Here is a 1,153,433-nt window from a genome sequence, read left to right as displayed (position 1 = left end):
TGGCAGTGACAGAAGTCTTTTGAATCCAACCCAGTCCCTGAGGACCACGGGACACCCTGATGCCCGAAAGATCCAGGGCGAGACTTACCCTGGGATTTTCCTCATCGGGTGGGGGAGCTTTTGGCCCAGCTGGTGCCCTCTGCTGCTTCTTGAGGGTCTGGGCTCTCATGAGTCTGTTTGCCCCTCTCTTGGGGTCACGGTGTGCCATCGTCTTCACCTCCTGGGGGTTTGATGTCCGCCTTTTTCAGGGTCGACCGTCGGGTCACCTGAATCACGCACAAACACACAGAAATCCACGGTTAAGCACACTGGATATTCACACACCCACAAGCCCTCACCTAATTCCTTGCCGGTGTGGTCATGAGGAGACCTGCCCAGCAGTTGGTCCAGTCTGTGGATCACAGTGTGATGTGCATGCTCAGATTACCAGATGTTCCTCTGCCGGGATTGCCTGGTCCAAGAGGAATCCTCGCCTGCCACGGGTCCCGTGGCCTCTGTATGGCGAGCTGAGATTTCAACCCCCAAAAACTGACTCTGGAGACTGGACTTAGGTCTATCACGATTCAGCCTACTGGGAACGACAGTGATTCTATCTCCCTTGACCCTCACAACAATCGAAACTACAGGGCCTGGTCTATGGGCCCCTTTGGCAGGTCGATTTTAAATCAGGGAAAACAGATGCTTCCTATCACAACTTGATTCACTCCTCTGGAATTTGTTTTGGCAGCTGCCAAATAGAAACTCCTAAAAAGAAATCATTGTCCTCTCTATCACCCTTGCTGGTTATGCTGTTTCCTGTTCCATCTTTTTGGCTGTGCTCCAGCCCCAGCCCCTGTTTTTATTTTTCTGGTATTTTATAGTGGCCATAAGAACTATGGAAACAAAGGGTTATCTAAGGCCATATCAATTTCTTAGGTGACTACAAGACAGACAACTGTGGTTCCAAAATTCTTTTTCCATTAACCCAGCAATTCGGCACGATGGAGAGCATTTCTGCTCCCATTTCCATCTCGATCTTCTTTTCAGGGATGGAAAGAAGATGGAAATAGGTTCTCAGTGCCTGCTCCAGGAAATGCTAGAACAAGAACACACATCTTACCCTATCATGTAGTCATTACCCCAATGTGATCTGTTCCTTTCACTCTTCTCTGTCTCTTTTCCTCCCAACCCTTCAGGGATGATATGAGACAAACAATTTTTCAGTGAAACTAACCTGAAATGGCAGGTCTGCTATGGTTCCTCGGCTGGCGCTCAGATGGGCAGGTATTGCAGCAGCCCTGCTGGAAGTGATGCTGCCTTCAGGAAGCCAGAGGAAGGGGCGGAGAGGGAGCCTGGCTCTGCAGGCTGCCTTTTATACTGCACCTGGAGACGCCCATCCGGAAAGGTACCCTCACCTAATCAACTTAATCCAATTACATGACCGGGAAATGTCTGTCTACAAAGCCCACTCCGAGATGATGTTCACTACTGACAAACATTCTGAAACCCATATGTATGCCAGCAAGCTTTGAAGACTCCGTGTCTCCCGTCAGAACGATTCCATTAGCTCATTAGCTGTGTCTCATTTTACATGGTGTTTTTTAGAAGGTGGGGAAATAGACACAGTTGAACTGGGCAATTTCCCATGGGATTCTTCACTTTACCTGTTGAAACTTGATTCTCCTTTAATTTGCATTTTATTAATTATTCATGATTCAGATTGGAACACCTGCTTACCAACCCCCACCCCCATTTCCAATACCCCACCCCGTGTTCTTCCTCTGAGCTGTCTGATTACATTGTTTCCTACCAGCCTCTTCGGTCGTTTTCCTCATGGTCCTTTTTACTCTCAGTGGAGCAGAGAGTTTATCTTACTGATTCTGGATACCATACTTTCCACGTGTTGTTAGATAATGAAGATACTGACCCTCGATAGCAACGCAAAGGGAGCAGCCATTGGTTCTTTTTCAGAAAATTTCTCTCATTTCAGGGGCCTCCTGGTGTGGAATCCTGGTCAGAGTTTTCCCAGGTCAGAGGAAGGAGACAGCCTGTGCGTGGTGGGATATCCTTGCCTCGTTCTTCCAGTGATCCTCAACTTCACCCACTCTTAGGATCATGTGGGGAATGATGGAAAGGTCCAGAGCTCGGGCATCTGAAAAGAAGACGGGATGAATCTTTGACCTCAGAAGTGCACCCCAGATCAGGGAATGTACCTCAGCTTTGCTGGGTTCTATTTGGCAAATGAAACTGCGCCTAGTTTTCGTGTGCACACGCAGAAGCGGCTTCATGGGGACCGTCACAATCTTCACCACATTTGGCATTGCTGTGAGTCAACTGGGGACTCGTGGGTGCTAGCAATGCTCAGCATGTCTGCAACCTGCCTGAGATTCACTTGGCAGAATTTGACTAGGTGCGTGTGTTGGTAGAGTGGGGCGAAGATTTTCCAGCTTCTGTGGAAGAGAAAATGGAGGAGGAGGACGAAGAGATGGAGGAGAGGAGAAGGAGAAGGGGGAGAAGAAGAAGGAAGAAGAGGAGGAGGAGGAGGAGAAGGAGGAGGAGGAAAAGGAGGAAGTGAACCTGGAGCTTCTGCCTAAAGGAAGAGAAAATGGAGAAGGAGGAGGGGGATGGGAGGGAGAGGGTAAGGGGGAGGAGAGGGGGAGGGGGAGGAAAGAGTAAGAGGAGGAGGAGGAGGAGGAGGAGGAAGAGGAGGAAGTGGACTTGTCAGAAGGTAGCATTTGTTTCATAAATACATGGATAATAAACCCAAACAATGGACAACAAAACTAAACAAAGGCAAATGTCAATGGAAACAGGACAAGCGAGAGCAGAAGAGTGTCTCAGCTGGAAGCAAACACGGCAGTCACCACCATCATTCAATAACATCAATATTTATTCAAAAGCATAGCCTGGGAATTGGGGGAACCTGGACTAAGACAAGGAATGGAGCGCTTGTGCACCTCTGCCACCTCACATGCAGGAGTCAGGGATTCAGCTGAGTGTGGTTGGATTCACGCAGTTAAATAGGGAAGAGAAATTCTAAGGGACAGTGTGTGTGAAGTGAAATGCGATCATTTTATTTGAACTCCCTGCAGTGCTCCCCGTCCCTGCAGCACTGGGGACCCTCTGCTACTGAAGACAGTGGATGATGGGAAGCAGCAAAGGGGAAGCAAGAGGTCCCTGGAATTACTCTCTCCACATACAGGGAATGCACCGACTGAGGACTTGGACAATCTCTGACCTGTCAATGCGACGGGGGGTTCTTGGGTTAAATCACTCCCTGAAGAGACATCTTCGTACTCTGCTAGGAGGCCTATGGTGAATCCTGTGATAGGTCTGGGGACAAGGACTTGGTGAAGGGGGCATAGGTCTGAGGGAGGAGGTGCACCAGAGCTCCATACCATGCAGGCTGAAAATGTAGTCGTCTGGTTTAATGCGTCGCACTGGACTAGGTGTGGGTGGTAGAGGGTAGCGTCGGGGGAAGGCTGCCAGACAGCGTGGAATGCACAGTGGGGTTACTGGGAGAGAAGGGCTGATCCCAGCCATGTGGTTTGCTGGGGGCATCATCAAGGGCTGTTGATGTAGGGGTGCTGCCTCCCCATCTTCTGCAGGTGAAAGAGGCACATTCTCTCTTCTCATGTCTGAGATGTCTCCATCTTCATCATGGAACTCCAGGGTGAAGCCATCCACAGCGGGCAGGATGTACTGGATCTGCACAGGGGACTGCAGGCCATGTGGTGACCTCAGGTCGTGCTCAGGGACAATTACAAGGACTGTGTTATCCAGGGTCATCTGTAGGGCTGTCTCTGGGGCCAGGATGAGGATGCCCTCTTCCAGGCTCAGCGTCACTTCTGTCTCTTCTTCCAGGATCACGATGAACTCTGTGCTGGAATCCTGCTGCTCCTGTGGAAAGACAGCCCTCAGCATTCTCCCCTCAAAAAGGCTGCACATGAGGCTCATGGGAAGGGAGATGCCAGGAGCTTCCCCCTCCACAACTTAAAAATACAAACTCCCTCTCAGTCTGACCCACCTAAATGTACATCCCCTGGATGTCCCTTGAGCCTGAAGATTGTGCAGCACTGTACAAGGTTTGCCATGCAGGGACATAGGAACTTACCTGGGAAGGTTCTAGGGACTGGCATGAATCCTGGTGTGGAGCTCCTGGAATTGAGGGTGTTTTTGTACCTGTAGAGAGACCACGGTGAGGGACGTTGAGGCTCTCTTCCAGCAAAAGTCTCTTGGATTTGAGAATATGACCTTCAGAAATCCACCACCCAGCACAGGCCAGCCTCAGGACACCAGCCCCCAACAACCCACTCATCCTGCAGAAACACCCTCTCCATTTATGATATTATGAGACATGACGCTGACTTCCAGGCATGGGGATCTTAAGAAATATCAGGGAGAGTGCCTTACCTGTGCTGGGACCCTGCTCCACTTTGCGACGTTTGGGTGGATTCATTTGTGTGGTAGCCAAGCTTTGGGACAGAAAGGGACATATCAGTCTTCCACACAGTGACACAGAGTCCATTCTCACAAGCCAAAAACTCCATTTATCATCTGGCACACATTTTTTCCTGTGGCGCTAGGTCAAGTGCACTTGTGCTCAACCCCAAATTGTAGCTGCACCCTGTAAGTACTAACACTCATCTCTCGCCCTCACCTTTTCCAAAGCCTTCTCCTGTTGGCGCATGTATGTGATCAAGAATGGTGACCACAGCAAACAGTATGCTTTCTCAGGAGCTCATCCACATGAGAAGGGGGGGCATCTAATTTGGTCTGAGGACTTTAGGAGAAGATGTTGGTATTTCAGGTATCTGACCCCTGTGTCTATGCAGTTACAGTGTGAATGGAGTGAGAGGTGATGGGAAATGTTTCATTTTCTAGTGAACACAAGGAATAAATTTAGATCATGCCCACAGTTTACGTGTCTCCACACGCAAGGCGACTTTCATTTACAGAGGCATAGATCGACAGTGGAGGAATCCTGAGAGGAGCCCCCTAACAGGTTCCAGAAACCCCCCATGCTGGCTACGTCCTGTGGGCTTCCACTGTGGGACGTCTATCTTCCCTACGTGTTCTAAGTTTCTAAAATTCAATGCCTTCTATGCCCTAGTTTGGCCCTTTAGCACACATTCACACACAGACACACACACACACAAGCACACACACACCTACACAGTCACACGTCAACCTCCTGGCAACCTGAGGTGGACACACATCCCAACATACCTGCTCTCTCCTTGATTGTCACTTTGCAATTCTGTTCAGAAATCACTGGGGCTTCTTGGGCACCGGTAACCACACATAGTAAAGGTTCTCTAGATTTGCTTGTATCAGAAAATCTCAATCTTTGATTTACGTTCTGTAAATCTATACAGTCTATGACTTGATCTTTTCCTTTACCCGAAGAAGATGATCAGCTCAGCACAGCCAGACCATGGGAGAGTGTGCCCTGGCCTGGGACAGGTCGAATGATGCTTTGGTAGAATGATATCTTGGGGAAATTCCAAGAGGCTTATAAGAGATAGAGCCATGGGATTTGTCAAAATGGATGAATGTGATTGGCTAGTGCTGCTGATTAAATCATAGGAGGGACCCGCATGGGAGTACTTTTATCAAAACTCAATCGATGTGGGCGTGCCCCTGTCATAATTAGCTTAATCTAATCAAAGTCAATCTGATGTAACGTCTACTCTGATTCACCATATAATTGTGATATAAAATATCAGTATTTTAAAACAGTGCTGTTTACATTCTATTGTACTTTGTTCGTTAATTAGGAAAGACAATTATTTTTTGAAAGGTTCATGTGTATAGTCATTTCTGGGTAAACATAAAGGATTGGTGCTAGGAAACTCAAGTCCCTTAAATAAAGCGGTATAGAATTTAGATGTAATGTATTCATATTAATTCATTTAGTTTAAATTATCTCTAGATTACTTACAGTACCTAATATGATGCCGAGACCTCACATCATTTATGTGTTCTCAATAAGGAATTTGGTGTATGGAAAATTCAAATTTTGGGTGGGCGGGGGAGGGAAACTTGTGTAAATATTTTCTGATTATTTTCTATTCAAGATTAGTTGAATTCATAGAGGTGTAACCCATGGATGTGGAGGGCTGACAGTATGGTTTTTTTTTTTTTTTTTTTTAATTGATACAGAGTCTCACTCTGTTACCCAGGCTGAAGTGCAGTGGTGCAATCTTGGCTCTCTGCAACCTCCCCATTTCCCCAGGTTCAAGCAATTCTCTTGCCTCAGAGTCCCAAGTAGCCAGGATTACAGGGGTGTGCGACCCTGCCCAGCTAATTTTTGAATTTTTAGTACAGACAGGGTTTCACCATAACATGAGCCACCATTCCAAGCAACAGTATTTTTAAATAATAAAATACTATGTATTTTAAGTGAATTAAGTTTTAAAATGAATCTCCTGGTGAAAGTTATCCAAACCTAATAGGCTCATAAGACAAGCTGAGGAAAATACAAAAAGGACCTTTATTTAATTTCGAATATATCACTATGTGCTAATCTGTCTGTTAACTTATTTCTTGCCTGTATCCCCCACTGGACTGATTTCCGAATTGTAATGCAAGTTACCCCTTCAACGTTACTTATTAATTAAAAATTCATGATTTCCATAGACAAAGTCACTCGAACTTTCAGGTGACCAGACACCAAATGCCCGAACTCAGAATTAACCTTTTTATGATTAAAAATTATTTGACAACATAAAAAAGGTTAGATGGTATTGGGGGAGAAAAGGGTAACCAGTAAATACAAGAATTGAACTAGATGGAAAATCTGTGAGGCTGCACCTTCACTGGGTATGCTGCCATTAACAGGCCCTTGAGCTCAGGGCGTCATTCTCTCCCTAGATCTTGTATAAATTTGTTTGTAGATTCTCTTTTCATTTAGCTGATACCCTGATCAGTTTTATTAGGTGAAGTATAGACCCCGTTTCCCTTGGATGTTTATAAAAATAAATCTAATTACAAAATGTCTTTTTCCGAGAAGCCTTCCTCTCTAGTAAGAAGTCATTTAGATGAGGCTACGCATGGTGACTCATGCCTGTTATCCCAGCACTTTGGGAGGTCAAGGTGGGTGGATCACCTGAGGTCAGGAGTTCAAGACCAGCCTGGGCAACATGGTGAAACCTCATCTCCACTAAGAATACAAAATTAGCCAGGAGTGGTGGCACTCGCCTGTGATTCCAGCTACTCAGGAGGCTGAGGCAGGAGAATCGCTTGAACCCGGGAGGCAGAGGTTGTGGTGAGCCGAGATCTCGCCATTGCACTCCAGGCTGGGCAACGAGAGCAAAATTCCATCTCAAAAAAAAAAAAAAGATAAAAAAATCATTTAGATGAATAAGAGAAAAACAGGATAATTCACTTAATTTTGCTAATGTCATAAAAGCATCCAAGGCAGATCTTAGTGCCTCTATTCAGAGGTCTCTCTGCTTCGTGGATTTTGGTCTTTTCTGAGGAGAACAGCAGATACTTGCGGAAGACCAGATGTAGTTTTATTTACTTATTTGTTTCTTTTTGAGGCAGAGTCTCACTTTGTCTCCCAGGCTCTAGTTCAGTGGTGCAAGCCAGTTCACTGCAACCTCCGCTTCCCAGTTTCAAGCAATTCTCCAATCTCAGCCTCTGAAGTAGCTGGGATTACAGGTGTGCACCATTACGCCCGGCTAATTTTTGTATTTTGGGTAGAGACAGGGTTTCACCATATTGGCCAGGCTGATCTGAAACTCCTGCCCTCAAGTCATCCGCCCATCTCAGCCTCGAAAAGTGTTGGGATTACTGGCATGAGTCACGGTTCCCCGCCAGATGTATGTTTTTGTTTTGACACAGTTTTGCTCTGTCACCCAGGCTGGAGTGCAATGGTGTGATCTCAGCTCACTGCAACCTCCACCCCACGCCGCCCAGTTAAAGTGATTCTCGTCCCTCAGCCTCCTGAGTAACTGGGATTACAGGCATGCACCACCATGCCTGGCAAATTTTTGTATTGTTAGTAGAAACAGGGTTTCAGCATGTTGGCCAGGCTGGTTTTGAACTCCTGACCTCAGGGTTCTGCCCACCTCGGCCTCCAAAAGTGCTGGGAATTATAGGCGTGAGCCACCACACTTGGCCCCCAGACATAGTTTTGAAATTGGGTTACTTGGCCAGCACGTTGGCTCACACCTGTAATCCCAGAATTTGGAGAGGCAGAGGTGGATGGAACACGAGGTCAGGAGTTTGAGACCAGGCTGACCAACAGAGTGAAACCATGTCTCTACTACGAATACAAAAAATTAGCCAGGAGTGGTAACTGGCACCTGTAATCCCAGCTACTTGGGAGGATAAGGTAGGAGAATTGCCTGAACCTGGGAGGTGGAGGTTGCAGTGAGCCGAGATCACGCCATTGCACTTTACCCCAGGCAACAGTTGGAGACTCCGTCTCAAAAGAAAAAAATTGGATTACTTGCCTACATTCTCTCTGGTTGTAGGGTTCAGGTTGAGATATTCAAGAAACAGCCTATGTTGAGTGTTCCGGAGTGTGCATATTTTACAGTCAAGGAAGAGAAAGACCCCTCATTGTGAGTTTCTTGTGTCAATTCTAGCTGAAAACCAAAGGGTGGCAAACTAGTAGAAGGATAAAAATATGAGGGGCTTGCCAAATAAATATTTTAGCATTATACTCGCTTTGACTATAAACAAAATGTTTTTACCCATTTATAGGTTAAAATCTCAGGATATATACTGAAACACGGAATAATAACTTATTTTTGAAGAAATATTTAACGATATAGTTTCATTCGGGGTCCAAACTGTTGTTCACAAGTGTACCTCTTCCCCTTGCCTTTGTAATGGAAATCATTTTCAAAATCTGCAGTGCTGTGATGAAAAGAAAGATGTGGTTCTTAATGCTTTAGTGTCAACAACTGAATGTTGAATTAATGTCCCTCTCTTTCATTGTCTATTTTCCAGTGGCTTTAGCACTGCAAGAAAGATGAGCCCCTCACAATGTGGAAATGCACGGATGCAAAGCTTCGGGTTTCTCCGCAGGAGCCCCTATCCTTCGGGCTGCACTGAGACTGCCGGCCCTGCCCTGGTCCGACACTTCTTCATCTGCAGGGTCCCTGCATTCTGTAGATTTTCCTCACAATTCTTGTGTTTCTCCTCACAATCCATCCTGAAAGAGGTCACAGGGAGGACATATTACAGCCTGCTTCGATTAACCATCAAAAAGTCCACCCCCACCCCAAATTTATGCATTTGTAAAATAATGCTAAAATATATGCCAACAAGAAGTACAGAACAAAACACGTGGGAACAGCCCAGAAAATTAAGTCTTTATTGCTGTTTCAGAGAAATACCCAGGAGATTGCAGTCAATCTCCCTTCTCAGCAGCTGGGGCTGCCGACAGGAAGTTTTCCTCGTGGTGGACATCGCTTGAGTTGCCCCAAAGCCTTGGCTCCCATGCTCCCTGGAGACCCAGCCCCGCCCCGCGGGGCCGGAAGGCGGATTCCAGCGCCCTCTTCCGGCCATAGTGTTGCAGCGCAGGAGCCTTGGCCTTTTCTGCTTAGCGGTGGATCTGAGTCTGAAGAGCTGAAATTCTCGTTTATATGTTCAGTACTTTTCTTTTGGAAGATCAAATGAAAATAGAGCACGGTACGATTTGCTTTGACGAAAGAGAATTGAAGCAAAGAAGCAACGCCCAAGGACAATATACAAAATGCGATTGATTCCCTGTATGCGAAGGAAGAGGAGCTTGAATAAAAGAACCTGCCGCTATGCATTTGTCAAATCCCACACAATTTACCACATAAATAGTACATCTTATTGTGACTCAGGACTACGGCTTATGTCATATACAATTTTGGGGAAAATGACACTCCCTGGTATAAGGACAGAACACTGACTCAAGGATGTAGCCCATACACAACATGCGTAAAGTTTCTCTCCATTGTTACCTTTCTCAGGACTAAGGGCAGAGCATTGACTGAAGGAGAACTCAGTGGAGAAAACTCACTGGACAGAAACCATATATATGTTGGAATAATCAAAACCCCTGACGTGGCAAGTGGTTCTAGTACGACCGCGCCGCACCGGGAGCTGCCGAAGGATGCAGGGCGCCCGCGCCCGCCGCCGCCGTGCTGTTCTCCAACAGCCACAACACGCCGAAGCTGCGCTTCCAGGCTGAGGACTGGTTCCCCGACCTGAGCAGCCACAGCCACCATATGGCCAAGGTGCAGACCCCGAGCTGAACGCGGAGCTGCCCGCCAAGAACACGGCGAGAGGCTTCACGCTGGACGACGTCATCCAGACAGGTGTGGACAACCCGGGCCACCCATGCGTCATGACCGTGGGCTGCGTGGCGGGCGACGAGGAGTCCTAGGAAACCTTCAAGGATCTCTTCGACTCCATCTTGGAGGACCGGCGTGGCGGCTACAGGCCCAGCGACAAGCACTAGACCGACCTCAACGCCGGCAACCCGCAGGACGGCGACGACCTGGATCCCAACTACGCTCTGAGCTCGTGGGTGCGCACGGGGAGCGCCGCGCCATGGAGAAGCTCGCGGTGGAAGCCCTGGCCAGCCTGGCCGGCGAGCTGGCGGGCGGGTACTGTGTGCTCAAGAGCATGACCCAGGCGGAGCTGCAGCAGCTCATCGCCGACCACTTCCTCTTTGACAAGCCTGTGTCACGCCTGCTGCTGGCCTCGGGCATGGCCCTCCACTGGCCTGACGCCCGTGCCCGCGGTATCTGGCACAATGGCAGTAAGACCTTCCTAGTGTGGGTCAACGAGGAGGACCGCCTTCGGGTCATCTAGACGCCTGGAGCACCTCTGACTGCAGTTCATCTAAGTCAGCCTTTACTCGGCCTGCTCTGTGGTTCACGGTCAGAAGAGCTCGGGCAGCGATTAGAGGACAACCGTTCTCTCCATCAGTTTTCATGCTTTCTCATACAGCCCCTTCTCCATATATAGATACTGGAGATTTTGCCCAGTGGATTCCCTCAAGGTCTCAATTTTATTAAACTTGTCAAGGCTTCCACAGATTGTTTTTCCACTTAGTGAGACTTGTTTCAAAAAATAAATAAATAAATAAATGGGGAAAGAAAGTTAAGTGGCAAATGAGAATGCAAATAGTCCTCCCAGGTGAAGGTGTCCATAGAGACAGGAGATAGGTAGCCTCATTTTGGTCAGTAGCTCACCTGGGACAGTGGAATGTCTTTGTTTGGATAAAAAGGACCTTTCTATACTATGGAGACCTTTCTTTCTTTTTCTTTTCTTTTTTTTTTTTTTGAGACGGAGTTTCGCTCTTGTTATCCAGGCTGGAGTGCAATGGCGCGATCTCGGCTCACCGCAACCTCCACCTCCCGGGTTCAGGCAATTCTCCTGCCTCAGCCTCCCGAGTAGCTGGGATTACAGGCACGCGCCACCACGCCCAGCTAATTTTTGTATTTTTAGTAGAGACAGGGTTTCACCATGTTGACCAGGATGGTCTCAATCTCCTGACCTCGTGATCCACCCGCCTCGGCCTCCCAAAGTGCTGGGATTACAGGCTTGAGCCACCGCGCCCGGCCCTATGGAGACCTTTCTATATAGACAACCAGGAACAGAAGCACACCATATGAGCAGAAGGGCTTTCATAAGAGAACAGAGAGTCCTTAACATTTTCAGTTGAGTTCCCCTGAAGAATGAGAGTGAGCAGTTTAGAATAGAAATAATTATCAAATGAGAACATAAACTACGAATCTATTGGCAACAAAGGAAGTTTAGCAACAACACTCCTTTAGTTTCAGTTAAAGTGATTTATGCTAAACGATAAACCAGTTGGTTTAAATGGTCACAGGGCATTTTGTCTGTGAAACCTCCCTGGACCCCAGTGACTCGTCATAATTAATCAAACCGCACATGTTCTAAACTCACAGGAGCTGTAAAACTTACCGCATGGAGTGTTCGTTTGCTGGACATGTGTCTGTCTATCCACTAAAGTTTGAGCTCCTGTTCCTGGGGTTGAGCAAGGTGAGCCACTTGGTCGTGCCTTCTCCACACCTGGAAAGGTTCAACACAGTAATATGCCACGGACATGAAGGCAGGAAGCCTGGATCTGAGCCTGGATCTCTATTTCTGCAACTAACAGGCGATGTAGGACAGAGATCAATGGGTCTCAGATGCTTCTGTGTTCAGTGATCAACAGTTCTCAAATGTCACCGTGCAGGAGACTTAATTGGAAACGTCATTTTACAAATTTAGATTCTTAGCTTAAGAGATCCCAATTTGAAAGTATTTAAGTGGGGTATGGAGCTCTAATTATTTCAGGCTAGTTACACTGATATTAATTAACCAATATAGTTCTGGAAACAGGGTCTTAAGTGATTTCTAAGGCTGCTTCTAGTTCTAATATTTGAGTGTTCTAAGGATTTGTGGACAGCTGAATATAAATCTTAGACTAATTTTTATGGTTTGACAATTCACAGGGGTGTGTGTGCTCATGTGTGTGCTCACACATCATGAAAAAGTAGAACTATTCCTTTATGCAAAGTTCAATCCGCAAATTGTAATTTTAGATAACTGGTAGTGAGGATCGATTCGTTAACACCAAGTTTGACAGTAAGAGTAGAGGCTGAAGATAGTAAGGCACTGATGTAGAACAACAACAGTGAGGAAAAAGAGGGAAGGGAAATAATTGCATTAAGATTTATAGGGATTAATGAGCAATTTATGCAGATTAATGTCATGAGTGAATTGTGTGACTTATGCAGAAAAGTAAGCATTCCTCAGTAACCCCCTACTTTTAAACTCAATGCCAAGTAAAAGATAACAATATTTTTTCTTTTTTTGAGATGGAGTTTTGCTCTTGTTGCCCAGGCTGGATTGCAATGGTGCAATCTTGGCTCAGTGCAACCTCTGCTTCCCAGGTTCAAGTGATTCTCCTACCCCAGCCTCCTGAGTAGCTGGAATTACAGGCTTGCTACTTGTATATTTAGTAGATATTTTTGTAATTTTTATGTATTTAGTAGAGATGGCATTTCATCATGTTGGTCAGGCTGGTCTCGAACTCCTGACCTCAGGTGATCTACATGCCTCGACTTCCCAAAGTGCTGGAATTACAGGCTTGAGCCACCGTGCCTGGCCAACGATAACAGTATTTTCTAAGATTCAGAATATTAAATGAAGACCAGATTTGGAAACAAACCAATAAATTGCAATAAAGACATTGCCTTTGAAGTGCCTACCAGTCATCCACTTAGTTAAGACCAGCAGCTCATTCAACTTAAACTAGATGCATAAGTAATGGAAGGTTGAAAAGGCACAGAAATAATCACACAAAAGAGATATCACCTTTAAACATATAGGAACAAACGGAGAAAGGTACTCTTGGGCTAGTGCTCAAAATTCTGTTACTCATATGCAGCGAGAGCTTGAACCTATGAGGAGGGGACACAGTACCAATTGCCTGGGTCTCTTAGTGGGGTACACCACGTAAGTCATGCTTAAAATGTTAAGGGAGCAGTGCTTAATAACTGGGGCACAGGCAAGTGAGGCAGAGGCACTTGATCACCAGTGTTCAGACTTCTGAGGAGGAGACATGGCCCAACAGGTGCTTGGATAGACAGGGTGCATAGAAAAGCAGATCGTAGCTCAGGTGGTCCTCTTACAAGCAAGGAAATAAAGCTGGGGTGCTGCTGGTCTTTTTCTGGCATCTTTGTAAGGCTGCTGAGAACGTGGAAAGAATATAAAGCCTGAAGCCTGGAGCCAACCACCTGCCGCTATTGGAATGTTGCTGACAAAAAACGACACGGGAACAAGTGCCTTCATTCCTTGTCTTGTTTTCCACTCTGTTGCTAATGCCTTTCATTAAGGGTGCTAACAAGAAGCACACTGGCCAGGAAGTCTGGCAAATGCAGTTTTCAGAGTCCCAGCACAGCACCACAGAGTAGAGTGAAGCATAAGTCCCAGCACAGCACCCAGAGTAGAGTGAAGCATAAGTCCCAGCACAGCACCCAGAGTAGAGTGAAGCATAAGTCACAAAAGCTGGTAAAGAAGTAGCAGCATGTCATTAGCCCGTAAAGATTGGGAACCGTGAGAATGGAGGAGACGGTTTGGAGGTGACACATATAAGCAGAAGAGAGTGAAACACAGCAATCCCAGCAAAGAGAATTTACAGATTAGGAGTCAGCAAAGAAGATTGAGAATGTGTGCAGAAGACAAGGAGAAATGCCCAGCGCACACATCCTCACGGGCAGATGAGAGAGAAATTAAGATGCAGGAGACTGATCACTTCATAAAATGTTTCAGAAAGGGCCTCAAAGATCAACACTGGTCAGAGGTCACTGGAGTCGGCCCTGGTAATTTATTAAGAGAACAGCTGCTATTAAGTGACTAAGGAGGTACCTGGTACCTTTATACAGAGAAAGTCTAGTAGTATAAGAGCTAAAATCTAAAATCCTCCCCCCTTCTTTCTTCTCCTCATCCTCCTCTCTAAAATCCTCCCTCTCCTCCTCCTCCTCTCCCCACCTCCTCCCTCTTCCCCAATTATCCTTCTCCCTCCTCCTCTCCTCTTCCTCCTCCTCCCCCTCCTCTTCCTCCTTCTCCTCCTCCTCCTCCTTCCTTCTTCCTTCTTCTTTTGAAACAGGGCCTCACTCTGTCATCCAGGCTGGAGTGCAGTGGCACAAGCTTACTGCAGCCTCAACTTCCGGGGCTCAACCCCCCAAGTAACTGGGACTACAGGTGTGAGCCACCACACCTAATTTTTTAGAAATTTTTTTATAGAGATCTGCGGTGGCGGGGGGGGGCGCGGAGGGGGTCTCCCTATGTTGACCAGGCTGGTCTCGAACTCCTGGGCTCTTGGCCTCCCAAAGTGCTGAAATTGCATGAGCCTTTATACCTGGCTTTTAAAGACATTCTACAGGTTGAGAAGGATACCAGCTATGAAAACAGTGGAGACAGGACATGTATATTGCATTTCAAGTCACTTGACGCTGACAGGGAAAAAAGAAGAAACGAGAATGCCTAAATACGCTTAGGTTCTCAAAGCCTGTTTGTTTCATCTCAGACAATGGATAAGGAATTTCTAGGAAATATGCAGAAACTGAGAAAGTTCCTCTGATTGAAACAGATGACTTTACATATTTTCCTCCAGCATAGTTTTCAGAATGAGAAAATTAGCACCATAAGGACAAGTACCAATACCAGAAGATCTCTTGAAAACACGTTTTATTCCTTATTTTAAAACATTTTACAAATTGTCTTGTTCCAGACTTTTTTCTCTTTTATTTACATCTCTACAGGAAGCCAGCTTGATTGATTAGAGAAGGAAATTTTCCTGAGCATTGCGGAGGGGTTTTGCTGCCTCTGTTCTGGGAGGGTGTGCTCTACGTCTTCTATGATGAAATGGTCTGTGATACATACTTTCCTCTGCTCAAAAGCTGGGACTCCAAATTTTGGCAAATCAGGGAAAATCAAGCCTCAGTTTGCCATTGTTATGGCTCTGAAAGGGCCGGGATCGCAGGATCACAACAGAGATTTTAGAAAGTGTCCATTTTTTTTCTTTCTAGTTTTTTTTTTTCCCCCAGTTTGTTTCAGTCTCTTCCTCCGTCTATTTATTCACCTGAACCGCTGAGAAACGTTCCATCTTTGGGGTTGCCTTTTGCTGTTCTGTTCTCTTCCAGCATGCTATTTTGTGAACATGCTAAGGCGACAAGTCCAGCAAGCCCAAAGTCTGAATATAAATGTGACGAAGTCAGTAACTGTGTAATCTTCTTGAGTCTCAGCCTCTTCCTTTGAAATAAGGGTGTTGAGTTAGATGACCTTTGGGGAACTTGCAGCTTCAGTAAACCATGCTTGACTAATTCTCACTGCAAACAGCTAGAATGCAGACGTTGCTCAGTCTACAGCCAACTTGAATTTTGATTTAGGTACATTTCTTTCTAAAACTTGATGTTTTAGATCCAACAAGTAAATGGAAAACACTAAACAATTCCTAACTTACTAAAGAGGGAAAGGAGTACATGACAGTGATAACGCTGAAGCAGCCACAGTGAGCGTCTAGCAGGAATTCCATTTACTGCGAGGTTCGAGCTGCTCACCTTATAGATATCAGAATCTTGGCACAGAGGACCCAATGTCCCACATCTGTTTAAAGACAGAGTTACAACTTTAAACCTCAATTCACCTGAGTGCCAGTCCAACCATTCCACTCCATCTGTTTTATCTATTTTTTCAGTGGCTTTTTTATAAAGTGAAAAAAATGATTAATAGCCCCCGTGTCAGGAACTGAGAGTACAAAGGTCAACAGATAAAGTGCCTGCCTGGAAGAAGTTCACAGCCTAGGAAGGGTGTCTCCCTGTAGCACTGGAACCTGGACTGACACGGCTTCAGATAATCCAAACATTGCAGATCAAAGAGAGACGGTCCAGAGAGATTTGTCCTACTGATATTGCAGCCAGAGAATCTTTACCTCTTTCATTCTTTCAGCTGGTGCTTAGTTTTTAATGCTTCTTTCTGTTTTTGCAGCAAAACGGTGTCAATTCAGCTCTACAGCCCCCAATCTTTACTTCAAAACTAAGACATTCAGCTTCACAGTGACCTTCCAGTCTCTTACAAATCAGTGCTCTATGAATTGCTGTCCTGGCTAAGTAAAGAAAGCAATTTGTGTTTAGTTATCTAGTAATTAGTAACTGGAACATAAAATTACATTGCCTAGGCCAAATTCAGACTTCCTTGTTACTGGCACTCCTAGAAACACTGACTATAAACCTAGAAATTAGAAAAATCAGATGTTATCTGAACAGTTCTATCTGAGCTCAGAACTCTGATACAATATAATCAATGTCTGTATTACGTCAATTAGAAAAAAACAGAAAAGATTTTTACATGTCAAAATCATATCTAGCTTGTACAGAAACAGAATGTTTCTTCCAAGGAAGGTGACGATATACTTTCTGATTTCAATAAACAGTCCTTACCAATGGATTTTTTTCCCATGTCTCCAAATAGTCTTTGATTTATAGAAAAAGTTAAAGATTGTTACATTATAGGCAGACCAATAATAGATTATATGCCTTGGCATATGGTTTTGGAGTCTCACAGTTTTAGGTAGAAAGATAAAAAAAAAACAAACGATGATACGCATCCTTCTCAATTTACCGTGCAAAGAACACCAACAGAATTGTGTATTTAGCTCTGGCAAGCAAATGAGACATAGGCAATGTCCCTTACTCATAACAGAGATTAGGTTGGAGAGAGAAAAAATATGTCAAAACAGGAATCTCTTTCAATTGGTAAGATATATTCTTAGGAAAAAATAGTGGAAGAAGTTGCAGTTAGTCTTAAAAGAAGCAATGTTTATTCTTGGAAATAACAGCTTTTGGGAAGAAACAGGACATATCAGCTGCCATAGATCTGAAATACTATCATGTGGAAGGTATTTTGTTAGTTCCAAGTTAAGGCAAAGACTAATGGAAAGAAATTGCAGGGACTTATACTTGTGCTCAAATTAAGGAGAAACTGTGAAATAGTCCAAAGTTGAACTCAGGATACTGTGAGTTTCAGATCGCTGAAATTTATCAGGCATCTGGACAATCAGCTGACATATATATAAAAATAAACATGTATAGGGTATTCAATACTGAATCAGGGCAGAGAGCAAAAGAAAATATGTAGAAGAACAAATGACAATTAAACAATAGTAAACTCTAACATAGCATAGAGTATGTGCCCAGCACTGCCCAGTTATATTGAAAGATTGTCAAACTGTCCCAAAGCAGTTATTTTTGCCTTCAGACTTTTAGCCACAGAGCCCTTGGGTTACCTGGACACATGAATACTCAGCTAATGCCATCAGCTCCTAGCTTCCTATTTCTATATGTCCACATGAACAAATTTGGAGAAATGAAAAAGGAATGGAATGATGTGAGCTGCTTCTATGTAATCTTGATCATGTTCTGTATTGTCTAACCCTGTCTGTTAGAACATCCTTGGGACCAAATAAAAGGGTCACCTGTTTAGGATGGCAGGGTTGACCTTCAGGCCAAGTCACAACATAACTTGGTGAAAACAAACCCTCTACCCTCACCTAGTCAACTTAGCTATTTTTGGACTTTTACATGAAAAAGAAATAAGGTTTTATATTTTTTCAGTCACTCTATTATTAAGTTTCTTTATTATAATAAGTTAGTTTCTAATTAATGTAAAGTTCATTCATCTTCAAAACAATGCTGTTATTATTATTATTTATAGAAAGGAAAGTAAAACACAGAGTATATAGAGCTTATAAAGATTGTCACTGATATCCAAACTCATACACTTTGGCCTAATAACCTATGTTTATTGCCTTTTATATTGATCTTTAAATTCACTTCTAACTCTGAGATTCTGTGCGATTATGGCGATGGTGGTGGTCCTAATTTGTGCCGAAACTATGCTTATTATTGTAAATCAAATATGTCTGAGATGAGTGTTGTGGACAGGGAGCTATTAGGCATCTACATTTATAGATGGATCTGAATACATTGGAGTACTGATTAAAGTGGATGGAGAAGACAATTTAAAATGCGTTTATCTATCCTGGAGCATTGTCTGACATCTATGAGAAGATACTGAAGGCAGAAAATAGGGACTGATTTTACAACTGAGACTTTCATGGGGTCACTGAAACAATGGGGTCACTCAAACTTTTATAGGGACACTGTTCCTTGGCTCTGATCTTTAGTTCTAGTCTTGCCTGTTTCCAAAGGTGCAATGCGAATGCTACTTCCCAGGAAGCCTTTCGGCATTTCCTAGCTAGAACCAAGTTTCCAGATCTACGGCTTCTCTTTATACTTTGCATTTTTTATGGCACTTGTGAAAACTGTTTCATATTGAAGTTATTAGTGTATCTTCCTGTCTCATTGATATACTTACTCATACATGTTAAATTTATTAAATGTCTATTTACCATTACAGGCAATCTATTTTTAACAACACAGAAATAACTGACTAATAACTTCAAGCAAATTCGGGTCAATATCCATGCTTTAATTATATTTTTGCCTCTTCACTTTACCTACCTTTATTGTAGCGGACAGAACAATTTCTTATAATTGGTTAGCACACATTCAACATCTGTTGGTTTGGTAGGACTACTGAGGACAGAATGTGTAATAAAGAAATATAGAAATTCAGGAGCCATGAAGGAGCAGATAGGGGCTTCATGATGCATGGAGAACCTCTAACAGGAAAGCTTCATAACCGAAGGAACAAGGGGTACTTGAGGAGGCATGGACAAAAACGTTTCTTAGGAACAGAATCATGGTAGGTATTAAGCAAAGAGAGACTCAAAGACTTAAGAGAATAGTGAGATGTTAGTTTAGTGGTTTTAATGGTATAATTTTCAACCAGTGTGTGAAAACCAGAGAGCCTAAAATAATCTATGCATAAGAGATTCGGACCAACAACGCAGACGTGAAAAAAATTAGCTAAGAATATATTAACATAACTTTAATTTAGACTACACAGGCTGTACTTGCCTAAATTAACAAATATGTTTGGCATTTGCCTTGGAATTTTCTTTTTTCATTTTAAAGCAATCACTTTGGAAGATGCTGAAGCTGCATTGCAGATTATAAGAGGAGGAAAGCGATCTAAAGGTCCAAAGCAGTCTGAACTCCTGGGCAGAGCTGTTGGGGAAGTTGACCGGATACTGTTATGGTTGGAGTTGGTCTGGGTCCGTGAGGTCCCACTGTTTTGTGCCTGAGCTCAGGAAAAGATTTTCAGTGACCGGTTTGCCTTGGAAATTTCAACATTGTAAAAGCTGAGCTTTCTTCTCAAAAGACAGATCCTGAGCAGACTGTCATCTCTATCTCTAAAAGAACTTCCCTCTTACCTGGGAAAATGTGAGCAAGAAGAATGAGAGCAGCAAAAATAAAGAAAAATATTCTCATGGCTCCAGGCATCATTGGAGAGCTGATGAAGGAAGTGCAGTAGCTGGAATCAAGCTCTTATCAAGAGGCATTGATTAAAATATGTTCCTCTGCTCTAAAAGGGCTGGAAGTCAACCTCGGTTTGTAATGTTCATTGGGAACATACTGTTTTCCATGCTCCACTGATTAACATGTGGGCTGATGGAGCAGATTTGAACTAAATCACATTTATGGAAGAGAAAGGCAGAGAACTCTGCCTTTCTACCTGGAATATTTTATTCTATGTCTCTGCTTAGATTTCTCTCATTTTTCCTTCAAGTCTTATCTCAAGTATTATCATGTTCATAAGATACATAGCTACCCACATTTTCCTCGTACATGATTTTACATAAAACCTACTTCGTAAAAAAAAAAAATAAACAAAAACCTTCAATTTTACATTCAGGAGTACGTGTGCAGGTTGTTTGTGTTTTGAGACAGGGTCTCGCTCTATTGCATGGAGTGGTGCTGCTTAAAAGGAAAAGGGTTAATCCTCCAAAAATACATAAAAATCATGAGCATGGTTTTATATTACTTAATTGAAAGGAGAAATAGACACTTCTATATTCATAGTAGAAAATGTTTACGCCACTCTCTTGGCAACTGATAGAACACAGAAAAACTAGCAAAGTCATGCATGATCTGAACCATACCCCCATTCCATTGACTAAATCGCTGTTTATAGAACACATCATAACCCAATTGCAAAATACCCATTTTTAAGTACCTATGATGCAGTCATAAAAATAAACCATATGCTAGGCCACAAAACAAATATTCATGTGTTTAAAAACATTTAAATTCTTCAGCGTATATTTCTCACCACAAGGGGATTATACTGGAAATCTATAAAATAAGCTATTTAGGATATTTCCAAGTATGTGGAAATAAAGCAACATAATTCTAGGTTGTGTATGCATCAGAGAATAATGAGAATAATTGGAAAGCATTTCTATATGTCAAATTTTGTGGAACAAGACAAAACACTCACTTAGAAAGCAATTTAGATCCAAATACTTATTGTAGAAAAGAAGAAATGTTTAAATCTATGACTTAAAATTATGTTCGAAGAACCTTAGAAAACAATGTAAGCCCAAGTATACAGAATAAATGAAATAGAGGTTATCAGTACAGATCCAAGAAACATTAAATAACATAAAACTTTTGACGACATGTATATGACAAAGCATTTCACGAGTTAAATAAACTGGAAAAATTCTCCCAAAAATTTAACATACCAACATTGACACAAGAATTAGCAGAAAATATAAATATTTCTGTTCTCCTAAATGAATTAAATATGTTATTAAAAGAAAGATGGCTTCTGCTTAAGATGTAGAAATATGCCAAGAAAATTATCCCAGCTGGGCATGGTGGCTCATGCCTATAATCCTGGCACTTTGGGAGGCCAAGGTGGGTGAATCACCTGAGGTCAGGAGTTCACGACCAGCCTGGCTAACAGGTGAAACCTTTCTCTACTAAAAATACAAAAATTAGCTGGGCATGGTGGCAGGAACCTGTAATCCTAGCTCCTTGGGAGGCTGAGGCAGGAGAATCACTTGAACTCAGGAGGTAGAGGTTCCAGTGAGCCGAGATGGCACCACTACACTCCAGCTTGGGCAACAAGAGTGAAACTCCGTCTCAAAAAAAATTTTTTTTGACCTTTATTTTGTGAAGCTGGATTTTATTTCACAAGGCAAAAGTTGTACAGTCAGCCATTTATGTACCTTTTGTGCTGAACATTTTAAGTTAATCTCTAAGCATTTTCTTTCACAGGTAAATATATCATAAGTACTAGAATCAATGAATGACAATATTTAGGCAAAGCAAGAAATAATGTGAACATAAAAATAATGTATTTGATAGAGTTATTACTTTATTAACATAGACGTGAATGCCACTTCCATTTCTCTATTAATTCTGTGAGAGTTAGTACATACAGATGGATACACAGAACACAGAACAGTTAACGGATCCTAGCTATGGCTCTGAGGAAATAACAGCCTCTTGGGCCTCAATATTTTCAAATATAAATGGGAGCAATAAAATCTCATAAGGTAGTCATGAGTCAGATGAGAGAAGTATGGAAAATATTTCATAAATTATAAGGTACTCCACAAATATATAGTAGTGGTATCTGACTGAGTAGCTACTAACTACACACTCAGGTTTTGATTTTTGTTTTAAAAGGTTATCTCGCCCGGTGCAGTGGCTCACGCCTGTAATCCCAGCACTTTGGGAGGCCGAGGTGGGCAGAGTGCCTGAGCTTAGGAGATCAAGACCAGCCTTGCCAACACAGTGAAACCCCGTCTCTATCAAAAGTACAAAAATTAGCCAGGCATGGTGGCATGTGTATTCCTAGATACTTGGGAGGCTGAAGCAAGAGAATCATTCAACCCGGGTGGTGGACGTTGCAGTGAGCCGAGATCGTGCAGCTGCACTCCAGCCTGGGTGACAGAGCGAGATTCCATCTCAAAAAAAAAAAAGTCATCTTAAAAAATATAAGCAATAAAACAAAAAAGAAGGAAAGAAATGAGAATGATTCTGAGACTCACCGTGTGACTTGGATAAGCCACATAATTTCTCTTGAACGTCTTCCTTGAATACACTTCTAAGGCCAGAAGGGTGCTGGACCACTTTGCCAGATCCTCTGTGGGCAGCAGAGAGAGTTCAGCCCGCAGCTTCCGACGGCCTTCTCAGACTCCAAGCACCCTTTCCCGCATTTTCCCTGACTGAGCTTGCACGACTCACAGACAGCAAACTCACCTGTGCCAAGAAAGAGCTGCTGAGGTCTTTCAGGAACTGTCTAGAAATGGCAAACATGCCAAAATCCACCAAAAAAAGGGGAGAGTTTCTATGTATGATTACAAAGAATATTTTCAAGAACCAGCCCAGATTTTTCAATAAGAGCTCCTGCTTTCTGCAGGAGGGAGTTGGGGAGACTGAATTTTTAAGCAACAGATCATCACAATTCCTACTTTCCAAGTGTTTATAATCTTGCAGGGATCAAAAGTAAACCACAGGCAGACAAAGAGACATACCTACTATAGAACTACAAAAATACATACCTGATACTACTGTGAAGTTTGCTACACAAAAATGGGAGGGGCATATTGTGGTTTTGGAAAGATCCTTGAGGATGGAGTTAAGAAGCTTAGGTTCGAGTCTTGTTTGGGCCTAGTAATTGCCAGGGATCCTCAGCGAGTTCTTAAGATCGGCGTTCTCACTTGTCCAGTGGCCATTCCAGAAGCACCTGACTACATTTTTAAATCAGCTTAGGGATCAAATGGAATGTTATATGCAAATATTTTGGTTATAATAGTAACTACCACATAGGAGTGTTTTGGAGATTACATGACAAAATCCATGTAAAGTTTTTCATAGGATGCCTGGTACACAGGAACCACTCAAGGACTGGTAGCAACCTCATATTTCTCACTTTGAAATTCTTTCTAAACCCTTTTCAACTTTGTTTACAATATTTCTTTCATTTTTGTTTATAATGTGCTTTCTTTCTGTATAAGATGACTTCAAAAAAAAGGGAAGAGATCTGCGGGCTCTTCATTATGAGAAGCTTTCATGCAATGGTGCTGAATTTTCATTGAACTAACCTCACTCTTTAATTTGAGCTTCCTTCAACCAACCTCATGCATGTGTGATGTATGTTACTACCGGACTTAGCAGCAGAGCTTGCAAGAGATGGGCAGGCATGTTCTCAGAGCACTGCTAATTGGCTGGTACAAGACTAAATCTATGACCTCAGTTTAGTGAGCATCAACAGCTAATGGGAAAAGCCACTGAGTCCAATTCTGTATCGCCAAATTACAGTCCAGCCACAAAGATATTTTTCTGTGAAATCAAAAATATCCAAATATTATACTTGGAGCAAGAGAAAGAGAAGAAGATAAGTTAGTGAACTAGTACTTCAGACAATTCTATTTCCACCACTATCTTTGTCCCCTTTTTGTCTCTGGAGATCCAAGAGAACCAACAGAGTCAGAGTTCCTAAGGGAAAATTCATTATACACAAGAGATTTTACTTACCTGATGAAAGGCTGGGAAAAATCAAGTCCTGCCTGGCTCCCTAAATTCAAAACAAAATATGTTTTGAAAATTAACATCAACCCAGGAATTAACACTGTATAAAACATTATTCCCACCTCCATGTGTGACTTGGCGTATGAGAAGACAGGAGATTGCAGAGTTGCAATCTGTATTCTATTTCTCAAGGTCAGCACTCCAGGTAACCAGAAAAACAAATTACAAACAAACAAAAAAATACACTATATGCAGTTTGCTCTTAGAACACGTCGCTGTATACCTAAGAAATTCCCATGACAGGCACCATGGGGTGTTGGCCATTACTTTCCTTTTCAAGGTCAAACATAGAAGAATCAGCAGGGTTTATAATCTGCCCCATCAAAATCCCATCCATTTTTATTTGCCAGATGGCCGTTGAGCCAAAATGAAGAACACGGCAAATACAAAGAAAGACCAGGGGTCATGCAAGGTTCTGCCATAGGCATCCAGGGACCAGAAGCTAGTGACCCCTTTCATCTCTTCCAGCTCCTGTTTTCTGGGAGAAAATAAGAATTCACTCACAAATTCTGCCTCCTTCTCAAGGTTTTGTAGGGATCTAGTATGATTATAATGCAAAAGTGTTCTGGACATGTGGAATGCTTAGAATGAGGCCTGGTACCCTGTAAGAGCTCAGTAAATGTGGACTCTCACTTTCCTAGCTTTCATTTTTATTGTCTACAAGAATTACAGGGAGAAAAGGAGGGGCCGTAATCATTTTGTCAACTTAGCTCTGAGTCCCCTTTCCTGTAAGATATCACGTCACAGACGAAAGTCATAATTACTGCATATTTTAAGTTCATTAAGGACATAGGTATTGACCCAGATGCGTGGCTTATGTCTATGATCACAGCTTTTTGGGAGGCCAAGGCAGGTGGATTGTTTGAGCCCAAGAATTCCAAGATCAGCCTGAGACCTCGTCTCTACAAAATAATTAAAAAAAAAAATCGCTGGACATGGTAGCATGTACTCCCAGCTACTCGGGAGGCTGATGTGGAAGGATGGGCTGAGCCAGGAGTTTAAGGCGGCGGTGAGCCATGAGCATGCCACTGCACTCCAGCCTGGGCAACAGAGCGAGATCCTGTCTTAAAACACAAGACAAAACATGGGTATGAAAAGCAATATTGATACCACTATCTTCCCCTCAAACAAGTCCTGCTTATTCCTTCCCTGTTGCCTGTATTTTTATATGATGTTCTGTCCTTCATTTCTGTAATGTAAAGTAGAAAAATTTTAAAATGTAGACTACGAAGCATATGACCTCGGATAGGTTACTCAATTTGTTGAACCTCAGTTTCCTAACCCTTACAATAAAGGTGTAATTACGGTACTTAGCCACAGAGTATTTGAGAGGATTGACTGAGATAAGGTATATAAAGTGCTTAGCAGAGTTCCTGGCTACTACCACTAGTCCTAACGCACCTTTCTCTCTATTCAGCCTTGAGCCCAAGTTTTCTGTAAACTCTTTTTCAAGTCCACAAATTCATCATGAACCTTTTCTGGCCCATGCAGGAAGGCACACGGTTTTAGGTTGCTGCTGTGGCTTGCAAAGAATTCAGATTCAGAATCCAAGCTAATGCCTTTTTATATAGGGGATAGGGCTGAGCCTCCAGACTTTCAGCTTTTAGGTATTTTATATAGCCTGCATCAGGGCCTGCCTCCTGGGCAGATGGCCAATGCAGTCACAGCTCCCTGCCTCAGTTTGGGGTTTCATGCTCTGCAGTCACTGTGTTGAAAGTCGTAGTAACTTTACCTCTGAATAGATGCATTGTAAATCAAGTCTGATGGGACAGTGGAGCATGCTCTGGGACTTTGTAAGCACGGCTTATGTGCACTCCAGACTCCCTTCCCCTCTTAACCTTCCTGGGAGGATTCTTAGCCACCTATTCCCCACTTTTGGTACCCTGGGCCCCACTTGGCCTCCCCCTTGATAACCCCTTGCAGCAGCCATCCACCCCACAGGGACCTAGGTGTGAATATGCAGAAGTGGGGAGGTGAGTGTCTAAGCCTTGAGTGTCTAGGGCGAGGCATGATGGTTACCAGCCCCTTGCTGTGCCAACAGTGCCGTGGTACAGGTGGGCAGCATGGCAGGACCAAGCAAGAAAAGCACGCAATATACAGCAAGAGTCACGTTTTTAAACAAATATATGCTTAGGTCAAGCCTTTTGCCAAGTTTACAAAGCTCAAAAAGATCGAATCTGGAATTCAGATTCCACCTCACTGTGGTGCATCAGCTCTTAACTGAAGCATTGAGACATCCTATGATTACTCTCATTTTACATATGGGTAAACCAAAGCTATTCAGGAGCACAGTCAGGATTAGAAACCAAACTGCCAGACTCCAGATTTTTAAATGTTTTCTGTGTCTGCCCTACTCTGTCCTCCCTTCATCCCCACGTTCCTTCTTGAAAACTTTCCAGAGTCAGAAAAACGATGAGCTGTCAGCTGAGTGACACCCACTGAGGGTGGCTGGGCTCTGTGCAGCAGAGCATGGAAATCCTCTCGTCTCTGATAAGCCTCACTGATCGAGATGCTACTGGTCTGGAGAAATCTATCAATGTGGGTGTTTGCTGCTCTCCCAGTCATGAGGAAATTCCTCTTTCTCTTTGCTGTGTTCTTCTTTCTGACCCCAGGTAAAATTCGCATCTTTACAGGGAAGGTGATCAGAGCTGATGTCCCAGAGAAAGGGTACCCTTCAGTGAATGCCTGGGCATGATCAACCCATGTGCTACAAGAGGTGATATCCCCCTCAGGCCTCTTCTGTAATTGCTTTGCATTTCACGCTGTTACCGAGGAAGGGCTGGCACAGCTTGGAAAGAATAAAGGAAGGCCGGGAAACATGCCTTCTGGCATCCAATCTCATGCTCAATAACAAAAACAAAAATGGAAAAAAATTAAAAACAAGGATGGCAGTCTACGAACCTTTTAAAATGTAGCTTTGGTAGAGCTTGAGACAGGTAAGGAGGAGGGACAGGTAAGGACTGGAGCTTAGAGACACCTCTGCGTTCATGCCAGTCATGGCAACAGGTAAAGTAGCATAAGTCGGACTGTCATTTCCTAATCACATATCACCAAGCCACGTGCTGTGATGAGACGTTCAGAAAATGCATCCAGTCTTCCAGTGCCAGCGCCTTTAAGAAAAACTCTGTCCTGCTTCTAATTTAATGGTAGTTAGAAAAAATCTTTGTGGTTTTGGAGGTCCGTTTTACAAATATTATTACAGATGCAGAAATTGTGCCTCAGATGGGCTAAGTGCTTCTCAGAGTCATACAGGTAACCAAAACAAAGTCAGGGGAGGAGCCCAGCAGTGAGAGGCCTTCAAGATGCCCTTCCCATACCAAAACTCTCTGGACTTGCTCCTGCTCCCGCAAACTTCCAATTGCTGCAGTTGTATCCTCTCCAAAAGTAAGGCATCCTACTAGGTTCATGACAGCCTTAGAGAGCTGAAGAAAGGGGTTCTCAGAGCCCACAGTAAGCCCCAACTTGTGCCAGATGCCAGTGATATGTGATCCCATGTGTAATGTGCCAATTTTCACATCCGCTGTTCATAGCTCTGGTCTGTTTTATGACAAGCCTGTAGAGTAGATTCTGTGTCAGGACACGAGGATCTAGGACTCAAAGTGACTCATTCTGTATTCAGGCCACTGGCTTTGATGTGCACACTGGGAATTGGCCAGAGGTATCTTTGTCAGATGACTCATTCTTATTACATAGTTAGTCAAAACAATAGTTGTTTATACACTATAAAATTATCTATTAGATAATGCTATGTTATACAATTATAGATAATTTACTATATTCAATTATAGATCATTATTAGCTATAATAACATAATTATTAATCTAATAATTATCTATTAGATATACTGCCATATAATACTACACTATGATAGTATTTAGAGAAAATCTTTGTGGTTTAGTATGGAATTATAGTATAGCATAATATATACTATAATAATACACTAGAATTATACTCATTATCTATTAGATAATACTATCATTGTACAATTATAATTATTTACTATAACTATATAATAGATAATTATCTATAATTTATAATTAGATAATCCAATACTTATCTATTAGATATACTGTAGTATAATACTATACTATGATAGTATTTAGAGGAAATCTTTTTGGCTTAGAAGAGTATTATAGTATAGCATAGTATATACTATAATAATACATATATGCTAGCATTATACTAATTATTAGATAAAACTATAATTATACAATTATAATTTACTATAATTATATTATAATTGTATAATTAGATAATCTAATAATTATCTATTAGATATACTGTAGTATAATACTATACTATGATAGTATTTAGAGGAAATCTTTTTGGCTTAGTAGAGTATTATAGTATAGCATAGTATGTACTATAATAATATACCAGTATATTGTAATATACTATACTATATTATACTAGTATGTTATTAACACTAGCATAATATAGTCGAGGAGGGGCTGTCACAGGTTTGAAAGAATAAAGGAAGGCCAGGAAACATGCCTTTTGGTATCATGCTAACAAAAACAAAAATTGGAAAAAAATTAATAAAGGAAGTATTATTATATACTAGTACATAGTACGCATAATACACACTGTAATACTAGTACCTGATCATGATAGTATAGTAATATAGTATATACTAGAATACTAGTATTTTTATAGTGTACATATGCTATACTGTAATGCTATACTAAATTAAAAGGAGCTTCTGTGAGTCCTATACTATAGTCCATGGTACAGTATTGTATTAGTATCTGCCCAGGGCAGAGAGAACATAGACCCCCACCAGTGAAAGCCAGAGTTCATCGAACTTTGAAATAGTGGAGTATTTTCACTTATGAACTGATGTGCTGATCCTGGATAATGATTAGTGTATATGCTGGCACTAATCCATCTGGCTATACGTTTTATGTAGATGTGAATTTTATGTTTACATTTATGTTAACATTAAATGCAATCTCTGTACATCTGATGCATTCATTATGTGTACCCAAATTGGGCTACTCTAAAATGTTGATCCTGTTAAGATGCACTATCTGTCCTTAACTTGAAGCAGGCTGCTCTTGGGACTGCTACTGATAAAGCCCTGAGATGGGAAGTGGAATTCTATGCCAACTGACCTGAGAAAGTCTTAGAAAAACATTCCCAACATGCTACACCCTCCTGCTCTAAAGCTCGAGCTTTCCACAGTCCATGCTTTGGTGGAGTATGGAGGAGAAATCAGGGTGAGCCTTCCAAGCAAGTCTCTATCTACCAGAGTAAGCTTGTTTTCTTTTTATACTTTTATCCCTTCCTTTGCTCTGGTCTGGAGCCATCTCCTCAGTCTCAGCTCTTGCTCTGCTCTCACCAAGTAGCAACCTCTGACAGTGCATCGGGGAAATTAGTAGCCTCTGGGGGTGTTTATGGGAACAAGCTGATAATTACCCCCAACAGATTTTGATCAAACAACCCTAGCTTCTGTTTCCCAAAGCTCCTACGCAGCTTGGTCTCAAATGCTGGAACACAAATCTATTCCTTCTGGTATTTCATCCTGTGTGACCAGAAGACAGAAATATCAGATAAAAAACAGGTTCCCTGCCATCTCTTCTACTGGTAGGGTATGGCACTATGACCGCTTGTGAAGAAATCTTCACCAACTAGTCATACAACTGTATCCGGTAAACAGATATGTCTGAAAAGTGAATTAATCCAAATGGCTCCTTCCCTTGTGTAACCAAGAATGCAGTTTTTGATGAGAGATGCCATAGACTTAAAGGGACATGCGTGGGTTATTGTAAGAAAAATGAAGAAATTATCGCCCTCTGCCAGAAGTCTCTGAAATGCTGTCTGACCATCCAGCCATGTGGGAAGATTAGAGAAGATTAATTCAGAAGATTTAGGTTTCCAGAGAAGCACACATGATCTACCTCCTTTTTATTCTTGCTTCTGCTGTAAGCAGACACTTTAATAAAAATAAATGACTGTCTTTGCTCAGTTTGTTAAGTGTTTCATTTAGAAAGGAGAACATGACTACCTGACCTTGATGGTCCCTCCATCCTGGCTTATTTTTCTATAATTCTGTGGAAAAGAAATTGTCCCAAAGCCATCTGAAATTTTTCTTAAAAGGGAAGTAGACGAGACTAGAAGTCAACAAATCTCTAGCTTGTACTCAGTCACTTGGCCTTTGCTAACCAATTGAGATGAAAGAAGTAAGCAAAATGTAAGAAAGAAAGGGAGGTAGAAAGATGAATAGATAGAGAAACGAACATACTTCTTTTAAAGGTTTTACCATTATGCCATCTGTCCATGTAAATGAGCATGCATTTAGATGAATAGTTAAGTTAATGACAAATTGATGGATAGGCAGTCCATTTATCAAGGCCTTTTATGTGTCACACACATACCCCCGTATAAATTAATCATCATTACTCCATGTTTTTAAGTGGAGCTAGTTAAATATTTCTGAAGGACTCATTCTCTACATATAAGCCTGAGATAAAACCTACTAATGGGCAAGGGGATCATAAATATGACTCTCAGTAACTCCAGTGACCTAGATTCTGTTTCTAAAATCACTGCCTACTATTTTCCTGGGAACGGGCTAACTGACAAGTTACCTTCTGTTCCAAGCCTCAAAATTACTGTTATGGTGGGAATGTGTTCTTCCAAAACGAATGCTGAAGCCTAATCCCCACTGGGATTAGAGGTGATTAACAGGTGAGGCCTTTGGGGAGGTGATTAAGTCTTGAGGGCACCGCCCTCATGAATGGAAATGGCACCCTTAGGAAAGAGGTTGAAGGAAGCTGACTTGCTCTTCTACCACGTGAGGACTCAGTGCCTGTCTCTTCTGCCACGTGAAGGCTGAGCAACAGCTGCTATCTTGGAAGCAGAAACTGGGCCCTCAAATATAACAAATCTTCAGGGGCTTTCCAGCCCCTAAAACTGTAAGTAATAAATGTCTGTTGGTTGCAAATCACCCAGTATAAGATATTTAATTATAGCAGCATACGTGGACTGAGACAATTACTTAGTTTAAGTAAGAATTTCCTGTCGTGTTCCCAATGCTTAAGACTCAGTTTTGGTTTCCTGCTGTGTCCGAAATCTTGCCTTACCTCCCATTAAATTTTTCAAAGTCGACAGATTTAATTCTATTAGAATCAATAATCCTTTTATGACAAGGATGTTTTAGTTATACCTTCTGTTTTGAGATAATTGTAGATTTCTATACCATTGCAAAAAATGATAAAAATACAGAGAGATACCCAGATCTTTTACTCTGTTTTCCTCAATAGTGACATCTTTGTAAAACCACATGTCACAACCAGGATACTGACACTGGCACATCACATTCCCATCAGCAGGACGACGTCTCCTGTTACCCTTTCAGAGCCAGTCCCTCTTCCCCACAACCTCCACCTCCTTCCTAACTCCTGTATAAGCGATTTGTTCTCCATTTCTACAATTTTGTCCTTTTAGGGATGCCATATAAATGGAATGTATGTAACCTTATTAGATTGGCTTTTTTTTCAGTCAGTATAACTTTCTGGGGATTCCCTCCAAGTTGTTGCATGTCTCAATAGCTCTTTCTTATTGCTGGGCAGTATTCCATGATATGGATGAACCACAGTTTGTTTAATCACTACCCAGTCGTAGGGCATCTCTCTTTCTCTCTCTCTCTCTCTCTCTCTCTTTCTCTCTCTCTCTCCGTCCCTCCCTCCCCTACTTCATCACCTCCCGTTCTCCTCTCTCCCTCTCCTCCACTTTCTCTTTTTCATAGGGGTGTCTATTTGTTCAAGCACCATTTATTGAGAAGACCGTCCTTTCTCCGTTACGTTACCTTTGCTTCCTTAATAGACAACAGTTGCTTTGGTCTTTTCTGAGCTCTCCATTCTGTTCCATTGACCTATTTGATCTGTCTGTTTATTGCCTCACCGCTCCCTCACTGCCTTCATCATTGCAGTTTCATAGTGAGTCTTGATTTAAGGTAGTGTAAGTTCACTGTATTAATCCATTTTCACACTGCTATAAAGAAGTATCCAAGATGGAGTAATTTATAAAGAAAAAGAGGTTTAATGGACTTATGGTTCCACATGGCTGGGGAGGCCTCACAATCGTGGCAGAAGTTGAAAAGGAGCAAAGTTTTGTCTTACATGGTGACAGACAAGACAGCATGTAGAGGGGAACTGCCCTTTATAAAAGCATCAGATCTTCTGAGGCTTATTCATTATCCTGAGACCAGCACAGAGAAAACCCACCCCCATGATTCAATTACCTCCCACTGGGTTCCTCCCATGACATGTGGGGATTATGGGAGCAAAATCCAAGATGAGATTTGGGTGAGGACACAACCAAACCATATCATCCACCAACATTGTTCTTTTCAGTACTGTGTTGACAATCCTAGGTCTTTTGAATCGATTTGGAAATATCGACAACATAGCTTTTTTAAAGTTTGATTGAGATAATATTTAATCTATAGATCAAGTTATAGATAATTGACATGTTAATGTTAAATTCTGCAATATATAAACACAGAATATTTCTCTTGTTAAAATAATTAAACAAGACACCATTAGACTGAGAGAGCTTCAGTGCCCTTGGTTTTTACATAAGCAAACTGAAACCCAACTTAGTTTGAATGGTAAAAGAAAACTATAACCAATCAGAAACCACCAATGAAACTCTAACAAGGGATTGTCCATTGGAATGATTTGAATAAGGCTCCTACTCCCCTGTAACCAATTAGATGTTCTGTTTGCCCTGCTTCCATTTTCACCTTATAAAAGCCTTTTTCTCCTGCCTCTTTGCCTGAGCCCCAATACACTTGTCATTTGGAGCCTGCCCGATTCTTAAATTGATATCTGCTCAAAATAAAACTTTAAGATTCTTATGCATGTAAGTTTTTTTGTGTGTGTGTTTTTTAATAGTTCTGGTGTCAGAAGAGGGATCCAAAGAAGCCCTGATGATGGTTCCTGGGACAATGAGAACCAGGTGTAGTTACTAGCTGAGCCCATTATACTCACTGCTTTCTCTTTGTGTCTGGATCCAACAGAAATTGGACTGGGTCCAACAGTAGATCTTAAGTAGGCAAGGTTCGGGGAAGACAAAGAATCATGAGCTCATCTGTATTCAAGTAGTCGGAAACCTCTCCCTCTGGGACTGTAGCTACGTTAGGATTTCTTTTGAAGTTTTGTTATTCAGTCCCTGTATGTGAATTCCTTTTTCTCTGAAGAGCTGCTGAATGTTTATTATCATCAGAATTTTTCAATTTTCTTCAGAATGCTGAGCACAGAGATTACCTTGAATATCGGCTGACATTTTTTTCCCTTGAGGCTCATCATCAAAAATTACTAAAGTCTAAAATGTGGCAGGCTAGGAGAGTCCCACAGGTCCTGCACATTGGTGAGGAGAGATTCCAACAGCCTCCACCTGCTGCACATTTGCAACCTGCAGGAGGATTGCCATGGCCACCGCTCTCATCCTGGCTGCTTCCAGTCGGTGAATGAGCACAATGTGGACTAGAGCTGGGCCATGTCTGCCAGTGGAGGACAGTCTTTGTGCTGGGGTCCCCCACTGGCAATGCTGACATTTTCTGCACTGCAGTCTGAGGCTACCCTCACTCCAAACCTTTTCACAGGTGTCAACTGGCATCACAGTTGAAGACTTTCCCTACTCAATCTTGTTCAGTCTCCCCTGCATATTTTTTTTTGTTTTTCAGAGACAGGGTCTTGCTCAGTTACCTGCACTGGAGTGCAGTAGTGCCACTGTGGCTCACTGCAACCTCAAATTCCTGAGCTCACAAGACCCTCTTGCCTCAGCCTTCCAAGTAGCTGGGACTACAGGGACACACCACCATTCCTTGCTAATTTTCTTTTTCTTTAGAGATGGGAGTCTCTCTATGTTGCGCATGATGGACTCAAACCCCTGAGCTAAAATGATCCCCCTCCCAAGGTGCTGGGATTACAGGTGTGAGCCACTGCACTGGGCCTTGCTTTATCCTTCACAGGCATTTCCCAATAAATTTATTTCCTTTCTAAAGCCCACTGATACATGGCCCATGGAGCGCCCAAACTGGCACATTTTGTGACTTCTGATCTTCTATTCTGTTACTGTATCAGGAGCCCTGGTTTTCCATCACATTCTCCCCTAAGTGAGAGCTCCGGGGAAGACACACTGACTGTGGATTTTGCTTAGGATGTGCGAGCAAAGTGTGTCTGTCAGGCTTTGTCTAACCTGTGTTCTAAAATAAGGGGAGCTTATTCCAGAATGTCAACTTCCAAGATTGGACATTTTTGCTTTCTCTAAAATACTTCACTTTAGAGAAATGAAGAACATTTTTCTTAAAATAAAATTATCTGGTGTTTTCTCTATGAGTGAATGCCAGGAGTGTATGCTCTGTATGTTTTGCTGGGGATGGGGTTGGTGTTAAATCCAGGGAGCATATACCCTGGGGTGAGGGCAGGGCGTGTGCTCTCTGGAAAGGTAAAGAGGAAGGTTATGTTTCATTTGGAGCCATTGTTAGGAATGCAGCATTCCCACAAATCCTCTCCTTTTAACCTCTCTTCTCACTCTTGCCCTCCTTTTCACCTGAGCCCCAAGTCAGCCTGACGCTTTGTGGTGACACATCCCACCCCTGGACAAGGCCCACCATCAAGTATTCCTTAGTGTCATCCTCATCCTACACCCTATCACAGAAATGTGCTGGTGACCCCCCTACCCCAGGCATTTATGACCTCCCCACGCCCCACGCAGTTCTTCTCTTCTACACTGTATAGTTCTTTCTATATATTGACTTCAGAGTGGTCTTGGGGGTGACGGACTTCAATTCCATTTCCCATGCCACCATTTCAACAAGAATCTCCTGACTCAAACTTACCTACAGCAATTCAATGCCAGTTTAACTGAAACGGAACAGAAAGTCCTCTCACCAGAATCAAGGAATGTCAAGGCTGGAAGGTATCTTAGAGATCATCTGATCCAATTCTTGCTTCAGAAATGGTTCAGGGAAGCAAGTGAAGTGACTGGGGCTTCACCTATGATAATCCTCTCTCCCCACCCTCAACATTGCCCTGCTGGCATCTCTGTTGCCCAACACCTCCCCCGACACACACTGTGTCTTGGCGAGTGTCCACCAGGGAAGGCTGCCTTTTGATAAGCCTCAGTAATCAGGAGCAGCCTCTGCCCGTAAATACACCTGCCCCGCTCCTGCCTGGGGTGATTCCCTCGCCTTGCATCTGCTTCTCACTGGCAGCCCTGGCATTATGCAGAGACTTATACTGCTGCTCTTAACCATTTCCCTTCTACTAGATCGAGATCTTCCAGGTAAAGAGAGACTCTCAGCTGGAAATATATACAGTTTCTGGGGATGACAGGTAGCCAAAAACAAAAAACAAAAAAACGTTTGATTTAGAAAATTCCTGAAGGACAGAGTAACCTCCAATCTCAGGCTTTTTCTCTTGCTCTCATTGGGTCTGTTAGTAAAATGCAGTACGTGGCAGTCCTTATATGCACCTTATGGAAAGCAGGCTTACTAGCTCAAGGAGAAAAAAAAAAATGTAGGAATCAGGAGTCCTAGATATCACTGACCCCCAGGCCATATGCGGTGACAATTGCTCTTGGAATCCGGGGAGATGAGGACTCGCTAGCCATGCTGATGCATTGCAGGGCAGCGGCAGCGGTTCACTGCTGGTTTTGTAGAATGAGATGCTGTCCTCCATCCTCCTCTTCTGAACAGCCTTACTCTGCACAGAAAGGGCGCCTACTCCTCCTCCTCAATTTTGCAACTTTTCATATCACGTCAGATGATTAGGATTCAAAGGGATGCAGTGATTTCAGTAGGCAAGAACATTATTGACAACACGAATAGCAGGTGCCTTTGAACTCTGCTGAGGAAATTTTGAAGTTAGACTGAGAGGTCAGCAATCTTCTGACTCCTGTGTTATTCTCTATCCCTAGAAGCATATGTTTCTTAATATATTTGGAATGGACAGGAGAGAGCGCCTAATCTACTTTCCTTCTTTTACAAGCTGACCATCATCCTCCACAGTATAGTGAGAGAAAGTAAGAGTTTTAGAGTTGCTTCACAAGTCTAGCAGAGCTGGGATGAAATCAATTGTTTTGACTCATAGAAGCTGTCGGATCTTCTTTTCCAAGCTGCTCAGTTGATTTTCTGGGGTTTTGACAGATGCCCAGCACCCACCTTTTTCCTCTTCCAGGCTGTGTCTCTGCTGTGATTCAGAAAGGTTGTTTTGTTTTTTCCAGAGGGTACCTGTTTAGCTTAACTCTTCCTTGTTCTTTCTTCCCGTCTCATTTCCCAAAGACTCTTCTATGAAATTCTCCTATCAGCATGTTCCAGGTCTGTCAAAACATGACAGCAATCAAAGAACAGGTTTTCTTCAACCTATGATCCCAGGACAAAGAACTTGTTGGGATGGAAATCCTTGGTAAGGGAACCCTCCAGATCCCGGAGAATGTACCACAGAGCTGGCTGCCGTTACCCGCACTTGGCTGCTGAGGTCAGACTGGCCTCCTTAGTTGAATTCTGAGAAAGTTCCTTAGCAGGAAGAGGATTTTGGGAGGGAAGTGGCAGAAGCGGGTGAGGCTGAATGGCATGCACTGGCCACCTCATCTCCTGCCACCCCTGCTTCGGGCAAGTCTGGCTGTCATACACTGTCAGCCGCTCAGATACCCACGGGGCTGGGGATGCGTGCTGTAAAACAAAAATAAAACTCTAAGCCCCTCCCCAACCATCTACATAGACTCCTTCCTCAACCAGGGCTCTTTTTTTTGAGACGAAGTTTCACTCTTGTTACCCAGGCTGGAGTGCAATGGCGCGATCTCGGCTCACCGCAACCTCCGCCTCCTGGGTTCAGGCAATTCTCCTGCCTCAGCCTCCTGAGTAGCTGGGATTACAGGCACGCACCACCATGCCCAGCTAATTTTTTGTATTTTTAGTAGAGACGGGGTTTCACCATGTTGACCAGGATGGTCTTGATCTCTTGACCTTGTGATCCACCCGCCTGGGCCTCCCAAAGTGCTGGGATTACAGGCGTGAGCCACCGCTCCCAGCCTTAACCAGGGCTCTTAAAATATAATCGGAAAGACTGGTTCAGGCCATGAAAGGAAGGGGGACGGACATGCCTCGGTACCCTCTCCAGCATAACATCAACACAAAGTCTGATAAGAAATATTTTACAGCCTGTTCTCTCTGAAACCTGCCAGCCTAAAGCTTCAACTGCATGACACAACTTTGGTCTCCATAGCACAACCTGTTATTACAACCCAAACATTCCTTTCTATTGATCCTAGGTCCTAAGATAAACTCAAGTTAGAGTTGTCCCACCTTTCTGGACCAAACCACTGTAAACTGTCCAGGTGCGGTGGGTCCCACCTGTAATCTCAGCATTTTGGGAGGCTGAGGCTAGTGGATCACTTGAGGTCAGGAGTTTGAAACTGGCTGGCCAACAATCTCTAAGCCAACGAAAAATACAAAAATTAGCTGGGTGTGTTGGCAGGCATCTGTAATTCCAGCTACTTGGGAGGCTGAGGCAGGAGAATCGCTTAAACCTGAGGTAGAGGTTGCAGTGAACCTAGATCACACCACTGCCCTGCAGCCTGAGCAAAAAAGGGAGATTCTGTCTCAAAAAAAAAAAAGTAAACCTTACATGTATTGATTGATGTTTACGTCTCCCTAAAATGTATAAAAGCAAGCAAGCTGTACCCCAACCACCTTGGGCGCATGAACTCAGGACCTCCTGAGGTTGTGTCTCAGGCACATCCTCAACTTTGGCAAAATAAACTTTCTAAATTAACTAATACCTGAGACCTGGGTCTACAGATCAGAGGAGGCGAATTGCTTATGAAAGAAAGAAACTAGTGTAATTTAGTCTACCCTGGAAGGTATTTATTGCTCAGGATGTATTTATTATTCAGCCTCCGTGTATAGATTGTATTCTCCCTTTTGCATTCTGCTTACTCAGACTATAAGGCATACCAACTAGGTGTTTATTTCAGCTTTGACAGTTAAGTTGCTGTGTGACCTCAGGTTAGTCACTTTCCTTCTCTGAGCCTTAACTCTCATCTCTGAAGAGATGGCCTGTGAGGGCTTGCTTGAAACTGACAGTCTAACATTTTAAAGTTTGTATTCTCTTCCTGGACTATTCTACTTCTTCCCTAAGCTAAGCTTCATTTTCCCTGAGCTAGCACGGCACCCTCCTTTTCCTCCTCTGACTCCAGGTTGTAAAGTGGCCTGCCACAGACATGTCAGAAGCCACGTGTCCGCTACCTGACCTCCACATACTCGCTTAGTGTGACCGACATTGCAGCTCGCCTCACTCCTTTCCTCATTGCCTTGTACTGTGACCACAAGGGCTTGCTTTTGAATGAAGGTTACAGCAAAACAGGCTTTCCTCATCACCCACTGTGGGGCCATTCCAAACACAAACCTCTTCAATATCCTATCAAGCCCATGAATTGGTCAAACTGCCTTTTAGTCCTCACCTGCATCCAGGACAAAGAACCCTGACACCTAAGCATCCGAAATAGGAGGCTTCTCTTTACCAGAACGAAGGAAAGACGTAAAACCCTGGTGCAAGAATTAGCAGCCTGTTTCCGTTCCCCTGCCCTTCTGCTTTGTGGAAAATGAACAAATGCGACAGGGGAGAAGGACTCAGGGCTGAGGTGAAATTAGGACCTTGGGCCCCGACCTCTGCAAAGAGGACCACTTGCAGTCCTGACTCTCCTCTTCCCACTATTCCCCGGATACAGTCCCCCAAGCCTGGCTCCTGCTGAGTTTGCTAGAGAACCTCACACAAAGCTCTCTCCAGCGGGGCTCTCTCAGTCCACCTAATACTCTCCTCCCTAATATATAGGGCCTTGCTTCTGGGCCTTCCTGGTATCTCTGTCAGAGGCTACCAGCATGACATGTGAGATACTGAGCTTTACAAAGCTGCTTTCAGCCTCAGAGAGCACACTCTGAGACTGAGAAAACAAATCAATGTCTCCTGAAAACTGCTCTGGGCCAAGGGCCAAACAACCAGGATTCTGCTTCTTTCTTATTTCCTCTGCTCTGCTTGCAACCACTCTAGTTTATTCTGGTCTAGTCTATCCAATCATTTACTCACCAGGTCCTTACTGGGCACAGGCTATGTTCCAGGTACAAGTTACACAATGGTGAGCAACATGACGTCGGCCTGAGGGTCAATAGCAAATTTCTCTCTCTCTCTCTCTCTATATATATATATATACACACACACACACACACACCCACACACACACATACATATCAATATCTACATATCTCTCTCTATTATATATAGTAGAGTGTGTATATATATATACACACAAATACTAGTATCTCTCTATCTCTCTCAGTATATATACTCTATATAGTAATATATATTACACAGTGTCATATCCTGCTATCTAGTGAGAAGTGAACCGGACAGAATGTATATATATATATATATATATATATATATATAGAGAGAGAGAGAGAGAGAGAGAGAGAGAGTACATTCAGAGTATCTCTCTCTATGTAGTTATATATATGTATATAAATAAAACTACAACTTGGGATAGGTGGTATAAAAGAGTAACAAATGCATAGGGAGAAAAAATAGTTTTGGGGCATTTAAATACATGAAGAGGACAGAGAAAGGTTTGACCTTAAGGTTGAGATGTAAAAGTTCAAAGAATCCACTCACGGGAGGGAAGAAAAACCTTCCGGGCAGAGGGACAGTGCACGTGAAGGTACCAGGATAGCAAAGAGTAAGCTCACAGGGAACAGAAGGGAGGCCGGCAAGGTACAGAGTGAGAGCCACAGTGGAACAGCATGAGTTTGAAAAAAGTGGCACAAGATCAGATCAAGATTGCTTTGGAGACCCAGTAAGGGGCTTGGTTAGATTTCATCAAAAAGCGATAGTAAACTATTGCGGGGATTTTGAAAACAGGTGTGACATGGACTGATGTATATTTTCAAATAAAATCCATGCTGGTTGGGAACCAAGGGTCAAGTCAATCGTCTAGGAAAGTGGAGGACGGGGGTGCATGCACTAGCATTCTCTGTCTCCCTCTGAAAACACCTTCTGCCAAAGCCTTGCCTCTTGGTGCCAGTACACAATTAATCACAGTGCTGTATCCTGTTATCTAGTGAGAAGTGAGTTTGAACTGGACAGAGTATGTGGTTATGGGACTGCCCGCTGCCGGAAGAAATGTCAAAACCAAGAATACAAAATTGGAAGATGCCTCAACACCTATGCATGCTGTTTGAAGAAATGGGACGAGAGCTTACTGAATTTTACCAAACACTGAAGCGCAGTAGTGCTGGTCCCTAGAGTCACTGGAAGCAGGACCTCGGTGACTTTTCTTCCCGAGGCTTCGCGGCACCCAGTGCAACCACGGATCCTTATGAAACGAGGTTTGCTGAGCTTCCCCTCAATGCGAAGCCAAGCCTGTATCGAAGAATACAGGCTGGAAAGCCACCTCTGGTTGTGATAATGGAGGACAGCAATGCAGATTAAGCATGAGTTTCAGTGCTTTACCAGTTGAACAAAAAAATACGTCTACCTAATCAGCTGTAAACCTAAGAAAAACATCATTTTTATCCTAATACTGGCTTTCTTTTCCGATCAAAAGTTTTACTCAACAGTTACGTATGTCTTTTTTAAATTAAAATGGAAATTAAATCAATGTTTAGTGTGTCGTGTTTGGAATACACTGTGTTTACAAACATCGACCTCTGTGGAGAAAAACAAGAGGTGATGTGTGATGACAAGCTTGGGAACCCATTGGAACCTAAGGGGTTGATCAAGTGGGTGTCTGTGGAGACTCCCATCCAGCAGAGGGCAGCAGAGAGCAGCCCGGCGCCGAGCTGTGGCTTCTTCATCCTGAAAACTGGGGCATGGGAGTGACAGCAACATTTGACCTGCCCGCCTTTCTTGTCCAAACCAGATTTTAAGGTAGTCAAAGGCTTCTCTCCTCAAAAGTAGCGCAGCTAATAAATGAGGAGTGTCGCCATTTTGCAAACAGGTAGGGAAACAGGGATCTAGCCAAGGAATGTCAACAGTGATTAAAATAAGCCCGAAACCTGCTATAGAAGCACATAACGCCACACATGAGCTTCTAGTCCTGGTGAGCGGCATCATCCTCCCCTTTTCAGGGTAAAACGGAGACTGCATTGTGCCCTTTCTGCCAAAACAAAGTAATGGCCCTTCGCGTAGCCATCACCTGGCCCCGACATGGGGTTAGTCTTGTTTCATCCCTTGGTGAGAACCTCTCCCAGATTATCTCAAATAAAAAATAAATTATTTCAAAGATGCTCATTTGAAAAGACTTCAATCAGGAGGAAAACAACTCATTTTGTAAAACAGAACCGCAATACTATTTTATCACCCCTGGAAAAAAAATCAGCCCTCGTTCCTTAATACAGTTTAACAGCCAATCTGTATTCAAATGACCCTGAGTATTTTTTTTTTTTTTTTTGACACAGAGTTTCGCTGTTACCCAGACTGGAGTGCAATGGCACGATCTCGGCTCACCACAACCTCTGCCTTCTGGGTTCAGGCAATTCTCCTGCCTCAGCCTCCCAAGTAGCTGGGACTACAGGCACGCGCCACCATGCCCAGCTAATTTTTGTATTTTTAGTAGAGACGGGGTTTCACCTTGTTGACCAGGATGGTCTCGATCTCTTGACCTGCCTCGGCCTCCCAAAGTGCTGGGATTATAGGGACCCTGAGCATTTTACAAGTGCCTTTTTAAGAGTTGCTTTATTAGAATCTGGATCCTGGAAGGTCCACACACTGCCTTAGGCTGTTTGCCTCCAAGGCCTCTTGCGTAGCTGGTGATGTGCATTTGCTATTCCACCTATAACATATTGTAGTGACAGTTGAGTGCATATCCGGGCAAGCCCCTAGGTCTCATCACTGCAATTGCAGGAAAAGAGGAAACTGTCAAACCCCCCCCAAGGATGCCACATGCATTTGCAGTCTCCAAATGCAAGACACAGAACACGCTATAGGACAATGTGACATTTATTCTTACATTGTTTTAGACCCTTTTCATTCTTATATTCTCATATTTCATTATTCAGACCCTTTTTGTTATTCTCCAATTTTCTGTTTTATAACCTACTTTTAATACATAATCTCCTGTGATCCTCACCATAAACTCCTGAATTAAGCATTGTAAGTCTCATTAGCCTCACCTTTTAGGCATTGTTACTGAGGTTCAGAGGGACTAGTGGTTTTTCTAATATCAGTCAGGATATTAGGCAAGACCAGGCCTAGACTCCACATCTCAAGTGCAATTCAGAGGCAGCTGAGCATGCTATACAAACATACAAAGCCCTGAATCCCAGCCCTCCTGCCCAGCGGGTGACCTTGGGAAGGTGACTGATCTGACGTGTGCCTTGATTTCCCCTCCTGCCGTATGGGCATTCTGATAAACAACACTAAACACAGACTCAACTGTTGACCCTGTGCTAAAATTATTTTTGTCTCCTTTTAAAATGTGATGCCTTGCCAAGAAAGGCCATCTTGTACTTGCCCATATAAATATAGGGCAAAGCAAGGGACTTCTACAGACTTTAATCAGCTCCACAGCAGTCATGGCCAGAGAGACCATAATAAGCAGAAAGCAAAGCTACCTCATCGTCAGATAACATTGAATGGCCTTGTATCGTGGTCTTCTCTGAAGAGCCCTGCGTTTGGCTTGCTGTCCTGCTGTTCTATTCTTCTGCTTTCTAAAGAGGCTGGATTCTGAAATAGCATCCCCCACCCCCAGGTGTAATTCACATAGTCCTATTAATGAACTGCTATTCTCAGCACTTAAAGAAATCACAAAGTCACCCTTCTCTAATTTCAGGTCTTAATGGTAAAGGAACAAAGATATATTTTTCTATTTTATTGCTTCCAGAACTGGCAGGCAATATTTAATAATTTGCACTTGATGCACCACAAACACAACCAGAATAACACTCCTGCTCATCTTCTATCTCCAAAGGATGATCTGAAGTCTGCTGTTCACAATGAACCATCAGTAACTCTTTGAAATGTGCCTAATGAAAATCAACAGAAAGAAGGATTGTTTGAACACTTTTCACTTTATAATGTATGCATTTTTTATTATTTGAAGTTGAGAGAGAGAGATTGACAGAGAAATCTCTGGGTGAGCAGATCCACCACGCAGGTCCTTACTGAAATATCCAAAAGTGCAGAACTTGACATTTTCAAGGGAGTAAAGATTTTCAACACTGGCACATTCTATTTCTTGTCTCTCAAGAGACATCCCATTAAAGCCTGGAAAATATGTCTGTGAAAAGAGGAAACCTATTGTAGCCAGGTCTGTGCTCAGAAGTTGCTGTATAATCAACCTTGAACTCTTCTCTTACATTACCACATGACCCAAAGATAATTAGCCTTGGGGAGTCTCACAGATGATTGAAGTAGAGATTCCTACGTAGATTTTCTTATTCCTGAATTTTAGGTTGTGATATGTTGACTCATCCACAATAACTTCAGGGACCTCATTTTCATAGGCACAGAGGGCCCTGTGGGTAAAAGGAGGTGGGGTCCCGAGGTTTCCCAACATGACAAAGTCAGAAGCAGACACATGGTGAGTGGTAGAGCTGCCTTTGCGGCTGAATCCGAGAGAAAAAAATGGTCCTCCTCTGAGGACTAGGAAGGGGCTGAAACTTTCCAGTTATGAGAAACTACACACATACAAAAATAAAAGCATCAGGGAGAAAACAACAAAAGCATCACCATTCCTGTGAAACACTGTATTTCTTCTTATGTCTATGACCACCATGAATTCCTGCCCTTTCCCAAACGAATTTGCTGCCTTTCCCTTTAACACTGAGCACCCCTTTATTTATTTACGTGGACCCCATTCAGCTAATTATCTTAGTGTCTGCAGAGCACAGCCCGGTCCAGATCTTTAGTCTTTAATTCACACGTACAGATACATCGCTTTTTCATTCATTTTCCATTTCCTCTTCTTAAAATATTGGTTAGATCTCTAATACAGTTTTCAGTTCTAAATGTTGTGATAGTTTCATCAGAATTGGCAACCTCAGCTGGGTGCAGTGGCTCATGCCTGTAATCCCAGCCCTTTGGGAGGCTGAGGCAGGCAGATGACTTGAGGTTAGGAGTTCAAGAGCAGCCTGGCCAACTTGGTGAAACCCTGATCTCTACTAAAAATACAAAAATTAGCTGGGCGTGGTGGTGGGTGCCTGTAATCGCACCTACTTGGGAGGCTGAGACAGGAGAGTCACTTGAACCCGGGAGGCAGAGGTTGCAGTGAGCCAAGACGAAACCACTGCACTCCAGCCTGGGTGACAGAGTGAGACTCTGTCTCAAAAAAAAAAAAAAAAAAATCTTAGCTTCACTCGTCTGTGAGTCCCCTCCAGGGAAAGTTTCACTGGGTCATTTAATAATGCAAAAGAAGAGTCTAAATTTGATTCTGCAGAAAACTTCTGATTCCAAACTGGGCTACAATATGTTTTCCTTCTTGCATTCATATTTTCCAGGATTTAACAGAATGCTACTTGGGAGGCAAGAAGGAAGATGTGCCAGTGTGGAAAATGTTGTTCCCGGCATGTGCGCATTTTCCAGTAAGATCCTTCAGGAATATGGATTTGTAGAACACCTTCTTCGACAACGAAATCTTGATCATTTTACTTTAGCCCACCTACTTAGTACAAATGAGTCAAGATGCCACATACTGAGCAGCTTAAAAACAAACAAACAAAGAATACTACTTATTAGTTGCAGGTACCAAAAAAAAACGTCTTGAAACAATTATCAGAATTTTTTTTTTTGAGACGGAGTTTCGCTCTTGTTACCCAGGCTGGAGTGCAATGGCGCGATCTCGGCTCACTGCAACCTCCGCCTCCTGGGTTCAAGCAATTCTCCTGCCTCAGCCTCCTGAGTAGCTGGGATTACAGGCGCGCACCACCATGCCCAGCTAATTTTTGTATTTTTAGTAGAGACAGGGTTTCACCATGTTGACCAGGATGGTCTCGATGTGTTGACCTCGTGATCCACCCGCCTCAGCCTCCCAAAGTGCTGGGATTACAGGCTTGAGCCACTGCGCCCGGCCATCAGAATATTCTATAATGGGTTCTGCCATCCTCCCCTCTTCAGGATGGATGTGGTTTTTAGCAAGAGAATTGTTCACATATTTTTTTAGGACACAGAAAGCTGGGAGAAGAGGACAGGAGCTGAGAACACGGTTGAGTTAGGACAGATGTAACATGAGTTACTTTTATTATGACGCCACCAGCTTTTGTCTCTCAGATGGCAGAACTATGTTTTCTGCGGATGATCTAACTATTTTTGGCTGCTCTCCCTGACCAGCACCTAGTGCTCTGAGGTTATTCTTTTCAGAAGTGTGGGAGAGTGGGCTTATTTTAATCTTAAGATCTAGACAAAGGAAGTGAGCTCTAACTATTTTTGGCTCGGTTTCTTCATTTAAATCAGATCAAATAATTTTAATGACTTAGAGAAAAATTCCTTTACCTGGGTAGAAATTGCTCAAATGCTGTTATATTATCAGTCATGAATCTGATTAATGATTCATTACTATTAATATGTGACTAGTGGAATACATGTTTTTTCTTTCCTTTTATAGAGAAGATAAAAATATATAGAAACAAGTTACCAATATACTCCCAAATTTCTGTCACTTTTATAAAAGACCCCCATTCCGAATTTAAATAATTACAAATACAACTGTAAGAAATCACTATTGAACTAAAATGCAAAAATTATGTAGAGTATGTAGGCAAGCGAATACATTTTCACGCAGGCTGAGGTAGCAGCCGCTGTCTACCTCCTTTCTTGACAATCTATGTTCCTCCAACATCCAGTTGCCAAACTTTGGTGCAATAAATGATTAAAGAAACTTATCACGGGCCAGTTGCCACTTACCTCCACGGCGTCCCCCGTGCTCCCGGAGTTGGAAGATTTCCTAATTCCTGAAAGTGAAAGGATGAGAATGATGCTCCTGCTCTCCCTGACCAGCACCTAGTGCTCTGAGACCTATAAGATAGTGGCCGCCGCACTGTGCTGCTGGGACCGCTGCTGTGCTCACTTGTCCACAGCTGCAAACCTTCTGTCCTTCCTTGTTGCTTCCTCAGATGCCCAGGTCTCTAGCGTCACTGCTGTCTCTTTATCTGCTCCCAGCTTTCTCCAGGTAGAGAATAAGGATTTTCTTTCTCTCTTGCTCTCTTTTTTTTTGAGACGAAGTTTCGCTCTTGTTACCCAGGCTGGAGTGCAATGGTGCCATCTCGGCTCACCGCGATCTCTGCCTCCTGGGTTCAGGCAATTCTCCTGCCTCAACCTCCTGAGTAGCTGGGATTACAGGCACGTGCCACCGTGCTCGGCTAATTTTTTGTATTTTTAGTAGAGACGGGGTTTCACCATGTTGACCAGGATGGTCTCAATCTCTTGACCTCGTGATCCACCCGCCTCAGCCTCCCAAAGTGCTGGGATTACAGGCGTGAGCCACCGCGCCCAGCCTCTTTTTTTTGAGATGGAGTTTTACTCTTTTTGCCCAGGCTGAAGTGCAGTGGCACGATCTTGGCTTACCTCCACCTCCACCTCACAGGTTCAAGCAATTCTCCTGCCTCAACCTCCTGAGTAGCTGGGATTACAGGCACGTGCCACCACACTCGGCTAAATTTGTGTTTTTAGTAGGGACGGGGTTTCATTGGTCAGGCTGGTCTAGAACTCCTGACCTCAGGTAATCTCCCAAAGTGCTGAGATTATAGGCATGAGCCACTGCACCCGACTGAGTATAAGTGTTTTCATTTACACAAATGATCCAAGATGTTTTCTCTGTCTGATTCCAAATGTACATGCAAATGAAACATATGAGATAAGCACTATCTTTTCCAGAAGTCGCTGATGTTACATTGGATGTTATGTGATTACAAAACTCTTCAACCGAAGCCGTCATCACTTAAGTCTAGAGCAGCCTGCCTGGGTTACATGCATGCCCGAGCTAAGGCAGCCAAACAAGAAACACACACTTGGTTCACATTTTTAAAAAGAGGAAGGAAAAGGGAAGACAAGCCTTCTGCTTGGATATCAGTACAGGAGAAAACCCAGACTCAATCACACATTATTCTTTCTTTTCTGAAAGAACTCAATTGGACTCAGTGACATCAACAGGAGGTGTCTTGGGGAAAAGAAAATAAAATGGAGAGAGAAAAAGAAAGACAAGGCACACAAATTAAAATAGAAAGCCAGGGAGTCCAAAGAGGTGGAGGAGAAGTGGAGGGGACCAGGAAACAGGGAGAGAGGCTCGGGGAGAAGAAAAAGTAAATAAGGTTTTGAGCAGCCTTAGAACTCTGCGTATAACTTTAGGAAGTGACAGTTTGCATGACCACGTCCCACCTGTTATGTTGTGTCTTATGCATAATTTTTTAACACTAAAATAAACAATAAACACATTCAGCAGGCAGGATAGAATCAACATGGCAGTTTATTTATGTCACTGTTCTCATGAACATCAGGGGACTTTTGAGAAGCATTTAAAGACATTGGCAACTTGATGATAATTCATGTTTGTTCTGCCCCTCCCTTTCATCTGTCTGCTACTCTCTGATCTTCCTTATTCACCAAACCCAACCAAGGCATTCAGGCATATTGTCTGCTTCCTGAAATACGTGGCTCAAGTGTTTGTTCCACCAGCAGCAGGATAGGAGCGCATCCACATGTGTCCTCTGAGAATGGGAAGTCATTCTGGAACACAGCTCTTCCCACGCTCCGGGCCCACACACCCAGCTCCACTCCGTAAAAGGAGCCCTGCTGCCTGCCCACCCACCCTGGGTGCTTTCTGTCCCCTTGGCAGACATGAGGCAACGATTGCTCCTGTCCTTTGCCAGCCTTCTCCTTGTGGCCCTACTGTTTCCAGGTAAAATGGAAAGGTGACCCGACCTGGGTGCCAGAATCTCAATGCAATGGTCATCTGGGGTATGGGAGTCCAGGCTGGGCGGGAGACACAAGGTTCTGGGAGCAGGTATTCCTGGTGGAGCTTTGGGTATGAGTCTCTAAGCTGGGTTCGTGAATGGCATTCTGAATTGAGTGATGACACTTGCTTCCCAGGGGAGAGGGTCCTGCCCCACTCCATTTTCTTATTCTTTTGACACTCCCCTCACCCTTACAGAGAAGGACATTACGTTTTAGGGAATCTCAACACTGCATTAGTGACACCTGAAAGAAATTCTCTGGCTGTGTTGGCTTCAAGGAGGTGCTCGGTCTCACTGTTCATGGCACACGTTTCTTACACATCATTCACCCTTCTCTCTCTCTCTACACACAGGTGCATACACTTGTGCACAAATGTACGCACACACACAGGACACCAGAACCCCTCCCAACTCCCCACCCAATAACCCACACTCACTCACCTGGTGGAGTGTGGGCACCTCATGCCGACGGGTCTGCTGGGCGGAGGCCTTGGCGCATCCTCTGCTGTGTGTTTCTACTGCCACAGGATCGTCCCAAGCCAGATATGTTAACCGCTCAGCCATGGCGGCTCCCAGAGAACTCGGGGAGGGAGCCCCCGGGCAAGGCACAAACGGGTCTCAGCTGTCACACCACCCAGTGAAACGCGACCTCTTACCACCGCGCACCCCACCTTACCAAGGTGAGTCAGGGTTCAACACGTGTAACAAGTACATCCACTGGGAGATGGAGAGGGAATGAACAGATGGGAGGGTGTCTGTGCTGGTCTGAGTGGGTGAACAGTCATGGTTTGGGGAAGACATGGTGTGGGTGCACTGGGCTGCCCTGCCTGGCAGGGAGGCCACGAGGTCTCACAGTTTCCCCTGGGGCTGGATCACTGAGGGCCTAGTGGAACGTGTGAGTATTGAGGAGCCAAAAGACTAATTATCTGAGGCTACGTCTGTAATCGCTGACTTCCTCCAAGCACAGGAGCCAGAGGAAACACTGGTGGAAACGTCCCCTCCCGCCAGGTCGCAGCCCCATGCCCTTAGCTTTGGAGGTCATTCCCCCCACAGGAATTTACCTGCTAAGTGCCAGGCATCAAATGAGGTCCGGGAAATGCTTCACAAGGCTGGGGGCAGAGAACAGACTGTACTGTCAGTCTACTGAGGCAAGGAGGCAGCAGGGAATGGCAAGGGACAATTGAGCCCACAGCCACTCTTCTGGACTCTTCTAGAAGGGCTAGCCTTCTGGTCAGCCCCCAAACCCCTGGGCAGGACCAGCTTCAAATCCAGAAGGGCCTGGGGGAGCCTGCACTTTCCAAGATGTTTCTTTAATCCCAAGCTCATTGCTGAATCTAAGACAGGGAGAACTAGGCTAGCAGCTCAGTGGGCAAGAACAAGAAAGACAGGAGGCTGTTGGAAAACTGCTGTGACATCCAGCAAATGATGTCCTTCCAAATTTGACCCCTGCAGCATCCCAGCCAACCTCCTAGCCCCTTCTAATTGGCCCTCAGTTCCAAAGGACTCATTCATTTGGATCTCCTTCCAAGGAAAGAAAAAAGGAAACTCAGTTACTGCGCTACAGACATAAACAGGTGCCATAGTTGGATAACAGCATTCCTGGGCCGGGCGCAGTGGCTCAAGCCTGTAATCCCAGCACTTTGGGAGGCCAAGGCGGGTGGATCATGAGGTCAACAGATCGAGACCATCTTGGTCAACATGGTGAAACCCCGTCTCTACTAAAAATACAAAAGGATTAGCTGGGCATGGTGGCGCGTGCCTGTAATCCCAGCTACTCGGGAGGCTGAGGCAGGAGAATTGCCTGAACCCAGGAGGCGGAGGTTGCGGTGAGCGGAGATCGCACCATTGCACTCCAGCCTGGGTAACAACAGTGAAACTCCGTCTCAAAAAAAAGAAAAAGATAAAACAAAACAAAACAGCATTCCCACGTGAAAGGATTACTACTTCCTTCCGCTAGAGGAGATTGAGCAGGGCAGAGCTGTAGATCTGGAGGTGATGTTTCAGTTTAGAACCTGAAGCTGTTAACAACGGAAAGCTGTTTCATACCCACCCCACCCCACCATCTCTCGGAGCTAAAATGACCACCGTTTGATTCTGCACATGGTCTTAAGAAGCTAACGTTGGATTTTTTTTTTTAATGTAGAACCTCCATCAGATTTAAAAGTTGTTGACTGCAGGAGAAGTGAAGGCTTCTGTCAAGAATACTGTAATTACATGGAGACACAGGTAGGCTACTGCTCTAGGAAGAAAGACGCCTGCTGTTTACATCCGAACTGATGTCGCTGACATAGAAGCCAAGCTCTGCCACTTACCCGTTCGGGGCCATGATGTCCAGTCCGGGGCAGGTTTTTTGCAGAGGTGTCTGAGCAGCAGGGAGCAGAGGTATTGTCACTTGTGCTAGACAGTTCAAATGTTTTATTGTGGCAAAATAAATGACAAAAATGCTACCCGTGATCTTACAGAAGATGACTTAGCTGGAGATGAACAGAATCTTCAAAATCACACAATTTGTGCTAGTAAATGTGGATATAATAAACTTTCATTGGAAGGAATTCAAATAATTCGTTCTTTTATTTAAAAAGTGTTTTTTGAGTACCTACGTCTCTTCTAGGTACTGTGAAATGGTATATTCTGAGCACTGTGAAATGTAGTCAGGATGTTAGGTGTGCGGTCAAACCCATTCTGCACCAGCCCCATCAGCTCCTTCATGAAGGTTGGTTAAAAGCCCTGTTCTCCAGCCCCGGCTGAGAGAGTGTGCAGGCAAATGCCTTCTGGGGAGAGACTGGGAGCTGGGAGTTGCTGCCTGTTCTCTCTGGGCTAAACCTGAAGGAATACGCACTGGAAGTGCTCTCGTGCCCCTTTAAAACTACCTATTTGTTCTCAGTGGCCTTAGAAGACTCACAAAATGCAGAGCCCCATCTGTGACCCGAAGGTGCTGTGCAGTTCCAGGCTTTCGGTGTTCTGAACAAAAGGGGCATTACGCAGTTCTGCTGCTCTCTTTGCTAGTTGATGTGACACTCAACTAGCAAAGAGAGCAGCAGAAGTGTGTGACACACAGCATCACACTCCCGGAGCAGGGAGAGTGGGCTGATTCTGCATTACTTCAGTGTACTTCCGGTCTTTTAAGGTTGCTGTTTCTTTTCCTTCTTCCCTTCCCAAGGCTGCCTAATCTTTAGCTGGTGTCTGGCTTTTGATTGACAGGTGCGTTGCTTACTTTAGCCTCTGCGGGCTTACATGTTGCCTCCAGCCCATAATTTTAAGTGTATGCATGATATGCAGTCCATACGCGTGCGCTTTAGTGAGCGGATTATCATACGGGGTCACGTTCAGGATACTTTTTCTCTTTAATGCGCAAGCCTATCCCTGAAGAGCTGCCCTTACCGGGTTGATCTGGATCTTGATGGCCATGGGGTCCTTGCTCTCTTCTTTTATCTTTTTGTTTTGGCTGCTTAACTTCTGCCTCTTATCCTGCTTCTTGTTCACCCGCCCCTTCTCCTTGCTTCTGTTTCTGTTTTTATTCATTCTGCCCTTTATCCAACTTCCAACTCCCTCTGCGTTTCTCCTGCCTCATATTCACTTCCAGAGATCAGTGGTGTAGGAGGCAGTCCCTCAGGTGGCAGATATAAAAGTATGCTTGATGTATTCTCCTTCTAGGAAGAAGGTGGAGACCTTGATTTTGGTGGAGCTAGCTGAGAGGAGCCGGCACAGCACCCACCTACACTCCTGTTCAGGCTCCCACAGGGTGAGCTCCTGCTCATCCTGCCCTTTTGGCTCCCAGATGCAGACTCAGAAGTCAAGCCTCAGGCAGCAGATGGGAAAACTCCTTGTAGGTAGAAACCAGGAGGTCGGCATTTGCCTGCCTGCTCTGACCTGAGCCCAGGGAAACAGCTGCCAAAAGTGATTGCAAATCTGTGTCAAACCATCTCTTTGGTCTCTGTGGTTTAGGGAGACCTGCAGATGGTAACAAACCCCTGGGTGGGAATCACAAAGAGTAGGGTACTATGTGTAGTCCGAACCCTTCACTCCTCAGGGAGAAGCCAGGACTTGGGAATTCTTACCAATTATAAGGTGCTACCCCTGGGATAAGGACTGAGGTGGGAGCATGTTTCAGCTCTTCCCACGTTATCATGTGAATCTTTTCTCAGTGGCTTGATGTGTAGTAGTCTTTCGACTAGTCTTTGGCTTCCTCTCAGAAAGAACAAATCTGCGTGTTGATATTTCTTTGGTACATCTGTGGAAGAAAGGAAAGGCTGAAGCCTCTTACTCCACCATCTTATAGATGTCAATCTGGCACACCTCGATTACTGCGGAGTGGAGCATTTTTTCATTTGTTTATTGAACTTTTTTTTCTCTTCTGTAAAATGTAATCGTTTTATCGGCTTACTACATTATTCTTGTCCATGTATCTGTGCTCCGTTTATGTCTAACCTTGTATTTTCTTTCCTCTATCAATTATCTGCCCTTTCTCTGGAATGCCTCCTGCTTAAACCCCAGTTATCCTTGAAATAGCCTCTCATTATCTTTCAATTACAATTTTCCTGCTTTTCCCTTTTGCTCTCTACTTTGCAGATATTTATTTTTATATCATCAGTTTCTCTTTCTGTAGAGCCCTTCTATTTTTCACTATATTTGGATTTTCAAGTTCAGTTATTAGACTCTTATTTTTAAATAGTCTTACACTTGCAAATAGTCTTTTTCTTTCTTGAAGCGTGACTTTCTCATGGGACCTAATTCTCATTTTGCTGACCATAGTTTCTCAAATCTCATTAGAAATAAGTACGTATTGATTTTCCTAAAAAAATGCATTTTCCCATTGAAACAGCATGTATTCCAGTCCATTTAAGCTCACTTTTACTTTTTAAAGGTGCTGACTTTTCTTCTAATAGTTTTATACTGACTACTAAGATCTACTTTCTCATGCAGACCAGCTGTGGAGGATTTCTTTGGTAGGGTAAGTGAGTGAGTGAGAGGTGGCAAAGAATGAATGGGGGTAGAATCTGCTGTTTGTCTTATAATTTTCTGTAGAGTATCTCTACTTGAAAGAAGTTTCATGGAGAGTGTTAATAAATAAATAGTGAAGAAATAATCTTTGCCTCACCTGTCCATGAAATCTTTATAAGTGGTAATTATTTTAGGATCAAGTTAATAAATCATAAACTGCACATCACAAAACTTTGAGCCCATTATTCTCTTTGCAGCTTTCTTTATTCCTCTAAATCAAAAATTTCTGCAAATATTGTTATGTATTAGGTTGGTACAAAAGTAATTGCAGTTTTTGCCATTGAAAATAATGGTCAAACCCGCAATTACTTTGGCACCAGCTTAAATATAAGTGTCTGAGTAACAATCAGCATCCCAGGGCCCAGCATAAGAAAAAAACTAGGTACGCAGGGCCCTTTACAGAGAACCGCCTTTCCAGACTCTTTTTCCCAACAAAGATGTCCCTTCATCAGCTTGCCCGCAGGCGCACGCACGTGGGGCTGACGCCCAGGGACAATGAAGGTATATGAAACTAGTACTTCCATACAAAACCAGAAGCACCGGCAATTTATATAACCTCTCTGCAAAACAATCTTAATACGTGTGTAAGACATAAAATACCTGTTCTCATTGTTTCAGTTATTCTGCTCAGAAATTATACCAGGAAATAAAAACTATTTTGAGAAACCTAAAAAAAAATCTAAAATGTTCAAAATAGACCACTATATTAGCAAACGGTAATACATCTAGTCAGAGATATGACAAATTCCTTAGGTATAATAAATGTAACACAGTGAAAAACCATTTAAATGCATATTTTCAAAATACTTACCTGTCTTAAAAATTATGATACCAATGTTCACATATTTGATATAAAATTAACTGTGAAAAGTATGTTCAAAAACAATAAAGTTTCTAATGTTAAAATTGTTGGTGATTTTTAGGTATTTGTACCTTTACCATCAAGTTATTGCATTACTCTTAAATTTTAAATGCACATTTGTAAGAGCAAAATTAATGTGCCATATACACGCAGGGCTTTAAACCTAGAAAATTAATGTGCCATGTGTATGTATATACACACACACACACATATATATATATACATATATACACACACACACACAAAGATATCACTTAGTCATAGGCAAAGATATTGTGTTGTAGACTTAAGTTGCACCCAGAAACTCACAGATTTCACATAAGAAAGCATTTCCTGGCCGTTAAGACAAGACTCCTTGTTTGTATAGTGGTGAATGAAAAAAAAAATAAAAATTTTTATCATAAGATGATATGACATTAAAGCATGTGACCCGGGAGATTTTGGAGCCTACCTGGGATTCATAAGGAATAGGTAAAAACTGATTTTTTTCCTCTCATTCTTTGGCATTATAATATTTGCAGTGCTCGGTGGGAGGCAAGCGGAGGGAGAGCATGAGGACAGACACCTAAGGCACACAGGGCTTTAAACCTAGATGACGGGGTGATGGGTGCAGCAAACCACCATGGCACATGTACACCTACGTAACAAACCTGCACGTTCTGCACATGTATCCCAGAACTTACAGTAAAATAAAATGAAAATAAAAATCATGGACATTAAGAAGAAATTTTGAGACAACTGAATAAGTATAACGGGTTCTCAAGGTCAGTACTGAACCAGCAATCACATTAGTAATGCGTTCTTTGTTCTTCTCACAGCAGCTCTTTAGTACAGGCCCCTAAGCGCCGATGAGGTTTTATGGCCACCAGCTGTACCACAGTGGGAAGAGGTCCTCAGACAGGAGCTGTCTGGATGCTGTTTCAGAACCCACTAAAGCACACCTGACTGCTTTGCATTCGGCTCTGCACGCCCACTTCCGCCCTCAGTGTCCTTCCCTCCGGCTCTGCACGCCCACTTCCGCCCTCAGTGTCCTTCCCTCCGGCTCTGCACGCCCACTTCCGCCCTCAGTGTCCTTCCCTCCGGCTCTGCACGCCCACTTCCGCCCTCAGTGTCCTTCCCTCCGGCTCTGCACGCCCACTTCCGCCCTCAGTGTCCTTCCCTCCGGCTCTGCACGCCCACTTCCGCCCTCAGTGTCCTTCCCTCGTCTGCACCCCGACAACTTTTCCTGAGATTTGATCCTTCTGACTCATCCCTTGCCCAGATGGTCCCTGTCATGAGGAAGCCTTTCTCTTCCTCAGTGCCTGAGGTCTGTGGGACAAGTCAATTCTACCCCCATTGCACCTCGTGTGACTTAAATAATGGCCACATCCAATCTTTTCTTCCTGTCCCTGCATGTGGTCACCACCGCAGACCTGCAGGCTTGGCCTGCTTTCACCTGGCTTATTCTTACCACTTTGGGTTGTGGGAGATGACCTCACTGCACCCAGGGAATCTTCCTTAGTAATAAGAACAAAATGGAATGTTAGTATGTCTTCATAAAGAGAGATTAAAGTCATTAACGCAAAATCTGCCTCTTTTTTGAAAGACCAAAAAGTAAAATAAAATCTCTGGAGCAAGAGGAATAACATCAGCATTGTCCATGAGGACAAAAAAGTGGAGAAAACCCCCAGCTGATTTTTTCATCATCCGGAAAGGAGACACCAGTGAGCAGCAGCCACTGGATTTGCCAGCTGAGCACATTTCGTATAGATGAGATCACACAATATGTGGTATTCTGTGCCTGGCTTATATTACTTAATTGGAGTTTTTCAAGGTTCCTCCATGTTGTAGAACATGGCAGTACTTCTTTTTGTGTGTGATGGACTGTGAATTGTATGGATGTGCCACAGTTTGCTCAGACATTCATCAACGATGCACATTTGCATTGCTTCCGTTGACTGCTGTGGCTAATGCTGCTGCGAACACTACACTCAGGTACGAGTTGTTTGAACACCCATGTTCACCGCCTATATGTATATACCTAGGAGTCACATTGCCAGGCTGTATTGGTAACTATGTTTAACTTCCAGAGGAACTGCCAGACTTTTCCACAGCAGCTTAACCACTGTACACTCCCACCAGCAGCCTGTGAGGGTGACAGCTTGTCCACATCCTCACCAGCCTGTGAGGGTTACAGCTTGTCCACATCCTCACCAGCCTGTGAGGGTTACAGCTTGTCCACATCCTCACCAGCCTGTGAAGGTGACAGCTTGTCCACATCCTCACCAGCCTGTGAAGGTGACAGCTTGTCCACATCCTCACCAGCCTGTGAAGGTGACAGCTTGTCCACATCCTCACCAGCCTGTGAAGGTGACAGCTTGTCCACATCCTCACCAGCCTGTGAGGGTGACAGCTTCTCCACATCCTCACCAGCCTGTGAGGGTTACAGCTTGTCCACATCCTCACCAGCCTGTGAGGGTGACAGCTTGTCCACATCCTCACCAGCCTGTGAGGGTTACAGCTTGTCCACGTCCTCACCAGCCTGTGAAGGTGACAGCTTGTCCACATCCTCACCAGCCTGTGAGGGTGACAGCTTGTCCACATCCTCACCAGCCTGTGAGGGTGACAGCTTGTCCACATCCTCACCAGCCTGTGAAGGTGACAGCTTGTCCACATCCTCACCAGCCTGTGAAGGTGACAGTTTGTCCACATCCTCACCAGCCTGTGAGGGTGACAGCTTGTCCACATCCTCACCAGCCTGTGAGGGTGACAGCTTGTCCACATCCTCACCAGCCTGTGAAGGTGACAGCTTGTCCACATCCTCACCAGCCTGTGAAGGTGACAGCTTGTCCACATCCTCACCAGCCTGTGAGGGTGACAGCTTGTCCACATCCTCACCAGCCTGTGAGGGTGACAGCTTGTCCACATCCTCACCAGCCTGTGAAGGTGACAGCTTCTCCACATCCTCACCAGCCTGTGAGGGTGACAGCTTGTCCACATCCTCACCAGCCTGTGAGGGTGACAGCTTGTCCACATCCTCACCAGCCTGTGAGGGTGACAGCTTGTCCACATCCTCACCAGCCTGTGAAGGTGACAGCTTCTCCACATCCTCACCAGCCTGTGAAGGTGACAGCTTGTCCACATCCTCACCAGCCTGTGAGGGTGACAGCTTGTCCACATCCTCACCAGCCTGTGAGGGTGACAGCTTCTCCACATCCTCACCAGCCTGTGAAGGTGACAGCTTGTCCACATCCTCACCAGCCTGTGAAGGTGACAGCTTCTCCACATCCTCACCAGCCTGTGAGGGTTACAGCTTGTCCACATCCTCACCAGCCTGTGAGGGTGACAGCTTGTCCACATCCTCACCAGCCTGTGAGGGTGACAGCTTCTCCACATCCTCACCAGCCTGTGAAGGTGACAGCTTGTCCACATCCTCACCAGCCTGTGAAGGTGACAGCTTGTCCACATCCTCACCAGCCTGTGAGGGTGACAGCTTGTCCACATCCTCACCATCCTGTGAAGGTGACAGCTTCTCCACATCCTCACCAACACTTGCTGTTTTCTGAAGCTTTATTTTTTGATGAGCATCCTCGTAGATGTGAAGTGATATCTCATTGTGGTTTTCATTTGCATTTTTCTCATGACTGATGACACTGGTCATCTTTCGTGTGCTTGCTGGCCATTTGAATTTCTTCTTTGGAAAAATCTATTTAAGTCCTTTGTCCATTTTTAAATTGTGTTTTCTTTTTGCTGTTGAATTGTATGAAGGTTTTTTTTTTAATAAACAATTTTTCTAGTATCAAATGCTTGCAAACCCAAATGTATCTTTTCTCTCTCCTCCTTACTCTCTTCTTTTCCATTTGTATGATGCATATCAGAAGAATGACCTTTTGTGTTGAGACAAACTGAACTCTATTTCCTTTTAACTCTGCAATTAGATGAACCTATCAACCTACGATCAAATATTAACAAAATTAGCCAATAAACTTGATTTTCTAGTTTGATTTCTTTGAAATGATGTGTCTTATTCTTCAGAATTATCCATGAAATTCTTCCTTGGGGATTGCTTTTTGGGTCTGTGATTTGGAAATGGATTCCAGTCTGGAGGAGAAGATGTGTGATAAAATTTGATACTATTAATATTTCTCCCTCAAATGAGTTTATTTTCCAACATAGTTTATTGTTTCCAAACTATTCAGAAATTTTCTAAACTATCATTTCATAACAATTTGATTGGTGACTGTGCTGCTAGAAAAAAATATGCCATCCACGTTTCCCTTGGATCCTTCCAAAGAAGGTGTAGTATAGAAAGAATAAATATGAAGTACAAAATATGCATTTTATTGTCTTATCTATGAGTCTTCTTAGTGACTTTTTTAAATGACTCAAACTTTTGAATATACACACTGTTTTTATCAAACAATTATTCATGTATGTATCATACAGCCACCCTTTGTCTATGCATGGGATACATTCAGAATTATCATTATTCCTTGGGACTCTTGAAGTGAAGGTATTATCTTGGTGGAGAAGACAGTTTTCCTAAGAGTCAAATGAAACTGCTTTCCCCTTTTTTAAAATGAGAGATTTCAGAGATGTCTCCAAACAAATGCTCCATAGAGAAAGAAGTTCACATTTTTAATGTGCTGAGTTGGACCCGCACAGATCTTTGTCCCTATCTTACAATTACTCAGTCCATGGCTAACATTTAAGGTAATCTTTTTTTTTTTTTTTTTGGCAGAGAGACAAAAGCAGCTTGGAGTGCCCACTTTCCCCTAAAGTCCTAACTTCAAAGGTGCTTTTACAAGGTACAGAAAGGTCTGTGAATCAGAGTCTCTGCCAGCGCCCAGTCTCCTGCATCCTCTCTCCAGACGCGGGAAGTTCAGAATCACCACCTAGCCCTTTCCTCTTCAGATGCTCACGCTGTTTACCCATGCAGAAAGTCCAAAGCCACGGTTTAATGTCTCCTTTTCAAAATGCATTTCTAGGTAAGAGTCACGGTTAGATATGGTTGCTGTAGACAGGTTAAATAAGGCGGAAGACAGCTTGCAGAAAATATGATGAAGCTGCTTAGAAGAATAATGAAGCTCTGCAAGATACACCAATTAACATAGGCAAATTCAGAATAATATCTAGAGCCTGCTATTGTTTATATGAAAATGGGGTATGGATTCATCTCTGCTTCCATATACACGGGACACTTCTGGAAGGATTAATAAGATGCTAATGTCAATTACTATGAAATCCCTGGGGGGGGGGCCGGGTGCGGTGGCTCAAGCCTGTAATCCCAGCACTTTGGGAGGCCGAGGCGGGTGGATCATGAGGTCAAGAGATCGAGACCATCCTGGTCAACATGGTGAAACCCCGTCTTTACTAAAAATACAAAAAATTAGCTGGGCACGGTGGCGAGTGCCTGTAATCCCGGCTACTCAGGAGGCTGAGGCAGGAGAATTGCCTGAACCCAGGAGGCGGAGGTTGCGGTGAGCCGAGATAGCGCCATTGCACTCCAGCATGGGTAATAAGAGGGAAACTCCGCACCCCCGCCACCCCCCAAAAAAAAGCAAACCCAGCGGATAGGAGAGAAGAAGACACATCCTTTTCACTTTCCACTTTTGCTTAAGATAATTTCAAGAGAAATAAATCTAAATGACCCTGGGACTAAAATCCAATAGGGGCAAAATGTGCAGCGTTATCGATTGTACGTTTTAATACCACACATGATATACACCCACACAGCAGAATCGTGTCCTGGCAGCCTCTGCTTGTCTCCCACTCTCAAGTGGGTCTCCACGCAGCACCCAGAGCCCAGAAAGCTCCCTCCAGCCCAGGATGACACAGCCCTACGGTCCCAGTCCCTGGGGGCTCTCTGCATCCCTCACTAGACTGTCACCTCCAACCGGGTACAACTCCCTCAAAGGAGAGAAGAGCCTGTCCTCTTCCCGCAAAGTAGACAACATCCTGACTTTTCATAAATGCATTCATTTTGCCAATTTTTTGGAATAATGTGGTGTGTTTTCTCTGTTTCTCTCTTTTCTTTCAGCATGGTGTTGGTGAGGCTCGCCCACGTTGTACGCATCTCGCTGTTCTATTCTTGTTGCTGTGTGGGAATACACTGTGTGTTTTATTGCTGTCATAATTCACTATTCTGTTGTATTCTCTTGGCTGCAAGGAACTGTGCTACAGTGAACGCTCGTGCTCATGTCTCCTAACGCACTTGGGGTTATGTTTCTGTCGGTAGGTGGGAGTGATGGTGCTGGGAGATGAACTATTTATCTGCACGACTGTGGTGGACACCACGGCTTTCTGAGGGCAGAAAACCTATCTTTACACAGCTACGTCTCTATCACCTAGCACAGCACTTGGCACTAAATAGCCACATCCAAATCAACACTGGTTCACTTTCCTCTTCAATCTATATCTATGGAACTATTGGTCGATCTCTGCTTCTCTGAATACCAGGAAGCCAGTCTATTCTTAGGTAGAAAGAGAAGAGTAGGCAGTACCTTCTGCCCACAGCCTTACTCAGTAGGGCAGATAAATATGCTCACCCTGATCAGCATTCTCAAAAACCTATAAATGTCCCCTTTTGTGTCTTCTCCACTCCATTTAGTCCCATCATTCATCATATTTGCTCTCCTTCACAGGAGAGTTTCAAGGGACCTTAAGACATGAAGCTCCTCTCATTTGCTGTTCTCTTCTGTTTGGTTCAAATGAACTCAGGCAAATGTCTCCTGGTTAGCCTTGGGGAAGGTTAGCCCTGGGGAAGGTAGGGCAGAAATTCCATTTGTGTGTGTCTATGTGGACAGTGTGTAGGTGTGTCTGTGTGTTGTTAGTGGGTACAGGTGGGCCAAGTTGGGGCTCAGCCTTGGACAATCCTGATCTCCCCTTTGAAGTGTTTTAAAAGCTAAATACATGGTATAAAGGTCTTGACATAAGACAAAAGAGTATATTTGCTCTGATACAAACGGGAAGTACTCACTGCAGTCTCAGAAACGTTTTCAGAAGGAAGTTATAGTCTTAGGAATGCCAGGGCTGGAAGGGAGTCACACATTGTCTATTGCAGCCCCATCCTCCACAAAAAGAAAACCAAAGTCCAGAGAAAGTATGAACTCGCCACTGTGCAGTGAATAATTATGGCCGTAGTAGGTCTTCGCACTTACAACATTCCCCCTGCTTGCACATATAACACACTTTACAGATGGGCAAGCTGAAGTGTAACCAGTTAAATGACTTTTCTAAGGAGACATGACGAGAAATGGGAAGAAGACAGACCACTATCAGGTCTCCAGGCTTCCATGCTGGGGGCTGTTCTGTCTTGTCTAAAGGTGGACCCCCCTTCTTCACTTTGCTGCCCCCTCAAGCTGTGGCAGGGTTGAGATGATGCAGAATCGGAGAGTAAACCCCGTCTGGAGCTTGGATGTTGGATGCAAGTGTTTTCACCATCAGGCAAGACCAACACTGTGTCGCTTTGTTGCTGCTGTTGTTTAAAGTCATTGTATGTGGCATTTGCAGATCTGACGTACGTGAGATCTTTCTTTCAACTATCTCTCACCCAATATCCTGTTGTTATAAAAAAATTTAGGTGGTCTTTTGTGACTTAAAAGCCTACAGGTACTGGTGAGGACAGAGGTTTTATTTTCTCCTTTTCATTGTGGTACATAAAAGTAATATTGGGCCATAAGCTGAGAATTGGTTAATATTTCTAATTTTCTTAGAGACAACGACCCATCCCATCTGGACAACTTCTGTTTTCCGAAGCTCCCTCTGCTTCCTCCTAGCACACACCTCTTTCCAGGAAGCTTGAGGACCCTGATTTAAGAGTGGCATGGGCTTTTGAGGGCCTACCTGGGCCAGATGAGCATGCACACAACACACCCGATCATCCTCCTGGCAAGATTTCAGATGTAAATGATCGTTCCTGTTTTAAAGCTAAGAAGCCAAAGCTCAGTGAAATCGGGACCTGTCCGAAAGTGCTTAGCACTGTCAGAATACAGTTACCCTCGGCTGTGGGCTGGGGTCATCTGCTAGTCTCTGAACTATGGGAATTAAATGTCAACTCTCTTCGGTTGTCTCCACAGGGGTGTTCCACCTGGAATTAGAAATACCATCTGCCTTATGCAGCAAGGGACCTGCAGACGTTTTTCTGCCATTCTGGTGAGAGAAAGCGTGACACTTGCTCTGATCCCTGGAATAGGTGTTGTGTATCAAATACAGAGGAAGAAGAAAAAGAGAAACCAGAGAAGGATGGCCGATCTGGGATCTAAAATATAAGCTCCTGGAAGACAGGGATCTTGAAGTATCCGAAAGGCTTAAAGGACTGTGTGGCTTATAGTCGGTGTTCAATAAATATTTGTTGAATGAATTTAGCACCAAAGGTGAAGAGTTGATAAAAAATTTTTCTTAACTTCCTGACTTCTCCATGTACTGCTTTTTTAAAGGGGTCTCAGAATTTTGATATTCCACTTGCCTTTCATAGTCCAGGGAATATCTCTCAAGTACCTGGAGATGGTAATAGTCTAGAAACCAAGCTCCACACTGATTTCCAGAGGGACATAAATGCAACCAATCTGCTGCTCTGCTTTCCATCTGATGGCATCTTTCTTATCACACCCAGCATCAGTTTTCTGCTTATACACCCAGATTCTAATGCTCCTTTTCCCTTTTCCCTTTATACCTCCTCAAGCAATAACACCAAGAGGTCACATTTCAGTCGGATAGAATTGTTCTCAAGCATTTACTCTTAGGCTATTTCAATGAATTAATGCAACAGTCTGATAGTATGTATAATAAGGTGCAAGCAGGTCCATTTCGGGAATGAAAGAGAAATGAAAATCATAAGGTTAAGCACATTTCCCCAGGCTAGCAACTCATAAAGGGCATTCTCGGTATGCCTGTCAGTCATACCTTCTAAAAAACCTATTTCTGAGCAATTGAAGCAGGGCAGGGCCCCTGTTCACGAAGGTTCCTTGATGCTTAGCTGTCTTTTGCCTCTCTCTGGCTCCTGCTTGAATTTGTTGAATACTCATTTCAAGACTAGTGAATACTAATTACAGGTGAGGAATGTAAGAAATAATAAAAACAAAGGTGCTGAGTGGTAGACACCACATGCCAAGCTTTTCCCAACTCAGATGACCTGGGAAGATACCGTGTGTCTCCGTTTCTGTTGCTGCCTGGGTCCAGTGTGCTCCTGAATGAGCTGAGCTACTTCACAAGCCCCCCTAGAATGTACACTTCGGGGCTCCAGTCTCAATTCCCAGCTCAAGTTGCCATAAATACTTGGCATAGTGCCTTTAGCCTCTCGCAGCCTCTTCTAAACTCACTCTTGGTTCTTTTTTGTTTTCTAAATACAATCAGACAGACCCCAGGAGCACACAGCATAAGCCTCTTTTCGGCACAGGCATCTCTGCAGGGCCCTCAGTCGTGCCTTCAGAGGGGAGAGCCATTGTTCCGTCCCTGAAGGGAATGACTTCCTGAAGGGCATTGGCCCCAGTTAGCCTCGGCTCAGAGTGAAACACAGCAAACATCCATGCCTCAGATCTGGCAGATGCATTCTCAGCCGGGAGTGGCACCAGGCCACACCAGTAGGTCTGTGCACCAGAAACACAGAACAACATGAAGGAGCCCTGGGGGGCTGAAGCCTGGTTCCACAAGGACGGGAATTCTGGGCAGGTGCCATTACACAGCAGCCCCTTCTCTCGGTCACATGTTCCTCGGAAATGAAATGAAGGAGTTGGGCTCCATCTCAGACCCCATCAGAGCACAGCAGCCTGGGGGTGTGTAAGCACAGCCTCACCCAGGGACTTAGGGGGTCTCCACCCGGCAAGGTGGGGAGGCTGGGAGCCCCATCCCTCCCTGTCAGGGTGGTGCAGGTGAGAACCACTAGGGAGCCCTTGCAGAGTCCAGGGCTGGCCAGAAGGGTGCTCTCATGGGCCCTCTGCTGTATTATTTAGTATTTTTAAGGTAGACCCTGGGCCTCAGCTGGTCTCTACTGTGGAAAACATTATCTCCCCCTCATGTAAAATTTCTTCAAAGGAAGTATTTGTCCACCTGTCGGGCATGGTAAAAACTGGTACCTATGGCATTACCCAGCACAAAACAGGCCTGAGAGTGTTTGCTGAGGCTTCCGGGAAGTGAATACTAAGGCGAGGGGAGGGGAGGGGAGGGGAGGGGAGGGGAGGGGAGGGGAGGGGAGGGGAGCCAGCCCAGGCTCATAGGGTCCTCAGTGGTCGGCTCTGGAGTTGCTCTGCTCCCTTAAATTTTTGTTTGTTTATTTGTTTACTTTTTGGCTGTTTTTCTTTTTCTTTTCTTCAATGTAAAGTGTCTCTGTGAGGCCTGAGAATGAATCTGACTGGATTAGCCCAGAGACCAAATGAGCCCCCAAAACTGGAGCTTACATTTTCGTTCCGCCCCTCCGGGATATTGGGCAGATCTCTATAGCATCCCTGTCACTGTCTGTAAAGTGACAGGACTGAACTTAGTCCTAAAAAGTCCTGGCGTTGTTCTAAGACAGAATCCCCAAAAGGCTCTTTTACAAAGCCTGGAACGCCTGGGCCAAGCAGGCACCCCGGCAATACCAAGACCTACCACGCGGGGGCGCACTGCCGCTCTAACGCAAGTTGCAGATGGGCTTTTTTGACCACCTGTTCTGAAGCTGGGCACCGGGCTGAGGAAGGAGCAGCTGGGGTCACAGCAGCGGACAGCCAGGGGGCCCGGCTTACCAACGCTTCTGGTCTGAATGTCAGTGGCACTGACTACAGTGCCTCATTCCTCTGTGCCCTGCACAGGGTACCATTCACGCCAGGTGTGTGGACATGAGTTCAGACTGAAACTGCTGGGATATTTACTGAGGCATTGTGGTGCATCTGCTCTTTTTTTGGGAAAGAGTAGAGCCCCCCTGTTCCAGCCTCCTGTCTTCTGGAGTCATGACTGCAGGGTGGCCCAAGCAGATGGGCCTCAGGGCCCAGCAGGCAGCTCTCTGCAGCGGGAGAGCCAGGGCCTCACCACAGGGTCCAGGGTTCTAAGCCTGGGCTGCCTCCCCCGGGCTCCATGTAAGAGACTGGAATATGATCCTAAGTTTGAGGATAAATAGAAAGTAGTGATTGCATCCACCCCATCCTGCCCTCAGTTCCCATCTGTTTTCAACCTGAGGATTCATCTTCCTTGTCTTTGCTAAGACACCTTCAGCCTGTGTTCAGGGGAAGCTGGGAAGAGGTGCTGGGAGACCCAGGACATGGCAAGTTGCTTCTCTGCCTGGCACTCGGAAGTGTGTGAACCCTTTGCTGACTCCAGGAGAGGCAGGAGGGTACCTGGTGGTGGGCTGGGGCTCCAGCCAGCAGGCCGGGGCAGAACAACCAGGCCTGGTCCAGTGGGGGCCCAGTATGTTATTCCTGGCAAATCTTCATACTTTCCACATAGCTCTTTCTTCTGAGAGAAGTATGATCGTCTCCACAGTATCTGTAAAAAATCGGCTTCCTGAGATGCCACGGGAACCAGCAATGACAGAGCTGTTCCCTCCTCATACTCAAATTGACTCGAATTTCAACTCCACTCTGAAGCCTTCCTGGCCCTCTCCCTGCTTTCCTGCCTGGCATTGCCCACTGCTCTGCGTCTCTGCCCCTCAGACACTTTGGCACATCCTATCATAGGGTCTTGTCACTCTGTTGCCATTATTCATTTACATATTTGTAGTCCTCCCTCTAGACCTTGAGCTTCTCAAGGACAGAGCCTGGAACTCATAAATACTCATATTTACCCTTTCAGTAACCAGTGAAGGCCAGTAAATATGAAAAAGAGGAAGGAATGAGTAAACTAATCTAAGCCTCAAACCGGGTCTTCTTCAGTGCACCACTGCTGTCCTTTTTAATCCAAGTGCTGGCGCAGGTTTCACTAGGGGATGCAGGGAAACCCCATGGTGGCTGCAGCCCGCAGCCTGCATCCCTGTCTTCTCTCTCACAGCCCCTGGATTTCACCACCTTCTTCCTTGTCTATTCCAGCCTCTCCCGCTCCCATTGGGGTTCTCTTCTCTAAAACCCAGTCAGCAGGTGGGGTGAGGCCTTTATTACAGAGCCTTACAACAGAGCTGTGACCCCTTCATTTTCAGGGGCTTAACTCTTACCCCATGGGAGGAGGGAGGCTGGAGCAAGGGCTAGAGAAGTGAAGAGCCCCCTGGCCCCCGAGTCTCCACCCTGAGCATCTGCCCCGACAGTGTGACATGTGCACCCTGCCGAGACCAGCTCGGTGGTAGAGACCCCAACCCAGGCGGTGCTGAAGGAATTAAGAAACAGAAACAAAGATAGAGTGAAAAAGTGGGATCAGAGCGGGACGTCAGGGGTCTGCCAGCATTTCCCAGTGACAGCCCAGAGCAGACTCTGACCCACGTATGCATTCTTTGTGGACAAGTGATTATTTTTAATAAGCAGGTGCTCAGTGTTTCTTCATAGACTAAAGACACACTAAACAGGCAGATAGTGAATGTTCTCCACTAAAATAGAATCAAGCCAGAAAGCACTCTGCGAGCCAGCAACGGGGACAAGGTCAGGTACCCTGTGTTTTGGGAACTGGTTTAACTCGTGCTGACTGGTACATACTGCTTGCTTATTCTAGCAGTTTCCTGCTGGGGATGGCTCGGCGTTCTTTGCCATTGCCTCTCAGCAAACATGTACTCAATCACACACGTCAATACCTCCTCCCAACAGCACCCTCTGTCCCACCCTCATGGAATCACAGACAGAAAAGGGGCCCAGGATGCCGTTTAACAAGGCCATGCCCTGATGGGCCGCATGGCATCCTGGAGAAGCCCTGGACTGGGAATCAAACTGCCTGCATCCTCGTCCTGTGTCTGCCATCCTTGACCTCACTGAGCGTCGGCCCTTCCTTGATAATCTGAACACATGTGTGTGCTCTCTGATTTTGAAAACAAAGGATACATGAAATTCTTTGTGAACCATACAGGATTGGGACTATAGAGGTGATTCATTTTATTATCTAATATTTGAATCTTCTCGATTCAAATTAGGCAGCAAATGCGATTGGAGATTATTGTCAACCTCAAAAGGGTACCTATTGCATTTTAACATCACACAGGTGGGGTAATTTAGTGACTAAAATATACCCATGCATATACATGTATACATTTACACTTGGTGTCTCGTTATGCAATTATAGCCAGAATGGATTTTTTTTTTTTTTTTTGAGACTGAGTCTCACTCTGTCACCCAGGCTGGAGTGCAGGGTAAAATCTTGGCTCACTGCAACCTCCGCCTCCCAGGTTTAAGCAATTCTTCTGCCTCGGCCTTCCCAAGTAGCTGGAATTACAGGCATCTGTCACTGCAACTGGCTAACTTTTGTATTTTCAGCAGGCACAGGGTTTTGCCATGCTGGCGAGCTGGTCTTGAACTCCTGACCTCAGGCGATCCACCCTCTTTGGCCCCCCAGAGTGCTGGGATTATAGGCGTTTGCCCCCGCGCCTGGCCCAGAATGGTTTTTTAAGTCATCCATGTGTGAGCCAATCTCCCAGGTAAGCTCCACGTCTAAACCTTTTCGATTTCATCTGGGCTCTTCAGATCGAGGCAGCCAAGCCTGTCCTGCCAACTCTTGGAATCCTTGAAGGTGAATAATTGTCACAGAAAGGTGAGGCTCTTGTCCTGCCACCATGTCAGAAGGTGACTTATTACCACCAAGTCCCACCCCTATGACAATCCTGTGCTGGGGGAGATGAGCAGGTCCCTCCCGCCGGAAACTCCTCCAAACCCCTTTCCTTGTTCACACGAGGCAGAGGTGGGCAGCACAGCTCTCCCATCAACTACCTGAAAATCCCTCTCAATAAAGGGATAAGATGCGTTTTAAACAAAAGAAACCAGAGACCTTTCAACGTGCTACTCTCGCAGGCCGATAGGCTATGTGCTTCAATAATAACACTGCGATAGCTCAGATTCCTCTTTTGGAGCTGCCTTCCGCATCCCCCTCTATGCACAAATAATGTCATCTGTGGGCCGGGCACGGTGGCTCAAGCCTGTAATCCCAGCACTTTGGGAGGCTGAGGTGGGTGGATCACGAGGTCAAGAGATTGAGACCATCCTGGTCAACATGGTGAAACCCCGTCTCTACTAAAAATACAAAAAATTAGTTGGGCATGGTGGCGCATGCCTGTAATCCCAGCTACTCAGGAGGCTGAGGCAGGAGAATTGCCTGAACCCAGGAGGAGGAGGTTGTGGTGAGCCGAGATTGCACCATTGCACTCCAGCCTGGGTAACAAGAGCGAAACTCTGTCTCAAAAAAAAAAATGTCATCTGCGTGGAATGAACCTAGTCTACCATGAACATTTATTTCTCAGCTAAGGACACCTGGACATTAAGAAATTCACCCAAGGCCTTCGGCTTCCTCCCTCACTCTGGGGAGGAGCAAGTGTCCGCTACACTCGGAAGACCATAAAGGGCATCTCTAAACTCCTGATGGGCCTTGGGATGGCAAGTTGCCAGATGTTCAAGCTGTTTCCAGGATTCCTCCCCATGGGATGCCACGTGTGTTAGGTCATCTGCAGGCTGCTCCACAGGTGACCCCACTGGAGGCTTAGTCACAGGTCTCACCTGCAGGGAAGATGTACCTGTACTGCCTAAATCTGAGAATGTGCACAGAGGAGCAGCCCACCCCAAAGACAGGCCAGCAAGGGCTTGGTGGTCACTGCGGGGGAGGCACCTGGGATGGGACACGAGCACCAGCACAGACAAGGCCGAGGTGGAGGCAGAGCTCAGAACAGATCTACCTGCATACAGGTGTAGAAGAATTCTGGTGCTAAACTCTCAGGGGCCCGAGCACCTACCGCAGGTGTACCTAGTAACGCCACCTCTCCCAGCCCCTTGGAGATTACTGAACGCTTTCTCCACTCCAGCTCCTGTGCTGAGCACAGCTCACGCATTAATCCCAGGCCACCTATGGAGTGGCATGAATATGTCTGCACTACAGATGAGACACCTAAGCCTCAGAGATGTGAAGTCCCTCACCCACAGCCACACGGCCAGGAGCCCACAGACTTTGTAGGTTCCAGAGGCATGTCTGCAAGGAGCAAGTCAAGGTGGACCCAGATGGGCCCCCGACCTGGCCCACATTCCCTGATGCCACATGGTTCCTATACCATAAAATATCGGAGACATGCTGTTCGCCCACAATGTCACTTCTAGCTCTCCCTTCCTTAATAAATAGTGCCGTGACAATCACTGTGGTTGTAACAAGGTTAACGGAAGTCCATGCGTTATGAATCGCTTTTCACATTATACACTCGATCTGCGGTAGGTGGCCACTATTACCCAGCCGTGAAGAAATGGAAACTCACCCAAGTTAAGAAGCGTGCTCAAGAGCACACAGCTAGTAAAGCAGAAGAAAGGGTGAGCCTCCTGTTCTGGCTTTGGTGGGGACGTGTGCAAGGGGCTTGGACTTTCTGCCAAGTCCTGTATTCCTGGGTTTGGGCAAAGCGGAATATGACTTGTGGGCTTTGTGCCATGCCGCTCTGGGAAGCCACCTCAATTTCAGAGCTCACTTCAAGATGAGGGGATAAGGGACCCCTGCCCTGTGTCAGAAGAAAGGAGGCAGACAGGAGCCCGGCAAGATGGTCCTGGAAAGAGGGGGATTTGTGTCTGTCTGAGCTGTGGGTATTGGGAGAAGCTGGTGAATGGTTCTGCACTCAGGAGTCTCCCTCCCTTTTATCCATGTTAGCATCACAGGGTTCTCCTCTGCCATTTAAACTTCCAAGGAGAAGTTTGAATCCATTGTTCATATTTCCTACTCAAAAAATAAACAAACAAACAAATGGAACTAGAGGCACAGACACTGGCTTTGCCTGCTGTCAAGGCCTAGAATCGCCACCTTCTCATATCCCAGGACTGCAGTGCAGGGACACAGAGAGAGAGAAGGGTCAGGCTCACACGTGAGACCCAGCACTACAGCAGGCTCCCCTGGCCCCCGAATTGGGTCTGCACAGTGCAGAAAAGAGAGAAGCATAAACTTGACATAGCAGAGTGAGCTGGCTCGGCCCGGCTGAACCCGGCTTGCTACAGTGGGATCCTGGGTATTGCATGGAAGCTAAAAATGACAAGTGGGAAAGAATCAATGAGCAAGCACAGGGAGGCCAGTGGAGAGCAAAGCAGGTCCCAGGCCCTGGGCATGGATTCAGTAGGGAGGCCAGCAGAGAGCAAAGCAGGTCCCAGGCAGCGGGCATGCATTTGGTAGGGAGGTCAGCAGAGAGCAAAGCAGGTCCCAGGCCCTGGGCATGGATTCAGTAGGGAGGTCAGCAGAGAGCAAAGCAGGTCCCAGGCCCTGGGCATGCATTCAGTAGGGAGGTCAGCAGAGAGCAAAGCAGGTCCCAGGCCCTGGGCATGCATTCAGTAGGGAGGCCAGCAGAGAGCAAAGCAGGTCCCAGGCGGTGGGCATGCATTCAGTAGGGAGGTCAGCAGAGAGCAAAGCAGGTCCCAGGCCCTGGGCATGGATTCAGTAGGGAGGCCAGCAGAGAGCAAAGCAGGTCCCAGGCGGTGGGCATGCATTTGGTAGGGAGGTCAGCAGAGAGCAAAGCAGGTCCCAGGCCCTGGGCATGCATTCAGTAGGGAGGTCAGCAGAGAGCAAAGCAGGTCCCAGGCCCTGGGCATGCATTCAGTAGGGAGGTCAGCAGAGAGCAAAGCAGGTCCCAGGCCCTGGGCATGCATTCAGTAGGGAGGTCAGCAGAGAGCAAAGCAGGTCCCAGGCCCTGGGCATGCATTCAGTAGGGAGGTCAGCAGAGAGCAAAGCAGGTCCCAGGCCCTGGGCATGCATTCAGTAGGGAGGCCAGCAGAGAGCAAAGCAGGTCCCAGGCGGTGGGCATGCATTCAGTAGGGAGGTCAGCAGAGAGCAAAGCAGGTCCCAGGCCCTGGGCATGGATTCAGTAGGGAGGCCAGCAGAGAGCAAAGCAGGTCCCAGGCGGTGGGCATGCATTTGGTAGGGAGGTCAGCAGAGAGCAAAGCAGGTCCCAGGCGGTGGGCATGGATTCAGTAGGGAGGTCAGCAGAGAGCAAAGCAGGTCCCAGGCCCTGGGCATGGATTCAGTAGGGAGGTCAGCAGAGAGCAAAGCAGGTCCCAGGCCCTGGGCATGGATTCAGTAGGGAGGCCAGCAGAGAGCAAAGCAGGTCCCAGGCCCTGGGCATGCATTCAGTAGGGAGGCCAGCAGAGAGCAAAGCAGGTCCCAGGCCCTGGGCATGCATTCAGTAGGGAGGTCAGCAGAGAGCAAAGCAGGTCCCAGGCCCTGGGCATGCATTCAGTAGGGAGGCCAGCAGAGAGCAAAGCAGGTCCCAGGCCCTGGGCATGCATTCAGTAGGGAGGCCAGCAAAGAGCAAAGCAGGTCCCAGGCGGTGGGCATGCATTCAGTAGGGAGGCCAGCAGAGAGCAAAGCAGGTCCCAGGCCCTGGGCATGCATTCAGTAGGGAGGTCAGCAGAGAGCAAAGCAGGTCCCAGGCGGTGGGCATGCATTCAGTAGGGAGGCCAGCAGAGAGCAAAGCAGGTCCCAGGCGGTGGGCATGCATTCAGTAGGGAGGTCAGCAGAGAGCAAAGCAGGTCCCAGGCCCTGGGCAGATTCAAGAACTGGTTTTGTTCTAAGAGCAAGACAGAGACATCAAAACCAAGGGCAGGGGCGATGAGCACCAGGTAGGAAGGAGCTCAGGAGCCTCCCCGATGCTGGACTGGTGCTCCCCCGCCTCCCTCGGTACCAGGCTGAATGTCCTGATATTTAGTCTGACTCTGCATGGACTGCCTAAACCTCATCAGAAACCGCTCACTGTCCTCCTGGTTAGCCCCAAACTTCCCAACAGGGTCCCCAGGACCCCATGAACAGAAGCCCTTGCTAAACTCCCCAGCCAGCACCTGTACCTTTTTCATCTCCAGCCAGCCCAAGGTCTTTGTTTGTTTGAGACAGGGTCTCACTCCGTCGCCCAGGCTGGAGTGTAGTGGCACTATTGTGGCTCACTGCAGCCTCCACCTCCTGGACTCAAGCGATCCTCCTACCTCAGCCTCCCAAATACCTGGGAGCACAGGCATGCACCATTGCACACTGCTAATTATTTTAGGCGGTGAGCCACCACTTCCAGCCCCACTGTATTTTAAACTTCCGAACTCACAAGTTTTTTTATTTTCCAGTTTTGTACCCTCTGGTTCCTACACCTGGGGCGTTGCTCACATTTTCCTTTATTCACCCTTTAGATCACAGCTCTGGCTACCTTTTCTCTGAGAAACTGACGCTCAGGCCGAGTGTGGCGGGTGCCCCTCCTGTTGACTCCTCCACTGCCAGGCCCTCCCGGAGCTGGAGTCTGTCACCTTGAACTGCCTCCCATGTCTGCTGTGCTCTACAGACTCCCGTGCACCCCAGCACCTGTGACCTGTGCAGCATTTATTTTCCTGAATATTTAGCTCGATGCCTATGTTTGTGGAAAGAAGGAAGAAAGGCAGGGAGGAAGGAAGGAAGGAATGAAGGAAAGAAGTGAAGTGGCTGGCACCAGGAAGAGTGACAGATCAGACCCACCAGAATGTGGGGAGAGCCAAAGGGACTCTGTCCTCCCTCCTGCCTTCCAGTTGACTCAGTGCCTGGATCCTGGGTGGGGGCACCCATGGAGGGAAGCATCAGCTGCAGGGCCAGGTGGAGGGGCAGCAATGGGGGACCCGGTAACAAGGAGACTCTCGGCCTCTCTATGGGATTGACCACGCATGTGCTGGTGCCTGGAAGTGGGGAAAGTTGCTAGAGCTGAAGAAGTCTTGGATGGCAGCATTTAGGCATCGTGGTGCTTCTGCATCCTTCTTCCTCTAAAGAGGGGTGTCTATCCAATTCCTTCTGCAAGACTCACATGTCCTCCTCCAGGTGAGGAAAGCCCAGCAGACTCTAGCATGACTGGGTAAAGGTGACCGAGCAACCTCAGCACCAGGAATGCACATTCATGCCACGAGACCGAGCAGGGGCTGGGTCCGTTCCCAGCAAGGGGATGCACCAGCCTCGGGCTTCCCGGAATTCACATCTGCCTGAGCACCTGATAGCAGAGAGTCATGGTGACTCACGGGACTGAATATTCAGCTGCGATGTTTGGTGCTAGGTGTGGTGCACGTCACAGGTGAGCATAACCAAAGGAACTGGAAAAGCTTCACATCTGACTTTATTGCTGTCACTGTGTTGTTGTTACAGGGAGGAGCCTGAGGTGCAGACGGGATACAGTACAGTTGTGTCTCTAAGCCAGATGAGTGTCCTCATCTTTAAGGAGTCATCTCCCTCTAATCCTGTGGTTCTCAGTCCCATCGTGGCAGCTTTTGAAAATTAAGTATTATGCTGAAGCACCTTCTGCAGTGTCCTGACTTCCTTGCCTGGGGTGGACCCTTGACTGCTTTTAATCAGATACTTTGTTGTGCTTATTCTGGGTCCAGAGCTCAGAACCATTGCTTGAAGCAGAGTCATGGCTCTTCCTGAACAAATGTTTCTGGGTCCTCCTCCGTGTGGTGAGCGTTCCCCAGAACCGAGGCCCTGCCGTGGGTCATGGTCCTCTGCCATCATCGATACCTTCTCTCCAGGCACACACAGGAGGCAGCAATGGGCCACAGTGACCCTCCCCGACCACAAGCTCCCTCACACTTTTTTACCAGACCTATGCCACACAAACAGAACATTTTACTGAAGTTTCTGCAGATTTCACCAAAGAAGAGCAACACATTAAAATCTGGAAAATGTATGCTTTTCCCAGATTCCAAGAGGGAAGTTTCTTTGCTTCGGTCCTTTAAAAGGCCAGTGGGCTCTGACGTGTTCCAGCTTCAGTCTCTTGACCCCAAATTGTCCTCCTCCTTTGTTTACCCTCCCTTCTCTCCTTCACTGCTTGGGATACCTCCCTCCCACCTACCAGCAGTGAGGACACCACTTAATTGTCCCAGCATCTCTTTCCATTCGCTTGAACAGGCTGGAGCAGTCACTGAGAGCAGCAGCAGATCATGGGTGTCTAATGACACCCAAGTTCCAAGAGCGCAAGCCTGGAGGGGCTGAGCCCTCCAAGGCACCTTGTCTACTGGGCACTGTTCCAACCCTCAGGCTTTCTTCTTGCCTGTCTGCCAGGGTGAGTGCAGACAAGCTTATTTCTTAGCTTACGAACCTGTTAGCTAGACTATCTGTACAACTCTCCAGGACAAATGTTAGGTTTTGAGGACTATGCATTCTTAACCCACAGTGAAGAAAGAAATATTTCCCTGATGAATGAGATGCTTCTCACTTCCGCAAGAGTTAGAACCTCGTTGTTCAGCAAAGGAGCATTTGATTTCTTTCCTGCTCCATCTCATGCCTGCCTGGAGGCTTAAGGCACACTGTCACCCTCTTTTTGTATCTCAGGAGGTGTTGAGCCTGGATTTTCAAGTTAGGATCTAATTAAATATATTTTTTTTTCTTCCTGGAAAAAGCAAAAAGGAGTTGGAACCTTGAAAAAAGAGCAAATAGACTGCAGGGTAGGAAAATAAACAGCTATCTCATGTATGTGGCTGAGTAGCCTGTATGGAAATAAAAATAGACTTCCTTTTCAAAGGGGCTCTCCCCAGAAAATGGAGAAATGCCAGTAACCCCCCACGAGGTGGGTGGAGATGGTTCTGGGATGATTCAAGTGCATTCCATTTATTTTGCACTTTATTTCTATTATCACATTGTAACATACAATGAAATAATTATATAACTCATCACAATGCAGAAACGGTGGGATCCCTGAGGTGGCTTTCCTGCAACTAAAGAGTTCCATCTGGGGGTGACGGGAGACAGTGACAGATCATCAGGCATTAGATTCTCATAAGAAACATGCAACCTGGATCCCTTGCACGCAAGTTCACGATAAGTTTGCACTCCCGTGAGAATCTCATGCTGTTGCTTATCTGACAGGAGGCGGAGCTCAGGTGGTCATACGAGTGATGAGGAGCAGCTGTGAATACAGATGAGGCTTTGCTCACTTGCGTGCTGCTCACCTCGGACTGTGTGGCCCGGTTCCTAACAGTCCATGGACTGGTAATGGTCCATGGCCCAGGGGCTGGAAATCCCCGATGCAATGGGACAAGAGATTTTTGGATCCATCTTAGTGTCACATGTAGAAATTGAACCCTGGTGGCTTAATCATTGAATTTTTCTGAAAAATCCAGAAAGCTGGATTTTTATACAAAATTTTTAGTTTTTTAAATGTTGACATTGAAACTAATATTCAAAATATGTTGGTGGACCCTATTTTACCCATGGGTTTCCAAAACTCATGACTGATTTAGATGCAGGAATCAGCTTGACCCAACTCAATGGACCATGAAGACTTAGACCTGTAATGACCTCAGAGATCTGTGATTCCTTTCCCTTCTGCAGGCAGAATCAAAAGATGCAAAGACCAGACTTGGTCAACAGTTAGCCCAAATTTACACGGTGTGTTTGTCAAAAACCTGGAACGGGAACACAGGTCTCCGAATCTCTTCCATTCTTTACACTATACCTCAGTATATTAGTTATCCATTGCTACATAACATATCTGAAAACTTGGTGGATGAAAACAGCAAACACTGCTCATCTCATGCGTTCTGTGGGTTGTAGAAACTACGCATGACCCAGCTGGGTGCTTCTGGATCAAGCTTGGTCATGAAGTTGCAGTTTAGCTGTCAGCCAGGGCTGCAGTTTTTTTCTGAAGCCTACACAGGGAAGGATCTACTTCCCTGAACTCACTCACATGGTTATTGGTGGGAGCTGGTATACCACATGGGCTCGTATCTCAAGAGCCTGAGTGCCTCCCTGGCTGGTGGCCAGATAACCCCCTCAGTTCATTGCCTTGTAGGTCTCTCCATGGGGCAGCTCCAAACATGGCAGCTGGCTCCCATAAGGGCAAGAAGAGTGAGAAGCCGCCCAAAACTGAATCCACAGCCTTTTCCTAGCCTACTCTTACCACTTCTGAGATTACGGTATAATCTAATGATTCATAGACTTAAAATCTATTTATTAGAAATGAGTGAACGAGGTAAGCTCATAATCAAAAGGAGTGGTTTACACCAGAGCATGAATACCAGCATTTCACAAAGACAGGGGTCACTGGCGGCCATCACAGAAGCTGCCTGCCACACTCAGGGTCTCACAGATTTATACCAGGGGTTAGAAAACTACAGGCTACTGGCTAAATCCGGTTACCACCCAGTTTTACAAATAAATTTTTATTGGAACAAAGTCATAGCCATTTGTCTACATATCGTTTATGACTGATTCTGCATTACACCTGCAGAATTAAGTAGTTGCAACAGAAGCCACATGGCCAGCAGTGCCTACAAATATTTACTGTCTAGCTCTTTACAGAGAAGGTCTGCTAGTCCCTAATACATGCAATCATACAACCTCCTGAAAAGCATGGAAGAGAAGTTGAGACAGAGATGTCAAATTCATCATTTTGCTGAATTTTTCTTGGTGCTCTAGGACCATAAATACCGTGCTATATGATTTCATACGGCAATTAGCTGGAAATTCCCAAAACCGGAGTAGTCCTGTGGTCTGGGCCAAGTGGGTGAGTGGTGGCTTCCATTCCCCAAGCCCTCTCATTTATTCTTCATCACATATAATCATTCACTTTTCCACTGGGAAACACTGCACCAAAAGCCTTTGACAAAAACATGGATATAAAACATAACTACAATCATCTGAATAATAAGCAAGTGGTTAGCATAATCTGTGCACCTGAGGTCCTGGGTTCTTTCATTTGCCTTAACCTTAGTTTCCGTTTTTTTTCTTTTTTTTTTTTGTGGAAACGGAGTGTCACTGTCGCCCAGGCTGGAGTGCAGTGATGCGATGCCACTGCTCACTGCAACCTCTACCTCCCAGGTTCAAGCAATTTTTCTGCCTCAGCCTCCCAAGTAGCTGGGATTAGGGGTGCCCACCACCACTTCTAGCTACTTTTTGTATTTTTAGTGAAGACGGGGTTTTACCATGTTGGCCAGGCTGGTTTTGAACTCCTGACCTCAGGTGATCCACCTACCTTAACCTCCCAAAGTGCCGGGATTACAGGCATGAGCCACTGTTCTGCCTCCTTATCCTTAAGTAAAAACTATGATACCTACTTTATGTTTTTGTCAGAGAAATGCATTAAAGCACCAACTGCAGTGCCAGGTATGTAATAACAGTTTCATAGATGCCAGCCACTATGTGCCAATCATTTCATAGTCATCCATTGCCTATCACCACATCAGTTAATAGGCTCATTTCAATGACCAGTTCTGATGAAAGGATAGTGGCAGATGATCTATTTAAACAAAAAAGTCCCCTGGGTCACACCTTTTGCCCTTGGATGCATCACCTCAGCTGCCAGCCCATTGATGAGATGGCCTCATGATTGTTTTGTAAGAGCCACCTGTCCCCTAAAAGTCCTGCCTGAGGAAGCAGCCAGCACAACTGTGTAGGCTGGTGGCAACAGGTACTATAGAGTGAGTTTTCACTGGGACGCGGCGTGATTAAATAGAAAGGACCTGGTTGGAATATAATAGTGTAAACAGAAGGTGAGGCACTCTTATGCACTTCCTTTTATTTGTGGTGGAAATATTGCCGCCAAATGGGTTAAGAAAACGTCTTTAGGGTAGCTTTATATGAATTTCTCATAGACTTATCTCCTCGTTGATTCTGCCCATAGGAGTCAGGAGAGTCAGCCCCTGTCTTGCCAGGCAAGATTTCAGGAACTCTGGGAAAGGCATGCAACCCACATCACTGCTAAGCCTATAAATTCCTAAACTAGTTTGAGCCTGTTTAAAAATAATGTCATTTGTTAAGCCTGGCTCTCTCTCCAGAACATGTCTCCCACAGTGCCTGCTGGTATCACCACCTTAATTCTAATTATTGGGACCGCCATCGACCCTGTTCCCTGAACAGTCTCCGTAGCCTGCCTCCTCTCTCAATTCCTTCTCTCATACTCAACTGCTAAATGTACTCTGGATTCCTTCTTTTAGATGGTTCTAGCACTCAGGTCTGCCCCCTTCTCCCACTGGCATCCGAAACATAGCAGGCCTGAGTTCCGCTCTTGGGCTTCTGGCCTTTAGTCTTATAAGCCACTGCTCCATGCTGCATATCGTGTCTGCACCAAAGCATGATGCCAGCATTCCCCAAAGGCAGGGGTTACTGGAGTCATTGCAGTGGCTGCCTGCCACACTCAGTATCACGCAAAGGTATGTAGCGTCAAACCCTAGTGTGTTCAGATTGTTCTCGTGTTGTAAATCATTCGTTGTCTTTGCATTAGGTGCTGGTGTTCTCTCCCTGTTGTCTTCGCAATATGCATCCTGAGCATCCTAGGGCATACTCTGGGATTTGAAAATAATTCTTATTATCCAAAGGGTGAAAGCAACATAGGACTTGAGGATGCACTTTCTCACTAACATAAGGACATAAATGAAAGGACATCGCTTATTAAAGATAGTAAGAACTGTTCACAAATAGTATGTGGCATTCATCATGAAACTTGACAGAAACTCCAAGTGTTGTGCAAAGTGAGCTCTTCAGAACTGCAGAGCAGGGAGGGATCACTTTCAACCGGGGTGACTGGGATCACAAGGAGCTGGTATTTGGGTTGGGCCCTGAAGATTGTGCAAACCATTTTGTAGAAAGGATTGGCAGATACCTGGACCAGGCATGGTGACTCATGTCTGTAAACCCAGCACTTTGGGAGCCTGAGGAGAGCAGGTCACTTGAGGTCAGGAGTTCAAGACCAGTCTGGCCAACATGGTAAAACCCCGTCTTTACTAAAAACACAAAAATTAGCTGGGCATGGTGGCACATGCCTGCAGTCCCAGCTATTCAGGAGGCTGGGGTGGGAGAATCACTTGAACCTGTGAGGCAGAGGTTGCAGTGAGCCAAGATTGCACCACTGCACTCCAGCCTGGGAGACAAAGTGAAACTCTGTCTCAAAAAATGAAAAAAAAAAAAAAAAAAAAAAGAAATGCCACAAGTGATGGTGTTTGAGCAATAGGGAGAGAAGAGTCAGAAAGAATCTAATTTCCAGCCCCTGTCACCAAGCAATTTGGGGAGTAAAGTTGATATTTACAAAAAGAGGGAAGAGATACAAGGTATCAACATTATCAAGATGACAGTGATCTTCAAGTGATGTAAAGATTGGTTGAAAACATTGGGGAAATGGCCCAGACCAGAGATGAAGAGGGAAGGTCGCTGCATGCAGGCATAGGTAACCACATCCCAGACTATGAAGCCAGGAGAGGCCCGTGAGTAAGCATCTGGAATAGTTAGAAGCATGCAAGCACCACCTCACCTTCTAGGTCTCAGTTTCCCCATTTGTGAAATGCAGATAAGTGCATCAACATTATCAAATTACTGTATGACTCCAATGAAATAAATGCAAGTAAATTGCTTAGCACAGTGTCTGGAATATAATATGTGCTCGACAGATCTCAGTCATGATGACGTGACAATGACGAACAGGAGAATCGTCACCATCATCAATCATCACCATCATCGCCGTAAAAATGTTAAATTCTTGAAGATGCTCCCTTTTGGGGACTTCAGAGTCAGGAGGATAGGAAGAGAAAACAGAAAGTGGATGTCTGCTACATTGTGTTACTACGTCAGTGTGTATCTTTCTCCATTAGACTAAGAAATAGTGAAAATTACAGAGCATAGAGAGTAAATATTGTTTATTTTTCTATCCCGCACAGCACCAGGTCCTAAGACCCTGACACAGAGCAGAAGTCCAGGAAGTTCTCTGGGTGTTGAATTGAAGCAGAGGGATAGGTTTCTTAAAGTGGTCTTACAAGGCACAGATTGCAATGGGGTCAAGTCAGGAGATCACAGACAGCAAAGCCACTGAGCTGGGGATGTGAAAGGCTTGGCTGAACTTAGGGAGAGCAGTTTGGACAGCAGCTTGGACAGATGTCTTGAGGGGCCAGGAGGGAATGGGTTAGGGACAATGGGGTGATGGAGAAGGGTACACACCTGAGCAGAGGTCGCCACACATGAGTGTAGACCACTCATTTGAGAACTTCGAGAATGAATGAAAGAAAACCATGAGTAACCGTGTGAGGAGAAAAAAAGGATCACAGACAGGTTATTTTTTATTTAAATAATCTAATTTGGTTGTGGGTTGCAGTGAAGGAGCCTGTGGAGAAAGTCAGGGAGAGAGTGCTCTAAGAGAACAGAGAGCTAAGCATGCTGCACGGTATAAACAGGTGGGCTCCCAAGTAGAAGGGTCTTAGAAAAAAGAACTCCCCCTAAAACAAGAAGGAAAGAAGCAGGAACTGGGGAAAATATAACACTTAGAGGGAGAGACTGGAACATGGAGACCTGGTTGGAAGAGAATTGGTCCCTGGTTCCTTCTATTCTGGTTAAGGTAAAACACTCAGTGAGGGAAGGCATTGGGAGAGGCAGTTCCATCCACTGTGCCACGTAAAAGTGAGCCTGGAGCCTGGACCACTTCCCTAAGGGGAGACAGAGAGCCATGCAGCCTGTGCAGAGCACATCTCTTTGGGTGGGAAGATCTTTCTCTGTTTGCTCTCAATAAGCTGCTGTATTTTGCTTCAGGGCTTGCCTCCATGACTCCCAGCCTTCCGTATGTCACACCCCACTCCAGCTCCTTCCATTGCAGCGCAAAGTGCGAGCTCAAAACAACATCACAAGCATGGGCCGCAGGGATTTGCTAGCCACAGGGGATAGACTCTGTGCAAAGAGGGCTCCCGTGCTCTCTCTGTCTCTTCTCTTGCTGTAAGTAAAGGCAGCACCCACCACTACAGCCTGGAGTGTTTGCTGCCTCTTTTCAGCAACCTCGAATCACGACGCTTATCTGCCTTTCAATCTTGGGCACTCAGCCTGGCCTTCCTTCCAGTGAACGTGAAACAAAGGATTATGTTTAGAGCCTCGTACAAGTCTTTTCCATTTTTTAAAAAATTATATTCTGTAAGCCATCTGTTTTTCACTTGAAAAGGATAAACCATCTGTTTTTTACTTGAAAAGAATAATATCAAGATGCCTGAGTTACAAAGAAATATAGGCATAGCCACACACACACGCACACACACACATGTGCATGCACACACACATGTGCACACACATGTGCATGCACACACACACACACCCCAACTGCATTAACTAAGAGAACACTTTTTTCCCCCGAAGGAATTGACTCCATTGTATCCATAAGGAGAGTCTATCCTTGAAGTCACAGACTGAATATAATTTTATATATTATATAATCTGTGATACATACCATATATTGTATAGTATATATGTATATGATATATAATATAATGTTATGTATATGTACTATGTATATATACACATGATATATGTAACATTATATATTTATAATATAACACATATCTCTTCCCTTTCTTCTAGCACTGCGTCCATAGACACTGCCTAACGGCTCACCCGTGGAGAAAACACAGTCCTCTAGGCTCTGCTCTCCTGGAATCCTCAGAAATTCCATGACACCATGCAACTTCTCTCCATTTTTTGTGTTCTTCTCGTAATCCTGTCCCAGGCAATATCAAGTAAGCATGGCACCCCCCGAGGGAAAGTCAAGGAGAGTAATTTGGGGGATCTGGACTTGTGATCTGATTACGAACCCAGAGGAGCTCTCTGTGGACATTGATGCAGAACGTGGATGTGGAATCACTTTCTCAATTTATTCTTCCTTTGTCAAAGCTGAGCAGGGTCTGGATCTGCTAAACCAATGGGTAGGATCCTGGGGGATGGCCCATCATCAGTGGCGGTGGTGGGGAGAGAGCCTGGCTGGATTGGAGTGTTCCAATTTTAGAACTTTGGACGATGTGTCTATGAAAGTAGGAAATGATGGGTCTGGAGAACCTTAGAAAGCAGCCTTACTGATTTAGCCAAAAAAGATCTCAAACACCATCTCTTCCAATTAATTTATCTTTCCTGATAAGTAAAGAGAAAGAGAAATGCATTCGAGATGGCTTTAGGATTTGGCCGACACTCAGCCTCAGTAACTCTCCGTGTGGGACCACTGAGAAGAGATGCCCACCTACTCTCCCAACAGTCCTTGAATCAGGATTTTGGCACAGCCCCTGGTTAAGGAAAACACACCATCCCTTCAGTTGAGAGCCTCTTCTCTCTGGACTGTTGAGTTGCTTTAAGAGCCAGAGTAGCACAGAATGGCTGGGAGCAGGTGGACACTCCTGGGCATCACAGCCTATCCCACAGTGGTCAAGCTCCCAGAGTCACTGACCGGCAACCTTGGCAAACAGATTATGTAAGTGGTCTTTAAAACACACAGATTTTTCAAAGCACGACTGCCAGGCTCATCGGACATACATCTCTCCCAGCACCTCTTCAGTCTGAAGGAATTATTGGTGGGCTCAAACATTGAGATCATTTAAATGTGAGGTCTAGTTTTTCATGCATTCATGGTATGACCTCCATGTATCTACCAAGTCGAATGCAAACTTGCCCACCACCTTTCCCATCAGACTTTGGCCAGTGTAGATTGTTCCCTATTCCCCACACTGGCCCTGTGCCTTCCCACCTCTGCTCCTGCTCTCAGAGAGGGCACTTCTGACCGTCTGTCCCACCGGAGCTGCCAGATCCGGAGTCTGTGCCTCAGGATGAGCAGGTTTCCTTCATGCCCAGCCATTGTCCCTTCTCTGCACACCCTCTTCTTGTCTTCGTATTACATTTCCTCTCTCTCCTCTTTCTTTCTGCACAGTGGAGCGCAGTATCCAACAGAGTGTTTATAATTTAACGGCATTTTCAGGAACCCAAAGAGCCTCCACTGTGTGTACCTATCTGCAAGACGCAAAAATAACAAGAAAATTCGCTGCCTCAAGTCAGCATAAAGTATCAGTCCACACCCAGAAGGTTTGGTGGAGACAGGCAACTCCATTACTCAGTGTAAAATAAAGTCTGTGCATTTCCTGGGCCAATCCCTCGTGCTGTGAAGTGGCTCTTTCTGATGTGGGTTTACAGGGAAGACAATGCCTATGAGATCTGGAGTCATAGCTCTGGTGCCATCAAGAGATCCGCACCAAACAGGGAAAATAACACAAACAAACTGAGTTGAGTTTTATACCTCCATGGAGGCCTAATACGATGGCAAAACATAACACTTCCATAGACACTTTCTTTTTTTTGAGATGGAGTCTCACCCTGTCACCCAGGCTGAAGCGCAGTGACAGAATTTTGGCTCACTACAGTCTCCGCCTCCCAGGTTCAAGTGATTCTCCCACCTCAGCCTCCTGAGTAGCTAAGACTACAGGCACCTGCCACTATGCCCGGCTAAGTTTTGTATTTTTAGTAGAGACAGGGTTTTGCCATGTTGGCTAGGCTGGTCTGGAACTCCTGGCCTCAAGTGATCTGCCCTCCTTGGCCTCCCAAAGTGCTGGGATTACAGGCCTGAGCCACTGAGCCCAGCCCATAGATACTTTCTGACTAAAGGCCTAGAGTTTTCCCTCTTCCAGAAGAAAAGGTAGTCTGCAGTGACATAGTTGAGAATCTTTGTTCTTCCCATTTCCTTGTTTACCTTCTTTTGGGGATAAATAATTAAGCAAAAATAACGGTGATAAAGATGAAGGATGAAGCAACCTTCTATTAAAATCAGCGCGCTAGAAATGGCCTCACATATGTACCTACACAACTGTGAGAAGGTGTCAAGCAGCCACAATAAAGGGCTAGTGGATGGCAGCTCTGCAATATGCCAAGGTCCCACACTGGGCTAAATCATAAGGTGCTGATAAAATATACCAGAAGCACTATCTTCGCTGATGAAGCGTGGTACCGTCAGCACAGTGGGAGGAAGAAACGACTTCACTAAGTGTCTGATTAGAGTGAGCGCCTTGCAGACAGTCAGAGCCCAGTGAGAGAAACAAGTGAATTTAGAGATCTCACACTGGTTAAATTTAACTTGGAAAATTGATTATAGCGGTGATAGGAGAACTAAAAGCCAAAATGTATGGTAAGTCACTGCAGAACTTGGACAAGCAGAGAGGCACACCCATTCCTAGGGCCAGAGGGACGAGGCGGGAAGGAGGTAATAGTCTCACAACTTGTATATGGACTACCCAGGAGGTGCTGGAGTTGCTCAGACCTGCCTGTGTAAGCTGCGACCGTGGATGAAGCAACCTTCTATTAATAACAGGAATCAGAGCCACAGAGGTGACGCCTCCTGAAGTATAGGAAGAGAATTTCCTTTGCTTCTCACCAGCTCCTGCCCTTCACCTTCTGTCAGTGCCTCCCTTTGGCCAGTCTATATGATTCCGGAAGGCGGGTTGCTAGGAAGCGCCAGTCACTTCCTAAGGCACAGGGCACGGCACCAGCAGGCAGGGGATGGCTCTGAGCACGGCACCAGCAGGCAGGGGATGGCTCTGAGCACGGCACCAGCAGGCAGGGGATGGCTCTGAGCACGGCACCAGCAGGCAGGGGATGGCTCTGAGCACGGCACCAGCAGGCAGGGGATGGCTCTGAGCACGGCACCAGCAGGCAGGGGATGGCTCTGAGCACGGCACCAGCAGGCAGGGGATGGCTCTGAGCACGGCACCAGCAGGCAGGGGATGGCTCTGAGCACGGCACCAGCAGGCAGGGGATGGCTCTGAGCACGGCACCAGCAGGCAGGGGATGGCTCTGAGCACGGCACCAGCAGGCAGGGGATGGCTCTGAGCACGGCACCAGCAGGCAGGGGATGGCTCTGAGCACGGCACCAGCAGGCAGGGGATGGCTCTGAGCACGGCACCAGCAGGCAGGGGATGGCTCTGAGCACGGCACCAGCAGGCAGGGGATGGCTCTGAGCACAGCGGAGTGACTGGCCATGCTGGCTTCACGTCACGATGCTACCTTTCTGAGCCTCAGTGTCCTCATCTATAACATTGGGACAATGTCTGCCTTTATCTCTGTAACTTATATAATGGTGGTTGTGACGAGATCAATGGCTGCAAAGGAGAATGGCCGAGCCACCCTTCATCTTAGACTATGTCAGGATGAAGAAGAGTTGACACCCTGGATGCCCATGCTGGAGTCTTAATATTGTTAACCGAGGGTCACATGGCTGATACATGGGTCACATGGTAATTTGCAATGTACAAGTCAATTTCACATCATTAACTCATATGGCTTTCACTGTGACCTAAACAGGAAACGTACTGCTCTCTGTGCTTTGCTGCCGAGTGACAGATGCCCACAGAGCTTAGGTAATTTATTCAGGTAAACTCACGCCGTACATGATAGGGCTGAGCAATAACCTGTTGATGCCTCACTTCAGACCTGATGATTGTCTCCCACATAACTCTGCCCTTAAGCCAAAAACTTGGACCAATCACATCTTGGCTCCACATTTTAAGAACAGAATTAAAAAAAAATAATCAAAGAAAAGTGTGACATGAACAAAGATGATAAATAACTAAGGTCTGTCTTCGTTGCTCAACCCAATCAAGACTGTAGACATGCTGGCTGTGAGAGCAGCAGGGAGGACACGCACAAGGAACACAACCTTTTGCAGGATCTGCAGTTCCAAGTGCTGTGACTCAGAGCCCAGGGGCAGGGAGGGAGAAGACCCAGCTCTCGGTAGTGTCGTAAGGCTTCACACGCACGGAATTATTCACCCAACTATTAGTGCATGTGTAATTGTGATCATTTGAGAGGCTAAAAGCATTTATGACATAAAAAGGATTATAAGCCAACAAGAGGGCAATCAGTTACAAGTGGTTCCCTGCAGTAGAGAAGCAAATTACAGTCTCTCTATTGTTTGAAATTTTACCATAAAAATGTATTACTTTTATGATTTTCTTAAAACATGTAAGTTTCCCTCAAAACTTATTTTAGGAGCGAAGAGTGTGCCCAAACTTGAAAACGTTGATTGTCACAACCCAGTCTCCAATTCCAAGCTTCCAAATGAGTTGACAAGAAAAAGTGGCACTCTTTTCTCCCCAAGGAGACTTTATGAAATAGTGGTGTTGCCATAAAGAGGCCTCCAAGTCTCTGAAGAAACAGATCGGACCAGGGGTTCACCTGTAGATGTCTAGTCTCCATGGGGAAAAGCAAGTCATCACCAGCGTCTGACTATCTGCACCCCAGGCTGAGAGCTGGTGCAAATCCTCTACAATACCCAATGCCATCATTATCTCTGAAATAGACTGTGAAGTCAGCACCCATCCCGCCCCACACTCACCTCCTTCCTCCACTTACAAATATCTCCAACTGCTTTGTCTCAACTCATGAACTTAAGAGGAAAGTTAGATTTTAAAAAGAAGCATCCACAAATCTGAAGTCTTACATCTGCTGTTGAGCTCCACTGAGCATGAATTACCTTCTCCATTTCTGCAGCCCTGTGCTTCAGCTTTTCCTATGACTCCCATTAGAATCCATCCTAAAGATATTATTTGACTGTCTGCTCATCTACCTGGCCCTACATGGAGCTTCTGGAGAGAAAGATCCAAGGCGGGTCCCTGTTTGTATCTCACCCATTCAACCCTCACCTACACTGAAAACATGACACTTGTCCCTTCCTGCAGTATGTGTTCGGAGTTTGCTTACTGTATCTGACAGGTGTGGTGCACCAAATTCTCAACACACGCTGCCAGAACTAACACCCCCTGGATCCCTAGGGGATCCGTTATAATTGCATTTGCACGAAGCAGCAGCCAGGAGACATCATGGCGACTTCAGCTCCCAGTTGAGTAGTCACTGACTTACTTAGCTCCCAATTGAATAGTAAACCAAATACAACCCATCGTTTGGAATTCTTAACATTTAAGTCTAACAGTTGTCTTTTTTTTCTTTTTAGCATTTTTCCCTCTAAACATTGAATCTATATCCAGGGGTTATTATCTGGCCCCTGGACTGCCCTGAATGCTCCAGAGTCAAGAGTAACTTGAGGTCTTAAATGTCTATTCCGAAGCTCCTCTTTGTACAGGGATAGGCGTTGACTAGGAGGAGATGCCACTCTATGAAATCTATCATCCCAGGTCTCTGATGAAGTAAAATTAAACACCTTCTTTACTCATAAATTTGTTAGTTTTTAGACAAGGGTGAAGAATCAGACATAGGCCACACACAGTGGCTCACTTCAGTAAGCCCAGCAATTTAGGAAGCTGACGTGGGAGGACTGCTTGAGCTCAGGAGTTCACATCTGGGCCCAAAACCAATCTGGGAGGCATAGTGAGACCCCACTTTATTTTCTACAGAAAATTTAAAATTTAGGCAGGTGTGGAGGTGTGTGTTTGTGGTCCTGGCTACTCTGGGGGCTGAAGTGGGAGGACCTCCTGAGCCTGAGAGGTCAAGTTTCTATGAGCTATAATCATGCCACTGCACTCCAGCCTGTGCAACAAAGTGAGACTCTGTCTCTCAAAATTAAAACAAATGAAAGAATCAGACATGTTTCACTCAACTGATAGCACACTATCATAGGCCAAGGGCCAGAGGGTCAGGGAACCTTGAATGAAGTCCATTTTGCTACCTTGCCTCACTACCAAAAATCCAGTCCTATTGCTAGATACTGAATATGTCCAGAACTGGATTTATTTGGTTCCCAGGAGGATCTTAGACTCTTGCAACATTTTAAAAAGAGGAAAAAAGCTCCAAAGTAACACCTTTTAGGCAAGTCAGCCCCAGCCACGTGCTCTGAGACTACTCCCCAAAGGGGGCATTCTTGCCCACAGCATCCCTAGCTGTGCCCACAACCCGATCCGACCCACACCCAGACAAGCCTCTCGAGTCCAGAGAGCAGCGGGACAGCCACATTTTCATAGGGAGCTCTGCCTCACCACTGGGTTCCCAATTATGTCTGGGTACATGGGTGTGTTCTGCATGGTGAGAGGCACTGGTATGACACACCAGGAAACATGTCATAATGTCATCATTGTAACATGACAAGAATTGCAGCTATGGCTGGAACCTTTATAAAGTGACCAAGCACACTTTTAGATCCAGTCTCAGCCTGGAGTGAAGCCTGGCAGCTATGAGGATCCATTATCTTCTGTTCGCTTTGCTCTTCCTGTTTTTGGTGCCTGTTCCAGGTAAGGTGGGCTGGGAAATCCAAGGGTTGAACTAACTGGGAGCATATATTCAGAGTCAGTCTCTCTCCATCCTTCAGAGCACTTTAGACCAAGCAGGTTCATTGTATGGGAACCAGGCATCACTATGCTTTTCTTTCAGACAAGAATCATTACGAACCTTACATCAGGTTTCTCAGTCTTTGCTGATCCACTCCTAAGAAACTAACTAGCTCCTAAAAGCTATCTCTCTCCCCGAGAAGATTCCTATGCCTGCTGATGAGACATGAAATGGACACAATAGTTTAATACAGCAGGGAAGACTGATTTACTCTGACAACAGAAGCACAGGCTCCTGTTTTACTAAGTGCAGTGGTTGAGGCAGAGTGTTTGGGCTGCCTCTGAGGACACCACAGCCCCAGCACCCACACTGTTCCTGCGGCGGTCACAGGGTCACACCACTTCCCCAGTGCCACTGTGGGTCCACGGCTGGGCCGCAGCTGTAGAAACATCGCCTGTGGGTTGCTTAGTCCTCCCTTTACCTCCTGATTTTATAGAAAAAGGAAAAAGGAGCAAAAGAATACAAGAAAAGCAACGGATGCGTTATTTGAGGAATTCCGGAAGCCTTGAATGTGTACCAAAAGTCTTCCTAAAATCTTTCCACGTGTGCTGTTTTGTCATTGCAGGTCACGGAGGAATCATAAACACATTACAGAAATATTATTGCCGAGTCAGAGGCGGCCGGTGTGCTGTGCTCAGCTGCCTTCCAAAGGAGGAACAGATTGGCAAGTGCTCGACACGTGGCCGAAAATGCTGCCGAAGAAAGAAATAAAAAAATGCAGAAACACAACGAGAATGTTGGCAAGCGTGGAAATGCCTCCATAATGTTTATAAAAGTAAAATATATTTTTTAAAAAAATTAGAAGCTTCATTTTTTTTTTAAATTCTGGTTATTTGGGTAGTTGTTTCCAAAAATGCAATTTAGAAAGTCTTCAGGACTCACTTTTCATTCAAAGAGGGTAGAATCTCTGGAGAAATCTACAAGGGAACCTGACCACATTATTAAGGGTCACCAGGTTCTATGCCTCCTTTCTGAACGTCATGCCCCAGTGAAGGTGGACTCTTCAGTCTCCCGAGACGCGCCCTTTGCTTTTGTATCACACAAGCCTTGGATCTTTCAGTCCCTCCACCCCAGATGGCATCTCTCCACCAGATCTACTTCTCAGGTGTTCATACATCCCTCAGGGGTCATCCCAATTCCTTCCAAAACCGCTGTCTTCAGAGAAATAGGGAACCTGGCTCTTCCTCAAATACTTGCTTTGCTTTCTCTCACCCATGCCTCTGCTCTGGTTGGCCTCCTGTCTGATGTATAATCGCTCCTCCAACTTCATCTCTAAATTTAACCCGTCCTTCAGGGACTGTCTCACATTTTATCTCCATCTTAAAAACACAGCTGATTTCCCAAATGCTTACAGTCTTTCCTGTAATTCACCACAGGGTTCTAACTTGAGTCCTTCAATCGTTCGAATGATACGGAGGCACTGCGGTTTCACTGTGTAGTGCTCTCTTAATGTTGATGTGGAGGGATTCCAGCAAGTGGAGTGTGTCGTCCTTCATACCTGACACCAGACCCCAGTCAAGGTGTTACGTATGGAAAAAAGACAATACAAGGAGGCTCTTAGGAAGAAAGGCTCAAGGACTCAAAAGAGATGAGCCTCTTTCTCATTTTCCATCCAAAATGGACTCACTGCTATGGGAATCTCCCTCTGACAGTAGACAAGAGGGAACCTGTGCAGGTGTGAGATAGCTGTGTCCAGACACTGGGTAATAAGTAGTACAACAGACAATTGAAATGAGATTTCCGAATGCCCCAGCTCACTACAGCCACAGGGTCCAGACCACAGCTCACAGAGGTCACACGAAGACCAGCAATTCTGAGGCACTGAAGAGACTGAGGTAAAAGTTCACAAAGCACAAAACACCCCCATCTCCGGGGCAAAATAGCACAGAGAGGGTATCCAGAAGGAAACAAGGCCCACAAGTGTTGGCGGTGGGGGCAGGGGCACATGGTATGTCTTCAGTCTTGGGCTATATTTTCATCTGAGCATACTTGGGTAAGACCTCACAAGGCCAGAGGCAAACAAAAGCATGCAAAATGGATTGGATAACAATTTCAGGAGCACTAAAGGCTGGTGCTCCTTTCCACCAGCAAAGTGGAGAGGCTGCAGAGTCCTCAGAAAACTAACACATTAGTAGTGGTGCTGTTTGGCTCTAGATTAAACCTTTCTTGAAAGACTTGTCTATAAGAAACTTAAATGTGGGCCAGAATAAAGTCTAGCATTCTTCAAAGAAAAACAACTAAATCTATCACTCAACAATTTGTGCTTTATAATGCACTGAATCTTATCAAAAATTAGCAGGCATGCAGGAAAATATGGCCATAACAAAGAGAAAAGTCATTCAGTAAAAACAGATCCAGAGATGACAAGGATACTAAGATTGGCAAAAAGGGATATAAAAGACCTGTGATAAATGTGTCCAAGGTTGAAGAGAAAAACTTCATGATGAGGAGAGATGTAAAGAAACAAATGGAATTTCCAGAGATTAAAAATCAACATCTGAGTAAAAAATATTATGAGTTGGATTGTAGCATATATTCCAAAGTAAAGATCAGCAAACCTGAGTTTATATTACTACAAATGAATGAAGAAATAAAGCAAAGGGAGGGAAAAGGGGCTGGAAAATGATAAACAGTGACCTGCGTGGAAACATCAAGCAATCTAGCGCCTGTGTGTGTTTAGAGGCAAAAAGAAGTCTTGGGAGAGAGGATAGAGCTAAGGAAAGAATGGCCTATTGTTTTCCAAATTTGGTGAGAATATAAATGCACAAATTTACCACATGAAGACATCCAAGCTGAACAAACATGAAGAAAACCACGTGAAGCATATCATGATCAAATTATGTTAAATCAGTAATAAAAAAATATATATATATATTTTGAGACGGAGTTTCGCTCTTGTTACCCAGGCTGGAGTGCAATGGCGCGACCTCGGCTCACCGCAACCTCCGCCTCCTGGGTTCAGACAATTCTCCTGCCTCAGCCTCCTGAGTAGCTGGGATTACAGGCATGCACCACCATGCCCAGCTAATTTTTTGCATTTTTTAGTAGAGACAGGATTTCACCATGTTGACCAGGATGGTCTTGATCTCTTGACCTTGTGAGCCACCCACCTCAGCCTCCCAAAGTGCTGGGATTACAGGCTTGAGCCACCGCGCCCAGCCCAAAAATAAAATTTTAAAAGCAGCCTGAGGCTGGGCACAGTGGCTCACCCCTGTAATTCCAGCATATTAGGAGGGCAAGGCGGGAAGATCACTTGAGGTCAGGAGTTTGAGACCTGGCTGGTCAGCATGGTGAAACCCCATCTCTACTAAAAAAGAAAAATACAAAAATTAGCTGGGCATGGTGGCACACATATGTAATCCTAGCTACTCAGGAGGCTGAGGCAGGAGAATCTCTTGAAGGCAGAGATGGCAGTGAGCTGAGATCATGCCACTGCACTCCAGCCTGGGCAACACAGCGAGACTCCGTCTCAAAACAAAACAAAACTTATTACTTATAGAAGAACAAAATATAAAATATCTTCAACTGCCAAAAGAAAAAAAAAGTCATCTTAGAATTCCATCTCAGCAAAAATATATTTCTAAGAAAAGGTAAACACATAATCAAATAATAAGCAAAGGGCCAGTAACAACAATCAAAGCTAAGAGAATTCCTCACCAGCAAGTCTGTACCATAAAATGCAAAAATAATTTTTTTGACAGACAGGGAAGATGCCAGGTAGAAATTTGGTTCCATATGATGAAAAGAGTGTGCTTCAAACATTCTGGAAGTTCCTTAAAGAGAGAGAGATTGCCAGTTCAGTAGAAAACAAGACCCAACTGCATGCTGTCTATGAAAACCCACTTTATATATAAACTGTAAGAACAGTTCAGAGTAAAAGAAGGATGGAAGGAGATGTAATATAAAAACAAACATTAGTATAAAGGAAACAGAGTTGGCCATATCGGCTCATTGGCCTAAATTGGGGTAGATTTTAAAGGAAGGGGTATTATCAGGAATAATGAGGGATATTTTTCCTCATGACAAAGCAGTTGCATCACCAAGAACAGATATCAATATTAAATCAGTGTGCACCTAATAACAGAATTCTTAAAGAAAAATCAATAGACATTAAATAGACAAATTAACGATTACAATTAGACAATTCAACCCTTCTCTTCTTGTAATAGATTTTTTTAAGGAAGACGAAATATTAGTAAAGATTGAGAAAACTTAAAAACAGTATCATTCAGCACAACCTACTTGAGATTTGTAGGACACTCAACCAAATAACAACAGAATCCTTTCAAATATTACCCAATAGAACCCATACTAACCTATGAAATGTCTCAAAAAATCAGCATTGTTTAAAATTATACAAAATACAGTGTCGATCTATCGTGGAATTTACAAAGCCATCACTAACAAACAGAAAGGCATGTGGAGAAATTCCCACACACTGGAACATCAGTGAACGTGTTTCTCAATGGTCAAAGGAGAAATCACAAGATACATTAGAAAATATGTTGAACTGATAGAAAACGAAACCATAACATGCCAAGATCTGTGGAACTGCTGCTAAAGCAGCTCTTGGAGACAATTTTATAATTAAACCTTATTATAATAGAAAGCAGAAAGGCTCACAAACAATTTAAGCTTCCACTGTAAGAAACGGAAAGGGAAAAGGAAACAAATTAAACCCAAAGTAAATAAAAGGAGTGAATAAAAAGCAACTGGACAGAAAAGAAAACATTAAACATAAATAAGTAAAAGTGGATTCCTTAAGAGGATCCATAAAACTGTGAGAACTCTCATTAGGCTCATTAAGGGGAAACGTAAATCACAGGAAGTCTCAGGTGCACACCCAGGCTTCAGGCAGGCAGGAAACTGAGATTAGATCTGCGTTTTAGGGTGATGTAAAAGAGCCACCACGAGGTGGCGGTAACTGCATTCACATTCTCTCACCTCCTGCAAGGCCAGGCCAGGCTCTGGACTCACCACTCAGCTCAGGAGCTGGGAGAGGAGACAGTAGCTCCGTGGACTCTGGCCTCAGGCAGAGCATTACTGTAGCTCTGGGACTGTAGGAGGATGAAGAGGGAGGTGATCAGGACACCATCGTGATTGTGTGGGAGTAGTTAAGAACACGGGCTTTGAAGAGAGGGGGATTTTATTTCAAATTGCATCTCTGCCACTTAGGACATACGTGACCTTCAACCTGTCCTCTAACCTTTCTTAAGTCCCCTGTAAACTTGGGTAATACCAGGCTGGCAGGTTTGCTTCTGAGGATTCAATGAGGTAACTTGCATAAAAATGGCCATGGTGGGGCTGGCTACAAAATTCCCACGGCTCAGTGCAAAATGGAAATGCAGGGTACCTTGTTCAAGATGCAGGAGAAGAAAGTGCCATGAAAGGCAGGAGGACATTCAGCTTTCTGAAACCAATATTTTTTACTGTTTTAAAAATGTAAGAGAGATAATAGTTATACAGGAGGGATGACAGAATCATGCAAATGTCCCCCCAAAATGAGTGTCATGATTATAACAGAATCATAGCATCTTATTAATGGGATATATGGGTGAATTAAACAATTTTTCAGGTCCACTCATCTGTCAATTAATTTGGTCATCAAACTTTATACCTGGTGCAACTTCATTTTTTCTTTTGAGAAGAATCTGCTGAAACAAATGTTTCTGCAATATTTTCTGAGCTGTGACAATATGGGGTTGAATTATTTTGATATACTAAAAAATTTTAGTGTATCTGGAGCTGGTGATTTTTTCTAAATGGTTTTTATAAATGAGACAGCTCCTTAAGCAAACCATTTTCATGTAAGTTAGAACTGAATTTGACATGTGAATTTATCCCATGGAATTTTGACGCCTCTAACTGATATTTCCTGTAATTTGCAGGGGCCTGCAGCAGAAGCAAAGTGCTATTGTAAACTGGAGTTTATTGAAAATACCTGCTTATGCATTCACTTCTGTATCTTTAATAATAAGAAGAACTATTTAAAAGCTGCCCTCCTTTAAGGTGTCATTCATCTGAAAGTTTATATAAAGGTAGCACTCCTCTCTATATAATGCATAGCATAGAATTATCTTACAAATGCAATTTCCATTTTTGAGGCCACGATAACTCCTTGCATAATTCTAAACTCCCCGAAGAACTCTAATCAACTCCCTGGCCGACTTTATTACAATGTCCGTGTGCACACTTTGGTCTCACAATCAATTACTGAAAATTTGCTGCCTGAGCACCTGCGGTTCCTGTCCCAGTGCTCAGGCCAGAAGGTTCATATTTCGCAGAAGCTCCAAGAAGAGTGACTCCAGGGATGAACAGGCACAAAGTGTCAGTGCTACCACCTACAGAGGCCCTCCCTTCACCCCAGGGCTGAGGACTGGCACTGCCGCCATAGGTAGAGTCCTGTGACACAGAGGGGCATGTGGAAACCAGGACTTTTTCTTTTTTTAAATTTTTTATTGCATTTTGGGTTTTGGGGTAATGTGCAGAACATGCAAGACAGTTGCATAGGTACACACATGGCAGTGTGTTTTGCTTCTTTTCTCCCCTTCACCCACACTTGGCGTTTCTCCCCAGGCTATCCCTCCCCACCTCCCCCTCCCACTGGCCCTCCCCTTTTCCCCCCAATAGACCCCAGTGTTTAGTACTCCCCTTTCTGTGTCCATGTGTTCTCATTTTTCATCACCCGCCTATGAGTGAGAATATGCGGTGTTTCATTTTCTGTTCTTGTGTCAGTTTGCTGAGAATGATGTTCTCCAGATTCATCCATGTCCCTACAAACGACACAAATTCATCATTTCTGATTGCTGCATAATATTCCATGGTGTATATGTGCCACATTTTCCCAATCCAGGAGTTTCACTCTTATTGCCCAGGCTGAAGTGCAATGGCACGATCTTGGCTCACCACAACCTCTACCTCCTGGGTTCAAGTGATTCTCTTGCCTCAGCCTCCTGAGTAGCTGGGATTACAGGCATGTGCCACCATGCCCAGCCCCAGGTGTCTGGGCTGCTCCAGAGATGTGAGTGCTGAGGGCAGCTAGACCAACTATGACCAATCACATGGCCACGGTGCCAGGGCTGGGCCTGTCCACCTCATATCTGTGCGTGTCCACTCTGCCCACGCGCATGTGCCCCTCACAGGACTCTACTTACAAAACATAAGTTCAAAGAGAAAATTACTCAGAATGTCAAAAGGGTGGCATTCTTAACCAGGACTGGGACTGCCCTGCCCTCAAGCCCGTGAAGCTGGCCATTCCACAGAAAGAGAAATGGATAAGACTGCTTGTTACTTAACACTGAGGACTTACTGCTGAGAAACTTTGTTTTCTAAAATCACAGACATGAGCGACCTTGCTTTCTGGGATCCTATCTATAGGAAGGAGGCTTCCCTCTCTTGCCTGGGGAACTGAACCACAATGCCACAAAGAAACAGCCTGGAAGTTCCTCCTCAGTTACAGGAAAGAGGTTTGGGGACAGAGCATGGATGCTTATGTTCCATTAAAAACAGGCCATGTGTCTCTGAGTCAGGCATGATGGCTCCCCTTTTACATGGCTTTGCTTTGAGCTCATAAAAATGAATTCAATTATATTTGACTTAAGCCTGGCTTGCCCTCAGATCCTATAATAGCTACGTTTCTAGTTTTGGTGAAGAACCCCATGTCTGTGCTGGTGGATGGTCTTCCTTGCTGAAGCTGATAACTACCTTTGAAAGCAAAGGTGATACTCTAATGGTGCTTATCAGACAAGCCTTATCACCAGGATGCACACGGCTGTGAAGGAGTCCCGTTGGGCTGTACCAGGAGAAAAGCAGCAGCTGCAACCACAGGGACTTTCCTGGGAAGAGTCAGCCCAGCTGTCCCTGAGCAACAGGCCCATGTCACCTCAGCCTTGGTGGCTTCTTCCCCGGGGACACGGGGGTGCTGCACTTCTCAGTGACTTTCAGAGCAATTTCACCTCCTTCTCTAAGAAGGCCTCGCAAATGGAGTGAGATCTAGAGAGAACAGAAAGTGTAAAACTGCAATGATGTTGGCGGTTCCTGGGCTTGGCACAGGAGCGTAGGAGAGATTCACACTCTGCTATGGGTGAGTTTTTAAATGCGAGTGTGTCACTTTTATAAAACAGTGTTGAGCTTAGGAGTCATTTAAGAACGTATCAATCGGGAGTGACGCCGCCCATGAAGAAGTTGGGAACCAGTGTCTTGACTCAGACTCTAAGCCCCAGTAAAGCCCCTTGCCAAGTACCACAGCATTTCCTTAAGGAGAGTTACTCAACAAAGAGAGAGACGTGACAACCTAATTCAAGGTGTGACTCTAGACAGAGCTCGTACCCAGAAAAATCAACAGCCAGGAAGCTTTTCTTGGAGCGGGTGCAATGTCCACGGGCGCGCTTTTGCTCTGCAATAATTTACGGAGAGTTTGCTTCCTGAGCACCTATGGCTCCCGTCCCAGTGTTCAGGCCACGGGGCTGCTCTTGTTAATTGGTGCAAATGGCACTGGGATGGAGGCGAGAATTTTCCCTCAATTTCAAGAGATCCATGCTGAGATAATTAAGGTGAAGCATCATGATGTTTGCCTTTTTCTAAAGGTGAAAGACATACATATATTTTAAAACATCGTTAACTTAGACGAAGCACATAAAAGCCTTACTTCACATTTGTTTCTCTGCATGCTTTCTTCACCAGGAGGAAATAGTTTCAGTGTCAGGAATGAATGAATCAGCCCCTCAATTCCAGCCTGCTGGACACACAGGGAAGCAGAGTCCTGTCGCAGCTGCAGCCCTGGATGCAAATGTCTTCAACGGATCTGACAGCACCCGGCCCAGCCCTCTCTTTGCATATCCCATCGGGAACACCCTCTGTCGGAAAAAGCCATTGAGGATCCTGACCAGGCAGTGTCCTCACCAGCTTCCTTTAAATCCACCTCTGGCCTCCCAGGAACCAGAAATCTTAAGAATGTGACATTTTAAAAGAAGAGGTCAGGCAGGCCATGAGTAAAGGCTGATTGTCCCCATGGCTGTGTCACTGCTGCACCCCGAGACAGCACAGACATGGACACTGGGGCCTGCTCGTCTCTCAAACGTCCCTTGGATCCAAAGAGGGAGGAACCAGGAAGAAGGCCAGTTATTCTCCCAAGAAAAGCCCCATCCCTGAGCCCCTGGCATGGGCTCTATTCATTGTTCATGACCGCCGATGACTTCACTGGGTTATGGAGGAAGGACAGGGTCCTGAGAGACCCATCACCCACAGGGAGACCATGTGGAGGCCTTGTAGCCCCACTGCGTGCTTTTCCACCAATCCCCGACAGCAGTGAGCTCCCCTAGCGCTGGGTCTGTGGAAGGCAGAGGAATCGCTGGCTCCCAAAGCCTGGAAGTCCTGTGGAGCTGACGCTCCCTGAGTGACTGTGTGAACGGAAGGAACTCCAGTGTGGGCTGTAGGCCACCTCCTGGCCCAGGCCTGGGTGGATTCTGAGGGGACACGTGAAATCCAATCACATGCTCCCATTCTCCTTCTCAGAGGAAGGAAACAGGCACCCACCTGTCTCATCTCTGTCCCGTGGGGATGATGGGGTGTTTCAGGGGACTTTCACATGAATTTCACCAGCTCGGACCTCCTGGGAGGACTGGGCCCACCACGCTGCTGGTGCTGCCAGAGCTGTGAGCCCCTCCAGGGTCCCTGGGTTTCAGCCAGCCCTGCTTCATCTCTAGGAGCTGAATGGCCCAGCAATGGATGGAATTAGATGGAACCAGCTCCCATCTTGGCCTGAGACCGTCCCCAGATAGGAAAAACAGGACGACCCACAGAGCGGGTGGCAGGTGAGCTCCACGCCACAGGCCCAGAGTTTGAGTTTCTTTCTCTGTGAGACAGGCCCAGCCCGTCACTCCAGCCACACACCAGGTTTTAAATGATGCAAGACATGAGGGATTTTCTGGTCCCAAGAGCAGGAGAAGGGGATTATCTGGGGTTTCCCGAGTCCAAATTTGCATAGAATCTCCTGAGTGTGCACTGAGGACCATTCTGTGACTCACCACATGGGTGGCTGAATTCTACTCTTTGCAATGAGCATTGCAGCCAGTACCAGGTCTGAATTCTACCTGGTGACCAGAGGCCAGGACCTTTATAAGGTGGAAGGCTCAGTGCCCTTCCCAGACTCAGCTCCTATGCAGCTCCCAAGTGCCCTTCCCAGCCTCAGCTCCCGGTGAAGCTCCCAGCCGTCAGCCATGAGGGTCCTGTACCTTCTCCTCTCGTTCCTCTTCGTATTCCTGATGCCTCTTCCAGGTGAGATGGCCCAGGGAAATAGGAGGTTGGACAAATGAAAGAATGGGGCAGAGGCTGTCTGTGTCTGCCTCCTAATTTCCCCTAACCCTGCCTCTGTTTCTCGCTTTCTACCTCCTCTCTCTCCTCTGTCTCTTCTGTCTCTCTCCCTCCATCTCTCTCTCCTGCCCCTCACTGTTTCTCTCCTGCCTCTCTCTGGCCTGCCTCTCTCTCTCCCTCCCTCCTCTGTCTCTCCTTTCTCTCCCTCCTGCCCCTTGCTCTTTCCCTCCTGCCCCTAGCTCTCTCCCTCTATCTTGTCTATCTCCCTCTCCTGTCTCTCTCTCCCTCCCTCCCTCTCTCTATTTCCTGCCTCTCCCTCTCTCCCTCCCTCTCTCTCTCCTGCCCCTCACTGTCTCTATCAGTTCTGTATCTCTCTCACCTATCTTTGTCTGTCTTCCGCTCTCCTTCTCCTGATCCTTGCTCTTTCCCCCTCTCTCTTCCCCTCCTCATTCTCTCTCTCCCTATATCTCTCTGTCCTGCTCCTCTCCTTCCCTCTCTCCCTCCTCCTGTCTCTTTCTGTTTCTCTCTCTCCCTCTCTCCCCCAGAGCTTGTCTTTCTCTTTCTTCTACACACACCTTTAGGCTGAGTAGACCACATGCCTTGTTTAATCGAACCAAGCATTGGTTCAATAAAGAAGGAGCTTGAGAACCCACTGGACACCCCAATCTCTCTTTTAGGCTGATATGAAGGGGCCCAGTAGCTTTTTTAACTCATCCCCTCACTGCTTTCCACGCTGTGACTGCTAAGACTGTGGTTGAAACCCGTTAGGTGACTTTTTAAAAACAAAATCAGAAATGTTATTTTATCTAAAGAAAGGAGGACAGAATGTCACTTTCTAAGGGTTTACACTTCAAGGGTAGACACTGCAACCTGGAGAACTCCAGAGACTCTGAAGGCCCCGCCCATCCTCTGGGAACTGCTGCTACACACACTCTGCCCCTGGGTCTGTTCTGAATGGAGGCCCTGAGATCGCTTCCCTCCCACGAGGCCACTGCAGCTTCACAGGACAGGGACAGCCCATTGAAAGCAACTTTGAAACCTGGAAGCCGAACCTTCATTTTCTCCTTGATATTATGGAAATAAAATAGAAAGCATGAAAGGGTAAAAGAGGGAGAGTGGAAGGGAATGATGGAGAGAAGGAGAAAGAAAATTTGAGACCAAAACCTAAAGTAACTGATGAGATATTATGTTTCCAAAGCCTCATTTTATCTATTTTGTTTAGGGGTGCTGAATTACAAGAGAACTATGGGGCTCTGAGAGGCGCCAGAGACCTCAATATTTTCCAACACGTAGCACAGTACCAGGAACAACGGAAGGAAGGAAGGGAGGGAGCGAGGGAGAGAGGGAGGGAGAGAAGGAGGGAGGGAAGGAGGGAAGGAGAGAGGGAGGGAGGGAGGGAAGGAGGAAGGGAAGGAGAGAGGGAGGGAAGGAAGGAGAGAGGGAGAGAAGAAGGGAGGGAGAGGGAAGGAACGAGTGAGGGAGGGAAAGAGGGAGGGATAGAGGGAGGGAGGGAGGAATGAAGGCAGGGAGGGAAAGAGGAAGGGAGGGAAGGAAAGAGGGAGGGAGAGAGGAAAGAAGGGAGGGAGGGAAAGAAGGAGGGAGGGAGGGAAGGAATGAGGGAGGGAGGGAGAGAAGGAGGGAGGGAAGGAAGGAGGAAAGAAGGGAGGAAGGGAGGGAAGGAGGGAGGGAAGGAAGGAGGGAGGGAGGGAGGGAGGGAAGGATAAAAAAAGAAGGGTGACACTGGAACCAGGACTTAGATGTAAGAAACAAGCCATAACAAAAGCTATTACTACAGTGAATTGTGGTTTTCAACTGTAAGTTACTCCATGTTAAGTTCATATTTGAAAATTCCAGCCCAGCGAGATGCATGTTTTGATTCCATCTCAGGTCTGATACTTAACAGACTAAATGATTTGGAAGCAAAGGTTACTGGCCTGTATGTTAAAATGGAGGTAGGGTGGCTTTGAGGTTATCTTCTCGTGGTGGAGCTGGAATTCACAAGACATCCTCCATGAGGTCCTGCCTGACCCCACCTGGATGCCCCCGTCACTCAGGAGAGATCAGAGTCTTTCACATTCAGGTTCTACAAAAATAAGCATCCCCCAAAGCACAGCAGTGCCTGTCTCCATGTCAGAAACTTAGATCCCAGTGACTGGCTCACGTCTCATTATCATGATGGAACAGCCCAGGCTTGGGAAAGACGCCCCCTGCTGGTTTACTCAAGGCGACCCTGACACAGGGTTTGTGGCTTTGCAACATGGGTTTTGAATTCTAACGTGCTGTTTGCTTTTTCTGTGTTTTTTTCCCTGTTAGGTGTTTTTGGTGATATAAATAATCCCGTTAGCTGCATAAGGAGTGGTGCCATATGCCATCCGGCGTTTTGCCCTAAAAAATTTAAACAAGTCGGCACCTGTGGTCTCCCTGGAACAAAGTGCTGCAAGAAGAAATGAGGAGGTCGAGAAGCTTCTGTGGCTGATGTGGCTTCAGAAAGGGCTCCCTCAGCAGAGACGTGTGACATGTAAACCAAATTAAACTAGTGCTCAAAGACACAGAGTCTGGATGCTGGTAACTGCAGCAAGTTCGTGGTGTTGGTTTGGGCAGGCCACTGTCTGATGTGCCGGGAATGTCCTTCTCTGCTCTGCAGACCAGTGCAGTGATCAGGGACACCACGGTGGCGCTTGGAGTGCTTTCCAGGGTGACCATCATCTGTCCAATGTGTCCCCTGACCTCCCCCAGTTGCTCCCAGCACTTTTCTAGAACGGGTGCTTCCCTCCTCCTGCATCCTCCCCTTGCATGCCCTCACCTACCCTCACCTTCCCTAAAAAAGCAAGCCCAATTCAAAGACCACTTCCCTCAGGGAATCTTGGCAGATCTGCCAAGGGAGGGGATGCCCAGCCCTCTGTTCTCCACAAGCGCTCCCTTCTTCTGGCTTATGTTTCTTATGCAATTATGCTTCCTACAGAGATGCATGAGTTTTTAATTCTCCATTTAGCTATGAAATTTTTACTAGTGTGGAATTTGTCTTATTCATTACATAATTTGGATGGCAAAATGGAGTTGTACAAAGGTTTCCTTACACACAAACATAATAGGATCCACGTAAATCCTGTTAGAAACAAGTCCTTTTTGAGAGCACCGTTAAATGAGGACAACGTAGCATGGGACACACGGAGAGCGGAGCAAACCTCGAGAAAAAAGACAGCATCGACTCTAAGGGAAGTATTAAGATCACTCCCGGTCCCTGCTCTCTCTCCTTGGCAGGGTTTGGTCCTTAAATCATGAATTCTGTGGGTGTATCCTACATGTATAAGCAGCTTTCTAGCTCTTCACATTAACTCTGCACTAAATGTGCTTTTCATCTACCTCTGCGAAAATGAAACTCAGTTGTAAAATACTCCATTGTTTTTCCTAGTCTCAAGATTGAAAAAAGTAATCAGACCTCATTAGAGTAAATGCATTTTTATCTGGATACAGATTTTATCTAGACTTGATGACAGAGCCAGGACTAGGATGAAGCGAGGGTGGCACTGGCCTCAGGTACACAATGTAAGCGCCAAGATATTCCATTCTTAAGAGAGATGATTTCAGAAAGCAGTAATTTTAAGAATAATAATATTCATTGAAAAGTCACCATAATCAACAAAATATCCAAAATTTAAATCAAGATAGGGTCTAATCCAACTCAGTCTGACTCACCTAACCTTGAGCCCAGGACAGTCAGACCCTGCCTTTATGTAGTCATTGCCTATTCAACACGTACACGTTTTTATTTGGGATAAATTAGTTGATTTCCTAGTTCCTAGAGGAATATATCATTTGATTGCATGAAAGACATGAAGCTTCACTCAAAAAAATTAAAAAGTCACCATAACAGTGACATTCATTCCTATGTTCTAAGGGAAACAGCACTGAAAGATAGGTCACCTGACTGCATCTGTAAGATAGAGATAAAGTCCAGTAAGAGCTAAATCATTCTACATTTCTAAAAATCAAATGCCTTTTTAGTTTTTCACTTGGAATGAGAGCTAAAGGTTTCTTGGATCTCAGAGATTAACAACAAGAAAAGGAGTTCTGGGTTCCAGAAGAAACAGGTAGAGATTATTACCAAGAATGCACTTTAGCTAGAATGCCCTCTGATTTCTAATTTCATTTTTAACAGTTCTGTGCAGTAACTAGTCATCATTATCCTCATGCATTTTCAAAACTGTGTCTCAATCAGTGGCTTCGTATTTGTAAAATCCTAGAAATGGGGGAAAGCCTCAGTCATTCATAGTGCAAAGCTACAAAGAAAATGGGAAGTTAGTTGCAGGAGTGAAGTAGAGGTGGCCACAGAATGTCACACAGAAGCCAGAAGTAGGAATTTGCACAAGACATTAGGAGCATAAGCACCAATGGGAGTTCTGAGAAACATTCGACCGTCTATACCCATAAGGAATGGGAGCCGCAGCTGTTTAATTTGGATGTGGAAAAAAACAGAATAATTCCAGAAGTTTAGAAAATTTGCTGAATCCATTCCAACCAAGAGAACTTGTATGTCATAATCTAAATCTCTGGACCTGTGAGTTCATGACATAACAGAATAAAACTGTTCCCATTTCATGTGCCTGAAGAATCATAAGAAAAAATATTCAACACTGCATCTAATTCATTATTGAATTCACCTGGTTATGAATGTGGCACCTGATCTTGTTTCAACTATATTGAAAGCAGATGAGGAAACTGCAAAGGGCAGGGTTCGTATGTGACTAGTCTAGACAGGTTTACTTTGCACACATCCTCTTTGTGTTTTCCAGAACTTTTTGGATATGTGGAATAATTTCATTGGTTTGAACAGATTTTCAGCCATTAGTTCTTCAGTTATTGCTGCTGTCTCTCTTTCCTTTCTCTTCCTGGGAATAGAATTGTAGCTAGAGTTGGTACACAGTAATTGTGGGTTTTTCCTTTAAAGCTAATGGCAAAAGCCACAATTACTTTTGCACCAACCGTGTATTTACATATATGTACATACACACACACAATGCGTATTGCATATATATTCAATACAAACACACACACACACACACACACAAAGCACCTTTCACTGTGTCTTCACCTATATGTTTACGTGTTGTTTGTATTTTCCATTATTTTATATGCCTGCACTTCAACCTAACAATTTTCCACTGACTTGTATTTTTTTTTTGAGATGGAGTCTCATTCTGTCATCATTAAACAACAGCCATAGTGCAGTGCTGTGATCTCTGCTGTAGTGCAGTGGTGTGATCCCTGCTGTAGTGCAGTGGTGTGATCCCTGCTGTAGTGCAGTGCTGTGATCTCTGCTGCAGTGAAGTGGTGTGATCCCTGCTGTAATGCAGTGCTGTGATCCCTGCTGTAGTGCAGTGCTGTGATCTCTGCTGCAGTGAAGTGGTGTGATCCCTGCTGTAGTGCAGCGCTGTGATCCCTGCTGTAGTGCAGCGGTGTGATCCCTGCTGTAGTGCAGCGGTGTGATCCCTGCTGTAGTGCAGTGCTGTGATCTCTGCTGTAGTGCAGTGGTGTGATCCCTGCTGTAGTGCAGTGCTGTGATCCCTGCTGTAGTGCAGTGCTGTGATCTCTGCTGTAGTGCAGTGGTGTGATCCCTGCTGTAGTGCAGTGGTGTGATCCCTGCTGTAGTGCAGTGCTGTGATCTCTGCTGTAGTGCAGTGCTGTGATCCCTGCTGTAGTGCAGTGGTGTGATCCCTGCTGTAGTGCAGTGCTGTGATCTCTGCTGTAGTGCAGTGGTGTGATCCCTGCTGTAGTGCAGTGCTGTGATCTCTGCTGTAGTGCAGTGGTGTGATCCCTGCTGTAGTGCAGTGGTGTGATCCCTGCTGTAGTGCAGTGGTGTGATCCCTGCTGTAGTGCAGTGCTGTGATCTCTGCTGTAGTGCAGTGCTGTGATCCCTGCTGTAGTGCAGTGGTGTGATCCCTGCTGTAGTGCAGTGCTGTGATCCCTGCTGTAGTGCAGTGGTGTGATCTCTGCTGTAGTGCAGTGGTGTGATCTCTGCTGTAGTGCAGTGGTGTGATCCCCGCTGTAGTGCAGTGGTGTGATCCCCGCTGTAGTGCAGTGGTGTGATCTCTGCTGTAGTGCAGTGGTGTGATCCCTGCTGTAGCGCAGTGGTGTGATCCCTGCTGTAGTGCAGTGGTGTGATCCCTGCTGTAGTGCAGTGCTGTGATCCCTGCTGTAGTGCAGTGCTGTGATCCCTGCTGTAGTGCAGTGCTGTGATCCCTGCTGTAGTGCAGTGGTGTGATCCCTGCTGTAGTGCAGTGGTGTGATCTCTGCTGTAGTGCAGTGGTGTGATCTCTGCTGTAGTGCAGTGGTGTGATCCCTGCTGTAGTGCAGTGGTGTGATCTCTGCTGTAGTGCAGTGGTGTGATCCCTGCTGTAGTGCAGTGGTGTGATCTCTGCTGTAGTGCAGTGGTGTGATCCCTGCTGTAGTGCAGTGCTGTGATCCCTGCTGTAGTGCAGTGCTGTGATCTCTGCTGTAGTGCAGTGGTGTGATCCCTGCTGTAGTGCAGTGGTGTGATCCCTGCTGTAGTGCAGTGCTGTGATCTCTGCTGTAGTGCAGTGCTGTGATCTCTGCTGTAGTGCAGTGGTGTGATCCCTGCTGTAGTGCAGTGGTGTGATCCCTGCTGTAGTGCAGTGCTGTGATCTCTGCTGTAGTGCAGTGGTGTGATCCCTGCTGTAGTGCAGTGGTGTGATCTCTTCTGTAGTGCAGTGGTGTGATCTCTGCTGTAGTGCAGTGCTGTGATCCCTGCTGTAGTGCAGTGCTGTGATCTCTGCTGTAGTGCAGTGGTGTGATCCCTGCTGTAGTGCAGTGCTGTGATCCCTGCTGTAGTGCATTGGCATCATCTCTGCTGTAATGCAGTGGCATCATCTGTACTCACTGCAACTTCTGCCTCCCAGATTCAAGCTGTTCTCCTGCCTCAGCCTTCTGAGTAGCTTGGATTACAGGCACCCTCCACCACAACCAGTTAATTGTTTGTGTGTTTTTAGTAGTGATAGAGTTTCACCATGTTGACCATCCCGGTCTTGAATTCCTGACCTCAAGTGATTTGCCTGCCTTGGCATTCCAAAAGGTTGGGGTTACAGGTGTGGACCTGGCCTACTGACTTGTGTTCTTGATTTTGGATCCTCTACTCTGCTATGGCCAATGTGCTAACAGTCCCATCTATTGTGATATTGACTTCACATATGGTATCAAGTGCTAGAATTCAATTATTTAATATTTTTGCATAAGACAGGATAGTCTATACAATAATGAATATGGTCAGACATTTTATAGATGCCCCAGCCTTCTTGGGATATAGGCTTTTTCATGCTGACACCTGTATCTTAATAAATCCAAAAGGGAACAGCAGTTTCTTTTAAAAGAATACATTTAGGTGAAGGTCTTAATCAAGGAGAGATGATTTTTACAAAACACTAAAGAAATACCAAAAAGATTTAATTATAGGCTATCTGGAGGATGATAACACATCCAGGAACCTTTTCCTAAGAGACCTGTGATAGAACTTTGAATGTACTTTTCTTTGTTTTGCTCTCACATATGAACGACTTAGAATAAAGATGTATTTGTTTTTATTAATCCTAAATGACTAGGGTGGACAGATTTAGCAAATATAGGAAAGCCAGTTAAATGTGAGTTTTAGATAAACAGCAACCAGATTATGATGGCATTATATGTCTCATTCTATTTGGGATGTAAATACACTAAAAACTTATGGTTCATCTGAAAGCCAAATTGAATTGGGCCTCCTATATTCATCTGATAACACTATGAATCACTGAAAAAAAATTTCTTTAAAGATATTTCTCTTGATGAGACTATTTATTACCCCACAGAGTTTTGTTTTACTGGTATAGTAGGCACAATAACAGCATCCCAAAGATGCCCATGTTCTAATCCCTAGAACCTGGAATTATGTTACACTTTATGGCAAATAAGAATTAAGGCAGGAGAAAAAATAGTAGGCTATTAAGCTTACTTTAAAACAGGGAGATTGGCTGGGTGCAGTGGCTCAAGCCTGTAATCCCAGCACTTTGGGAGTCCAAGGCGGGTGGATCACGAGGTCAAGAGATCGAGACCATCCTGGCCAACATGGTGAAACCCCGTCTCTACTAAAAATACAAAAAAAAAAAAAAAATAGCTGGGCATGGTGGTACATGCCTGTAGTCCCAGCTACCCGGGAGGCTGAGGCAGAAGAATTGCTTGAACCCGGAAGGCAGAGGTTGCAGTGAGCCGAGATCGCGCCTCTGCACTCCAGCCTGGTGTCTGGCGACAGAGCAAGACTCTGTCTCAAAAAAAAAGAAAAGAAAAAAAAACCAAACAAACAGGGAGATTAACTTAGATCATGTAAATGAGACTGATGTAATCCAAGGATCCTTAAATATGGAAAAGGAAAGCCAAATACTTAGTGTCTGGGTGATGAGATGTGGAACGACTTGGCAGCCGCTGCTGGATTTGAAGATGAAGGAAGGGTCCACAAACCAAAGAACATGGGCAGCCTCTAAGATTTGAAAAGGCAAAGAAAAGAAAACTCAGCTTCTTAGAGCCTCTGGAAAGGAACAAGATCCTGTGGACACTTTGATTTTGCATATTTGATCCCCAAAACTGCAAGATTATTTGTGTTGGTTTAGGTCACTAAGCTTATGACAATTTGTTACTTCAGCAACAGAAAATAATACAATTGTCCCTCAGTATCCGTGGAGAATTGGTTCCAGGACCCCCTGTCTATACCCCAAATGCCTCAGATGCTCAAGTCCCTGACAATTTCACGCAGTCTTCACACCTCCTTGCATATACTTTAAATCATTCCTAGATTTCTTGTAACACCGAACACAATGTAAATGCTAAGTACATAGGTGTGATACTGTATTTCTTAGAAAAATAATGGCGAGAGAAGAAATGTGTGCACACTCAATTCAGAAACAGTGTTTTGTCGAATATTTCCTGAATTGGAACTCAACAGGAAGGGCCAACTATATAATGTTTCAAATTATAAACTGAACATAAAATTAGTGACACAAAAGAGCGAAGGCTACATTTGTTTAATGGAGAACAAAGATGAAAACCTATCAACATTTTACTGAAGCTTATGTATATTTTTGTCAAATTCTGAAGGCTTATATGAAAAGACAAAGAGACTCTCAGGAAGAAAGAACAAAGACGGTTAAAGTTGAGCCCATTCCTCAGTTTCCATCCAAATGGACTCACTGATATGGGAACTGCCCTCCTAGAGTAGACAAGAAGGAACCCGTTGGCAGGTGTAAGACAGCCGTGGGCAGATACTGGATTATAGGCAGTGCAACAAACAAATGAAGTGGGACTTCTTACTGCCCCCAGTTTGCCACAGGGGCAGGTTACAGGTCACAGCACTGGGAGGAAGATTCACATGGAGACCAGCATCCTGTGGAATTGAGGAGACTGAGGTCAAATCTCACGTAGCACAAGACGCCCTGTGTTAGTCTGTGTGCACTGCTCTAAAGGAATACCTGCGGTGGGATAATACATAAGGAAAAGAAGTTATTTTGACTCACTATTCTGCATGCCCTATGAGAAGCATGAGGCCTGCATTTGCTCCTTGTTAGGCTTCAATAAGCCTTCAATCATAGTGGAAAGTGAAGAGGGAGCAGGAGTATCACATGTTGACAGCAGAGCAAGAGAGTGAAAGGAGGTCCCAAACTCTTTTAAACAACTGCATGTGGCATGAACTGGAAGCAAGAACTCACTCACTCTTGTGAGGAAAGCACTTAGTCATTCATTAGGGATTCACTCCCACAACCCAAACACTTCCCACCAGAATCCACTTCCAACACTGAGGATTAGATTTCAGCATGAGGTTTCCAGGACAAACATCTGAAAAATATTCTTCTTCCCCGGACCCTCAAATCTCAAGTCTTTCTCACATTGCAAAATACAATCGTCCCTTCCCAGTCGCTCCCAAAAGTCTTACCTCCTTCCAGCATTAACTTAATCAAAAGTCCAAAGTCTCATCCCCTGAGACTCAAGTTCCTTCTACCTACGAGCCTGTACTATCAAAAACAAGTTATTTCAAGTTGCAATGATGGTACAGGCACTGGCTAGACACTTCCATTCCAAAAGGCAGAAATAGCTCAGTAAAAGGGATTGTAGGCCCTACACAAGTCAGAAACTCAGCAGGGCAGCTATTAAACCTCAAAGCTCCAAAATAATTCTCGATTCCATGTCCTATACTCTGGTGGGAGGGTGGGCTCTGAAGATCTTGGGCAGCTCTGCCCCTGTGGCTTTACAGGGTGCAGTCCATGTGACTGCTGCCACAGGTTAGAATCTGATGCCTGTGGTTCCTCCATGCTGAGGGTACAAGCTGTAAACGGTGCTACTGTTCTCAGGTCTGGAGGGCAGTGTTCCCCTTCCCTCAGCACCGCTAGGGAAATACCCCATTGGGGACACTGTGTGGGGAATCCAACTGCACATTTCCCCTTAGCACTGCCCTGGTAGAGTTTTTCTGTTGGTACTCTCCCTCTGCCGCAGTTTTCCACCTGGACAACAAGGCTTTGCCACACATCCTCTGAAATCCAGGAAGCATGGCTCGGAGGGCTCAAGAATCTCACAATCATGATGGAAGGTGAAGAGGAAGCAAGCAAGTCTTCCATGGTGTCGGGAAGGAGGGAGAAACTGCCGTTTAGAAAATGAGCACATCTCTTAAGAATTCACTTACTATCAGCAGAACAGCATTGCAGAAACCACTCCTATGATCCAATCACCTCCCACCAGGTCCTGCCCCCCTCCCTGGGGATTATGGGATTACATTTTCAGATGAGATTTGAGTGGGGACACAGAGCCAAACCATATCAATAATCAAAGTGTTTTCAATAAAAAATAATGAGAAAATCTTAAAAGCATGCCGAGAGAAGACACTGCTTACACAAGTGCAAAAAACAAAGGGACATATTTAAATACCTAAAGAAGAAATATATGTCAACATAGGACCCTTACAAGCAAAAATACTTTCTAGATTAATGCTAAACACATATTCCAATAATAAGAAAACTAAGAGAATTCCTCACTGGCAAACCTGTAGCATAAAACCTAAGTACTGAACTACTTTGCCACAAATAACAGTCTCTGGTTTCGGGAAGGACCCCATGTCTGTGCTGCTGGTCCTCCTTGCTGAAGCAAGATCATAACCTACCTTTAAGACAACAGTGCTCCTCCCTTGATCTTTATGAAACACACTTAATCACCAGGATGCACACGGCTGTGAAGGAGTCTTGTTGGGCTGTGCCAGGAGAAAAGCAGCAGCTGCAACCACAGGGATTTTCCTGGGAAGAGTCAGCCCAGCTGTCCCTGAGCAACAGGCCCATGTCACCTCAGCCTTGGTGGCTTCTTCCCCTGGGACACGGAGGTGCTGCACTTTTCAGTGACTTTCCTATTTCAGAGCAACTTCACCTTCTTCTCTAACAAGGCCTCACAAATGGAGTGAGATCTACAGAGGACAGAAACAGTAAAACCACAATGCCATGGGTGGTTCCCGAGCTTGGAACAGGATTACAGCAGAAACTCAACACTCTTCTACGGGTGAGTTTTTAAATGTGAGTGTATAACACTGCTAAGCATAGGAGTCATTAAGAACATATCAATCAGGAGTGCTGCCGCCCATGAAAAAGATGGGAAGCCTCCTCTTAACTCAAACTCTAAACCCCAGTAAGGCCCCTTGCCAAGTACCATGGGATTTTCTTAAGAATATTTACTCAACAAAGAAGAGACATGACAACCTAATTCAGGTGCAAATCTCGATTGAACATGTACCCAGAAAAATCAACAGCCATGAAACTATTCTTGGAACAATTTCCATGTCTATGTGTACAGTTCTGCTTGGCAGTCTTTTGCTGGCACTCTGCTTCCTGAGAGTATGGCTCCTGTCCCCATGTTCAGGCCAGGGAGTTATTCTTGTTAATGTGCATAAATGGTATTGTGACTGATGCAGGGATTTTTTCTTATTTATAAGAGATCCATGATGAGATAATCAGGGTAAATTGTCATGATTTTTGCCTCTTACTTTCAAAAGGTGAAGATATAGAAAGTGTATTTTAAAAATTACTAATTTAGACAGAGCACATAAATGCTTTTTTCCACATTCAGGATTTCTGTTTAGCTTCCTTGGCCAGAATAGTTTTAACATCAGGCATGAAGAAGACTTTTCCTCAACTCCAGCCTGCTCAGCACAGAGGAAAACCAGGTTGTGACAAACTGAGTGACTCCCGGCTGACTGAGCTGCAGCCCTGGATGCAAATTCCTTTAGGAGTTGTGATAGCCCCTGACCCAGCCCTCTCTTTGCATACCCCACGAGAAACTCTCCTTCATAATAAGAAACACATTGAAGATCCTGTTCATACAATGCATTGCAGCTTTAAAAACACCTCTGGCCTGCCTCAAACTGTGAGTTCTTAAAGTGTGACATTTTAAATGTAGACCATGGCTCCAGGCTCATTATCCTCATGGCTGTGTCACTGCTGTACCTCTCGAGATAGCACAGACACGGACACTGGGGCCTGCTTGTCTCTCAAACTTCCCTTAGATCCAAAGAGGGAGGAACCAGGATGAGGGCCACTTATTCTCCCCAGAAAAGCCTGCCCCTGAGCACCTGGCATCAGAGGTTGTGTCTGTTGCCTGTAGCCACCAGACCCTGTCCTTCCTCCATAACCCAGAGTGGCAATCTAGGTTATGGAGGAAGGAGAGGATCTGGAGAGGGTCCTGAGAGGCCCCAGAGACCTTCCACAGCCCTGAAAACACGGGGCTCCTTCAGAAGTCTGTCCCATCACCCACAGGGAGACCATGTGGAGGCCTTGTAGCCCCACTGCGTGCTTCTCCACCAAACCCCGACAGCAGTGAGCTCCCTTAGCGCTGAGTCTGTGGAAGGCAGAGGAAGCCCTGGCTCCCAAAGCCCGGATGTCCTGTGGAGCTGACGCTCCCTGAGTGACTGTGTGAACTGAAGGAACTCCAGTGTGGGCCGTAGGCTACCTCCTGGCCCGGGCCTGGGTGGACTCTGAGGGGACACGTGAAGTTCAATCACATCCTCCCACTCTGCTTCTCAGAGGAAGGAAACGGGCACCCACCTGTCTCATCTCTGTCCCGTGGGGATGATGGGGTGTTTCAAGGGACTTTTCACATGAATTTCACCAGCTCGGACCTTCTGGGAGGACTGGGCCCACCACGCTGCTGGTGCTGCCAGAGCCGTGAGCCCCTCCAGGGTCCCTGGGTTTCAGCCAGCCCTGCTTCATCCCCAGGAGCTGAATGTTCCAGCAATGAATGGAATTAGATGGAACCAGCTCCCAGTGTGGCCTGAGACTGTCCCCAGGTATTCAGGCAAAACAGAACATACCACAGAGCAGGCAGGTGAGCCCCCGTTCACAGGCCCTGAGTCTGTTCTCTGTAAAAAAGGCCTAGCCCCTCACTCCATTCACACCCCAGGTCCCAGATGACACAAAACAGAATAAAACGCTGGTCCTATGAGCAGAACAAGGTGATTTTCTAGGGTTTCTTGTGTCCAAATTTGCATAAGAGCTCCTGGGTGTTCTTTGCTGTCAGAGGGCCATTTCTCTGTTACAGCCGGAAAGGAGTTGTTTCAATCACTGTAATTACTAACATGGAAGTCATTACCTGTTGTGAATTCTGCCCAGTGACTGGGGCCAAGACCTGTTTAGGCGGAAGGCTCAGTGTCCTTCGCAGATTCAGCTCGCGGTGAAGCTCCCGACCATCAGCCACGAGGGACCTATATCTCCTTCTCTTGTTCCTCTTCGTATTTCTGACGCCTCTTCCAGGTGAAATGGGTCAGGGAAATAATAGGAGGCTTGGATAAGCGGAAGAATGTGGTAGAGGCTCTGTCTTGCCTCTCTCTGACCTCTTTCTCATCCAAGTACTAATTAGGCCCACCCCTCCTTAGCTTCCAAGATCGGAGGAGATGGAGCATGTTCAGGTGGTAGGGCCGCATCTCTCCCTTGTCGCTTTCTTCTTTCTCTGCCTCTTGTTTCTCTGTCTCAGCGCACTCTCTCTCTCCCTGTCTCCCCACAGCTTGACTCCCTTTCTCACACTCTTTCTGCTGTGCTCACTTCTAGACTGAGCAGATTGCATGCCTGCCTTTACTGAACCAAACCCCATTGCCTTCCATGTGAAAGGAGTTTAAGAGCCTCATGGCAGCCTCACCCCCTCCTCTAAGCCTGAGGGGCCCAATAGCTTGTCAATCTCGTCTCCTCCCGGATCTTCACTCTATGACTACTAACACTATGGTTGAAACCTGTGGGGTGACTTTTATTTTTCAATAAAAGTGAGAAATTTTGATTTTATCCAAAGAAGAACAGAATGGCATTTTTCTAAATGTTTATATTTGAAGTATAGATTTGAGTGACCTAGAGAACTTGGAGGAATGATGAGGTGCAGCCTGCACTTCGGGAGCTTGTGTTTGGGGCCCTGGTCCTCAGTCTTCTCCAGTCGAAGGCCCTGGAGAACACTGCTCCTCTGCAGGCTGCTCTAGGTTCACAGCACGAAAAAAGCTTATTGAAAGCCACTTTTAAAACTGAATTCCCAATTTCATTTTCTCCTTGATATTATAAGAATACAATAAAAGGGGGAAGGAAGAAAAGAAGAGTGGAAGGGAGGAATGGAAAGAGAAAGGTAATTTGAGCCTAAGACCTGAGATATCTAATCAGATAGAAATTACGTTGAAAAAGCCTCATTTTATCAATTATCTTTATGGGTTCTGGGTTACAGAGGAGCAGAAGGGTTCTTGGAGGCACCAGACACTTGGTGACTTTCCACCACTTAGGAGAGTAGGAAAGAAGAGAAAGAAAGGGAGGAGGAAGGAAGGGAAGAAGGAAAGGAGGGAAAATGGAAGGGTGATTGAAACAGGATTTACAGATTAGAAAGAATTCATTACAAAGATTTACTTCTGCTGTTAATTATTGTTTTAAATTGTAAGCCACTTTCTTTCTTCTTTTTTTTCTTGAGATGGAGTCTCACTCTGTCACCCAGGCTGGAGTGCAATGGCATGATCTCGGCTCACTGCAACCTCTGCCTCCTGGGTTCAAGTGATTCTCCTGCCTCAGCCTCCTGCATAGCTGGGATTACAGGTGCTCACCACCATGCCCAGCTAAGTTTTGTATTTTTAGTAGAGACAAGGTTTCAGCAGGTTGGCCAGGCTGGTCTCAAAGTCCTGACCTCAGGTGATCCATCAGCCTCGGCCTCCCAAAGTGCTGGGATTACAGGCATGAGCCACTGCACCTGCCCCAAAGCTACTTTCAGATTAAAATCACATTAAGCAATGCCTACCCTTTGAGCCACATCTTCTTTTTCCAGTTCAAATACTTAATGGACTTCATGATTTGGAAAGCAGAGGTTACTGGCCAGTGTGTGTGTAAAATGGAGGTAGGGTAGGTTTAGGTAATTTTTTGTGGTGGAACTGAATTGTCAAGGAGCCTTTGTTGAGCTCCTACCGGACCCCATCTGGGGGCCCTGGTCACTGAGCAGAGATCAGTCTTTCCATTCTGGTCACAGGAACTAAGCATCCCCAAAGCACAGCACGCCAGCTTCCTTGTGAGAAACTTAGGTTCACATAATCATTTACGTAGGTCTCATGATCACGATGGAAAGGCCCCATCTTGGAAAAGAAACTTGCCACAGATTTACTCAAGATACTGACAAGGCTTTGTGTCTTTCTGACATGGAGCCTTGAGTTCCAATGCCCTGTCACTCCTATTGTCCTTCATTTGCTTATTGTTTATTATCTTCTTTTTCCCCTTTCTTTAGGTTTTTCTAAAGATATAAGAAATCCTGCTAGCTGCCGCAGCAATAAAGGTGTGTGTGTTCTGAATATTTGCTCTAGAAGCTCGAAACAGATAGGCACCTATGGCCATAATAGAATAAAATGCCGCAAAAAGGAATGTGGATTCAGAAAGGGCTCATTCAGCAGAGACATGCACCATGTAAACCAAATCAAGCTAGGCTGTTCAAAGATGCAGAATCTTGATCCTGGTCATCGTAATGGTGATTGTGTGGTGTTGGTTTCAGACAAGCCCATCTCTGACATCCTTGGAATGTTCTTCCCAGCTCTCTAGACCAGGGGTCAGGGATGGCACAGGAGGAGTTTTGTGGGTTGCCTCCTGTAACCCCAAACCAACAGGAGCGATGGGACATTAGAATACAAAACCCCATGTCAGAAAGACACAGAGTCTGTGTCAGTATCTTCTTGAATAAATCCACGCTGAGTTTCTTTTCCAAGCCTGAGCCTTTCCATCATGATTTTGAGATGTGAGCGAATGATTGTGAAATGGGAGTTTCTGACGAGGAGACTGGTACTGCTGCAGTTAGGGCGAGGTTTAGTTCCCAGAACCTGGAATGCTTTCCGGTTCATTGACATGTGTTCCCTTCAGGTCCCTTGACCTTCCCCAGTTATTCCCATTGTTTTCCTATAAACCGTGCTTTGCTCCTCCTACTTCCTCTCCTTGCATGCCCTCACCTACCCCACAACGTCCCTAAAGACTATGCCGTATTATTTTCTCAACTCAAAGACCTCTTTCCTCATGGAATCAGGGTGGATCCACCAAGCGGGGAACGCCCTGCCCTCCTGTGCTTCCCAAGTGCTCCCTTCTTTCTGGTTTAGGCTGTTTATGCAATTGTGCCTCCTGCTCTGGGGATAAATTTTTACCTCTCCATTAGACTATGAGCTCTCTACAGGCAGGAGAGAGAGAGAAGAGAGAAGCACCATTTAAAAACCATCAGATCTCAGGCAGATTCACTCACTATCATGAAAACAGCGTCGGAAAAACTGCCTATCACCTCCCACCAGCTCCCTCCCTTGACACTTGGGGATTACAATTGGAGATGAGATTTGGGTGGGGACACAGAGACAAACCATAATAGGACTCCAACAATTCTTTCTCTCACCTGTTCTATCTCTTATTCTCTCTACTGAATCTATACCAACTAAAAGAAAAACACCTCTTGGACACACAAGAGCTGTTATCTTTTGTCCTTGCCCAGCTTTTCAGGAAAACCCTATGAAAGGGGTGCCTACATAGTCCCCACATCCCATCACCCGTCTTTCCCTCACTGCCACTTAAGCCTGACTTCTGGCAAGAGGGTCACAATGCCTCCTGCATGACCTCACTCAGCCCTGCCTCTATCCATTGATCTGACCCCTAATTATGTGGTCACTGGCAGCTGCTCTCAGGTGTCCTTGCTCAAGGGAACACACAGCACACAGCCTGTGGAGGGTGGAGGAACCAACTGCAAGGTGGGTTTCCAGTGGGGTCATCTGGGGTTAAAGAAGGGGGTGAGAGGTAACAAAGAGGATTGCTTTCAGGGTGCGAGTGTAGGAGACAGCAGTGTGGACAACAGCTCTCAGCCTCCGCTTTACTTTCTAGAGGTATTATTATTATTATCGGTATTAACATCACCATTATTATTTGCTGTGGTTTGAGTGTTTGTGTCTTTCCCCCAAAATTCATGCTGAAATCCAGTCCCCAATGCAATAGTATTAAGAAGTGGAACCTAGGCCCTCACAAATAGGACCCTTATAAAAGAGGTCCTAGAGAGCTCCCTTTCCCTTTCTACCTGTGAGGGTCCAGTTAGAAGCCACCCTCTATAAAGAATGGGCTCTTACCAGACACCAAGTCTGCCAGGGCCTTGATGTGGGACTTCCCAGCCTCTGTGAGCAATGTGTTTCGATTGTTTATAAATGACTCATTCTAAGATATTTTGTTATAGCATCTCAAATGGACCAAGGCATTGTCATCATCATCATCACCATCATCATTACTATCACAAAAGTACTATTGCTGAGGCCAAGGGAACAAAACCCTCACAGCCTCTGTGATACATGTGCTTCTAAAACATTATTTTACCAGAAACATTTTCCTATTTCAGGTCAAGATCACTAAACTAGATCTCTATGTAGCAAGAGATTCAAATACTGTTTGAAAGTTTCAAAGTTAAGACATTTAATCTTTAAGTTGCTCCTAGACCAAAAGAAAATGTCAGAAACATACTTAGTCCATCTACTGAGAGCATCATGGAGTTGTCTAAAGACAGAGGTAAATGAGGAGCAAGAACGAAGACTTGATCTATGGCAGGCTGAGGAGGGGCCTGGAGGAGGCCACATGTGTGCAGAGACGCTGAGATTAGGCAGATCAGTGCATCCTCACCAGACCCTCTCCCAACCCAGGAGGTGATACGTGGGTCAGCATATTAAAGAAGTCATTCACTGATGCCCTAACCTTGTTCCAAAAATATTTGACATTATCCTCACGTGATTTTCTAAGAGGTGACGGATAAAGTGTACATGCCCCCAAGAATGAGTAACCAGGACAACCCTCCCTCTCAGCATCTCCTCCTGGATGAATGCTTACCTGTGACAATGCTGTCTCTTTTAGGATGTGATTGTGGATGGTCTGTAGTTAGAAGTACAAGTGTGTTCAACCTCAGCATAAAATCAGAAATGCACACTGATGGAGTTGCTCACATGACTTCCCAGTGGAAGGAGGTAGTACTCTTTCTCAAGTCTTTTCCCACCATAATATTTGGGCTGAGAGAGAAAACTGGGACGAGCTAGAAAGATAGGCCAGTACCACCAATGATTGCTGTGTCCTGGGAGACCCCTGCGATTGGTCAATGTGTTGTTGACCATTTCCAGGGTGGTGATTAGGAGGACAATGGAGAGAGACGTTGATCAACTCCAAGGCTCTAACTAAACCTGCTGCAGAGAAATCTGTGCTTATTAACAAAGGAGTTTCCAAAAAAACAGGGTAGCAACACACCCAGATTGTCTGGGGCAGTCCCAGTTTATGTCTGTTGTCCCAACTATCAATAGTAGGCTCCTAAAAAGTTTTTCTGTTTGGGTTATAAATTATTTGGTGAGCTTGCGTAGGGAGCACTGGCCTTTCCCACCTGACCCACCATGACCCACCTGAGGCAGACTTTCTCCCTGTGTGAGGAAAGTGCAGCTCAGACAGCCTTTTATGCCCGACCCTGCTCGTTCTCTAAACCTCAAGCTCTTTTGCTGTCAAACACACATAACTAGTTTATCTCACTAGAAATCTGTTCCTTTATTTAAAAAAAGTTATCTTTCTTCGTTTAGCAAGAAAGACTGTAGAATAAGCAAAAGTTTTGATTGTTGGTAGAGTTCAAATCCCAACTCAATCACTAGTTGTAGCTAACTTGTTAGAGAAAACGCCTATCTCATGTAAAAGTTAAGTCAACTAAGATACCGCTTCAAGATTCATGGTATGTGGTAGGTGTCCCAGAGATCCATGGTATGTGACAGGTGTCCCAGAGATCCATGGTATGTGACAGGTGTCCCAGAGCATTCATTTTCCCTGGAGTGACGGAGGAGTTTCAATATGATTTCATTAAATTATGTAAACTTAAGTTGTGGTAACATTAAATATGTGAAATTCAGTGCAGAATTATGTGTGTGTTCCTACAATTTAGCTCCCACTTATAAGTGAGTAATATTTGGTTTTCTGTTCCTCTGCTAGTTTCCGGACTGAATTTAAACTCATTCCCAGACCACTTGTCCCTGTCAAGTGATGTACACTGAAGAAAGAGCCTCCTTCAGGCTGTGAGGTCTTCCTGTCATCCTGACCAATCATTTCCCACCATGAGACTGCTGTACCTTCTCTTTCTCTTTCTTGGATATCTGATACAAACAGCCTCAGGTAAGCTACGAGCCCACCTGGAGGATGACGAGGTAGATACCCTTGGAGCTGACGCAGGCCAAACTGATTCACAAGCCAAGGAGGCACTGAAATAGGGGATAACTGAACAGCCACAGGGCTGAGCAAAAGCACAGCATGTACAAGAAATGCATTTTACAAATCAGGAGAGAGAAGCTTAAAGAAATTTAAAAATTTTTTTCCAAGATTACCTTTATCTAGTTGTTGCAAAAGATACCAGACATGATTGTGATAGATGACATTAACAGTAGCCATCAAAGCCTCCAAACCGTTTCCATGACGTTCAAAACAATGGCAACAGCCACACTAATACTAACAGCAAATAATGCCGACCGCTTTCTCTTTACCGGACGTCAAAGCAAATATGTGTTGTGTTTTAACATGTTACCTCCCATGTACTCCTCATAAGAATATTTATGGGGCAGGTATTTTTAACCCTGTCTTACATATGAGACTAAGGAATGGCATCACTTGTCCAAAGTCACAAGGATTGTAAGTGGTGAAGCCTAGATTCAGACTCAAGTTGGTTTGGTTCCAAAGATTATGCTGTTACTAAATACTCAACAATACCTGAAAATAAAAATGAACAGTTTTAAGTACAGGTATGTCCCATGCAACACTTGGGACAAGCTTATACTACAAGAAGATTCGTTGTTTATCTGATATTCAAATTTAACTAGAGGTCTCACATTTTCCTGGCAACCTCCTGTATATGTCACATGGACCAGGTTACGCTGTGGTGAAAACAACATTCAAATCCTGGCATCCTAAAAAGAGCAAAGGTTTAACTCCCACTTCTGGTACAAATGCTTTGTGGCCGTAGGGCTGCTCTGCCCACTGCGGCTGCTCCACCCCACTGGTGGAGTGGCCACAACCGTGACTACTGCTGGCCGCTGCAAAGGAAGGGGCGCTGAGGTTCTCACACTCGCAGGTAAGGGCTTCAGCCCTGCAAGGACACATCACTTCTGCTCAAAATTTATTAACCAAGCAAGTCTCATTGGCCCTTCCTAACAAAAGGTAGGGGAGGCAATCCTACTTCATGGCAAGAAAATAGCCAGATCTATTTGTGATATAGATATACCACTATATATTTGTGATATAGATATATAGCCCCCTAATTGTGATAGATAGATGATTGATGATAGATCAGATAGATAGATAGAATATAGATGATAGAGAATAGATGATAGAATAGCTATAGATATGGATGTGGTTGCAGATATGAACATATATCTGTATCTATATATGTATCCTCTTCTCATGAGAGATTAGGAGCCTCTGTGACTGACAAAGGAAAACACGGTTGCCCATAACTATAGTTGTGGTGGAGCAGGAATTAGAAACCAAGTTTCCTAATCTTAGTTGAGTACACTTCCCATCACAATGCCATGCCTTTTTTTTTTTTTTTTTTTTTTTTTGAAACAGAGTTTCGCTCATTACCCAGGCTGGAGTGCAATGGCGCGATCTCGGCTCACCGCAACTTCCGCCTCCTGGGTTCAGGCAGTTCTCCTGCCTCAGCCTCCCGAGTAGCTGGGATTACAGGCACACGCCACCATGCTCAGCTAATTTTTTGTATTTTTAGTAGAGATGGGGTTTCACCATGTTGACCAGGATGGTCTCGATCTCTTGACCTCGTGATCCACCTGCCTTGCCCTCCCAAAGTGCTGGGATTACAGGCGTGAGCCACTGCGCCCGGCCCTGCCATGCCTTTAAAAGACATAAACTCTAATGGAAATGCTTCACACTCACTGTTTCCTTGTGGTTGTTGGTCATTCTCTCTGGCTCTTTAGACCTGCTCTCTTACGACTAAGGTCAACCTCCTTGATGCGGTGCCATTTGCTTTCCAGCCTAGCTCCCTGAGCATAGGAAGGCAGTGCCTACTCCATGCCTCAGCTTTGACATTAAAAGAATCAAAATTTATGAAAAACTCACACTTCACAGAACATGGGAGGCACCACATTCAGGAATCCGAATACTCAGGACCCCACTTTAGTTATCTATTCATTCAATACTTAGTGACTAATCTGCACTCAGTAAATTAGTAACTTGTAAAGTTTTGCGCTGTCTAGAAGAAGGAAGGCACTTGAGAAAGCTTTTATGGCAAGCATGTGGAGGGAAGTAAATCTTATAGTCTGGCCTTGCAGCACAGTCAGAAGAGACTCCTACAGCAGTCAGCGAGCTTTTCCTGTAAAGGGCTGGGTAATGAATACTTTGGGCTCTGTGGACCATGTGATCTCTGCCTGTGTCGGATGAAAGCCACAGATGATGTGTAAATAAATGAGCGTGGCTGTGGTCCTCTAAAACTTTATTTATGGACACTGAAATTAGAGTTTCATGTAATTTTCACGTATCACCAAATTTTGTTTTGAATTTTTAAAAATAAAGATTTAAGAACTATCCTAGGTTCACATATCATATCAAAAGAAGCAGAGTTACTTTTGCCCTGTGGCCTACAGTGTGCTAAACAAGATGAATGCTAGTAACTTTTTTAAAACAGGATTTTACTTTTTTGTTACTTTTCCCCTTCTTCCCTTATAGGATATGAGAGAAAGGATATATTCCTTGAATGTAAACACATGGGTGGTGTCTGCAGGCACCAAAAAACCCACGGATGCTCTATCCTGCCTGCACTGTGCAAAAGCCGGTACAAACACTGCTGTAGGCTGTAGCTGCAACAGCCATAGGGGCCTCAGGGTAGCCCAGAAGAACTACAGCCCCTGACTTCTGCTGAATAAAGCCATCACCACCCATGGGACCCTGTTGCTGAGAGCATGCTTAACTTACAGACTGTTGGACCAGAGGCGGGAGAACTTAGAATCTGGGTTTGGTCACACCACTAACTCCCTGATTAATTTTGCATAAGGCCTTTCTTTTCCTAGGTTTCAGTTTCTGCACCTCTGACCACTGAAATAGGTATTTTCTAAGACACCTATATGCTGTTTATATGTCTGTGACTCTACGGATTTTTGGATGAGGGCTGTGTGTGTGCATGCATGTGTGTGTGTTGGTTATAAGTTAAAAAGTCACAGAGGTTTATTTTTGTTTTCCTTTTCAAGATAGGGTCTTATGCTATCTCCCAGGCTGGAGTTCAGCGGTGCAATTGTGGCTCATTGCAACCTCAAACTCCTGTGCTCAAGCAATCCTCCCACCTCAACCTCCCTAGGAGCTGGGACAACAGGCATGAGCCACCAAGCCTGAATAATTTTTTAAAAAATTTTTGTAGAGACAGGATCTTGCTAGGTTGCCAGACTGACCTCAAGCAATTCTCCCATCCAAAGTGCTGGGATTGCATGAGTCAGTTACCACACTCAGCTCTCACAGATATTGTATTCTCACTTGTCTGTATCCTTCCCCCTAAACGACTCTTGGGTATCCAGCAATGGAGCCCAGTTGATTATTACACAGCTAGGAAAATAAATTGGCCTTCTACCTAAATATTTAACTTGGCACTTAGGCATTAACACATAGAGTCAGAACTCAGATATTGCTGAAATCAACTCATTGATTTATAGAGGATCGAGATTTAGAGAGACAGTGATGATTTTCTCTCCAAAGGCACCTTTTCAAATATCGATACTTCTTTAAAATCATTTTCTTAGAACCCAAGGAACTGTTTTCAGCATAGATCAAATTGTACAGAGGAAAACCTGCTGATTAGACTGGAAATGTTTCCCATTTTGAAATGCTCCAGAAACAATTTCGGAATCACCTTTTCTTTCATCAGCTTCCTTTATTCAACTAAACAGAACTCTCACACACCAATAGGAATGCAAAACAGTACGGCTAATCTGGAAGACAGTTTGGGAGTTCCTTGTAAAGTAAAATATACACTTACCTAATGACCCAATAATCCCCCACACGGATATTTATCATGGAGAAATGAAATGTATGTTCAAACTGAAAACATGTATGCAAATGTTTATAGCAGTTCTATCAATAATTGCCCCAAACTGTAAGAAAGACAGCTGCCTTTGACCAGTGAACTGACCGTGGTACGTCACGTAATGAAAGACCACACAGCAACAATAAATGATAACATGGATGAATCTCAAAGCCCTGTTGACTTAAGAGAGCCAGACATAAAGGCTACAGATTGCACGACTCCATTTACACGACACTGAAGGCCAAACGGTAGGCTCAGAAACCAGATCAGTGACTGGCGGGGTTTCAGAGTCACAGGAGGGGTTTGTCTATAAAGGGTAATATGTTTTGGCTGTGTCCCCACCCATGTCTCACCTTGAATTCCCACATGTTATGGGAGGGACCCAGTAGGAGGTAACTGAATCATGGGGGCAGGTCTTTCCCGTGTTGTTCACCTGACAGTGAATAAGTCTCATGAGATCTGATGGCTTTAAAAAGGGGAGTTTCCCTGCAAAAGCTCTCTTCTCTTGTCTGTTGCCATGTAAGACATGCCTTTCACCTTCCACCGTGAGTGTGAGGCCTCTCCAGCCACATGGAACCATAAGTCCAATAAACTTCTTTCTTTTGTAAATTGCCCAGTCTCGTATGTCTTTATCAGCAGTGTGAAAATGGACTAATACAAAGAAACTGGGGGTGAAGGCCATACAGAAGTGTGGCAGTGAACACAGGGCTTTGCATTTCCAAATCCCTCACCACCACAAACTTTGAATTTTACTATGTATAAAGTAACCTGATGGGAAGAAAAATGGAATGCAGATTGTGACAAATAAGTCTAACTGTATTAAACATTTTGCACATAAAATAATGTATTAAATATATTACTCATTTCTAGTGTTTATTTTCTATCTCCCTATTATGTAAACACTACGAAGGTAGGAATTTTTCTATTGCTTTGTTCACTGCTAGGTAAATGTTTGTTGACAAAAATGAATGAATGAAAGTTAACATAATTGGTAATTTTCTCTGAGTAGTCAAGCAATGTGGTGAGGCAAATCAGAATTCTACCTCACTCTACTGATTGACTGTGAACATTATCACAAATTTGACAATACACATGTGTAACATTTATATCTGGTGTTCCCAGCCTCTCCTCTTTCTTCATCCATGACTAAGTGTTCCCACTACGTTTTTCCCACTAGGGTTCTTTCCTTACCCTCCCCTCCTTCCTGAGGTTTGTTCTACTATTACTGGACCAATCCTGTGTGCTTGAATCAAGAAGAAAAAGGAAGGAAGAAAAGGAAATAGAAACAGAGGGCTAGAGCTGGGGTTAAAAAAAAAATTGGAGAGAGACGATGCTGAATCTGTGACTAATGAGAAAAATATATGGGAGAACCAAGAAGGTTTTCACTTCATGGTGAAGAAATACAAGTAAGAGACTGCGTTATTTCTAAATTACTAGCTGATTTCCAAGCTCTTCTGGTAATAGTAGACTATGTTCCTGATGGACAGATAAACTGTTCTGACAGAGTATGCTGTGAACCAAGTTCATAGGCACCCAAAATATTCAAAATCTAGTAATAATCCCTGTAAACAGATGGTATAGGAAGCCAGTGCCAATAAAAAAACAACTGGAGAAGTTAATATTTGTATCTTTATTTGGATATCTTTACTCATCGTTTCTTCATCTGCAAACCTGTGCTGAATTTTCTGTAGTTACTCATTGATTGGGACCTGGTCATGGTTCTGTTTGCCACTCATCACAGTGCCAGCCAAACTCTTCTTTTCCATGTGATTGTTTAGGTTTTGGCAGCATGTTTTATGTTTGTGTGTCTCATCTTTCTCCTTGTCGTTTGCCTCCCCGGGCACTTTGCAGGGGGTGCTGTCTCCATCCTCCCACCCCAAACTTGCATTGTAAATTACAGAAAGCAGTGGTTATCTCTAAGCTAACTCCCTCACCAGAGCAGATCACAGATGCTCATAGTGGAGGGAAGACTTGCTCAGGACACTACAGCTGATGCTGAGACCTGGACAAGCATCAGCTTGGTCATCAGCTTCCCTTTGACCAAGGAAGACACAAAATAATCACACTTATCCCAGGACTCCAGCCTTACAGCATAAGCCTCTGACATGCAACTGGAATTCCTACCTCTCAACTGGCTTCTGCCTGCATCTCCATGTGGGACTGACTACTTTGGGTAGTCTCTCTGGACAGGTGTGTCTCCCTCCTACCCATCCCAACACCCCAATGCTCCCAGGACTGTACACCCTCAGTAGGTTCCTCCTGCTCAACCCAACACCCACCGCAGGGGTATCCTGAGACCAGCCCTGTCCTCACATCTCCTCTCCCAACTGTAGTAAATTCTTTCATATCCAGTCTCTCTTCCACGCACACAAAGTGTTGCAAATCACTGAAGGAAAGGTTTTTAGACTGTGTGATCTTGGGCAAGTTATTTAACCTAAAAAATGCCTACCCCATCATGGGAAACATATCTTCCTTTAATCAATCCTAATGATTGTAATCAATTATCTGGGCTTGAGTGAGGTTTGCTCTCATTCGAACTAAAGGAGCCATACTCCAGATCCTGTGCCTGCGTTCCTTGTCGGGCTCCTCCATTAGCTTCTCCTTATTTTACAGCAAACGGTGAAAACTCTGCAGGGTCCTCTGAAAGGCTCACAATCTGGTGTTCCTTGCTTCAGGCAGATTCCACCTCTAAGGTAGCAGGGTCTTTCAAAATTAAGTGCCCTAGTGATGCCTGAAAAATGGAAAGATGTGTGTATGAAGCCAACAGTCTGAGGAGGAAAGCAGGAGAGTTCACCATGCAGATGGAATCCCAACCTTTACCAGCTAAACACCGAAAGCAAGTGGCTTTGATTTCAAGGCCTCGGCCTCTTCTCCCTTCACCCTCTCAAGTTGCCATAAGATCCCACTGTTGTTGATATAACTACTGACCAAATCATCTTTCCACCCTCTGGAATAAACAGGAGTTGGTTCATGTGTCAGGGATGGAGTATGATCAATACCTTTCACCTGGTCCATCTCTCAAGTCACCCCTGATCCCCTACCTCATGTGCCCTGGCCCATCTCTCACAGTCTCTTAAGATGGAAGCCCTGTCCAGGCAAACTCAAGTCACCACTGTGATGAGTGGCACGAGGTCTCTGGTCAGGGCAAATACAAAGAGTCTTTGTCTCCACCCCAGTTTATACTGATCACGTGAGTCAATAGATTTGGTCCTCAAATCAGCCAATTCACCGGGGAAAAGTGGAGGAGTTGAAGATAGTGACCTAACAGGACTTTTAGCATCATAACTTTTAGCCAGTCGCAGAGGACTTTTTTAGCTTTTCAGTAAGTTATTTTGGGGGTGTAGCGATGACCTCTGAGTACCCCCTAATCCTTAACCTTCCAACTGTTGTTGGGGAGAGGAAAAAATGAAACAATGATAAGAAAGGGTCATGATGTTGGTATTTACCGGGCAGTAGCTGGAAGATGGCAAAAAGAGCAGTGAGGAAAAAGTGGAGTCTCATCGTTACAGAGCTGAGGTTCTCAAAGACCTGATGGGAAGAAACAAGAAGACAAAGTCAGACAGCTGAGGTTCTGTCAGAGGGACTTGCAGTGGTGCGATTAGCACAGAGATCGGCATCTCACTACTCCCGGATCCTGCTCCTCCATCACAGCAGCGTCCGTCTCTCCTGCTCCCTAGTCTCCAGCTGACACTTGCCCTGGTTTTCCTCAATGCCTGGGTATGACGCTCTCCTCTAACCACCTCATAGAATGGTGTCAAGGTGACATAAAGGCCTGCAGGCACATAGTGGGGGCGAGAGTCTAGCTTTCCTAACAATAGAATAAAGAGGGTCCTTCACAGGTGAGGAAAGTAACTGGAAAAGATGTTGAGGCAAGTTAACTAGATGTTTCACGCTCCTTAAAAGGATGATCTGGTATAGCAGTTGGTTAGTTACAACCTCCCTGGAGAATCTTCGTTAAAGGAAGAAAGAGTTCATGTTGGTTAAAAGTTAGTGGAAAAATAAACTCAGGTCAGTCCTAGAATTTGAATTTCATGATTTGCTTGCACTCAAATCTATTATTCTTCTAATTTTTAAAAATAATACATATTACAAAATTCCAAATAATAGAGATATGTAAAAAAAAAAAATGAAGGTAGAAAACCCCCATAGCTTCTCTCTTCAACTATACCCACCATTTACCATTCAAAGCATTTTAATTTATTTCCTTTGCAAACAAACTGTGTAAATATCTGTCTTAAATTTCAAATGCAGGATCATACTTCATAGCCAGCTCCATTGCGCATTTTTCATATTTAAATATTGTCTCAGAGGTTAATATTTGTATATATATATGCCTCACATATTTATATATATATAACTATACATATATCTTTTAAAATGTATATGCCTTTTACTTTGTAAAAATTCCTAGAAATGGAATGTCAACAGCTATGCATATTTCAAGATTTATTTATTTATTTATTTAAAGCTGGAGTCCCACTCTGTCACCCAGGCTGGAGTGCAGTGGGACTATCTCAGCTTACTGCAACTCCGCCTCCTGGGTTCCAGCAGTTCTCTTGTCTCGGCCTCTTGAGTAGCTGGGATTACAGCCACATGCCACCATGCCCAGCTAATTTTTGTATTTTTAGTAGAGACAGGGTTTCACTATGTTGGCCAGGCTTGTCTCAAACTCCTTACATCGTGACCTGCCCTCCTCGGCCTCCCAAAGTGCTGGGATTACAGATGTGAGCCACTGCGCCAGGACAACTGCCCACCTTAGAAGCTGCTGACCCACTTTTTTCCTCTTACTGAAATGTATGGAAGTATTTTTCAACTATCAGTATTCTTACCAATGCTAATTATTATCAATTGTGTTAATCTTTGTCAATCATGTCAGTGAATATAATATTCCTGCTTATCTCACTATACTTTTAAAAAATTATTTCTGAGAATAAGCTTTTTTTTAATGTTCACTGGTTATTTTTGTTTCTTGTTATCTATTTTTCTGCTGAGTCACTCATCCGTACTTACTATTTCTAACACTCTGCATATTTAATGTCCTTTATCATAGAGATTGCGAGAATCGTTCTGGCTTGCTTTTTACTTTGTGTTTGCTCATCTAGTAGCCAAAATATGCACGGTGATCATCTTTTATGTAGTTTGTTTGATCTCCCTAAAAGACATGTGTTTTGTGCCTTTACCTAATTATTTCTGTGTTCCTGTTAGTTTTTCAGCCGTGGGATAAAGGCTGTTCTGAGAAGTCATGGCAGACTTGTCTTCCCAGCAATGACATGGAAACTGTTTCTTGCTGCATCCAGAAGTACAAATTTCCTGAACCTGCAGATATGTTAACACTCGCCATATGTTATCTCATACAAAAGGCAGATGTCTGGGTTCATATCACTGTTCTCTTAGAAAACTGAGGCCGTGCAATGAAGAAACAAAATTACGCAGGATTCTAAGGAATTTAAAGTGTGAGGTTCCTGTTGATGCCGGGGTACGGCAGAACATCCCACAGAGAACACAGCACATTTTGCACACTCACCGTAGAGTAAATACCAATCTTGCCGACTATCAAATGCCCAGGCATTCCTAGCTCACCCAGTGGAGTCTATGCTCCCTTACTCTTCTGTCTCTTCCTGTGCTGGTACCATGAGATTTGAATGAATGTAGCCTCCACCAGTCTTTAACAGAATTCATGGCTACCCTCTATGACTCACTCTTAGAAAATAACTTTTAAATTACTTTATCAAGTTAAAATAATTTCATTGCTTTTTTAACTAATATGAAATTGAAACTACAAGTTTTATTTAAGAAAAAAATGATATGTGGGCTATTGAGCTTTCCTAAGAAAAGAATTTTACTTCAAATATTTTTGTCTCATTTTAATATATCTTTTTGGTACTCTTCAAGAAGTTTCTTTATAACAATCCAAAACACTTTGTAACTTAATTATAAAAATAACTATAATTATTTTTGAGTCATAGTCTTCTTTCATTGTATTTTGTAATTGGCTACTGTTTGCATACAGAAAGCCATTGATTTTGTATATTGAATTTATCACTAGCCCACAGGTTAAACTCTTACTGGTTTTGATTTTTTTGTGATTACTTCTCCACAGGTTTTCAATCATAAAATCATAAATTTGTTAATAATTAGCATTTTGACTCCTTATCTAAGTGCCTTGATTAACAATTGCTAGAGCCTTCAGGGATCATCTAACCCAAACTACCCACTTTTCAAACGAAGAAAGCATGGCCACATGAGAAATGTTGAAACAGCATTACCAAGTAAGCCTGTGGTTGACGTCCCTACATGCAGAACCCTCTCGCAGTCACCACGGTGCAAAAATCGACTCCTTCTCCCCAACTTATTCCACCTCTTCCTTCTTGTCTCCCTAATTCTTCCCTTCTCATGTCAAAGACCAACTTCCTTAATATTAAAACAAGCTATTTAGTTTCTTTAAAAAGCAGATGTTTCAGTAGTTTCTCAGTTCATGTGATTTCTTCTGTAAACGCCTTTGATTTTTCTTCCAGAACTTGATTACAAATTTTAACTCATGCCTCAAGCACAAGCTGTAGTTTCAGCCCAATTGTCCTTGGGGATCAGAAATGAGTTTGTCTATGATGAAGGAACTGAGAGGATTTTAACGACAGCACATACACGAAAAAAAAACAAGCAAACCAAAACCTCAGTTCCTCTGAGGTCCTTGCACTAAGTTACCCCTTTTAGGGGTCAAAATTGGGGTGATTTAGTTCAAGTCATGATTTTCACTTAACAAGTTAGAGACAGAGAAAATGTACTTGGAACCTAGGAATATTTAGGGCCACTACTGTTTGTAAACCCTGACGGAAATCACTGGAGGACATAGGGAAAGCAAGAAAAATTAAGTTCAACATAATGATGGTTGATATTTGAAGGAAAGAAAAATAGAAATGAAGAAAGGTGTAGAAAAGGGAGAGAAAAAGGAAAAGAAAGAAGAGAAAGAGGAAGAGAAGAAGAAGACAGAGAGTGAGGTTGTTTATTTTTTGTTTTTTTGGGTTTTTGTTGTTGTTGTTGTTTTTGAGATGGAGCCTTGCTCTGTCACCCAGGCTGGAGTGCAGTGGCATGATCTTGGCTCACAGCAACCTCTGCCTCCCAGGTTCAGGCAATTCTCCTGCCTCCGCCTCCTGAGTAGCTGGGATTACAGGCATGCGCCACCACGCCCGGCTAATTTTTGTATTTTTAGTAGAGGCGGGATTTCACCATGCTGGCCAAGATGGTCTAGAACTTGTGACATTGTGATCCGCCCACTTTAGCCTCCCAAAATACTGGGATTACAGGCATGAGCCACAGCACTCAGCCCAGAGTGAGATTTTATATGAATCTCTTGCAAAATTCTTCCACACCTTGGGGCAGTCAAAGCCCCCGAGTCTGCTTCCCATCAGGGTACACTCTAGAAAAGAAGGTCACTATGCAGACGAGCTTGGGGTTAGAGCACTGCTATTCTCTTACCTGTGGTGCGAAAATGAAATGCCAGCTGTTCTCTCCTTTCCCCAACTCTCTGGCCCACGGAAGTCCGAGCTCATCAGCACTCTCCTTGACACAACAGGCCCTACCGAATCTACCTTCTCTCACTAGAAAAAGAATGTTGTCTCCTTATCACCATGAGCCTGTGGGATCCTCCATATTTGTTAACCTATTATTTGTTGAGATGATGAGTTGTTAACCCCAGGCTGGGTTTGCTCACTCTTTGTGTTGTTGGCATTGAGCTCCTCAGATTGAACCAGAGACAAAGAATAACCGTCACCTAAAAGAATAAAACACCTTTTGCGAAACTGTAGAAATGCAGAGCTCCATCTCCCTTCGCTGTCTCTGGAGACACCAGCCACGCTCTCCTGAGCATTTTCCTCCTTGTTCTGAAGAGCCCCAGAACTCACAGCTGCTCCCCAGACAAAGTTTTCTCAATCCCTCACCAGCCTCTTTGTCCACTTCAAGGTCATTTCCAACTCGCCCATGTCCTCCTTAAAATGAGAACACAAGAAAGTCTATTTCACTGTAAGTCAACGAAAATGAACTACATCACCCTACATATGTAGAAACGGGGCTTCTGGTCTTCTCTAAGGTGGGAATGAGCATCCAAGTGCGACGTTTTGCTCATCGTCAGGCTTGATGCCTGGTATGTAAAAGCTCTAACAGTGAGCAAAGGATTGGGCTAAGTGTTCCACACGCTCGTCTCACTTAATCCTCAGAACAGTCTTCAGAGGTCCTAAGAATGACTGTTCTGGAGCTGAAGCAACAAGACCTCGTCTCTAGTGAGGTTGAGCAGAAATTCAACTCAAGGTCATGGTAACCTACTCTCAAAACGGACACACGGCATCACTTTCTGTAGCCTCAACTCTTCCACAGGAAAAGCTTCAGGGATCCTGACAACACTATGCAGTGAACGTACAAAATGCATTAAGATTTGGGGTTCCTGGGTCCTGGCTCTGACTCTGCTTCTGGTTTACAGGTCATATCACCTCTCTGTGCCTCGGGTCCCTCCTCTGTGAATGACAAAACAACCTCATCTGTGATGGGGTTAGATGATCTCCCAAAGTCACTCCTCAGTTCTGAAATCTGTGGATCTACAAGCTTCTAAGAGTTGGGTATGTGCCACAGGGTAGAGACAGAGAGATAGGAGTGAGAATGAAACGTTCCACTTGGTTCAGTGACATTCCTGCTTGAGAACGTAGTATTAAAAACAGCTGGTCTGGAGCATTCAGCCTACTACCAAATCCTCCCCAGTCTGCAAACCATCAAGCACTCAGTCACCTCCTCTCCCACCTGTGGACAGGAGCAGGTCCACCTGGACCTCTTCCTCACTCTTGAATGATTATTTCTGAATGTGCCGCTACTAGCCTGAGCATGTTCTGACTACACTGGGATTGGTGAACCAGAGCCACTGAGCCAGCAATTTGCAGACTAGCCTCATGTGCCTGCACTGGCCCAAGCACAAGCATTAGGTACGCCATTAGCATTTGTCAATGTGTGTTTTTTTTTCCTGCAGTGGACTTGGATAATAAGCAAAAGTTTTAGGAAACAGGAGCCTTCTAACATGCTGGAGGGCTCAGGATAGCCACTGCTTCTCAGGAAGGTCACTAGGAAGCTGCTTTACCATCAGGAGCTAAGCAGGCACTCAGATATACAAGCAATGTGAAGGGTGTCAGACAACCACAGCTCTGACTCTGGACAAGAGGTTACACAAGCGATGGGAAGGTGTCAAACACCCAAAGCACTGCCTCTGTGCGAAACCTCAGACGACAGCTGGGCCAGCTCTTCACACTGCAAGTGGAAAAGCTGAGACTATGGCAACTGGAGGACATAGAAAAGATGAGAAGAACAGGAAAGAAAATTTCCATGAAATTATGGAACTTCCTTAGGGTTAAGATGGTAAATAAATGGAGGCCGTAAGATCTCTGAGTGGAAGCGTAAGTCAAAAGGAAAGAGTATAAAATTATGGAAGAAAATCTAATAATAAGCAACAGGTGCTGCTTAAAATGTAGTCTGGTGGAGGCAGACCTTGAAACAAAGTGTTTGAATATAACCGGACCCAGGTGTTAAGCACTGAATGAACAGTGGAGTAAGAGGGCATTGTAGAGCGATGTAATTAATTTTTCTGAGAAGAGGCAAAGAGTTTTGATGCCTTCAGTGCTTAGGACGGTACCTAGAGGAGATTTTATAAAAGTGCATTTGGAATACATGGACAAAAAATGTTTTTGTTTGGAAAACACATCTTTAATTTAGTGTGACTCCAGTGACAATACTTGCCTGCAAATTTTTGAGCAAGTTACTTCTTATTCCTGGAGCTTAATTTCCTCATCTGGAAAATAACAAGCCTAGATTAGATGATCTCTAAGATTCTCTCAACTTCTGGGGACACTAAGCACCCATGAATTAGTTCTCAACAGAAAGCTGCCTTCAATACTAAATAAAAGCCAAATTATCTACTTCTCAAAGCAATTTTCCTTTTTTATCCCTCGTGTTAATAACAAGAAGTGAACTATTCAAAATGTAGAATTATCTGCCTTAAGTTGAGGTGGAAACCAATTTAACATCCTGGCCAGAAAAATAATTAAAAGAAGGGTAATGAGATTTTCCATAATGTATTTTAAAATGGTAGCCAAAGCACAAAAGTTAAAGAATGAGGAATAAGCAGGATAGACGTATTAGTTACAAAGAGAAAAATAGAAATGTAACTATGTATGTGAGAGTTCAGTATTTTAAACAATGGAGAAATCTTGGATATTTTAATCACCAGCATAAGAAAACTACATCTTTGACAGACAAAAACAAAACTTGATTCCTAACTTACTTCTTGCATCAAAAGACACTCGAATGATAGCAAAAGTTCAAATGTAAAAATAACTTGTCAATTAGAATATCTTTATAATCTTGATATAGGGAAGAAAAGAACGTCACATAATCCACAAAATACTGATGGAGTAGACAACATAAAACTTCACAAATTTCTTTATAAAACACAGACATACACACAAATTAGAATTGTAAATGACACTAAGAAAAGGAAATTTGCAATTTATATTATCAGAAAGAGGATGATATCACTTGTTCTTTATCAGGAGGAAATTACAAATCCATAAGAAAAAGAGGAAGATGACGAAAGTAGACAAAGAAATGCAGAGATACGGCAGGCACAGCAGGTCCCGCGCACATCGCACCCTGCTGCCCGTCTCTTTCCTTCCCCTCCCTGACCTGCCCGAGAAGGCAAAACAGGCTGCTCTCAAAAACTCTCCGGTGTGAAGCAGCCAGATTATCACTGTGTGTTTTAGAAATGAATAAAAACGTGAATAAATAACGAAGCCAACCATTCAAGGTATTTTCTCACAGTTTAGATCAGTCAATGAAAATACCTGGCACAGGCTTTCTCTGAAAGCCTTCCAGCAGGCGCATGGTCCAGAGAGCTGACTTCTAGTTGCTGTCAGATCTCAGGCAAGTCACTTCAGCTCTCTGAACTTGTTTCCTCCTCTGTACAAGGGTGAAAGCATCTGTTACGGTGTTTTTCAATGATGAAGGGAAATAAGAGACATGATCATGCTTTATAATATCTCCGGGTGATTCACGTGGAATTTGGTGCAGGTGCCTGGAAAGGCATAGAAGAAAAGCAAGCTGGTAAATGTATGTGCCAGCTCGGCCAACAGAGGCCTAAAAACGGCCTTTACAATAATTTTAAGATGTGGATTAATCTTCTCAAGTCAGATTTTCAGTAACAGTTTTAAGGAGATGTTCATCTGCTCTGCTTGAGGCAGGTGAAGTTTATAAGCCTGATCATGAGAAAAGAAATAGAAAAAAATGCAGAACGGATGTGAGAGTTCAAAAGGGTAAACATTATGAGACTATTTAAAACTACATAGCACTGTGTACCAACAGAACAATTATGTAAAATTATAAAGAATTATTTAACTGTGCAAGAAAAAGTTGAATTCACTTGTAATGGCATCTGTTTAAGAAGAAATTGAAATAAAATTATTAATCCATCCAGGAAAGTTTTCCAAAAAGTTTCAAATAAATTGAAATTAGATTCTTAGACCTTCTTCTATTCAAAAAGTTCCAATATCCTGAATGATTTATTTCTTAAGGTTTTTAGAGAGTAAAGGTGTTAATGCAAATACCAAATAAATCAAAAGCAGAGACAATATGTTCCTTTTCTGTTGCATCCCATTTTTTTCTTTGTTCTTTTTTCTTTTTTAGAAAGAGCCTTGCTGTCTTGTCCAGGCTGTAGTGCAGTGGTATGATCTCACATCACTGCAATCTCTGCCTCCTGGGTTCAAGCGATTCTCCTGCCTTAGCCTCGCTATTCGCTGGGACTACAGGTGCATGCCACCACACCCAGCTAATTTTTGTATTTTTAGTAGAGACAGTGTTTTACCATGTTGACCAGGCTGGTCTCAATCTCTTGACCTCATGATCTGCCTGCCTCAACCTCCCAAAGTGCTACGATTACAGGCATGAGCCACCACGCCCTGCCAGCATCATTCTTAATGCAACTGAGAACTATGATATTTTATTCATAATAAAGATGTGCTAAAGTTATGTGAACTACATGAACTCCTCCAACCCCAAGTCAAAATCTTAGAGTCCATGCTAGGCTTCTACTCACATCTCTTCCTTCCACTACCGATAGTCACACCATAAAGTGACCAAGTAAACTGTTATTTACACAATCTAGAATATCAGCACTCACACCTGCCTCAGACAGCTTACCACCATTACACAACTCCAGTGAGTCCTGCCCTCGGACGTTAGATCTAAACAAGACTAACACAGGAACCAGCTCAGCCGTCTGCCTAGGCAGCCATAAGCAGTTGATGTGCATATGAACACTGGGCTTGAACTGAAAAGACCTCAGGGGCCACTCAAAACAACACACTGCTTGGCTGCCATGTGTGCCAAGAACAGAGCTAAGAATTTCACTGCTCTCACCCTTTTTTTGCTTCAGACAATCCTGTGAGGTGGGTGCTATTGTTATATAATAACTGTTACCCTTATCCCTCTTTAGAGAAGGTGGAAACTGAAGCACATGGCAGTGCTGGGATCTACCGCAATTCTCCACCGCGTCCCTCCCATGCCTCTCTTCCTAGGAACTGCATGCTGTCAGGTCAGCCCACTTTTCTGAGCCTCTGAGCCTCAGGAAACTTGCATGGGTTAACCCCTGAGGTCTTCTAAATTCTTCGTGAGTAGGTTGACACCCTGCTCTGGCAACTTCCCTTAGAGGCCTAGTGAGGAGCTCAGATCCCTTGTGGAGCTTGAGCTGGCAAGAAGTCTAGGGCACCAGGGTGTAGCTCCTGCTATTTCACTGTCCCTCCCTGATCACCTCCACCCAGTTTGCATAACAGCAAAACAGTGTTCTGATCCACTCAGGGACAGGACACTTACCTCCCTGCTGTATCCTTCCTTAAAGACAACAGGAGGCTGTCACACAAAGCTACAGACTGGAAAAACCGGAAAAATAGCCTCCTCTCTGCCTTCTAGGGAGTCGGTTTCCATGATCTAACTTAGCCTCACCCGGAAGGGTTAATTTGCAAAGGATTCTAGGAGTTAGAGTCCTGACACTGGCTTCCTAAGAAAAGACTTTGCTGGGGACAGTGCGGAGTAGTGCAGAGATGAAGGCCTTGAGAGATGTGCATGTGTGCAGTTGATCCACAGGCACAGGTAGATAGGCAGGCAACAAATAATGGCCATCTAAGGCTTTCTCAGCTGCTGCTTTTAGAAACAGCCTGTCAACATTTCTCCAGGTTCTACATTGTCTTTGAATATTGAATTTTTAACCCCAAAGTCCACGTAATTCATTCAGGCAATTGCTCAATATTATTCCAATTTCATGTAATTCATTCAGGCAATCACCCTGTATTATTTAAATTTTAGCCCTCTTTTAGAATACCCATTCTCCATGTCATCTTTTCCAAACCTATAGCACTAAATGCCGTCAATTTCAGAAGGACTCCTCGTTTATATGTTAGCTCCAACCACCCAGCTGAATTCTAGACTCCAGAACACATTTTCCTGGCACGTCCACTGGCGTCTCTGGCAGGTATCTTGCCCCTAGTGTCCGAAACGAAGCTTTTCATTATACATCTCCCCAGCTTGCAGGCACCACACATACAAACAGGTGCTGTCATCTCAGAAAATGGGACCACTGTCTCTGTAGTTGCTCAGGGTCAAAAATAAAAATAGTTTTCAGATATCCTATTCCATATTCTTACATCAACATCTGCTGTTGCCACTGTACCTTCAAAATAAATTCCAAATGGAGCCATTTCTTACCCCCTGCACTGCCAGCCCCTGGTGCAAACCACATTGTCCTCTCACCTGGCCTTCCACAGCCCCCTTGTAACTGGGCTCCTGCTGATATTTTAGTCCACTGTAGTCTATTTCCCACTTAAAATCTCAAGTTCTTATCAGGGTTTGCAGGTATGAAATCTGGATTTGGCCACCTCCGTCCTCAACTTCCCCCAAGGTTTACACCAGCCACTGGGCTTTTTTCAGAGGGTGCTGTTAGGGGCTGAACTGTGTTACCCCCAGATTCACATGTTGAAGACTTAACCCTCAGTATCTCAGAATGAGGAGAGTCTGTTATTTACACAATATAGAATATCAGCACTCCTACCTGCCACAGACAGCTCACCACCATTAGACATCTCCAGGGAGTCCTGCCCATGCCAATAACAGAATTTGGAGTGTCTTTGAAGAAGTATTTAAGTTAAAATGAGGAAATGAGAGGGGGCACTAAACCCAATCCTACTGGCATTCTTATAAGAAGTTAGGACACAGCCACACGCAGGCAGACCACGTGAGGATGCGGGGAGAAGACGGCTGTCTAAAAGCCAAGGAGAGAGGCTTCAGAAGATGCCAGCCCTGCTAATACCTTCAGAGTTCCAGTCTCCAGCACTGTGGGCATGTACATTCCTGTTGTTTTAGCCCCCGGTCTGTGGAAATTTGTTGTGGTATCCCGAGCTGACTCATCCAGGTGCCAACATACAGGGTTTCCATGGCTCACCAGCTCAGAGCACCGGCAGAATCTTGGACAAGAGAAAATTCTCTGGTGAGAACTCCTTATCCGACAGTCTCTGATGTTGAGAATCACTTGGGGTGGTTGGCAAAATATTATAAACAGTATTAAAGACATATTAGGGAAAGTTATAGATTAGTCTCAGACCATTTGGAAGGCCGAAGGCAGCCAGCTTGTCCATTATGTTAAGTTAGAAAGAGACAGAGACTGACCAAAGGCCTTGGCCCACACGCATTTGTCTCCAGTCTAACTGTTGACTCATGCTAATTTTGTGCCGGGTGGTCTCTCCGGGGAAGATGAAAGGGAAATTACCTGTTAATAGCATTTACTCTGGGCCCCAGAACCTAAAGCTTTTACCAGTCTTAAAATCATTCTCTCAACCATGTTAATTATCCACAAGTGTATTAACTTAGAACCTCCGTTGTAAAATCTTAAGGGAATAAATGTGTGGACAGACAGATTGGTTGCCTTTCGTCCACTGACAGCAGCCAATGGCCATCCCTAGCCCACTTGTATCACTGTAATGGTGTGACAGTATATTCATTCATGTCGCTGAGTCAGGGTCTGCAGGTCAGACTTCCACAGATGTGTCCCACATCTCACTCTGATGGGAAGGGGTGCTGTTCAAACATGGCCTCTTCCCAGGGGTCCTGAGGCACGCCACTGCCAGCACCACAACCTCTCCTTCATGAAGTCCTCACGCAATTGCGGTCTGACATCCATGCCCTTCAAATGAGGCATTAAGTATGAATAGTGAGGGATGAACATTATTCAAGTCTGTTCTCCAGATTCGGCTCAGAGCTAGTGCACAAAGCACAATGGTTCCCACAAAACAAACTCTTCCAAACTGTGTCAATGTCTGGAGCCCCAGAGGGCAGTCACACTTCACCAACGTGGTGAATTACTCTTCTACAAAAACTCTGGCTTCCTCAGCCTGACACCCTCTCTGACTAAGTGGGCACCCACCTTCTCCCCCACCCCATCCAGGGCCCCTGCCTCCCGGGAAGGACGGTAGCCTGCTGATGCGTGGTCCAGATGATGCATCTCTCCCGCGTCATTATGTGACATGTCAGAGGCTGGGTTTCATTTTCATGTCTGCATTGATAGACCCTCCCATATGAGCAGTTTCCCAGAGAATGTCCACTTTCCTCACAGCCAGAACAAGATGACAGCTCTGCGTTAAAGCGTTCATCAGTACTGCCTCTGGGCACCCCTCTGGGCACCCCTTTACTGACCGGAGCTGGTCAGTATCCCTGGTCTAGCCAGGCTCTTTCCTAGCCATTTTCAAGATGCAACTCCTGGGTACTGAGTCCTGACGGGCACTAATCTCCACGGTTCTCCAGGAATGAACAAACAAGGGAATTAGCACATGTAACCCATGCATCCACAAAAGCAGTGCCTCTTTAAGAAAGGGCAGTGAGCTACCCATCCTCTTTGAGAAAGAGGCACTACTTTTGTGGATACACGGGATGTCCCCACAGCTATGCTTTTGCGATTGGTGTCCAGCAGCCTTCAAACGAGTGAGGAAGGTGCATTCCATAGTGCAAAACTGGGCTGTAGGTGCCCAGCAGGGGGAGCTGGAGGTCCTCGTGTTCACGAAGGCCCCTGTCTCTCTCCCTGTCTCCCTCTGCTTGACTGTTACCAGCAATAAACATGATCATGTCTAAGCATCATTCGTCCCCTGGAATATCCTGGAATTTAAAACCTCTATTGTAAAACCAGATTCTGTAGGTATCCTAAGTATTTTCTTCCAGGCCAGTTCCCTTACCCTCTACTTTTTGGCACAGTTAATTCCTATGTTAAATGACTAAAGCATTGATGCCTTCTAACAGTGAATGTCTACATTGTGGATGGAAATCCTGGGTTTGTCCTGGCCTTGAACAGACCTGGACGAGTAGACCTTTCTACCCCGAGGTCCAGCTCCTCAGGTGGAACGTGCAGCACGGACCTCTCTGAAAATGACCAAGACAACAGGAACAAAAGACTAAGAAAAGAAATTGGGGAAAGAAATGTGTACTACATAGTTCGAATACATCGAGCTTACTGTGAAAACTCATTTTTTGGAGATAGAGAGAAGATAAGGTGCCAGGTAGAGACTAAATTGTTCATCTCCAGGTTTTCAAATGGAATCTTGACCAGATTTGGGTCTCAGTTAACAAAGCTCAGGACAGCTGAGCCCATAGCAGGTGTTACTGAGGATACTTAGTGGCAAAAGGAGGGTCTGCAGCTGCAGGTCCCTCTCACCTGGTGACCTTGAGGAAGGTGAAGCAGCATACTGGGCACAGTGCTGGGTTTGGGGGTGCAGGAAATCAGATCAGAGCTGCCCAGAGGAGGACTGCGTCTGCTCACAGAAACATATCTCACAGGCCCTGTTAGAGCAGAATAAAGAGATCATAAGTGACCACCTACCGGCCATTCAAGATCTGGTTCTTCCTTTCCTGCTTTCTGTCATTTATATCACACAATACCCCCTCCCTGCACACAAGCTTTCAGACACGGAGACATGCATATGCACACGTGCAGCACATACATCCTCAGTTTCCACCTCACAACACACCCCTCTCACTACACATGCGTGCACATGCTTCCACACATATAAACATACAAACATACACACAGGTACATGCATGCACACACACACACTCTGAAGTGCAGACTCCAAACTCTAAGAGACCTGGTTTAGTCTCTGAGGCTAAAGCTGCTCAGATTGACATGCCCAGGCCATGGAACCAAATTTTTGCACAAGGCCCGCTTGGAGAGGCTCTATTGCCCCCAATTTACAGTTGAAAGACAGAGACCATGATAGGTGAAGTCATTCACTAATGATCCCACAGCTTGTTGGTGGCACCATTGAGACTGCAGCTTCCAGCAGAGAGCACGTTGGCCTGCTCTATTACCCGAAGCCCATAATGCAGAGTTTCATCCCTGCAAAGGGGACAGCTACATCTGGGTCCTATGTCCCAGGTTGCTCCAAGGCTAGGACCTGTTGAGCTTTCTCCAAAAGGGTCCAGAGAAGGATAAGGCTCCTCAGGGCTGTGAGTCTCCTGGAGGTCAATGTCCCTCAAGGGACCAAAGGAGTCTGAGTAGCTAGGGGAGTGAAAAGATCCCAGCTCTGTGCTACCTGGAGAAAGCAACATCCCAGGGCAGTGAGCTATCCCAAACCTGTGTGGCTGTGAAATAGAGGCATCCTTTGGGTTGATACTTCAGACCTTTGACAATTCTCCAATCCAGCGGCTGCACTGAAACACCTGTTCTCTGTGTTCATGAAGGCCCCTATCTCTCTCCCAGTCTCCCATCTGCTTGACTGTTACCAGTAATAAACATGGTCACGTCTAAGCATTATTTGTCCCCTAGAATATCCCGGAATACAAAACCTCTATTATAAAACCAGGTTCTGTAGGTATCTTAAGTATTTTCTTTCAGATCAATTCCCATGCCCCCTACTTTTTAGCACAGTCAAGTTAATTCCTGTGTTAATTAAATCATCAGTCAGGGGAGTACCTGCCTTCTAAGAGTGAATGTCCACATTATGGATGGAAATCCTGTTTTTGTCCTGTCCTGAGTATAGAACAGGACTCAGAGGAAAGGACAAGAAAAATAGTTCTTCAGTTCTTCAGGCTTTATTTTAAATGACAGCAGGTCTTTGAAGTCAAGAGGACAATAGATAATGGGCACCTTGCTGCGGTTAAAGGAAAAAAAAGGAACGGGAAAGGTATTTTCTTCTAAATGATTATTTACAAGCACATTAATAAACTGAAATTATTTTCTATAATGTCAGTGAAGTTTTCTTTCTTTCCTTTTTTTTCTTTTTTTGAGACTGAGTCTCACTCTGTTGCCCAGGCTAGAGTGCAGTGGCATGATCTTGGCTCACTGCAACCTCTGCTGTCTGGGTTCAAGTGATTCTTGTGTCTCAGCCTCCTAAGTAGCTGAGACTACCGGCACCTGCTGCCACATTCGGCTAATTTTCGTGCTTTTAGTACAGAAGGAGTTTCACCATGTTGGCCAGGCTGGGCTTGACCTCCTAACCTGAAATGATCTGCCCACCTCAGCTTCCCAAAGTGCTGGGATCACAGGCGTGAGCCACCATGCCCAGCCCAGTGGAGTTCTCTAGAAATACTCTGCCAGAAATAAGTGAGAAACATGGTGATTGGCAGCAGAGTTTGTCCAAGGCTGAGCAATGGGCTGCCGACAGGTCCTGAAAGATGGACCACCAGGCATCTTCCAGCCGGGGCAGTGCTCAGCTTTGCCTGTCACGCCACAGGGCCTGGACAGTGGCTTTTAAACCACCCATTTCTTTTTTCAGATTTTTTGCTCACTCAATTAATTTTGGAGTCAGAAAAGGAAGAAGAGAGACTGACAATATCAATTTCTCTAATTGATGAGGACTCTGGGTGATCAAACACATGACAGAATTCATGGAGAATGGTTAGAACTGGAATGAAAATGTCCCAAATTGTTTCTTGAATCATTCAGAGAGACAATGCCAGAGAGATGTAGGCTGGGAAGCAATCGTGGAATGCTATCTGCAAACTCAGCAATGTCCAGTGAGAAATAGAGAAGCGGGATGAATGCAGATGGTTTAACACCTGGTGCTAAATGGCCACCAGGGCAAAACACGGACCATGACAGGTGGACTCACTGATGCAGGAAGTTCAGTGCCTCCCAGTCTCCCTGTTAATTCACTAAGCCAAATAAATATTATAGATGCTACAGATCTGCTTGAGATCCTCTCCTTTTCGTAAGGCAGCGTAAGTGAGAGATACACTATATTCGTTTCTCTGCAAGGAAAGAAGAAACTGATATGCATATCAAATACCTCAACCTCTTCACTGTATTCTAAGGGTCTGGTTTTTATTCTACTCTCTCAAAGCAATAGCATGACTTGCTGCTCTATAATTTTGTAGGAGTCATAAAAAATAAAGACAGGAGTTTGGACTGGCACAAAGAGTTCAGAAGCCCACACAATCCCATTTATAATAGCACTCAAAAATAAAATTCTTGGAAGTAAATTTAACCACAAAGGTGAAAGAGCTGTACACTGAAAACTATAAATATTGATGAATAAAACAGAAGAAGACACAAATAAATGGAAAGGTATCTTGAGTTCATGGATTCAAATAATGAATATTATTAAAATGTCTATACTACCCAAATTGATCTGTAGATTTCCCATCAAAATTCCAATGCAATTTTTCATGGAAATTAAGACTACTAAAATCCTTATGAAATCAGAATTGGCTCCAACTCACTAAAGCAGTCTTGAGCAAAACTAACAAAGCTAGAGGCATCATGCTCTCTGATTTTAAAATGTATTATAAAGTTATTGTAAGCAAAACAGCATGGTCTGGCATAAAAAGACACAATAACCAAAGGAAAGGAGTAGAAAGCCCAAAATGAAACCCAGGTATTTATGGTCATTTGATCTTCAACACAGATGCCATGAACACACAATGAAGAAAGGACTTTCTCTTCAATGAAAGGTGTAAGGAAAACTAGATATCCACTAGCAGAAGAATGAAATTGGACACTTATCCCACACTGTACACAAAAATCAACTCAAAACGGATTTAAAATTTACATAAAAGACCTGAAATTGTAAATTTACTGGAAGAAAACATGAGGGAAAATCTTTATGACATTTTTCTGAGCAATTATTTCTAGGACAGGACTCCAAAAGCACAGACAACAAAAGCAAAAATAGACAAAGGAGGTTACATCAACTAAAAAACTTCTGCACAAAAAGGAAACAAAGTGCAGAGATGGCCCAGGGTCTAGGAGAAAGTATTTGCAAACCATATATCTGACAAGGGGCTGATAACTCAAATATATAAGGAACTCAGACTACTCAATAAGAAGTAAACAGTGTCTCAGTTTAAAAATGGTCAATGCATCTGGCCTACAGATATATGAAAACATACTCAACATCACTAATTACCAGAGAAACGCAAATTAATGTATGCTGTGGTAATCATCTGTCAGAATGGCTTTTAACAAATGACAAATAACACTTGTTGGTGAGGATATAAAGAGAAAGGAACCCTTGTACACCATTGGTGGGAATGTAAATTTGTACAGCCATTTTGCAAAATAATATGGAGGTTCCTCAAAGCACTAAAAATAGAATTACCATATGACCTAGCAATCCCACTTCTGGGTATGTCTCCAAAGAAACTGAAATCATTGGCCTAATGCAGTGGCTCAAGCCTGTAATCCCAGCACTTTGGGAGGCCAAGGCAGGTGGATCACGAGGTCAAGAGATCGAGACCATCCAGGTCAACATGGTGAAACTCCGTCTCTACTAAAAATATAAAAAATTAGCTGGGCATGGTGGCACGTGCCTGTAATCCCAGCTACTCAGGAGGCTGAGGCAGGAGAACTGCCTGAACCCAGGAGGCGGAGGTTGCGGTGAGCCGAGATCGGGCCATTGCACTCCAGCCTGGGTAACAAGAGCGAAACTCCATCTCAAAATAAATAAATAAATAAATAAACAAATAAATAATTAAGTTGAGGCTGGGCATGGTGGCTGATGACTGTAATCCCAGCACTTTGGGAAGCTGAGGCAGGCAGATCACAAGGTCAGGAGTTTGAGACCAGCCTGGCCAACGCAGTGAAACCCCGTCTCTACTAAAAATACAAAACTTAGCCAGGCATGGTGGTATATGCCTGTAGCCCCAGCCTCAGGAGGCTGAGGCAGGAGAATCACTTGAACCCAGGGGGCAGAGGTTGCAGTGACCTGAGAACATGCCATTGCACCTCAGCCTGGGTGACAGAGCAAGACTCTGTCTCAAAAAAAGAAAAAAAAATTAAATAGGTTAAGTTGGTGAGGTGATGGCTATCTTAATTAGCTTGATCAGGTGTTTCTACCATCTAAACATCACATCATATACTATAAATATATACAAAATTATTTTCAATTAAAAATAAATTTGAAAAAAAATAAATGAAAATTCAAATGTAGAGGCTACCCAAGGGCCCACTGAGCACCAAAGGATTTGGATCAATTGTGGTAATATTTGATCCAATACATAGAAGTATGTAGTAATATCTTCAAAATGTGTAAGATAGCATCTCTTTTTTTTTAAGAGAAAGGGGTCTCACTATGATGTCAGGCTGGTATCGAACTCCTGGGCTGAGATGATCCTCCCACTTCAGCCCCTCAAGTAGCTAGAACTGCCATCCTGGCTTAAGATGCATTCTTTGACACAGCAATTCTAGTTCTGTATACCTTATCCATATAGGTAAGAGGACATACATTAAGATACTCACTGGAACTTTACTTGTTACTGTAAAAGTTAAAGAATAACCAAATTGTAACCATTTTGTAATATTTCATCAGTAGAAAAAAATAAGTGATGGCATATTCAAACCCTGGGATAGTATAAGGCTGTTAAAAATTATAATAGCATTCCATGCATTTTGATGTACAAAGTGCCCATGATACAGGCAAAAAAAGTGTATAACTGTTAATAGTGATGGTTTCCTGGGTCAGAGCTGAAGGCCTGGGGGTAGGAATGGGAGCTCATTACTTCTTCTACCATTTGAATGTTGTTCCTTGTTCATGATTTAAAATCTTCTATAACTAAAGAAAAATGAAAGCTCTCAGAAGGCGGCTTTAGGTGTCTAAATTACTTTGGTATTCCGCAAAGGGGAGAGAAGTACCTGGTACACAATTTGCAGAATGCATTCAGATCACACTGACTTCTTGAAATAAATCTGAATTTGGATTTTAATCCGATCAACACAGCCTACTATTCTCCTGAACTCATTTCCCCCATAGCCTGATAAGGTTGTTGTCCTCTCCACATTGGCCCCAGCAGGAGACTACTCACCTCAAGATCTCCAAAGCCTGCTACATGAGGTTAGCAACATCTTCGAATCCTGCAATGAATTAACTCTCTACTCCACTGGGACCCGGGTCTGACCCCAGAGAGTCAGCCAGAGAGTACCAGGGACGGCGTTCAGAAAACGAGAGGCATTTAATCACCAAACTTACTGAATGAAAGCACTGTTGTTTTTCTTTTTTGAACATATAAAGTAAATACTCAAGCAGATGGGAAACAGAACATGATAGTAGTGTCCTTATCATCATTAACAACTTGGATCAAGAACAGGCGCTAAGCACAGACTCAAGCAGTGATGAAAGCTGGGACAAAGAAGGGCATCAAAGGGATCTTGAGGGCGAAGGTGGCCCTTCCCCTCCTAATCACATGCCCATCTCCTCTGACTGCAGCTTCTGTCTCAGCCCTTCTCCCAGCAGAGCTATAAATTCTGGTCAACTCCTCAATCCCCACACATCCACTCCTGCTCTCCCTCCTCCAGGTGACCCCAGCCATGAGGACCCTTGCCATCCTTGCTGCCATTCTCCTGGTGGCCCTGCAGGTCCAGGCTGAGTCACTCCAGACCAGCTCTGAAGAGGCTGTAACCCAGTACCAGCCTGAGGCAGACGACAAGGACGTTACAGTCTCCTTTGCAGGAAATGGACTCTCTGCTTTCATGGCCTCGGGTAGGAGACATCAATCTTGCAGATTTTCAGAATCTAGAAAGAAAGGACTGGAGGAGACGGGTGCTGGGGTCAAGTGTGGAAAGGTCTACCTCGCCGGAGCGACTTGACTTAATATTCCTGGACCTCGATTTTCTCATCTATAAATTAAATAATGAAAACCAAATACATTTAAAAGACTTTCTTTCTTCAAAGACGTAGTTCCAAGATATTTCTGTGACATTTGCTACTTTTAGGATAGAAAGAGCTACACTGACTAGCTCTTTGTGGGTCTAAATGGGTAGACTTGGTTATAGAGAGAATATTTTATTTCATCCATTGGAGAAGACTTTAGAACCTAGAGAGGAACCTATGGGTGTGTTTTGATGTAGGCCAATAAGATCGATTAAATCCTTCTACAATACATACTTAGATCCAAACATCGTGTCTCATACACATACACAATTATTATTTGTCAATTAAGTAAATAAGTAAAATGTTAATAAAAAAAGAGAATGAGGAATTTGAACTTGGAAGGTCTTCAAAGACTCCTGGAGCACCGAAGTATTTGAGCCCATGACATGAGCATGCACAATACAGCATCTCAGAGACTGACCCAGTTGCATCAGGGGTCCTATTAGGCCATGGAGGTCACACATGGGGGTCAAGATGAGAGGTATGGATGAGGCAGAAGGAAGAGTAGGTAACCCCGAGGTTGAGAGGTAGATTGTTGGATCAGAGAGCAGGTAATAAACACGTACTGGATAGAGTCAGATGGGGAAAAACTATGATCTTGCATGACTAACACATAGCTAGTAAGATTTCTTGTCATTTACGTCAAAGACATGAATTTTTCTCCATCCTCACACGACAGGTTCTGTCTCTGATTTAGACTATAGCAGTTAGTCTGGCTCTGCCTGTCCTTTCTCCCCCGCCCCTCACTGTGCTGACCCTCTCTTCTTTCCACAGGTTCTCAGGCGAGAGCCGTCTGCTATTGCCGAACTGGCTGTTGTGATTACCCCGAGTCCCACATCGGGAGGTGCACCCAGGGTGGCCGCAGCTACAGGCTCTGCTGTCGCTGAGCTTCCTAGATAGAAACCAAAGCAGTGCAAGACTCCATCCAAGGTCCTGGAAAAGAAAAACATTTCACTCTGTGTACCTTGTGTCTTTCTAAATTTCTCACTCCAAAATAAAGTTCAAGCATTAAACTTAGTGTGTTTGACCTTTTTAATTTTCTTTCCTTTTTCTTCTTGCTTTTTATATGGTGGTTTGTATGGTTTCTTTGTATAGAGAATTCTGAGCCACATCAAGTTAACTGGCCTTTGCACTCCAATGACGCACAATTTGAGCGTCACAGAGCAATAACAAAATAGCAGAAATGAATATAATTGGGTTTGTTGTTTGAGACAGTGTCTCACGGTGCCACCGAAGCTGGAATACAGTGGTGCAATCTCGGGTCACTGCAGTCTTCACCTCCTGTGTTCAAGTTAACCTCCAACCTCAGCCTCTTGAGTAGCTGGGACTACAGGCATGTGCCACCACACCCTGCTAACGTTTTGTATTTTTTGTAGAGTCAGGGTTTCACCACGTTGCCAGGTTGGTAGTGAACTCCTGAGCTTAAGGGATATGCCCTCCTCAAAGTGCTCGGATTTCATGCTTGAGCCACTGTGCCTAGCAAGATAGTGTTAATTGGAATAGTTTGAACTTTAAAAATTCAGTGCATTCCTAATGATACCCCAGAAATAGATGTTACTATGATGAGAGGCAAAAAGTGGTTGTTGGCTCAACAGAAAGATAGATATAATGGGCTAGGTTTACTTGTCCTTTAATTTAAAAAAGTGATCTAGATCTCCTGACCTCATGATTCGCCCGCCTTGGCCTCCGAAAGTGCTGGGATTACAAGCATGAGCCACCGCGTCGGGCCATGTTCATCTATTCTTTAAGGTGTTAGATGTGTTTAGAAACAATCAGGCATGATAAATGTATTGCATCAATGTAGATGAAGATAATTCAAATAACTACCTTTGTATCCACATTTAATACTCAAGAACTGGTTTAAACTTAGTGTAAATAGAGGTGATATTTTTCTCTGTGCACAGAAGTCCTTCCAGTATTAAAGAACCTACCAAGCTAGTGCAGGCTGGTGCTGCCTTTCCCTGCCTGATGGTCCTTGGTAAGAGCTCTCCATGTCACTGGGAGACAGATGGTAGGGGCTGGTTCTCTGCCTCGGCACCCCTTCTGAGCAGACTCTCTTCCACTCTTGCCGTCACACCTGGTCCTGGAACTGTAGGGCCAGCAAGAGAGTATGATAGAGGAGGGCAAGCATTCTCACGCACCACCCAAGAGACGAGGCGTCCTGGGAGCAGGAGCCAGAATGGGGAGTGGAGAGACCACAGATGCTATATTTAAATCTGTCTTTTGGGAAGATACTGTCACTGTACAAAGTTTGTGAACTTAGGTCAGGTTGGCGTGTAGGGTGAAAGGGAAGGATTTTCCAAGTCCCACCCGGTTGCCTAAAAGTCATTGTGATGTTCCTCTATTTAAATGCTTTACTCACAGCCAAAATTGACTAATTGTTTGGTCTCTGTGCTTTCTTTTTGATGTGTTCTGTGTGTGTGCGTGTGTGTGTGTCTTTGACACGGAGTCTTCCTCTGTCCTCCTGGCTAGAGTGTAGTGGCACAATCTTGGCTCACTGCAACCTCTGCCTCCCAGGTTCAAGTGATTCTCCTCCCTCAGCCTACCGAGTAGCTAGGATTACAGGCACTTCCCACTGTGCCTGGCTAATTTTTGTATTTTTAGTAGAGATGGGGTTTCACCATGTTGGCCCAGGCTAGTCTTGAACTCCTAACCTCAAAACATCTGCCCATCTTGGCCTCCCAATGTACTGGGATTACAGGCATGAGCACCTGGCCAATGGGTTCTATTTTTACAAGAATTTTAAAGGGTATCTCCTGTTTCCCATCAGCCTTTACGTAAATATCAACTACAATGTGGGCATTTGTTAGGGGCTCTGCCACTCGGTCCAGAACAGCTACAGTATAAACAACTCTAAGCTTCCCAGGCACACCTCTTCAATATCCCGTTTTCCCTTGAAGCTAAGACCCTGGTCTTATATTAGTGATCAGGGGATATGAATAACTTCCATGGAGTAGGATTTTAAGGTCATGGGGGAGAATACCCACTCTCTACTATCCTAGGCAAAACTTGCGATAAGAAACAAACTTAATGTTTCCTCAGGCCCAAAGCTATTAAATGGAACATCAAGTCTCTGGTCGAGAGGACAGCAGGTTACACAAACCAAGACAGACAGAAGATGTTCTTCTCCCTTCCTTCAGGCAATAGGAAGCTTTTATAACTGTTAATATAAGTTCTTGGCTCAGCATGGACCTAACCAAAAAAGTCTGATAAAAGGCACTTCATTTTCATTTTATGCATGTCTTGCATGTATCTTTCCATCCCACACATCTTCCTTCTTATGTCCCAACTCCAGCCAGTCTAACTGCACATCTTCCTGTTCTTTGCAGCAGAAAATTCAGATGACCGCACAAATCAAGTGTCTACCTAAACTGTATCTCTTAGTCAGTGTTCTCCAGAGAAACAGAACCAAAAGAATGTGTTTGTATAGAGGATTTGTTTTAAGTAAGTGCCTCATGTGACTAGGGAGCTTGCAAGTCAAAAATCTGCAGGATGGACTGGCAAGCGGAAGGCCCAGGGAAGAGTCAAAGTTGAAGTTTAAGTCCGAAGCCTGTCTGCTGGCAGAATTCCTTCTTGCTCCGGGAAGGTCAACCACTGCCTTAGGCAAGCCTTCAGCTGATTGGATGAGGACCACCTATATTATGCAGGACAATGTACTTCATGAAAGTCTACCAACTGAAATGTTAATCACGTCCAATCATACACCCTTACATAAATATCCAGAATAATGTTTGACCAAATCTCTGGGACACTGCAGACCAGCCAAGCTGACACATAAAATTAACCATCACACTGGACCTTCGGTTTTACTGAACAGTCTTCTAAGTCTCTGTATTTCAATCCTGTTCGAGTTCTTTAGAAGGACTTTAATAAAATCATTCTATCATATTCTATATCGTGTTTTTCACAGATGAAATGCTTGAAACTGTTTTATTTTAAGACAGAGTCTCACTCTGTCACCCAGGCTGGAGTACAGTGGTGTGATCTCAGCTGACTGCAACCTCCACCTCTCAGGTTCAAGTGATTCTGATACCTCAGCCTCCCAAGTCACTGGGACTACAGGCATATGCAACTATGCCCAGCTAACTTTTAGTATTTTTAGTAGTTACCATGTTGGCCAAGCTAGTATTGAATTCCCTACCTCAGGTGAGCCACCTGCCTTGGCCTCCCAAATTGCTGGGATTACAGGTTTGAGCCACCATGCCCAGCTTTGCTTCTGAAACTTTTGATACATCTTACATCTATGTGTAAATATAATCTGATAGTGGTCTTGCTTTATTTTGATAAACTTCTATAATTGTGTAATTGGCATTAGTATAACATGAGTATATCCTCCAAAAGTTTATGTTGAAACTTAATCCTCAATATTATACTATTAAAAGGTGGGGTCTTTAAGAGGTGATGGGGTCTTGAGGATGGTATGCCCCTGAATGGATTAACCCATTCATGAATTAATATGTTAATAGATTGTCACAAGAGTGAGTATGCTGTGAGTCTGTTGTAAAAGCCAGGTTTGCTGTCATGTGTCTATCCCATCATGTGATGCCCTGCACCACTGAGGACTGCAGAGATTTCTTTAGCAAGAAGGGCCTCATCAGATGCAGTCTCTAAACCTTGGTTTTCCCAGCCTTCACAATTGTAAGAAATACCTTTTTTTAATAAGTTACCCAGTCTTACATATTCAGTTATAGAAACAAAAAATAATAAGTCAGCTACCATCTTAGATCAAGGAAACATGGCAATACTGGTTAATATCCATTCATTGGCTCCATTGTATTAGGCACATACCACTTGCTTTCCCTACCACACATGAGGTACGAGAGAGGCAACTGTCTAGATTTGAGAGAGGAGGAAGTGGAGGCCTGGTACATCGTAACCTTTCCTTCAGTCTTAGGTGTACCTAGTGCTGCAGAGGAGACAAGAGCAAACGGAAAATGATGACCTTCTCAACATGCAAAGGAGCCAGTGACCAACCCTAAAAAGATGTCAGTGTTCCAGAATTCAAAACAGCAGTTTTTAGGAAATTCAGCAAACTCTGAGACGACACAGAAAAGTAATTCAGAAATTTATCATAAAAATTTAGTGAGGAGACCAAAATAGTTTTTAAAAAATCAAACAGAAATCCTGGAGCTGAGAAATACATTGCTTGGCAGAAAACTTTATCAGACTCTCAATAACAGAATAGATCAAGAAGAAAAAAGAATCAGTAAGCTCAAATGCAGGCGATTTGAAAATACAAAATCAGAGGAGAAAAAAGTGAAAAGGAAATGAAAAGAATGAAGAATACGTATCAGATATAGAAAAGACCCTGAAAGAGCAAATCTAAAAGTCACTGGCCTTCAAAAGGAGATGAGAGAGGGCAAGGGCTACAAAGTTTCAATAAATAACAATAGAAAGCTTTCCAAATATAAACAAAGTTATAAATATCTAGGTATAGGAAGGTCAAAGATTGTCAAACAGATTCAACACAAATAAGACTACCACAAGGCATACTGCAATCAAACTCTCAAAGACAAAGAGAGGATTCTGAAAGCAGTGAGAAGAAAGAAGGAAATAGCACATAAAGGGGCTCTAATTCCTCTGGCTACAAACTTCTCAGTGGAAATCCTACAGGCAAAGAAGGAGAGAGATGATATGCTCAAGGTGCTGCAGGCAGGGTGGGTTGTTGGGGGGACCTTCTCACCAAGATTACTATACCCAGCAAAGCTATCTTTCATATACTGAGTAGAGATAAAGGTCATCCCTGACAAACAAAAATGGAAAATTAATTACCAGGCTTGTATGTCTTATTACAAAATTATAAAAGGAAATTCTTCAGTCTGAAATAAAAGGAGGCCAACATGTGACAAGAAAACATCTGAAGTTACAAAACTAACAGGAAAAAGTGAGTATACAGATAATTTTAGAATATGCTAATACCATAATTGTGGTATGTAGATCTCTCACATCTCTAGTATGAAGACTTAAAGGCAAATTTGTTGAAAATAATAACTAAAACAATTTGTTAAGAGATAGGAAATACAAAAAGATGTACATTGAGACCAAAAAAGTCTAAATGTTGGGGAAGGGAGTTAAAGTAGAGAGTTTTAAAAGTTTTTCTCTCTTTGTTAGTTTCTTCTACTTCCTTTGTGGTCCACGTTAACGTGTCATTTGTTCAAAATAACTTCTCATAAAAATGTTGTAATCTTCATACTAACCACACAGCACAATCCTATAATGCATACACTTTTTTAAAAACAAAGAATTAAAGCACTACCAGAGAAAACCATTTAGCCACAAAGGAGGCAAGTAATAAAAGAAAGAAACAGAAGAGAGGAGTTATAAAACCACCAGAAAACAAATAATAAAACAGCGATAGTAAGTTCTTACCTAGTGATAATAACATCAAATATAAACTCAGTTCTTCAATGTATAGACATACAGTGCTGAATAGATTGAAAAACGAGATCCAGCTATATGCTCCCCACAATAAAATCACTTCATTTATAAAGACACATGTAGTTTGAAAGTGAAGGGATGAAGAAGGATATTCCATGAGAGCAACAGTAGCCATATTTATGTCAGACGAAATAGAATTCAAGCCAAAATTTAAAAAAGACGCAAAGAAGGTCATTATATAATGATAGTGGTAAATTTAGCCAAAGGATATAAAAATCCAAAGAGCATTCAAATGCAAATATTAAATGGATCTGAAGGGATAAGCTGCAACAAAATAATAGTAGAAAACATCAACACCTCACTTTCAGTGAAGAACAGAACATTCAAACAGAAAATTTAACAAAAACAAAAACATCCATCAGAGTTAAACTATACTCTGGCCCAAAGGGACCTAACTGACATTTACAGAATATTTCATCCAACTGATGCAGAATACACATTCTTCTTAGCACATGGAACATTCTCCAGAACAGATCATATGTTAGTCCACAAAACAACTCTCAACAAATTTTTAAGTCAAAATTAGATCAAGTGTGTCAAAATTATGTCAAGTATTATTCTGACCACAGTGGAATAAAATTTGAAATCGATAATAAGAGGAACCTTGGAAACTGTACAGACACATGGAATTAAACAACATGCTCCTGAATTACCAATGGGTCAATAAAAAAAAAATGAGAAGAAAATTTAAGGATTGCTTGAAAGAAATGAAATTAGAAACACAACATACCAAAACATATATTCGAGCCATAGCTACACTGGTAAAATGTTCCCAGGAGTTTGAGTGTGACAGAGATTGCAGCCTTCAAAGAAAGGAACAGCATTTCAAGTGGGTTATTCGTCATTCTTGACTAAAATATCTCAAGGGCCAGACACAGCTGTGACCACCAACAGCAACCACAAATGCCAGAGCCCAGGAGAAGGTAGCAGGTGTTCCCCATGTCCACCCCATGAGATTCTGAGGAGGTCTTAGCCCCAGACTGAGGCTCTGCCTGGAAGAGGCTCAGGGGTCTAGGCACCCCACTGAGAGACTGTGTGGCTGGGGAATGCAGTCCAGATCCCAGGAGGACATTGTGGGTCTGACAGAGACATGATCCCACCCCTCCCCTTGTTTAGATGGTGAAGGACACACAAAGGACTTCATATTGTGAAGACTAGAAGTCTTCCTTGGTTTCCAGTAACTGCCATTGCTTCAAAGTCCTGTGGTCCCTGAACTAACTTTCCATATATTTCCAAACTGTGGGCTGGGCCAGGCTGACTTCAGTCCGAGGCATCTGCATTTGGGAAGTACACCTGGCTCATTTCCCAGACCTGGGGTCGCCGCTAAAATTTCACTTTGTCACTGAGGTCTTCCCTCATTTCTCAATTCTAAACTGCAGGGGGTTTCCTGGGCAATCTCTGTCCCACTCGTTCTCTTTATTGCTAACTGTGGAACTGTAACCATCTCACATTGTGTACACTTCGCTCACTCTCTGTAACATTTCTCTCCCTACTCTAGAAGGGAAGTTGCATGTTCTGTGCATTGTTACACCACAGTGTCAAGATGACTGGCTGCCACATAGTAGGAGATCAATAAATTAATTATGATAAAATTAATTAATTACATCCAATATTACATAATGATATAAAATTGGGTTATTACTAAAATGTATAGGAAAAAATGAAACCTACAGAGGCAAAGCAGTCCATATATCAAGTTCCTGGGACAGTATTAAAAAAAAGCCAATTTAAAACATTGAAGGCTAAAATATAGAAAAATATCCTTGGGAAAATGTGGTTTCATGAAGCAACAGGAGTTTAGAAGACAGACACCATTTTGACTTTGAGCCAAGAAAAGACTTCACAGTGAAACATAGAGGTATTTTAGACATGGGTAGATTAAAGGAAGGGGTAGAGTCGACTGCTTGATGGAGAGAATAATTTCAGGGCAAGAAATATGCAGGGTCAGGTCGACCTCCGCTGAATTTAGAGGAATGGACATTGCCAGAGAGAAGGATGGAGTCGAATTCAGGCTGATGTGCTGAGAAGCATCCATCAGTCCAAGGGAAAGAAGCTGACGAGGATGGAGCATCCCTGCTCTGCTGTGTGGAAAAAGGCACACTGGGAGCACCACCTGTGGCTTCTGCTACTGCAGTCCGGGGTGGGGAACGATGCTGCAAACTCTAGGGACAGAGAAAGCAGGGAGAGGTGTGAGGGTCTCCAGACAACCAGGGTAACCTGCTCGCCTCAAGTGAGGCCCAGAACTGTTCGCAAACACTCAATGTTCACTGAGGACATACAAGAGATTTTCTACCTCGAACCACTCGTGTGGTGGAATCATAAATAAGGAATAAGTCAGACGCCTCATTCCTATAAATGCGATTGCCCAAGAGGACAGCAGCCCTGTCTCTGTGGGAGGGGAGGAGCCTAACTCCAACAAGCACAAATTAGCAAACACAGATGGCCCAATCACACTGGCCAGCTTCCCTCCTAAGGACCTCCACAACTATCCTGCCAGTTCCCCCAGGGCTTACATTCTCCTGCCTTTGGCCTGAGGAAAGTTGAGTCCAACGGCTCTTCCTATTACAGCGTTTTGACTCCTATTGCAACAGTCTTCAATAAACGCTTCCTTGACATTTCTTAAAAGTCTTGGTGAAATTTTTGTTTTACAAGAACAGTATAACCTTGTTTTTCTGTTTGTTCTGAAACCTGCTTACAAACAACAGCAGCGTGTAAGGGATTAGAAAAGTACTTGTTTCCTTTTCTGAAGTTCTGTATTTCTTCATTTGCCACTAAAAGCCAGATAACTCATAAAGAAACTGAGGGAAAGAGTTCGCTCTAATATTTCCTGGCAGACCACCCTCCCAACCTCTCAGTGCTTTCTGGATGATAGTGACACCCCCTCTCCTTTGCCCCAGCCCTCCACCCAATGGCCATCCACTAAATCCTTCCACCACCTGGAATTCCTCCAGCTTCTGAACATCAGCTATGAAGCTCCCCATGCCTGACCTCACCGGCTGTCCCTCCTTCCCTGTTGGTCAGTGAGAGCCCGATGCCCAGCCCGCACCCGGGACACCTGTCCTCTGCTCTCATACCCTGCCTCACGTCACCGTCCCTCCTTCTGGTTGGTCAGTGAGAGCCCGATGCCCACCCTGCACCTGGGACACCTGTCCTCCGCTCTCATACCCTGCCCTTGTGCCCTGCACCATCTTTGCCTCGGGTTCTCTGAGTTTGGTGTTTTTGACGTTTTTCAGGCATCTTAGTGGGGTCTTGAATTCAAATGTCAAACCATAACAAGCTGAGTTAACATTCTGACTCCTATATCTTGGAAATGAGGAAGAATTCTGGCTTCAGGAAATACTTGTTCCAAGGACTCAAAGCATGCATTACACGGCTGTCTTCACCTTTTCCACCCCCTCTTTCTTTCTCTTGATTTTACTTTCGGCTGCCTCCCCAGGTGACAGCCATGTGAATTGTGGTCATCTCTCTATGACCATTGTGGCTAATCTCCTGGAGAAAGTCCCTACTCGTTTCCCTGTTGTTCCAGCCAACCCTGAGTCCCATGCCCTCCTCTGAGTCTGTCACTGAGGGCAGAGGTTGGCACCACGCCTGGGTCCCATACTACCCCTGCTCTCCAAGGAAGAATTTAACCTGACAACAGTTGACAGGGGTCACTTGGTCCCTGGAAAAAGTCCACAAACCCATTCACCCACCACGATGGATTCTGTGTTACAGTTTGGAAATAAAGTGAGAAGATCCATCAATATTTTAGAGAGGCAAAAGTTTACATACAATAAGTGCACAAATCCAACTTCTCTCCCTGTTCCCCTGCTGCTTTGTAAAAGAACACCACAAAATTTAGAGGACTGAAACAGCACAATAAGGTCTGCACTAATACATTTGCAATGGGCCCCGGCTCCCTCCAGGGGTATCAGAGATGTTCTGCTGGTAGCTAAAGACCTCACGGCAGAGACCCTGGTGCACAGGTGGCAGGTGGCGCTGGCTCAGCTGGGAGCTCCAGCAAGACTGAAGGAAGGGACTGTATGACCTGCTGGGGTTGGATCCTGCTGCTTCATGAGAGAGGTGTTTTTTTTTTTTTTTTTGTGAGATAATTGTTAAACGATCCATAGCTAGAAGAATTTTAAGAACAGAAATTTTAAAACACTGCAAATCAGAATTTCTTCCCCTAGAAACCTGGTTGCTTTGCATTCTCCAGCGGGTCCTCGCAGGTGGGCTCAGTTCCTCTCCCTGTGCAACACTTGGGCTTCCTCCAAGCACGGCGCCTGGGGCTCCAAAGTCACCAGCGCTCTTAGTCTGTTTCAGCTGCTAGCGAAATAATGTCATAAACCGAGTCGCTCATAAAAACAGAAATGTGTTTCTCACTGACTGAGAAGTCCAAATCAAGGTGCCAGGAGATTTGGGCACTTTCTGACTCACAGATGGCAACTTCTCACCGTATTCTCATCTGGTGAGAGGGGAGAGGGAGCTCTTTGGGGCATCTTCTATAGGGACACTAACGCTACTCCTAAAGCCTGGGTCCTCCTGACCTTCTCACTTCCCAAAAGCTCTCACCTCTTAATACTATCAACTAACGGTTTAGGATTTCAACATATGAATTTCAGAGGGACAAAAATATTCAGGCTGTAGCACCATCCAATAGAGAGGAAGTGAAAGACACCAGTTCACTGGCCCGATCCCAGAAAAACAGCATGGCACTAAGCCAGGTGAATTCAACTGGTCCAGACGTTACCTGGTCTCAGTTCAACAGCAGACAAGTAAACCTCCTTTTTTGTGTAAGAGTCAATGATTTAGGGACATATTTTAAACAGCTCAAGGGAGTTATTCCCTCATAGTTTTTTGGTAAAATTGCTGCAGATGCCAACACCAGGCACATGAACAGCCTGTGAGAGGTGGCTGGGAAGGGTAGACAAAGGAGTTCCTGCCTCTCCCAGCTGGATCTGCAGGCCCGGGAGTCTCTGTGTGGCACAGGCAGCACCAGGACCCTCCCTGCAGGATGGTGGACAAAGGGCTGAGGGGAGGGACAGGGCGCTGCACTCTGAGGAGCTGGGAGGTGGGCAGCCCTCGTTAGAGCTCACCCCAATGCAGTCCCCGCCCTACCCCACGGTAACACACACGCTGTGTTCCATGACCTACCCTTCCCTACCAGGTCAAGACCATGTTGTCCCCAGGGCCCTGCCCAGGGTCCACACACCCTGCATCTGCTGGGGCCACCAGACACCTTCCGCATGTGTGACAACATCCTTGCTGCTCCTGGAAGCCTCTCTCCTCTCACACCCACACCTGCACCCCCACCCACAGCTTCTCCAGAATATTTCCTCCAGCCTGATGGTGTCAAGGCTCTTACTGAGAGTCAGCTCCAACGCAGCGCAGGCTTGCCTCAATATTCTCTGGAAATGCAAATGCACGTGTATGTGAGAAGTTTCAACCATGTCTACACTGGAAGTCTACACTTGCAGAAATCCATGGAAAACAGATTGGGGTCAGGGGTCATGGATGGCCACAGCCTCAGAACACAGTAGCCCAACCCAAGGGTTGTCAAGAAAAACAACAGCCTCACCAGAACCAGGGGACTCCAAGGAATCTGACCTTGACGGCGAGGTCACCACTAAGGCAGCGTCTCCTTACTGCGACAGGGTAGCAAGCTGGTCATCCCCAGGACACGGTGCTGGCCACTTCCAGTACCTGGGCCCCTGCATTGCTGCTCTCTTGGCCCATGCTTTGTTGAGTACCCTGCAGGTGACTTCATAGAAAGGTATTTTTCTGGGAACAACATTTGTGTTCGTGTAACTCCATTATACCCTCTAATGCAAGGAAGCCATAGGGCCTCAGTCACACCACGAGGCTGCCCTATAAGTTATGCAAAAATAATGGACTTGGGAGACCTGTGCGTAACGCCACCACACCCAAATCCAAACAGCTCTCTCAATAATAGCTCTCTCCCGTGTCACAGAGCAAATGCCTATGGATTGGAGTGTGTTGTGTGTGTAGGAAGCTGGTCCAGCTGTAACTTCTGCAGGATACTGATGTTCCCACAACCACCAGACCTTCCCCACATGCACACACACCCTCCAATTTTGCCTCTACATCCATATCCTCTGGGCCCTGCAGGCACCTGCTAATGTCCTAGAATCTAAAACCATCATCTGGGGCCCAGTTCCTCAAACAGCCGTAATTTCTTTCTATGCTGGGATGAGCCTAGTGCCGCCTTCCCCCAACAGTGAAATTGCTGGGCCTCCCACAGATGGAAGGGAGGGGAGAGCTACTGTAGTGCTGCCGGCCCAACTTTGTAAGGGGGGAGGGTTCTCCTTTCCCGGAATACTGCGTGAGCACTGCTAGGTCACCCTCTGATGACTGAGGACATCTCGAGGTGAAAACATACTGGAGCTACTGAGGAGCAAAAGAGAAACAGCCCTTGGCACAAACAGATTGCTCTTCAGTGAAAATGCTCTGGCCTCGATGGGGGGTAGTGTGGGATGAACCAGAGAAGGGCGGTGGGCAGAGATAAGATCCTCGGGACCACGGGTCATCACAGGTGATGGCTGTTACTTCTCACGAAGCTGCACGAGCCTGAGGGCTAATGAGGGGTAAATATACCCATCCTGTGTTGCAATTATTCACTGAAAGCTCATGCAGGAGTAACAGCCTTTATGGAATAGGGCTTGGACTTCAGCATTTGTGCTTAAATGAGTATGGGGGCTGGGGGGAGAGGGGAGAGAGGGAAGCAAACCATCTGAAGCTCCCTTATTGTCTTCCTATTCCTTTGATGACCTTCCTATTCCAGCTCTGCCACATATTGACTTGGTGCCTTGATGACTTCACGGGTCGTGTTACGGAACCCGATAAGGTTCCCTGTTTCTGGTCTGTCTATGTTTACCAATAACGGCGTGGACTAGCCTGTGTTATTTTCTATTCCATTTAGAGTAAGCTGGGACCACCTCTTATTTCCAAAGGTAGATCATACATTCCAGAATTTTCCTTTAGGAGAAGATTAGGAAATCAAGACCACTTATGCTTAGGAGAACCCTGTCCTCTTAGATAGATGAGGGTAGCTAAGTAATAGCTCCTGCATGGGGGTTCCAGGTGATAGAGTAATTTTTGTCTTCCCTTGAAAATGTGAGGAAAGCAGTGTGGGCAACTTTAATTCTTAATAAAGAAGCACAATTTGGTGATGGGCTGGGCCTGGTGGCTGACACCTGTAAACCCAGCACTTTGGGAGGCTGAGGCAGGTGGATCAGTTGACATGTGAGACCAGCCTGGCCAACGTTGTGAAACTCTGTCTCTACTAAAAATGCAAAAATTAGCCAAATGTGGTGTTGTGCACCTGCAATCCCCACTACTTGGGAGGCTGAGGCATGAGAATCACTGGAACCCAGGAAGCAGAGGCTGCAGTGAGCCGAGATCATGCTATTGCACTCCAGCCTGGGTGACAGAGTGAGACTGCCTCAAAAAAAAGTGGGGTGAAGAAGGCAGGTTTAATTGGAAAGCTGGGCCATGGTTCAAAGTTGATAAATGGATGCCAGGTTCAAGTTAATATAAACCAAATGTATTTACACACAAAATTCACACCTCTGGAAATGGCTGAAACATTTCAGATTTCTTTCACTCTGCACAGCCCTTAGCAATAGGGTTTAACAGAAAGCATTTATGTCCATTGGTTTTCCTAAGGAACTGGGCGAAGGAATCTCTATCCTGAGTAATGATGGTCCATGAGCAGTAAACCTCTCCCAGGTGAGCAGCGGTCTCAGTAAAACACAGTTGCTGGGACCCACCCCACAGAATTTCTCATTCAGGAGGCCTGGGGTGGGGTCCAGGAGTTTGTATTTTTCCCACGTTCCCAGGTGATGCGGGTGTTTCTGGTTCAGAGATCTGGGTTCGAGAACACCTGCTGTGGTGTGGGAAACGCACGTGGCTCCCAACGATACACCTCAGGATTCCCTGAGGAATAAGTTTCAGAAACCTTCCTCAGACTCTGTTTTATTCACCCACTCCACAGCCATAACGTCCACTTCTCATCACTTGGAGATACTCTCATCTTAAAAATGCAGATTCCAGCATCCCACCCGACTGGCCCTCACGCCTCAGTCTTTCTGACTCAGCTGCTCCTGCGTTGTCACCCAATTGCATCAACACCTGCATTCTCTACGAACAGTGCTATTTCCCAATCAGTTATTCACACTCTTTTCATTCTTTCACATCCAGCCCTGGTCTATGTTCCATCACTTAATCCTACTGAATGAGAACCTCGTTCCTTTTCCCCCTACTCTCTCATCTGTCTGAGCAAATGTCAAATGCTAAGCCCACATCAATCTTACATCGTTCTCACTTTCACCGTGATGCTGAGAAAAAGTCCCAATCATGTAAATTCAGTTAAAGCACAACCAAGTTCTCTGCCCTGCCTACAAATCTTCTTAAAACGCTTACTTTTTGAGTCTCAGAAGAGAACGAAATCATATAACATATCCTCTATTCTAGACAAATCTTTTTTTTTTTAAAAAAACCTTTTCATTCTTATGAAATGTGAAATGGGGGAGGCGTTTTATAATTAATGATCACATTGAACTGTGACAATGTACACAACAAAAATGAATAATAGGCCGGGTGCAGTGGCTCATACCTGTAATCCCAGCACTTTGGGAGGCTGAGGCGAGCAGATCACCTGAAGTCAAGAATTCAAGACCAGCCTGGCCACGGTAGTGAAACCTCATCTCTACTCAAAATACAAAAATTAGCAGGGCATGGTGGCACATGCTTGTAATCCCAGCTACTTGGGAGGCTGAGGCAGAATTGCTTGAACCTGGGAGGCAGAGGTTGCAGTGAGCCGCGATCACACCATTGCACTCCAGCCGGGGTGGCAGAGCAAAACTTTGTCTCCTAACAAACAAACAAAAAATAATACTGTCATATAGCATAAAATGTCGAACATTTTAGTTGTCCTCAAAGAGCTTTTTGAACAATACATCTTACAGAGAACTTGGGAGTGAAGAACAGCAGTAATAACTGCCTCCACGTTTGAATAAATAGGGTTTGCTTGGAAAAACTTAAGGACAAATATCTCCCAGATGACACTAATGCAGGTCACATAATAACCACATTTAATGTGGCAATATAACACAATTTCCATCATGCCAAGCACATTTCATTTTATATTTGGCCCCAAACCTCTAGTGCACCATATATAGAGAAGGGAAATGCATTTGGTAACTTCTTAAAAAGTTGGTTATGCCAGTTTTTTGTGTTATTTTGTTTTTTTTTAAGCTACATTATTGAGATATAATTCACATGCTGTACAGTGCACACATTTAAAGTGCAGGATTCAGTGGTGTTTAGTATATTCGCAGATATGTGCAACAGTAACCACAAATTACTTTTCATCACTTCATAAAGAGCACAAGGTCTTTCCATTCCTCCCTTCCTCTATTTCCATCCCTCTACCTCTGAGCAACCACTAAGCTATTTTCTGTCTCCATAGATATGCCTATTCTGGGGGACCCAGCTCAGTGGCTCACACCTGTAATCCCAGCACTTTGGGAAACCGAGATGGGTGAATTACGAGGTCAGGAGTTCAAGACCAGCCTGGCCAAGATGGTGAAACCCTGTCTCTATAAAAATACAAAAATTAGCCAGGCAGAGAATTGCTTGAACCCAGGAGGCAGAGGTTGCAGCAGTGAGACAAGATCGCACCATTCTGGCCTGGGCAACAGAGCAAGACTCTGTCTCCAAAAAAAAAAAAAAAAAAAAAAAGAAGAGCTAGAGGATATGCCTATTCTGGATATTTTGTATAAACAGAACCACGTAACACATGGTCTCTTGTGTCCGACTTCTACTTTCCCACCAGTGTCTGTGTGGACATACTTTTTTTATATCTTGGGTATATACCTAGGAGAGGAATTCCTAGCTCACAGGGTAATTCTATGTTTAACTTATTAAGGAATCTCCAAAACTGTTTCCCTCAGGAACTGTCTCATTTTACACCCCCATCAGCAGTAAATTTCTCCACATCCTCGAGAGCTTTCATCTATTATCTGCCTTTTTGATTCTAAGAAACGATGGTGGATACAAAGTTGTCTTTCACTATGGTTTGATTCGAATTTCCCTAATAAATAATGATGTCAATAATTTTTTCATGTGCTTATTGACCATCTGTATATCTTCCTTAGAGAAGTGTCGATAGAGATCCTTTGCCGTTTTTAAATTTATTTAGTTTTAAGTGTTTAGTCATCAGAAGTCCGCAAATTTTCTGGATCCATGTCTTTCATGAGCTGAGGATCTGTAAGTATTTTCTCTCATTCTGTGAGTTGCGTTATCACTTTGTTAGTGTCACGTGAAACACAGAAGATTTTAATTGTGATAATATCCAATTAACTTGTTTTTTCTTTTGTTGCTCATGCTTTTGATAGTATATCTAAGAATCCATTGCCAAACAGGGGTTATGAAGGCTTGCACCTATGTTTCCTTATAAAAGTTTTATGCTTTTAGATTTTACATTTAGATTTCTAACCCACTTTGAATTACCTTTCAAATATAGTGTGGGATACGGTCGAACTCATTCTGATGCATGTGGCCATTTAGTTTGCCCACCATTTGTTGAAAAGAATTTTCTTTCCTCCATTGAGTGGTCTTGGCGCCATTGCAGAAAATCAGTTAATAACCACAGACATATTTTCATTTCTGGACTCTCAATTCTCTTCCACTGATCTATGCCTAGCTTTACAGCAGTGCCACCCTGTCACGATTCCCATTTCTTCCTATGATCTTTTGAAAACAGGAAGCTTTTCTTCTTTTTCAAGAGTATTTATCTATTCTGGGATCCTTGCTATTCCACATAAACTTTAGAATCACCTAGTCAGTTTCTACAAAGAGGTCACCAGGGATTCTGAAACAGACTGAGCTGAATCTGCGGACCAGTTTGGAGAGGACTGACATCTCACACTAACTCTTACAACCCATGAGCACATGATCTTTTCCCAGTTATTTAGATATTCTTAAAAACTTTTTTCAACTCTGTGGTTTTGGGAGTGTAAGTTTTGCACGTTTTTGTTAATTCTACAACTAGGTATTGTCTTTTTGATGCTATTTTAAAAGCAGTTTTTAAGCTTCGTTTTTGAAAAGTTTGTTGTGAAAGAAAAAATGCAATTGATTTTTGTGCGCTGGTCTTCTATTTTTCAACCATGCTAAACTCGTTTATTAACTCGAGTAGTTTTTAATAAATTGTTCTGGATTTTTCTATATAAAAGATCCTGTCTTTGCACACAGAGATTATTTTATTTCTTATTTTCTGACCTGGATGCCATTTATTTTTTTCTTCTTGCCTTACTGCCCAAGAACCTCCAGTATAATGTTGAGTAGAAATGGTGAGTTCAGACATCATTGGCTCGTTTCTGAGCTTAGTAGGAAAGCATCCCACTTTTTTTTTAAACCATCGAGTATATTTGTTGTGGGTTTGTCACAGATGCCCCTAGTGCCAAAAAAGTTGGGGACTGCTGCCTTAACAGATTGAGAGGGTTCCCCTCAAGCCCAGTGAGTGTTTTCATGCCTAATGGTATCTCATATTTCTCTATCTGTATTCGTATGTCTTTGTTCTTTTTTCTCTGTTCTCTGGACTGTATAATCTCTTATCAATCTATATATACATTTCCTAATTCTTGGTTCCACTAGTTCAAGGGTACTATTGAGCAGCCATTAATAAAATTTGCACTTCAGTTATTGTGCTTCTTAATTCCCAAATGTCACGTTTTTCTTCATAACTTCACGGTATTATATTCTGCATTTGAAAAGGTATGGTCATCACAGTTTCCTTTAATTATGCAACGATGGTTTCTCTTAGTTCTTTTTCTCTTAGTCATACTTATCATTCATACTTATTTTTTCTATGAAGTTTTTATATATTTAGATTTTTGCTTTTATTCCATGTATCATTTACAAATATTTTCTCTCTCTTGCTAGGTTGCATTTTTGCTCAGTTAATTGTTTCTTTTGCTATGCGGATGTTTCACAGTTAAATGAAATCTGATTTGTTTATTTTTGCTTTTGTCCCCTCTTCCTTTAATGCAATATCCAGGAAATAATCTTCCAGTTCAGTGATAGGAAGCTTTATCCCTATGTGTTCTTCTAGTAAGCTTTATGATTTCTAGGTGTATATTTAGGTCTTTGATTCATTCAGAGTTGATTTTTATATACAGCATGAGGTAAGGGCACAAATACATACATACATCAAGTTATCGGTAGTGTACTTTCAACAGATACACTTTCTTTCTTTCTTTCTTTTTTTGAGACGGAGTTTCACTCTTGTTGCCCAGGCTGGAGTGCAATGGCGCGATCTCGGCTCACCGCAACCTCCGCCTCCTGGGTTCAGGCAATTCTCCTGCCTCAGCCTTCTGAGTAGCTGGGATAACAGGCACGCGCCACCATGCCCAGCTAATTGTTTGTATTTTTAGTAGAGACGGGGTTTCACCATGTTGACCAGGATGGTCTCAATCTCTTGACCTTGTGATCCACCCGCCTTGGCCTCCCAAAGTGCTGGGATTACAGGTGTGAGCCACAGCACCCGGCCCAGATACACTTTCTAATTGTCACTCCTCTCAATACAGCTGGAAATAAAAAGAAACACATTTTTAACCTTATTCAGATCAAGTCTTTACCTAGTACCACACTGAGCTTCTTTCACTGATACCCTGCTGAGGTCATTGTCCTCTCCACACTTGCAGCGGCAGGAGACTATTCTTCCCAGAACCTCAAAAGCCTCCCTCAAGAGGGTGAAAATGCCCCAAAATCCTGCAATAAATTACTCTCCACTGCACTGGGGTCCAGGTCTGGCCTCAGGGTCTAGACCATCAGAGAACAGCAGGGCTCCTCTTTAGAAAATAAGAGCCACTTACTGCCCAAACTTATTAAATAAGAGGACTGCTTCTTTTCTTTTTTGAACATTAAGAAGTAAATGTTCCCGCAGATGAGACAAAGGAAACTATAGCAAGGTCCTTATTATCACTATTAGCTTGGACCCAGAACAGACACTCAATAAACAGACCCGTGCTATGATGAAAACTGGGAGAACAGAGGAGCATCAAGGGGATCTTGAGGGCAAAGGCAGCCCTTCCCTTCTCCAATCACATGCCCCAGTTCCTGTCACTGCAGCATTGCAGAGTTAGGAGCCTGAAGAAGAAAAACCGGGCACCTCTAGAATCAGATCCAACAGCTGGCTTTTTCTTTTATGTGATCCCCTCCCCAGGCCTCAATTTCCTCAAGTATAGACCGAAAAGATAGAATCAGATGATATTCGATGGACATTGATCCTCCAAAGATATGTGATTCTGTGAAGTCAGTGAAATTCAGTCATCTTATGCTATGTGGGAACATACTGGGGAGTCTCTCTGGCATCGAGGATGAGAACCCACTTGGAAAGAAGCATCTTTCCCTTTATTAGAGGAGCTTCACAAATGGGAATGGACCTGACAGTGTGTTCAAATGTGTGTGTGATGAAACAGCATCACAAAAAAGGTGAGCAAATGAGAACAGACCTCTCATCCTGCCTGAGGCCAGCACTGCGATGTGCATTGATTCCTCCTATTGGTCGGGCTGATCTTGCTGCTGCTGTGATGTGGCCATCATGATGAATGCAATCAGCCCTTTAAGTAATTGCACGGGGATTCTCCTTACCCCCTGCGCCTGACCCCCATCCTAATGCCTGATGCTTTCTCTGTGTCTCCAGGCTCAATGAGGGGCTTGGTCTGTATTACAGAATATCAGGCTGTCATTTTTCCAAACACTGCTATGGGACTTGCACCAGTAGTGGGATCTGATAATTTTTCTGCTGCCTCTGAACATGGAGCACAGAGGAAAATGAGCTCATAATTTGCTTTGAGATCTAGAGGAGAACTGTTACTACTACTTTACCTTGTCTTCAATTTTCTTATTCCAAATGAAGTCTTTGTAGCAAGTTCTCTGTGCTTGTACCTGTTTGATGTTTAATGCATCTCTTAGTCAATATTCTTTAGGATGCAAGTACCAGAATTCTAAGTGAGGTTTTAAAACAAAATACAATTCCAAATTCTAGGAATACCAAGTACAAACATTGGCTTCAGACACAAATTGCTTTACAAGCACAAACAATGCTGCCAATCTCTCCTATTTCTCTGTCTTCTCACTCTGCCTCACTTTGACTGGATTCACTCAAGGGTAACTCCCATGTGTTAGAAAAAACAATCATTGTCAGCTTCCAGTTTACACGATCGTAACATCCCTACATCTTAGGAAAAAGCACTATGTTCTTTCCTGAAGTGTTGGCGTTTCATTGAACAGACCCAGATCAAAAATCTGCCTTTGAAGACCTGGGGTCATCACAGCTCTATTGAGACAACTTTAATTGAGATTGGAATGAACAGTTAAGAAAGCTGTAATGGGCCAGGTGTGGTGGCTCAGGCCTGTAAGCCCAGCACTTTGGGAGGCCGAGGCAGGTGGATCACCTGAGGTCAGGCGTTTGAGACCAGCCTGGCCAACATGGTGAAACCCTGTCTCTACTAAAAATACAAAAATTAGCCTGTAATCCCAGATACTTGGGAGGCCGAGGCAAGAAAATCACTTGAACCTGGGAGGCAGAGGTTGCAGTGAGCCAAGATCGTGCAATTGTACTCCAGTCTGGGTGACAAGGGTGAAACTCCGTCTCAAATATAAAGCTGTAATAAGAACAGTAAAGAGCATAGGAGCACCACACTGCAGCAGACTCGTCATCGGTATTTTCCACCTTTACCAGGGAAAAATCTTGATTTCATGTTCATAAAGTTGTCTTCACACAAACAAAATGCAGATTCCTCAACTGTATCTGCAAAATGCACCTTTGAGACAGAGGAAGAGGGATGTAGGGTAATCAAGGGTTAAGGCAGAAGCAAAAGAACAGCAGGTGCAGCCAGTTCCAGGCAAGATTAGGCAGCACACCAAATTCTTTTAGCTTAATAAAGGCCCTAACTGGGGGGCTCTTGAGCCACTTGCTTGAACCGGCTCCCACTCAGTGGAGTGTTAATAAATCTGTACTCTCGTGACTGCGTTCTATGTTGCTTTGTTTTTCTTTCATTGCTTCGTTCTTTTGTTGCTTTGTTTGTGCGTTTTGTTGACTTATTTATTCAACGCACTAAGAATCTGGACGATTCACAGTCAAGAGCTTCCATCTGGTAACACTCTCTTGGGTTCCTTCAAAACTGCAGAGGACCTGATTCTACCTGAAAATGCAAGTTTAACGGGGCACCGGGAAAACAGAAGTGAGGGAAAAGTTCTCCAAGTACTCTACGTCCCTGTTAGGGCTGCAGGGCGCTGAGGTTCTGATACCCAGAACGTCCTGCACATCAGTGGGTGAGCAGGAAACCAGGTCTGGGGAAAGGGAATCTTAATAGGAGCTCAGCGCCCTCCGAGATGCTCACAGCATTTGCCGGGAAGGCCACAGCGCCCCCTGCTGTTCTCCCTCCAACTGCAGCCTCCCCACCAGGCACCGCACACGCGGGGTCTGCACCTTCCAGAGCCCTGAACAGTAGTTCAACATATCCCGCAAATAGCCTCTGAGGACATGACCGCAAAGCCCCGGGAAGAATTCCAGCATGAGCCCCAGAGTCTTTACTTCACTGTAATAGTAGTGCCAGTTTGTGATTCCACAGTACATTTTTTGGAATAAAAATACGTCTGTTCAAGCCGTGGCTACTCTTACTGGGTGGTACTGGTAAAATGCCCCCAAGAACTCTAACAGTGACAGAGAGATTAGTTTCCAAATAAAGAAATAGTGTTTCAAGTGGATTATTCACCATTCTTGAATAAAGCAATCTAATGAGTCCAGACACAGCTGTGACCACCAAAACCAACTGCAAATGTCCACCGCTGAGAAGGAAGCAGGTGCTGTCCACGTCCAGCCCATGCAGATTCCAAGCGGGTCTCAGCCCAGACTGAGGCCCTGCCTGTCTAAAGAGACAGCTCAGGGGTCCAGGCACCCCGCTGAGACATTGCACAGCTGGGGAACCTAGTACAGACCTCAAGGAGGACACAGTGGGTTCCCAGATCTTCCCCCTTGTATAGACAGTGAAGGACACATATTAGGATTCAGGGGGTGAAAGCCAAGCAACCCTCCTTGGATTCCTATAACTGCCTTGGAGTTGGAGTTATGTGGTCCTTGAACTAACTCTGCAAATTATTCTTAACTGTCCACTGGGCCAGGATCACTTCATCTGGGGGCACTTGCTCTTCACCCAGAAGTCTGCCCGGCTCACTCTGCCAGCCCCTGGGGTCTCAGCTAAAACATCACTTTGTCACTGAAATCTTTCTTGATTTCTCAATTTCAAATTGCAACAAGTTCTCCTGGAGACCTGCATCCTCCTTGTTCTCTTTATTTCTAACTGTAGAATTTCAAACCATTTCACATCCTATACATTGAACGTACTCTCAGTAACATTTGACTCCCTATGCTAGAAAGGAAGCCGCATGTTTTGCTCATTGTTGTACCTCAGTGCCCAGATGACTGGGGTCAACAAATTAATTTTGATTAATTAGTTTTCCCTGACATCATGTAATATTACAAAATTTCATTATTATTACTCAACTTCATAGAAAACAGCTGAAACCTATAGAGGACGCAATTCCATGTGTCCAGTTCTTGTGATACCAGACCTTTCAAAAACTAAAATCATTTAAGAATGCAATATAGGAGACTATCATGGGTAAAATTGTGGCTTTCTGTAAACATTAGGGCTTTAGAAAGAAGAGATTATTTTGGCTTGGAGTGGCAAGGATAGGTTTTGTGGTGATTCTTACACTGAAACGTAAAGATGTTTTCAAGTGAATAGATTAAAAGAAGGGTGAGAGAAGAATATTTGCTGGAGAGAATGGTATCAGGGACAGAGAGAGGTCAGGGTCTAAATCACTGGATTTGGAGGAATTGATGTTGCAGGAGGAAAGAACGAACTAGTAATTCGAGCTCACGTTCTCAGAGGCATTCATCAATTCCAGGGAACGGGGTAGACGAGGGCAGAGCATCCCGCTCCTCTGTATGGATAAAGGCACACTTCGAGAGCCACGTGAGGCTTCTGCTTCTGCAGTCTAGGGTGGGCAATGACAGCTGCAAACACTCAGGACGAAGAATTCAGGGAGAGGGGTGAGAGCTTCAAATAGCCAGGGAAACTTGCTCAGCCTCAAACAAAACGCAAACCTCATTATTGGAAGGCACATACACAGGACGCTTATGGAAGGCCTACAAGCTATTTCCACCTTAAATAAGCCACTCTTGTGGTAGGATAAGAAAATAAAGGGTAAGTCAGGTATGAAGCTAACCCTTTGAAACGTTATTTTTCCGAGAAGAAAGCACCCATTTCTCTGTGGAGGATAGGAGCCTAACTTCCATAAACGCACATTGGGAAACACAGATGGCCCAATCAGGCTGCTCAACCTCCCCACCACCAACTTCCAGTACTTTCCCACCAGCTCACCCCAGGGCTTAAACTCTCCTGCCTTTGGCCTCAAGAGAGTGGAGTTCAAACCGCTCTCCCTATTGCAGAGTTAACACCGTTTGCAACATTCCTCAATAACCAATTCCTTGGCATTTCAAAAAAGTATCTGGTGCAATTTTTCTTTTAAACAAAGGATATTGGCTCGTTATTATTGCCGTCGATATTCTGTGCTTGTTTATGTGACATTGTGAACTCTGTTTACAACGAGAAAAGAATGTAAGGGATGAGAAAAGGACTTGTTCCCTCTTCTGAACTTTGGCATATTTTTTCTTTTGCTGCAGAAGCCCCACAGCTCACAAAGAAACCTAAGGTTATGAGAAATTGTTTTTCACTCTAATATTTCCCAGGTCACCCTCACTACCTCTCAAAGCTTTGAGATCCTGGACCACACTGAATTCCCCTCCTCTTTGCCCCAGCCCCACCCCAGGACCACCCATACCTCCTGCCAGCACCTGGAATCCCTCCAGCGCTGAACATCAGCTATGAAGCTCCCGTCAGGACCTCACCCGCTATCCTTTCAGCATCTCATGTAGCCGTCCTCCTTCCCTGCTGATCAGCTTCTATAAGGCTGTTCTCCCGGGGGCTGTGCGTAAGAACCAGCAGGGAGCCTGATGCCCAGGCTGCACGCGGGACACGTGTCCTCTGCTCTCATCTCCTGTCCTTGTGCCCTGCACCATCTTTGCCTCACATTCTCCAAGTTTGGTATTTTTTATCTTTTTCAGTCATGTTAGTGGAGTCTTGAATTCAAATGTCAGAAACCACGACGAGCTGAATTAACATTTTGACTGCCACCTGATGATCAAGAAAGAATTCTGCCTTCATAAAATGCCTGATACAAGAACTCAAAGCATGAGTTACCTTGTCTTTACCTTTTTTTCCTCGATCTTAACTTGGGCTCTCTCCCCAGGTGACAGCCGTGTGAATCGTGGTCCTCTCCCTGCGGCCTTCATAGCTAATCTCTTGGAGAAAATCCCCGCTTCTTTCCCTGTGGTTCCAGAAAACCCCCAAGTCCCATGCCCTCTTCTGAGTCTGTCACGTGGGAGAGGTTGAGACTCCACCTGGCTCCCACACCACCCCTGCTCCGAGCCAGAAGAATTTAAACTAAGAATGGGCGAGAGGGGACTCTTCAGTCACTCGAGTCCACAATTCATGCTGCCATTGCGGTGGGCTCTTTGTGACACTTTGGGAATAAGGTGAGAAGGTTCGGTCCTACTTCATCAGTATTACAGAGAAGCTAAGTTTTACACACACACAGAAATGCACACATTCGACTTCTCGCCAAGACTCGGAAAATGTTCTCTGTTCATTTAGGACGGTGTGAAAAGACATCACAGAAACTAGTGGATTGAAACAGCATGATCAGGTCTTCACTCACACATGTGCAACCGAGGTTTGGATCCTTCCACGGGCATAAGAGGGGAGGCTCTGCTGGGATCTGAAACCTCAGGGCCGGGACACTCGCACGCACATGGCAGGCAGTGCTGGCTCAGCTGGGAGCACTGAGAAAGCTGACGGATAAGACCCTGTAAAGTGCTGCGGCTGGATCAGGCCAGCTCAGGAGAAAGCAGCTTTTGTGTGATAATTCTCGAACTGTGTATAACTGGGAGCATTAACCACAGAAGTTTACAAACACTGAGTTTTGTTTTCTCCTAGGAAGCTGCTTGCTCTGTGTTCGCCAGCCCGTCCTTGCAGGGGAGCTCAGTTCTTCTCTCCGTGTGACACTCAGGCTTTCTCCAAGCATTGTATCTGGGCTCCAAAGGCACCAGTCCTCTCAGCACATGTGGACTGCTAAAAAAATTTAAATGCCATGAACCAAGTTACTCTAACACTGCCTAGAAGGTCGCCCTCACTACCTCTCAGTGCTGTGTCCTCCTGGACAACAGGGACCCTTCAACCCTCCACCCCATGGCCACACCCTAATTCCTGCCACCACTTAGAAGCCCCCCTAGAGGTTGAGAAGTCAAATCAAGGTGGCAGCAGACTCGGCGTCTGGGGAGGACCAGCTTCGTGGTTCAGACACAGCAGCTTCTCACTGGTCCTCGCCTGGTAGAAGGAATGCAGGAGCTCTCTGGGACCTCTCCTAGAGGGACACTAGTCCTACTCATGGGGACTCCACCATGCTCACTTCCAGAAAGGCCCCTTCTCCTAATGCTATCATCTTAGGGTCTGAGATTTCAATACACGAATTTCAGAGGGAGAAAGTGTCAGGCCCCAGCACCATCCAATGCAGAGGAAGTGAAAGACACCAGTTCATTAGGGCCTGATCCCAGAAAACAGCGTGGCATTTAGTCGTATGTAGTCTGTTGGTCAAAATATCACCCGTCCCAGACCTAAGAGGGGGGAACAGAAACCTCCGTTTCTATAAAAAGGAGTGAAAGAATTTCGGAGCCATGTTTTAAAAAATCTCAATGAAGCTGCTGCCTTGTGGTTTATTGTAAAATAAGCCTGCTGCAGACATCTGCCGCACACGTCAACACCAGACACAGAGACGGCTTGTGAGGCGCTGGGAAAGGCAGACCAAAGGCAGGGACTTGGGGTCCTTGCCTGTCCCAGCTGGATCTGCAGGTCTGGGAGTTGCTGTGTGACACAGGCAGCACCAGGACCCTCCCTGCAGGACGGTGGACAAAGGGCTGAGGGGAGGGACAGGGCTGTGTTGAGTCGAGACTCGCTTCAATATTCCCTAAAATCGAAATGCATGTGCCTGAAAAAAACAGGTTCAGCTGTGTCTACACATAATGTCTACAGTGTAGACACTGATGGTCTACACTGCCACAGTCAGTGGAAAGATCAGGCTGGGGTTCGGGGCTGTGGATCCACATGGACGTGGGAGCCCTGTGAAAAATGTTCAGATGTAACACCTTTTTTGCTTAAACTGCAGAATTCTGCCAAGGTTCTGGTGCAGCCAAAAAAGAAAAGTGAAAAGGACCACAGAGAAGAATCTCTGCTGTAATTTGAGTTTTAGAGTTTGAGAGTCACCTGGGGGAAGGATGGAGACAATGACAAAGACATTCTGTCTTTGGAGACAGCTATACCCCACTTGTCCATTCGGCTGGGGCCCACCTATGGAGGGGGCTAGGGTGGGAGCATGGCCTTGAGGCAGACATAGAGCAACGTCCCCGGCAGATGGCTCCCAGTCCTGCAGCCAAGCGTGGGAGGGAAGGACAGCGCACACCGCGTTAGGGGCAGGGAAGGCCACCTTTTCTGGGACAGCAGCCACCAGTGACTCCGAGCCAGCTGGAGGGTCTCTGTTCTTCCTGAGCTCCCCAAATCGCTCTGAGCGCTGCATGTAAAGCTGCCGCCTGGGCCACACTTCTGTGGCAGGGCTGCTGCACCTGCTGTCCCTCTTCCTGGACAGTGGCCAGGTTTCTGCAGGCCTCACTCATGGCCGCTCCGGCACTGTTGTAAAGATTCCGGGCATCAGTTGGTCCTCACTGAGCTGACGAAGTCCCCTTGCAGTTAAAACCAAATCCTCCCACTAGTGTGCCAGCCACTTTGTGGCAGGCCCGACATGTACTGGGACAGCCTGTCTTTGGAGACAGCTAAATCCCACTTGTCCATTCTGCTGAGACCCACCGATGCCATCACCCAGAAGCCCTTCACATCCCATTGGGGCCGAAGCAGGATACAGCATGCAGTTGGCCCAGCAGGTGGTCTCTCCAGGCCATGCCCAGGTACCGGGTTCTGAGTCTCATGGGGAGGCCCTCACTACCACCAATCGCAACTCTCAGAGCCTCTGGACAAAACACACCTGTCCTGACTATGGGCTTCTGCACCTGCAGTCCTCCAGAGACCAGAGCTCCTTATGTCCTGGGTGGAGCAGCTGTTCTCTTTTAGTGGCATTCTTTGCTTCCTCCTGTAGAACCACACCTATCACTGACTCAGATTCAGACTCCCACTTTAGGGCATAGCATCGCCAGGGTTAAGGGAGTCTCATTAAGCCCATCGTCCCCAAGCCACAAGCCTCTTCAGGCGGCCCAGTGGCCTCCTAAAGTCATTGTTATTAATGTCTCTGGATGTGCCATGGACACCCGAGGCACCAAGGTCCTTCCTAGGGCCGTCACTTTTTTAACTCTCAACCTTATGGCCACTATCACCTCATCACAGTTGGGCTAGAGCCACGGTGCTGCCCACCGTGATCACAGAAGAGTCAGGTTCTTTTCCCTTGGAGCTCACATCATTTACACGTCCTCCAATAATGAGACCTCCCCATACCACCACCCACATCCACCATCAAACATTTACTGAACAATGGATTGTGGATGGATGGTAAAATATGATCTTCTGAGAACTGATGGCCCAGGCCCACTGGCACCCCTCAGGGCCACAAGGCCACACCACATATTTGACATGCAGCTTTATGGCAAAAGCTCCCATTTTTACCGGTTTTAAAGGTTAGCTAATATTTCTCACTTACTCCTCTGGGCAGGAAGTAGGGATTATTGCTCCAGAATCCACCAGGGGTGCAGTCAGTCAGAGGCTGCCAAAGAGAAGAAGGCTTCATACTAGAGACATTGACTGCATCAGGCAAAGACCATATGGAAGAACCATCACCAAACATGGCCCGTGACCCTGGGGAGAAAGGCTCCGAGGAAAGTGGGTGCGAGCTGACCCCATAATCAGTGTCAATACAGAAGCACTGGGAAAGAAGCTCTGAGTGATGAGATGTCAGTGTTCTCTATGACTGGCCTCGCTTGGTATCTTAAGCCCACATGGCTAGTGGGGTACCTGTTAGACCCAGGCCTGCCAGCCTAGGGAATTTCTAGAACAGGTAGAATTTGTACCCAGGCTGGAAAACTGTCATATTCCCTGTAAGCCCTGTTAGAGGGGCTGCACCCCAAATGCAACCTGACCTGTGTCCAGGGTGGGCAACTCAATTCTTAGATATTGAATGGGTTCCCTGGCACGAATGCTTAACCACCAGCAGCCCTCACAACCACAGATCATGTTTTAAGGATGAGGAGGAGGTTCTCTGGATGCACAGGCTTCAATCCAAATGGGGTAAAGACGCTGTGGCACAAACCCGGACCGCAGCCTGAAGGGTTGGAGCCTTGCATTCACAGAAAGCATCCAAACATGATGGTGGTCTCAGGGATACACCTGTGCTCCAATGTGTACGAGTTATGGATGGAAACCTCCTATGCCTCCTGGGAGGCACCACTCAAGCCTTAGCTAAATGCTTCCCTGAAGACCCACAAGGGCTGAGAGGCTGTGCAACACCAGCAGTAAAGTGAACGCCCAGACTCCCACTTCCTGTCTTCGGTGGCCATCCGGAAAGGCCACCCCCACCCTGATGGCTAGCGTTTCAGACCAGTTCTTGGCCCAAGTGATCCTAGACAACTGTTGAACCTTAAACTGTTCCTTGGCCAAGCAAGGAAGCTATTGTCCCCTCTAGGGAACCACATGCTATGTGTGCATCCATCACTCCGGAGAACCCAAAAAGGTCTGTTCCACATGGCAACATAAGCCCAGGTGATATTCAGTCACACCTGGGTGTCTTCCAACATTCCAGCTCAGCCAGATGGCTTTGATTTGTTTTTATGTTTGGACCCCAGGTTCTTGGGACACTGTTTCAGAAACAGATTCCAAATCCTTGCATATCCTAGTCTCTGCAGGGTGTCTACTATGATACACAGCCAGGCTGTCCCGTAGGCTTTAAATATTCCCTTGGTGCAGGTAATTAGCCTCGGCCACAGCCAATGCATGACAGGGTCAACTGCGTTAGGAGTTATGGAGAATCCATAGTTGGGTGCTGCCTGGCTCTGGCCAGGGTTGACCAAGGCAGAGGAGTACCTCTGTGGAGTTCTGCTTTAACCTCACCTTACCACCAAATTTCTCAACTGTCCTTGCCACCACAATTATTTAATGGACCCAGCAGAAAGTAACCCCGGAAATTAGGACACCTCATCCCAAAATATCTTTAAATAGGGGAAGTCACTTTGTGCACGGCTGCTCCTTGCTACAGAAGACCTGGGATAGAGGACTGCTCTCTGCCTTCTCTGGTCACCCTGCCCAGCCAGAGGATCTGTAAGTAACAGAACACTTAAACTTTTATACTGAGTTTTCATCATTGAAGCTGTGCCTCCAATCTGACCTCTGACTGTGGGGCCACCCCAGAGGGACCCAGCAGGTAAGTCCCTGCCATTGCACTTCTGTCTGGACCTCTGGTGGCTCCTGGGGACAGTGGCTTCCAGCTAAGTTAATAGAGAAACTCAAGCAGTTTCCTTCTAAACACAGGGCCGTTGACATGACCCACAGAGACAATCACAGCTCTTTAGAAGGTTCTTTTGAGAAAAGTTTATTCAGGTCCTTGGTCTCTTTTTCAATCAGGTTGTTTGTTTTTGCTATTGAATTGTTTGACTTCCTTTTGTATTTAGATATTTACCCCTTTTATCACGTAGGTTTTGCAAATATTTTCTCTCATTTTCTGGGTTCTCTTTTCACTCAGTTGATTGTTTTCTTTGCTGTCCAGATGCTTTAGCATTCACGGGTCTCTGTTCCCTTTTATTGCCTGTGCCTTTGGTGTCATAGCCAAGAAATCATTCCCACATCAAGGTCAAAAGCTTTTTCCTTATATGCACATAGTTGATGGTTTCGGGTGTTATATTTAGGTCTTCAATGCATTCTGAGTTGATGTTTTGCAACCAGAGAGATAAAAATCAGAGATAAAAATTTAAATACATACATATATAAAATCACGAGGTAGTATACACTAAAAATATATAATTGTTAATTGTCAAACAAGTCTAAATAGAGCTGGAAATAATAAATATTTTTTCACACCTAGACAACTCTCTGTCGCTGAGCTTATTTCACCTTTAGCCTAATAAAATCATTGTCCTCTCTACCCTGAGTCATGCAGGAGACTACTCACCCCATCACCTCAAAAGCCTATTCATGAGGATGGTTAGTCACTTGAGTCCAGTGAATTACTCTCTATTCCACTGGAACTCAAACAGGACATCAGAATCTAGACCTCCGGAGAGCCGCAGGACCCATCTTCAAAAAAATAAGAAGCATTTGTTCCCTGAGCTTGTTGAATGAAAGTGCAATTTCTACTCTTTTTGGAATGTTAAAAAGTAAAAAATAATCTTCAAGCAGGTGAAAGCAGGAGTAACACAGCAGGGTCTTTTTTTGTCATTATCAGCTCCAACGTAGCACAGACATTAAACATGCAGATTCTTACGAGCATGAAACTGGGGAGACAGGAGCATCCAAGGGACGCTGAGACCCATGGTCCTCTCTCATAAAATTTACGCCTCCTTTCACTGAGGGTCGAGAAGGTTTCTTGCCTCTGAGCCTTCTCCCAGAAGAGCTATAAATCCAGGCTGGCTCCTCACTCCCGAAACATCCACTCCTGCTCTCCCTCCTCCAGGTGACCCCAGCCATGAGGACCCTCATCATCCTTGCTGCCATTCTCCTGGTGGCCCTGCAGGCCCAGGCAGGGCCACTCCAGGCAAGAGCTGATGAGCCTGCTGCAGCCAAGGAGGAGATTTTAGCAGACAACAATGAAGTGTCTATTTCCTTTGCATGGGATGAAAGCTTGATTCCAAGCGATTCAGGTGAGAGACACCAGCATGCAGAGCTGCCTTGTCTAGAGGGATGGCCGGGAGATGGGTTCCAGAATTGGGTCTCAGCAGTCTATGTCACTCAGGTGGCTTCGTTTAGCATCTCTAGGCCTTGATCATCTCATCTATAAATTATACAGCAAGCCAAATAAATCTAAGAAATTTTATTTCTCCGAATACTTGACTCCAATAAATGTCTGTGGAATTCACCAGGTTTAAGATACAAAGAGACAGACCGACTAGTTATTTCTGGATCTAAACTAGTAGACTTATTTTTAAAGAGAGTATTTTACTCTATCTATAGAAGAGCGTTTAAAAACGGGAGCGAAGCCTAAGGGTGTGTTCAGGTGTGTGTGTGATGGGGCAGGAGTGCAAAAATGAGAGCAAAAGCGAATGAGCCCAAACCCTGTGTGACCAGCGCTGCTCTGTGTATATATTCCTATTGACTGAGGTCATTCTTGCCACCAGCTGCAAGGCAGCCCGCGTCACCGTGACTCTTTTTAACACCCACTGCTGAACCCGTACTCATTTTCCGATGCTCTCTGTGTCCAGGCTCAAGGGAACGCATGGCCTGCTCTTGCAGAATACCATCATGCATCGCAGGAGAACGTCGCCTTGGAACCTGCTTCTACCGGGGAAGAGTGTGGGCATTCTGCTGCTGAGCTTGCAGAAAAAAGAAAAATGAGCCCAGAGTTTGCTTTGAGAGCGAAAGGGAATTGCTGTTACTCCTGTACCTTGTCCTCAATTTCCTTTCCTCGCCCTAAATAAATGCCTTCTAACAAGCTCTCTGTGTTCACACCTCTTTAATGTACGATATGTGTCCGTGTCAACATGCTTGGGATACTGGGACCAAAAAGCTAAATCAAAACTTGAACAAAATAAAATGACAAATTCTAGAAATTTCCAGCAGGAATTTGGGCCCAAATTGAAATGAAAGCTCCAATGATGCCCCTGATCTCCCCATCCGCCACTCTGCCTTTTCACTCTGCCTCATTTCCTCTGGATCCACTCTGAAAGAACTCCCATGTGCTGGGTAGACAACCAGTGTCAGCTTAAAGTTTATGCAGTCATGAAATTGTGACTTCTCCAGGAAAGTAACAATTGTGTTCCCTTAAAGCTGCCGAGAACCTGATGCTGCCTGGAAAATACAGCTTTGGAGGGGAAAAGAGGAGCGAGGGAAAACATTTCACCAGGAGCATGGTAGCTTTCTTGTTGCTGCAGAGTGCCAAGGCAACTCAGGGGTGCAGGCACCCCACTGAGACACTGCATGGATGGGGAAGCCCATGCAGATCCCAGGGAGGACAGAGTGGGTAGCAATCCCAGACTTCTTCTTGTTTAGATGGTGAAAGACACAAATAGGGAATCAGGCTGTGAAGGCCAGGAGCCTTCTTTGGGTTCCTGTAACTGCCACTGACTCTGAGTCATGTGGTCCCTGAATTGACTTTCCATATTATTCTGAATTATGGACTGGGTCAAGATGACTGCCTCTTGGGGCATCTGCAGAGTTCCACCTAGCTTTCTCCCAAGCATCTGAGGTCTCAGCTAAAACTCCACTTTGTCACTGAGGTCTTTTCTGATCTCTCAACTTTAAATTGCCACAAGTTCCCCCTGGTGACAACCATTTCCCTGGTTTTCTTTACTGCTAACTCTAAAATTGCAATAATCTCACCTTCTGTACACTTCACTGATTATCTGGAACATACGCCTCCTTACTCTAGAAGGGAAGTCGCATATTTTGTTCATTGTTGTACCAGAGTGCACAGAACACTGCATAACACGTAGTAGGGGATTAATAAATTAATTCTGCTTCATTTATTAATTACATCTAATAGCATATAACAACATAAAAGTGTTATTTATTAATTGTTATTACTAAATTGCATAGGAAAAAGCTAAGGTCAACAGAGGTAGAGCAGTCCATGTTTCTAGACAGCACACCTTTAAAAAACAAAATAAATAAAAACATTCAAGGCTGAAAGATGAAAAAACATTCAAACTAAGAATGGGTGAGAAGGGGTTCTTCAGTCACTCCAATGAGTTCACAATTCCATGCCCCCACCATGCAACGGGCTCTTTGTGACACTTTGGGAATAAATTGAGAAAGTTCGTCCTATTTCATCAATATTTTAGAGAAGCTGAGATTACACACGAAACATGTGCAAGTCCAGTTTCTCAGCAATACTGTGAAAATGCCCTGTGTTCAACTAGGGCTGTGTGAAAAGACACCACAAAACTTAATGGATTAAAATAGCATGATCAGGTCTTCATTCACACATTTGTAATGGGGGTGTGGCCTTCTCCACAGGCATCGGAGGAGAGGTGCTGCTGGATCTGGAAAACCTCAGGGCTAAGGCACTGGTGCACATGTGGCAGGCAGTGCTGGCTCAGCAGGAGCTCTGATGGGGCAGAGCATGAGACCCTGTGATGCGCTGAGGCCAGTTCATGCCAGTGCATGAAAGGAGATTCGTGTGACACTTTTTATCCTATTCACAGCTAGGAGGATTTTAAACCAGAGAGAGATTTACGTCAGACTTTTGTTTTTCCCAGAAAGCTGGTTGCTCTGTGTTCTCTAGCTCCTCCTCGCTGGTGGGCTCAGTTCCTCTCCCTTTGCAATGCTTAAACTTCCTCCAAGCATGCTATCTGGACTTCAAAGGCACCAGCGATCACAGTATATGTGGGGTGCTGGAAAAAAATACCCTACATCACGTGACTTACAACAATAGAAATAGATTTCTCAGTGTTCTCGAGACTGAGAAGTCCAAATCAAGGTGCCACAAGATATGGTGTCTGCTGAGGACCAGCTCTTTGGTTCACAGTGAGGACCAGCTCTTTGGTTCATAGATGGTAACTTCTCACTGCCTCCTCACCTGGGTGAAGGAATGAAGGAGCTCTCTGGGGCCTCTTCCTCAGGGGCACTAATCCTGTCAATGAGGACTCCACCCTCCTGACCTTATCACCTCCCAGAAAGCCCCACCTCTTCATGCTATCACCTGGGGGTTGGGATTTACACATATGAATTTCGGAGGGACAAAAAATTCAGGCTGCCGCACCATCCAATACAGAGGAAGTGAAAGACACCGATTTCTTAGGACCTTAGCCCGGCAATTGGCATGGTGCTAAGTCAGGTGTATTCAGCTGGTCAAGATGTCACCTAACCGAGATTCAACAGGAGGGAATTTCACCTCCATCTTTATGTGAAAAGAGTCAGGGATTTAGGGCCACATTTTCAAACAGCTCAAGGAAGTTATTCTGTTCTGGTTTATTGTAAAATTTCTGCAGACGCCAACACCAGACACATCGACAGCCTGTGAGAGGCGGCAGGGAAGGGCAGACAAAGGGCAGGGAACCTGCAGTTCCTGCCTACCCCAGCTGGACGCAGCACCAGGACCTTCCCTGCAAGAAGGTGGACAAAGGGCTGAGGGAGGGGCAGGGCGGTGCACTCTGAGGAGCTGGGAGATGCACGGTCCTCCTCAGAGTTCATCCCCTGAGCCACCCTAACACTCATGCTGTGTTCCACGACTGCCCTTCCCTACCAGGTCAAAACCATATCCCCAGGGCCCTGTCCAAGGTCCACACACACTGTGTCTGCTGGGGCCACCGGACACCCTCAGCATGTGTGAGAATATCCTTGCTGCTCCTGGAAGCCTCTCTCCTCTCACACCTACAACCCCACCCACAGCTTCTCCAGGATGTTTACCCCAGCCTGATGATGTAAAGGTTTTCACTGGTCTCCTGGGGGTTCCCCAAGTCACCAGCCTCCTCGAGCAGCACAGTGGCCTCCTAAAGTCATTGTTATTACAGTTGTGGCATGGGCCATGGAACCCCAGGGGACCAAGCTCCTTCCAGAAGCCCCGAAGCTTCCTCTCAACCCCTCTCATCACTATCAGGCCACACCAGTATGGTGCCCGCTGTGATGTTCATAGAAAAACCAGATCTGTTTTCCCTTAGTGATAACATCATTCACATTTTCTCCAACAATGGGAACTCCCCTATCATAGCAAGATGTCCACTGTCTCAACCTCAAACACTGACGGGAGACCTTATTAGGGATGGATACTAAGCCGTGATCCCCTGGCAGTGGATGGCCCAGCCCTACCAGCACCCAACAGGGCCACAGCGCTTTTGCTCCACCTCTCCTCTTGGCCTGTGACATCTGGCCAGAGCTCCAGTTTTCACAAATTTTCAAGGTTAACTAATAGCTCTCTCTCACTTCTCCCTTCAGAAGTTGAAATTGTTGCTGTAGAGCCTAAGGAGGGCCTAGGCTGGTTCACTGAACAGGAGAAGAAGTGCTCAAACAAGTGGATATTGACTACATCAGCTGATGACCGCACGGAAGGCCGTCACCAAACGTGGCCTGTGCCCACGGTGGAGAAAGCCTCCACTGAGAAGCGGGTGCCAGCCGACGCCATAATCAGTGTGAATACAGAAGCCCTTGAAAGAAAGCCCTGAGTGACAAGAGGTCAGTATTTTCTACGACTGGCCTTGCTCTGTGTCTTCTGCACACATGGTTTGTGGGGAAGCTGTTACACCTGGAGCTGGCAGCCCAGAGAGCTGCTGATACAGGAGTGCCTGGCCAGCACTTGAACCCCAGGCCGGAAAGCAGAAGTTTACTGGATGATCACGCTAGCAGGCTGTGCCCAAAATGCCACATGACCTGGGACCAAACCAGGCAACTCAATCTTTAGATATTGAATGGGTCCAATGACACCAATGCTTAAACACCCCACAACCCCAGACCATGTTTAAGGTCAGGAAGGTGGTTCTCTGGATGCCTAAGCTTTAAGCCAAATGGGCGAACAACACCACAGCACAAACCCAGACTGTGGACTCAAGGACTGAAGCCTCATATGCAAAGCAAGCATCTATAATTATCATGGGCTCAGGGATAGGCCTGGGCTCCAATGTATAGGAGCTGTGGATGGCATGTTCCTACACCTCCCAGGAAAGCACAGCTCAAGCTTTTGCTAAATGCTCCCCTGAAGGCCCACAGGGGCTGATAGGCTGTGCACCAGCAGCAGTAAAGAGAATGCCCAGAGCTCACATCCCCTCTTGGGTGACCACCTGGGAAGGCCACCCTCACTGGCAGGGCCACTACCAAGACCACAGCGCCCCTGCCGCAGGGATCATCCAGGGAGATACCAGCTTCAGCAGAGCCAGTCGTGTCAGTGAATCTCCTTATTTTTCAACTTTTATTTCAATTTTTTGTTTGTTATATGTTGGGTGGATATATAGGGTAATGCTGAGGGTTTGGGTACAAGTCATCCCATCACCCAGAGAGTGAGCAGACTACACAATAGGCGGGTCTACAACACTTGCCCGCTCCGTCCCTGTTCCCTCTCCCAGTCCCCACTGTCTGTTCTTCCCTCCTTTACGTCTATGAACACCTGCTGTTTAGCTCCCACTTGTAAGTGAGATCATGTGATATTTGCTTTTCTGCTCCTGTGTTAATTTGCTAAGGGTGAGGGCTTCCAGCTGCATCCATCTTGCCGCAAATGACACCATTTGTTCTCTATGGTGACGGTAGTGTTCCATGATGAATATGTGCCACATTCTCTTTATCCAGTCCGCCGCTGATTGCCATCCAGGTGGATTCCTTGTCTTTGTTATGGTGAATGATGCTGCCGTGAACATGAGTGCATATATCTTTTCTGCAGAATGACTGGGCCTCCTCTGGGTATATACCCAGCAGGGGCATTGCTTGGTGGGGTGATAGTTCTGTTTTAAGTTATTTGAGAAATCTCCAAACTGCTTTCCACTGCACCTAAAGTCGTTAACACCCCCAATAGAGTATAAGCATTCTCTTTTCTCTGCCATCTTGCCAATATCTGATATTTTTTGACTTTTTACTAACAGCCCTTCTTACTAGTGTGAGGTGGTGTCTCTTGTAGGTTTTAACTGGCATTTCTCTAATGATCAGTCATGTGGAGCATTTTTTCCTATGTTCGTTGGCCTCTTGTATGTCTTTTTGTGAGAAGTATCTGTTCATGCCCTGGCACGCATTTTAAATGGTTATTTCTTTTTTGCTTGTTTCAGTCCCTTGTAGAGGAAAATCACTTTGACCACGAGGTCACCACCAGTCAGCCTCTCCTTACTGCTGGCGGTATGGACCTCACCATCCCCAGCACGCGGCGCTGGCGGTATGGACCTCGCCATCCCCAGTACACAGTCCTGGCTCACGTCCAGTACTGGCCTCTTGCCTTGCTGCTTCCCTTACTGCGAGCTTTGCTGAGGACCCCACGGATGACCTCACAGAGTGGAATTCTGCTGAGATCATCATTTGCCTTCAGTGTAATCCCATCACTTTATGGTGCAAGGAACCCATAGAGCCTGGGTCATATTGTAAGGCTGCACTAGAAGCTATGCAGAAAATATTGCCCTGTGGGAGCCCTGCGTGTAACGACACCACGCCCGAGTCTAACCAGTGATGATGCTGATGCAGTGCTGGGGAAACACCTATGGACCGGAGTGTGTTCTGTGTGCAGGGTGCAGGTCCAGGTTTCACTTCTGCAGGATACGGGGCGTTTGCAAAACCTCACGTGCATACACACCCCTTCATATTTTGCCCCTACAACCTCATCGTTAGCCCCCTACAGGCACCTACTAATGCCCTAGAACCTAAAACCATCACCAGGGCCTCAGTTTCCCCACATAGCCCAAACTTCATATGCTGGTGTGAGACTGGTCCTCACTTCCTCCAATGCTGAAGTTCCTGGACCTGCCACACATGGGGAACTCACCACTTCCTCAGAGGGACAGCCAACGCCACTGCTCTGATGAGGCTTGGGATGCCTCCTCCTTCCTTAAGATTGACGCTTCACCTTTCACTCCCCTGTCGCAGTCTTCCACAGCCCAATACCTGCTGCCTTCACGCAGAGCTGCGGGGCAGGCCCTGAGCACCCGGCCTGCTGGACCAGTGCAGTGCATGACACTCCGACACTGGCAGTGGCTTCCCAGCCTGTACACCTGGGCTCTGTAACCTCACTGTAGGTATCTATTCCCTCAGGAGTAAATGCATTATTTTCTCATTTCCAGAAACCTTATGCCATCTACCGCACTCTGAGGAGGAGGAGGAGGGTGGAGAGTGGTGCATTTTAAAATGTGTGCTCCTCTCCCCAGGACGTCCCTCAAACAACCCAGGAGGGAGAACATGAGCCCGATCCCACATATCTCAAGCGCACAGTGATCATCCCACTCATGCTGTGCACATGGAGACTCTGAAGCCTGCACAGAACTGGCTTAGGAACAAGGTATTTGAGCACACAGCACCAGGTGATTCAGGCTAACACCAGTCTCACTGCCACCTTGGCTGCCTCCCTGAGAGACTTCCCAGAGATACTAGGTCTCAAGCAGCAAACTCAGGCGTCGTTGGCCCCAACAGTCCTAGATGCCCGTTTAGCCTTAAACTGTCCATTGGCCAAGGAATGAGGCAATTGTCCGCTCTATGGAACCACATGCTGTGTCCACATCCTTAACGGACCCCGCAAACCTGCCCTGCCTGGCGACACAAGCCGAGGTGGTATTCAGTCTCACTGGGTGTTCTGCAATGTCCCAACCCAGCCTATTGGCATTGATGTTTTTATGGTTAGAGTCCAGGTATGGGGGAGGCTGGTTAAGAGCAAGATTCCTAATCCTCTCCTGTGCACGGGTGGCATTCGTGTCCTTGTCTCCTGAACAGAGTGTATACTGTGATATGCAGGCCAGGTTCTCCTGATGGTTTTAAACATTCCCTGGGTCCACGTAGCTCAGCCTCAGCTGCCAGCACAGGTATCACAGGGTCAGTGTCTTCGGAGTCATGGAGAATCCATAGCTGGCTGCTGCCTGGGCCTGGCCGGGGCTGACCAAGGTAGATGAGGGGTCAGTCCCTCTGTGGACTCCGTTTGGAGCCCAGCTTCCCACTGAATTTCTCAACTGCCCTCGCCACCAGAGTTATTTAATAATGCAGTTAACAGAAAGTAACGCCGGATATTAGGACACCTGATCCCAAATGAACCTTAAATAGGAAGTCCTCTCCTGTTTGTGCACGGCTGCTCTTGCTACAGGAGGCCCGGGACTACGGACTGCCGTCTGCCCTCTCTGGTCACTCTGCCTAGCCTGAGGATCTGTAAGTAACACAAAACTGAAACTTTCACATTGAGGTTTCAACGCTGAAGCCACGTCCCCAATCTGACCTGTGACTCTCAGGCCACCCCAGAGGGACCCAGCAGGTGAATGCCCTGCTGAGCACTTCCGTCTGAACCTTGGTGGCTGCTGGAGGCAGTGGCTGCCAGCTAAGTTAATAGAGAAACTCAAGGAATTTCCTTCTAAATACACCTGTCCTACCTGATGTGTCCAATAGAGGCAATAATCGCTCCTTAGAACATGCTTCTCTTGTGAGAGAAGCCTCGGCAGGTCCTTGGCCTGTTTTTCAATCAGGTTATTTGTTTTTTGCGTTGGGTGGTTTGACTTCCTTATGTATTTGGATATCTACCCCTTCCACCACTGACGGTTTGCAAATATGTCCTCTCGTCTTCTGTGTTGCCTTTTCATTCAGTGGCTTGTTCTGGCCGTGCAGATGCTTCAGCGTTCAGTGCTGCCCCATTTGTCTCTTCTCCCTTTCACTGTCTGTGCTTTTGGCGTCATAGCCAAGAAATCGTGACCTGCATCAGTGAAAGCTTTATCTTCATATGTTCCTCTCGCAATTTTATGGTTTCAGATCTATGTTTAGGTCATTACATTTTGAGTTGATTTGTGTATATAGTGTAAGATAAAGGAACACATGTATAGGAACATCAAATTATAAGGTGGTATACAGGAGATATGTATCATGTTTAATTCTTATTCATATCTCGATAGAGCTGGAAAGAAGGTTTTGGCTGTAGATGAACTTTTTACCTCTCTCTCACTGGGCTCGTTTCACCTACAGCCTGACAGGGTCCTGGTCCTTTCACACTGGCCCCTACAGGAGGCTACTCACCCCGTAACTTCCTGAGGGTGGTAATGCCTTTGACACCTGCAACAAGCGGCTCTTCACTTGATAGGAATTGATGCCTGTGCCAGAGTCTAGACCTGCAGGGGGTAGTGGGTCATCTGCAGAAAATGAGACATTTGTTCCCTGAACTTATTCAACAAAAGCACTGCTGTTATCCTTTGGTTGAATATTAAAAAGTAAATATTTAATGAAGTGAGACACAGGAAAAAGATGCTCGGATCCTCATTATCACCATTTTCTCCAACCCAGCCAGACACTACACATAGAGATTCATGCTAGACTGAAAGCTGGGAGAGCAAAGGAGGAAAAGAGAAACGTGGAGACCACTGGGATCCCACACAATCTCCAACAAAACGCACACCTCTGCTCACTCAGAAGGTTCGAGGCTTCTTGTCTCTGAGCCTTCTCCCTGCAGAGCAATAAGTCCAGGCTAACTCCTCACTCTCCACACATCCACTCCTGCTCTCCCTCCTCCAGGTCACCCCAGCCATGAGGACCCTCGCCCTCCTCGCTGCCGCCGTTCTCCTGGTGGTCCTGCAGGCCCAGGCGGAGCCACTCCAGGCAAGAGCTGACGAGGCTGCAGCCCAGGAGCAGCCTGGAGCAGACGCTCAGGAAGTGTCTGTTTCCTTCGTATGGGATGAAGATGCCGCACGTCAGCTTTCAGGTGAGAGAAGCCAGAACGCAGAGCTGCCAAGTCTAGAGGGACAAACAGGAATCGGGCTCTGGAATGGAGTCTCAGTGGTGGATTTCACTGAGGTGGCTTAACTTAGCAGCTCTCGGCCTTGATTTTCTCATCTATAAATCGAATAGAGAGCAAAATAAGCCTAAAAGACTTGAGGTTGCTCAGCCTGTCGAGTAGTCATTCTTTCATTCCTTTGCTTTTTAAATAATGCTCCAACCTTAGAAAAAACAAAAGTAAAAAATAAAGACTTGAGTCCAGGATACGTCTGTGAAATTCAGTAGGTTTAAGATATGAAGAGACCGTCTGACTAGTTCTTTCTGGATCTAAACAAGTGAACTCAATTACAAGGATAACATTTTGCTGTATCTGTAGAATAGTCGTTAAGAAGCAGAGCCAGGCCACAGAGTGTGTGTAATGGGGCAGAAGCACTGAAATGAGAGCAAAAGAGAATGGGTGAATCGAATCCTGTGTGATCAGCACTGCTCTGTGTATTTATTCTTATTGACTGAGGTTGCTCGTGCTACTGGCCCTAATGCAGCCAACATTCCCCATCAGCCAGCATGTGACTTCCCAAGATTCCCTTTACCACCCACTGCTGACCTTGGTGATCAATTTCTGATTCTCTCTGCACATCCCCAGACTCAGGGAGACAATCAGCATGCCTTTGCAGACGACGACGCTGCCGTGCCAGAGAACGTCAACGTGGGATCTGCGTCCGTGGTTTTAGATTATACCGGTTCTGCTGCCGCTGAGCTTGCTGATAAAAATAAGCTCACAATTTACTTTGAGAGTTAAAGACATCGTTGTCACTCCAGTACCGTGTCCTCAGTTTCCTTTCCTCATCCCAAATAAACGCCTTCTAACAAGCTCTCTGTGTTTACGCCTCTTTCATGTGTCACGTGTGTCTATGTCAACATACTTGGGATACACGTATCAGAAACATATATCAAATTTTCGAACAAAATAAAATTCCCAATTCTAGGAATTTCAAACAGGAATTTGGGCTTCAGAGCCAAATTGAAACGAAGGTCCAAATGACAACACCGATCTCCCATCCACTGCTCTGCCTTTTCACTCTGCCTCACTTTCTCTGGATCCACTGTCAAAGAACTGGCATGTGATGGGCAAATAATCAGTGTCAGCTTAAAGTTCATGCAGTCACAAAATCTTTCCTTCTCAGGAAAAACCACCATCCTCTGTGCTAAAGAATTGAAGATCATTCTTGAAACAATCCCAGCTTATACATCTGCCTTTTAAGACATAGGGTTACATGAGATCCACTGAGGCAGCTTTAAGAGGGAAATGGGTGGTTAGCGCAGGCGGGTTGCATGGAACGGAAAGCGAAGCAGCCCACACTGGGACGTCCTCATTAAACACACTTCCAGCCACGTCTGCTACGACCTGGATCCCACACCCATAAAGTCGTCTCCACTCCTAGAAAAGGCACAGGCACAAATGCTCCACTGCACTTTGCAGCGCGCACTCTCCTGGCTTGCCTTAAAGCCGCTGAGAACCTGATTCTGCTTGGAAAATACAGCCTCAAAGGGGCAACGAGCAAAATAAAGAGACAAAAAAACATTTCATCAGAAATCTTCAGTTCCTGTTACTGCTGCATGGTGCTGAGGCTCTGATACCCCAAAACGTCCTGCACATCAGTGGGTGAGCAGGAAACCAGGTCTGGGGAAAGGGAATGAACCAGGAGCGCCCCCTGAGATGCTCAGGGCATTTGCCGGGAGGGCCACAGCGCCCCCTGCTGTCCTGCCTCCACCTGCAGCCTCCCCACCAGGCACAGCACATGTGGGGTCTGCACCTTCCTGAGCCTGTCTTCCTCCTCCCCTCCAGGAGACAGGGTCACTGCCTAACCCCGGTGTCTCTGAGGGCCAGGCTGACATCTTGCTGGGGTGAGATGTGACTCTTCCTCCTGTCTGTTCTCATTTTTTCTCCCCTGATTCTCATTGACCCTGAGCACTTGTCCAACATGTTCTGCAAACGGCCTTTCAGGACAGGACCACACAGCCCGGGGAGGAGTCCTGCGTGAGTGCCTCGTATTGTCTCTGGATCTGGTAGTTGCAACTGGTGAATTCAAAACACGAGTTTGACAAAGAAACGATATTCCAGCCATGGCTACTTATACCGGGTGGTCACTGGTAAAATGTCCCAAGGAGTCTGAGTGGGGCAGAGGGATTACAGGCTTCATAGAAAGAGACAGTGTTTCAAATGGATTATTCACCTTTCTTCATTAAATCATCTTATGGCCCAGATAATTCTGTGACCACCAACACCAACCACAAATGCCCAGACCCCAGGAGGAAGGAGCAGCTGTTCCCCTATCCACCTCCTGCAGATTCTGAGCAGGTCTTGGCCCGGGACTGAGGCTCTGCCTGTCCAGAGAGACAGCTCAGGGATCCCACTGACACATTGCACAGCTGGGGGACCCAATACAGATCTTAGGTTGTATAGAGGGTCTATGTCTGACAGAGAAATGGTCCCAGCTCTACCTCTTCTTTAGACAGGGCAGGACACATATTAAGATTGAGAGTGCAATGGCCAGGCAACCTTCCTTGGGTTCCTGTGACTGCCACTGACTTGAAGTCACGTGGTCCTTGCTGTAACTCTGCATATTTCTCCTAACTGTCCACTGGGCCGGGCTCACTCCATCACGGGGCTTCTGCTCTTCACCCAGAACTCCACCTGCTTTCCACCCCAGGTCCTGGTGCCTCTGCCAAAGCTTCCCTTTGCCACTGAAGGATATGCTAATTTCTCAATCTTTAATTGCAACTAGTTCCCCCTGGAAACCTCAGTCCCCTCCTTCTCTCATTTTAAACTGTAGAATTTCACACCATCTCACATTCTGTACATTTCACCTGCTTTCTGTAACGTTTGCCTTCCTACTCCAGGAAGTGAGCGGCACGTGTCACTCGTTGTCAGAGTACAGTGCACAGAAGACTCCCTAACAAATGGTAGGAGATCAGCAACTTCATTATGATTCAATTAATTAATCCTGTCTAACACCACATCTTATTACAAAATGACATTGTTATAAAACTTCATAGAATAAGCCTGACACCTATGGGGATAAGGCAGCCCATGTGTTTAGTCTATATGACAGGATTCCTATAAAAATCATTTAAAACTAACATAGGAGAATATCATGGCTAAAATATGGCTTCGTGAAGCACTACTACTTTCTAATGAAGAAACTAGGCATTTTGGCCTGTAGTAGCAAGAAAACAGTTCATGATATATCTTTAACTGAAATGTACAAGATATTAGCATAATACATTAAAAAGATGAGGTACGCCTGTAATCCCAGCAGTTTGGGAGGCCGAGGCTGGTGGATCACGAGGTCAAGAGATCGAGACCATTTTGGTCAACATGGTGAAACCCAGTCGCTACTAAAAATACAAAAAATTAGCTGGGCATAGTAGCACGTGCCTGTAATCCCAGCTACTCAGGAGGCTGAGGCAGGAGAATTGCCTGAACCCAGGAGGTGGAGGTTGCAGTGAGCCAAGATCGCACCATTGCATTCCAGCCTGGGAAACAAGAGCGAAACTCGTCTCAAAAAAAAAGAGGTAACGCACTATTCTAGGCAAAGAAAATGGCATTGGGAGAAATAATATGCAGGGTCAACCTCCACTAAATTTAGAGGAATTACTGTTGCAACAGAAAAGAATGGAGTCGAATTCAGGCTGAGGTGCTGAGAAACATCCATCAATCCCAGGGAAGGAAACAGATGAGGACAGAGCATCCCTTCCTCCACTGGGAGCACCACCTGTGGCTTCTGCTACTGCAGCCCAGGGTGGGCAATGACTGCTACAAACCCCAGGGACAGAGAAAGCAGGGAGAGGTGTGAGGGTCTCCAGACAACCAGGGCAACTTGCTCAGCCTCAGATAAGACCCAGAAATAATTATCTAAAAACCATGCTCTGTATGTTCACTGAAGACCTACTAGGCATTTTAAATAACCCACTCACGTGATCAAACCATAAACAATGAATCAGAGGTGGGCCACGTTTTCAAAGTGTGATTATCCCAGGACACAGCATCCCTGTCTCACTGTAGGGCTTCCATAGTGTGGTTCCGAAGCCCTACAGGGCATGGAAGCACAGCAGAAAGCGTGCTTGGTCCTTTCATTTCCACTCACCCACTACGGTTCTTAAGCTCTCATCCTCAAGATGTGAAACTGTGTCTAGAACATCTCCAGGAAGCTTCCAATCCACAATTCCAGTCCAAACTCACTTGCCGTCCCCCACGTTGACAACCTTCCTGCCAGTGAGCACAGTCTACACAGCATCCCACTGAATGTCTTCATGTTTCCTCTCCACACTGGAATCTGCTCTCTCACTTCCCTCCTTGCTCCAGTCCTGTCTGCCTTTAAAAAGGGCATGAAACCTCTACTGCTCCACAGGGTCACTTAACTTTAGTTAGACACTTAACTGGGGACACTTCTTCCACAGTGTCACTTGACTTTAGTTAGGCACTTACTGGGGACAACCTTTGTGGCACCAGGGACAGGTGGAAGATAATTTTTCCATGGGTGGGGGTAGGGATGGTTTTGGAGTGAACCTGTTCCACCTCGTATCATCAGGCATTAGTTAGATTCTCGTACGGAGCACACAACCTAGGTCCCTCCCAAGCACAGTTCACAATAGGGACCACATTCCTATGAGAACCAAATGCCACTGCTGATCCTACAGGAGGCAGAGCTCAGGCAGTAATTCTCACTTGTCCATGACTCACCTCCTGCTGGGTGGCCGAGTTCTTAAAAGGCCACAGATCGACACTGGTCCTGAGCCCAGGGGCTGGGGACCCACGCCAGGAGCAACGAAGAGGTTTGGAAAAGGGGGCCTGGGATTCCAACCTAGCTTTGGTGATGCCGAACCTTTATCATTGGAGGCAACACATTGATCCTATGGACCAAACTACGGTATTCCTTAAAATAAGGACACTAACCTGTTCTTCCCTTTATGATGGATTGTAGGCAGCGTTGTGTGACTTCATAGAAGTGTTATCAGCTGGATAACTCCTATAGGCCAGATAGTATTGTCAATATACATATTTCCTGTACTACTATTGGCTAATACTAATTGATTACTAAGAAATACTCATCCGTTATAATAACTCATAGTCACATGAATCCTTTTACTCCCTGTTACCATTAAAATCTTTTTCAGAAACATACATTAAAGAGAGAAATGAACATTAGATAGATTATTTACCTTAATCAAAGTCAAAAGTGACTGATCAACAAGGCTGATGCAAACTCCATATACTTCATTCATGCCCTGTACTCTCTATTTCTCTGAATTCTGCAGTGCTGGCTTCTGTAAGTTTCTTTGCTATTTGTGTTCTGAGCCTAGAACCTGACAGGAGCTGATGCTCCAGGGATATTTGCTGACTGAGAGTTTTATGTGAGCCTCACAGGCTCTCCTTGGCATACGCCTCTGAAAGCCCCTTCTTTGGGATTTCATGTGAAATACCTGGGATCTCATCTTTTGGCCCACACCCTTTAAGTAGATGACGTCAGGGTTATTAGCAGATGCCATCAGTCAGAATTCCCATTGATCCTCATTATTGAGTAAAGAGATTTATTGCTCTCAGGAAATGGTGGCCAGGATTACTGTTGACCTCTCCACAGACTGGGCTCTCAGATAATGATACGGCCAGAAGGATGCATCCATCTGGGTCTACAGGTGCATGAGGTTGTAGCAAGAACAGGTCCCCATGGGTGTGATTCATCCTTGGGTCCAGCCCTTCCTGTGCAGAATCAGGATCTGAACGTCTCTGAGAAGGAAAAAGACATGAAGTCCCAGGGTGTACAAGTCAGTCAGGTGCAAGACCAGAGAGAAGGGGCTTCAGAAATGGAGTTCTGTGTTTACACTGAAATGGTGTGTACTTTGGGGAGGACTGAGGCACAGCACAGTGGAACAGAAGAGGAGCTGAAATGGACCACACAGAGTACCTTTGTGGCCCCCACGTCACTTTGAAATTTCTCTGATCTAACAGCTCCATCCATGTCCATATTTCCTACATATATTCTGGGCCTCTGTATGTGCCATTCACATGTCTGATTGGTATGGATCCAGAGAGCCCTCCCTGGGATGGCACAGCCCCCTCAGGGTGAGTGGCAGCAGATGGAGAGGCCACCCTGACTCACAGCACAGAGCATAAACAAACACACGCAAGACAGAATTTTACAAGGTTAGCTGGGAAAGACACAAAACTCAGAAATTGACAAATGAGTTTTAAATCTACATAAAAATAACTGCACATCAAAAGAAATTCTATAGAGAATGACAAACTCTAAAATTATTTTGAATACTTATGACAGAGTCAATTTCAAACTATGTAAAGAGATGCTACAAATCAAAAAATGAAAAGGCCAAGAAAGTAGAAAAAAAGACACTTCAGAGAAAATAAATACAAGTGCTTCTTAGGCATTAAATCATTTTGACTCTAATTTATATGAAAAATGTAAACCAAGACTCCACCAGGACATCAAATTTTACTTAGCACATTGGAAATGATTTTGAAAGCTCTATAATGCAGGTATCAGCTGCTTTCAGCCACAAAGACCAGGAAACCAAACGAACAGTGGATTCCAGATTAAGACCATGTTTCTCCTAAGTCATGACACAGTCAGATGTGGGCAAACAGGAGTGGGTGCAATATCACAACCGTGGCCTCAAGAACCAAGGAGTCTTGTTTCTTCCTGCTCCTCCATCCATACGAAAGAATTATCTTTGTGGTAAAAAGACAGCTGTTGGTGCAAGTCCAAGCGCTTCCATGTTCCAAGAAGAAATAAGGAAGAACACATAAAAGAATCACAAAAAATATAACCCAAACACAGAAATTCCCTTCATTATTTTAAAGAGTATCCCTCTTAGGGATTACCTCTTATTGGTCAGACAGAGCTCACTGGTCACTGAGCTGCAAGGGAGTCTAAGACATCAAGTATTCCTAGAGGAACATGTGGGCAGGAAGGAAGGACAATGACAGTTGGTAAGCATTACGTGGTACAAAAGTAATTGGGGCTTTGGACCATGAATTTTAAATCATTATAACTGGCTCAGACACAGCATTGTGAATCCAAATAGGAACCATTACGATCAACACATTTTTGCCAACGAGAAATAAGTTGGTTTATTTCTGTAGTGTAAAGATCTGTGCTTCAGGATTCAGTGAACTCTTGGAAAGCATTTTGTGCATCCTGCTGGTTGTCAAAGCACTTTCGTTGCAGAGAGTTTTCCAGATGCCTGAAGAGGTGGTGGTCGGTTGGCAAAAGGTCAGGTGAATATGGCAGATGAGGCAAAACTTCACAGCCCAATTCGTTCAGCTTTTGAAGCACTGGTTGAGTGGCGTGCCACTGGGCATTAGGTAGATAAGAATTGGGCACTTTCTGTTGACCGATGCTGGCTACAGCTGTTGTCGTTTTTGGTGCATATCATGAATTTGCTGAGCATACTTTGAAGATGCAATGGTTTCTCGGGGATTCAGAAAGCTGAATCAGTAGTGGGTCAGACTGGCCACAGGCCACCACACAGCGACCATGACCTGCTTTTGGTGCAAGTTTGGATTTGGGAAGTGCTTTGGAGCTTCTTCTCGGTCCAACCACTGAGCTGATCGCCACTGGCTGTCGTATAAGATCCACTTTTTGTTACATGTCATTACCCGATCGAGAAATGATTTGTTGTTTCATAGAATAAGTGAAGGCAACACTTCCAAAAGACGATTTTTTAAATTTTCTGTCAACTCATGAGGCTCCCACTTACTGAGCTTTTTCACCTTTCCAGTTTGCTTCAAATGCTGAACAACTGCAGAACGGTTGACGTTGAGTTCTTTGGCAATTTCTCGTGTAGTTGTAAGAGGGTCAGCTTGAATGAATGCTCTCGCTGGTCATGGTCAACTTCCAATGGGCGGCCACTGTGCTCCTCATCCTCAAGGTCATCCTTGCAAACTTCCCGAACCACCATGGCCCTGTGTGCTGCTCAGCGCAGCGGTGCAGTGGGTCAAAATGTGCTGTCCTGGGCCGAACGCGTTGTTCATGTTGTGAGTTATGTCTGCTGCTTTTTGACCCATTTTGAACTAAAATAATTGCTCGAATTTGCATTTTGTCTAAGATCATTTCCACAGTAAAATAAATATAAAATAGCGCTGGGCACGGTGGCTCAAGCCTGTAATCCCAGCACTTTGGGAGGCCGAGGCGGGTGGATCACGAGGTCAAGAGATCAAGACCATCCTGGTCAACATGGTGAAACCTTGTCTCTACTAAAAATACAAAAAATCAGCTGGGCATGGTGGCACGTGCGTGTAACCCCAGCTACTCAGGAGGCTGAGGCAGGAGAATTGCCTGAACCCAGGAGGCAGAGGTTGCAGTGAGCCGAGACGGCGACGTTGCACTTGAGCCTGGGTTAACAAGAGCGAAAACTCCATCTCAATAAATAAATAAATAAATAAAAAATAGACAGCAACTAGTAAGTTACCAGCAAATAAGCGTAAAGTGACACATGTGCATTAAAATGGTCTAAAATGTAACCACCTTTATTTAAGAATGTATTCCATTATCAACCAGCAAATTTCAACGATACAAATACTGCAATTACTTTTGCACCAACCAGGGCTTTCTAAAAGAAATTCCACTGGGCAACAGTCGGGGTGACTTTTGTTTTCAGTAAATAGAACAAACTTTAGTGAGGTCAACATAGCAACAAATTCAAAATACTTAAGACACAATCTTTAACCTGGCAATTCTCTTTCTAAAAACATATTACAAAGATATTGTCATTTACAGGCAAACTGATGACTATAAAATTATATTCATTGCTGTCTAAACTTGTCGCGCCACAGCTTAGAAATACACAGATTATAACAACTTGACAACATTTACACAATATAAAAATAGTAAAGTGATGTCATGTGTAAAAGCTGGAATAGTATAGGGCATAATTGTAATGATGTTCTTTGAGTTTTGATACACAACGTGTGCAAGACACAGCATTAGAAGGAAAAAGCAAGTGAGGAAGAATGTGTAAAATTGGGAAGTGGTGGTTTCCAGGAGCAGAACCGCAGGGCTGAGGGAACAGATGGGAGCCTGTTACCCTTTCCACCTGTTGTTCCAGCTGCATGATTCAAGATATAATTTGGGAGGCCGACACAGGTGGATCACCTGAGGTCAGGAGTTCCAGACCAGCCTGGTCAACATGGTGAAACCCCATCTCTGAAAAGAATACCAAAATTAGCCGAGCATGGTGGGGCATGCCTGTAACCCCAGCTACTGGGGTCGGCGCTGAGGCAGGAGAATTGTTTGAACCCGGAAGCAGAGGTTGCAGTGAGCCGAGATCACTCTTGCACTCCAGCCTGGGAGAAAGAGCGAGACTCTATCTCAACAAAAAAAAAAAAAAAGAAAAAAAAGAAAAAGAGATTTTATAATTAAAACAATATCAAAGATTCTAAAAGAGGGCGACAGACTTGTCAAACGTTTTGATATTTCTTAAAGTACACATAGATATGTTAATGGTACAAATTTTACAAATGACATTCATTTCTTAACATTAACCCACCATTTCACTTTAGTTTTACTTATTCTTGACCTAGTGTCTTAATGAGCTCATTTGGCCTTAGCCTGAAAAAGTCATTTTGTTCTTTTCACACTGGCCCCAGGAGGAGGCTACACACCCTATAACCTCTCCCTGAGGGTGGAAATGCCCCTGAATTCTGCACTGGTTTAACTTTCCACAATATCGGGTTCTGGTCTGGGGCTCCAGAGAGTGGCAGGGCCCATCTTCAGAAAATAAGAGGCATTTGTTCCCCAACTTATAAATGAAATTTTGTTTTCTTTATATTTTTCAATATCAAAAAGAAAATATTCAAGTAGATGGCCAACAGAAAAGTAAATCAGGGTCCTCAGCCTCCCTATCAGCCTGGACCCCGTCCAGACACTCTAAACATACTGTCTCACGGCCACAAGGAAAGCTGGGAAAACAGCAGAACACAAAGAAGACCTGGAGGGCAAGGGCAGCCCTGCCCCCACCCATCACATGCACACCTCCTCTCACTGCAGCATCTGTCTCAGCCCTTCTCCCAGCAGACCTATAAATCCAGGCTGACTCCTCACTCCCCACACATTCGCTCCTGCTCTTCCTTCTGCAGGTGACCCCAGCCACAATGAGGACCCTCGCCATTTTTGCTGCCATTCTCCTGGTGGCCCTTCAGGCCCAGGCTCAGCCATTCCTGGCAAGAGCCGACAAGATTGCAGCCCAGGAGCAGCCTGTGGCAGTGGACTGTGACTTTGCCTTCTCCTTCACATGGGATGCAAGCTCAGGTTTTAGAGCTTCAGGGGAGATATTCCAGCATTGCAGAGCTAGGAGTCTAGAGAGGAAAACCCAGGCACCTCTAGAATCAGACCCAAGAGCTGGCTCTTTCTAGACATGAAAAACCAGGCACCTCTAGAATCAGACTCGACAGCTCGCTCTTTCTAGAGAGGAAAAACCAGGCACCTCTAGAATCATACCCAAAAGCTGGCTCTTTCTAGAGAGAAAAAACCAGGCACCTCAAGAATCATAGCCAACAGCTGGCTCTTTCTAGACAGGAAAATCCAGGCACCTCTAGAATCAGACCCAACAGCTGGCTCTTTCGAGAGAAAAATAAACAGGTACCTCTAGAATCAGACCCAACAGCTGGCTCGTTCTAGAGAGGAAAAACCAGGCACCTCTAGGATCAGACACAACAGCTGGGTGTTTCTCTTCTGTGAACACCTCCCCAGGCCTCAATTTCCTCATGTGCAGAGTACAAGGAAGGAACCAATTGATATTCCACGAATGACTTTTCTCCAAAGATGTTGGATTTTCTGACAATTCTGAGACTCACACTTATTTTATGCTCTGCAGAAGCATCCTGGGCCATCTCCCCTGCATCATTGGTGAGAGCCCACTTTTGAAGAAATACAGTTCACTTTGTCTATTAGAGGAGTTTTAGAAACTGGGGACAGGTCTAAGAGTGTGATCAGATACCTGGGTGATGGGGAAGGAGCATGAAAACGTGAGTGAATGAGAACAGGTCTCTAATCCTACCTGTGAGCAGCACTGCGGTGTATTTCATTCCTGTTGACGGGCTGATTTTGCTGCTGCTGTGATGTGGCCACCATGTTGAACGCGATCAGCCCAGGAGGTAACTGCACAGGGATTCTCCTTACCACCCCGTCTGACCACAGTCGTAGTGCCTGATGCTCTATGTGTCCCCAGGAGGTAACGGCACGGGGATTCTCCTTACCACCCTGTCTGACCACAGTCCTAATGCCTGATGCTCTATGTTTCCCCAGGAGGTAACGGCACGGGGATTCTCCTTACCACCCTGTCTGACCACAGTCCTAATGCCTGATGCTCTATGTGTCCCCAGGCAAGGACCCGCTTGCGATGCTCTTGCAGAATAGGAGTCTGTCTCCTTGAAGAAAGCGAGTATGGAACTTGCGCCTCCGATAGGATCCAATACAAGTTCTGCTGCCTCTGAGCCTGCAGAACAGAAGAAACAAGTTCATAACTTGCTTTCCGACCAGGAAGATAACTTTCATTATGTCTGTACTTGGTCCCCGGCTCCCTTTCTTCACCTCTCATAAAGTGCTTGTAGCAAGTTTTCTGTGTTTGCACCTCTGTAATGTTAGATACGTGTCTTAATCAGGACGGTCGGATGCAGGTACCAGAACCTAAATTCTGCATGTTAAACAAAAGACACTTCCAAGCCTAGGAAGATCGCAGATGAACAGCAGCTTCAGACACAGTGTTAGGAAAGCTCAAATGACGCTGCCCACCTACTGCTCTGCCTTTCCACTCTGCCTCATTGGGACTAGATTCAAGCAAAGACCATGCTTAAGTGTTCCCGACACCATCATTGTCAGCTTCAAGCTCACACGGCCATAACATTGCTTCTCCTCAGAAACAGCCAGCACGTTCTTTCCAGAAGTGCTTGAGTTTTCCTGAGCAGTTCTGGATCGCACATCTGCTTTTTAGACCTGACAAAGTATCAGCTCCATGGGGAAAAAAAATGCAATTAAAGTGGAAGTGGTTTTCACAAAGATGTGAAGAGTAGAACAGAAAGCACAGGGCCACCTCGCTGGGATGTCCTCATTAAGAGTATTTTCCCGCCATATCTACTAATATCTAGCTTTCAAACACACGGAGTTGTCTGCACACGTAGAAAGCGCGTGCACACAATTGCTCCATGGCTCTGGGTGGCAGGAACTCTCTTAAAGCTACAGAGAATCTGGTTCTTCCTGGAAAATACTGCTTCTAAGGCATCAGGAAAAGTGAAGGGAGGAACAAGAGATCTCCAAGTCACCCAAGTCCCTGCTGGTGCTGCAGGGCACTGAGGTTCTAATTCCCAAAACATCCTGCACATCAGTGGGTCAGCAGAAAACCAGGTCTCTGGCAAGGGAATGAACCAGGAGTGTTTTTTGAAATGCTCAGAGCATTTGCTGGGAAGGCCACAGCGCCCCCTGCTGTCCTCCCTCCAACTGCAGCCTCCACTCCAGGCACAGCACATGTGAGGTCTGCAGCTTCCTGAGCCTGTCTTCCTCCTCCCCTCCAAGAGGACAGGGTCACTGCCTAACCCCGGTGTCCCTCAGGGCCAGGCTGATGTCCCTGGGGTATGATGTGACCCTTCCTTCTGTCTGTCCTCCCCTTCCCTGATTCCCACAGTCTCCTTGAACCCTTGTCCAATGTGTCCTGCAAATGTCCTCTCAGGACATGACCCCCAGCTGGAAGAGTCCAGCGTGAGCCCATCGTACTTACTCTGGATCTGGTAGTTGCTGCTGGGGACTTGGATGTACGTGTTTGGGGAAAAGGCTGTATTCCAGACACAGCTACTCTCAGCAGGTGCTCGCTGTGAAAGTGCCCCAGGGAGTTTGAGTGACACAGAAAGATTACAGGCTTTAAAGAAAGGACGGTGTCTCAAGGGGCTAATTACCATTTCTGACTCAATCATCTCATGACCCAGACACTGCTGCGACCACCAGCATCAACAACCAATGCCCAGAGCCCAGGAGAAGGATGCAGGTGTTTTCCGCATCCACCCCATGCAGATTCTGAGATGGTCTTGGTCCTGGACTGAGGCTCTGCCTGTCTGAAGAGGCAGCTCAGGGGTCCAGGCAACCCTTTGGGACACCACACAGCTGGGGAGCCCAATACAGGTCCCAGGAAGACACGGTAGGCCTGAGAAATGACACAGAGAAATGTTCTGAGCTCTTCCTCTTGTTTAGACAGTGATGGAAACATATTGGGATTCATGGGATGAAGGCCAGGAGCCTTCAGTGGTTTCTAAGAGCTGCCACTGATTCAAAGTCATGCAGTCATACGTTCCTTCCCATATTGTTCCAAACTGTGGTGTGGGCCGGGCTGACTCCATCTGGGGGCATCTGCACCACCCATGGAAGGGCACCCAACTCACTGCCCAGACCTGGGACTTTCAGCTAAAATTCCACCTTGTCATTGAGGTCTTTCTCCATTTCTCAATTTTAAATTGCAACAAGTTCCCCCTAGTGACCTCCAGCTAACTGTAGAATTGTAACCATGTCACCTTCTGTACATTTCACTGACTCTCTGTAATGTTTAACTTTCTACAATAGAAGGGGAGAGGCATGTTTCACTCATGGTTATATCACAGTGCATAGATAACTGCCTAACACGAAGCAGGGGATCAATAAATTCATTATGAATAAGTGAATTATAATCATTATCAAGTAATTATATAAAATTGTATTATCACTAAACTGTATAGGAAAAAACAAACCTACTGAGGTAAGGCAGTCTATGTGTCTAGTGCCTGTAATAGCATACCTTTAAGAAACAAAATAAAAACACTGAATTCTAAAATGTAGAAAAATATCCTGGATGAAATGTGGCTTCATGAAGCATTTGGACTGTAGGAGACAGACAGAGATCAGCCAGGCGCGGTGGCTCACGCCTGTAATCCCAGCACTTTGGGAGGCCGAGGCGGGTGGATCACGAGGTCAAGAGATTGAGACCATCCTGGTCAACATGGTGAAACCCCTTCTCTACTAAAAATACAAAAAATTAGCTGCGCATAGTGGCGCATGCCTGTAATTCGAGATAGGTGAAAGGCTGAGGCAGAAGAATTGCCCCAACCTAGGAGGCGGAGTTTGCTGTGAGCCGAGATCGCGCCATTGCACTCCAGCCTGGGTAACAAGAGCCAAACTCTGTCTCAAAAAAAAAAAGACAGAGATCATTTTATCTTGGAGTGGCAATGAAGGATTTCATGGTGACACATGAAGACACTGAAAATGTAGACAGGTTAGAAGAAAAGGTAGACCAGCACGTTCAGTGGAGAGAACAGCATCCTGGCCCTCAAGCCAAATTGGCGCCCCCCAAACTTCAACCCCTGGAGGCTGTGGCCACATTAGAGGGTACCCTAGGCCACTGGTGCCTCTCAGCAGATCTCCAGCTCGACTGCAGATGCCGCACCGCTGCTTGACACAGGCTGTGGCCGGCACTCCCTTGCTCCTGGGCCATCACCTCTCAGCACACTGACTTCAGGGGGCCCCTCCCACCACAGCCAGCACCTTCTGCTGTGCAGAAGCAGACACACATCCACCGCACTTCCAGGGACTCTTCCAACCCAAGACCCTTGGTGTGGCAGGTGCTCTCTTGTTGTGACATTTCCCTCTTGAAAACCACCCAACATCATCGACTAAGACCTAGGCTCCCAATTCAGGGCAGCAGTGACATAGAAATGGGCCTCACAGCATGACAGTTTAGGGAACTCTCACTTGGCCCATCGCCCCCAAGCCACCAGCCTCCTCAAGCAGGACAGCGGCCTCCTAAAGTCAATCCGATGGAAGCTGTGGCATGGGCTATGGAACCCCAAGAGGACGAAGCTCCTTCAGAGAGTCCTAACTGTCTTAACTCTCTACCTCATGGCCACCAGCGCCTCAGCACAGTTAGGCCAGACCCATCATGGTGAAGACCTTGGTAATCACAGAAGTGTCAGGTTCTTTTTCCCTTAGAGATAACATCATTCACATTTTCTCCAGGAATGAGAATGCCTCTTATTGTCATAAGAGGTCCATCGTCTCAATATCAACCATTTAGTGGATGATGCATTGTGGATGGATAGCATGCTGTGATCCCCTGAGGACTGAAGGCCCAGGCCCAAATGCACCCAGCAGGCCCAAAATGCTTCTTCTGCACCACACCTCCCATCTTGATTAGCAGCTTCCAGCAGAAGCTCCAGCTCTTACTACTTGGAAAGGTAGCTAATGTCTCCCACTCACCCCTCCCTGGAGGTGTAGGGATTACTGCTCCAAGACCCAGGCACAGACTGAGTCACTAAACAAAGAGAAGCCTTCACACTAGTGAACATAGACTACATTAGCTGACAACCACATGGAAGCATCATTCCCAAACATAGCCTGTGTTAATGGTGGAGAAAGACTCTGAAGAAATGTGGGTGAAAGCTTACCCATGATCGATGTCAATATGGAAGCATCTGGAAGGAAGCCCTCAGTGATAAGATGTCAGTGCTCTACCAGAGAAGATGTCTGGTATCTTATGTTCCCGTGGTTGTGGGGCTGCTGTCACACTCAGGATTCGAAGCCCAAGAGCTGCTAGAGCTGGACTGCCCTGGTCAGAACTTGTACCCCAGCTGGAAAGCCAGGGACTGCTGGAATCCTGTGAAGGTCTGTGCTCCACGTGCCACCAGACCTCAGTCCACACGTGAGAACTCAATCCTTAGGCATCGAATGGGTCTAGTGGCATTGAGCTGAAACACCAGCAGCCCTCACTGTCACAAATAACACTAAAGACCAGCAGGTGGGCCGAGCACAGTGGCTCACCCTGTAATCCCAGCACTTTGGGAGGCTAAGGCAGGTGGATCACCTGAGAGCCAGAGTTGATACCAGCCTGACCAACATGGAGAAATCCTGTCTCTACTAAAAATACACAATTAGCTGGGTGCGGTGGTGCATGCCTGTAATTCTTGCTACTGGGGAAGCCGAGTCAGGAGAATTGCTTGAACCTGGGAGACAGAGGTTGCAGTGAGTCGAGATTGCACCACTGAACTCCAGCCTGGTCAGCAGGAGTAACACTCTGTCTCAAAAACCAAAAAAAAAAAAAAAAAAAGAAGACGACCATAGATGGCTCTCTCCAGGAAAGCCCAGGTGTGAATTCAAACTGGCTAACAACACTGCAGCCCAAACCCAGACTGCAGCTGCACGTTGGAGCCTCAGGTTTGCAGGAGGATCACGGGCTCCAGGATGTGCATGTGCTCTGGTGTATAAGAGTTGTGGATGGAAACATCCCACACCACTAAGGAAAACACAGCCCAAGCTTTTGCTGAATGCTTCCCTGAAGCCTGAAGACCCACAGGGCTAACAGCCTGTGCCACAGCAGCAGTAAAGCGAATGCCCAGACCCCCACTTCCCTTCATGGGTGGACACCTGGGAAGGCCACCCCCATGGGAATAGGCATTTCTTTCAGACAACAGTGCCCCGGCCCGAGGAGTCGTCGAGGGAGGCAATGGCCTTGCTGGAATTGGAGACACCAAGGAACCTCGCTTTGACTGTGGAGTCACGAACAAACCAGCCTCTCCTTATTGCTACGGGATACTCTGTACTCCTGACTGCTACGTTCCCCAGCTCAGCACGTGGCGCTGGTTTTCGGCACATACTCCGACCATTGCCATACTCCTTCCTTAGCTCAGGCTTTGTTGAGTGCTCTGCAGATGACCCAGTGCAATGGTATTTTGCTGAGATCACCATCTGCCTTCAGTGTGACCCCATGAGCTCTATCTCCAATAGCAAGAAAACCAAAGGGCCGAGGCCAGATCATGAGGCTGCCCTACAAGTTAGGCAAAACATATGGACTTCTGAGACTTCTGTGTAACAGCACCGCACACAAATGTAACCGGCTCTCCCAGTAATAGCTCTCTCATGTGTTACTGGGAAAATGTCTATGGATTTTCTCTGTTCTGTGTGCAGGAGGCTGGTCCAGGTTTGACCTCTGCAGGTCACTGGATGTTCCCACAACCTTCGAACCTTCCCCACGTGCACACCACACCTTCTCATTTTCTCTCTATTCCCACATCCACTGGGTCCTTACAGGGCTCCTATTAATGCCCTAGAACCTAAAACCATTTGCTGGTCCCAGTGCCCCAAATAGCCATAATTAGTTTCTCTGCTGGGACGAGACCAGTGCCCACTTCCTCACATGGTGAAACTCCTAGGCCAGCTGCAGGTCAGGAACTCACTGCTGCCTCAGAGTGACAGCCCAACCTGCTGCTCTGGAACAGCGACCACCCCTAAGGAGACCTGAGACGCCTCAGCCCACGTGAAGATGACGGAAAACTCTTTAACTCTTACTCATAGACAACTGTTTAGTCTTGAAGCATCTCACTGCCAGGCAAGGAGGTAACTGTCCCCCCTAGGAAACCATGTGCTCCGTGCACTTGCTCAACTCAGGAGGGTCCAACAAACCTGACCTGCTCTTCAGCCTCACCCAGCTGTTCACCACATCTCGGCTTGGCCGAATGGATCTGGTGTTTTCATGGTTAGACCCCAGGGCCTGCAGAGGCTGATTGAGAGCAAAATCCCAAATCCTCCTCAGTGAGTAGTCTGGCGCTCTTTCCCTAGTCTCCTTACAGAGTGTGCACTATAATAGGCAAGCTGGCCTTTCCTGGTGGCTTTAAACATTCCCTGGGTCCACGTAGTTCAGCCTCAGCTGTCAGCACAGGCATCACAAGGTCGGTGTCTTCGGAGTCATTGAGAATCCATAGCTGGCTGCTGCCTGGGCCTGGCCGGGACTGACCAAGGTAGATGAGGGGTCAGTCCCTCTGTGGACTCCTGTTTGGAGCCCAGCTTCCCACTGAATTTCTCAACTGCCCTCGCCACCGGAGTTATGTAATAATGCACTTAACAGAAGCTAACCCCAGATATTAGGACACCTGATCCCAAATGAACTTAAATAGGAAGTCCTGTCCTGTTTGTGCACGGCTGCTCTTGCTACAGGAGGCCCGGGACAACGGAGTTCTGTCTGCCCTCTCTGGTCACTCTGCCTAGCTTGAGGATCTGTAAGTAACACAAAACTGAAACTTTCACATTGAGGTTTCAACGCTGAAGCCGTGTCCCCAATCTGACCTGTGACTCTCAGGCCACCCCAGAGGGACCCAGCAGGTGAATGCCCTGCCGAGCACTTCCCTCTGAACCTTTGAGGGCTGCTGCGGGCAGTGGCTGCCAGCTAAGTTAATAGAGAAACTCAAGGAATTTCCTTCTAAATACACCTGTCCTACCTGACGTGTCCAATAGAGGCAATAATCGCTCGTTAGAACATGCTTCTCTTGTGAGAGAAGCCTCGGCTGGTCCTTGGCCTGTTTTTCAATCAGGTTATTTGCTTTTTGCTGTTGGGTGGTTTGACTTCCTTATGTATTTGGATATCTACCCCTTCCACCACTGACGGTTTGCAAATATGTCCTCTCGTCTTCTGTGTTGCCTTTTCATTCAGTGGCTTGTTCTGGCCGTGCAGATGCTTCAGCGTTCAGTGCTGCCCCATTTGTCTCTCCTCCCTTTCACTGCCTGTGCTTTTGGCGTCATAGCCAAGAAATCGTTACCTGCATCAGTCAAAGCTTTATCTTCATATGTTCCTCTCACAATTTTATGGTTTCAGATCTATGTTTAGGTTGTTACATTTTGAGTTGATTTGTGTATATAGTGTATGATAAAGGAACACATGTATAGGAACATTAAATTATAAGGTGGTATACAGGAGATATGTATCATGTTTAATTCTTATTCATATCTCGATAGAGCTGGAAAGAAGGTTTTGGCTGTAGATGAATTTTTACCTCTCTGTCACTGGGCTCGTTTCACCTACAGCCTGACAGGGTCCTGGTCCTTTCACACTGGCCCCTACAGGAGGCTACTCGCCCCATAACTCCCTGAGGGGGGTAATGCCTTTGACACCTGCAACAAGCGGCTCTTCACTTGATAGGAATTGATGCCTGTACCAGAGTCTAGACCTGCAGGGGGTAGTGGGGCCATCTGCAGAAAATGAGACATTTGTTCCCTGAACTTATTCAACAAAAGCACTGCTGTTATCCTTTGGTTGAATATTAAAAAGTAAATATTTAATGAAGTGAGAAACAGGAAAAAGATGCCCGGATCCTCATTATCACCATTTTCTGCAACCCAGCACAGACACTACACATAGAGATTCACGCTAGACTGAAAGCTGGGAGAGCAAAGGAGGAAAAGAGGGACGTGGAGACCAGTGGGATCCCACACAATCTCCAACGAAACGCACACCTCCGCTCACTCAGAAGTTTCTAGGCTTCTTGTCTCTGAGCCTTCTCCCTGCAGAGCAATAAGTCCAGGCTAACTCCTCACTCCCCGCACATCCACTCCTGTTCTCCCTCCTCCAGGTCACCCCAGCCATGAGGACCCTCGCCCTCCTCGCTGCCGCCGTTCTCCTGGTGGTCCTTCAGGCCCAGGCGGAGCCACTCCAGGCAAGAGCTGACGAGGTTGCAGCCCAGGAGCAGCCTGGAGCAGACACTCAGGAAGCGTCTGTTTCCTTCGTATGGGATGAAGATGCCGCACGTCAGCTTTCAGGTGAGAGAAGCCAGAACGCAGAGCTGCCGAGTCTAGAGGGACAAACAGGAATCGGGCTCTGGAATGGAGTCTCAGTGGTGGATGTCACTGAGGTGGCTTAACTTAGCAGCTCTGGGCCTTGATTTTCTCATTTATAAATCGAATAGAGAGCCAAATAAGCCTAACAGACTTGAGGTTGCTCAGCCTGTCGAGTAGTCATTCTTTCATTCCTTTGTTTTTTAAATAATGCTTCAACCTTAGAAAAAACAAAAGTAAAAAATAAAGACTTGATTCCAGGATATGTCTGTGAAATTCAGTAGGTTTAAGATATGAAGAGACCATCTGACTAGTTCTTTCTGGATCTAAACAAGTGGACTTAATTACAAGGATAATATTTTGCTGTATCTGTAGAATAGTCTTGAAAAAGCAGAGCCAGGCCACAGAGTGTGTTCAGCTGTGTGCGTGTAATGGGGCAGAAGCAGTGAAATGAGAGCAAAAGAGAATGAGTGAATGGAATCCTGTGTGACCAGCACTCTTCTGTGTAGTTTTCCTGTTGACTGAGGTTGCTTGTGCTACTGGCCCTAATGCAGCCAACATTCCCCATCAGCCAGCACGTGACTTCCCAAGATTCCCTTTACCACCCACTGCTGACCTTGGTGATCGATTTCTCATTCTCTCTGCGCGTCCCCAGGCTCAGGAAGAGAATCAGCCTGCATTTGCAGACGAGGACGCTGCCGTGCCAGAGAATTTGATTTTGGGGCCTGCTCCCGTCGCGGTAGATTATGCTGCCACCGAGTTTCCAAATAAAAATAAGCTCCCGATTTATTTTGAGAGTTTAAGACACCCTTGTCACTCCTGTACCGTGTCCTCCGTTTCCTTTCCTCATCCCAAATAAATGCCTTCTAACAAGCTCTCTGTGTTTACGCCTCTTTCATGTGTCATGTGTGTCTATGTCAACATTCTTGGGATACACATATCAGAAACATATATCAAATTTTCGAACAAAATAACATTCCCAGTTCTAGGAATTTCAGACAGGAATTTGGGCTTCAGACCAAAATTGAAACGAAGGTCCAAATGACAACACCGATCTCCCATCCACTGCTCTGCCTTTTCACTCTGCCTCACTTTCTCTGGATCCACTGTCAAAGAACTGGCATGTGCTGGGCAAATAATCAGTGTCAGCTTAAAGTCCACGCAGTCACAAAATCTTTCCTTCTCAGGAAAAACCACCATCCTCTGTGCTAAAGAATTGAAGATCATTCTTGAAACAATCCCAGCTTATACATCTGCCTTTTAAGACATAGGGTTACATGAGATCCACTGAGGCAGCTTTAAGAGGGAAATGGATGGTTAGCGAAGGCGGGATGCGTGGAACAGAAAGCGAAGCAGCCCACACTGGGACGTCCTCCTTAAACACACTTCCAGCCACGTCTGCTACGACCTGGATCCCACACCCATAAAGTCGTCTCCACTCCTAGAAAAGGCACAGGCACAAATGCTCCACTGCACTTTGCAGCGCGCACTCTCCTGGCTTGCCTTAAAGCTGCTGAGAACCTGATTCTGCTTGGAAAATACAGCCTCAAAGGGGCAACGAGCAAAATAAAGAGACAAAAAAACATTTCATCAGAAACCTTCAGTTCCTGTTGCTGCTGCAGGGTGCTGAGGATCTGATACCCCAAACATCCTGCACATCAGTGGGTGAGCAAGAAACCAGGTCTGGGGAAAGGGAATGAACCAGGAGCGCCCCCTGAGATGCACAGGGCATTTGCCTGGAAGGCCACAGCGTCCTCTGCTGTCCTGCCTCCACCTGCAGCCTCCCAACCAGGCACAGCACCTGTGGGGTCTGCACCTTCCTGAGCCTGTCTTCCTCCTCCCCTCCAGGAGACAGGGTCACTGCCTAACCCCGGTGTCTCTGAGGGCCAGGCTGACATCTTGCTGGGGTGAGATGTGACTCTTCCTCCTGTTTGTTCTTATTTTTTCTCCCCTGATTCTCATTGACCCCGAGCACTTGTCCAACATGTTCTGCAAACGGCCTTTCAGGACAGGACCACACAGCCCGGGGAGGAGTCCTGCGTGAGTGCCTCGTATTGTCTCTGGATCTGGTAGTTGCAACTGGTGAATTCAAAACACGAGTTTGACAAAGAAACGATATTCCAGCCATGGCTACTTATAGCGGGTGGTCACTGGTAAAATGTCCCAAGGAGTCTGAGTGGGGCAGAGGGATTACAGGCTTCATAGAAAGAGACAGTGTTTCAAATGGATTATTCACCTTTCTTCATTAAATCATCTTATGGCCCAGATAATTCTGTGACCACCAACACCAACCACAAATGCCCAGACCCCAGGAGGAAGGAGCAGCTGTTCCCCTATCCACCTCCTGCAGATTCTGAGCAGGTCTTGGCCCGGGACTGAGGCTCTGCCTGTCCAAAGAGACAGCTCAGGGATCCCACTGACACATTGCACAGCTGGGGGACCCAATACAGATCTTAGGTTGTATAGAGGGTCTATGTCTGACAGAGAAATGGTCCCAGCTCTACCTCTTCTTTAGACAGGGCAGGACACATATTAAGATTGAGAGCGCAATGGCCAGGCAACCTTCCTTGGGTTCCTGTGACTGCCACTGACTTGAAGTCACGTGGTCCTTGTTGTAACTCTGCATATTTCTCCTAACTGTCCACTGGGCCGGGCTCACTCCATCACGGGGCTTCTGCTCTTCACCCAGAACTCCACCTGCTTTCCACCCCAGGTCCTGGTGCCTCTGCCAAAGCTTCCCTTTGCCACTGAAGGATATGCTAATTTCTCAATTTTTAATTGCAACTAGTTCCCCCTGGAAACCTCAATCCCCTCCTTCTCTCATTTTAAACTGTAGAATTTCACACCATCTCACATTCTGTACATTTCACCTGCTTTCTGTAACGTTTGCCTTCCTACTCCAGGAAGTGAGCGGCACGTGTCACTCATTGTCAGAGCACAGTGCACAGAAGACTCCCTAACAAATGGTAGGAGATCAGCAACTTCATTATGATTCAGTTAAGTAATCCTGTCTAACACCACATCTTATTACAAAATGACATTGTTATAAAACTTCATAGAATAAGCCTGACACCTATGGGGATAAGGCAGCCGATGTGTTTAGTCTATATGACAGCATTCCTATAAAAATCATTTAAAAGTAACATAGGAGAATATCACGGGTAAAATATGGCTTCGTGAAGCATTACTACTTTCTAATGAAGAAACTAGGCATTTTGGCCTGTAGTAGCAAGAAAACAGTTCCTGATATATCTTTAACTGAAATGTATAAGATATTAGCATAATACATTAAAAAGAAGAGGGACGCCTGTAATCGTAGCACTTTGGGAGGCCGAGGTGGGTGGATCACGAGGTCAAGAGATCGAGACCATGGCCAACATGATGAAACCCCGTCTCTACTAAAAATACAAAAAATTAGCTGGGCATAGTGGCACGTGCCTGTAATCCCAGCTACTCAGGAGGCTGAGGCAGGAGAATTGCTTGAACCCAGGAGGCAGAGGTTACAGTGAGCCGAGATCGCACCATTGCATTCCAGCCTGGGTATTAAGAGTGAAACTCCATCTCAAAAAAAAAAAAAAAAAAAAAAAAGAGGTAAAGCAGTATTCTAGGCAAAGAAAATGGCATTGGGACAAAAAATATGCACGGTCAACCTCCACTTAATTTAGAGGAATTACTGTGCGACACAGAAGAATGGAGCGAATTCAGGCTGAAGTGCTGAGAAACATCCATCAATCCCACGGAAGCGGACAGATGAGAACGGAGCATCCCGTCCTCCACTGGGAGCACCACCTGTGGCTTCTGCTACTGCAGCCCAGGGTGGGTAATGACAGCTGCAAACCCCAGGGACAGAGAAAGCAGGGAGAGGTGTGAGGGTCTCCAGACAACCAGGGCAACTTGCTCAGCCTCAGATAAGACCCAGAAATAATTATCTAAAAACCATGCTCTGTATGTTCACTGAAGACCTACTAGGCATTTTAAATAACCCACTCACATGATCAAACCATAAAGAATGAATCAGAGGTGGGCCACGTTTTCAACGTGTGATTATCCCAGGACACAGCATCCCTGTCTCACTGTAGGGCTTCCATAGTGTGGTTCCGAAGCCCTACAGGGCATGGAAGCACAGCAGAAAGCGTGCTTGGTCCTTTCATTTCCACTCACCCACTACGGTTCTTAAGCTCTCATCCTCAAGATGTGAAGCTGTGTCTAGAACATCTCCAGGAAGCTTCCCATCCACAATTTCAGTCCAAACTCACTTGCTGTCCCCCAGGTTGACGGCCTTCCTGCCAGTGAGCACAGTCTACACAGCATCCCACTGAATGTCTTCATGTTTCCTCTCCACACTGGAATCTGCTCTCTCACTTCCCTCCTTGCTCCGGTCCTGTCCGCCTTCAAAAAGGGCATGAAGCCTCTGTTGCTCCACAGGGTCACTTAACTTTAGTTAGACACTTAACTGGGGACACCTCTTCCACAGTGTCACTTGACTTTAGTTAGGCACTTACTGGGGACAACCTTTTTGGCACCGGGGACAGGTGGAAGACAATTTTTCCATGGGTGGGGGTGGGGGTGGTTTTGGAGTGAACCTGTTCCACCTCGTATCATCAGGCATTAGTTACATTCTCGTACGGAGCACACAACCTAGGTCCCTCCCACGCACAGTTCACAGTAGGGTCCACACTCCTATGAGAACTGAATGCCACTGCTGATCAGACAGGATGCAGAGCTCAGGCAGTAATTCTCATTTGTCCATGACTCACCTCCTGCTGTGTGGCTGAGTTCTTAAAAGGCCACAGATTGACACTGGTTCTGAGCCCAGAGGCTGGGGACCCACGCCAGGAGCAAGGAAGAGGTTTGGAAAAGGCAGCCTGGGATTCCAACCTAGCTTTGGTGATGACGAACCTTTATCGTTGGAGGCAACACATTGATCCTATGAACCAAACTACGGTGTTCCTTAAAATAAGGACACTAAGGTGCTCTTCCCTTTATGATGGATTGAAGGCAGCATTTGTGACTTCATAGAAGTGTTATCAGCTGGATAACTCCTATAGGCCAGACAGTATTGTCAAAACACATATTTACTGTAGTAGTATTGGCTAATACCAATTGATTACTAAGAAATACTCATCCGTTATAATAACTCATAGTCACATGAATCCTTTTACTCCCTGTTACCATTACAATCTTTTTCAGAAACATACATCAAAGAGAGAAATGAACATTAGATAGATTATTTACCTTAATCAAAGTCAAAAGTGACTGATCAACAAGGCTGTTGCAGACTCCATATACTTCACTCAGGCCCTGTACTCTGTATTTCTCTGAATTCGGCAGTGCTGGCTTCTGTAAGTTTCTTTGCTATTTGTGTTCTGAGCCTAGAACCTGACAGCAGCTGATGCTCCAGGGATATTTGCTGACTGAGAGTCTTAAGTGAGCCTCACAGGCTCTCCTTGGCATACGCCTCTGAAAGCCGCTTCTTTGGGATTTCATGTGAAACACCTGGGATCTCATCTTTGGCCCACACCCTTTATGTAGATGAAGTCAGGTTTATTAGCAGATGCCATCTGTCAGAATTCCCATTGATCCTCATTATTGAGTAAAGAGATTTATTGCTCTCAGGAAATGGTGGCAAGGATTACTGTTGACCTCTCCACAAACTGGGCTCTCAGATATTGATACGGCCAGAAGGATGCACCCATCTGGGTCTACAGATGCATGAGATTGTAGCAAGAACAGGTCCCCATGGGTGTGATTCATCCTTGAGTCCAGCCCTTCCTGTGCAGAAGCAGGATCTGAACGTCTCTGAGAAGGAAAGAGACATGAACTCCCAGGGTGTACAAGTCAGTCAGGTGCAAGACCAGAGAGAAGGGGCTTCAGAAATGGAGTTCTGTGCTTACACTGAAATGTGCATACTTTGGGGAGGACTGAGGCACAGCACAGTGGAACAGAAGAGGAGTTGAAATAGACCACACAGAGTACCTTTGTGGCCCCCATGTCACTTTGAAATTTCTCTGATCTAACAGCTCCATCTATGGGCATGTTTTCTACATATATTCTGGGCCTCCATATGTGCCATTCACATGTTTGATTGGTATGGATTTAGATAGCCCTCCCTGGGATGGCACAGCCCCCTCAGGGTGAGTGGCAGCAGATGGAGAGGCCACCCTGACTCACAGCACAGAGCATAAACTAACACACGCAAGACAGAATTTTACAAGGTTAGCTGGGAAAGACACAAAACTCAGAAATTGACAAATGAATTTTAAATCTACATAAAAATAACTGCACATCAAAAGAAATTATATAGAGAATGACAAACTCTAAAATTATTTCGAATACATATGACAGAGTCAATTTCAAACTATGTAAAGAGATGCTAGCAATCAAAAAATGAAAAGGCCAAGAAAGTAGAAAAAAAGATACTTCAGGGAAAATAAATACAAGTGCTTCTTAGGTATTAAATCATTTTGACCCTAATTTTTATGAAAAATGTAAACCAAGACTCCACCAGGACATCAAATTTTACTTTGCACGTCGGAAATGATTTTGAAAGCTCTATAATGCAGGTATCAGCTGCTTTCAGCCACAAAGACCAGGAAACCAAACGAACAGTGGATTCCAAAGTAAGATCGTGTTTCTCCTAAGTCGTGACACAGTCAGATGTGGGCAAACAGGAGTGGGTGCAATATCACAACCGTGGCCTCAGGAACCAAGGAGTCTTGTATCTTCCTGCTCCTCCATCCATATGAAGGAATTATCTTTGTGGTAAAAGACAGCTGTTGGTGCAAGTCCAAGCGCTTCCATGATCCAAAAAGAAATAAGGAAGAACACATAAAAGAATCACAAAAAATATAACCCAAACACAGAAATTCCCTTCATTATTTTAAAGAGTATCCCTCTTAGGGATTACCTCTTATTGGTCAGACAGAGCTCAGTGGTCACTGAGCTGCAAGAGAGTCTAAGACATCAAGTATTCCTAGAGGAACATGTGGGCAGGAAGGAAGGGCAATGACAATTGGTAAGCATTACGTGGTACAAAAGTAATTGGGGCTTTGGACCATGAATTTTAAATCATTATAACTGGCTCAGACACAGCATTGTGAATCCAAATAGGAACAATTACGATCAACACATTTTTGCCAACGAAAAATAAGTTGGTTTATTTCTGTAGTGTAAAGATCTGTGCTTCAGGATTCAGTGAACTCTTGGAAAGCATTTTGTGCATCCTGCTGGCTGTGAAAGCACTTTCCTTGCAGAGAGTTGTCCAGATGCTTGAAGAGGTGGTGGTCGGTTGGCGAAAGGTCAGGTGAATATGGCAGATGAGGCAAAACGTCACAGCCCAATTCGTTCAGCTTTTGAAGCACTGGTTGAGTGGTGTGCCACTGGGTATTAGGTAAAAAAGAATTGGGCCCTTTCTGTTGACCAATGTCGGCTACAGCTGTTGTAGTTTTTGGTGCATATCATGAATTTGCTGAGCATACTTTGAAGATGCAATGGTTTCTCGGGGATTCAGAAAGCTGAATCAGTAGTAGGTCAGACTGGCCACAGGGCACCACACAGCGACCATGACCTGCTTTTGGTGCAAGTTTGGATTTGGGAAGTGCTTTGGAGCTTATTCTCCGTCCAACCACTGAGCTGATCTCCGCTGGCTGTCGTATAAGATCCACTTTTTGTTACATGTCATAACCCGATTGAGAAATGATTTGTTGTTTCATAGAATAAGTGAAGGCAACACTTCCAAAAGACGATTTTTTAAATTTTCTGTCAACTCATGAGGCTCCCACTTGCTGAGCTTTTTCACCTTTCCAGTTTGCTTCAAATGCTGAACAACTGCAGAACGGTTGACGTTGAGTTCTTTGGCAATTTCTCGTGTAGTTGTAAGAGGGTCAGCTTGAATGAATGCTCTCGCTGGTCGTGGTCAACTTCCAATGGGCGGCCACTGTGCTCCTCATCCTCAAGGTCATCCTTGCAAACTTCCCGAAGCACCACGGCCCTGTGTGCTGCTCAGCGCAGCGGTGCAGTGGGTCAAAATGTGTTGTCCTGGGCCGAACGCGTTGTTCATGTTGTGAGTTATCTCTGCTGCTTTATGACCCATTTTGAACTAAAATAAAATAATTGCTCGAATTTGCATTTTGTCTAAGATCATTTCCACAGTAAAATAAATATAAAATAGCGCTGGGCACGGTGGCTCAAGCCTGTAATCCCAGCACTTTGGGAGGCCGAGGTGGGTGGATCACGAGGTCAAGAGATCAAGACCATCCTGGTCAACATGGTGAAACCTTGTCTCTACTAAAAATACAAAAAATCAGCTGGGCATGCCTGTAACCCCAGCCACTCAGGAGGCTGAGGCAGGAGAATTGCCTCAACCCAGGAGGCAGAGGTTGCAGTGAGCCGAGATGGCGCCGTTGCACTCGAGCCTGGGTTAACAAGAGCGAAAACTCCATCTCAATAAATAAATAAATAAATAAAAAATAGACAGCAACTAGTAAGTTACCAGCAAAAAAGCGTAAAGTGACACATGTGCATTAAAATGGTCTAAAATGTAACCACCTTTATTTAAGAATGTATTCCATTATCAACCAGCAAATTTCAACGATACAAATACTGCAATTACTTTTGCACCAACCAGGGCTTTCTAAAAGAAATTCCACTGGGCAACAGTCGGGGTGACTTTTGTTTTCAGTAAATAGAACAAACTTTAGTGAGGACAACATAGCAACAATTTCAAAATACTTAAGACACAATCTTTAACCCGGCAATTCTCTTTCTAAAAACATATTACAAAGATATTGTCATTTACGGGCAAACTGATGACTATAAAATTATATTCATTGCTGTCTAAACTTGTCACGCCAAAGCTTAGAAATACACAGATTATAACAACTTGACAACATTTACACAATATAAAAATAGTAAAGTGATGGCTTGTGCGAAAGCTGGAATAGTATAGGGCATAATTGTAATGATGTTCTTTGAGTTTTGATACACAACGTGTGCAAGACATAGCATTAGAAGGAAAAAGCAAGTGAGGAAGAATGTGTAAAATTGGGAAGTGGTGGTTTCCAGGAGCAGAACTGCAGGGCTGAGGGAACAGATGGGAGCCTGTTACCCTTTCCACCTGTTGTTCCAGCTGCATGATTCAAGATATAATTTGGGAGGCCGACACAGGTGGATCACCTGAGGTCAGGAGTTCCAGACCAGCCTGGTCAACATGGTGAAACCCCATCTCTGAAAAGAAACCAAAATTAGCCGAGCATGGTGGGGCATGCCTGTAATCCCAGCTACTGGGGTCGGCGCTGAGGCAGGAGAATTGTTTGAACCCGGAAGCTGAGGTTTTAGTGAGCCGAGATCACTCTTGCACTCCAGCCTGGGAGAAAGAGCGAGACTCCATCTCAACAAAAAAAAAAAAAAAAAGAAAAAGAGATTTTATAATTAAAACAATATCAAAGATTCTAAAAGAGGGCGACAGACATGTCAAACGTTTTGATATTTCTTAAAGTACACATAGATATGTTAATGGTACAAATTTTACAAATGACATTCATTTCTTAACATTAACCCACCATTTCACTTTAGTTTTACTTATTCTTGACCTAGTGTCTTAATGAGCTCATTTGGCCTTAGCCTGAAAAAGTCATTTTGTTCTTTTCACACTGGCCCCAGGAGGAGGCTACACACCCTATAACCTCTCCCTGAGGGTGGAAATGCCCCTGAATTCTGCACTGGTTTAACTTTCCACAATATCGGGTTCTGGTCTGGGGCTCCAGAGAGTGGCAGGGCCCATCTTCAGAAAATAAGAGGCATTTGTTCCCCAACTTATAAATGAAATTTTGTTTTCTTTATATTTTTCAATATCAAAAAGAAAATATTCAAGTAGATGGCCAACAGAAAAGTAAATCAGGGTCCTCAGCCTCCCTATCAGCCTGGACCCAGTCCAGACACTCTAAACATAAAGTCTCACGGCCACAAGGAAAGCTGGGAAAACAGCAGAACACAAAGAAGACCTGGAGGGCAAGGGCAGCCCTGCCCCCACCCATCACATGCACACCTCCTCTCACTGCAGCATCTGTCTCAGCCCTTCTCCCAGCAGACCTATAAATCCAGGCTGACTCCTCACTCCCCACACAGTCGATCCTGCTCTTCCTTCTGCAGGTGACTCCAGCCACAATGAGGACCCTCGCCATCCTTGCTGCCATTCTCCTGGTGGCCCTTCAGGCCCAGGCTCAGCCATCCCCGGCAAGAGCTGACAAGATTGCAGCCCAGGAACAGCCTGTGGCAGAGGACTGTGACTTTGCCCTCTCCTTCACATGGGATGCAAGCTCAGGTTTTAGAGCTTCAGGTGAGATATTCCAGCATTGCGGAGCTAGGAGTCTAGAGAGAAAAACCCAGGCACCTCTAGAATCAGACTCGATAGCTCGCTCTTTCTAGAGAGGAAAAACCAGGCACCTCTAGAATCAGACCCAACAGCTGGCTCTTTCGAGAGAAAAATAAACAGCTAACTCTAGAATCAGATTCAACAGCTGGCTCCCTCTAGAGAGGAAAAACTAGGCACCTCTAGAATCAGACCCAACAGCTGGCTCGTTCTAGAGAGGAAAAACCAGGCACCTCTAGAATCAGACCCAACAGCTGGCTCGTTCTAGAGAGGAAAAACGAGGCACCTCTAGGATCAGACACAACAGCTGGGTGTTTCTCTTCTGTGAACACCTCCCCAGGCCTCAATTTCCTCATGTGCAGAGTACAAGGAAGGAACCAGTTGATATTCCACGAATGACTTTTCTCCAAAGATGTTGGATTTTCTGACAATTCTGAGACTCACACTTATTTTATGCTCTGCAGAAGCATCCTGGGCCATCTCCCCTGCATCATTGGTGAGAGGCCACTTTTGAAGAAATACAGTTCACTTTGTCTATTAGAGGAGTTTTAGAAACTGGGGACAGGTCTAAGAGTGTGATCAGATACCTGGGTGATGGGGAAGGAGCATGAAAACGTGAGTGAATGAGAACAGGTCTCTAATCCTACCTGTGAGCAGCACTGCAGTGTACATTGATTCCTGTTGACGGGCTGATTTTGCTGCTGCTGTGATCTGGCCACCATGTTGAACGCGATCAGCCCAGGAGGTAACTGCACGGGGATTCTCCTTACCACCCCGTCTGACCACAGTCCTAATGCCTGATGCTCTATGTGTCCCCAGGAGGTAACTGCACAGGGCTTCTCCTTACCACCCTGTCTGACCACAGTCCTAATGCCTGATGCTCTATGTGTCCCCAGGCAAGGACCCGCTTGCGATGCTCTTACAGAATAGGAGTCTGTCTCCTTGAAGAAAGCGAGTATGGAACTTGCGCCTCTGATAGGATCCAATACAAGTTCTGCTGCCTCTGAGCCTGCAGAACAGAAGAAACAAGTTCATAACTTGCTTTCCGACCAGGAAGATAACTTTCATTATGCCTGTACTTGGTCCCCGGCTTCCTTTCTTCACCTCTCACAAAGTCCTTGTAGCAAGTTTTCTGTGTTTGCACCTCTGTAATGTTCGATACGTGTCTTAGTCAGGATGGTCAGATGCAGGTACCAGAACCTAAATTCTGCATGTTAAACAAAAGACACTTCCAATCCTAGGAAGATCGCAGATGAACAGCAGCCTCAGACACACAGTGTTAGGAAAGCTCAAATGACGCTGCCCACCTACTGCTCTGCCTTTCCACTCCGCCTCATTGGGACTAGATTCAAGCAAAGACCATGCTTAAGTGTTCCCGACACCATCATTGTCAGTTTCAAGCTCACATGGCCATAACATTGCTTCTCCTCAGGAAAAGCCAGCACGTTCTTTCCAGAAGTGTTTGAGTTGTCCTGAGCAGTTCTGGATCGCATATCTGCTTTTTAGACCTGACAAAGTATCAGCTCCATGGGGAATAAAAATGCAATTAAAGTGGAAGTGGCTTTCACAAAGATGTGATGAGTAGAACAGAAAGCACAGGGCCACCTCGCCAGAATGTCCTCATTAAGAGTATTTTCCCGCCATATCTACTAATATCTAGCTGTCAAACACACGGAGTTGTCTGCACACGTAGAAAGCGCGTGCACACAATTGCTCCATGGCTCTGGGTGGCAGGAACTCTCTTAAAGCTACACAGAATCTGGTTCTTCCTGGAAAATACTGCTTCTAAGGCATCAGGAAAAGTGAAGGGAGGAACAAGAGATCTCCAAGTCACCCAAGTCCCTGCTGGTGCTGCAGGGCACTGAGGTTCTAATTCCCAAAACATCCTGCACATCAGTGGGTCAGCAGAAAACCAGGTCTCTGGAAAGGGAATGAACCAGGAGTGTTTTGGGGGATGCTCAGAGCATTTGCTGGGAAGGCCACAGCGCCCCCTGCTGTCCTCCCTCCAACTGCAGCCTCCCCACCAGGCACAGCACACGTGAGGTCTGCAGCTTCCTGAGCCTGTCTTCCTCCTCCCCTCCAAGAGGATAGGGTCACTGCCTAACCCCGAGGTCCCTGAGGGCCAGGCTGATGTCCCTGGGGTGTGATGTGACCCTTCCTTCTGTCTGTCCTCCCCTTCCCTGATTCCCACAGTCTCCTTGAACCCTTGTCCAATGTGTCCTGCAAATGTCCTCTCAGGACATGACCCCCAGCTGGAAGAGTCCAGTGTGAGCCCATCGTACTTACTCTGGATCTGGTAGTTGCTTCTGGGGACTTGGATGTACGTGTTTGGGGAAAAGGCTGTATTCCAGACACAGCTACTCTCAGCAGGTGCTCACGGTTAAAGTGCCCCAGGGAGTTTGAGTGACACAGAAAGATTACAGGCTTTAAAGAAAGGACGGTGTCTCAAGGGGCTAATCACCATTTCTGACTCAATCATCTCATGACCCTGACATTGCTGCGACCACCAGCATCAACAGCAAATGCCCAGAGCCCAGGAGAAGGATGCAGGTGTTTTCCGCATCCACCCCATGCAGATTCTGAGATGGTCTTGGTCCTGGACTGAGGCTCTGCCTGTCTGAAGAGGCAGCTCAGGGGTCCAGGCAACCCTTTGGGACACCACACAGCTGGAGAGCCCAATACAGGTCCCAGGAGGACACGGTAGGCCTGAGAAATGACACAGAGAAATGTTCTGAGCTCTTCCTCTTGTTTAGACGGTGATGGAAACATATTGGGATTCATGGGATGAAGGCCAGGAGCCTTCAGTGGTTTCTAAGAGCTGCCACTGATTCAAAGTCATGCAGTCATACGTTCCTTCCCATATTGTTCCAAACTGTGGTGTGGGCCGGGCTGACTCCATCTGGGGGCATCTGCACCACCCATGGAAGGGCACCCAACTCACTGCCCAGACCTGGGACTTTCAGCTAAAATTCCACCTTGTCATTGAGGTCTTTCTCCATTTCTCAATTTTAAATTGCAACAAGTTCCCCCTAGTGACCTCCAGCTAACTGTAGAATTGTAACCATGTCACCTTCTGTACATTTCACTGACTCTCTGTAATGTTTAACTTTCTACAATAGAAGGGGAGAGGCATGTTTCACTCATGGTTATATCACAGTGCATAGATAACTGCCTAACACGAAGCAGGGGATCAATAAATTCATTATGAATAAGTGAATTATAATCATTATCAAGTAATTATATAAAATTGTATTATCACTAAACTGTATAGGAAAAAACAAACCTACTGAGGTAAGGCAGTCTATGTGTCTAGTGCCTGTAATAGCATACCTTTAAGAAACAAAATAAAAACACTGAATTCTAAAATGTAGAAAAATATCCTGGATGAAATGTGGCTTCATGAAGCATTTGGACTGTAGGAGACAGACAGAGATCAGCCAGGCGCGGTGGCTCACGCCTGTAATCCCAGCACTTTGGGAGGCCGAGGCGGGTGGATCACGAGGTCAAGAGATTGAGACCATCCTGGTCAACATGGTGAAACCCCTTCTCTACTAAAAATACAAAAAATTAGCTGCGCATAGTGGCGCATGCCTGTAATTCGAGATAGGTGAAAGGCTGAGGCAGAAGAATTGCCCCAACCTAGGAGGCGGAGTTTGCTGTGAGCCGAGATCGCGCCATTGCACTCCAGCCTGGGTAACAAGAGCCAAACTCTGTCTCAAAAAAAAAAAAGACAGAGATCATTTTATCTTGGAGTGGCAATGAAGGATTTCATGGTGACACATGAAGACACTGAAAATGTAGACAGGTTAGAAGAAAAGGTAGACCAGCACGTTCAGTGGAGAGAACAGCGTCCTGGCCCTCAAGCCAAATTGGCGCCCCCCAAACTTCAACCCCTTGAGGCTGTGGCCACATTAGAGGGTACCCTAGGCCACTGGTGCCTCTCAGCAGATCTCCAGCTCGACTGCAGATGCCGCACCGCTGCTTGACACAGGCTGTGGCCGGCACTCCCTTGCTCCTGGGCCATCACCTCTCAGCACACTGACTTCAGGGGGCCCCTCCCACCACAGCCAGCACCTTCTGCTGTGCAGAAGCAGACACACATCCACCGCACTTCCAGGGACTCTTTTGACCCAAGACCCTTGGTGTGGCAGGTGCTCTCTTGCTGTGACAGTTCCCTCTTGAAAACCACCCAACATCATCGACTAAGACCTAGGCTCCCAATTCAGGGCAGCAGTGACATAGAAATGGGCCTCACAGCATGACAGTTTAGGGAACTCTCACTTGGCCCATCGCCCCAAGCCACCAGCTTCCTCAAGCAGGACAGCGGCCTCCTAAAGTCAATCCGATGGAAGCTGTGGCATGGGCTATGGAACCCCAAGAGGACGAAGCTCCTTCAGAGAGTCCTAACTGTCTTAACTCTCTACCTCATGGCCACCAGCGCCTCAGCACAGTTAGGCCAGACCCATCATGGTGAAGACCTTGGTAATCACAGAAGTGTCAGGTTCTTTTTCCCTTAGAGATAACATCATTCACATTTTCTCCAGGAATGAGAATGCCTCTTATTGTCATAAGAGGTCCATCGTCTCAATATCAACCATTTAGTGGATGATGCATTGTGGATGGATAGCATGCTGTGATCCCCTGAGGACTGAAGGCCCAGGCCCAAATGCACCCAGCAGGCCCAAAATGCTTCTTCTGCACCACACCTCCCATCTTGATTAGCAGCTTCCAGCAGAAGCTCCAGCTCTTACTACTTGGAAAGGTAGCTAATGTCTCCCACTCACCCCTCCCTGGAGGTGTAGGGATTACTGCTCCAAGACCCAGGCACAGACTGAGTCACTAAACAAAGAGAAGCCTTCACACTAGTGAACATAGACTACATTAGCTGACAACCACATGGAAGCATCATTCCCAAACATAGCCTGTGTTAATGGTGGAGAAAGACTCTGAAGAAATGTGGGTGAAAGCTTACCCATGATCGATGTCAATATGGAAGCATCTGGAAGGAAGCCCTGAGTGATAAGATGTCAGTGCTCTACCAGAGAAGATGTCTGGTATCTTATGTTCCCGTGGTTGTGGGGCTGCTGTCACACTCAGGATTCGAAGCCCAAGAGCTGCTAGAGCAAAACTGCCCTGGTCAGAACTTGTACCCCAGCTGGAAAGCCGGGGACTGCTGGAATCCTGTGAAGGTCTGTGCTCCACGTGCCACCAGACCTCAGTCCACACCTGAGAACTCAATCCTTAGGCATCGAATGGGTCTAGTGGCATTGAGCTGAAACACCAGCAGCCCTCACTGTCACAAATAACACTAAAGACTAGCAGGTGAGCCGAGCACAGTGGCTCACCCTGTAATCCCAGCACTTTGGGAGGCCAAGGCAGGTGGATCACCTGAGATCCAGAGTTGATACCAGCCTGACCAACATGGAGAAATCCTGTCTCTACTAAAAATACACAATTAGCTGGGTGCGGTGGTGCATGCCTGTAATTCTTGCTACTGGGGAAGCCGAGTCAGGAGAATTGCTTGAACCTGGGAGACAGAGGTTGCAGTGAGTCGAGATTGAGCCACTGAACTCCACCCTGGTCAGCAGGAGTAACACTCTGTCTCAAAAACCAAAAAAAAAAAAAAAAAGAAGGAGACGACCATAGATGGCCCTCCCCAGGAAAGCCCAGGTGTGAATTCAAACTGGCTAACAACACTGCAGCCCAAACCCAGACTGCAGCTGCACGTTGGAGCCTCAGGTGCAGAGATGGTTTGCAGAAGGATCACGGGCTCCAGGATGTGCATGTGCTCTGGTGTATAAGAGTTGTCGATGGAAACATCCCACACCACTAAGGAAAACACAGCCCAAGCTTTTGCTGAATGCTTCCCTGAAGCCTGAAGACCCACAGGGCTAACAGCCTGTGCCACAGCAGCAGTAAAGCGAATGCCCAGACCCCCACTTCCCTTCATGGGTGGACACCTGGGAAGGCCACCTCCATGGGAATAGGCATTTCTTTCACACAACAGTGCCCCTGCCCGAGGAGTCGTCTAGGGAGTCAATGGCCTTGCTGGAATTGGAGACACCAACGAACCTTGCCTTGTCTGTGGGGTCACGAACAAACCAGCCTCTCCTTATTGCTACGGGATACTCTGTACTCCTGACTGCTACGTTCCACACCTCAGCACGTGGCACGGGTTTTCGGCACATACTCCGACCCTTGCCATACTCCTTCCTTAGCTCAGGCTTTGCTGAGTGCTCTGCAGATGACCCAATGCAATGGTATTTTGCTGAGATCACCATCTGCCTTCAGTGTGACCCCATGAGCTCTATCTCCAATAGCAAGGAAACCAAAGGGCCGAGGTTAGATCGTGAGGCTGCCCTACAAATTAGGCAAAACATATGGACTTCTGAGACTTCTGTGTAACAGCACCACACTCAAATGTAACCGGCTCTCCTAGTAATAGCTCTCTCATGTGTTACTGGGAAAATGTGTATGGATTGGAGTGTTCTGTGTGCAGGAGGCTGGTCCAGGTTTGACCTCTGCAGGTCACTGGATGTTCCCACAACCTTGGAACCTTCCCCAGGTGCACACCACCCCTTCTCATTTTCCATGTATTCCCACATCCACTGGGTCCTTACATGGCACCTACTAATGCCCTAGATCCTAAAACCATTTCCTGGTCCCAGTGCCCCAGACATTTGTAATTGGTTCCTCTGCTGGGAGGAGACCAGTGCCCACTTCCTCACATGGTGAAACTCCCAGGCCAGCTGCAGGTCAGGAACTCACTGCTGCCTCAGAGTGACAGCCGACCCCACTGCTCTGGAACAGCGACCACCCCTAAGGAGACCTGAGACGCCTCAGCCCACGTGAAGATGACGGAAAACACTTTAACTCTTACTCATAGACAACTGTTTAGTCTTGAAGCATCTCACTGCCAGGCAAGGAGGTCACTGTCCCCCCTAGGAAACCATGTGCTCCGTGCACTTGCTCAACTCAGGAGGGTCCAACAAACCTGACCTGCTCTTCAGCCTCACCCAGCTGTTCACCACATCTCGGCTTGGCTGAATGGATCTGGTGTTTTTATGGTTAGACCCCAGGGCCTGCAGACGCTGATTGAGAGCAAAATCCCAAATCCTCCTCAGTGAGTAGGCTGGCGCTCTTTCCCTAGTCTCCTTACAGAGTGTGCACTATAATAGGCAAGCAGGCCTTTCCTGGTGGCTTTAAACATTCCCTGGGTCCACGTAGTTCAGCCTCAGCTGCCAGCACAGGTATCACAGGGTCAGTGTCTTAGGAGTCATGGAGAATCCACAGTCGGCTGCTGCCTGGTCCTGGACAGGACTGACCAAGGTAGATGAGGGGTCAGTCCCTCTGTGGACTCCTGTTTGGAGCCCAGCTTCCCACTGAATTTCTCAACTGCCCTCGCCACCAGAGTTATTTAATAATGCCCTTAACAGAAAGTAACCCCGGATATTAGGACACCTGATCCCAAATGAACCTTAAATAGGAAGTCCTCTCCTGTTTGTGCACGGCTGCTCTTGCTACAGGAGGCCCGGGACTACGGACTGCCGTCTGCCCTCTCTGGTCACTCTGCCTAGCCTGAGGATCTGTAAGTAACACAAAACTGAAACTTTCACATTGAGGTTTCAACGCTGAAGCTGTGTCCCCAATCTGAACTGTGACTCTCAGGCCACCCCAGAGGGACCCAGCAGGTGAATGCCCTGCTGAGCACTTCCATCTGAACCTTTGGTGGCTGCTGCGGGCAGTGGCTGCCAGCTAAGTTAATAGAGAAACTCAAGGAATTTCCTTCTAAGTACACCTGTCCTACTTGACGTGTCCAATAGAGGCAATAATCGCTCCTTAGAACATGCTTCTCTTGTGAGAGAAGCCTCGGCAGGTCCTTGGCCTGTTTTTCAATCAGGTTATTTGTTTTTTGCTGTTGGGTTGTTTGACTTCCTTATGTATTTGGATATCTACCCCTTCCACCACTGACGGTTTGCAAATATGTCCTCTCGTCTTCTGCGTTGCCTTTTCATTCAGTGGCTTGTTCTGGCCGTGCAGATGCTTCAGCGTTCAGTGCTGCCCCATTTGTCTCTTCTCCCTTTCACTGCCTGTGCTTTTGGCGTCATAGCCAAGAAATCGTGACCTGCATCAGTCAAAGCTTTATCTTCATATGTTCCTCTCGCAATTTTATGGTTTCAGATCTATGTTTAGGTCGTTACATTTTGAGTTGATTTGTGTATATAGTATATGATAAAGGAACACATGTATAGGAACATCAAATTATAAGGTGGTATACAGGAGATATGTATCATGTTTAATTCTTATTCATATCTCGATAGAGCTGGAAAGAAGGTTTTGGCTGTAGATGAATTTTTACCTCTCTATCACTGGGCTTGTTTCACCTACAGCCTGACAGGGTCCTGGTCCTTTCACACTGGCCCCTACAGGAGGCTACTCGCCCCATAACTCCCTGAGGGTGGTAATGCCTTTGACACCTGCAACAAGCGGCTCTTCACTTGATAGGAATTGATGCCTGTGCCAGAGTCTAGACCTACAGGGGTAGTGGGGCATCTGCAGAAAATGAGACATTTGTTCCCTGAACTTATTCAACAAAAGCACTGCTGTTATCCTTTGGTTGAATATTAAAAAGTAAATATTTAATGAAGTGAGACACAGGAAAGAGATGCCCGGATCCTCATTATCACCATCTTCTCCAATCCAGCACAGACACTGCACATAGAGATTCACACTAGCCTGAAATCTGGGAGAGCAAAGGAGGAAAAGAGGGACGTGGAGACCAGTGGGATCCCACACAATCTCCAACAAAACATACACCTCCGCTCACTCAGAAGTTTCTAGGCTTCTTGTCTCTGAGCCTTGTCCCTGCAGAGCAATAAGTCCAGGCTAACTCCTCACTCCCCACACATCCACTCCTGCTCTCCCTCCTCCAGGTCACCCCAGCCATGAGGACCCTCGCCCTCCTCGCTGCCACTGTTCTCCTGGTGGTCCTGCAGGCCCAGGCGGAGCCACTCCAGGCAAGAGCTGATGAGGTTGCAGCCCAGGAGCAGCCTGGGGCAGACACTCAGGAAGCATCTGTTTCCCTCATATGGGATCAAGGCGCCTCACGTCAGCTTTCAGGTGAGAAAGGCCAGCATGCAGAGCTGCTGAGTCTAGAGGGAGAAACAGGAATCGGGCTCTGGAATGAAGTCTCAGTGGTGGATGTCACTGAAGTGGCTTTACTTAGCAGCTCTGGGCCTTGATTTTCTCATCTATAAATCGAAGAGAGAGCCAAATAAGCCTAACAGACTTGAGGTTGCTCAGCCTGTCGAGTAGTCATTCTTTAATTACTTTGCTTAAATAATGGTTTCACCTAAGAAAAAACAAAAGTAAAAAGTAAAGACTTGATTCCAGGATATGTCTGTGAAATTCAGTAGCTTTAAGATATGAAGAGACAGTCTGACTAGTTCTTTCTGGATCTAAGCATGTAGACCCAATTACAAGGATAATATTTTGCTGTATCTGTAGAATAGTCTTGAAAAAGCAGAGCCAGGCCACAGAGTGTGTTCAGCTCTCTGTTTGTAATGGGGCAGAAGCAGTGAAATGAGAGCAAAAGAGAATGAGTGAATGGAATCCTGTGTGACCAGCACTCTTCTGTGTGACCAGCACTGTTCTGTGTAGTTTTCCTGTTGACTGAGGTTGCACGTGCTACTGGCCCTAATGCAGCCAACATACCCCATCAGCCAGCACCTGACTTCCCAAGATTTCCTTTACCACCCACTGCTGACCTTGGTGATCAATTTCTCATTCTCTCTGCGCGTCCAGGCTCAGGAAGACGCTCACGCTGCGCTTGCAGACTAGGACGCTGCCGTTCCGGAGAACGTCTAGTTTCGTTCTGCTTCATTTTTGGTAGAGTATGCTGCCGCTGGACTTCCAGATAAAAATAAGCTTCCCATTTATTTTGAGAGTTAAAGACATCCTCGTTACTCCTGTGCCGTGTACTCAGTTTTGTTTCCTCATCCCAAATAAATGCCTTCTAACAAGCTCTCTGTGTTTACGCCTCTTTCATGTGTCATGTGTGTCTATGTCAACATTCTTGGGATACACGTATCAGAAATCTAAATCAAATTTTCGAACAAAATAACATTCCCAATTCTAGGAATTTCAAACAGGAATTTGGGCTTCAGACCAAAATTGAAACGAAGGTCCAAATGACAACACTGATCTCCCATCCACTGCTCTGCCTTTTCACTCTGCCTCACTTTCTCTGCATCCACTGTCAAAGAACTGGCATGTGATGGGCAAATAATCAGTGTCAGCTTAAAGTCCACGCAGTCACAAAATCTTTCCTTCTCAGGAAAAACCACCATCCTCTGTGCTAAAGAATTGAAGATCATTCTTGAAACAATCCCAGCTTATACATCTGCCTTTTAAGACATAGGGTTACATGAGATCCACTGAGGCAGCTTTAAGAGGGAAATGGGTGGTTAGCGAAGGCGGGATGCGTGGAACAGAAAGCGAAGCAGCCCACACTGGGACGTCCTCATTAAACACACGTCCAGCCACGTCTACTAAGACCTGGATCCCACACCATAAAGTCGTCTCCACTCCTAGAAAAGGCACAGGCACAAATGCTCCACTGCACTTTACAATGTGCACTCTCCTGGCTTGCCTTAAAGCCGCTGAGAACCTGATTCTGCTTGGAAAATACAACCTCAAAGGGGCAATGAGCAAAATAAAGAGAAAAAAAAACATTTCATCAGAAACCTTCAGTTCCTGTTGCTGCTGCAGGGTGCTGACGCTCTGATACCCCAAAACCTCCTCCACATCAGTGGGTGAGCAGGAAACCAGGTCTGGGAAAGGGAATGAACCAGTAGTGCCCCCTGAGATGCTCAGGGCATTTGCCGGGAAGGCCACAGCATCCCCTTCTGTCCTGCCTCCACCTGCAGCCTCCCAACCAGGCACAGCACACGTGGGGTCTGCACCTTTCTGACCCTGTCTTCCTCCTCCCCTCCAAGAGACAGGGTCACTGCCTAACCCCGGTGTCTCTGAGGGCCAGGCTGACATCTTGCTGGGGTGAGATTTGACTCTTCCTCCTGTCTGTTCTCATTTTTTCTCCCCTGATTCTCATTGACCCCGAGCACTTGTCCAACATGTTCTGCAAACGGCCTTTCAGGACAGGACCACACAGCCCGGGGAGGAGTCCTGCGTGAGTGCCTCGTATTGTCTCTGGATCTGGCAGTTGCAACTGGTGAATTCAAAACACGAGTTTGACAAAGAAACGATATTCCAGCAATGGCTACTTATACCGGGTGGTCACTGGTAAAATGTCCCAAGGAGTCTGAGTGGGGCAGAGGGATTACAGGCGTCAGAGAAAGAGACAGTGTTTCAAATGGATTATTCACCTTTCTTCATTAAATCATCTTATGGCCCAGATAATTCTGTGACCACCAACACCAACCACAAATGCCCAGACTCCAGGAGGAAGGAGCAGCTGTTCCCCCATCCACCTCCTGCAGATTCTGAGCAGGTCTTGGCCCGGGACTGAGGCTCTGCCTGTCCAAAGAGACAGCTCAGGGATCCCACTGACACATTGCACAGCTGGGGGACCCAATACAGATCTTAGGTTGTATAGAGGGTCTATGTCTGACAGAGAAATGGTCCCAGCTCTACCTCTTCTTTAGACAGGGCAGGACACATATTAATATTGAGAGTGCAATGGCCAGGCAACCTTCCTTGGGTTCCTGTGACTGCCACTGACTTGAAGTCACGTGGTCCTTGCTGTAACTCTGCATATTTCTCCTAACTGTCCACTGGGCCGGGCTCACTCCATCACGGGGCTTCTGCTCCACCTGCTTTGCAACCCAGGCCCTGGGGCCTCTGCCAAAGCTTCCCTTTGCCACTGAAGGCTACGCTGATTTCTCAATTTTTAATTGCAACTAGTTCCACCTGGAAACCTCAATCCCCTCCTTCTCTCATTTTAAACTGTAGAATTTCACACCATCTCACATTCTGTACATTTCACCTGCTTTCTGTAATGTTTGCCTTCCTACTCCAGGAAGTGAGCGGCACGTGTCACTCGTTGTCAGAGCACAGTGCACAGAAGACTCCCTAACAAATGGTAGGAGATCAGCAACTTCATTATGATTCAGTTAAGTAATCCTGTCTAACACCACATCTTATTACAAAATGACATTTTTATAAAACTTCATAGAATAAGCCTGACACCAATGGGGATAAGGCAGCCCATGTGTTTAGTCTATATGACAGCATTCCTATAAAAATCATTTAAAACTAACATAGGAGAATATCACGGGTAAAATATGGCTTTGTGAAGCATTACTACTTTCTAATGAAGAAACTAGGCATTTTGGCCAGTAGTAGCAAGAAAACAATTCATGATATATCTTTAACTGAAATGTACAAGATATTAGCATAATAAGTTAAAAAGAAGAGGCACGCCTGTAATCCTAGCCCTTTGGGGGGCTGAGGCGAATAGATCATGAGGTCAAGAGATCGAGACCATCCTGGTCAACATGGTGGAACCCCGTCTCTACTAAAAATATAAAAAATTAGCTGGGCATAGTGGCATGTGCCTGTAATCCCAGCTACTCAGGAAGCTGAAGCAGGAGAATTGCCTGAACCCAGGAGGCAGAGGTTGCAGTGAGCCGAGATCGCGCCATTGAATTTCAGCCTGGGTAAGAAGAGCGAAACTCCGTCTCAAAAAAGAAAAAAAAAAAAAAAAAGGAAAAAAGGAGAAGTAAAGCAGTAGTCTAGGCAAAGAAAATAGCATTGGGACAAAAAATATGCAGGGTCAACCTCCACTAAATTTAGAGGAATTACTGTTGCAACAGAAAAGAATGGAATCGAACTCAGGCTGAGGTGCTGAGAAACATTCATCAATCCCAGGGAAGCGGACAGATGAGAACGGAGCATCCCGTCCTCCACTGGGAGCACCACCTGTGGCTTCTGCTACTGCAGCCCAGGGTGGGCAATGACAGCTGCAAACCCCAGGGACAGAGAAAGCAGGGAGAGGTGTGAGGGTCTCCAGACAACCAGGGCAACTTGCTCAGCCTCAGATAAGACCCAGAAATAATTATCTAAAAACCATGCTCTGTATGTACACTGAAGACCTACTAGGCATTTTAAATAACCCACTCACGTGATCAAACCATAAAGAATGAATCAGAGGTGGGCCACGTTTTCAAAGTGTGATTATTCCAGGACACAGCATCCCTGTCTCACTGTAGGGCTTCCATAGTGTGGTTCCGAAGCCCTACAAGGCATGGAAGCACAGCAGAAAGCGTGCTTGGCCCTTTCATTTCCACTCACCCGCTCCTGTTCTTAAGCCCTCATCCTCAAGATGTGAAGCTGTGTCTAGAACATCTCCAGGAAGCTTCCCATCCACAATTTCAGTCTAAACCCACTTGCCGTCCCCCACGTTGACGGCCTTCCTGCCAGTGAGCACAGTCTACACAGCGTCCCACTGAACGTCTTCATGTTTCCTCTCCACACTGGAATCTGCTCTCTCACTTCCCTCCTTGCTCCAGTCCTGTCCGCCCTCAAGGAGGGCATGAAGCCTCTACTGCTCCACAGGGTCACTTAACTTTAGTTAGACACTTAACTGGGGACACTTCTTCCACAGTGTCACGTGACGTTAGGCACTGACTGGGGACAAGCTTTTTGGCACCAGGGACAGTGCCAAAGACAATTTTTCCATGGGTGGGGGTAGGAATGGTTTTGGAATGAAACTGTTCCACCTCCTATCATCAGGCATTAGTTAGATTCTCGTACGGAGCACACAACCTAGATCCCTTGCACGCACAGTTCACAGTAGGGTCCACACTCCTATGAGAATCGAATGCCACTGCTGATCGGATAGGAGGCAGAGCTCAGGCAGTAATTCTCACTTGTCCATGACTCACCTCCTGCTGTGTGGCCCAGTTCTTAAAAGGCCACAGATCGACACTGGTCCTGAGCCCAGGGGCTGGGGAACCATGCCAGGAGCAATGAAGAGGTTTGGGAAACGGGGCCTGGGATTCCAACCTAGCTTTGGTGATGCCGAACCTTTATCGTTGGAGGCAACACATTGATCCTATGGACCAAACTACGGTATTCCTTAAAATAAGGACACTAACGTGTTCTTCCCTTTATGATGGATTGAAGGCAGCATTGTGTGACTTCATAGAAGTGTTATCAGCTGGATAACTCCTATAGGCCAGACAGAATTGTCAAAATACATATTTACTGTAGTAATATTGGCTAATACAAATTGAGTACTAAGAAATACTCATCCGTTATAATAACTCATAGTCACATGAATCCTTTTACTCCCTGTTACCATTAAAATCTTTTTGAGAAACATACATTAAAGAGAGAAATGAACATTAGATAGATTATTTACCTTAATCAAAGTCAAAAGTGACTGATCAACAAGGCTGATGCAAATTCCATATACTTCACTCAGGCCCTGGACTCTCTATTTCTCTGAATTCTGCAGTGCTGGCTTCTGTAAGTTTCTTTGCTATTTGTGTTCTGGGCCTAGAACCTGACAGCAGCTGATGCTCCAGGGATATTTGCTGACTGAGAGTCTTATGTGAGCATCACAGGCTCTCCTTGACATACGCCTCTGAAAGCCCCTTCTTTGGGATTTCATGTGAAACACCTGGGATCTCATCTTTTGACCCACACCCTTTATGTAGATGAAGTCAGGTTTATTAGCAGATGCCATCAGTCAGAATTCCCATTGATCCTCATTATTGAGTAAAGAGATTTATTGCTCTCAGGAAATGGTGGCCAGGATTACTGTTGACCTCTCCACAGACTGGGCTCTCACAGATAATGATACGGCCAGAAGGATGCACCCATCTGGGTCTACCGGTGCATGAGATTGTAGCAAGAACAGGTCCCCAAGAGTGTGATTCATCCTTGGGTCCAGCGCTTCCTGTGCAGAAGTAGGATCTGAATGTCTCTGAGAAGGAAAGAGACATGGACTCTTAGCGTGTACAAGTCAGTCAGGTGCAAGACCAGAGAGAAGGGGCTTTAGAAATGGAGTTCTGTGTTTACACTGAAATGTGTGTATTTGGGGAGGACTGAGGCACAGCACAGTGGAACAGAAGAGGAGCTGAAATAGAACACACAGAGTACCTTTGTGGCCCCCACGTCACTTTGAAATTTCTCTGATCTAACAGCTCCATCTATGGGCATGTTTTCTACATATATTCTGGGCATCTCTATGTGCCATTCACATGTTTGATTGGTATGGATCCAGAAAACCCTCTCTGGGATGGCACAGCCCCCTCAGGGTGAGTGGCAGCAGATGGAGAGGCCACCCTGACTCACAGCACAGAGCATAAAGGAACACATGCAAGACGGAATTTTAAAAGGGTAGGTGGGAAAGACACAAAACTCAGAAATTGACAAATAAATTTTAAATCTACATAAAAATAACTGCACATCAAAAGAAACCCTATAGAGAATGACAAACTCTAAAATTATTTCGAATACATATGACAGAGTCAATTTCAAACTATGTAAAGAGATGCTAGCAATCAAAAAATGAAAAGGCCAAGAAAGTAGAAAAAAAGATACTTCAGGGAAAATAAATACAAGTGCTTCTTAGGCATTAAATCATTTTGACCCTAATTTTTATGAAAAACGTAAACAAGACTTTACAGGGATATCAAATTTTACTTTGCACGTCGGAAATGATTTTGAAAGCTCTATAATGCAGGTATCAGCTGCTTTCAGCCACAAAGACCAGGAAACCAAACAAACAGTGGATTCCAAAGTAAGATCATGTTTCTCCTAAGTCGTGACACAATCAGATGTGGGCAAACAGGAGTGGGTGCAATATCACAACCGTGGCCTCAGGAACCAAGGAGTCTTGTATCTTCCTGCTCCTCCATCCATATGAAGGAATTATCTTTGTGGTAAAAAGGCAAAAAGACTTGTTGGTGCAAGTCCAAGCGCTTCCATGATCCAAGAAGAAATAAGGAAGAACACATAAAAGAATCACGAAAAATATAACCCAAACACAGAAATTCCCTTCATTATTTTAAAGAGTATCCCTCTTAGGGATTACCTCTTATTGGTCAGAACAGAGCTCACTGGTCATTGAGCTGTAAGAGAGTCTAAGACATCAAGTATTCCTAGAGGAACATGTGGGCAGGAAGGAAGGGCAATGACACTTGGTAAGCATTACGTGGTACAAAAGTAATCGGGGCTTTGGACCGTGAATTTTAAATCATTATAACTGGCTCAAACACAGCATTGTTAATTTAAATAGGAATCATTACGATCAACACATTTTTGCCAACGAGAAATAAGTTGGTTTATTTCTGTAGTGTAAAGATCTGTGCTTCAGGATTCAGTGAACTCTTGGAAAGCATTTTGTGCATCCTGCTGGCTGTGAAAGCACTTTCCTTGCAGAGAGTTTTCCAGATGCTTGAAGAGGTGGTGGTCGGTTGGCAAAAGGTCAGGTGAATATTGCAGATGAGGCAAAACTTCACAGCCCAATTCGTTCAGCTTTTGAAGCACTGGTTGAGTGGCGTGCCACTGGGCATTAGGTAGATAAGAATTGGGCCCTTTCTGTTGACCGATGCCGGCTACAGCTGTTGTAGTTTTTGGTGCATATCATGGATTTGCTGAGAATACTTTGGAGATGCAATGGTTTCTCGGGGATTCAGAAAGCTGAATCAGTAGTGGGTCAGACTGGCCACAGGGCACCGCACAGCGACCATGACCTGCTTTTGGTGCAAGTTTGGATTTGGGAAGTGCTTTGGAGCTTCTTCTCGGTCCAACCACTGAGCTGATCTCCTCTGGCTGTCGTACAAGATCCACTTTTTGTTACATGTCATAACCCGATCGAGAAATGATTTGTTGTTTCATAGAATAAGTGAAGGCAACACTTCAAAAAGACAATTTTTTAAATTTTCTGTCAACTCATGAGGCTCCCACTTACTGAGCTTTTTCATCTTTCCAGTTTGCTTCAAATGCTGAACAACTGCAGAACAGTTGATGTTGAGTTCTTTGGCAATTTCTAGTGTAGTTGTAAGAGGGTCAGCCTGAATGAATGCTCTCACTGGTCGCGGTCAACTTCCAATGGATGACCACTATGCTCCTCATCCTCAAGGTCATCTTTGCAAACTTCCCGAAGCACCACGGCCCTGTGTGCTGCTCAGCGCAGTGGTGCAGTGGGTCAAAATGTGCTGTCCTGGGCCGAACGTGTTGTTCACGTTGTGAGTTATCTCTGCTGCTTTATGACTCGTTTTGAACTAAAATAAAAAAACTGCTCAAATTTGCATTTTGTCTAAGATCATTTCCACAGTAAAATAAATATAAAATAGCGCTGGGCACAGTGGCTCAAGCCTGTAATCCCAGCACTTTGGTAGGCCGAGGTGGGTGGATCACGAGGTCAAGATTTCAAGACCATCCTGTTCAACATGGTGAAACCCCATCTCTACTAAAAATACAAAAAATCAGCTGGGCATGGTGACGCGTGCCTGTAGTCCCAGCTACTCGGGAGGTTAAGGCAGGAGAATTGCCTGAACCCAGGAGGCAGAGGTTCCGGTGAGCCGAGATCGCGCCATTGCACTCGAGCCTGGGTAACAAGAGCGAAACTCCGTCTCAAAAAATAAGTAAATAAGTAAATAAATAAATAAAAAATAGACAGCAACTAGTAAGTTACTAGCAAAAAAGCATAAAGTGACACATGTCATTAAAATGGTCTAAAATGTAACCACGTTTATTTAAGAATGTATTCCATTATCAAACAGCAAATTTCAATACAAATACTGCAATTACTTTTGCACCAACCAGGGCTTTCTAAAAGAAATTCCGCTGGGCAACAGTCGGGGTGACTTTTGTTTTCAGTAAATAGAACAAACTTTAGTGAGGACAACATAGCAACAAATTCAAAATACTTAAGACACAATCTTTAACCTGGCAATCTAATTTCAAAGATATTGTCATTTACAGGCAAGCTGATGACTATAAAATTATATTCAGTGCCGTTTACACTTGTCACGGCAAAGCTTAGAAATACACAGATTATAACAATTTGACAATATTTTTATAATATAAAAATAGCAAAGTGATGTCATGTGCAAAAGCTGGAATAGTATAGGGCATAATTATAATGATGTTCTTTGAGTTTTGATACACAACGTGTACTAGACACAGCATTAGAAGGAAAAAGCAAGTGAGGAAGAATGTGTAAAATTGGGAAGTGGTGGTTTCCAGGAGCAGAACCGCAGGGCTGAGGGAACAGATGGGAGCCTGTTACCCTTTCAACCTGTTGTTCCGGCTGCATGATTCAAGATATAATTTGGGAGGCCGACACAGGTGGATCACCTGAGGTCAGGAGTTCCAGACCAGCCTGGTCAACACGGCGAAACCCCATCTCTGAAAAGAATACCAAAATTAGCCGAGCATGGTGGGACATGCCTATAACCCCAGCTCCTGGGGTTGGCGCTGAGGCAGGAGAATTGTTTGAACCCGGAAGCAGAGGTTGCAGTGAGCTGAGATCACTCTATTGCACTCCAGCCTGGGAGAAAGAGTGAGACTCCGTCTCAAATAAAAAAGAAAAGAAAAAGAGATTTTATACTTAAAACAATATCAAAGATTCTAGAAGAGGGCTACAGACATGTCAAATGTTTTGATATTTCTTAAAGTACACATAGATATGTTAATGGTACAAATTTTACAAATGACACCCACTTTAGTTTTACTTATTCTTGACCTAGTGTCTTAATGAGCTCATTTGGCCTTAGCCTGAAAAAGTCATTTTGTCCTTTTCACACTGGCCCCAGGAGGAGGCTACACACCCTATAACCTCTCCCTGAGGGTGGAAATGCCCCTGAATTCTGCACTGGTTAACTTTCCACAATATCGGGTTCTGGTCTGGGGCTCCAGAGAGTGGCAGGGCCCATCTTCAGAAAATAAGAGGCAGTTGTTCCCCAACTTAATGAATGAAATTTTGTTTTCTTTATGTTTTTCAATATCAGAATGAAAATATTCAAGTAGATGGCCAACAGAAAAGTAAATCAGGGTCCTCAGCCTCCTTGTCAGCTTGGACCCAGTCCAGACACTCTAAACATAAAGTCTCACGGCCACAAGGAAAGCTGGGAAAACAGCAGAACACAAAGAAGACCTGGAGGGCAAGGGCTGCCCTGCCCCCACCCATCACATGCACACCTCCTCTCACTGCAGCATCTGTCTCAGCCCTTCTCCCAGCAGACCTATAAATCCAGGCTGACTCCTCACTCCCCACACAGTCGATCCTGCTCTTCCTTCTGCAGGTGACTCCAGCCACAATGAGGACCCTCGCCATCCTTGCTGCCATTCTCCTGGTGGCCCTCCAGGCCCAGGCTCAGCCATCCCCGGCAAGAGCTGACAAGATTGCAGCCCAGGAACAGCCTGTGGCAGAGGACTGTGACTTTGCCCTCTCCTTCACACGGAACACAAGCTCAGGTTTTAGAGCTTCAGGGGAGATATTCCAGCATTGCAGAGCTAGCAGTCTAGAGAGGAAAACCCAGGCACCTCTTGAGTGAGACCCAACAGCTGGCTCTTTCTAGACAGAAAAAACCAGGCACCTCTCGAATCAGACTCAACAGCTGGCTCTTTCTAGAGAGGAAAAACCAGGCACTTCTAGAATCAGACCCAACAGCTGGGTCTTTCTCTTTTGTGAACACCTCCCCAGGTCTCAATTTCCTCATGTGCAGAGTACAAGGAAGGAACCAGTTGATATACTACAGATACATTTTCTCCAAAGATGTTTGATTTTCTGACAATTCTGAGACTCACACTTATTTTATGCTCTGCAGAAGCATCCTGGGCCATCTCCCCTGCATCATTGGTGAGAGGCCACTTTTGAAGAAATACAGTTCACTTTGTCTATTAGAGGAGTTTTAGAAACTGGGGACAGGTCTAAGAGTGTGATCAGATACCTGGGTGATGGGGAAGGAGCACGAAAACGTGAGTGAATGAGAACAGGTCTCCAATCCTACCTGTGAGCAGCACTGCGGTGTACTGTGATTCCTGTTGACCGAGCTGATTATGCTGCTGCTGTGATGTGGCCACCATGTTGAATGTAATCAGCCCAGGAGGTAACTGCACGTGGATTCTCCTTACCACCCCGTCTGACCACAGTCCTAATGTCTGATGCTCTATGTGTCCCCAGGAGGTAACTGCACGGGGATTCTCCTTACCACCCCGTCTGACCACAGTCCTAATGCCTGATGCTCTATGTGTCCCCAGGAGGTAACTGCACGGGGATTCTCCTTAGCACCCCGTCTGACCACAGTTCTAATGCCTGATGCTCTATGTATCCCCAGGCAAGGACCCGCTTGAGATGCTCTTGCAGAATAGGAGTCTGTCTCCTTGAAGAAAGCGAGTATGGAACTTGCGCCTCCGATAGGATCCAATACAAATTCTGCTGCCTCTGAGCCTGCAGAACAGAAGAAACATGTTCATAACTTGCTTTCCGACCAGGAAGATAACTTTCATTATGCCTGTACTTGGTCCCCGGCTTCCTTTCTTCACCTCTCACAAAGTCCTTGTAGCAAGTTTTCTGTGTTTGCACCTCTGTAATGTTCGATACGTATCTTAGTCAGGATGGTCGGATACAGGTACCAGAACCTAAATTCTGCATGTTAAGCAAAAGACACTTCCAATCCTAGGAAGATCGCAGATGAACAGCAGCTTCAGACACACAGTGTTAGGAAAGCTCAAATGACGCTGCCCACCTACTGCTCTGCCTTTCCACTCCGCCTCATTGGGACTAGATTCAAGCAAAGACCATGCTTAAGTGTTCCAGAAACAATCACTGTCAGCTTCAAGCTTACATGGCCATAACATTGCTTCTCCTCAGGAACAGCCAGCACGTTCTCTCCAGAAGTGTTTGAGTTTTCCTGAGCAGTTCTGGATCCCACATCTGCTTTTTAGACCTGACAAAGTATCAGCTCCATGGGGAAAAAAAATGCAATTAAAGTGGAAGTGGCTTTCACAAAGATGTGATGAGTAGAACAGAAAGCACAGGGCCACCTCGCCGGGATGTCCTCATTAAGAGTATTTTCCCGCCATATCTACTAATATCTAGCTGTCAAACACACGAAGTTGTCTGCACACGCAGAAAGCGCGTGCACACAATTGCTCCATGGCTCTGGGTGGCAGGAACTCTCTTAAAGCTGCAGAGAATCTGGTTCTGTCTGGAAAATACTGCTTCTAAGACATCAGGAAAAGTGAAGGGAGGAACAAGAGATCTCCAAGTCACCCAAGTCCCTGCTGGTGCTGCAGGGCACTGAGGTTCTAATTCCCAAAACATCCTGCACATCAGTGGGTCAGCAGAAAACCAGGTCTCTGGAAAGGGAATGAACCAGGAGTCTTTTTTGGGATGCTCAGAGCATTTGCCGGGAAGGCCACAGCGCCCCCTTCTGTCCTCCCTCCAACTGCAGCCTCCCCACCAGGCACAGCACACGTGGGGTCTGCACCTTCCTGAGCCTGTCTTCCTCCTCCCCTCCAAGAGGACAGGGTCACTGCCTAACCCCGGTGTCCCTCAGGGCCAGGCTGACCTCGCTGGGGTGTGATGTGACCCTTCCTTCTGTCTGTCCTCCCCTTCCCTGATTCCCACAGTCTCCTTGAACCCTTGTCCAATGTGTCCTGCAAGTGTCATCTCAGGACATGACCCCCAGCTGGAAGAGTCCAGCGTGAGTGCATCGTCCTTACTCTGGATCTGGTAGTTGCTGCTGGGGACTTGGAAGTACGTGTTTGGGGAAAAGGCTGTATTCCAGACACAGCTACTCTCAGCAGGTGCTCACTGTGAAAGTGCCCCAGGGAGTTTGAGTGACACAGAAAGATTACAGGCTTTAAAGAAAGGACGGTGTCTCAAGGGGCTAATCACCATTTCTGACTCAATCATCTCATGACCCAGACACTGCTGCGACCACCAGCATCAACAGCAAATGCTCAGAGCCCCGGAGAAGGATGCAGGTGTTTTCCGCATCCACCCCATGCAGATTCTGAGATGGTCTTGGTCCCAGACTGAGGCTCTGCCTGTCTGAAGAGGCAGCTCAGGGGTCCAGGTACCCCTTGGAGACACCACGCAGTGGGAGAGCCCAATACAGGTCCCAGGAGGACACAGTAGGTCTGAGAAATGACACAGAGAAATGAGCTGAGCTCTTCCTCTTGTTTAGACGGTGATGCAAATATATTGGGATTCATGGGATGAAGGCCAGGAGCCTTCAGTGGTTTCTAAGAGCTGCCACTGATTCAAAGTCATGCAGTCGTATGTTTTTTCCCGTATTGTTCCAAACTGTGGTGTGGGCCAGGCTGACTCCATCTGGGGGCATCTGCACCGCCCACAGAAGGGCACCGAACTCACTGCCCAGACCTAGGACTTTCAGCTAAAATTCCACCTTGTCATTGAGGTCTTTCTCCATTTCTCAATTTTAAATTGCAACAACTGCCCCCTAGTGACCTGCAGCTAACTGTAGAATTGTAACCATGTCACCTTCTGTACATTTCACTGACTCTCTGTAACTTTTATCTTCCTACAATAGGAGGGGAGAGGCATGTTTCACTCATGGTTATATCACAGTGCATAGATAACTGCCTAACACAACGCAGGGGATCAATAAATTCATTACGAATAAGTGAATTATAATCATTATCAAGTAATTATATAAAATTGTATTATTATCAGTAAAGTGTATAGGAAAAAACAAACCTACTGAGGTAAGGCAGTCTATGTGTCTAGTGCCTGCAATAGCATACCTTTAAGAAACAAAATAAAAACACTGAATTCGAAAATGTAGAAAAATATCCTGGATGAAATGTGGCTTCATGAAGCATTTGGACTTTAGGAGAATGACAGAGATCAGCCGGGCGCGGTGGCTCACGCCTGTAATCCCAGCACTTTGGGAGGCCAAGGCAGGTGGATCACGAGGTCAAGAGATCGAGACCATCCTGGTCAACATGGTGAAACCCCGTCTCTACTAAAAATACAAAAAATTAGCTGCGCATGGTGGCGCACGCCTGTAATCCGAGCTACTTGGGAGGCTGAGGCAGGAGAATTGCCTGGTCCCAGGAGGTGGAGTTGGCAGTGAGCCGAGATCGCATAATTCAGTCCACCCTGCGAAACCAGAGTGAAACTCCGTCTTAAAAAAAAAAAAAAAAGGACAGAGATCATTTTATCTTGGAGTGGTAATTAAGGATTTCATGGTGACACATGAAGACACTGAAAATGTGGACAGGTTAGAAGAAAAGGTAGAGCAGCACGTTCAGTGGAGAGAACAGCGTCCTGGCCCTCAACCCAAATTGGCGCCACCCAAACTTCAGCCCCTTGAGGCTGTGGCCACATTAGAGGGTACCCTAGGCCACTGGTGCCTCTCAGCAGATCTGCAGCTCGACTGCAGATGCCGCGCCGCTGCTTGACACAGGCTGTGGCCGGCACTCCCTTGTTCCTGGGCCATCACCTCTCAGCACACTGACTTCAGGGGGCCCCTCCCACCACAGCCAGCATCTTCTGCTGTGCAAAAGCAGACACACATCCACCGCACTTTCAGGGACTCTTCCAACCCAAGACCCTTGGTGTGGCAGGTGCTCTCTTGCTGTGACATTTCCCTCTTGAAAACCACCCAATATCATCGACTAAGACCTAGGCTCCCACTTCAGGGCAGCAGTGACATAGAAATGGGCCTCACAGCATGACGGTTTAGTGAACTCTCACTTGGCCCATCGCCCCCAAGCCACCAGCCACCTAAGCAGCACAGTGGCCTCCTAAAGTCATTCCGATGGAAGCTGTGGCATGGGCTATGGAACCACAAGGGGACCAAGCTCCTTCCGAGAGTCCTAACTGTCTTAACTCCCTACCTCATGGCCACCAGCGCCTCAGCACAGTTAGGCCAGACCCACCATGGTGACGACCTTGGTAATCACAGAAGTGTCAGGTTCTTTTTCCCTTAGAGATCACATCATTCACATTTTCTCCAGGAATGAGAATGCCTCTTATGGTCATAAAAGGTCCATCGTCTCAACATCAACCATTTACTGGACGATGCATTGTGGATGGATAGCATGCTGTGATCCCCTGAGGACTGAAGGCCCAGGCCCAAATGCACCCAGCAGGCCCAAAATGCTTCTTCTGCAACACGCCTCCCATCTTGATGTGCAGCTTCCAGCAGAAGCTCCAGCTCTTACTACTTGGAAAGGTACCTAATGTCTCCCACTCACCCCTCCCTGGAGGTGTAGGGATTACTGCTCCAAGACCCAGGCACAGACTGAGTCACTAAACAAAGAGAAGCCTTCACACTAGTGAACACAGACTACATTAGCAGACAACCACATGGAAGTATCATTCCCAAACAGCCTGTGTCAATGGTGGAGAAAGACTCTGAAGAAATGTTAGTGAAAGCTTACCCAATGATCGATTTCAATATGGAAGCATCTGGAAGTAAGCCCTGAGTGATAAGATGTCGGTGCTCTACCAGAGAAGATGTCTGCTATCTTATGTTCCCATGGCTGTGGGGCCACTGTCAGACTCAGGATTCGAAGCCCAAGAGCTGCTAGAGCAAAACTGCCCTGGTCAGAACTTGTACCCCAGCTGGAAAGCCGGGGACTGCGGGAATCCTGTGAAGGTCTGTCCCCCACATGCCACCAGACATCAGTCCAACTGGCAACTCAATCCTTAGGCATCAAATGGGTCCAGTGGCATCAAGCTGAAACACCAGCAGCCCTCACAATCTCAAATAACATTTCAAAGACCAGCAGGTGGGCGGAGCACAGTGGCTCACCCTGTAATCCCAGCACTTTTGGAGGCCAAGGCAGGTGGACCACCTGAGATCCAGAGTTGATACCAGCCTGACCGACATGGAGAAATCCTGTCTCTACTAAAAATACACAATTAGCTGAATGCGGTGGCACGTAACCATAATCCTTGCTACTAGGGAAGCTGAGTCAGGAGAATTGCTTGAACCTGGGAGACAAAAGTTGCAGTGAGTCGAGATTGTGCCACTGAACTCCACCCTGGTCAGCAGGAGTGACACTCTGTCTCAAAAACCAAAAAAGAAAAAAAAGAAGACGATGACCACCACAGCTGGCCCTCCCAATGAAAGCCCAGGTGTGAATTCAAACTGGCTATCAACACCGCAGCCCAAACCCAGACTGCAGCTGCACATTGGAGCCTCACGTGCAGAGACGGTTTGCAGAAGGATCACGGGCTCTAGGATGTGCATGTGCTCTGGTGTATAAGAGTTGTGGACGAAAACATCCCACATCACTAAGGAAAACACAGCCCATGCTTTGGCTGAATGAGTCCCTAAATCCCGAAGACCCACAGGGCTAACAGCCTGTGCCACAGCAGCAGTAAAGCGAATGCCCAGACCCCCACTTCCCTTCATGGGGGGGCCACCCCCATGGGAATAGGCATTTGTTTCAGACAACAGTGCCCCTGCCCGAGGAGTCGTCAAGGGACGCAATGGACTTGCTGGAATTGGAGACACCAAGGAACCTCGCCTTGACTGTGGGGTCAGGAACAAACCAGCCTCTCCTTATTGCTACGGGATACTCTGTACTCCTGACTGCTATGCTCCCCACCTCAGCACGTGGCGCTGGTTTTCGGCACATACTCCGACCCTTGCCATACTCCTTCCTTAGCTCAGGCTTTGCTGAGTGCTCTGCAGATGACCCAATGCAATGGTATTTAGCTGAGATCACCATCTGCGCTCAGTGTGACCCCATGAGCTCTATCTCCAATGGCAAGGAAACCAAAGGGCCGAGGTCAGATCGTGAGGCTGCCCTACAAGTTAGGCAAAACATATGGACTTCTGAGACTTCTGTGTAACAGCACTGCACCCAAATGTAACCGGCTCTCCCAGTAATAGCTCTCTCATGTGTTACTGGGAAAATGTCTATGGATTGGAATGTGCTGTGCGCAGCAGGCTGGACCAGGTTTGACCTCTGAAGATCACTGAATGTTCCCACAACCTTGTAACCTTCCCCACGAGCACACCACCTTTTCTCATTTTCCATGTATTCCCACATCCACTGGGTCCTTACAGGGCACCTACTAATGCCCTAGAACCTAAAACTATTTCCCGGCCCCCGTGCCCCAAATAGCCGTAATTGGTTCTTCTGCTGGGACGAGACCATTGCCCACTTCCTCAAATGGTGAAACTCCGAGGCCAGCTGCAGGTCAGGAACTCACTGCTGCCTCAGAGTGACAGCCGACCCCACTGCTTTGGAACAGCGACCACCCCTAAGGAGACCTGAGACGCCTCAGCCCACCTTAAGATGACGGAAAACACTTTAACTCTTACTCATAGACAACTGTTTAGTCTTGAAGCATCTCACTGCCAGGCAAGGAGGTAACTGTCCCCCCTAGGAATCCATGTGCTCCGTGCACTCGCTCAACTCAGGAGGGTCCAACAAACCTGAGCTGCTCTTCAGCCTCACCCAGCTGTTCACCACATCTCGGCTTGGCCGAATGGATCTGGTGTTTTTATGGTTAGACCCCAGGGCCTGCAGACGCTGATTGAGAGCAAAATCCCAAATCCTCCTCAGTGAGTAGGCTGGCGCTCTTTCCCTAGTCTCCTTACAGAGTGTGCACTATAATAGGCAAGCTGGCCTTTCCTGGTGGCTTTAAACATTCCCTGGGTCCACGTAGTTCAGCCTCAGCTGTCAGCACAGGCATCACAGGGTCAGTGTCTTCACAGTCATGGAGAATCCACAGTCGGCTGCTACCTGGGCCTGGCCGGGGCTGACCAAGGTAGATGAGGGGTCAGTCCCTCTGTGGACTCCTGTTTGGAGCCCAGCTTCCCAATGAATTTCTCAACTGCCCTCGCCACCGGAGTTATGTAATAATGCACTTAACAGAAACTAACCCCGGATGTTAGGACACCTGATTCCAAATGAACTTAAATAGGAAGTCCTGTCCTGTTTGTGCACGGCTGCTCTTGCTACAGGAGGCCCGGGACTTGTTCTGGCCGTGCAGATGCTTCAGCGTTCAGTGCTGCCCCATTTGTCTCTTCTCCCTTTCACTGCCTGTGCTTTTGGCGTCATAGCCAAGAAGTCGTTACCTGCATCAGTCAAAGCTTTATCTTCATATGTTCCTCTCGCAATTTTATGGTTTCAGATCTATGTTTAGGTCGTTGCATTTTGAGTTGATTTGTGTATATAGTATATGATAGAGGACCACATGTATAGGAACATCAAATTATAAGGTGGTATACAGGAGATATGTATCATGTTTAATTCTTATTCATATCTCGATAGAGCTGGAAAGAAGGTTTTGGCTGTAGACGAACTTTTTACCTCTCTATCACTGGGCTCATTTCACCTACAGCCTGACAGGGTCCTGGTCCTTTCACACTGGCCCCTACAGGAGGCTACTCACCCCGTAACTCCCTGAGGGTGGTAATGCCTTTGACACCTGCAACAAGCGGCTCTTCACTTGATAGGAATTGATGCCTGTGCCAGAGTCTAGACCTGCAGGGGGTAGTGGGGCATCTGCAGAAAATGAGACATTTGTTCCCTGAACTTATTCAACAAAAGCACTGCTGTTATCCTTTGGTTGAATATTAAAAAGTAAATATTTAATGAAGTGAGACACAGGAAAGAGATGCTCGGATCCTCATTATCACCATTTTCTCCAACCCAGCACAGACACTACACATAGAGATTCACGCTAGACTGAAACCTGGGAGAGCAAAGGAGGAAAAGAGGGACGTGGAGACCAGTGGGATCCAAGATAATCTCCAATGAAACACACACCTCCGCTCACTCAGAAGGGTCGAGGCTTCTTGTCTCTGAGCCTTCTCCCTGCAGAGCAATAAGTCCAGGCTAACTCCTCACTCCCCACACATCCACTCCTGCTCTCCCTCCTCCAGGTCACCCCAGCCATGAGGACCCTCGCCTTCCTCGCTGCCGCCGTTCTCCTGGTGGTCCTGCAGGCCCAGGCGGAGCCACTCCAGGCAAGAGCTGACGAGGTTGCAGCCCAGGAGCAGCCTGGAGCAGACACTCAGGAAGCGTCTGTTTCCTTCGTATGGGATGAAGATGCTGCACATCAGCTTTCAGGTGAGAGAAGCCAGAACGCAGAGCTGCCAAGTCTAGAGGGAGAAACAGGAATCGGGCTCTGGAATGGAGTCTCAGTGGTGGATGTCACTGAGGTGGCTTAACTTAGCAGCTCTGGGCCTTGATTTTCTCATCTATAAATGGAATAGAGAGCCAAATAAGCCTAAAAGACTTGAGGTTGCTCAGCCTGTCGAGTAGTCATTCTTTCATTCCTTTGCTTTTTAAATAATGCTTTCACCTTAGAAAAAAACAAAAGTAAAAAATAAAGGCTTGACTCCAGGATACGTCTGTGAAATTCAGTAGCTTTAAGATATGAAGAGACCGTCTGACTAGTTCTTTCTGGATCTAAACATGTGGACTCAATTACAAGGAGAATATTTTGTTCTATCTGTAGAATAGTCTTGAAAAAGCAGAGCCAGGCCACAGAGTGTGTTCAGCTGTGCGTGTAATGGGGCAGAAGCACTGAAATGAGAGCAAAAGAGAATGAGTGAATGGAATCCTGTGTGACCATCACTCTTCTGTGTGACCAGCACTGATCTCTGTAGTTTTCCTGTTGACTAAGGTTGCTCGTGCTACTGGCCCTAATGCAGCCAACATTCCCCATCAGCCAGCATGTGACTTCCCAAGATTCCCTTTACCACCCACTGCTGACCTTGGTGATCAATTTCTCATTCTCTCTGCGCGTCCCCAGGCTCAGGAAGACGCACACGCTGCGCTTGCAGACTCGTAGGCTGCCGTTCCAGAGAACGTGATTTGGGGACCTGCTACACTGGTGGTAGATTATGCTGCCGCCGAGCTTCCAGATAAAAATAAGCTCCCGATTTATTTTGAGAGTTAAAGACATCCTTGTCACTCCTGTACCATGTCCTCAGTTTCCTTTCCTCATCCCAAATAAATGCCTTCTAACAAGCTCTCTGTGTTTACGCCTCTTTCATGTGTCATGTGTGTCTATGTCAACATACTTGGGATACAAGTATCAGAAACATATATCAAATTTTTGAACAAAATAACATTCCCAGTTCTAGGAATTTCAAACAGGAATTTGGGCTTCAGACCCAAATTGAAACGAAGGTCCAAATGACAACACCGATCTCCCATCCACTGCTCTGCCTTTTCACTCTGCCTCACTTTCTCTGGATCCACTGTCAAAGAACTGGCATGTGATGGGCAAATAATCAGTGTCAGCTTAAAGTCCACGCAGTCACAAAATCTTTCCTTCTCAGGAAAAACCACCATCCTCTATGCTAAACAATTGAAGATCATTCTTGAAACAATCCCAGCTTATACATCTGCCTTTTAAGACATAGGGTTACATGAGATCCACTGAGGCAGCTTTAAGAGGGAAATGGGTGGTTAGCGAAGGCGGGATGCGTGGAACAGAAAGCGAAGCAGCCCACACTGGGACGTCCTCCTTAAACACACGTCCAGCCACGTCTACTAAGACCTGGATCCCACACCATAAAGTCGTCTCCACTCCTAGAAAACGCACAGGCACAAATGCTCCACTGCACTTTACAATGTGCACTCTCCTGGCTTGCCTTAAAGCCGCTGAGAACCTGATTCTGCTTGGAAAATACAACCTCAAAGGGGCAACGAGCAAAATAAAGAGACAAGAAAACATTTCATCAGAAACCTTCAGTTCCTGTTGCTGCTGCAGGGTGCTGACGCTCTGATACCCCAAAACCTCCTCCACATCAGTGGGTGAGCAGGAAACCAGGTCTGGGAAAGGGAATGAACCAGTAGTGCCCCCTGAGATGCTCAGGGCATTTTCCGGGAAGGACACAGCATCCCCTTCTGTCCTGCCTCCACCTGAAGCCTCCCAACCAGGCACAGCACATGTGGGGTCTGCACCTTTCTGACCCTGTCTTCCTCCTCCCCTCCAAGAGACAGGGTCACTGCCTAACCCCGGTGTCTCTGAGGGCCAGGCTGACATCTTGCTGGGGTGAGATTTGACTCTTCCTCCTGTCTGTTCTCATTTTTTCTCCCCTGATTCTCATTGACCCCGAGCACTTGTCCAACATGTTCTGCAAACGGCCTTTCAGGACAGGACCACACAGCCCGGGGAGGAGTCCTGCGTGAGTGCCTCGTATTGTCTCTGGATCTGGCAGTTGCAACTGGTGAATTCAAAACACGAGTTTGACAAAGAAACGATATTCCAGCAATGGCTACTTATACCGGGTGGTCACTGGTAAAATGTCCCAAGGAGTCTGAGTGGGGCAGAGGGATTACAGGCGTCAGAGAAAGAGACAGTGTTTCAAATGGATTATTCACCTTTCTTCATTAAATCATCTTATGGCCCAGATAATTCTGTGACCACCAACACCAACCACAAATGCCCAGACCCCAGGAGGAAGGAGCAGCTGTTCCCCTATCCACCTCCTGCAGATTCTGAGCAGGTCTTGGCCTGGGACTGAGGCTCTGCCTGTCCAGAGAGACAGCTCAGGGATCCCACTGACACATTGCACAGCTGGGGGACCCAATACAGATCTTAGGTTTTATAGAGGGTCTATGTCTGACAGAGAAATGGTCCCAGCTCTACCTCTTCTTTAGACAGGGCAGGACACATATTAATATTGAGAGTGCAATGGCCAGGCAACCTTCCTTGGGTTCCTGTGACTGCCACTGACTTGAAGTCACGTGGTCCTTGCTGTAACTCTGCATATTTCTCCTAACTCTCCACTGGGCCGGGCTCACTCCATCACGGGGCTTCTGCTCCACCTGCTTTGCAACCCAGGTCCTGGGGCCTCTGCCAAAGCTTCCCTTTGCCACTGAAGGCTACGCTGATTTCTCAATTTTTAATTGCAACTAGTTCCACCTGGAAACCTCAATCCCCTCCTTCTCTCATTTTAAACTGTAGAATTTCACACCATCTCACATTCTGTACATTTCACCTGCTTTCTGTAACGTTTGCCTTCCTACTCCAGGAAGTGAGCGGCACGTGTCACTCGTTGTCAGAGCACAGTGCACAGAAGACTCCCTAACAAATGGTAGGAGATCAGCAACTTCATTATGATTCAGTTAAGTAATCCTGTCTAACACCACATCTTATTACAAAATGACATTTTTATAAAACTTCATAGACTAAGCGTGACACCAATGGGGATAAGGCAGCCCATGTGTTTAGTCTATATGACAGCATTCCTATAAAAATCATTTAAAACTAACATAGGAGAATATCACGGGTTAAATATGGCTTTGTGAAGCATTACTACTTTCTAATGAAGAAACTAGGAATTTTGGCCTGTAGTAGCAAGAAAACAATTCATGATATATCTTTAACTGAAATGTACAAGATATTAGCATAATAAATTAAAAAGAAGAGGCACGCCTGTAATCCTAGCCCTTTGGGGGGCTGAGGCGAATAGATCATGAGGTCAAGAGATCGAGACCATCCTGGTCAACATGGTGGAACCCCGTCTCTACTAAAAATACAAAAAGCTAGCTGGGCATAGTGGCATGTGCCTGTAATCCCAGCTACTCAGGAAGCTGAAGCAGGAGAATTGCCTGAACCCAGGAGGCGGAGGTTGCAGTGAGCCGAGATCGCGCCATTGAATTTCAGCCTGGGTAAGAAGAGCGAAACTCCGTCTCAAAAAAGAAAAAAAAAAAAAAAAAAGGAAAAAAGGAGAAGTAAAGCAGTAGTCTAGGCAAAGAAAATAGCATTGGGACAAAAAATATGCAGGGTCAACCTCCACTAAATTTAGAGGAATTACTGTTGCAACAGAAAAGAATGGAATCGAACTCAGGCTGAGGTGCTGAGAAACATCCATCAATCCCAGGGAAGGGGACAGATGAGGACGGAGCATCCCGTCCTCCACTGGGAGCACCACCTGTGGCTTCTGCTACTGCAGCCCAGGGTGGGTAATGACAGCTGCAAACCCCAGGGACAGAGAAAGCAGGGAGAGGTGTGAGGGTCTCCAGACAACCAGGGCAACTTGCTCAGCCTCAGATAAGACCCAGAAATAATTATCTAAAAACCATGCTCTGTATGTACACTGAAGACCTACTAGGCATTTTAAATAACCCACTCACGTGATCAAATCATAAAGAATGAATCAGAGGTGGGCCACGTTTTCAAAGTGTGATTATTCCAGGACACAGCATCCCTGTCTCACTGTAGGGCTTCCATAGTGTGGTTCCGAAGCCCTACAGGGCATGGAAGCACAGCAGAAAGCGTGCTTGGCCCTTTCATTTCCACTCACCCGCTCCTGTTCTTAAGCCCTCATCCTCAAGATGTGAAGCTGTGTCTAGAACATCTCCAGGAAGCTTCCCATCCACAATTTCAGTCTAAACCCACTTGCCGTCCCCCACGTTGATGGCCTTCCTGCCAGTGAGCACAGTCTACACAGCGTCCCACTGAACGTCTTCACGTTTCCTCTCCACACTGGAATCTGCTCTCTCACTTCCCTCCTTGCTCCAGTCCTGTCCGCCCTCAAGGAGGGCATGAAGCCTCTACTGCTCCACAGGGTCACTTAACTTTAGTTAGACACTTAACTGGGGACACTTCTTCCACAGTGTCACGTGACTTTAGTTAGGCACTGACTGGGGACAAGCTTTTTGGCACCAGGGACAGTGCCAAAGACAATTTTTCCATGGGTGGGGGTAGGGATGGTTTTGGAATGAAACTGTTCCACCTCCTATCATCAGGCATTAGTTAGATTCTCGTACGGAGCACACAACCTAGATCCCTTGCACGCACAGTTCACAGTAGGGTCCACACTCCTATGAGAATCGAATGCCACTGCTGATCGGATAAGAGGCAGAGCTCAGGCAGTAATTCTCACTTGTCCATGACTCACCTCCTGCTGTGTGGCCGAGTTCTTAAAAGGCCACAGATCGACACTGGTCCTGAGCCCAGGGGCTGGGGAACCATGCCAGGAGCAATGAAGAGGTTTGGGAAACGGGGCCTGGGATTCCAACCTAGCTTTGGTGATGCCGAACCTTTATCGTTGGAGGCAACACATTGATCCTATGGACCAAACTACGGTATTCCTTAAAATAAGGACACTAACGTGTTCTTCCCTTTATGATGGATTGAAGGCAGCATTGTGTGACTTCATAGAAGTGTTATCAGCTGGATAACTCCTATAGGCCAGACAGAATTGTCAAAATACATATTTACTGTAGTAATATTGGCTAATACGAATTGAGTACTAAGAAATACTCATCCGTTATAATAACTCATAGTCACATGAATCCTTTTACTCCCTGTTACCATTAAAATCTTTTTGAGAAACATACATTAAAGAGAGAAATGAACATTAGATAGATTATTTACCTTAATCAAAGTCAAAAGTGACTGATCAACAAGGCTGATGCAAATTCCATATACTTCACTCAGGCCCTGGACTCTCTATTTCTCTGAATTCTGCAGTGCTGGCTTCTGTAAGTTTCTTTGCTATTTGTGTTCTGGGCCTAGAACCTGACAGCAGCTGATGCTCCAGGGATATTTGCTGACTGAGAGTCTTATGTGAGCATCACAGGCTCTCCTTGACATACGCCTCTGAAAGCCCCTTCTTTGGGATTTCATGTGAAACACCTGGGATCTCATCTTTTGACCCACACCCTTTACGTAGATGAAGTCAGGTTTATTAGCAGATGCCATCAGTCAGAATTCCCATTGATCCTCATTATTGAGTAAAGAGATTTATTGCTCTCAGGAAATGGTGGCCAGGATTACTGTTGACCTCTCCACAGACTGGGCTCTCACAGATAATGATACGGCCAGAAGGATGCACCCATCTGGGTCTACAGGTGCATGAGATTGTAGCAAGAACAGGTCCCCAAGAGTGTGATTTACCCTTGGGTCCAGCCCTTCCTGTGCAGAAGCAGGATCTGAATGTCTCTGAGAAGGAAAGAGACATGGACTCTTAGCGTGTACAAGTCAGTCAGGTGCAAGATCAGAGAGAAGGGGCTTTAGAAATGGAGTTCTGTGTTTACACTGAAATGTGTGTATTTGGGGAGGACTGAGGCACAGCACAGTGGAACAGAAGAGGAGCTGAAATAGAACACACAGAGTACCTTTGTGGCCCCCACGTCACTTTGAAATTTCTCTGATCTAACAGCTCCATCTATGGGCATGTTTTCTACATATATTCTGGGCATCTCTATGTGCCATTCACATGTTTGATTGGTATGGATCCAGAAAACCCTCTCTGGGATGGCACAGCCCCCTCAGGGTGAGTGGCAGCAGATGGAGAGGCCACCCTGACTCACAGCACAGAGCATAAAGGAACACATGCAAGACGGAATTTTAAAAGGGTAGGTGGGAAAGACACAAAACTCAGAAATTGACAAATAAATTTTAAATCTACATAAAAATAACTGCACATCAAAAGAAACCCTATAGAGAATGACAAACTCTAAAATTATTTCGAATACATATGACAGAGTCAATTTCAAACTATGTAAAGAGATGCTAGCAATCAAAAAATGAAAAGGCCAAGAAAGTAGAAAAAAAGATACTTCAGGGAAAATAAATACAAGTGCTTCTTAGGCATTAAATCATTTTGACCCTAATTTTTATGAAAAATGTAAACAAGACTTTACTGGGATATCAAATTTTACTTTGCACGTCGGAAATGATTTTGAAAGCTCTATAATGCAGGTATCAGCTGCTTTCAGCCACAAAGACCAGGAAACCAAACAAACAGTGGATTCCAAAGTAAGATCATGTTTCTCCTAAGTCGTGACACAATCAGATGTGGGCAAACAGGAGTGGGTGCAATATCACAACCGTGGCCTCAGGAACCAAGGAGTCTTGTATCTTCCTGCTCCTCCATCCATACGAAGGAATTATCTTTGTGGTAAAAAGGCAAAAAGACTTGTTGGTGCAAGTCCAAGCGCTTCCATGATCCAAGAAGAAATAAGGAAGAACACATAAAAGAATCACGAAAAATATAACCCAAACACAGAAATTCCCTTCATTATTTTAAAGAGTATCCCTCTTAGGGATTACCTCTTATTGGTCAGAACAGAGCTCACTGGTCATTGAGCTGTAAGAGAGTCTAAGACATCAAGTATTCCTAGAGGAACATGTGGGCAGGAAGGAAGGGCAATGACACTTGGTAAGCATTACGTGGTACAAAAGTAATCGGGGCTTTGGACCGTGAATTTTAAATCATTATAACTGGCTCAAACACAGCATTGTTAATTTAAATAGGAATCATTACGATCAACACATTTTTGCCAACGAGAAATAAGTTGGTTTATTTCTGTAGTGTAAAGATCTGTGCTTCAGGATTCAGTGAACTCTTGGAAAGCATTTTGTGCATCCTGCTGGCTGTGAAAGCACTTTCCTTGCAGAGAGTTTTCCAGATGCCTGAAGAGGTGGTGGTCGGTTGGCAAAAGGTCAGGTGAATATGGCAGATGAGGCAAAACTTCACAGCCCAATTCGTTCAGCTTTTGAAGCACTGGTTGAGTGGCGTGCCACTGGGCATTAGGTAGATAAGAATTGGGCCCTTTCTGTTGACCGATGCCGGCTACAGCTGTTGTAGTTTTTGGTGCATATCATGGATTTGCTGAGAATACTTTGGAGATGCAATGGTTTCTCGGGGATTCAGAAAGCTGAATCAGTAGTGGGTCAGACTGGCCACAGGGCACCGCACAGCGACCATGACCTGCTTTTGGTGCAAGTTTGGATTTGGGAAGTGCTTTGGAGCTTCTTCTCGGTCCAACCACTGAGCTGATCTCCGCTGGCTGTCGTACAAGATCCACTTTTTGTTACATGTCATAACCCGATCGAGAAATGATTTGTTGTTTCATAGAATAAGTGAAGGCAACACTTCAAAAAGACAATTTTTTAAATTTTCTGTCAACTCATGAGGCTCCCACTTACTGAGCTTTTTCATCTTTCCAGTTTGCTTCAAATGCTGAACAACTGCAGAACAGTTGATGTTGAGTTCTTTGGCAATTTCTAGTGTAGTTGTAAGAGGGTCAGCCTGAATGAATGCTCTCACTGGTCGCGGTCAACTTCCAATGGATGACCACTATGCTCCTCATCCTCAAGGTCATCTTTGCAAACTTCCCGAAGCACCACGGCCCTGTGTGCTGCTCAGCGCAGTGGTGCAGTGGGTCAAAATGTGCTGTCCTGGGCCGAACGTGTTGTTCACGTTGTGAGTTATCTCTGCTGCTTTATGACTCGTTTTGAACTAAAATAAAAAAACTGCTCAAATTTGCATTTTGTCTAAGATCATTTCCACAGTAAAATAAATATAAAATAGCGCTGGGCACAGTGGCTCAAGCCTGTAATCCCAGCACTTTGGTAGGCCGAGGTGGGTGGATCACGAGGTCAAGATTTCAAGACCATCCTGTTCAACATGGTGAAACCCCATCTCTACTAAAAATACAAAAAATCAGCTGGGCATGGTGACGCGTGCCTGTAGTCCCAGCTACTCGGGAGGTTAAGGCAGGAGAATTGCCTGAACCCAGGAGGCAGAGGTTCCGGTGAGCCGAGATCGCGCCATTGCACTCGAGCCTGGGTAACAAGAGCGAAACTCCGTCTCAAAAAATAAGTAAATAAGTAAATAAATAAATAAAAAATAGACAGCAACTAGTAAGTTACTAGCAAAAAAGCATAAAGTGACACATGTCATTAAAATGGTCTAAAATGTAACCACGTTTATTTAAGAATGTATTCCATTATCAAACAGCAAATTTCAATACAAATACTGCAATTACTTTTGCACCAACCAGGGCTTTCTAAAAGAAATTCCGCTGGGCAACAGTCGGGGTGACTTTTGTTTTCAGTAAATAGAACAAACTTTAGTGAGGACAACATAGCAACAAATTCAAAATACTTAAGACACAATCTTTAACCTGGCAATCTAATTTCAAAGATATTGTCATTTACAGGCAAGCTGATGACTATAAAATTATATTCAGTGCCGTTTACACTTGTCACGGCAAAGCTTAGAAATACACAGATTATAACAATTTGACAATATTTTTATAATATAAAAATAGCAAAGTGATGTCATGTGCAAAAGCTGGAATAGTATAGGGCATAATTGTAATGATGTTCTTTGAGTTTTGATACACAACGTGTACTAGACACAGCATTAGAAGGAAAAAGCAAGTGAGGAAGAATGTGTAAAATTGGGAAGTGGTGGTTTCCAGGAGCAGAACCGCAGGGCTGAGGGAACAGATGGGAGCCTGTTACCCTTTCAACCTGTTGTTCTGGCTGCATGATTCAAGATATAATTTGGGAGGCCGACACAGGTGGATCACCTGAGGTCAGGAGTTCCAGACCAGCCTGGTCAACATGGTGAAACCCCATCTCTGAAAAGAATACCAAAATTTGCCGAGCATGGTGGGGCATGCCTGTAACCCCAGCTACTGGGGTCGGCGCTGAGGCCGGAGAATTGTTTGAACCCGGAAGCAGAGGTTGCAGTGAGCTGAGATCACTCTATTGCACTCCAGCCTGGGAGAAAGAGCGAGACTCCGTCTCAAATAAAAAAGAAAAGAAAAAGAGATTTTATACTTAAAACAATATCAAAGATTCTAGAAGAGGGCGACAGACATGTCAAACGTTTTGATATTTCTTAAAGTACACATAGATATGTTAATGGTACAAATTTTACAAATGACATTCATTTCTTAACATTAACCCACCATTTCACTTTAGTTTTACTTATTCTTGACCTAGTGTCTTAATGAGCTCATTTGGCCTTAGCCTGAAAAAGTCATTTTGTTCTTTTCACACTGGCCCAGGAGGAGGCTACACACCCTATAACCTCTCCCTGAGGGTGGAAATGCCCCTGAATTCTGCACTGGTTTAACTTTCCACAATATCGGGTTCTGGTCTGGGGCTCTAGAGAGTGGCAGGGCCCATCTTCAGAAAATAAGAGGCAGTTGTTCTCCAACTTATAAATGAAATTTTGTTTTCTTTATATTTTTCAATATCAAAAAGAAAATATTCAAGTAGATGGCAAACAGAAAAGTAAATCAGGGTCCTCAGCCTCCCTATCAGCTTGGACCCAGTCCAGACACTCTAAACATACTGTCTCACGGCCACAAGGAAAGCTGGGAAAACAGCAGAACACAAAGAAGACCTGGAGGGCAAGGGCAGCCCTGCCCCCACCCATCACATGCACACCTCCTCTCACTGCAGCATCTGTCTCAGCCCTTCTCCCAGCAGACCTATAAATCCAGGCTGACTCCTCACTCCCCACACAGTCGATCCTGCTCTTCCTTCTGCAGGTGACCCCAGCCACAATGAGGACCCTCGCCATCCTTGCTGCTATTCTCCTGGTGGCCCTTCAGGCCCAGGCTCAGCCATTCCCTGCAAGAGCTGACAAGATTGCAGCCCAGGAGCAGCCTGTGGCAGAGGACTGTGACTTTGCCCTCTCCTTCACATGGGATGCAAGCTCAGGTTTTAGAGCTTCAGGTGAGATATTCCAGCATTGCGGAGCTAGGAGTCTAGAGAGAAAAACCCAGGCACCTCTAGAATCAGACTCGATAGCTCGCTCTTTCTAGAGAGGAAAAACCAGGCACCTCTAGAATCAGACCCAACAGCTGGCTCTTTCAAGAGAAAAATAAACAGCTACCTCTAGAATCAGATTCAACAGCTGGCTCCCTCTAGAGAGGAAAAACCAGGCACCTCTAGAATCAGACCCAACAGCTGGCTCGTTCTAGAGAGGAAAAACCAGGCACCTCTAGAATCAGACACAACAGCTGGGTCTTTCTCTTCTGTGAACACCTCCCCAGGCCTCAATTTCCTCATGTGCAAAGTACAAGGAAGGAACCAGTTGATATTCCACGAATGACTTTTCTCCAAAGATGTTGGATTTTCTGACAATTCTGAGACTCACACTTATTTTATGCTCTGCAGAAGCATCCTGGGCCATCTCCCCTGCATCATTGGTGAGAGCCCACTTTTGAAGAAATACAGTTCACTTTGTCTATTAGAGGAGTTTTAGAAACTGGGGACAGGTCTAAGAGTGTGATCAGATACCTGGGTGATGGGGAAGGAGCATGAAAAGGTGAGTGAATGAGAACAGGTCTCTAATCCTACCTGTGAGCAGCACTGCGGTGTATTTCATTCCTGTTGACGGGGCTGATTATGCTGCTGCTGTGATGTGGCCACCATGTTGAACGCGATCAGCCCAGGAGGTAACTGCACGGGGATTCTCCTTACCACCCCGTCTGACCACAGTCCTAATGCCTGATGCTCTATGTGTCCCCAAGCAAGGACCCGCTTGAGATGCTCTTGCAGAATAGGTGTCTGTCGCCTTGAAGAAAGCGCATATGGAACTTGTGCCTCCGACGGGAGCCAATACAAATTCTGCTGCCTCTGAGCCTGCAGAACAGAAGAAACAAGTTCATAACTTGCTTTCCAACCAGGAAGGTAACTTTCATTATGCCTGTACTTGGTCCCCGCCTTCCTTTCTTCACCTCTCATAAAGTCCTTGTAGCAAGTTTTCTGTGTTTGCACCTCTGTAATGTTCGATACGTGTCTTAGTCAGGATGGTCAGATGCAGGTACCAGAACCTAAATTGTGCATGTTAAACAAAAGACACTTCCAATCCTAGGAAGATCGCAGATGAACAACAGCTTCAGACACACAGTGTTAGGAAAGCTCAAATGACGCTGCCCACCTACTGCTCTGCCTTTCCACTCTGCCTCATTGGGACTAGCTTCAAGCAAAGACCATGCTTAAGTGTTCCCGACACCATCATTGTCAGCTTCAAGCTTACACGGCCATAACATTGCTTCTCCTCAGAAACAGCCAGCACGTTCTCTCCAGAAGTGTTTGAGTTTTCCTGAGCAGTTCTGGATCCCACATCTGCTTTTTAGACCTGACAAAGTATCAGCTCCATGGGGAAAAATAATCAATTAAAGTGGAAGTGGCTTTCACAAAGATGTGATGAGTAGAACAGAAAGCACAGGGCCACCTCGCTGGGATGTCCTCATTAAGAGTATTTTCCTGCCATATGTACTAATATCTAGCTGTCAAACACACGGAGTTGTCTGCACACGCAGAAAACGCGTGCACACATTTACTCCATGGCACCGGGTGGCAGGAACTCTCTTAAAGCTGCAGAGAATCTGGTTCTTCCTGGAAAATACTGCTTCTAAGGCATCAGGAAAAGTGAAGGGAGGAACAAGAGATCTCCAAGTCACCCAAGTCCCTGCTGGTGCTGCAGGGCACTGAGGTTCTAATTCCCAAAACATCCTGCACATCAGTGGGTCAGCAGAAAACCAGGTCTCTGGCAAGGGAATGAACCAGGAGTGTTTTTTGAAATGCTCAGAGCATTTGCTGGGAAGGCCACAGCGCCCCCTGCTGTCCTCCCTCCAACTGCAGCCTCCACTCCAGGCACAGCACAGGTGAGGTCTGCAGCTTCCTGAGCCTGTCTTCCTCCTCCCCTCCAAGAGGATAGGGTCACTGCCTAACCCCGGTGTTCCTGAGGGCCAGGCTGATGTCCCTGGGGTGTGATGTGACCCTTCCTTCTGTCTGTCCTCCCCTTCCCTGATTCCCACAGTCCCCTTGAACCCTTGTCCAATGTGTCCTGCAAATGTCCTCTCAGGACATGACCCCCGGCTGGAAGAGTCCAGCGTGAGTGCAACGTACTTACTCTGGATCTGGTAGTTGCTGCTGGGGACTTGGATGTACGTGTTTGGGGAAAAGGCTGTATTCCAGACACAGCTCCTCTCAGCAGGTGCTCACTGTGAAAGTGCCCCAGGGAGTTTGAGTGACACAGAAAGATTACAGGCTTTAAAGAAAGGACGGTGTCTCAAGGGGCTAATCACCATTTCTGACTCAATCATCTCATGATTGATTGGTCCCACTGCTGCGACCACCAGCATCAACAGCCAATGCCCAGAGCCCAGGAGAAGGATGCAGGTGTTTTCCGCATCAACCCCATGCAGATTCTGAGATGGTCTTGGTCCTGGACTGAGGCTCTGCCTGTCTGAAGAGGCAGCTCAGGGGTCCAGGCAACCCTTTGGGACACCACACAGCTGGGGAGCCCAATACAGGTCCCAGGAGGACACGGTAGGCCTGAGAAATGACACAGAGAAATGTTCTGAGCTCTTCCTCTTGTTTAGATGGTGATGGAAACATATTGGGATTCATGGGATGAAGGCCAGGAGCCTTCAGTGGTTTCTAAGAGCTGCCACTGATTCAAAGTCATGCAGTCATACGTTCCTTCCCATATTGTTCCAAACTGTGGTGTGGGCCGGGCTGACTCCATCTGGGGGCATCTGCACCACCCATGGAAGGGCACCCAACTCACTGCCCAGACCTAGGACTTTCAGCTAAAATTCCACCTTGTCTGACTCTCTGTAATGTTTAACTTTCTACAATAGAAGGGGAGAGGCATGTTTCACTCATGGTTATATCACAGTGCATAGATAACTGCCTAACACAAAGCAGGGGATCAATAAATTCATTATGAATAAGTGAATTATAATCATTATCAAGTAATTATATAAAATTGTATTATCACTAAACTGTATAGGAAAAAACAAACCTACTGAGGTAAGGCAGTCTATGTGTCTAGTGCCTGCAATAGCATACCTTTAAGAAACAAAATAAAAACACTGTATTCTAAAATGTAGAAAAATATCCTGGATGAAATCTGGCTTCCAGAAGTATTTGGACTTTAGGAGAAAGACAGAGATCAGCCGGGCGCGGTGGCTCAAGCCTGTAATCCCAGCACTTTGGCAGGTCGAGGAGGGTGGATCACGAGGTCAAGAGATGGAGACCATCCTGGTCAACATGGTGAAACCCCGTCTCTACTAAAAATACAAAAAATTAGCTGCGCATAGTGGCGCATGCCTGTAATTCGAGATATGTGGAAGGCTGAGGCAGGAGAATTGCCTGAACCCAGGAGGCAGAGTTTGCTGTGAGCCCAGATCGCGCCATTGCACTCCAGCCTGGGTAACAAGAGTGAAACTCTGTCTCAAAAAAAAAAAAAAACAAAAGACAGAGATCATTTTGTCTTGGAGTGGCAATGAAGGATTTCATGGTGACACATGAAGACACTGAAAATGTGGACAGGTTAGAAGAAAAGGTAGAGCAGCACGTTCAGTGGAGAGAACAGCATCCTGGCCCTCAAGCCAAATCAGCACCACCCAAACTTCAGCCCCTTGAGGCTGTGGCCACATTAGAGGGTACCCTAGGCCACTGGTGCCTCTCAGCAGATCTCCAGCTCGACTGCAGATGCCGCGCCACTGCTTGACACAGGCTGTGGCCGGCACTCCCTTGTTCCTGGGCCATCACCTCTCAGCACACTGACTTCTGGGGGCCCCTCCCACCACAGCCAGCACCTTCTGCTGTGCAGAAGCAGACACACATCCACTGCACTTCCAGGGACTCTTCCAACCCAAGACCGTTGGTGTGGCAGGTGCTCTCTTGTTGTGACATTTCCCTCTTGAAAACCACCCAATATCATCAACTAAGACCTAGGCTCCCAATTCAGGGCAGCAGTGACATAGGAATGGGCCTCACAGCATGATAGTTTAGGGAACTCTCACTTGGCCCATCGCCCCCAAGCCACCAGCCTCCTCAAGCAGCACAGTGGCCTCCTAAAGTCACTCCGATTGAAGCTGTGGCATGGGCTATGGAACCCCAAGGGGACCAAGCTCCTTCCGAGAGTCCTAACTGTCTTAACTCTCTACCTCATGGCCACCAGCGCCTCGGCACAGTTAGGCCAGACCCACCATGGTGAAGACCTTGGTAATCACAGAAGTGTCAGGTTCTTTATCCCTTAGAGATAACATCATTCACATTTTCTCCAGGCATGAGAATGCCTCTTATTGTCATAAGAGATCCATCGTCTCAACATCAACCATTTACTGGACGATGCATTCTGGATGGATAGCATGCTGTGATCCCCTGAGGACTGAAGGCCCAGGCCCTAATACACCCATTACACCCAACAGGCCCAAAATGCTTCTTCTGCACCACACCTCCCATCTTGACGTGCAGCTTCCAGCAGAAGCTCCAGTTGTTACTACTTGGAAAAGTAGCTAATGTCTCCCACTCACCCCTCCCTGGAGGTGTAGGGATTATTGCTCCAAGACCCGGGCACAGACTGAGTCACTAAACAAAGAGAAGCCTTCACACTAGTGAACACAGACTACATTAGCTGACAACCACATGGAAGCATCATTCCCAAACATAGCCTGTGTCAATGTTGGAGAAAGACTCTGAAGAAATGTCGGTGAAAGCTTACCCCATGATTGATGTCAATATGGAAGCATCTGGAAGCAAGCCCTGTGTGATAAGGTGTCGATGCTCTACCAGAGAAGATGTCTGGTATCTTATGTTCCCGTGGTTGTGGGGCTGCTGTCAGACTCAGGATTTGAAGCCCAAGAGCTGCTAGAGCAGAACTGCCCTGGTCAGAACTTGTACCCCCGTTGGAAAGCCGGGGACTGCTGGGATCCTGTGAAGGTCTGTGCCCCACATGCCACCAGACCTCAGTCCACAGCTGGCAACTCAATCCTTAGGCATCGAATGGGTCTAGTGGCATTGAGCTGAAACACCAGCAGCCCTCACAATCACAAATAACACTTCAAAGACCAGCAGGTGGGCTGAGCACAGTGGCTCACCCTATAATCCCAGCACTTTGGGATGCCAAGGCAGGTGGATCACCTGAGATCAGGACTTGATACCAGCCTGACCAATATGGAGAAATCCTGTCTCTACTAAAAATACACATTTAGCTGGGTGTGGTGGCGCATGCCTGTAATTCTTGCTACTGGGGAAGCCGAGTCAGGAGAATTGCTTGAACCTGGGAGACAGAGGTTGCAATGAGTCAAGATTGCACAACTGAACTCCACCCTGGTCAACAGGAGTGAAACTCTCGCTCAAAAAACAAAAAAAAGAAGACGACGACCATAGCTGGCCCTCCCCAGGAAAGCCCAGGTGTGAATTCAAACTGGCTATCAACACCACAGCCCAAACCCAGACTGCAGCTGCACATTGGAGCCTCACGTGCAGAGACGGTTTGCAGAAGGATCACGGGCTCCAGGATGTGCCTGTGCTCTGGTGTATAAGAATTGTGGATGGAAACATCCCACATCACTAAGGAAAACACAGCCCAAGCTTTTGCTGAATGCTTCCCTGAAGCCTGAAGACCCACAGGGCTAATAGCCTGTGCCACAGCAGCAGTAAAGCGAATGCCCAGACCCCCACTTCCCTTCATGGGTGGACACCTGGGAAGGCCACCTCCATGGGAATAGGCATTTCTTTCAGACAACAGTGCCCCTGCCCGAGGAGTCGTCTAGGGAGTCAATGGCCTTGCTGGAATTGGAGACACCAGCGAACCTTGCCTTGTCTGTGGGGTCACGAACAAACCAGCCTCTCCTTATTGCTACGGGATACTCTGTACTCCTGACTGCTACGTTCCCCACCTCAGCACGTGGCGCTGGTTTTCGGCACATACTCCGACCCTTGCCATACTCCTTCCTTAGCTCAGGCTTTGCTGAGTGCTCTGCAGATGACCCAATGCAATGGTATTTTGCTGAGATCACCATCTGCCTTCAGTGTGACCCCATGAGCTCTATCTCCAATAGCAAGGAAACCAAAGGGCCGAGGTTAGATCGTGAGGCTGCCCTACAAATTAGGCAAAACATATGGACTTCTGAGACTTCTGTGTAACAGCACTGCACCCAAATGTAACCGGCTCTCCAAGTAATAGCTCTCTCATGTGTTACTGGGAAAATGTCTATGGATTGGAATGTGCTGTGCGCAGCAGGCTGGACCAGGTTTGACCTCTGAAGATCACTGAATGTTCCCACAACCTTGTAACCTTCCCCACGTGCACACCACCTTTTCTCATTTTCCATGTATTCCCACATCCACTGGGTCCTTACAGGGCACCTACTAATGCCCTAGAACCTAAAACTATTTCCCGGCCCCCGTGCCCCAAATAGCCGTAATTGGTTCTTCTGCTGGGATGAGACCAGTGCCCACTTCCTCAAATGGTGAAACTCCTAGGCCAGCTGCAGGTCAGGAACTCACTGCTGCCTCAGAGTGACAGCCGACCCCACTGCTTTGGAACAGCGACCACCCCTAAGGAGACCTGAGACGCCTCAGCCCACGTGAAGATGACGGAAAACTCTTTAACTCTTACTCATAGACAACTGTTTAGTCTTGAAGCATCTCACTGCCAGGCAAGGAGGTAACTGTCCCCCCTAGGAAACCATGTGCTCCGTGCACTTGCTCAACTCAGGAGGGTCCAACAAACCTGACCTGCTCTTCAGCCTCACCCAGCTGTTCACCACATCTCGGCTTGGCTGAATGGATCTGGTGTTTTTATGGTTAGACCCCAGGGCCTGCAGATGCTGATTGAGAGCAAAATCCCAAATCCTCCTCAGTGAGTAGGCTGGCGCTCTTTCCCTAGTCTCCTTACAGAGTGTGCACTATAATAGGCAAGCTGGTCTTTCCTGGTGGCTTTAAACATTCCCTGGGTCCACGTAGTTCAGCCTCATCTGTCAGCACAGGCATCACAGGGTCAGTGTCTTCACAGTCATGGAGAATCCACAGTCGGCTGCTACCTGGGCCTGGCCGGGGCTGACCAAGGTAGATGAGGGGTCAGTCCCTCTGTGGACTCCTGTTTGGAGCCCAGCTTCCCAATGAATTTCTCAACTGCCCTCGCCACCGGAGTTATGTAATAATGCACTTAACAGAAACTAACCCCGGATGTTAGGACACCTGATCCCAAATGAACCTTAAATAGGAAGTCCACTCCTGTTTGTGCACGGCTGCTCTTGCTACAGGAGGCCCGGGACTACGGACTGCCATCTGCCCTCTCTGGTCACTCTGCCTAGCCTGAGGATCTGTAAGTAACACAAAACTGAAACTTTCACATTGAGGTTTCAACACTGAAGCCGTGTCCCCAATCTGACCTGTGACTCTCAGGCCACCCCAGAGGGACCCAGCACGTGAATGCCCTGCTGTGCACTTCCGTCTGAAACTGTGGGGGCTGCTGGGGGCAGTGGCTCCCAGCTAAGTTAATAGAGAATCTCAAGGAATTTCCTTCTAAATACACCTGTCCTACTTGACGTGTCCAATAGAGGCAATAATCGCTCCTTAGAACATGCTTCTCTTGTGAGAGAAGCCTCGGCAGGTCCTTGGCCTGTTTTTCAATCAGGTTATTTGGTTTTTTGCTGTTGGGTGGTTTGACTTCCTTATGTATTTGGATATCTACCCCTTCCACCACTGACGGTTTGCAAATATGTCCTCTCATCTTCTGCGTTGCCTTTTCATTCAGTGGCTTGTTCTGGCCGTGCAGATGCTTCAGCGTTCAGTGCTGCCCCATTTGTCTCTCCTCCCTTTCACTGCCTGTGCCTTTGGCGTCATAGCCAAAAAATCGTGACCTGCAGCAGACAAAGCTTTATCTTCATATGTTCCTCTCGCAATTTTATGGTGTCAGATCTATGTTTAGGTCGTTACATTTTGAGTTGATTTGTGTATATAGTATATGATAGAGGAACACATGTATAGGAACATCAAATTATAAGGTGGTATACAGGAGATATGTATCATGTTTAATTCTTATTCATATCTCGATAGAGCTGGAAAGAAGGTTTTGGCTGTAGATGAACTTTTTACCTCTCTCTCACTGGGCTCGTTTCACCTACAGCCTGACAGGGTCCTGGTCCTTTCACACTGGCCCCTACAGGAGGCTACTCGCCCCATAACTCCCTGAGGGTGGTAATGCCTTTGACACCTGCAACAAGCGGCTCTTCACTTGATAGGAATTGATGCCTGTGCCAGAGTCTAGACCTGCAGGGGGTAGTGGGGCCATCTGCAGAAAATGAGACATTTGTTCCCTGAACTTATTCAACAAAAGCACTGCTGTTATCCTTTGGTTGAATATTAAAAAGTAAATATTTAATGAAGTGAGACACAGGAAAGAGATGCCCGGATCCTCATTATCACCATTTTCTCCATCCCAGCACAGACACTACACATAGAGATTCACGCTAGACTAAAAGCTGGGAGAGCAAAGGAGGAAAAGAGGGACGTGGAGACCAGTGGGATCCCACATAATCTCCAGTGAAACACACACTGCCGCTCACTCAGAAGGTTCAAGGCTTCTTGTCTCTGAGCCTTGTCCCTGCAGAGCTATAAGTCCAGGCTAACTCCTCGCTCCCCACACATCCACTCCTGCTCTCCCTCCTCCAGGTCACCCCAGCCATGAGGACCCTCGCCCTCCTCGCTGCCGCCGTTCTCCTGGTGGTCCTGCAGGCCCAGGCGGAGCCACTCCAGGCAAGAGCTGATGATGTTGCAGCCCAGGAGCAGCCTGGAGCAGACGCTCAGGAAGCGTCTGTTTCCTTCGTATGGGATGAAGATGCCGCACGTCAGCTTTCAGGTGAGAGAGGCCAGCACGCAGAGCTGCCGAGTCTAGAGGGACAAACAGGAAACGGGCTCTGGAATTGAGTCTCAGTGGTGGATGTCACTGAGGTGGCTTAACTTAGCAGCTCTGGGCCTTGATTTTCTCATCTATAAATCAAATAGAGAGCCAAATAAGCCCAACAGACTTGAGGTTGCTCAGCCTGTCGAGTAGTCATTCTTTCATTCCTTTGCTTTTTAAATAATGCTTCAACCTTAGAAAAAACAAAAGTAAAAAATAAAGACTTGAGTCCAGGATACGTCTGTGAAATTCAGTAGGTTTGAGATATGAAGAGACAGTATTTTGTTCTATCTATAGAATAGTTTTGAAAAAGCAGAACCAGGCCAGAGAGTGTGTTCAGCTGTGTGTGTAACAGGGCAGAATCACTGAAATGAGAGCAAAAGAGAATGAGTGAATGGAATCCTGTGTGACCAGCACTGTTCTGTGTAGTTTTCCTGTTGACTGAGGTTGCTCATGCTACTGGCCCTAATGCAGCCAACATTCCCCATCAGCCAGCACGTGACTTCCCAAGATTCCCTTTACCACCCACTGCTGACCTTGGTGATCAATTTCTCATTCTCTCTGCGCATCCCCAGGCTCAGGAAGAGGCTCACGCTGCATTTGCAGACCAACAGGGTGCCGTTCCAGAGAACGTGATCTTGGGGCCTGCTTCCCTCGTAGTAGATTATGCTGCCGCTGAGCTTGCAGATATAAATGAGCTCACAATTTACTTTGAGAGTTAAAGACACCCTTGTTACTCCTGTATCGTGTCCTCAGTTTCCTTTCATCATCCCAAATAAATGCCTTCTAACAAGCTCTCTGTGTTTACGCCTCTTTAATGTGTCATGTGTGTCTATGTCAACATTCTTGGGATACACGTATCAGAAATCTAAATCAAATTTTCGAACAAAATAACATTCCCAATTCTAGGAATTTCAAACAGGAATTTGGGCTTCAGACCCAAATTGAAACGAAGGTCCAAATGACAACACCGATCTCCCATCCACTGCTCTGCCTTTTCACTCTGCCTCACTTTCTCTGGATCCACTGTCAAAGAACTGGCATGTGCTGGGCAAACAATCAGTGTCAGCTTAAAGTTCATGCAGTTACAAAATTGCTACTTCTCTGGGAAAACTTCCATCCTCTGTGCTAAAGAACTGGAGTTTTATTGAACGTGGCCAGATCACACATTTGCCTTTTAAGACATACGGTTACAAGAGATTTATTGAAACGACCTTAATTAAGAGAGAAATGAGTTGTTTTCAAAGATGGGATGCATGGAACAGAAAGCTATTCAGCCCACACTGAGAGGTCTCATTATGAGCACCTTCCAGCCATGTCTACTAAGACCTGGATTCCACACCCATAAAGTCGTCTCCACTCCTAGAAAGCGCACAGGCACAAATGCTCCACTGCACTTTGCAGCGCACACTCTCCTGGCTTGCCTTAAAGCCGCTGAGAACCTGATTCTGCTTGGAAAATACAGCTTCAGAAGGGAAAAGAGAAGAGAAGAAATAAATTTCACCAGGAACTTGGTGGCCATGTTGTTGTTGCAGGGTGCTGAGGCTCTGATACCCCACAACATCCTGCACATCAGTGGGTGAGCCGGAAACCAGTTCTGGGGAAGGGGAATGAACCAGGAGCGCCCTCTGAGATGCTCAGGGCATTTGCCAGGAAGGCCACAGCGCCCCCTGCTGTCCTGCCTCCACCTGCAGCCTCCCCACCAGGCACAGAACAGGCGGGGTCTACACCTTCCTGAGCCTGTCTTCCTCCTCCCCTCCAGGAGGACAGGGTCACTGCCTAACCCCGGTGTCCCTGAGGGCCAGGCTGACATCTTGCTGGGGTGAGATGACCCTCTCTTCTGCCCGTCCTCGCCTTTTCTCCCCTGATTCCCACTGACCCTTGAGCACTTGTCCAACATGTCCTTAAAACAGCCTTTCAGAACATGACCACGCAGCCCGGGGAGGAGTCCAGCGTGAGCCACTCGTATTTACTGTGGATCTAGTAGTTGCAGTTAGTGAATTTAAAACACACATTTGGAAAGGAAACTATACACAAGCCATGGCTACTCGCAGAGGACGGTCACTGGTAAAATGACAGAGAGGTTACAGGCTTCAATGAAAGGAAGGTGTCTTGAGTGGGTTATTCACCGTTCCAGACTAAGACATCTCATGGCCCAGACACAGCCGTGACCACCAACACCAACCACAAATGCCCAGAACCCAGGGTGAGGGAGCAGGTGCTCCCCACATCCACCCCATGCAGATTCTAAGCAGGTCTCAGCCCCAGTTGATGCTCTGCCTGCCTGAAGGGGCAGCTCAGGGGCACACACACCCCACTGAGATGCTGCATATATGGGAACCCAATACAGATACTGGGGAGGACAGAGTGGGTCTGACGGAGAAACAGTCCCCGCTCTTCCCTTTGTTCAGACGGTGACAGTGATGGGCACAATAGGATTCAGAGTGTGAAGCCTGTGCAGCCTTCTTTGGTTTCTGGTTAACTACCACTGATTCAGGGTGCTCCAGTCATGAGCTAACCCTATATAGCCTCCTAGACTGTTACGTGGGCCAGGCTGACTCCATCTCAGGGCATCTGCCCTTCACCAACAACTCTGCCTGGCCTGCTCCCCAGCTCTGGGGTCTCAGCTAAAATTTCACTTTGTCACTGTGTTCTTCCTCAATTTCTCAACTTTAAATTGCCACACGTTCCCCCTGGTGACCTCCATCCCTCTGGTTCTCTTTATTTCCCACTTTACAAGCCACGGCTATAGACACGAGCCAATTGTTACCACCTCACCTTCTGTGCATTTCACCCACTCTCTGTAACATCTGCCTTTGTATCTAGAAGGGAAACTGCGCGTTCTGCTCATTGTACTACAATGCATACATGAGTTCCTAACACGTCATAGGGGACCAAGGAATTCATTATGAATAAGTTAATCATATCTAACATGACACTATTATAACATCACATTGTTATGATAAAACTGTCTAGAATAAACCTGAAAACTGCAGATTTAAGACAGTCCTTGTCTTAAAACCTAGTTCCTGTGACAGCATACCTTTTAGAAATAAATTAAAAACATTAAAGGCAAAAATACAGAAAAAATATTTGGGCAAAATGTGATTTCATGAAGCATTAGGACTTTAGAAGAAAAAAGATTATTTCAGCTTAGAGTGGCAATAAGAAAATGTGTGGTTAAGTATCAAGATACTTACAACACGGAGACACTTGACAAAGGAGTAGAGTGGCATGTTCAATGAAGAGAACCGCATCAGGGCAAGAGCTATGCAGAGGGAGGTCAACCTCCACCGAACTAAGAGGAACTGCTGTTGCAGCAGAGAAGGATGGAGTAGAATTCGGGCCTATTTGCTGAGGAGCATCTAACAACTCAAGGGAAAGGGGCAGAGGAGGACGGAGCATCCCTGCTCCTCTGTGTGGAAAAAGGCACCCTGGGACCAGCACGTGCGACTCCTGCTACTGCAGTCTAGGGTGGGCAAACTTTAGGAACAGAGAATGCAGGCAGAGGTGCGAGGGTCTCCAAACAAACAGGGAAACTCACTCAGCCTCAGATGAGATCCAGAACGGTTCCCTGGAAAGCACATACCGTCTGTGTTCACTGATGATGTACAAGAGATTTTCTACCTTGAGCCATCCTATGGTAGGACAGTAAAAGAGCAAGTGAGACACCTCATCCCTAGAAATGGAGTTACCCAAGGGGAAAGCAGCCTCGCCTCTGTGGGAGGATGGAAGCCTAACTCCAACAAGCCCAGAATAGCACTCAGATGGCCCAATCACACCAGCCAACCTCCCTCCTGACGACCTCCAGGGCTACCCCACCAGCTCCCCTCAGGGCTTAAATCCTCCTGCCTTGGCTTGAGGAGCCGGCAGAGCAACGCCTTTCCCTATCGCAGCATACCGACTTCCATTTCAACAGCCTTCAGTAAACGCCTCCTTGCGCATTTCTGAAAAGTCCGGGTGACATTTTATTTTACAATAAAACACATAGGTGGCCGGGCACGGTGGCTCAAGCCTGTAATCCCAGCACTTTGGGAGGCCGAGGCGGGTGGATCACGAGGTCAACAGATCAAGACCATCCTGGTCAACATGGTGAAACCCCATCTCTACTAAAAATTACAAAAAATTAGCTGGGCATGGTGGCGCGTGCCTGTAATCCCAGCTACTCAGGAGGCTGAGGCAGGAGAATTGCCTGAACCCAGGGGGCGGAGGTTGCGGTGAGCCGAGATTGTGCCATTGCACTCCAGCCTGAGTAACAAGAGCGAAACTCTGTCTCAAAAAAAAAAAAACACACACACACACACACACACATAGGCTATTTTTTCTATTTCTCTGTTTGATTTTCTGAACTCTGCTTACAAGAAAAAGCAGAATGTAAGGGATAGAAAAATTGTTTTTTCCCTTTTCTGAATATGCGTGGTTTTTTTTTCTTTGCTGCTTAAAGTCAAATAACTCATTAAGAATCCCGGAAAAAGAGTTCACTCTGATATTACCTGGCAGGTCACCCTCCCAATATCTCACTACTTTTACCTTTGAATGACAGTGACCCTCAACCATCTTTGTTCCAACAATCTTTGTTTCACCCACTGGGTACTCACAAATTTCTGCCAGCACCTGGAATTCCTCCAGCTCTGAAAATCAACTGTGAAGCTCCCCATCCCTGATCTCATCCGATGGCCTTCCAGCCTCTCACATAGCCATCCCTCCCTCACTGCTCACCAGCATCATAAGGCTGTTCTCAGCTGGGCATGGTTGCTCACAACTGTAATCCCAGCACTTTGGGAGGCCAAGATGGGTGGATCACCTGAGGTCAGGAACTCAAAACTAGCCAGGCCAACACGGTGAAACCCCATCTCTACTTAAAAAAAAGAAAAATAACAAAAAATTAGCCAGGTATGGGGGCGGGAGCCTGTAATCCCAGCTACTGGGGAGGCTGAGGCACGAGAATGGCTTGAGCCCAGGAGACGGATGTTACAGTGAGCCAAGATCATGCCATTACACTTTCCCCTGGGCAACAGAATGAGATTCCATCTCAAAAAAAAAAAAACCACAGCTGTTTTCCTTCCCCCGGGGTGGTGCATCAGGTTTACCTGGGAGCCCGATGGTTTACGCGGGATACCTGTCCTCTGCTCTCATCTCCTGTCCTTGTGCCCTGCACCGTCTTTGCCTCAGGTTCCCTGAGTTTGTAATTTTTGATATTTTTCAGTCATCTTAGTGGTGTATTGAATTCAAATATCAGAAACCACGATAAGCGAAGTTAATATTTTGACTCTTATATCTTGGAATTGAGGAGAAATTTTGGCTTCAGGAAATGCTTGATCCAAGGACTCAAAGCATGAGTTACACTGTTGTCTTCACCTTTGCTTTCCTTTCCTTTCTTTTTCTTGATCTTACTTTGGGCTCTCTCCCCAGGTGACAGCCATGTGGGTCATGGTCATCTCTCTGTGACCTTCATAGCTGATCTCAAACAGGAGAAAATTCCTCTTCCCCCATTGTTCCAGCCAATCCCTGAGTCCCATCCCTCCTATGAGTCTGTCACTGGGGGCAGAGGTTAGGACCATGCCTGAACCGCACATGGTCCCTGCTCCTCCGAGGAAGAATTTCAGCTAAGAACCCATGAGAGAGGGTTCTTCAGTCACTCCAAAGAGTCCACAATCCCATGCCCTAACCATGATGGGCTCTTTGTCACCCTTTGGAAATAAGGTGAGAGCATTCAGTCCTCCTTCATCCACATTTTAGACAGGAGGAAGTTCACACACAAATCTTCACAAGTCCATTTCCTCGCCATGACAGCGAGACTTCTCTTTCTGTTCATCTACTGCTGTGTAAAAAGACACCACAAAACTTAGAGGATTGAAACAGCACGATCAGGGCTTCACTCACACATTTGCAACTGGGGCCTGGCTCCCTCCAGGGGCATCAGAGGAGAGGTTCTGCTGGGACCTGAAGACCTCAGGGCAGAGACCCTGGTGCACAGGTGGCAGGTGGTGCTGTCTCAGATGGGAGCTCTGACAGGGCTCAGGGAAGGGACTGTGTGACGTGCTGAGGTCAGATCATGCTGGCTCATAAGAGGGGTTTGCTGTTGTTGTTGTTATTGAGACAGTGTCTTGCTCTGTCGTCCAGGCTGCAGTGCAGTGGTGTGATCTCAGCTCACTGCAACCTGTGCCTCCCAAGTTCAAGGGGTTCTCCTACCTCAGCCTTCCAAGCAGCTGGGACTACAGGCACATGCCACCACACCTGGCTAAATTTTTTGGTTTGTATTTTTAGTAGAGACAGGGTTTCGCCATGTTAGCAAGACGGTCTCGAACTCCTGACCTCATGATCCTCCCACCTTAGCCTCCCAAAGTGTTGAGATTACAGGCGTGAGCCACCACACATTTTTATAATTGTTAAACTGTCCATAGCTGAAATAATTTTTATCACAGAAATTTGCGAACACTACAGATCAGTTTTTGGTTTTTCCAGGAAATTGGGTTGTTCGGTACCCTCTAGCCTGTCCTTGCAAGAGGGCTCAATTCCTCTCCCTGTGAGCTGCTTAGGCTCCCTCAAAGCACAGTGTCTGGGTTCCAAAGGCACCACCCCTCCATGACTGTTGGGGCAGCTCTTTAAAAATTCAATAAATAAGTTCCTTATAAACCACAGAAATAGATTTCTCAGTGTTCTAGAGGCTGGGAAGTCCACATGGAAGTACCAGCAGAATTGTTTCCCAGGAGGGCCGGCTTTTTGGTTCATAGACCAGCCACTAACTCCATCTGTTCCTTGGGCAGCTTGACCTCAAAAATGCATTTTGAAACATCTTTCTCCCTCTCTCTTTCCTCATTAGTCTCAAGACATAACCTTGAAGTAAGCTGCAGAAGCTCGATTCCTCAACCTTAAAATAGATACCAGTCCCTCCATTTCCCACTGTAAATTCCCTGCACATTTTATCTAAATGTATGCTAATGTTTATTCTGATCTAATGTCTATTCTCCTGATCTCCAGGGGCTAAGCTTGAGACAGACAGAGCAAAGTCGGGAGACTCAGCTGGAAAATTCTACAGACTACCTCAAGGCCTCTAGTCAACTGCCCAGCCATCATGAAGAGGACACCAGCCCATGTGCCAGGTGTACAGAGACCCAAGGTAGCCACAGAAACAAGACACACAGACCTCACCCCCAGCTCAATCCCTGTATGCCTCCCATGTCAAGCCCCCTTTTTAAACTCTTGCCATCTCCCCAGAAGCTTGAAGCAGTGGCTTTGATGTGAATCCAGCCATTTTCCCATTACTAGTTTTGGTTAATGAAATCACTCTTTCTCCCACACCTCCATCCAGTTACCAGACCCCGCAGGTGGCGAGCAGAGGGACCTGTGTTTAGTGACGCGTCCTTGCGTGGTGGAAGAAACGACATAGTGTCAGTGCTCTGCCGTCGCTTCTACAGGGGCACGAATCCCATTCACGAGAGCTGTGCCTTCCTGATCTAGTCACTGCATAAAAGCCCACACCTCTTGATGCTGTCACCTTGGGGTTTAAGATGTAAACATATGGATTTCAGAGGGACAAAAATATTCAGGCCACAGCACCATTTCATACAGAGGAAGTGAAAGATCCCAGTTCATTAGCATCTGATTCCAGGAAAGAGCATTAAGGATTATTTTACTTGCCAAAATATCACCCAGGCTACATTCAAGAGGAGAAAAGATAAACCTTCCTTTCTATGGGAAGAGAGTTATGGATGTACAGGCTTTTTTTTTTTTTTTTTTTGAGATAGTCTTGCTCTATCACCCAGGCTGAAGGGCAGTGGTGCGATCTCAGCTCCCTGCAACCTCCACCTCCAGGTTCAAGCAATTCTCTGCCTCAGCCTCCAAAGTAGCTGGAATTACAGGCACCCACTGCCACACCTGGTTAATTTTTTTATTTTTCATACAGACAGGCTTTCACCATGTTGGCCAGGCTAGTCTTGCACTCCTGACCTCGTGATCCACCCACCTCAGCCTCCCAAAGTGCTGGGATTACAGGCGTGAGGCACCTTGCCCAGCTGTACAGGCCATATTTTTGAAGCTGCTCCATGGACTTATTTCCTCATAGTTTATTGTAAAATGCAACAACACCAGACACATAGACAGCTTGTGAGAGGTGCTGGGAAAGGCGGACAAAGGGCAGGGACTTGGAGCTCCTGTCTGTCCCAGCTGGATCTGCAGGCCCAGGAGTCTCTGTGTGACACAGGCAGCACCAGGACCCTCCCTGCAGGGAGGTGGACAAAGGGCTGAGGGGAGGGACAGGGCGGTGCACTCTGAGGAGCTGGGAGATGGACAGTCCTCACAGCTCACCCCCACGCAGGCCCCGCCCTGCCCCACAGTAACACGCATGCTGTGTTCTTCCACTGCCCTTCCCTACCAGATCAAAACCATGTTCCAGGGCCCTGCCCAGGGTCCACACACCCTGTGTCCGATGGGGCCACCAGACACCCTCAGCAGGTGTGACAACATCCTTGCTGCTCCTGGAAGCCACTCTCCTCTCACACCCACACGAGCACTCTCACCAACAGCTTCCCAGAATATGGTGTCAAGGCTCTGATGGCGTCCAGGCTGATGTCCAAGACTCTTAATAAGTGTCCAGACTCACTTCAGTATCCCCTGGAAGTTCAAGAGCATGTGGCTGAGAGCAGCGTTTCAGACACGTCTACTGTGACTGGAAGTCGACCTTGGTGAAAAGCACTGGAAACGCAGGCTGGGGAGATCACGGATGGACACAGAAGCGAAAGTGCTGCAAGGACTTTCAGACAAAACACTTTTGCTTAAACCTCGGAGTTCTGCCAAGGTCCTGGTGCAGCCCAGAAAGAAAAGTGAGAGACTACAGAAGATGAATCCCTCTCTCCTAATTTGGGTTGGCGTGTGAGAGTCACGTGGGCGAGGAGGAGGTGAGGCACAGGTGCAACCTCAGCACAGACTGAGAACCTGACCGGCCCTGGGCTGCCAAGTCCACCCCTGCCAGAGTAGCATGCCCCCTCTGCCACTGAGCCTGCAGTTTTCACCCCTCCAGTCATGCATGGGAAGGAACGACCTCAGGACACTGGATTGGGGATGGAAAAGGCAGAACCAGTAGCCGCCCCTTGCTCAGTCCACCTGCAGCCCATCTGTGCTCTTTGAGCTCCTGAAATCACTCCAAGTGCTGCTGATGAGGCCGCCGGCGCCAGCCCACACTCCTGCTCAGGCGGCTGCACCTGCTCTCCCTCTTCCTCAACCCATCCAGGTTTCTTCAGGACTCACCCACCCCCTCCTGGCCTCTGCTCTGATGCTCTCTCCCCAGTGAGACTGCCATGGTGATGCTACTGAGCAGCACCCTGCCCCCCACACCGACTCACCTGGGCACTCCAGGCCACCTCAGCATTATCCTTTTATTCTGTGTAATCACCGCTGGCTGCACAGCATATCATGCCCCTCATAACTTTGCCTGCTGTTTGTCGCCTCCACTAAGATATGAGATGGAAACAGTGCTTGTCACTCCCTGCTGCCGAAATCCAAGTCGAGCAGCAACCAGATCGTCCTCCAGCACCATCAGGGCCCTGATCCCACATACAGTCCAGTCAGCAGAGGGCAGACAAAGGCCCAGGGCACGGTGTTTTGCAGCAGGAGGCTTGGCCAATGCATTCTTCTCATTCCCATCACAGAGGGGTGGCAGTCTGCGTTTGCTTTGACTTTAGAAGGGACCCAGTGCATGCTTACCAGGCTGCGCTAAGGTGGTCTCAGTAGGCTGGCCAGCCACTGCCTGTAACGCGTGCCCCCAGGACTCCCCATGATTCAGTGTAAACCCCTGTAGGCTGTGGCATTACACTGACAGCATTTTGCTCAGAAGCCCCAGAAGAAGGAAGTGAAAACCACGCTGGTCGTTTTAGTGGCTTCCTCCAAGACCATGGCTGGGCCACAACCCACACACAGTGGGTTCACACTAGTAAATCCTTATAGCAGTAAAGATTCTAGGGATCACCTGGCCCTCATGAGCCACCACATTCCCCTTGCAGTTAAAACCCGAGTCTTCACCACTTGTGTGCCAACCACTGTGGCAGGCCCTGTGCATACTGGGACATTCTGTTGTGGAGTCACCTGCACCCCACTTGTCTGTTCTGCTGAGGCCCACAGATGCCACCACCCAGAAGCCCTCCACACCTTACTGGGGCCACAGCAGAATACAGCATGCAGCTGGCCCAGCAGGTGGTCTCCCAGGCAGTGCCCAGGTTCCACGTTCTGAGTTTTATATGGAAACTCACTACCACCAATCACGACTCCCAGAGCCTCTGGACAAACACGCCCATCCTGGCTATGGGCTTCTGCAGCCAAAAACTTCATGGCAGCTGCAGCTCATTATGCCCAATTAACAAGGTGGCTACCACTCCACACAATGCCCGTATAGACACGGGCACTTCGGGACATGCTCTGGTGCTGCTGTATCCCCAGATTCCAGCCATGCCGTGTGTCTGATTCCTCTTGACAGACGCTCAGCCACTAATGTCTCCCTAGGAACATGGGAACAGCACCCACAGGACAGGCCAGACCTGGCAGATGGGACCTTTGGAGGGAGCAGGAAGCTGAGGCCATGCTTGCCCTGTTCCTCAGCCCCTGCGGATAAGCAGAGAGAAACCAGCAGCAGCGACCCTGTTGCCTGAACCATCAGTGACCTGATGAGGCCCTGGGAAGAGCTGGACATGGGGAGTCCCCATCCCTCAGGGAGGGCAGCACTGCCCTGCAGGCTGGGAGCCCGCTGGCCAGCAACCACCTCCCACATTTATCACAGCAGGGCCCACATAGGAGGTGGGCGGGCTGAGCCCAGCCATAAAGTGGGTGGTGCCAGTGCAGGGGAGGTTGCTGTGACCACAACCCCACCCAGGGTCATGTTTCTACAGATTCCTGGGCTGTGCCCAACGTATTGGGAGCACCCTGAAGCCAATGCCTAAAGGACTCTTACAATTCTGGAATGGCCTCTGTGGGGTGCACCTGTTTGGTCAAATTAGGGGAGGCTCCAATCCTCCTACAGGTGATTCATGCCTCATGCATTCAGAACCAACATGCCCAGGCTATTTTCCACCACCCGAAGGGGGAGGCAGCCACAGTGAGACTACACCCATCTCTGGCCTCCACACTGAGCTGGCTGACAGCCCCTGATGTCCTGTCCCCAGGACGTTAGGGTCAGACGCACCTCCCAGGGTCTGGGTGAGATCCTCTTTTTTAATAGACTCCAGGCCCTCAAGTTCCGTATTCCTCCGGTGCTGAGAGAGTGGAGTCCCCCAGCCTCGCGTCATGAGAGCTACAGCCACATTAGGGGGCACCGCATGCCACAGGTGCCTCCCACCGTAGCTCTAGGCAAGCAAAACTATGGCCTGCACTCCCTTATTCCTGGGCCAGTGCCCAGGTAGCAAATTGGCTTCACTGGGCCTCTCCCAGTGCCTTCCGCTGTGCACAACCCTCCCATGTGTCAGTGACTGCTCCACCTGTACACTGGGCTCTGTAACCTCATCGTAGGTATCTATTCCATCAGAGTGACTAAATTCTTATCTCATTTCGAGAAACCTCATCCCATTTGCCTCACTATGAGGAAGAGGAGGAGGAGAAGGAGGAGGAGGAGGAGGAGGAGGGTGGAGGCCGGAGGGTGGAAGAGGTGGAGGAGAAGGAGGGGGAGGAGGGTAGAGGAGGAGGGTGGAGGGTAGAAGAGGAGGAGGGTGGAGGGTGAAGGGTGAGGAGGGAGGAGAGTGGAGGGTGGAGTAGAAGGAGGAGGGTGGAGGGTGGAGGAGGAGGAGGAGGGAGGAGGGTGGAGGGAGGAGGAGGAAGAGGAGGGTGGAGGGTAGAGAAGGAGGAGGAGGGTAGAGGAGGAGGAGGGAGTAGGGTGGAGGGTGGAAGAGGAGGAGGGTGGAGGGTGGAGGATGGAGGAGGAGAAGGAGGAGGAGGGAAGAGGGTGGAGGAGGAGGAGTAGGAGGAGGAGGGAGGAGGGTGGAGGGTGGAGGAGGAGGGAGGAGGGTGGAGGTTGGAGGGTAGAGGAGGAGGGTGGAAGAGGAGGAGGGAGGAGGGTGGAGGGTGGAGGGAGGAGGAGGAGGAGGGAAGAGGAGGAGGAGGGAAGAGGGTGGTGCCTTTTAAAATATGCACTAGTCTCCCAAGGACTCCCCTTCAAATAACCCAGGAGGAACCACATGAGGGAAAGCTCATGCATCCCAAGCACCCAGCGGCCATCCTCCTAACTCTGTGTGTAGGGAGATTCATGACCTCCGGAATGTGTTTGGGAGTAAGGTATTTGAGCACACAGCACAAACTGACGCAGGCTAACACCAATGTCCCTACCACACTGGCCACCTTCCTGAGGGACTTCTGAGAGACAGTAGGTCTCACGAAATAATTTGATGAGTCCTTGGCCCAGGTGGCCTAGACAGTCATTTGGCCTTGAACCATCTCAGGCCAAGCGAAATGGTGATAGTCTCCTCTAGGGGGCCCCAGACTCTACACACAACCTTTACTCAGGAGCCTCCAACCTGTCCTACCTAGCAACGCAACGCCAGGCGCTATTCTGTCTCACCCAGGTATTCTCCAGCATTTCTTGCTTGAACGGCTTGGGTTTGTTTTTATGGTTAAACCACACGGCCTGGGGATGTCACTTCAGACCAGATTCCAACTCCACCTCTGTGAGTGGTGGTGTTCTCACCCTAGTCCTGTCTCCCCTGTGTGTGGGTGTTCTCACCCTAGTCTCCTCTCCCCTGTGAGTGGGTGGTGTTCTTACCCTAGTCTCCTCTCCCCTGTGTGTGGGTGTTCTCACCCCAGTCTCCTCTCCCCTGTGTGTGGGTGTTCTCACCCTAGTCCTGTCTCCCCTGTGTGTGGGTGTTCTCACCCTAGTCTCCTCTCCCCTGTGAGTGGGTGGTGTTCTTACCCTAGTCTCCTCTCCCCTGTGTGTGGGTGTTCTCACCCCAGTCTCCTCTCCCCTGTGTGTGGGTGTTCTCACCCCAGTCTCCTCTCCCCTGTGTGTGGGTGTTCTCACCCTAGTCCTGTCTCCCCTGTGTGTGGGTGTTCTCACCCTAGTCTCCTCTCCCCTGTGAGTGGGTGGTGTTCTTACCCTAGTCTCCTCTCCCCTGTGTGTGGGTGTTCTCACCCCAGTCTCTTCTCCCCTGTGTGTGGGTGTTCTCACCCCAGTCTCCTCTCCCCTGTGTGTGGGTGTTCTCACCCTAGTCCTGTCTCCCCTGTGTGTGGGTGTTCTCACCCTAGTCTCCTCTCCCCTGTGAGTGGGTGGTGTTCTTACCCTAGTCTCCTCTCCCCTGTGTGTGGGTGTTCTCACCCCAGTCTCCTCTCCCCTGTGTGTGGGTGTTCTCACCCTAGTCCTGTCTCCCCTGTGTGTGGGTGTTCTCACCCTAGTCTCCTCTCCCCTGTGAGTGGGTGGTGTTCTTACCCTAGTCTCCTCTCCCCTGTGTGTGGGTGTTCTCACCCCAGTCTCCTCTCCCCTGTGTGTGGGTGTTCTCACCCCAGTCTCCTCTCCCCTGTGTGTGGGTGTTCTCACCCTAGTCCTGTCTCCCCTGTGTGTGGGTGTTCTCACCCTAGTCTCCTCTCCCCTGTGAGTGGGTGGTGTTCTTACCCTAGTCTCCTCTCCCCTGTGTGTGGGTGTTCTCACCCCAGTCTCCTCTCCCCTGTGTGTGGGTGTTCTCACCCTAGTCTCCTCTCCCCTGTGTGTGGGTGTTCTTACCCTAGTCTCCTCTCCCCTGTGTGTGGGTGTTCTCACCCCAGTCTCCTCTCCCCTGTGTGTGGATGGTGTTCTCACCCCAGTCTCCGCTCCCCTGTGTGTGGGTGTTCTCACCCTAGTCTCCTCTCCCCTGTGAGTGGGTGGTGTTCTTACCCTAGTCTCCTCTCCCCTGTGAGTGGGTGGTGTTCTTACCCTAGTCTCCTCTCCCCTGTGTGTGGGTGTTCTCACCCCAGTCTCCTCTCCCCTGTGTGTGGGTGTTCTCACCCCAGTCTCCTCTCCCCTGTGTGTGGGTGTTCTCACCCTAGTCCTGTCTCCCCTGTGTGTGGGTGTTCTCACCCTAGTCTCCTCTCCCCTGTGAGTGGGTGGTGTTCTTACCCTAGTCTCCTCTCCCCTGTGTGTGGGTGTTCTCACCCCAGTCTCCTCTCCCCTGTGTGTGGTGTTCTCACCCCAGTCTCCTCTCCCCTGTGTGTGGGTGTTCTCACCCCAGTCTCCTCTCCCCTGTGTGTGTGTGGGTGTTCTCACCCCAGTCTCCTCTCACCCTGTGTGTGGGTGTTCTCACCCCAGTCTCCTCTCCCCTGTGTGTGGGTGTTCTCACCCCAGTCTCCTCTCCCCTGTGTGTGGGTGTTCTCACCCCAGTCTCCTCTCCCCTGTGTGTGGGTGTTCTCACCCTAGTCTCCTCTCCCCTGTGAGTGGGTGGTGTTCTTACCCTAGTCTCCTCTCCCCTGTGTGTGGGTGGTGTTCTTACCCTAGTCTCCTCTCCCCTGTGTGTGGGTGGTGTTCTTACCCTAGTCTCCTCTCCCCTGTGTGTGGGTGGTGTTCTCACCCTAGTCTCCTCTCCCCTGTGTGTGGGTGGTGTTCTTACCCTAGTCTCCTCTCCCCTGTGTGTGGGTGTTCTCACCCCAGTCTCCTCTCCCCTGTGTGTGGATGGTGTTCTCACCCCAGTCTCCGCTCCCCTGTGTGTGGGTGTTCTCACCCTAGTCTCCTCTCCCCTGTGAGTGGGTGGTGTTCTTACCCTAGTCTCCTCTCCCCTGTGAGTGGGTGGTGTTCTTACCCTAGTCTCCTCTCCCCTGTGTGTGGGTGTTCTCACCCCAGTCTCCTCTCCCCTGTGTGTGGGTGTTCTCACCCCAGTCTCCTCTCCCCTGTGTGTGGGTGTTCTCACCCTAGTCCTGTCTCCCCTGTGTGTGGGTGTTCTCACCCTAGTCTCCTCTCCCCTGTGAGTGGGTGGTGTTCTTACCCTAGTCTCCTCTCCCCTGTGTGTGGGTGTTCTCACCCCAGTCTCCTCTCCCCTGTGTGTGGGTGTTCTCACCCCAGTCTCCTCTCCCCTGTGTGTGTGTGGGTGTTCTCACCCCAGTCTCCTCTCACCCTGTGTGTGGGTGTTCTCACCCCAGTCTCCTCTCCCCTGTGTGTGGGTGTTCTCACCCCAGTCCCCTCTCCCCTGTGTGTGGGTGTTCTCACCCCAGTCTCCTCTCCCCTGTGTGTGGGTGTTCTCACCCTAGTCTCCTCTCCCCTGTGAGTGGGTGGTGTTCTTACCCTAGTCTCCTCTCCCCTGTGTGTGGGTGTTCTCACCCCAGTCTCCTCTCCCCTGTGTGTGGGTGTTCTCACCCTAGTCTCCTCTCCCCTGTGTGTGGGTGTTCTTACCCTAGTCTCCTCTCCCCTGTGTGTGGGTGTTCTCACCCTAGTCTCCTCTCCCCTGTGAGTGGGTGGTGTTCTTACCCTAGTCTCCTCTCCCCTGTGTGTGGGTGTTCTCACCCCAGTCTCCTCTCCCCTGTGTGTGGGTGTTCTCACCCCAGTCTCCTCTCCCCTGTGTGTGTGTGGGTGTTCTCACCCCAGTCTCCTCTCACCCTGTGTGTGGGTGTTCTCACCCCAGTCTCCTCTCACCCTGTGTGTGGGTGTTCTCACCCCAGTCTCCTCTCCCCTGTGTGTGTGGTGTTCTCACCCCAGTCTCCTCTCCCCTGTGTGTGGGTGTTCTCACCCCAGTCTCCTCTCCCCTGTGTGTGGGTGTTCTCACCCCAGTCTCCTCTCCCCTGTGTGTGGGTGTTCTCACCCTAGTCCTGTCTCCCCTGTGTGTTGGTGTTCTCACCCCAGTCTCCTCTCCCCTGTGTGTTGGTGTTCTCACCCTAGTCCTGTCTCCCCTGTGTGTGGGTGTTCTCACCCTAGTCTCCTCTCCCCTGTGTGTGGGTGGTGTTCTTACCCTAGTCTCCTCTCCCCTGTGTGTGGGTGGTGTTCTTACCCTAGTCTCCTCTCCCCTGTGTGTGGGTGTTCTCACCCTAGTCTCCTCTCCCCTGTGTGTGGGTGTTCTCACCCCAGTCTCCTCTCCCCTGTGTGGGTGGTGTTCTCACCCCAGTCTCCTCTCCCCTGTGTGTGGGTGTTCTCACCCCAGTCTCCTCTCCCCTGTGTGTGGGTGTTCTCACCCTAGTCCTGTCTCCCCTGTGTGTTGGTGTTCTCACCCCAGTCTCCTCTCCCCTGTGTGTTGGTGTTCTCACCCTAGTCCTGTCTCCCCTGTGTGTGGGTGTTCTCACCCTAGTCTCCTCTCCCCTGTGTGTGGGTGGTGTTCTTACCCTAGTCTCCTCTCCCCTGTGTGTGGGTGGTGTTCTTACCCTAGTCTCCTCTCCCCTGTGTGTGTGTGGGTGTTCTCACCCTAGTCCTGTCTCCCCTGTGTGTGGGTGTTCTCACCCTAGTCTCCTCTCCCCTGTGTGTGGGTGTTCTCACCCTAGTCTCCTCTCCCCTGTGTGTGGGTGTTCTCACCCTAGTCTCCTCTCCCCTGTGTGTGGGTGTTCTCACCCTAGTCTCCTCTCCCCTGTGTGTGGGTGGTGTTCTTACCCTAGTCTCCTCTCCCCTGTGTGTGGGTGGTGTTCTCACCCTAGTCCTGTCTCCCCTGTGTGTGGGTGTTCTCACCCCAGTCTCCTCTCCCCTGTGTGTGGGTGTTCTCACCCTAGTCTCCTCTCCCCTGTGTGTGGGTGGTGTTCTCACCCTAGTCTCCTCTCCCCTGTGTGTGGGTGTTCTCACCCCAGTCTCCTCTCCCCTGTGTGTGGGTGTTCTCACCCTAGTCCTGTCTCCCCTGTGTGTGGGTGTTCTCACCCTAGTCTCCTCTCCCCTGTGTGTGGGTGGTGTTCTCACCCTAGTCTCCTCTCCCCTGTGTGTGGGTGGTGTTCTCACCCTAGTCTCCTCTCCCCTGTGTGTGGGTGTTCTCACCCTAGTCTCCTCTCCCCTGTGTGTGGGTGTTCTCACCCCAGTCTCCTCTCCCCTGTGTGTGGGTGTTCTCACCCTAGTCTCCTCTCCCCTGTGTGTGTGGTGTTCTCACCCCAGTCTCCTCTCCCCTGTGTGTGGGTGTTCTCACCCCAGTCTCCTCTCCCCTGTGTGTGGGTGTTCTCACCCCAGTCTCCTCTCCCCTGTGTGTGGGTGTTCTCACCCTAGTCTCCTCTCCCCTGTGTGTGGGTGTTCTCACCCCAGTCTCCTCTCCCCTCTGTGTGGGTGGTGTTCTTACCCTAGTCTCCTCTCCCCTGTGTGTGGGTGTTGTTCTCACCCTAGTCTCCTCTCCCCTGTGAGTGTTCTCACCCTAGTCTCCTCTCCCCTGTGTGGGTGGTGTTCTCACCCTAGTCTCCTCTCCCCTGTGTGTGGGTGTTCTCACCCCAGTCTCCTCTCCCCTGTGTGTGTGTGGGTGTTCTCACCCTAGTCTCTTCTCCCCTGTGTGTGGATGGTGTTCTCACCCTAGTCTCCTCTCCCCTGTGTGTGGGTGTTCTCACCCTAGTCTCCTCTCCCCTGTGTGTGGGTGTTCTCACCCCAGTCTCCGCTCCCCTGTGTGTGGGTGTTCTCACCCTAGTCTCCTCTCCCCTGTGTGTGGGTGTTCTCACCCCAGTCTCCGCTCCCCTGTGTGTGGGTGTTCTCACCCTAGTCTCCTCTCCCCTGTGTGTGGGTGGTGTTCTCACCCTAGTCTCCTCTCCCCTCTGTGTGGGTGGTGTTCTCACCCCAGTCTCCTCCCCTGTGTGTGTGTGGGTGTTCTCACCCCAGTCTCCTCTCACCCTGTGGGTGGGTGGCATTCTCACCCCAGTCTCCTCTCCCCTGTGTGTGGGTGTTCTCACCCTAGTCTCCTCTCCCCTGTGTGTGGGTGTTCTCACCCCAGTCTCCTCTCCCCTGTGTGTGGGTGTTCTTACCCCAGTCTCCTCTCCCCTGTGTGTGGGTGTTCTCACCCCAGTCTCCTCTCCCCTGTGTGTGGGTGGTGTTCTCACCCTAGTCTCCTCTCCCCTGTGTGTTGGTGTTCTCACCCCAGTCTCCTCTCCCCTGTGTGTGGGTGGTGTTCTCACCCCAGTCTCCTCTCCCCTGTGTGTGGGTGGTGTTCTCACCCTAGTCCTCTCACAAGGTATATATAAAAATATGCAGGCTGGGCTCTCCTAGTGGCTTTAAATATTCCCTCCATCCAGGTAGTTCATCCCAGCCACCAGCATGGGCATCATGGGGCAATTGTCTTAGGAGTCATGGAGAATCCATAGTTGGTTCCTGCCTGCGCCTGGCCAGGGCTGACCAAAGCAGATGTGGGGTTCATCCCTCTGAGGACTCCTGCTTGGATTCAAGCTTTCTGCCAAATTTCTCAACTGCCCTTGTTAACAGTTATTGAAAGTGCCCAATAGAAAATAACCCTGAAAAATTAAGACACCTCATCCCAAAAGACCCTTAAATAGGGAAGTCCTCTCCTTCCTGTGCAGTGTTGCTCCTGCTACATGAGACCCAGGACACAGGACTGCTGTCTGCCCTCTGTGGTTGCCCTGCCTGGCTTGAGGATCCATAAGTGACACAAAATTTAAACTTTCACATTGAGATTTCAACATTGAAGCTGTGCCCCTAGTCTGACCTCTCACTGTGGGGCTACCGCGGAGGGACCCAGCAGGTGAATTCCCTGCTGTGAACTTCTGTCTGGGCCTCTGGTGGCTGCTGGGGGCCCTGGCTACCAGCTAAGGTAATAAACTCAAAAAGTTTCCTTCCAAACACACGTGACCTACTTGACATGTCCAGTACGGACGCTCACAGCTCTTTAGAACGTTCTTTTATTTTGAGAGAAGCCTTTGCAGGTCCTTGGCCTGTTTTTCAGTCATGTTGTTTACTTTTGCTATCGAGTTGACTGCCTTATGTATTCGGATATTTACCCCGTCTACCCGGAGGGTTTGCATTTTCTCACATCTTCTGGGTTGCCTTTCACTGTGTTGGTTGCTACCTTTGCTACGCAGATGCTTTAGCGTTCAATGCAGCCTCTCTTGTCGATTTTCCCTTTTATTTATTGCCTGTACCTTTGGTGTCACAGCCAAGAAATCATTACTCACATCAGTGTCAAAGCTTGGTATGCTCTTCTAATAGTCTTATGGTTTCAGGTCTATGTTTAGTCTTCAATCCATGTGAGCTGATTTTTCTACATCTTCTGAGGGAAAGAACCACATGTATGCACATAGCAAGTCATGAACCTTACACAACTCTTTACCCGTCTCACTGAGCTCACTTTACCTGTTGCCTGATAAGGTCATTGTTCTCTTCACCCTGGCCCCTACAGGAGCCTGCTCACTCCATAACCTCAGTCACCCCTTCATGACGGTATAATGACCTTGAAGTCTGCAATGAGTGACTCTCTGCCCCACTGGAATTCAGGTCTGGCACCAGTGTTTAGACCTCAAGAGAACAGTAGGGCCTATCACCAGGAAATAAGAGTCATCTGCTCTCTTAAATTATTAAATGAAAGCACTGTTTCTATTCTTTTTTGAATATTAAATATTTAACCAGGAAATACTAGATATTTCTGGAAGACAGGAAAAATATGCCAGGGTCCTCATCATCACCATCAGCTTCAACCTGGCACAGACACTAAACATAGAGCTTCATGTGAAGAAAGCTGGGAGACCAGAGGAGCATTGGAGGGATGTCAAGGCTGATAGGAGCCCGCACCCTCTCTACCGAAATGTACATCTCCTCTCACTCAGGATGCCAAGGTTTCTTGTCTCTGAGCCTTCTCCCTGCAGAGCTATAAACCCAGGCTGGCTTCTCCCTCCCCACACATCTGCTCCTGCTCTCCCTCCTCCAGGTTGCCCCAGCCATGAGGACCCTCGCCCTCCTCACTGCCATTCTCCTGGTGGCCCTCCAGGCCCAGGCAGGGCCACTCCAGGCAAGATGTGATGAGGCTGCAGGCCAGGAGCAGCCTGGGGTCGATGACCAGGACATATCTATTTCCTTTGCATGTGACAAAATCTCTGCTCTTCAGGTTTCAGGTGAGTGAGGCCAGAGTCTAGAGGGATGGATGGGAGACGGGCTCTGGAATCGAGTCTCCATGGTGGATGTCACTGAGATGGCTTTACTTAGCATCTATGGGCCTTGACATTCTTATCTCCAAACTGAACGGAGAGCCAAACAAATCTAAGTAGTTTTCTTTCTCCAAAGACTTGATTCCAAGATATGTCTATAAAATTCCCCAGGGTTAAGATATGGAGAGACAGACTGACTCTTTCTTTCTGGATCTAAACAAGTAGATATTACAGGGAGACTATGTTATTCCGCCTGTAGAGAACCTTTTAAAAACTGGAGGTGAGCTTAAGAGTGTGTTCAGGCGTGTGTGGTGGGGCAGAAGCACAGAAATGAGAGCAAAGCAGGACGAGTCCTTAATCCTGTATGACCAGCACTGCTCTGTGTATTTACTCCTATTGGCTGAGGTTGTTTGTGCTACCGGCTGTAATGCAGCCAACATCCCCCAACAGCCAGCAAGTGACTTCCCAAGATTCCCTTTACCACCCACTGCCGACCGTGGTGCTCAGTTTCGGATGCTCTGTCTGTGTCCCCAGGCTCAACGAGGGGCTTGGCCTGCACGTGCAGGTTAGTGTACTGCCGGCCAGCAGAACGTCGTGCTGGGAGCTGCATCGTTGGTGGTGTGGGCTTCGCATACTGCTGCTCGCTTGCAGATTAATATCCTGCTGTCCAAGAGAATGCCATGTGTCATCCGTGGTGTAAGCTTCACATTCTTCTGCAGCTAAGATTGCAGAATTAGCAACTGCTTTGAGAGCTACAGGAAATGGTTTTTTCTCCTAAACTACTTTCTCCTTAACATCTTTCTTGATCCTAAATAAATGCCTTGTAACAAGATGTCTTTGTTTACACCTCTTTAAAGTTTGATATGTGTCTGTATCAAGACACTGGAAAGCACCTGCCAGAATCCCATGTCAAGAATTTTGAACAAATTGAAGTTTCAAATTCTAGAATCTTTAAGGAGGAGCCATGGCTTCAGACACAAATCGAAACGAAGGCACAAATGCTGCCACTGATCTCACCATCCACTGCTCTGTCTTTTCACTCTGCCTCATTTTGAACAGATTCACTCTCAAAGGCAAGTCTCATAGGCTAGGCAAAAGAATCAGCTTAGCTACTCACAAACATCACTACTTCTTGGGAGAAACCACCATCCTCTGGGTCAAAATACTGGAGTTGTATTGAACATGCCCAGGTCACCCATTTGCCTTTTAAGACATAGGGTTACATGAGATCCATTGAAACAACTTTAATTAAGAAGGGAATTGGTTGTTAGCAAATTCTGTTGGATGCACCTAACAGAAAGAGCAGCGGTCCACACTGGGACGTCCTCATTAAACACACCTTCCAGCCACGTCTACTAAAACCTGGATTCCACACCCATAAAGTCGTCTCCACTCCTAGAAAACGCACAGGCACAAATGTTCCACTGCACTTTGCAGCGCGCACTCTCCTGGCTTGACTTAAAGCCGCTGAGAACCTGATTCTGCTTAGTAAATACAGCTTCAAAGGGGCAATGGAAAAAATGAAGAGAAAAAACACTTCACCAAAAACCTTCAGTTCCTGTTGCTGCTGCAGGGTGCTGAGGCTCTGATACCCCAAAACGTCCTGCACATTAGTGGGTGAGCAGGAAACCAGGTCTGGGGAAAGGGAATGAACCAGGAGCGCCCTCTGAGATGCTCAGGGCATTTGCCGGGAAGGCCACAGCGCCCCCTGCTGTCCTGCCCCCACCTGCAGCCTCCCCACCAGGCACAGCACATGTGGGGTGTGCGCCTTCCTGAGCCTGTCTTCCTCCTCCCCTCCAGGAGACAGGGTCACTGCCTAACCCCGGTGTCTCTGAGGGCCAGGCTGACATCTTGCTGGGGTGAGTTGTGACCCTTCCTCCTGTCTCTCCTCTCTGTCCATCCCCTGGAAACCCACTGTACCTTTAACAATAGTTGAGGCTGGCTTGCCAATGGCCTATGAAGACAAAGCCACACAGCCCCAGGGACAAGTCCATCTTGAGCCACAGATTTCTTATATTTTAGATCCAGCAGTTCCAGTTTGTGCATCCACTACACATGCTGGAAAAAATAACTTGTCTGTTCAAGCCATAGCTCGTCTTATCTGGAGGGTCATTCACAGAATGCCCCCGAGACTTCCAAGAGTGACAGAGAAACCACAGTTTGCAAAGACAGCAACGGTGCTTCCAGTAGGATTTTCCCCATTCTGATGGACGGAGACACAGCTGTGACCACCAACAACCACAATACCCAGAGTCCAGGAGAAGGAAGCAGCTGTTCTCATGCAGATTCTGAGGAGGCCTCAGCCCCAGACTGAAGCTCTGCCAGTCTGAAGAGGCAGCTCAGGGGTCCAGGCAGCCCACTGAGACACCACACAGCTGGGGAACCCAATAGAGGTCCCAGGGAGGACATAGTGGGTCTGTGATTGGCAAAGAAATGGTCCAAGCTCTTCCCCTTGTACAGAAGGTGAAGGTGATATTTGGGGTTTCAGGATGTGAAGGGCAGACAGTCTTCCTTCGGTTCCTGTGACTGCCACTGACTTGAAGTCAGGTGGTCCTTGCTGACTAGGTCCTGCATATTGCTCCTAACTGTCCACTGGGCCGGGCAGACTCCATCACGCGGCTTCTGCACGTCACCCAGAACTCCACCTGCCTTACACCCCAGGTCCTGGGGTCTCTGCTAGAACTTCCCTTTGTCACTGAGAGCTTTTCTGATTTCTTAATTTTAAATTGCAACTAGTTCCCCCTGGAAACCTCTCTCCCCCTCTTCTTTTTATTAACTGTAGAATTTTAAGCTACCTCACATTCTGTGCATTTCACTCACTCTCTGGAACATTTGTCTCAAAACAGTGGGAGGGAAGCTGCATATTCTAGTCCTCATCATCCCCCAGTGCACAGATGACCATCTCATACATGGCACAAGATCAAGAAATTAATTTCAACTAAATTAATTTTACTTAAAATTTATATTGATACAAAATTGCATTGTTGTTCCTAAATAGCTTACAAAAAAAAAATACTGAACCCTACAGAGGTAAAGCAGTCCATGTGTCTAGTTCATGGGACAGCATTCCTCAAAAAGACTAATTAAAACTAATTTAAAAGACTAAAATACAGGAGCTGTGATGGGGAACACGTGGCGCCATGAAGCATTAGGACTTCTGAAAGACAGAAAAGACCATTCCATCTTGGAATGCCAAGGATAGATTTCATGGTAAATCTTAAACTGAAACATAAAGATGTTTAAACTTTCAATAAATTAAAGGAATTATTAGGCCGAACATTAGGTAGAGATCAGAGAATCAGTGTAAGAGCTAGGCAGGAGGAGGCCAACCTCCACCGAATTAAGAGGAACTGCTGCTGCAGCAGGAAAGGATGGAGTAGAATTCGGGCCTATTTGCTGAGAAGCATCTATCAACTCAAGGAAAAGGGGCAGAGGAGGATGGAGCATCCCTGCTCTGCTGGGTGGATAAAGGCACACTGGGACCACCACGTGCGACTTCTGCTACTGCAGTCTAGGGTGGGCGATGACACCTGCAAACTCTATGGACAGAGAATTCAGGGAGAGGTGTGAGGGTCTCCGAGCAACCCGGGCAACTTGCTCGGCCTCAAGTGAGACCCAGAACTGTTTGCTGGGAAGCACTCTGTGTTTACTAGTGTTGTACAGGACATTTTCTCCTTTGAATAACTCAAGTGGCAGAACAGCAAGGAGTAAGTCAGATGCCTCATCCCTATAAACGTAGTTACCCAAGGGGATGGCGGCCTTGGCTCTGCGGCAGGATAGGGGTCTATCCCCTAACTAATTAGCAAACACAGGTGGCCCAATCACACTGCTCAACTTCCCCACCACCAACCGCCAGAACCTTTCCACTAGCTTCACCCAGGGCCACTGTATTCCTGCCTTGGGCTTCGGGACAGAGGAGTCCAACGGCTTGCCCGTTGCAACGTTTTGACGTCTATTTCAACAGTCTTCAGTAAATACTTCCTTGACATTTCTTAAAAGTCTTGTGATTTCCTTTTAATACAAGACATTGGCATTTTTTTTCTTCTTTTCTGTTTCTCTGTTTGAGACCCTGAACTCCTCTTCCAAGCAGAACCAGAATGTAAGAAATCAGATAACTACTTGTTCTCTTTTCTAAACCTCTGTATTTTTTCCCTTTGCTGCTCAAAGCCATTCAACTCATTAAGAAACTTAAGATTATGGGAAACGGTCTTTCACTCTAATGTTACCTGGCAGGTCACCCTCCCAACCTCTCAGTGCTTTGTCCTCCTGGATGACAGTGACCCCACCCCATGACCACCCATACCTCCTGCCAGCACTGGCACTTGTCCAGCTATGAACATCAGCTACGAAGCTCCCGTCACAACCTCACCCGCTATCCTTTCAGCGTCTCATGTAGCCGTCCTCCTTCCCTGCTGACCAGCATCAATAAGGCTGTTTCCAGGGGCTGTGCAAGGGAATCAGCAGGGAGTCCGATGCCCAGGCTGTACACGGGACACCTGTCCTGTGCTGTCATCTCCTGTCCTTGTGCCCTGCACCATCCTTGCCTCACGTTCTCCCACTTTGATATTTTTGATCATTTTCAGGCATTAGTGAAGTCTTGGAGTAAAACGTTAGAAATCATGTCAAGCTGAGTCAACTTTTTTTTTTTTTTCTTTTAGAGACAGGGGTCTTGCTATGTTGCCCAAGCTGGTCTCAAACTTCTGGCCTTAAGCCACTCTTCCTCAGCCTCCCAAAGTGCTAGGATTACAAGCTGAGCTACCTTGCCCGGCGCTGGGTCAACATTTTCATTCCCATACCTAGGAATTCTGGCTTTACGAAATGCTTGATCCTAGGACTCAAAGCCTGAGTCACACTGCTGTCTTCACCTTTGTTTCCCCTGATCTTGCTTTGGGCTCTCTCCCCAGGTGACAGCCCATGTCATTCATGGTCATCTCCCTGTGACCTTTGTAGCTAATCTCCTGGAGAAAATCCCTATTTCTTTCCCTGTTGTTCCAGCCAAGTGCCGAGTCCCTCCCTCCTCTGAGTTGTCACTGAGGGCAGAGGTTGAGACTCCACCTGCAGGAAGAATTTAAACTAAGAATGTACCCATTCTTCAGTCACTCCAAACAGTCCACAGTCTCATGCTCCCACTACCATGGGCTCTGTGACACTGTGGGAATAAGATGAGAGGATCCCAGCCTACTTCACTAGTATTTTACAGAAGCAGAAGTTTACACATACACAAATGCACAAGTCTAACTCCTCACCAAGACTGCGAAAATGCCCTCTGTTCATCTACTGCTCTGGGAAAAAACACACCAAACATAGTGGATTGAAACAACATGATCAGGGCTTCACTCACACATTGGCAATTGTGGACAAAGGGCAAGGGTGGACAAAGGGCAAGGGACTCAAAGCTGTCCCAGCTGGATCTGCAGGCCCTGATCTCCACCGGCATCAGAGGAGAGGTTCTGCTGCGATCTGAAGGCCTCAGGACAGAGACCCTCATGCACAGGTGGCAGGCAGTGCTGGCTCGGCTGGGAGCTCTCACAGGGCTGAGGGATGGGACCTCAAGGTGTGCTGGGGCCAGATCATGCCGCCTCATGAGAGAGGAGGTTTGTGTGACACTCTTTAAACTATTCGTAGCTAGGAGGATTTTAACCACAGAAATGTACAAACACTGAAAATCAGGGTTTGGGTTTTTCCCGGAAAGCTGGCTGTTCTGTGTTCTCTAGCTCACACTTGCTAGTGGTCTCAGTTCGTCTTCCTGTGTGACACCGAGGCTTCCTCAAAGCACTGTGTCTGGGCCCCAAAGTGACTAGCCCTCCTAGTCCATCTGCTATTTAAAAAAAAAATACCATAAACTGAGTTGCTTGTGAACAACAGATGTATTTCTCAGTGTTCTAGAAGTTGAGAAGTCGAAATCAAGATGGCAGCAGATTTGGTGTCTGCTGAGGACCAGCTTTCTGGTTCCTAGATGGCACCTTCTCACTGTGTCCTCGCCTGAAGGAATGAAGGAGCTCCCTGGGGCCTCTTCTATAAGGGCACTAATCCTACTTGTGAGGTGCCCTCCAGACCTACTCAGCTCCCCGAAGGCACCACCTGCTAACGCTATCCCCTGGCGGTTTAATATCCCAACACAGTAATTTCAGAGGGACAAAAATATCCAGACGGCAGCACCATCCAAGACAGAGGAAGTGAAATACCAGGTTCTTAGGACCTGGGCCCAGCAAATGGCACGGTGCTAAGTCAGGTGTATTCTATCGGTGAAGATCTCACTCAACCCAGGTTCAACAAGAAAGGAGTAAACCTCCCTTTCTGTGAGAGAAGAGTCCAGGAATTAGGGCCACATTTTAAAACAGCCCAAGAGAGTTATTCTTTCACAGTTCTTTGTAAAATTGCTGCAGGCAATGATGTCTGTACAGCTTGTGAGAGGCGCTGGGAAGGGTGGACAAAGGGCAGGGGACTCAAAGCTGTCCCAGCTGGATCTGCAGGCCCAAGAGTCGCTGTGTGGCACAGTCAGCTCCAGGACCCTCCCTGCAGGACGGTGGACAAAGGGCTGAGAGGAGGGACAGGGCGGTGCACTCTGAGGAGCTGAGAGATGGACAATCCTCAGAACTCACCCCCACGCAGGCCCTGCCCTGCCCCATGGTAACAGGCACGCTGTGTTCCTCCACTGCCCTTCCCTCCCCTCAGCCCTCTGTCCACCTCCCTGCAGGGAGGGTCCTGGTGCTGCCTGTGCCACACAGCGACTCCTGGGCCTGCAGATCCAGCTGGGACAGGCAGGAGCTTTGAGTCCCCTGCCCTTTGTCCACCTTCCCAGCTGCCTCTCACAAGCTGTCTATGTGTCTGGCATTGTTGCCTGCAGCGATTTTATCCAAAAATCTATGAAAGAATAACTCTCTTGGGCTGTTTTAAAATGGCCCCAGTTCTTGGACTCTCCTCCCACAGAAAGGGAGGTTTACTTGTTTCCTGTTGAATCTAAGTCAGGTGACGTCTTCACCAATAGAATACACCTGACTTAGCACCGTGCCGTTTGCTGGGCCCAGGTCCTAGGAACCTGGTATCTTTCACTTCCTGTCTTGGATGGTGCTGTACTCTGAACATTTTTGTCCCTCTGAAATTCACATGTTGAAATATCAAACTGCCAGGTGATAGCATTAACAGGCGCTGCCTTTGGGGAGTAAGTAGGTCTGGAGGGCGCCATGACTGCCCTTCCCTACCGGGTCAAAACCATGTCCCAGGGGCCTGTCCAAGGTCCACACACCCTGTGTCTGCTGGGGCTACCAGACAGCCTCAGCGTGTGTGGGAATACCCTTGCTGCTGCTGGAGGCCTCTCTCTTCTCATGCCCACACCCGCACGTCCACCCACAGCTTCCCCAGAATATTTACCCCAGTTTGAGGGCGTCAAGGCTCTTGTTGAGGGTCTGTAAGTTTAACTGCATGTGCATGAAAGAACAGTTTAACTTGTGTCTACACTCAGAGTTGACACTAGCGGCAGGTCCAGGACACTGGGCTGGGGGCCGGTGGAAGTGAAAGTGTTGAAAGACTGAGATGTAGCACCATTTTGTACTTAAACCACAGAGTTCTGCCAAGGTTCTGGTGCAGCCCAGAAAGAAAGCAAAAGGGACCAGATGATACAGACTCATCCTGGTCTGATTGACGTTTTAGAGTTTGGGAGCCACCTGGGGGAGACGAAGGCAAAGCCCAGGTGAGACCTCAGCACAGACTGAGAACCTGACCCGCCCTGGCTGCGGAGTCCCCACCACAGACTGGGCAGGAGGCACGGACGGCAGCGGCGCCACCCCAGAGAAAGAGCAGAGGCCCCCGGGCTCAGGTCCTCAGCCCTGCGGCCAGCACAGGAGGTCATGACATCACCACACTTGGTTAGAGACGGGGCGACCAGCCTTCCAGGGCCGCAGCCAGCGTGTTCAAAGTGTCAGTAGTGCCCCCTGAGCTACTGTTGTAATACTGACACTTTGGGTGCAGAAGAAAACACTGCGTTTGCTGAGCAAAACTTTACAGCGCTCGCATTTGAAATCCCGCGTGGGAAATTACTATTTAAGGGCGGGAGTGCCACCTGCTGTTCCTCAGGTGCTACTGCAGTGCTGCCGGCCCAATTCTCTGCAAGCGCAGGTCCTTCTTTACCGGAAGGCAGTGTGAGCTCTGCTAGGTCCGCGTCTGATGCGGGAGGCATGGTGGAGCCACTGAGGAAAGAGAGACAGCCCTGGGCCTAAGTCGACTGCATCTTGGTGGCATCTCCAAGGTGCTCGGTTCTTATTAGGGCTTCCATGTGGGAGTGGGGTGGGGTTAATTTAAGAAAGGCAGTTAGCAGAGACCCTCATGACTGCGGGTCAGATGCGGTTACTTCTCTCGGGGATGTAGGAGCCTGATGGCTAACAAGGGGGAGATATACCTGCCTCGATTTTGTGCATGATCAGTGAAAGCTGGATGCCAGAGTAATGGGCTCTGCTCTTTAAAACAGAGCTTGTGCTTCAGTATTTGCATGTATGTGATGCTGAGGCAGGAAGGTAAGTAGAGAGAGGGAAAGGAACCACGAGAAGTTCCCTTGTCTCTGACACTCTTCAATGTTCTGCTGATCTAGAAGTGTTGTTTACGTCCAGGCATTCCGTCCCTGGGCACGGTGCCTGTGGTGACTTCACAAGCTGAGATAAGGATCCTGATAAGCCTTCCTGCTCCCCATCTGTCTAAATATTTAGCAATGGCCATGGGGATTGGTCTGTGTTATCTTCTATTTCAATTAGAATAGGCTGAGAACACTTCTTAGTTTCCAAAGATAGAGCGTACAATTCCAAAATGCTCCTTTAAGTCAAGACAAATTAGAACACTTATTTACAGAAGTATCTTGTCCTCTTAGCTAGATCAGGGTATCTGAATAACAGCTCTGGGGATAGGATTTCCAGGTGATAGACTAATTATTGCCTTTCCAACGAACTACTGGGGAAAGAGGCACAGCCAGCTATAACTCACAGTGGGCAATTATAATATGGGTTGGAGAGGGCAAGTTTAATTAGAAATTTGGATCTGAGCTAAATGGTCATCTCCTACTGGGTAAATGAAGGTCCAATTCAAATAAATACAAAACAAATGTATTTTTTTACATGCCCACAGATTCCATAACAAAACCAAAACAGAAATCAAGAAAACAATTTCATTTACAATAGCATCAAAAAATAAAACACCTAGGAAGAAACAAGGAGGTAAAAGATCTACACACTGAAAATGAAAAACAGAAACAGTGAAAGAAATTGAAGAATGCAAAAATAAATGGAAAGATGTCCTGTGCTGATAATTGGAAGAGTTAAGACTGCAAAAGTGTCTATCCCAAACAAACCAACATACAGATTCAGCACAATCCCTATCAAAATCCCCATGGCATTCTTCACAGACATTTTTTTTTAAATCCTAAAACTTGTATGAAATGGTAAAAGAACACAAATAGCCAAAATATTTCTAAGGGGGAAAAAAAGTTGAAGGCATCACAATTCCTGGTTTTAAATTATATTAGAAAGCTATAGTAACCAAAACAATATGGTATTGGCATAAAACCAGACACATACCAGTGAAATAAAAGTGAGAGTCCAGAAATAAATCCAAACACATATGGTCAAGTAACTTTTGACAAGGGCATCAAGAAGACACAATGGGGACTCTCTTCAATAGATGGTGGTGGAATACAATTTCCACATGCAAAACAAAAAAACTGGACCCTTATGCCAACACAAAGTCAACTCAAAATGGATAAAACACCTGAATAGAAGACCAGAAACAAGAGACTACAAAAACAATGGTAGAGTTCTATGTGTTTGGAGCTACAAACTATTCAAGTTACAGCATTGGGGGATAAAAACAAAGTATAAACCAATATGTTTAATTTTGCAGTGGAGATTTCCTGGAGCAGAGCTGAAGGAAATCTGGGGCAGGGATGGAGGCTCATTACTGCTTCTACCCTTTGAATGTTCCTTGTGAATTATTTAAAAGTTTCTAAAATTAAAAATAAAAATTTCACAGGGGGATTGTGGGCATGTCAATTGTTTTGATATTTCTCAAAGTGGAGAGAGATACCTAGCACATATTTTACTTGATATGTTCAGATCACATTGGCTTCTTAAAATAAATCTGTCTTTTGGCTTTAGTTTTACTAATTCTTAGTATCTCACTGAGCTTATTTCCCCTATAGTCTGAAAAAGGTCATTATCTTCTCCACACTCTTTCCCCTAAGAGGCTACTCACCCCATAATTTCAAAGCCTCTTTCGTGAGGACAGAAATGCCTCCCGAATCCTGCAATGAATTAACTCTCTACTCCAGTGGGATCCAGCTCTGGCCTCAAGGTCTAGACCTCCAGAGAGTGGCCAGCCCCACCTTTAGAAAGTAAGAGGCATTTGACTCCTGAACCGACTCTGCGAAAGCACTGTTCTTTTCTTTTTTGAATAGTTAGAAGTAAATATTCCAGCAGATGGAAAACAGGAAAATGTAGCTCTGTTCTTATCATCACTATCAGCTTGGACCAGAACCGACACTCAGTAAAAAGCCTCACACTACAATGAAGGCTTAGAGAACAAAGGAGCATCAAAGGGACCTGGAGGGCGAGGGCAGCTCTTCTGCTCCCCAATCACATCACATGCACACCCCATCTCACTGCAATATCTGTCTCAGGCCTTCTCCCAGCAGAGCTATAAATCCGGGCTGGCTCCTCACTCCCCACACATCTGCTCCTGCTCTCCCTCCTCCAGGTGATCGTAGCCATGAGGACCCTCGCCCTCGCCCTCCTCGCTGCTGTTCTCCTGGTGGCCCTCCAAGCTCAGGCTGAGCCACTCCAGGAAAGAGCTGATGGGGCTGAAGCCCAGGAGCAGCCTGGGGCAGACAACCAGGACTTTCCCATCTCCTTTGCAACGGATGCAAGCTCAGATCTTAGAGCTTCAGGTGAGAGACACAGCATTACAGAGCTAGGAGTCTAGAGAGGAAAAAACAGGCAGACACCTCTAGAATCAGACCCAACAGCTGGCTTTTTCTGTTATGTGATCACCTCCCCAGGCCTCAATTACTTCATGTTTGTACTGAAAAGAAAGAATCAGTGATATTCGAGGAATGGCTTTTAGCTAAAGATTTTTAAATTCTATGACAAACCTATGAAGTCGCCCAATTTTTTTGCTATGTAGAAATGTATTGAGAAGCCTCTCCTCAATACTCACCAAGGAACATTTTTTCATCTGACTTTTGGAAACTAGAGACAATCATACAGGTGTTTTCAGATATGTGTTTGTGACAGGGCAGGAGCCTGTAAGTGCAGCACATCAGAATGCGTCTCTAATCCTGTGTGCTTGGAGTATTTATTCCTACTGATTGTGCAATCACGCTGTTGGCTGTAATGCAGCCAGCATTACACATCAACCGGCATGCAGTTTCTCCAAGATTCTCTTTACTGCCCGCTGCTGACCCTGGTACTCAATTTCTGATGTGCGCTCTCTCTCTCTCTCTCTCTGTCCCCAGGCTTAAGGAGGAGATTCATTTGCTATTGCAGAAGAACCTGTCGTTATGTATAACGTTCCCATGGGGTCTGCAGGGCCAGTGGTGTTTGCCAGATTCTGCTGCCACTGAGGAATGAAGAACAGAGAGAAACATATTCATAATTTGTTGTGTGACCTAGAAGGAAACTATTGTATGTCCTAAACTTTGTCCTCAACTTTCTTTCTTCATCTCAAATAAAGTCCTTTCAGCAAGTTCTCCGTGTCTGTGCTATTCTGATGTTTGGTAGTTCAGGATTCTTCAGATGCATGTCCCCCAGGCTGAATTTCAGTTCTCTGCAACCTCCATCTCCCAGGTTCAAGTGATTCTCCTGCTTCAGCCTCCAAGTAGCTGGGATTACACATGTGTACCACCGCTCCCGGCTCATTTTTGTATTTGTAGTAGAAACAGGGTTTCACCATATTGGCCAGGTAAGTCTTGAACTCCTGACCTCAAGTGATCTGCCCACCTTTGCCTCCCAAAGTGCTGGGATTGCTGGCATGAGCCACTGCACCTGGCCTTAGGCATTGTTTTAATGTTAATGCTGGTCAGCTGTGCCTGAATTCCAGTGGGAGGAGAGGATATAGGCATTCATCCGGCAACTCCCAGTTCTGCTGCCCTTCTCCAGGGCCCTTTTATCTCTTTGTAGGAGGGGCCTTGTTAGAGTGGCCTGTTTTCCAGTTCTCTAACACACAGAGAGATGACCGTGGAGTGAATGATTCTCCAAGGCAGGACTGAACGAGGAGAAATGTGGAGTCACAAAACCCATTTCCAAGCCCGACTTTGCCACTTTCTGCCTGAATGGACTTGACAAACCCAGCACGAAAATGGAGAATTCATTTCCTCCTCTACAGTCCATGAGGCAGGTGCCTCAAAACCTAACTGCGGGACCTCACAGGATTCCTGATAAAGGTGGTCAGGGACTTAGACATCAAAGGTGGGGCAAAGAACTCAGTCATATAGCAAGGATTCGGGGGGTGACCTAGAGCCCCAAGCTGCTTCTTTCCCCAGGACCAGACCCTGGCAATAAGCAAATAGAGAAAATGCTCTCCAAATAAGAATGGGATCATCGTAACACACAACGTAAGCACAGTGCTTCCCCATGTGAAAAGTCCTACCCTGCTCCCCATCACTTCCTCCCCCACGCACACCTTTGAGACAAGGCTTAACATTCCTGCTTTATGTGAGGCTGGTGAGGAGTCTGGAGTCACCGAGTGGGGACCAGCCTGATGTCCGTGCTCAACACCGGGGTCCCCGGGACACAGAATACCAGGGTGTGACTGGCACTTCCAAGGAACCGCCAATAACTCAAATCTGTCTCAAAGCTGCTGTGGGCCGGAAACCCATCCTTGAGGACGAGGAGAATGTGGCTTTGGGGGTCAGACACCAGAGAACACGCAAACCCAAGAAGCACCTTGTGATGGCTGATGTTATGCCTGGGCCAGGGTTCCCGGACAGCTGGACAAACTTGCTTCCAGATGTTTCTGCAACGTTGTTTTAGGAGGAGGTAAATATTTAATTTGGTGGACTTCAAGTAAAGCAGACAGTCTTCCATAATGAGAGTGGGACATGTATGGAACAAAGACTGGCTTCCCCAGAGTAAAAGGGAGTTCTGCCAGCAGACGACCTTGGGACTGGGTCTCCGGCCTGCTGGCCTCCTCATCAGGTTGGGGGGGCTCACCACACCTCACACAGTAAAGGAATTGGTTCTGCTTCTCTGGAGAACGCTGACTAACACAGACCCTGAGCAAATAATGGGAAAAAGACCTCCCGGGTGGCTCCGGATGGCCCCACATGGTGGGCTGTGGCTGTCCGGGCTCTGCAGGGACTACCTTTGTACTGGCTCCTAAACTCTGTAGACAGTCCCCATGCAAGACAGCACTGAAAGTTCTCCAGGCCTCACACCCAGCCCCTTCCCCTAGAGACACAGCACAGGCTCTGGCTGAGGATGGTGCAGACAGTGTGGGCCGTGTGGCCCAGAAACCCCACCGTAACTGACTAAGCCACACACACACACACAAAGACAGCCAGACAGGAGGGGTGGACAGAAGCTGAGAAACGCACAGCAAGGCCCAGGTGTCGGACTGACAGGGCCCTGGCAGCTGGAGAGGAGGATTGGTGGAGGACTGATGGGGCCCTGGCAGCTGGAGAGGAGGGTTGGTGGAGGACTGATGGGGCCCTGGCAGCTGGAGAGGAGGGGTTGGTGGAGGAGACAGATGTGAGGGGAGCACCCTGCTTGCGGAACTGCAGTGAGTCAGGGGAGCCCAACACTGTCTCTGTGGAGACCGCAGGGCAAGGCGAAGATGCCAGGCTGTCTGAAGCCCAGCAGCCAGCACTGAATAGTGGCCCAGATGTCCCTCCACACCATCCCTCCTAGGGAGCCCCATCCCGGAGCTCACCTGGGCAGAGTGAACATACCTGTCTTTCCTCAGTGCTCACCTCCCTGTCATCTCCCTGTGCAGGCTGACGAGTGGAATAAGGGCATGGCACGGCAACCTGCCCCAAACCTGGGTCCACCATGCTCAGGACTGGATTCTCTCTGTTCTCGTCATTCTCCTCCTGCAAAAGACAAGGCAGGCAAAGGAGAAATTGAAAGAGAGGTGGGCAAGGGGAGGACAGGGCAGGGGGAAGTGAAAGGTGCAGGTGCCGCACAAACAATTTCACTGGAACCAGGTCACTGCCCTTGGTAGACATGAAATTCAAAATAAAGAGAGCTTGAAGTTACTGGTATCTTTGTGATGCACCAAAGCAACACTTAGCAACCAGGAGGGCATGTGCCCCTCTGAGGTAACACGGGGGTGAGGGTAACTGTTGAATAGACGTCCCCATATTCAGGGTTACAGTATTAACTATATTTGACAAGTGAAAGAGACAAAGAGAATTTTGCTTTTTGTTTTACATCCTCAACGACTACACAAATCTCAGCTGTCAAAATTGTGCAACAAATTCAGTGACTCTCAAACAGACACCCTAAGAATCTCTGGGTCAGGGAACGGGGATATAAGTATGGGGTTTTCATGATATTCAAAAGGGACGTGAGGGCTTGCTTGTTGAGACAGCATCTCACTCCATCGCCCAGGCTGGAGCGCAGTAATCTCAGCTCACTGCAACCTCCACCTCCCGGGTTTCAAGCCATTCTCCTGCTTCAGCCTCCAAGTAGCTGGGATTACAGAAACCTGCCACCGCACCCGGCTAATATTTTTAGTAAAGACTGGATTTCACCGTCTTGGCCAGGCTGGTCTCAAACTGCTGACCTCAAGTGATCCACCCGCCTCAGCCTCCTAAAGTGCTCGGATTACAGGGATCAGCCACTGCCAGCTGTGAGTTTGTGAGGCTGGAAAACAGTGACACAGAGGAGCCCCCTTGGTGGTGCAGTTTGTCTCTATTCTACCACTAGAGGGTGGCAGCATGTCCCATAGTGTCCCCAGGTCCCTGGACAGCGAGGTTTCCAGGGACACCTAGGGGTTTCACTCGTGTTACCCAAGTCCCTGCTAAAGGGAAAGCACTTTCAGAGAAAACGAAGGGGCCCAAGTTCCAAGAGAAACCAGCTGACAAAAAGGTTCCACCACGCATCCACCCGGCAGTGCTCACTCCATCTTCCCTCCCAAAGATTCTCTAGTGAAAGACCTTTTTCTCTTTCATTTGTTTCTTGTGCCAAATTGTAATTTCTTTAAGGTATGCATACAATTAGTCCTATGTTTATTATTTGTTTCAATTAACACAAAATTACATGCCAATAAATATAATCAGAACAAACACGATACAGAGAAAAAAAAAAATCTCTGTACCCATTGTTAAATGCTAGTGTGCGGAGAGGTATGAGACAGAGAATCACTGTTCTCTTGTGACTTACTGTTCTTTCTTAATGATAATTAAGCAGAAGTGACCAGTGAAATAGTGGTTATCCGTATTAAATGCCTATACATATTCTGAATGAAGACCGCCTATTTCACATTCAAAGCTTGCTTTCGCTTGGTGGTGTGTCTCAGTCAAATTGGTGACAAAGCCATCGACAGCAAATACTATGTATCTGCACGATTTCTATGCTTGGTTTCAACGACACATAGGAGCAAACTAGTCTCAGAGGTAGCTGCAGAAATAAAGGAATTAAAAACCTTCAGCAAACTCAGAATAGTCTTTAACTTTGATTCCAAATAAAACAACACTTTATTTTTAGATTTCATCTCTAACCCCTCATCAGTAGCCAGTTTCAACAAGTCGTGGTTTCATTGATTTTTCCATTAAAGAAACAGATTCTGGTTCCTGCATTTCCTGTGCATCAATCTTATTCATGAAACAAAATTTGAATGTGCTACCTATGTCACAGGCTGTTCAGCGATACAAGGATAGATAGACAGAGAGAGATTTTAGATATGCATTTGATAGAGATAGCTTCCTCCTGTCTGCTCACTGTGCCAGGGTATCCTGAAAGCATCTGTTGAACTTGACAGAGCCACAGCATAGAAGAAACCTGGGTCCTGAATGACTGCATGGAGCAAAGTCTGCCCCCACCTGAGTGCCCCAATGGCCCCCATTCTGTAGCCTATTCCATGAGTGATAAGTAAACCTTTATTGTATTGAATCACTATGATTTGGGGGTTACTTGCTCTGATATTTTCAATATTTGGAAATAATTGCACTAATAAAATTTGTAATTTCTCTGAAAGTCAAACTGAACTGAGTATCCCTTTATATTATCTGCTAACGCTAAACTTCATCCACACAAGCAAAAGATAAAGAACATCTGCAGCCATCTGTTTTAAGCACACTTTTTGATTTGGTTATTTCTGCCCTAGTTGCTTTCCTTAGACAGTGAGAAGAAACAATCTGTGGACTATCTCACCTTAATAACATCGAGTTGTTTTATAACAAAAACACTATCAAAGTCAAAATAAATAATGAGATTGCGAATACTCTGATTTCTCTGGAGGAAACGGATAAAACAGACAGGCGGCTTTTCCTTGAATTCCTCGGCCTGAGTGGAGGCAGCAGGGTTCAGAACACAGGGTGTTGGGGCACTTACACAAGGGCAGCCTTTGCTCCATGCCGCCATTCAAGAGCCCGGTTTCATCTACGCTGTGCCTCTGTTGAGTTCAACAAATGCTTCAAGGATACCCTGGCATAGTGAGCAGATAGGAGGAGGATATCTCTATCTCTACCTCCTTGTCTATCTATCTATCTATCTATCTATCTATCTATCTATCTATCTATCTCCATTTATTTTCTCTCTCCTCTCTCCTCTCTTCTCTCTCCTCTCTCCTCTCTCTCTCTCTCTCTCCTCTCTCCTCTCTCTCCTCTCTCTCCTCTCTCTCTCTCTCAGTATCACCACACAGCCTATGATGTAGATAGCACATTCAAACTTTATTTCATCAAATAAGATAGGTGTACAGGAAATACAAGAACCAGAACCTATTTCTTTCACAGAAAGATAATTCAAATACAACTTTTTTTTGAGATGGAGTTTTCTCTTGTTGCCCAGGCTGGAGGGCAGTGGCACAATCTCGCTCACTATAACCTCTGCCTACCGGGTTCAAGCGATTCTCCTGCCTCCGCCTCCTGAGTAGGTAGGACTACAGGCACACACCACCATACCCAGCTAATTTTTGTATTTTTAGTAGAGACGGGGTTTCCACATGTTGACCAGGTTGGTCTCAAGCTCCTGACCTCAAGCAATCCGTCCGCCTCGGCCTCCCAGTGGTGGGATTACAGGTGTGAACCACCTCAGCCAGATAAAATGAAGCTATTACTTGTTTAAACTAGCTACTGATGAGCGGCTTTGAGCCCTCTGCCTTGGGTTTCTTGTTTCCTCTCCACCACTTTCTAGCCAGTTGAGTTTCGTCAAGTTACTGGGGAAAGAAGTGACCTTATCTCCAAACCTCAGCCTTGTACCTCATCTTCGAGCTCTGTCTGTGAAATGGGCATGTACATTCGCTACTCTTCCTGTATCACTGCTTATTGGGAGAACTTTAAAGCACTCACTGTAGGAATGTAAGTAATATCCGCATCTTTAGTGAAGGAAGTGTAAATTTTTCTGAAGGGGAGAGGGACTGTATTTCCTTTCCGATGGGAGCAGCCAAGGGAGATTCCTACCGCTTCAGGAGGACATGCTTACCTCTCAAAGAACAAAAGGGGAAAACGATGACACTCTCCCATTAAGAAAAAGAGCAGTTTAATTTAACTTAAGAAAAAATGAAATTATTAACCCTGGAAAGTGAAGCCAAGTTGACTTTTTTCTGACTGGTCTGCTGTGAGGACTCGCATGGACAAATGCACACAGGACTCCAGAGCGGGAGCAGATTGACATTGCATCTCTCTTCCCTGGACACTGTCAGGCCCCTTAACTGTCGTTTTTCCTTTTGTAGCAAGAAAATGTTATTTTCTGTTTCATTAAAAAAATTTTTTTAACTAGTTTTTCTTCTACTTTGAACCCTAAGAAGATAGCAAGAACATTTTATTTTTTGTTTCATTTTTCATCTTTTTTTGTTTTAAATACGTTTCACTTTTTCCCTCTCCTTTAACCCTAAGAAGCTGGAACATTCTGAATCATAATCATTTCTTCTTCTATTATCCTGCATGAAATCCACCAGAACCATTTTTTTTTTCTTTTTGGCTAAGTAAAGATTTGTACATCATTTTCATGCTTCATTTGCATAGGAAGATGTCTAGCAAGTTTACCCCTGTCTCTTAAGTACATTGAATGCATGACCTCATTGGATTTATTTTTTTGAGGATCCAAAAAGGCATCAGAACAGGATCTGTGTTCTAAAAATGCCTGGGTTTGTTTTAATTAGACATGGTAAAACACACACACATATCATGAAGGAAGAAGCTGATGCTCACAGATTCCCAGAAGCAGGATCTGTGGCCACCACGCCGGGCCAGGCCGGAAGCACCAGGGTGGGTCAGGAGACAGCAGGAGGAAGAGGAGACAGGATGGCCTAGAGCCCTTCCTTGAGTTCTCACAGCTAGGAGTGGGCGAGACCAGACAGGTTTCCTATATCCCCAAGCTTAGAATTGGATACTTGGGATAACTTTGATAGGCTCTGAGCTCTAGGGGTGACCCCTGGTTGTCTGGTATGTGGCTCTAGGGTGACTTAGGGCAGGCTGGGAAATATTGCTTGGTGTGTGCCAGTTTGATAGAGAAGGTGGTTAGGGTATGGGCTCTGGGCTGTGAGTGTGCCACAGGGGGTTGCTTGCTAGCTCTAGCAGAATGAGGGGGACGACGCACTGAAGGACAGGATATGTGGCCTCATGGGGGTGTCCCTATCTGTAGCAGATGGGAATGTTCTCTGTCCAGGGACGGGGTCTGAGTTGAAGCCTTTATTTCCCTCTTCCCTCCATGGCAATTCAAAACACTGTCTTTTTTTTTTTTCTTACTGATCCCGATGAGCAATTCCTACAGGATCAAGGTGCCCAACACCACAGCACCAAGAATACAGAAAGTGCAGTCAGTGCTGTTTGAGTGACAGCATTTCCTCTGCTCAGATGCTTCCCGTGGGAGCCGCTGAAGACACTTTTTGACCTTTCCATTCTGTGTCATTTTACTGATTTTGGGGCATCAAAAGTTGACACTGAGCTTCACTGGTCACTCATCCACTCTCCTCATCATTTACCAGGTGTTCTCTGAGCCCCTGTGATGTGCAGGGACAATGCAAGGGACCCTGGGATGGAGAATTTCACCCCTGTCTTCCAGGAGCTCAAGTTGGGGTGACAGAGCAATCCACAGTTAGTAAACTGCCAGGTAGGTGCTTAAAGGAATATGAACAAGTCGATAGGAGTGGGCTCCAGAAGTGACACTGAGCTGCCTTCTGCGGGATGTGGGGCCCAGGGGAGGGGGTGAGGTTTGTAAACAGAATGAGAGGCTAATGCACTGAAGGGAGGGGCATGCGTTCCCACCTCGGTGTCCATATATGTAGTAAATGGGACTTTCTCTGTCCAGGGACGGGGTCTGAGTTGAACCCTTTATTTCCCTATTCTCTCCATTGCAATTCAAAACACTGTCTTTCTCATTGATTGAAAAAAAGAAAAACAACTTTTTTTTTGAAGTTCTATTATGTATCAAGAATTGCCTTAGCCATGTGGGATTCAGGAATAAACAAGAAAGTCAGGGTCCCTGCCCTCAGGGAGCTTACATTTTGGTGAGAGAAAGCAGCAACCAACCAGGAAAGGAGCCTCTGCCTTTATGAGTGAAGAATAAACAATTAAACAAGGGTCTGCTACAAACACACACAGCATTCAATGTTAGGTAGTGACCCACGGTGCCACAAAAAACAAAGCTGGGCCAGGAAACAAAGAGGCAGGAGGATGAGGACTCCAGAAAGTGAAGTAGTGTGGGGATGATGCGTTCATCCAGATGATCGGCAAAGATGCTCATGAGGTCTGGGGGCAAGGAGGAGCCATGTGCAGAGAGCTGCGGGCAACAGCCACCTGCAGGGGAGAAGCAAGTGCAAGGGAGAGCACGTGCTCCGTGTCTACGTACCACGAAATGTCACAAGGGAGCAACGAGCTAGGAAATGGCAAAATCCGACATCTAGGAAAACTCACCTTGATGGAAATAGTAGACACTGGGGGCTCCAAAGAGCAGGGGAGACTGGGAAGGGAGGGAGTGAGTTTTGAAAATGTATCTGTCAGGCACAGTGTGCACCTTTTGGATAACGGGTACAGTAGAAGCCCAGTCCTTACCAGCACACAATATTCCCATGTAACAAACATGCACATGTATCATTTGAATCTAAACTAAAAATTTTTTTAAACGAAAATCACTTGGGTTGCTGAGTAGCAAAAGGGTTAAAGAGGAGAAAGGACAGAAGCGGGGTGACTGATCAGGAGGTCACCACAGCGAGCAGGGAAGGAGGATGCACGGGTCCAGAACATTCCAGGGAAAGGAAGGCAGCGTCCCAAGAGTGGGGAAATCACAAACACACATCTGCAAGCAGCATGGCTCAGTGTACAGATCCCCGCTCCACGGCCCCTGTTACACTTTCTCTTCCAAGGCTTCCTTTCTCTGGCCTTTGCCTCAGGGTTAGTAGACTTGGGTCAGTGACCCATGTTCAGTGGCCCATGCACAGATCCACACTCAGCTGCTGACTGTAGATAACATCACTTAAAACTTTCTCAGTCTCATTTTCTTTCCCTCATTTCAAGAATAGGTAAATAAAGTCTTCAACCCAGAGCCCATCCCTGGACAGAGAACATTCCCATCTGCTACATATATGGACACCAAGATGAGGTCACATAGCCTGTAAAATTTAAGATACTATCTCAATTCTTTCAAATCGAATCCTATAAACACAGGGAGTGTTAAAAAAAAAAAAAAAAATCTGCTCTTAATTCCAGCCTCTGGTTGAGGTAAAGCCCAACCTATTAACTTGAGGCCTATTTGATTCCTTGGAGGATCAAGATTCTCCCTGTCTAGACCCCAGGTCTTGAGATTATTGCACCCTAGGACAAGCTAGGCTGCCATGCCTAAAGAAAGGCTGGTGGCCAGACTTCTGTCCCATGCAAACGTGGTCCAAGTCACGTTATCCCATTCACCTTGGCTGTGGAGAAGAATCCCGAGGCCACATTCAGGACATCAGTCACGCTGGGATTAAGGATGTCGGCTACACCTGAGAGATAGAAAAACACTCCAGAGCGAGAGTCTGTCCTCCCTCCAGGCATTCACAGGGCAGCACTTGACCCCGAAAGAAAATACCTGCCTCTCCTACTTGTGTTTTGCTTGGAACCTCACACAGACATTTCATTCTTATAATGTTTGTGTTGGCCTCCTCCAGGGAAATTATTCAGGGAAATTAGCTATTTTGTTAGAACAAAACTGTCCCCTACACCTTCACCTAGGGTTGGTTTAGGTCCTTCCTTCATCTTCTCTAAGCCCAGTTGTTCCATGTGGATACTGGGAACCATGTCTTCACCTATTACCACACAGTGAGTTTCACAGGCTGGTTGTCATCATGTCACTCAATGTGGACTCACAGTTCAGTTCATTAAAAACCTATACACACACCAAAGAGGAAAACTCGTGTTGTCAGCAGGTGGGGTGGCTCATGCCGGTAATCCCAGCACTTTGGGAGGCCAAGGCAGGCAGATTGCTTGAGCTCAGGAGTTTAAGAGCAGCCCAGGCAGCATGGTGAACCCTGTCTCTACAAAAATTAGCTAAGTGTGGTATCACACACCTGCACTTCCATATACACAGGAGGCTGAGGTGGAAGAATGGCTTGAGCCCAGGAGGCTGAGGTTACAGTGAGCCATGATCGTGCCACTGCAGTCCAGCCTGGGTGACACAGCAAGCTCCTGTCTTAACAAAACATAAAAAATAAAACAAACACAAAAAAACCTCACGTCTAAATGTCTCCCTGTAGATTCCCCTGTCAATCTGTCTTAATCTAAGGATTTAAAAAAAATATTTAAAGAGTTTTATTCTGGCCGGGCGCGGTGGCTCATGCCTATAATCCAGCACTTCGGGAGGCCGAGGCGGGTGGATCATGAGGTCAAGAGATCGAGACCATCCTGGTCAACATGGTGAAACCCCGTCTCTACTAAAAATACAAAAAATTAGCTGGGCATGGTGGTGCGTGCCTGTAGTCCCAGCTACTCGGGAGGCTGAGGCAGGAGAATTGCTTGAACCCAGGAGGCAGAGGCTGCGGTGAGCCGAGATCGTGCCATTGCACTCCAGCTTGGGTAACAACAGCAAAACTCTGTCTCAAAAAATAAAAAAGAGGTTTATTCCGAGACAAATACAGGTGGCCAAGGTTCCTGACGCAGCTCCAGGAGGTCCTAAGAACATGTGCCAGAAGTGGTTGGGTTACATCTTTATCTTATACATTTTAGGGAAACTGAAGTTACAGGCAGACATTCGTCAATACATGTAAGATGCACATTGATTTGGACCAGAAAGGCGGGACAGCTTCTGGGTTATAGGTGGATTGAAACATTTTCTGATTGGCAATTGGTTGAAAGAGTTGTTATCTAGAGACTTGGAGTCAAAGAAAAGAGTGTCTGGATTAAGATAATAGGTTGTGGAGACCAAGGTTCTTATGTAGATGAAGTCTCCAGAGAGGCTTCAGAGAGAGTAGATGGTAAATGCCTCTGATCAGACCTGAGAAGGTGCCAGGCCCTCAGCTCCTCTCTCCTGGTGGCTCCATTGTGTAAAGGTGGGCATCCTGAACTCTGAACCCAGGGGTAATTTTTAAAGCACCAAAAGAACAAAGCATCCTCTATACAGAACATGTCTCCTGATGCAACTATGGGAACTGCTGGGTAGAGGGTGTCGACAGAAACACCCCCAGCAGATGCCTGGGCTGCAGAGGCTCCATGATCTCAGTGACATGCCGCCTGCTGACAGGAATACTCCCAGCAAGCTGAGGCGTCTTAGGCGGCCACCCCCCTTCCATCTGGAGGAGCACTAAGAACACGTTTATGGACAGGAGCAGAAGTCTTCCCAGGAGGAAACGGTGGGGCCACCCAAACACACCATGGGCAGTGGAGCGTTTGTGTGGCTTCGCTTCTCTGAGCCTCAGTTCCTTTCCTCGGGATGCTGTGACTGGAGAGGTCTATGATTCTAAGGCATGGCCTCTCCCTCAAAGAACTTACAATCTCATGTCAAATTCACACCAAACCGAACAGTGGCAAATTAAGACAAGATCATAAACCATCCAGGGCCAAGTTACACGTCAACAACTGATAAAAGGCCATTTCAGGGGAAAATAAAACAGCTGGTAACGGTGGTATTTTCACTAAACCCCATAAGATGGGGGAATTTGGCGAGGCAGAGGTGAAGAGAGAAGGGATTAGAACAGCACCCTCTACGTTCTCACCTGACCAGGGATTGCATGCCTAAGTGAATCTGCATTCATTCATTCATTCATTCATTTCTTCAACATGTTTCTTGAGCATCTTCGCTATGCTAGGCCTGTTTCTCTGAGCTGGGGACACAGCAGGAAACAAAGGAGTTAAGCTCCGCTGAATGCACTGGGCTTACATTTTCCTGGACTGATAAACATGTAGGTAAAACATACGTCTGCCCAAGCAGCAAGGCTGACTCCCTCTAGGAGGCTCTGCCCTTTTCCCTCTAATGCAGGTTTTACCCAGCTGCTTCATGCCTCTTACCCTACTTCAGAGACTCACCTTTTTTATTTGGGAATTTATACTTCCCCTCCCCAGGGCTTTAGCACAGATCCCATGGGGGAGGCAGCCCCATGTGAAAAAGAACAATCTAAGCAGCGGCTGATACTCTGTCTTCAGAACCTGCCTGCAAATCCCACACTGGTTCAGCATGGTTGGCCCGAACATGTGGTCTTCATCTCCTCATCTCAATCCCTACATTTCTCATGCAGACATTCCCATCCCAATCCCTTCATTTCTCATGCAGACACGCCAAGCACCAACTTTCAGGCAGTGGCCCATACACAGCCAGGTTTCGTATCTCACATGGAGTTTGTTCCTGAATTTTCTTCCAACATGGCTGTGGCTCTGTTCCCACTCCTCCTGGCTCGTGACCAGCAGACATTGCAGGCTAAGCCATCAGCACAAGGCAATGGGCCACACAGGTGTGTCACCAGTCCCCAGACCAGAGTGCCCACCAGGGGACATCTGACTCCAGCAGGCCTTACTCTCTTTCCATTTTCCTTACTCTCTTTCCACTTTAAATGTAGAAGTGGCCGGGTGCAGTGGCTCACGCCTGTAATCCCAGCACTTTGGGAGGCCAAGGTGGGTGGATCACGAGGTCGGGAGTTCAAGACCAGCCTGGCCAATATGGTGAAACCCTGTCTCTAATAAAAATACAAAAATTAGCCAGGCGCAGTGGTGGGCCAGCTACTTGGGAGGCTGAGGCAGGAGAATCGTTTGAACCTGAGAGGCAGAGGTTGCAGTGAGCTGACATTGTACCACTGCACTCCAGCCTGGGCGAGAGAGCAAGACTCTGTCTCAGCAACAACAACAACAAAAAACTGTAGAAGTAATAACCTCTAACCTCCAGCAAATGCTTATTTGTTCCATGTTTCAATTAGTGCATTACACGTATTATCTCCCTTATTTATTAATACAAATGCTTATTTGTTCCATGTTTCAATTAGTGCATTACACGTATTATCTCCACAGAACAATTCTATGATACAGGCACTCAGATTATTTCATTTTATAGATGGAAAAAGCTGACTCGTGGATATTAAATGGGTTAAGTTAATTGCCCATGATCAAACCTCTGAGAGTGGTGGAGCTGGTGTTGAAAACTGGGCCAGTTTCTCAGGCCTTGTTTGCTATGAAATACAACCTTGTTTCCGTATAACCTGCTGGAAATCTGTTGACTTTAAGGATTCCCAGAGCTGAACTGAGGAAGAAGCACCTTTCCCAAATACACTTCCTTTCAACAAAACAGAAAACAAATACATGAAGTCATCCTTCCAGGTAACATATTCTATCAACCAGTAGATCTTGATGGGCTGGTTGGGGAGAATTTCAGATGACTCCGTCTTCACCTTTCAGCCTTGTGATACTTGGGTTTTCATTTTTCTCTGTCAGTTGGCCCGAGCACCTAGAAGAGGGCCCTCCCTCTCCAGAGTCTTTGGAAATATTAACACTAAGGGGAGATTTGATCAGCTCTTTCATGTGTCAGTAAAAGGAACCCACATTCCACTGCCCCTCAAACCAGCAACTGAATTTTGTTGATTCATTATTACTGAGCATCTGTTTGGAACCAAGCATCCTTCTAGGTTCTGGGAATAAAACAGTGAACAAAACAGAGTTTTTGAATCTCCAGCAGCCTAGATCATTACAACGGCTAGCCAGTTTGTCTTTTTGGATCTCCCTTGCCCTTGCCCCAATCTATTTCCCCAACATGTTTTTAAAATGAAAAGGAATTAGACCAGGTACTCATGCCTATAATCCCAGCACTTTGGGAGGCTAAGGTGGGAGGATCACTTGAGTCCAGGAGTTCAAGACCAGCCTGGGCAACATAGTGAGACCTCATCTCTACAAAAAAATAAACAAACAGCTGGATATAGTCCCAGCTTCCCTGAGGGCTGAGGTGGAAGGTCAAGGCTAGACTGAGCCATGATTGCACCACTGCACTGCAGCCTGGGTGATACAGCAAGATTCTCCCTCAAAAAAAAAAAAAAAAAAAAAAAGCTTGATGTGGTGGCACATGCCTAGAGTCTCAGCTGCTCAGGAGGCTGAGGTAGGAGGATTGCTTGAAACAGAGAGGTCGAGACTGCAGTGAGCCATGATCACACCACTGTGTACCAGTATGGGCAACAGAGCAAGACCTTGTCTCTAAAAAAAAAAAAAAAGAAAGAAAGAAAGAAAAATGGAAATTATTTCTATCACATCTTTCTCAATACCTGTAGTGAAATCCCACTGTTCTCAGGGAGCATCCTGAAGTCCCATAAATGGCTTATCAAAAAGGCATCTGTGAAGTGGCTGAGTCACATCTTGTGCCACATGCATGCACCTAGGAGGACTTAGGTCTGGATCATCCTGTCAGTTTCATTTATTCGGGCACCTTTACCCAGGCAGGTGCTGCTGAAATACTTGCACAGCTCAATGCACGTGGCCTTCAATACTGGAGGAAAGACAAGTGCAGAGACCTGGGGACCCATTTCCTCTGCATTATGAAGCTTAGAGAGGGCTGGCTCTGCACAGCTGAGTCAGCTCAGCAGGAGATGAGGGTGTGCCAGTCCCTGCCACCGAGATGTCCCCTTTCTTAGGGAGCCACTTCTCTGAGCAGGGAGCATCATGCTGTGCGACACTTTGTTGTTCCTTGCCCTGACCTCTACTCCATCCCTGAAATTGTGATCACTATGGAGGACAAGGCCTCTCTCTGTGAACTGCCTACCAAGATCCTCACAGTCCACCTATGCCAGGCTACATCACGCAGTCCTGAGAGTTCCAGAGAGCCAAAGGCTCCACCACTGCTGTTTGTAAGTCCTCGCACCCTGACGCCCTCTCTTCTCTCCCCCATGTGTACCTGCGGAGAAAGTGGTGAGCACCTGCAACATTTCTGCTCAACACTATTTTATTTATTTGTTAACTTTTCTTTTTGAGACAGGGTCTGGCTATGTTGCCCAGGCTGGCCTCAAACTGCTGGGCTCAAGCAATCCTCCCGCCTTGGTCTTCCGAAGTGCTTGGATAACAGGTGTAAGCTGCCGCAACAGGCTGTCCAGCGTTTCTCATGAACTTGTTCAAGTCTACTTCCTGATGTGTCTTTAAACTCTGTCAGGTCCAGGGACCTCTCTGACTTACTCTCTGTATTCTCGGAGCCTAGCACAGAGCCTGGCATATAACAAAGGACTGCAGCTATTTCCTGAAGGAGAAGTGTCTCTATGATAACTCAGCACGTTATGGTTCTTACAGTGTCTTTTTCCCAATTAAAGTTTTGAAATGGCAGAAACAGTATTTATGTTTTTAATTCCAGACCCCAATGGCATACTTGCAACACACTTGCTCAATACATGCTAAATGAATGAATAAAGGAATGAATGAACGGTGTCCCTTCCCCTCTCTAGGCCACCTCTGCAAAGTGATCAGGCAGAGGAGCTGAGCTCTTTCCTGGCGCTGCTTCTACTGCACAGGCAGCCATGTTTCTGAGTCTCTGAAAGTTGGAGTCCACCATAGAAAGTTGCATTAAACGTTTACTCAAATGGAAAGAGAGACAGAGGAGAGAGTTGGGAATTCTAGCTGGAGTGTGTCTTTCTAAAAATTTTGAAGTCATATGCCAAAGTCAAAATTTGCAAAGCTTTGGTCGAATGCTACAATGAATGATAACCAAACACTGAGTTTTCAGATTCTGTTTCTTGCAAATTAGTTTTGTTAAGGAGGTTGCCTAAGACAGTGCTTTTTAAACTATGTTTCCTGTTCCTAGAAGTCTTTTTGGTAGGGAGACAAGTTGAAGTTTCCATATTATATATATATATAGATATACACACACACACACACACATATACATAGTGGCTGCAGAAACCTGTGTTTAACTTTTATATTTAATATGTATTTTGTGTATATTTATAAGCAATTTAAAAATATTTTTTGTTTAAAACAGAAAATATCAATATTTTTAATTATTCCATTTTTCAAAATTGTTAGACTGCGTACATGTTATAGTATATGTACGTTATAGCATGTATATGTACATGTTATAGTATGTAGGTGTACATGTTATAGTATGTGTACGTTATACGATGTATGTGTGCATGTTATAGTATGTATGTACATGTTATTACGTGTATGTATACATGTTATAGTATGTGTGTACATGTTATAGCATGTGCATGTACATGTTATGGTATGTGTATGTTATAGTGTGTGTACATGTTATAGTATGTATGTGTACATGTTATAGTGTGTGCATACATATTATAGTATATGTACATTATAGTGTACATGTACATGTTATAGTATGTGTATGTACATTATAGTATGTACATGTTATAGTGTGTGTGTAGATGTTATAGCATGTGTATGTACATGTTATGGTATGTGTACATGTTATAGTGTGTAGGTACATGTTATAGTATGTATGTGCACATGTTATACTGTTCATGTGTACGTTATAGCACGTGTGCACATTATAGTATGTATGTGTACATGTTATAGTGTGTGTGTACATATTATAGTATGTGTACATGTTATGTATATGTGCATGTTATAGTATGTATGTGTACATGTTATAGCATGTATATGTGCATGTTATAGTATGTGTGTGTACATGTTATGTATATGTACATATTATGGTATGTATATGTACATATTATAGTGTTGCAAAACTGCCCATAGATTGTGAGCATCATAACACGTTTTCTTTGAAGGTGTTACTTCTCAGATTTCCATTCTTTTTTTTAATTAAAAGAATGAATGTTTTTGCTGTCAAGGTTTGTAAGCACCTTAAGAAGTTGCTTTGACCCAAGCAGACATTGTTCCAGGGGCAGGAGCAGGGACTCAGCCGCCCCATGGGTTTTACTTGCTCATTTATTCCTAGTCCTTGAAACACTGATGCTCTGTAAGCAACTCTCAGGTATGCCTGGCCAATTTAGAAAAAAAATTCCAACTTGAACTGAAGATATTTCAGTAATAACACTGATGACAATATTATTTCTGGCTCTCATCAAATGTATCTCTTCAGTTATTTTCACTTGGTGCCATTCAGATTTGGGGTTCTGAAGTTAAATGAGACAAGAGAGTCAAAGCACCCAGAATTTAAGTGAGCCCTGATGCTCCTCTCTTGTCTCCTCCACAGGTCTCCCTCCCACTGTAGAATAACTTTCACTGAAAAAGATAACTGAAGTCAAGTGTTCGCCACCTCCACCATTCCCTTAAAAGATCCTGTCACGGAAGCCGGGCACAGGGGCTCACACCTGTAATCCCAGTACTTTGGGAAGCTGAGGTGGGTGGATTGCCTGAGGTCAGGAGCTCAAGACCAGCCTGACCAACATGGAGAAACTCTGTCTCTACTAAAAATAGAAAATTAGCCAGGCATGGTGGCGCATGCCTGTAATTTCAGCTACTTGGGAGGCTGAGGCAAGAGAAAGGAGAATCACTTGAACCAGGGAGGTGGAGGTTGCAGTGAGTGGAGATCAGTGTTACTGAACTCCAGCCTGCAACAGAGCAAGACTCTGTCTCAAAAAAAAAAAAAAAGACCATTCTACAGTCATTCAGCATTTGAAGCAAATCGGAAAAGTGAAAAAGCTCCATAAGTGGGTGCCTCATGATTTGACAGAAAAATTTTTAAAACTGTCTTCTCTTATTCTATGCAATAGTGACAAACCACTTCTTGATCAGATTGTGACATGCAAAGAAAAGTGGATTTTACACACTAAGCGGTGGAGACCAGCTCAGTGGTTAGACTGAGGAGCTCCGAAGCACTTCCCAAAGCCAAACTCTCACCAAACGTAGGTCATGGTCACTGTTTGGTGGTCCGACCCACTGAAGAATCCCCACGAAACCATGACATCTGAGGAGTATGTTTGGCAAACCCATGAGATGTGCCAACGCTGCAGGGCCTGCAGCCGGCACTGACCAGCACAAAGGGCCCAATTCTTCTCAACAATGCCCGACCCCACATCGCACAATCAACACTTCGAAATTTGAACAAATTGGGCTATGACACCTTGCCTCATCCACCACGTTCACCTGAACCTCTCACCAACCAATTACCACATCTTCAAGCATCTGGACCCCTTTTTACAGAGAAAATGCCTGCAGCAGGATGCAGAAGATGCTTTCCAAGAGTTCACTGAATCCCGAAGCACAGATTTTCACACCACAGGAGTAAACCAACGTATTTCTCATTGGCAAAAATGTGGTTGATGGTAACGGTTCCTGTTTTGACTTATAAAAATGTATTTGAGCCTAGTTATGATTTAAAATTCATGGTCTGAGACTGCAATTGCTTTTGCACCAACCTAACATTAAGATGAGGTCTCCCCAGCTCCTGGGCTGAGGACACGTGGCCTGCATTCCACCACAACTGCCACACACCTGGGCCCGGTAGAGTCAGTCACCCCGAACCTCGGTTCAGTACAGCATTTTCCCACATTTAGCCATCTAGTCTTATGCAAAACAGGTGCTGCTTTACACTTAAAGAAAATGTGACCAGGGCACTTGTGTTATATGCTCCCAGTCACTCGTCTAATAATTAGCCACGCACGGTCTGGAATTCATAGTTGCAGATACGAAAGCCTTGGATTCTTGCAATGCTATAGCCTGGAGCCTGGTCACGCAGAAGGAGCAGGGCCTTAGCCCATCTGACCTTCACGGCAACAGCACTGTAAGGTCACTGCCACCCCAGCCCACAGGACAGGACAGAGACTCAGGGAGGCAAGTACTTGGATTCCACCTGCCCCACACTACGGGGCTGGACTTCACCTTAGAGGTCTGCCGTTGTGAACACCGGGGAGGTGGAAGGCATCCTTTCCAGGGCACAGGCTTACAGGTGCCATTTACAGAAATTTCAGGCAGTACTGAATGGAAGCCAGGAAGCCTGGGTAGGCATGCAGAGAGAAGAGCCATCTCTGCACCCCAGGCCACACTCATGCCGTCAGTTCACAGCTGTCCTGGGAGTGCCTATGCTGGTGACTGGGGCAGAGGGACAGTGGAGGGAGGGCATGCCAGGCCTGAAAGAATTGTGGGGGGCTTCATCCAGCCTGTCCTCTCTTCCCCCAATCCTTCCTCTTTCCCCCAGGTCCCTGCTGCCCCTGGGCTCCCTCCCAGCCTGTGCCTTATCTGGGATGTGTCCTCTGAGGCAGTCCATAGCAACTGCCCTTGACCTTATTGTTACCTACCCTCTAGGCTCCTCTCCCAGGCTTCAAGTTTGTGTGGAGGATATGACCAGCAGACAATGAGACGCCTGCGTGCCTGGGCAAAACGGGAAGAAAGGAGACACCAGCAGGCTCGGCCTGTGTATGTGCACCTGTGTGTCAACATGTGCATGTCTGTCTGCATGTGTATGTCTGTATTTGTGTCAACATGTGCATGTGTGTCTGTGTGTGTATCTGTGTACGTCTGTATATGTGTCTGTGTATGTGTGTGTGTTTACAATATTGGTGGCTCCCCCTCCAGAGAAGCCTTCTCAAACTGCCTCCTCTTAAACCAACTTCATCCTTTTATCCAGATTAATTTTGTACACATTCCCCTGCCTGACACCATATCTTACACACACACACACACAGTTTATGGGTTTGTGGTCCCTCTTTCCCACTGGGTTAACCTATTCTAGAGAAACAGAAGTTCTAGAAGGGAAGGAAGCTTGCTTGTCCTATGACTGCATGTGAGTGGCATCAGGACAGAGCCCTCCAAGTGCAGCCGGGAAGCGGGGAGGGCAGGGTCAGGGGGACAGTCGTCCTCCAGGCAGCAGACCAAGGTCACAGAAGCCTCCCCACCCACGGCTGAGGCCTGTGCTCTGGAAGGCTGAGAAACCTCCGCCATCTCTCAGGAATGGTGGCCTCCACTTCACCAATACTTTCCTAATCCTGCAGAAATTCCCCACAGTGGCGAACCCTGACTCAGACCCACACGGGGGAGCGACAGGAGTGTTGCCACTGAGGGCACAGCCAGCCGGGAGTCAAGAGGCTCCCAGACACACAGCAAGCAGTCAATCAACATCCATGAATAAATGGGCAAATAAGGAACCCACTGATATTTAGACTGATTTAAATGCATTAGAAAAGGCCTGGCATAGTGGCTCATGCCTGTAATCCCAGCACTTTGGGAGGCCAAGGTGGGCCAATCACTTGAGGTCAGGAGTTGGAGACCAGCCTGGCCAACATGGTGAAAACCCATCTCTATTAAAAATACAAACATTAATTGGATGTGGTGGCACATGCCTGTACTCCCAACTACTGAGGAGGCTAAGGCATGAGAATTGCTTGAGCCCAGAGGATGGAGGTTGCCATGAGCCCAGATCATGCCACTGCACTCCAGCCTGGGCAACAGAGTAAGACTTGGTCTCAACAGAAAAAAATGCACTAGAAATTTTCAAGCCTATGATTTTCAACAACTAATAACCTTGTTCATCTATTTAAGACTATTGCACGGCATATTTATTTAACCTGTGAAAGGAAAATCAGTCTCAGGACCACCAAATCACTGGCAACTGTGACAGGCAAACCTGCCTCCCATTTTAATCCTAAGTAAGATAGCTACAAAGACTTAAAAAGTTACACACCTCCCTCACAACTTTCCCATAAGCAAATTCCTTGTGGGCCTCAAGATCTTTACCCTAGAACAGTTCTGCTGCATTTCACCCTGACAGTGTAAACTGATAGCTTATCTTCCCAGGTGTGGGACACAAACTCATCCCTCTGCTCACCTGAGGCAGATGCGTATCTGATTGCTTCCTCAGACCTTTTGTTTATGGAGAAGGCAGCTTCACTGAACCAGATAAAGGCAGAAGTGACTATTCCTCTACCCCCCTCTCAGATGTAAATTACGCACTCACTGAAAGGCCGAGCAAAGACTCAAAAGAATGCAAACTTTGGGCTCCTATCTACCTATGACCTGGAAGCCCCCGCTTTGAGTTATCCCACATTTACAGACCTACCGAGACCAGCTCCGTCGTGGAGACCCCAACCCAGCGGCGCTGCAGGAATTAAAAAGCAGACACAAAGATAGAACGCCAAAGTGGGACCATCAGGGGACCAACAGCCTTCCGAGCTGAGATCGTCAAGGGACTGACAACATTCCGGGCTGAGGGCCTCCAGCAGACTCTGACGCACACATGTATTCTCTCTGAACAGGTGATTATTATCAAACAGGTGTTTTATGTTTTCTCATAGAACCAGCATAAACTAAGCAGACAGCTGCTGCCTGTTTACCGCTGATAACAGACAAACTAACAAGCATTCTCCATGAGGGAGCCACGGAGGCAGGTCACATACCACATGCTTAAAGAACTAGTTTTACCTGGTGTTTGATATACACATACTGTTTACTACTTTGGAACACCCTGAGCAATTTTCCGCTTGGAGGGGCTGGCCTGGTTTTCCTTGCCGCTGTTCTTAGCAAACCATATAACTTGTCCTACCCTCAGCACAGACCAAACCAATGTACAGTTCACACATATTGATTGGTCTCATGTCTCCCTAAAATGTATAAAAAGCAAGGTGCCCCCCGACCACCTTCGGTGCATGTTGTCAGGACCTCCTGAGGCTGTGTCATGGGCATGTCTTTAACCTTGGCAAAAGGAACTTTCAGAATTGATTGAGACCGGTCTCAAAAACAAAAGCTCATTGTTGCCACAGTCTGCACAATTTCTCAGCAGCCAGTTCACTGAGATACATGGGATCTGTCAGCAGCTTTCTGTATGAAACCCGGTTGTCATTCCTACCTTCACAGGTAGAGCAGGGACGTCTTACATTTCACCTCCACCAGCTTTTATCTCATCCCGCTGTGGGCAGCCCTTGTTTACTGTCCCTGCCACCTGTGGCTTCCGTGGCTCGTGGGCAGGAACCAAACTATTTAATCTCTAAAACCCCAGCCCCATGCACATCCTGGCACAGAGGATAGGCTCTGTGACTGTTTGCCAAATGAGTAAAAGGAAAGAAATCTGTGCACGGTGTGCTTCATTACTAGTCAGCTTTGGTAAGAGCAAGTCTGTGACAGAATCCATTATTTCCACTAATTATGCATTGGAATACGCCCTCCTAGAACCAAAGCATACCATGGTGCAGAGAGGATTTGATGGCAACCCAGTGCCCAAAATACTCTATTAAGGAGGTACCCAGTTTAAATGGCAATAATTTATATTAACATTTTAGATGAAGTAAGAATCCATCCATCTATTAGAGATACAGCCTGATAGGTTGGAAAGAGCATGGGCCTTGGAGTCAGAGCCTGAGTCTGGATTCTGACCTCACTGTTTTCCTAGCTGACCCCGGAAAGATTGTTTTGTATTTCACTAACAAGTCCAAACTGCCTGTCTGTATTTGGGCATTACGGTCTGCTCTGCTGAGTTGTTGTAAGAACGTAAGACCATATGTGCAAACTACACGGCACAGCATTTATTGATGAGGATATAGAGAAATCAGAACCTTGCACACTGTGGGTGAGAATACAAAGTGGTGCAGCTGCTATGGAAAACGTCATGTGGTTCCTCAAAAAGTAAACACAGAATTAGCATGTGATCCAGTCCACCCTCACATTGTTATAAAGAAGTACCTGAGACTGGGTAATTCACAAAGAAAAAGGTTTAATTGACTCACTGTTCCACAGGCTGTATGGGAGGCATGGCTGGGAAAACCTCAGGAAACTTACAATCATGGCAGAGGGCAAAGGGGAAGCAGGCACATCTCATATGCCAGAGCAGGAGCAGGAGAACAGAAGGAGGGAGGTGCCATGCACTTTTAAACAACCAGATATTGTAAGAACTCACTATCATGAGAAGAGCAAGGGGGAAATCTGACCCCATGATTCAATCACCTCCTACCAGGTTTCTCCCCAGCGCAGGAGATTACAATTCAACCTGAAATTTGTGTGAGGACACCGAACCAAACCATATCAATACCCAAAAGAAGTGAAAGCAGGGACAGAAACAGATATTTGTACATTCACGTCTATAGCAACATTATTCACAGTGGCCAGAGTGGGGAAGCAATGAAACTGTCCATGGACTGCAGAATGGATGAACAGATTGGGTCATCCACAGGCAATGGAGCATTATTCAGCCTTAAAAAAGGAAGGACATTCTGACACAGGCTACTCCACGAATGAGCCTTGAAAGCATTACACTAGATGAAATCAGCCCAGTCACACAAGGAAAAATACTCTATGACTCCACTCATATGAGGTAGCTAGAGCAGCTGAATTCATACAGATGGAAAATAGAATGGGGGTCACCAGGGACAGGGAGGAAGCGAAATGGAGAGCTGGTGTTTCACAAGCAGAGTTTCCACTGGGAGAGAGTTTAAAGTATCTGGAGATGGGTAGTGGTGGTGGTCACACACAATATAAATATAGTTAGTGCCACAGAACTGCGCACGTAAAATGGTTATCATGGTCCATTTGATGTTATATAGATTTTCCACTATTTTTTTTAAACGTAGCCTTTTCACAAGATGGCACCAAAAGCAAAGAAGGAGGCTCCTGCCCCTCCTGCAGCCGAAGCCAAAGCAAAGGCTCTGAAGGCCTAGAAGACAGTGTTGAAAGGTGTCCACAGCCACAAAAAAAAAAAATCCACATGCCACCCACTTCCGGTGGCCCAAGACACTGGGACTCCAGAGGCAGCCCAAATATCCTGGAAGAGCGCCCCCAGGAGAGCAAGCTTGGCCACTATGTTGTTGGCAAGTTTCTGCTGACCCCTGAGTCGGCCGTGAGGAAAACAGAAGGCAACAACACACGTGTGTTCATTGTGGATGTTAAAGCCAACAAGCTCCAGATCGAACAGGCTGTGAAGAGGCTCTGTGACATGGATGTGGCCGAGGCCAACCCCTGATTCGGCCTGATGGAGAGAGGAAGGCACATGTTCAGCTAGCTCCTGGTTACAATGCTTTGGGCATTCCCAACAAAATGGATATCATCTAAACTGAGTCCAGCTGGCTAATTCTAAACATATATACACATAGATGTTTTTCTAAATATGTACTTTCTAAATTATATATATATATATCAAATAAATTATCTTATACATACAATTTAGAATTAATTTATATCTTATGCCATATACTTTGTTTTCTGGTGAAAAGATATATACATAAATATATGCACATATATAAAAGATATAAATGAGTGTGTGTGTGTGTGTGTGTGTGTGTGTGTGTGTTTGTATCTTTTCACCAGAAAAAAAAAGTATATGGCACAAGAAATAAGTGCTTGCTTTCATTTGTCTGTGAGGGTCAGAGCTTAAGAAAAGCTTATGGAAGTCAAGAGTGATGGTGATGACGCAATTGGAAAGATTGGGCATGCGCAGGCTCTTGCCCTTGTGAGGGCGCTGCTGCTGTCCAGCAAGGCTGTTTTCAAGCCTGAGTCCTGAGCCTTTGTTCAAGGCCTGTCCCCTCTCCAAGGTCCTGAGCAGACCATCCAGAAAGTGCAGTGGATATGGTTTCTGGGAGGGTGGACCCATGGCTGTAGATTGCAGCCAGGGGTACCACTTGATCACAAGTCCATTTCTCTCTATGACACGAATCAAACTGCTGGTCATGTAGAGACAAACCTGGGAATCTGTGAAGATTTGGAAGCATTGAGCACCCCTACCAAGAGCGTTCCCTCATTCCCTGACACCAGAACACCTGGCATCCCAGGTGAAGGCCTAGCTCAGCTGCCATCTCCAGGAGGAAGCTGAGGTCTCACTGCAGCAACACACCTGCTATTCCATCCCTCCAAGATGCAGCCACCCAATGGCTCCATCCAGTCCCCTCGTTTCACTGTGTCACTAGCCAGTGGAGTCACTGTTTAATATATGAATGTTAGCAAACTCCATGATCACACAAATGAAAATATCTACACCTAGTATTTGCATTTGATATATAACCATGTTTGTTGCACAATGAGAATTAAGTTTTCTTAGCCCACGGTGGTAATCTAACAACTCCTCTGATCCAGGCCAGCTCCAATGCTCTGAGTCCAGGGATTAAATACTGAAGCAGGGAAACACAGCAAGCCTGGACTAGATGGAAAGGTAATCGACCCCAGCTCAGGGACATTGTTGGGAGCCCAGGGTGGGCCACACAGGTATAGGCAGTAGGAATACAAAGATGATTGAGATGAAGTGCCCACCTTCAAGGAGTATGAGCTCCCGGTGTCTATGGGAAAAGCAATAACAGCAAGGCCCACAGTCACTGACTCGGCGCAGGCACTGTCCTGATTTCATAACAACATTTCATCCTCGCAACAATCTTTTGCAGTAGATACTGTTTGTCACCATCTTACAAATGGGGAAACTGAGGCATAGAGAGTTAGGTAACTCACCTGATACCACCCTGTTTCTCACAGCAGGTAACATGGGTTTTAGCCTCCTGAGTCTGCAGGCCTGCCATGATGTAGGAGGCAGCCCAGTCCCAAAACCCAAGCCAGGAGGTGAGGAAGGTTTCCAGGCTGCACGTAGATTCCAATGGAAGAAGGTGAAAACCTTAGAACTCATAAGGGTCACACTCATGCTTAATAAATGAGGAACCAAGACTGGGATGGGACCCTGTGAGGATTGTGGTTGGGCCCTGCTTGGAGCCTCAAGCTTGGTCTTCCAGATGGCTGGGTCTGGCAGTGCTTGCCACTTATGGACACCAAACAAGCAGTTTGCTTTGGTGAGAAAGCCTGGCTCAAAGCCAGGGCTCGCACAGCAGGTGTGCGATGATTTCCTAAGCCTGCAGGGACCCAGAATCCAGCACCCAGCCTGGCCTTCCACTGGCTTTCCAGGGAAGCAGCTGTGGTGGGTGGTGGGGGGTGAGGGGGAAATGAGGGTTTACAGCGGTAGGAGGGAGCAACTGGGGGAGAGAGTACACTTTTTCCTGCTAAGACAGCTGTTCCATTACATCCTGAATTACCCAACTTTCAATACTGTTAAAAAATAAAGCTTGCGGCCATGCGTGGTGGCTCACACCTGTAGTCCCAGCATTTTGGGAGGCCGAGGCGGGCAGATCACCTGAGGTTGGGAGTTCGAGACCAGCCTGACCATCATGGAGAAACTCCTTTCTACTAAAAATACAAAATTAGCTGGGCATGGTGGCACACACCTGTAGTCCCAGCTACTCAGGAGACTGAGGCAGGAGAATTGCTTGAAAACAGGAGGCGGAGCTGACAGTGTGCCATTGCACTCCAGCCTGGGCAACAAGGGCGAAACTCCATCTCAAAATAAACAAATAAATAAATAAAACTTTCTCGGTTCTGGACACTTTTAAAGGCAGTTGTAATTTTGAAGTCCATAGGTAGAGGTAGAGCAGTGTTTTGTGAAGATTTGGGCCAAGACCTGCCTCTGACCTGGCCTCCTCCCTGCCCAGCTCACTGGCCTTTTCTGCCCAGAAGCCAAACTGCAGCTGTGAGATCCAGGACCTAGGAGCAAAGTCTGCCTTCACAGGGTAAACTGGTGGCAGCCCCAGAGGCAGCCTGCCTTACACAAAGGCGTGAACCCCAGGCGTCAGATTCTTCCTTCTCCTCACTGGTCTCTGGCATGTTTTTCTCATCTCCCTACCTGATTCTTTACCTTTTCTTCCTATCCTTCCTGGACTCCCAGAAATACCACAGGACCAGAAGCCAGAAGGCTCAGCATCTACAGACCCAGTAACTGGGAGACACAGGCCAAGTAGGTCCCTATTGTGGAACATCAGTTTCCACATCCAGAAAATGGAGCCGTGGGGAAGATGGATCTGCTATCCTAGTCTCACAGGTGGAAGCAGTGATCACAAGAGCCTGGGTCCCACAGAACCTTTTACACACTGGGCAAACATGCCAGGATGGGAAGCCCCAGCAAAGATGGCTAACAGGGGGCATCCTGGAAGAAATGGGTGGCCATTTCCTGGGATATTTTCTCCAAGTTAAAGGTGATGAGATATCCTATTCATTATCCTAGACCCTAATAATCAGCTGTTCAATCAATGAGTGCATAAACGAACCAAGACCAGTTAAGGATGCATGCCTCTGAAATCAACAAATACCCACTCAGCTTTCATCGTGTGCCAGCTGTTGCCATGGTTTACTTTGTACGAAATGCAAAGACTAAATCACCTTCATGTTCTAATGAAAAGGCAATAAAGAGGCAAATAACTGTAATTCAAGGCAGAGACACTGGGAGGAAAGGAAAACATACAGTGCAGATTCAAAAGGAGGAAAATGCTCCCTCATTGGGAGGTCAGGAAAGGTTCACTAGCCTTGACATGTGGACAGAATCCCAAACTGTGTCACCAGGAAAGGGTGTCCCAGGCCAAAGCTATCAAGGCAGGAGATGTAGAATTTGGAGGGAGCAGTAAGACCGAAGCATAGGTGTAAGTGGGAGTGCAGGGAAGAAGTGGACACTAAACAAGGAAAGTGTGATTGGATCCCAAGAACGGAGGTTTCCAAACGTCGGCCGAGAATGCCTGATTCACTCTCAGGAAAGGAATGAGTGTCTGCGTTCTTCCAGGCATTGACTGACACAACAGTTTCCTTTTGCAGAAGAGCACGTGATCAGTTACAGTTACAGTTAATCACCCCCTGCCTAAACATAACTTCCTGCGACCTGGTACAAACACTCTGTCCCATGTGAGCAAGTCGTCGGCCCCTGAAACCTCGCAATTATCACGTACTCGATGGGATTAGCAGCACCCAGGTCACACAGTTGTTTGGGAATTAACCGTGACAAGAGCTATGCAAGTATCTGACTTGAAGATGTGTCTTTTTGTCCAAAGTACAACAACAATCTTTTTTTAGTAGGGACTTACTTGCAATACAGATACACCTGAAATGAGGAAATACATTCCAGAATTATCTCGCTGAAGAAGACTCCATGTCACAGGTTAGGAATTTCAGGGGTGGGAGGCAGCGGCTTGCCAAGGCTGCACAGTCAGTCCCCCACATCATTGAGTACAGAGCCCAGGCCTCCTGACCCCAAGCGTCCTCTCTCTTGCTGCTGGCTGGATTCTCAGAAACCAAACACCAGCCTATGGGAGGCTGAGTAAGCAGATCTCTTGAGCCCAGGAGTTCAAAACCAGCCTGGGCAACATGGTGAAACCCATCTGCACACCACACACACACACAAGAAACAAAAAAATAGCCGGGAGTGGTGGCACCTGCTTGTGGTCCTAGATTCTCGGGAGGCTGAGGTGGAGTCTGGAAATCTCTTGAGTCTGGGAGGTTAAGGCTGCAGTGAGCCATGATCAGGCCACTGCACTCCAGCCTTGGTAACAGAGAAAGACCCTGTCTTTAAAAAAAGTAAAGAAAATTCCCCATCCTTGGCAGGATTCCCAGTCCCAGTTGCCGAGCCCCTGTGCCTGCCGTCCCCCTCTCCCTGTTTTTCAGGGCTAGCTGCAATGCACTTTGCTAGTTCCTGACATGGATGGCCCCTGAGGATCTGTGTCCTCTGTCCGGAGTGCTTGTAGCCTCTCTCTCCTGCACCACTCCTTTTGTCTGGACAGCTTCTGCTCCTCTTTTTAAATCTCAGCTTCAACACCCCAAGCTCTGAAGGGACTTCCCTCACACAAAACGATGTCAGGACCCTGGAATCACGTGAATACTGCTCCTGTGCTGCTCCTGCAAGAGACTTAACACCTGCACAATTATCTGATGCTTGTATGCCGTGCTTAGAATGAGAGCCGTCTCTGTCTCACCCATCTGTGTGTGTGTCTGTGTGTGTGTGTCTGTGTGTGTCTGTGTGTGTGTCTGTGTGTGTGTTTGTGTGTGTGTCTGTGTGTCTGTGTGTGTGTCTGTGTGTGTTTGTATGTGTGTGTGTGTCTGTGTCTGTGTGTGTGTCTGTGTGTGTGTCTGTGTCTGTGTGTCTGTGTGTGTGTCTGTGTCTGTGTGTGTCTGTGTGTGTGTCTGTGTCTGTGTGTGTCTGTGTGTGTGCCTGTGTGTGTGTGTGTCTGTGTGTGTGTCTGTCTGTGTGTGTGTGCCTGTGTGTGTCTGTGTCTGTGTGTGTGTCTGTGTCTGTGTGTGTGTCTGTGTGTGTGTCTGTGTCTGTGTGTGTCTGTGTGTGTGTGCCTGTGTGTGTGTGTCTGTGTGTGTCTGTGTGTGTGTGTGTCTGTGTGTGTGTGTCTGTGTCTGTCTGTGTGTGTGTCTGTGTCTGTGTGTGTCTCTGTGTGTCTGTGTGTGTGTGTCTGTGTGTTGTTTATTTTCAGTGCCAGGCACAGCACTGATAAAAGTCCTTCCAGGTCTACTGTTGGATGACAGGAGGCATCATGTTCACCGTATCCCTGAGTCCAGGTCTTTCCTCTACGGGCTTTGACTCTGCAGAGTCCCTTGGTGACTGTGGACAAAGAACAAAAGTGGGCTGAGGGGAGGAGTGTAGGATTGGTCTGCTCTCCTCACCCTGAAGAGCCTACCAAGTGTGCCACCCCATGAATTATCACTAGGCTAGCTTCCCTCCATCTTCCCCTTCACTTGCAACAGACCCTCAGCCTCTTCCCTCCTTCCAGGTAATTCCTGTCCTGGTGCATTAGTCAGGGTTCTCCAGAGAAACAGAACCAAAAGGAAGTTCCTAAACAGATGGAAAGATGCTTATTAGGAGGGACTGGATCCTGTGATGAGGGAGGCTGAGGAATCCCACTGCCTGCCATCTGCAAGGCAGCAGGAAAGCTGGAGACGTCCAAGCTGCAGTCCAAGCCTGAGGGCCTGAGCACCAGGGCAGTCTATGGGGCAAGTCTTGGTCTGAGTCTGAAAGCACCTAGAAGTTCCAATGTCCAGGGGCAGGAAAGGATGGATGTCCAGCTCAAGAAAAGAGAGCCAGTTTGCCTCTTTGTTCTACTCCTGCCTCCAAGATATTGCACAATGCCCACCCACACTGGTAAGTGCACATTTCTTTACTACAGATTCAAAAGCTAACCTCTCTCCAAAGCACCAGCAGACACACCCAGAAAGAATGTGTTACCAGCTGTCTGAACATAGCCCACTCAGGTTGATAAATAAAATTACCCATCACACCTGGGTCCTACCCCACTTCCTGTGATGCTGAAACCTCCACACCACACAAGCTGTTGACCAACATTGTCTCATCTAACTCCAACCACAGCTTTCCACTCTTCAGAGAAGGGAAGAGTCTCAGGATGGTCACACGCTGCCCCAGGTCACATTGAGAGAGCAGGAATGCTAACATGTTTTTCTGCCACCGGAGTCCTGCTGTGTCATGAAGATTTGATTCCGTGGCTTTGCAAGCTCCAAGGATAGCACGTCCAGCGCTCCCTGGTCATCCTTCAAGTTCCCTTTAAATGCCACTTCCCCAACAGTGCCTTTCCTAAGCTCCATGAGAACCAGTCACTCTTCCCCTCAGGTCCCAGAGGGGACTTCTAGAGCCACTGTTGATCTAGCCACTGGCACGACCTGTTTCTCTGGTGCCCCCACAAGCCTGTGAGCTCCCTGGGGACAGGAGCCAGTTCTTCATCTCTGCTTTCTCCAAATCTAGCCCAGCCTTTGCGTACAGAAGATGCTTATTACTAACGCGGGTTGAATAAATAAATCAAAGGGCAATGTGCCTAACCTACTCACGTCTGTTTCTTTTTCTGGGAAGAAGGGATAAATAATTCTTGCACGACCTGCCTCACAGGGTCGTCGTAAAGTTGGAAATGAGAGGAGGTGTTTCCATCACTTAAAAATACCACTGAACATAAGATTCACAATTCATTATCTACTTTTCAGAGGGGAATCAGGAGAGGGGGAGAGAAGACCACATTCGTTATTTATATCAATTATAAGATTCACCTTAACATCACAATGTTAAATTTGAAAAAGTGTACTTTTACGAATCCTAGAAATACATTAAGATGTGTAAAAGCACAAAGTAGTGGCATTTTGTGTTGTGGTCATTTGCTGGGGGGTTGTTAAAAAGACAGATCCTAGAGCCTTATTATTGAAAATTCTGATTCAAGGGTGGTTTTGTTTTGGTGAGGAATCACCAGGTGATTCTGTTGGGCTGCCTGGTTTGGAAAATGGTTCCTAAAAAATACGTAAAATTCACCCTCTTCTTTTAAAAAGGAGGAAACTGGAGGTGGCGGACAACCCATAGCTTGTCACAGGTCGGGCACAGGCGTTCCGCCAAAACCCTGACTCTGGCTTCGCCTCCCACTCTTCATCAGGGCTTCCCACCAGGCCACCGCTCCTTTCCGGCTGCGGCTCAGGCTTTGCCGAATGCTGATGACTTCGGCCAATTCCGGACTCCTGACATCATTGGCTGTTCTCATTTCTGCAAAGCCAGGGAACAAAGCACTCACAGGAAGAAGCTGGTTATGGCAGGAAGCAGTTTGGGGGAATTTCAGATGGGAGCTGATAGTTGCACACACAACACTGGTTTTAAATTTTTTAGGGTCTAGCAATCCTTTTACTTCACACCCAAAACAGATGAACACATGATCCCTTGAGTTGCTGAAATGATTCCAACTGCCTTTGTTTTCAACAGGGTTTAAACAGTATAAAACAACCTGGCTGGCATTTGGCAGAGGACCATGATTTCCCTTGGTGTGAAACAAAAGGAAGTCCCCGGAAGTCAAGGACCCTGGAGAGCCCTAAGAAGGCTCAGATTTTTTTGTTTGTTACTATTTTTTTTAATTTGTTTTATTTTTAATTGACACATAATAATCATACATATTTACAGGTTACCCTGTGATACTGACATATGTACACCTTGTGCTAAGATCGGTAAGCCAGACACAGAGAGACGAATGCCACCTGACCTCAGCCATATGCAGAAACTAAAAAGTGGATCTCACAAAAGCAGAGAGGAGAATAGCCTTACCTGAGACTAAGGAGGGGAGGAGGAGGTGGGGAGGGGGAGGGGAGGAGGAGAGGGGATGGGAAGGGGAGGGGGTAAGCAGAGGGAAGGGGAGTGGGGAGGGGAGGGGTTGGTCAACAAGTGCAAAGTTACAACTAAAGAAAACGTTCTGGTGCTCTACTGCCCAGCAGGGTGATTCTAGCTGAAGATGATGTATTATAGATTTCAAAATAGCTAGATTCTGAGACTCTGAGAAACTAGGACCAGGCTTAGGGATGAAGAGGGACTGTCCAGCCTCTCGGGCAGCACTACCCACCCCAGCCAAGTAGGATTGAGCGGGCCCGGTGCCAGGACAGACGCAGGAACAGTCCCTTCACTTCCGAGGCTCAGGGAAGCCTCTGATTGTCTCTCTGTTAGCTTTCATGCTGTCACTTTGAATAAATCCCCTATGCTCTGCAATTAGCTTCTGTATCCGTAAATCATCTGATTACATTGAGCTAGATTCATTCTACCTTTCCTTTTTTTTAACTGCCAGAAACTGTCGCACAAAAGCCATTCAGGAGGCCTGGACTGTGGAAGAAATGGCTACCGCTATGAGGGGGGCTGGGGTGCAGAGCAAGCCCTGTTGGTACCAGTGGAACCCCAAAGTCCCAGGGACTCCCAGAACCTCCCTGGGGTAGACACCGGATACATCCTTCCAGCTACGATCCTGATGGGCGGTAAATGGCAATTCTGGGCATCACTGGGAAAAGCTGATTTCCTTGCTTGGCTCAGAGTTCTCCCGGCAGATGTGTGTTCTCAGTCCCACGTGTCAGAGCATGGCTTGCAACTACCTGAGAGGTATGGGTTGGTCATGACTGTACATGCTACCCTTTACCAAGAGTGTTTGTATTGCAGTGGGGACAGCATCCAACACTCGGTTCTGGGAAGAATATTAGAGGCCTTGCGACACGTCCTGGGAGGATTGCTGGGGAGCGGGGGTGGACATCAGGAGCATCCATCCACCTTTCCGCCGCCTCTAAGGCTTTTTCTATTAGGTATCAGAATGGATGTGGATGTAGATCAAAAAGAGAGGCTGCCAAGTAAAGCTTTTTCTGAATTGTAGAATTACTAATGACTTTGTGTTTCTTCAGAGTGTATGTAGTGTCTCCAACCTGGCTAACGAAAAGGTTGTTATGTGAATTATGAATTATAATACCGATGTCATTGTAGGATCAGTCAGTGTGGTGGGAGAAACTACAGGGAAAGGGAACAGGCCTTCTGAAAGGTCAGAAGTCTCGGCAAATCTCCAGGGGAGACTAGCTGAAGGCAGCCCTTCTAGAGCCCTGAGGCAGAGGGCAAGGAGTGGGTACAAGGGAGTGTAGGGGAATTTTTCTTAAACAGGCTTGTTTACTTATGCTGACCAGGAGCTGATCTTTGATCATCCTTGTACTTGATGTTCCTTGAAAGGGGAACAATAAATGTTAATTACCAGTAGCCCATGTTTGCTCCGGGCTTTGGCATTATGCCTGTGCTGAATAAAAGCTCCAGCTTCTTGAGGCTGCGCCTTAGCCACTAGACCCAGGCAGACCCCCCAGCTGCTCTGACACTGCATACCTGTGTCTGGGCACTTCTTTGATCTGTCGCTCGGCTAGGGTCTGCGGGACGGACCCGGCATGTCACTCTTTGTTACACTTTGCCTTCATATTTCAGAAAGGAATTGAAATAGAAATTATCTGTAAATAGGATTTGCTTCTCAAGAAATCCTTTGATACCCTTTGAAAGCACCAAGCACCTGCAGAATCGTAGTGTGAGTCTTGCCTCACCTCCTTAAGGTGACATGACATCATACACTCGTGTATCTCCAGTGTGGCCCAAACGGGCATGGAGAGCCAGGGTTCTACTGCTGGCTCCCTTTGGAGCAGTAAGGCCACCACTTGGGGCAGCTGCCCATCCCTGCATCTATCATTTTTGACTAGAAGGAGTGGATGTTGTGATTATATTCAAAATAGAAGACACTGAAATATTTTATTACACTGAGCAATTCTATCCTGCAGAACGAACAAAAACCGTAAGCCAGGTTGAATGATGAAGTGGAGAAAACACTGCTAATGTATATGACACACGACGGCACTGCTTTCGAAAAACAAAAAAATCTGCAAAACACTTTTTTTAAATGATCCAATGGTCATTTGACAAAACTGACCAAGGCAATGCAATGTGAACGAAATAGCAGAGAAACCGCAAGGCGCACGGATCCGTCCTTCCCCGGTCACCACGGATCCGTCCTTCCCCGGTCACCACGGATCCGTCCTTCCCCGGTCACCACGGATCCATCCTTCCCCAGTCACCAGGCGGCACGGCTCCTTCTGCTCCTACCATGCTTCCTCTAAAGCAGCCTCTGGGCTACATGTTAAGGAATATCCATTTCCCATCCTTCTTCCAGGGTGCTGTGCAGTCATTATAATATGACCTACCGTTCATGGACAGCTTCTGCTCTCTGTGCCCTGCGCTCCACGTTTCTGTTCATTTTCTCATCTAATAATCACAACGTCTAAAAAATGGAGAGTTCTCATCCCCTATACGGAAGACCAGGATGTTGGCGCCCGCTCACATGACTTTTCAGTGGCTAGTCTAGGATTCAAAACCGGCCCCGTCCGGTTGTTTCCATTGCCAGGGCCTCTCAACCTTGGCACAGTTAACACTAGGAGCTGGATGATTCTTTGTCATAGGAGGCCATCCTGTGCCTTGTAAAATGTTTAACTGCTTCCCTGACCTCCAGTGACCGGACGCTCATAGCGCCCCATCCCAAGGTGCAGCAGAAGTGTCACTAAAGTCCCCTGAGTGGCAAAATCACCCTCGGTTGAAAACCACTGCTTTCAACTACGTTTTCAACCCAGCTGCCCTAATTCCATCCCAGATCCACAACAGGAAACCCAGTGATCCTCTGGAGCGGGACTTGCTGTCATTTTTAGACCCCGGAGTTAAAAGCCCTGTAACTCAATGTTACACAGATTTTAAAAGCATATACAGGAAGATACATGGATATAATAACCTTCATTTTTAAAAAATTATCTTTTGTTTTTGCCCTAAGCAAACCAAAACTTAATAATAATATGACAGCTTGATTATGTAAAAGGTTTGGGGTTTTTAAATATATAAATCCTCTTATTGTGACACGAATTGTTCATGATGTGGTCAGACTTTCTGATTTGTTCTGAATGTTCTTCCTTTTTAAACAGCCAATTATTTTATTTTAGGACTAAATTTACCATACAAGATCCTTCCTTATATACAATTATTTTTCTTTAAGGTTTTTTACTTCAAAAAAAAGTTTTTAATTTTTATAACTTTGTTTACAGCTTTTAAATTTCCTGGTTCCTTTTACCTTGTTTTATATGTAACCTTTAAATAAGCTCTGAATTAGACAACATTGTTCACCTTTTATTTTGTCTTTTTAAAAAAATCCCCCCCCCTTTTCTTTTAGCAAGAATGTTTTCCTACAATATATATATTTTTGGAAAATACCCAAATAATGAAATATCTATTATTTAATTTAATATAGCTTTATATTAGAGATTATGACCAGTTTGTCTACAAGTATTTATTCCATCACATTTACCTAATCATTATAATTGTTTACCTAGATTATTTATGAAAACTGTGACAGTCAAGAGTTAAAGTTGTGAAACCACCATTGCAAAATTATAACTAATACAGTGAAAAAGAGATCCGATCTAACGGGTTCCATCTTGCTCACAACCTCCAACTTGCCCTTGTTCATTTCTGGGCATAGCCCGAACTAACTTTGGGAAGAAATTCAGTTCTTGGTTTGACTCTGAAACAAAATTGATAACAGCCCTTTCACAGAAAGAACTCCTTCTGCCCGGAGTCCACTCTGCCTTTCCAAAACTAACAAATTAGCTACAAGATTAGACATTACAGCTTCGGGGGTCCTACAGCTTCTGGTTCCAAGAGTCTGAACCTCCTCAAATTGCTCCTGGGGTCACACCACTATTGTAAACCTAAGATTAGTGCTTGAGACACGTGGCAGACCCTGCACCCCACGGATCAGCTGACACCACCCAGACCGGTGATCTGGCCCAGGGAGTTCTGCCATCACACCCAGGAACAGAAGACAGCAAGAAAACTCACTTTGACCCCCTAGGATTCCATCTCCAACCTGGCCAATCAGCACTGCCCACTTCCCAAGCCCCTACCTGCCAAATTGTCTTTAAAAACTCTCATCCCTGAATGCTCAGGGAGACCGATTTGAGTAGTGATAAAACTCTGGTTTCCTGCACAGCTGGCTCTGCACGAATTACTCTTTCTCCATTGCAGTTCCCCTGTCTTGAGAAATTGGTTCTGTCCAGGTGGCAGGCAAGGTGAACCCGCTGGGCGGTTACAGTACCTTTCATAGGTTTATAAAGATCTTCACCCCCTTTTTTTTCCTATCTTGGACTTTCTGATTCTTGATAACCTATTTCATAACCCTAGGCAGCTGTCAGCTAAATAGCCTTGAATTTGCACGTGTAAAGGAAACAACTCAGGTGAAAATCAAATAGCACAGTTTACATCATAAAGTAGAGAGAGAAAAGTCTGGAGGTGCTAGAGGGAGACACTTTTATTTTTCTTTGAGCCAAATTAAACTACACTCTTAAAATCCCAAGAGTAGCCTCTGTTGCAATAACTATTTTAGTCACACACACAAAAAGTCAGGTGAAAACATAATTCAGTTAACTGAGAAGAAAAAGAAAAAGAAAAAAAAAAAAAAACAAGGTCTTAGGAGAGAAAAACAACAACAAAAAAACAAGACCTGAAGCCTTTCAAATACAAACATGCACACACTCACACGCACACAAATCTTGGATGTTAACCTTTCAGTTACGCTGACTTTTAACCATTGAGCTCCTTTAAAATAATGTTTTAAATCTTAGCACCCTATTTCAGCTAGGGCAAAATGCTGCATAACCGACTATGAGATTATATGATTTCTGAGCATTCTAAGTATAAGCAGAAATTAATACCAGCTCATTGTTAAATACTAACTTGAGTCATTGAAAAGGAATTTGCAGGACAGTATCCCAAACCAGTTTCTTACCTGGGGATGGGTCTCAGGCCACAGACTGTTCTCTACCATCCTAGAAGCAGGGGGGAGAAAAACAAAAAAAGCAAACCTCATCTTCCCTGTTGGAAGCAAGTCAAACTCCCAACAAAGGAGTTGTACAGCAAAATAAACTTTAGATCTCAACCTAATTTGGGGAGATGAGGGATGCTCTGGAGGATCAAGGATTGCTCTCAGACCTCAGCAGTTGTTCTGTTGGTTTCAGCCATAAAGTTAGCTCATGCTGGTACCATGAGCTTTGTCACAGGTCGGGGCATCTCCACTGGGAATCCCCCCGTGGTTACCAAAATGCAAACCCAAAATTTTGAGACAGGTCTCAGATAATTTAGAAAGTTTATTTTGCCGAGGTCGAGGACTAGCCCAGACACAGCCTCAGGAAGTCCTGACAACGTGTGCCCAAGTGCTCGGCGCACAGCTTGGTTTTATACATTTTGGGGAGACATGAGGCATCAATCAATATGTTAGAAGTACATTAGTTCTGTCCAGAAAGGCAGAGACAGCTCAAATCAAGCCCCCACCCGCCAACTCCGGGCTTTCAGGTCACAGGTATGTGAGAGACAGATGATTATATTCTTTTTTTACTTTTTTTGAGACAGAGTGTGGCTCTGCTGTCCAGGCTGGAATGCAGTGACGTGATCTCGGCTCACTGCAACCTCTGTCTCCCAAGTTCAAGCAATTCTCCTGCCTCAGCCTCCCAAGTAGCGGCCATCACAGCTATGTGCCACCATACCCGGCTAATTGTTGTATTTTTAGTAGAGGTGTGGTTTCACCATGTTGGCAGGGAGGGTCTCCAACTCCTAACCTCAGACGATCCACCCCCCTTGGCCTACCAGAGTGCTGGGATTACAGATGTGAGCCTCTGTGCCCTGGCCGGTTGCATTCATTTGAATTTATGATAAGTCTTTCCAAAAGAGGCAGTCAGAAAACAAATCTATCTCTGGGAGTAAAAAGATGAATAGAATAGGAGGCAGATTTGCCCTGAGCAGTTCCCAGCTTGAAGGGGCCAAAGACATTTTTCTTTCACAACCTTATTGAACCCACACTGGGTGTAACAACCTGGAAAGCCTCCCAGGCGGGGTCAGCACCGAGGCTAGGGAATGAGGCTTTCCAGGCGATTACACCAGGTTTTCCATTTACCAGCTGGGTGACCTTGGGCAGTCTATTTCAATTCTCTGCAACCCAGCGTTTCTCTTCTCTAACATGAGGATAATGTTGCCTGGTCAAAGAATCACAGTGTTGGTTCAATAAGACAGAAAGAAAGGGCCAGAAAAACAGGGGTGCGATCCTGTAGCTAGCTCATTGAGGCAGTTCACAGGGGGGTGTTTGGGAGCAACCCGAAAGGCTGAGCCATGTCTCACCCAAAAGCAGCAAGGAGACCTACGTTTCAGTTCTTACTTTTCTCTTGCCGCAAGGTCACTGCTCCGAGGTCAGACATAGCTCAGCCTCTTCCAAGTTTCTCTTAAGCCCTTAATCATTTTTCCCAAACGCCCTCTGTTAACTGCCTCAATAAGCTAGCAACAGGATCCCACCCGATGTCTTTCTGGCCCTTTCTTTCTGTCTCTCTGAATATATTTCTATCTCTACCTTTCTCCATCTATTTCCATTTCTCTCTCTCTCTCTGTCTGTTTCTATCTCTCTGTTTCTCTATGTCTCTCTGTCTCTCTGCATGTCTCTGCCTTTGTTTCTGTTTGTCTCTCTCCATCCTCTGGTTCTCTGTCTTTCTCTGGCAGGGGTGCAGTGGGAGTATATGGCAGGTGCATGTTTGGGTGCAAAATGACATTCTGCCAGGGGTGGAGTGGCTGAGGGTCAGTCTGCTCTGGGTGTTTCATGCTAAGTGGCTGCAGCATGGGGTTCTCATCAGACCAGCATGATGGTGTAGGGTGGATGCCATTCCTGGAAGCTGAGCCTCAAGCTGGGTTCTCCAGCAATGCCACCGCACCCCCCAACCCTCTGCCAACCCTGCCCATTTCCTCCGAATAAATTCTTCCCTTCCTTGGTCAGCGGGAGCCAGCTTCTGCTGCTTGCAAGTAAGCCACTGAGACATCAGGAAAGCTGGTCACAGAATTACAATGAAAATCAGTGATAAATAAAATGTTTCTTAAATCTTTAGAATCAAGGAACACCTGAGGGATACTTGGTGAGTAGCTAACAGCACCCCAGTCTGGCAGTTGCAGCTCTGCAGGGTTGGCCCAGGCTGGACCCTAGGCCCTTGACCTCCAAGGGCCACACTGGGGCTCACTTTCTGAAGCGTGCCATTTGGAAACTTCCCAGAAACAGAGAAAAGAGAAAGTTTGGTCCATTGAGGAGAGTGTTCTGCATAAGGGGAGAGATGAGACGGTAGCCCTGGCCAGAGGAAAGAACTTCATTACAACCAGCTCCGCTTTTGCAAGGGAAGAGGGTGAAGTTTGAGGTTGTCTTGCAGGAAGACAATCAATCTAAAGAGACCAACACCAGCTTAGAGCCGGGTGGCCCCCTGCTCAGAGCCTACCTGTGGCCTCCCCTCCGTGGGCCAGTGTGAGCTGCCTCTTCCAGAAACCCCATCAGAACTGCCTAACCTAGAAAAGCAAACAGGAGGAGCTGGCACCAGGGCTCCAGGTGGAAAGCTAAATCCGGCGGCAGCCAGATGGAGACAATGTGCTGTGTGACTGCCAACTGCTCAGGGCAAATGACACAAGGAGTTGGCAATTAGAAGTTCACCCCAGGCACCTCCCTTCAGCTCTGTCGATGAGGTTGTGCAATCCACCAGTCCTATAAATACAGTGTCACTCCAGCCTCTGGAAGCCTCTGTCAGCTCAACCTCCAAAGTAGCTGCTCCTCCATTCCTGAAATCCTGGGTCCTGCCTGCCAGTCACCATGAGAACTTCCTACCTTCTGCTGTTTACTCTCTGCTTAGTTTTGTGTGACATGGCTTCAGGTAAGCTCTGGTACCTGCTAGAGTTTCCCAATTCCCAGGGCTGGGGACACTGGGCTGATGTGAGCCTCGGATGGCTGCCTCCATGTCCCAAGGGACGAGGGACAAGCAGCAGGAGAGCATCTATGTTGAGTGGCCTGCAGTTGGCAAAAGGCAGCTGGCAAGGCCTGACAAGCCTTGAGAGTCTGCGAGCAGCCAAGGAATGAGCCTGGCAGGGACACGGGGCTAGTCACAGGCAGCTGCCTGCATCCTTGTCCTGGACACAAAGACAACATCCTATGTGGATGAGATGGCCTCTTCCCCTGCAAGACAGCTCCCCACACTGAGAGCCAGCTTCCTCAGACTAGGTCACTGGGTGCAGCCTCCCAGGGTGCCCTGCTACAGGTGAGGCGCTGCCGCCCCACCCACCAGGCCAGCTCAGCCAGTGCCTTGGACTCACCTAGTGTGCAGGCAGGGAGGGTCCACAGGCAGTCCTCTCCCTCTCCTGAGAAATACACCCATGTTCTCCAAGCTAGGGGTCTCCCCAGTCAGTAGGAGGGGACTTCCTGTGAACCAGGTAGATGTCAGCTTCTCTGGGCCAAAGCAGCCATGACCTTGATGTGAGGTAGGACACTGCAGGAGATTATCGGGGACATGTTTGATCCTGGCCCTCTCCTTCACTCACACAAGCCACGTGGTGCTAAGCCTTGGTTTATTCATCTGCCGAATGAGGGGGCTGAGGCGGATGACTTTAAAAGCACCAGTTTGGAAAGTCTCTGTAAGTTCCTACTATAAGTTACTCTAGGCCATCACTCTAGCTAACAGATAAGCCTAATTTACTCCAATGATGCCTCAGTTTATCCATCTGAAAACTGACGTACAGAGCTTTTCATGCTGCCAGTTGCTACCATGGGTTTTTTTGGTTTGGGATTTTTTGTTTGTTTTTTTGAGACAGGGTCTTGCTCTGTCACCCAGGCTGGAATGCAGTGGTGGGATCTCGGCTCACTGCAGCCTCTGCCTCCTGAGCTCAAGCCATCCACCCACCTTAGCCTCTCAAGTAACTGCAACTACAGGCATGCACCACCACACCTGGTGTGTGGTGAATTCTTTCATTTTTATTTTTTGGTAGAGATGAGGTCCTACTATGCTGCCCAGGCTCTTCTCAAACTCCTGGGCTCAAGTAATCCTCCAACCTCAGCTCCTCAAATTGCTGGGACTACAGGTGTGAGCCACTGCACCCAGCCTACCATGTTTTTTTTTTAAAAGAATAGAAAATATAACTTCATGCCATGTAGTAAAAGTAGATGCTATTTAATTATACCCATATTTCGGTTTGGGGTGTGTGCATATGTTTTTACGGAGTAGCATTGAGAAATTTCTTTCTTACAGTGGTTCAGTCCAAAATCAAGAGTTGGAAAGCCATTTTGTTAACACTAAGAAGTTTTATTTTCAGTAGGTTATATACAAATGGAATTATGAGAAGCTATACTCGAGCCTTCCCAGTTACAACTCCCTGCTTCTGCCAAGGATAATCACTCATTTGACTTTTATGGTGATAACTTTTCATGTTCTTTATGCTTTTATCACACTAATATTCATGTTGAATAGTATAGCTTTGTTTGTGCATACATTTCTTTTTTTTTTTTGAGTCAGAGTTTCACTCTTGTTACCCAGGCTGGAGTGCAATGGCGCAATCTCGGCTCACTGCAACCTCCGCCTCCTGGGTTCAGGCAATTCTCCTGCCTCAGCCTCCTGAGTAGCTGGGATTACAGGCACGCACCACCGTGCCCAGCTAATTTTTTGTATTTTTGGTAGAGATGGGGTTTCACCATGTTGACCGGGATGGTCTCGATCTCTTGACCTCGTGATCCACCCGCCTCGGCCTCCCAAAGTTCTGGGATTACAGGCTTGAGCCACCACTCCCAGCCTTGTGCACACATTTCTATTAGCCAATAGGTGCCCATATGCCTCTATTTCTACAGGCTGAAAAGTTGCATTACTGGATCATAGGATATGCATATATTCAGTTCTATTAGACAATGTCAAACTGTTTTCCAAAATTGTTTACAGCAATTTGCACTCCCACAAGCAGTGAATAAGAGTTCCTCTTGCTCCGTATCCTTCCCAACATTTGATAGCATCAATTATTTTTAAATTTTAGCCACTTGGTGAGTGTAGCAATAGCTCATTGGAGTTTTAATTTGTATTTCCCTGACAAATAATAAGTTGGGCCCTTTTATATATAGTTACTGGCAACTGGGATATTTTTTGTAAAATACCTGTTTGTCTTTTGCCCATGTTTTCTATCAGATTATCTGTCTTTTCTTATTTATTTTTAGTTCTTTATGTATTGTCAACTACATACATTACAATGTCTTCTCTTGCTTTGTGTCTTGAGTTTTCACTCTCCTGAAGGAAACCTTCCATGAACAGAGGCTTTACCATCATTTCAATGTAGTTGAATGTGTCGTGTCTTTTTCCCTAAGGTTACTGCTGTTTGTACCTTGTTTAAGAAGATTTTCGTTATATCAAAAACATGAAGATAGTCTCCAATAGGCCGGGCGTGGTGGCTCACACCTGTAATCCCAGCACTTTGGGAGGCCGAGGCGGGTGGATCACGAGGTCAAGAGATCAAGACCATCCTGGTCAACATCGTGAAACCCCATCTCTACTAAAAATACAAAAAGTTAGCTGGGCATGGTGGCGCGTGCCTGTAATCCCAGCTACTCAGGAGGCTGAGGCAGGAGAATTGCCTGAACCCAGGAGGTGGAGGTTGCGGTGAGCCGAGATGGTGCCATTGCACTCCAGCCTGGGTAACAACAGCGAAACTCTCTCTCAATTAAAAAAAAAAAAAAAAAAAAAAAAAAAAAAAAAAAAAGAAAAGATAGTCTCCAATATCAATATTGTCTTCTAAAAGCTTATCCTTTTTTTTTTTTTTTAATATCTATATACATTTAGGCTTATAATCTATCCGGCAATGGTGTGTGTGTGTGTGTGTGTCTGTGTGTCTGTGTGTCTTTGATGTGAAGGGTCAAGTTCATTTTCCCAGTATGAATATCTGATTGTTCAGAATCAACTATTTTTTTTTGAGACTGAGTCTCGCTCTGTTGCCCGGGCTGTAGTGTAGTGGCATGATCTTGGCCAACCACAACCTCCGCCTCCCGGGTTCAAGCAATTCTCCTGCCTCACCCTCCTGAGTAGCTGGGATTATAGGCGCCCACCACCATACCTGGCTAATTTTTGTATTTTTAGTAGAGACAGCGTTTCACCATGTTGGCCAGGCTGGTCTCAAACACCTGACCTCAAGTTGTCCACCCGCCAAAGTGCTGGGATTATAGCCATGAGCCACCATGCTCAGCCCAGAACCAACCTGTTGCTAAGACTATTTTTCCCCACTGTTCTGCTGAGCCACCACTATCCTACATCAATTCTCCATATATGTGTGAGCCTCTTTCTTTTTTTTTTTTTTTTTTGAGACGGAGTCTCGCACTGTCGCCCAGGCTGGAGTGCAATGGTGCCATCTCAGTACAGGAGCCTCTATCTACGCTCTTCATCTTATTCCACCTGGACATTGGTCTCTCCTTGTGCCATCAGCATGTTGCCTTAATTACAGTTAGTCTTGAAATCCAGTGAAGCAAGTCTCCCACCTTTTTTCCAAATGTGTCTTGGCTATTCTTGGCCATTTGAATTTACAAATAAAATTTAGAATCCACTTGTCAGATTGGAACCTCTTCCCATGGCATTGGGTTGAACCGGAAGACTAATTTAAGAAAAAATAATCAAGTGCTTAAACCGAGCATTTCCACTCATTTCGGTCTTCTTTATTTATGGATAGAAGCAGTGCACACATTTTCTTAGATTTTTAACTAGGTATTTGTTACTCGATGCTCTTTGACATGGTATGTTACTTTCACATCACTTTGGCTATTGGTTGCAAATACACAGATATAAAATGGATTTTTTTTTCTTTTGTATTTGGTCTCATATACAGCAAACTTGCTAATCCCGCTTGCTTAATTCCTTTTGAACTGTCTATGTATAATCATAACATCTGCAAATAGTGACAATTTCATCTCTTCCTTTCCAACTCATATCATTTGCTTATGTTTTTCTTATCCTGTTCCACTGGCTAGTATCTGAAATACGATGTTACCTGGAAATGGGAATAGCCATTATTCTGGCCCCACTGCCAATCTCAAAGGCAAGGCGTCTATTTTTTATCAGTGAGAGTACTATTTTTTATCATTGAGAGTACTATTTTTTATCATTGAGAGTACTATTTTTTATCATTGAGAGTACTATTTTTTATCAGTGAGAGTACTATTTTTTATCAGTGAGAGCACTATTTTTTATCAGTGAGAGTACTATTTTTTATCAGTGAGAGTACTATTTTTTTTCAGGTTTTACAGTACTTTTTATTGATTAAGTAAATTACTCTAGTTATAAGGTTTAACAATTTTTATCTTAAAATAATTTTGAATTTTTCAAATGTTTCTTCTGCATCTATTGATCATATGCTTCTTTATTGTTAATAGCCTTGACTTTCAGATGTTAAATGATACCTTGTATTTGTGAAATAAACTGAACTTGATTTTATTCTGTTTGCTGAATTTTTTTTTTTTAGTATTTTTGTCTTTCCATTGATCAAAGAGATTGACTTGCAATTTTTCTGTTCCTTTTTTTCCATTTCTGATTTTGTTAGCGATGGCATTAAGACCATGTTGGCATCCATAGATAAGCACTATCCCTTTTTCTACTCTGAGAAACAGTATGTGTTGTGCAGACCCTGTATCTTATTTACTGCTCAGTTGGATTTGCTGATGAAGCCATCTTGGCCTAGAGTTTTATTTATGGACTCAATACCTTTGCAGTTATGGGACCATTTAGATTTTTTAATTCTTATTGTGTTTATTTTAGTAAGTTGTATTTTCCTAGGAATGTTTCTATTTGACTAAATTTTCAGGGTTTCATAAATTCGTAACTTTTTTGTTAGTGGGATGTGATATTCCCGCTTTTGTTTCTGTCTTTCTCTCAAATCTTGACCTAGTAATTATTTATTGTTGATTCTCTGATACCTACAAAGTGCCCATGTGTGTGTGTGTGCGTGTGTGTGTGTGTGTGTGTATGAGAGAGAGAGAGAGAGAGAGAGAGAGAGAGAGAGAGAGAGAGAGAGAGATTCTAGCTGTTCTTTTTGGGCTGCCACTATTATTGGAAAATATAAACCTTCAGAAGCATTTAGATTACACAAATATCTCTTAAGAAGCATGTAAGAGAAACAGACATGTGCACAGTGAAATTTAACACAAGTGGCAAACCAGGCATTGAGGACAGTGAGAAAAGAAGAGTTTTTCTTTTTCGTTTCTTTTTTTTTTTTCCGAGGCAGAGTAATTTTGCTCTTGTTACCCAGGCTGGTGAGCAATGGCACTATCTTAGCTCACCGAAACCTCCGCTCCACCTCCCAGAGTACAGCGATTCTCCTGCCTCAGCCTCCCTAGTAGCTGGGATTACAGACATGTGTCACCACTCCCAGCTAATTTTGTATTTTTAGTAGAGATGGGGTTTCCCCATGTCGGACAGGCTGGTCTTGACATTTAACAAGGCAAATGTCATAAAAATGGTCAAGGCAAGTGCTTTTAAAAGGCCCCTAGACGGAAAGCAGCATAGACTGCTCCAGCAGGAAGGAACCTCAATATTCCAGACCAAAGGTTCTGAAAGTATGGACTCTGGACCAGAAGCTTCAGTGTCACCTGGGAGCTTGTTCTGAAATGCGAATTATCAGCCCCATCCCAGACCCACTCAGATGCTGAGACTTGGAATATGATCTTGTCACCCAGGTAATGAGCATAGTACCCGACAGTTAGTTTTCCAACCCTCACTCCCCTCCCTCCCTTCCCCTCTAGTAGCCCCCAGCATCTATTGCTCCCATCTTCATGTCCATGAGTACTCAGTGTTTAGCTCCCGCTTATAACTGAGAACATGTGGCATTTGGCTTTCTTTTCCTGTGTTAATTTGCTTAGGATATTGGCCTCCAGCTACATTCTTGTTGCTGCAAAAGACGTACTTTCATTCTTTTTTACGGCTGCATAATCTCCTCCGTTTTAAATTTGAGAAGCTGGGACCAAGAGAGGTTGAGCAGTTTGCCAAAGATCACACAGTAGATGAGTTTTAGAACACAGAATGTAACCAAAGTACCCTGACACTAACTTTGCTATAATTTCTTTTGTGTCCCATAATGTACTAGATCCTTGAAGGTAATGCCCGAAATTAGTTCCGGTTATGCGTCATGACACCGTAGTCAACTAGCAGTGTCATAAAGTGGAGTGAGAACTGCAGTGAGGTCAGGAGGCAGCCATTCTGGTAGGGGTTGGTCTTTGACCAGCTACATGCTCTGGGGGCATCACTGGACCTTGGTTCTCTCACCTGGGGAGAGGATCACAGAGAGGTTGAGTTAATTGAGCTCTGAAGTCCATCTTGGCTCTAAAAAGTTACACCCAAATATTAAATTTGGGCCTCCTCTGCTTACTCAGCATGTATATACACCCAACAATTTGATTATTGAGAACAATCAAGAACAAGAATGTGTAGACCTTCACGATTTCAAAGTGCTTTCAAATTTGTAAGCTCAACTGATCTCTCTAATAAGAGATAATCACTTGGAGAGGTTCCATCTTGCAGGTCAGGTTGGAGTAAGCATCCTCTAAGTATCTTCTGAGCACTGAGAGCCTCCAGTGCAGACAGACTAGAGCAGAAAGTGGAGATTTTGGGGGAGGCTGGGTGGTCACGATCTTACTTGAGGTCAACATTGTGGCGTGGTTATTAAAACACAGTCCAATCTCAGACAGCGTCATTAGGAATCAGTGAGAGAAACAGAATACAAGCTGGCAATCAAGAGACTGTGTTTTGTGTGAACAAGTGAGTGGCCTCGGCCCAAGATGCCTCCCTGAGTAATGGGATGGTAGAATGAGTGTCTCTCAATTCTCTTCCATCCCCACAGAACACAGTTCAATAGAATGTTCTGTGGTGGCGAAAAGGTTCTATATCTGCTCTGTTCGATGAATGCAGCACTCAGTAGCCACATCTGGCCTGTGAGCACCTGCAGCGTGACTAGCGGGATTTCAATTCATTTAAATGAGAACAGCTGCAGGAAGCGAGTAGCTGCCATACTGGATGGTGCAGCTTTGTAGCAAACAAAATGAGAGAAATTGAGCCTTTTCTCAATTGGTGGTTGGTGGGACACATTTAAGGGACTCTGTATCGATACCAGGCTTCAAACGTTGGGAACTCGATTGGCCAATTTAAACACACCCACAGGAGAATAAAGAGGTTTGGGAAGGGCCTGGAAACCAGGCATTGAGGACAGTGAGAAATGAAGAGTTTTTCTTTTTCTTTTCTTTTTTTTTTTTTCTGAGGCAGAGTAATTTTGCTCTTGTTATCCAGGCTGGCGAGCAATGGCACGATCTCAGCTCACCGAAACCTCCACTCCGCCTCCCAGATTACAGCGATTCTCCTACCTCAGCCTCCCTAGTAGCTGGGATTACAGACATGTGTCACCACTCCCAGCTAATTTTGTATTTTTAGTAGAGATGGGGTTTCTCCATGTTGGTCAGGCTGGTCTCGAACTCCCAACCTCAGATGATCCACCCGCCTCGGCCTCCCAAAGGGCTGGGATTACAGGTGTGAGCTACTGCACCCAGCCAGAAGAGTTTTTCAAAAGTGGACTTACTGCAAACAGCAGAAAAACAGCAGCAGGGTGGAAGTTACGGACAGGACAATCTCCATCAGTGTGAAAGCCATCTTTCCAACGGAGACGTGTGACATTAGAATGTACTGTCTCCTAGGGTGGTGATGGCCTCTTGCATCAGTTTGCTCAGGCTGCCACGTTTATGGTTTAAACTGCCCATAAACAGACTGCGCGGTTTAAACAACAGAACTGTAATTCCTCAGAGTCCAGGAGGCTGGAAGTCTGAGATCAAGGTGCCGGCAGGGTTGGGCTCTCTCAAGTCTCTCTCCTTGGCTGGTACACGGCCGCCTCCTCCCTGTGTCCTCACATGGTCTTTCCTCTGTGTGTCTCTGTCCATCTCTTCTGCAAGTCATACAGATCAGGGCACACCCTGATGACCATGTTTATCTTGAATCACTTCTTTAGAGTTTCTCTCTCCAAATAAAACCACTTTCTGAGGCACTGGTTAGGACGTCAACACAGAAATTTTTTTCTCCGAGGGGATATATTTCAGTCCAAAACACCTACCAGTGGAGGCATGCAAAACGATGGCCCGATGGTCCCTGGCCAGGACTATCACAGGTGACTGCTTCCTGTGTCATGGAATAGAAGCCTAGTCCAGAGTACTGTCTTTTTTTATGAGATCTGGGGTCCTGGGAGAAGTGCAAAATCAATTCCAAGCAGAAAAAAAACTATGAAAGCTTTAGAGAGTAACCACGATTTCAGCCTGACATGAAAGGATCCTAGATTTCAGCTGAAATCGTGATGTGGGAAGTGGGGGAGCCAGAATTCAAGGCAGAGGGAACAGTGTAACTGAAGGCATGGTGGGAGAGAAGTGTAGGCTGTTTGCAGAGTGGTACCTGCTTCCACATTTCTAAAACACAGGATGTGAGTTTGAGCGTGGTGAGACAAGGCGGAAAACTTATTTGTAAAAGAATTTGAATTCCCTGCACTCCTCAAATATCTCAGCATTAGAAAACCCCACTCAGAACTCCACTATTCATCCTTGGCTCATATTTGGCCACAGCTGGCCTAGCCCTGCGCTGAGTGAGCTCTTCAGTCACCTCATTTCATGAGCAGCCCCAAAGATCAATCACATGCAAATTTCTTGGAAGAGAAAACTCTCTAGTGTTTTGCAGTTATTCGTCCTGCTCTCACAAGATGTTCTCCAATCGTTGCAGCTACTAGCCATGAGTCTGAAGTGTCTGTGTTCCCTCCTTACAGGTGACACCTTTCTCACAGGTCTTGGCCACAGATCTGACCATTACAATTGTGTCAAGGGTGGAGGGCAATGTCTGTATTCCGCCTGCCCCATCTACACCAGAGTTCAAGGCACCTGTTACGGTGGGAAGGCCAAGTGCTGCAAGTGACCTGGGACTGGCCAGAAGAAAGGACGCAGAAGCCAAGTGAACTATTTATAATCACTCTCTTAATAAAGGAAAATTGTTTTTCAAATATACCTCTTTTGGCCAGAATGAATCTCGTGTCTCAATTGGAAGAGGTCAAGGAGTAGGGGGTTAGGGTGGATGGGTTGGAACACGAGACCAGTCGGACCACAAAGCTTGCCTGGAACAGGGCAGTGACGGCCCAGTCTTGACTGATGTCACTTCCACTTTGTTTGATCCCCAAACCAACACGTGACTGAGTCTTTTTTTTTTTTTTTTGAGATTGAGTTTCACTCTTGTCACCCAAACTGGAGTACAGTGATGCGATCTCAGCTCATTACTACCTCCACCTCTCAGGTTTAAGCGATTCTCCTGCCTTAGCCTCCCAAGTGGCTGGGATTACAGGCACCTGCCACCACACCCAGTTAATTTTCAGGTTTCATTTTTGTTTTTAGTAGAGATAGGGTTTCACCATGTTGGCCAGGCTAGTGTTGAACTCCTGACCTCAGGTGACCCATCTGTCTCCGCCTCCCAAAGTGTTGGGATCATAGGTGTGGGCCACCACACCCGGCCCCAACATGTGACTCATTCTGACAGTCCACATAATTCAGAGGTCTTAGCAGTCTGCTCCATGAAATAGTCCATTGGCAGAACCCAGAACTTCCATTTTTTCTCCTTTCTGGTCTTAGGGCAGTATGTTGGTTAACCTTAGCATTTGAGAATCTCCATAATGACCATAAAGATATTTCACTTAAGTTTTGCCCTCTAGGGCTCATGTCTGGGTTCCCAGATCACAATTCCTGAGTCTACTGCAATGACATAACCTAGTAACGTATCATTCACACAAGTGTGTGTATGAGCCAGCTACATCTGCATTTCATTCCTTCCAGACTATTAGTCCTGCAGACACTGTGTAGGTGGAGGAAAATGGGCTACCATCCTTTTTTTTTTTTTCTTCAATAAATCTGTTACAATTCCCGATGATGTATACTGTGCTGTTATCTCCCAAATCTGGCAACAGCAACTGTATCTTCCTCTTCCACTGTTGTAAAGCTTTTCTCGCCAGCCTCCAATCATAGATTCAGACACAACACCCCTCTCTGCAAGGAGAGGAAAATTCTGGCTTACGGGGTGGACATTCCCCTCTACTCAGGTATTCTTGTAACCCAGACATAACTTGTGGTTTTCCTCATGGTGCATCTAGCCTCTTCCTTCCTCTGAACAGCTGAGGAATAATCCAGGACCCTTCTACCTAGAGAAGAAATCTCAGGCATGTGATCTACTTCCACCTCAAGATATTTGAGTCCTTCCAGGTAGCATTTCTCTGGACAATAAGTTGATTAAAGGCAAATTCCCCATGAGCCTTAGTACAGCCAGGGTTTGGGAAATCGGGTACCTCAAGACCTAATTCTTAAGGTGGAAAAATAACTAAATAAAAAACACATGTTCGCTCCCCATTCTTCAGTCTACGAGATTGTGGCAATTTGGCCTCCCCAGCCTAGCGACCAGAAGCACATTTTTATGGATCCCCCAGGCACATGACGGAGCTACCGACTAATTCAGAAGGAAGATGGTAAGTCACCGAGAGCATTGTCACCAGAAACAGCAAACTCATGGCCAGAATGAACAACGTGATTCTTCCAATCTCTCCTATCCCAACAGCATTTGCAGACAAATTCTTTTGAGATACAGCTCTTGGCCTATTACTGGGCCTTGATAGAGAGTGAATACTTGAACACAGGCCACTAAGTTAGCACGAAACTTGGGCTGCCCATCATGAACTGGGCGTTACCGACCAGCCAGGTCACAAAATTGAGCAAGCACAGCCTTGCTCCATTGTCAAATGGATGTGGCAAATGCATCACTGGGTCTGGGCAGACCCTGAAGGTACAAGTAAGTTATATGGTTCTATGGAGAAGTGGCTCAAATGCCCATGCTTCCTACATCTGCCGCACTGCCTTCTCTCTCCAAGCCTGTACCTACGGCCTCATGGTGAGTTCCCTATAATAATATGACAGAGGAAGAGAAAATTTGCACCTGGTTTGCAATGGTTCTACACAACATGCTGGGTAGGCAGCCATAGCACTGAGCCCCTTCCTGGGCCATCCCTGAAGGACTTTCCCTGAAGTGGGGAAGGAAATCCTCTTGGTGGACAGAACTTCATGTAGTGCACTTTGCTCGGAAAAAGAAATGACCAGGTGTGTGCTCATGTATTAATTCATAGACTGTCACCAATGGCTAGGCTGGGTGGTTACGGGCTTGCAAGAAATAGGACTGGAAAATTCACAAGAGGCTTCTCTGAATGGACAAAAATCATGAAGCTACTTGTGTCCTGTGTGATTGTCCACTAAATGATGACCTCAGCAGAGGAGGATTTTAACATTTGAGAGGGTAGAATAACCCATTCCGTGAAGGCCAGTTGGCCTCTTTCCTCCGCCACCTGTCTCATCACGCAGTGGGTTTACGAATGAAGTGGTGACGGTGGCAGAAATGAAGCTTAGGCAGGAGTGACCTGGTGACCTGACTACAGCTTCTGTTAGGTCCAACCTGCCGGCAGCACAGACCAACACGGACGCATAAAAGCCTCTGGAAAACATCTCAACAACAAGATTGTGGCGCAAATATAACATTATTTTTCACTTCTCAAATTTTAGAACCAACTATAGGCAAAGCACAGGAAATTCTCTTTATACTTATGATTATAATATAATCATTATGGATCTGGCAACATCAACCTATAACTGACAGCAGCTGAGAGGTAGCAAAGAAGAGACGAGGAAGGGGTAAGGGGTACGGTCTTGTCACGCATGGTGCGTAGCGGGGGATGTTTTCTAAAAATATTACATAAGAAATTAAAGGTATACATGAAACCAACTAAAGAAAAGCAACTAAAGTAATAACGTACCTGTCACAATTTGGAAGAAAGACAGAGAGGGGGTTGGGTAGTTTTGTTGGTGGTTGTTGTTACTAATCTTTTATAACCCTAGAAACATCATGGTTTGGGCTCATAAGTTTTCAGACAGACACACAACAGAGACCACACACAAATAGGCAACAGCCGCCACAAGGAGGCTGTGTGTGTGTTTATACACACACACACGCACACACACATTTATGTACACAGACACAAGGGGATAAAATCCAGTGAGAAGGGCTCACACATGCCCAGGTAGGAAATGGGAGCATTTTAACTGCCAGGGTTGAGGCCACAGTAGAGGCACACGGGAAGCAGTAGAGAGCAGCAGCTTCCCTCCATCCTGCCACCCTGGGCCAAAGGGAGGACCTGGGAGGAAGGACAAGTATTCAAAGGAAGATGGAAGACACTGGAAAGGTACACTCCACCTCTCACTAAATTCTTGAAAGCCCCTAAATGCCTGGCAGGATAGATCACTCCCATGCCTCCTAGCAAGATGCTGAGTCTACAGTAGGTCTGGCCTCAAGCTGCATCCAGCTGAGGTCTGAGGTTGGCTTCTCAATGCACGAATCCATGCTACCTTCTAGCGCCCTAGCAGCAGAAAGAGAGCACCTTCAAGGCTCACCCCACAAACTCAGTCCTCTTGAGTCAGAGGTCCTAAGGGGTTTTCCTTGACAGAATGAAGGATAAAGGTACCGGAAAAGGAGAGAGGTCAGTGCCTTCAGTTAATGCCCTATGGCCTTCCCAATGGGGGAGGAATTGAGGGATCATTAAGATGTAGGAAAGGGCAAGAAGGTCATCTCAGAGAATACACGTGGAGAAACAGGTACTCAATGCAGGTGTAGATTCCGCTTTCTTCGACTGGGCGCTTTGCTCAGCAGAGTCCATTTCCAGTGGGGCCGTGAGCAGGAGCTTTTCTTGGTGTCTTAAGTGTGGCCCCAATTCCCTCAGAAACAATGTCCATGCCCTCAGGATGGCTTGGTCCACGAAACGGAGAGATGGGACCGTGGAAGAGCAGATGTGGAGTAGCAGGACCCAGAGGCACATGGTCTGGGGGGTAAAGAGACTGGAGAGCTGGAAGCACTGGGAGGTAAGGTTCAGGGCTGGACTCAGAGCAGTCAGAGCTGCTGGGTTCAGCGCACCCAGGGGAACTGCTCCATTCAGTTGCAAGGCAGCAGCAGCAGCGGTGGTAGTTGGCAGTTGGATTCCAGAGCCTTCTGCCAGTTTGGCCATAAGCTGCAAACGTCCACCTGCTGATCCCAGATCCAGCTCCTGGTCCGCATCAGGGAAAGTGATGTGTGTGCCATGATCCAGTGGCTCAGTCACGTGGCCAACCCTCATAGGTGGACCAGCAAGCTCAAAGCCATTCAACTGTTCCAGGGCCCGCTGGGCACACTCAGACTCAGAGAACATGATGAAACCCTAACCTTTAGAGCGGCCTGAATCTGAGTCCTTCATCAGGACAACATTATCGATTTTACCAAAGGGCTCAAAGATGCCTCAGAGCATGACTTCAGTGATACTGAAGTGCAGGGAACCCACATAGAGGCGCATTGGTCCACCAGTGCCCTTTTGCAGGTTGTTGGCCATGGCTGCCAGTCGGTTTTTCTCTGCCTGTGAAGCCTGTACAATGACAGGCCCTCCCAGCAACCATTGCCCAGTTAGCCCAATGGCCAGTGGCACAGATTGGATTTCACAGAATTCCACAGAGGCAATGCCCTTAGAATGGCATCAGTTCCGATCTGAGATGACACGTACATGACGAACCTTGCCTACAGCAGAGCAAAAGTCCTCCAGGTCTCAAGGCCTAATGCGGGCAGCTAACTGCGTACAGAAAACTGTGCGGGCATCACGCTCCTCAGGACTCAGATTATCAATTGGCTCCCTGACTGGGCTCTTCTCTCTGAAGCGAGGACTCTTACTGTGTCCATACCTATGGCCAGTGGCAAGTGGAGGAATCCTGTAGCGCAGACAATCCTCACGACGATGGTCGCGACTTCGTGACTCACTATGTCCACTATCCCAGCTATGGCTACGGTGACGATGCTGCCGGTCTCGACTTTGACTCTGACTGTTTCTCCGTCTATGCTGACCCGGTCTTGACTACGACTGCACTTTCTATCCCTGCTTCTACCATGGCTCCGACTCCTCTTCTTCAGCCCTGAAGGCTGCCAGGCATCTGAAGAGGCCATTTCACCCCCCAAAGCCAAGTAAAACCTGGTGTTTCCAAATCAGGGGTCCTCTTGCTTGTCTCCCCGAGGGTGCTGCTTCCACTGCTTGTTGCTGGCGCTGCTGGTGGTATTGCTAGGATAGCCTTTTTGACTTCTGTCCTTTGATGCTCATTCTCTTCTTTTTTTTTTTTTTTTTTTTTTTTTAATCGAGACGGAGTTTCGCTCTTGTTACCCAGGCTGGAGTGCAATGGCACGATCTAGGCTCACCGCAACCTCCGCCTCCTGGGTTCAGGCAATTCTCCTGCCTCAGCCTCCTGAGTAGCTGGGATTACAGGCACGCACCACTGTGCCCAGCTAATTTTTTGTGTTTTTAGTAGAGACGGGGTTTCACCATGTTGACCAGGATGGTCTCAATCTCTTGACCTCCTGATCCACCCACCTAGGCCTCCCAAAGTGCTGGGATTACAGGCGTGAGCCACCGTGCCTGGCCCATCTTTTTTACAGGGAGCTTCCAGCATGGCCTCAATCACTATATCAAAGTCATCAGATGCCACTCTGTCAGATCAGTTCTGGGTCCCTGCAGGGATGTCCCGGTATGTTGTGGGGAGTGAAGCTCGGACATTTCCTAGAATCTAGACAAGAAAAGCAGCAGTGCAGGTAGAGTACTCCTCTTCCCGCACAATGGCGGCAGCTCCACCGTCTTCCAGCAGGTAGTATCTTAGTCCGTTCAGGCAACTGTGACAAAAATACTATGGATCAGGGAGCTTTAACAACATCTATTTCTCATAGTTCTGGAGGCCGGGCAGTCCAACCCTGCCTGCTGAGGGCATGCTTCCTGGTCCACAGACGGCCATCTTCTCACTGGTTGCACAGGTGCTCTTGGGACTGTATTTGCAAGTAGGTCTGAAATGTTTCAGAATGAAAATGTGGGAAAAGGGGAGAACTAACAATCACAAGAACTAAGGTTTTCTGCACATAAGATTTAAATAAAACTGAAAGATGATATTAAAACCCTGTAATAATGTATGTGTGTGTGTGTGTGCATATATGTGTATATATGTGTATATATGTGTATATGTGTGTATATGTGTATATGTGTATATATGTGTATATGTGTATATATGTGTATATATGTATATATGTGTATATATGTGTATATATGTGTATATATGTGTATATGTGTATATATGTGTATATGTGTATATATGTGTATATATGTGTATATGTGTATATATGTGTATATATGTGTATATATGTGTATATGTGTATATATGTGTATATATGTGTATATATGTGTATATGTGTATATATGTGTGTATATGTGTATATATGTGTATATGTGTATATATGTGTATATATGTGTATATATGTGTATATGTGTATATATGTGTATATATGTGTATATATGTGTATATGTGTATATATGTGTATATATGTGTATATATGTGTATATATGTGTATATGTGTATATATGTGTATATATGTGTATATGTGTATATATGTGTATATATGTGTATATATGTGTATATGTGTATATATGTGTATATGTGTATATATGTGTATATATGTGTATATGTGTATATATGTGTATATATGTGTATATATGTGTATATGTGTATATATGTGTGTATATATGTGTATATGTGTGTATATGTGTATATATGTGTATATGTGTATATATGTGTATATATGTGTATATGTGTATATATGTGTATATGTGTATATATGTGTATATATGTGTATATATGTGTATATGTGTATATATGTGTATATATGTGTACATGTGTATTTGTGCATAGTTGTCTGAGGCAGAGCCTTGATCTGTTACCCAGGCTGGAGTGCAGCGGCATGGTCTCAGCTCACTACAACCCCTGCCTCGTGGCTTCAAGCAATTCTCCTGCCTCAGCCTCCCTAGTAGCTGGAATTCCAGGTGCATGTCACCATGCCTGGCTAATTTTTCTATTTTTAGTAAAGATGGGGTTTTATTATGTTGGCCAGGCTGGTCTCAAACTTCTGACCTCAAGCAATCCACTCAACTTGGCCTCACAAAGTGCTGAAAGCACAGCCATGAGTCACTGCACCTGGCCTGAAACCCTGTAATCTTACTTCGAATTGCAACTATCACTAAAACATTATGACTTTTTCCCCCCTTAATAAAAAATGTTTCTTTCTTAACCTTTGCCCTTGAAAATGCAGTGACCACACAATAACACCAAGCCCTCCAGCACTAATGCGATGATCCCCAAATGCTCATTGCCACTGAAAAGGACCAGGACTACTTGGAGAAATGGCATCCTCAATGAGCATACGAACATACATGTGCATGTGCTGCAGTGAGCATACGTGTGCATGTGTCTTTATAATAGAACAATTTATAATTCCTTGGATATATAGCCAGTAATGGAATGGCTGGGTCAAATGGTATTTCTATTTCTAGGTCCTTGAGGAATCGCCATACTATCTTCCATATGGTTGAACTAATTTACACTCGGGGTGGACAATAGTTAAAGAAATGCCTTCTTTATAGAACTTCCCCAACTACTAAGTGAAGAAGAGATGATAGAACACTAAAATCACCATATTGCAACCCTGAATGAAATTATAGTTCTAAAACAATCACCGATGGACTGTTGTAGAAGCATTTGGTGAAGAGCTTGGCAGGGAATTTGATAAGGGAGGGTTAAGACTGCCCGATCATCAATCTTACCCTCCCTAAAACTGAGACAACCAGACATGAATGGACTTCCTGTTGTGATGTAATAAGAATTTCACAGCACCACCCATGAAAAATTCTTGCCCAAAGAAATGGAACCTGAAACTAATTGAGTTTCTAGACCTAACTACTAGTTGATAGAAAATACAGGACTCTCAGAAACAAGCAAAACAACAGCAGAGGAAGCAATCAGTGAAATCTGGAACATAACACATTCTACAGGAGAAATAACCTCATTTCTCCAAAAAACCAGTGCCATAAGGAAAACGAAAAAGTATGATTGCGGAAAAAGAGAGAAAAGAAACAGAACAGCCAGCACATGGCCTTGTTTGGCCCTATACTGAACAGTCTTCCTGGCCGGTTGCAGTGGCTCACACCTGAAATCTCAGCACTTTGGGAGGCCGAGGTGGGTGGATTACCTGAGGTTAGGAGTTTGAGACCAGCCTAGCCAACATAGCAAATCCCCATCTCTACTGAAAAACAACAACAACAACAACAAAAAAAAAAAACAGCTAGGCATGGTGGCAGGTGCCTGTAATCCCAGCTACTTGGGAGGCTGAGGCAGGAGAATTGTTTGAACCAGGAGGCAGAGATTGCAGTGAGCCGAGGTCATGCCATTGCACTCCAGCCTGGGCAACAGAGCGAGACTCTGTCTCAAAACAAAAATAGTGACAGTCTTCCTGTATCAATGGACCCTAATTACACTTTTATCAGTGACCAGGAGGAGTTTAAACTGTAGATCTTCTGCCAGTGGTTGCCACGTGAAATTAGACGGCAGTCAGTGGCTCAGCACATGGGTTGGCAAATATTTCTAAGGGGCCACATAACAAATATTTTCAATTCTGTGAGTTACATCCCATCTGTCGCAAGTACTCAACTCTGCTGCTGCAGAGCGAAAGAATCCTTGCCTGACCGATAAGTAAATGGGAGTGGCTGTGCTTCAGTAAAACTGTGGTCAGAAGAACAGGCAGCAAGCCAGGTCTGGCCAAGGGTCATCGTTTTCCAGCCTCTGGTTTAGGGGATAGAAGTGATTCTTTCCAGTGTTTAAAATGAGAACTTCCATGAAAATGGGTATTTCTAGTAGACTCCCAATAAACAGACACTTTTTCATGGCTGCTTTCTTCTGAAAGTACATGAAGTATCCAAAATACTGAAAAATCGTAGTTTTTAAAATCATAATAATACAAAGTCTTGGGAGAAATACCTGTTTCTCTGTCTTTATCTCATCTGTTAGATCATGACTGATGGTAATTTATGAACAAAAGCCACCTGAGGCTTTTTTTATTATTAGTCCCAAATCCTGGAAGAGAACAGGTTTTTAAAAGAAATGCAGTGAGCTGTCAGGTGAGTGCCCTTTGCTATGTTCTGGACAGATCTGAAAGCTGATTCACTAACTTCTTGTACCATTCACATTTTCATCAAGGCTGTTTCACTGCACCAAGGCCTGACAACCCACAAATGTCGGCAGAAAAATATGCTCTTGTCACAATGAACCAAAATACAAAAGTGCCATAACGCAAATTGCTGAGAACGCTGCTCTTCCAATCAAATCTGCTGTTAGCCTGCTTTTCCCAGCAAACTTCTCTGGTCCTGGTTGGCACATACACATTTGCAGCATTGCACTCACCGGGCTTATGCCATTGGGGATATGCCCTGCTGTTTCTGGACTACACACAGTGCCCCCGCTGGCTTCGTCTCATCCACTGTGGTCCCCTTTAAGGACTGCACAGTGCTTGCCCAGCCTGCCCACCATGGGGGCAGCCTGCAGTTCTGGCTTCTCTCTTAGTTGCATCCTTCTGGCTTTAGATTAAGGAGCCACAGAACTCTCCCTACTGAGGGAAAACATGGGATGCTTTAAGATCCATGGAGTGGTGTTTTAGAATGGCCTTAAGAGATGCTGTGCACAGAAGACAACCTAAGGAAAGGCTGCTGGGTCCTTCAGATCCTTGAGGAATGGAGAGGGAAAAGCTCCCATTTAGAGCAGCCCTTGCTCAACATGTCAAACCTGAATGCTGAGATCCAACCCGACTGCTTCCACCCGGCCCAGACTGAACAGTGACTCAGAACTCAGTGCCTCGTCCACCTAAAGGAAAACTCCTTTCTGACAAATGAACGGTGTGGAATGTTTTGACCAAATGTGTGCAGACTAAAGGCCCTGTTGCCGCCTGGACGGGGTGCAGCCCTCCACGTTCATTAGCATAATCTCCAAATGCACACACCCGCCATTCCTGACAAGTGAAACCTGATCTTCCCCCTCCGTGAACCACACAGGGGCTTGATTCGCTTGTTCCCTTGTTGACAGGCAAATACACTGGTGCTCACTGGTGATCACCCTGCTGGTCATTTTCCACAGGACCTGGAAGGGGAGGAGGAGACACCCATAACAGGATGGGAGAGAGGCTCTCCTCTAGAGGAAGGCCAGCTGGCTCTCTCCGGAGCTCACTCAGGTGCAAGAGGACCAGAGGTCCATCAGGGGGCTGGGGCTCAGGACTGACCCCACCTCAGCCTCACCTTCCCTGGTTCTCCCCTGCCCTCTTGCTGCGCTGTTGTGGCAAGCCAGGTCTCACTAATGTAGGCCTCCATTACAACTGTCCCAGCACTGACTGAGTAGCTAGATTAAACATTAAAAGCTGATTGAGCCAGTGCCCTTATACAAAGGCTGGAAGGTAACAAAGAGCCCAGCAAAAGTTTTGCCTGGGCTTTTCCTGGGCCTTGAAGCATGACAAGATATAATGAAGGAATTCTTTTTTTTTTTGAGATGGAGTCTTGCTCTGTCACCCAGGTTGGAGTACAGTGGCACAATCTGGGCTCACTGCAACCTCCTCCTCCTGGCTTCAAGTGATTCTCGTGCCTCAGCCTCCCATATAGTTGGGAATACAGGTGCATGCCACCATGCCCAGCTAATTTTCTGTATTTTTAGTAGAGACAGGATTTCACCATGTTAGCCAGGATGATCTCAATCTCCTGACCTCATGATCCACCCACCTCAGCCTCCCAAAGTGCTGGGATTACAGGCGTGAGCCACCACTCCCAGCCAGAAATTCTTAACAGGATTTTTTTAGGTTTAAACAGGTTTTACTGGGAATCTGAAGAAACCTCCTAGGCCTTCACAGACAAGTTTGTGGGGTCTAAAGGAACTCCCCAAACCTTTATGATTCTGTGGGAGATAAGAGTAATTAATCACCCCAGCACCTAGACCCATTTAGATTAAGTAAACTTACTGAAGATCCAGGAGAAAGTCCTCAGGACTGAGACCTTAGTTATAGATTAAAAGAGGTTAATCACATATGCCTTTAGATGAATGCACACTTACATGTAGACATATAGCTTAGAAGGTATTTAAGCTCTGGAAAACTTTATAATTTTGAGTTGGTCTGGTCATCATTTCCAGGCCTTCTCCCTGCCACTGGTTACAGAAGGAAAAACTCTTTCTCCCTAGTTCATCTGCATCTCGGTATTGGGCCACAGAAACAGCAGCTCGACCCTCACTTTTGTCCAGGAGCACCGTGACCTGGCAGATCCATTCCTTGAAGCATGTCCCATGGCCAGGTGACCTGGACATACACCCAAGAAGAGCACATTCTCCTAGGCTGGCCCCAGGAAGACAGGTCCCTCCCCAGCCAGCCAGGGGTCTTGCTCTGTGTTTGATTATTGTAACTGACATCAGACCAGGCATGCAGAGAGGTGTCATAACCTCTCCCGCTCCACCCCGGGGACTCACTCTACCCATAGAGACCAGACACCTACAGAAGGTAAGTAAAGTGCCTTGCTTAATTGAGTTTCTATTTTTGTTTGTGTTTCAGTTTTGTTTTGTTGTTTTCTAAAAACCAGGCTCACTGATCAACACGTGGGAACACTTGCAGAGATGATCGCTCCTGGGCTAAGTCATGTCTGACCTGACTGGTATTTTCCTGACAAGTCACAAAAACAGGTCTCCAGTAAGGGGCTCTAAACATAGTTCTTTCTGCTGCCCCCACAGCCCACAACAGACCCTCACGTGCAGCATACAGTAAGCATCCACACTGGTGCCAGCCCTGCTCCCTCTGCGCCCACACCTGTGGGGCATTCTGTCTCAAATGTCTGACGTCACTTTGCTGGGCATGGTAGACTCAGTGTAGAAACACACATTGCGACTATAAATACGCTGAACTTCCACCTGGCTTTTGTGTACTGGCTAATAAACCTGGCTAGATAAGCTCAACTCCTACCTTTATCTAGGTCAAGGCAGCAGTCACCACAGTGATCACTGGGCAAAGCCTAACTTTCTCCTGGTGTCTGGAATCCCATAAACCTCACGTCCCGTTTTACCTCCTTCTCTAAGAGCTCCTCCCCTCTGCGCCTTTCCCAGGCAGCATGCCAGCTCTCACTTTCCTTCCTCTCTGGGCATGGCTCTCTGTCCGACCTGTGCCTCCAAACCTGTTCTGAGCATTTCTCTCCAGTTTATTAGTGTTACAGAGTCTTCTAAAATCCATGCTCCAGGCATTCCTGGACATTTTCTAGCCAGAATATTCAAATATATATTTGCGTTTGTGAAAATAAATCAAATTTAAAAGCAGTTGGAAGCCCCAGGACTCTTCAAGCCTTGAGAGAGGTGTGGCGTGAACTGGGTCATGTAAAGTGTTTTGCAATTCTCCTGCTTGGAATGCAGCTTAACCCTCTTTCTCATTCTTCTTGTTCTGTAAATGACTAGGAAAGACCAGAGACCAGACCTCTGCCATCTAATCACAGACCTTTGTTATAGATTAACCGCCTCCTTCAGAGTCCTGAGCCTAACTCAGCCTAGATGGCAGTGTGGAATGTTAGATATACCTTTCCAAAAGAGGCTCCCCTTGAGTAAACCAATCGTTGGAGCTATGCATTAAGCCTCACATAGATGCTGAAATTCTGTGAAACTCCCCTAAGCTTTGTTTATATAAAGCAATCCCAAATCTCTACACTTGGCAACACTGACTTCCATTCTTTGGAATCTGTGCCTCCCAGAGACAGTCTTCAACTTTGCACTTGAATAAACCCTCTGCAAACTAGTTTCCGACCCTTTCTGTTATGGCTGGTTGACACATTCTTCCCCTTAAACCACCCAAACCTCCTGAGCATCCTCTGTTTGCACACCCACCCTGCACCTTCTACTGCCTCTCACATCTGAACCCCAGCGCAGGCCAGAGAGCAGCCCTGTGTCTCAGAGCACTTTGTGCCCGTGGCTCTAGCAGAGTCCTATTCACAGCACACTTTCCATGCAGACTGATAGCAACCTAACATGGGGTGAAAAGCAATCCACCCTCTGGGTGTAAATTATGCTTCTGGGTCTGCCACTTGCCCAGAGGAAGTTTGCTAGTGGCAGGAAGAACTGCAGATGCAGACCCAGCGGACCACCTGCCTCACTCTGCAGGCCCTTACTGAGTCCCAACCAGGTGTTATGAGGCTGATTCCGGGTTGCAAAAGCTGCAAAATCAAATCCAGCTGCTGCTGCAGAAAGAAACTGCTGCTGCCAGGTGGGCGTACATGTGGGGAAGGGGGGCCACTCACAGACTGTGGAGACCTCAGGAAGCAGCCACAGAAGGAGCCCCTCTCTGACAGCCTCCCCGTCCCCTCCAGTCTCCCCACACCTACCAGCCTCCCCACTCCCAGTCAGCCTCCCCACTCCCAGTCAGTCTCCCCACTCCACCAGCCTCCCTACCTCCCCGCCAGCCTCCCCCACAACCAGCCTTCTTTGTCCCCTCCAGCCTCCCCACTCCCCACCAGCCTTCCCTACTCCCCACCAAGCTCCCCACCTCCCCGCCAGGCTCCCCACCCTTGTCAGCCTCCCAACTCCCCGTCAGTCTCTCCACCTCCCCACCAGCCTCCCCTACCTCCTGCCAGTCTCCCCCACTCCTGCCAGCCTCCCCACTCCTCACCAGCCTCCCCACCTCCCTGCCAGCCTCCCCACTCCCCACCAGCCTCCCCACCTCCCTGCCAGCCTCCCCACTCCCCACCAGCCTCCCCACCTCCCTGCCAGCCTCCCCACTCCCCACCAGCCTCCCCACCTCCCTGCCAGCCGCCGCCACTCCCCACCAGCCTCCCCACCTTCCTGCCAGCCTCCCCACTCCCCACCAGCCTCCCCACCTCCCTGCCAGTCTCCCCACTCCCCACCAGCCTCCCCACATCCCTGCCAGCCTCTGCCACTCCCCACCAGCCTCCCCACATCCCTGCCAGTCTCCCCACCAGCCTCCCCACCAGCCTCACCCCCGCCAGCTTCCCAACCAGCCTCCCCCCTCTCTGCTAACCTTCCCATCAACCTACCCCCCTCTGCCAGCCTCCCCACCAGCCTCCCTACCAGTCTCCCTGCTCCCTCTCTGCCCGGTGGACACAGCTGAGCTGGCCCTTCCCAGGCCCACACGACATCACACCGGAAAGCAGGTACTGAGTAGTGAGCTTGGGGCTGAGAAACAAGCTTAGTAACCAGCCCAGTGACTCCTGAAGAAACCAGGGCAGAGGGTGGTAAGAGATGTCCTGTCCTAGGGAAGCCATCATCTGGTGGTTCACAACACACTTCACCCCAGAGTGTTCCTGCCTCCATCCGAGCCAGAGCTTCTACTGTGTTCTTGCTCATCTCCCCATGCTCTGTGAGCCCAGCCTCCCTTAGATCCCCTCCCTTCAGCTACTGGAGAATCTCTTGTCCCAGCAACTATGACCCAGCACCAAAGCAGGTCACCTGAACCCCCAGTGGTACAGGAAACCACAGGCTGACTTTCAGTCAGACAGGCCTTTGGACAAGCTGCTTGACTTCTCTGATTCTTGCATTCTTGGACGTATAAAGGTGAGTAGAATAAATGGACCCCCCAGGCTGGCGTGAGGATTCAGTGAGATAACCTTTGTGTGGCCCTCATCCAGCCCAGCCAGCCCCTGACATGCAACCAGAATTCAGCTCATCCCTTCCTTATTCCCCATCTTGCTCTTGGAGCTGTCCTGGTCGGGACACCTGAGTCACCTCGTCCAGCCAGCCAGCGCAAAGGAGCCAACCCGCCCGTCCACACATGGTTTCCTTGGCTGCCTCTATCTGCCCCTGACTCTCACCAGGTGCTTTTGCTGCTTCTGTGGATTGAAGAGCCTCCAACTGTGGCCTAGAGTGTGACTCAGGGCTGAATCAGAATATATGCAGAACAAGACAGAAGTCAGGTACAATTGGAAATTTGAAAGGCTTTGTGGCAGAAAGGATGTCACAAGTGAAGCTGAACAGACTAGAAGTCATCCAGAGAGGTGAGGGCGAAGGAGGCCTTGGGTCCAGTTCCTCTTCACGCATTGGCGTGTCTTCCCCAACAAAGACTCAAAACTCTCAGGCCCTTGTTTTTCTTCCTTAAAATTATGCAAACATGACAATTGAACTATAAAACTTTTATGAGAACTTACTCAGCAAAGTGTTATAACTGATTTGGCTGATGGGATTCAATAGGTATGTGAACTCCAAAAACTGGAGACAGGTGTCAGTTAATGTAGAATGTTCATTTTGCCAGGCCAGGCACGGTGACTCACACCTGTAATTCCAGTGCTTTGGGAGGCCGAGGCAAGCAAATCACCTGAGGCTGGGAGTTCGACATCAGCCTGGCCAACATAGAGAAACCCCGTCTCTACTAAAAATACAAAATCACCCCGGCATGGTGGCATATGCCTGTAATCTCAGCTACCCAGGAGGCTGAGACAGGAGAATCGCTTGAACCTGGGAGATGGAGTTTGCGGTGAGCTGAGATCACACCATTGCACTCCAGCCTGGGCAACAAGAGAGAAACTCCATCGAAAGAAAGAAAGAAAGAAAAAGAAAGAAAGAAAGAAAGAAAGAAAGAAAGAAAGAAAGAAAGAAAGAAAGAAAGAAAGAAAGAAAGAAAAGAAAGAAAGAAAGGAAGGAAGGAAGGAAGGAAGGAAGGAAGGAAGGAAGGAAGGAAGGAAGGAAGGAAAGAAGGGAGGGAGGGAGGGAGGGAAAGAAAGAAAGGGAAAGAAAGAGAAAGAAAGAAGGAAAGAGAGAGAGAGGAAACAAAGAAAGAAGGAAGGAAGGAAGGAAAGAAAGAATGGAAGTTTATTTTGCCAAGGTTTAGGAGGCACACTTGTGATGCTCTGATACACCGGACAGCCTCAGAAGTCCTGCCGAATGTGCCCAGGGTGGTTAGGCACCGTTCAGTTGCATTATTTTGAGTTTACAATTAGTCTTTCCAAAACAGGCGATCAGATAAGCATTCATCTCCATGAGCAGCGAGATGACTTTGAATAGAATGGGAGGCAGTTGGCTCTAAGCCATTTCCAGCTTGACTTTTCCTTTTAGCTCAGTGATTTTGGGAACCCAAGATATTTTTCTGTCACAGGTAGCAAACCCGAAATGGATATCTCTCCCAAAACTGCCAATGGTCTCTCAGTTCAATTCCATGGCTTTTTAGCAGCTTCCCGTTGGTAAAGAAGCTCCTTATTTTTCCTGATGCCCCACTCACTGGTACGGGACATGGGGTCAGGCTCAGCCGCTCTCCTCCATCACCCCCATCAAAGGCAACAGCTCTATCTTTTGAGATCCTTTCACTCAGCAAGTGGCCCTCTAATGAGGGGCAGGACTGAAACCACCTTTGCAACATTACAACTGAGGACATTTTATCAGTGAAAGAGATCAGACCTAAAGCACCCCTTCTTCTTCCTTCTAACCTCTAAACTGCCTTTGTTCATTCCCTGTGTAGGAGGAAGGAGGCTTGGAAAGCAATTTACAGTTTAAACTCTGAAACAAAATGGATAATAGCCCCTTTCCCTAAAAAACCGCTTCTTGCCTCGGGGGTCAGTCTGCCTTTGTAGGAGTAACAAATTAGCTACAAAGATACAAAGATGATGGTTTCCTGGCTACGGGGCCTCTGGCTACAGGAGTCTGATATCTCCCAATTGCTCCTGGGAATAACATCACTGTAGTAAAACCTAAGATCAGTGCTTTAAACATTTTGCAGACCCTAAATTCCAGTGCGGCAGATGACACCACCCAGACTCATAATCTGCCTAAACCAGTTCTGTGATCCCACCCAGGAATGGAAGTCAGCAAGAATGCACTTAGACCCCCTACAATCTCATCCTCAGCCTGACCAGTCAGCACTCCCCACTTTCTGAGCCCATACCTGCCAAATTATCCTTAAAACCTCTGATCCCGAACGCTGGGAAGACCGATTTCAGTAACAATAAAACTCCATTCTCTGAATGAATTACTTTTTCTCCCTTGTAATGCCCCTGTCTTGGTAAATCGGCTCTGTCTAGGCAGCAGGCAGGGTGAACCCACTAGGTGGTTACAGGACAACATGTCAACGAAATGGTCTAAGTCCAGCCACTTCCACAGTGACCCTGGCAGAAACTAACAGATCCTGGAACACATGACCACACACCCCAGCACAAACCCCAGTTCTCAGCCCCTCCCTCCCTGCTCCTCCCTTCCCATCCCAGAATAATCCACTCCACACAGTCAGCAACATCCAGACAAGAGTTGAGCTCAAGTTAGCCAAGTCTAAGGATGCCCTCCAGGCTTGCAAACAGAGGACATGATGTGTGTTTGGGCTCCACACTGGGACAGGAGTGGGGCATCGAAGGTCTGCAAAGGCTGGCGACATCACAAAGACAGAGAGCAAAGGCTCCACACTGGGAAGGTCTGCAAAGGCTGGCGACATCACAAAGACAGAGAGCAAAGGCTCCACACTGGGAAGGTCTGCAAAGGCTGGCGACATCACAAAGACAGAGAGTGCCAAATTTACTAAAAACACAAAGGCTCATGGGAATGAATTCAAAAGAGAATGGACTGGGTGCAGTGGCTCATGTCTGTAATCCCAGCACTTTGGGAGACCGAGGAGGGTGAATTACTTGAGGTCCAGAGTTCAAGACCAGCCTGACCAACATAGTGAAACCGTGTCTCTACTAAAAATACAAAAGTTTGCTGGGCGTGATGATGGGTGCCAATATCCCAGCTACTCGGGAGGCTGAGGTAGGAAAATTGCTTGAACCAGGGAGACAGAGGTTGCAGTGAGTCGGAATGGCACCATTTTACTCCAGCTTGGGTGACAGAGTGAGACTCTGTCTCAAAAAAAAAAGAACCTTAAAAGGCTGAATTTGAATGAAGTAATTTGGAGAAATCTGGTGTTGAAAATAGATGCAATGAGTTAAAACGTTGTGGCATGTTAGGAAAAGGTCATCAAATCTGACGGGGAAAAAAGAGGCGAGAAAGGAAGAAAGGAAAGAAAGAGATGGAAAGAAAAACAAAAAAGACAGAAGGAAGGAGAAAGAAAGAGGGAAGAAAGGCGGGAGAGAGGAAAAGAAAGAAAACAGTATGAAGGAAAGAGAAGCATGACTTTTAGTCTGAATAGGCATCATCCTGATTGGACATTTGTCACAACAAAGAAAACAATCACAGAGACCATAAGAGTCTTTTAACCTACCGGGTCATAAACCCTGAGCAACCAAGCAACAGGACCACTGACATCCCAAGTCCTGGGGGTCTGACCTTTCAGATTGGTAAAAATCAACCTCTGCATGAAGCAGCCTTAACCTTTCCTGCATTCCTCTTGAATGGCAACTTTTAAAGTTAAGCTCTTTACAAATTTGAACTCCAAATCTGTTCGACAAAATTAAATCATTCCCAGGTTTTTCTGTGAATCTCTTAAAACTCTTTCCTTTCCTTCTTGCCAACAAACAGCCTGTTACCAACTAAACAAGAAAAGACTCCGAAGGTGGACCTGACACAGGAGGTGGCCATGCTGTCCATCTGTCCATCTGCAGCTACAGGGGCTCCCCCATCCACCCACTGCCCCTACCAGGGAACCTTCACAGGCCACTGTTAAGAGAAAACCATCTCTTCCTTCCATTCTTGTTTACATGACAACTTTTTTAATGAGGTAGTCCTACGCCTCTGATTCCACCTATTACCTCGCCCTGCAATTTCAGGTAAGCACCTGTATTTCACTCTTTAATGCAACACCCACGAGCTTCAGGCACCTGCTCTTTACAGAAGGTTTGGTGGAAGAAGAGCTGGTTTCTGCAGGATCCAGATCTTCGCCGTTTCAGGGCCGCCTTCTAGTGGCCAGTAAGGGCAACCCAGGGCTTCACCTGCCACTACCGTCTTTGAGGCTCCAAGTCTCTTCCTCAGGGCTCCAAGTCAAATCTCTGAATGACCGATTTTCCATTTTTTAATTTTCCAAAAAAAGAACTCGCTGACTACATTTTTCCCAATGACTAATTGCCCTGCAACTTTAAATTCACCAGATTCTTTTGATCTCAAGAGCAAAGAAGGACTAGGGTGAAACAGGGCTGGGGGAGGGAGGGGGAAAGTGGGCAGGAGATGGGGAAAGGAGGGAGTAGGGTCAGTCCCTGGGATGAGGGTGGAATGGGAGGGGCAGGGGCAGGCACCAGAGCAAGATTATATAGTTGGGACTAGCATGGGGCCCAGGCAAGCACGAACCCACAAAATGCAGATCGCAAACTTCCTTTCAGGTCAACCTCACACACCTATCTATAAAGCTGGGCATTTTTATTTAATTATTTACTTTTTTGAGACAGAGTCACACTCTGTCAACCAGGCTGAAGGGCAAAATTAGGCCGGGCACAGCGGCTCACACCTGTAATCACAGCACTTTGGGAGGCCGAGGCTGGCGGATCATGAGGTCAAGAGATGGAGACCATCCTGGTCAACATGGTAAAACCCCGTCTCTACTAAAAATACAAAAATTAGCCGGGCGTGATCGTGCACGCCTGTAGTCCCAGCTACTTGGGAGGCTGAGGCAGGAGAATTGCTTGAACCCGGGAAGTGGAGGTTGCAGTGAGCCAAGATTGCGCCACTGCACTCCAGCCTTGCGATGGAGCAAGACTCTGTCTCAAAAAAAAAAAAAAAAAGCAAAATTAGCCAGGCTTGATGGCTCATGCCTGTAATTTCAGCTACTTGGGAGGCTGAAGCAAAATAATCACTTGAACCCAGGAGACAGAGATTGTAGTAAGTCAAGATTGCACCACTGCACTCCAGCCTGAGCAACAAGAGTGAAACTCCATCTCAAAAAAAGAAAAAAAAAATCTGTCCTACTTGAGGTAATCAAGGTTGCACACTACTTTACTCAAATTAACTTAAATTTCTGCCTTCACAAACAAGTCCTTAATCCATCTGGACTTATTTTTCTCTGTGATTTTAATTTTCCTTTTATATGTATTTCTAATTTTTCTATTATAAAAAATGGATTGTTATTTTAATTGGAAATGAAAAAAATTCAAACAAATCAATTATTTCATAATACATATAAGTCTTCTGCATATTAGTACAAAATAATGTAATTTTCCCTCAAAGGCTTTTTGCATTATTTTTAAGGTTTTGAAAAGTAAGATAGATTTTTTTTTTTTTTTAATTGTAGCGAAGTAAGACATCACCAGCTTTCCACAAGCAGGTGTTAGGTGTCTAGTATTTCCCAGGAAGAACTCCACTAAATGTCAAGGACATGAAGAATTTAAAATAGTTTTTAAAGTTGCTTTCCTCCAAAGAATTCACCTGCTAATGTGAGCAGCCACATTCCAAAGGCAATTACAAATTGTAATGTGAAGATAAAGATGTTGTAGATGCCTTTTACAAGCATGGAGAACGTAACCATTTCAGAGCAGAAAGACCTAGAGGATCAGAGGAGGTATTCTCTGGGCTGACTGGGAGTCAGGCCTGTTGGACAAGGGAAAAACTGGGATCAAACAGCCCAGGAGCAAAGCCATGAGCAGGAATGATTTGATGATACCTCATTGGAAAGCATTAGCAAGGGAGCCGATGGTTGAGTTGAGCTAAGACTGGATAACCATGCACAGTTTAACTGTGCTGGGCCTTTTCCTCTAGCTAAGAGCTTCTCAGATGCTTTCCCTGCATGCTTCACCTGCATAGGAGAAGGAAAATAAAGGCCCCACTGGTGCCAAAGGGGCCACCTGCTGGCTGTTCCAAATACCTTCGAAGCTGCATTTGATCAGGCAGAGGCCTGTGTCCCTTCCATTCTATTCCATTCCTTTGCATTCCAAGATAACCGTTTATGAAACCTGAGAGGAAAGATGACGCCCCGGGAAGGTAGACCGAGCTTGCCTGTTGCTGTCAAAGCTGCAGCCGACAGCCCGGCCTTTGGTGGGGGCACGGCCTGCGAGATCAGGAGCCTCGGGTGGCTTTGGATCCTTGAAGAGGTGACATGCTTGGACATGAAATTCAGATACATTATGCTATGGCGTGAATTGTGTCCCAAAGAAAAAAGATATTCGAGTCCAGATTCCAGTCCCTCAGAAAGTGACTTTATTTAGGAATGGGGTCTTTGCATAGACAATCAATATGTAACGGGTCATTAGAGTGGGCTCTAATCCGGTAGGACTGGAATCCTTATACAAAGGAGAAATTGGAGCCAGAGAGATGGGCGTAGAGAGAGAGGATGATGTGAAGACACACAGGGCTGTGTAGCTGGACATGCTGTCTCTATAAGCCAGGGAATGCAAGGATTGCCAGCCATCAACAGAAGCTGGAAGAGGCAAGATAGGATCCTCTCCCAGCAGCACCGTGAGATGGAGCATGGCCCGGCCAACACCTGGACTTCAGACTTGTGGCCTCCAGAACAGTGAGGCAATAAATTGTGGTTTTAAGCCACCCAGTTTCTGATATTTTGTTACAGCAGCCCCAGGACGTGAATCCTAGAGGGATCCCTCTAACAGCTAGGTGGAGTACAGATGTAAGGTGCAAAGGGAATTCTGGGCGTGGAGAACCCACGGGGGAGCGTCTTTTATTAATCCTGGAGAAAGAATGGAAGTCAGACCTAAGATACTGAGAACAGGGAGGAGGAGAAAGATTTGAGAAACATTCAGGAGGTAAAAACCGGCGAGGTAAACTTGGCATGGGTGAGTTGTGTGAGGTCAAAGACCAAGATGGCCTCGAAGATCTCCTCCTGTGGTCCAGAAGTCCACTAGGAAGCCCCAGCAGCTCTTGGACATTCCTGCGCATCCAAAATCCCAGGTGTCTGCACTCATCACCTTTTGCTGCGAGAACAAAGGTCCCCAAATCTCCGATTCTGGAAACCGCAGACATGCATGTCCTGCCATTCGCAGTTGGCTCTGTGGCCTCTGCTGCTGGTTCTGGACTGAGCTCAGGGCTGCTCTGTGTGTGACCCTCTCGGGGACACATGCTCAGTGAATGGGGGCTGCCGTGACAGGCTCTCCCCACAGGAGCTGAGGGCTGAGGGCTGTGGGCTGAGCTGAGACACACACTGTCCTTTCTGGAACAGGCACGCAGCCACCGCTTTCTTCTGGTAGACACAAGGCACACCATCGGGCCCTATTTCAGCGGGTCAGTGCAGTACAGTCCACCGACTAAGAGCCACTGCAAAGCCACAGCTGAGGGAAGGCATGCTAGAGCAGTGGATTAGCAGTTCTCTTGTTGTCTGTATTCTCATGCTTTGATATCTGGGGCCTTGCCCCTCAGAGTTAGCCAATCCTTAGAGAGAGTAGGCAACTCTCCTGAGAGCACCCCTTTCAAATGCAAACCAAGCAATGCAGAGCCCACATCCCCAGCTCCTTCCTTCAGGAGGTTCTCACACTCCAGTCTCTATCCACTGGCCTCTATCTTCCCAGAACCAAGTACCAGATGACTAGGCACAGCCTCTGTGCCTCAGAGCTGCTGCAATTATGTACGCTAGCAAATCCTAAACCTGCCTGCCCTGTCTTCTCAGTTCTTCCCATGGAAATCACAAGAAAGGCTCTCCCCCGCAGTTTCTTCTCTCTTCCTCTACTTCCTAACCCCAGGGCTCAGGCACATGACCCCCATGCTCTGTGTGCCCTCTGGGGATCTGTAAGTCTAACCAATTCCTTTCCTAACCCCAGGGCTTCCCCATGTGACTCCCCTACCCCATGCTTTGTGTGCCCCTCCTAGAATCTGTGAGTCTAGCCAACTCCCTTCTCAATGACACTGTGTCCTGATCCGTTGGCCTTACTGTATCTCTGATGCCCTACTTCAAAGCCAGCAAAAATCTGATTCTATCACAGCATCTTTAGAATTTCATAGTGACACACCAAAAACTCAAATCTAGGGGATGACAGAAGCCTCATTGAACCCAGGTGCCACATCTGCAGAATGGAAAACTCAGCAGAAATATCTAAGGTCTGAGAAAATAAATCTTGGGGTTCCCCCGCCATCACTAAGCTAAAGGGAAAAGTCAAGATGTGAACTGCTTAGGGCCAACCTGCCTCCGTTCTATTCAAAGTCACCTCTCTGCTCACTGAGATAAATGCGTATCTGATTGCCTCCCTTGGAGAGGCTAACCAGAAATTCAAGAGAACGCAACCATTTCTCTCTTATCTACCTATGACCTGGAAGCCCCTCGCTTGCTTTGAGTCTTCCGCCTTTGCTTCAAGTTGTCCTGCCTTTCCAGACAGAACCAGTGTTCATCTTGCATGTGTCGGCTGATGTCTCATGTCTCCCTAGAATGTATAAAACCAAACTGTGCTCTGATCACCTTGGCGCACATCCTCAGGACCTCCTGAGGCTGTTCCATGGGCGCACATCTTCAACGTTGGCAAAATAAACTTTCTAAATGAACTGAGACCTGTCTCAGATTTTCGGGGGACACAGGCCAGATGGAACACTCCAAACTCACTGCTCTTTCTAGACCAAGGAGCATAACGGGGACATCTGAGGCTAAGCAGGGAGTTGATGGATTGGCCATGGTCAAGTTCGGAAAGCTTTGTCTGAAGGTTGTAGAACGTCTCTGGAGGTGCTGGGACCCCGGTTCCCAGGGAGGGAGGTAGTACCAACTCTGTCCTGCTCCACTCTTTTCGGTGGGTGTTGCAATTTGCCTTGTTTGTTCTTGAAACAAGAGAGTGAAAGAACCAGGTGGAGAGACTTCAGCTTGTGGTCTCCTCTTGGGGAAAGTTTCCTGGAACAAGATGTGAAGGGTGGGGCTGTTTTGAAGGCAGTGGTTCTCCTCCAGTGCAGGAGCCAGCCTCTCTGGCTCCCTGGATAAGGCCCAGTTCAGAGATCAGATAAGCCGTGAGAAATGCATCAGAGCAGAATGCGGGCAGTTAGAAACACGTCTGCCTTTGGCTGGCTGAGTGGAAAGACTTAGCAGCTGACCGGAGGGAAGAGCCAAGTGAGGAGGTAGCCGAAGTTTACAGACTGAAGTTTAGAGCCTCAGGAAACAGCCATGGTTTTAGAAACGCTGCACCCAACCGTCAATGCAGGCGCAAGCTGCGGTCCCGCCCTGGGATGGATGAGTGATTTACCCTGCAGGCAGCTCAGTCCCACCGCAAATATTTGAGGGCTCTGAGAGGAACACAAAGAGACTCCCATGCCAAGTGACTAATATTTAACAGCTATAAATCAGACTGTCACACTGTTGATGGAACATGTTCTATCCTCTCACCTTCTCCTCCTGTGCTCCTAAGACAGCCTGGACCACCAGGTGAAATGGAGGACCTTTGGCCTCCCAAAAGTCCTGCACCAGAATCAGACAGCACGAAGAGGGCAGGTTCTTGGCCTGCAGCCCCTCCCCTTTCTCTTCCTATAGGCAAGACCATCCTCAGCCTCCAGGGTCTCATGCACTCCCACACCGGACCCCTCGGCTTGCACCTCTAAGCTGTGTCATGGTCTCACAGCGGCTACCATTCGGGCCTACAACACACCCTGGGAGCATGGTCTCACCTTGGGGTTCCAACCCAAGGAAGGAACTTCCAAAGGCCCTAGACAGAGGCTGGGGCAAGTAATTCTGAGGTCACAAGAACCCAGAGAATGATTAATAAGGAGAAGGGACATAGATCTGGCCAGAGGGAAGCTTTCTTAATGCCAGGCCCCAGCAGGACCTCTCTCACCTGGGTCTCCAACTGGTGCAGAGATGAAAAAGCCCAAAAAAGTTTCCACTTGGCTCCGAAGGTTGGATTCAGAAAGCTTCCCAGGTTAAGAGAGGGAGTCATGGACTAACCCTGTTCCAGCTAGGGTGAAAAGAGATTCCTGCAGGAGACAGAGATGCTCCCTGCAGACACCCTCCTACCAGTAAATGGAAAAACAGACACTCAGACTCTATATATGTGTGTGTGCATGTGCGGGCACGGGTGTGTGCTGGTGTCCATGTGTGTGCATGTGGATGTGTGAGAGTGTATGGGATGTGCATGCATGCATGCGTGTGTGCAGGTGTGCATGCATGTGTGTGTGCAGGTGTGCATGTATGTGTATCTGCATGTATGTGAGTGTACACATGTGCATGTGTGCACGTAGGTTTGTGCCGGTGTGCACATATCTACATGTGTGCAAGTGTCTGTACAAGTGTGTGCAAGTGTATATGTACATACATCTGCATGTATGTGAGTGTATAAGTGTGTATGCAGGTGTGTGCAGGTATCAATGTGTGTATATGTGCAGGTGTGAGTGTATGGGGGCGTGCACATAGGTGTGTGCCAGGTGTGCATGTGGGTATATGTGTGTATATGTGCGGATGTGCATGTTCAGGTGTGAGCGTATGGGGTGCATGTGCATGTAGGCATGTGCAGACATGCATGTATGTATATGCACAGATGTGATGTACGAGTGTGTGTGTGCATGTAGGCATATGCAGACATGCATGTGTGTGTGTGCATGTAGGCATGTGCAGACATGCATGTGTGTGCATGCAGGTGTGATGTACAAGGGTTTGTGTGCATGCAGGTGTGTGCAGGTGTGCATGTATGCTCATGCATGCATGTTCTGGTGTGACTGGGTATGCATGTGTGTGCATGTGTGAGTGCACACAGATGTGCAGCTATGGGTGTGTACATCTGCATATGTATGATGGGAAGGGGTTGCTGGCATGTGGGACTCCCCATCACAGTGATCTGCTGTGGGTCCCTGGTCTCCCATTCTGAGTTGTCTGTCACCAGCTGTCCTAGAATCCGGCTTTGTGGCCCAGGTAGACACTTGGTGCTGACTTCTGCAGTGACAAGTCAGCTCACTGCAGAAGTCAACACCACACAGGTTGTTTCTGTGCTGGGACATGACAGAGGTCATCTTCAAATTCTTAAAAAGAGAAGTCCGCAGATGTTTTCCAAAGACTTTCCTGGCCCTGCTGCGTTCCCTGAGGCGCACTGAACTCTATGGTCAGGTATGTGGGCCAAGCATCCAGCCTTGGAGCTAAGTATGAGGCCGATCCTACCTAAATATATGGTTAATACCATCAACAAAAGGGTAGAAATGAAGCTGCTCAGTGCAAAGCATTCCCTGCACAGATAAGAAGCATTCTTTATAATTAAGTCTCAGAACAGGCAACGTTTCCAGATCTGTTGTGCAACCAGCCAGGAGCAGCATAAACAGAGGCTCTTCCACCGGGCCTCATGGTCTCAGCTGCGGGGCACATGCCTTTTCCTGCTGGTCCCATCAAGATTCTCTGTTTTTGGCTCCTGGCCTTGTGCATTTTTGTTGGTCAGGTTGCCCCAGGTAAGACCTGAATCCAGGCAGTGTCAGGGGTGCAGAGTCTCAGGCCCAGGGAATGGGGATTAAGCTGCGTTTTGACAAAGGCTCCGGGTCTAGAGATAAGTAATAAATCTGAGCATTAGGGAGGAGATCAAAATAATATGAACTCAAGGGATTTTCTTATCATTTTTTTTAACTTACTGAAACATCCTCCAATATCTCTTTAGACGGAGGGTTGTTTCCCTGGAGTAAGAACCGAGTTACCAGGGAGACAGTGAAGGGAACGATCCAGGCTTTCAGGACAGCAGATCTGGTTAGCACTGGGACTAGGCCTTGCACATAACCACCTAACAGAAGGCACCTGTCCCCAGGGCTCATTTCCCATATGATTCATTCTCAGGCTGGGAGAAAGTGCAGGATACAGAAGAGGGCTTGGCCTGGGAGCCAAAGCATGGTGTGAGGTTCCCAGCTCTGACACTCACTCGCAGTGGGCCTTCCTGCAGGTCACTGAGTTATCCTCAAATTCACCCCTGTCTTCTGTAAAACAGGAGTAAAAACCCCTGGGTGGCACAGAGGGTCTCGTCTATGACATGCTCAGGCAGGGCCTCGTAAAGCAGCACAGACACTGGAGGCATTGGGGTCGTTCCTGTTGCTGTTATTTTCTGGCTTCTGTTTTGTGTATTCTCTGCCTCCTCTTCCACTGAGCCTGCCCACCATGCTGGCTTCCTGAGGCCAAGGATCTAGCTCAGTGGCCTATCAGGGTCCCAGTCCCCCAAGTCCTGTCCGCTCTCTCTGCCCAGTGCCTCCTGCCCTTCTGTGCCCAGGGCGAGTAGGAGCTGTGTGCTGGCTTGTCTTCACATTCATGCAACATTGCAGAGATTCCTGTTATGGAATCTCCACCTCCCTCTATCTCTTTAGCAGGGATTGGAAGCTGGGGTGCAGGGAGGGAGCTAAGGGTCAGCATTTGGGGCAGACAGTACAGAATCTGGCAGTTTTAGAGTTGAGGCTGTCCTGCAAGCCAGGAACCACTGACAGCATGGTACAGATTCACACAGATCACAGCACGGGGTTCACATTCCCAGCTGAGGAGCTGAGCTGTACTTCCCTCTCCACAGGCATTGGCAAATGCCTTTGGAAACCCCTGAGTGCTTCCAGAATGGCAGCCAATGCACATTTTCTTCCACAATACAGCACATTTCCATTGGTTCCCGTTACAGTGGAGGAAAGAAATACACTTTCTTTCTTTTCTGGCTAGGGCCTGTGATGGGCTGAAGATCACCTGAGCACAGGGAGCCTGGAGAATGGAATAGAATGCTCACTTAAAGATTCTATGGTATCACCTCTTGAAAATGAATCAATTACCAGGTGATGGATTTAGGAATGGAGATTGCTATGCATAAGAATGTTTGGGAGACACGTGTCTAGACGCAGAGAAGGTAGCAATACTGTGAGTGCATGAAAAATAACCTGAAATTACCTCTCTCAGTCCTGGCTGGAAGTGTGACCTCAGGTTATCAGCAGGGTTGATTTGGTTCATAGATGGTCATCTTCTTCCTGCATCTTTGTGTGTTCATCCCTCTGTGTGTGTGTGTGTGTGTGTGTGTGTTCGTCCCTGTGTGTGTGTGTTCGTCCCTGTGTGTTTGTCCCTGTGTGTGTGTATGTTCGTCCCTGTGTGTGTGTGTTCGTCCATGTGTGTGTTCATCCCTGTGTGTGTGTGTTCATCCCTCTGTGTGTTCATCCCTGTGTTCGTCCCTGTGTGTGTGTGTGTTTGTACCTGTGTGTGTATGTTCGTCCCTGTGTGTGTGTGTGTGTGTTCGTCCCTGTGTGTGTTCATCCCTCTGTGTGTGTGTTTGTCCCTTTGTGTGTGTGTGTTCGTCCCTGTGTGTGTGTTCATCCCTGTGTGTGTGTGTTCGTCCCTGTGTGTTTGTCCCTGTGTGTGTGTGTGTTCCTCCCTGTGTGTGTGTGTGTTCGTCCCTCTGTGTGTGTGTGTTCATCCCTCTGTGTGTGTGTGTGTTTGTGTGTTCGTCCCTATGTGTGTGTGGGTGTCAGTATCCAAATATCCTTTTCTTACAAGGACACCAGTCCTACTGAATCAGGGCCACCTTAAGGGTCTCATTTTAACTTAATTATCTACACACAAACCCTATTTCCAAATACAGTTACATTCTGAGGCACTGAGAGTTAGGACTTCAACATAGAAATTTGGGTGCACACAAGTCAGCCTTTTCCACCGGGCTTACCCCTGCTTTTGCAGCCAACTTCCAGCTCCACTGGGGGCCGGCTGCTACCAAGGCCATGTGAACTGTAAAGCCACATCCAAGGTGTCCTAAGGCCTAGGTTCATAACTGGCCCCTTCTGCTGCTTTCATTGGTGAAAGCAAGCTGAAAGGCCAATTAGATTCCTGAGCTAGGGAAACGGACACCACTGGCAGATGGGAAGAGCTGCAGAATCAGATCACCAAGGGTCTGATTCGGGGAGGGATTCAGGACCACAGTGAAGGCCCGTGCCTCGCCATTGACCACAAAGGACATCCAGGTTCCTTCTGCCTTACGTGCTTTGTGTGTGAGAGGGGCTTAACAGAGCTCAGCGTGCCTTGGAAGACCCCAAACACTGCCTTTCAAGAAGAAGACTCTGACAAAATCCATACAAATTAAGGATGTGCTTCGGAGCCAGATCCCAAGAGTCTGATCAAACACAGCCCAGGAGCTCTGATGCCAGTGAAGTATCAGTTTTAAAATGTCACACTTGACTAGTCATTGAGGGGAAAATAAGAATATGTGGACTTCTGGCTGGGTGCGGTGGCTCAAGCCTGTAATCCCAGCACTTTGGGAGACCGAGGCGGGTGGATCACGAGGTCAAGAGATTGAGACCATCCTGGTCAACATTGTGAAACCCCGTCTCTACTAAAAATACAAAAATTAGCTGGGCATGGTGGCGCATGCCTGTAATCCCAGCTACTCAGGAGGTTGAGGCAGAAGAATTGCCTGAACCCAGGAGGTGGAGGTTGCGGTGAGCCGAGATCGCGCCATTGCACTCCAGCCTGGGTAACAAGAGCGAAACTCTGTCTCAAAAAAAAAAAAAAAAAAAATATGTGGACTTCTTCATACATTGCCATTTATATTGCATTGGTTATTAGTTACAGAGAAGGAAGGGGACCTAAAATATTTTCTGTTCCAAAGGTGCGTAATGGTTTTAATCTAGACTTTGCCCATTCCTAGTGACCTGATAGTAACTTGAGGTGATTGTGTATCTACAGGCAGTAGTAGGACTGACGGAGGAGTGAGAGAGTGCACTTTAACACCCCAAAAACCTCCTCCTACAGCTACCCAAATAACATGCAAATCTTGACAAAAACAAAGAACTTGCAAAACAAACATGACTTCAAAGCCATTCCCCAAACCCTCTTCCAGCCTTACGGCTTTATCTGAATTCTTCCTGTGCAGGTGCTGCCTCTGCCCACACAGTGCCTAAGCAGAACAGTGCCTCAGTCCCAACCAAATGTTCCCACTGCATCTCCCGCCGCCCTCACCCTCCCACACGCACCTGCCTTGCCCCTGCTGACCAGGAAGAGCCTTACCCCTTCTTCGCCTGGCTTACAAGAGCACCTTTTTCATAACGGTGGGACTTCAACCCTCTTTCCTCTGTGCTTCCAGAATATGCATTGAAACAATGCTGGTCGATCCTAGAGTGCAGGTGAGGAGAGGGAAAGAAGAGTCTTCACGGCTACTGCCCGGGTCCGGGGGGCATGCTGTCTGCCAAATAACCATCACTCTAGACCCCAGGTCCATCTATGCTTTCAGCCCATCAGTGTGTACTGGGTGCTCCCTCTGTGCCAGGGTCTGGGACACGGGTGAACAAGTCAAATGAAGTCCCTCTCCTCCTTTGCTTACAACGCCCATAGAGGGAGGCAGACAGTGAGAAAATTCACAAATAAGATGACGTAAGTGCAAGGAAGAAAAAGAGAGCAGGGTGAGGGATGCAATTGTCCAGGAAGTGGCCTGAGAGCTGCCCACCTCTACCCCACAGCCCCTCACAATCGCAGGGCCTCAACCCCAATTCCAGCTGCCCTCACCCCACCCCATATACACAGTGCACAGACTCTGGGGAAGGCAGCCTTAGGGACACCTGGGCCAGAGCATCACAGCAGACAGAAGAGGGATGGCCACTCTGGGCTTCTCCCTTATCGGTTGCTAGTGCACTCAAGGAAGTTTCCTTCTTTGTGCCCAATGTTTTCCCAGTCCCAGGAGGAGGAAGATAGGAGGAAAAAAACAAAAAACAAAAAACGGGCCCTCTGCACTGCTCAGAGTAGCTCTTTCCATGTCCATAGACTTTCCTTTCACTCCACACACTGAAGTGTGCCTCTGGAAACACCGAGGCTTGCAGGAGAGCGTGCTGGGCAGGAGTCAGACACACCTGGGCTCTGTGCCGAGCTCTGCATCCGGCTCTGCGTCTACCAGCAGAGAAACTGACCTCTCTGGGTCTCACTGAGCAAATACCAGCCCTGCCCATCCCAGGGGCTCATGTGCAGTATCTATGGAGAAAGTATTCCCAAAGCATTCAGAAGCTAGCCAAGGTTTTCAAGTACTAAGGATTACTTTATTGACGTTAAAATACGTTTCTTTTCACATTAAGTGATCTTCAAACCAAATGACATGGTTTGAAGACACAGGTTTTCTACTTCCTCTGTCCCAGACAGAGGAAACTTGCTCCAAGGGGTTGCAATGGCCGGTGCAACAGCGCAACCTATTGGGTGTTTGCCCTGGGACGAGACGAGACTGAGTGGCAGTGTCTCCTCACTGTTTTCTTTCATTCATTCACTCCCTTGTTTATTCACTCATTTGTTCATACACTCAGCATGCACTGAGAAGGCATTATATGCTGCACACACTCTTCCTATCTGCTGTATATGCAGGTGCAAATGAGCTGCGGCCCTGGCTTTACAGGGTCCGGATGGGCTTCATGGAGGATTTGTTTGCATGGCTTGGAGGAGGGGGCAAGAGGAGGCCTGGCAACCACGGCTTTCTCCTATGCACCAGGAGAGGGATGCTAAAGAAGCTGGGTGGCCCCACTGACTCTCGAATCACCCCTGGGCTAGTGACAGTGGAAGACACCAGTATCTTCCACACCCACTCATTCAAGGATTGCTGCAAATGTATAGAGCCAAAACAGTCCTGTTACTCTCATTTCTAATAATGTACTTCTAGAAATGTATCTGAAAGTAAGCATTCCAGCAGAAGACTGGAGGAATTACATTCCACAAACGGGTGTTGCAGTGGTATCAGTACTACAAAAATAAGTAAACAAAATCTTCAGCTATGCAGGATTTGCTAAGAGTAAGTACTGCACACACATGTGACACATTCCTGATACATTAAGTGTAAAATGCAGATTGACTTCAATACTCATTCTTATTTCATTAATGTAACAAAAAAGACAGAGAGACTAGCAAATGTATTATTAAATAATAATTGCCTTAATTATGAAGACACTCTGATTTTTAATCAGACTGCACCACATTTAACCTGAACTGATCTAACCACACCAGCAGTGCCAGAGGTCCCGAAGCCTGGCCCCTTATGTTTCCTTTTTTTTTTTTTTTTTTTTTGAGATGGAGTTTCGCTCTTGTGACCCAGGCTGGAGTGCAATGGCGCGATCTTGGCTCACCACAACCTCTGCCTCCTGGGTTCAGGCAATTCTCCTGCCTCAGCCTCCTGAGTAGCTGGGATTACAGGCACACGCCACCATGCCCAGCTAATTTTTTGTATCTTTAGTAGAGACGGGGTTTCACCATGTTGACCAGGATGGTCTCGATATCTTGACCTCGTGATCCACCCCCCTCGGCCTCCCAAAGTGCTGGGATTACAGGCTTAAGCCACCACGCCTGGCCGGCCCCTTATGTTTCTACTGAGACTAGGCATCAACCAGTTTATAATTTTTGTCAATCTAAAGAAGTAATTTGATGTCAGGCTGAGAGACTCATGCCTGTAATTCCAGGACTTTGGGAGGCAAAGGCAGGTAGATCACTTGAGATCAGGGGTTCAAGACCAGCCTAGCCAACATGAAGAAACCCCATCTCGATTAAAAATACAAAAATTAGCAAGGCACAGTGGCATGTGTCTGTAATTCCAGGTACTGGTAAGACTGAGGCAGGAGAATCGCTCGAACACAGGAGGTGGAGGTTGCAGTGAGCTGAGATCACACCTCCACACTCCAACCTGGATGGCAGAGCAAGGCTCTGTCTCATAAATAAATAAATAACGGATGTCATTCACTTTGCACCTTTTAAAATATTGATAGGTTTAAGCATCACTTAAATTATCTTCAGTTTGGGATCTTTTTCTTCAGTAAATTAGGCCTTTTCAGGTTTTTCTGTAAAATGCCTTTTCCCATTTTTTACTGAGGTTGCTGCCTTGTTTTTGTTGAAATATAGGAGTTACTTGTATATTTCATATGTTAACGACTTGTCAGTTTGAGACATTGCAAAACAGTTCTTCCACCGTATCTAACTTCTGTCCGTTAACGTCCACAAAGTCCTTCATTAAACAGGTTTCAGTTGTTACACGCACAAATGCAATCCATTTTTCCCTTGTGGTTTGTATTTTGAGGTGTTAAGACATCCTTCTCCATTACAAAGTCATGAATACGTCCTATCTTTTATGCTTCTTTCTGTTAAAGTCTTATCTTTCATATCTAGGTCTTTACTCCCCTGGCATCCACCTGTGAACATGTGCTAGGTGGAGATCTAGTTATGAGCTCAATTTATCACACATTCACTAAACAATTTCTCATTCTTCATTGATTTGTGGTGCCAGTATTGGGCATATATTTTAAGTTCTACACATTTGTAAGTCAGCTGAGCTCTCCACTGCATTCCATAATGTTTTTTTGTCTGTTCTGTGCCAATACCATAATGCTCTATAAACACAACTTTTTCTTGGTCTATCTTAATATCTAGAAGGGTAGAAATCCCTCTTTATCCTTCTTTTCACAGCTGGCTAACTGGTGGACCTCCTCTCTTCCTCTACATTTTAGAGTAAGTCTATCAAGTTTCACAAAAATCACGTTGGAATTTTTAATAAGATTGCATTGACTGTACAGATTAATTAGGGAAGAACCGACAACTTTATTCAGTTGTTTGAATGAAAAGCAAGGAATATATCCACTCAGATCATTTCTTATGTTCTTCATTACAGTTTAGTGTGCTTCTGACAAATCCTATGTATTTTTAAAATTAATTCCTAAGCACTTTATAGATATTTTAACTATTACAAATATCTGAATTTTTCCAGTTTCATATAGTAGCTATACAGAGAAATGCTACTGGCTTTAGTAAGTCATATTCAGAAGGCCTTTTGAACTCTTTTATCAGTTTGACAAGGTCGACTGTTCTAGGTAAACAAGCATATAATCACCTACAGATGACTGTCTCACTCTTCCCTACTGCTAGTTACATCATCTCACTTCTTTCGGTTTCCTTCGACATTAGGTATACCGTCCAACACAGTATTACACAGTGGCTGTGATACTGAGCACGCTCGTCTTCTCTGTGAGCCACTGTGCCCAACCAAGAAAATCACTTGACTATTTCAATCCTAGCACTTGGGGAGGCCACAGCAGGGAGATCACTTGAGTTCAACAGTTAGAGACCAGCCTGGCCAGTACGGTGAAACCCCATCTCTACTAAAAATACAAAAATGAGCTGGGCGTCTTAGCACACGCCTACAATTCCAGCTAATTGGGAAGCTGAGATTTGAGAATAGCTTGAACCTATGAGGTGGAGGTTGCAGTAAGCCAAGATTGCACCTCTTCACTCCAGCCTGGCAACAGAGTAAGACTCAGCCTCAAAAAAAAAAAAAAAAAAAAAAAATTTCTTGTTCAAAATGATAATGGAGTGACACTGAAGGATTTCTGGGCTGTGAAAATTCATACTAAAACCCACCTTATTATATCACACTACTTTAATATATTTATTTTTTAAAATTTATTTTACCTAGGAGTTTTGCATCTATACCCATCATTAAAATAATCTTCTTTGTATGTATATCTTTATGTTTAGAATCAAAACTCCAGCAGTCTTTTAAAATAAGCTGGGTAAAGTTCGGTCTTTATTTCCTGGAGCCAATTATATGAGGTAGCAGTTGTTTCTTGAAACTTTGGCAGAATTAATCTGTAAAACTACCTAACCCTGAACAGTCTTGGACTCCCAGTTTAATATCTCTAACACTCTTTGGACTATTCAAGTTCTTTTTCTTTCTTTCTTTTTTTTTTTTAAATGGAGTCTGGCTCTGTCACCAGGCTGGAGTGCAGTGGCTCACTGCTGCCTCCACCTCGTGGGTTCAAACCATTCTCCTGCCTCAGCCTCCTGAGTACCTGGGACTACAGGCACCCGTCTCCTCACCTGGCTATTTGTGTATTTTTAGTAGAGATGGGGTTTCACCATGTTGACCACGCTGGTCTCAAACTCCTGACCTCAGGTGATCCGCCCACCTTGGCCTCTCAAAGTGCTGGGATTACAGGCATGAGCCACCTCACCCGGCCAAGTTCTTGTTCTCCTTATGCTAATTTGAACATGCTGTCGCCATGAGATGTGCCCGTTCCCCTTTCACCGGCTCCCAAGGCCTCCTTAGAAGCCAAGCAGATGCCAGCATCATGCTTCCTGTAAAGCCTGCAGAACTGTGAGCCAATTAAACATCTTTTCTTATAAATTACCCAGTTTCAGGTATTTCTTTAGAGTAATGCAAGAACAGCCTAACTAATACAATACATAGGTGCATACGTGAATGACAAAGAATGTCTCCTTGATCAGACTTTGCTCAGCCTCCTCTGAGCTCTCTGCACCACTGGGCCCAACCTGAGGATTCCTGTCTCTGTCCCTGCAGAGTCTAGTTTTAGCAAGAATCCTGCTAAGTCAGTTTAACCCCAGTTCCCTGCCCCAGGTGTCTCATCACCCTCCATAGCTGACCAAATTCCAACACCTGCCCCACTCCCCCCTGTGGATCACCTTGGCCCACCCTCACAAGAATCCTGCTAGGTCAGGTAAGCAGAACCCCCACTTGATGTCTCTTCTCAGTGACTTTCCATCCCCCACCCCCCACCCTGCTCCTTGGCTATAAAACCCCACATTTCCTTATTATTTTTGGAGTGGACCCCAATCTGTCTCCCCTCCTGCAAAACCTCAGAGCAGTCCCTTACATCTATGACGATTCTGAATAAAATTGTCTTGCTGTTTTTAAAATGTCAGAATGTTTTCAGATATGTGTGTGTATATATCTCTGTATCTGTAGACATACAGACAGATAAATAGATCGATCGATCTCCAAAGAGCAGGTTTTCCAATGTGCTTGCAATGTGCTTATTTTATGAACATTGGAATCTTAACCCTCAAGCACATCTGGAAAAAGCTTCCATGAGGTTAGAGCCTGGGATGGATTTGTGGCATAGACCACAATGCTGGGTAACGTGTCCTGTGTTTTCTGGCCACGTAACTGTAAGATTTCAAAAAGACCCAATCAACGATTCTAACCCAACTCTCTGCATATATATATTTACCCCCACACAGTATGACTCCCTGACTAGTGGTTAACGGACTTGCTGCGGCCGCAGAGGCGGTGGCCAGTTTAGCCATTTCCGGAGGAAACCTGCACAGTCCTGACGGTCACCAAGCGCCTTCCTGGCCTTATAGGGTTGGGGGAAGAACCCGCTTCTGCCCTTATCAGGAGCACGGACCTGAACTGGACTCCACCGCCCCGCCCCCACCCACCCTGGAAGCCAGAAACCCCAGGCAGCCTCCCTCCCTCCCCTGCTGGCGACTGCGAATAAACCAGACCCAGACTTTGCGCGCTCAGGCTGAAATGCCACCAGCAGTCGGGCCCCGGGCCGGAAACCTCCCCGACGCGGGGCCGCAGGCAGGGGAAGGGGCGGGCGCAGGCTGCGGGGCCAGCACGGAGGATGCACACGGGGCTCCTGGGGCTCTCGGCCCTGCTGCAGGCGGCCGAGCAGAGCGCGCGTGAGTGCTGCAGCCGAGGCTGTGCTCACCCCTGCAGCCCCCCACCCAACCCTGGCGCCTCGGGCGGCCTGCGCCCAGCACTGCACGCCAGCGATGCACGGGGGTAGCCACCCCACCTGCCGAGCACGCTCGCCAGTCTTTAGTGGACGCCCACGCATGCACGATCTCCCACGGATGCATGACTTTCTTCCACCCATGCTCGGTCCCCTGCCCCCTGACGGACGCTAAACCCACGCACGACCCTCCCCCACCCACAATGCATGACTTTCCTCCACCCATGCTCGGTCCCCCGCCCCCATGCACGACCCCCCACTATGCCCCCCACGGATGCAAGATCCCCTCGCAGAGCCAGGGGAGATGTATCCATCCTTCCCTCCAACACAAGCTTTGCAAAGTGCTAGGATGCCAAGATGTGCTCAGCGCGAGTCTGGGGGCGCCCGGGCTCTCCCCCGACCCTGGCAGGCCAGGGGAACCCTGAGGCTTGGAGGCCGCTCGCAGGAGGGGTGGCGGGGGCAGGGGCATGGCTCTGTAGGACGGCGACTTCGCTTCAGGGTTTAGGACAGGGTGGAAGCGGCCCTTCGGGGACACCTCAGACCCGGGGGATCCCAGAGCGCCCAGCCGCGGCGGAGCAAGATGGCCCCATTTTTCGCGCCCTTCGGGTTTGAACTGGTAACTCCTTCGGTGCCGAGAGGAGCGTCTCTGCCTACTTCCTTTGGGCTCCCTGCGGACGCCTCTTCCGGGGCAGACTCTCTGATGGGGTAGAGGGGGGACCCAGGGGCCGCTGGCTCGGGACTGTTCCCTGAGTTCACAGGCGGCGTCCCTGCCAGTCCTGCTGTTTCCGAGGCGCGCAGAGCAGGACGCTCACCTAGGACGCCCATGCGCCCGGACTCCACGCCCCGGGCGGAGCAGGAAGGGCTGAGATAGGACCCGCAGGGATTGGTGCCCACCACAGCTGTCCTCCTCTGCCCCCTAGCCGGGAATGGCCTGGGCCGCAGCATTCCCCAGCCTGGCAGGCCGGGTCTGCGCCTGAGGCTTTTGTGCAGGGGAGGCTGCCCAGGACTCTTGGGGTGGTGAGAGCCGGACCCAGCCTGCGCACCTAGGAAGGACTGCTAAGCCCCGACCCCGCTGTCCAGAGCTGCAGCGTCTATAGCTGTGCCTCGGGGCAGTTTGCGCAGTTTCCCCAAAACTCGCGGCTTGTGTTCATTCATCCGCTTAGAACTTTACTGTTAGAAAACCCAAGAAACAGTGGAAGGATGCCTGTGTGCTATACCCCTACCGGTGCCTGGCCCCCACGACCAGCCTGAGACAACCTTTAGGAGCCGGGGCTGCTTCCACGGGAGTATGGGGGAGGTCCAGAGTTCCAGGCCAGGGAGTTCCCATGGGAAAGTAGAAGAGGGACCCCACAGAGCGAGCTGTGATCATTCATGTGGAGTCCAGACTGCACAGGGACTAACAGTTCAGTGGTGTGGAGTTACTGACTGGGGAGTGCAGATCCTCTCCACTGTGACCGTACCCAACCACAAACAAGCAGACCAGAGAGGAGGTTCCATCGTTCTCCAGGACTCACTAGATGCTAGGCACTTGGCACAGGTCGTAACTCATCCAGCAGCTCTGGAAAGCCGGGCACTGTCATTCAGCGCATGCTGTCCCTGTGGCCAGAAGCCCTGCCGGCTCCCAGGCTGCTCCTAGGAGACTCTTTCTGGTGGTGGGGACATTGCATTGGTTGGTTACTGTTTTGTTTTGTTTTGAGAAAAGAGTCTCACTCTTTGGCCCAGGCTGGAGTGGGGTGGTGCAATCTCAGTGCACTGCAAACTCCACCTCCTGAGTTGAAGCCATTTTCATACCTCAGCCACCCCTAGTAGCTGGCATTACAGGCACACAGTCACCACACCTGCTAATTTTTGTATTTTTAGTAGAAAGGGTGTTTCACCATGTTGCCCAGACTGGTCTTGAACCCCTGACGTCAAGCGATCTGACCCCCTCAGCTTCCCACAGTGCTTCGGTTTTGTTTCGTTGAGACAGAGTCTCACTCTGCCACCAGGCTGGAGTTCAGTGGTGTGATCTCGGCTCACTGCAACCTCTGCCTCCAGGGTTCAAGCAATTCTCCCACCTCAGCCTCCCAAGTAGCTGAGACTGCAGGCACACACCACCATGATCAGCTTATTTTTGTATTTTCAGCAGATAGAGATGGGGTTTCACCACGTTGGCCAGAATGGTCTTGATTTCTTGACCTCATGATCCACCCGCCTCAGCCTCCCAAAGTGCTGGGATTACAGGTGTGAGCCACCGTGCCCGGTGGTTTTGTTTTTAATGAGACAGTTAGGTGTGGCTCCAAGACGAGGCACAGGAGAGGCTCTGGAATGCAAAGCCTGTTGTGCTCCCAGGTCCTAGGACAGGGGACATGGCACTCCATGCTGGGCCACAGGCGAGTGTCACCAGGGTGGTCAGGAGGCAGGAGACAGGAACCAACAAGGGAATTTGAGGCCAGACCTTTAGCTGGGGCAGGGCACCAGCTTCGGATTAGCTCTTTGGATAATTTCTGTGGCTTTGGGGTATAACAGTGATCCCTAGCAGCCTGGCATTAGGCCCTGGGATGATGAAAGCAAAAGAACCTTGCCTTCTGGGAGGTATGGGCCAGGCAGGGGAGGTCTGGCTCTGGCTAGATTTAGTTCGCATGTCAAAGGCAAGCTCCTGCCTGGGCCCTTTGCTGGCTCAAATAATTGCTAGCCTTGGGGAGGGGCAGTCACTCCCGTCAGAAAAGCTTTAAGAGGTCAGAACATCCTAACATCCAGAAAATGTTAAATTATTTAAAATGCAGCTACCCAGTCTCACTCCAGCCTTCCACTTACCTGCCTGCCTTTCCTCTTCTCCCCCAGGCCTCTACACTGTGGCTTACTACTTCAGCACCGGACGGCTTCTGTGGGGGTGGCTGGCCCTTGCAGTCCTCCTGCCTGGGTTCTTGGTCCAGGCCCTGAGCTACCTGTGGTTCCGAGCAGACGGGCATCCAGGGCATTGGTCCTTGGTGATGCTGCACCTCCTACAGCTTGGCGTTTGGAAGCGGTAAGAACAGCTGCCTCTTCCTCTGGTGCACAATTGCACAAGTGCAGTAGAAGGATTCTTCTGTCCCTGTGGATTCTGTCCTCAAGGTCATCAAAGTTCAGCATTGGGAAGAGGTTCAAAGCCGCCGTGTCAAACCCCTGCTCTGATAGTAGCACCCCAGGTCCGGCCTACACACTGTTGAGCATCTTCAACCTCAGGGGCTTTCTCTGTGCAGCTGGGACCTTACGAAAAGCTTTCTCTTGCCTTCAGTTGAAGTCCTGTCTCGCTGTTTTGTTGGTTGAGACTTTAGCTCTATGTAAAGCAAGTTGCTTAAGGCACTTCGACCTACACACTATCACCTTCAAACAGGAAGGTGGCATAGCTTCAGTGAACCACAGGCTAGACAGTGAAGCCAGCCTGGCGACATTGGCTTCAAGACTCATACCAGGAAAAAGTCATTTGGACGCCAGGGGCAGTTTTTTTCTGTAGAGAAGTAGCCAGGGGTGGTTCTGGGGCGCAGTGGGCTTATCCGTGATCCACAGCCCATCTCGGCAGGTGAGGGCTCATTCTTCCTACGTTGAGAACCTGGATTCAAGGAGCTATCGGAAGAGATGAGTGCCAGTGAGTTTACATCAAGGGCACGTTTCAGTGTCAGCTGCCTCATAATTCTGTTGGGTTGACAGGGACTTTTTTAAGGGAGAAAAATTCAGGGACCAAAGCAGCAAAGCCCTGCAGCTCAAGTGTTGATTAAATCATAGGCACTGAGGGTGGAAGGGTGTTCAGGGGGTGACGGCCAATGCTGCTCTGGGTCCTGGGGATTTATGCTTCCACGCTATTCCCAAGACTTTCTCTGGAGGCACTGAAATGAGTGTTGAGCCCCACAGAGAGCATCATTGCGAGTAGGGAGTGAGGCCGCCCTGCCCAGAGCAGAATATCAGCCAGGAGGTAGAGGGTGCTTCTGAGAAAGACCTCATGTACCCACTCTCAATTTCACTGGACCCTCAGAGTTGGAGCCTAAATCTCTAACAGCACCAAAAGCACACTTGCAGCTGCAGCCATTTTGCCAAAAACTGGGCCTTTGTTTCAAGCAGTGCCCTTCCTCTGAAAAGATAGGGTCCTTCTTTCCATGGGAAAGAAGGCAGAGAAGGGGCTTTCCAAGGGCCTCATAGGATTAGAGCCTCTCCTGTGGCCTAGCTGCCACTGTCGGCCCCTTACCTGATTGGCCCATCCCAGTAATAAATCCGTAAGGACATTGGGTCTTATTTGGCTTTCACCCTCACCCTCACAGTCATAAGGCATGAGCCCTTGAGGACAGACGGGCTGTTGAGTGAGTCAGTTACCAGGAGCTCACGTTTGGTATCCCAAAGAGACAGGTAAGCCCAGGTGGTGACTTAGAGAAGCTTCCTGGGTAATGGTTAGACAAATCTGCCTTCTGAAGCTGTGTGGACCCTCAGGCCCCATGGAATCTGCTGCCTTCCTCAGAGATGGGGACCGCCAGGGGACCACAGTGTGTCCAAATTCATGCCGCTGTTATTTCACCATGGACGCCACACTGTCTTTCCCGTGTGCTCTGAATTTTCTTAAGTGATGCCATGACTTTCTGGTAGATATCAAAAAACTAACTTGAATAATCTGGTGTATATTAGTGAATTCATATAGATAGGTGAAGAGAGACATGGACATTAGAAATTGGGAAAACAATTAGTCATGTATATTTATCCTTATTTTCAAAAAGAAGTTAGGTGACTTTAAAAGTACACATCAAAATTTAAAAGAACAAAACAGAAAAGACGTGAGAAAGGCCAGGTAGAGAGATGAAATGTTGGAAACCAGGATAGAACCACAATGCACAGTTACTGGAAGCGAGTCACAATTTGGCCCTAAGGTTTATAACAGCCAGTGCAAGCATAAAAGCCGCAAGATCTGCAGTGTTTCTCAGGTTAAACATGAACCAAAAAACAGAAATTTACTTCCTTAGAGGAAAACTTTGAATGTTAAAATAGGAAGCAGTAGATCTATTCCTCATCCTGAAACTAGCATATTCGGTTCAAAGAAAACATTAAGTAGTTTTTTAAGATGGGGTTTCACCATGATGGCCGGGCTGGTCTTGAACTCCTGACCTCAGGTGATCCCACCCACCTCAGCCTCCCAAAGTGCTAGGATTACAGGCATGAGCCACTGCGCCCAGACACTAAGTACTGTTTTTGATGAAGCAACCCGGTTTTGCAAATTGCAGTTCTGCAAAAAGACCTGTAGGGGGAGCCAAAACAATTGTGTTTTGCACAATTTTGAATCGCCTAAGAATAGGTCCCTTTGAGTGTCCTCCTAACAAAATACAAAAGAATCTACTAACTGGGAAGCCAGTAAAACACAAACCTCATGAGGTAAAGTTGCTTAGAAAAATGAAAGGATATGGCCAGGCATGATAGCTCACACCTGTAATCCCAGCGCTTTAAGAGGTGGAGGCAGGCTGATCTCTTGAGGCCAGGAGTTTGAAACCAGCCTGGCCAACATGGTAAAACCCCATCTCTACTAAAAATATAAAAATTAGCCGGGCTTGGTGGCACATGCCTGTCATACCAGCTGCTTGGGAGGCATGAGAATTGCTTGAACCTGGAAAGCAGAGGTTACAGTGAGCTGAGATGGCACCACTGCACTCCAACCTAGGCAGCAGAGAGACTCTGTCTCAATAAATAATTAAATAAAAGCAAGGATTTCAGCCACAAATGTATTCTTTTTAAAGTTCCCAATAATACACACTATGTTAATTTTAAGTCTGACTCTGTTCAAGAGAAACTGACATTAGTGACTACTTAAAGAAAGACAATTACTTTTTTCTATTTAGGTTTTTTTTTACTTCCACTTTAATACTGTATATTACCAACATCTTTTTCATCTTCCTTTTTAAGAAAGATGGTTTTTTCATCTTTTTGTTCTCCAAAGAGATGACAACACACAGTACCTTGCAACAAACATCTGCCGATAAATGAATTCCGGTCCCAGGAGGATCTGGGGTGGGGACTCAGGTCAGGGTGACTGCTGAGCCCCATCGAGTGGGCAGCCTGGGCTCTCTTGCCATGCAGCCACTCCAGCTCAAAGAGCCCTCGGGTCAGATATTGGCTCCCAGCCTGCCCCCACCCTCCCCAGACATGGGGAGAGTGTGGCCTGGCAGAGCCCCATGGGACTTGGGAAACTTACATAGAACTGACGTCTTCTGCTTGCAGTCAGAGCCTGGCAGCAGCCTAACTTGTAGCTCTTGGGAACTAGTAAGGGCATAGGATATTGCTTAGGCTGTTGTATGTCTCTGAATGAAAGGAGGTCCCATTGAAGCTCGCCACAGTCTGGCTCCATGTCATGTGCCCTCCGCTGTTCCCTAGGCACTGGGATGCTGCACTGACTGCTCTGCAGAAGGAACAGGAGGCTCCCCATCGAGGCCAGCTGCAGCTGCAGGAGGCCGACCTGTCGGCCCTTCGACTCTTGGAGGCCTTGCTGCAGACCGGGCCCCACCTGCTGCTTCAGACATACGTGTTTCTAGCCTCAGACTTCACAGATATTGTGCCAGGTGAGCAGCTTTCACCATGGAGCACAGACTGCCTGACTGCCTAAGGGGGAGGGGAACGCGAGCCTGTTGAGCAAAACCCTCCCCTCGAGATTTCCTCTGCTTAGGAGAACCAGGACACCTGGAGCTCACTGGCCCACAATGATGCATCAAATTGGCTTTTGCTGCTGCACTGGGCTTACAGAGAGTTGGCTTCCTTCTTTCCTAAGGGTTATGTTCGAAAGTCAGTTCATAAGATAGAAATTGCCCATAATCAAAATTATCCTGAAAATACCTTGGAAAGGCTGCCTCTCAGTAAACTCAGCGCACAGGTTTTTCTTGTATTTTTAATCATTAGAGTTATTCTTGGCAGGACACAATGCCTCACACCTGCAGTCCCAGCACTTGGGGAAGCCGAGGTGGATGGACTGCTTGAGCCCAGGAGCTCAAGACCAGCATAGTGAAAACCCATCTCTACAAAGAAATACAAAAGTTAGCCAGGCATGGTGGCATGCAGTTGTAGCCTCAGCTATTCAAGAGGCTGAGGTGGGAGCATCACTTGAGGCCAGGAGTTTGAGGCTGCAGTGAGGTGTGATTGCACCACTGTACTCCAGTGCAGGTGACAGAGAATGAGGCCCTGTCTCAAAAAAAAAAAAAGTAATTCTTAACAAAGCCAGAAGCTTACACCCTCAGAGCATGCGGAAACAGAACAACTCAGGCCCCAGCAACGTTTGTTTCCAGCTCCCACTATTTCAGGACATTCACATTCTCTGCCTGTTCTCTCAGTTGCCTCTTTTTTCTCTCCCCGCTCCCTCCTGCCATCCCCTTCTCTTCCCTCCCCTTCCTCCCCTCCCAACCTCCCCGCTTCCGTATCTTCGTCTCTCCCTTCCTGTTTGCCAAGTGTCCACAATTGTATATGCATAAATTAAATACTTGACATAGATGACAGTGCTGTTCTTCTAGCCATCTTTATCAAATGGCCTGACACCCTTCGATGTTTTCATTCGAACAGCAAAGTACATTTGGGGTGGAATCATGTGCAGAGCCCTGTAGGATCAGCTTTGTTATATACAGAGGCCTCAGAAGATCAGGATTTGGAACGTTTTTTCTTAACGGGCATAGAAAGAAAGAGTCCAGCTCATTTGCTGGGAAGAGCATTTGCTACACTGTGCAGTGCAAATACTTCCTACATATCCCCGTTTCTTCCTGAATATAAACACGTGTATTTGGAAACAGTTATGTTACCTATTGGTCAAGGTGCTGGGTTAGTGATACCCTCTGTGCGGCCAGGCTTTAACAAGAGGCTACATGTCCCATTAAAGAAATGCCATGAGTGAGTCTTCACATGGTGCGATGCTTTCTGAACCTTCAGAGCATACCATGTCTTTCTGCTTCCCTTGCAGGGGTGAGTGCGCTGTTCTCCTGGTCCTCACTCTCCTGGGCACTGGTGTCCTACACTCATTTCATGGGCTTCATGAAGCCAGGCCACCCGGCCATGCCATGGGCCGCCCTCTTCTGCCAGCAGCTCTGGAGGATGGGCATGCTGGGAACACGCGTGCTGAGCCTGGTTCTGTTCTACAAAGCCTACCACGTTTGGGTTTTTGCGGTTGCAGGTGAGCTGAGCTAATGATCTCGTCATCTGCTGCTGCGTAACACACCAACCTGGAAAGGAATGCCTCAAGAATAACCAGTTAGGATCCTCAATCCCAGGCCTGAGGGCGGACTGGGCTCTCTGCTGAATGGACCTTGCTCGGGGGGCCTCAGAGATGGCAATGGGGTACCAGGTGTTCAGATTCATAGGGAGCCTTGATGGGAATTAGCAGCTGAGAATTCCAGTGGAGAGGAACTGGAAACCGCCAGTCTTCTGTAAAAACAGGCTTAGAACTGGCTCGGCACTGCTTCCGCTGTATTCTGTTGGTCAAACCAAGCAGAGCCAGCCCAGATTCAAGAGCATGGGGGACTAGACTGCTGCTCCAGATAAATACATATCCAGAGCAGGAAAGAACGCATCCTGGCTGTCTTGGGAAATACCCTGCCATAGCTCAGACATCCCAGCCCTCAAAACTCCCAGCTAACTCTGGAGCAGAGAACTACTCAAGAGACTGTTCTGTGTTATAGGCTGAAATATTTTATATAGAAAAACTGTCACCCAAACAGAAGGGAGGTACAGGGTGCCACCTGCCTCACTTGATCAGTATATATGTGATACTGATCCCAAAACATGCAGTGTATATGTGATACTGCAAATAGCCTCCCAAAATGCACCATTCCCTTGGAATGCTGAATCTCGAACATCTCCTCTGTTGCAAATAGCACAGCCCCACTAAACCCAAGCGCTCCCTCCTCCCTCAGTCTAGGCACACACAATCTGAATGGCAATGACAGAGTCTCTCTGGCTATGGAGACTCCCTGAATAGGGCCTGTGTGTCCCTGCCAAGGGGAGCTGTCATCTCTGGTCATCAGTGAATATACAAGAAGGAACAGGGCACTCTTGTTTGAAAAGAATTGGACACATTAAGAACTATTTGGCCCTTGGGCCTGGAGCAAACATTAAATACAGTTATTGGCAGGAAAGAATTTTTTTTTGAAAAAGAAAAAAAAACAAACTGTGCTCCCGAAGAGAGATTACCTATTTTGTTATTCTTTTTTTAAAAACTCAGCTTGAAATCCAGAATGCTTTATTCATCTTAAAACATGGGAATAAAAAGTTGCAGCTGCACCTGAGAGTTCTCCGCTTTGGGTTTGGAGGTTTCTAGCTCTCGTAACAATTTAAAAATAATTGGCAGTTTTATAATTGCCCCCTTAAACACATTCTGGAACAAAACAGGCACACGTATACAATATTTGGCAAGTGTTATTGAAGCTAGTCTGTTTTCTCATCTTCAAATTAGATCAGATGCACTTTACGTGGATACAACAGGAGAATATATGCACAGCTAAACTGTGCTGGTTTTCTGTGCCCCTCACATCTCTTCTGGGTCTTCTGATGGCTCTTCCTGGATGCTGAGTCAAATGTGGTGGGAGAGGAGGGCTTCCAGTCCCTGCTATCTGTGCCCTTGCCCCTTCCTGGATGCTGAGTCAAATGTGGTGGGAGAGGAGGGCTTCCAGTCCCTGCTATCTGTGCCCTTGCCCCTTCCTGGATGCTGAGTCAAATGTGGTGGGAGAGGAGGGCTTCCAGTCCCTGCTATCTGTGCCCTTGCCCCTTCCTGGATGCTGAGTCAAATGTGGTGGGAGAGGAGGGCTTCCAGTCCCTGCTATCTGTGCCCTTGCCCCTCCCCCATCTCCCTGCGTGGATCGTGACATCCGCACCCGGCCTCTGTGCAGGTGCCCACTGGCTGGTGATGACATTCTGGCTCGTCGCCCAGCAGAGTGACGTCATCGACAGCACCTGCCACTGGAGGCTGTTCAACCTGCTCGTGGGAGCCATCTACATCCTCTGCTACCTCAGCTTCTGGGACAGCCCTTCCAGAAATAGGATGTTCACGTTCTACATGGCAAGTGGCACTTCTCTTTATCCTAACATTTACACTGTATGCAGCAACTGGAGGGGTGTGTGGGTGTGTGTGCATGCACTGGTGTATGCCTAGCTCTTGAAGAAAGAATAGCTTCATTTAGGAAAAATCCTTAAAGGAATTATAGTCTTGAGCAGAGACGACAGGCTTTGAAAACAGTAACCCAACCTCTAGTTGTGGCCCCCAAAGTCACTGGGTGACAGCTGAGGTGGGTCTGGTGATGTCTTCTCTACATCAGCCCACCTGCTGAGTATCATTACAGCTCAGCTGTATTACATCATATACTCAATGTCTTTGTTAATCAACTCCATTTTTACTGGGTGTTTATGATGAAGATCCAGGCATGGCCCCTAGAGAGTATCAGAAACACAAAAAGTGGCCTAATACTTCTTCATGTGGCTTCGAGTCCAGTGGATTTCTTCCTATTTAAAAAGAAATTGTAATCTTTGGTAAGTAAGCACCCAAATAACTGAAATAAGGAAGAATGTGGCTGGATTCCAGGAGAAAAAAAATGTCTGGGACTCACAGGAGTAGCGGCCGGCACCACCTCTCGGGATGACCAGAGACGCCTTTAGCTGAACAGTGGAGTTGTAATGAGCAGAGGAGAGAGAATGCCACCACGCGGCGTTTTCACCAGAGGTACACAGATGTAGGTGCTCTGAAAGAGAAATAAACAACTTACAATAAATGGAAGAGACGTCGGGGGCAAGAAAAGAGAGAAAGAAAAGAGGAAGGAAGGAAGAAGGGAGAGAGGAAGGAAGGGGAGGAGGAAGGAAGCGGCTTTTGGAGTCAGGAGAGTTTGCACTGGAGCCCAGCTCTGCTGACAGCTACCACCAGCTGGCTTCAGCCAAGAATTTAAACTCTCTGAACCTACTTTTTCACACACACACACACACACACACACACACACACACACACGGGATAGATCACCACCCTCTCAGTATTCCTGTGGAGATTAAGTAAGATCTACATAGTTTCAGGGTTTCTATGACAGACATAAGTATGTGGCACATCATAACCCATACGTTGTAGCCGTTATGAATATGAAAAGGCGAGTCAGGCATTCCAGGGTGGAGACCTGGGTGAAGGTAAAGGCAGGGATGCAGCTCCTGTCCCGGGAAGGGGAGCGTCCTGGACGCCTGCTGATTTTAGGACCGCAGAGCACAGCGACCCCAGAGGCTGTGGAGCCAGACGGAGCTTGTAGGACTTGCAATGTTGGACGCATTACTGAACCTCACCGACTTCTGCTTCCACGTCTGAATGCCGAGCATAACAGCATGCATGTTGTGGATATGTTCACCTGGGACAGAGCCCAGGTCATGCATGAGCAGCCTCCCAACACACATGATCCCTGCGGGAACAAAGTGGAATCTTGATTTTCTCATCCAGTTTGCCGAAGTGGCTTATTCATAGGTGGACACCCTGTCTGAGCATGCCCAGATAGGCAGGAGCTCAGTAAGGAGGAACCGGACACCTGCTGCCCTGTTTATCCTTCTTTCTTCCCAGCTGTCTCACATAGTCACTGGATCACTGAGTCAAGAGTGATGAAACAGGAGAAACAGCAATCAGACACCATCACGTTCAGAGTAGGATCTGCCACAGTGGCACGAGCATCCCCATCTCTCTCCCTGTGCACAGACTGTCCAGGGTGGGCAGTCCTAGCCTGGTGGCCTGGATCCCAGCAGCACGTGGTAGGGAACATGGGTTTTAGGCCTTGGTGCCCAACCAGTTAGGGCTTGACGCCTGGATCGTTCGGTTCTGAACTGTATGAGAGTCATCAGGGACCCCCCTGCCCCTGCACCCAGTTTTTGCATCTCTGAAATGATTGTTGCTAAATTGATAGATGACAGATAGAAAGCCAAGTGCCTGTCAGAGGTAGACAGATGTAGGTGCTCTGAAAGATAAATAAATAATTTACAATAAATGGAAGAGACGTCGGGGGCAAGAAAAGAGGGAAAGAAGGAAAAGAGGAAGGAAGGAAGGAAGAAGGGAGAGAGGAAGGAAGGGGAGAGGAAGGAAGTGGAGGGCAAAGATGTCCTACCCCACCAGAAAGAGGTGAAATAGCTCCCAGGATAACCCGTTAAACTACTCACATTTCAAGACAGCCTGCCAGTCGCATTCCATGGTGGGGCTGTAGCCAGGGAGCTGTAGAAAAGGTGGAGGGGACAGGTGGGCGTGCTCACCCCACACTGCACCACACAGCTGGCCAGACCTAAATCTGGGCCCCTCTTTGTGGCAGGCAGTGATGGGCAGCCCTGGCTCCGTGACATGGGCCACTCAGAGCTCAAGGCAGCCTCTCCCGCTGTTCCTCAACACCCTCAGCTAATCTCCGTGGATTCAATGTGGCTGACAACGCCTGAAGCCAATACCTCTGGGCAGGTTGGCAATACCCAGACTGTGCTCTTGGAAGCCAGAGGCCACACTGCAGGGGACACACCAAGGCGCCACCCCGAGAGGTGCACCCTGCTGGCACAGACCCGTGCTGCCATCTGAAATCATTCCCTTCTGCAGAGGGTGCTGGGACCCTCGCAGCTCCAGCCCTTGAGACAGTGGGTTGCACAGGAAAGAGGCTGACAGAGCCCAGGCCCTGGGTGGGCCCTGGAAGAGGCCCAGGGCCATCCCAAGCATCACCCACCTATGCTGAGCCGATTCCTGGGCCACTGCAGAGTGTATCACCCCCACATCCCTTCAAGTAAGAACATAAGGTGTTTTGATTTTGATTTTATTCTTGTTGTTTTTGAGACAGAGCTCGCTCTGTTGCCCAGGCTGGAATGCAGCAGTGCCATTATACAGCTCACTGCAGCCTCGACCTTCTGGGCTCAAGTGATCCTCCCACCTCAGCCTCCGGAGTAGCTGGGATCACAGGCACATGCCAACATGCCTGGTTAATTTTTACACTTGTTTGTAGGCCACTGCCTGGCAGGGGTGCAGGAGGTTTCTGCTGGAAGGACCTGGCAGGGGTTGGGGGCTGGGGGCCTCCAGTGAGCCAGGCCACAGCCCTGCTGGTTGTCAGCGGCACTCAGGGGGGCTTCTCTAAAGTGGGGATTCCCTGGCTCTCTTCAGAGATTCTGACTCAGTAGGTGTGAGTGGGGCCTGGGAATCCATGTTTGGAGACAGCTGCAGGTGGCGCTATGACCGGCCTAGCTCAAGAGCTACTCAACTGTCCTCACCTCCTGCTCAGAGGCAGAAGCCAGCCTCTCCATCATTTCCGAACATAACATATGACCCGGTCTCACTTCTTTCACTCGTCACGGGTTTATTCACGCCAGCACACATTCAGCCTCCTCCTGTGCTAAAATGGAATTAGGCACCACAGTGTGAGAGGCTCATGTCTCGGTGTCCACAAAGGCATCAGCAAATCCGTGCGGCCACTGTGATCAGAGAAGTGACACTATCAAAACCCCACAGGACATGAGAGGCAGAGCCTGGGAAAGTAGGGGAAGGGTTTACAGAGGGGACACAAGCGAGGTGCTGTGTGGTGAGCACAAGGTTTACCTGAAGAAAAGGTGTGGAGGGTGGGGCTGGGACGTTTCAGGCAAAGCTGCAGAAGCAACGGAAAGACCCTGGAGCGTCCGGAAATCCACAGGAAAGTGGTATGCGCAGCGTCAGCGAGAAACGGAGCCTGTGCTAGTTAAAAGCAGTGAAAACACACTGCACTCAGCCTATCGCCGTAGGCAAGAGCGCCCTGCATGAACTGAGCCCACCGGCAAGGCGTGCAGAGGGGACGCGGGGTTAAAAGGGAGGCAGGAGGAGGAATATGGAGGGGCTTGGGCAGAGTCAGGGAAGTGGAAATTCACAAAACGCAGGAAAGTGGGATCACACGCGCGAGCGCACCATGTGCGTTTGTTAACTGGCTCCTGCCACTTGTTGGGAGCAGAAACAAATTTCTCATTTCTTTATGACAGGAGGCAGGAGGCAGTCACTTTACAGCAGGTCCACAGAGGCATCAGCAGATCTGTGCGGCCACTGTGGCTTGGAGTTTATATTTAAATAGACGGCTCCTGGGTTCTCGAGGAGACAGTTCTGGGTAATAGAAGATGTCTATCTCGCAGCACAGCCAAATGATTTGCAATTCCAGGTTTCTATAGTAACTGCTCTGAAAGCAAGTCCAGGGTCCCTTTGGTCCAGCACCAAGTTTTGGCCAGAACAAACAGTACATTCTCCTGGCAGCATCGAGCTTTCTTAGGCAGGAACTTAAAGGAGACTGAGGTCTGTGTGGTAGAGGCGAGACCTTGAGCTGCTGGAAACTCTGTCCATGTTCGCTCAAGTCTCTCGGTGTGGGGAGGTGAGGAGAGTCATATGTGCTGAGTCTGGAGCCCTCACTGGCCAGGGTTGAAAAGAAAGCCCAGAGGAGCCTGACTGGAGTTTGGTTGAGGAAAGACTCTTTTTCAGTGGAACGTCATTTGGGGAGAGTCTGCTGGAAGATGACCCCAGAAAGGAAAATTGGGGTTAACTGGCAAACAGGGACATCTGCACTGTTGAGAAGTGGGGACTGTAGGCCAGGAGCTGTGGCTCACGCCTATAATCTCAGCACTTTGGGAGGCTGAGGCAGGCGGATCACCTGATATCAGGAGTTCAAGACCAGCCTGACCAATATGGAGAAACCCCATCTTTACTAAAAATACAAAAATTAGCCAGGCATGGTGGTGCATGCCTGTAATCCCAGCTACTCAGGAGACTGAGGCAGGAGAATTGCCTGAACCCGGGAGGTGGAGGTTGTGGTGAGCCAAGATCACACCATTGCACTCCAGCTGAGGCAACAAGAATGAAACTACATCACACACACACACATACACACACACAAAAGAGAGAGAGAAGTGGGGACTGGATCCCGAGTGAAAGTGGGACTGTTTAGAGGTGCATGGGGGAGAAATGGGAAGGTACAATCTCTGGGTGAAGCAGGTCACCGCAACATTGGTGCAGAGGAGAGATTTCAGAGAGAGAATGAAGACAGGAGGCATGGGGCCAGAACCACAAAAATGGTGGGAAAGACAGAAGGCAGGTGATGGAGTTGGGACAAACTGAAGAGTCTGAGCCACCAGAACCACGCCACTGAGGAGTGGGGAGAGGAAGATGCCTTCTCTACTGGCTGCTGGCCACGGCATTTAGTACAGAATTCCTGCCCAGGACATTTGTAAGATGACAAAGCAGCTCCTCATCATTTTTTATTTCTCTTTTTATTTGAATTTTTGAGAGTGAAAACAAAGCCAATGAATAACCCTGGCACATCTTTTGAAGACTTTTAGAAAATCAGCATATAATTGATTATTTAAAAATAAATAACATACACAGTATTTAAATATATCTTCTTTATGTCGAGCTCGTTTACTTATTTTAATGAAGACATATATTTTTATATTTAAAAATTGGAAAGGAAAGTTAATAAGGCGACCCAGATTTGCATACCATGCGCCTTCTGGACTATCTGCCATTTTGCTCAGCTGTGGCCTCCGGGCCAGGCCCCTTTGTCAGCCCTCGAGCTCCCATCTCCGGCTGCCACCTGGTGGCCGCAAGGCGAATTTACCTGGTGGCTGCAAAGAAAAAAAAAAAAAAAATCCTGAAGTTATTAGAAAGTTTGTGACCTTAGCTTCCTGGAGTTTGGTGGCATCATGAGCTCTGCAGCTACCTTTAATTACAACATTAATGCGTGCCTGCAGTTAGCGCGAGGATGGAGAAATATGCAAAGTAGAAATAAAAGTCTCCTCTCAACCCAGACTGACTCTAAAGACAGTCCCCAGCCATTTGAGGAATGCCCTGATACTTCCTGGGCCTTTATGATTCTGCAGACATTTTAATGAACCACCCTGAGGACAGGAAGGCTCTCTGTTTGCCAGAAAAGCTCTTAGTGGGACGTAGCTCTGCTCCTGGGTAGGCCCAGCAGCCTGGGGTTCCCAGTGGGCACCCAGGATGGAGGGGAGGGGGAGTGGCTACACTCACAGGATGGGGCATCCCTTGGGTGGGGTGCACCTGGTGAGGTGTGGGGCTCTCCCCTGGGTCCTACAGGTCATGCTGCTGGAGAACATCATCCTGTTGCTGTTGGCCACGGACTTTCTCCAGGGGGCGTCGTGGACCAGCCTGCAGACCACAGCGGGGGTCCTGTCTGGATTTCTCATTGGTGAGACCCAATGTCGCTTTCTTATCTACATCCCCTCCCTCAACCTATTTTTTTGTTTTACAATGGGCTCAAAGAGCAGGAAACTGAGTTCAGACGTGGTTCACCGGAGACCGGGGAACCAGGCTCACTGCACTGTGGGTGGCACAGCCATGCCCATCAGAGCATTAGACACTGAGCTCAGCCTCATCTGCCTTGCTCAACTGTGCTCTGAACCTCACACAAAACTGGGGCTGCCCCCCTCGACCCCAAAGCCCCCATCCTCCCCGGAGCTCCTGCAGGGTTAAGGACGTGACTTCCGTCTCCCCTCCCACCTTGGGGAGCTCCTTGAATCCTCCTGACGTGGCACCTGCAGCCCATAGGAAAGCACCCTGGGAGGTTGGTGCCCTCGCAGTGGAAGAGAGGAAGGGGAGGCACAGAGGAGGTCGAGTCCCCAGAAGATTCGATGGTTTGTGACAGATAGAGCTGAGACTCAAGCCCGGCTCCAATGCAGGCCTCAGCACAGGCCTGGCAGCTGCCATCAGCCATGTTTTATGAATGCATGGCCCCAAGGTCTGTGCTGTGCCCACGGTGATAACCTCACTTCCCAGATTGGCATGAGCTCTGCAGGGATTCCACCCCCCTCTTGAAAGGTGCCCACACCAGCCTGATCTCCTAGCACAGCGGGCTCACTGCTACCTCTGCCTCCTGGGTTCAAGCAATTCTCCTGCCTCAGCCTCCCAAGTAGCTGGGACTACAGGCGCATGCCACCACGCTCAGCTAATTTTTTGTATTTTTGGTAGAGATGGGATTTCATCGTGTTAGCCAGGATGGTCTTGATTTCCTGACCTAGTGATCCGCCTGCCTCAGCCTCCTGAGCCACCGCGCTCAGCCCAGCTCCTTGCTTTCTATGGCTAAGTCATGCTCCACGGTTTGGACAGACCACAGCTTGTTTCATCATTGCTTTGTACTTTTTAAAATCATCATTTGAATAGCAGATCACTGATTTCTAAGCTGCATATGTGGATAAATGGCCTCTGGGAAGCTGAGGACATTGGGCTGCCCAGGTGAGAAGCACCTCTCTCACCACACTGCACGGTGATCTGGGTGTTCCTGGCACATTTCAAGCAATCCTTCCTTCAGGGAGGGGCCATGTGATACTGGAATGAAGGGGTCTTGCCAGCCAGGAGGTCTAACAACTAATTCAGATTTTCCAGCTCAGGGGAGGTATAGCTGAGCCCGGGGGACACTGTGGTGGAAGGGAAAAGTGCACCCTCATCTCCTTTCTGGATTTTAACACTAATTCAGAAAAGATGTCCCACACCAGTCTGAAGACCTGTCACACTCCTGGGAGTGGACACCTGGTTTCCTTCCAGTTTCACTCCAGTGAGAAGGCATTTTCACAGCCGAATGCTGGCTCATGGCACAGCAGGAGGGCAGTGAGCAGGAAACTCATAGCCACGGGTAGCACCAAGCACCCGGGTGGCCGCCAGCTTACAGCCAGGTCTGCCCATCCTCCTCTGGCCTCTGATGGAGCTGTCAAACGCCTAGCTCCCAGGTGACCCTTGGGAATTTTCGGTGGGAAGATCCAACACAAATTATAGTCCAAAGAGCACAAGCTGGCATCCAGGCTCCTCCCCTTTTCCTTCTATCCTGTGACCAACATTCATTGAGTACCAACTGTGTGCCAGCCTGGGGATGCCACCAGGAACCCCCAAATGACATGGCCCCCGGAAAGTCTGTGTTTGCTGAATAAGGGTTCCCAGGACTTCTGTGATCAGGGCCTTTGTTCATCTTTCCTGGCCTTGGGTGGCTCCTTGTAAAAGAAGGGTGACAATACATCCCTCACCAGGCAGCTGTGAGAATTCAAAACCGTGCAAAAATTGTCTGAGTAGGGCCTACAGCAGAGGTGGCACTGAACACAGGAATTCCATCTCCCTTTCCCAGGTTTGAGCCTGGCCACTAACCAGCTGCTTGACCTGGGCCTCCCAGTCCCCCAAGACACAGAGAGGGTTCAGGGGTGGGGGGTGTCCTTCAGGGGCCCCTCCATCACACTGCAATCTCCTGGCCCTCTCGGGCGTTACTTAGGTTTCGTGCTGTTTATAATGAGCACCCTGAAACCAGGCGCTCGGTCTAGTACAACAGGAAACTGGAAATAACGTGGGAGGCTTACTGGAATGCTCTGGTAAAGAAATTATTGCGGCAGTCAACACTTCTGATCGAAATGAACGAAACTGGCAACGTGTGATTAAGATGTTTATGTACAAAGGAAGTGTTGTTGTTGTTCATGGAAATTCCTTGAAATGGGGTTTTGGATGAATCTAATTAACCTCTGTTTATGTCTTACTTGTTTCTGAGGCTGTTTCTTACTCCCTCCCTTCCCCCAGCTTTGTAACCCATCAGCCACTGTATTGACGGTTGAATTTGGAGTATGTGATCCAGTTACTCGAAAGGAGAATGCATATTTCTACCAAACATGTCCCTGTGTGTACACACCCATGCACGAATGCACACTCAACACAGACTCACATGCATGAACGCACACTCACGCACACTCATGCATGAATGCATACTCACACACACGCACGAATGCACACTCACACACACATGCACGAATGCACACTCACACACGCACGAATGCACACTCACACACATGCACTAATGCACACTCACACACATGCACGAATGCACACTCACACACGCGCACGAATGCACACTCACACACACACGCACGAATGCACACTCACACACGCGCGCACGAATGCACACTCACACACACACGCACGAATGCACACTCACACACACGAATGCACACACACGCACGAATGCACACTCACACACACATGCACGAATGCACACTCACACACATGCACGAATGCACACACACATGCACGAATGCACACTCACACACACATGCACGAATGCACACACACATGCACGAATGCACTCACACACACACATGCACGAATGCACACACACACACGCACGAATGCACACTCACACACACACATGCACGAATGCACACTCACACACACATGCACGAATGCACTCACACACACACATGCACGAATGCACACACACACATGCACGAATGCACACTCACACACACATGCACGAATGCACACACACACATGCACGAATGCACTCACACACACATGCACGAATGCACACTCACACACACACATGCACGAATGCACACACACATGCACGAATGCACACTCACACACACACACATGCACGAATGCACACTAACTCACACACGGAGGTTACTCAATGGGAGCTACCCTCCAGACAAAAGCGTAGGATTTAAGCCTCGTCATTCGTGTTTAAGTTTAGAAACATTTACGGCTTAGAGAAGCTGGAACCTACTTAAATTTCCCAAAAAATATCCAGTTCTGAGGCTCCAAGAGTCCTATTTTGGATCCCAGATTATCTTGCTCTACGCAAAACGGCCAGAACCTGAAACGGCACCCGCAGGGAGGATGCACACTTCAAAGAACACAACCTTAAGGTCTTTCTGTTCTTTTCCAGGCAGTGTCTCGCTGGTGATTTATTACAGCCTGCTGCATCCCAAATCCACAGACATCTGGCAGGGCTGCGTAAGGAAGCCCTGTGGCATTGCCGGAGGTGGTAGAACCGAGACGGGAGCTTCTCCCCGGGCCATAGCTCTAGCTGGGAAGAGGACAGAGAGCTCAAGCTCATGCCAAGGGGCAAGTTATGAGCTAGCTATTTTGGGGAAGCCCCCCACCCCTGAGCAGGTCACCCCAGAGGCAGGGCTGGGGACCCAGGTTGCTGTGGAGGACTCTTTCCTCAGTCATCACCACTGGCTGTGGGTGAAACTTGCTCTGAAAACAGGAAATATGTCTAAGATCAACGCTGCCTTTGGAGATGACAGTCCTGTCTACTGTCCACCTGCGTGGGGGCTGAGTCAGCAGGGCGACCTGCACAGGAAGGCCCTGTCTCCCCAGCAAGAGCTCCCATCCTCCTCCTGTGACCCCTCAACCTTAGAGAAAGGCTCCGTGTTTGAAGGTGTCTCTAAAGCAGAGGCCGACCCACTGGAAACCTCATGTTACGTATCTTTTGCCAGCGATCAGCAGGACGAAGTGCCTACCCAGAACCCAGGAGCCACACAGGAGGAGGGCACCCCAAAGGAAGGAGATGGTGCTGTTTCTGGGACACAGGGAAAGGGGACAGGTGGGCAGCCAAGAGGAGGGGAAGGACAGCAGAGCTCCACATTGTACTTCAGTGCCACTGCAGAAGCAGCCACATCCTCACAACAAGAAGGCAGCCCAGCTACTCTGCAGACGCCCCACTCTGGAAAGAGATTGGGAAAGAGCAGCCCTCCCCAGCCTGCCTCGCCCCAGTCAGTGGCCAAACCCTTCCCAGTCACCATGGCTGACATTAGCCCCATCCTAGGCACAGGCCCACGCAGAGGCTTCTGCGCCCATGCAGGCTTCCCTGGAAGAGCCCTTGGTATCTCAGAGCTGGAGGAGCAGCAGGAGCCCACAAGGGACCTAAGTCACCATGCAGCTGTTGGTGCATGGATGTCGTTGCCACAGCTGAGGACGGCCCATGAGCCCTGCCTCACGTCCACCCCTAAGTCTGAGTCTATCCAAAGGGATGACAGCTACAGGGAACAGATGAAGTATGAGCCGAGTTTTTTCATCTGACCATTGTCATGGGGGATAAGACAACAGGCTGATGAATCAAGCTGGCATTTGGTGCAGTGGGAGGAGAAATCCCGCTTTTGCTGACACCCATGTCCTTGGGTACATTGCTGTCCCCTCTGAAAAATGTATCCCTAAAAAATGAGGAAACAGGGCTGGCTGATTTCTCAAACCCACTGTAAACATCACAGACCCCACCTATGCATCGGAGAGGCTCTAACATGCTATGGAGGAGCAGAAAGGGATTCCAGTCAAAACTGCCTGTTGCCTTTTATGAACTGTAGGTTTCCCTATTTTATCTCTTTGCTGTGGCTTCTAGGAAACACAAAGGCAAAATCTAGATTCCTATTTTATTTGGAGTTCTTGTTACGATTAGTCTTGCCTCACACTTAGTGGTTATTAATCTCGTTTTAATACATTCTGACTGCATTATGTTGTGAAATGGTAAGATAATGTGAATGCTTTCTAGGAGCACATAAGGACTGCGTGCCTGCAATAACGAACATAACTGAAAGTGCACATGTCATTCTAAGACTCCCATATCTTTTGGTTAGGGACAATATTAGGTCCCTTAAAAAGGAAGAGTAGGACCACTTAGCTCAGCCTCACTCACGCTAAGGGCATGTGCGACATTTTCTGTGACACGCTCTCAGACCATCAGCATCCTCCTGGCCAGCTGCATGCATGGTATCTTTCTGTAAAATGTGCAACTCCTCTTGTTGCAGGCCGGCCGGCCAGCAGTTCTCTTCCAGCTCCCACTGCTGCTGCTACACCCCATCTCCTTTATCTCCAAGCTTTGTTCGCGCCCTCCATTCGACGTGAGACACCATCTGTGATTTCAGCCCACCCAGCAAGAAGGGAGCAAACATCCGTTCCTCTTGCACGCTCCTTCTCTCTGATTCCTGCACTTTAAAGTGTTCCTTGTGGCTGTGTATTTCTATCATTTCTTTAAGCTTTCCTTTGTAGCCGATTAAGGAAGTCCAACCATAAACCATCAAAGAGAAAGGCACACAGAGGGCTGGATGCTATTTTGGGGGAGGGTGGTTTTGTTTTCTTTTGTTTGTTTGTTGAGACAGGGCCTCACTCTGTCACCCAGGCTGGAGTGCAGTGGCACAAGCATGGCTCACTGCAGCCTCAACCTCCGGGTCTTAAGCAATCCTCTTGCCTCAGCCTCTTGAGTAGCCGGGACTGCAGGGAGGTGGGCACCATGCCTGGCTACTTTTTTGTGTTCTTTTTTTTTTGTAGAGTCAGGTTCTTGCCATGTTGCCCAGGCTGGTCTCCAACTCCTGACCAAGATCCAGCAATCTGCCCACCTCAGCCTCCCAAAGTGCTGGGATTACAGAAGTGAGCCACCGTGCCCACCCAGGATGGGTAGTTTTTATCCTCTGCAAACACTCTGGATTAGGGGACAATATTAGAGCCCTAAAAAGGAAGAGGAGAGTAACTTAGCTCAGCCTGACAACTACTAAGGGCATGTGCAGATGCTTTCTGCAATAAGCTCTCAGACCATCAGCATCCTCCTGGACAGCCACATAAGCCAATTGGGGGTAGCAGACAAGTGGCTACACATTTTCAATACAACATAAAGATAACAAGAGTTTGGGTCAGACGTAGGCGTGCACACCTACAATCCCAACGCTTTGAGAAGCTGAGGTGAAAAGATCACTTGAGGCTAGAAGTTCAACACCAGCCTGGGCAATGTAGTGAGACCCCCATCGCTACTAAAAATATAAAAATTAGCACAGTGTGGTGGCACACCCCTGTAATCCCAGCTTCTCAAGAGGCTGAGGCATGAGAATCACTTGAATCGGGAGGTGGAGGTTGCAGTGAGCTGAGATTACACCACTGCACTCCAGCCCAGATGACAGAGCAAGACTCTGCCTCAAAAAAAAAAAAAAAAAAAAAAAAGGAGTTTGTTAACAGAACAAAATCATTCACAGTTATATTCACTGTGCTATTCCAGCATCTCAGTCCCTCCTCCACGCAGTCTCTCACCCAGCCATGTGAGAGCAGGGTCCTCTTCCGTGAATCCTCACTGGGCCTCCCCATTCGTCCTCCAAGACTCCACTCAAGCGTCACCTCTTGGCATCTTCCTGGGCCCTCCCCAATCTGCCCTCTACCCCAGGTTGTACTCCACTGCCCTTTGCCCTGTGGTGACCTCTTCCTAAATGTGAAGCCCTGCTTCCCTGAAGGCTAATTAAGGGTTGCAGTCCTCACGCTGGGCTAACTTTAAGGCCCAACATAGTGTCCAGCAAAAGGAGGCGTTGGGGCATTCAACAGGATGAATTAACGAAAGAGCGGGGCTGTGCACGTAAATCGCAGCTCGAGTGCATATCCTGGCGCAACAGCTTTTATCTTACGGGGAAAAGGTAAGGGTGGGATATGGGGAATTTGCTCCATTCTTTTCAAACTTCCTAGCTCTTGAATAGCCTGGAAACCTGGAAGTCCTCTTCACTCATTCATTCGTTTAAGGAATATTAGTTGAATGTGACAGGCACTGACAATGCAGAAATCAAGGCATGCACGTTCTGTTTGAGGCCCCAAGGACCAACATGGGCTTCTCAAATGGCCTCTTCACTTCATGCCTCCAAAAAGCATATTGCCCGGTGGTGAAAAGGATCAGAAAATATATTATATTTATTAGAGAAGACTAATAAATGGACACCTAATTCAAAAATGCTTGCTGAGCACCTACTGAATGCTAGTCATTAGGATCAGAGCTACACAGAAGAGCTGTGCCAAGGCACCCGTGGCGTCAGTGGGAAAAGCAGGTGAGAGCTTTATGGACCCCACTCCGAGCCAGCTGTAGGAACCCTCACCAGGCTGGCTTAACAAGAAGGACGTGATTCTCATCTTCAGGGACCCAGCGCTGTTCTGGAAAGGAGAGATTCTATTTTCTTCCTGCAGTTTCTTATGAGCCGTGAAGAAACTCCTTAGGGTTCCAGACAGGATCTTTAAGACAGAGTTGCCCAAAGATGGACAAGGCTGTCCCTGGGGACGAGTGCATAAAGCCAGAACAGCCCCTTAGTGAAATGACTAAGAAGGAACCTCGAGGACTAGAAAATACAGCTGAAAGTGACTTTCCAGGCCCTGACCTGGGCTTCAGGGTGGGCATAGGCAGTGAGGAGGAGGTGAAGTAGGTGGAGACTTTCAGGTCTGTTTCAGGATGTTTTCCATTATTTATTTATTTTTTTTTTCAGATGGAGTTTTGCTCTTGTCCCCCAGGATGGACTGCAGTGGCAGGATCTGGGCTCACTAAAACTTCCACCTCCTGGGTTCAAGTGATTATCCTGCCTTAGCCTCCTGAGTAGCTGGGATGGCAGACACCCGCCACCATACCTGGCTGATTATTTATGTATTTATTTTAGTAGCGATGGCATTTCACCATGTTGGCCAGGCTGGTCTCGAACTCCTGACTTCAGGTGATCCAGCCTCCCAATGTGCTGGGATTACAGATGTGAGCCACTGTGCCCAGCCCATTTTCTATTCTTAAGAAAGGAGGAAGCAGAGTATGAAAACCAGTGCATTGGGAGAGACCTGAAGACGAGCACGTTGGCTCCCTGCCCTCATGGAGCCTCTATGGGTCAGGTTTTATAGTTATCCAGAATAACCAGCCTTGGGTATCCATGACGCTTCACCCCAGGAGATCTCATGCCTCTGCCCATGGGAGGACACAGAGGACCTCAGTGGGGACAGAAGGGCCTTCTACTTGCCACCAGCTCTCAGGACTGAATGCTCACTGCTGTCTTGGGGAGAAGGGACTGGGTGGTGCATTGGACCTCACTAGCCCCCATCTGGATCTTTCTGGCTGGGACCCTGGCATATGACTATGACATTCGGAGACAGCTGTGCTAATGCCCTTCAGACGGAGACCACCAGGAGCCCCCTGTAGCTGAACCACTTGGGTTTATGACTCTTCTCAGCAAAGAAGCATACATGCCATGGGAGACTGTGGGGCCCCTCAGTCTCCAGAGGCTGAGCTGGGCAGATTGCTGGAGCTTGGTCAGGAGTTGGAGACCAGCCTGGGCAACATGGCAAGAACCCAACTCTACAAAAAAAAAAAAAAAGTAGCCAGGCATGGTGTCCACCTGCCTGTAGTCCCAGCTACTCAAGAGGCTGAGGCAAGAGGATTGCTTAAGACCCGGAGGTTGAGGCTGCAGTGAGCCATGCTTGTGCCACTGCACTCCAGCCTGGGTGACAGAGTGAGGCCCTGCCTCAACAAACAAACAAAAGAAAACAAAACCACCCTCCCCCAAAATAGCATCCAGCCCTCTGTGTGCCTTTCTCTTTGATGGTTTATGGTTGGACTTCCTTAATCGGCTACAAAGGAAAGCTTAAAGAAATGATGGAAACACCCAGCCACAAGGAACGCTTTAAAGTGCAGGAATCAGAGAGAAGGAGCGTGCAAGAGGAACGGACGTTTGCTCCCTTCTTGCTGGGTGGGCTGAAATCACAGATGGTGTCTCACATCGAATGGAGGGCGCGAACAAAGCTTGGAGATAAAGGAGGTTGGAGAGGACTTAGAGAATTTAGGCTTTGCTGGGTGAATCTGGGAGGGGCAGGGAAGCAGGACCCACTCGGGGCCGGGGGCAATGCTAGACTGGGTATTGCAGTCACTTGCATCTGTAGGGAGAGACTCATGCAAGCATAAGGCTGCAATGGCTAGAGCAGCAGCCGTCACCCATTTAGCGGGAAAGGGGGAGCTTGGTGTTTTGTGGTTGCACAGGGACCTTTGGTCTTGCTGTGTCACGGTCTCCCCTGGCCGTGTCTGAGGCTGGTGTCCTGTGAGAGGTTTTATAGCCAACAGGAGAACACCAGGGCCAGCCTGTAAGCATCAGACCAGGTCCCAGAGGTTGGGGACTGCTCTTTTCTTTGTCAGAATATTGGTGGCTTTGTAGACATTTGTTAGGCGAAATATTCTCTACTAAATCACAACCAAAACGGTAGCTTTTCCCGAGTCCCAGCAGCAGTCCCTCATTCTCCAGCTATGTCTGAACCCGAGTTTGTAGTTCATCCCATCCCATCCTTAGTGCAGAGCAGACCTCACATAGACCAGCTGCACATGTCCATAGCGCACAGCCCATCCCATCCCTAGCACAGAGAGGACCTCACATAGACCAGCAAAATGTGTCCACAGTGCACAGCCCATCTCATCCTTAGTGCAGAGCAGACCTCACATAGACCAGCTGCACATGTCCATAGCGCACAGCCCATCCCATCCCTAGCACAGAGAGGACCTCACATAGACCAGCAAAATGTGTCCACAGTGCACAGCCCATCCCATCCCTAGCACAGAGAGGACCTCACATAGACCAGCTGCACATGTCCACAGCGCACAGCCCATCCCATTCTTAGCACAGAGAGGACCTCACATAGACTAGCAACATGTGTCCACAGCGCACAGCCCATCCCATCCTTAGCACAGAGAGGACCTCACATAGACTAGCAACATGTGTCCACAGCGCACAGCCCATCCCATCCTTAGTGCAGAGCAGACCTCACATAGACCAGCTGCATGTGTCCACAGTGCACAGCCCATCCCATCCTTAGCACAGAGAGGACCTCACATAGACCAGCTGCACATGTCCACAGTGCACAGCCCATCCCATCCTTAGCACAGAGAAGACCTCACATAGACCAGCTGCCCATGTCCACAGCACACAGTCCATTCCATCTTTAGCACAGAGAGGACCTCACATAGACCAGCTGCATGTGTCCACAGCACACACTGATGTCCCAAAACTAGAAACAGCCATGTCTATCACAGAAGCCCAAGGTCACACAACTGGGACCCATCTGTCCAGGGCAGACAGCCGAGTGCTCCTCACAGGCCTGCAGGAAGGTCAGGGGCGGTGGATCTATTAACAGCATAAACAGCAGATTAAACAGCATAAAAGCTCACGGGCATAAAACAGCAAGCATGCATTTTCCACTGGGGTCTGCCTGGCCTCTAAGGGGGCTGTCTCTCCAGTCACCTCTGCTCACACCCCAGGCTTCAGGGCAGTGGCCAGGCTGGAGGCAGGGGTGGGAAGGTCCCCGAAGGGCGAGTGTAAAGCCACAGTACTCTGCCATCCTGCCTCATTCATGACTTCAACAAGCCCAGCTTCCATGATATAGGAAGCACGCTCCTTCTGCGGAGGTGGGTGAGATGGGAAAAGGTTCTGTCACAGCAGGTCAGCAGCTCCACGCCTACCCCTTTCCTCCATCTCATGCCCCTGGAACTCACAGCAACAGATGCCACAGCAGCAGAAAGGGCTGACACACACCAAAGGCCCAGATCCAGAAATGGATCCCAGACATGCCCTGAAGGCTCAGGATTTATTAATCCACAAATAGACTCAACATTCACGTCCTGAAGGGTCTGTTTGTAGAAATCTCTGAGTTACGTTCTGAAATTGACAGACATTTCCCCCTGCCTCTCTGCAGAGCTGTGGAGCTCATCGACCAGTGTTTCTGGCTTAGTTCTGATTCTGTATTCTTTCTTTTCTTTTAACCTCCCTCAGTCCCCCCAATTCCTAAAAGTCGGCTGTCTTCACAGTACTTGGAAAGGCAGCTGGTGCAACCTGAGAGCTTCATAAAAGGAGGAGATCCAGAAGGCAAGGCCCCTCCAGTGAGATGGGATGTGGGGCCTGGAGGGGAAGCCTGAGCTCCGTAAATCGGCCCCGCATTCCTTCTCTCCTGTGCCCTTTCCTTTCCAGCATAGGGAAGGGGTTTTGGAAGAACAGTCAAGGGCTTGTTAGGGAGGGCTTGGAGGAGCCAAAGCCTCAGCAGTGGCCTCCAGGGAGGGCCTGATACCCGTGAAATGTCTCATTCTGTTCATGCCTCTGCATGCCCAGAGGATGGGTCAACCCATGAACTGGCTGGGCAGAACAACAGCTTGTGTTTTTTCCTATGACGTTCTGCTGTACCAGGCGCGGGACCTTCACATTCCTTCTGAGCCCTTTCCTGAGTCAGCTCTCAGCTAAATGCTGCTGACACCAAGTAGGTTTTTTGAAACACCAAGAAAAAATTTTACTCGAAAACTCAAGTCGGCTTGTTCTCTTTAACACGGCAAAAACCACAGTGACTTTTGCACCAACCTAACGCTTGGCTCACCTCCCAAATGTGCTTCTCTTTTCCATATTACCTGGGATGGCCAAGTCTCCTGCCTTCCCCAGGACTGAGGGATTTCCTGGCATATGAGGTTTTAGTGGCCAAACTTGATAGTCCCAGGCCAATTGGGATGGTTAGTCGCCCTAAGACCAGTTAGCCCTATTGGACCTTTCTACCTGAATTCAGTCATCATGTCAGAAAAAAAAAAAAAAAAAGACAATACTTCCTGGTTTAAAAAAATCAGAAAGACACTACAAGTTTACCGAAGTTAGCTGCTACACCACCACCCCCAACTCCCCAACTGCCATCGATCCTGCAAAGTATCAATTTGACTAATACCCCCCTTGCTAGTCATGACTAGCAAAGGGAATATAATAGTTAACTTCAGGCTACAGCAGTGTCAGGAGGGATCGTCCGCTAGAGTCAAAGCTCTCGTCCAGATTTTCAGTTAACCTCTCTCGGGGAGGAAATCTTCCATGGAAAAATACCATGGAAAAATCCACTGCTTTGACCGCACAGATACATTCATTATGGCACGACCGTAATTACAACATTGCCTGTAAGGGTTTCCATTATAAATGGGGTCTGAATCTTGGTGGAACACGATTCTTTCCAGCTGTAGTGAACCATGGACAGGTTTTCAACCACTGGGGCTTTTTCTGATTTGCTCACAAATCGGCCAGGCTGGGGTTGGGAGAAGGGAAAGAGGGGGAAGATGGCATTGGGAACGGAATAAACAATATGGATTTTTGTTCTTGGTGTGTCCTTTAAACTGAAATAGGAGAACACAAACAAACAAACAAAAAACAACCAACCAAGACCGATTAAGGATGCCACTCAGACCCTAAAGTGCTGGATTCAAAGTGATATTTTGTCTTTAAGTTACTTTAAAAGATAGAGCATTGAGACAAAAGAAGGGAGATCAGCTCTTTCTTCTTCTTCTTTTCTTATCCCTAAAGTTTGGCTAAGTCTGAAGAAACGAACTTTTTTGGCTCACTGTGCCTTTGAGGGCAAAGCAAGGAATTGAGAAAAGTGAAGCGGGATGTGAGACCTGGGTTCTCTTCCAGGCTCTTTTTCCAGCTAATTCTGTGTCAAAAGACAAATGACCTAATCTTTCTGAGACTCAGTTTTCTGTAGAGCACAGATATTGTTCTTTGGTCTGGCCAGGTCATGGAATTCCCACGCATATCCACAAAGGCAGCGGGTGTGAGCTGTCTCGCCCATGTGGTAGAAGCCTCCTTTTGGCTTTGCGGTTTCTCAAGCTGAGTCTCCCATGTCCCTCCTGAGAGGAGGGAGTCATCCTGGGTAGTCAGGGGTTCGCTGTTGACTGGGGCCAGGGAAGAAGGGCGGCACGTGTAGCCCGGTCCTGCCTCACCTGGTTCACCCCAAAGGCAAACACACACTGCACCTGGAGGAGGGTCGAGCTTGCTTTTGCCGATAGTTTTGCAGTAATTATGACAAAGCCATAATATCATCTCTAGAGATCTTGCTTTCATCTGGTGACCTTGGAGACTTCATAAGGGCAGAAACCTCATCCATGGAATTCCGGGGGATTAAGGCACAGGTGCTTCTCAGGCGTTAAAAGTTCACAGGGTAATCACTGTTACACCAGTGATGAGATGGCGCTTATGAAGCAACCAACACAGCTCCTTTCCATATGGAAAACTGTGAGGTCCCTGTCTTCCCCTGTTACTCCTAGAACTTCCAAGAACAGTGAAGAAGAAGGGATTGATCTTAGTTGTTAGGTGTGTTTGTTTGGTTGGTTGCTTTTGTAGATGGAGTCTCACTCTGTCACCCAGGCTGGAGTGTGGTGCCATGATCTTGGTTCACTGCACCTTCCGCCTCCTGGGTTCAAGTGATTCTCCTGCCTCAGCCTCCTAAGTATCTGAGACTACAGGTGCATGCCACCATGACCAGCTAACTTTTGTATTTTTAGTAGAGACAGGGTTTCACCATGTTGGCCGGGCTGGTCTCGAACTCCTGACATGAAGTGATCTGCCTGCCTTGGCCTTCCAAAGTGCTGGGATTACAGGGTAAGCCACCGTGAGGGGTCTGTTTGTTTTAAATAACAGCCATTGCAGAATGAATGATAAAGTTCCAGTTAGATTATCACACCCAACCTCCCATTCTCAAATGTCTTAGGAATTTTGAGGTCAACACACACATACACACACACACACACACACACACACACACACATATATATATATACTTTTTTTTTTTTTTTGGTCCAGCAGTCGGGGAGTCATTTAGCAAACCTGAATAATGGAGTTAGGTGGACAGAAGCCCAAGGTGAATTTTGTAAGATTATTAAAAATGTTCAGGATTTTCAGTCATTTATTTTCAGTGACTGTCTGCGGAAAGCTTACTCTGGCTTAGTTTTGACTTAGGCTTGAAATAAATGTTCCACTGCTGCCTTCTCTCACTTAATTCATGGTAATATTGAGCCATAATTCTAAATTGCAAAAGGCCATTCTTAGTGGAGACCGTCATGACACTGACATCCTGTTGACTCTCATAATAAAGCCATTCTGCGGTGAGCTAGTGAGACAGGCGTATGTGACGGGGTTCAGCTTTTTTCACATTCAGGCTTGGCTGTAGGAGCGACTGGAAATCTAATTCCCAACCCTGTGGAGTGATGGGGACTGATTGGTACTCACAGCTGCTCCCAGGCTGGAACCTGGGCTCCCTGGCGCGGCCACCAGGTGGCACTGGCGCCCTCCCTCGCACACCTAGGCCTCTCTGCTCTTGTCCTTTCAAGCACAAGCTTGGAGGCCTGATTTTCAACCCCTTGTTTTCAAACACAGAAATGCCAGTGAGGACCGGACGAAGGGGCCCGTGAAAAGCTTAGCAGTGCGGGACACTTTGCATTTGCCCAGCAAGTTGCCAGCCTGCCCCTCGTCGGAGCACTGTGTGTCGGGGTTTATGAAGATAATTAGGTGTTCAGATGCAGTTACCAATTCTCCATTAAAAGGAATATGACAGCTTTTCATTTGCAACACCAGGTGCCATTAAAGGTGAAGTCAGCATCGACGAAGCGTCCAGGGCTCTCTGCTTGTTCATCCACGGGCAGATGGTTATTGTGGGGACGGACACGTCAGCCTCTGGTTGCTGTTGTCTTAAGGAAAATAAAGTCACCTTCTGCATCTCTTCAGGGACAGTGAGTTCTGGAACGGGCCACTGGGGCTGCCATGTTCAGCTCTAAATTCCGTGGCTCTAGCAAGTGCTTTTCGTTTCTGTGAGGTGCCCCTCTCAGATACGGGGACATTACTCAACTCTGAAATGAGCCCACAAGCCATGAAAAGACAAGGAGGGAATTTAAACGCACGTTACTAAGTGAAAGAAGCCAGTCTCTAAAGGCTGCATTCTCTGCAATTCCAGCTTATGACATTCTAGAAAAGGCAGAGCTATGGAGACAGGGAAAAGGGCAGTGGCTGCGGGGGTTCAGGATAAGGGAGGGGTGAATAGTTGGAGCACAGAGGATTCGTAGGGCAATGGCAGCCCGTCTGGCACTGTAACTGTGGATGGATGACGCGGTATCTGTGTCAAATCCATAGAATGCGCAACCCTGGGGTGAGCCGTAATGGACATAATAGACTCTGGGTGATGGTGTGTGTCTGCGAGGGTTCATGGACTGTAACAGATGCATCACTCTGGGCTGGGCACAGTGGCTCATGCCTGTAACCCCAGCACTTTGGGAGGCTGAGGTGGGCAGATTACCTGAGGTCAAAAGTTTGAGTCCAGCCTGGCCAACATGGCGAAACCCCGTCTCTACTAAAAACACAAAACTTTTCCAGGCATGATGGTGGGCAACTGTAATCCCAGCTACTTGGGAGGCTGAGACAGAATTGCTTGAACCCAGGAGGCAGAGGTTGCACTGAGCTGAGATCACCCACTGCACTCCAGCCTGGGTGACAGAGCAAGAGTCCATCTCAAAAAAACAAAAAAACAAATGCACCACTCTGGTGATAACAGGGGTGCCTCTGGAGATATGAGAGATCTCCAGAGATCTCTCCTCTCTATTTCATCTAAACCTGTAACTTCTTTAAAAAATTAAACTCTATTTTTAGCCAGGTGTAGTGGCTCACACCTGTAACCCCAGCACTTTGGGAGGCCAAGGTGGGTGGATTACCTGAGATCAGGAGTTCAGGATCAGCCTGGCCAACATGGTGAAACCCCAGCTCTACCAAAAATACAAAAATTAGCCAGGTGTGATAGTGGGTGCACGCAATCCCAGCTACTCAGCAGGCTGAGGCAGAATCACTTGAACCTGGGAGGCGGAGCTTGCAATGAGCTGAGAGTGCCTAGGCAAAAGAACAAAACTGTCTCAAAATAAGTAAATAATCTATGTTTTAAATTGTTAATTCTGCTGTCTCAGCCATAGACCAAAGCCTATTCTTACCCAATGACACCATATGCACCAAGGTCATACCTAGTGCTAGAAATATGAGGTCCAGGCCTTGAGCCCAGTGGAAGATAGCCACACAATAGACCAGCATCTCCTTCCCACGGGCTGCTGCAAGGGCCCATGAGGCCCACCCACGAACCCACCAGCACAGCTCTAGCCCGTGGGTGCTCTGCACATGTCCCCTCCAATCCTGTGGGTTTGTCTGAAGAGGACCTTGGCTAAGCAGGGTGACGTGAGAAAGCCTCCCAGGTGTTCCAGCCACCCTCCTTGGCACTGCGTCTCCAATCTCACCTTCTGATGCACATCATCCTGAAGGTGAAATCGACCTGCTCTGTCCCTGACCAGGTGTGTGACATCAGCAACTTTTGTAACTTTCCTGGGTGAAGTTTCCCCTTCTCTAAGATGAAGGTGGTAACAATGGCCCATGCCGTAGGCTTGTGTGCAGGATGGAGTGAGGAGAGACCCACAAAGTGGTTAGCAATATCTGACCCAGATTAAAAGCACAATGTGGCTGGGCGCGGGACTCACACCTGTAATCCCAGCATTTTGGGAGGCCAAGGTGGGTGGATCACCTAAGGTCAGCAGTTCGAGACCAGCCTAAGCACCATGGAGAAACCCCATCTCTACTAAAAATACAAAACTAGCCAAGTGTGGTGGTGCATGCCTGTAATCCCAGCTGCTTGGGAGGCTGAAGCAGGAGAATCGCTTGAATCCGGGAGGAGGAGATTGTGATGAGCCGAGATTGCGCCACTGCACCCCGGCCTGGGCAACAAGAGCAATACTCCATCCAAAAAAAAAAAAGCACAACGTGAGTGAATGTCATTTTTCCAGGTAGCAGGCGTGTGGGGAAAGGTGAGTGACCACGTGTAAGTAAGTACATATCTTTCTTCTGAGACATTTGAGATCCCTCAAAAGTATTCACAGCCCCCACCCAGTAGCCTTGCTCTGCCCTATGCTCCCCGGAAGGGGCTTGACCCACAACAGGGGCAGGAACCAAGCCAAGCCTCCTTCGCCCTTGAAGGACTGCCTGTCAACCATTTTGGCAAGCGTGCTCAGATTTTCATGAAGCAAATGTGAAACTCCCACGAGGTCTCTTGGGGTCAAAGGTAAACAGACAGTCTTAGAATTTTCTTAAGAAAAATACAAGGTTCCCACTTTTTTTTTTCTGATCCAGAGAGTTCCTGGCATGCTTCTTCTTGTTTTTCTTCATACTTGGGGATGGCAGAAATGATACATGGCCTCCCCACAATTGAGGGGCACTCTGCAGTGGACCATGATATATTTACTGAGAAATTTTTAATAAATAAACCACAGCCTTGAACCCATGCACCCTTATAAACCAGCCCGTTCTCATGGGGAGAGTTCAGGAGTTTTTATGGAGCAATACTATGTTCTCATGAGAATTTTATTAGAAATCAGAGACTAGAGATGCATCAGGCAGGAAATTTATGAGGTTACATGGGAACCATCCTTTCATTTTGTCATTCCAGGTTAAATTACTTCTTCAGATTCTGTTGACTTACTTTGTACATTTTCATTGTGAACACTGTTCTGAATTTCTCAGCAGATTCAAGCCAGCTAATTATTGATTTCTTGAATGTCCACTTTTATCCCTCAAATTACATAAATAATTGACAGTCTATAAAACAAAGACCCCAAGTCCATGGGAAACACAGATAACTCATGAAAAGCGTGGCCAAGCAGGTCTTTCCACAACATCAAGAAATAAACAAGAAGCTCAATGGAAAACACTTTGAGAACCGCCGACAATTCTTCACGCCTCTTACTTTCCCACCTAATTGTCTTTTCAAACATTATTTTTATGTTTCATGAAACCCAGCTAAAATTTTACTCACCAAAATAACCTGTTGTTTATCATCATGTAACCCAACTTGGAGAATAGCCCAAACCCAGAATAGATGTTTGTGCCGGTGAAGTGGAGAGGAAGTGCTCAGGACAAGGTTTTTCTCTGGGCCTGTTCCAACATCTCATTAGCTGTCCGTGTTAATGGTGTGAGGAAAGGCGCCAGGCCGGGCTGGCCTTGGCTAGAGTGGAGAAAGTGAGAGAGCTGTACAGGGACCAGCCTCCTATTGACCAGCTGACCCCAGGGCCGCTATTTGAGCTCGATTCCCTGGGTAAAGTCCCCAAATTAGGTAATTTTTCTTCGTCTGTAAATTTAATTCTGACATTGGAACTGCGTATTTTTCCAGCTGAATTCTGGCTTCGGGGGTTTAAGTTTGCTTGGCTGCCACCATGGTTGGTTGGTTTTAACCTTTTCTACCCATCATCCAAAAAGTACCAGCCATGTACTTTGGGGGAAAAAAATTGTAGTACAACAAGGCAAGAAGCACTCTGGTTACCAGGCAGCACGTTTCTTGGTACCAAAGAATGGTATTGGCTGTCCTGCCGGAGGTCAGCTCTTCTTTAGCCTAACAGGACTCGGTCATCCCTCCAAAAGCACATCGAATAATCATTGCCCCCATCAACTAACCTTCTCTAAATATTTCCCCTGTGCCAGGCTCTATGCTGCTAAGGCGCATTTATGACTAAAATGGCTCCATGAAGCTGGTCCTCTTGTTCAACCCATTTCACAAGTGAAAAGCACAAGGCTTAGAGAGGTTACGCACCATCCATGATCACACAGTGGACTTGGCTCTTACTCCCCAGGCTGTGTCTGGAGTCTTTAGGGAAAGGCATCAAGCCAGGCAGCGGGAACAGACAGAGAAGAAAATCTCTGCCCTCACGAAGCCCATGCTCTAACTTCAGGGGCCGGAGAACAAGGTCAGCATCACATTCCAGCGACTGCCTAGTGGGATACTGTCATTGTGTGGGGAACAGGTGCCCTTGGCAAACAAGCTGATGGAAAGATGTCAACATCCTAGGTGATCAGGGAAATGCAACCTAAGCCAGGAGACACCACCGCACACCTAGTAGAGTGTCCACAACCCTGAACGCTGTCCACACCACATGCTGGGGAGGCTATGGAGGAACAGGGCTCTCACTCATTGAGCTGGGCACACAAAATGGGGCAGGTGCTTTGGGAGAGAGTTTGGCAGTTTCTTGCAAAATTAGGGTACAGGGGTGCATGCCTGTAGTCTAAGCTACTCGGGAGACTAAGGCAGGAGGATTGCTTGAGCCCAGGAGTTTGAGGCTATAGTGTGCAATGATTGCACCTGTGAAGAGCCACTGTACTCCTGCCTGGATGACATCTAAAAAAAAAAAAACAACAAAACACTTAACTAAACTTACTCTCACCATATGATCAATCTTGTGCTCCTTGATATTTACCCAAAGGAGTTGAAAATTTAGGTCCACACAGAAACCTGCACACAAACGTTTGCAGCAGATTTACTCATAGTTGCCAAACCTTGGAAGGAACTCAGGTGTCCTTCATCAGTGAATGGATAAATACACTGTGGTACATCGAGACAATGGGATTTGTTTGTTTTTGAGATGGAGTTTCATTCTTGTTGCCTAGGCTGGAATGCAATGGCATGGTCTTGGCTCACTGCAACCTCTGCCTCCCAGCACAGGTTCAAGTGATTCTCCTGCCTCAGCCTCCCAAGTAGCTGGGATCACAGGCGCCTGCCACCACAACTAGCCAATTTTTGTATTTTCAGTAAAGATGGGGTTTCACCATGTTGGCCGAGCTAGTCTTGAACTCCTGACCTCAAATGGTCTGCCCGCCTCTGTCTCCCAAAGTGCTGGGATTACCGATGGGAGCCACCGTGCCCAGCCCCAACGATGGGATATTATTCAGTACTAAAAATAACGAACTGTCAAGCCATGAAAAAACATGGAGGAAACTTAATGCAGGTTACTAAGTGAAAGAAGCCAGTCTGAAAAGGCTGCCTCTGTATGTTTCCAACTCTGTGACATTCTGGAAAAGGCAAAGCTATGGAGACAGAACCACCAGTGCTTCCAGGACTTAGTGGGGAAGGAGGAACCAACAGAGGACTTTTAGGACTGTGAAACTACTCTGTATGATACTGAAGTGTTGGATGCATGTCATTACACCTTTGTCCAAACCCACTGAATGCACAGCACACATCAAGAGTGAGCCCTAGGGTAAACTGGACTTGGGTGATGATGATGGGTCAACAGATGCTCGCCAGTTGTAACAAATGCACCACTCTAGGTGGGGAGGATACAGGGGGTTCAGGGAGTCTAAGGGAACTCTCTGTACCTTCCTCTCCATTTTGCTGAGAGCCTAAAAATGCTATAGATACATTAACCAGGCTCAGTGGCTCACACCTGTAATCCCAGCACTTTGGGAGGCCAAGGTGGGTGGATCACCTGAGGTCAGGAGTTCAAGACCAGCCTGGCCAAAATGGTGAAATTCCGTCTCTACTAAAAATACAAAAACTAGCCAGGCATAGTGGTGCCTGCCTGTAATCCCATCTACTCAGGAGGCTGAGGCAGGAGAATTGCTTGAACCCGGGAGGCAGAGGTTGCAGTGAGCTGAGATTGAGCCACTGCACTCCAGCCCGGGCGACAGGCTCAGTCTCAGAAAAATAAAAAAGAATTTTTTTAGAATGCTAAAACAACCAAAAGTTATCCTGAGCTCAGGAAACATTCATCCCCACACCTCTGGAGCAGACTGCTTTAAAACTGGGTCGCACCACCTTAACAAACACAAACTCCAATCAAAACAACAAATCCTACTTGTTGGTGTGAAGCTCACATCCCATCCTGTGGGGACAGTGTTAGTTAGGAGATGGAGGACAACAAGGCAGGCTTCCTGATGGAGGAGGCTCTAAGGCAGGACTTGAGGCATGAAGGCAAGTGTCTGGCTCCAGGCAGGACATGGAGGCAGTGCCAGGAGCACAGACAGGGGGCTCTCACTCAGCCCATGGTCTTTGCCCTGGGATTTTGCCCCTAGATTCTCCCCCACAGCTGCCCCCTTGTTCCTGAGAATTGTTTCATTGGTTTTCCTCCACCCCAAGACAAGCTGTGTTTTGGTGACAGGCCAAGGAAAATACCCACTGAATACAAAGCAGTTGCCTGAGAGACTGTAGCAAACGCTGTCCCGCCACAGCAGCCTGCCTTGGCAGGCCTGACGCCCTGGGGGCCGGGGCACATGGCAGCGCCACATTGCCAGGGGCCTCAGCCTCTGCGGGGCTGCTGGAAAAGCCTCCTCCAGCTCCAGGCTGGGACATGTCCAGCCATCACACTCCAGGAAGAGTCTTCCAGCCCTGGGAACAACCTCAGTCCCCAGCTTGAGCTCCAGAGGGCAGCTGCCTTGGTGGTAGGGGCAGGAAGGTATGGGCTGCCCAGGAGCAGGGACACTTCAATGCTGTCAGAGGAAAACATGAGTCCAGGGGACCCTGACTTAGCTCAAGCGTCCCCCAGCATCCAAATCCCAACTGGATGGACAGCTGCAGTCCGGTGAGATGAAGGAAATACACCCATCACCTGAGATTCCAAACAGGTGCCCCGGGGTGGGCTCACTGCCAGCCAGTCCCCAAGGCCTCTGTTTATAAGCTGGGAAAGTGACCTCCAAGCCAGAGGGCCCTGCCCCACCTCCCCTGATGTGACGGGCTGAATGCTGTGGCCCCAAATTCACCTGCTGAAATCTTCACTCCCAGTGTTTAGTCTCAGGAAGTGGGGCCTTGGGAGGTGGTGTGGTCATGAGGGTGGAGCCCTCCTGAGTGGCGCCCTCCTAAGTGGCATTATTGCCCTCGTAAAAGGGGCTAACAGTGAGAAGAGGACACAGTGAGATGCCACCTACCATTAAGGAAGCAGGGCATCACAGACACAGAATCTGCCAGTGCCTTGATCTTGGACTTCCAGCCTTCAGAACAGTGAGAAATACATTTCTGTTGTTTATGGGCCGCCTGGTCTATGGCATTTTGTGACGGCAGCCTGGGTGGACAAAGACACAGCATCTCCTGCCCTTTTTTTTTTTTGAGATAGTCTTGCTCTGTTGCTCAGAATGGAGTGCAGTGGCATGATCTTGGCTCACTGCAACTTCTACCTCCCAGGTTCAAGTGCTTCTCCGGCCTCAGCCTCCTGAGTAGCTGGGACTCCAGGCATATGCCACTGCATCTGGTTAAAAATTTTGTGTGTGTGTATTTTTAGTAAAGACAGGGTTTCACTATGTTGGCCAGGCTGGTCTCGAACTCCTGACCTCAGGTGATCTGCGCATCTCGGCCTCCCAAAGTACTGGGATTACAGTCATGAGCCACCATGCCCAGCCTGTGCCTCCTGCTTTTAACAGTTGCCCCCTTTGGAGGCTGCACCCTTTTATTTTCCTGAAGGGAGTTCTGATACTTCTGAAAAGGGTATGATGAAGCCAGAGCAAAGTGCTGTGAACAGCTGAGCGATCATCTCCTCTCCTCAGGGAAAAGTGATGACTCGCGCTGGACCAGCCACCATTGCCTCCGGTGACGGGGATATTCCATACAGGGATGGAGCCTACAGACACTGCCCGCCCACCTCAGAAGATCGAGCAGGTCAGCGGCATCGGGCCTGGAATCTCTGAGCCTGATCAAAATAGAAAGCAGTTTCATCTCGGAGTGAGGAGCAGAAAAGCTGGCCAGAGTCCAGGGAGATGACGGAGTCCGTGCTGAAAATCGACCTCTTTTCAGCTATGTTCCTGCTCGAGCACGTACAGCAGTGGGTTTAACATCTGCTAACACGTGAGCTCCTGGAGACCAGGGTCCTCACCCGCCTTGCCCCCCACTGTATTCCCAAGTCTGAGTTTGTTTCATGTTACGCTAACAGGATACCACAGACTGCGTAATTTATAAAGATCAGAAATGTAATGCTCACAGTCCTGGAGGCTAGAAAGTCCAGGATCAAGGCCCCGGCAGGCTGGCTCTCGAATGAGGCTGCACCCTCCAGAGGGGAGGAAGGCTGTGTCCTCATGTGGTGAGGTTGGGAGGGCAAGCCAGCCACATGCTGGGCAAAGCTCTTCTAGAAGGATCTTAATCCCACTCACCAGGGAGCGACCCTCACGGCCTGATCGCCCCTGAAAGCCCTGCCTCTCAACGTCCCATTGGCAACACCTGAATTTTGGAGGAGACACATTCAAACTGTTGCGCCCCAGGACTTAGAACAGTGCCTGGAACACCACAGTACTCAACACATGCTTACTACTTACTTTTTTTTTTTTCGAGACAGTTTCCCTCTTGTCGCCCAGGCAGGAGTGCAATGGCACAATCTTGGCTCACTGCAACCTCTGCCTCCCAGGTTCAAGCGATTCTCCTGCCTCAGCCTTCCGAGTAGCTGGGACTACAGGCATGAGCCACTGTGCCTGGCTGCTTATTAAATACTTTTAATGCCCTTTTCTCTGTAGTGAAGCGATGACAAGTCCTCAGCTCCCCTTCTTTAGTCATAATGAGCCTAAAGTGAGGGGCACTCCTAGAGCATGAGTGTGGCTGGAAAATAGGGAGTTAGGGGAACGGGACTCAGCAGGTGCAGCCAATTCGTAGAAGCAGGAGCAGCAGCTGCAGTTTATCGGCCACACCCTCACTCGCATAACAAGCCACTTCAGCCTCTGATTGGTCACAGGCCAATTCTTCATGGGCTGTAGCCAATCGGAGGCCGCTAAAGGGCACCAGGTGGTGTTGCTGTTTCTTTAGCTCAACAGAAATCCTAATTAGGCAGGCTCCGGAGACACTTGCTCGAGCATACTCCCACTCTGAACTGTCTTCAGAAAATCTGTGCACCGCTCCGTTCTTCTATTGCTCTGTGAGTTTTGTTCAATTCTTTATTCAAAACACCAGGAACCTGGACAGCTCTATCCAGTAACATGAGGATGGATTCCTGGTATTTGAGGCGAATTGCAGGTCCCCAAAAATGGGTATAATAGGCAGTGTGCTGGACGGACCCATCCCCACAGCAAGCAGACACAACACATTGCTGACGGGAACAGAGCCTCTCCCTACCCCGTCCAGACCACAACAGGCCACATCGTGCTTCATAAGTCAGAGACACGATGGCAACTTTACCATCATGCTTGAGCAGTAACAACCATTCCCTAGGATCCAGGAGAAAAATCAGCAAGGCAGGTCATGAATGTCAGCGTAAACACACCCTCTCCATTCTGAGTGGTGCTCTTGATGCGTTTCTGGAAATGTTTGATGCATTGGCCCTGAATTCCTAATGTTTGCCCCACAACATTGGCCCCACACACTGTCCTCTGTGCTTTCCTGGAAACTCCCGCTTAGCTGGGAAGATGGAATCCAACCAGTCTCCCATTCCATGTTTCTCATTCACCCCCATCTCCTGCTCCCACAAATACCCATCTCCCTGCCCCAGCACCTTCGCCCCTCCCTGCCTCCTCCCTCCCTTCCTCCATGGTGAACCCCACCTCCCTTTCTAGATGATTCCCCCAAGACTCCACACATCCCTGAGGGTCCACCAGGAAGAAATGGCTCTTGGGACCCTCCTCAAGCCACCCTTCTCTCCCTGTCCTGCCTCTTTACCAGTTCCAGCTGTACCCCTTCCCTGTGCCTTCATCCTTAGGGCTCTCCCCAAACAGCCAGTGGCCTGCAGTTGACGCAGAGTAGATGTGATCTAGAAGAAACCCCAGAGGCAGCCAATCCAAACCCCCCACACCCAACCCCTTTTAAGGTTGACAGAGCTGGAGGGGACACAACCTGCCCGAGTTGCAGGAGTTAGGACAGGCTCAGGATCAGGACACTGATCTCCTTTTTCACCTTCAAAGCTCTCCCAGCCCCCAACAGCTTTTTCACCCCAGGACCACTCACCAGGGAGCTCCTCTTACGATGCCAGCAAGCGGCCCTGCTCAGGCTCACCACACTCTTGGCACAGCTGGCCTCCACCAGGTTCCCCCATCCTCTCCTGTCTCTCTAAGTCAACTGTTCCAGCTAATCTTTTCCCCAACCCTCAAGATGCCACCCTCCGCCCACTGACCCCTCCCTCAGCCGGCACATTCCATCCCATCACTGGGTCAAGGAGGCAGTTGATATCACTCCTTCTCTCTTGCAATCCAAGGCCAATCCTCTGTGGTTGATTTTCTAGGCTTTGCTGTTGATATTCAAAGCCAAGCTCAACCAATATCTTGTTGCAGTTTGGCAGTAATTTTCTCGTGCCCACCAGGTCAGTAGCACATTTTTTAAAAAAGCAAATTCTCTTTTCATGAGGGTGACTTCTGCCTGGATGGTGCACAGGTACTGAAGGCATAACACGTGGCCAGCCTGTGTCCGGGGAAGCTAGTCAGAGAAACCTTATTCTTTCTTTTCTTTCCCAAATATCTCCAAGTTGGCCCTTGAGCCAAAAAAAAGAAAAGAAAAAAAAAAGAGAAAAAGCAGCTTTAGGAGCTGTTCACTGCATCCTAACAAGAGATAACTGTATCACTCGTGCAATAATGTCTAATGACGTTATTTAAAATGCCATCTTTGGCCGAGTGTGGTGGCTCATGCCTATAATCCCAGCACTTTGGGAGGCCGAGGCAGGCGGATCGCCTGAGGTTGGGAGTTCGAGACCAGCCTGGCCAGCAATGGTGAAACCCCATCTCTACTAAAAATACAAAAATTCTCCAGCTGTGGTGGTAGGTGTCTGTAATTGCAGCTAGTCAGGAATCTGAGGCAGGAGAACCGCTTGAAGCTGGGAGGTGGGAGTTGCAGTGCGCTGAGATCATTGCACTCCAGCCTGGGCAATAGAATGAGACTCTGTCTCAAAAAACAATAATAATAATAATAATAAATAAAATGTCATGTTTGTAAGACTTAGCAATTTTCAAGGTCCTTTCTCATCACACTTTTGCCATTTCACAGAAAGATACTATTTGAAATTTTACATAATATCTATGAATGCAGGGTAGAGAATAAAATGCCTCACTGAACACACTTCAGGAAGGACAGAGCAGTCACTGTGAAGGAAAACCCGTGATTTCGAGTCGAGCAGGCCTGCTGCTTGGCCACCTACCTCTGGTCAGGGATCCCCGGCTCCGTCTCGCGCTCCACACCATGGGTCTAGTCGCTAGCATCTGTCTGTCTTGCAGGGAGCCTGTAAGCGGTTTTGAAATTACATCAGTAAAGTGCTTAGCGTGGCATCTGGCATACCAGACTCGCAGTACATGTTAGTTTCAAAAAAAGGGAAAGAAACTAACCTTAAATACTATAGTAGTTGATAATAATAAAAAAAAAAAAAACTTCAGCTGAATTAAATTTTAAAACATTTAATTGAGCAATGATCGATTCAAGAATTTGGCAACTCCCAGAATCACAGCAGATTCACAGAGACTCCAGCACAGCCCTGTGGTGGAAGGAGATCTGTAGACAAAAAAAAGAAAATGATGTACAGAAATTGGAAGTGAGGTACAGAGCAGCTGGGTGGGTCACAGGTTGGTGTTTAACTTATCTGAACACAGTTTGAACACTCTGCAGTGTATGATTGGCTGAAGTATGGGTGCTGGGGCTGGCCAAGACAGCTATTGTCAGAGGCACGTACTACCAAGTTACACCTTCAGTTTTGTCTGCCTCTTAAGCTAGGTTACGGTTCATCCACAGGACTCAAATCGAGCAGCACGGAGTCCTTCTCAGGCCGTGTTTAGTTGAACACAGTGAACGTGCTGCTCGTATTGGTCTCTTCCCCATCTTTCCATCCCTGCACTCACTGCATGGTAGAGCCTCAGGTCTGAGCCACCACTTACGGCCCTTTGTACATGTCAGAAAAGCTCCCCTTTGTGGGTGGATTTTAGCTCCCCAGAGGCCCGCTGCAACACACAGCTCACACGACTGTGCGCAGTGGCCCCTGAATTTGCAGTCTCACACAATCAGCTCACAAGAAGGCTCAGTGTTAATGCCCACTCAATCCCTCCATGGATCTGTCCATTCATTCCTCTAATCAGCTGGTCTCATGCCGTGCAGGTAGGTGGTTACCTGCCGGGCTTAATTTTCTACCATGTCCCCAGTGCAAAAGGCCTCTACGGAGGCTGGGATCTCTGCCACATATTCACAAAAATAGGCCTTTGAATTCCTCCTGGCAGAGGTCGGGATGCTGGTGGAACACAATCGTGTTAGCTGGGACCCGGGAGGAACTTAGGAAGAATGACATCAGCTGGAAAAACTCTACAAGGAGCTGTCACGGGGCCAAGCTTGAACAGTTTTGCCAGGAGGAGTGAGGAAGCAATCACTCTGAACTTGACTGAACACAGGAGGCATCTCAAGTGGGTGCTCCAGCAGCTGCAGCCACTTTTCCCTCTGTCCCTCCTCCCAGTGGCTCAGCGTGCATCCTGTCTCCCAGCCACGGGACAAGGCTGTGAGCTGCAGCTTTGTGCGGTCGCTGTCTCTGCAAAGTGTTTTGGAAGTTCTGTCCATTCGTCTTGGCCTGGAAAGTGGAAAATTGGAGCAGTGAAAACATATCACGTGGTGCCTGTTTCGTGCTCGGTGGGGCAGACAAGAAGAAACTTCACGCGGTCAAGGTGTGGGTGGCTGTTGGCTTAAAGCCAGTGGAGAGTTTATTTATCCCCTTGGAGGAGGGGAAGAGCAGATTAGAACAATCAAAGCTTTTTTTTTTTTTGAGACGGAGTTTCGCTCTTGTTACCCAGGCTGGAGTGCAATGGCGCGATCTCGGCTCACCGCAACCTCCGCCTCCTGGGTTCAGGCAATTCTCCTGCCTCAGCCTCCTGAGTAGCTGGGATTACAGGCACACGCCACCATGCCCAGCTAATTTTTGTATTTTTAGTAGAGACGGGGTTTCACCATGTTGACCAGGATGGTCTCGATCTCTTGACCTCGTGATCCACCCGCCTCAGCCTCCCAAAGTGCTGGGATTACAGGTGTGAGCCACTGCACCCGGCCAATCAAAGCTTCTTAATCTTAGTTCTGGGCTTTCTTTTCGGGAGCAGGTTGTGGGGTGGGGAGGAGAGTTGATTGTATCAAAGCAGAATCTGATCCCAGCTCTCCATTCCATTAAGTCATAATGGAGACCATCACTGATGGAGACGGGTGCTGTGGTGAGACTGTCACTGAGGGAGCCAGGTGCTGTGCTGAGGCCGTCACCGAGGGAGCCGGGTGCAGTGCTGAGGCTGTCACCGATGGAGCCGGGTGCTGTGCTGAGACCATCACCGATGGAGCCGGGTGCTGTGCTGAGACCGTCACCGATGGAGCCGGGTGCTGTGCTGAGACTGTCACCGATGGAGCCGGGTGCTGTGCTGAGACTGTCACTGATGGAGCCAGGTGCTGTGCTGAGACTGTCACGTGCCTCAACTAGACCTCATCCTTGCATTGGTCCTATTATTTCCATGTTACAGGTAACAAAACTGTGCTTTAGAAAACTGAGGGATCTGGCCAGGTGTGGTGGCTCGCTCCTGTAATCCCAGCACTTTAAGAAGCCAAGGCAGGTGGATCATGAGGTCAGGAGTTCAAGACCAGCCTGACCAACATGGTGAAACCCTGTCTCTACTAAAAAAAAAAAAAAAAATATATATATATATATATATATATATATAAATTAGCTGGGCATGGGGATGGGCACCTGTAATCCCAGCTACTCAGGAGGCTGAGGCAGGAGAATTGTTTGAACCTGGGAGGCAGATGTTAGGGTGAGCTGAGATCATGCCACTGCACTTCAGCCTGGGCAACAGAGTGATACTCTGTTTCAAAAAAGAAAGAAAAAAAAAACTGAGGGATTCATCCGGCATCCCAGGCTGGCAGTTGGCAGAAGCAGGCATGGAACGGGCTCTGTCCAGCCTGCTGTTCCATCTCCTCCCTGACCCCATCCAAGCATCTTCTAAAGCTGCTGCTGTTGCTTCTCATCTCCCAGACACCTTCTCACAGGCTCCTGCACCCACTACAGACCCCACACTCACTCCCCTCTCCAAAGTCACCCGCACTTCCCCAGGGCTGAGTTGACCATGTTTTGCTGATCTTTTGAGCTTGCTCAGGAATCTTGCCCGCCCAGGATGAAGCACTGGCCGACCCCAGATGCACATCTCACCCGTTGCCACTGGGACACTGGCTGTCGGCTGTGCTTCTCCCACACCAGGAAAGGGTGGAAACGAGGCAGACTGTGTTAGCAGACAGCATTCCTAGCAAGGATGGTAGAGTAAGGTGACAGTATTTGGAAAACTGGAGAATCAGGATTGAAAACAAAGGTTTGATCATCTGCATCCTAAAACATAAAATGTGGACACGTGTTTTATAGCAGTACTAGTAATGGACTGCATTCTCCTTAGGATGCCATTAGGGCCTTTCACAGAGAGTCCGTGGAATGATTGTGCCTTCCGTCCCCTGTGAAATTAGGCCTGGCCATGGGACTCGCTTTGACCGATGAAGTGTGAAAGCGCCTCTGCAGGGAGTTTTAAAAGTCTTTGCTACCTTTCCTGCTCCTGGGGCAGCCAATGGGAATACATGTTGTTGGGGGGGGGGGGGCGTTCCTTAAGTGTGGGTCCCTAAAGATTGTAATAATCCTTACAGATACCTTGCCAGCCCCTCTGGCCTGGAAGCTGTAGCAAACAAACAAACAAACAACAACAAAAACAAAAAAACTTTTTTTGTTTCTTGTTTTTGGAGACAGAGTCTTACTCAGTTGCCCAGGCTGGAATACAGTGGCACAGTCATGACTCACTGCAGCCTTGACCTCCCAGGCTCAGGTGATCCTCCCACCTCAGCCTCCAGAGTGGCTGGTGCTGTAGACATGTACCACTGTACCTGCCAACCCCCTTTTTGGTCCTAATTCCTGAGATTTTTGTGAGTTTTTGCAGTGGTTTTTGTTTGTTACTGTAACATACCCAACCCACCTGATTAGTAGATTAGTGCTATCATATAAACACATTAAAATAAGTAAACAAGGCTGGGCATGGTGGCTCACGCCTGTAATCCCAGCACTTTGGGAGGCCGAGGTGGGCAGATCACAAGGTCAGGAGATCGAGACCATCCTAGCCAACATGGTGAAAACCCATCTCTACTAAAAATACGAAAATCAGCTAGGCCTGGGGGGTATGTGCCTGTAATCCCAGCTACTGGAGAGGCTGAGGCAGGAGAATCACTTGAACCAGGGAGTCGGAGGTTGCAGTGAGCCAAGATTGCACCACCCTGGCAATAGAGTGAGACTCCGTCTCTAAAAAAAAAAAAAAAGTAAACAAATTTGACATCATTCAAAGATGATATATTTAAATACTGTGTATAAGACATTGAAAACAACACTTAAATTATAATACTGATTTTCTAAAACTCTTCTAAAGATTTGCCAAGGTCATTCATTGGCTTCATTTTAACTCTCAAAAATTCAAATGAGAGAAATTTTACAATTATGAGATAGTGTTTAGTAATTCTATGAATGTCCATTCGTAGAATTTCTTCACTGCATTGCTGCAGAAGAGAGAATGGCTGCACAGTGCCCCGAGGCAGATAAGAGATGACAGTGCACACAGGGAGGGCTGGCTGTGGCCAGCACAGAAGTCGTCCACAGATGCAGGAGAGAAGGTGGATAGGACAGCTGCAGCGGCTCTCACCTGCAATCCCAACACATCAAGGAGCCAGGAGTTTGAGGCCAGTCTGGTTAACTCCTGTCCCCTTGTCCCTTGAAAAATAAGAAGGTAGGCCGGGCACAGTGGCTCATGCCTATAATCCCAGCACTTTGGGAGGCTGAAGCAGTTGGATCACTTGAAGTCAGGACTTTGAGATCAGCCTGGCCAACATGGTGAAACCCCATCTCTACTAAAAACACAAAAAATTTAACTGGACATGGTGGCACATGCCTGTAATCCTGCTACTCAGGAGGCTGAGGCAGGAGAATTGTTTGAACCCCAAGGCAGAGATTGCAGTAGCTGAGATGGCACCACTGCACTCTAGCTTGGGTGACAGAGTGAGACTCTCTCTAGAAAAACAAAAACAAAAACAAAAAAAACCCTGTAAGGTGGATTGAGGACACACATGCAGGAAGAGGAGCAAGGGAGTGTGTGGATGTTGTGGAAGTTCCTCTTGGGTTACTACTGTGGGCTGGTTCATTTTCCGCGTCAACGTGACTGGGCTATGGGAGTCCGGATAGCTGGTAGAACTTTCTTTCTGGGAGCGCCTGTGTGGGTGTTTGCAGTGGAGAACAGCATTCGGATAGGGAGCCTGAGAAGAGAGCATGCACTCCCGCCACTGTGGAGGGGCATCCAATCCGCTGAGGGCAGGAACAGAACCAACATCAAAGAAGGGGTTCATTCTCTCTCTTCTTGAGCTGAGACGGCCACCTGCTCCTTTCCTCCAACATCGGAGCTCCTGTTTTTCTGACCTTCAGACTCAGACTAACTTACACCACCAGCTTTCCTGCATTTTCAGCTTGCAAATTGTGGGCTCCATATAAATCAATCCCCGTGATAGATCTGTTTTTCTAGAGAAACCTGACTAGTAATTACAGGTTTATTTTTTCACTGAAGCAAAATTTGAGCATGTCAGCTGAGCAGGATGATGGTGGAGGAGGGGCTAGACCAGTTGGAGGAACCTGTTCTGGGAGGGCGGTGGTGACTGGACCAGATGCATCTAACATGGTTTCCCGGCCAACTCAGGGGCCTCCGGGGGTTCATGATCGAGACCTTCTGGAGAACTGGTCCCCACGGCTGTGCAATGTGCCCAGCCTCCAGGGTTAAGCGGGTGCTGAGTGGAGGGCACATTTACCCAGGGACCTGACAGCTGCGCTACAGCAGAGTGGCAAGGGCACTAGAAAGGAACTCAAGGCAGCAACCTGCGTGACTGCTATGGGATTTAAGCCAAGTCAGAAGAAAGGAAGTCAAAGGGTGAGGAAGAGTGAAAAGGAGCTGACTGCAGGTGTCCAGGTGTTGAAGAATTGTTGGAAGGAGGGTGGTGGAGAGAGTGAGCTGGGGAGAAAGGAGCTTGGCAGTGGGGTGTTGGACACTGGGATTTGGAAGGATTGTGCTTATCATAATAATAGGATCAGGCTTTAACCACCAGCAGGAGGGGCTGAGTGGGGAGGAGGACAAGCCCATCAGGAGACAGGGCTGAGGCGGGGAGTTCAGCGCATCCCCTCCATTGTCCGTGATTTTGCTCCTGGTGCTCACAACAATTCATAACAGGTTTGCTCCCTGTGTGCTCAGTGGCTTAAACAGTAACCCCCTCAAGGGCAGGGTTTGTGTCTGTTTAATGTGTAATAAGCTAGCATGGCATTGAACACAGAAAAAAGAGTTCCGTAAATAATTGTTTGCTGCATGGATAAAACTCCATAAGCATAGGTTAGTAGAGGCAAAGGTTTGTCATTGTTTGATAATTGAAGGATTAGGCTGGACTCGGTGGCTCACACCTGTAATCCCAGCACTTTGGGAGGCCGAGGAGGGCAGATCGTGAGGTCAGGAGACTGAGATCATACTGGCCAACATGGTGAAAGCCCGTCTCTACTAAAAATATAAAAATTAGCTGGGCATGGTATCGTGTATCCTTAATCCCCCTACTCAGAGGGGTAAGGCAGGAGAATCACTTGAACCCAGGAGGCGGAGGTTACCGTGAGTCGAGATTGCACCAGCCTGGCAACAGAGCGAGACTCCGTCTCAAAAAAAAAGTGAAGAATTATTTCATCCTAACAATAACAACCTCTGTCAGAATAAAGAAGTGAAAGCATCACAAGACAATGGCAGTTTTTACAGTATGTTTGAGAAAATGAATGCTAGCTGGATTCCGTTCTCCTGTCTTGCTAGTGACCTACCTACATTGCCCCTGGAGACAGACAGACAGACTGAAATACAGACAGATGTGCGGGTGAGAGATAAGGGATGGTGCAGGCCCCGAGGGGTGTGAGTGTGTGAGACATTGTGTGTGGGTGTGTGAGTGAATCTAAGTGTGGGAATGTGTTTCAGTGAGTGTGAGTGTGTGTTAATGTGTGTGTTTGTGTGATTTGTGTTAGAGTGTGTATGTGTTGAGTAGAAGTGTGTTCAGTGTGTGTGCTAGTGTGTGAATGTTTAAATGTGTGTCCGTATGTGTATTTGTATGTCTGTGTGTGAATGTGTTGAAAAGTGTGTGTCCGTGTGTGTGCTGAAATGTGTGTGTATAAGTTAAAATGTCAGTGCATGTCAGTTTGTGTTGAAATATGTGTGTTGAAATGTGTGTGTATTGACAAGTGTCAGTGTGTGTTAAAATATGTGTGCATCTGTGTGTTGAAAAGTATGTCTGTGTTGATATGTGTGTATTAGCGTGTGTGTCTGTGCCTGTGTATGTAAAATGTGTGTGTTGAAATATGTCAGTGTGTGTGAGGGGAAATGTGTATGTGTGGACATGTGTCAAGGTGTGTGGAAATGTGTGTGAGTGTGTTGAAATGTGTCATCGTGGAGATGTGTTTACATGTGTCTGTGAGTGTGTGTGTGTGTATGTGTGGAAATGTGTGGATCAGTGTGTGTTGATGTGTGTGTGTGGAAATGTGTGAATCAGTGCATGTGTTGATGTGTGTGTGGAAATGTGTGTGAATGTGTCTGTGTGTTAAAATGTGTGTGTGGAAATGTGTCAGTGTGTGTGTGTGAATGTGTGTGCGTTGGAGAGTGCAGAGGACCACCAGCCCGCCACGGGCTCTCCTCTCTAAGGAGTGAGACTTGCTTGCTAGAGTGGTTAAACCTTCTTTACCAAACTCTCCACTTGTTCCCTTCAGCCACCAAAACAAAGCACCGCCAAGTGGATGCCTTCAAACACCAGAAATCTCTCATGGCACAGGTCTGGAGGGCAGAAGCCTGGCATGGTGGCAGTGGCTGGGCCATGCTGTTTGTGAAGCAGGCAGGGGAGCCGTTCGTGACTCCTCGGGGCTTCAGGTGGTGGCCGGGACATGGCTGCAGTCCCTGGTGTGGCATTCTCCCCGTGTCTTCATGTTGTCTCCCTTCTGTGCATGTCTTTTCATTATGCAGATGAAATACAATTAGGAGGTAGACTTTAAAAAATATAAATACTTCAGCCAGGCGTCGCGGCTCATGCCTGTAATCCCAGCACTTTGGGAGGCAGAGGCAGGTGGATCACTTGAGGTCAGGGGTTCAAGACTAGCCTGGGAAATATGGTGAAATCCCATCTCTACTAAAAATACAAAAATAAACTGGGTGTGGTAGCAGGCTCCTATAGTCCCAGCTACTCGGGAGGCTGAGAGAAGAGAACTGCTTGAACCTGGGAGGCAGAGATTGCAGTGAGCAGAGATTGCACCACTGCACTCCAGCCTGGGCAACAGAGTGAGACTCCATCTCAAAATACCTATATATCTATTTCAATGCGATTAGAATCCCATCAGAATGGCATCTCAACAATCCTCAGCTCCATCCAGTACAAGCCACTGTTCACTTCGAACCACTTTCCTCCCTTCAATGTCACTCTCAAGTTAGACTTCCTGAACTTTTTGCAACTCAGAATCTCCATAGGGTTTGTCACCTAAAGCCTTTGTAAACCATTGTCCTTTAGCCTTTGATCTGAATCAGTGGCCATGACTCCCCCTGGAACTCCTACCACAAACATGGTAAAACAGAAGCCAAAAGAAATGCTTCCCAGTGGGTCACTGAAGGCAGTTCATCCTCACGAACAGAACGCAGGTTCCTGATGTCAGGCTGTCTTGTTCCTCAAAACGCCACCTCCTTCCCATGCAATGTATTGAATTTGACATTTGAAAATTTGTTTCTCCAAAACTTAACTGCTTTAAAACAAACACTGCTGTTGGCATTGCCCAGTACGTCCAGTTACGAGAACAGGAATGCTTAGGTTTGAGTCTGAAAGGCTACAGGGAATGGGCGTGCCGCTGTGACATCGGGAATGGGCGTATCAGCCATGGGGCATACACTGTCTTGTGGCTTCTGAGACAATAACACGGCCAGATGCAGGAGGAACTGGGGCAGACATTCTGCACAACAGGAAACATAGCCAAACACAGCAGTACCTGGGACATCCCCAGTGAGATAAGCATTCCGTGCTGTTGTTTGCTACCACTCAATATGGAGGGACCATATCTGGCAGAAATTTACACCGAGTTCACTGGCACTCCACTCGCTCCCTCTGTCTATGTGTGGTCTGTGGGTGGTGGCCTTCGGTCTGTGTGTGGTCTGTGGGTGGTGGCCTTTGGTCTGTGTGTGGTCTGTGGGTGGTGGCCTTTGGTCTGTGGGTGGTGGCCTTTGGTCTGTGTGTGGTCTGTGGGTGGTGGCCTTTGGTCTGTGGGTGGTGGCCTTTGGTCTGTGTGTGGTCTGTGGGTGGTGGCCTTTGGTCTGTGTGTGGTCTGTGGGTGGTGGCCTTTGGTCTGTGTGTGGTCTGTGGGTGGTGGCCTTTGGTCCCATCTTTTGTTCCTAGTGTTGCCAGTGTCTGCTTTTCTCCTAACACACATGGCACAGACTGTTTTGTGCATAACGCTTTATGCACAAATAAAAACCTGTGAGAAAGAGACAGACATCCAAAGTTTCAGAGATTTTACTGAGAGTCTCAAGGAGATAGACAGTCCTCTTATATCTACAGTAACAATGTTGCTTGGTACTAACCTACCTTATCAAACATATAGGAAGTGTTTGACAAGCATTATATTTATAAATATTCTAAAAGTCCGTTCTTATGGTTTCCACAATCTCTGGCAATCTTATTTTTAAAAAATAGAGACAATGTCTCACCCTGCTGCCCAGGCTGGTCTTGAACTCCCAGGCCTAGGCAGTCCTCCTCCCTTGGCCTCTCAAAGTGCTAGAATTACAGGAATGAGCCACTGCACCAGGCCAACAATCTTAACATTACTGATATGTTAAACCTTTTTTCCTACATACTCAGATTTTATGGAGTTGTACACTGTGTATACATAGTTGTACCACTAATAGATATTGTAATATATTGTATATAAATTGTACAATGTATATATATATTAGTTGTACAACGCTTGATGTATATGTGTATGTATGCACACATGCATTCGTATATGTATTGTGTGTACATGTCTCTATATACACACATTAAGCATTGTACATCAAAACTTCATATACATTGTTTTCTTCTTCCTTGTAACCCCCTAGATAGTTTTTATTACCTCGTTTTACATAAAAATGCATGGAGATGAGAAAGACGAACCTGCTGCAGATCACACAGTCTGTAAACAGGATTTGAAACTCGGTTCTCTGACCCCAAATCCAGGGCTCTTGGAGCCATGTTGCCCATGCAAAGGCTAAATTCTTCTATTCATTCCTGGAGCCGTAGCACTAACAATTCTTTTTTTTTTTTTTTTTTTTTTTTTTTGAGACGGAGTTTCGCTCTTGTTACCCAGGCTGGAGTGCAATGGCGCGATCTCGGCTCACCGCAACCTCCGCCTCCTGGGTTCAGGCAATTCTCCTGCCTCAGCCTCCTGAGTAGCTGGGATTACAGGCACACGCCACCGTGCCCAGCTAATTTTTTGTATTTTTAGTAGAGACGGGGTTTCACCATGTTGACCAGGATGGTCTCGATCTCTTGACCTCGTGATCCACCCGCCTCGGCCTCCCAAAGTGCTGGGATTACAGGCTTGAGCCACTGCGCCCGGCCAGCACTAACAATTCTAATGGATGGGCATCATACTAACAAGGCTTTCCAATGGCTGGGGTTCAGAAAAGCTCTGGTTATAGCAGAATGACCTCATGTTTTCAACAGGTCGGTGCCTTTTGGTGCTTGGACTTCAGGGCAATGAACTAGGAAGGACACCTGACCATCATGTGAAGGATCCCATGGCCATGATTCCCATATTCAATGGGGATTTTCCATATGGAAAGAGCAGCCACCTAAACACAGGCCTCAGAGGCCAATAGGACCCATCCTTTGCAGGCATCACCTGTGGAAACTTCGCCCAGTCCCGGGAAGGGCATTCTCTAATGGTTCGTGACTGCAGCAATGGAGCGATTATATTCCGCCCTGTCCCAAGGGAGGCCTTCCAACGTAATGACTCCCCACGGTTGTAATTTTCCTTTCATTTATTTGCTTCCTTACATTTGGGGAGGTTTCTTTTCTAATGAAAAACTGAGCCAAATAAAGAAAAAACAGTTCTTGCTTTTAGCCTAAAGTTGATAGTTTTCAATTCACAAGAAAACCTACGTGTCAAAAATCTACATTGGGTATATACCCAATAATGGGATTGCAGGATTGAATGATATTTCTAGTTATAGATCTTTGAGGAATCACCACACTGTCTTCCACAGTAGTTGCACTAATTTATACTCCCATCAACAGTGTAAAAGCGTTCCTATTTCTCCACAGCCTCACCAGCATCTCCTGTTTCCTGACTTTTTAATAATCACCATTCTGACTGGTGTGAGATGGTATCTCATTGTGGTTTTGATTCATCACACACCGGGGCCTCTTGGGCCTTCGGGGACAAGGAGAGGGAGAGCACTGGGACAAATACCTAACATATGCAGGTCTTAAAACGAAGACGATGGGTTGATAAGTACAGCAAACCCATGGTACATGTACAGCGATGTAACAAACCTGCACATTCTGCCTATGTATCCTGGAACTTAAAGAAAAAAAAACTACATTGATTTCCTTGCGTCTCTGAATGAGTTCTATTGTCTTCAGATAATTATTGCAAACTTTATTAGCACGTGATGTGCCAGATATGATGCACTCTTTCACTTGCGTTTTCCAACAAGCCATAGGAAAAGAACTGTTACCTTCTCACACTTTGCAAATAAGGAAACCAGGGCTCAGAAAGACTCACTCAGTAGTAGCAGGGACCTCAGGCTCCACTGAGGGTGCGTCTGGCTCCAGAAACAGCTCCCTTCACCACAGAGCTCTCCTATCTTCTGCCAGCTTCAGTCAACCTGGAAATGAATACACTTTACTATTATTAATAGTAAGCCCAAGAATAATGATCTATACATAATGTTCATATGTGGGACTATGCATATCCATAACATTCCACAGCACATTTCTTCCCAATACCTTCTTCAGGCCTTGCCATGTGCATTCAGGAGCATTATTTCTCATTCTGTGAAAGCAAAGGAATGCTTGGAAGGAGAGTCATGTGGGACATTTTCTCCATGTCTGTCTGTGGCTTCTGAAATCCCCAAACACCACAGGACTCAAAGGCTGGGGGTGCTGTGACTCCCCGTCTCTGAAGCTCTTGGACACCATCCTTCTGGTTTCTGTTGCAGCAAATATATTTTTCCTTGGGTGCCAAAAGAGAAAGCAGAAATATCTGTTTTCACAAGGAGTGAAAGCGGATGCCCCCACCACGTGTCAGCTTGATCTAAGCCATTTGTTGGGGGACGCCCCTTCTTCCCCAGAAAGCCCCCAGTCATGCAAAAGACAGTAATATATTGATGGGAAGGACTGACCCAGATTCCTGGGGTGTGAGACTGGGGAAGTGTGACATGGTACGAATGTGTGTCCCTCCAAGCCTCATGTTGAAATGTGATCCCCAATGTTGGAGGTGGGGCCTGGGGAGAGGAGTTTGGATCGTGGCGGTAGTTCCCTCATCGGTGGCTTGAGGCTGTTCTTGTGATAGTGAGTTCTCACTCTGAGCTCTCGCGAGAGCTGGCTGTTTCAAAGGGACCCTTCTCCCGTCTTATGCCCTCTTTCATCATGTGAAGCTCCTGCTCCCCTTGCCTTCTGCCATGATTGGAGGCTTCCTGAGGCCTCACCAGAAGCCAAGCAGATGCTGGCACCACACTTCTTGTAGAGCCAACAGACCTATGAGCCAATGATCATACATCATTGAGGCTTTTCTTTATAAATTACGTCTTTCTTTATAAAGAACAGAAGCCTTAGATCTATGAGGCTTCTGTTCTTTATAAATTACCCAGGCTTGGGTAATCTTTTATATTGACACAAGAACTCAATGACACAAAGTGTGCACGCCAGTAGAGAGTGTGAGGTCGATGATACCCAAGAATACTCCAGACACCCACATTTACCAGTCGGGGACATTTTTTCCCCCAACAGGCTCATCCCTACATGCAGCCACTACCTGTCTCAGAACCACCTGACAGGTACAGAAATCAAGGTTCTGGGCTCCCCGCAGGGGCGCTGACTCAGCCTCAGAGGATGGCCTGAGAGATGGAAGGATCAGACCACCAGGGACAGTCTAGCCCCAACCTCTGCTCCGCTGGCAGGGAGACACCCGCAGCTGAGGCATCTCGGACTGAGAGTGGCTCTCCCATGGAGAGCCAGCTGATGAGAAAATTGAGCTCTGTTCTTGCAGCAGGCAGGAGGCAGGAGAAGAATCGGGGGCGGTGGAGAATGGCACCCATCACCCTGAGTGAGACCTGGACACCTGCTCATGGCTCTTCTTCTACAGCAGGACCGGAGATAGAACAGTAGACCTGCAGCCTGCTGGGGCCTGGCTGCCATGACACTGTCCTCCTGAGAACCCCTACAGGGCAAAACCATGGACCGGTTCCCGTGAGTAGGACACACATGCATGTGGTGTCTGTGATTGCTGCTGCTTTTTTTTTCTGATCTTCGTATTAATTTTTTATTTGTATAAATTTAAGGGGTACAATGCCATCTTGTTACTGGGATATCTTCAATAGTGGTGAAGTCTTCGAAGTTTCGTTTTGTTTTTTTGAGATGGAGTCCTGCTCTGTCACCCAGGCTGGAGTGCAATGGCGCAATCTCGGCTCACTGCAAACTCTGACTCTCAGGCTTAAGCAGTTCTCTTGCCTCAGCCTCCAGAGTAGCTGGGATTACAGGTGACCGCCACAACACCCGGTGAATCTGTTTGCATTTTCAGTAGAGATGGGGTTTCTCCAGGTTGGCCAGGCTGGTCTCGAACTCCTGACCTCGGTGATCCACCCGCCTCGGCTTCCCAAAGTTCTGGTGCACCATTTAGGAATTTCTCATCATCTGCCTGCCCCTCACCCGCCCACCCTTCTGAGTCTCTGGTGTCTGCAGCCCGCACTCTGTCCCGTGTGCACTTCCCTTAGCTTCCACGTTTGCGGGAGGTTTGAATTCTAGCTCACTGCTAACGACTTGGATGGGTACCTTGTTATTCAGAAGCTAAGCTGGCAGCTCTTTGCTTGCCACCAGATGGTGCCAGATCCCAACTGTGGTCTGCGAGAGCTTCACTTGTTGGGAGGGGCGCATGTCCCACCTTAGCTGGGAGGCAGTTTTGAGGAGAGAAACTGGAAGGGAAGTCAAACTGAGACCATTTCAAAAGGAACTAGAACAAAGGGCCAACTCTAAGTGTACTACATATGGAAGGCAGTCTAGGAAAAAGCTGGGTGCTCAAATAGTGGGTCACAGGAGCTAGAATGTTTCGGTGAGAATCATCAAAAGCACCCCCCCGAACCCCCAACAAAATACAAAAAATGTGCATAAAACCTGGCACCCCCGGTGAGAGGTCTTAGAAATAGAGGAAGCAGCTCACATACTGGACCCTCTCGAGGACCAAGGCTGCCCTGATGCCCTCCTCTCTCCACATGGAGTCACTTTTTTTTTTTGATGGTGGGAAGACAGGGTCTTGCTCTGCCCCCTGCCCCCAGGCTGGAGTGCAGTGGTGCCATCTCAGCTCACTACAGCCTCTACCTCCAGGGCTGTGATCCTCCTGCCTCAGCCTCCAGAGGAGCTAGGACTGCAGGGTTGAGCCCCCACACCCAGCTAATTTATATTTTACTTTTAGTAGAGGTGAGGTCTCACTATGGTGCCCACACTGTTACGTGGATTCACTTTCCACCCAAGAGCTCAGGATCGGAAATGGGGCTGGTTTTGTTTTTTATCAGTGCGGCTACACACCCCCGCAGGAAGCTGGAGCTGTTTATTGCCTGGGGAGCCACAGGAGGGGCCTCTTCCCACCAGACAGACCCCAAGGAACAGCCCTGGCAGTGTTTCCGGGGCCGGGTATAAATCCTTTAATACCACAGGTGGGTGTGTCCATTGATGGGCAGGAGAGACGCCCCCTTTTTCCCTTGTCCTGTGGAAACTGTCTTTCCAGCATGTCGCTGTGACTTTTGGCTTGGGACATTCAGCGAGGGGCTTGCGGCCGGCGAGCAGCGAGTCCACATCCTCCCCCTCGGCGCCTGCAGGATGCTGGTGGCTGGGACAAACAGGAAGCCTGGGAGGAGAGTCAAGGAGCCACGGGCCTGCTTGCCTAAGTCTGTTTTGATCGCCTTTGAGAGTGGTCTTCTTGTCAACTCAGGGGTGGTTGCTTTCCCTCACTCCCGAAAACAGTGGGGTGAGAGGCCTCGCCTGTCATCGTTTTCCTGCCTCTAGAGGAAAACGAACTGAAATCATCAAGCCCCAGTTTAAATAACACAACCTCCTTAGCTCCTTCAAGCTCTCAGACAGGCAGCCATTGATTCAACCTGGGCCTCCAGAAATCTTCAGGAGAGGATGTCCACGCTCTGACCAGGTGCTGAATGCAAAGGTGGAAGCCCCTTGGCTGCAGAAGTCTCTACCTCGTGGGCAAGTGCACCATGAGGGCTGCCATCACCGACACCACAGGCTGAGCAGCTTCAGCAGCAGATGGTGGTGTCTCACAGTTCTGCAGGCTGGAAGCCCAGCTTCAAGGTCCACGCAGAGCTGCCTTCCCACCATGTCCTTGAGTGACACAGAAAGTTCTGGAATCTCTTCCTCTTCCTAATGGCACTAATCCTGTCCTGGGGCTCCACCTGATACAATTTGTATGCTGCCCGCACAAAGTCTCCTGTTGAATCATGGTCCCCAGTGTCAGAAGTGGGGCCTGGCAGGAGGTGTGGGGGCCATCAGGACAGGTCCCTCATGGCTTGGTGCTGTCCTTGCAATAGTGAGCAGGGAGCTGCAAGATCCGTTTGCATAAGTGTGTAGCACCCTCTTCTCTCTTGCTTCTGCTTCCACCGTGTGATGCATCTGTTCCTACTTCACTTTCCACCATGAGTAAAAGCTCCTTGAGGACTCCCCAGAAGCCGAGCAGATGCTGGCTCTGTGTTGTTCAGCCTGCAGGACAGTGAGCAAGTCCAGCCTCTTTTCTTTATAAATTACCCAATTTCAGTATTCCTTTAGAACGGTGAAAAATGACTTTAATACACCACCCTCACAACCTCATCTAAACCTAACCATCTCCCAGAGGCCCCACCTCCGAATCCCACCACATTAGGGGTGAGGGGCTCAACATGTGAATTAGGGGCGGACACAAATAGCCCATAGCACCCTTGTCACTGGGTTTAACAAGTGATTATTCTAAGGATGGGCTGATCAGCTCAGCTAGTGGAGAAAGCTTTGTCTTCAGAAAGACAAACCCTTGGGTTTTGAGAGATGAGTAGGAGTTTGCCAAGGGCAGTGCATTATGGGGCAAGGAAAAGGGGATCCCGCCCGAGAGTTTAGGTGGCATCGATCTTTATAGTTCATAGAGAAAATAGTAACAAATGCATCCAATAATCACTCTTTCAAAAGGCATTTAATTCAGCTGGTGCTGACACCCGTGCAGAATCTCCAGTCAAGGTTCTGCTGTCATGCCCTTTACCAGCTCTCTGGACAGACGGACACAGACCAAGTTGCTTTCAGAATGTCAGACGTAAGAGGCATGTAGATCACAGTAATTGCAGGAGGGAGGGGAGATTTAAGGCATGAAGGCTGTCTTAGTTTACTTCTGTCTGGCACAGGCTCGATGTATACTGGACTCTCCCAGGAAGCTTCCTGAGCTGGGGCCTGAATACAGGCATGGAGGGAGCTCCATGGACAGAGACACCAGAGGGGCCTCACTGAACGCCTCGGCCCCTGCCAGCATCCAGGGTGGGGAGTGCAGTGGTCAGAGGAGAGGCTTGTGACTTTCCCAACGGAACACGCCACGTCTTCTGTGCTGGCACCTCCTGCTACACAGTCATTCTCAGAGCTTGCGGGGATTTTGCATTGATCTGTTTGTTAGTTTGCGTAGGCTGTGATGTCACAGAGTGCATGACTCAAACAGCAGACATTTATTTTCCCACATTTCTGGAGAGTGGAAGGTATCGGAAGGGTTGGTTTGCCTTGAGGCCTCTCTCCTTGGCTCCTAAACGGCGAGTTCTCCTGTGTCCTCACAGGATTGTCCTCCAGGTGTATCCTCGTCCTAAATCTCCTCTGCATGCAAGGACCCAGTCGGATTGGATTAGGGCCACATAATGACCTCGTTCTATTTTAATTACCTCTTTAAAGGTCATTCCTCTAAACAGTCACATTCTGAGTATTAGGGGTTAGGCCTTCAGAAGAACATTCCCGGGACTGAATCCAGCCCATAACCATCTCCGTGAGCCCAGAGCCGCCTGGCGCAGGTGTGTTTTGCGCACATTTGCTCTCTCAGACTTAAAGGCCTTTTTACTCCTGTGGAGCAGCTTCAGACCCTGGAAAACAGGGCGAATGCGAACTTGTTAACCGGCATTTTGAAGGCAGGAATATCTGCGGATTGGGCTCTGCTGGGCAGGCTTGGGCTGAAGGCGTGGGCAGCCTGTGAGTGCCATGAGAAGGGACAGCCAGGAGCTCCCTGTGCTTTGGCAAGGGCTCCTGCCAGGGTCCGAGCGCCCAGGTGGAACGGGCTCCGGAGCAGATGCCTTCCCACACTCCTCCATTCCATGAAAAACCCAGGGCTTGTGGAGGGGGGTGAGGAGGTTCACAGCCCAAGGGCAATGGATAACCGCCTACTCACAGTTCACCCCAAATCCATCCTTCACCCTGAAGTCACCTGCACCAAGTAACGACAGAGCCAACTCCCACTCACTGTCCAGAATCTTGCCTGGGAAGAGCTTTGGAACCCAAGGAAACAGACACGGAGGAATACTGCAAGGGAGTGTGGCCAGCACAGCCTGTGCCTTCAGGGTTCCAGGCTGCTTGTCCAAGTCACTGTTCCCCCGAAGGAAGACATTTTGTGAACACAAAGAACAATAAGAAAGCATCAAGAAGAATGGGATCTTTGCCAGGAGCCAAGCTTCAGTCCTGCCCTGCAGGTCCCTGTCCCGGGGAGGAACGTCATCTCTGGTCCCTGGGGCAGGTTTCAATCCACATCACCTTGTCGAACTTGCTTGCTGAGCAGAGTTTCAGTCGTACACCCACACAGCATCGATAAGGTCTGGAAGTTACTGTTTCTACAGCTGGAAGAGACCTTGAAGATGATCCTCATCTACCCACTTTTCCATAGATGAGGGATTTCGGCCCCGACCGGTGGGTGTCTCGCCAACGCAGATCCACACTTGCAGCCAGTGGTGTTTCTTGAGGCCTACGTTTGGAGCTGCAGCAAAGGCTTTGAGCCATGTGCAGAAAGCCCTGGTTTGGGGATTAAGAAATAGATTTGGAGGCCGGGCGTGGTGGCTCATGCCTGTAAGCCCAGCACTTTGGGAGGCCAAGGCAGGCGGATCACTTGAGGTCAGGAGTTTGAGACCAGCCTGGCCAACATGGTGAAACCGTGCCTCAAAAAAATAAAAGAAATAGATTTGGACTCTGCTTTGATTCTTTCAGTAACTTTGAATCAATTATTCAATTTGTGATGTGTGAGATTCTCTGTCCTCAGCTGTAAAATCAGGAGGAGCTTCTGTTTCTCTGGGGTCTCGTAAGGAGTGGGCAGGATAACGACACCAAGTGCCAACACATTGCCAGGTGCACACGAGGCAGGGCCTGACGTGTGGTTGCTCCCTTTCCCCCAGCGGCCCCCTCCCACCCCACTCCTGGGCTCCTGCTAGGTGCCCACGCCAGGCTCTTCCCAGCTGGGGTGAGGCCTTTCCCTGGCTATTGTCTCTGCCTGCGGTGACCCTCCCTGATGGCTCCTCTGCCTTCTACAGCTTGGTAGACAATCACACATCTGCTCACAGGGCAGCTCTTTGAATGATTAGGTCTGTGACCTTGGGTGTCTTCTACCTGTTCTGGGATTCCGTTTTTTTCTGTGCAGTGGGAATAGCGATGCCAGCTCTATACACTTGGAAGGGTGAAATTAGGCAGGTGGCATGCTTGCGTGCAGTAGGCATTCGCGCTTTCACCGCTCTTTGCTGCTGTTGCTGCCGCACCTCGGGTCTCGTTCAAGACCCATCTTCTGGTTTCTCCATGGATGTGAGAAGCCACGAGACACAGCATGACCCGTGGCGGTTCTCCAGACATTGTCCAGGTCGCGTGTGCATCTGTGTGCTGATGGCTGGAATCAAGGCTCCGTCGGTGTGGGGCAGAGTTGGTGCTAGGGATACAGGTGGGGGCGCTAGCTCTGGAAGCATAAGGACATCACTACTCTGGCTCACAGCTTGCAGATCAATTGTGACTTGGAAGTCAGGACCAAGGGGTGCTGCTGATGGCAGCCAGCATGTCAGCTTCCAAGAGTGTGATCAAGAGCTTCTCATCCATCCAAAGACCTGGGGTGGAGGCGTCAGCATGACCCTCCCTTTTATTCAGGAAGACACCAAGCACATGCAGACCTTCAAATGGACAGGGATTATGGCCAAGGCAGTCCTTCCACAAGGACCTAGACAAGGCCAGGAGCTTAGGGTTAGAAAGAATTGAGTGTGCTTTGTAAGTACCCTTTCTCCCTTCAAGTTTACAAATATCCAGTCATGGCAGGAAGACAGGTCAGCCCAGCCCAGCCCAGCCCAGCCCAGGCAGCTGCTGCGAGAGATGCCAAGCACAGGACTGCCCCAACCTCCCCGGAAGACAGGCTCCACTCTAGGAGCAGGGGCCGGCAGGGCCAGGCAGGTGAGAGACGGGGGCAGCCGAGGGGGTTGGCATCTCTCACTGCCGCTGCCTGGGCTGAGCTGGGCTGGGTTGGTCTGGGCACGTGCCAACTGCCAGCACCTGCTTATCTGTGACACAGCTACTGCAGTATCGGTCACTGAAGTTGGGGTTCTCATCATCAGTGAGCTGCTCTCACTGTCCCCAGGCCTGGCTGAGGCCTTGGGGACCTGCAGAGGGCCCCCATGCTGCCTCTAATCAGGTGACTTCAGGGCCAGGCTCTCTGGCCTCAGCCTCCATATGAGAAAATCTCTCTGCAGGTTCTCTCTGCTCCATGACTCGGGTTCTGCGAGACCAGGGAATGGGCTACCCAGACTCTGACTTGTCTCCAGGAGGTGGGCACAGGCTGCCCAGGCCCCACAGAGGTCCCGGGGATGCCACATCAGCCATGAGATTATGGGCTTGCGTCCAGAGAACATGACCTCGCCTAAAAAGCTGAGACATTTTGTAGGGGACTGGAAGCACATCTGAAAGAGACCCTTCCGCAGAGCTGGTCTTGCTTTTTTACTGCCCTGTTGGGGGGGGGGGTGTTTGCAGAGCCTCTCCCTACCCAGTAGGGTATGTGGTCCCATGGGGGAGGGATGCAGCCTGGGGAAAGCTGAGCATGCGCACAGCATGGTGGGCTCTCGGTTTATGCGCTGGCTGGCACAGCCTTACATGAGGACATTTTTAGGGTGTGTGCGGCAATGAATGGGGCAGAGATACGCTTGTCTGTCGGCTGGGACCGGGAGGGAGGGGACGCTGGCAGCACATGCTTCTGGCTGCGGGGCTGTGCTGAGGCTGGCAGTGTCTGACAGTGGCCGGGGCGTGGAGGGGATGGAGAGTGGGGTTCCCACTGGGGTCCATCTTCCCTCGTAAAGTGCTGTCCTGCTACTCGGGAAGCTGAGGCACAAGAATCGCTTGAACCCAGGAGGCAGAGGTTGCAGTGAGCTGAGATCACGCCACTGCACTCCAGTCTGGCAACAGAGCGAGACTGTCTCAAAAAAAAGGAACTCATGGAGATGGAAGGAGGTTTGCCAGAGTCTGGGAAGGTTAGTAGGGAGTTGGATGGGAGGTGGGGAAGGTTAATGGGATTAAAAATAGAAAGAATGAATAAGACCTATTTGATAGCACAATAGGGTGATTAGAATCAACAATAACCATCAATTTTAACTTTTTAATTTAAAATTGGATTGTCTGTAACGCAAAGGATACAAATGCATTCTCCATGACATGATTCTTTCCCATTGCACTCCTGTATCAAAACCTCACATGTACTCCATAAATATATACATCTACTATGTGCACACAAGAATTTTTTAAAAAAGATGTCATTGTGTCATTGAGTACATAGAGTGGGAAGTCAGCCACCAATAAAACACAAGGGACACTTGCAAGATGACCACTCAGATTCTGGATTTAACATTGGAGATGTGCAGAGAAGAAATGTAGCATTGTCTGAAAAATTCTTACCAAATGGAAGTCATACACGCATACGCATGCACAAACACATAGATATACTTCATGCATATGAAAACAGATTGATTCTGTATATACAGTTGACTGTTGAACAGCACGGGTTTGAACCGAGAAGTTCCACTAAGACGTAAAAGACGGTGGGAGGAAAACTTTTACGATGATTCACTGCCGCTTCACAGCAAACATATCGTCTCTTCCCTGTGATTGTGTGAATAACATTTTCCTTTTTCTAGCTTTACTGTGAGAGTCCAGGATAATATTTATAACACGCAAAATATGTGTTCAACGGCTGTTCATGTTATTGGCTTCAGGTCATCAGTAGGCTATTAGTAGGTAAGTTTTTGGGGAATCAAAAGTTAAATGAGCACGGTGGCTCAAGCCTGTAATCCCAGCACTTTGGGAGGCCGAGGCGGATGGATCATGAGGTCAACAGATCGAGACCATTTTGGTCAATATGGTGAAACCCCGTCTCTACTAAAAATACAAAAAATTAGCTGCGCATGGTGACGCGTGCCTGTAACCCCAGCTACCCAGGAGGCTGAGGCAGGAGAATTGCCTGAACCCAGGAGGCGGAAGTTGTGGTGAGCTGAGATTGTGCCATTGCACTCCAGCCTGGGTAACAAAAGCGAAACTCCGTCTCAAATTAAAAAAAAAAAAAAAAAAAGTTAAATGAGGATTTTCACCTGCATAGGAGATTGGACCTCCTATCCCCAGCATTATTACGCAAAGGTCAACTGTGTTTCCTTTTATTTTTGAGATGAAGTTTTGTTCTTGTTGCCCAGGCTGGAGTGCAATGGTGCAACCTCCACTTCCCAGGTTCAAGCGATTCTCCTGCCTCAGCCTCCCAAGTAGCTGGGATTACAGGCATGTGCTACCATGCCTGGATAACTTTGTATTTTCAGTACAGATGGGGTTTCTCAATGTTGGTTAGGCTGGTTTTGAACTCCTGACTTCAGGTGATCTGCCCGGCCTGGCCTTTCTAAGTGCTGGTGTTAGAGGTGTGAGCCACCACACCTAGCCCAACTGTGATTCTTTTATACTAAAGGAAATACTCCTTATAATAAAGTCACATGATGGTTACCCTCTGTCTGTACCACTTCCCACCTCTACTCCTCTACTGTGAGATGTTGACAAAGCCTTGATGTTTCCTCCTCTGTGGTGAAGCCGACTGAGCTCAACTCCCTTTCTAAGGCTTCTGACCCTGTTCCTAACTGTATCACTACACTGAGCTATTAGAACATTTATCTTACACATCACTGTTATTCCTAACCTAAAGAGCTAAAAACTATTTCCTAGATTACAAGAGCATTCTTCCCCCCCCCCCCCCGAACAGGGTCTCAACCCGTTGCCCAGGCAGAAGTGCAGTGGAGCAATCATAGCTCACTCAACCTCAAACTCCTGGGCTCAAGTGATTCTCGCCTCTGCCTTGGGAGTAGCTGGGACTATAAGTACACACCACCATCCCCAGCTAATTTCATGAGCATTCTTTTAACAATTCAGAATTATCTTTTTTCCCCACACACATCTTGGAATTACTAACTGCAACATTGCAAAAGCTTGTTCTTTTGTTGTCAGCACCCCTGAGAGGACTTTGTGTGTGTGTGAGAGACTGGAGAGTTTTATTATTACTCAAATCTGTCTCCCCGAGCATTTGGGGAGCAGAGTTTTTAAGGATAACTGGGTGAGTTGAAGGAAGCCAGTGGGCGGGGAGTGCTGACTGGTCAGAGATGAAATCACAGGGAGTCGAAGCTGTCTTCTGGCACTGAATCAGGTCCTCAGTGGGGGCCACAAGACCAGGTGTACCAGTTTATCGATCTGGGTGGGGCCAGCTGACCCATCAAGTGCAGGGTCTGCAAAATATCTCAAGCACTGATCTTAGGAGTTTAGGGAGGGTCAGAATCCTGTAGCCTCCAGCTGCATGACTCCTAAACCGTAACTTCGAATCTTGCGGCTAATGTTAGTCCTGCAAAGGCAATTTAGTCCCTAGGCAGGAAGGAGGTCTGCTTCGGGAAAGGGCTGCTGCCATCTTTGTATAACTATAAACTAACTATAAACTAAGTTCCTCCCAAAGTTAGTTCAGCCTACACTCAGGAATGAACAAGGACAGCCTGGAGGTTAGAAGCAAGATGGACTCAGTTAAGTTAGCTCTCTTTCGCTGTCTCCGTCATAATTTTGCAACGGTGGTTTCAATCCCTCCCTTCAGGCGCAGGCTATGAAGATGAGAACATGCCATCAATCACGCTAGCTTATTTCTTCAGGTGACTTCTGAGGCCACTATAAACACGCTTTCAACACAATCCATCCCAAGTAATTTTCTTTGGGGAGACGAAAGAACAGACGGAAGCAATACAAGTTTAGCTCTTCATTATGAGCAGATGCAAGAGCAAACAGATATTCTCAATAATTACTATTTGGAATCATAGTACCATGTAACATTAACTGATTACATTCATTGAGATACACCAGTAAGAAACAAGATTTTTCCAATTCCTTAAAGATTACAAGCTTTAAACAGATTCCACTCGTTCTTGAACTAGTGACCGAAGAAGAGTGGTGCCATAGTTAGTCACAATAATATGGTGTGGAATCCCCTTAGAATATTTTTAGATGAAATAACTGACATGCCTACTTGACATTTATTTTAATTTGGAAAAAAATGTAAATATAACAAAACAAAACCAAAAAACCAAAGAGAATAGTATGACACAGTATTGACTCTAAGGACAATTCAGCCGTGAACATATTTCACTATTCGCACATTCGCTTCAGATCTTAATTTTTGGCTGTGCACGCATTTGTAGTCCCAGCTACTCAGGAGGCTGAGGCAAGAGAATGGCTTGAACCCAGGAAGCGGAGGTTGGAGTGAGCCGAGGTCACGCCACTGCCCTCCATCCTGGGCAACAGAGCAAAACTCTGTCTCAAAAAATAAAAATAAAAATCTGACCACAGTTCCTCGCTGGCTAGTGGCAGAGCAGGGCAGGGACTCAAACCTAAGTGGCCTAGTTCTGGGATCCCTGCCCGTAACCCTGACTCTCCATTTACTACCAGCCACTCCTCCCCAAATCTCCTTTCCAAACAAGAAACACTAAAAGACAGAATGACATAAAGAGCCTTGCGTGTTGGTCACCTGGACAACAGAAAGCCCCTATTTTAAGAATGTTATTGATGGTGTTATCAGTGACATGACCCTCATGTGCCATCATGTTGAAACCGGAGCAGCAACTGTTTCCCCTCATCTGGATTCAGCCAAGAGTCACTGGCCATCGAGAACCAGCTAACACTGAATGCATCAGAGCCGACTTCCACATAGATCCTTTCCTGGGAATATGCTTAGGGGCTCCGCCAAAACCTCAACAGGGGACATGGTAGATGACAAAGCTCGGGTGCCTGTGCAGTAATGCGTCCTCACAGGAAGTGGTGATGCCTTTGTTTCATTCCCTGCTGTCTCTGGCTTAAGTAGAGTCCTTGTCTTGCTTTCTTCACACCATACACTGGAACCTCTGGAAATAACTGAGCTAGTCATGCCCCTAGCACAGCACCTAACACAGAGCAAGAATTCAAATCTGTGGAGTGAGTGCACAGTTCTGGCTGCCGTTTTAAAACACCTTGGGGACACTACCTTCATCACAACCTCAGAAATCTTTAAGGAAGATAGCTATTAATTTTGCCTGACGTTCTACTAGATCATCAAATTCTAACAATCAAAATTCTCTATTAAAAATTGTTTCAGAGTAAAACAAAATCAACCAAGGCAAGCAAACAATAAAATCATAATATGTGTATGGTATTTTACAGATGCATTCATTCCAAGACACATCTCCCAGCTTCTACTCACATCTGCTAAACAGTTTCACACAGAAATTCTTTTTAGTTCTCTTCTATTGATATTTAATTTCTACTAAAAATACAAAAAATTAGCTGGGCACAGTGGCACGTGCCTATAATCCCAACTACTCAGGAGGCTGAGGCAGAATTGCCTGAACCCAGGAGGCAGAGGTTGCGGTGAGCTGAGATTGCGCCATTGCACTCCAGCCTGGGTAAAAATAGCGAAACTCCATCTCAAAAAAATAAAAATCCACATACATCGGGCAGGGCACAGTGGCTCACGCCTATAATCCCAGAACTTAGGGAGGACAAGGCAAGTGGATCACATGAGGTCAGGAGTTCAAGACTAGCCTGACCAACATGGTGAAAACCCATCTCTACTAAAAATACAATTAGCCAGGTGTGGTTGTATATGCCTGCAATCCCAGTGACTCAAAAGGCTGAGGCAGGAGCTTGAACCCAGAAGATGGAGGTTGCAGTGAGCCAAGATCGCACCATTGCACTCCAGCCTGGGCAACAGAGCAAGATTCCACCTAAGAACAAAAAAAATCCAAATATATCAATTCTCTGATGTAAGCGAAGTTCTTTCCTCATCTTTGTTTTCATTACATAAACAAATGATCTCCCACAGTAGTTACTGCTGTTCTCTAGTCTAGTCAATGATAAACATTGGGATAGGGTTAGCAGGTGGGATCCAGCTTTTCTTCACCATCTTCTTTGCAGTAAATGAAAGAACCTTATACAAGATAGGTGCAGGTGAGAAAAAAAGAATGAAGGTGGTCATGGACAATGAAAACTGGTTAACCATCCAAAAATTATCAAGAAATTGACCGTGACTCAGACAGAAACTCATGCATGTTTTAATAGAACACAATATACAGAGGAGCTTGAATAACCAGAAAGATGTCTAGTAACAAATACTCCTCATAACCATGTGCTGCGTTCCAAAATGCATCGGAAAATAATGGACAATTACTAATACACACATTTCAGACAGCAAATAAAACTGAAATGGTTTAGGAAGCAGTCATCTCTCACATTGATGTTGAAATTATGTAAGAATGTATTTTCATGTCTAGAATCTCAAACTAGTGAGTCATTTCCCTGAACTCCATCAAGTAAATACATATTCTCCCCTCTTTACAGGTAAGGGAAAGCTGAAATAGGAGAGGATTTTTTTTTTTTTTTTGAGATGCAGTTTCACGTTTGTTACCCAATCTGGAGTGCAATGGCACAATCTTGGCTCACTGCAACCTCCGCCTCCTAGGTTCAAGTGATTTTCCTGCCCCAGCCTCCTGAGTAGATGGAATTACAGGTGCCCGCCACCATACCCAGATCATTTTTGCATTTTTAGTAGAGATGGGGTTTCACCATATTGGCCAGGCTGGTTTCAAACTCCTGACCTCAAGTGATCCACTGGCCTCGGCCTCCCAAACTGCTGGGGTTACAGGCGTGAGCCACCATACCCGGCAGGAAATTTAAAGTTATGCATGTAGTGACACAGCACCAACTATTTTAGAGTCTGGGATTTACGTTGGTAAGATATCTGTTGGTGTAAACAGTATCCCAAACCTGGCAGGATGCCTGCAGGCGCATTACTTTCAGTGGCCAAGCTGTGCTGTGGCATGGGGTTTGTGATGGCAGTGAGATGAATGATGCCTACAAGAGGCTTACGGCACTGCTCTCCTATCACAACAAAGTGAGCCTTTAAAATACTATGTATTTATAGCTGCGTTTGGCAATACAAAATATATATACATGTGCAAACTTTATCACATATGTATGAAATAACTTTTTATCACCAATTTTTAAGATCCATATTTTCCTTTATTGCTGAATTAATGACGCACCAGTAATCCCAATAACATAAGTCAGAATTCTGAAAATACCATAAAAAGACAAAAATAAATAAAAAAACAAAAAGCAGGAGTTGCAATTCTCACATTTGATAAAACAGATTTCAAAGCAACAAAGATACAGTGGTAAAAGGATCAATGCAACAATAAGAGATCTTAATACCCAGATACATAAGACCCATAATGAGATTTAGACTCAACGAGACAGAAAATTAATAAGGATATCCAGGACTTCAACTCAGATCTGGAACAAGTAAACGCAATAAATATTTATAGAGTTCTCCATTTTAAATACACAAAATATTGATCGGCCATTATTAATACCCATTTTTAGAATGAAGCAATATTCCTGTTCTCTCTCCCTCTTTTTCTTCCTCTTTCTTCCTCTCCTTCTTTTTTTATTTTTCAACATCCTAGTTCCTCACCTCTACTCAATACAAAAAAAAAAATTTTTTTTTCTTCCTCCAATTGTTAAAACCTTTCAAGATCCCAAAAAATAACGTTAGGTGCAGAAGAAACTTCACTGACTGCATTTCTTTGAATATCTTCAAGTTACCAGTCTATCTTTTTTAGATGTCTTTCTTAAAAAATAAAAAAATTTAAAAAAAGACATGAAGTATTCTCGCCTGCTGGAGACATAGAATACCAATAGCACCTTTTTTTAAAAAAAGACATGAACATTATAAAATTGCAGAACATATCTTATATATTCACATATAAAATCAGGAGTTGATAAGAATTTGAATGGAAAAACGGATGTGTTTCATCAATATCAATCAATGTTTTACTGGGACTTTGTTCCACATACTCGATTTCCCTCAGTACATTAGAAGTACTTCAGCTTTCTATTTGAAGTGGTTTCCTTAAAAATAACTTTTTCCTGCTCAGGATAACCAGGTATTATTACAGTATACATAACAACAAGGAATATGTCTTTGACCTCATGTATGACTCCCCAATTGCTACAAGACTAGATTTACTTTTCATACGCAAATTGGAAAAGATGTCAAATACTGATAATACTGAATAGTTGTAGCTACTACTCTAAACTGAGTAATTTAGTGATCGTATAGACAAGCCCTCTGTCACAGTTGAATGAAGTGTTTTAAATTCAGTTAATTACATGAATATTTGACCTACATATCAAATATCTGAATGCTGGAAATTATAGTTTGACCAAAGTACTAATTTTCACTCTAATGATTGGATGTTACATAGTCTCTATATAATGTCAATTATACTAAGTTATAACATAATTTCAAGTTACCTAATTTTTAATCAAAAAGTACCAGTTACTCCTACTGAAAACTGGCCCAAAAAGAGGGGGAAAAAAATCTTGCTTATAAAGCAAGCTATGCAAAACTACAAGGACATTGTAGCTTTCCACCAGATATGGAATGTCTGCCGAGAAAACATTTTACTCAATCTTCAATCTAAATACTTCAGAAACAAATTAAGGTTAAAAGTTATTTTACTATGCCCTTGAAATTATACACATGAAATACTACTTTGATAGATGTTTCTCTCTGCGTCTATAATGAGCACATTTTATCTTTCTATATATTTTTTTTATTTTTTAAGAGATGTGGTCTCGTGCCGTTACCCAGGCTGTAGTGCAGTGGTATGACCATGGCGCACTGCAATCTCAACCTGCCGGGCTGAAGCAATCCTCCCACCTCACCCTTCCGAGTAGCTGGGACAACAGGTGCACACCATCACACCTGTCTCATTTAAAATTTTGTTTTTATAGGGTTCTTGCTATGTTGCCCAGGCTCATCTTGAACTTGACCATATCTCCTTCTATGACCAGTCTAGTTAGATTACTTGCTCGACGCAGACCTATTCAAAGAATTATGAACAAAGCAAAAAATAAAGCTTATGTAACCCATATTAAGATTGTTGCCACTCTAAATTTTAAAAATCACACGGAAATGAAACAAATGAAAAACTATCAGTAGGTATGGTGTAAGAATTAGCGAGATCGGCACTTTCATTCACCAACTTAGTTAATTGCAGGCATTTGACATGTTTCACTGAGATATTTAATGATGACAGAGTTGCCAAGAAAATTAACATCTGTCATGCATCTTATAAATTACAGATGAGTTTATATAACCAAAGGAATCTACTGCTTCAGAGTTTTGACTATCTTCGTGTATTCTTTTAAACCTTTGCTCAATGTTTAGGGGAAAATATGGCAAAGAATGCAGGGCCAGTGATTAGCCCACTTTATGTACTAGGAGACTGTTGGTGAATTTTAGGGTCAAAAAATGTTGAACAGCACAGCCATTAGAGACAGTGAGAGATTTTATTTTTTTTTACTTTCATCCAAACACACCCTTTTCTGAAAAACATAAAAGCATGCACATCGATGACATTCTTATAAAGAAAAACAACTCAGCTGTAAATCAATGACAACACAACCAAAAGTTGAAACGATATGTGAAAAGATTTACAGGCATAGGGCTCTTAATAGGAGAAAATAACTCAAGGCAATGTGAACACAGGTTAAGGAGAAGCGTTTGACTTTCCAAACATTTTGATACAAATTTTTTTTCAACTACCATATTTTATAGACCTTTTGTGAGAAGATTAGTATAGTTTTAAGAAACGTAACCATTAAAGTGATTTTAGGCAGGTTAGGCTGCCTTGTTAAAATGAGTCAGAATCCACATAACTCCAATAGTATTGCCTCTCGAAATTCAAATTTAGAGCATATCCATTATATTCAAAATATGTTAAATTCCTGTACTTTAAAATGACATGGAATGGATCTAAATTTTAGCTTACAGGTAAGAAACAATTACAATGCAGCATGAGGAAACTTTTCTTAAGTTTATCCATACCCCCATTGATGATTAGGCCACCTGTATCCTGAGTGAACATGGATGTGTGAATATATGTACATTCTAATGCATACACACCACTTCACACCACATGACTCTTCAAAGACACTGCTTGAAAGTTAATTCTCTGGCTTGGGAGAAGCAGAGTAACAGTCACTTAATTTTCCCTTAATCATTTTTCATTTTGTTTATCACGATCCAGTTGGTATGTTTCATGTGGCTCACTGATACATTTTTGCTACAAAATCCAGTAGCAGTAAGCAGAAATGTTAAAGGACTATGAGGAAATCCAAGTTTAAATTATAACACAAAAAAAGAGTAGTCCCCACTGAAAGGTCTTCTTCCCATGGTTCCAAGGCTGAAATTCATGATTCGGTTCCTGGAACACCGCTCTTGCTCTAAGGTGATACATATGAATGTGTCGCTCCATTAAAACTAATGGGAAATGAACAAATCCGCTCAGTCCTGATGAATCCAATCTATATTTCATTGGTTTGACAAGGTGAATTTTTTGACACAGACAAATGCAAAATGCCTCTGCAGTGGCTGGTGAAGCCCGCCGGCAAAGGCTTAGTGAGTTGACCTCGGACAGCAGCAGCATGGGCTGGCTCTGTATTTCCTCCGAGCAAGTCTGCGTGCAAGCCGCTGAGCAGCACCACTGACGGGGTCCATGGGTAAAGAAGCAGAGCCCAGTGGGAATCCAGCACGTACAGAAACGCGACTTCTGAATTCACACTCCGTTAAATCAAAGAGACATAGGCAAAAGGCACATGCTAGTAAATCTAGGCAGAATGTCTGCAGGCTCCCATCACCTTAAATATCTTGTGAACTTAGGGTCCAACCAAGGTTCACACTGACTATTTTGATACTTAAAAATACCCAAAACCTTAATGTTTTCAAGCACTTATGGCACAGACATAGGGAAGTACTAACAGCGTAGCTTAAATCTTCAAAAAGCTGGGAAATTTAAAGTTCTGCTACAATGAATCAGAGTCACAATTTTAAACTTCATTCTCATATTTTATACCATTTTTGTGTGTACAGGGTGTGCAAATTAAGCAATTTCAATAAATATTAGAAATTTATTTTGCAAATATGAGTAAAATCAGCTGATAATGCAATACAAATAAAATCATGTGCTAAACAGAGCTTTTCCCACAAATATTTTTTACCCTTTCCGTTTAACATCTTGACACTTCCTTTTTCTTTTTTCTTGTTTGTGTTTGAGACAGAGTTTCACTCTTGTTGCCTAGGCTGGAGTGCAATGGCACGATTTTGGCTCACTGCAACCTCTGTCTCCCAAGTTTAAGCAATTCTCCTGTCTCAGCTTCCCAAGTAGCTAGGATTATAGGCATGTGCCACAAAGCCCAGCTGATTTTGTATTTTTAGTAGGGACAGGGTTTCTCCATGTTGGTCAGGCTGGTCTTGAACTCCTGACCTCAGGTAATCTGCCCAACTTGGCCTCCCAAAGCCCTGGGATTACAGGCATGAGCCACTGCACCCAGCTGACACTTCTTAAATACAGTTTCTTTCACTGACTTGTAGAAATTAAGCAAAACATGAAATATTACCTAGCTGCAAGATACTAAGTACTTTAGTATAAGAGTTTGGAGCTGTCAAATGGTAATAAATTGAAAATAACAGAGTGAAATATGCTGCTAATTAATGCTCAAAAATGCAGCCATCTGACTTACAAAATATACAGTCCTCCTAGCCTTCTGAAGTTGTCATTAGCGCGTGGGAAATTGAAAGAGCAGGAGAAACTCCATTGAGCTTTTACCCTTCCAGCAGCCCCGGTGCTAAAGTTGTATCACCACATTTGTTTGCCCAAGACCATTGCATATCAACTTTCGTCACAATTTCTATTATATCCAATGTTCAACCAACAAGGCTTTATTTACACTCCTTATTAAATTCAGGAAACAATTTGATGTCATGTGCAGCTGCCAAAAATAGGCAATGTAGCACATCCCACTGTCTGGAGACAGCTACTTGTTTATGGTTTGATAGTAATCCACAGGCAGCCAAGTAGGGTTCCGTATATCCACGTGTTCACATACAGCTTCCTTCCAGCCTCGGTCATAAGCATGCCTGTAGTCAAGCCACTTAAGATCAACATTGATGGTAAAGTCTTCTTCATACTTAACTTGGAATGAACACTTTTCCCAGGAAATCTGTTTCTTCTTTCTGGATCTGGTGACTCATAAAATTCTATAAGCATCCTATGGCCGGAATGAAAAAAGTCTGTATTTTAGTCACTTCAGTATTTCAATTAAAAAAAAATATCAATTAGGTAGCTATTACATGCTGGAAAAGTTACTCAGGTCCTTGGAAAATAATGATGAATAAGAAAACATCCAGAAACTTGGTTTAATAGAAGTTTCCAGTCTTTTAAAATATCTTTAATATGCTCTATGATTAGCATATATGAATTATATATATAATATTTCAACAGCCATTTTATGAGGATGCTGTTTATTTTTTAAACTTTTGATCTATAAAGTTTTGCAGTGACCTAACCCACAAATGGCTAATAACCTGCTGCAGCTTCTCCTCCTTTTCACAGAGAGCTCCTATTCCATCAGAAGTCAGACAGGACCAGCAGTTCTCAGCTGTCCCTCTGTATCCATGGGAGGCTGGTCCAAGGATACCCAGCAGATACCAAGATCAAAGGATGCTCAAGTCCCTGACATATGAATAAAATGGCATAGTATTTGAATAAACACATGTGCATCCTTCCCAAGTCCTCTTTTTTTGAGACAGGGTCTCGCTGTGTTGCCCAGGCTGGAGTGTGACACAATGATGACAAACTGTATAATGATCACTTGAGGCTGGGAGTCTCAACCTCCCAGCCTCAAGTGATCCTCCCACCTCGGCCTCCTGAGTAGCTGGGACTACAGGTGCCCGCCTGGCTAATTTTTGTATTTTCTGTAGAGACAGGGTTTTGCCATGTTGCCCAGGCTGGTCTCGAGCTTCTGGACTCAAGCAGTTTGCCCACCTTAGCCTCCCAAAGTGCTGGGATTACAGGCATGAGCCACCACACCCAGCTCCCTTCTTTTCTGAATGTTTTTGACCTGTGCTTGGTTGAATCCATGAATGTGGAATCCATGGATACCGACTGCTTACTGCACCTGGAGTATCTCAAAGAAGCCTCTCTTCCCATGGAATTATAAAGGCAGATAAAAGAAGGAAAACAACATAGTCAATTCATTTTCCCATCTTACATAAAATCTGTAAAGTTATAATAGCAGAACATGCCCAACATAATCATCTAAAACACAAAAATACAGAAAGGGAACACACTTCCATTGCTTTATAAATCACATTCCCTAGTGATAGTCATTGTATTAAAATGTTCAGACTCGTTCTAAATACTTATAAATACTCATAAAATAAGTAGGACGTTAAATACATTAGTCTTTTTTCTGAAAACACGTTTTCATGTTGATACATGTAGATCTTACTTTTAAATTTCTTCCATGGACAAAGAGGTCCTGAATGGCTGGCTTAATAAATTACGTACAGTTGAGAGTCAATGAAAACAGAAACTTAAAATTTCATTGTTAACCTATTATACTTTTAATAATTTTCACCCAGGAAGGTTAATTTAAAACATTTTACTGTAAAACAAGGAAAAGAACAATGATATTTTCTTAAGAAGAAAATATATGTTAAGAGAATAAAACAATTGGCCAAAATTGTTGAATATAATTAATCACAGTAGACATTTTGGATGTAACACTGTCAACCGCTCCTTCTTTCTGCAGTAAATCTAACAGCATCGTGTCCACCCGTACATCAGCACAGTCCTCTGCCCCACCCTGGTTTTCGGCACACACTGGCCCAGCAGCTGGTCCTCACACGGTACCACCACTTTATCTGACCTGAGAGGTAGATCCGGGCATCTGACACTGGAAAGGTTTTTTGTGTGTGTTGTTGTTTTTAATTTAATTTTAGATGTTATCCCATAGTGTTGCCCAAGAAACACTATCAGTGAAAGCAGATGGGCCCCTGTCACAAGTCCTTTGACAGTGATTTGTACAAGTAAAGTTAAAAACAGGATCAGATATGCCTAAGATTTGACTTCAATTTGTAAATCACATTCTTGAGACAATAAAACTATTTACACTGGTTTCAAATGGTTGACTAAACTGAAATCTAGTTGAACCAAAGTTTCTATCAGCGGTTACTCACTTGTCTTTGATTTCGAAACGTTCATGCAGCCATCTTCTCATACGTTCTTGTTCTTCCGGGACATCTTTTTTGTCAATACGATCAATGTGAATATGAATTTTTGGAGATTCTTTGCAGAGAAATTCTAACAAAGAACAAAAGTATTTCTTTTTTTACTATTTTAGAACTTATGGTCATATAAAGTAAAATAATGAAAATAAGGTAATGGGACAAAAAAGTTGTAAAATGATGAAAAAGTACAGATTCCTTAGCAAAAATAAATAAAAGTTAAAAAAATAGGGATTATAAACTGGTAGTTGGGGTTTCAAGTTGAAGTTGAGGAGCATGTCATCATTTCTAAGTCGACTACAATGACATAAGTGATTTAGTTAAATCAACAGTACCAAATGTTATTTTCATCTGACCACTTTCAGTGCTGTAGGCATCCCAGGAACAGGAAGCTGGTCCTCGTCTAAGTCCATCCCCATATTTCTGCAGGGATCCCCAAATGCCTACCACCACCAGCACCCATCTTAGTGTGTCACCTGCCACCCCTTAGTGTATTGCCTGTCACAGTGACTGCTGCTTCCCCACCAGACTGTGAGCTCCACAGGGGCTGAGAGGAAGCCAGTCTGGCTCATGATGGCACTTCCTGACCTGGCACACAGCTGGGCACTCACAGGCGCCTGACAAGCCTCAACCCCTCGCTCTTCACCTGACAACACAGCTTCTTGTCGCTCACTGCTACACAGCCACAACAAACTTGGGGGAGCAACTGCCCCTCCCAACTTGGCCATTGGTTTCTAATCATTGCCACTCCTTGCTTTCCTGATGCTTGCCATATCTTAACATAGTATATAATTGGTAAAAGAACCAAAATTCTTACACGGATATGGCAAGCCCTGTAAACAACTGTACTTCTTAAGATTTGATAATTTGATAAAAGGAGATAGTCTTTTTCAACCTCGGCTCAAAAGGGATGAGGCTACATTACTTATTCCAGGAAAGAACTTTGAGCCTAGAAACTCCCTTCTTGGCAAGTGGCTCTCTGTGAAAAGGTAAGAATGTTAACATATTTAAGTTCCTTGGAGAACAAAGAAATATTCCTAAGATTTAAAAGCAGACTAAGGTAGGGAGGTATGCTGAGAGGGAGGCTGAGACCTTTTACCTCAAATTGAAAATGTGTTCAAAGACGTGTTCTGAGAAATGATGAATCCTACACTCCACCGTCTGAAGACTTGTCCTTGCTCTTTCAAACCACACACTTCCCTTTTTTGCTAAGTACTCTCTGCAGCTGCTCTTCCTGACTTCAGTGTCGAGCTCTGAGGAACATGCAGCATTTAGATGACCAAAAACACCGTGTATTCTTACATGCTTCCAGGAGTGACCTGGCTTTCATAATAATACATGTGCAAAACACTAAAAGAAGACTTTCATTTTTCAGTATTTTTTCTTAATTTTCCTAGAGTTCTATCATCTGAATGATCAAAGGACTGCTTAAACAGTACTGTAAGCAGCAGAAGTGTGCCCTGGGTAAGAGCATACACGGTGGGGTCAGGTGGGGGTCTTCGCTTCTGTGGTAACACTGGACAACTCTGCTGGCCTCTCTGTGCTAAGTGTCCAAGTTTATAAAGTAGGAATAATAATAATAACACTACTTGATAGGGTCATAAGAAGAAGATGTCAAGCACCCACAGGAGTGCCTGGCACACAGTATGTACTATGTGTTAGCTATTATAGTATTCCGGCATATTACTTCTCACCCTATCTTACTTCTATTTCTGATACATAAAAAGACAGATTCCAATACTAATTTTCCTACCTTGACTGAACTATCTAAATCTCCACTTCGACATTTCCGTAAGTAATATTTAGTCACCACTGCAGTTACCCATTATTTCATGTGCTGGCATGCAGACTGTAAGGAAGATGTAACACTACATTTCAAATGGCAAATAGAATGCTGTGCAGTCATATGCTCAGGACATGGCCGTACCTCGACTAAGATATCAGCTTTGGAAGAAGAGGCACTGATGCTGTGAGGAAAGGACTCTGAAATTCGCATGGGTCCGTTTGTTTCTCCTAAAACTTACATGTGCTTTGGCGCTTACACAGCATGCTTTTGAGTACGTTAATTATTTCATGAGATCTCTGTAATTCTACGCAGGCAAGTGCTATTATTATCTCCTTGTAAGATGAGGAAACTAAGTCTCAGAGAGGACTGAGGCCCAGCGTAGTTGGGGTGGAGTTATAACAGCCAAGTCCCCAGGGTTCAGGACCCAGACAGGAACTATGAGGAGCATGCAACAAAGTGGAAAGCAGTTCAATGTCAAATGCCATTGAGGAGGTTTTAATACTGAAGGCAGGAAATAAGTGGCATGTATATTCCTACAGATTTAATAAAGGACTTATATATCCACATTTGCAAAAACTATTCTAGGTGAAATATTTTAGGTGATAGGAACTCATAATTCACATCACATGAGTCAAAATTACCCTATAGTACCCTTAAGGAATCTAGGAAAAAATACTGTAAGGTCTAATTGTTTTTCTACCTATAAATCTCTAGTAGAGCACTAAAGTACATTGCTATACCTGGGCAATACAGCAAGTCTCCCAAATGTTTGCACAGGTCACAGGTCTACTTAGGGCTACCAAGCCCGATTTGCTCTGAAGGCAACACAAAGAAAGTGGGAGTGGAGGCGGCCTCTGGCATTCAGCCCTCCCACACCACTGCCCACTGAGAACCTGCCCCCTTTTCTTCTGAAAAAAAAACAGGACCCACGTCTAACAGGAGGAAGCTGGGTAGATAACTGTTAGTTCACATCAATGAACACTATATAGTCTCTTTAAAAAAAACGTTTTGGAAGTATATATATTGACATGTACTGTTGTTCATGACACACAAGAAAATGTGAAGAACAGGAGATACACACATGCACCACACACACACACACACATACACACACAATCTCATCTTTAAAAAAATACATAAAGGCGCATACTCTACCCAACAGACAGACATTACTAAAGAAAGGATTTAAGGGAAAATATCAAGATTGTTAACTGGGGTTGCATCTGGACGGGCGGACTTGCTGAGTTTGGGTTATCTTTTGGGTTATCTGTAATCCCCCTTTCCTGATCCATATTTTTAAATATAAAAATATTACTAGAAATGGAAAATATATATTTTATAATATGAAAACATTGATAAAAAAACTAGGATCATATAGAATACTTAATAGATTATCAAATGTTGTCCTTAAGCACATAATTTATTATAGTACGCTAGCCACTTCAGAAATGGGATTTTTAAAAAATATATATATTTATTGTGTTTTAGGTTTTGGGGTACATGTGAAGAACATGCAGGATTGTTGCATAGGTACATACATGGCAATGTATCATCATTCTCTAATGACCAATGCTGCCTTCCTCCCCATCACTTATATCTGGTATTTCTCCCCATGTTATCCCTCCCAACTCCCCCATCCCCCACTGTCCCTCCCCTAGTTTCCCCCAACAGACCACAGTGTGTGATGCTCCCCTCCCTGTGTCCATGTGCTCTCATTGTTCAACACCCGCCTATGAGTGAGAATATGCGGTGTGTGATTTTCTGTTCTTGTGTGGTTTGCTGAGAATAATGGTTTCCAGGTTCATCCCTGTCCCTAGAAAGGACATGAACTCCCTACAAAGGCTGCATGGTATTCCATGGTGTGTATGTGACACATTTTCCCAGTCCAGTCTATCATCGATGGGCATTTGGGTTGGTTCCAAGTCTTTGCTATTGTAAACAGTGCTGCAATGAACATTCGTGTGCATGTGTCCTTACAAAAGAACAATTTATAATCCTTTGGATATATACCCTGTAATGGGATTGCTGGGTCAAATGGAATTTCTATTTCTAGGTCCTTGAGGAATTGCCACACTGTCTTCCACAATGGTTGAACTAATTTACACTCCCACCAACAGTGTAAAAGTGTTCCTATTTCTCCACATCCTCTCCAACATCTGTTGTCTCTAGATATTTTAATGACTGTCATTCTAAGTGGCATGAGATGGTATCTCAATGTGGTTTTGATTTGCATTTCTCTAATGACCAGTGATGATGAGCATTTTTTCATATGTTTGTTGGCCTCATATATGTCTTCTTTTGAAAAGTTCATAACTGTTCATAACTGTCATCTACTGTTGAATGGGTTTGTTTTTTTCTTGTAAATTTTTAGTTCTTTGTAGATTCTGGATATTAGCCCTTTGTCAGATGGGTAGATTGCAAAAATTTTTTCCCATTCTGTTGGTTGCTGATTCACTCTAATGATTGCTGTTTTTGCTGTACAGAAGCCCTGAAGTTGAATTAGGTCCCATTTGTCTATTTTGGTTTTTGTTGCCATTGCTTTTGGTGTTTTAGTCATGAAGTCCTTGCCTGTGCCTATGTCCTGAATGGTTTTGCCTAGATTTTCTTCTAGGTTTTTTATGGTGTTAGGTCTTATGTTTAAGTCTTTAATCCATCTGGAGTTATTTTAGTGTAAGGTGTCAGGAAGGGGTCCAGTTTCTGCTTTCTGCACATAGCTAGCCAGTTTTCCCAACACCATTTATTAAACAGGGAATCCTTTCCCCATTGCTTGTTTTTGTCAGGTTTGTCAAAGATCAGATGGTTGTAGATGTGTTGCCTCTGAGGCCTCTGTTCTGTTCCATTGGTCTATATCTCTGTTTTGGTACTAGTACCATGTTGTTTGGTACCAGTAGGATGGTACCGTTTTCATTACTGTAGCCTTGTAGTATAGTTTGAAGTCAGGTAGTGTGATGCCTCCAGCTTTGTTCTTTTTGCTTAGAATTAGCGTGGCTATGCAGGCTCTTTTTTGGTTCCGAATGAAGTTTAAGGTGGTTTTTTCCAGTTCTGTGAAGAATGTCATTGGTAGCTTGATGGGGATAGCATTGAATCTATACATTACTTTGGGCAGTATGGCCATTTCATGATATTGATTCTTCCTAACCATGAACATGGAATGTTTCTCCATCTGTTTGTGTCCTCTCTTATTTCATTGAGCAGCGGTTGGTAGTTCCCCTTGAAGAGGTCCTTTACATTCTTTGTTAGTTGTATTCCTAGGTATTTTATTCTCTTTGTAGCTATTGTGAATGGCAGTTTGTTCTTGACTTGGCTCTCTTTAAGTCTGTTATTGGTGTACAGGAATGCTTGTGATTTTTGCATATTGATTTTGTATCCTGAGACTTTCCTGAAGTTGCTTATCAGTTTCAGGAGATTTTGGGCTGAGACAATGGGGTCTTCTAGATATACAATCATGCCATGTGCAAATAGAGACAATTTGACTTCCTCCTTTCCTAATTGAATACCCTTTATTTCTTTTTCTTGCCTGATTGCTCTGGCTAGAACTTCCAGTACTATATTTAATAGGAGTGGTGAGAGAGGGCATCCTTGTCTAGTGCCAGATTTCAAATTAATTGCTTCCAGTTTTTGTCCATTCAGTATGATATTGGCTGTGGGATTGTCATAAATAGCTTTTATTATGTTGAGATGCATTCTGTCAATACCTAGTTTATTGAGAGTTTTTAGCATAAAGGGCTGTTGAATTCTGTCAAAGGTCTTCTCTGCATCTATTGAGATAATTAAGTGGTTTTTGTCTTTGGTTCTGTTTATATGGTGAATTACGTTTATAGACTTGCATATGTTGAACCAGCCTTGCATCCCTGAAATGAAGCCTACTTGATTGTGATAGATAAGCATTTTGATGTGCTGTTGCAATTGGTTTGCTAGTATTTTATTGAACATTTTTGCATCTATGTTCATCATGGATATTGGCCTGACGTTTTCTTTTCTTGTTGAGTCTCTGCCAGGTTTTGGTATCAGGATGATGTTGGTTTCATAAAATGATTTGGGAAGGATTCCCTTTTTTTGGTATTATTTGGAATAGTTTCAAAAGGAGTGATACCAGCTCCTCTTTGTACATCTGGTAGAATTCGGCTGTGAACCCATCTGGACCTGGGCTTTTACTGGTGGGTAGGCTATTAATTGCTGCCTCAACGTCAGCCCTTGTTATTGGTCTATTCAGGATTTTGACTTCTTCCTGGTTTAGGCTTGAGAGGGTGCAAGTGTCCAGGAATTTATCAGTTTCTTCCAGGTTTACTGGTTTATGTGCATAGAGTTGTTTGTAGTAATCTCTGATAGTGGTTCATATTTCTGTGGAATCTGTGGTGATATCCCCTTTATCCTTTTTTAGTGCATATTTGATTATTCTCTCTTTTCTTATTAATCTGGCTAGTGGTCTATTTTGTTGATCTTTTCAAAAAACCAGCTCCTGGATTTACTGATTTTTTTGAAGGTTTTTTAAATGTCTCTGTCTCCTTCAGTTCTGCTCTGATCTTAGTTATTTCTTGTCTTCTGCTAGGTTTTGAGTTTTTTTGATCTTGCTCCTCTAGCTGTTTCAGTTTTGATAAGATGTTGATTTTAGATCATTCCTTGCTTCTCATGTGGGCATTTATTGTTATGTATTTTCCTCTAGACACTGCTTTAAGTGTGTCCCAGAGATTCTGGTATGTTGTGTCTTCATTCCCATTGGTTTCGAAAAACATCTTTATATCTGCCTTCATTTCCTTGTTTATCCAGTCAACGTTCAAGAGCCAGTTGTTCAGTTTCCATGAAGTTGTGCGATTCTGAGTTAGTTTCTGAATTCTGAGTTCTAACGTGATTGCACTGTGGTCTGAGAGACTGTTTGTTATGATTTCCATTCTTTTGCATTTGCTGAGGAGTGATTTACTTCTGATTATGTGGTCAATTTTAGAGTAGGTGTGATGTGCTGAGAAGAATGTATATTCTGTGAATTTGGGGTGGAGAGTTCTGTAAATGTCTATTAGGTTTGCTTGGTCCAGGTCTGAGTTCAAGTCCTGAATATCCTTGTTAATTTTCTGTCTTGTTGATCTGTCTAAGATTGACAGTAGAGCGTTAAAGTCTCCCACAGTTATTGTGTGGGAGTCTAAGTCTCTTCGTAAGTCGTTAAGAACTTGCTTTATGCATCTGGGTGCTCCTGTATTGGGTGCATATATACTTAGCATTGTTAGCTCTTCTTGTTGCATTCATCCTTTTACCATTATTTAATGTCCTTCTTTGTCTCTTTTGATCTTTGTTGGTTTAAAGTCTATTTTATCAGAGGATTGCAACTCCTGGTGTTTTTGTTTTTTGTTGTTTTTTTTTTTTTTGGCTCTCCATTTGCTTGGTAAATCTTCCTCCATCCCTTTATTTTGAGCTATGTATATCCTTGCATGTGAGATGGGTTCCCTGGATCCAGCACACCAATGGGTTTGGCTTTTATCCAATTTGCCAGTCTGTGTCTTTTGATTGGGGCATTTTAGTCCATTTATATTTAGGGTTAATATTGTTATGTGTGATTTTGTTCCTGCCATTTTGATGCTAGCTGGCTGTTCTGCCTGTTAGTTGATGCAGTTTCTTCATTATGTCTGTGCTCTTTACCATTTGGTACATTTTTGGAGTGGCTGGTGCTGGTTGTTCCTTTCTATGTTTAGTGCTTCTTTCAGGAGCTCTTGTAAAACAGGCCTGGTGGTGATGAAATCTCTGAGTAATTGCTTGTTCGTAAAGGATTTTATTTCTCCTTCGCTTATGAAACTTAGTTTGGCTGAATATAAAATTTTAGGTTGAAAGTTATTTTCTTTAAGGATGTTGCATATTGGCCCCCACTCTCTTCTGGCTTGTAGGGTTTCTGCGGAGAGATCTGCTGTGAGTCTGATGGGCTGCCCTTTGTGGGTAACCCCACCTTTCTCTCTGGCTGCCCTTAGCATTTTCTCCTTCATTTCAACCCTGGTGAATCTGACAATTATGTGCCTTGGGGTTGCTCTTCTTGAGGATTATCTTTGTGGTGTTCTCTGTATTTCCTGGACTTGAATATTGGTCTGCCTTGCTAGGTTGGGGAAGTTTTCCTGAATAATATCCTGAAGAGTGTTTTTCAGCCTGGATTCATTCTCTCTGTCACATTCAGGTACACCTATTAAACGTAGATTGTCATTTTACACAATCCCATATTTCTTGGAGGCTTTGTTCATTTTTTTTACTCTTTTCTTCTCTAATCTTGCCTTCTCGTTTTATTTCATTGAGTTGATCTTTGACCTTTGATATCCTTTCTTCTGCTTGGCCAATTCGGCTGTTGAAACTTGTGTGTGCTTTGCAAAGTTTCGTGGTGTGTTTTTCAGCTCTATCAATTTTGTTCCTCTCTAAGCTGTTTATTCTTGTTAGCATTTCATCAAACCTTTTTTCAAGGTTCTAGTTTCTTTGCAATGGGTGAACATGTTCTTTTATATCAGAGAAGTTTCTTATTACTCACCTTCTGAAGCCTGTTTCTGTCACTTCATCAGACTCATTTTCCATCCAGCCTTGTTCTCTTGCTGGTGAGGAGTTGTGATTCCTAGGAGAAGGAGAGGTGTTCTGGTTTGGGGTATTTTCATCCTTTTTCACTCTGGTTTCTTCCCATCTTTGTGGATTTATTTACCTGTAATCTTTGTAGTTGGTGACTTTCAGATAGGGTCTCTGAGTTGACATCCTGTTTGTTGATGATGAAGTTATTTCTTTCTGTTTCTTAGTTTTCCTTCTAACAGTCAGATCCCTCTGCTATGGGACTGCTGGAGGGCCACTCCAGACCTTGCTTGCCTGGGTATCACCTGCGGCAGCTGCAGAACAGTAAGGGTTGTTGCCAGTTTCTTCTTCTGCTATCTTTGTCCCAGAAGGATACCTGCCAGATGTCAGCATGAGCTCTCCTTTATGAGGTGACTCTTTGGATATACAGGGGTCAGGGAGCTGCTTGAGGAGACAGTCTGCCCTTTATAGGAGCTCAATTGCTGAGCTGTGAGCTCTGTTGGGCAGGTATGTTTAAGTCTGCTGCAGCAGAACTCATAACCACCTTTTTTCCCCCAGGTGCTCTGTCCCAGGAAGGTAGGGCTTTATTTAAAAGTTTCTGTCATACCGCTGCCTTTTTTCAGGGATGCCCTGCCCAGCAAGGAGGCAGCCTAGTCACAGTCTGCAAGCAGAGGTGTTGCTGAGGCTCTGCTCAGCTGCTGTGTGAACTTCCCTGCAGTCCTGTTTATAGGGGTATAGTTAGAAGTGCCTCGGCAATGGTGGCCCACCTCTGTAATGGCAGACTCTCTCTGTGATGGCGGACTGCCTGGGCAATGATGGGCTGCCTTGCTAGTGGTAGACTACCTCAATAGTGGTGGACTGCCTCGGTAATGGCAGACACCCCTCCCCCACAGAGCTGGACCATCACGGGTTCAGCTGTGCTTGCTGTGGAACTCCACAGCGTTTCAGATTGCTGGTCTTTGTGGGGGTAGGACCAGCTAAGCCTGATCACCTGGCTCCCTGCCTCAGACCCCTTTGTTTTCAGTTGAAGGGGCGACTCTGTCTCCCAGGTGTTCCAGTCACCAGTTGAAACAGTGACCGGATTTGTGTGAGTTCTTGGGCGGAGACCCACTGTACCAGCTGAAACAGCTGTGCTGGAGACTTGTGGCACTTCTTTGCTCGGGAGTCTCCTGGCCTGGCTCTGTTTCAGTCCCCTTTTTTCCATATGAACGAGCGACCCTGTTTCCCAGGTGTTCCAGTTGCCAGCTGAAAAGGCACCCAGATTTGTGTGAGTTTCTGTGTGGAGACCCACCATGCTGGCTGAAACAGTTGCGCTGTAGACCCGTCGCGCTCCTCTGCCCAGGGAATCTCCTGTTCTGTAGGCAATAAAAATCCATCTGGAAATGCGGCAACCACTCACCCTCCACGCTGTTGCTGGGAGCTGCAATCCAGAGCTGCTCCTACTCAGCCATCTTAGATCGGGCCAGAAATGGGATTTTCTAAAAAATCAGTAGTACTCTAACTACCCTGTCTCATGTCTGCTGCAATGACCTCTTCCATAATGACAAGAATCAGTGAATCATGATAGAATGCCCAGGTGGGCTTTGATTGATATCTCCTTTAAAATGAAACTTACACCATAAAACAGGAAGGACAAGGGACACTATTGGCTGCCTGTCTCTTCAACGTGAGGCTGCATTAAGGTGACTGTGAGAATTCCTGTAGAGTTTGTCAGCACTGCAGCTCCTCCAGCTTCCCAGCTCTCACCTGCAGAGCATCCTGGCAACAGCATGGAGTGCAGTAGAGGCCCTGCATGTCCAACAGCCACTGCAGCTAATTCCCCCAGAATGCTTTGAGAAACCCCAGGCCAGGGCATATCAACAACCTGGCAACTTCACGAAAAAAATTATTTCTTAATTGAACCATAAACTGTGAATATTAAATAGCTCACTATGTATAGAGGTAATATTTAATACTCATGAAATTTGGCTGCAAAGTACTTACAATATTCCAAGTTACAGAATTTTATTCCTAACACAACTTATAGCAGATTTCATATAATTTAAAGTGACTCTTAATCTATAGATTATAATCAGACCAGAACACTCATCAATTCATATAAACAACTGAAAGCAGGGCTGAGCCAGTGACAGAAAACAAAAAACAATAAAAGCCGGGTTTTTCAAGCTACGGGTTAAAAGTAACACACTAGAAGAAAAACGTGTTATGGTTATGTCTTATGTACACAGGTATACGTGTAGAATAATGTCTCAGAAGTGGGAATGCTAAATCTAAAATGTGAATGCATTTGTACCTCTGAGACATTTCCAAAGCAACTTCTACAGAGGTTATACTATGTTACACTCCTAACAGCAAAGTTACAAAGATGTCTGTGAATACTAATCTCACCCACTGAGCCTGATCAAACCTTGGGATGTTTCCCAATCTAATGGATTAAAAAATACAGGTATCTCCTGTAGTTTTAATTTGCACTTATCTTATTATGAACGAGGTTAAACATTTTTTGTGAAATGTCTTTTCTCATCCTCTACCCATTTTTTTCAAGTTATCATTCACCTTCTTATCAATTTGTGAGTGCACTTTATACATGAAGGAAATGACCCCTTTTCTATTACCTAAGCTGAAAATATTTTCCTAGTTTGTCTCTCAGTCCTGATTTTACTCTGGCATATTTTTCCTTTAATTCAGAAACGCTTTATCCTTAATTGACTGAGTGATAAGATTTTATTTTCTACATGGTATCTAGGTATGACAGAAAGGTCAACCTTTCAAAAGGAGAGACACTTTGTAATGAATACACATAGGCAGTGACCACCCCAAAGCCACAGTCAGCTCACATGTAGCAGAGGAGAAACAAGGCAGTGGGAGGCTGGAAGCAGGCAATGAAACTCAAAGAGGGTTTTTGCTTCCTCAAGGCACTTGCGATGCAGCTGGTAAGAGAGGGACTGACTCACACACAGTCAGTGCCACTGCAGTGCTGTGAGAGCAGGGCAGGAGAATGCACAGTGCAAGTGCTATGCTGGGAAAGGCAGCACCTGACACTCTGAGGGAACAGTAGGCTTGGGTGAGGGCAACAAAAGTGAGGGAGGTTTCCTTCGGAAAAGCAGGATTTGCCACACAAAGTCTTTGACTACAGCATACGCATGGGACGCAGGAGGACTCCGTCAGCCAGGTTCACCACAGCTGAGGCTTCAGGAAGCCAAGGCAAGGCGGAGCTCAGGGCTGAAGTCAGTCCTTGGACAGCAGGCTACAGAGGCCAGCATTCCCCTTGAACTTTGCTGAATCGAGGAGTCCTTAGACAGGAGGGGGCATGATAAGAGTAGCAGCATTTAAACAAGGTTATCATGGGAAGTCTGGCTGTTTTTCATTGGTTATAATCACTTGTTTAATCTTATTTTGTTTAATAAACTAATGGTAACTTTGCTGAATAATTAAATGTCTGTTTTCAAATGTGAAAATAGGTAAATAACTCCTTTGATAGTTTAAAAGAAAAAAATATTAAAATGCCACCTTTTATAAGAAAGGACGGTAGAATAAGAATATATACTTAAATCTGCACGTACAATGTACAACAAATTCAGAAAAGTGGATACCACCAGGAAGGAGAAGGGAAGGTCAGGTGGCAGGGTGGAAAGCAAGGAAGACATTTCACTGTGTACTTTGTAGTTTTCATTTTTAAACTGATGCATTATGTATTCCAAAAATTTACACTTAAAATGAAAAACACCTTAGCTTCCTACTTGACAGTTACTCTGTGTTATACACAATTATGAGAGCAATCATCTTTCACATATAACTAAGTCAGATTTTTTTTCCTTTCACCATAACTGATTTCTATGCTAGCTAGCCCCCTGGGCCTCACTCCTCCAGCCTCCCTCCCTAACTTTCTGTGGTGGGCAGCTGCCCTTTCTTTCTCTCAGAGAGCTCTTCTTCAGAAACCTGAGTGAGCCTCATCATTATTTAAGGTTGACCTTTCTGTCACACCCAGAGTAATCATTTTACAACTATACTGTCACTGCACTTGGAAAACTCTCTGACATCCAAAGAATATACACAGTGTTAGATAAGGTACTGGTGCACAGCACTACATCTAGAAGGCCTATGTGTAAGGTTGGGAAGAATAATTTCTATCCTTGCTCACTTCAGAATGATTTAATAGTGTCTACTTTTATAAATGTTTCATTGTAGCTAAAAATATTATTCCATAAAATTTCCAAGGCACATCAACTTCAGAGGAATGCCTCAGGAGTGGGTTTCCATGTAAAACATGCTGGTGGCTCATATTTTGGGCATCTGCCTTCAGTAGACCCTACTGACACAAGCACACTGACAGGCATGTTAGCTTAACCCCAAACAGCTGACAAGGTAAAAATACAAAACTCATAACATTCTATTTTTTCCTGGTTATATCTAACAATAGCTCAAAGGTTCTTAAAACCCAGCATGTTAAAAAAAAAAAAAAAGTCACACTTAGCAGTATTTCTTCTTGTCACAATAACACCAAATTTCATAAATATTTTATGAAAAATACCATGAAAAGGGCAGCACTGACTAACAATGTGCACCTCGGTACTGCCGAGGACGTGCTCCTCACACCTTCCTCTCCTTTATGGAGCTTTCCATTTGTATGCGTGAACTCTGGGTAGAAAGAGGCTGGATGAATGGTAATGGATAAGTCCATAGGACTAATATGACAGCCAAGAAACACCAAACTTGGCAGGACTAATGCAATTTCAACTGTTACATCTTAATAACATCTTGAAAAATACACCTGGTAAATGTAATGAAGGAAAACAGTACATTAACCTACTGTTAAAGCTGAATGAATTCCACACAAACACTGGCACCGTATGTGTCACGTGGCAGGCGTTTCCGGTGCACGAACACACTTACCCGTCATGGTCGGTGCCTCTCTTTGCTGCCCTCCATTGTCCTTCCCTTCGTAAACCACTGTAACATCATAAATTGCATCTAAATACTTCTTCATGCAATCAAAAGCAACGTGAGTTGCCTTTATCCGTGGTGTTAGCACATACTTCAATACTGGAAGGCCTAGAAGAGAAGTCAATTCAGTGTGGCCATAAATTAGTTACAGAACACCTCCACAATAAACTAGATTAACTTTAACATCTAAATTATTTAAAAATTTCCTCAAATAACACACCAGAATCAATTAATGCCATCACCTCATATCTTTAGAGCTTTAAGTTTAGAAAGCACTCACACTTGCTTTTTTTTTGAGACGGAGTTTCGCTCTTGTTACCCAGGCTGGAGTGCAATGGCACCATCTCAGCTCACCACAACCTCTGCCTCCTGGGTTCAGGCAATTCTCCTGCCTCAGCCTCCTGAGTAGCTGGGATTACAGGCATGCGCCACTGTGCCCAGCTAATGTTTTTTTTTTTGTTTGTATTTTTAGTAGAGACAGGGTCTCACCATGTTGACCAGGATGGTCTCGATCTCTTGACCTCCTGATCCACCCGCCTCGGACTCCCAAAGTGCTGGGATTACAGGCGTGAGCCACCGCACTGGCCACACCTGGCTTTTTTTGTTTAAATCAAGATTCATTTGATATATGTTGATCAAATATCTACATGCACAAGTCACTGTGTTAGAAGTCTGGGGCCTATTGGAAACCCTTCAATGCAGTAAAGCCAGGCAAGGGCAAATATTAATATCCTCACTTCTGGCCACTGAACAAAGGTGGTAGCATCTTGCCTATGGTTACTAGAGATTTCGCAGAAATAGTCACATGGCACATGGCCTCCTGTGTCCGGCTTCTCTCACTTGGCCTGGAGCCAAGATGCATCTGTGTGGCTGCAGGTGCCAGTGCTCCACTCCTCTGTATGGCTGAGGAATATTCATGGACATTCAGGTTGCTTCCATACTTTGGCCACCATCAGTAACACTGCTATGAACAAGCTTTTGTATCAACATAAGATTCCATTTCTCTTGGGTATATCTGATGTATTTTTAAAAGCGTCTTTAGCTGGGGAACTACTGCAATTATCCAGAACAAATCACATTCATTAGGTTCCTAGTAGGGTTAAGGATTTGCTCTTCTCTTCTCCCTATTACCTCCCTTTTTGACTAAAATATTTACTGACAATTTAACAGAAAACAGTAGCTCTATATAAGTGACATGAAAATAGACTACACAAAACTAGTCTAGATTTTGTACTGGCCCCTCTCCAGGGAAAGTAGCTGAGTAAGGAAGAACAGCTATTACATGGTGGGACTGTCTCACACAACAATTTTCAAAATGCAGGGTGGTGTGGGAAAGAAAAAGATTCCCACAACCACATATCTAACTTGAGTCCCCAGGGCAGAAGCAGTTAAATTTATTCACAAACTTGTAACAAAAATCTCAACAGCGTACCAAGCTGGGAAGCATCTATTTGTCAATTAAACTAGTTAACACTTCCTACTGGAGCTCATCTAACTCGATAAAGTCCAAAGTTTCAAAACAACACTCTGTGGTGCTCACTAAGAACAACTAGTTACTAAAATCCAAGTAAGTTAGTAAGAAAATAAAGAAACAAAGTATTTTTAAAACACAAAAGAAACTGAATTATCATCAAAGTCTGAGAAAAAAATAGCTTTATGACCTGAATCGTAGCCATTAATAATATGCAAACAAAACTAAAAATAATCTTCCAATTAAGGAATACACTGGGAATGGCTTAATTATTCCAGACATTTTCTGTATCCAATTCTCTGTATCCAAATTCTACAAAGTCCAGGTTTTAGTATCCAGCTAATGAAGATGAAGAAAAGCAAGGGGACTGTGGTGGTGACACAGGTGGCCCCAGAGGAAGACAGCTCAGGAAGGGCGAAGTGCTGAGCTGCATTTGCTGGAAGACACAGAAAGGCCCAGAACCAAGACATGACTCCTGGGCACAATGGGGGGTCCATGATACCTTGATCGGTATTTTCAGTGCGGTGGTGGGAACTGAAGTGTCACTATTGTGAAACTATAAACATGTAAGTTAGATGTTAATGAGGCAATAAAAAAAAAACAGCTATAGTACATGGTAGACTGTCTTAAAAGAGAGAGAAGATATTCTCAGAATGTAAAAATATTACTCATACGTCAAGGTTTTTTTAAATCACACACATCTGATCCGTGAAAGCTTCAGGACAAAGAGCCTGTGGAGATATGTCAAGGTGAAGGTATGCAACACACAAAGAGGGCAGAAGGACTCGTGAACAAAGGTACAGAAGCAGGGACCCGGGAGACCTCTGGAGCACTTGTGCAGAGCAGGAGGGGCTAAGAGTGACAAGCACACCAGGTCACACTGCTGTGAGCTTCAGAATAATAGGCTGAGGCACATCCATTGATGTGTAGAAGTGCAAGGATTGGAGGCCGAAGAATGGACTGAATGTAGGTGCGAAGAGTTAACAGTTCCAGCCTGAGAAGGGGTTTAGGACATTAGGTCATAAAGCAACAAAACGCTGAATTAGGACTGAAGCAGTGAAAACTGAAAAGATAAAATGTAATCAAGTTATGTTAGAAACACCAAATATATACTGAACCAGCAACTGACTGAGTGTGGTCTAAGGGAAAAGGAGAAAAAAATAACCAGACTTCTGCTCTAGAAGGCGTAGATAAAGCCAGACCACAACTAGAAGGGGAATGAATGGCCAGGAGGAGGACATGCAGAGCAGGCCCATGTGCACGCACCTGTCACACAGAGAGAGAAGACGGAGGGCAGGAGGCTGAGAAAGAAAGAGAACGTGGAGCTGGGTGCAGTGGCACGTGTATGTCTGTAGTCCCAACTACTTAGGAGAACTGCTTTAGCCTGGGAGTTGGTTGGGAGGGGAGAGAAGAGAAGAAAGAAAGCAAGAGAGAACGAGTGAGGGAAGGAACAAGGGAGGGAGGGAAAGAAAGGAAAAGACGGAAGGGAGACAGAAAGAAAGAAGGGGAGAGAGATGAGTTCAAATTGGGCATACTGAGCTGAAGTAATAAAACATTCTAGAAGTAGTTGGAAATATGGTCTGTGAAATGGCAAGAAACCCAAGATAAGCATGTGGAAATCATGTGAATGGATAAGATGACTGAAGTAAGGCAGATGACTGAGGCCACGATGGAGACGGCACAGATGGCATCAAAAGCTTAGACACTGCTGAAGCCGCCATGTCTAAGAGGAAAGTGTTCCTCTAAAGTTCTCTTCTTAGACATGGTAGATTCAGCAGTTTCTTCCAAAGAAATCCAAGTCAAGAGAGTCCACATTAAGATTCTGAAATCAAAAGGGATATTGGGTGCACTCTTTCCAGAGAAACATAACTTTCCGAAGGCAAAAAATTCCTTGAATGTGAGGAGAAAAAAAAATCCATGAAAACCATGAGGTAGTCAAAGGAGAAAACTAAAAGGACTGCTAAACACGGACTTGGCTCAGCTGACATTAAACAGCATGGCTTGGCTGTAGAAGGCAGTCGGCATTATCTTACGATGTTCTCCACTGAGAAGGAAGGGAGAAAACCAACAGGGCTGCCAAGGGCTGAGGAAAGGTAGGGCAGGAACAGAACAGCTCAGCATTGGGATGGGCTGACCCCGGGACTTGGGCAAGCAAGAGCTGCAGAAGGCCCTGAAAGCCGCAATAGGGCCAGCAAGAGAGGTTAGAAATGACCCAAAAACACAGGTTCAGAGTGAGTGAGGAGGAGGTAGAACCGAGTCAGCTACATCCTGTGGGTGACCCAGCGCCATTTCCAGACAAACTTCAAGGTGGTGAAAGCAGAGCATTCAGCCAAGCACAGGAAACCCGTATAGGAGAACGGGATCCCGAGAGAGCCTCCACAAGGGACAGCAGCCCTGCCAACACCTGGATTTCAGCTGGGTGAGACCCATTTCAGACTTCTCAACTGTAAGAGAATAAATCTCTGGTGTTTTAAGCCACCAACGCTGTGGCACTTCCTGAGAACAGCCATAGGAAGCAAACATACCTTCTTACACTTCGGGCAGAAGGGTGGGAGTGCCATCACCACCCACAGCTGAGCACTAGTCTTTTTGTTTGCTATGCTTTCAGAAGTTGGCTTCAAAGTATTCATTCAATTTATATTTCCTTGATTATGAGAAAGAATAAACATTTGTTCAAGTGTGTGAGTCTCATTTGTATCTCTTGAATTTCTTATTCATGCCCTTTTCCCATTTTTCTAGTTTATGTCTTTTCTTACTAATGGTAACATACTAACTAGGAATCAGTGCGTTATAAAATATTATCAGCTTACCATTTGCCAACTAAATGTGTTCATACGATGCTTTAGACATAATTTTTATTCAGTTACGTCAACAAAGAAAAAATTGCTTTGTAGCTTATGCCTTTGTTCTCACATTTTGAAAGGACTCTCGAATCTCTACAATTGCCAGTGTTATTCACAGAATGAAAGCAAAGTTTCATAAATCTGAAGTAACAGATCTGAAGTAACAGATGAGCTTTGAGTCTATGAATAACATGAAAATTCTGGTATCTGGTTTGCCATTATAGACACATCGCTAAGTTTCTGTTTTCTATTACAAGAGTTCAAAAAGCTTAAGTGTGTCACCTTCACTGGTTACTATGGTTTTAACCATAGCATTTAAAAAAAACACACTATAGGGGCTCACTTTAATGAGTTCAGGAGGCAGATTAAGATACATTTAATTCCAAATTCCTAACCTCTGGAAAGCCAACTATCTAAAACGATTCTAATTAGTTAAAATAAACCCTGTGTATAGCTGAGGAGAGTTGGAGCATCACTGCAGGCCTGCACTGCACTTCTGCAGGACCCCCTGTGAATAGCTTCTTCCTCCATGTCTAAGTTTCCTAAGAGGTATGCAACTGCTACCAGTTTGTTCCTTTTGTGAATGAAACTTAGGCAAAAAAGCTGAATGTGAGAGTCACCAAAACAAGAAATATGAGTGTACTCGTGGAAGGATAAACTCTATCTTCCATACGCTGAGTTTGAGACATCCCTTTGGGCTAGCCAAGTGAAGCTCTCTAGTGGACAACTGCAGATGGTTGTAGAGTTAGGCAGAGAGATATGGAGGGGAGGAAGCTTTTGCGAGTCATCAGCAGTCAAGTAAACAGTGGCTAATGCCATGGATTTAGAGGAAGACCACCATGAGACACAGAAAAAGTGAAATTAATTAAAGGCCAAATCCTAACATTGGAAATAATATATGAAGCAGGGAAAGATGAAGCAGGAGTCTGGAAAGGAAGCGAGGAAATAATCGCCAGAGAGATGGGAGGAGAATGGAGGACAGCCCCACTGAAGTTAGGGAGAGAATGTCAAATCAGACCACAGCAAATTGAGGGCAGAGAGAGAACTACAAAAAGTGCTTACAACAAAGGTAGACTAGATTCAGAAGGCTTTGGCCGTTAAGGAAAGGGGGTAAAGTGGGTGCTAGGAAGAGGAAAACACAAATTTGAGAGAGGGGATTTTTGTTTTGCTCTGTTTAATAAATATGAAAAGGGCAGCAGAGACAATGGCATTGCAAAAGAGCAACTAAAATGACAGATCATGGTATCTACACTAGACAGAGGAAGCAGTGCAAGTCAAAAGGGAGCTGACGGACTGGGGGACAAACTGAGCCCTTGTATTCTGAACCACTCTTTAATCAGGACATGTGTTTAAAAACAAACCAGCCTTTTTTTTTTTCAAGACAGAGTTTCACTCTTGTTGCCCAGGCTGGAGCGCAATGGCATGATCTTGGCTCACTGTAACCTCCGCCTCCCAGGTTCAAGCAACTCTCCTGCCTCATCCTCTCAAGTAGCTGGGATTACAGGTATGTGCCACCATGCCTGGCTAATTTTTTTGTACTTTTAGTAAAGACGGGGTTTCTCCCTGTTGGTCACACTGGTCTCGAACTCCAAATCTCTGGTGATCTGCCTACCTTGGCCTCCCGAAGTGCTGGGATTACAGGCATGAGCCACTGTACCCAGCCAAACTAACATTTTTTAAATATACTATTACAAATGATGTCATATACGTATGACATATCTTCTCTTGTAAGCACCTTGTAAAAGCGTCCCCTTATTTTAATTAAACAAAAATTATATAATGTAAAAAATTTATTCCATTCACTAGTCACATGTTGAATGCTCCAAATGTACATTGGTAGGAGCCAGCACACTGGACAGAACAGATAAAGAACTTTACCATGATTGCAGAAAGTCCCATTAGATAGCACTGTGATAAGCCCTGGCGTAATGTCACAAACAAGGTATTTGCTCAGTTAGTGTCTGACGATCAACATGGAGATCACATACTAAGCCAAAGTCAAGGTTCGAAGACGCCTCTGAGAACGCAGCACGGCCACTGTTTTCTGTGTACCTCCCAATTTGCTTAAACTGCATAGCTTACCAGTTGTATCAGTTATCCAGTTTTCTAAAATATGGATATGAAGAACCTCACCCTTGTTGAGGACATTAATAGCTTCCAAGCACTGCCAGCCAACTTTGTGTAAGTTCTCCATTAGGAACCTGACATATTTCCTAACTGAATTCTCACACGGATTTAGATCTACATATAAGGCATATGTTCTTTTAGGAGATGAAGAGACAAGCTCAGCAACATTACACATCTTGAAAGTTGCAACCACAAAGCTAATCAAATTCAGAGTTTGGACTCCAACTTAGGTCTGTCAACTGACAGGGCAGAAACTCCACCGCACGTAACCCCCACTGTAGAAAAAGGCTCCATCTACAAAATCGTGTACCTAGGTTGTAAATAAATCCGTGGCACAGGAATATGTATGACAACAGATACTGAAACTTAATGTCTCAGATATATGTAATAACAGCACGCGAATGAATTAAGGAGAAGAAACTTCATTTCCGAAGATATAAGAGGTACATTAATTCAAGAAAGGAATAGATTCATTCTTTCAATTGTAAAACAAAACTATCTTTTCCAAGAAGAAAAACTAAAAATGTTACTGTCTTTAAAGATTCTTTCTTCAGACGCCGTCAAACTCTTACTCACCACGTTGGGCAGCAAATGCCTGACTGGATGAAATGACTTTTGTTTGTTCTGGATTATACCTTGTACCTTCTGGAAAAATCACAAGATACATCTGCAGGACATAAAGGAAATTTGGTTTATTTTGAGTGAGCTTTGTTGTTACTGTTGTTAAACCTACTAGTGCTAAGAAAGTATTTCCTACAGTCAGAGAAAATGTCTATTCACTTACATGTGACCTTCATTTCAAGCAGAGCAACCACACTGCAACAAGTCAATTAAGTCTGAACACGGCGTAGACCGTATTTTAAATGCAGTGCTACATTCACTGGTAGTTCAGCCATGAAGAATCTAAAAACACTTTTAATTACATGCTAATAGTTCACTAATTAAATGTAGGTCATGAAATGCAGACTCATACAAAGCCTCAACTACTCAGTTTTTTTCCTTGTCAAGATCCTGTAATATGTCATTTTTAGAAGTGCAAATTTTAGAAATCAGTATCCTTAAGTACCAACACTAAAAAGTACCTCATTTAAGGAAACCCATATACTGAATTTCTACCATGGAAAAGGTTCTAAGTGTCCACATTCAACAGCTTCACACAGAATTCCTATTTTACACAGCTCCTTTACTGCATTTTAAATTTTTTCTTTATAAAGAACCTCATTTGTTATGTAAACTGAAATTAAAATAATATAAAGAATATCAAGCTGGGTGTTTACTAAGTAATCAATTAGTCTAAGTTTTTACATTTACCTGCTTGGGAAAGTAAAAACAGAAACATTAAAATTACACAGCAAAACTCCTAACTTTAAGAACTGAGTTACAAAAACTACACTAATAACTTTGACAGCCAGAAGACAAAATTAAGACATTCATAGCAAATCTCTTCAAATACAAACAGAATACAGGAAAAAAGACAGGAGCTGATGGGAGCAAACTGTGTTCACTGGGTCCATTCCTGCCAGATCTCAGGCACCACTCAGACAATACCGTCCACCTCTGTACACATCTCATTCAGTCCTCATCGGGATGACTGTGATTATAAAGCTCCTACTTAAAAGCCTATGTGGGACGGAATCTTTTCTTTAGATACTGGTATAATGGTATCTGAAAATTATGCATGCTTTTTGTTCATTCACGTAATAGTCTTCAGAACCCAAGCCTAACTTAGAAATTAACAGATTATATTATATATCTTTATATTTCATAATGAAGTTTGATTAGATCTGTTAAGAAAATGTTAAAAAATGGGTAAAATTAGGAAAAAATGCAGAATTCCTTATTATATTCCAGCAACTAGAAAAAAAAAGAGGAAGACAAATATTAAAGCTAGTTCTAAAAACCACACATTCATTTTCATGAAAATGTATTTTCTATCAGTAAGGTTTACATTCAAAGCCATGAAAGCAACTCAGTCATTTATAAATAAAACAATTATTTCAAAGGTTAATAAAATCTCATATGGTATTATTTGCTGTGTCTTAGATGTTTAATTTAAAACAACATTGACAACAAGAAAGCATGAATTCATTCAGAACTAATTCAGAAACTATTTCTTATATACTCATTATGTTCCAGGAACTACATTCAAGGTAACAACATATAAGGTCCTTCCCTTCATGGTCTTTGCAGACAAGTGAAGAAAAGAAACACATTGAACAGATAAATTAAAACATGTAATTACATATCATGATCTGATTGCAAAGAAAAAGAACAAGGTGTCATGAAGAAAAATGATGAGAGGGAATTTAGGAAGGGTGACAGGGCTGGGACCTAAAGAATGTGTAAAAGAATAGGTGCTTTTCCCTAAAGATGAGGAATATGGAAAGGATTTCCCTCACACCAGTTCTAGTCAAGGCTGTACTAGGAGGTCTATACAGAAAATTTAGCAAGAAAAAATAAAAGTCATCAAGATTAAAAAGCACAAAGTAAAATTGTTATTTCTATAACAATGACATAATTGTTTATGTAGGAAATCCTAAGAAGTATATATTTTAAGTTTCTAGATAATAAGTAAGTCAATTATATACCTAGGTTAACAATTAGAAACTTAAACAATTTTTTAATGCCATCAACAATAGCATCCAAAACTAAAATTCTTAGGGAATATACCTGGCGAAACGTGTGCAAACATGTACATTAAACTACAAAACATACTGAGACAAACAAAGACCTACGTAAACAAATGTAGGCTCTGTTCATGAATCCAAAGATTCAATCCTGCTATATCAATTCTTCCCAAATTCATCTATACATTCAATGCAATCAAAATGAAAAGCCCACAAACTTTGGGAAGAAATTGTCAAGCTAATTCTATAATTCATATAGAAATGCAAAGAACCTAAAATAGCCAAAACTACTTTGAAAAGACAGAACAAATTTAGAAGACAACTACAGTATTTCAAAACTTATTATAAAGTGAGTTTTATTAAGACAGTATGGTACTGGCATAAGGATACACACATAGATCAATGTAACAGAACAAATGGTCCACTGATCTAGGGATAATACACACATTTATATTCAGTCTACTTATTTCAAACATTGGGGGAAAATAATCTTTTCTACAGTGATTTTAAAAAAATACTTCGACCTTACATCATATAAAAAATTAATTAGAACTACATCCTAGACCTAAATGTAAAAGCAAAACTCTCAAATTTCCAGAAGAAAACATAGGAGAACATCTTAGCAACACTGAGTTTGGCAAGGACTTCTTAAATAGGATACAAAAAGCAGAAATTATGAGAGAAAAAAATAAATTAAGCATAAAAGTATGTTCTTCAAAAGATACATATATAAATTTATAAAAAATGTTTAAATGTTCTCAAAAAAGACAGTATTTATGAATTGGAAAAGGCAAGTCACAGATGCAAAAAACTTGTAGAGGAACATCCTCAGGAGTGACAGGCTGCCCTCATTTGATCATGCTTCACTTTACTGAGCTTCACAGAAACTGCATTTTTCCATTTGCAGGCTTGTGACTACCCTAATTCAAGCATCTATTGGTGCCATTTTGCCAACAGTATGTGCTCACCTCACATCTCTGTGTCATATTTTGGTAATTCTCACAATATTTCATGCTATTATATCTGTTATTGTGATCTGTCATCTCTGATGTTACTACTATAATTGTTTGGGGGGTGGTACCATGAATTGCACCCATACAAGATGACAAATTTAACTGATAAATGTCATGTGTGTTGACTGCTCCACTGGTGGCCCATTCCCCTGTCTCTCTCTCTCCTGCCCCTTTGACTTCCCTATTCCCCAAGACACAACAATATTGAAATTAGACCACTTGACAACCCAACCATGGCCACTAAGTGTTCAAGTGAAAGGAAGAGTTGCCCGTCTCTCATTTTACATTAATAGCTGGAAATGGCTTAGTGAGGAAGGCATGCTGAAAGCCAAGGCAGGCCAAAAACTAAGCCCTTTACACCAAACAGGTTGTAGATGCAAAGGAAGAGTCCTTAAAGAGAATTAAAAGTGCTACTTCACTGAACACATGAATGATTAGAAAGCAAAACAACCTTATTGTTGGTACACAGAAAGTTTGAGTGCTCTAGATAAAACATCAAACCAGCCACGGCATTCTCCTAAGGCAAATCCTAATCCAGAGCAAGGCCCTAGCTCTCTTTAATTCTATGAAGGCTGAGAGAGGTAAGGAAGCAGCAGAAAAGGAAGTTAGAAGCTAGCAGAGGATGGTCCGTGAGGTTTAAGGAAAGAGGCCATCTCTCCATAACATAAAATCGAAGTGGCAAGTACTGCTGTATAAGCTATAGCAAGTTATCCAGAAAACCCACCTGAAATAAAATAAAGATTAAACAGCAGATCTGGGATTGAAACCCAAATCCAATTTCAAAACCAATACTCTGATAGACCAGGCTGCCTCACATCTGAAAACAAACTTAAGTGAAAGTTGGAAGAAAAAGTGTAAGTCTCCATATTTGTGCCGTAAGTTTTACTAGCTCATACTCTAACAAAATGCCTTCTAAAGTATAGTTATGTTTAACACAAATGTTTCATTTGCATCCACAACCAATAAGTACCTTATGAAAATACTGCACTGTCCCAGCAATAATTATGAAGATGTATTTCTTCATAATTTATAATACAAATATATTTTTAAAACAAAATTCTGCATTTTTCAAATAATACTAATACCAAGTAAGAACTGATATGATCATGAAATAGACTGATGAGAACTATTAAGCCACATGAAAGCTGACTTCACAGGTTCTACCACGTCACTTTTTAATTCACCTTCAGAAACAAAAGAATCGCGAAGAACCTGAGCAAGATACGTCTTCTTTCACTGGGCTTCCATATTAAGAAATCAAACAGCCATCCAGATTCTTAGAAACCCGATCTGGGACAGTGACTCTGAGTGACAGTGCTCAGCACTGCCACTTGAGCCTGCCAGTCTGTTACCCACACTGTGCTAGGAACATAAAAGGCCGGAATTTTGCCCACGAGACACAGGAAGGCTCTTCTGGTAGCCCATCATAGACTAGGTTATTCGAACCAACCTTCCTACTGAAAACAAATTAGAAAGCTGGATATAACATTATTTTAAAAGTATCCAAGAGTTGGCAAGATGTTAAGACCAAAATTCAGCAAACACAGTAAAGCAGAAGTAAGCATAAAACAGAACTTGGTCGTACAAGACTCAAACGGTGAGGGGAACAGAAACTGAAGCCCATGGACCTTCTAACAGAAACGTGAAGAGAGACCGAAAAGCAAAGGAAACACCAAAGGCTCCACTCTCAGGGTGAAAGTAAATTAGAGGTGAGCAGGTCTTGTGTGGATTTGCAACCCTGGCTGTACTGCCTGAATGGCTGGCTCAGTTCTCCTCCCACTCAGAATTTGGTTTTGGTGGGGTCCAGTTAAAACAGGTAGAAATGTTCTCTGGGTAGACACTTTCACCTGAGGCTTCAACTGATTTCTACAGACTTACCAAATACAACCAGCAGCAAAGGAAGATAACAAAGCAAAGTACCGTGAGCAAGAACCAGCAGAAAACAACAGACTCAGACAGGACTTCAGGCACTGAAATAACCCAACACACCTTTTCAATAATGCCTTTAACACTTAAAGAAACAAAGACAAGCTTGAAGGTTAAAACCAAAATAACAGATTTGACAAAAACCATATAGCACTTATATAATGAAAAACAATTACATTTTAAACACTGGAATTGAATGGATTTGTATACATTCTGGATTGTATATTAGAACAGAAAAAGGACATTAGTAGAAAACCTAGCGAAGTCTGAATAAAAATCTGTAGTACAATTAATAGTGTGGTATAAATGTTTATTTCTTAGTTTTGACAAATGCACTATGTTATGTAAGATGTGAACACTGGATATTACCATTAAAGCCAGATGAACAGTAAATAGGAACAATCTCTTCTTTTTGTGTACCATTTTTATAAATCTAAAATTTTCCAAGTTTTGAAATTTATTAACCAAAAATGGGAGGCTGAGCCATGAAGTATGTAGAATGCTGAAGGAATACTGCTCCCAGCCCTCTAGCAACAACACTGACAGTCCGTACATTCATGGCTCTTCTTAGACCCTTCAGAGAGCTGAAAGGGTAAAAGGCAACCAACTAACCCAAAGTCTAAGGAAAGGCAGAAAACTCAAAGGTGAAACAAGATGCAAGCACGTGTTTACTTGAGGGCCAATGCTAACAGATACCAGCAAAACAGAATTTGGCTAAAAATTTTAACAATTTTGCAGAAAGCCAAGTATAAGCCAGTGGAACAGAAGAACCCCTGGGCTACAGAGAAGGAAAATGTACCACAATTCACAGGCTCTACCCACAGACCTTCTGTGTACTCATAAGAAAAGACAAAGGAAAACATACTGGGGTCAGGGAAGACTGGAATGTAGGCTCGTGGGAGGGGCAGCAGCCCTGCGGGAAAGGCTCAGGGCCCAGCCCAGACCTTTCCTCTATCCTTCCTACAGAACAGCAGCCTTACATTGATGAACGGGGCAACAAAACCCTGCTTTCCATGTGAGGCTGGGGGATGAGAACAGGGGAAAAGACTCTATAGAAGGCAGGAAAATACATCCTGGGCACAGACTTCCAGCCAGAAGCAAGGCAAGGTCAGAGAAGGCTCCACCCCCAAGATTCTCTTGAAGAATAAAAAGACACTTCCCTTCCTTCTCCTTCTACCACCAAACTAATGAGTTCAGTAACAAGTGTCAGAGAAGTACAGTGGGGAAAGGCACAAAGAGGAGAGCCAGTCTGAGGTGCCATGTGAAAATGCTGAGTGTGGAGCAGACACTGAGGAAAAGCTCTAGTGGGAGGATATCTCCCATCTACACACAAAGTAATGAGTGCTACAGAAACCTGAAGACCGTGAGAAAAAGTACAGTAGCAGAACCCAAATCCAGTGCAACTCCTGAGTGGACTGACTCAACTCCTCAACACTAAAGCCTGAGCAAAAAGACAAGTCTATCCATTTCCAGGTATCCAGACAACTTGCCTCCATCTCTATTGTCTTACAAAAGAGGCTCAGCTTTCAGCAAAATCTTAGGAAGTATGACAAAGGCAAGATAAAGCACAATCTGAAGAGACAAAGCAATCAAAATTTCCAGACTCAGATATGGCCCAAATGTTGGAATTACCAAGGAGGTAATTTAAGATAACTGCAAGTATAATAAAATGATAAAGGTTCAAGTGGAAAAAGTGAATAAGCTTTACGGTCAGATAGATATTCTCAGTCAGATAGATATTCTCAGCCCAGAGACGGAAACTGAAACAGAATCAAAGGGAAATGCAGGGAATGAAACACACCGTAACAGAGAGGAAGAGCGCCTCCAACTGGCTCATCAGCAGAGTGAACAAGGCCAAAGGAAGAATTCGTGAACTTGAAGATGGGTCAACAGAAATGATCCAAACTGTAATGCAAAAGGAAAAAAGGGAGGGGGCATAAGACAAAACAAACACAAACAATGCAACCAAGAACTCAAGCACAGCAGCAAATGAGCCAACACAAACAGAACTGGAGGAGAAAAAACAGAGTAGGAATAATATTTAAAGAAATAAAAGCAAAGAAATTTCCAAAATGAACAACAGGCACCAAATCATAAATCCAAGCTCAGAGGACCAATCAAGGTAAATTTTTTTTAAATGGCACTCAGATATATGATACTTAAACTGCTGCAAACCATAAACAAGGAGAGAAACTCATGAAGGCAGCTAGAGAAACAGAGACGCATGACAAGTGTACAGAGCTGATTTTCTCAGTCCTAGCGCTACTGAGAGCTACATTTTTGGGGCCAAAAAAGCAAGGGGTCACTGTGTATGGAACACCAGCATTCACACAAGAGGTAGCTATCTCTGTTCGCTTCATATATACAATTTCCATACCAGGACACAGAAGAAACTCCACAGCAGTCTTCTGTGGCTGGGTGACTGGACAGCTGGGAAAGAAGTGGGATGGACGTTTTAAAGCATAAATTCATGATTATTAAATTTTAATGTTTTGTAAAAGGTTGCTAAACATATTACCAACCCATTCTGTCTTTTGGATATCTACATACAATGCCACAATTCTGCCCAAATTCACCACACTGTTTCAGACTAACCAGACCCTTAGAAGACCCCAAGCTTGATTCTCAAGGCTGAGCTATATAACAGGGTAAAGGGTTACCACGCATCTTATTCCATTCTGCTTCCGTCACCCCACACATGCTCAGAATAGGATGCAATGTTCTGATGTAAACACACCTAGAAGAGGCACGTTAATAAACAATGCTCACACCGGGCACTTAACCACCTGACTGTGAAGAACTCTTTCTTCACCATGAGCTCCAACTGCTGCCCAGGACCCCCAGTGAAGGGAGGGCAAGAGGAGAGGAGGGAAGATGGAGGGAGGGAGCAGGAGAGGAAAGGGAAAGCCTGTGCACATGAGCTAAGCTTCTGAGCACATGTTATGCCCTGAAAGAGAAAGCCCAAGTAGTCACGTACTCATGGTGCTTTGTCTTAGGGAGGAACCATGGGAAAAGCCATTGGCAGCAGTCAGCATTCTACACATGGCAGATTCAACTCCCCCCACTTTTGTGGAACAAAGTTTTATGAAATATTATTTACACTGAATGATTTTACATTTGTCCATATTCACAGTTTTTTGTTTTTTTCTGTATATGTAAGACATTCCAAATTTACACGGACAGAAAACAGCTGCTGCTTCTAAAACTAAATCTGATACTAAAGACAACAAAATGAGCTCTTAAAGTACTTAAATGTCAGGTTAAAATGCAGTTAGCCCCATTTAACAGACTGCGAAAGACACCAAATGCTCTCTTTATTCCTCTTCTCACTGGCCAGCAAAGGACCTCATTGTGCAATCTTTCTGACGGCTGAAAAACCGGCTTTCCTCTATTTTAAACGTCTCTGTTACCTCAGCATAACTCTGAATTAGTATTGAGACATGGGAAAATACATTTTCAAAACAATTCTTAGATTTTAATTTAATTCTTAAATGCAGAAACGGAGAGTTGTAAGAACAGAAGTGGGCAGGCGCTTACTGGAGTTCCTGCGTCCACGTAGCTCTGCAGCTTGTTTCTCATCTCTTTCTCATTAAATTTGGCACTTCGCTTTACATAGATGCCTCCGTGCTGCCACAATACAAACGGGAGAAAGAAGGGTTTACTTTTAAAATAACGACTGGCCGCAGTCATCAAAAAGTACAGAACACAAACTACATTTCAGAATTTAATCTATATTTAGTACCTTCAAATATTAGCTTCTAAAGAACATTCAGCTGAAAATTACCCGGTCTCAACGTAATTCAAGAAAACTGCATGTGACACTGTACTGGAAAATATATAAACTCTATTTTTGTTGGCAGTTAAAATGAAAATGCTTTCTTTCTTAAATATACATTTTTAAAAATAAAAAATGTGATCAATCAGATGGATTTAACTCCCAATTTTTCCACCCACTTATCACGGTGTCACTAAAAAGTGTCCTTAAAATGTCAATACTCATGGTCTTTAGGTATTTTTTTAAAAATCAGTCCTGCTACAGATATCTATGTGGCACTGTTATGGACAGAACTGTGTTCCCCCAAGTGGGTCTACTAAAGCTCTAATAGCTCCCACTGTGACTGTATTCAGAGAGAGGGGCTTAGAGGTGGCAATAAAGGTTAAAAAAGGGCCTACGAGTGGGACCTCAGAAGACTTTGTAGAAGAATCAGTCATCCAATGTGACTAGTCCTTCTAAGAAGAGGAAGCAATGCCATGGCTGCTTGGGCACAGGGAGAAAAACCTCATGAGGACACAGGAAGAAAGCTGGCTGCTGCCCGCAAGTCAGAGAGAGAGGCTTGGGGAGACTAACCCTGTCAATACCTTATCGTTGAGGTCTAGCCTCCAGAACTGGAAAAATAAGTTTCTTCATGCTAAGCACTTTATATATATCGCTCACTGTTTTTAAAATATCATACGGATGACTAATTACTGTTAACAATAGTTTCTTAATGTAATTGTGTATCAAATTCTCTGTCTTTAAATTTCCTATCTGTTTAATCTTTGTACATTTGCATTTTTGCCCTTTCATTTACTTTTACTGCAGCTGGCCCTTCATTTCCATGTGTTCCACATCTGCAGATTCAACAGCCACAGATCAAAATATGTGAACAAGTGAAAATAATATAACAAAATCATACAAGTAAAAATATAAAGTATAACGACCATCTACATGGCATTTCTAATGTATTAGATATTATAAGTAATCTAGAGATGACTTAAAGTAGTCCGTAGGTTACATGCAAATACTATGCCGTTCTATATAAGGGTCTTGAGCATTACAGATGTTGGTCTGTGGTGGTCCTAAAACCAGTCCCCATAGATGCTGAAGGAAAGTATATCAATAATTAGACAGGTACATAAATATATACCACTAAAAAGACCAATTAAAATTACTCCAATTGAGAATAAACTATTAAACCCATTTTAAAAACCACACATTTACAGTAAGTATATGTTAAATTTTAAAATATAAAATAGGGCTGAGTGTGGCAGCTCACACCTATCATCTCAGCATTTTGGGAAGATGAAGCAGGCAGATTGCTGGAGTTCACGACCAGCCTGGGCAACACAGCGAGACCCCATCTCTACAAAAAATACACAATGTAGTCGAGCATGGTGGTGGGCACTCACAGTCCCAACTACTTGTGAGGCGGAAACAGGAGGTTCACTTGGGCTCCAGAGGTCAAGCCTGCAGTAAGCTGTGTTCACACCACTGCACTCAGCCTGGGCAACAAAGTGAGCTGTCTCCCCCTCCCCCCATCCCCCCAAAATTATAGACTACATCTATAGAGAAAAGCATGGAAGGAAACAAGTTACCTGAGAAAAATAACACCCATACAACGGCAGCCATTTTAACCCATCTTTCAGCACGTAGCGCACATGTCCAAGCGCATTCTGCCTTATGGCCAAGATGTCGGCAACAATCCAGTCAACTGCAGAGACAGGAGCCCGTGAGTGCATACGTGAGCTCTCCACAGGTCATACTGGGAATACGCTTTAGAGTACTGTGATTAGGATGTTTAAAATGTCTTTAAATCAACCCCAGGTATTTAAAAAATATAAATATTCTGTTGAGTTTTGTTTTGTTTTGTATTTCTTGAAAAGGTTTTAGTTTGAAAGATAAAACACAGTCACAAAAGACGTAAATAATCCAGCAGCAGCATGTGCAGGGAATAAAATGAGCTTCTCTAATTCCTAAAGCTTACACAAACAGATTTTTTTAATGAGAAAGGGGAAATTATAAACAAAAAAGTAGCCAAATGTAACTGTGAACTGCAACTAAATATTGTGTGTGTGTGTGTGTGTGTGTGTGTGTGTGTGTGTATACATGTTCAGCAAAAGGCAGGGACACTTTATCTTTACTAATGAGTTTTTAGGACTTGGTACTAGGTTAGGATGGCAATCAAACAAAGGTCTCACATGCCTTACAACTGTGCTGGGTAGATATATGTGTTCCTTATGTAACCAAGTACAATGATCCCAGGCTGCTAATAACTATAGTTATATAAATGTGTTATTAACAGAGGGCTGCAAAAACAAAGGTAAGATGATATAAGTTGATAACAGTAGCAACTAAAAACTTCCTAGAAGTTAGGTTGTTAGCTGAGCTTTCAAAAAGAGAAAATTCCCAACACAGAGTGGCCCTTGCCAAATTAAACAAACAGGAAGCAGCAAAGTGGGTGCAGAAGATGGGAAACAGAGGACACGTTTTTAAAGAGGAAATGAAGTGAAATTAACAGAACAAATGATAACAGGACAAATGATGGTCTTAAGGACCACAGAAACTTGGATTTGAAAGTAAATGGCTACAAACTATCTCTTGATGAGAAAGAAAACATAAAAATGAAACGTAAGGGAGACTTCTCTAATACACAGATGAGCTCAATGATAGGATACTCCAAAAGAAAATTGTTAAGAATCTGTGAAAAGAATAGTCCTAGCATCACCATGTGCTCAGGCCAGTTTATGAAACTTTTGTTACGGCTCCCTGTAAGTAGAATGTTGCTTGTAAAAATTCTTCCCTATAGTGTATGATCCCAGAGACAGACACAGTCTGTGTTACGGGGTTGAGATACCTACACTACTTGGCTATCGATGATCACTTTTCTGTAAAGTATGAAACGTCCTGTTGAAGCCCTTTCCCTAGCTCCTCCTAATTTAGATCAAAGAAATAACTGATAGACGTATTTCTTTCTAGTCAGGCCTCAGAAACCATATAATCAACCCTGTTATAACTATACCAAATACAAAAGTAAGCAGACAATAAACTCTTAAAACTAATTCTGTATGGTTCTGTATGGTTCCCAGGCTAAAGTACATCTTGGAAATATAGTTGGGGCACAAAGTTAAAAACCAGGTTTAGCATATTTTCCTGCAACAATTATTTTTTAAATTTTGGGAATTTAAAAAATGCATTTTAATTTTTAAAAGTGGTTTTATGGTTATTTATGGCCTCAGATGCACCTCCCAAGAACTTCTAAGAGAAAGTGTAAGATTTCCAAAATACATCATGTTTGTAATAAGCTGCCCTGGGCTATGCCCTTAAATTTGAAAATTTTAGTGGAAACATGTAAGACCTAGCTTAAGTAGTCAAAACATACAAGCTTCGTGTCACCAACATTTGCTATGGAATTATCTTTATTTCTTGTTTATTCCCAGCTATGTTTCAGATAGGATTACACTAGATTACAGATACTTTCTGACTATCCAAGTCACAGCTGAGATGATATGGCTTTGACGATAACTTCACATTTTATGTTTTTTATGTTCGGGCATAATTTAACTGAGATAGCAATAAATCTGGCTGGTGAGAAGCTTCCATGGCGATCCAGCCAAAGCAGTGTCATTGTTGCTATTAACTTGGAGGAGAGGAGCGGAAGGCAGTTAGGGGCAGGAAGTCTAATTTCCTCACCCCCATCCTCATGTTAGAGCAGTTCCCAACTGATGAGGACACTGTGGAGCCTAAGAGATACTGCACGTGCGGCACTTCCCAACCACAGATCCAGTGCTATGCTAATGGCTAGCTACGACTGTCATCACAACCACTTTTAAAGGCCAGGTCCTCCAACGGGATGAGGAGATAGCCTCTGTAAAGTGCCTAAAAGGAGATATCACTCACGCTTTACCAATAAGCCTCTGAGAGATAAGTAATTGGCCCACTGACAACCAGCCTATCGCAGAACAGGAATCTGGGTCTCTCTGATTCCAAAGTTCATGCCTTTTTATAACACTCTACTCACTATGCATGCTGTTCAACAAGAAAAGTGACATGTAAGCCAAGAAAAGGGAGCATTTCATGAAATTAAAATGGCAAATAGGAGGTCGAGCGTGGTGGCTCATCCCTGTAATCCCAGCCCTTTGGGAGGCTGAGGTAGGCAGATCACCTGAGGTCAGGGGTTCAAGACCAGACTGACCCACATGGTAGAACCCCATCTACCAAAATTAGCCAGGCTTGGTGGCGGGCACCTGTAATCCTAGCTACTTGGGAGGCTGAAGCAGGAGAATCGCTTGAACCTGGGAGGTGGAGGTTGCAGTGAGCTGAGATCATGCCATTGCACTCCAGGCTGGGGGTGACAGTGCAAGACTCCATCTCTAAAAAAAAAAAAAAGGCAAATAGCATCAAAAGTAGGTATTTGAAGGATGAGGGAAAGGAATAACAGCCACTACATCCTGCTGACTCTGGAGAGAAATAAGTTCACAGAATGCAGAGACAAGGATGCGCTAAGCAAGAACATGGGAGGAAAGAGACTAATTTAAATGTCAGTTCTTCTGAACACCAGGCCAGGAAACTCATTTATTCTGGCAACCTTGGCAGAAGACAAACTAGAAAGTCTAAGCAGAGCAGCAGTCTTTGAAACGTTCTTTCTGCTAATTACATTTTCAGAGATACTCCGCTGTGACGCCTAACATCTCCAAAGGGTTGTAAATAGGTACCTAAACATGATCGGACAATGAACCATGTCTATGGCTAGGCTTTACGGGTCTCTGAAACCCTAAAACTGCATGCAAAGTTTTATATGCACATTTTTCCTGGGAAAAGGCTCCATCATATACTGACTAAAGCCTGTAATTCTAAAGAAACTTAAAATCACTCCCCTGATATTTTCCCAAGTTGCGGAATTTTAAAAGGCTTTCAAAAAGCAGCCTTCCCAAATCCTTCTGGTATCAGGATCTGGTGCCAGAGCCATGAAGGAAAGTCAGAGGCGCTTGGAACTAGTGGAAAGGGAAGGGGAGTGGGTCTCTAATCTGATCAACGAAACTCAGGTCAGTATGGTCTCAGTACGAAGATTATCCTTCCCATACGACCTTCTAGTCCCAAATATAAGTATAATTGTGTTTTTTAATCTGCTGCTTTTTGATAGATATTTTCTAGAAGTCCTCAATCTGAAGGAATATACATAAAAGCCAACATGCAGTGAGCACACGAATCAACAGGAATTGTATTAGAAGTAGCACTGGTGGGTCAAAGTGTATATACATTTTACATTTCTGATTGATGAGCTGCAGAAAGGTTTTATTAGTGTGTGGGTGCTCATCTCTTTACCAATGTCTGCACTTCCTTCGCTTCTTCAAATGTGTTTGGTTTAATTCTAGTTTGCTATTGTTCTATCAGAGGAATTGCAGAAGATGAGTCTTTAAAATAGTGCAGTATATACTTTAGGTTAAGATACTTGTAAAAACCTTTTTAAGTAAGTCTCAAGAATTTGCAAAAATAGTACATTGAAACCTATGACCCTTTCAGCAATAGTTATCACTATCAGCAACACTTACAGGAATGTTCATAGAACTCACTCCATAAGTCACTACTAGAGGGTTCTGTTAAGAGAGCAGAGTTTATACTGAAACCTGGACAAAGAAACGTTGGCAGCGAAACTAAACAACGAATCTTAAGAGAATCCTGTTAAACAGAAAGACAACTCTATGTGAAATTAACACTGGATCAATATAAAGGAAATGCAGGAGAATCAAAGCTATCAAGGGCCATTTCCTGTGCTGGGACCGCAGACCCTTTTCATTAGATACTGAAACCCTGGTAGAAACATCCATCAGCAGCAGGACAGGAACAGCAGAATGGTGTTAGAAGTAAAACGGCCAATATGTCTGCATGGGCCAGAGTTCTCAGCAGCACTGACGGGTGGTTGACTGTTTTGCTATTTTTGCCTAGAGTGAAATGTAATTAGATAAAATAGCCTGAACAAGTCATGTAATAAAGTTGGGGAAAATACACAGATACATGAAAATTCCTATCAAACCCCTGTTGATAGGAATTGTCCTATAAATCTGAATGTAATCATTAACTCACTAAATTGAGAAAAATGCATTTTAACTTCTTTTACTTTCTATGCCTCAGCTGTGCTACAAGTACTAATAAAAACCACAAAATCATGAAGAAACAGCTGACAGAAAGAAAATAAAGAAAAGCCACAGGCAGAAGTGATTTTCCCTTAAGAGTACTATATTGATCAGGCTGTTTTTAGCTTTTTTAAAATAATAAAAGTGGAATTTAGGAGGTATGCATCAAAAGTAGCTAAAGGTTTGAAAACATAAGAAGCGGGATTTTGGGGGATCTGAATTGTTTGGATAATTAAAAAGTACCTTACCCAATGACAATTTTCTGATTCTGCCGCTGTACTACTGTTGTATTAAGATGTCACCTTTGGAAAAAATATTGCTGAAAGGGTCATAGGATTCAATGTACTGTTTTTGCATATTCTTGAGACTTACTTAAAAGGGTTTTTACAAGTATCTTATATACTGCACTATTTTGAAGACTAGTCTTCTGCAATTCCTCTGATAGAACAATAGCAAACTAGAATTAAACTAAACACATTTGAAGAAGTGAAGGAAGTGCAGACATTGGTAAAGAGATGAGCACCCACACACTAATAAAACCTTTCTGCAGCTCATCAATCAGAAATGTAAAATGTATATACACTTTGACCCACCAGTGCTACTTCTAGAAAGATAACTTACACAAATAATGAGTACACTATTTAAAGAGCTAATGGGAGGAGGATCCAAGATGGCCAAATAGGAACAGCTCCGGGATGCAGTTCCCAGCAAGAACAATGTGGAAGGTGAGTGCTCACCACATTTCACTGCCCACAGACCAGTAGATTCCCGGGCTGAGAAGCACCACGAGTTTTCAGCACAGCTGTTTCAGCTGGTGCCACAGGTTGGCACACAGAAACTCACACAAATCTGGGCAGCTGTTTCAAGAGGCACATGGGAAGCCTGGGAGACAGAGCTGCCCATTCAACTGAAAGGGAAGGGGCAGATACAGGGAGCCAGGTGATCTGGCTTGGCAAGTACCATACCCACAAAACAAGCAATCTGAAATGCTCTGGATTGAGAGTTTCGCAGCAAGCGCAGCTGGAACTGGGATGATCCAGCTCAGTGCAGGAGAAGGGTGTCCACCACTACTGAGGCAGTCTGCAAATACCCAGGCAGTTCACATGGCAGCTGAGCAGAGCCTGCAGCAGCTCAACAACATCTCCACTGGCAGATTGTGACTAGACTACTCCATGTAGGGCAGGGCATCTATGAAAAAAGGCAGCAGCACATCAGGAACTTATAAATAAAGATGACCTTCCCAGGACAGAGCACCTGGGAAAAGAGGTGGTTATGAATTCCACTGCAGCAGACTTAAAGGTACCTGCCCAGCAGCTCTGCACAGAAGAACAGAGCTCCCAGAACAGCACTTGAGCTCCTCTAAGGAATAGACTGTCTCCTCAAGCAGCTCCCCAACCCCATATACCCAAACAGACACCTCGTAAAGGAGAGCTGAGGCTGACATCTGGCAGGTACCCTTCTGGGACAAAGATAACAGAAGAAGAAACCAGCAATGACCCTTACCTTTCTGCAGCCCCCCCAAGTGATCCCCAGGCAATCAGGGTTTGGAGTGGACCTCCCGCAGCTGTGCAGCAGAGGGGCCTGACTGTTAGAAGGAAAACTAAGAAACAGAAAGAAATAGCTTCAACATCAGTAAAAACGATGTCCACTCAGAGACCCCATTCAAAAGTCACCAACCAACTACAAAGACCACAGGTAGATAAAGCCACTAAGATGAGAAGAAACCAGCACAAAAAGGATGAAAACACCAAAAACTAGAATGCCTCTCCTTCGCCAAGGGATCACAACTCCTTACCAGCTAGGGATCAAAGATGGATAAAGAATGAATCTGATGAATTGACATAAACAGGCTTCAGAAGGTGGGTAATAAACTTCTCAGAGCTAAAAGAACATGTGCTAACCCAATGCAAAGCAGGCTTCATCCTGGGGATGCAAGGCTGGTTCAATATATGTAAGTCTATAAATGTAATCCACCACATAACAGAACCAAAGACAAAAACCACATGATCATCTCAACAGATGCAGAGAAGGCCCTCAACAAAATTCAACAGCCCTTTATGCTAAAAACTCTCAATAAACTAGGTATTGAAGGAACATATCTCAAAATAATAAAAGCTATTTATGACAAACCTACAGCCAATATCATACCAAATGGGCAAAAACTGGAAGCATTCCTTTTGAAATCTGACACCAGACAAGGATGCCCTCTTTCACCACTCCTATTCAATATAGTATTGGATATTGTAGCTAGAGCAATTAGGCAAGGAAAAAAAGGGTATTCAATAAGGAAAGGAGGAAGTCAAATTGTCTCTATTTGCAGATAACATGATTATATATTTAGAAGACCCCATCGTCTCAGCCCAAAATATCCTTAAACTGATAAGCAACTTCAAAAAAGTCTCAGGATACAAAATCAATGTGCAAAAGTCACAAGCATTCATATACACCAATAACAGACTAACAGAGAGCCAAATCATGAGCAAACTCCCATTAGCAAGAGAATAAAATACTTAGGAAACAACTAACAAAGGATGTGAAGGACCTCTTTAAGGAGAACTACAAACCACTGCTGAAGGAAATAAGAGAGGACAGAAACAAACGGAGAAACATTCCATGCTCATGGTTAGGAAGAACCAATATCATGAAAATGGCCATACTGCCCAAAGTAATTTAAAGATTCAACTCTATCCCCATCAAGTTACCAATGACCTTCTTCACAGAACTGGAAAAAACCACCTTAAACTTCATATGGAACCAAAAGAGCCCACATAGCCAAAACAGTCCTAAGCAAAAAGAACAAAGCCAGAGGCATCAGGCTGCCTAACTTCAAACTATACTACGAGGCCACAGTAATCAAAACAGCATGGTACTGATACCAAAATAGAGATATAGTCCAATGGAACAGAACAGAGGCCTTGGAGGCAACACCACAAATCCACAACCATCTGATCTTTGAAAAACCTGACAAAAACAAGCAATGGGGAAAGGATTCCCTGTTTAATAAATGGTGTTGGGAAAACTGGCTAGACTTGTGCAAAAAGCAGAAACTGAACCCCTTCCTGACACCTTACACTAAAATTAACTCCAGATGGATTAAAGACTTAAGTATAACAACTAACACCATAAAAATCCTAGAATAAGACCTAGGCAAAACCATTTAGGACATAGGCAGGGCTAAGGACTTCATGACTAAAACACCAAAAACATTGGCAACAAAAGCCAAAACAGACAAATAGGACCTAATTAAACTCCAGAGCTTCTGCACAGCAACAGAAACAATCATTAGAGTGAATCGGCAACCAATAGAATGGGAAAAAATTTTTGCAATCTACCCATCTGTCAAAGGGCTAATATCCAGAATCTACAAAGAACTAAAACAGATTTACAAGAAACAAACAAATAAACTCATCCAAAAGTGGGCAAAGGATATGAACAGACACTTTTCAAAAGAAGACATATATGAGGCCAACAAACATATGAAAAAATGATCATCATCACTGGCCATTAGAGAAATGCAAATCAAAACTACATTGAGATACCATCTCACGCCAGTTAGAATGGCAATCATTAAAAAATCTGGAGACAACAGATGCTGGAGAGGATGTGGAGAAATAGGAACACTTTTACACTGTTGGTGGGTGGTAAATTAGTTCAATCACTGTGGAATACAGTGTGGCGCTTCCTCAAGGACGTAGAAATAGAAATTCCACTTGACCCAGCAATCCTATTACAGAGTATATACCCAAAGGATTATAAATCGTTCTATTACAAAGACACGTGTGCGAGTATGTTCGTTACCATAGCAAAGACCTGGAACCAACCCAAATGCCCACTGATGATAGACTGGACAAGGAAAATGTGGCACATATATACCATGGAATACTATGCAGCCATAAAAAATGATGAGTTTGTGTCCTTTGTAGGGACATGGATGAATCTGGAAACCATAATTCTCAGCAAACTGACACAAGAACAGAAAATCAAACACCGCATGTTCTCACTCATAGGTGGGCGTTGAACAATGAGAACACATGGACACAGGGAGGGGAGCATCACACACTGGGGTCTGTTGGGAGGGAATAGGGGAGGGACAATGGGGGGAAGGGTGGCTGGGGAGGGATAACATGGGGAAAAATGCCAGATATAGGTGATGGGGGGATGGAGGCAGCAAACCACATTGCCATGTGTGTAACTTTGCAACAATCCTGCATGTTTTGCACATGTACCCCAGAACCTAAAGTGCAATAAAATACATACATATATATATATAATGAAATTTTAACCAGAGCACTAAAAAAATAGTAACAATTAAAAAAACAGTAACAGAGAAAAAAAAAAGAGCTACACAAAAAGAAAAAACTAAGCAAGCAAGAAAATAGCTTACTTACATCCAAGGTAAGTTTAGGAAAATTCATAGCTTTCATGTTTCTGACTGTCCAAAAAGTAAAATCACAAAAATACAAGAACAGGTGTAATACCTGCATAGAAAATTCATGTTTTAAAAAGCCCACTTCATTTAAATATAAGAATGGTATGTTGAATGCCCATGTGCCAGCTGCAGAAAAATCTGTTTCATGCAAATGAAATACAAACCTGTGCTTCGATGATTTGCTAAATATATTATATTTTCTTTATTTTTTGGCAAATCTCCATATAGCAATATCTACAAGATAAAACAAAAAAAATTACTTTGATATTTTAAAATATCTACAACTGTAATACACAAAGACAATGTGAAGAAATTGACAGACAAATGATGTTGTGAATATTTCCATCCATGTTAGACAAAAATTAGATTTCTCACAGGAGCCTCAGAGATCATAAATAGCTCATATACACAAATAGTTATGTATAGGACAGGTTAATGGTCATAAATTAAAATAGAATAATCAATATTCTCATGAGAAAAATATGGCAAGCATTTATTGATTGCTAACAATCTATAAAACACTGATCTTAAGACAAATCTTCCTTCAAAGAGCCTACAACCAATCTAGTAAAAGAGACAGACATGTCTTCAGGAACTGTAGTAAGACATCACACAAATACTATAAAAATACAGTACTTCTTCATGTTTTAAACTTTGTTTTTTCTTTTTGCAGGAAACTAGAAGGACACACAACCTTTTTTCATTTTAAAGAACTGTAAACTGCAGAGCAGAAGGATTATCACGAGGTGGAATTCTGGCAGATGAGATGAAGGAAAACATGCATGAAAATAAGAACGAATGGAAGCAGTGATGCTGGAGGCCTGCTGGGTACACAGGCAGTGTCATGGGCGAGGAGCAAGGAGAATGGAAGGGTGGCTCTGAACCAGAATGCCAGAAGTCTTTTGAATTACATGCTAAGGATTAAAACTTAGTCTGTAAGTATGAGAAAAACACGGTTCCATGGTTAGGACTCACTTCATCTCCACCAAGAACAGAATTCAAGAAAAGGGCAACTTCCAGTATGAGGGAGGAGCTGGTGAGAAGCACGCAGTGGGCTTCTGGTCCACCAGCCAGTTTATTTTTAAACTAGGTGGGGGGTACACATGTGTTCAATGTACCTCTGTTAGTCTGTCTGTTGTTTTGTGTGTCTTACATATTTTAAAATCAAATTTTAAGGAAACTGGGAGTACACTTGTAAAGACTTAAAAGGAAATGGCTGCTAACAGTGTTCATTCAGGACATTTTTGTTTCTGTATCTTGTCATTATGGATTATGCATGATTATAAATTAGCTAAGAATTTTTAGGTCTATTTTTTCCATAAGTATTATCTTTTGGTTGTGACACTATTTATTAATATCTTAAAAAGAGAAAAAAGAAAGGGACAATTAACCCAACAACTTTGTAGATAAATGCACCTAGATAATACAAAGTTCTGGAAGCCAGGGATGTGACTGAGGTTTCCATTACTTTCCTTAGAAACTGCACAGTGCTATGTACATACTATGCTTAAATATTTGCCCAATGAGTTTTTATTAATAAAGTTTATTGATGGCATAAATTAGTAAAACCAATCATTTGATCTGTTCAGAGTTAAAAGTGACATCCTGGCTTGTGAGTAAATCCCCATTCTCTTACCAACAAGCCAGAATTGTGTCAAGGCAATTGCATATGCACTGATTTAAAAGTTTTGCACAGGACAGGCACGGTGGCCCAGGCCTACAATCCCAGTGCTTTGGGAGGCTGAGAAGGAGTGGGTAGGCAGGGGCAGTGGGGCAGGGTGGGAAGATCTCTTAAGCCCAGAAGTTCAAACCCAGCATGGGCAGCACAGCCAGACTCTCTCTCTCTAGAAATATAAGAAGATTAGCCAGGGATGGTGGTGAGCACCTGCCCATAATCCCTCAGAAGCATCCAGAACACATTGGACACCTAATGACAAGTCCGTAGCCCTTATGGCCTATGCACTCTCCATAGCCTGATCAATCTTCTACCCTGAGAGCCTAGCACCAAGCTGGTTTTTCACAGATGTTTACTGAATTATTGTTTACACTTTTGTTGCCAGTAGGTAAAGCTATATCTCATTTTTAACATAAAGGTAATTTCAGAATAAACACAAATAAAATCATTTAAGAGGACCAGTGACTTTTTAAAGGCATCATTCTGTAAATCTAGCACTCACTTTTAAAATCACATTAGTTGCTTCTATAAATGTATCCTGCAGATAATTTGTCACTTCAAAACAAGGCACATGAAAACAAATGGCTTTTCCTTTTGCTTTTCATAACTCTTTAAGTAATTTTAAGTTCATTATAATTGCTTCTTCGTGATTATTTAATTTTAGCTTCACCAGTTTTTAAGAACTCATCACACATCCCTTTATAGAAAAAAAATTCTCTTTCCATTGATTAATTCAGAGGCTGCCAATAAAAATGATATTTGAACAATTATGTTAATTGAAAATGAAAAGCTATTCTGCTTTAGTCAAACACACTTATTCATCTTGCACAAACTGGCTTTCACAAGAAGACCTGGATTGGACGTGGACTAGTTTCACCTCACCTTGATCACAACTGTGTTAATTTGCTCCTATGATATGTAAACTGCCTAGTGACTCTTTTCATCTTAAAAACAGGTAGGAATATGGAATCTAAATTGATCACATGCTTAACAGCATAGCCTCCAAATTACAATGTCTTTTCTAAGAATTTATATTATATTCTTTATATTCTTCATTTATCTCAATAATGTCCATTTGCCTTCTGCATGCAAAACTTGAAATGATTTTTATTTTAATTTTCATTGTCAATAAGTATAGGTGACGCTGTTGAAAGGGATCAGAGAATACGTTACACCAAAACAAGCTACTTTGGCATAAGGATTATATTGAGCTGAAGGCAGCTGAGAAATAGCAGATACAAGATGAGTTCTCTGTCCTCCCCTAACTGCCTAAGGCATGGCATAAATTTGCCTGTGTAAAGGTGATATGAATTTCCATTGGTAAAGGTGTTTCCCTGTCCCTTATTGGGAGACCAGAAACTGGCAACATAAATCTGCACAGCAAACCTTATTACTATACATTTCCTAGTCATCTTCCCACAATTCACCACCCCGGGAGCTGAAACTCTCTTTTCCTTTGACTAGTCACTTCTTTATAATTTATCATCCTTTGTTAAAATCACATACAAACCCCCTTTAGCCAAGCACAGAGGGGCACACCTACAGTCCCTGCTACTCAGGAGGCTCAAAGAGAAGAATTGCTTCAGTTCAGGAGTTTGAGTCCAGCCTGGCAACATAGCAAGCAAGACCCTGTCTCTTCAAAATACAGATAAAAATAAAAATAAAACCCTCCTTTGAGTTTAATTTATTTCCCAAGGACCTTGTGCATGTAAAAATATTAACATCAACAAAATGGGTACTTCTCATCTCCTGTTAATCTCTTAATTCACAAGCCCTAGCTACCCCAAGAAGGTAGAGGAACAGTTTACTCTCCCCTATGCTATAATGTGAGAGCCACTAAGAGGTAGGCTCTAAAGCACTGGACTTGAATTAAGACTTGAATTTGAGTCCTTATCTATCACCTTACGGTGGGAACTTGGGCAAAACTCCCAACCTCTTCGTACCTATTTCTTTGCCTGTAAAATGAGTGTAATAACAGTAACTGCCCCTCCTAGGGCTGTAGTGAAATAAGCAAAACCATGTAAACTACTTCACACAACACATAGAACATAGTAACCATCTAAAATATGTTAAACTGTCATTATTATTATCCAATGACATGGAATTTTTTATTACAAACTGTGTTAAATGATTAATGGATAGGAGAAAGAGCTAGTCTATCTCTCCCCACAATAAGTCTTTGATTACACAGATGTACAGCTATAAAGAATTTCAATTTGAATAAGATTACATATACAGTTACACTGTTTATAACCTCTTGAACTTTTAAATGTATTTTTATGCCAACAAAATATATTACCAGTTAATCATAAGGTTTCTGCTGTAAAATATACAAAAACTAGTCCTTTTCTACCCAGTTTAAAACATTTAATTGAATAGTAAAATTATTACTCCCTTCTGAAATAAGATCAAAATAGCAAATAGCTACTTACCCAATCAATAATCAATAAATACAATTATCATGCAATATTTAAATGGAACCTAACAGATGACAACGTTCTTTTCTTCCTTTCGCTTTCCTTAGCAAAGCCTTCATTAAGCTTTCAAAATAGCACATCACATGCAAAACTGTTCTGACTAGGTGTTTGGACCATCATGGCTTACTACTCTCGCATTGTTCTTACCATGTCTAGTGAATAAACTGGCTGACTGCATTCAATGAGACACATGGCTGTTTCCATAGTAATCATAATGATAAGAACCCTGGTTCTTCCAACTCCAGCACTGCAAGAAACAACAATGGGTTTTTCCTTGGGGCCCTTTTATTTTGTACATGACAAACAAAACCCAGAGAGTCACTGAATTACCAGGGTCTCCATGGTCAGGCCAACCTATGTAATGGAATTGAGTGATGGAAGACTCTATCATGTTTCTCTTGGTTAAACAGCAGTGTGATCTTCCTGAAGATAAAGGCAGTGCTTCCTTCTGAATGGCAGATGGCTTGCATCCATAGGATGAACTTCCTGTGGGTTCTGGCCAACATTGGTATCATTTAACCCCGCCACATTCAACTTATATGGTCAACATTACAACCATGGAGGAGCCTTACTCCCAGGTCATCTGCCAAAAATCTGTTCCAGTTTGTGGTAATGCCCCTTGACAAGCACTGTTCTGATTTATAATGCTGGGATTGCACCCATGTAGTCTTCATCACCTTTTAAAATAACACGTGTAACACGATAAGGCAAACTACCTCTGTATTTTTGGAAAGATTCCAAGGTAATCTGGCAGCAGATATTGTCCTTCCAAGTTTTTTCTGATAAGTTGATCAAACTGTGTCAAGGCTGTTCCAGCGATAAGCCCTCGGCTAGCTGGATCATGACTCCCACAGGAAGTGATCATGCGGATGGACACTATCTAGTGGGGCTTTCTCCGGAGTGTACTGGAAGTCTGTCTCATTTTCCAGCATTTCTTCCACTACTTCATATGTAGCGTTAGGGAGAACTAGAAGCATGAGTTCCCCAGAATGTCACTCACAGTTAGGTTTAATCAGCAGGACAACCCAGTCATGGGTGTGTTCTGGAATGTCCCAAACACTGATCAATACAACTTGGTCTTCTCTTCATTCATTCGAGGGTCACAGAGGTAAAAGGTGTTCCTGGTGCTTCTCAGGACATGATCACAGACATCTTCTGATCATATCCCCTTTTATATGGACTCCAAACTTTCCACTTACCTCAGGTTTACTCTGATTAGAACAAGATTAGCATGCAGAATACCACCATTAGGAGTAGACTTTTTAAGAGAAGATGGAACATCAATGTTTCATTAATATGATCTTCCAGATTTTGTTGGAAATGTAAATAATGAATTTGGTTCCAACTGTTTTTCTTAGATTGTTTGGGTGGTAAAGCTGGAGGCTGTTCATCTCCAGGGGTCTCTTGTAATGGTGATGATTCCAAAATGATGCTATTAGCTTGTGCTGATAGTAGTGATCTCTGATTGACAAATACTTTGGAGGAAGTGTGAACCACATAGTCTACCAAATGACCGACTGAAGATGGTCATAACCAGGTTCCCTCTTGCATGAATGCAGAATTTTAATGATTAAGCATTCCTGTTCTAGGCGGCAACTGTGATGGAAGACTTCATGCTTCTAACCTTTTCACCAGATGTTGAATTCCTGCTTACTACTTCCCAATGCATTAATTTCCAAGTCAGTGGCTTACCTGACGACCCCTACAAGTAGTCTGTCTGCCTTTTCTTTGCCATACTGAACTAACTGAACTTCAGTTCTCCTACTGTGCACTAGGAATTTTGAACCGAATATAAAATAATGTGCAAAAAAATTCTTTCTAGTGGGAAGTGGTCTTCCCAAACAGAAGAATATGTAATGTTCTACACTTGCTCTCCACAAATTTTTACATGCTCTATAAGTCACCATATTAAATCCTGATCATCTTTCTCTAGATTTATGCAAGTCATTTTCAGAGTTGAACAAAAAACTGTTTGCACTTAAATTTTGACAATCTTCAACCCTGGAAAGGTACTCATTCATAACCTGTTATAAGTCAGAATTCTTCTGACGTCATTCCCATCATAATTTCATTGTTACTTTGATCCCTTGCATAGTGGAATTCAACTCCACAGAGGTCTAAAGTACTTGCTGTGTTTAGGTAATTAACTTCTGCTTCTCAGGGATATAAACATATGTTGCTGATGTAATTTTACAATTTTTCAAAAGTTTGAGGATGATCAGGAATGAAAGAATAACCTGACACGTGGCCTACCAAGTTCTCTGACTGTAGTCTTCAAGGTTAGCCTGAACAGCAAATGAAGCTCAAAGGGCAGCAGTATTGTAAAGACAGGGCAATCTTTCAGTAAGAATGTCTTGTTAAATTTGCAAAAAGTACTAGTACTGGGCTAACTGTGGAATCATCAGCCACCCGTAAATTACCTGTCTTGTTCAGTACAATCAAGATGCTTGCAGACTATATCTAACAGAACGTGCCACAGCTCATGTTTATTTGCACTGAAAGCTTACAGTGTTTTCCACAAGGATGTTACCAACCACCTCTGTAGGCTGTCTGTCTCAGGCCAACTCTGTGCTTGTATATTGTAGATTGTAGGTTCTGCCAGCAGGAACTTGGAAATGTGAGGTCATGACTGTATACACAAGGTCTTCATATCACAGCTGCATCCTCTCAGCTGAAGATAAAAAGCACCAAGGCCAGGCAGTGCTGGGGAACGGCATGTAAGCTCTACATACATGCTGGGGATTGCATGTGCAACCACATCACGCTGTGGAGCTGCCACGACCTGTGCCGCCCAGGAGGGCCATCAGGTTCTTTCTCATACACTCGGCATGCATGTATCTCTTGGTACTCCCCTTATTTTATATCCTATTTGTCTTTTGGTATTGTTCTTATTTTTGAGGGTGTGTTTTTTCTATGATGTACCAGTCACTGAGCTAGGCAGTTTCACATATTATCTCATTTTGCCTTCAAAATAACATGGCAAAAAGTATTCTATGTAATGATGAGAATCTTGAGATTAAGAATTTGACACTTACTCCAGATGACACACAGAATGGCAGAGAAATAGGAATTACACCCAGGTTTCTCACTCCAAGATCCCCAAATCTTTTGACTGTGACAAAACTATTCTCTGCAAAAATTTCAAATAAAAAATGTCAAGTGAGAAGGCTTCTCAAATATTAGAAGCTTATTTAATCTTTTTCACTTCTTATATCAACCACAGAATTATAAGGAACCCGTTAAAAAAGTAAAAACCAACAAAAAAAAATTTCCTACATAAACACAAATCAAGACCAGAAGCAACACAATAAGTAAGTGCACCAGGAGCTGGCATTCACTACATTACATGCAACTTTCAGGTGAACCACCTGCTTGTCTATGCAACAGCCCCCACCCAGTTAACCATTTGGACATAGGTGTATTCCTCCTTTATTTCCTCAGTTCTTTGTTAGTGACTTTAATTTGGGAACATCTCAGTATACATTCAAGTTTTCTTTTAAGTGACATCTTCTGGCACTGCTAAATTTTGTGTTACTTTAGGGTAGAGACTGTATTTTATCAGTCTAGAACATTAGCATCTATTAACAGTATGTGGTTAGCACTTAGCACATGGCTGGGACTTCGTACGACTCTCCGTTTCAGGTATCATCACCCTCAATTCTTTCTGCCCCTGTAATGCTCATGCCAAGATGGAGCACAGTAAAGTTGTCATCCAAATATTACTTACACTTATACACATACACAGTACTCTAAAATCTCCAAGCAACACATTCTTATTTGGGTTTTCATTTCTGGTGCCTACAGAGAAATAGAAGAAACAACATAAAACCTTGGAGAATTGCATAGGTTCAAAAACTACAAAAAGTACCGGTTTTTATTCACAAGTAAACCAAGGTTTCTCCATACTGCTGTCTGTTTGAGAATTTTTTTTATAACTTCTCTGGCTTTGCTCATTTTGCCTTACTCTTGAGGGTAGTTAATGTTTCTTCCTCCTTCATCTTTTTAAGGAAAGAATGAATTGGACTCACTAGACCTGTGTACCCTGTTAGATCAAAACTTACCAACTTGTAATGCCATTCAGGAATTTTCATCCCTTAAAAGTGAGATTCATCCACATTTCCACAAAAATACAGACTAGAATCCCCTAGAGTACTCCACCTTTTTACTTTTGAGACAGGGTCTCGCTCTGTTGCCCAGGCTGGAGCCTCCATCTCTCATGTTCAAGCCATTCTCCCACCTCAGCCTCCCAATTAGCTGGGACTACAGGTGCAAAACACTATGCCCAGCAAATTTTTGTTTTTGGTAGAGATGGGGTTTCACAACGTTGGCCAAGCTGGTCTTGAATGCCTGACCTCAAGTGATCCACCCGCCTTGGCTTCCCAGAGTGCTGGGATTACAAGTGTGAGCCACAGCATGCCCAGACTACTCTGCCATTTTTGTTAAAATAAAAAGTAAAATCAAGTCATTCTCCCTTTATTGCCATCTTCAAGAGGTTACAATGTTGCGGAGGGGATGATACATACATTAAAATATGCTAATATTGTTAGTGTGCTATCTGTTAATATTACATAAAAGTTACCCTGACACTGAGATGGGGTGAAAGCATGACAGATGGGGAAAAGCTGGGCTTGAGTTGGAATTCCAGAGAGGAACAGTCCAATGTGGGGAGGGAAAACCTAGACTAGAATGAAACTAAGGAATGGAATAGTTAACCAGGGCAGAACTTAGAGAGCCTTGAAGGCCATGCTTCAAACACTTCATGTTTATTATGTTATTAATTGAAAACCTCTTTTCCCTAAACATCCATGTTCAAAGTAAAAATCAGAGTAGTTCTTATAGGCTTTCCCACTAACCCAAGCAAAGAGTTACTTTATCTCTGTACAGCAAAGCTAATAAACACACTCTAATTTCAGTATTATCCTATATCGTAATTGTCAGTTCATGTCTTTCCTAGATGAATACCTTGAGAAATAGGGATCTCATTTCAAGCAATATAATCAGTGTCAAACAAAGCATCTTTAGAAAATGAATGCTCGAAACTCAACTGTCTTGCACTAAATCCTGGCTAGATTACAGATGTGAATCATGGGTACTCCCTTTCCCTTGTCGGTAAAAGAGGAAGAACGGTGCCTACCTTGTAAAGATGAAATTATTTACATAATAGAAGAATACCTGCACACAGCAGCACTCACTAAATGCAACTGTGTTACTAACCCACCGTCTTCTTCTTCCTCCATGTTCAGTCACAAAGCCCTATCAGCTAGCTAAAAGAGATCTGGAATGCTTTTCAGTCTCGACGTCCACTCTTTCTACTCCCCTAACCATCATGTCTCGCCTGGATGACATTACCTTCCAAGCTTGATCTTTTACAGAGCTCCACACAAATGTCACTTGCTCAGGAAGATTTTCCAACCCCTACCTCTAATCCACCCGGCTAAATAACCTGGCACGGCACAGTGAATTTTAATTTCCTTGGTATTGTTTGTCTTCCCACACTAGAATGTGACCTCCATAATGGCAAGTACATTGTCTATCAAACATTGTATCTCTTAGTAGCCAGCACAGCACCTGGAACAATGTGCACGTGGGAACATCGCAGGGATTAAGGGAGTAACACTAGGTTCTAGAGATCCCTTACTGAAAAGTCACTACTTAGTACTGAGTTGTCCAACTACTAATACCAACCTCTAGGGAAAGAAACCATAACAAAATGAGAAAAGAGTCAAGGAAAAATTAACTTCTGATTCCACTTAAGAAGTGTCAGCTCCACAAAATTACACAAATTTACCAAAAAGGGAAAGTAAACTAGGTATATGTGGAGTGCTGTTTTTCCTTACCTTCCATCGTAATGGCACAGAGGTATCCCCAGTTACACGGGTGTATTTCATGCTTCTGCACTAAAAAAAAAACTCATCTAAGAAGTTCATTTAACTAAAGAATCTTACCACAACTCAAACACTTACTTAAATGCTCTTGGAAGAAATCTAAACTTACACATCAAACTGGTACATACCTGGGAAAGGTGTATGCAGTGCAGGAGTAAAGGAAACTTTAACTTTCTCAAAATATTGTGGCTTTATTTTGTATGTATATTTATAATTGCATCTGTATATAATTGCATGTATATATTGTATCTGTGATTTTAAAATAGAAAAATAAGGCATTAAAAACCTATACACAAATGCAACCTGAAATAACTGGTTTGTTCACAGAGGTTCATCTTTATAAAGTGTAAAAGTAAGAGTTCTAATTGCATTTCTCTAGGATGTTCCTATACGCCTAGTGAGTTAACCCACTCTCTAACCAGAATTTAATTGTGTTAGACTGGAACTGTATTTGACTGGGAAATGTTTAATTTCCTATAGTAAAAGTTTTTATTATTCTGCTTAAACAAGCAAATACAGAGGCACACCCAAACCTACACAGTCCTATTACTCTCGGCTAAAGTGAAGGAAGTAATTTAAGATCTATTTAAGGTCTTCACTGAATGATGAGTAAGCAGAGAAGAGTAAAATTAAGGATGCAAGCTACAATTCGTATTCTCATTAGGACTACAGATATTAGAGAAGACGCTGGGCAACGCTACAGCAGAAATGCAGAAAGAATACAGACGTGTCATAAAGGGGAGTAGTAGACTAGATCACTTGCAAGGTCCCCTCTCCACTTCTAAATAAGCATGTTTCATTCTGATGAAGGGCTCCTTTTACAGCCAGATTCAGAATACAAATTTAACTCATCAGGAAGTTAGGACTAGTTTGATAAGCAGTGCTACAAAGAGAAAGATCCAGTTATAAATGGTCTCTAGATGAAAAGCCTTGACTGTTTCTGAGGAACGTGGAACAATGTTTCAGTTAAGAGTATGAATCGGCTGAACATCAAGGTATGGTGAATCAAGGACAGATCACTTGAGCCCAGGAGCTTGAAACCAGCCTGGGCAACATGGAAAAATCTTATCTCTACCAAAAAGAAAAAAAAAAAACAAAAAACAAGAATTAGCTCAGCATGGTGCTGGGCACCTATAGGGAGGTGAAGTCAGGCTGAAGTGGGAGGACCACTTGAGCCCAGACACAGAGGTTACAGTGAGTGGGAATTGCACCACTACACTCCAGTTTGGGCAACGATGTGAGACTCTGCTTCAAAAAAAAGTATGAATCCTTAGACAAGTTAAGAGCGTATTATAGAAATGTCAAAATCTTAAATTCTTTATCTTCTTTCTTGTGTTTTTCAAACTATTTTATAAAGCAGGTCAACTGAAAACCTGTTTATCTTAAGACTGTGCATTTTATTGTTATATTACACTAGCATTTTGGGAAGGGGAGATTAGCAGTCAGAGTCATTTAATGTAAAATATATTTTGAAGTAAACTCCAAGTGTTACCAACTAATTTAAACAAGATAAATTGGTAATTATAATATTAATTAGAGGCAGGGCATGGTGGCTCACATCCGTAAGTCCAGCACTTACAGGTCAAGGCAGAAGGATCACCTGAGTCCAGGAATTCAAGACCAGCCAGGGCAACATAGCAAGACCCCATCTCTACAAAAACTTTTAAAATTTAGCTAGAAATAATGGCATGCCAACAGCTCGGGAGGATCACTTGAACACAGGCTTTCAAGCCTGCAATGAGCCATGATGGTGTCACTGCCCTACAGTCTGGGTGACAGAAGAAGACCATGACTCAAAAAACCCAAACCCCAAACTACTCTGTGTTGATAATTTTTTAGCCTACAAATTTCAATGATCAGTCTTCAGCGTATTTCATAAAAAGGGGGAAAAGAATTTTTTAAAAAAAAAGCAGCAAAGAAAAAAGAATTCTAACATTTGAAGACATTCTTTTAACTTCTAACAGCTTCATGAAACATGCTAAAAAGATTTTTCATTATTTATCATAAATATTACAGTTATTGTTTATGCAGCTATCTCAACATTTAGGATATATCTAGATCCCGAGGATAGAATTCTAGGCTATAAACTAACATAAATCTAGTTTCACTTCAACTCATGATGACAGAATTTAAGCTAATTTCATTCCTTTTTCATGAGTCCTACCCACTCCTTTGCCAGTCCTCCAACTTTCCTTTTAATTTCCCGTAAGTTTTCCTTAAACTCCAGCTCAAGGATACACACATAGCCTCTTATTCTGAGTATCAAAGCATTCCATATTCAAGTCACTTCCTATCCTACAGATAGGGCTTTTCAGTGGTAAACAAACCAAATACCAGTATATTCACCATGTTACACATAATAGTCTTAGCTTAGAAGTTATATTACCTTTAATTTATAAATATTTGTTATTTCTATATATATATCATATACATATATCATATACACATATGTATACCTAAATATATATCATATACATATATATTATATATATAAAATCATAAGACATAATTTCAGAATCAGTTAAGAATTAAAAGAATACCAAAATATGAATAAGTTGATTATTACATGGAATACAGACCGGTTCTGAAAATAGAAGTTAATCAAATGCTCTGTTAAAGGATATGTGAAGGTAAATCTGCAAATAAGAAACTAAGATTATGGGAAAGTCAGAAAACTTATTACAGAAAAAAGCAGGTTCGCTGTTAAAGAAAGCACAGACCAAAGTGATTTCATATGTAAATACCTAAAGCAATAAGGCAAGTTAAATTGAGAAGTAACTACAAAATACTGAATAGGTGGAACTATGGAGTTCATTATTGTGGTGAGTTGAATGGCAGCCCCTTTAAAAAATGTGTCCACATCCTAAGCCCTGTAGCCTGTGAATGTTTTCTTATTTGGAAAAAGGATCTTTGTAGTTATAATGAAATTAAGAATCTTGAGATGAAGAGATCATCCTGGATTATCCAGGTGGACTCTAAACCCAATGACAAGCATCCTTCTAAGAGAAAGGGAGGGTGAAATGTGAGACAGAAGAGGCCAGGGCCAGGATTGTGAGGCCAGGTTGAAATGACTCTGGCCCAAGCCAAGGAATGCTGCCAGTCATGAGAAGCTGAAAGACACAAGGAATGGATTCCCCGCTAGGGCCTCCAGAGGGAGTACAATTGAGCCTACACCTTGATTTCAAACCGTTGGCCTCCAGAGTCACGAGACAATACGTTTCTATTATTTTCAGCCACTTAGTTTGAAGTGATCTGTTTTGGCAGCCCAGGAAAGTAACACAAGTACTTGAATCAATGATCTGTACTTGGCAGGTAAACCACAGTTTACCTAGTACAGAGGTTTAAGTTGGTTTTCAAAAAGTCTTAAACTATGTGAAACACATAAAACTTATAAAATGCTTATTACTCATTCGACAGAAATAAATGGTGAAGAAGGTACCCAGTCAAGTTTCAGTACTAATGAGAGATTCTGAAAGGACCTAAAAGGATAAATAAGTTATAAAGAATAATTTAAGTAGCACTGACTGAAATATTTCTCTATCTCAGAGATACATATAAAAATAAAGTAGTGAAATTAGGGAAGAAAAAAAGATATTTACCTAGACTCCAAGGAAAATCCAGGTAAACTTGTTGGAAGCAGGTTTACATGCCAAGCACAGATCACAAATCTCATGGACCTACTATTTCTCTTTACCTCAAAAATTCTACGCAAAAGAAAATGTTCTGCAAGAACTACTATGAACCATTCATTTCTTTAAATGAAGGCTTGAAAGGCATAAAAATGTCATTAAATTGGGAGGCCGAGGTGGGTGGATCACGAGGTCAAGAAATCGAGACCATCCTGGTCAACATGGTGAAACCCCGATCTCTACTAAAAATACAAAAAATTAGCTGGGCATGGTGGCGCGTGCCTGTAATCCCAGCTACTCAGGAGGCTGAGGCAGGAGAATTGCCTGAACCCAGGAGGCGGAGGTTGCAGTGAGCTGAGATCGCGCCATTGCACTCCAGCCTGGGGAACAAGAGCGAAACTCCATCTCAAAAAAACAAAAACAAAAACAAAAAGAAAATGTAATTTCAGAAACACTAAGTTTTACAGTCATTTAAAAAAATAAGAGGCCGGGCGCGGTGGCTCAAGCCTGTAATCCCAGCACTTTGGGAGGCTGAGGCGGGTGGATCACGAGGTCATGAGATCGAGACCATCCTGGTCAAAATGGTGAAACCCCATCTCTACTAAAGATACAAAAAATTAGCTGGGCATGGTGGCGCGTGCCTGTAATCCCAACTACTCAGGAGGCTGAGGCAGGAGAATTGCCTGAACCCAGGAGGTGGAGGTTGTGGTGAGCCGAGATCGAGCCATTGCACTCCAGCCTGGGTAACAAGAGTGAAACTCCGTCTCAAAAAAAAAAAAAGAAATTGCCAAACAAAAAATCCTTCAATGGTATATTCTGCATCATATTGTGTGGGACACTCTATACTCTTTGAACAAAAAGAACATAACCCAGCACAGGTAGAATTGTTTTTTTAAGAGGAGAATGACTTTGTTCTGAGCTTATATCCCAGCCCAGGCCAGCTGTCCTATGATGTGAAAGTAAAAACTTCATCATGATAATGATCATACATTTAGAGAAACTTGGTGAAGTTATCATGTAAAGGGAAAAAATAGCCTGAATTATTGAGATTTTTAAATGAGGCTCATTTTAAAATTTACCCGGAAACCATGGTCTGGAACAGCACCTTTCTTTCCAAGGAGACAGGGATTCTGATTTAAATGGAGGCCCTGGCCTCTCCTAATTCCTTCCCCTCCAACAACTTGCAACTGGGGCCATCAAGGGTCCATCAGCAGTGCAACTGCAAACTAAATATAGTAGCTGACTGACCACAGGGTAAAAACAGCTGCTCTAAGGGGGGAAAAAAAGTTAGACAAAATGATACCGTCCCATTTTCCCCATCCCACCCTAACCCTACCAAGAAAAGTAAAAGAGGACTAGGTGGACATCGGGAATAACCAAGAATAAAGCTGTTCTTTCAAACTGAGAAATAAAAGGAAAAGTCACATTTGTAATTTTTCATAACACTTCAAGTAACTACTGTTAAGAGGGCCTTCTACTTTTATGGTTTCTCAAATGTAATCTACGCATCCAAACAACAAAGAACCAGTAGCAGAAAGAAAGTGATCAGGCAGCAGATCACCGACACATTTAAGCTCAGTTAAAATTGGCAACAATTGTATCTAGTTAGGCTTCTACCGTAACAAATGCATTCATTTCCTCGTCCAGCTTTCACTTGACCTGAGGGAAGAACACAAGATAGAATTGTACTTCCGTTTCAAGAGAAGGTCATTGTAAAAGCGCACTTCGGAGGGCAGACATCTACGGTCTGTTCCAACATGACCACCTCTTTGGACCAAAGGCCAGAAACTGCCAAACGCATGCCCTATTTAAAACGTGCATCTGCACCCACTTTGCTAAGCAGCATCAGACCGGGGCGAGAGGCCAGGGCCGAGGGGCGAGGGGCGGGAAAGGGGCGGCTGGTCCCACTTGTAGCCTCAGAACCACGCAGCCACCGCTTCCTAGACAGCGATCTCTGCGGACCCGCAGGAAGCATGAGCAGAGAGAAGGCGAGGAGACGGCACGTGCTCTCCTGGCTGGGTCCGCCGGGCCGGCCTGGAGACCCTCGCCACCTGGGGGTAGCGGAGGGGTCCGCTCCCCCGGGAGCTCGGATGAACGCCGAGGCCCGGGAGCGGGAAGACGGCTCACCTGGACCCCGGTGTAATTCTCGAAGAAGAAGAGCACCATGCTCTGGTAGACGCAGTAGAGCCGATCGTCCAGCGCCTGGTAGAAGCGGGAGGGCAGGAAGGCGGAGAGCAGCCGCCAGACCCCCCAAGCCAGCACGTAGGTGGGCGCTGTGCCCAGGAGCACGACGCTGGGCAGCAGGTAGCGCATGGAGTACGTGTGGAGCACCAGGGACAGCAGCATCTTCTCGGCTCCTTGGCAGCGGGCTCCCGCCTGCGTTCGCCGCCCGCCGCCCGGGCCTGAGCCGCGGCCAGCAGGCGGCCAATCACCGCCCGGGCTCGGGCCGCCGCGCCCACCACCCGCTCCCAGCCTCCGCCCCCAGCCGCATGGACTGCGCCGCCGCCGGGAACGGGGCGGGCGACTGCGGGGCTGGGTGCGCTGCTCGCGGCGGCCAGGCAAGGGCACCAGCGGCCCTCCGGGTCGACAGCTCAGGGGCGCTCACACCCCATGACCCTCACCCATAGCCACATCCCCCCCCGCCGGGGGCGGGGCTCCGCGGCAATAATACGCCTTCTGATTGGTCTTCCGTTGCCATAGTTTCCCATCGGTGACAATAACACGTCTCCTGGTTGGTTAGCTTTGGCCAACAGTTGCCGCACAAACTGCCTACTGAGCACGCGGGCAGCCCGGCTCCGGTCACTGCGCATGCTCCCCAGCTGTGCCTGCTGCAGACTGGCGAAGCTGAGTGAAGGGTTCCGGCCGGAGGAGGTTCCGGGTGCCTCTTGTTCTGCTCCCTCGGCCGGACGTGCGTTCGGGCAGGCTTAAGGGTCGCTGGAGCTGCCTGAAACGCGCCTCTCCTGCTCACAGGCCCCTGGGCGCCGGGGAGCACACAATTAGAGCAGTAAGAAAGGGGGTGTTAGCGTTGTCAGAGGTCCCAGGTTGTAAGCAGCTCGGGTATCCTCATCTGCTCACTGCCGGTCCTTAGCACTGGGATGTCGTCTCCTCAGTTTCCCCTCTGAGTGCGCAGCAGCCCTTCCCGCCCCTTTCTCTCCGCCAGGGTGTTTAAGAATTAGGGTTCATGTTTTTCCCTTAATAGCAATGATTATACTTACAAGTTTATGCATAGCTGAAGAACCATCCCACAAAGATATTTCCATACTGTTTATTAGACCTTTTCAAAATTCACCCTCGCTTCATTTCTCCAGAGCCTGTTGGACTTGTTTCTGATTTTGTTTTTTAAATAAGGAGCCTCACTTTTTTCTGTAATAATTAAAGTACTTGAGTGTACACGTAGAACCCATAAAACACATACTTTTGTAGCCTTCGCTAAAAGCTAGGAAGGCTGGGTAGCTCTATTATTGATGTTAAAGCAGATCCACAGGCTTTCTGGATATTTCTTTCCTTTGGCTACAGTAAAAATGGTTTAATATGTAACACTTTTCAAGAATAGTTGTACTTTAACAGAATGCCAAATGCTTTACCTTAAATATGTATATATTATTTATATTTCCTGCCTAATGGAAGCCTGTGCTACTTTTAGGCAGAACAGCATTTCAGTGGAAAGTTTTAATCCGGGCCAGGATGGTTACTTTCTTTATACATGATTAACAGATGGTGACCTTTGGGGATAAAGCCAGGTGAACAGAGATCTCTCAAGTAACAAGTATTTGAGGGCCAGCAGGAAGCATTACACAGTAGAAAGAGCTTCTCTCCCTTTCTGTGGCTGTCACTGCCCTACATTGTAAGAACTAGGTTTAGTACTGGAGGGGGAAAAAGTCATGGGTGTGGACAATGTGCACAACTAATGGTTCTCATGCTTTCTTTAACTGAGACCAGACATCCCTATGCTAGAACAATGTGTGAAAAGATAAAGCAGGTTCTGTGCTCACATTAGGATTGCTATGTATAAAGTCAATAAATACGTTTCAATGTAAATTTGTTACTGTGAATTACCCCAGATTACTGTTAGTCACCAAGTTGTAAACTTTTGTGCAATGTTTGGCATGGAAACATGGAACTTAACTTTCTCCTGTTCCCTTTTTATGTTCAAACCCAGCTCCTGACTTTATCAGTTATTCTCTGTGCTGCTCACGTTCCTCTCTTCCTTTGAACAGTCACAGATCCACCCTCCATTTCTGCCATGACCTGGCTCTGTTTCCCTGTCTTTTTTTTTCCCCCTTCCTTCCTTTTCCATGCAAACCTCTTCAAAATCAGTCCACACCCTCTGCCTCCTTACCTTGTACTTAGGTTGAGCCCTTGCAGTCTGATGACCTTTTCCACCGCTCTACCGGAATGATGCTTCTTTCAGACCACAGCTGACTTCCTCCTCTGTATAACCCTGCTGGGCACCTGTCGAAGAGTGAAAAGCAGATTCTGTGTGTTCCTGGTACAATATTTAACAAGGAGTTACCTGTGGGATGAAAAGGGGGCATTGATGGTTCTATGGGAGCATATATCAAGGCAATCTAATTTAGTATGGGGACAAGGAGGACTTTTCAGGTAAAATGATATTTAAGGTGATTCTTGAGGGAGTTAGTGGGCCCTCCAAGGGAGAATGGCACATTTGAATGCCTGAAGCTGAGAAAACATTGTATTCTCATGCATAGCACCGGAGTGGGCCATAGTGGTCTTTTTAAAATTTGTTGAGTTGCCCCCTGAAAGAATGCTGTGATTCCTATCACACATTCTTAAATTGATATTAAATGTTTTTATCAGCTGGGCATGGTGGCCCATACCTGTAATTCCAGCACTTTGGGAGGTCAAGGAGGAAGGATTGCTTGAGCGATTTGTAGAGTGAGACCTCCATCTCTACAAATAATTTTTTTTATTAGCTGGGTGTGATGGTGCACACCTGTAGCCCCAGCTGCTCAGGAGGCTGAGTTGGGAGGACTCGTTGATCCCAGGAGTTCAAAGCTGCTGAGTGAGAGCCATGATCGCACCACTGCACACCAGCCTGGGCAAAAGAGAACGACCCTGTCTCAAGAAAAGAAAAAACCCACAGGCTTTTAATTATAAACAGTCGCAAAAAGAAGTAAGTTCTGATGAGTTTTGAATGATGTTGTAAAAATAAAGTGATTACAGAAAAATTTTAAATATATGCAGTGAGTTACAAATACCATAGTGATTTTAAGGAGAGGAGTGTCATGCTTATATTTGATATTTTTAGTTGTTCAAGCATTGTGAAGAGTACATTTAAACAGTTTGGAGACATAGCTAGGCTCCCAGGTAGAAAGGATGATAGCAGCTTAGCCCTGTGACCATGTATGGAGAGAAAAATTAGTCCATCATGTACAGCCTTCTTGGAGGGAAATTTGACAGTATGTTCTAAGAATGGACAGTGACATGGTTTGGATCTGTGTCCCTACCCAAATCTCATTTTCAGTTGTAACCCCCAATGTTGGAGGTGGGGCCTGGTGCAAGGCGATTGGATCATGGGGGCAGTTTTCTCATGGATAGTTATCCATCCCTTTTGGCACTGTCCTCAGGATAGTGAGTGATTCTCACGAGATCTGGTGATTTAAAACCATGTAGCACCTCCCCCGTCACTTTTGTTCCTGCTCTCCCTTCTTTCCACCATGATTATAAGTTTCCTGAGGCCTCCCCAGAAGTTGAGCAGATGCCAGCACCATGCTTCCTATATAGCCTGCTGAACTGTGAGCCAGTGAAACCACTGTTCTTTATAAATTACCCAGGCTCAGGTATTTCTTTATAGCACTGCAAGAACAGCCTAATACAACTCTTAATTAGTCAATGTACTTAGGTGGACATCAGTAGCAGAATGGTACTGTGAATACACAGTACTGATATGTGAGATGGTATGCAACAGTTGGACAGGAATAAATGGCTCTAAATACATAGTCATGGAAAGATCTCCAAGGCACTCAGTGACAAAGCAAGTTGCGGGATAATGCATGCACTATGATCTTATTTCTGTACAAACTAAAATATATATATATATATATAGTTGAGTCATATTTTCGCTCTTGTTACCCAGGCTGGAGTGCAATGGTGCGATCTCGGCTCACCGCAACCTCCACCTCCTGGGTTCAGGCAATTCTCCTGCCTCAGCCTCCTGAGTAGCTGGGATTACAGGCACGCGCCACCATGCCCAGCTAATTTTTTGTATTTTTAGTAGAGATGGGGTTTCACCATGTTGACCAGGATGGTCTCGATGTCTTGACCTCGTGATCCACCCGCCTCGGCCTCCCAAAGTGCTGGGATTATAGGCGTGAGCCACTGCGCCTGGCCTAAAACTGTATTTCTAAATGCAAATGTCTAGAAAGTATTTGGGAAGATACACTGATGACAGCAATTATCTTTTGGGAAGAAGGGTGAGATCACATGAAGGTTAACTGGCCTTCCTGTATTGTGTCAGGTTTTTACAAGGAAATACCGATTTAGCAGACTCAGTGCCTTTTAGACACCCCACATTACGCTGGGTGTCAGAGACCATGACCTTGAGCAGAGAAGGCCCAAAGGTGATCCTTATGATCTGAGTTGGGGGGAATGGGGAGTGAGGTTTTCTTATTACACAGGCTATTAAAAATGAATAATAAAAAAAAAAACCAAGGTTGACCTTTTGTTCAAAACAGCGACCAGATGTGATCCACAGGAGTTAGTTGACTGGCAGTGATAGAGGAAGAGGAAGAAAGGAGTAAAGAAGCCTTTCCGGTTTCGTGCTTGACTAATGGGCAGAATTTGGTTTCACCCACTAACGGTATGGCAACAAGTGTTATAGGGTATGGAACTTACTTCTACAAGATTACATTTGAATATGGCTATTTATTTAGAGCGAGAAATCAGAAATTTTTCAAAGCTAACATACCACTGTTTAAAACTCAATGTGTTGAAATTTTCTTTTTTGAGGTCTCATTAGTTTTTATTACCTATTCATGAATCTGGTAGCATCCTATTCATAAAATAGAGCAAGCTCCCTGAGCTGAGCAGAGGACATGGCCTTTGTAAGCTGAAGAGGACTAAAGAAGCAGAAACTGACCAAAAAGCAGATGGTTCATTTCAAAGTTACTCTCCTTACATGGTTGAGACAGGAGACCTCTTTATCATGCCAACTCAGGTAAGTTGCACCCTGCCCTGGTTGCTGTAAGTCTCCTGGTTTGTTTTTGTTTGTTTGTTTTTTGAAAACTGGCCCATTTGAAAGTTTAGTTTAATTACATGTCATCTAACACTGTTATCACATAATTAGACATTGCCCAGGATATACAAGTAGCAACTTTCTCCATGGGCAAATGGCAGAGGCATTCAGTGTGCCAATGGGGGACAGTATCAAATTTCCCAGTAGTGCTCTGTATTCACAGCTTCAGCTGTTGGCATCAGAAAGAGATCTCTGCCACTATGGAGGGCAGTTTATATTCGGTCAGCTGCCTGCCCTTTTGGCCAAGAGAAATGTGATTAGGAGAACATAAACAGTATGGCATAGGTGGGCTCAAAAATAGATGGTGCTAGGGACATAAATGCATAGGTGGAATTGTCCTTGACTATAGGTATAAATATAGATATAGTCCTTGATGACAGATAGATAGACTGATTGAGTCCTTGAATACATACACACACACACACACACACACACACACACACACACACACACAGTCTAGTGCTCCTAGGCTGCAAAGCTGAGCAGCATGTTACCATACTGAATGCTGTAAGCAATTGTAACACAATTGTAAGTATTTGTATATCTAAATAGAGAAAAGATATAGTAGGGCTGGTGTGGTGGCTCACGCCTGTAATCCAAGCACTTTGGAGGCCAAGGTGGGTGGATCACCTGAGGTTGGGAGTTCAAGACCAGCCTGACCAACATGGTCAAACCCCCTCTTTAAAAAATATATACATTTATATTAAAATATATAAATAAATAAATAAATAAATAAAAAGATATAGTAAAAATAAAGCATAAAATATTTGAAATGGTACACCTATATAGATCACTTACCTTAATTGGAGCTTTCAGGATGAAGTTGCTCTGGGTGAGTCAGTAAGTGCTGAGTGAATGTGAAGGCCAAGGACATTACTCTGCTGTAGACTTCGTACACACTGTACATTAGATTCCTATTTTTTAAATAAAGTAATGACACTACTATGTTACAATGGCTATGGTGTTTTCACTAGATGATAGGATTTTTTTGGCTTCACTATAATCTTATGGACCACTGTCATATATGCATCTGCAGTTGACTGAAATGTCAACCATATTTGACATTTCTAGCCCATAAGTGTAGTGGAGAAAACATAGGATAATAGTTTTTAAATCTTTAAGATTTTGCTTGGGATGATGCTAAGGTCAATAGTCATTACAAAGTATTGATTCTCAGAAGATCTTGGAATCTCCACAGAGCTGAATAAACCCACTGTTTTTGTATACAAATTGAAGAGTGTTCAGCCGGGGCACCGTGAGATCTCAGCATACTTCTGAGAACATCCAAAGTGAATTTATGTGAATTCAGGCCTGGGATGTAATTAAAGAAAGCTGTGACATCATCAGTTGTGTTGTAAATTGACCTTCCTAGTTGGTAGCAGGAGGGTGCTGAACTGAATGTCAGACCCTTGGACGCAAAAGGAAACTTGCGTATCTCAGTGAATGGAAAGATCTTGAACTAGAACACCTTCTATCAAGTCATGAACAACTTCTCCAAACTGGAACCAGTACTCTGCCTCTCTTTGGTCAGTTCCCATTCATGTTTTTATTTTGCTATTTGCACAGATAAAACAAGAAGGCATTGCTGTTATAAAAAGTGTAAGCAATACTATTTTTTGAATATTGCATAAAATGTGGACGTTTCCATCATGTCACACCCAATCCCACTTTCTTACCCAGAGGTTACAGCTGTGTGTTTATGCAGTAGATGCCTGTCAGTCCTTTGGCCTTTCCCTTCTTGAGGTCACTAAGATGGTCATGCAGACGGCCACCCCTTCCAACAGAGTCCATGTGATCTGAGGGGAAGTTGACTCCACCCACCCGCCCGTAATGGGCCACCATCAGTCTAGGGCTGTGTCTTACCAAAGTGTGGACCTTGAAGCCTAAAGGCTCCTCAAGACCCTTTCAGGTGGTCTGAGGAAAAAATATTTTCACAGTGATACTGAGATATCATTTGCCTTTTCCCTATTAGATTTGCAGTGGGGATGCAAAAGCAGGGGTAGGTAAATCCACTGGCACCTCGCTGGGAGTAAGGCAGTGACACAGAAATGTACCTACTAGTGACCACCGTGTTCTTCATCACATGTGATCATGGCAAACAACGCTACACTTGAGAATATCCTCAATGCAGTAACAACAACAACAAAATCAGTTTTATTAAATCTTAGCTGTGGAGTAACATCTTAATAATCCTTCATGTGACTAAACGGAACTTGCACGGGGCACGTGGGATGCATACCCAAGTGCAATAGCTCCCTTGCAGGAAGCGACCTCTGAGCTGCGCGCTGAGCCAGCTCCTTTCTTCATGGAGCGTCTTTTGCTTGAAAGAATAGCTAGCAGTTAAACTGGTGAGTCTGGCAGACTTTTTTTTTTTTTTTTTTCCCAAAAACAAATTCACTTCAAAAGAAAACAACGGGTAATATTGCCAACAATAAAATTGGAACTTTCAAATGAAAACTTGAGTCTTGGAAAACTTATATTGTTCTATGAGCCTCATACCTTCTCAATTCTTGAAGACTTTTTTCCATGAGATCTGCGGCAATGGCAACCATTGTGGGTTTTCAAAACTGTATGATGAAATGCATTTGGAAAGTTGGCACAATGCAGTAAACCAACATTTTGAATAATGCATGATGTTTAAAAATGATGAATGGGTAAATGGCTCTTGTAAGCTTAAGATATACCAATGGGTTTTAATTTAAGTACAAAAATTTCATTGATATTTCAAACTTTACATGGCTGCTAACCTTTAAGCAATTACCAGTTTCTGAGTTTTAGTATAATATGAAAGAATAGTCACTTTATCTGAAAAGGTTATAAAGATACCCCTTCCAGGCTGGGCACTGCGGGTAGTTCATGCCTACAATCCCAGCACTGTGGGAGGCTGAGATGGGCAGATTGTTTGAACTCAGGAGTTTGAAACCAGCCTAGGCAATATGGCAAAACCCAATGTTTCACCACAAAAAATACAAGAATTCGCCATACATGGTGGTGCCTACCTGTATTCTCATCTAGCTACTCAGCAGGCTAAGGTGGGAAGGTCACCTGAGCCCAGGAGGCTGCAGTGAGCTTAGATCATGCCACTGTATTCCAGCCTGGAGGACAGAATGAGACCCTGCTCCCCGCCCCGCCCCACCCCACCCAAAAACCCTTCCTTTTTCTAATTACACATCTATGTAAGGCTGGATTTTCTTCGTACACTTCAGCCAAAAATAAAATAAAATGCAGCAGATTGAATGCAGAAGCAGGTACAAGCATTCCAGCATCTGTTTTATTAAACCACATTAAAGAGACTTAAAAAAAAAAATTAAAACAATGCCACTCTTCCTAAATTTTTTATTGTGTTTGAAAATAGTCTTTTAAGGACAATGTTATAAAGCACATGTGCATTCAGGCACAGAAGTCATACAAAATATGAAAAACTCAAATGGCCAGGTGGTTGATGCTTTTTTTAATTTAATTTTTTTTCTCTTTCTTTCTTTCTTTTTTTTTTTTTGAGACGGAGTCTTGAGACTGTCACCCAGGCTGGAGTGCAGTGCCACAATCTTGGCTCACTGCAACCTCCGCCTCCTGGGTTCAAGTGATTCTCCCACCTTAGCCTCCTGAGTAGCTGGGACTGCAGGCATGTGTGCCACCATGCCTGGCTAATTTTTGTATTTTTAGTAGAGACAGGGTTTCACCATGTTGGCCAGACTGGTCTTGAACTCCTGACCTCAAGTTATCTGCCTGCCTTGGCCTTCCAAAGTGTTGTGAAGCTCCAGGCCAGCTGATGCTTTTATACCATCTTGAGGTTACAAAAACAATGGAGACGTGGGTCCTGGCAAAACAAGTTATGATGGCAAAAGAGATTATGGGTTATGAGAGGGAAAGAAGAGGAGGCCTGGTACCTAAGGCAGTCTTGTTATGCAGATGAAGCCAAGGTAGTAGCCCTCAGGAAAAATAGACAGTAGGTAGGCCATGGGAAGTATTTGTCAGACTCTAAAAGTTTAGGACTCTCAGGTTATCTTTCCTAGATCTGGACAAGGGGGGCTTCAAAGAAAGCCTTCTTACATCCATTGTTTCCTTCACTTTATTTCCTCGTTATACACATCAGCCAAAAAAAAAAAAAAAGGCTAAACATTGCAGCCGATTGAATGGAGAAGCAGGTATAAGCATCAAACCTCCTTCCCCTGCCACCAACTCAAAAGGGGAGACTAGCTTTGCAGGACAATTCTTGTGTTTACAGGCCTCCTGAATAGCCATTTTGAAGTATGTCAAAGAAGTCTATTTTGAGGTGAAATATTTGGTGTCCTTTTCCTCCCAGCCTTCACAAAGAACCAACCCTGTTGACAGCTTGTTTAAAAACTTTCTGCTCCCCGCACTGAGAGACAATAAATGGCTTTTTCAAAGCCCCCCAGTGTGTGGCACTATGTTATGGCAGCTCTGGCAAACTCTGATCAAAATACTTCCAGCTCAGAAAAAATCCAAACGAAGTCCTTCCCATGGCCGGCAAGGCTGCCCCATGAGCTGCTTCCCTGACCTCAGTACACAGCTCTGCCCAGATCATCTACGCTTAGGTGTGCCTTGACTGACCGTCAGGACTAAGCCAACTGCAATGTGACCTAAAAGGAAGAAGCTGGGGCAAAATTAACATAAATAGGGAGTGTATTGGAGCCAAGTTGAGGATTGCAACCCGGGAGCATAGATTCAAGTAGCCCTGAACATACACTGCAATTAGCAGCAATTACAAGTGGGGTTTTAAAGGGAAATGGGGACAGAGAGTGGGCAGATACAAAGTGGCTTGTCAGGAAATCTCTTTGGTTCACATAAATAACACTGATTAGTGATTGGCTCTATATTGCTAAGCTGTAGGTTGTGGGTTATAGTGTCAGTTGCAGCATTATTAGGTCAATTTATAGCTACTTGTGGGGCATTATTAGGTCAGTAGCTTGCTCTGAGACCCTTGCCTAGCTGTGCCCTCCAATCATTTGCCCAATACCAGTTAGATCCCCTACTGACACAGTATTTTTCTCAACACCTTTACCAGTCTTGCAGCTGGGTGCCCATCTACTTGGCCCACTGCACTCAGCTCCTTGAGGGAGGGAGCACGTGAGTGAGTGAATGTGGGACCCGGCCAGGTACTAGAAGTGCCAACACCTCCTTGGACCTTAGACTCTCTATGGAAGAGAGTGTGTGTGCCATGCTGAGTTCCTGGCACACTCCCACTGCGTGGGTACACATGGGTGCTTTCCCAATCCTCCTTCTTCCTGGGAGGTGCTCCTATCACCATGCAATGGGTTCATCTTGCCTGCTGCCAAGATAAAGCTGGTTTATTAAGATGGGGATGGCAGTAGAAAGAGTTTAACTCATGCAGAGCCAGATGAGTGGGAGACCAGAGTTCTGTTACACAAATCAGAGACTATGGTTTTTCACGGATAGTTTGGGCATTGCTCATTGGTTGGGGATGCAATCACAGTGGTGTGGAAAACGGTCCCCATGCCTGCTATGCTGAGCCTACTTCATGGTGAGGACACAGGACCAGTTGGTGATCCCAGTGTGTCAGTCGTCAAAAACGTAAATTCCTGAAAGGACATCTCAAGAGGCCAGTCTTAGGTTCTGCAATAGTGATGTTATCTGTAGGAGTAATTGGGGAAATTTCAAATCTCATGACCTCTGGAATAATGGTTGGTAACCATTCACATCTTCACCTTAGCAGAACTCAGGCTCCCCTCATGTTTCTACCTGATGGCATTTTCTTAGCTCTACAAAGGAGGTTTAGTTTTGGGGAAGAGATATTGTCATTTAAACTGTAAACTAAATGTCTACCAAAGTTAGCTTGGCCCAAGCCCAGGAATGATTAGGAGCAGTTTGGAGGTTAAAGGCAAGATGGGAGCTGGTTCGGTCAGATCTCTTTGGCCATCATGATTTTCTCTTGTGAAGGTGGTTTTGCTCCCTGGAAGCACTGCTCTGTGAGACAGAATTACAGAACCAAATTTGTACTAGGAAATCATCCCCTGGAGCCCCTGGTGATTGGATCCAAGGTAATTAAGTCATAGACCAAGTATCTAAGTCATCAGAAACAAAAAAATTACAGCCAAACAGAACTAAGCACTAGAGCACAGAAGTAATAGAGAATTACAGTCATAATTGGTACTGTGGTGTGTTATTAGTCCATTATCATGCTGCTATAAAGAAATAGCTGAGACTGGGAAATTTATTTTAAAAAGAGGTTTAATTTCCATGGCTGGGGAGGCCCCAGGAAACTTACAGTAATGGTAAAAGGCTAAGCGGAAGCAGGAACCTTCTTCACAAGGCAGCAGGAGAGTGAGTGCCAGCAGGGGAAATGCAAGATGCTTATAAAACCATCAGATCTCACGAAAACTCACTATCATGAGAACAGCATAGAAGCAACCACCCCCATGATCCAATCACCTCCACCTGTTTCCTCCCTCAACACCTAGGGATTATGAGGATTAAAATTCAAGATGAGATTTGGGTGGGGACACAGCCAAACCATATCATATGGAAACCCCAAACCACATACATGTTGATGTGGAGAACAGGAAGTAATGAAGCTGGCAGCCTCATTTGAAGAAGAATGTACAGTGCCTTTCAAAGCTGTGTTTACCCTTAATGCTCCTGCACATGCTTCCTTTATTGGTAATCTTTATCCCATTATTGAGATGGTGTTTCTCCTTTCAAAACACCGCTTCTTTGATTCAACCAGTGGACCAAGGACTTACAGTGCCTTTAAGGCCTGCTACCTAATAAGGACTTTTGCCCAGGCTATTGCTGTGGCTGAGAAAGATGCCGAGAAGACACTGATGCAACTCTGGAAGGATTATAATACCTGTGACTGCATCAAGAACCTATGCATGGTCACCAAGGCATGTGTGAATGGAATCTGGATGAAGACACTCAAGAGGTTTATCCATGACTTCAAAGAGTTAGCTAGGATAAGGAGGTTGCAAAAACCAAGGCTGTGGTTGTCATAACAAACTACTCTAACCAGGTGTAAATGAGGGTGATGTGGAGGAGTTCCTTGAGGTGGTTCTTGAGGAATTGAAGAATGAGGAGCTGTTGGAACTGGAAGAGGAATGCATAGCTGAACAAGAGGCAAGAGAAAAGGAAACCGAGAGAAAAAAAGAACTCCCAAGAAAATTAACAGTGAAGTGTTTGCCAGAAGCTTTTGTAGACCTCAGCTACTTAAAAAGTTTGAAAACATAGAGCCCAACACTAAAAGGTTTTTATTAATAGAAAAGAATGTATATGGTCCATTATCTGTTTGTAGGCAAATCTGTGATGTAAAAAAGAAACCAAGCAAACCACCACAGACGTATTTCTGAAAACAGCAACACTTCCTAAAAAGCCTCAGGGAGGTCCTTCAGGAGAGCTCCAGAAGGATGCATTGTGGTCACAGGAGAGGACAGCTCCATACCTGTTATTTCCCCTGAAGACTTTCCAGTGGGATAAGATGTGGCGATTGAAAACGTGAGAGTGATGATCCTGACCCTGTGTAGGCCTAGGCTGACGTGCGTGTTTGTGTGTTAGTTTTTAATAGAACAGTTTAGAAAGTAATCAAAAGGTTTTAAAATGGCTTATAGCATAAGGATACAAAGAAAGGAAATATTTTTGTACAGTTGTACAATGTATGTTTTAAGCTAAGTGTTATAAGAATGAAAACATTTTTAAAAATTAGTTTATAAACAAGTTACAGCAAAGTAAGGTTAATTTATTGAAGAAATAAATTTTGCAAAGTAAATGGAGTATAGCCTCTAAGTGTACAGTGTTTATCGTCTATGACAGTGTATGGTAATGTCCTCGACCTTCGTGTTCACTCACCACCCACTCACTGACTCACCCAGAGCAACTTCCAGTCCTACAAGCTCCATTCATGGTAAGTGCCCTGTGGAAGTGTATCGTTTTTTATCTTTTATGCTGTATCTTACTACACTTTTTATGTTTCCATTATACGAATACCATTATATTACAGTTGCTTACAGTATTCAGCAGAACAACGTGGTGTATGGGTTCGTAGCCTAGGAGTAATAGGCTGCAGCATCCAAGTCCGTGTGAGTGCACACTGATGTCCACACGGTCACTGCATTGTCCACCGAAGCATTCCTCGGAGCACGTCTCCATCCTTAAGCACCGCAGGACTGTACTTCACTTTGTTATAAAGGAGCTGCACAGTGACTTAATATGATGCGTGCACAACAGCAGAATAAATAATGAAATGAGGTAAGAGACCATGAAGAGCAGGCAAGCACAGGGAGGGCAAGATGAGGTCAGTGCCACGCAGACCCTCTGTGGTTCAGCACTTTAGGCTGAGGTCAATGCTAAGCTTTTTGAGCCCAGCCTGGGTTTCTCTGTGGAAGGTTTTAAACCGTAGATTTTACACACACACACACGCACACACATGCACACTGATTTTGAAAATTAAAAATTAAAACTTTTAATGGCTTTCAGATATGTACAATTGAAATTTCTATTTTATCTTGTGTCAAATTTGATAAGTTGTGCTTTTCAAGAAATTTGTTCACTTCATCTAAGTTGTCAAATTTGTTAGCAAGAAATTGTTTATAATATTCTTTATCTCTATGTCCTCGTTTTTGTACCTGATATTGGTGGTCTTGTTTTCCCACCTTTTCCCCATTGACCAAACAAACAAGGACTTTGTCAATTTATTATTATTATTATTATTATATTATTATTTTGAGACAGAGTCTCACTCTGTTGCCCAGGCTGGAGTGCAGTGGCTCAATCTTAGCTTACTGCGACCTCTCTCTCCCAGATTCTAGCAATTCTCATGCCACAAACTACCAAGTAGCTGGGATTACAGGCATGTGCCACCATGCCAGGCTAATTAATTGTATTAATATTTTCAAAGAACCAACTCTTGGCTTCGCTGATTATTGTTTGCCTGCTTTTAGATTCACTGATTTTTTACCTAATTTTTTATTTATTTCCTTCTACTTTCTTTGTATTTAATTTGATTTTTTGTTTAGCTTTTTGAGTTGGAAACTGACTGAGTTTTAACCTTTTTTTCTCAGCAATGAATTTAAAACCGTGTATTTTCTTGTAAGTTCTCCTTTAACTGTATCCGTTAGTCTTTTTTTTTTAACCTTAACCTTTTTTTTTTTTAGAGACCAGGATCTCACTCTGTTGCCCAGGCTTGAGTGCGCTGGCATGATCTCGGCTCACTGCAGCCATGACTTCACGGGCTCAGGCGATCCTTCTGCTTGAGCCTCCTGAGTGACTGAGACTACTGGTACATGCCACCATGCCCGCTTAATTCTTTTCCCCTAGAGATGGGGTCTTGCTATGTTTACCAGGCAACAAAATTTGACAACTTTTGTTTTAGTATAGCTCTCCCTCCTTTTTTTGTATTTTTGATTTTGTTTTATTTTATTAGGACAAGGTTTTCCTCTGTCATGCTGGCTGGAGTACAGTGGTGTTATGATAGCTCATTGCAGCCTTAACTCTGGGGCTCCAAGTATACGGGACTGCATATGCCACCACTCCCAGCTAAACTTAAAAATGTTCTGTAGAGGCCAGGCGTGGTGGCTCAAGCCTGTAATCCTAGCACTTTGGGAGACCGAGGCAGGTGGATCACAAGGTCAACAGATTGAGACCATCCAGGTCAACATAGTGAAACCCTGTCTCTACTAAAAATTACAAAAAATTAGCTGGGCATGGTGGCGCGTGCCTGTAATCCCAGCTACTCAGGAGGCTGAGGCAGGAGAATTGCCTGAACCCAGGGGGTGGAGGTTGCAGTGAGCCGAGATCACGCCATTGCACTCCAGCCTGGGTAACAGCAGTGAAACTCTGTCTCAAAAAAAAAAAAAAAAAAAAAATGTTCTGTAGAGAAATGATCTCACCATGTTGCCCAGGGTGGTCTTTAACTCCTGACCTCAAGCAGTCCTTCTCCCTTGGCCTCCCAGAGTGCTGGGATTACAGGTGTGAGCCACCGTGTGCGGCGCACTTGCCCTTCCTACTGATGGTGATTAGGTTATAGGGCCTTTTGCCTAGGTGGAGCCTCTGAGTTTGCGACACTAAAACCTTGCCCTCTGCATGTCAGAGGCTTTGTGTTCTCTTTTCTACAGTTTCCACTCACGCAAAAGTTACCATAAGAGGAGCCAGGAAGGGTTGTTGGGATGTTGAGCCTGCCTACTATTTTAACAATCAGGACATCAAGGCCAATAAGCCACAGTCTGCCTGGGTCCTGCGACTGCTATCAGCTTCTAATCCCCGGGTCACTGCTCACCATTCCTTTAACTCCTTCACCATGTCCACAGCTTGGCTCACGTGTTTGTACATGTGCTCAGTCCTCCATGCTGACTCAGATTTGACTAAATGTTGGCTCACGTGTTTGTACATGTGCTCAGTCCTCCATGCTGACTCAGATTTGACTTCGTGTTGGCTCACGTGTTTGTACATGTGCTCAGTCCTCCATGCTGACTCAGATTTGACTTCGTGTTGGCTCACGTGTTTGTATATGTTGTGCTCAGTCCTCCATGCTGACTCAGATTTGACTTCATGTTGGCTCACGTGTTTGTACATGTGCTCAGTCCTCCATGCTGACTCAGATTTAACTTCATGTACTTCCACTCGTCTTAGCAGAGAAAGTGGACTTTATTGTGAGCATTTTGATTTGTTTTCTTTGCATTGTGACTTAGATTTTATTATAGCACATCCAGTAGGACAAAAGTCACACCGAAAAACTATGGAAAGTGAAATCAAGTCTTTGATGGCCTTGCAAACTAGAGTGTAGAGTTGCAGGCTTGAAGACCTCTCAGTCCGTTGGCCAGGGGTGCCAGAGCGTAGAAGGCTTTGCCTCCAGCTTCGTTGTGATTCTCTGGGGAAGTGTGTTGCAGTTGTTTCACTGCTAGCTCTCACTCCTCACCTCCACCACTCACCACCGATTTTTCTTTCTGTGTGTGGTGGAATGACACTTGCTGTCATTTGCTAGGGATGGTACAGGACCAATCCAATATACCCCTTGCATTTAGCCTGCCTTTTAAAAACATTTAAATTTTTTCCACTTTCTCCTTCACTCCTGTCTTTTAGTTTTAGAGTCTAATATTATTTTTCAACACTACTTTTAATAGTCGACAGTGTGGTCATATTCAGTGTTTGAGGACTTGCATGCTTTAAAATGTGTTGAAAATCACTTTATTTTTCAAAGGTTTTTTTTTTTTCCTTATAAATCATTTTAAAAATTCTGAAACAATAAGACTCTTAAGATTTAACCAAACCGTTCCTCCCATCTGTAATCTTCTAATAAGTTCTGTCATTTAAACAAATTCTTCTTTTCTGTTGAAAGATATATATTTTGGAAATGTCCCCTGCCCTGATTCCTTTCATTTCTGTGAAGAAAACATTGGAGACGAACCACTGGAATGAGCCATAGTTATTTGCGCCTAAACATCCATCATTCTTCCAGCTGACGAGGGGACCCCCGTGATAATTCCCCTTTGCCTCTGCCAGAAGATGTCAACAGCATTCCATGTAATGTTACTCTCTCTGTATAGATGACCCCAGATATGTGTCTCTGGGCTTGGCCTGTGCCCATTGTATTATCCGGCTTCTGCCTGTCTTTCTGACGGTTTGTTTCCTTTGGACAGACACTGATACCTCAAAGAAGAGTTGAAAGGTACAGCTTCCATTGTCTCTGGCTTCCGAGGCTTGTGTCATGTATTGTTAAGAGGGGATAATAAGCTTCCTTGCTTCCTTTATTTTCCCTACTTTATTTTCCTTAGGTTATCAAAACCTAAGGCTCAGATCTTTAAATGATTTTTTTTCTTTTGTAAATCCATGCCAATTTCTATTGTTTCCCAAATAGTATATCACTTTCAGAGGTATCCTTTCTGCCAAGAGCCTTATTATTTAATATTACAACTGGGAAAAATTCCTTCCATTTAAATCTTTCTAAACCCCGATGTGCCTACAGAATTTTGGCTGTTAACTGCAAGCCTTAAGTGAAAGGCGTATCACTCCCACAACATTATCTCCTACTTAGATACACTGCACATAGTCTCTTGTCTTTTCTTTTTTTTTTTCTGTTTTATTTTTTTTGATAGAGTCTCACTCTGTTGCCAAGCTGGAGTGCAGTGGCATGATCTCTGCTCACTGCAACCTTTCTCTCCCGGATTCAAGAGATTCTCCTGCCTCAGCCTCCCAAGTAGCTGGAACTACAGGCATGCACCACCATGCCTGGCTAATTTTTTGTATTTTTGTAGAGACGGGTTTTCACCATGTCAGCCAGGCTGGTCTCAATCTCTTGACTTTGTGATCCACCCACTCCGGCCTCCTCAAGTGCTGGGATTTCATGCATGAGCCACCACACCCAGCCTATACACTACATACATTCTATATACATAAAGTATTTTTTAAAAATCACTGCAATACAAAAGACACGAACAGATACTTTTCAGAAGAAGGCATACATACAGCCAACAAGCATATGAAAAAAGTTTAGTATCACTGATCATTAGAAAAATTAAAACCACAACGAGATACCATCTTATGCCAGACAGAATGGTTAGTATTAAAAAGTCAAGAAATACCAGATGCCAGCAAGGTTGTGAAGGAAAAGGAATGCATCCTCACAGTTGGAATGTAAATTAGTTCAACCATTGCAGAAAGCAGTGTAGTAATTCCTCAAAGAGCCAAAAACAGAACTACCATTTGACGAAGCAATCCCATTACTGAGTATATACCCAAAGGAATATAAATCATTCTACCATAAGGACACATGCAAACGACTGTTCATTGCAGCACTGTTCATAGTAGCGAGGACATGGACTCAACCTAAATGACCATCAATGGCAGATTGCATAAAGAAAATGTGGGTCCATATACACTGTAGAATACGATGAAGACAAGGAAAGAATAAGATAATGTCCTTTGCAGGAAGATGGATGGAGCTGGAAGCCATTATCCTTAGCAAATTAATGTAGGAAGAGAAAACCAAATACCCGATGTCCTCACTTATAACTGGGAGCTAAATGATGAGAACACATGAACACAAAAGGGGAACAACACACACTGAGGACTACTTGAGGGTGAAGGGTAGGAAGAGGGAGAGGATCAGGAAGAATAACCAGTGGAGAGTAGGCTTAGTGCCTGGGTGAGGAAACGATCTGTGCAACGAGCCCCAGTGATATGAGATTACCTATGTAACAAATCTGCACAACAAGCCCCAGTGATGTGAGTTTACCTATATAACAGATCTGCACAGCGGACCCCAGTGATATGAGATTACCTATGTAACAAATCTGCACAACGAACCCCAGTGATGTGAGTTTACCTATATAACAGATCTGCACAGCGGACCTCAGTGATGAGTTTACCTATATAACAAATCTGCACAGAGGACCCCAGTGATAGGAGTTTACCTATATAACAAATCTGCACAGCGGACCCCAGTGATAGGAGTTTACCTATATAACAAATCTGCACAGAGGACCCCAGTGATAGGAGTTTACCTATATAACAAATCTGCACAGTGAACCTCAGTGATGAGTTTACCTATATAACAGATCTGCACAGCAGACCTCAGTGATGAGTTTACCTATATAACAGATCTGCACAGCAGACCTCAGTGATGAGTTTACCTATATAACTGAGTTTACCTATATAACAAATCTGCACAGTGAACCTCAATGATGATTTTACCTATATAACAGATCTGCACAGTGAACCTCAGTGATGAGTTTACCTATATAACAGATCTGCACAGCGGACCTCAGTGATGAGTTTACCTATATAACAGATCTGCACAGTGAACCTCAGTGATGAGTTTACCTATATAACAGATCTGCACAGTGAACCTCAGTGATGAGTTTACCTATATAACAGATCTGCACAGCAGACCCCAGTGATGAGTTTACCTATATAACAGATCTGCACAGTGAACCTCAGTGATGAGTTTACCTATATAACAGATCTGCACAGCAGACCCCAGTGATGAGTTTACCTATATAACAGATCTGCACAGCGAACCTCAATGATGAGTTTACCTATATAACAAATCTGCACAGTGAACCTCAGTGATGAGTTTACCTATATAACAGATCTGCACAGTGAACCTCAGTGATGAGTTTACCTATATAACAGATCTGCACAGCAGACCCCAGTGATGAGTTTACCTATATAACAGATCTGCACAGCGAACCTCAATGATGAGTTTACCTATATAACAAATCTGCACAGTGGACCCCAGTGATAGGAGTTTACCTATATAACAGATCTGCACAGCGAACCTCAGTGATGTGAGTTTACCTATATAACAAATCTGCACAGCGGACCCCAGTGATAGGAGTTTACCTATATAACAAATCTGCACAGCGGACCCCAGTGATAGGAGTTTACCTATATAACAAATCTGCACAGTGGACCCCAGTGATAGGAGTTTACCTATATAATAAATCTGCACATATGCCCTGAACGTAAAATAAAAGTTTTTAAAAATTTACTTCAATATTTTGTGTTCATTCTTCTTTTCCTAATATTAATTAATTTAACAATTATTTTGACCTTCCCATGTATCACATAGGAGAAGACAGAAATGGTCCATGGCTTCTTGGATCTAACAGCCCAGTCAGTGAGAATGACCAGACCTCTTTTCTAAATTCAACCGGAATATTTTAGTCCATAACTCTTCCACTGATTACAACTAGGTTCGAGAATGCAAAAAGCATCTACCTGAAGACGCTGACGAGTAAACAATGGCAGGGGAGAGAAATAACAACTTGAAAATTACCATCAACAATAGTGAGTTTCCAAGATTTTTTTCTTTCTTCATCTTTGCCTTCCACACAAGGGTGGCCTGCAACATGAACTATAGAACCTCACAGTGGACACACAGCAAAGCCTGTAAGAGAACTCTCCCTTCCTTTCAGCCAGGTGTGGTGGCTCACTCCTCTAATCCCAGCGTTTTGGGACGACGAGGCAGGAGGATTGCTTCAGATAAAGAGTTTGAGAACAGCCTGGCCAACATGGTAAAACCCTGTCTCTACAAAATATACAAAACTTAGCCGGATGTGGTGGCCTGTGTCTGTCGTCCCAGCTACTCAGGAGGCTGAGGTATGAGAATTGCTCGAACCTGGGAGGCAAAGGTTGCAGTGGGCCGAGATCATGTCACTGTACTGCAGCATGGGTGACAGGGTAAGAGTCTGTCTCAAAAAAAAAAAAAAAGAAACACTTCCTTTGTGACCACAGAAAAATGAGTCAAGAGTGCAGGGGATGGGAAATCCCTGTTTACTTTTCTTCCTTTTTTCTTTTTTCTGCCTTGGTCCAGCCACAAGGCCAGCTCACCTTGCAAAGCTACCCTACTGTAGTGGTGATGGGGGCAACTGAAACCCCAAGAGAAAACTCTCATTATGGTCAGAGGAACTGGGAAAAGGGGCCCCTGGGAGGCCAGCCATGTGGGGGACATTTCAGAGAGAAGTGCGTTGGAGAAGGACACCCCTTAATTGTGTGTGTGAATCTAGCCAACTCTTGAGTTCATCTAGAGCTGGAAGTGCAGAGAACAGACACAGAGAAGCATAAAGAAGGCTTGGAGAACTGAGATAGGAAACACTGCCCACAAAGGAACTTGCCATCTGAACCAAAACTGGCTGATTCCTTACTAAAACAAGTCACAAAAAATCAGCATGATCACACAGAGCCCAGAGTTGCTCTGCATAATAACCAACATATCCAAGATAGAATGCAGAATAACTTGATATACAAATCACCAGGAATATATTCCCATTTCCCAAGGGAAAAGACAATCCACAAATGCCAACCACGAGAGGACCTGGATATTAAAATTAGCACACAAAGTCTTCAAACAGCGATTATAACTATACTTCAAATAAATGAAAAAATGGAAATGAGTTTTCAGTAGGAAAATCCAAACTATAAAGGACAAAATGAATATTTTTAGGGCTGAAAAACAAAATATAGCACAAGAAGATAAAAAATTCACTGGATGGGCTTAATCGTAGAATGGAGATGTCCAAGAAACAGTGGAAAATTATCAATAGATATTATCCAGTCTGAAGTAGAGAAAGAACAAAGATTTAAAACAAAATGAACAGAGCTCCAGGGACCTAGAGGATATTATCGAAGGGTTTCACCTTTATGTCCTTGGAGTCCCAGAGGAGAAGAGAGAGATAGGTGTGGAAAACGATTTGAAACATAACGGCATGCTTAAAACTTAACCAAATTTGGGGGAAAACGTAAACTTTCATAAACCTCAATCAGGATACACATGAAAAATATTGTGCCAGGACACAATAATCTAACTGCAAGAAGAAGAGAAGAAGAGGGATGGGGGACCAGTTAGGTGAAAACAGATACATAGAGGGGAAGATGAATTTGAAGATTTCTCTTTGGAACCATGGAGGCCAGAAGACAGTGGAATATCTTTAAGTGCTGAAAGAAAAAAACCAAGCCGCCAAACACCATTCTTCCAACAATACTCTGTCATCCCAGAATTCTATGTGCATCAAAAATGTCCTTCAGAAATGAAGACAAAATACATTTTTGAATGAAAGCCAATAAACAAGGTCAGCAAAGTTTCAGGATGTGAAATCAACAAACAGAAAATCAGTTGCATTTCTACACATTAACAATAACCATCTAAAAGGGAAATTTAAAAACTTTCATTTACGATTCAAAGACTAAAATCCTTAGGAATGTATTCAATCTAGGAGGCAAAAGGCTTGTGCACGAAAAACCCCCAAAATATTGAAATCGTAAATGAAACATTACCCCACGTGCATGTACTGAAAGACATAATATTGCTAAAACGGGAATACTACCTAAAGGGATTTACAGATTCAGTGAAGTCCCTCTCATTGTACAATTTCTTTTTTTAAGAAGTATTTTTGCTCTGTCTCCCAGGCTGGAGTGCAGTGGCATGATCTTGGCTCCCTGGAACCTTGGCCTCCCGGGTTCAAGTGATTCTCCCACCTCAGCCTCCTGAGTAACTTGGGTAACAGTCACACACCACCATGCCTGACTAATTTTTGTATTTTTGTAGAGATGGACTTTCGCCATGTTGGCCAGACTGGTCTTGAAATCCTGACCTGCAGTGATCTTCCCACTTTGGCCTCCCGAAGTGCTGGGATCACAGAAGTGAGCCGCCGCACCCAGCCAGTATTTTTTATGGAAACAGAAAGGCACATCCTATAGTTCATAGAAAATCTCTCTCTCTCCTCTCTCCTCTCTCTCTCTTTGTTGCCCAGGTTGGACTTGAACTCCTTGGCTCAAGTAATCCTCTCACCTCAGCCTACTGAATAGCTGGGATTACAGGTGTGCACTACTGCACCTGACTGTTATATGGAATATTAAGGGACTCTGAATAGCTAAAATAGTCTTGAAAAAGAAGAATAACGTTGGAGGACTCACAGTTCCTGATTTCAAAACTTACTGCAAAGCCATGGTAATTCAACAGTGTGGTCTTGGCTTAAAAACAGGCAGAGAAGCCAGTGGTATAGATAAGAGAGCCAAGAAATAAGCCACTGCATATATCATCGGTAGGTCCAAAAATCCCTCTCCAGGGAAAGGGTGGTCTTATTAATGATGCTGAAAAAACTGGATATCCACATACAAAAGAATGAAGTTGGACCCTTCCCTTACACCACATACAAAAATTGACTCAAAATGAGTCAAAGACTTAAATGTAAAAGCTAAAGCCATAAAACTCATAGAAGAAAACATAGGGGAAAATCTTCATGACATTGAATTTGCCAATTTCTTGGAAATGACACCAAAAGCACTGGCAATAACAGCAAACAAAATAGGCAAATTGGACTTTACCTATATTTAAACTATGTACAGCAGTGCAGGGTGGGAAATTTAAAAAATTAAAATTACAAATGTTTTAATTCTTCCCTTCAAGTCTGTATGCTTGAGTCTTCCCATGCCAGGCAGCAGACATGTAAGGGGTGAGCCTGTAAACGATCCCAACACTAGCCTGCACGTCAACCCCGGGGAGCCAGCCCCGAGAGCCCTGCCTGATTTGCAAGTTCATGAGTAAAATAAATGTAACCTGGCCGGGCGCAGTGGCTCACGCCTATAATCCCAGCACTTTGGGAGGCCAAGGCGGGTGGATCATGAGGTCAAGAGATCGAGACCATCCTGGTCAACATGGTGAAACCCCATCTCTACTAAAAATACAAAAAATTAGCTGGGCACGGTCGCACACACCTGTAGTCCCAGCTACTCAGGAGACTGAGGCAGGAGAATTGCTTGAACCCTGGAGGCGGAGGTTGCAGTGAGCCGAGATCGCGCCATTGCACTCCAGTCTGGGTAACAAGAGCAAAACTCCGTCTCAAAAAAAAAAAAGAAAGAAAGAAAGAAAGAAAAACAATGTAACCTAAAACTGCTCAAAAATAGCCTTTTTTTTTTTTTTTTTTTTTTAGAAAACACGAGTATTAAAAAAATCATTTATAATCCTTCCATTGTCCCTTTTCGTTAAAATATCAAACAGAAACATGAGTTTCACTGATATGACCTGTTTTCGTGGCTGTTTTCTCTTTGCTTAATTTCCCTGCCATGGGAAAGACTGGCTAATTCTCCTTTCTTCCCAGTCAGAAATAACTACCAGCAGAGGCTGCTAGAAGGCAGGCATTAGGAATCTCTCTGCCGTGGAGAGATGGGCGGTCCTGCACAGCGCCGGCTTCGCTCTGACGGCTACAGGCACGTCCCTCGGGACAGCACTCGCTCCGTGGCAGAGATTTCGCAAAGAACTGAGGATCTTTGTGTCTATTCTACAGGGCGTCTATTGAACATTCCCTAAGAAAGAAGACAGTCTGGACACCTGACAACAGGTGTGAATTCACACCCCTTTTTCTAGATGTTATTATGGAAGGAACGTTGAAAGAAATATATTTCTTTCCTTTAGCAACCACCAAAGTGGTTACTAAAAGGAAATGCATTTCTCAAAAATATCTATTTCAATTTAGATATCTATTTCAAGTAACACATTTGTTAAATCATTTTATCCTCCGTTTTTTCAGCATGTGAGAAATGTTTAGAGTTGCTAAAAGGTTCATGAAAAGCATTTTGTTAAACTCCCTCAATAAAATTCTGAATGTGATTCCCTTTATTCCCAGAGATTATCCAAGAAAGGAAGTGGAGAATGTTCTTTTAGAAAGCATGAAGTGGGAAAATGTTTTAAACTATTTATAGCAGCACTTAGCTGTGGAAATCCCAGACTTTACCAACTATTTATAGTTACTCTTTGGGTTAAAAGGGTGAAACCAGAAATCTTGAAAATGCTACATGCTTCTATCCAGCAGTTAAAACTAGTAAGCTGTCTTTCGGTGGTTATGATAACCAGATACTTATAAGAGTAATTCTGGAAATGATAATAAATACATCTTGGCTAAGAAAAAAAAATGTTTAAGAGAGCAATGTTTTCTCTGATTAAGTGATTTGTATTTGGGCTTCTTATGTTTTCAAGTTATCTGCAAATGGCATTCTCTCTGTAGCATTTGGGATTTCTCATGACAAGTAGGGAGCTTGGTGAGTTGACAACAGTTTGCACATGGGCTAGCAAATCTCCAGTGCTGGTTGGTCATCTGAATAAAAATGCCAGGTATAATTTCTGGACTTCAGACAGCAGAATTTAAACCTTCCTTGGAGGAACACCCGTTTCTGAAAATTCTGCAAGGCTGTAATATCAAACTCTGCTCTGGCCTTGAATATACGGCACAGAATTTGCACCTATGCAGTGTAGAATATTCCATCTATTGACCTTTAGGAATTTAATTGTTTTAGTTTCTTAATATGTTTTTTCTGGAAGCTAAAGACCAGTTTAAGGAGGCTGTTGCTATAAAATGAATGTTAAACACTCATGAGAGTTTGGGAGAGGGCAGTGGCCGGCAAGGCTGGAGAGGAAGGGATATGTCTGGGAGGAGTTTTAGAAGTAGACTCAGTTGACTTTGTTGAGGTATTCGCATGTTAAAAATGAAATTCTTCTGCCGGGTGCAGTGGCTCATGCCCGTAAACCCAGCACTTTGGGAGGCTGAGGTGGGTGGATCACTTGAGGTCAGGAGTTCAAGACCAGCCTGGCCAATATGGTGAAAAACCATCTCTACTAATAATACAAAATTAGCTGGGCGTGGTGGTGTGTGCCTGCAATCCTAGGTACTCCAGAGGCTGAGGCAGGAGAATCCCTGGAACCTGGAAGGAGGAGGTCTCAGTGAGCTGAGATGGCGCCACTGCACTCCAGCCAGGGCAACAGAGTGAGACTCCATCTCAAAAAGAAAAGAGAAGAAAAGAAAAAAGGAGAGGAGAGGAGAAGGAAGGAGAGAAGGGAGGGGAGAAAGGAAAGGAAGAAAGAGAAGGGAGAAAAGAGAGGAAGGGAGGAAGGGAGGGAGGGAGGGAAAGAAGTTTTTCTAACTGGGGGGAAATTTTACCCCAATAATAATGTGCACTTTGGCATTGTATAAAAATAAGGAGATGATTAAGAATGGATAAATGCCATCCCGGACAACATAGTGAGACCCCATCTTTACAAAATACCAAAAACTTTAGCTGGGTATAGTGGTGCATGCCTATAGTTCCAGCTACTCTGGAGGTTGAGGCAGGAGGATTGCTTGAGCCTGGGAGGTTGAGACTGCAGCGAGCCACGATCATGCCACTACACTGTGGCCTGTGCAACAGAGCGAGACTCTGTCTCAAATAATTTAAAAAACAATTTAAAGAATGGATAAACGCAGTGGTGACAAAACAACAAGATCATGTTGTTGCCTGAACAGCTCGTTCTTTGCACACTCCTTACACAAAATCTCAACCAGCGGAAGTTGTGACTCATCATCAGTGCAAACCTTTAAGTAGAACTCGCAGAACTCAATATGCTTTTGGGTCAATCAGGTGAGACAGAAAATTCAGGCCTCTGAAATGCAATTGTAAATGCAAATGACACTGAAGCCTTCTCACGTACGGTTCTCATTTCTTATTAAATTCCACTCTGCTGCCTGGGTAGTGTCACGTACAAAATGCAGCGTAAACTCCCAGTGAGCGTGACACGTTCATGCCCTGCAAGCTGGAGGACGAAACCGACCTGATAACTTCCATCCACCTGTGTTCAGTGGTTGCTTCGTCTCAACTCCCGGAGCGCCGGCTGCATAGGCAATCCATTTGTCACTGTGTGACGTGCTGTCCTACGCCACCTCTGACGCCAGTGCCCTTGGTATTTGTTCCTGTCACAGCCCCATTTGAAGCACTCGTTTCCTGTGGCCACGATGGTGAGGCTGCCTGCACCACAGTCACCTCCGCTCTGCAACCTCGCCTCCTTCTGCGAAGAGTCGACTGATTTCCTTGGAAACCACACGTGCTACATTAACCAGAAGCAGCCTGGGGTGGACAGTTGGGCTCCTGAAGCCTCCACCCTGTTTTTGCTGTCCACATTTCAAGTGTTTCTGGACAAAGACTTAACCTCTCTAAGTCTCTGTTTCCTCTGTTCTGAAATGAAAGACTGGGCCAAGTACTTTCTGAGGCCTCTCTAACTGGCTTCACTCCCTCCCCTCATGCCCCTTCTCTCGACTGAACTGAACTCTGAGGACTATATGGTCCCACTCAGGACCAGTTTTCCAAACTTTTAGATGATATCTGCGACCACTTCGCCCAAAAGAAAACCTGAGAGTGGGTTTATGGGAATCTAAACGGGTTAATGAAGAGATGATTGGTCTCGTGCAGAAGCTGTGGGCTCCTTAAAGGGCCCTGGGAAACCACTTGAGGACTTTGCAGAAACAGCAGCTCACACAGCCAACTTGGCCTCCGTGGCAATTGAATTGATATCAAGACGTAAAGCTCTTTGCCCAGAGGCTCCGGGGAGGATGCTGTGGAATACGACTCTACCTCCTGTGCCTTGTCCTCGAACCTTGTCAGCTCAGGTGTGCTGGACTTCGCCTCATCCTGTTTGGATGGGCAGGATCCACTTCAGTCGGGCCAGCTGGAGAGGATGGCTCTGTTTTCTCTTTTTAATCCTTCCTTCCTTCCTTTTTTCCTTCATCCCTCCCTCCCTCCTTCCTTCTCTCCCTCCTTCCTGTCTGCCTTCTGCCTTCCTTTTTTCTTCCTTCCTCTTCTTCTTCCTTTTTGCTCTTTCTTCCTTCTTCCTTTCTTTCCTTTTTCTTTCTTCCTTTCTTCCTTTTTTCATTTCTTTCTCTCTCTGTCAAGATAGTGTCTCACTATTTTGCCCAGGCTTGTCTTGAACTCCTGGCCTCAAAAGATCCACCCAACTTGGCATCCCAAAGTGCTGAGACTGTAGATATGCACCATCATGCCTGCCTAGGGAATGGTTCTTTGTCATAGCGTGGCTGAGTCCAGATTGTCCACAGATAGGAATCAGAACTAGAGGCTTGAGACCACCGGGAGCAGGATCTGTGTGTCCTCAGAGCTGAGGTCCTAGAGCTGCTTCCTGTCCCCTGGGTCCCAGGCAAGCTCACTGCTGGTGGCCCTGGGAGTCACCGTCCCCAGCTAAGAGAGCTTGACAGCAAAGGTCCTGTGTCTTCATTCATCATTCCCATGACAGAACTTTGGATGGGGAAAGAGGAACAGAGCCCTAGGGACTCAACACCCCTTGTTATTTTGGTTAAATCTTCCCTGCTCCTGAGCCACTACAGTGACCCCTAGCTCCTAGGCCTTGTTAGCCTAGGGTTGGGGATATGTACCTCCCACCTCTCCTCCTACAGATGGACTTGCGTCTCTTAGTAGATTTGGTGATATTTTTTAGTCAGGGAGAGAGGGGGAGAAAGGACTACATTGCACTTGAGACATATGAACTAAGGCCTGATCCCAACTGCAGCCTGGGTGTTCAGAAACACCCAGGAAGCCCTTGTGCAGTGAGGGTTGTCTCTGAAAGGTGCCAGGTGCTTCCTAGAGTCCATCCCGTGCTGTCCAGCCCGCATTCGCCACTTCTTCCTGTGTACTGTGGGTATTCACACATCGTCTAAATGAATGCCCATTTATGGTCACTAGTCTTTCATGTGTCAGGAGTAAAAGGCACAAGAACGATGGCTTTTCTAAAAGTACACGTGGGTTTGGTTGGGGGGGTTGCGGGGAGGTCCTACTGATTTTCTGGGACGGTGAGCCCAGGCACAGTATTTCAGGGAAAAACAAAATCTTCCCAGGTGACTCTGATCTGTAACCAGGGTTGAAATCGAGTGAATTGGAGTCATGACAAAAAAACAAGTGATTCAACCAGCCACCATCCGTCCTTGGCCTCACAAGTTTCCATCTCCCAGCGAATCTTGTTTCATGTGGGATCGATTTTCCATGTGCTCTTCTACCCTGGCAGCTGCTATGGCAGAGTCCTCAAAGGAATCCCATCGTTCACTGCACCTCATTTCAAAGCGATTTACAGCACAGTCAAAGCAATAATGAAACAACCCTCTCTTTTTTTATGGGAAATTTGATTATACATGGTGCTTAAATGTTGATGATAAAACTCCTCTGTGTGCTCCGATAAGAAAGCTGCTATATTGTGTTTAAGCCAGCAAACCATCTAGTACATCTGCATGGTCATTGGTAGTGATGGTTGTACCCAAGCACGGAGCAGAGATTGAACTCGGCACACACAAGACAATGACTTGCACAGCCCATGGAGTCTAATGGGCCTGAATACAGAATGCACCGTAGAAAGAAGCACGGTTGGTTGGAGGCTGGGTGTCTGCAGGCCTTGAAGAACTGACTAGGGAGCTGCATGGGGTCAGCACATGAGAATCGACAGAGAAAGATGAAATCTACACATAACTGGTTCACCATGTTTTCCATAGAAACAGAAGTGATTCCTTGTTAAGGAATCAACAAGTTGGAGCCTCAACTGGGAGGTCAGTTGGAGCCAGCAAAGATAGTTGTTTCATGGGGTTCTGCTCGGGTCAAGTGAGGAAGGTGTTCTGTGGAGCCTTGAGATAGTGGGGAAACTGAGGCCTGGATCACAAACAAAGCACCACACACAGCTTCTGACTTCCTAGTTGGGAGTGACAAATGGGTTTTGTGGTCTCTCAGTGTTCATTTGCATGTTACGTATTTAATGCTGAATATTTGTTTTAGTATTGCATGGCCATTAAACTTGTTTGAGTTATTAAACTTGGCATTAAGATGCTCTTTTTGGGATTCAGGATTGAACTGCCTCCTAGGGATCTCCATTTAAACATGCTACAGTCACCTCAGATTTACCTAGTGCAAATTCAAATTCATGGTCTCATTTCTAAGCCTCTTCATCCTCTATCTTCCTCATTTTTTGGAAGTAAAACTATCCATCTACCCACCTGGACTCCCTGCCATCTAAATCAGGCAATTGGTAAGTCCTTTTGATCCTACTTCAAAAAGGTGCCCTGATCGCTCTCTTCCCTTCCAGGTTTGCTGCCGCAGCCCTCGTCCAGATGCTCATAACCTCTAAACATCCTCCTGCCATAGCCTGATAGGTCTTTTGGTCTCCAGTCTTGCCCCACCCAAGCCATCTGCCACACTCTTATCAGAATGACCTTCCCAAACACAAATTGAATCTCACCATTCTCCGGCATGAAAGCTATTGATAGCTTGCCAGTGCTCACTAAATTCAGACAAGATGCATTAGCATGAAATATCCAGGCTTTCACTAACTCATTCCAGCCCCCATTTCTGGCATCACAACCACACTGGTCTACACGGTTGGATAAATTACTCCTTCTGTAAGTGCCATCTGGCTACTTAAATCTAGATGTCTTTATCCGTGTTACCACCTTCTTCCAGAATGGCCTCTCTACCCTCTTTGCTCTGTCCAGAAATTTCTTGCATGATTTCTGGACAACTCCAAGTGCCTTCTGCCCTAATGCTCTTTCCCGTTCTTCCCTCGGAATTCTTCAGCCAATTTAACTCTCACCCGGACTGTGCTCGATATACTGCTGTGTGACAGACTCAATGACAGCTATCTGTTTATCCTGGCCTAAGAGCTGCTCACGTGCAAGGATTATGCCTACTTTTTAAAGCCTCCATGTCAAGTAGGTGCTTAGTCGATGTGCATTTAATCAAATTGGAAAACTTGACGGAGCCTTGATTTTCTGATACAGAACTCACTGAAACTTCAAATAGATACCTTGGTTTTACTTCCCACGTTTCTACTTGGAAGAGTTTACTCACAGCTCAATGTATTCCTATCAGACACTTGCCTAAAAAGCAGCAGGCTGTGTTCCACAATTGTTACAAATTCAGCCCCATCTCACAGACTTTGCACGAACAGCATGGTACAGTAATTCTGAGGTTCTGGAACAAAGATTTCTGGTGAGTACATTGTACTTCCTAGGACAAGAAAACAAAGAAACATTTTTGAAAGATTTTCAAAAAGATGGATTGAACTCCAGGAGGATTTCTGGTTAACCATATTAACCAGGGAATTCAGAGAACTATGACATTCCTGTCTCTGAATATCATGGTCAGCTGAAGATTTATTAAATTTGAAAACAGTAAATAATGTGACATATTTCATAGTTTTAACTGTGAACCTATGTGAGATTCTAAACTCCATTTCCCTCACTAAATCCCTACAGCTTAGTTTTGTTGTATTAACATAATTTGATTTAGATGGAATATTTAATTCCTTACATCACTTTAAATTTTCTCATCTATCCATGACTGTATTGATTTATTTTTTGCCTATACTTTGAGAATCTCATCCATTTCATGAAAAGCATGCAGCCATTATGTTTCATTCATTTGTTATTTTTACCCCCAAGGGATAACTTATCTTGTTTGGCAAAGGTAGAATATATTATTAGTTAATTCTAAATAATCTCAGAGTTAACATTTGGGTTTGAGAACATTCACATGGCAACAACTGAATGTACCGAACGGATGTAAATCCTCCCATTTTCCCTCAGAAGCTGTTATGAGTTACCCCGGTTTCATTGGCACCTGCTGGCAAGCATCTCAAGTGGGCGCTCCAGAAAGGAAACTGTGTACCAGCCAAGATGTAGCAAGCACCTGGGGCTGGCACATTCGTGATTTGCGATTGTGCTTTTCTTGTGCCAACTCATGTTCTTCTCCTCCAAGTAATGACTCTGTGACAGAGATTTCCCTGGGGTGCCAGAGAGTGGTATATGGCTGCAACACTAACCCCCTGCCTTGATTTCACTGCTGATGAAGTAGGGGGCGGCGGAAGGTAAAACACTGTGAACCGGAAGTCACTGATACACGAAGAGCCTTTCCATCCTTAAAAGGGGTCCTCTCACTCATTCTTTCTTTTGGAAATTTATCTGGAAAGAACATAAGCTTTGGAATCAGAGAGATGGAATTTGAATCTCCCCTCTGCTACTTAGAAGTGGGTGACCTTGGGCAAGTTAATTAACCCCTAATAGCAGGCATTTCTTCTTCTCTAACAGTGGTTCTGTGGATTGAACGAGGTAATTAAGGAAAGCTTCCCCACAGAAAGGGGCCTGTTAGTCCCTTTCATCTGTGCTACTCATCTCTTAAAATGCAGTTGACTTTTTAACCTCACTGTGACTTATTTCACTCAGATCATTGATGAAGATGGACAAGGAATGCACGTTCTGATTTAGGAGCAAAGTCTGGACATCACAGGCTGGCCTGAGCAGGGTGCTGACCCCAGCGAGTCAGCCCCTATGGGGCTGCACAAGGGAGATGGAAGGAGGAGTCTCAAAAAGGGACAGGGAGAGGGGCTGGGAAACCACACTGGCTTTGCAGTTTTGAGCAGGCGCCTCCTTGCAGGTAGCACCACTAGGTCAAGTCAATGCTGAAGCCAGCATAGGTGGGAGGGCCACTGACCCCACTCAATCTTTTTTTACATTTTTCTTTTTCTATTGATATATAAGATTTGTACATATTTACAGGGCATATGGGATATTCTGGTACATACATAGAGCATGTCATGATCAAGTTAGGGTAGGATATCCATCACCTCAAGTACTTACCACGTGTGATGAAACCATTTCAGTCTCTTCTGGCTATTTTGAAATATACAGTACATGGTTAACTATAGTCTCCCTACTGGGCCATTAACATTAGAACTTACTCCTCCTACATAATTGTATGTTTCTACCCATTGACTTTTCTCTCTTCATCCCCCACCCCCCCACTCCCAACACATATGTCCTTCCCAGCCTCTGGTATCTATCATTCTGCTCTCTATAGCTTCATGAGGTCCACTTTTCTAGCTCCTGCATTTGAGTGAGATCCTGAGATATTTATCTTTCTGTGCCTGCCTTTTTTTACTTAACATAATGACTTCCAGTTCCATTCATGTTACTGCAAATGACAAGATTCTATTCTTTTTTTTTTCCTGAGACGGAGTTTCGCTCTTGTTACCCAGGCTGGAGTGCAATGGCACGATCTCGGTTCACCGCAACCTCCGCCTCCTGGGTTCAGGCAATTCTCCTGCCTCAACCTCCCGAGTAGCTGGGATTACAGGCACGCGCCACCATGCCCAGCTAATTTTTTGTATTTTTAGTAGAGACGGGGTTTCATCATGTTGATCAGGATGGTCTCGATCTCTTGACCTTGTGATCCACCCGCCTCAGCCTCCCAAAGTGTTGGGATTACAGGCTTGAGTCACCGCGCCCGGCGATTCTATTCTTTTTTATGGCCCAATACTGTCTAACTGTGTATGTAGACCACATTCTTTATTCATTCATCCATTGGTGGACACTTAGTTTGGTTCCATATTTTTGCTATTGTGAAAAGTGCAGCAGTAAACATGGCAGTGCAGGGACCCTTTGATATACTGATTTCTTTTCCTTTACATAAATATCCAGTAGTGGGAATGCTGGATCATTTGGTAGTTCTATTTTTAGTTTTTGGGGACAGCTTTATACTGTTTTCCATAATGGCTGTAGTCATTTACATTTTCACCAAGGGTACAGGATTCCCTTTTCTCCTTATTTTTGCTAGCATCTCTACTTTTTTTATAATAGCCATCTTAAGTTGGATGGGACATTTCACTGTGGGTTTGATTTTGCATTTCCCTGATGACTAGTGATGTTAAGCATGTTTTCATGTACCTATTGGCTATTTGTATGTCTTCTTTTGAGAAATGTTTATTCAGATTCTTGGCCCAGTTTTTAATGGAATTATTTGTTTTTTTGATGTTAAGTTGTTTGAGTTCCTTGTATATTCTGGATGTTAGCCCCTTATCAGATGAAGTTTGGCCAATATTCAAATGATCAAAGAGAAGGTTGTCTGTTCACTTTGTTGTTTTCTTTGAAGTACCTAAGCTTTTTAGTTTAATAAAGTCCCATTTGTCTATTTTTGGTTTCGTTGCTTATGCTTTTAAGGTCTTAACCATAAACTCTGTGCCTAGGCAAACATCCTAGAGTATTTCCCCTGTTTTCTTCTAGAAGTTTCCTAATTACACATCTTAGGTTTGAGCTTCATTTAAAACAGTTTTATAGCTAATAAGACAAGAACTTTAGTATGCTCTCATATCCTTTGTACTTACCATCCTCTGCCAACCCATTAATATTGACATTAACTTTTAATTCTTAGGTATAAGGATATTATTTTTTCTTGTTAGTCTTAGCAATATGTAGAGACAACAATCAACTCTACTAAGGTATAAAGTCACTTTTGCTTCAAGAATTTCTGGCAGTAGCTGTTCAATGTGCCTCACTTTTTAGTTAAGTACTTATTTTTCAAAACTATTTTCAATGTGAGCTTTTCTATAAAATCTTCAAAGCACTTGTATGCCTGAGGAAATTTATCATCTCACCTTATTTGAATGATAGTTTGGCTGGATATAAAATTCTATATTTTAAGTTATTTTCCATCAATATGTTGAAAATAAGATTCCAGTTATCTTGTATCCAGTATTGCTGTTGAAAAAGCTCATGTCAAGCTGATTCTCATTCTTTTATATAGCCTGTCTATCTTTCTGTGGGCTTTTAGGATTTCTCTGGTTTTTTTATACTCTTACATTTCAGTTTGGTATGCGTAGGTGAGGTTTTCCTTATTCTCTTTTGTGGTGCTTTATGGGTTCTTTAAATCTGAGGTCAATCTTTTCATTCTGGGAAACTGATCTCAACTACTTCTTGAAATATTTCCCCATCTTCATGTTTTCACTCTTGTTTGAACTATTACCTATCTTAATGTTTGCATTTCTTTTTTATTCTCATATTGCCTTAAAATTTCACCCCTATTTATCTGTCCTGTCCTTTCTCCCTTTAAGACTTTTCTATATCTAATGTTCCAAGTTGTATCATTCCCTAAGTTAAATTTCTGCTGTTTTTCATTTGCTGTATATTTTACTTCAACCATGTTTCACACCTAAGCTTTCTGCTTTGTTTTCTTAATGCTTTCTTATTTTCATTGGTAATCCCTTCCTGTATTTCTTTTATTACATTTATTAGACTAAATTTATTGATTCATTTATGCTAATATTTTTGCTTCTGTTGAAATCTGATATACTCTGTTACTTTTCCCTGAAAATTGTTGTCTTCTTCCAATGTTTTGTTATTTGAATAAGTTTATTAATATTTTTCCTGGTGTTACCAGCCACACTTGTCCAGCAAGCAGCAGTCAGTAACTCTCAGTAGGGAGGGATGGTGAAGAGTAGACTAACCGAGCTCTTTCTTCCACTGGGCATTTTTTTTTTTTTTTTGCTTCCAACATACTTCTGTCATGTTCTGCTTCCCTCAGGGTACTGAATATGTCATCTGGTTTCCATTCATTCTCTCTTCACAGAAATTTTAAATTTATATTCATGTGGAGAGAATATTAGCTTGGTTTTTCCATCCAGCAATTCAGTTTCAAGCTTTAGACCATCTCCCAAGTTCATGGCTTGACCTCACACTCTCTCCACAGGAATCGTTTCTCCTACTCCTGACTGTTCTGGTCTTCTTGATCCAAATCTGAGGTTTCTTCCAATGTAGAAAGAAAGAGAAGAACTTAAGTCTTTTCTTGTGTCTTCAACCTCTCCCCTCCCCTTTACATTATTTATATAGTGCCTCTTTGAGTTGCAGGTACAAGGGATGCCCCTGTGTCTCTAACAAACACTGATAAAAACCTGAGGATGCAGGACCTCAGATCCCAGCCCACCTCTGCCATTCTAGAACAGACTCCCTGCTACTTTTCTGGGTCTCATTTTCCCTCTGTCTTCCCCACTTGTCTGGGTGCACTTGAAAGACCTGAAGCTCTTTTCTGAGGCAGAAGCTCAGTCGTTGGGGGAGCTGAAAAGGGTTGAGCATCTTGGAGCCAAGGTGGCGGGTGTATTCCCCATGTACCATAGTAGCCCCAGTAATGGGGGTTTGGGGGCTCTGGGCTACCATACTCCACACTTCTCTTCCCAGGCAAATCACCCATACCCCTCAGAGACCTTCTGTTATCCCCTGCAGACCCCAGCTGTGGGAGAGGTTGTCTTCTCAGAGGTTGTCCTGTCAACCTTTGCTCCTGTGGAGGGTGTCACACCTTTGCTGGCAATACCTCTCCTGCAAAATCACAGTTGCACTGCTTCTTGGAGCCCTTGGCCACATGAGCCTCACTGTACCTCTGCAGGGGTATGGACAAAACAGAAACAGGCCCTGGGCTACCCACATTCCAGGCTGGAAAACACCATGAGGGCATCCTGGCAGCCACACAACCGACCTGGGATCCTGAGGCCTGTGTGTCTCCCTACCTATTGTCCCTCAGGCATTGGGTATACCCATATCCTGGAACACTTTTCTACTACAGAAGCCCTGATTCCTCCCACATCCAATCCCTCTGCTCTCGTTTCTTCCCAGGACCGCTGCAGCCTGGCTCCATTTCTTAATCCCCTCAAGTCTTAATCCTCCCAAGCTCTGCCATCCCAGTGGTCCCCAAAATGGGAGCAGCCCTGACATTGGAAATATTTGAGCTGAAATCGAATATTGCATCAGATGTTTGAACCCTGGATGGGGAGGCAGGAGTGATCGAGTTGGGTGCAATGTTCGGTCCCTCCCAATCTTTAGATGCTTGGAGGGTCTGCAGTTCATCCCGTGGGAATTGTCTTTCCTCCCTCCACTCGCCCCTCACACCCCACCAGGCTCACTATGGTCCCTATGTCTGCCCCTAAGAATGGGGAACCCTGGCCCACTATGGCCCCTATATCTATCTGCTGAATGGCTGCCCTGAAGGCCAGTGGGCTTCCCCTATTCTCTGACTGCTTCCTTTTCCTGCTTTCTTTAAAGGGTGGGGGTGGAGCTACAGAGAGAAGGTCACTTTGTTGTGGGGAGGCCACAGTGCTCCCACTTTGACACAGTGTCCACCCACTGGGACCAGCTCCTTCCATTTCCACACACTCCCTTGGGCCAGTAGTCACTTTAGGAGGAAGTTTAAATGGCCTAGCAAAGAAATGGAGGAGGCCTAAGTTAGCTATCCTCCTGCATCCTGTGGGCTACGTCTTCATGGAAAAATGGCTAAAGAAAATGGATAACCTACAGCATTCTTTTTTATCATTTATTTCAAGTATACAGCACCTCATTTATGCTATGGATACTAGTTATATAATGGTCAGGCCAGGACGCCAGTACCCGCTGAGACAGTGTTTCCATACAATCCCAAACGCTTGGTTCACTGGCTTACATAACACCCTGTAATTTGGGGGCTGCTGGTGTTTTGTAACTGTTGAGATGCAGAAATGAGTGATTTATTTCAAATTCTTTTATTTCTAGGTGGCAGTCTGTCAACTATTGTGGCATCCAGCTGGTCAGAAAGACTCAAAAATTGGACATTTTGTGGCTGCTCTCTAGAACCAAAGAAATGAGAACCTCTTGGTAAAACCCGCTAGACCAGGAGTTAAAACAAATTATCTGCCAAAATTACGATGTAAAACTGAAGAAAACAACAGATAACCTGATTGACATTTTGGAAAACTACAGAGAAACTGTGACTGGGGAGAAATGGTTAGGGAAATTTTCTTATTGAAATAGCAGATTGGGAGGCCTCGTGCTATTAACCAAAATCTCTGTGAAATTCTAATCATCGGCCAGGCGCGGTAGCTCATGCCTGTAATCCCAACACTCTGGGAGGCAGAGGCAGGCGGATTGCCTGAGCTCAGGAGTTCGAGACCAGCCTGGGCAACATGATGAAACCCCTTCTCTACTAAAAATACAAAAATTAGCCGGGTATGGCAGTGTGTGCCTGTGGTCCCAGCTACTTGGGAGGCTGAGGCAGGAGAATCACTTGAACCTGGGAGGCAGAGGTTGCAGTGATTCGAGATTGCACCATTACACTCCAGCCTGAGAAACAGAGCAAGATTCTGTCTCAAAATAAATCCAATCATAAAATATCTTTTCTCAATGTTAAAAGATCTAAGCAGTCTCCACTAACACCCCCCATCCTGGACACAGGAGAACTGCCCTGGCTGGCCGTCGGGTGCTCCCACCAGCATTGTTCAGGAAGTGGGGCGGGGGTTGGGGGGACAGTTGAGGATTGCCAGGCAGGAGATGGGGTGGTGGAGAGAAGGATGTAACAGTCTAAATAAAGTCCATTTTCACTGCTGAAGCTTCAGCCAGATGGAATGTAATAGATGGGTGGGGAAACTCAGCAAGGCCTCTGCATTCAAATCTTTCTCAGCGACTCTGTGTATTCCCTCCTCCTGGGCATAGTGTTGGCCCCTCTACAATGAGGGTCTTAATTTCTTTATTGCCAGCTGTTACACAGAAAAGCAGGGGGAGGCTGGAGTCATATTTTTAGGCTTTATGGCTGGCCTTGAAGCAAAGGGGTTCTGGTTTTTATGACTCACCTTGGAGAAGAGGAATTCTGGTTTCTACGGCTTCCATCAGGGGAGCATGAGGGGTGAGATGCAGGAGGGCAGGGGAAGGCCAGGGGGAACCTCGGCTTCTGAGGCGGCACTTCTGGCTTTCTGAGGCCCACGATGGCCACATCTTTGTGTCCGCTCTTATTGTCTGTTGGGATGTTATTCTGCTTCTGAGGATGTTTTTCTTACAATAGTTTTGAATGGGATTTGACCTGGATAATTTCTGTTGCTTATCTTGATGTGAAATTAATTTGCCTGAGCCTTTAGGCTGTGTCTGGGTTAGGAGGGCTCTTCTGCCTTGGCAGGGCTCCCCGTCCTGATGTTTTTGGTAATGTCCAAAAGCAGCATGACCTCCTGACTTGAGTTTCCCTGTGTCTTTTTCTCAAACCCTCTTCCATGCAGACCAGGAGACAGAAAACCAGTTCCGGCCCACCACCAGTTTTGTGTAGCCTGTGCGCTAAAAACGTTTTTTACATTTTTAAATGGTTGAAACAAAGAAACAAAAGAATACCATTTTGTCACACATGAAAATTACATACAATTCAGACTTCAGCGTTCATAAATATTTATTAGCACACAGCCATGCCCATTCATTTATGTGTTATCTGTGACCGCTTTTACTCTGTAACCACAGGGCCGAGGAGAAGCAGCAAGACTGTCTGGCCTTCAAAGCCTAAGATATTTACTATCGGGTCCTTAATAGAGATATGTGCTGACCTGGTGTTGACCTTTTTCTCTGTCATGCCTGTCTTGACTGATTTTGATTCTACTCCCAGGAATTTCTCCTCGGGGTAGAGCCCCGGCTGGGACTGGCACTCAGATGGGTGAGTTTGGAGAGTTTTCGGGAGACAGCTCCAGACACTTGGGCCCTTCCTGCTGTGGCCCCTTTGCTCTCACATGTGATTCCATTGGGCAAAACCCAGGCACTTTCCTCTAATTGCTCTTGCTGGGCTTCCTGGTAATACAGAGTGAAAGATGGAGAACAACCCTCAGCTGTGGGATTCTACTGTTCCCAGGCCGGGCTGCTGTGCCGGGAGCTTCCTTCTTCCACCCCTGCAGATGCTGAAACCACATGGGGCCCGTGGCTGGCGGTGGTTTGCCCCTACCTGCTTAGTTTGGAGCTCGTAAGGCTCTCTTGGTTTGGGTTTGCTACCCAGGCTATCTCTTCTTACGTGGGGATCTAAAAGTGTTTTTAAACAATATGAAATTCTAAGGTTAAAAAACTTTTTCTGTAAGTTCTATCTGCCTCCTTGTCAATTAGATCTTACTATTCTTGTTCCGTTTTCATGGGTTCATGTTCTTTTATTTCTTTTAACGTGTATCATCCATATCTGATGACACCAACATCCGAAGTCTTAGTCTGTCTTGTCCTGTTGTTCGTTTTTCCTAATGACTGTCTTGAGGATGTATTTGGAAGTTTGTGCATATGTGTGGTGTGTGCACACGTTCGGATCGACGGTCACGATATTGGTGAGAACCACCAGAAGCTCAGGTTGAGGGACATTCTTCCTGGAAGATGTGTGTCTGCCTCTTCCAGCTGTCTAAGGACGTTGCTGACAAACGGTGCTGTTTCGTGTTTGCCTTTGTGCAGATGTCATCCTTGCCCCTTCTTAACTTTCCTCGTGGGAGTCTAACCCTTCCAGAGTGTCAGCTTTATCAGGATGGTCTCCATTCCAACTCCCCTGACCTCACCCACCGGCATCACACACACACGAATGCACATATACACACACGCACACACAGACACACACACGTATAGATGCACACACACCCTGTGCGTACACAATGCTCGGTCACTGCAACATTCCCCAGCTTCCACGTCAACCCACTTCTCCACCTTATCTCCAATTGTTGAACAGTTCTCCACCTTTTTTTTTTTTTTTTTTTTTAGAATTTATCTGTGATTCCCAAGGCAATTCTCTATCAGTCACTCTACATTTTCAGGTGTCCATTATAATGCTCATTACATTGCTGGAAACCTAAGCCACTGATTTACTTTCTTGGATAACCCAAGTGGCTCAGTTTAGAAGTCTGACGATTACATGCTAGAATGTTTAGTATGCCAAAAATGTGGTTATAAAATGGCGGGCTTTGCCTTTAATTGGCCCTCCCACACTTCTCTGTTGGACGCCTTTAGCAACAAGAACTTGGCCTCTTTGTGTCCACAGAGGGCACACTCTGTGGCTGGCTGAAGCTCCGAGCGCTTTTTCCCTTTAGCTGAAGGAGCTGGTTCCTGTGAGTGAGGATGTGGATCCTCCCGAGACTGCTGACACTTTATGCCTGAGCCCGAGACTCATCCAGCTCAACCCTGTCCCCCTGCTCCTCCTGCATAGCCGCTCAGGCAACAAGTCCTATGAATTTCATCTCCAAAGCACCTCTCCAATCCACCTCCTCCTTTCCATCTCTGTGAGCACTGCGTTCAGCATTTCTTGTCTGGAAAATTTCAAGAGCCTCTCTTAACTAGTCAATGCTTACATCTGACCTGCGTCCCCTCACCGTGCCTTCCCGCTGGAAGCTCCAGCAATTCTGAAGCCCCCGGACCTCCCCTCACCTCCAGGACTGTACACGGGCCTCTCCCTTGGTCTCTTTTCCTCTCTGAAGTCCTAGACTTCCTTTGAAACCTACGTTGGAGAGCCAGGCATGGTGGCATGCACCTGTAGTTCCAGCCACTCAGGAGGCTGAGGCAGGAGGATCGCTGGAGTCCAGGAGTTTGGGGCTGCAGTGAACTACGATCATGCCTCTGAATAGCCACTGCACTCCAGCCTGGGCAACACAGTGAGACCCCAGCTAAAATAACAAAACCCACCTAACTTAGATGTCAATTTCTTCTGGAAGCACTTCCCAAGCTCTTTTCCTTTCCATTTAAAACCAATCACCTTTTCTCAAAGTTGTCTCTCTCCCCTGGTCTGTCGTGAACGTATCACACAGTGTTGTCATTTGTTCTCCAAACTCATCCCCCTTCAAGGCTGTCAGCTCCCCGGGATAGGTGCTCTGTCTTAGTTATTTCTGGCCCTTGGAGTCTGTATGGTCATTGATATAGAAGAGGTGCCCAATAGACTTCTTATGAATTTTGGCTATTTCTGTTTGGTGTGAATTAAACTCCAACATTTGCTGGAAGGTGACTGCCGGCAGGGAGAGGGCAGCACAAGCCCTGTGGATCCAGGGTGGGGCAGAGCAGGTGGAGATGAGGCCTTCAGTAGATGAAGGTGCAAAGTTATTGCTTCGAACAGTAATGTGGAAAACATCCTCATCTCTTAAAATTAGTAGCCTTTTGTCTCAAGTGACAGACTAAGTTCAGTGGGTCCATCAACATTAGGGACCATGGGGGTCATTTTACCAAAGCTCTTTGCTCCTTTATTGAAGAAGTTAAACCCCTAAACTCCTCAAGCTCAGATATGTTATGTGCTAAAGCCTAGTATGGGCTCAAAGGATCTTAGAAAGTAGCCCCTGAACCTCATCAGTCTTTAAAAAGGAGTGGTGTGAGAACTGCTCAAGGAAAGCAAAACGCCAAGGAGTTAAAATAGCAGAATTCCTCTGTTAGACTCTAACCGCTCCGCCACCACCTCCTCTGAGCTCTGCGGCCACAAGATGAGGTGACAGTCTTTCATCACCCCTAGAAAAGAAGGCCAGTCTCGAGCCCTCTACCTCCTACTGTGCCCTCAGCGCTGTCTCCACACAGCATCCCCAGTTCGGTTTTTGGAACAGACCTTGTGGCATCGTGTGAGTCACAGCCCCGCAGCCCCTACCACCACAGCACCAGACACTGAGGACAAACAGTCCTTTTCTTTCCTGTGACCAGTTCCCAATAAGTTCATGGTCAGATTTCTCGCTGGTGGCTGAGTACATTATCTGGCTGATAGCTGGGTCCTGGTGCCAGCTCTGAGGTCTGGCAGTGTCTTCCTTCCCTGCTCTCCCAGGGCCCCTGGGGCAGCCATGGGCTGACAGGGCTGCACTCTTGCCCCCTGTTTTCATCTTGCTGTTGACAGACGATGGCCCAGAGACCCCAGGACGACGTCCCTCCCCTGGAGCCCTCACTCCTCAGCATTGGCTGCGGTTTCATTGGCTGGCTCATGGGAGAAAATATTGAATTAGCTTTTTTAGTAAATTGTTTCTCTGGAATATTAAAGATGGAACAACTATGTGTTCCCATAGATAAGCTGTGAATCCAAACATTTAAAAAATTGAAACCAGATTAATGAAATTGACAGCTCCCGCCAGTATCTTAGAGCTTTAGGTGGAGCTTAGTCCTTGGAAGGTCCTGAGACTTTGGGAAAATAACGCCTAGACTGGGAACTCATACCAAGCAAAATGATAGTTTCATCTGAAGAATATTTGTATGCTCTTGTGTAGTGTCAGGTCAATAATTCTAATTATCGTCTCCGCTGAAAGGCTAAAAATTAGAGGGATAAAAGTAAATATTGTCTTCCTGGCACAAAAATGTATAGCTTTAAATAAAGTAGTAGAAGAATTAATAAGAACATGGAACATAGCAGTTTAATTAAAACCACAGATAACATTAAAATAGGCAAATTCCAGCCTGACATTATGGTCAATTAAGTATTTGTCAAACAGACACAATAATTATAAGTAAAAATATCCTCCATTCTTTCCCCATTGTTTGAATTCTTTGGAGACAGGCCTGTGGGCTATGCACCCCTTAATCTGAGCTGGGGGTTCCTACCAGTCAGTGTCGGATCCTTGTCTTTGTGTCGGCATAACTCACTGAATACTGCAAACCGAGATGCCTTTGCTTGTTCCCCCTTTCAGCAGTGCATCAACCCCCTGGCCGTCATCCTGTGCTCTCAGGCACCGGATAGGGATTATTGTGAATATTGCTATTTGAGGAAAGCATAGCTCTGAGAAGACAGATGCCTCCTCCGAGGTCCCAGGCTGGGTGCCACCGAGAACCCACGATCAGTGCATCCATCTTGGAGTTAGTGTGAGGCAATTAGGGGCCAGTGTTGGCAGCAAAGCAAGGTTTCCTCAAAGATGTTCTAATCTGAAAATCTGTGAATATGTTTCCTTTCACGGCCAAGCGGGGGTTCAGGTGGTAGGCGGAAAAGGTACTAATCAGCTGACTTTAAAACAAAGAAGTCCTCCTGGGTTATTCTGGGGAGCCTAAGGTAATCAATATAATCACAAAGTTTCCTAACTGGGGAAGAGGGGGCAGAAGTAGAAACCCCTTCATTATTTCCAGTGTCTATAGTTTTCTATAGAATGCAACACTACCTCCTTTCTCAAAGATTCATTCTAGAAGTTGATCTGTTATATTTGTTGAGGGACTTGAAATTTGAGGTAGGAACAATAGCCGAGATGAGCAGCAGATAAATAACCTGGAGTGGGAACAGCTCACAGTGAGGGCTCAGTGGCACCTCTGACCTCACTGAGACTCAGCATCTCGTTGATAGAGATCCTTCGCCTCCTTGGTTACACGTGTTCCTAGGTATCTCATTCTGTGGTTATTGCTAATGGGACTGTGTTCTTGATTTGGCGCTCAGCTTGAATGTCACTGTGTTTGGAAATGCTGATTTTCGTGCATGGATTTTCTATCCTGAAACTTTACTAAAGTCGTTTATTGGTTCCAGGAACCTCTGGCAGAGTCTTTCGGGTTTTCTAGGTATAGAATCCTATTGGCAGTGAAGAGAGACAGCTGGACTTCTTTTCCTATTTAGATGCCTTTTATGGCTTATTCTTGCCTGATCACCCTGGCGAGGGCTTCCTAGCATTTCATTTGTTTAGAAGGTGACAGACACACCGGTGTTTCTTATTTCTTTGTTTGAGATGGGAGAGTTGCTCTGTCACTCAGGCTGGAGTGCAGTGCAGCAATCTTGATTCATTGCAACCTCAGCTCACTGCAACCTCTGCCTAAGGGGTTCAAGAAATTCTCCTGCCTCAGCCTCCTGAGGAGCTGGGACTACAGGTGCCTGCCACCACACGCAGCTAATTTTTGTATTTTTAGTAAAGATGGGGTTTCGCCATGTTGGCCAGGCTGGTCTTGAACTCCTGACCTCAAGTGATCTGTCCACCTCAGCCTCCCAAAGTGCTGGGATTACAGGCATGAGCCACCATGCCTGGCTCGGGAACTGAAGATTAAAGCAACAGTGAGGTACAACTAAACCCTTATTAGCATGGCCAAAACCCAGCCACACATTGGTGTTTCTATGAATCAGCCCCAGCTGCCAATTTCCTCTGGCGGACGGCAAGCGAAAAGTGGCCAGTGGACATTGTGACCCCTTGCTGGTGATGCTCTGCTTACCACACAGCAGGCTTGCAGAAGCAAGACACTCAGATGGTACCAGTTATCCTGTATAACACCCCTCATAGCTGTCTTCTTTCATTGCTTTGTGAGAGGAATCTCAGCCAGATAAAAGTCACCTTAATAACTGATCAATGTCCTTCCTACCTAGTAGATAATGTATTAATGAAGATCTTCGAGTCTAAGCCAAGAAACTTTCAGAGTTCTCTAGCTGTTCTCAGTAATAAAACAATGTCAAGGAATTTCCATTCTTTATTTGGCAGTACACCGTTCTAATGAAAAGGTTCTGAGACCTTTCAATTGTGACCATTACTAATATACAAAGACTGGCATTCTATAGAAAAGGCCCAGTGGATCAGCTGAGATCAGGCACTAGAGACATGCCCGGCCAACATAGCAAAACCCCTCCTCTACTAAAAATACAAAAATCAGCGGGGTGTGATGGTGCATGCCTATAATCCCAGCTGCTTGAGAGGCTGAGACAGAAGAATTGCTTGAATCCGGGAGGTAGAGGTTCAGTGAACTGAGATTGTGCCATTGCACTCCAGCCTGGGTGACAGAGCAAGACTCTGCCTCAAAAAAAAAAAAAAAAAAAAAAAAAAAAAAAAAAAAAAAAAAAAAAAAGAGAAAAAGAAAAACAAAAGGCTCGAAAATGAGGACTAGCCAGCTAAAGCTTCTCTGAACAAATTCAGTCATCAGAAAGTCACCTGAGAGTTCTTGCGATAAGAACCACCACACGTGGCGAACACGACATCCAAAGTCATTTTGTATTCGTCAGTTCCTTCCCTTCAGTTTTGTTTCTCATTTGAATGTCCAAAGACAGCGTTGTGCGCTGTGTGTAGTCACCACTCACGCCAGTGGCGTCACTGTGGCAGCAGGTAGTTTTCAGAGGCACAGACCTTGTGCTGGGTGATGGAATCTAGAGAGAGAGAGGGAAAAGCAATTTAGCATTCAGAATAGCCGACCACACAGAAAGTGAAAACCTGTTTGTGCAGACATGAAACTGTATGTAAAAACAAATGGTCAAGAGCTGTGTTGTCAATCTGCGCCCCATCCGTACAGCACACGTGGCTTTTTAAATTAACATGAAATAAAATTCAGTACAATGAAACATTCAGTTCTGAGTCACACTGGAGCTCAAGTAGTTGGTAGTCACATGTCCCATTAGAGGCAGGACACAGGTGACGCACCCACCGTGGCAGAACATTCAGTGGGCAGGGTGGGAAGCTTGCCAGTCTGTGATATAGGAGCCGAGAATCCTAATCTTAGCTTGTCACTTCCAATACTCTCAGCATAAGGCAGAGAATACATAAATACATACATGAGTTTTAATTGTGACACCAATGGTGAGATCTAGGCCATGCTATCCTATCTACCCAGCATAGGTACTTTTTATGGGACACCAAGTGAATAAGCAGTTTCAGACTGATGGGACTTTAGAGCTCACCTACTGGATGATAAGGTAGATTAAATTAATCAATTACAATTAAAGAATCACAATTATTGTGTGATTATATAATTATAATTACAGAGTTATATTTGAAGGAACTTCAGCAGTCACACCAAGGAATGATGGAAGGTGGAAAGCTATCCTGGTGGTGTGGTACAAAAAAGAAAAAAATGGGTTTATTCTCTAAGTATTTTTAAAATGGAAGAAAAAAATGACTTATCTTAGTTACAACTTAAAACTGTTGTCTTCTCAATACAAACTTGCTTCTACTCAGAAGGTCTGGGCCAGTGAGGGACTCTCAGATGAATTTCAAAAGGGAGGAACAGTGTTATTTCTGAGATTTGTATATATAAGATAGCTTGTATATATGTGAAATGATAAGTTAACAACACTGTATCTAATTACAACAATTTATTATTCATACCAGGCTACTACTTCATTCTCTCCACAACAGAGAAGCAGGTATTACTATGATTTATGTTTTTTTCTTTTCTTGAGATAGGGTCTTGCTCTGTCACCCAGGTTGGAGTGCATTGTTGCAAACATAGCTCACTGCAGCCTCAGTCTCCCGGACTGAGGCAATCCTCCAGCCTCAGCTTCCCAGGTAGCTGGGACCACAGGTGTGCAATACCACATGTAGTTAATTTTTCGATCTTTTGTAGAGCCAGGGTCTCACTTTGTTGCCAGGCTGGTCTTGAAATCCTGGGCTAAAGCCGTCCTCCTGCCTCAGTCTTCCAAAGTGCTGGGATCACAGGCATAAGCCACCACACTTGGCTTGACGTTTCTTATGCAAACTTTTGCCATGAATAAATTTCAATTTCTTATGTATTCAAATTATATCAATACTTTATCTTACGGTATCTGGCTTTTGAGTTGTAGGTAGGTGGAGAGCTTTTCCCAACACTCAGGTTATAAAGTCATTCAGCTTCATTTTGTATGTTCTTCCAGGTTTTAAAAACTCTAAGAATTCAATTTTTACACTTAGTTTTCTGACTAGATGTCAGTTTTGAAAAATCAGAAAAAAACTGTAGAAAAAGACTGGGTGTGGTGGCTCACGCCTATAATCCTAGCACTTTGGAAGGCCGAGGCGGGTGGATCATGAGGTCAGAAGCTCGAGACCAGCCTGGCCAATATGGTGAAACCCCATCGCTACTAAAAATACGGAATGGGAAAAAATTTTTGCAGTTTACCCAGCTGACAAAGGGCTGATATCCAGAATTTACAAAGAACTAAAACAGATTTACAAGAAAAAACAAACAAGCCCATTCAAAAGTGGGCGAAGGATATCAACAGACATTTTACAAAAGAAGACATACATGAGACCAACAAACATATGAAAACATGCTCATCATCACTGGTCATTAGAGAAATGCAAATCAAAACTACATTGAGATACCATCTCACGCCAGTTAGAATGGCGATCATTAAAAAATCTGGAGACAACAGATGCTGGAGAGGATGTGGAGAAATAGGAACACTTTTACACTGCTAGTGGGAGTGTAAATTAGTTCAACCATTGTGGAAGACAGTGTGGCCATTCCTCAAGGACCTAGAAATAGAAATTCAATTTGACCCAGCAGTCCCAGTACTGGGTATATATCCAAAGGATTATAAATCATTCTACTATAAGGACACATGCACACGAATGTTCATTGCAGCACAGTTTACAACAGCAAAGACCTGGAACCAACCCAAATGCCCATCGATGATAGATGGGACAGGGAAAATATGGCACATATACACCACGGAATATTATGCAGCCATCAAAAATGAGTTAGTGTCCTTTGTAGGGACACGGATGAACCTGGAAACCATCATTCTCAGCAAACTGACACAAGAACAGAAAATCAAACACCACATGTTCTCACTCATAGGTGGGTGTTGAACAATGAGAATACATGGACACAGGAAGGGGAGCACTACACACTGGGGTCTGTTGGGGGGAAATAGGGGAGGGACAGCAGGGGGTGGAGAATTGGGGAGAGATAGCATGGGGAGAAATGCCAGATATAGGTGAAGGGGAGGAAGGCAGCAAATCACACTGCCACCTATGCAACTATCTTGCATGTTCTTCACATTACCCCAAAACCTAAAATGCAAAAAAAAAAAAAAAATACAAAAATTAGCTAGGCATGGTGGTGTGCAAGTATAGTCTCAATTACTTGGGAGGCCGAGGCACAAGAATTACTTGAACCCAGGAGGTGGAGGTTGCAGTGAGCTGAGATCATGCCACTGCACTCCAACCTGGGAAACAGAGCAAGAGACTCTGTCTAAAAAAAAAAAAAAGCTGCTGAAAAAATGATGCTCTCTCCTAATTAATCTAAAAATTCAATATAATCCCAAAGTTTCAAGCTTTTAAAAAAGAAAGGACATGTTTATTCTAAAGTTTATATGGGAAAAAGAATGCATAGGAAGATGATTTTTAAAAAGAAATAATGAGAAAAAATCTGACATACCAGATATTACAGCAGTAAAATAGAGTTTAGCACGGAATAGACAGACAGATCAATGGATGAGAATAACACCCATACACATGTAGGAATTTAAGAGATGTCTCACAGGAGGCATTATAAGTCAGTGGTCGATAAATGAGTTATTAAAAATGGGGCTGGGGGGCGTGGCTTATGCCAGTAATCCCAGCACTTTGGGAGGCCAAGGTGAGCGGATCATGAGGTCAGGAGTTCAAGACCAGCCTGACCAACATGATAAAATCCCATCTCTACTAAAAATACAAAAATTAGCTGGGTGTGTGGCATGCCCTTGTAATCTTAGCTACTCAGGAGGCTGAGGCAGGAGAATTGCTTGAACCCAAGAGGTGGAAGTTGCAGTGAGCCGAGATCGCGCCACTGACATCTAGCCTAGGCAAGACAGAGTGAGACTCTGTCTAAAAAAAATCATAAAAAAATAAAAAATGACATGGTCCCCTCACATTATATAATAAGTGAAGTGCAGATGAATTAAAGTTCTAACTATTTTTTAAAATTATACATAGGAGAATATAAGATTATTTGTAAAGCTCAGAGGGTGAGGAAGACCTTTTCTAAGCAAAACCACTTAGTTTAGGTGCCATGGAGGAAAATAGGTATTTAATTTTATAAAAAATACTAGTTAAACATTAAAAACTTGGTAATAGTATACCATAAGCACAGTTAAAGAGACAGAATGTTATAACATTTACAACAAAAGTTTAATGTCCATATTATGTAAGCATTGCTGTAAAACAATGTAAAAATATCAATAACCCAAGATCAGGACAAGCAATTCACAAATGGTAATTCCTTATCTAAGATATTCATACTCATTAATGAGATCTATTTTTTTTTAACTCATCAGATCACCCAACATTGAAAATATGGGTTCTGTCCACTACTGGACATAGGAATTTATAGAACCTAAGAAACAGGACTTTATATACTTCAGTGATAGTGTAAACTGGCACAGCCTTGTGTGTCAGAATTTAAGTACACATATCCTAGGGCACAGTCATTCCACTGCTTTGAATCGATTTTACAGAAATCTTCATGTGCCTGGGCTTGGACTAGAATAATCAGAGCTCAAGAAAATCCCTTCAAATTGAAATTCAGATTGTTCCCATTAGAAAACACACACACGCACACGCATACACACACACACATACGCGCGCGCGCACGCACGCACACATGCACACACTCGCGCGCACACACACGCGCGCACACACTCGCGCACACACACGCACACACACACATACACACACACATAGGCACACACACACACACGTCTAAAATAGTGGAAGCCAGCCATGTTGCAGAGTTCATGCCTGTAGTGCCACCTACTTGGGAGGCTGAGGTGGGAGGACTGCTTGAGCCCAGGAGTTTGAGGCCAGCCTGGGTACCATAGTGACACCTTGTTTCTAAAATAAATAAATAAATACAATAGCAGAACAATAAAAATAACAGAAAGCACATAAATTAATTACAGTCCCTCCTGATGGTTAAAAAGAATGAAGTCGCTGTGTATGTGTTAAGTTTTTGGAAGGATCTTTTAAGCATAGAGTTAAAAAAAAAACTCATGAAATAATGTGTGATTCCCCACTTTATATAAAAACAAACCCCAGACAATATCTATGTTTATAAACATGTATTTCTTTGCAAATATGCTTTTCTTTAAGAGACAGGATCTTGATCCATTGCCCAGACTTGAGTGCAGTGGTATGATCATGGCTCGCTGCAGACACGAATTTCTGGGCTCAAGTGATCCTCCCACCTTTGCGTCCTGGGTAGCTAGGACTACTCAGTCTCTATCTGAGTAGTCCTGTGATAGCATGAGCCATCACAACAGGCTAATTTCCATTTTTTTTTTTAATAGGGACAAGGTCTTTCTATGTTGCTGAGGCTGGTCTCAAACTCCTGGCATGAAGTAATCCACCCACCTCAGCCTCTGAAAGTGTAAAGATTATAGGTATGAGTCACTGCATCTGACTGTAATATGTTTACACTTACAAATATGCTTTTAAAAGAAATCTGCAAGATACACTTCCATCTTTATTGTAGTTATTTTAAGAAAGGGTTGTAAGACTGGGGGATCCTGTGTACTTCTCTACTGTTTGACTATTTTGACTATGAAATCAAATATCACTCCATCCACCCATCTACCCATCCATCCATCCATCAATCCACCCACCCATCCATCCATCCACCCACCCACTCACCCATCCATCAATCCACCCATCCACCCATCCATCCACCCACCCACCCACTCAACTATCCATCAATCCACCCACCCATCCATCCATCCACCCACCCACTCACCCATCCATCCATCTACCCACCCACTCACCCATCCATCAATCCACCCATCCACCCATCCATCCACCCACCCACCCACTCAACTATCCATCAATCCACCCACCCATCCATCCATCAATCCACCCATCCACCCATCCATCCACCCACCCACCCACTCAACTGTCCATCAATCCACCCACCCATCCATCCATCCATCCACCCACACACCCACTCACCCATCCATCCATCCATCCACACATGTATCTTTCCATCCATGCATTTATCATGGTGGGGATAAAGGCTGCCTGAAGTATTGATCTTTAAACAGAGACAAGATAGAGTGGAAGCCTAAATGTAACCTCACAATGAAGACTGCGTCTTATACCTCTCATGGCCTGCTCCAGGACTGTGCTGCCTGAGGAATTACCCTGGACTCCAGAGCAGTGGCACTGAGATGCGCATGGGGCTGTGACAGTGAGTGATTAGCACTCTGGGGGGTCTGAAGCACATCTGACACTGAACAAGGGCTGACAGCTCCAGGGTCACGTGAGGGAGCCCCTCACAGCCCCATGTTCCTAACTGTAAACACACACAGGAAAAATGATTTCGATCCAAGTTCATTTGGCATCTGAGGATCACCACATCCCCACATTCCAATGTCACTTCATAGGAATAATCCTCAAATACCCCATAAAACATGGCCATAGGACAGATGTTAGAGTGAGGCCAGTCCTGGCTGGTGGAGAGAGAGAGGAATAGTAAGTTTAACTGCCCTTGAGCAGCTCCATGAAATTTAAATGGAAAAAAAAAAGTTTTTTTTTCTCTTTTTTAAACATTATTTAGCAGGTCATGGCATGCATTTATGCACAAGCTAAGGTTTACTAGCCATGCCTCTGTGTGGTCTTACGGTTACGATACAGAATCAACATGCTGCCACAATTAATTCTTTATAATATGGTGGGCAAGTCACTTTATTTAACTAAAACTGCGATTGCCAGCATCCAAGTGTGATTAATGGTATCGTGCAGAAGTTCAAGAGCGCACGGGACCCCATGGCGAGCTTTATTTTCACTTATCAAAATAAGTAAGCTTGTTAGGGCTGGGAGATCTGGCCAGATCTCCACTCGGGTAAAGAATCGCCAGCTCCCTCACTGTGGGATGTGGTCACCCAGTCTCTGTGGCTTCATGACTTAAGACAAATGTTCCTAGAGCCCTTTCTCACAATGAGCCCAGAGCTGCCCACTGTGTGATTTTCATCTGTCCATGTCACACCTTTCCTCTCTTTTGCACAGCGGTCCTGTAGGCGTTGCTTGTGCAGACTGAATAAACCTCTGTTCTTCTGTGCTTCTCCCCGGGTCTGGCTTCTAGATGCCTCGCTCTGGAAGCTCAGAACTCAAGCCTAGATGCCACCTTTGATTCTTCTTTCTCTAACATGCCACATCCCATGTATCAACCAGTGCAACTGGCTCTGACAACTTCACAACACCTCCATCAATATTTTCCTGGTCCTAACCCCCATCACGAATCACCTGAACCACTGCAGAGGTCCAAGATTGCTTTTTCTGCTTCCATTAAAACACATGTGTCAGTGTGAGGCCAAGTTGGGAGGATCCCTTGAGCCCAGGAGTTTGAAACCAGCCTGGGCAAAAATGGGAGACTCTGTATCCATAAAAACAAAAACAAACAGAGTAAACATACCGATATCAGATCCTATTCCTCCCAATTAAAAGCCTTCTGTGACTTCCATTTAATGTTAGAACAAACCCCAAACTTCTTGCTGTTGTCTGTTGAGGTGTCAACGGTCTGGAGCGGACCAGGCTGAAGCTGCCTGCTTCTCCAGCTTCATTTCCTACCCCTCTGTCTTCTCTCCCTTCATTTCAGCCATGCTAAACTTACAGCTTCTCCTGACCTCTCAGCCCTTACCTTTCCTGGAAGGGCCAGTCCCACAGACCTACAAGAGTCCATCCTTCTTTTCGTCACCTGGGCCTCAGCTCACATGCCACTCATCTGCAAGAGGCCTGCCTCACCGCCACTCTCCATTCCCACCCTGTTTTCTCCACTGCACTATCCACTGTAAGAATTTTTAAAGAAATGCTTTGTTGCCTGTCTTCTCCCTTAGATGTTAAGTCCCACAGGGGCAAAGCCTGTACATTCCTCTCAATTGCTGTACCTGCAGTGCCTAGAATATGCTCGGCCTATGACAAGTACTTAGAAAATATCTATCAAGTGGATGAATTGATGACCTGATACCATGGGGTCGTTTGAAGAAAATAGCTCAGTCTAATAATACAATGGTTCCCAATGTATTTTTTCTGCTCTGATATTTGACTGGAGACATTCACACAGCTGACACTTCTCTAGGACATCCCAAGAATGTATCACAGACAAGAAAGTCTGCCATTTATGTGTGACTCCTGGCACACCAACTTCCGTTTCCCATCCAGAAAATGTGTAAAAGGACATTGCAGGTGGCATGTCCCTTACCCAAAGTGCTTGAGACCAGAAGTGTTTTGAATTCCAGACTTTTTTGGGAGCATTTTTGGAACGTACAATGAGACACCTTGAAGATAGAACCAGAGTCTAAAACCAAAATTCATGTGTGTTTCATCTGCATCGTATACACATAGCCTAAAGGTCATTTTATACAATATTTTATTTTGTGCATAGGCTGGTGTGAAGCTGGGTGTGATAGCATGACTGTAGTCCCAGCTACTCGGGAGGCTGAGGTGGGAGGATCGCTTGAGGACAGGAGTTAGAGGCTTCAATGAGTTATGATCACAGCACTGTATACCAGCCTGGGCAACAGGGCAAAAACCCTGTTTCAAAAAATAAACAAAGAAATTTTGTACATGAAACAAAGTCTGTATTCACTGAACCTTGAGAAAGTGGAGGTGTCACTATCTCAGCCCCTACCCGCATGTGGACAATCAGTGTTTGTGTGGCATCACCCTCATTCCTGATTCTGAATTTTTTTTTCTTCTTTTTTTTAAGACAGAGTCTCACTCGGTCACCCAGGCTGGAGTGCAGTAGTGCAATCTTGGCTCACTGCAACCTCTGCCTCCCAAGTGCAAGCAATTCTTCTGCCTCAGCCTCCCAAGTAGCTGGAATTACATATGTGTGCCATCATGCTTGACTAATTTTAGTAATTTTAGTCAAGTTGGGTTTTTTCCATGTTGGCCAGGCTGGTGTTAAACTCCTGGCCTCAAGCGATCTGCCTGCCTTGGCCTCTCCAAGTGCTGGGATTACAGGCGTGAGCCACCATGTCTGGCCCTGATTCTGAATTTATATGCTACCAACAAGCAATCATTTCCTTACACATATTCAAACTAAGTATACTTAACAGTAAAAAATATGACATGCCTCTAACACAGTGAAGAACCATGTGCTCAGGGGAGCCAAGCAGCCAGCAGCATCAGCAGCAGACCTGGATCAGCTGTTGGACAACAAACAGCAACAGTAACAACAGCAGGCTTCTGGTCTCCCAACCATGCTGCGCTTTGACTAAAAGGTTACGGGACACTGTATTTTACCCTCTAGGTGAGAAGGAACATCAGAAGCAGTTGCAGGCCTGGGCAGTGGGTCCTCTGGGGACAAGGAGGCATTCTGCTGGGTGGCTTTTTAGTGGTATCCGCCCCACTAACAATGGGCTTAGAATTTTTAATGGTATCCGCCTCGTTAACAATGGTCTTAGAACTGACAGCTGCTTTCTGTTGGTTCAGTGTACACAAACTTTGTTTCATGCACAAAATATTTATTTATGTTTATTTTTTGGAGACAGGGCCTCGCTGTTTCCCAGGCTGGTGTGCAGTGGCATGATCACGGCTCACTGCAGCCTCTAACTCCTGGGCTCAAGCAAGCCTCTCACCTCAGCCTCACACACAGCTGGGACTACAGACACATACCACCATGCCTGGCTAATTTTGTTTTCTTTATTTTTTGTCTTAGAAGTCGCTCTTTGATTTTATACGCGGACATGATTTCTTGTTCTGTTGTGAATGCACACTGCTCTAGGCATCAGTTAACCCATTACAGGTGTGCTCCATGCTGTCCATGGCTGTTCTTTCTGCAGGTTAACGTCATCTTCACAGTTGGTATCATCATGATTGCCTTGATTCAAAACCATTCTGGCTATTTCCCCAACAGTCAATGAGACGAACAACTGGAGCCTGATTATCAACATTAAAATGACATTATTGTCTACGTCTTCCAGCTGACTGATGAACTCTGAAGGTATATTATTTGCAAACATAAAGAGGTCAGACATCCTTTTCTTCTCACTTGACAAGCTGAATCCTTCTAAGTCACCATCTTGTTCAGCATCATCACTGAACATAGCCAGAGCCAGGCGTGCCCAGCTGTGTCTTTAGCCATGATGTTCCAAGCACTGGCAACAGTGTAGATGGCATCCTTCAGGCTAAACTCCCAAAACCTTATACCCCTATCCCTCTGTTCATTGCTGTGAGCATACAACGCAAGAAAGTGTTTTTATACTTACTTTTCATTGATCTAAAGATACCCTGGTTACATGGCTGAACTAACGAAGTCACATTTGGGGGAAAGTACACAGCATCAATATTATCTTTCATGAGAATTTCAGCTGGAGGATGAGCAGAACAGTAGTCAAGGCATAGGATAATCTTGCTGTCATCGTCTGGTTCAACTTGTCAGCAGCAAGCACAAGATGCCTGACATGAAGTGCTTGTAAAACCGATCAGAAAAGATGTCCCTGGTGACCCACACCTTTTTGTTTTGTTATATATATATATATATATAATACACACACACACACATACGCATTATACTTTAAGTTCTGGGGTACATGTGCAGATCATGCAGGTTTCTTACATAGGTATACGTGTGCCATGGTGGTGGTTTGCTGCATCCATTGCCCCGTCATCTTCATTAGGTATTTCTCCTAATACTATCCCTCCCCAACCCCCCAAGGCCCTGCTATTCCTCCCCTAGCCCCTACACCGCCCCCCGGGCCACATGCACATGTATGTTTATTGCAGCACTGACCGACACTTTTTGTTAGCATAATGATGGACTGGTAAGAAATTTACTCCTTGAAAACATCAAGGACACAAGCTTCTGCCCATCAAAGCAAGTTCACACTTCTGCGTGCCTGCTGCATTTGTGCAGCACTGCCCAGTCATCCTGTCTTTGACATCTTTAATTCCTGTAGGGCTGACCCATTGGGTGTAGTCAGCATCTTTCTGGGGCAACAGAAATGGTGATTGTCTCAGCAGCAATGCGGAACTGTTCTGGTGTCAGATTTTCATCATCGATGATTTTGGCAAACTTGTCAATGAGTTTCAATGCTGCCTTGTGATCTGCAGATGCTTTCTAACTTGAATGCTGTGCCATTTCTTAAATTTCTGCAACCAGCCTGTTGAATATTCACAGTTCCCTTCAATTTTCGGTTCACAGGGATAGATCTTCACTTGTTTCATGATCAGCTACCATTGAGTGGCATGTGTTCACTGTGATGCCTTCAGATCCAGTTTTTCAATACATGATCGACATCTTCATTTTTAGCTTTACGTGGAGTTTTTCTATCTTTCATTAAATTTTGTTCATCACATTCAGCACAGAACTTCAAAAGTGTATCCTTCTGTTTCTTCAGGTTATATAGGGTGGTCATTCCAACCCCAGACTCTTCCGTAAGATGTTTCACACTTAAACTGCTGTTCGGTTCTGCCAACAACTGGACTTTGTGTGCTACTGATAAACAAATTCTTCCTCTTTTTCTTATCACTGTTACACATCAGGGGATCTGCAGGCCTTTTTGACATTTTCAATAATAATTTTACATGACACAGCAGAGAACAAGCAAAAAACCACAGTGAGTAATGCATGGAGTTCTTGGCCCCATGTGAAGTATCACGGGGAATCAGCGGTGGGTGCCTCCAGCCAGGACACGTGTCATTTATGACACTTTGTGGGCATGCCTGTGAGGGGGAATTTGGGTGTGCATGGAAAAGGGGGCTGGGTGGGTCTTTTTTTTCCCTTGGGGGCACTAAATCAACTGTGTTGTGCACCTGTGCTTTTACTATGACCTGTCACATGAGGTCAGGCTTGGAATTTTCCACTTGTGTTGACAGGTTGGCCCTCAAAAAGTTTAGGATATTGGAGCATTTCAGATTTAAAATTAGGAATGTTCAACCTGTATTACAGGCCTAGCCTTGAATCCACTATTACTCACTATGTTTTCTATTGCATTTTGTCATTGTTTATCACTGGGTATACAAATGCAAATGATTTCAGTAAGTGGATCTTATAAAGAGTAACTTTGCTGAATGAGTCGTAACAGTTTCTTGACTCTCTTTGATGTTTCTACATGGACAACTGTATCACATGCAAATAAAATGTGTCCCTTCCTATATAATTCTCATACTTCTTTTTTCTTACTTTGTTCCCTTCACTAGGAACCACCGAACAGAACTGTTGAAGAGTAAGAGTAACAGCATTTATGTGTGTCTCGTACCTGATTTTAGCCTTAAACTAAGGTTTTCATCCTTCAGTATTTGTCGTGCTTTTTTACAGATAACCTTCACAGTTAAGAATGTTAACTACGGCCGGGCGCGGTGGCTCAAGCCTGTAATCCCAGCACTTTGGGAGGCCGAGGCGGATGGATCATGAGGTCAAGAGATGGAGACCACCCTGATCAACATGGTGAAACCCCGTCTCTACTAAAAATACAAAAAATTAGCTGGGCATGGTGACGCGTGCCTGTAATCCCAGCTGCTCAGGAGGCTGAGGCAGGAGAATTGCCTGAACCCAGGAGGCGGAGGTTGCGGTGAGCCGAGATTGCGCCATTGCACTGCAGCCTGGGTAAGAAGAGCGAAACTCCGTCTCAAAAAAAAAAAAAAAAAAAAGAACATTAACTACTCCTGGTTTCTAAAGAATTTTTAAAAAATCTTACTAGGCATTGAATCTTCTCTACTACTTTTTAACACTACTAAGAAAATTAATGGATTAGAAAACAGACTTAATGCTATCATTTATCCTTTCATTCTTAGGTTAAACCATACTTGGTTATGAGTGTGTTTTAAAAACACGCTGCTAAATTTGACTTGATGAAATATTTTATTTCAGATTTTATGTGCTTGTTTACAAATGAGTTTTTTAAACCAGGATTAAGTCACGATCATGCTCGCTTTGTAAAATGAGGTGAATAGCTTTCTTTTTTTCCCTGCGAAACTTTATTATGTTTGGTAAAACTGACTACTAAAAACTATCTGTGGAGGGTGTCTTTAAAAGTTTGACAGACATAACATAAAATTGACCACAGTAGCTATTTTTCAGTGTCCCCTTCACTGGCATGAAGTACATTCACAATGCTAAGCAGCTGCCATTACTATGATTATCAATTTCTAGAACGTTCTCAGTGTCCAAAGCTGAATCTTTGTAGCCATTAAACAATAATTCTCCACTCCCTTTTTGCCTACTCCACCCTTGGTCACTCAACTATACTTTGTCTCTGTGACTTTGTCTATTGCAAGGTCCTCTTGTAAGCGTAGTCATGGGATATTTGTCCTTTTGTTTCTGGCTTATTTCACTTAACATGTTTTCAAAGTTCATCCATGCTGTTGCATGTATCAGAATCTCCTTCCTTTTCAAGGCTGAATAATATTCCATTGTATGGACATACCACATTCTGTTTATTATACATCCACTGATGAACACTGGGCTTCTGCCTTTTGGCTGTTGTGAACAATGCTGCTATAAATGTGGATGTACAGGTAGTCTTTTGAGATCCTGCTTTCAGTTTTTTTGAAAAGGAATTGTTGGATCATACAGTAATTCCATTTTTCATTTTTTGATGAACTGCCACACTGTTTTCCAATGTGGCTACAATATCTTACCTTCCCAACACTACACGAGGACACAAGGGTTCCAATTTTCCACATCCTTACCAACACCTGCTATTTTCTGTTTTGTTTTTTAATAGTAGCTGTCACAATGGGTGTGAGGTGCGGCGGTGCTATCTCATTGTGGTTTTGATTTGCATTTTCCTAATGCTTACTAATGTTGATCATCTTTTCATGTGCCTATTGGATATTTACGCACATGAAGAAATGTTCAAGTTCTTCGCTCATTTGGTTTTTTTGTTGTTGAGTTGCAGGAGTTCTTTATATATTCTGAAGATTCACCCCTGTTATTTGCAAATATTTTCTCCTATTCCATAGGTTTCCTTTCACTCTGTTGACTTTGATGCACTCAAGTCTTTAATTTGGATGTAGTCCAGTTTATCCATCTTTACCTTATCTGCCTCTCTTGTGGCTTTCATCAGCCATGCCCACCTCTTTTCTTGCCCGCCTTGCATGTTTTGTGAGACGAGGATGAGGATCAGTCCTTCAGGTGTGACCCAGCCGGGCTAGAACAAATAATGTCTGGTCTGCTCTCATGCAGCTTAAGGAAGGGAACTGGGAGATGGGTTGCCACCACATGCCACAGAACTTGCCTGCAGACTTGAAGATGGCCTCTATCAGGCATTTGCCTGGATGCTGTATGCACTCAGTGGCTGTTCAGAGCACCTGCAACGTTCTGCCTGGTTTTAGTGGTTTCTGTGGTGGATGAGAGCGGAGAGCTTCCTCTTCTGCCATTTTGCTCCCATTCCCCTGTGCAGGTGCCTTTTTAGTGGTTGGTGAGAGGAATACTTTTGATTGCCTATTTGACTTTAAAAATTTTTCTTTTTTTCCTTTGTTGATACATAATTGATGTGCTTTTTTTTTCTGAGACAGTTTTGCTCTTGTTGCCAAGGCTGGAGTGCAGTGGCACGATCTTGGCTCACTGCACTCTCTGCCTCCTGGGTTCAAGCCGTTCTTCGGCCTCAGCCTCCCAAATAGCTGGGATCACAGGCATGTATCGCAGTGCCTGGCTAATTCTGTATTGTTAGTAGAAACAGGGTTTCGCCATCTTGGTCAGGCTGGTCTCTAATTCCTGACCTCAAGTGATCTGACTGCTTCAGCCTCCCAAAGTGCTAGGATTCCAGGTATGAGCCACTGCACCCAGCTGATGGACATATTTTACCTATTTAATTTTTTTAATGCTTGAACTTGTTTAGATTTTCTATGTCTTGAATCAATTTTGGTAACATTTTTCTAAAAAATTACCCATCTTACCTGTTTTCAAATGTATTGGTATTAAATTGTTCATCATGCTCTCTCATGATTTTAAAATATCCGTACAAAAGCTGCAGTTACAGCTCCAATTTCATTCTTCGTATTTCTCATGGAGCCCTATCTCTGCCTTTCTTTTTCAACATTGTTAGGGTTTTTACTATTTATAAGTTTTTGCCCACAAAGAACTCGTTTTTTTGCTACTGCTGAGCCTCTTGTTTGCACTGCGGCCACGTTGCAACATTTGGTATTGTCTTTTTTCTCTCTTTCCTCCTATGTTCTTTGGGATTACTTTGCTGCTATCCATTTATTTTCAAGCACCAACATTTGAGAAAAATTGATTGAAAAATGAAATGAGATCACTTCATCCAATACTTTTTTCCCTTGCTGCAAACTGGGAAAGTTGATCGTTATTTTACCTCAAGGTGGGGCCCCTCTGTCTCAGTCCTGTCTGTGGAACACCGGGTTCTGTGGGATGCAGTCTGAGAACCACGACAGTTAGTGGCTGCGTAAGTGAAAAGAGTTTCCACTCGCTGGGCCCAGCATAAAATCCTGCTTATTACCAAGGAAGATTCTGAACTGAAAACCAGGGGCTGGGGCTGGGGCTGGGGCTGGGGTTCTGGGTCTGTTGGTAATTCATTGCATGACTCTGGCTTAGAAATTCAGAGGCCCTCAGTTTCCTGCTGTCTAAAAGCAGATTTCCGTAGGTGATCTTACAATTCATTTTCAGCTGAACTGGTTTGCTCGGGCTGCCATAACAAAATGCCACAGGGTGGCTGGCTTAAGCAGCAGATATTATTTTTTTTTCTCACAGTTCTGGAGGGCAGGAAGACCAAGGTGTCACAGGGGTTAGTTTCCCCTGAGGCTTCCTAAGAGATGGCTACCTTCTCCCTGTGTCCTCACTTGGACTCTTCTCTGTGTGCACATATCTTTGGTGTTTCATTTTCTTTTGTTTTAAGATAGAGTTTTACTCTGTCCCACAGGCTGGAGTGCAGTGGCAGGATCATGGCTCACTGCAACCTCTGCCTCCTGTGTTCAAGGAATTCTCCTGCCTCAGCCTCCCAAGTAGCTGGAATTGCAGGTACCCACCACCATGCCCAGCTAATTTTGTATTTTTAGAAAAGATGGGGTTTCACCATGTTGGACAGCCTGGCCCTGAACTCCTGAACTCAATTGGTCTGCCAGCCTCGGCCTCTCAAAGTGCTAGAATTACAGGCGTAAGGCACCGCGCCTGGCCTCTTCCTCTTCATGTAAGGACTCCAGTTATATTGGACTAGGGCCTTGCCCTTATGACCTCATGTTACCTTACTTATGTCTTCAAAGGCCCTAGTTCCAGTTACAATCCTGTTCTAAGGATGGGGAAGGCTTCAACCTATGAATCCTGGGGAGACAAAATTCAGCCCAGAACATGAGCCCTGTCACTTAGGTTCATCCAGCACTGACGGCCTAATATGAAACAGCAAATAGGAAAAGCAAGTCCAGCATTCTCCAAAGACACGAGAAAATCTCTCCTACAGTCATAACCCAAAGCAGTAACGAAGTCCATCCATAAGCAAGGATTGCCTAAAACCAAGGGCAACTTCCCATTAGGAGACTGAGCTTTGAAATTTCTGATCCTCAGAGCCGCAAGGCAGTTGTTACACACTTGAGCATTCCCTAGGCATGGGAGTGTTTGCGGGGGGCTTTGTGAATGTGCACAGCAAAAGAGTCTTCAAAGTTTCCCGCCACAACCAAAATGCTTAGAGCAGCATGTAAACGGCTAGCTTCAATTTCTAAAATGTTGCCTTGTTTACAGTATTTCTTATTCTGAATTGAATAGGTAACTGTCTCCTGTGTTCTAGGAGGGTTTTTTTTTTTTTTTTTTTTGTATGCTCTTAATAGGCTTTTGAACCTTTACATCTCTGACATAATTCACATCCAGTGAGTTGAGTTCTGCTGGCATAAGTCTAATGAAGGGGACCCAACAGGTTAGGAAATTTCAAAGGTAACTCTCTAGGACCATTAGTTTGACCAATGAATGCCATAAAGGGAGTGCTTAGACACTCATTTTCTGAGCAAACCTTTCCAAAGCTAGCAGTTCATTTTTTAAAAACTCACTAATGTTTACATATATATATTATTTTTATTTACTTACTTATTTTTTTGAGACAGTGTCTCACTCTGTCACACAGGCTGAAGTGCAATGGCGTGATCACAGCTCACCGCAGCACCAACCTCCCTGAGCTCAAGTGATCCTCTCACCTTAGCCTCCCATGTAGCTGGAACTATAGACTGGCACCACCATGCCCACTAATTACTGTATTTTTCTGTACAGATGAGATTTCACCCTGTTACCTAGACTGGACTCAAACTTCTGGGCTCAAATGACCTACCCGCCTCGGCCTCCTAACATGCTGGGAGTGCTAAAATATGTACATCTCCCAGGAATGAGCCACTGTGCCCGGGTGACGTACATATTTTTAAAACCCTAAACATATCAGATGTTGACATTACCAAATTCCACCAGTTTTACTTCTCATTCATTCATATCCTGGTGGATTTCACCTGTTTTGAGAACAATTCAAAGAAAAAAATAGTTCTTCATATTGTCTCAATTGTGTCTTGGAATTCTACAAACATTTTCTGAGTGGTTGCTGAGCTCGTGGGTGTATATACCTAGGTGGGGATAAAATGAGGCAGTTGGCTCGGTGTGGTGGCTCACGCCTGTAATCCCAGCAGTTTGGGAGGCTGAGGCAGGTGGATCACCTGAGGTTGGGGGTTCAAGACCAGCCTAACCAATATGGAGAAACCCTGTCTCTACTAAAAATACAGCCAGGCATGGTGGCATATGCCTGTAATTCCAGCTACTCAGGAGGCTGAGGCAGGAGAATCATTTGAACCTGGGAGGTGGAGGTTGCAGTGAGCCAAGAGCATGCCATTGCACTCCAGCCTGGGCAACAAGAATGAAATTCTATCTCAAAATAAAATAAAATAAGGCCGTCTAGGGAGAAGAAGGGCTGGAAGGAGCAGAACTCCCTGTCTCACTCTCCTCCCTGCCACTCTCACAGCTTCTGCAGAAGGCCTCCCCTCTCTGAGACTGGTTCCTCATCTAGACAATGGAAATGCGGGCTTAGTGACTCTGATCAAGCCTTGCACATCTATTGAATTAGGAAGCCTTCAGGCCTGAGACCTCTCGAATGGTCCCAGGTGGGTGTCGTGGGTTTTTCTGGTCAGTCATTAGAAGAAATGATAAATGAGCCAGACCAGCATGAAAAGGCCCACGTGCTATCAGCAATCTTTTTCCTGAAAACAATGACATGGCGACATGTTAACCCAATTTTCTTTGTAAGTTATAAGGAAATCATGCAGAGGCTAAACTTTTTTTTTGGCAATGCTGTTGAGAATATTACATTATGTTCCCACAATAGCATAAATGTATGTCTTATCACTTGAACAGAACCCAGACAATAAAAGGGCGCCTGAGAGTGGAAATACGCCGATGAGAAAGGCCAAGCAAGCCCTTGGTGATAACAGCAGCAGGGATGGAAGAGTGCATACAGCTGACCACAGCGCAAATGTCGCAGACCCCTGAGGACCGTCCCGGGGCTCAGAGCTCCACCCTTGGGCTTGACATCCTCACTCCAGCCCAGTTCCTTCAGGCCCCAGGGTCTTCATTTCGTGATGTGTAAAATGGGAATTAGACTTCATGGGAGTGTTGGGGGAAATGAACTCATTAGCGAATGCTTTCAGATATAATATGCATTACCGATCTCAAGTAAAGGTAACATTTTATTTTCTAGGTCTGGGAATTGGATTTTTGATTTCCTGTTTTTTATCCACATTCAACCACTCACAAGTGTGTACTCTCTCAAAAACAAACAAACAAAAAAATCATAAAACCAACCCCATTTCTCCTTCTGGATGAATGATTCATAAAGAATCTTGGCCCAAGTACAGTGCAGTTTCAGGGAAAAAAGACTCTAGGGAACGAACAGGGAATGTAATCATGACCGTTCCGATAACCCTGTTATTTGGCAACGCGGCGGGGATGCAATTCTCCATGGAGCAAGTGAGTGAGGCGGGGCTTACAGTTCCTCTGCTGAGCCATGTTCGGTGACTTCACACCTCCACTTTCTGTTCAATGCCAGCGGCAGCTGGGGTGGTGGGCAAGTGGAGGGGTCCCTCAGAGCTGAGGTCCGAAGAAATTCTTACAAGTAAGATAATCGCTAACAATTTTTGTGTTCGTAGACGCGGTGTGGCTGGTCTTGAGATGCGGACCGCGCAGGAACAAAAGGCTTGCGGGTGGACTGTGGCACTAGGAGGCTGCAGTCCCAGGGAAACGGCTGTGGTTTAAGTGCCCACCTTTCCCCCCTCTGGCTAAATAATAATAATAATAATAATAATGAAAGGTAAAGAAAAGAAACTTCTCGGAGAGGTTCCTAATGGCTAAAAAAAAGCTTCTCCATCCCATGACTTTACGACATCTGCAAAATAAGACTATAAGATCTAGAAGCCATATGAAGGTGCTGAAAAAGGATTTTTTTTTTCTTTTTAGAGATGGGGTCTTGCTCTGTTGCCCAGGCTGGAGTTCAGCGGTGGGATCATAGCTCACTGCAGCCTTGAACTTCTGGGCTTACGACAAGCTCCCACGTAGCTGGGATAATAGGCATGGGCCACCACGCCTGGCTCAAGTTACTCTTAGATGCCTGGGGACCCTACCTTACACAGCAGTTGATATTCCAGTTTCATTTAATTGACATATTTTGAGTACTGTCTTTTCATAATTTAATGTATTTAAACAAAATAACTTTTTCTTTTGATTTGGTGCTTTAAAATGATTTGATACATATTCCTCTAATTTTTCAATATTGCAACATTTTGAGAATAAAATGCTGTCTAGAGAAGCATTTGTTATTAGAATGGAAGTTAATGGGATGGAAAAAAGTCTCCAAAATATACCGTGCTGCTACATCAAAGGGTCAGGGATGACTAGGACACACCCATGGACACTGTCACTCTGCTATACTTAACTAGCAAGCCTATGTCCACCACGGGGCATTCTCACTGTCTGCGTTATCTCATTTCACTGTCACGTGGGGTAAGCAAGGTGGAGGTTATGACTCTGTTTCATACATTAAGTAAATGTGTTCCACAGAAAAGAGGAGATTTAGGCTAGGCATGGTGGCTCATGCCTGTAATCCCAGCACTTTGGGGGTCAAGGCAGGAGGGTCGTTTGAGGTTGTGAGCTTTAGACCATCCTGGCCAACATGGTAAAACCTCATCTCTACTAAAAATACAAAAATTACCTGGGCATGGTGGCGGGTGCCTATAATCCCAGCTACTAGGGAGGCTGAGGCAGGAGAATTGCTTGAACCAGGAGGCGGAGGGTGCAGTGAGCCGAGATCTCAACACTGCACTCCAGTCTGGGCAACAGAATGAGACTTCGTCTCAAAATAATAATAATAATAAATAATAATAAAAAGTATGCGATTTGCTTCTGGTCAGAGAATAAGCAAGCGCCATCCTGGACCTAGATGAGGCAGAAAACACAACACCCTGGGCTGTGTTTTCTGTAGGTTTACACATGTGTGTACCGACAGGTAACTAAACCCTCCTATGTTTCCACATAGCTGCAGCTACTGGATTGGAATTCAATTCGCAAAGAGAAAAATACAAGTCAATACCCCAGAGTGTGGGCTGGAGAGTCTCAGTACACTGGAGAGGCCCAGTACTCTGAGGGCCAGTGGCCGGTGAGTGAGGGGACTCCTGTCATATGGGTGAGGGCTGCAGCACACGTCATACCCAGATGTGACCAAGGGCACACGCAGATGGTGTAATTGGTGAGAAATCAGAAACAGGACAGATATACAGGAGGAAAGGAGAAGAGGCTGCGGCCCGAGGTCTAGCCCTGGAAGTCAGAGAACTCTGAAGGGCTTTGCAGGAATGAAGCCTCGGGATTAAACAGGTGGACATTCACCTCCTGAAAACCCATGGGTGGGAGAGCCGAACAGCAAAACAGCCAGAGGAAGTGAGAAGCTGCCAGGCAAGCGTGACTCTGCACAAGGATGCAGGAGTCACAGGAAGGGGCCGTCAGAGCCACCCAACCTGGAAACACAAGTGCAGAGGCAGTCTCAGGCCCTGCACCACACAGGCCTTCCAAACTCTGAAAAGACCGGCTGCTGATAGGGACTGTGGTTACTGATCGTGTACATAGCTGGACCAGACACGCTTTCAGGCCCAGTTCTGTTCTGCAGTAGGTGGCATTCTGATAATACACTTCCAAAATACAAAAAAAACAAAAAACAAAAAAAAAACAAAAAAAAACCACCTCTGTTTCCGAACATAGGATGTTCTGAAGGTTACATTCTTGGCATTTAGAAAAGAGTGAACAGCCTCTTAGCTTTTGGACTGTGGCTAATATTATAGAGTTTTTTTTTTTTTTTTTGAAGTTAGTTTCCAGGCATAAGATGAATTACTCTGTACCAGAGAATAAAAAACGTCTTTTGATTGCCATGCTTAAAAAATATATGAAAGGATGACCATCAATCATGTAAAAGATATTTGTAAAATGTCCGTAGTTACAAATAAATGTAACTTAGACAAAACCAGCATCTACTTGTCTATTAAGAGATAATGTTTAGCAAGGGTTGAGAAAAGCCAGAAGTTTAGGATTTAGAGACAAGGGGAAGTCCTAAGAAGGGAGACTGATAAAGAAACATGGAGAGAGATGGAAGCAGAGAGAGAGAGAAAAAGAATGGGAGAATGAGAGAGAGAGAGAGAGAGAGAGAGAGAGAGAGAGAGAGAGAGAGAGGAAGGATACACCTCTGAAGCCAGGTAAGGATCTTGGCCCCAGGGGCTGAAACTAGAGTGATTCGTTGTGATGGGCTGAATTGTGTCTGCCCAAAATTCCTATGTTGATGTCTTAACCCTCAGTAACTCAGAATGAGACTGTATTTGGAGACAGCCTTGAAAAAGACAAGTTAAAATGATGCCACTGGGGCCAGGCACAGTGGCTCACACCTGTAATCCCAGCACTTTGGGAAGCCAAAGCAGGAAGCTCTCTTAAGCCCCAGAGTTTGAGATTGTCCTGGGCAACACAGGGAGACCCCAACTCTACAAAAAACAAAAATTAGCGGGGCGTGGTGGTGTGCACCTGTAGTTCCAGCTACTTGGGAGCCTGAAACAGAAGAATCACTTAAGCCAGAGAGGTTGAGGCTGCAGTGAGCTGTGATCCTGCTACTGCGCTCTAGCCTGGGTGACAGAGAGACACTGTCTCAAAAAAATAAAAACAAATAAAACTATGCCATTGGGCAAGCCCTAATCACTCTGACTGTTATCCTTAGAGTAGAAAAACACAGATACACACAGAGACACCGGGGATGTGTGTGCACAGAGGAAAGGCCACGCGAGGCCACCGGAAGAAGGCCCAGGAGAGAGGCCTCAGGGGAAAGGAATGCTGTCTGTCTTAGGCTTCCAGCCTCCAGAACTGAGAGACAATGCGTGTTGTGGAAGCCTCCCAGCAAAGTATTCTGCAATGGCAGCCCAAGCAAACGAACGTGCCTATCACAGCCCCGTGGAGGAGGATGTGGGCTTTCCCCACAGTGGAGCCCTAGGATTGTACTGCCACACCTGACTCTGCAGGGTGGTAAAGTTCTAGCGCAGATGCTGCCCCTGCCTCCTCCGCCTTCCCCAGGCCATCCTGGCTTCACACTCTTCCTTAACCCCCTTCTCCAGGGAGCGGCTACAAGTCTCCTGGAGCCCCGTGTTAGCACAGCGTGGGGGCCCAGCATCCTCCGGTCACCGCTCAGCTCCTACCAGCTCTTCCTCCCCAGAATCACACACAGTGGTTGGTGTAACTCCATGAGTGTCAGGGTGGGATGTGACAGTCACACTCTGCTCACTTTGTGAAATCAAGGATGGTGTCCTCTAACCTCTTTAACGCCCTTTCAGCACATGAGCAGACGGAGTGATCACGAGATGTGCCTGGGAGTGGGGATGACAGGGACAGGGGCTTGGGCCCTAATGCCGGGCGCTGCCAGGAACTCTTGAAGCAGGACGAGGAGGCGTTGGGGAGGGAGGGTCTAAGGGGGGTGCCTGGGGAGCCTGTGCCCGCAGGGGTGGCTTTGGGTGGACGGGGTTTTTCACACGAGCCAGGGAAGTCAAGCGGGGAAGTCCAGTTAGATTTCCCATTTCCCTGTGAGCTGTATACTTCAGCTGACAGCAAGGAGTGGGAATGCTGAGCGTGACGACATGCCACTGCCAGGACAGGTGCTGGAAGCCGAGACATCAGTCCAGATGCCCCGGCGGCGTGGAAGGGGGTGTGAGCATGACACTGCTCTCCCTGGAAACCTGTCCATAGATGAGGACCACAAAACAGTGTCTCTGCCTAGATTCTTACCTAAGATCCATTTCTCTGACAGGTATTTGACTGTTGCTTTCTTCTTTCCACTGTAGGGCCCGATGATGATGCTGGCCTGGCAGGGGACTTGGCTGACCCGGCCTCCACACAGGTGAACCAGTTCACAGAGACTGGCCATTGGGGGTCTGCTGGCAGGTGAGACAAACATCACTGGCTGGTCAGCAAAGAGGGTTCCATGGTATGGCCCTGCAGACAAGCAGCGCTCGCTTCGGCATAGCTGTGGGCAGACAGAGAGAGAAGTACAGAGGTGGAACCACTCCAGTCTCCACAGCGTGAGCTGCTGAAGTTTCCTTCCTTTTTTGGCAAAAGAATGGACTGAATATAAGCCTCTCATCCTCCTGTGAATTTCAAATCTGAGAACCCAAAGATGATGAAGACATTAATGGCATAAAACTGACATTTTCTGAAGTAGCCATCAGTAAAACTCCAAGGAAACAAACTTATTAGCACAAAAGGAAAAAAAAAAAAGGTATAGGCCTTTGAATTCTTATAAATCCTCAAACAAAATATTGGAAAGCAACCGTTAGCAGAGAAGAGCCGTATCTAGTCTGAACTCCCATTAAAGCAACATGGCGACATGTGCACGTGACGGCAAGATTCTAACGCGCTGCCAATGCCGGGGTGTGCTGGAAGAGCGCCACCCAGTCCAGTGCTCAAGGCTCCTGGCAGAACAGGACTTCCAGACAGTCTAAGAAAGGCTGTAATTCCAACACCAAGGTTTGTGCGGGGAAAGGGAGAGTGAGGCAATGCACAAAGCAGAATTCCTAGAGCCATTCCCAAAACACACTGGTTTTGGGGGAGAGAGGTGTCTCCAGGTTGTTTCAATGAGCTGTTGGGAAACATTTGAGAACCAGGGATGTGAAACCGCTCTGCTTCTCGTGCTGGCAATGTGTGGTCATGTGGCTGATCCAGGGGACTGCCGGGAAGGCCCAGGTACTCTGAACACACACTTTCCTAACTTCAGGCTGGCAAAGACTTCTTTTTGAGTGTAAACACCCTCTGAGAGATGCTGTGCGTTATATGCCATCCAGGTTTTGTTTTGCATATTTTCCTTGCTTATTTTTCCTACAATATCTGAAATCAATGGCTCAGGCAAATTAGAGATTTGAGGGCAGGTATGTGGGGGGGAGGGATGAAGGGGTCTTCTCAGAGGAGTATAACCTGGGTTGGGGTGAGGGCAGGGTCCTCTCAGTTGAGGGCAGTGGACAAGGCTGACCCCAGAGGCAGGGGTGCAGTGGGGGCCGCAGGAAGAGCAGCAAAGAGTAAGTTCCACAGCCCACATCACTCACAAAATCAGAGAAAGAGTGAACTGTTCTTCTGCGAGGTTTTCATACTACTGTGATATTTAACAAAGAAGATTCTACTCTGAAAATATAGCTCCAGCATCAATGGAGGAGAGCCAATACACTTAAATATGTTCAAGGAATTCGCCTTTTCTCTTCCGTGTTTAATTTTGCAGTATAATTAATACCGAGCCTCAGGAGGCTTCATGTGACTTGCAGGGGACAGTGGCAGTGGCAGCAGGGCAAACGGTGATTCTACCTGGATGGTGACTTTGTATTTTTATAACCTGTCCTGGGAGCTAGGTGGTGGAAAGGGCTATTGATTTAATTTTCAGACGAAGAGACTGAGCTGATGCAAGACAAGAGGTTTGTTTTGGCAAATAGTGAGTACACATCATGGGGCCAAGCTGCATGGAAACGGGGTCGAGAAAGAATATCTTCTATCTTAAAAGCAGGATGTACACACTCAAAAAGTTCATTATGAAAGTATTTGACTAGGACGGGCATAGTGGCTCACTCCTGTAATCCCAGCACTTTGGGAGGCCAAGGTGGGCGGATCAACTGAGGTCAGCAGTTGGAGATCAGCCTGGCCAACATGGTGAAACCCCATCTCTACCAAAAATATGAAACTTAGCCAGGCATGATGGCATACACCTGTAGTCCCAGATACTCAGGAGGCTAAGGCAGGAGAATCACTTGAACCTGGGAGGCAGAGGTTGCAGTGAGATGAGATTGCACCACTGCACTCCAGCCTGGCAACAGAGTGAGACTTCATCTCAAAAAAAAAAAAAAAAAAAAAAAAAGACAGGGACCCTAGCCTTAGTGTCAATCACATAATACAAAAGTCTACAAATTAAAATGCTGCTTTTTATTCAGCTTGAAATCAGAGGAGACAAAGGATTACAAAGATCTTATTCCTCATTCAAAAACCATTGAGACTGTGTGTGCAATTACTTCCCAAACATAAGTAACAATTTCTGGGGAAGCTTAATCAAGGTCCAGTTAGGGAATTTGTCCCACAAATATACTCCCCTATAAGGACATGCCTGTCAAGGAACTCATTGCCATACACACTATAGTGATTGGTTGGCACAGTTTTATTCCATGACAAATACAATAGGCCGTGATGCTGCTTATTACTGAGCTTCGGTTAAGCTCACTCCAGTAAGGGAAGGTCTCAAGAATGAGAAATGTCCCCAGCACGGGAGACAGAAGCTGTTATTACTCATCATCTCAGCCCCTCGAACTTGCACACTGAGGAAAGGTGTTCTTTTTCTGGGTCCACATAGGGGAGTAGGTTTAAGGGCAAGAACTTCCCAGCGCCATGCCCCACTCCCATCTCTCCCCATCCGGGAGATTTAACGGTCTCTGTTTTAATTTTCACAGGTGTGGGAAAGGGTCAAAAGTTGATCACTTCAGCGGAAGTTCTAAGGAACTCCTTTCATTGGCCAGGGGTCCTGGAGAAGGTGGGGGTTCCTCCCAGGTTAGAAGTCCCCTTTGTCCACACCCCTTTGGACTCCAAGTTTGGATTCCCTTCCACACACTCTCTCTCTCGTGTGGAAGTTCTCTCTCTTCTTCTCCTCTTTTTTCTCTTTCTCTACCTAAATAAAATCACTTTTCCGCAAAAGCTCTGTTTGGTGTTCAGTATTTACTTTGCGAGTGCACCTGGTCCCTGTCTCATTCTTGATAGAGCAGGAGACCAAGGAATTTGGAGAAACGACCTCTCAGGGGAGCTGAGGGCACCCCTGCACTCCAACAATACCACAGGTACTTGGCGATTGATGAAAGCATCTAAAAACACAATTACTAACATAACCTTACCCTTGCAGACTGACCACTCTACCTTTGAAGGCACATGTCATAAAGTTGCTTTGCTCCTGTGTGCTGTGACATTGCCTTCAGAATTCTGATCTCAGCTAGTTAACGTTCCTATGCAGCCAAGCACCATTTCCCTAACACTGGAACATTTTTAAAAGTTAGTTGTGAATCATAAGGCTGCAAACATTACAAAAGCTTGACAGGAGCGCCAGATGCTGCAGATCGTGTTCTTACTGTGTCTCCATTGGCTCTCAACAGGGATCCTATGTGCTACCTGGAGATCAAGGTGAAAAGCCTTAAAGGCACAAATTCTCAAGTCAGTTTGCTGTTGAGTATTTTCATTAACTTTCCAATCCCCTTTGTAATTGCAATTTATAGCAATGTACTCTAAACTCTAACTTCAGCTGGGCAACGTGGCTAACACCTGTAATCCTAGCACTTTGGGAGGCTGAGGCACTTGTATTACATAAGACCGGGAATTTGAGACCAGCCTGAAAAACATAGGGAAACCCCGTCTCTACAGAATGAATGAATGAATGAGTGAATGAATGAATGAATGAATGAATAAAAAACTGGCTGGCATGGTGGCTTACACCTATAGTTCCCGCTACTCAGGAGGCTGAGGTGGGAGGATCACTTAGGCCCGAGAGGCTGAGTCTGCAGTGAACTGTGACTGTGAGACTGCACTCCAGCCTGGACAACAAAGCAAGACCCTGTCTCGAAACAAAACAACCCCCCATGGCAGCAAAACCCAACAATTCTAATTTCACTTCAAACCTTTACGCACACACCCCAGAAACAGGAGTGCACGCAGGGCATGTGGACGGTGTCAGGCATGAGTCGGGGAGCGACGGCTGGGGGGGTGCTATTTTGTTTTTGTTGTCACCTCAATTCTCACTGAGGAACCTCAGAGGTGTCTCTAAGTATCTCTGAATATCTCTGAGGTACCTCTGAGGTTCATCTATTTTTTAAGAAGCGTAAGTTTCATACCGGTATAAAATAAACACAATGTATTCATCATACTTAACTCAGATGCTATAACTGGCTCAAAGGAGAATCTGAAGAACAGATTTACAGATTAGGAGTAAAAAGCCGGCTTTCCTACAAGGTAGCGTCCCCTCTGCCAGACAGAATTCATTTCCTGTCCCAAGACAGGCGTCTGCATTGCCAGCAGCTCTTTATGACCTATGAAGTTGTAAAACAGCTCCCAAGCATGAAGGCTGCAAGCAGATAAGCCGGTGGGCGTGAGCAGACCTCAGAGGGAGTTTTTCAATGAAGCACAAATGTTCCCCTGCAGAACCCAAGATGTCTCTTTAAAGGAAATCATGAAAGAAAAGCGGATTAAGTGGAGCTGATGGACTGCTCCAGGGTTAAGTGGCCTCCACGATAAACAATACTGCTCAGTAGTCAGAGTGAATTTTGGGTGGGGTTTGGAAGAGTTCCTGCTTTCCTCTGCTAATGGTGACATAAAATGGATATACACAGATGTCTACATATAAGTTGAGGAGGCAGCGGCAGAAGCCAGAGGCCTTTTTCTGCCATGAGCTCCTCTTAGGAGCCCTGGGTTGCAGAGGATGAGGACTGCTAGGAAAATCTGTCAGTTAAAGTTAAGGCTGAAGGGACATTAGCTTTGCTTTAAAACGCTTTCCTGTGTTTGCATTTGTGTCTTCATCTGATTTAATGGGTTTTAGCTCAGCCCCTCCAAATCTATCACCTACAAGTCAGCTAAGGCAGACTGTGTTGGTGACAAAGCTAAGCAGAAGAGAATTTCCCCAGGCTTCTAGCTTCAAGGAATCCCAGCTATTTATCCGTGACCAAGAAGTGAAACCCCATGGCAGGCTGATGGTTCATTTGCTCCAGCGCAGGGTGACAGATGTCAGTTAGTACATTTGCATTTCCCTCCAGGTAGAGCTCACCCTTTAAAGTCACTCCTTGGCTCTCCGACAGTTTCAAGATGCTCGTTCTCATCTCAACAACAACGATACAGTTGTACGGTGTACATGCATTTAAAAGATAAAATTTATTGGGCTGGGCGTGGTGGTTCACGCCTGTAATCCCAGCACTTTGGGAGACCGAGGCGGGTGGATCGCGAGGTCAAGAGATCGAGACCATCCTGGTCAACATGGTGAAACCCCGTCTCTACTAAACATACAAAAAATTAGCTGGGCGTGGTGGCGCGTGCCTGTAATCCCAGCTACTCAGGAGGCTGAGGCAGGAGAATTGCCTGAACCCAGGAGGCGGAGGTTGAGGTGAGCCGAGATAGCGCCATTGCGTTCCAGCCTGGGTAACAAGAGCGAAACTCCGTCTTAATAAAAAAAAAAAAAAAAAAAAAGATAAAATTTGTTCTTTTAACGCATCTTACAGGGATGTAGCTCTCATTCATAGCCTTCTTCCTTAGAGTGCTCCTGGCAGGCCTTACAGTCAAGGCACCTTAGATTTAAAGTACGGAACACATGAAAACTTTCCTAACTGGTAGAGCACTCAGTAACGGAAGCTCTAGATGCAACTCAGTGGTTTTTAGCATAGTCAGTTATGCAATCATCAGCACAATCTACTCACACTCTCCTCAAGGTATTAAATAAATATTTCTGAATCCACAATGCAGCCAATCTCATTAAAAACTTTATGGATCCTGTTGTCCAACCCTCGGGGTCCTCTAAAACCCTGCCGCCCCACCTTCCCCTCCAATTGCAATGCCCACTGTCTCTTTCAAATAGACTCTGACCTCATCAAGCCTGTTCTCTATCCCCCAAATATGCTATATCATTCCTTAATGAATGCCTTGTTTTCCTCCCAGTTCTGTACACTCTTATAATTAGTAGTTAATCTCTATGTGTGTTAAAACTCATAGAACTATAAACTAAATAGGTCAGTTGTATGGTGTATATACATTTAAAAGATAAAATTTGTTCTTTTAACCCTCACATTGGTCTGCTTTCCATTTTTTTCTTAGATCCTGGCAAGGCCTTCTGATGCTTTCTAAGACACAAAATCCTCTTCCCAGCACCTGCTCCCTGCCCTCAACGCAGGGCTGAGCCAAGACCCAGTGCTCTCACCCAACATCTGTCCCTGCAGAAGTACCTGCACATTGGTTCGTTGTGTGATTAGTGAACTCATTTCACTGTGAATTCATTCACGTGAGTATCAGGCTAAGTTCTGAGGATACAGAAATAGAGGGACATAGTCTTTGCTTCTTCAGGACGCCCTAGAAGTTACGGACATTTCATGGACAGGAAAATGAGAGTGGGCTTGGGGCATTTAAGGGGGACTTCATGATGGTGCCATGTGACATGGAGTTGTGAGCAGGACGGTCCCTCAAGGAAAGCACATAGGAGCCCCTCAGGTCCTGCATCTGGGTGTCTGAAAGCCCACGGCATGGGTGAACACAGCTCAGGGTCACTGGGAGTGAGGGGTGAGGGGTTGGCAGGCAGTAATTGCAAGGGCTAACTTGCTAAAACATTTACATGCACGCCGAGTGATGAGGTGTGGACCAGACTGCTCGTGATTATGTGGTGTAGGCGTGGCTACTGGAGGCCTCAGAAGCCTGAGCAGATGAGGCCATGGCGGGATCTGTGTGTTAGGAGGCTCACTGTGCAGACAGATGGAGGGGTTGAGATCAGAAACAGGAAGACTCAAAAAAAAGGAATGAAGTAGAGTGGGGTATGGGGTTGGGGAAGGGAGGGAGATTCAAGGTGGAATGAGAAGTCAAACTCACCAGGAGTCCAGTAATGTGGTTGGCTCCTGTGCGCAAAGCGGGAGGTGAACACTAAGATGCCACAGGGACCACGCAGGCATTTGTAGGAAAGCTCAGCTGTCAAGGTTTTGAGGTTTCCAATAAATAATCCATCTCCTTCCCTCCAGGATCAACAACAACAGAGGGGCAGATAGAGGAATCGAACTACAAAGACAAGTCAGGTTGATTTTTCATGAGGCTGCCTGCTGATCGGGCCTTGGCCAACGGACATGCGGACATGCATGTTTGCTGATCTCCTCTGATGACTTAGAAAGACCACCCACTGAGCCACACAGGCACTGGAGAAGGGGCCTGCCTCCACACAGGGAAGGACAAGAGAGGGCGAGAAGGAAGGCTTTCTCCAGAGGCAGCATGCAGCTGTGATAAGATTCGATAAGCTGGCCTTCCTCTGAAGGAGGTGAGGGTGAGGAGAGGAGGTGCCAGCCTGGCAGCAGAAAGCTATCAAGGAGGCAGGGCAGGCATCTGAAACCTGGGGCAGCTGGTGCTTCTCTATCGGGTCCTCTCCACATGGCCAAACTTTGGTGAAATCCCTGGCTCTGCACACCATCTCGGAAAACAGATCTAAGAGCTGAACATCACAAAAGAGGTGAGGGCAGACCCAGAGCCCACCGTATGGAAAAACAAAACATTTTTAGGAAATAATTCTCAGTGTAGTTACTCAATGGCTGCAATGAGTTCATCACAGTCAGAATTAACTGGTCCTTGGCACCAGGGAGAAGGACAAGCAATGCGTGCAGTCCCTGGACCTTAGAAAAACCAGAGAAGTAGGAATGGAGCACACCACTAACTCTTCTGGCAATCACCTCAATCCCATGAAAACAGAAAAGGTCTTCAGACGGGAAACACATGAAGGCCTTTGAAACTCTGCATCAAACCCTCTCCGTTTGCAATCAGAACCATCCCTGCTCGCTCCTGGCTGCCACCTCAAAGCCTCCTGTTCCCTGGCCCTCCACAAACCAGCTCCAAACCCCTGCTGCCGGATGGCGCCACCTACTTCACTTCACTGTGTCTATCATTCCTCTCAGCCCTGATGACTCTGTCTCCATCACTGATCCTGCCCCACTTCCTGCAAGTCTCAGGATATCCACAGTTCCCCCTTGCAGCCCCCTCACCCCTGTTCCTTGGGCTCCTCTCTCTGGGGGAACTACAGAATCCCATGCAGCTTCCTCTGCAGCTGCCACCTCCCACCCAATTAGTAGCCCCGGGCCCCTGCCCAGTGGACGCGATTGCCTCCTGTCTTCGCCCCTCTATGTCCTAGCCCCTAAACTAGCACACAGCCCACCCCCCACCCTGTGACTCCCTGGCGCTTCTCTCCACATTGGACTCAGTCAAATCTCGACCTGGATTAAATTCAGCTGCTGACCTTCCGTGTACAGGGAGCGCCCAGGTGGTCCAGCTGGTGTGTCAGTGCCCTGATCATTGGCCTGGTGGCCCTCCATGTTTCTACCCACTGCTTATTTTCCTCTCCTTGCTGCCCATTCCCACCTGCCTGGCCTCCAGCCTGCAAGCCCCTTCTCACGCTCAGCCATGGCTCCCCACTGAGGACAGAGAAGGAACAGAGATGTCTCCCATGCACTGGCACCCAGCACCCAGCACCCGGCACCCAGCACCCAGCACCCGGCACCCGGCACCCAGCACCCAGCACCCACTGCAGGCCTGGCTTCCCCAGAACCCTAGGCTGCTGGAGAGGAAGCCTCATATGGAAGGCCGATCCCCCACCAGGCCAACCTCGTCCCTCTCACCTACTCAAAGACGTGCTCCACCAGGTCTTCCTTCTGTCTCAAGACAGTCTCACACACACACACAAATGCTGCTATTTCTCCCATCCTCCCTTCCCTCTTCACTTCCTTTGCATCTTTTTGTAGCAAAACTTCTTGAAAGGGTGGTGCACAGCCACTAAACTCACACCCTCAGCCTTGGCTCCCACCATGACCACGGAATTGTGGGTCACAGGTGGTTCTCAGTCCACTGCTCAGAGGCACCACCAGCTGGGAGAAGAAGCAGGACATGGAAAGCAGAGAGAGTAAAGGCAGGGGAGGTGGCGACGTGAGTGGAGGAGATGCCCAGACAGCAGGCCAGGCAGGGAGGTTGGAACAGAGGCATGCCAGCCAGCTGGGCAGAGAGAGCTGGAGCAGGTCTGCGACCAGTGGTGCCGGATGCAGTGGGGGTCAGGAAGACTAGGGTGGAGGCTGCAGGGATGAGAACATGCATTGAGCGGGGCAGGCACTGGTGTTGAAGGGCATGGGTGCAAGAGGATGAAAGCCTCAGAACAGCTCTCTAGCCAGGGGCCAGAAGAGTTATCACGCCCAGAAAGTGGGCTGGCTGGGAAGGAGAGAAGGTTGGCCATGGGGAATGGGGGCTTAGCTTAAATAGGCAGAATCTGATAGAGCAGCTAGTTACTCAGTTAGACAGAGTGAGGGGGTGACATTGTGCTATAACAAGAAATATATATTTTGTTTTTGCCCTGGGTACCTAGCACTGAGCCCCTAAAACCCTTGGCATTCCCCAAGGGATGTAGACAGAAGAGCTTCCTAAGCCCTTTCCAACCCTACCTGAGTGAGGTGGGCTCCTGAAGGCCAGAGGAACTCACCAGATCTTTGGAGGGTTGGAACCTTCAGCTCCCCCCAACCCGCAAGGACTGGGATTCAATGGCCAGTGATTTCATCAATTCTGCCTATGTAATGAAGCTCCTTAAACACCCTGATGTTAAAGGATTCGGGAGCTCTGGGGTTGAACACACCTTGGTGCAGGAGGTGACACCCCCTGAGAGGGCACAGAAGCTCTGTGTGTCCCGCTCCCTGGCCCTGGGCCTGTGCATCTCTTCTTTGGCTGTTCATTCACATCCTTTGATAACACTGCTTGTGATGAACTGGTCAAGGTTAAGTGTTTTTCTGAGTTTTGTGAGCTGCTCTAGCAAGTTACAAATCCCAGGAGGGGGTCATGGGAAACCCTGATTTACTGCTGGCCAGTTAGAAGGGAGACCTGGGACATGCAATTGGCATGGGGACGGGGACAGGCCTGTGAGGCTGAGTCCTTCGCCACCTCACTCCAGGCAAGTGGCATCAGAACTGAACGGTAGGACACTCAGCTGGTGTCTGCAGTGAACTGCAGAATTGTTTGAAAAAAACCCATACATTTGGTGTCAGAAGTGTTTGCCCTCCCTCTGGGTGTGTGTGTGTGTAGTAATAGCAGTAGCAGTCACGGCAGTAGGAAGAACAGGAGTTTGCCCTCCCTCTGGGTGTGTGTGTGTGTGTGTAGTAATAGCAGCAGCAGTCACGGCAGTAGGAAGAACAGGAGTTTGCCCTCCCTCTGGGTGTGTGTGTGTGTGTGTAGTAATAGCAGCAGCAGTCACGGCAGTAGGAAGAACAGGAGTTTGCCCTCCCTCTGGGTGTGTGTGTGTGTAGTAATAGCAGCAGGAGTCACGGCAGTAGGAAGAACAGGAGTTTGTCCTCCCTCTGGGTGTGTGTGTGTGTGTGTAGTAATAGCAGCAGCAGTCACGGTAGTAGGAAGAACAGGAGTTTGCCCTCCCTCTGGGTGTATGTGTGTGTGTGTAGTAATAGTAGCAGCAGTCACGGCAGTAGGAAGAACAGGAGTTTGCCCTCCCTCTGGGTGTGTGTGTGTGTGTGTGTAGTAACAGCAGTAGCAGTCACGGCAGTAGGAAGAACAGGAGTTTGCCCTCCCTCTGGGTGTGTGTGTGTGTGTAGTAATAGTAGCAGCAGTCACGGTAGTAGGAAGAACAGGAGTTTGCCCTCCCTCTGGGTGTGTGTGTGTGTAGTAATAGCAGCAGCAGTCACGGTAGTAGGAGGAACAGGAGTTTGCCCTCCCTCTGGGTGTGTGTGTGTGTGTGTGTAGTAATAGCAGTAGCAGTCACGGTAGTAGGAAGAACAGGAGTTTGCCCTCCCTCTGGGTGTATGTGTGTGTAGTAATAGCAGCAGCAGTCACGGTAGTAGAAAGAACAGGAGTTTGCCCTCCCTCTGGGTGTGTGTGTGTGTGTGTAGTAATAGCAGCAGCAGTCACGGTAGTAGGAAGAACAGGAGTTTGCCCTCCCTCTGGGTGTATGTGTGTGTGTGTGTGTAGTAATAGCAGCAGCAGTCACGGCAGTAGGAAGAACAGGAGTTTGCCCTCCCTCTGGGTGTGTGTGTGTGTAGTAACAGCAGTAGCAGTCACGGCAGTAGGAGGAACAGGAGTTTGCCCTCCCTCTGGGTGTGTGTATGTGTGTAGTAATAGCAGCAGCAGTCACGGTAGTAGGAAGAACAGGAGTTTGCCCTCCCTCTGGGTGTGTGTGTGTGTGTGTGTAGTAACAGCAGTAGCAGTCACGGCAGTAGGAAGAACAGGAGTTTGCCCTCCCTCTGGGTGTGTGTGTGTGTGTAGTAACAGCAGCAGCAGTCACGGTAGTAGGAAGAACAGGAGTTTGCCCTCCCTCTGGGTGTGTGTGTGTGTGTGTGTAGTAACAGCAGTAGCAGTCACGGCAGTAGGAAGAACAGGAGTTTGCCCTCCCTCTGGGTGTGTGTGTGTGTGTAGTAACAGCAGCAGCAGTCACGGTAGTAGGAGGAACAGGAGTTTGCCCTCCCTCTGGGTGTGTGTGTGTGTAGTAACAGCAGTAGCAGTCACGGCAGTAGGAAGAACAGGAGTTTGCCCTCCCTCTGGGTGTGTGTGTGTGTGTGTGTGTAGTAACAGCAGTAGCAGTCACGGCAGTAGGAAGAACAGGAGTTTGCCCTCCCTCTGGGTGTGTGTGTGTGTGTGTAGTAATAGCAGTAGCAGTCACGGTAGTAGGAAGAACAGGAGTTTGCCCTCCCTCTGGGTGTGTGTGTGTGTGTGTGTAGTAATAGCAGCAGCAGTCACGGTAGTAGGAAGAACAGGAGTTTGCCCTCCCTCTGGGTGTGTGTGTGTGTGTGTGTGTAGTAATAGCAGCAGCAGTCACGGTAGTAGGAAGAACAGGAGTTTGCCCTCCCTCTGGGTGTGTGTGTGTGTATGTGTAGTAATAGCAGTAGCAGTCACGGTAGTAGGAAGAACAGGAGTTTGCCCTCCCTCTGGGTGTATGTGTGTGTAGTAACAGCAGTAGCAGTCACGGCAGTAGGAAGAACAGGAGTTTGCCCTCCCTCTGGGTGTGTGTGTGTGTGTAGTAATAGCAGCAGCAGTCACGGCAGTAGGAAGAACAGGAGTTTGCCCTCCCTCTGGGTGTGTGTGTGTGTGTAGTAATAGCAGCAGCAGTCACGGCAGTAGGAAGAACAGGAGTTTGCCCTCCCTCTGGGTGTGTGTGTGTGTAGTAATAGCAGCAGCAGTCACGGCAGTAGGAAGAACAGGAGTTTGCCCTCCCTCTGGGTGTGTGTGTGTGTGTGTAGTAATAGCAGCAGCAGTCACGGTAGTAGGAAGAACAGGAGTTTGCCCTCCCTCTGGGTGTGTGTGTGTGTGTGTGTAGTAATAGCAGTAGCAGTCACGGTAGTAGGAAGAACAGGAGTTTGCCCTCCCTCTGGGTGTATGTGTGTGTAGTAACAGCAGTAGCAGTCACGGCAGTAGGAAGAACAGGAGTTTGCCCTCCCTCTGGGTGTGTGTGTGTGTGTAGTAATAGCAGCAGCAGTCACGGCAGTAGGAAGAACAGGAGTTTGCCCTCCCTCTGGGTGTGTGTGTGTGTGTAGTAATAGCAGCAGCAGTCACGGCAGTAGGAAGAACAGGAGTTTGCCCTCCCTCTGGGTGTGTGTGTGTGTAGTAATAGCAGCAGCAGTCACGGCAGTGGGAAGAACAGGAGTTTGCCCTCCCTCTGGGTGTGTGTGTGTGTGTGTAGTAACAGCAGCAGCAGTCACGGTAGTAGGAAGAACAGGAGTTTGCCCTCCCTCTGGGTGTGTGTGTGTGTGTAGTAATAGCAGCAGCAGTCACGGCAGTAGGATGAACAGGAGCTTGTTTTCTCTTAGAGGAACAGTTCTGTGTGCAGCTTGCAGCTGGAGAGGGGTCTGGGAGGCATCTGAGCGGAGGTGACAAGCAAAGCCACAAGAGCATGGATTCATTTTCTGCTAAATCTGCAGTTCCAAGTTTCAGTTTTGAAATATGAAACACTGACAGTGAAACAGTTTTCGAAACAACGAGAAAGGGTGTTTTGTTTTGTAAGAAAAATCAATGTCTATGTTCTTAGTTTTAAGGAAATTGGCATGAATTTGTCTCAGGAGTGTATGAAGACAGTTCTGTCAACTTCTGGCCTGGGAGATCCCGGGCTCTGGGAAAGCAGAGATAACAGACTTGGAAATCTGCCCTTCTCTTGGAAGTGGGCTTTGGGATCTGTACTTTCTAAGCAGACTGATGAGGTTTTCATCATGGGGGGAAGAAAGTCTTAAATCAGCAAGCTAAAGAGAAAGAAGGTAGATGCTGTTCTTTTCCCTTTCCCTGGGCAGTTTTGTCACTGCAGAAAGAAAATAGACGGGAGGAAGATTATGACTTTCACTAACTGTCGAACTAGAAAGGCTTGAAAGAGCAGCATGCAATGAGAGTTGACGCCAGACTCTGGAATGGCTGGGACAAGAAGTGAGATTTCAGGTAAGTTATAAAAGGATATTCTAATCGGTAGCCAACAACATGGCTTGAACAGGTTAAGAAAAAGTTACATGTTATGAATGAAGACACCTGATTGCAGCTTAGAGTTTCTTTGTCTAAAATCAAGGTGGCTTGTGTTTTCCAAACTATCTCTGTCCCCATCCCGGCTCTTGTAGAAGAGGAGAGGGCTCAGTGGCAACGCGGCCCCACACATCTGCATCTACTTAAGAGAACTAGAAGCCTGAGCATTTAACAGTCTGACAACGGAGACAAGAACATGTCAAAAAAGACTCTCAAGGCCAGTAAAAATAGCGAACATGACTGCGAGGGTCCTCATGGCTCTTGGCAGGAAAAGGCCTCAGGCAAAAATGTGTTGTCAGGCATGGGAGCACGGTTGAGATAATCGGCCTTGGTTTTAATACTGAGATGTTTTAGGATGTTTCAGACATAAAAGTTGAGAGAACTGCCAGAGAACTTATTCAGACAAAAAAGGAGGTGATGGCAGAGGCGGGGGTGTATTAAGGCAACCATGAACTGGCCGCTTCCCTTACCCTCTATGGTTTACCTGGCAAAGTGTGTCGTGGGCGGGAAGCATTGCTTTGAGAACGGGATTCCCAGCAAGAATAGAATCTGTGATGCTGTCACAGCGGATCGCAGGCAAAGCCTGGGAAATGAGAAGTGGCTCTCTCGGGGCACCGTCCTCACATTCTTATTTTATGCAAAAAGTAAAAGTGCATCAGGATAATCGCTCCCGGCTTAGCTTTTCCAAAAGGCACATACAAATGGGACTTTCTGTTCTCCATGACAAACTAGCAGTTAGAGGAAGGCAGAATGCATTTTTTTCTCCCTGATTTTCGCTGAATGCAATTCAGACAACTGACACACTGGAACTCAGTGAGCACCAAACTTGGTTTTTTTAAAGAGTCATTTGAGTTTTTTTTTCTTTTTTTTTTTTTTTTTTTTAAGGCTGTATAAGTGATGGGAACTCAATCGTCTTGGGAATCCACAAATAACTTTTTAAAAAGTCATAAATCTGGATTTCATGCTTCATACTTTTCAACAACTGCGAGAAACATGTCAAAACTTGAACGCGGGAGGTTTCTGTCCGTGTTGGTGGCACAGGCTGACGTCTTGGGTCCCGTCCCTGTGCTTTGCTGGTAACATGAACTAGTCAGCAGCATGAGGGCTGAAATGTCTTGCTCACTTTTCACCGTCATGTTTCAATATCATGATACAAAGCGTAGGGAAAGAACTATAAATTATAGGAACTTCTATTTGATCCTTAAAAAAATGATCTGCTAGGTGGCACAGAAATTTGTAAATCGTATACTCACACTAGAGCAGGTCCACAGTGCCACTGAAAGTTGGAGTTTTTAAGTGAAAACGTGAGCAGGACCACCCCCAGCAACCCTGCAGCACCCTGTGAGTCTTCACACTTGAGAGAATCTCACATCCTCGCTGTGCATTCTAATCACCTGAGAAGCTGTTAGAATGTCATTTCAGGAGCCCCACCCCAGGCTAATGAAGCCAGAACACGGGATTCGGGGTGGTGAGGCCTAGGCATTCGTGATGGTGGAAGCTCCCTCAGTGAAGCTAATGGGCTGCTCAGGCTGAGGAAAGATTTTACCACGCCGTGGTTCTCTAACTTGTCTGCTATTGCAGTCACCTGGGGAGTCTGAAACAATTCCAGTTTCTGTAGCCCCAACTCCGAGCATTCTGATTTAATTATGGGAGGTGTGGCCTGAGCAACAGGAGTTACAGCCATCTCGTCAGAGAAGAAGCAGAAGCGAGCTTGTGCAGGGAGACTCCCCCTTATGAAACCATCAGATCTTGTGAGACGAATTCACTATCACGAGAACAGTAGAGAAAGACCTGTCCCCATGATTCAATTACCTCCCACTGAGTCCCTCCCACATGTGGGAATTCAAGATGAGATGTGGGACACAGCCAAACCATATCGCCTAAGGTTGCTAATCCTTTATTAGTTTTGTTGTGGATGCCCACCTTCTCACATACGCCCTCCTCCTTCTGAGAATATCGCCATTCAGCACAGCCCTGCTCCCCGTGCGGCAGGGGACAGGAAGCAGCACATCCTCCTGCCCCTCCCTGGTTGGCAGGTGCTGGTCTACGCTGCAGGACCTAGGGACGTTCCCTCCAACTAGGACAGGGATCTTGCTTTCATAGAACATGAACACCCACCTTACGTAGGTCAGGTTTTAGAGGAAGCCTTTATTCAAAGCCATGGTTTGGTTCAGATATATGAAATGCAACACTGGCGTCTGTGGATTTTCAAGTTGAATTGGAATGAATTGTATCTGATTTCTCAAAAGCTTTTTACTCCTTCTTTTGAGAGTTGCTGGATGTTGTAGCTACAGTATTTTATGTGCAAGTAAATGGAAACAACGTCATCATTTCAAGGCTTCAATCATTTGCTTTTCCTTCTAACCAGGCATATTCTTCAGAGTCTGAGCGAAGGACCCTCCAGAATCCTGCAATACTTTGGGACTTGGCAGTTTATTGTCTGCCTACAGGAGCCACTGAACTTATCAAAAGCTTTAAAACTCATTCACAATTTTTTAATTAAAACAAAACTTGCCAATCTGGATTTCATTTTTTAAACAAGCAAATTAACTTCAAAATATTTTTACAAGGCCAGACACGGTGCTAACGCCTGTAATCCCAGCACTTCGGGAGGCCAAGGCAGGAGGGTCACCCTAGGTCAGGCATTCGATACCAGCCTGGCCAACATGGTGAAATGCATCTGTAATAAAAATACAAAAATTAGCTGGGTGTGGTGGCCCATGCCTGTAATCCCAGCTACTTGGGAGGCTGAGGCATGAGAACTGCTTGAACCTGGGAGGTGGAGGTTGCAGTGAACCAAGATTCTGCCACTGTACTGTAGCCTGGGTGACAGAGCAAGACTGTCTCATAAAAATTTTTTTTTACAAAAATAATGTCTGTGATTCACAAAACTTAAAAACAAAATTTGATCTCTTGGCTTCCTTCCAGGGAAGGCCCAGGCCAGCAGCCACCCACCTCATCCTTGCCTAGAGTCTAGAGTCCAGCCTATGTGGTCTGGCCACTCAAAGCTCAGTATTGTTATTTTATAAGATAGGAGAGGCTTACAGTGTTACATCTTGGTTTAAGGACATATTGTTCGTTTTCATGGTTTATTTGCTGTGGAGTCTTTGGACAGAAACGCAAACTCCCATAGCATAACACTTTTCTGCTTTCGGGGAATGCATCAGCGTGAAAGGCAGGGACTCCCTGCTCTCGTTACAAAACTTACATCTGGGTGAAACAAACTTTGTTTTGCCAAGAGTGTGAGTCCCAAGCAGGTAGGAGCACAGGCAGGGAGGAGAGCAAGGGCAGTGACACGCTCTCAGGAAGGACAGATCCTAGCTGGATATCAACTTTGGGATATAAAGGATATAAAATTCCCCAAACAAAAGTAAGCATTCCAGACTGAGGGACCCAGTAAGAGTGGGGCTGGGCGTTAGGAGATCTGCGCTACTTCTGGGTCCCCAGACACTTGCTGTGGGAACAGGACCACTGAGACTCACAGAGAGAGGTCAGGCGACAAGGAGGGACATAAGGTCCTGTCGGAGGGACCTGACTTCTCTAGTCCTTAGCTCTTCCCCTTTAAGAGGAAGGGATGGCACTGAACAGTTTCCTGATTTTCCTTCCTTTTGAACGTTTTCGATTCTGTGGTTCCTTCTGAACTTCTTGCTCTTACTCCTTCATACTTAGCAACTCAGTTTCCCCCCAGATCATTTCAAAAGCTTCTATTGCACTTAACTTGATCATTCTAAGAAGTTTTGTTCATAATGTAAAAGTAGGCTGGGCCAAATGTGGTGGCTAACGCCTGTAATCCCAGCACTATGGGAAGCTGAGGCAGGCAGATGACCTGAGGTCAGGAACTCGAGACCATCCTGGTCAACATGGTGAAACCCCGTCTCTACTAAAAAAAATTAGCCGGGCATAATGGCATGTGCCTATAGTCCCAGCTACACAGGAGAATCACTTGAACCTGGGAAGCAGAGATTGGAGCGAGCCGAGATTGCATCACCCGCTTCAACCTCGGTCATAGAGTGAGACTCTGTCTCAAAAATGCGCTCTCACATTCCACTGTATTCTAACCCACCCAAACAAAGAGCCTGGGAGGTCTGTCAGGGAATGTTTAATTTTTAAAATTCATCATTAGTGTACTGAAACCTCAAAGATCTGATCTGAACAACCTAGTTTCCTCTTCCTGGTCAAAAGCTCTTCGGTTGGCTGGAATGCGGCAGGCCAGTGGGTGAAGCACATTACTGGCCTCCAGGGCTGAGACCAGGGCTCTGTGGAGGAGCTGTGTCTGGGACAGCTCCATGGAGGGGCTGTGGCTCCTTCCAGTGCCATCCTGGAAGGCCACTTGGCTGAGGGCCACAACAGCATGGGGGCTGAGCCAGGTGAGACAGGGAAGGTCCAAGATCAAGCTCCAGTCCCCTTCCCTCCGCCACCAACAGACTGGGCCTGTTTCCTACCGGCCAGAGTGTGTGTGTGTATCGAGGGAGATACACGTCACCGACAGGTTAAAAAAAAGGTCAAAGTGAATAAAATCATTTATTGAATACTGATTTTTAATCTTGTAAAAATAACCCTGATATCTTTGCCAAATGATTTTTGAAACCGACTTGCAAATCAAGCATTGTAAAAAGCACATTCATCTCATGGAAATCGGGTCTGTTAGTAGACTTGCTTTTTAACGTCAGATGGAATCACAGCATTCAGAGGACTGACTCGATGTAAAGCTCAGGGAGTACAAGCGACTAAGTCCCAGTTCGGCCCCCTTCTTAATAGCCTGCACCACCTACCTTCCGACGACTATCTGAAACCAAGTTCAGCCTCAGGAATAAGGAGTGCCTATGTAGCTTACTGAAAGCAGGAAGCCACTTCCATCCCCAGATGCCCACCCAGGCTTCCGTACTGGTACCTTTCACATCATCAGTTACATCCTAACACACGAATGGCCCCGGGGAGAGAATGCATGAGTTAAATTCACATAAAGGCATAAACCCTCTATTCACTCTTCATCAAACCTAAGCATAAAAAAAGACTCATTTTCTGGCAAAGTGAATGTGTTTAACTTTTAAAATCAACTTTACCAAAGTATAATTTAAGAACGATGAAACATAAAAACTTAGATGATTTTGACACACTGAGGTCATAACACCTCAATCAAAATATAGAGGATTTTCGTCATCCTGAAAAGTTCACTCACGCCCCTTTGCATTCCATTGTCACCCCACCCAGGGAGGACCACAAGTGAGAAAACTGAAGATAAAACCGAGCTGGCTTTTCTGAAATGATTCATGGTAAAGGGATCATGAAAATAAGCACATTCCTATGAGCCCTAAGACCTCAGGGACATGGCTGGATACTAAGGCAGAGTCAGGTGGTAGACATGGATCACTTTCTGATCTGACTTTTTTAAAAATCATTTTTGGGGAAAATGGAGAAAATACAGGTTGAAGACTAACTTTTGGGGGAGAATGGCAAAAAGGGCAACCAATGAAGTCAGGAGACTGATGCCCTGGGTTATAGTACACGGGCCACACACACGCACACACACATGCGCCTATGTGCTCAGAGGTGCATGCACACACAAATATTTTTTTTTTTTCCTAAGGCCAGACTTGCAGGCCATATTTAGTTTATGGCATCTCTTAAAATAGCCAAAATGAAATAAAACCTGAAAACACAAAGCAAATATGCTTCCGAGAGTGGGGAGGTCAGAACAGGAGCAGAGTTAAAAAGAGTAAAATACACAGAGTTGGGCCAAGAGGTGACTAAGAGGGAAGGAGATGATAAGATCTGTCCACAAATACCTGGAGGTTGTAAACAACAAGGAAAGTGACAAACTCAACCAGCCAACAACAAAGGGCCACCAGGAATTTGCTGTGTATTAACGAAAGGAAATGAACCAAAGGCAAGCAGCCTTCCCTGCTTTGGGGCCCTGAGTGGGAGAGCACCGCCCAGCTGCTGCCACTCAGCCCCTGCCCTCCCTCCCATCCATTCCTCCCAGATTCTCCCCACAGAGCCAGGGTCTGGCCCTCCCTCCCATCCTTACATCCACTGCTGAGGCTCAGGTACCCTGTGGAGCCCTCTGGTTGCCAGGCCACTTCCCATGGGACTCTGGTTCTACCTTCATAACCCTTCATGTCATTGCCATGAAAAACTGCACAGAAGGCGAGAATGGGCCCTCTCCCAGTCCAGCCCCTGCCCAATGAAGTGTGCACCACCCTACTCTGGGTGCTCAGGGCTGCCCTTGGCCTGTCCCCTTGCAGCCTCCGTCCTCACCAGAAAGCACCCTTCCTAAGTCTTTCTGCTCAAGGACACTGGTTTGCCTGAGCTCCGCTCTTACAGCACTTGGTGGCTTGCTACTGCCTTCCAGTCCGATTCCATTTAAACTCAGGAAGTCCATGGAGAGCCTTCTGTATTCCATGCAGGGGATTTAAAAATACGAAAAAATTCTGCAGAGCCTGCCTTCAGGAATCTCATCATCTAGCAGAGGAGACAGACTTAAAGAATTAATTATTACGGCACACCGATTGCCCATTTTACATGACAGTATTTATTCTGGTGATATAAAAACATTACTATGAAACCATAGAAGAGGGTGATATTAATTTTTCTAGAAGCTCTGGGGAATGCTTCCCAGAAAAGCTTGTCCTTTAGATAATTAGGAAAGGCTTGTATGTGTGCGTGGGTTGAGTGTGTGTGTGTGGTATGTGATTGGGTGTGTGTGCTGTGTGTTGGTTGAGTGTGTGTGGTATGTGATTGAGTGTTTGTGATGTGTGTGTGTGGGTTGACTGTGTATGTGTGGTGACTGGGTGTGTGTGTGTGTGTATGTGTGTGACCCGTATGATGGAGGACAGGCAGGGGTGTCATGGCGGGAGGAAGACTGGTACAGACGTCCGGCTTCCTCCAGGAGGTGAGCAGTCCCTTGCAGGCAGCCGGCATTAGCTGGGGGAAGAACCAGGAGGTGACCAGGTGGCTGGAGGGAAGAGGAGGAGGGTGAGTTTCGGAAGAGGTCTTGAAGGCCTTGTTCAAGAGTCTGAACTAGAACCTTCAGAGAAGGGAAATGACTAGAAACTGAGAAGCCAGGGTGCCCTGATGAGAAGTGTTTTCCAGACATGCACCTGCCAAGACAGCTGAGAGCTGAGGGTGGAAGCTGCAGAAAGAATCCTCTGGAAAGTACAGCTGCCCAGGTGAGTGCAGCTGGGAAGCCTAGAGACTGTCCCCAGGTGGTGGCCGCAGGAAGGCCTAGGGACAGCTCTCTCATCTCCAGGTGGTGGCTGCAGGGCCAGGAAGCCAGCAGGGAGCCTCAGCTCTCCTTCCTGGGGGACTCCAGTCCCTGTTTCCTCCCTTGGTGACCCCATGGTGGGCCTTAGTGATTCTGAACTGCACGTGGCAGCATGTTAAGCACCGTGCTCCCCTCTTCTGGGTGAGATGTCTACCTGGTAGTTCTGGGCAGTTTCTCCTCAATGCATTCAGCCTTGACGGGAGCCCATCGCTGTAAGAGGAACTGAAGGCCTCCAGCCTGCCCCCACAGTGGCCTGTGTACTTCCTGCATTGCTCACCTATTGGAACAAATGCTAAAAAACCCTCACAGAGCTCCAGTCCTCTCATTTCATAGTAGAATCGTTTTGTTCAGTGTTATTTAGCCAATAAACAAAAAACTAAAGAAATCTTTCAGTTCAAAGCTGTAAGGTTTTTCTCTTGTCACATGGATTGTATAGTCTCTGTCCCATCTAGGAAGAGAAGATGGGACGTCACAAGCCTAACCTGCCTCGGTCAGATGTGTGCTGGAGACACTCAGAACCTGCCAGAACCCAGGAGAGGCGCTGCTGAGGGTGGGCAGTGCCGCCTCAATCCCCCACAGTGGGTAAATGTATCTAAAGTAGGAGGGTCTTCAATGTCAAAGATGGGCACTGCCGCTCCAGCAGGAATGTCAGTTACAGCTCCAGTTGTGAGCCAAAGGCTACAGACGGCCAGGCCAGCAACCTCAGGCAGCTAGAGAAGGTTTGGCGCCCCTGCCAGGTACCCTCTCTCCCATGCACTTCCCTGGGGGCCCCTTACTAAGCACCATTAGAAGGAGCACACTAGTGAGCCTTAAAAAGGCTGCGCTCTTGCCCGGGTGAGTAGATTTTGCAGATTTTACCAAAGTGTCCTGACTTAATCCTTTGGAAAAGAACAAGACATTCGAGCCTCAGGAGTTCTGTGTCTGCAGCAACTCAGCTCCAGACATTTGTGTGCCTTTTTTTTAGTGCTATGAAGCAAGCATGTAAATTAGCTCCTGTGGGGAAAAGTTCACTTTATTGACTGCTTAACAGAAAATAGAACATCGAGAAATAAAACCACAGTACCGTTCATCTTTATTCATCTCTAATACAATCCCCAGACTAATGGCTGCTTTGGAATTCGTAATTGCACTGAAGCAAATCATTGTTTTTCTTTGGTTTCCCTCATCTCGTACATAGGTAATTACAAACGTCGGTATATAGGAGCAAGGGGAGAATTCCCGCTTGCTTTATTTAATCTTGATAGTTGATTTTTAAAAATACACATAATCTCTCATCGAATCTGTCTGTAATTTCCTACCCCCACTACTTTCAAAAAAACAAAATGAAGATGAAAAGTAAATCAAGGGAAAACTACCAGGAGACTATTTCCAACAACAGATGACTCAACAGGCACCTGAGAATTTGTTGTACTTGTGTGTACTAAGCTTCTGAACTTCCTGTTTCAATAAAATACCAAACAAATTGTGTTTCCTTTACAAATAAGCTATTACATCAAGCCCTGTTCCTATAATTTCAGGTTTTTGTCTCCATTCCAACATTTTCTTTGGCAAATGTAGAAACATTCTAATTAAAGTGGAGAGGAAAACAAGCATCATTCATCACAGTGAGAATAATGGACAAAAGAACATCCTCAGTTTTTTCATTCCTTCACTAAGCCGTGCTCTGCTTTAAACAGTTGCGGCCTGGCGTCATGCAGTCCCTGACTAATTCCTAGGTAATGGCTTCAAGTACGCCTGAGTCACTTGAAAAAAAATTCCAAAGGTATCAATAATTCCTGTCACAAGCTTAACATTCTTTTAAAAATATCCTTCCGGTCCGCCGAGGAAGGCATTCCTTTTAGGTAATCACGTAACAACATCAAGGTTTCTTTTTAAGACACTGAGATTAGGAAGAGGACTTCCTACTCACGGCTGAGGAAGGCTAAATCGAAGGGAATGTTCTCACCTCCCAGGCGCACCTCAGATGATCACTTTCATCGGGACTTTTAGAAGCTGCACATTTGCTCTAAGAAGTACCATCTCAACGGGTTTAATGCTCTTTAAAATACATGGCTTAACGAATCAGAACGAATCAAGGTCTTTTCACTCCCCAGCTAAGCAGGGGCTGCACGTACATGTGTGCACACATGCATTTTCATACTGGGCTCAGATGAGAGCCAAAGCTCCTTTTCTTTCATTTAAAAGCAGTGCATTTTGGAAAGTCACATTCTGCAATGCATCTGATGGTGGGAAGTTGCAGCTCTGGCCTGGGCACATTCAGCTACCATCTGTTCTCTGAGGTGCAAGGGTGCCTTTCAGGTGGCTGGGGGCTCTCCTTGGTCCCACCACGCAGGAGTGAGCCACACTGAGGTTCCTCAGCCCCAGGGGCATGGCCTTCTCACATCCGTCATGAAGCCGCCCACTGGCTCACATGCCAGGTTTGCTTCAGCGGAGTTTGGGGTCACAGAGGGGAAATGCGATTACTTTTTGGAAAACCTTCTTGAGTGTTGGGAAGAAAGCCTTCTTTGCCCAGAGGAGAGCTGCTTTGAGGTGCCCCTCCCAGCCCACTCCTTCCTCTGCTGAACTGCTGGGCCGGGTGGAGCCTGGAGGACATTCCTCATGACCCCCTGCCCCATCCGCTTTTTCTCCCCTCGTGTCTGAGGCTCAGGGCTACACCCTGTCCGGTCGCTGGCTCTATCTGGTTTCAGGACTTCTGCTTTGCCTCCTACTTTCCAGTCCCTCCCTCCTCTGCATGCGTTCTGTCCCTGACTGAGATTCTGAAAAGCTCGCCGGGTGCTGTATCCAGACTTGCTCTACAGACGCTTTTCCCCACCCTGGCTCCCTAAGGCTGGTGTGGGAACCCATGTATCTCCCGGGCACACTGAGTCTCCAGTGGTGACTCAGATCGACCACCTTTGCCTCCCAGAAGCATCCCTCTTTCCTCCTTCCTGCCTCAGAGCTAGTTTCTGTACCCAAGAGCACCCTCACCCTGATGCGGGGGCAAAGTGTAACTAAATACCTGAAGGCACGCGGAACTGATGTTGACTGGAAAAGGGCATCATCCTTTGGAAACATGGCTGTTCTTTCAGCAGACATTGAGTGGCACGTTCTCAGTGCAAGGCTCTAGGTCAAGTGCTAGGGGCAGAAAGACCAACAAGTGGGATTCTGCCCCTCCCTTTGGAGAGCTCACATTTCTTCTAAAGAGACGGATAAGAGAAGGGCAGGCTGGCCTAGGATGTGCTTATGAGGGAGAGGATGAAGGCAATGTGGGTGACGGAGGTACAGTGCACCATATTCAGGAAGGACTGAGTTCAGGAGGGGCGCAGTGGAGTGTGAGAATGGGAAAAGCAGGACCCTGTGGAAGGAAATGTTGCCAGAGATGAAGAATTAGGAAAGAGAGGGGAACTCTTCTTCATTCCCTCTCCCTCCCTAGTACTGGGCACCCCTCCTCCGTTGGCCGGGTTATTGCATCCTCAACAGCACCAGCCCCCAGAGAAAACCCAGCAGAACTCTTGGCCGAGCTGGGGAACGTTCTGGGCTGGGAGAGAGCGCCGCGTCCCTGGGGCTGTTTGTTGTTTTTTCATTTTTGCACGGTCTACGGTATTTCCGATGGCACTTGGCACAAGTACGTAAAACCCATCTTACTAGACATATTTGCGACTTGTAGCCAAAATTCAGAGTCTACCTTTTGTTTTGTTTTTAAGGGATCTCCTTCTAGAAGTCTAACGTCTTCCTGAGCCCTAAGAAATAAGACAATGGTGGAAAATGCTGGGGCTTGCCTCTGAGTCCTACTTTCACCATTGGCTCCGTATCGACAGTGATGATGCTAAAGATGGCATCCATGTACCTTGTGAGCAGCCAGCACCCACACAGGACTGAGGCTCATCCACTTGCTCCTCTAATTCTCACCGCAGGCTTAGGTGATTGTATTACCTCACTGAGGCTCAGAGATGGTAAAAGAAGTGCTCAGATCACGTACCAGGTAGAGGGCTGCGTGTCCAGCCTGCTCGGATGCTAAGCCCATCTCCTACCCACTATGCACCACTGCCCTCTCCCTACCCTCTAAGTGTAGTCTACAGGATGATTTTAGATTCTTTGCAGATTTAATTGACATTGAGAAGCAACTGGTTGCGAACTCTGACTGTATCCTTTATACAAGGGTTTTCTCACTCGTTCTTTACTGCGTGTGCTTCTGCATTCTCTCAGTTGCTTCTTAGCTATTTGATGGTTGATAATGATTACTCCTCACTGCATGTGTCTTAGCTTTTTATGAGACTATCAATTTCAGCAGAAAACAGATTTATTCCCCAGCACCGATCTAGCTGGGGTTTTCAGTTCAACTTTATTTTTGGCATCGTTGTATTCTGGGGTCTGTGCTGGTCTCTGGGAATACGAAGTCCAATGCCATAACACTATCTCCTGGGCCCCTGTTAGCCCAGGGGTCCCTCTGTGCACCCCCATCATGCCCTCATGCTTGTGAGTGCCTGCACCTCCACACTGGCTCCAGAGTCTGGCTTCTTTACTGCCCAGCCCATTATGCTGGGTCATCTTCCATGGCTCTGATGGCCAGGTCCCCTTGGCTGCCATGTGTACAGGCTCAACAGATAGCTAAATTAGGCCCGGCATGGTGGCTCATACCTGTAATCCCAGGACTCTGGGAGGCCGAGGCGGGCGGAACACCTGTGGTCAGGGATTTGAGACCAGCCTAACCAACATGGAGAAACTCCATCTCTACTAAAAATACAAAAAAAAAAAAAAAAAAATTAGCCGGGCATGGCGGCGCATGCCTGTAATCCCAGCTACTAGGGAAGCTGAGTCAGGAGAGTCACTTGAACCTGGGAGGTGGAGGTTGCAGTGAGCTGAGATTGCACCATTGCACTCCAGCCTGGGCAACAAGAGCAAAACTCCATTCCCCCGCCCCCCCCAAAAAAAGATACCTAAGTTAGATACAATGGAGCCAACCATCCTGACAGATGGGGCTACTTCCCTTAACGGATAAAATCCTTTCATCTCTTTATTGCTTACAACCCGACGTGATGCAGCCGGGGGGCTGAGCCGTAGAGCCACTCATGCAGCTGCCACAGAGCTCAAGAAGAACAGCAGCGCTCACTGCACTCCCCCACCTTCCAGGTGGGCAAACGCAAACCCAAAGGGATGCAGTGACTTGGTCCCAGGCACAGTGCCAGCTCGTGGCAAAGCTGAGACTGGAGTCCAATAAAATCATCAAAATCTCTTCCAGTGTCCTTCTCATGTCCACGAAAGATGTGTCCCACACGGCTTATGCTGTTCAGCACGGTTGGCACTCATAAAAGGGCCACTCCACGGATCGGCTCTAAGTGCTCCTGAAAACCGTGCTGAAGGACACAGAAACAGACTTTTCGTAAAGATAAATGGATGAATAAAAAGGAGACTTTCTCCTGTGGTTATTTATTTATTTCTTAAATTTGTCATCTGAGTCTCACAGTCTCCTTTCTGGGGATTAATCGTCTTCCTTTTTGTAAACTGAAAACAAACAATTGCACCCTAACTTTTCTGGTGCTTTGTCATCTGTGAAGGGCAGCTGCCTGCACAGTTGTATCTGACTTATTACTGTCTATTACTATCTGCACCAATTCTTGCCCGATGCCCTCCCCTGTGCAGCAGCCGGAACGATGCTCTGAAGACTTTAGTTGGACCGTGCACTCTTCGCCCAAACCTGCAGGCCTCCCACATCTCTTCTGCAGCAGAAGCCCACCTGCGGGTTCGCCCCGACTGTGCTGCTCCCTCCTCTTCCCCACTGGCTCGGCCACCCATCAGGCCTTGTGCAGGCCACTGGCTGGCTCCCTCCCCAGGGAACGCTTTTCCCCTGCATCTACTTGGCCAACTTTCTGACCTCTTTTAACTCACTCAGCTTCTCGATGGGACAGTTAGCGCTGTGAACTCGAGTCCGCACTCCTGATCCATCTTCCAGGCTTCCATCGCTTGTTTGCTTCCACGGGACACGCCCTCTTTGCTAATTCCGTTCATTCGTTCCGGTGTGTCTCCTCCGCTGGAATGACGTCTCCATGTGGACAGGGATCCTTGCCTCTCTCACTCCCTGGCCAAGTACCCAGTGCCTCGCAGCACTGGGTGCTCAGCGAATGCTTCTGAATTGATCACTCATCTCTATTTTACTGATAGGGGGGCAAGGATCCCAAAGACAAAGTGATTTGTCTGACGTCAGTAAGTTAGCGGCACTCAACCTCAACTTGCCTGTCTTTGACAATTATATAGACTTAAGATTTACAAGGGGTTCTTAGTTAACAGGCAGGTCAAAAGTCGATTAGAAAAACTTCGATTTTAAAGAGCAGTTTAAAACCATTAGGGAGCCTCCTAGGAGAAGGAGCTAAAGTAATGTGTCTTCTATCCCTTTAAAATAGGTCTTCTGCAGCCTGACACTCCGACCCTAAGAGCAGAGGGCTTTCCACAAGCTGTAATTTAGATTCTGAGGTATGCATGCCTCCCTTCCCTCTCTGTACCATCGCAGAAATGAGAGATGGCAAGTGACAGGCCAATACTCTTCCCCTGCAGCCTCCTGCGGGAGAACACTGAGGTCTTCATAGTGTCATTTTTTCCTCCAGAAAAAGGCCAGTTGGTGATGTTGCAAACAATCTAGCCTGACGGGAGTGGGCTCCGTGGCAGGATGCCCTTAGCAGCACGGATACACGAGATCCTAAATTCATTCACTGTTTCAGAATTCACTGGGTATGATCAAGGACTCTTATTTCTTGGTGATGTCCTAGAAGCCTCCACGAGGGCCCACGAATGAGTCTTTTGGAAGGATTAGCATGGTCCAAGGGAGTGGAAGCCCTCTGTGTCCCACGCTGGGCTGCAATGCAGTGGAAACTCCAGTAAAATTCCACAGCCAGGACTCTCAGGGTCGGGAGTTGCCCTGGGTAAGCCACTCATTCCACTCTGGCCTGGCTCATGGCGCTCTACGTAACATTCCTAACACAAAGAACCTTTTACCAGAAACGCTCTCCAGGACCTGCCTAAGGAACGCACCTGTTTGGGTATGACCTGGGTACACGGGGAATGGGGGCTCTTGGAAGGCCAGGCCAGGCCCTGCAGCCACTCCCCGCATGGCAGCCACACCCCAGTTCTCCTCAGCGAACCTGCTCAAACACAGCAGCTGTGCCTGGACAGCCAGCTGTCAAAATACTGAAGACAATAAGAAAATACATGGACCCAGGAAAACCCAGGGAGGTTACAGGAGAGACAGACAGCAGGGAAGCTGTCTGGAGTTGACCCCCAGCCTTCTCTCCAGGCTTCTGTCTACTTGAGAGAAGTGCCAGCTGGGGTCCCTCTGACGGGAGGGACAGTCACTTGTGCATAAGAAGGAAGCAATGAACAGAGCTCTATTGTTGTGGAATGATCTCAATCTTTGCAAAAGAAAGTATCTCCAAAGGAAGAGGCTGTCTCCTCTTGCGAAGTTCTATGCGACAATTTTATAACATGACCTCAATAAAAATACACTGGTAATGCTCTCTTCAAAGCTCAAGTAATAAGGGTGCCTTAGATCCCAACTAGAGCAAAACCAAAATCCAGCCATAAAAGCATAGCGTCTGGGTCAGGTGCATTGGCTCACGCCTATAATACCAACACTTTGGGAGGCTGAGGTGGGTGGATCACCTGAGGTCAGGAGTTTGGGATCAGCCTGGGCAACATAGCAGGTGAAACCCTGTCTTTACTGAAAATACAGAATTAGCCAGGTGTGGTGGTGTGTGCCTGCAGTCACAGCTACTTGGGAGGCTGAGGCAGGAGAATTGCTTGAATCTGCAAGACGGAGGTTGCATTGAGCAACCTTGTCATTGCCCTCCAGTCTGGGCAACAAGAGCGAAACTCTGTCTGAAAAACAAAACAAAAAACAGAAAAACACCCCCAAAAATAGTGTCTGAACCACAGTCTTGAAGCAGCAATTTGACTAAGGCAAGAATAAAGCTCTGTGTTTATTTGGGGAGTAGGGGGAAGAGAAAAGAGCTGGCCGGGTGTGGTGACTCACACCTCTAATCCCAGCACTTTGGGAGGCCAAGGCAGGCAAATCACTTGAGCTTAGGAGTTTGTGACCACCCTGGGTAACATGGCAAGACCTCGTTCATCAAAAATACACACACAAAAGCATCATCCGGGCATGGTGGCATGTGCCTGTGGTCCCTGCCACTCAGGAGGCTGAGGTTGGAGGATCGCTTGAGCACAGGAGGTGGAGGTTGCAGTGAGACAAGATAGTGCCACTGCACTCCAGCCTGGGTGACAAAGTGAGATCCTTCCTCAATTTAAAGAAAAAAGAAAAGAAAAACAACAGCCTAGATTATTTTAACAACAAATAAATACAGCCTAAATAAGTAGAGAGAATTTGATTTAAAAAAGAGATAAACCGACTCTGGCAGGAAAAGCATTGTGTTTGAATTGTAGTCAAATGGGATTCATAACAAGTTTACAACCAGCACAGGGGAGTCCAGCGTAAGCTAGGTGCGGAAGCCAGCCGGGTTCCTCTGAAGGTACCCTAGGGGGCTGGTGGGGAGGGCAGGGCAGTGCCCTGTTGGGGGAAGAGCCCTGGAGTAGGAGTCTGCTCTGCCACCAACAAGGTTTGGGTGAGACCAGGTGCTTGAACTCTCCTGGCCCCATTCTCCCTAGCTGCAAAGGAAGAGGGCTGGGGCCATCTCTAGGGGAGTTCCAAGGTTGCTCACAGCTCAAGGACTCTGCTAGGAAGCTGATTCCCTTTGGGACTTATAAGTGGTCGAGAGTCACACTCATGCGATTTCTTTTGAAATGACTTCAAATAACTATAGCTTCGACTCCCCTCCACTTACCAGGTGCCATCACCTGACAGGAGCTGCCCAAATGTCAACTGTCTTGCTTAATTCCCACAGCAGCCTTGTAAGGCAATAACTACCATCCCCATTGGACGAAGGGAGAAACTGAGGCATGGAAGGAGCCTTGCACTTCCTGGGACGTGCCACAGTCTGCATTCCTGCCCAGTGACATTTGACTCCAGAACCAGTGCTTTTAACCCCCCGGCATGAAACTCTCATTTGAAAAATCACATTAAAATTGTGTGGTACGTTTATGTGATAATCGGCAAATTCAGGACTACAGTTACTTTTAGAGAGGGAGGAAGAATGGAGTCAGGAAGGGAAAGATGTAAAGGGGGATTTAACTTTCTAATATTCTGTGAAATTATGATAGTTATAAGATTTAATTTATGAAAAGCAAAAGAAAAAAAAATGGAAACAACTATAATAAAATATTAAAATTGGCCAAGGCAGGCGGATTACTTGAGTCCAGGAGTTTGAGACCTGCCTGAGCAACATGGCAAAACCCTGTCTCTACCAAAAATAACTAGCTGGGTGTGGTGGCATACATGTGCAGCACCGGCTTATTGGGAGGTCGAGGTGAAGGATCACTTGAGCCTTCGAGGTTGAGCTGCAGTGAGCCATGATCACACCACTGCACTCCAGCTTGAGCGACAGAGCAAGATCCTGCCTTGAAAAATGATAAGAATGATCATTAGGACTAGAGAATGCTGAATGGTGGGTACGTGGTTGTTACACTGTATTTTATTGTTCCCTGTTTGCTTTCACGACATATAAGCATAAAGAAAAAGAAGATTGGCGATGATATTCTAACAGAACTTCACATGGTTTCCCATTCTCAGTTTGCCTCACGGAATTTCTTCCCCACTTCTGTCCCATAGGTTTCCCCTAGCATTGTATTTAAAAAATTTTTAAATGTAAAGAATTTTACAGTGAACCTGATATATCTACTACATTTACAAAAAGTAACTTTCAAGAATTTTACAGTGAACATAATATACCCTGTATTACATATATATAAAATCACTTTCAACTCCTTTTTTTTTGTACTTCAATAAATATAGAGTATGCCAAGGGTCAAAATGAGGAATTCTAGGGGTTTAGAGAAGTTATCCCTGGTGGAATCTGAATGCCCTTCTATGCAAATGCAGTGCAGGAGCTGAGTCTCTTGGGACTAGCTTCACACTTTACCAATAATGCTGAAGCAGGAGGAAAGGAAATTATACGTTTCTCTAAGGGCTGCGTGTCATGGAACACAGCATCTCATGCAGCCCACAGAGCACACTGGAAAGAACCCCGCAAAGATGTTTCTTAAGTGCTCTTATGATATTCCTGCATTTCAGGACATTCAAGTATTTTAAAACCTAGAGGGCAGGAGAGGAAAATGCCTGTGTTCCACTGACCATTCATTCCACACAAGGGGTGATTTCAATGGGAAAATTTCCATGGCCTCACGGGCCAGCAGTGAGAAATCACGTTACCAGGGTTGATCACTCAACATTCGACTGTCTACAAATGATCTATGAGATCAAGACCTTAATAAACACTAACCCTAGAGTTCAACAGTAAACACGGTGACTACAGAGAGTAGGCATGTAGCCAGTGAGGGCGATTCCAACTACTCATCGCGCTGAGTGAGGTGTCAAAGTGTGAAAGACCAGGGCTTGGGGTCCACAGGCCCGAGTCTGAAGCCAGTCTCCACTGGCCTGTGAGGGAGTCAGGTGACCTCAGGCAGCCTCGATTTTACTCAACTTTGAAGCAGAGATCACCATCACACCTACCCCAGGGTCACTGCAAGAATCAAACGTGTTAGCAGATGGGGAGAAACTGCTTTTTCAGGCTTCTTTCCCCAAATGTATTATTATTACATCCTTCATGTTTTTCTTAAGCTATTGCTTGTGACAATGTCTCAGTGCGGATTTGCATCCAACAAGCCCTAGAAGACAAATCAGCTTTTAGAACCAGATTCCAGCTTAGGCCTCTGGTCAACCAGAACCCAGAAACCAGCGGATTCTGTGTAGTGGCCAAGGGACATCTGACATGAGTTTGAGAAACTGCCACCCTCCTTAGCTTCCCACCCAAGGCCTGCCTTGCTTTTTGGTCATGCCGTAGTTTTTGGTTACAATGGCTTATGACACATTCCAGGAAACATAAACCAAATGTTTTCCATTCTCTTCATGCATGAGGTGATGATGGGCCAATGCGCATTTAGGGCAGGGTGCTACTCCCTCCACTCCTGGCTTCTTTGCTCATTTTTCTTTCTTTCTTTTTCTTTTTCTTTTCGAGATGGAGTCTCACTCTGTCACCCAGGCTGGAGTGCAGTGGCACGATCTCAGCTCACTGAAACCTCCACCTTCTGTATTCAAGCAGATTCTCTGGCCTCAGCCTCTGGAGTAGCTGAGACTACAGGTGCATGCCATTGCACCCAGCTAATTTTTTTGTATTTTTAGTAGAGATGGGGTTTCACCGTATTAGCCAGGATAGTCTCAATCTCCTGACCTTGTGATCCACTGCACCCAGCCTACTCATTTTTACTTCTATGTTAATGATTACATAGTTGGATCTGTATTTTTTTTCCACTTAAAGTTACAACAGTCTCCCAGGCTACTGAAAACTCTGCAAAAACACTTTTTCAAGTTGGTATGATTTACCCAACCATTCTTCTAGCACCAAATGGTCCTTGCTCCCCGACTTTTTGCTGTTACAGAGAACGTGCTGACATGGCAAGTTTTAAAGTGAAGGTAGCATTTGAAATGCAATACCACAAGATAATTTCAGGGGACAGTGCCATGTCTTTTTAATGCATGTCTTTTAGATATTTTAAAGTAAAACTAGCCTTTTATGAATTGAGACTTCTCTTTTGAATTATTTGCTTTTCCATAATGAGAGTTCTGTAGAACTATCTGATATATTCTGCTGTATCTTTGCGTCTCAACCATTTTATGGCAATTCAGGCATAAAAGCATTCCCATGATTATATCATGGTTTGAAAATCAGCAGGTCTTTGGCAATTTACACATAATGTATTTAGCGGCAACACATGTCATGGAAACGTTTGAGATCACTAAGGAGAGGTGGGAAAGTTTTGGCTGACCAGCGAGTTATGGTTCTCGCTGCACCGCATAGCCAGGTATTCCACTGAGACGGAAGGTGACAATGCCTGGCACACCGCGGGCACTCGCTGAACTTCAGCGCCCTTCCCTCCCCCGCTGCCTTGTCTTCCTGACAACCAACTTGGTTGTTCAGGATTTCATCATTTCCAGATGCCGGCGCTCAAGTGACAGGCAGAGCAATGCACGCTGATGTCAGAAAGTCTGGAATTTCTGGTGGGAAATCAGCTGTTGATGAACTCATTGGATACAAAGATCCTGTTTTCATGTCAATATCCTCAGTAATAAAAGCTGAGGGAAGACAGGAAGTATAGCACATAAATACTCTCCACTTGCTATCACTGTCCCAATTTTTACTGAAAAGGATTCCTATAAATTGAGGTATCACTTGTTTTTCAAGAAGAAAAAAAAATAAAAGGATCCTTAATAAGTGAAAAAGCCATCAGTTAAGGTCTGAGCTCTGTAAAATGCCTTCCCTGCTGTCACTACATTTCCTGACCATCCGTCACCACAGAGCAAAACCGTCTTCCCTGTGCCCACAGGATGATGTTCCAGGAAAACTCTTGTTGTCAATTCACCATCCAGGTGTTTTCATCATTTTGTACTCTTGTTTTCACACAGTGATTGTTTAAGAACTATCCACTTGTAAAAGCAATAGAATCCTCTTAGTGACTGCCTTTCCATTGGCTCTGTGCTTCAATGTGTGCCTTTCCACCTTGATCCTTTGTCCTGGTGGCCTGTAAGTAGCAGGTAAACTATAAAGGATGGAAAGCCCCCCTTTCGAGTCTTTCCTGTGAGAACTGGGCCTCCAGCCTGCCTGTCATGGTGCTGGCAGACACGGCAGTGCCCCTGGACTGAGGGCGGCTGGTGAGACCTGGGCAAAGAGGAGCGAGGAGTATGAGGCTTGGCTGGGAAGCCAAGGGAAGAACCATGACTAACTTAGTAACATTAAAAACTGATGCTGACTATTGAGTTTGTACCTGGAGGACAGGTGAGAGCAGGAGGGGATGCCCAGAGACGAGGCGCCAGACCCGGTTCAACACGTTCAGCGGGACCCAGGCAGTTCAGCACTGGTTCAACCGGACTTATCCCACCCCAGGAACCCAGGTGGACACAGCCTCCCTGGAAGATGTCTGATCCTCTCTTACCATCCTCACACGTTCCTGGGGAGGTGGAGGGGCTCAGCCTATCTCCAAAGACTTTATCAAATGATTCCTTGCAACCACAAAGTGTGCATTTTCTGAGAAACATTCTCATATGTATAATTTTCTTTTTGTTGTAGTCCCATTTCAGTTAAAAAAAATTTAAGTGAATATATAGTTCTTGCTCTGGTAACAGTGACTTACTTTATGAAGGAATCTCTGCTGGGCTGGGCTGGCTCTGGAAAGAGAATGCCCAACCAGGAGCAGCTGCTGCTCTTCCCTTCCTGGAGGAGGAGAAGGCAGAGCAGATAGGAGGTACAGTGGTCCCATCCAGTCTGGTGTCAGCCTGTCTCAAGACTAGCTCTGTAGACACTGTCAGCCAGCCCCGCAACCATCATCAGCTCCACACCCTCAGTCTCCCCATATACGCTCACTTGGCAAAGTAGAAACCCTTTCACTTCTACTTGCCCAAGACGGGAAGCTGACTTCGGAGAGCTTAAGACAAATGCTCGAGAGATGTGTCAGATTGAGCAGAGCCTGAGCTTGAAGGACTCTGCATTGGAATCCAGTGTCCCCAGCATGTCAGTGGGAGGACACTTGCTCAGCGGGCTCAGATGCATACATTACATCACCAGTAGAGTCAGGAGGGGCAGTGATCTCCTCCGTATGCTTCTGGGCATTGCTCACTTACCATCCTTTGACTTTGTCTGTGCACTCTGGACAGTGTCTCCACATGGACTTTCTTGCTTTCTTACCTACCAAAGCTCCCCTGCAAGTAATAATGCGTTCTTAAAGAGAAGCATGAGGCTGCACCCTTATCATCGGGAACTTTTTGAGACCACAATAAGCCATCCAGGCCCCAAGACTGCTATCTTCTGAAAAATTACCAAGTGATTATTAATAGCTACATACATATCTATGCCAAAAATCATAATCGGATTCATAACAGCGAAAACTGGAAAGAATTCAAATGTCTGGCAATCAGCAGATGAGAAACAGGGTTCTGTATCTTGAGTGGAGGGTGATCACATAACCGAATACAATTGCCAAAAGCCATCCAACCACACGCTGAAAGTGTTGAATTCTATTGTATGGAAATCATACCCCATAAAGCGGAGTGGGGAACGAGAGCCATGAGCTGAAATAAGACAAAACAAAACAGATTCTAAGCCAGGAGTACATGTGGGGATAGAAGTGGCTGAGGACACCCACTTGGAATTCCACATGGCCAAGTGAGAAGTCGAATCACAGGGCTCTGTATCTGCCAGACTTCAGTGAGTCATTTCTCCTTTCAGATTATTTATTTATTTATATAAAAGAGGCATCAGACGCCCTTCTGGTCTATATAATTCAGACCACCACAGATGTGCACACACACTCACGCCAAGTCAATACAAATCATCGACAGCAAAAAAAAAAAATGGTCATTTCCAACGCTGAGAAGTAGAAGCAGAGGTCCCTAGCGCAGAGCTGAATAGAAGGCACTGGGTGGTGGAGTGAGGAAACAGCAGCCTTCTGGCTGGCTGCAAAGAGGCTTGGCTCCCATAGCCCGCACTCTGAGCAGGGGTGTTTCCATCAGGTAGGAAGCAACACAGGGAAATCTAAGCCAGGATGTCTATGCTACGGGTGGTTTAGACGAAAGCCAGTGGCAGGATTCAGGTGGTATGTGGCCTAATCTCCCACCCCTTCAGTGCGTCCTCAACAGAACTCCCAGCTCAATCTCACCAAAACGTGCCCACCGACTTTTAAGGGATCCGTGGCCCACAGAGCGGAATGGCTTGAAGCTCAGCGCTCTGTCTTCCTGTTTCAGCTTTGTCCCTTGATCCTCACTGGAGTGCTCATGATTTCTCCCAAACCTCTCTCCCTGTTTGCCTTTATTTCATGCTCTCTTTGTCAGAAGTCTCCCCATATTGTGCAGTTCTAAGCCCTATGACTGGCACAAAGTAGGCAAATGCTCAATAACTGCTGAAAGAATGGTGGTCTTCCTCTGCACACAGACACGTGCTGCACGGGGCTGCACCTGTGACCAAGAGGTTATTTACAGAGAAGGCTGGAGGCTGGAGGATAGCACGTGACCCTTAAGGCCCAGCCTTAAAGGTGGGGCAGGTAAGAGAGTGTATATTTTGTCTGTGCAAAAGTACCTTCTCTAAATGGTCTGAGAAATGTAGTTGGTCCTCCCTGTGTTATTGCCCAGCTGCCCATTTTAAAGGAAGGACAGGCTGAGCACGTTGGCTCACATCTGTAATTTCAGCATTCTGGGAGGCCAAGGCAGGAGAATCACTTGAGCCCAGAGGTTCAGGACCAGCCTGGGCAACAAAGAGGGACTCCGTCTCTACAAAAAATAAGAGAAAAAAAAAAAATGAGCTGGGCATGGTTGTGGTCCTACCTACTTGGGAGGCTGAAGTAGAAGGATCACTTGAACCCAGGAGGTCAAGGCTGCAGTGAGCCATGTTCACACCACTGTACTCCAGCCTGGGTGACACAGGGAGAACCTATCGCAGAAACTCAATAAAGGAAGGGCAGGTTCAGTCATTTTGAGAAACACTTCTGTAGTTACAGCTGTGAGTGAACTTGGGTTAACACGGGCGGTGCAGTAGAAAATGCACACCAGTCTGGGACTGTTGGCCTGCTCCCATGCTATAGAAACTAGCCTGTGGTGTTTAAAACTCTGCCCTGCAATCTCATGGCATGATGGGTCATGGAGAAGGAAGTACAGGCCAAGTGTCTCGGCCACCAGACTACTTTATAAAGAGGAGGAAAAAGCAGTTACATGTAATTTCTCTCTCTTCCAATGGACCATGTGGAAGGAAGGATATTTAATCGAGTATGGGAATCCCGCCAAAATGACTAAGGTGAAAGTGATGGCTCATGTCACACATTAAGGAATAAAGGAAAAATAAATTACAGTAGTCTCTCATTTTTGATATTTAGAGAGGTAAACCTTTGGAGGAGGAATGGAGAAGGCTGCCAGAGCAGCCCGATTGCATGGTTTAGGAGCAAAAAGTCACTCTGAGGTGGCTGACAAGGGCTCCCGCTGCAATGGTGCACCCGAGACAAGCCGGTGTTCCTGGGAAGAGGCTCCCAGACAGCTGCGAGGGCACCACGCCATGCTTCCAGCTGTGATGGCCACACACAGCTTCTCCCTCCCCACAGAGTCCACCCAAAGTGTCTCATTCAAACAGGAAACTCCTGAGACAAGTGCTGTGGTGAGCACGGCTCCTGCTTCATGTGTAATAAGCTTGCCATGTCTTTCTGTGGCTGTGCACTAGTGAGACCCCACCTCCTCTCCCCAGGGGAGTCCCCATCGGGAGAACTTTCTTTGCATTGCTGATAAATCGTTTATTTGCCGCAGAAAAGTCCAGAAAGCAGAGATACTGTGTCTTAGTCTGAAAATATTAGAAAAATATAGTTTGACTCCCAGTATCCCAACTGAATTGCTAAAGAACAGTTTATTCTTACAAAATACAACTTGGGCGGGCGCAGTGGCTCACGCCTATAATCCCAGCACTTTGAGAGGTCAAGGCAAGTGGATCATGAGGTCAAGAGATTGAGACCATCGAGGCCAACATGGTGAAACCCCATCTCTAATAAAAATACAAAAATTAGCTGGGCGTGGTGGTGTGCACCTGTAGTCCCAGCAACTCGGGGGGCTGAGGCAGGAGAATCACTTGAACCCGGGAAGCAGAGGTTGCAGTGAGCTGAGATTGCACCATTGCACTCCAGCCTGACGACAGAGCAAAACTCCCTCTAACAACAACAACAAAACTCACCATGACCTCACACTGGGGTGAGGAGAAGAGGGATTATCTGCTGACTCATGGAGCCTTGCTAATCAAAATTGCCAGTTTTACTCAACAGGAAGATTCCTATATTTTATTTGGGCTTTGAGGCTCTCAGGTACCTCTGAGATTATCTCCGTTTTGCTATTTGTTAATCAAATATGGGGAAAGTGCAACTAGGGGACACAGTTTGACCAAACCTGTTTGGCCAAAGAACCACGTTTGGAAGCGAGGACTTCCCCACACAGGTGAATTTTGTTGGATGATGGCTGCATTTGCAGAGCAGGCAGGACAGGACCATTTTACTGTAGAGTCACCGTAAACAGTCACTACAAACTGCTTTATACATGGTCGAGTTTTCGAAGCGATTAAGTGACGTATAGCCAACGCCGAGAAATGCTTCACAAGATGGATAAACCATTGTAACTTTTTCCTCTCCCAGTTCTAATGATCTGACGGAGTTAGGTCTGGAATGAATTGTGTTCTGGTACCAAGTTTATTACAGATGTGAAGTGTTATCGGTATATGCAGCTACAAGGATTAGGGTATGCAAAGATTAAAACAAAAAAGAATGAGTCCGGTAAGAGTTCTTTCACAATAATCTCCATTTGCTGCGTCTTCTTCTAAATCGGTCGGTATATGTTTTGTGGGTGACTTTTGCTTGCATTAAATTTCAACTTCCCATTGTTCACTAACCCCTAGACTGTGATATGAAGAGGAGGAATTTCATGAAGAGGAGGAATTCACATCCCAGATGGATGGCTGCACGAGACGGACTTGAGGTTTCCTTCCTCCCCGACCTGCTGATTCTCTAGTGTTATTTTTAAAGTGTGCATTGATTTTGAAATCAATATGTGACTTTTGATTACAAATTCAACACGTGAATCTGAGGATTTCTATTACAGACAACTCTGGGGATCAGCAAATTTCTGGGAAGTGACCGTGGCAGGAAGGTTGGAAGATTAGGAAGATGATCAAAGGTGTGGACGGCAAATGTGGCCAGAAAACCCATGCGTTTGTCGGACTGGTGGGAGTTTCAAAGCACAGTCACATTAGGATGGTGAGTCTTGAACTACCCACCACAACAAAGTCCACCCACCTGAAAGTAGGCAAAATGCAAAATTTAAAACAAAAGAAGGTAGGTACAAAGTGCCAAAGATATGTCTTAAAAAAAAGCACAAGCCGGGCATGGTGACTCACACCTGTAATCACAGCACTTTGGGAGGCTGAGGTGGGTGGATCACCTGAGGTCAGGAGTTCGAGACTAGCCTGACTAACATGGAGAAACCCCATCTCTACTAAAAATACAAAAGTAGCCAGGTATGGTGGAGCGTGCCTGTAATCTCAGCTAGTCTGGAGGCTGAGGTGGGAGAATCCCTTGAACCTGAGAGGTAGACATTGCAATGAGCTGAGATTGTGCCATTGTATACTAGCCTGGGCAACAAGAGCAAAACTCTGTCTCAAAAAAAAAAAAAAACACACAAAAACAAATGAACCCCAATGCCAATGACCTAGAAAAAAAAGACTCTGAGACCATGAGGCTCTATGCAGTTGTCTCTTCTGCATCCAGTTAGCTGAGGCGTCTTCGCCACAGAATAACCCGCCTCGGATAACTTGGAGAGCTATTTACAAGACGTAGGGGTGAGCTCCCCACCAAGCCCTCATCTCCAGTCACGTTGCCCTCACTACTTCACACCAGCTTCTCCCTCAGGCACTCAGGGGTCCTTCTCCAAGAACTCTGCCCTTCATCCACAAGTCCTGTATTCACCATGCTGCCTTCACCCTTGCATCCTTTCGCCCACTTCATTTTATTGTATTCTTGACATTCTACGCACACACACTCGATCTCTTCCCTGTGCTGACATAACACGCACGTCCCAGATGGCAGGAATTTTGTTGCTTTTATTCCACATTAGACAGCCGGTGCCTTGCAGCACATGAAAAGTGTGCAATAAATATTTATGTGTGTTTTTGTTTGTCACTTAAAACATCTGAGGAGTCTTTCCTAGGACACGCTGCCAGTTATTATTTGCGTCAATCTTACATGCTCTGCACGTGTTCCGTTTTGGTTTTGTTTTTCAGAAGAAATAAAACATCAAGTATAAAGGAAACTAAAATGTGTGCTGCTTCAAGATACTAAAAAAAGCAAATTTAAAAAATCACTCTGAAAAACAAAAAAGAAAGAAAATTCTTGGGCGTCTAATACTCAGTGGGACACTGTGCTGGTTACGATAGAGTTTGCCAAGATGAAGGCAGCGTTTTTACCCCAGGAGTTCTGGTTTGCTACAGAATAGGACCACATGTAACTCGATTTCAATGTGAATACCTGAATGCCTACTATGTGCCGAGTAAGCACGTGCAGAACTTCACAACAACAGTGAGGGCTCCCCAATACTTGTGGCCCAGCAAAGACTTCATGGAAAAGAAAATTAGGATGTGAAATGATGGGAAAGGCTCTGAAAAGCTGAGACCTTGTAGGGGCTGAAAGAGTCTAAGAAGAAAGGCTAGCAGGAGCAAAAGCCACAGAGCTGAGAGGTACCACAGTTATCTTAGAAACAGAGCTTCCAGGGGAAACAGTAGAGAAATAAAATTCTGGAGAGAGACATACTGTGAAAGGGTTTGAATGACAAAGGATTCCAGACAGTGGCTTCCGTGGACAGGAAAGGCAGGGCAATGGGGCATGTGGAACGCAGAGGTGGAGGTGGGCACCCAGGCTTTTGTGATGAGAGCTAAGGGGTGAGTTCACAGTGTTTATCACACTATTAAATACAAACAAAAAATAACATTACAACATAAAATAAAGGCACGTAGAGGAATGAAGAGAACATGTACTCAATCAAGGACTCTAATTAACCCAATTCCGTGTGTCGGAGGTGAAAGAAGCCAATACACAGACAGATGTACTTTGGAGCCAGTCTTGAGTTTGAACTCTAGCTCTGCAACATCACTAAACTTCGCTAAGCTCCAGTTTCCTCAACTGCAAAATGAGGCTACCTATCTTGAAGAGTTACTATGAGGACTGGAAAAGATAATTAAGGTGGCTGATACACAACCATAATGACAGTGAACATTCACTGAGCACTCTGCTATATGCAAGGCATTATTCTAAATGCTTTCCATGCACAGTAAGCTGCAGCTGCGATGTCCATCTCCAGAGTGCTAACGTTAGATGTGAAGGCAGCCTGAGACCCCTGATCCCACTCAGACGCCGTTTACGACAGGCTTCCCATCCCACAGCCAAGCACTGCAGTTACTGAATGACGATCATAGCTATGGTCTGAATGTTTGCACCTCCCTCAAATGCATGTTGAAACCGAACCCCAGTGCGATGGTACTGGGAGGTGGTGCCGTTAGAAACGGAGTAGGTCATGGGAGTGAAGTCCTCACAAACTGGATTGGTGTCCTTATAAAAGGGACCCCAGAGAGCTCCCTCACCCCCTCCACCGTGTGAGGACACAGAGAGAAGGGGCCAACTATGAACCAGGAAACGGGCGTACACCAGACACAGAATCCGCCTGGATACTGGACTTGCTAACCTCCAGAAATGTGATACATAAACTTATATTGTTTATAAGCCACCAAGTTCATGATACTTTGTTATAGCAGCCTGAACACAGTAAGACACTGGTTTAGAAAAGTTTCGATGTAATTTAAACTTTCTCCAAGACTATGGAAATCAGGTACTAAAGATTTAGCCACACAGAGTTTGCGTGTTTTCTTCATGTAACTTCCTAACTTTGTTTTGTAAGAATATGAGAATTGTAAAAATGTCAGAAGATACCGTTCTGTTTTACATGAGACCCTGATGTTTAAGTTACATGCTAATAATTTTTTAAAAGGAAGAACAGGGAATGACTGCTTTTAGCCCTAATCTCAAGTTCTCCATCAATATTCACCACATGATTCAGCGGCTTCTCTTGGCTCCACAGTTACAAATAGTATAGGGACACTGGATTTCTGGATAGAAAGTAAGTGTGAGCAGTAAATTCATCCCCATTTATGCCGGACGTTGCAATCTGGTGTGTGTGAAAAATTAGACCTTGGTGATGACCTTGAGCAGTCGGATAATATAATAAATAAATAATTACCACACGGTTAGCATTCCAACAATGGAACACCAGGCATAAATGTGTTAAGAAAGTAATACACAGTAGTCCCTTTGTTTGTCGGGTTTCAAAACCCCCTCCTTGGATACCAAAATCCATGGATGCTCAAATCTTTATATAGAAAATATAGTATTTACAAATAAGCCATGCACATCCTCCACATAGTTTAAATCATCCCTAGGTTACTTATGAGAGTTAATACAATGTATATGCTATATTGTCATACTATGTTTTTTGTATTTTTTATTGCTGTATTTTTATTTCATTTTCTTGAATATATTTGGTCCATGATTGGTTGAACCTACAGATGTAGAACCTGAGATGTGGAAGGCTGATCATAGTCATTGACGAAGAATCAGTAATGCTTAATGTACAAAAATGTTAAATGCAGTTATTTACAGGAATAGGAAGCAGAAGACTTGTGTTCAAGGTATGTACTACCTACCTTCATGCCCTCAAGGAAGTCCCCCTGCATCCTGGGGCTTTTTTCTCCTCTATAATGTGAGATCTGTCCAAGTCCTTCCAAACTCTGATTTTTTTTTTTTTTTTTTTTGAGGTGGAGTCTCACTGTGTAGCCCAGGCTGGAGTGCAATGGTGTGATCTTGGCTCATTGCAATCTCTGCCTCCCAGGCCCTGGTTCAAGCAATTCTCCTGCCTCAGCCTCCCAAGTAGCTGGGATTACAAGAATGTGCCATCATGCCCAGCTCATTTTTGTATTTGTAGTAGAGACAGAGTTTCACCATATTGGTCAGGCTGGTCTTAAACTCCTGACATCATGATCCGCCCGCCTCAGCCTCCCAAAGTGCTGCGATTAGAAGGCTGAGCCACTCTACCCAGCCCTAACTCTGAGATTCTTTCAGTTTAATGCTGTAAAGAACAACCGATTGCATCAGGGTAGTGTGAGCACCTGCGAATGGCTGACCTACACCGCAACAGAGGAGGAAAGTGCTGATGGACATCATGGAGCCTGGGTGAGTACAGGGGAGACCTTTCCCTTTTGTTGGCTGGGGTCTGAGGCGGTCATATGCTCAGACCATTCCCCAGCCCAAGAGTCTCGGTGGATGCAGAGTCATCTTCCCACCATACCGTCTACTAATACTTCCCATTGTCCCAGTGCAGGCGGCTTCTAAGGAACAGGCAGCTGTTCAGACTAAGCCGATGAGAGCCGGGCCGACTTCCCAGAAGTTTGAACCTGACGCTACTGACAGAGGGGCAGGGATGGGCAGCCACACTCAGTTTATGGGAGGGGCACGGCACGGGCATAGCATCCTGGTCCAGCAATGGTGGCCAGAGTAACACCTTGCCAGGCCAGTTCTGCGTGGGCAGTGTGACTGTGGCAATGGTGACATCGCACCCTTAATATTACTCAGTAAATTCCATTTCTGCATAAATGAGAAAGCCTCAGCTTCTCTTGCTGATAACTAAGAACCCCCTCCTGTGACCACTGGCAACACCTGCTTTGGGGCTGTAAAGAGCTGTTGGTGTCCTTCGTTTCTTCTTTCTAAAACCATTTTCCTATTTTCTCAGTATAATGGGCAAACCACTTGGTGTGCGCATCAAGGATAACATTAAGGAGTTAATTTTATTTCTGCAGTGACAATGACAAACAAAATATGAACAAAAAGTCCGAACTATATTCACTACACTCACATTATCTGGGCACCAAAACTAATGCTCAGGCACTTTTCATTAAAAAGCCCCAGGAAAACACATTCCTTAGGAATGCAGGATTGCATCAGAGGGCGACAGACAGTCCAGCTCTGCCAACGCGGGACATATATGGTTTCTGGTATCTAAAGTGAGACCGAGGGTAGGGGCTGACTGCTATACTTTTCCAAGAGAATGGATCTAAACTGTCTCATTATCTTTGATAATTAGTTAAAAGGAGGAGAAGGGGACCAGGAGAGGGAGCGAACCCACAACTCAGAAACCATACCCAGTCCTCTGCCAATGTTATTTCACTCTCCAAATAACCGGTCAGTTATTCTCATTTAACAGATAAAGAGACTACAGGTGGTGATGCCAAGATGGAACTCTCAGGTGTTGGGTGAGTTTTCAGGGAATGAATGAAAGACGTTCTCCCTTCCTCTGGACACAGCTCAGCCTGGTGCACTTCTCAATATTTGGAAGCAGGCTCCATCCCACGGTGCCTTGGTATTCTACTCTCTTTGAAATATCCCCAGACCAGGCTGGGCGCAGTGGCTTATACCTGTAATCCCAGCACATTGGGAGACTGAGGCGGGAGGATCACAGGGTTAGGAGATTGAGACTATCCTGGCTAACACCATGAAACCACGTCTCTACTAAAAATGCAAAAAATTAGCTGGGTGTAGTGGCAGGTGCCTGTAGTCCCCCCCGCTACTCAGGAGGCTGAGGCAGGAGAATCATTTGAACCAGGAGGTGGAGGTTGCCATGAGCGAGATCTGGCCACTGCACTCCAGCCTAGGAGACAGAGAGACTCAATCTCAAAAAAAAAAAAAAAAAAAAAAAAATCCCCAGATCAGATCACACAGCTCCCCTGTCCTGGATGGCTGGCCCAACGCCAGGCCATTTACGCATAAAATCCATGGACTCTGGCCTGGGAAGCAGCTCCAGGAATAGCATGGGCCAGAGACGCAACCTGTGCTCCCAACATCGAACCTTAGCCGGGAGCAGCTCTGTGGAGAACACGTGTGAGTCTGAAGCTTACCAGGTGCCATCTGCCTTTGGGTTGATCTGCCTTGTCTTCCTGAGAGGTGGGACATTTGCTCAGGCCCGTAATGAGCCAGTGTTTGTCACCGAGAGCTTGGACAGGTTCACACCTGTCCAAAGCACACATCTTATGTGCAGGGCTTTTGTATTGCTGACTACTATATTGGATTCTGGTACTTCTGTTTTCTCCAAAACACTAGCATTGGGCAGCAATAAAATAATTTGCTTGTAAATAGAGAAAGAAACAGTTACATAGTGAAATTTTGGTTATGTTTAGAAAATGACCAAGTATTTTTATCTTTTAATCACTAAGACATTTACAATGTACTCTGAAAAATCGGCCTAGAAAAGATGGATCTTAGTTCTTCTGTTCTGAAAATAGGCCTATTTTTTAAGCCCTAAGTAAACACATTCTGGAAAGGGGTTTCCCAAAGTTTTAGGCTTCGAGCTTTGTTGTTTTCTCACTTTTTTTTTGCCAACGAAAATGCTGTTTAGAATTGATATGGAATAGTGAACAGCTCCAGGCTCTGGCTGAGTGCCTTCCTAGAAATACCAGTTTGGGGAAGAATTTCTGCCCGTTTCCCTCTCCCATGAGCGATCGCAGTGGCTGGAGCTTACTCCACTCACGGACCATGTCCAAATGCTTATCGGGACAGTTGAGTGCTGGGAAACCATGCCAGTGTAGTTTTTAGCTGCTGGTGAAAACAGAGTGTGATCTACTGAGCAGGGGAGTGAGGCTCCCCCAAACGCAGCAGGAAAACTCCTCACTTTAAATTCGGAGACGCGGGAGATGTCCTGCTGCCTCACAGGACGGCAAAGAGGACTATCCCCAAAGACACTCGCTCTCGGAAGCATTTGACCTCTCTAGAGCTACCCTGGAGGCGGGGGAAGACATAGATTCTGGATTAATTAGACTCTGGATCACTTAGCTCTGTAGGGAGATGAACAAGAATCACTGAAGAGCTTTCTAGGCTACGAGGACATTGAAGATTCCTTAACTTGCATCTCTTGTACGAGTAGCACAGGGTCTTTCACATTTGTTAAGTTGAATGAAAAGAAGCTACACAGAAAAGTAATAGGATTACAGCAATACAGTGTCCTGCTTCGCCATCTACTAAACCTAACAGCTACTGCTGCTTTGTGGCATATAAAATTATCCTGCCTTTAATGAACAAGGATTTATCTTCATGGAAGATATTCAAATGCAAGCCCTTCGGCTTATGGCAGCTCTCCAAAGGAAGTTCTAAAGTTGTCTTGAATAGGACAGCAGAATATGTGTATATAATCTTGAAAAATTATCTGGACGGACAATACTTTCCTTTTTTTTGAGACAGAGTCTCACTTTGTCGCCCACATTGGAGTGCAAGGGCATCGTCTCAGCTCACTGCTACCTCCACCTCCCGGGTTCAAGCAATTCTCCTGCCTCAGCCTCCCATGTAGCTGGGATTACAGGAGCATGCCACCATGCCCTGCTCATTTTTGTATTTTTAGTAGAGATGGGGTTTCACCATGCTGGTCAGGCTGGTCTCTAACTCCTGACCTCGTGATTTGCCTGCCTCAGCCTCCCAAAGGGCTGGGATTGCAGGCTTGTGCCACTGTGCCTGGCCAGGACAATACTCTCACTGTGGAAGCGCTGGTGGGTTTATTAGACAGTCATTTGTACATTCAGTGTATGAGAATGTACAAATTTACCCCAGGATGATCTATCCTGGGTCAAGTAGTGTACATTTGATAATGTGATTCTGTGTGGAGCTGCTGACCTATACATTTAGTGGCTTCATCCAAATGCACCAGGTTCTGGAGCACACGTGGTGATGGAAAGGGAGAGGCCAGGACAAACATCCCAGCGGCACCACAGTGTGGAGAACAGAAGCCCCAGGCAGGGAGCTCCTGGCTGTGGCACTGCAGGTGCTCTGAGGAAGACGTGCTGGCCACCTAGATTCACAAGAGTCTCTCCCCCCTGGGCTGACAGCAGCTTCACAGCAAGCACCCTGGCCACCTTCACAGCCACAGCAGGAACCCAGTGGCTGGGGCTGAACGGAGTATCTTGCCGCTTGTCCAGAGCAAAATTCCAGGACTTTCAGGTTCCGTGGCAAAGGGGGCCTCATCACAGCAGGCAGCAGGGAGAAAGAATTCTGCCGAACGGCCAAGGCGGTGGATTACCTGAGGTCAGGAGTTTGAGACTACCCTGACCAACGTGGTGAAACCCCGTTTCTACTAAAAACAATACAGGCTGGGCGAGGTGGCTCACACCTGTAATCCCAAAATTTGGGTGGCCAATGTGGGCAGATCACAAGGTCAGGAGATCAAGACCACCCTGACTAACACAGTGAAACTCCATCTCCACTAAAAATACAAAAAAATTAGCCAGGCATGGTGGCGCCTGCCTGTAGTCCTAGCTACTCAGGAGGCTGAGGGAGGAGAATCACTTGAACCAGGGAAGTGGAGGTTGCAGTGAGCCGAGATTGGACCACTGCACTCCAGACTGGGCGACAGAACGAAACTCCATCTCAATTAAAAAAAACAAAAGACAGTAGCCAGATTCCAATAAGGCGTGGCCTCAGACTTCACTCAGATTTCAAGGAGTTCACAGTTTAGAGGCTAACCATTGTCAACTAACCTCACAACAATGGTTACAGAGGTACAGGTAAGTCCCTAAGTGCTAGAGGCCCTGAGGTCAGCCCCTCCTTCCTGCAGAGAAACAAATGACTCGAGGGAGAAGCTCTTTAATAGTTCACTTGATTCCTGCCTTCACTTAAGTTTGGGTTGAGTATTTGCTTATTATCTTGTCATTTAATAGATGCTTTAAAAACTATTGCCAAGCTATTTTATCTTAGGATTTTTAATTGTTTTAAGTGTAAGAGTCAATCCCAATACCAAGCTGATCTCATTCCTGGACTCTCCGCATTCCACCCATGCAGAAGGCCTATGGATCATCCCTTTGTTAACACCATGAGCTGGACGTTACTATTCTAGCACAGGCCACTATAATATCTAACCTGAATTACCACAGTGCTTCTGCTCCGGTCTCCCTGCCTCTATACTCACAGCTCGTCTACCCGCTTCTGCACACAGCACTCCAGGGCCCTTCCCAGTCCTGTCAGGCCACTCCCCTGCCCCAAATGCTTTATGTCTAGGATACAACCCCAATTCCTAAGCAGACTCTTCAGGGGCTACTTCCAGATGGCATCTCCAGACTCACCCTTCGCCTCACTCTTGGCTCAGTTGTAGTTAATTTCTTTTAAGTGCCATGGTCTCACCTTTTTTTTTTTTTTTTTTTTTTTGAGCCTGGAATGTAATTTCCCTCCGTTTTGGTCTTTACTTGGGGAGAGAGAAAGGGCCAAGGATGTTCTTCTTAAATAAGTAACAATGTAGATCTAAATAAACAGTGAAACTATTCCTGCTGTTCATATAGCCCTTAGGTGGTCTGGGAGGCTTCCTGTGTGGGGGCTCCCCCTTCACTACCCAGGGCGTTACACAGCAATGCTCATGCATCTAGATGGGACATCTGCTCACCTCATTAGATTGTAAGCTCGGGGTAAGCAGGATTAGGACTCTAAACTGGCTCTTTATGAAGACAGTACAAACCCCTTTTTCTGCTGTTGCAATAGTAATAACCTTATCAACAGAGGATACAGAGACAGCTCCTAGCTCTGTGTATGTAAATGAATGCCTTAAAATATTTTTCACAGTGTGTGTGCATGTCGATGTTTAACTCCTGTATATGATGTGATGTGCTTTCACATTAAAATGAAAATGAAAGCATTCCAGGTTGCATTTCAATTCCATTTGATGTAGGTCCTAAATTACCTTTCATTTCCATTAACTTCAACAATCACGAATAGATTTGCCTGTCATTTGATAGGCGACCAGAAGAGGGAGCCAGTGAGTATTACAAGTGGATTTGATACTTGCATTCTTAAATAGGTACCAGTTTTAAAATTTTTATTGTAGTCAAGCAAGACTTTTTGATCTATAAAAAAAAGATGATTTAAATATGCATCAGGATTTGAGAGGAAAGTAAATATTTTTTTCTGTAAATATTTTCCTAGAATAGTTTTAGGTTTTCAAAAAATATTGTTGATTTTCTTTTTCTTGAGGGAAACTGATGTCAAGAACTTGGTACCTTTGATACTGCTATAAATGTCCTCTCTTCAGTCTTTGTATGATTTACTTCCTTTTATTTTATCGTTTGTATCAGTCTGTCTTTGACTTTTGGACCCCGTACTTGAAATGGAACATTTTGGGGAAGTATGCTTTCGTATTAATGGGGTACCAAACAAATGCTTGAAATAGCGTTTTTAAGAAAAAAGAGGAGGGATACATTCTGGATTAGTAGGAAAAACTTAACCATCGTCAGACAACTAAGATTCATGAGGGGACAAGAGTGACAAGAAGTATTTTTATACACTTAAAGCAAACATCCCTTCCTTTTATGTGTAACTATTTATTATAATTCTAATATAATTCCTCAAAATCTACTTTTTGTACTTGTAACACTATAATCAAGTCTAATTTCCCACAGGAAGAATTTTTCATATTAAGTCAGCCAAATGGATGGGAATACCAAAAAAAGGTCATGGGCTTTTTTTTTCTTCTTCTTTGACATAAGCAATTTTATTTATGTTAACCTATAACCAAGAGAGATAATATATCTTAATGTAAACAGCACATGACATTTTTATCTCTTTTTTAAAAAAGATTTCTCAATAATTAAGATAAAAATTTTATAAATTTAGATTAAAGGAGAATTAATCTACTTGGCATTAAGTCACTTTCGAATGAACATTCACTCTGTAAGAACTTTAGATCTTTATGAGGATGGTTATGGGAAAGAGACTGGACATATTTTTCAAAAGCAACAGACTTTGAGATCTCCACAACATTTTGAAATGGATTTGGGAGCATTTAATGTGAATTATAACGAATAAACCCACCTCAAAGCCACCAGTGAAACATGGTGTTTGTCAGAGGAAATACTTTGACTTAACACAAGTCATGTTAGTAAACACTGACATCAATCCATTAAAAAAAATGTTTAGCATTTCTTTCTCCAGGGAGAAAACAGGACACAGAATTACTGGCAAAAATAATATCAGGCAAATGTACTCATCTATTGTTTCAGAATTGTATCCACTGCCTTTTAATGTTGTGACTTGTGTCTTGACCTCCTGGCATTATCTTGATGGGAAGATAAAATATTCCGTAATAATACGAGAAAATGAAACTGTCTAAAAATCAAATGGCATAACAGTTAAAAATTCAAGGAATTTTTATTCTTAAAAAAATAGTTAGGATACTGCCCAAGCTACTAGTAAAAAGCTCTTCCCTTCAAAGTCCTTAAGGTTCCATATGATACACAACGCAGCTTTAAAACACGAAACTCTTTAGCAGATGTTACGCTGGTTTGCGATAGTACAAAGTGTGACACATCCGGGAGTCCCTTAGGTTTCTTTAAAAAAGAAAATCGCCAACAATCCATCTGCTCTAAATGTCATTCACACACAATTTCACAATGAACACACAGATAAGTTAGAATGAATGAGTGCTTGGAACTTTTTAAAGCCACCTAAATAAGAATGCCAAGCACCTGAGAAGTCACATGAACAATGAAGATTTTCTCCTATTAACTCTGATTCTTCCCATTAACAGAGTTTCTGTGGTTCTGTGTCAAACAGAAGTTACACAGCTGCAAGGAGAAAGATAATTGTCTGAGATAAGGCCTTGGCTATGGAGGCCTGGGTCCTTTAACTCCTGCCCTGACTCTATCTACCCGAGAATAAAAACAACTGTAATGCGGGGGAAATGGCTGTTTCCCAGGAAAGGAAATGGCCTGAAAACACATCTGGCAAAGAACTTTCTGTCCATTTTGGCAGTCGCATACTTATTTTTAACAAAATATACATTTGCTCACCTTGTACAAAGGTGAATTCTATGGAGCCAATGCCCAATTCTAAGCGGATGACAATTTATACTCTAAATATATGGGGCCAGCTATTTTATGTCAAATGCTATATTTATATTTAATTGCAGCTAGGACAGGAAATCGTGCTAAACTTCATCCCAGAACTGTTTCTATTCTAAAACGTACATCGTATTCTTCCAGCAATCTACGTCGGATGAAATTAAACCAGACAAAGCGGAAAAGTTCTTTAAGCCCCAACAATGAAAGGGTATATAGAATGTACATATAAAGCTTCACTGATGCATTTAGACAATGTCTGGGATTTCCAGGGATTCTGTTCTAAGCTAATAAGAAAGAATTTCATTTCAGGTATGCATTCATGATGTGGTTTCTGCACTTGTAACGGGATGGTCCCCATTCAGGTCCGCGTGGGATGTCCAGTGAGTTTCCATACAAGACCCAGCGGCTCCAGCTCAAGATGACTGAAGGCCATTAGGATTCTTTGGCAGTGAAGTGGAGTCTGTCACTGGGGATGTGTGTTTGTGTTGTACAGAGGTGACAGCCAGAACTAAATGGTGATCTTGATCATCTCTAAAGGAGGATGTATTGGCCATGGTGAAGAGTGGGGGGGGTTACTTTACATTCTTGTTAAACTCATAATGTAAAAGACAGGCACAGGCACTTGGCTAAGGGAGTTCTTGTCTCCTTGCTTCACCGAGCCTTGGTTTCCTTGTCTGTGACAGGGACAAAAGCTACCTTACATGTTTATACGTGTGTGTTTATACTTTTCTTCCTTTTCTTCTGTCTTTACAGTAACTTTAAGGGGCTTTCCTTTGGTACTTTTTTTGAAATCCCATGGCTAGAATTATCCTTCCCAGCATTCCAAAGTCAGGGTTTAACACTAGTTTAACATGACCAGCAGCCCTGGGGAATGGAAACGGTGATGCACCAACACTTTTGCAAAATGGCTCTAGGTGGCATTTGTGGTTCTTCAAATCTGGTTCAAAGTATATCAAAATGGAGTCGAAACAGATCTTCCAGGAGGCATGTAAAGGAATCGCTATATAGGGAGCCTGCTTTCAGAAAGCAGAAAAGTTTCTGGCCGGCAGGGGGGCAGGTGCTGTGCCAGTCGTGGCTGTTTCTTTAGTTCTTATTAATTATTGGATATAATTTGGTGGCGGGGGGAGTAATAAAAGGAACTTCAACAACACTTTTATGTGCAGCAAACTTTCTAATGGCTTTCCCTGTATACTGAACATTAAGTTGTACATATAAACATGTTGACTGATTTTTATTTAGCCAATTTTAAAAAGGCTGGGGACTGGCAGGGTGGAGAGATGGCCAAGATGTCTCAAGTCCCTCCCAGCTTAGTGTGCCAGGCGCCCAAGAGTCCCGAGTGTGCCCCTCTGTCTGCAAAAGGCTAAAATCAAAACATAGTGTCCCAGCTTCATTTTTTAGACTATTTCGGCACTGGAAGTTCCTCATGCATCAACAAGGCACTTTCCAAAAAATAAGTCTGCGGCGGTCACCGCCTCTGAGGCCTGCAGGCAGTGACAGTGGGAGGAAAGCAGACTGCAGCCAGGTGGCTATGCTGGGGACCGCAGGCGGGAGAGGGCGGCGGGAGAGGTCGTCCAGGCCTGATGGGAAATGACTTCAGCACCTACTGCCCCTTAAACGCAGGGCCGCGACGTGCCTTTCAGTGCTTCTGAGCACTTTTCACGTGTTTTTCAGTTAGGCAGGGCTTTTTCCAATTGCACGTGGGCAATGCATTGCTGGGACTGTACAGGCTGGAAAAGCAAAGCATCCCCAGCCTTGGGTCAGGCTGGTGGCCCCATTTCTATCCCTCGATTTGGATGAATGCTGAATATTAAACTGGCCTGCCGGACAAAAGCAGGGCTCACAGGGGCCCACTCGCAAATTCTGTTTCACAGCTAGAGCTTGGGGGCTGCCCCACGTTTTGCTGACTTCAAGCCAGCGCCCGTTTTGGTTTCTGGCTGCTTATGAGAGCTACACCGATTGCTCTGGGGGAACTGGGGTGGTTTTGACTGTCACGAATCCTGCTCCACATTCAGCTAGTGATGGGTCTACACGCCACCCACTTCCATGGTCCTCGGGAGGCCCTTTGGCTTTTCTTGTGCCTTAGGGCTTCCAACTGGACAAACTGAGCTAAAAGGGCTGGCCAGGAGGTTCTCTGTAACATGGGCCTCTTACTTTCTGGGAGTGGGTAGCTGTGGTCTTTCTGGTGTCATTAACCAGGGGAATGAGAATGTGAGACAGTTCCACAGAGAACAAATGGGAGCCTCTAAATGTCAGCTGATGACACACAATATGGGGCAGAAAACAGTACCAAGGAAATATATTGATTGTGCACAGCTGTTCTGCAGAACTATTAGGGAAAAAATTCCGGTGGGTAGGCAGGTGGTTTTTGGGAACCTGTGACAATGTTTCTCATCTGACAGTTTCACCTGCCTCTTGTGATCCCGTCACTATAGCAGAAAGGAACACCCAAGATTTTCTCTGGAGTTCTGAGCCCCCCCGCCCCCTGCCAGTCAATCCTTGTTTAGAGTGGAGGGATCCTAGATCAGGGCCTCAGAGCCCCAGGCTGCATGGCGGTGCTACTGGACACCCACAGCTCCAGACTTTACACCTAATGCCTCCAAGGGCCTCCCACTGGCTCCCCCAGGCTTCCTGGTCCATGGCCTGGCGGACGCCGTCTGCATTTCCCTAGGGGCTGCAGCTCTGAGTGCCCACCCATGCACCCCAGGCCACTTCCTGGCCCCTCTCCCCACCTGGCATCCTTAATTCACTTCGGCACTTTCTCTGGGCACATCTTCTATCCCTTTAGTAAGCCCCTGTAAGCAGCCACACAGAAGTCTGAGCTGAAGCAGCAGCTCTCCCATGGTCACATGGCGGTCACCACACCGCATGCACTGTTCACGGCCTTGCTGACCACACACAGTCACCACACCACGTGCACTGTCAACAGCCGTGACCACCACACATGGTCACCGCACCACGTGCACTGTCAACAGCCGTGACCACCACACACGGTCACCGCACCACGTGCACTGTCAACAGCCGTGACCACCACACACAGTCACCGCACCACATACGCTGTCGACAGCCGTTACCACCACACATGGTCACCACACCACGTGCGCTGTCAACAGCCATGCTGACCAAACATGGTCACCACACCACATACGCTGTCAATGGCCATGATGACCACACACGTCACCACACCATGTGCACTGTCAATGGCCACGACAACCACACCCATCACCAAACCATGTGCACTGTCAACGTCCATGACGACCACACACTGTCACCACACCACGTGCACTGTCAACGACCATGACGATCACACACGGTCACCACACCACATGCACTGTCAATGGCCATGTCGACCACACATGGTCACCACACTGCATGCACTATTGATGGCCTTGATGACCACACACTGTCACCACACTGCATGCACTGTCAACGGCATTCCCGACCATGCATAGTCACCCCGCCACATGTCGATGGCCTTGCTGACCACACCCGGTACCACACTGCGTGCAATGTGGACGGCCTTGATGACCACACATGGTCGCTGCACCGTGTACAGTGTCAATGGCCTTGCTCACCACATTCGGTTATTTCACTGTGTGTGCCGTGGACGGCCTTGCTGACCACATGTGGTGGTCGCTGTGCTGCGTGTCCTGTCGACAGCCTTGCCAAACATACACAGTTACCATACCATGTGCACTGTGCACAGCCTTGCCCAGCACCTCCCACCCCTGCAGACCACCTAGGCTGTCACTCGGAGGCCAGCAAGCCCTGAGTCCAGACCCAGTTTCTAACAGTCTATGAGCCAAGAACAGTTTTTACATTTTTAAATGATTGGAGAAAACACAGAATATTTCATGATGTGAAAATTACAAGAAATTCACATTTCCGTATTACAAATAAAGCTTTATAGGAGCCCAGCACGCTCGTTCTGTTACGCTGTCCCATAGCTGCTTTGCACCACAAGATCAGAGTTGAGTTGTGGCGCTGGTGACCATATAGCCTGCAGAGCTGAAAATAATCACCATCTGACACTTTACAGAAAGAATTTGCCAACTCCAGGTCTACTAGAGCTTCCTCTGACTCTCTGGTTCTGATAATTTCCATTCAGGAATCTACAAAGAACTGCTCCTTCCATGTTCGTAACTTGAAGGGATTTGAAAAGGACGCTGTCCATGCCAGCTGCACACAGCACATTGTCCGTCCAGAAGCACCACTGTCTTCCTCGTGTGCTCTGGACGCTCTTTCTCTTACCACTTCAAATTTGTTCATGGGTCTCTCCCTCTCATACACTGTTAGCTTCTTTAGGTCAGGCACCCGGTTACATCAGTCTCTATTCCCAGTGCACAGCACGGTGTCGGATACAAAGCTGGTAGACAAAATACTGTGGTACGCCCACTCTCTGTTCGTTTCCTTTGAACCACCCTATCTGCCTGGAAGACAACTGATTTTTAAAACCACATATGCAGGCGGGGTGCAGTGGCTCACACCTGTGACCCTAGCACTTTGGGAGGCCAAGGCCAGCCTGCAACAATAGTGAGACCCTGTGTCTACAAGAAATAGTATTAAAAAAAGGTAAAACCATCTATGTGATATTAATACCTTATTAACATAAGGTATTATTATAATTATTATATTAATCGAAGGTGATTTACTAATATAAGGTGCTTTTTCAAACAGGAAATTTTTAAAATTGCACCCCATGCTACTGCTTCACAATGAGAGAACAGCACAGTTACACTAATGGATGGCAGAAGAACTGATTTCCATTTAATGGAACATGCCTACAAAAGAAACGGAACTAATACTCCTAAACAGACAATTATATCTTAATCCTAAAAACCCTACAGAGAAAAAATGATCTCCATTTTACGAGTAGGTAGACTGAGGCTTAGAGAATTTCAGCATCTGCCATAGGTCACACAGAAGCAGGGTTCTAACACAGGTGTCCTCTTTAAGGCCTATATGCTTTCCCCGACAGTGCACTGTCCAGATGCGTATATCCTCTTTAACTGGCTCCCTTAGTGGAAACCATGTCCAGAACCTCGGTGGAATCATACTACCTCTTCTACTGATGGGGTCCTTCCCAGCATGTGTTCCAGCTTTTCTGTGTGACAGACCCTTCGGTTGTCTGGTGAAACGTATGAACACCTTCTCAAAAGATGACTCGTGCTACTTTATTCAAATATTCAGTAAAGAGACCTAGGGATGGGTTTAATAAAAATATAGTTTAAGTACAAGTGACAGCAAATAAAAATAGCTGATTTCTATTGATGAGGTCACAGATGACACTGTTGTTTGTTAACTACTCATAGATAAGGGAAAGGCTATCTTTCTGTTAGAGCTCAGGGGAAAATAAAGATCTTTCGTAGGTAGATGTGGTCTGCCAAGTGAGGGTACCAGATATTCAGCACTCACTGGGAATAATAAACCTTGCACACTGAGAGCTAAACAGACCACAACACATGTACACGTGGGCTGGTGAGTTAACATATTGTTAACCTCTGACGTATTAAGTTTTAGTTGTTAAAGGAAGTGACTCGTAGGACTTACAGAGCCACGGGATTGAAGTAGAAAAATATTGTGAGTGCACCCCCTGAAACGCACAGATAAGGACATTAGAGCTTAATTAAAAAGGGGAAGTGACTTGCCCGGGTCTAATACCAAGGGGGACTAACGTAATTGATAATATGTTACAAAATGCTGAGAAGTCAACAAATCCTGATACAATAAAAAGGTTTCTGGGCCAGATGAGGGGGCTCATGCTCGTAATCCCAGCACACTTGGAGGCTGAGGCAGGCAGATCACAAGGTCAGGAGTTTGAGGCCAGCCTGACCAACACGGTGAAACCCTATCTCTACTAAAAATACAAAAATTAGCTGGGCATGGTGGTGCGCGCCTGTAGTCCCAGCTACTCGGGCGGCTGAGGCAGGAGAATTGCTTGAACCCAGAAGGCGGAGGTTGCGGTGAGCCGAGATCGTGCCATTGCACTCCAGTCTGGGTAACAACAGCAAAACTCCGTCTCAAAAAAAAAAAAAAAAGAAAAGAAAAAGAATAAATATCAGAGCTCAGAAACTGAAGTTTCTAACATGACTTAATAACAGAAGATCTTCCTCTCCAACTGATTTGAAATGAAAGTCTTTTGTAACTTTGCCAATGGTTCAAGAATCAACTAATGTCAATGAATCTATTTTTTTCCCCTCTGGAAAGGCACGAGTTTACAAGAGCCAAGCTTCTTCCTCTCTATGTGTAATAACAAAAATGAACCGAAGCCCTGTAGTATTTTTATTCCTCAAGGAAAAAACAGGAACTTTCATTGTGCTTTAACATTAAAGTTATTACCTCGGATATTTTGCCAGCTTAGCACGGTGAAATCAGTTTCAGACAAAAGAGATCAACTGCTCTCTCTAGGAAATACTTAATTAGGGTGGTGCCTAGGAATGCCCAGGGGTCCTGTAAAGATCGTTTTTTCCCGGAGGATTTCTGCAGCATGCGGTCCTGTTGGACGGCAGGCATTCTGCTCCGATTTTTCCTGTTGCCTGGCTAGTGACCCCCTACAGGAAGATAGCGGATCAGCCAGGAGGGCGGAGCAGCCCACTACACATGTCTGGCTGCTCTTATCAACTTATCATATAAGGAAAGGAAAGTGATTGATTCGGATACTGACACTGTAGGATCTGGGGAGAGGGAAACAAAGAACCGCGAAAGCTGCTCTGTAGAAGCTGGCACAGCCCTCCCAAGCGAGCAGGACCGTTCTTCCCACTGCAATCTGACAGTTTACTGCATGCCTGGAGAGAACACAGTACTCAAAATCAAGTTTGCTACTGGAAAAAAAGGCAAGAGAAGACTTCCATTGACGGACCCAGCCATGGCAGCACAGTAGCCCTGCGTTTCCGACGGCAGCAGCCCGGGACTCTGGACTTGTGTGCCTTCAAGTTTGCTGAGCTGCTGGTTTGTTCCTGAAGAAAGAATGTGGCAGATTGTTTTCTTTACTCTGAGCTGTGATCTTGTCTTGGCCGCAGCCTATAACAACTTTCGGAAGAGCATGGACAGCATAGGAAAGAAGCAGTATCAGGTTCAGCATGGGTCCTGCAGCTACACTTTCCTCCTGCCTGAGATGGACAACTGCCGTTCTTCCTCCAGCCCCTACGTGTCCAATGCTGTGCAGAGGGACGCGCCGCTGGAATACGATGACTCGGTGCAGAGGCTGCAACTGCTGGAGAACATCATGGAAAACAACACTCAGTGGCTAATGAAGGTAGGAAAATCATCTGTCTTTGCGAACAATCCATGCTATTAAGATCAGCTTGGCAGCAGCTCTGGTTTTAACAACCAAAAAAAAAAAAAAAAAGAGGGGGGATTAAGAGGATTATAGCTGGAGAGCAGGTTGCGGGTACCCTAGGATGAAAGATCATTTTTCTTTTATTCTATCCCAGGGTGTGTGGATAGTCCGGGGGTGAAAATAATTATTTGGAAAGAACGTCAGGGTCAACACAGAAAATCCTTAAAGTTGCAAATCTTTACTAACAAAGTAGAGGAAATACCCTCCTGCACAGCTTGTGTGCCGTTCTGCTTGTTTACGTCGCTGAAGCTCGGTAAGACCCATCACCAGGCAGGCACTCAGCTGACTGCAGGCGAGTGAGGGAAGGCTGTGAGCCACAGCCGCCCGCGAGCCAGAAAGACCATGACAACCCTGCTGATGACCGGGACATAACGGATGGAGTAAAGTGCTTTACCAATTTCCTGAATTTATTTACTAAAGTAGGTTGTGGCTCTTGGTGAACGAGAGGAAATTAAATAAAGCAGACCTTATGTTGCTCAGATGCTCAGGGCTCTATGGCTAAGGGCTTGCTGTCTGTAAATAGGGGCAGTTTTCCCAAGCGTCCAGAAAGTATTCAGCACTGCAGCCCCGGCAGTTCCAGCCACCCGTGTGGAATGCGTCCCCACGTGGGACAGTTATGTTCAAGTCATGTCACGGCAGGACGGTCTGACAGTTTGTTCTTGTTCTTGGGGTGATTCCACTGTTTCACAGATGATTCTGATGCTTCCTAGGCTTTTTATGGAGACGTAACCAAAATAGGATATTGAAAGCTTTTTCTTTCACAGATAATTTTTTTCACGTGTAAACATGGGAGCTATTTATATATAACCATTGAAAAGCCAAGTGACCCTGGAATTTTCTTTATAGGGACTCCATATATTCTAAAGGAAGTTTAAACAAATGCATAAATTAATCGTTAAGCGGCATGCTGAAGCCATGACATCACAATGCTTACCTGGCAAGGGATGTGATTATTTAAAACTACACAAAATCTTTTAAAAGTTGGTGAGCCTCATTTAACACGTTACCCTGGAAAAGCACAATTATTTTGTCACTCTTTCATTTCGCCATCAGCTTTTTGTTAGGACACCTTATCTGAATCTCAGAACAGATCTGGACCCTTTTCTGTGCTTCTCATTACCCCCCTACCTTCAGAGAGGAAACGACTGAGTTATGTGAGCCATGAGCCTAAATGAATGACCGTGAATGAATGTTCCCAGCACCACTGTGACTGTGTCAAGAGGAGTGTTTAAAACAACAAAAATGTACCCGACTGACCCATCAAATGTATGTTCATCTAAAACTCGCCAGCAATGTCTGTTTAAGCTCCTGGCTAAGTGCTTCAGTAAGTTTCTCTCCTTTCCCAGGTCACTGTGTCGTGCTTTTAAACATCTCCTAAAATTCAGAGCTGCGTAAGTAACTATGCTAAGCTTAGAACGTGTGCAGCAACGCAGGCTGGAATACGGGGAAGGCAAACTGTACCCTCAATACCCGCTTAACGTGAACTTCCTGTTTCTTTGTAAATGGTGACGTTTAACAGCTTTCCCACATCAGCCGTGGTTACAGTCACTGTGAGGGATGAAAGACGCATTACAGTAAACCTTCTAAGCTGCCCGGCTGGCAAGTCATCTCCTATAATAAAGAGCCACGAAACAGGAAAGAATGTTTTGCCAAACGTAAGGCTGGTCACTTGTATTTGCTTAATTAAGCCTACATTAGGTATACCTGAAACTCCATAAGCACAGCTCATGTTTCTTTCTTAGGTAAACTACCCCTTCTCTTGGGTCTTTGAGATAGCATTTAAAGACAGAAGAAGACAAGGAATTCTATGTTAGGTGACCCAAATTTCTTCCTTTCCAGGTTCTCTTAGTCAATATTTGAACAGTAGCAGCACAATGGTATTTCAAAAGTCCGCCTTTGGCTATCTAGCTAAATACTGTTTCACCAAGAGTGACTCAATGTTTATCTTTTTGCCGGCTCCACACCTGCTCTCCCCGCCTAGCTCAGCAACGTGCGCCTGAGAAAGGCAGTTTGCGCTCTCACTCGGTTTACAGGCTTCTGGCTTGGGAATGAAAACAAAAAGGCAAAGATGAAACCCACTTAAAGTGATTAAATGTAACCTCTCTGTTTGTTTTTTGCCTCTGTGTTTTGTCACCTGTGATAATAAACACGGATTTTCTCATGAGGAAGAAAATAATATAAAAGGGAATCATAGATAAACCGCACAGTTAAAGGGTCACGTTACAACCTCACACCCACTGATTTGATTAGCACACAAAGCAGCAGCACAATTCTGGGATTTTCACTGTTTTATATATTTTGTTTTGAGCTATTATTTTTTTGAAAAAATGTTTCCGTATCTCCTTTCTCTCCTGGATCAGCACTAAAAACGAAAGATTGAAAAACAACCCACTGCAAAATCTGTAAACTTTTAGTAAACTGAAACACTTGTCAGGAAGGAAACTAAGACCAAGTTTCTGTTTCATTTTAGGACAAATAAATAGTAGTTCGACCTCTGAGTGGTCAGCATGGCCAAAGGAGCTTAGACTGAGAGAAAGCAGGTTTCAAATCATCAAAAGATCCCACGCTGCCCCTTTAATCTGTCCGGCAAAGGAAGTGTCAGGCTTCTGAATGAACAGGAAGATGAATGGAACAGTACAGGGCCGCTCACTTGCTGTGTAGTAGTGAAACAAGGAGAAGATAAATTCATGCTCGCTGGCACACCAGACACACCGCAATGGCCCAAAGACCAATCATGCCACGTCTCTCCTGCTAATCCTGCAAATCGTCTAAACCTGTGCCCTGGTGATATTAAACACACTCTATAGAGACTCATAAATAATTTAGCAAAATGGATTGTATTTTTCTAGGAGACCAAAGGGATTTTTTTCTTGATAAGAGGAAATATGGAAAGGAAATAACTATTTCACACTGATGAATGCCTCATACCTATAAACAAAGTCTACAGACACTTTAAAACAGAATGATTTGAAAAACAAAGTTGATCCCCATTACAGATGCAAACATTTCCTCTGCCATCTTTTTCTTTAAGTGACACAAGAACAGGGTGGAAACTGTAAAGGTGAATTGCAATCCTTTTCTTTCTTTAAAAGGAATAACAATGGATCTTTTTTGTAAGATATTAGAGCTACTAGTCATGAATCAATGCATAGGAAACCAGGCAATTATGCTCTTCAAACATAACTGGGAGAAACAGATGGTGAGAGGCTCATAGAGGAACCCAGCCCACCAGCCCCACCCTGCCCTTGCTAGGGACTGTGTGTGTGTGTGTGTGTGTGTGTGTGTGTGTGTGTGTTGTCATGTGTGGCTACAAAACACTCCTTAACTGTGTATTAAAACAACAACAATAAAACCCAGGGCTTGGTTCATAAGAGGAAAGAAAAAAATCCCATCCCTTTTGCAGCCACTGGTCTGCGGTAGTGGAAGACAAGAAGCGTGACTGTCTCCATTGGCTACATCCTGGGTGGTGAAATAGGATTGTGCTCAGTGTTAGAAACAAATTTTGTACATCCAGATAAACTGATTAAACCCTCTATTTAAGATTGCTAGAAAAAACCTGCCATTATTCATTATATATTAGTATTACTTTATAGTAAGGAATGAAGAAAAGACAAGTTTCACTATGGTAGGAAAGGTACAATATATTTAAGTTTGGAAAATACAAATATAGTTTACTATATGTCATATGCAGTATGTATATACATAGTACAATATGTGCCTATACAGTATATAAATGTTTCCTATATATGGATTATATATTATACATATACCATTTGTTTTCTATGGCTAAGCAGTCTTTGTTTACTAAATGTAGTTGTCTGACACACTGGATTAACTATTTAGATATCTATCACTCTATGGGGAGATGATCATTTGCTTGCAGAGTCTAGAAGTAGGAAATGGATTTCCATAATCTTACATTCTATTTAGATTCTATCAATATCGAAGTCTGAAAATCTTCTGATTTTATTCAATGTGGCTCTTTACAGTTGTCAAGAAGGTTGAAATCCACGAGTTTATTTGTAAGCCAGTTACCATAGATGGAACCTGAGAAAGATAATGGTCTTATCAGTGGTGATCAGATGCTCAGGCTGGTCCATGGTGCTTATTTTAATCCATAAAATAACTAAAATTTTGCATATTTAAAATTGAAAAACAAGAGTTCAAATCAACCCTACCATGATGGGAGCGATTTAAGAAACAAAACAAAAATATGAAAGTCAGATATGGGCAAGGTTAAAAAAAAATAGGTCAGGCTATTAAAATGGTAGAAATGGGAAGTAGATTCTCCTTCCCCAGACTTCCATCCCTCTCTTAGAGATGAGCACTCAGAGATTTGCACCAGCCCTTTATTTAAAGTGCCAAATTTAATACGAAATGTACAGCTTTCCTTCTTCTTAAAACACGAACAGTGGCATTACAGCAAAATCAAGATCTCTTCCAGGCCACACATGACATGACAAGAGGTTGGAGGGGAGATTATATTTAGGAACAAAAAGCAAAATTTGCAAGTTTGAGGTAAAGAATATATGGATTAAAAGTGTGGGGGGGGATGGGGGGAGAGACAGAGACACCATCTGTGAGGGGGTCGTCAAAATTAGGAAGCGGGTAGGACATGGCGCAACTGTTTTGACAGGGAAGAAAGGAGGTGGTTTATATCTTTCCATATCTGGCCACAAAATGACAGCAGGGCCTGGACAGCTTTGTGTATTTCCTGAATTGAGATCGAGAGGATGCATTCAATGAATCAGGAACACGGACAGACTGTTTTCCAATTAGCTGTTCACAGTTTGCAGGATGTTTACGGCACTTAATGACTAGTCGGCAGGCAAACCATTCTCTCTCCCTGTATGTGTGTGTGTGTGTGTGTGTGTACACACTTATGTCAGATCAAATAGATAAAATATACATGCGTCCTACAGGATAGCCCTTTAAGATTGGTTTCATTTGGCAACTGGTGAGGTCACCCTAATTAAACAAGGCCCATCCAGACGCCAGCACCTGCTCTCTTTTCACTGCATCCTCCTTTGACTTGAAGGCACCTAACAATGAGAATGTTCTCTTCCATTATTCTGAATTATTCGGATATAAAGACGGCCACTCAACTTCACAGCCATGCCGTTCATCACTCAGGTAGCCATAGCAACAGCCTGCTGGGGCAGCTCTGAATCACTTTAAAGCACTGTCCACACCTCACCTCATTTTGCCCCAGGAATATCTCTAGCACACAGGTATGATAGGTATGGTAGATGCAAGCCTGTATGTTTTTTAAGTCCCTTATAAACACGGGCCATACTAACACCCCGTCCTCTGCAGTGTAGAAGCCTTGCATGCATTGCCCAGCGGTAAAGCAAAACACGGGAAAGCACGCGTATCCCCGCCTCTGACAAGAGCAGAACCTTCCGTGGGGCTGAAAAGGCTGAGGAAACTGCTAAGAGGAGTGTGAATGAATACAAATTTGGGCAGAAGTGCGTTATTTCTCAGTTCATTCGTGTAAGTGAGTGAACACCCCACGACCCCTTCTACCCCGCCTGGGGGGCTTCCAGTTCTGGGAAGGAGCCATGAAAGTTTGTTTATTTGTTCAAAAAATATTTATTGAGTGCCTACACATGTCCAGGCAGTGTTGTTTCTAGGTGCCTGGAAGAAGTCAGGCATGGCGGCAAGCACTGTAATCCTAGAGCTTTGGGAGGCCAAGATGGGAGGACACTTTGAGGCCAGGAGTTCAAGACTAGCCTGGTCAACAGAGTGAGACTCCATTTCTACCAGGTCACACGGCTGTGGTCCCAGCTACTTGTGAGGCTGAGGTGGGAGGACTGCCTGTGTCCAGGAGGTCGAGGCTGCAGTGAACTATGATTGCACCATTGCCCTCCAGCCTAAGCAACAAAGTGAGACCCTGTCTCTTAAAAAAAAAAAAAAAAAAAAAAAAGACAATGCCCAGGAGTCTTGCCCTGGGGGATACTGGACTATGGTCAGAATGTGCAGTGCAGAAGCAGCTGGTATGCGCTGCACAGGGGGATAAATGAACGAAAGGAGAAATTAACCACAGCGCAAGGGAGTCAGAAGCGTAAAGGACTATGGGGTGGGGATGATGTGAGGTCCTTGGTCACTACACAGAAACCCTTTTATAAAAGGAAAATCAATCAGAACTATTTCTGAGCAGTTCTTATTCCTATTACCCAAGTAATATATGGATATTGCAGAAAATAGAGAATAGACAAAGAATGACATAACTATTAGGCATAATTGTAAGATTCTGAAATAACCATTCTTAACATTTAATGCCTGTGGGTATGTAAAAAACACCATATATATATATATCTGCAGTACTTATTATATAGTACTGTCTATACATAATATAGTACCTAGAAAGTATGTATATATGTCATCTACAGTACTTATTATATAGTACATATTTTAAATTACCTCTCTAATGATTTGTTTGTATTAAAAATAAAAAAAAAGTAAGCCTGAGAATTAAAACTGGTTGACACCCCTGGTTAGTGTTGGCAGCAATTCTCGCCCGCTGGGACTCCCGTATTTAGACAAGTGCAGGGCACCCCTAGGCCAGCGTCAGGACCTGAAACACCCGGTCGCTGCAGCAAACTTGGCAGATTCTGGCTGCTGAGAGCACAGCTTTGTTCTCACCTGCAGACAGGTGAGATGCCAGCCCTTCTATGTGAGAATGGTGCTGAAGTTGAGGCTGCTAAGAAAACAAACAAAAACGAGCAACTGGGAACAACTCGTTTGTAAAGGAATGACATGAAATTCTACCGTGTAATAGACTTGGTGCAACTGGCAGAATTGCTACAGCTATTTAATAGTTCAGAAGACTAAAAACAAATTTATGTGGCCGGGTGTAGTGGCTCATGCCTGTAATGCCAGCACTTTGGTAGGCCGAGGCAGGTAGATTGCTTGAGCTCAGGAGTTCAAGACCAGCCTGGCCAACATGATGAAATCCCATCTCTACCAAAAAAAATATAAAAATCACCATGCGTGGTGGTGTGTGCCTATAGTCCCAGCTACTCAGGAGGGTGAGATGAGAGGATCATTGGAACCCAGGAGGCGGAGGCTGCAGTGAGCCAGGATGGCACCGTTGTACTCCAGCTTGGGTGACACAGTGAGACCCTGTCTCAAAGGAAAAAAAAAACAGGACAAAGAAACCCCACAAATTATGTTATAACCAAGAGGAAGTATATGTGGATATTCTCACAAACCATACATACAGTCACAGTCCTGTTCTGAAAGCTGACAGGGTGAAATGCTGGATTCCACCATATACCACTTGAAAGGAAGGCCAAAGAAATTCAGTCTCGGGGAAGTTCCATGTAGCCCTCTCTTCCCACTGTTAGAGGTTAACAACTATTTGAGTGTCATTGTCCATGTGACATTCTACAGATGGGATCACCAAAAATGGCCCGGCACTTGCATTACGTTAATGCTTAAAAAGAAAATGATGTAAAGTTGAATGATTTGATACAAATAAAAACAGTAAAAAAAAAAATTCAAGGGTAGTGATTTAGAGTAACAGTTCGAAGCATTTGTTGGGATTAAAATGACTGGTTTTTGTGTGGTTTAAAAATAAGGGAAGGAACTCTGCCCACCACTGCCTGGAGTGTAGGTCAGGTGTGCCAGCCGACTGTCTTTAATATTTAATTAGCTAGTTCTCCATGAAATCACCTTGCTTTTCTGTCCTAATCCTTCCTTGCACCAGTTGACAAAAGATTTGAAACCTGTTAAAAAATTCCTAAGAACTGGACCTAAACCTTTTACCAGAGCCCCTCCTGCCACCAGCTAAAACCTTTCTCTTCGCAAGTCATCTAGAACCTCATTGAAACCCGGGGACTCTCCCGATCACCGAGAGCGCTCCTGTGATGGTCATTACTTTCACTCAAATCAGACTGGTTCTCCCTCCGAGAAACCTTTCATATGTCTGTGAATTATTTTTTGGAATCTTTACATTAACCTGACAACTTACCATCACAAAATATTCACAGTCGATATTTAATATTTTAAAAATTAGCAACCAAATTAAAAATATACATAAAAATTGCTGTCATTTAACAATATGTAATTTTATAATTTTTTTTATGGACAATGGAGATTTTTAAAGAGATGACATACTAAGATATAGAAGTCTTGGGAAATGGATTATTTTATCACGTTGATGAAGATTCATAGAGAATGAATCCTTTTCTGTGGGCTGATTGATTATAATCATAATTGGCTTTGGGGGGAGAGAACATGAACAAAATCTTAAAAGGAAGCAAGCATCCAGCCTTCCCTTCTCTTTCTCTCTCTCTCTCTCCCCATCTTTCTCTTCTTAAAATCCAGCTCTTGCAGGATCTATTTCTCAAGTCTGTCACGTTTAGTCCACACCAACTGGGCATTTGTCACACTGACTCCCATGTTACCATTCTTGTTAACTCGAAGTTGGCCGTCCAGGTGGCTTAATCTGGTGTTTACCCAGTGATAAGACTACTATTGGTCTAATACCGGTCTTATCACAAGGCTACTGGACACCACCCATATCTCCCTGTCTGAAGGACTCAGTATTTCAGGACATACATTAGCATCTTCACTATGACTGTTCTGGCAAGTTCCGGGGAAGAAGGTTAAACTTGAACTGTGGGCTCTCCTCTACTTGTCAATAATGATACCCAACTGGACATGCTACATACGGATTTCTATTTTGTCTGCCCAAAGCATATCTTAACAGTTACATTCAACAGCAAAAGGGGAAAATACGCCATGAAGTTGTCTTATTTGTAAATCCACAGCCAGTGGCCATCCTCGGTATGAGTGGCTGAATCACATGGGGCGTTATAAGGACCGTCTGACATTTGCTTTTCTGTTCAAGACGTGCCAAAAGGGAGCGGGGAAACTGCCAGTGCCCCTCTGCCTGAGGGGCCTCGGAGGCCCCAAGACCACTAACCAGAAAGAAAAAGAAGAGGCTAAAAAAAAAAAATTGAGACTATTTCAGGGATTTTGTTTCTGGCCCAAGCCAGCCTCAGGAACTTAGCCAAACGCCAGTAAAGGGCTATGTTCGTGTTCTCCCGTAGTTTGAATGAAGGCATCTGTACCAAAAGAAGACATATCTTGGACATGATCAGATTCAAGGAAATCTAATTTTTTTAAAGGTTGACATGTGAAGTCGATGTGATTACTATTAGACCAGGACACCTTTGAAGTTATTTTCCGGGGGTGCTGCTGTACTCTTAACTAGATAACCATCAGAAGACCCTAGTGAGAGCTGTCACGGTTAACTGGTGCAATCTGAAACCATAGAGTGACATTTCAGTGTTGCTTTATTTGTTCCTTTTTATATGTAGTAAACGACTTTTTAAAAGATGACTTTTTTAGGTAGTTTTAGGTTCACAGCAACATTGAGAGAAAAGTACAGAGGGTTCCCATATCCCCCCTCCACGACACACAACACAGCCTCCCCTACGATCGATGTCCTGCACCAGACAGGGGCATTTGTTAAAACTGATGAATGTACATTCACATCATTACCACCCAGAGCCCATAGTTCGCATCTGGTGCTGCACATTCTGTGGGTTTGGACAAATGTCTGAAGCCATGGGTCCACCACTGGAGCATCGCACAGAGCAGCCTCACTGCCCCGAGCTCTGCCTGCCAAGCCTTCTTCCCCTTCAACCCTGGCAACCCCTGATCCTTTTTACTGTCTTTAGTTTTCCCTTTTCCAGAGTGCCAGAGGGCTGGAATCATACAACATGTAGCCTTTTCAGATTGGCTTCTTTCACTTAATAAGTCACTTTACAAAATAAACAAAAGCAGGAATGAATCACTGCAGAACAAATGTTTCCGATCCCTTGCCTTAATTAACTGGCTGAAACAATCACTGCCTATCTTCAGAAATGGTACCAGCTTTCTTACCTACATCAGCGACCTTCTCGGATTATTATGCGTTTCAAATAAGATGATGGATAGCAAAGGGTGCTGGAAACTGGGAGATGCTATACAATTGCAGGAATTATAATTAATTTTAACAGGACACCAGAAAAACACTTACCAAGATCTATACTCCATCTCACATTAAAGGTTATAATTCCAGTCCCTCTAATCAGGTTAAATGATCCAACTTCTACGCCTGTGAGTTATACACCTCGAAGCACATGTTCACTCTGTAAGGTAGTGAATTCCCTCTCGACACTGAAAAGGACCATCGCGTGTGTGTAAAATGTCTGCATTCTGCACAATGCTCGAATGCCTCTGTGGAAATGGCTCCAGTGCCGTCCACTGTGAAACACTGCCTTCTAAACGCCCCCCACCCCCGCTGCCCACCATGTTCCTATCACGCATGCAGACACTGCCAGGACTGCGTTAACGTAACCACACTCCATCATCACGTGTAATTTCATCCCTTCAGGTTCAGTGTGAGTCGTAAGCAATGCTGCTTCTGCGTGTTCTACTTCTATGGCAGAAGAAGGCACGAACTAAAGGATTATTACAAGACAGCCCCAAACTACCGTCTAAGTAGGCATTTCGGGGTTAAGCAGTCAAACCACATGTCTTAGCAGAAAAGATTCAGAATTCCTAAGAGGTGCCATTTCCTCTGATTTTCTCTGGGTTCCTGACAGCATTTTCTCTGCCATAATTTCTGGAATCAACAGATGATATCAATTCTTGGTTATTCACTGGATAGTTATAAACATTAGTCTGAAGACAGTTGAAGTATTAGAGTTTTATTAGACTATGTAGTCTTTGGAATCTCAAAAAATTATTACATACAGATGTAGCTTTAAAATTCCCTAAACAAACTGGTCATCTCAATGGGAAATTTTGGTGTAAAAATGCTACTTGAGAAAGTACATTATTATATTTTGCTGAATAACATAAAACCATCAAATTCCAACCATAAGCTAATTATCTATGCTTAACATTTGGGGTATATGCAATTCATTATTATTTTTAACTATTAAGGAATAGGTTCTTGAACTTCCTTATATAAGCTTTTCCAGCTTCAATATAAAAAACTGTTAACGACAGGAATTCCTGACCTGAATCATTTCTAACTTAACTGTTCCAGTGACATGTTCTTAACAGTGGTGATGATTGGGACAAAAATGTTATTAAGACTAAATCTGGGTGCAATGGCTCACGCCTGTAATCCCAGCACTTTGGGACGCTGAGGCGGGTGGATTACAAGGTTGGGAGTTTGAGACAAGCCTGGCCTACATAGTGAAATCCCGGCTCTACTAAAAACACAAAAATTAGCCAGGCTGGTGGTGGGGTGCCTGTAATCCTAGCTACTCAGGAAGCTGAGGAAAGAGAATCGCTAGAACCCAGGAAGCAGAGGTTGTGGTGAGCCGATACCCCGCCATTGCACTCCAGCTTGGGCAACAGTGCAAGACTCCGTCTCAAAAAAAAAAAAAAAAATTAGGTTAATCAGAACACTATCCCCTCAGGTAACAACTGCATATTTTCAAGTACAGCATGGCTCCCTTCTGGGTAATAACAAACACAATAAATTCATACAGGCACTTTCCTTTAATTGGACAACTTTTAATACATATAATTTGTATATGTTTACATAATTGGCCTGTCCCGTGCCAGGAAGGCTTTGTAGCTGCAATGTACAGAATTAATTGCAGGCACACCACTTTTCCTTCTCCTTCTTCACCCCCAAATACCGCTACTACTAAAACAAACAGTCTCTGCATGAGAAAGCAGAAAAAAAATCACCAATAAGCAGCCCTCTCTATTTAACTAGGGCCCTTTCTCTATACAGTTCAATTTTAAGTGATTTAAAATCCTAAGTCACCATTAGCTGAGATGGTCAGCTTTGAGTCAGGGCCCCAGGAGCTGTGGAAGGTAAGCGCCCAAGGAAATCCTTACCTAACACACTTGCCCCTTCTCAAAATGGGGCCTTGGAGCACCTTCATTTGCTGGTTTCAAAAGTCTACAGGGTTCTTACAAAAAAGACACTGTTTATTAGGACAGCAGTCAGAGAAGGTCAAAACAGAGAGAGGCATTCCTTCCCCTTGGGCTGTAATTGTGAGGTTAGCATAGTGACCACGTTGCTGACCATCACTGTAGTGGCAGCTGGCATTTGTCAGGTGCACGCCATGTGTCTACATGTCTCACTCAATTTCACAACAGCTTATCCTATATGGGTAAAAAGCTCAAGCTCTGGGAAGTATCAGAATGCACGCAGACCGCAAGACTGATAAAATTTCTTCCTTTCAGAGCCTCTTACAATAAAACAGATTTTAAAAAGAGTTCAATAAGAAATCCATGCCCCCTTGTGTGTGGGTCAGTAGGGCCAACAGACCTCGCCAACGCCTGCCACTCTACACTGCCCCAGCTGTCACACCCGAAGCATGCCCCTCACCCCGAGTGGGAACAAATGCAGAAAATCTGGGAAAGTGAGCAGACCAATTTTGGTAGATACCCTTGTCTCTGCTTCACCGCAGAGGAGAGGTGAGGACAGGCTGGATGCTGAGTGGCTGGCTTGGTGCCAGAGCAAAAACTGGCTGCAGAGCCAGGGTCACCGCACGTGTCTGGGCACCGCCCTGCAGTCAGGGTGGGGGGTGTGCAACCACCCCATGCCACACTGCTTCACTCCCAGGACCAGCACACACAGGACAGGCAGAGCACTGGGGATTCAGCCTCCACATGGCTGTGGCCTGGGCTGGGCGTCAATGATGCTGCCATCCTTCAGCACATCTAGAGATGGAGTCGCTGCGTGGCAAGGCTTTCCAGATGCGGAGGGATTCATGAAGAAGCATGGTAGTTGGCATAAAATTGAAATGTAACTCTTTTGAAGACAGTGTTGTAGGAATAAAGGGTGGGCAAAATCAGCCCTGATAGCAGGCACGTCTTCCATTCACAGCACGTTCCCCCGTCCCCGAGCAATCACCTGGGCAAGGCCAACGCCGGCCTTTTCACGGATCCAGCTGCTGTCATGGCTATCTGGGTATAGTTCAGACTCGAGCCCTGCTGTCTATGTTTTAGAGAATCTAGCTTGTTTTTTTTTTTTTTTTGAAATATAACTTGTCTAGAGTAAAATTCACAAATCTTGAGTGTACAACTTGGTAAATTTTTATATTGTGTGTACCTATGACTGCCCAGCTCAAATACAGAGGGCTTCCTGCCCTGCATGTGGCTTCCCCACACCCCGCCTCATCTATATCTTTGCACACCGGTGTAATGACCACTCAGGCTCAAGATACAGAGGGCTTCCTGCCCTGCATGTGGCTTCCCCACACCCCGCCTCATCTATATCTTTGCGCACCGGTGTAATGACCACTCAGGCTCAAGATACAGAGGGCTTCCTGCCCTGCACGAAGCTTCCTCATGCCCCTCCTCGTTCACATCTGGGTGCACCTGTGTCATGACTGCCCAGGGTCAAGATACAGAGGGCTTCTTCCCCTGCAGGCGGCTCCCTCATGCCCCTCCTCGTCCACATCTGTGCACACCTGTGTAATGACTGCCCAGGGCCAAGATACAGAGGGCTTCCTCCCCTGCATGTGGCTCCCCCATGCCCCTCCTCATCCATATCTGTGCACATCTGTGTAATGACCACACAGCTCAAGATACAGAAGGCTTCCCGCCCTGCACGCGGCTCCCTCACATCCCTGCTCATCAACATCTCCCTCTGTTCAAGGCCAATCTGAACTCTGCTGTCTTTCACCCGCCACGGGTTAATTTTTGCTAAGTTTTGAACATCATATAATTGGAACAATACATGTTTTGGTCTGTTTTATTATTTCTGTGATGCATCCACACTGTTGTGCATGTTGAAGTTTGTTCCTTTCCATCACTGTGCAGTGTTTCGCTGTGGAACACAATTTACATGCCCATGGTACTGCTGTAGATTGACACTTGCATTCTCTTATGGAAGTCAACACTTCAACCACTTCTTAACTCTACAAACACATGTATCATTTTTCGTGCACTACTGTCTCTGAAACCTGTGCAGCTGCACTGACTTAGAGCTGCTTTGACTAGTCCCAAGACTAATCTGCCTTCTAACGAAATCCACTCTCCAGAAAACACGTTGAATGTGAATGGTCTTGGTGTTTATTCCTTGGTGCCCAGAACCAACTGCTAGGAATACATTGATTCATTAAGTACTGGTCAAACATAACTCCCTCCAGGTTATAGTCAGAGGTGAACAAGGAGGTACGGAAGTACGACAGACGGCTAAAAAGTGATGAAACTTTATCAACCACCAATGGAACAGAAGGTGGGAATGAAAGGAAGGACCAAGTGTCTACGTGCGGCTCACTGGTTTTTCAAACCTTCCCTTCCCCCCGCATCGTCAGAGAGATGCTTGTTACACACAATAATTTTCCCGATGAGCGCTTACTTCTGTGAGCACCGGGACTTTTCTTTTTTCAGATGTTTCTGAACTGCACGAAGCTTCACCTTGTGTGACTTACGGCCATCATTACAAAAATCCATCAGGTGTACGTTCTGTACCGCAGCCCATCAGCCAGCCTTGCAAGTTTGTCTGGTCTGAGCTTTCCTCTTGAGTGCTTACTGGGACGACTGAATTTCAAATAAGCTGCAATGAGAAACCCAGCGTTTCCCTCAAGCTGGCTGGAGGGGAGCAAGTGACCACTGTGGATAATGATTAAGATGAGGATACAGATCCCAATTTTGAGTTGAACACTGCCATATTCAGGGAGTTTCCTAGGCTAGCATGGACTTTCCTGTGAAAGGCATCTAAGTTGCAGGGGACCAAGAGCTGGGGGGTCAGCCCCGAGGACGAGAGAGTACTGTTAAGTCTACACACACCACCTGAAAATGTCGGGATGCGGGAAAGCCGTTTTGGACAAAGCCTTCACGTAGGTTCTAACTTTGGCCTCCTAAAGCCAGAGTAGGCCTCAAGCCACTCCAGGAGAGGGCCAAGATTCCAATGGAACCAACTACTCATAATTTGAATCCCAAAGAGCAGCCAAAACTCCAATGTAGGTCCTTCTGCCAGGGGGGATTCAATAAAGACGCTAAACCACAAAGTTCAAGCTGGCGCTTGGACCACTTTAATTTGAAACTAAATTTCTACAACGAAGGGAAGCTTTCAAGAATTCACTACCACTGATAAAATTAAACTGGCTTGTAGGAGTCGTAACCCAAACTAGAGAAGTAACCACAGTGAGTTTTGGTTAAAAAAAAAAAAATCAGGGTAAGATGACTCACTGAAACAAACAAACAAACCTAACAATAGGAAAACCTCTGCCGAGACTCCCTTCTTCCGGTGCTCCCCTGGCCCCACATTCCCACCGCCATGGGAGCTTTTGTTCCCACTGAGTGAGTCAGTGGAGATGGGAATCTCTAGTGACTTGTGTGAACCAGTACTGCTGTGTTGTGTGTCACACACCATCAGTCAAAAGGCACTCTCTGATGGATAGGAACATGTGTCCACATCTACTGATGAGGCAAGTGGGTCAGCCATTCTATGGTGGTCCAAAGTGCTGCTGTGGCCCTGTGGCCCTTTGAAAAATAGAGAAATATCTCTTGAAATAACTTTCTCCCTTTCAGTCGTTGAGTAAAAATTCAAGCATGCAGAAGAAAACGTCAATTCTGAATGGCATGCTTTTTATAACTCATGGCAGTGGGGTGAAAGGGGAGAGGAATTTTCCACTAGCTTCCATGGCAAGAGACACACATGCAAGGCTAGAGGGTTAAAGAGAGAGGGCGGGCCTCCTGAACTGAAACTAATTATGGGAAAATGATTCAAGTCCCTGTACTTTTACCACAAGCATTTGGAGAATCACACTGAAAATTTACTTCCCAAATTGCTGTGGTGTTCAAGTAAATTTGGCTTTTCTGTATAATCTCACGTTATAAAACCAGTTCATCTTAGAGCAAGCGAGGATGGCGAGGAGGCAAACTATAAATTACAAGCAGAAACAGGCCACATGAGTTCCGTAAAACTGGCACCAATCTGAACTTCAAAAAAACGCGTTCGCCCAAAGGCAACCACGGTACCCACGGAGCACGTGCACGTTGCCCTGGGAACGCTTCTTCCGAGGTTATACCCTGCTTATAAAGGCTGCTCACCTGAAAGTAGACAGGGCCAACCAGCCAGCTTCCAAGGAACATGGCTGTTTTTCTTAGTGGTTTCAGAAGTTAGGAAGACATGGAAGTATGCATCTTAATGAAGTTCTTACACAATTTATGAGTTCTTTTTGACTTGCCAGTTTCCCAATAAACATATCAAATCATAGAGATGGCCATTAAAGGCAATAGCAGGATTGGGGGCAGGGGAGGAAGAGGGTAGGTTGACTTTATACCCCACCAAATGCAAGGTTCTAGCCAAGACGTTCTCAGACTTTCTCAGCTCATGGCACCCTTAGTGAGTCACCATTTCTTCTCTATTTCTAAGACAACAGAAATACCTAACAGTTACTTTTATTAAGTGGTTAGGTCCAAATAATTTAAGTATTTATGCCCTGACAATTTAGTAGCTATTTGAAAATACCAAAATATATAGAGTTTTTTAAAAAAAGATCCTTTATTTTCTTTTGTAAGTGACCCCAGTGATGTATGAATGCAATATGTTTGCCAGTTAGGCACTGCTCAGCTTCTCAAACGCTGGAATCGAATTGCTGCATTTTACGCTCTGTGCTAATTTTCCTGTAGTACTTGCTTTTCACAAACAGCAACCACCAGAAACCAGCTTTACAGAGGCACAAGCTGATACCATTGAAACTGAGCTGCTTTGACCTATAAATTCTTCCAGGGGCTAACAGACACTGAGTACTGCCGGGTTGCCCTTGAATGTTTAGACTATTTCCCTTACTCCAATTTGTTTGCTGCAAGGACCCAGGGTGCCTTGGCATACTGTGTGGGAACTGTGCTAATTCATTTCACTTAATTTTCACACTAGCATAGCACAGTAAGTATTTATATACCTGTTTTACCAACCAGAAATGTGACGTCAGAAGGTATTAAGCCAGTAGTTCCTAGGAAGCTGAACTGGGACTCATACCAGGTGTGTTTGATTCTCAGATCTGTGCTGTGCTGATGACTCTACAGCAGCTTCCAGAGTCTCAAACATCACTTCTTCCCCAACGCAATTCAATATGAACAAAGCTATTTTATTCAGCTTTTTATACTATGACTCAAAAGTCAGAAGCGCTTGCATTGGAGTAACTCGAAGCAGAACTCAATTCAATCAATTTCACTTTTCCCAGAGTAATCTTGTAATTATTCCAGTGGGCAATGGGTAGAACTATTATTCATAGAATAAATCATTTTCTTCATATACTTGAAGCTACTGAACTCCAACAAAATCTAATACATGACTCAGACATTTATTTATTTATTATTTATTTTTAGACTAATGGGAACTGCATGAATTCTTTCTTGGTCTTCCAAGAGCAAATGCCTTTTATACTTGATCCGGAAAGAATTGTGTTTTAGAATGTCAAATTACTAATATACCTAACTGAATACTTTTAACCCTCATCAGACGGCTGGAATGGTTTAGTCCACAGTCCTCTGTGGACAATCACTTTAAAGTTACTTTTCCGACATTCATTTCTTTGGGCATTATTTATGTACTCCCAGATAAAAACTGCAGACAGAGTCAAATAAAACCACCCACAGTAACTAGGGCCACAGTGTCACAACGAAACTTGTCAAACATTTCATTTGTAAATGTCTTTTAGTTTTTAAAAGAATTTTTATTGAGATATAAAATACAGGAAATGGGTAAAGTATACTAACCTGAAATTCACAGCTGGATAACTTTTAAAATATGAATTCATTCATGTAACTACCACCAAGGTCAAGATCTAGGAAATGCTTTCCACACTCCAGAAGGTTCCCTCGTGCCACTGCTCAGTTCTCAGCCTCAGACTCCTCCCACCAGAAGTCATTATTCTGACTTCTAGCACCTTCAGTACATTTGGTCCATTCTGGAGCTTCATGGGAATGGAACGTCTAGTGAGCACTCCTAGGGTGTGGCTTCTGGTGCCCAACCCCATGTCTGTGATGGGGTTCATCTGACCTCGATCTGTTACGGTATTTGTTAAAACGGAAACTGCAGAGTATGAGCACATCACACCAGTCTCCACAGAGCTACACTGAAAATTCAAAATACTGATGCTATTGTGAGAACAAAACTAGTGAGACTACTTACCAAAGACTCTGATGCCAGCAGGTTCAATTTGAAATCACGTAATTGGCCTCAAAATACATTTAGACTCTTCCTGACGTGGGCAGCTCAGCAGAGGCTATAGGCTCGAGTCAGGAGGTAAGGGAGGCTCTTTTAGGGCAAAGTGTAACTCTAAATGCTGCATCTGTGTCTTTATCTTAATGAATTCCTTCTTGGAGTGCCATTTTCTATAAAGATTACTTTAGAAATGAGGAATCCTATAGAAATAAAATATGTGTACTTCATTTTATGACCAAGTTGTACACATAAGTTCTTACCAAAACCTCTCCCCCTCCAATATATGAATGACACACCCTGAAACGAAAATGCAACAAACTCCCTCCGAAAATGAGTTTGAAGCATCCCTAGAGCCGGTATTTTGTAAAAAGAAGTGTGACGTAACATATAGCTTGCAGTAAAACACTCCCTTATTTGGGGTTAGGAGGTCTTGGAAGACATAATTAGAAGTTCAATGATTTGCCCGAAGTCATAGTCACCATTTGCAGTTCACAGTCTCTCTTTCTAGTGCAGTCAAACTGCAATCTTCACAGAACACAGTGCATGTGGTTTTCAGAACATTTTTGCTGGACTGTGGGCCACAGACAGAAGTAGAGCACGCTTATGGGTTTTTCTGTGATCTTATAATAAACAGAGGTCCCAGCTTAACTATGAACATTCGAAATGGCCAACAGTAAACATGGTGATACATACTTATTACACTTCCTACCAAATTTCAGATCCAGAAATGAAGATAAAAGTTATATTTAGAAAACAAAAGTTATACTATGCTCTGCCTTGCCACATCATTTGAATATTGGTATAGCATATTGGTTTGCTTTTGCTGTGTTGCTTCTTATCTGAAAACATCCTACTGCTGGTCAGATCTAAAATAAGGTTAAAATGCTTAAAAATATATTGCAACTTTAAAGATTAATGTATAACATAGCCCGTTATATAATTTGTTTCTAATGAGAGTTATAAAACGATTGCTCCCTTTCAGCTTCTGCAAAGCCCAGGCAGATGTACAATTGCTTAAAGTATATGCACCCAGGGGATTTAAATTATGTAAATAAATACAAAAATATGAAAAAAACTCGTAGCTTTAAACACTTGGGAGAATGGGAACTGAACCAGAGGTCGAAGGGACAGATCATCTCATCCAATACCAGGAGTAGATTTTTTTCCTAAATAGTTCAGGAAAGCATGAACTTCAGCAGTTATGAAATCTTTTAATTTAAAACGCTGAACCTATAGCTTTATGAACAGAAACATCAAAGAGGAAAGAACACATTTCTTTTCTGAAACCCCCTGGCCTTATCCGCCAGCACTCTTCCCTATGGTTTGGGCAGCTTTATTCCACAGATGGGAGCTGGACATTCCCCACCACCCACGCGCATTGCCCAACTGTCCCTCCATGTATTTTGCTCACAGGAGTCTCAAGTTGCCGCAGAGCATGGAAATGTATGTCTGCATCCATTTACTCTAACCCAGGAAAGCACAGAGAGAAGGATGTCCAGGCAGGAGAATAGCAGCAGTTCATTGGAGAGCCATCACCCATACTGAGAGAATAACTAGACAAACACACTTGGGGACAGCGGGTTAGTAGGGCATCTTCATGTACAGAAGATGGCTTGTGTTCCCGCTGAGTGTTCATTGTAAATTACTGTGTATTCTGAGCATCTTCCAATATTATCTCAAAAATTCGATCCATTGGAATTCTTTCCACGTTTTGGGTGCTAGCAGAAAGAGGAGATGAAGAAGCAGAAAGTCCTGGCTGGGGGTGGGGGTCTGTCCAGAGGCAGTGGGACCCCCAGAGGCACGCATGCCCTGCTGTGACATTCCTCAAGCATTCCCATCTGCATTCCCATCCACATTCCCAAGTCCGCTCTTCTCCCTTTTTAAAACAGAAACAATACTCGCTTCCTGCCAGCCTTAGAAAGGACAGCAAAAACCAGTGTACCTTGAAAGTGTCTTCTAGAAAATTATCTAAATTTTATAAATCATCTGAATTTCACTAGCCTTTTCCCTTTTCTAAGCATTTAGAATCGTGACCTAATAAATTCAGTTTATGCCAAAAAGAAAAAAACCAACCTACTTCAGAGATGATCATGCTACCTCTTCCAGAGACCTCCACCCGGTATTTTAGCAAACCCACACAACACAGAAGAGACAGCAAAGACAGGGCAGACAGAAGACACAAATGGCTATCAGTAGCTGTCCACTTCATTGCCAAAAGGAGAAAGAATGTTAATCCTCCTCAGACAGTACTTTTTTTTTTGTAACGGTAAGAATAGGCATATCGGTACAGTGGTAAGAGCGCTGGATGGGGCATTGGGAGACCAGGGTTGTAGTTGATACTCCCCTATCGGCCAGCACTGTGACCCAGGGCCTAGTGTCCTTCCTACAGCGACAGTCCAACAATAGCACAGGGTCTAAAGCTTCCCCCCGATGCCCGCCAAGCTTTGGAATGTCTATTTCTTGGAGAAGTGAAACACACACACACACACACCCCTACCTCACATGTGTACGCAAGTGTATGCATATATGTCTCTAGACAGATATACATAAGGTTCTATCTGGCACAGAAAAACACTGAGACATTTTGTCACTTTATATTATTTTTCTTTCAATGTACCTTGAATTCAGAAAGGCAAAAATACTCTAGTTTCATGAAAAAAAAAAGAAGTTCTTAGTATATTGCATCATCTCATTCCTAGAGCTAAATTTTAACTGCTTCTATTTGAAATCATTTGTCATTCAGTACTTTTTATTTTTTTATGTTGGGTCTCATTCTGTCACCCAGAACAGAGTACAGAGTGCAGTGGTGCCATCACGGCTCACTGCAGCCTCAACCTCCTCAGCTCAAGCAATCCTCCTACCTTAGCCTCCTGAGTAGCTGGGACCACAGGCATGTGCCACCATGCCCAGCTAATTAAAAAAAAAATCTGTAGAGATGGAGTCTCACCATGTTGCCTAGGCTGGTCTTGAACTCCTGACCTCAAGTGATCCTCCCACGTTGGCCCCCTAAAGTACTGGGATTACAGGAGCGAGCCACTATGCCTGGCCCTACATTCAGTACATTTTTAAAAAGAAAGTAGTTTTATATTTTCTTTCTTCCTCTGTAGGGAAAACATCACTAGTATCTTCTAAGATGAGAATAACAAAATATCCCAAAAAAACAGACAAATGGCAGAAGTCTGAGAGTAACTCAGAGGCTACCAAGGGCCTGCCAAGCTTCTCTGAAATCGTTCTGCTGCTGCAGCCTCATTTCACTCCCGGTTGGCGACCCTGGTTTTGGTTTCCTGTCTCAGGCTTGCCCTGCCCCAATCTACTAGAAACGCTGTGTTTCTCAGAACACTGCTTTTCCTTTCCTCTCTTCTCCAGCATTGCTGAGTGGGGGCCATAAATAAAGGCTTCCCTTCCACCTGGCCCCAAGTCACCCGCTGGCCTGTCTTTAGCCACTGCCCACAGCCTGAGCTCCACAAGACTTGGGTTGGGCACTGATTTTCTCTGAGCCTCACTTTTCTCCCTCATTCAAGGGGCCCCAAAGCATCCCCGCTGTGCCAGGGAAACCTTCTGGTGCTGCTCAGAATCAACCCTCAGGGCCCGACCTGCCCTTCCGGCCATCTCAGAAACAAGGCTTGCCTCGGGTCCCTCCACAAATCCCCAGGTGCTGCCCAGGGACCCTGGCTTCAATCTGCCTTGGGATACCCATGGGAACCTCCTCAGCACTCATGCAAGCCCATCTCCAAAACCTGGGGCATGAATGCCCCCTGGGCTCCACCTGCCCCCTGGGGGCCGCAGTCCCCATTCTTGCCCCAGGTGGACGTTCTGAGACACTGTCCCAGGGCCCCCCTGGAAGGTCCTCTGGGGCTTCTCACCAGCCAGAGTCCACGTGTGCGAACCACCCTGCCATGTCCCTGCCTCCCGTGCCTGTCCTGCAGGGCTGCTCTCTGGGACCACTTCCTACATAAACTTCCTGCATGCCTGCCTTTGTCTCGGGCTCTGCTTTTGGGGAAACCCAAGCTAAGGCAGTGTGAGAATGTGGTGAGAGGGAGGTACACACACATACACACAGACACCGCCTGACAGCACCTGCTGCACTGCATTTGCCCCTGGGCTTCCAGGAATCTGTGCAAGTGTCGGGTATGCAGGAGGTGCCATGAGGCTGCACGCTTACAGACATCTAGGTGAATGCATATGTGCCCTACGAGAGCTCTAAAAGGCACTTGTGTAAAATGTGACACCTTTTGCATAAGAAATGCCCAAAGAAATTTACATGAGGTTACACCAGTCTCATGACACTTACATACATTTAAAATGCCTGCTATTGATGAGAAATAGCCACTTTATCAGCAGAAAATAGCTGGAGTACTTTGAGGGGAAAAACACACTTTCTTCTCAGATTTTGGAGTGGCGGTAAGGGAAACACTCGAAGAGGTAAAATGATATGAATATATGTAAAAAACACATATTCAAATGTATATAAAAAAATTAAATGATGCAAGGAATTTGCAGCTGCACCCCCAGAAGAGCAAAGAGATAGGGCTTGACGGAGCATAGATCCCTGTACACTCAAATTACTGTAGGCTGGGTCTGTCCACAGGAGGAGGGGTGTGGGCAACGAATGTTAGAATGCCGCCAGTGGAGGCCCGCGACCTCATTTCCTAGTACATCTCGGAGTTTATAGTGACCAACAAGTGAACCTCCAGTGTCTTACACTCGGGAAAGTAGGAAGGAGTTGGCTATCTAGATACAGTATCAGAAAGTCACTCAGAAATTATTAAATGGCCGGGCATGGTGGCTCACACCTGTAATTCCAGCACTTTGCGGGGCTGAGGCAGAAAGACCGCCCGAGGTCAGGAGTTTCAGACTAGCCTGGCCAACATGGTGAAGCCCCGTCTCTACTAAAAACACAAAAATTAGCCAGGCATGTTGGTGCGTGCCTGTAATCCCAGCTACTTGGGAAGCTGAGGCAGGAGAATCATTTTAACCAGGGAGGCAGAGGTTGCAGTGAGCCGAGATCACGCTGCTGTACTCCAGCCTGGGGGGCAGAGCAAGACTCCGGCTCAAAAAAAAAAAAAAAAAAAAATTATTTAATAGAAAAAAGCAAAAAGGCTAGATCAGAACAGATCCATTTCAGGAAGTGCTTGAAAGATCCTATGTGGGCAGGTGTCCACGTGGTCCGGTTGGTGAAGGCAAGTGTGCTCCTTAAGAGAAGTCACAAGACCCAGCAGGAAACTGGTCATAGGCCATGCTTTCCTTCCTCGGCCTTTAGCCTGTGCTTGCATTTCCAGGGCCTTGCATTGAACATGAAGAAAAGGCCACGGCTAGAAAGACAGTCAGTAGAAGGCAAGCAGCCTTGGTGCGGACTTTTCTAGGTTCTGTAAATTCCAACCTGCCATCAACATACAGAGAAAACAGAAAAAAACTTACTTCCCACGTCACAGGCCACGTGAACGTCACCTCTACCTGTGGGTAATGTGCTACCCCCAGGCTCCGGTGAGGGGTTTAGGAGGACAAAGGCTGCCCCAAACCTGCATCTCCTCGTCCTTCCCTCTTGAGCCTCTGCCAGTACTGCTGAGCAGACAGCTGCTTAGGCTGCACAGTCTCCAGAATGAAAACACACAAAACAGCCCAACTCGGAAAGGAGGGGAGGAAAGCCCAGTTTTGCCACTCTTCTGTCTGGAGACCTCAAATGATGTTTCAGAGTTTCCTCATGACAGGGAAACAAGAACATTAGGTCAAAAGCCTCCCAAGCCGAATATCCCTGGATTTAATCACCTCACCCTCAAGTTTTCAGACTAATTCTAAGAGCGAATGTTTTGCTTGTTGTTACTAGGGTGTGTATGGGGAACAGTCGCAGGGTTTCAGTATTCTATTCACTATTCACTAAGCAAGCAAGAACATTAACCTATTGTCCGTGGAGATTTAAAACGGAACGACACACATATGAAATGGTTTTGGTATCAAAATGAAACACAAAATGAGTATCTTTGCTGAGGGCATGCAATGGGGGAGGGATGGTGGGATCTTAGGGGGAAGAGAGGTCTCAAGGAGGAGATACAAAGATGGCATGGTACGAGGCTGGTGGGCAGCTGCGACAGCCAAGGGCAGTGTGCACCCAGGTCTGAGGCCCACGAGATCAGGGGTGGCTGTCAGGAAGTAGTCTGTGTCTTAAGAAGAAGGAATATGGCCGGGTGTGGTGGCTCATGCCTTTAATCCCAGCACTTTGGGAGGCCGAGGTGGGTGGATCACGAGGTCAAGAGATTGAGACCAGCCTGGCCAACATGGTGAAACCCTGTCTCTACTAAAAATATAAAAATTTGCCCGGCATGGTGGCACTTGCCTATAGTCCCAGCTACTCGGAAGGCTGAAGCAGGAGAGTCTCTTGAACCCAGGAGGCAGAGGTTGCAGTGAGCAGAGATGGTGCCACTGCACCCCAGCCTGGCGACAGAGCAAGACTCCATCTTAAAAGAAAAAAAAAAAAAAAAGAAGGAATCTGGACCTTATCCTCAGGCAAACCTGCAAGGGAAGAAAGTGAGCTGCAGTCAGCAGCTTTGCATGTGGCTTCCTGACTGTGACAGTGGGAACAAAGGAAAGTAGCTGGGGGCTGTGTAGCCACTGGCCATTGGGAGAGAGAGGACAGTGGTCCCTGGGTGGGAAGATGGAATCACGGGGGTAGAAAAATGTATCTGTGTGTGTGTGTGTGTGTGTGTGTGTGTGTGTGTTGCAATGGTTGCAATATCTTATTTCTAAACTGAAATGGGTAATAGGAAAATGTTTCCAAGGAAATATCAAATTATTTGTTAATTTACTAGAAAATTCAGTGTCTTTAGACCTTCTCATCAATTTGTTTTTGTCCATCTTAGGTCATTCAGATGGACGAAAACTAATTAATAACAAGGTCTAAGGACCTTGAATTTTATTTAAATAGAAATGATCTCTCAACCAGCATCTTCAGTTGGTGAGAAATCAACACCAGAATCTCCCAGTTCGGGATAGTTTTCATATATTATCTATGTTTTCCTTTACTGAGCCAATTTCAAGATAACTTTTCTTTTGGTATAAAAAATAATGATGATAATCTTGGTGAGAAGGAAAATAGCCAGATAAACTTTCAAATGTGTAATCAATCTGCCATAGCTGCCTCATAAATGGACCTATTTTTCCTGTCAAATTCTATCATTCAAAATATGTGGGAGTAATAAAAAACTTCGGAACATATTTTACACAACTATATGTGTGTGTGTGTGTGTGTGTGTGTATATATATATAGTCGTGTTAAAATATTTCATTCTGGTTGCTTGAGCTTCGATGTGTTGCCAAGTTTTAAAGACTACGTCTGGGGCACGACTCTTTGTGAGCAAATCACTGAGCAGCAAGTCATGCAGCTAGGATCCGCCACAGACCTCAGTGTTACACTTGCATAACTCATTTGAGTTCCGAGAAAGGAGGAACAGCCCAACGCCCTGCACTTGCCGAGCGTGTCCACCATCAAGAAGAGGACAAAGTGAATGCACCCTGTCCTTGCACACATGTACAGTGGGACCTGTTTGGACACATGTGCCCACAGATCACACGCATGGAATAATCCTCTACAGATAGGAAGGCAATGGCAAACGTTCCTGCAAAACGTGAATCTGTTTCACATGCTATGCATGTGACATTGGAAAGAACCGTGTCCCCTCCCATGGGAGGTTCAAGTGTCCTGGAACTGTTTGGATGAGAGCAGTTATGTGCAGATGACGGGGATGGGAATCACTGGCCACAGGCAAGTGGAGTTTCGTGCTGCCTGTGGAGGACAGCCTATTTACTGGGTATTTTTTCCCCTTGTACTAAGACTTCCTTATAGTCGAACAGAATTTCATATTTCTGGCAGGTTTCTATATTTTTGGTTTTCAGTGACAGCCAGTAAAAATAAGAGAGACATTAAACAGAAAGACATTCTAGGGTAATAAACCAGAAAATAACTAATTCATCAAGGTCAAGAGACAGGGAAATTTCAAGGTCCATCTATCCACGTGGATGAGCCAGATGGCTTGGTTTCCAGGTTCGGTCTCACTCTCCCTAGCACGTGGTGATTTATGGAAAGGCTACATTACATGGGAGATCTTTATTTGGAAATGTTTATTTTTATACTATATTTTGGACATCCCTAGTCTTTCTGTATCTCTAAAAATTACTACTCATCTTTGGAGGAAAACACAAGATTCTTTTGTCAGGATGCTCCCAGAAGATAGAATTGGCATTGGTAATCTTTAACTCTGGGCTTTTCTGGTGGTAAAAATGGCCCTCCACGGAGGGGTGGGTGGTCTGTCTGTTTTCTTACGGCGCTGTGAAGCTTGGAAGCTTGGAACTGGAAGGCATACTCAAGCCAATTTCAAGATATATCACTTTTGGCTCTTAAAAGGCAGGAAAAGTATGAAGCGGCCTCTGGGTTGAACTAACATTTTGCTGAGGGTGATTCCAGGGCTCAGTTCTGCATCCACCTGTGCTGACACGAGGCACCTGGAGTCGTGAGACAGCAATTCCCGGACGGTGCTGGCAGCGCAGGCAGCCAAGGAACACTACCCACCACCACTGCGGCTGCTCCTGTCGCTTGAGTATCTGGGGCTAAACATACAGCATTCCTTCTTGTTTTTAGAGGACCTGTCACATCATACGTTTCTCTTAAAACCTTAATTTCATGACTTCAAGAGTAAGAACATAAATCTTTTTATTTATATATATATGCTTTTTGAGACAAAGTCTCACTCTGTTGCCCAGGCTGCAGTGCAGTGGCACCATCATGGCTCACTGCAGCCTTGATCTCCGGGGCTCCAGCAATCTTTTTCCCTCAGCCTCCCCAGTAGCTGAGACTACAGGCATGTGCCACCATGCTCAGCTAATTTTTTTTTTTTTGTACTTTTTGTAGACATGAGGTTTCACCATGTTACTAAGGCTGGTCTTGGACTCCTGAGCTCAAGTGATTCTCTCACCTCGGCCTCCCAAAGTACTGGAATTACAGTAACAAGGGATCATGCCTGGCCCCAAAATCTTTTTAAATCAACACAAAATATCTACTACTGGACATTTTTGTTTCTGTTACTTTCTTCTCCCAAATACTTCAATGAATTAGCAATGCAGTCAGTACCATACATAATTTTCTTTTATTTAAATGATACATGTCTTCAAGAGTTTTCTATATTGTATGCCATAGACATATCTGTATATACACATATTGTATGTATTTGCAATTTGTTTTTAGGTAAGAATAACATACAGGGACACACAGTATCTCACCCACCATGTACCTATATTTGTCATCCTGAAAAGCAAAAACGTAGCAATTTAAAAAGGATCTTGGATCCTATCATTTTTAAGTTTAGAAAACAATATGGCAAGTTAAGAAATTTCATTTTAAAAATTTGAGCCTGTATGTCTGTCAAAGTTCCTAAGTTTAACTTTAAATTGGAATTTGACTTTAAGTTTTCAATTATAAACAATCCTTTCGTATCTCTGGGGAGCTGTAACCACATCTGACTCAGTAGCTCTAGAAATGTGGGAAGGCAGTACTACAGGATTCATTTTCTCTCTCTGATTATATGATTTAGAGTGACAAAAAGCAATGATTTTTATTTAGCTCTTAAGTACTGAAATCAAGAAGAAGGTTAAGACTTTTTATTTATACCACTTTGTAAATTATTATTTCTGAGTAGGGGTTTAAACTCAACTCCAGCTGGAGTCTATCGCTGTAGTTCCAAGCCTCCCAGAATGAGTCTTTTTAAATATTATCTTGGCTGGTGTGAGGAGTAACCAAGACAGTGCCTCTGGGTGACACACAGCTTTAGCTGCAACCTCAAAAATTCCATTACTCCCATGGCAATGAGCGGAGGGGAGAATTACAAACTGCTATTTAAGGCTTCTTGTAAATAGTTTATTTCAATCACAAACGTCACAGTTTTTACAAAGGAAGGGGAGGAAGGCAAAGGAATGAATTAAGAACGATCACAGACACTAAAAAGCCTGGGCTAACTCTGAGAAAGGGTTAATAAGATTTCAGATTCTTCACATTTTATGAAGCCTATAGTGGAGATGGTTGTTGACCTGCTGGGTAACAGAGCCTGATTTTATATATATACAGTGGTTTACTCTATTTTGATTCATATGGGAAAGAAAAGGTTTTGGCCAGATGCAATGGCTCATGCTTGTAGTCCCAGCACTTTGGGAGGCTGAGGCAGGAGGATGGCTTGATCACAAAATGATTTTACATGACTGGAGCTCCACTACAATTACCCCTTGATATGTGTGGGGGACTGGTTCCAAGATCCCTGGGAAAACCAAAATCCACGATGCTGAAGACTCTTCTATAAAACAGGGTAGCATCTGCCTGTATCCTACGCACATCCTCCTGCATACTCTAAGTCATCTTGAGGTTACTTAGAATACCTAACATAATGTCAATGCCAAGTAAATAGTTGCTATACTATACTGTTTAACAATTTTCGTTTTTTATTGTTGTATTGTTATTTTTTAAAAAATATTTTGATGGTGTGGTTGAATCTGTAGATGTGGAGGCCGCAGATGGAGGGCTGGCGGTGCTTGCCATACATCCTGCTCTTCTGATCCATCCAATAACCACAGCTGCCAGGGAGGGAGCCTTAGCTGCCAGGATGAGGAGCTGGGAGCTTAGAGAAGTGAGGCAGAGTCATGGCGAGGGGGCGCTGGAAACAGTAAACTTATAGTTCCAGTCTAATCCTAAAACCATCTGATACCAGTCACACGACACAATCTATGAAATGCATCAACAAAGAAGCTCTAAGAGAGAAACTCTACCCTTCCCATTCTATTTTCCTACTCTTAAAGTCAGAAAGCACAGAATTACTTAGTGGTTAACACTTTGGGGGAAATCAGTCTGATGACTGACTCCACGAATGATTTCTCTATAGAGAATTTGAAGGTTTGAAAGAAAGGCACCAGACACAGTTTTATAATCATCTTTCAGTTATTCAATATAATACAATAGGTTGTTACCCTATGTGAACAGGAAGAAAACATGGTTTCTGCATTCATGAGCTTACACTTTCAACCAGTGAATGCAATAATGGTTCCCATCATTAGATTGTTATAGGAAAAAAAAAGAAGAAAAGAATTAAATGTTAAGTAGCTGGAATTACACACACACACAATGACTTTAAAAGCATAGCGTAACTCCTCCTTAAGATAGTCCTCTGTGCAACCAGAAGCCCTATTTTACATATGACGACATTAGGGTCCCAAAGGGTTAAGTGACTTTCCTAGAACCAAGGCTATAAAGCAGAGGGCGGGCTTCCCTGGCTCCAAGCCCACAGGCTCTTCCCACGTACCAAGTCGTCTTGCAGTCATACATCATTATATAATTTTACTGCCACAAACAGGGACATCTGTACGAATGGCAGAGAAATGAGTTGCTTCTTTCTCTTGTGTTTAAGTTATGCCAAAATTAGCCGGCATGATCATCTTTAGAAATTGAGCAAAAGAAGAACCAGCCTTTTCCCATCATTAGATTGTTATAGGAAAAAAAAGAAGAAAAAAATTAAATGGCACATTAGGTGATAAATGGATGATGGTGGGATTAAAAGTTCGCCTGATACATGAAATGAGAAAATTGTGAAAAATGCATACACGTTAGGAAAAATTTCATAGGTTGAATCAACTCAATGAGGAAGAAGGTGGGGAAGGCCCCACAGAATGTGGAACTGAGTGGTGATTCTGTAGGTTAAGAGCAATATCAGGCCGGGTGCAGCGGCTCATGCCTGTAATCCCAACACTTTGGGAGGCAGAGGCAGGTGGATCACAAGGTCAGGAGATCGAGATCACCCTCACCAACAAGGTGAAATCCTGTCTCTAATAAAAAATACAAAAATTAGCTGGGCATGGTGGTGTGTGCCTGTAATCCCAGCTACTCGAGAGGTTGAGGCAGGAGGATTGCTTAAACCTGGGAGGTGGAGGTTGCAGTGGTGCAGAGATCGCACCACTGCAGTCCATCCTGGCAACAGAATGAGACTCCAACTCAAAAAAAAAAAAAAAAGAAAAGAAAAGAGGAAAATCAAAAGGTGCGCCTTTCCTTAGATGCTGTCTTAGAGTGTCTTTTCAAGTCTGTGTGGAGAAACCAAAAGTCTAGCATGTCAGAGAAATAGTGATGCTTATTTTCAAATTATCATTTCCTGCACTGCACGGTCCGAGCTGCACCTGGGTAGGACAGACACGACCCCACCGCGGCAGCCCCCTGTGGCTGCCCTCACCACCTCTGTGGCCTGCCATGACGTGTACTTCTGGAGAAACACAGAAGCAACCAGTAGCTCGTCTCCTTCCTTTACGTGGTGTGACTAAGTTGCCAGGTTTTGCATACAAATGCAATCACACTATTTTCCTGCTAGTCATGAAAACTAAAACAGCGGGACTCCACAAGGAAGGCAGGAACATTCCGGCTTCTTTACAGGCTTTTGAAGTCAGTGTCTTCCTAGTCCGGGCTATAAGGAATGCTTTCTAAAAATGAGTCGATTTCAGTAAAACAATCCCCACTATATATATATATTTTTATAGGGAAGAGATGACAAAGATATAGGAATTAGGTTTCTGGTCATCTGACTAATGACTTTCTTCTAACATTGATCTTTTCTAGCTTGAGAATTACATCCAAGACAACATGAAAAAAGAAATGGTAGAGATGCAGCAGAACGCGGTGCAGAACCAGACAGCTGTGATGATAGAAATAGGGACGAGCCTGCTGAACCAAACAGCAGAGCAAACGCGGAAGTTAACCGACGTGGAAGCCCAGGTAAGTAACGCCACGTAAAGCACACGGTGTCCCGGCAGCTGGAGAGCAGCACTCAGCTGCACCAGGAGCTTCCTCAATGAAGGCATGGGACACGCAAGAAAGCACCACCACAGGAGAAAACCAATGAACTGATCAGAAATTAAGGATGTATGGCTGGTACATCCTTAAATTCATCCTTAATGAATTTAAAATCAGTAAATCGGTTTTTGTTTCTAATGCTGAGGTTACATTTCATGTATTCTATCTACTGAAGACATCTGAGTCACTTTCATGCCACTCATCCCTGACCACTGCAAGATGAATACCCCTCTCTGCTTCCCTGGTGCTTTCTGGACTCGGGATCATTTTCCATTTCTAAGTCCTAAAGCCTTTGAATATTTCAGAAATGAAAAGCACAGGCAGAGAGCTAGAAACTCTGGCCTTAAATCTAACTTTTGAGTTAAGATAAAACTGAATCTCAAAGAACCGTTAGCAGCCCATGGAATGAGTTTATGGAGAAGGAGAGAAGTGGGACAGCGAGAAGCGTCCTGCCACAGAAAAGACTGCACGCGTGAGCAAGAGCCCTGAGCTCTGCCATGACCCAGGTCCCCCGCTAGAAAGATGAATGCATTGGAACAAGGCACTCACCTTTTCTGGGTCTCAAATAATACAAAGGATTGGGCCAGACAAGTGATTGCTAAGTTGTCTTTCCACTGTGAGATTCTATGAGCTAATGGTTAACAGTAACAGAAGGAAGACTATGAAACAGGAAACTAGTGGTCAGGTGTGGTGGCTCACCCCTGTCATCCCAGCACTTTGGGAAGCGGAGGCGGGTGGATCACCAAGGTCAGGATTTGAGACCAGCCTGGCCAACATGGCAAAACCCTGTCTCTACCAAAAAATAAAAATAAAAAATCAGTTCAGCATTGTGGTGGACGCCTATAATCGCAGCTACTTGGGAGGCTGAGGCAGGAGAATTGCTTGAACCCATGAGTTGGAGGTTGCAATGAGCTGAGATTGTGCTATTGCACTCCAGCCTGGGCAACAGAGTAAGACTCTGTCACACACACGCGCACACACACACACACACACACACAGAGGAAACTTAAAATAACAGCAAAATAGGAGAATTTCAAAAAGAAGAAAATTCATCCAGAGTTGTGCTAAATGATGCACAACACATGACCCAGGAAACAGCCTGGGTGGGAAAGGGAAAAGCGGCCATTAGGACAAATGCAGATGCTGCAAGTTCAGGGCGGTGGTCTTGACTCTCAGTGGCCAAGTCTGCTTGCTGACTCCTCATTCCAGCTTCTTTACAGGCTTTTGAAGTTAGTGTCTTCTTAGTCTGAGCTATAAGGAATGCTTTCTAAAAACGAGTAGATTTAAGTAAAACAATCCCCACTATATATTATTCATATATATATTCCTCTTCAGCTAAAAGGACTGAGAAATGGTAGATGTGAGATAGGAGGGGACTTGAGTGGGGAGAAGCCATAGCCCGCCACTCTCATGAGGTCCCTTTTAGAAGGGCACGGTGTTCTTTCATTGTCTTCCTAAAAATGGTGGGATGAGGTAAGAGAAAACAGTAGTGAAATGATGGACAAACCTAAGACTTTTAGATGAGAGAATAGAATAACAAATTACTTGATTACCAGGTCTTTCCACAATATCAGAACAGTTTAGGGAAAATATACACAAATATTTCACATAATGGATCATAAGGTACTAAAACTTTAACCCTTAGGAAGTCATACAAACTCAAGAAATACCAAAAATTTAAGTCAATGTATTTATATATGTCTACAGTCAATTATTATTAGTTTGGACCACAAGTAACTGCAGTTTTTGCCATTACTTATTTTATTTATTTATTTATTTATTTAGAGACAGTGTCTCACTCTGTTGCCCAGGCTGGAGTGCAGTGTTGCGATCTCAGCTCACTGCAAGCTCCGTTTCCCGGGTTCAAGTGATTCTTGTGCCTCAGCTTCCCGAGTAGCTGGGATTACTGGTGTGGGCCACCACATCTGGCTAATTTTTTATATTTTTAGTAGGGACAGGGTTTCACCATGTTGGCCAGGCTGGTCTCAAACTCCTGACCTCAGGTGATCTGCCTGCCTTGGCCTCCCAAAGTGCTGGGATTAGAGGCATGAGCCACCGCACCCAACTGCCATTATTTTCAATGTCAAAATTGCACCAATCTATTAAAATAAATGAGTAATGATCAAGTCGCATGCCCCCCCTTTGGATAGTAAGACTGATAGGCAATTTAATAGCTTATCCAAACACTGTCCCATAAGCATTTTAAAAGTGTTATTTTAAAATATAGCATTGCTTATATTTTATAATAATAGATCCAAGCATGGGAGCTTGGCAAACATTTTTAATAACAAAACAATAGTAATGAAAAAGTGTTAGGACAGAGCGACGGTGCAAACCTTGCTGCCCCCTGTAGAAGTCAGAGACCTCAGAGCATTCAATGTGCTTGTGTTGGGTCCCATGATTTAAACAAAAATGCCTGTTGTGAAACTGGACATCATGTATCCAGGATGACAGGAAAATCCAAAAGTGGATGGAAAGTCAACAACTTTTCCATAGAAAGCCCAACTGAACACATGAAAATGTCTGAGCTAGCTGGGTGCTCTTGCTCATGTCTGTAATCTCAGCCCTTTGGAAGCCAAGGTGGGTGGATCGCTTGAACTCAGGAGTTCGAGACCAGCCTGTACAACGTGAGAAAACCCCATCTCTACCAAAAAAAAAAAAAAAAATTAGCCGAGCATGCTGGTGTGCACTTGTAGTCCCAGTTACTTGGGAGGCTTAGTGAGGCACAAGAATTGTTTGAGACTGGGAGGCAGAGTCTGCAGTGAGCCGAGATGGTACCACTGCACTCTAGCCTGGGCAACAGAGTTCGACCCCATCTCAAAAAAAGAAAAATGGCTGAGTTAAGAAAGGCCACAAAGAGACTGAATTATGTGCCCGCTCGGCTTGAAGGCATTTGCTGAGCAGTTACTGACTTTGTGAAAGAGGTTTAAGTTCAAATATGAAAATTTCTGATTAGAAGTAAGATTCTCCAAGCCTGTCAGAATGAGAGACGATCAAATTGAGTGACGGCAGGTGGCTGGTGGTCCAGCTGTTTGATGCTCCCCAGAAAAGTGATGTGGAAGGAGGTCACCATTACTACTGGGCTGATCACCACTTAGATGCCATTCTTCCTTGCCTCCCCACCAAAGTTTACTCATTTTATAACCCTTATGAATTAAATAGGAGACACACTTTTCCAGTTCCTTTTAGAAATCACCAACATAGAATGTTTGGACCCAAAGAAGACGTAGGCCAAATCTATATTCCAGGTGTTAATATTAAAACCCAAACAAACCCTTATGTTGGCCAAGGACTTTATTCTCACAGAAGACTTTTTGTGATAAGAACTCGACCAGCTCTGACTAAGGATAAGCCTATCCCTGCAACCTGTGCTGCGGACCGGCCAAGGCTCCTGCAAATGACATAAAGACAGGAGCAAACAATGATTCTTTCAAGGTCCCTGGTTATTTGGCAGCAATGCCGACTGCCATTTGTATGCGCTATCACATCCTGAGTAGGCATGACATGGAAGATGTGAGTAATCGATTCTTCCTGCTGAAGGGCAGCCAGGCGCTAGAGAATCCATGGGAGAGCAGCCCTGGTCAAGCCACATAGTAGGTCAGAAAGGCCCACACAGCAAGGCTGAGGCTCGTTTCACGCTGAGGCTCGTTTCACACTGACGCTATACTGTTTCAATTGGTTCAAACAAGTTTTAAAATAGGAAAGAGAAATGGCAAAGAAGAAATAAAAGTCTAAACAAGTAGCTACAAATGATGAAATGCCAGGCTAAAAATCATATTTTTATATAACGGAAGCATGTGACTTCTAATCTCTCTATTGACAAATAAAGATGAGAATAGCATTTTGTTCTGAGCAAAGGGAAAATAATTTGGACCTATGCAATATGACCATTTTATACTTCTACTTGTCTCATTGTGTGAAATGATAAAATATGGCAGACTAGAAAAATAACATTTATTATTTGACACAAATCCCGCTGTCCAGAACTATCAACCACTTTCCAAAATAGAGACATACGGCTGGTTGCAGTGGCTCATGCAAGTAATCCTGGCACTTTGGGAGACCAAGTGGGTGCATCACTTGAGGTCAGAAGTTCAAGACTAGCCTGGCCAACATGGTGAAACCCCGTCTGAACCAAAAATATAAAAACTAGCCAGGTGTGGTGGCATGCATCTGTAATCCCAGCTACTGGGGAGGCCGGGGCAGGAGAATTGCTTGAGATCAAGAGGTGGAGGTTGCAGTGAGCCGAGATCATGCCACTGCACTCCAACCTGGGCTATGGAGCGAGATTCCATCTCAAAAAAAAAAAAAAAAAAAAGAAAGAAAAGATAAAGAGATGTGGGGAAAAAAGTAAAAAAGTTCAACACACTCAGATGTGATCTAAGACATGGAGCCTTTTCTGAAAATGAAAAATATGCTAAAATAAGATACTTGGGTGAATAAATAATGTTTTGGTTATGTTTTCATGTAGCTTGGGTGCTTTAATGGAAAGGAAGTTCAGAAGTTAAACTAATTAAAAATAATAAATAGGAACTTCATTGTGTCACATGCAGGTATTAAATCAGACCACGCGGCTTGAACTTCAGCTCCTGGAACACTCCCTCTCGACAAACAAATTGGAAAAACAGATCTTGGACCAGACCAGTGAAATAAACAAATTGCAAGATAAGAACAGGTAAAAATAACAGTACAAAAACATTTAGAATTCAGAATTGTACGCTTTCGAGATACGAAAGTTGTTCTCAAATGATGAATTCCCAGAACAGTGAGTTTATTCCTGTCTACTGTAAGAGTCAGGAACCTCATGAGGGCGGAGATGGGAGAGGGCTTGGAGACAGTTCCTGTGCAGGCACAGACCTCCTAGCACAGTCCTGGATTTTGCCTTCATTCCCTGTCCCCTTAAAGATCCTCTTACAGGAATCCTCCAGACCCTGCCTGAGTATTATACATGCCAATCTGTTTTAAAAATACAGCTAGTGTGTGGAGTGAAAGCACCGCTGGCCTAGGCATTTTTTTTCAGTATTAACTTGACCAAGATCCTTTGCCCTTAGGGACTCAGCTTCATTCGACGCAGAATGATCTACAATACGGAAGCTACGCTTAGACTAAGCCAATGCGCATTTTATGATCCGATGCTTCCTCTTCAAACACGTGATAAAGTAAAACCAAAATTAATATTAAACATGATTATATTAATATTTAAATAAAATATAGAAAAATACCAAGATCAACAATAGAAAAAAAAATTGTAGGTGATAGGTAGAGACTGTTTGCATAGGTTTGTTCCAGTTGGAGACATAAGAGGATAATTTCTTGCACACAACCGATGTGCCTATTTCCTTGTTTTTAATCAAGACGTGTATATACAACATGGAACAAGGCTATAACAATATATCCTATTTGACGATTTAAATCATTCTTTATTCTTAACCAGAAACGATGATGTTCCTGTTTAATAATTGTTCTTTACTGTTAATCAAGAACTAAGCTAAAATAATTCTTGTATACCAAGTTTAAGTCATTATTGATTTAGGGTTTTGAAAAGCAAATAGATTTCTAAAATTCAAATATTTTTCTTCCATGTTTCAGATTTCTCTTCTACAAAACAGTAAATGAACCTTTGAGACCAATCATTGAGATATAACAATCCTGCTAATTTCATTTACTTTTAAGTTTCTTTTGTTTTTGAGACAGGGTCTCACTGTTTGCCCTGGCTGGAGTGCAGTGGTGCCATTTCAGCTCAGTGCATCCTCGACCTCCTGGGCTCACGTGATTCTCCCAGGTCAGCCTCCCAAGTAGCTGGGACTACAGGCAGATGTCACCACACCCAGCTGATTTTTTGTACTTTTTTTTTTAGTAGAGACAAGGTTTTTCCATGTTGCCTAGGTTGGTCTTGAACTCCTGGACTCAAGCAATCTGCCCGCCTCAGCCTCTTAAAGTGCTGGGATTATAGGCATGAGCCATCATACCCGGCCTCATTTTTAAAAAATAGTCTTAGTAATGTTCTCTTCAACATGCTGTAGTGACTCTGGGAACATCTGGAAGCTGGAGGTGACTTTTCTCTTGCCTTTATACAACGATGTCCATGACAAACCTAGGCTATGTCCAGTTGGTGGAACACACCCGAGTACTGAATACTGTTTCCCCACTTGGGTTTCAAATTTAGCATGCTACAGTGCTAAAACTACCAATTTGGGTCAATTATGTCCCCCAAATATCATCTTTGCAAATATATGTCCAATCATACTGCTTTTCAACTATGCCTGCAAGAAGAATAAGCGTTTCCTCATCAGCTGTAGAAATCATATTCTCTTTTGTCACAAATATGAAATGAAATAATAAAAAGGATTTTTTACATCAACAGTTATAAATAATTAAAAAAGAACTAGTGCTGATGGTTTCACAGGCGCATGAGCTCTGCACGCTGTGTTTTCTACACTAGACTCTGACTGGCCTAAGATTTTATTTGCAACAAGATCATTATAAAAATATGCAAATGGTATTTCACATTAGACAAACAATATTTTAAATAATCCTCTATAATTTCCCCAAAGTGCAACTGCTTTCTTTATAGAATAGATTCAAGCCAGGCAGAGTGGCTCATGCCTGTAACCCCCTCACTCTGGGAGGCCAAAGTGATAGAATTTCTTGAGGCCAGGAGTTTGAGACCAGACAGGGGAACATAATGAGAACTAATTTCTACAAAAAATAAAAAAGTTAGCCAGGTGTGGTGGCACGTACTTGTAATCCCTGCTATTTGGGAGGCTGAGACAGGAGGATAACTTGAGCCCAGGAGTCTGATACCAGCGTGGGCAACATAGGGTCTCCCCATCTCTTCAAAATCACATACTGATTTACAATGATCAGGGAGCTGGAATACATTTAAGAGCTGCAATTGAATATCTAATAACTATTATTAATACACGTAATGGGTAGCCAGTTCCTGGGCTGGTTAATATCGTTTGCAGGGTTAAAGATTCAGAAAATGTTACCGTAAAAAAAAAAAGGTGGATTTACAGATTATTTGAACTAAAAGGGGCCCCAGTGGTCATCTAATCGGATGCCTTCATTTTCCATAGAGCTTAGTTTAGATAGATAGATATTCACCTAGACAGACATGCACCTGAGGTCCACAGCAGGGTGGCTGCCCATGTGACACAGGTAAGATTCCCAGCCCAAGGCTCCTTCCTTTTGCCTGAAGGTGCCAGTGACACCAAAGGTGACTTCTCAGGGTCTCCATTTTCTCTTCAGTGAAACTGTGATCTTCCTACGTACTCCCTGTGGTCACTTCTATTTACAGACCTTACATGGCCACAAGGGTGGGTTTTCCTCAAGGGAAACATTCACAGCCTTGTCTCTTTAGTTTGATGTTGTGAAAATCATCAAAACATCTAAACTTCTGCAGTCTTAAGACTATGGTTCATGATGCTGTCATTTCTTGATTTTTCTCCAAAACCCTAAAAAACACCTTGTACATAGTAGGTATTCGGTACATCACTGTTAAAGATAAGCGGAAGAAAAGACATGATCTGAACCCAACTATCACTCAGTGAAACATCCATGTCGATTTCACAGGCTCTCAGTTCCTGGGGAACTAAGTCATTGAGGAGGCTTTAGACAATTAACAGCAGGGATAAATCGCCGATTCAAGGTTTCCTTATCAAATAAGTGGGAAATAATTCTTCTCTGCTCTTCACATGACATTAACAGAAGCTGTGCTAAGCTAGAATATAATTCTGAAACATAAGATGCCATCATTGATATATTTCATTATTAAATAAGATATCTGACTTATACAGCACTCAGAAAAGGGAATAAGAGGTCCTCTTCCTTTAAAACAAAACTTTGCAATGTGCAAATTCATGTGTACTAAACTTTATATTGGAAGGAAAATGTTAGAGATAGGAATGACATCTGCTCACTGTTTTGCTATTTTTAAAAGTGTCTATATTTTGAAAGCTTTATTTACTGGCCTTGTACAAACAGAATGAAGATCTTGAGGTGTGTTTAGTTGCTGCTTTTCCTGCAGTTATCACAGAAAGCCTCTTTAGGTACCTCTTTATAATGTAGTGTCAGGCTATCGAATTTTCCTCTTGTATTTTAGCTACAAAACAAACTGCCAGCCAGGCACGGTGGCTGACACCTGTAATCCCAGCACTTTGGGAGGCCAAGATGGGCGGATCACAAAGTCAGGAGTTTGAGACCAACCTGGCCAACACAGTAAAACCCCATCTCTACTAAAAATACAAAAAATTAGTTGAGCATGGTGGCAGGCACCTGTAATCCTAGCTACTTGGGAAGCTAAGGCAGAAGAATCACTCAAACCTGGGAGGCAGAGGTTGCAGCAAGCCGAGATCACGCAACTCACCAGCCTGGGTGACAGTGCGAGACTCTGTCTCAAAAACAAAAACAAAACACCTGCCAAGGACCTTGACTGTGTATGTCATTGAGTTTGTTCCTGGGAAACAGTTAACATTCTGAAATGTTTCTTCTTTACATAGACTCTGCTCTCTTAGATTTGTTTCCTCTGGTTTAATGGATAGGAACTATTTTTAGTTTAAAAGTGCTATGCTCTTCATTGAACATATGTATAGTCATGTATGTTTATAAATTAAAATTAGAAACACAAACTATATAACCATTAATAAAATCTCTTAGGACTTATATGGCATAATTTTACCAGCTCTCTAAATAATTTTTAAAAAGCTCTTCAAAGGGCTGCCTCACATATTAACTGTTATGTATTAAGTACACGTGATACTGATGGCTAGGTATTTTAGAAGGAAGGGGGCCACATTAAAAGAGGGAGAGAAGCAGATTTCAGGGTCAGAAAGGTCTGTGATTGGATTCTGATCCTGTCACCTGCTGTGTGTGATTTTAGGTATGTGATTCATTGTCCCTACCCTTCTTTTCTTTTTTTTTAAGTTTTATTTTTGAGATGATGTCTTACTCTGTCACCCAGGCGGGAGTGCAATGGCACAATCTTGGCTCACTGCAGCCTCCACCTCCCAGGTTCAAGTGATTCTCCTGTCTCAGCCTCCCAAGTAGCTGGGACTACACGCGTGTTCCACCACGCTTGGCTAATTTTTGTATTTTTAGTAAAGACGGGGTTTCATCAAGTTGGCCAGCCTGGTCTCGAACTCCTAGCCTCAAGTGATCACCTGCCTCAGCCTCCCAAAGGGCTGGCGTTACAGGCATGAGCCACTGCGCCCAGCCCTCAATGTCCCTAAGTTTCAGTTTCCTCACTGGAAATGGGGATAATGGATAGTAATGTTAGCAAACATTCATTGAGTGTTACTGTGTGGCAGGAGCTGGTGTAAGCATTTACATTTTAAAACTCATTTGCTCCTCAGGCCAACCCCATGACCTAGGTAATATTATCCTAATTGACAGCTGAGGACATCGATACATAGGGTGACTAAATAAACTGCTCTAAGTCACAGGGCTGGTGAGCCAGGACGTGAATCTGGGAGCTGTATATACCTCCTCGTGGAGGAGTATTTCTCACATAGCCTTAAATGCTATTATTATCATTACGACTAATATTAAAATATAAATAATTTAGGAGAAAGCTAACATCCTATCCAAAGTCCAGCCCCATTGAAACTCCCCTCTTGAGAAAGCACTTCATGAGCACTAAGCTTGAAGAGCAGCACGCTGCTTCTGAGCACTTCAGCATCGAATGCATGTGACACCCATGTCCCACCTATCCTGGCCCAGACGGGGTATCTTTTCTTATGTGTATGCCTAAGTCTGCACGTACACATACATATGCTTACACGTTTACACACACACGCACACACACACTTATATATCTAATCTTTTCAGCAAGTTTCAGAGATTCCTTAGGGCTCTGGTAGCATCTTATTACTTTAAACCCTGACAATATCTTGACAGAGTGCCTTGGGGAAGTAGAAATTCAATAAGCATAAAAGATTTCATGAATAGCTTTCACTAACTAATCATTATTTTCCTTACAAGTTTCCTGGAAAAGAAGGTGCTAGCTATGGAAGACAACCACATCGTCCAACTGCAGTCAATAAAAGAAGAGAAAGATCAGCTCCAGGTGTTAGTATCCAGGCAAAGTTCCATCATCGAAGAACTAGAAAAAAAGTTAGTGACCGCCACGGTGAATAATTCTGTTCTGCAAAGGCAGCAACATCACCTCATGGAGACGGTCAGTAATTTAGTGACCATGATGTCCACATCCAACCGTAAGTAAAGTGCACATGATGTTCTCCTTCGGCTGTAACAGCCTTTAGTCAGTAAGACTCTCAAACGCTAAAAACTCTCCTCCTTCAGAAGAGACACTACTTCTCATCTATTTCTCATGAAATAGCCACCAATTAAAATGAAGGAGGAAGAGAAGGGGAAATACATACTATCCCAGTTATTGTGAAGCAAACACCCCAAACATACTTGTGATTTATGGCAGTAAATATCCTACTTTTAGTTAGTTCCATCATTAACAAGAAGGTCATCCTTCTAGTTGACTGAGCAAATTATTAAACCACAACAAAGATTAATTTATTTGGGTTTGAAATGGTAAAAATTATATCAGACCCATGGGATGGCAATTAAGATGAAATGAGACAATACTCTCAGTGAGTGGCATCGACTGGCACTTAAGAGACACTGGTTCTCTTCTCTTGCCAGATTCTTAAGCACATTTTGCTTTCCTTATTGTTTTACTTTCCAGCTTCTCTTAGATATTGGAGGGAAGGGCGGGGTGTGGTGTCTCATGCCTGTAATTCCAGCACTTTGTGAGGCTGAGGCAGGCAGATCACTTGAGGTCAGGAGTTCGAGACCAGCCTACCCAACATGGTGAAAGCCCATCTCTACTAAAAATACAAAATTTAGCTGGGTGTGGTAGTCAGCACCTGCAATCCTAACTACTCGGGAGGCTGAGGCAGGAGAATCACTTAAACCCAGGAAGTGGAGGGGGCAGTGAGCTGAGATTGTGTCACCGCACCACACTCCAGCCTGGGCAACAGAGTGAGACTCTCTCTCTCAAAAAAAAGAAAAAAAAGATATTAGAGGGAAGAAGGGATGAATCTTTGGTTCTTAAAGATGTGATGAACAATCTCTGGCATTTTTATTTAAACTTTTTTCTTTTTGCTTTCTTTTTCTTTCTTTTTCTGAGAAAGAGTTTTTCTTTTGTTGCCAAGGCCGTAGTGCAGAGGCACAATCTCAGCTCACGGCAACCTCCGCCTCCCAGGTTCAAGTGATTCTCCTACCTCAGCCTCCCTAGTAGCTGGCATTATACGCAAGTGCCACCATGTCCAGGTAATTTTTGTATTTTTAGATGGGGTTTTACCATGTTGGCCAGGCTGTTCTTGAACTCCTGGCCTCAGGTGATCAGCCCACCTCGGCCTCCCAAAGTGCTGCGATTACAGGCATGAGCCACTGCGCCCAGTCAAATTTTCCTTAAAGGAATTGGATTGATGGTTTATCTCATAATGTCCTTTCAGCTTACACTCTTTTGACACAGACTCGCTTTGCACGTGAGTCGTGTAGACATATTCTTCAGTTCCATAAGGAACAGGATCCCACATTTTCCTTGGGTCATGCAGCTATGGCAGTTTTAACAGAAATATTTCAACAAGGTTTCTACCTAAACAAGTAAACAAACAGAAATAGTAGCACAATCTTGATGGGAAGTGGTAGCTTTGTCACTGGGCTACCAGTCTGCCATACCTGCTTTACAGCTGGAGTCTAACTCTCATACTTTTGGAAAGTCGTATATTTTAGGTCGCATTCACAGAAAAGGAAAAGGCAGTCACCTGATGCTGGCTGGTGGGAACAAGATAGAGTGAGTGCCAGTTCTGGACCACCCTATCTTGTAATAACGGTCCAAAATAGAGAGGACTGTGTAGCTCAGATTCTAGCAGAAAAAAGAAAGAAAAAGCCCATGCGAAAGACCGGCAGAATTGGTCTGGGATTCCCTCCCACACCATCTAGTCCATGAGGGCCTGTGCCATGGGAAGTCTCTAGGATAAAATGTAAATAGTGGCAAGAATACAAACACATACATATACACATTTTTTTTAATGTGACAAAAAGGGTCCGGGCGCGGTGGCTCATGCCTGTAATCCCAGCACTTTGGGAGGCCAAGGTGGGTGGATCGCCTAAGTTCAGGAAATTGAGACCAGCCTGGCCAACATGGTAAAACCCCGTCTCTACTAAAAATACAAAAAATTAGACAGGTGCACTGGCACGCGCCTATAATCCCAACTACTTGGGAGGCTGAGGCAGGAGAATTGCTTGAACCCAGGAGATAGAGGTTGCAGTGAGCTGAGATCATGCCACTGCACTATAGCCTGGGTAACAAGAGTGAAACGTCATCTCAAAAAAAAAAAAAAAAAAATCCAGAAAGAAAGAAAAAAGAAAGGGAATGGGAAGTCCAAATATTGAGAGCAGAATAAAAATGGAAGAAGTTTTGTCACGCTATTCTACTCTTTAATGCAAACTGCTATTGGGTAGCTGCTCAAGTCCAAAGGAAACTAAATGTTTCCAACCAATATTCCAAAGAAAAGACTTGACCTCAGGTATATAAGAAAGAAAGAACAGAACAGACACCACGGCCTCAGTGGGATAATGGCCTGAAGGGACAGGCAATGGGGTCACACAATACAGGTAACAACGATTAGGGACATTGTTTTTAAAGTTTTCTGCACTAAGTTTACCCTACTGTACTCAAGATGAAAGACCTCCAAAAAGTAATAATATTTGTGATTGTGAAGTACTTTCACTTCATGTAATTGTTGATCAACAAAGAAAGTTTGGATTTTTTGAAGTATTTTAATTACATAGAATTGATGACCAAAATGTAAGTATTCAATGATAAGAATTAATAAGAAAACAGGCTGAAAGAAAACTTTTTGGGAAGGTTAAAAAAGTGGAACAGTCTTTTGCTTACTTAAGAATTCCAAAGTAATAAAACTCCTCAAATGATTAGGTCTCAAAATAACAGATCTTTGTCTTTTTATGTACTCCATTTAAATGCCTTACTATTTTTTTTTCAAAGCAGCTAAGAGCCCCACTGTTGCTAGAGAAGAACAAATCAGCTTCAGAGACTGTGCTGAAGTATTCAAATCAGGACACACCACGAATGGCATCTACATGTTAACATTCCCTAATTCTACGGAAGAGACCAAGGTGAGGTGTTCGTTCCCCACAACTAACTCCCTGGTTCTAGGCAGGCCACTTTAGAGAGTGGGGAACCAGAGAGCAGAAGTCTCTCCCCAACGATCTCCCCGAGCCTCACACAGTATAAAGCCACCGTGACTGTGTAGCCACCTCACACAGGGCGCTTGCCAAGGGCTCTACGTTCCACTGCTGTGCGGAACTACAGAAGCCACACAGGAATGACGTAGAAATGGTATCCTCGGCAAGAAATATATCCTCCTTGCATTTTGCTTGAATAATGTATACTGTCAATTTTCTCTCCTGAGGTGCCAGACTCATTTCATTAATTTTAAAGAAAATGTCTTCTGGGAACTGAAGTTCAAATAACCACAGTATATCAGCTATAGAGGTTTCACGAGATTAATAATTTCTATTGCCGTGCCAAAGACACTTTTCAATGATGCTAGTGTTCCTTTCTTTTGTGTCTGCAACTTGCACAGTTTGCCACCGCTGCCTTGCCTCATGCGGGGATGGTAGCAGTTTTACCCACCATGGCCTTTGCTCTATCTGAGCAAACACTAACACGGTGCCTCAGACCAGCGGTGTCTTAGCATCATGAAAACTGCTTCAAGCTTGTGGACTTGCTGATGGGTCTCGGGGACACGCAGGACTCTGAGGTCCACACCATGAGAACCGCTGGGGCAGGTGATTCTAACCTCATCTAACACAGTCTGGAAGACTCAAAACACACCGAAGACAGCATTCCTTTTCTTCTTAAGCCGGGGAGTTCACTTCAAGGCATATGTTCATTCATCGTGTGTAACGTGAGTGGACAGCCAGTACTCACAGCAGGCAGAGCCACAACACGGCTCACCTGTTATTCCTAGCTGTGCAAGCTCACCCAGAGAGCCTGTCTCCTGAGCTTTAGACGAGGGGAGAAAGGGAAAAATCACTCTTGGAGAATGTTTCAATGTGGCTTCTCTTCTCTTAAACATTTGATAGGGCAGAATGATAGCATAAGAGAATCAGTGTGAAGTGTTACGACTGTATACATTAAATGTCTATAAATATATTTGTATATAAATGTAAAAGCAGCTACATATTGAACCAATGCAAATAACTACAGAGAAAACACTGGATACTGTATCGAATGGAAATTTTAGAGGCTCGGGAAGTATTATCTAACTATTATCCTCAGTATTTAATATGGTATTAAAGAAAAACACTTTAAAAATACAAGGCCTAGAACTTGAAACAGTAACATATATCTTGATTAAGAATGAAAAAGATAAATATTATGATATTCAACATAATACTTTCCAGAGAAACCTTTCTAATTCCTTCATGCTGCGTTAAATCAACCTTGAAAATTAGTTAATGTCCCTAGTGCCCTAGAAGCAGTACAACAGGGGAAGGACGGGAACGGACCCACAAACGACGCAGTCTGCTGCAGAAGAAAAAGCAGGGAACAGACACTAGACTAAGCCTTTCCATCTCTTTTGCTATCTGGTTTTCATGACAGTTCTTTGCATGCCACTGTCTGTCACCAGATGTTGACATGTTCTTGGCCTAGTGGTAATGGGGACAGGAGTGTCAAGGCGGGGGACAGAGGACGCCTGTGAAATGGGGGTGCCTGGAAAGCGATGCAGAGGGACAGCCCTGCTAACCGTGCGGCCCTGTTGTGTTGCTGGATGTATGTTTCTCAGCCTAAGCGCAAGCTTCCCACCCAGTGCACTGTCCCACCCCCCCCCGCCCTGGAATGACTGAAATACTCTGCAGAAAGATGAAAACATATAGTACTCCGAGATTATAGGAGCTTCAGGTCATGGTTGGAAACATTAGGATTTATAGTCCCTTTAAACACTTGCAGTAAAAGAAACTCATTTACACAGCAGGGAACAATAAGCTTTCAAAAACCTCAATTTTCTATTCTCAAAAATAAATGGTGTCGCTTGTTACCTCTAAATTCCCTTCCAGACTTAAGGCTCCATAACTCACGAGCTGATCCAGGGAGAGACTCAGATGTGGATGTAAATCCCGGCTCTGCAATTTGCGGCTCTGGGCAAGTCATGTAACCGTTCTGAGCAGGCAGTTTCCTACTGTGTAACACGACAATGAGACCCTCAGCCTGAGAGGTTGTGTCAACACAGGGCCAGCCTCTGGGGTCCAACCTGGGGCAGTACATGGGAGTGGTCACCATTTCACTCCCTCCAAAGACTACCAGACAACCTCCCCGCCTGGCAGTGTACCCACTTCTGCCCTGATTCATCTAATTCAAGAAAAGAACGTTCAGCTGGTCTTTGAGCAGATCTTTTCCTAAAAGGACAATATATTGCAACTTCAGTTGTAAAAAATTCATCAGGTTCTTATACAAGAGAAAGACTGCAAGATGGCATTTATCAAAAGCGTGGACACTTTTGCTAGAGACACGGTCGTTTCCTCCCTTACATTTCACAGGACCCCTGGCTCCTAATGTTTGTCCCTGTGTTTGCTATTTAATCCGTCACTTAACCACGGCCTCAAAGCTGAAAAACATCAGGCTCTATAGAAAGAGATCAGGTTCCTGCACCATGCAGCAGCGGACAGATTCAAAATATTGACTGCCCTTAGGTTTGCTGTAATTGGAGTGGTAAGGTCGTGGGAAATATCTGAGGACTTCTCCTCTGGTCCTGATATAATCGATTTCAGCACTTTTACTCAGTGTCTTCTGGCTGTGTGGATAACTCTATTTGGACGCTATCTTTCCCTGCAAGTTTTATAGTCCAATTAATGCTAATACTCCAGTTTTTACAAATCCTCTGTTCTTTTTTCTAAAATCCTGGATGCAGTACTAAGAAAATGCTCTAATAACCTTATCATCACCAATGGAATCAAAGAGAATACTGATACGTCTCGAATCATTTATGTGCTGGCAGTGACTCTCAGACATTTGAGAGCCTTGCCTCTCAACTTCCATAACAAGATAAACTTGTTCTCTGAACAAGAGAGAACATGTATTTAAATAATGGTAACTTCACAGCAGTGATTTGACACTGAAGAATCAAATATTCTTGGAACAAGGAGCGGCTCATCAAGAACCATATTAATGCTTTCAACCCAAGAGCATGCCATTTAGGACACAGAATTAACTTCAGTATATACACATGAATCCTCAAACCAACATAGCCTATTTAGCTGGTTTGTGAAATCGTTTTCTAAAAGACATATTGACAGAAGTGAGCAGCACTGACCATGTTGTTGACTGCAGGCAAATGAGAGGCAATATTATTCATGAACTGATTTAAACTTGGAGCTGTGTTGAGGGACTTTTGGCCTATTCACAAAAGAGTCAGGTTTCTCTGTTTTGGCAACACGATGTCAGTGGAAAAAAACATAACAGGAATTAAAGAGATCTTATTTAAATGCTACATATCACTTAGTAGGTGAGTAACTGATCAAATTAATCTAACTTTACTCAATCTTTCCTCCTTTCAAAAATGCAGAACTGTGATAGTACAGCAGAGGTGCTGTGAGACTATGGATAATACACACAAAGTACCCGGCAGAGTGCTTGGATGAGAGTGGTGTGTAGCAATGATAATAAGGATTATAGCAATACGCAATCTAATGAGGGGTTAGCTTGAGCGACCGATCCTCTAGGTCTGATTAATTTTAAATGGGGAAATAATTCTCTTCTTAATAAATGTAATGTTTAATAATGGCACATATCTTTCCAAACATGAGTGCCATTGGGGAAGGCAATATGAGCCAGGTGACCTTCCTGGAGAGAGACCAGAAGCATGCTGGGGTGAAGTCTCCTGCAGACCAGGCTGTTCCAGGGACAGTTCTCCGGTTCCACTGGCAACGAGGCATCAGGCAGCCACCGAACTTCCTCTGCGTCCCTCTTTCCTCATGTAGGAAATGAAGGAACAGGACCAGGCACTCTCTTGGTGCTCCTCTAGCTCTCCTCTCTGGGATTTTAACTCGTAAACAGAGAACAGTTTGCACTGAAGCTTACCCTGCCAGATCGCCTCCATTATTCTCAATAAGACCATGGAGCACAACAAAGGAAGAATATCTATCACTGGTTTTGAACCTTAACTTCAGTATGTCCTACCTTGTATGCGGCAGAAAATTTATCTTACTTTCTGGAAAACATGTTTCGTTCTACTGTAATCTTATTATTTAAAACTATTGATGTAATCTTATTTTCAGGGGTTTTTAATTTCATAATAAAACTCCAGCTGAGTTGAAATTGAGCATGCATGCGCTTAGCTTAAGAAAGAATTCTGTGTTCTGGACAAAGTTTAAACCCACAGAGCCAGTTTAAGAGCAGAAACAAAAAGGGTTGCTTAGAGAAAAACTGTGGGCCGTGAGCAATGTACAGAGAAGCCTTCAGTCATAGCCTTGGGGCCAAGCTGCTAAGCCAAGCTCAGGTCACACACCTTGCGCCAGGACAGCAGAGCCTCAAGGCCGTTGTCCTCAGAGGTGAACCAAAAAATCTGATTTGCAATGCACATAAAGGAAGCCTAACAGCCCCACAGTGTGAGAATGTGACGGGAGTCCTGCAAAGCCTCGGATCAAAGAGCATCCCCTTCACATGGCTCTCTGCAGAGCTGGCAGGGGCTGGCAATTAGTGAAAGGTTTCAAGTCTGTGAACACAAGTCAATGGTTTTCTACAGGAGGGGGATGTTGGGTTTGGGGCCAATCTGCCAAAATGTGCCATTCACAATGAACCTCTGAAAAACAGCCATCTCAGAGCCAGCCATCAGGGTGGGGTTGTGAGCCTGGAACAGATGATGACAAGCAACTCATATTCTCATCAACACTTTGTATTATATTACTGTTTGTTTTTCACCATCATTTTAAATCCATCTCTTTCAATTTATTTAAAACCATCTGTTTCTTAGACAACCCCGATGGTCTACTTGTGCGTTATATCCCTGGCTGAGTTCTGTACTCGGGGTCCACATTCCTCCTGCTTCTGCTACCTAAGGGGGTCCTCCGTCACTCACATCCTGCGTTTCCATTTGCAGGCCTTCTGTGACATGGAAGCTGGCGGAGGCGGGTGGACAATTATTCAGCGACGTGAGGATGGCAGCGTTGATTTTCAGAGGACTTGGAAAGAATATAAAGTGGTATGGACATTTTTAAAAAGCATCAGAAGAGAATTTCCCTTGGGAAAAATAGCTTTCAAGATCTGCAGAACCTTAACCACCAATCCCAAACTAACCAATGACTTTTGACATAGTTTTTAAAATCGGTGTTCAGATTAGTTCTTCAAATTGGTGTTTCAGTCTCCCCTTTAAAGCATGGCCAATGTAAGGCAAACTGCATCAAAACAGAAGCTGCGGCTGATGCGGAGGCTCACACCTGTAATCCCGGCAGCTCAGGAGCCCGAGGCGGGCGGGTCACCTGAGGTCAGGAGTTTGAGATCAGCTGGCCAACACACCGAATCTCTGTATCTACTAAAAATACAAATGTCAGCCAGGTGCGGTAGCGGGTGCCTAGAATCCCAGCTACTCAGGAGGCTGAGGCAGGAGAATCGCTTGAACTGGTGAGGTGGAGGCTGCGGTGAGCTGAGATCATGCCACTGCACTCCAGCTGGACGAAAGAGCAAGACTCTGTCTCCAAAAAAAAAAAGGCAAGGCTCCCACAGCTTGGCTTATTTTTAAAGCGGGCTCAGTGTTTTTTGGTAAGCCACTGTTTCATGGCGCCTCACATTTCCATCGACTGAGCTGTTGGTGCTGAGGCTTCTGCTGGTGGCTCCCCAAGTAGAATCCTAATACAAATTTTCTTCCAGCGACAGCTTAGTGTCATATAACTGACCTGTTTAAAATCCATTTTCCTATGCAAAGGACCCGAACTGTCACAGCACCAGAAGTAATTTCTGATATTTTATAGTTACTCTATGTTCAGCTGACGAACTATTCACTTCAAATACACAAAGAAAAAATGTGTGAAGTAATTGAATTTTAATTCAGTTAAAATTTGCATTACAGGGATTTGGTAACCCTTCAGGAGAATACTGGCTGGGAAATGAGTTTGTTTCACAACTGACTAATCAGCAACGCTATGTGCTTAAAATACTCTTTAAAGACTGGGAAGGGAACGAGGCTTACTCACTGTATGAACATTTCTATCTCTCCAGTGAAGAACTCAATTATAGGTAAGTGAATTATTTGTATTTGAAAGAAAAAGTTGAAAGATTTGCTGGGTGACTGTTCCAGAAAGTGAGATTTAACCAAGATCTAAACTACTCTTAGATTACCTTAAGTGGAAAAACATCTTGTTTCTCAAAATTATTAAGTTTCTCTGGTTTTAAAATTCTAACTTTGGTTATAGCAATATAAAGGAAACCTCATATGAACAGTATTTTGTCTGTCTGTTGTGCTTACTGTGTATCCTCAAAGCCTAGAAGAACCTTACCTGGCAGATAATTGGCTTTCATAGCTATTTGTAAAATAAGTGAATGGTAAGTGGTCCCATGATAATATATCATACGAATAGCATAACTGATGGATACTTGTGACTGTACTGTTTTATCTCAAAAGGCTTCAAAAGTTAATCTGCCTTTATGAAGTTTAAACTCATTCCATTGTGCTCAATCTCAAAGTCAGGGTTGGTTGTCAAGTTTAGAGATGGCAGAGTTAGGTGGGATGGTTAGCCAACGCTCCTCTCCTCTATGGGAGATACATCAGATGCACAACATTCCCTGAGTGCTTGCCTTGTCCTCACCCATTTGGTGGCGATAATCATAAGTAACGGCATGGGCAACCTTGACCGGGAATTTACTTTCCGCTTCTAAAATGCCACGAGAGTAGAGACAGAACAGCAACGAGACGTGACAACCTAGTTTGCAAGATACGTATGGTGAGGCCATGTGCACGGTAATGCTGGTACACAAGCCACACAGAGGCACTCCGAAATGTGTGTGCAATGCTGGGGGGCAGAGAAGTGAGACTGTGTGCCCAGTGGCACCAACACCACCCTGAAGGAGTCTAAAGAGCACGGACTGGGGGCACCTGGTGATCATGGAGCACGTATTATCCACTTCAAGGTCAGAAGTTAGCAAATGAAGGTCAACACGAACATCACAAAAAAACAGTCATCATCTGACCTACAGTCTCGTCTTCATCTCAATAATGCCCAGCTCAGATGCTCTACTCAACAGAAATTCCACAGCCCAAACAGTCTAACAGTAGACACAATGTGCAAGTCTGTGAGCAGGCTGCCCAGGGGAGGGTTGCGGTGGGCAGCACAGAGAAGTGGCTGATCGTCAAGTTGTCTGAACAACCAACTGAAAACTACACAACACCCAGTATGTCCTGCTTTGCAAACAGTGGATGAAAATTCAGAAGCATGTTTGAGAAGCAGAGATACATGGATGTGACTCTTCAAACATCAGTCCTCATTATGGGAAGACCAGGCTCTCCTAGAGGGGCAACAACTGAGATGAATGAGATGATAGGTGTTTGGGTCTCACAGCAGTTCCGACCTGATTCCAAAGAGATCAAAACTTCAATGAATTTTGAGACACAAGTGGTTGGTCATTGTTTTACCTCCAAGTTAAATATTTTTTCAACTGGCAACAGTTAGGAATCTACAACAGAAGAATTAAAAAAAAAAAAAAAAGCAGCACAGAAATTAAGGATTAGGCTGTTTGTATAAGAAGATTTTTACAAAATGGGTCATTACCCTTGTATGCTGACATTATAAAAATATTTTAAACTGAGATGGTTCTTAACAGATATTTCCTTTAGAAATGCAATCAGTTTTTGGATAGGCCATTTAGAAAAACACACACATTGGCTTAAAGTTTAGTTGAATTTGCTTGGTAAGATAAAATAGATATTACATCAAAATTATTATCCTAATAAAACATGATGGTAGGGTGATAAGAGAGCTGTGAGGGGAATGAAACCTTTCAAAACCGCAAATTGTATGCAGCATGTAAGGGATTTCTTTTTCCTGAAGAAATGTTCTCCAAATGTTAGAAAACTTGAATACACGTGTTATAAGAAATGGATAAATGCATCAACAGAATTAAATTCTTTCCAATAAAACTAAAAGCTATGTGTATATTAAACCTTAAAAATTGGTTACTTTTCACGCACATTCTGGCAGTTTTATATACACTAAGGTTTAATTGTTTTTTTTTTTTGAGACAGAGTTTTGCTCTTGTTACCCAGGCTGGAGTGCAATGGCGCAATCTCGGCTCACTGCAACCTCCGCCTCCTGGGTTCAGGCAATTCTCCTGCCTCAGCCTCCTGAGTAGCTGCGATTACAGGCACGCGCCACCGTGCCCAGCTAATTTTTGTGTTTTTAGTAGAGACGGGGTTTCAACATGTTGACCGGGATGGTCTCGATCTCTTGACCTTGTGATCCACCTGCCTCGGCCTCCCAAAGTGCTGGGATTATAGGCGTGAGCCACTGCGCCTGGCCTGGTTTAATTGTTAAATGTTGACACTACCTCTTTACTCCACTGTTATATAAAATCATCCCTGGCAAAACTGCAGAGATTAAAAAAAAAAAATCAACCAATATCAATATAAAGTAACTTCAAGAATGTGGCTATTCTTAATAACCAAATTTTAAAGAAAGAATTTTAAACCAGTGGGCCATAAAAGAACCTAAAATTTTACATTCTCCCTTATTTTTCTTGCCTCTGGGGAAAATTTGACAAGTTCTCTGAGAACTAAAAATGTTCAAGGAGACGGGAGAGTTAAAAGATAAGCAAGGGAGATGTTCCTCTCAATCCTGCCTATGGGTAATGGGAAGACAAAGGAAAGAAAAGAAAGTGTTTCAGAATCCCAACAAAGATGGGCATTTATGATTCACATTTTGCAGTATGCATTTAGAGACAGAGCTAAGGCCAGTCTCATTTTTGAAACATGTAGGAAAACACGGAGACTCACATGTCCAGTCCATGCCTTAGGATGAAGTTTCTAGGGCTGCCTTATCACTGAAGTAACTTAGGAGCAACACTTACGGAGCTCCACATCACATGGCCTCGCCCTCATATTTCCACAACTTTCTCCAACAAACAAACATCTCTGTTTAGGTGTGTGCCAGTGTTGAAACATGGCAGAGGGGTTTGCTGCATCTGGTGCAAATCCTACCTCCATGACTCAAGAGTCTGACCTCGGACAAGTTCGTATCTCTGAACCTCCGTGACTTCCAGTGCAAAAACAAAGATGATGGCCACCACCGTGGGTGGTTTTGAGCATCCAATGTGCATGCAGGTGTAAGTACCTGGCCTGGCCTGACCAGCACGTAGAACTAAAAGAACTTTTTCCCTCTTCTTTGCACTCTTCCAATATAAACTCATAGAAATTATATTATACCACTGTGGCAGTTAGTAAACATTAGCAGGTTTTACAAGGAAGGGCATCATGTTGGTGCTTCGAGCACACTTCTCCTGCCGCCACTGCAGGATTTGCTTTGCAGGCTCCTTGCCTGGGTCTTCATGTGCCTGTTTCTCCATCAGGATGTGAGGACTCAGCGTGCCAACATGACATACCCCATTACGTGAATGCCTGCTCTCATCTGTCCTAAACCATTTGCCAAGGGGCTTCTTTGCAGCAGTAGCTCTTGAGCATAGTTATGGGAAAAAATTATTTTAAACCCTCAAAACATATTTTCTTCTCCCTTCCCTTATATGTTCCTTGCTGGTACACAGACGACCAATGTAAGCCGTACTTTTGCAATACAACTTACTATGGTTCGACTTACGATGGTGCGAACGTGATACACATTCAGCAGAAACTACACTTTGGGATTGAAATTTGGATCTTTCCCTGGCTTATGATATGTGGCATGATGCTCCCTCGTGATGCTGGGCAGTGGCAGTGAGCCACAGCTCCCAGTCAGCCCTGTGATCACCTGGGTTAACAAGACACTGCGTGCACCGTGCTGCCAAATGGCTCTGCCTGACTGTGGGCTAATGTGAGTGTTCTGAGCACACTGAAGGAAGGCTAGGGCTAGGCCAGGATGCTCCAAAGCTCAGGTGTATTCCATGCATTTTCAAGCCACAACATTTTCGACTGACAGTGGGCTTATCAGAACAGAGTCCCATGGGGAGGCAGGGATCGCCTGTATTGCCAGTAGTGTCTGACTAAGACATATGCTCGTTTCTCAATGTCTACCAGTTTTATTACATTATACTACTATACAGACATGAGGCAAAGCAGCCATAAGATTTATTTTCAGCACCGTTCTCTAGATTCCTGCCCCAAACTCAGTGGCCATTCCTCGTCTGCTGCCTTCTCCACCCCACCCCCCCCACCTCTACAGAAAATGATGTTTGCGGTTGGCCTCTTGTCTCTATGGAAGATGACTGGAGACCTGGCAAGGGGACCCTCGTGTTGCATTTCTCTCTTCTGTTTATCTGAAAGCAGCAGAAAAATAAATTACAGGGCACTACAGTCGCTGCTGGTAGCTGTGTAAGTGATGTGTGTTGAAGGTTTCATGAAAACATCCCTCGCTGCTGAAGGATTTGATGATAAGTTGGTTCCTGTTTATACCAAGTGCAAAATATTTTGTCCGGAGTATGCATTAGTCCACCAATGAGTACAGAACACACTTCTGTAGAATGGAATTCTTCATTACAAAAAATTTTCCACTACGGTAAATCAACGACCCAAGCCAATTAAATCTGTTGTTTTTTTCTTTGCACGCTTACAGGATTCACCTTAAAGGACTCACAGGGACAGCCGGCAAAATAAGCAGCATCAGCCAACCAGGAAATGATTTTAGCACAAAGGATGCAGACAACGACAAATGTATTTGCAAATGTTCACAAATGCTAACAGGAGGTAGGGATGACTTTCTGCCTTCCTATTTGTATTGGCAAGGAACAATTTCATAGAGCGAAAGCCTGGCAAGGACTTCAAATTGCGATTGGTAACGATGTCCAAAATTTCATACGCAGACACACTAGTTTCGTATAGGTAAATGTGTTTTTCACTTTTTTAGTGTAAGTTTTAAATGAGAGTATGACATGGAGTTAGACTTGTCAGGAAGCCAAGTGTGTCTCCTCAGGGCCTAGCCTGGGCAAGGAGAGGGGACACTGAACACTTACCAAGCTCTCCTGAGTTTGTGCTTGCTGGATACTACAGAGATGGTTTAATTACATTTTGCTTTATTTAAAAAGTTAAAAATTCAAAGTGGCAACAAAAACAGTAATATAGATTATAGAAGTATTTCCAACTAATAATTTAATGTTCAAACAAGAAATTTCCAGTTATCTTTTTATTTATTATTTTGAGACAGAGTCTCACTTTGTTGCCCAGGCTGGAGTATAGTGGTGTGATCTCAGCTCACTGCAACCTCCACTTCCCAGGCTCAAGCGATTCTCCTGCTTCAACCTCCCAGTAGCTGGGATTTTAGGCGCCAGCCAATGCACCTGGCTAATTTTGTATTTTTAGTAGAGAAAGGGTTTCACCGTGTTGTCCAGGCTGGTCTCGAACTCCTGGCCTTAAGTGATCTGCCCACCTTGGCCTCTAAAAGTGTTGGGATTACAGGCATCAGCCACGGCACCCAGCCCTAGTTGTCTTTTTAAAAAAGATTAATATATAGCAAACACCTATAAACAGAGGCAAGTTAACCAACCTTTTTTAGTACCTCAAATTAAAATGAGTGATCTTCTACTTTAAGGCCTTTTTTGTTTTCTACTTTTAATGTCAGGTTGCTGTAAAACAGACAATGAAAACCACACTCATAAGCAAAAGACTGTTGTAGCAGTCACTTAAAATGGATAGGTTGGTATTCAGACACATTTGAGAGCTCATAGGAACCAACTTTTAGAAAATGTAATTTTTCCGATTTTTCTAAAAGTTTAGGAATTCACTGACAGGAACAAACACTACTTAATAACGGAGACAAGAAAAAGCCTGATGAATGCTGTCAAGTTAGTTCTTAGAAAACACTGAAAGATTGAAAGTAGCCATAAAAACTCTGCCAATAGTGCAAACTGGATGTAAAGAATAACAGGAAAACTGGCAGGGTCTAATTTCTAGAGAACATAAATCAGATTTGCAAAAATTAATACGTTACCCAGGAAAACCAAGGGTAAGAGCTATGGTCAACATATTTTATAAATCTAAGGTACTACTAAAACAAATGGATGAATCAAGTTATGATGTATTTACGCTATAAGAATCACTAACAGTCAAAAGGAGGACTTAGTAATGAAAGGAGTATGAAATTCGGCAATTTTCATGTCTTTACATTTCATGGCTTTTATACTGAAAGAATCAGGCCTCATTAAAAAAAAAAAAGTAATCCTCTGCTTCCTGAGATAATACAACTGTGATCTGGTAACATAGGTCCTCCGTATTAACCATTATTACACCAATGGGCAAAGCCCTGATGTTGATTTTGCAAAGGCTTCTCAGAAGTTTCCCTCATCCTGGCACGATAATCCTTCTGAAAGATGAACAGCGGGGAAAGCGGTCGGGTGGAGGAGCCACAGATACCTAGGGCTTTGTTTCCTGTCAACCATTCCCCCCGTGCTGGACCCAGCTCTCTCCTTGAGAGGGTGGTGGTTTCTAGACCACCCGTATGCGGGGAGCTTCTCAGGAGAGTAGGAGAATCACATTAATAACCAAGGAAACAATATATTTACTTATTCAAATCATGATTTAGGGGCTGAGAATCTAACTGGAAAAGAGGCTAGGGAGAGGAAAAGCAGCCCGAGAGAGAAATTGGAGTGGTCTTGCCTGTGAAGAGGTCAAATTCCAGCCAGTGGTCTGGACCATGAATGAAGCAGCCTAATGAGCAGCTCGATTTTGCATGGACAGCAAGTTTTATAGTCAGGAAAGCTCCAGAGGGGACTGACCTATGAATCTGTCAGAGTCCTAAATATGTGAAAGATTCTGAATAGAACACGTAAACTTCTATCCAGTCTACAGTCATCTGAATCAACTGAAGTCACTCAGCTGTCACCACCAGGAAAGAATGTAGGAACCTGGGAGAAAAAACTGGCACTCACAAACGGACGCGTGAACATAACATATACATATACATACATATACATATACATATACATATACATATACATATACATATACATATACATACATATACATATACATAACATATACATATACATAACATATACATATACATATACATAACATATACATATACATAGACATAGACATAGACATATACATAGAAACAATACATTACAGGTAAGGCTAAAGAGGCCCTACCAGTGCCATTCCCTACCTGCTGCTTGGGTCGAGGTTAATTGCCTTTATGTATTACTTTTCCTACATATGGAGAGATCAATCATAATTATTTTCTATATTTTAAAAATTAATATAAGGAGTATCATACTATATGTGTCCCTCCAACACAGTGTTTGTGAGATTTATTCAGATTAATATATGTAAAATCAAGGTCACAGTAGCCCTCCTTATCCTTAGGGGATCGCCCAGCAAATGCCTGAAATCACAGATGGTATCAAACCCTACATGTATATTTTTTCCTATTCACAGATATTTATGAAGTTTAATTTGTTTTGTTTCTTTTCTTTTTTTTTTTGCGACAGAGTCTCACTCTGTTGCCCAGGCTGGAGTGCAGTGGTATAATCTTGGCTCACTGCAACCTCCACCTCCCAGGTTCAAGTGATTCTCCTGCCTCAGCCTCCCGAGTAGCTGGGACCACAGGGGCCTGCCAGCACGCCACGCTGTATTTTTAGTAGAGATGGTGTTTCACCATGTTGGCAAGGATGGTTTTGATCTCATGACCTCATGATCCACCCACCTTGGCTTCCCAACATGCTGGGATTACAGGCATGAGCCACGACACCAGACCGAAGTTTAATTTATATACTAGACACAACAAGGGACTTAACACAATAGTAAAATGGAATAATATACAACACATTGCTTCTAATTTCATGGACATAAGATTTGTTCTTCTATATGTTTTAGCACCCTTAGTGTACGATTTTTTTCTTTCCTTATTAAGTCGGGACCTTTCACCTTTTCACTTAAACAAAGCGCTTTACAGCTTCTCTTTGGCGTATCTGGATTGCCAGCGTCATTACTCTCACACTTTTGGGGCTATTATTGAGTCAAGTAAGGGTTACTTGAACATAAGCACTGTGACGTTGTGACAGTGGATTTAATAACCAAGTCAGCTACTAAGCGATTAAGGGGTGTAGACAGCATGAATCCACTGGATAGAGGGGGTCATTCACATCTTGGGTGGGATGAAGTGGACAGCAAGAGATTTCATCCCATTACTCAGAAAGGCAGGCAATTTAAGGCTTATAGATTATTTCTGGAATTTTCCATTTAACAGTTAGGGCCTCAGCTGACTTCAGGTATCTGAAAGTGCAGAAAGCAAAAACTGCAAGTAAGGGGCACTACTGTGTTTCTTCCTCTCACAAATCCCAGCAAGCTCTTGTTTTTGGACCGAGCCCAGAAATTAAGGTGTAGATGGGGTTCCACTCCCAAACCCCCTGTGCTGGGCACCTCTCCTGCCCTGGCTTTAGCTGAGTGACTGCACACCCTCGCTTCAAACTTCCTTTTTGTCTCTGAAATGTACAGACTTCCTTTTTATGTAGCTCCACTGAGTACTTAATATTTTTGGTTAAATTTCAACCAAAAAAATCCTTTAACAGAGCAAGGGGAACCTGAGTGAGTCCAGCTTACCATGTTGCAGGGACTGGACAGTAATTCTGGTTGAAAGAGCGTTTTCCGACTGTTCCTCAGATATCTGCTTATCCCTGCTGTAAGTGTGTTCGCACTGTGTGCTTATCGAATTGAACCGTGGAGGAGTCATGCCTCTCCACGCAGCACAAGGCAAAAGGTGGAAGAACGCTTGCAAAAGAAAGCATTTGCAGTAATGGAACTGGATGTCACGGGCATTCAGCCGGAAACCCATCCCTCTGCCGGTAAACATCCTATACCTGCCATCGTCTGCATGTACCTACTCCACAGGCCTGGAATGTGCCTCCTGGCTTAGCTGAGTATGGCTGTCTTCGTGGAGGGAGTTGCCACCACCTAGTTCCTAATTCCTTCTGTGTTTTACTTTCACAGGCTGGTGGTTTGATGCATGTGGTCCTTCCAACTTGAACGGAATGTACTATCCACAAAGGCAGAACACAAATAAGTTCAACGGCATTAAGTGGTACTACTGGAAAGGTTCAGGCTACTCGCTCAAGGCCACAACCATGATGATCCGACCAGCAGATTTCTAAACACCTGAGTCCACCTGAAGAAGGATGTCTTGTGCTATTTTCAAAGACTTAAGCCCAACGCACTGAAAATCACGGCTGCGCGCTGTGTCCTCTTCCACAGCAGAGGGCACGCGCTCTGCAAGTCACGGCTGCGCGCTGTGTCCTCTTCCACAGCAGAGGGCACGCGCTCTGCGCTGATGGGTCCCACGTGCTCCAGATTAGAGCTTGTAAACTTGCTCACTTAAACTTGCACCACTTAACAGACCAATGCAAGACCCTAAACATCTGTAACTGCCATCGGACAGAACGCCCATGTAAAGATGAACCCAAGGCTGAGAATCAGATTGACAATTTACAGACTCAGCTGTCACAACCAAGAATGTCATGTGCAAGTTTATCAGTAAATAACTGGAAAACAGAACACTTACGTTATACAGTACAGATCATCTTGGAACTGCATTCTTCTAAGCACTGTTTATAGACTGTATAAAAACCCATATGTCCTGAATTCACCACTACTATTGAAATTAAAAGAAAGAAAAAAAATCCCTAAGCCATAAAAAGATATATTTGGGGTTATTCTGTGGAGGGGTTACTAGAAGTTTAATATTTGGAAAAACAGTGCATTTTCACCCCACCTCTTAGGTGCTTTAAATTTTAATTTCAGAAACAGCATATTTACATTTAGGTTGATGACTTAGTTTTAAGTTAATACTGAAAACATACTTCATGTTTATATGGTGAAAACTTCCAGGATCTCTGAAATTATCAACAGAAACATGTGCCATTTTAGTTTATATACAGATTGTATTATTTTTCTCTGCCTGATTGTTAAATATGAAGGTGTTTTTAGTAATTAAATATAACTTATTAGGGGATATACCTATGTTTAACGTTTATGATAATATTTACAATTTTATAATTTGTTTCTGAAAGAACCGATTGTGCCTCGTGATAACGAAACCTTTAATTTTTAATGATGAGGAAAATTATACATTTCATTCTATGACAAAGAAACTTTATCTTCTCATTATTCTAAAACAGATCTGTTTTCTTTTCTAGTAAGATATACTTTTTTAGAACTAAGCTACAATTTAATTTGTGGTTGAGAAAAGCCTTCTATTTAAGACATTTACAAAGCTATAATCTCAAGATTCACCCTTAAATTTACTTAAGAAAAAAAAATCCACACTAGTAAGATTTTTTAATGTCAATTAGCAAACTGAAAAAAGTGTTTCAAAGTACAAAAAATCTGATGTTCTTAATATATTTAAGTATTTGCAGAAAATTTGAGAACACAGAGCCAGGTGCAGCAGCTCGCGCCTGTACTCCAAAGTACTTTGGGATGCCCAGGCAGGCAAATCACCTGAGGTTGGGAGTTCAAGACCAGCCTGGCCAACATGGTGAAACCCTATCTCTACTAAATAATATAAAAATTAGCCAAGCATGGTGGCAGGTGCCTGTACTTGGGAGGCTGAGGCAGGGAGAACTGCTTGAACTGGGGAGGTGGAGGTTGCCATTAGCTGAAATCACGCCATTGCACTCCAGCCTGGGTGACAGAACAAGACTCCGTCTCAAAAAAAAAAAAAAAAAAAGAAAGAAAAGAAAAAGAAAATTTGAGAACACAGCTTTATACTCAGGACTACAGAACTCCTAGAGTTTTAATTCCTTTTGAAATTTTCATAGTATGATTAATACTAATGAAGATTTGTTTAAAGCTTTATAATTTAAAGGAAATTTCTCATATATTCCTTTCTGAGTCATTTGTAAGGAAGTTCAGAGTCCAGTCTGCAACCGGCATTACTATATGTCTGTCTTTACCTTAAAGTTTACCACTATTTTTTCTTTATTCAATTTTAAAATCTAATTTATTTCCCCTCAACTTCTTCTCCCCCCGATGTAGTTTTAGAACACACAGGTGTTGCTACATGTTTTGAGCCAATGATGGACTCTGGCAAAGTCAAGGCTGTGTTATTTCCACTAAGGTGCACTTTTCCAACAACTGTTCAACTGAGTCGAGAATCTCCCCTTCTTACAACTGTATCTACTTTACATTTAAGAAGGCTTTATGAATTCAACAATGGTATCATGGCCTTGTATCAATCTGCAAAACAACTGAAAGTAAGAAAATTTCACAGCCTCAAAGACAACAGCAAGTTTCTGTGATACCCCAATGACAACAATGATGGATACTTAGGCAGGGAAACGATAATGGAGGAGAAACTGGCAACACCACACTTAATTTATATCAATTCTCCATGTAGGCAGGTGAAATGAAATTCAAGGTCAAATCTCATGATGTCATTGAGTGTTACATACAATCTCTTATGACAGAGAGTGGGGGGAATTTGTGTTTTTACTTTACACTTCAGGTTCTTACACAGTATTTCAAACAGTCTTGCTTAGAGGAATTTTTTCTCTCCTTAAAAAAACATTTATAAAGCTGAAAGGAAATCAAACAGTAATCTTAAAAATGAAAACAAACCAACCCAACAACCTAGATAACTACAGTAATCAGAGAGCGTAATTCAACTGCTTGCTGTGTTATAGCCATACAGCCTACTCCACAACTAAATAACCATACTGGTGGCAGACACAAAATCACCATTTACCTTTCAGATATTAATCTTCTGAATAAGCTGTCACAAACCATTTAACATTTTCGAACATGAAAGGCAACTTCTAAACATTCCTGTATCCAACCAAACCTTAAATTATCCACTTAATTATTACTTAATCTTAAAACAAATAAATTAGAACCTGGAGCTTTTCCATTAAGCATTTGAAAGTTGAAGTGGAATTTAGGAAAGTCATAAAAATACAAAGACTGTGACCACAGCGCTAACAAGCCGTAATTTTTATACCAATCAGTTCTATCTCTATTAACAGTAAAAACATCAGGCAAGACATAAGACCACCTTCCCAAGATTTTAGTCTTTTTCATTTTTGTTTTTCTCGATTCTGAGGACTTTCATCATTAAATTTTCTTTGGACTGCATTCCTGACTACTTTTTGCAGAACGGTCTCAGGTTCTCACATTTGTTCTCACAAATAAATTGATAAAAGGTGTTAATTTCTGTGAATGTCTTTTTAATTATGGGCATAATTGTACCTGACTCGATAGACCTTAATCTACCCTTATGTTTTTATTAATTTCCTGAGAACACCAAATTGCATAAAACAATATCTGACTTACAGGAGCTGCAGGGAAGTGGTTAGAGAGTTCAAACGGCTCCTCAGAAATCCAGTGACCCGATTCTAAAGACCATAGCACCTGCAAGTGATACAATAAGCAGATTTACTATAGATTTATTAGGCTTAGTGGGCAATAAACCAACAGTCACTTTGAAGACACAGCAAAAACAAAACAAAAACTTCAACAGTGATATAAGCCACAGATCTGAAATAGATGTGTTCTCTACAAAGTGCCTTCAGAATCTTCATGTTGCATAAACATTATGAATGGTAATAAAAACTTGGTTAAGAAGAAGTCTCATGATAACAAGAAATGTGAGTCATTATTCTTGTGAGGCCAAATATTTAAACATTATCCGCTTTTTAAACATATGAAATATTATATATAGATTTAAAATTCCAAGTTTCTCATTTATGAAGTGTTTTATAAATAGTCCTCTGTAAATATTCCAGAATTGTATTAATTAAAACAATGAATTACAAGAAGACGGATCACAAGCCTAAATTCAAAAGCAACTCCTTTGGCTTGCGACTTTCTAACATTGGCTAATATTTTCAGAAGTCCTCCGGAACACACTTGAAATTCCTTCCGAGACTTTGGAAGAGTAAAATGTCCCATAAACAAGCTTAAATCATCATCCTCATCATCATCATCATCATCATCATCATCATACTCAGTATCTGAATCTTCCCACTTTTAAATAATCAACAATGTTTTCCTTTTTAATTCAGTAATATTTGAGGTTCTGCGGCCATCTCTACTCCAGGACCAAACTCCCTGAAAATCTGTCTTCATACACCAGAATTTTAGAGCTAAAATAAGAAAGCTGGATTACGTAATTCATCTTTATTGTTTATTATTTTTGAGACAGACTCTCACGCTGTTGTCCAGGCTGGAGTGCAGTGTTGCAATCTCAGTTCATTGCATCCTCTGCCACTCACGTTCAAACGATTCTCCTGCCTCAGGCTCCTGAGTAGCTAAGACTACAGGTGCCCACAACCACATCTGGCTAATTTTCTTTTGTACTTTTAGTAGAGATAGGGTTCACCATGTTGGCTAGGCTGGTCTCGAACTTCTGGCCTCAAGTGATCCACTGACCTCAGCCTCAATGCATGTTATTTAAAGAGATATACTAACAATACGTGAGGTTTCCCACAAACTCATATAATTAGCCCAGGAAATAAAATGTAAGAAGTTTCAAAATCAGGTTCATTTCACACAATAAGAAACATAAAAGAACAGTACAATGAGAAAAGCAATGTACCAATGACAGAAGCCAGGGAACCAGCCTTAAAAATGTGTGTGACATTTAAGTTCAAATATAATCCATGTTCAAATGTCAACCAAATTTAAACAACCTTATGGAGAAAATTTATGTCCTCTGAATTTATACCTTTCTAAGTGTTAAGAAAATAAAACCATAAGAGGCTAAAGTAGAGTTCTGGTGTCAGTAAATTAATAAATTTAATTTACATAGGCATCCAGGAATTGATATTGTATAGAGATAGGAGAAAACACTAATTCAATTGTATTAAAATCATCAAATCAGAAATACAGTGTAAACACTTTGCTCTAGAAATTTCATTGGCCAAACACATCTTCACCTTAGTAGAGTGTTCAAAACAGTGAAAATCTTTGAAAAAGCACAGGCAAGGCTATCAGCAAATTTAAAAACATTGGCCCAACATCTTTCTCATAAGAAGGGTGGAGTGAATTCAGCATCTGCTGCAAAAGGAATTCAGCATCTTGTAGATAAGACATTCTGTAATGAAAATGATGGTCTTTAAAAATATTTTAATATTATCATTCATAAAATCCAAACCTTGCTGATGACTTTAAATAGGAACTGAGTCTGTGAATAGAAACTGCTTCATTTCTTCTTTTCTGATTTGTATGCACATTTTATTTCTCATCTTATTGCACTGGATACAACTTCCGGTTCAAGGCAGGGAAGGAGCAGTGAGAGCATCAGAGTTCTTTCAACTACTTTGTGAGGCAGATTTATTCAGTTTATTGTAGTATAGAGTATCATAAAAACCTAAAGTGGGCCTGGCACTGTGGCTCACATCTGTAATCCCAGCACACTGAGAGGCCAAGGTGGGCAGATCATCTGAGGTTGGGAGTTCAAGACCAGCCTGACCAACATGGAGAAACTCCATCTCTACTAAAAATACAAAATTAGTCAGGCATGGTGGCGCATGCCTGTAATCCCAGCTACTGGGGAGGCTGAGGCAGCAGAATCGCTTGAATCCGGGAAGGGGAAGTTGCAGTGAGCCAAGAACACACCATTGCACTCCTGCCTGGCCTACAAGAGAGAAACTTCATCTCAAAATAAAAGCAACCCTGAAGTGTTCAAATTCATGTATCTATGTTCGAATTAACATATCTATTATATTAATGTGTCTATGTGCAAATTAACCTATAGAAAGCACGTTTTCTTGTGTAGCTGTTTTTAAAGAATTTATACGTATATATATTTTTTTGTTTGCTTGTTTGTTTTGAGACAGAGTCTTGATCTGTCGCCAGGCTGCAGTGCAGTGGCACAATCTCGGCTCACGGCTCACTGCAATCTCCACCTCCCGTGTACAGGTGATTCTCCTGCCTCAGCCTCCTGAGTAGCTGGGATTATAGGTGTGCAGCACCACACCCAGCTAATTTTCTGTATTTTTAGTACAGACCAGGTTTTACCATGTTGGCCAGGATGGCTTGATCTCCTGACCTCATGATCCGCTGGCCTCGGCCTCCCAAAGTGCTGGGATTGATTACGGGGGTGAGCCACCACGCCCGGCAAGAATTCATATTTTTAAAGCCACTTGAGCTTTACAGCAAAATTAAGCGGAAGGTACAGAGAGCTCCCATACGCCTCCTGCCCCACACATGCATCTCAGTGTCTACCACTGGAGCACGTGTCAGACCTAGTCCTCCCACGCTGACACATCATTACCACCCAAAGTCCACAGATTACATTACAGTTCCTCGTGAATGAAAAATGTACACTATGATTGAGTAAAGGGCTGGCCAGTGCTTGCAGTGCTTCCGCAAGCTGATTTCAACTTCCTATTTCTTTTCTTTAGACAGATTCTTCCTCTGTCGCCCAAGCTGGAGTGCAGTGGTGCCATCTTGGCACACTGCAGACTCCGTCTCCCAGGTTCAAGCATTTCTCCTGCCTCAGCCTCCATGAGATTACAGGCACACACCACCATACCTGGCTAAATTTTTTGTTTTGTGGGTTTAAAAATTTTTTTTTGGTAGAGATAGGGTTTCACCACATTAGTCAGGCTGGTCTCAAACTCCTGACCTCAAGCGATCCACCTGCCTCGTCCTCCCAAAGTGTTGCGATTACAGGCATGAGCCCCTGTGCCCAGCCCTCTCAACTTCCTATTTATTCCTCAAAGAATAATTAGAAATTTCTGAGTGATCAAAGGGATTACAACTAAATATCAGTAAATGTTACATCTCCTGTTAGGATCAATCAAATTAATTCTTATTTATTCATTAATTTATTAGTATTTTCTTAACTGCCTAAGAAATTTTCTTCAGCTAGGAAAAAATTTATTCACAAAGTATTTCATAAGCAAAAACACTGAACGAGGTACTCAATTTTTGACTTCTCAAAAAAAAAAAAAACCTAAAGAGGGAAAACAACAAGCAATTATTTTAATGTATACGTGATAAGAGAAAACTGCGGGGAGAGGAGGCAATCTGTAAGAGGAATTTAAAATTGGGCCTGAAAAAATGACCACATTTCATCATGACTCCCTCCGGGTGTGAAAAGCACAACTGCAGCAGGAAGCTGACTTAACTCACTGGAAAGCGTTAGTGATTGTGTTGAAAACATTTGTCAACATTCACAGTTTTTGATAGGCAACATTACTGTTAATCATAACGCTAAGTTTATTCCAAATTTCTGAATAGCCAGCCTTATCCAAGTACACCACCCAGCACAGCTTACCACCCACCATACGGCAAAATTCAACTGCAGTTGTGGGACTAAGATTACCTGTGGGAATGTGGTGGGGAGGGTGGGGTTGCTTCCTTGTGGCACACAAAAGTCAACAATATTCTTTGCATACAAAAGACTCCATGTTGTGTAAAACAGGGTCCCGGTACCAGTCTGTGTCCTATTAGGAACTGGGCCACACAGCAGGAGGTGACTGGCAGGTGAGCCAGTCAAGCTTCATCTGCATTTACAGCCGCTTCCCATTGCTTGAATCACCACCTAAGCTCCGCCCCCCATCAGATCAGCAGTGGCATTAGATTCTCATAGGAGCTCCAGCCCTGTTGTGAACTGTGCATGTGAGGGATCAAGCTCCTTATGAGAATCTAATGCCTGATGACCTGTCACCGTCTCTCGTCACCCCCCGACGGGACTGTATAGTTGCAGAAAACAACCTCAGGGCTCCCACTGATTCTACATTATGGTGAGCTGTAGAATGATTTCATTATATATTACAACGTGATAATAAGAAAGTGCACAATACATCTAATGTGCCTGAGTCATCCTGAAACCATTCTTCCCCCACCCTCCCAACCCCCCAGTCCCTGGAAAAATTGTCTTTCACAAAACTGGTCCTTGGTGCCAAAAGGGCTGGGGACTGCTGCTGTAAAATACCACTTGATTAATTAAAACTCAAATCTGACAGTTAGAAACTTGTCCCACAGATGTAAGCCACAGGAGTGTAGTTAATTTCAAACAGTTCAAAAGTATGTTTTACGTTCCACTTTACTGGGTGATACTTTAGGAGTAAAGTTAGACACATTGAAAGTGATTGGGATGTTTTTGCCACTGTCTCCTGCATCCACCCTTCACTCCACCAATTTTGGTAAAAGTATGGTTGTAGGTGTTTATGGAAGGTGTAGAAACACACTCAGCATTTGCAAATTTCTTCCTTAAGAATAACAAAAGTAGGCCGGGTGCGGTGGCTCAAGCCTGTAGTCCCAGCACTTTGGGAGGCCGAGGTGGGTGGATCACCAGGTCGGCAGATCGAGACCATCCTCGTCAACATGGTGAAACCCTGTCTCTACTAAAAACTACAAAAAATTAGCTGGGCATGGTGGCGTGTGCCTGTAATACTCAGGAGGCTGAGGCTGGAGAATTGCCTGAACTTAGGGGGCGGAGGTTGCGGTGAGCCGAGATCTCGCCATTGCACTCCAGCCTGGGTAACAAGAGCGAAACTCCGTCTCAAAAAAAAAAAAAAAAAAAGAATAACAAAAGTAATAATTATTAATTTTTTACTGATTTAAGCTAACAAAATTATAAAACTCAATTACAAAGGTTTTTCTCATCAGATTTTATAGATCCTTTGTCTTAGTTGTTAGAGTAATCGATTTTCTCAGACAACATTTATCAGACTTTGCTAATTTTTATGCTGTTTCAGATTTTTCTAAAGAAAGAAAAAGATTTGTGATTCTTCCTCAACTAGACAGTATAATATTGTCTGTGTTAAAAGCATAGAATATAAATATAATGATAGAATATAATATAAATTCTGTGTTAAAAGCACAGAATTCAACAACTGGGTTTAAACCAACATCCATCTTTTTTTTTTTTTTTTTTGAGATGGAGTTTCACTCTTGTTACCCAGGCTGGAGTGCAATGGCGCAATCTTGGCTCACTGCAACCTCCGCCCCCTGGGTTCAGGCAATTCTCCTGCCTCAGCCTCCTGAGTAGCTGGGATTACAGGCACGCGCCACCATGCCCAGCTAATTTTTTGTAATTTTTACTAGAGACGGGGTTTCACCATGTTGACCAGGATGGCTTCGATCTCTTGACCTTGTGATCCACCCGCCTCGGCCTCCCAAAGTGCTGGGATTACAGGCTTGAGCCACCGCGCCCGGCCACATCCATCTTTTTACAGATTAATGACAAGAGAAAGGTTAGTTAGTATTTCTGCCACATGAAGACATTATACATCATTATTAATGACAAGTACCCATGCAGTTAATGCGATAGTGTGACAACAGTTTATTTCTAGGTTACACTGAACTTCAGGAGACAAAATTGGGGACGCCAATGGTATAATTTTTAACAACAAAATAATTGGGTACTTATGTCCAAAGCATTTTCGAGCCAGAAAATAAAGGAGGTCGAGTCTTCTGAAGAGACCAGCTTGAAATGGCAAAATTTCAAGGCAACAATAGCTGTTCCAAAATAAGCTATTCCTCTGTATTTCCAACACATCTCACAACATCAAGCAATGCTTCCTATAATTCCATAAAGTTCTTTTAAAAATACAAACTTATTTAGTAGTTGTGGTACTGCCTTAACAAAGCAATTTTCCATATATGACATTGTTTTAAGTGTGGTGAAACTGGCATAAAATTAACCATTTTCAAGTGTGCAGCTCAATGGCATTTCATATCATGATGCTGTTCAGCCAGCACCCCTTCTAGTTTCAAAATGTTCTCATCACCCCAGGAAAACATCCTGTACCTATTAAGTAATCAGCCCCCATGCCCCTCTCGCCTCTATTCCTGGTAACTTCTAATTTGTTTTCTATTCTATGGATTTCTCTATTCTGAATATATTGTCTGAAAGGAATTATACAACATGTGTCTTTTGTGTCCGGCTCCTTTCACTCAGTGTGTTCAAGGTTCAGCCAAGTTATGCTTTTAATGAATGCTACTGATCAGTGTCAAAAATGCTTGTTGAGGCCAGCACGGTGGCTCACGCCTGTAATCCCAGCACTTTGGAAGGCCAAGGCGGGTGGATTACAAGGTCAGGAGATCAAGACCATCCTGGCCAATATGGTGAAACCCTGTCTCTATTAAAATACAAACAACTAGCCGGTGTGGTGGCACATGCCTGTAGTCCCAACTAGTCAGGAGGCTGAGGCAGCAGAATTGCTTAAACCCGGGAGGTGGAGGTTGTAGTGAGCCAAGATCATGTCCACTGCACTCCAGCCTGGGGGCAGAGCAAGACTCCGTCTCAAAAAAAAAAAAATGCTTGTTGAATAATAACAGTATTTAGTATTTACTGAGTGCATACTGAGTACTTTATTTAGGTGATCTTTCCATTCTTTCACAGGTGAGACTGCCTTACCCATAATAACAGTATTTAATATTTATTGAGTGCATACTGAGTACTTTATTTAGGTGATCTTTCCATTCTTTCACAGGTAAAGAGACTGCCTTACCCAAGGTTACACAGCTACAGTGCAGCAAGGTTAGCAGTAAAATCCACTGCCTTATCCACTAGTCTTTTCAAAACACATAGGTGGTCATAGAATACCCATATCAAGGTTTACAGCTATAGAAGACAAAAAATATTCTCTAGGCTATCTTTGTAAGTAGATGGTAGAAAGAGTGGGCTACGAATTGAAGAAGAGCTGAATTCAAATTTAAAATTCATCATTTCTGGCCGGGCAGTGTCTCAGGCCTGTAATTCCAGCACTTTGGGAGGCTGAGGTGGGCAGATCACTTGAGGTCAGGAGTTTGAGACCAGCTTGGTCAACATGGTGAAACCCATCTCTGTGAAAACCAAAAATTAGCCAAGTATGGTGGCATGCACCTGTAATCCCAGCTACTCCAGAGGCTGAGGCACAAGAATTGCTTGAACCCAGGAGGTAGAGGTTGCAGTGAGCCAAGATGGTGCCACTCCAGCCTGGGCAAGAGAGCAAAACTCTGTCTCAAACAAACAAAAAAAATTACCATTTCCAAGCACTGCGACCTTGAGCAATTTACTGAAAGTGTTCAAGCCACAGTTCCACAGAGGATTACTGTATTGACTAACTGGTTGAAGATGTATAAAACACTGACAAAACAGCTCCATATCTTTAAACGTTCCATGTAACTAATATCACTGCATGCTGTCCCATCTCCACCTCGAACACTACAGGGGATCCTCTAGCTCCTTTACATCCTTGGGACCCAATGCTGGGTCACAGGACCAGCAGCATGGACGTCACCTGTCAGCTTGAGCAGACCCAGACCCACTGAACCAGGATCTGCCCTTCAGTAAGATCTGCAGGTGATCCACGTGTTAGTAAGGTTTTAAAAGCACTGCTCTAGCTGTCTCATAAAGAAAGGGGCAGGAGGGAACTATCTAATACGGCCTATTTAACCAAGGCACGAAGACAAGCAATAAATTACTAAAAGTGTGTAGTTAAGAACACATTTCCCTTTTAAAAGACATTAACCCACAGAGACTAAATTCCAGGTGGTGAGAGGGAAAACAAGCTGCATGTTGACCTAGGCTTGAATATGCTTACAAAAAAGCTCAGCTCTATTAAACACAGGTATTTCAGTTCAATTTCTTCTGCTTGCATGCTACCTAATCCTTTCCAGTTTCCAGAAATGAAAACGGGAGATTCTCAGACATTAAAACTTAATTGCTCAGTAATATCCACTCTATAAATACAGCTAAGCAAAGACCAGAGCGACCCAGCATGTCACCACTGTACTGCTCACATGTGAAGTCCAAACATCTTTATAAATAACTAAGCGCGTACTTCTCTTATCAAAAGGAAAACAAAGAAATAAATATAACAAATTCCAATGTAACTAAAATAAATAGCAGAAACATCACTTCATTGTATGAAAACACAGCAGAAATTATTACCAACACAGACAATAAACCAAATATTATGGCTACTAAGAGTAATCACTGTTTTTTGTTCATCTTTGTCTGTGAGTTTGCATTACAAAGTTGTTTTTCTTAAAAGAACACCAGATCATCTTATATTAATAAATTTTAACAAGAAACACATTAACTACATGGGCAAATTGCGATTTGGACTGATGTATAATTTTTTATGTGATTTTTTAACTCATCAGGGGTAAGAAGAAATTCTGAGATTAAAAAAATAAAAATAACAGGTCATCTATATACTCATTTATTCATTCAACAAATAAGGACTGAGTTCCAAGTCTAATCTTAGGTCCTGGGGCTGTGTAAGCAGACAGGCACATTCCCTGCCCTGGAAGGACTGGCAATTGATAACTAACCAGTGTCCACTAAAGATGCTTTGCTTTCATTTTTATAACATTCTCCCTTGTGCCAGGAAGGGTATGGCTGTCTCTGAAATACTATCAAAACTACTATTTACAATTTAACACTTAACATAAATGGCCTACTACAATAAAGTGTATACAAAATAACAGAAATACATAAAAAGAAGAAATATGGTGAATAATAGTATTTGGGTATATTCTTTCTTATTTTGTTGTTACCCAGCAAAACCAGAGTCAAAAGAAATTGCAGCGCCAGGCATGGTGTCATGCCTGTAATCGCAGCACCTTGGGAGGCTGAGGCAGCTGGATTGCCTAAGCTCAGGAGTTCAAGTCCAGCCTGGGCAACACAGTGAAACCTGTCTTTACAAAAATACAAAAAACTAGCCAGGAGTGGCAGGGCGCACTTATAATCCCAGCTACTCCCAGGAACTAGGGAGGCTGAGGCAGGAGAATCGCTGGAACCCAGGAGGCGGAGGTTGCAGTGAGTCAAGATTGTGCCACTACACTCCAGCTTGGGTGACAGAGCGAGAGTCTGGCTCAAAAAAAAGAGAGAAATTGCATAACATTCAGTGGAGATGTGTCTCTGCCACCTTTAGGGAACTATCCAGTGGTGTGCTGATAGATAGGGTTTGAATCTGTGTCCTCATCCAAACTGAAGGTTGAATTGTAATCCCCAGGTTGCAGGTGGGGCCCAGTGGAAGGTGACTGGATCCTGGGGAAAGAGTTCTCATGAATGCTTCAGCACCATCCCACCTTGGTACTGCACAGTGAATGAGTTCTCCTGAGATCTGGTTGCTAAAAGTGTGTAGCAATGCCCCACCCTTTCCTCCTGCTCCAGCCATAGAAGATGGGCCTGCTTCACTTTCTGCCATGACTGAGTTTCCTGAGGCCTGCCCAGAAGCCACCGTGCTTCCTGTGCTGCCCAGAAGCCACCGTGCTTCCTGTGCAGTCTGCAGAACTGTGAGCCAATGAAACCTCTTTTCTTTATAGGTTTCCCAGGCCTGGGTATTTCTTCATGGTGGTGTGAAAACAGACCAATACATGTGTGGCACAGCAAATTGTGTGCAGTCTACAGAAGAAGAGCGGGGCCACGTTAAGAACAAAAGCACTTAACTCTGCCAGAGCCTCCCTAGAGCCACTAACCAGGAAGCAGACAATGGCATTTACACATCAAAGCTGAGTATGCAGTCTCTTTACTACCCAAGACTACAATAATTTAACAATCATTATTAATCAATTAAAATGAATTATTTAATAGTCAATCAATAATTGGTAATAATTAAAGATTATTAATAATTTTATATTAATTAATAATTAATATAGTAATAATATGTACAATGCTTGTTAAATTATTACGTTAGGTAGAACTTTAATATTCTGGCAGAGAGGCCGGATGTGGTGGCTCACGCCTGTAATCCCAGCACTTTGGGAAGCTGAGAAGGGCGGATCAGGAGGTCAGGAGATCAAGGCCATCCTGGCCAACATGGTGAAACCCCATCTCTACTAAAGATACAAAAATTAGCTGTGTGTGGAGGTGCATGCCGGTAATCCCAGCTACTCAGGAGGCTGAGGCAGGAAAATCACTTGAATCCAGGAGGCGGAGGTTGCAGTTAGCTGAAATCACACCACTGCACTCCAGCCTGGCGAAAGACAGAAAGTCCATCTCAAAAAAAAAAAAAAAAAAAAAATCTGGCAGAGAAACTCGCTTTCAGAAAGAAGAACCCAAGAAAAATAACTAAAAAATAGATCTATTATGAACCCATGGCAAGCTGTTACTTTAGCTGACAAAATTGCGTTACACATTTCTAATTCTCTGCTTAAGGAAAGCCTAATAAATTTTCTGTATGAAATTTTCCTATGAAATTAATTTCATTTGGAATTTCTATTAAATTCAGTGGAAATGAATTTTAGGAGAAATGCATTAGGTGCATCATACATCAAAAGTATCGGGTAGCAAAGTGTACCATGTTGTCAATTCTACCTTTGAAATAGAAGTACAACAATTTTCTAAAATCTAGTATTTGTTACATCAGTTCTCTTCAAAAGCCAATGCTGTCCCTAAAACCAAATTCACTGAGGGTACTTACACAGAGACTGTAACAGAAGCAATGATGTTCCTTGGCAATCTATTTTAATTTGGGGATAGAGTTTAGAAGCCTCGAAAAGAGGCCAGGTATGGTGGCTCACACCTGTAATCCCAGTACTTTGGGAGGCCAAGACGGGCAGATCACGAGGTCAGGAGTCCGAGACCAGCCTGACCTATATGGTGAAACCCCATCTCTACTAAAAATACAAAAATGACCAGGCATGGTGGCTCATGCCTGCAATCCCAGCACTTTGGGAGGCCGAGGTGGGTGGATCACAAGCTCAGGAGTTTGCGACCAGCCTGGCCAACATGGGGAAACCCTGTCTCTACTAAAAATACAATAAAATTAGCCAAGTGTTGTGGTGCGCACCTGTAATCCCAGCTACTCGGAAGACTGAGGCAAGAGAATTTCTTGAACCCCGGAGGCGGCGGTGGCAGTGAGCTGAGATTGTGCCATTGCTCTCCAGCCTGAGTGACAGGGCAAGACTCTGTATCAAAAAAAAAAAAAAAAAGCCTTGAAAGAATAGATGGTTAATAATGCCCCCAAAGTCCCTGAGGGACATCTAAATGATATCTAAATGATGGACAGCTGAAGACAGCTTTTGAAGTTACAGATAAAATCAAACCATGGTTGAATTTTCCAATGAATACCTGAAGTTAAGATGTTCTGTGCTGTTATTTAGTGTTTACAGTGAGAACTGCCTGATTGCCATGTCAGAAACAAACGTGACACTTCAGGTGCCTAGTGGAACCCTGCAAAGCTTCCACCTTCATGTATGACCAAAGCCAGGAATTTGTGCTGCAGTTCGACATGGACCAAGTTGAGGTTCAAGAGTTCTCAGTCATAAAGGCGGGAGAACCGAGGTCTACAGGGAAGACCTGTGCTACTTCACAGCTGATCTAAGTTCGTAGAAAAGTAAAGACAAAGTGTGATCCCTGAAGGCCACAATTTGGAAAAGGATGGGTGGCAACAAGTACCCTCTCAACTTGTTGGTTTTTAGCCTTATCCATTTAAAGTATTTGCCAAACACAGAAACGTTTCCATTAATATATATAATCTCAGTTTACTTTATTTTCCCTGATAACTCAGCCAACAGATTCAGATGCTTCCCAAGACCACACTCAACTCACCATATCAACCGCATCGCCAAGCACCCGGAGGACAATCGGTGTTGCAGGTGGCAACACGAGAAGGCTCGAGACACTTCATAGCGCCCTGTCCACTGCCGACCAACCTCTCGGATGCAGCTGCAGAAATACACCCAGGAGTAACTCTACACTGTTGCTTCCACCGCTTTAGGTACCATTGACTCTTCAACTCTTTTAGTCACTGGATTCAACCCACTTTTTTTCAAGGTCTCTGACATCCACCTGATGAAATCAAACAGTGGCTTTTGCCTCCTCCTATTCACCTTCCAGCAGCACTCAGCATCCTTCCTTCCTGAAAAAGTCCCCCTTCTGACTGATGCCACGTTCCCCTGGTGTCTCCTCCAGGTGCTAGCTGGCTCTTCCTGGCTCCCCTCACCTCCTCCTCCTCCTCCCTGACTTCTGCATGGTGGCACAGCCCAGAGCTCAAGCCCAAACTCACTCTTTTCTTCTTTCTACACTCCCTTCCAGGTACCACGGCTGGAGTGAATAGTTACAGCCCCAACCTTTCCTTGTAACATATGTACATATCTATAATCTGATATGTGATATCTCTATTTGAATGTCTAGTAGGAATCTCAGACTCAATATGCCTACATCCATTCTGTATTGTACCCCAAACCCTGCACACAATTTTCTCCCCCGGAATTCTCTAACTTAGCAAATGGCACCATTATCTATACTTTGTTGCCCCAGCAAAAAAATGTAGGTAGGAGTCTTCTTGACCTCTCCATTCCCACACACCTCATGTTAGGAATTCCACTAGATCTTCCTAGGAAGCGCACCAACTTGGTCTGCCTCCCCACCTAACAACCCCGCCTCCAGACACAGCGGCAGGCAGTCATTTCTTCACCACATGATCTTAGTTGCCTCCTGACACTCACCCTGTTCCTACCTCCCTGCAATCCATTCTTTGCTGAGAGGCCGGAGAGACAAAAGCTGCCACTCTGTGATTAAAATACTCCTGTGGCTTCCACATCCCTTGTCATGACCGACACAGCCATGTCGGCTCCCTAAAGCCTTCTCCACCTGCCCTCCTTACTCCCTGTGCCTCAGATATTTCTCTTTCTTGCCAAGGGCAGCCTTAGGACCCAGGCACTGGCTTTTCCATGCCAGGTACATTAAGTAGATTCTGTCTAGCACCTTTAGAACATTAAAGAAAAATATTAACAATACAAAAATGATGATCAAACTTTATTTCTAATAAAGTGTGTGATTGCATCTGAGGGTGACTCTACAGTCTTCTCATACTAAAAAAAAAAAATCACTCTGATTCTTTCAATCTCCACCATCTGTCATTCCTGGCACCCACAGTCTTGTCCACATCTTTTCCAGTGTCCTTCTGGAGGGCAGCACCAAAGCCCTGAATTTTCAAGATGAATCACTTTTCAGTATCTGTCATCAATCAGGAGATTATGGTCCTGAGAAGCATGGAGGCTGCAACCTAGGAAATGTGAACATTGGGGACTTGCCAGGAGCAACAGACAGGGGGATGGCGGACCCAGACCGCAGTGCCTGCCTCCCCTGTTCCCAGCGGCCACGTGCAGCCTGAAGGAGCCTCTGCAGAGAATGAGCTCGGGCACTGTCCATTTTGCTGAGGGGAGACTTGGTGGGTTCTATGTCTGGGCAAAACCAGAACCCATTAATCAGGAGAATGTATAAATGAGACGTCCTCAAGATAACTGTTCAGAGTCACTGCCTTGAAACAATGCCTTGACAGAGACCTGTTTCTAAGATCCACATTCAGGTCAGACAAGCTATTTTTGCTCAGAGTCTCCATCACTAAACTCACGGCTTATTATTTTGCAAAGTCCTCGGCTGCAAAAATGTTCTGTCAGAAACCAGTGAGACAGTGCATGGGAAAATACTCCGTGAAGTATAAAGTCCGTTGCCAAGGTATCATCCGTGGCAGGATAAAAAGGACTTTGAAATCAAGCTGTGAAAGTTCAGAGACCCAGGCCTGAGATCCTGGTCAGCTTGCAATGGTGGGCAATAAATGTCTGCCAGAGAGAACTGAAGGGAACGCTCAGAAACTCGGTGTCAATGTGACACACCAAGGACAATCTGCCTGAAAATTACTCTGAACGAGAGCTGTGAAGTTAATCTGCCAACTTCAGGTGAAAAAGAATGGGTTCTCAGGATGATCCCTTTTGAATAGACTTGGCAATGCGGGGCGATGTACTAACACCAGTGGAAAACCCAGGTTCTACCATGAGTTACAGTTTTAGGAGAGCGACTCAGAATTTCTTTAATGTAAAATGAGAGGCAGGAACGAGTGAACTGCACGTGTCATGTAACACTTCATTGATTCTATGCTCACCACCAGTGAAAACATGCCTCACCTGACTCACTGCTTGCTAAGTTCAATGTGGATCACATCATCTCAAGAAGACAGACTGACGGTGACATTGTTTGTGATTAAGAAAACACAGATTATTTGTTGATAGTAAAGCTGATTTAGCTTTTAAGTCCTACACTTGTATTTACAAGTGAATTAGCTTTAAATCTCTATTATCAGATCCTTTTCGTAAGCTGTTCAGAATCAACCTCTTAAAATCTGAATAGCGGCTGAATTGTTCCTCACGGCGCCGGACAGAGTGACACAGAGTGGTAGCTGAAAAAGGGGAAGACTGGAGCACAGGACACTCCGCGTGTCTTTTAGCAGCCACAACAAGGCTTCGAGGGAAACGGGAATTGTGGAAAAGTCACAGGAAAATGCAGGAAACACCGAATTAAGTTAGAGTGGGAGAAAGAGTATTTAAAAGTTCAAACTGTGTTATGCTTCAACAACATGAAATAACGTGAGTCTAGAGGGACATTGTGGTCAAATTAATTTCTTTATTTTTCTGTTGTGTTACTTCCTGTCTCCCATAAATAGGAAGCTTGGCAACGCCTGGCACGGTTTTCTATTTCCATGTATCTGCCAGACAATTCAGTCATGAAGGAGGAAAAACATAAATTACTCTCTTTCCTGAAAACAGTAGAGCTAACACGGGAGGTGTGAACTGCTGTAAACACAGAAAAATTGCCAGTAAACTTGTCAAAAAAATAAGCCAAAATTCAAATCGCCACAGTTTTTGGTATGACTAGCTGGGCCACATTCGGCCATCTAATTCTGAAGAACTGCTACAACTCTCCTTTACAAGAAATTTCCAGAGAATACCACACAGACCCTGAAATCAAAACATGCTCAGTAATGTTTTTCTTGGAGGCTAGTTTATATTGCTAGCCAAAGAGAATATTTTAAGAATCCCCCAATTGCATTGGAGACAGAGTTAGAAGGAGGAGGAGGAGAGAGAGACCGCCAGAGAGAGAGAGAGAGAAAGAAAGAGAGATTCGTTTTATACAAAGTCAATGTACATCATTTGAATAATATATGATATGGATACTCCAAATCTTGACCCTAAAAGAAATTGGAACGATGAAGTTTATACCTGAAGTTATAGACAAGATGTAGATACATATTAAATTGGGTGCTAGGCTTTAAAAATTATGTAGAATGGCTCTGTCAACAGTGGTGGCAACTATCCCCTCTCACCTTTCTTATGTTTGTGCTACTGAATTTATTTAAAAGTCAAAGGAGGGGCCCACGCAAGAAGCAACAGTCATCTTTATCTTTTTGAGACAGATGAACAGAGAAAGTGACTCAGCTCGTTTCTAAACTTTTTGAGGGTGTGAGTCAGGAGCAACCTATGGACATCAATACTCCCGTTGTGCCAGTGAGAGGGGACATCTGACAGCCATCGTGGTTACCTTGTAATCACACAGATATTTCACCTTAAGCCTTAGGACACCTGGGTCTTTGCCCAAGAGTTGACACTATTCACAAATACTGACATCATCAGTAAGGCAAGGGCAGTACAGACACATTTGTGACGTCTTGCAATGAATAAGGGGGAAAAGGGTAGCACAGAGGGCAAAGAGCAATTTAGGGAAAGTTACTTTTTAAAATTCTTTTCATTTTTTTTTAAGCTATAAGAGCTGGCTAGGTGTGGTGGCACATGCCTATAATCCCAGCGCTTTGGGAGGCCAAGGCTGGTAGATCACGAGGTCAAGAGATCAAGACCATCCTGGGCAACATGGTGAAACTGCGTCTCTACTAAAAATTAAAAAAATAGCTGGGCATGGTGGTACACGCCTGTAGTCCCAGCCACCCAGGAGGCTGAGGCAGAAGAATTGCTTGAACCTGGGAGGCAGAGGTTGCAGTGAGCCGAGATCACGCCACTGCACTCCAGCCTGGCAACAGAGCAAGACTCTATCTGGGATGAAGCTTCACTGCTGATAGGAAGTACAGGGGTAGAGGCAGCAGTACAGGAGCCCGTAAGCTGTTCAGCAGGCAGAAGGAAACCTAGTTCTGAAAGCAAGGCACTAGCCAGGCCCTACCAGCAGCGCTCAAACATCTCCATAGAAAGCACATTAGATATACTTCTTAATTTAAATTTATAAACAATAAAATTTACTTGTGTGTGCATATGTGTGTACAGTTCTCTGTGTTTTAACACATGCACAGATTCTGTAACCACTGCCACTATCAGAACACAGCACAATTCCAATGCCCCAAAGATGTGACAGCTGCTATTGCTTTGCACAGGCAGGCGCAACCCCCACCTTAATGCATGGCAACCGTTCATCTGTTCTCCTTCCCTTCCTACAGTGTTGCCTTGTCCAGAATGACAAAGAAATGGCCTTACACAGTATGTGACCTTCTGAGACCACCTATTCAACTTGGCATGATGCCCTTGACAGTCATGTAAGCCGCTACAAGGATCATCATTCCTTTTGATTCCTGAGTTGTACTCCACGGTATGGATGGTCCATCTGGTTGATCCATTCACCCACTGCAGGGACAGCTGTGCTGTTTCCAGGCCTAGGTGATGATAAGTAAGGCTGCTACAAACACTCACATACAGACTCTGTGTGAACATAAGCTTTCATTTCTCTGGGGCAAATATCTGGGAGTGGGACTGCTGAGTGGACATTTAGCTTTCTGTGAAACTGCCAAACTTTCTCAGCGTGGCTGGACCACTTCCCACTCACACCAGCAGCTGTTCAGCTGCCCTGGCTCCGAGCTAGAGTGCGACCGTTATTTTTTATTTTAGCCATTCTAATGGATATGTAGTGGATCCCACTATATTTCTCATTATATTGCTCATTATATAGTGAGCAATAATGATGAGCATCTTTTCAGGTGATATTTGCCATTTGTGTGTCCTCAGTAAAATGTCAGTTCAAATCTTTTCTTCGCCAATTTTTGTTTGAGCTGTTGCTTTCTTACTGTTCAGTTTTGAGAGTTATTTATATAGAAATAAATCTTTCTATTTGTTCTAGAAATAAATCTTTTGTCAAATATAAGATTTGCAAATGTTTTCTCCTGATCTATTCATAATATGTTTCACAGAGCAAACGCTTTCAATTTTGATGAAATCTAATTTATCAAGATTTTTTGTTATTGATCATGCCTTTCGTGTACCTAAGAACTCTTTGCTATACCAAGATTATTTTTCTTGTATGTTTACTTATAGAATTTTTACACATTTACATTTAGTCTATGACACATTTGGAGATAATTTTTGTGGCCCGTGTAAGGTATAGAATGAGATTCCTTTTTTAAATTTTTTTCTTGAGACAGAGTGTCTCTCTGTCACCGAGGCTGGAGTGGAGTAGCATGGAACAGACTCAATGCAACCTCCGTCTTACCACTTCAAGTGATTCTTGTGCCTCACTCAGCCTCCTGAGTAATTGAGGTTACAGGTTAGGTGCCACCACATCCAGCTAGTTTTTGTATTTTTGTTAGAGATGGGGTTTCACCATATTGGCCAGGCTGGTCTCAAATACCTGACCTCAGGTGATCCACCCAAAGTGGTGGAAAGGTTCCTTTTCTGACTTGTGTGTGTCCAACTGCTCCAGCATCACTGTTGAAAAGACTGAATTTCTCCACTGAATTGCCTCATGCTTTGTCAAAATCTATGGGATATATTTTTGGAGTTGATTTCTGGATTTTCTATCTGTTCTGTGTGTTTACCAATACCACACTGCTGGGTGACCACAGCTTGAAAGGATGCCCCAAAACCAGGTAGTGCCAGTTTGCCTCCTTGTTCTTTTCTTTCTAAGTTGTTTTGGCTATTCTGGCTCCTTAACATCTACATATAAATTTTAGAACCAGCTTATCTATATCTTGAAAGATTCTGCTAAGATTTTGATTGGGAATATGTTAAATCTATAGATCATTTTGGGGAGGAGTGACATGTTCACTGTACTGTGTCTCCCAATCCATGAATATTGTATGTCTTTTAATATGCGTAGTTCCTTGATCTTTAAAATCAGCATTTTACAGTTTTCAGCATACAGATCCTGCATTTATTTTATTAGCTTTATACTGAAGCCTCAATGGATGTCTGAAGTCATCCTGATGACTTGCTCAACTCAGTTGGCAGCTCTAATTGCTGTTTTGTAGATTTCTTGTGACTGACTACATAGAAAATCATGTGGTTTATAAATAGAGATAGCTTCATTTCTTCCTTTCTAACTTACAGGCCTTTTATTACTTTTTTTGTCTGATTCACTATGTGTCTGAGTGCCCCAGGTTCTTCCCTTCAGGCAAGGAGTCTAGACTGAAGATCAGAAGTTTATTAATGCACTTGAAGGCCCACTTTTCTCATATCAGGTAATCCCAGAAGAGATACAATAACTTAAATTTTCACCCAGTTCTGTTTCTATATCTAATTAGTCAGCAAGTACTGGCAGGACACTGAGCAGATGCAGGGCACCAGGGTCTCTATACATGTCAACAACAAATGCAGTAAATCCTCACATCTGACCTGTATGGACTGCTCAAAGTCCCAGAAGAGTAAGTTGGGTAAAGAATCCTGTACAGATACATGTCATTATAAGAACATTTTTTCCTCTGAAACCTGAGGGAAGGAACAGGAGTCAGATGAAGATACAGAGACAATTTGAATCAGAGATAAATAAAACACAGAGCTCATTCACTGATGCTAGACTTATGAAAGACAGCAGTCCACCCTATCCAAAGGGGCTACCGTCCATGACCCCCTGAGGGATGCCTGAAACTGTGGAAAGTTCTGAACCCTACATATATTATGCACATTTTTTTCTTTCTTCACAATTTCATGAGTCCAAGAGTCATTTTTGCCATAGATCTTAGCTACGTCAGCATACCATTTTTCCGTCCTTATTAAGTTGACAATGTTCACCTTTTCAGTTAAAGAAAGCACCTTGGAGCTTCTCTTTGGCATATGAAAGCTGTCAGCATCAATACTCTTGTGCTTAAAGGATGATTCACATCCCAGGCAGAATGAATCAGGATGAACTGAGATTTCTTCATGCTACTCAGAAAAGCACGCATTTAAAGACTTATAAATTGCTCATTTCTGGAATTTCTCATTTAATATTTTCAGACTGTGGTACCTGAAACCACGTAAAGCAAATCCCTGGATGAGGTGGGGCACTACTGTCTTCCATCCAAATAAGCATAAAGCAGCACTGGCATATAATGAGGCGGGGTGATCCCCAACTTCCACCAGGGCAAATAAATAGTGCTAACCTTTGGAACTTCAACCTTTTCTACTTCACAACTGAAAGCACCAATCTCTTTAAACTCACTCACCACATGGAAAAAAGACCACAGCCATTCTTGAAAATACATGTGTAGCTTTTGCATGTTATAATTCTACTGGTTTAAATGAACACAGTACAAGTATGAATATAATACATTCTCGGGAGAGGAGGAGGAAAGACAGAAGCAACAGATGCAAAATGGTAACACAAGTAACAAATGCTGCTGCTGTCATCAGAGAGCAATGCTTTGGAGCAACCTCAGGTTGAGGATCAAAGTAAAAATCGAACCCATAACAGATCATTTCGATTTTTATGATTAACGAAAATGATGATGTATTTTTAAAAACTATCTTTAATGTACAGAAATAAGGGCAAATAGTGTTACAGATAGATATGCAGAGGATAAAACCTATCTAAATGGGATTAGAAGAACATGTTTCATCCTAAGTAAATCCATCTGTGCAAACAATCGCTGAATTCTTTTGGCTCTGCAAACCGCCACTGCCACAGGTCACAGTGTTTCTTGGTCACACATAGAGGAAGCGCTTTGACTGTGAGAACGCGTACTTTGCATTTCTTTCAGCATCTTTCTAATCTTGCTTCTGCTTTATCTTGGAGGCTACTCACTTCCTGCTGTCGACCCTCCTCGTCCTCCTGGTGCCCCAGGACTTGGCGCTGGTTGAAGGATAGCAGCCCGAGGGAGACCAACAGACGGGTATTCCCGGCGCACAGGAAAACGTGCAGATCCACAAGGGTGCATGCCGGCCTGAATGCTGGTGTCAGCACCTCAGGGTGACCCGCGCTATCAAAACACCTTGTTTTAAAATATGCAGTTGGCAAACAGGGCTTACCCAATCATAAGACAGAATCCAGCAGCCACGCACAATTCCCAGCAGCACGTTCAGGGTGCGAAGAGGCTTCCCAGAAAGCACGTGAGTCGTAGTCTCACAGACTTCTGGCACAATCGAAAAGCCTTTCAATTTATCCACTACCTGGATGACGACATTCTGCTTTCTAGCAAATAGGGGGAAAAATTAACAAAATGAATGAGTTTACACGTGAACATCAAGGCAGTTACACTGAATATTAGTAATAATAAAACTAGAAAGCCAACATTTTACACTGATTTTGGTGATGGTGCCTATGTCTTAATTGATTTATGATCAATGGTTTGAAATTTGGGGAAATAAACTTCAGATCTCAGTTCTACTTTAATGTCTAAGAAGACGAGCCCACCGGTTGTCAATGGCTTCCCCTAGTGGCTGGGCTGGGCAGGGACAGAGCCAGCCTCAGAAAGCAGGCCCCTGAAACCAGACCGGTACTCTTCCCACTGGGGCAAGTATTTGCTTTTCCGGCATATTTGAACCAATCTGTGCACACTCAGAACTAAGATCCTCATTTATTTTAAGAATGTAACATTTATTGAGTATCAATACATAGTTTTTCTACAAAAAGGGGAAAAAAGTCCTTTTTATTAAATCCTCAGATCAAATCTAGGACCTATTTGTCACAAAGCTTGTGACCATTACCGCTTCTCTCCTGCTCTGTCATTCCCTTAATACTTAAAGTATCCTTTCAAAAATATATATTATTTCCATCCAACTTCCTTACCAAACAAAGCTCAGTTCTTTCTTCCCTTTTATAATAACCTTTCTAATGCCCTTTGTTCTGACATTGCTTCTCTCTCGCTCCCAGAAAATTTTAAAAAACCTCAGTGAAAGGCTTTCTAAGCCACACTGTTACATACACAATGAGTTAAGAAATAAACATCTCTTGTCTCCAAAAATTATATCACAAAGGGGAACAGGTTATTGCCTGTGCTTATAGACTGTCTCTAACACTCTTCCTTGCAAATGATGGTGTTCCTTAGTTTTATTGTATTGTTTTGAGACAGGGTCTTGCTCTGTTGCCCAGGCTGGAGTGCAGTGGCACAATCAGGGCTCACTGTATCCTGGACCTCCTGGGCTCAAGCGATCCTTCTGCCTTATCCTCCCAAGTAGTTGGGACTATAGGCACTCACCACCACGTTTGGCTAATTTTTGCAATTTTTTGGAGAGATTAGGTTTTGCTATGTTGCCCAGGCTGGTCTTGCCCTCCTGGGCTCAAGCAATATGCCCACCTGGGCCCCCCAAAGTGCTGGGATTACAGGCATGAACCAATGCATTCAGCCATCTTAGTTTTATCTTTAGTGATCTTAAGTACGTCCATATGAAGACCTGTTTATGTGTAAAACAAAAGGGCTGAATGATGTCATGCTTTTAAATTATTAGAGAACCTTAGGGTAGAAAAGATGCGTGAGTCAAGATCTGGGCCCCATCACTACTTCAAACAGAGAATCTGTGCATATTTGAATCATGAAAAATAATTTGGGAAAAAAAGGCAAAACTATACAAGAAAACAAACAAAAGCAAAAAACAAAAGCCTCTAAACTAGACACTTCTAGAAGAACTCCATCCTGAGGCTGGCAGCTACTTGCTGGATTTGCCAATAAGTAACAAGCGTCTCTGCAAGGCAGAGCTAATCTGCATAAAATCAGAATGTCCAGGTCTTGTTCTTACCTATCACAAGAAGTCTACGTGGAGAAAAAAGAGTAAGACAAGAAGATGGCCTAAATGAAAAGTTTTATTTTAAAATCCTCAATGAGAAAATAACTAGTTATTATTATTATTATTTTGGAAAAATATAAACTTTAAAAAATATTACATGCATATTTAATATTCACTTCTGTATTACACTATTTATAATGTTCAGTGTATTTTATAATACATTTACAAAAATTTTGAGTGATCTCCTTTTTCACTGGATAATGCATGGTGCCTGAATGATCAATCCTTCTATTTTTAAGCCACAGGCAGGAAAAGGATCCCACTACCGAAAATATTCTAAACGTGCACCCTCTGCAGCATGGTTTTCACTGAAATGTTCCAGTGTTGTGATGGATGTCTTAAAACCTTAAAACCTGTGATTGATATCAAAAACATGGTTTTCCCCTCTAAACAGGAATTCAGAAATCTGCTGCGAAGAATATAGCACTGTATTTTTGTTGGATGCTCTTTGTTGTGTTAAATGTTGAAGGGAGATGATAAGAGCATGCCAACGAGCTATTAACCCTTCCACAAAATGCATAGACGGCGACTTTAATGCAGCTGTGGAAAGCTTTCTGCCGCAGTATTGCTTTAAGATCTTTAAAGGAAACATTTTGGTCAACATCGTTCCACTTCTTGAACATTCATGAAGCTATTTGGTATCAAGCAAGCAACAGAACGTCAAGAAGAGCACACACCTCTTAATGCTGCCTAAACAACCCCAGAGTTTTGAAGGCTGAATCGCTCACATTTGGTACATGTTTAATTTTCAGTGATCTTCTAACTCAGATAATCATTATATAAAGTAAAGGTGATACAGGATGGATGGACACATTGCCTGAAGGCACCCAGAATTAGAGTGTATGAGAGAAAAGGTTAACATTTTATATTGAGCAGAAATGAAAACAACTACTTACTCAGACGGCATGCTTGTCATGACTAATGTTCTTGTTGGCTAGAGATTCAAACAAGAAGGAACAAAAAACAGTCAAAAACAGAAAAAATATTTTTCCCACAGAAATAAACTTTAATAAGTTTTCTGAAAAGTTATATCACTTAAAGATAAACATTTAAGCATATATCAAAGAAAAAACTTTATATTCCTGGAAAAAAACCACCCAAGAGATAGAAACTCAGATACTATCCCCAAACCAATGCAAAATAATCCAGATAGGAGGTACAAGAGCAAAAAATAAAAAGATATTTCCCTCCAGGAATCTGCTGTACCAGTTAGCCAGCAGACCCCCGGGTGTGTCAACATCTTTACAGCCTTCAGATGAGGAAGGCAAGAAGGAGGTTTCTGTAGACTTGTCAGCCACTCTTCTCAAGACTGCTAGGCAACCTCATTCTCATTTCAGACACATGTGCACAATAATGCTTGTGCTTGTTGCACCTGTCAAGTGAGTCCCCACACACAGAGGCATGGACAATGGAACTTGTTTGTTGTGTTGACACTGGCTATTAACTGGAATTGTAAAATTTTAAAAAATAAAATATTTAATTTTTTTTCTAACATAACAAATGCATGGTGAATTGCAAAAAAATTTAAATGCTATAGAAATATATAATTAGAAATACAAATTTCCTGTAATTCCACCAGCTAGAAATGACTATTGTCTAACAATTTGGTAATATATTCAGCCAAAGGTTCACTCTATAGGAGTATGTGTGTGCATATGCATGTATACACATATATACAAATGAAAATGAATTCACATTATTCATACACTTTTGTGATTTGCATGAGATACTTCAAATGGAACTAACTGTGCAGTATAACCAATATGTCTGGAAAGTCAATGTGAAGGAAATGAGAAGGAACAAAAGGCATTTAAAGGACCCCAGGGTTGACGAAAGGAACAGACATGAAGGGGTCTGTGTACTACATATCTGAGGAAGGTAGAGAAGGAAGAATGAAGTAATATGAATCAAAGATAGTCAAAGGAAGAACACAGAGGAGTGACAGATAAGCTAACAGATGACTGCTTCCCTGTCTTTTCAGCCAGCCATGCAGAATATTCTACCATTAGCTCTTAGCTGTTTCTGACACCACGAGTGGAACAACTACCTGGGTTAAGTCTAGAGACAAGGTCTTCATGTGGAAGTCTCTCTCTAAGCATCAGATAAGATTCTGTTTGAAGTCTGATTTTGCTCTTCAGTGTCACCTCTGACTGAGAACTACATAGGCCCAGTGAAATGAGCAGCCCGAAATGGTTTTGGGAAACTAACCAAAAAAAGCCAGTAGGGTCCCGCCTGTGAGAATTATCCATCTCTAGGACCAGGAGGTGCAGGGGAAGGAGAAAAGGAGGCTGCCTTGACTGCGACTTCTGATACCAGGCTTCTTCTCCATGACTTTGCCCTCTTTACCGCTCCTCCTCTACCTCTACTCCCTTCCTTCATGATTAACAGTTCTGTTGCAAGTAAACACTGAAATGAGCAGTTTTGTAAATAACCTTTACAGTATGCAATTACACAGGCGTATGAGCCGATTCTTAATGTAGTCACTTATCTACGTGACTGCTGCTTTGCCTCTCATTTCACTGATGGTCATAAAGAAGCTAAGGAACTCTGGTCACTGTATTCTCTTTAGGGAAGGTAAACTGACCCCACCCCCACACTCCAAGTACAAGCTACAGCGTGAAACGGTCATAATGCACAAACCTAAAGACAATCAGTAAACCTTGTGTAACATTACTGGAAAAGTCCGGAAACACAAACTAACATGTATTAGGATCAACATACTAAGTGCTGAAAAACTGAACAGTTCTTTATAACTAAGACCTGGATTTACCTGTCCTATGATATGTATTCCATTCTTTTACAAAAGTAATTTTCAATGACGAATTGAACCTATACCTGAGCCCCATGTTCCTGGAATATAAAGGCTTATTTAAGTCTTCTCCCCAGCCTTTTATATTCTGAGAAATGGCGAATGCAAAGGGCCACCCCGCTCCTATGGTCCAAGATAAGCACGCCACCTTCCTCCCAGTGACTCAGGTAGGCCCACTGCACCCCCTGCAGGATTCCCCCATGACTTGCTCATAACTCCCTTGTTTATCTGCCTCTCCAAAACTCCAAGCTCCTTCCTTTTCTTTGAGACATTCCTCATTAATGAAAGTCCTCCCATGACAACCGTCTGAACACAGAATGATCTGTACTGCCCGGTGAATTTGTCTTTCAGCGTTTTGGTGCCGTGACTCAGATGGGATGGAACTCATTCTGTATAGAAGGGCCTCCGGGTCTCAGACCCGGAGACTCAGCATGGGCTTCAGCTTGATCCTGCTCTCCAGGCTGTTGGTATCAAGGTAAGAATTTGACTGTAATCGATTTGAGCAGTCACTTGATTTCTGATGCCAGCTTCTTTCGGTTTCATAGTCTGAGTATGTGGTGATCTTTGTGCATGGACTGCTGGCTTAGAGGGATCTTGTCTCTGTCGAGTGAGAGATAAATAATCTGATTTGCTTGTATTTTTTATTTGTCTACTTTTCTACTTTGGGCTCAAAACAATTAAGAATTTCATGCCACCAGGAAGCAGACATCCAAATAAAAATTTATATTTGTGTTTATGTTTGGCCCATGACTAATTTTTTTTTTCTTTTTGAGACGGAGTTTTGCTCTTGTTGCCCAGGCTGGAGTACAATGCACGATCTCGGCTCACTGCAACCTCCATCTCCCAGGTTCAAGCAATTCTCCTGCCTTAGCCTCCCAAATAGCTTACAGGCACCCACCACCATGCCTGGCTAAATTCTGCATTTTTAGTAGAGATGGGTTTCATCATGTTGACCAGGCTGGTCTCAAACTCCTGACTTCAGGTGATCCCGCCTTGGCCTCCCAAAGTGCTGGGATTATAGGTATAAGCCACTGCGCCCGGCCTAAAATTTTAGAATTGAAGCTTACAAATTATCTCTGTGTGTATGTCCATACATTTGTACTGCAGAAATGCCACTACAGTGAATACTTAATTTTATATAGCCTGGCATCTATTTTGAATATAAGTTGAACTTTCTCATACGAGAAACAGGGCTTAGTTTCCCTGGACAGCTTCCAACTGCCACCCCCAGTCCTCAATCTGGTTGATCCAGGGATCTGCTGTACACACCTCCTCCTGGTGAAGACCTTCCTAAGGGAAGCCTACCTGGCCAACCCTGCCAATCCCACACCCCACATGGACTGTGGAGTATGCCACAGTGACCACCCCTCAGTTGCTACGTGACCCTGAAACTCATGACTGCCTGTTTGAAACCCAACAACTACAACTCCCTACAGGAAACCTGTTTGGACCATGCCCTGGCCCCTCACAAAGGTGTTGGCCCCTGGGTCCCGTTCTCTCTCGCTATGCCTGACTCTTCATGTTTTCTTCTTGTGACCTGGAGATACAGCACTGCCCTCCTGACACATGGCGCCCTCCCTCCCTAAGATCTGGGAGTAATAAATCTTGGAACTTATTTCCTATCTTGGTGGTGTGTTGAATTTGCACATTCCATCTGAAGAACCAGCGGCTCTCCCAGGCTGCCTGGGTTTTCCCTGGGATGCCAGGGAAGAACACAAGGGCAGGTTCTGAGCACCAGAGCGATGCTCAGGCAGTCACAAACTGGAGAGGGTCAGAAGAGAGCCACAAGGGTGTCTGCCAGGATGAGCACATTTTCCGTGTGAGGAACGCCTGATACTGGGCCAGACAAGACGCATCAGGCTGCGTCTACCAGGTAGAAGGAGTGCCTGTGAAAGGCTCCCAAGTAAACACTGGCACCCTGCTCCCCAGCATCTTCCGTCAGGGCAGGGTCGTTAGCTGCTCCGGTACTGGAAGCCCAGTGTGGCAGGGGGCATTTCAAAGCAGCGATTGTCTCCCATCCTGGGATAGCCGTCACGAGATGGTCTTACCAGATGAGATTACGATAGCTCTTCAGGAAGTGCTGTTCTGACTCGCTTAGAAACGAAGAGCTGCCTATGCACTGAATATTCCTAAAATTCCCAGAAACTAAGGAAATTGAACTTCCAATAACACTTTCAACAGCACTAAAAATAGCATTCTTATAGAAATGTAAATGTTTTAAGAATCCAAGTTCACATATTTAGGTAAATCTTTGGCAAATATGACTAGCTGAATATTTATGGTTTAATAAAAATAATCATGTCTTCTGTGAGTTGTCAGCATTAAGCATTATTGTTATTTTTTTAAGATGGGGTCTCTCACTATGTTGCCAGGCTGGTCTCAAATTCCTGGCCTCAGGAATATCCTCTGATCTTGGCCTCCCAAAATGCTAGAATTACAGGCATGAGCCACAGTGCCCAGCCAGACTATACATTGTTATTCTACTTGTACATGTTCTCACAAAAGCTATACAGATATACTAATCAAATAAGTGAATGTTATTTGATCATTAAAGTTTAAGACTATGAAAAAATGTAAATTTGTAATTAAAACTTAAAAAAAAAGAAAAAATGTAAATTTGTCCTTAACCAAATTGAATGATTGATTAATCTGACAAACATTTTTTTAACAGTAATTTTAAAAATTCTTTATTTACTTTTTGAGAGACGGGTCTTGGTCTGTTGCCCACACTGGAGTGCAGTGGTACAATTTTTTTGGGGGGGGATAGCTAGGTGAACCCATTACATGTTAAAATCTTAGTAATATTATGAAATTAGTTTTGACCCCACAGACTCCCTGAGTCCCGGCCTAAAGTGTCAGTTTGTTCTGAAGTATGAAAGAGCATGATAAAGACAAAACATAGAATAAAATTTTCTTGGCTTGTAATATCTGAGTTTAAAAAGTTGTGAAATCCACAAAAAGATCTTAGCAAACTTTGCTCAATAATAACCAAAGGGTGGGGGCCGCTGAAGTATGCATCACTTAGGCATCCAGGCCCTACCTGACCTGGAGCATGATCGGAGTTACACCCACCCTCCAACTCTGTGATGGAAACATGTCACAGAAAGCCAAACCCACACATCAAAATCAAAATCAGGACTGAAATACATGAATGTGAGTAATTTAGCTCAGGAAGGCTATGATGAAGAATATGGTTGTCCCATTTTGGACGAAGACATTTCATACAATGTATTGTATGAAAAGACTTGAAACAAGGGGTTATAACGAGAAGAAACTAAAAGACGATTTCAGTGTGAGATATTTCAAGTTCTTTATGAAGAGGCCACAGCATCCGACAAGGAAGAAATCGTGCATCAGCTGCCCAGCAATAAACCAGAAGAGCCACACAATAATGCAAATCAGATCTTGAAATGGATTCAGCTACAGATCAAAGATCCTAACTCTTGACTTATAAGGCTAGCTGATCTACAATCACTCTTGCTGACAGCTCCCTGCTGACATCATAGAAATTGTTCAAGTATCAGGAACAGTTTATTACAATCGTGTTGCAGGACTAGCAGGTGGATAGTATAAAGGTTTATGCCTGTGTTTCTTTTTCCCCATGAGAATGCTAAACATATGAAATACAACAAACATAGTATTATTAAGGATTGAGATAAAAACTGTCATTTCAATGTTTAAATTGCTAAAGAATAAACAAATCTGATAAAATGGGTGGATATCTTTTAAGTTTATTACAGGAAAAAAATGCAGATGATTGTTTAAAATAAAACTAATGACTAATTAAGAAAAATGAAAAGTTTGCTCAATACTGATGGATTTGTTTCTTTGGTTTACTGTTTACCACATTCACCTAAAAAATAAGTGGTTATTCTTTTTTCTATATACTTGGCTTAGACTCCAAAGATTCTGTGTTTTATCAGAATAACCTTCTATGGTTTATATTGATTTTATTATGCCCTTGAATATTCAAGAAAAATATAGATGCTCAAATTAAGTAGGAGGTTCATCTGATGTGTTACTATTGATAGTTACATGGGAAAAGTTGTCAACTCAAAGAAGATACTTAGCCAACTCTAGGTTAAACATGTTATTAATATATAGGTGCTTATGTCCTCTCCAAACTAACCCTCTTTACATGATATTCTTGGTCTATTCTTCTTCTTCTTCTTTTTTTTTTTTTTTTTTTGAGATGGAGTTTTGCTCTTGTTACCCAGGCTGGAGTGCAATGGCACGATCTCGGCTCACCTCAACCTCTGCCTCCTGGGTTCAGGCAAATCTCCTGCCTCAGCCTCCTGAGTAGCTGGGATTACAGGCATGCACCACCATGCCCAGCTAATTTTTTGTATTTTTAGTAGAGATGGGGTTTCACCATCATGCCCTGCTAATTTTATTATTATTATTTGAGCTGGACTTTCACTCTTGTTTCCCAGGCTGGAGTACAGAGGCGAGATCTCGGCCCACTGCAACCTCCTTGCCCAAGGTGGTCCTGAATTCCTGGCCTCAAGCAATCCTCCTGCCTCAGCCTCCCCAGTTGCTGGGATTACAAGCGTGAGCCCCTGTGCTCAGCCTTTAACTTTCTTATAGTCACAGTTTCATAACTTCATTGTCCTCCCTTATATATTTTTTCCCTTATGTGGACTGTTTTTTATTCAAATTCAGAAACTTTTAATATTCAGGTTGCTTATTCTAAAAACTATAATACCGTTTCTAAACAGTCTCAAATAATACAATAACAGGGATCCATACAGCATCGATACCAGTTTTCAGTACTTACTATCTTGGATAAATATTTTTCTAATTCTCATAGCCAAAAAGCAAACATAGAGAAAATGTATATCCAAGTAGCTCATCATTAACGTCTGAAGTGTTCCAGCAATATATTCACATCACCTCAATTCAAAAGATGTTTCATCTAGCAAGCTCGGATCTAACCCTAAAGCTCGCACTGGGTCGGCACACACACCCAGCTTCTTGCTCGTTGTGGAAGTCGCTGAGGACCCCCAATGTCAGATCTTATTCTCACATCATCCTTTCTCCACTCCAGGAAGAGGGGCTGGGGTGGAAAGAGAAAGAATGAGCCTGGGGTCCACGTGTGTGGGAGAAGGGGGCCGGCCATGCTTGCAGGACATGGCAAGTGGGAGGACAGCATGGGGGCATGCACAGGTGACACCCAGGAGCATCCAGGTATCCCCCTTCCCCAAACAAAGGGCTGTAGGGAATTCCAACCCACCCAGAACAAGAGGCAGCAGCAAAAGGAGAGGAGCCGCAGAGCCCAAGACCATGAGGCGCAGGCAAGGCGCACTCCTAACGGCAGAGGAAAGACGGCCTCTGAGCTCTAGATCCTTGGTGGCGAACTTAGAAAGTAATGTGCTCAAATTGCTTATGCTCAGATGTAGGGCAGAAACTCCTTATACCACCCATATAAGTATAACCTCAGACTCACCAAAGCAAATGGGCTAAACTTGGGGGAAGATGTGCAAACTCATGGATTTCCCGGCTAGTGCTGCTATTTTGAGAAAGAGACACCTACATACCTCTACCTTCCACCTCCTCAAGGATTACACTATGAGCCAGGCATGGAGGTTCATGCCTGTAATCCCAGCACTTTGGGAGACCCAGGTGGGTGGATGGTTTGAGGCAAAGAGTTCAAGGCCAGCCTTGGCAACACAGCAGAATCCCATCTCTAAAACAAACAAAAAAAATTAGCCAAGCATGGTGGCACCTACCTGGAGTCTCAGCCACTTGTGAGGCTAAGGTTGGAGGAGAACTTGAGCCCAGGAAATCAAAGCTGCAGTGAGCTATGATCTCACCGCAGCACTGCAGCCTGGGCAACAGAGCAAGACCCTATCTTTAAACACACACACACACACACACACACACACACACACACACACACACACAAACTATAGCACAATTTCAACCCTGTCAACTGAGTCTGATTCCCACTTTCCTGTCCATGGTCCCTCATTTTTGTTAAAACTTCACCTAAGAAGTAAAGTGACAGACCACCACTAAAAACAAACAAGGACAAAAGACACCAACCTCTAAATTCTGGGATAAGATTTTAGTACTACTTTTAATCATGAGAATTAGATTATAAATAAATAGCAACTTTAAAATAAAAAGCAGAAGATATTTCTGCAGAAAAATAACACAACTTCAAAACAAAGTTTTCAAAGTTGAAAATCACTGATAAGGGAGACCAGAATAAGAACTGCTTCACACCAGCGGCTGTGGTTTGACAGTCCCTGAGTATCACATTGTTTTCTTATAGAGACTCACTGTTGATATATGAACTAAGTCTTAAGGCATATCCAAAAGCCACAAAAGGACATGCCAAACTTCTATTTTAAATGCCTCATACTTTATTTTTTAACGAATCCTAGTATAATGCCTCATTAATTTTGAATTGCAGTTTTTGTCCTTCTATTTAACCCCTTCTGAATAATCACGTGTTTATTCCCCTTTAGAAAAAATTGAAATTACCCTGGATTAATATCAAATAATTTATATACCTAAATATTATTTGGAAAGCAATAACTTTTTTAAAAGTGTGAAGAGTTAAAGACTTAAGGAAAGGCAAAGTAATAAATATAATTGGGGGCTAGGTGTGGTGGCTCAAACCTGTAATCCCAGCAATTTGGGAGGCCAAGGTGGGCAGATCACTTGAGGTCAGGAGTCTAAGACCAACCTGGCCAACATGGTGAAACCGTATCTCTACTAAAAAGACAAAAGTCAGTCGGGTGTGGTGGCACAGGCCTGTCATCCCAGCTACTCAGGAGGCTGAGGCACGAGAATCCCTTGAACCTCAGAGGCAGAGGTTGCAGTGAGCCGAGATCATGCCATTGCATTCCAGCCTGGGCAACAGAGTGAGACTTCCTATCAAATGAATGAACGGATAAATAAATAAAATTGGGGAGGAAATAATTGTTCGTCATGAGAATGAACATAAAACCTTCCTGAGAAAACTACTCACATTTAAAGTAAATTCCAGCCTTCAGGACAAATGCATACAGCTACTCATTTCTGGGTGTATACCTCACTCCATGTCTGAGGAGCATAACAGATGAAGCCACTTGTCCCTTACTAACGCACATCTCTGAGGTCAATGGGAACAAGCCGTAAGGTTTGCAGCCTCCCCCGCCCTCCGCCCTCCCTTTCTTTGGTTCCCGCTCTTGGCTTCCTCCTCCGGCTGTCTCAGTTCCAGGAGATGTGTCCAGCCACAACGAAGCTCGGAGGACCAGGGGAGCGTTTCTTCCCAGGGCTATCACGAGTAAGAGAACACTTTCCAGAAACCTCCCAGGAAGACTTCCCTTCACATCTTGTTGCACAGAAGTGAGTCACAGTCTCAAACTAATTAGTGGTGAGAGAGAGAATCCCTGTGATGTGCTGAGACCGGGCGTCGGAGGACTGGGTGGACACGGGGCGGAGGGAGCAGCGCAGTGGCAGGGTCACTTCTGCGTGAACAGCTCCTCGGGAAGTGGCCGCTCACTAAAGGAGAGGGACTCATACCAGGAGGTACAGCGCAGAGCACCTTTTACTTACTACGGTCCCTCTACTCCTGTTTAAAATAAAAATCCTTTTAAATAAAAATAAAGATTCGAGTTTGCTACGTAAGCAAGTTATTATTTTGAGTTTCTGCAAATCTCAAACAGATTAATTTGATATTTCTAGGCCAATTTAGCACCGTTTACTATCCTTAAGCTGACTCCCCTTAACGGTGTGGCAAGCTATACCTTAGAAGCTAGAAGCTGTCACTATTTAAATTGGGCCTCTACAAGTCTTTGCCCAGTGCACAGAATCCCCCCCAGGCAGATCTTTTTTTTTTTGAGATGGAGTCTCGCTCTGTTGCCCAGGCTGGTGTGCAGTGGCATAATCTTGGCTCACTGAAACCTCTGCCTCCTGGGTTCAAGTGAGTCTCTTGCTTCAGCCTCCCAAGTAGCTGGGGCTAAGGTGTGCACCACCACACCTGGCTAATTTTCGGTATTTTTAGTAGAGGCAGAGTTTCGCCATGTTGGCCAGAATGGCCTCGAACTCCTGACCTCAGGTGATCTGCCCTCCTCAGCCTCCCAAAGTCCTGGGATTACAGACATGAGCCACCACACCCAGTCAACGCAGCAGACGTTAAATGGATTTCTTTGGCCAGCTCTTCTCGGTGCCTGTGATCTCCCAGTGAGGAATGTCCTCTGTCCGTGGCCTCTACCTTCACATGGCCTAAGATGACCACTGAGGCACAGGAGATCCGCCTGTCTGGTCCTCATTTCTGCCGTGTCCAGTCCAAAACATTTGGCAGTTTCTGAACCACACATTTCCAATACATGCAAAATCAGTTATTGAACAAAAAAAACACATTTTAAAAAAGATGGAGTTCTTTGAAGATCCTATTTAATGTTTTCTGTAGCAATATTTTCTCTCATACATAACAAGAGAAAAACAACATGCTAATGGGGGCTGAAAGCAACTGTGAGGCTATCAAGAGGCAGCTGGTTTTTAAATGGCTTCATCAAGCAACATCTGCTGACGGCCCCCACACCTGTTACAACGAACACCTCCTCACCACTGCCAGCTCTGGGTACACTCTGCCAAAAGTGATTTATCAAAGCAATTACAGATCACTGAGACAGCTGTGTTAGGAAGCAAGGGCACCTCGATCTTAGAGAGCTGACCGCCAGCTGGGTGGTCGGCACTAAAGGCCCCTATCTTTGCGCACAGCGGGTCTGAACAATGGAAATGATTTACATGGATATTTACAAAGGGTGTCATCCTCGAGGAAGTGTGGCAATTCCCCTAAACGAGTGATAACAACATACCCATACTGCATTTTCAAGAAAAAAAAATAAATATCACCTGTCCTTTGGATGAGTCACTGCTCTTTCAACTTGCAAGTTAAATTGAAAATCAAAGCTGTAAGAGTGTATGCTTGCAGCCAAGTGTCCTATCTAATGGAAAACGGCCAAAGGCCTGGCATGACTGCAAACTGTAAAGCAGCATTCATAAAGCATTAGGGTCTCCATGACAGCAGTGAAGTGCTCATTCCAGGGCCTTTGACTTGAAGGACAGGAAACAGCAGGAAAATAATCCATTTATGTGAAGAGTGGCTCAAGTATCCTATTCTCCTTGCTCAGGAAGGCATCTGTGTCCCTCAGCTCTCTTTCCTCCTGCCTCTAGCTGGCCTGGCCACACTGCCTCCGAGCTAGACCTTTCCCGCCCTCTGGGCATCTAGTACTCTTTTTATTCCCACCACTGGGATCCTTTTATCTTCTTTCCACTGCAAGCCTTCTCCTCTGGGGAAGCCAGACCCAAATGAGCTGTAATTCCCAATCTACTGCCTCCGCAATCAAGACATGACCGGAACACTGTGAAATACACTTTCTTTTCAGCACCTCCATGTGACTGAGAAATAGACAACTTAATCTAAAAAGCCGTCACAATGCTCAGTAAATGGTGGCTGTGAGTACCCTATGCACAACTCATGCAGGTCTATTGACAGATCTCGGTTCTTTCAGGAAGGTTCTAACATACTGGAGATAAGGAAAGCATCTCTTGAAAACTGAGGAAGCAGATCCCCAAGCGGGCATTTCTGACCACAGAACTCAGTCTTCTGCCTCCTCGGTGAGATGACAGAGCACAATGTCATGCTATGGCCTACATCTCATCCTATAACAAAGGTTCTCAGTGGGAGGATGCCCATCAGCTCAGAAACACTGGAGGAGCTTTCAGAAAAAGCTACACCCCTATCCCCACCCCATGCCCAGAGACTCTGTTTTGGCCCTGCCATGCCTGTGGTCAGTAAGTCGAAGAGAGACACAGTGTGGGCTGTCCTGGAATTTTTAGGGTCATTTTCATTAAAGACACATGGTAGTCTCTGGGAGTGGGAAAGGAGGAGGCAGGAGAGAGAGACCTACTCTACTTCAAGTTATAGCTGCAAAACAAAGGACAGTGAATATGTGGGCATGACCCTTGCCCAAGTTTGTGCTGAAGAAAATAGCTAACATTTTTTCGAGCACTTCTATATATCAGATACTATCTGAAACTCTTGGCATATTTCAAGTCAATTAATTAGCACAACCCTTTTGAGAAGACTGGTACTATTATTATTATCCCTGTTTTATACACAAAGAAGTAGAGGCGCAGATGTTAAGTAATTTGTTCAACACCATGGAACCCACAGAGCAGGTAAGTAGCAGAGCTGGGATTGAACCCAGGCACCTGTCTCTGGGGCAACGCTTTAGCAACAATGCACTGCAATGTACAACCTTGGACAAGAGAATCCATCCTTTACTAACACAAGACCGTCTCTCAAGTTTAGGAAGAATATTCAAAAACAAATAGAGTACATGACGATGATTCTGTCATGGCTGAGTGATGGTTAGGAGCACCGGAAATATTTTAAGCATGTTCACTCAAAAAGTAGAAGGGAAATTAATGCATCTCTTATTTACTCGGAAAATACTTACTGAGCACTTGTTTGCAATGCTATATCCTTCTGAATATTAAGAGATGAACATGGGCTCATATTCTAGCAAAAATGTAAGAATAAGCAACTGTCAGAGCATATGCAAACTATTACTTATTGTTTTGCACCGTATTTGAAAAACTTTTAGGAATTTAAGTGTTCTATCTGGTGTGTAATTCTTTAATTTTTTTAAGCCACTATAAAAATAAGTACGCTCTATTTGTTCCTTCCTATCTCTCCAGGCCTCCAGGCTTAGGAGAGCCTTTGTAAACATTTCTGTGCTCTTACCCGCAGCTTGCCTTCGCATGCTACAAGCGGCACTGGCAGAGATGACTCCAAAGTGAGATGATAAAACTTAGCCCCTTAGAAAAAGCTATCCTGCTGATGACTCACATTAAACATTTTGCTGGGATAATCATCAATATTTTGAACAAAATCTAGAAGTAGAATAAACCAAATACCCCGGAGGAAAAAAAAATCATATTTATATATTTCTACCAGAGTGCTGGTATCTATATATATAGCTTCTTTGGGTTGTATGTCTGATGATATTCAACAAGTAACAAAGAAAACAGGTGAGAATTCATCATTTTATACTTTTTCCCTCCAAAAAGATGTATAACTATCAATGTGAATGGCCTACATGCTGCAAGCTAAGATTACAGAGGTAATAAAGTTGCTTAACTGGATCTTCAAAATAAAGTCTCAACAGGCCGGGCACGGCTGCTCACACCTATAATGCCAGCACTTTGGGAGGCTGAGGAAGGCAGGTCACTTGAGGTCAGGAGTTCAAAACCAGCCTGGCCAACAAGGCAAAACTCTGTGTCCCCACTAAAAAAAAAAAAAATTGAAAATAGAAAAATTAGCCAGGCGTGGTAGTGTGCACCAATAATCCCAGCTACTTGGGAGGCTGACACGAAAATCACTTGAACCCAGGGCAGCGGAAGTTGCAGTGAGCCAAGAGTGGGCCACTGCACCACAGCCGGGACAACAGAGCAAGACTCTTGTCTCAAAAAAAAAAAAAAAAAGTCTCAACAAATTTTAAACATGTATATTTAAAATAAGTCTCAAAAAAGCAAACTCTTTTTCTCACTGATTTATACAGTGACTTTTGCCAATAAAAATGGGTATTAAACCAAAATAATCTCTAATGGTAGTTACAGCTCTGAGATTCTATAATTCTTCATGGAATCATATATTTTTTTTCATTCTTTAAGCGAAACTGAGTTGATGTCATTACAGGTGTTTAGTGTATCTTTTGCAAACAATGACTTACATGTTCATCTTCAAAACTTTGACTTGGCCTCTTACTGCTCTCTTCTCAGAGAAGGATTCACACCAAAACTCTATTTAGAAAAGTTTTCTTAAGTGTCCATTAAAATTCACCCATCAGCTCAAGGAATGGTGGAATAAGTAATTTGAAATCGCCTCTCACTATGATCCCTCAGAAAAGCTGGACAAGATGCAAACAAACAAACAAGCCCCAGCTATTTGCAGTTACTGCCTAGCTACTAAGTCAGTGAGTCAAGGAAAAAGACACCCACAGAAGAAGAGGCGAGCCAGCGTCAAAAGTCCACACTCCCTGGGGGCAGTCAGCCTCAGAGAGACAGAAGCCCAGCTCCAAATCATCTCAGTCCCTGAGAGGAAGACACAAACTAACCTTGCATATTAGATACAGAACATATGACTGACAACAACAGGTGAGAAGAACAGAAATTAAGGAGAGCCTGAAAAGGGAGTTATTTCCAAAGAAATCTGCTGAATATGTACAAATAAATAAGAGACAGGATTAATAATTTTGGCAGAGAACTGGAAATGGTTTTTAAAAATCAAACAGAGGGTGTGAAGCCTCCTGCCTGCAATCCCAGCACTGTGGGAGGCCAAGGTGGGAAGACTGCTTGAGCCCAGGGGTTTGAGACCAGCTTGGTCAACATGGGGAGACCTCATCTCTACAAGAGATAATTTAAAAAATAAAATGGAATAACAAGGACTGAAAAGTAATACATGTTAAAACTCAGTATGTGGATTTAGCATCAGAATAGACTTAAAAAGAGTCAAAGGTGACATGGAAAGGAAATCAGTAGAAGAGATCCAGAATGAAACAAGGAGATACAAGAGGAAGAAATAGAGGGAAATTATGAGACATGGGCTAGAGAAGCAAAGGATAATATACTGGATTGCATTCTCAGCAATGGAAGCATGAGAAAGCAGGCAGGAGAAATAATAGCGGAGACGTTTCCAGAACAGATCAAAGACAAGAAGGCCTGTGACTTCAAGTAGACAAAGAACAAACACAATACTCTGGTACAACAATCACAAATACGAGAATTGTCTCAGCCCAGAGCCTGTTGCTGCGGCCGATGTCAGCCTCTCTCTTCCAGCAGGTTCCACATCCGCCTCTGGGCCACGCCAAGGCCGTGCTGCTCTTTGTGCAGGCTCCAGGCTTTACCACCTTTCTCACCTTTATACCGTCCACCCTGCACCTTCCCATTACTCGGGACTCAGGATTGACAGCTCTCATTGATTGACAGTCCCATCTGCAGGACTACCCAGATAGGACATTACCTTCAAGTGCTACTTCAAACTTAAAATTCAAGAGCAAATGAAGTCATTAGGGCCACGAGACACGTCTCAGTGTCACATCATTTTCCTAACCTCAGAAATACATGAAGGCTAGCTCTCAAGTGAAAATATAGAAATGTCAGGCCTATATTCCAGACCTTACCCTTCTCCATTCCAGTAGAGGCACTGGCTTCAGTCATTAGCTGATGAAGGATATTTCCTGTAAACTTTTCTTTTTTCAACATTCATATTCAATTACGTTTTTTTTTTGTTTTTTTTTTTTTAGAAAATAGAAACAATTTTGTGCTTAATCAAATCTGATACTTTCATAGATCTTTATACATAAAAATATGTGGCATGCACCTGTAGTGCCAGCTACTTGGGAGGCTGAGGCAGGAAAATTGCTTGAACTCGAGAGGCGGAGGTTGTAGTGAGCTGAGACTGCACCACTGTACTCCAGCCTGGGTGACAGATTCAGACTCCATCTCAGAGGAAAAAAAAAAAAAAGATATGGCCACGTTAAGTTCCAAATTTCAGTTTAACACAGATTATCTTACAGATTATCTTGAAATCTAACAAGGAACAAAATCAGCAGGTAAAATCTATTTAATGGGGAAAAATAAGAGAATGATTGAGATATTAACATTATATTTGTAAGCTGCAAGTCAGAAACTTCTAATTTTTATTCATCAATTCAATCCTTCCACAATTCCACTGTATACTTTTAGAACCAGGAAACTAAATGTTAGTGTTTCTGTAGACTCATTATAACATAACAACATAAACTTCTCTCCCATGTTCACATCAAAAGATCTCAAACTACTGGGAAGTTGTATATTGAAAATGTAATGTTACTGGCCAGGCGCTGTGGCTCATGCCTGTAATTCTAGCACTTTGGGATAACTTGAGGTCAGGAGTTCAAGACCAGCCTGGTCAACATGGTGTAACCCTATCGCTACAAAAAAAAAACAAATAAAATAAAATAAAATAATGTTGCTTTTTTAAAAAGCTATATCATTCTTCTTTCTAAACTGTAAAATAATAAATCATGGTCCTTCATCTGTATTTTTATCTAAATTTGCACTCCTAAAACACTCAACCTTTAGGCAAACAAATCAGGACTTTAAGCCTTTGTCTCTAATTTTAGAGTCTAAAAATAAAACAAGTTTATATGAGAAGTGTTTAGAAACAAACAAAACTTCTCCTAGGATAAATTACTTGTTTAAATTCTACTAAAATCCCTAAGGCAGTAGTTTTCAAACTTTGCTTTGCATTAGAATCACCTCAGGAGTTTAAAAAAATCCTAGTGGCCAGGACACACCCTGTATTAATGACACCAGCATTCTGGGACTGGGGCCAGGCGGCCACATACCTTACAGACCTCCAGTTGAATCCCATGTGCAGCCAGTCAGGAAGCACGGCCCTAGGGCACGAGGAGATTCGGATACCTTCGAGAAGAGGCTATGTAGTGAACTGGTAATGACAAATGGATTAAGAAGAAAATCCTGTGAGAGAGGGGCAACCCTGGTCTTGTTCCTTCTGCTATTGGCAAGACGTGATACGGAAGGTGGATTCTTCACCCTCTCTAGATGTTCGTCCCCTATGTATTAAGGATGGGCACTGTGCTGGGCTAGGGAGCTGCTGGCCCGGAGGGTCTCAAGTGAAACCAGAGAATCTGCACTTATTTATTTATTTATTATTTATTTTTGAGACAGAGTCTCACTCTGTGTCCCAGGTTGAAGTGCAATAGCGTGATTTCGGCTCACTGCAAACCTCCACCTCCAGCATTCAGGTGATTCCCCCACCTCAGCCTCCCGAGCAGCTGGGATTTACAGGCGCCCACCACCAGGCCTGGCCAACTTTGGTATTTTTTGTAGAGACAGGTTTTCGCCATGTTGGCCAGGCTGGTCTCAAACCGCTGACCTCAAGTGATCCATCCACCTTGGCCTCCCAAAGTGCTGGGATTATAGGCATGAGCCACTGTGCCCGGCCCAGAAAATCTGCATTTAAAGCCTGCTTTGAGTGATTCTTCTTCATGCAGGACCAGAAGTAGCAGATCCCTTTCAGAACTAACATTCTAAATTATGAGGGCAAAGTTTACTAATATGCTTAAGATATTTTTAAAAGAAGACTTAAATTTGAACAAGTTAGGCAGTTCAGTTTATGAGAATAGTTTTGTTCCTGACCACAGCAGTTGAAAGCAGATATGGAAGTGTGGATTTATGATTTTGCATTTTGTCTCCCTCTCTAACCACTCATTCTTTTTTTTTTTTTTTTTTTTTTTTTTAAGAGACGTGGTCTCTCTATGTTGCCCAGGCTGGAGTGCAGTGGCTATTCACAGGCACGATCCTACTACTGATCAGCACAGGAGTTTTGACCTGCTCCGTTTCCTACCTGGGCTGGTTCACCCCTTCTTAGGCAACCTGGTAGTCCCCGGCTCCCACCACTCATTCTTTTATTATTACTCAAGACAATACAATACCACCTTGTATTCATGGAGCACTTACTATCTGATCTACAGAAGAATGACAGAAGGTCAAACAGGTACTCATCTCCCATTCATACACCATTTACAGTGAGATGCCTCATAGGAAGAAGGGGCCCCACTCCCGCCCAGGACGCCTGTTCCTAACCCAGTGCTTCCATAGACCCAGCCCATCCAATCCAGGCCTATCCCAGGCACTGGGTAGCAATACCACACGTCTGAAATAGTAACTTCCATAGCAGGCAAATGAGAAAGTCAAATGCCATGCCTTTTGATCAGACAGGACAGAGCATTTTTATGGTGAGTAACAAGCAACTCAACAATCAATATTTACTGAGCACTTTTTAAAAAAATTGCCAGACATGGTACCAAGTACAGTGGCAATAGAGATGAGAGGTACCACCGCTTCCCTGGGCAGACATCAGCAGAGGGCAGACAATGGGACGCATCGGCAGGAGAGGCGTGGGAACAGTACTAGATGCAGAGGAAACTGGTTCTTTATTTATTTCCAAAGGAACTGGGTCAAGTGGCCATGGAGCAGTTAGGAAAAAGACGCAAAACACAAACTCAGCCACGGTGCCGCCAGCGTTCTAGGAAGGTCCCCGTCCCTGAGAGCGTGCTGGCAGGTCCCACAGGCTGCAGTGGAGCCAAGGTGGGTAACACTATTGCAGAGCAGGTGCCGTGGTGTTGCCAAGTTACAGATATGTTACAGGACCTGACAGCCTCTCTACACATCTGTTGCTGTACCTGAAATAGGATTCCTTTCCATTTTTTTGCTCCACTTTTTTTTCTGAGACAAACCAGAAAGCACCAGTAAAGAAGTCTATGTTTCTACAAGTTACTGCCAACTTTCATGAAATCTGTGTAATTTTAAACGTCTTTTAAACATTGCCAAGGTAAGCAGCAAAGGAGTCAGGTTTCTCCTCCACAGGTCAAATGCAGCCGCCGCTCTGTTCCAGACTGAGTATCAGGACCTAGAAGCCCCTTACAGACCTGTCTACTCTGTCATTCTTTTCATCTGCTGCTGGTTAATTGGTAGGGTTTTTCCCTACCATTTGAATTTAGGTTTCACTACATTGTACTTCCTTGGCCTCATAAACACCAGGCACAAGGTTATATAGAATGGCTAATTTTAAATTTAAGCAATGCAATCAGATATTGGATAACCAAAAAATTTAAAATCCTCCTTATATACTCATGTAAGAGGGTAAGAAAAGTCTTTTAGAGAAAGAGCAAGGTTTTAAAACCAAAACCACAAAGGAATGGGTGTATCTGAGTGTTAGTATGTAAACCTTTCACTCTGATGGCTAGAGGTCAAACCTTGGTTAGTTTACAAGTGAATAAATGTTTGGATTTTTTCACCTCCTACCTAGTAAATATTTATTCAGATTATAAAATGGCAAGAAACGCTGGTATAGCCAACATTCTCTGCTTGAGAGAAGCAACAGGCATTTTTACAAGAAATGCATTAGCCGAGTGATATGAGAAAGCTTGGTCTATCAGTTGTAATTCTTTGGAATGAAACCAACACTCAGTTTCATATTCAGAGTTCTCCAGCATTTACCCATAATCAATTTTTACAAATAAAAGACAGGTCAGATAGAGTGGTTTGTGTTTCACTGACCCAAAGAAGAATATTGTGATGTATCAGCATTTGAAAGTTTAAAATAATATTTTCACACACTGACCTTTTTGCCTCTCCTGCTTTTCTTCGATTCCCCATGAGGTTGGATGAGGTCCTTAAAGCCTTCACATGAGCCATCTAAAACATCATGCCCTGTTGGTCTATTTTTAACACCTAGAACCCAAGTGGATTAAAGATCAGTTAGAACTTTACAGGAAGTTATACGCTTTTTAAATAAATTGTGCATGTCTTGCTCTTTGAGATCTATCTAGAACTTTTGATTTATTACATTCCAATATCCCAAGCGATTCACTTAACTCAATGGTCAGTGACAATCAGGTTACAATGTTCTTCTATAGCATCAACTCCATTCACTTCCTAATTCAAGAAAAGTATACCCATACCTTATGCACTCTTCAAATTTCAATTCTTAGATTTTAAAATAATGACAAAGAACAACTCTTCAGAGTGGTAATAATTAACCTAAGTTCTGGGGTCAGTTTGAAATTTTCTAGAAAACAGTCTTTAATACAGAGCTTCAGGCTTCAACTTACAAATGATGATATTTTACTCACCCCAGGTTTCCACCTGAGACCAGCATCTTGCCATGAAGACATACAAACCAAAAGGATATTCATCAAGTGAAATGTGGTCTCCGTGGATGCTAACCTGTGTAGACCTAAGTGACCCACAATGAGGTGTGAAACGTGTGATTTGACTCATCTACTGCTTAGAGGGTGCTTCTTACTCCCACCCTTCCTCCTCCTTCAAACACTCTGCCTACTTTATGACTTCATTGGGACTCTGAAGGAGGAGCTAACATGGACCATGACATGGTCTCAGTGGTATCATGCAAACTTTGAAGCAAGTTATGTAAGCAGCCTGGGGGACTAGAACCTGCCAGTCAGGTGACAGCCAAATTGCACTGTTGATTACTTAATGATTAACAAATAGCTAATGATCTTCCCACTGGAGATGCAAAATGCACAAGATATAGTCCCACTATTAGAGAGCTCCCAACCCAAGAGACAATGTAGACAGATGAATAAATACAATGCAAGGTGAAATTAACATTAGTGCCCTCCGAATTTAAAACTCACCTGAGATTTATTTACAGTTAAAAGGCTATAAAGCCAGCTATAACTAAATTTGGAGAGTCTAAGGTAAAAACTGTCACTCTTTTCAAAAACAGAGTCCTATCTAAGTGAAAAAGATGCAGAATAAAAATGTTAATACTTTCTTGAATTCAAGCTAGTTGTGATTTGTAGCCCGGGCCCTGGACACATTTTAAGGTCCAGTTCTAAACCACAAACCTACCAACCTACACTCTTTGCCATAATCCCTGATACTGAATCCAATGGAGACTCAAACCAGTCACATCCTGACTGATTCCCCACCTCCTCAGGTATCTTTTATGGTTGACTCCAATTGACTTATCTCCCAGGCCCACTTTATCCCCCAGGGTAGAATATAAATGCAATCTTTTTCACCTTAAAGATTAAAAATACTTAGTATTATTAATTGTATCTACTATGCATTTATTTTCCTTTCTAAACAACAAATATCCACTTGAAGCATGTGTCAAAATCAGAAAAGCAGTGGACTAGAGATGTAACTTGGGATGCAGTGCTCTGTTACTGATCCATGAATCAATTTGCAGCTTCCTAGTGCATTCAATCGAAGTTTTAGAACAGCAACAAAACAGGCTATAAAAGCATTTTACGAACATAAAGTTTAGGAAATGCATCATGATCTTTTAAAACTCAAGAGACTGATATTCTTAACAACGCATTTTCATTAAATCACAGAGTCAAAAAGCAAACTAAGTAAATGGTTTATTATTTGGTTTCTGAAAACATTTCATAAACTCTGCCACAGTAATTTGCCAGTGTGTTTCAGCAATGACGTCGGTAAACCCAAAGCAGTTGAGAGTGCAAAGTACTCCTGAAAACACCTGTGGAAAGATGGGTTGGACTCCATTTTTGGCCGGAGGTGAGTAAACAAACACCTACTCAGCTCATGCTGACTCCCCCACTTCTTGGATGACTCTTTCCAAGTTCGCTCCTAAGTGTGGTTTCTTCATGGGTTGTCATCACCTCCCTTCTCATTCCCCAAGGTGATTTAATCACTTCCCATAAAGTCATCTATTATTGAAGAGACCTAATTCTCTGTACCTCTCCTCACCTCCCAGCTGAGGTATGGCTGGATATACACAACTACCTAATGGACATCTATTTTCAGTGACTCCAAGAAGTTCCAACTAACATGTACCCTTTAGTGCTCTTCCTCCAACATACCCCAGTTGGATGAACGTATGTCTTCTTTGGCTGGGGCTACCATGCCACAGACTGGGTGGCCTGAAGGCAGAGATCAGGATGCCTGCATGGTAGGGTTCTGGTGAAGGCTCTCTTCCTGGCTTGAAGAAGGCCACCTTGCTGTCTTCACAAGACAGAGGAAGCCAATTCTCTGAGGCCTTTTTATAATGGTCCTAATTCCATCACGAAGCCCCTACCTTCCAGATCTCATCTAAATTATCTCCAAAGATCACCCTCTCCAGATGTAATCCTATTGAGGGTTAGAGCATCAGTAAGTAAATTTGGGGGTCACAGGACACAATTTAGTCCACAGCATTTCCCTGTGAAAGCCATAAATCTTCCTCTCTTATTTTCCTTCTAACCTCATTACACACTATTCATTGACTTAGTTTTTACAAAATGATCAAATACAAAAATGAATCTCACAGCCCCAACATTTTTATGTCAGTTATCTGAAATTTTACCATTTAGAAATTTGTTTGAATTAACAATATCCTCAAAATAAAAACACATCAAAGAAAGCTAGAAAATGGTCATTTATTCATCTGTGTGAATTAGTTAAAACACAACCTTCAGCTACTCAACAGACATAACCAAGATTATGAAAAAGTCTTAGTCGGGTGAGATGGCTCACGCTTGTAATCACAGCACTTTAGGAGGCCGAGGCAGGTGTATCACGAGGTCAAGAGATCGAGACTATCCTGGCCAACATGGTGAAACCTGGTCTCTACTAAAGTACAAAAATTAGCTGGATGTGGTGGTGCATGCCTGTAATCCCAGCTACTCAGGAGGCTGAGGCAGGAGAATCACTTGAACCTGGGAGACAGAGGTTGCAGTAAACCAATATCATGCCACTGCACTCCATCCTGGCAAGAGAGTGAGATTCTGTCTTAAAAAAGAAAGAAAGAAAGAAAGAAAATAAAAAAGTCTTGGTTCTGCGGGGAGAGAGAAGAAAATGACTAGTAGGATTACTGTGGAGCCACAAGCAGGCCAAGGCAGTAGAAGGACACATGTAACTCCAGTACTAGGAAAGGGAGAGATGAAGGAGTGCACATTGCAAAGACTGTAGGAGAAACTTGGCTCATGTAACAATTTTGTCTAGCACTAAGGCCAAAGAAATAACTCTTATTTTTAACATTTATTTTCCCGCACATTCTACTTTCCTACTTCTAAGACACAAAACTAAGACTTATAATGCAAGTACTAATAATACATTTAAATAATTAGTATTTACTCGCACAAAGCATTAGGCAAGAGTCAAGGGTTGAAAAGGCTTCTGAAGACTGAATAATCCATAATTTTAACATGTAAAAATATACACTTATCCAATCAGAAATTTCTTCTAAGCTTTGAAAATTTGAATGTGAAATTATTTAAGAATGCAATATGCAAAATATTAAGACTGGAAAGAACCTTTAAAGACACCTAGAAAAAGTTTCCTTTCCAGAGATACCTTTGGGATACATGTAAATTATATGATTTCTATACAAGCAAAACTCTGCTAAGAGACTGTAGTCATATTCTTCTATAAAAATATCAAGTTCACATTGTTCACTCTGCCAAAAAACAAAAACAAATTAACACTCTTCAATAATGTGGAATTTTTCCCTTTGTAATCATTGTAGAGATCATTACAATGTCAATTCTATGTGTGTAAATTTGTTTTAATTCCTAATTACTAAAAGTAATTGCTCTGACTTTTGAATTTCCTGATACTTGTATATAAATTATCTTGACTGTATATTCCCTACTTAGCTAAGTTCTTGAAAGCAAAAAGACAGACTTTCTATTAACCTTACCTCTCACCGTTTACAGACTGGACGAACACAGTAGATGTGGAGTAAATATCTGATTGATAAAAAATAAATATGTAAACAAATGACTGAATCAACTAATCAGTTAAATGGTCAAGAGCCCTCCTGTTAAGACTAACGCACATCAAGCTGCTAGGATTATTTAGTCTTGCAGCCCCAGTGAGATGGGCTGGCGGGCTATGGGAAAGGGGGTTCTTAATACACTTGTGAATTATTTGAATAGTCAAAAGTGTAGTGAAAATGTATAGAGCAAAAATATATATATATATTTGCTACAGTAGTAATTGAGTTTCTCTTGAATGCTCAGAATTTGCAAATTATATCATACGCTGGGCACAGTGGCTCACACTGTGCTTTGGGAGGCAAAGGTGGGCAGATTGCAGGAGCTCGTTAGAGACCAGACTGAGCAGCGCAGCCCGGTGTGGTGGCCTTCACCTCTAGTCCCAGCTACTCAGGATGCTGAGGTGGGAGAATCGTTTGAGCCCTGGAAGTTGAGGCTGCAGTGAGCTGAGATCATACCACTGCACTCCAGTTTAGGTGATAGAGTGAGACCCCCATCTAAAAATAACACCAAAGAACAACAACAAAAAAACCCAACTACTGTAAATCCTCCATACCACTATTAGATGCTTTGTTAACTGCCAAAATGGATGACAAAACTGAGTGGTAATCGGTGACATCATCAGCTTGTTAATCAGCATAATGGATGTGAGAAATAGTTTCTTGTTGGTTAAATTCATTGATTCCAGAACACTGATTGGCTTAAATATGGCAGGGGAACCCAATACCCACACGTAACAGAGCATAAACATCCAGCATGAGTTGTAGCTAGCTGATAGCTCTAGGGGTGGTATCCAAGGCTTAGTCCATAAATGACCCTGTAAGGATACCCGATGGTCTGGTGTTGACAGCAAGTTTGCAGAAACTTGCCCAGAGAACGTTGTCTGCCTCTAGCAGTCCTTTCAGATAACGTACGAACACTGCACTAAAGGACAAGAGAACTGGGCCTTCAGCATGTTGGTCAGTTCTGTGGACTGCTTCCTAAGTGCCTGACAATAAATGTTTAATAAATGTCTTTCTGAGACTTGCCTTCAACAAGATCAGGTAGATAGATGGCAGAAAAGTAGTTAACCATCATTGACATCCCACAACTGGTGGCTGTTATCAATGAACAAGACCCTGGGAGCTGGACATGACCAAATTGCCTGGATAAGCTCACAACATATGTGTACAAGGTGCTGACATCTAAAAATCTATCACACACAATGAAGAAAATCTGTATCAAACCCACAGACAAATGGGGTGTGGGAAGGACTTTTCTGCTTTTGCTAGTGAACACACGGCACCTATGGGATCACTGTGTCTCCTTTCTTCATTAATGAAAAGCAGCTAGGAGCCAAGCTGTGTACTAGTTCAGCATGACCAATTGGGTTTATCTACTTGGCAATTCAAACTGACTTCCAGAGGTTGATGGCTATGACTGGCAGTGCTGGGGGCAGGTGGGACACATTTCCACAAATAAGAAGCATCAATTCTCTTGTGCAGTCAAAGGTTAAAACAAGAATTGAGATCTCCATTCCCATGCAAACTGGCTATGGAAATATTTCCTGAGCCCAAACTACAGCAGCATTTTTCAGACTGAGTGCAAGAGCAAAGGGAATTTCCTATTTCTTTTTTTTTTTGATATATTTTGACTCTTGTTGCCCGGCCTGGAGTGCAGTAGCTCGATCTTGGCTCACTGCAACCTCCGCCTCCCGGGTTCAAGCAATCCTCCTGGCCCAGCCTCCCAAGTAGCTGAGATTATGAGCATGTGCCAACATACCCATCTAATTTTGTGTTTTTAAGTAGAAACAGGGTTTCACTAAGTTGGTCAGCTTGGTCTTGAACTCCTGACCTCAAGTGATCCACCCACCTTGGCCACCCAACTACTAGGATTCCAGGCGTGAGCCACCATGCCTGGCCCAAATTTCCTATTTCAAAACCCATTTAATCACACAACTGAAGAGTTTCAACCTATCTTTCAATTGGAAGTGATGAGTCTGCAATAGAAGGAAATGCTAATAGGCACACATCCAGAGAAGAATCTAAGAGAATTCCATCAGTGTCTTCTCAGCAATGAATATGCTCAATGCAAATTATCTGCTGTGGACTGACATTGAATTGGCAGTATCTGTCTGTGTGAAAAGGCATTTTCAAAAGTGAAATATGTACATAAAATCTTTATTATTAAATATTAGCCTTCATAAACATTTGCAACCAGTGTTGCTGACGGGAGCACTGAATCCAAACTCGAATTAAGTATTTCCCTACCCCACAAATGATCCTTCTCATTAATAGACCTGTATTACAAAAAAATTGTATTCATTTCATCAATAAAAATTGTGTGGAAAATGTCTTTTTCTCATTATGTAACAGTCTACACAAGTACTGGCATACCTCGATTTGGCCTCTTTGCCCACAAAGCCTAATCAACTTTGTATCTCATCTGTTACAGAAAAATTGTGCTGACTCTACACATAGGCTCTACTAAAAAATGAAGATTTAGCCAGGCTCGGTGGCTCATGCCTATAATCCCAGCACTTTGGGAGGCCGAGGCAGGCAGATCACAAGGTCAAGAGATCAAGACCATTTGTGGCCAACATGGTGAAAATACAAAATACAAAAGACAAAACAGTCTCTACTTAAAATACAAAAAATCGCTGGGCATGGTGATGCGCACCTGTAGTCCCAGCTACTCGGGAGGCCAAGGCAGGATTCCCGCCTGAACGCAGAAGGCGGAGGTTGCAGTGAGCTGAGATTGCACCACTGTACTCTAGCATGGTCAAAGAGCGAGACTCCGCCTAAAAAAAATAAGAGGATTTACAGTACCAGTATGCAAATACATCTGACATAATACTTTTATAAAAAGCAAATTTTAAGGCAATATAACTCTATGTATGCAAAAAATAATCTTAAAATATCTATTTACATTTGTATGCTTGTACACACACACACACAAACACACACACACGAAATGTGTGGAAGGAAATATTCAACTGTGGACAGTGTCTGCTTCGAGCAGACAAACAATCCAACCCATAGTCTGTTCTCCATAAAGTGTACAGGGTTACATTTAAAACCTAAATCTGATTTGGTTACTCCCCTGTTCAAAAGCCCCAATGGCTTCTTATCACACTTCAAAACAAAACAGCTGCCCGCCTTGTCAGAGCCTGAAGGTCCCGAAGCTCCGGCCCCTGCTCCTCTCCTACCTCCTTCCGATGCGCCTCCCTCCAGCTCAGGAAGTCCTTGCAGTCATGGCCTCCCTGTTGTTCCTGCAAGCATTTTTCTCCATCAGGACATTGTTCCCGCTGTTGCCTCCAGCTGAAACCCGGCTTCTGACAGTCACAGGCTCCCCCTATGTCCTAGGCCTGTGATCGGATGTCACCTCTCAGGGAAGCCTTCGCTGGCCACCTTACCTAGCCAATGCACTACTATTTTTCTTTTTATCATTAACTGCTGGCTAGCTGACACTGTTACACACTTATTTACCATTTGTCTTCCTCTATGGGGGTGCATGCTGCTTCATTCTCTGCTATGTCCCCACAAACTTGCAGAGCGCCTAAGACATGATGGGTGCATGATGTTCATTAGTTGTTAAGTGAACTAATGAAAAGAGGCAAGTGAGGAGTTGAGATGGGAATTCTAGTCCTCTTAGTAAGCTTTGTTACAATGGGAATGTATCTGTGTACTGTTTATAAAATTAGAGAGAATTAAAAAAAATGAACGATTTTAAAGATTTTAGGAAACAAAATGGTTTCTCTCACAGTTCCCATTCTATTAATGTCCTGAAGCTCTTTGTAACTTGTGTTTCGAACCTTTTTACACTCTTAGATACTGATGACAGCAACAAGCGAGCTGAAAATAGACAAGGAGAAAAGAGACTTTATTCTGACACGAAAGACTTGGCGACATAGCTTCTGCTCAGACGTTTTCACTCCTCCAGTTTCACCAGGTATAGAGAGTGCATCCCTGACACTGAAACTCAAGGCCTTATGTTTCATTTTCTAAGGTAGATTCCCAAAGAGAGTTGGTTTACCCGAGTCCCAGGGGGCTGACAGCGGACAGTTTAAAACATCCATGAATCTCAGTTTTATTACTATAGATGGGTTAGATTTAGGCTAGCCAATATGTAGGTCTTTTTATGTCCTAGAATCCAGTGACTTCCCATGTCTCTGGAATGACATGAAGTAAGGCAGAGGACTCTAAAAGATGTCCTTACGTTAGTGCACACAGAATGTTTCGCTACACCAGGGTCCTGCCTGGACACCACCACCTGATGGCCCGCACCAGTGAGCGAAGACACCTCTAGATCTCCACCAGGGCGCCAAGGGTTAACCAGTGCTGGCCCCTCATCCCTTCTACTTACCCCAACCTCGGGAGGCTGTCGACAGACACAGGAGGTGATGTTCTAGAACACAAAACACACCTGCTTCCAAGGACTATCACACTCCTGGCAACACTGGGATTTTAAGGTATGCTGTACGGTTTGCAATCAGCTTTTCCCCACTTAATTTACATTTGCATGTCATTATTATTCAAAAGCTTAAAAAATACACAAGATGAAAACTGGAAGGGAGGAGAAGGTAAACTTCAGAACAGGATATTCTTAACTACCAAAAGAATTTTACACATCTATTGTTTTATACTAACTTTTGAGTCAACATTTTAAAATGAGTATTTTGAAAACACATACTAAGGCTAATGGAACATAAAATACAGTTTCTTGTCAAATTTATGTTCAGAAAGCCAAGATATAAATAGTAGGCTAAAAATATACAAAATTAGTTCCATTCTTTTTGTGAAACAATTACTAGGGAGTTTACACTGAAGGAAAAGGTAAGTGATGATCTCAAATCCCTGCCATGATTTCTCCACTTTGAAAGAGGTACTTAAAATATTTGCAGAGCAGAGAAATCACATAGAGTTGATGCATTCTTACTCAAATTTTAATCTGATCTTTAGGTAAAGATGGTCGAAGTTCAAGGTTTCTTCAATGCTGGTTGCCGGGACCTATTTGTGCTTATAACTTTGAAGTGCAAAATGTTTTTTATTTTTGTGACTTTTGCTACAATGATATGGTTGATTATTATAGTTACAATTTAATTATGAATAGGAATAAATATTTTCAAGTGATGCTTCAAGCAAAATAAGTACAAGTCAAACAAGGCCTGTTACAAATGAGCAAAAATGTTTTAAAAATATTTCTTCATGGTTAACACTACTCAAAGTTTGTTCAAAAATCAGTATTGATAAGAGATTTCTAAACGTACTTCTTTTTTCTGAGGCAGAGTTTAGCTCTTGTTGCCTAGGCTGGAGTGCAGTGGTGCGACCTTGGCTCACCACAATCACCACCTCCTGGGTTCAAGTGATTCTCCTGCCTCAGCCTCCCGAGTAGCTGGGATTATAGGCATGTGCCACCACACACGGCTAATTTTCTATTTTTTAGTAGAGACCAGGTTTCTCCATGTTGGTCAGGCTGGTCTCGAACTCCCAACCTCAGCTGATCCGCCAGCCTTAGCCTCCCAAAGTGCTGGGATTACAGGCATAAGCAGCTATGCCTGGCCCTAAAGGTACTTCAACACTTCCTCTTTCTTGATACAATCAATGGCTTAAGCCACCTTCCTTTCTTTCTTTAAACAACCTCACTAAGGGCTGTTAAGAGGGTTTTTAAAAACCCTCTACTGTATGCATCTTTGCATGATCTTCACGCTGCAACACAAGACTCCAATAGAACAAGGAAAAAGCCTTCACTCCCCTCAGTTATTCAGACTATGGACTACTTATCATTTTGCCCTATAAGAAGGAAGACGCTTGGAGAAAGAGATGCATAACAGATCTGACCAATAAGCCTAGATGTTCCATAGGGCAGCCAGTCATCTACTCCTAAAGAGTTTATCCTTGCAATGATCAAACGCACATCCTTTAAGTAAAAACAGGGGTAGATGGGGAAATCATTTAAGAAAAGTTGTGATAAATTTAAAATCTGGATGCACTGTTACATGTTTATTTAGCAAAGGTGACTTGGAAAAGGAGATTCACATACTTCCAGGGTATCCTCTGGGTAAGTTTTCCTTTTCTTCTGTAGACCTCTCCACGTTACAATCGACTACAAAATGCGGCTCAAGTTCACTCTGGGCTTCGCCTTCAGAGGAGTTTGCTATTTTGGAAGTGGTACCTTCGTTCTCTGTGCTTTTCAGACACACCGCTTCTTTCACTTCTTCCAGGCTTCCTTCCAAAGGAGTTAAATCACCATCCTGTCCTTTTGGAAGAGCAGGGTCCTCAGCGGGGTAGGAAAAGCCATTTCCCCCTGGGCACGTGTCATCTTCCTGCTGAGGCCCAGCCTGTCTACCGCACCTTAGGGCTTCTTCAGGGGCACAGGATTCCTCAGAAGTCACACAACTCCAAGTTGCACCGCCTTCGTCATTTGCAGGCTTCTGAGGACTTGAGATAGTTTTTGCTGTGAAACTGGTAATGTCAACTGTTCTGGTTATTTTACCAACGCAGGAAAAATCAGACATTTCAAATATGCTTGTTCTCTCCTTCTTAGAAAGACTTCTGCAGCTGAACTGAGCAGGGCTTGATGGCAGCGGAGATTCAGGAGGAAGATTCTCTGAATTCCTTTCCTTCAGATTATCAGGTGAAAAATAGTCATCATATGAAGACTCCTCACAGCTAAGAGCCTTGCGCTGAGGCCCGGCCACGCCCTGCAGGCTGCCTTCCGACCTGCACAGCTGCAGCCTCAGCATGAGAGATCTCCTGATGCTCTGCTTCCTCTTGCATTTTTCCTTCGCAGGTGAATGGGAGCCATCTGATACCCTTTTTCTCTTTACTGAGGAACTCCCAGGTCTTGAATGTATTGACAGGTGGCCTTTTGTTGAAGATAACATAGGAGACAAACGATACTCTTCAAATGTCTGAGACACATCTGCAGCCTGCTTTTGGTCAGGGGTGACTATTTTACCTATGATATTTCTTTGCAAGTTTATTTCTTCCTCTGAAACATCATTCAGAAATTTCTGAGGACTTGATTTATCAAGGTAAGTGAAAGATGGTGATGAATGAATATTATTTGTTGTCAGTACAAGTGAAGAAATATATGTATCACTTTTAATGTCATTGATGGATCTTCCCAGCTTCCTTTCCTGATTTCCACATCCTGAGTTTCCACAAAGATCATCAAAAGATGAGTGTAAGCCACCAGTGAAGGATTCATCTGGAAAACATCAATGGAGAGCTATAACTTTAAAAAGTGGTTTAAATTATTCTAAATTCAACTTTCAGTTGACCAATAAAACAAAACATTTAAAGTATAGCCATTAGTTAAGAAGACTATTAACCACATTTGGGTTCTTCTCATTTCCATTTAAGGTACATTTTAGGCCAGTATTTTTAGCTAGAGAACCTGGGCTTTGAGAAGTGTACAGGAGAGTGGTGGGGACAGACAAGAAAGGTAAGAAACGTGTAAGAATCCTGGCGAAGTTCCATACGCATGCGCGCATTTTCCAGGGCGCGCATCCCACAGTTTGTCACTCAATTTTCCAGGAGGTCAGTAATTCTAAAACCTAAGATTTACGCTGTAAAGTCTAGGGAAAGTTCTAGGCTTGCACAAAACATTCCCTCAATGAACACAGCTCACCTTTACCTTCCCTGTCTTCCAGTGAAGCCCTCATATTACACTTGTCTTCAAAAGTGAACCATCTGGTAGGCCTTAATGTTTCAACTCCCTATGTATACGTACATATATACATACATAGACAGCTCACTCATTGCCTAAGACTAATGCTAAGCTGCTGCTAGTTCCTGAAGATTCTATGTCCTCTGTACCCTCCAGGCCTTGCCCTTTCCTCCACACTTTAGTCTGGGCAAATACAACTCATCCTTCAAGACCCACCTGGTTGTCAATATCCCTAGAACCCTCCAACTGCCCTTGCCAGGTCTCCCTGGCGTTGCCCCTCCACATCATACTGCCCCATGGTTACCTGGGTGTCTGCCTATCACTAGTAAGTAAAAGCTACTAGAGGTCTGTTCATTTTGGAGTGAATATGAAGAAGTCTCTAGCGCTGTGCTGGCTCCCCCAAAAGGGACTCAGTACTTGCTGGTGGAGTACCTTTGTTTTGTAGAAATCACTCAATCTGGAGGTAACGTAAGTGTTATAACTCTCTGACTGAAATCATCAAAGTTCTGCTTTTAAAAGGAAGAACAAGCTGGGCACAGTGGCTCATGCCTGTAATCCCAGCACGCTGGACGCCGAGGTGGGCAGATCACCATGTCAAGAGATCAAGACCATCCTGTTCAACATAGTGAAACCCCATATCTACTAAAAATACAAAAATTAGCCAGGTGTGGTGGCGTGTGCCTGTAATCTCAGCTACGAGGCAGGAGAATCACTTGAACCCAGGAGGCGGAGCTTGTACAGAGCCGAGATCACGCCATTGCACTCCAGCCTGACTACAGAGCAAGACTCCATCTCAAAACAAAAAACAAAAGATAGAAAATAAAAAATAAAGGGAAGAACATAGGTAACCAGCAAAGCCTCACTTCCTGCTGTGCTCCAGAAGAGGAGGGAAGTCCAGTGGGCAGGCAGCACGGTGTGTGTCTTCAAAGCAGTAGCTGGAAATAAGGTCACTTTTTCAGCCTCTAAAATTATGTTTTTATTTTTATCACACTTTTCAAAAAGCTGCTAAGCAGTGTGATGTGTCACTAAGAGTGTAAACTGTGATGTCAGACCGCCTAAGTTAGGAGCTTGGGTTTGCCATTCACAAACAACATGACCTGGTATAGGCTGTTTGACCTCTGTGTCCTGAGTTTTCGCTGGCAAAATGGGGATGGCTACCTCATAAGGCTAACAGGAGCATTCAATGAGCTTTGCGAAGAAGACAGAGGAGTGCCTACACCACAACAACGGTATCAATGTTACCTATTATTACCATTTCTTTCCAACTTCCAGGAAATAAATGTATCAAGTATACAATGAAAAGACAAGGCTGTGTAAGATAAACAGGTAAATAACTCCAGCACACAGGTAAGAGGGAGAGGATTAAGCCTGCACTGAAAGGAGGCTTTGGCTTAAGCTACTAGTATCTCGATGTCTTGTGCTTTGTCATTGCTGTGGCTTTCACAATAAACATTCCGTAACATCTCAAGCACTTCTGAATGCAGTTTTTTTGGGGTCACTGCTAATTACTTGGGCCCTATTAGGGGCTAGGTGAGAAAACTGTAAGAAATTTGATATGAAGAAGATATGACCATGAAAAATTATCCACCTTAGTGAAACAAGGTTTCACTTTTAACAGTTACGTTACGTGTCATATTTTTATTTTCCTGGCCAACATATTCGTAAGGTGGACGGTGAGTCATAGCCCCTCCCCGGGCATTTCTATGCTTTTAGAGGATTAAAAAAAAAAAATCTTTCTATCCTTTCTCCTTTTGTTTCTCTCTTCTTAATTGCCTTTTCCAGTTCTTTCTTTCTTTCATTTTTCTGTGTTTCTTTCGTTGTTTCTGTGTTTCTTGTGTGTGTTTTCTTTTTTTTTTTTTTTGAGACAGAGTCTCACTCTGTCAACCAGGCTGGAGTGCAAAAACATCTATGTGCATAGCATGTAACTAATTGTATTAATTCTTACCAATATGCTTTCTGCTATTAGAAATCTTCTATTTATGTCCTCAGTTTATAGATGATCTTTATATACTTCACTGACCCCATTCAATAACACATTCCTCATGTTCATTATACATTGCGTGAAACATTTCCTTAGCTCTTGACTGCTCTCAGAGTTATGTAGTTTAAACTGCATACGGATTAGTTTATATATGATCACAATAATTTTTTTAAACCAGCAATTGGTTCTGTAGCAAGAAAGCAAATGCCTAGGAAATAAACCTATAGAAACCAAAAAGGAAGTTTAACTCTTGCCTTAATTTTATTACAATACCTAATTTCAGGGGGAAATTTAGAAGCTCTAGTTTCAACTCATTATTTTATTCATGGGAAATTGCTGCATGAAATTCTAAATAAGATAATCATATTATTCTCAAAGCTTAAACATATCACAGAAAGAAAAAAATAATTTTACCTGAACATAAAGCATCAAGTGAAGTGTTCAAAGGTGCTTCACACGGAGAGTTACTTGGGTTATCGCCAGACTGCTGAATCATTTGGGAAGCTAAAAACAGGACCAGGACATTTCATTAGATAAAGTTTCAGTATTTTTAGCAGATGAGGCCAACAGGAAGTCTACCTATTAATCATAGGTGGTTCTATTAAATCCTATATCACAAAAGTAAAAGGGATCTTAAGTCAACTAGCCTGAATCTAATCAGAAGCTCATGGGAGCTGAACAAACATTTCCAGTCTACGTTAGTGTTCTTGTCTGATAATAATGGCTTTTTGTTCAAGGATCCTCATCATAGTTGCCTCTAAAACTAGAGCACTGCTGCTCAACCAGAGGTGATATGCAATCCTGGCAGACGTCTGGTAATGCCTGGACACATTCTTCGACGTCACCAGAGAGGGAGGGCAGTGGGTATGTTGCTGGTGTTAGTGAGGAGGGGCAGGGATGCTGCTGAGCTTCCTGCCACACATAGGGTAGTGCTCCCAACAAAGGATTACCCAGACCCAAATGTCAGCTGTGCTGGGTTGAGAAATCCTGGAGGTTTCATAGAAAGCACTTAGGATATCAGTGATTTAACAAACAAGGTTGTAAGTATCATCTTCGAAGGCTGTTCATAAGACAGTCAAGAAACAAAATAAATGTTTGGATCTCATACCCAAAGATATTTTTTTAGGGACTCAAAAGGATACTTTTCTGAGGAAACTTAACCAAGATAAGGAAGGGAAGCACACATAAAATTTCCAGTTAGATTTGAAACTGTGCTGGATGCAGTTAAGTGGCAAAATTAACACTGGAAAGTAATAAAAAAAGAGTAAACTTTAAGGCAAGTTAGTTTATACCCATGACGGCACATTGAAACAATCTGGATGTCCACCTGGCACACAGCTAGTCACCTACCTCAGTGTCCATTCTCACTTCCTCTTAACAACAGAACTTTGGTTTTATCGGCACAGCAATGCATCCCAGTAAAGACTATGTTTCAGTCCTGCTTGCAAAAGGGGTGGCCATATGACCACATTCCAGCCAATGCAATCAGGCAGGAACACTGGAGAGACATCTGGTAAGGCTGTCCAAAGGAGATGGCTCAGCTGGGAGGCACACACATTTCGGGAGAAAAGCCAGGCAGGCACAACAGAAAGATGGGAACCTGGTTTCTTACAGACACCACAGAATGGCAGCCCAGTCCTGACTGCCTACTCCTGAACTAGACAAGACAGAGAAAGGCAATTCTATCAAGTTTAAATTGGTTTTGTGTTTCTTTGTTATATGCAGCTAAACCTAACCTTAACTGATGTAGATGGACAAAGGACATAAAATTACAACAGGTAATAGTTGATAACATTAAAAGCTGCATTCAGGAAGTCATAGTCAATAACACAAAAAGGCACTTAAACTTGCTTCTAATCAAAAGTAACTTAAACAAATACAGCTTTTCAAGCTTCAGACTGAAAAAGGCTACAGGCTAATGTCATTCAGTTTTCCAAGTGTGGAGAAAGGGGGCATCTTATAAACAACTGGTGAGAATAATATGGCCCCATTTTGTTTTTCGAGACGGAGTTTCACTCTTGTTGCCCAGAGTGAATGGCACAATCTTGGCTCACCACAACCTCTGCCTCCTGGCTTCAAGTGATTCTCCTGTCTCAGCCTCCTGAATAGCTAGAATTACAGGCATGCGCTATCACGCCTAATTTTGTATTTTTAGTAGAGACAGGGTTTCACCATGTTGGTCAGGCTGGTCTTGAATTCCCGACTTCAGGTGATCCACCCACCTTGGCCTCCCAAAGTGCTGGGATTTCAGGCGTGAGCCACCATGCCTAGCCTCCAAATTTTTTTGAAGGATAATTTGACTATATCTATCAATAAGCCCAAAGTTGTGGCACACGACTGTATCCCCAACTGCTTGAGAGGGTGAGGAAGAAGTACTTGAGCCCAGGAGTGCAAGTCCTGCCTGGGCAACACAGTGAGACTCTGCATCTTAAAAAAAAAAAAAAAATTAAATTCTGCATGTATGAATTAATATTACTGAAATACATGAAGTACCCAGAAATATAAGGATTCATATAGATGCATACAGGGGTTATAACATGTCCAGAGAAAGGAAAATGGCTTAATAAAAAAACAAGAACAACTCAACCATATGGTTAAAAAAAGAATAAAAACTACAGCCCTATTTCTAATAAAGAAAAACTGGGGAAAAAAGTATCCACCAACAGATGATTCAGTATTAAAGCTGTAGAGTACTTTGCAGCATCTTAAAAAAAAATAGGTCAGTCTACAACAACGAGGCTGCACTCAAACCTCCGGATACTCTTAAGGAAGAAAACAAAGCGGATAATAACACTATGTCATTATCTAATTTAGGTAAAACAGAAATTACACGTCCACACAGAAACCAAACCTGTACCTTTTTCATGTATACGCAGATATCTGATACACTGAAACAGATCGGGAAAAACACAACTTAAAATACAGGTTTTCTCCCCGGCAGAGGAGTAGAATTAGGTGGGTATCAAGATGAACTTTTACTATTAGCTAATTTGTTAAGTATTTTATTAAAATCTGCTCACTTACACTTTAGTAATTAAAAATTTTTAAGATAAAAGAAATAATGAAAAATGATTCATTAGATACATTAATCTAAAGCAAATTCCTTCAAAAGACATAATTCATGGCTGGGTGTATGGGCTCAGGCCTGTAATCCCAGCACTTTGGGAGGCTGAGGTGGGTGGATCACTTGAGGTCAGGAGTTCAAGACCAGCCTGGCCAACAGGGTGAACATAGCTCTATTAAAAAAAAAAAAAAAGAAAAGAAAAATTAGCCAGGTGCGATGGTGGGCACCTGTAATACCAGATGCTTGGAAGGCTGAGGCAGGAGAATCACTTGAACCCAGTAGGAGGAGGTTGCAGTGAGCTGAGATCACGCCACTGCACTTCAGTTTGGGCAAGAAGAGCAAAACTCCATCTCAAAGAAAGAAAGAAAAAAAGACAGGATTCATTTTTTTAAAAAAAGAAAGAAAAAACTCCAAAGATAATAAAAATTATAAAGGAGCCGCAACAAATAGGATTTTAAGCTTGAAGAATACTATACATCCAACATACAGTTCAAAAATCTTAATGATGCATAAGATTCTCTGGGAAACAAAGCCAGCCACGAAATAGGCCAAAATTTGCTACTACCAAGAAACATTAACTACATTATCTAGACAAAGATATTTGTCTAGAATTTGATCACCTATTTGCATAATTTTCATTTTACAAACTGTAATTACTTACAGGTGGGGGAAAGATTTTCCCTTTTCTCCTTCATCTCTCGTAATCTCTTCTCCATTGCGCTGTGGTGACTATTATCAATTTTCATTCTGGGACTGTATATTAATGAACCATTAGATTCAAATAAGAGAATAGGTACATCATCATCTGAAAAGAAAAAATCTACTTTAAGATCAAAAAGCACCTTCACACTTCAAGAATAGATTCCTTGTAAGGAACACCCCCACACACCCTGCTTTCCCTCCCTCCTTTGGACATCACTGCCTACTTTGCTAATATTCTAAGCCCACCACCTCCACAGGCTGCTGGCTCACATCTGCTGAGCACCGGCCTTCACCAAGCACTGCGCTGAGAACAACGTATGTATTAGTGCATCCAACCTCAAACCAAACATAAACCAGTATCCCCACTTGAAGGCAAAGACTGAGACAGAAGTTTAAAGTTGTAAAGGTGGAATGCAATCTGGTTTCTGTATCTTGTCCCAGGTTTCAGAAACTGCCTACAGTAACCATCACTCAGACCCTCAACACACGCTCACAGACCCAGACTTGACCTTGACGGCACGAAGTGGGATCAGTATGGTCCCTGAACCGTGAAACTATGAGCTGGTTTTGCAAGGCTGCAGAGTTGTGCTTTTTACTGGAATGCTGCCTTGCATATGCTCAAAGAGGCCTTTAGAACTTTGATACTCACCCCCAACAAAAAAATACCAAAAACTATTTAATAAATTTTCCTTTGCAACTCGTAAGCCTGAATAACCCTTACTATATAGTTCTGACAATATACAAATGTACATTAGTTGAATAATTAATACCTCATATGTATAGTTTTTAAAAGGCAATTTCCATTAAGAAACATATTTGGTCTAAAAAGAAAATTTCGGATCTACCATTACCATGTTGTTAAGTTATTTTCAAATACACTGTCACTGACACAGAAAGAAGGCCAAAGTGACCTTCTTATAATTGTTATAAAGAATTATAAGAGAGTGTGTAATATTGATATGAGACTAGGAGAGGCCAGATCATAAAGGACCTAGTAAATTGTAGAATATGTTAAATATAGGATTTTATCCTGAATATTTTTCCCTGGGATGAGACCAAGAAATTTTAAACCAGGAAGGGGATACCCTTCTTATTTAAGGTTTTCCTCATGTGACTACACGAAGATGAACTGTAAGGACATGGGGCAGAGTGCAGGGTAGGGTAAGGAGTGGCTGCAGTGGTGTGGAAGGGATAATGCAGGCATCAGGGGCGAGAAGAGGGAAGGTGAAATCAGAAGTCAAGCAACTGTTTCAGAAGCAGGGCCACGGTCTTGATGGGGGTTAGTCTCAGGGAAGAAGGAGATGTCAAGGACGACTACACGTTTTTGGCTTGAGCTGCGAGGAAGACCAGACAGCTGGTGTGAAGGAAGGACTGACACACCCAGGAGAGGCAATGGGAGGGCTGAGCGTGAAACGAATGACACAGGCTGTGTTTCTAGAAAATAATGTGGCAGCACTGTGTGGGCTAAGCGTGCCACCGAATTCTGCCGCATTATCATCACAGATTTAAAAGAAATCTCGATAATTCTATTTGAATAATTTCAAAACAAAGAATAGAGAATTTGTGACACAGCAACATAGATGCAAACAAGACAGAACTGGAGGAATTCATGCTTCCTATTTCTAGTGATCACAGCTGCTTATCTGTAGCAATGGTGTGTCAGAATTGGTAGGAAATGCTGAATTTAGAGGACAGTGAAAAGGCCAAGAGAAATAACGAAAACATACAAAGCATCTTAATGTTTCATAATATTCTTATATTATGTAAGAATATATAAAAATACATATTTTTTTCTAAGACATCTTGTTATGAACATAATATTCTAAAGTATTTTTCCAAATCACTAACAGAATGTATCATCTAAGATTTGCCTATTCTGTAACAAAACCAAAAGGCCAATTAGGTAAAAATACAAAGTTATATGTCAAGAAGAAAAAGGCTTGTTAGCTAAGGTTTGCTTTTCCTCTGAAATCACTCCTGAAGACAAGTTCCACCACCTTAACGAATGGTTAAGACTGCTCAATCAGCTCGACTGCCTGGCTCTATTACGGCTCCCAGTCAAGTCTCCTGCAGGCTGCCGACACTTGGTTTTCTCCTTCCTAGAGTGAAGCTACTGTGGTCTTCATCAGCTATCTCATCCTGAACTCCACTGCCAACATGCAAATTAAACAAGGTGTGTGGACGCAAATGCAAAGAGCTGTATTATATTTCTTGGCTTACCTAGGCTTGTTTTTTGCCTTTGTAGCTCTTCAGCCATTTTCTCAAATTTTTTCTGAAATCTCTTATCATTTTCTGGTGTTTTAAAATTAAAATCTTTGGGTTGCATACACTTACGCTGTGAGAAAAGGACACAAAAATTAATGCTGTATTGCAACTGCTTAAGACAGGAACAAAAGCCCTTTCACATACGTTTCTGATACTTTTCATAACATCAGTAATAAAAACTTCTGAAAGAGGTGTTTCTTACACTGTGTGTGAACTGGCAATATTTATTTCTTTTTGCACGATTATAAAGAAAATGGACGGAATTTAAAAGACGGAATAAAAGCCTCTGTATAACGCTTTGTGAGACATTTTCATGATCCCAGCATTCACAGTTTCCACTGAAGTTTTTAGCCAAACCAGTCTCTTTCCATTTTTTGATACTGTTACCTCCATACAGGCCCAATCTACCTCAACTTTGTGTATCAAAATGGCGAACCGTTTTTGAATTGCCATGGACCCCAGGTTGCAAGTTATATCACTTGAGCATGCCCAGGTGAACCAAGCATGTAACCATGGGTGAAATCTAAGCACTTAGACCAAGGAACAGGGGCCAAATTAAGGAGTAAACACCTGATGGCATAACCCATGATCCAATCAGATTGAGCCCTGGCATCACCTCATGACACAACCCAGTAAGATCACGGTGCCCAACATCACCTCGTTACAAGATCCAATCAGATCACACCAGGTTTCCTCTGCCTATGAAACTGTCTGAGCCCCCATCTCAGGGAGGCAGATTTGAGTGTTTCCTCCTGTCTCCTTGCCAGGCAACTTGCAGTAAAGCCTTTCTTTTCTCGAAAGCAAGTGCTGTGATCTTGGACTCTATGCGGGTTGGGCAGCAAGCCCACTGCCTGCTTGGTAGCACTATTCTCACACCACCCTCCCTGCAAGACCAGGACGCAGCAATCAAACAATTTCTATTTTATAATTACCAAAAAAAAGAACCATTATCTAATCTTGCCCTACTGTCATTAAATCACAGTAACTCCAATCAGCCAGTAAAACCCAAAAACTGTAGCTACACGCACAAACACACGAAACCCCAGGCTGATATCCAGAGGAAGGTCCTGGGTTAACTCTACTCTTACCATCCTCAGAGAAGGGAAACGTTTCTTTACAACATACCTCATGGCTGGGTATGGTGGCTCATGCCTGTAATCCCAGCACTCTGGGAGGCCCAGGAGGGCGGATCATGAGGTCAGGAGTTTGAGACCAACCTGACCAACACGGTGAAATCCCATCTCTACTAAAAACATAAAAATTAGCTGAGCAAGGTGGTATGCACCTGTAATCCCAGCTACTAGGGAGGTTAAGGCAGGAGAACTGCTTGAACCCTGAACACAGAGGTTGCAGTAAGCCGAGATGGCACCATTGCACTCCGGCCTGGGCGACAGAGGGAGACTTCATCTCAAAGAAAAACAAAACAAAACAATAACAACAACAACAACAAAAGCTACCTCACCTTCCCAGACTTACCCACATTCTCCACTTAGAACTGACCACTGACTTCCCATCTTTAGCCCGGCCATCTTCACAAATATACATACTGATCTTCACATCGACTTTACCTACTACCACTTTCATGCCTGATTTCTTTCTTATAGGACCCCAGGGAAATTTAAGTCATCTGTCTAGGTCCCTTGGTTTTCGACTTGAAGCTACCAGCCCAAATCTGCTTATATGGGTAACTAGCCTAACTTCTTTTGCTCCAGTCTTAAACAAAGAACTTTTTTTAGCCATTCAAGACTAATGCCTACACTGGGGATCTTGCTCTGTTAAGTTATTCACTCATTTATTGACGAAAAACATTACTATATGCCAGGCACTGGTCTTGCAAGCTAGAAAGATCTTTGTCATCACAGAGCTTGAATGCTGGTAAGCAATGACAGAAAATAAACACTAAACAAATAAGTAAATTGTATGTGTCTTGGGAGGTTAATTTCAACAGGCTTGGAACCAGCCTGGACTGCTTTCACTAAAGGAGGGGCATGACACAAAACCTACTAATTAGACAGTGGTACTTTATAGCCACAGGTCCAGGAAGTCTGGGGGCAGACTGTGCCAGCTTGTCAACACTGTTTATGATTAGTGACATGGAGTTGCTGGAGGCTCTGCCAGGGGGGCTGGTTCACACGGGCTCATGGCCAGCAGGGTACAAGAGGCTCCACCTTGTGCTCTCTGGTTCTCAGGTCCTGTGCAGATTTGGACACACTGTTACTTCTGGGTCCTGTGAATCTTCTCTAGTAACTGCACTCCATCAAACTGGCCACATGACCACTGTTAGGAAGAGCCAGTAAGCACGGCAGATGAAAAGGGACTTGATAGTGGGCACAAGTGGGAAGACACTGCTGGTATAAACGGGGTGTCAGCATAGGTCCCACGGAGAAAGTAACGTCTGCACAAAGCCATAGGGAGGCTGGAAAACGGGTCCTGTGGATGGATTTGGGGGATGTTCCCCACAGAGGGAATAGATAATGCAATGTCTTTAAAGCAGAAACACGATTGGTACGCTTGAGGAACAGCAAGCTGGGCAGACAAGCAGCAGACAGAAAAAGAGGAGGAGAGAGAGATGCACAGAACAAGGCCTCGAGTCAGGGTTAATTTGCAATGACATTTGGAAAAGAGAAGTACAGGGAAGGTTTTAAAGTGGTAAAGTGTATGAACAGTCATTTATGCTTTAGATTAGGAAAAATTTAAAAGATCAGCAATATTCAATATTGGTAAGACTATTAAGAAACAGGTAATTTTTTTTTTTGAGACAGGGCCTTGCTGTCACCCAGACTGGAGTGCAGTGGCGTGATCTTGGCTCACTCCAACCTCCACTTCCTGGGTTCAAGCGATTCTCCTGCCTCAGCCTCCTGAATAGCTGGGATTACAGGCATACATCACCATGCCTATCTAAATTTTGTATTTTTAGCAAAGATGGAGTTTCACTATGTTGGCCAGGCTGGTCTTAAACTCCTGGCCTCCACAGATTCGCCTGCCTTGGCCTCCCAAAGTGCTGGGATTACAGGTGTGAGCCATCGCACCTGACCAAGAAATAAGAAACCTCGTACATGATTGGTGGAACTGTTAAAATCAAAATGTGTATGTATTCTGGCCCAGTATTTTTTATCTCTTGACATCTGACTTAGAGAAATAACCTCAAATATGTTGCATAAGTAATATACTTAGCAAAAACTGACAATGACTAAAAGGACATGAATACTGGAAAAACAGTCACAATGTATAATACAACACAGAAAACTGAGTAGAATCACATCTACTGATGTGAGATAGTCAAAACCATATTGCTAACTGGGGAAGAGGAGGCAACTCACCAAATAATACACATATGGCAGCAGAGCCCCTTCATGTCAGGCATGCCTGTGTGAGTATGCACATGTGTGTAATGTAAGGAAGAAGTGCCACCCAGGACAGTCATCAAATTGAAAGCTGCTTGCTTTGAGGGAGGGCAGTCAAAAGAGACATCTGCTTAATCTGTGCTTACTACATGTTTTACAGTAAGAACATGCATGTACTACTGCCGAGTTTTTACAATGAACACTGATTTTATCACGTCATGGGGGGTCCACAGACTGCTAAACACTTTTCACATATAATCAGTAAGACTGAAGGAAATTCATCCATCACTAGATGGGCAGACTCTGGCTTGTCTGAGATGAAATGTAACAGAGAAATATCATTTACTATTTTCAAGAAATGTGGAGTCCACAGTTATTTCTCCTCTAGTCTACAGGAAATGTAGTCCGGTTTGGAGAGAGTCATGCCTCTAACAGAGATTCTCCTGTGAAAACAAACTGGCTGTGATGTTTCAGAGTACACTATCTTCAGATAAAGAAATCTCAACTAGAACTTTTAAATAAATAGAAAGCTAAAAGGTTGTGGTTAAAATGGGAATTAGGTCTCAAATGAAAGCAATGTCTTTAACTCCACAATTTGCCCTGTGTACCTGCAGGTTCCAGGTCTGTGGATTCAACCAATCATGATTGGAAATATGAAAAAAAAAATTTTAACACAAATTTAAAAACAATACAGTATAACAACTATTTACAAAGCATTGACATTGTATTAGGTATTATAAGTAATCCAGAGATTACTTAAAGTATATGGGAGGAGCCAGGTGCAGTGGCTCACACCTGTAATCCCAACACTTTGGGAGGCTGAGGCAGTAGGATCACTTGGGACCAAGAGTTTGAGACTAGCTTGGGCAAAATAGAAAGACCCTGTCTCTACAATATACTTTTTAAGTATACAAGAGAATATGCAAATACTACTGCATTTTACAGAACGGACTCAAGCATCAGTGGATTTTGGTATCTGGCGGCGTCCTGGAGCTGATCCCCTATGGATGCTGAAGGACAACTGTTTGTACGGCAGATTTTCTCTAGTAAATGACTTCGCACATTTGGATGTACGTCCATCCGACTCGTGAGATTTTTCTGGCTAAAAAGAATGCAGGTATTTTTGCCACAGGTACAACAAACTTCATTCTGAAGTGGCTGCCAAAGCACCTGAATGTCTGCTGTCTCTCGGCACCTTTTAGTTTCCCCAAGGCCAACCACGGTCTCTTCTGCTTCCTACAAATGCTATCGAAGAATTCATGGGATAAAATAATCTTTAACTCACTAAAAATGGTATGTGAAAGGAACAATGTCATCAATAGCATACTTCAGACAACTCTTGAATGTATTTGTGGAAGTTTTATTTTCTAGAAATAAAAAATAATAAAATGAATACATTCCTAATTGCCATTGTCTACACTGAAACCATGTACTTACTTTTTTTTTAACTAGGCTTGGCAAGTGTTCTTTCACATGAGCTGCAGGGAACAATGATTCATCAACGTGTGCTCCGGCTGTCCTGCATCTGTATAATGAAATTAAGGCAGTCTAATCAGTATTTGCTTCCATTATACATTAACACAGCACTAAATCTGCACCTGTATCAGCAATTTAAGAAATCCATACCTAGGTCATTTTAGCAGACCTTTAAAAAATAAATACCTCAGGAAATACAAAAGTCATTATAAACCAAGCTTCCCAAAATCGTCTCTATCTGGTGTTTAAGTATAAGAGAAGCAAGAGGCAGGTAAAGGAAGTATAATTTTTATGCAACAATTTTTGACTTGTAGCGTACTTCAAAATTGTTAGTGCATGGTACACATAAAGGCATGAATAAATGCTATTAAACGGATCATTTAATAGTAACAGGCCATAAAACAGTTAATTTAGAGGTGGAAGGGACGTAAAGAAATTGAGGCCAGAAAACATATCTTTCCTACAAAATTGGGTTGTCCTTTTTGTGTTTCTGTCCAGACAGAACCATCAGCCCCAAGGCCTGGGTATGCAACCCATGCCCCACATTGCCAAGCCTCCTCCCGCTGCCCGGGCTGTACTCACACCTGACATTTATCTGTCCACCTTCATATCTCTGGATTCCTGTGACTGTTATCTCCCTCTTAGCATTCTGTCCCTCAAATCTAAATAATTATAATGACATTCTCAATGCTCTCCTGGCCTGCTGTTTGTTTCTCCTCGTCTAGTTCACACACACATTACTGAAATGTTAATCCTAAAACACTTTACTCATTTCTTCCCAACCCAGATAAAAACCTATCACCCCCATGTTTACAGCCTGTTCTCAGTCATCTGCTGGTTAAGCGTTTTTATACTAAGGCCTCTGAAATCCCCTCTCCGACTATTCCTCACAGCCCTATCACTGTTCAACATCTAACCCGCAATAATTGAAGTACACTGCAATTAAAAAACACATGTCCGTGTTGATATTTCTACAAAATATGTTAGGAATGAAGGAAGTTTCAGAAATATGTGCCTCTGCATGGTACAGTCTGGTCTATGCAGTGTGGTAAGTGACACTAGTGTAGCAAATCTCATCCTGGTGTCCCTGACATCCTTCTGAGGGTGTGTAAAGTCAATCCTATCGTGTGTGTGTGTGTGTGTGTGTGTGTGTCCTCAAAAATCTACATTCAATATCTCACCCTGTCACCAAGCTGGAGTGCAGTGATACCATCTTGGCTCACTGTAACTTCCGCCTCCCAGGTTCACGCGATTCTCCTGCCTCAGCCTCCTGAGTAGCTGGGATTACAGGTAACCGCCATCATATGCAGCTAATTTTTTGTAATTTTAGTAGAGATGGGGTTTCACCATGTTGGCCAGGATGGTTTCAATCTCTTGACCTTGAGATCCACCTGCCTCGTCCTCCCAAAGTGCTGGGATTACAGGCATGAGCCATCATGCCCGGCCAATATTATCTTTATAATAATACTAACATAGGATTTTCCATTTTTGTTTCACATTATCTTCTGAGTATACAATGCGATGGAGTTTTCAGAAGCAAAATGATGTGCTATCCCAATACATGGAATGCAGAGGCAGATCTGAGAAGGCAACTACTGTCTACTAAGCCAGGCATCAGAGAAATCTGCAAAAACGTACGCATTAAAAAAGAATACAAGGCAGTAATTGTAACAAGAGAAGTACAACCAGGCAGAAAAGCAGCAAAAAGGAGCTTAATGAGTATGGTTCAGGGAAAGCTTCAGGTCAGAGATGATCACCAGACTCAATTGTGACAATGAGGCAGACGTGGGAGGACACAGATCTTCCATTTGGAAGCAGAGCACAGACTCAAGCACAGTGGAGCAAAGAGTGTGACATTTTTGGGAAAACAAAAAAAAAATCTTGCGATCCAAGGGTTATAATTTCCAAGCCAATAAGCTTAGACCCTGTCCTGTGGGTTCCGGGCATGGGGACAGGTATAAAGGAGAGGTTGTGGGCAGGTCACCAGTCCAAGAAAAGGGCACTGAGAACGAGGAGGTCAGTCAGGGACTATTGCAATAACTGAGGCAGGAGACACCAAAGATTCAGCAAAGGCAGCTGGGGACTAAGATGGGGAGGGGGAATCCTTAAGTGAATAATATTTAGACAATAAAAATGGAAAGTTTTTGACCTCTGGTTAAATCTGGTGGACTGAGCACATGTTTTTCTCTTGACTCCCCAAACCCCAATAAAATGGTAGTAAAGGAAAACAAAAAGACATAAACTAACAAAAATAAAGAGTAGATAAGAGCTGCCTGGGGAGCTGAAATCAAACAAATAAAAAAAAAGAAAACTCAAGCCTGGCAGCTGGGATGGGGGATGAGTCCCTCTGGAGCTCAGAACCACTCAAGGGCCAGAGGCACAGGTGAAGCCAGAGCAAGCAGTCAGGGCTGGGGCAGAGGGCAGAGGGCAGCAGGCGAAGGGCAGAGGGCTGAGAGGAGGCAGCAACCCTCCTTGCCTGTGCCCACTCACCACCACCCAGCACCAGTGAGCATTGGGTCCGTGTTCTGACAACTGAAGCCTGAGAAGTTCTGGACTCAAAGGACACCAGGCTAAGCTCAAGGAAAACAAAAAAGTTTTCCATGAAAGGACATGTATTCATGGTTCACTTTGAGATTCAACCTAGCACACAACTTCCACAGTCATAATGATGTCGACACAGACTACTGATTTAACCAACATGTATCACGTACGCCAGAACAAAGAGTGGGAAGAGCCTGCACATGAATGTGTCCGTGCAAACGTCCATGTGGGAGTGGGATGCCCTGGGAGGGGCCGATTAAAAACGAAATTCCCTCTTCCCTATCAGAAAGTCACTAGATAATATCCGAAACTGAAAAACCAAAACAGCAACACAGCCAGAATATTTAGCAATATGGAGGTCACTAAACAGCTCATCTCAGAAGCAGCCACAGGTGTGAAAGGAGCCACCTCTTGGGAACAGGAATTAAGAGTGAAAAGGGTCAAGAAAGAAACAATTGCTTTTCATGACAAGCCTTGTAATATTTGGTTTGTGTGTGTGTGCACACACGCACGCATATGCCCATACAATGGAACGTGATTCCACCACAAAAAGAAATAAGATTCTAATACAGACGACAACACCATCAACCTTGGAAACATTACGCTGAGAAAGAAGCCCGATAAAAAGGCCGTGTGTTACATGATTCCGTTTACATGAAATGTCCAGAATAGGAAAAGCCACAGAGACAGAAAGTAGATTAGCAGCTGCCTTGACTGGTGGGAAGATGGGGAATCGGGCTAAGGGGTCCAAGGTTTCATTCTGAGGTGTGAATACAGGCACGCGCTGCCTAACAACCTTTTGGTCAATGACAGGCCACATACACCACAGTGATCGCATAAGATGATAATGGAGCTGAAAAAGTCCAGTTGCTTAGTACGCACTGACGATCCTTATCCCGTGCAGGCCTAGGCTAATGTGTGTCTTTGTGTCCTAGTTTTTTTTTTTTTTTTATGTTTGGAAAGTAAAAATGAAAATTAAAACATAGAAAAAAACGGATAAAGATATAAACAAAAGTATTTTTGTACTGCTATATGATTTATTTTACAGTGTTATTACAAGTTACAAAATTTTTAAAAATTACAGTTTATCATGCAAAAAAGTTACAGTAAAGCCAAATTGAAAGAATAGAGTATAATAACTATTTACATGGCGCTCATATTGTATTAGGTATTATAAATAACCCGGGTCTTTTTCTCCCCCCAACAAACACAAGTAACAAAGAGATAGATTATATACTTATGGGAGGAGCTGGGTGCAGTAGCTCCCACGTGTAATTCTAACATTTTGGGAGGCGGAGGTGGGAGGACCGTTTGAGGTCAGGAGTTGGAGACTAGCTGGGGCAATGTAGCAAGACCGCCATCTCTACAAAAATTAAAAAAAAAAAAGGGCCGGGCGCAGTGGCTCACGCCTTTAATCCCGGCACTTTGGGAGGCCAAGGTGGGTGGATCATGAGGTCAAGAGATCGAGACCATCCTGGTCAACAAGGTGAAACCCCGTCTCTATTAAAAATACAAAAATTAGCTGGGCACGGTGGCGCGTGCCTGTAGTCTCAGCTCTCAGGAGGCTGAGGCAGGAGAATTGCTTGAGCCTAGGAGGTTGAGACTGCAGTAAGCCATGACTGTGGCCACGGCACTCCAGCCTAGGAGACAGAGCAAGACCTTGTCTCTAAAAAATGTTATAGTATCAGTTATTACAGCTGCTCCAAAAAAATCTACATTCAATGTAACCTAAGTGTACCGTGTGTATAAAGTCCACAGTAGTGTAACGCCCTACGCCTTGACATTCCGTCATCCCTCACTTAGTGACTCACCCACAGCAACTTCCAGTCCCACAAGCTCCATTCAGTCAACACCCTACATCAGTGTACCATATTTTATCTTTTATGCCACATTTTTACTGTACCTTTTAAGTTTAAATATGTTCAGATACACACATACTTAGCACTGGTTTACAACTGCACACGCTGTAGAGGTTTGTAGCCTAGGAGCAATAAGCTGTGCCACAGAGCCTGGGTGTGCAGTGGCTATGTCATCCAGGTATATGTCAATACACGCTATGATGGCTGCACACGAAAAATCACCTACCTATCCGTTTCTCAGAAGGCATCCCTGTTGTTAAGCAATACGTGACTTTATATTTAAAGCCAATGAATTGTGTACTTTAATTGGTTAAACTGTGTAGCTTGAGAGTTAGATCTTAAAACACTGTCAGGGGAAAAAAAAAACCATGAGATACCATTACCTATCTGCTCGAATTACTAAAATTCAAAAGATGGATAAATTACAAGTATTGGTGAAGACGTGGAGCGAATAGAACCCTCACACACTGCTTGTGGGAATATACAGCGCCATAACCACCTTGGAAAAGTATGGGTAATAACCCAAGAGAAATGAAAGCACACAACGATGCAAACGTAAATGTCTGTTGTAACTTTATCCATAATGACCCAAAATGGAAAACCATCCCGTGTCCATCAACCGGTAGCCTGTGGTATATGCCTGTAATAGAATACTACTCAGCTATAAAAGGAAATGAAACCACTGCTATACACAACATGGACCAGTCTCAAAAACATCCCCTTCAGTCAAACAAGTCAAGCACAAAATGGTACAATCTGGATGATTCCACTGATCTGAAGCTGTGGAACTGGTGACACTAATCTTTAGTGACAGAAACCAGACCTGTGGCTGCCCTGGGGTGGAAGGAGGAGGCAAGGAAGCTGATGAATGGACATGAGGGAGCTTTTGGGGTAATGAAAATGCCCTATATTTTGGCTGTGATGGTGACACAGGTACACATATTTGTCAAAACTCAGTGAATGCATACTTAAAATAGTTACATTTTGTTTTACATAAATGTTTGTATAAAGCTGATTTTAAAAACAAACCAACTATCTGAGCTACAACAATGGGGTGGGCAGAATGCTGGATCTAAGAGAAGAGATGGGAAAAGGAGGAGAGGTGGAAGAGGACAAGGAAGAAAATGTTTTTTAGGTGTGCTTCTTTTTAAAAAGTCCCCTTAGTTACCAATTTTAGGCATGAGAAATTTTTAGTTGCTTCTTCTTACTCTAGCAAAATGTCACCGATTTACCACTATTACAAGGAAGGGAACAGCGAAAGGCGGGTGGCTGAGATGCATCTGGATGAAAGACGTGGAGGAGACCCTAGATAATCATGTTATCAAATAGCCAGTATTAAAGTCACCACCGTCATCAGGACAAGGTCAGCCAGCTCATGAGAAGCCTCACACAACGGTGCTGGAAAAGTCACTACAGTTGCCTCCTATTGCACAACACAGAAAACCAAGGAGCACAGAAGATCATTTGCCAAAGTTTACTAAATGAGTAAGTATCCTTTAGTTAGCAGTTTGAGGAGCGGCTTGACAGAACCCAGTAAAACGTGTGCCTGGCACAGGTTACACAGCTGTGGAAGATGCGCCCTATTCCCTTTTCCATAAGCTTCCCAACCACTTATCCTTCAGAGCGGTAAGATCTGAGGTGCACAGAGACGCTCTCCCTGAAATCCATCTTCCCGGGTGTAACTACCATTACTCACTATGAACAAGTAAGCGGCACTTACCGCTGGTAATGCCATTCTGCACGCCAACAGCTATGCTTTAGCACATGTGGTAACACACCAAAGCTGTGACATGAAACTCACGTTTACCACGCACCCAACCGAAATCTACTTAACAGGCAAAATCTAACAGAACAGAACAGCTTCCAATTAGATTTCTATTTTTCTTCAGAAATGTAAAATGATAACTTTATCCCACCATCTAGTGGTCAAAACAAAGTGTTTCAAGAGATGTCTCTAAACAGAAAACCAACTTTCTGACCTTCATTTGCCAACTGCCGCTGCTTCGGAGCCAACAGGATTCAAAGCAGCAACGATCTCCTTGGGAATCCCTGCTCTGATTAGCTTGTTTTCCCCAGAGAGCCGATTCACTCCCACTTCCCACAGCACACCTGCCAGGCCTGCTAGGGACCACCAGCTCCCGTCCTACCCGTAGGACGACACCCATCTTCACCTGGGCCAGTCCTGCAGCCTTGTTAACTACTCTTGTGCCAAACTGCCCAGCATCAGTATCTTATTATCTAAGCCCAGTCAGTAAGTCAACAATTCAGGAAAAGTAAATGAATCTTCTATGTGGACGGCACTGCGTTAGCCACTAAGGCAAAGTAAAAAAGTGAGTCACATCTTTTTGAAGATTCCGGTCTGCAAGCACACAAGAACCCAGGACGAGACTCGGAGAAGTCTGCATAATAGTGCTCTGCCGGCAGAGAGAACACGTGAGCTGCATCGGGGTGAGAGCCTGCAGCACTTCTGTGGTCTGGCACCGGAACGACCGCAGCAAGTTAACTTAGGTGCTGCTGGAAGAACCTAGAGCCCAGTGGGTAATTCGCCCCGGTCCTAGGTGGCTGCACATCCACTGTTACACGCTGATGGGACCTCAGGAGGACACATCAGACAGACCCAAACTGAAGGACATTCATCTCACTGGTCAATGACTTTCAACAATGTCAAAGTCACAGAAGCCAATGAAAGACCAAAGAATAGCTGCAGGGTGAGAAGACTGAGGAGGTGAGAAATGGAGCTGGCTGCTGGTGGGATAGGAATGGAGTCTGAGGATTCCAGGAGGCAGGCAGCTGTGCTAAGCCCCTAATGTCGGCTGTGTTGTGCTTATGTGGGAAAATGTCCTTGTTTACAGCAAACCCTAAACGCAGGGGGTGATGGCCTTTGGTCAGCAACCAACTCTCAGCCCAGCAAGGACAAAGCCTGTGAACCAACCTAGCTGTTAGTTTGCAATTGTTTAAAAATGATAAACTTTCTTCAATGGAACTTAAGAGTGAGGACTAAGCTGACCTTTATTTCTTTCACCTTTATTTATTCTTTCCTCAAGGTAAAAATTTCTACATCCAAAGGAAATGTCAAAATTTTATCAGTTGCCATCTCATCTTAAAAAGAACATTCCCAGCCAAACCACATTGAGATACCATCTCACGCCAGTTAGAATGGCGATCATTAAAAAATCTGGAGACAACAGATGCTGGAGAGGATGTGGAGAAAAAGGAACACTTTTACACTGTTGGTGGGAGTGTAAATTAGTCCAACCATTGTGGAAGACAGTGTGGTGATTCCTCAAGACCTTAGAAATAGAAATTCCATTTGACCCAGCAATCCCATTACTGGGTATATACCCAAAGGACTATAAATCATTCTACTATAAGGACACATGCACACAAATGTTTATTGCAGCACTGTTTACAATAGCAAAGACCTGGAATCAACCCAAATGCCCATTGATGATAGACTGGATTGGGAAAATGTGGCACATATACACCATGGAATATTATGCAGCAATCAGAAATGATGAGTTCGTGTCGTTTGTAGGGACATGGATGAATCTGGAGAACATCATTCTCAGCAAACTGACACAAGAACAGAAAATGAAACACCGCATATTCTCACTCATAGGCGGGTGATGAAAAATGAGAACACATGGACACAGAGAGGGGAGTACTAAACACTGAGGTCTATTGGGGGAAAAGGGGAGGGCCAGTGGGAGGGGGAGGTGGGGAGGGATAGCCTGGGGAGAAACGCCAAATGTGGGTGAAGGGGTGAAAGCAAACAGAACACACTGCCATGTGTGTACCTATGCAACTGTATTGCATGCTCTGCACATGTACCCCAAAACCTAAAATGCAATAAAAAAAAAGAAAAAAAAAAAAAGAACATTCCCAGAATAAACCCAACAGAATGGGATTCTAGTGACACCTAGTGACCTGGCATAGTTAACGTTCACATCTGCAATGGGAACCACGAGCTATGGCATTGGATAGGCAGGCAGTTCACTGCAAAAGAACACACATGACATCAAACATGTAGGTCAGTTGGCTCTTATCTCTATGTCCTGCTGAAGAAAATTCAACCCCACAAAAAATCAGAGAAATGTAAATAAGAACAGTATTATTTCTTCTAGAAATTAGAGAAGACTAAAAGAACTAATAACTCACAATATAGGCAAAGGTCCTGGGAAATAGGTATCCTTTGATAATTCTAGAAGGAATGGAAACCAGTACACTCCTTCCAGAAGGTAATTTGGCAGCATCTATCATATTTACATATGTAAACTCTGAACTGAACGGCCCACTTTTGGGATTTAAACCTATGGAAAGATCTGGAAAAAGGTAATATATACAGAAGCTTAATGCTATACTATTTCTAACTGAAAAAAAACACAAAACAAGAAATGAAAAATTCCATATTCACCAATAGGAGACTGGTTATGTAAATTACTGTACAGCTACTACAAAAGATTCTTAAATATATATTTTAACGTGGGATATAGCTGCATGTAGAGACAGGGGGAAAACGTCCTGTAATAAACAGTTAACTAAAGAAGTATGGCTGGGAGCAGCAGCTCACACCTGTTATCCCAGCACTTTGGGAGGCCAAGTCGGGTGGATCACTTGAGGTCAGGAGTTCAAAACCAGCCTGGCCAAGATGTTGAAACCCCATCTCTACTAAAAACACACAATTAGCTGGGCGTGGTGGTGGGTGCCTGTAATTCCAGTTACTCGGGAGGCTGAGTCACAAAACTGCTTGAACTGGGGAGGCAGAGGTTGCAGTGAGTGAGTCAAGATTGTGTCACTGCACTCCAGCCTGGGCTACAGAGTAAGACCATATCTCAAAAAAAAAAAAAATTGGTGTTCCATTAAAAAAATAAAATCTACTTATTCACATGGATGTATATATAAATATGAATATATAAATGTATATGTACATACTTTTAAAATTTTTTCATTTGGCAGATAACTGTATATTCACAGAGTACAATGTGATTTATGTAAACCTTATGGAATGATTATAACAAGCTAATTAACATATCCATCATTGTAGGGAAAACATTTAAAATCTATTCTTTCAGTAATTTTGAAATACACATTATTAGTAACCTATGTATGTTTTATATATTTAGTACAAAGTCTGAAACTGTATATTCCAAATAGTCAAAATGGTAAGTTTCCCCTAACTTAGTGGAAGGAGGACAGAGGTAAATTGGTGAGAATTTTTCACTTTAAAAACATATACACGTTGCCAGGCACAGTGGCTCATGCCTGTAATCCCAGCACTTTGGGAGGTCAAGGAGGTGGATCACGAGGTCAAGAGATCGAGACCATCCTGGCCAACATGGTGAAACCCTGTCTCTACCAAAAATACAAAAAAATTAGACAGGCATGGTGGTGCATGTCTGTAGTCCCAGCTACTGGGACGCTGAGGCAGGAGAATCGCTTGAGCCCAGGACGTGGAGGTTGCAGTGAGCCAAGATTGTGCCCCTGTACTCCAGCCTAGCAACAGAGTGAGACTCCAACTCAAAAAACAAAACAAAACAAAATATTTAAATATAAGCACATTTAATCTGAAAGAAAGTTTATGTTTTTTTCTTTTTTGAGACAGAGTTTCGCTCTTGTTACCCAGGCTGGAGTGCAATGGGTTCAGGCAATTCTCCTGCCTCAGCCTCCTGAGTAGCTGGGATTACAGGCACATGCCACCATGCCCAGCTAATTTTTTGTATTTTTAGTAGAGACAGGGTTTTACCATGTTGACTAGGATGGTCTCGATCTCTTGACCTCATGATCCACCCGCCTCGGCCTCCCAAAGTGCTGGGATTACAAGGTTTATGTTTTTAAGATAACAAAAGGAGATCTAAAAACCAGTAATAAAACTGTGACTGTATTACAATAAATAATAAAAAGAAAGAAAGAAAGAATTGCTACTGAAAATGCCAAGAGATTAAGTTCACTTTTGAGGACCTTAAAAGTTTGCTTTTGCCAGGCATGGTGGCTCACACCTATAATCCTAGCACTTTGGGAGGCCAAGGCAGGTCAATCACCTGAGGTCAGGAGTTCAAGACCAGCCTGGCCAAAATGGTGAAACCCTGTCTCTACTAAAAGTACAAAAATTAGCCAGGCATGGTGGTGCATACCTATAGCCCCAGCTACTTGAAAGGCTGAGGCAGGAGAATTGCTTGAACCGGGAGGCAGAGGTTGCAGTGAGCTGAGATCGTGCCATTGCACTCCAGCCTGGGTGACAGAGTCAGACCCCAACTCCAGAAAAAAAAAAAAAGTTTGTTTCTGGATAATGAAGTTACAAGTATTATGCAGTCTGCATGAGCCCCCTGAGAAAGAGGCTGGGGCTGGTGACAGGCAGAAATAGAAAGAGGAAGGGATGAGGAATGAGAGGAAGGTGTCAGCGGCTGGGCCAGCAAAGTAGAGCAAATCCCAAACGGTCAGGATAAAACAATCTGTGATCACTCCAAATGCAGGCGTAGCTGAGAGGCCTATTTAGGTACAGAACTGCCTCCTGTTTTAACTTCTGTCCATGCATCTTCAGCTTCCTGTAAAGGTCTCTTCTTCTGCACTCTTTCCTCCACATTTCTAACCAACTTTTAAAATGTAGTTCTTTTTTTGAGTCATCTCCCCCATGGCATTTTCTCTAATATCTCTGTGCCACTTAACCAAATTTTCCTTTGTTCATAATTTTTTAGAATAAATATTTACTGAGCATCTACTATAAGGCAGAGGCATGTTAGATTCTTACTGGAGGCTGGGCGCGGTGGCTCACGCCTGTAATCCCAGCTCTTTGGGAGGCTGAGGCGGGTAGATCACGAGGTCAAGAGATTGAGACCATCCTGGTCAACATGGTGAAACCCCGTTTCTACTAAAAATACAAAAAATTAGCTGGGCATGGTGGTGCACCCCTGTAGTCCCAGCTACTCGGGAGGCTGAGGCAGGAGAATTGCTTGAACCCAGAAGGTGGAGGTTACAGTGAGCCGAGATTGCACCATTGCACTCCAGCCTGGGTAACAAGAGCGAAACTCCGTCTCAAAAAAAAAAAAAAGATTCTTACTGGAAAGACAACCATAAATAAGACAGATGTGTAGCTGCTCTTAGAGTCCATATTACAATAGAAAGACCAAATGCGTGATTAGAGATACAGACAGGTAAAGCAGTCAAATGAACAAAGTAAGTTTTAATAGTACACACAGGAAAAAAGGGTTAAGATAGAGAACAACAAAGAGGGCTTGAACTGTAAACTGGGACGGAGGAAGCTCTTTTGATAAGACGACCTTGCAATGCAACATGTATATAGGAGCTGACCACAAAACTGGGTTTAGAATCAGGAAGAGGGTGCAGAGTTCTCAGCACAGGCCAAAAACTAAAGGCAGGAAAGAGAGTGGCCTTGGGGACGTGGACGCCCAGAACATTTGGAAGAGGCAAACAAGGGTGAGGGGAACAGCTGGCATTGGAAAGGAAGGGGACAATCACACACAACACTGGACCTGGGTCAACAAACTTCTGTAAAGGGGCAGGTAGTGGGCCATAAGGTCTCTGTCACAAGGATTCACATCTACAGCTGTAGTACAGAGGCAGCCACTGATGACATCGGCCGACGAACATGGCTGTGTGACAATAAAATTGTATTTATGGATAATAAAATTGAATTTTATAAAATAAAAATGTCATGATATAGTAAATATTTTAATTTTTTTCTTGTAACCTGTAACTTAAAAACCATTCTTAGCTCATGGACCATTAAAAAAAATAAACAGTATGGCAAGGTGGATTTGGCCGGGGGAATTATATTTTGCCATTTCCTGCTATAGACCACTTAATTCTAAACTATTTTATCAGAAGGATAAAGCTGATTTACGTGTTGAAGTATTGCAGGTAATTAGGCATGAGTGGGCAGGAGAGGGCTCTACTACCCACTAGCAATGTCGGGTGATGGCTCAGCAATGATCGCATTGCCTCTCTAAAAGTGATAAACTGGCAGCCAGCGCCAGGGAGAGGCCATTTCCAGATGGTCCACAGCTCCTGTCCTAAAGTGTTAACTGAATGCAGACGCCAGGGAGAGGCAATTTCCGGGGCATGCGCATTAAGAGACAAAATGGCGGAGAAATGGGAAGATAGCCTCAGATGGGCACGCATAGAGCTTCCTAAACTATATGCCCTTAGCCCACCATAAGGGAAGAATCACGAGAAACGGGGAGCCTACAAATCCTAGGATCAATGTAAAACATCACATGTGACCTCTGTGATGGGACTCTTCCAAGTGTACTTTCCTTTCTTTCCGGTTCTGAAGCTTTTTGAATAAACTTCTGCTCCTGCTCTGATACTTGCCTCTGTCTCTTCTGCCTTATGCCCTCAGTCGAATTCTTCCTTCTGGGGAGGAAAGAACTGAAGTTGCTGCAAACCCATACGGATTTGCTGCCAGTAACTTGGATACCTTCCACTAGTAACAAAAGGGGTTAGTTACACCTGCTGATGTTTAAGAAACAAAATGGCACAGGCAGGAGGCTGCTGCAGTAACTGCAGTAAGACATGACAGTTGTCTGGACCGTGGGAGTAATAGCAGAGGTAAAGATCTATGAGAGATCTATTTTGAGATAAAAATCAATAAGCCATTTCAATAGACTCCATAAGGAGACGAGGTAGAGAAAACAATGACAGCTGCCTGATACTGAGTCTTCCCCAATTCCCTCCCTCAGAAAACAGAAAATATAAAAGAAACTTAAATAAAAGATACACATGACCTACATTCTCACCACTATGGAGGTTAACAGCACAAATTCAGATGACCTATAAGTAGAAATATCATCCAAATTCCAACACAGCTGCAAGTCTGTGGATGCAGAAAGCTGGGGAGAATAGGCTTAAGACTCCATAAAAAGCAGCATGGCCTGGAGGACTTACAGGAAGCACAGGTAAAAGAACTCTCAGAAAGGGGTTACCCAACACAACTGCCACAACACAGAACCCACACAGCTCACAGCACCCTCTCCAGGGAAGGGGCCTGAATGGGAGCAAAGTCAGGACAGGCAGGCTCTGAAAAGCATCAGTTCTGGGGGAACTGGCAGCCCTTGAACAAATGGCAGGGAAGAAAAAGAAGGAACTAAGAGAAAAACGTTTAAGGATCCTATAGAAACAAAAGGCAAACGAGATACATGCGCGCCCCCCGCTCCCTCCACCAGCAACACCTATACAAGAAACCATGCAAGACAGAACTGACAGAAGAGGATGCTCTGACCAGACACCAGCCTATATAATAAATGGAAATAGACAGAATACACTTCATCCGTTTAAAAAACTCTTTGAAAAAACCAAAAAGCAAATCATTTCAGCTGAAGAAACCTATCACACCCCCCAAAATCAACGCAAACACAAAACTGAATAATATAATAAAACCCTTGAACTTCAATCAAATTTTGTCAGCTGGGTGCAGTGGCTCAAACCAGTAATCCCAGCACTTTGAGAGGCTGAAGTGAGTGGATCACTTGGGCCCACACTGAGCTACACAGTGAGATCCCATCCCTATAAAAAATTTTTTTTAAATAGCTGGGCATGGTGGCACATGCCTAAAGTCTCAGAGGCTGGGGTGGGAGGATCGACTCAGCCTTGGAGGTCAAAGCAGCAGTAAGCTGCGACTGAGTCACAGCATTCCAGCCTGGGCAACAGAGCAAGACCCTGTCTCCAAACACCAGAAAACAGAGTAAGACCCTGTCTTCAAAAAATAAAAACAAACGCTGTCAAATGAGTATTTGGGGTAAAAATACATGTGTGTATGTGTGTGTACATGTATATATGTGTGTGTTTATGTGTCTGTGTATAAACATATATATAAAAATATAAAAGGGTTGAAGTCAAAGTGGCTGAAATGAAAGACAGCTAAGCAGGCCCAATGTAATATTATTGGAATCCCAGAAGAAAGGCACAACAATGAAACGGAATATTTAAAACTATAATCCAACAAAGTTTTGCAGAAATATAGGCCTGAATCTGTCGAAAAGGCCAAGCCAGGACTGGAATGATCAATCCAAAACATACTACAGTAAAGCTATGAGACTGAAAAAAATTCTTAAGGAGTCTCCAGACAAAAAGATCAAATAATTTTCAAGGGAAGAAGAACTACACTGGCATCAGATGCTTCAAAAGTAACACACTAAGTTCCAATTCTGTGTATTCCTAACAAACCAATGTTCAAATACCGATGAACTACAAGCTATACATCCTGGAAATACAAGAAAAAATAAAATAAACCAACTATGTGAGAGCTTTGAAAGCTGGAAGGAAAAAAAGAAAAAGAACAGGCAAAGTTGAAAAGGAAGCAGAAGAACCCGGGCATCACCACATTTTCTGTCTGCCCCCTAAAGGCAGCCACAGTCTCTATGGGAAGTGGTGTGGCGCAGCGGGCACTGAAGCAGAAGGTCCGGGCTCCTTTCTGGCTGAAGAGACCAGGGAGAGGAGCCTGGGTACCTAGGGCCACCAGAGAAATGAGGTAAGGACTCAGGAAGTAAGAGAACCAGAAGAGAAGCCCCGAATTCTGAGTATGGAAGTTCAAGTCTCTGGCTGACTCCTAAACAACATGTGCTTGAGGCAAACGAATCAGCTTGAACCTGACGCTTAAAGGGCCCATCTAAACAGCTGCCCACATGAAAGTGTGCATTTAACTTTAATGACAAGTTAACGGCTTGCTAAAACAAAAATGTCATGCTCTTTGGGACAATACAAAAGAATCCAGAGTCTACACAGTATTTACAATGTGCAAAATATAATCTCAAATTATTTGTCATATGAAGAGCCAGAAAAATCTGACACACTATCAAAGAAAAGAACAAAACAGATGCCAACCTTGAAATTATCAGACAAGGTCGTTAAGACAACTGTTTACAACTACACTCATTGAGGTAATAGAAAATATACATAACAAAAGACAGAAAGAGCAAAGATGAAAAATTTCACTTGAAAATGAAACAAAAAAATGTTTACAAAAAACAAGTAAAAATGTTACAACTCAAAAATATCTGAAATAAAGGTACTAAGTAGCAGAATGGATTTGATGAAGAAAAAAGTCAACGAACTTGGAGACAGATCAATCATCTGGCTTCAGAAAAAAACAGGCTGAGCAATAATGAACAAGAAGCAGAGCACTATGGACCAATGGAAGCATTTAAAAGTTACATTACACAGAAAGGACTGGCGAACTACTATGCTTACTGCCAGACCTGTAAGTAAGTTTGCTGTCACATAGACACATGCATTTGTTTACTTATTCTCTATTACTCTTTTCACAGTTGAACTGTTGAGGAGAGACCTTATGGCCCGCAAAGCCTAAAATATGTACTATCTGTCCCTTTACAGAAAACTTCACTAATCCCTGGTATACAACTAATTAGAAAAAGCTATATAGCTAATCAGAAAAGAGGAAGAAATGGGGCAGAAAAGATATATGAAGAAATGATGCCCCAAAACGACTCTTCTTTAGAAAAACAGATAACTGCATATTCAACAAGTTCCATAAAATCTAAACAAAATAAGCTTAAAAGAGCCATATCCTGACACTTAAATTTCTGAAAGTGAAAGGTAAGGAGAAAATCTTGACAAAGCCAGAGAAGGACACCTTAGTCTTTTTCCTTTTTTTTCTGAGACAGAATCTCTTTCTTGTTGCCCAGGCTAGAGTGCAGTGGTGCAATCTCGGCTCATTGCAACCTCCACCTCCTGGGTTCAGGTGATTCTCTTGCTTCAGCCTCCTGAGTAGCTGGGATTACAAGTGCCTGCCACCACACCCGGCTAATTTTTGTATTTTTAGTAGAGATGGGGTTTCACCATGTTGGTCAGGCTGGTCTCAAACTCCTGACCTCAGGTGATCCACTCACCTCTTCCTCCCAAAGTGCTGAGATTACAGGAGTGAGCCACCGTGTCCAGCCACTTTACTCTTATAATAGAGAAATTACATAAATAATTACAGACTTCTCAGGAAATACAACAAAGGACAGAGACTGGAAAACACCTTTAAGAAGTTGGTGGGGAAGCTGGGAGCAGTGGCTCACGCCTGTAATCCGAGCACTTTGGGAGACCGAGGCGGGCAAATCACGAGGTCAAGAGATGGAGACCATCCTGGCCAACATGGTGAAACCCCGTCTCTACTAAAAATACAAAAATTAGCTGGGCGTGGTGGTGTGCACCTGTAGTCCCAGCTACTCAGGAAGCTGAGGCAGAAGAATTGCTTGAACTCGGGAGGCGGAGCGTGCAGTGAGCCGAGATTGCGCCACTGCAATCCAGCCTGGCGCCTGGCGACAGAACAAGACTCTGTCTCAAAGAAAAAAAAAAAAGTAGTAGGGGGAGAAAAGGGCAACAGTCAACCTGGAATTGTATATCCATGAAAATATTATTCACAAATGATAATGGATTAAGGACATTTTCAGATAAAGGAAAGCTAACAAAATGTATTGTCACCTGATGAGCATTAAAAGAAATATTATACTGACAGAACTGAAGGGAGAAATAATTCAGTAATAATAGTTGGAGACTTCAATACCCCCATTTCAATAATGGATAAAACAACTAGACAGAGATCAAGAAGGAATCAGAAGACTTAAAAGGTTGTATAACTAGAGCCATCAGATGCCTATTTATAGAATGCTTCATCCAATAGCAGAATACACATTGTTTTCAGAACATACATTGTACATTTAGCATTCTGCTGTATATACCATATGTTAGGTCCTAAAGTAATAAATTTTAAAAGACAGAAATAATACAAAAAATGTTCTCCAACCACAAAAAAAAGAGAAATCTCAAAAACAAAAAGAAACTTGCCAAATTCACAAATGTAGAAATTAAAAGAGAACTTCCTAAATAACCATTGAATCAAAGAAATCACAAGGGAAACTAGAAAACACTCTGAAATGAATGAAAATGGAAGTACAACACACAAAGCCTTGTCAGATGTGCCTAAAGCAGTGATTAGAAGGATTTATAACTGTAAAGACTTGCATTGAAAAAGAGGACGGAAGCCAGTCCAGGTGGCTCAAGCCTGTAATCCCAGCACTTTGGGAGGCCGAGGTGGGCAGATCACCTGATGTCTGGAGTGTGAAACCAGCCTGGCCAACATGGTGAAACCTCACCTCTATCGAAAATACAAAAATTAGCCAGGCGTGGTGACACACATCCCAAGTAATCCTAGATACTCGGGATGCTAAGGCAGGAGAATCACTTGAACCTGGGAGGTAGTGGCAGCAGTGAGCCAAGATCACGCCACTGCACTCCAGCCTGGGCAACAGAGCAAGGCTGTATCAAAAAAAAAGAGAGAGAGATTACTAACATTAAGAATGAATTATTGCTGACCTTACAAAAAGAATGTAACAGAATGCTATGAGCAAGCGAATAGCAACAAATTAGATAACCTAGATGACCTGGAAAACCCCTAGAAAGACACAAGCTACTGAACCTGACTCAAAACTTTCCACAAAACAAAAGCAAAAAGCAGCCAGCTTCAAATGCCTTCACTGGTAAATTCTATCAAGTGTTTAAAGAAGAAATAACACCAAGCCTTACAAACTCTTCAAAAACTGAGTAACACACTGTAATTCGGTCTCCGATGCCAGCATTGCTCCAACACCAAGTAACACAAAGTCATTACATGGAAACTATAGATCGATAACCCCTATGAACATAACTGCTAAATGAATAAGTACATAACACTAGCAAACTGTTTCAACAATTTTTTTTAACTTCTTCTTATTATTATTTTGAGACTGAGTCTCGCTCTCTTGCCCAGGCTGGGATGCAGTGGCGCAATCTCAGTTCATTGCAACCTCTGCCTCCCGGGTTCAAGCAATTCTCTGCCTCAGGTCTCCCGAATAGCTGGGATTACAGGTGTCTACCACCACACCCGGCTAACTTTTGTATTTTTAGTACAGTCGAGGTTTCAACATCTTGCAGTCTGGTCTTGAACTCCCAACCTCATGATCCACCTACCTCGGCCTCCCAAAGTGTGGGGGTTACAGGCATGAGCCACCTCGCTCAGCCTACTTGTTGTATTTTTAGTAGAGATAGGGTTTCACTACACTGATTAGGCGGGTCTCAAACTCCTGACCTCAGGTGAACCCACCTCGGCCTCCCAAAGTGCTGGAATTACAGGTGTGAGCCACCACATCCAGCCAGTTGCAACAATTAAAAAGGAAAGATGACAACATATATGTTGTGACAAGTAGGATTTACCCTAGGACTCCAAGGTTGGTTCACCATACAAAACCCCTCAATTACACCATATTAATATAACAAAGGACAAAAATCACATGATCGATAGACGTAGAAAAGCATTTGACAACAACATCTAACATCCTTTAATAAGAAGAAACAACAAGTGACTTGAACAGAAGGGAATGTCCTCAGCCTGATAAAGGACATCTACACGAACCCACAGTTACCATCATACTAAATTATGAAATACTGAAAGCTTTTCTCCAAAGATGAGGAACAGGACAAGGATGCCCATTCTCATCGCTTCTATTCAACATTGTGCTAGAGGTTCTGGCCAGAACAAATAGGTAAAATAAAATAAAATAAAATAAAATAAAAGGCAGCCACACTAGAAATGAAGAAGTAAACCTATATTTACAAAATTACACAAAATTGCATATAGAAAAATCCTAAGGAACCAACTAATTTTTATATTTAAAACTAATAAACAAGTTCAGCAAATTTGCAGGATATAAGTTCAATATACAAAAATCACCTGCATTTATGTATACTAACAGCTAACAACTTAAAAAAAGTTAAGAAAAGAAAAAGACAAAAAAAATTAAGAAAACAATTTCATTTACATGAAAATGAACAAAAAATTTAGGAATAAATTTAACCCAGGAGGTATAAAACTTATACACCGAAAACTAGAAAATATCACTAAATGAAATTTGAGACCCGAAACAGAAACACATCCCATTTCCATGGACTGGAAGATCAAATATTATAAACACAGCAACACTTCCCTAAGTAGAGATTCAATACAATCTCTACCAAAGCCCAGCTGTCTTTTTTGTTTTTAAAGAAACTGACAAGCTGATCGTAAAATTCATATAGAAATGCAAGGAACTGAAACAAGAGAGTCAAACAATCTTAGCAAGGAACCCAAATCAAGATAGGTAAACAATCTCGAAAATGAAAAACAAAATTACACGACTCATACCTCCCAATTTCAAAACTTACTACCAATTCACAGTAATCAAAAGTGTGTGGGCCAAGCATGGTGGCTCATGCCTGTAATCCTAGCACTTTGGGAGGCCACGGCAGGTGGATCACCTGAGGTAAGGAGTTTGAGACCAGACTAGCCAACATGATACAACCTCATCTCTACTAAAAATACAAAAATCAGCCAGGCATGGTGGTGCGCACCTGTAATCCCAGCTACTCAGGAGGCTGAGGCATAAGAATCATTTGAGCCTGGGAGGCAGAGGCTGCAGTGAGCCAAGATTCAGCCACTGCACTCCAGCCTGATGAAAAAGCAAGACTCAGTCTCAAAATAAATAAATAAATAAAAAGATACCAATCCTGTGGACACCTTGATAGTGGACTTCCAGCCTTCAGCGTTGTGAGAAAGTCAATTTCTGTTGTTGAAGCTACCCATTCCGTGGTCCTTTGTTACAGCAGTGCTCGCTGGCTAACACAATCTGCTTCATCACATTCCCTCTTGCTTCCTAAATCCACCTTGTACACCCCAGCTTTAGGACCTGCAGGCTCCTTTTCCCTCTAGGCAAAGTTAGGTATTATAGTATGCCCATTCTTGTACTGCAGAAATTGAGACTAGAGGATGTCCTTACTTGGTGAGGTAAGAGGCACAGAAAACATGAAAATCAAAATTTAACTGGTTCTGTGATCTGTGCAAAATATCTCCACACTTTTTCAATACTAGATACTTAAGGAAAAAAGTAAGAGAGAACTACTTACTTTTCAACCCAGAGCACTGAAACGAGCTTTACACCTCTCTTCTGAGCTTTGTCCCAAGTGCTTTGGTAGCCATCTTTGAAGATAACATGTGTTACTTGTTTGTTAAAAGTTTTTGAAACCTGTAGACAAAATGCAGAAAACAAAATGTACATTACTGTTCATTCACAACCTCTTCAGTACCATTGATCAAAAAACCAGACCCCAACAACTCTATTTCTCAGAATCTGACAGAGAAACACTCGAAGGAATGCATAACGCTGCTTAAAACATATCTGTTTCAGCTAGAATGGTGAATTATACACAAAAGTTCACATCTTCTCCCTCTAAAAATCCTCTGAAGTGTTACTGAAAGAATAAAGAGTTGGAGCCCTGCAAGAATAAAGAGAACAGAAGAGAAAATGTGGCCATGAGAAGGCACCACATCTTTAGAAGATGGAAAGAGTCAGATAATTATGGACATTTCAGAAAAATTTTCTACATCCAAGAAAATAAAACCAAATGAAATTCAGAGACAAGAGAGAAAATAGAACACACATTTAGCCAAAATTAAAAACACTCAGTATCTCAAGATACTGTATTCATGCAACATGATCAGAAGATAATTTTTAAATAGGATCCTAAAGAGCTCTTGAAAATTAAAAAAAAAATGACGTAAGTAAAAAAAATTTCTACAGAAATTTTAGACAATGAAGTTGAGAAAAACTCCATAGTAGTATCACAAAAGGACCAGAAGACGGACACAACAGGAGACAAAAGGCAAAAACATCAGGAGCTCAGTCCAGGAGATCCAACAGCCAATCATCAGGAGTTAAAGAAATATAGAAGTACAAACGATGGAGAAGATACTATTAAAGAAATAATCAAAGTTTCTCGAACTAAAGGACAAGCATTTTAGATCAAAAGGATGGCCCGTAAAAGGCCAGCATACAAATGAAAACAGCACTACACCAAGCTTATCACAGAATTCCAGCATGGTTGGCAAAGGAGAACAATATTGAAAGAGTGGGTAATCAAGGTGGAGAGGATGGAGACACGTCACGTGCAAACAATGATAAGTGACCACTGAATCAGTCTTATTACCAACAGTCTGGAAATGAGCAAACAATGGGAAATACCTTCAAGAAAAAATAATATTTGTGCTAGCATTTTACAGTCAGCTAAAATATTAGTAAAAGTTAACAGTATAATAAAGCCATGTTCAGATATTCACGGTGTCAAAAATTTTACCTTTCATGTATCCTTTCCAGAAGTAGAACTCATTCGCATAATTTTTATAGCATTCAATTATACTGAAAGAATATACGTACACGGTTTGGAAGTATGAAGGCAAATACCAAAAGAAACAGATGGTCTGAAAGTAGCCGTCTTTGAAAACCAGAAAAGGCAATGTACGGGAAAGGGCTGCTGGTTTCTCTTTGTGAACTTCATGGCACGGCCCATTAGTCTTTTTAAACAATGAATAGTTATTAATTTTATGACTCTCTCTCTCTCTCTCAATCTCCGCACCCCTGACGACAAGTCCATGGAAGCTATCAAGGCAGTCAAGAATTACCCAGCTGAGATTCTAGATCAAGACTGACACCTATTTCATTGCAACAGTCAAGTAAAAAGAAAAAAGAAAAAAACAGAAGACACCTAGAGAGATGAGTAGCATTTGAGGCCATTTTCCCTCAAGACTTTTATCAAATGTAGCTAACACTAAACAGGACAAAAATTGAGAAACAAGCATCAAAGAGAGAAGGCGGTCTGAAAAAAACCCGTACACCTTGGGTTTAGACTCAAAGGACTGCATCTAGATAAGGGTGAACCAGAAATTATAATGACCCTCACAGGCCTGCAGTCTAGTTTTAAATTATCTCAAATCCTGAAATTGGCTTAAGATAATCCTGGACTGTGAGTACTATAAATACCCTACTCGAAATAAATCTGAATCTCTTTTGATAAAAGATAATACAATTCTAGGCCTCAAATTATTTACAAATAATTTTAAATCCATGCTTAAAAGTTTTTTAAATGTGAACAACAAATAAAAAAACAAGCATAGGAGGAACAGAAACCACTGGATAAAGCAACAAATAAAAACAGAGGTAGATATTGCAATGTACCAGATGAAGACATCTGGCAGAATGCAGCTGAAGCCCCACTTAGAGAAAAACGTGTATCTTAAATGCATAAATACAAAGTAAGGTTGAAAATCAGTGCAATCATCCAAAAAATTTGGAAAAAGTCAGCCAATTAAAACCAAAGGAGGCTGGGTGTGGTGGTTTATACCTGTAATCCCAGTACTTTGGGAGGCTGAGGCGGGCAGATCACATGAGGTCAGGAGTTCGAGACCAGCCTAGACAACATGGCAAAACCCGGTCTCTACTAAAAATACAAAAATTAGCCAGGTGTGGTGGTGTATGCCTGTAAGCTCAGCTACTGGGGAGGTTGAGGCAGGGGAATCACTCGAACCTAGGAGGCGGAGGTTGCAGTGAGCCGAGATTGAGCCATCACACGCCAGTCTGGGCAACAGTGTGAGCCTCCATCTCAAAAAATACAAAGACAAATATAAAACACGGGGGGTGGGTGGGTGGGGGAGGCTCAGAAGCGCATGCGTGTAACCCCCTAAACACATTGCGCATGCTCACTTCCAAAGGTAAGGAAGCTAGCCTATACAGTCCCAGGACCAGGTGATCGGCTCTTCTCCAACTTTTCTCTTTGGCCTTTAGGAGCCCACTTGACTGTCTTCCAATTCTTTCCTTTCTTATTCTAATGCCTTTCTAAATAAACTTCCATTCCTGCTCTTTTTTATGCCTTTTTTTTTTCTTTTTTTAAGATGGAGTCTTGCCTTGTCACCAAGCTGGCGCGATCTCGGCTCACTGCAACCTCTGCCTTCCGGGTTCAAGCGATTCTCCTGCCTCAGCCTCCCGAGTAGGTGGGACTACAGGCGCCCGCCACCATGCCCGGCTAATGTTTCACCATATTGGCCAGGATGGTCTCGATCTCCTGACTTCGTGATCTGCCCGCCTCGGCCTCGGCCTCCCAAAGTGCTGGCATTACAGGCATGAGCCACCACGCCCAGCCCTTTTTTCTGCTTCATGTCCCTCAGTCCAATTCTTCTGAGGAGGCAGACTGAGGTTGCTACAGACCAACATTCACGGATATGCTGCTGGTAACATATCCGTTTAAAGAGTGCAGTTCTCTTTAGCACTAACAGTTTTGTCATGAGATCAGAGAAAGAGACCAATGAACGTGAAACTGCCATCACAAGGCTGTAACAGGCAGCCAGGGAGATCTGGCCTGACCAGCTCCATCTTGTTTTTTTTGAGACGGAGTTTCGCTCTTGTTACCCAGGCTGGAGTGCAATGGCGCGATCTCGGCTCACCGCAACCTCCGCCTCCTGGGTTCAGGCAATTCTCCTGCCTCAGCCTCCTGAGTAGCTGGGATTACAGGCATGCACCACCATGCCCAGCTAATTTTTTGTGTTTTTAGTAGAGACGGGGTTTCACCATGTTGACCAGGATGGTCTCGATCTCTCGACCTCGTGATCCACCCATCTTGGCCTCCCAAAGTGCTGGGATTACAGGCTTGAGCCACCGCGCCCGGCCTCCATCTTGCTTCTAACCTCCAAGATGATCTTGTTCATTCCTGGGCATCGGCTGAACTAACTCTGGGAAGAACTTAGCTTAGAGTTTAAAACAAAGAACATCAGAGTCCTTTCCCCAAACCTCCTCATTGCCTGGGAAGTAGACTGCCTTTGTAGGACTAATGCCACAAGATTAGAAATTTCGGTTTAGGGCCTGCATGGTGGCTCACGCCTGTAATCCCAGCATTTTTGGAGGCCGAGGCGGGCGGATCATGAGGTCAAGAGATGGAGACCATCCTGGCCAACACAGTGAAACACCGTCTCTACTAAAATACAAAAATTAGCTGGGTGTGGTGGTGCGCGCCTGTAGTCCCAGCTACTCAGGGGGCTGAAGCAGGAGAACTGCTTAAACCCGGGAGGTGCAGGTTGTAGAGAGCCGCGATCTTGCCACTGTACCCCAGCCTGGCGCCTGGCGACAGAGTGAGACATTCGTCTCAAAAAAAAAAATAAAAAAAGAAATTACGGTTTAGGAGTCATGCAGCTGGAAACCACAAGTTCTGACCCTCCCTAAACTGCTCCTAATATCAATGCTTGAGATATTTTGCAGACCCTGCACTCAGTGGATCAGCTGGAGCCACTCAGATGTATAAACTGGCTCATCTGATCTCATGGCTCCCAACCAGGAACTGACTCAGTGTAAGAAGAGAGCTTTCCTCCCTTGATTTCATCTTTGACCTGAGCAATCAGCACTCCCAGCTCTCTGGCTTCCCCCCACCCACCAAGTTGTCCTTAAGAGCTCTCATTCCCAAATGCTCAGGGAGACTGATTTGAGTAATAATAAATCTCGGCAGCCCACCCAGCCAGCTCTGTGTGAATGACTCTTTCTCTACTGTAATTTCTGTCTTGAGAAATCGGTTCTGTGTAGGCAGCAGGCAAGATGAATCCACTGGGTGGTTACAAACAGAGCTGTGGAACAGACTGGACATATACGGATCCCTGATTTAAAACAGAAGTAGTAATTCAGACCTTGATTAAAGGTTTTTTTTCAATAAATTATGTTGAGACAAATATTCATGTGGGAAAAATGAGACAACTACTTTATAGCATATGAAAAAATCAATTCCAAATATACTTTAAGTGTGAAAGGCAAAATGATAAAAGCTTCCAGAAAATAACATAAGAGAACATCTTTATAACCTTGGTATAGAAACAGGTTTTTTTTTAAACCAAGACACACAAAAAAGTTTACCATAAAATAAAAAAATAAATTTAACTACATTAAAAGTATCACCAAAGATACCATTATGAAGATGACAGGACGGAGTGACAGAAATATTGCAATTCTTTTGGCTGATAAAAGGGTCACTTCTAAATCATAGAGAATACTTACAAATCAAGAAGAGATAAACCCAATCGAAATATAAGCTGGAGGCTTGAATATATACTTCAAAATAAATGCAAATTCAAAGCACAATGAGATACAAACATACCAGAATGGCTGAAAGTCAAGGTTGACAAAACCAAGCAATGGGAACTTTCATACACTGATATAAGTATAAACTGATCCAACCACTTCAGAAGACTGTTAAGAAATCATTGCTAATTTCCTTAAGTGTGATCACGGTATTTTTGCTATACAGGAAAATGTCTTTGTTTTCAGATGATGCATATTGAGTATTTATGGGCAAATTAAGAGGTCTGCAACTTACTTTCAAACAGTTCAGAAGAAAAACACAAGTACACCTCTAAATACACTGAACACAGAAATAGAGATAAAGCAAGTATGTTAAGATGTTAACGACTGTTCAATCTATATTCAGTATTCTTTCAACTTTGTTTGCAAATTTCTTAAATAAAAGGTGAAAACCAAAAAGATGCAAAAGATCTAAGATCTTAATGTTGCCCTCCAAAACCACCTTGTCAACTCACTTGTCTCAAGGCTTCTTTCTCACGCACAATAACTTGTCTTCATCCCAAGTAAATTTTAGGCATCAAAACATGCAGACTCCCTCAGGCTCCTACATTCCAATGTATTACAATAGGCATGTCTCCCCTCCTGCACTGTGGGTCCTGCTCCTATAATCTGATTCCCCTCCACTGACCTTTTACTCAGGTAGACACTAGGGAGGCCAAACACCGCCCTTAGGGTGAAAAATTTAGTAGCACCCACTCTGCCCGGTGGTGAGCGTCTCTTAAGTTTTATACCCAGGGCAGCTCTCATGTCGCACCCTAACCCAACTCTACCTTCAATTATCTTTTCATCTCTTTTTTTTTGAGTCTCCCTCTGTCACCAGGCTGGAGTACAGTGGCATGATCTCAGCTCACTGCAGTCTCCACCTCCCGAGTTCAAACAATTCTCCTGCCTCAGCCTCCGGAGTAGCTGGGGCTACAGGCATGCCCCACCATACCCGGCTAATTTTTTTGTATTTTTAGTAGAGATAGGGTTTCATTATGTTGGCCAGGATGGTCTTGACCTCCTGACCTCGTGATCCACCCGACTCAACCTCCCAAAGTTCTGGGATTACAGGCATGAGTCACTGCTCACCCGCCCCCCACTAATCTTTTCACCCATTTTAATGGATCTCTTTTACTGAGCCTATCAGTCAGCCCCTCCCAAATGCCAGAAAAAGACATAAAAAGACTTTATTCACAGCTAAACTCCCTACAAGAGTATACTAGTTCCCCCTTAACCATGGGGGTTAAGTTCTAAGACACCCCCCACCCCACCCCCAGTGGATGCCTGAATCCTTGACTAGTACTGAATGGGTTATATACTGTTTTTTCCTATACATACATATAAAATAAAGTTTTATTTACAAATTAGGCACAGATTAACAATAACAATAACAAAATAGGGCAATTGTAACAATGTATTATAAGAAAAATTATCACCCACGTGGCTGTAACTTTTGCAGTTTGGTGTGACTGCAACACTAGCATAGTTTTCCTTCTTCCCAGTTTCAAGATTAGCAGATTTGTTCTCACTGTAGATCTGAGCAACTTCAGCATACTATTTTTTTCCTTTCTTTAAAGTTCAGAACTTTCACCTTTTCACTTAAAGGAAGCACCTAAAGGCTTCTCTGGCATATCTGAATTGCCAGCATCACCACTCTTACACTTTAGGGCTGAAAATTAGGGCTGCCAAATTTAACCTGCTTTGCTTGCTTTTGGTCACTCGCTTTTTGGCATTTATTTATTTATTCCTATATAGCTAGCTGCAAGTCATGCTGCTAAATGCTGTAACAACCTTCCCTGGCTTCCTTTTAACACTTCTGGTGACATGCCACCATGGTAACAGTTGCTTAAGCTATTTTTCAGGAACTTGAGGCAGCACCCATATAGTTCAAACAGGCTGCAACCACCAACCCTTCAACCATGCCTGTGCAAATGCCCAAGAAGTGACCTTTTGACATCAGACCAAAATCTCCATCAACAGATCCTACTAGTGCCTGTTTTTTGTTTTTGTTTTTGAGACAACGTCTCGCTCCATCCAGGCTGGAGTGTAGTGGTGTGATCTCAGCTCACTGCAACCTATGCCTCCCGGATTCAAGTGATTTTTCTGCCTCAGCCTCCCAAGTAGCTAGGACTACAGGCACATGCCACCACACCAGCCAGTTTTTTGTATTTTTAGTAGAGACAGGGTTTCCTGTTGGCCAGGCTGGACTTGAACTCCTGACCTCAGGTGATCTGTCAGCCTTGGCCTCCCAATTGCGCCTATTTTCTAAACATGCATCCCATGAACCCCAACTATGTTCATGCAGATCTCTGAGTGATTACTTCATTTTTCCCCACAGCTTAGATCACCCCACTTCCCTACCTGATAAATATCCCTAAGCCTTATCTTTGAGAATGAAGATGTGAGTACTCTTTTGCCTCCTGGCTGGGCTTTCCTGTGAATGAATCTTTTTCCTTTTGCAAAACCCATCATCACAGTGATTGGTTTAGTGCGCCTGGGCACAACATACTTATTCGGTATCAAGGATATTATCATGTCCAATAAAGGTTCCTTGAACACAAGCACTATGCGACAGGGAATCTGATAACAGAGATGGCCATGTGAAGAAACCCTGAATAAGGCAAATTGTTTTGCTCTCTCCATTTCCTCACACCTCAATGATTCCCGCCCATTTCACTGAAAACTGCGTAAGTTCAGCAATGACCTTAGAGTTCAAATCCAAAGTACATTTGACAGTCCTATCTTTCTTGAAGTTTCTGTAGTTTTAAAAAACCCTATCTTTAAAATTACTCCTGCCTAGCTCTGAAAGGCAATTTAAAAGACCCCCCCCTTTGACTTCCACACGTGTTCTCCTTCTCTCCCTCCGTCACTAGGTCCCTGCTCCCATTGCCTGTTCTTGAACACTGAACAAGGCTCCTCCATCAGCATTCTTCATGCTAACCATGCCTGACATGGGATGGCATCCACGCCTGTGACTTCACATGACCCCTATGGTCTTGACACCCCAAATCATCACCTCTAGCTTTGAACACTTCAAGTTCCGGACTTGTATATCCAAATGTCTAGCAGATATTTTCAATATGCCCAAATTGACAACTTTTCCCTTAGAAACCTATTCCTTTTCCTGTATTCCTCACTTAGCTTAATGCACCCAAGCAATCAATGTAAGAATCCAGATTTTCATCCTAGGTTCCTCCTCCTCACTCAATGTCCACAGGCCCAACTGTTCTGTAAGTTCTACTGTTCTAAATTTTTCACACTTTGGCCCTTTTTTCTCCTACGGCTTCCCATTGCTTTGTTCTTCATATTCGAAGTAATAACTCCCAAAACAAGAAAATGCAAATGTAACTTTTTACCTATCAGAAGACTGTCATATGAATCAACAGCAAAATAAATGTCTTACCTTTGCCCCCATATCCATAAGCTGTGTTGTAAATGTCTTTGAATAATTTTCTGTTCTATTGGATGACCACACTTCAACATAGGCCACTACATCTGAAAACAAGATATGAGCATGAAATATACATTTGTAATTCCAGCATCCCCTGCCCAGTAGATTTTGTTATTTAAGAGTAAACGGAAAATGTCTTCTACTGGCCAGGCATAGTTTCTCATGATGTAATTCCAGCACTTTGGAAGGCCAAGACAGTGGGATCACTCGAGCCCAGAAGTTTGAGACCAGCTTGGTCAACACAGTGAAACCCTGTCTCTTTAATTAGCCAGGAATAGCTTTGAGCTGCTATAGTTCCAGCTACTGGGTGGGAAGACGGAGTAGAGAGGTTGGAGAAGCTGAGGTGGGAGAAACCCTGGAGCCCAGGGGGTAGAAGCTGAGTTATGATCGCATCATTGCACTCCAGCCTGGGCAACAGAGCAAGACCTTGCCTCAAAAATAAGAAAAGTAAATCAGGTTTCTCCTAATGGCTGAGCAAAGTAGCTCATGCCTATAATCCCAGCACTCTGGAAGGTGGAGGCGGGAGGATTGCTTGAAGCTAGGAATTTAAGACCAGCCTAGGCAACATAGTGAGACCCTGACTCTACAAAAAAAATAATAAAAAATAAAATAAAATAAATTTAAAATAAAAATAACCAGGCATGGAGGTGCCTGTAGTCCCAAGTTATTCAGAGGCTGAGGCAGTAGAATTGCTTAAGCCTGGGAGTTTGAGGCTGCAGTGAGCTATTATATCACCATGTCACTGCACTCTAACCTGGACAATAGAGTGAGACTGTCTCACAAATTTCTACGAAAAGCTTATTCAAAATAGCTTCAGTGCAATTTATTAAAATTTTAAGCAAAGAATTGTACCCATACATCCATCACAGTTTATATTCCTAAAATTAGATGCTTTCCCCAAATTCTTCGGCTTAATTTTTCTAATGTAGAAATCTGTTTTCTGTAAAGGGACAGACGGTAAATATTTTAGGCTTTATGGCCAAACAGTACTTGTCACAACTACTCAACTTCATGATTGTAGCACAAACATAACCACAGACAATATATTAATGAGCCAGCCTGTGTTCCAATAAAACTTTATTTGTGGAGAAGGCAATGTGAATGTGATATAATTTTTCATTTGTCCTTCTTTTTTTAAAGTCACTTAAAAATCTAAAAGACATTTTCAGCTTATAGATCCTACAAAAACAGGCAGCAGGCCAGATTTGGCCTGGGGAACATAGTCTGTGGACCCCTGTTCTAGTGGATATCCTCTTCTCAAAACCTGATGTTTAAAAGAGTTTTCGAGGCGTGCCATTGGTCAAAGATTGTGGACAACCCTAAAGGAAAACCAGGTTAATTTAACAAAATGCTAACATTAGAAAAAGAGCCACATCTGATCACAGAGTTTGTATAACCTTTTCTTTTGGCTATGAGGTTTTATGAATTCAGGCCCCTCTTTATCCCACAGTCAAACCCTAAAAGACCTGTTCTCCTCCCCTGGGCTCTTCCAGGTGCTCAGCGGGTGGGACTGGGTACCGTATCCTATACTGGTTAGGACAGCAGCTCCGGTCTAAAGCCAGGTCAACACCGACTAGCCACACACAGTGGGAGAGGCACCCAAACGTTTGCCCCACGCCTTAGTTTTCCCACCTGCAAATTGAGGTAACAGAATTGATGGAGCTGTTAAAAATCAGACACCACCATACTAGCCTGAGCACAGCGCCTGGCACACAAGGACTCTGCAGTAAAAGGCGGCTCCAATTCTTGGAACAGTTCGCATAGAAACACAACTGCCGCCCCTCCAGGTGGGCCTCAGTGGGGGGGTCGAAAAGGACCAGACCCAGGAGGGCCCCACACGAACTTCCCGAGGGCAGGACTCTGCCTGCCCGTGAGCCCCGAGTCCACGGACTAAGGCAGCAGGGGTGACTGCAGTTAGTGGGAGGCGGGTTTTGGGAGCGTGGGGGAGTAAGCAGGCAGTCGGGGGTTTTGGAGGGACACGGAGCATGGGGAAGGAAGCAGGCAGCTGGGGGTTCTGGGCAGACAAGGAGCACGGCGGAGTAAGCAAGCAGTAGGAGGTTTTGGGGGGCCAGGCAGCGGGGGAGAGAGCAGGCAGCCGGGGGTTTTGGAGGGACAGGGAGCACGGGGAAGAAAGCAGGCAGCCGGGGTTTTGGGGGACAGGCAGCGGGGGAGGGAGCAGGCGGCAGGGGGTCGGGGGGCGACAGTCAGCGAGGGAGGGCCAGCGGGCTGCTCTCACGGGACCCCCCTGAGTGCGCCTGCCACCAAGATTGCGGGTCCTCAAACTCCCCCGCTGCTGGCGCAGGGAGCAGGAAGTTCCTCACCTTTCAGGATGGGGGCCGCCATGACGGACCGCGGTATCCGACGCGCGGGATAGCGCGACGCGAGCCAGCCTGGAGGCGCGGGGGTCACTGGGCATGCGCACGGCGAGTGCCCCGCCCTCTCTGCGCTCCGCGAAATCCGCTCTTCCGGGACGCGTCTGCGGCCAGGGCGGGAGGCTGGCGGGAGCTGAGACCCAGCGCGGGAGGGCCTGACCCCGCCTCGCCGCGCCTTGCGGGGCTGCGGGGTCGCGGGTTTATCTCTCCTCTTGGGGGTAACGAGGACAACGGTGCCTAGCCCCTGAATTAGCCTTCTGTTTCCATTAGTGACTTAGAAGCTTCCCGGCGCCTCACCTGCGCTCACCTGAGCCGAGGGTCAGGAAGCGGAGGGGGCACAGTCACTGCCTTGCGGGCGCGGCTGGACCCCGCGGACCACTTTGTGCGGACTTTCGGCGCCTTCCGCCCCCACTCCAGCCCGACACCCCTGGGGCCGGCGCGCCACGTTACAGCTCCCGGCCCGACCCACTGCCCTGCCGGCTCGGGGGACCTGGGCCTCCGATCCCGGGGTTGGGGAACCCCGAGACCTCAGACCCCACTGGGACCCCCGGAGACCTCAGACCCCCGCGGGAGGACCTCGAGATCTCAGATCCTCAGTAGGGGAGTGAATGAGACTTCGGGTGCCTGAGGCAGCAAATTCCTGTGGGGACACCCGAGGACCTCAGATCTCCGCGGGGTGACCCCAAACCTCACATTCAGGCAACTGCCAGGCCGCCGATCCGCCGGGGACTCCCCACTATCCCGGGCGAGCCCCCTCAAGGGCTGGGTCCTCCAGCAGCTCTGCACTGCGGGCTCCCAGGCTCAAACTTCCCGCCCTCGGAGGCCCGCCCCGGAAGCAACCCCAGTCAGGGGAAGTTACCTGCCTAGTCCAAGGTATTACAGCTGGTAACTGATGGAGATGTTGGTATTGAAACCTATCTACTTTTAGTTCTTATTACTGAATCTAAAGGTAGAATATATGTACAACAGTATCAACTACCATCTACTCAGGTCTCTGTTTCATCTGTTTATTCATTCACTCTCAGCTGCTCTTTCAGATGTCAGTTGGATCAGTGATTCTGAAGAATTGCCTTGAGTATATGCAGCCTCAAAATGCCACTTCCCAGGCTCAGTCTTTGGTCAGTATCTATCATTAGCACAAGTTATTCCTCTAATAAACTCTACTCTGGAGAGAGCATTATGGTTTACTTTGGAGTGTGAGTTCAGCTCATTGAAGACCCAAGTACTTTCTTACTGAGAAAGTGATATTGATCTCTGTAGGTTTAGAATTAAATGATGACATACATGATGAAGTATATAAACCAATTACTTTTGGTCAAGGTGGTTAAAAATAAGTTTAGTATTTGATAGACACTTCAACTCCACAATTTTGAATATTATCTCCTATGATTTCTTCTAGAAATATTACTGCTTTCACCCGGGAGTTGTATTTTAGGTAGGTCTAGGATCTACTTTTTTTTTTTTTTTTTTTTTGAGGAAGGGTCTCACTCTGTTGCCCCAGCTGGAGTGCAGTGGTGTGATCACAGCTCACTGCAGCTTCAACCTCCTGGGCTCATAGGATAGGATCAACTTTTAATTAACTTTTGTACACAGTGTGAGATAGGGGCCAAAGTTCATTTTTTGCATGTATATATATGCAAATATTCCAGCATCATTTCGTAAAAAGTTATTTTTATCTCCACTGCATTTTCTTTGTGCTTTTGTCAAAATCTGTGTTGCATATATATGTGTTTCATTAGGCTTCCTCTTCTGTTCCATTGAGCTATTTGTCTTTCTGCCACCAGCACCATGCTGTTTTGATTATTATAGCTATAAAAATAAGTGATGAAATCAGGTAGTTTATGTCCTACAACTTTATTTTTCCAAAGTTGTTTTGTATCTTCTAGATTCTTCATATTTCCTAATAAATCTTAGAGTCAACTTGTCATTTTGCATAAAAAAATAAGACTACTTGGATTTTGATTGAGATTGTGTTGACTCTACAGGTAAATTTGGGGAGAATTGACATTTTAACCATATTCAATCTTCTGACCCATTAACTTTTATTTACATCTTTTAAAATTTATCTTAGTGATGTTTTGTACTTTTCACAAGATAGGTCTTTTATAACTTTTGTTAGATTTTAACCTAAGTATTTTTATTTATTTATTTGGAGACAGGTTCTTACTCTGTCACCCAGGCTGGAGTACAGTGCTGTTACCATGGCTTACTGCAGCCTAGACCCTGCAGGGCTCAAGCCATCCTCCCACCTCAGCCGCCTGAGTAACTGGGACTGCAAGTGCACACCACCATGCCAAGTTAATTTTTTAAATTTTTTGTAGAGACAGGGTCCCACAGCAGCACAATCTCAGCTCACTGCAACCTCTGCCTCCAAGGTTCAAGCAATTCTCCTGCCTCAGCCTCCTGAGTAGCTGGGACTACAGGCACATGCCACCACACCCAGCTAATTTTTCTTCTTTTTTTAAGTAGAGATGGGGTTTCACTATGTTGGCCAGATGGTCTCAATTTCTTGACCTTGTGATCCACCTGCCTGGGCCTCCCAAAGTGCTGGGATTACAGGCGTGACCTACCCCGCCAGCCTCCTATGGCTATTTTTATTGTTACTTTAATTAAATGGATAATTTAACTGCCTGGTGACAGAGCAACAGTTAATCTCAACAACAACAACAAAAGGCATAGGAGATTCTATGATTGTAAGAAAAAATAGATTTTTTTTAAGGTGAAAAGATTTAGTTCCCTTAAATAATCAAGGATATGATAAAGCACTAGAAATTATTTTAATAAAACACAGTCACTGATTCTTAGGTGGTATTAATGAAAAAAACATTTTAAAAGTTATTGAAATAGTAAGGAAGACTTTTTTTTTGGAGACTGGAGGTTTATTATTTGTCAGCCTCCCCAAGGAGCATTCAGGGATTACAGTTGGAGTGCAGTGGCATAATCACAGCTCACTGCAACCTGTGCCTCCTGGGTTCAAGTGATTTTCCTGCCTCAGCCTCCTGAGTAACTGGGATTACAGGCACCCCTCACCACACCTGGCTAGTTTTTGTACTTTTAGTAGAGACAAGGTTTCACCACGTTGACCAGGCTGGTCTGGAACTCCTCAGGTGATCTGCCATCCTGAGCCTTTCAAAGTGCTGGGATTACAGGCCTGAGCCACCATACCCAGCCCAAGGATCAGAGTTGTTAAGGATAACTTGGTGGGTCAGGGACAGCCAGTGAGTCAGGAGTGCTGATTGGTTGGGTTGGAGATGAAATCCTAGGGAATTAAAGCTGTCTTCATGTGTTGAGTCAGTTCCTGGGTGGGGGCCACAGATCAGATGAGCCAGTTTATCCATTTGGGTGGTGCCAGCTATTCATCAAGTGCAGGGTCTGCAAAATGTCTCAAGCACTGATCTTAGAAACAGTTTAGGGAGAGTCTGAATCTTGCAGCCTCCAACTGTATGACTTCTAAACCATAATTTCTAATCTTGTGGCTAATTTGTTAATCGTAAAAAGATAGTCTAGTCCCTAGGCAAGAAGGAAGCTTGTTTTGGGAAGGGACTGTTTTTCTGTTTGTTTTAAACTATAAACTCTGAGCTAAGTTCCTCCCAAAGTTAGTTCAGCCTGTGCTCAGGAATGAACAAGGACAGCTTGTTAGGTCAGATCTCTTTCACTGTCTCAGTTTACAATTTTGCAGTGGTGGTTTCAATCCTTCCCTTTGGTTTTATGTTTGTTTGTTTGTTTGTTTGTTTTGAGACAGTTTAGCTCTTCTTGCCCAGACCGGAGTATGATGATGTGGTCTTGGCTCATTGCAACCTCTGCCTCTGGGTTCAAGCAATTCAAGAATTTGTTAAGTGTTGTTTCACAGTGAACTATGATCCTATTTAATCAAGTGTTCAAAGTTTTTGGCATTTTTGACAGCTTCCCCAAATTCTAAATGAATTCTTTAGAATTCTAAATTAAATCATTTTAACCAGTTGCTCCAATTACGTCCTGTTACAAAAGATAACAGATACTTATCACACTTATGCAGATAACCATGCTACCATAAATTGAGAATACTCACAGATAATTCTCAAATTCTGGAGAAATCAGGTAGAAAGAAACAAATATGCTCCAAATTTTGTGCATAGGGGTGTATTTTATTCAGTTGTTAAAGGCTGTAAAATAGCTCAAAAAAAAAGTTTTCTTACCTCTGGAATACAAAAAGAATTAGCAACATTTTAAGCAAAAAAACCTAGAAAAGAAAACAAGAAAAAAAAAAGTCAGTCATAAAAGAATTGTGAAGTGACAAAAAAGAAAAACTGTTACTCTGCTAAGAGACTTAGCTTTCCAAGCAACCAGACCCAATGATGACAGCATGAGGCCCACTGAAGGAAGACTTTATTAAAGACTGTTGAGATAGGGAAGAGAGATCGGGCTCAACTCTGAATTCAGCAAAGACAGCTGAGGATTTTTGGCCATTGAACCAAGTGAGAGGTCAGTCGATGGAAAATTACAAAAAAGAGACATCAAGGGTAGGGAGATTCTTGCTAGACCAACTGCTATAGTCTGAATGTTGGCATCCCCACAAATTCAGATGCTGAAACCTAACCCCCAATGCAATAGTATTAAGAGGTAGGGCTGGCTGGGTGCAGTGGCTCACACCTGTAATCCCAGCACTTTGGGACGCTGAAGCCAGTGGATCATGAGGTCAGGAGATTGAGACAATCCTGGCCAACATGGTGAAACCCCATCTCTACCAAAAAATACAAAAAAAAAAAAAAAAAAAATAGCTGGGTGTGGTGTCACACACCTGAAGTTCCAGCTACTTGGGAGGCTGAGGTAGGAGAATTACTTGAATTCAGGAAGTGGAGATTGCAGTGAGCTGAGGCTGTGCCACTGCACTATAGCCTGGGTGACAGTGCGAGACTCCGTCTGAAAAAAAGAAAGAGTTACGGCCTCAGTAGTAAGAGGTGGGAAGTGATTAAGTAATGAGGGCTCTTTCGTCATGAATGTGCTTTTTGCCCTTAAAAAAGAAGTTGAAAGGAGCAGTCCTTGTCCCTTCTGCCATGTAAGGATACAGAGTTGACCCCTTTGCCCATATAAGGACACATAGTAGTGCCATCTATGAACAACAGGCCTTCACCAGACACCGAGTCTGCTGGTGCTTTGCTCTTAGACTTCCTAGCCTCTAGAATTGTGAGAAATAATTTCTGTTCATAAATTTCTCAATCTAACATATTTTGTTAAAGCAGCCTGAATGGACTTAGATGGAAATTGATAGCAACAAGTGGGGTGCTACTGTAAAACCATACCCAAAAATGTAGAGGTGGCTTTGGAATTGTGTAATTAGCAGAAGCAGGAAGAGCATTGAGGCATATGTTAGAAAAAGCCTATATTGGTCGGGTACAGTGGCTCACACCTGTAATCCCAGCACTTTGGGAGGCCAAGGCACATGGATCATGTGAAGTTGGGAGTTCAAGACCAACCTGATCAACATGGAGAAACCCCATCTCTACTAAAAATACAAATAAAATTTGCCAGGGGTGGTGGCACACACCTGTAATTCTAGCTACTTGGGAGGATGGGGCAGGAGAATCACTTGAACCATGGAGGCAGAGGTTGCGGTGAGCTGAGATCATGCCATTGCACTCCAGCCTGGGCAACAAGAGCGAAACTGTCTCAAAAAAAAAAAAAAAAAAGAGAGAGAGAGAGAGATTGAGAACATCCCGGCCAACATGGTGAAACCCCATCTTTACTAAAAATACAAAAATTAGCTGGGCATGGTAGTCCATGGTGGTAGTCCCAGCTACTCAGGAGGCTGAGGCAGGAGAATCACTTGAACCCAGGAGGCAGAGGTTGCAGTGAGCCAAGATTGTGCCACTACACTCCAGCCTAGCAACAAGGCGAGACTCTATCTCAAAAAAAAAAAGAAAAAAAGAAAAGAAAAAGCCTGCATTGTCATTGATGGGCCAAAGAAGATGATTCTCATAAGGGCTCAGAAGAAAAGAAATGTAGAAAAAGCTTCAGTCTTCTAAGACATTACTTAAGTGGTTATGCTCAGAGTGACGGTAGAAATATGGTCAATTAAGGCAATTGTGATGAGGTGTCAGAAGTGAGGGGCGTGTTATCGGAAACAGGTAGAAAAGCCATCCTTGTTATAAAGTGGGAAATAACTCGGCTGAATTGTGTTGAGTCCTCATGTTTTGTGAAAGGAAGAACTTATGAGCAATGAAGCAGGATATTTGGTGGAAGAAATCTTTAAGCAAAGTACAGCATGGCTTCTCCTGATTGTCTATAGTAAACTACCAGGAAGGAATCAGATTACACACACAATTTATAATCAATTCTTTATATTAATTATGAAGAAAAAAACCCCAGCCACTTCACAATGGAGAAACATAGCAGATACCACCTTTCTAAAGCAATCAAACATCACTAGTAAAGGGACAAACAGATACCAGGTGCCTCATGATATGAAACAGTGAGAAGCATACATCACTTCCAGGAAGTTCCTGCCAAGAATGCATAACCCAGATGGAATTCTGAGAAATCATCACACAATTCCAAATCAGGGGGCTTTTTACAACATAACTGGCCTGCATTCTTCAAAAACGTCAAGGTCATAAAAAAACAAAGAAATATGAGTAACTGTGGTAGCTTAAAGGAAACTAAAGAGGCAAAGCAACTAAGTGCGATGTGTGATTCTGGACTGAATCTTGAACCAAAACAAAACAATTAAAAAGTAATTTCTATGACGAATAGTAATGAGACAATTAGCAAACTGTGGAAAAGTTCTGTATATTAGATACCAGTGTTGTATAAATGTCAGTTCTCTGATTTTGATCATTATATTGTGGTTACTTACCAGAATGCCTTATTTTAGGATAAAACACACTGAAGTATTTAAGGGTAGGTGGCATCATACTTAAAACTTTCTCCCAAACATTTTAAGGGAAAATATATGCATGCAGCACACATACCGTCATATATGCAGAATGATCATGAAAAAGCAATGTTAACATTTGGGGATCTGGGTGAATGGCTTATGGGAATTCGTTTTTGAACTATTTTTATACATTTTGTATTCTTGTGCTTTTGCTATAAGCCTAAAATTCTTTTAAAATAAGAAGGCAGTATAATTACGGCAGGAAAATAGCTGACTGGGCCACATTATTATTATTATTTTGAGATGGAGTTTTGCTCTTGTTACCCAGGCTGGAGTGCAATGGCGCGATCTCAGCTCACCGCAACCTCCGCCTCCTGGGTTCAGGCAATTCTCCTGCCTCAGCCTGCTGAGTAGATGGGATTACAGGCACGCGCCACATGCCCAGCTAATTTTTTGTATTTTTAGTAGAGACGGGGTTTCGCCATGTTGACCAGGATGGTCTTAATCTCTTGACCTCGTGATCCACCTGCCTTGGCCTCCCAAAGTGCTGGGATTACAGGCTTGGGCCACTGTGTGCGGCCTTATTTGTATTTGTTTTGTTTTTGTTTTTGTTTTGAGACAGAGTTTCGCTCTTGTTACCCAGGCTGGAGTGCAATGGCGCGATCTCGGCTCACCGCAACCTCCGCCTCCTGGGTTCAGGCAATTCTCCTGCCTCAGCCTCCCGAGTAACTGGGATCACAGGCATGCACCACCATGCCCAGCTAATTTTTTGTATTTTTAGTAGGGATGGGGTTTCACCATGTTGACCAGGATGCTCTCCATCTCTTGACCTCGTGATCCACCCACCTCAGCCTCCCAAAGTGCTGGGATTACAGGCGTGAGCCACCGTGCCTGGTCTTGGGCCGCATTATTAGCCCTAATGGTCCTCAGCTGTCAGGGTAGAAGGCAAATACTGGTGACCGTCGAGTCCCAGCCTCATGCACCCAGCGTGATTGTAACCAACCAGACTATGCTTGCTTATGCACATGGCGACAGAAAATAAGGAGTCCAAGAATATGCAATCCAGAAATCAAACTGAACCATTGAATAGAGCTGGCTTAGTTGGATCAGGGCTACTGTAATAAAATATCATAAAATGGGTGGCTTGGCTGGGTGCAGTGGCTCACATCTGTAATCCCAGCACTTCGGGAGGCTGAGGCAGGCGGATCATGAGGTCAAGAGATAGAGACCGTCCTGGCCAACATGGTGAAACCCCATCTCTACTAAAAGTACAAAAATTAGCTAGGCGTTGTGGCAGGTGCCTGTAATCCCAGCTACTCAGGAGACTGAGGCAGGAGAATTGCTTGAAACTGGGAGGCAGAAGTTGCGGTGAGCCACTGCACTCCAGCTTGGTGCAGAGCAAGACTCTGTCTCATAAATAAACAGGTGGCTTATAAACAACAGAAATGTGTTGCTCACAGTCTGGAGGCTGGACATCCAGGATGACTGTGCTGGCTGATTTGGAGTCTGGTGAAGGTCGCTGTTGCCTTCAGAGATCCAGTTCCTTGATGTGTCTAAATGTGGTGGAAGGGGCTTGCTAGCTCCCTGGGGCCTCTTTTATAAGGGCACTAATTTCACTCATGAGAGCTCATAACCTAATCACCTTCCTAAAGTACCAGCGCATTGAGAGTTAGGATTTCAATGTATGAGTTTGGGGGTGGGCACAAACATTCAAACCATAGCAGCAGCTCACCCTATCAATAGACAGGCAGTTCTTGCTATCCCATTTAAACATTTTTGTTAAGGGTAGGAAGAATTTAGTATAGAAATTCTGATGTCTAGGAAAATACTGGTATAAAATACAATATTAAAAGAAAGTTATTCCTTTGGAAAGCTATTTACTCTGTTCAGAGTATAGTCTCAAGCTTTTGATTTAGTGCTGTTTCAAGGGCAGTTTTAAAGCGGTTGCAAAAAAGCTTTGTAAAGAAAAAAAAGTAAGACTTGACTAAGCAATAGCGTATTGAAAAAGACCTCTCCCTGACACAAGAAAATACTAAATTTAAAGGATCCAATCCAATCTATTTGTTTCGCAGATTAGAGAAATCAGACTAACAAGTCCGAAAGAAAGCCACTTAAATTAGTATCCATTATAGAACTTGGACCTCTTGCCATCCAGCCTGATCCGTTACTTTTCCATTCGCTATTATTTCCATAGGTATTTATTGAACATCTTCTATGTCCCAGGAGCTGTGTTAGGCTCCAGATGGTAACGAACCTCTTCTCACTTGACTTGCTCCCTCTTCATAGTACAAGGACTGCCTATCACCAAAGCCTAAGGACTAAAAATCTCATTATGAAGAACAAAGTGAACTAAAATTAATGAGCTCAAGGAGACCTGATGTTTGCACTAATATGCTCTAGTGTTTTCTTATCATAGCATTTCTATTCAAGATTTTTAATAAGATAATTCCATCTAAAAAAAGAGATCTCATAAAGCCTGAAACAGGGCAGCTCTGCTTCTTCATTTTTATTCTCCACAGGATAAAAGATGAAAGCTGTTTTTTCTCTACCAACACTCACCTGCAATAAAAGGGATCTGTACAAGAAAGCTCCTTTAAACACACCCAGGGCAAAGGAAAAGCAGAAAATGCTGATTTTTTTTGGTGAGACCCACAGTTGGGCTCAGCAAGTGGTGGGCATTTCAGAGATTTCTTCCTAACAGCCTGACAACACTTGGACAGGATTCAGGACACGAACCTCTCTGCGAAGTCCCAACAAACAAGTCGGATGAAAGGTCTGCGCACTTCAGAAGGAATATCCTGGCGCCCTGCAGTCTGAAGTTACCCGTGAGCCTCCCCTTCTCAGGTGCACAGCATAAACATTTAGGCCATCTGTGGATCTGGGTTTCCTAGGAGTTCATGAATTTCAAAGGTGAAGCACAGATCATTCAGGTACATTTTCCTTGATGGTGTTTCTATCAAACCAAAAAAATCAAAAACAAAAGAAAAGATGGTGAAGAAACTTGACTAGCATTTGTTAAATCTAACAAGAAACGATTTTTCAAGTGAAAATATAGTTCTATTGATATGAGAAGCTTGTGTGACTGTTTTCTTGAATAATAATTGCCAAATACCCTTCTCTTTAATGTAAATTTTTTTAAAAGACATTATATGTTCTACAGTGAGATTATTTGACAGGATAGAATACTTTTTATGCTTGCTCACAAACAGGAAATATTTCTAAAAATCATGAGTACCGCGGACTGAGATCAGTGAATGGCTGGAAGAGGATGAGAAGCAGAGGGAATGAAAAAGCAAAGGACCCAAATTATTTGCAATAAAAATAATGATTTATCTTAGTTTTATGCCTTGGTCAGTTATTGCCTAGTGCTCAATGCTTTTGAGCAATAAAAATGCAACTTTGTGGCTGACTGAAGAAGCCGAGATAGTAGAGTTCTTAGCCAAATGGACTCAAATATGAACTTAAATGAGGATTTCTTGGGACCTGACTAGCCATTTCACCAAGTGCCGAGAAATATATAACCAGTTGTCTTTATTTTTACTTGGATCTATGGAAAACTCGGTCACAAAACCTGAAACTATCACCCTGTTACATGCTGAACAGATGAAAATGTAATACAGATTGCCAGGGAATTCCTTCTAGTTTAAATGCTAGTTTTTTTTTTTTTAATGTCGTTTTTAGTTACCTGAGTAATTATAATTTTGAAAATGTGAATGTACCCTTTTTCCTTGGTATCATTCTTACAGCATTTAATGTGTGTGCCTCTTCGTTCATTCCACAGGTGCTTACTGACCACCTCCAGTGACCCTGGCACAGTGTGTGGAAGGATCTGCAGATACTGCAGTGAACCAAGTAGACAGGGTCCCTTCCTCAGGAAAGGGAGAAGAATACGCCATCAAGAAGCAGGTTTTCCAAAAGAATTTTCTGTGGACTAAAGCAGTTTTTCTCCCGCACTCTTATTCTGATTTAAAGGTAAATTGTCTCCATTTTTTTCTGGAAGCAAAGTGATAAACACAGAAAGTGACCACTTGGAAAAATGGTCAGAGTATATTGTTAAACTGAAAAAAAAAAAAGAAAAAGAAGTAGAGCATCAAGTTATAGGTCAGATTATCCCAGATGTGTTAACAATTTACTGTTCAGGGGCCGTATTCAAGCTGGGACACACTCGCACAGCTGTGCTCATTGCTAAAATACAGGAATATTCCTGGGTCACTTGAAGCTGCTGCTGTCTTGAACCACCTTAGGATTTGCCTCCCCAGCTAGCTTTACCTTTCACCCGGTCTCCAGCTCGCTGTCCAGGCATCCAGCGACTGACGGGTTAACCTGGGGCCCAGTGGGAACCTGCAGAGCTCATCTCCACACTCAGCTGAGGTCTGTTCTCATTATTGGCTGCCTGTGCCATACTCACTGTTCAATTTTTTAAAAATTTATTACCTCTATTTAAATACAGAAATAACTTCTTTTTTTAACTGAATTTTTATTCCCATAGGTTATTGGGGAAAAGGTCGTGTTTGGTTACATGGGTAAATTCTTTAGCGGTGATTTGTGAGATTTTGGTGACCCATCACCTGAGCAGGACACGCTGCACACAGTTTGTAGCCTTTTATCCCTTACCCGCTTTCCACCCTTTCCCCCTGAGTCCCAAAGTCCATTGTGTTATTCTTATGCCCTTTGTATCCTCATAGCTTAGCTCCCACTTATGAGTGAGAACGTATTAAAGCAGGAATGGCAAGAGACAAACCTCTGGGACAACGAACTGAAGCAAGCCAGGAGCTGTGGGGGACTACAGCCTCATTCACTGAGCTCCCAAAGAAGCAGCTTCTTTCCCCTTTTATCGGCTTACAATGCTAAAGGGGAAACTGAGGTGAAACTATGTCATTGTCCATGGGCTAGATGTTGGACCTTACAATCTTTTGGCTTCATTGATTTGCTAGTTCATATCCAGCGTGAGCAGGAACGGGCAGGGGAGGGGGCTTATAGAGACAAAACAAAGGCAGTAAATTATTAGTTTGCAGAGGTATTTCAAGGAGGGAGCCTGGGTCATGCAAGCATGCGGGACATGACCCAGTGCTGAGCTCCAGTCAGTAGTGATAACATTTATTTGCAACTCTTTCAAGGCTTATAGATAGTAGAGACGCTGGAAACCAAAAAGGGAGTCATCTTCCCAGCTCTTTGCTATTTTATTTTATTTTATTTCTCTTTTTACACCCTCCTTGCCATCTGGAGGGAAGGGGAGAAAAGGAGTTGGAGACTGGGAAAGGGAAGGAGGCGAGGGGGTCTCCCCTCTCAATAGGATGTCTAGATTTCCATCCCTGAGTTTAAATACCGAAATAATATTTTCCTAATAGCAAAACTGACTGCAATTCCTCTTGTCTCCTAAAACAGATTTTAAGAATTCCTCTTATCTCCTGAGACAGATTTTAAATTTTGCTCCAGGCCAGGTGAGGTGGCTCACGCCTGTAATCCCAGCACTTTGGGAGGCTGAAGGGGCAGATCACAAGGTTGGGAGTTCAAGATCAGCCTGACTCATATGGTAAAACCCCATCTCTAGTAAAAATACAGAGTTTAGCAGGGCATGGTGGCTTATGCCTATAGTTCCAGCTACTCAGGAGGCTGAGGCAGGAGAATCACTTGAGCCCGGGAGGCGGAGGTTGCAGTGAGCCAAGATCGTACCATTGCACTCCAGCCTGGGTGACAGAGTTAGACTCCATCTCAAAAAAATTATTTTTTGCTCCAGGGTAAAATTGCTTTTATTTATTCACCCCTCTCCTCCTCATTTTCCCACTCATTCATACAGAAACACTGGAAGGAGGACTCTCCAGGAAGGGCAACAACACCTGCAAGGCTGGATGCCCACACAGGGTCTGGAGAGTGAGAAACTAAAAGGAAGTCCAGTAGGGAGGAAAGCAAGCAGAGTGTGAAGAGTGGGTGGGGCCAGGTCATCAGCTCCATGTGGAGTCTGGACTTCATTTTAAGGAAGCTAGTGGTCCAGATTAAACTCATGGGGACAGATGGATGCTGGGTGGAGTTTGAAAGGCCTCAAGGATGGAGTTGCAAACAGGAAAGACAAGATAGGTGTTACTTACATGACACAGGCAAGAGCTGATGATATTTGGGCTTTCTCACAGCATGGTGGTCTCAGGGTAGTTAGATTTCTTAAGGATTGCTGGCTTCCCCTAGGGCAAGTGTTGCAAGAAATCCAGGCAGAACTTCAAGGTACGTTATGACCTAGTCTCAGAAGACATGGGATGTTACTTTTCCCACGGGACTACCTTTTTGCTCAGTCGCCCAGGCTGGAGTGCAGTGGCATGATCTAGGCTCACTGCAACCTCTGCCTCCTGGGCTCAAGCCATTCTCTTGCCTCAGCCTCCAGAGCAGCTGGGATTACAGTTGCCTACCATCACACCCAGATAATTTTTGCGTTTTTAGTAGAGACAGGGTTTTACCGTGTTGGCCAGGCTGGTCTTGAACTCCTGACCTCAGATGACCGCCTACCTCCTCCTCCCAAAGTGCTGGGATTACAGGCATGAGATACCACACCTAGCCCCAGCCTGTTTTTTAAATTAGAACAATTTTAATTGTAAGTAACACACAACAAAATTTATCATTTTACCGTTTTAAGGGTAGAGTTTAGTAGTGTTAACACCGTGAGCCTTTCTGTGCAATAGATCTCCAGAACTTTTTCATCTTACAAAACTGAAGCTTTGTATCCTTAAATAAAACTCCATTGCCCCCTCTCTCCAGCCCCTGGTAACTGCCATTTTACTGTCTCTAAGAATTTACTCTAGGTACCTCAGATAAGCAGACTCGTATAGAATTTGTCCTTTGTGACTGGCTTATTTCACTTGATATAATGTCCTCAAGGTTCATTTCCTTTGTAGCGTATGTCAGAATCTCCTCCTTTTTAGGGCTGAATACTCAATTGTATGTAGAGACTACATTTTGTTTATCCGTTTATCTGTGGGTGGACCCTTCGGTTGCTTCCGGCTCTTGGCTGTTGTAAATAATGATACTGTGAACATGGGTGTGAACATCTTCAAAATCCTGCTTTCAGTCATTTTGAATGCATACCCAGAAATGGTATATGGCAATTTGTCATTTAATAGTTTAAAATATTTCTTAAGAGGAGATGTGCTCTCTACACGTCTCCATAGACAATAATGAAAGGATCTTCGGGATAAAACAGAACCCTGGATGTTGTCATCACATGTAAAAACAAATACCTTTGTTGTATTTTGATAGTCTCCTTGGCCTCTTTACTCCTTAACAATTCGGTAGTAAAAAGGAGATATAACAAGTCAACCTGGTAAGAGTAGCATAAATATGGCACCTCGGAGAGCAGTATTAAAGCTCACAGCTCTGAAGGACTTAACATGGCCAGACAAAAAATAGGTAGAAAATGGAAAGATTTGAAAGAAAAAAAATTAAGAGAAAATAAAAACACTGCCTTGAAATTGTGGAGGGAAGTATTTGTAATCTCATTAAAAAATTTTATGTAACTTTTTAAATACAAAATCTGAACGAAAAATGTACAATAAAAGTGCTATTGAATAGCACCATGGATAGAGCTCTTCCCTGAAACCATGGCTGGAGTGCCTGTGGTATAAAAGGCCATCTGCATTTTCTATTTTGGGGCAGAAACACTGAACACTTTGGCTGCGTTCTTCAAATTTTTGTTTTGTTTTTCTTTTCCTTTTTGAGACAGAGTCTTGCTCTTATTGCCCAGGCTGGAGTGCAATGGTGTGATCTTGGCTCACTGCAACCTCCACCTCCCAGGTTCAAGTGATTCTCCTGCCTCAGCCTCCTAACTAGCTGGGATTATGGGTGCCACTATGCCTGGCTAATTTTTGTACTTTTAGTAGAGACAGGGTTTCACCATACTGGCCAGGCTGGTCTCGAACTTCTGACCGCACGATCTGCCTGCCTCAGCCTCCCAAAGTGCTGGGATTACAGGTGTGAGCCACTGTTTTTTTCTTTTAATTTCATTTTTATTTGATGGTGTGTTTCATTTATATTTTTAGAAGAGAAATTGCCTAGATGGCTGATAGGCTAATATCATCCCCCTTTAAATTCTAATCAAAGGATCAGGGCAGCAAAAATTTTATTGGTTTTAATAAACTGTATTCAAGAATTGCCGACTAGTTATAAAATGAATGAGGAAATGATCAGAATGGAGACTGAAAGTTCAAGCTAATCAGGTCCTGGGACTACTAGAGATGCCTGTTAACCCTACAGGATTGCTCAGGGCCCTGCCATTGGAAGCCACCTCTAGTGGAGGATTAGATTGAAGACAAAATGCGTGATTTGGGTACTGATCAAAGTGATCTTATCAGAACTTTCGGCATCCCATTCGTTGTGTTGAGTTGAAAACTATCCAGGAGCGAAAGCTGAGGTTCCTATACTGTCAGATCAGGCAATGGTGTGGGATCCTGGAGCTGCTTATGATGGAAACCTTCTCTCAGCCTGCAAAGTTACGCTACTCTGAGTAGGTAGAGGCACACTGATTGTAGGCGGAGCCAGACTCAGCAGAATGGCTGACGGTGGGCTTGAGGGTTATGCTCAGGTAAGGAGCAAGTCGAGTTTTAAATATCCAGCTTGCTGCCAACAAACTGTTTCCCCAGATAGCGGTTTGTGTTACAGTATATTGAAGGGGCCAGGTGCAGTGTCTCACGCCTGTAATCCCAGCACTTTGGGAGGTAGAGGCGGATGACTCATGAAGTCAGGAAATCGAGACCATCCTGGCCAACGCAGTGAAAATCCATCTCTACAAAAAATTAGCCAGGTGTGGCAGCATGAGCCTGTAGTCCCAGCTACTCGGGAGGCTGAGGCAGGAGAATCACTTGAACCCTGGAGGTGGAGGTTGCTGTGAGCTGAGATCGTGCCACTGCAATCCAGTCTGGGTGACAGAGTGAGACTCCATATATATATGTGTGTGTGTGTGTGTGTGTGTGTGTGTGTGTGTGTGTGTGTATAATGTATATTGAAGGATGGTAGCCACTGAACACTGAATATTTCACGTTAGTCTTGTGGTACAAAAAGAGAAATCTCTCTCTTTTTTTTTGAGACAGAGTCTTGCTCTCATTGCCCAGACTGGAGTGCAATGGCACTCCAGGTCATTACTATGACACCAAGGTCTTAAATAAGTGAAAATACTAATGGGCGGGTGTTAGGGACTGGTATGTGTCTCCTCCCAAATCTTATATGTTGAAGACCTAACCCCAGCGTGGCAGCTTAGAAACGGGACCTTTAAGGGGTAATTAAGGTTAAATGAGGTTGTAAGGGTGGGCTCTAATCCAATGTGACTGACGTCAGCGATTTCTCTCTACTAAAGTCACACACAAAAAAAGGCCATGTGATTGACAGCAAGGTGCCAGTAGATTCGGTTCCCGATGAGGTCCCTCTTCCTGGCTGTCTGCAGGGCAGGAAGAGGGGCTTCCTCAGGAACTGAATCTACTGGCATCTTGATCTTGGACTTACCAGCCTCCATAACTGTAAGTGTTTGTTGTTTGAGCCACCTAGCCTATGCTATTTTGTTATGGCAGCCTAGGCAGACGAATATAGCAGGTGAACTGATCCATACCATTTTTTTTTACAACATCTGCAAAATATTGAAAGCAGGTGATTCTGTAAGTACTTGGGACCCATTCAACAAAAAGTATTGTAATTTTTCTTTTTTTTTTTTTGCGATGGAGTCTTGCTTTGTCACCATTCTGGACTGCATTGGCACAATCTCAGCTCACTGCACCTTCCACCTCCTGGGTTCAAGTGGTTCTCCTGCCTCAACCACCTGAGTAGCTGGGACTACAGGTTGGTGCCACCATGCCCAGCTAATTTTTGTATTTTTAGTAGCATAGACAGGGTTTCACCATCTTGGCCAGGCTGATCTTGAACTCCTGACCTCATGATCTGCCCACCTTGGCCTCTCAAAGTGCTGCGATTACAAGCATGAACCACTATGCCTGGCCACAAAAAGTACTGTAATTTTTTACTAAGAATCCACTAGTACTGCTACCATTGCCTTGGTAGTGATGGATTTACATTTACCACAGCATCATGATATGGAAATCAATGGTTTAAAACATCCTCTTGCTGGTATGTTCACCTTTGCACCTTTCACAAGGAAATGTATAGTAAAGGGTCCTAGTCAACTCTCACTTCTGGTGAGAGAAATGACTTTGTAGTTGAGAGTCAAGGTAGATGTTCACTTTTGATCCCATGTGCTTAAGAGTATTATTATTATTATTATTTGAAACGGACTCTCGCTTTGTTGCCCAGGCTGGAGTGCAGTGGCGTGATCTAGGCTCACTTCATCCTCCACCTCCTGGGTTCAAGTGGTTCTCCTGCCTCAGCCTCCCGAGTAGCTGGGTTTACAGGCATGTGCCATGACACCTGGTTAGTTTTTGTATTTTTAGTAGAGATGGGGTTTTGCCATGTTGGTCAGGCTGGTCTCAAACTCCTGACCCCAAGTGATCTGCCAGCCTCAGCTTCTTGAGGCGCTGGGATTACAGGCATGAGCCATGGCGTCTGGCCAGGGCAGATTTTTTCTTAAATACCCATAGTCTTTGTCAAGGAACTCTGAGTGCATCTTGGGGACATGCTTTCAACACTCAGCTAAGCAGCTTACGATCCTCTTTTAAGCCTTCATTCCCACATGACAAGGAAAGGATGTGCCACTCGCCTTGTTGCTTTGTATCCTGGTTTTGAATACTTTTCCTTAGCACAATCCTCAGTCTGACAACTTTCAGATCTTAATCCAGGTGGAAATATAGAGAAAAAGTAATTATGGTTCAATGTGGCAAGTGAACAGAGCGGTGTGGCATCCTGCTGGCATGAGACATGCCCATGAATATCACTTGTCTGTCAGTACATTCTGGAAATAGGGAAATAACAGTGAACAGATAGTCTGAACAAATAGAATTCTAGGTGAAACCCATTATACTGTTGCTGCTATACATTGCAGAAACAAGATGGAAAAAGAATAAAAGACTACAAAATTGTGGCTAAGAATCCAAAAGAATCAGGAAGCTGAATATCAAAACAAAGCCAGTATTCTTGGCATATAGTCTAACTTTACATATAGGAGCTTAATAGCCCACATAGCAGTGGTCCCCAACCTTATTGGCACCAGGGACCGGTTTCCTGGAAGACAGTGTTTCCATGGACAGGGGCTGGGGGATGGTTTCAGGAAGAAACTGTTCCACCTCAGATCATCAGGCATTAGCTAGATTCTCTCCCTCATACCTGCAGGTCACAATAGGGTTCACACTCCTGTGAGAACCTAATGCCGATGCTGATGTAATGGCAGGTGTAGCTCAAACGGCAATGCTGGCTCACCCGCAGCTCGCCTCCTGCTGTGCAGCCTGGTACCTCACAGGTCATGAATTGGTACCAGTCTGTGTTTGGGGACCCCTGCCATATAGAATTGGTTATCTGTCACATTTTACCAATTACCCAGAAATGACACTTGTTAAACTTCCATAAAACGTCTATCTTAACAAAGAATTAATGTAAGTATTTTCTTCACCAAGACTACCCAGTTAAAAATTCATCAGGAGACAAGCAATAAGACCATAAGCCCATTCTGGTGATAGGGTTTGCGTAGTATGTGATTTGTAAAATAGTTTAATAAGGACAAGTGAATTATAGACTAGGGTTCACACTCTGTGATGATGACCTTCTATAACAGAAACATACTTTCATCATTAAAACACATCTGCAGGCAAAATGTGTCTGATATTGCCAATATAATACAAACTTTATACAAGTGTTCGAAAAGTTATGAACCTTTACAGGAGATACTGGAGATGTGCAACCCCTACCTATAAAGAATTTTGAGGTTTGACATTTTTGTGATTGTTTATAAGACACGTATCACTAACAGCCACAGAAATTTGACTATGTAATTGTCTTATTAATAAAACATAAGCAGAACTGAGAATCAATTGTATAATCATGGGAAGTGTTGCCAAGACCCACACTAGAAGGAAAAACAGAGCCAGCAGTCTTGGTTTTCACAGCTAGATGGTGCTGCTCTGCTTTCGTTTGGGAAGAACTGCAAAATCCTTAAAACATCCGGAGTTCTCCTGAAAACAGCCACATAACTAGCACCTTTTATCTGTGAAGCCCTTGCTGGCCAACTGTTGCTTGCCAGCAGTGTGCATGTTACAGTTTAGGTGATCATTGTGCAAAAGTGTCTCACAAACACATATTTCAACCTCTCCAATGTAGTTATCCTATCTATTGTACATGGATGCTCCTCCTGGGATACCGATGTCAGGACATGTACACAAAATAGTGAAATTCTCCTAGCTGAAACAAGAAAACATCAAATCACCCATTATTGCTATAAACATGTTACAGACACACTCTAGGCACAGTTTAGGGGAGTTAGAAAATTCAGATCACCAAAATGCCAGTAAAACCACCTATACTCTTTCAACATAGCTTTTAAAGCAGCCAGACTGGCTAGCCTTGGTGATATCGACAATCTAGAATACCAAAGGGGACATCAATGCAGTATGTTCTTAACCTTGTCACTCCTTCATACTGTGGCAGTACCGTGGACTCTGTGGCGGCACTACTCTTTCTAATTTTTCCTCCTTCCCTCTGCTTTCAGTACTGCACACGTGTTTCACATTTTAAATCACTGAAGTTGGGATATTCTGCTATTGCTGCTGTCTTACCACCTCTGAGGGCCAGGTGGCGGTCATGGTGTGGTTGTCATTGCCTGAGCATGCGAGAGCATTGGCAACATTTGCAGGAAAAAAAATCTGAGACCGACCACGCCTTGTTTTTTAATTTTTAAAATATTTATTTATGTGAAGACAGGGTCTTTGTCCTCCTGGATGACACCCTGTCTTCACATAAATAAATATTTAAAAAAATTAAAAAACAGGCCGGGTGCGGTGGCTCACATCTGTAATCCCAGCACTTTGGGAGACCGAGGCAGGCAGATCATGAGGTCAAGAGATCAAGACCATCCTGGTGAACATGGTGAAATCCCGTCTCTACTAAAAAAATACAAAAATTAGCTGGGCGTGGTGGCGCATGCCTGTAGTCCCAGCTACTCAGGAGGCTGAGGCAGGAGAATTGCTTGAACCCAGGAGGCGGAGGTTGCAGTGAACCGAGATAGCGCCATTGCACTCCAGCCTGGCGCCTGGCAACAAAGCGAGACTCTGTCTAAAAAAAAAAAAAAAAAAATCAAAAAACAAGGTGTGCTTGGTCTCAGCTTGGATCACAGCTCACTGCAGCCTCAATCTCCCAAGCTCAAGCCATCCTCCCACCTCAGCCTCCCAAGTTGCTGGGACTATCGGCACACACCACCATGTCTTGATACTTTTTCTATGTTTTTCTAATTCCTAGAAAACAAATGCTTCTGGAAAAAGGTGAGAACGGTGGCGAGCCAAGTGTATATACCAGTATTCCTGAGGCAGAGCCAAAATAGACCAACACTACATAATTTCAAAGCAGGTTTAAAAGCTCAGCAATGATAGCTTTTAGTTGAATTATGGATTCTCTTAAATGCATCATCACCAACAGTTTAAATGATGCAAAGAATGATTCTAGGTGTTTTTTTTTTTTTTGAGATGGAGCCTCGCTCTATGGCCCAGGCTGGAGTGTAGTGGCACAATCTCGGCTCACTGCAACCTCTGCCTCCCTGGTCCCAGTCCAAGCAATTCTCCTACCTTGGCCCCCCAAGTAGCTGGGATTAAAGGCATGAGCCACCATGCCCAGCTAATTTTTATATTTTTTAGTAGAGATGGGGTTTCACCGTGTTGGCCAGTCTGGTCTTGAACCCCTGACCTTGTGATCTGCCAGCCTTGGCCTCTCAAAGTGCTGGGATTACAGGCATGAGCCACCACGCCCGGCCCACTTCTCTTTTTTTTGTTTGTAAAGGTAGATATTTATATCTCTGAGACAAAAAGCGGGCCAAACACCTTCATCTGCATAGGGCGCCAATTCGCCACAGCCTTTAACCACGGACCAAAGCCTTCATCCAGATAAGGGGTAACTGACAGGGACCTTTAAAGAAGGACTTAAAACCCAGAAAACTTTGTAATGGGACCCTTGAGCAGCTCGCTTGGGCTCACTCCCACCCTGAGGAGTGCTGTCTCACTTTAATAAATCCCTGCTGGCCAGGCACGGTGGCTCACACCTGTAATCCCAACACTCTGGGAGGCCAAGACGGCTGATCTCGAGGTCAGGAGATGGAGACCAGCCTGGCCAACATGGTGAAACCCTGTCTCTACTAAAAATACAAAAATTAACCGGGCATGGTGGCAGTCTGGGGAGGCTGAGGCAGGAAAATAGCTTGAACCTGGGGACAGAGGTTGCAGTGAGCTGAGATTGTGCCACGCACTAAAGTCTGGTGACAGAGCAAGACTCTATCTCAATAAATAAATCCCTGCATTTGCTGCTTCGTTTCTGTGTTTTCTTCCTTTGTTGCTTTGTGTTATTTTGTCCATTCTTTGTTCAAAACACCAAGGACCTGGACAACTTACACTCAAGGCCTTCCTTGTGGTAACAATTATAGACATTATAGTAAGTGGACATCATGCAAAGTCAGAATTTATGCTAAAAATTTGTGAACTTTACTCCATAACATATCCATAGTTTTCTTTTCTTTTCTTTTCTTTTTTTTTTTTTTTTGAGACAGAGTTTCACTCTTGTTGCCCAGGCTGGAGTGCAATGGCGCGATCTCGGCTCACCGCAACCTCCGCCTCCTGGGTTCAGGCAGTTCTCCTGCCTCAGCCTCCTGAGTAGCTGGGATTACAGGCACGCGCCACCATGCCCAGCTAATTTTTTGTATTTTTAGTAGAGACGGGGTTTCACCATGTTGACCGGGATGGTCTCGATCTCTTGACCTCGTGATCCACCCACCTCGGCCTCCCAAAGTGCTGGGATTACAGGCCATAGTTTTCTTACATAAAAATCTTGTTTCTCTCCCCCAGATCCTCACGTCCTCTCCAGACACTCTCATCCTAAGTGATCTCATCTACTTCCACAGCCTCAGTTGCCATGACTAGCTGAAAACCTCAAGAGTGTATCTCTATGCAGGACTTCTTACTGACACATCAAACTGCTTATGAAACCGACCCCATAGTCCCATAGATAATTTTTTGAATGAACATAGAAATTGACCTTTCTGGTCTTAGAGCTTGCACTTTACATTGGTTTTATCTGAGTTCCTTCCTCAGGAAATGACCTTCAGGGCTCTGAAAAAAAGTATCACAGAACTGAAACCAGATCACAACATCCTGGCAATGAGATGCCGGACCTCTCATTCATCATGATTGCCTCCTTGCCCCATCTTAGTTTCTGTTTTCTTATACGTTGTTACATTTCTTTCTTTTCTTTTTTTTCCAAGATGGAGTCTCACTCTGTCACCCAAGGTGGAGTGCAATAGCATGCTCTCTGCTCACTGCAACCACCACCTCGTGGGTTCAAACGATTCTCCTGCCTAAGCCTCCCAAGTAGCTGGGACTACAGGTATGCATCACCACACCCAGCTAATTTTTGTATTTTAGTAGAGATTGGGTTCATCGTGTTGACCAGGCTGGTCTCGAACTTCTGACCTTGGGTGATGCGTCTGCCTTGGCCTCTCAAAGTGTTGGAATTACAGGCGTGAGCCTCCATGCCTGGCCTAATTTTTTCTTGTCATGGAGTCTCACTCTGTCACTCAGGCTAGAGTGCATTGGCGCCATCTCAGCTCACTGCAATCTCTGTCTCCTGGGTTCAAGTGATTCTTCCATGCCTCAGCCTCCCTAGTAGCTGGGATTACAGGCCACGGCGGTGCATCTTGATAGCTCTACCTTCTAAACACACACTGGCTCTGAGCACTTCTCAGGGTGTCCAGCAGCACTCCTTACCTGCAAGCCTCAGCAGCGCCTGTGTGGCCTCCTTAGCTTGTTTCATACCCACAGAGCAGCCAGAAGGGATCTGGCCAAAGTCTAAAATAGATCGTGTTTGCCTGGTTTGCATCCTCCTGTGGCTTCTCATTATTCTCAGAATAGAAGTCAAAGGCCTCTCCATGGGCGGTGAGGCCCACCTCAGCATCTCCATGGGCGGTGAGGCCCACTTCACCAGCACCCTCTCCAGCGTTGCCTCTGTGTTTCCCTCATTTACCGTATTTTCTTGCCTCCTTTCTGCATCCTAAATGTACCATGATCATCCTGCTTCAGGATTCACACTTTCTGTTGTTCTCTTTGTCCTTTGGTTCATATTCATATCATTTTGGTCATTTCAGTTAGGTTACATTTTCATAAAGAGGTGACAACCCTTTTTAAAAAAAGCCATTCTTCTACCATATTACATTGTTTTATCTTTTTCAGAGAATTTGTTGGTGCTTGACACTTTTACCCATCTCTGTTTTTTTTCTAGCTCTGTGTTCAACTATCCATTGTGTTTATTTCCTGTCTTCTTTTACTCAAATATATACTCCTTAAGGGCACATGGCTCTCCTTTCTTCACTCTTCCTTTTTACTGTCTTTAATTATTTTTCCTCGGAAACAGGGTCTGGAATGCCTGCTTTCCCCCACCGCAAGTCCCTGTAATCCCAGCTACTTGGGAGGCCTAAGCAGGAGAATCACCTGAACCAGGAGATGGAGGTTGTAGTTAGTCAAGATTGCACCATTTCACTGTAGCCTGGGTGACAGAGTGAGACTCCATTTCAAGAAGAAGAGAAAGAGAGAGAGAGGGAAGGAGGGAAAAGAAAGAAAGGGAAAATAAATAGGCAACCCATAGGCTGAGAGAGAATATCAGACAAAGGACTTTTATGATTTTTTTTTCTTTTTTTTTGAGACAGGGTTTCTTTCATTCTGTCACCCAGGCTGGAGTGCAGTAGTGTGATTATGGCTCACTGCAGCCTCAGACTCCTGGGCTCAAGTGACCCTCTGCTCAGCCTCTGGAGTAGTGGGGACTATAGGTACATACCACCATGCTTGGCTAATTTCTATTTTTATTTATTTATTTTAGAGACAGGGTCCACTGTGTTGCTCAGGCTGGTCTCAAACTTCTGGGCTCAAGCAGTCCTCCTGCCTTGGCCTCCCAAAGTGCCAGGATTACAGGTAGGAGCCGCCATGGCCAGTCTAAAGATATTTAAATAATTTAAATTATTTAGTGAAAAGAACACCATAAGGATAACTGGGCAAAAGATTGGAATGGAAGAAGATTATGTGGCCCTGAAAATGCTTCGCGTCATCAGTCATTGGGGAAAAGTGCAGGCCAGAGCCACAGTGTGATGCCACTTCACACACGCCACAGCGGCTGAAATGCGAAACTAATAAATACGGAGTGCTGATGAGGATGCAGAGCGATTAGAACCCTTACCCACTTCTGATAGGAGTGTAGTGGCACAACTACTACGGAAAACAGTTTATTATAAAGTTAACATTCACATGTCACCAACTCAGAAAATTCCCTCCTGGCTATTTATCCCAGATACGTCAAAACCTGTATTCACACAAATAATTGTTTGTGAATGTTTATTGTATGTTAATTTATAAGAGTCCCAAACTACAAACAACCTAAATGTCTATCAACAGGTGAGTGTAGTATAGATAAACTACAGTTATCCATATCGTGGAATAGTATTCATCAATATAAAGAAATGAACTGGCCACGTGCCGTGGCTCACGCCTGTAATCCCAGCACTTTGGGAGGCCGAGGCAGGTGGATCATGAGGTCAGGAGTTTGAGGCTGGCCTGGACAACATGGTGAAATCCCATCTCTACTAAAAATACAAAAATTAGCCGGGTGCAGGGGCGTGTGCCTGTAACCCCAGCTACTCGGGAGGCTGAGGCAGGATAATTGCTTGAGCCTGGGAGGTGGAGGGTGCAGTGAGCTGACATCATGCCATTGTACTTCAGCCTGGGTGACAGAGTGAGACTCTGTCTCAAAAAAAAAAAAAAAAAAAAGAACTACTGATACTTGCAACAATGTAGATGAACCTTGAAAACATTATATAGAGCTTAAGAAAGTGGATACAAATATGTACATATATGTGGTTTTGTTTATAGAAAAGTAAAAAGTTTATAACTACAGAAAGCGTATCAGTGGCTGAGTGGGGCTGGGGAAGGAGGGTACCTCATGGGTTGATGAAAATATTCTGCATTGTGATTGGGTTTATGTTTACACAGGTGTATACATTTGTCAAAACACAACAAACTGGACACTTAAAATGGTTGTTTTTTTTTGTGTACACATTATACCTCATTAGGGATGATTTGCAAAGAAAAAATAGGATATATTCATCCAGAATTATCAGGAGAACATCTGTAAGAATCTGGCATTTTAAAATGTGTGATAAAAACTGAGCCAGTGCTTTCTCTCCTTTTGGACAGAGCAGTCACGTTAATTGACTTTCACTCTGACGAGGTGTAAGGAGGTGGCCCTGGGTTCTGGAAGATGAACGTTCACTGGGCAAAGAGCCAACATTGCTCATTATTTGTGGTGAGGGTTCCAGGGAGTCAGCTTGGCTTTGTGAGCCCAGGAAGAGATACGATGTTAGTATTGAGGGACTCACTTAGTCTCACTGCAAAGGTCCCCTTTCTCACTCACTATTTTCCCTCCGATAGAATCGAATCGTAGGTTGCTAAGTGGGAAGAAACTTCAGAAACTATCAAGTTCAACCTTCAGTTGCCTCACCGTTGCCATTATCTCTGACTGGTTTTCTCATTTGCACCTCCCTGGGATCTAAAGAACTCTTGCTCCCTTTTCTTCAGATCTTCCAGGAGTCTGGCAATGGCTTATTTATTGGTGTTTCCCTTTTCTTTTTTCTTATTCTTTCTTTCTTTTTTTTTAATTTGAATTGGAGTTTAGCTCTTCTTGCCCAGGCTGGAGTGCAGTGGCATGGTATTGGCTCATCACAACCTCCACCTACCAGATTCAAACAATTCTCCTTTTTCAGCCTCCCAAGTAGCTGGGATTACAGGCACCCACTACGATGCCCAGTTAATTTCTGTATTTTTAGTAGAGACGGGGTTTCACCATACTGGCCAGGCTCGTCTCGAACTCCTGACCTCAGGTGATCTGCCTGCCTAACCTTCCCAAAGTGCTGGGATTACAGGTGTGAGCCACCACGCCTGCTGGTGTTTCCCTTTTTTTAATGTTGTATGCATTCCACTACTGGTTTGACTTCTGTATCTAAATTTCACCTACCCAAAGTCAAAGGTTAGAATTCATTATGCAAAGTCAAGCGAAACTATATTGGAAGTACTCATGTAAATCAGGCTTGTTTATTGCCATTTACATAAACACATACTTTATGCAGTGTGTAAAGTGTCGATCTCTCTGCAGTGGCCTTAATTATATTCCTTGACGAATTTACTTCCCAGAAGTTTCTTTTAGCTTAATGACTTGGAGAACAGAAAATATATGACACCTCTGTTCATGGTGCGGAAATGAGTGCAGGTGGACGGTGGCCGGAGGACCAGAGCCACTCAGTTACAGTCTTCTCTGCTGTTGACTGGTAATGTCATTGTGTTGGTCTTGGCCAAGTTACTCAACTTTTCTGTCTCTGAATCTTTCAAATGGGAGTCACATTATTCATCTTGAAGGACTCTTTTGTTTTTCTTTTTTGAGAATCAGAGACCATAGAAACAGCTTGGTTCACAGTACACACTTGACCAATGTGGGTTTCTTCATTTCTCCTGCATCTTCCCCTGGATCCCTTGGCTTCCCCAGGGAGTCAGACTCTGGTATAAGAATTGCACAAAGCAGGAAAGGTCTTGGATGTGCCAACTCATGGCTGCTGTATTTATTTGTGAAGTCTCTAATTTAGCTTGACTGAGCCTTGACTATGCCATTGGCTACTAAATGATAACCTTTTTCCAGCCTCTATATCAGAAGTTGGGGCCCGGCGCGGTGGCTCACGCCTGTAATCCCAGCACTTTGGGAGGCCGAGGCAGGTGGATCACGAGGTCAAGAGATCGAGACCATCCTGGTCAACATGGTGAAATCCCGTCTCTACTAAAAATACAAAAAATTAGCTGGGCATGGTGGCACGTGCCTGTAATCCCGGCTACTCAGGAGGCTGAGGCAGGAGATTGCCTGAACCCAGGAGGCGGAGGTTGTGGTGAGCTGAGATTGCACCATTGCACTCCAGCCTGGGTAACAATAGGGAAACTCTGTCTCAAAAAAAAAAAAAAAAAAAGAAGAAGAAGTTGGCAGGTAGAGGAGACACATTGCAAAGTACCTTTCTGTCTTTACTCAAAGGTTGTTGACAGAGTAGAATTCCACTTTTTCCTCCTGGACTCAACAGGGTGGGCCACTTAGTTTATACCTGTCCGTCTGTCACCTTTGTATAACTAGAAAGGTTCATGGTGTCTTTATCAGTTAACCTTTTTGTTTGTTTGTTTGAGATGGAGTCTCGCTCTGTTGCCCAGGTGATACACGTGCTTCAGCCTCCTGAGTAGTTGTGGCTACAGGTGTGTGCCTCTATGCCTAGTTAATTTTTTTGTGTGTTGAGATGAGGTTTCATCATGTTGGTCAGGCTGGTCTTGAACCCCTAACCTCAGGTGATCTGCCCACCTTGCCATCCCAAAGTGCTGGGATTACAGAAGTGAACCACTTTGCCCAGCCCAGTTAACCTTAAGTGATTTAGTTTTGGCCAGGTTCGGAGGCTCATGCCTGTAATCTCAGCACTTTGGGAGGCTGAGGTGGGTGGACCATGAGCCCAGGCATTCAAGGCAAGCCTGGCCAACATGGGCAAACCCCATCTCTACTAAAAATACAAAGAAATTAGCTGAGTGTGGTGGCAGACACCTGTAATCCCAGCTATTTAGGAGGCTGAGTCAGGAGAATCGTTTGAAACTGGGAGGTGGAGGTTGCAGTGAGCCAAGATTGTGCCATTGCACTCCAGCCTAGGCCAAAGGGTGAGACGCTGTCTCAAAAAGAAAGAGAGAGAGAGAGATAGAGGGAGAGAAGGAAGGAGAGAGGAGGGAGGGAGGGAGGGAGGGAGGGAAGGAGGGAAGGAAGGAAGGAAGGAAGGAAGGAAGGAGGGAGGGAGGGAGGGAGGGAGGGAGGGAGGGAGGGAGGGGAGGGAGGGAGGGAGGGAGGGGAGGGAGGGAGGGAGGGAAGGAAGGAAGGAAGGAGGGAAGGAAGGAAGGAAGGAAAGAAAGATTGCATTGTTAGCTTTTGTAAAGGGAACTGAAATTATTTGCAACTTTTTAATTGTAAATATATATAGATGAAGCTATGTCATATGTAGGGTGATCCTTGGTCTAACTAGGATTCCCATTTCTTCAATATTTTGCATGTAATATGATAGGAAGGGAAACTCAGTTTTATTGCAAGGAAGGAAAACAAGTAGATTGTGTTTGGAAGTCATGAGTGGCATCTCCTCACAGGGCAGAGGATCTGTATATAAAGACAAGAAGGGCCGGGCGCGGTGGCTCATGCCTGTAACCCCAGCACTTTTGGAGGTTGAGGCGGGTGGATCACGAGGTCAAGAGATTGAGACCATCCTGGCCAACATGGTGAAACCCCATCTCTACTAAAAATACAAAAATCAGCTGGGCGTGGTGGTGCACACCTGTAGCCCCAGCTACTCAGGAGGCTGAGCCAGGAGAATCACTTGAACCTGGGTGGCAGAGGTTGCAGTGAACCAAGATTGCACCACTGCACTCCAGCCTGGGTGACAGAGTGAGACTCTGTCTCAAAAAGAAAAGAAACAAAAAGACAAGAAGCTCTTTGATGAACTTTCAGGATGAGTAGGAGTTTCCAGTTGGAATGACAGAGACTTTCAGTGAGGGGGATAAACCATGGGGCAATGGAGTTTTCAGTGTTGGCAAAAGCGTGGTTGAAGGGTAGACTCCATGGGAAGTAAGCCATGATTAGGTTAAGTGCTGAGGGGGAGGAGGACGGAGGAAATGGTGACATCAGTGGGGTGGAGTCTCAGTGGGTTTGAAGACCTGCTGCTGTGGGAATAAATAAGCATGAGGGCTGGAAGTGGGCATCCCAGACTGAGATTTTTGAAGTTGTCATTAGAAGGTTGATAAGTATCTAGTGATGACAAGCTAGTGCATGGGTTTTGGGAGTGGTCCTAAGCACCAGGGGACTGAAACCCTAGAGGTGACAGTAGCAGGAGAAGGGTGGAGATCATACTCACCAGGGCTGGGCTGGAAAACCGTGTCATGGTTATGTCTCCCAATGTTAGTTTGGAGTTGTGGATTTGTTAAATCTCACCGTTGACGAGTCACATCCCGGAACCGGATGGAAAGTTGAGTTTGCAGGTCAAGAACAAGTGATGGGATGTGGGGAGAGAAGAGCCACATGGTTTTGGGGTTGTATGTGCTGCGGGTTGGAGGAAAAGGCCCTACAGAAATCTCTCTCTAAATAAGGATGAGGCAGATGAAGAGGGAGGGTGGACACCAGTGCTTCTCTTCCACTGCTGTGAATCCTAAGCGGCCTAGTAATGTACTTGGGAGGGATAGCCTGGGGAGAAATGCCAAATGTGGGTGAAGGGGAGGAAGTTGCCATGTGTGTACCTATGCAACTATCTTGCATGTTCTGCACATGTACCCCAAAACCTAAAATGCAATAAAAAACAAACAAACAACAACAACAAAAAAAAGACGACATATTTATTTTTAAGAAAGTATTACTGGCTGGGCGCGGTGGCTCACACCTTTAATCCCAGCACTTTGGGAGGCCAAGGAGGGTGGATCACGAGGTCAAGATATGGAGATCATCCTGGTCAACATGATGAAACCCCGTCTCTACTAAAAATACAAAAATTAGCTGGGCGTGGTGGCACGTGCCTGTAGTCCCAGCTACTCAGGAGGCTGAGGCAGGAGAATTGCCTGAACCCAGGAGGCGGAGGTCGTGGTGAGCCGAGACTGCGCCATTGCACTCCAGCCTGGGTAACATGAGCAAAACTCCATCTCAAAAAAAAAAAAAAAAAAAAAAAAAAAAGTGTTACTATTGCTCAATCTGTATCCTTATTGTGAGTAAACGGATAAAACTAATTTTCTCTCTATTATGGACTCTTTCAATATTTTAACCAAAACGAATCACAAAGAAAGCACTCTTCTTAAAAATATTGTTTGGGAGGATATAAAAGAACCACTTGAATTGCTTTTTTTGCAAAAACTTTGCACTCAGAATACTTTACTCATGCTATAATTTTGTTGCTATTTAGTTACATATAATTAATTTTTTTCTTTCTATCCATCACATCTTATTTGACTATTTTTCACCACACAGTGGTCGACTTTTAGCTATTCTTTCTTCAAATTGTAATCATCAAGGTCTTTCTCGTCTGAGCACAAAGCAGCATGACTAGGAAATATTTTGGAGATAGGAATAAAATATGCAAATAGAACTAGATTCTTCATAGAAAAGTGTATATAAATAAAGGTGATAAAGTTTTCAACTTTCAGTTTCACCCCAGAAAACCATCTTCCAGTTAACTCTGGGCTCCGTCCTCTGGGGTTTCCAGCCTCCCTGTCTATGAGCCTTTGCTGTTCTGCAGTTACAGTTCTCAGACTTTTTCAGTTCCAACTATGTTCATTTCCTCCCCACCCCAACATGCAGTATAGAGTTGCCTCATTGTTTATTCTCTCTGTGTATTCAGCCTTCTCGTGGCCAGACACGGGGCTTTACATGGCTCTCCTTCCAGGGCTCATGTGCAGACGTTTCCCATCTGATAGAAGGTCTTTGCCTTTCACTTCTTCCACTGCAGCATCTCTGATGTTGTGGGGCTTTCTCCCTCTCTGTCTGGCTTTCCTTGCCTCTCCAGCCAGCCTCGCTTCTGCTGTCAGCTGCTTCTACCAAGGGCTAACTCCTGCTTTAGCTCTTAGTGCCTGTCCCTGGCTCTGGGCAGCCTTCACTGGGGCTTGGTGCAGTGACAGGGCAATCCGGCCGGAAGATTATGGAGAGAGGGGACAGTAGATATGTCTGAAAGCTGCATTTGTAGTGCAAGAAACGGATGTTACTCAGATTGCTTGGCACAGATCAGAGAAAAGAGCAAATATTAAGATGTTTTTTATTCTTACCATGTGAAATTGACAAGATTTGAATTGGCCTCTCAAATAATATTATTATACCTTTTGAGGCTGACTTGGGATGGCTGATGGAGATGATGGCAGGACCCTTTACTGCCATCTGAGGCTGTGCATCATCTTCAGTGCTACTGAGAAGCAGTGGGGAGACTGCAGGAATAGTAGTAGTCAAGTCTATGTTCTGCTCTGGAGACGATGGATTTGTGTGATTATTGCGTGTGCATGAGTTTGTGTGTGCATGAGTGTATGTGTGTGTGCATGGGTGTGTGTGCATGAATACACGTGGACACATGCTCTTCAAGTGTATTCAACACCAGCTGTAGAGAGATTGATCCTATTTATGTTCTGCAAGATTTTCTCCTGCTCCCAACAAAGCAGATATTTTGCCTTCGTCGATTTTGAGTTGAGTTGCAAGCTTTAGGCAAAAGAATGAGGCCGGGTGCTGTGGCTTATGCCTGTAATCATAACACTTTGGGAGGCCAAGGTGGGCAGATCATGAGGTCAGGAGATTAACACCATCCTGGCCAGCATGGTGAAACCCTGTCTGTACTAAAAATACAAAAAAAATTTAGCTGAGCATGGTGGCACACAGCTGTAGTCCCAGCTACTCGGGGGCTGAGGCAGGAGAATTGCTTCAACCCGGGAGGCGGAGGTTGCAGTGAGCTGAGATTGCGCTGGCAACAGAGTAAGACTCTGCCTCAGGAAAAAAAAAAAGAATGTGATCTATAACAGGATTGGCCTACTCCATAGTTGAAGGCTGTACTGCATCCGAAGAGCCCACGTCAAGCCGACATGACCCCCTGCAGGCTTACAGTTGTGTATGAAGCCACTCCATGGCACCCCACTCCTGGGGCTTAAGGCAGCCATTAAATCAGAATATGATCTGGGAGGGATATGTTTCCAAGTGTATCACATTAGTAGTTATAGCAACCAGGCCCTTTATGAGGAGGAAGACTTTGATGGAGAGCACTTGGATGACAGTACATAGGGTCTCAATACAAGCATCTGTTCTGCTTGCTATAAGGACACATCCAGGAATAAATACAGTCTTTGTCCTAAATTTGCTTAAACTAGAGGAGTTGGGGCTGCATGTGGTGGCTTATGCCTGTAATCCCAGCACTTTGGGTGTCCAAGGTCTGTGGATCACCAGGTCAAGAGATTGTGACCAGCCTGGCCAAGATGGTGAAACCCTGTCTCCATTAAAAATATAAAAATAAGCTGGGCGTGGTGGCACGTGCCTGTAGTCCCAGCTACTCGGGAGTCTGAGGCAGGAGAATCGCTTGAACTTAGGAGGCGGAGGTTGCAGTGAGCCAAGATCGCGCCCCTGTACTCCAGCCTGGTGACAGAGTGAGATTCCATCTCAAAACAAACAAACAAACAAACAAACTAGGGGAGTTGGGCTGAGGTGTGAAGAACAAGGATGGTTGTATTCATTTACCTGTTCACCAATGATTGTTCAGCTCACTGAGCACTCTCTGAGCACTGTGCTATGTGCTATTCCCAGAACTAGGCTCTATGGATGACAAAGACATTGCCTCTGCTCTTAAGGAGCCCACAGACAAATGCAAGAAAAGAATATTGAACATAAAGGCAGAGGAGGAGGGAAAGAACGGGTTTACACCATCTGGGCTGACCTCAGATATGATGGCGAGAGAGGGCCATGCACTGGAGTGGCCTTTGGAGAAGCCCACAAGCACTGAGAGGAAAGTCCAGCAGGAGCCAGGTGCTCTTCCAAGCACTTGCTGTTCATTTCATCCTCGTAAGATTCCTATGAGTTGGTGCCACTGTTCCTCCATCTTGTAATTTAGCAGACAGAGGCACGGCATGGCTTAGTGATGTATTTGGAGTTGTGCTCTTGGTAACTCAAATACAGCTCGTCTGGCTGCAGGTCCTGGGCACCTATGGTTACGTTCTACAGCCCCAGAGGTGAAGAGTAGAAATTGGGCCTGATGCTAGGCTGCAGAGAAAGACACAGGCAGAGGGTGGCAGGGTGTGGGGAATATTGAAGTGGAGAGGAGAGAGAAGGTACAGAAGGTGACAGCAGTGGCTGCAGCTACTGATAATTTTTTTTTTTTTTGAGGGAGTCTTGCACTGCTGCCCAGGCTGGAGTGCAGTGGTGCAATCTCGGTTCTCTGCAGTCTCTGCGTCCTGAGCTCAAGTGATTCTTCTCCTGCCTCACCTCCCAAGCAGCTGAGATCACAGGCGCCCATTGCCACGCCCAGCCAATTTTTTGTATTTTTAGTAGAGACGAAGTTTTACCACGTTGGCCAGGCTGATCTCAAACTCCTGACCTCGTGATTTGTCCACCTTGGCCTCTCAAAGTGCTGGGGTTACAGGCATAAGCACCCGTGCTCAGCCACGACTGATAATTTGATTAGAACTTCTGGAGTTTGCAAAGCACCGTCTTTCTGCCATCTTATTTGACTCCTCCCTGATAACTGGGTGAACCAGAGGCACTGGGAATCTTAATCTCATTTCATAGATGAGACAGTTGGAGCTTTTCTAAGTGTGGGTCAAGCTCGCACAGTTCATAGGTCACCTCAGTCTGGATCTGCACAGAATCAAGACCCTGCTTTCTCCACTCACTCAGGCAATCCTCGTGCCCAGCACTCAAGGCACACGCTGCAGCTAAGGCCTGTGGGACAACCGAAGGACTTCCCTCCATACCTGGCCAAGCACTGATATTTTCCCCTCACCAGATGCCCAGCATGCTCCTTTGATTTGAGTTTGGGAGACATGCAGGAGGAGGTCTTGTGAGTAGGAGAGTTTATGTGCAAACTCGCAGATGATGCTGGCATCTCCTCAGTCCTGCACAGGCCTGGTCAGGACAGCATTGATCGATTCTTTTGCACACATGAAAGGGAAGCAGTGTGGGTGACAGCAGCATGTGTCTTTGAACACATGGAAGGGAAGCAGTGTGGGTGACAGCAGCATGTGTCTTTGCACACATGGAAGGGAAGCAGTGTGGGTGACAGCAGCATGTGTCTTTGCACACATGGAAGGGAAGCAGTGTGGGTGACAGCAGCATGTGTCTTTTAGAGTCTGACTCTCCTAGGTTTGAATTCCAGCTCCAGTGGTGTGGTAAGAAATCCCATTTTCTGTATTTTCTACAATGCAAAATGGGGATAACCATACACCCATGTGCACAGCAGCTCTATTCACAGTAATCAAGAGATGACAGTGGCTGGGCACGGCAGCTCATGCCTGTAAACCCAGCATTTTGGGAGGCTGAGGTGAGTGGATCGTGAGGTCAAGAGATCAAGACCATCCTGGCTAACATGGTGAAATCCCATCTCTGCTAAAAATACAAAAAATTAGCCAGGTGTGGTGGTGTGTGCCTGTAGTCCCAGCTACTCGAGAGGATGAAGCAGGAGAATTGCTTGAAACTGGAAAACGGAAGTTGCAGTGAGCCAGGATCACGCCACTGCACTCCAGCCTGTCTATAGAGTGAAACTCCCTCTCAAAAAAAAAAAAAAAAGAGCTGAAAGCAACCCAGGGGTCCACGGAGGGATGAATAAAGAAAACTGTGTGGCTGTGTTTTCTTTATCTATTTATGAAATGAAACGCCTCCACCCCAGCCTCTACATGTAGCACATTAACAAAACATCTAGGATGGCTTCTAATCTGCTTTTGGATTAAATTCCAATGCCTTTTTTTTTTTTTTTGAGACAGAGTTTCGATCTTGTTGCCCATGCTGGAGTGTAATGGCAGGATCTCGGCTCACCACAACCCTCCACCTCCCAGGTTCTTCAAGTGATTCTCCTGCCTCAGCCTCTTGAGTAGCTGGGATTACAGGCACCTGTCACCATGCCCGGCTAATTTTGTATGTTTAGTAGAGACGGGGTTGCTACTAGACTTTAGGAGAAATGGGATCGCCAGGTTTTATTCATGGAAAAGGGTAAGGGAATTCACATTTCTTGAGCAACTGCTAGGACTTTTCAGTCAATATCTTATCTAATCCTTTCAGCTATCCAAATATTAGATATTATTATTATTATTTTTGGGAGAGAGTCTCATCTTGTCACCAGGCTGGAGTGCCATTGCCTGATCTCGGCTCACTGCAACCTCCATTTCCTGGGTTCAAGCGATTCTCCTGCCTCAGCCTCCTGAGTAGCTGGGACTACAGGTGCACACCACCATGCCCAGCTAATTTTTGTGTTTTTAGAAGAGACAGGGTTTCACAATAATGGCCTGGATGGTCTCAATCTCCTGACCTCGCGATCCGCCCGCCTTGGCCTCCCAAAATGCTGGGAACATAGGCGTGAGCCACCGCGTCCAGCCTACTGCAATTTTTAAAGTGTTTTATTGTGGTAAAACACATACAACATTTTAACCATGTTGAAATGTAGCGTTTAGTGGCATTAAGTACATTCCCACTGTTGTGCAATCATCACACGCCCATCTCCAGAGCTTTTTTCATCTTCACAAACTAAAACTCTGCACCCATTAAACAGTAACTCCCCATGCCCCCTCCTCCAGCCCCTGAAAACTCCCATTCTACCTTCTGTCTCTAGGAATTTGACTTTTTCTTTTGAGCAACTGCTTAACCCCTTAAGTCAATATCTCATTTAGTCCGTTCAGCTCTCCTGATGGTAGATAGTATTATTCTCATTTTTTAGGAACAAAAATGAGGCCACAAGAGTGCCTCTCTCCATCTTAAGAGGCGTATCAGTGGAACTGGGCAGCTTTTGTCCTTGCAAGACTAGCTCATTTCACTTAGCATGACACCCTCAGGGACCAACCATGTATGGCATGCGTCAGAGTTTCCTCCTTTTTTTTTTTTTTTTTTTCTGTTTTTAGTAGAGACAGAGTTTCACCATGTTGGTTAGGCTGGTCTCGAATTCCTGACCTCGTGATCCACCCACCTCAGCCTCCCAAAGTGCTGGGATTATAGGCACCCACCACCATGTCTGCCTAATTTCATATTTTTAGTACAGATGAGGTTTCTCCATTTGGTCAGGCTGGTCTTGAACTCCTGACCTCAGGTGATCCACCTTCCTCAGCCTACGAAAGTTCTGGGATTACAGGCATGAGCCACCACACCCGGCCACACAGCCACACTAAAGTTGGGATTTGAACTTTTACTCTGCCACCTGCTGCGGAATGTGAATATTCTCCTGAAAGCCCCTTGCAGCTTTTAGTAGGGGCGGGTGGATAGACACACTTGATACTATTCAGGAGCATCCTATGAACATGTGGTCTCAGCTCCTTCATGTGTGGAAGTGGTATGAGGGGCCAGAGCATGGTGTTCATGAGAGAAGTGGGACTTTTGGGAAAGAGTGGAGTTTGGGCAAGGAGCAGGTTTGTACAAACTCTGAGAATAAAGGAGCGTGAACAAGGGCACGCAGTTTTAGGGTTGCATTTTATCCATTAGCATGGTGTCTGACATAGAGCAGACGATTCACATAGACTTGTGGAAAACAAATGAGCAAGTGTGGCCGGGTGAAGGTGAGCATGCAAATGACTTGTGGAAGGAGCGGGGAACCCATGGATGGGCTTGCCTACAGAAGAGGCTTGATATAGGTCAGTTGGCTGGTGGCATTAGGAAAGGCAGCAAACAACAAGAAAAGGATTGGAGTGCCGGGCACGGTGGCTCATGCCTATAGTTCCAGCACTTTGGGAGGCTGAGGTGGGTCGATCACCTGAGGTCAGGAGTTTGAGACTAGCCTGACCACATGGAGAAATGCCATCTCTACTAAACATACAGAATTAGTCGGGCATGGTGACAGGTACCTGTAATCCCAGCTACTCAAGAGGCTGAGGCAGGAGAATCACTTGAAGAACCTGGGAGGTGGAGGATTGTGGTGAGCCAAGATCCTGACGTTGCACTCCAGCATGGACAACAAGAGCGAAACTCTGTCTCAAAAAAAAAAAAAAAAAAAAAAAAGGCGTTGGAATTTAATCCACAAGCAGATGAGAAGCCGTTCTAGATGTTTTGTTAATGTGCTACATTTAGAGGCTGGAGGTGGAGGCATTTTATTTCTGGGTAGTCTGCTCTCAGTTAGACCCATTGGTCTTGCGGAGCTATCTCAAGGGATAAGAAACATGAAAATGGCCTGCTTGTCTCTCCGCTTTTTCTGCCTTCCCCCAGTGGCTCACATTTTGTGTGCATATGTGTGTGTGTGTGGGGGGGGGGGTAGGTTCACTGTGCCTACTGGTCTTTAGTTCACGTAATTAGCTAACTGTTGTTCCCCACTTTGAACTTGTGGATGTTTTTGGATTGTATGAAGGAAGGAAAATAACTTAAGCGCCTCTCGAGCAATAAGTAGATTCTCAAGGTTTGTCCGTTCACAACCATAATAACAAATATGCTATAATTCAGGAGCTTCGGGAAAATGAGCCCGAATGCGCAATTATCCATGGCTACCCAGGGGAACTCAACCTAAAGACACTGAAGAACAAAAAGTAAATCCAGGTTTTCTGTTGAGCTTCTGATTTTTAAATTTTTCGTTTATGTGAATGATTTGTTTTGGTTTATTGTGTAGTTTTCAGGATTTAGCATTGACCTGTACTTGAAAAACAGCTTTTTCAGTAATACATTTGAATTTGCTTTAATTTTACGTCACAACTACTATTTGGCATATATATATTTAAATTGACTGTCTAAGTAGACCTTGGTAATAACTGCTTTTCTGTTTTCACTGCATGCTGGCAAGCAATGGAATTTTTTTTTATTTGAGGCAGAGTCTCACTCTTGTCACCCAGGCTGGAATGCTATGGCATGATCTTGGCTCATTGCAGCCCCCTCCTCCCGGGTTCAAGCGATTCTTCTGCCTCAGCCTCCTGAGTAGCTGGGATTATAGGTGTGCGCCATTGCGCCTGGCTAATTTTTGTATTTTTAGTAGAGATGGGATTTCACCATGTTGGTCAGGCTGGTCTCAAACTCCTGACCTCTTGATCTGTGCACTCGGCGGCCTCCTAAAGTGCTGGAATTACAGGCATGAACCACTGTACCAGGCCACAAAGGCATTTTTTTAGCCAACTGATACTGCTGCTTGTAAGTCAGTGGCCACTGCAAAATTAACCTTTGTGGGTTAAAAATAGATCCAAAATGTAAAGATGAAGGAACATGTAATATAAAGAAGACAATTTCTAATGTTATTTTCAAAATGAAGCATCGGTGGTGGGAAATGATTATTTTGGCAGAGATAGTACTTAAATTAACACTTGGATTTGCAAATTGAAGAACATCAGCCGGATAATTTAGAAGCGTGCTCATTTCTTCCTTGCTGGGTATTAGCCAGGAATACAGTACAGCATATGGCTTATTATTCTTGAGGCTGGAGACAAGAGAATTAAATCCAGAGATGAATGACTGTTTTCTCATCTAATTCCCAGCCTGTCCACCTTTCCGGGAAAGCTATGACGGGACATGGCTTTGCTGTGAGTGAGGCCAAGAGGCAGTAGGGCAGGAGGCACCCATGGGGTCGTCCTCACTGGAGGTGAGACACACGCTGGACACCGCCTTCAGCACTTGCAAAGTGTAGCCCCCCAGGGGCGAGCTGGCTTTGGACTGACAAATGGTTTCTGGGAGATGGAGAAATACTTCTCTAGAGCGTGGTGGCTCAAGCCTGTAACCTCAGCACTTTGGGAGCCTGAGGTGGTCTGATCACCATGTCAAGAGATCAAGACCATCCTGGCCAACAGGGTGAAACTCCATCTCTACTAAAAATATAAAAATTAGCTGGGCGTGGTGGCATGCACCTGTAGTCCCAGCTATTCTGGAGGCTGAGGCAGGACATCTGCATGAACCAGGGAGGTGGAGATTTAATTTTAGGACACGAAATTTTTGCCATGCTGGAGGGCAGTGAGCCAAGATCGTGCCACTGCATTCCAGCCTGGCAATAGAGCAAGACTCCATCTCAAAAAAAAAAAAAAAAAAAAAAGGCCTGGCACACAGTGGCTCACGCCTATAATCCCAGCACTTAGAGAGGCTTAGGCGAGTGGATCACGAGGTTAGGATTTCAAGACCAGCCTGGCCAACACGGTGAAACCCCATCTCTACTAAAAATACAAGAATTAGCTGGGCATGATGGCACATGCCTATAGTCCCAGCTACTCAGGAGGCTGAGGCAGGAGATTCGCTTAAACCTGGGAGATGGAGGTAGCTGTGAGCCAAGATTGTGCCACTGCACTCCAGCCCAGGTGAAAGATTGAGACTCCATCTCAAAAAAAAAAAAAAAAAAAGTACTTTTCTCTGTTCTTCTGCTAAATCAACTAAAAACCCTGGACATTATACATAAAGCAAACAAAAGATGGTCCTGGAGGGCAGAAGAAAGCCGAGGGCTGGCCAATGACCTAGGGGCTGGAGGAGCATCACGCTTTTAGGCTGGCATTGGTGGGAGCCAGATGGGAAGGGCAGAACCTCCCACTCCTCCTTGCAGGAGTAATAAGGGTCCCTCCCGCTGGGGGTGTCAACAGAGACTGAGTGTGGGGCCCAGACTTCTGCCTTCACCTACAGTAACAAGGTCACATTTCCCTTCCCTTGACACAGGGTTTTACATTTGCTCCCTGTGATAGCCTTAGATCACCTATGGCTATTGAACCAGAGGGCCCTCTGTTCTGTGCCACACAAAACTCACGTCCCAGGATTGCTTCAGTTGATTTTTGATCTTGTGATGAGAAGTTGTGAGTTTCTGTGCTAAACTTAAGGGCTGAGAAGGACTCTAGTTTATCTTTGTATTCATGAAAGATGAATTATTTGAATCTAAACAACCCATAGCGTTTAGTGCCTGCGCATACAGGGACTTGATAAATATGGGTTGAATTCTTGATGGAATTGTTGAAAACATTAGTATTTCTGGAACATTCTGTATATCTGACTTTACAGTGATTAACTAGATATGTCTTACAGAGACTGGCCCAGACAATGGGAAGCTGGACTTTCTTTGTCACCAGAACTGAAATCTGCTGAGGGTGACAAGAGAGAGCTGCTGTAGAGAAGTTCTCATAGGCATACTTTTCTCTGAGTAGCACTGGAAATATTCAAATTCTTACTTTTCTATTGCGAGGATATGGGATTTGGCATCACACTCAGATTTCATCCCTGTGGGCAAATGACATAGCCTCCTGCACTTTGGTCGCCCCACCTGTATGTGGTATATGGTTTTACTGTGAGAGTAAGAAGCTTCTCAACTGGTTGGGGAAATTTAATGAACGAAGATACGTGAATGAATCTAGCATGGTGGCTAATTCCTAAATTACTCCAAGTCTTCGTCTCCTAATATTATTCTTCAAACTGATAAGGTAGCTATAATTCACCCTCTCCCCCTTTTCCTTTGAGACAAGGTCTCACTCTGCTGCCAAGGCTGGAGTGCAGTGGTGCAATCATGGCTCACTGCAGCCTTGACCTCCTAGGCTCAAGCCTTCCATCTCAGCCTCCCAAGTAGCTGGGACCATAGACATGTGGCTAATTTTTACACCTGGCTAATTTTTGTAGAGATGGGATCTTGCCATGTTGCCCAGGCTGGCTTCAAACTCCTGAGCTCAAGTGATCCTCCCACCTCAGCCTCCCAAAGTGCTTGGATTACAGGCAAGAGCCACTGTACCTGAGCTAATTTTTCTTAAATAATAAATAACACTTTCCGGTGACTACATATGATCAATTAGAGCAGGTAATTCCTTCTCCAGATGACTGGCTTATATATTACAAACTCTTCATTTTGATCTTATTAGGAAAGTAGCTTTTAAGCTCAAGTTCATATTTGAGGGAATCTTACTGTGAACCACAAAACCTCCCCACAGATATGCGTATTTGAAATAAATAACTAACGATAATGTGTTTAATAACGACCTGCCCTTAATTAATGCATTAAAATAGTAATAAGCAGAAAATCCTTATTTGGAAGGGAATGTATCTTCTCATAAGCAGAAAAGCCCTTGTTTTTTCAGCATATTCATGTTACGTTTATAAAGATGTTGGATTCATGTGAGGGCAGCCAGTTCTTATCCTTGTGTATTTATCTCCATGGTTGCATTCCTCATCCAGATGCTATTGCGAAGTCCTGGAGTTCAGATGGATGATTAGGGAAACAAGGCAACTGAAAAATGCAGTGAATACAGTAGCTGAGAGACCAAAATCTATTGGCCAACTCATATTCAACAGTAAGAGCAAGTAGACAAGCTTTACAGTGTTTAGAATAACACGGGTTAAGGTTACTTCTTGAAATTGTATCCTGGAAAGGACACAGACTTTAGACTTAGAGCTGTCTTGAGATCCTGTTTTTTTTCTTTTGAGACCCAGTCTCTCTCTATCTCCCAGGCTGGAGTGCAGTGGCATGATCTTGGCTCACTGGAACCTCTGCCTCCCGGGTTCAAGCGATTCTCCTGCCTCAGCTTCCTGAATAGCTGGGATTACAGGCACCCACCGCTATGCCTGGCCAATTTTTGTATTTGTAGTAGAGACAGGGGTTTCACCATGTTGGCCAGACTGGTCTCAAAGTCCTGACCTCAAATGATCCACCTGCCTCAGCCTCCCAAAATGCTGGGATTACAGGTATGAGCCACTGTGCTTGGCTGAGATCTTGTTTTTGACACGTGAGTTATTTATTTATTTTTGAGACAGAGTCTCACTTGTCACCCAGGTTGGAGTGCAATGGAACGATCTTGGCTCACTGCAACCTCTGCCCCCAGGATTCAAGCCATTCTCCTGCCTCAGCCTCCTGTGTAGCTGGTATTACAGGCACCTGCCACTGCACCTGGCCAATTGTGTGTGTGTGTGTGTGTGTGTGTGTGTGTGTGTGTGTGTGTATTTTTAGTAGAGACGGGGTTTTAACGTCTTGGTCAGGCTGGCCTTGAACTCCTGACCTCGTGATCCAGCAGCCTTGGCCTCCCGAAGTGCTAGGATTACAGGTATGAGCCACCGTGCCTGGCCACTTGCGGCCTTTAATAAACATCCTATTCTCTCAGAGCCTCAATTTCCTTGTGAAATAGTAGAAAGGGCTAAGATCGTTTGGTGCTCACTCTGCACAAGGAGCTGTGCTTCGTAACCCTCATGTACACCAGATTCAGTTCCCACAAAGTCCACATAAGCTTGTGATGAATGTGGCCTGTTTTTCAGATGAGGAAACAAAGACCCAGAGAAACTAAACTAAACGACTGTCCCAAGGTCTTGCTACAAATACATTAAGGAATTAGTAATGGAACTCGGGTCTTTCTGGCTCTGAAAAGCATACTCTGAAGACTGCATTATACTGCTTCATTCTCCAAACCGATAAATTAAGATCAACTTGGAAGGGTTTAAAATACTAAGATGACATATGTTAAATTTACAGAGCAGAGCCTAGCCTAAAAGAATATGTTCAGTAAAAGTAATTATTATTAATCCAGAAAAATCATGAGGTGGCACATAGTATTTGACAAAGTGATGACTGCTGTTTATTGAGCACAATCCTTCCCAAGCTTTCTGTTAAGTGAATATTGGCACTATCACAGTTACTGTTCATGAAAACTCTATTATGTAGATAATTTTTATTATCTTCTTTTTTTAAGTAAAAAAAATTGTGGCTCAGAGAGATCAAGTGCCTCGTACAAAGTCTCATTACGCAGCAGTGGGAATCAGAACGAGGGCTGTTGGTTCCAAAGCCCGGCTTTCCTGTGTATTACTTTTTATATTTAACCTCTTTGCCGTGTGGCCTTCCTAAAGAAGACCAACTTCTGACCCACAAAATGAACCTGAGTTTTGGAAGAGGTACGTGTAAATTTCTGTCCGAGGGCCCATTTTAGGTGAACATCCTTGATGATGCAGGCGAAAAATAAAAACACTCTCAGAGATGAGACAGCTGAGTGGGAAAGGAAATGTTTTAAACCAGGAATGGAGAATTAATTCATCTGGGGGAAAAGTAACTTCAAACATGTATTTGATGAAACACAAAAGCTTGCAAGCAGCATAGTGAATCTTGTTAGAAAGATTGATTTTGGCTTCTTCCTCTTCTGTTCATTACGCCTGAATAATCACTACAATCTCATCTATAAATGGTAAAATTTCTGAATCAGGTGGAACTGAAATCTCCATTTTGTAAACTCTGAATTAGTTCTGTAAGGCACTTTCATGCCGTGCAGAGTTATTGCCGTCGTGTCTAATTCTTTTTGGTCTTTCCATCAACCATAGCATTTTTCTTGCTTCTAGACATAAATGCCACTGTAAAATATTCAGAATTCTAAAATGTCTCCGGGAGCTTCACTTGAGGGCTGTTGCCTCCCAGGGACCTGTGTGATGCTCTGATGAATCCCATCTTTGTATTTGTAGTCACTGCACCGGTCCCCAAGCTCTCCCCGGGTTGGTCCCCTCAGCCTGAAATGTCCCCGCCTCCTCCAGCCTCTGCTTATCAGCTGTGCTCATCACACAGCATGAAACCGCCCCCGCCCCCCGCCCCGCAAGTCACCTCCGCAGACAACTAATCCCAGAACGACCCCTAGTGGAAAGTTCATCTGTTATCTGCTCCGTGGCAGAGCCCATGATACAATCAGTAACATATAATGTGACAAAGCTTACTGACCTTTTTCCTGCCATAAGGGCAAAGGCTACATCTGCCTCACTCCTTGCTATAACCCCAGAGCCTGGAAAGCTTTAATTAGGTTAATATACATTTTTCTTCCTTTTTTTTTTTTTTTTTTTTGTTTGAGATGTAGCCTCACTCTGTTGCGCAGGCTTGAGTGCAGTGGTGTGATTTCAGCTCACTGCAACCTCCACCTCCCAGGTTCAAGTGATCTGGCATGTGCCACCACCATGCTCAGCTAATTTTCTGTGGTTTTAGTAGAGATGGGGTTTCACCATGTTGGCAAGGATGGTCTCGATCTCTTGACCTCATGATCCACCCGCCTCAGCCTCCCAAAGTGCTGGGATTACAGGCGTGAGCCCCTGTGCCCAGCCAAAAATGCCTAACATTTGAAGGGTGCTTTTTGCATATTTTATGATTGTAGGAATATTCGCTGCAACGCATTTTAGATTTTAGCCCACCTGCCTCCAGTCCTATCTCCTTTTTCTTAAGGAGGAGGGCAGGGTGTCTTGGGGCGGTGGTTAGACTGTAGAGGACAATAGTCTTCCTCCTAAAGCTGCCTTCCAAAGTCATTTTTCAGTTTCTGGAATTAAACAGCTAAGGGTAGTAGGCAATTTTGGCAAGTCCCATGGCAATCAGTCAAATTGACCTGATGCTGAAGTCAGTCTGGAGCTTCATTAGAGCAGAGAAAGATTAAGTGGTTGTGGGTAAGCTCCTAACTTCTCTGCACCAACTGGAGTAGTAAATAACTGATCACATGTCTTGTTTCCTTCAATATTTTGGAAAGAAAAATAAATTGCTAATTATTGATTTCCCCCCTGAAATTTCACTGATCAATAGAAACTTGAGGGATAGCCAGCATTCACTCTTTCGCTGTGGCCAGTCCCAACAAGCGTCATTCAGCAAGGTGAGTGCCACAATCATGCCTCACACCGGGAAGAAATAGCCTCAAATGAGAAATTATTGAAGGTCACAATGAGGTTACAGACACATGAGAAATGGAGACGTAATCACGATTGCAAAAGGGCCTGGGACTGCAGTCAGTTCTGGGTATTGCAAAGCTCAGGTTGCCTGATGATTTGGGGGAAAAAACAACGAAATGGGAAGAAACCTAACCTCCACCGTGTCCTGATATTCTGGAAGCTAACTTGCCGAAGTCAAGCAAGTATAGCCAGTAGTGTTACTCATAACAAGATATTATCAAGTTAGGAAATATTTTTTACATAAGCCCTCAAAGGCATATAATTACACCACATAATGGAAGGTAGACACATTTAAAGTAAAGAAATATGTATCTGTCAATTATACTTTAATAAAGCCAGGAGAAACAAGGAAAGAAAGGAAGAGAAAAAAATTTCATTAAACTTCTCTGGTACGGCCGCCTGAGCTCTTCCACATTTTGACATTTTATGTGTGAGTTGAAAGCACTGTTACTTGACTTTTAAATGGAGATGACTGTGTTGGTTATTATGATTATTATAGTTCTATTCAGGAAAATGATCAACATAAACACATTCCCTTTTCTGTTTCTTTGCTATTTTTCTTTTTTCTTTTTTTTTGACAGAGTCTCCCTCTCTTGCTCAGGCTGGAGTGCAGTGGCCGGATCTCAGCTCAGTGCAGTCTCTGCCTCCTGGGTTCAAGCAATTCTCCTGCCTCAGCCTACTGAGTAGCTGGGACTATAGGTACACACCACTACGCCTGGCTAATTTTTTGTATTTTTAGTAGAGATGGGGTTTCACCATGTTGGGCAGGATGGTCACAATCTCTTGACCTCATGATTTGCCTGCCTCGGCCTCCCAAAGTGCTGGGATTACAGGCATGAACCACCCGACCCCCCTTTTCTGTTTCTTTTCTATGTAAAATGCTCCAAAATCAGTAACACTATTCTTCAGTGTTGCATTTATTTGTTTGTTTTTTTATTATTATCCAACATTTTTTTCATTACCCAACCACACTCAATTCCCTTTTGGGGAATTATTCATCCCACATTTTGCGCAGTCACGGAGGGGATGGTGAGTATGAGTGCCTTTCTCCTGTTGAAGCTGAAGGAGCTGGGTCCTTTTTCTCTCACCAAGTACAGCTACAGAGGTGCAAGTGACCAGTGCTTGGCCAAGTAAACCATCTGCTGGAACTTTGACCATCTTCAGTGGCTCAGAGATGCAGGAAGCCGCTGCAATGGACTCCTCCCAGTCTGGGTGTCCTGCTAGATCTGTTTCTGCAGCAAAGCAGTCGTTGTGGCTGTGGCATCTCACTTCCCATAGTAGGCTGACCATTTCTTTAGCCTCTCATAGATCTTATGGACTCCCAACATGATTATAATAAATGCCCTTTGCTTAGGTTAGTCTGGATCAGTTTCTACTGTTTCTAACCATGGAGCCCTAGCTTGAACACTGCCTGTGCAACTCAGATGCAAGGTAGGAGGAAGAGTTGTTTAGCATGGCACTCATGGCTTCACAGAGCAAATGCTGTGATTGAACGAAGGACTGTGGGCTGGTGTTTGCTAAGGCTGAGTTCAAGTTCCGTACCTGCCAATTAACAATGGCGTGTCTTTGGCGAGGTCTTGTAATGTTTCCAAACTTCATTTTAGAAGTTACACGTAAGTGTCCAAAATAATACTTCCTTTGGGGTTGTTAGAAAAACTAGTGGATTCATGTGCATGAAAAATCTTTAAAGTGCTAAATCAAAGCTACCTGTCGTCATAGAGCTGGAGGGCTGGCCGTCTCTTCAGCTTTCCTCAACAGCACAGAGGAAAGACGCTGACAGCCCTCAATTATTCGTTTCTAAACCAACAGATATTCATTCCCTTCTCCTATGTGCCAGTAACAGTTCTAGGCGATTGTGAGACAAAGATGAAAGAGACAGAGCCTTGTCTTCCCAAAGGTCAAAGCCTGATAGACAGCAGACAGGAACACAGCAGACTATTGCAATTCATGGTGACTAGGTCGAAGCCAAAGGCAGGCAGTGAGCGGCAGCTTCATTGGAGGCATGAAAGAAGGAATCATTTATTTGGCTTAAGAGGGTGCTTGCTCTTGGAAGAGTAGGTTTTCGTCAGATGGACAGGAGAGATGGAGGTATAGGCAGAGGGAACGGCTCGACAGGCTGCCTGCAGGGACACATGGTAAGCCGAATGGCTGAAGTGTAATGCACATTGAGGTGCTGGAAGGAGGGGGGCTCTCAGGGCTCTGACAACTCGGATGGCACAGGGGGTCAGGTCTTCTTGGAAACAGGGAGAAGTGGACCTGGCACAGGTAAGTGAGTGGGTGAATTCTCTCACAGCTCTCTCTCTTTGCAGCTCTGTGGCTGTGGGTGTGTTTCGGCGTTGTGAACAACTCCACAGGGGAGGGGTAGGTGGGTGTCCCTTCCTTGACTTCCTTCCAGCAGACCTCTCCGTAGAAAGGGATTAGGCTCGCTCACGGAGGTCGCTCAGCTCACTGTCTAGAAGGAAGAGATACTTTTACACACAATTTCGCTTTCAGCAAGGATTGTTTTCATGCTGAGAATTCAATAAAACCAAATTCCACTGTAACAGCCCAAGCAAATCAACAAACAAGCCTAGGATTAGAAATGATGGGGAAACATGGTATCTAGAAGGCATGGGAATCTGGAGAAAGGAAAAAGAAAAAACAGCAGCATAGAAACACAGACTCCCCGTCGTCATTTTCCTATTTGCTTGTCTTTTGGTTCTTATGAACTTTCTTTGGGTTATTTCCATTTTATACTTTTCCCCACATAGGCTCCAAGTTATTAGGAAAGAAGAATCCCAGGCACCTGGATCCTTACTCTCATCTCCTCCGCGGAGGATTTTGGCTTGGGTGGGAGAATTACTCTCTTCCCCAGAGAGGCCCCACCTGTTTCAGAAGGAGCTGGCCCTGACTTAAGTCATGGTCTAGATGAGAGGTTTTCAAATTTGTTGGGTACATAGATCCCTTAGTGTCTTAAAAATGTTTTCATACTATTCCTAGGCTCAAAAATATATCTAAGAGTTTTGTTTATTACGTAGAGAAGTTATAATCAACTATTAAGTAATTTGGCCTACCAATTTAGCAGCCATCTGAAGAAATGCATAATTTAAAAATATATATTTCATTTTTAAAATTACTTGCTAATGGGATGTGAGAGTGTGTCGGGTACTGCCCCTGCATCATTTCTCAAATGCTGGAATCAGATTAGACACCACCATCCTCATTTTCTGTTTTATTTTTTTCCCTTGCCACCCAGGCTGGTGTGCAGTGGTGTGTAATCTCAGCTCTCTAAAACCTCTGCCTCCCCAGTTCAAGTGATTCTCTTGCCTCAGCCTTCCAGCTAGCTGATATAGGCACCTGCCACCATGCCCGGTTCATTTTTTTTTGTTGTTGTTTTTTTTTTTTTGAGGAAGGGAAGGATGAAGGAAGGGAGGAAAGGGGGAGGGAGGGAGGGAGGGAGGGAGGGGAAGGAAGGAATTCTAGCAATGAGAGAGACATTGCCGACCTGGATCTAGAGGTTTACAAGTTGATTTCTTTATTTTGAGTGAAGGAAAGAAGAAAAAAATGAGTAAAGGAGAGGAAGAAAGAGGAAGAGAAAGAGGGAGAGTGAATGGAAATATTGCTTTATTCTGAAAAAAAAAATGGGTATTAATAATGGCCAATCAATGTTTCATTTAAACCAATGAATAGGTGTTATGTGGTATTGACTAGAATGTTTATTTTGTGTATTTGAAGTGGAGAGCTCTATAAATATTTATTAAGTTTACTTGTTCCGGATCTGAGTTCGAGTCCTTGATATCCTTATTAATTTTCTGTCTCATTGTGTCTAAGTCTCTATGTATCTGGGTGTGAGGATCGTTAGCTCTTGTTGTTGCATTGATCCTTTTACCACTATATCTTTGTTGCTTTAAGATCTATTTTATCCAATACGAGAATTGCAACTCCTGCTTTTTATTTATTTATTTATTTTTGCTCTCCATTTGGTTGGTAAATCTTTCTCCATCCCTTTGTTTTGAGTCTTTGCGTATCCTTGCCTGTGAAACAGGTCTGGATGTAACATGCCGTTGGATTTTGGCTGTGTCTTGTGATTGGGGGATTTAGTCGATTTAAATTTAGGGTTACTGCCATTTGATGTATTTTTAGTGGGGTTGGTGTTTTGCTTTGTTGGTCAGGCTGATCTCAAACTCCTGACCTCCTGATACACTCACCTTGGCCTCCCAAAGTGCTGGGATTACAGGTGTAAGTCACCACGCTCAGCCACCACCCTCCTTTTCTGTTCCATCTTGATTTTCATGTGCTATTGCTTTTTATCAGAGTAACGATCACAAACCGAGTTTGGCAAAGACATAACGTCACCAGACAGTATGACTTTTAACTTTGACTTCCCTGCTGTTTGTTTTAATACAGGGGTCAGTAAATTACAGCCTGCAGATTAAAGCCAGTTGACCATCTGCTTTTGTATGGCCCATGAGCTAAGAATGGTTTTTACGCATTTAAATGGCTGAAAAGAATTTGCTTTTTAAATAACATTTTGTGACACGTGAAAATTGTATGAACTTCAAATTCCAGTATCCATACTTAAGGTTTTGTTAGAAATATCCACGCTTGTTCATTTATGAGCTTCTGAGCGGTCTCTGGTTGCTCTTGGGCTGCAGTGGTGGGATTATGTAGCCACCATACACCTGAGTGGGGAACTCATGAGCCATGCTCCTCAGCACATTCCAAATCACAGTAAACTCCAAACTTGACATTATTTTAAGTGTCATACATATCTCCATCCTGTGATATTTTATTTACTTTATTACCCAATGCATACCCATTATGTGAAAACAAAACAAAAAAGGAAAGGAAATGAAAAAGAGGGCTTTTAAATTTTTTATTTTATTTTATTTTTGAGACAGAGTTTCGCTCTTGTCACCCAGGCTGGAGTACAATGGCACCATCTCGGCTCACCACAACCTCGGCCTCCTGGGTTCAGGCAATTCTCCTGCCTCAGCCTCCTGAGTAGCTGGGATTACAGGCACGTGCCACCATGCCCAGCTAATTTTTTGTATTTTTAGTAGAGATGGAGTTTCACCATGTTGATCAGGATGGTCTCGATCTCTTGACCTCGTGATCCACCTGCCTCGGCCTCCCAAAGTGCTGGGACTACAGGCATGAGCCACTGCACCCGGCTATTTTTTTATTTTTGAGATGGAGTCTTGCTCTGTTGCCCAGGCTGGTGTGCAGTGGTGCGATCTTGGCTCTCTGCAACCTTTGCCTCCCGGGTTTAAGCACTTCTCCTGCTTCAGCCTCCTGAGTAACTGGGATTACAGGCGTCTGCCATCGTGCCTGGCTAATTTTTGTATTTTTAGTAAAGATAGGGTTTCACCATGTTGGCCAGGCTGGTCTTAAGCTCCTGATCTCCAGTGATCCACCCACCTCGGCCTCCCAAAGTGCTGGGATTACAGGTGTGAGCCACTGCGCTTGGCCAAAAAGAAGACTTTGAATGTCATACTTTTAAGGCATAGCAGTGTTGATTATTCTGTGATTGAATTAGATGACAAAGAACCATGTTTATGATAGAACGACACTATAGTTGTGCTAAAAATAGAATATGCATCATCATAACCAGACTACGCACTTATCATAACCTTCCTAATTTATAGAAAGGCAGTGGTCTCAAAATTAATTTAAAATAGAATATTTTAATATAGTGGAATTTCTTCACAAAAATAAACAGGGAAAATGATGCTCCGGCTGGTTATGGTGTCTCACGCCTATAATCCCAGCACTCTGGCAGGCCGGGGTTGGTGGATTACCTAAGGTCAAGAGTTCAGGTCCAGCCTGGCCAACATGGTGAAACCTCGTTTCTACTAAAAAATACAAAAATGAGCTGGGCTTGACGGCGAGCACCTGTAATCTTAGCTGCTAGGAAGGCTGAGAAAGGAGAATTGGTTGAACCCGGGAGGTGGAGGTTGCAGGAAGCAGAGATCATAGCCTGGGCGACTAGAGAGAAACTTCCTCTCAAAAACAAAAAAAAAAAAAAAAAAAGAAAAAGAAAGAGAAAAAAGATGTTGCAAGCAAAGTGATTTTCCATGAGGCTCATTTGTTAACCAAGGAAGGAGAGCTATTTATTGATGGTAAGTTAATTATGCCATGTTTGATTAGCAGCCAAAGGAATGTGTCCAAAGAAAATAAGAACATCAGCCTTTCAGCAAGAATAGTTGCTCAAGGAGTTGGGGAATTTGGGATAAATACCAGTATCAAAAACAGAGTAAATGACTTTGCAAAGTAAATGATTTCTCTTCGTTCTTAATGAGCTGACAGATGTTACCAATGCTTTTCAGTTGTTTAAGGAGTCACTGCTGAGTTTAGAATGAGGAAAGGTTAGCCTTGATGAACAGTCTACTGAGAGCACTTCTGAATGGAATAGGGTCACAGAAGTTGGGAAAACACAAGTACAACATGAAGTGGGATCTGATAAGATGTGATCCAGCTGATGATGGTAAAATATGTGTGGAGCAGAAAAAGTCTTGGACAAATTTACAAAGCTTGTGAAAATACACAGTGTTTAAAGTCTATGGTTATTTATTTTATCATCAGCAGCAGCACTAGGCAGAAAATATTTGAATATATCATATGTTATTGAATCAGTAGTTTCAGTGTTAACTCTCATTGTTCTTGGTAGACTTAACCATTGTCACTTCTGTAAAATGTTGTCAGATATAAAAGCTGAATGTCCTGACTTGTTTTCAGTGGCTCAACAGTGGTAAAGTTCTATGGTCAGGATTACATTTTTGGCCAGGCATGGTGTCTCATGCCTGTAAGCCCAGCACTTTGGGAAGCCGAGGCAGGTGGATCACCTGAGGTCAGGAGTTCAAAACCAGTGTGGCCAACATAGTGAAATCCCCTCTCTACTAAAAATATAAAAATCAGCCGGATGTGGTGGTGCATGCCTGTAGTTTCCACGACTCAGGAGGGTAAGGCAGGAGAATGGCTTGAACCCAGGAGCTGGAGTTTGCAGTGAGCTGAGATCACACCACTGGACTCCAGCTTAGGCAACAGAGTGAAACTTTGTCTCAAAAAATATATATTTTTTTTAATGAGAAGGAGGAACTCCTTTCAATACTACATTGCTCTGGAAACTTGGTTTCAGACTTGTTAATATTTTAAAATAAACCTGAAATTTGAAGGCAAACTAGTACTTGTGTATAACATTTACATTGCTAGAAAGTCATTGTTGACAGTCATGTTATTTGGATCACAAATACGTCAAGCTACTTTATACACTTGAAGTGATGTGAAAACTTAAAGCAAGGAATTAGATCTTCATTCTTTTTTTTTTTTTTTCAGAGTCTTGCTCTGTCACCTAGGCTTTAGTGCAGTGGCATGATCCGGCTCATGGCATCCTCCACCACCCAGGTTCAGGATTTCCCTGCCTCAGCCTCTTGTGTAGCTGGGACTACAGGCGTGCACCACCATGCCCAACTAATTTTTTTGTATTTTAGTAAAGGCAGGGTTTTCACCATGTTGGCCAGGATGGTCTTGATCTCCTGACCGTGTGATCCACCTCCCTTAGCCTCCCAAAGCACTGGGATTACAGGTGTGAACCAGCACGTCCAGCCAAAGCCTTCATTCTTACACAATTTTGTAGTGGGTATAATTTCTAAACTCAAACTAGTTTTAACCTCAATGCAAGTATGGATTGAAATTTCATACTTCAAAATGCATTAATCTGTGGAATTGAGGAGCTTCTGCCTACCTTTCAACCAGAAGTGATTAATCTGCAGTGTAGCAATATGCTAAAACTATCAAGAGAAGAATCTAATAGAATTCTAAAATATCCTTTTGATGAATATTGTCCATTAAAATCATATGTTCATGGATTATGTCAGTAGTTGGTCATTCCTGTTAATGTGAAAAGACATTTGCAAAAATGAAATACTCCAAATCTAATCACAGATAAACATGAACAAATGAACTTTTTTTTTGAGATGGAGTCTCGCTCTGACAATCAGGCTGGAGTGCAGTGGTGCCATCTCGGCTCACTGCAACCTCCGCCTCCCGGGTTTAAGCAATTCTCCTGTCTCAGCCTCCAGAGTAACTGGGACTACAGGCACGTGCACCATGCCTGGCTGATTTTTGTATTTTTAGTACAAACAGGGTTTCACCATGTTGACCAGGCTGGCCTTGAACTCCTGACCTCAGGTAATCCACCCACCTCAGCCTCCCAGAGTGCTGGGATTACAGGCGTGAGTCACCATGCCTGGCCATAAATATAAGCAAGTGATCGTTTGTACTTGACTTTGGTGATAGGGATCACTAACTTTGGTTCCCAATTAAGTAAAGCATTACCTAGCCTTCAAAAAAGAATTTTATTCTTCTTCATAGTATATCTATATTAGAAAAATAAATATGTTTTAATTTCATGATTAAAAATTTGTAGAAATTTGGTTTATTTCTTGTTATATAACACCTACAAATATCCTTGATTACACCACTTGGCCTGCAGAGTCTAAACTTTTACTACCTGGTTCCTTACAGAAATTTGCCAACTGCTGTTTGAATGTAGTAAGAATATGAGAGAAATGGGCCAAATTTATTTGGCTTATGACTTTTGCAATGGAAAACTACTTTATCAGGTTAATCAGTTGACCATGACTTAGTCACTTATTGCTATAATGTTGACAAACATTCCTATCAGAGCAGGCTGACCCTGTTAGGAAAACGTGTGTTCTGAGTCAAAATTCAGTCAGAGGGTCAGCAAACAGGAAGTCTGTAGGAAAGATAGGACAATAACTGGAAAACCAGGGTCAGAGACCTCAGTGCCAGGGCCTGGCCATGGTGAACCGGAGACCCCAGCACAGATGGGAGTTTGGACTTGGGCCAGAACTTTGCTTATTGAGCTGGCGGTTGGCTTCATGAAGGGAGCTGGTAGGACATGAAAAGTTTGGGTTCAGAGTTGGAAGACAGGATCATTAGCTTGAGTGGAGGATGATAATTGGAAATTAAGTGATGTGGCTTATGACTGGAGTGAGGCACGGTGACTCACTCCAGTAATCCCAGCACTCTGGGAGGCTGAGGCAGGCGAATCACAAGGTCGGGCATTTGAGATCAGCCTGACCAGTATGCTGAAACCCCTTCTCTACTAAAAATACAAAAGTCAGCCAGGCATGGTGGCATAGGCCTGTAATCCCAGCTACGCTGGAGGCTGAGTCAGGAGAATCACTTGAACCTGGGAGGTGGAGGTTGCAGTAAGGCAAGATGGTGCCACTGCACTCCAGCCTGATTGTCAGAGTGAGACTCCATCTCAAAAAAAACGGAGTTGCTATGGGTGGAGCACCTGACCGTGGAGGAGGAACTTATGCATCTGTCGTAGCTATTGCAGCTACAGAACGATAACCTAATGAGAATTCTGCAGTCTCGGTAATTTACTTTAATAACCAGAAAATCAGAATTGCTCTCTCTTTCTCTCTGTTCCTGTTTTCTCTAAGATAACGGGAAAATGAGGACCAAATCTCAGCAAACTGGTGCCTTTCTATCATATCTCATTCAGTGTCTTTCACCTCATCATCTGTTATATGCCACTTATGTTTTGAGCATATTTGCTGGGCTCAGCCTGAGCTTGATGTCCTGGGTCAGACTTCTTTGAAGCCAGAATCTGCCATGGAAATCAGGTCCTGGGATGAGGGAAAGTGCTACCTGCCGGACAGGACTCAGAGGACAAGGAGTGCCACATGGGCGAGAACCCTGACACTGAGTAGAAGCAACAAGGCACCAATCTAAAAGTCAGGGCAGGAAGAGATCAGAGGTACTGGGCAGACATCACAGGAGACATAAATGCGGAGAAAGCAAGGTGGCAATTATTAAAAGTGGCATGGCTGGGTGGAGGCCCGGGGAAAGTAAGGAGCTGCGCAGTTGGAGACGTGGTTCTAGGGTGTGTTGGGCACATGTTTTCTTCGCCTCAGACTCAAGTCATAGCAGCCCAGGATTCTTTTCCTTATCAAGTTATTATAGGAAGGAAAAGCAATGGCAACAACATATCCACAAGCATTCACCTGTCATATGGAAAGAAAGGATGGGCCATTTGTAAGAAAATAGAAGTACATATATGTCCTCAAAAAAATTCAATAAGTTTATCTTTCAGGGATACCTAAAGCTTCCAACCAGTTGCCCCATATTCTTTCCCAGTAAATAATGTCATGCATTGTTTAGGAGTGGGCCAAATTTTCTGGAAGGAACTCGTGAACATGTGACCAAAGCTTTAAAAAAGAGCATGTCACCCTACAGATTATATTTATCTTCATGGGCTCCGTGTGGTAGCAGTAATGCTACTATTTTTTTTTTTTTAAGATGGATTCTTACTTTGTGGCCCAGGCTGGAGTGCAGTGGCGTGATCTCGGCTCACTGGAACATCCACCTCCCCGATTCAAGTGATTCTCCAGCCTCAGCCTCCCGACTACCTGTGACTACAGGTATGTGGCACCATGCCTAGCTAATTTTTGTATTTTTAGTGGAGACTGGGTTTCACCGTGTTAGCCAGGATGGTTTCAATCTCCTCACCTCGTGATCCACCCACCTTGGGCTCCCAGAGTGTTGGGATTACAGGCATGAGCAACTGCACCCACCAGTAATGCTACTGTTAAACCAAAGAAAGAAATAAGAATGCTACAGGTGTTTTCAACCCCATTTATCCTCTACGAAAAGTTTTTATCAAGGAAAATAGGCTCTATGCCCCACCCACATTCCACCTGAACAGGGGAGTATCAAAGTGATGGGGGATTTTTTACTCCTTAGTTCAGCTAAAATCCAGGTTCTTGTCACATGACCAGGAAAAATTAGGCACTCAAACACATTGAAAAGTGAGGACAGTGGAATTTATAAAGAAAGCTCTCAGCAAAAAAAAAAAAAAAAAAAATTGCGGGGAGGGGTGTTCTGCCAACAGACTCCCACAGATTGAATACCAGGCCACCAAATACACACATGCACACACACGTGCATGCGCACACACACACGCACACACACACACGAGCTGAAGAGGCCAGGCTCCTCCCTCCTGCATAAGGCACAAATCCCAGTGGCTCCACTGCAGTCTCCCAGTGTGCAGACAGGCCCCTTGCACATTGTGGACAATTCCAGACAAGGCCCAGGGTGGGTTCCTTCATGTTCACAAAAGCATGTGATGTAAACACTTGTGGGGCAGATCGGAGGTTCTCCAGGGATCCTCCCTCATCTGCCTCCCGCATCTCTAAAGGAAGATGCTGCTGTGAGGAATGTGTCCTTTCCAGGTCACTAAATGCACCTTGCAATAAGCCAACTGGCATTAAAAAAAATTAGATTGAGTGATTGATTGATTGAGATAGAGTCTCACTCTGTTGCCCAGGCTGGAGTGTAGTGGCACGATCTCAGCTCACTGCAACCTCCACCTCCTGGGTTCAAGTGATTCCCCGCCTCATCCTCCAGAGTAGCTGGGACTACAGGCACCTGCCACAACACCCAGCTAATTTTTTGTATTTTTAGTAAAGAAGGAGTTTCACTGTGTTAGCCAGGATGGTTTCGATCTTTTGACCTCCTGATCCACCCATGTTGGCCTCCCAAAGTGCTGGGATTACAGGTGTGAGCCACCACACCTGGCCACCATATAACATTATTAATGAGATGCCCTACATATGGCTTAAAAGGGAAAAGATGTTGCATATTTCTTTTGAAGGAAACACCAACCTCATGTGTCATATCAAAGCCCCCAATTTTAAGCTAATGTCACATGGAAGATTAAAAATGTTGCTTGGTTGACTGTCACTCTGCCCTGCACTGGAATGCTCTTCAGAAGGTGTGACGTGCAGGCCAGCTTTGCTGTGCTCCATAAAAACTGCATGGACAGTTGTCTGTGGGTCTGGGCAGGTCCTCTGTGTCATATTTCAATGTGCCAGCTTGTATTTATCCTCAGATAGCACTTACCACTCTTCATTATAATTGCCTTTTTACTGGTTTGTCCTCAAAATGGACCATTGAACGTCCATTATAGTGTAGGTGACAGAGTAGGCACTTAAACACAGTTATTGACCGAGTGAGACCACTCTTCCGCATACTACTCAAAATGTATGTTCCCTTCTATTTGCCTTGAGCCAAAAACCCAGTCATTCAAGACTGAATTTTTAAAATTATGATAAAATAAGTGGTACATAAAATTTACCCCTTTTGCCATTTTAAAATGTGCAGTTCAGTGGCATTAAGCACAATTTCATTGCTCTGCAGTCACCACCACTGCCTGTCTCCAGAGCTTTCGTCTTCCCTTTAAAACATTAACTCCTTATTCTTCTTTTTTATGGCTTTCTTCACTTCTTGTAATATCTTCAAGGTTCATCCATGTGGTAGCATGTGTCAGAACTGCTTTCCTTTTTTTTTTTTCCCCTGAGACAAAGTATCGCTCTGTCACCCAAGCTGGAGTGCAGCGGGGTGATCTCGGCTCACTGCAACCTCCACCTCCTGAGTTCAAGCAATTCTCTGCCTCAGCCTCCTGAGTAGCTGGGATTACAGGCACCCGCTACCATGCTGGGCTCATTTTTGTATTTTTAGTAGAGATGGGATTTCATCATGTTGGCCAGGCTGGTCTTTAACTCCTGTCCTCTTGACCCACCTGCCTCAGCCTCCCAAAGTTGCTTTCCATTTTAAAGTCTGGATAATATCCCGTTGTATGAATAGAGCACATTTTGTTCATCCATAGGTAAATAGCTGGGTTGCTTCTACCTTCTGGCTATTGAGAATCATGCTGCTAAGAAACTGGGTGAACCAGTTCCTGTTTGAGTCTCTGCTGTGAATTCTTTTGGGCACCTACTTAGAAGTAGAACTGCTGGGTCATCTGGTCATTCTATGTTTAATGTTTGAGGAACCATCGTATTGTTATCCACAGTGGCTGCTCTGCTTTATGTGCCACCAGCAGTGCATGAGGGTTCCAGCTTCTCCACGTCTCAATAATATTTGATGATTTTTGGTCTTGCTTTTTGATGATAGTCATCCGAATGGGAGTGAAGTGGTATCTTGTGGGAATTCACTCAGGGTTGTGGCAAAAATATTAAGGGAAAAATAGGAGAGAAAGTTTTAGAATATAGACTCAGGAGGCTGATGCAGAAGTATGGCTTGAACCCGGGAGGCAGGGTTGCAGTGAGCTGAGATTGCACCACTGACTCCAGCCTCGGTGACAGAGCGAGACTTTGTTTAAAAACAAAAACAAGATGTTGTTTTTTGACCCAATCAAAAAATCTGTCTCTCATAATAGTCGCTTTGCATTTATTAATATGAAAGTGATGTTTGGTCTTGGTTGTATCATATTATTTAATGTTTTGCATTCTGTTTTTATGTTTAAAATTCTTAAGATGATTGGGCAGTTTTATACAAAACTAACCATATTCTTACCATATGATCCAGCAATTGTGCTCCTTGATATTTACACAAAGGAAATGAAAGCTGGTATCCACACAAACACTGCATACAGATGTTTATGGCAGCAGTATTCATGATTGTCAAAGCCTGGAATCATTCAAGATGTCCATCGATAAATCAGTGGATATATATGTCTACACTGTATTAGCATTAAAAGAAATATGAAGTATGAAGCCACGAAAAGACATGGAGGAGGAAACTTAATTGCAGGTTACTAAGTAAAAGAAGCCAATTGGAAAAGACTACGTCCTGTATAGTTTCAACTATATGACATTCTGGAAAAGGCAAAACTAAGGAGACAGGGAAAAAAAACAGTGGTTGCCAGAGCTTAGTGGGAAGGGAGGGATGAACAGGCAGAACCCAGAGGATTTTGGGGGGCAATGAAACGGCTTTGTATGATACCATAATGATGGATACACATCATCATACATCTGTTCAAACCCACAGAATGTACATTTCCAAGAGTGAACCCAAATGTAAACTATGGGTCTGGGCAACAGTGCCGTTCCAGTGTAGCTTCATCAATTGTAACAAACATAGCACTCTGCGTAGGGATTCTGAAGGGAGAGGCTGTGAGCATGTAGAGGCAGGTATGTGGGAACTCTCTATGTTCCATTCAGTTTTGCTGTGGACCTAAAATTGTTCTAAAAAATAAAGTATGTTGGCCGGGCATGGTGGCTCATGCCTGTTAATCCCACCGCTTCTGGAGGCTGAGGTGGGCAGATCACCTGAGTTCAAGACCAGCCTGGCCAACATGGTGAAACCCCGTCTCTACTTAAAGTACAAAAATTAGCTGGGTGTGGTGGCATGCACTTCTAATCCCAGGTACTCAGGAGGCTGGGGCAGGAGAATCACCTGAACCTGGGAGGCAGAGGTTGCAGTGAGCCAAGATCCTGCTACTGTACTCCAGCCTGAGCAACAAGAGTGTGACTCCATCTCAAATAAACAAACAAACAAATAAGTATATTAAAAATGTATTAGCCGTGAACTCTTTGCTTCTTTGCTTAATTTTTTTGGTAATTAGTAAAGTTGTTATTTTTATTTCAAGGTTACTTCTATATAATCATATAATTACCTCAGAATTCTATTTCCTTGAAGAATATTAGTTTCTTTCTAAGAGCAATCATAAAATTAGCTTGTTTTCTTTTTCTCCCCATTTCCATTCCTCAACCACCTATTTTGCATTTATTAATATTATTATTCGTTGTATTGTATTGTATTGATACTATAATGGATGTTTATACTTATAATTACTTTATTAGCTCTAAGCTGTATTTTGGAACTCCTGGCTATTTTGGATTAAGTATTCAATGAATTTACCCTAATTTCCATGCTTTCTTCTCACTTTCCTGTCACATTTCTACTAACTGAACCTTTTCTGCATGTCAGGGAATACAGCATGCAGAGTAGAGCCTACTTCTTTAAACTTCGTGTTTCAGTTCTATATGTAGTCAGCCATTCTTTTTCTGTTATTTCCCTAACTTGGTTGGCTGAGATTCATCCTTTATTAATTTCCTCAGGGAGGCTCATGGGAACAATGTTCCCTGAGTTCTTGTATGTTTAGTATTGTTTTTCATTTTTATACTTGAAAGATGAATTCTGGTGGTCACAGAGACAAACGTGACTCATGCGTGTTATCCCTGCCCTTGGTTTCACTGAACCACACAGGACACCCCGCCTCTGCCATTCCCACACCCACCGTCGCAAATAGAGGATAAGTTGCTGCAAGTAAAGGAAATAACTGTTGGCTTTTGTTTTTTCCCTTATCCCCAAGGAGCAGGTTTTTGCTGGTGTTTTACAAGAACAACTTCCACTGTGTTTTCTTCTCTTCAGTTCCTCTTGAGTGGCTTTTGCCCCATTTCAGTGGCTTTTGGCAGCTTCTACAGATAATTTGTAGTCTGTGGGTTAGATCTGCCTCCTGGTTTCACTGAAAAGATGGGGTTTATAAAAGTGTCTTTGGTTCTCCTTGCTGGTTCTTTATGATTTCCAGGAGAAGGGGAATATACGGATTCACAAAGCTTTGTTTGCAATGACATTTTAGAAGCTCTTAAGTGCTAACTGTATAACTTTATTATTGTTGAACTTTTGGATATTTACTTCTTATTTTATTGCCTAATGGTCAAAGAATGGTCAGTATGATATTGATTCAATTACATTGGCTGAGAATTCCTGAACAACTTAGGAGTATGACCAATTTTTATAATTGTTCCCTGTATAATGTACTTGAAAAGAAAATTTATTTATAATTATTGGGTGCAGGGTTCTACATATGCTCATTAGATTAGGCTTTTAATTGTTTTGTTTATATTTTTGGAATCGTTTTATTCCTCTAGTTATGTAACTTGCTGAGAGATATATATTAAACTTTTCAGTATGACTTTGAATTTGACCATTTTTCCTTGGAAAGTTAAAAAAAATTGTATGTTTTGAGGCTATATTGTTAAGGCCACACAAGTTCGCACAAATTGTGATCGTCTTGGCGGTGAATTGATCCTTTCCTCCTTAGATGGCTGTCTTTAATTCTACTATTGCTTTTCAGCATTAAAGCTGTTATAGGCAATCAGTGGGCTCGCTGCCCAGTGCACATAGAAGCAAATAGCATGGCACCGGCTTTCGAGAAAGAAAAGCTTTATCGTGAGTGAACTGGCAAAACAAAAGGCAGTGCTCAAATCCATCTCCCCAAGCTTGGGGCTGAGGCAGGCTTTACAAGCATAGGGTAATGAGGTATGATCTGATTGGATGTTGCAGTGAGGGGATAGCCGGAATCATGATCTGATTGGATCTTTCCATGGGGTAATGTCAGAGCTTGATCTGATTGGATCCTGGATCCTGCCATGTGGTGTCTTTTTTTTTTTTTCGAGACAGAGTTTCGTGCTTGTTTCCCAGGCTGGAGTGCAATGGTGCGATCTCGATCTCAGCTCACCGCAACCTCCGCCTTCTGGGTTCAGGCAATTCTCCTGCCTCAGCCTCCTGAGTAGCTGGGATTACAGGCACGCGCCACCATGCCCAGCTAATTTTTTGTATTTTTAGTAGAGACAGTGTTTCACCTTGTTGACCTGGTCTCGATCTCTTGACCTCGTGATCCACCTGCCTTGGCCTCCCAAAGTGCTGGGATTACAGGCGTGAGCCATCGTGCCCGGCTGGTGTCCACTTCTTAACCCAGTCCCCACTCCTTCATCTGAGCACCTAGGCTCCCCCTGTGGTTGCACACTTGGTTCATCTGGGCCTGCTCAGGTTATGTGACCTTTAACCTGGGGGTCCATGGGAACTGAAAAACAACTCATAACTTTGTTACATAAAAGTTGAACCAGATTGGGACCGGGCACAGTGGCTCATGCCTGTAATCCCAGCACTTTGGGAGGCCAAGGCGTGCAGATCACCTGAGGTCAAGAGTTTGAGACCAGCCTGGCCAACATGGCAAAACCCTAGTGCTACTAAAAATACAAAAATTAGCTGGGTGTGGTGGTGGGCACCTGTAATCTCAGCTGTTTAGGAGGCTGAGGCAGGAGAATCACTTGAACTCAGGAGGTGGAGGTTGCAGTGAGCCAAGTCAGCACCATTGTTACCCCAGCCTGGGCGACAAGAGTGAAAGTCCATCTAGCGGGAAAAAAAAAAGGTGAACCAGATTGGTCAGAGATACTCACAAAGCTATTTCTCTGCTTAGTGTTTTCCTGATACATATTTAAAACTAACTGTACATCTATACTATCTATCATATCTATATCTATAAACTAATTTTTTCTTATCTTCAGTGGTGAGTTTCTGTCATTGAACTTGTAAGGATAGTCTTATTTCTGTGATAAATGTCTGTGATAAATATGTTTGGATTTACTTATGCTTTTTTTTTTGAGATGGAGTCTTGCTCTGTTGCCTGGGCTAGAGTTCAATGGCACGATCTCAGCTCACTGCAACCTCCACCTCTCGAGTTCAAACGAGTCTCCTGCCTCAGCCTCCTGAGTAGCTGGAATTACAGGTGCCCACCACCATGCCCAACTAATTTTTGTATTTTTAGTAGAGATGGGTTTCACCATGTTGGTCAGGCTGATCCCGAACTCCTGACCTCATGATCCTCCTGCCTTGTGCTGGGATTCCAGGCATAAGACGCTGTGCCCAGCTAATGTGTATTTCTATTTATCATTCTTTTATTTTACTTCGTCTATTTATTTTTCTTTTCTATTGGGTCATTTGAGTTATCTTTATAGTTCTAGTTACCTCTTTTCTATCTACTGATTTGTAATTTACAATTCTGTTTCTGTTCTTTTAGTGATTGTCCTCGTTTTAACATATGCATAGTGTATTTAACGAAGCCTAAAGTCTAAAGTTAGTCAGTATCTCTACTCTTCTACCCAGCTTGGTCAAGAGATCAAGACCATCCTGGCCAATATGGTGAAACCTCATCTCTACTAAAAACACAAAAATTAGCTGGGCATGGTGGCATGCCCCTGTTGTCCCAGCTACTCAGGAGGCAGAGGCAGGAGAATCACTTGAACTCAGGAGGCAGAGGTTGCAGTGAGCCAAGATCACATCACTGCACTCCAGCCTGGCAACAAAGTGAGACTCTGTGTCAAAAAAAAAAAAAAAGAATATTTAACTCTGATTAATAACTTATTTTCTTACATGGTATTTTCTTCAATATTTGGTTCCAACATGTTTTTAATCACCCCTCCACTTTTTCTTTTTGAGACAGAGTCTCGCTCTGTCGCCCGGGCTGGAGTGCAATGGCACGATCTCAGCTCATTGCAACCTCTACCTCCCAGGTTTAAGGGAGTCTCCTGCCTCAGCCTCCCAAGTAGCTAGGACTACAGGAGCGTGCCACCATGCCCAGCTGATTTTTGTATTTTTAGTAGAGATGGGGTTTCACCACGTTGGCCAGGATGGTCTCGATTTCTTGATCTCATGATCCACCTGCCTTGCCCTCCCAAAGTGCTGGGATTACAGGCATGAGCCACCGTGTCTGGCCAATGTCCCCCAGTTTTTTATTACTGTTGCTTTATACAGTCAGTGTTTGTTTAAATTTGCCCTCATATATGCCAATTCCCAACTCACCCTTACTTATTTTACTCCTTTCTTTGGGTTTGGTATTCTTTCTGACATGCATCTTTTAAGAGTTTATTCAGGTTGGGTGCAGTGGCTCATACCTATAGTCCCAGCACTTTGGGAGGCCAAGGCAGGTGTATCATCTGAGGTCAGGAGTTCAAGAGCAGCCTTGCCAACATGGCGAAACCATGTCTTGAATAAAAACACAAAAAGTAGCCGAGCATGGTGGCAGGCACCTGTAATCCCAGCTACTAGGAGGTATTCTCTCCTGAGACAGGAGAATTATTTGAACTGGGAGGCAGAGGTTGCAGGGAGCTGAGATTGAGCCTTTGCACTCCAGCCTGGGTGACTAGAGCAAAACTGTGTGTCAAAAAAATAAATAAATAAAAAGGAAAGGTCTGAGAGTTGTAGACTGGCTCTGACGTGTCATGTGTATTTTCTCTTCACTCTGGGTGCTTACTTTTAGGCAGATACTTATTGTCTCTTAGCATTGTATTGATTGGTCACTTTCTGATGTTTGAATGTTAATCTTTATTCTTTGTAGAAGTTCCATATTTTCCTTTCTGTTTTTAACATATTATCTTTGCATTTGCTGTACTAAAAATTCACAGAGAAGTGTCACATTTAATATTTGTTTTCACTTGTTGGGATGCATATTGGCTATCTGTTGCTGTGTAACAAGTTACCCCAAAATTTAGTGGCTTAAAACAACACACATTTATTATTTAGCTGTTTCTGTGGGTCAGGAATCCAGTCATGGCCAGCAGAGCTTTCATACCTCCTCCTCACGGAGCTGGGGCACTTTACCTTCCTGGCACATCAATGTGTTCACTGACCAGGAGGAAGCTCCGCTGAGTTGGTGTTCAGAGGTTTTACTGGGGCTTCATTGACTGAGCAAATCATTGGTTGCTTGATTGAACTTGGTCTCCAGCCTCTTCCCAGAGGTCCAGCAGCTGAAAGTCGGACCTTTATCTACCTGCTTGGTCTTCCTGGTGACAGCCGCATCATGAAGGGGGCCTAACCTGAGTGACCTCATTAGCTTAACAGAGGCACTTGTACTGCTCAGAAAATTCTGTAAGTTATTGAAGTTCTGTGTCAAGAACTGGGAACAATACTAGCTCTGTTGGAGGATAGTCTTTGGATTTTCATTTTACATTGCTTCCATTCCCTCTCTTCTCCATGACCCAGAAGAAGCCAGAGCTTATTTCCATCTGGAAGATGCACTGTCTCTTCCTTCTTTAGATGGGTAACTAGAAATCAAAAGGGATTTCAAGGGAAAGAAGCCTACAGGAGGCCATTTATCTTTCCTTTAGTTCAGAAGAAAGTTTTTTTTTTTTTTTTTTTGAGTTGGAGTCTTGCTCTTTTGCCAGGCTGGAGTGCAATGGAGCCATCTCGGCTCACTGCAATCTCTGCCTCCTGCGTTTAAGTGGTTCTCCTGCCTCGGCCTCCCGAGTAGTTGGGACTACAGGCGCGCACCACCATGCCCAGCTAATTATTGTATTTTTAGTAGAGACGAGGTTTTACCATGTTAGCCAGGCTGGCCTCGATATCCTGACCTCATGATCTGCCCACGCTGGTCTCCCAAAGTGCTGGGATTATAGGCACGAACCACCAAGCCTGGCCGAGGAGAAAGTATTTTTTTGACTCTACTCATAGGATAGGAAGCCAGAAAGCATGGGGCCAATCAGATGAACATAATGGAGTGTTCATTTGCCTGGACTTGCTCTTCGCAGATGTACCTATTGGGAGCCAGCAGAGGGGGCTGCAGGCGTGATGCTGGACTCGGCAAGAGTCCAGGGCTTAGGCTTCTGCCGCACACCGTGAGGATGTGCACACAATTGGAGGTGCTGATTTGTTTTGTCTTCCCGCATTGCCCTTGCTTCCGTCCCAGCAGCTTCATTTGTGCACAGATTGTTCTGACTGTCTCCATTTCCATCGCATATAATTTTCCTGTCCCAGTTCTTGCCTTGGTCAGATTATATCTCTCCTTGGTGCTTCTTTCTCTGATCTTTTAAAGTTCCAAATAAAAGTGCATGTATTTATGTGGAGTGAATAATGTATGAATCCATTCTTTTCAAAGCATGAAATTGCGCTCCCTATAATGTCACTCATTAATCTATATGGCAAAACCAGTGGGAGAAGGTCGATATGGTTAAAGATAATTAGCAATTGATTAGCACCTGAGAAGTTAAATAAAAAGACACATTTCCCTCTCAATGACTTGAGTTGATAAAAACAAGAATTCTTGTTTGAGGCAAGTCATAGTGTTCAGGACTGTGTGAGAAAGGTCTTTGCATTAACTCGGGCACAAATCAAGGCAAACATTTATTTGGGAAAAGAGACAGGAACCATTCCCAAGTTTTCATTATAATTAAGTTTGTTAAAGAATACCTGTCACCAGAAATCTAAAATCTTTATAAACATTTAGTGGCAAAAATTGGAAATGCTGATATTGCAAGACCAATTAAACCTACTGTTTACCCTCCAATGTATTCAATATTTTAAAGGAGGCTGTTTCTCTTCCTGACCTTTTTCAGATAGACTCACTCACAAAAAGTGATTCAGGCATGTGCAACTGAATGATGGTAGGACTGCTGGGGGCTGAAATGTAGAGACCACCTTCCCCGGTGTGGCAGGCGCTTGCATGCAGAAACTGTGTGTCACTCATATTGGTTTTGCGAGGGCCTTACACACATCTGAACATTAAAGATGCCCAGTGAGTCCTCACTGAAAATAAAAAGGTACAGAGATTGTTGGTAGATGTAGATGGCTTAGCTTTAGACTCCTTTAATTTTTTTGTACTTTCTGTTCTTTCTACCACTTGCAATCTATGATTCTTCCTACTCTCCTTTCCTCTTGCACTGGGAGTTTGGAGGGACCTACAATAGTTTTTCCTTCCAGTGGAGTAAGAAATGAAGGAGGGTCAGCTGTGGCATTGGCTCATACCTGTAATCCCAGCATTTTGGGAGGCTGAGGCGGGTGGATCACAAGATCAGGAGTTTGAGACCAGCCTGGCTGATATGGTAAAACCCTGTCTCTACGACAAATACAAAAAAATTAGCCGGGCATGGTGGCGCACATCTCTAATCCCAGCTACTTGAGAGGCTGAGGCAGGAGAATTGCTTGAACCTGGGAGGTGGAGGCTGCAGTGAGCTGAGATAGCACCACTGAACTCCAGCCTAGGCAACAGAGCAAGACTCCGTCTCAAAAATAAATAAATAAATAAATAAAATAATAAAAAGGAAGGAGGCTCATAGGCTACCTCTTTTAACTCTAAAATTCCTTTAGAAGAGGAAATAAGAGGTGCTTATCAGAAATCATGAAAAGCAAACCATCAGTATTCTTCATATTTTATTGTAGTGAAATTTTTATCAGAAGCACTTTTGAGGTCTTTATATTTCTGTAAAGGCAAGTTGTTACTTAAAATGTGGGATGAAGTGGGAGGGAGAGTTTATGTAAAAAAAAAAACCCAGACATTTATAAGTCAGGGGCGAGGAGAAAAGATGCATTCTACTTAAAGAATTGGCATGTCAAGGGAGCTGTATCTGAACCTGGAACCATAGAGGTTTATTAGTAATCATAAAACATGCCTTTCAAACAGAGGTTAAGTGAAATATGCAGGTGAAAAGGAAGAGATTTGAATTTCAGTCTTCTTTCCTTCCCCAGACTTCTCCCCATTCTCTGCCACAACCTGACAGTCATTTCTTAAGGCGGAACACCCTTAAATGAACAAATATTTATTAAAGATTTTCTTGTGGATCCTCTTGTCACACCTAATTATGGAGGATTTCACGATAATTTTTTTTGAAACCCAGGCTCCATTTCCCCTGTTTTCCTTCTATAAATTCCAATGGAATCATTATGATATGAAAACCGTGCAGCTTTCTTTGTTTTTTTTTTTTTTGAGATGGGGTTTCACTCTTGTTGCCCAGGCTGGAGTGCAGTGGTGGTATCTCAGATCACTGCAACCTCCACCTCTCAGGTTCAAGCAATTCTCCTGCCTCAGCCTCCTGAGTAGCTGGGATTATAGGCACTTGCCACCGTGCTTGGTTAATTTTTGTATTTTTAGTAGACGGGGTTTCACCATGTTGACCAGGGTCGTCTCAAACTCCTGACTTCAGGTGATTTATCTGCCTTGGCCTCCCAAAGTGCTGGGATTACAGGCATGAGCCATCACGCTCAGCTATAATTGGTATATCTAACCAAAAATAAACTCATGAGCAATTAACCTATTCAGCAGAGGAAAATGATCATTGACAATCATTGTCTTGGTAATAAATATGTTTTTTTCCTTAACTTCTTATCAAGAGTCTCTGGCCAGGTTCCTAAACTTGAAGGTCTAAGGATAAGAAGACTGGTTACTGGCTGGGCGCAGTGGCTCATGCCTGTAATCCCAGCACTTTGGGAGGGCAAGGTGGGCAGATCACTTGAGGCCAGAAGTTCGAGACCAGCCTTGCTAACATGGTGAAATGTCTACTCTATTAAAAATCCAAAAATTAGCCAGTTGAGGTGATGGAGTAATCCCAGCTACTCAGGAGGCTGAGGCATGAGAATCACTTGAAAACAGGAGGCAGAGGTTGCAGTGAGCTCAGATCATGCCACTGCACTCCAGCCTGGGCAACAGCATGACTCCATCTCAAAAAAAAAAAGAAAAAAGATATGCCAATCACAACTTGGGGAGATTCTGTTGGGAAGGGTGCTGGAATCCACTGGTGGGGTGATGGCAAGTGAAAGGGGGGTGGGACTCCATACAGATGGAGTAGCCGACGCAATTTGGTTATGCTGTGAGTCAGTAGGGGAAGCAATCTGATGAAGATGTGACCCCTGAGTCAGGAGGCTAACCCCATATTCAAAGGCCGTGAGGGCTAACACTTATTATGGGCTTGTGTCTCTTTCCAAGGGGGTCTGATGTGGTGGGTTTGGTGCAGCAGCACAATTCTGAAAGCACTGATCAGTGTTCACTGTCATTGATCCTCCAGTCCTCGCCAACACCTTGCTCCTCAGCTGCATTATTTGCTGGTTCTCCCAAACTGCTCTGCTTGTTTGGGTCCTGCCAGGTGTGGGAGTGCTGTGATAGTTAATTTGATGTGTCAACATGATTGGGCTAAGAGATGCCGAGGGGGTTGGTAAACCATGATTTCGGGGTGTGTGTGCGCTGGTGCGTCTGAGCGAGGTTAGCATTTGAATCTGTAGACTGAGTAACGTGGATGAGCCTTCACCAGTGTCGTGGGCATCAGCCAATCTGTTGAAGACTGGGACGGAATACAAAGCTGGAAGGGCGAGTTTGCTCTCTTTGCTCGAGCTGGGACACTGTCTTCGCTTGCCCTTGGGTATCAGAGCCTCTGGCTCTTGAGCCTTCTTACTCAGGCTGGGACTTACACTCTTGGCTCTCCTGGTTCTCCGGTCTTTGAACTTGGAATGGAACTCCACCACCTGACTTTCTGGTTTTCTGCCTTGCAGACGGAAGGCTGTGGGACTTCTCAGCTTCCATTATCGTGTGAGTCAATCTCTAATAATAAATCTCTGTTCATATATCTGTATGTATTCTATGGATTCTGTGCCCCTGGAGAATCCTGACTAATATAAGTGCCTAGCAACATTTTGTTTGTTTAAAATTTGTGATACTTGCGTCAAAGAGGTTCTAGGTATATTCTTCTCCAGATCCATGAAGGCACTGTTAATGATGGGTGGAATGGACTAGAATGAACTAAGTTTATAACAGGGCTTCTATACCAATTCCTCATAAATAAGAGAAATAAGAGAGAACTCCCTGTGTCAGAACTCATCAGGTGTGATGGAAAGAGGAGTAGGCTGCAGACCTGGAGGTGTGTCAGTGCTCAGGGGGTGCTCCGGCAGCTCCCCACTTGCTAATGTCACCAAGACTACTTCTAGATTCTCTCTTCCATGAGGATGAGTGTGCTCACATATGCCAGCTTCCACCAGGAGGCCCTGCAACAAGAAACGCAGTGTCTATACACAGCGGTCATTACTGCCCATGGCAAAATGACAGCCCCAGAAAAAAACCAGATGTAAAAATTTTCTCCTGACTTCAGAACGAACTCATTCTGCATTGTCAGGTGAGTGAGCTTCTTTAGAGCAAGACTTCACTGGCCTTCTTTCTGAAATAAAACAAGTCTAAATGTGGGAAACTGATCATAGCACACCTGGGAAGCAGTTAAAGCCCTATTAGAAAAAAATTGATTTGCTATATCTTGTACAAAGTCGGAAATTTTTTCCCTAAGAGCTATTTGTATTCTGCTCAGATTTCTCTTTGAATTCACTGTGTTGTCTTAGACTAAGAAGTTAACAGTGAGTTTCTGTCTTTCTCATGAATTCTAAAATGCACACTGGAAAACTTCTAGTAGACCGTACAATCAAAATGAACTAAACAAAATTAATTAGAAAATACTAGAAAGTGCTAGTTTTAAGTAGTACCTGGCTGGATCTCCATTCTTCCTTTTCTTTCCTTCCTTCCTTCCTTCCTTCCTTCCTTCCTTCCTTCCTTCCTTCCTTCCTTCCTTCCTTCCTTCCTTCCTCTTCTCCTCTCCCTCCTCCTTTCCTTCCTTCTCTTCACTTCCTCTCCCTCCTTCTCTCCCTCCTTCCTTCCTTCCTTCTTTCCTTTCTCTTCACCCATGCCTCCCTCCTTCCCTTCTGCCCACCCTTCCTTCCCCGCCTCCCTTCCTCCCTCCCTCCCTCCCTTCCTTCCTTCCTTCCTTCCTTCCTTCCTTCCTTCCTTCCTTCCTTCCTCTTCACCCATCCCTCTCCTCTCCTCCCCCCCTTCCCCTTCCCTCCCCTTATCCATCCTTTCTTCCTCCCTCCCTTCCTCCCTCCCTTGGTTCCTTCCTTCTTTCCTTCCTTCCCTCTTTATCTCTCTCTCTTCTTGCTTGCCAAATGGCTCTTTCCTGGGAGAAGTGATTTTAGAGCTATACTCATATATTACAAGAGCTCACAAAATGTCCCCCTGGCCTTCAGTAAATCACTGTATCTGTCAGTGTATCTGATTTTTTTTTTGATGAAGTCTTCCTCCATCTCCCAGGCTGGAGTGCTATCTCGGCTCACTGCAACCTCCTGACTTTCTGGTTCAAGCAATTCTCCTGCCTCAGCCTCCCCAGTAGCTGGGATTACAGGTGCTCACCACCACACCTGGCTAATTTTTTGTAATTTTAGTAGAGATGGGGTTTCACTATTTTGGCCAGGGTGGTCTTGAACTCCTGACCTCATGATCTGCATTGGCCTCACAAAGTGCTGGGATTACAGGCATGAGCCACCATGCCTGGCCCAGTATATCTGTTGATTCTGAAATAAGGAGCTGGAGGATGGAGGAGGGTGAAGTGGCAGAGAAAATAGCGGAGGTTAAGGTATTAGTAAGAACTGAAAGATCAGTGATGGGGACAGCTGGTATCTGACTTACTCACCTTGGTCACCTGGGTGCCTAGCACAATTCTTAGTCTAAAACATACCTTTCATACAACTTAATTGAGTGAGTGAGTGAATTCAGGATCATAGGGCCAAAGTTTCAGAACATTTCTTGAGGTCTGGCTGCTCCTCCACGCCTTCCTGGGAATAACTAGATATTTCACAGGCTGGCCCTGTGGTGGTTTGTCCTGTTATGAAGTCTTTCAGGTACATAAAGACCTGATATCCCTAATTTAGTGGGAGATTTCACTGCAAGCCTTCTGGGATTTTCTTAAGTTTCAGAGATAAGGTAGTTCTGGTCATCTATTATTGTATTACAAACTACCCCAAAACTTACCAGCTTAAAAGAACCATTTTATTATATCTGAGGATTCTGTGGGCCAGAAATTTGAGCATGGGTCAGCTTGGTGACTCTTCAGCTACTGGTGACAGTGATGAATTTTATTCTACATCTGGTGGAAGGGCTGGCCTAGCGGGTCCCAGGTGGCTTTCTTCATGATGTCTGGCATCTTGCCTGGGATGGCTGCAACGCAGGACTCAGCTGGCTCAGAGGATGGGACACCCATCTGTGATCTCTCCAGTATCTTGGTCTTGAGAGAGAAGGAAGGAGGCTGTCAGAGTTTTAAGCCTGGGCATAGACACTAGCCCACTTAATTTCTGTTCTACTATGTTGGCCAAACAGTCACAAAGCTTACCTGGATTTCAGGGCAGAGAACATCACTCCCACCTTATTTTTTATTTTTTTTGAGACAGAGTCTTATTCTGTTGCCCAGGCTTGAGCGCAGCAGCATGATCTCAGCTCACTGCAATCTCTGTCTCCTGGATTCAAGTGATTCTCCTGCCTCAGCCTCCTGAGTAGCTGGGATCACAGGCACCCACCACCAAGCCTCGCTAATGTTTGTTTGTTTTTTTCTTTTCAGTAGAGACAGGGTTGTGCCATGTTGGCCAGGCTAGTCTTGAACTCCTGGCCTCAAGTGATCCACTCACCTTAGCTTCCCAAAGTGCTGGGATTATAGGTATGAGCCACCGCTCCTGGCCCAATCCTACCTCTTGACGGGAGGAGTGATAAAGAATATGCAGCCATCTTTATTTGATCACAAAAACCCTCAAATGAAAGATGTGTCCCGATGGCTAAAAGGTGGAAACAACCCAAGTGTTCATAGGTTGATGAAACCATAAACAGAATATACTCTGTGCACACAATGGAACATCATTCTGCCTTAAAAAGACATGGGATGCTGCCATGTGCTACAACATGGATAAGCCTTGAGAACATGTGAAATAAGCCAGTCAAAAAGGTAACTTCCGTATGATTCCACTTATAGGGCACCTAGAGTAGTCACATTCATAGAGAGAAAGGAAAATGATGTTTGCCAGGGGCTGGAGGAAGATGGGGGGAATGTGAGTGTTTAATGGGTATAGAATTTAAGTTTTGCAAGATGAAAAACATTCTGGAGGCTGGGCACGGAGATTCATGTCTTGTAATCCCAGGACTTTGGGAGGTCGAGATGGGAGGATCTTTTGAGCCCAGAAGGTCAAGACCAGGCTGGGCAATGTAGTGAGACCCTGTGTCTACAAAAGGTAAAAAAATAGCTAGACATGGTGGCATGCATTCGCAGTCTCAGCACTCAGGTGGCTGAGGTGTGAGGATTTCTGGAGCCCAGGAGGTAGAGGCTGTAGTGAGCCATGATTGTGCCCCGGTAGTCCAGCCAGAGCAACAGAGCAAGATCCTATTTCTAAAAAAAAAAAAAGTTCTGGAAATGGATGGTGAAGATAGCTGCACAATGCTGGGCACCTGATGTCACTGAGCTGGACACTCAAACATGGTGACTTTGAACATTTTATGTCACACATATTTTATTCTAAAAATACGATAAAATGCATTATATTACAATTTTTAAAAACGTGGTAGGTCTCTGAATTTGATTTTTTTCATCTCTATTAATGTCTGATTTTCTCTGAGGTCTAAGTTTCCAGAGTTTTCTTTAAGGGCGCTGAGGTTCTCTTACCCTTCCTCTGACATTTTAGTATCTCACCTGATCTCCCTTTTATCTGGGATGAATTAGACTCACTGAAATCGGTAGAAGCACAGGCATTTTCACTCTTGGCATCAGCTGGAATAAAACGATTAGGTGATTTGTGAATGTCATTTAAAAATTAAGTCCATCGAAGACTTTCTTATCCCCAGAAAAATGTTTTCCTGAATTATTAATGATCTTTTATTATTTTTTATTGTTGCCTCGTTAAAATGAATAAAACGGGAAAATAGAGTTACTAAGAAGTACTTTAACTCACCTGTCAGCATCCATCAGCAGCATCAACACGGGATGCCTCACCAGCCTCGCCTACTGCTCACATGCAAATTAATTCAGTTTTGCTCGGCATTGTAGCTGTTCGGTGACAGAATGACAGGCTCTGTGGGTTTAAGGAAGCAACAGTAGTAAACTAAGTGCAGTTTCGGAAGACTTTCTGTTGTCATTTTTCCCCCTCGTAACGTATCATTTATTGCCCCGTATTCTATAATAATACTTGAATGGATTATTTCACGAAAAAAATTTGAGAAAAATGCACAAATCACAAATATAGAGTTTATTGCATGTTATATTTAAAAAATTACACTCATAAAACCTGTGATTGTATCAGGAGAAAGAACACTTCCAGAACCGCAGGAGCCTCCCTGAGCCTCTGTTGTCAATATCCATCTCCCTCGAGGGTAGCCTTACTCTTGACTTTTAATATCGTGAATACATTTTTCCCTGCTTTTGAACTTATTTATAAACATAAGCATGCAGAAGCCCCTTTTTCTGTGTTGGCTTCTTTCACTCATCTTTGCGGTTGTGAGATTCATTCATGTGCTGCCTGTGGCTCTGGGTCATTTTATTCTCTTTGAAATATTCCACCATCTATTTCTCCATTCTGCTGTTGGGCATTTGGGTTATTTCTAGTTTTTCAGTAAACATGAAACTGCTACTACCAACGTTGTTATACAAATCTTTTGATACAGATGCATCTGCCTAGCTGTTGAATTTATATGGAGAAATTGAATTCCCATGTCACAGGTATACACGTGCTACTTTGCTTGTACATAACAACATTTTTCCAAAACCAGTTGTGTAAATTTACACCCTCACCCCTGTGTAGGAGTTTTCTTTGCTCTTCAGACTTGAGATTTTCAGACTTCTTCATTTTAAGCCCTCTGGTCGTGGGCAGTAAGAGCACATCATGGTATTGATTTGCCAATTATGTAACCACTTTTGTGATATACGCGTTCAAGTAATTTGCCCACTTTTTCTATTGGGCTATTTTTTTTTCCCTCACAGATTCACAGATATTTAAAAATATCTTAGATATGAATACTTTATTGGATATATCTATTGGAGAATGAATCATCCCATCTAGTGGCTTGACTTGTCACTCTCCTAATGGTATTTTTTGTAGGACAGAAATTCTTGATTTTCATGTACAGTAGTGTAATACAGGTTTTCAGTTTTTTCTTTCTGCTTTACACCTTTTTCGGTGTGTGTTTTGTTTAATATGTTTCTCTACCTCACAGGCAAGGAAAGAGTCTATTTTTAAAAAATGTTGGCCAGGCCCGGTGGCTCATGCCCGTAATCCCAGCACTTTGGGAGGCCGAGGCTGGTGGATCACCTGAGGTCAGGAGTTAGAGAGCAGACTGACCAACATGGTGAAACGCTGTCTCTACTAAAATTACAAAAAGTAGCCTGGTGTGGAGGTGGGTGCCTGTAATCCCAGCTACGCGGCAGGCTGAGGCAAGAGAATTGCTTGAACCTGGGAGGCAGAGGTTGCAGTGAGCTGAGATTGCACCACTGCACTCCAGCATGGGCAACAGAGCAAGTCTCCATCTCAAAAATAAAAAAACAAAACTGCTTTATTGTTCTTTCATTTTAGACCTGCAGTATTATGGTGTGTGATGATTAGTTTTATGTGTCAATTTGGAGGAAGTTTTGGATTGACTTTAACATTTAACTCAATGGACTTTGAGTACAGCAGATGGCCCTCTGAAATGTGGGTGGGCCTCATGCAATCAGCTGAAGGCCTGGACAGAACCAAAAGTCTAGCCTCCCTGAGCAAGAGTGAATTCTCCAGCAGGCTCCCTTCGGACTTATCGGCACCCTCGAATCTCCTGGGTGTCCAGCCCGCAGCCCACAGTGCAGATTATTCACTCACCAGCCTCCATAACTGCGTGAGCTCATTCCTTACAACAACCTCTTTCCACGTAGAAACGCATCCTGGAGAGTAACACAGGGTGTGAGACAGAGGTCAAGAGACTTTTCTCAGTGCCTTAAAACACCTAAATGTAACCCCAGGACTCCATGGGAACCCAGTTTGATAATACCGGCCTGGGTCATGGAGCTTCAGTACTAAACAGATATATCATTCATCGCCTGCTCCTGGATATCCGTTTTTCCTCACAGGCGATATGGAGTTTCTGGAGCTTAGGAAGGGCCTTTGAATGGGAAAGGCTGGCCCATCACCAGGCACAAAACAAAGGGTGCTGAAGTTGACATCTGATCAAGATGCCATGCTTGCAAGCATAGTCAGGAATGTCAAGTGAGCGGGCAGTGAATACGAACAACATAGGAGAAAAAATGCTGAGCAGTAAGGAAGCCGTGCTGGAGAAGGATCTGGAAAAGGTGTCCCAGGCCTGTGGAGAGGGACAGGGAGCACTTTGGGAGCGCCTTGCCTCAGCCTGAGTGGAGCTATGAGCTGGTTTAGCTAAGAGAGAGATAATGTTATCCACTGGGACCCAGCCGCACACTCAGACGCTGAACCTTCCCGGGTAATCCCAACCCTGTTATATGTGGGTTTCCATGTCAGTTTTTTTCCACTATGCTGGAGAGAAAAGAATTCACATGGAATGGACGGTTGCTTCTTAGACATAATCTTATTTCAACAGTGGTAAGGTGGAGAAAGACACAGAGGAGGAGGAGGCATGCACAGTGCCCTGCACGCCTTGATATTTAGTTATGCGCAAACCTGCCCTTCAGAATCTGCAGGTAAAACTCTTCTAGCAGGCCATGAATCTTTATCGCCCTTTGCCTTACACCTGAGCTGTCTAATCGAATCCATAGTTTATTATAGGAATCCTTATTATAGGAATCCTCTGGGCTCCTCTGGATCTATTGGCTGTATGGCTTGAGGAATAGTATTTGCATAGTATGTACCACTACAATTTTAGATCCATAGCAGATATTGAGATTCTGGGAAGTGTTTCTTTTTGCTTTAATTCAGCCAAGTAGCATAGATTGGTATATATATGGCTCTGATGAAATTTTCCATTGAGACCAAGTTAGGATGTACATTTGAATATGATATTATGATTTATATATATGCTTGATTACTTGAGAGGCAAGGACTTGACAGGATTAGAATGTTAGTCAAGTATTCTTTCAATAAATCCTCCCCCTCCCTTTTTTGCCAAAGTAACCTGGTGTTGATTAAGATGATGATGAGGGTTGTCTAATTACATTATTTAAGACTAGGTTTTATGTATAATGTACATTCAGCCAGTCTTAGGAAAGGTACATTTATTTTTGGTTACATATAGAAGATACTCAATAAGTATTTGCTAACTGAGCAAAAAATCACACATACTACTTTTAAAATAAAACATTTTATTGAAACCCTGTATTTTCCCCTAAATGTAAGCCCTAAAAAAATCATTGCTTTTGTGAATGTCTCATCATTTATTCTATATATGTGTGTGTATATATATATATATGTGTGTCTGTGTATATGTGTGTGTGTGTGTGTGTGTGTGTGTGTGTATTAGAGATGGGGTCTAACTATGTTGCCCAGGCTGGTTTCAAACTCCTAGTCTCAAAAACTTCACTTATTATCATTACTACTTTTATTATTGAGACAGACTCTTGCTCTGTTGTCTAGGCTGGAGTACAATGGCATGATCTCTGCTCACTGCAAACTCTGCCTCTGAGGTTCAAGCAATTCTCCTGCCTCAGGCTCCTGAGTAGCTAGGAGCCCACCGGCATGCCTGGTTAATTTTTGTATTCTGAGTAGACACAGGATTTCGCCATATTGCCCAGGCTGATCTCGAACTCCTGACCTCAAGTGATCGGTCTGCCTCAACCTCTTGATGTGCTGGTATTATAAGCATGAGCCACCACACCTAGCCTATGCCTGCATTTCATCCCTCCTGTAATCAATGCATATATATATGTATATATATGTTTTATATATATGTATATATATATGTGTGTGTGTGTGTGTATATATATATATATATATATATATATTTTTTTTTTTTTTTTTTGGTGAGGAGTGATGGAGTCTTGCTCTGTCACCCAGGCTGGAGTGCACTGATGAGATCTCAGCTCACTGCAATCTCCGCCTTCTGGGTTCAAGTCTCCTGTTTAAGCCTCCTGTTTCAGCCTCCCAAGTAGCTGGGACTACAGGTGTATGCCACCATGTCCAGCTAATTTTTTGTATTTTTAGTAGAGATAGGGTTTCACTGTGTTAGCCAGGATGATCTTGATCTTCTGACTTTGTGATCTGCCTGCCTCAACCTCCCAAAGTTCTGGGATTGCAGCGTGAGCCACTGTACCTGGCCTCAATGCATAATTTTTTTATACAATTAAAGTGCATAACCCTGACATCCTACTCATCCTAATGAAAATTTATAGAATTGTTTCTATTGCACCAAAGTGCAAGCAAAACAAAGCAAAAGCAGAAAAGTCTTCTGTGTTATGAAGATGAAAATGTCAGCATCAAAAAATCCTTGAAATTCCATGTAAAAGCATCTAACATCATTATTACAGAGGTCCTTTCCCTCTGAGACTTTATCTTCAGATGGGACTATCAGACCGTCTTTTCCGGGATGTGCTGCATTTCCACGTTGCATTATATGGGATGCTGCAAAAGGGCAGTCGGATTCGGTGCTGAGGAAGCCATCCACTTGCAAGCCACTGCCACAGTGTCTGCGGATCCAAATAAGAAACAGATATGAGACTCTCATTTGGTGGCAGATAGAAAGTCTGAACACCACAGGGACACGATATACAGCAGCATGTGGGCTGGGTCCTAGAAATGTAATCTCTCCGACGTACCTTATTGGTTCACCCTATTTTATGCGAGATGAAGTATTAGAGCAGAAAACTGGGCACAGCTGAGGTCAGATATGTGAGATGGGGCAGCCACCAAGGCAAACACAGATAGGGACCAATGTAGTCAGAAGATGAGGTAGCCAAAAAGCAGACAGAGTCTGTGCAAAGGTGTGAGTCGAATGACAAGCTCAGATTGGGGTGTGCAGGCATTGCCGAGGACACAAAGCAAGGGAGCCCAGAAAGCGTGTGTGGCAGCCTGTGTTAATCAGGGTTCTTCCCAACCTGTGGGAGATACATCTGTATCTTTATGTCTGTGTGTATCTATGTCTGTATAACATAGCTGTATCATCTACATCTGATATCTCTATCATATGTATATCATTATATATGTAAAACCGGTCAATATCGACATCCATATCGTTGATATTTATATCTCATCTATTATCTGTATCTGATCATCTGTAGCTATAGAGATATTTTTTATTAGGAATTGGCTCACACACAATTATGGGGGTGTTTCTAGAACCAATTTCTGCTGCTGTTGAAATAAGCTGGCAAGTCCATTTCTGCAGGGTGGGCTGGGAGCTGGTGACCCAGAAGAGCGGACGGTACAGTTAGAATCTGCTGGAGAATTCCTTCTTGCTTGGGGATGGCCAGTCATTTGGTTCGATTAGGTCTGCAAATGATTGGATGAGGCCCACCCACATTATGGAGGGCAATCTGCTTTACTCAAAGTCCACCAATTTAAATGTTAATCTCATTCAAAAGCAACCTCACAGAAACACCCAGAATAATTTTTGACCAACTATTTGGGCACTGTGGCCCAGCCAAATTGACATGGAAAATTAACTATCACACAGGTCCAGATAATGCACTTTTTTTTAATTATACTTTAAGTTCTGGGGTACATGTGCAGATCATGAAGGATTGTTACATAGGTATACACATGCCATGGTGGTTTGCTGCATCCATCGCCACATCATCTACATTAGGTATTTCTCCTAATGTTATCCCTCCCCAATAATACCCCCACCCCCTGCTATCCCTCCCCTAGCCCACCCACCCCCTAACAGGCCCTGGTGTGTGATGTTCCCCTCCCTGTGTCCACGTGTTCTAATTGTTCAATGTCCACTTATGACTGAGAACATGTGGTGTTTGGTTTTCTGTTCTTGTGTCAGTTTTCTGAAAATGATAGTTTCCAGTTTCATCCATGTCCCTGCAAAGGACATGAACTCATCCTTTTTTATGGCTTCATAGTATTCCATTGTGCATATGTGCCACATTTTCTTTATCCAGTTTATCATTGGTGGGCATTTGGGTTGGTTCCAAGTCTTTGCTATTGTAGCATATCCTCTGCCCACTCTTTTATTGTCAAGTGCTGCAATAAACATACATGTGCATATGTCTTCATAATGGAATAATTTATAATCCTTTGGGTATATGCCCAGTAATGGGATTGCTGGGTCAAATGGTATTTCTAGTTCTAGATCCTTGAGGAATTGCCACACTGTCTTCCACAATGGTTGAACTAATTTATACTTCCACCAACAGTATAAAAGTGTTCCTATTTCTCCACACCCTCTCCAGTATCTGTTGTCTCCAGATTTTTTTAATGATTACCATTCTAACTGTCGAGAGATGGTATCTCAATGTGATTTTGATTTGCATTTCTCTAATGATTGGTGATGCTGAGCATTTTTTCAAATGTTTGTTGACTGCATAAATGTCTTCTTTTGACAAGTGTCTGTTCATATCCTCTGCCCACTTTTTTATGGGGTTGTTTGTTTCTTTTCTTGTAAATGTGTTTAAGTTCTTTGTAGATTCTGGATATTAGCCCTTTGTCAGATGGGTAGATTGCAAAAATTTTTCCCATTTTGTTGGTTGTCGGTTCACTCTAATGATAGTTTCTTTTGCTGTGCAGAAGCTCTTAAGTTTAATTAGATCCAGTTTGTTTATTTTGGCTTTTGTTTTCATTGCTTTTGATGTTTTAGTCATGAAGTCTTTTCCTATGCCTATGTCCTGAATGGTATTGCCTAGGTTTTCTTCTAGGATTTTTATGGTGTTAGGTTTTATGTTTAAATCTTTAACCCTTTTGAAAGATGAAGTCTAGCTGGGCCTAGTGGATTACAGGTGTAGGCCTCTCCTTCTGGAGGCCGAGGTGGGCGGATCATGAGGTCAAGAGATCAAGACCATCCTGGCCAACACAGTGAAACCCCATCTCTATTAAAAATATAAAAATTAGCTGGGCATGGTGGTACACATCTATAGTCCCAGCTACTCAGGGAGCTGAAGCAAGAGAATTGCTTGAACCCAGGAGGCGGAGGTTGCAGTCAGCCAAGACTGTGCCACTGCACTGCAGCCTGGCAACAGAGAGAGAGAGTCCATCTCAAAAAAGAAGGGAGAGGAGCGGGGGCAGATGGAGTCCTATGCCCATGGCTATATTTTACTTGACTTTTAAGTTAGAGCAAAGAGAGTTACCTTCCACCAAGAACATACACGAACTGTGTGCTGTATATTGCATTAGAAATACAAATGGTCGGAGACATCAGACAAAGAGAGCCACTCTTCTGTAACAACGGGGAGGTGAAGCCCCTTTTCAGACTGGCTATGCTGAAATCCTAGCATGGCTCCAGTTCGGGTGGGCAACAGGGATCCTGCTGACCTGTTTGCTGAAGGGGAGAATCTGGGAGAAAGATTCTCTTATCCTTGTGTCCGCATATTGCGCTTTTGCAAGGCAAACTATTAGAAAAAAGTTCTAAGAAAAGTTAAACATGTAATGATCGATATTGAGAATGAAAATTTTGATGGTGGGAAGCCACCTAACATGATTATGACCTCGACCTGGGGAACTCTGAGGCCATTTGCATATCAGCAGTGTGTGTACTTCCTGCAGCATCTGCGTCTCCCCCAAGCTGGGCCACCTCCTGTGGACGGGACGGGACGTCTCCAGCACCACAGGAGAAAGAACAAAGAGTTAAGGCCTCACTTGCTCTCTGCCTCTCAGGCTGATCCAAATGCACAGCTACCGCTTACATCAAAGGAAACTTGGCTTTCGGGGATGTGGAGGAAGATCAGACTCTGGCACTTAGCTTTTCCCTTTTATTTTAGCAGGATCGCCAGTGCTACAGCCCCCTGGGGATGGACTCATTTCAACAGCAGCAGAAGCTCGCCTCTAGAAGAACTCCCATTTGCACAGGACAGAGATGAGTGGAAATGAACATATGACACTGATAGGCATCTCCCGGTATGTTTTCATAATCATTTAATTTTCCAACTGTAAAAGAAATCATGTTCTTACTCAAGAGAAAAATGGAAGAAACAGAAGAGAATAGAGGGGAAAATACCCAATATTAAGTATTCTTTATGTGCCAGGCACTGTGCTTGAAATAACTACTAATGAGATCTATGCAAAGGATCCTAAACGAAGGGCTCCATCTCTCCTCTCCCCTCTTCCCCTCCCCTCCCCTCCCCTTCCCCTCCCCTCTCCTTTTCTGTATTCTCTATAGATCCGTACATGTGAATCTTGTGAGTCTTCATAGAACATTCTCCCTGTCTCTCTTTTTCACATATACATAATTTAACAGTTTGTCTGTATACACACATATATTGATAATTCAAAGTTGAAGAATTGTTTGCATGGCTCAGCATATGGATTTCTCATTTAAAAGTGACTTGTAAGCACTTTCCCATGCCATTCATGGCCAGGTGTGGTCGCTCAAGCCTGTAATCCCAGGACTTTAGGAGGCCAAGGCGGGTGGATCATGAGGTCAGGAGTTTGAGACCAGCCTGACGAACATGGTGAAACCTGTCTCTATTAAAAAGACAAAAATTAGCTGGGCATGGTGGTGCGTGCCCATAATCCCAGCTACTCAGGAGGCTGAGGCAAGAGAATTGCTTGAATCTGGGAGGCGGAGGTTGCAGAGAGCCAAGACGGCACCACTGCACTCTAGCCTGGGCAACAGAGCGAGACTCCATCTCAAAAAAAAAAAAAAGGAGTCCTATTATTTATTTAATTCTTCTCATCTTACTGTTGAATAATAGGTTAATTTTAATTTTTTTGCTATTATAAAAATGCCATTATGGTCATTCTGGCATTTGCATCTCTGCTTATTTTCTTGAGGCACATTCTTAGAAATTTGATAGACTAGGTCAAAGAATATGAGTTTTCTCAACAGTTTTGTGGCCAGTTGCTACATTGCTTCTCCAAAAGTGTCCACCAAGTTAGAGCCCCTCTAGCAAAACATGACACAGTTAATTTCCTGCTCATGTATCAATATTGAGTGTTATTTTTAAAACTGCCTATAGAATAGACAAATGAAGAGAATGAGATCAGGTGGTTGGACGCCACAGAGACAGACACCTCTGCTCTTGGATGCTGACTGTGGCTCTGATGTCAGAGTGCTGCAGTTGGTACCTGTTTGAGCTTCTGGTGCCTCGCTTGGTCATGTGAAAAATTAGGGATGACTACTCACCACTTAGAACTTTGAGGGCATCCAGTGGTTGATGTGTGACAAGGTCTTAGAACTGAGTCTGGACCCTCACAAACACTCAGTAAAAGTGAGTTTCTTTGGTAGCAGTCAGGCATGTACTTCTAGGGGCAGGTTTCCAAATGGACTGTGCTGTGTTGGTCACGAAGTTCTTCTGAAGAGTATATGTTTGATGTAGTATTTCTGGAGTGTAAATGTTTTTGCAATTTCTCCTCCTCCTCCTCCTTCTTCTTCTTTTTTTTTCTTTTTTGAGATGGAGTCTTGCTCTGTCACCAGGCTGGAGTGCAGTGGCGCGATCTCGGCTCACTGCAACCTCTGCCTTTCTGGTTCAAACTATTCTCCTGCCTCAGCCTCCTGAGTAGTGGGGAATACAGGCACATGCCACCATATCCAGATAATTTTTGTGTTTTTTAGTAGACATGGGGTTTCACCATGTTGGCCAGGATGGTCTCGATCTCTTGACCTCATGATCTGCCCACCTCAGGCTTCCAAAGTGCTAGGATTATAGGCATGAGCCAGTGCGCCTGGCCCTTGGTTTTGCAATTTCTATTTATCATCTTGAATAAGCCCACCCTTCCTTCCTTTTTCCCTCCCTCCCTCCCTCCTTCCTTTCTTCTTTCTTTTACAGGTAGGTAGGAATTAGTGGGGCACGAGAGGGCTCTCCCCCAACCCACTAGGAATATCAGGTGATGATTTCACAGTGATCACACTGCCTCTCTAAAAATGATAATTTGGCAGCCCACACAGAGCACCAGGGAGAGGCCATTTCCTGGTGATCCACAGCTGTAACATTAAAGTGTTAATTGAATGCAGGTATCAGGGAGAAGAAACTTCCTAGTTATGAGCAGTAAGAGATAAAATGGAGCACTATGACCTTCCGTGTACGCTCCACTGGGAAAAGGGAAGAAAGCCTCAGATAGGCATACGCACAACTTTCTAAACACACTGAGCAAACTCAGTTCTCAAGGATAAGGAGGGCCTGCCACCCTACGGGGAGAATCTTGGAAAAGAGGGTAGCCTGTAAAGTCCCAGGATAAAGGTGAAAGACTCTTATTCCGCTTTCTCTTTGACCTTCTGGAGCCTTCTTGGATCTCTTCCAACAGTTCTTTCCTTTTTCCAATTTTATTTTATTTATTTTATTATTTATTTATTTATTTATTTATTGGAGGTTTCAGTGCGACGGGAGAATCACAAGGAATCAGGTGTTCAGAGGAATGTATTGAGTAGAGGTGAGGAACTAGGATGTTGAAAAGTGAAAAAAAGGAGAGAAGGAGAGGAAGAAAGAGGAAGAAAAAAAGGGAGAGATACCTTGTATCTTAATTATGTGAAGGAGAGGAAGAAAGAGGAAGAAAAAGAGGGAGAGATACCTTGTATCTTAATTATGTATCTAATTATGTATCTTAATACCCAGATACATAAGACCCATAACGAGATTTAAACTCAATGAAACAGAAAATTAATAAGGATATCCAGGACTTCAACTCAGATCCGGAACAAGTAAACTCAAAAAATATTTATAGAGTTCTCCATTTTAAATACACAAAATATTGATTGGCCATTATTAATACCCATTTTTAGAATGAAGCAATATTCCTGTTCTCTCTCCCTTTTTCCAATTTTAAAGCTAATTTTTTCTTTTTTGAGACACAATTTTACTCTGCTACCCAAGCTGGAGTGCAATGGCATGATCTTGGCTCACTGCAACCGCTGTCTCCTGGGTTCAAATGGTTCTCCAGCCTCAGCCTCCCAAGTTGCTGGAATTATAGGCATGTGCCACGATGCCCAGCTAAATTTTGTATTTTTAGTAGAGACGGGGTTTCGCCATGTTGGCCAGGCTGGTCTTGAGCTCTTGACCTCAAGTGATCCACCCACCTCTGCCTCCCAAAGTGCTGGGATTACAGGCCTGAGCCACCATGCCTGGCCCTCTGGTGCACATTTCTTAGATGTGCTCTGTGTCCGTCTTTTCTGTTTCCATCTTTATTTTGTGCTCCATAAAATCCTCTTTTCTTTGATTTAAATAACCATCAATTTTTTTTTTTTGAGGCGGAGTCTGGCACCGTTCCCAGGCTGGAGTGTAATGGCAGGATCTCAGCTCCCTGCAACGTCTGTTCCCTGGGTTCAAGTGATTCTCCTGCCTCAGCCTCCCAAATCCTACCATTCTTTAAAGCCCAGGTCAAAGTCCACTTCCTTCTGTAACTCACCCTGGACTTTTCCAGCTAGAATTCCAGGTCCTCTAGTTATTGGGCGTGTGCTTTGTGGTGAGCAGTGACATTACTTTTCTTGAATGTTTAAACTCTTATTTTTCACGTCCTGGCTGGCACTGAGCAAGGTCTCCCTGCACTGTGGTTCTTTATGTTCATAACTATTTTCTCCTGTGAAACACAAAGTTCTTTGCAGCCGGTGTCCAGGACTTGTCTGTTTTTGCCTCTCTTGTGAACCACTGCTCCTGGTCCCCGAAGAAACTGAGGCTTATGGAGATGACGTAACCTGTTTAGCTTGTAGACGGCCTTCAGGCTTCGGCTAGACAGAAACGTGGGGATCAAAAGCACTCATTGCTCTTGAGAGGAACCTACAGCAAGGAGGCACCTTTAGAGCCAGTGCCAGGGCATAAAGCATTTTCCATTTTCCTTAAACTCCTAGTCTAGAAAATGAAAGTACTTTTCTACTTTCCACCATTGTGATAAAAATGTATTAAAATAAGGTATTAAAAGAAGCTTAATAACGACATGAAAAATGAATGCCAACTGAATTCCCACAGTGTCCCTCCTGGGCATTTTTCAGATTACTTATAGAGGCTGGAAGGCCTCTTACAGCATCTGAGTTCCTAGCTGGCACCTGTAACTCCCTGACCCAGGCAGATATCACTAACGCTGGTGCATTGCTGCTGTGAGGATTGGTACCATTTGGTCTGACCGGGCTCTCCAGTACGCGGCTGGCAGGCTTCTCCGCACCTGTTACTTGCAGACAAGAAGCAGCTGAGCTGTGAGGCACGTGGGGTTGTGGAACCAGGGGAGGGAGAGAGAGCCACATGTGGGAACTGGCAAATAGGAGGTGTTCTGGAAGATTGGTGGAAAAAGGGTTACACAAACCCATGGCTGGACTTGGATGTATTCTTTGCACACATCATCTATTTGAGTACATTCAATTCACATATGGATCCTTGGACGGGACGACACTGGTGCTCTCCCCTGACCACAGGGGTGGATTTCTTGTGTGTGCGTGTCATTGGGTGTGAGTTTTGCTCCAGCGGCAGCATTATTCCTGTGGGCTCTGGGCATTGGCTTTGTCTGTGTGTGCAGAGATGTGGAAGGGACCCTGGCTGAGTCTTATCCAATACCAGACAGGTGGGTGAGTAGGAAACCCGCAGTGAGTGAGTACAAATCCCAGCATCTCCGCCTTGGCTTCAGACAGTTCTGAGGCGTTCTTACTCCTGTGGACCCAGGCTCAAGTTGCCCTCCGAGGACTCTGCTGAGATCGCACCTGTGCTGGGTGGTGGCCTCTGTGTCTTGCTCCCTTGCCTGCCAATTGCTTTCTTCCAGTAGTGCGTCCCTATCTCAGGCACTACTTATGGGAACCTCAACCTAAGACAGATCTAATACTAATAAATACATAGTGGAATCTTCCCCGAAAGGGATTATGCAGCCATTAAAAGTGATGATTTAAAGGCTGGGTGTGGTGGCTCACACCTGTGATCCTAGCACTTCGGGAGGCCAAGGCGAGAGGATCACCTGAAGCCAGGAGTTTGAGACTAGCCTGATCAATATGGTGAAACCCCATCTCTAGGAAAAATAAAAAAATTAGCTGGGCGTGGTGGCACGTCCCTGTAGTCCCAGCAACTTGAGACAGGAGAACTGCTTGAATCTGGAAGGCAGAGGTTGCAGTGAGCTGAGACCACACTGGGCGACAGAGCAGGACTCTGTCTCAAAAAAAAAAAAAAAAAAAAAGTGATGATTTAAAAGTACAATTGTGGATCACAAAGAAATTTCCATTTATGGTTAGGTAGAAGACACAGTTGACCAAAATGTCTGTGGTTTTTTTCCTTCTTTTTTTTGAGACAGAGTTGCCAGGTGCCAGGCTGGAATGCGGTGGCACGATCTCGGCTCACTGCAACCTCTGCCTCCTGGGTTCAAGCAATTCTCCTGCCTCAGCCTCCCAAGTAGCTGGGACTGTAGATGTGTGCCACCACACCCAGCTAATTTTTGTATTTTTTAGTAGAGACGGGGTTTCACCATGTTGGCCAGGATGGTCTTGATCTCCTGACCTCGTGATCCACCCACCTCAGCCTCTCAAAGTGCTGGGATTACAGGCATGAGCCACTGCATCTGGACTATGGTTTTTAATTTTTGTGAGAAAGCATGGATAAATCTCAAAATCTATAATAATAAATATTTTCAGGATATAGAGTAATTTTAATTTTTTTCTATTTGCTTGAATTTGAAATTGTTTATATTAAAAATAACAGCTAACATTTATTGAATGCTTACAATGTGCAAAGTTCTATGATAAGCACTCTGCTTACATTGTCAACCTTAAAACAGCCCTAGGAGGCAGACATGATGATAATTGGATGGATAACATTTGCATGGATAATTTGCATGGATTAGGCAATAAAGGCACAGAGAAGTTAGGTAACTGACCTCAGGTCACACAGCTCCTAAGCAATGGAACTGAGATTCAAGCTAGTCTGACCTCAGTGCCTATCCTCTACACCACTGCAATCTACTGCCTTCCAAAGAAGCTTTCATTATTCATGCCATCACATTTTAAAAGTTTAAAGTTGGGCCAGGCGCAGTGGCTCACACCTGTAATCGCAGCACTTTGGGAGGGCGAGACGGGTGGATCACGAGGTCAAGAGATCAAGACCATCCTGGTCAACACGGTGAAACCCCGTCTCTACTAAAATTGCAAAAAATTAGCTGGGTGTGGTGGCGCATGCCTGTAATCGCAGCTACTCAGGAGGCTGAGGCAGGAGAATTGCCTGAACCCAGGAGGCGGAGTTTGCACCCACCATTGCACTCCAGCCTCGGTAACAAGAGCAAAACTCGGTCTCAAAAAAAAAAAAAAAAAAGTTTTAAGTTAAAAAGACTCTCCAGTTGACCCATGTCCATAGCAGCATTATTCACAATAGCTGAAAGTTGAAAACAACACAGACGACCATGGAGGGAGGAATGGACAAGCGAACTGTTTTTCCAGGGCAAAAACCTGCCCTTGAATATTAGTCGCCTTAATAAGAGTGGAATTCTGACATGCTGGAACACGGATGAAACTTGAGGACATCCGGCTAAGTGAGATAAGCCAGCCTTTCGAAAAGGACAAATATTGTGTGATTCCACTTGTAGGAGGTCTCTAGAGAAGCCAAAGCCATAGAGACGGAAAGTAGGTTGGGGATGGCCAGGGCATGGGGGACGGGAGATGGGAGATGGAGAGTTTGTGTTCCATGAATGCAGAGTTTCAGTTCTGCAGAAGAAAGATGCGTGGAGGTGGATGGTGGAGATGGTTGTAGCCGTGTGAGTGTCCCCACTGCCACTGAGCTACACACTTAAACATGGTTAACATTGTGTATTTCATGTTACCTGGTTTTGAATATTTTACCACAGTAAAAAACTGATAAAAATAGAGACTGAGGCAGGGCGCGGTGGCTCACTCTGTCATCCCAGCACTTTAGGGGGCCAAGGTGGACGGATCATGAGGTCAGGAGATGGAGACCATCCTGGCTAACCGTGAAACGCTGTTTCTACTAAAAATGCAAAAATTTAGCCAGGTGTGGTGGCATGCACCTGTAGTCCCAGCTATACGGGAGGCTGAAGCAGGAGAATCGCTTGAACCCAGGAGGCAGAGGTTGCAGTGAGCTGAGATCGCATCGCTGCACTCCAGCCTGGGTGACAGAGTGAGACTCCATCTCAAAAGAACAACAACAAAAAAGAAATAGAGACTCTGGGAGAGCAGGGCGACAAAGTTTCTTTGCATGACCCAACTTTCATGATCTGTATTTATTATATTAGCTATATGTTTATGAGGCTTCCAAACCTTCTTCTAGGCCCATCTGTGCACTTCCTTGCAAAATCAGCTTTTGCAAAAATCTTGCTAAGTCAGTTTAGCAAGAACCTGCCACCATCAGTATCTGCTCACCCTTCATGGTGTTGGATGGGGTTCTGAATCCTCTGCCATCCCACTGATGATGTCTCATCACCCTGACCTGCCTTCAACATGGATCCTGTTAGGCTGGTTTAGACAGCATCACCCTCTTAGTCACTTTCCACCCGCTGATGTCGCCCTCACCTTGCACCATGGCTGTGCATTCCCACTTGCTCGTGCTGTATTCTGAATTGAACCCAGTCTCTTTCCCCAAACACAAAATCCTATCACCATGATCTCCAGAATAAAGCCTTCCTTCTTTGTTTTAACAAGTATTATTGAATATTTTATTTCTTTAATAGTGAGTGGCTGGGCATGGTGGCTCACACCTATAATCCCAGAGCTTTGGGAGGCCGAGGCGGGCAGATCATGAGATCATGAGATTGAGACCATCTGGGCCAACATGGTGAAACCCCATCTCTATTGAAATAGAAAACATTAGCCAGGAATGGTGGTGCACCCCTGTAATCCCAGCTACTTGGGAGGCTGAGGCAGGGGAATCGCTTGAACCTGGGAGGTGGAGGTTGCAGTGAGCCCAGATTGTGCCATTGCACTCCAGTTTTGCAACAGAGCAAGATTCTGCCTCAAAAAAAAAAAAAAAAAAAAAAAAAAAAAAGCAGGAGGAGAGGCTTTCTGATCACCTTCAGTCTCCACAGGGAGATGCTTAGCATGTCACAGTTCCGTAGTGATGTCCACTCTGTCCAGGAGGACCTGTCACATGCCTTGTCCCCTTCGCACATTGCCCTATGGACAGGGATGGCTGGGAGATAAGAGCAAGGATGTCAGCGACTGGTTATCCGTGTGACACTGAGACCTTCAGCAAGCCAGTGAGGAATGTTCAGCGTTGCTTCTGGAAGCAGAGCTTTCTGAATCAGATGAATCTGGCCCAATATTTTCCCTGAAAAATTCCGTCTATGAAGTTCTTTTTAGTGTCCAGTGGATTATTGCTATTATTCTCAAACATTTAATTGAAGGTGAGGGGATGCATGTGGCAGTGAAATTTGAGTATAAAAACGATGGCTTCAGAATGAATGGTTTTAAATATGTATGCACTAAAGTTTATTTGGTTACATTTTTTATTACTAACTTGTTAGCTGTATCTTTTGGTGTTCTTATTTAAAAGTATAAGCAAGCAAAACCTTTACTTTATAAGTCTGACAGTTCTGTGGCCAGATGGTGCCAGTTCACTCCCAGCTCAACTGATAGAGCCTGACCATAGTCCATGCTGACAAGTAAGATGAAAGATTCTCTTGTGTGGCGTGAAACTGTTGAATATCTCAAATAATCTTCCTCTGGAAGTAGAACTGCTGCTGGTAAATGTGATATTCAGTAACGGCACAACAGGTATTTTCCTTATAGTGAATGTTTAATCTAATTTCCCATTGGTCTTATGCCCCTGGTGTTATTTTATGGTCCCTAAATATAAAATCATCCTCAGAACCTGCATTATCATATAAAGCTACATGCAGGAAGCCAAAACAAGGAAAAACAACGACTTAGAAATGCAAAGACTGAATGGGGCCAAGCTGGCTTTATTATCTTTGTATGTACTCAGTTTGCCGATTTTTTTTTCCTGGGATTCTTTTAATGATAGCGTATAGGGTTTTGATAGCATACAGATCATGCCAGCTCGGTTGACAAATTCTAGCAACAGAATTATCCTAAATACACTTTTGGGGCACACGATTAGAATCATTATGCAGCTCTGTGGACAGCTGTGGGAAGGAAAGATACTTTGATGTCAGGACTAAGACAATGGCCTTTTTTTTTTGTGAAAAGTACTGAGAAGACAAACTTGTCAGTGTTCATAGTGACGAATTACCATATCTTGTTTTGTTCATGGCCTCATGTAATGACAGAGAGAAGACATGCAGGGAATGTTCCAGACTGCATCTGCCAGCTCTGGCTGATCACTTCCCAGACCCTTCAGAAGGGCCAATTCCCTTGTGTTAGGTACATTTGGAAACTGCTTGCCCCTAGGGCTAAAGGAAGACTTTTTTTTTTTTTTTTTTTTCTGAGATGGAATCTCACTCTTTTGCTCAGGCTGCAGTACAGTGGTGCCATCTCAGCTCACTACAACCTCTGCCTCCTGGGTTTAAGTGATTCTACTGCCTCAGCCTCCCAAGTAGCTAGGAATACAGGTGCCCACCATCATGCCTGGCTAATTTTTGTATTTTTAGTAGAGACAGTGTTTCACCATGTTGATCAGGCTGGTCTTGAACTACTGACCATAGGAGATCTGCCTGTCTCAGCCTCCCAAAGTGCTGGGATTATAGGTTTGAGCCACTGTGCCTGCGTCAAAGGAAGACTTTTGAGAAAGGATGAGAAAAATGGGTATGTTTCTTATGTGTAATTATAACCTAAATACAGTATATGTAATTGCAACATTGATTTTCCTATGCTCTACCAGATTGAGAGTATAAAGGAGATTTGATTGTTTTTAATGAATCATTGGTATCATTTGCTGACCTAGAAGAACAAGAGGAAGAGTTCTCAGGGTTGTCTCACAGAAAACCAAATTTGCTCAAATTCTTCTGCATTCCTCTAGAGGAATGTCCTGCAGTTCTTTTGGGATAGTTGGTTTGGCCTTGCTAATTTTACGTGTGCTCTGAGAAAATGCTGCAGCCTTGTGAGAGCTTATCATTATTATGTAGCATGGTTCCTGGCCAATTCTAGGGGGTGTCTTAGTCTGTTTTCTGTTTCAGTAATTGAGTATCTGAGACTGAGTGATTTGTAAAGAAAAAATGTATTTCTTAGAGTTCTGAAGGCTGGGAATTCCAAGGTAGAGGAGCTGTGTCTGGTGAGGGCCTGCTTGCTGCTGGGGACTCTGTAGAGTCTCGAGGCTATAGCATCATGATGGGGGGCTCATGAGAGAGAGAAAAACTGCCTTTATAACAGCTCCACTCCCATGATAGCCTGTTAATTCATTAACCCATTAACCTATTAAGCCCTGAATGGATGAATCCATTTATGATGGCAGAGTCCTCTTGATCCAGTTACCTCCTGAAAACCCTACTAATACTGTTACATTCGGGGATTAAGTTTCTACGTGAGTTTCAAAGGGGACAGACTTCAAAGCATAGCAGGTGGGACTGTGTCTGTGGGGCTAGTGTCTCTTCCAGCGTGTAAGTGGGCTGGTGAGCTTATCCAATCCTGTTTTCCACTTTCCTGTTTTCCTTTCAACTTTCCCTTATGTCCTCAGTGTATAAAACCTCTGCCTTTAGCCGAAGCGAAGGCCCCCATAAGTCTTAACTCATGCGTATTGATTCCTAGGAAAATGCTGTTTTCATATAACAATCTTTGTTTATATTCTCTTGCTTGAGTTTCAAAACCCTGTAAAATATTATTGCTTCCACTTTAGCAGCGGGGAAAAGTTTGTTCAGAAGTGGGAAATGACTTAGTCAAGGCCAAACAACTAAGAGAGCGGAGACCAAAGCTTCACCCAAGTTATTTTGATTCCAAATCAGTGCTGTGGTGGCCAGGATGGGAGCCCGAGTCAGGTTAGGCTGCATGTTGAGTGACTCAGGCCTCATGGAATTCTCCAGCCACATAGACAGATGCTACCTCTTTCATTTTGTTAGCTCAGGCCCTGACAGTAACTCTGGAAGAGACAGCTGGCACTAAATGGAAACAAACCCATCTTTATATCTTAATAAAGACATTATATAAATATGCAAACAATACATCATGTGATAATCTTTTTTTTTTTTGAGACAGAGTCTCGCTCCATTGCCAGGTGCCAGGCTGGAGTGCAGTGGCACGATCTTGGCTCACTGTAACCTCTGCCTCCCAGGTTTGAGCAATTCTCCTGCCTCAGCCTCCTGAGGAGCTGGGACTGCAGGCATGCGCCACCACGCCCAGCTAATTTTTGTATTTTTAGTAGACATGGGGTTTCACCATGTTATCCAGGATGGTCTCGATCTCTTGACCTTGTGATCCACCCTCCTGGGCTTCCCAAAGTGCTGGGATTACAGGCATGAGCCACCGCGCCTGGCCATAATGTGATAATCTTAATATAATTGAAAGGGGGGCCTTGGAACCTAATTGTGCAGCATAAACTTGATTTCTGAAGTAGTTCTTCTAAACCCAACTGTCAGCAACTTTTCACTTTTCTTTCTGCTGTATTCAGTTCCATGGGAATGACATGGACTGGGAGAAGGATGGTTCCTCCTGTTTCTGATTAGCTAGAGAATGTGTCCTTGTTAAAGGAACAATGATCTTTCAGGTTGTTTGTTTAACCTGCACCAAAATCGAGGACTCTCTCTGTCTCGATTTATAATTGATATTCCAGTCAGGAAATGTATCACTTGCTGTGATTGTGCAAAAATTGAAAAAAAAGATTAAGAACAAGAAACGTTTTCGAAAGGAAATAAGACAGTTTCTGTCATCTGATCTAATAAACCTATAGCAGCGACTGGCGAAGCAAAGAATAATCGGGCAGGCTTATCTGTTAGAAGAGCCGCAAAGTAGGCAAAAAGGAAAATATTTTCATGGCAGGCTTGGCTAGGAAGTAATTATGGATCTTGTTTCTTTCCAGGAACAATGTGGCAGCATCCTACAGAATCAGGATGGTTTATGGGCTTGTCGGAAATATCAAGGTGTACCCACAACTAAGATATAATCTCATTTTAATTTGACAAGCCATCCTCTACTTTCACCTTCATTTCCTTGAAATAAATCACCAGATAGTGTCTTTGATATATGAAGAGAAGAAATTAAAGTTCTTTTGGCAGTAAATGATACACAGGCAATTTATCTCTAGTAAACACTGAAGTCTCTTCTCAATCATCTACTGCATTCAGTAGGCAGGCACATTGATGGAAAGATAATATGAGCAACTAGATGTTTTCATTCTGATTAGCAAAACTGGGCAAAACAGTGACGATGTACCTGTCTTGGATATTTATGATGCTGTGACATACTGGGAAATGTATTACACTGGAATTCTGTGGCACACACTAGCATCTGCCTGGATTTTGCCTGGAGTACCTGACATTGTGTAAACAGATGCATGTGTTCATGTTGTGATGCTTGGATTCTGCAGGAGAGGCACCAGTGCTCCATTTCTTTTCAAGATACATGAACGTTTCCTAGCTAAAACCTGGGAAACCATGCCTGGGTGATGTGGCTTCATTTTACATGGGCTGTGTGAGCAGAGATTGGCTAATGGTGGGCACAGAGTGGGCTGTTGGTTCAGCAACTTTTGTGCATCCTACCTCCTTGCATACATAAAGAGGCCCAGACTTCTGCTTTTTCAGGGACTCATTCAGGCATTCAGAAAGTGAAGTTCCAATGAGTTGAAACCTCTTCCTTCAACAGATGTTTCTACAAATTGTTTTCCTGATACCACCACTTTGTAAGGGTTTTCTAACTCAACAGATGACTTAACTGCCTGTTGGGCTTATATGTCTCACCTAAATTACTTTGTATCCTCTTGCTTTCATTTAAGGCAGAGTTTGGGTCACCTTTATGTAGGAGTGGACAGTCGGGCCAAACTCCGCTTTTCTTGCTTTTCTCCTACCTTGTTATCAATGAATTCACCCTCTGGTGCTCCAAGAGACTAAATTGATACTGCAAGCTTCCCCCTCTAGAGATGAACTGAACTAGAATCCACTTCCTATTTCTTTTCTTTTTTTTTTTTTTTGAGACGGAGTCTTGCTCTGTTGCCCAAGCTGGAGTGCAGTGGTGTGATCTTGGCTCACCACAATCTCCACCTCCTGAGTTCAAGCAATTCTCCTGCCTCAGCCTTCCAAGTATTTTGTATTTTTAGTAGAGATGGGGTTTCACTGTGTTGACCAAGCTGGTCTTGAACTCCTGACCTCGTAATCCACTTGCTTTGGCCTCCCAAAGTGCTGGAATTACAGGCGTGAGCCACCATGCCTGGCCTCCACTTCCTATTTCTGAACAAGACAGGTGCTATCATCACAGTGTCATGGAGTAGGTTAGCTTCAAAATGCTTGTTGAAACATTTTCCTTTCTTGCTTTTGGCTTTGTAATATATTAATACTTTAAAGCTGTTTGTTTCCCTCCCTTCTTATCAGACCCTTCCTTGCATTGCTATCCCTCTAATTATGTGCTTTCTTAGAACTGTCAGGGGCTAATCTTGAGATACACCAGGCATGGAGACCTAGCTGTGAAATTCCAGAGGTCACCTTAAGGCTGTTAGTGCACAACCTGGCCATGGTTGAGATGATGCCAGCACACACTCCAAGTGAGCCGTGACTCAAGATGGCTGCTGTAACAAGACACACAGACCTTGGACCCAGCGCCATCCCGCAGGCCATTCATTTCAAGTTCCCTTTTGTAAACCCCTCTCCTCAGCCTAATGTTTGGAATGGCCTTTTAAGGGCATGAGCCTGGCCATTCCCCAGCTGCTAGCATTGGAATAAAATTCCTTCCTTTCAGCATACCTCACTTCTTGAGTTTTTGACCTCTGAGTAGCTGGACTTGCAGCTGGACTTGCATTTGGTTATGACAGGAAACTATCCCAAGTGACACTGCAAAGCTGCCCAATTTTAAAGTCCCTTTATACTCTGCCTCCTGGTTCAAGTCATTGTCCTGCCTCAGCCTCCCAAGTAGCCGGAATTACAGGTGCCCACCACCACACCTGGCTTATTTTTTTGTATTTTTAGTAGAAACAGGATTTCACTATGTTGACCAGGCTGCTCTTGAACTCCTGACTTCATGATCTGCCCACCTCGGCCTCCCAAAGTGCTAGGATTACACGCGTGAGCCACCATGACTAGCTGACATGTAATTCTTAATTACTGTTACATTGATCCTGTTGATGAAGTAACGGACTTTTCCTTTGGCTTCCGTATGTCCTCCATGTTTATTACACCAGAGATACCTTCCGAATTGCATTTTGCTGTTGCGTGTTACCAGCATCTGAATGGCAGAATTAAAGTCATGACATACAAGGAGGTCGATATTAACCCATTGGTTATCCCTGGGGAGTGGGGTCAAATGTGGTGGAGAGTTTCATTTTCTATTTCATACACTTCTGTATCGTTCATTTCCTTTTTACTACAAGCCGATGTCACATTTCCAATGACAAATAACGAAAATGTTTTCACGAGGCAGACGCGTAGCTGCAAAGACGGTTAAGTTGATAAATGCAGATCAGTTCTGCATCTCGAGTTCCAGTTTCCTTTGAGCAATAATTTAATTGAGTCAACGTCTAATTCCGTATTTCTACGTGCTTTCTCGGAGCCCTCATTCCTCTAATAGAATGGCTGTGAGATCGACGGGGAATTACTTTTTTGAGTACCAAACTTCAGGGAGTGGAAAAGAGCCATTTTCATATCTGAATGTATTTGTTATACATTTTCAGAAATGAATCAAAAAACGCTGAACACGTAATTTTTTTTGCTAGTGTTTGAGTGATTGTTAAATAACAATCCACTTGAAATTTTAACATTTGCTGTTGGTGCTGAATATTTATGTACTTCCGCAGTGCTATCTGTTATGCCCAATAAAAGATGTATACACAAGGAGATGTAAAGGCATGCCACCGTCGGGGTGACCTTAAACTTGAAAGAAGAACAAAACTGAAAAACTAAACCAACAAACGAATTAATGAGAGACCGTAAACCGATCTTCGTGCAAATCATCTTCCACATATTTTGGTCAAAATGTTTTTAGGACAACCATGTAGATGGGAGGAATGTAAGTCATTAAGAGGCAATGAATGTTGTGGAAAATGTTTTATTCAATGAGTCCATTAATTAGACTCTGCTGGGTAGGGGATAGAAACCAGCCGACCCTGCTGAGATCGTGTGCTTATTCCTGCTAGGGAGATGAACTTCCTACTCACTGACTGACCATGTTGCAACCGGTGACCATGACGGTGTGGGGAGGGGCCTGATAATGGACAACCCCATGAGGATGAGATGGAGTGGAGGAGGGGTTGTTCTCAAAACGTCACTGGATGGACAAACCACAGTCCCCACAGCGGAGGGACACTTGCCTAGGGTCTGGTACATTTATCTGCACCTAGGAAGACTGCCTAAAGGGAATTACATTTAGATATTGGATAATTAGGTGGATATATATCCTTCTAATTTCCAGTCTAGTGAAGCACTTGCAAAAAAAATCACTTAGTCATAAATGACCTAGCAAACCAAGAAAAAATATTGCTCAAATCACATCTTGTGACAGATTTATTAGAAATGCATAAAGGCCAGGCATGGTGGCTAACGCTTGTAATCCTAGCACTTTGGGAGGCTGAGGCAGGCGGATCATGAGGTCAGGAGATCAAGAGCATCCTGGCTAAAATGGTGAAACCCTGTCTCTACTAAAAATACTAAAAATTAGGTGGGCATGGTGGCATGCGCCTGTAGTCCCAGCTACTCAGAAGGCTGAGGCAGGAGAATCATTTGAACTTGGGAGGCGGAGGTTGCAGTGGGCCAAGATTGCACCACTGCACTCTGGTCTGGGTGACAGAGAGACTCTGTATCAAAAAAAAAAAGAAATGCACAAACTACATTTCGGACATCTTGACAATCATTCATTGCCTCAAAAATATTTTTGACTCCTCCGAGCCAGTGAAATCTCCCTTATCTAAACTAACTTATTTCATCGCAGGTAAAAATTTGGATCTGTCATGAAATAATTATAATTAGGATGATGATGATCAATGCATATCCTTTACAAAATAATGGCTATTTTCCAGGAAAGTGTGAAGCTTATCACATATGTTTTCTTATGTAATTTCTTTCTTTCTTTCTTTCTTTTGAGACAGGTTCTCTTGTTGCTCAGGCTAGAGTACAATGGCTCGTTCTCAGCTCACTCCAACCTCTGCCTCCCAGGCTCAAGCGATTCTCATGCCTCAGCCTCCCAAGTAGCTGGGATTACAGGCGTGCATCACCACGCCCAGCTAATTTTTATATTTTCAGTAGAGATGGGGTTTCACCATGTTGGCCAGGGTCTCGAACTCCTGACCTCAGGTGATCCCCTGCCTCAGCCTCCCAAAGTGCTGGGATTACAGGCGTGAGCCACTGCGCTTGGCTTCCATTTTCTTACATAATTTCTACAAAAATGCTGTAAGTTTTAAAATCCTCACTTTTATAGATAGGTTTGAACGAAGCACATTCATCACATTAGGTCATGAATTGGGGTTCAAACCAGATTCGCCTGTTTCTACAGCCTGTCCTCTCATCTGCACTACTATACTGACCCTGTTTGAGCTGCAGTATGCCTGTGTCAATGAAGGGAAATGAGAGGCTGCAGCAATTCTTCACAGAGCTCAGCATGGGGGTGGGGTGGAGAGTGGCTCTTTTTGGAGAGGGAGATGATTTGACGTCTTAGATGATGTAGGGGTTCATTTTTCAACTAAATCATTCACTTAGTCATTTTCATTCAGGTAATTTGTATTCATTAAAATTTTCATCTAGCAAGGTAACTACTTTTAATTTCCATTATGTAAAATAAACTTGTTTTTTCAAGACGGAGTCTCACTCTGTCACCCAGGCTGGAGTGCAGTGGCGCGATCTCAGCTCACTGCAGCCTCCCCTCCGCCTTCCTGGTTCAAGCAATTTTCCTGCCTCAGCCTCCCTAGTAGCTGTGACTGCAGGGGTAAGCTATCATGCCCGGCTAATTTTTTATTTTATTTTTTGTATTTTTAGTGGAGACGGGGTTTCATCATGTTGGCCAGGATGGTGTTGATCTCCTGCTCTCGTGATCCGCCGGCCTTGGCCTTCAAAGTGCTGGGATTACAGGGGTGAGCCACCACGCCCTGCCTGTAAACATAATTTTTATTAAGTGGGTTGTATCCTGAATGAAACTCGGAATGTTTCACTGTTAATTGCTCCATTTAAGTTTTGGGAGGGTAAAACAATAACAGGGCATTTGTATAGTGCTTCGTAATTAGTTGAGCATTTTCCAATTCATTGCCTGCAGTGTAACAAGGCAGATATTGGTCCCTCTATTTCATTGATGAGAAAACAAATTTAGAGAGTTGTGTGATTTTTTCTAAATCTTCAGACTCATATCTTATGCTCTATTCCTTACAGTTCTTTAAAAAGCAATTGAATGGTGGTGGTAGAAAGGTGAGCCGAGTCGTACTGTAATCAAATAGAGATGAGCATTAACAACGGAAGTAAACTGCCAGGTGCAAGAAGTGTAATGAGGTCATTCCAAGCTATTAACACTTTTATAGGACAGTGGTTCTCAGCCTAGTTTTTCAGCTGTAGAATGGGTGTCGCCACCACCATTGCCTGCAGCACATTTGTGTTGATGGTTATTTCTTTTTCTCTTTTCTTCTGTTAATGTGGGGAATATCATTGATCAGTTTTCTGATTTTAACTCAATCTTGCATTCCCGGAATAAACCCAACTTCATGGTTATATAGTCTTACATGTTGCTAGATTTGATTCACTATTATTCTATGTATTGTTTTGCACCCGTGTTTAAGAGAATGGCTGTAATTTTTTTTTTATAGCAACGTGCTTATTGGGATTTAGTATCCAGGCTGTGTTGCTGTTTTGCTGCTATGAAAAGAGTTGTCATTTCAACCTTTCCTTTTAAAAAATGCTCTGTAAGATTTCATGAAAGATTGATGTTATTTTTCCCTTAAATAGTAGGAAGAATACACTAGTGAAGTCATCTGGGCCTGCAGTCTTCTTTTGGAAAAGATTTTAAATCATGAATTAAATTCTTTAAGTGCATATATTAGTAATAGCCCTCAACTTTTCTATTTCTTCTTGTGTCAGTTTTGCTAATTTGTGTTTTTCAAGTCATGTTTTGGTTAGGGTTCTCCAAAGAGACAGAACTGATGGGAGATGTGTATATGCACACGTTTGTGTACTCATGTGCATGCACGCATGTAGAAGAAGGGAGTGATTAGGGGTATTTGCCCATGTGCTTAATGAGGCTGAAGCTGTACCTGCAAGCTGGAGAACCGGGGAAGCCAAGAGCATAGCTCAGTCCAAGTCTAGAGGCCTCAGAACCAAGGAAACCAGTTGTGTAGCTCTTAGTCTGATGGTGAAGGTCCAAGAGTCCTGGAGACACTGGTGCAATTTACAGAGTTCCAAAGCCAGAGAACCTGGAGTTCTGATGGCCAAGGTCAGGAGAAGAAAGGCAACCTGGCTCCAGCAGGAGAGCAAGTAAACATTGGTTCTTCCTTCACCTTTTTGTTACACCTCTGGGCCCCCAGCCAAGTGGATGATATCCATCCACATTGAGGGTGGATCTTCCCCATTCAGTCCCCTGACTCATATGCCAGTTTCCTGCAGACACACCCCCATAGACACGCTTGAAGCAGCCCAGTATTTCCAGTCAAATGCCCAACCACTCGGGTTTCCCTCTCAGCAGAAGAGCAATGGGCTTAGTGGCTACTCAAACACTGAAAATAATTAATGTAATAATTGAGGACAAATGGCACTTTGCCAGCTATCTGGGTACCCCTTAGTCCAGCAAGTTTGGCATCCAATCACTATTCATTTTATTTAAAATTTCTAAATAATTGTATGAAGTTGTTTGTAACATCTTCTTCTTATCTTTTTAATACCCCTAAGGTCTTGAATGCTGACTGTCTTTCCATTCTTCATATTTGTAGTTATTTCTCTTTTTATTTTAATCAAAATTACCAGGGTTGAATCATTCTTGTAGGTCTTTTCAAAAACTTCAATTGTTGGCTTTTGTGATTTTTTCTCTAATATGAAAATTTTCTTGTTTTATTAGTTTATGTTCTTATTTTAATTGCTTTCTTCTTTCTTTCTTTCTTTCTTTTTTTTTCTCAGACAGAGTCTTGCTCTCTTGCCCAGGCTGGAGTGCAGTGGCACGATCACAGCTCACTGCAGCCTTAACCTCCTGGGCTCAAGCAATCCTCCTGCCTCAGCCTCCCGATTCGCTGGGACAACAGGCACACACCAGTCATAGCTAATCAAGGTTTCACCATGTTGGCCAGGGTGGTCTCGAAATCCTGGGCTCAAGCAGTCCATTATGTTGGCTTTCCAAAGTGCTAGGATTATAGGTATAAGCCACAGCACTTGGTTTTAATTGCTTTCTTCTTTCTATTATTTGTCAGTTTAATATTCCGTTATTTTATTTTAGTTTCCTGTGATACATTCTTATATCACTAATTTTTCTACTTTCTTTTTTATAATATATATAAAACATTTTTAAGCTAATGACAATGAAAATATGAATTATTGTACAATAATTTATACTTTCAAAATATTGTACATATTTTCTACATTCTTCTGTATTGTACAATAAAGAAGAAAGTAGAAATGACTTCAGCTGCTTAAAGGGAAACTTACCAACTTAATATATATATATACATACACACACACACATATATGCATTATGAAAGAAGAAAGTAGAAAATATGTACGATATTTTGAAAGAAAGCAGAAATTATTGTATAATAATTCATATTTTCACTGTCATTAGCTTAAAAATATTTCTTAACTTCTGTTATAAGTTTTTCTTTGATCCATGGGTTATATAGAAAATAATTTCTTGGTCTGAAACATTGGGTAATCTTCTAAATTATCTTTTTTGTTAGTGATGTCTACATTAATTTCACTGTAGTAAAAGAACAGGTTCTAGATCATTCAATCCTTTGATATTTATTGAGTTTTTAAAGTGACTCATCATATAATCAATTTTTGATAAATGTTCTACATACATTTTATTTTTATTTTTATTTTTTTGAGGCAAAGTCTCTCTCTGTCACCAGGCTAGAGTGCAGTGGTGTGATCTTGGCTCACTGCAACCTCTGCCTCCTGGGTTTAAGCGATTCTCCTGTTTCAGCCTCCTGAGTAGCTGGAACTATAGGCACACACCACAATGCCCAGCTAATTTTTGTATTTTTTGGTAGAGATGGGATTTCACCATGTTGGCCAGGATGGTCTCAATCTCTTGACCTCGTGGCCTCCCAAAGTGTTAGGGTTACCAACGTGAGCCACCGTGCCCAACCTTCTGCGTACATTTTAAAAGAAAGATCATTCTACACTTACAAGTGCAGTGTTAACCATATGTAGAGTGGTTTAAGTTTGTCACTTGTATTGTCAAATGTTTCATATCTCTGCATCTTTTTGTCTGACTCTTTAATCATTTAATGAGAGAGCAACATTAAAATCTCCCAGTCTGTGATATTTTTTCCTTTTTTTATTTTGGAGTTATGTTGCTAGGTGAAGTAATTTAAAATTATCTTATCTCCCTGGAGGATCAACTCTTTTATAATCTTCAAGTGTCTTTCTTTGTTTCTATTAATGCTATTCATCTAATTTGCTTGATATTGGTATAGCTGTACTTGCTCTATTTTGGTTAATGCTTATATGATACATCTTTTCCAATCATTTTACTTCCAACATCTCTGTGTACTTAAATTTTCCATGTTTAAATATGCGAGCATAATACAGTTGTTTTAAAAAATGTCGTGTGTTAATCTTTGCCTTTTAACTGGATAATTTAGTGACATATTTATTGTAGTTACTCGTTTAGCTCGTTTGTACTGAATGTTACTATGACCACATTTGGGTCATGGATTTAAATGTAGCATACGGCTATCTGTACTCTGTTCTGTCTCTTTTCTGTTTGTTATTTTTGTTATTCTGGTTGTTTTGGATATGGAAGGCTTCTGATTTTAGCCACATTTTCCCTTTAAAGCTGCCTCAGGCATGCCTCCAATTCCTAAGACTTTCTGGGTACAAACCAGTGGCGTAAACTAGAAATAATAATAATCAGTTTTTTATTGTCTCATTGCCTCTCTCTAATAGCCAGTTATGATTACATGCTTTTATTATCCTTCTAGTTTTAGAAATTATAATATGTGTCCTTGGAATTTTAGAGACTGCTACGAATTAACTCTTGTCTCTATTTTCTATCTTTTAATCTTTGTGTGGTCAGTGAGAATATTTTATTTAAATCTCCCTTGTTTTTCACTAGTTTTCTCTTAGATTTATTCTGCTCTTAAACCTTTCTATTTAGTTCCTTATTGTATTCTCAGTAGTAAAATTTTATTTGTGTGTGTGTGTGTGTGTGTTTTTTTTTTTTTTTAGACAGAGTCTTATTCTGTTGCCCAGGCTGGGGTGCAGTGGCATAATCTTGGCTCACTGCAACCTTCACTGCCTGGGTTCAAGTGATTCTCCTGCCTCAGCCTCACGAGTAGCTGGGACTACTGTGAGGTATGTGCCACTGTGTCTGGCAATTTTGTTGTTGTTGTTGTATTTTTAGTGGAGACGGAGTTTCACCATGCTGGCCAGGCTGGTCTCGATCTCCTGACCTCAGGTGATCTGCCTGCCTGTGCCTCCCAAAGTGCTGGGGTTACAGGCATGAACCACCATGCCTGGCCTGATTGTTTATTTGAAATAAATTTCTGTTTCCTAGTGAAACTATTGTCATCTGTTTTACTGAACACATTAATCAGTTATTTAAAAATCCATATTTACTTATGCTGTATCTATTTCTATTTACTTTTTTATCTATTTTTAATAATTTTTATGGAATGCAAATATTGGGTATAAAAAATTTAAGAGCGCTTGGATGATAGCTTCCTCTGGAAAGGATTTCACTTTCTTCTGGCAGTTATAGGGGTGACTGATCACTTAGATCCAATCAGGGGCTGAGTTGATTGGAGGCTGTTTCTGTCTTTGTGAGATCTGTTCTATTTTCATTTTGCCTTTATTCCTAGGGCACACCCAGGGATGTTAGCAAGGCTGGCCTTCCCTGGCTGGCCTTGAATTCCAGTTTGTATTTTTTCAACACAATGGGGCTGCTGAAACTTTTTATTTTTGAGTCTTTTGGTTGCTGCTTTACGCTTAGCTTTTCAGTCTAGAGGAGTATTAGACTAGATCCTGTACGAGCCTTCAGTTTTTCTACATCTCCCAGTAAACCGTGACTGTCTTGATAACTTTGAACTCCACACTTCTTTCTCCAGCTCTGTGAGACAACTACAAACACTTCACAGTGACTTTCTGCCTGGTTTTAACCCTCTAATTCGAGACATTTAACTGACACACATTTCAGAGGAAAAGGCACAAAGAAAGATCATTTTGCCATCACATATGTATATATTTTTCCTGCCTTTAGCCACTCAATCCGTTGGTTGCTCTCCAGTGTCTTCCAGCAGCATCTAAACAATGACCCCGATTTTACCCTGTTCCTGCTGGGAAGAGCTGGTCTCATATGACCAACACTGTACCAGAAACAGAAATTCTTTAGTTTTGATTTCATGGATATTTCATTTCTTTTGAAACTTTTTTGTCTTTATTGTTCGTGTCAAATGTTTTCTTTTTCTTTTATTATACTTTAAGTTCTGGGGTACATCCATCTCGCTCTGTTGCCCAGGCTGGAGTACAATGGTGTGATCTTGGCTCACTGCAACCTCTGCCTCCGGGTTCAAGTGATTCTCCTGCCTCAGCTTCCTGAGTAACTGGGATTACAGATGCATGCCACCATGCCTAGCTAATTTATGTATTTTTAGTACAGATGAGGCTTTATCATGTTGGTCAGGCTCGTCTCAAACTCCTGACCTCGTGATCTACCTGTCTCAGCCTCCCAAAGTGCTGGGATTATAGCTGTGACCCACTGCATCTGGCCAAAGATTTTCTTATACATGGTAATTATTAAACAAAAAATTATTCAGGACACTTGTTAAAGATAGTAAGTCAGACTCTGTTTAAAAGGGGACCATGGCTGGGCATGGTGGCTCACACCTATAATTCCAGCACTTTGGGAGGCCAAGGCAGGCAGATCACCTGAGGTCAGGAGTTCAAGACCAGTCTGGCCAACATAGTGAAACCCCATCTCTACCAAAAATACAAAATTATCTGGGCATGGCAGCGCATGCCTGTAATCCCAGCTGCTCAGGAGGCTGAGGCAGGAGAATTGCTTGAACCCTGGAGGCGGAGGTTGCAGGGAGCCAAAATTGTGCCATTGCACTCTAGCCTGGGCAACAAGAGCAAAACTCCATCTCAACAAAAAAAGAGGGGAACCTTGGCAATAGGTATGGGGTCTGCTATGATGGAATTTCTCTGTATAGGAGAGAGATCAGGCTCAACTCCAAATACAACAAGGACAAGAGGGGATTCATAGCCAAGGAATGGAGGTCGGGGGAAGCAATGGCTAGAGAATTTCTTACAGACATTAAAGGTAGGGGGATTTTAGCAAGAATGACCTTACAGCATGCTTGCTGAAGGCAGGCCAAGGTGGATAGAGATACAAAGGGTGCAGGATGTTCACTAAGCCAACGTGAGTAGGATTTTTGCTTCAGTTGAATTCTACAAGGATAGAGGGGGAAGCCTAACATTGGACCCAGACAGAAGAGACTCAAAGGAGCCTGACTCAAGCTTGGTCACAGGAGAGAGTCCTTGTCACTATTTTTCTTTCTTTTTTTTTTTTTTTTTCTGGCAGATCTGTTGCCCAGGCTGGAGTGCAGTGGTGTGATCTGGGCTCACTGCAACCTCCACCTACCAGGTCCAAGCAATTCTCCTGTCTCAGCCCCCAAGTAGCTGGACTACAGGTGCACACCACCACACCCAGCTAATTTTTGTATTTTTGTTACAGATAGGCTTTCACCATATTGGTCAGGCTGGTCTTGAACTCCTAACCTCAGGTGATCCACCTGCCTCAGCCTCCCAAAGTGCTGGAATTACAGGCATGAGCCAGTGTGCCCAGCCCCTTGTCATCATCTTAAGTTGAAGAATGAGGCACTGCAATGCTAAGTGTGGCATGGCTTCGTAACCTGAAGGCTGTGCTCCAAGGTGTTCAACTGTGGGCATCTCAGAAATTTCTCTGGGTCTTTTTACCAAATTATTTGTATTTGTGAGACTCTTCTCTTTAAATCCTAGTTTCTTAGGGGGAAAAATCCTCTAGTCTCTTGCCTGTGGGCATTAGCCTGGCTGCTCATGGTGCAAGGAGCAGAGGGTAACATCCAGGGTTGAGTTTGAAGATTCTTGTAACCTCCTGTTTCCAGCATGAAAACCACACAGGCTGTCGCTGCGTTCCCTGCACAAAATACACTTCTTGTCTCCTGAGCATGTAGGAGAGCATCTACAGGGTTTCATTTGCTGCTCCCCAGGAAGACTTTCAGCCAGTGCTCCGGATTTTAGCTGCACCCTCACCCCTACTCCGTATGCCCTGCGAATCAGTCTGCATTGACAACCCCACTGTGATGGTTAATATTAGGTGTCAACTTCATTGATGTGTTGCCTATTGGCTGGTGACGCACTGTTTCTGGGTGTGTCTGTGAGCATGTGGCCAGAGGAGGCTGACATGTGAGACAGTGGACTGGGAGAGGATGACCCACCCTTATTGGTGGCATGTGTGATCAGTGGCTGATGAGGCTTTGGACAAAGCAGTGGAAGAAGGGGCATATGTCATTTGTTAGTCTGTGTGTTAGTCCATTTTCACAGTGCTTTAAGGAAATAGCCAAGACTGGGTAATTTACAAAGGAAAGAGGTTTAATTGACTCACAGTTTGGTATGGCTGGGGAGGCCTCAGGAAACTTACAGTCATGGAGGAAGGCAAAGGAGAAGCAAGGACCTTCTCCTGTGGCAGGAGAGAGAAGAGCAAGGCGAGAAAGGGGAAGAGCCACTTATAAACCCATAAGATCTCATGAGAACTCACTCAGTATCATGAGGACAACCTGGGGGAACTGACCCTATGATCCAGTCACCTCTCACCAGTCTCTCCTTAGACACATGGAGATTACGGGGATTGCAATTCAAGATGAGATTTAGGTGGGGACACAATGAAACCATTTCAGTCTGTTGTTGCATCATTATAAGGGAATACCTGAGGATGGGTAATTTATAAAGAAAAGAAGCGTAATTGGCTCCTGGTTCTGTAGCTGTACAGCAGGCGTGGTACTGGCATGGCACCTGCTTCTGCTGAGGCCTCAGGGAACCTCCATTCATGGTGGAAGGGGAAGGGAGAGCAAGTGCATCACATGGTGAGAATGAGGGCAAGACAGAGGAGGCGGAAGAGGTGCCACACCCTTTAGAACTACCAGATCTCAGCTGGTGCAGTGGCTCATGCTTGTAATCTCAACATTTTGGGAGGCCAATGTGCTTGGATCATGAGGTCAAGAGATCGAGACCAGGCTGGCCAACATGGTAAAACCCTGCCTCTACTAAAAGAAATACAAAAATTAGCTGGGTGTAGCGGCACATGCCTGTAGTCCCAGCTACTTGGGAGGCTGAGGCAGGAGAATCGCTTCAACCTGGGAAGTGGAAGCTGCAGTGAGCCAAGATCTTGGCACTGCACTCTGGCCTGAAAACAGAGACTCCCATCTCAAAAACAAAAACAAAAACAAAACAACTACCAGATCTCACGTGAACTCAGAGATCAAGAACTCACTCATCACCAAGAGGATCACATTAAGTCATTCATGAGGAATCCACCCTGTGTTCCAGTCACCTCTTACCAGACCCCCCCACCCCCATTACGGGGGATGCATTTCCATATGAGACTTGGAGGGGACAAACATCCAAACCATATCACTTGCTGGGTGAGCTTGCTCTCTCTCTTCCGGTGCTGCGCCATGGCGGACGCTTGGCTTTCTTTCCCCCTGCCCTTGGACATCACACTGCAGGCCATTTGACCGTTGGACTCTGTGACCGGCACTGGTGGCCTCCTGGGGGCTCTTGGGCTTTCAGCCTCAGACTAAGAGCAGCACTGTCAGCTTCCCTGGGGTTTGGCCTGAGCCACACTACTGCTTCTCTCTTTCCCGCTTGCAGACAGCCTGTCGAGGGACTTCACCTTGTGTCACGTGAGCCAGTTCTCCCTAATGCACTCACTGTTGTATACACATATACCCTATTGGTTTTATCCCTCCGGAGAGCCCTGATCCGCACACCCACTCAGGATTCCAGGGCCAGTCTCTCCGGCCTGCTGGGTCAAGCAGCTCTCTGGCTCCATCATTCAATTGCTGCAGTCTCTTCCTATATCCCTTCTGAATTGGTGGAGATTTCTGATACTTATTTACCATCCTACTAGTGGGATTTCAGGAGGAAACTATGTTAATGCATGTGTCCAATCTGCCATTTTTTTTGGAGGTTTACAATAATCTTAAAAACTAAAAATATTTCCTTCAACATTAATAGATTTGATATCTTCACCACATGAAAATATTGACCCCAGTTGCCAACAAAAAAAATTTTTCCTAGAGCCTTGAATTACTGACTTAATTAGTACCAGAAACCCTAAATGTGGGACATTTTTTCCTATTTTTCTTCATAATAGTATAATTTCACATAACATCTCAAGTTCAGAAATCAGTTATGGGGCTTGGGGTTGAAACTTGAAATGTCTATTTCTGGGTCCTTGAGGAATGGCCACACTGTCTTCCACAATGGTTGAACTAATTTACACTCCCACCAACAGTGTAAAAGTGTTCCTATTTCTCCACACCCTCTCCAGCATCTGTTGTCTCCAGATTTTTTAATGATCGCCATTCTAACTGGCGTGAGATGGAATCTCAGCCTGGTTTTGATTTGCATCTCTCTGATGACCAGTGATGATGAGCATTTTTTCATGTTTGTTGGTTGCACAAATGTCTTCTTTTGAAAAATGTCTTTTCATATTATCCACCTACTTTTTTATGCTTTTTTTTTCTTGTAAATGTGTTTAAATTCCTTGTAGATTCTACCTTTGTCAGATGGGTAGATTGCAAAATTTTTCCCATTCTCTTGGTTGCTGGTTCACTCTAACGATAGTTTCTTTTGCTGTACAGAAGCACTTAAGCTTAATTAGATCCCATTTGTCTATTTTGTCTATTTTGGTTTTTGTTGCCATTGCTTTTGGTGTTTTAGTCATGAAGTCCTTTCCTATGCCTATGTCCTGAATGGTTTTGCCTGGATTTTCTTCTAGGATTTTTATGGTGTTAGGTCTTATGTTTAAATCTGTCTCTCTCTCTCTCTATATATATATACACACACACACACACACATTGCACTTTAGGTTCTGGGGTACATGTGCAGAACATGCAGGATTGTTGCATAGGTACCTACATGGCAATGTGGTTTGCCCATCTGGAGTTAATTTTTGGATAAGGTGTAAGGAAGGGGTCCAGTTTCACCTTTATTATAAAGACACATGCACACATATGTTCGTTGTAGCACTGTTTACAATAGCAAAGACTTGGAACGAACCCAAATGGCCATCAATGATAGACTGGATAAGGAAAATGTGGTACATATACACCATGGAATACTACGCAGCCACAAAAAAGGATAAGTTCATGTCCTTTTCAGGGACATGGATGAAGCTGGAAACCATCATTCTCAGCAAACTAACACAAGAACAGAAAGCCAGATACTTCATGTTATCACTCATAATTGGATGTTGAACAATGAGAACACATGGACACAGGGAGGGGAACATCACACACTGGGGCCTATAGGGGGATGGGAGCTAGGGGAGGGATAGCAGAGGGTGGGGTATTGAGGAGGGATAACATTATGAGAAATACCCAATGTAGATGACGGGGGGATGGATGCAGCAAACCACCATGGCATGTGTTTACCTATTAACAATCCTGCATGAGCTGCACATGTACCCCAGAACTTAAAGTATAATAATAATAATAAAAGAAACTTGAAATGTCACATAAAATTATTTTATTGAAATATTAAACATAAAACATTTTTGCATGCTACGTATGGTCACAGTATGTTTTAACTCAGTTTCTTCAGTACAAAATACCCGTCTCTACCAAAAAGAGAAAAGAATAAACTTCTGAGTCTGTCCTGGTAGGAGTTTATGACACAGAAACTGATCATCATTTCAAGCAATGTCATTCAGTGTTAGAATCTTGGTCTCACCTCACAGAGAGTGTCATCGAATTTTTTTTTTTTTTTTGCTATGGAGTCTCCCACTGTTGCTGGGGCTGGAGTGCAATGGTGTGATCTTGACCCACTACAACTTCTGCCTGCCGGGTTCAAGCGATTCTTCTGCCTCAGCCTCCTGAGTAGCTGGGATTACAGGCGCCCACCAGCATGCCTGGCTAAGTGTGATTGATTTTTAAAGCAAAAGAATGTACAGAGTATACATTGATGATGCATTTGGAAACAGAAGCTGGAGAGTATCCTCTATTTGAAGTTACTCAGTTGCTCTAGAAATCCAAAGGGGAAAAGCTAGTGACACTGATCATGCATTTGGCCTCCTGGAGAACAGTGGGCTCTCATCTGACAGCAGCATCACGGAAGAGGTTATGATTCCTCCAAGAGGAGAGAGCTGCAGAGAATCAGCTCACAGGCACTCAGGGACTTGGAACTTGGTTGGACTCATTTTTCTCCGAAATGCAAGAAAGGAGCTGCTGAAACAGACAATAGTCTGCTAGATACTGGAGGTGAAGGTGTTCAGATGACCAGGGCTCAGGGCAAACCCCCAAAAACTCGCCTTCTCCTTTGCAGAGGGACTTGGACCTTCTTCCTTGCTCTGCTGCCATTTTATATCCAAGAAATCTAACATAGAGTATTCACTTTTGGTTGATGTAGATTGTTTTCTTTTTTCTTTTTTTCCTTTGAGACAGGATCTCACTCTGTTGCTCATACTGGAATGCAGTGATGTCATCTTGGTTCAGCGCAACCTCCATCTCCCAGGCTCAAATGAGTCTCCAGCTTCAGCCTCCTGAGTAGTTGGGATTACAGGCGTGCACCACTATCACCTGATGAATTTTTGTATTTTTAGTAGAGACAGAGTTTCGCCATTTCAGCCAGACTGGTCTTGAACTCCTGACCTCAAAAGATCCACCCTCCTTGGCCTCCCAAAGTGCTGGGATTAAAGGCATGAGCCACCGAGCCCAGCGGAGTATAGACCGTTTGCTGAATAAGTGTCTTCTTTAGAAGCTGCAGCGTTTTTCTGTCTTCTGTATTGAAATCATATGGCTTTTCGTCCCTTTCCTCATATTTACTTTGTTCAGTAAACACTGAGAATTCTTTATGTGTGTTGGGCAATGCATTAGGTGCTCTTCCCTCTGGATTGTTTTCTCTTCCACCTAAGAACTTAATTTGTGCTATCACGTGGGTGTCTATGTAAAATAAATAAATAACATAAAGATTAAGAAAGGACCTTAATTTGTCTCATAGACATTCTTATAAATATAGACATCCAAACTCAGAATGTCCTTAAATGAGTAGGACATTCTTACTGATTTTTTTTTTTTTGAGATGGGGTCTCTCTCTGTCACCCCAGCTGGAGTGCAATGGCGCGATCTCGGCTCACTGCAACCTCTGCCTCCCGGGTTCAAGGGGTTCTCCTGCCTCAGCCTCCTGAGTAGCTGGGACTACAGGCACACTCCACCACATTTAGCTAAATTTTTGTATTTTTAGTAGAGATGGGGTTTCCCCATGTTGGCCAAGCTGGTCTCAATCTCTTGACCTCGTGATCCACCCTCCTTGGCCTCCCAAAACGCTGGGATTACAGGTGTGAGCCACTGTGCTCCACTGGACATTTTTACTGTAAGTAGAAGAATCCCAGTTCAAATGACATGAGCATGGAGAGGGGAATTTTCTAGCACACGTCATTAGGAACTGAGAGATACGTCTGTATTTAGGAACTCCTGGATCTAGTACCGCAAACGTGAGCGAGACTGGCCTTTTCTGTCACGTCCTCTTTCCTCTGGATTACCTTTATTTTTAGGCAAGGTTTCCCCACGTGGTTTCTAAAATAGCCACCAGCAGTGTGAGTTGACATCACACCAAAATTAACCACAGGAGAAGGAGAACATTTTTTTCCAGAGAACTCCAGAAGAGTTTTGGAGGTTATCTCCCAGTTGCAGGGCTGGGGCCAGCTCCTGACCTGGTGGTTATGCCCCAGGAAGTCTCACTTGCTCCCTCCTGGGATCAGGGAGAGGTGTAGCCCCCCTGAACCATGGAAACTGAGGGTGGGAAAAGACTGCTTCCTACTTTGTAAATATACACTATGCGTCTGTAATGCATGTTCAAGCTTTTCCTTCCTGAGACTTGAGGCTTATGTGCTCTTTACCCGTTTCTACCTCCAAACAGGAACTCATTAGCCTTGGCTTGGCCCCTCTGGACATTTTTGGTAACTGGTTGTTGGTTTGAGAGAAATTCCCCACCCAGTTTCTCCTCTCCCTTTGAGAGCTCAAAGCACAGTTAACTAATGCAGTCACGTTCTTACACATTCTCACACAACATCTGTCATCTGCTTCCTTCCTTAAAAGCTCTCCTAGCTCTTGTTCATTTTGTTCTGATAATTCTCTCTTTTTTTCTTCATTTTATGTTTGATTGGAAAGCACCCATAATCGTGGCTGATAGGTTTGAGAGGCCGTAGTCTGAAATACTTACATAAAGGGAAAGTGGAGTCTTATTTTTAAATATTTGACAAAATAGAGTCATTCTTTAAGATTTACAAGTCCTCTTCAGAATCTTCACAAAAATTCATTCTTTATTCAAGACATTTTTAAATTTCATAATTTTTAATTGATGATTGCATTATATACTCTTCCATGGTAAATTTTCCTTTAGTTTTGTTGAATTGTGGGTATTTCAAATGCATTGCAAAATTGTTGCAGGTGCATTATCAGCTGAAAGTTCATGGACTGAACTGTAAAACTATTAATCATTTATAATAATTCATCTCTACAAATATGCATTTTCTCTCTTTCTGCTAAAACTGCCATACCTTAAAAAGTAAAAATTGTAAGCACAATTTTTATTTTCTGAGATAATTAAAAATATTGATTTATTAAGACACTTATAAAAGCCCTGTGTTATGTCCTGGGTAGGGGCTGTAGAGTTGAAGGTCGGGAGTGGGTGGGGAGAGGGTCAGATTATAGAAATGAACAGAATATTGTCCCTGCCCTCCGGGAATGTATCATCTAGTAGAGAAATGAAAGTTTCAGATTTGCACTCAGAAAAGGCCAGCGGAGCTGGAATAAAACTTGCCTTTCAGGCCCCTGTACTCCAAGCCCCTCACTGTATCCCGTGTGATCATCTTAACAGCAGAAGTGTTGCTAATCATCAAGGTTCAAAGGCTGCATTTTTGGTTTTGAAAGATTGATGTGTTTGTATTCCTTTGTGTCTGTATAAGAAACTATGACTCTTAGTGTTGCTTCTAGAATTTCCATCTTTGAAGCCCTGGCATAAGCCCAGTGTCTCAGTACTTTGTAAACCGGAAAGTCCTCTAGATGATTTGCAAAGGGGATGCTGAATTTCTCATGTGGGAGGAGTGTTCTCTTGCTCTCTGGGCTGCACTTCTCTGCCTGAGGCAGATGTATTCCCCTCTGTGCTCTGCGATGGATAATTTCCTTTCCCTTCTGGTTGTCGCTTCCACATTCTCGCCTTGCTCTGAAAAGCCTTTGCTCAGATTAATTTCGGGAGTGTGCAGGCAAGAACAAGCCCCAGCTCAAATGCCCATGTGTCTAAAATGCTTCTCACTTTATTCTCCTCTGACTTGTGCTGGGGAAAAATCCCAAAAGTTGATAATGTCAGTGAAAGCCTGGACCATTAGGGACACACGGGGTGGGTGGAGGTGGTGGTGATGGTGGAGAAATCAGGAAGAATGAAATCACCAAAGAAGTGGGGCCGGCAGAGGCTGAGACTGCAGAGCCTGGTGGTCCTGAAGCACTTACACCTGCACTGCCTGCAGTGCCACAGCAACAGGGCACACAGGCTTTCTGGAAACTTGAGGACATAGCTCATGGATAGCCGTGGAGGCGCCGTGTGGAGGCGCCGTGTCATTTTCTGTTAGTGTTAGCCCTGTGCTTATTGATTGGTGGGCTGTAACAGAATTAATTAGTTGCTGAGCCATGGGGTTGTCAAATCATGTTAAATGATTTTATATCCAATCTACGGAGATCTAAATCTATTCATTGGATCCAAGATGTAATACTGTAATTAATTACTAATATTAAATTAGGGCTTTATGCCATAATATGGATTGCCATACATTTTTAAGGTTTTTTCATTTTTTTCCCAGTAGAATGTCTAGAAATGTCTACAGCTTTTTTTGTTTGTTTTACATTTATGTCTGTATCTCAGGATTTGCAAAGTTGACTGATTTTTATGAAACACGAAATTTAAAAATTATGTAACTAACTGGCCCTAGAGTAGGCTTTTGAGGAACACAGACTGTTTTAGACTCATCGGAGAATGAGTATTCCAAAACAGTGATAGGCCAGGGGCAGTGGCTCATGAATATAATCTCAGCATTTTGAGAGGTGGAGGCGGGTGGATCACTTGAGCTCAGGAGTTCAAGACCAGCCTCGCCAACATGGAAAAACCCTGCCTCTACTAAAAATATAAAAATTAGCTGCCATGGTGGCATGTTTAATCCCAGCTACTCAGGAAGCTGTGGCACAAGAATTGCTTGAACCCAGGAGGCAGAGGTTGTGGTGAGCCCAGATTACACCACTGCACTCCAGTCTGGCAACAGAGCTGAAGCTGTCTCAAAATAGTAATAATTAATAAAACAGTGACAGAAGAGCATTACTCATTTTCAGAAGGTAAAACAGTCTTAATACCATTTCCCAAATAAATTACTTTCTGTTTGAAATCTGCAAAGGAAGTCAAGGAGGAAAAGCAAGCAGGAAAGCCAAGTGAGACCTTTGGAGGCCCTCAGTCCAGGCACACAGGAGGGTCTGCAGGTTCTGTCCAGGCTCACAGGAGGGTCTGCAGGTCTCAGTCCAGGCTCACAGGAGGGTCTGCAGGTCTCAGTCCAGGCTCACAGGAGGGTCCACAGCTGTCAGTCCAGGCTCACAGGAGGGTCCGCAGGTCTCAGTCCAGGCACACAGGAGGGTTTGCAGCTGTCAGTCCAGGCTCATAAGAGGGTCCGCAGGTCTCAGTCCAGGCACACAGGAGGGTCCGCGGCTGTCAGTCCAGGCACACAGGAGGGTCCACAGCTGTCAGTCCAGGCTCACAGGAGGGTCCGCAGGTCTCAGTCCAGGCTCACAGGAGGGTCTGCTGGTCTCAGTCCAGGCTCACAGGAGGGTCCGCAGCTCTCAGTCCAAGCACACAGGAGGGTCCGTGGCTCTCAGTCCAGGCTCACAGGAGGGTCTGCAGGTCTCAGTCCAGGCACACGGGGGGTCCGCAGCTCTCAGTCTAGGCTCACAGGAGGGGTCCACAGCACGGAAGAATCATGGTGTCCTGGTTCCTACGTGGGTAGTGGGCAGTGGGAAGCGAGGACAAGAAGGGAGGTGCAGGCTCTCTTTTCCTGTGTTTACTGTCTTCATCATGGCTGACCATCCTTCCCTTGAACTGTTGAAAATGCGTCTTCAGCATCAGGCCACTAATTGTTACTCCTGATTATAATTCCACCTGTTCAAGGAAGTGCCTCCCTCCTTCCCTCCCTTCCTTCCTTTTGACGGAGTCTCACTCTGTTGCCCAAGCTGGAGTTCAGTGGCACAATCTCAGCTCACTGCAACCTCCGCCTCCCAGGTTCTAACAATTCTCCGGACTCAGCCTCCTGAGTAGCTGGGATTACAGGCGGATGCCACCACTATGCCCAGCTAATTTTTTGTATTTTAGTAGAGACGGGTTTTCGCCGTGTTGCCCAGGCAGGTCTCACACTCCTGAGCTCAGGCCATCCACCTGTCTTGGCCTCCCAAAGTGCTGAGATTACAAGCGTGAGCCACCGCATCTAGCCAAGGAATTGCCTGTGTAAATGGCAGTTGTGATCTGGTGTCCACAGGGACCATTCTGCGGGCACTGGCGTCACTACAGTGATTGATGATTGATTGGCTGACGTTGTACGCCCTTTCTTCTGTGCCCCATTCATGTGTGTCTCTTGTCTTCTGAAAGCTCCTTTGATGAGGAGAGAGATCTGATAGCACCAGTCCCTTGCTTTGAAAGCTTTAAGGGTGCATCTGCTTAGAGATTGATGGCACATGTACCTGTGTGGCATTGCAGGCCTCTCCTAATGTCTACTGACACCATCTCTTAGCCTCACAGCTCACCTTGTCAAACCTCACCCCCAGGCTGAGCTGTGTTAGGCACTGAGCCACGCTTAGTGCCTGCAGCCTTCCTCACCTCTCCCCTCATTGCTAAGTGGGTCTTTCTGTTTGGAATGCATTCCCAACCCTCCCCTACATAATGCTCTTCTTCAGTCTTTGGAACCCAGTACCTCCTTTGTGACGCTTTTGTTTCACCACTGATCTCGCAGAAAAGCCTCTTGCTTCCTGCTGTTTCCCCATGCTCTGGTGGAATTTTATTGATCACTGTTCTATTTCTCATTACAGTGTAGTCACTGGGTGTGTTTATGTGTTCAGGTCTTCAGGAGGACTGTGAAGGTGAGAAATGTGTCTTCTTCACCTGAGGATGTCATAGGGCAGATTCAGTCTTGTACAAAACCGGTAGTAGTTTGTTTCCTTATTCAAGTCGTATGGCCTCAAATTAGCATATAACATAACTACCTCATCTGACCCAAAAGAAGAGCCTGAAAATGTTAATGGGATGAGTGGATGAGAACATGGTGATGAAGATTTTGGAGGAGGGATTTGCATCGTGTACCTTTGGAGAGGCAGTGAAGCTAGGCCTGGGGACTCATGGGACCAGGAGGAATTGTGAGTTCCCGCTCCTCCTTCTGCCCTGCTTCCAGACCTCCAGGAAGCAGAGATGTCACCTGCCATGCTAGTTGCAGCTCTTTAGGTGCAGGGGCAGAACATCCAGCTCAGACTTGCTAAAGGGAGGAAAACAAGAAGTGCTGGAACTCAGAGGTCCTTGCAGTAGTGGCAGTCAAGTCCCAGTGCTTGAACAATTCCCGAGATCCTCCTTTTGTCCTTCCTCCTACCTCAGCCATGCGTCTCTGGACATGTGCTTCCTTCTCAGGTTCCATGTAGAGCCCCTGGCAGCTCACGGTTTTAAAGCCTGCAGCTTCAGGAAAGGGAGCGTCTCTTTCCCGGCATCTCCAGAAATCTCAGGAATGGGTCTTATTGGTCTAATTACGGTCAACTGACTGTTACCGAGTGGCCACTGTGTATGGGAAGAAAGTAGGCAAATTGGTCAAGCTTGGAACATGGGACCATCCCTGGGGATACATTGGGGCCATAGTGTTTAAGCCATAGAAAGGAAGACTAGGGTAGGAGAATGTGACAGTTAATCCTATGTGTCAACTCAGCTGGGCTAAGCGATGCCCAGATAGCTGGCAAACCATTGCTTCTGAGTGTGTCTGTGGGGGTGTTTCCAGATGACAGTAGCATTCGAATCAGTAGACAGAGCAAAGAAGACCCAGTCTCACCAGCATGGGCTTCATCCATTCTCTTGACGGTTTAAAAGCAGAAGGGGGAATTTACTCTCTCTATCTGAGCTGGGACATCCATCTTCTTTTGCCCTCGGATGTTGGAGCTCCTGATTTCTGTTCCTTCAGACGCTAGGACTCACAGCCATGGCTCCCCCAGGCCTCAGGCCTTGGGACTTGGACTAAATTATACCACTGGCTCTCCTGGGTTTCATCATGGGATGTCACAGCCTCCACAATCATGTGAGCCAGTTCTCATAAAAATTGCCTCCTCTGTGCCTATATGGGCTCCTTTTCTCTGGAGAACTCTCATAGTGGGAGGCATATTATAAAAGGAATAATCACAAAATTCAGCAAGCCAGGGGCACGAAGGAGAGGAGTAGCTCTCAAACCAGAGGCAGGCGTGTGAAGGGTGGTTATAGAAACAGCTGCAAAGCAGAGAATCTGTTGAACAGGAGGTGGAGGCTGCAGTGAGCTCAGATCGTGCCGCTGCACTCAAACCTGGGAGACAGCAAAACTCCATCTCAAAAAAAAAAAAAAGAAAAAAAAGGAGAAATAGCTGCAAAGCCAGGTGTGGTGGCTCACAAGAGCCTGTAATCTCAGCACTGTGGGAGGCTAAGGAGCCTCAGATCACCTGAGGTCAGGAGTTTGTGACCAGCCCAGCCAATACGTTGAAACCCTGTCTCTACTAAAAATACAAAAACTAGCCAGGTGTGGTGGTGGGCACCTGTAATTCTAGCTATTCCGGAGGCTGAGGTAGGGGAATTGCTTGAATCCGGGAGGCAGAGGTTGCAGTGAGCTGAGATTCTGCCATTGCACTCCAGGCTGGGTGACAAAAGCAAGACTCCATCCACAAAAAAAAAAAAAAAAAAAATTGCAAACAGACATGGCAATAAGGTAGAAGGAGGAAACTATGATGGTCTGCAGGCATTACCATGATAAATTTCAGTTGCCTCCAAACAAAAGACAAAAACCAAAAAAGCAGCTATCATAATACTTAAGCACTGTAGCTGAAAATACACTTTGCACCAACAGTCAGAATCAGCAAGAAATCAGCCTTAAGGGGGCACTTTTGGAGTGGGAGGGGTTTCTGAAGGAGCAAGGAAGGAAGATCATTCTAACGAAACGCCCCGCTTCTGCTGTCGGGTCTGTGTTACAGCTGCTACCTTGAGCATCTCCCATCCCTGAGCTGCATGACCTGCCCTGTGTATCAATTGTAACCTCTTTGTCTGAAATCCTAACACGTGTTGCCCTGGACGGTTATGATAATGGAGTTTAAATTGGTGGATACAGATGCTATAATTTTTACTAGGTTGTTATCCTTGCGTGGAAGTTTAAAGAATCCATTAAAGACACATTTCAGGGTCTATGCAGGAAGGTGGAGAAGACTGCAGATGCTCTGATTTATCTTGGCTGTCACACCAGCTTCTCCCCACCTCAATCCATCTTTTGCACCGTGGAGAGAGCCGTCTTTCTCAAACCGCAATCTGATCACGTTGCTTTCCTGCTTAAAACCTCCTGATGGCTTTCGACTGCCATCAGACTTAGGTACGGTCCAGAATCCGGAGTGAGGCTGTCAAAGCTTTCTTTTCCTTGGCCACATTTTCTCTGGGCTTTCTACTCCAGCCCCTGCTATAGACACAAAGCCATTTCCCACAACGTTCACCTCCTGCGGGCCTCTGAGCTTTGCTCTTGCTGTTCTTCCAGCTGGGAAGCCCCCTCCTCATCTTTTCTCTCTATGGCTAACCCTTGTCAACTAGGAGACCCTCACTCTATTCAGCCTCCTAGGACACCCACGGCGGAATTCATTTGTTCCCCACTCACGCTGCAAGGATCACCAGACTTACCCTGAGGGGATTGGTCACCTCCCTGGCAAATGGGAGCCCTTTACAACATCTTTTTTTTCTTGGTCTTTTGTATCTCAATTACCTGCACAATAACTAGCACCTACTAAGCACTCAATGAAGGTGTGGAATCAATAAACTTCAAGATTAACAGTGCAATATACCTTATAGGCTGGGCGTGGTGGCTCACACCTGTAATCCCAGCACTTTGGGAGGCCGAGGTGCGTGGATCACCTGAGGTCAGGAGTTTGAGACCAACCTGAGCAATATAGTGAAACCCCATCTCTACTAAAAATACAAACATTAGCTGGGCATGGTGGTGTGCGCCTGTATTCCCAGCTACACTGGTGGCTGAGACAGGAGAATCACTTGAACCTGGGAGGCAGAGGTTGCAGTGAGCTGAGATTGCGTCACTGTACTCCAGCCTGGATGAGAGAGCAAGATTCCATCTCAATGAATGATGGATGAATGGATGGATGGATGAAGAGGTACCTTTCAGGTACTTACCCCTGACACCTCCCTACCTTTGTCACTGCCAGTAGGGTCTGTAGATAGCAGGAGAGTCTTTTCCTTTTCTCACCCTCCTCTTTCTTCCCCATTCTCCATCACCCAGCCCAAGTGCCTGATGATAACCAGCACAAGGTGAGGGACTGGGAGAAGGTGAGCAGTGGGTCAGAATGGAGACAGCTCTGCAGTGGGGAGAGAGGGTGAGACAGGCTCCAGTCAAATGGCAAGTCAATTACCTGGATAATAAAAGGGAGAGCTTAAGGCTTTGGAGTCAGACATCTAGGCTCTAATCCTGATTTCACCAGCTGAGGAAACTTGGACAAATTAAATTCTCTGCCCTCAGTACTCTTGTCTAAATGATAATAATACTGATAGTACTCCCTCCCCCACTAAGGTGGTTGTGATATTGAATGTTCACATAGCCTGGAGCTGAGAGTTAGGAGTTCTGGACACCTCTTTCTCTCTCTTTCATGCTCTCTCATCTCTCTCTCTCCCTTTCTCTCTCACTATTGTCTTTTTCTCTTTCTTTTCTCCCTCTTTTGACATCTCTTTCTTTCTTTCTTTCTTTTTTTTTCTTTTTTTTCTTTTTTAAGCTGGGGTTTCACCATGATGGCCAGGCTGGTCTTGAACTCCTGACCTCAGGTGATCCACCCACCTTGGCCTCCCAAAGTGCTCGGATTACAGGCGTGAGCCACCGTGCCCGGCCATCTCTACATCTCTTTCTACCTCCCTCCTTCCCCCTTTTTGATTCTTTCTTTTTCTTCCTCTTATTCTCTCCCTCCCTTTGTCTCCTCTGTCCCTCTCCCTCCATCTTTCTCTCCCTATTTCTCTTATCTCTTCCTTTATCTCTTTGCCTCTCTTTCTCTTTCTGTTCCTCTGCACTAAGCTTGTTCACATTGCAGCCCAGGATGGCTTTGAATGAAGTCCAATACAAACCTGTAAACTTTTAAAACATTATGAAAGTTTTTTGTAATTTTTAAATTTAGCTAATCAGCTGTTATTCGTGTCAGTGCATTTTATGTGTAGCTCAACATGATTCTTCCAATATGGCCCAGGGAAGCGAAAAGATTGGGCACACCTGCGTGAGCTTACACACTCCTGGAATGACATTTCAATCCACACACATGCTTTTCTCTCTTTCCTGGTTTGCAGGCTCTTGGCAGACGGCACTGTTTTTGCCTTTCTGCTTATGTTTTGTTTCATTCAGTCCTGTGTCCCCAGGGTCTAGCACCAGGCCTTGCTCATGCCAGACAGTGAATGTTTGCGGAGTCAGTGGCTGAATAAATGTATGAGCGCCTTCAGTCAAGTTATATGTAACTTAAACTGCACTTGAAAGGCTGAGGTAGGTGCAGGTAGGAGGCTGTGCCCTGTCCCAGGAAATAGGGGTAGAAAACCAGACACTGGGGACCCTTAGTGCTGCCCTACTTAGGGGGGCTTATAGTGCTTGATGTTGGAATTACTGACTTTGTTAGAAGAGGCTGCTGTGCCGGAGAAGGTGGTGGTCACTGAGCTCTAGGGAATAGACCTACCAAGGCCAGAGTTCAGTTGTGAGGGCCATAGGTCAGGATCTAGGAGGACAGATAAAGGAGGAGTGCAGCCTAAGATTTTGAATCAGGGTAGGATGCCAGGAGCCACGAAATGTCACCCAGAGACTCACCCAGAAGGGAAGGAGCAGGGTGTGGGAGACCCAGCAAGGAATGCCAGCAAGTAAATTCGTCCTTGGGTGGACCCTGAGTACAGTTTAATTATTATTATTGATTATTTTTTAGATGGAGTCTTGGTCTGTCGACAGGCTGAAGTGAAGTGGCGCGATCTCGGCCCACGGCAACCTCTGCCTCTGGGATTCAAGCGATTCCCCTGCCTCAGCCTCCCGAACGCTGGGATTATAGGCACGTGCCACCACAACCTGATTTTTGTATTTTAGTAGAGACTGGGTTTCACCATGTTGACCAGGATGGTCTTGATCTCCTGACATCATGTTCCACCCACCTTGGCCTCCCAAAGTGCTGAGATTACAGGCTTGAGCCACCGTGGTGGGCCTATTACTGTTTTTTCTGTCTTTTTTTTTTTTTTTTTTTTTTTTGGCAAGGTCTTGCTCTGTTGCTCAGGCTGGAGTGCAGTGGCACGATCATAATCCACTGCAGCCTCGACCTCCTGGGCTCAAGCTATCCTCCTGCCTTAGCCTCCTGAGTAGCTGGGACCAAAGGCACTAGCCACTACGCCAAGTGAATCTGTTGTATTTTTGTAAAGACAGGGTTTTGCCATGTTGTCCAGGCTGGTCTTGAACTCCTGGGCTCAAGCAGTCCTCTGGTCTTGGCCTTCCAAAGTGCACGAGCGCATCCTTACAGTTTTATTTGGATGTAACTTGTTGTACGGGACTGAATGATTCTGTCCCACAGATTCGTATTTCTCTCAAGGTGATGGTAGTAGGAGCTGGGGCCTTTGGGAGGTGACGAGGTCGTGAGAGGGGAGCAGCCATGGATGGGGTTGGTGCCTCAGAGAGTTCTCCCTTTTTCTTGTACCCTGCGAGGCTACTGTGAAAAGTTGGCTCTCTGCAACCCATGGAAGAATCCCCCGAAGAGGGCCTTCACCAGAACCCAGCCATGCTGGCACCCTGATTTTGGCACTGCATTCTCCAGACTGGTGAGGAGTGAATTTCTGTTGCTGACAAGCCACCCAGCAGATGGCGCCCTGAGATGACTGGGACTCTTGTCTCCTGCACTCTCTTGCAACGTGGTTGGGCCCCACCGGTGTCTGCACTGTTTTGGAATGTTAAAGGTTTCAAGTGGGGAAAAAAGAGCTCTGAGTAAAGTACCCGTCAGATTTTCCCCTACTCCATCGGTGACTCTGCCAAGACGCTGAACGTGTGAGGGCCGCAGGCACCTGATCTGTGGAAAGGAACAAAATCAGGGCGTCTCATCAGCTTCACACTTTCAAGTCTTAGGATATTTGTGGGATGCTGGAAGCCCTTGGAAGGTAAACACTAGCCTAAAACTAAAATTGACCGGGTGTGGTGGCTCACGCCTGTAATCCCTGCACTTTGGGAGGCTGAGGCGGGCGTATCACCTGAGGTAGGGAGTTCGAGACCAGGCTGGCCAGAGTGGTGAAACCCCATCTCTACTAAAAATACACAAATTGGCATGACGCAGTGGTGAGCGCTAATAATCCCAGCTACTTGGGAGGCTGAGACAGGAGAATTGCTTCAACCCCGGGAGGTGGAGGTTGCAGTGAGCTGAGAGTTCACCATTGCACTATAGCCTGGGCAATAAGAGTGAAACTCTGTCTAAAAATAAATAAATAAATAAAACTAAAAGCAAGTGTTAGAATCCTTGAGAAACTGCACAGTTAGCAAGTGGCAGCTTGCTGGTCCCTCTGCCTGCTGTTCCGATGTATTTCACAGGCACACAGGCAGAGCACCTGCGCCTGGTCCACCAGATCCTCCACTGGCCTCTGCTTGGGATTACTCTGTGCTCCTCCTGGAGATGAATGTGTTACACGTTGGAGGAGGAGCACAGATGGAGAGACACAGGACCTGCGGCCCCATCTTCTGACTGACAGACATCGCAGCACACTACTTGTCCTTAGTTGTAGCAAAAATGGCTTTCAACCTTCGGTGCACATGTTGGAGGTATATACTGGGATGAGCATGAGGCACTTAGGCTGTGACGACTTGGACGCTGGGAGCTACTGGGACGGAAGATCTCCAGGGCACTTTTTAGCTTTCAAGCTGCTTAACAGGCACATCTTCAATAGCAACTTTTCCGTTAGTGGAATCCATAGTGGATTCCTGTTAAAAACGAGGAAACCTATTACTGCCAACTGTGAGGACAATGTGTGACATTTGCATTGGAAATCGTTACATGCAAAATGCTTCAGGAGGCTGGTACAGGTTGAGCATCCTTAATCCCCAAATCCTAAAACCATGATGCTCCAAAATCTGAGAAGTGAGTTCCGCGTGGAAGTTGAAGGCCTGCCATGTAGTTGCCGCTGTTGGGCGTGCAGGCAACGCTGCCGTGCTGTTTAGTGACCACGAACACTTCACTTTTCCACTGTCCTGATGGCATGCCACTTTTTATGGTCAAGTACTTATGTGTGATAAGTATAAGGAAGGGATTGTTATGGGTCATACAAATTCAGAGACAGGAACGACGCGATGCCACACAAAGCTTGTGAAGTTTGTATACAATGTGCATGTCATCTCCTCCTTGAAACTGTTAAAAATATTGTATAGGCCAGGTGTGGTGGCTCATGCCTGTAATCCCAGCACTTTGGGAGGCTGAGGCGGGTGGACACAAGATCAAGAGATCAAGAGATAATGGTCAAGAGATCAAGACCATCCTGGCCAACATGGTAAAACCCTGTCTCTACCCAAAACACAAAAATTGGCCGGGCGTGGTGGTGTGCTTCTGTAGTCCCAGCTACTCAGGAGGCTGAGGCAGGAGAATTGCTTGAACCTGGGAGGCGGAGGTTGCAGTGAGCCGAGACTGGGCCACTGCACTCCAGCCTGTCGATAGAGCAAGATTCCATCTCTGAAAAACAAAAACATGTTGTATAAAGCTGTATTTAGGCTATGTGTATAAGGCACACATGAAACATAAATGAATTTTGTGTTTACACTTGGGTCCCATCCCCAATATCTTTTACTATGTCTATGTAAAGTAATATTCCAAAATCCAGAAATATCTGAAATCTGAAATACTTCTGGTTCCAAGCATTTTGGATAGCATGCAGTCAACCTATACCAACTTTCTTTTCCTTCCTTCCTTCCTCCCTCCCTTCCCTTCCCTTCCCTTCTTTTCCCTTCCCTTCCTTTTCTCTTTTTCTCCTTCCTTTCTTTCTCTTTCTCTTTCCCTCCCTCCCTTTTTCCCCTCCTTCCTTCCTTCCTTCCTTCCTTCCTTCCTTCCTTCCTTCCTTCCTTCCTTCCTTCTTTTCTTTCTTTCTTTTTTGATGGAGTCTGGCTCTCTTGTCTAGGCTGGAGTGCAGTGGGGTGATCTTGGCTCACTGAAACCTCCACTTCTCGGGTTCAAGCAATTCTCCTGCCTCAGCCTGCCAAGTAGCTGGGATTACAGGCATGTGCCATCACACCTGGCTAATTTTTATACTTTTAGTAGAGATGGGGTTTCACCATGTTGGCCAGCCTGGACTTGAACTCCTGACCTCAGGTGATCTGCCTGAAGTGTTGGATTACAGGAGTGTCACTGTGCTCTGCTCTGTACCAACTTTCAATCCTCCAGGTAATGCATGAGGCAAGACATCTCTAGACTCTAACTGAATAGGTTGAGTATTTTAAAAATTTGAGACCATTTGGACAATGGGGAGCATCAGTTGGTTTGCACAGGTAAAGATACATGAAATCCAAACAGATGGTTGTTAACAGGAGGGGACAGCCACCTGACCTTGCAGATGGTGGTGATTGTAACAAGGGACTTCAAAGTGCCAGGCGGAAGTTCAGTCTTGTGAATGACACTGACGGTGACAGAAGGGTCCCCCAGTGATGCTCTGTGCATTGAACAAACTGCTTTTCATTCCATTAAAAAGTTCAACTTACCTGCAACCTAAGAAAATGAAAAGTTTTCCTGATTCTTATATTTCTTTTTAGTAAGTAACCCCTTTCATTCCTGTGGCCTTCAGAAGGAAAGCCTCGAGGCCATTTAGAGAGAGTTAGAGACGCCAGTTAGTATCACGGCAAGGAACCATAACAAGCTCTGTGACTCTGGGCAAGTCGCTCAGCCTGTCTCTGTAGCCTCAGGCTTTGGGGATCGTAATAGCCCCTAAATCACGGCTTGATATGAGTGTTAAGTTAATTAAAACGTGTTACATTTTTACAGTACTTGGCACATAGTAAGCACTAATAAATGTTAGGCACGATCATTCCAGACTTCTGAGAAAGGAGTTCTCTTTCACCTGTTAGCCAGTGGCAATGTAAGAACATTAGACTTCCAAAGACTCAAGTTTCACCCGTGTAAATGGGCAATAACAGTAATTTTCCTGCAAGATTACATGGGACTATGTTTGTTTGTAGAATACTTTGTGTGACCAGAAAGAGGCAAAGTAATGTTATAGGTCTTTCTTTCTCTTTCTTTCTTTCTTTCTTTCTTTCTTTCTTTCTTTCTTTCTTTCTTTCTTTCTTTCTCTTTCTTTCTTTCTTTCTTTCTTTCTTTCTTTCTTTCTTTCTCTTTCTTTCTTTCTTTCTTTCTTTCTCTTTCTTTCTTTCTCTTTCCTTCTTTCTTTCTTCCTTTCTCTCTCTCTCTCTCTCTCTCTCTCTCTCTCTCTCTCTCTCTCTCTCTCTGTCTTTCTTTCTCTCTCTTTCTTTTTTTTGTGTGACAAAGTCTCACTCTGTCTCCCAGGCTGGAGTGAATGGGCATGATCTCCGCTCACTACAACCTTCACTGCCTGGGTTCAAGCAATTCTCCTGCCTCAGCCTCCTGAGTAGCTGGGATTACAGGCACCCGTCACCATGTCCCGCTGATTTTTGTATTTTTAGTAGAGATGGGGTTTCACCATATTGGCCAGGCTGGTCTCAAACTCCTGACCTCAGGTGACCCACCTGCCTCTGCCTCCCAAAGTGCTGGGATTACAGAAATGAGCCTCCATGCCCAGCAGGTATTTCTATTATGGACTTAAAAATGGAGATTAAGGCAATTTTTCTCCTACAATGAAGACTATTTAATTTAACAAGCATTTAAAAAATGATAGCTATGTCTAATTAGGAAAGGAATAAACAGCCATTGTAGGGAAGTCGGAAAACACAGGAAAATACCTTAAATGGTTAAACAAGCCGGGCACAGTGGCTCATGCCTGTAATCCCGGCACTTTGGGAGGCCAAGGCGGGTGGATCATTTGAGGTTAGGAGTTTGAGACCAGCTTGGCCAACATGGTAAAACCACATCTCTGCTAAAAATACAAAAATTAGCTGGCGTGCTGGCAGGCTCCTGTAATCCTAGCTACTCGGGAGGCTGAGGCAGGAGACTCACTTGAGCCTGGGAGGTGGAGGTTGCGGTGAGCGGAGATTGTGCCACTGCACTCCAGTCTGGGTGACAGAGTGAGATCCTGTCTCAATAAAATAAAACAAGACAAAAAAATGTTAAATGTTACTTGCTAATTCCAAACCTGAGGTATGCGCTGCTAATATTGCGTCCTCTGACCTTTTTCATATAAATGTGTATATGTATGTATCTGTCACTCTGTCCACATCTACAAAGGCATGAAGCTCCAGATGTACATTAAAAAAACAGCCAATCCACTCCCTCAAGGCCTGGCATTCTCCTGGGAGAGAAGTGCTGGCAATATCAGGTAGCGAAAGAACAGGGGAAAGGTGTCTTCCACTTGTTAAGTAAGGTGAATTTCTTTTTTCTTTTCTAGATGGAGTCTTGCTCTGTCACCCAGGCTGGAGTACACTGGTGCCATCTTGGCTCACTGCAACCTCTGCCTCCTGGATTCAAGTGATTCTCCTGCCTCAGCCTCCTGAGTAACTGGGATTACAGGCACCTGCCACCACACCCAGATTATTTTTGTATTTTTAGTAGAAACAGGGTTTCTAGTCTCGGACTCCTGACCTCAGGTCATCCACCCACCTTGGCGTCCCAAAGTGCTGGGATTACAGGCATGAGCCATGGTGCCTGACCAAGAAAGCTGAACTTTACAAAGAAGAGACAGAAACCTGGGGAGAGAGATGAAGACCCATAAGTTAGAGAAGGTGGGGCCAGGGGCTATCAGTGGATGCTGAAGGTCCATGTCCCCCTTCTTTCTTTTAGTAGTAAAGCTCTTTAGGGGACAAGTCACCTGAGGACAAGGCTGGCCAGCCCATGTCCTAGAAGATGGATCTGAGCAGATGTGATGCGTGCAAATCCCCAATCACCTCATTTAGAAAGGAGGATGCCCACCCTTCACTCTGTTTGTTCCAGATCCTAGGAAGTGGCTGTGGTGCTGGGCATGGGGGCAGCTTCACCAGGAGTGCCAGTGGATGTCTGCAGTTAACAGCAGAGGACAGCGTGGGGTCCTGGGCAGGTGCAAGCATGAGCATAAACAGTGTCAGCAAACCAGGGGTGCTAGAATGAGCAGATGGCCCAGCCCACTGTGCAATCCACCTCCTGCCCACCTTCACCCACTTGGAGGGACAGGGTTCTCTGCAGCCAGCTGGGGCATTAGTCTCACGAGCAGGTAGCACCTGCCCCATGCCTTCCCTGGGAGAGGGTGTCATGAGAGGCCCACCTGGCTCTTCCTTGGGATTCTTGAATCTATATATATATATAGAGAGAGAGAGAGAGAGAGAGATGGAGTCTTGCTCTGTTGCCCGGGCTGGAATGCAGTGGCACGATCTCAGCTCACTGAAACCTATGCCTCCTGGGATCAAGTGATTCTCCTGCCTCAGCCTCCTGAGTAGCTGGGACTACAGGTGCACGCCACCACACCTGGCTAATTTTTTTTTGTATTTTTAGTAGAGACGGGGTTTTAGGGTTTCACCATGTTGGCCAGTCTTGTCTTGAACTCCTCACCTCAGATGATCCGCCTGCCTTGGCCTCCCAAAATGCTGGGATTACAGGTGTGAACCACTGCACCCGGTAGAATCCACATTTTCTAAGGAGCCGGGGAGGCGGCTGTTTTCAGAGACAAGCCTTCCCGTGACATAATAGGTTGTCTTGTTTATGAGCCTCCTCCTGCCCTTGGCAGCCTTGCCTTCAGCCTTGCCATCCTTGGCCAGCAGCCTAGTAGCAGGCTGGGCAGGGCTCACAGATGGGCAGCTTTCATTCCAGCTTCCTGTGTGGATGAAGCCCACGTCCCTAGGGGGTCAAGTGACAAAGTGAGTGCAAATGAGCCCCGGTGCCCTAGCCCAGCCACTGACCTCGATATAACAGTAAGCAGAGAAGTCATCTCTCTATTTTTAACCACAGTATTTGTGGACCTCTGTTTTGTAGAAGCTTAGCCCGTATCCTGCACACTGTCAGATGCTTTGTGGAGTCAGTGGCCTTTGACCTTGAGAAGCGTACAGTGGGCGGCATGGGGGGAAATCAGTGTAGAAAGAAATTTTCTGGTGGCACCTTCATGGGACTCCTCACAACTCCAAAATACTTAGGAACCTTCTATGCTCAGAAGAGGACACAAATGGCTGTTAGAAATTCCTTGCAATGTTGCAATGATGGTTCCAGTTGCTTCACTGTTTCCCAAGGGGGTAAGTGCCCTTATTAGTTTCTGAGGAGAAAAACATACCTCCAGGATATTACCTTACTCTGAGATCTGCTTTTGTGCCTGGTAATTGAAGGAGTCCCAGCACGTATCAGAATGATTAAGGTTTGTGGGAAGGAGTTTGTTTTTTTTTTTTTTTTAGTATTGGGCTCTTGGGTGGTACTATTGAAGTAACATTCTGTGCTGATTTCTTAGCAGAAATATCCAAAGGAACAACAACCACGTCTTTGTCAACTTTGAGATGGAGTCTCACTCTGTCACCAGGCTGGAGTGCAGTGGTGCGATCTCGGCTCACTGCAACCTCTGCCTCCTGGGTTCAAGTTGTTTTCACGCCTCAGCCTCCAGAGTCGCTGGGACTATAGTGCATGCCACCATGCCCAGCTAATTTTTGTATTTTTAGTAGAGACAGGGTTTTACCATGTTGGCCAGGCTGGCCTCAATCTCTTCACCTCATGATCTGCCTCTCTCAGCCTCCCAAAGTGCTGGGATTACAGGCATGAGCCATCACTCCCAGCTTTTCTGCAGTATTTTCAATATAACACATTGATAATGTAGAGTAGATATTTTAAGCAGTCAGCAAATATATTCCATGTCTAGCCTGCAGTAGGAAGTTTTCCTAGCCCCTGTAAAGCATGCAAAAATGATTATGTCCATGTCCCTGTCCTTGGTGCGCTTAGAGTCTGCTTAGAAATAATTCCAGTTAAAATAAAACATGGCAGCTTCGACCAGAGGTTTATGGTAAAGATATTGCCAGTTATATAAACTTAGGATTAGAATCTTCTCAATGGAGCAAAGACCAGACTTTCCTGCTTTGGAGAACAACATGGTATTCTATTGTAAGTAGATGCTGCTTGTAGATATTTTTCATGCTTGGGGAATAAAAATAATTTCTCCTCATTTGGTTACCATCCATTGATAGTAGCAGCTAACTTCGGAGGAGGACTGGGCCCAGATAAGATTAATCCTGATGTAGCAGCCTGTTAAACCAGGTATTTATCAAAGTGTTTTATGGGGGCCATAGTTCATTATTTTCTCCTTCTCTGTACTACAGGGAACATTAGCTTTCTGAGTAGGTCATTTTGGAAGTAGTCCCTGTGATAGGACTACGGCTTTATGGATTGCCTCCAGTGACATTGGCTGTTGCATGCTCTCCATTTAGAAATAAAGAAGCCTGTGGCCTCATATCCAATTCATAGAATTCCAGGCTGCTGCCTAACTTCTGCATAATAGGAACACCTTGCTGCCAGGAGCCGTTTCTCTAAGCAGGCCACTTTTGAAGTTGCTTATTGATTGAACAGTTAGTTATGGCAGCATAAAACCTGACCATGGTAAGCATTTTCTCTTTCTGTCATTTGAGCCCTTGGAGGAAGAAGAGTATTCAGTATATTGAGAGAAATTTATGCATTATCTTGAAGGGGATGGGGGAAAATGAGGAAAGCAGTATTGATCGCTTCCCATAACTTTCCCATACTCTTGGAGAACGTTTCACAGACCATTAAACTCAGTAAGCTTTAGGTGACTGATGGAAAGAAGAATGAGGGGCAGTAGGTGTGAGTTTTATCTTTTAAATCGCGATTTGACTTTACTAGGCAGTGAAAGGGAATATGATTAATCGACTATTTCATAAAGAAAGCAACCTGCATCATCAGTGATGCATTGCTATCTAATTCCGCTGCGATACGCAAATCAGAAATGATGACCAATGCTTCAAGCCTCTTTTTTTTTCAAATGCTGTGGTTCTCAGGTATAAAATATATATGCCTTCAAAATAATAGCCATTCCTTTATGTCCACACATGTGTACATATTCACAAACACCTCTGCAAGTTACTCATAAAAATAGAACTTCGTGGCATTGCTAATTTGGGGAAATCAAGACTCTACCTATAAAAGTGATTTCTTGGAGGCAGAACTTTAGAATGAAGAGAAAAAAATATTCCACAACTTGAGTGCTCCTTCCGGGTTGGAGCAATTTTTTATTTTTATTTTGAAGTAATTCCTTCTTAAAAAGTTGATCTCAAGGGTTTTTTTTTTTTTTTTTTGTGTGTGTAGTATCAGAGATGAAGGAGATGGTTCTTTCACTTAAAAAATACATAAATAAACATGTAGGTGAAGTTGTTTTCTTTTTCCTTTAGGGAAGTGACAATTGACAGAATCACCTGAAAGCGCCTTTGCTACATCACTGATCTTCCCCTTAAATCCCTTCCTCTGGGATTCTTCCCCATCTCAGACGGAAACCCCATCTTTCCAGGTGTGTGGGCCACTGACGGTGGAGTTGCGACTTTCCGTTTTCCTATAGACCCCATTTCTAATACAACTGCCAGTGCTGTCAGCATCGCGTCACAGTGTGCTCAGAATCTGACTGCCTCTCACCACCTCGATCCATGGCACCCTGTGCCGCACCTGCGTGGAGCTGCAACGGTCTCTTCCTTGATGCTCATGAAGCCCTCTCAGCACTCTGCTTGCTTCTATCCCTTCCGCCCCTCCTCTCAGGTCATCTCGCCCTTGGTCACGGGGTGTTGGTGCCCTCCTGTCTCACTCCTATGTGGGCTGCAGGGCCTCAAAGGGCTGGTGTCCTCTGAAGGCTCCAGTCTCTCCTCTGATTCTTGCACTGTGGCTCATGTTCCCCTGCCACACTGGTGTCCTTGCTTTTCTTTGAGAACCCAGACAGTTTTCTGCCTCAGGGCCTTTGCACAGGCTGTTCTTGTTGCCTGGTCTGTTCTCTTCCTTGATGTCCACATGGCCCCATCTCTTATCTCCTTCCATTTGTTGCTTAAGTGTGACTTTCAGGGAGGCCTTTCATGGCCATTCTGTTTAAAGTTGCACCTACCTCTTTCCATTCCTCTTTTCTCCTTTATTTTTCTCTGCAGCATTTTGGACCATACAACATGCCTTATGCTTTCTTTTTTTTTCTTTTTCCAGATGGAGTATTGCTCTGTCACCAGCTTGGAGTGCAGGATGCGATCTTGGCTGACTGCCAGGCTCAAGTCGTTCTTCTGCCTCAGCCTCCTGAGTGTCTGGGACTACAGGCGCATGCCACCATGTCCAGCTAATTTTTGTATCTTTAGTAGAGACAGGGTTTCACCATGTTGGCCAGGATGGCCTTGATCTCTTGACCTCCTGATCCACCCGCCTTGGCCTCCCAAAGTGCTGGGATTACAGGCATGAGCCACTGCGCCTGGCTGCCTTACACTTTCTTGTCTGATTCTTGTCTGTATTGCTCATCTAGACTGCAAACTCCAAAAAGGTAGGTGATTTTGTTTCATCCATTTCTGTAGCCCAGTCCTGGCCCATGGTAGGCAGCTGATCACATTTGTTAAATGAACGCCTAATGAAGTAACTAGAATTTGGGGGGAGCCCTAGCACAGCTCCAGAGGAAGATTTTTAAAAATATTTCTCTCTGTTACCCAGGCTGGAGTACAGTGGCACAATCTTGGCTCACTGCAACCTCTGCCTCCCAGGTTAGGTGATTTTCCCACCTTAGGCTCCCAAGTAACTGGGATTACAGGTGTGCACCATCATGCCTGGCTAATTTTGTATTTTTAGTAGAGATAGGGTTTTGCCATGTTGGCCAGGCTGGTCTCAAACTCCTGACCTCAAGTGATCCACCCACTTTGGCCTCCCAAAGTGCTGGGATTACAGACTTGAGCCACTGTGCTGGGCCCAGAGGGAGATTTTTTTAAGGCCCTGGAAGATAAATGGAGAGAGACTAGAGGAAAGAAAAAATCCATTAACAAATGATACTTGTAGCCAAGACTTTACACCCTTTTTATTTTTATTTTTATTTTTATTTTTGGGTCTTTTTGGTAATAAGCCTCCAGCCTTATCGCCTACTTTATTTTATCTTATTTGTGCTCTTCTTCGATATTCACATGGCCCTATCTCTCATCTCCTTCCTGTTGTTGCTCAAATGTAACTCTTTCAGGGAGACCTTCCATGACCATTCTGTTTAAAGTTGCACCCACCTCTTTCTATTCCTATTTTTTAGAGATAGAGGTCTGGGGTCTCACTGTTTTCCAGGCTGGTCGTGAACTCTCAGTCTCAAGTGACCCTCCCACCTTAGCCTCCCATCATTGTCTACTTTAAATGGTGGAAAAGTAACAATCTTCTGGTTAATATTTCAAAATGATGTCCTAATTATGTATGTATATGTTTACCTCTGTTTCATGCATACGTTTATACCTATCAAGATTAAAACTGAATTGCTATCTAAGTACCAGGTGATAATCTGGCATTCAAATAGGAGCATTGGGATGAGTTAATTGAAATGTCTGAATAATTTTTTCTCTTATCAGTATCGTTTTTGAATGAAACAGAATATATATGGATGGTGGGCCTACTTTACCCACAGGCATGGGGCTGCAAAGTGACTAATTAACTCTCTGAGCTGATTAAAGAATTTTAAAGTAAGCTGCTTGATTGTCACCAAGTGTCTTTTTTTTAGAAACCTGAAAATGTCTCTTATACTTCAAAATGAAAACCAAAGTCCCTTAGCATTTTTAACCTCAAATGAATAAAACACAGACCACATTGACGCCAAAAGAGGATGTGAAGATCACAGAGGGAAAAGATAAATGACACCTTTGCACAACAGGCGGCCAGCAGAGCCCTATCCTCATGGTCTGTTGCATGCTCTCTATTGTCCTTGAGGACTCTCATGTGATTAAAAAAAAGATTTGAGAGTATTTGGAAGTTATATATATATTTTATTGCACTTTAGGTTCTCGGGTACATGTGCAGATCATGCAGGATTGCTGCATAGGTACGTACATGGCAATGTGATTTGCTGCCTCCATCTGCGCATCACCTATATCTGGCATTTCTCCCCATGTTATCCCTCCTTGGCCTCCCCACCCCCTGCTGTCCCTCCTGTAGTCCCCCATAATGGACCCCAGCGTGTGATGCTCCCCTCCCTGTGTCCATGTGTTCACATTGTTCAACACCCACCTATGAGTGAGAATTTGTGGTGTTTGATTTTCTGTTCTGGTATCAGTTTGCTGAGAATGATGATTTCCAGATTCATCCACATCCTGCAAAGGACACGAACTCATCATTATTTATGGCTGCATAGTATTCCATGGTGTATATGTGCCACATTTTCCTTGTCCAGTCTATCATCAATGGGCATTTGGGTTAGTTCCAGGTCTTTGCTATTGTAAACAGTGGTGCAATGAACATATGTGTGCATATGTCTTTATAATAGAATGATTAATAATCATTTGGATATATACCCAGTAATGGGATTGCTGGGTCAAATGGAATTTCTATTTCTAGGTCCTTGAGGAATTGCCACACTGTCTTCCACAATGTTTGAACTAATTTACACTCCCAAAAACAGTGTAAAAGTGTTCCTATTTCTCCACATCCTTTCCAGCATCTGTTGTCTCCAGATTTTTTGATGTTCACCATTCTAACTGGCGTGAGATGATACCTCAATGTGGTTTTGATTTGCATCTCTCTAATGACCGGTGATGATAACCTTTTTTTCATATGTTTGTTGGCCTCATATATGTCTTCTTTTGAAAAGTGTCTGCTCATATCTGTCACCCACTTTTGAATGGGGTTGTTTTTTTTCTTGTAAATCTATTTTGGTTCTTTGTAGATTCTGGATATTAGCCCTTTGTCAGAGGGGTAGATTGCAAAAATTTTTTCCCATTCTGTTGGTTGCCAGTTCACTCTAATGATTGTTTCTTTTGCTGTACAGAGCTCTGGAGTTTAATTAGATCCCATTTGTCTATTTTGGCTTTTGTTGCCAATGCTCTTGGTGTTTTAGTCATGAAGCCCTTGCCTATGCCTATGTCCTGAATGGTTTTGCCTAGGTTTTCTTCTAGGATTTTTATAATGTTAGGTCTTATGTTTAAGTCTTTAATCCATCTGGAGTTAATTTTAGTGTAAGGTGTCAGGAAGGGGTCCAGTTTCTGCTTCCTACACATGGCTAAGTGGTTTTCCCAACACCATTTATTAAACAGTGATTCCTTTCCCCATTGTTTGTTTTTGTCAGGTTTATCAAAGATCAGATGGTTGCATATGTGTGGCGTTGCCTCTGAGGCCTCTGTTCTGTTCCATTTGTCTACATGTCTATTTTTGTACCAGTACCATGCTATTTTGATTACTGTGGCCTTGTAGTATAGTTTGAAGTCAGATAGCATGATGCCTCCAGCTTTGTTCTTTTTGCTTAAGAATGTCTTGGCTTTGCAGGCTCTCTTTCGGTTCTGTAAGAAGTTCAAGGTGGTTTTTTCCAGTTCTGTGAAGAGGGTCATAGGAAGCTTGATGGGGATAGCATCGACTCTATAAATTACTTTAGGCAGTATGGCCATTTTCACAAAATTGATTCTTCCTAACCATGAGCATGGAATGTTTTTCCATCTGTTTGTGTTCTCTCTTATTTCCTTGAGCAGTGGTTTGTAGTTCTCCTTGAAGAGGTCCTTTACATCCTTTGTTGGTTGTATTCCTAGGTATTGTATTCTCTTTGTAGCAATAGTGAATGGGAGTTTGCCCTTGATTTGGTTTTTAGTCTGCTATTAGTGTATAGGAATGCCTATGATTTTTGCACACTGATTTTGTATCCTAAGACTTTGCTGAAGTTGCTTATCAGTTTGAGGAGATTTTGGGCTGAGATGATGGAGTCTTCTAAATATATAATTATGTTGTCTGCAAATACAGACAATTTGAGTTCCTCCTTTCCTAACTAAATATCCTTTATTTCTTTACTTGCCTGATTGCTCTGGCTAGAACTCCAAATACTATATTGAATAGGAGTGGTGAGAGAGGGCATTCTTGCCTATTGCCAGATTTCAAAGGGAATGCTTCCAGTTTTTGCCCATTCAATATGATATTGGCTGTGGGTTTGTCATAAATATTGAGATATGTTCTGTCTATACCTAGTTTATTGAGAGTTTTTAGCATAAAGGGCTGTTGAATATTGTCAAAGGCCTTCTCTGCATTTATTGAGATAATCATGTGGTTTTTGTCTTTGGTTCTGTTTATGTGGTGGATTACATTTATAGACTTGTGTATGTTGAATCAGCTTCGCATCCCAGGATGAAGTCTACTTGATCATGATGGATAAGCTTTTTTTTTTTTTTTTTTTGAGATGGAGTTTCGCTCTTGTTACCCAGGCTGGAGTGCAATGGTGCGATCTTGGCTCACCGCAACCTCCGTCTCCTGGGTTCAGGCAATTCTCCTGCCTTAGCCTCCCAAAGTGCTGGGATTACAGGCTTGAGCCACCGCGCCCGGCCGATAGATAAGTTTTTTGATGTGCTGTTGCAATCAGTTTGCCAGTATTTTATTGGAGATTTTTGTATCTATGTTCATCATGGATATTGGCCTGAAGTTTTTAAAGGAAGGAAAAAATAATCTGCCAGATGATCAATGAAAAATTCTTTCTTTACAACAAAGTTTTACAATTACACTTGTAGTTTACTTATGTTTCCTTATTTGTTTAATTTTTTGATATAGTATAACATAAATAATTACCAGTAAGTAGCCAATCAAAATTCTGGATTATACTTTTGGGGAGAACTAGCAAATGAAAACATTGCAGTACAATTGGAAATACTGGATGGTATTCCCAAGTGATTGAGTTTTTGGAAATAAATGTATTATAGTAGACATGGAAATTAATTCTTTCTCTCAATCAATTACCAGAATGGACAGGAAAGGACAGCTTAGTGATTAACATGGCATTCAGCATTAGGGAATTGATTAGGGTCTAGAGAGGTGTAGGACTCAAAGGAACAGTAGCTCTTTGTTTTTTTTATGAATTTTTAAAATGAAGTTGTAAAAATTTATTTTGAAATTTCAGGTAACATAAAATAGGGTGTAACATTTTTGTGCTTATCTGGAGTATATGGGTTTAAAAATTTGAGAATTGTGGATATCTTGAATATAAATTGGCAAACTCGATATTAGTGGGAAGAATTGCTGACTTCTTTTGGCTGGAAAGAAGGGAGTAATAAAGAAAGCAATGATGACGTCCCAGTTGCAAATTTTTCCAATAATCTATTGCTGCCTAATAAAGTATTTTCAAATTTAGTGACGGCAAAATACAACCATTTTATAGGCTTATAGTATTCTGCGAGTTAGGATTCAGACAGTATATTACTGACATGATTTGTTTTTGCTTCACAGAATCTGGGACCTCAGGTGACCTGTCAGCTAAAGGGTGCGATGTGACTTCTTCGTGTGGTTTTGGACTTCCTCACAACATGGTGGCCTTGAGATGGTTGGAATTCTTACAGGGTGTCTCAGGGCTCAAAGCATGAGAGCTCCAGTAAACAAAAGGAAAGCTTTATGGCCTTGACGGCTCAGCTTCTGAAGCTACGCAGCATCATTTTTGGTATCTCAAATGGGATCTTGGAAGGGTGATGTGTGAATTTTGTATGTGAAAGAAATTTCAATAATTTGTTGCCAGAAGATGGTCTATGGTGGTTTTTGTATGTGAAAGAAATTTCAATAATTTGTTACCAGAAAATGGTCTGTGGTGGTTTTTTAACTGAAAATTATTTGTCACTCTTGCCATTAGGCAATGGCGTCCATGCTTCTTTCTCTTGACTCTAGGTGAGCTTGTGACTGCCTCAAACAAGAGTGTAATGGAGAAAAAAAGTATAACAGAAATTCCTCACTGAGAAAGTTATTTCCTATTCCTAGTTTTCTGAGAGTTTTTAATCATCAGTGGATATCAAAATTTATCAATTCTTTTCACACATGTGTTAATATAATCAGTTTTTTTGCAGTTTAGTCTATGAATATAGTAAATTATATTCTGGATTTTTAAATTTCAAACCAATTTTCATTCTTAGGATAAATATCACTTGGTGGTGGTGGTCATGGATATTTTTCTTTTCATATCTTGCTGGCTTCGGTTTGCTAATATTTTGTTAATGATTTTTATGGTTATTGTTTATGGTCTATAGTTTTTTTTTTCTTCTTATATATCTGTTTCATTTTAGTATCAGAGTCTCATATAAGGAGTTTGGAAGTGATGTTTAATTTTTTATTTTCTGAACAAATATGTAGAATTTTTATTATTTCATTATCACATTTTTAGGGGACTTCACCAGTGAAGTCAACTGGGCTCGGAGTTTTCTTTGTAAGATGTTAAGCTATAAATTCAATTTCTTTAATTTTGATAGAATTTTTGAGGTTATTTATGTTTGATTGAGCTTCGGTAGCTTATGTCTTTCAAGGAATTTTCCCATTTCGTGTATGTTGTGGGACTTACGTTATCTGTAGTAACATCCTTTTTCTCAGGCCTGCTGTCAGCAATTTGTTATTTCTCTCCCTCTGTCTCTCTCATCAGTCTGGCTAGAGATTTATTACTTTTATTGAGGTTTTAAAGAATGAGCTTCTGGTTTCATTGACTTTTCTCTGATGTTTTCCTATTTCATTAATTACTCTCAATTATTTTCTCCCTTCTGCTTTCTCTGGGTTTACTTTGCTATTTGTTCCTAGTTTCTTGAAGTGAAAGCTTAGATCATTGATTTGAGATCTTCTTTTGTTATGCTAGTACTGAATTCTATAAATTTCCCTCTAAGAACTCATTCAGTTGTCCTCCACCAATTTTGATATGTTTGTATTTTTAATTAATGAAAAATATCTTCTAATTTCCCTTGTGATCCCCTCCTTGATTCATGGGTTATTCAGAAGGAAGCTTTTTAACTTTGAAATATTTGGGAATGTTTCAAATATCTTTCTGTTATTTACCTAGGTATTCTGGTATTTTTCCTGTTGATCCACTCTGTCCTGCTTTAGTTATTATGGATGTTTGATGGCTTCTGTGGAAAATAATGAAATAATCCCCCAGTCAGAAGGATTCTGAGCTTTCCTAACAGTGAAAATTACCTGGTGCTGGATCTTTCCGAGTGCTCGCCAAGGCAGACTGTTGAGGAAGAAGCACACTCTGTTGGGGTCCAGCAGATCTTGGCTCTGGTCAGCCCTTGCTTAGTCAAATGTGACCTTGGCTAAAGACCTTAGTAGAATCTGTGTTTTCTTGTCTGTGAAGTGGACGTCGTAATTCCTGCTTCATGATGTCACAGAGTTTTCGTAAAGATCAAGTAAGCTAATTAAACTCTCCTGATGAATTACTGAGCGTGTAAAATGGAAGATGTTATTATTCTTGGCAGACATTTTCTACATGTAAAATTATTTGTTGTGCTATCCTTCACTAGAATTCTGTTTGACTATTTAAACAGATTTTTCTAAAGATCTGACTTTATAATATAGATGATAAAGTATCAGATTAAAGATAGCACTCATCTCATTAACTTCTAATAACCAGATTTATAACTAAGAGGAGTGTGATTACATAGAAGAGTTACCTGCTTGAATGAGAAATTGGGTATAATTTTATAGATGTTTTAGTTAATAAACAAACCAAACATCTTTAAAAAAAATCCACACTGAGTAAAAGGTGGGTCAAACAGCCCTTTTCTGGGATTTCTGAAATTCACTTTCCTAATCCTGCTAGCTCCTCTGTTACCCTCAATAGGAGGGTTAGTTCTTTGTGTCTCACTGGGTCATGCTGCGCTCTGTTTAGCCAAGTTGAATCAGGTAAGTTTTAATGTTTGACATTTAGACTTTAAATAAAAGAGAAAGCCAGAACAAAGGAAAACGGTTGTGTTCCCTGTCCTTGTGCCTTGTCCTGCTGTCAGCAATTCAGTGGCTTTAGAAGTCTTCGGGGCCAAGTGTCCTTGAAAAGTAATATTTTTAATTCTTAGCAGTGAGACTCTGGGGGAACTCTCTCCGGAGGAATCCTTGCTTATACCATCTGCTCAGCTGTTATATAAGGTTTGCTGTAGTAAACTAGAACAAGTTTCAAGCTTTTCCCGTGACAAAAAATTTAAAAAAAGTTAACCACGGCCTGCTTGCTTGAAAGGTCAATGCATCTTTAATGTACTTTATTCATTCAACAAACAGCTGGCAGTGTCATATGTGCTGATCGCGGAATAAGAGGGAATTTGAGAGTCAAAGCTTCTGCCCACACATGAAGGATTCATTCCAGCTGGGAAAGCACTTAATATACAGGGAAACAGAGCAGGTCATCTCAAACAGTAAGATGTGCTTTGAAGGACACAGGCTGTCCTACTGAGCAGGGGTAGGAGAACTTCAGCTTGGGGTGAATCAGGCCTGAGCCTGTTTCTGATTTGCATATCCTCAACGGTGGCTTCCATACTGTTACAGAAAAGGCGTCCCCACCCAGACCCCAACAGAGGGTTCGTGGATCTCTCTCAAGAAAGAATTCAAGGCGAGTCCAGAGTGCAAAGCAAAAGCAAGTTTATTAAGAAAGCACAGTGGTGAGAGGACAGCTACTCCATAGCCAGCATAGGACGTTTCTGAGAGCAAGAGGAGGAGTGCGTCCACCCCCGGTACCATGCTGGTATGTATGGGGAGAGATGTGTTCTGCTACGGGGGTTTGTGATACAGTACTAATTTATTTTCTTCTTTCTTTCTTTCTTTCTTTCTTTCTTTCTTTCTTTCTTTCTTTCTTTCTTTCTTTTTCTTTCTTCTTTCTTACTTTCTTCTTTTCCTTCATTCCTTCATTCTTTCCTTCCTTTCCTTCCTTCCTTCCCTCCCTCCCTCCTTCCTTCCCTCCCTCCTCCCTGTCTCTTTCTTTCTCTCCCTTTGCCTCCCTCCCTTCCTTCCCTCTTTCTTTTCCTTTCTTTCTTTTTTTCTTTTCCTTCCTTCCTTCTTTCCTTCCTTTTCTTCCTTCCTTCCCCCTCCCTCCTTCCTTCCCTCCCTTCTTTCCCTCCCTCTTTCTTTCCCTCCCTCTTTCTTTCCCCTCCCTCCCTCCCTCCCTCCCTCCCTCCCTTCCTTCCTTCCTTCCTCTTTCTTTTTCTCTTTCTCTTTCTTTCTCTCTTGCTTTCCTTTTTTCTTTTTTTGCCTTCTTTCTTGTCCTGTTGCCCAGGTTGGAGTGACGTGGTGTGATGTCAGCTCACTGCAACCTCCGCCTCCTGGGTTCAGGCTATTTTCCTGCCTCAGCCTCCTGAGTAGCTGGGACTACAGGCATGTGCCTCCATGCCCAGCTATTTTTTGTATTTTTAGTAGAGGCAGGGTTTCGCCATGTTAGCCAGGCTGGGCTCGAACTCCTGACCTCAGGTGATCTGCCTGCCTTGGCCTCCCAAAGTGCTGGGATTACAGGTATGAGCCATTGGGCCCGACCTTATCACCTAAATATTTAGTCTTTACAGATAATGTGTGCCAATCTCTGGTCAAAAGGCTGACAGAGAAGGAAGGGTCATGGGAAAGCCAGCGTGAAAAAGATAAACCAGCAATTGGGGATGATTTTCATTATATTGCGTATTTTCCCTTTGCTTGGACAAGGCTTAGTGCCTTTGCTCTCTGCAGAACAGGAGGGGTGAATGTGAGCCACAACAAGCTGGAGCTGCGTAGGTTAGAGTCTGCATCCCTGGCTCTGTCCTTACAGGAAGGAATTTCTCCTCCTGCCTCTTAGTCCCAATTAATTCATCTGGAAATTCTGAGGGTTGGATTTGACAGTCTTAAAGGTCCATGCGAACCCTGATGTTCTCTAAGCCGGTGTTTTGTATTTTCAATCATGGGTTGCCACCAACAATTGTCTTCAGTCTTAAATAGGTAGAATGAAACAGAATGAGCTGCTTGGAGAGTGTTCATGACTGTATCCTATTCATCACTGTTTAAGAACTAAGTCGAGCCGGGCGCCGTGGCTCATGCCTGTAATCCCAGCACTTTGGGAGGCCGAGGCAGGTGGATCACGAGGTCAAGAGATCGAGACCATCCTGGTCAACATGGTGAAACCCCATCTCTACTAAAAATACAAAAAATTAGCTGGGCATGGTGGCACGTGCCTGTAATCCCAGCTACTCAGGAGGCTGAGGCAGGAGAATTGCCTGAACCCAGGAGGTGGAAGTTGCGGTGAGCCGAGATTGCGCCATTGCACTCCAGCCTGGGTAACAAGAGCAAAACTCTGTCTCAAAAAAAAAATAAAGAACTAAGTCACAGCCAAGAATACAGAATGTTATCATTTTTAACTGACAAAAAGCACTAAATTATGCAAGGGAATTGCACTTTTTCATCACAGTCCCCAGCTGGAATGAATCAGACACCCCCAGCCTTGTACCCTTCTCAATTTCTGCTTCTGGTTCTCACATTGCCATTACTTCTGGAAATCAATATTCTTTAATGGCTTCTAATGTTTTCCATCTTCAATTAAATGGTCCTGTGTTAATTCACATTTTCACTGAAATGTGAATCTTCTGCGTATTCATTCTAAATCCGTGAACTTTAATTGTTATGCTGAGCTCTCAGATCCAGGTCATTATTTACTTTAGCTGAATCCTATTTTTAGTTTGCACAGTTGGAAAATAAAAAAGGTAGCTTCCTACCTTAAGATCGCAATTGAAACTGAAGTGTCCATGTCAAAGCTGATGTGAAGCGGGAATAGTGCTAGACTACATTTCCTTTCTCCAGTATGCCCACGATAGCCGGCCAAGAGGCACGTGTCACCATCAAGCAATTACTATTCTTTTATCATTAAAATATAGATGTGCCCGGCAAGCTGGAACATTGTGCATATGCACATGATGAATTTCATTTGCGTGCTTTATAGATTAGTCAAAGAATTCTTCTGATAACGGACGAGTGATTTTTTTTCAGGAGAGGACCTGAAAACATCCAGAACACCTCCTTTTTTTTAGTAGAGGCGGGGTTTCACCATGTTAGCCAGGCTAGTCTCAGGTAAACTGAGGGTCTGTGGGCACTGAAAGTGTCAGAAACGTTGGAACCAGAACGACTCCAGCTTGAACAGGGGCTGGGAGAAATGAAGCTGAGACCTGCTGGGCTGTGTCCCCAGGACATCAGGCATTCTTACAGGATGAGACAGGAGGTTGGCACAAGATACAGGCCACAAAGATCCCATTGATAAAACAGGATGCAATAAAGAAGCCAGGTGGCTGGGTGCGGTGGCTCAAGCCTGTAATCCCAGCACTTTAGGGAGGCAGGTGGATCACGAGGTCAAGAGATCGAGACCATCCTGGTCAACATGGTGAAACCCCCATCTCTACTAAAAATACAAAAAGTTACCTGGGCGTGGTGGTGCGTGCCTGTAATCCCAGCTACTCAGGAGGCTGAGGCAGGAGAGCCAAGGTGAGCCATTGCACTCCAGCCTGGGTAACAAGAGCGAAACTCCGTCTCAAAAAAAAAAAAAAAAAGCCAGCCAAGATCCACCAAAACCAAGAGGCAAAAAAAGCAGCCTTAGGTCATCCTCACTGCTCATTATTTGCTAATTGTAATTCATCAGCTGCTAAAAGACACTCCCACCAGCACTAGGCCAGTTTGTCAATGCCACAGCAGTATCCAGAAGCCACTCTATATGTTCCAAAAGGAGGAGCAACCCTCAGTTCTGGGAATTCCCCACCCTTTTCCCAGAAAACTCATAAATAATCCACCCTTTCTTTAGCATATGATCAAAAACAACCATAAAAATAGCCGACCAGCAGGCCTTGGGGCTGCTCTGCTTAGGGAGTCGCCATTTATTTTTTAAATTCCTTTACTTACTTTTTTTTTTTTTTTGAGATGGAGTTTCAGTTTTGTTGCCCAGGCTGGAGTACAATGGCATGATCTTGGCTCACTGCAACCTTTGCCTCCTGGGTTCAAGTGAGTCTCCTGCCTCAGCCTCCCGAGTAACTGGGATTACAGGCATGTGCCACCATGCCTGGGTAATTTTGTATTTTTAGTAGAGATGACGTTTTCATTATGTTGATCAGGCTGGTCTTGAACTCCCAGCCTCAGGTGGTCTGCCCCGTTCGGCCTCCCAAAGTGCTAAGATTACAGACGTGAGCCACCTCGCCTGGCCTATTCCTTCACTTTATTAATAAACTTGCTTTCATTTTACTCTGTGGATTCCCTCCAAATTCTTTCTTGCATGAGATCTGACAACCCTGTCCTGGGGTCTGGATTGAGTAACAGAATTACTTGGAAGTGGAAACTCAGCAGGTCTCCCATGAAGATCCAGCTTGCTGGGGATTGATCCCATTTATCTTGGCACTTGATCCTGACCTTCTCTTGTCCTCAGAGGGATCCCATGTGTGGAGTTCTAATTAGGGAAAAAGGTGGGCAGTGAGGGACTGTGTTCACTTCTCTTCCAGGGTCCACAGGGGGCGTGATTTCAAAGGCAGAAACTTCCCAGCGCCATGCCTCCATCCGCCTCCGCATCCGGGAACCTACAGTTCTTGGTCTAACTTTCCTAGGGCGCCAGGGCTAAGTTAAATTCCAGGTGAGCTTCCTTTGTTCAGAAAGCCCAGCAAAAGGAGGTGTTCTGTTGTGGGCCCCAGCAGCCAATCTGGAATCAAAGTCAAAGATCAATCACTCCAGAGGACGTTTAAAAGAACTCCTCTCATTGGACAGAAACAGGAATGGGGCGGGAATAACTTCAAAGTTAAAACTCCCCCGCACCTTACCCGTGCGGATTTCCCTCTCTGGGATCGCCTCCCCAACACCGTGGGAGCTCCCTGTACTTCTCCGTCTCCCTCTGCCTAATAATTCACTCTCTGCAGAACTCTTTGGGTTCAATATTTACTTCACCAGTAAGCTCCCCACAGCGCCAGGGCCTCTTCCCCATTCCTGGAGCCAGGAAGCCCAAGAACCTTGGACACATCGGAAAAGAATGGGATGGAAGCTGAGTGCGTCTCCCTCCGGATCTGGGAACTGGGAGCATCTTCGGGACCCCTCTCTGCTCTCCCCTGCGTCATGCAACCCGGTTATTTCTTGAGCAGCGGGAAGCAAGGAGAGAAAGCAGAGAGGCTTTAGGTCTGCCTTTCTTTAATGCCCAGGACATATGGCCCTCCTGCAAAGATAGCGTACATAATTCACAAGCTCCCTGCTCACCATCAAGCACCTCCATTTATCAGACACCCGGGCTGAAAGAAGAATGCAAGTTAAGCTTCCTGCTGCCTTGTTGTTCTCAATCAGCTGAGTTCCGTTCTATGAAATCCTCAGCAAGCCTTTGTCTCCCAGCAGTTGGCTCCTCTTCTACTGACCCTGCCTATTGTCTCCTTGCAATGTATTTTCCTGCTTTCTCTAATAAATCTGCCTTTCTCTACCAACGACTGTCTTTTTGTTTTTGTTTTTGAGACGGAGTCTCTGTCTTCCAGACTGGAAGGCAGTGGTGTAATCTCATCTCCCTGCAACCTCTGTCTCTTGTGTTCAAGTGATTCTCCTGCCTCAGCCTCCTGAGTAGCTGGGATTACAGGCGCCCACCACCACGTCCGACTAAGTTTTGTATTTTTAGTAGAGACAGGGTTTCACCCTGTTAGCCACGCTGGTCTCGAACTCCTGACCTCAGGTGATCTGCCTGCCTTGGCCTCCCACAGTATTGGATTGCACGCTTGAGCCACTGCGCCCGGGTATCCTACAACTGTCTTGGTAAATTCTTTTACTCTGGCGCCACCAGGCCCAAAGAGTCGTTGCTCCCCGTGACCCCATGCTCTTCAGTTTCCTCTTGGTTTTGTCGTCTTAGGGAGAAGTCAGGAGAAAGGTCGGCTCTGACTGGGTTGAGTTGACAGATTTTTGCCTTTAGCTTCCAAAGATGATGATAAGAACCCAAAGGGAGAGTCACCCGCGGTATAACACTGAGAACCCTGGACTGAGGTCAGAAGTCTCTGCAGAGCTTTCTTTACCAATGTTAAGATGTAATGACCATTTTGAAAGTGAATAATTGTTATTAAAAGAGAAGTGATATCCTCATTCTTCTATTTGGTTTTCCTTCACTACTGTTGTTAATGGCAAATAGAAGCTTCTTGAATATTCGTGAAGTTGAAAAAAAATCAGGCTCTGAATCATTATTTGGTAAGATCTTGAAAGACTGAAAACACATTTGTCTGAATATCATTTGGGAAATAATTATTTGTTTTCTTGGAGAAATTATGTTCCAAAGTTGATCTTCAACTGTAGTTAAACGTTTGAGTGCGTGTTTGCAGGTACACTTTGTATACAGCTTCCCATGTAGGTATCCAGGGAATAGTTCTGTGAAATCTGATATTCATATCCCAGCGTATTTGTTGAAGTTGTAACGCAGACACGCAGATGGCTGTTATTAGGCATTCTACTATATTTTGTAAGTTTTAGTTGGAAAGAAATGTTGAAGAAAGCATGTGTCTTAGGAGGAGTGTTATAATTGTAACTATGACACCCATGGCACCCTGAGAAGACAAAAGAGATCACAGGCCCTCTTGTCTTACCAGTTAGGACACCTTTTCAGCAACAAAACACCCCGGGGAAAATGTGGCAGGGAGCCATGTTCTCTTATCGCTTCCCTCCCTGACATCCTCAGCTCTCTCTGGTTCCTGGAGCCACACCTGCTACCAGTCCCTGCTCTCTCCAGAGATCCTTTCCACAAGTTGTTTCTTTTATTTGGAGCCTCTGTCGTATTTTCTTTTTTTTTTTGAGATGGAGTCTTGCTCTGTCATCCAGGCTGAAGTGCAGTGGAGTGGTCTCGGCTCACTGCAGCCTCCACCTCCTGGGTTCAAGTGATTCTCCTGCTTCAGCCTCCCAAGTAACTGAGACTACAGGTATGCACTCTCACTCCTGGCTAATTTTTTGTATTTTTAGTAGAGATGGGGTTTCACGGTGTTAGCCAGGCTGGTCTCAATCTCCTGACCTTGTAATCTGCCTGCCTTGGCTTCCCAAAGTGCTGAGATTACAGGCATGAGCCACCATGCCTGGCCCTCCTCTGTCATATTTTCTACTTAACTCTTACCGTACCCATCTCCACTCCAGCACCTGCCTCACAGAAATCTTTGCTGACCTTCCCTTGTCAAATATCCCTATTACAGTTTCTCAGAGCCCGAGCAACTGTCCTTTAAAAGTGCCAACCATAATAGTTGACGTTTAGATGTGCATGTGCGGAATTTGGCAGAATCATCAGTGCACTGGGCTTTTTGTTGGATGTATATTTGTGTGTGTCTGACTTTGTTTCTCCAACGTTGGGTGTTTCGCCAAAAGGTTGAGAGCAGAGGGCAGCTCTATTCCAGCTTCAGAAGGAAGGTCATGTTTCCAGGATGCAAACATCAGATAAACCACCTCTTCCTGTCTCCCAAGACTTAAAATTTTTGTCTCTGCACTACCTCTTCCTAAGAGATGTATTTCCTGGGTAACAGGGAGGTTTAACCCAAGACATTACATTCATGGGCATTCAAATTCTCTCTATATATTTTTCACAATCAAGACTATCAAGCCAGGCATGGTGATCTGTAATGCTGGCACTTTGGGAGGCCGAGGTGGGTGGATTACCTGATGTCAGGAGTTGGAGACCAGTTTGACTAACCTGGTGAAACCCTGTCTATAAAAAAAATACAAAAGTTAGCCAGGTGTGGTGGCAAGTGTCTGTAGTCCCAGCTACTCAGGAGGGTGAGGGAGGAGAATCACTTGAACCCAGGAGTCGGACGTTGCAGTGAGCCAAGATTGTGCCATTGCACTCCAGCCTGGGAGGTCTTAAAAAAAAAAAAAGGAAAACAAAAGCAAAGTGATGCCTGTGAGCTTCTCACCTCTACCCACCCCTCCTCACAGCCAGGGTTTCTGCATTTCCCTGCATTCCCTTTGCTTTCAGCCTGGCCCAGTGCCTTGTGTTTTATTGACCCTACTGGTCAGGATCCACCTCCAGAGAGATGACTGAAGGTGTTTATCCACTTCAAATATAAAGACTATTATGGCGATATGGGTTGGACTTGTGTCTCCGCCCAGATCTCAAGTGGAACTGTAATCCCTAATGTTGGGGGAGGGGCCTGATGGAAGGTGATTAGTTCGTGGGGGTGGATCTCCCCTTGCTGTTCTCGTGATAGTGAGTGAGATCTGGTTGTTTAAAAGTGAGTGTTGCCCCGCCTCCTTTGTGCTCTTCCTCTAGCTCTGGCCACGTGAAGATGTGCCTGCTTCCTCTATGCCTTTCACAGCTGTGGTTGTAAGTTTCCTGTATAGCCTGCTTCCTGTACCGCCTGCAGAACTGTGAGTCAATTAAACATCTTTTCCTTATAAAATACCCAGTCTTAGGTAGCTCTCTATAGCAAGTGAGAACAGACTGATACAAACAGGATGGCAACTTCTCAGGAGCCCCAGTCCCCGAACAGCTCATCCTAAGAGCTAAAGGAATATTTGTTCAGTCAATGAATCAATTAATGCATAAAATAAATGACGTTACTTTTTCATTTGACACTCTTAAAATTATACAGGTTAAAAAACAATAAAACCCCCAAACAGCAAAGAATAGACCCACAGACACATAGAAGCCATCCCTAATAGAAATTCTCTTTCACTTGCAAACCCCGCTGGGGTGTCTTTAAGCTGCTTTCCTCCCCTTCCTCAGTGTACTCCTGGATGCTTGCATCTGTGGTTTTTGGGAAGGAATGTGGATTTTGGCTATGGTGTCTCTGCAATGTATTTATAACCTTGGGTCATGCGTCTTGTTTGTGGATTACCTGCCCATAGAATTTCTATTACCTGTTTTAGTTTTAAGCCAAGCTCAGTAGAGACAATACTCTCTTTAGGGTAAAAACAATTTTAGAAACTCACAGAGAAAATACATTAAAGAAAGATTCCTTTGATCTGCTTTGTGGCAGGTGAAATGGGCAGCCCTTGTCAGCTCCAGGAAGTGAATCCTGGAACCTGGCACAGGTGTGAAAGCGTTCTGTAGCCCTTCCCCCACCAGGGGAAGAGAGGACTACAGACTGGGGAGTGTTCTATGCTAACAATTAAGTGAATTACTTGCTGGCTCATCTCTAACTTTAATTACTTTCTCTTCCTCAACTTTGCAATTAGCTGATGTTGTTACAAATTTTTGTCACATACTTAATCTTTATATAGCATTTTTGGCCAGAGTGCAGTTCAAGTCTGGAGCTACTCTGACGTCTTTATCCTGTGGTGAGGCTGTCAGAGTGGTAGTCTCTAAAAAGGCACACACTTGCAAGGACTCACTCAGCTTGGACGAGAGCAGGTGAGGAGTATTTTTGGTGCTCCCAGCCCCTCTCATTCCTGGCAGGAGCACAGTGCCCTGTGTCCGCATTTTGCTCTTAGCCTTCTCTATCACTTCTAATTTATGCAGCATTGATCTTGCACCAAACGCTTTGTGAAAACTGTCGTTCATCCTCTGCAGATGTGCAGATCCGATTATTCTACCCAGTTAACAGATGATGTAACGGAGTCTCAGAAAAGTTATGTAATTTAGCTAATTAAAGGAAAAGCCAGAATTTCACGCCCAGTTGTCTTGTCCCCAAGTTGTATTTCCACGACTTGTTGCCTGTGAGGTTGCACTGTCTGCTGTACTTCCGTGTTCAGCATTGTGGATGTTGGAAAAAGGAAGAGACACACATTTCAGAGGGCAGCGTGAGAAGCCAGGGTCCTGAGCGGGGAATTTGCAAGACCCTCTGGGATTCTGTGGGCTGCCTGGTGAAAGAGGAAGTAGGGAACTGGACTCCCCAAGTTTTAAATTTAAGGAAGTTGGGAGGAGTGGGTGAGGTCTGTGAAGTGTATGGCCACATTCAGTGATGCCAAGTATGGACGATGTCCTCATTTGAGGGATTTAAGTATGTTGTTTCAGATGCAAGAATGACACCCAAGGGCCTGCAGTCATCGGGCTTGTGAACCTCAAATATCCGAGACAGGTCTCAGTTCATTTAGAAAGTTAATTTTGCCAAGGTTGAGGATGTGCATCCTTGACACAGCCACGGGAGGTCCTGACGATGTGTGCCCAAGGTGGTCACGACCCAGCTTGATTTTATATGTTTTAGGGAGACATGAGACATCAGTCAAAATATGTAAGATGGCCATTGGTTCGGTTGGGAAAGGTGGGAAAACTTGAAGTGGAGAAGGGGCTTTCAGGTCGGGTAGGTAAGGGACAAATAATTGCATTCTTCGGAGTTTCTGATTAGCCTCTCCAAAGGAGACAATCAGATACGCATTTATCTCAGTGAGCAGAGGGGTGACTTTGAATAGAACGGGAGGCAGTTGGCCCTGAGCAGCTCCCAGCTGGACCTTTCCCTTTAGCTTAGTGATGGAGGGGAACCCCAAGATTTATTTTCCCCTCACAGGGTGTACATATTTAGTTAAAAAATCAGAGCAAATAGGTAGAATTCAGTTACTTATGCTCAGGCAACAATCTAAGCCAGAATTGGGCTACCTAAAATCGTCTCTACCTGAATCCATAAAACCACTTCCCGATGTGTGGATGAGGACACAGGGACTCAGAATGATGAAGGACACTGCTCAGATTTACTTAGAAAGTGGAGAAGCCGGAGTGGAATCTGGTGCTGTTTGATTCCACATTCCAAGGTCTTCCCGGGAACTTGTTTTCCTTCCATACAGGTGTGCCGCACAGCCAGCTGGAGGCTCTCAGGGAGTGGGCCGCTGCTTAGCAGGCTACTCAGTATGAGCCCTGGATCAGTAGGGCCCTCTGGTCCGGGTAGCAATATATTATATAAAATGCCCTGGGGTGGCCAGCCATGGTGGCTCATGCCTGTAATCCTAGCACTTTGGGAGGCCAAGGCAGGTGGATCATGAGGTCAAGAGTTTGAGACCAGCCTGGTCAATACAGGTGAAACCCTGTCTCTACTAAAAATATAAAAATTAGCCAGGCACGGTGGCACGTGCCTGTAATTCTAGCTATGCGGGAGGCAGGAGAATTGGTTGAACCTGGGAGGAGGAGGCTGCAGTGAGCCAAGATGCGCCACTGTCTTTAGCCTGGGCTACAGAGCAAGACTCCACCTTAAAAAAAAAAAAAAAAATGCCTTGGGGCATCTTTCACTCTGGTTCTTAGGATGGATGAATACTCCCTACTGTTCTCTGTGCCTGATCACAGACAGAACACTATGAAAGCCACCTGGTGGATGCTGGCAACACTCGCCAGTTTTAAGCCTTTTAAAAACTACCGAAATGTGTAAAGAACAGGGCAGTGGCTACTCATGCATCTGCCACCGGGGCTCCCTGATTCTTCACATTTCACCACGTTTCCTTCATCGCTGCAATTTTTGCTAAACAGTAAGTACCGTACTGCATACTTTGAGCGTGGTTGCCAGAAAGTTAGGGGCATTACTAGGTTGGTGCAAAAGTAATTGCAATTTTTGCCGTGACATTTAATGAGAAAAATTGTAGTAACTTTTGCACCAACCTAATAGTAACCACGGAATTATTATCACACTTACCCATCAACAGGAATTCCCTCACAGGCTGACCACCCAGGTGCCGAACGGAGCAGCCTCTGCAGTGCCCCCTGTCTGGACCCTTTTCATAGTGTTCTATTTTGATCTGGTCTGTCTGTGGTAATCTGGTTCTTCCTTCCATGTCCCTTTAGCCACATGTGCTCTTCCCACTCAGTAATAGCCCGCATTGGCTGTTGCTTACTGAACAGTTTATACGCCAGACTTTGGACTCAGCTCTGTGTTCATTGTATAGGTTAATCTCCACAGCAACCCTAAAAGGTGGATTTTGTTATAATTCCCACTTTATATATGAAAACCTGAGGATGGTATGGGCACTGGATGATGAGTTTTTTTTTTTTTTTTTTTTTTTTTTTTTTTTAAGATAGAGTCTCGCCCTGTTGCCCAGGCTGGAGTGCAATGGCATGATCTTGGCTCACTGCAACCTCCACCTCTTGGGCTCAAGCGATTCTCCTGCCTCAGCCTCCCAAGTAGCTGGGATTATAGGTACCCACCACCATGCCCGGCTAGTTTTTGTATTTTTAGTAGAGACAGGGTTTCACCATGTTGGCCAGGCTGCTCTCAAACTCCTGACCTCGTGATCTGCTTGCCTCAGCCTCCCGAAGCGCTGAGATTACAGGTGTGAGCCACCACGCCTGGCCAGCAAATTTCTGTGAATGAATTTCTCTGGATAGCTGTATGGCTGTATGGTTGTTGTTACAACTCTTTGTTTTCCTAGTCAGAGCGTGGCATATTGGCTTTCTGATCATGGACTCTGCCCTTTTGTTTATTCAGTCAATGATGAAAGTCCATTTTCATGGAATAGAAATCAAGTCAAGATGCTTCTTGTTTGAGGTGCAAAAACCCTTCCCATATCTCAGCACTGAGACATTCTCAGGCGGTTGGCAGCTGGGAATAGCTGGGGGAGGTGACAATCGCATCACAAGCCTCAAATGATGGAGTTCTATTTTGGACGAGACCAGGTATTCCTGTCTAAAGAGATGAACTAAAGCCCGTTTCCTCTCGGGACCAGCTTTGAAAGTGCGTGACCTGTGCAGTTCGGTTTAGTTTTTTGTGGTCACCCTATCGAAGTTCTTCCTTTGCTCTTTGACTCTGCATTCTGTTGGTGCCCTTCTATGGAGCAATGGATCATGTGATGCGGTTGGTGCCCAGCGGGTGCACCATCCTCCCTCCCCCAGGGCAGATGCTCCCCTGCCCACTCTACCACCCCACTCTGGTGCCCTTGGGCCAGGGCATGGGAGGTAATGGTCAGGTGCGTCTACCTCTGCAAGGAGTTGTGAGCTGCGCTTCATGGGCACCTGGGTACCTGTGTGAGTCTGCACTCCCCCCATGGAGATTCCTGGGCCCCCAGGACAGTGATACTAAATAGGAAATAAGCACAGGACGTGTAGAGAGAGACTGCAGAGCAAAGAACAAATGTTCCCTGGCTTACGAATGACAGACCCTATCTTTCCATTTTGCACTTGGGTCCTCTTCTGATGCCCAAGCAGACTGAGTCGACTGACATTTCAATTGCTCCGAGATGCCAACTTGCACCTGCCGTAGTCCACTCAGGCTGCTGTGACAAAATACTGTGCACTGGGCACATCATAAGCAACAGATTTATTTCTCTCACTTCTGGAGGCTGGGAAGTCCAAGATCAAGGTACCAGCAGAGGAGGTGTCCAATGAAGGCTGCCTTGCTGCAATCTCACCTGGCAGAAGAGATAGAAGGGCCAGGCAGCCCGCAGCCTGACTGCAGCATCAGAGCCAGGGCAGTGACAGCTGGTTTAGAAGCTTGCATTCAGGCACCCGGGAGTCCAGAGCTCCACGTGGTAGAGACAGAGAATGGTAGAAGCAGAGTTCTTACTCTGTCCTGCCTCCTAAATCACCTCCCTCAAGGAGATTCTGCACCTCTGGGAAGGAGGTGATTTAGGCAGAAGAACAGAGTGAGAACTCCTAATCATAGCACCTCTTATGTTCTAGGGACTCTCTGAAATACTGATTAGGTTCATGCTTAACCCAGGACTGGGCCTTTTTTCAGAAGAAGGAAGCCAGGGCATGTTATGGTTATTGTCCAAGGAACAGAGTGACAGACCTCAGATTTGGGCCCTGGGAGCCTAACTCCTAAACCTTACAGCTTCTCAAGCAGTTCCCTCAGCTAAGCGGTGACTCTAATGAGAAGCTGGTGGGAGCCAGCGCTCTACGCTGGACCCTCTCTTCAGGCTTCAAGCCCCTGGGCATTTTGCCTGATGGTAGCTGCGGCATCCACAAACACTGCTGAGAATTGTATTGATTCCCCTGTCACAGGAGACTCTAGTGTGCTCACTGGTTTTCGTTAGTGTGTGAAGTTTGATCTTTTCTTCTTCTGTAGTTGTGTGTTAGGGGTATATGCTCATTGAGAAGAGCAGTTTTTCTCTCTGGAACCTGCAGGGAGATGCCAAGGCAGGAAGAGGCACTTCACACCAAGTGGAGACTTCTTAGTTGCCCAAAACATTCTTTATTTCAGCCCCTGGTGTGATGAATGATATTGAGGAAGCGGGGAAGGAGACATTTCTTAAACTCTCTTTGCAAATATTTCCCAGCAGGATCATTCCCTTAAGAGTTGTAGAAATAGGTGTAAAGCCAATCAGTGTTCCCCTAGAAAGTTCTTTGCCAATTTAGTTGTTTGTCTCTGCTTCTATTTCCAAACATTGGGAGGTAGTCAGATACTTGACTAAAGGAATTCTATGGTTTGTCAGACTCCTTTAAGGATTTTCAGATGGAAATATATACATTTTTTCAAGCAATGTGGCCAAGGGAGAATATCCATGCAGATGTATCCATCTGCCTTTGCACTGTTCAGCTGCAGGAATAGAATATGTAGATTGTGCAACCTTCGTGCCAAACTGAATGGTCAAATGGGCTGGTGGCAACTGTAAATTTCTTTCTGCCTTTGCTCTCCACCTTAATTGTTTAGGAAAATACTGCTCAAAGCATGAATGCTCCATGCCTTGTTTTTCAACACGGATCAATTAGGGCTAATCTAATAAATGTATTGTTCTCTTATTTACACTTGAATTCTAAAAATTACTGGATTTGTTGAATGGGAAACGTGAGAAATCTATGCGGCGTTCTTCTTGCCCAGATATATTAAAAAGCTGCCACCCATATCAACAGGCATAAACCTGTATTAGGGGTGGTGTATGGAGGTGCTGTCTGCACTCCCAGAACTTGAATCCAAGCTTAGCCAGCAAAAGCTGTTGTAGAATTCTGCTTCATCATTAGGTGCTACCATTTATTAAAAAATGCCATGTTTCAGATCCTATGTTAAAGGCTCTGGAGGTGTGACCTCATCTTTTTATTTTACAAATCCTCCTATGAGGAAGGAGTTTTATCACAGTTTTACAGATGTGGAACTGAGGCTTGAAGCTTCAGTGAGTTATTCAAACTAGAGCTTTCCTGTTGTAGGTCTACCCAACAGAAGAGAAAATCGAGGGGTGTTCACAAGCGTTCTGTAGTTTTTGTTCATCCCACACTCTCTTTTTGTAATCGGCAAGGAGAAAGAAACGTTTATTGAGTTCCTTTCATACTCCAGGCTATGTGAGAGTCACTGCCCGTATATGGGCCTCATTTGAATTTTCACAGCCATCTTTGGAGATAGTACAGAGAAACTGAGGATCAGTACTAATTTGTGTAGTGCATTTTAAAAAAGCTAGTGACATGTGAGGCTTGGAGCTAAAGCAAGGTGGAGGCAAGGGTGCAGTAGGAGAAACGAGAGGAGAGCAAGACCAATCAGTGGTAATTGTGCAGGGGTGCAGCGGGTGGTGGGCTCTTGATGGGAGCTTGTGTTCATTTCTCTCCTTCTTTTATCATTTATTTATATTCTCACCTCTCAGTGAGATAAAAGATCCAACTTTCAGCCCAGCATGGTGGCTCATGCCTGTGATCCCAGCACTTTGGGAGGCCGAGGCGGGCAGATCGCAAGATCAAGTGATTGAGACCATCTGGCCAACATGGTGAAACCCCATCTCTACTAAAAATACAAAAATTAGCTGGTCATGATGGCGCACACTTGTAGTCCCAGCTACTTGGGAGGCTGAGGCAGGAGAACACAGGAGGTGGAGATTGCAGTGAGCCGAGATTGCCCTACTGCACTCCAGCCTGGCGATAGAGTGAGACTCACTCTCAAAAGAAAATATCCAACTTTAAAACAAATTTGAAGTTACCTTCTGGTGAGCTGCAAAAGCTTGTTTATTCCCCTCTCCAATTCTTTTCCACTTGGCCCTACTCTACTTTGAGAGCAAGGCTGATCTGGGGACCAGTTCATTTTTTACAGATATTTTATAAGGAGTAGGAGGAGTGAGTCATCTACGGTGACCTGCCATCATGAAAGGTGTAGCTCATCACAAGAAAGAGCCCAGCCTTACATGGAGTGGAGCATGAACACAGAGGCCAGAAGACAGTATAGACACATTGGGCCATCAGCTCATCTCTGTAGTACCTGTTTCTGACAGGTAGACAGGCGCACACACTTCTCTTCCCTCTTACTTTCCATTCTCTTCTCCCTTATTTTTAGCTCTTCTGTCTTAAGGGTACTGGCTTAATCTTGTTCCTTGTGGGCAAGTCCTGTTTTCCTTGCATCTGTACCTTGTTCAGGACTTGAACCCCTCTCAAGCTCATACTAATCCCCTGTGTCTTAGTAAGGATGGGCTGCCTTAACGAAAGAGCAAGGCCTGGGTGGCTTAAATAAGAAACATGAATTTCGCACAGATCTGGAGGGTGAACTACAAGATAAAGGCCTCAGCAGGTCTGGTTCTTGGTGAGGGTTCTCTTGCTGGCTTGTAGATGGTGCCTTCTTGCTGTGTCCTCATGTGGTGGAGAGAGAATGAGCTCTCGTTTCTGCTCTTGTTCTAAGGACAGTAATCTCACCGTGGGGGCTCTACCTTAAGACCTCATTACATTTAATCGCCTTTCAGAGGCCCCACCTCCAGACACCAGCATATTGGAGGTTTGAAGTTTTAATGTGTGAATTTTGGTTGTGGGGGTGGTAGCAACACAGACGTTCAGTGCATAGCTCTCTCTTCTTGCATATCTGAGACACATGGTTATGCTAGGGGTCCCCTTTGGAATGGGAATGAGGTTAGGTACAGCCAAAGTGGGTGAAGGGTAGAGAACCCTGCCCTGAAAAACTCAATGGAGGGCATGAAAAATAGTATTTGGGTTAGATTCTGAATAAAAGTAACAACCAAGAAACTCATAAGTTAGCTGAAAATTAGAAATCTGGGTGTTATAAAATGACTTGTGGATTTCTCAGATGAGGCATACCTGAGCTCTAATATTTCCAGTTATGGTCTCGTCTTTGGGGCACTTATGCCAGTGGACAGCTCTTGTGCTGAATTTCTGCTTTATTCTGTTTGATTATATGGCCATGTATTTCCCTTGTGAAACATTTTGAGTGACCCTTTGCCAAAGAAATGGCTTTTTTAAGCTAGTGAATCACATCTTTGCATATTTCCTTCTTTTCCCGCTCATTATTTCCATGTAAAGTATTCCAAATGACATTAAGTATACCCTGAAATTGTCATGGGAAAAACCAAGCAAAGTGCTTAGAGATATCTTTATATTCAGGAGAAAAATCATTTGCCAAGTGCTAACACACAGGAGCGAGTAAATCGCATGGGAAGAAGAAAAAGGTTACTTTCCAGTTTTACAAAGCAACGGCTGCCATAGCTGAAAAGAGAAAAATCAATGCCATCAAACACTGTTTGATTTTTTAAGGTGTAACAAAGCAGAAAGTTTCCCATTAAAGATATTTGGCAGGGCCCCAATGTTCATTTCTACATAAGTGGATTTGATTGCTTTCTCTTTGACGTGAAATTTTCGGAATGGTTCACATATAACAGTGAACCACATATAACAGTGAACCATATAAAAGGTAAGACTCTGAGAGGTGGTGGAAAAAGATGGGCATAGACAGCTGTGAGCTTTGGGTTTGTGATCTAGCTCTTTGTATCAGTTAGGATAGGATTTGTATTCAATTGACCCAAACTTCAGGGTCTTACCCCAGGTAAAGGTTTATTTCTCTCACATAGAAATACAGAGGCAGGAGGACTGTGGAAAGCATGTTGGCCTCAGGAATCTTGGCTCTTTCTGGCTCATGTATGTTGTGCCCAGAACTTGTGCTCATGATGGAGCATGGTAACTGAGGCACCAGCTGGTCCATGTGCATGTCAGGCAGTAGAAAATAAGAAGGAAAGAGGGCATGCAGCAGGTGCCCTTTCATTCAAAGCTGCTTTAGTTGACGTTGAATACCCACGAAACAGTGAAATAGCATAACTAACTCCAGCTTTGCTTAAGGGGCCTCTGCCCATTCCTGCCTGTCAGCTAGGATAATTTTAGAGCACTGAAATAAAACTCAAAAGCAGCAATCATGCGGATGAATGGGGATGTATGTATGCAACGTTTTGTTAAAGATTTATGGGAATGGCTGCGTGCAGTGGCTCATGCCTGTAATCCTAGCACTTTGGGAGCTGGAGGCAGGCCAAGACATCGAGAAACCCCTGGCCAATATGGAGAAACCCCGTCTTTACTAAAAATACAAAAATTAGCTGGGTGTGGTGGCATGGGTCTGTAATCCCAGCTACTCAGGAAGCTGAGGGAAGAGAATAGCTTAAACCTGGGAGGTGGAGGTTGCAGTGAGCCAAGATCATGCCACCATGCTCCAGCCTGGTGACAGAGAAAGATTCTGTCTCAAAACAAACAAAAAAAAATTACGGGAACAAGGAGGTTTGGCTATCACTATATGAGAGACCATTATCGAGGACCCTTGTTGGTGCCCAGATACGTGTGGTTGTCAGCCACCTTTTTTCCCCCTTACCTAAAGATAAAATACAAGGCAAGGCCCAGTTAATTCTGAGCTGGACTTTTAGGACATTAGTTCACCGTCTTCTCGGCTTGCTGGCTGTCCTGAATAATGTGGAATAAAGTGGCTTTCTGCCGGGGTACAGTGGCTCATACCACTAATCCCAGGACTTTGGGAGGCGGATGCAGGTGGATCACGAGGTCAGGAGTTCAAGACCATCCTGGCCAATGTGGTGAAACCCTGTCTCTACTAAAAATACAAAAATTAGCTGGGCATGGTGACACATGCCTGTAATCCCAGCTACTCGGGAGGCTGAGGCAGGAGAATCTCTTGAACCAGGGAGTCAGAAGTTGCAGTGAGCTGAGATCACACCACTGCATTCCAGACTGGAGACAGAGTGACGAGATTCCATCTTAAAAAAAAAAAAAAAAAAAAGTGGCTTTCTTTGCTCCAACTCTGTACTGATCTTTGTGCAGCAAGCAGAATGAGTTTTGACTCAGTGACACTCATAGAAAACAATGTGCAGCTTAATAAATTATGATAGAAAAGATGCTTACAGATTTACCACAGCAGTCAAGAAACAGACACAGCCTGCCCCCGAGGACCCCATTACCTCTGCCTCTTACTGCCTCTCCGTGAGCACCTTTTCTTCCTTCCCAAAGGTGGCTAGGCCTTGACTTCTTTGCCTGCTTTTGAATTTCATGTAAATTGAATAATGCAGTATGTGTTCTTGAACACACTTTCTTTCTCTTTATATTTGTGAGATTCATTGTGTTGCTAAACGTAGCTGCAGCTTATCAGACTCCATAGCTGTACGTGGTCTGTTTATTCTACTGTTGATGATTTGGCTTGTTGCTAAATTGGGAAACATTCTTGTACTCACCTCCAGTGCTCCTGTGTATTTCTGTTGTGTATGCGCGTGTTCAGAGTGGTTGTACAAATTTACCACTCACAGGCATGAGAATTGCTTGAACCCAGGAGGCAGAGGTTGCAGTGAGCCAAGATTGTGCCACTGTACGCCAGGTGCGGTGTCTCACACCTATAATCAGAGTACTCCGGGAGGCTGGGGTGGGAGGATTTCTTGAGCCCAGGAGTTCAAGACCAGCTGGGCAACATGGCAAAACTCCATCTCCCAAGTGTGTTTCCAATCTTCCACATACTTGTCAATGCTTGGTATTGTCTTTTTTTAAGCCATTCTCATGGGTACAGAGTGGTATCTTTTGTTTTCATTTCACCGATTACTAATGAGGTTGAAAGTCTTTTTACTTATTTTTTGAGACAGAGTTTTGCTCTTGTCACCCAGGCTAGAGTGCAATGGCATGATCTCAGCTCACTGCAACTTCTTCCTCCTGTGTTCAAGCGATTCTCCTGCCTCAGCCTTCCAAGCAGCTGGGATTACAGGTGCCCACCACCATGCCTGGCTAATTTTTGTATTTTTAGTAGAGATGGGGTTTCACCATGTTGTCCAGGCTGGTTTAAAACTCCTGACCTCAAGTGATCCACCCACCTCGGCGCCCCAAAGTGCTGAGGTTACAGGCATGAGCCACTGTGTGCACTGGTTGAGAGTATTTTAATGTATTTATGGCCTTTGAGATACTTTTTTTGGAGACAGGGTTTCATTCTGCTGCCCAGGCTGGAGTGCAGGGGCACAATCATGGTTCACTACAGCCTTGACTTCTCTGGCTTAGATGATCCTCTCACCACAGCCCCCCGAGTAGCTGGGACTACAGGGGTGCACCACCAGACCCAGCTCATTTGCTGTGGAGATGGAGTTTTGCCATGTTGCCCAGCTGGCAACTCCTGGGCTCAAGAAATCCTCCCACCTCAGCCTCCGGGAGTACTCTGATTACAGGTGTGAGACACCGCATCTGGCATACAGTGGCACAATCTTGGCTCACTGCAACCTCTGCCTCCTGGGTTCAAGCAATTCTCATGCCTCAGCCTCCCGAGTAGCTGACATTACAGGTTTCTGCCACCACGCCCAGCTAATTTTCATATTTTTGGTAGAGACAGGATTTCACCATGTTGGCCAGGTTGGTCTCGAACTCCTGACCTCAGGCAGTCTGCCCGCCTCAACCTTTCAAAGTCCTGGGATTACAGGCATGAGCCACCATGCCTGGCAAGGACTGAATATTTTCAATTGTGAAGTACCTGCTCAGTAATTCTCTTGCCCGTATTTCTTGGTTGTCTGTCTTTTTCTGACTATACGCGTTCTTACCATATTCTGGATACTATTCTTTTGCCAGTTGAATGTGTTGCAAATAAGCGCCCCCACTCCATGGCTCACCTTTTCATTTTTATGATAGTGGGTTTTTTGATGAACCCACTCTATCAGAGATGATGTTAATTAATTATTAATGGGCTCTAAATATATTTTATTTTGTGTTTTTGCTTTTTTTTGTGTCTTGTTTAATACTATGACAAGTATTAGAATAAGGAAGGTACTAATCTGCTACGTTATCGTAGCTTTACTGTTTTCATATTTCACATTTAGATTTAAAACCTACTTAAGTAATTTCTAAGAATGGTGTGAGAGATGAAGTTCATTGTTTTTCTAAGTAGGTATGTCTTTGACCAAGAGTTATTTTTTGAGAGAACGTTCACCCCTCTGTTCTGTAACACCAGCTTTCTCCATATGTGAATGGGTCTGTTCTGAAATCTGTTTCCTGCTCTATTTGTTCATTTGACTCAACGTGTGGCAATGCCACATTATCTAAATTACTATTGGTTTATGTCTCATCTTTACATATGATAGACCCACCTTAATGTTCTTTTTTCAAGAGTGTCTTGCTTAATTATGGTCTTTTTATTCCATATAAAATTTAGAAAAAGCTTGCCAACTTCCACAGAAAAATCTGTTGGGATTTTGATTAGAATTGCACTGAATCTATAGATAATTTGGGGAGAATTCCCATTTTTACCATATTAAGTTTTATTTTTCTATGTGGTATCTTTTAAGAGTTGTAGTTATAAATTTCTGTTGCTAACGCATAAAGATGAAATGTTTTTGCATAAGCCTTATTTGTTTTGAGCCTTATTAGTCTGACTTGTTTTTAGCCGTATTTCTCTTGCTTTTGTTTTTAGTTTTAGTGAGCTACTTAAGTTCATTAATTTTTAATAACTTCTATGTTGATTTATTGGATTTATTTTTTATAGAGTCATATTGTCTGCAAAAATGATGGCTTTATTTCTTTCTAATTTTATTGTATTTTTATTTCTTTTTCTTGCTTTATGGGACGGGCTGCAATCTTCAGCATAGTTTTGAATTGAACGGTGCTTAAAGTAGTTTTTGTCTCATCCAGGAACTCAGAGGAAAAGCTTTTAGTATTTCACCATTGAGTATAAAGTTTGTCATAGATTTTTGCAGGTGTTCTTTTATTAAATTAGGAAATACTTTTCTATTGTTTGTTGAAATAAATGAAGACCAGCCAAAGAGAAAAGCAAAGGCTATTTTTTTAGAGCCTTCTGCAGCAAGGGAGTCCATCACCATCACCTGCATTTTGGCAGAGACTCACAGGCAGGCACAGGAGTGGAAAACTTTAGGAAAAAGGGGAGGCTTCTGGTATACCCTGATTGCAGGCTGTTGGCCTGGAGATGCCACTAGCTGGTTACTGCAAGTGGGGCATCCAATCTGACTGGTTAGGGGTGCGTATTTGGTTTTCTCTGGTTGTTTCTAAGGCAGAAGTGAGGACATAAATTAGGAAAGCTGTCAGTTATTAATCAAGTCCCAGCCATTCTGGACCCACTGTTGTAAGGGTGATTGTTTGACTTGCTGGGTTGTTACTAGCGATAGCAGCCTGAATTCCTACAAGCCTGATGTAAAGCAGGCGGCTTCCTGGGCTGGACACTGTACTTGAGGAATTGGTTTCTGGGCAAATTGCTGCGGGCTGTGGGTCTGGCCACTGTCCTTTACATATTGTCTGCCACCTAGTTTTTTAAAGAGTTATTGTTACAACTATTTAAAAATCATAAATAAGGATTTAATTTCATCTCTTTTGGCATATATTGATATCTGTATTAGTTTTTCCTTTATTCTGCTTGTGAATTAAGTGATTTTCAAATCTTGATTCAATAAATGCAGTTTTATCTTGATGAATTATCTCTTTTAGACACTGCTGGATTCAGTTTGTAAATACTTTGTTTAGGATTAACAATATTCACAAATGAGGTAGAACTGTAATTTCCCTGTCTTGTAATGCCCTTGTGATGGCCAGGTTTTGGTAGCAAGTTTAAGGTGTTTTTATCTAATGAGTAGGGAAATGTTCTTACTTTTTCTATTCTCTGAAGAACTTACACAAGATATACATTTATTTATTTTTCTTAAATGTTTGGTAAAATTCAGTGGTAAAGCCATGTGGGCCTGGAGTTTTAATTGTTAATAAAATTTGTTACATAGATATGAAGTAATCAGATTTACTATTTTTCTTGTGTCTATTTTGATAAGTTTAAAAAAAAACATTTTATTTTCAATAATAGATTTGTCAGAAGTTCCAAAAAACACCTGCAAGGAGGTCCTGTGTACCCTTCATTTGTTCTTCTCCAGTGCTAACATCTCACATAACTATGGTGCACTATAAAATCCAGGAAGTTAACAATTACAGAATCTGCAAAGCATACTCACACTTCACCAGTTTTACTTGCAGTTATGTGTTTGTGTGCATGTAGTTTGATACAGTTTTATCTTGTGCAGATTTTCTGTAACTGTCACTGACCACCAAATACATAACTTTGATCTCATTATACACCCCTTTATGCTACCCCTTTACAGATACCCATCTCCTTCCCATTTCCCTAATCACTGATCATCACTGATCTGCTCTTCATCCCCATAATTTTGTCATTCGAAGAATGTTTACATAACTGAAATGATAAACCATGCAGCCTTTTGGGGTTGTCATTTTTCACTCAGGATAAAAGATGCTTCAATTAAAAAATACTGAAAATGGGTGAATGGCTTCAGAACTGCTCAGTGGCCTTTGAGGAGAAAGAGTTAGTGGAAGTCTAAAGTGCATTGAAGAAAAAGTGTTCACAGAAATCCCATCATCTTTGAGAATGCTGCCAGCTAAGTTTGACTGGATAGTAATGAACTAGAGAAAGGAGATTCTTGTTATGTTGTGGCAGAAAGTTCATGAAAGGTGGAAAATTTCCTTTGAATTGAGTGACATAACTAAGATTTCTAAGCAAAGTTCTGAAGGTGCCACTTGGCTGTTTCTTATGCTTACAGCAAAATGTGCAAAAAGAGAAGTTGAGGGATGAGCTGTCAAACAGAAAGGAGTCAGAATTTAAGTTGATGGTTTTGAAAACTCTCAGCCTATACAGATAAGAAATAATGCTAAAGTTAAGAAGTGGCTTCTGAACAAAGATCAAATGCAAGACATTCTCAAGAAAGCTTGGTCTAAGGATGAAGCTGAAGGTATCATTGAAAAATCAAAGGTGGTTTACTCAGCATATTATTTAGTCCAGTGCAAAGCTCTTTAAATTAATCATGGGACTCATAGATCCTCTTAAGCAATATGGATTCTAAGAAGGTAAAGAGTATTGTGCCTCTACAGATAGCCAAGATAGAGACATATTTATCTCAAGGAAATTTGGAGATTTAGCTTTTTATGTAATAAAGTAAATATCAAGAAGACTGATAGGAGACCCACAATATTTTTAAAAGACTTATATGTGTAGAAACAACATCTTGGATTAAGGAGAACATAGTACCAGATGAGTAGAAACTTCTGGGAGAAAACAGACTGAGTTTTTCAGCTGCAAATATACCAACTTCCATGAAAAAAGAAAGATGCCTTAGAGGGTGGAAACAAGAGCCCAGAGAGTGAAGCAGGGAATCATGAGGAATTATTATCAGACCTCGAGATGTAATCAAGGAACTTTCAACATTTGCTCATCTGAATTTTAAAATTGCTATGGACAATTTAAAATTGTTTTGTGGCCTACATCTTCCTCTCTTTGAACAGAAAAGTCTAGAGTGGTTATCCTGTTTCTGTTCCACCATTGTATGCTTTGCATGTTGGGAAAAGATTACTAGTCATTTTAGTTTCTCTGGTTGACAGATCACGAGGAACTATACTTGAGTTGTTGTAAAGACGTGTACCCTCGGAGGTTCATCTATACCTGAGCTTGAATAACTTGCTTTTGGTAAAGCCGGTTGCCATATTGGGAACAATCCTTGTCAGTAAAGCCACATGGCAAGGGATGGAGGCTTGTAAACAACCAAGGAGGTGAGGTTGGAAGGTGGTTCCTCCTTCCTTTCTAGGCTGGCCTTTCAGGTGGGACCTTAATCCTGGCTAACGGCTGGACTACAAACTCAGGAATGACTGAGCCAAAGGCCCCCTGTTAAGCTACATATGGATTCCTTACTTACAAAACCTGAGTGATAATCAAGGTGCATTGTTCCAAGCCACCAAGTTTAGGGGGTAACTTTTGATGCAGCAATGGATTATGTATACGATAAGATTCAGTGATTTGAAGACATACCTTCATCTTGATTCTGTTCTTTCTGTTGAGAAGTGATTCCTGTGGCTTTTGGTGGCTTCTCTGAAGCCCTGCAGCTATTTTCAGAACTTGAAGGTTCTTGGGGTATGAATTAGTTTTCTAGGACCGTTGTAACAGGCTGGCTTAAAAACAAAAGACGTTTATTTTTTCACAGTTTTGGAGGCTAGAACTCTGAAAATTGTGTTGCTAAGCCAAAATCAAGATGGCAGAGGAGCCAAACTTTCTCTGGAGGCTCAAGGAAAAAAAATCTTTCCTGCATCTTCCAGCTGCTTGTGGCCCCAGCCATTTCTTGGCTTCTGGCAGCATCACTCTAGTCTTTGTCTCCGTCTTCACACAGCCTTGTCCTCTGTCTTGCTGTGTCCTTGCCTCATTTTTTATTATTTTTTATTTTTTTGAGGCAGAGTCTCACTCTGTCTCCAGGTTGTAGTGCAATGGTGTGATCTCAGCTCACTGCAACCTCCGCCTCCTGGGTTCAGGCAATTCTTCTGCCTCAGCCTTCTGAGTAGCTGGGACTACAGGTGCACACCACCATGCCCAGCTAATTTTTGTATTTTTAGTAGAGACGGGGTTTCACCATGTTAGCCAGGATGTTATTGATCTCTTGACCTCATGATTTGCCCACCTCGGCCTTCCAAAGTGTTGAGAATACAGCCATGAGCCACCAGGCTCTGCCTTCCTCTCCTCTTAGAAGAAACCTGATGACTAGATTTAGGTGAACCCCAAATCTGGGATAATTTAATTTTGATATCCTTAATTAATTACATTTGCAAAGACCTTATTTTGAAATAAGTAAGCATTCTGAGGTTCTGGGTGGACATGGATTTTTGGAGAACACTCTTCAGCCCACTACTGTGTAGTTTTCTTTTTATTTATCATGCTTGGAATATGCGAGAATTCTTGAATCTGTATCTTGATGCCTTTCCTTGGTATTGGGACATTTTCAGGAATTAACTCATATCTTTAAATATTGCTTATTTCCCATTCTTTCTCTGTTGTTTCTCTGAGCTTCAGTTGTGGGTGTGTGTATGTTTCTGTGAGTGTATTTACTTCTTATTTAAGCTCATTTGTTGCCTTTTTATGTTCTATTGTTTGTTCGGGCTTCATCCTGGATGTTTTCTCGTGACCAATCTTCAAGTTCACAGACTTTCTCTTTAGCTGTATTCAATCTGCTTTTAAGCACATCCTTTGAATTCTTAATTTCTCTTCCACTTCTAGAAGTTTTCATTTCTTTGTTTCCATTTATCTGCCAACTTTCTTGAGTTTATATAAATTTATCTTCTTGAAAGTATTCAGCCTAGTTATTCGAAGTTCTTTATCAGGTAACTATTTGTTAGATTTCCTGTGGTTCTGTTTGTTTTGCTTGTTCCTCTTTTTCTTTTTAAATCACATAGTCTGGTTCTCTATGTGGCTCATGATTTTTTAGAATATATTTTGCTTATGGCTGGTTCCTAGGGACATTGGCAAATCTAGATCATCACAAACTACTTATAGTGATTGAGATTTTACAAAATTAGGCTTCATTTCTCTTAGGGCCAGTGTGTTTCTATTTCACCTTTAATTAAAGACTGCACTTTTTGGGTCTCAGTTCAAAGTGTTTGTTTCCCACAATGTTCCTTTTGCTTGGTGGGTCTTGGAATGTAGCATTTGTGCCATTATTTACATGAGGCTGTTAGAAAGCTCTGCTCAGCATTCTCAGCCTTTCAGTTCCATGTTCTGAATTGGTATACAGACCCTACAGTAGAGAAGGCAGACCCAGATGCTGGCCTTGCCTCTCTGGTGGTACATTTTCTATTGTGCCATCGTCTTGTAAACAGCCACTGATTTCTTAGCTCCACAGTGTCCTCAGACAGACTTTTAAATTTGTCTGGCTTTTCCCATTTTTCTCAATAGGAATGGTGGTTTGAATAAGCGAATCCATCATTATCAGAAGTAGAAGCCTTTCAATGCCAACGGTATTTTCAGTTTCTGGTTGCTGACATACGACACTACATTTTTCTCATGTCGGGCAGATCCAAGCCAGAAGGCTGGGAATAATATATGTCCAATTAAAAATAGCGGGGGCCGGGCACAGTGGTTCATGCCTATAATCCCAGCACTTTGGGAGGCTGAGGTGGGCGGACCACTTGAGGTCAAGAGTTCAAGACCAGCCTGACCAACATTGCTAAACCCCGTTCCTACTAAAAACACAAAGCGTAGCTGGGCGTGGTGGTGCATGCCTATAATCACGACTACTTAGGAGGCCGAGACGCTAGAATTGCTTGAACCTGGGAGGTGGAGGTTGCAGTGAGCTGAGATTGTGACACTACACTCCAGCTGGGGCGATGGACTGAGACCGTGTCACAAATAAAAGAAGGGTTTTCATTTTACATGATGTGATCACTACACATTCCATCCCTGTATCAAAACATCTCATGTACCCCATAAGTATGCACATCTACTGTGTACAAACAAAAATTAAAATAAAACAAAACAAAACCTTTACATTGAATTTTTATGTTGAAAAGTAGGGGGCTCCCATATGGAAGAGGTCCAGTTGAAACCCTATTCATAATAAGGTTCTTACTTATTTTTTAGATGAAAAACACAATCTACCACCTTGCTTCGCTGGGCCCTGACCACAGCTATTACTGGATGGTTGAGATTGTGCGATCAAAAGATAACTTTTGGAGAAAGCCTGACATTGTATCAATGTTTATTGTATTGAATTAAGAAGTCCAGTGATGTAACATAAAAGAAAACAAGTATGTGTGTATTTTGTAAACGAAAAACCTGGTAAACCTTAAAATAATGGAAGTGTCATTTTCAAGGTGAATGTCAGAAAAAAAAATACGTTCTCTTACGGCTTTGTGGACATTGAGATGTTTCTACCATAATCTGCCTCCTGTTAGTATTGGGAACCTGGGCTATGATTCTCTCTAGTTCTTGTGTTCCCACGTATAAAATGTAGATAATAATTCATATTTACATGATATTTAAGGGTTCAACTGGAGAATGTACTCTGAGTTATGAGTACAATGTTCCATTCTTCTTGACTAACACTACCATATGTTGTAAAATGTTGAAAAAAAAAATCAATGGTTGCTTGCTAAACCAGTGAACTATCAGTGATTAAAAATTTCAGGGCCTGGCTGGGTGCAGTGGCTCATGCCTGTAATTCCAGCACTTTGGGAGTCTGAGGCGGGTGGCTCACTTGAGTGCAGGAGTTTGAAGAAAAGCCTGGCGAACATGGCGACACCCAGCTTCTACTAAAAATTTAAAAATTAGCTGGGCGTGGTGGCATGAGCCTGTAGTCTCAGCTACTAGAGAGGCTGAGGCAGGAGAATTGTTTGCACCTGGAAGGTAGAGGCTGCAGTGAGCCAAGATCACAGCACTATACTCCAGTCCGGGCAGCAGGGCAAGATTCTGTCTCAAACAAACAAACGAAAAATTTCAGGGCCTAAAGATGATGAATTTTCAGTTGACCTTTTGAGAATATTGTGCTTTCACATTCTACCATTCAATGGAACTATTCACGTGTGTTTCAGGAAGTTAGAGGGAAGTTGCATCCTATTGACAAACCCATCATCTATTAGAGCAGTCAAAATCAGAGCCTCTTCCATGTATTATATGTCTCTTTATATGGGCTCAACACTAAACATTTCGTTTGTGTTCTTTACTTTATCATTAATTCTTCTGTTAAGTATAATTGTTAAAATTAAAAAATGCTTTTGTTTAGTATTTATCAAACTACAGTTTCTCAGTACCCAGCTATTGAACCAATTGGTATGCATAGCTTCTTTCTGATAACCTCACAATAGATAACCATTCAATTTTCTCAAAGACTTATATCCTCAAAATGTATTTTAATAATATGCAAGGTTTTTCTCTTTCGTGGCAGGAAACCATTGTCCCAAAGGGTTGCAATTCTTCTCTGTATTTTATCAATATGGTAATAGTATTATCTAGTTCACTCCAAAATTAGACTTTGTGGTTTAAAATAACTTTTCATATATAACGATATGGCAACAGAGATGTTGAGTTTTCTTGTGAGAAGCCAACATCTGTTTTCACGTGGGTCTGAAACATATTTGTAGTAAATCTGATGTTAAACAGTGGTGGTATCAGGACAGTCCCATCAACAAATAGTTATACAGTGCTCACCATCTGGTATTGATTCTTAAGCTTTTTTTTTTTTTTTTTTTTTGAGATGGAGTCTTGGTCTATCACCCAGGCTGGCGTGCAATGGTGTGATCTCAGCTCACTACAACCTCTGCCTCCTGGGTTCAAATGATTCTCCTGCCTCAGCCACCTGAGTAACTGGGATTACAGGGGCACCACCATGCTTGGCTAAGTTTTTGTGTTTTTAGTAGAAATGACGTTTCACTTTGTTAGCCAGGATGGTCTTGAACTCCTGACCTCAGGTGATCTTCCCATCTCGGCCTGCCGAAGTGCTGGAATTACAGGTGCGAGCCACCATGCCCGGCCAGATTCTTAATTTTTAGGGCCTTCAGTAAATTCCTTAGTATGTAGAACTTTAATTTCTTTAAGTAACTGAAGTGTTGCAAAAGAAGTTACATATCCTCTAGTAACAAGGGTAGCACGTGGTTCATACTAGATATTCGATAATTACTTGATTCAGTTATTTACCAGTTTATTGAGAGAGAGAGAGAGAAGCAGCTGGTGGCAGACAGAGTCCAGGGTAAAAGGCCTGGACTCTGTATTTTAATTCCTTTCTTCAATTACTTTCCCCAGAAACTTTTTGGGATATGTTTCTCCTGGATGTTCTTTCTTCTCAGATTCACACCTCTGTGCTCTGATATTAGCTACTCTATATACTTATCCTTGAATGGTGCCAGAAACGGAAAAGACAGAGATCAAAATACATTTTAATCTAACTCTTGAATCCAAACCTGGCATTTCACATCTCTCACCTCTTTAAGCAGGTGAAGTGACAATATAATGGTTGGAAGAACAGAATTAGGATCTCTAAGTATAAGAACTGCTTCTACCATGGACCAGAACTGCTTCCTTGGACAAACTGCTCAACTGCTAGGCCTTGTAGATACAATGAAGGGCTGAAATCTGCCACCCACCACTGGGCTATTTCTGTATTCTGATATTTTGTGATAATTTTTGGGTGATTTCCAAGAAACCTTTTAATGGTGATTAAACTATTTTAATTATTAAACACTTTTAATGGTGATGAAATTAAAACTACTTTAAATTATTAGACACTTTTAATGGTGATTAAACTGCCGATTTCAAGCCTGTTCCTATAGTAATATCACTCTCACTTGGGTTCTGATGATTTCTAGCAAGGCAGACAGAAATGTGGTTACCACAAATACATTAGACATTGCAAAGAACTTTTAGCTGATTTTAATATAAATATATTAGGCGTTATCCATTGCTCATTTCAGAGCAATGTGTTGTGTTTTCCAGTAAGGAAAAGGAATTGACAACTTCCAGACTTGATGATATCAATGTGTCTGTTCAGCTGTAGACTTTGAGGTTGATTTTCAAGAATAGGATTCTAAGAACATTGCCATTATATATAGTCCTTGAAGACAGGAACGTGCCCTATCTGTAAGGGATGGTAGCGTAATAGTGAAAAAAATTTGAAATAGAAGACCTGAGTATGTGTCCTCGTGCTGACGTACGCTTTCTGTGAGATTTCTTAAACACATAAGCGGCAGGCACAGTGGCTCACACCTGTAATCCCAGCACTTTGGGAGGCAAGGCAGGTGGATCACAAGGTCAGGAATTCAACACTAGCCTGGCCAACATGCTGAAACCCCTTCTCTCTGAAAAAGAAAAAAATTAGCTGAGTATGGTGATGTGTTTCTGTAATGCCAGCTACTGGGGAGGCTGAGGCAGGAGAACTGCTTGAACCAGGACCCAGGAGGTGGAGGTTGCAGTGAGCTGAAATAGCATCACTGTGCTCCAGCCTGGGCTACAGAGGGAGACTGTCTCAAAAAGAAAAAAAAAAAAAGCAAACAACAACAACAACAACAAAACACATAAGCTTCAGGGCATATTTTTTCTCATTTGCTGAATATGAATATGATAACCGCTTGAGAGTAGAGGTAGAGATGGAGAGCTGCTGTTTGACACATCTGAAGCTGCTTATGCAGGATAATTAAGTTCTAGTGATCTGTTGTTTGGCATTGTACCTACAGTTAACAATGTGGTATCGTACATGTTTTCACCCCAATAAAATAACCAAGTATTATATTGAGGATGTTGAAGTGCTTATACATTATAAGCACTCAAGTTAGTTAATGGAAGTGGTACCTATTCCATATTCTTGAAAATGGAAAAAATAGGTTAATGTGTGACTATTTGGCTTCCTTTTTTATTTTGCATATTTTGTAGTCATCAGTACACATGCATTATGTTTTACTTCTCATTTATAAAACAGACATATTTTACAGTGTCTTCTTCCTGCTTCTTTAGAACTAAACTAATTAATGGAAGAGGTGGGTTGAAGTTTAATGTTATTAAGTATGTTATTACTCTAATGGGGATACATGGAGCTTTTCCTTGAGTATTTTGCTGTGGAGTGGGTCACCTGTGTTTTCTAGGTTATTTAGTTATGTGCAATACCTTGGAACACATAAGTGGCCATATAAAATCTTCCAAAGTAGTAGTATAATAGTGGCCTGAAAAAGTGGGGGTAAATCATATTTACTGAGAAATATTGGCACAAAATATCATTTAACCTGTATTATAGTATATCTACAAACTTGGTTACTATGAGAAACAGTCTTATGTTAATTGAACATAATGGATCGCAAGAAACTGTGCCTCACTGAATTCTATAAATATTTTTTATTTAGCAGTTCATTGAACCTGTTGGCCATAGGGAAAATATCTGGAGTGAATCTCCCCCCAGGGATGTTCATGGACTTGCTGTTTATGAACTCTTGAGGAAGTTTATTTTGTGCTGGGTCATGACGCTGTTTCTGGATGAAATGCCAGAGTGGTTTCAGATATTTTTCTTAGAATGCAATATCTTTTGTTATGTGCTTTAAAGTCATTAAAATTAATTAATAGGAGATGCTATTCATTATAGAAGTTTAAGCTGTTATGTTAGCATTTTACTAACGAGAATATGCTTTCGTACTTTTTTGCTGTAATATTGTATCTACTTAAAAATTGGCATTCATTAATCCTCAATTTTGTATGCCATGACTTCATGAAAAAACAAAATTTGATTAAATGTGTTAGATAAATGAAGCTGAATTTTATTAAATGACAGCTGTTTGGGGAGTGCTTTTAAATTACTTTTAAGTTACCTCAGAAATTTGTTATAAATACATCTGTGCTATTTTATGAGGTTTTTTCCCTTCTTGGGATGAGCCAGCTTATATTTAATTTTAAATATGTATTTAGTTACAGCCCTGGAATGTGAATAATTAGAATGAATTTACCAGGGCTCTTTAGTGCTGAAAAAAGAAGTTAGGTAACACATCAGATATGTACGGAAAGCTGCTTTCCAACACTCTACGGTGTAATTAACAGCAAAAATTCATACTCTTACAGGATTATGACTGTGTGATATAATTTATCCTACACAGTCATAAATGGCTAAACTATAAACATCAATGACCATATTTGTATTTACAAATAGGATGATTGTAACCCAATATATATATAATCATCTGTATTCCAGGTGATTCTATATCCCAAAGCTAAAATAAGAAAATAGACAAATTTCTGTATGTTTGAATGGAAATGCTAAAATGGTTGAAAATAGGCTGGGTGAGGTGGTTCATGCCTGTAATCCCAGCACTTTGGGAGTCTGAGGTGGGCAAATCACGAGGTAAGGAGATCGACATAATCCTGGCTAACATGGTGAAACCCTGTCTCTATTAAAAATACAAAAAATTAGCCGGGCGTGATTGCGCATGCCTGTAATCCCAGCTACAAAGGAGGCTGAGGCAGGAGAATCCCTTGAACCAGGGAGGTGGAAGTTGCATGAGCCAAGATTGCACCACTGCACTTTTGCCTGGGTGACAGAGGGAGACTCTATCCCAAAAACCAACCAACAAACAAAAAGCAACATATTTATGAGAGAGATTAGTTACTTTTTCCTGGTTCTGAATCTCAGCTCTGCCATGAGCCTGCTATGGTTGGTGACATTGAACAAGTGGCTGAACTTCTCCTGGCCTCAGTTTTCCCATCACACTATCCATAAAAATAAAACAATATTTTTATTAATTGCCCAATGTAGCTCTACAGTATTTTTTCCTACAATTTATGGCTCTTATTCTGATATGAGCCTTTTATAGGATAATTTTATATTTTTTTTGTATAGGAGGAATAGAGAGATTTTTCTCTTTTGTGCCTGATCGACATTTGTGTATTATTATTGATAGTTTAGATAAGTTTCTTCCAGCTTCACAATTTGTCATTGAGTACGTCATTTCAGTTCTAGGAATTTTACTAAGTTTGAGGAAACATGTATCAAGTTTATTTTCTGCATGAGTTTAACATGCCAGGACATTTAAAGGTTTTGTAAGCAATGACTAATCTTCACTACTTATTGAATTGAAGGCATTTTTAGGTATTTTTGGCATATTTGGTATATTTTTGGTATGTCACATTTTTAATACAACCAACAATTCTGAACATTATATAAAATTACTTAAAATATAAAAGTCTTGTGATATTGGTAGGGCATAATCGGAAGGATTTCAGGCCTATCTAGGTGCTTCTCTCTGGAATATTTGTCAATATGGGTTCTCTTTTCAGCTCTTAGTGGCCAGTGCTGAGTGAACCCTTTTCATCTGAGTCCTTCAGGCTTCCCCTAGAAAGGATGCCCATGTGAGACTCAGATGTCAGGTCTGATGAATTACAGTGTTGGGAGATGGAACTACATATACGGATGCACAGACATTTGTATGCGGCATTGCCGCAGGTTTCTGCCGTATAAACACAGAGTTTTGAATACATTTTATTTTCTTGTCAATTCCATCAAAAACAAATAAAGAGGTATGATACTTTTTATTTTCTTTTTGTGACAGAGTCTTACTCTGTCACCAGCTGGAGTGCAGTGGCGTGATCTCAGCTCACTGCAACCTCCGCCTCCCGGATTCAAGTGATTCTCCTGCCTCAGCCTCCCGAGCATCTGGGATTACAGGCATGCACCACTACGTCCAGCTAATTTTTATATTTTTAGTAGACACAGCATTTCACCATGTTGGCCAGGCTGGTCTTAAACTCCTGACCTTGTGATCAGCCTGCCTCGGCCTCCCAAAGTCCTGGGATTCAGGTGTGAGCCACCACACCCGGCCAGTATCATGCATTTGTAGTCATATATGCTATGATTTCAAGTCTATTTCTGACAGAAGATAGCTTCCATTGTGACTAGAAGCTATGAGCATTGAATTTTCTATTTATAATTTTACATATCTAATGATTCAAAGGGGGTTCCACAGATGAGCTTTGGCTCTATATCTTTCAAACCTTGTTTCCCTTTTATTACTCACACATGCCAATACCAGGTATATTGGAAGTGCATCTTGTACAAGTATGTCTCATATAAGTATGGCCTATGTGACCTCTGACCCTGGCTTTAGTGACAGTTTGCCAGGAGAATTGACACAGTGGGGGATGAGAATACTCCTAGAGGCCATTCCTACACTAAGGCAGCTAGAGATAACCTTGTGACTTCAAAGGACTTATAACTTACCTCAGTATTTCCAATAAATTCAAAGTAAATGTAAATCCCACCCAACTTCCCTTGGCTGGACACCAGCCATGTCCGCGGGAAATCGAACACTTCCAGAACCACTGAAATTTGTGACAGAAGAGAAGATGGAGAGGAAAAGGGAGACCAACTCTTGGTCTTTTGTTTGCAACCATTATGAAAACATATGATTATACAGAGATTGGAGGAAGTGTTTTTACAAGTGGGTGGGTGGTCATACCAAATGCACAGTTACATTTTAGCGCAGGCTAACCAGTCACATTAAAATTATCTCCTACTGTGAGCTCCCAGGTGGTTTCAGGCCAGGAAGGGAATTGATTCAGGAAGTAGTTCAGTTAATTTCAAAATTTTTCCAAAACAGCCTGAGGACTAAAGTTATGGCTGTAGTGAAGGGATACATTAAGCAGCCTAGTCCTTCCACACTTGGTTGGTGTCAGCTGGGAGCTGACTATAATTTAATTAAAATTAAATTACTTTTAATTGTAACATGAATAGTTCTCCCATTGAGATATTTTCAACTTAATTTACCAAATATAAATACTGAACACCTACGAGGTACCAAATATCCTATGAGGAACTAGAAAGATAAAGATGCCTAGGACATGGAGAAAAATTAAGGCAAAGTCCACAGAAGTGAAAAAAAGCAATATGTGAATCAGAGAGAAAAGGCCTAAGATGTAGAGAAAAATTAAGGCAAAGTCCACAGATGTGAAAAAAACAGTAAGTGATTCATAGAGAAAAGATGCTGTGTGAGTAGGTGGCATCCAGATGTTACTCACGGGCCATTTGAGATCATCCTTGGAGCAATAAAGATTTCAATTCCAGGCACTGGGTGGAATCCAAAGGAGGTGGAAAGGCAGGAAGATGCTCAGGGCATTGTACTTGGCCAGGACTGTGGGGATGTGGGTGTGTGCATCTGTGTGTGTGTTTGATACATGCTATGTATGATACAGTGATTATATGTTATATGTATGATATAAAACTTGGTAGCTCATGCCTGTAATCCCAGCAGTTTGGGAGGCCAAGGCAGGTGGATCACCTGAGGTGTTAGGAGTTCGAGACCAGCCCAGCCAACAAAGTGAAACCCCGTCTCTACTAAAAATACAAAAATTAGCTGACTGTGGTGGCAGGTGCCTGTAGTCCCAGATACTTGGTAGGGCTGAGTCAACAGAAGTGCCTGAACTAGGGAGGGGAGGTTGCAGTAAGCCAAGATCATGCCACTGCACTCCAGGCTGGGTAACAGAGCAAGACTCTGTCTCAAAATAAAAAAAACCCCAAAAACAAAAAACAAACTTGTATCATATGAAAGAGTGAAGAGATTTACTTAATTTAATAGCAGCCATCAATGATTGAAATCCTTGATGAGGGGAAAAGTAGGATTGAAGTAATTTTTGAGACAGATGCTATTGGAGTGGGTGAATAGCACTGAGTGGGTTGGAATAGAGGAGAGGGGACTGTCTGGGAAGATACACGTGAACAGAGATGTGATTTTGAATGCCAACAATGGCAGTGGAGCTGGGAATGAGCTATTACAGGGCAAAACACCGAGACTGTGCAGGAAGAGAATGTGTCCCGGTTCCCAAGCTGAGGGTCTTGGGAAGACGGAGCAAATTGCTCTGTCAGAGAGCAATCTCTCTTGCCAGAGAGAGGGAAGCAGGAGACATGGTTTTTTTTTCTTCTTTCAGGGAAGCTGAGGTTTTGGATATTTGGCCTCTCTTTGCAACCAGGGAGGTGAACGTTTCTCCCTGGGAGGGAGAAACAGGGAGCTCAGCAAAGAGAGCAGAGCTTGTGAGAAAGATACTGGAGTCACCATTGCTGTGAGTTCCCAGGAAAAAGCACCAGTGTTGGCAGATCTGCTCCTCCTCCTCCTTTCCTGTCTTCCTTCCTGTCCTTGGCAGGGGATCACTGCTTTAGAGTACTTGAGCATTCTCTGCACAAGAGCAAAATATAGACTTATCCTTAAACTGTCACTTAGGGCTGGGGAGAAGGGCATCTCTCTCCAGGGTGGGGTATAAAGGAAAAAAATCTCTCCTTTTAAATTTAAGAATCATGGCTGTATGGTGAGAGAGAGATTGAACCTTGAGCATCTTTGCCCTTTGGGAGGGCAGCAGGGCACTGGAACCAGCCAGCCCTGGCAGTTTCCTGATATAGAAACAGGTGCATGAATCCAGAGCAGGAGGGGGAGATGAGACAGGGCTTTGGGACATGGGAAATGTCTCTTTGTTAGTAAGAAAATGGATGGCTTTTAACTGCTCCTTGAATCTGTCTCCAAATTTTCTGAACAATTAGTGTTAATGAATGAATGAGTAGGTCCTTAAGTGAACGATGTTTCTGACTTGTGTTGAATGCCTTCTCTGCACCAAGCACAGCTCCTAGGTGGGTTCTGTCCCAGCGTTTGGTCCTATGTAGCCAGCTTATGTATCACTTAGGACCCAGTGACAAGTTGTGAGTCCTATTGGGGAGACTTGGGGCACCCCATGTAGACTCCTCCAGTGGGCAGGAAATAAGGAAGAGAGGGGCAGCTACATTCATTCTCCAGCTGCTGCAGAATGAGTGGGTGGTCTGGGGGGGGGTTATTTTCTTTTTCCTTTTTAAAGGGTACACCAATTTTGTTAAAAATGTATTTTCCTAGAATAGTGACCACAAAATATACCCTAAAATGAATCACTGTAATTTAATAAAAATAACTAGAGAAATTACAATGACCTTTAAAAAACCACCATGCACATAAATCGGTGATAGGCAAATTAGGTTTTGAAAGGAGTCAGATTCTTCGGCACTTGCCCCACATCCCCTAAGTTGCAAGTTTCCGAGAGTGATCTATAAATTGTTTGCATTACTTATAGCTTTTAGAGATGACAGACTAATCTGAGCAATTAGATTCTTGGGAAAGATCAAGATGCTTATTAAATCTTAGCTTAGTTACTCCCAATTACAGCCATCCATTTATCCCTGTGGAATCAATTACTAATGCGCAGCTATGGTTCATTCGCAGCATGACTGGTCTTTATCTCAGATGATTAAAAAGCCACCATTATTGCCAAATATCCATCAAAGGGGTCCATAATTAGTTAACGCAGGTAGACCCTGCAGACTCGATTTCATGACGATGATGCAAAGTGTGTCTTCCGATTTGCTTTGCAAAATCACACACGTTACACCATACAGGCAACAGCCACATTTAGTAACAGTGGATATTTATGGAGTAGCCACGTGGCAGGCACTGTTCTGAATGCTGTGGATGTACCCATGGACAAATGAAGTAAAACCCTTGTCTTACGGAGTTTGATTCCCATAGGCATAGAGAGATGAACAAATATGTAGAGCATAGACTATGCCTGAGCTAAGTGCTTTGAAAACAAAGCAGAGTTAAAAAAAAAAAAGCATCAGATGGGGAGATTGGAGTTGCTTTATGTGGTTGGTCAGGGGAGGCTTTTGGACAAGATGTCTTTGAAGCAGAGACCGGCAAAGAGGTGGAGAAGGAGCCACATGTATATGGGGAGTTAGAACCAAGGACAGCAGCCCCATGGAAAAGCCTTTTTTTTTTTTTTTTTTTTTTGATACAGAGTCTCTCTCTGTAGCCCAGGCTGGAGAGCAGAGGTACTATCTTGGCTCATTGCAACCTCTGCCTTCCAGGTTCAATCAGTTCCCCTGCCTCAGCCTCCCGAGTAGCTGGGGTTACAGGCATGTGCCACCATGCCTGGCTAATTTTTTTGTATTTTTAGTGGAGATGGGGTTTCATCATATTGGCCAGATCGAACCCCTGACCTTGTGATCTGCCTGCCTTGGCCTCCCAAAGTGCTGAGATTACAGATGTGAACCACTGCACCCAGCTTGGGAAGCCTCTTTGGTGTGTGGGAGGAGCAGCAGCCTGGAGGACTGTGTGAGGAAGGAGAGGGAGGGAGGCTGAACAATTAGAGTCCTTGCAGGTGTGTCTGAGACTGGCGATTTTATTCTGGATGGAATAAGATTTGAGCAGAGCAGTGAGTTGGAATGATGGGAACATTCTTGCTGTCTGGGTTGTCGGGAGCGAGGTGACAGCAGCTTCTTAAGCCAAGCACTCAACAGTGGGGAGGCAGAACAGGGGCCCTCGGGATCTTCTAGGAGGGGGAGCACTGGGCTTGCAGAGGGTGGCAGGTACCCAGCAGAGAGGAGAGGCGTGCTCTGCACCTCTGTCTGGTGCCTTCCACCTAGTCAGCACCCGGAGCTTATTGCACCAGGTCTGAAAACTGGTCCTCATGTTCAGGCTTTGACCCCTCTCACAGTTGACCCAGTATCTGGTTGGCCTTTCTGTCTCATGTCACCAGCTCCAGGCAGCTGGATGTTTCAACCCTATGTGAGGGGTGACTCTGTGTCTCAGGATCTATTCAGAGTCCCCATATCTGCAAAATGAGGTTTCCTGGACAAAGGACACCAGAGAGAAGAGAGCAGGACAGCACCGCTGCTTGGTGATGGAGGTGGTGGTGAGGGTCTTGGGTTCCGAGCTCCTCCTCCTGTCTCCTTCCCAGCAGAGTATTAAGTTTCCCACTTGGTCCAAGCCGAGTTTTGTGGAAGCTCCTGCATAGGGGCTAGTATCCACAAATACTATGTTATTATATCGTCCAATAATAATTTATGTCATGCTGGTTTGAACATCTGTTAGATAACAGGCTCTCTGCATCCTTACCAAGTACTATTTTTGCTGCGGCACACCCGTGCTACTAGGTAGCTTTGTGTGCTCGGGTGTCTGGATGCCAGTAGCTCTCACTGTGTTACATGCACCATGGAAACATGCTTTTTCAGCAACAGGAGAATTGAGAAGCTTTGTGAATTCTCTGTGCTTAAGTGGTTTGAGGAAAATATGGAAACATGCTTTTTCAGCAACAGGAGAATTGAGAAGCTTTGTGAATTCTCTGTGCTTAAGTGGTTTGAGGAAATTATTTGGATCCACGAAGCCTTGTAATACTTTCACCCAAATTAGTGACTTCTGTGGACATGATCATCCCTCACCCCTTCTTCTGAGTGTGCAAATGCAGAAGCATTGATTTTCTTTTTCACCAAAGTGCAGCTGCAGAGTGCTGTCTGCTCTTCTTTAGAGATCCCATTGTAAAAAGACTGAATTTTGCAAATGCAAAGTAAATATTGGTCAATTGCAATAATTGCCTTCATGGTAGCAATTTAGCGCTTCAACTTTTTGACTCCCACACTTAGTGTCTTCTCCCAAAAGCAGGGATTATAGGAACCAGCCACCTTACATGGCCAGGTCTTCTTTTTTTTAATTGCAAAAATCCAATGCCATTTGTAAGTGTCTAAGTACAGTTTTCACTGTGTGCTGTCATTTCTGTTGACCTGTTTATCTTGGGAGAGATTTGAACTCCTCTTTTTGTGCCATCCTTCCAAAAGTGTTTCACATTGCATTTTATTTTGCTCATGTAACACTTAACATGAATATCTTGGAGACTCATCCTATTCTTCTAAAAAATTTATTTATTTTTTTATTTTATTATTATTTTTAATTTTACTTTAAGTTCTGGGGTACTTGGGCAGAATGTGCCGGTTTGTTACACAGGTATATATGTGCCATGGTGGTTGGCTGCACCCATCAACCTGTTATCTACATTAGGTATTTCTCCTATGCTAACCCTCCCCTTGCACCCTCAACCCCCAATAGGCCCCAGTGTGGATACTCCCCTCCCTGTGTCCCTGAGTTCTCATTGTTCAACTCCCACCTATGAGTGAGGATATGCAGTGTTTGGTTTTCTGTTCTTGTGTTAATTTGCTGAGAATGATGGTTTCCAGCTTCATCCACATCCCTGAAAAGGACATAAACTTGCCCTTTTTTTTCATGTCTGCCTAGTAGTCCCTGTTGTATGTGCCACATTTTCTTTATCCAGTCTGTCACTGATGGGCATTTGGGTTGGTTACAAGTCTTTGCTATTGTGAACAGTGCTGCAATAAACATACCTGTGCATGCGACTTTATAGTAGAATAATTTATAATCCTTCGGGTATATACCCAGTAATGGGATTGCTGGGTCAAATGGTATTTCTAGTTCTAGATCCTTGAGGAATCGCCACAGTGTCTTCCACAATAGTTGAACTAATTTATGCTCCCACCAACAGTGTAAAAGTGTTTCTATTTCTCCACATCCTCTCCAGCATCTGTTGTTTCCTGACTTTTTAATGATTGCCATTCTTACTGGCGTAAGATAGTATCTCATTGTGGTTTTGATTTGCATTTCTCTAATGACCAGTGATGAGCATTTTTTTATATATCTGTCGGCTGCATGAATGTCTTCTTTTCAGAAGTCTCTGTTCACATATCCTTTGCCCACTTTTTGATGGGGTTGTTTGTTTTTTCTTGTAAATTTGTTTAAGTTCTTTATAGATTCTGGATATTAGCCCTTTGTCAGATGGGTAGATTGCAAAAATTTTCTCTCATTTTGTAGGTTTTCTGTTCACTGCAATGATTTTCTTTTGCTGTGCAGAAGCACTTTATTTTCATTAAATCCCATTTGTAATTTTGGCTTTTGTTATTGCTTTTGGTGTTTTAGTCATGAAGACTTTGAGCATGCCTATGTCCTGAATGGTATTGCCGAGGTTTTCTTCTAGGATTTCTATGGTTTTAGGTCTTTCATTTAAGTCTTTAACCAATCATGAATTAATTTTTGTATAAGGTGTAAGGAAGGGATCCAGTTTCAGCTTTCTGCATATGGCTAGCCAGTTTTCCCAACACCATTTATAAATAGGAAATCCTTTTCCCATTGCTTGTTTTTGTCAGATTTGTCAAAGATCAGATGATGATAGATGTGTGGTGTTATTTCTGAGGCCTCTGTTCTTTTCCATTCGTTTATACATCTGTTTTGGTACCAGTACCATGCTCTTTCTGTTACTGTAGCCTTGTAGTGTAGTTTGAGATCAGATAGTGTGATGCCTCCAGGTTTGTCCCTTTTGCTTCCGATTGTCTTGGATATGCAGGCTCTTTTTTTGCTCCCTATGAAATTTATAGTAGTTTTTTTTTCCAGTTCTTGGAAGAAAGTTACTGGTAGTTTGATGGGGATAGCATAGAATCTATATACTACTTTGGGTGTTATGGCCATTTTCATGATATTAATTCTTCCTATCTGTGAGCATGGAATGTTTTTCCATCTGTTTGTGTCCTCTCTTATTTCCTTGAGCAGTGGTTTGTATTTCTCCTTGAAGAGATCCTTCACATCCCTTGTTAGTTGTATTACTATGTATTTTATTCTCTTTGTAGCAATTGTGAATGGGAGTTCACTCATGATTTGGCTCTCTGTTTTTCTCTTATTGGTGTATAGGAATGCTTGTGATTTTTGCGCATTGATTTGATATCCTGAGAACTTGGTGAAGTTGCTTATCGGCTTAAGGAGATTTCGGGCTGAGACAGTGGGGTTTTCTAGGTATATGATCATGTCATCTACACACAGAGACAATTTGACTTTCTTGTTTCCTTCCCTTTCTTTCTTTCTCTTGCCTGATTGCCCTGACCAGAACTTCCAATACTATGTCGAATAGGAGTGGTGAGAGGGAGGGGGGCATCCTTGTCTTGTGCCGGTTTTCAAAGGGAATGTTTCTAGTTTTTGCCCATTCAGTGTGATATTGGCTGTGGGTTTACCATAAATAACTCTTACTATTTTGAGATACATTCCATCAATACATAGTTTATTGAGAAGTTTTAGCATAAAGGGCTGCTTAATTTTGTTGAAGGCCTTTTCTGCGTCTGTTGAGATAATCATGTGGTTTTTGTCATTGGTTCTGTTTATGTGATGGATTACGTTTGTTGATTTGCATATGCCAAACCCACTTTGCATCCCAGGGATGAAGCTGACTTGATCGTGGTGGACAAGCTTATTGAACTGCTGGATTTAGTTTGACAGTATTTTATTGATGATTTTTGCATTGATATGCATCAGGGATATTGGCCTAAAATTTTTGTGTGTGTGTGTGTGTGTGTGTGTGTGTGTGTGTGTGTGTGTCTCAGCCAAGTTTGGTGTCAGGATGATGCCAGCTTCATAAAATGAGTTAGGGAGGATTCCCTCTTTTTCTATTGTTGGGAATAGTTTCAGAAGAAATGGTACCAGTGACTCTTTGTACCTGTGGTAGAATCTGGCTGTGAAACCATCTGGTCCTGGACTCTTTTTGGCTGGTAGGCTATTAATTGCTGCCTCAATTTTAGAACTTGCTATTTGTCTATTCATGGATTCTACTTCTTTGTGGTTTAATCTTGGGAGGGTGTATGTGTCCAGGAATTTACTCATTTCTTCTGAATTTTCTAGTTTACTTGCATAGAGGTGTTTCTAACATTCTCTGATGGTAATCTGTATTCCTCTGGGATCAGTGGTGATATCCCCTTTATCATTTTTCACTGTATCTATATTATTATTCTCCCTTTTCTTCTTTATTAATCTGGCTAGTGGTCTGTTTTGTTGATATGTTCTTGAAACCAGCTCCTGGATTAATGGATTTTTTGAAGAGATTTTCGTGTCTGTCTCTCCTTCAGTTCTGCTCTGATCTTAGTTCTTTCTTGTCTTCTGCTAGCTTTTGAATTTGTTTGCTCTTGCTTCTCTCATTCTTTTAATTGTGATGATAGGGTGTTGATCTGAGATCTTTCCTGCTTTCTCTTGTGGGCATTAAGTGCTATACATTTCCCTCTACACACTGCTTTAAATGTGTCCGAGAGATTCCGGTACATTGTGTCTTCATTCTCATTGGTTTCAATGAACATATTTATTTCTGCCTTCATTTCGTTATTTATCCAGCAGTCCTTCAGGAGCAGGTTTTTCAGTTTCCATGTAGTTGTATAGTTGTGAGTGAGTTTCTTAATCCTGAGTTCTAATTTGATTGCACTATGGTCTGAGAGTCTGTTAGGATTTCCCTTCTTTTGCATTTGCTGAGGAGTGTTTTACTTCTAACTATGTGGTCAGTTTTGGAATAAGTGTGATGTGGCACTGAGAAGAATGTATATTCTGTGGATTTGGGGTGGAGAGTTCTGTAGAAGTCTATTGGGTCTGCTTGGTCTGGAGCTAAGTTCAAATCCTGGATATCCTTGTTAATTTTCTGTCTTGTTAATCTGTCTAATATTGACAGTGGGGTGTTAAAGTCTCCCATTTTTATTGTGTGGGACTCTAAGTCTCCTTGTAGGTCTTTAAGAAGTTCTTTGTGAATCTGGGTGCTCCTGCACTGGGTTCATATATATTTAGGATAGTTAGCCCTTCTTTTTGCATTGATCCTTTTACCATTATGTAATGCCCTTCTTTGTCTCTTTTGATCTTTGTTGGTTTAAAGTCTGTTTTATCAGAGACTAGGATTGCAACCCCTGCTTTTTTTCGCTTTCCATTTTCTTGGTAAATCCACGTGCAGTGTAGAGGAGGGAGTGTGGCCAGTGGGTGTCATGCACAGTGCAGAGGAGAAAGTGTGGGCTGGTAGGTGCCCTGTGAAGTGCAGAGGAGGGGGCACAGGAGGGGTCATGGGCTGTAGGGTGCCACGTGTGGTGCAGAGGAGGGGACGTGGGCCAGCAGGTGCTTCGTGATGTGGTGCTTCAGACCCTGAAGAGCTTGTTACATTCAGTGTGTGTTCAGTGCAAGAAGACAAAAGGTGGGAGGGGCAGGACTGGGAAGGGAACAGTGCCTTCTGTAATTAACTGCCCTCCCTGCGTGGATCAGTAGACAGAGAGGATTAAGACATTGATAGGACCCCCTAAAATTAAGCAGCAAAATGGAGGGGCTCTCTTAGAGGGACTCTTCCACAAATTACAGCTGTTCAGGTTGGGTGGGGCAACCTCTAAACAAGCTGGATTCAGTCACACAATAGCATGATTTGGCCCCAGGCAAAATGACAAACACAGTCTTGAAATTTAAAAAATTGGTATGCTTTTAATTTTGAGATAATCTCACATTTACTGAACAGTTGGAAGAATAGGGAAGAATTCCCCATACCTTCACCCAGAGAAGGCAGAAGATGTGATGGCCTAGATGCCATAGAGTTGACTTCCCAATAACAACAGTGTTCTTCTGTATCCACAGAGCACACCTATCAAAATCCAGAAATTAGTACTAATGAAGTGTTAGCATCGAATCCAAAGATCCCATTCAAACTGTTATCTGTGCCCCAAAATGTCCCTTGTCTCCCACATACCAAACCAAAAAAACTTTCTTTTCTTTTACCCCACCCCTCTTTTTTTTCTTTCCAAAATATAATCCAGAGTCATGTGGTATATTTACTCATCCTTTTTCTCTGTTCTTCAGTCTGGAGCTGCTCCTCAGTCTTCCTTTGACTCTCTTGACCTTGAAATATATATATATGTGGAGTCTTGCTCTATGTTATCCAGGCTGGAGTGCAGTGGCGACATCTTGGCTCACTACAACCTCCACCTCCTAGATTCAACTGATACTCCTGCCCCAGCCTCCAGAGTAGCTGGAATTACAGGCACCTGCCACAATGCCCAAGTAGTTTTTGTATTTTTAGTAGGGACAGGCTTTCATGACATTGGCCAGGCTGGTCTCGAACTCCTGACCCCAGGTGATCCACCTGCCTCAGCCTCCCAAAGTGTTGGGATTACAGGCGTGAGCCACTGTGCCTGGACTTGACCTTGATATATTTAATGGCCAGTTACTTTGTAAAACATTCTTCGGTAAGGTTTGTCTGATGTCTGATACTAGATCTAACTTACGTATTTTTGGCAGGAATGCCCTGGAAATGGTCTTTCCCAATGCATCATACCTGAAGACACACTGTGTTAATTTATCCTTTTATTGGTGATGTTCCCTTTTACCACTTAGCTAAGATGATGTCAGTGATATTTCTGTACTCTAGTTAATAAGCATTTTATATATTAATTAATAAGTCATCTAAATGTGTATTCGAGGCTATGTAAAGATGTCATTCTTCAGAAAACTTTCATCTGATTTTTTCAAATCCGCTGGTGATTCTTGCCTAAGGCAATTATTCTTATGAATCCTATTATGGAGAATTTTCTAATGCTGTCACTCTTTGCACATTCAGCAGTTAGTATTTTGCGGTAAAATTTTTTCCTTCGCCTTCCTTTGTATAAATACATACGTATATACACGCGTAGCAATATATTCTCATTGATTTTTGTTTTACTCAATGCGTTATAATCCATTACTATCCTATGGCGAAGGGAGCCATTTTGGCTGACGTGTGTGTGCTTGTAGGAATATGTGCTTGTGTAAGTGTGCATGTGTGTGTGTTTGCATGAGTGTGCATAGGTGTTGAGATAGCCTCATAATTCTTTGAGTACTTTTTCTCTTTTTGGGGTCTGGGGGTAGAAGTTGTTTAAGGTTTATGCTATACTTCACCTGCTCTTGTCTTAGAATCAGCTGTATTTCCAAAGAGCCCTGGATTCTTTCAGTGGATAATGACATTTAAGGTCCAAGATCTCAGTGCTAAGTTGCTCATCAATTAGTGGGGAGAGGCTTCCAGGCCTCTATGAGGACTTAGAAATGTATGTATGGGTACAACCCCTACACATACACCTGCTTTTATATCTGCCTATTTATATATATTAAAACCACAAGTTTACATCAGTGCCTCCAGGTTCAATCCAAATCCACTGGTTTTATTTTAGCTTTCTGTATTTTTAAAAAGTTTCATTTATGTATCATTGGCATGTACTAAACTGTGCATACTTAAAGTATTTGATCTGATAATTTCTTAAAACCACCATTCTTTTTTTTTTTTTTCAGTCTCACTCTGTTGTCTAGGCTGGAATGCAGTGGTGCAATCTCTTCTCACTGCAACCTCTGCCTCCCAGGTTCAAGCGATTCTCCCACCTCAACTCCCAAGTAGGTGGGATTGCACACACTTGCCATCATGCCTGGCTAATTTTTGTATTTTTAGTAGAGACAAGGTTTCATCATGTTGGCCAGGCTGGTCTTGAACTCATGACCTCAGGTGATCTGCCCTCCTTGGCCTCCCAAAGTGCTGGGATTACGGGTGTGAGCTGCCACACCAGGCCCACCTTAACCATTCTTAAATGTGTATCAGTTCTTTAGTGTTAAAGATATTTACATAATTGTGTAATAAGCTTTCCACATTTTTTTTTTTTTTTTTTTTTTGGAGATAGAGTCTCCCTCTATTTCCCAGGCTGGGGTATGGTGGGGCAATCTTGACTTACAGCAACTTCTGTCTCCCAGGTTCAAGCAATTCTCTTGCCTCAGCCTACCAAGTAGCTGGGATTACAGGCACATGCCACCACACATGGCTAATTGTAGTATTTTTAGTAGAGATGAGGTTTCATCATGTTGGCCAGGCTGGTCTTGTACTCCTGACCTCAGGTGATCCCCCTGCCTTGGCCTCCCAAAGTGTTGGGATTATAGGCATGAGCCACTCTGCCTGGCCAGCTTTCCACATTTAAACACCCTTCACCAGCACTGTCATGGATATATTTATTTATTTGCTCAAATTCTCCCATATGTGGCCAATTTCCAGACCAGGTAGTCTTGGCCCTGGCCCTGGTTCTCACTTGGTGGCCGTGCTGGGGGAGTTGTACAATCTCTGTCTTCCCAGGCCTTGGAGCTGTCACCAATGGCAGTTGTGCCGGCAGCATCCTCTGGTGCAGTCACCCTGGGCCTGATGTGTGCCACCGCTTGTCAAATCGACTTAGACATGCTAATTCCCTAATGGATCCAAACCTTATAAACGTTCACACCGTCAGCTGTATGTGTCAGTGAGAGAGGCAGCATAGTGGAAGTGTAGTGTAGCCTTGTGAGCCCTGCTATCTGAGCTCAATTCCTGGGAGGCCTTGGATGGATGAGTCACTCAGTCTCTCTGGGCTTCATTTTCTTATGTGGAAAAAAGAGGGTCCAATCAGTGCTTCCCTCAGCGGACCTTGGTTGGAATCCAGAGAGGTCATATGTGTAAAGCACTTACAGGAGTGCCTGGCACATTGTAGGTGGTATTTAAGAGTTAGCTATGTTTGTCAAAATATTGTATGGTTGTGTTTTTGTGTGTTAATTTTGGCTTTTAGCACAGGATAGCAGGCAAGGACCATGTTGCATGCTTTTTATCCCTTCCTGCAAGGCAAAAGCAGTGTTGGTCCCCGGTAAGGTCTCAAAGCTGATTCGTTATTTGACAAGCTCTTAATGCAGACTAGCATAACCAGCCTCACCCGGGAGCTTCTTATAAATGTGAATTCTGGGGCCTGTGACCTGCTGGATCAGAGTCTCTGAGAGGGAGGATCAGTGATCTGTGTCTCAACAGCTCCCCCAGTGGTCATGCACGGGAGAGTTTTAGATGTGGTGCCCTGGTGTGTACCCCACTGGGTGTGTCCTCCCTTGGCGGTTCTCATGCTCACCGTGGTTTTTTCCCCTCTGCTGAAGCTTTTCCAACCTTGTTATCATTTGCTTTCACAACCCTGTAGATGTATTGTTCTTCCCATTTCAAATTTTCAACACAGATAGATGGTGGACACTATTCAGAATGCTTTCCCCAAGTGTGTCCAATAGGGCGGTTTTACTCATTTCATACATATGAAGACACTTCCAAAATTTATTAGACACATTTACAAACTTTCCACGCTTATTAGATCAATAAACAGAGGCCTTAATATGTTCTTATAGAGGATGTATTTTCAAGAGGGGGAATATTGTATACAGCATGTCTCAAACTTATTTTACTGGAAAATGCGTTTGGGGGGGTGGGGCAGGGAAGAATCTTAGAGTTCTTGGAACGTATTTTTAGAAATACTGCCTTACAGGAATAACTCTCCTGGTGGAAAACTCAGAGTGCAGGACAAGAATGAGTTATGTTAGAGAAGGTCCTTAAATTTCAATTTCAAGTTACTGCATTCTCAGGAGAGGCCATTATAGTGTGATCAAATGCAGAATCCATTCAACAATGCCTATAGAATGGAAAATAAAGACATCCACTGAAGCACTGTTGCCCTTTTCTTCTATTTTACTCAATGTAAGTTTTAGTAGACTATAATAGTTTTGATCAATGTAGATTATATTTTATGTCCCCCCCCTTGAAAAATCTTTTAAATACGATCACAAACCCCAGTGCATATACAACATAAAGACAGACAGATGTGAATCTGAGTCCTTTTTGAGAAAGTCCCCAAGTTGGAAACGCAGGAAGAGTGAGGGAGTCACACCTGGGTACCGGCTTCCTGATACCTTCCAGCTGCTTCGCTGCTACCTGACAGAGCCAGGACTGAACTGTTGAGTGTGTTGCTTTCTCATTGAGCATCAAAGAACCTTTCAGTGGGATTCTTCTTTGATATTTTTCTTTGCACCCCCACCTGGGCCACCAGATATCCACTGAAGTGTGGTGATTTTAAGCACCTTCAAGGAAAGTATGATCTAGAGATTCTGAATTACTCTTTCCTGCAGCAGGATGCACTCACCTTTTGTTGATGGAAAAGTTACTTACAGGCAGTTTTCTTGGCTGTGGTGCTGAATCACATGCCGTGATCACGGTTGCAACCCAAAAGGCTCCTTTTGATTATTTTTCCCAATATGCTCGTGCTGAGATTCTCTTCTTCCAAAGCTATTCATCTGAGAAAGAGAATATGGTCTCATTCTTTTCTTTGCAAAAAGAACACTAAGTGAATATGAGTATTTCATGTGAACTTCCCAAGTAGATGCTGTTATGTATACAATGATTCTGAGTAACTGTTTTTTTAAAAAAAAGTAGCATGACCATGGTGGCTTCATGAGGTCTGGAATGTGTCTCTGTGGACTTAAAATATCAAATTTGGAGGTCACTTGCTGTGTTCTAGCTTTTGTCCTACTTGAGATACATTTTCAGTCATTAAATTTGTTATGAGAAGGCAGTAGGGTCCAGTCCAAAGTCAGAGTAGACTGAGACATTAAAGGAAAGTACCTTTTTTTTTTCTTTGAGACAGATTCTTGCTCTGTTGCCAGACTGGAGTACAGTGGCGCCATCTCAGCTCACTGCGATCTCTGCCTCCCAGGTTTGGGTGATTCTCCTGCCTCAGCTTCCCAAATAACTGGGACCATGCCCAGATAATTTTTGTATTTTTAGTAGAGACGGAGTTTCACCATGTTGGCCAGGATGGTCTCGGTCTCCTGATCTTGTGCTCTGCCTGCCTTGGCCTCCTAAAGCACTGGGATTACAGGCGTGAGCTACCACACCCAGCCAACACATTTTCAATTATTAAGTTTTATTATGAGAAGGCAGTAGGGTCCAGTAGACAAAGTAGACTGAGACATTAAAGGAAACCACTTTAAGGGATTCCTCCTCTAGGTTTTGGACCCACGTCAAGCCATACAGAGAATGGGTGCAGCTGTTGAGTCTTTGAGCAGTTCCTGGGTCAGTTCCACCATCACCGATGTTTTGTCTGTCTCTTCCATGCATTGATTTTAGTCCCAACAGCAGTTTTATCCCCATAACATTTGCTTCCGTAACCTGCAGATTCACCACCTTGTAGCCAATACCTCCCCAGTTCAGTATTGCTTAGAATCCTTGCTTTAATTCATGATTCTCCAACTTTATTCATTCAAGAAACATTTGTTGAACACCTGCTTATGCTACTGGATGCTTTCTGTATCAGTGAATAAAACAGACAAAGATTCCTACATTCCGCAGGGAAGACAGATAATAAACAATGAACACAATAAAATAGTGAATGCCTTAGAAGGTTAGAAGGGGACATGTGGTATGGGGAAAGAGTGGAGCAGTGGAAAGAGGATTGGGGGGCTGGGGGTGACACACAGCTGTCTTGCCAGTAAGTCTAGTGGTTGCTGCTTCTCGCTCTCGAGGTTCAGTCAGCAAAGACCATCACTGTAATGGACTGGTGTGATATCTGTGGAAGGGAAAGGCAATCAAGTTCTCTGTGAATGAAACTGTGGCATAGGGTTGGAAGCTGCTCTGCTCCTGACGCAGGACAGTGAAGATACATTGCTGGCGTAGCCAGCTGAAAGGAAACTGCTTCTAGTGGGCCTTGAGGACGAGTATGGAGAAAAAAATTTGCCAGACTAGTAGCTGCATACCAGGTAGCAGGGTATTGCTAATCTGCTCAAGCCGTGAAACCACATCTGGTACAGTAGTTGCAATTGGAGTCACCACCTGGGTAAAGTTATGATAACCCACTGTCATTCTCCAAGAGCGTCTGTTCTCTGCGTAGACCAAATAAGAGAACTGAACGGGAATGTGGTTGGGAATCACCACCCCAAGTCCTTGGGGGTGACACTCGTCTCTGCATACCTCTCAAAATGTGGTATCACCTTTGATTTACTATTTCCTGGGTAGAGGCAGCTTTAATGGTGTCTATTTGGCCTTGCCCGCCATACTAGCCATCACCCCACAGGTTAGGGAACCAGCGGAGGGATTCTGTCAGCTGCTGAACATGTCTATTCCAATTAGGCATTTGGAGCTGGGGAACTGACTGCGGGATGGGTTAAGGGACCCACTGGACTCTCTGTAAATCAAGCCTGAGTTAAAATTCCATTTTGGGTATCCTGGAATCAGCCTCAGTTCGTAGCCAATGTCCAGTAGTCCTTGAAAAGTCTGATTACTTCGTTTCTCTTAATGCACAGTTAACCTGGTAAAAGGCTGGCTGTGGGTCCCTCTGGGGCAGACTGGGGGAAAGATGAACAGTATACACTTTCGATAGTGTATTAGGGTCCTTCCTGGAGGGGATCTAACCTCAAGGGGTTCCGGGTCTATAAACTGGCTCAAGCCTGCTATTTAATTAATTAATTAATTAATTAAGGGGCCCTGCTGTTAATTAATTAAGGCTTCTCTGTTTTTATGATTTGAGTTAGACTTTTGTTTACTTGACCTGAAGTTTTCTCCTTATGCAGATCAATTAAGAGTTTAGTAGGCTTCCCATCTATTTCATACTGGAAACACCATGATTAACTAGCTAGCGCCACAGATCTATGTGAACCAGACTATTCTGACGGTTGCTCTGCCTATGTTCTCTCTCCCGGTAACTACATCTACCTTGCCTTCGGCCACTGAGTATCACCATTTGACTCCTGTCACCCTGGGACCCAATTAGTTTATTGCATTAAGTTTCCCAGTTGCGTGGTTGTGTTGCAGGAAAGGAGCCATTAGGGAGCTCTTCCAACATGCTGGGCTTCCCTCGCAAATCTGTTTCATGGAACTGGTGAAAGGTATGTCTTTTGGACCCTTCCAGGGTGAGTAAGTGAGTCCTAAGTGACAATCCCACTCTTGCATTCCAATCACCCTAAGCCTTTAAATCTCTTCTTCTACGTTAAGCCAGGGGAGATCAGGCATTTCCAGCTAATTCACAGTGGGGCATGTCTTACTCCGTGTTCTAGATAAGCAGTGGACCAACCAACCAACTAATCATTAGAAGCCTTTCTGACTCCCCAGGCTACAGCATTCCATGCAGAATCTCTGCTTAGTGGACTCGTGTCGATGAATTCGGTCTGGTCCAACTTTGTGTTCCTTCTACCAATACGCCACACCCTTAATGTCTATTCCTGTGTGTGTTCTCCAGATTTCTACTTGGACAAATCAGGAAACTCAAGGAGTTCCTTTGCAGAGCAGCCACCTTCTCATGGGTCCCCTTCACACTGTACCTCAGCTTTAGTGTCTGGTTATAGGTCTAGAAGCAGAGCGCGTCACTGAGGTGGGTCCTGATGAGCATTAGCTTGGTCTTGTTTGACAGCTGCCTGAGGAGGAGTGCTGTTTCCTCGGGCACTGCAGGGTTAATCTCCTTGGACATAAGGGGAGAGGCCAATGCCACTGCAGGGGTGGCAGGGGGAGGCCAGTTTCTTGGTCAAAAATAACTCATCAGAATTTAGAGATGCAGCGTCCCCAGCCTCATCAGGGGCTTCCACACGTCCCCATCACAACTTGCAAGATCCCATTTTTCTCCAACCGAGGTCTTCACTTTAACAGTCGATACCCTGCAAGGCTGAGAGTTTGACTTTTGTTGTGATTCAGGCAAAACTGCATGATGAGGAGTTGTGTTTGATTTTTGGTCATTTCAGTCCCATTGCTACACAGAGAAGATTCTTCTTCAAGGTGCACCTAGAAATTCTTAGGTTGTTTATGTGGAGCTTGATATGGAAATTGAAATCTCTGGTTTCATTCAATTGAGGCCATTCTTGCTTTGCTATAAAGAAATATCTGAGTCAGAGTAATTTATAAAGAAAAGAGGATTAATTGGCTCACGATTCTGTAGGTTGTACAGGAAGCGTGGTGCTGCCATCGGCTCGGCTTCTGATGAGGCTTCAGGAAGCAATAATTGTGGCTAAAGGTGAAGGGGAGTAGGCAGGTTACATGGTGAAAGCTGGAGCAAGAAAGAGGGAGAAGGAGAGCGTGGGGAAGTACTCTTTTTTTTTTTAGACGGAGTCTTGCTCTGCCGCCAGGCACCTGGCTGGAATGTAGTGACCCAATCTCAGCTCACTGCAACCTCCGCCTCCCGGATTCAAGCAATTCTCCTGCCTCAGCCTCCTGAGTAGCTGGGACTCCAGGCATGTGACACCATTCCCAGCTAATTTTTGTATTTTTTTAGTAGAGATGGGGTTTCACCATGTTGGCCAGGATAGTCTCAATCTCTTGACCTCGTGATCCGCCCAGCTTGGCCTTCCAAAGTGCTGGGATTACAGGCGTGAGCCACCGTACCTGGCCAGCCACACTCTTTTAAACAACCAGAACTTGTGTGAACTCAGAGCGAGAGCTCACTTTTCACCAAGGTGATGGTCCAAGCCATTCATGAGGGGTCTGCCCCGTGATCCAAACACCTCCCACCAGGCCCGACCTCCGAGATTGGGGATTATGTTTCAACAGGAGGTTTGGGCGAGGGTGAGTATCTAAGCTACATCACGGATCTCACCCTTTTCTCTCACCATTCTACCCAGCAACGTTAGGAGCAGCCAGCCATCAAACCATCATTTTCTTTAGTTTTCCACACATTTGAAAGTGTCATATCGAGTCACTACATTCTTGCCTCTGTGTCAACAGTGACAGGCAGCGGGGAGAGGACCCCTGTTTGGTGAATGGTGCTGGGACAGCTGGTGAGCCATGCGTGGGAATTGGACCCCTTCCTTTTTACCCTGTACAGAGATCAACTCAAGATAAATGAAAGACTTAAATGTAACACATAAAGCTGTGGACATCTTGGAGGAAAACATAGGAAGTACCATTCTGGACATTGGTCCCAGCAGGGATTTCATGGTGAAGACGCCAGAGGCAATTGCGACACAGGCAAACATTGCCAAGTGGGACTTGATTGAACTGAGCATCTTCTGCTCAGCAGGAGAAACTGTCAGCAGAGTGAGCAACGTACGGGAGAAAACATTCACAAACGATGCCTTCGACAGAGATCAGATATCCAGAATCTCTAAGGAACTTAAATCAGCAGGCAAGGAACAGGCAGCTTGATTGAAATATGGGCAAGGGACATGGATAGACACTTCTTTCTTTTTTTTTTTTTTCCGAGACAGAATCTTGCTGTGTCATCTAGGCTGGAGTGCAGTGCTGAGATCTTGGCTCACTGCAACCTCCGCCTTGCGGGTTCAGGTGATTCTCCTGTCTCAGCCTCCTGAGTAGCTGGGACTACAGACACATGCCACCACGCCTGGCTAATTTTTTGTATTTTTAGTAGAGATGAGGTTTCACTGTGTTAGCCACAGTAGTCTCAATCTCCTGACCTTGTGATCCAACTGCCTCAGCCTCCCAAAGTGCTGGGATTACAGGCTTGAGCCACTGCACCTGAGGCATTGGACACTTCTTGAGGGGAGGCATGCATGCGGCTAAGACGCATACAGAAAAATGCTCCACATCATTATTCAGTGGAGAAGTGTGAACCAAAACACGGTGGGATGCCATCTCACGTGGGTCAGAATGGCAATTACTGAGAAGTTAAAAAACAGCAGGTGCTCAAGATTGCAGGGAAAGTGGAATGCTTGTATGCTGCTAGTGAGAATGTGGATTGGCTGGGCCACTGTCAAAGCAGTTTGGCAATCTCTCAGGGGATTTGAAACAGAACTAGCGTTTGACCCAGGGGTCCCATTGCTGGATGTGTGCCCAGGGGAGTATAAGTCATCCCTCCATAAAGATGCATGCATGCACACATGTTCACCACAGCGCTGTTCACAGTGGCAGAGATACGGGGTCGCCCTGGATGCCTGTCAGTGGTGGACTGCACAGGCAAACTGTGGTGCATCTACACTGTGAAATACTACATAGCCACAGGGAGATGAAAGGTTAGGGCCTTTGTGGCAGCAGGTACGAGCTGAAGGCCATTGCCCTAGGCCAGTTAACAGAAGCCAGGAACCAAGTACTGCATGTTCTCACTTCTAGGTGGGAGCTAAACATTGAGTACACATGAACACAAGAAGGGGAATTGTAGGCGCCGGGACCTGCTTGTGGGGGGAGGTGGAAGGAGGGTGGGGATCAGAAGGCTGCCTGTGGGGTGCTGTGCTCATGACCTGGGTGAAGATGTGGTCTGTGTCACAGGTCTGCCCACTGAACCTAAAAGAGGTTGGAAGGAAAAAAAAAGGATTTCTGCTTCCTATAAGTGGTTGATTAGGAGAATCCAATGCAGATAGTTTGTGTACCTGTATGAAGAGTTACGTATGGGCTGTCAGTGCTCTCTGTACTGCTAGTAATGAAGTCCTTAGCATTTTTAAGTCTGATCTGATGAGAGAGACAGTGCAAGAGAACCTAAAACCAAGTCTGGGAACTCGCCCTGAAAGTTCTCCTCCTCTAGAACCTCTCCTGGTACCAACATCTGTATTCTCCAGAGAGATAGAAACAATAAAAAAGTGGATACATACACATATCTATAACAGATAGAGAGATATATATGAGATGGGATTTATTAGGAAGAGAGGATGAGAAGTCCCATCAGAGATTTGCAAGCTGGAGAACCAGGGAAGCCAGTAGTGTGGCTCCAAGTCTGAAGGACCAGAACCAAGGAAGCTCATGGTGTCACTCAGGTCAACGCTGAAGGCCTGAGAACCCAGAGGTACCACTGCTGTATGTCCTGGAGTCCAAAGGCTGCAGAATCTGAAGCTTTCGTGTCCAAGGGAAGGAGAAGACAGGTGTCCCAGCTACGGAGGGGGCGGGGCGGGGAGAGAGAGAGAGAGAGAGAGAGAGAGAGAGAGAGAGAGAGAGAGAGAATGAATTCACCTTTCCTCTGCTTTTTTGCTCTACTGGGGACTTCAGCTGATTGATTGGTGCTTGTCTACATAGTGTGAGGGCGCATCTTTCTTACTCAGTCCATTGATTGAAATGACATTTTTTTTTTTCTGGAAACACCCTCTTCAGACACACCCAGAAAGAATGCCTTACCAGCTGTCTGGTATACAGTCCAGTCGACACCCCAAATTAAGGATCACAATTGACATTTTAAATGGCTTTCTGATCGCTGTTTAGGAGTCTTGCCTCGACACGTTCTAGTAAGATTTTGAAAGTGCAAGCATCGAAACTTGAAGAAAGGATGTTAACAGCCTGAAAGAAATTCCTGGAGACAGAAGTTGTGACTGTCCTTGAACAGAGCGTTTTCGATGGGGACGAGGTCTGTGTTTAATGGAGAGTTCTAAACCATAACTCGGTCTTTTTTAGTGATGGTAAAATAATACAGTACCTCGTGTGCGCTCTTAGATAATAGAAGCTAAGGGCATCATTACGGTTTATAGTACGTCAGTTCCTGACATCACCCCCCACACGCTCAGAATCACAGCTCAGTTGCATTTGCTCATCTTTGTTTACCTGGTATCGAGTAAATCATATTCTCGAAGGACAGTCATTATCCAACTAGTGTCAATGAGACTGGCTGATTTAGCAGAAGGATTTACAAAAATCAGATGTGTAAATTATTCCACTTATGGTAGCAGTGATTGATTCTAAACAAACTGGATCCTTGGCCATCTGCTTTCGCTGTTGGTATAAGAAGAGTCTATTTTCCATCTCCACAAACTTATGCTCAAATCACAAACACAGAACTGTGCAAATTAGACAGTGAAGTGTCGGCAGAGCAGCACTTCACACAGGAAGTTTCTGCTGGCCTCTCCTCGCAGGGATAGAGCAATTCTAATCCAAAGCCAAATCCGAGGAGTTTTCCTCTTGGTTGAGGATTGCAAAATAGCCACAGATCAGACAGAGACAGAAATACGTACCTGAGCCTGGCTCCTTCTTTGATTCCTATCTCCGTCTTGCTGTCCTTCTTCATGTCTCATAACCTCCGTACCTTGAAGTCCTTAATGTCACAGGAATGAAGGCCATGCAGGGCACCACCACCACTTCTGTCTTGAAATCTCATCATGCATTCTCTTTAAGACATGATGTGTTCATAGCCAAATGTCAGCCAAGCTGGCTCCGTGGGAGGCTCCTACTTTCATCTCCTGCCCAGTGCCAGGGCACAACCCCTACCTCAGAGGGGATGGCATGACTCCGACAAGAACGACTAATCAAGCCAGCAGCTTGGCTCAAGACGGCTTCATCAGAGCTGCAAGTAGGCAATAAGGCTCCTGTGCACAGCAAGGCCGAGAGCATCACTGTGGTCGCCCCGATTCTCCTGTCTGGAAGTTGCATGAAATGTGATACACCCAGACGGTGACTATGCACACAGTATGGTCACAAGCTCGACAGACTTTCTTTTTTTTTTTTTTTTCTTTTTCTTTTTTTGAGACAGAGTCTTGCTCTGTCGCCAGGCTAGAGTGCAGTAGCATGATCTCGACTCACTACAATCTCCGCCTCCTGGGTTCAAGCGATTCTCCTGCCTCAGCCTCCTGAGTAGCTGGGACTACCAGTGCCCATCACCATGCCTGGCTAATTTTTGTACTTTTAGTAGAGACATGGCTTCACCACGTTGGTCAGGATGGTCTCAATCTCTTGATCTTGTGATCCACCTGCCTCAGCCTTCCAAAGTGCTGGGATGGCAGGTGTGAACCACTGCGTCTGGCCACTTGGCAGCCTTTCTAAAGCACAGACAAGCCAGTCCCTGCCCTGCCCCAGCAGGAGTGAAGGGCAGAGGCTGTAGCTGGCTCGGCCTACCTGATGCTGTGCAGCTCACTGCAGAGCTAGCTCAGGCTCTGAGGACGGTCAGGCCTTGGGAACTGGCACTTCAGCACAATTCACCCTTTTGTCCCTTCAACTTCTTGATTGGACTGAAGTTTTCACACAAATCTGTCATCCCGTTAGGAGCACAGATTAGACACGCTGTCAGGGGCTAGGACAAAAAGTGTCTCAGCTGTCTCATACAACATGAGATTGCGACACTGTCAACCGAATCCTGGTTGGTGGGATGAGGCCAACCGGGAACACGGATCTCAGCGATGCCCACGAGATCCTGGACATGGGACATACATAGCTGAGGAGGTCCCAGAGGGGCACCAGCAGGCCTTACACAGATAACCATGTAGCTTCCAGCCTCACAGGGTGTGTGAACGGTCCTGCCTGAGCAGTGGCGTCCTTCCGAGCACAGCAGGAAGTTGTTTCCTTGGGTTTTGCCCTGTCCCCCTTTAGCTGCACTCCGTTCGCCTCAGGGCTGCCTGTGTGTTTCACATGCGTCTGCGGTGCACCCCTTTGGAACGCTACGGCTTTCCCTCCATCCCGGGTGTGTGCGATTCCTTCAGCTCAGCGTCTCCTCTGCTTGGAGGCTTTTGGCCGACTCAGGGGAGCTCAGGTGCCGCCTCCTCCCCGGTGCTCTTGAGTACTTTTCCTGCAGCCTTTCCACACTGCACAGGCACTGTTTCTGTATCAGATGCTGCGTCCTTTTTGTCTTTGCACCCAGAGACATGAGCATCTCTTCTGGCACAAAGTAGGCATTCGATATGTTTGTGAAATGGTACGAAACCCTATAGCCTCAGTCCCTAGCTCAGATCTTGTTAGAGTTGGCACTAGTAGATGTTTATGAAATGAATGAATGATTGAATGAATGAATGCATCATGATTCTTCTGCCCAGGCTTATAGATACGTACATTTATTCCTCCATTCCTTTATGAATTAGTTTTTATGCTGTAAATTCTGTTTTTTTCAGTAATATATAAAATAATAACAAAGGTACTATATTTAAATATATTCATTTATAGAATATATATAAATATAACTTCAAATATACAAATACAACTATTGATAGGTAGATTTACTATGATAGGGAGAAAAATATGATATAGTTCTTTATTGAAATACATAAAAAGTCTATTTTATGAGTGATTAGGCATGTCATATTTATAAAGTTATAATGAATGCTGCAGACCTTTTTTTTTCTTTTTTGAGACAGAGTCTTGCTCTGTTGCCAGGCTGGAGTGTGGTGGCACGATGTCAGCTCACTGCAAACTCTGCCTCCTGGATTCAAGCGATTCTCCTGCCTTAGCCTCCCAAGTAGCTGGGAATACAAGCACTTACCACCACGCCTGGGTAATTTTTTGTATTTTTAGTAGAGATGTGGTTTCACTGTGTTAGCCAGGCTGGTCTTGATCTCCTGACCTTGTGATCCACCCACCTTGGCCTCTGAAAGTGCTGAGATTACAGGCATGAGCCACTGCACCCAGCCAGACTTTTTTATTGAAATAAACAATTTTTGACTTAAATCATTGTGTGTCAGATTAAATTAAAAAGTTAAAATACAAAATAATCCTAAATGGTATTTGTGGAAATAATTTAGGGAAAACCATGGAGAAATTGGAAAGAGAAGACTTTTATTTGAGATCTGATAAACTGTCAGCAAACTGATAACAGAAAGTTCTTAAATTGGACTAATATCTAGAATACACAAAGAACTCGAACTACTCCATAGCAAAAACCCAAACAATCCCATAAAATATGGGCAAAAGACTTAAATATTAGTTTCTTAAAAGAAGATACACAAATAGCCAACAAATACATGGAAATGGTGCTCGGCATCACTAATCATCAGGGAAATGCAAATGGAAACCACAATGAGATACCAGCTCATTCCAGTTAGAAAGGGCATTGCCAAGAAGACCTAAAATAACATGCTGGTGAGAATGTGGAGAAGAGGGAACTCTTGTATACTGTGGGAGAAAATGTAACTGAGTACAGCCATTACAGAAATCAGTAAGGGCTTCTCAAAAACTAAAAACAGAACTACCATATGATCCACACATTGCACTACTTGGGTGTTCATAGGAAAGGAAATTCACATGTCAAAGGGAAACATGAATCCCATATTTATTGTACCATTATTTACAATAACAAATATACAAAATCAACGTAAGTGTCCATCAGAAGATGAAGAAAATGTGGTGTATATATGTATGTGTGTGTGTATATATGTATATGTGTGTGTATATATGTGTGTATATGTGTGTGTATATGTATGTGTGTATATATGTATATGTGTATATATGTATATGTGTGTATATATGTATATGTGTGTATATATGTATGTGTATATATGTATATGTGTGTATATGTGTATATGTGTGTATATATGTGTATATGTGTGTATATATGTATGTGTGTGTATATATGTATGTGTGTGTATATATGTATATGTGTGTGTGTGTGTATATATGTACATAATGGAATACTATTTAGCCACAAAAAAGAAATGAAGTAAGGTCATTTGCAGCAACACGGTTGGAACTGGAAGTCCTTATAGTAAGTGAAATAAGTCAGGAAAGGAAAGACAAATATTACACATTCTTACTTCTTACTCTTGTGCCGTCTATAGCAGGTGATCTCGTGGAATTAGAGAGTAGGATGAGAGCAGAGGCTAGAAAGGATGTAGGGGTGCGTGTGTGTGTGTGTGTGTGTGTGAAGTTGGATAATGGGTGCAAATGAGAAGGAATAAGTTCTAATGCTTGATAGAAGAGTAGGATGACTATAGTTAACAACAACATATTCTACATTTCGAAATAACTAGAGGAGAGGACTTGAAATGTTCTCAACAGAAAGAAGTGATAAGTTCTTGTGGTGACGAATACCCCAATACCCTGACTTGATCATTATACTTCTTTTTTGAGACAGAGTCTTGCTCTATCCCCTAGGCTGAAGTGCAGTGGCACCATCTGGGTTCGCTGCAACTTCCGCCTCCCGATTCAAGTGATTCTCATGCCTCAGCTTCCCAAGTAGCTGGGATTGCAGGCACCTGTCACCACGCCCGACTAATTTTTGTATTTTTAGAAGAGACAGGGTTTCACCATGTTGGCCAGGCTGGTCTCAAACTCCCGACCTCAGGTGATGTGCCCGCCTTGGCCTCCCAAAGTGCTGTGATTACAGGCAGGAGCCACTGTGCCCAGATGATCACTAAACTTTCTATACTTGTCACACAATACCTCATGTACCCCATAAACATATACAAATGCTATGTATTAATAAAAACGTTTTTTAAATTTCTGAAGTCACTCTGGACTCAGTTTCCTCATCTGAGAGGTGGGATGGGGAACTAAAATGCCCATTTTAAGTGTTCATTGCATAAAATGAGATAACGTGTAATTTCTACATTACTAATTTTATGAAGTTAATTCTGTTATAACACTTATACTCAAATGCAAGCCTATTCTAATACAATTGATATAGTAGGAAGAAATTTACACATAATGCTAATTTCTAATTTTAAGTTTTCTTATATATGATTTCATCTCAAAAAATGCTATGTGAGCACAGAACCCTACATCCGGCTTAATCATGGAATATGTACGGGAGTACATAAAACATGCACAGCCCAAACTTCTACCAGAAACCTCACGTCAACCTGCACGCCAGAAGCCCACATATCTGTACCTGCTGTGACAAGCTTCTGTCTAATTTCACATGACTCTCTCCTGGCCCTTCACAAAAACTCACCCACTGTAATCCTTCCCCAGGCAAACTTCCACAAGCAAACTTCAGGTATTTTTCAAATAAACTGTCGCATTCATTGGAGTATTTATGTTTTTTTTTTAACCTTTAAAATATGCAAATTTGTGCTACCATTTTTACTAAGTTTCTTTCTTTTAAAAAATTTATGTGTCACTGGTAAAGCTTTTGAGTGATACTCTGTTAACCTTCTCCATAAACCTCCATAAGCCTCGTGGTTTTGTTGTGCAGTTTTGTGTAATGAGGTGGTTTCTCAGAACACGTATTTCATGTTACAGCAGAGCTGACTGTATCTCATGAACTATATATTGCTATATGAAAACAAGTGCTGTCCTTTCCTTGGGAGTAAAATCAATTGTGTCATTTATGGGTAGTTGAAATATATCAATGATAATATAATTGATAAATGGTGAGATGTTTTAAATTGGCAAATCACTTAATAGCTTAAGTGTTAATAATGGATAAAATGGCTGGGCGCGGTGGCTTATGCCTGTAATCCCAGCACTTTGGGAGGCTAAGACAGGTGGATCACCTGAGGTCAGGAGTTCAAGACCATCCTGGCTAACATGGCGAAACTCCATCTCTACTTAAAAAAGTGCAAAACTTAGGTGAGCATGGTGGTGGGTGCCTGTAGTCCCAGCTACTCGGGAGTCTGAGGCAGGAGAATCACTTGAACCCTGGGAGGCGGAGGTTGCAGTGAGCTGAGATTGTGCCACTGCGCTCCAGCCTGGGAGACTAGAGAGAGATACTCTACAAACCAAAAAGGGGGGTGTGTAAAATACGAGTGTGCTTGTTGTAATGCTAAATGTCTTTCTCACGGTGGTTGGCAAGCACAAAAGCTGGAATGTTGTGAGCTAGGAAATGAACTGAGGTTAAGCGGTAGAGGTCGGGGTAAAATGCAACGACTCCGAAACAAAAACAGGGTTTTCTTTGACTCCAGAACATGCCACCTTAGTAGGAACCATTTCATGGTGTGTGCAACATCACTCCTGGCTTTATTTTCATAGTTTGATTTTTTTTATCGTGACTTTTTCCCTTTATTTTCATAGTGTCTGCATTTTGGGAGGCTGTTCTAGCTCTTTGGAACGAAGTACTTGGGGAAGAGACAGAATGAAATTCCAATGAGGGAGTAACTTACCAGCCATGTAATGCAGCAAGTGCCTTCACCTCTCAGGACTCCTCAGCTGTGAGATGGGAATCCTGACAAACCCCACTGACTAGGGCTGTTGCAAGGTGCTTGGCACGTAGCAAGTGCTCAATATACCATTGTGAGGAACGGAATACCTTGGTCCTCCAACCTGGGATCTCAGCATCAGGCCAGGTCACAGCACTGTCTCCACTGTGTCTCATGGCAGCCACCTCCATGATTTCTATATTCTCACTTGACATTAATGTTTCATTTCTTTTCCTGCCTTTTCTTCTCACTTTGAGCCAATTGTTAATTGTCCGCAGTGATCTGTAGTCCTCTAAGCTGAAACGTGGGCCTGCTGTACTCACCTCACTGACTCAGTTTCATGACGTGCAAATAGCGCATTAGGTGCTTTGGACATGAGAATAATGACACTTTTTTTTTCCTGCTCTCTACAGTTTGTTTTAGGAGGCAGTCGGTTTCCGTGATGAAAAGGTAGTGTGAAGTGACCTAATAAAAACATAAAATGAGCATTAATAGGGCACAGAGAAGAAGAGAGAATGTAAATGACGGTGGTGAGGGGAGGTTAGTAATTCTCCCTAGAAGGGATGGTTCTGGGAGACAGTCATGAGGAAGGTCCAGCTGGGTGGAGAAAGGGGGAAGTGCTTTCCTTTTCCAGGTCCAAGCAGTTTTCTTCATAATTATCATTCCACTTTTGAAATGTTCTAATCAATAGAAATTTCTTCCTTATTATAAGCCCCAAATCCACTTTTTTTTTTTTTTTTGAGACAAGGTCTCACTCTGTTGTTCAGGCTGGAGTGCAATGGCACGATCTTAGCTCACTGCAACCTCCGCCTCCCGGGCTCTGGTGATTCTTCCACCTCTCTCCCTCGTATGTGAGACTGCAGGTGCATGCCACCACACCTGGCTAAATTTTTTTTTTTTTTTTTGAGACAGAGTCTCACTCTGTCACTCAGGCTGGAGGGCTGGAGTGCAGTGGCCTGATCTCGGCTAACTGCAACCTCTGCCTCCCAGATTCAAGCAATTCTCCTGCCTTAGCCTCTCGAATAGCTGTGACTACAGGCACACGCTGCCACACCTGGCTAATTTTTTGTATTTTAGTAGAGACAGGGTTTTACCGTGTTGCCCAGGCTGGTCGTGAATTCCTGAGCTCAGGCAATCAGCCCGCCCCTGCCTCCCAAAGTCCCAGGATTACAGGTGTGAGGCACCATGCCTGGCCGCATGTATTTTTTTTTTTTTTTAAATAGAGACAGGGTGGCCGGGCATGGTGGCTCATGCCTGTAATCCCAGCACTTTGGGAGGCTGAGGCGGGTAAATCACGAGGTCAGTGGTTCAAGACCAGCCTGGCCAAGATGGTGAAGCCCTGTCTCTACTAAAAATTACAAAAAAATTAGCTGGGTGTGGTGGCACACACCTGTAATCCCAGCTACTCAGGTGGCTAAGGCAGGAGAATTGCTTGAATCCAGGAGGTGGAGGTTGCAGTGAGCAGAGATCGTGCCACTGCACTCCAGGCTGGGTGACACAGTGAGACTGTCTCAAAATAGATGGATGGATGGATGGATGGATAGGTGGATAGGTGGATTAGATAGATAGAGAAGAGGTTTTGCCATGTTGCCCAGGCTGGTCACAAACTCCTGGGTTCAAGTGATCTTCCCACCTTGGGCTCCGAAACCCAAATTCCCTTGTTTGCAACCTGTACCAGTGAGGCAAACGTGATCCTCCATGTTGTAACATCATCGGTGTGTGTCTGTGATGGGCATCTCCGCAGTGTGTGTCTGTGATGGGCGTCTCTGATGTGTGTCTGTGATGGGTGTCTCCAGAGTGTGTGTCTGTGATGGGCGTCTCTGATGTGTGACTGTGATGGGCATCTCTGCATTGTGTGTCTGTGATGGGTGTCTCTGTGGTGTGTGTCTGTGATGGGCATCTCTGCATTGTGTGTCTGTGATGGACATCTCCGGGGTGTGTGTCTGTGATGGGCGTCTCTGATGTGTGTCTGCAATGGGCATCTCTGATGTGTGTCTGTGATGGGTGTCTTCGCAGTGTGTGTCTGTGATGGGCGTCTCTACGGTGTGTGTCTGTGATGGGCGTCTCTGTGGTGTGTGTCTGTGATGGGTGTCTTTGATGTGTGTCTGTGATGGGTGTCTCCGCAGTGTGTGTCTGTGATGGGCGTCTCTGATGTGTGTCTGCGATGGGCATCTCTGCATTGTGTGTCTGTGATGGGCGTCTCTGCAGTGTGTCTTGCTGCTCACCACAGACATGGTTCTGTGCTCTCCTGACTGTGGTCCTCATGCTTCTTGACTGCTTCAACTGGGTGAAAGACCCCCTTACATTATGATGCCAGGACTGGATACAATGCACTCAGGATCTGTCCAGAAACACCTGGCCAGCACCATCATGCCCTGTTCTGGCTCCCGTATCTCTGTTCATGTAACTTGAAAGTATGTGGGTTTTACATTTTTAAGTAGGGAGCAATTGTCATGCATTCTGATACCATTTTCATTCAGACAGCATTGCAGTGCCTGTGAGTATAAATAATAAGCCTTCCTTAAACTGTCTATTCCAAGATCCTGAATTGCTAAGTCTGAGGAGACAGAGCAACATCTTGATTGTTAGACCTTCATTTATCACAATTCACTCTTGTTACAAAATTTTTTTGAGATGGAGTCTTGCTCTGTTGCCAGGCTGGAGTGTAGTGGTGTGATCTTGGCTCACTGCAGCCTCCACCTCCCAGGTTCAAGTGATTCTTCTGCTTCCACCTCCCAAGTAAATGGCACTACAGGTGTGCACCACTATACCCAGCTAATGTTGGTATTGTTAGTAGAGACGGAGTTTCACCATGTTGGCCAGGATGATCTCTATCTCTAAACCTCGTGATCTGCCCACCTCAGTCTCCCAAAGTGCTGGTCCATTGACTCTTTTTTTCTTCATTTTGCCTCATCTCTGCCAGTTGCCAGGGGCTTTGTGAGGACTGAACGAGCCAACCAATGTGTGTACTGCTCCTCCTGACTTGTGTCTCTACAATGAGATGCAAGTCTGTTCTGTCTTTATGAAAATTAATGATTAAAGTGTGAACAGGATGGGAAGAAAAGCTTGCTCAGGCATGCCACTTGAAACGGCCATTCAGGGTTTCACTCCCCTTGCTGACATTTTTTTGGGGCATCATGACTACTTAACTCGCTGGGACTCCCCCGATTCCTCTTCCATTTGGTTCAGTACTTTCTGTTTTATACATGGTGACATTAAGAGAGACTGGGCCGCACGCTGCTGAAACCCAGCTCTACTGTGCTGATGAAATGCTCCATCTTTTCTGTTATGAGAAGCAGACTCATGATTCTGGTTTCACTTGCTTTTGTCCTGAAACGACTTTGCTTCCTTGAGATCATTACGACCTCGTGTGTTAGGTTAAAACCAGTCATCCACTTCATAATCATCTGTTTCGTAACTGTCCATTTGATAATGTACACTAGTTTTTCTAGGGTGGATTCGTATCTCATTTAATTTTCCTATTTTTGATCATTCAAATATTGCTAATTGCCAAGGACAGCTCGGTGGTAGAGACCCCAACCCAGGCGGTGCTGAAGGAATTAAGAAACAGAAACAAAGATAGAGTGAAAAGTGGGATTAGAGCGGGACGTCAGGGGGCTGCCAGCATTTCGCAGTGACAGCCCAGAGCAGACTCTGATCCACGTATGCATTCTTTGTGGACAAGTGATTATTTTTAATAAGCAGGTGCTCAGTGTTTCTTCATAGACTAAAGACAGACTAAACAGGCAGATAGTGAATGTTCTCCACTAAAATAGAATCAAGCCAGAAAGCACTCTGCGAGCCAGCAATGGGGACAAGGTCATGTATCCTGTGTTTTGGGAACTGGTTTAACTAGTGCATGACCAGTACATATTACTTACTATTTTCTAACACCTTGACCGGTTTTCTGCCTGTGAATGGCTCAGCGTTCCTTGCCATCATTTCTCAGTAAACAATATATAATCCATCACATACACACGTCAAGACCTTTTCCAAGCACTAATTTTAAGTCTTACTGCATCTTTCTTTTTTCATTTCACTAAAAAAACAAAATTGAATTCAACTGATACATTTTTTAAAGAAAAAAACTTTAAATTAGCTCTTATCCTATCAAGAGTATGAAACTCTTCAATCTCTTAAGGAATATAAAACTCTTCACCCTCCATACTACTAACCAGTGAAGAAACAGAGTAACAGATCCTTGTTCTTCATCTTCTTTTCTTCTACAACGTGATCTCATCTGTTTGTTTGCTTCATTCCTTGCTGTTTCTTGCTGTTTTCAATTTCAATTCCAACGATTTATTCTGTTAAGCCCTCGTTTTATACCTTCACCCACAAACCACAGAATCTCTCCAGCATGTTGTAAGCTCTCTGCCTTCAGGCTTCCACAGCCCATGGGAACCTCATATTTGGGTTTTTTCCATGGAAAATAACCTATTACTCTTCAGTCTAACATAACCATAGTTTTATGGGCATGTATGCACAAATATTTGGTTATAGATTAAGATAGAATATTAGCAATGTACCTTGTGGAATAAAGTCTTATAATGATGAGATGAGAAAATGTTTGTTTTGGTGTTAAAGCTTTTTTTTTTTTTTTTGAGATGGAGTTTCGCTCTTGTTACCCTGGCTGGAGTGCAATGGCGCAATCTCGGCTCACCGCAACCTCCGCCTCCTGGGTTCAGGCAATTCTCCTGCCTCAGCCTCCTGAGTAGCTGGGACTACAGGCATGCGCCACCATGCCCAGCTAATTTTTTGTATTTTTAGTAGAGACGGGGTTTCACCATGTCGACCGGGAGGGTCTCGATCTGTTGACCTCGTGATCCACCCGCCTCAGCCTCCCAAAGTGCTGGGATTACAGGCTTGAGCCACCGTGCCCGGCCCTGCTTTTTCCTTTATTCGTTTTGAGATGGGATCCAGCTCTGCTGCCCAGACTAGAGTGTAGTAGCGTAATCATAGCTCACTGCAGACTTGAACTCTTGGACTTAAGGGAGTCCTGCCTCAGCCTCCTGAGTAGCTGAGACCACAGATGCATGTCACCATGCCCAGATGATGTTTTAGTTTTTTGTAGAAACAGGGTCTTGTCGTGTTGCCCGGATTGGTCTCACACTCAAGCAATCCTCCCACCTCAGCCTCCCAAAGTGCTGGGATTATAGGCATGAGCCACTCCACTCAGCTGTTTTAGTAAAGTTTAAATGAAGAAGGTAAGAAAGTGCTAGCCAATTTAAGTTGAGTCTAACTCTGGTAGGTAATAGCTGTATGAGCTGAGATATTGAACCCCTGAGATATGCTTGCTCCAAGTGAGTTAGTGTATACATAATTGTTACATTGTTGAATGAATAAATAATTTAGGTTTTGTTAATATGATACATTCACACACATATATTTGTATATGTACACATATATAGGTACATGTGGCACCATGTGAAAAGGCTCACAGAATGTATGTACTCATGGGGAATGCTGTACATGGATTTCACAGTCTTAAAATCCCTTTAGGGATTGCTTAAAATAATTCTGTTTTCTCCTTGCAAAGTTCACTAGAATGTGAAACCACACAAGAGGTTTTTGATTGTCTTATGAAAGTCTGGAATTTAAAGAGAATTGGGTAAATAAGACCACCATTCATCCAGCTGCCCAATGGATTTCATGTTCATCTCAGAATGTAATTGAATTTGAAGCTCCTGAAAAAGGCAATTGAACCTCACAATAACTGAACCTATTCGTTTTGTTCCTAATACCATGATTGAAATGAGCTCTATTTCAAGGTGGGAACATGGTAATTCCAGTTACTTACACGACACCTTTCTGCAAAGACCTCAATTCATTTTACACATGATGAGTTTGATCCTATCCTGAGAAAAAAGTACCTCATCGGAGGGGCTGCCGGGTCAGATGTGAAGTCCCTTGCATAACTTGAATAACTTGGGAAAAAACTTGAATTATTTCAGAAAATGGATGTGTCGATGACGGCTGCAGCTGCTTTCACTGTCTTTTCTCAGTGGTATAATCAGGGTAGACGAGGGCATTAGTTTTACTGGTGAATTCTTGAAATGTCAAAGGAGAGCATTTTCCTCCTGTTGAGATCTGGGGTTTCTTCCTATGGGAAACCTGGAAAGGTTACAGCAGGTTCATAGGCAAATTTCTCTGACCTCGCACGCTGCCTTCTGAGAAGGAAGCCTTAGTCACGTTCCGCACGGTGAGCAAGAAAGAGTGGAAGACAGCCTGCTCTCTTCCTGTCTGCTGTTTCGGGATCTTCAAGGAGCTCTTCCCCTGCCTTTGCCACACCCTGTTCCTTTGCCTTTTACCAGTCAAGTATCTATCACTCCCATCATGCCGAGGAAGGCTCCTTCTGTAATGGGATTTCATGATGAAGTTATATAACACAAAATTACACAATAGTATGTGTTAGCTTATATTGTTATATGTTTCATATGTAATACTGTCATATATATGATGTATTATGTATTATACATAACATACATATATATATTATCCTTAGTTTTTGTTATTTCAACAAGTATCCTATTTAAGTAGTTAAAACAAAGCATCTTTAGAAAGACTGCCCACTCTTAGTTCATTTTAATACAGTTTAGCAGAATAGGTGCTACTGGACATCTGTAATGTCAAGGTTCTGGTCTACCTGTTGGAGATACACAGATAAATAAGACACACTCCTGCCCTCCAGAAGCTGTCAGTATCTTGTAAAAGAGAGAAACAGACTCATTTGAAGACACATTACATTACTGGTTACGATATTTACTTCAAAAAGGAAAAGTGACTAAAAAGTTAACTGGTCAAGAATAGATCCCATGATTTCTGCTTCCATGAATTCAGTCAACAGGTATTAATATACAGTGAACAGTCTGTGTGTGCCAGGCAGTAGGGCTGCATTTGCACATGAATGGCTGCATTAGGAACTCACAGGGAAGACACACACTATCTAATATCTAATGACCAGCATCACTATTACTGTTGTAACATTTCCAGACACCTTTGGGGCATGGCTTTTTGGGACAGTCCCTGAACCTCAGGCAGTAGGCTGGGTATCACTCATCTGTGCTGCCTGGAATCCTGCAAAAATTTCTTCACTACACTCACATTCACTGATGTTACTGGTTTAGCATGTGCGTACCACTGGGAGATCCAGCATGTGTGTGCCGCTGGGAGATCCAGCGTGTGTGTGCCGCTGGGAGATCCAGTGTGTGTGTGCCGCTGGGAGATCCAGTGTGTGTGTGCCGCTGGGAGATCCAGTGTATGTGTGCCGCTGGGAGATCCAGCTTCTACAGGACACCGCTCTGAATCTACAGTCCCTAGCACCATGCCTGAAAATATTTTGGTGCTCAATAAACGTGCTTGAGCTAGGACACATCTCTTGTTTCCAGAAAGACCCAACTTAACTTAGTGATTAGAGAAGTTTTGCCATGAAGCCCTCTGTTTACGTCCCTGTCTGCTTTGTTGTTTTAAGAAGATTGTTTACTTTTGTTACTCATGGTGGCTTAGCCACAGCTGTCTGCAAATGGGAGGCCTATGTATTGGCTAGTATTACAAAATCCACATGGCATTATTTCTCCTAGGGGAAGGCCTTTCCACACTCCTGCAGAAATAAAAGCATTGGAAGTTGTAGATTTTTTGAAAAGGTTATTATTCCTTCATTTGTTCTCTACCTCCAGCCTTCATGGCACCTCCAGAATCTAGGAGAGAAAAAAGCACTATTAGGCACATGTGGCCCCGTGTGAAAAGGAGCACAGAATGGATGTATTCATCGGTAACGCTGTCTGAGTGTGTACAAGGGCTAAACAATGGGAACAAAGTTTAAGTGAACTAGAAGAAATTCGTTCTTAACCATCAGATCAGGGTGACCTCTAAATTAGCTGTGTTGCAGGTTATTATCTCCCTACTGTTTTAGAGGCTGAGAGAGTAATCAGCTCATGCATTTTTCACAACACTAAGATGGGATTGAGCTGTACCCTTGAACTCCGGGAAGCCACTTTGCTTCCTTACTTTTGGTGGAGTGAAAATTTGGTCTTCATGAGGGCATGAGGACTTGAAAGGGAGAAACAGAACACCACTTTCTTACTTTCTCCAGTCGTTGTTCAAACAGAGCAGGACATGCTGATGTTTGCTTCACACCTTGCTGTGCTCTACATAAAGAATGCTGAGGCCAGGCGTGGTGGCTCATGCATGTAATCCCAGCACTTTGGGAGGCCGAGGTGGGTGGATCACAAGGTCAAGAGATCGAGACCATCCTGGCTAACATGGTGAAACCCCGTCTCTACTAAAAATACAAAAATTAGCTGGGCATGGTGACGCATGCCTGTAATCCCAGTTACTTGGGAGGCTGAGGCAGGAGAATCGCTTGAACCTGGGAGGCAGAGGTTGCAGTGAGCCGAGCATGCATCACTGCACTCTAGCCTGGTGACAGAACGAGAGTCTGTCTCAGTAAAATTAAAATAAAATAATGCTGAAGTTCTTACTGCTTATTCAGATAAATGTTACCCAATGAAATACGTACTTTACTGCATGTATTGATAAAGATTTCATGCGCTTGCTTTTTGCCTCACCTGGTAGGGGAAAAGAGAGGTTAAGCCATGAACTCTGCCCTCATGGAGTCTCAGGGATCCAAGGTCCTCCCTGTTTTCTCAGTTGACAGCTGGGTTGAGCTTTGCTGGGCTGGATTCACATCCATGTGACAGAAAATGCACCAAGGGCTGCATCCTGGCCAGTGCCTGCCTTCACTGCCTCGGAGTGAGTGTAGGAAGCACATACCCTGCTCTTACCATAGAGGTGCTCATGATGGTTGATGCCAAATCTTGGATCACCGGCATTCTTAGGTGATAGCACTGTGTCCTAAGACCCATGAACAGAGACCCAGCACCGGCCACCCTCCCTCCTCCAGGAGCAAGTTCAGAGCATCTTCTCACCCCTTGTGCTTCCAGCAGGCCTTCAGGAAGGTGGCACTATTCAAAATGAATTTCTCCCCAAAGTCTCAGCAGTTACTGTGGACTAGTTATGGAGCGTGATTTAGGCCTGGCTGTAGCAACCATGGAAACCTTCTCCTGGCCTATGAGATTCCTGCATATGCAGGGCTTGGGCACAGAGTACACATCAGAGAGATGTATGTGAATGAAAAATAAAAAGCAAAATTTACTCAAGTGTGTTTAATTCTGGCTTTAAAAACTTCTTTATGTGGTTTTGAAAGTTGAATGACTATTCTTGAATGCTGATGGAATTTGACAATTCATTTTATAAAGGCTTCTATTGAGTCAGGATTTTAATTACTGACAATCCCAGCCGGCTCAGTGCTGGCTATGGAGCTGGTGAGAGGCTTTCCATCTCTGCTATTCACTCCCTAGGGCACCTGCTTGTTAGCCTTCCTGAATGTTTCAGTGGCTCTGGAGCTGTGGGTGGCCAGGGCCTTGCCGAGAGCCATGCTCTAATTTTAATCCGACTCTGGGGTTTCTGTGAGACTTGAGCCGGGCCACCTCTCTGGATTCCTGTCGCTGTGCCCTGGGAGGCTGTGATGGCACCCTCAGGGCTATGCCAGGAGTCTCCAGCTTCCTCCGGCCTCTGCACACCATCTGCCACCATTGCAGCACAGAGTCCCAGTGGTGGGCTGATGGTACCGGGCTCGGCTTCTCCAGCGCCGCTGGAGAGGTGTTTGCGGCCCACGTCTTGGTTGGAAGACCAGGAGGTTCAGCATGACTCGCTCAGACTGAATGAAATGTGCAGAAAAGACTGAAGAGAAGCTGATAAAGTCGTGGTGATGACATGGAGAACTCTGCGGCTGTAAGATTCAATTCACGTGTATTCTCTTCTGCAGCCAATATGTGTCCATGGGTGTGATCTGAATGCCACTTCTGACTTCAATGACTGAAGCCTGCTCAGTTTTAATAGATGCATGAAGTCACATAGTTCCCATCAGTGATGTTTCCGGCTGGAGCCTGTTCTGTCACTTCTAGTAAGCTAGGGAGGTGAAGCAGACTGTGTCTGTGTGTCTGCACACATGTACAAAATGATGTTGATTTAATCACCAGAATGAGGGACTATGTTAACTTCTCTTCCCCGGTCCACAAGGGGCGCGGTTTCAAAGGCAAGAACTTCCCACCGCCACGCCTCCCTCCCCATCGGGGACCTAGAGTTCTTTGTCTAAGATTCCTCGCTTGGGCTGCATAAAATTTGAGGTGTGCTCCTTTGTTTAAAAAAGCTCTTGAAAGGCCGGGTGTGGTGGCTCACGCCTATAATCCCAGCACTCTGAGAGGCGGAGGCGGGTGGATCACGAGGTCAAGAGATCGAGACCATCCTGGTTTCATCATGTTGAAACCCCGTCTCTACTAAAAATACAAAAAAATTAGCTGGACATGGTGGCGTGCGCCTGTAGCCCCAGCTACTCGGGAGGCTGAGGCAGGAGAATTGCCTGAACCCAGGAGGCGGAGGTTGCGGTGAGCCGAGGTCGCGCCATTGCACTCCAGCCTGGGTAACAAGAGTGAAACTCCGTCTCAAAAAAAAAAAAAAAAAGAAAAACGCCCTTGAAAAGCTCCAGGAGGAAGGGCCTCTGTTCTGGGCCGGAGAGCCAATCCAGCATCAGAGTTGAAGATCAGTCACTCCAGGGGACGTTGGAGAAAAAACGTGAATGGGGTGGGAATAACTTAAAAGTTAAAACTCCACTGCACCTTACCTGCGTGGATTTCCCTCTCTGGGATCCCCTCCCGCAACAGCGTGGGAGCTGTCTCTACTTCTCTCTCTCTCTGCCTAACAAATCGCTCTCTGCAAAACTCTTTGGGTCTAATATTTACTTAACCGGTAAGCTTACTGTAGCGGCCAGGGCCCCATTTTGGGGGCAAGGGAGCCCAAGAACCTGGACACGTCGGGAAAAGAATCCGATGGGGAGGGAGCTGAGTGTGTCCCCCTCTGGATCAGGGAATTGGGAGCATCTTCCACATTCCTCTGCTCTCCCCTGCGTCCAGCAACCCATTTACAAGACAACATGGAAGAAGCTCTTTTTCCCCTGCTATTATTAAGTGTTAAAAAGGTTGAAATGACTTCCTTCCAGTCTGAGCAACATGGGAAAACCTAGTCTCTACAAAAAATTTGAAAATTAGCTGGGTGTGGTGGTGCATGCCTGTAGCCCCAGCTAATTGGGGGGCTGAGGTGGGAGGATCACTTGAGCCTAGGAGGTTGAGGCTGCAGTGAACTGTGACTGGGCCAAGGTACTCCAGCCTGGGTGACACAGTGAGATTGCCCCCTCATTAAAAAAAAAGACTTCGCATTTGTCTTCAATGATTATATCACTTGCTTTAGTACTCCAGCATTTGTTTTCTGTCAAATTTCAGAGCTCATTGGTGGCTTCTACAACATGGGAATTTCTGGACTCTGTAAATGTCACGTTTTGTTTGGTCAGTGGCAACTAAGGCCAACTGGGTGTTTTTTCCTTTTTTTGAGATGGAGTCTTGCTCTGTTGCCCAGGGTAGAGCGCAGTGGCATGATCTCAGCTCACTGCAACTTCTGCCTCCTGGGTTCAAGCAGTTTTCCTGCTTTAGCCTCCCAAGTGGCCAGTATTACAGCTGCCTGCCACATGCCCAGCTAATTTTTGTGTTTTTAGTAGTGATGGGGTTTCGCCATCTTGGCTACATTGGTCTTGAATTCCTGACTTTGTGATCTACCTGACTCAGCCTCCTAAAGTGCTGGGATTAGAGGCGTGAACCCCAGCTGGGTTATTTTTATGGGTTTGTTTGCAATTTGCAAAATTTCTCTGAAAATTTTGGTCATAAGAATGTTTTAGAGACTTGTTAAACCAATAGTTTACCTGAAGTTGGGAAATATGGAAATTGATTACTTGTAAAGCAACTTCAAGAGTTCTCAATATTTTATGCCCCTCCACTTGACACTCCCCTCCCTTCTTCTTCTCCCCTCCCCTCCCCTACCTTTCCCTGTCTCGCTGTGTCACCCAGGCTGAAGTGCAATGGTGTGATCTCGGCTCACTGCAACCTCTGCCTACCAGGTTCAAGCGATTCTCCTGCCTCAGCCTCCCAAGTAGCTGGGATTACAGGCACTCGCCACCATGCCTGGCTAATTTTTGTATTTTTAGTAGAGAGAGAGTTTCACCATATTGGCCAGGCTGGTCTCAAACTCTTGGCCTCAGGTGATCTGTTCACCTCAGCGTCCCAAAGTGCTGGGATTACAGGCATGAGCCACCACACCCAGACTTATGCCCTTTTCTAAGCAGTAAAGACATTCTTTTTCCTCAGGAAAGAACGAGGGATATATTTTGGAAAACATTGCTGGGCACAAGTGATTAAATGTACTTTGATATATGCAAAGAGACTTTTAGGCAGGGAACCAATCTTGGCATTTGATTATGTGTTGCTGTAAAATAGGGACCCATCACATCATTTCAATGACCTTAGATTTAAAGGTTTACATCTTCTGGCTGGGGCAGTGGCTCACGCCTGTAATCCCAGCATTTTGGGAGGCCAAGGACGGCAGATCATGAGATCAAGAGATAGAGTCCATCCTGACCAACATGGTGAAACCCCGTCTCTACTAAAAATACAAAAATTATCTGGGTGTGGTGGTGGGCACCTGTAATCCCAGCTACTAGGGAGACTGAGGCAGGAGAATCACTTGAACCCAGAAGGTGGAGGGTGCAGTGAGCTGAGATTGTGCCACTGCCCTCCAGCCTGGGTGACAGAGCAACACTCTGTCTCAAAAAGAAAAGTTTACATCCTCTTCCTTGGATTTAAGTCTTCGAGGACATTTGTTGATGAAAGAGCAACGTCTTGTCTTTGTTTCAATAATGTTCTCATCAGTTCTGTAGAGACAAATCAAGAAAACTGGGGAACTAAATGGGGATCATTTTGGAGATGAGTCTCAATAGTTTAGAATAAATGACTTTGTAAAGATTATAAATATGTCCCAAGGAATTGTAGATTCGGACTTGGACTCCATCAGAATTTCTGAATTTACAAGTGGCCGGATGTGGAAAGTGTCTTTCAGGGGCCCTTGAACTGCACCCACAGACATGCCTTCCCTCTCCTGCCACTGCCCCGTGCTGGGAGCCTCACCTCTTAACTTTTGCAGAAGCACCCCAGATGGTGGTCTCACTCCCACTGTGTGCTCTGTCTGGTTGAAAGACCCTTATATATTTTCTTTTCTTTTTTTTTCCTGAGACAGAGTCTTGCTCTGTAAGTAGGCTGGAGTTGTAGTGGGGCCATCTTGGCTCACTGGAACCTCCCACCTCTGGGGTTCAAGTGATTCTCCTGCCTTAGCCTCCCTAGTAGCTGGGATTATAGGCACCTGCCACCACGGCCAGCTAATTTTTGTGTTTTTAGTAGAGATAGGGTTTCACCATATTAGCCAGGATAGTCTCAATCTCTTAACATCGTGATCCACCCGCCTCAGCCTCCCAAAGTGCTGGGATTACAGGTGTGAACCACCGTGCCTGGTCTCTTATATTTTTCTAACTGCTTAGTCAGGAGAAAGCATACTAAGACATAATAAACATACTCTTGTCTTCCACAATTTACAGTGGAAAAGAATTCAGTGATAGAAATGAAGTTTCATAGCACGAGGGCATTCAGTGAGGGAGGGTTAAGTGTAGATTCGCCTTAACTACGGGAGCAGGAGTGGCTCCTGTTTCAACTGGAGTTCACGAAATTCTTAGAGTTTAGGCCCGGAGCGTTAATGAGCTAGCAGGCACCGTAACCCTGAGGGGTAAACAAGCAATCCTACACACCATCCAGCAGGCATAGTTTTTCATCAGAAGCTAAATGAACAATGATTTATATTTGAAATACAAGAGATGGCAGCCATTGAACACCATGGTCAGCTCAGAAGGTTGTCGATAGAGAACTAACAAGATGATCAAGTATATTCCAAAACGCCGGCTCTCTGTAGATGCCTGTGCAGTGGAGGCTTCACTTTGTTGCCTGATGTTTTAGGGGCAGCCAGAGGTCTCACTAAAATACTGAGTCAGGATCCTCAGTCCTTCGCCTCAGATGTGCTACCTTATAGTTTATAAATATCAGAGTTTAATAACATTGAAAAACAGCTTTGTAGATGACTATTCAAAATCCCATATCTTAGGTGACCATCTAACACGTCACCCAAACTGGACAATTGCATGAGCGAAAGGGGCCTTGTTGACAATTATACTAGGAAAAGTGTGGCATGGGCCATCTTGGTCCAACAGGGACAGACAGAGTTGTCGCATCCCAGGACAAATGCAGACATCTGTGCAGTGAGTCACCGTGTGCACAGAACACATGACAGTGCAGATTAATTTCGGGCTCAGCTTTTTGACCCCAGGAGAACCTCGCAGTGCTCTGCTGGGCCACAGACTGGACTCTGGGAGTTTGAGAGTCCATCCAGTCTCCATGACATCCCAAATTCATCTTTCATTTTGAGGCTCCCTTGCTCAGAATTGCCAGTAGTGAAAGCCAGACTTGAGCTCTCGAGGTGAGAGACCCCGACATTTGGAGTTGTGCCGCTCCCCTCTTCTTTCTCTGCAGGAGTTTTTGTGGACGCCCAGGAGATGAAAAGCGTTGATACTACCCTCTCTTCACATAGTTTCCTCACCTAGCTTGTCACTACTTCCTTACCCCTACTTACCTCTTATCTGTTTTTCAAGTTATAATCTGTTTGAGAAAACATTCCCAACCAGTATCATTTAATCAGTTCTTTTGGTGAAATCTTATCTGTTTTTCAAGTTTTGATCTCTTTGAGAAAATGTTCCCCACAAGTCTGATTTATATTCATCAGCTCTCTTGGTGAACTTGGATAATGGCAAGTAACCTACATGATAGATTTTGAGCGTTGTCTGGTCATTTAGCGTGTTGACCCTGACAGTATGGTGAGATCTTACAGGGCAGCCTTGTTTTTTTTTAATTTTTTAATCTTGCCTTTCTTCTTCTGCTCTCCTGTTCCAGCTGTCAGAACACAGAGAGTATTTACGGAACGTTGGTCAAATCAATGACTGTTAGTATTTTAGAGGAGTTGGAGCGTTTTGGAGCTCAGATTATCTAATTGCTAATTATTTTCACTTGCGTTATTTTTAGGTGACTTTCTTTGTTTTGTTCCCTGTATCTTAGTTTGTGAAATTTGCACGTATGACTCACTTCCCTCTGCTGGATCCTTAGACACACATGTTCAAAATCCAGATAGAATTCTCAGTAACTTTAAATCTTTACTTGGTCTCTTAAAAGAGGCTAAATGTGTCCAATTCATAAATAGGAACGAAACTTTCAAATCTTTTCTTGTCTGTTCTCCCAGCCCTGCTCAGCATAGCCTGACAAATGCCTTCAATTTCTGTCTCCCTGTGTAAAACTCCCTCAACCTTCTCCGATTCAGCCAAGAGTGGTCTCGAATTTCTTGGGTGTTCTATTGATCTCCCTTGAGACATGTTCCGCTTTTCTTGCATAGTTCAAGCAAGACAGATTTTAAGACTCAAGATTGGAGCTGGCTGAGACAGAAAGCGTTTCACTGTGTGTAGCATTTTGGAAACTGAAGTGGGTAGAAGTGGGGCAACTTGGAGGAAACCAGAAGGAAGATGCTGTGAAAACTTTTTTTTTTAATATATTGTATCCTGTCACAGTTATTTTCTTACATTAATTTCCTTATAGGAAAGTGATTGGTAGTCATAAATGTTCAGTGAATGACCAGAGAGATACGATATTTTATAAATGAATTTCTCTTTGAAGTGATTGAACTCACAATGAAATCAGAAGTTGCTTCGGACCCTGTGTCATGTCGAATTTCACAAAATACAAATGTTACCAAAAGGATTCTTACTGTTTTCTTCTTCTTCTCCCCCTTGCTCCAAAAGAAACATCTTTGGGTAGAATCTAGCCATGAAGAATTAAAATCTAAATTAAAAAAATCAGGCAAACACTATAAATGATTAAAAAGAGCTCTTTAAAATGAAGATCTTTTTTTATATTTATTTTACGTTAAGTTCTGAGATACGTGTGTAATAACCCACCCTGGACTAACATCACTGACTCCATCTTAGCCGTAAACTCCAACCTAGCTTCCCCCTCATTACCACCGCCCCTCTGGGTGCCTAACTGGGCCACACTGATGCCGTGCTTATGTCACGCTGGCTCTGTGCTTCTCCTACCATATAACCAATGTAACTGCATCCTGCTTAGCAAGCACACCTGCTATTGTGTATAACTCTTTGAACCCCCCTTGGTGATTGTTTGGAAATGCCCTTAGCAACCAACAATCCTGGGAATCTCCTCTCCCCTGGTTACTAGCTAACTTGCCTGTTCTGCTTCTGTAAAATTCTGCTTCAGCTAGGCACCTCCTCCACTACCTAAATCAAGGTATAAAGGGAAATGAAGCCCCTTCCTCGCGGCTGAGAGAACTTTGAGCATTAGCGGTCTCTTGGTCACTGGCTAATTAATAAAGGACTCCTAATTTGGAACTCACTGTGTGATGCATTCCTTCTAACTTGGTCATTACACATGTGCTGAACATTCAGGTTTGTTCACAGGCACACACGTGCTGTGGGAGTTTGCTGCACCTGTCAACCCATCATCCAGTTTTAAGCCCTGCTTGCATTAGGTATTTGTCCTAATGCTCTCTGTCCCCTCTCCCCCAAGTCCTGACAGGCCCAGTGTGTAATGTTCCCCTCCCTGTGTCCATGTGTTCTCATTGTTCAACTCCCACCTATGATGGAGGACCTGCAGTGTTTGGTTTTCTGTTCCTACATTAGTTTGCTAAAATTTTCTCTTCCTTCCTATCAGTGTTAGAATATGTTGACATTTTCATTCAGAAACAAGAAGTATTTATTGAGCACCTACTGCATGCTAGGCACTGGGTGATTCACTGAGTGTGAAGTGGTCCACAGCACAGACAGATTTAAAGCATGTGTGTGAAGGATATAGACACAGTCACACAAACACAGTGTGTATATGTGTGTTTGTGTGGCCATATTTACTGCGCAGGATAAGTGTATCATAATATGGAAAGCCAGCCAAAGAAGTGAGATGTAAAAGAAGGCATCTCTGAGGGGGGCCATCTTGGGTGGAGCAGAACCACGTGATGACGAGCAGGAGCTCATGCAGGCAAGATGGTGGCTCTGGAGTGTGGCTGTGTACCTCACGTAGGTGGGTGAAGTGAGTTGCTGAGGCAGGAGGCGCAGGCAGGGCTCAGAACACGTGGGGCCTTGGGGATTATTGAATATTGAATTAATTGCGTTAAAAGAAAAGGTTTAAACAAATTAAGCGCAGCAGAGTTTATTTGAGCAATAAATGATTCATTATTTGGGCAGGACTCAGAACTCCAGGAGGTTCAGAGAGCTCCACCCAGCATCATGAGCAGCTCACATTTATAGGCCCAACATGGAAGCAATACAGAGAGGTCACCTGATTGGCTACAGCTCTGTATTTGCCTCATATGGGCAAGAGCTGGTTGCTTATGATTGGCTGAAATGTGGCTGTTTGTGATTGGCTAAAATGTGGCTGTTTGTGATTGGCTGAAACTCAGCTGTTCATTATATTCCTAAATTGGGTTGTGGTTTGTTCCTGGGAACTTAAAGTATGGATACTGCCTCCTGCTGACCTTTTTGAGCATCTTAATGGCCGTGGAAAGCCACAGGCTATAATCGCCTTGTGTGATGGCCTTTGAGGTGGGATCTTAGCCCAAAGACAAGGAATTGCCTTATCTGGGTCCTTAGCTCTGCCCCAGACTATGTCAGTGGCCTGAGCATCCATGAACACTTTGAACATTCCTTTTCTCCTTTACACTTCTCTTTGCTTATTTGTAAGCTAAGAGCAATAACAACTGCCTGGTATTAACAGCAGTATAAGAAGTAATGATAAAATAATGAGAGATTTTCGCATGGAGCCAGGCTATGTTTTACACTTATCTTGTTGGTACCAAGGCACACAAGGTTAATGCAGCTACAGAGTAACACTACGACAAACATATTGGTAGGGCCTGCACAATGATTCTGATGAAGTGCACTTGGTGAGAACAGCCAGGATCATTTTGCTTAGTGGGCAGTTGATTACAATGTTTTCTCGAATGTTCTAAAGAGAAACAGTTGGGTTCACAGCATTTTATTTATGGGTAGTGTTCCCTGAAGGGAAAAGGCAAATTTAATTTTCTTTTTGCTTCTTATGTCAGTTCATTTGACGTATCTGTACTGAGAGTGAAAAAGTTCAGAGCAGAGAGAAATGCTTTAATTCGTGCAGTTTGGGGATGAAAATTGCTGGCTGTTTTGAAATTCTTCTCCCAGACGTGTGAGTTGTTTTGGGATATTATTGTTGAGATAATAAGGCCTATGTCCTCTGAGAGGAAAGGCAGCACACTGTGCTCCCCTGTTGTTACGGTTTCAGGCAACCTTTCACAAGTTACCATTTACCAAGGCCCACCTTGAGATCCCTTCAGAAACCACATTTAAGTCTTGTTTGAAACCTTAAGCATTGCACAGAGATCAATACTTCTGAAGAACTAATGGATGGCTGGAGAGTGGATGGCAGCATCCAAGGGGGACACGTTCATTAATGGGAAGGTCATTGAGGAGGAAACACAGCTATGGGTGGAGCCGGTCCTCTTCCTACAAGGGAACCCATATCCCTTTATGCCTTTGCTGCGAGAAAGGCAGAGAAATTTTGTGATGCTCCATGATAGCTATTGATGGCAATGATTGAAGGCATTAATACTGATTAGTGCTAGCTGAAGTCAGTGACTTTATTATGTGTATCCTCTCCAGTGGGAAATCACATTGAAAAGTTTATTTCCCGAGTATTTCCAAGTGGAGACCATCTCCTTGTCAAATGTAATTAAATAAAATGTCTTTTCACAAATATTGAATCTCTGAACAGTCTCTTAAGAGATTCTATACCGAAATGGTGTTGATAATTACTTTGTTACAAAGTCTAATTAATCAAAGTTAGTTAGGTAAGAGACGATTTTTATTTCTCTCTCCAGGTCTTGTAGCCTGGGGCTGCTGGGGAAAAACGAATTGTGTGGTAGGACGTCTTGGTTCTAGTCCCTGCCTAGCCACACACTTGTGATTTCATAGCTGTAGTGGGTTGAACTAGTTTGTCTCCAAGGTTCCTTAAGCTCTGAAAGTTGCTAATTTTCATTAATGTTTCATACGACTGAACTATACTCACTCCTTTGTATGAAGTCAAACACTCTCTCTTACCATGTATTCGCTCTGCAAAGTACTCTTCCATTTCGATTTTATTTATAAAAGTTAATGCTAGATCTGAGCTCTCATGATATAAGGCTTAATTCAATTAATTAAAATTATTTTAATCAAGTCTTTTTTAGATTAAAATTTTTTTTTTTTTTTTTTTTTTTTTTGAGATGAAGTCTCACTGTGTCACCCAGGCTGGAGTGCAATGGCATGATCTCGGCTCACTGCAACCTCTACCTCCTGGCTCCAAGTGATTCTCCTGTCTCAGCCTCTGGAGTAGCTGGGATTACAGGCACCCACCACCATGCCCAGCTAATTTTTGTATTTTGTAGTAGAGATGGGGTTTCACCATGTTAGCCAGGCTGTTCTTGACTCCTGACATCAGCCTCCAAAGTGCTGGGATGCAGGCATAAACCACCACTCCCAGCCAGTCAAGTTTTGTTATGCAAAGTTTGCCATGGATCTCTACATGCACAGAGTGATGTCCTAGGGTCTTTTTTGGTCCTCTCTCATGTCATTGCTCTATTCTACCTCAGAATTTTTCTTTTTCCTTGCTTTTGTCCCCTTCTGATTTTTTTTTTCATTTTTTCTTGATACTTACGCATACTTGTAATTCTACTTCTCTATGACCAGTTTCATTAGTTAGGGTAGGCTTAGGCTAAGAGGTGATAAAAATAAACCTTGAAATTAAGATGCTTCGGTGTAATAAATGTTTATTTCTAGCTCATGTCAAAATCCAGTACAGATTGGATAGGTCTCCTGGCAGGCTCTCCTCCAGGCTGTGACTCAGGGATCCAAGGTTCTCTATCTTGTGATGTGGCCTACTCCATGTATGCCTCAAACACGCAGAGGATTCTCTGGTGAGGGGGTGTTAGGCTTGGTCTGGAGATGATGTACATTACTTTCTTCTACTTCCTATTAGTCTTAACCCAGGGATATGACCTCAATCTATAAGGGAGGCCTACAGATTTTTCATGAATACCTAGGCTAATGTCAACCAACTCATGTTAAAGTCTAGGCATCTAGAAAGGAGGTAAGTTTAGAATTGGGGCAGTCGGAAACATGACATAGTGAAAAAGGGGAAGAAATACATGAGATTTAGTAGTCATAATAAATTAAAAAATAGCTTTTGTTACTTTGTGAATATAAAATCAATAATTATGGTGATAATGACAATGATAATATGAGCTAATACATATTGAATGCTTACTTTCTTGAAGGCACTATGCTAATGTACTTTACATGCACTGGTTTTTAGAATCCTTATAATAACTTTACAAAGACTGTTGTTATTCCATTTATGGATGAAGAAGCTGAGGCTTGAAGAGGAAGTCAAGGTCTTTCAGAGAGTAAGTGGCAGACGGAGGTTTCACAGCCAGACTCAAGTCCGTTCTCCTAGCATCACCCCTGTCTGTCTCCCCTAAAATGACAACAGTGCTTTACCTCATCAACTTCCATCCTCACCACAGACGGACCACATTGGGGCTTTTACAACTTTAGTGATGAAGAAGCTGAAATTCGGAGAGGTTCAATTACCTACAGCAAAACCATAGTTCACAAAAAGAGAGGGAATAAATAACTGAAGTCAAATAAACCTAATTGAGTTAACTGAAGTTTTACAGCAAGACCTTTAAACCTAAAACATTCTGCACAACTTTTAGGGTTTTCAGCTAAAAAAAAAAAAAAACCAAAAAACCATCTTCCCTGCCATTGCCTTCTCAGAAAGTAGCCATCACGGCTCTTTAGCACTGGCAGAATATACAAGGTTATCAGGGAAGAATTACTGGTCCTCGTCTGAGTCTAACTGGACTATTTTGATGATTCCTGCTGCTTTAAGATAATACCACACTATATTTCCACTCTGCTCTCATGTTTTTATGCAAACAGTTCTGGAGTTTTAAATTTCATTGAAGTGTAACACAAGTCATCTCCTATTTTACAATATTCTGTATCTTTTGATACATCACAGAACTAAGTAAAGATTTTTTAAAAGACCAGAACATAAAATACTGCATTGCTTATTTGAGAGCCATTTATTTTGAAGGCCTTGCTGTATTCATGAGGAGAAAAAAGCAACTACGATAAAACCATAAAGCAAAATATTCTGAAAGGTTTACGTGTCATTGAACTATTCAAGTTGCTTCTCTGTGTTGCCTAAGAAACTAGATAACTTCATACTTCCAATTCAAAGTCATAACCTCTAAACTGCATTCTTAATAGTTAGCACATTTTCCCTTTAGTGACAATGAATTAATTTAATGTTAACAAATCTGCAGTTTATACAACAAAGTTTTGCTTTTTGTTTTTTAAACCCACACTCTATGCTCACATGCAGTATTGTTGTGGCTGAGGACATGGACTGGACCCAGGCTGTCTGCTGGCTGTCAACTGGCTGTTGAGTGACCTTGTACAGCTTTTCTCATTCTCTGTGCTGTGGTTTCTGTGAACAGGGGTAAGAATAGTGCCCAGCTCATAGGGTGGTTATGAAGTTAAAGACAGTATTTGTAAAATGCAGCCATTTCTGGCCCAATGAAAACTAAGTATTTGGTATTTTCAAAACCTCATTTTTATGCTCTTAATCTGCAGTGCACCCTTGCATAGAGCCAGTATCATTTACACTTTACTTAGAAGGAGTCTTTCTTTCGAGAGAGGTTGGCCCACTAAGGTAGAATGGCTGATTCGTGACCAGGACCCGCCCAGTCACTGGGAATAGGATGCGCCGTTCACTCTTCCTTTTGCAGAGAAAAGACCTGGAAGCAATAGATTAAATGATAGAGTCAGATAGGATAATGCATCACTTATCTCAAATCTTCTTATATAACAAGCTCACATTCAAGAGAAGAGGACCCAAGTGCACGTAAGTGACCGTGTTGGAACAGGATATGAGAGAGGACTGTGAAGATACTTGAGAGAAGAGAAGACGTTGTGGCTGATTTTGCACAAAGGGTGTCTGTCAGGAGAGACTCTGCAGAGGTGGCAGAAAAAGGCCTCTGATGAGGAGCACCCCAAAACCATTCTCTAAATGCATTACAGTTATCTTTGCTTTCTTTTAGGTCCTTTGAATGATCTGGTTTCTCTTTCTCTTTTTTGTCACCCAGGCTGGAGTGCAATGGCATGGTCTTGGCTCACTGCAACCTCCACTTCCCAGGTTCAAGCCATTTTCCTGTCACAGCCTCCCGAGTAGCCAGGTCTACAGGCATGTGCTACCACAGCTGGGTAGGTTTTGTATTTTTAGTAGAGATGGGGTTTCTCTGCATTGGCCAGGCTGGTCAAACTCCTGACCTTCTGATCTGCTGCCTTGGCCTCCCAAAGTTCTGGGATTACAGGCGTGAGCCACCACACCTGGCCTGTCTTCTCTCTTCTGTCATAAGCATCAAGTCCCTGCTTCAGGCCCTCTTTATCTTAAAACCAGCCAATTACTTTGATTTCCTTCCTGGTTTCTGGTATGTTATTTCATGCATTTCCACTTGAGTCTCTTTTGTGTACTGGGAAAAAAGATGTGCTGCCTTAGAGAACCCTGCTCTCCTTACCAGCTTCAATGTGAGCCATTGTGAGGCCAAAAATAGTTTGTGCAATAAGGTTTGGGTTGCAAAAATGTCGTGTAAAAAAATGCTTTATAAAGGACATCAGCAGATGGACATGGATAGTATGGGAAAGGTGAAAAACTCAATGGTCATGTATCCGATATAAGGGGAGTAAGGGGGTTAGAGGTGTGAAAAGAGGCCTTTGAGAGAAGTTTTGTGGGTCCTTGGAAGAGAGAAGACGGCTGTTCTGTGGTTCACAGAAGACTTCACTTTCTGGGAAGGATCCAGGCACTTGCATCAGCTGAGTCAACTTTGGGCATCAGTGAGGGGACCCGTTGTCCGATCCTGGAGTACTGTTAGAGTCGGGAAGCCTCCCTTAGTTTTCCGTCTTCACCCATCCCTCTTGCAGTGGCTTCCTTGCCTGGAGAGACTTTGGAGAGAGTCATGGTCGGATACACGGGAAGGCAGAGAGGCTGGTATTCCTTCAGGAGGGATGGGAACTCACTGACCCTCTTGAGTGTCTATATGAGGTGCCATGCTGGTTTTGAAAGAAACTCAGAAGGTAGTTTCTATCCTCAGTCCGTGCAGAGCACGAGAAGCCCTGGAAGGGGCTGAGCCCTACAGGCAGCAGTCACAGGGCTGTGTGTCCCATCTGTCTTCCATTTGGTCCTTTAGCAATATGGGACAACAAAAGGCAGGGCCAGATACATTTTGCCCCCTGTGTGCAGGGGGGGCATGCCCTTTTGAGGTTGGGATTCTTCCCTCTTGAACACTGACCTGAATTAAAGATGTGCAGCCTCAGGGTGATTCTCTGCTCCACAGTTTCAGCCTCCTAATAAATACGGCCACAGGTCCGGCACCCTGCATAGAGGGTCAATTCGGTTCATTTCCCCTGGATTATAAGAATTATAATAACAAGGAAACAAATAGAATGCATCTGTTAGCTCCGCTTGGTTTAGGATCCATCTTCTTAAATTTGCATGTACTTCAGGAAGTGAAGGCAGCTGTGCTTCTTCATGAGTGTGGTAGAAGCCCAGTGAGTGATGGTAGGAGCCCACCAAGTGTTATATCATCCTTTCAGATTTCAAAACAATTTGAAAATGTTTCGCCCAGGTGCACTGGCTCACCCTTATAATCCCAGTACTTTGGGAGGCTAAGGCAGGTGGATCACTTGAGGCTGGAAGTTGGAGACCAGTCTGACCAACATGAAGAAACCCTGTTTCTACTGAAAATACTAAAAAAAAAATTAGCCAGGTGTGGTGGCACATGCCTGGAATCCCAGCTACTCAGCAGACTGAGGCAGGAGAATCATTTGAACCCAGGAGGTGGTGGTTGCAATGAGCCAAGATTGTGCCATTACACTCCAACCTGGGTAAAACAAGTGAACGTCTATCTCAAAAAAAAAAAAAAAAAAAATCTCAGTTTCTTAGTATTTGTAGATAAGACACTATTATTTTATATATGGGAAATACAAAACAGATGACTTAGGTCAGAGCAAGCTGGCTGTTAAACTACCTTGGCCGTTGGATAATTAGGTATTTTAATCAAAGTGTTTCCAGGAATGGAATATTCTCAGAATGAAAAATTTGCCCATTGTCAAATGGTACCATTCAGTAATTTTAATTTATTGGGATTCCAGGAAAGAATAGTTAACTTGTATTTTTAATATTATGAAAATAAGAGAAAAAAAGGAGATGACATTGAAGTAAAAGCTCTTTCCTTATATGGGTTTATAATCTGGATCTTCTCATGCATCATAATATTCCTCTAAGAAACATATATGTATATATACACATATACACACACACATATACACACATACACATATATATACACACACACATATACACACATATATACACACATATACATACACATATACACACACATATATATACACACATTCACACATATACACACATACACATACGTATATACACACATACACACATATATACACACGCACATCTACACACACATATATACACACATATACATACACACACACATATATATACACACATTCACACATATACACACATACACATGTATATACACACACATACACACATATATACACACATACACACACATATACACACATATATATACACACACATATATATACATACACATACACATATACACACACTATATACACACACATATATACACACATATACACACATACACATACACACATGTATATACACATATATACACACATACACATATACACACACTACACACATATACACACATATACACACATATATACACACATACACATATATACACACATACACATATACATACACTATATACACACATACACACATATATACACATACATATACACACATATACACACACATATATACACATACACACACATATATACACATACACACACACACACTTGACTTTTTTTAACTTTAGAATTGAGGCTGTAAACATTGGTACACTATTTAGGTTAAGGTTAACCTAGGGTTTGTTCTGAGGCTATGATCCTTGGGGGACTGGCCTGGTTTAACTGGGCATTGATAGTTGAATGACTGCAAGGCACAAGGGAGTGACACAGTGGATGGAGGCATCACGAGGGTGAGGAGGAAAGAAGCAGACCTGGAACAGGGCCCAAGCAAGCTGGAGGGGAAGTACCCGAGGGCACCGTGGCAACCAGGCGGGGGGCCAGGAACCCCTCTTACTGGGTGCTGGCTTCAGGAGTCATTGTCCAATTTAAGGTCACAGAGCCAGCCTGGATGTTTGACCTTTTCTGCAACAATGCGATGGGTGTGCCTATGACCCATCTCACCTGATAGCCAAGTGTGTGCAATATCCAGCTCAGACGTTTCCATCACTTAGGACGTTTGTGAATCACATGCGTCCATGAAGGGTTGTAAGGATGGTATTTCTCCATTGTGCTCCACCTGATTTTTCTGCAGCAATTTCAGACCAAGCCCCCAGCAAGAATGTGGAGGGCCCAGAAGGCCGCATGCTCAGAAGCAGATACTTGAGGGTTCACGGTGAGCTGGAGACCCAAAAGTAGTGTCTCCCATCATACTGAACGAAGAGAGGAAGAATCGTCCATCGTTTATTCTTGCTCACAGATCTGTGGGATCCTAAGACTCAGAAATGTGTGAGTCTAGGGAAGCAGCCTACTGCCAACCAAGGCCTGACACTCCTTTCTGTGTCTCTGAGGTCACTGGTACTCTTACCCTATTCCTCAGGTATTCTAGAGGATGAATACACCCAACCTTACCTGTGCATAAGCAATGTTCTTAGGAAAACAACACTCTTGAATGTGCCACTCAGAGCTGCTTCTCTGGTAACCTGGTGGGACCTTGGAAAGAGAAACTCAGAGACATGAGCCAGAATGAATTTCAGCCACTTCAACAAACAGGAGGGGTTGAAGGAACCCACAGTAATCTTCACAAATGACACCATAAATGACACCATTTCTAACTGCCAAACTGAGTAGAGGTTGCCTTTTATTTATATTTTTGTTTAAAGTATCAATAACTGCCTTTGCACTATGGATTTTTTTCTTTATTATACTTTAATTTTTCAGGTACATGCGCAGATTTTCAGGTTTCTTACATAGGAATACACATGCCATGGTGGTGGTTTGCTGTATCCATTGCCCTGTCATCTATATTAGGTATTTCTCCTAATACTATCCCTCCCCAATCCCCCCAACCCCTGCTCTTCCTTCCCTAGCACCCCACCCCCCAGGTCCGAGTGTGTGATGTTCCCCTCCCTGTGTCCATGTGTTCTCATTGCTCAGCACCCACCTATGAGTGAGAACATGTGGTTTTTGGTTTTCTGTTCTTGTGTCAGTTTGCTGAGAATGATGGTTTCCAGTTTCATCCGTGTCCCTGCAAACGACATGAACTCATCCATTTTTATGGCTGCATAGTATTCCATGGTGTTTATGTGCCACATTTTCTTTATCCAGTCTATCATTTGGGTTGGTTCCAAGTCTTTGCTATTGTGAACAGTGCTATAATAAACATACATGTATATATGTCTTTATAATAGAATGATTTATAACCCTTTGGGTATATACCCAGCAATCCCTGATTTATAACCCTTTGGGTATATACCCAGCAATGGGATTGCTGGGTCAGATGGTATTTCTATTTCTAGATCCTTAAGGAATCACCACACTGTCTTCCACAGTGATTGAATTAACCTACACTCCTACCAACAGTGTAAAATTGATCTAATTTCTCCACATCCTCTCCAGCGTCTGTTGTCTCCTGATTTTTTAATGGTTGCCATTCTAACTGGTAGGAGGTGATATCTCAATGTGGTTTTGATTTGCATTTCTCTAATTACCAGTAATGATGAGCATTTTTCATATGTTTGTTGGCTGCATAAATGTCTTCTTTTGAGAAGTGTCTGTTCATATCCTCTGCCCACTTTTTGATGGGGTTGTTTTTTTCTTGTAAATTTGTTTAAGTTCTTTGTAGATTATGGATATTAGCCCTTTGTCAGATAAGTAGATTGCAAAATATTTTTACCATTCTGCTGGTTGTCGGTTCACTTGATTGATAGTTTCTTTTGCTGTGAAGCTCTTAAGTTTAATTAGATCCCATTAGTCTATTTTGGCTTTTGTTTCCATTGCTTTTGGCGTTTTAGTCATGAAGTCTTTGCCCATGCCTATGTCCTGAATGGTATTGCCTAGGTGTTTTTCTAGAGTTTTTATGGTGTTAGGCCTCATGTTTAAATCTTTAATCTATCTAGAGTTAATTTTTGTATAAGGTGTAAGAAAAGGATCCAGTTTCAGCTTTCTGTATATGGCTAGCCAGTTTTCCCAACACCATTTATTAAATAGGGAATTCTTTCCACATTGCTTGTTTTTGTCAGGTTTGTCAAAGATCAGATTGTTGTAGTTGTGTGGCATTCTTTCTGAGGCCTCAGTTCTGTTCCGTTGGTCTGTATCTTTGTTTTGGTACCAGTACCATGCTGTTTTGATTACAGTAGCCTTGTAATATAGTTTGAAGTCAGGTAGCGTGATGCCTCCAGCTCTGTCCCTTTTGCTTAGGGTTGACTTGGCTATGCAGGCTCTTTTTTGGTTCCTTATGAAGTTTTAAGGTGGTTTTTTTACAATTCTGTGATGAATGTCATTGGTAGCTTGATGGGATAGCATTGAATATATAAATTACTTTGGACAGTATGGCCATTTTCACAATATTGAGTCATTCTAGCCATGATTATGGGATGTTTTTCTGTCTGTTTGTGTCCTCTCTTGTTTCCTTGAGCTGTGATTTGTAGCTCTCTTTGAAGAGGTCCTTCACATCACTTGTGAGTTGTATTCCTAGGTATTTTATTCTCTTTGTAGCAATTATGAATGGGAGTTTACTCATGATTTGGCTCTCTGTTTGTCTATTGTTAGTGTATAGGAATACTTGCAATTTTTGCACATTGACTGTATCCTGAGACTTTGCTGAAGTTACTCATCAGCTTAAGGAGATTTGGGGCTAAGACAATGGGGTTTTCTAAATATGCAATCATGTCATCTGCAAACAGGGACAATTTGACATCCTCTCTTCCTATTCAAATATGCTTTCTTTCTTTCTCTTGCCTGATGGCCCTAGCCAGAACTTCTAATACTATGTTGAATAGGAGTGGTGAGAGAGGGCATCCTTGTCTTGTGCTAGTTTTCAAATGGAATGCTTCCAGTTTTTGCCCATTCAGTATAATATTGGCTGTATGTTTGTCATAAATAACTCTTATTATTTTGAGATATCATCCATCGATGTCTAGTTGATTGAGAGTTTTTAGCATAAAGGACTTTTGAATTTTGTTGAAGGCCTTCTCTGCATCTATTCATAAACGTGGTTTTTGTCTTTGGTTCTGTTTATGTGATTAATTATGTTTATAGTTTTGCAGATGTTGAACCAGCCTTGCATCCCAGGGATGAAGCTGACTTGATTGTGATGAATAAACTTTTTGCTGTGCTGTTGGATTCGGTTTGCCAGTATTTTATTGAAGATTTTTATATCAATATTTCTCATGGATATTGGCCTGAAATTTTCCTTTTAGGTTGCATCTCTTCCAGGTTTTGGTATCAGGATGATGTTGGTCTCATAAATGAGTTAGGGAGGATTCCTTCTTTTTGTATTGTTTGGAATTATTTCAGAAGGAATGGTACCAGCTCCTCTTTGTACCTCGGGTAGAATTCAATTGTGAACCCATTTGGCCCTGGACTTTTTTTGGTTGGTAGGCCATTAATGGCTGCCTCAACTTCAGAACTTGTTATTGGTCTATTCAGGAATTCAACTTCTTCCTGGTTTAGTCTTGGGAGAATGAAAGGTTCAGGAATTTATCAATTTCTTCTAGATTTACTGGTTTATCTGCATAGATGTATTTGTAGTAATCTCTGATGGTAGTTTTTATTTCTGTGGGATTGGTGGTGATATCCCCTTTATCATTTTTTATTGCATCTATTTGAATCTTCTCTCCTTTCTTTTTTATTAGTCTGGCTAGTGGTCTATTTTGTTGATCTTTTCAAAAACCAGCTCCTGGATTTATTGATTTTTTTGAAGATATTTTTGTGCTTCTATCTCCTTCAGTTCTGCTCTGATTTTAGTTATTTCTTGTCTTCTGCTAGCTTTTGAATTTGTTTGATCTTGCTCCTCTAGTTCTTTAAATTTTTTTTTTGACATTAGGGTGTCAATTTTAGATATTTCCTCACTCCTCTTGTGGGCATTTAGTGTTATAAATTTCCCTCTAGACGCTGCTTTAAATGTGTCCCAGAGATTCTGGTACATTGTATCTTCGTTCTCATTGGTTTCGAAGAACATCTTTATTTTTGCTTTCATTTTATTATCTATCCAGTAGTCATTCAGGAGCAGATTGTTCAGTTTCCATGTAGTTGTGTGGTTTGGAATGAGTGTCTTAATCCTGAGTTCTAATTTGATTGCACTGTGGTTTGAGAGACTGTTATGATATCTGTTCTTTTGCATTTGCTGAGGAGCGTTTTACTTCCAATTATGTGGCCAATTTTAGAATAAATGTGATGTGGTGCTGAAAAGAATGTATATCTGTGGTTTTTGTGGAGAGTTCTGTAGATGTCTATTAGGTCCACTTGGTCCAAATCTGAATTCAAGTCCTTGTTAATTTTCTGCATTGTTGGTGTGTCTAATATTGACAGTGGGGTGTTAAAGTCTCCCACTTTTATTGTGTGGGAGTCTAAGTCTCTTTGCATGTCATTAAGAACTGCTTTATGTATCTGGGTGTGCTTCTGTCTTGGGTGTGTATATACTTAGGATAGTTAGCTCTTCTTGATGCATTGATCCTTTTGCCATTATATAATGCCCTTTGTCTCTTTTAATCTTTGTTGGTTTAAAGTCTTTTTTATTGGAGACTAGCATAGCAACGCTTGCTGTTTTTTGCTCTCCATTTGCTTGGTAAATCTTTCTCTATCCCTTTATTTTGGGCCTATGTGTGTCTTTGCACATGGATGGGTTTCCTGAATATAGCACGCTGATGGGTCTTGACTTTTTATCCACTTTGCCAGTCTGTATGTTTTGATTGGGGTATTTAGCCCATTTACATTTAAGGTTAATATTGTTATGTGTGAATTTGATCCTGCCATTTTGATGCTAGCTGGTTGTTTTTCCCGTTAGTTGATGCAGTTTCTTCATAGTGTCACTTGTGTTTACAGTTGGGTATGTTTTTGCAGTGGTTGGTACTGGTTGTTCCTTTCCATGTTTAGTGCTTCCTTCAGGAGCTCTTGTATGGTAGGCCTGGTGGTGACAGAACATCTCAGCAGTTGCTTGTCTGTAAAGAATTTTATTTCTCCTTTGCTTATGAAGCTTAGTTTGGCTGGATATGAAATTCTGGGTTGAAAATTCTTTTAGGATGTTTAATATTGGCCCCCACTCTCTTCTGGCTTGTAGGATTTCTGCAGAGAGATCCGCTGTACATCTGACGGGCTTCCGTTTGTCTCTGGCTGCCCTTGCGGTGGTCTCTGTATTTCCTGAGTTTGAATGTAGGCTTGTCGTGCCAGGATGGGGAAGTTCTCCTGGATAGTGTCCTGAAGACTGTTTTCCCACTTGTTTCATTCTCACGGTCACTTTCAGGTACACCAGTCAAAGGGAGATTTGGCCTTTTCACATAGCCTGTTCGAGGCTTTGTTCATTTCTTCTCACTTGTTTTTCCTCTAATCTTATCTTCTTGCTTTATTTCATTGAGTTTATCTTCAATCTCCGTTAACCTTTCCTTCTCTTGATCAATTTGGCTATTGAAACTCGTGTATGCATCACAGAGTTCTTGTGCTGTGTCTTTCACGTCATCATGCCATTTATGTTCTTTTCCACACTGGTTATTCTTGTTAGCATTTTGTCTAGCCTTTTTTCAACGTTCTTAGTTTCCTTGCATTGGGTTTGAATGCGCTCCTTTAGGTGGGAGAAGTTTGTTATTACCCACTTTCTGAAACCTGTTTCTGTCAATTCCTCACACTCATTGTCCATCCAGTTTTGTTTCCTTGCTCGTGAGGGGTTGTGGTTCCTTGGAGAAGAAGAGGCATTCTGGCTTTTGGTGATTTCAGCCTTTTTGTGCTCGTTCCTTCCCATCTTTGTGGATATATCTACCTTTGGTCTTTGAGGTTGGTGACTTTTGGATGGAGTTTCTGAGTGGGTGTTCTATCTGTTGATGATATTTCTTTCTGTTTATTAGTTTTCCTTTTAACAGTCATGCCCCTCTGCTGCAAGTCTGCTGGAGTTTGCTGGAGGTCCACTCCAGACCCTGCTTGCCTGGGAATCACCCACGGGGGCTGCCAGACAGCAAATATTGCTGTCTGTTCCTTCCTCTGGTAGCTTCATCCCAAAAGGGTACCTGCCAGATGTCAGCCAGAGCTCTCCTGTATGACATGTCCCCCACATAGGATACACGGGGGGCCGGGAAGCTACTTGAGGAGGCAGCCTGTCCGTTAATGGAGCTCAAGCACTGTTCTGGGGGCTCCATTGCTCCCTTCAGGGCTGCCGGGCAGGGACATTTCAGTCTGCTGAAGCGGAACCCACAACTGCCCCTTTTCCCAGGTGCTCTGTCCTAGGAAGGTGGGGGCTTCATAAGTCCCTGATGGGCTGCTGGCTTATTTTTAGACATGCCCTGTCAAGGGAATCTACTTGATAGTCTGCCTGCAGATGCCTTGCTGAGCTGCAGTGCTGGGCTCCCCCAGCTGCTTCCCGGAGCTGGTCACTTTGTTTACACAGGCAATGTTGAAGCTGCCTACCGCAGCCTCAGCAATGGTGGGCGTCCCTCCCTGCACCAAGCTCCAGTGTCCCAGGATGAGCTCAGACTGCTCTGCTGGCTGCGAGAATTTCAAGCCAGTGTGTTTTAGCTTGCCGGTCTTCATGGGGGTGGGACCCGCTGAGCTAGCTTGCTTTGCTCCCTGGCTTCAGGCCCCTTTATCAGGGGAATGGGCAGTTCTGTCTTGCTGGCATTCCACATGCCACTTGCCTAAAACAGGTACCCAGTTTTGTGCTGGAAACCCTGGGTGCTGGTGTTCTAGGCGCCTGAGGGAATCTCCTGGTCTGTAGGTTCTGTAGACCTCCTAGGCTTGGATCTGTTCCTTCTGCTTTGGAGACTGCAATCATTGCTAGTCAGCTCTGAGATTTTTGGAGTCTGCTGTGGAGTCGAGATTCTTAGGTCCCTGTTGCCTTAACTAGAGTTAAGCTGTTCTTGCATCCAATAATTGATGGTAGTTTTATTTCATTTCAATTGTAATTTTGGCTTCTCTTTCCTTCCTATACTCCCCATGCAAATTACCCTGGTTAATTAAGAATTGACTACAATTCCATTGGTATTTAATGATTTATTTTTCGTGCTACAGTCCCAGGTTCTTGCAGTGAATCCTGCTTCCTCCTGTATTTTCACCTCCTGCTGAGTATGAAGTTGCTAACAAAAGAAAGTTTTATTTAGGATACAGCCTTCTTTTTAATAAAGATGTTAGAGATTTTTGAAGGAAACATTTATAAACCATGAAGCATCCACATTGCTCTGCATGGAGCTCAGGCCTCCTTGGAAGGTGTCCTGGACAAGGAGCATCTTGCTTGTGCATGTGGGATTGATCCAAGTTTAGCAAATGTTCTCACTGTTAGGAGTGGAAGCTGGGTGCAGTGTCTCATGACTATAATCCAAGCACTTTGGGAGGCCAAGGTGGGAGGATCACATAAGCCCAGGAGTTTGGGACCAGCCTGAGCAATATAGCAAGACCTGATCTTTACGAAAAAATTTTAAAAATTAGCTGGGTGTGGTAGTAGATGCCTGTGGTCCCAGCTACTCAGGAGGCTGAGATGGGAGGACTGCTTGAGCCCAGGAGGTTCAGACTGCAGTGAGCTATGATTGCACCACTGTACTCCAGACTGGGTGACAGAGTGAGACAGAAGACAAAAACAAGACAAAACAAAAAAACCAAAAAACAAAAAGAAGAAGTTGCAAGAGAAGTTGTTTTGAGGGCAGTCCTTCCTCATCAGGAGAGCAAAAACAAAATAAAACTCTTTGACTGCCTGGGAGAAAGGGCATATCCTCCTATGCGGAAACAAAAGACACAGCCCCACGCTGCCTGTTGGATTCAGAGCACAGAGGCAGGTTGCTACAAGGTGGGGCTGTGTCATTTGGGTGTGTGGCAGGAGCAACTGACTTTTTCTGTCACAGGTTTTCAGATCAAGAAGAGTTGTCCCTGATGCAGATTATAAGATCATGGACTTAAAGCCTGGTGCCTCATTTAGATAGGAGTTGGGGGTCCTAGATGCTGGAGGGATTGTTTTACATGCAGGGGAGACATTCCGCTGGGGCCTGAAGATGGACTGTGGGAGATTGTTGTAGTCTTACTTCTAGAGCCTTCACTCTTGGGAGTCCCCACCAACAGTGAGTTTGAATTCAGCCATGTCTTGGACCTTGTCCACTGAGAGAGTAATGCACCACGAACAGGATTGATGAAAACTTGGAAACTGAGACTTGCCCTCTTGAAACCCACTGACCACATAAGGAAGTCTGGACTGTCTTGCTGGAAAGGAGGAGAGTAGAGGTGATGCATGTCAGGTGAGCCCTAATGTGGGGCTTAGCCCATGAGGGTTCCTGTCTTTGCCCAGAAAAGAATTCAAGGGCAAATCAGAGGTAGAAAGAAACAACTTTATTAAAGCCGTATTGTTACAGCTTCCGCAGAGCAGGGCCACCCCACAGGCAGAGAGTGGTAGCTCAGGGGAGTTCTGTAGTCACATTTATACCCATTTTTTATTGCATGCACGTTAAGGAGCAGTTTCTGTATAAATTTCTAAGGAAGGAGTAGTAACTTTGGGTTGGTTGGGTCATTGCCATGGAAAGGGGTGGTAACACTTGAGTGTTCCCGTGGCAATGATAAACTGATGTGGCACATTGGTGGATGCACCTCACGGAAAGTTTCTTCTGCCCTGTTCTTGTTTTAACTGGTCCTTAATTTGGCCAGGCATCTGAACCCTGCCTCTGGAGCTAAGTCCCACCTCCCACCTCAGAGGTGCCTCGTCTGACATCACACTAACACCAGGCATCCCAATTAGGCCGTTGAGAGCGCCCGCCCCCAGTCTCAGCTGAGCCATAGATGACTGCTTGGTGGGAATGACCACAGATAAGACAAACAGGAACTGCCCTGCTAAGCAGAACACCCCTGCAGAGCCAGGAGCACACACATGTGCTGAGTTTGTTGTGCAGCAGTAGTTAAAAGGGACACACACTTTTCAGGAACCCAGATTTCACTTCTTCAGTGTTAATATGCTCGCTTTCCTGTGAAGCCACCTGTGGAGGAGGTGCCTTGCTGCTTCTCTTTTGTGGCTCCCAGTTTCATCTTATAACAGGAAGATGTGCCTCAGAGCCTCTGTGGATCTTACCACATTCACAGAGCTTACCCGAAGCAGAACAAAATAGGTACACACAGAAACAGGAATAGAATTGGCCCGATCCCTGTTTGGGTCTAGCAATAAGTTACATTCATTCTTGGACACATTATCTAATTAAAACAAAAAAAAGATATCATTTGTAATTAGATTTTGCTTTTTATGTTTAATAATTTTTAAATGTATGTTACTTTTTTGCTTTCTTATGTAAGTTATTGCAAATGATTAAAATAATCTGTAATAATTATTATAAATAATTGGAATAATCAACTAAATCCAGAAGAAATAGCTAATGTATAGTATCTTATGGTATAAAAAATTTAAAAAGTTAATAATCTTCCCTCTTTTTCCACTCTTTTTGACACACACAGACACACGCACAGAGAGACACACATGACCCCAACACAAAAAGCATAAAAGGGTGAGCAATAAGTATTTTCAAGCATAAAAATGTGCTGAAGTACTAAAAAAATTCTACTGTAATTGTAACTGGGAAATATTGAATAAAAATAAAAATATGAGCTTATGTGCTCAAAATGAGAACAATAATGTAAAATTTCCAATTGTTAAATAATAAATTATATTTCAAATTGATTTTTTTAACTTAAATTCCATTGGAAATTTATAAAAGATGCAATACTTTATTAATTATTATTATTTTTGAGATAGAGTCTCACTTTGTTACCCAGGCTAGAGTGCAGTGGCATGATTTTGGCTCACTGCAACCTCCACGTCCTGGGTTCAAGCAATTCTCCTGCCTTAGCCTCCCAAGTAGTTGGGACTACGGGTGCATGCCACTACACCTGACTAATTATTGTATTTTTAGTAGAGATGAGGTTTCACCAGGTTGGCCAGGCTCGTATTGAACTCCTGACCTCAGATGATCTGCCTGCCTTGGCCTCCCAAAGTGCTGGGATTACAGGCATGAGGCACCACACCCGGCCCATTTTTTAATGTTAGTATTTATAATACAACAGGATTTCTTATATTAATATATATGTCTTTTGAGACAGGGTCTCGCTGTGTTCCCCAGGCTGGAGTGCAGAGGTGCAATCACAGCTCCCTGCAACCTGTTGAGAATGCGGCTCATTTCCTTATAGAATTCCCAAAGGAGATGTTTCTCAGTAGCTGTGCTTGTATGTATTAAACTATTAGCCCAACTTACATAAGTAACCATGTTTCTCATTTTATATTGACTACTAGAAAATTCATCACTAAACTTTTGCAGATCTCCCGCACACAGAAAGCATTCTCAATGTCAATTCTTCCTGGCCTCCTACTATTTTTTTCTCAGTTCAGACTTTCTCGCTTATTCACTTTGAGCTTAAGTTTATCTTGTTGCCTTGTCTGTAGCTCAGCGAGTCCCCTTCAATTATGCTGAGAACAAGGAGCAATATAAATAAACAAAGTAGTTACTGGGAGACAGCAAATGAGGAGCTCATCATTAGAATGTGTGCCGAGTCGATGGAGAAGCTCATGAGGCTTAACTCGGAGGTTTTTCACTTGCATGGGTGCCTTCTGAGGCCCTGTACTTAATTCTATATTAGTGATTTCTTAATCCTCTTTGCTTAAGGGTGAGCCACCCTCCAAATGGCATCAGCTTCAGGCTCCACGAAGTAAGGAACTTCCCCTGATCTAGTGGCATAATGACTTTTGATAAGAGCAGAAGTCATAGCACAGGTACAAATGTGGAGTGTTTAGTGCCTGGCTGAGCAACTCAGTTATATCTTTTTTTTTCTTTTTTTGAGATGGAGTCTCACTTTGTCGCTCAGGCTGAATGGAGTGCAGTGGCGATATCTCCGCTCACTGCAGTCTCCGACTCCCAGGTTCAAGCAATTCTCCTGCCTCAGCCTCCTGAGTAGCTGGGATTACAGGCATGTGCCACCATGCCCGGATAATTTTTGTATTTTTAGTAGAGACAGGGTGTCACCATATTGGTCAGGCTAATCTTGAACTCCTGACCTGGTGATCCACCTGCCTTGGCCTCCTAAAGTGCTGGGATTACAGGTATGAGCCACTGTGCCTGGCCTCAGTTATGTCGTTTATAGGCAGTTCCTGAGGTCTGCTCGGCCACCTAGGTTGGTGGTAAGGCCATGTGTTTGCAGTGACCATGACATTGTATACTTTATTCAACAGGGAAACAAACTCCCCTGGGTATTGGGTGAATGTTAATTATCTGAATGGTGATCTTGAAGATGTTTCATATGTATGTCCAACTCTTATAAAAATGAGTTTTTGAGCAGAAGAGAGAATATGGGGGAATTAGTCGAGTATTGACTCATTCTGACATTCAGTGTTCTAAGTGGCAGCCTACAGAGACAGAGCGAAAATAACTTGTGCCAAATAAGCCTTGTGTTCCTCTTCAGGTGGTAACTGGTCTTGCAGGGAAGGAGGAGCCAGGGCTGCTTTCTTAAGAGCATCTTTGGATTCTGGCTCATCTGAGCTCATTTGAGGGATGTGGTCCAAAAGGGGAACCCTGAAATAGCTTTTAACTGTTCACTGCTAAATGGAAAGTAGGTATGAATTAGTTGTTATTTATCCATAAATTTATCTTTTTAAAGCAATTTGTGACTTTAATAGCTTCTTTTTGTTTTGGATTTTATTCAGATCAAAATTCTGAGCCCAGTGCAGGGCAGGATCTTATCTTTTTCCCTACCCTTCCAGAGTGATGTGTGAAATACACTGCGATGTTGTTTAATTGTTTTAGACTATTTTCTTCCCCTAAGAAATAGTAATGATACAGAGAGAGACTGTTTCTTAACCCCTCCTGAGTGTCACTAGAATAGAATATATGTTAGTAATCAGATGAGGACACTCCATGTTCCCATCATCAAATGCTGGGGTAGAGCCAGATCTCTTACTGTAATTAGAGTCCATTCAGATAAGATGGCCCTTTTCTCCTACTGCCATATTATGGAGGAGGATAAGCCTCACCATACTGGGACATTTGGCATTCTTTAAAGTGTAAGACACCCAGTGTATTCGTGCCAGTACTAACAACGCCACCTCTACCCTGCTGACTTTTGCTTGTCTACTTGCGGTAACTCCATATTTGCTGAACTGTGTTCTTGGGAAAAGGAGAACTCACTTCCCTTTTCAAGGAAGCTGTATTTCCTAATTATTATGATTTATGCTTTTCTGTTTCTGGATTCCATTTCACCATGGAATTACTTTATCCTCCTTTTGGCCCTTGTTTTCTCCTCCTCTTTGTGCTTCTTGGATTTTGCCGTGATTTCAGAGCTTCATAACTTCTCCCCACCTCCAGTCACATCCTGTCCAGGTTTACCTTCCACATAGCTACTTGAGTGATTTATTCCAGCGGCTCCTGTTGCTACCTTCCCACACCACTTTCTGCAGCAACAGGTTCCTCTAGCGACATTCAAATCAACGTTCCTCCTGGGAGCAGCATAAGGTCTTCGATGTCAGTGTTGAATACTCCCTCCTAGCCAAGTGCTTCCTCTACCCTGCTATCTTCTGCTTACTTTAAATGCATAGTTTGAGGTTACCTCTTTTTTTTTTTTTTTTTTTTGAGACAGAGACTTACTCTGTCACCTGGGCTGGTGCAGTGGCGCAATCTCTGCTCACTGCAACCTGTGCCTCCTGGATTCAAATGACTTTCTTGCCTCAGCATCCTGAATAGCTGGGTTTACAGGCATGTGCCACCACACCCAGCTAATTTTTGTATTTTTTTAAATTGCATTTTAGGTTTTGGGGTACATGTGCAGAACATGCAAGACATTTGCATAGGTACACACATGGCAGTGTGTTTTGCTACCTTCCTCCCCTTCACCCACATTTGGCATTTCTCCCCAGGCTATCCCTCCCCAAACCTCCACCCCCACTGTCCCTCCCCTATTCCCCCCAATAGACCCCAGTGTGTAGTACTCCCTTCCCTGTGTCCATGTGTTCTCATTGTTCATCACCCACCTATGAGTAAGAATATGCGGTATTTCATTTTCTGTTCTTGTGTCAGTTTGCTGAGAATGATGTTCCCCAGATTCATCCATGTCCCTACAAAGGACACAAACTCATCATTTTTGATTGCTGCATAATATTCCATGATGTATATGTGCCACATTTTCCCAATCCAGTCTATTATCGATGGGCATTTGGGTTGATTCCAGGTCTTTGCTATTGTAAACAGTGCTGCAATGAACATTTGTGTGCATGTATCCTTATATTAGAACAATTTATAGTCCTTTGGATATATACCCAGTAATGGGATTGCTGGGTCAAATGGAATTTCTATTTCTAAGGCCTTGAGGAATCGCCACACTGTCTTCCACAATGGTTGAACTAATTTACACTCCCACCTACAGTGTAAAAGTGTACCTATTTCTCCACATCCTCTCCAGCATCTGTTGTCTCCAGATTTTTAAATAATCGCCATTCTAACTGGCATGAGATGGTATCTCAATGTGGTTTTGATTTGCATCTCTCTAATGACCAGTGATGATGAGCATTTTTTTCATATGTTTGTTGGCCTCATGTATGTCTTCTTTTGTAAAGTGTCTGTTCATATCCTTTGCCCATTTTTGATTGGGCTTGTTTTTTTCCTGTAGATCTGTTTGAGTTCTTTGTAAATTCTGGATATCAGCCCTTTGTCCGATGGCTAGACGGCAAAAATTTTTTCCCATTCTGTTGGTTGCCGATTCACTCTAGTGACTGTTTCTTTTGCCGTGCAGAAGCTGTGGAGTTTGATTAGGTCCCATTTGTCTTAATTTTTGTATTTTTAGTAGAGACAAGTTTTCACCTTGTTGGCCAGGCTGGTCTTGAACTCCTGACCTCAAGTGATCCACCCACCTTGGCCTCCGAAAATACTGGCATTACAGGCATAAGCCACCATGTCTGGCTGAAGTTACCTCTTCTAAGAAGACTTCGCTTAACCCATTTATGCCAGAGGTTGCAATTTTTTGATTGTAGATGTGTGAAAAATCAGACATTGGCAATGACCTTGTGCAGTAAGATACAAATAACTCCCGTGTGCTTGGTGTTCCAATAAAGGAATGCAAGGCACAAATGGGTTCACTCCTTCAAGCCACCTGCTCCTAGCAGACACCCCTTTGTGTGCGCTCTCTTGACCTCCTGTGCATAACTCTATTGCTGTCCTTTTCTGCTAACACTTTTATTGAGATATAATTCACATGCCATACAATTTTCTCATTTAAAGTTTGCCATGTAGTAGCTTTCATCATCATCACAGAATTATGCAACCATCACCACAACCAATTGTAGAACAATTTCATCACCCAAAGCCCCAAACTGGAAAGAAGCCACTGTCCATCAACTGATGAATGGGTAGATAAAAGGCAGTATGTCTGTACAATGGAATAACATTTGCCATAAAGAGGAAAGAAGTATTGATGCCTGCAACATAGTTAAACTTTAAAAATACTAAACTGCTTAAATGGTGTTGGGAAAACTGGCTAGCCATGTGCAGAAAGCAGAAACTAGACCCCTTCCTGACACCTTACACTAAAATTAACTCCAGATGGATTAAAGACTTAAACGTAAGACCTGGCACCATAAAAACCATAGAAGAAAATCTAGGCAAAACCATCCAGGACATAGGAGTAGGCAAGGACTTCATGAGCAAAACACCAAAAGCATTGGCAATAAAAGCCAAAATAGACAAATGGGACCTAATGAAACTCCACAGCTTCTGCACGGCAAAAGAAACAGTCACTAGAGTGAATCGGCAACCAACAGAATGGGAAAAAATTTTTGCAGTCTACCCATCTGACAAAGGGCTGATATTCAGAATTTACAAAGAACTCAAACAGATCTACAGGAAAAAAACAAACAAGCCCATTCAAAAATGGGCAAAGGATATGAACAGACACTTTACAAAAGAAGACATACATGAGGCCAACAACATATATGAAAAAAATGCTCATCATCACTGGTCATTAGAGAGATGCAAATCAAAACCACATTGAGATACCATCTCACGCCAGTTAGAATGGCGATCATTAAAAATCTGGAGACAACAGATGCTGGAGAGGATGTGGAGAAATAGGTACACTTTTACACTGTTGGTGGGAGTGTAAATTAGTTCAACCATCGTGGAAGACAGTGTGGTGATTCCTCAAGGACCTAGAAATGGAAATTCCATTTGACCCAGCAATCCCATTACTGGGTATATATCCAAAGGACTATAAATTGTTCTAATATAAGGATACATGCACACGAATGTTCATTGCAGCACTGTTTACAATAGCAAAGACCTGGAACCAACCCAAATGCCCATCGATGATAGACTGGACTGGGAAAATGTGGCACATATACACCATGGAATATTATGCAGCAATCAGAAATGATGAGTTTGTGTCGTTTGTAGGGACATGGATGAATCTGGGGAACATCATTCTCAGCAAACTGACACAAGAACAGAAAATGAAATACCACATATTCTCACTCATAGGTGGGTGATGAACAATGAGAACACATGGACACAGGGAAGGGAGTAGTACACACTGGGGTCTATTGGGAATAGGGGAGGGACAGTGTGGGGGGAGCTGGGGAGGGATAGCCTAGGGAGAAATGCCAAATGTGGGTGAAGGGGAGGAAGGCAGCAAAACACACTGCCATGTGTGTACCTATGCAAATGTCTTGCATGTTCTGAACATGTACTCCAAAACCTAAAATGCAATAAAAAAAATAAAATACTAAGCTGCTTGAAAGAAGCCCGTCATTTCTACATTGCTTTATAATTATTGATTGCTATTCCTATCTCATTCTTTAGAGTGTGGACACCCCAGTGCCAGGAGATAGCAAATGCATGTGGTATCCCTAGCATAGTATTTGGGACACAGCAGGCACTCAATACATATTTGTGGGTTTAAAAGGCAAATGATAAAGGCTGGGAGTAGTGGTTTACATCTGCAATTCTAAGTGCTTTTGGAGACTGAGGCGGAAGGATTGATTGAGGCCAAGAATCTGAAACTGCAGTGAGCTGTGATTGTGCCACTGTTACTCCAGCCTGAGTGACAGCAAGACCCTGTCCCAATCAATCAATATCAATCAGTCAGTCAGTCCTCAAGACTTAGCCACATAGAGTAGAGAAGTAAGAAATAAATGATCTTGAATCACATAAAAAGATTCCATATGTTTCCTGGCTCTGGAAATTTTTTAAGTAAGTTAAAAAAGAAATCAAGGGAGAAATTTTCTTATTGAAGGCACATTTTATTTTTCTTTTGAGAAGGAGTCTTGTTCTGTCACCCAGGCTGGAGTGCAGTGGTGCAATCCTGGCTCACTGCAACCTCTGCCTTCTGGGTTCAAGTGATTCTCCTGTCTCACCCTCTGGAGTAGCTGGGACTACAGGTGCCTGCCACCACATCCCTGCTCATTTTTGTATTTTTAGTAGAGATGGAGTTTTACCATGTTGCCCAAGCTGATCTCGAACTCTTGACCTCAGGTGATGAGCCCACCTAGGCCTCCCAAAGTTCTGGGATTACAAGTGTGAGCCACCAAGCCCTGCCTAACACGTTAATCTCTACCTTCGAAGCTGTCATTCTGCAAAGAATTGAGGCAGCGTCTTTTTCCCTTTGGTAATGCTGTATCTGTAAAGAGAACCACAACTTGAACGGTTTGCCCATTTTTTTCTAGGGGACTCGGGTTAATCCCCTCATTCTACTCAGCTCAGCTGACCTCATTCATCACTGGAAAGTCACACCTTATTACTTAAAACGGGCAATGTATCAAATCTGTTTCAATCACATGGAGCATTCCCTACTTCCCTGATAAACTGTTGCCTTGCTTTGCTAGCTCCCTATATCTTCAAGCTCATTCTGAGATCCTAGCCCACACTTTGCTGACACTAGGCTGCCTCTCAGGGACCCTCCCTTCCCTGGAGCCTGGGCGACTGGAGACTTGATTGCCATGCTCAGTCTCCTCAGGTCCTGTGTCTCCCTTCACTCATTCCAACTTTGAGGCCACTTTACCTCCTCCCACTATTGAACCTTCTGGGTCCTCTGAAGTTTATGGTGTCTGGCCATTGGCATTTCCATATCATCATTCTAGTCATTTTCCTTCATTTTTGAGAGACTTTGGCTCCTGGTTTAGGATTTTTCCTCCATCCCCAGGTATGTCGCCCTGCAGAGACTTTCACACCTGCGTGCTTCAGCTCTTCCTCCTGCTGGCCTTTCTGGGTCTTGGTCTCCTTAGCTTCAGTCGTCTTTCCCCCACCTCAAGTCAGCCCTCTGCCCTCATTGTTGTGTCCTAACCCCAGGCATGGCCAGTAACCCTGCAAACTCCTGACTCTTGCTGATAGCATAGTTAACACAAAGGATGGGTTACTGTGCACCAGATGCTGTCCTAAGAACTTTCATATTTTAAATTATTTAATAATCACGACAGTACTGCAAGGTATTATATGTCTCTTATAGCTGGAGATGTTGTTTAGAGCAGTTTCTGACCCTCTAGCATCCTTCCAGCTCATACTCTATCTACTAGACACCTTTATCCATTTATCCTGCCATGTCACTTTCCATAAAATAATTTACCACGTTATAAACAAGAATAGTCATAGTGGAAGAGTTCAGGCTCTTTTTTTTAAATGGAATTTCACTCTTGCTGCTCAGGCCGGAGTACAATGGCATAATCTTGGTTCACTGCAACTTCTGCCTCCCCAGTTCACGCGATTCTCCTGCCTCAGCCTCCGGAGTAGCTGAGATTACAGGTGTGAGCCACCGAGCCTGGCTCATTTGAAGCTTTCTAGGCATAAGACTGTTGTTACCACATCGAGGCACACTGTGCCAGCAACTGTTAACATAGCCAAACATTTTCAGTAAGATGAACGACGTCACCTTTTTTTGCCAAAATACAAGAAACATTCATGACATCATTTACCGATCACTTACCAAGAACAATAAAAGCAAAGCGAGTCGTAATGACGGCGATTCATGTTTGAATAAGGAGTGGTGACGTGTTCTTCCCGGAGGAGAGCAGGTGCGATAAAAGCGGCTGTTCCTTAGGAAGAAAGGTTTCATCACTGTCTTCCCGCTTATTTGCATCCATTTCCTACCCAGGAATGTCCCCTGGTGCTCCCCGCCTTTTTCTCAGGCCGCTGCTGTTTGATCTCCGCCATGTTTGAACAACAGCTTCGTGGATCAAATAATTGTTTGAAGTAGGAAGGGAAGTAAGAAACAGGAAATGAATCGAGGCCCCAAACGGTGTATGCACACGTTATGCTTGCTTTTCACAGAAACCTAGAAGGCTGGATTTCGCTGGTCCACAGGTGAGGAGAGGGAATCTCATATAATTTGCATAAGTTATGAAGAATTTGAAATTTCTTCCCTCTGGGGCCAAAACCCCAGAGATTCGTGGATTATTTATTTTTGTCATTGGATAAATATGCATCGAGGTGGTACGAGGTGGACTCACAGTCCATGGGAAATACAGGAAGAAAAACTGCTATAAAACCAGTTATAAGGAGTTACCGGGAGGAGGCCTCTGATGGAGAGAACTTTAAGTCAGGCTTGGGAGAGGGGAGAAGGAGGTGGTAGGGAAAGAAGTCAGGAGGATGGAACACCTTGCCTCAGGTGTAAGGGCAGGCAGTGTTTCTTCAGATGAGGAAACTGAAGGCCGGCATTGAAGTGGGAGTCTCATGCGTGGGTGCGTTCACTGTATCAAGACGCAAGCCCAGGAGTGAGGGGGTGCCCAAGACTGGAAGCTTCAGGAAGCCACGAGGGAGTATGGGTGTCATACCCACATCCTGTTATTGTGTCCTGTCTTACATAATCTAGTGTGATATTGTCATGGGTGTAACAACCATAAATGTTTGGGTGAAAAAAATACTGATTGGGGTCGGGCATGACGGCTCATGCCTGTAATCCCAGCATGAGCCACTTTGGGAGGCAGAAGTGGGTGGATTATGATGTCAGGAGATGGAGACCCTTCTGGCCAACATGGTGAAACCTCATCTTTACTAAAAATACAAAAATTAGCTGAGCGTGGTAGCGTGTGCCTGTAATCCCAGCTACTCAGGAGGCTGAGGCGGGAGAATTTCTTGAACCAGGGAGTCAGAGGTTGCAGTGAGACAAAATTGTAACACTGCACTCCAGCCTGGTGACAAAGTGAGACTCCATCTCAAAAAAATATGATTGGTTGTAGGGCAAGTCGGAAGAATCTTTGCAGAGGAGGTTCCCTTTGAGCTAGCTCTGGACAGGTGCAAGGGTGTTTTTTTTATGTCCCAGCTTGGAGCAGGGCAGTCTAGGAAAGTAGACAGAATGAGCAAGACATGCTTGAGATGGGGGGTGGGTAGAAAATGCAGAGTACTCCGGTGTGACCTGATGATGCAACGCTTCTCGAGGTTATGGATAGTTTTAAAAGCAGAGTCTGGTGTTCAGAACAATCCCCAAATGCCAAAAGAATCTTACGGTAATGATGGAAATGTCTGACCTCCAGACAGGCAAGAGAGTGTGGCTGAGGGGTTTTGTTAAAGTGTCTTCAGTTTAGAGTGCAACTATGCACTCTACCGCAGTGAAGAGCAGGCCCACCTGTTCTGGAATAATGCTGCAGATGGGCATTCCTGTTTATTTACCATCACGGGGTACAATGTGTAAGGGAAGATATGGGTAAGCCGAATGGAAGAGAAACCACAAAGGAATACTATTTTTTTTTTTGAGACAGAAAAAAAAAAAATAGCCAGGCTGGAGCGCCGTGGTGTGATCTTGGCTCATTGCAACTTCCGCCTCCTGGGTTCAAACAATATTCATGCCTCAGCCTCCCAAGTAGCTGGGACTACAGGTGTGTGCTACCATAACCAGCTAACTTTTCTGTTTTTAGAAGCGATAGAGTTTCACTGTGTTGGTCAGGATGGTCTCGATCTCTTGACCTCATGATCCGCCTGCCTCTGCCCCTGCAAAGCACTGAGATTACAGGCATGAGGCATTGCGTGCAGCTAGTAATGCTATTGCAGCTCTTCTGTGAGTAAGCAACTTTTTAACATTTGAAGCCATTATTTTAAATGTGGCCACTTAATCTACTTCAGATGGCTTCAGATGCGAGGCCGACAGCTACAATTAGAGCGACGAGTTTGCATTCTCTGGTGAAGGGTGACTGCAGGTTTCGCTTCCCAGTCCATAGTTCCGTAGTAATGTGCGTACACAGCAGACCTGGGTCTTGTTAGAGTCAGGCTGTCTGGCTGAGAGCGAAACGGCCATGCTCCAGAAACCAGTTCTTTCTTTGGTACGGTGGTGACTGTGCAGACCATTTACTATATCATGAAATATGAGGTCACTCCAAACAATCCTTAGGAGAATTCGTTATCACCATATTTATAGATGGCCCTTGTGACGGGGGGAACAGCCACGTATGTATCCTGGCTTAGGGCAAATGATTTCACAGAGGCCTCCCTGGAAATTTCAGAGGAATAAAACGCATGATTAAAGTTTCCTTTACAGGAGATTGCAAAAACATAAACAGTAATAATTCAAAGAGCTTGAACCAAGCCAGTGGAAAGAAGTGAAATGCTTTGGAGCCACCTGAAAATTAGTGCTTTCTAGAAAGCACAATCAATCAATCAAGCTCTGAATCTTCATTCAGGGCCTGCCAAGCAGAAGGTGCAGAGAAAACCTAAAGGCATAAGTAGTACGAAAGTAGTTTGTGAACCACAGCTGGAACCATTGAATAAAGAACACATTTTTTGCCGGGCGCGGTGGCTCACGCCTGTAATCCCAGCACTTTGGGAGGCCGAGGCGGGTGGATCACGAGGTCAAGAGATCGAGACAATCCTGGTCAACATGATGAAACCCCGTCTCTACTAAAAAATATACAAAAAATTAGCTGGGCACGGTGGCGTGTGCCTGTAATCCCAGCTACTCGGGAGGCTGAGGCAGGAGAATTGCCTGAACCCAGGAGGCGGAGGTTGCGGTGAGCTGAGATTGCGCCATTGCACTCCAGCCTGGGTAACAAGAGCGAAACTCCATCTCAAAAAAAAAAGAACACATTTTTCCCCCCTGATTATAACATTTTATGTAGTATGACAAATCACAAAGACCATATCTAGTTTCAAGTTTATCTTTACAAAAAATACTAAAATTATACAAATGAAGGTATAGGGCCTTTATCAATGAATGGCTTTTTTAATGTTTGCATATTAATGATCAGGTATTAAGAATTTACTGGATTACAGAAAAAAATACTTGCATATTCTTACATGCTTACATAATACTAGAGTTAAATAAAAATCAAGGTAGTTGGAGGCTTCTCAGCTGCGGGAACTGTGTAAAATTTCTCCGTAATTTCTACGTTTCGCCATCTCTGACGTGCTCAGTAGTGAACTTCTAGGTGTGTGCGTGCCTGTAATCCCAGCTACTCGGGACCTTGCCCCAGTTGCGAGTAAGTCCAAATGAGCTCAGCAACTAAGATGTAATCGTCCTGCCTTTCTCAGTGAGCACTTTACAGATGTCTGTGTTTTATGACACTTTAGAATCAGGGACTGTCGGCTCTGTTGCCTTTCTTACTTGAAGATGAAAATAGAAGGCGAAAAACTCGAACATACAACCGCAGAGTACCTCTAGATGCAATGGAGATGAATAGAAGGGAAGAATGAAAGTGGTAAGAATGAGCTCAAGATGATGGCAGCTTTGGCTGGGAGGAGGCAAAGGAGGGACGGGAGGGTGGTGTGAAGCAGCTGGCAGGGGGATGGCTGTACCAAGGACTTAGCTTTTATTTTGAGTAGTGGGTTTATAAATGACTGGTATATTATTTAAAATGTGAGTCAACTACATGTTATGTGTGCATACTTTTATGCACACGTGTATACATAAAAGTGGGCCATTCGTGGACTCATAATGAGAGTGTGATCAGCTAAGGATTTTGAGTAATGGAATTCTGGACACCAAAGTCCAAAGACAAAATAGCTCAGGAAACGAATATCGCCCCAAAGACTTAGAAGCTTTGCGCTCCTCTTCCTCCTGAGTAAAGCACATTAACAATAGTGGGATAAAAATAACAGCATAAAACAAACAAACAAACAAACAAAAAAAACAAAAGAAAAAGAAAAAGGGACAATCAGGAAGGTGATCCAATGTCTACATTATTGGTATCCATGAAATGGAGCCACAGCAGATAGAACATAAATGATGAACACCTATTTGGCAATAGTGCCCTGTGAGGAACACCTAATTGCCAATAGCACCCTTCTGTTGAAAAGATCTAGTATTTTTGCCTCTCTTCACCAAGAGAGGAAAGGTTGCACTGGGAAAATAAAAAATATTTATTTGCAAAAGTAAATAAAAAGTAATTGAGGACAATAGAAAGCAATGAAGCATCTATTTACATGATATCTTAGTTTTAGATAGTGATAAGAATAGTTTGGCTGGGCACAGTGACTAGCACCTGTACCCAGCACTTTGGGAGGCCAAGGTAGGCAGATCACGAAGTCAGGAGATTGACACCATCCTGGGCTAACATGGTAAAACCACGTATCTACTAAAAATACAAAAAATTAACTAGGCATGGCCGCAGTCCTGTAGTCCCGGCTACTCCGGAGGCTGAGGCAGGGGAATTGCTGGAACCTAGAATACAGAGGTTGCAGTGAGCTGAGATTGCACCACTGCACTCCAGCCTGGGTGACAGCGTGAGACTGTGTCTCCGAAAAATAGTTTATATAAGGGCTTCAGGACAGGGACCCATACTCCATTTCCATCTGTGCCATGGGCGTCGTGGGCAGCCCTGGGCAGACTGGCTCATTTGGGTGTCAGGAGTTAGGTGCTCTCTTGTATTGAAGGCTGTTTTTTTTTTTTTTTTTTGGAGAAGACATTGCTGAACACATAGCTACAGTCCATGGATGAAGCAGTATTGTATTTGAGGCAGCCGAAGAAAGACTACTGTAAAATATGAACAAAATCAAATGTTTAAAAAATCACAGCCTCATTATAAGGCAATGAAATCTAACATTAAAATTATGCCTTTTTCCTAAAATATTAACTCATGCACTTAGACTTTCTTTTGGGAAGAAGGGGAAAAAAGATAGCCATGGCATTTTAATTGTTTCAACCTATTATTCTCCACACTTAAAAGCTATCAAAAATAACTCACAGCAGATATTTTATTTCCTGCTAAAAAAAGGAGAAATGTAAGAAATGTTCATAAATATCATTGCATGTATTTTCAAGTGGATTACAAGAAATTCAAATTTAAGTCAAAATCATAGGCTGACATTCATGGGGAAATCTCAGCCTCATGAGGGAGGGAGACGACCGACTAGCATTCAACATGGTTCCGTTTCTTACTATCCATTTGGATAAAGCAATAAAAAATGCTTCTTTGGGTCACGCACGGTGGTTCATGCCTGTGATTCTAGCACTTTGGGAGGCCGAGGTGGATCAATCCCAAGGTCAGGGTTTCAAGACCATCCTGCCCAACATGGTGAAGTGAAACCCAGTCTCTACTAAAACTACAAAAATTAGCCGGGAGTGGTGGCACATACCAGTAGTTTTAGCTACTCAGGAGGCTGAGGTAGGTGAATTGCTTGAACTTGGGAGGTGGAGGTTGCAGTGAGCAGAGATTACACCACTGCACCCCAGCCTGGGCAACACGGCGAGACTCCATCTCAAAAAAGAAAAGAAAAAATGTTTCTCTATGGAAAATGGCACTGAAAGTCAAGTATTCCTGAAGAAGAAAAACCACCTAGAATGTTCTGCAACATCTATAGCCGAGTTTGTGTCTCCTTTGGGTGTCACGGGTCTACTGTGTGAAGCTGGCTGATGATGTTTTACCTTCTGGCCTCAACTCAGCAGTGTGCCTATGATAAACGAGGCAACATATTCAGAAAACAGATATCCTTTGTTTCCAGTAACCATCCTTTATCCGGACACTTTTAAAAATTGCTGCGGTCTCTGAGGTGCTTTTCTTTTTCATTTTATTTTACTTCTGTCACTCTTGCATGTAAAGAGTTTGTTAAGCTTTTTACTCTCAGGGCCCCTCTCTTAGGTATAATAGTTTTTCTGCATTCAAAAGGAAAACTGAGAAACTTAAAAAAAAAGTTGAATTCACTTTAGAAATAACAAATGATAGACCTGTTACTTGTTAACATAAGTAACACATTCTTAGGCAAGATAAGTATATTTTCCAAAACAAAACTTTAATAAAGAGAGTGGTGTCATTTCACATTTTGCAAATATCTTCAAAGTCTGGCATGAGAGAACACAGCTAGATTCACATAGATTCCTCCTGAATTCAATCTCTGAAAATATGTTTCAGTTGAAGAGAATGAAGAAATGGAATCTTAAATATGTATTTGGAAAAGAAATGGTATTTTAATGGCCCTTTCAAATAGCTGTGGATAACCAATACATAGCATATATAGTTGCTTAAAGGTAGGTTGCAGCGTGCAACCTAAAACTACATCTATATTATTATTTTTTTTTTTTGAGTGAGGCGGAGTCTTGCTCTGTCACCCGGGCTGGAGTGCAGTGGGACAATCTTGGGTCACTGCAACCTCCGCCTCCTTGGTTCAAGAGATTCTCCTGCCTCAGCCTCCTGAGTAGCTGGGATTACAGGCGTGCCACCACACCCAGCTAAATTTTGTATTTTTAGTAGAGACGGGGTTCTGATTTGTTGGCCAGGCTGGTCTCAAACTCCTGACCTCAGGTGATCTGCCTGCCTTGGCCACCCAAAGTACTGGGATTATTACAGGTGTGAGCCACCATGCTCAGCTAAATATACTTTTCATACTCTCATTATTTTAAAACCCATTAGTCTATATTGCACTTGGAGTGTTTTACCCATTCATGATTTTACAACTACATTCCCACTGTGAAAATATTGCTTTGCTGAATTATGCAGGCCTTACAGACATCGACACGCTTCATAATACAGTTTCAAAACGACATTTGTTAATGTCACCACCCACCTTATCAATAAGTTTCTAAATGTCATGGAGCTGTCAAGTTCATGGCAATGCATAAAACTTTTTCAATATTCTCAGAAGATTCACGTAAAATTAAAACCTTATTGTATTCCTCATTTTTGAGAAAATATATTCTAAAGACCCAAGTCTGAATTACCACAGTTTGTCAGTCATTCTTTCAAGCAAAAGTGATGTTCCATGAAAGAGCGGCTAGTTGAGCTTAATCCGTCACACCAGGAAAACATCAGAACCATCGTCAGGCATCCATATGCAACAGAAGTGATTTACGTGTGTGTCCGTGTTGTCACACTGAGTGCTAAAAAGTTGTGTGCTTGATAATTTAGTCCATCAAAATTGAAATCTATATTTACCTATATCTGCATCTTACTGTTTCATCAAGGATCTTCTTAAACTGACTTCTTTTCCTGCAAGTGTGTAAAGAATGATGATTTTCCTGACCATGCCACGCCCCCCCGCCAAGTCTCCGTTAGGAGCCCCTTGGCGTACCTGCCCCTGACCCTCTGCTTTCTTTACCACAGTGAGGGAGCACGGACCCCTCTCTATCAGTGCTGTGTTTATTTTTCTGTCACCTCCACTAGGCCATAAGTTCGTTGAGGGCCTGCACTCTGCCTTATTGGTCTCCATAATGCAATAGCAGGAATACAGTTGACACGGAATAAAATGCATATGGAGTAAAAATGTGTACAAAATGAAAGATGCAATATCTGAAGCTGTGTGAGATTTTATGACAGCATTTAAAAAGAGCTAATCACAAAAATATCTCCCTAGAGAAGGCAGGGTCCTCTGTTGCGTCTGGAACTTGGTGATTCTGGTGGTGTGGAATGCTTACTCGGTGTTGCAAGGCTCCGGTAAAGAAAAATATGTATCAGGAAACTTAAAAAAAAAAGGAAACCTAGAAATCAGATGGGCGGGAGTGGGGTGTTGTGTAACAAGAAGGGATTAAAGAAGAAATGTAAATTTCAGACCAGACCGTATCAGGTAAAAACTCAGTTAATAATGGAAAATATTCAACATGTTATCATTTCATATTGATAAAAGGGACTACCCCCAGTGAGGTTATATGATGCTCTTTTATGCACTAAATAAAATAGTGGCCATATTTACAAAGTAGGAACCATTAGAAGTAAGAAGTTGCTAGGAGCACAGTTCTTGCAGCATTTGAAAATCGGGTGATTTGTTCAATAGGCAAATAGAAACGTAACATTGAATGCTGTCCAAGATTTTAATTCTCTATAACTCTTTATATTAGACTTATATGTAAATTTAAAACATTAAAAAAGGGAGGCATAGCTTACATAAAGAAAAGTGCACCCAGGTAAAACTCAGTACATTTTCATGAACTGAAAGGCTTGTACAACCAGCACCCTCAGCAGGGAAAGAATACCCAGCACCGCAGAAATCCCCACTGTGCCACCACTTAGGAACTATCGTTCCCTTTCTAGGGTGATCACCATGCTAACTTTTTCTATGGCTTAGTGAGTTATTAGAAGTTAGATTCTTTTTGTAACCTCCCATTAGGGCAGAAAATAGAAGGCTGTGCATGTGCCCTAAGCCATCTGGGTTCTCTCCCTCCCCAGTGCTAACCACTCTCTTCATTTGACTGTTCTTTTTTCCTTTCCTTGGATTTCTTTACTTGCATGTCATACATCTACTGTAATACTGCTCATTCAAAAAAATTAAGTGTTTCAGTTTCCTTGTGATCTATCATTTCCCCTCCACATCGTATAATTTACCTGCTGAGGAACCTGAGTCCTTATGTGGGCAGATTTTCCCACAGTTTGGATTATGTGGATTTCAGACTCATGGCACAATTAAACTGTATTAGTCTGTTATTATGCTGCTGGTAAAGACATTCCCTGAGACTGGGCAGTTTACAAAAGAAAGAGGTTGTTGGACTTGTAGTTCCATGCGGCTGGAGAGGTCTCACAATCATGGTGGAAGGTGAAAGGCACATCTCCCATGGAGGCAGACTAGAGAAGAGAGCTTGTTCAGGGATACTCTCCTGTTTTTTTTTTTTTTTTTTTTTTTGACACGAAGTTTTGCTCTTGTTGCCCAGACCAAAATGCAGTAGCGCAATCTTGGCTCACTGCAACCTCCACCTCTCAGGTTCTAGTGATTCTCCTGCTTCAGCCTTCCGAGTAGCTGGGACTACAGGTACCCACCACCACATCCAACCAATTTTTAAAAATTTTAGTAGAGATGATATTTCACTATGTTGGCCAGTCTAGTCTCAAATTCCTGACCTCAGGCAATCCACCTGCCTTGGCCTCCCAAAGTGCTGGGATTACAGGCATGAGCCACTGTGCCTGGCCAGCTTTCCCTTTTAAAACCATCAGATCTCATGAGACTTACTCACTATCATGAGAACAGCACAGGAAAGACCAGCCCCCATGATTCAATGACCTCCCACAAGGTTCCTCCCATGACAGGTAGGAATTGTGGAAGTTACAATTCAGAATAAGATTTGGGTGGAGACACAGTCAAACCATATCAACATGTTCCTGTTTTCTGTATTTCCTGCTAATTGGTGGCATGATCCTGGGGTGTGATCCAGCTCTTGGTTAGAACCTAAGTGGAAACACGATCTCCTCGACCCAGTTTTCTTTGTGTGAAATAAGTTTCCTTAACATTCAGAAGTTTGTTCAGACATCCTTTGTAATGTCAAAGAGCTTCCTCTTCAGTTTCCCCCAGTGTGAAAAGGAGTGGTGGTGGCGTCTGCACTCTCCTGCCTCTCTTTCTCTCCCTTCTTTTTTTGGAGACCCTCTCCTTCCTTCATGTGTGATTTCTCTGTCCTTCTCCATTCTGATTGCATTTCCAGTATTTTCTCCCTGGGAGGTAGTGGGGAGCCAGGTCAGTTTGAGGAGTTCCCAGGTCACTCTGGTGCAGCCTTGCTGGGACCCCTGGGGCCTTGCACTCACTGTCATTGAGCAGGCAAGCCCTCCTGGGTTCACCCACTGCTCTTAGCTCCAACCCCCTGCTTTCCTGTGAACATCTATGGACAATTGTTGGATTTTCTGTTCTTGGATCTTCCCTTTACCTTTCCTTCCCATGCAAATACTGATGGTCCCATTTTGTGCTGGAGGTAATTTGTCCCCATCTATTTTTATTTTAGAGTCTGTGGAGATACATTAGCACCTAGATTTACTGTAAAAATTAACCATAGATTTTTTTGGTTTGGATAGTTAATTGCTCTGTCTGGTTTTATGTGTGGATTTGGAAAAATAAAACAACCAGGCTAACATCACCACCACCTTTTAATTGTAAACAGATGTTTTCTAGGGAGGATAATAATTTTTAAAAATTAAAAACAAGAATTGACCTAGACTCCTAGGTCTAGGTCAAACCTAAAAAAGGTGCCAACGAAAAGGACGTGTTTCATGTCCAGATAGCTTTACTATTAAATTTGTTCAAAAGGTTTAGGCCAATGATTGCTATGAAATATAAACCTATAGGGCCGGGCACAGTGGCTCAAGCCTGTAATCCCAGCACTTTGGGAGGCCGAGGCGGGTGGATCACGAGGTCAAGAGATTGAGACCATCCTGTTCAACATGGTGAAACCCCGTCTCTACTAAAAATACAAAAAATTAGCTGGGCACGGTGGCACATGCCTGTAATCCCAGCTACTCAGGAGGCTGAGGCAGGAGAATTGCCTGAACCTGGGAGGCAGAGGTTGCGGTGAGCCGAGATCGTGCCATTGCACTCCAGCCTGGATAACGAGAGCAAAACTCTGTCTCAAAAAAAAAAAATTAAAAAAAAAAAAAGAAATATAAACTTATAGAATAACACAAAAATTAAAAGTTATCAACTCATTTATAGAACATCTCTATTTTTATTCTGTTTATATATGATGTGAATATATAAAATAAACATTATACATTTTTATTTATTTTTTATTTTTTTATTGCATTTTAGGTTTTGGGGTACATGAGCAGAACATGCATGACAGTTGCGTAGGTACACACATGGCAGTGTGTTTTGCTTCCTTTCTCCCCTTCACCCACATTTGGCATTTCTCCCCAGGCTATCCCTCCCCACCTCCCCCTCCCACTGGCCCTCCCCTTTTCCCCCCAATAGACCCCAGTGTTTAGTACTCACCTCCCTGTGTCCATGTGTTCTCATTTTTCATCACCCGCCTATGAGTGAGAATATGCGGTGTTTCATTTTCTGTTCTTTTACATTTATAAAAATAAAAAGTTATAAACTAAAACCTGCAGAAATTTATAAAAAGAAAAAGCAATGATCTCAGTGTGTTTGTTAGAGCTGTCATAACATGATACCATAGGGTGGTTGGCTTAAACAACAGAAATTCACTTTCTCACAGTCCTGGAGACTAGAAGTTCAATATCAAGGTATTGGCAGAGTTGGTTCCTCTGAAGGCTCTGAGGATGATGTGTCTCATGCCTCTTCCCCAGTTTTTGGTGGCTCTCTGGAAATTCTTGGCATCTCTTGCCTTGCAGAAGGATCCCGTGCCTTCATCTTCACATCTGTGTGTGTGTGTGTGTGTGTCCACATTTTCCTTTTTGATGAAACACTAGTCATGTTAGATTAGGAACTCACCCTCCTAGGCATAGTGGCATGCACCTGTAATGTCAGCTACTCAGGAAGCTGAGGCAGGAGAAACACTTGAACCTGGCAGGCGGAGGTTGCAGTGAACTGAGATGGCACCACTGCACTCCAGCCTGAATAACAAGGGCAAGACTCTGTCTCAAAAAAAAAATTTAAAAAACAAGGAAAGGTGTCCTAACAAAAAGGAAATCTTAACTAACTGCATCTTGACTAATGACATCTTCAGTGACCTTATTTCCAAATACACTGATGTTCTGAAGCAGGAGGGCTAGGACTTCAGCGTGTGGATTTCTGTGAGACGCAATTCAACCCTTAGCATTCAGCAATCCATTTTTTCCTCAACATTTTGGAACGACTAGAAATAAAGTATATTCGCAGTTTGCTATATCATCTTGTGAGCTTTGTTTTCGTCTCCTTTAGTCTGGTGTCTCTGTAGCCACTGCACAGATCATTACATTTCTCAACCTTCATGCTCCTCTTCCTTCCTAACAGAACCCTCTTCTGATTGAGGAACACAAACATGCTTGGCTAAAAGACTATTTTTTCACCTTCCTTTGCATTTATGTGTGGACAATGGGATATAAGACAACGCAGATGAACATTTCTCCCTTTTCCTTCTCTTTTCTCTGCTCGGATCAGATGTGATGGCTGAAGCGCCAGTGCCCATCTTATGAACATGGGATGATTTTGAGATAAATCCTACAGACCTAAAGGAAAAACGAAAGAATAAGCCTATATTTCGTATGACAATTCGAACTGGACTAGCCTTGGACTCCCTATCTCTAGCTTCAGTTTATTTGGGGGAAAAAAGTAAATCTCTTAATTTGTTAAACTGTTAGAATTTTGGTTTTCTTCAGTTTCAGCTAAACCTGATCCTAGCTGACATAGACGTATAACCTAACACTCTTAAACCCATATTTCTTAACTCATCAGTTTTATGAACGAAGCTGAATATATTGCTTTCTCTCATGAAAGATGAACAAATCGCATTTCCTCCTCCCCCTCCTCCTCTTTCTAACCTGCATTCGTCATTTGGCTGCATCCACTTGCTGGCACAGTCTGGATTTTGTCCCAATTCATAATCATCAAATTATTTATACATTATTTATCTTTTATTTCAAGAATGTTATAATAGCATGTCATGGCATTTTAACTCATTTACCCCAACTGTTTTAACTTAGCCTATTTTTTTTTATTTTAAAAATTTTATTTATTTTTTTTTTTGAGATGGCGTTTAGCTCTTGTCGTCCAGGCAGGAGTGCAATGGTGCCATTTCAGCCCACTGCAACGCCCCTTTCCTGGGTTCAAGCGATTCTCCTGCCTCAGCCTCCCAAGTAGCTGGGATTACAGGTGCCTGCCACCATAGTTGGCTAATTTTTGTATTTTTAGTAGAGAAGGGGTTTCACCATATTTGGCCAGGCTTGTCTAGAACTCCTGACCTTCGGTGATCTGCCCACCTTGGCCTCCCAAAGTGCTGGGATTACGGACATGTGCCTTGCCAACTTATCCTATGTTAAATTGAGTTCACTATGATTTCTTTCATACCGATGATTTCTGCATTTATGATTTAATATTTTATTTCGTGTCATTTCAGTGTAGATTTATTGCAGGTGTTTGAAATCAGGAAATAAGGCTTAATCAAGATAGGAGTTTATTTCTCTCTCCCAAAAGAAGTCTGGAAGCAGGCAGGCCTGGGCTATGACTGGGTCTTCCGGAAGTCCTAAAGATCCAGACTGCTGGCCCTCTGGCCTCCTCTGAAGAAGGAGAGAGACAAAGGACCTGGCCCCTCCCTGTGAGACACTCCCTGGAACCCCCTCACAGCACTTCTTGGATTCCTTTCATCAGCATGGCAACAGCTGGATAGATGGAAGGGAATTTGGAAAGTGTCCTGTCTTTTTTTTTTTTTTGAGACAGAGTCTGGCTGTGTTGCCCAGGCTGGAGTGCAGTGGTGCAATCTCGGCTCACTGCAACCTCTGCCTCCTAGGTTCAAGCAATTCTCCTGCCTTAGTCTCCTGAGTAGCTGGGGTTACAGGTGCCTGCCACCATGCCCAGCTAATTTCTGTATTTTTAGTAGAGCTGGGGTTTCACTGTGTTGGCCAGGCTGTCTCAAATCCTGACCTCGTGATCTGCCTGCCTCGGCCTCCCAAAGTGCTGGGATTGCGGGTGTGAGCCAGCACCCGAAAAGTGTCATTTTAAGTCTGGATGACATTGTGCTTCCTTCAATTCAGAGTCCGGTCCCTAAGGAAGCAGGGGACACAGCTAGCAGACTCTTCCATAGTCTTCGAATATCTATCCCACGTGAAGTCTGTATCCTCAGTCCTTGTAAAGGTCAGAGTGTTTTCTTCTTCTTTGCCAATAAATGATGACTTATAAAATCGACGTGGAATACTTGCAAACCAGTTTTTTTTTTTTTTTTTGTTACCACGGCAAGCATATCTTCATTCTTTTGTGGCATCCAGTCTTGCTGAGATGCCTGAGGCTGAGATTTTTCTTTGAACTGAGAGTGATTTGTTATGATGTCAAGGTGCTGAAGGATTCTTCTTTTATATTGAATTAAGCAATGAATTCTCTATTAATTTTACTAGGAGGATGGGGTGTTTTTCTGTTTTTCTAAATATACAGATTAATGTCTTTTTCTTTTCTGGAAAGTTTTCTCATAGTAAAACTGGATATATTTTGTTACCTCTATTTTATTTTCTTCTTCAGAAACAATGTTGAACATACTGGGTTTCTTTTATCTGTCCTTCATGTAATTGTTTTTCCCATTATTTCATCTGTTTGGTTTTTCACTGCTGTATCCACAGATAAACGGTCGATGCTAGGTCTTAACATGACTTAATTTTAAACAGCTTCGATGATATACTTTGTGTCAAATACGGCCTCCAAATTTTGTATCCAATTTTGTCTTTTTTATTTCCCTCATCACCTCTGACAGTTGATTATTTATATTGTTGTGAGTCCTATCATCTCTCTTTTTATTATTTTGAAAGAATTTTCTGCTTGCAAAAATGTTGCAGGATTCGTCCAAAGACCTTTATTTCTGAAGCATTTGTAAGCTGCAACACCTCTGAGCCCAAATATTTTAGCATCTATTCCCTGCAACCGAGGACACTCCTCTACGTAATCCCAATGCAACCATCCAAATCAGAAAATGAAATTGATATAGTGTCATGATCTCACCTGCAGACTCCATCCAAGGTTCCCATCACTGCAATAATGTTTCTGCTAATAGGAGGATTCAGTCTGGTCCACACGATGGATTTAGCTGTCCTAGTTTTTAGTTTCCTTCTGGCTGGACGTCTTCTGCGTCTTTTCTTGACTTTCAAGGACTTGACATTTTTGTATGTTAGAGGCCTGTCATCTTGAAGAACACGCCTCGATTTGGGTTTGTCTGTTGATCGCACTCGGATTGTGTAATTTTGGCGGCAATCTCATAGAAGTGGCAGCGTGTTCCTTTCATGCATCCTGCCACACTTCAGGAGGTTGCAGCTTGTCGAGTTGCTGGTGAAGTTAGCCTTGGTCACTTGGTTAAAGGGGAGGCGTACTGAGAGTGTGGACTATTACATTTCTCTTGAACTTTCACCCACCAATTCAGTATCATTGGTTTAATTCTTAGAATGATCCATTAGTTGTATTCCACTGATGGAGGAAAAAAGCTTCTCCACCTTCCATTTATTTACTCATTGACTTATCTCAGCATAGACTCACAGATTCCTATTTCATGCGATAGTATCATTATTTCCTCACTCAAATTGTCCGATGTGGCCGCTGGGGTCCCCCCCATGACAGGCCAGTAGGAGCCCTTCGTGCTGGTTTCTGCACGGTCTTCTCAGTGTTTTGCTGAGCACTTCCTCACATCTGGAACGACAGGAAGTCCCAGGCTCATCTTGCAGGTTCCCTGCCCCAGTGTAAAATCTCTCATTTCCCCATCGAGTCTTTTTTGTTTGTTTTGTGTTTAGTTTTTAATGTAGGGAATAATATTGGACAGTAAACATGTCATGCTTTTGTCGCTAAAATATGTATGTTACCTAAAAAGTGAAAAGGATTGGTATTCAAACTGGGCAGGTAACAGTGAAGTAAATATTCAGCAGGTTGAAAACAAATTACAACAGATTCTAGCTCATAACAAAATGAATCAGTTCTGCTAATATTTGCATGCCAGTGTTGTACATTTCCTTACTTTCTATGTCAGATCAACAGCATTAGTGTCCATGTGGAGCTGTTTTAAAATTTTATTTTATTTGAGACGGAGTTTCGCTCTTGTTACCCAGGCTGGAGTGCAATGGCGCGATCTCGGCTCACCGCAACCTCCGCCTCCTGGGTTCAGGCAATTCTCCTGCCTCAGCCTCCTGAGTAGCTGGGACTACAGCCACGCACCACCGTGCCCAGCTAATTTTTTGTACTTTTAGTAGAGACGGGGTTTCACCATGTTGACCAGGATTGTCTCGATCTATTGACCTCGTGATCCACTCACCTTGGCCTCCCAAAGTGCTGGGATTACAGGCTTGAGCCACCGCACCTGGCCCCATGTGGAGCTTTTTAAAGTAAAGTGTTCTGCATGGATATTGATCAACAACGAAAGGCATTTGTTGAACTAAAGAAAAAATCATTAAGATAACGAAGGACTAGAACTTTGTTTTCTACACTGGCACAACACTTGCTAACTGCAACACAGGATGATGCCTCCCACTGTGTGTGTGTGTGTGTGTGTGTGTGTGTGTGTGTATGACGGGGTTTCATTCTATTGCCTAGGCTGGAGTGCAGTGGTGCAGTCTCAGCTCACTGCAGCCTTGACTGCCGGGCTCAGTGATCCTCCCTCCTCAGCCTTTCAGGTAGCTGGGACTGCACACGTGACACCACACCCAGCTAATTTTTGTATTTTTTGTAGAGATGGGTTTTCTCCATGTTGCCCAGCCTGCATCTTGAACTCCGGAGCCACTTTTAAACAAACTTTTAAAGAGCTACCTCCAGAGTCAGTATCACATCCATAAAGAAAGCTCCAGCAACAGGAACAGCTTCTGCCTCTCCTGACCTGCTGTCTGGGAGCCCTCCTCATGACAGCTGTCATGCCCTGGCAGCCTCGTGACAAGTGATATTTAAGTCCCATTTATGCAACTCCATTTGACTAGTTTTGGCAAAACCAGAATAGAAGTGCTTGGTTTTGTCCATTTATGCTTTCCATCTTCATTAAGAGAATGTGGTCAAAGTTTGGTGGTCTTGGAACACTTCAGAAAATGTGGCATGTATATACCATGGAATACTATGCAGCCATAAAAAACGATGAGTTCGTGTCCTTTGTAGGGACGTGGATGAACCTGGAAACCATCATTCTCAGCAAACTGACACAAGAACAGAAAATCAAACACTGCATGTTCTCACTCATAGGCAGGTGTTTAACCGAACACAGGGACACAGGGAGGGGAGCATCACATACTGGGGTCTGTAGTGGGGAACTAGGGGAGGGACAGTGGGGGATGGGGGAGTTGGGGAGGGATAACATGGGGAGAAATGCCAGATATAAGTGATGGGGAGGAAGTCAGCAAACCACATTGCCATGTATGTACCTATGCAACAATCTTGCATGTTCTTAACATGTACCCCCAAACCTAAAATGCAATAAAATATATATCTAAAAAATTAAAATAATGACTTGTAGAAAGTGGTTAGCAACCATTTCTCCTGCAAACAGAGTGAGCATAGAAGAAATTCTTTTAGCCTTGGCATCTGTTAGCCAGCAGAGGATAAAGCCACTTCAGAGAACCAAAGCTTAGTATCAGGGATACTGAATAAAGACTCCACTTGAGGTAAGCCCTGAAGTAGGGTGACCCTTTTTGGACTCCATTGCCAACATCATGAGGTTAAACATCACCATGTGGGTTTAACATGGTGCCCAAAGGTTGGGAGCTGGTCAGTCAATTTGTCTACCCGTCTGAGGCTGCTTCCTCCAGGATGCCCTCCCTGATATGCATGGATACCATGCCTCTCCCTTCCTCTGCTTCTTGTAGCCTCTGAACACTGCTTTACCATCTCATGTTGAATCATAACTTGTTTCCTAAACATCCGTCTTCCCGGGGAGATACAAAATTCCTCATTGCTGAGAAGGAAATCTGATTCATTTTTCTTTTCCTTCATGGAGCACAAAACTTGTCATATAGTAGCTTCGCCAAAATGCAATTTGAAGGAAGCTTTCCCTTCTTCATGTTTCCTTAGTGCAGTTTTGTCCTTCTAAATGTGCATTTATTTTATGCTATCGATTTAGGGAGTAAATATGTTTCCTCCACTGAGTTGTGATCTTCTTGAGGACTGGATTATCTCCATGTCTTCCTACTCTAGTATGTGCTTAATATGGTTTTCACTGGGTTAAATCAATTGCTTTGTTTTTCTAAAGATTTTAGAGATAGTATTCATTTAGCTTGTGTTCTTCCATCTTGTGTTCTTTTTGATAAAAAAATGTTGTTGATTCTTGTTGGATGGGTTAGAAGAATAGATTATTGATCATGGATCTGTAGCCAAATCAGAAGGCAGACATTAAGAGGATTGTATCAACACTGGCATCTTATCCACATTTTGGGTTTTCTACTGGCTGGCAAAGAGACACCCTTACTATGCATTGTTGACTTATAAACTTTAGACTGAGCCTGGGCAATGGCCCAGTGAGCTGGGTAGGAGCAAGAAGGAGAGAGTCTGGCTTCTAATAAAAATTCCCCAATTCTGTGCACCTGCATAGACGCAAGCCCGATGTCCCTTTTCCTAAGCCAGATTGGGTCACTCAGTCCCCTCTTAACTTTCCAGATACTCACAGGTATTCTTTTGTGATTTTCCTTCCATTTAGGGCTGCTTTTCAAATATTTTTAAAATTTATTATTGCTTTTTATTTCCATAGGTTTTTGGGAAACAGGTGGTATTTTGTTATATGAGGAAGTTTTTGTGGTGATTTGTGAGATTTTGGTGCACCCACCACCTGAGCCATGTACACTGCACCGAATTTGTAGTTTTTTATCCCTCACTCCCCCACCTTTTCCCCCATGTCCCCGAGTCCATTGTATCTTTCTTATGCCTTTGCATCCTCAGGGCTGCCTTTAAAGTTTCCTTGAGCAGATTTCACTTGTAGAGTCAGAGAAGTAGAAAAGTTGTTTACCGCAGACCTCCTGTATCCCAGGTTACCCCCACCAGTCAAGTCCTAGTGTAACTAATAGGTTGTTTCAGATCTAAATGTGAAAACTGCAAAAACAATTTTTCATTGTTTTAGGTGCATTCGCCTGGGTAGTTAGAGTAATCAGTACCTGCCACTGTGTATTTCCCAAGGGCCAGGTGCCTTCCCTCTCTCTGTGTATATTCATTTATAGATATACCTACATTCTAGCTTATAGCTATATGAAATTTTATATGCATACATATGTGTGCATGTTCTCATTTAATAATGAAAACTCCCCTGTGAGGTAAGCACTGTCACCCCTATTTTATGGTGAGAAGATTGAGGCCCGGAGTGATTAAGTAGCCTAAGAATACTCAGCTAGTAAGTAGGTTAGCCAGGACCGGAATCTCAGCATTTCCGACTCCAAAGCCGTTGCGTTTCCAGGTTTCTATGTTACCGCCGGGGATGCTGCTGATACTCAAAGCATAGAGAGTTTGGGGCTTTGGCTGTGTCATCAGGGTGCAGCGGACAGGGGCAGGAGGTGACAAGCTGAGAGTCACTGAACCTGTTGCAACTCAGGGAAAGTGCACCTGCCTCGGGGGTCAACCTTTCCAGAGACTAGGGGCACTGAGGGGGTGCAAAACCTCCTGGCACCCCTGGGCTGCCTTTGCCAGGGCCACTCTGGAAGGCTTTACGGGATCCTTGAACGTGGTGTCCATCCCTGTTGCCGCTAGGGGGCCCAGGAGGGCCGCTGTTGGGAGCTGCTCTGTTTACACAGAGGGCATAGGGTCCCGGGCAGGGATGGGGAGGGAGCGAGTGTTGGCATTCCTCCATGACAGCCCACTGTGTGAGCAATACATTTTGGGGGAAAGGTGAAGCTGTTTGGCCTTCCTAAGTACAAATCTCTGACAAGAGATACTTCCTTCTTTATATTCGAGTTTCTCAAAGCTGAGATGGAGTCTTACATCAATTACAGAGATTCTAACTCTAACTGGCCTCTTGAAAGGAAGTATAAAGACCAGAAGAGAGGGTTGCAGACATCTGCAAGCCCACATCCCATTGTGGATGCTGTCACCATGCCATCAATCTCAAGTCCGAAGTGATTTTTAAAGATGAGCTCATTTGGTCCCATTTACTGAGCATTTACAACTGTCTGTACTGGGCACTTAATGTATATTATCTCATTCATTTTTCGACCCAAAGCTAAAAAGTGGTCTTAGCCCCATTTTACAGATGAGGAAACTGAGGCATCCTGTCACTGGGTGGGGCAGGAATTTGCTTATGGTTTGTGAATGCTGATACTGCAGGTCCACAGGTCATGCTTTTTTGAGTAGCAATCCTCTGACTTTATAGAAGGGGAAACTGAGGCCAGAGTAGGAGTGCCCTGTTCTCCAAGTCATTCATGCTTGTTTGCTGTGTCTAGACTGTGGAATGCCTTTGACCTTGGCCAGAGCAGGTCCAGGCTGTGGACATAGGCCCTTAAGCTTTGGCTCAGCCTCAGCCCCATTCTGCACTCTTGGAAGCCTAAATGATAGTCTCTGCAGTCGGACCAAGCACCTGACCATCAGCACCATCCTTTCCGTTAGGCACACACAAGATTCGCTTTAGAATTATGTTGATGTGTAGTGAGAAATACATGGTGAAATAGAGCAGGGGCCGGGACTCAGGGCTCACTGTAGACCACAGCTGGGAGGCCGGGGCCTGACACCAGTTGGGAAGGAGTCTATGGGAAAGTAGCTGATAATGACTTCATTATTTCCCACTGCAAAGTAGACCGTTATGGTGGAGCCAGTGACCGTCGTGCCCTTGTCAATAAGATCATTGCAGAGGCCTGTTCCCATGACAGGATTGTGGGGAGCAGACGGCAGTGCTGGCTGTGTGGTGGAAGTGGTCATTAGGCCTGCCCCTTTGGCTGGAGTCACCCGGCAGGAATGCAACGCCCTCCTCCACCCAGTTCTGTGATGCCTCCACACAAATTAAAGAAATTCCTTACCCAAAAAAGTTGGGGTGAGCTGGTTGTCTCCCCACAATGGAGAGGAATTATAGAGACTTCAGCCAGGGAGCAGGGCAATGCCAGAATGTCACCTGGCAGGGCACAAACCCAAGAGATCCCTTCTAACAAGATGACACATCGGGATTCTGGGTGCCTGCCAGACTGCAGTGCAGAGGTGGTTCCCTTAAGTCCTCACCCGGAAGGAGCGCTCTCAGCCCCTCACTGATTCGTGTGAAGTCTGAAGCTTCCGGCAGCCATGAGCCTGCTGTTCTCTCTGGCTGCCATTCCACTGCAGTATGGCAGTGGGAGAAAGATGACTTATAGTCATGAAATGAAAGGAAATCTTTATTACTATTATGATTACTCTCCCTGAGAAAAATTAGCTCAGCTCTCTGGTGAATTCTGATTGCCTGGGTGCGCTGGCTGCCCACTTTGCTCCTCTGTTTTCATGGATTCTCTGCAACTTGGCAGGTGATTCCCCATTACTTTTCTGAAATGCAGGTTGACATGCACTGAAGGGTAAATTTGGTTCCCCTGTCAGCTCATTAACTCTTAAAACAGATTGGCCGGCTTTCATTTTTTTTTTTTTCAGGAAAACAATTACTTCTTGAAGTATGACACCTATTTCTAATCCCATGGCTTATTATTTTAGCTATTATTTAACTGGAAAAAAATACAAAAGGAAAGCAAAAACACCCATGTCTAGAAGAGGACCATTGCAGAAGTGCGTCGGAGGCAGCAATGCAGGGCTCAAGAGGTGAGGGGTCAGCATGGGCACCTGGAAGAAAGCGTTTCTGGTGCAGAGAACAGTGTGCTGAGGACAACGGGCCAATGTGGTGTGTTGATTCCTTCAAGTTGGTTTTCAGAGAGCACCGAGGTCCACGACAATCCTTTTCTCAGAATGGGTTCCAGGAGTTTGTACTTAAATAAACACCTCGTGGCCAGGTACAGTGGCTCACACCTGTAATCCCAGCACTTTGGGAGGCCGAGGTAGGTGAGTTACGAGGTCAGGAGTTCAAGACCAGTATGGCCAAGATGGTGAAACCCCCCACCTCTACTAAAAACATAAAAATTAAGCTGATGGCAGGCGCCTGTAATCCCAGCTACTCGGGAGCAGGAGAATCGCTTGAACTCGGGGTGGTGGAGGAGGGCAGAGATTGCAGTTTAGCTGAGATCGTACCACTGCACTCCAGCCTGGGCAACAGAGAGAGACTCCATCTCAAAAAACGTAAAAATAACAGATAAACACCTCATATGATGTTTGCAAAGAAAGTTTGAGAACTGCTACCTTCTGCTTGCAATTAAAACCTGTCTTCTTGATATGGTAGAATATTAAGACGGGAGAGACCATAAAGATAATTTTATAGCCTGACAACCTAAGGGCCAGGGAGGTTAAGCGATCAGAGCCCCAGGATGGCCCTCGTTTGGCAGGCCCATTGCACACGTTCAGGTTAACCTTCCTGTCCTAAGTAGTCTGTTCTGGTCTCAGAACTACAGCATCTAGAGAGGTGGAAGAGGAGGCATGAATGAACCGCAGACTTTCTGTTGAGGGGTGTGTGTGTGTGTGTGTGTGTGTGTCTGTGTGTACACATATATATCCACAGAACTGTTTTACCAGCTCTGAACATTCAACTAATTTAAGTCATTTCTTGCCAGCATTCCGAACTCAGTTTCAAACCTTTCCAACAGCATATGATTCAATCACTGAAGAGAAGTTAAATGTACATTTAACATCCTGGTGATCAGTGGATATAATTTTCCATGTAAAAATGGCTTTCTGTTGTGACCCGTTATTATTTATTATTTTCAATTGATGCATGGTGTATAGCCACAGTTTCCAGGGTGCATGTGGCAATATGTTCATGGAATTTGTAACAATCATATTGGTTTGCTTGGGAGAGCTATCCTTTTCACTGTTTGTCTTTTTTTAATGCTAGAAACACTTGAATTATTCTCCTCTATCTATTTTGAGATGTATAATAGATTATTGAGAACTCTGATTACTGATCCATGGGACCCTAGATCTTATGTCTTCTAACAAACCATATTTGTGAACCTATTAATCAACTTCTTAGATGCTCATTTTGACGTAGCTTGTGGGACATAAATTTTGGTAACAATAATTGTTAATGGGGTGCATGTTATGTGCTAGTCACTGTGGAACCATGTTACACTCATCATTTCTTGTAGTTCACAACAAAAAAGGGGCTGAGGCTGGGACTATTTTAATCTCCCTGCACAGATGAGAAAATAAATGATGAGACAATACGTTTCCCGCCCAAGTTGACACAACTGACAAGCAGAAGAGCTGGAGGTTTAAGTCCCGATGAGTCAGTGTTTAGAGCTTGAGTTTTTTTTTTGTTGTTGTTGAGACAGAGTCTCACTCTGTTACCCAGGCTGGAGTGCAGTGGTATGATCTCGGCTCACTGCAACCTCCACCCTGCAGGTTCAAGCAATTCTCCTGCCTCAGCCTCTTGAGTAGCTGGGATTACAGGCGTGTGCCACCATGCCAGGGTAATTTTTGTATTTTGAGTAGTGGTGGGCTTTCAACATCTTGGCCAGGGTGGTCTTGAACTCCTGACCTTGTGATCCACCTGCCTCAGTCTCCCAAAGTGCTGGGATTACAGGCATGAGCCATGGCATCCGGCCAGAGCTCAAGTTTTTAAGCCCACTCTGACAAAGCAACCCTACCCATTGTCCCTTCCACATCTAATGACATCACAGAATACAGATTTCGTGGCATCATGCTATAAGTTCTGTGTGGAGCATTTTAAGAGGGATCTTTCTGGGTACCCTAAGTGATGGAAGAGCCACATGCAGATTCATGGGCATCCTGACCGGTGGCTACACTCAGGTGAGAACTGTGTTAGATGCAATCACCCTACCAGTTGTTCTGGGGGCTGCAGCTCCAGGATGGCCATGACTCAGCTCCACAGAGAAAAGCACACACCTACAAGCCAAAAAGTGAGTTTGGCTGAGAGCAACCAAGGAATGGAATATCTTCCAGCAGGAGCTCTCTGACATGCCTGATGGGCAATACTGAGAGGGACGGAGGGACAGCTGCCTTCAGAGCAGCTAGTGTTCAGTCCTGGAAGATGCCACCAGGTCTTTCTTTTAAATCTCCACAGTTTTAGAAAGCAGGCTGCACCTGGCACTTGTGACAGCTAGAGCAAAGGAAGCTGGCAGAGAAAGAAATATGTCTCTAACACAGATTTCCAAAAACAGCATTCTGCCGACTCTCAATCCTGCCCTCTTCTGATTCTGACCTGCTGGAGAGAGAGAACGAAGTTACCCTGAAGTCAGAAAAGGAACCTTCTCTGAAAGAATGTCTCCCCCAGCCTGGCAGAGACAGTGGTTGCTTTCAAAATGATGGCACCATCTCCATATGGTAATTTTTAATTTTAGAAATGATTTATAGTCTCATTCTTCTGAGACTAGAAAGTAGAATTGTATGAAAGCCAATGCATTTGAATACAAGAAAAACTCACTGTTTTCCCCTACAAATCCACCCCACCTTGTTCCTTTTCTCAGAGAATCACTGAGTCACACACCCATTTGCCAAGTTCAAGACTGGACCCCCCTCCGTCCCACGCTCCATGCACCATATTCACTCACTTCCCTGTCTTGGTGACTCTGCCCTCAGGAGTCCATAGTCTGTTTCCCTCTTCTCTCTTCCATCTGCCACCATCTGGTTTGTATCCGGTTGTTTTCCACCAAACTTTCTACTTAGGTTACCTTTGTTGTCGAGGGAATGGCCACTCGCATGAGACCTGTAAGACACAGTAACTCAAATTTGAATTTTAGACATGATGTGTATAAACTGGAAGCTCCCTATGAACATCCCGATAACTGACACTCAAGTCTGACTTGCCCCGTGGCTACTGACTTCGATTCCTTGGGTTGGGGAAGGCAGCAGTGGAGGGGGTAGCCAGGAAAGCTCCATTTGGGCTGGATCCTGATGCCCAAGCAGGGGTTTCCTAGACAGAAGAAAGGAATGATGACCCAGTACCTCTTTCATAAATTGAAATTACAGGCACGCGCCACCATGCCCAGCTAATTTTCCGTATTTTTTTTTTAGTAGAAATGGGGTTTCACCATGTTGACCAGGATGGTCTCGATCTCCTGACCTCCTGATGGTGGACAAACTTAACCAAAGGAGGGGGAGAGCAGAGAACAAAGAAATGAAGATGACATACCACTGAGGTGCATGCCATCAGATTGTGGAGGAGACGCTCGGTCCAAATGCATGTTTCCTGATCTTCAGCCTGCCTCCAAGAAAAGCGACAGAATTTAAGAAAGAGACTCGCAAAACTGCTGGGCAACTTTATGTGCTTTACGGGGGTGCTAATGCCAAAGAAATGCTCTTCCAAAATGCCAGCGTCTGGCTGGTAGGAGCACTGCGGGGATCTCTCCGTCCTGGCTTATTTATTACACACCTTGTCATGTTAAGCAGCTCCAGCTGGGCCATCCCGTCCTGCTTTAAAGCCACTCTTGATTGAAAGCCAAACAATTTCATTGAATGAGCTTCTGTTCTAACGAAGATATACTGGTTCTGTGTGTCCTGAATCTTTCAAAGGAACAATGATGTAATACAGTGGCTCTGCTGACTGTTTTAGCAGAAGCAGCGTTTCTCATGGAGATCTTCCTCACAGCAGTCCCTTCTATCAGGCACTCCATTTGTATTTTAGAGCAGTTTTCCCCGATTACCAGCTTGAACCGAGAAAAAGGGAAGAAAAAGGATGCAACCTATTGCTCCTTCCAAACCCAGCCACCTGTGAATGAAGCTCAGCTCCTGCCCTCTTCTCTTTTCGGTTCATGGAAACGGAGCGAGCAGGACTGAAATTTATGTATCGGGAGTGAAGCAGGAGGGTTTTTCCAAGCACTTGCCAAAATGCTGAAATCCAGCCCGTTTCAGTGAAAAGTGTATTGTTGATCTTGTTTAAGTGCCATTCATAGGCAATAAGCAAATCACCATAGGATGAATACATTTGGTTCCTGATTCTGAATTTGTAGAAAGACTGTTAATATACAAAGCAACATACACAAGTTACTGACCCACCGGGACATACCGTAGCTGCATAAAGCACGTTAAAATATTGTAGTTATTTCAGAAAGCCTGTATTTGCAGGCTGAGATGCTACTGAACGGGGCAGGGGAGGAGAATGCCTTGTGAATAGATGAATTTGCCAAGAGATTCAATTGGCGTGAAGCGCCTGGTATCAGCCTCCGGGAATCACCCTAACGCTCTTGCTCTTCCCTGTTGGAGTTTGTTCCACTCAGGATGTAATCGTCAGGTGCCCTAGCAGGACTCCCAGAACCCCTGGGAAGTGTTTTCAGATGCAGCTTCACTGGAGGTTATTATAACAGAAAAGTGAACGCTTTTCTTTGCTGGGGCCAATCAAAGTAGAAGGAGCTGAGGCAATTTTGGTTTTCTTTAGAACTTCAGAGGCCTCTGCTGCCCTGCGACATTTCCCCCATACATGGAAATATGTGAGTGACGTAGTCGTGATGCAACAGGCACCGTGTGACCATGTTGCATTGCCTGGCTAGCTTTCAAAACAGGCGCAGGCAAGTTAAACTGTGAGCATGTTTACATGCCTTTTCCAAGGTGACCACCTGAGGCCCTGAAAAACCCAGACATTAGCCCGCTGTTGGGGGTCTGATTGACATCTGGTGATAGACTTCTGGATTGGAACCGAAATCATTCCAAGTGTTTTTTGTTAGCATTTCTGCTTTTTTTTTTTTTTTCCTTTTCTTTGTTCTGTGGGTTCTTCTCAGCCAATGAATGCTGAGAATTCTAGGATGTTACATCACAGAAGGCAGTCTTTCTTTCTTTCTTTTTTTTTTTTTTTTTGAGACGGAGTTTCGCTCTTGTTACCCAGGCAGGAGTGCAATGGCACGATCTCGGCTCACCGCAACCTCCACCTCCTGGGTTCAGGCAATTCTCCTGTCTTAGCCTCCTGAGTTGCTGGGATTACAGGCACGTGCCACAGAAAGTAGTCTTAAAATGAAGCCCCTTGAGAGGCTTGCAGAATTTTAAAGTTGGGGCAGAAGGGCAGGAAGTTCTGGGTGAGAAGGGGGGGATGTGGGTGATAGCAGCTGAGGGCTCAGTGTCGGTCCAATGCCCACTTCTGGGATATGGGACACACTACTCTCCCTCCATGTCTCCTCTACCTCCCTTCAACACCCCCTCAGAAGCATTTACTTTTTTAACAAGTTTTTAGTTTGGAGACTGGGTCTTTCTCTGTTGCATAGGCTGGAGTGCAGTGGTACCATGGTACCATCAGAGCTCAGTGCAGCTTTGCACTCTCCTAGGCTCAGGCTACCTTCCCACTTCAGCCTCCTGGGCAGCTGGGACTGGATGCATGCCACCATGCCCAGCCTGAGAAGCACTTACTTTTATGTGGCTCCATGATTGGCCACGTAACAAAGAGAATCACAGCAGTACCTGGACTGTGCACGACGAGTTCACAGTTGAGGACACACACACTGGATATAAACACGTGACTTCCACCTGGAGAGCAGCACGGCAGGAGGCCCACACTGACTGTCCAGTGAGACTTGAAGCACCATGTGCCTGCCTGCCATGGACTGCGGAGTGGGAATATTTGGGACGAATATTTCTTTTCTCGATTGTTTTAAACGTCTCTAACGAGCCCCAAAGTTCCACTTACTGGCTCACACAGGAACACTGCAGCCTGTCTGGGGAAGCATATTGGACTAACAAAAATCCCCAAAGAAGGCGAACCGTAAATCAAAATGCCAGCAGAACCTTTGAAAGTGGGAAGAGAGTCCTAGGAAGTCACCCTCTTATGTTCTCATAATGAGACGCCATAAGCGGTCCGATCTCTCTCCCTTGACTGAGATCACACAGCCATGTCAGACAAAAATCCATGTATCCGGCCGGGCGCGGTAGCTCAAGCCTGTAATCCCAGCACTTTGGGAGGCCGAGGTGGGTGGATCACGAGGTCAAGAGATCGAGACCATCCTGGTCACCATGGTGAAACCCCGTCTCTACTAAAAATACAAAAAATTAGCTGGGCATGGTGGTGCGTGCCTGTAATCCCAGCTACTCAGGAGGCTGAGGCAGGAGAATTGCCTGAACCCAGGAGGCAGAGATTGCGGTGAGCCGAGATCGCGCCATTGCACTCCAGCCTGGGTAACAAGAGCGAAACTCCGTCCCAAAAAAAAAAAAAAAAAAAAAAAAAATCCATGTATCCGGAAAATCTTTGGCAATCCTGCGGCGCCGCGGCGCAGGTATGCTGAAGAAGTGTGAGATTAGCTCAACTCTATGGGAAAAAATCCGGCTGTGGAAGAGTATTGAGAAGAAACTGGTCTGCACTTTCATTGCTTTGCTCATTTCGAGGTGAATTAGATTCAAAATGACTTGTGGTTAGATTGCTGCAGAGAAGTAAACTTGAGCTCAACACACAGAGCTACTCGTTGCCTCCTTAAAGGAAAGAGCTGGGGTTCCTTGGGCATAACTAGATGAGTTAGAATCAAAGTCTTATACAAAGAGAAAATTCTAGGCTCTGTACTGCTTGAGCAAAATGACTTTGACCATGAGAAGGCAATCGGAGAATGGTGAGGCAGCCTCCATATTCTGAAAAGTCGGCCAAGTCCAAGGAAATAAATGTGGTTTCCATGTCAAAGTCATCGTGCCAGGGAGAAGTGTTCTTGGGATGTCAGAGAGCGAGAGTCTGTGTGGGATCTTGTTAAATGTGTTCCCAAAAGAGTATGAGGAATTGAAGGAAAAGGGAACCTACAAGTTCTCAGAGTTCCGTGATGTGAAAGGAAAGAGGCTGGGCTCGGGCTAAAGGTGAAGAGGGAATCTATGCTGGGCAGGATGGCCGTCCGGGCGTGAAGATGCCGTCCAGGCGTGAAGACACCGTCTGGGCGTGCAGTTGCTGCAAGCACTGGACCAGGCAAAGGGAAGGGTTAAAGACACACTGATACAATATGAGACAGAGCGACTTTTCATGCTCAGCCTTCTCCATTCATTCTTTAAGTAATGGAGTTTTCCCAGTTTCATCTCGTGTCATTTCAGGGGCTCATTTTATGTGTTCTTCCTAGTTGTCCTTGTTCCCTCTCTTTCAAGCAGGAGTGCAAAATCCTGCTTGCAAGATGCACTGCCCCTCTCAGGAGGTATGGAGGTTCTCAGAACTGTGCCTTGAAGGAGGGGATATGAAATGCTTTTATGCTTCTCTAAGACTGTGGGTGAAAGCTGGGGTCCCCAGTGCCTGAGCCGCGGACCAATACCCGTTTGTGACCTGTTAGGAACTGGGTTACACAGGAGGAGGTGAGTGCAAGTGAGCCAGCAAAGCATCATCTGTATTCACAGCCACTCCCCATCATTCATGTTCCTGAGCTCCGCCTCCTGTCAGATCAGCGTTGGCATTAGATTTTCATCAAAGTGCAAACCCTGTTGCGAACTGTGCCTGTGGGGGATCTAGGCTGCATGCTCCTCATGAGAATCTAGTGCCTGATGATCTGTCACCGTCTCTTGCCATCAACTAGATGGGGCCATCCAGTTGCGGGAAAACAAGCTCAAGGCTCCTGTTGATTCTACATGACGGTGAGTTGTTTAATGATTTCACTGTATATAATAATAATAATAGAAATAAAGAGCCCTACAAATGTAACGTGCTTGAATCATCCATAAACCATACCCCCATCCTTGTCTGTGGAAAAATTGTCTTCCACAAAACCGGTCCATGGTGCTGAGAAGGTTGGGGACTGTTGAGCTCGAGGATGACTGGCCTCAGTTGCACGTTAGTGTCGTGATTGATGTCTTTCCCCAAGGGGCCAATCAGTTTGCTTCCCAGAGTCTTTCTTCTCAAAGTGCCTGGAGCATTTGGGTTTTTTCCTTTACCTTGAACACCTTCCATCTCTGTTTTCCAGAGGAAACTCTGCTTCACTTCCTGCTGGCTGGCTGACATCCACTTCCCTACTTTCAGTTATTCACTCAACAAACATTCATTGAGTGCCTACCTACTGTGCACCCAAATAGGCTTCTAGGCACTAGGGCACAGCATGCATAGGACAGATACATATCTCTTCAATGTAGTTCACAGTTTAATGCCTTTTTTAAACTGTTTCCCAGGGCGGTGGTCCATTCCAGATTCTCTCTTTTCAGACAGATTTTATTGGATTTGACTCTACTTGTTACCAATATTCCTATTAAAATATAATGTATTATATAATTGTAAGTTACATAATATGTGGTATATATAATATATAGTGAAATATCACACAGGTACAAATAAGTGTATAGAAAATGTTATTTATAGGTATTATAAATGAACATAAAGTGAAGAGCTATATGATTATCTAGGTCAAAAAACAGAACATTTTCAATACCCAGGGAGGTCCTACATATTTTTTCCTGATAATAACACCTTATTCTCTTCCCTAGAGAAAATCACCAATTATCACTGAGATTATCAGAAATAGTGTTAAACACTTCCTTTTATGCTTAATAGTTTTCTTCTTGATTCTGTATCCTAAACAATTTAGTTCTATCTTTTCTTAAAACAATCTTTGTCTAGGTGGAGTATCGTCTTTGAATTCTTGTGACTCTGGCTTCTTTCTTGCAGTATTATGCTTTGAGTGTTTAGCTGTACTGTTGCATGAACCTGTAGTTTCTCCATGTTCATTACTGTGGAACAGGGGTCTTCAAACTTCAAGGTATGTCAGAGTCCCCTAGAGGACTTGTTAGTTCACAGATTGCTGGCCCCCAGCCAGAGATTCTGAATGAGTAGGTTTGAGATTGGGCCCCCAGATTTGTATTTCTGACAAGTTTTCAGGTGATATTGATGCTGTTGTTAGGGGCACCCCACTTTAAGAAGCACAGCTGTATAGTGTTCTATCATATGCACGGACCACCATTTAATGATTCATTCCTTTGGTTTGAGGCTGTGATTTAAAATGCAGGTATATGAACATAATTGGATCTGTCTCCTCCTCCTTATTTCACCTCCATTCTTGCCATATAACTTTGCTGGGTATAGAATTCTAGAGTAACAGGTATTGGGATGCCTCAGCAGCTTGAAGGGAGCATTGCACCGTCTTTTTCTGACTGGCATTGCTCTCGTTGAAAAGTCAGCTGTGAGTCTGATTCCTGCTCCTGTGAAATTTCTCTAGTCGCTTTTGAAGTTTTTCTTTTGTGTTGCTAGCGTGTCTTCCACTGAATTTGTCGTTTTTCTACTTACAGGCTTATTCTTCCTCCTCTGGAAAAAAACATATTTCATCTGGTTATTTATATTAGACACTTGACTGACATTTTATATTTCTCCCTCATTCTTCACCTTCCACGTCCACCCCTCATTAAATTATCAGGTTCTGTTGTTACTATTAATAGTAGCTTCTAATATTTAGTGAGAACTTACATTGTATCAGACACTGAAAAGCACTTTACATTTATTAGCTTATCAATCTATCCCTAAGTAGCTTCTGAATCCAGCATTAGTTTATTAATGTTACTGCCATAACCCATTCAACCTCTCATCATTATTTTCTCTGGGTCATTTCATCATACAACTAACCAGTTCCCCTTTCTTATCTAATGAGATGTCAGCATGAGCTCAATAAAATGCAGACTGATTATATTGTTCTGGCTTAACACCTTTTAAAACAATTTGAATTTAATTGTTTATATATTTTTTTAAATTGATTTTTCTTGACAAATAAAAGTTGTATATATTTGCTGTGTACAACATGGTGTTTTGAAATATATATTGTGGCATGGCTAAATTGAGCTAATTATCACATGCCTTATTTCACATACTTATTTTTTATGTTGAAAAGACTCAGAACCGTTTTGTGGCTCCTCACTGCATGCAGAGTAAGGCTTATGAAGACACAGACTGCTCTTCCCTGGGGTCTGTCTACTCCATCGCATCTCCTGCCCCACTCCTGTGCATGCTGTGAAGGCCTGGTGCCATCCCTGTGGCCTTATAAACCCTGCTCAGGACAGTTTTACATACACTCCTTCTTAATTCCTGAAATGATCCATTTATTAGTCCATTTTCACATGACTATAAAGAACTACCTGAGACTGGGTGATGGGTAAAGGAAAGAGGTTTAATTGGCTCACAGTTCCACATGGCTGGGAGGCCTCAGGAAACTTAGAATCATGGCAGAAGGCAAAGGAGAAGCAAGCATCTTTTTTTTTTTTTTTTAAATTTATTTCTGAATTTGTTTATTCAAAGTAAGTGTTAGAATAGTGAAATATTAGAGTAATAATAGCTAAATAAAAAAGGCCATAATCCAAAGGTTTTTAAAAACTTATGTCAATTTTTACTGGAGTATAACATACAGAGAGAAAAATATGGAAATCATAATCAGAGAGCTTGATACATTTTCATCAAAAACACACCCACATGTAGCACGAAGCCAGATCAGGAGACAGGAATTGCTAGTATACCAGAAGTTCCCCTCACATGTTTTCTAGGTAAAACTAGTGATTTTTGGCTTCTAATACCATAATTTTTTCTTACAAGGTGGCAGGAGAGAGAGAGAGTGAGTGGGGGAAAGCTGTGACATAATTTTAGCCTTCAGATCTCATGAGAACTCACTCACTATCACGAGAACAGCATGGGGGAAGCCACCCCCATGATCCAACCCCTCCCGCCTGATGCCTCCCTCCACCCATGGGGATTACAATTCAAGATGAGATTTGGGTGGGAGCACAGAGCTAAACCAGATCAATCCATCTTCTGAATTCCTATTTCTCTTTAAAGTGAAATCTAAATTGTTGAACTCTTCTGGGTTAGATTAGACTATTCCCTGACAAATATTCCTGCCTTCCCACTGCCTTCCCCTCTGCCCTCACATCCGTGTGAGGGGTGCACTTCCTACCCTGTATATGTTGAGTGTGGCCATGTGACTTGCTGTGGCCAACTGAATGTGGAAAAAAGTGACTGTGGATTTGGAGCCTCAGAATAAGGGATGTGCTGTGTTCCCACTCATTCCTTTGAGAGATTTGTCCTGGCATAGAAATATGCCGCTGCTGGTCTGAGAAGAACGAGAAACATCTCAGGCAAATCTAAACAAAACGTGTAGTTCAGAACCAAGCGTGGTCAAAGCCAGCCAACCTGCGGTTGGATGAGTGAGAAGCAGATGCTGGTGGCTTTATGTCTTGGTGATAATTGGCATTTGGGGACTGCTGCATCTTTCGTGTGCTCTTTTCCCAAGCAAATGGGTAAAGTTCCCTCTCCTTTGTATTCCCTTAGTCTCCCATGCTCATGTCTCTCTGTGGGTGCCAATTATATGATATATTGTATTTTTATTATTGATCTATATTTTATGCCTCTCTTTTTTAAATTCCTTGGGGGTAGATAGTAAATCATATTTATGTTTTTATGTCAGTGCTTAAAATTGCATTGCATATAATGGAGGTTTAAAAATGTTTATTAAAATAAAGCGAATGAAAATTTACATTTCTGGCAATACTGCTAATTAGATAACCTGACTGATCCTCTTACTCAAACAACTAAAATTGATGGCTAAAATAGAGGAGAATATGTATGTTCTAGCAGGGAAACCATGAGCCCCAGAAGTCAAAAACAAAGAGAAAATTGAGAACCCAGAGAGATCGTCGGAGCAATGAGGTCAACTTTTGCAATTGCTAAACCCAGATGACTGAATTTTTCCTTTCGTAGGTGAGAGTGAACTATGACATAGGGCCTGGGACAGCAACCAAAGCCTAGAATCCACTCAAGGGAGAGTCTAAAATCGGGCCACTGATCAACTCTAAGTTCACATGGCCCTTCACCTCAATGTAACAATGATCAAGAACTTGATAGGTCTCAGATCTTGATGTTCAGTAGAAGTTAAGAATTCTGCCTTGAGGAACTCCTAACTATAAGCTGGCTCTTGCGTGTTTAGACAGCTGGAAGTCATGCCACAACAGTAGTCCGTTAGACCTCAGTTTGCTCTTGGATTTCCTTTAGGTTGGTATACCTCCAGGTGCATGGCAGAAACAAATTCAGAAATCTCTGTAGAAGAGCCTGGCTCTGACTCTGGCCTCAATGAATTCCCAAAGATAAATTTGCAAGGAGGTCACAGTAACATTTTTCTTGAAAAAAGTAGGCCACTGTAAGTGACAAAAGAAAAAACCATATAGCAGAATCAGACCCGTTAGACTTTGGATAATGTAATTATTAAATACGACAATATAAATGATTATGTTTAATATTTTTAAAGAAATAAAAGGGGGTTGAAAGATTTAAAGAAGGTGAGAGAAAAAAACTAAATCGGATAGATGGATTGGTGCCACTGAGAATGCAGGTAATCACTCTGCTATTGATTGGTTATGTAATTAATTCAATACATTTATTTATTTATTTAGAGATGGAGCCTTTCTCTGCTGCCCAGGATGGAGTGCAGTGGCTCTTTACAGGTGCCTTCATAGAGCACTGTGGCCTCCAACTCCTGTGTTTAACTGATCCTCCTGCCTCAGCCTCCTAAGTAGTTGGGACTACAGGTGCCTTCCGCCATGGCTAATAACAATTATTAAGATTCTAAAATATGCCAGAGAGTAAGATAAAGAGGTAGGATGAATGGTGGAACTGGGAGATAATATAGGTGATATTGGGGTGCTCATGTTGGATGGCTTTTTTTAAGGGTGTTAGGTTGGCTATGATGAGGAATGCTGGAAGAGAAGGTATCGGATGCTTTAAAAGGAACAGAAAATGATAGAGTCTGAGATGAATTTCACTTGATTGTTGAAGACTGAGTACTCCTGAGGGCTTTCACATCTGGATGCTGAGTTAAAAGACTCCCAGGTCAACCAGGGGTAGTGAGTGAATCTGTACTGTGTCCACTGAGCTAGGTGGTACTATGCATGCCACGATTTTCTTCCCTGCACAATTATGGGCTAAGACTGGTCACAAGAAAGGTTTCTCATGAGATTTGGAGGTAAAAGTGAGGCTTGGTTCTTATATTTTTACATGGAAGGATCTAGAAGGGCACGAAGTTCTGCTGCAGCCAAAGCTTGTGGTGCTCAGCTCGTGGCTCACCCTGGGATGGGCCAACAGCCACTCTGGTCCCGAGCTTCTCCTCCTTCCAGGCCTTTGCCTCCTGCACCAGGTACTTCTTTAGTTCTACGAGGAAGGAGCAGCCTCTGCGGCGGCCACGGGCATCCTCCTTTGGAGGCTCAAGCAGGGTCCTGTCGTTCTCGGGGGCTCCAGCTTGTCCTGAAGTTCTCAACGTGTCCTTGCTCCTCAAGTTTATGTCCTCTTCTCCCTGCTGCCAGCCTGCCCTGATGACTTTGGGTTCCTGCCCCAGACCAGAAAGGGAACCTCCTCACACAGCCTGTTTAATTAGCTCCTACAGTTGCCTGAGCTCCATTCTCTACAACCAGTCCTCAGTCACAGTCACCCCTGGTGGTTCTTCCATCAAACCCCGAATGATAGAAGGAGCGTGAGTCGGCCCAGCCTCTGACCTCTATTCAGTGGTTCAGGCACAGATGACACTGGATATCCTGTGGCTGCATCCTGAGCTCAGGCCCTTCTTACTTGTTGGCAGAGCAAAGGAAATAGCAGAGTGAGGCTGTGGTACTCTTAAAATCTATTGAGGATCTCAACGAGATTTTGTTTAAATGGGTTGTATCTGTTGGCATTTATTAAAAAAATTAACGCTTATTTAATTAAAAAATTAAAATGATTATTCATTTAAAAATAACAATAAGCCCATTACATGTTAAAAAGAAAAGTACATTTTTATGGATATAACTATTTTTTAAAACAAAAATATGGCAAGAACAGTGACTTGTTTTAAATTGTTTGCAACTCTTTGTAACATCTGGCTTAATGGAAACCAGCCGGATTTTTACATCCACTTCTGCATTCAAACTTTTGTGAACATTCTGTGTTCGGTAGGCTCTGTGAGACTTCACTGCGTATTTGTGAGAGATTAACAGTGAAAGGAAAATGGTGTCTTAGTAATGCTGTAAAAATGGATTTCTCTTTGCAGACTGCTTGAAATTTTGGGATTCCTCAGGGGTTCCCAGACCACACTAGAGGACTGTTGGTTTAGTCTAAGGGCTGAGTTTAAGGGTGAAATGTGGGGGTCATGAGTACTGGTCAGGGTCTCAGGAGAAATGGGAAGGTGCATCAGTGGCTGTCCGGCCACTTCAGGGCCTTGGGGTAGAGAGGAGGAAGGTGAGTACAGGAAAGAGGCTTTGATGCTGTCACTGTCGTAGCTGGGGATTACACGAGCCCTTCTCTGTACCTGTCAGTGACGTGGGGAGTAGCCTGTGTTGCTCTTTCTAAGACTTAGGCTGGAGCAACGAGAGGCCAAGAAAAATTGAAGAGATGACAAAGCCCTTTTGTAGAAGATTCAGTAGGTCTGTGGTTCTGTAGAAGAGCGGGTATGAATCGGGTGATGTGGGTGATGGCTTCAACACCGATGACCACAGTTCCAGCCAGAGTTACAGCGCCCTGAAGACTCATTTTGTTAGCTGCAAGGAAGCTCCTGCCTTTGTGGGTCATGAGATACTGATGTAGACTGGAGTGATCGCCTTCTCTTTTATCCTCTCACAGAGGCACTGTATGTCCTCATTCCCTCTCACATGTTGGCAGAGAAAATCTGGAAGCACACTCGGCCTTTCTCTCAAATGCCTGTGAGCCTGCACCCATGAGTAGTGCAGGTACAGAGGATTTGTCCTGCTGTGAATCCTCCTCTTTGCTTCCCAAGAACTCAGCCATCAGCTCCCCAGCAGGAGGTGCAGGGCCTTCTTGAGGTCACATTTTTATGATAAAGCATTGTACCCTGTCCTGGGCTTGATAGACAAAAACCTTCATGCAGTCAGTGCTGAGCTTTCTCCTTTTTGAGTATACAGTGGAAGAAAGACTTAGCCCTTGTTCATCCACTCCAACCAGGTACATTCTGTTTCCCAGTTCTTTCTAATCAGAGGATGAGTGGGAGCGAACTGTTTGTCAGAGAAAAGCCGAAATCGGCTCCAGGAGCTCCTGCCTTTGCTGGGAAGTCGGAATCTAACAGTGGCGAGGAGAGCAAACCCCAGACACCATGATCACATTGTTTCTGAAACTGCATCTTCTTTCACTCTATCATATCCACATTCAAACAAAAGAACGTAACGTTTTCATCTTAAGAAAGGCATTATATCATTTATCGAAAGCTTCCATGATTCTTGGCGTTTCTTAGTGAAAACACAAAGGTGAAGGTGTATAATGAAAAAGAGTATATACATTTTTTTCTGGTGCAAGCATTAATATTTTCCATTTAGAGGTGAGCAAATGGACAAGATCACCTCTAGAAGATTCCTTTACAGTTTATGAATGCACATACGGGTAATATTTGTTTTATTGGGTTAACTGTGATGGTTAACATTGTCAACTTGATTGGATTGATGGATGCAAAGTATTGTTTCTGGGTGTGTCTGTGAGGGTGTTGCAGGAGGAGAATAACACTTGAGTCAGTGGATTGGGAGAGGCAGACCCCCTTAGTGTGGGTGGGCACCATCCCCTCACCGTCAGCACAGCTAGAAAACGCAGGCAGAAGAAGGTGGAAGAATTAGGCTGAGCCTCCAGTCTTCATCTTTCTCCCATGCTGGATACTTCCTCCCCTCGAACATCAGACTCCAGGTGCTTCATCTTTTTGATCTTCGACTCACACCAGTGGTTTACCAGAGTCTCTCAGGGCTCTCGGGCCTTCAGCCACAGACCGAAGGCTGCACTGTCAACTTCCCTACTTTTCAGGTTTTCAGACTCAAACTGATCCGCTACTGAATTCCTTGATCCTCATCTTGCAGACTGCCTATCATGATGATTGTGTGAGTCAATTCTCTGTAATAAACTCCTTCACATATACGTCTATTCTATTAGTTCTGTCCCTCTGGAGAACCCTGACTCATGCAGGCACTCAGTGTGAATGACAGTGGTGTCTGATTCTTCTTGATTTATTTATATGCCTTCCATTTCTGTGAGAACTTGCAGATCCAATCACATATCTGTCTGTATGTATGTGGGGTGTGCTGTGTGTGTGAGCGGGTTTGTATATGTGTGTATATTTACATGTTCTGTAAATATACCTAAACCCGTCACTGACCTGGTACCCATGAGTTGTCAATGTTGGAATGGAAAAAGTACTTTTACCAGACTCTGAAATTGCATTGTGGAGAAAGTTCTATTTGTTCTGCCTCAAACTACATCATTTGGTATCTTTCTCTGCTTACTGTGTGTTACCTTGTTTTCTAAACAAATGTGTTTTTTCATATTTGGTCTCTACTTCAAGGGTAACAATGTGTCTTTACATCCCTAGCAGAGTTCTTCATTTTTTTTAGTGGTAGCCTCTGACTCATTATTAAAAACCTAAAAGTATGAGTCTATAAGACATATTTGAGCAGAAAATGTAACATCATTTGATTTACATGATTTAGGCAATTTACTGACTCAGGCAATGAGAGAGATGATATGAATAGTCATTTTCTCCTCAGAGACTGAAAAATCTTTCTTTTCTGCCAAAACATTGTTATTAGAACTTAGCTGAATGTCAGAGGTAATTTGGACATTAGCTCATGAACTTTCCTTAACCATGTATGTCAATATTCCAGACTTTCAGCATGTAGTCACTAAAATTGTCTTCTATGGTTTAACAAGTAAATGCTGTTGAAATCGTCTTATAGTATTCTAAATTTTCTCAAGTGATATGAAAATAAAATTCATATTAACTACTAATCTTAGATATATTTATCATTTATTAAAAATTCTTTAATATTAGCAAAAATTTTTTGAAAGTTTAATAAATTTAGAATATAAATGTAGATTGAAACAAGGGAGGTAATACCTCTCGAATTTATATTTGAGAGCTCAGATATAAATTCTCTAAGTGTGCACTTGGTAGTAAGAGATGTTGAAAGCCAGACATTTTTAAAATGGTTAAGATATTAATACCATTTTTTCTGGGGGGGGAAATACTATTCCCTATTATTTCCATCAATCATCACTTTTTGTTACAAGCAACCCAGTCAACTCTGGCAGGTTTAAGAACTATTGAAAGATGGTATTTTCAAAAAGAATATTGGATAGGTTACATGATTGCCAGGAAGGTGAGAGAATCAGGCACATACCCCAAACCTTGCCATAAAATTGTTCTGAACAGCACATCACTGTTCACCCAGCATAGTGTCAGTCTCTAGTCCTGAGACTGGAGTTGTCCACGTGCCGCTGGAATTCCCACTGGACTTTGCTGCAGCCGCACTGTGGCCAGAGCATCTCTTGGTTCAGTTCAGGTGGACCAGGTGCATCCAGGAGGCAGCTTCCAGAGACCCAGTGGAGCTGGTGCAGCCTGTGCCCCTTTCCGTCTAGGGAGGAGATCGTTTTCCACCTCCTACCAAAGTTTTTTAGGGAGGGAATTCCTCAAATCCAAATCCAGGGCTCACATTCTAGGTGGCCAAAAAAGAGGGCACAACATAACTTTGCAAGGTGTTTTCACTATTGTGGCTAAGTGACCTTTAAGGCCGGGAGTTCCCCTTAAGGAAGTTTATTTTAAAGGGAGTTCACCTGAAAAATGAGGGAACAGATTCACTGAAAGGGCCAATCCCACATCTTGCCTGTCAGTGATGGGCTTAGGGGAAGCAAATCTCCTACCTGGGATAGATGACTCTTCCACAGAGGCAGCAGATTTTCTAAACTGACCTTAAATGGTGGAATGTATTCATGAGACCCTCCTGTGCTCCTGAAGTCCAGTGGACTCTGATGCAGTCCCATTATTGGACTCATGCTCACTTGTTTTGGGGCTGAGAGATCCCAGCCAGTCATCTTGGCCTGTTCTCGGTGATCTCATCTTAAAAGCGAATCCTACATCACCTTTTTGGAAAGGGCTATGGGTGTACTGTTTAAATTTTACATATATTCTTCAGATAGCGTGGTTTTAGACATGTAATATTTTCTTTGGCCATTTTGTGGTGAAGGATAATCATGGAAAAGAGATGTGTTGGCAGAAATTCCCCAGTCTTGTTTTGTGATACAATTAAAAGTGACCCCCCCAATCCTTCAAAGATAGCCCCCGTTATCCTTGAAGGATTAATTTCAAGACCCCCCAGCCTGAAACGTCATACAGTACTGAACCCTATATTTAGTGCTCTTTCCTGTACATACATACCTATCACAAAGTCTATCAGTGAGGCACAATATCGGATGAACAACAACAACTAATAATAAGATTGAACAATTAGGAAAATACGCTGCAAAAATATATGTGAATGTTTATTTCTGGAACTTCCCATTTAATACTTTTAGTTAATTATTTAGTTGATCATAATTAACTAAAAGTTTGGAAAGCAAAACCATGGACAAGGGGGACTACTGTGTACAGGTATTTGTCTCAGGACCCTCACTGATACCAAGATCGCCGCATGCTCAAGCCCTGTATGTAAAATGGCATATTATTTGCATATAACCTACCTCCATCTTCCTGTAATCACACTTTGGACAGCAACAGGCTGTACACACAATGGCGGTTCCTTAAGATTATAATGGAGCTGAGACATTTCTATTACCTAGAGATTTTGTGGTCATCTTAGTGTTGTAGCGCAAGGCATTACCCACTGTTTGTGAGGACGCCGGTGTAAACAAACCTACTGCACTGCCAGCTGTGTCAAAGTCCAGCACTTGTTTTCCTGTTAGAGTTATTTTTCAGAAGTAGAATAACTGCATCCAGGGATTTGACGTTCTGAAAACCAACCAGCAGCACAGATCTCCCGTTCCAGGGTCCTACAAACGCTGGGTGCTATCCGTTTCCCCAAGTTGGCAGCTCAAACGATGGGGCTCTTTAATTCTGTACATTTGCTGATCTGTTATCACTAGTCAGGCTGGCATTTCTCAGTGTTTGTTAACCAGTTCCGCAGTGTGTGGAGTGCACGTGTCTGGTGGTTAGAAGCTGGGTCTTCTCTCTCTTTTTCTCAGAGCTAGGCTTGAAGCCTGGCAGCTGTGAAACACTCAGTCATACTGCATGAATGAACGTCAAGTGTTTATTGTCTGTTCATGCGTTCTTCCTGCTTATCTGTTGGGGTCTTAGTGCTTTTAATAAATATAAATTTAACCATAAAGATTTAAGATTTTATACAGGTAGGTTGGTTGCAAGTACTTTTAAAAGAGTGGGAGATATTAAAGGAAATCTTCCTAATAACCATACACCGTCCCACAGGCTGTTTCCATGGAAACGGAAGCTTAAATGAGAGAACGATGCACCTAGATACAAAGTAGATAATAAACATAATTTCCCTCTCTTGCAAACCTATCATCTGAAACTTTAAAGTTTCAAAACACTGCTTTGATAGAAACTGTTTTGTAATTGGAGGGGTCTTAAAATTTTAGATTTTTAATTATGGATGTATAGAGCCATGTGGTTAAAAGAGACCTTCAAGTGTGGGAGCGCCGACTCCTTCAGAACTCACCAGTGGCCCAGCTTCTAAAGAACTCAGGAGGCAACTCGTCCTCCTCAGCCTTGGCAGCCTGCGTTGGAATGATCTCCTTGGTAGCAATTAGTGACACAATGAAAAGATTTACAACTCCTCCACAATCACTTTTTCCAGAAACACTGGAATAATTTGAATGCCTCCTGAGGCAGCTGGTTTCTTTTCTTCCTTAACCCTTACACATTTGGAGACATTTATCCACTCAAATGGAAGTCTGTTTTTTTTTTTTTTTTTTTTTTGTTTTACTGTACTAAACAACAACCTTTCATTAGTTTTGCAGATGTTTTATGAAGACCCTTAAGACTCCAGCAAAATCTGTACTTACATAAATCATCTCACCATCCACTTAAAACTGGAAACAGCTCCATGATGTAGGGGCCTGGATAGAAGTCTAGATAGCAAAGGGTCAGTAGACTGTGCCTGGAATTGGTTGAGCATCAGGAGAACCCAGGTGACCATTATTAACCGCCAACCCTGGGTCCTCCAGTCCATCTATCCAGAAGCTATTGCAAATGATAGCATTCAAATCTATCCTCGCTTTTCTGTCCTGCTTCTGAGGGCATATTTGTTTGTCTGTTTGTTTTTTTAGGATGCCCTAGGGCATTGCAAATGACTTTGACGGCAGTTGGAGAAGGTATGGGTACAAACAGCACAGCCCTGGCTCTGTCTCTCTGATACTTAAACAAGCCTGGTAGAGATGAGTGCGGCTGTTTCAACACAGGTCCTGTTATTTTCCAATGTTCTCGGGCTAATCCAAGAGGATCAAGCTGAAATGATTGATTCTCAGCTGTTTGACAGAAGTGTAAACCAACCACTCCTGAGGTTTGGCCAATCAATTCTAAGGCCATATTCCTTCTGGGTTGTATAGGGTGGTGGGCTGCCAAGGCAACGTTTACCTCTGGCAATGGTTGCACTGTTACCAACATTCACTCTTCCCCTCTGTAGGCGTGGACTGCAGATTACGTGTTTTCTGAGACTGGCTTCTCATGTGGAAACGAGGTATATTCAATATTCCTTATTGGACTGCTGGGAAGACCAGAGTACTTAATAAGTTACCTAATATATATATATTAGGTATATATATATATATATATATATATATGCACACATTTTTTTTTTTTGAGAAAGGATCTTGCTCTGTCAGCCTCCTGAGTAGCTGGGATGACGGGCATGTGCTACCATACCTGGCTAATTTTTAAAATTTCTCATAGAGACAGGGTCTTACTATGTTGCCCAGGCTGATCTTGAAATCCCGGGCTCAGATGATTCTCCTGCTGTGGCCAAAGTGCTGGGATGGCAGGCGTGAGCTACTGACCCAGCTGTCTAACCAATTCTCGGGATGAAGTAAGTGCTCAAAAAATAGAACTCCATCCTTTGCCCTATATGTGGCTCAGCGATATTTAGGCTACTTTTGTACCAGATCAAAAGTGCTTTCATGGTGAGATTTCAGGCAACCAAGTTGTAAGATCTATTTTGGGAAACAAAATCTAGGCTCTGAATCATATGTTGTAGACAGCTTCCCATTCACCTATTCAGAAAGCTTTAGTAGCAAGATTCCTGTGCAAATTTAAGGTCCAAATTTATCTTGTATTTCTTGGCCCCAACCTCATTGCAGTAATCACTGACATATTTTACAGGTGTTAAAATCATTTAAAAAATCAGCTCAGCATTTCTCATTATATTAGCATCATTTTTTTTCCCAATACTGCCTGCTAGGAACTGTATTATTGTTCTCTTTATAACTTCTGTGTGTAGAATGCCTGCTCCCACAGTATAAATTTCTTTTGTGGCAGAGAAAATTAGCATGTTAAAAAGAATTAGAATCTGGATTTGCTCATCAAAGCTTGTGAACACGTTTAGGTTACACATATTCCTGCATGAGTTTGTGGTCTGTTTGAAGACAAACATGTAAGATTCAGTGTTAGTCTAGGTCTCAGGTTAAACCCAATGGGAGAATTTAATTCTCAAATAAAGCTAGAAGAAAAAGCTAAAAGGACAATGAAAGTATCTCATTGTTTATTTTGCTTGGGAACAACTCTCAGGAGAGCAAGAAGTATTTCTGTACCTCGCGCTCTTTTCCTTTGTCATTCATCATCTTGAGTGCTTTCACTTTATCATGTTAAATATTTATTATTTAACACAAGAAAGTAATCATAGAAATGGTCTTACTTTTCCAAACCGTGTTCCCTCTCCAGGGTAATTACTTTTGATGAGTGCTAGAGGGTACGATCTTCCCAGGGACGGCTTCGCTGGCTGGAGAGGGAATTATCAAGATGGCTCTTGACTTTCCATTTGGTATTCCCAGAGCTTTTGTGCAAATTGTATATTGTAGGCGAAGGTAAAACGAAATTTAAATCACAGATTTTTTCATTAGGAGATTATCTTATTCATAGATGCAAGGAGGGGATGGGGAAGGCTTGTCACCTTCAGTGGCAGCAAGATAAAATACTTATTCACTTAACCAGCTAAATTTAGCCACAAGCCAGCACCACATTTCCAGTAAGGCAAAGTCTATGGGGTAGCTGCTATATCATATGCTTGGTATAACTTACCAGTTATAACATACACTTTGCCCTGTTGGAAATGCTGTATGGCTTGGTACACTTGATGTTTACACTTGGCAATGTTGGCAAGTTGGTAGTATTGGAAGTATATGGTATGCCATGGCATTACCCAGGCTGGAGTAAGTAGGAGAATCAGCTTCCATGGTACACATTGGAGGGCCTGGGCTATGCTATTTAATACAGTGTGAAAAGCCACAGGGTGTGTGCCATCAATTGGAAACTTAATGTGTTTGGGGTTGACCACTCAGGAGACTCAGGAATGGGAGGGTTACGTTTTCTAGAGGGAGTGTGGTGTCAGGTAATAAGTGATGGGTCCAGGATTAGAATCCAGTTTCCATTAAATATGGTTGGATTCTCCAATTTGGTTTCTTCCCTTAGAAAATGTGACTGACAGTGGCAAATACTTTCTAGGATCAATGGAAAGATAAGCAGACATAATGCCAGCTCCTGTTCCAACTTAGAGTCTGGCATGCTGGAGAGCAGGTGGTCAAGTGCTCTGATGTGCAGTCTGGACCCAAGCTCCTTGTGTACTAAAATTTGAAGATGTTTCCTAGTTCTGTCCTCACAGTCAGCCCACAGGCTGTCTTTGCAGCCCCACAGAAAAAGATCACAACCCTTCATGGCTCTGTCATTTTGTATAGTGAAAGTCCCTTGTCCTGGGGGTGCTGCCCTGCAACCTCAAAGATCATTTCATTTTTAAGCATTTGCAGATAACTATTTTAAAATACCATGACTGTATTAAATTATTTTGATATTAAAAAAAGAAAACAGACTTCGTCATGTATCCATCTGTTTTACCTTACGCAGACGATGCCATGTTTTGAGGGACCCATTTTCATCTGCTGTCAGCCCCCAGATAGGTATAGCAGCTGCCTGACTCACCTGGTGAGCTCAGCAGCATCCTGCTTTGTGCCAGTCCTGCACCAGCCCTGCCTCAGCTGAGGTGAACCTTCCCATAATTTTAAGGGAACCAGGGTGTTAGGCAAGTGAGCAGTCTCTCCTCCTGCAGGGGACTCAGAGGCTCCTGATACCGGGCTTGGGGTTGGATATCTTCAGGGGCATTTACCACAAGCCCCATGAAAATGGTACCACCTACAGCTGGAGGCCGCCTGTTCCAAGCTTAGGGTCAGGCGTGCTGGAGAGCAGGTGGTCAAGTGCTCTGATGTGGGGTTTCGACCCAAGCTCCTTGTGTACTGAAGTTTGAAGATGTTTCCTAGTTCTGCCCTCCCAGGCAGCTCACAGACTGTCTTTGCAGCCCCACAGGAAAAGATCACAACCCTTCATGGCTCTGTCATTTTACACTCTGGCTTCTTTTTCTAAATTGCATTTTAGGTTTTGGGGTATATGTGAAGAACATGCAAGATTGTTGTATAGATACACGCATGGCAGTGTGATGTGCTGCCTTCCTCCCCATTACCTATAGCTGGCATTTCTCCCCATGCTATCTCTCCCCAACTCCCCACTCCCTGCTGTCCCTCCCCTATTTCCTCCCTACAGACCCCAGTGTGTGATGCTCCCTTCCCTGTGTCCATGTATTCTCATTGTTCAACAACCACCTATCAGTGAGAACATGTGGTGTTTGATTTTCTGTTCTTGTGTTAGTTTGCTGAGAATGATGGTTTCCAGGTTCATCCATGTCCCTGCAAGGACACAAACTCATCATTTTTGATGGCTGCTTAATATTCCATGGTGTATATGTGCCACATTTTCCCTGTACAGTCTATCATCAATGGGCATTTGAGTTGATTCCAGGTCTTTGCTATTGTAAACAGTGCTGCAATGAACATTTGTGTGCATGTGTTTCTTTTTTTTTTTTTTTTTTTTGAGATGGAGTTTCGCTCTTGTTACCCAGGCTGGAGTGCAATGGCGCAATCTCGGCTCACTGCATCCTTTGCCTCCTGGGTTCAGGCAATTCTCCTGCCTCAGCCTCCTGAGTAGCTGGGATTACAGGCATGTGCCACCGTGCCCAGCTAATTTTTTGTATTTTTCGTAGAGACGGGGTTTCACCATGTTGACCAGGATGGTCTCGATCTGTTGACCTCATGATCCACCCACCTCGGCCTCCCAAAGTGCTGGGATTACAGGCTTGAGCCACCATGCCCGGCCCGCATGTGTTCTTATAGTAGAACGATTTATAATCCTTTGGATATATGCCCAGTAATGGGGTTGCTGGGTCAAATGGAATTTCTATGTCTAAGTCCTTGAGCAATCGCCTCAGCTTCTTTATTGAAGTGGCCTGCATTTATTTTTCTGTCTGCTCAACTTCGACTTATCCTCCAAGATCCAAATTTAAAAAAAAGTTTCAGCTGTACCGTCTTTCCTGATTTTCCCTGCCAGGGTTAATTACTTTCCCTTCTTCCTTTTCAGGGATGGACAGTGCCTTGATGTCAGGGACAGTATCCGTTTTTTGAAAGCTTCTGAGGCTTCAGTGGTGCATATGAACCACCTAGTTCATGATGTCAAAATGCATCTTCTGATTCAGTGGGTGTGGGAGGGGTCTGAGATTCTGCAGTTTTTAACAAGCTTCCAGGTTATGCTAGGGTTCTGATTGTCTGAGAAGCACACTTCAAGTAGAAAACCTGTTTTATGGATGAACCCCAAGGTTTGGTGTACAGTTTGTGCTCAGTCCAATTTTGCTGATTGTTGAATGAATGATACTTGATGCCCTTCATCTGTGACTTTCACAGTGGGAAACTAGATTTATCTAAAGAAAACCATACAAACAAATGAGATGCATTGAGGTCATATTTAACACTTGTCCTCATCAACTATATTTATCGACTTAGACTGAGAACCTGCACATCTGTTTAACTCTTGGTAATAATAAGAGCAAACATTTTCTAGGAAATTGCATGCTATTTATTAAACTCCCCTCTAAACAGGGTGCATACATTCAGTTATTTCATCCTCAGAATAGCCCTAGGAGGGTGTAAATTGGTTAAAATAATGCTGTAACAACAACAACAACAACAACAAAAACTCCAGAAGGTGTCATGACTCAAGCACAATAGAAGTTCATTTCTTGTTCACATATAACTTTTATCAGGTGTTCCTATTGGAAGGTGGCTCTCCTCCACACAGTGACTCAGGGACCCAGGCTTCTTCTGTCTTATGATCCTGCCATCTTCAGAAATGTGGCTTCCAAGTCACTGTGCTTGTCTGCATTATGTGGAAAAGGAATTAGCATGAGGATTGAGCGAATGGTACACATCTTTTTATTCATTTTTTTGACTATTACTCAAGCGTATGGCAACACTTCACTAAAAGGGAGGTTGGAAAATGTTGTTTGACTGTGTGCCCAGGAAAAAAAGGAGCTGTTTGGTAAATATCATCTAAGTGCGACTTACCCAGGTATCTGAGGCTAGTATTTCCCCAGTGCTATCCAAGTTCTCAATAGTAAGTACTTTGTGCCCTGAGGCATGATGGCAACTCATCACCAGTGGCTAGTTGGGAGAAAAAAGACTGGCTGTTTATGCAAGAAAAAAATGGTCTGGCTGTAGAGCTACTTAACTTTCCTCCAAAGCAGGAGGGTGGGATAGGAGGACGGCAGTGCAGTCTCATGTGACCGAGTCAGGATTGGGGGTCGGGGGCACTCAATGGTTAGAAACAGAAATTGCAGCAGGGATGTTTATGGTTAGACAGAACGACAGAGTTTGGCGAGGTTTCTCTAACAACTATGAAGACTAAGAACCTAGACCAAAACTCTGCTTGGTGGGAGGCCTAGGGTCATGGGCCCACTCTGTGTCCTCCTGCCGGCAGGCTTTGTGAGGAACCAGAGTTCAAACGGTGACATAAACCGAGTGGGATGTGGAAAGGTAGAGACAAATGAGCTCTGAAGGACAGGGCTTACTGAGAGGGAGGAGTTATTATGAGTACAGCACCGAAAACAAGCAGCTCTTTCTTAAGTACAACATAGTTCCTTTATAATAAGTTTTTGTTTGTTTGTTCTGTTTTTTTTTTTTTTTTTTTTTAGACAGAGCATAGTCTCATTCTGTTACCCAGGCTGGAGTATAGTAGCATGATCTTGGCTCACTGCAAGCTCTGCATCCCAGGTTCAAGTGATTCTCCTGCCTCAGCCTCCCAAGCAGCTAGGACTACAGGTGCGTGCCACTATGCCCGGCTAATATTTGTATTTTTAGTAGAGACAGGGTTTCACCTTCTTGGCCAGGATGGTCTCAGTCTCTTCACCTTGTGATTCGCTCAGGCTCCCAAAGTGTTGGGATTACAGGTGTGAGCCACTGTGCCCTGCCTGGTTTTTGTTTTTTTCTTTTGAGGTGGAGTCTTGCTCTGTCACCCAGGTCGAGTACAGTGATATGATCTCATCTATCTCATCTCACCGAAACCTCCACCTCCCTTTTCAAGCAATTCTCATGCCTCAGCCTCCCAAGAAACTGGGACTACAGGTGTGCACCACCACGCCTGGCTAATTTTTGTATTTTTAGTAGAGACGGGGTGTTGCCATATCAGCCAGGCTGGTCTTGAACTCCTGACCTCGTGATCCACCTGCCTCAGCCTCCTAAAGTGCTGGGATTACAGGCGTGAGCCACCGGGCCCAGCTGAGACTTCTTATTTTGAAATATTAACTCAATGTGGATCCAGGCCTTAGAAATAAATGCAAAGGAATATAAGAGAAATGCTACTAAAACATTTAGGAAAAAAAAAACTACAGAATCTAAAAGTATTTTTTTCATAGAAAAATGTTTTATCACTGACAAAATATCATTTATACTTTCAAGTTCCATAAAAAAATGTTTTCTCACATCCATTTTATTTCAGTGTAGGAATTTACTGGGTTGGAGGACTTGCTGTCATTCAAGTACCATAGTAACTGCTGCCTCTATTCAAGTCTGTGGTAAGACTTTAAAAATTTGGAACTCAATACTAAAAACTTTCATAGTATTGGTAGGATCTTTGATGGAGAAATCTTGCACAAGAATCCACTAGACCATAAGTTACATGACAAGGAAGGGATGGAAGAAAGAAGGAAGGAGGGATAAGGCTTCAAAAGAAGGAAATGTACTACTTCTGTGCCTGTCCTGCAGGCACACACCCACAGGTGCTTCATATGATTCATCACGCCTCTAAGGAGCAATAATCCACCATCTCTTAAGAGCAGGACTCTGGGTCTGAATCCAGGCTCTGCCACTTACTGTATGACTTGGGTAAGTTATTGAATCTCCTGTGCCTCAGTTTCCTAACCTATAAAATGGGATGCTAATATACTTAGCTGTGGCAAAGACTCGCTACTGTCAATCACCCTCACATTGTACTTCTTTAGATAGGTGTGGCCAGATGCTTGAGTAACAGCCAATAAATAAATAGGTCAGTCAATGCATGAATAAATAGATGAGTAAATAAGTGGATGAATAGAAGGAATGTGGACCACTTTCTTATTTCCACATATGAATTCCTTTTTTACCTTCATAATGCAGACAAGCACTGTGACTTGGAAGCCACATTTTGAAGATGGAAGGACCACAAGATGGGAGGAGTCTGGGTCCCTGAGTCACTGCTTGGCAGAGAGTCACCTTCCTATAGGAACACTGATGAAAGTTATATGTGAGCAAGGCTGGACACGGTGACTCACACCTGTAATTACAGCACATTGGAGGCTGAGGTGGGTGGATCACTTGAGGTCAGGAGTTTGAGATCAGCCTGGCCAACATGGCGAAACGTTGTCTCTACCAAAAATAAATAAAAAAATTACCCAGGTGTCGTGGTGGGCACCTGTAGCCCCAGCTACTCTGGAGGGTGAGGCAAGAGAATCACTTGAACCAGGGAGGTGGAGGTTGCCATGAGCTGAGATTGTGCCACTGCACTCCAGCCTGGGTGACGGAGCGAGACTCTGTCTCAAAAAAAAAAAAAAGTTATGTGAGCAAGAAATGAACTTCTGCTGTACTTGAGCCATCATATCCTTTGGGGTTTGCTTGTTACAGCTTTATTTATGTGTTTATTTGTTTATTTATTTATTTTTGAGATGGAGTCTTGCTCTGTCACCCAAGCTGGAGTATAATGGCAAGATCTAGGCTCACTGCAAACTCTGTCTCCTTGGTTCCAGTGATTCCCCTGCCTCGGTTTCCCAAGTAGCTGGGATTATAGGTGCCCGTCACCACATCTGGCTAATTTTTGTATTTTTAGTAGAGATGGGGTTTTACCATGTTGGGCAGACTGGTCTTGAACTCCTCACCTCAAGTGATCCGCCCACCTCAGCCTCCCTACAGCATTATTTTAACCAATCCACGACCTACTATGGCTTTTCTGAGGATGCAATAGGTGGATGTCTGCACGGTGTTGAAAGGAGAGCTTAGTAAATGGTATTCAAATCCCTAGGGAATATTCGTGATTATTACTGAGAAAGCTCTAGATATGGGAGCTCTATGGTGACTCTCCTATTAGATATAGGAGCTCTCAGTTCAAACATATGCATAGAGTTGATTAGACCAATTGCGAAACAGGGCCTCGATGTATCCCATTAGTGTGTGTATAAATCTCACTAAGATTGCTACCTTTCCTGAGTCAGTTCTGAATAAACCAAATTACATGTGGCTGTAGGTGTTACCTCATGCATTGTGTCTGTGTCTTGCTCCTCTTTGGATAGGAGGATGGGTCATATAATGGCTATAAATGCAGACTCTGGAAACCAATTACATAGTCTTCAATTCTTACACCTCCTACTGCCTAATCTCATATTTTTAGTAGAGATGGGATTTCACCATGTTGGTCAGGCTGGTCTGGAACTCCTGACCTCAGGTGATCCACCAGCCTCGGCTTCCCAAAGTGCTGGGATTACAGGTGTGAGCCACTGTGCCTGGCCAATAGAATCCATTTCATTAGCCAGGTGAGGCTAAATGGAATGAATACATACAACCCACCTAGAACAATGCCTGACACAGTCAGAGCCCAGCAAGTGTCTGTGGTAATTTCAGCGCATTAATGGGATTCCTTGTTCACCCTTCATTTTGCCCTTACCTCAGGGTGTAACTTCCACATCTTCCTTAAGTCTTTCTTTCCAGGTAAGCCCTTTTTCCTTCCAGGTAAGCCCTCTTTCCCTTTTCTTCTTGGTTGTCTTTATCACCTCAGTTTCAAACAACTTTCTGAGTTATTTGCACAAAGGTCTTCTCTTTTCTGGGTGTTTCTAGCTATGGAAATAGAATTGAGACACTTAAGAACCTGATTTTTATCACTCAGCCTTAAAAATCAATGTTCAAGTCTAGGCATGCAGTGAAGGCTTAACATGGGTTTTCACATCACCGTAGGTGCAGAAGTTTGAACATCACAGTGTGAAACATTAAAAAAAAAAAAAAAAGATCATTGTGAATCTAAAGCTTCTTGTTCCCAGACACCCATCTTGCTTCCAAAATATCCTCAGCCACAGGTTCCATTTCGTTTAATCTGCCCATAGGCAGGCTTGTGCAGGGCTGCTGGGGGCCGCGCCTCGACCCGGCTGTCATAGCAGGAGGCTGCCATCGTTAGGAGGTATGCACTCAGCAGAATTCTGTAAGGGAAGGATTTTTTTGTTTTTGAGACTAAGTCTTGCTGTGTCACCAGGCTGGAGTGCAGTGGCAGGATCTTGGCTCACTGCAGTCTCCACCTCCTGGGTCCAGGGAATTCTACTGCCTCAGCCTCCCGAGTAGCTGGAACTACAGGCATGTGTAACTACACCCAGCTAATGTTTTTGTATTTTGGCAGAGACAGGGTTTCACCTTGTTGGCCAGGATGGTCTTGATCTCCTGATCTTGTAATCTGCCTGCCTTTGCCTCCTGAACTGTTGGGGTCACAGGCATGAGCCACTGCACCTGGCCGATTGTTTTTAGTGCGCCTTTGGGACCATCGTTGTTTTCTTGTACCTATGTGGCTGTATATTAACTTACACCCCGGGGGCTGGAAAGGGGCTTCAAGTAGCTTCTTTGGGCTCCTGACACTGGCAGTTCCAAGGGCCTTTCCAGCAAACAGAGCTCTCAGACAAGGCAATGCACAGTGCAATTCTCCTTTGCTTGTGTTTCCCCTTATTTTAGATTCTTCTATCTTCTGTGGCATAAACAAGAGGGTAGTTTATGTTTATAAACTGCTATGGTTTGAATGTGTCCCCTCCACAATTCACATGTTGAAACATAATGGGCAGTGTGATAGTATTAAGAGGTGAAGCCTTCGAAGGACAATTAGTTCAGAAGGGCCTCTCCTTCCTGAATAGCATTAAGGTTCTTATAAAAGAACCTTATAAAAGTTTCTTATAAAAGGCCCATGTGGCATTGGGCCTTTTCCCCTTCTGTTCCTTCCTCCAGGTGAGCATGCAGCATTTCTTCCTTCTGGGGGACACAGGAACAAGACAGCATCTTGGAGGGAGGAATGGGCCCTTACCAGACACCAAACCTCCCAAGACCTTGATCTTGGACTCCTAGCTTCCAGAACTGTGAGATGTATGTTTCTGTTCTTTACAAATTACCCGGTTTCAGGTTTTTGTTACTGTTGCACAGACTGAGTAAGACATAACTACTGTACTGGCAAGAAATCAAAGAGAAAGTTTCCTAATTCCCTGAGGTTGGGCCAGATCCTTGATTGTGTACAAGCTATCACGCACTCTCATTTGTAGCCGCCTGAGTCCCCTTCTCTGGATGAGATCACTGAGGCAGAGAATGAGAGTTTTCATCTTTTCTCCCCAGGATCCACCACAGCACTAGGTGTGGAGCAGGTGGTGAAGTCCCTGATACGGTTTGGTGGTGTCTCCACCCAAATCTCATCTTGAATTGTAGCTTCCACAATTCCCATGTCTTATGGGAGAGACCTGGTGGGAGGTAATTGAATCACGAGGGCAGGTCTTTCCCATGCTATTCTCGTCACAGTGAATAAGTCTCATGACATCTGATGGTTTTATACAGGGGAGTTCCCCTGCTGATGCCCTCTCTTGCCTGCCACCATGTAAGACGTACCTTTACTTGCTGCCAGGATTATAAGGCCTCCCCAGCTGCTTGGAACTGTGACTCCATTAAACGTCTTTTTTGTTTATAAATTATCCAGTCTGGGATATGTCTTTCTCAGCAGTGTCAAAATGGACTAATACAGTCCCTAGAAGAAGGCATCAGTCAGGGAAAGGGCAGAGAATTTATTACCATCTGATTGGGGCCCAGAAAATTTTGGTTCCCAAAGTGTCCGACAATGGTCAAAATGAATCATCAGAAAAAGTAAAAAACATTTGATCACAAGAAGGCATGAAGTAAAACTGATGCTGTGAGTGAGTTTAAATGGCAAAAGTTATAGTCAGAAAATATTTTGGAAGAATCTCCCTCTTGTTTTGGATGTTTCCTGTGTCGTTTGACATTGTGAAAGCTCTTAAAAGCCAGTGAGAATTTCTTTTGTTATCCAGTTGGTCTTTTGTTGTGCTAATAAGCGATCAAAACTAAGAAATACCGAAATCCCTTAATTAACGAAGTGGTAATTCAGTTTCATGAAACTATGCAATATAAGTAAAACGAATACATCCGTAATTATTATCTGATCGAGCCATTCTTTAGTAAGTCAAGCCTGTTCATTTTATGTGCTCAATAATTTTAAGAGGAAAAATAAGTGTTTTTTTTTTGGTCTTAGTTTCTTTATTGTTTAGAGTCATGAATGAGGAATACATTTAATGTATTTAAAATGCCCTAAACATTTAGAAAAAAATGGGAATCAGGATTGACTCCACATTATGAAAATACTTAATGGCAAGAGCTCTCATTTGCTGAATTAATCCTACTTATTCTATTAACATTATACCATAATATTGTAAGCTGGGCATTATTACCTTCATTTTACACTCAAGAATTCTAGGTTTTGATGCATAATTTGTCCAAGATCACGCAGAGACAGAGAGGTAGTTAAAAGTGGAAGAGAGCCCTGCTAGATGCCAAAGCCAGTTTTTCTAACTTTGATGAAAAGTACGAAATATAAAGGTTGCCCTTCTAACGGTTCTTCTTTCTCTTCTTTGTTCTCTTGAAAATGATTTATCTAATTATCTTTCTCTGCCCTTGTCAGGCCAAGCTATCCAGCCAGTCTTCCTTTTTATTTTTCCCCAATTTATATCATTCCCAACTTTTAAGAAATGGCTCAAAGTTCTCTCTTTTTATGAACCTTTCGATGGTTATGTCAGAGACTGGCTCAAAGTCTGCCATGGCTGCTGGCAGGAGTTGCAGTCATGCAGAATGCAGCTACAGGATTGGCTAGTGTCCCTTGCAGTTAGATGGGACCACGTACTGAACTCTAGCCATGGAGTATGGGCCTGGGTTGTAACACATTTCCAGATGTGCTCCTCCTGTTGCCTCTTCCAGGAGGTGGATAAAGAGCACTCTCCGGACTTTGAGGAAGGCAGAGCTGGGAGCTGCAAAGAGCCTGGTTCCTCAGTCACTGGCTGGAGCCAAGAGCCTCCTGCCTACCTGTGCTGAATTTTAACTGGGTAAGAAAACGTCTTTTATAGATGTTGAGCTTATTTGTTAAAGCACTTAGCATATCTTGATTATTATGATTAATGTCATTTCTTATCTACTTGTTTATATCTGGTAATCAGGCATAATAGATTGTTGGCAAACTTACTTTAACATTTTTACTATATATAAATTTTAAAAAATGATGTAAATGTTATCGAACACTTAGGACCTAATACAAAGTAGGAAGAGAAGAGACAAATATGAACAATTTCTGCTACTATATGCTGTATTTCTTTTCCGGTCTTTTTGTGTCTTAAAGGATTTATTTTCATGTAGTTGATGGCTTACTGGACATATGATTTTGTACTTCATTAAGAAAAGTTGATCTAATGGTATAATCTTAAGAGTTTTCCATGGCATTAAAAATTCTCTGTACACCGTTTCATTCTTGAGATGTGACAATATTTATTTACCTCTCCTGTGGTCATTGGTGATTTAAAAGGTAGTGCAGTGACCATGTCTTCATCCACAAAGCTCTTCCTACAAGAAAATAACTTTAATAAAATTACCTGGTTTTTTAGAATCAGGCATTTTTCTTTCAGTTCTTTACCAGGGTGCTCTCTTAAAGGCAGTCACATGATAGGACTCACATTGTATCCATGCAGTGTCCTCTTATTGAGACAGGAGCTAAAAGGAAATTATTTAGGCAAGGATAAGAGAATCCTTGGCAGAATTTCCCTTTTAACAAAAAGGCAGCCCCCAAATCATGTCTCTTCTAACAAAGAGCAGCCTGAAAAATTGAGTTGCAAACATAGATAAGGAAGCTGGAAGCTTGCATGGGTGAATGCTGACAGCTGTGCCAATAGAAAAGGGTTACCTGGAAACCAGGTATGTTCAACATGGAGGCTCCATCTTCCCTTTTCTTTGTCATCACGTGTACAGTGAAGGAGTGGGCAACATGGTGCTGGCCAGATAGGCAACCCATTTGCATAATAAAAGATTGCGGGGGCAGCAAGCTTCTTCACACACTATGCCTATGGCACACCTGGCCCAGCCAATCTCTTGTGTCCTATGTAAATCAGACACTGCCTCCTCAAGCTTATCTATAAAAACTCCTGCTCTTCACTGTGGACCAGAAGACCCACTCAGAGCCCCTCTCTCTCTGCAGGAGAAAGAGGTTTTCTCTTTCTTTTGCTTATTAAACGTCCACTCAGCCTCACCCCTTGTGTGTCTACGTCCTTGATTCCCTTGGCATGAGGCAATGAAACTAGGTATTACCCTAGATAAATGGCACCGTTTCATTATGATGTGGTTTGGCTCTGTGTCCCCACCCAAATCTCATGTTGAATTTAATCCCCTTGTGTTGACAGAAGAAGGACCTGGTGGGGGTAATTGAATCATGGGGATGTTGTCCCCCCATGATAGTGATAGTGAGTTCTCATGAGATCTGATGGTTTAAAAGTGTGTGGCAGTTGCCCCCTGCGCTCTGTCTCTCCTCTCTCTTCTGCCGCCGTGTAAGGCGTGCCCTGCTTCCCCTTCACCTTTCCCCATGATTCTGACTTCTCCAGCCATGTGGAACTGTGAGTCAATTAAACCTCTTTTCTTTATAAATTACCCAGCCTGGGATAGTTCTTTGTAGCAGTGAGACCAGTAGGGGCAGGGAAGGCTGAAGTACTGTGGCCGTTCTTCTCAATTGGTCACCGTGTGCAAGTGCACTTAAAATGTTGACTTGTCAAAGTCGCCTTCCAAAAATTTACCGATGTGTGCTGCCACCAGCAGTGCTTGAGGATGCCTCTTTCCTTGCAGCTTCTCTAACAGAGCACATTACCCCGTTTTTGGATTTTTGCCAATTTGAGAAATGAAAATATCTTGGTTAAATTTTAATTTTTATTAATTATTTTTGTGTTAATGATAGAAAATTTGTTTGTATATTTTAAGTTGATTTGTGTTGCCTTTCCCGTGCATTGCTGGTCCAAATTCCCATATTTTGGCCTCTCTAAGTAGCCCCTTGTGAGGGCTAAGGGGAGGAGAGAAACAGGGGATGTCAGGGATGGAGTGGCATATAAGGCAAGAAAGGAGACTCAGGTTAGATGATAGGCACTGGTAATTGTCATTTCAAGAAATCTGGATTTGAATCTACAAAGCAAGGAGGAAACATTGAGGTTTGCAGCCAGAGAAGTGACACAATCAGAAGTGAGCTGTGTTCTAGGAGAGTAACTCTGTCCAGAGGGTGCGGAGGGCTGGGTAGTAGAAGGCGTCGAGCGTGACTGTTGCAGGTGACCTAGGTGAGGGTCTGAGGCCTCCACCGGGGCATTGTGAGGACACGGCCAGGAGGGCACCATGGGGCAGTATTGCAGAGGGAGCGTGAGCAAGGGAGATGGATGGCTGGATACTCTGATGGTGGTACCAGGAGGCTGCAGCATACGGCTGGTACTAACTCGTGTAATGAGAGAGCAGAGTGAGGGCTTACTGGGGAAGAGAGTGAGCTGGTTTTCATTCACCCCATTGAATTAAATCTGCTACTGAGGCATCCATAGGGCGATATCATGCAGGATGTTTACTGTTTGAGACTGCAGCTCAGGAGCAAGGTCAGGGCTGGACATAAACATTTGAGAGTCATCCATATGAGGCTGATAAAGTTATCAAGGAAGAGTGCTCGGTGAATTAAGAACACAGGACAGAAACTAGGGGAAGACACATTTTACGGGAAAAGTGTAGGGAAAGAAAACAGTAAAAACTGCTGAGGAGTAGGTCGTGATTGCTCAAGTTCTTGGCAGCTGTAAAATCCAGCGATTCTCTGGACAATAATAAATACATCAGTTGGTCCCAGAGGTGGTCTGACCACGTGAAATGTTTCAGCTTGAGCTGTCACTTGTGTCCTGACTTCCCTAGTGGACTAGCTAGAGTTCCTTTCATTCCAGCAGTCAGCTCTGTGGGCGTCTGCTGTGTGTCTGCAGTTTCTCCTGGACCACAAAGCCGCTAACAGTATTCAACTGCCATCAGCACATCCCCATGCTGCTGGGTTCATTGTCCTCCGGAACCATATTGTGGGTGAATTTGTCTTTCTGTTTGCTATTAGGTTTGGCTCATAGGAAACTCTGACAAAATGGTCTCGAAACTGACTCCGACATCAGTGACTAGTCCACATTCTGCACCTCCTCAGTAGGTTGGATACTGTTTGATCTGATTTAGAATGCTGAGTCAACCATACCATTCTCTCTAACCTTCTGAAAGTTGGGCTACTTTGTGGTTTTTAATTTTAATCCATAGTAATAGGGGCCTAATCAATAGAGAAGGTACAAGCTGTTCTCTGCCAGTGAAGAATTCAGACGCACAAATACGTTTTGATTTTGTAAATGGCTCTAAGGTGGTAATGCATTGATTTACCATTGAAACTGCTTGGTTATTTTCCAAACACCAAGAGGAAACAATTTGATTAAATCAAACCTCCACATTTAATCCATTCAAAGCCTAATGCCTATTAAGGAGATAGAGGTTGGAAGTGGGAAATTTCTGGAATGTGTCTGATGTAAAAACTAAAGCATACTTAAAATTCCTCCTAAGAACTCTCTAAAAACAGTTTTGATACAAGAGTTAGCAGGTGGAGGAAAAGTGATACTTTTGGATGTTTCTCGGGAAACCTAGGAGTAGAAGTTAGAAAGCTACTTGGCACCGTTTTCTTATGAGCAGTTCATCTGGACTTGAGAAGCAGATGGCTTACAGATGGGGCATTTGCAGTGTACCTAATAACTCCGCTTAATATGGTGTAATATGGTGGATGACTTACAGGGTAAGTCAGCTAAGAGAGCCTTCTCCTCTAGGAATAGTTAGACACTGTTTTCTTTAGGCTTTGGGTCAACTGTAATGATACGGATTGTGCATGTGCTCTCAAGCTAGATTTCTATCAATTGAACCTGCCACCTGCCACTATAGAACAGCCAGTTCCAACAAAGCCAGTTTTTTTTTTTTTTTTATCCTTTTGACACTGTTCAATAGGAGACGCTTCCAAACCAGAAAAAATATTCTTCTCAGCTGAAGTGTTCTCAGCCAGGGAGTTGCAGCATGAGTGTCAAAATGCAAAATTGCACCCGCTCAGAACCATTTTAGGGTTTTCCTCCTTCCCCCCACCCCTTAGACATGAATGGTAGATAATATTCACTGTCATTGTAACCCATCTACAAACACATAGAAGCACTGGGTTCTTACTCACACTGGAAGGAAATGGCCAGTCTTAAAACATCTATTTGAGTGGAAGGTCCTTTTCCAAGTACTTATATCAAAGGATGACTGAACCTGGGAGGCTGAGGTTGCAGTGAGCCAAGATCATGCCATTTCACTCCAGACTGAGTGACAGAGTGAGACTCCAACTCAAAAAAAAAAAAGGAAAAGAAAAAAAGAAAAGGACAATGTGGTGACTACCTATGCTTATGCTCCATTTTTAAGGAGCACAGCTGCTAAGTATCTGTCTGTAAATGCATTAAACAGAATAAACTTTTAATTAATACAACCTCACATGTATCTATTTATTGCCATTTCTTTTACTAATAAGATCCTAGGATATATTGTGGGGATCCTTCAAAAAAAAATCTGGTAGGCCTAAAATTAACCTAGCAGCAGTACTAAATTTTTTCTTCTTTGATGAATAGAAAACTTAATATGTAACCCACTGTCCTTACTCAAAAAATTCGAAAGTTCACTGCGCCACTTTCTGGTAACATGTCTCTATGCTTGGGGTTTGTCTAGTTCATAGATTCAGAGAATTCACTTATTGAATATATTTGTCTCTTTGTTAGAGGTTTAATAGTATTCCTGGAGTCGATTTTGCTTAGGCAAAAATCAGAGGGGATTAATCTTTGGGGAGGTGATGAGTGGGTATAACCAACAGCCTTCATCTCTGCTCTGGGGAAAGCAGTAAGATAATACCTCGTCCCCTGTGCTGGAAAGGACCTACTCCTTCCCTGAAGAGGTCCACACCAAAGAGACTTTTTGGCCATTCATCCCTGATATAAGCAGAGACAATTGAATTTGCCCAATTTCAGGGCAGAAACGGAAGCATTTCATGTTATACAGCTAAGAAATGAAAGCATTTTATGTTATACAGCTAAGCATTGTTTGAACATAACATTTAACAGGGAATAAATGGGTATATGAAACCTTCAAAGGGAATTAACTTTTTGATCACATTGTCTGCCTAATTGTTTAAAACCATTTGAAATGGTCTGGCCAGAGATGAGAGTTACAACCTATAAGAAATAGTGGGAGATGGGCAACAGGAGATTCAATCTTTCTTCTCGACATTTGAAGAAACAGAGTCACAGATTTAATCTTTTTTTCTTTTTGACATTTAGGGAAACAGAGGAGAAACACCCTGGCCAGAAAAGCTTGGCCTTGAGTTGATTAACTAGCTAAATGGTTTCATATTAGAATGCGTTTTGAGTCTCAGTGTACATGGTCCTCTTCCTTTTCCTCGTCTCCCACATCGTATCTCAAAATTTTCAGGCTCCAGCTTACCTTGAAATGGTGGAACACCTGCAGAAACACTGTCTGTGTTTGGGCTTTGAACGTCACTGTATTTTGTGCAGGTGATCATTCACACCTTGCCTAGTGTCCCTAACACTCCCAAATTGTTCTCGGCACCAAAGCACATGTTCGGAGAAAAGCCAGCCAGATGCAGGCACACCAGCTGTTCGGTTATGCCAGATTCCTGCACAGGTCATTTATTGGTTGCCATTAGCAAGATTTGAATGAGACTGAACTAGATGAAGATTCATATTATTTATGATAACTGTCTACAGTAGATGCAAGAAGATGCCAACAGCTGCCGTAAGAAGTGAAGCTGCAATGGAGTTCAGTAATGTACTAAGGTCAGTCCTGCCCTCTGGCACAGCCTGTACCAGCTCAACGGCATGGCAACTTTTTCCCATCTAAACAGAAACAAAACAAGGGTCATTAACCTCCTGCCTGTAAAACCTCAGGCTTTTTAGGAACTAGAAGTTGGAACATGCTTCAGATAATTTCAGTTTAACAAACATTAAGCATTTACTCTATGCCCAAGGCTGTAAAAAGCCCTGTGGGGGCTAGAAATGAATATAGCCATGTCTCAAGCCTCAGGAGTTTACAGTAACTGGAATAAAAAGGGAATACATATTATTACCATACAAAGGAAGAATAAAATAATTTTCTTTGGAGACTTTTTAAAAGTACAAAAACACTGTAGTGCAAAGATTTGAATTCAGAATCATATAGACACTTTGAATTTAAAAATTTGCCAATTGCTATCAGTAAGAACTTGGGTAAGACCCTTAACATTTCATATACTGTTTGCTCTGTTAAAAACCACCATAGAGGCTGGGTGTGGTGGCTCATGCCTGTAACCCCAGCACTTCGGGAGGCCGAGGCAGGTGAATCATGAGGTCAAAACTTCGAGATCAGCCTGGCCAATATGGGGAAACCCTGTCTCTACTAAAAATAAAAAAATTAGCCGGGCTTGGTGGCACACACCTGTAGTCCCAGCTACTCATGAGGTTGTGGCAGGAGAGTTGCTTGAACTCGGGAGGCAGAGGCTGCAGTGAGCCGAGATTGCACCACTACACTCCAGCCTGGGTGACAGAGCAAGACTCCGTCTCAAAAACAAAAAAAACAAAAAACCCCCTAAAAACAAAAACAACAAAACCACATCACAACAATAGAAGCAAAAAACCACCACAGAGTTGCTGTACAGGAGAAATAACATGACACATGATCGCATGTGTAAAATGCCTGTTATTCTGCTGGTCACGTGAGCAGACATTGAGAAGAGGGAGATACGAAGTCTGATAGAGAAATAGGTTGAGTCAGAAAGAAGCTTCGTTATTTTACCCTTGAAGTATAAGCAAAGAGTGAGAGAGAAGCAGCATTAGATTAGCCATAAACATTTAAGGAGCGTTCAAACATAGTTGGGTGCTGGATGTGGTGGGTGAAGATAGTTTGTTGCTGTTGTTGTTTTGAGACAAGGTTTCACTTTGTCACCCAGACTGGACAGCAGTGGTACAACCATGGCTCACTGCAGGCTTAACCTCCTGGGCTCAGACGATCTTCCCACCTCAGCCTCCCAAATAGCTGGGAATAGAGTTATACACCACCACACTCAGCTAATATTTTTACCTTTGTAGAGATGGGGTTCTGCTGTATTGCTGAGGCTGGTCTCGAACTCCTGGGCCCAAGGTGTCCTCCTGCCTTTGCCTCCCAAAGTCCTGGGATAGCAGTCAGGAGCCACTGCATCTGGCCAGGGTGGGAATATTTTTGGAGAGCTTTAAAAGCAGATAGAAAAGACAGACGCTGGAATTATTTGACAAAGAGAGACTGAGGAGTAGAAGTAGAAGAGATGCAGGAAAACTCATGGACATTTCCTATGGGGAAGAGGAGACAGGCAACTCCCAGAGACAGCCTCCACCCAGAGATCCTGCTGATTTCAATTAAGTGGGTGTTTTGTGGACCACTCTAGCCACTCTCAAATCCTGCTTGAAGCACCTGCCAGCTGGAAAGGACAGGGACAAGGGTATGACTTGCTGGCAACCCCTTTCCTCCGCTGACTGTGCTCCCCAGCTCTGGGCAGCGATGGCCATTGACTGTGCCATCTCCAGGTCAGGGATCAGTCTGGTCAATCGATCAAATGTCCTGGCTTAGAAGAAACAGTGAAGTGGGGATGGCCACCTCCTGTGTAGTGGTTTAATGCTTGTTCTCCTTCTTGTCCAGAATCAGCTGGGTGTCCTGGAGGTGCTGGGAGGGGCCACGATGCTGATGGCATGGCGAGAAGGGAGTCAGATTGGAGCATGTGAGTTGTACAGTTTAGACCTAAAATGCACCTGATGGAGATCCAGAGATGGAATATGAAGTGCACAGGGACCCAGAGTAGGCAGGCAGGGTGGGAACTAGAGTACAAACCACCTGCTTTCTAGTCCAAGCTCCTTCTTACCACCACAGGACGTCTCACTAGTAGAGACGACACAAACACACACATTAATGCTTTCTCTGCATTTGATATTGCCATTATTTTATGAGACCCAGTTAAAATATCTTGTTCTTTGAGAACTATTCCATGACTTTCAGATGGCAGAAATCACTGGTCCTATGTGCCCCCAAATGATGTTGAATATATATTGATGGTAACACTTGTCTGCATGCTTTCCTTCCAAACTAGTGTAGTTTTAAAAATTTATCTTGAATTCCCTTTCTTTCTTTCTTTCTTTCTTTCTTTCTTTCTTTCTTTCTTTCTTTCTTTCTTTCTTTCTTTCTTTTTTTTTTTTTTTTTTTTTTTTCCAAGGTCCTGCTCTGTTGCCCAGACTAGATTGCAGTGGTGCAATCTGGGCTCACTGCAGCCTTGACCTCCTGGGGTCAATTGATCCTCCCACTGCAGCCTCCTAAGTATCTAGGACCAGAGGCACATGCCACCACATCTGGCTAATTTTGGTATTTTTTGTAGAGATGTGTTGCCCACGCTTGTCTGCAACTCCTAGGCTTGAGAGATACACCCACCTTGGCCTCCCAAAGTGCTGGGATTACAGGCTATATTAAATTCTTAATCTTCTACTTCTCTAGGACCTAGTTGGAATAGATACTTATTAAACATATGCTCATTAAATGAAGAATAAATGCATGAATAAATGAAGGAATGAATGAGTGAATATACAGCACATCATCATGAAACTCCTTGGGATCACAGATTAATCCTAATAATGCCTACAGAAACAGTTTTCCTATGTAGCATGAGAAATATATTAGTATAAATACTATATCACGGAGTTGAATTTTAAAGTTGAATACCTTGTGATATTTATGGTACACAGGAAATTGTGACATATTTATTGCTCAAAGGTAATGTTCTATGCAGATTGAAGGGACTTTTTGACTTTATAATATTTAATGCTAGAAAAAAATACATCAGATCAGAGATGGATTTGAATCGAAATTTAGAATTAGTAAGATTGTCAGGAGATAACTTTCTGGCAGACAGACTCTATTTACCATCAAGTTATGTCACCCGTACCTGAGGAACTGGCAGCAAAAGTCATGCACATTTAGTTTGGAAAATGGATTATTAAAGTTAGTTGTAGTTTTATGTAGTCACACACATGTAAAGCAGGGAGAAAACTCACCCAAACCAATTACCGTGTTTTTGCATATTAAGAAGATCATTGTTTCACATTTTAAAGTTTCTGCAATTGGAAGGCACTTTACAATCAAAATCAGAAGAAATGTACCACCCTCCAGGCGGAGGAGTAAATTTTGATGTAATTGTCATGGAGTCTGCATATGGGAATTTAACCAAGTATAAAAAGAAATCTGTTCATCTGTCACCTCAGTTAATTTCCTCTCATTGGTAGCATCTCATGCAGTTGGATTTCAACTTAAATCAAGACTCCAGGTTGTTGCTTTAAAAGACTTAAAAAAGACACAGTTTGATGCGGCCCTGAATGAAAAGTAATTGCACGTTCAAATGAACAAAAATACAGACTTTTGGAATATAACAAGCAAATGCTTGGTAGAAGAACGACTCTCTTTCATAATTGATTGTAAAGTGACAACTGATGGGTGGCTGCTTCTTCCAAAAGGCAGAGCGTCTTGAGATAATGTTGTCATCTTGAACATATGTGGAAAATTTTGTCTGTCACCCTCTAGGGAATGCAATTTAAAGCATTTGAAAATGCCAATTTGTTCAGGCTAGACAATGGAACACCAGTCAACGTGCTGGTGTGAACACCCCTTTAGTTATGGAGAACCGTCACTCAGCAACCATGTGCCAAACACTCCGGCCGACTTTTCAGAGAAACCATTTAACATCCAGGGATCAGTAATTCACTCATGGGGGTGCATGTGACAGGCTGAATCATAGCCCCAAAGATATTCAGGCTCTAATTTTCGGGACCTGTGAATGTTACCTTATGTGCGAAAAGGGTCTTTGCCAATGTGATGAAATTAAAGATCTTGAGGTGGGAGATTATCCTAGTTAATACTAGGCAGACCCTAAATGTAATCTCAAGTGTCATTGTTGAGAGGGAGGCTGAGGGAGATTTTAAGGCAGAAGAGAAGGCAAAGAAGCAGAGATTGGCGAGAAAGAGCCATGAGCTGAGGAGTGCAAGGACCGCAGCCCTAGAAACTGAAAAAGGCAAGGAACATTATCTTCCAGAGCCCCTGAGGGAGCACAGTCCTGCTGGCACCTGGATTTTGGCCCGCTGAGCCCCACTTTCGACTTCCAAGTAGCTGGGACTATAAGCATGTGCCACCACACCCGGCTACTTTTTTGTATTTTTAGTAGAGATGGAGTTTCACTGTGTTAGCCAGGATGGTCTCCATCTCCTGACCTTGTGATCTGCCCACCTTAGCCTCCCAAAGTACTAGGATTGCATGCGTGAGCCACTGCACCTGGCCAAATCTGTATGGTTTTAAGCCACAAATTTGTGGCCATTTGTTACAACAGCCACATGAAACTCATACCATGGGAAAGAAAAAATCCTAAATTAAACTAAGTCCACCACCCTGACCCAACCTAAAAACCCAAATTAAACTAAGGTCCCCACACTCACCAAACCTAAAACCCTAAAGACACCACACTGACCCAACCTAAAAGCCTAAATTAAAACTAACCACCGCATTGACCTAAACGTTTGGCTTGCAGCTGAGATATTTAGCCAAGCAGGAGTGCCATTGCACCATTACCTTTATTATGGTTTGAATTTGTGACCCAAATTTCCTGTAGAATTGTAATTCCTTGTGTTGAGGTGGGCCCTGCAGGGAGGTGATTGGGTCATGTGGGCAGATTTCCCCCTTGCTGTTCTCACGGTAGTGTGTGATGGTGAGTTCTCATGAGGCTTGGTGGTTTCAAAGTGTATGGCACCTCCTGCCTGGTTCGCTTCTTCCTGTTCTGGCCATGGAAGACGTGCCTGATTCCCCTTTGCCTTCCACCGTGAGTGTAAGTTTCCTGAGGCTTCTCCAGTCCTGTCTCCTGTACAGCCTGCTGAGCTGTGAATCAGTGAAACTTCTTTTCTTCATAAATTACCTGGTCTCAGGTCCAGGTAGTTCTGTTTGTTTTTTTTTTTTTGAGACAGTGTCTTGCTTTGTCACCCAGGCTGGAGTATAGTGGCGAGATCTCAGCTCACTGCAACCTCCGCCTCCTGGGTTTAAGCAATTCTCCCTGCCTCAGCCTCTTGAGTAGCTGGGATTATAGGCATCTGCCACACACATGGCTAATTATTTTTGTATTTTTAGTAGAAATGGGGTTTCATTATGTTGATCAGGCTGGTGGTCTCAAACTCCTGACCTCAGGTGATCTGGCAGCCTTAACCTCCCCAAGTGCTGTGATTACAGCATGAGCCACCATGCCTGGCCTCAGGTAATTCTTTAATTAATTCGAGAATGGACTAACACTCAGTATTCTTCCCTCTTTACCTTCTTTCTGTTCCTTCCTGGAGCTTGATTTGCACTTTCCTCTTGGCTGCTCTAGGTATTCCTGGTGTTGTCATGTTGCACCCTCTCAGGCATATCCAAGCACAGAGAGCGTCTCCCAGCAGCAGCTACCAGAGTCTCTGCAGTCACAGTCTCTCTGAGCTGCAGGCGCTTCATTGATAAACTGCAGGAGGTTGAACTGGACACTCTTTTAAGGTGCTTTGCAATTCCTCTATCCATCATTCCGTGAAATAATTATGTTGAAATTATTTTCCTGCAAGTCTCATAATCAAATTTTGCGCTTTTAAGACTCTTATTATTTGACTATCAACAGACCATCCACAATGGCCTCAGTCCACTTGACCCCAGAATTCCTTTTATCAATATTTGCCCTGGGATAAAGGACATTTTCCATTTCCAAAATAGCCTTAGGACCCCAGTGACTCTTGGGGCCCAAACACCCAAGCAACCAGCCAACCTCCTTATTTAGGGTAAAATAGTGGGATCTTGTTGGAAGTATCTCTACTCAAATTTAATGGGATGATTTTGTTATTTGATGATTTTATTATTTTTTCTTTATTTCTTGCAGAAAATGTTAACTTCCTTCTCTGGTCCACTGTAAACATTATGTTAAAAAATGCTGTATGCTGAGTGACCAGGTAGGGGAATGAGAGATGGGTTTTATGGCCAATAGTAACTCACATAGTAAAAGTAGGACTCTAACCAAGAAGACAGAAACCACTATATTTGAAACAAAGAGAATTTCCTACAGGGAAGCTGTTTTATAGGCGGTAGAAAGCTAAGAAACCAAAGATGCCAGTGGGTTCCCTAGAAATTAGTAACAGTAGAAAGCCTGGGCTAGAGAGATTGGGTGAGGAGGTGTTGGCCCAAAGCCTGGAGGCTTGGCCACGGAGAAAGGACTGCTGCTGAATCCCATAGGGCAAGTATTTTCCGCTGGTCAGCCCAGCCAGAGGCCAGCTGAGAGAGGCCAACAGTGGAGATGTGGCGGTGGGGACCAGTCGAGCAGGGAAAACACTAGGAATGGGTGCAGAGCAAATGTGTGCAGGACCATGAGACACATGAATATGTTACCCTGGTTTGGAAATAATTGCTTCTCATTTCGGTGAAATGGTGACAGTTTCAGTGTGGTAAAGAAAAATAACTCTTTAAAACTTCTTAAAAGGAATTTTATAGATCCATTAACTGAGACTTGAGGAGTCAGGATCCTGGTGAAAAATATCTATGTGACTTTTCAGACCCAATGCAGGCAATGGCAGAGGTCTGCCTTGCAGGCCTCCTGGAGAATCTGCTCTCCCCACATCAGACTTGGTGCACAGCCAGTGCATTACAGACTAAGGAAGGAGCTGCGGTCAAGGACTCAGGCCCTGTGGCCGCCTGATCTTTGCACATTTGCAATCCTAGCCCAGCCTTCCTTCTTAGATCTTCTTTAGGCTCCTCCCGCTCACTGGAGGCTGGAGGAGGAAACCCTGAAGACATCTTTCCCTGTTGCTACTCAGTTCTTGGTACTTTCCACTCTGAATACTGCCCCTAGCCTTAGGTCCATAAAACTGATGGAGGCCGTGTTTGAAGCTCCGTCAACAGACAACCCCTGTCTTCAGTGACTCACCTTCAGTGACCCACCTGGGCCTTGACTGGTGCACCACTCTGTGGAGGAAGATGCCACAGGAGAATCGGTCCTGTCTTCAGTTTTACCTGAGTAGGAACCAGAGTAGAATCACACAAGACTTCTGCTGTTTATTGATTGTCAGCCTTTATCCAGCTATGAGTCAGATGGGGTGAGAGCTCCTCTTCCCCTTGGCTCTTTATGGGCATATTTAGAAGGTTGTAGTTCTCAGGGGGTTGACCTCCCAGAGAAAGGTCTGCTCCCCATTCAGGGTTATATAACTAGCCCTCTGTTCCTCATGTTAGAACGTCTAAATATTTTCAATTTGCAGATAAAGAACTCATTAGGGTTTATTTTATTAACTTGGGTTTTTCACATAATAGTTTTACTAAAAATAAATGGTTATCAATTAAGTGAATTATAGGTGTTAAAATTATGAAGGCGCTCTCTAGCTAATCAAAATAACCAAGACCCAGGAGGACTTTTTGAACCCTGTTCTTTCTGCTTTTATTAACATTTCTACTATGGGTTGGCACATAATCTTAAAAAATAATAAAGCTGCATTGTGAATATCTGACTCAAAAGAAGACGAGGGTTGTCTAATTTATTCAACATTTTCATTGGTTTAAACGTTTCCTGGCTTCTAAAATCCAGGAAATAGTATCACCTCTCAGATGGAGGCAGAACCATGGGCTCTGTAGAAGTGCCCCCTCTCCTCTTCTCTCTTTCCCCTGGATTTCTAGTATGTATGTGTCCAGGTTTTTAGGAGATAATTAGGTAATTAAGTGTTTTGGTTTGAAAGATCACTTGTGGACTAAAGAAAACATAAAGCAGAAAATGCAAACAGCAGATTGTGGGTGGTCTCAGCAAAGGTCTATCTTTTCTATTTTGCTTAATTAGGTTCCTAAGAAGTTGAAAGCAAGATTTTCTGCAGATAAACTGTGGGGCAGATGAGTGCCTTAGGAAAATTGATGGTTGGCTATGCTTGGTTGTGCTATTTCTGGGAACAAAGGAAATTTCATGTAGGGAATTTGTTACAAAGATGAGGAAAAGCTAAGAAAGCACATGGAGCGGTGGGCTGCCTGGAGATTAGCAACAATGGGGAGCCTGGGCTGGAGGGGCGGAGTCAGGAGCCGCCACTCTGCAGCCTGGAGCCCTAGGCTCAGGGCAGAAGCCGAAACTGGGGCAGATGTGCCCTGTGGGGATTGGGCCATGGAGGACGTGCTTAGTTATGAAGATTAGTTAGTTCATTTTTTACCTGCAGAGTTTTTCAAGTGCTGATGTCAAGAAACAGCTTTTGTGTTCTTAAGCAATTTTCATTAAAGGTTTGGTGCCACTAGGGTCTCAGCATTTGCATCAGGCATTCATTCATTCATTCATCCCTCAATCCATCCTACCCATTCCTACTGAGTGCCTGTGAAATTTTAGAACCTGCTTTGTGTTAGGAAAACAGTCTTCAGTTGTCATCAAACTGTGTTAGGATTCTATTCTCCAGAGATACAGAGCCACAATGATGAACTGAAGGAGATGTATCAGGTGACCTGGCCTAATACATCTTCGCAGAGGCACTTGCAAACTGCAGAATCAGAGAAGCCAATAGCTTGGCTGAGCTCAAGTCCGAAGTCTGTGTACTGGGGAAGTCAAGAGGCTGGCTCCAGCCAGGCTCAAGAGCCCCCAGCAGGCATCTGGTGCAAGTTCCAGAGTTCAAAAGCTGAAGAACCTTGATTGTGATATCCAAGGGCTGGAGAAAAAGCTTCTTGCTCTAGAAGAGGGAGTGCTGAGTGAATCCCCACTTCTTCTGTCTGTTGTTCAAGTTGGGTCCCAATGGAGGGGCTGGTGACCACCTACACTGAGGCCAGGTCTTCCTCTAGGCCACTGACTCGTACATCAATCTCCTCTAGAAACTGCTGCACTGACACCCAGAAACAGTGCTTCACCAGCTGTCGAGGCAGCCCTTGACTCAGTCGAGTCTACACGAAATGCTAACCATCACACAAACCTAAGGGGCATTTGGTTAATGTGCTTTAGTAGTCGGGATTTTTCTCTTCAAGAATGAGTCTCTTGGTGAAACCAGCCAAGCATAAACATGAAGTAGCAGAGGAGACTGCCTTCAGTGCAGGCTTTAAAGGAATTCCTCACGATGGTTCTATTTGGAAACTTTATTACGGATGCCGATCAATTTTAAGTTTCAGTCAAGACCTAATTAGGAGGATGACTTTTAAGTTCTCCACCTGTAATAGAACGCAAAGTAAGGAAGTTTCCCTCCGTCGTGGCCGGCCTCTCTGCCTCTCCTCATGAGCAGCAGTTGTAGGAATGGCTGCTTTTTCTCATCTTTGAAAATACTTGGTTTGTTTATTCATAGTTGAATCAGCCGAATAAGCCTGATGAGCACGTGGGTATGTCATTCTTGGAGAGCAGATGAGGAAGCAGAAAAGCTCCACCCTGACACTCCCATCACATGTGATTCTCCCCTCCCAGAGGGTATCTTTGCACACTTAGGAGATACCCTAACCCTGATTGTATTTTCTTTTTAAGACCATTAAAAGGCAAACAAATAAGCACTCATAGATTTTGTTCCAAACCCTTGAGCCTTTTTTTGTTGTTGTTGTTAAAATTATTTGATTTTGCAATCCTCCAAATGACTATTTCTAGCTTAGGCTCCCCTACCTTTCCTAGCCTACCCCTGCAGGTTCTCCAAATACTCTCCACACAGGCCTGCACACTGCAGATGCTCCTCAATTTATTATGGGGTGTGTCCTGATGAACTCATCATATATTGGAAATATTTTAAGTCAAAAATACATTTAGGGCCTGGCGCAGTGGCTCACACCTGTAATGCCAGCACTTTGGGAGGCTGAAAATAGGGTGAATCACCTGAGGTCGGGAGTTCAAGACCAGCCTGACCAACGTGGAGAAACCTTGTCTCTACTAAAAATACAAAATTAGCTGGGTGGTGGCACGAGCCTGTAATCTCAGCTGCTCGAGAGGCTGAGGCAGGAGAATCACTTGAACCCAGGAGGTGGAGGTTGCAGTAGCTGAGAACACACCATTGCACTCCAGCCTGGGCAATAAGAGTAAAACTCCTTCTCAAAAAGAAAAAGTACATTCAGTACGCTCAACCTACCAAACATCATAGTGTAGCATAGCTTACCTTCAACAGGCTCAGAACACTTCAGTAGCCCACAGTTGGGCAAAATTGTCTAACATGCAGTCTGTTTAATAATAAAGTTGAATACGTCACGTAATTTATTGAAAAATATACTAAAAGTGAAAAACAGAGTGACTGTATGGCACTCACAGTACAGTTTCTACTGAATGCATGTTGATTTCCCACCATCATAAAGTAACTAAAAGTGGAACCATTGTAAGTCGGGGACTATTTGTATGATTACCCTTTTTTAAGAATCCTCAGCCAAGGCATTTAGTAAGATTAAAAAGAAGAAAGAGAATGTGGCACTTATACACAATGGAGTACTATTCAGTCATAAAAAATGAGATCCTGTCATTTGCCACAACATGGATGGAACTGGAGATCATTACAGTGAAATAGGGCAGGCACAAAAAGTCAAACATCGTGTGTTCTCCCTTATTTGTGGAACGTCAAAATCAAAACAATTGAACACATGGAGACAGAGATGAGAAGGATGGGTACCAGAGGCTGAGCAGGGTGGTGGGGAGTGGGGGAGAGGTGGGGATAGTTAATAGGTACAAAAAAGCAGAAATAATAAATAATACCTACATTTGATAGCATAATAGGGTAATTGTCAAAATAGCTTAATTGTATTTTTAAAAACAAAAAGAGTCTAATTGGATTATTTATAACACAAATGGTAAATGCTTAAAGGGATGGCTACCCCATTCTCCATGATGTGATGATTTCACATTGCATGTCTGAAACCATCTCATGTATCTCATAAATATGTATACCTAATATGGCTATCTAAAAATTTATTTTTAAAAAGAGAAGTAAATTTGATTTTTCTTTTTTTTTTTTTTGAGACAGAGTCTCGCTCTGTCACCCAGGCTGGAGTGCAGTGGTGTGATCTCTCACTGCAACCTCTTCCTCCCAGGTTCAAGCCTCAGCCTCCTGAGTAGCTGGGATTACAGGAGCCCACCACCACTCCCAGCTAATTTTTGTATTTTTAGTAGAGAGGGTTTAACCATGTTGGCCAGGCTGGTCTAGAACTCCTAACCTTAGGTGATGCCCCCACCTCAGCCTCCCAAAGTGCTGGGATTATGGGCATGAACCACCACATCCAGTTCATAAAGTTAATTTTTCACAAATTTTTTTTAAAAAAATCGTCACAGGTAGCAGCGCTTAAGCATTTATGATAGGTGAAACCCATGTGGTACAACGAGTATCTCATGCAAGCACTTTAGAGTCAACTCAATTCATCATACACTTATGGTGCCAGATGCCAATCTAGAGAACAAAAACCCAAATTTCTGCTGTTTACAGTAAACTGATATTAATATTGGTGTTTTTCTTCCTTGCATCTCCTCCCTCCTTCCCACCCTTCCTCCCTCCTTCCCTCCCTTCCGCCCTTCTCTTCCTTCCTCCCTTCTCTTCCTTCCTTCTCTTCCTTTGTGGAAGAATGCTATTCACAACATGTTATAGCTTGTTTTCACTTAAGCAATTATTAACATATTTCAACAACATCTATTCCACAACAATATTCTATCAATATTCTACAACATCTTTTAAAATATCGTGTTTTTTTTTCTTGAATAGGAAAGTATTTACAAAGCTTTTCTTCATTTGACAGCCTGGTAAGTAGCCTTCAGTGCCTCTCTATTGTCCACCCACCTGATGTAAATTCCCCGTCAATTTCTTGAGGCTTTCTAAGATCTGATGACCTCTAGTTGAATGTATTTTCCACGATGTCCTAATACACAGTTCACAGTTTAGACAGGTCCTTTTGAGCCCTCACACGTCAAATTCACACCTGGCTGTCTTTCACACAAGTCCCACCACCTTTCATAGGGGACTTTTTCCTCACTTTGCCATGGGTAACTTTTGCCAGATTCTTTCTCGGCTCAGCTTCCATCTTCCCCACTCCCTTGCTGCAGGAGTGTCAGTGATCTCTCTCTCTCCTCTGAATGCTTGCTGTGTGTCTTGACCCAGCTCTCAATTCTGTTCTGTTCTTCAGCATTCAGGCGAGATCTCCAGTATGGGGGCATGGGGCTTACCGGCCCACCTGATTAATCTTGATTTCCTTACCGGAAAAATACAGCTGATGCCTCTGTCATCGGTGAAAGGGGGTAAAATACTTCAAATACCTGACTCAGCAGTGAGGGTGGTTCCCTCTTACTCTCTGTTTCTGTAGCCACAGCCCAGTGCTAAGAAGTGTGTTGCTTAAGAAATGGAATCTGATGGGCTGATTCCTAGTTGGGGGAACTAAGAGGCAGTTTGTGGGGGAATTGGATAAAAACCAGAGAATGTGCCACCACTGAAATTAAGGGGGGAAGTTTTATTTTCTCTCTTTTGTACTGTAGGCCAGGACACAGTAGGTCATTTTGTCATTTCACTCATGGAGAAGACAGTTTGGGAAGCAAGTAGAAAGCTGCTAGTGGTACATTTGTGTGGGAAATCTTTTGACAAAACTTTATCCGAAGTATTCCACACAATCTCTTAGAAGGGAAGAGGAAGCTAGTCAGTTAACCAACCATATTTACTCTGCACAAAGCAAGGTCCCAGACTGGGGACGATGGAAAATAAAAAGTATTGGACATGGAGAGCCAAGCAGGTTAACTGTGGAGGGTGTCATTTCAGGACATTCACCTGCTGAGCCTCCAGGCATCCCTGCGTTTCTTTCCATGCGTGGATGTGCACACGCATACTCCAAGATGCACACAGACGCAGACATGTGCACACAGAGATACAGCCAGACACACACGGACACACAGGCACACAGAGATACATACACAGAGATATGTACACATACATGTGTGCACACACAGATATACAGACACATGCACACAGATAAACGCAGATACATGAACACACTGACATATGTACAGACATACACAGATACATGCACACACAGCTACCCAGACACACACACATGTACACAGGCAGAGATACATATGTACACACACAGATAATCATAGAGTTGTATACATACACACTGAAAGATACACATGCACACACAGATGCATACACACAGATACACAGATACATACATAAATACGCCAGCATATATATACAGACGCACATATGCACATACTTATACCTAGACAGACACACATACACATGTGCACACGGAGTTATACACATGCACACACAGATATACACACAGAGGCATACATATAGACACGCACACGGACACACACAGATTATCAGACACATCTTGCCTCTTTGTTGCAGGGACACCTTCTGGCCACCAGGTGTCACTGCGTCAACCACGCTGGAAGTCACGGGTACCGGAGGGGACCGGCAGTAGCTGTCATGGAGCCACTTTCTGGATGACCTTTAATGAAAACAGAGCTGCCAGAGTAGCTTGACAGCAAATTTTATTCGTAACAGAAAATCCATCCTAAGACTCACTGTAGAATTGCTCCAATTCATTTCTCTTATCGGAGACGGTCACAGTAAAAGCAGCCAAAGAAAAGAATCAAAAATTGCCCACTTGGCTGAGCCCCTGTGCCTTCGTAGGAAACGGTTATTGGAAACGGCTTTGAGCCTCGCCGTGCAGAGGAGTCTCGGTGAGGGGAAGTCATTCAACTACAGGGAAATGAGGACTTTCCTTCCGGGAACGGGCGGAGGGGACCCTGAGTCCTCAGGCCGTGTGCATCGCCAGAAATGAGCTGGAGGCTCCGGGGACTGATACTCAGTTTGCCCCTGTGCTTCCCTGCCAGCTAGAGCAGTGCCATCACTCCCTCTTGTGTCACGGGCATCCTTAATAAGTCTCAAACATGCATTCTCGTGCCAACAGGTCCTGCAAAAAAGGCAGTCTGCATATTTCAGAAATCAAGCAGTTTGGCTAAAGGACCTGCAGTGCAACGTGGTGCATGCCTGTGGGAGCCGCGTCCTGGGCTGCAGGCATTTAGTAAAGGCTGAGCCTCTCCAGGGGGCACTTTTTTTTTTTTTTTCCAGAAGTGGCTTCACCGTTATTTAGTTTTTATGATCTGACTCATACTGGGGTCTCATGTGGTCAAAGGAAGGGCATCAAAGTGTCTTTTGGTTTTTTGGTATCGTGTAGACTATCAGGCTTCTAGTTTAATGAAGTCTTGACAAGCTTCATAGCTGTAATCTACTGAAACGGGCTGTGGTATATTTAAGCAGAAGAATTATTGGGATGATGTTGGGAAGGTTAGTTCTCAAGGCTCTGAAGATGGGCTGACAACGAAGAGCAGGCCTGGGGAGCACAGGTCCCCTCGCTCCTAGGGACATTCTTGAGAGAGCCATGCCACTGCTGCTTGTGGGTGTCAGGCCTGGCTGCGGGCCTTGAAGCCCTTCTGATTGCTGCCTGGGCGTAACCTTGGAGAGCCCACTGTCATCCTTGTGCTGACCTGTCAGCCAGTCCAGAACCAAAGCCCACTGGTGTCCTTTGCCCTCCAGCTAGAAGACCCAACTCTAGATTCTTAGTTTCTGTGAAAGAGGCTGGCCAGACCATGCAAGGACAGTTGCCTGGAGCTCCGGCAGGAGTTTGGATGAGGGTCAGCTACAAAGTCACAGACATGCAAGTGGACTTGACCTGAAATTCAGAACAGTTTTTAGGTGGGCTTAGAAAGGTGCTGGGTGATTACTGGGTATATACCCAAAGGCTTATAAATCATTCTACTGTCAGGACACATGCACACACATGTTTAATGAAGCACTATTTACAATGGCAAAGACATGGAACCCACCCAAATGCCCATCAATGATAGACTGGATAAAGAAAATGTGGCACATACACACATGGAATACTATGCAGCCATAAAAAAGGATGTGTTCATGTCCTTTGCAGGGATAGGGCTGAGCTGGAAACCATTATCCTCAGCAAACTCACACAGGAACAGAAAACTAAACATCGTATGTTCTCACTCATACGTGGGAGTTGAACAGTGAGAACATACAGACACAGGGAGGGGAACATCACACACCAGAGCCTGTTGGGGGCTTGGGGTTAAGGGGAGGGAGAGCATTAGGACAAATATCTAAGGCATGCAGGGCTTCAAACCTAGATGATGGGTTGATGGGTGCAGCAAACCACCATGGCACATGTATACCTATGTGATAAACCTGCACGTTCTGCACCCGTATCCCAGAGCTTAATGTAAAATGATACAGTGCTGTGTGAATTTGAACTTGAGGCATATGTGATGTGCCAGTGGACCAGCAGTGAGACTTTTTTCCCCAGTGCCCATATTTAGGGGCACATCCCCGTGCTGCAGCCAGGCACCCTGATGCGAACACCCCTGCTGCTGCCACTCAGCATTCCTGCTGCATCCTGGGATCTGGCCTGTCCGGTAAGCTCTCTCTCCTGCATGACTGTGTGCTCCGAGCCATACCTGGCTTCTGTCTGCCACTTCCCCTGGGCTTATACTGTTTAGTGCCACCTCACATGCAGCGTCCCTTGTAGGGTTCAGGGGGCATCTGGTGCCCCAACCACCACCATGGCCAGTTTCAAGATGCGATCTGCTAATAGGTGTTTCATTACAGTCACCTGGGGTGCTCCTCAGTACAATTAGATCAGAATCTCCAGGATGGGTTTGGGCCCCAGACGTTTTACAAGGCTCCCCAGGTGAATCTGAGGAAGCAGACTTCCTGGTTAAGAAAGTCCATGAAGTGTTTACTGAGCTAAGAATGATGGTGGCAGCACCTTGGTGGTTGCTCTGGTGATGTAAAGTGGCCTGCAGCCTCTCAGAGCCTCCTTCATGTTCAAAACAGGACGCTCTCCTCCACCTGTGAGCCTGGGAATGCTGTTTCCCTGTCTGACATGCCTGCCCTCCTCTGTCTCCCTGTCTGGGAGCCTTTCCCATCTTTGGATTCTCTGCTCCAGCACAGCTTCCAGGATGAGTGCCTCCCCGCTATTCCTGTCTGATCGGCCCCTTCTCGGAACTGTTGTCAGACTTACCTTTACATTACTGCCCGGTCTTGCCCCTTCACTTATATCCACGGGGTCACCCTGCACTCTGCATATGATGGGCTTTGGTTGAATGTGTATGTCTGTGTCTAGAGCTGCATAGCATGGCCCTGTCTTTCAGAGGTGTGCGTTAGTATCATCCTCTGTATTAATATTAATTCATGTCTTAGCAGTTTGACTGCAGGCATCTTCATGTCTGGGAGTGTGGTGGGTACCTTGATGCGAACTTCTCAGTGCCTAGTAGAGAGTTACCTCTCCTGCTTAGAGCAATGCCCTGAGTTAATTTTTTAAGCCATTATGGCAATGGTCTGCCTTACAATGGGAGACTCACGTCTCCATACTAGAATACTTCTCATTCAGTGCTTACAGGAACATGACACTGGACACAACTTATATGATTCTTAGTAATAGCACAGGTGCTAATGAATAGGCGATGATACAGCCAAGTACAGGGAGGGAAGTCACGGCGTGTTTCCTGGTATCTATAAAAAATCGCAGCAATGGTTTTACGGGTCCTTTAATGTGCCTGCCATGATGCCGAGCGTTTATGTGCATCATCCACGCATTCCTCATGGAAACCCCAGGACTCGGTGTCACCAGTCCCATTTTATAGGCAAAGATAAGAGGCACAGCAGTGATGGGTAATCATGATTTCACATTGAAGAGCAGAGCTGAGTTTCACCTCCGAGTCGTGCCGCTTTTTCATGTTGCCTGTTTGCGTGTGTGCATGTGTGTGTGCACGTGTGTGTTTGTGTGCATGTTTGTGCATGTGTATGTATATATGTGTGAATATGTTTGTGTGTTTCTCTGTGTGTGCATGTTTGTGTTTGTGTGGGTTTGTTTGTGCATGTGTGTACATGTATGCGTGTGTGTGCACGTGTGTGTTTGTGTATGTGTACATGTTTGTGCATGCGTATGTGTGTGTTTATATATGTGTGCATATGTTTGTGTGTTTCTCTGTGTGTGCATGTTTGTGTATGTTTGTGTTTGTGTATGTGTGTTTGGGTTTTGTGTGCATGTGTGTACATGTATGCGTGTGTGTGTGTATGTGTGATTTGAAATCAGTTACTCTGAGTGGAAGTCAGAGGGAATGGAAATTCTGACATGGTATTGAAAACAACTGTCGGACCAAAATCAACACAGAACGGTGATGTGTAGACCGAGCGAGAATGAAAGTGTGGGCGGGTGGGCACGCCTGGGTGAATCCGAGCAGAAGAACTTGCAAAACCCAGCCCCTGGTGGGCAGAGAAGGCTGTTGAGGTGCAGGTAAGAGATTTTTAAGAAACGACCTGCTGTTTGTTGTTATTCCTTGTTCTCTCTGTAGGAGGTTTGGACAGGCACTCTCTCACTGATGTGCTTGTAACTTTCATTGTCACCTTTATCAGCAGACTCGCCCTGTGGAGAGGACAAATTGGATTCATGACCAGACCTCCGAGAGGCTGCGTCTCCAGGCAGCTGGGGGGAAGCTGTCTGGAAACAAACACGTTTTCCAGCTCACTCGACCCTTGCATTTCCAGAGCAGAAGGTGTGTGATGTGGACTAACTGAAACTTGCCACCAGCTTGTCTCATCTCTCATGAAACTGCTGGAAGAAATACAGTGGATAATGACTCATTTCTGTGCTCGGGTCCAGATAATAACTCTCACTTCTTAATAACTTCCCTCTGGCCATCGATATCTCAAATGCAATGAAATGCTGTAAGCTGGCAGATGATATTTTCATTAGATGTGAAGCAATTTTACCAAAGTGAGATAGAGACGATACAGGGGAAAATGCTGTCTCTGACCAAATAAAGAGGTGGGCTGGAAAGTACATGAAAATAGGACTTCAGGTTGGAACACGGAGGCCTAGAGTTCCCAGGAGAGGGAGAGAATGTCCCATTTTTCTGTCCTTGTTGCTGATGGACCTGTCTTGGTGTTTGGAAGGCAGGCGTTCACCCAGACTGGCCAAGCGTGGATGCCACGTGTTAGGCCATGAAGGATGGCAGCAGGATGTGGGAGCTGCTTGGCTTTCATAGGCTCGTGGGATGGGGAGAATTTTGGCCTTCAGCTGAAGGGAGCAGGATTCCTCTCTGGGCTCTATTTCCACCTAGCAGCCTGGCCTTAAGCAAGTCCTCTAGCTTCTCAGGATCTCAGTTTTTGTTGTTGTATATTTGAGACAGGGTCTCTCTCTGTTGCCCAGGCTGGAATGCAGCAGCATGACCTCTGTTTCTTGCATCCTCTGCGTCCCAGGCTCAAGTGATCCTCCTGCCTTGGCTTCCCAAGTAGATGGGGACTACAGGTGCATGCCACCACATCTAGCTAATTAAAAATTTTTTTTTTTTTGTAGAGACAGATTCTCCCTATATTGCCCAGGCTGGTCTACAAACTGTTGGGCTCAAGCCATCCTCCCACCCTGACCTCCCAAAGTGCTGGTATTACAGGTGTGAGCCACCACACCTGACTTCTTGACTTCTTTAAATGTTCGGCAGAATTCGCCAGTGAAGCTGTCTGACCTGAGTTTCCGTAGGCCAGTGTTCGTGTGTTTGGCCTGCTGTGATAGAATACCTTCAACTGGTCACGATCTCATTTTTCTGTCTGTAAAATTGGTTAGGACATCTCCTCGTGCCATTGCTACTCAGAAATCTTATCCTTTTGCCCCTTTTGAGGGACAAATCTAATAGACAAAGCAGTAAGCTGGAAAACCAAAATCACAGGTCCAGATGGCAGATAGGACTTCAGAGGACAAGTTAGTCATCGTGGACGAGCTATGTCATGTGGGTGCTTTGGCCTCAGCTGGATTCTAGAGGAACCCAGAACCGAGTCCTTGGACAGAAAGATTCTAGAGTTCAGATGGAGAGGACAGCAGGAGCACAGGCCCTGTGTGAGCTGGTGGCCATTCACTAAGATGGAGATCTTTGTTCTTCTAATGGAGAGCTTGTCTCACTTTTTTCTCTCTGTTCTTCAGAATATCCTGAAAGTGTTTTTAACATATGATTTAAGAATCCTCAGGAAAAGCCTCAATATTTCTCGAGTTATAGAGAGTTTCTAAAATTGTGTGGATCAAGGGGTACTACTTCTGCTGATTAACCTACTTGTGATAAGTAATCTGTTCATCACATTCACTTGCAGGTAGACAGTATGCTCTTCTGAAGGCATACAGTTCATCCAAGTTCACGTAGTAATTATCCAAGGCTCTCTGCCCCTAGTTACAAGAACTGAGTTAATGTGCTCCTGAGTCCGTCTATATTTTTAATGATCATTTCATTTCCCTCATTAAGCATTTAGGTTGCTCATTTGAAACGTCCAAATTGATAATGTTCTCTCATCTTTATGTGGTTTTCATGGAGGCATGAGAACTCCTCAAAGTCAGAGCAATGGCTCTAAAATGATCTTCTCTGGTCAACAGAGCTCCTGCATACCCAGGACCATATCTCCCAGCCCAGAAATGACTCCTGCACACCTACAGATACCCAGTCAGCCCTCACCTTGCCTGTAAGCCCCCTTCCCAGGAAATAAGAGCAGAAGAACAGAGAAGCCGCAGAGTTTCATTGTGGGTATATGAAAATGAAATACGTGGCGTAACTGTTAAGGACTGAACTGTGTTCTCCTGGAATTCGTATGTCAAGCCCTAATGCCTTAGGGCCTTTAAATAAGTCATTAAGTGTATTAGTCTGTTCTCACCCTGCTAATAAAGACATACCTGGGACTGGGTAATTTATGAAGGAAAGAGGTTTAATTGATTCACAGTTCCACGTGACTGGGGAGGCCTCACAATCATGGTGGAAGACGAAGGAAAGCAAAGGGATGTCTCACGTGGCAGCTGGCAAAGAGAACGTGTGGAGGAGAACTCCCATTTCTAAAATCATCAGATCTCATGAGACTTAGTCACTACCATGAGAGCCGTATGGGAGTAAGAGCCCCCAGGATTCAGTTATCTCCCACCAGCTCCCTCCCATGACATGTGGGAATTATGAGAGCTACAATTCAAGATAAGACTGGGGTAAGGACGCAGCCAAGCCATACCATTAAGGCAAAATGAAGTTAAAAGGGAGGGGCCCTAAGCCGTATGGCTGTGGCACTGCAAGAACAGGAAGAGACACCGGGGATGCAGGCACACAGAGAAAAGGCCATATGAGGACATGGCTGGAAGACCGCCATCTGCAACCCAAGGAGCGAGGCCTCAGGAGAAGCCAACCCTGACCACACATTGTTCTTGGACTTCCAGCCTCCACAGCTGTAAAACAAGACGTTCTTGTTGTTTAAGCCACCCAGTCTGTGGTATTTTGTTCTATGGCAGCAAAACAAATGCAGTAAGAATAGAAGAAAACTGATCAGTAGAAACGGAAAATCCTACAGAATGGGTGTCTTTTACAGTGACGATGAAAAACTTGGAAAAGGATTCCACTAAGCTGACAGTTCTTTCATGGCTGGATTATGGAACCATTGGACATGAAACAAAATAAAAATGATCACAGCTCTCCCTCTGTGCCCGAGGCGGTTTCTAGGGGGAAATTCAAATGTGAAAAGCCAGGCAGGTGATCCGAGATGCTGTAAATGGAGGTGGGGGTGCCAAGCATCAGGCAACGTGGACTTGCTCATCAGCGCTGTGTTCCTGCCTGCAAAGCTGCCTGTTGGTAGGGATCGGCACAGCCCTGGAAATACACTTTCCCGGAGGGTTACACGTCTTCAGTGAGAACACTGTTTGAGACCTCTGTGCTCAAGAGACCGTGTTCAGCTTTTGAAATGTTTGGTGTTCTCCTTTGGAATGGAATAGTCTGGGAGGGATAAGGAGTGTGGTTGGTACCAGCCCAGGAGATGCTTTTTTTTCCCCCCCCAGATAGGATGCTAGTTTTATCTGTTAGGTGGGAAATGCAGCGATGATTGTGCCTTTCCTCTTATGAGGTGGAGCTGCAGGCCAGGGATGTACTTAGCTCTTCTGTTCTGTGCAGAGCCTTCTGGTCAGCTGATGGTGCATGATGTGCAGCTGCTGAGGTTCCTAGCTTCTCCAGAGTAACTCCTGCTGAAGCCTCTCTGCCATCTTGCAGAGTTGGAATCCGACGCTGTTAAGATTTAAGAAGAAACACAAAATAAAGAGAACAAACAGAAGCTCACCTCCTTCATCATGAAAGCAAAGATGTCTTATGAAGGAATTGGTTCAATTCACATAAAAACCTTGGTGTACAGAGGCAGGAAAGTATCATTATACCCATTTCACAGAAGAAGAAACAAGGAGTGATTAAAAATAAGGAAGGAAGGGGAGAAGCAAGGAAGGAAAGAAGAAAGGAAGGGAGGATGAGAAAGAAGGGAGGAAGAAAGGATGGGAGGGAAGAAGAAGGATGAGAGGGAGGGAAGGAAAGAAGAAAGAGAGGGAGGGATAAATGACAGGGAATGAAGGAAGGAAGGAAGAAAGAAAGGAAAGGATGGAAGAGAGAGAGTCAGGCACAAAGGCAGGTGCTGGGGTCCTGGCATGAACGGAATGTACCTTTGACACGAGTGTGGTTACATTGAACCGCATGTGCCTTGTGTTGGAAATCATAAAGTCACAGTGGACTCTTCTGAAATGGAGCCACCTGGTCTACCACAGTCTCTTCTGAACAGGCTCAGAGAAGATGAGGCCATGTAGGGTGGTAAGAGGCAAAGGTCTAAGCTCCCTTGAGCAAACATTTGCTCTTCGCCATGGTTTAGTCATTGAACCTTTTCACTAAGCTCTAGTGCAAGCCTTGGGATTGAATCTCTGAGTTATCATTTACTGGCTTTATAGTCTTGGGCTAATAACTCATTTGATGAGCAAAAATGGGATGAAACTATCTTTTAGGATGGCTATGATGTGAGCTCAGAGTATGTGCAGTGGTTGTTTAAAACTTGGTAGGTCCCGTGGAGATGGAGCTATGTCATCCTGTTCCTCACCCTCAGGGTGTGTCTCATAGCACAGTGTAGTGCTCACACCTGTCTGTGTTCACCATGAGCATCACTGCACCTGCATCTTGTGGCATTCATGTGATAGTAATCATAATGGCAGGTGCAGCAGCTGATGTTCATTGAGTGTTTGCCACTCACCAGGTGATGTTCTAAGTGCATTATATATATTATTTTATTTCCATAGCATTTTGAGGAAACTGGGGAAAGGGTTAATGCAACTGGACCCATGTCTTGCCGCTGGTCAATAGTGGGCCTGGAATTTGATACCAGGGACCTTGACTTGATTTCAGAGCCTGTGATCCCAAAGGCTCTACCATACAATACTCTCTGTAACTTGAAATGGAGCTGCTAATTAATTCTTTATGTCTTTTCCCATAGCCACTGATTTGAATAATTGCTTTTCAGCTCATGTTCTTACAATATCAAACCTTTTGTCCCAAATTCTCTTGTTTTTAGTAAAAGTAAGCAAGAGGGTTTTCATACCCACAGATTCAAGTTTTGAAAGCTCTGGTGTAGCATTGGGTAGGGTGTGAGAAAGAGAGGGGAGGAAATTTGTCATTTTCTTTTCCCCTAGAGATCTTTAAATTGAGATGAGTTATCTTACTGAAAGAGTTAGAGGGGGGCTAGGATTAAGATTCTAAGATGGTCTCTGAGACCCAGGCTGAAAAGCGTCATTCTCTCCTCCCTACTGTGGGGTCACTGACTCTTGGGAGGCCGTGGCAAATCCTGGGATCTAAGTCCCAGGTGTGCTTCTCTCTGGGGCACGATGTAGGGAACAGGCCTGTCCAGCGTGGCCCCAGGACACTGGATCTACACACACAGATGTGTTTGCTGAGAACTTCCCTGGTACCAGGCTTTGTACATTATGTCCTTGATCTCACAGCAAAGCCCACACGGAGGTGATATTTTCTCAATTTGTAAAGAGGTGGAAACCAAGGCTTAGAAAGGTTGTAACTTATTTCAGAACCCAGAACTCATACATGGCAAAGGTCAGTTATGCCTAAAATTGATATAAAACCTTAGATTAAAAAAAATACCATACATATAAAAGCTGAGTTAGGATTCAACACTTTAAGAAGATGTAGGTAAAGTTCTTTACAAGCCCCAAGCTTTCCCTCTGTGGTTGTGTCAAGACACCTGAAAGCCATCCAAAATGGTGCCCAGTCCTCCCATATATGTGCGTGCACACACACACACACACACACCACACAACACACACACACCACACACACACGCACACACGCACACACGCACACACACACACCACACACAGACACACACACCACACACAACACACACACACACCACACACACACACACACCACACACAACACACACACCACACACAGACACACACACCACACACACACACAGACACACACACACACACACTGTCATGGAATGTAAAAAACAAAGGACCCCAGGCATTCAGCACGCCTCTCTCTGTGCTTTGCCACCTAACATAAGAAAGAAGTTTTTAAAATGTTGGACAAAAAATAATTCTGGCTTGGGCAAACAAGGCTTGGAAAGGAACGAAATGCAGGCAATTTTAATTTACTTCTTCCTTACTAGCATTTAAAGCCAATTAGCAAGGGTGGAGAAAAAATTCTAAACATTGGAAACTTCATCAACAAAAACTCACTAATCCAGGAAGCCGCATGGCTTGCCGCCCAATTATACTCGCGAAAGCAATACACGGCTCTCACTGAAGAGCAGCCAGCAGTGCTCCGAAATGAATCTTGATGGGTGTAGAAAGCATCTAAATCACGAAACAATAGCTTACATCGGTGTACCATTTGGTACGCGGTCTCTTCAAACATTCACGGCATTCCTGAGACACAGGTAGGGGAGCCGACACCCTGCCCACTGAATGGACGGGAAAACTGAGGTGCAGCCGGATGAACCCATCCTCCCAAGATTAGGTAACTCATCAGTGGGAGAATGGAACCACTCCTCTTTCCTCTCATTTTCTTTCCCCTTGAGATCCATGAGAAGATAAATGCAAAGTGGAAGGCTCTGGAGAATCTCTGCAATTGGGGCGTATGTAGTAGAACCGTGGAGGGCAGATCTGTTTGAATGAATGGGCCCTTCACCTGAAACCCTTCCCTTCCCACATGCACGACCCGCTAGGGGATGTCAGCTCACAATTAACATGAGCTATTTAGCAAAGCCCATCTCCACGAGCCAGTGCTTTATGGCAGGAAGTGATTTTGTGGACGGAACCCTCCATGATACAACTGGGACTTTAACTCAGGTTTAAAGAAATAATTGAAGAGGAGCTAGTCACTTGATAATGAGAGGAGATAAGCAACTCACAGAAGATGAAATGAGGAAAAGGAGAGGAAAAGGCTGAGAAGGAAGGTTGCTATAGCAACAACAGAACTCACCTTTTCCCCATAATGACAGTGAAGGTCAGAATGGGCCTTGGGTCCCAGTAGGTACCATTGGAATGGAAGAAATCAGCTATTCAATGGAAATTCTCTCCCAAAGCACTGCTTGGGTTTTGTAGATCTCTTTAGGCAAAACTTTCCCACTTTTAATCTTCTTTACCTCTTAGGTCTCTTTTCAGTCTCTCTTCATTTCTGTACTGCTTATCATTCCAGCTGTCTTTTTGGGGAATTTTACCGTTTTGCCCTTAAATTGGTTTGAGGTTTTCATTATGCATTGACTCAGTGATGTGGGGGCAATTAATGCATTTAAAAATGGTGACAGTGGAGCCTAAACCCACAGAGTTGTACACTCATTCAGAAGGCACCAGGGACACGTTTAGCTGTGGGAAAGCCACAATACCCAACTGTGTAGAGAAATCCTTTTGTGGGAGAGCAATGAGACTCACAGGGACTCCCCCAGGCTCGTGAATTCACAGGGGTAGAGACTGCATCTCGCTTTGGGTGTAGATTAAGGACTTCATTTATCATCGGCAAGAGCTTTATTTATAATCAACAAGAGCTTGATTTAAAGGAACGACACCTTATGTAATTGAAATTGTCGGGGAAACTTAGGAAGAATATGATTATGATGCTTGGTAATTAGCTCTGTTGGTGAGAAGCGGGCAGGGATCGGAGTGAAATGTTGAACAGTAAATCAGGATCCCTGATTTATTGTTCTGGTCCCATCCCTAATTCCCTCAACACCGGGAGGAACCACTGTCATTTCTCCTCTTTCCCTTATTTTTCTTTTTACCATTTTTCTGCATGTAATAGAGCAGTAGATTCTGGAACTGCTCTATTCAAAATCCTTGAGGGAAGAAATTCTATTACTGATCTCCATAAAAGACCAAGCAATCTATTCTTTCTCTGGCATTTTCTTTTTTGTCTGTAAAACAGTATTTTTTTGGGGGGAGGGGGTGGGGAGGGAGATCTCTTTTTCCTTTTATGCTTTACCATGTCCCTTTATGTATCTCTTTCTGTATCTTTCCCCCTTCCCTTCATTTGATTATTTTTCACTAGCTTTCTCATATCATTTCTTGTCTTCTGTTGATGCTATTCCGCAGTTACACTTCATGTACTCCCTTCTTCTTTCTTCACCTCTGCTACTGTTACATCTGTGCCCATTGTTTTTCCCTCTGGTGATGTGTAGATTTACTAACAAAATGACTTAAAGCTATTTGGCATACACTGTGGCTCGAACATAAACTAGATGGAGATTTAAAATGAACTTTTCTGTTTCCCAATTGCATTGATGTTTCTAATGATGATTTTAGAAGTTGGTTATTATAAAAATGACTTAATAAAGAACAACACATTTAACTGAATGAGGTTAACTATTGGCATCTTACATGTGTGCAAAGCCAGTGAGCAGTGATTTTTTGACTGTTTTTCCGGCAGTTGCCACATCCACCTTCAATTATGTACAGGAATCTTGTGAGATCTTGATTCCCTCAGCTTGTCAAAAAAAAAAATTGCACTGAACAGCAAAGAAGACTATATTCACGTTTATTGCAATGGGGAAAGAGACTATTAAAACAGGGGAAAGACTAGAAATAAACTCTTAAAACAAGGGGGAAAGTTTGTCAGCATGGGGGAGCGAGCAGGAAGTACTGGAGGACTTTGGAAGGGAGGATGGCCAATGTGCTTAGTTGTCTGTGTTTGCTAATTGGCATTTATTAAAGTTAAGCTCCTATTCTGCCACACAGATGGGAAAACAGGGACTTTGTCCTTCTGAATGACTAAATTTCAAAGCTATGGCTCTCAGATCCTTGAGAAAGACAGTCTTGGGTTGTACAACTGACAGGAATCTGGGAGATAATTTACGTCTCAAAGGGGCAGAGAAAGAACTTATAATGATGACTTGTCTAAGGTAAAAACTCTAAGAGAAGGGAAGTCAGGGGTCTGGAATTAGGAAGAAGCCTGTCTCAAGTTTAGTCCTGCAGAGGGCTGCATTGGCCCTGGTCAAGCTTAACAATTCATATGAAAATCCGATATATAGAAATATGCAATATTGCAAGATTTATGTGGATTTACCATTAGCACTGGCACAAAATACAGAGATGAACTAATCGTTGGCTAAGAAAAGTGATTTTGACTGCAAGCCAACATGAGAGACATTAAAATAAAAATAAACAGAACACGGCAGTATCGTGGGAAACAAGTATCAGTGGTGCTATGCGAGAAAGTGCACCTAAAATCAACATTCTCATAGTATATGTTTTATTTTGTTTAAAGAGAAAACTGTATAATTTGTTAATTTTATCTATTTTTTTTGAACTTCTTTCTCTAATTTTGTCTTTGAGGTCAAGAGACATTGAGACATTGTAGAAGGTCAGGAATTTGCATTCAAATGCTGGTCATGTGACTTTCTGTTAATTTGGCCAACTTCAGACTCTCTTTTTCCCAAAAATGGGACATACTGTCTTTCCAAATATGTTCAAATATTTGTTCACACACAAACACTATGCTTTTTGGGTAAAAATTTACCTTTCAAGTGAGTCTGTGTGAGACATTACAGTTTGTTTGCTGGTAGACTGAATCCATCTGGAGAGGTATAATCGTCTTTCATACAAGTAGTTTTTAAAAAATGTTATCTGAGTTCATTTAGATGAGGAATGCCCTCTTCTGTTTGCCATTGTCCCAGTAAATTCCTTTGCTTTCAGTTAGCCTGGTTCTTACAGTGGCTTCAACTTCCTGAACCTTACATGCTCTGGGGATTTTGACTTCTGCTACAGTTATAATAATCAATATGGGATATATATATATATATATATATATATTTGAAAGACAGCCAAAATTTTTTAGGGTTTGTATATAAGGAACAGCAATGTCATCTTGTAGAGTAAATCATATCAATGATCTTTTGAGGGGGTTACTCAAAATGAACATGAAATATATTAAGAATTATTGATGCACTGTCCCTCCTGCAGGTCTGAGAAGCATGCTGGGATACTGAGTACATTGGTTGTCCAACATAGACATCTCTCACCAACAGAGTAACAGGTAAGAAAAGGACCATTTTAATCTATTGCATCAGTTGCTACCAGGAGGATTTCCTGGCACCTTTCTCATTTTTATTATTTTCGTATTTCTTTAAATAATGATAATGCAATTAATTAAGTACATTAGTATCAGTGACTGAGGGAAGCTTATTTCCCTTCAGCAGTTTGTATTTGGTTTTATCTCTTTTTTTTTTAGACAAGGTCTTACTCTGTCACCCAGGCTAGAGTGCAGTAGTGTGATCTTGGCTCACTGCAACCTCTGCCTCCCCGGTTCAAGTGATTCTCCTGCCTCAGCTTCTAAAGCAGCTGGGATTACAGGAGCCCATCATCATGCCTGGCTAATTTCTGTATTTTTAGTAGAGATGGGGTTTCGCCATGTTGGCCAGGCTGGTCTCAAACTCCTGACCTCAGGTGATCTGCCAGCTTTGGCCTCCCGAAGTGCTAGGATCACAGGGGTGAGCCACGGTGCCTGGCCTTTACCCCCTATTTGACTGCACAGGTCCTTGTGTGATTAATGCTTTTACCTCGGTGTCTTTTAACCATAGGAAGCATAATCTAATCGTCTTTAGTGCTCTGACATCCATGCTCATTTGCAAGTCATATGAGAGGCCTTGCTAACTGATGGTCGATGCTCACGGACATGTGGGCTTTGACAGTCACTACCTCCTTTTCGGGCATCATGAGAGGATTCCTGCAGCTTTCTACAAGAGGTAATTATGGCCTTCTCCCAGTCTCTGGTCACCTTCCTTTCCTGGCACGAATTGGCCTCTTTGAAAGGTGTATCCTTTTCAAGGATATGCATGATGTGATTTTATAATTGGTAGGGGAAATTGGGGTCAAGAGAGTCTGCTGAAGATGAAAAGCTTAGACTGTATCTGTGAAGCTGCCACGGACTGGAGAACAAACAATTGGATTTCCCTTTGTTCGCCTGGATGGGTGGTGAGGATGCTTCTGGATTCCCAAGTCAAGTTCATGACTTATTCATAAACATACGTTTAACTCAGGTAACATTAGAGAGAGCTCTCGGAAGCCAATCCAAGTGCAAAGACATCCACCCAGTGGGGTGGATTCTTCTTAATTTTGCTGGTGCTGGGACTGTGTGCGTATTATTTTGACTTGGAACATATTACTGAGGATGGCCCTATATCCTGGTAATCATACATGTTAGCCCTTTAAAGGCAATCAAGTAAATGCGACAGTGGCCAACTGTGTTAGTGTCCTGGAAGAGTGGTTCTGAGAGATGGGGAAAGCTATCTCCCCATTGCAATCGAGGAATATTCCCTTCCCTGCCTTGCATTCTCTCTGACTCGTTTTATTTTTATTATTTTTATTTTTTGAAGAAGGGTCTTACTCTGTCACTCAGGGTAGAGTGCAGTGGCATGATCACAGCTCACTGCAGGCTTGATCTCCAGGACTCCAGTGATCCTCCCACCTCAGCCTCCTGAGTAGCTGGGACCATAGGCATAAGCCACTATGCCTGGCTAGTCTTTGTATCTTTTTTTTCTTGTTTTGGTAGAGATGAAGTTTCATCATTTTGTCCAGGCTGATCTTCAACTCCTGGGCTCAAGTGATACTCCTGCCTTGGCCTCTCAATGTGCTGGGATTACAGCCATGAGGCACTGCACCTGACCCTGATTCATTTTATGTCATAAAACCTTGAATATGCAATCGTGTGTAATTATCTTTCCTATGTTTTCTGTGGCCGTTTTTCTGAACCTGACGAACAAAAGGGGTTAATACGTTCACATTCCCTTTAGTTACTTTTTGTTTTCTGGAAGATCAGGAGGCAGAAGAAAAGTGGGAAAGATATTGGGTGACACTTTGCTTTGAGTGACAAATGGTGGTGACTTGTCACAGTGCTCTTAGTCTGAGGGGGCCAGGTAGGCTCGCATTGCAAAGGGAGCACAGAGTGGGAGCAGCAGGGCTGGGGAGAGCCTCCCGCCCTCCCGGCACCAGCCTGATGGAGAGGAGATAAGACAGGCCAGGAGGAGGTCGGGTGGCGTCTGCAGATTAGGAAGGACCTTGAACGTTTTTCTTTGGGCTTTGGCTTTAATTCCAGGTGAGAGTGGAAGTCCTGGGAGTATTCTGAGCAGAGGATTGACAAGCTGAGATCTGGATGCCATCATGGTGTCTGCGGCATCAGGGTCAGAGTGTTGGGGCCCAGGTAGAGTAGGGCGGGGCTGGTGCAGGTGTCTGTGTATGTGGTATGTAGTGGTGCAAGGGGATGATGACGTGGGGATGGTGATGGGGTGGGCTGCAGATTCTGGAGATGCTTTGAGGCTAGAGCCAACAGGGTTTCTTAATGGATGGGCAGTGGGTGGGAGAGAATGAAGTTGAAGATGGGTTTGGATTTTATTTTGTTTTTGTTTGAGCAACTCTAGTGAACGGAATTGTCATTAACAGCATAGGAAAGACTGTGAGAGAAGCATGCTTGGAAGGGATGATATATGCCAGCTTTGGGCAGGTGAAGTGTAAGACGCCAGTCAGATATCCCATGAGAGAAGCCATGCAGTTGGTTGGATGAAGGTGTCTGAGTTGGGCTGGGTGCGGTGGCTCATGCCTGCAATCCCAGCACTTTGGGAGGCTGAGGCGGGCAGATCACCTGAGGTCAGGAGTTTGAGACCAGACTGGCTGACATGGCAAAACCCCATCTCTACTAAAAATTCAAAAATTAGCCAGGTGTGGTGGTGGGTACCTGTAATCTCAGCTACTCCAGAGGCTGAGGCAGGAGAATTGCTTGAGCCTGGGAGGTGCAGAGGTTGCAGTGAGCCGAGATCTAACCACTGCACTCCAGCCTGGGTGACAGAGTGAAACTCTATCTAAAAAAAAAAAAAAAAAAAAAAAACCCACAAAAACCAGAAACAAACAAACAAACAAAAAAATGGGTGTGAGTTCAGGGGACGCATCTGGAATCATCCGTGAGAAGGGATGGGGTCTGGGAAGAACAGAGCAGAGGTTAGTGGTCTGTGTCAGGATGCGTGCCAGCAAAACAAGGTTGGGGTGGTGGAGAGAATCCAGCCTGGACATGGAGGCGGCTCTCTGAAGGAGACCAGGACATGGTCGTGTGCATGAGCTGAGGTTGCAAGGAGAGACATGTTTCAAGGAGGAACAGCTGTGTCCAAGCTACCGAGGGACCACCAAGGAGAAAACAGGCAACGCACGGCTGAGATTAGACAGCGGTGGGTCATTCAGCACCACGGCCACTGAGAGACTCAGGGAGGCGATGGGCGAGAAATGCAGATGGAAAGGGGTTTAAAAATGACCAGGAAAGATCTGAAACAGAGGGAACAGATGATTCTTCTCAGGAGTTCTGTTGTAAAGGAAGAAAAGAGGAGGGTGTCGTTGGAGGGCATAAAGGTTATGAGTTTTGTTTTGCCTGCTTTTCAAGATGGGAGAAAACCCAACACTATTGGACCGGTGGGAATCATCTGGGAGAGTGAAAAAATTACGTCAAGATGAGATGGGAGAGTTTCTAGGCAGTTTTCTTCAGGGAGAAGAATGGGATTCAGTGAGCGCATAAGTGCAGGTCCCTGAGAAGGGAAGGGGAACCCGGCGGTGAGCGTCTGTGGCTCCCACGGGAGGGAGGAGACATCAGACCTTTTTCAACTGGTTCCTCAGCTTTTTCCTCCTCCATCAGGAGACACGTCTCTGCCTGTAATTTGGGAATTGCGTTAGGATAGGGAGAAGAAAACTTGTCAGTGAAAGAACACAAGGAAACAAGAAATGTGAGTGAGTGTGGATGTGTGGTGTGTGCATGAGTGTGGGATGCAGGGACAGGCCCCGTAGTCTAGACAATGTAAGAAGCTAAAAAACTCCGTGTGAGAGTTCACGCAAGGGGTTATCTATAGACTAAACCTAAAACAGCCCTCAATTTCTGTGGTGGAAATATCTGGCCAGCTTAGAAAATGGTGGAAGGATACTGGGCTATGGGAATTCTGTGTCAGATTAATAAGAATAAGGGGAAATGAGACAGGTTTTTAATCTATTCACCCACCTCACAGTGCTCCTCTGGTTCCCAGTGGTCCAGGTGTGTGGAGCACAGCCTCAGAGGCAGACATGCCCAGACAATGTATGTAGAACATGGTCCCTGAACAGACTCGAGCTCTGCTAGGAACCTGTGGGGATCCCCGTCAGAGTTTTATGTTAAGATGCACTTCCCTGACTTTGATGGCTGTGTCATGGTTACATAGGACAGTGTCCCTGTTCTGAGAAGACATATGGAAATCTTCAGGGATAGAGTGTCTTGAAGTCTTCCACTTACTCATAGATGGTGTGGGAAAAATAGAGAGAACACTTAAAGCGAATGGGATACAATGCAATATTATGGTTACAGTTTTGCGAATTTTCTCTAAGTTTGAAACATGTTCAAAATTGCTGAGTGGGGTAAGCCTGGTGGTCTGTTTCCCGGGCTCTGCCTGGGCCTCTTGAGCTTTATGAAGCTCCCACCCGTCCAGCGGCAGGTGGAGCAGGCGTGTGGTGGGAGGTGCTGTCTCTATCAACCCGCTTCCTCATTTTAAATATCAACAATTGGCACTTTCTCAGTATTGGGTGAAGATCATTGTTCAAGCAATGCTGATACAGGCCTTCTAGCCCCTTCTTCAGCTTGAACTATGGCTCCCAAGTCCCTGCTCTGCGGGGTTTCTGTGGCCATCCTGCCCATGCTATGTATCAGTCTCTTCCAAGTGTGGACGATTAAAAGGACTTGCTATGTGGAATCATCACTCTTGATGGCTTCTTACTCTGAGGAAGAAACGCCTCTCACTCTTGCACTGTCTTCCACCTTTAAGAGGGTCAGGTGTGCCAGTATCTTCGACTGATGTTTCTGTTGGAGTTGGGAGTGAAGCCCTGAAAAGTAGAAGATCCTGATGGGCTTTGTAACTATTAGGAAGATGTAAGACAACGTAACGTGACGTGACGTGACGTGACGTCACGTAACATACATGCCACCACACCGGGCTACTTTTTGTATTTTTAGTAGAGATGGCATTTCTCCATGTTGGTCAAGCTAGTCTTGAACTCCTGATCTCAAGCGATCCACCTGCCTCAGCCTCCCAAAGTGCTTGGATGACAGGTGTGAGCTACCACGCCTGGCCAGAAACTTTCTTTCGAGGTTTGATTTTTTCTGGGAGGGGGGTATCTTAAATTCATTTAGAAATTCATTACTGTAGAATTACTAGCTATAATCTAAACCAATTTTTGCACAAAAGTACACATTTGGTTGTCCTACATACTCTTTAGGATGAAGGAATATTTCGCTATGCGATTCTCAGTTTATCCTCAAGTTCTGCTGTAGTTTGGATCTGCTTCTACGTATTAGGTTTGAATGGAATCAAATAGGACTTTGTTATGTTGTCTGAATTCATCCTACATTATGTACTTGAAGGTTAGAAGCTTTTAAATGCACCATGGAAATAGATACACATTTCTGTAGAATAAAGCTTCTCCAGAGAGCTTTCTAATGGAGCCACATGGTTGGCACATAATAGATGGCAAAACGTGTGTTTCATTCTAGATTTGCATCTAATTTTCAAGAGAACTAAACAGAGGGGATTACTTTTCTGTCCACTGCTGAAGCATGGTTACAAAGAACAAGCTTCTGGGGCTTGATTCAACAAAAGCCAATAAACAACATGGTGGACTCACCTGGTAATAATAATATAGCATTTACTCATTTAGTGCTTACTGTGAGCCAGGCTGGCCTAGGTATAGGCCTATTTGTTTATCCCTTCAAACGGTGCAATAGCAGCACAGTCATGTAGGTATTATTACGAACATTAGTTTATGTATTTATCTTTTTATGTAGAGACAGAGTTTCATTCTTGTTGCCCAGGCTGGAGGGCAAGGGCACAATCTCAGCTCACTGCAACCTCCGCCTCCCGGGTTCAAGTGATTCTCCTGCCTCAGCCTCTCAAGTAGCTGGGATTACAGGCATGTGCCACCACATCCGGCTAATCTTTTCATATTTTTTGTAGAGATGGGTTTTTTCCATGTTGGTCAGGCTAGCCTTCAATTCCCGACCTCAGGTGATGTGCCCACTTTGTCCTCCCAAAGTGCTGGGATTACAGGCATGAGCCACCACGCTGGCCCCGAACATTACTTTACAGCGGAAAAGGCTGAGACCTGTAGATTAAGTTTGCAAGCTGGCAAATGGTAAAGTAGGACTCAAACTGAGGGGTTCTCCTTCCAGGGTCTGGGATCTTAGTTACTAACCTACCTTCTCTGAGTGGCAGTCTACAGACTGAACATTCTCACGGACACAGTAGGTAGTCACAGAAGATGGCGGGAAACTGCAGGTGTTAGGTGACATTTTTTGGTAGCCAGGTCCTGCTCAGGTGAGTGGAAGAAATCTAAAAGAGGCTCGTGTTTGATTAGACAGGTGGCCCAGGCAACTGGGGGTCCAGGGTCAGTACTTAGTGGAGATTGGCACTCAGTGGAAGTTTGTGGTGGTTATGGTAATGACTATTGAATATTGCGATCCTCCCTGGCTCTTTGCAGAAGTCTCTTCTCACCTACCTTTGAAGTAGGGTGGTGGGCATGAGAGGGTTCAACCAATCAAATATAACTTTGCTTTTAGAAGAAGCTTGTTAGTAAACCTCTTCCTGTTCTCTTTCCTCTGACTCAGAAACATGATTTTCCAGAAAGCATGGACTCCACCAGCCTGGGTCTAGAAACAAGGATCAGGAAAAAAAAAAGCCCTTTCAGCCCCTATTCCTGCCCAAGATGGAATCTTGGAGATGGAGATGTGTTTTGGAGCAAAACACAAAACTTGTTGTCTGAGCCCCGTGAGAGTTTGGGATTATTTGTTACTTTCTTAGCCTATCCTGACTGATACACAGTGCAATGTCCTTTGAGAGGAAGCATCTCCATACCCAGACCAGGCAGAACTGGGGTGTGAGAAGATAAATGGAGTTTTCATATCTGTTCCTGAAGTGCGTGGTCAGTTCTCAGGTGTAACATTCTAGGCTTTTTATGTGAGTATGGAACCAGGATTAATGGGTGCTGGTCCTGGTGACTGTTAGAGACTCCAGCACTCGAAGCACTTGGTTATACCCTCAGAAGCCTTAAGAGATGAAGAATCGGAATTGTGCACGAAATGGGATGAACTCCTGATGGGACATGGGAATGATCTTGTAAATTTACTTAGAAACTTTTCTTTTCTTGTATATATCTCTTTTGTCTGAGACTCCGTCATCCAGCCTGGAGTGCGATGGCTTGATCTCGGCTCACTGCAACCTCCACCTCCCAGCTTCAAGTGATTCTCCTGCCTCAGCCTCCAGAGTAGCTGGGATTACAGGTACATGCCACCACACCTGGCTAATTTTTGTATTTTTAGTAAAGACGGCATTTCTCCATGTTGGTCAAGCTAGTCTTGCACTCCTAATCTCAAGCAATCCACCTGCCTCAGCCTCCCAAAGTGCTCGGATGACAGGTGTGAGCTACCACGCCTGGCCAGAAAATTTCTTCCGAGGTTTGATTTTAACTCCTCAGATGGGATTGGAAAGTTGCTGCATTTCCCTATTCCAGAAGAAAGCCAGATTTCATTTTGTGGAACGGGTGAGAACAGGCTACACCCTCGTGCATGTCTCAGAGGACTGTCACTCATGGGGTCATGGAAGAACTTCAAATCCTCTCAGAAGTCAGCACAGCTGTGGTGATACATGGGGGCCAGGCAAACAGACCCACCATGGATGTAGAGATCGGATTTCGGGGACTGTGAGGCACTGTGTCTGGCTCTCTATGTCACGCTGCTTTCACTGTGGGCAGATGCAGGTGCAGGAGCAAGGTGTGACTTGCTGCAGGTGTGACCTTCGTGGCAGTGGAGGGCCTGCCTTGGCTGTCCTGAGCCGGACAAACCAGGCGTATTCAGGAGACCGTTGGGGTTTTTGTGTCCCCTCACAACAGGGTAAAATCGTCCACTTTCACCCAAGATGGAAGAGGGAGTCAAAGAGGTTCCCACAATTGCGTGCAAGTGGCAGGCAGTGGGAGAGCCAGGACATGTAGAACCCCAGCTTACCTGTGACAGTTTCCTCATTTCACGACACTCAGTCTGACATTAGTTCAGTGGAAGAAGATGAGAAATGGGAAAGCTGCAAGGAAGCTGCTGCATTTACCTCGTGAAAGGCCACATGGAGGCAGCCACTGGGGAAAGGAAGAGGCCAGCATGCAGGCCCGATGCCTCCTCGGTGTGACCCAGAGAGTGTGAGTATCATGGATGGAAATGGGCCAAGGAGGAAACGTGTGGGACCCAGGTCAGGGGATGATGTTTATTCTGTTCACTCTGTAATCAAGCTCCCAGTACAGTGCCAGGCAAATATTTGATAGTCAGTATTTGTTAAATATTTTTTATTTTTTTGAGATGGAGTTTCGCTCTTATTACCCAGGCTGGAGTGCAATGGCACAATCTCGGCTCACTGCAACCTCTGCCTCCTGGGTTCAAGCAACTCTCCCACCTCAGCCTCCCAAGTAGCTGGGATTACAGGCTGTGCCACCACGCCCAGCTAATTTTTGTATTTTTTAGTAGAGATGGGGTTTCACCATGTTGACCAGGATGATCTCGATCTCTTGACCTAGTGATCCACCCGCCTCGGCCTCCCAAAGTGCTGGGATTATAGACGTGAGCCACCGCACCCGGCCTAAATATTTTTAAATAAATGAATAAATGAATGCATGAACAAATGTTGGGCTGATTGCAGGAAAGACAGATCTGCTGCTCAAGACTGTGGTCTTGGCTGTAGAGACAGTTCCAGTTCATCTAGAGTGAAGTGCTGGGAGCAGATGTGGTCTTCAGGAGCAGCAGCCCAGCACAGAGGGAAATGCGTTCTGCTTTTAGAAAGGGAAGCGGGATTCTCAGGCTGCTCATCTCTATGGCCAGTGAAAGACTTCAGCAGTTTGATTTTAAAACATCACTTAGTGTTTGATTTGTCACCTGATCACCCTCTGAGGCATAAAGTTGAAATTCTAGGCCGAGTACAGTGTGTCACGTCTGTAATCCCAGCACTTTGGGAGGCCAAGCCAGGTGGATGCTTTGAGATCAGAAGTTCGAGACCAGCCTGGCCAACTTGGTGAAACGCTTTCTCTACTAAAAATACCACAATTAGTGAGGTGTGGTGATACATACCTGTAATCTCAGCTACTTGGGAGGCTGAGGCAGGAGAATTGCTTGAACCCAAAGCCAGAGGTTGCAGTGAGCTGAGATTGCAACACTGCGTTCCAGCCTGGATGACAGAGCAAGGTTCCATCTCAGAAAAAAAAAAAAAGTTGAAATTGTAAATATGGATTCAACCTTTGATTTGCATCTAGTTTTCAGGCAAGAAAAATAACGATCACTTAAGAGGTGTAGCCGTGATTGCCTGGAATTGAAGTGGCTGTTTATCTTTCAGAATGCCCTCATTTCATCAGGCAGTTTTCACTTTCCTTCGCGTGCTGTTTCCTCTGTGAAGTCTGAGGGAGTCGAGCAGCTCAGTGCTGCACAATGCATTTGTTTCTTCTTTCACAGAAAGCTTTTGCTGTCATATTTGAAAATCAGCTCAGACGGACACTCCAATTTGCTAAAATCAATATAATTAGGGAAAAAATGGCTGTACTGAGAAGAGGACAATGCAAGGAACTGTCGGGCATGATTGAAATGCCTAACGAGCTGTGCATCCTCGAAGTCTAGGATTTGAACCACAGTGAAACCTGGACTTTTGTAATGGAAATTTTACATTAATGCTCAGTTCCTCCATGGCAGAGCAATGTTTGAAAAAAGCCTGATCTGGAGTTATGTCTCTTTTAAAGGGTGGTTCAAGCTGCGCACCATGGCACCCAAATGTCATGCTCACACCTGACTTCCTCACGTTATTGACATAGGCCACATTACTTCTGTGGCTCCAGTATGGTGTAAAACTGTGAAATTCTTTTGAGTCCCAGTTTGTTCTAGTAACAGTTGAATCCTCCCAGGTGTTTCTCTAAGTCTTTTGTAGAGTTAACTATTTTCTTTCTGAGATGGGAGCTTGGAGGGCAGCACAAGGAGCAATGACGTGCTTTGCCTCCGTGTGCACCCAAACCTCAGCTGGTTGTCATAACCCCCACACGTCAAAAGCAGGACCAGGTGGAGGTCCCTGAATCTACAGGCTGGTCTCCCCAATGCTGTTCGTGTGGTAGTGAGTGACTTCGCACAAGATCTGATGGCATTTTAAGGGGCCTCCACATGCGCTGGGCACCCACTCTCTCTCTTGCTGCCCTGTGAAGAGGTGCCTTCTGCCATGATTGGAAGTTTCCCAAGGCCTCCCCAGTCAAGCAGAGCTCTGAGTCAGTTAAACCTCTTTTTTTTTGAGATGGAGTTTGCTCTTGTTGCCCAGGCTGGAGTGCAGTGGCGTGATCTAGGCTTACAGCAACCTCCGCCTCCTGGGTTCAAATGATTCTCTTGCCTTAGCCTCAAGAGTGGCTGGGATTATAGGCCCCTGCCACCATGCCTGGCTAACTTTTTGTATTTTTAGTAGAGATGGGGTTTCACCGTCTTGGCAAGGCTGGTCTCGGACTCCTGACCTCAAGTGATCCACTCACCTCAGCCTCCCAAAGTGCTGGCATTACAGGTGTCAGACACCACGCCCAGCCCTCTTTTCTTTACCAATTACCCAGTCTTGATATTTCTTGATAGTGACATGAGAAGAAACTTATACACAGTGTTTAAGTGAAGATTTTGGTTTGCACACAGAAGAGCGAAGTATGTGTTGTTTGTGGCCGGAGGATCATTTATCATCTGGATAACTAGGCTGTGTGCTGCAAAGCCCCCGAGTCTGTCTGAGGCTCAGGGTTTTGGCTTGAAGATTTCATGGGGGCTGGGCACAGTGGCTCAGGCCTGTAATCCCAGCACTTTGGAAGGCTGAGATGGGCAGATCACTTGAGGTTAGGAGTTCAAGACCAGCCTGGACAACATAGTGAAACTCTATCTCTACTAAAAATACAAACATTAGCTAGGCGTGGTGGTGGGTACCTATAATCCTAGCTACTCAGGAAGCTGAGGCAGGAGAACTGTTTGAACCTGGGGGCGGAGGTTGTAGTGAGCTGAGCTGAGATCATGCCACTGTACTCCAGCCTGGGAGGCAGAGTCAGACTCCCTCTCAAAAAAAAAAGAAAAAGTTCAAAGAGTCTCATTCTTAGAGCATCTTATCAGCGGTTGAGAGGGAGGCAAGGAGTAGGAAATTTGTTGGTGTGGGAGAGATGGGTAAGATGACGGGTCTGTGCTTCTCAGGAGCCATGTGTGGAGGTTCACTGAGTGAACCAGAAGTTTTAATGGGATAAGTTTTCTCAGTGGAAAATCACAGCCAACGAGGTGGGGAAAATGAGGAGGGCACAGGCTTTGAGCCAGGCAGCAGTGGCAGCCACCCTGGCTTGGCATAGCTGGGGACCCATAGCTGCTTCTCCACCTCCCCCACAACCTTATCTTCTTATAGAAATGGATGATGAGGCCTCCCCATGTGGTGGTGATTGGGAAGACAAATGGGACATCCTATTTTAATGGTGTCAAAAAAAAGGCAACATCCCTGTAGTGGGTCCAAGCGAGCTTCTTATCTGATTTTTTACCACGAACACACACGACTGTAGTCCTTGGCTTAGACTTCACCCAGGAATACTCTGGAGGGATTTAAAGAATTTAGATATTCACAGAGATAAGGAGTATATGCAAATGACTGAAACTGTGCTGTGGGAGGTGAATTCAGAGTAACAATCACGTATGCATTCTCTCATACCCACACACCAGCCTTATGACCACGTGCCGGGAAGCTGGTATCTCCCTCCAGATTCAGCGTCCCCACATCAATGCCTGTGACTCGGGGCATCTACAGGGAATGGCACTACCTTCCTCCTTGAAACCTGCTGGGCTTATTTCTGGTTTCTGTGCTGCTCTGTGCTGCTTCCGCTTCTTGTTTTCAAGGCACTTAATAGAGTTGGCAGAAACTTCCAGCCAGCTGCTCTTTCTCCACGTGGGAATTTTAAGCAAGTGTTTTTCTCAGTCGATTTCAAAGGAGGGTTCACTTCTGCACTCTGTAACGGCCACAGTGCTAGATGCTTCTTATCGAGGACACTGCACTTCTGTCCATGTCTGACCTGCGTTTCTGCTATGGGTCGCTCTGCAGCGGCTGCTGTGCCTCACCCTGCTGCCTTGGTTTTCTGCTCATGGTTCAGTGGTGGATGTGGCTTCTGCCTCAAGTCTTTTCTTTTTTTCTTTGAGATACAGTTTCATTCTTGTCACCCAGGCTGAAGAGCAATGGTGCCATCTTGGCTCACTGCAACCTCCGCCTCCAGAGTTCAAGCAGTTCTTCTGCCTCAGCCCCCTGAGTAGCTGGGATTACAGGCACCTGCTACCATGCCAGGCCAATTTTTGTATTTTTAGTAGAGATGAGGTTTTACCATGTTGGTCAGGCTGGTCTCGAACTCCTGACCTCAGGTGATCCACCTACCTTGGCCTGTGATTACAGGCAGGAGCCACCTGGCTCAGCTAGTCGTTTTTAATAATAGTAAATTTCACGTTATGTTGGAAGTGAGAAGGGTCTTCTATGGAGCAGAAACACAGTTGTGGGACCTTGGTAAGCAGCGTGACTAAACCCGTGCTGTTACTCGCAGGGACTTACTATTGGCGTGTCAGCGGCAGAAGGGTACCTCCTGCCTGGCCTGCAGCACTGGTGCTTTGGTAATGGTGCTGGAGAGGCTGGTGATGAATCTGAGGAAGAGGCTGTGGTCACTGTGACCCCATGACCGCTCTGGGCCAGCGTCCCTCCTCTGCACAGATCTTATGTAACCCTGACAAAAGTCACATAATGTAGGCATCCATTTCATAATGAAAAACTCAAGAGAAGTTTAGGTTACATTGCTTGTATGTGGACAAGCTGAAGCTTGGACCCAGATATATGACAGGGGGAAAAGGCCTTGTTCATTCAGTTCACCTCACTCTACCATCTTTTCTGTAAAGGAATAACTTCTTTCCTTCCTTCTGCCCTGTTACTTCCTCTTCTCACTCTTATTTAGGTTTTAAATTTATAGCTGGATATTTTGATCTTGATTAAGCTCTAATATTAACCATGCAACGGGAGTGTTTGGAGCACAAAGCACTTGCATTTCTTAGGGTGTGGGTCAGGTGGGTGGGTGTTACGGACTGAATGTTTGTATCCCCCAGAAACTTCTTCTGTTGGAACTCTGGCCCTCAGTGGAGAGGTGGTAAGAGTGGGGCCTTTGAGAGGTGAATAGATCAGGAGGGTGCTGCTCTCATGAGTGGAATCAGTGCCCTCATAAGAGGAGCTGAAAGATCGTGCTTCTCTCTCTGCCACACAAGGATTCAATGGGAAGGTGTCTGTCTAGAAGCCAGATACCAGCTCTGCCAGCACCCTGATCGAGGACTTCTCAGTCTTCTGAACATTGAGAAATAACCATTTGTTGTTTAAGCCACTAGAGTTTTCTGGGATGACGGCCAGAAGTAAAACAGTTGGATGGTACAGACAAGATGGCCACTGAATCAGTGTCCCTCATGGAAAACGGTGCCTAACACGGCACCCAGCACATACTTAACACTTAATAAATGCTGCTTGAATGAACAAAGACATGGATATGAAAGCACCACCATTACATCCGTCGGTGATTTCAGTCCTGTAAAGGTATCAGCTTGGCATGCTGGTACATTGTCGGGCGTGGCAGGCGTGGTGGACACTGTGATGATACCTTCAGTAAAGGCCTCCTTGCCTCAGTGTTGGGGGACAGCTGTGCACAGTCTCCTGCTCTCAGCCCCTTCACAGGTCACTGCAGCTGCAGAGAGCCACCTGGCCCCCACTTCTGCCCTCCCAGATGGCCCCGGGCCTAGGGTGATGGATACAGAAGGCTGAGCCCCCAGCTCCCGGCCCCACTCTGGATGGCTCCGGGCCTAGGGTGATGGATACAGAAGGCTGAGCCCCCAGCTCCCAGCCCCACTCTGGATGGCCCCGGGCCTAGGGTGATGGATACAGAAGGCTGAGCCCCCAGCTCCCGGCCCCACTCTGGATGGCCCCGGGCCTAGGGTGATGGATACAGAAGGCTGAGCCCCCAGCTCCCGGCCCCACTCTGGATGGCCCCGGGCCTAGGGTGATGGATACAGAAGGCTGAGCCCCCAGCTCCCGGCCCCACTCTGGATGGCTCTGCAGGGCCTGTCCAAGGGCTGAGTTCCCAGTGGTTAACAAGGCTGTTGAAATGCCTCCCAGTGTAACTTCTGCTCTGCCCACTTCTGCCTGCTTTCTTCCCTTCCTCTCCTTAATAAATGCCCTGCGCATCAACAGGCTTGGCGTGGGCTTCCTGGAAACCCACAGTCGGGAAACTCAGTCTGCAGCACCAGGTGGCCAAGCAGCGGCTGATTTTTTTTTTTTCTTTTTTTCTACCCTCAGACTTTATACTTGTCATTCCCAATGTTGCTGTTAGGTGATTGTGCATGAGGAAATGTAATGAATAGGCAGCATCTAGAGCACTCTTAATGTTCTGTAACAATATGTTCTTATAGGATAAAGATCTATTATTAACGATAGCTAATTTGCATTGATATGTAAACATAAAGCCAACTTTTTATTTGAAACAGATTACAAAGAACTGCCAATGCCTAGGTACTTCTGAATGCCTTCTCTTTAGTGTAACTGAAATTAATTGCAATTATGCGTGTGTGTTTGCCCGTCTCGAGTGTGATGTTTCCTGCTTATACTTTTCTCAGTATATTTTTTTTAGAATTCTAAAGGTGTTGCAATATACTGATGAGAACTGGATGTGAGCATTGCTTTTTGTCCTAGGACACTTGATTCTGAGTTTAATCCAGTTTTATGTTCTAAACATAACAAGATGAAAAATGATAACTGCACCCACTCAGTATTACTGTGTGTGTCTTTTCAGTGGAAATGATCCGTTATGTCTCCGTACGGAGCTTATTCTGTTTATCAAACAGTTCCAGCTTGTTCATTTTCTCTTTTTTCCCAGCTTCTTATTCTCTACTCGGACTATGACAAAGAGCATCACAGGAACCATATGACATGCTGTATTTGGCTACACGTCTGTGTCCCTGCAAAGGCTCCTGTGTCTAGAGTGTGGGGATCACGTTCTGATTCTCCTTCCCCAGCAGAGTGCTCAGCCAGCATGTAACTGGGGATCAGCAACATTTCCGTAAGTGGGAAGGATGAGGAGTGAAGGGTGTTTCTGTGGCCACATGTTGGCCCCTTTGCTCAACTCAAGGGACCTCTCCAGCCTGGTCTACCTTCCGCAGTGGGAAGAGAGGAAAGGGACACGAGAGTCATGTGTAAAATGTGGCTCCATCATCTCAAATCAGGGATGAGCTCCTGTCTATTTCTAGATATGTCAGTGAAGGTAGATGCAGAGAGATAGAGAAAGAGAGAGAGTGAGATGGAGAGAGAGACAGGAAGTGGGAGAAGAAGTGAAAAAAGAGAGAAGGAGAGGGTGAGGGAGATGGGGAGAGAGAGAGAGAGGGAAGCAGAGGGAGGGAAAGAGAGGAAGGAGAGAAAAGGGGAGGAGACAGGGCTGAGAGACCAGACAGTGGATTTAGAGTCCCTGGTTCCGACAAGGTCCTTTGTGAAATCAGAACAGGTTGTTTTTCCACTGGAGAGCGGCATCCCTGTGGGCCCATGGCTTTCCCACTGGGCTGCATCTTGGTATGAATTAGAAAATGTCATCTTTAGATTGGAGATTCTCAACCTCAGCAGTGTGGCCATTTGGGCCAGATAATTCTGCTTTCGGGGGCTGTCCTGTGTAGAATGTTTAGAGGAGCTTTCCTTGCCACTACTCACTAGGTGCCAGTAGCATGTATGTCAAGTTGTGACAATCAAAAATGTGTTCAGATATTGCCAGTGTTTCCTGGAAGGCAAAATTGCTTCCTGTGAGATCTGCTCACTTAAATGAATGTAGCTGTGTGCAAAAGTGCGTGGTCTGGAAAAGGACTGTAGGCGGGTTTTTTGTCATTCCCCGATGACTTTCTGTGTTCCAGTTGCTCCCTTGGCCAGATGCACTTGTGCAGTGCACAATCTCCACAACTGTACATAGCAGTCCTGCTGGTTCCCATGCCTTCCTGTGTCATGGCTGAATCTCTTCCACTGGGTTATCTCGGACACCCCTGAGTCCTTAAAACAAATGTGCCCTTTACACCTTGTCTTGACTTTAGTTTTATTTGTAAGCAAACAGGTGTTATCATCTTTTTCTTCTTTTTTTTTAAATTGTGCTTCAGATTCTGGGGTACATGTACAGATCACGTAGGACTGTTGCATAGGTACATACTTGGCAAGGTGGTTTGCTGCCTCCATTCCCCAGTCACCTATATCTGGCATTTCTTCCCATGTTATCCCCCCCAACCTCCCCACCCGCCACTGTCCCTTCCTAGCCCCCCAACAACAGACCCCAGTGTGTGATGCTTCCCCTGTGTCCATGTGTTCTCATTGTTCGACACCCACCTATGAGTGAGAACATGTGGTGTTTGATTTTCTGTTCTTGTGTCAGTCTGCTGAGAATGATGGTTTCCAGATTCATTCAGGTTTCTACAAAGGACACAGACTTATCTCTAACCCTAGAAGAAAACCTAGGTGTTATCCTCTTCTTATCCCTCCATCTCTGTTTATGTTTCATCAGAAATTTCAAAAGGTGCTTCCCTGTTTATGTGAGCACAGGTAGCTACTATCTATCTTTTGGAACTTTTCGCAAGTGTAAAAGTGTTTGGTTTGAAAGGTGTTACCTGTATTCAACACTCATCAAATCTCTTCTTCTAGGGCCTTTTCTTCTTTCTCTGACATTTTATTTTTGGACAAAACACATCTAAGACACCACAGAGTGTATTAGTTTCCTTACAAGAATGTGGCACCATTCGCCTTATTAACGCTGTTTGATCTTTGACAGGTGATAAAGATATGACATGAAACATATAATTTCACATTTGAAGAGATTCCAATTAGCATATATGAGACAGGAAAAAATAAAGAGGATATTTGCTAATTAATTGAAAATCATGCTTCTGTTTAGAATGGCGTTTCTCAAACTATCAGGTCTGTAATTTCATGAGAAAGAAATCACCACCATTTTAAAGTAACAGAAATAGGCCTGGCATGGTGGCTCATGCCTGTAATCCCAGCAATTTGGGAGGCTGAGGTGGGTGGATCATGAGGTCAGGAGATCGAGACCCTTCTGGCCAACATGGTGAAACTCCATCTCTACTATAAAATACAAAAATTAGCTGGGTATGGTGGTGGGTGCCTGTAATCCCAGGTACTCGGGAGGCTGAGGCAGGAGAACTGCCTGAACGAGGGAGGCGGAAGTTGCAGTGAGTCGGGATTGCGCCACTGCACTCCAGCCTGGGTCACAAGAGCGAAACTCCGTCGCAAAAAAAAAAAAAAAAAAAAGTAACAAAAAATAAAATACAAAATACTACCTTAAATAAGTTATTTTTATTTCTTCTTCTTCTTATTTTAAAGAGTGATCACGATAGCTGTCTCTCCCTGTGGTATCTGTTATCCAACTCACTGGTGCCAAATCCGAGTGTGAGGTCAGATTCAAGCGTCCAGTGTCCTTTCTTTCTATGAAATGAAAAATCTGTACTCTCAATTATAGGTTGTCAGGAATGACAGCAATTGTTTGGTGGCTCTATAATACAGTTTTGGATATTTTATCAAATATGGCCCCGGAAATTATAGAGCATTTTCTTACTCAAGAAAATGTTCAGACACCGAGACACTGAATCGATGAGCATCTATTGCACTCAGAGGTGCACTGAATGTTTGAGCTTTCAAGGTTGCAGGGAGTGAATCCCTCATTCCTGTCTGAGCTGCAACTGGGCCTAAAAAGGATTCTTTTTCCATGTTTGGTTATAGCGTTGGAATGCGATTTCTAAAGATGCTCCATAATATGTCATCACATTGGCTCCAGGGGGAAAAGAAAACCTCTTTCTGGATTGGCCCTCGCCGGGGTCTCCAGCCGCACTGGCCTTTTTGGACTAGCCATCCAGGGACCTGCTCACCCCCGTGTGTTTGCACTCATCTCCCCCTGGTTCTCTTTGCATGCCTGGCTCTTTTGCATCTCAGATATGTCCTCAGATGGCACCTCTCCAGAGAGGCTTTTTCTGAAGTGGTGTCCCAGGTCACTCAGTCCCATCACGCTGTTTAATTTCTCCCCGGCATTTACTGCAATCAGTAGTGACTTTGCTGACTTGTTTACATTTTCCCACCGGCAAACAAGGTCCCCAGACGTGCGGCTGCACTGTGTGCGCAGGTGCGTTTCCAGTGCCTGGAACGCAGTAGGTGTTTGATAGACAGGCGCTGGATTTCTAAACTGCTGTTTCTTCCCACTAGAAACTATCATCTTTTAAATCCTGTAAACGTATTTAGATTTTGATTTCTTCTCTGCCTTTTTAAGATAAAAAGCTAATTTTGGATGTAGAGCATTATTTTGCACTTTTTCTTTCTGAAAAATAAACCTGGTTTATCAGAGAGGTGACTTTACTCTCTTTGAAAATGATGTGAGGGTTTGATGGCTTTGTGCTGTTCTTTAGAAAAATCTCACAACTTTCAGTTCACTGGGAGGCAGGAGCAAGTGGATCATTGGTCCATTAAAGTCCATTTTTCAAATAATTGCTATTGGATTAAAAAAAAAAATCTTTTCCTTTCTTTTTCAATTGTGTGGAAGAAATCACACTTTTGGATGAATTGTCCCAACACATGTAATTTCAAATTCTACGCTCCCATGAAAATCTTGCTCACAATGGTTATAGACTGAATTGTGTCCCCCAAATTTTATATGTTGTAGCTCGCTCTCTCTCTCTCTCTCTCTCTCTCTCTCTCTCTCTCTCTCTCTCTCTCTCTCTCTCTTTCCATGTAAGCATATAGGAAAGGCCTTGTGAGGACACAGAGAAGGCAGCTATCTGCAAGCAAAAGAGAGGGCCTGATGTGGTTTGGCTGTGACCCCCCCCCCCAGATCTCTTCTTGAGTGTGGTTCCCATGGTCCCCATGTATGGTGGGTGGGATCTGGTGGGAGGTAATTGAATCATGGGGGCAGTTACCCCCATACTGCTGTTCTCATGATAGTGAATGGGTCTCATGAGATCTGATGGTTTTATGGAGGGCAATTCGCCTGCATATGCTCTCTTGCCTGCTGCCATGTAACATGTGACTTTACTCCTCCTCCTCTGCCTTCCACCATGATTGTGAGGCTCCGCAGCCATGTGGAACTGTGAATCAGTTAAACCTCTTTCCTTTATGTAGCACCCAGTCTTGGACATGACTTTCCTGGCAGTATGAGAACAGACTAATACAGGGCCTCACTGGAAACCCTAATGGTTTTTTGATCTTGAACTTGCAACCCCCAGGACTATGAGAAATAGGATTCTGTTTCTTAAGCCATCTAGTCTGTGGATCTTGCTATGGCAGCCTGAACAGGCCAATATACCAATGTACATATAACTTTGAATTTTTCAATTCTGTTTACTATTCTCAACACTAGTTCTGTGTTATATTTCAGTGAATGAACTTTGAGCCATTCACTCATTTATTTTTTAATTTAGGAGTAATGCACAATATACTACTAAGCATCAAATGTCAACTTCAGTGTAAATCACAACACGCATTTGCAAGAAGAGTTGCAAGTTGTCAACAAAAATTTAGCTGATTCCAACTGAGTACCCATGTTACCTTTAGGAAAGTAATGAATCTGAGGATGATGTGAGATTTATGTAAAAATTACAATTAATGTAGCATTTCAAATATTTGCAATATATGTGAACAATAATTTTATTGCTCTTTCCTCTGAAGCAGAAATGAATTGAAAACCACTTGATGGGGGTGTACATCGCAAAATACAGAGCCTCCTTTACTTTCAAACTTTATGATTTGAGGACATTGACTCCTGATGGGTCAAGAGTCTGAAAGCATGGTGTATTAGTTCATTCTCATGCCTCTAATGAAGACATACCAAGACTGGGTAATTTATAAAGGAAAGAAATTTCATTGACTCACAGTTCAGCACGGCTGGAGAGGCCTCAGGAATCTTACAGACATGGCAGAAGGGGAACCAGGCACATCCTTCTTCATGTGGTGGCAGCAAGGAGCAGTGCTGAGCAAAAGGGGCGAAAGCCCCTTAAAACCATCAGAACTCGTGAGAACTCATTCACTATCATAAGAACAGTATGGATATAACTGCTCCCATGATTCAATTACCTCCCACCAGGTCCCTCCCACAACAAATAGGAATTATGGGAATTGTAGTACAAGATGAGATTTGGATGAGGACACAGTCAAACCATATCAGATGATGAGGGAGCTTGCCTTTAACTGGTACTGAGTCTACTAAGCTGCATTTACAGGCAATGGACAAGTTTTGAGCTCCACGTATGAAGACCCAGGGGTATAGAACACATGCTGGTGACCTCTGTGTGCCTCATGGAGACATGTCCCCCACTTCTTCATTGTGGGCTGTGCCCTGGGAGGCTGGCCTCTGTTGGCTGCATCAACAGTTGCCTTTGCCCTCTGGCCTTGATTGGGTTCAGGTGATAGGAAGTACCTGCAGGAGATCAGAGAAGGGTGGGCTCAACAGTGCCCATACCCTGAATGGTGCCCCTGTCCTAATCCCTGGAACCTAAAAATAATGGCCTTTTAGGCACACAAGACTTTGCAGAAGTGATCGTGCTAAGGATCTTGAGATGGGAAGATTATCTTGGATGGTCAAGATTGACCCAATGTCATCACCCAGTGGTCTTATCAGAAAGAGGCAGGAGGATGAAAGTCAGAGGAGACATGGTGACTCAGGCAGAGATGGGGTGATGCAGCCATGAGTCCAGAGGGCCTGGCCACCCCTAGAAGCTGGAAGCAGCAAGGCGTACATTCTTCTCTGGGTTCCAGGAGGAACCAGATCTAGTGACATCCTAATTTTAGCCCCATGACACTCATTTTGGACTTCTTCAGAACGTTAATAGAGTTCGAAAAATACATCACCGGCAATTGAAACGTTTTAAGTGGCAAAACCATACCATTTGCTTCTCTTTTTTAGCTTTTCATGTACGGAAGGAGGTCGCTTCACTTTGTATTTGAAATGGAATTGTTTCTGTTGTCTTCCTAAACCTGGAGAGTGAAGGAAACCATCCTCAAGGAGTCAAGTCAGACTTCCCATGCAGTTCCTGTCGATTCAAAGGAGCTTCTTTTGTAAGACGGCAACATAATGGAAGCATTTGTCCTCCTGCCACTAACGCAGACCTCTGTGTTCTAAGCCATTAACTATTCTGGTAAATTCTCACGGGAGCAATAGGGAGCTAATTAGAGGAGGAGCAAGGATGAGGTGAGAGAGCTTGTTCTCCCTCCTCCCCTGCTTCCTGGGGGTGGCGTCTGATCTGGTTTGGGTCTGTGTCCCTGCCCAAACCTCATGTGGAACTGTAACCTTCAGTGCTGGAGGTGGGGCCTGGTGGGAGCTGACTGGATCACGGGGGCATATTTCTCACAAATGGGGCTGTTCCTGATATGGTGAGTTCTTGCAAGATCTGGTCGTCTGAAATGGTGTGGCACCTCCCTTCTCTCTCTCTCTCGTTCTGTCTTTGCCATGTGACATGCCTGTTTCCCCTTTGCCTTCTGTCGTGATTGTAAGTTTCCTGAGGCCTCCCCAGAAGCCAAGCAGATGTCAGCACCGTGCTTCCTGTACAGCCTGCAGAACTATGAGCAAATTAAACCTCTTTATAGCAATGCGAGAATGCCTTCCTGCAGCATCAGTGAGCTGCACCCATCTCTGTCCTTCTCTCTCACTTCTCTTAAGGCCCAGGTGTGGGAAAGAAAAACTCTCCACCTGCCCGACCCTTGCAAACAGAATTTCTTCTACATTTTCCTCATTTTATAGGAAATGGAATTTGCCATCATTTCCTGCTGGGCTTCTGCAAGGAGTAGCAATAAGGAAGCCAGGATGGGACTCTGCAGGAGATGAGCTTGTACTGTAGCCTCCTCTCTCTGGCTGGGGTCTACCTTTTTAATTGAATCCCTTTTGGGCCCTAATGAGAACGAAACACATTCCTCTAACTGGTGACCTCAGTCCTCAAGCCCCAGTGCTGTGGCTGCTATTTCAAAGGATCAGATTTGGTTCCTGTGGAGAACATCTCCCATTGATTTCCAAGTGTTAACAATGGGGAAGAGAGAGGGAGTGAAGAAGGTGGAATTAAAACACTGCCATGAGAAACTAAAGACGTGTCATAAAATATATCAGAAAACTTGAGAAAATGAACTCTTCTTGTGTTTTTAAAAACAAATCTTAAAGAGCTCTTAATTTGAGTATCCTATTAATTTTTTTTGTTTAAAAACTATTCTTTTTTTTTTTGTTTGTTTTTGAGATGGAGTTTCACTCTGTTGTCCAGACAGGAGTGCACTGGGGTGATCTCAGCTCCCTGCAACCTCTACCTCCCAGGCTCAAGCAATTCTCGTGCTTCAGCCTCCAAAGTAGCTGGGATTACAGGCACAAGCTATCATGCCCAGCTAATTTTTGTATTTTTCATGGAGACAGGGTTTCACCACATTGGCCGGGCTTGTCTCAAACTCATGACCTTAAATGATCCACCCGCTTTGGCCTCCCAAAATGCTGGAATTACAGACACGAGACACTGTGCCTCATCCAAAAACAATTCTTAAAGTAGCGTAAAGAACTCTTATTTTGAATATCCTCTTAATTTCTTGAAACTTTGAAATAGCACAAAAACTTCTTTGGAGAAGGGGAATAGGATCCCTGTGGAAGGAGAGGAAAGTTTGAGCAGACCATCCAGTGGGAGGCAGTGAGATGACAGTTTCTCTTTTCTTATCCCCCTGTGCGTTCATGGCTATGCACTGCCCAGGTGCAGTCAATTATGTAATCCTCTGCTGCGAGGTAATGATAATTTGGGGTTTTATGCTAAATTTTCTGGCAATATTTGAGAAATACATCACTTACCATTAGAATGTGTTTTAAGGGGCAAAACCTGTATCATTCACTTTTCTTTTTAGTTTTTCCACCTTGGGAAGGAGGTCTCTTCACTTTCTATGTGAAAAAGAATTGTTTTTGTTGTTTTCCTAAACCTGGAGAGTAAAGGAAGCCATCCTTGAGGAGTCAGGATAATCTTTGGATGTAACGCCTGTTGCTTTAAAGTATCTTCTCTCTCTCTGAGACAGTGATATAAACGAAACGTTTGTCCTACTGCCATTCATGCAGTTCTACCATTTGCAGTGGCCTGGTTCCCTCTGGGTGGCATGTCTGTCTCACTGGGTGTTGTGAGAGGAGGAGAGTGGGATTCTTACCCAGGTGCTGCTGCTGGAGGCTCTGTGATGCCTGCCCTTTGTCACTCAACAGGCAACAGCTGTCCGTGGTCACTGTCACTTTTCAGCACATGATTTAATTGGTATTTCACGACTCGGCAATAGAAAAAATGCTGGAATGTTTGTGTAGATGATTGACTTGGAGGGAACCCTACTCTGTGCTCCTAACACAGGGTTGTGTTTGTCCCTCCTTCCTCTCCAGCTGAACTGGCTCATGGAATTCCACCTGGGAATTGGAAGAGCCTCTGGAGCAGCCCCAATTCCTGCTGGTCTGCATTCTGTGGTTGGGGTGAGTGGAGTGAGTGGAGCCAACCCAGACCGTGGGATGTGGCCGAGTGGGATCTGCAGGCTGGCTCTGCTCGCCCAGTGGGCAGAGACGGGGACTCGGGTCGGGGCTGTGCAGGCTGGGTCTCTTTGCTTCTCAGCCTTCTGACACTGCTCTCGGCCACTGCTGCAGGCAAGCATTGGGCGGGTGGATTTCTCCCAGGAGAAGACAACTTCAAAGGCATGGTTGCTGTCTATCCTGTCACCCAACACACTCACAGGATGAGATTTCCTTAACAATGTGGCAAAACAAAATTTAACTGTCAAAAATAAAGGTCTGATGCTGCCTATGAACAGCTTTATATTTTATCCTTAGTGCTTCTGTCTCTCACTCACTGTATCTTTTTTTAGACACAGCATCACCCTGTTGTCCAGGCTGGAGTGTAGTGGTGGGATCATAGCTCACTGCATCCCATGTTAGCCTTCCACGTAGCTGGGACTACAAGTGTGTACCACCATGCTCACTATTTTTTTTTTTAAAG

General features: G+C 44.5%; 16 protein-coding genes, 12 long non-coding RNA genes and 7 pseudogenes across 58 annotated transcripts in view; 22 read left to right on the top strand and 13 right to left on the bottom strand.

The window, feature by feature from the left end:
* Positions 1-256, bottom strand: part of LOC100409185 (protein FAM90A5) — a 3,012-nt gene extending 2,756 nt beyond the window's left edge. The window contains exon 1 of the mRNA XM_035269750.3: positions 89-256. Coding sequence (XP_035125641.2) covers positions 89-208 — 120 coding nt within the window. The 5' untranslated portion in view covers positions 209-256. The remainder of the gene's footprint in view (positions 1-88) is intronic.
* A 2,993-nt stretch (positions 257-3,249) lies between these two features.
* On the bottom strand, positions 3,250-5,624 carry LOC103787422 (proline-rich protein 23D1-like). The gene is given in 4 exon segments (XM_008979022.5): positions 3,250-3,879; positions 4,094-4,161; positions 4,393-4,454; positions 5,209-5,624. Coding segments are annotated over 4 exon segments (837 nt in total). The 5' UTR covers positions 5,286-5,624.
* A 3,374-nt stretch (positions 5,625-8,998) lies between these two features.
* LOC100388381 (creatine kinase B-type pseudogene) lies at positions 8,999-10,788 on the top strand (annotated as a pseudogene).
* A 5,578-nt stretch (positions 10,789-16,366) lies between these two features.
* On the bottom strand, positions 16,367-19,898 carry LOC100408820 (beta-defensin 107A). Its single transcript, XM_002756760.7, has 2 exons — positions 19,829-19,898; positions 16,367-16,597 (listed from the first exon to the last, which is right to left on the bottom strand). The coding sequence occupies exons 1-2, from the start codon at positions 19,896-19,898 to the stop codon at positions 16,455-16,457; spliced, it is 213 nt and encodes a 70-aa protein (XP_002756806.5). The 3' UTR covers positions 16,367-16,454.
* Positions 19,899-26,565: 6,667 nt separating this feature from the next.
* LOC108587923 (beta-defensin 106A) lies at positions 26,566-29,861 on the top strand. The gene is made up of 3 exons (XM_017963579.2): positions 26,566-26,614; positions 28,792-28,796; positions 29,715-29,861. Exons 1-3 carry the CDS (start codon positions 26,566-26,568, stop codon positions 29,859-29,861), a joined length of 201 nt encoding a protein of 66 aa, XP_017819068.1.
* Positions 29,862-35,189: 5,328 nt separating this feature from the next.
* Positions 35,190-40,644, top strand: LOC100408457 (beta-defensin 104A). The gene is made up of 2 exons (XM_002756759.7): positions 35,190-35,297; positions 40,126-40,644. The coding sequence occupies exons 1-2, from the start codon at positions 35,237-35,239 to the stop codon at positions 40,284-40,286; spliced, it is 222 nt and encodes a 73-aa protein (XP_002756805.1). The 5' UTR covers positions 35,190-35,236; the 3' UTR covers positions 40,287-40,644.
* A 7,158-nt stretch (positions 40,645-47,802) lies between these two features.
* Positions 47,803-50,359, top strand: LOC100408090 (sperm-associated antigen 11B). The gene is made up of 3 exons (XM_035269749.3): positions 47,803-47,894; positions 48,477-48,629; positions 50,093-50,359. The coding sequence occupies exons 1-3, from the start codon at positions 47,834-47,836 to the stop codon at positions 50,224-50,226; spliced, it is 348 nt and encodes a 115-aa protein (XP_035125640.2). The 5' UTR covers positions 47,803-47,833; the 3' UTR covers positions 50,227-50,359.
* A 10,100-nt stretch (positions 50,360-60,459) lies between these two features.
* LOC128929389 (sperm-associated antigen 11A-like) lies at positions 60,460-62,071 on the top strand (annotated as a pseudogene).
* Positions 62,072-87,683: 25,612 nt separating this feature from the next.
* On the top strand, positions 87,684-88,660 carry LOC100407484 (beta-defensin 103A). The gene is made up of 2 exons (XM_002756758.4): positions 87,684-87,771; positions 88,434-88,660. The coding sequence occupies exons 1-2, from the start codon at positions 87,714-87,716 to the stop codon at positions 88,577-88,579; spliced, it is 204 nt and encodes a 67-aa protein (XP_002756804.1). The 5' UTR covers positions 87,684-87,713; the 3' UTR covers positions 88,580-88,660.
* Positions 88,661-98,012: 9,352 nt separating this feature from the next.
* DEFB4B (defensin beta 4B) lies at positions 98,013-100,728 on the top strand. The gene is made up of 2 exons (XM_078348311.1): positions 98,013-98,143; positions 100,493-100,728. The coding sequence occupies exons 1-2, from the start codon at positions 98,086-98,088 to the stop codon at positions 100,627-100,629; spliced, it is 195 nt and encodes a 64-aa protein (XP_078204437.1). The 5' UTR covers positions 98,013-98,085; the 3' UTR covers positions 100,630-100,728.
* A 14,667-nt stretch (positions 100,729-115,395) lies between these two features.
* LOC103787420 (uncharacterized) lies at positions 115,396-120,728 on the top strand. The gene is made up of 3 exons (XR_613056.5): positions 115,396-115,460; positions 117,703-117,882; positions 120,439-120,728. It is a non-coding gene; the product is annotated as an uncharacterized LOC103787420 (long non-coding RNA).
* An 880-nt stretch (positions 120,729-121,608) lies between these two features.
* LOC118146651 (uncharacterized) lies at positions 121,609-136,290 on the bottom strand. The gene is made up of 3 exons (XR_004732510.3): positions 136,167-136,290; positions 125,230-125,311; positions 121,609-124,514 (listed from the first exon to the last, which is right to left on the bottom strand). It is a non-coding gene; the product is annotated as an uncharacterized LOC118146651 (long non-coding RNA).
* An 8,309-nt stretch (positions 136,291-144,599) lies between these two features.
* DEFA5 (defensin alpha 5) lies at positions 144,600-146,001 on the top strand. The gene is made up of 2 exons (XM_002756780.6): positions 144,600-144,813; positions 145,759-146,001. Exons 1-2 carry the CDS (start codon positions 144,642-144,644, stop codon positions 145,869-145,871), a joined length of 285 nt encoding a protein of 94 aa, XP_002756826.1. The 5' UTR covers positions 144,600-144,641; the 3' UTR covers positions 145,872-146,001.
* A 28,839-nt stretch (positions 146,002-174,840) lies between these two features.
* Positions 174,841-177,244, top strand: LOC100407125 (neutrophil defensin 1-like). The gene is made up of 3 exons (XM_002756756.7): positions 174,841-174,920; positions 176,269-176,455; positions 177,014-177,244. The coding sequence occupies exons 2-3, from the start codon at positions 176,281-176,283 to the stop codon at positions 177,121-177,123; spliced, it is 285 nt and encodes a 94-aa protein (XP_002756802.3). The 5' UTR covers positions 174,841-174,920; positions 176,269-176,280; the 3' UTR covers positions 177,124-177,244.
* Positions 177,245-212,684: 35,440 nt separating this feature from the next.
* Positions 212,685-221,077, bottom strand: LOC144579035 (histone-lysine N-methyltransferase SETMAR pseudogene; annotated as a pseudogene).
* Positions 221,078-232,042: 10,965 nt separating this feature from the next.
* On the bottom strand, positions 232,043-236,165 carry LOC128929507 (histone-lysine N-methyltransferase SETMAR pseudogene; annotated as a pseudogene).
* Positions 236,166-250,620: 14,455 nt separating this feature from the next.
* On the bottom strand, positions 250,621-252,734 carry LOC128929508 (histone-lysine N-methyltransferase SETMAR pseudogene; annotated as a pseudogene).
* Positions 252,735-252,746: 12 nt separating this feature from the next.
* LOC118146722 (uncharacterized) lies at positions 252,747-419,857 on the bottom strand. 2 transcript variants are annotated; one of them, XR_013525448.1, is made up of 7 exons: positions 419,531-419,857; positions 395,574-395,698; positions 390,694-390,825; positions 386,316-390,589; positions 382,928-383,716; positions 297,399-297,539; positions 252,747-255,444 (listed from the first exon to the last, which is right to left on the bottom strand). It is a non-coding gene; the product is annotated as an uncharacterized LOC118146722 (long non-coding RNA). The 2 variants fall into 2 exon arrangements; XR_013525447.1 differs by lacking the exons at positions 395,574-395,698; positions 419,531-419,857 and adding exons at positions 393,338-393,538; positions 393,663-394,128 and having other exon boundaries at positions 386,080-390,589; positions 390,694-392,312.
* On the top strand, positions 261,854-264,305 carry LOC144578911 (uncharacterized). The gene is made up of 3 exons (XR_013525449.1): positions 261,854-261,934; positions 263,284-263,470; positions 264,088-264,305. It is a non-coding gene; the product is annotated as an uncharacterized LOC144578911 (long non-coding RNA).
* Positions 283,255-284,218, top strand: DEFA4 (defensin alpha 4). The gene is made up of 2 exons (XM_002756775.5): positions 283,255-283,441; positions 284,009-284,218. The coding sequence occupies exons 1-2, from the start codon at positions 283,270-283,272 to the stop codon at positions 284,128-284,130; spliced, it is 294 nt and encodes a 97-aa protein (XP_002756821.1). The 5' UTR covers positions 283,255-283,269; the 3' UTR covers positions 284,131-284,218.
* Positions 334,663-343,954, top strand: DEFB1 (defensin beta 1). Its single transcript, XM_002756755.6, has 2 exons — positions 334,663-334,799; positions 343,720-343,954. The coding sequence occupies exons 1-2, from the start codon at positions 334,739-334,741 to the stop codon at positions 343,863-343,865; spliced, it is 207 nt and encodes a 68-aa protein (XP_002756801.1). The 5' UTR covers positions 334,663-334,738; the 3' UTR covers positions 343,866-343,954.
* LOC100414922 (putative RNA-binding protein 23 pseudogene) lies at positions 343,955-349,238 on the bottom strand (annotated as a pseudogene).
* Positions 361,432-377,767, top strand: LOC118146724 (uncharacterized). The gene is made up of 3 exons (XR_004732606.3): positions 361,432-362,235; positions 362,348-362,595; positions 363,583-377,767. It is a non-coding gene; the product is annotated as an uncharacterized LOC118146724 (long non-coding RNA).
* Positions 379,890-401,367, top strand: XKR5 (XK related 5). 2 transcript variants are annotated; one of them, XM_002756754.6, is made up of 7 exons: positions 379,890-380,078; positions 382,955-383,138; positions 386,495-386,679; positions 388,059-388,268; positions 389,980-390,149; positions 396,171-396,282; positions 399,790-401,367. In XM_002756754.6, exons 1-7 carry the CDS (start codon positions 380,021-380,023, stop codon positions 400,926-400,928), a joined length of 2,058 nt encoding a protein of 685 aa, XP_002756800.3. In that variant the 5' UTR covers positions 379,890-380,020; the 3' UTR covers positions 400,929-401,367. The 2 variants fall into 2 exon arrangements, with proteins under 2 accessions (XP_002756800.3, XP_078203204.1); XM_078347078.1 differs by having other exon boundaries at positions 379,890-380,747.
* Positions 419,858-423,530: 3,673 nt separating the features above from the next.
* On the top strand, positions 423,531-455,348 carry LOC118146721 (uncharacterized). 2 transcript variants are annotated; one of them, XR_013525437.1, is made up of 3 exons: positions 423,531-423,820; positions 424,316-424,651; positions 454,493-455,348. It is a non-coding gene; the product is annotated as an uncharacterized LOC118146721 (long non-coding RNA). The 2 variants fall into 2 exon arrangements; XR_004732601.3 differs by lacking the exon at positions 454,493-455,348 and adding an exon at positions 432,945-433,381.
* LOC118146723 (uncharacterized) lies at positions 428,419-436,457 on the bottom strand. The gene is made up of 2 exons (XR_008475869.2): positions 434,232-436,457; positions 428,419-434,110 (listed from the first exon to the last, which is right to left on the bottom strand). It is a non-coding gene; the product is annotated as an uncharacterized LOC118146723 (long non-coding RNA).
* Positions 451,370-512,054, bottom strand: AGPAT5 (1-acylglycerol-3-phosphate O-acyltransferase 5). Of its 7 annotated transcripts, XR_013525430.1 has the most exons (12): positions 511,541-512,054; positions 505,913-506,033; positions 505,737-505,796; positions 503,627-503,697; positions 495,912-495,981; positions 486,783-486,898; positions 484,965-485,054; positions 476,438-476,528; positions 469,370-469,528; positions 457,268-457,421; positions 456,121-456,244; positions 451,370-454,148 (listed from the first exon to the last, which is right to left on the bottom strand). XR_013525430.1 is itself a non-coding variant. In XM_035269833.3 (11 exons), exons 1-11 carry the CDS (start codon positions 511,757-511,759, stop codon positions 453,923-453,925), a joined length of 1,347 nt encoding a protein of 448 aa, XP_035125724.2. In that variant the 5' UTR covers positions 511,760-512,054; the 3' UTR covers positions 451,370-453,922. The 7 variants fall into 7 exon arrangements, 6 of the variants coding, with proteins under 6 accessions (XP_035125724.2, XP_035125725.1, XP_078203205.1 ...); XM_035269833.3 differs by lacking the exon at positions 457,268-457,421; XM_035269834.3 differs by lacking the exons at positions 457,268-457,421; positions 505,913-506,033 and having other exon boundaries at positions 505,737-505,791.
* LOC118146719 (tyrosine-protein phosphatase non-receptor type 4 pseudogene) lies at positions 498,474-502,928 on the bottom strand (annotated as a pseudogene).
* A 180-nt stretch (positions 512,055-512,234) lies between the features above and the next one.
* On the top strand, positions 512,235-551,231 carry LOC118146720 (uncharacterized). Of its 6 annotated transcripts, none has more exons than XR_013525431.1 (5): positions 512,235-513,902; positions 514,348-514,547; positions 516,109-516,590; positions 517,867-535,474; positions 548,270-551,231. It is a non-coding gene; the product is annotated as an uncharacterized LOC118146720 (long non-coding RNA). The 6 variants fall into 6 exon arrangements; XR_013525433.1 differs by lacking the exon at positions 548,270-551,231 and having other exon boundaries at positions 517,867-528,303; positions 535,235-537,006; XR_013525436.1 differs by lacking the exon at positions 548,270-551,231 and having other exon boundaries at positions 516,109-516,233; positions 516,422-516,590; positions 527,974-534,178.
* Positions 551,232-553,825: 2,594 nt separating this feature from the next.
* Positions 553,826-798,502, bottom strand: MCPH1 (microcephalin 1). Of its 8 annotated transcripts, XR_013525428.1 has the most exons (15): positions 797,634-797,694; positions 795,265-795,356; positions 786,838-786,956; positions 766,466-766,553; positions 761,640-761,754; positions 759,379-759,522; positions 756,068-756,157; positions 752,041-753,210; positions 741,894-742,003; positions 722,787-722,824; positions 720,136-720,298; positions 710,931-711,048; positions 699,523-699,600; positions 579,329-579,566; positions 553,826-556,532 (listed from the first exon to the last, which is right to left on the bottom strand). XR_013525428.1 is itself a non-coding variant. In XM_078347075.1 (14 exons), exons 2-14 carry the CDS (start codon positions 795,280-795,282, stop codon positions 556,477-556,479), a joined length of 2,427 nt encoding a protein of 808 aa, XP_078203201.1. In that variant the 5' UTR covers positions 795,283-795,356; positions 798,378-798,502; the 3' UTR covers positions 553,826-556,476. The 8 variants fall into 8 exon arrangements, 7 of the variants coding, with proteins under 7 accessions (XP_078203201.1, XP_054099640.2, XP_002756799.4 ...); XM_078347075.1 differs by lacking the exons at positions 710,931-711,048; positions 797,634-797,694 and adding an exon at positions 798,378-798,502; XM_054243665.2 differs by lacking the exon at positions 579,329-579,566.
* On the top strand, positions 636,299-697,343 carry ANGPT2 (angiopoietin 2). Of its 2 annotated transcripts, none has more exons than XM_002756750.7 (9): positions 636,299-636,926; positions 667,790-667,945; positions 672,577-672,698; positions 678,005-678,237; positions 681,054-681,181; positions 686,167-686,268; positions 687,133-687,299; positions 691,817-691,947; positions 696,187-697,343. In XM_002756750.7, exons 1-9 carry the CDS (start codon positions 636,639-636,641, stop codon positions 696,345-696,347), a joined length of 1,488 nt encoding a protein of 495 aa, XP_002756796.3. In that variant the 5' UTR covers positions 636,299-636,638; the 3' UTR covers positions 696,348-697,343. The 2 variants fall into 2 exon arrangements, with proteins under 2 accessions (XP_002756796.3, XP_008977253.3); XM_008979005.5 differs by having other exon boundaries at positions 681,051-681,181.
* LOC118146718 (uncharacterized) lies at positions 797,780-934,303 on the top strand. Of its 9 annotated transcripts, none has more exons than XR_013525443.1 (12): positions 797,780-798,557; positions 798,710-798,802; positions 808,319-808,509; positions 852,334-852,455; positions 878,064-878,199; positions 917,847-919,053; positions 923,440-926,588; positions 927,395-927,510; positions 928,182-928,506; positions 929,704-929,879; positions 929,980-930,021; positions 933,390-934,256. It is a non-coding gene; the product is annotated as an uncharacterized LOC118146718 (long non-coding RNA). The 9 variants fall into 9 exon arrangements; XR_013525445.1 differs by having other exon boundaries at positions 797,780-798,802; positions 923,440-926,249; positions 926,420-926,588; XR_013525442.1 differs by lacking the exon at positions 798,710-798,802.
* A 36-nt stretch (positions 934,304-934,339) lies between these two features.
* Positions 934,340-947,747, top strand: LOC118146717 (uncharacterized). Its single transcript, XR_008475868.2, has 3 exons — positions 934,340-935,314; positions 936,441-936,636; positions 940,382-947,747. It is a non-coding gene; the product is annotated as an uncharacterized LOC118146717 (long non-coding RNA).
* A 171,034-nt stretch (positions 947,748-1,118,781) lies between these two features.
* Positions 1,118,782-1,131,534, top strand: LOC118146715 (uncharacterized). Its single transcript, XR_004732583.3, has 3 exons — positions 1,118,782-1,119,536; positions 1,129,271-1,129,343; positions 1,129,888-1,131,534. It is a non-coding gene; the product is annotated as an uncharacterized LOC118146715 (long non-coding RNA).
* A 3,582-nt stretch (positions 1,131,535-1,135,116) lies between these two features.
* Positions 1,135,117-1,146,746, top strand: LOC144578850 (uncharacterized). The gene is made up of 2 exons (XR_013525271.1): positions 1,135,117-1,136,636; positions 1,144,307-1,146,746. It is a non-coding gene; the product is annotated as an uncharacterized LOC144578850 (long non-coding RNA).
* Positions 1,146,747-1,153,433: the final 6,687 nt, after the last annotated feature.

The sequence above is a fragment of the Callithrix jacchus genome, chromosome 13, assembly GCF_049354715.1.
Source record: "Callithrix jacchus isolate 240 chromosome 13, calJac240_pri, whole genome shotgun sequence".
NCBI classification, from domain to species: domain Eukaryota; kingdom Metazoa; phylum Chordata; class Mammalia; order Primates; family Cebidae; genus Callithrix; species Callithrix jacchus.
Note: the sequence above shows the minus strand (reverse complement) of the source record. Positions and strands in the feature narration are given on the sequence as shown.

Excerpts from the sequence above, each read along its gene's own strand:
- LOC100408820 (XM_002756760.7), bottom strand. The coding sequence starts at position 19,898 with ATGCCTGGAGCCATGAGAATATTTTTCTTTATTTTTGCTGCTCTCATT. Across the intron at positions 16,598-19,828 it reads TCTTGCTCACATTTTCCCAG|CCAGGACAGCAATTCATAGA; the intron begins GTAAGAGGGAAG and ends TTCTTTACTTAG.
- LOC108587923 (XM_017963579.2), top strand. The coding sequence starts at position 26,566 with ATGAGGAAATTCCTCTTTCTCTTTGCTGTGTTCTTCTTTCTGACCCCA.
- LOC100408457 (XM_002756759.7), top strand. The coding sequence starts at position 35,237 with ATGCAGAGACTTATACTGCTGCTCTTAACCATTTCCCTTCTACTAGAT. Across the intron at positions 35,298-40,125 it reads ACTAGATCGAGATCTTCCAG|TGAGAAGTGAGTTTGAACTG; the intron begins GTAAAGAGAGAC and ends CCTGTTATCTAG.
- LOC100408090 (XM_035269749.3), top strand. The coding sequence starts at position 47,834 with ATGAGGCAACGATTGCTCCTGTCCTTTGCCAGCCTTCTCCTTGTGGCC. Across the intron at positions 47,895-48,476 it reads TGTGGCCCTACTGTTTCCAG|GATCGTCCCAAGCCAGATAT; the intron begins GTAAAATGGAAA and ends CTACTGCCACAG. Across the intron at positions 48,630-50,092 it reads GCGCACCCCACCTTACCAAG|AACCTCCATCAGATTTAAAA; the intron begins GTGAGTCAGGGT and ends TTTTTAATGTAG.
- LOC100407484 (XM_002756758.4), top strand. The coding sequence starts at position 87,714 with ATGAGGATCCATTATCTTCTGTTCGCTTTGCTCTTCCTGTTTTTGGTG. Across the intron at positions 87,772-88,433 it reads GTTTTTGGTGCCTGTTCCAG|GTCACGGAGGAATCATAAAC; the intron begins GTAAGGTGGGCT and ends TTGTCATTGCAG.
- DEFB4B (XM_078348311.1), top strand. The coding sequence starts at position 98,086 with ATGAGGGTCCTGTACCTTCTCCTCTCGTTCCTCTTCGTATTCCTGATG. Across the intron at positions 98,144-100,492 it reads ATTCCTGATGCCTCTTCCAG|GTGTTTTTGGTGATATAAAT; the intron begins GTGAGATGGCCC and ends TTTCCCTGTTAG.
- DEFA5 (XM_002756780.6), top strand. The coding sequence starts at position 144,642 with ATGAGGACCCTTGCCATCCTTGCTGCCATTCTCCTGGTGGCCCTGCAG. Across the intron at positions 144,814-145,758 it reads CTCTGCTTTCATGGCCTCGG|GTTCTCAGGCGAGAGCCGTC; the intron begins GTAGGAGACATC and ends TTCTTTCCACAG.
- LOC100407125 (XM_002756756.7), top strand. The coding sequence starts at position 176,281 with ATGAGGACCCTCATCATCCTTGCTGCCATTCTCCTGGTGGCCCTGCAG. Across the intron at positions 176,456-177,013 it reads CTTGATTCCAAGCGATTCAG|GCTCAAGGGAACGCATGGCC; the intron begins GTGAGAGACACC and ends CTCTGTGTCCAG.
- DEFA4 (XM_002756775.5), top strand. The coding sequence starts at position 283,270 with ATGAGGACCCTCGCCCTCCTCACTGCCATTCTCCTGGTGGCCCTCCAG. Across the intron at positions 283,442-284,008 it reads CTCTGCTCTTCAGGTTTCAG|GCTCAACGAGGGGCTTGGCC; the intron begins GTGAGTGAGGCC and ends CTGTGTCCCCAG.
- DEFB1 (XM_002756755.6), top strand. The coding sequence starts at position 334,739 with ATGAGAACTTCCTACCTTCTGCTGTTTACTCTCTGCTTAGTTTTGTGT. Across the intron at positions 334,800-343,719 it reads TTTGTGTGACATGGCTTCAG|GTGACACCTTTCTCACAGGT; the intron begins GTAAGCTCTGGT and ends CCCTCCTTACAG.
- XKR5 (XM_002756754.6), top strand. The coding sequence starts at position 380,021 with ATGCACACGGGGCTCCTGGGGCTCTCGGCCCTGCTGCAGGCGGCCGAG. Across the intron at positions 380,079-382,954 it reads GGCGGCCGAGCAGAGCGCGC|GCCTCTACACTGTGGCTTAC; the intron begins GTGAGTGCTGCA and ends CTTCTCCCCCAG. Across the intron at positions 388,269-389,979 it reads TTGGGTTTTTGCGGTTGCAG|GTGCCCACTGGCTGGTGATG; the intron begins GTGAGCTGAGCT and ends GCCTCTGTGCAG.
- AGPAT5 (XM_035269833.3), bottom strand. The coding sequence starts at position 511,759 with ATGCTGCTGTCCCTGGTGCTCCACACGTACTCCATGCGCTACCTGCTG. Across the intron at positions 505,797-505,912 it reads ACTGCATACACCTTTCCCAG|TGCAGAAGCATGAAATACAC; the intron begins GTATGTACCAGT and ends TTTTTTTTTTAG. Across the intron at positions 454,149-456,120 it reads CGTTTCGAAATCAAAGACAA|GATGCTTATAGAATTTTATG; the intron begins GTGAGTAACCGC and ends TTCCGGCCATAG.
- ANGPT2 (XM_008979005.5), top strand. The coding sequence starts at position 636,639 with ATGTGGCAGATTGTTTTCTTTACTCTGAGCTGTGATCTTGTCTTGGCC. Across the intron at positions 681,182-686,166 it reads ATTCTACGGAAGAGACCAAG|GCCTTCTGTGACATGGAAGC; the intron begins GTGAGGTGTTCG and ends TTCCATTTGCAG. Across the intron at positions 691,948-696,186 it reads TTCACAAATGCTAACAGGAG|GCTGGTGGTTTGATGCATGT; the intron begins GTAGGGATGACT and ends TTACTTTCACAG.
- MCPH1 (XM_002756753.7), bottom strand. The coding sequence starts at position 797,655 with ATGGCGGCCCCCATCCTGAAAG. Across the intron at positions 722,825-741,893 it reads AAAGCAGGAGAGGCAAAAAG|CCAACAAGAACATTAGTCAT; the intron begins GTCAGTGTGTGA and ends TTGAATCTCTAG. Across the intron at positions 579,567-699,522 it reads ACCACTTCCCTGCAGCTCCT|CTATGCCGAAGCGAGCGCTG; the intron begins GTAAGTCAGATA and ends GTCTGCCCACAG.